At 39.1% G+C, this 1,008,814-nt stretch overlaps 1 protein-coding gene, 1 long non-coding RNA gene and 1 other non-coding gene across 3 annotated transcripts; all 3 read left to right on the top strand.

Moving 5' to 3' along the window:
* Window positions 1-153,811: 153,811 nt before the first annotated feature.
* Window positions 153,812-978,609, top strand: EXOC4 (exocyst complex component 4). Its single transcript, XM_007177140.2, has 18 exons — window positions 153,812-153,939; window positions 173,260-173,449; window positions 184,184-184,378; window positions 212,597-212,781; window positions 221,940-222,049; window positions 249,665-249,908; window positions 270,723-270,897; window positions 390,210-390,355; window positions 396,091-396,179; window positions 531,370-531,466; window positions 740,294-740,513; window positions 800,269-800,405; window positions 827,070-827,225; window positions 853,992-854,170; window positions 902,599-902,740; window positions 911,670-911,848; window positions 914,736-914,895; window positions 977,119-978,609. The coding sequence occupies exons 1-18, from the start codon at window positions 153,854-153,856 to the stop codon at window positions 977,354-977,356; spliced, it is 2,928 nt and encodes a 975-aa protein (XP_007177202.2). The 5' UTR covers window positions 153,812-153,853; the 3' UTR covers window positions 977,357-978,609.
* LOC114237052 (U6 spliceosomal RNA) lies at window positions 895,420-895,526 on the top strand. Its single transcript, XR_003622849.1, has one exon. It is a non-coding gene; the product is annotated as a U6 spliceosomal RNA (small nuclear RNA).
* Window positions 978,610-984,269: 5,660 nt separating the features above from the next.
* Window positions 984,270-993,846, top strand: LOC130708591 (uncharacterized). Its single transcript, XR_009008840.1, has 3 exons — window positions 984,270-984,388; window positions 985,602-985,717; window positions 993,664-993,846. It is a non-coding gene; the product is annotated as an uncharacterized LOC130708591 (long non-coding RNA).
* The last annotated feature ends 14,968 nt before the right edge of the window (window positions 993,847-1,008,814 follow it).

Below are 1,008,814 nucleotides of genomic sequence, written 5' to 3'. Positions count from 1 at the left end.
TGCATTTGGCCTGTGGCTTTATTTCATGAACTATGTACTTTTTATTTCTTTTTTGTAAAGTAAAATTTTAAATATTATGGTTTTCAAATCTGCATGTGAGAAGACAGAGAAAATTATTTATTGGCACTAAGCATGCAGAGCATTCACTTTTGTGTGTCTCCTTCCACCTCAGTTACATACGCTAGTTAGACCATAATAAGAAGAGGCAGAGAAAAGTGATTGCCAGAGATGGTGTAAATTCGTGGCGGAATTAAAACTACATCAGAAAAACTTGAGTTTTATTTTGGAAAGTGTCTAGGTTAGTATGTCACCTCTACAAGACACATAAATAATGTTTAAGTTGTCTACATACACATTTAGAAATTATTTTTTGCTAAATATTCTGTGACACGTATAAATTTACCCATGTGACCTTAGTCTTACAGAGGCATATGTATTCTCTTTAGAAATAAGGTTAGTGATGGTATTATCTTCAGGTAGTCCCTTTCAACATTAAAGGCAGCCAGCCACAACACAGCATGAATCCTCTTATTCCAAAGGTATACACGAAAATGCAGTAACATTTTTGAGCTCCAGTTATGTGCTGATTTATTACCATAGAAATCTTTAGGGCAGAGACTATGTCTTTTCCACCTCTGTATCCCTGGTCAGTGGCAGAGTATTGAGTTTATTACATGTCATCATTTTGTTCTTTTCAACATATACATATCCAAATTGTACTATGCTACTTTGCAGTTTTGAGACTACATGTTACTTTGTACCTGTTCTCAAGCTGTATAATATGTTTCAACCTTCTTTCTATAGGAAACTAAATATCCCAGGAATTATGTTTTTCATTTCTTTGGGACCTCCCCTCCACAAATATACCCTCCTTATTATACCCCAATATACAGCATGTATTGGAGGTTCTACATAAAACAGATGCACAATAAATTCTTACCAAAATAACTAATTACAAAGAAAGAGTTCCTTGGAGGGAGTAGAGAGATGAAGGAACAACTAGTTATCTTGAATATACTTATCTCCTTAAAATATTAAATGAGTTCTTTCAACCAAATAAAGATGATGTAGGCTAATCATGAGAAGGTAGTGATGAGAAGGTAGTACATGATACAGAAACATGTAAGTGGTCTTATCAGGCAATCTAAAAATACTTTAGATATACAATAAAGTATTTTTAACTGTAGTGGATTTTGAAAGTCCTCGTCACAAGAAAAAAAAGCTGAAACTATGTACGGGGGACAGACCTTAGCTACACTTACTGTGCTGATCATTTCACAATATAGACAAATATTATGTTGTACCCCTCAAAATAATATAATGTTGCATGTCAGTTATACCTCAATTTTTAAAATTTAAAAATTAAAATACTAGAATTCATAATCCATTCCAATCAACATTACAAAGAAACCCTCTGAATTAAAAAAAAATCTTATCTTGGAAAAATGCCTACTATAACCATAGTATTCTATCCATATTAATTACAAAGCCAGGCCATACCTACAGCCCCTTCTAAAGAAAACTTCTTGAGATACCCAGAACCTGTGGTCTCCCTTTCTCTCTGGTCACAGCTTATTAGTGATCATCTAACCCAAAAGCAGCGTATATTAGCCAGAGAATTATGAGCTAGAATGTGAAGCTTTGCCCAAACAAAAATCATAGCTAACACTTGAGACAATCAGATTCTCTGTATCTTTTTTTCTTTCTCACCTCTATTTAAATTTGAAAATTCAGAGCACAGAAAAAAATAGCAAAAATAGAAGCTGTGATACTGAGTCAGAACCATGAGGCAAACTAAAGATAGGTGGAAACAAAAATTGTAAGGAGAATTAAAGGTATCCGTATTGGAAAATAAGTACAACTATCTCTATTTATAGATAATGACATTGTAAATAGAAAAATCCCAAGAAATCCACTAAAGTCTATTGGAACTAATTTTTTTAAAGTTCAGCAAGATTGTAGGATAGAGGGGCAACATACAAGAATCAACTGTATTTCTGTATACTAGCAATTAACAAGTCAAAATTAAGAAAATTTCATTTATAATAGCATAAAAAAACAACTCAAATGTTCATTAACTAATGACTGGATAAAGGAAATGTAGTATATCCAGACAACAGAATATTATACGGCAATAAAAAGGATTGAAGTACTGGCATATGCTACAATATGCATGAACCTTAAGAACATTATGCCAAGTGAAAAGACAGACACAAAAGACCACATACTGTATGATTCCATTTAAATGAAATGTCCAGAATAGGCAAATCTATAGAAAATGAAATTTTTTTTTTTAAGTTTTATGTTTGATCCTCTTAATGAGTCACTATGAATTTATTTTTTTATTTTTATGGCTGTGTTGGGTCTTTGTTTCTGTGCGAGGGCTTTCTCTAGTTGTGGCAAGCGGGGGCCACTCTTCATCGCGATGCGCGGGCCTCTCACTATCGCGGCCTCTCTTGTTGCGGAGCACAGGCTCCAGATGCGCAGGCTCAGTAATTGTGGCTCACGGGCCCAGCCGCTCCGCGGCATGTGGGATCTTCCCAGACCAGGGCTCGAACCCGTGTCCCCTGCATTGGCAGGCAGACTCTCAACCACTGCGCCACCAGGGAAGCCCTAGAAAATGAAATTGATTAGACTTGTCAAAGGCAGGGAAGGGGTGAGATGGGGAGTGACTTCTGGTTGGTGCAAAGTTTCTTTTTTGGGGGGTGATAAAAATGTCCTTAGATTTTAGTGATGACTGTACAAATCCATAAATATACTAACATTCATTAAATTGCACACTTAAAACAGATGAACTTTATAATATGTGAATTACATATCAATAAAGCTGTTAAAGAATGTATAGCTATCCAGATGTGATAGAAATGTATTTATTATTCAACAAAGTCCAAAATGGGGGTGGAGGTTAAAGAAAAAGAAAGAAACTGTGGGAAGCTTCAAGGTGCTGAAAAATAAGCCAAGCAAAAGAGAGACTAGAATAAAACAGACCTTCAAGGGACTTCCCTGGCGGTCCAGTGTTTAAGACTCCGTGCTTCCACGGCAGGGGTGTGGGTTTGATCCCTGGCCAGGCAACTAAGATCCCACATGCCACTGGGTGCGGCCAAAATGAACAAACAAACAAAAAGAATTAGCTTAATGTCCTACCAGTAACAGAGTACTGTAGTGAAGACCCACAAGTCCAGAAGCTTCTAGGATTGCCTGGGATTCAGAAAGGCCTTCCAACTGCAGTTTTTGTAATGGCTGGCTCAATCAAAACACCTAGTCTTCCTCAGGCCCAGCTGTTCCATATTTCGTAGGTTCTGGGGCATCTTACCAAGGAATCTTCCTAATCACATGAGGACTACTCAAATATCTACAGTAATACAACATAATATTTTCTTCAGTCTCGGGCCATGAAACCAGCACTCTAAGTAAAAACATTGGATGTACACAGTTTACTTGGATGCCGAGAGGAGAACTAGTTTGATTCTTCATCAATCTTAGCTTGACCATCAAGCAATATTACATTCATCTGGATCGCTCTAGTAAAAGATTTCTTACTTTTCCACCATGTTGAACCTTTGGAATTAATGCTGCAGATAAACAAAAAACAAACAAACAAATAAATGCTTTTGCTGTCAAAATTCCAATCATCCCTAATGGCCCCACTCCCCTGAAAACAAATCCACCCAGTCTTCCAAATCACTATAACAAACAAAACTCCAGAAGGAAGAAGGTTTGTACTGCATACTTTTCAATCCCAACTTTAAACAAAAAGTAGCAGAAGGAGAAATCCTGGTGTACAGGATTGTATGTATTGATTGTAGTACAATCAATATAAGGACATTCTGAAAATATGGACTAAAACTTATCTGACAAGCCATGACAGGACATCAGCCTTATAGCCCTCCCGACCAAATATTGTATGTAGAATCATATAAAAAACCAGTGAAATCCTAAAATAGTGGTTCTCAACATACGTGGAGGCTGGGGCACAAGTGTGCTTAGGTGACATATTTTGAGTGCAAGAATTTAGGGCAGCACACTTGAAGAGATTATAAAACCCAAAATAGCATGAAACAAGTCAGCATTACAATTACAAGGCATTCACAGGTACAGTATAACAATGTTTCTCTGTATCTTTGAAAGTATCCACAGTAATGGCACAAATCACGTGGTCTCCCTTTAGTATCCCATCACTGTTGAAGTAAAACCGATTACTGCACTACCCATGCATCTAGTAAAATCGTGAGGCTTAACAGTACCCTTTGCCATTAATTTCTTGTTCCCAATAAATTGTATACGCTGTGCCACATTGTGTCATAGGGTAGACTCTGGAGAGCAACCTGCTTAACAGACATATACACAGTTAAAATAAATTTTACACATGGACTGTATCTTGGCAATGCACCAAGATTTCCTGGTACCTTTGGCATAGAGATTATTCTAGAATAAAGTCTCAACAAATTTATAGCAGTTTTCTAAAAGGCCATTCTCTGCCATTTCCTGGACAGTCTTCTGTTATATTGTTTTCATTTTCATGTTTTTTCTCCTCATCCTACATTCATCAGAATATAGTGGCTGAAATACTGAGGGTTGCTATCTGAGCATGGGAGGAGAAATGCCAGTGAGTGGGGAAAGGTCTGCCCAGGGAGTGAGAGACCAACCCATCCTAGCTCCTGTCTCGTCTACTCTCAAGCCCGGCAAGGGTCCCAGGGCCCTTGATTTCCTTTGTGTTGGATTTGGAGTGATCATCTCTGACAAGCAGAGCCCAAGTCAGAAGAGGCTCATTTCTTATCTCTAATCCTTAAATAGACACAAACATCCCATCTGTCATCTCTCCCGAATGGCTCCTCTGGCCTTGATGAATTTTCAAACCATTTTTATTTGAGAGCACAGGGACATTCTCCTAACCTTTTAACAATACCTACCTGTCATGGATCTTGAGAGATTTCTGAAATGCAGGCTGTTAGCCTCTTTACTTCCAAATAACAAATGCTTGAAATGCATCAAGGTTACATGAGCACTTCTGCTGTGATGTTGGACAGGCAGAGAAATGCCTGTTTATTGATGCTAATGGTATAGAAATGTCCCTAAGTACACATTCTACAAAGTGGTCCTCACCCGCATGTGTTGTCTTGTTTGGTTCCACTTTTGCCCCGGCTCAGAGAGGCACCCAAGGAGGGCACTTCAAGAGCACCTCAGCTCCAGTGAAACTCTGTTCTACTCACATCTTCCAAAGCGCAGGGTATCCCACCCTCAAGCTGGAACAAGAGTCTGGACAATGCAATTCATTTATTAGGAATCACAGGATTTTCAAGTGGAAGTGACCTGGACAACCATCTAATCTTCCTCTTTGTTTCTCAGAGAGGCTGAGTTGCTCAAGACCACACAGCCTCCTTACATCAGAGCCTGAGAATGTTCCAGATCTCTAGTCATTCAGTTTAGTACTTTGCCACCACCTCGTGCTGCTCTCCCATGAGAAAGTACCCTCATGAGCCTCACCTGCTAGGCTCTGATGCCCAGTACGAGATATTGCAGTGGCTGCTGGAACCATGGCAACCGTGATTATTAAGCAGAGATGGGGAGGGACAGCGAATAGCTGTGAGATGGTAATGCAGGTGTCCAACACAGAGGTGCCTCAAGCCTGGCATGAATGAGTATACCTTCCCAGTGTAAATATTAGAGGCTTCATCTTTTCATTTGCTAATCATGCACTAGCTAATGACCCAGCAATTCCACTCCTATGAATATACACAACAGACATGAATGTTTATGTCTCCCAAAATACACAAACAGAAATATTCATTGCAGCTTTATTCACAAGAGCCCTAAATGTCCATCAGCTTTAGAATGGATAAATAAATTGTGGTATATTCATTCAATGGAATGCTATACTACAATGAAAAACCACAAACTATTGCTTCCTTGTATCTTGAAGGTGGGGATGTGTCTTACTCAACTTCCTATTGCGCCCATCTGGAGTCCATTGCCTCTGATGTATGTTTGCTAAATGATTAATTAACGTAAACCAAGCACATTCTCCTTTATAGAGAGCCAGTATAATGCAGTGGAGTCAGAAACCTTAGGCTCTCACCCCAACTTTGTGATTTGTAAAGGGAGACCTAAAGTGGGACCTTGTATCGAACTTTTAATTTCTCTAATTCTTGGTTTTCTCATCTCTAAAAATGAATAATACCTCCATAATCTAAACTAACAGTAATATACAAATAGCCTTATAGGTTGTTATGAAGATTTCAGGAGAATTTTTAAATTAAGTGTAAATGTAGTTTGGAAAAGCTTCATAGAATTAAAAAAAAATGGGGACTTCCCTAGTGGTCCAGTGGTTAAGACTCCATGCTTCTACTGCAGGGAGTGCAGGTTCGATCCCTGGTTGGGGAACTAAGATCCCACATGCTGCGGGGCGTGGTCAAAAAAAAAGAAAAGAATTTTTAAAAATGACTAAGATATGAGGATACATGTCCTCTTTTCCTCACTCTTGCCCAATAAGATACATACATGCTTGTCCTCTCTCAGTTCCCTCTTTCCTTTTTCTCCATCCCCACCCCTGGGCAGAGAGGGCTTCTCACGGGAGGCAGAGGCATGAAGATGGTGGATCTGGACCAGAAGTGCCTGAGTGGACTACAAGAGAGACCAGAAGAAGAGGGAGAGGGAGAGAAGGGAAGAGAGGAAGAGTGAGCAGTGTTAATAGAGGAAGGCTGTGGAGGCTATAGAAATGGACATAGACATAGACACAGACACACATAGATACACACACAGACATATACATGTGTGTTTGTGTGTATGTGTATATATACACTGCAGAGAGGATTCCAGGGGTTAGCTACAGAGCATGAGGGATTAGGAATTGGAGAATCAAGTGACAAGGGAGGTAAGGAAAGTCAATATATGTTTCTGGGGACTATGAATTGGCTCCACTTTATTGCCTTTCACTAGATGCCAGTTGCAGTCAGGGCTTTCCAGAGAAACAGAAATAGTAGGAGATTGGATGGATGGATGGATGGATAGATAGATGATAGATAGATAGATAGATAGATGATAGATCAATCAATAGATGTTTATTTCAAGGAATTGGTTTACATGGGGGTTGGCAAATCTGAAATCTGAAGGATGGGCTGGCAGCCTGCAAACTCTGGGGCAGAAGCTGATGCTGTAGTTTTGAGGCAGAAATCCTTCTTCCTCAAGGAAACCTCAGTTTTACAATTAAGGCCTTTCAACTGATCAGGTGAGACCCACCCGCAATATCGAGGATCATTTCCTGTGCTTAAAGTCAACTGATTGTAGATGTTAGTCAATTCTACAAAACACTTCCACATGGACACCTTGATTAGTGTATGACTGAACAAATGGGTACCTAACCAAGGTGACACATCAAACAGACCATCATGCCAGTATGGATTGGATCTGCTTACATTTTTGTCTCTGGACTGTTTCTTGGCTGTCCTGTCACTGAACCACATGGTGCAATGGGATTTACTGCTGTTGATGATTATAAAGTCTCGCACATACAAACAGAGGGACCAGTGCCATTCCACGGATTAAGCCGGTGCTGTGCAAAGCATTTTTGATGATTAAAATTGTGGGGTGAAAAAGAAAAAAAATTGGGCAGGTGGGCATTCTGGCTCTGCCCTTAGGGGATTCCTGGGAAAGGGCCTTCTCTCTGAGGGTGGGCAAGCTGAATGTAGACATCCCAGGGGGAAGAGCTGGCCTAAAGGAAGGCTGGGGTCTTGAGAGAGAGCAGCTTGATGCTTGACGTGCTGATCTGCATCCACGGTAACTTACTCAGTGCGTGTGTCTGCCAGTCCAAAGGCGCTATCTGTTTGTAAATAGAAACACCTCCTAAGAAGAAAGAGGGGGCCAGGAGGGACACGGGGAAGCAACCTTATTGGAGCAAAGGAAAAAAGGAAAATATGCCAAAGGCTTCTGGAGCAGCCTGGTCATCTGAGGCAGAACTCTCCTGCACGCAGCATTAGTTCCGCCCTCTGGGGCGCGGAATGTAGGCTGTGCTCCCAAGACCGCCTTCACGGTGCAGCCTGACAGGAGGGAAGAGAGGCAGCAAGCGCCACTTCCTCCCACTCAAGCCCTGCATCATCAAGCGCCAATGGACTGTTGAAGCCCTCTTTGACTTCCCGGAATAGAATCTTTCCTGGATGGGGAAGCAGTCCTCCAGATACCCCTTCCCAAGTTACATGTTGTAAACTGAATCCTGAGCATGGAAAATACAAGCCTGGCCAGCCCACAAATCACTTTTACTGATCCCTGAAAGAAACCATCAGTAAACCTCAGGCAGCGGATCTGCAAGTCTGAAGGCACAGCTACAAAAACACCAGGTGAGGAAGGTGACACACAAAGGCTCATTTCACTCAGGCAGCATCTCTCTTTCTTTCTTTCATGGATCATTGTGTTTGCCTCTTTGTCTGCTGTGAAGTGGAGACGTGTCTTACATCAACCCATTAGGAATTTATAGTTAATCTCGAGCTGTGTGATGAACCTTACCAGTCTCGTATAGGTACCATCTTCAAGACTGTGCTGCCTGTGTGTTCCCAGAGAGGGATTCAATTAGAAACAAAATCCCTGCAGGAGATGCCAGGCTTCTCCTATCACAATATTAAATAGTTATTGAACAGCAGAAGGAAGAATTCTTGTCAACTTCCCCCTTCCTCTCTTACTTCATTTCTTCCGCTCTGCCTTTCAGAGATGGGATGGGGTGCTGACACCCAGTTCTCACCATCTGCTATCCCCAGTCTCTGTCTCCTCCCAGGTTAAAGTGGACTCCAGTACCAGAGCCCTTCTGACTGGAAGAGGAAGTGTACCAACTGCCACAGCCCTGATTTTATACTGCGACTGTCACAGACTGAATTTTCTAAAAATGGCCACAGCAATATTTCCGATATTTATATACCCACGTGCTTTTTTTCCCCAGAGCTTTGACACTCCCTATTAAGAAGGGGGATCGACTTCCTCTCCCCTTGAACCTGGTTGGGACTTTGCAATGAATGAATAGAACAGAACAGCCTCAGTGAATAGAATGCAGCAGAGGAGATGCTATAGGACTTTTGAGGCTAGGTCATCACAAGCACCATAGCCTCTGCTTGGCCCTCTCTTTCTCGAGATGCTGACCCGTGGAGCCCAGCCGCCATGCCGTGCAGAAGCCCAGGTCGCATGGAGAGGCCATGTAAGGTTGTTCCAGCTGACGGTACCAACTAAGTTCCCAGCTTCCAGCTAGCATCACTCGCCAGACATGGGAGTGAGTGACTTCAGACGAGCCCGGCTTATGCTGAATGGAGCAGAGGTGAGCTTCCACTCCTGAGCCCTGCCCAAGTTACAGATCAGTGAGCAAAATGAACATTGTATGGCTTTCAGACTCCTCTCTCACTGAGTCAGTCTCCTCCAGGCCAATCGAAGTCTTGGCTCCCCAAAGGCAGCTTCCTGTGACTGTTAAGGCCTCCCCACAATGGCTTAGTCCGAAAGGCTGGGCTCCTGTACCCTTCCATCCTCCTCACGTCTAATCACTTACCCTGCTGAGTAACCCAGCCTCCCTCAGGACTGGAGCTTGCCCCTGGACTCTGCCTGGTACAAAGGAACCGAGCTTGCCTGCTCTGTTCTGACCCGTTTGCTTTGGGATGGAGACTTGCCTCTGTGCAGTCCAGCCCTGCATCACAGCCACCTCATCACATTGTGTGACCACAGCCCTGGTGCCCGCCGGACCACTCACTGACCCTGGCAAGCCTGGCTTTCTCAGAAGCCCTTGTGACAACAGTAGCCCGAGCAGGACTGGGCATACCATGCCCTAGAATGTGTCTTGCCAGGTGACAACACCTCAGGACTGGGTTTTGCAGATGGGCCAACTCCCCAGGTCATGGGGTCATTCTCTTATAAGGTCCCCAGGGACTCCTCCTTTCCAGACCCAGGTTGTCTCAAGTATTTAGATCACCCTTCAATAACTGCTAGTATATAAGTAGAGGGTGACTTGGGGGAAATACGAGTAAACAAGTTCATATTCCACTAGGAGTTCTGATCAAAGCAAAAGTTCTCAGAGGGACAGAAATTTGAAATTATTATCTAATCTTTCAATTCTAAAGTAGGATTTGGAGGTTTAAGTATAGTTAACAAGATGAAAAAATATATATTCTTTCAGCTGCTGGTAGCAAATTTATCCCCATGGAAAAAAACACTTTGGTTGGAAAAATCCCATCACTTGATGTACACAAATTCCACAGGCATTCACACTGGCTGAAGCCAAGGTTTCAGAGAAGGCTGAAAAACTACTTTGTGTAAGACAAGGACAGACATTTTTGCTCCCAAATGGAGAAGGGGGAAGAAAGTGAAAGGGGAGAGACATGGGTTACTCCTGGAAGGAGAAAGACTGTACTCAGAGATGGAGGACTGTAGTCAAAGACAGGATGTTCTATTGTGGGACCCCTCTCCGTGAACTCCACAGCTTCAGAAAAATCCACCCAAACCTACTAGACACCTGTTGTAAGGGTAGGTGATTGGAAAGTAGCGTGGAAGCTGGGGGTTGCTTCAGTGCTGACATGAGGCAGATAAAGCCAACCTGGGGGAGCAGAGCTGGAAGCAGAGGACACTGTACACCTTGAAGAATTAGCAGCAGGAGGCCAGGGACCACCTGAGGTGATGCAGTTGGAAATTCAGAGCAATCCTTCTTAGGCTTCTAAGGCTGTGCAGGCTCAAGCTGACCTCTGGGTTCCAGAAGGATTTCAGGCACCTGAGGGCACCTTCTACTTTCATCCTTCCCCTCACCACACAATGAAAAGTTAATACATGGTCACCGTAAGCCATTTATACAGTTCAAAAAAATATAAGGAACAAAGTGAAAAATCATATTTTGGTATATATCTTAGAGATAAAAAATACTTCCCTCCAAAAAAAGTGGCATCAGAAAAAATACATTCCCTTGTCACCTCTTTTCCCAACTAACAATATAATGTTAATAACAATATAATACCTTTCCATGTATTCATTCTTCCTTACCAGGGATAGTCAAAACACTATCATGGTTTATGAAGAACTCTAAAAGTATCCACCTCATTTTTCTGAAAAGGATTATTTCTGGATGATGATGTAAATGTTTCCATGGGTCACATCTTAAGCTTTTGGTCACTGACAGCCCAGCAATATCTCTAGAAAGTTCTATGGAATTTGCACTTGGAGTTATTAGTTTTTGTAAACAAAGTTTTGAATACTTGTTCATCTTTTTCATCAGAAGGATAAAAAGAATTGGAAAATACCAGTGTTTTCCTCAACTCAAGAAGCTTTGTAGAGACTGGTTCAAGATGGTGCAAGGACATGTGCTCACTCCCTCTTGCAAGAGCACCAGAATCACAACTAACTGCTGAACAATCATCAACAGGAAGACACTGGAACTCACCAAAAAAGATACCCCACATTCAAAGACAAAGGAGAAGCCACAATAGACGGTAGGAGGGGTGCAATCACAATAAAATCAAATCCCATAACCACTGGATGGGTGACTCACAAACTGGACAAGACCACCCACTGGAGAGAAGGTTCTGAGCCCCACTTCAGGCTTCCCAACCTGGGGGTCCAGCAAAGGGAGGAGGAATTCCCAGAGAATCAGACTTTGAAGGCTAGAGGGACTTGATTGCAGGACTTTGACAGGACTGGGGGAAACAGAGACTCCGCGTTTGGAGGGCACACACAAAGTAGTATGTACATCAGGACCCACGGGGAAGGAGCAGTGACCCCATAGGAGACTGAACCAGACCAACCTGCTAGTGTTGGAGGGTCTACTGCAGAGGCAGAGGGTGGCTCTGGCTCACTGTGGGGACAAGGACACCGGCAGCAGAAGTTCTGGGAAGTACTCCTTGGCATGAGCCCTCCCAGGGTCTGCCATTAGCCCCACCAAAGAGCTGGGTAGGCTCCAGTGTTGGGCTGCCTCAGGCCAAACAACCAACAGAGAGGGAACCCAGCCCCACCCATCAGTAGAGAAGTGGATTAAAGTTTTACTGAGCCCTGCCCACCAGAGCAACAACCAGCTCTACCCACCACCAGTCCCTCCCATCAGGAAGCTTGCACAAGCCTCTTAGATAACCTCATCCACCAGAAGGCAGACAGCAGAACCAAGAAGAACTACAATCCTGCAGCCTGTGTAAGGAAAACCACATTCACAGAAAGATAGAAAAAATGGAAAGGCAGAGGGCTATGTACCAGATGAAGGAACAAGATAAAACCCCAGAAAAACAACTAAAAGAAGTGGAGATAGGGAACCTTCAGAAAAAGAATTCAGAATAATGATAGTGAAGATGATCTAGGACCTCAGAAAAAGAATGGAGGCAAAGATCGGGAAGATGCAAGAAATGTTTAACAAGGACCTAGAAGAATTAAAGAACAAACACCTAGAAAAATTAAAGAACAAACAAACAGAGATGAACAATACAATAACTGAAATGAAAAATAAACTAGAAGGAATCAGTAGCAGAATAACTGAGGCAGAAGAACGGATAAGTGACCTGGAAGACAGAAGGGTGGAATTCATTGCCGTGGAACAGAATAAAGAAAAAAAAAAAAAAGAAATGAAGATGGCCTAAGAGACCTCTGGGACAACATTAAACGCACCAACATTCGCATTATAAGGGTCCCAGAAGGAGAAGAGAGAGAGAAAGGACCCAAGAAAACATTTGAAGAGATTATAGTCGAAAACTTCCCTAATATGGGAAAGGAAATAGCCACCCAAGTCCAGGAAGTGCAGAGAGTCCCAGGCAGGATAAACCCAAGAGACACATAGTAATCAATTTGACAAAAATTAAAGACAAAGAAAAATTATTAAAAGCAACAAGGGAAAAACGACAAATAGCATACAAGGGAACTCCCATAAGGTTAACAGCTGATTTCTCAGAAACTCTACAAACCAGAAGGGAGTGGCACAATATGTTTAAAGTGATGAAAGGGAAGAAACTACAACCAAGATTACTCTACCCAGCAAGGATCTCATTCAGATTCGATGCAGAAATCAAAAGCTTTATAGACAAGCAAAAGCTATGAGAATTCAGCACCACCAAACCAGCTCTACAACAAATGCTAAAGGAACTTCTCTAAGTGGGAAACACAAGAGAAGAAAAGGACCTACAAAAACAAATCCAAAACAATTAAGAAAACAGTAATAGGAACATACATATCAATAATTACCTTAAATGTGAATGGATTAAATGCTCCAACCAAAAGACACAGGCTCGCTGAATGGACACAAAAACAAGACCCACATATATGCTGTCTACAAGAGACCCACTTCAGACCTAGGGACACATACAGACTGAAAGTGAGGGGATGGAAAAAGATATTTCATGCAAACAGAAATCAAAAGAAAGCTGGAGTAACAATACTCATATCAGATAAAATTGAGAATGTTATGAGACAAGGAGGGACACTACATAATGATCAAGGGATCAATCCAAGAAGAAGATATAACAATTATAAATATATATGCACCCAACATAGGAGCACCTCAATACATAAGGCAAATGCTAACAGCCATAAAAGAGGAAATCGACAGTAACACAGTAGTAGCGTGGGAATTTAATACCTCACTTACACCAATGAACAGATCATCCAGACTGAAAACCAATATGGACACACAAGCTTTATATGACACAGTAGACCAGATATATTTATTGATATTTATAGGACATTCCATCCAAAAACAGAAGATTACACTTTCTTCTCAAGGGCTCATGGAACATTCTCCAGGATAGATCACATGTTGGGTCCCAAATCAAGCCTCAGTAAATTTAAGAAAATTGAAATCATATCAAGCATCTTTTCCAACCACAATGCTATGAGATTAGAAATCAATTACATGGGAAAAAAACATAAAAACACAAACACATGGAGGCTAAACAATACATTACTAAATATCCAAGAGATCACTGAAGAAATCAAAGAGGAAATCAAAAAATACTTAGAGACAAATGACAACGAAAACATCATGATTGAAAACCTAGGGGATGCAGCAGAGCAGTTCTAAGAGGGAAGTTTATAGCAATACAATCCCACCTCAAGAAACAAGAAAAATCTCAAATAAACACTCTAACCTTACACCTAAAGGAACTAGAGAAAGAAGAACAAACAAAACCCAAAGTTAGTAGAAGAAAAGAAATCATAAAGATCTGAGCAGAATAAATGAAATAGAAACAAAGAAAACAATAGCAAAGATCAATAAAACTAAAAGCTGGTTCTTTGAGAAGATAAACAAAATTGATAAACCTTTAGGCAGACTCATCAAGAAAAAAGAGGGAGAGAACTCAAATCAATAAATTAGAAATGAAAAAGGAGAAGTTACAGCGGACACAGCAGAATTACAAAGCATCATAAGAGACTACTATAAGCAACTCTATGCCAATAAAATGGACAACCTGGAAGAAATGGACAAATTCTTAGAAAGGTATAACCTTCCAAGACTGAACCAGGAAGAAAGAGAAAACATGAGCAGACTGATCACAAGTAATGAAATTGAAACTGTGATTAAAAATCTTCCAACAAACAAAAGCTCAGGACCAGATGGCTTCACAGGCGAATTCTATCAAACATTTAGAGAAGAGCTAACACTCATCCTTCTCAAACTCTTCCCAAAAATTCCAGAGGAAGGAACACTCCCAAACTCATTCTATGAGGCCACCATCACCCTGATACCAGAACCAGACAAAGATACTACAAAAAAAGAAAATTACAGACCAATATCACAGCTGAATATAGATGTAAAAATCCTCAACAAAATACTAGCAATCAGAATCCAAGAGCACATTAAAAGGATCACACACCATGATCAAGTGGGACTTATCCCAGGGTGCAAGGATTCTTCAATATATGCAAATCAATCAATGTGATACAACATATTAACAAACTGAAGAATAAAAACTATATGATCATCTCAATAGATGCAGAAAAAACTTTGGACAAAATTCAACACCCATTTATGATAAAGACTCTTCAGAAAGTGGGCACAGAGGGAACCTACCTCAACGTAATAAAGGCCATATATGACAAACCCACATTAAACATCATTCTCAATGGTGAAAAACTGAAAGCATTTCCTCTAAGATCAGGAACGAGACAAGGATGTCCACTCTCACCACTAGTATTCAACATAGTTTTGGAGTCCTAACCATGGCAATCAGAGAAGAAAAAGAAACAAAATGAATACAACTGGAAAAGAAGAAATAAAACTGTCACTGTTTGCAGATGACATGACACTATACGTAGATAATCCTAAAGATACCACCAGAAAACTACTAGAGCTAATCAATGAATTTGGTAAAGTTGCAGGATACAAAATTAATGCACAGAAATATCTTGCATTCCTTACAATAAAGAAGAAAAATCTGAAAGAGAAATTAAGGAAACAATCCCATTCACCATTGCAACAAAAAGAATAAAATACCTAGGAATAAACCTACCTAAGGAGGTAAAAGACCTGTACTCAGAAAACTATAAGACACTGATGAAAGAATTCAACGATGACACAAACAGATAGAGAGGTATACCATGTTCTTAGATTGGAAGAGTCAATATTGTGAAAATGACTATACTACCCAAAGCAATCTACAGATTCAGTGCAATTCCTACCAAATTACCAGTGGCATTTTTCACAGAACTAGAACAAAAAATCTTAAAATTTGTATGGAGACACAAAAGACCACGAATAGCCAAAACAATCTTGAGGGAAAAAAATGGAGCTGGAGGAATCAGACTCCCTGACTTCAGACTATACTACAAAGCTATAGTAATCAAGACAATATGGTACTGGAACAAAAACAGAAATATAGATCAGTGGAACAGGATAGAAAGCCCAGAGATAAACCCATGCACCTATGGTCAACTAATCTATGACAAAGGAGACAAGAATATACAGTGGAGAAAAGAGAGTCTCTTCGATAAGTGGTGCTGGGAAAACTGGACAGCTACATGTAAAAGAATGAAATTAGAACACTCTCTAACACCATACACAAAAATAAACTCAACATGGATTAAAGACCTAAATGTAAGACCAGACACTATAAAACTCTTAGAGGAAAACGTAGGAAGAACACTCTTTGACATAAATCACAGCTTTTTGGGCCCACCTCCTAGAGTAATGCAAATAAATAGAAAAATAAACAAATGGGACCTAATGAAAGTTAAAAGCTTTAGCACAGCAAGGGAAACCAGAAATATGACGAAAAGACAACCCTATAATGGGAGAAAATATTTGTAAACGAATCAGCGGAAAAAGGATTAATCTCCGAAATATATAAACAGCTCATGCAGCTCAATGTTAAAAAAAGAAACAACCCAATCAAAAAATGGGCAGAAGACCTAAATAGACATTTCTCCAAAGAAGACATACAGATGGCCAAGAAGCACATGAAAAGCTGCTCAACATCACTAATTATTAGAGAAATGCAAATCAAAACTACAATGAGGTATCACCTCACACCGGTTAAGATGGCCATCATCAGAAAATCTACAAACAACAAATGCTGGAGAGGGTGTGGAGAGAAGGGAACCCTCTTGCACTGTTGGTGGGAATGTAAATTGATATAGCCACTATGGAGAACAGTATGGAGGTTCCTTAAAACCTAAAAATAGAATTACCATATGACCCAGCAATCCCACTACTGGGCATATACCCTGAGAAAACCATAATTCCAAAAGTACACATGCACCGCAATGTTCATTGCAGCACTATTTACAATAGACAGATCACGGAAGCAACCTAAATGCCCATCGACAGACAAATGGATAAAGAAGATGTGGTACATATATACAATGAAATATTACTCAGCCATAAAAAGGAATGAAACTCGGTCCTTTGCAGAGATGTGGATGGATCTAGAGACTGTCATATAGAGTGAAGTAAGTCAGAAAGAGAAAAACAAATATCGTATATTAACGCATATATGTGGAATCTAGAAAAATGGTACAGATGAACTGGTTTGCAGGGCAGAAATAGAGACACAGATGTAGAGAGCAAACGTATGGACACAAAGGGGGGAAAGAGGCGGGGAGTGGTGTGGTGTGATGAATTGGGAGATTGGGATTGATATGTATACACTGATGTGTATAAAATGGATGACTAATAAGAACCTGCTGTATAAAAAAAATTAAATTTTAAAAAAAGAAGTTTTGTAAAAAACACTGATATAAATAAAACGCTTGATATGTAGACTGTAAGCCTATAGAAAAACAGAAATCGATGTCCACCAACAAACTGATTAGTTTGGTTACTTTTGAGAAGGAGTATGGGATGTGAGGTGATGAATGGGGCAGTTTAGCTTTTTGGTGTACATAGTTTGATATTATTTAAAAAGAATATAAACATATTTTATAATTTCTAAACGTCTAAAACCAACCAACTAACCAGTAAATGAGGAAAAGACTTACTTTTGGACTCTGAGGTGAAAAGATAAAAGGACATATCCTGCCATGTCCCTGCCCTGTTTCTGGGGTCCTTGATCCCTTTGTGGAGAAGGGGACAGTCATGGACATTCCCTTAGGCTTCCTCCCCTTTCCCATGCAGGGGCAGGTCTGGCTGTCAAGCTTCAGGACCCTTGTGGGTCGTGGGGGTCCTGAGATTATCGACAAATATCACATCTAAGCAGAAATAATATTTCTTTCATTTGAACATGGACATGAAGTTTTATTATAGAACAAAAGTTTTTAACCATACCATTCTCGGTAGGTGTGTACCCTCAGTTGTTGATCCAAAAATGGGGATGCTTTTCCATAGAATTACTGACAAGCACTGGCCAGGTCTCCCTATGGCTACAGGCTTGATTTTGGGACACAGCTGGCCAGGGTTGGGAATAGCTGGAGACCTTGGCAGAGAATAGAGATGGCATTTGTGATATGGACCCAGGAAAAACAGAAGTCGGTAATTTTTTTTTTAATTTATTTTTGGCTGTGTTGGGTCTTCGTTGCTGTGCGCGGGCTTTCTCTAGCTGCGGTGAGCGGGGGCTACTCTTGGTTGTGGTGCACAGGCTTCTCACTGCAGTGGCTTCTCTTGCTGCAGAGCATGGGCTCTAGGTGCGTGGGCTTCAGTAGTTGTAGTGCATGGGCTCAGTAGTTGTGGCTCGCGGGCTCTAGAGCGCAGGCTCAGTAGTTGTGGCGCACGGGCTTAGTTGCCCCGCGGCATGTGGGATCTACCCGGACCAGGTCTCGAACCTATGTCCCCTGCATTGGCAGGCAGATTCTTAACCACTGCGCCACCAGGGAAGCCCAGAAGTCTGTAATTGTAAAGTGGGTACTACTAATCTTGTGGACAAAATGTGACACTAGAAAATAATGCATCATAATCATAAACTGACTGTACTAAAGAAACAGAGGGAAAGCAGTTGATTTCTTGTTTATTCATTCTGGTAACATTGAGTTCCCTCTCAGACCAGAACGTCTTCTCCTCAGTAAAACGACCTGACCACAGTGTGGAAGAGAGACTTGTAAGCATGAAAGTGTTGTCTTTGACCTCAGTGGGCCTTGCCCACTCCATATGTAACTCAAGTTATTGCTACTGAGAGTGAAAATTGTACCATGTGCAGAATCCAAGTTCCCAGGCTGGGGCGGAAGGGACAGAATCAGAAATAAAAAAGCTAACCAGAAGCTCTGCTTTTCTGCTAGCTGGAATTGATCCAAAGAGAATTTGGACTGCCAAAAGCGTGCTGAGGCTGAGTTAGAAATTATAAACCCTCACAATATGCAAACAAAATACACTTTCCTCTAGAACAGCCAGCAGAAGCTCACATTGGAGGTAAGGGAGACAGCGGTCCACTCCTGTTTCCCTCCCTCTGGCTCTGGCCTCTGACCTTGACAGCTGGAAGCTCACCTTGGCAGGAACTCAGTGGGGTCACCTCAGTGAACAGGTAGTATTTTCATCACGCATGTTTCTTTGACTTGGCGCTTCTCTGACATGGAGCTATTCCATAATGGCTCTTTATATACAAAATCTTGGGATGCAGAAAGTTGAATACTCAAGCGATAATTTAAATATACTTTTCAAAGAAACACACTTTTAAGTCCTGTTTAAATATACTTTTCAAAGAAACACCCTTTTAAGTCCTGTCAATCCATTCATTTCTTTTATCCTTTGAAACTTGAGGTAGGGATTTCCTGATCAAATAGTACATTCTCTTTAAAAATACGATCTTCATGCTAAGCATTTCTTGTTCTCTTTCTACAAAGTGATCGTATTATGAAGAATACATCACAATTGCATTGCTAATTTCTTTATCTGTCCCTACAAAACTTTAGCTCTCCAAAGTAGCCTTAAAATTTAAGTGCCTATGAAGTGCCAGGTACTGTTGGGTGCCAAAGGGGAGTTCTACCTAGTCTGGTGGCTTTCTGTTTCACTGAGCATTAATGTGCACCAGAATCACCTGGATAGTTCTTAAACGTGTAAATATCTGGCTCCCCCCCACTGCCCCAGAGACTGTGATTCATGTTAGGTTTAGGGTGGGTCCCCAGGCATCTGCCTTTTTTATAAGCATCCCCAGTGATTCTGATGCAGTGCTCTAAGGCCCACGCTGCTGCTCCAATGTTAATATCCCCGTGGTGGGCTTTCTGCCTTCCATTGCTGGAAACCGTCATATTGTGGAGTTTGACATTTCCCCATCACTTTGCTTTTCAGTATGAACTATTTCCCCAGTGTACGTAATGACTTAAGACTCAATTTTTACTTTTTCTGACGTGTCCACAAGGTCCAACCTTGAGCTAGGGATAGGTTTGGAGGTGCAAGATGTTAGGCCGGCTGGTGTTTAAAGTCTAAATCAGAATCTAATTTTATGCAAGGTGTTATGTTCATTTACTAAAAGCAGCTTAGAGATTCCGAGCTGCGAAATATCATGTGAAGGGGAAATATAAAATCCATCGTGGAAGGAGTGAATTAATGTGTTCTTTTCTGAAACGTCTCCCTCTATTTCATTAAAGCGCAGTTTTAATGTTGAAGAAAATGAGGCACGAGGCCTGTTTAGCTAAACAGTCATTGCTAAAAGCATCACGCTAGGATGTTTCATCCGCAACCCCCCGGCCCCCCACCTCCGGCTCCTCTCAACTCATGTGAATAAGCAGGTTGGCAGAGATGCACCTTCAAGACTGAAAAGGTCATAACATCCTGATTCAAGACCTCACAGCTACGGAATTTATTGTCTTACCACTGGGTCAAAAAAAATGTGTTTTTTTTTCCCCCTTCTAGTTTGACCTTCCACGAGTCCTCTCCTCCTCCCAGACCTCCTGGCATAGAGCAGAAGTGAGAGGAACTACGTGGAGTTACCAATTTCACTTCACATCCGTCCCTGGGCTTCTTAAAGATGGCGGCTAAGGTTAGAAGAGTTGGCTGTACCCTTGAACTGGAGTGAATGAAGGAGTGCAATCTCCCCCCCTCTGATAGTAAGGTTCTGGCCACAGGAGAATGAGAAGAATTAGGAATGGATGGTCGTGGACTGCCATTGGGTTTTTGCATAGCTAACAGCCCGTTCTCCTTCTGGTAACAGAATTCCTCCTTTCCATGGGAAAATTCCTCCTTCACACGTGGTTGGGATAGAGTTGCCCCTGTGCCTCACCGCAGAGCACCTTTCTCCCTCCCACCTGAGGCCTGAAGTGGTTGGCTCAGGGAGAGGCGTACAACCCCAGGGGCTCAATCAGCAACCTCCCTGGTACTTTTCTGCCAGAGCTACAAGAAACCTTGTTCTTCCGCTGGAATTGCTAAGCCAGCTGGATGGGAACCCTGGGCTGTGGAATATCGTGATTATCATCACACTGAAAGAGCCTATATGAGAGAGGGAGAGATGCATGGAGCCCTGGTGATATTCTTTGAGCGAGCCCCGGATGCAGCCAAGTCTGATATTAAGTGAGTCAATAAAACCCTTCCTCTGCCTTGTTTTCCCTTAGGTTAGTTGGGGGCAGCTTTCTGTCACTTGCAACCCAAAAAGCCCTGACTACTCAAATTATACATTTATCCTTGAGATTTATGCCATGGTAGAGAAAACACTGTTGACGCCCCACCCAGAGGTGCACCTTTCCAGCTAGTGTACCCATTCCCCAGCGGCCATGGAGTTATGCTAATGACATGCTTATTCCCTCGGTTGACAAAGAACCTTCACCCTGAGATACCTAAGAAGTCACAACCCACCCAGGGGTCAGTCACTGACCAACTGATACAGTCCTCCTGCCTCAAGGCGGGACCACTCTGCAGAGCAACTTATGACCCAGGGCTTTCCATGGATCCACCAAGGCTAGACTAGCTGAGGACCCTTCCTGGCTAAGCTCCTCCCCCTCCTTAACCTGCTGCACCTGCTTCCGTTCAGAGTTTTCCTGAGGAGCTCAATAAATCCTAGGCACCTGAATCCCTGTCAGCCTTTGCTTTCAGGGAATACAACCTAAGACACACACAGTCATCTTAAACAAATTAGTTTGTGGGAATTCCCTGGCAGTCCAGTGGTTAGGACTCTGTGCTTTCACTGCAGTGGCCCGGGGTTCAAGCCCTGATTGGGGAATTAAGATCCTGTAAGCCGTGTGGCATGGCCAAAAAAAAAAAAAAATTAGTTTGTATTTTAATCAAAGAAACATATTACATGATTAAAAGTATAAAGGTATATAGGACTTGCCTGGCAGTCCAGTGGTTAAGACTTCTTCTCCCATTGCAGGGGGTGCAGGTTCGATCCCTGGTCGGGGAGCTAAGATCCCACATGCCTGGCGGCCAAAAAAAACCAGAACATAAAACAGAAGCAATATTGTAACAAATTCAATTAAGACTTTAAAAATGGTCCACATCAAAAAAAAAAACAACATAAAAAAAACGTAAAAAGGTATGAAAAGACTTCTGCTGGTTACCAGCAGTCCCCTGCCCAATCCTTCTCCACCCCAGTCAGAGAAGCAATCACTCTTGATTCTAATTCCCTGAGTGTTTATCTCATTGTTTTAAACAACATGCATATCCTGTTATTTCCATTTTAAACATTATCTATTGACTTCCCACAATAACAAAGGAGAATTTAGCTCATTTACACCACTTCTGCTATCATTCACCAGCACCCCCATGACACACCATCATTGTATATCAGAACTTTTGGTTAAATCAACAGTCGTTTTTTATATTATAGTGACTATTATGACCTATAACCATTTTTCATCAAATTTAAGATGTCATCAGTTGTTAGACATACTATTATTTTGTATGCTACTCGCAAGAAAAAATTAAGCATGACATACCATCAATTACATAGTGCATCCCAGTTTCAGAAATAACATGGGGTGAAAAAAATGTTTTGTCAGTCTACCTCCCCAACCTAGAAGATCAGATCCATCAAAGCAACCACTCGGTCTGTTTCATTCACTGCTGCAAGCACAGTAGCTGGCACACGGTGGATGTCCAAGAGGCACTTTCGGTTGAATATGCAAATAGTGCCAGAAATGGCGCACATCACTTTCATGCACAGCTCAGCGGTCACAACAAATCACACGGCCCTGCCCAATGGCGAGGGGACAGGAAGTGCAGGCTTCCCGGAGCCTGGAAGGAGAGCAGAGGCAGATATTGACAAGCACTGGTGATGTCTATCATGACTACCTACTGAACACCTCCATCACTGTGGCCCACAGGCATCCCACATTCAACCAAGTCTGAAACGGAGTGAGTCTTCTATCCAACCCACCTTACCTGAGCCTGAACTGTGTATTTTTTCTCTCAGCGAAACATACCACCATTCATCCAGTTTGCCCAAGCCTGAAACTTGGTGGCTACCCTCTCCCTTTCTCTCTAAATAGAACTGGTCATAAAGTCTTTTTGATTCTGTTACCTTAGGATATTTTGATTTGGGTCTCCCTCTCCATCTCTAATATCATATTAGTTTCAGCCTGTCTTGCTTTTTAAAAGAGGCTTATTTTAAGCAGAGGGTAGAGTGGTGGTTACCAGGGACTGGGGTGGGGAGGGATGAAGAAAATGGGGAAATGTTGGTCCAAGGGTACAAACTTCCAGTTATAAGATGAAGAAGTTCCGGAAATCTCATGTACAACATGGTGACTATAGTTAACAATAATACTGTACTATATACTTGAAACTTGCTAAGAGACTATATCTTAAACGTTCTCACCACAGAAAAGAAATGGTCATTATGTGACGTGATGGAGGTGTTAGCTAATCTATAGTGGTCATCATTTTGCAATATATAAGTGTATCCAATCAACACATTGTACACCTTAAACTTACACAGTGTTCTGTGTCAATTATATCTCAGTAAACCTGGGGAAAAAGGCTTCTCTTGATCCCTTCCGTCTTCATGCTCCAACCCGTTCTCTCTGCAGCTGTCAGAACTAACCTCTAAAAGTCAAATAGCGAATGTCACTCCAGTGCTCACAACACTCCACTGTCTTGAGGCTATGGTTCAAGCTCCTTGGGTTTGTAAAGATGTTTGTCATTCGTTCCATAAGTGAGAGGTTAACCTCCTCTACTCTGAGCCCTCCCAAAGCTGCCCATTTCCCAGTTAAGATCCAATATCCATCTTTCCAGGGTCCCACAGGAACTAACACAGTCTGCCCCCACCAAACACACCTCTCTCTGTCCTCACCTCCTCATCTGCCCCTTGCTTACCTGTTCCAGCCATGCTGGCCTCCTCACCGTCCCTCATATACTGCAGGCTTCATTGTCATAGGACCTTGCATTGGCTGGACCATCTACTTAGAATACTCTTTCCCCAGCTATTTGTGTGATTAACTCCCTCATTTCCTTCAAACTTTTGCTCAGAAATCACTTTCTCAGCTCTTCTCACCCCCTCCTCTCCCCACTTCTGATCTTATTTACCCTCCTTTTATCTTATTTTATCTTCCTACAATACCTTCTGACATACAATTTATCTTTCTATTTTTCCTTGTTATTACTTACACTGTCTTCTCCCTACCAAGCTTCATGAAAGTAGGAGACAATTGTCCATTTTGTTCACTGATGTGTCCCAAGCCCTTAAAGAGGACTAGCACGTAGTAGGTGCTAAATGAATACGTGAAAGATTGAAAGAACAAATCTCTATTACATTACCTTGCATGGAATACTATAATTATCTATTGGCTTTTCTGCTGCTCCCACTCAAGTATGGATTATTTTATTTCCATAACCCCAGTATGATGCCTGATACATACATGCTCAATAACTATTTGGCAAATCTATAATGTAGGATAAAACTGTCACTCTATTAATGAGGATACTGAGGCCCACAGGGCTTGCTCCATGTCACACAGGGAATAAATGGTGAGGCCGAAACTAGAATTTAGGTCTTCCATATCTCTGGGCTGAATCTCTCCACTACACAGCCCAACTCTACTAAAAATATTTTAAGGTACATCTTGTCTTCCATCTATGGTGTAATTTCTTGAGACGGGGCAAGGTACCAAGCTGCTTTGAAGCTCCAATAGTGCTAGGTAGACATAATACTTATTCAATAAATATCTGTGATTTGAGTGCTCAATAAAAATATTATTATGGTTAGCATTGTTTCCCCTTTTAACGACAGAAATGATAATAGCCTCCCAGCAGTCTGCTTTAAATAGGTTCAAGACACTGAAATACAATTTTAACAGTGTCTTCCATCAGCTTGCTCCCCGGAGAGATGAAATGAGTTCATAATGAGATTCCTGCAATGAGTCCAAAAGCAGAGGGAATGAGTACGGGGTTTTGCTGCAATAGACACAGATGTTTCACTGGCATGTGGCCGCCCATTTTTTTCTCTGCTACTCAGGCCATGGTGGGAGGGGCAGTAGGGTGAGTCCCGTCCCATTGCTGAGCACCATCCTCTCTCCGGGGTATCACCTCTTCTGTTCTGGTCCAGCTGTGGTTCAGGACTGGTAGAGAACTGACTGTTACTCCTCATAAACGTAGTGTGCTACCAGCCAATGGAATATATAGGTGTCTCGGTATCCTACACGGAATAGCAAATTGGTTAATTGCCAGAAACCACAAAAGGTTATTTTCTCAGTAAGAGATTGGTACAAAGACTTATTGCAAGCTTCGGTTGCTAATATGTTTGACTTGCTTGATTTTAAAGTACAGATTAGGGCTTCCCTGGTGGCGCAGTGGTTGAGAATCTGCCTGCCAATGCAGGGCACACGGGTTCAAGCCCTGGTCTGGGAATATCCCACATGCCGCAGAGCAACTGGGCCCGTGAGCCACACTTGCTGAGCCTGCGCGTCTGGAGCCTGTGCTCCGCAACAAGAGAGGCCGCGATAGTGAGAGGCCCGCGCACCGTGATGAAGAGTGGCCCCCGCTTGCCACAACTGGAGAAAGCCCTCGCAGAGAAACGAAGACCCAACACAGCCATAAATAAAATAAATAAATTAATTAAAAAAAAAAAAAGAAATAAAGTACAGGTTAATACCATCTGGTATCTTTAAGCTTTGGTGATCAAAGTGTGAGTTCAGTAGATTCTGGGCCAGAGGTGGGGGGCAAATTGAATGGGTAGGGGCAAGGTTTCATCATTTCCCTTTATGTAATTAACACATCATCAGGAAAAGGAATAGAGAAAATAGGGAAAGTTAGCCTGGATTGGAAGGGCTCTTGATAAGTTATTCTTTTTTTTTTTTTTGATGTGGACCACTTTTAAAGTCTTTATTGAATTTGTTACAGTATTGCTTCTGTTTTGTGTTTTAGTTTTTTGGCCGCAAGGCATAGTGGGATCTTAGATCCCCAAGCTGGGATTGAACCCGCATCCCCTGCATTGGAAGGCGAAGTCTTAACCACTGGACCACCAGGGAAGTCCCAGCTATTCTGTTCTTGATACACTGTTCTCCATCTAGGGTCAGTCAGGAGATGACATCCCAGTGACAAACCTCCAGAATGCTGTGCTATTTATTCCTACTCCTGAGCTAGAGTATCCAAGGGTGTTCTTCACCCTAAATGACTCTCTAAAATAAATAAACGAATGCCCTTATTTCCCGAGCACATCTATGACTCTGCAGCATCATTTCTGACCCTGTCTAATGTGTCAAGCCACTGAGTTGCTCTAGTTCTGGCCAGGGTGACCGAGGGCGATCTCCTCTGTGTGGGCAGTGTCCACACTCATTCTCAGTGCTCCACTGGGGTCCCCTCAGCACTTTACTGCATCCTCCGCATCCCCCGAATAGCATGACAACAAGCCCATGTAAAAGAGCTCAAACTCCGAAAGCACTGGGAGGTTGCATACATTTTGACAGATTTGTGATAAGACAGAGGGGAGAGCTATATTACAGTTCACTCAGCAAAATTTTATCAAGATCCTTCTAATTTCCCCTTAAGACCCAGGGTCTTGCCCTTCCCACTAAGCTGACTCTCAGCTACTTGGAGTTCAGCATCACTGTCTCCTCAGCTCCCTTTTTCCCATGGAAAAATTTAGAGCTTCTCTTATGCCCTTCAATTTTCATTCTCATAAAAGAACTTCCTTGACATCCATCTTTCTTAGAAGAGGGGGGATTGAAAAATGACATTTGGGGGGTCAAAAGGCACAAACTTTTAGTTTAAAATAAGTAAGTCATGGGGATGTGATGTACAACATGGTGACTATAGTTGATGATACTGTGCCGCGTATTTGCAAGTCGCTAAGAGAGTAGATCTTGAAAGTTTTCATCACAAGAAAAAACAAAATTTTGTAACTGTGTATGATAACAGATGTTAACTAGATTTATGGCAATTATTTTGCAATATATACAAATACCAAATCATTACATTGTACATCTTAAACTAAGATAATGTTGTATATCTATTGTACCTCAATAAGAAAAAAGAGCCCAATAATAATTGGATAGTGTCATTAGACTTGTACCTAAGTTTTCTGACCTAAGTCAAATGCTATTTCTATTGAATTCTGCATTTTGTCTAAAATAACATTAAAATCTATTTGGGAAAAAAAAAATGACATTTTTTCCTTTGTAACATTATGTGAAGGGGGTTGTTTAATGGGTGTTAACTGCTGAGACATGGGTTACTTAGGCACTGAGTGATACTGATGATTCAGCTCTGGATCATGTTCTAGTGAGGACTTACAGGTCCAGGGATAAGATCCTCGCTGGGAATTCAGATATGTGAAGGAAGTCTCTTTACCCCTTTCCTCCTAGATAAAGTGGGGTTAATAACACCTTCCCTGCCTCCTCTGCAAGGTGGGATTCTACATGAGAAAGTGTGAGAGAGAATAATTAACAGACCCTGTGAAACTGCATCATCCTGGCTAATATCTGGGATTCCCTTCCCACTCTCACAGCTTCTAGTGGTTTCTATCTGTAATCTTTGTCTCCTTTCCCCATAGTGGCCTAAGGAAAGCCAGATACAACCTCCAAACATCTGAGCTGCTGGAACTATTAGCACGTCCACATCCATCTAGTGCAGTGCTTTCCTTATTACCCCTTTCCCCCTACCGTTCTTATTACTAAGAGATACATTGCGTTGAAACTAACAATCATCCCTTTTCTATTCCTGGTATTATTTCTCTTCACTGAGAGTGTATTTGCCAAAGTTTCTAAGGAAAACGCAGGGAATTATAGTCACAATTGGAAGATGAATTACATTCTAGTGGAACAGGGATGACTCTCAAGTTAAAAAAAAAATGGTAATAATGTATGAGATATCTTTTATTATTCTCAGCAAAAGTGTTTCTTAAAGGAGATTTCACCAAATAATTTTTCTATTAACTTGACACCCAATTTAGCCACACAGGCACAAAAAAATGGCAAAGCAGAGGCGGGATTGAAAGTCTAATTAGATTTGGAGGATTTTGTTTCTCTTCCTCTTTTTCTCTCTCTGTTTTGCTCTGATTTATTGTGGTCATGGTGGGAAGGAGATGATCTTCCATCCGGGCATTTGTTGCCACTAAGAAAGAAAAAAACAAGAGTGGGTAGAACTTATCTTCGAGGCCAAATGCTTTTGCAAAGCCTTTCAAAGGACATTGGTCTACTTGGTTTCATTTTCAGAAAATTCATCTCAAAAAAGTTCAAAGCTCTTAGCACTGCCTTGACAATATCCCTAAATCTCCTGGGCTTCCGTCTGAGTTCTGACTTTCTGAAACCCCTTTCTTGTCTGTCTCTTTCATACATGATGGACCTGTTGATTCCACAACATGCCAGCACACGAATCCATCTGTCACGATGGCATGGTGCTCTTGCTGCAGGATGACACGCCAATAGCCACCAGCCCAGGGCCAGCCAAAGTGGCATTAGCAACAATGCCCTGCGTGACACAGTAAACTGTATACCATTCAGCAAGAAGGTCTTCCCAGGGAAGGCACAAGCTGCCGAATGAGGGACACGTCTCTCACTATGGCAAGTCACGCATGGCCCATTTCAGTGTAGACCCTGTCCCCTGGGTGATATTGGCTCTGTCTGCGGAGAGCTACCGTGACGGCAGCTCCTGCATACTAACAGGGCACACCCTGGCACGGAGAACTAGCGATCATCGGAACACCCGTAGGGTAACCAACGGTCCTGATGTGCCAGGGACTGAGGGGTTTCCTGGGATGCAGGACTTCAGTGCTAAAAACAAGTCTCAAGCCAACGGGGATGCGTTGGTCACCCTATCTGTGCCCGCATCACTGGCCCCACCAGGTAAATTCTTCCTGGTCCTGTCTGTGTCTCCATCCAACCTTGTTTCCATTTCCATTTTATAGTAGGCATCCTCTGAGATGGCTCCAGTGGTCTCCACCTTCTGTTTCTCACGCTTTTGGTTAATTCCCTCCCACTGAGCATGAGCTGGATGTATTCTCTCCCTTCTAATGAGAAGAGAGCAGAGGTGAAAGGATGTTACTCCTGAGGTTAATTTAGAAAAAAGACTGTGGCTTCCACCTTGGGTACTCCCTCCCCTCCTTCCTCCTCCTCCTCCTCCTCCCTCTCAGCCTCCCCACTTCCTCTCTCCCTTCTCCTCCTTCTCCCTCTGAAGATAACCAGCTGCCTGGTTTCCAGCAGCCCTATGGAGAAGCCCACTTGGCAAGGAATCCCTGTCTCTACCCCAGCCAGCAAGGGTCTAAGACCTGCCAACAGCCACCTGATTGAGTTTGGACACAGATCCTCCCTCTGTCCAGCCTTGAGCTAACTGCAGCCCCTGATGACACCTTGCCTGTCACCTTGTGAGAGAGCCTCAACTAAGCATGCTGGGGTTCCCAACACACAAACACGGAGACAACGCATGTTTGTTTTTTAAGCCACTAAGTTTTGGGGTATCTTGTTACGTGGAAATAGATAACTATACAACTTTAAAGTATGAGGGAGCCAGCCTGTTCAGAAACACACTGGACTCAGAGTATCACACCATTTAGAATTTACAGGGAGGACCCGAGAGCTCAACCATTTGGACCAATTCATTAGGAAGGTGAGGAGCCTGAGCTCCAAGGAGGCCAGGGGACTTGTTAGGAAGCAAATAGAGACAGCTGGCCCAGGTCTTCTGATTCCTGCTCTGGTGCTGGTTCTGGTCACTGGGGCCACCCAGCTCAGCAACACCAAGCACACAGAATCCTGCGACCTCTGATTTGGTTCACAAAAGGAGACTGCCCCTCCGAGATTTACAGGGAGAGACTTTATCTCCAGCTTTGTCACAGGGTTGATAGACTTAATAAAATCTTTTATACATGATCTAGAAACACTGCAGATTTTTCCTGGCTCTGACAATCAAGAAGCCTCTTATCCTCTTTAAATCAGATCTCTCCAGAGGGAATAAACTATCATCTCAATTTAATTCAGCCAGTATTCCTAGAGCACCTATACCATCGTCTGTTCTAGAAGGGCTGGAACAGAAGAAGGAAGGATTGGAAAAAATACATGACATTATTATCCTCAAGGAGCATTTCTGGGTGGAAAGCATCATCATAGTCATAATAACATTTTGCACTAGGCACATATCTATGTTTATCTATAATGCATTATTTCTTTTATTTAAAAATATCTGAAAAAATGATGAAATGTTAATAGTTGTTAATTCTGAGTGGTGAGCACATTGTTGTTGTATTATTTTCTTTTTAAAAATATACACTATGTTTTTAAATAATATATGTTATCATGTATATTAAAACATACATTATATTTTTAATACATATATTATAATGTATATACATATACATTATATTTTCTGTATGTATTTTTTCAAATTAAAAGTATCTGATATTTAATGAGGATTTACTATCTCCAAGGCACTCTAACAAGCACTTTAACATAGGATTTCTCATTGAATCCTTCCACCAATCCTGGGAGGAAAGTACTGTTCTTACCTTGTCCCAGTCCAGAAAGGTTGAGTAATTTATTCAAAGTCACACAGCTGATTAATGGAATCAAAATTTAGTTCTGTCTTGTTCCAAAACCAGTGATCTCAATCACCAAGCTTAAATTCTTACCAACAAGAAGTATGTCTAGTTGGGGAAATAAGAGATACATGTGTAAAATAAGTTCAGACAACTTTAGCAAGCTGCCACGCTAGATATAACCAAAAGGGCAAATACGAGGTACTGAGTTAACAGTCAGGAAAGTGAGAAATCAATACCAGCTAACCAAATAAGAGAAAGCTTCATGAAATAGATTCATTCATTCATTCAACTACTATTTCTTGAGCACCTGTTCTATGCTAAGCACAGGTGCTGGGGGATAAAGTGTTGAACAAGACAAGCACTGATCCAGTGGCACTCACACTTAGTGGGGAGGGGTAGACAATAAGTATACGAATAAGGTAATTTCAAATTACGATAAATGCTATGGAAAAAATAAAATGCAATGAAAGAGTCACAGAAGCATAGGCTCTTAGATTAATTGGTTTGGAAGACCCTACTGATTAAAGTTTGAAATCAGTTTCCCTTTCTGCCTCATTCCTCTGAAATGGAGAGCTTCATAGGACCAGGGGATGCAAAATTGTAACGGATGAGGCTTCTGGAGAGGTGACCAACATGTGAAGATTGACTATGTCAAGTAGAGCACAAGATTCTTCTACACATATAATCTCATTTAGTGATATTTGTATATGTCAGCACTAGGTAGGAACGGAGTAGGAAGAGCATATGCAATGTGAGAGAAAGAAAAGCATCCTGATTCTGGGCAACAGACCAGATAAGGGAGGGCACAGGATACACATTGGGAGTTAGGGTATTTCAGACAGATAAAGAAGGATTGGGAACTTCCCTGGCGGTCCAGTGGTTAAGCCTCTGCGCTTCCACTGCAGGGGGCATGGGTTTGATCCCTGGTTGGGGAACTAAGATCCCGCATGCTGCACAGAATGGCAAAAAAAAAAAAAAAAAAAAAAAAATTGGTCTAATTAAAAAAAAAGAAGGATAGAACTTTGAAAGTCAGGGTGTGGCCTTGGATAAAAAAAAATGATAGCCAGAGTAGGTACTGCACAAAAGACTAAAATGATGAAAGTGGTATCTTAAGTGGCTTATCCTGGCTACAGATCACACAGGGTAGACAGCAGTGGGAGGCAAGAAAAGCTTCCCGAAGACTGTAGTTCAGATAAGCCATATGGAACCCTCATCTAAGAAGGCAGGAATTGGGAATGGAGGGATGTATCTGAGAGACACTGCAGAAATTTAACTGCCCAACGCCAAGGGCTAGGACTGGGAGACCTTTGAATGTAAGTGAGCTCTCAGTTGGAGGTGGCAGCATTATTTTTGCCCAACAATTCTGGAGGATGGGGTTGTTCTGGTCTGCTGATGTCAGAACAGATTGTGAAAATGATCTCTCCAACTTTTTGGTTTTGGACTTGAGATGGAAATTTTCTCTGAACTACTTACATGGGCAAGTGGGAGGATGACATGTAAGACTTGAGCTTCCGGGGGCAAGAGAGCTGCTGCACAGATGGATGTCTTACAGAATACAGACTACAATCAACTCCAGTGTTTAGAAGATTTCCTTTCTCACGAAAATTTGTTTCACCCTTTGAGAAATAACAAAAGAACTTGGGCCATATGCTTCAAATATCACTAACGCTCCAGTACTTTCCAAAGATATTTAAACTCGTATTCCCTCTCCTATAATCAACACCCTACTCACCAATATATATAGGCTTTAATAGGATTCTGGGTTCCAAAGAGATTTGCCCAAGTTATCTCAAGGGAAGGGTGAAGAATTGTAAGGATTTGTAATAGGATATAAATGTGGGACTCTTCCTGTCTCAGAATTTTGGATCAGGCTCCCCAACTTATGATTATAGGTGCAAAATACCTTTGCATTCTAAACTGCAGTGCTAGACCATTGACACAGTCCATGCAAAAGGGGTGATAAAAAACATTTTGGCCAGCACAGGTGCATCACCCATCTTCAGGCAATATAAGAGAAGGCAAATTTATTAAGGGGAATAGAGGTCAAGATTTGGGATACCTTTGGAAAGGGCCTTTGGCATGTTATTTATCCACTCTCCTCAACCCACCCCTTTTCCAACTGTGGTTGGTGCTCTGCCCCACCCCCTTGCCTTTACCACTTCAGTGGACACTGATCCCACCTCCTACTGCCCGCCCTGCGTTTCTTTGCCTGAGTGCTTTCTCTGGCTCTCACAACCCAGATAGGAAGTGTTGGAAATCAATACCTCTCCACCCTCAAACCCAGGGAGCAGCCTTCAACCAGTGACTGCTAGGAGTTGCTATTTAAGTACCCCAGCTCCCTTGCCCTTTGGGTGGAGTATTCTTCTGGAGAACCCAACATGCAACACTGTTCTATGTGATTTCAGTACTCAGAAATGCGTGGAGGTTTCTTTTTTTTCCTAGCACATGGTCAGTTTTATAAATTTTCCATAGGTTCTTAAAAAGCATAATCATGCTAAAGATGTTCTTTATTGTGTTGCTGGGTGCTATTAGGCAAAGTTTGTAAGATAAATTGTTAATGGTTCTAGTCTTCCATATTTTTACTGTGATTTTTGTCAGCTTTTTAGTGAATTTTTGAGAGAGGTGGTTAAAATCTCCTGCTAAGATTGTGCATTTAGCTATCTGTCTTTTTAGGTTTGTCCATTTTGCTTTATATAGTTTGAGACAATGTTATTAAATGTTTTTTAATTTAAATTGACTATCTTTTCAGCGACTGTAATTATATCATTAAGAAGTGATCATCTTTACCACTAACAAGGCTTTTTTTTACTAAAAGTCTATTTTACCCATTATTCGTATGACTAAACCAGATTTATTTCAGTTCGTGTTTGCCTGGTATAGTTTGGTGCATTAAAATAACATGTCTATCACCCCCAAAAGTTTCCTTGTGCCCCTCTCCCTTCCCTTGACTCTCTCTGAATTCTCCTCAACCAGTTCCCAGGCAGCCACTGGTCTTTTTTCTGTCACTATTGTTTGCTTTTTCCAGAATTTTATATACAGGCACACCTTGTTTTACTGCACTTCACTTTATTGCACTTTGCAGATAGTACATTTTTTGCAAATTGAATGTTTGTGGCAACCCTGCGTTGAACAAGTCTATTAGCACCCTATTTCCAATAGCATTTGTTCATTTCATGTCTCTGTGTCGTATTTTGGTAATTCTTACAATATTTCAAACTTTTTCAATATTATTATATTTGTTATGGTGATCTGTGATAAGTGATCTTTGATGTTACTATTGCTAAAAGATTATGACTCGCTGATGGTTGACATTTTTTTAGCAATCAAGTATTTTCTTAATTAAAGTATATATGTCATTTTTTAGACACAATGCTATTGCACACTTAATAGACTGCAGTATAGTATAAATGTATCTTTTATATGCACTGGGAAACCAAAAAGTTCATGACTCACTTTATTGTGATATTTGCTTGTTTGTTTCAGGTAGGAAATTGAATTTGATCCCTGTCAATCCATCTTGGCTGGAAGCAGATATTTCATCCCTTAACTTTCTATATCTTATATATCTTTCTATAGCTTATATCTTTCTATACCTTGTCTATATCTTTCTATAGCTTCGCATTTTAGATGTGTTTTTGTAAATATTTGGATCTAGCCTGAAAATCTTTGTCTTTTAACTAAAGCATTAGTCCATTTTTATTCAGCAATTATTGATTTATTTAGGTTTATATCTACCATCTCAGCTGTATACTGTTCCTCTCTATTCTATACTTATTTTTTTTTCTTATTTCCTATTTTGCTTTCTTTTAAATATACTACTTTTTATTTTTCTCATTTTTTTCTCTCTGGACTAGTTTGAAAATTTCTAGGATTTTCCACTTCATGAAAGTAAGTTTTATGAACCTGATAGTATAGTCAGCACGATTCAGAGTAAGGATAGCTCAGAATCCAGGTGTCGTAATGAAATCACAACAGGCCTCTGAAAAGAGAATTTAAGGAATGAGAAGTATCCAGCATGGCTACTGAGTAAAACATTAATTAATAAAGGGAGGGAAGATAGCTGAAAAAAAAATAACTTGTTATTACCACAAAAGATTCTAGTGGAAGAGGTAAAATGGCTATTGCTACTATAGTTTTAATTATGTTTGCATGCCTTATGGGGCCAAACAAGCAAATGAATTCTTAAGAAAAGTATCCCAGAGATGATATAGGAGGTAGTGGTATAATAATCTAAGCTTTCTGCACCTTGCTCTTTCCCTAAATAAAAGGTCTATTCCTCAGGAAAATAATAATAATTATAATGACAGTAATGACAGAGTAGCTAACAGTTTTTGAGCACTTAAGTATGTAATGTGCAATGCAGCGTTACATGGTCTTCTCATTTAATCCTCCCAATAATCCTTTGACATGGATCTGACTGTATAGGACTCTCCCTATATACCACTTCAAATCCTCTGAGCCTCACTTATCGGATAATCTAGCCAATGTTCAGTTACCAGTCCTGCACAGGGTCCAACCAGCTTCATACAGATGTACCCTGGTGATATCTGCCTTCAGTCACATGCTTTCTGCCCTGGAGCCTCTCTTCCTATGCTCAGCATGGGTTGCTATGAGAAAGTCCTTGAAGGTGTCATTGGGATGGATACTGTCAGAAGTTAGAAGACTCCTGTTGTTAGTTCTCTGACCTCTAGAATAAAAGCCTGCTATGATAGGGATGATAGGAAAGACAGTGTGGAAGCCCTTGTCACTGTCTTCCTCCCTCAGTTTTCTGGCCAAGACAGTAAAACCATCATAGATGTCAGAGGGAATTGTGAGATTAGTGCTACCATCAGAGGCTTAAAAGATGCAGGGGTGGGCTTCCCTGGTGGCGCAGTGGTTGAGAATCTGCCTGCCAATGCAGGGGACACGGGTTCGAGCCCTGGTCTGGGAAGATCCCACATGCCGCGGAGCGGCTAGGCCCGTGAGCCGCAATTACTGAGCCTGCGCGTCTGGAGCCTGTGCTCCGCAACAAGAGAGGCCGCGATAGTGAGAGGCCTGCGCACCGCGATGAAGAGTGGCCCCCGCTTGCCACAACTAGAGAAAGCCCTCGCACAGAAACGAAGACCCAACAGCTAAAAATAAATAAATAAATTAATTAATTAAAAAAAAAAAAAGATGCAGGGGTAGCAGTTCCTGTAATATTCACATTCAGTTCATCTATCTGGATGCTGTAAAACAAAAAAGAAAACAGAAAATCCAAGATAGATCATGGCGGATGACAGCCATAAACCTTCATCAGGTGGTAGCCTCAAATAGCGGCTGCTGTGCCACCTGTGGTTGCCTTCCTAAAGCAGATCAACCCAGCCCCTAATTCTTGATATGTGGCTATTGGTCTGGCAAATGCCTTCTTCCCCATCCAGATCAGTATGGGAAGGATCAGAATCAGTTTGATTTTACGTGAGAAGGACAGAAGCGCATTCACTGTCTTGCCCCAGGGCTGTGATAACTTTTCTAGTCTCTTCCCTAATAGAGTCTGCAAGGACTTGATTGTTCTGACATTCCATCAGGACATCAGTACCATCATACTAAGGAGATCTGGTGAGAATGGGATGGCAAATGTCCCAGATGCCCTTGTAAGCGAGCCAGTGCATGGAGATAAACTCTACAAAGACTCAAGGTTGAAGCACTACCAATGTAATTACTTACTAACGATTTTTAAAATTTTAAATTAAAAATAATTTAAACTTTTATCATAGACAATTGCATGCATATACAAAATTAAGCAGAGTAATATAACAAATCACCACGTATCCTTAACCTAGCTTCAACAATTATCAACTCACTGACAATTTTTTTCATCTGTAACTTCATTCATTTTCCCCCTCCCATATTATTTTGAAACAAATCCCAGACATTATATACTTTCACTCAAAAATATTCCATATATACTTCTAAAAGACAAGACTTCTGTTGAACATAATTACAATATTATGTTCACATCTAAAAATACTTAGTAATTCCTTAATATCATCAAATATTCAGTCGTTTTTCAAATTTCCAGTTGTTTCATAATTGTCACAAAAAAGTTTTAAGTTGGTTCTTTGAATAAAGATAAAAATAAAACCTACACATTGCAATTAGTTAATGTGTTTTTAAAGTCTCTTCTAATTTATCAGTTCCCCTTGCATCTGCCTGGTTTTTTCCCTTGCAATTTATTTGCTAAAGAAACTGGGTCATTTTTCCTGCAGGTTGAATTTTGTTAATGGCATCCCTGTGGTGTCTTTTGGCACGTTCCTCTATGTTTCCTGTAAATATGTAGTTGGTGATAAAAGTTTTAGAAGTCCATAGAGTCTGGGATGTCCCTGGATATCTGTTCTGAGGTAGAGGACAAGTTTTTGTATCTTATACCTCCTATCATTACAAAGGAGGCACAATGTTTGATGAACCTTTTTGGATTTTGGAAACAGCATGCCCTGCACTTGAAAATACTATTCTGACCAATTTGTCAGGTGACCAGAAAGGCTTCCATTTTCAAGTGGGATCTGGAACACAAAAACAATTCAGCAACAAGTCTGGACTGTGGGGCAAATTGCCCTGTTGCTTGGGCCACATGACCAGCAGATTGAATAGTGCTAGGGAGATCCCTGGTGGGTAAGAGTGCTATGTGAAGGACTTCCCTGGTGGCGCAGTGGTTAAGGATCTGCCTGCCAATGCAGGGGACATGGGTTTGAGCCCTGGTCCGGGAAGATCCCACAAGCCGCGGAGCAACTAAGCCCATGCACCACAACTACTGAGCCTGCGCTCTAGAGCCCGCAAGCCACAACTACTGAGCCCGTGTACTACAACTACTGAAGCCCGCGTGCCTAGCGCCCGTGCTCCACAACAAGAGAAGCCACCGCAATGAGAAGCCCGCACACCACAATGAAGAGTAGCCCCCGCTCGCCGCAACTAGAGAAAGCCTGCGCACAGCAACGAAGACCCAACACAGCCAAAAGTAAATATAAATAAATAAATAAATTTTAAAAAGAAAAAAAAAGTATGCTATGTGAAGAGTCTTGCAAACCCTGACATGAGGATTATAGCAGGTTTCTGGAGCAAGACCATACCGTCTGAATCAGAGAATTGCTCTCCTATTCAGTAATAGTTCCTGGTGTGCTCTTGGGACCTCGTAGAGATCTAACATCCAGGATGCCAAACGGCTATGAAATCCAAAATAACCGTTCTGAGCTCACCACTACCAGAACCATCAAGTCATAAAGTCAGTTTGCATAATGAACAGTACCTTTGGGATCCTATCAGCAGGTTCGGAATGCACAAGCAGATTTTGTGATTAGTTGGCCTGGCTCCCATTCTCCCCATGTTTCACCAGCATTTGTTCCTCGGCTCACACTGATGACTTTATGGAGTGGGGGGAGGGCGCCCCTACTTCCCAATAACAGAGGAAGAAAGAGTTTGCATCGCAGATGGGTTGGCGTTATATGTTAGTGCTGGATTTTATCCAAAAGTGGATTTTTGAAGTCCAGTGGTAAAGGGAAATTTTCCTAGTGGGCAGAGCAGTGAGCAATAGTGCACTTAATTGTTCCATTTTCTATGGAAAGAGAAGTAGCCTGAGATATAGCCAAACACAGATTCCTGGGGAGTGGTGAAAGCTTTGGATGGTTGGTCAGGGACTTGAAAGGAATGAGACTGGAAGATATAAGACAGAGAAGTCTGGGGAAAAGACATGTGGATGGAGCTCTAGGGATAAATAGAAAGTGCGTAGATCTTTGTGTCTCACACTGATGCCCAACAGAGAACATCCCTTGCAGAGGAGGCTTTCAACAGTCAGGTGGGTAGACAGGATGACTCACCCCGTGGATGTCAGCCAGTCTCCTCCTAAGCCATTCCAGGGGTGGACAATGAATCTAGAAACAGTAACCATGGTGGCAGGGATGGAGATTGTGCATGGGTCCCCTCCAAAAAGGCTGAACAGTAAATGTCCAATCTGCAAACAATGACCCTGAGCCCTTGATCTGGCACCATTCCTCAAGGACTCCACCCAGACATGTGGTGGCAGGTTGATGCTATCAGATCCTTCTACCCGAGAGGGAGCAGAAATTTGCCCTTAACAGAACTGACACTTACTGCATATAGGTGTTTGCCTTTCCAGCCCACAGTGCCTCCACTAGAGCCACTATTATTGATCTACAGAATGTTGAATCTATTAACATAATATACAGTACAACATTGCCTTAGTAGAAAAGGTCCTTTGTTATGGAAGACAGGTGCAACAGTGGATACAGGACCACAGGATCCTCTGGTGTCTGACTATGTATCCCATTATTCAGAAGCAACCAGTCTAAAAGAATACTGTATTGAGGAGTTCATCCCCAATTAGGCTCCATCTCAGGGCTAACACCCTGTTGGTTTGTGACATTTTGCTCCAGGCTATAGTATACGCATTGAGCCAAAAGAAGATACATGGAGCTGTCTCCCCAATAGCTAGACTACATGGTGAGGGGGGGATTGTGCCAGGGGATTCAGTCATTGAACTTGCACCTGATCGCTTTGGGATCCTCATGCTGAAGGACAAGGAGACTAAGAAAGGAACTATTATACTGGCAAGGGGGATGGACCCTGATTGCCACCAGGAGCTGCTGCTACACAGCTCAAGTAGGGAAGACCAAGTCTGCAACGCCAGGGATTCAATGAGGGCATCTTAGTGATGATGAGTGAGGATTGCCGTGACCACTGCCTGGCAAGGACAAGACAACCAAAGCTTAGACTGTTCAGAGATGAATATCTGAATCACCCCCCAACAAAGGAAGCAAAGGGAGTAGGAAACAATAGATAAATGTTTCCCATCCCTCACTACTCCCCAGACAAGTGAATCTGAGTTACACATTATACATTTTTTTTCAGGAAGCCTCGCAGAATCAAGGAGCTAGTTGCTTATCGCTGAGGCCCGCTCAAACGTACATCCGCAATGGGCTCTCCTGCCTTTCCTTCTTCACTTACCCATCTGCCCCATCCTTTACTCTTGTTCTCTGCAATGACATGCCCCAGTAAAGTAGTTGCACATAGGCCTCTGTCTTAGGCTTTGTTTTCTGGGAACCCAGGCTGAGGCAGATACTATTGTTATTTCCATTTTACAGATGTCAGTTAATTAGTTGTCCATGGTTACACAACCACTGAACAGTGTAGTAGGATTGAGCCCCAGTCTGCTGGACACCAAAGGCTGTGCTCTAAACCATTGCTATCCAGAAGAACTTTCTGTAATCATGAAAATGTTCTCTAATTGCCCTATCCAATGTGATAGCCACTAGCCGCACGTGACTTTGAGACTTGACATGTAGTTAGCACAATTCAGGAACTGAATTTTTAATTTTATTTAATTTGAAGTTATTTAAAATTAGTCACACGCAGCTAGTGACTATCACGTTGGATGGTCCCTGATTATCCAAACCAAACAGCTCAGAAATCACTTTTCTCAATTGCCACCTAGGAAAGATTGAGGGTAAGCTATGAGGCACCACTGATTACATATTCATAAAACAATCTGCAAGCATAGTAGCTAAAACCAATAAAGGTGTATTTGATTACTCTTGCTGAGATCTAATTGCCAAAAAAGCCTCATGTCATAGGTTAGAAATTTATCTGACACATTCAGCACAAATTAGGAAGCAGACATTGTGCTAGGCAGTAGAGTGACAGTGGTAAATGAGAGAGACGTGATCCTTGCCCTTCTCATGGATAAAAGCAAGTTCAGATATTGCAGAAATGTTATCACTTTTTTGCCTTCCCTCATCACCAAACAATCCATCTGTGTAGTATATCATTTTTCTCATCTACTTCCTTGATCTATGATACTTTCATTGTTGTGTTATCCTCCGACCCAACTTCTTCTGAAGCACTACATGTGAAAGAAGCATGGGCCCTGGAGTCAGATACATCTGGATTTAAATCAAATTCACCTTTGAAAGAGTTGCCCTATCTTATGTAGTTACTTACCACTCTGAGACTTAGTTTTTCTCATCTGTAAAATGGGGTTGTAAGAATTCAATGAAGTCATATAGTCCCATAGAAATGTTACCTCTCTTTTCCAGATTCTGACCTTTAGGAATTTCCTGTCCTAGTTCTCTTTAAACATTTAAGAACTTTTCACAAAACAGTCAGGAGGCTGTTGGCGGTGACAGGCGAGCTACAAAATAATAGAAACAATTTACAAAGGGAGATAAAGTTATAGTTCTGGTAATCACATAGCGTTTTCAAAAGGAAGAGAAAGTTTCAGACCCATAATCACATAGTCCTGCCACATTCACCATGGAAATGGGTTCAGGTTACTAACCAGAGGCATGTAAACACAAGATAATAAAAAATAAATGACAATAGAGCTATGCTCCTTTTATTACTTTAGGAAATTTAAAGCTGCTCATTTTATATGCATGACACTATTAACAAATGCTTTTGGGGTTTTTTGTTGTTGTTGTTTGTTTTGTTTTGGTTTTTGATATGGACCATTTTTAAAGTCTTTATTGAGTTTGTTACAATACTGCTTCTGTTTTATGTTTTAGTTTTTTGGCCGCGAGGCATGTGGGATCTTAGCTCCCCAACCAGGGATCAAACCCGCACCCCCTGCATTGGAAGGCAAAGTCTTAACCCCTGGACCTCCAGGGAAGTCCCAACAAATGCTTTTTGAATACTCACTGTGCATTCATCACTGTGCTGGCCCCTGGGAATAGAAAGATCAGTGCAGCCTGGCCAGTGTCCTCCAGGCTGAACTGGTGGAGTACCATGTCCAACACATATCCCAGGTATCATGTGACGACTGTCAAACTCTTAGTACAGCTGCCTTGCTCTAGGCTGCCTCATGGGCCTGGACGGTGTGACAGAGCAGTGATGGTGAGGGGTATCAGCCAGGCTTCCAGGTCATGGGTAGCTGGACAGGTCATGGTCTACAGCCGGAGCTGGGCTGGGGGCCTGAATGATATTAATAGAGAGGTTCTAGGCTCTTTTTTGGAGCAAGGTGAGATTTAGTTGCATCTCAACTAAACACAGTTCCTGATGGCTCCCATGGATGGAAGTGGAGGCTGGAAGAAGTGCACATGACCTTCTCTATCCTAGCTCCTAGGTAGGGACTTCCAGCAGCAGTATCCTGAGATTCTCAGCAGAACGTCACACTGGACCATCAGCTGATCTCCCTTCAGATGGAAGGGCTGGTTGCATCTGAACACCCATTTTGACTTCCCTGTGGCAATGGCTGAGTCCTCCTTGGCCCAGGAACCCTTGATGTGTTTTACTGTGATAGCTCAACTTCACTGAGGGTTTAAGCTCCCTTCTTGGTTCACTCTTGGCAGCTCATCTTAGGTCTTCAGGGTTCTTTGGGGCATGATCCTCTGATGAGATTGGGGCAGAGGCACCTGTCTGAGGCACCCCTGGTAGCATTTTTGAGTATCCGCCAAAGAAAGAGAGCCATGAGGCCTGAGGGGATCAGGAAAGGTCTCCCGGGGTGGGACATGAGGATATGGACAGTTGATCACATGGTGAATGGAGCCCCCAGAGTTGTGCAGTGCACAACCTATGTAGCTGTATATGGTGTCCCTGTGGATAGGCAGAGAAGAAGGGGATTAAGCATTCTGGGAAGTGCAGACAATGTGAGGAAAGACCCAGACGTTCTCATTTGATTCACATTCATTTATTACCACTTTAATCCAAGGAATATTCTATAATCATAGGCATTTTCACGTTGCTATTATTTCATTAACTTCCTCTGTATCTCTGGAGGATTGCTTTGTGGCAGGTATTATTACCCTCACAGAAACCTCAGTAGAATACATTAAAATTAGCAACCTGGATTCTGAGAGTGAATTATTGTCAGAGATGGGAAGTGAGTGTGCCTCATCCTTGGGTTCTAGCTCCTTTCCAGTCCTGCCTTACATCCGATCACTTACATTTTTTTAAAAAAATCTGATTTTTTTTAGGTTGATGGAAGAAAGTGAGCTGGCCATGAATGTATTCCACTAAACAAGGGCCTAAGTTGGAAGAAAAAAAATTAAAAATCACTTACCCTTGCACGGTGACAAACTGAAGTTGCTATAAATGCCAAGAGAAAACAATACAGAGAAAATGGATGAGGTTACTGGAAACATGTTCATAAATTTATGCAGTAAATGTGCTGTGCGATTTCCGATTAGCAAACGTCTGATATAAGACAATATTAAAGTACTGCAAAATCTATGTTAATATAACATTTCTCCACCATACTATTTAGATTTATTGCTTGAATTTTTATGGGTTTTAAATGGCTTTTTTTTTTAACTTAAAAAAATTGTATTGAAGTATAGTTGATGTACAGTATGATATGTTACAGGTGTACAATACAGTGAGTCACAATTTTTAAAGGTTATACTCCTAAATGGCTTTTTCTTGACATTAAATATTTAGCAGTTAACAGTTAATTCATCACTTTAATCTCGAATTGTTTCGCATTGAATAATATGACAGGAGTTGGGAGGGAAAAGAAAGTGTGATATGGCTATGTCCTGGATTTGTGGGCAAGTACGGGGATGAATCTCTTTTCAGATTTTAGTTAGAGAGAAGCCTTAGAAACAATAAACGTCACAGTAGAAGAGAATAATAGTTGCCACGTTTTGAACTCTTACTGAGGTCTAAGCCTATGAGCACACCATCTCATTTAAATACTTTGACAATTCTCTGAGGGAGGGGATTAGCACTGTTTTCCAAGTAGAGAAGCTGAGGCTTAGAGAGCTAAATAAACACGTCCAAAGTCACAGAGGAAGGCAGAGCTGGCATTAGAACCCAGGTCTGTCACCCCCAAAGTGCCGGTTTAACTCTTATGTTGAAGATGATCTAAACAATGATCTGGAGGAGAGGGTCAAAGGAGGTTCTCGAGACTGATGATCACGGGTCAACTCTACCTCCCACTTGGGTTCGGAATCATCATCCCAACCGGTATCCAAAAGCAGCCACATAATTTCAGGCTGCTGTCCTCCCCAGTACACACAAGGAATCTGCGATGGGAGAGTAGGGGGGGAGGCATGGTACAGAAGACACCAAGGATGAGGTCTTCATTGGTAATGGTTTAATCTGGAGAATGTCATAACAATTGGACTTTGTCCTAAAGGCATGCTGGGTTCTCAGCTGCAGGACAAGATGAGAGGGAAGAAGCCACAGGTAAGTAGGGCTGGGACTGAGGTGTTAACTTTGCTGTCTGAATGGTCCTCAAGGGAGGGTAGCCAGTGGTCTTAGCCCCAGTGAGGAAGGAAGGAAGCAAGGAAGAAAGGAAGGAAGAATGGATGGAAGGAAGGGAATGAGGCAATTCCCAAGCCCAAAGGGCTATAGCAAATTCAGACTTAGTCTGGGACGGCATAAATAAGTGGGGGGTCTAGCCCACTGGGTGAGGCATGTCAGCAGATGTTTCTATGATGCTGAGATGCTTGAAGTATAAAAATGGCATTACCAAGATTCAGAAGTCCATACTCATCAAAGCCCAACACTAGGTAGGAGAGTGTCACAGGTACCAGATAGGATATCAAGGCCCCAGTCAAAAAGCCTAAGGTTCAGAATATGGCTCTTGCCCCAGCAGAAACACTAGAGATCACAGCAAATAGTCAAGGACATTTGGGCTTGACCCTGGTCCCTGATTATCCTTTCTACTCTACCCTAACCCTGCCCCATCCAATACTATGGTTGACATAATGATTCCAGGAAATACTACTGTAAAGCCCACCATAATGCCTTCAAGGGAAAGGTCCATTTATTAATTAGCCCTTTTGTACCTGCAGTTTCAAATGCAATGCCTAGTCTAGAGTGGGTCCACAAAGATGTCTGTTGAAAAAATGAGTGGAAAGGTTCTCTACAGGGATGTTATATAGGAACTTACCTACTGAACCCAAGATAGTCCAAGCAGATCAGCCCTATGGCTGGGCTCAGTTGCAACAATGTACTTGACTCTCTATTTACTCATGATTTGAAAGGTCATCATGGAAAACAGTAAGGCAGCCTCCAGACTTGATTTAATTTGGACCTTCTTCAACCATAACCATCCTACCTGGAGCTCTGTGAGACCAGAGCTTCATTCCCATCCCCAGGTCTCCTCATATAGACCAGGCTTCAAATGCTGGAGTGAAGAACTGGGAAAAGATAACCACAACCTAGGGGTGATAAGACTGTCTCTTTGTGCATCTGGTCATCCCATTTCCTGAGCATCTGCTACATTGCTACTGGAATCTGGGCTCCAGTCACTGAGCAGAAAGCTCTCAGAGCAGCTGGCTCAAGAACCTCAAGTCGCCCTGACCGTGATAGTCATGAGGGGGGTGGTGCCCCAGCACCGCTCAACTCATAACTGAAATCTTGTTGAAGTTGCCCTTTGCTGTCTACTACACTCCAGGGTAGCTTTGAGTTCAACCAATCTGACTTCTGCAAGCACAGGTTCTTGAGAGACAACGAGGACATCTTACTCTGAATCAAGTCCTTCCCATATAGAATCAACAGTTGAAGCTGTGTCTGGGATCCCGATGGCTCGTGGGCATCTCTTTGTTTCAGGCTTAGGGGTTGTGTAGCCACCAGCAATAAGATTTGAGCCTCCATCTCTCAGCTTACATTTTGCATCTTCCAGAGCCTGTTGAATGAGTGTAACAAGCTTCCCACCAAAGCACTGTCTAGAGGGGCTAGAGGAAGTAGGGATTCTGAGACTGCTGGCTTCTCCATCCTCATGTAATTTCTGTTCTTCTGTGGGAATCATCAGTGTTTGCCTGAAGAGCCCTATGACGGATGCTGTGATATACTACCCAGATCCCCCAGTGAATGTGTTTTCCTAGTTTACTATTCTTTTTTGGTTTATTACAGTCTGGGCAGCCCAGGATTGGACTGTGCATGTTAGTTAGTCAGCCTATCTAGAAGGAGTTCCAGAGTTATAATTCCAAATGTTGACCTGTTCACTGACTTTAATAAGACCACAAGAAAAGTCATTTACCATTTCTCTGTCTTAGGGCCTTTATCTATTAAGGAGAAACAAGGATATCAAACTGACTTTTGTGATTGGGGAGAAACATTTGTTAGGTTGTCAAATTCTCGAACATAGGGAGTATGAAAGAAATGCGAAGCAATTGACATGACACATGCTGCCTACTGCAAACTCCAAATACAGCAATGGTGGGAATATCTTTTCTATGACAGATGGGTAACTGTGGGATTAACTCTTGCCTTTGATTTATCTTGTCTTTAAGAACAGTGAGCATTTCTGCCCTTCAGTGTTGAAAACAAGAGGGAAGTTTAAGAGATTGACTCTGGAGTTTGAGAGTTTCAACCTTAAAAAAAAAATTCTTTCCCCAAACAGCAGAACCTCAGAACCACTGCTCATAATTACCTTGGAGAAGGAAATGCCATTAGAGGTAAAGGGATGAACTGGCAAAGGAAGGGCAGCAAGGGACCCCAGGGGACCAGACTGTTTTGAGCCAGAGCTGGCCCAGGGAATGGATGTTTCTGGATTCCATCTCCAGCCCCTCTGTCATAGAACACTAGGTACTCGCTTCCTGTATCTGCAAAATGGGATTGGTTACACTTGGTGCCTCTCTCAGCTGTTGTGAAAATGAATGGATTTAAGCGGAATAGATCTTTTCATAACAGCTTCACCTAGACTGAACCAAGATGTGATGAGGGGTGAATTCCAGATGTTGACGATCCCCTCCTGCTATCATTTCTCTCTGCGCCTGCCTCTTCTTTGACAGCCCAGGGTATGGATGGCATCCTGAGATGCCTCACTGCTCTCTCCGTCTCTCCCCCTCCTCTCCTCCCTTCCCTGCTTATTTCTCCCTTTGATGAAAACTGCCTTCTACCAAGGTGAGATACTTTGCATATATTTAAGAGCAATAGGATATTTTTTTCTCCCCAGATATTGCACAAGTAGCAAACACAATCAAAGATCAAGTGCTTGGAAATATGAAAAGTGTCTTTCCAATGGTCTCAGGAAAAGCGAGACCCCTATAACGTGAAGAGGTTTACCATCTGCCACCTAAACATAGTCTTTTTTTTTTTCCAAGAAACAAAGTGAGCTGGGGCTCAGGAAGGTCCCACAGTTTCTTTCTTTCTTTCTTTTTTATTTCAAAGAAAAGTCCTGGTCAAAGGTTGGTCTGTTTGTCAGAGACAGGAACCTTCCTATAGTTTTTCATGGTTGCTTACAATTCCTTAGTGCTTGGAAGCTGGAAGCTTTGATCAACAAACAGGTAAGAAAATGTCAGTGTATCCAGTGGGTAATAAGACACCTCATGGGGCCAAGAGAACCCATCTTCTCCACAGAGGCAGACTTCCCCCCGCTGGGAAGATAAATAGCTCACCAGGTCAGTCAGAAACTGTGACGGTTAATTGTATGTGTCAACCTGACTGGATCACAGGGTGCTGAGAAACTTGGCTAAACATCATTTCTGGGTGTGTCTGTGAGGGTATTTCTGGATAAAATTAGCATTTGAATCAATGGACTCAGTAAAGCAGTTTGCCCTCCCAAACACAGGTGGGCATCATTCAACCCACTGAGGGCCTGAAGAAGAAAAAAGAAGAGGAAGGAAGAATTTGGCCCTCCCTGCCTGATTGCTTGAGCTGGGACATCGATCTTCTGCCCCTCGGCTCTCCCGGTTCTCAGGCCTTCAGAGGCAGGCTAAAATCTACACCACATGCTCCCTGGTTCTCAGGCCTCAGAGTAAGACTGAATTGCACCATTGGCCTTTTTGGGCCTCCAGCTCGCAGACAGCAGATCGTGAGGCTTCTCAGCCTCCATAATTGGATGAGCCAATGCCTTATAATAAATCTGTTCCTCTGTGTGTGTGTGTGTGTTTATCTCTGATTCTATTTCTATGGAGAACCCTGACTAATAGAGGAACCAAGACAGGTAGGCCCAGATGCAACCAAGGCCTTCCGACCCCCAGAGCTCTATACCTTTCCAGCACACGTGGCACAGGCTTCTCCAGGAGCTGGGAGGCCAGCCAGCGGATCTGAGTAACCAGCAGCAAGAGACGCGAGTCCAGCAGAATGCATCACAGCCTAGGGCCCAAGCTTAATTCTACTCCTCCTCAGCTGTGTGGACATCTCTGCAGGAGATGTTCGTGGTACGTGGCGCCCACATCTCCTCGGTCGCTTGATTTCAGCACAGCCTTGGTAGACAGAGCCACGCGTGTTGCAACACCCCACTCCAAGCACGGGGTCTATACCTTGCTGACCCAGGGCTTTCCACAAGATTCAGACACTCAGCTGCCATGAGCAGGTGCAGGCGGTTAGCGCAGAGGCCATGCTGCCAGCTTAGCCAGTAAAGGATCAGAGAGTAATCACCCCGCACTCCCGTCCTATGGTGGGCGGGGCACTTCTGAGGCTTGTTCCTCAACGTGTTCCCAGAAGCGCTGAGCCCCAGTTGCCCCCCCGCAGTAACCAAACATACCTTTTATTAGCTTTTTCTCTTCTTCTCTATTTCACTCCCTCCATCTTCTCCCTCCTGTTTCTTGATATAATCTCCCAAATAAAGTCCTTATACTCAAGTGCTTATCTCAGGCTCTGCTCTCAAAAAGCCCCCAAACCAAGTCCGTCCCCTTCCTTAATCCACTCACCAGCATCTCTCACTAGGTTGATGTCCTCTCACTTATTGTATTATTAATCACCACCAGCCAGCCCCAACTTCTCTTTATTTTAAACACTCTCTCATTGCTAAGTCAGCTCTTTGTAACAGCAATAACCCCTACTAATGACCAATTCAATATCTTTGCTGTCCTGGAGTCGTAAAGGCACTACACCCTCTAGCACTTATCACATTGTGAGGTGGCTTCCTCTTACTTATCTGTGTCCCCTAGTCGTGGTCGGCAAACTTTTTCTTTAAAGGGTCAGATAATAAGTATTTCAGACTTTGCAAGCCATTAGGTCTCTGTCCCAAATATTCGACTCTGCTATGGCAGTGAGAAAGTAGCCACAGACAGTATATAAATGTATGAGCAGGGCTATATCCAAAAAAACTTTACTTGTGGACACTGAAATTTGCATTTCATGTCATTTCACACATTATGAAACAGTCTTTTTTTTTTTTCAACCGTTAAAAAAATGTAAAGACTGAGTTCCATATGACCCAGCAACCCCACTCCTGGGCATATATCAATAGTCGGAAAAGATGAAAACTCTAATTCGAAAAGATACATGCACCCCAATGTTCACAGCAGCACTATTTACAATAGCCAAGACATGGAAACAACCTAAATGTCCATCGACAGATGAATGGATAAAGAAGATGTGGCACATATATACAATGGAATATTACTCAGCCATAAAAAAAGAATGAAATAATGCCATTTGCAGCAACATGGATGGACCTAGAGATTATCATACCAAGTGAAGTAAGTAAGACAAAGATAAATATCATATGATATCGCTTGTATGTGGGATCTAAAAAAATGACACAAGTGAACTTATTTATAAAACAGAAATATACTCACGAACAGAGAAAACAAACTTATGGTTACCAAAGGGGAAGGGGGTGTAAGGATAGATTAGGAGTATGGGATTAACAGATACACACTACTATATATAAAATAGATAAACAACAAGGATTTATTATATAGCACAGGGAACTATATTCAATATCTTGTAATAACCTTTAAGAGAAAAGAATCTGAAAAAATATATATATAACTGAATAACCTTGCTGAAACTAATCCAATACTGTAAATCAGCTATAGTTCAATTTTTTTAAATGTGAAGACCATTCTTAGTCCTTGGGCTGGACGAAAACAAGCAAGGGCAGACTTGGCTGACACTGCCCTAGATCCTAAGCTCCTAAGCTCCTTGAGAGAGGAAATGATTGTCCAAGCAGCCTCTCCTCTGTATTTTACACAGTTCCTGACACACAGAATGTGCTCAGCACTTACTTACTGGGTAACTAAATAAATGGGGCAAATACCAGTCCTTACACTGCTTCCTAAAAAACATTCACTGGCTTAACCTCATATCCCATCTGCCATGAAGTCTCCCAAAAGGCAAGATGTTCCCCCAATTTAATGCCCCTCAGGCTGTTAGGATGCTTTCCTTAGCACCAAAGGCTCTCTGAGAAGCACTTACATCATATGGGCTTGTATTAATTTCCAGCATCATAAAACCTTCTTCCCCAGTCTTGTTCCCCCCAAATTTCCCAGAAACACTTTGGCCCAATAAGCTGGTGAATTTGGGTGTTGAAAGCAGGAAGGGACATAGGTAACAGGTGTTTCTGCTGCTCTCGCCAGGAGATGAGGAAAATTTCAACCATGTCGAAAGCTTTGTTATTGAAATGACACACAGACCAGGGGGAAATAATGATTGCAATCTGATCAAGCAACACTACCAGCCTGCTATCATATAAGCCCATTCCTTAAACGACTTCCCTCATGGATTTTATCCTCAGTCAGGATAACCATCTGTAGGCTCATCCTAAAGGATTTATCACCTCCTGGTTCTGCGCCTACAACAAGTGCCCACCGTCAATAATATCAGGAGGCTGATTTAACAAACTGAACTTTAATATGACTTTCCTAAGAAAATTTATCATCCTGGGTTCCCCCCTGGCTTGTGGAAACCATCCCCATAGGAGATAATGAGATAAGAAGTACCCAAACCATCCAGCCTTTGGACTCAGCACTGCCCTGATTCTTGGAGCTTGTGCGGCCACACGCCCACATCTGAGAGTTCCCGGAGAAACGTGGTGAGGTCGGGCAGAGCCTGTTTTCCTAAAGATGCCAAAGCCCCTGCAGTCTTCAGCGGGGGACCCTGGGCTGACCCCAGGCAAAGATGTGATGTGAACAACAGCCCAGACCTCTGATCACCCCACCTGAATCTTCCTCTAATTGACATGTCCACGTATAACCCTCTTCCCCAAATCCAGGCCCTCTGCCACCCTCTCATCTATCAAAAGCTGCTCTCAGAAAGACCATGTGATGAACTTATTCATACTGAAATGCTGAGCTCCCTAGAATAATTATTTATAACTAATTATTTGTAGTCTGTCTCTTTCTACTGGAATATAAGCTCTAAGAGGTCACTGTGAGCTATGTCCCTGACTGAACAGGTGCTCAGTAAATCTTTCTCGAAAGAATTAATGAACATGTGGTGTGTAGTTGGCTGCACAAATGCTGTCTCACTGACCCCAAGAAAAAAAGAGGTGGTGAGAGAGAACAGGTATGCCTGCAGCTTTAAAAAGGGTCAGAGACTCCTAAGCCTACATATAATCAAGTGATTATATTTGTAAATTGGTACGTTTGTAACAAATTTAATAGCTGTAAAGGGCTATTTACAGTGCCTGGCTCATAGGATACAATATGTGGGATTCTTCAGCAAGCAAACAAACATAAATAAAGAAAAAGCTGGCAAACCTTCCCCCATCGCTGAGACAAATTAGAAAAGACAGCCTCTCCTAACATCCCCCCATCACCCCTCTTTTTCAACTTTCACCCGCATTTCCCTCCTCTCTCTTACTCACACCAAATTCCTTTTTTTCCCTTCAATGTAAGATTATTGCTACTGTTTGTTCTTACCAGGTTTCACAGGTCTGAGAATGTAGGGATGGGAAGTGTCCCAGGCCCCATACCCTTAGGGAGCAGTCCTTTTAAAAGCTCAGTAACCCATGAGCACCTATATTATCCTTGTTGCATTATCCTTGGACTAAAGAAATACATCTCTGAAAGTGTAAATTTGGGGATAGCGAATGGGCCCAATTTGGCCCCTTCCCCCCTACTCCCAGGTCTCAATATGTAAAAACCCCATTTTTAAAATGTAGTAAAAACCAGACCTGAGGTGGGGGGTGGGTTGTGTCTTCAGTGTTGATTTCCTTTCCTAAGATGATGATTGCTGTTGTTGATGATAAAGTTATACAGATGATGATGATGATGATGAAGATGAAGACAGCAGCTGTAATGCACTGCGCTGGCCATGGGCTCGTCACGGCAATGAGTTCTTTTTTCATGAATTACCCTGTTTAACCCTAGTAAATAGTTATCATTTGTATCTCCCTGTTTCACAGACTTAGATGGTAGCTAACTTTCCCAAGGTCAAAGAGCTGGTAACTGGCAAGGCCAGATATTCAAACCCAGGTCTGTCCTTACTCATAAATACTCTGCATGAGGCACTATGCCACAGGCCATGCGTATATTACACCTAATTCTTGACACAATCCTGCTAGGGAGGTATTAGTGTTCCTCTTTTATAGCTGTGACAAATGAGGCTCAGAGGAGCTTAGTGACTTATGCAAAGTTACAGACAAAATGATGGAGCCAGTATTTGAACTGAGGATTCTCATGTGCTTTCAACATGCCAGCATTGTGGGTCATTTTTATTTTCTTCTTTAAATTTTAAAAATAGTTTTCAAATTTTTGAAAATAAGCATATATTACTTTTATTTTTATCTTTTTATAGTCTTGTAATTACCATAGTAATGCATGAAGACATGCTTACTATAAAAAATTAACACTGTAGAAGTTATATTACTTTTATAATGAAGAGAAAAGATTACCAAAATGTTATTGTATGTTTCTTTGGGTTTACTAATGACTTCACTTTTGTTATCACTAGCAATTCTTACAGAGAGAAATGAGGTAGGCCTATGGCAATCCCCCCATTTTTCAAATGGAGACCCTGGTAAGTAGTGAGAGGGCTATTCACCATCAGTTTATGCTCAGAGATTAAGTACATCTCTCATCCTCCTGCTTCAACTTGGTCTGCGCACACTGGGCAGTTAGGGAGGGCTTCAGAGTGCCAGAGGATAAAGTTTCTCATGTTCTCATGTGGGTTACAGGCTGGTGGGGCTGCAGGGTGTCAGGGAGTGGATCAAGCAACAGAAGTCAGAGGGCAGTTGGTGCAATTCATAATGGGCAACTTCTGGAGACATAGAGAGAGGGTGATGAGTGGATACGGAGAGGCAAAGAGTAAACCCACCCTCGCCCTGCCATCCTATCCAAAGGTAAAGGAGGGCAAAGCAGAGGGGCTGTAAGCTTCCCAGAGAGTGGAAGTGAAAGAAAAAAGGACCAGGATGGTAGCCCTGATGACCACAGAGCCTGTTCCTCCTTTTTAAATAGACTGTTTTTAGAACCTTTTTGGAGTTAGAGATCAATGGAAAAGATAATACAGTGTTTCTGTATATCCTGCACCCGGTTTCCCCGTGATGAACACCTTAAATTAGTGTGATTCATCTGTTATGATTAATGGACCCGTATTGATACATAAATACTATTAACTAAGGTTCATAGTTTTTTCAGATTTCCTTAGTTTTTCTCTAATGCCTTTTTCTGACCCAGAGTCCCATCCAGGGTACCACATTACATTCAGTCATCATGTTTCCTTAGGCTCATTTTAGCCGTGGCAGTTTCTCAGACTTTGTTTTTGATGACCTCAACATTTTTGAGGGCTTCTGGTCAGGTATTTTGTAGGATGTCACCCTACTGGAATTGGATGTTTTTCTCAGGGTAAGACTGGGGTTATAGGTTATGGGGAGGAAAACCACAGAAGTAAGTACCATTTTTATCACATCATATCAAGAGTACACACTATCAACATGATTTATGACAATTATGATGAGCTTGATCACCTGGCTGAGGTAGTGTTTTTGTTAGTTTTCTACACTGTAAAGTTATTTTTGCCCCTTTCCGTACGGTTCTCTTTGGAAGGAAGTTACAATGTGTGACACCTAAAAATAGGGGAAGTATGTTCCCTTTCCTAGAAGGTGGAGTATCTACATAAATTATTTGGAATTCTTTGGCATGGGAGACTTCCCCTTTCCCACCCATTTATTTTATACAATCATGTATTATATCAGTATGAATCATGGATACCTATTTTCTACTTTGGGTTATAATCCAATACAGCTTTATCTATCTCGTTGCTCAAACTGTCCCAGCTTTGGCCATTGGGAGCTTTTCAGTTGAGTTTTGTTCCCCTTTGACACAGCTCCATGAATGTGTTCTGTTTTAGTTTGTGTGTGTGTGTGTGTGTGTGTGTGTGTGTGTGTGTGCATTTTCTTGCTTTCTGGCACTATAAGATGCTCCAGGCTTATCTTGTGTATTTCCTGCTAAAAGAAAAACTATTTCCTCTACCCACAGAAAATTTCTGTTGCCAAATGTGTTTGGAAGAGAGTTGGAAATCTCTTCCATTCCAGGGTTTTCCATTATATTAAGCAATTCTGACACTAACTACCTGGAGTTAGCAAACACCCCACGGGGTTAACGGCTCAGTCCCACAAGACTGCCCCCCACTTTAGACGCCAGTCACAAGCAGTGGGTCTCCAGGTCGTTGGCACTCCTGTCTGACTTGACTACAAATAGGAGGTTCCCACAACTCTCTTCTCAGTTCCATAATTTACCTTAATGGCTTTAGAACTTATAGAAACACTGTACTTACTTTACTAGTTTATTATAAAGGATACAACTCAGGAACATCCAAAGGGGAGAGATGCACAGGGCAAGGTAGAAGGAAGAACTGTGGAGCTTCGAGGCCCTCTCTGGGTACCAGCCTCCCAGCACCTCGATGTGTTCACCAACCTGGAAGCCCTCCAAACTCCATGGTTTAGGGGTTTTATGAAGGTTCCATTACATAGGCATTATTGATTAACTCATTGGCCATTGGTGATTAACTCCATCTTTAGCCCCTCTTCCTTCTCTGGAAGGAGGGCGGAGGGCAGGTAGGGCTGAAAGTTCCAACTCTCTAATCACATAGTTGGTTCCTCTGGCAACCAGCCCCCCATCCTCCAAGAATGACCTTGTGAGCATAAACTCAGGCACGGTCGAACAGGGCATATTATAAATAAGAAAAGAGGTCCCTCACTTCCCTGGTGGTCCAGTGGTACAGAATCCACCTTCCAATGCAGGGGACGCAGGTTCGATCCCTGGTCGGGGAACTAAGATCCCACATGCTGCGGGGCAACGAACTACTGAGCCTTCGTGCTCTGGAGCCTGAGTGCCACACCTAGAGAGAAGCCCATGCACCACAACGAAGAGCCTGTGCACCGCAACTAGGACTCAAAGCAGCTAAATCAATCAATCAGTCAATCAATCAATCAATCAATATTTTAAAAAAAGAAAAGAGGTCCCTCTCACTCTATCTTTTAGGAAATTCCAAGAGTTTTAGGAGTTCTGTGCCAGGAATTGGGATGGAGACCAAATATGGAGACCAAAGACCGTATTTCTTATTATGTTGGAGAAAACAGTGCCTACTTGCAGTGCCTTTCTTCTTTAGTTTTACAGATTCCACCAATCCCCAAAGTTACTCAGGGCAGCACCGTTTCCCCTGCCCCCTTCAGTGAGATAGTTTCATACATTTAGGTTCTCTTGCCATAATCTGCATTTCTCCCTGGGACCCTTCAACCCCCTAAATAGTTTTTAAATTTACATACATGAAGCTTCACTCTTTGTGCTATACAAAGTTCTATGAGTTTTGACAAATGCATAATGTCATGTATCTATTATAGAAGCTTATAGAATAATTTCACTGCCTTAAAAATCCCCTGTGCTTCATCTGTTCACCCCTCCCACCCCTCTTTCACCTGAGCTCCTAGAAACCACTGATCCTTTTACTGGCTGTATAGCTTAGCCTTTTCCAGAACTGTATAAACACGAAATCATACGAGGTGTGGCCTTCTAAGCTGGCTTCTTTCACCTAGGAGCTTTAAGATCCTTTGTGCATTTTGGCAGCTTGATAGCTTATTTCTTTTCCTCACTGAATACTACTGCAAAATATGGATGTACCACAGTTTATCCATTCACCTATGGAAGGACATCTTAGTTCCTTCCAGTTTTTGACGATTATGAATAAAGCAGCTCTAAACATTTACGTGCAGGTTTTTTGTGAACGCACCTTTTCAAATCAAGTGGGTAAATACCCACGAGCACGATTCCTAGATTGTATGGAAAGACTATGTTTAGCTTTGCAAGAAACTGCCAAACTGTCTTCCAAAGTGACTGTATCACTTTGCATTCCCACCAGCAATGAATGAGGGTCCCTGTTGCTCTAAGCCTTCCCTTTTAGTTCAAACCATGTCACACACAACGTGAAGAAAAACTCCTAGCCAGTCTCCACTGCTCTAGAAGGCAGGGTTTCAGTAAGAAGAGGTGCTGAGGGGGCACAAGTCCTCAGAATCCACCATGCCGTGGCTCTTGGTGCCACCAGTTCCCAAAGGGCACCTAGACGAGCAATAATTTTACAGTATGAGGAAGTGATGATTCCCTGGATGAAATAAAAGAACACGTTGAGGATACCGAAGATGCTAGGAATTCCCACTATACAGCCAAAGGGTAGTTCTATGAGATCCAAAAGGAGCTCCACTCACCAGACCCTCGAGATGCACGTGTGTTACCTTGGGTCCAAAGATTTCCTCATGTACACTGCAGTCAGGACAAGTTTACCAGTAGGAGTCTGCGAAGTGAAAAGATGGGACATAGGGAAATTAAGAACTTGCCAGGTTTTTCATTTGCCAACACTTCACCACAATGATGCATGGAGCTTATGCTACAGGCCAGTCACTGCACTAGGGGCTACATCCCAGAACTCCTAGTACAATGGAGGAGACTAACATGTCCACAGATCATCACAACTCAATGCAACACACACAATAACAGAGGGACACACATTGATTTTGGACCTGATGACACAAGCCTGGTTAGTAAACAGGAACAAATGAAGGGGCAATTTCAACAACAGCTTCCGCATCCAAGGAACCAAGCCAGGCCACCTATGGGGCCATCATTACTTTTTCAGGCTTATGCTAAATTACTGCAACTAGCTTTCTGTAGATGGATTTGAAAAAAGGGATGAATTCCTTTGTGTTTTTGAGGTTATTGCCGAGGAAAAGATGGCAGGAGGTAAAGGAAGAAGCCCAGCGGTGGAGCAGCCCTGGGCAGAGAGAAGCAGAGACATTTATTACAGGAGCAGCTGCACCCCACATGCACCAGCTTCCAAAGCTTCCCTGTCATTTGGAGAGAAGACAGAGCATAATTTAAGGACACAGTGGAATGCAAGCGATTGATGGGTCAACATGGCTGGCTGGGCTGGTGATTTTGTAATTACGAAGCAGATTTTTTAGACAGAATGGTTACCCCAACTGTGTAATTAAGAGGATCGTTAAGGAGTGTTGCTAGGCTGTGCATCACCCCGGGGCTAGAGCTACCACATGGTTACAATAGAAAAATACAGTCAGGCTTCATCATAAGGCCATCACTGATTAATTGAAACAAATATTTGTAATAATAATTCCTATATATTTGCAACAGTTGAATGCTAAGAGAATCTTAATGGAGGGGTTTGATCAGAGGTGACAATAACAGAAAAACAGGTGTTAGGCTCCAGGTTAGAGAAAAACCAATGGGCCAGTTGAAATTGGATGGCCTTGAGGTAGTTTTGGTGGAATCCAGCTCTGTAGCTAGGATTGGGACCTTATTTTGTCCAGCATATTTACCCCAGAGTGGGCCTGGGTAAATTGGAGGAGTTCCAGAAACAAAAGGAGTGATTCAAGTTAGAAAATAGCACCTGGGGGGAAGATGAAAAAAAAAAAGAGATGATTTAGCCTGGGTGGTAAATCTGCATAATATATGAATAAAGACTTTTAAATCTCTGAGAAGTTTTTAATTTTTTTCAAGGATGGAAATTCAGCATTTCCATTTCTTCTGAGCACAAAGAAGAAATAAGCCTCAACCACAGAATGGGGAATTTGAACTACATACAAATTTTTTGATGTTTTAGATTCTAAAACAGGAAGCTACACAGATACTTGATCTAATTCTTTCGAAGCCTTTAGAACTGCAGAGAGGCCACGAATCCCAGTACAGACCCCCTCCATGCTCTGCACAAATTTTCATTTTTCTTCATATCATTCTGAACACCTTCTTTGTTGGAAATCATTAAGCAGCCTTTGTTAGATGAAAGCACTACCTTGGAAAAAATATAGACCAAAGCATTAACAAAAGACCTGATCTCACGCATGGAAAGTGGGGTCAGTCTGTAGCTTAAAACTGAAGCCATTTAAGTCTTAGATGTGCATTATATATCCTTTGGAGGTAGCTTCTAATCTTAGGATTCTAAAAATTAATGATCATTTGCCTTGTATTTTCATTGCCTGCTACTATGCCCAAAACATAGTAGGTGCTCAGTAAATATTGTTAAGGGGCCACATGCAATATAATTACTCAAGGTTCTTTTTATCAGGAAATTTACATGTTTAATAAGCTCTCCAAGTGATTTTGAAAACCCCTGGCCTAGGACTAATGAATCTCAGCAACTGGCCTTGAGGTGATCTCTCTGAGAACAGCATCCTAGGACAGAAAGCTAGTGATCAGACAGGGAGTCTGTTATCTGGTCAACCAGTTCAATCTGCGTCTACTCAGCTGGCCAGGTTGTCACAGCATAGTTAAAAAATGAGTAAGACCTTCTGAAATAACCCTCCTTGTTGCCGGTGCATCACAGTATCTCACTGGGTCGGGGGGGTGGGGAGAAGTTCTGTGAGAGATCGGCACAGGCGTCACTCTCAGAGCCTACTTACGAATCACTTTGTTGTGACAGCCCCTTCTCTTCTGGAAGGCAGGAAGGCTCACCACTGGTGACAAGCAAAGGTGAGCCACACCCTTAGTGCCCCCAAAGCTGTGTTCCTGCAGGCATTACGCTGAGTGAAATAAGTCAGACAGAGAAAGACAAATACTGTATGATATCACTTATATGTGGAATCTAAAAAATGCAACAAACTAGTGAATACAACAAAAAAGAAGCAGACTCACAGATACAGAGAACTAACTAGTGGTTACCAGTGGAGGGGCGGGGAGAGGCAATATAGGGGTTGGGGAGTCGGAGGTACAAACTATTGGGTGTAAGATACGCTCAAGGCGGTAGTGTACAACACAGGGCAATATTTTGTAATAACTATAAATGAGAAGTAAGCTTTAAAAATTGTATAAAAATTTTTTTAAAAAATTTTTAATAAAATAAAACATCACGATCAGAAAAAAAAAAGAGCTGTGTTCCTCCAGCTGCAATATGCAAAACCACAGGATAAATCAAATGCCTTTCTGGTTTGTCAATTGTATTCAATGTGTTTAAAATCACTTTTTCACATTAAAGCAAATGTGTGTGTTTTATATTATAGAATGAAAAATTCACTTGAGCTTTTAAAAGAAAGTGAGAGTCTTTAAAGAAATTTCTCCCTGATAAAGTTCTGGCAGAGGCTCCAGAATCCCAGGGATAGGCATTTACCCTCCTCTAAGAATTGTTTAGAGCTGCACTGTCCATAAAACTTTCTAGGATCATGGAAATGTTCTATACAGACATGTGTGCTATTAAGCACTTGAAATGTGGCTGGAGAGACTGAGGAACTGATATTTTCTTGTATTCCATCTTAATTTGTTTAATTGATTTAAATTTAAATAGCCACATGTGGCTAGCGGCTACCGCGTTGAACAGGTTTAATGAAAAAGTTTATGTTTTATTCCCGACTTCTCCTGTGAAAAGTCTTTGGGAACTGAGGAAGACTTCAGGAAATGGACCAGAGCACGAGGCCTCCGGAACATTTTACCCCCGTTGCTCAGCCCTCACTCCTCCTCTTGACCCTCCACTCACCAACCTCCTTCCCCAATCTGTACAACTGAGTGTATGACAAGACGTGCTTCTGGGGAAAGCCAAGAATGGTGGAAAGTAAGTGTGAGGAAGTCTGGGAGCCCATCCTGGGTGTCTAGTGACCCGCTCAACGAGATCTTAGGAGTTCTGGGGTTAGTCATTTTTAAGCTCATGTCATCAAAGTAGAAACTGAGCCTTGGGGTGTGGACATATTTATTGTTCCAGTGACTCAGTGGATGAGGTGGAAACAGCCCTCTCAGCCTATAGCCACTGTGGGCTGCTTCCAGTAATGAACCTGGGCCCTTCTCAGAGGAACGGGGTGGATTGTTCTTCACTGGCCAGCGAGGTCAGCGAGGTTGTTAAGATTTCAAAGCCAGACAATATTCTTGTAATTTGACCCCATGTATTGCATGATTTACAAATGTCCCTCTTATCTAGTAATTCCTGTGCTAGTAATTTATGCAAAGTAAATCATGGGGAAACGTTAATAACATTATATTAAGTGGAAAAAAGAAGGGCACAAATTATATATATATTTATATACAATAATATATATCTGTTATATATTATATAATTATAATACATAATAACATAATCATTATATAATTATATATAATAATATGTATTTTATATATACCAGCTCAAGAATTTTTTTTAATGCACCTGTATGTCTATAATAAAAATTGGGAGAAAATATACCAAAACATTAACAGTTGTTAGCTCTGAGTGGTAGGATTATGGATGATTTTCATTTTCTACTTTATACTTTTCTATTTTTCTTTAATAGACATTACTTTCATAATTAAGAAAGCCAATTATTTCTAAACACCAAAACCTCATTCATTAATCATGACTTGCATTCAGTGAGAGCCCACAGACTTCTCTTCACTGGGGTGAACTATACTGTCATGCTTTGGTCCTGCCCTCAGGAGGCAAGTGTTCTGAACAGCTTGTGATTTTAAACATCTCCTTCACTTTCCGTGTAAGTTTTCTCTGAAGTGGGCCCTGCCTGGAACTAGGCATGTTCAAGAGGCAATGCCAACGGGCAAGACACAAGGGTAGCCTGACTGAGGAAGTCTTCCAGGGTGAGACTGGCTAGAGATCCTCTCCAGTGACCAAGAACTGAGGCTTGCTCTGATAGCAAGTGGCTACTGTTAGAACGTGCAGCCCATTATTTAGGTACCTGGCAGAAAAAGTGGTACCTTTTTCTAATTTACAAAACGGAGACCTCTAGGCTAACAGTAGCCTTGTGTCCACACTTTGATATCAGTGACTCGGTCATATTCAGAGTGAAATGTTAACCTGGCAAACACCTCAGAGGCTATCTGGGAAGTTGCCCTCACACGTTGAGGCAAAGGGCAAGATCTCCAGCACACCCCTAGTTTCTAACCACAGATATGCAATCCCAGGCTCATCCATTCCCTGAGGTGGCTTTAGGTTGAGGCTGATGGGCTTTGCTTTCTGAAAGCATTTGCTGATCGAACTGGGTAAAATGCAACTTCAAACTGGTTTCTACGGTGTTGAGAGAGTCCATTACCCCCAGCGAGGCAGCTCCCCCCGGCCCACTGACAGATGGAGGATCAGTGGAGAGCAGGGCTTTCTGTTGTGATGTGCTGCTCCCACTGAGAACACACTACTTTGCAGGCGGGACATGTACATTGCACTATACATCACCCAGCTTGCCACATTCTGTTATGTTGCAACCCATCAGCCTAAGCCATGATGGAGGCAAACACAACCTGGGGTGACATGTAGCACTTTGTAATGCATTGTAGCATTTAAATCTACATCCGTCAAGTTGCACACATTGGCTTGGACACTAGATGCTCGTTATTCAGAGGATGCAATTTAATGTGCGCAAAGTGCTGGCTGAGGGTATAAAATGCATCAAGGGAAAGCATCTGTGTCTCACTCCATCTGAGAGCCGAAGTTCATCCACTACACTGAATTATCAGTTCTCCACTGGAAACTCCACACCACTGGGTCCTTATTAGAGAGGATCAGACAAAAGAAAATACTCCAAGCTTTTGGTAAGAGGATGGTGTCTACAACCTACTGTGGGATGGGTCATGCCCTGTGAGGAGATTTTCAAATATTTATGCTGATGAATAATTGGATGCAATGGATGCTGATATATAGATTAATAGCAGGCAATTTAGAAAGCATATGACTAGATTAACAGCTGTCACCTTGAACCAGAATAATGCTAAGTGACTTAGTTGCAGTTTAAACTTAAGATCTTGTTATCATTACTCTTCTAACCAATCGATTAATTACATGTGACTTTTCAGGAGAACTATGATGACGGATGATTAACGAATGAACGACCTGGGTCCCTAAAGCCAATTCTTCATTATAAAGATTTGGCACCAGAATTCTATCGTCTCTTCTTCCTCCAGTTGCTGCCTGAAAGACTGAGACTGGGTAGTCATGGAAAACCTATGTTCTCCAAACTCAACTCAAGAAGCAGTAAGGGAGCTTGGGAGGGAACATACAGACCTCAAAGACGGGGAAGCATTGGAGTATGGCTCACACTGTCAGTTTCACAGCAGGATGGGAATCCTCACAGGTTCCCTGTAAGAAAGGAGTCATCACTGCCATTTCAGGAGGGCTTCAAGAAGCTGCCTTTTCTTTTTTCATTCAACAAATATTCATTGAGCTTTTACTGTGTGCCAGGTGTTGTGGATAGTGAATGGTAAACAAAATAGTCAGAAATTTTATATTAGAGTGAGGAAGACAAACAATGAACTAAGTAAATGAGTGAAATGCATAGTATGATTGAAAATAATAGGTGCTAAAGAGAAAAAAATAAAGCAGAGAAAGGGCCAGGATTGGGAGGAATGAGAGTAGTTATACTTTTTAAAAATTTTTTATTTTATATTGGAGTAGAGTTGATTAACAATGTTGTGCCAGTTTCAGGTGTACAGCAAAGTGATTCAGTTATACAGATACATGTATATACGTGTATATCTATTCTTTTTCAAATTCTTTTCCCATTTAGGTTATTACAGAGTACTGAGCAGAGTTCCCTGTGCTCTACAGTAGGTCCCTGTTGCTTATCCATTTTATATATAGCAGCATGCACGTGTCAATCCCAAACTCCCAATCCATCCCTCCCCTCTTTACTTCCCCCACCCCACCCCCTCTGGCAGCCATAAGTTCACTCCCTAAGTCCATGAGTCCGTTTTTGTCCTGCAAATAAGTTCATTTGTATTATCTTCTTTCTAGATTCTGCACATAACTGACACCACACAATACTTGTCCCTCTCTGTCTGACTCACCCCACCCAGCACAACAATCTCCAGGTCCATCAATGTTGCTGCAAATGGCATCACCTCATTCTCTTCAATGCATAGCTGCCTTTAGATTACAGATGCTTCCTATTATATCCTTTTTAAAAATTCTGTGCTCTGAGGTTTTCTTGGCCCAGTCAGAGAGGAAGGAAAGCACCTGTGAAGAGGAGTCAGAGCTATATTTCTCAGTAGACATTTTTATTAAGTAGTATTGGAACCCTCCAGTGGATAAGCAGTCTATCCAATGACTTGCTGGTAAGTAGCAGGCCCAGGGGCATGGCCATGTCAGGTAATCCTTTAGCTTTCATACCTTCATCAGTCTTCCCTTGATGGGACTAAATTCTTACCTTCCTGCCTTCTTCAAGACTATTTGGTTGGCAGTAACAGAAACCCACTCAAACTAGCTCAATTAGAAAAAATGCAGCTAGAACTTTCCAGAAGGAGAACTGAAAAACCATCTGAGTCAAAGCAGCTCCTCTTCCACCTCACTCAGTCCCTTTCTCTCTCTGGAGCCAACTGGCCTCTCACTTTCACTTTCCTCACATGATTTCTCTCTCTCTTTACCCCCCTCCCCTCCATCTCTCTCCCCGTCTCTGGCTTCTCGGTCTGCCTCTTACTCAGCTTTCTTTGCCTAGCCATGTGCACATGGACAAATACGGCTACCTTGGCCCATTTTTAACTCTCCCCAGTTCAAGTGGCTGTCTGAAAAAAGTACTAGTATTTTGTAGCTCCGATAATAATTCCCAGAAGATTTAGGCTCGTGTGTGCTCTACTCCAGTCCAATCAGGATTGTTCATTGATTGTCCACCTAACCCATTCGGTATGACCTGGATGGCAGGACCATGCAGTACGTCCATAGCCATCATCATCCATTCCTCGGACTATAGGAAGTTCTCAGGAGGGGGAACTGTGGGCTGGACATGCACCTCAAAAAGCATCCTCGTCCCTTCTGTTCTCTAATCATATCCTCCATCTTCTCTTTTAACTAAAACTTCAAACCAATCATGGTATACTGAGAGAGAATAGGTTTGGGAGTCAGACAGACTTGGGTTCAAATACTGGCTCTCTAATGACCAGCAATATGACCTTGGTTAAGAAACAAACTTCAATTTCTCCATAGAGGAAATAGCGTCTATCCCAAGAGGTGATTTCGAGGAACAATGACTTGTTTTGGAAAGAGTCACCTAAACACGGAATCTTCACTTTTTCACTTCTCATTCACTCTAAACACACTAATTTCTGGCTTCTGCTTCTACTACTCCCTTGAAATTGTTTTCATTAAGGTCAACTATGACTTTCCTGTTGCTAATGTTTGTCTCTTAAATATTTTTCATTTTTAAAATTGGCACTGTTGACCATTCTCTCCTCTTTAAAAATGTTCTTTCTATGGCTTCTATAGCAATATATTCTATGTTTTTACAAATCCATATTGGTTTCTTTAAAATTGTTTTAATATATATAAAAGAACAAAGAGAAATCAATCTTTTGTAACATCACCAAAAGTTAACTACTACTAACATGTTTCTCTTTTCTATTATTTTTTTCTTTATGAAAATCATTCCATTTTGTAAAAACTTACTTGCACATGATATAAATGAAATTATTATGGATATTTTAAAAGGATTAGAAATTTACAGAGAACTCAAATCCCTTCACTTTGAAATTCTATTCAACCAAACACTTTGTTACCCACAGCACCTTTTAAAAATGCAAATATGGAACTAGAAAAATAGAATTTTAAAAAATGAGCTCATACTATAGATGCTACTTTAAAAAGAATTAAACTTAATTTTACTTTATTTTAGTAGATGTAAAACAGAATTGTTGAACTTCAAATAAATATTTCCTTCAGTACAATAGAAACAATTGTCTAAAAGATCCCTCCAAAGCTAAAAAGAGAATATGAGAAATATTAGGAGGTTAAAGTCATTACATTTTTCTATTTTAGACATCAGCGCTCATAGTTTCTTCCAACGCTCTTCGCCCACTTTTTGGTTTGTGTTAGCTGTGTTCCTATATTATCCACACTTGTAGCTTTCACTCTAATTTCTGTGCATAATTCCCATAGTTGTTTGGAATCCACTTTTGGCTCTAGATGTGACCCTATATTCAAATGTATTTAATGTTCACTACACTTTTATCATGGAATGTCCGTTCCTGAGTTCTTTATTTTGATTTACCTCAATGTGAAATTGTTATCTGCAGTTTTTTCAGAAGTGCTCATGGGTCTGTATTCTTTGAATTATTTCATGTGTAGCTTTTTATAGATACTTGAAGGCTTCTTGGATAATGAAATGTTCACAGGTCACTTTCTGTTAGAACTCTGATGATGTTCCTCCTTTACTTTTCTTCTGGCATTGAATACTCTTGTAGAAAAGTCTGGGGCCAGCCTTTTTTTTACTGTTCCTTACTGGATGCATGAGAAAAATCTCTATCTGTGTTCATATAATTTAACTAGGTTAGGTTAGTTAGCATTTAACTAGACTCTATCTTGATGTTCAGTAGTCTGAGTGATTGAGATACTGCATATGAAGTGCTCAGCATAGAATCTAGTACAGGACTGACCAACTATGGCCCATAGACCAAATTGACCTACAACCTATTTTTGTAAACAGGGTTTTATTGGAACACAGCCATGCCCATTCATTTTTGTCTATGGCTGCTTTCCTGCTATGATGGCAGACTTGAGTAGTTGTGATAGAGACCATATGGTCTGCAAACCTAAAATATTTACTACCTATCCCTTTACAGAAAATGTTTACCAATCCCTGACCTAGACATAATCTTTTCCCCCAATATACACACACAGCATCTCTCCTATAGAATCAGAAAATGTGGCCATTGAAAGAAACTTTACATGACACGTTCTAGTCTAAGACCTTGTTTTCTGCAAGAAAAGTTTCCATAAAATCTAGACATGTATCTCCAAAGAAAAGAAGTTCACCTCCATTCCATAATTTCCCAATTACTCGGCATTATCTTTCAAAGATGAATTGATATCTATGTCCGGAGACCCATCACTGAAGCAGAATGATGCTTCAGTTTAAAACTATCTACATTCAGAAATTTGCCATATTACCTTCATAGGATCAGACAGGCCATGCCCATTTGTAAATAACAAATTGATATCAACCACAGCATGAGGTTTAATGAAAGGGGGAAAAGAAGTAAAACTGCTTCTGACTTGAGTAAAGCTCCCCCGAATTAAATAAGTCTGTTAAAAGTGATTTTGAAATGGTCCAGATTTTAAAAGGGTTTTACTCTGATGACTTGGAAATGCACTTGAGCAGGACTCATCTGGTCCTTTCTCTTGGAGAATGGGCAGCTTTCTGCATAAGGAATACCTGTAGAGATCATTTCCAGCTCTGAACTGCCATCTACATTCACTATCTCTTATGTACCAATTTGTGGAGAGTGATGAGGGTGGTGAGATAGGGGAAAGGATTAATAGTCTGCTTTCCAAAGACTGGGAATGTTGAGAATAGATATTTAGCATAGGGTGAGATAAGGAATCTCCATGCTTTATGTGTGTTTGTACAAGGAAGGTATTATCAAAATATCAGCCTTTTAGATATCTACTTGCCTTAGGTCAGTAAAAATTAGATGCAGGAATTTTATTTAACTCTGTTATCTACTCTTTGCAACTTTAAGTAGAGGTAGGCTGATTAACACAATATCTTTATATATAAAAGGCTGAAATACAGCTTGTTTCTGTTTCCTCTTCCATGAGCAATGGAGTAAGCATCTATAAACCTGAGAAAGATTATGAGCATACACCTAAGAATCAACAGACCTAGAAAGTGTGGCCTTGGGCAAGTTTCTTAACCTGCTCTGCCTTGGTTTCTTGATCCTTAAGATGGAGAAATAATAACTAATCTTAATCAAGTACTATGTGCTAGATACGATTCTAAATGCTCCCCATGAATTATCTCATTCAATTCTCACAACTCTTTAAGGTACATACTATTATCCCCTCTTGCATGAGGAAACTGAAGGAGAGAGAGGTTTAAGCCATTAGTAAGTGGGATTTGAACTTGCCAGTCTGGTTCCAAAGAGTATTTTGCCTCCTATTAACAGGGAGATTGTTAAAAATATAGAAAGAGAAAAAATTCAAGTAAATTTCTTATTATGTGCCGTGTATATAGTAAGCATACAACAAATGGTAGTGATCTAAAATTATGATGACGATTGTGATGAAAAGAATAAAAAACCAAAGTGATTTAGAAAAGGTGTGATTACAATCCCTGAAAAAGCTGCTGGCCCTAAGCAAACTATCCCCCTTACCAGAGAGAGGGCTTTCTTTACCTGAGTTTGGATCCCACTTGGGACAAAGATTGTTTCCTCCTGCCACAGTGCTGTTGGAGTCCAAAGCTGCTGAGGTCATTATCATGGTTCTGGCTTTTGATGATTGGGCTGTGCTCAGCCTTTATCTTCAGCCAGTCTCAAAATCAGGGATGAATTTCACGTATTCATGATGGCTGCTGGGTAGAAATCAGGGATTATAACTTTTAGCTGTGGAAAGCTTGGGACTGGGACCCACCTAGGCTATTGGGCATCAGTGAGAAAAAATGGGAGTATCCCTCCTCCAAAAGTCCAGCCCTGGGCTAATGCCTCTTCCATTGAAGGCTGATGGTGAAAAGGAGGCTTGGGAGAGAAATTGGAATCTGTGAGCTGAAGAAGGGGACACAGGGAGGGCAGATAAAGAGAAGGAGTGAAATCCAGGTGGTCGCAGTGAAAGGCATTGGCACTGAATCACAGGGAGATGAAAGTCGGGGTAGAGTCACATGGTAAAGGAGATGAGCAGTGCATCTGAAGAGTAGGCAAAGACCAAAGGAAATGAAAGCAGGGACTCAAACAGGTATTTGTACGCCCACGTTCACAGTAGCATTATTCACAATAGCCAACTTAAAATAGAATGTTATAACTATAAGATGTATTATGTAAACTTCATGGTAACAAAGAAAAAACCTCTAGTAGATACAGAAAAGAGAAAGAGAAAGGAATCAAAGCATACCACTACACAAAATTACAATAGCCAAGAGGCGGGGAAACAACTCACATGTCCATTAACAAATGAACGAATAATAAAAAAAAAAAAAAAAAAAAAAAATGAACGGGTAAACAAAATATGGCCTATTCAAACAATTGTTACCGATCAAGGGCTTGCTGCCCGACATGCATAGAAGCTAATACTACAGCACTGACTTTTCAGAAAAGAAAGAGCTTTATTGCAAGGTCAACTACCAAGGACAGAGGACTCAAACCTGTCTCCTGGATCCAGGGTTGGGGTGAAATTTAAGCGATTAGGGGAATTTCAAACTTGGAAGCTGATTGGCTAGTTTTGAAGGAGTCCACCTAAGCTACTTGTGTTGCTGGAAGCCAGCTTTTCTGCATTGAACGACTTCTCACTGCGTAAAGAGCTCTGGTGGCAACATTTCTATTCCTTAAATTCCGTAGACTGAAGATTCTTGGTTCCAGGGTCACTCTGGAGATGTGGGTTCCCGTCTTGCACATGCACAGTGCTGTGTCTGTAAAATAACTAAAGTTTTGATTAATCAACAACCTATTTAAGGAGACAAAACCAGTTGAAGCTGGTGCTGTTTCAATTTGATGAATCAACAACCTATTTAAGGAGGCAAAACCAGTTTAAGCTGGTCAATGTCTTACATGCTATTTCACAGTGGAATATTATACAGCCTTTAAAAGGAATGAAACTTTGATATATGCTACAGCATGGGCAAAACTTGAAGATATTGTGCTAAATAAAAGAAACCAAACACAAAAGGGTAGATACTGTATGATTCCACTTACACAGGGTACCTAGAGTGGTCAAATTCATAGACAGAAGTAGGTTGGTGGTTGTCAGGGGCTGGGGAAGGGGGAAATGCAGAATTACTGTTGAATGGGTGCAGAGTTTCAGTTTGTGAAAAGTTCTGGAGATGGATGGTGGTGATGGCTGTACAACAATGTGAGTGTACTTCATGTCACTGAACACTTACAAATGATTAAAATGGTAAATTTTATGTTACATATACTTTACCATAGTAAAAATAATTTAGTTTAAAAATAAATGTCACAAATAGTGTGCAAATATCAATGCTGTGAATTAATTACAGTAGTTGTCTTCTAATGCATATCTATTATATAGATTTATGCTTCTATTTAGTGGTGGTGGCAGCTGGGGTGAAGAGGAGACTGGTTAAATGTGTATAATTTCCATTTTTGCCATTCTGAATCCATTGGTCAGAAATGAGGCTTATAATTTTTTTCCAGGTAGCTGTCACAAAATTTGGGCAGTCCTGCCCTCCCGTCAATTCCTCTCCTGAAAGGCCCATGGTGCTGAAGGGGGGCCTGATGGAGGGTGTCATCACCAGGATTCCTGATGACAAGAGCTGACAAGAGTAGATCAACGGGAAAGTAGATCAATGCGGAGCCACTTGCCAGCTTCTGGAGACTTCATCTGAGTAGCAGAAGAGCAGGCTGTGCTGCTGGCTGTGACTCAGGGCACAAGCGCCTCCTTGTACACAGGGGTAAAGGTTGCTAATATCACGAGGTTGCAAAGAGCCCTCTAGAAGCCAAACAGCAAGACTCTCAGAGACTCTGGCAGGCTCCCCAGTGCTGGCAAATCAGGGTATCACAGGACTCTAGTCTCTCTACAATTAAACACATAATTAAGAAGTAAGAACATGTTTTTCCAACATAAATTGATAGGCACTGCTTGGTAATGTTAGCATCAGGAATAAATTGAGCAGTAATCTGCAAAGGATGTTATTGCTATTATAAAAATAAAGATCTGTCTCCACAACCAATCAATTCAGCAGATATATACCAACAATCAAATTGTTAAAAATGACTTCTATAAATTACCCAGTGTTCTATCTAATGGTGCCAGAAGCAGCTGTGATACAATTTAGGGCTGATATAACCATACATCGAGAGTGCTTTTTCATTCTGATGTTTTTTGTTCCCTTCTAAGCAGTTGCAGTGGAGCCCACAGCTTTGTTTAATGCCCCCATGTGAAACGAAGTGTACTTCACTCCATGGGTTAGCAAAGTCATTTTGGCAGAAACACTCAGGAATATATGCATTTAATATGGGAAGAATAATTCAATTTTCTTTCTATGATTTCAGCTACAAGGTTGCAATATCCTTAATTCTGCATTAAACCTTCTGGCTTGTGAGGAAGTTGCAGTTCTTTATGAGCTGCCATTCCTCTTTCAAATGAGTATAGAAAAGACCCACAAAGGGATAGTTACAATCATATATTTTTCAGTCTTGTCTAACAGCCATTTCAACGAGATCAGAACAATTTAAGAGCTTTTCTTGATACCTGCAGCACTTGAAGACTCGTTACATCCGAACTTTGATTGTTAATGCCCAATCACCAAGCCACCCTGTGATTTGTCAGTGGTCTTTTGTTCCTTTGCATATTCATGTCAGCTGACAAAGCAGTTAAATACTGGCTGAACTGAAAGCAATTTTCCCAGCTGGGAGCCCTGACACAACAGGCGTCCATCTTTAATATAACACTTCCAAACTTAGTTCTTCCATTGAAGTTTGTCTAGTAAGCTTAGATGGTGCCCAAGCTGAGACATGGTTTACTCCAGACACAATTAACAGTGCGAGCAAACACAGCAACAGCAGCCCCCGGTCTCCTACTGAGCGTTAAGTTCTTTCCTTGGAAAATGGGACACCCGGAGACATATCAACACAAATAAACATGGTCCCTGCCCTCAAATAATATCGTGAGGAAATGGCTAAAAAACGGAATGGTTTGGGAATAACTGAGGTCATACAAACTAGGGTGAGTCCCACGGACTAGGCCTGCTTTAGGAGAGAAAGTTCCTAGTTCTCCCCAAGATGGAGGTAGACAAGCTCAACACAGGACATTACGGAGGGTAAAAAGGAGCCACGCCCTTGTCCTGAGTTCAATGATCTAATGATCTAGTGGAGGAAGAAACTTAAAGTGATAGCTCGTATAATAAGGTGAGAGAAATAGAGGAGTTCAAGGTCAGGGAACAGAGAGAATAGTTGAAGAGGATTGCGGTTAGGGACAGGTTTGGAGAGGCATGAATGAGACGTATTAAGTTCGACACAGAAATCATAGCCAGCAATCAACCCAAATCTGAGTCTGGAACTCAGGAGAAACGTCAAGAATAAAGATAAAGATTCAGAAGACCTGTTTTGTGGGATACTAGTCAAGTAGACTGTAGAATGTCCTAGGACTCCTGTTCTTGACCCTCAAAACTAGTTAATTTCTTCCCCAACAAGTACTTATCCTAAAACTCCCGGTGAACACTCTCCATCTTTGTATGGTCAGCCACTCAAGACGGCTGTTCTCTTGCTCTCTGTACATCCCCAGCCCGATCAAAGCCTGCTTCACCTACACCCTATTCGCATGACTGATCTTCCTATATACTGGCCCCAGGCCCCAGCTAGTGATTGTTTTTATCAAAAGGGTGATGAGGGGCGTGGCACTTTGCTGGTTTCCCTGGTAACTAATGAGCCAACCTGAGGTCAATTACCCCTATAACTGGCAATTTCTCCTCCCCCCCAACCCTGGAGAGCGAGGACTGCTGTGATGTCCTGCGTGCTACAGCAGCACACGGTGGGGTGTTGCTCCAGGACCTTGCTTCAGACAAATAACCCCACCCTCACCATCCACCAGGCAAGGGACTCCCCTGGTGTTCCAATGGTAAAGAATCTGCCTTCCAATGCAGGGGATGTGGGTTCGATCCCTGGTCAGGGAACTAAGATTCCACATGCTGCGGGGCAACTAAGCCTGAGCCACAACTAGCGAGTTTGCAGGCCTCGACTAGAGAGAAGCCCGAGCGCCGCAATGAAAGATCCCACATGCTGCAACTAAGACCCAACGTAGCCATAAAAAAAAAAAAGAAGCTTGGCAAGTACAGGGCTTGCAGGCCTGCAGGGTGCAGCCCAACAATATTATATTCTAATTATTTAATACAAAAATTTTGATATCTCTTAATTGGTCTTTATACTAGAGATTTTCTGAATGTACATTCAGATTCTCTCTCCATCCTGCTCTGTGACCCAGAGGCTGACTTCTGTGGACTGCATCACCTTGCCCTCTGGCTGCTTAATGGTTGCGCCAATGGAAGACCCAGGGAAACAATGTCAGGAGGAAAGTAAGATCAAGGTGTCTTTATGTCATGGATCTCTCTTTGTCTGGCCATGAGGAGTTGGCTGCCTCTCTCTGTGCAGTTACTTGCCTTAGGTTCTGATAACCACTCCCCCTTCTTGCCAGTCTGGCCTAGAGGTGGTGACAGTTTCTTGATGTTAGCCTGTGGGGTATAACACCATTCTTTGTTAGCTTCCCTAAATCATGCCTATACTTTTGTAAATAGTGCCTTTATTAAGAATCATTAACTTTATCAGACTTTGTTAAACTCTTCCCAATTACCTAGTTTGAATGCACTACTTCCTGACACAACTCTGATAGAATCCTCTGCAAATATTGATTGGTTGACGATTGACTGGTTGATTGATATTATCCAGTCTTGGTTCTGATATACCTTCCTTTAAAAATTTCTATAACATAGTAATGGCATTTGGGCTGATTTCTTTTCATGAAAGAAAATACTTAAGATAGTTTTCCCCAAACTAAATATTCATCAATAAGAAAAATGGTTGAATAAATTATAGTCCATTTCTACATATGATACAGAAATAGAAAAAAATAAGATGGTCTTACAGATATGGACATGGAAGTATCTCCAAGACATATCAAGTGAAAAAAAATCAAGTGACAGAAAAATAGGCTCAGTATAACCCTACTTATGAAAACAATATTAAACAAAATAAAACTAAACATTTCATATGAACTCTTGGTCCTTCAAACTGTAGTCCCAAACTTTTCCTTTGCCTCATCACTTACTATATTCCTGCCTCAACCTCACACTTCAACTGCATTATACAGTAGCTAAGCTAGAGTAGTCATTCAATGCTTGTTGGATGAATGAATGAATTACAATTTTCAAAAGTGTCCTGCACTTTCTTCCCCCCTTCTTTATTGATGTATAATTGACAAATAAAAATTGTATCTATTTAAGGTATACAACTTGATGTTTTGATATGCCCATACGTCGTGAAATAATAACTACAATTAAACTAATGAACATATCCATCACCTCATGTATTTTGCTTTCTTCCCTTTCCTTTCCTTTTCTTTTTTTTTGCGGGTGGCAAAAACACTTGAGATCTACCCTCTTAGCAAATTTCAAGTACATAATACTGTGTTGTTAACTATATTTGTCCTCTACTTTCAAAACTCCATCATAGTGTCTGTTCATACTGTTCCATCTGCTCAGAATGCTATTAACCCTTCCTTCACCTATTGTGATTAGATCAGTCCTCCAACACCCATTCCAAATGCTCCCTTATCTGTGAAGTCTTCCCAAACACCTCAAGCTAGAATTTCCTGCCCCTCTTCTGCCATTCGATAGCAATTTGAAACTTCATCTGAGCACTTAGGACATCTTGCTTTGTATTCAGATCCAGCTTGTGCACAAGATTCTAAGATCCTTGGGAGAGCTTTGGCAACTTTGTATTCCTAATAGATAGCCTAGCATCTCACACATAGTAGGCACTCCATTACTGATTGGTATATTGTCTTGAATGAAATCTAATTGATTGTTAGTGTTTAGCAGACCAGGTCTTGCTGCCTGTTGTAGATCATTAATTGAATGTCTCCCAAACAAAATAAATGGATGAATTTAATTATGAAATTGAGTGTCACCATATTTTAAATAATTTACTCTATAACTTCAGATTGTTTATTTATTGATTTTTATAACTTTATTTATTTTTGGCTGTGTTGGGTCTTTGCTGCTACATGCAGGCTTTCTCTAGTTGTGGCGAGCGGGGGCTACTCTTCACTGTTTTTCTCTAGTTGTGTGCGGGCTTCTCATTGCGGTGGTTTGTCTTGTTGTGGACATGGGCTGTAGACCCACGGGCTCAGTAGTTGCGGCACATGGGCTCAGTAGTTATGGCAGGCAGGCTCTAGAGCACAGGCTCAGTAGTTGTGGCGCACGGGCTTAGTTGCTCTGTGGTACGTGGGATCTTCCCAGACCAGGGATTGAACCTGTGTCCCCCGCATTGTCAGGCAGATTCTCAACCACTGTGCCACCAGAGAAGTCCTTCAGGAAATTTAAGTCTAAGATGAAAAGCAGATGCAGAGAGTGAGAGATTAAGTAGGACAAATTTTTTTTGTTGGATATCAAAGTCAACTCAGAGAAGGTAAGAGCCTCAAGCAAAGACCTGGCCTGGCCAGAGTGGGAATGGGCAAGACAGTTGGCACATACTTGAGTAACCTCCTCTCCCTTCTCCCCAGGGGAAGGAGCAGATTTTCCTGTTTCCTTTAGCAGCAGTTACCCCCTGTGGATTTCCCAGTGAAGCAGAAGCCGCCTCTGCACAGATCCCTAATCCACAGTTTGTAAGTAGTTCTCAAATCTAATATGTTAAAAACTCATTTATTTTCAACAGCACCAGATTTCTGATTAATTCCCAGCACGATGGGTTATTTAATGCAGTGGGTTTCACTGTCATTTCTGATTTCCCAAAGTGCTTGATTGATAGAAGCTATTGTGGCCTTAGTCTGTCAACGTATTGTTCCCTTGTCAAGTGACAACAAAAAACTCTTATTGATGAAATTGCTGGGTGTCTCTTAAATAAGGTAGAAATACAGTATGGTACTAGAAACCCACAGGTGTTAGGCATTCACTAGGAAAACTAAAAATCATGCTTAGAAACTTCACTGAAATGTAAGGCAGACATCCCTGTCTATATCCCACCTAGAAAAGTCTGGCAGAATGTCTGGTTGTGTTTTCTCATCTAATTCTGAAGAAGCCAGAGGTTTATTCCCATTTTGCCTTTTTATGAGGGTGATGAAATGCAGTGAAGTAGATTCAGAACCATAACTCACCTTTAAATGAAACCAGCCTTATCGTTTGCTTGTTTTTTTTAAGTTTTTTAGAACATTAAAGACCCATTTAAATCTTTGAAGAGAGTAAACCTTAGAAGATAAGTCAGTGAGACTCATACAAAACAAAACAAAAAATTTTTAAAATAAGAGATGATGTCATGATGTTTGTGTTGGTAACCTGCCGCACTCAACAGGAACCCTCTATATCTACTCCCTTAACCCCTCCCCTGGACTGAGATTACTTCCCCACCACAGCCACAGATATGAGCTAGGGATTGGGAATTAGGTATAAAAGTTGCCATATTTTCATTACTCTAGGAGGTGGGTCAAAAAATATCTTGCTGTGATTTATATCAAAGAATGTTCTTCCTATGTTTTCCTCTAAGAGTTTTATAGTGTCTGGTCTTACATTTAGGTCTTTAATCCATTTTGAGTTTATTTTTGTGTATGGTGTTAGGGAGTGTTCTAATTTCATTCTTTTACATGTAGCTGTCCAGTTTTCCCAGCACCACTTATTGAAGAGACTGTCTTTTCTCCATTGTATATTCTTGCCTCCTTTGTCATAGATTAGGTGACCATAGGCACATGGGTTTATCTCTGGGCTTTCTATCCTGTTCCATTGATCTATATTTCCATTTTTGTGCCAGTACCATACCTTCTTGATTACTGTAGATTTGTAGTATAGTCTCAAGTCAGGGAGCCTGATTCCTCCAGCTCAAAAAATGGTACAGATGAACCTATTGGCAGGGCAGGAATAGAGATGCAGATGTAGAGAACGGACGTGTGGACACGCAGGGAAAGGGGGTGGGATGAATTGGGAGATTGGGATTGACATATATATACTACCATGTGTAAAACAGATAGCTAGTGGGAACCTGCTGTATAGCACAGGGAACTCAGCTCGATGCTCTGTGGTGACCTAGATGGGTAGGATTTGGGGGGGGGGAGTGGGGGAGGTCCAAGAGGGAGGGGATATGGGGATATACGTATACGTATAGCTGATTCATTTTGTTGTACAGCTGAAACTAACACACTAACATTGTAAAGCAAATATCCCCCAATAAAAAAAAAGTTGCCATAAAATGTCAATAAAGGGGAAAGAAGAAGGTCTTCCACATACTGGCAAAGTGCTTTCACAGTTTGGTGTACTCATTTTGCTACAATGTGGCAAATCTTTCTGATATACCTTACATTAGTATCTTTATGATTTTATCTCTACATTTCTAGATAGACAAGGACCCTCACTGGCCATTAAATAGAAAATCCCATCCCCTCTCATTTCTCAGACATGAAGATAGATAACTTCTTAGTCAGATCTTTCTCTTCTAAGCAGCATCTTCCACCACCCTAGGTGATGGCAGTCCAGAGATTTGGATTAGCTTCTGTGCCAAATTTTTCCCTTTAGCCTAGTGTCTGACAGCTGGGCTATTGCGCTATTTATGAAATGTTCCCTGTCAAAGAGATTCTATACCACCTTGAACAGCTTAGAGGACACATACTGTGTAAAACTAAGAGCTAAGAAGGCAGAAGTCTGAAAAGAAAGCATAATGCAGGAAAAATCTCCCACCTCTCCACCACCTCTACTTGCCTCCCTGGAGGAAACTCCAAGAAGGCAAACTAGGGAATAATGGCACAGGATCCAGACTTAAGATTCCACATCCCTGGGCCCTTTATTATGTACGAATAAGCCCACTCATGTGCAAATTCTCATATATAAATATAACTCTCCTGGCACTGACAGTAGACACCCTACTGGCTTTCTACTGTCAGAAAAGTGAGCTTTGAGATATTTTCTAAAGAGGGGTTTATAGTAATTTATCTATAAACATCTGTATGCAAGGACATGTATTTACTGAATGACTATATTTAGAATGAATGAGGTCTCAGTGCCCTTTACAGAATATGTTGTTAAAATTGTGCCACCTCCATTTTTTCACTAAGATTGACTGAGATTAAAAAGCTAATATATTAAGATGGTGAAGATATGGGGAAGGGACACTTTTATATAGTTTATATATAAATTGGTGCAAACTGTATGGAGGGCAATTTGAGAATATCTATCAAAATGAAAATGTGCTATCAGAGATTTCCAATTTTAAGATGGCAGAGCAAAGTTTTTTCTGCCCCCCCTTTTTCCTCAGCTATCACCCACAACCAACAAGGATGATGAGACACAAAACACAAACTCCATAGTCCATGAAATCAGGAAGTATTTATAACTTCAAACTATAATATATGAAAATGAATGAAGGAGTTTAAATGATGTAGCAGAGCGGAGGAAGCCTAGATAGTTGGTTAATGATAGGATTTTTAAGACACTTAATACCAGGACTTCCCTGGTGGTCCAGTGGGTAAGACTCTGCGCTCCCAATGCAGGGGGTCTCGGTTCGATCCCTGGTCAGTGAACTAGATCCCGCATGTATGCCGCAACTAAAGATCCTGCATGCCACAACTAAGACCCGGCACAGCCAAAATAAATAAATTTAAAAAGACACAATACCACAGAAAGTAGGAGTGAGGGGAGGGGCTAAAATGGGGCAATTTATTAAAAGTCTATATAAGGAGCAGAGGGAACCCCTCAAAGCCTCATCCCATCCTGAACAGCCAGGTGACTATCTCTCACATACCCTGGACCAAGAAGAAATTGAAACAGAGTACCTTCAAACTCAGGGACACCAGCCCAGTTGAAGGTCTGGAATAGACACTAGTCTAAAAAAGAAGTTAAACACACAGTGAAACCCTCACCTCCTACCCCACACTCAGCTGCCGGGACACTGGGAACCAGACTTATTGCCATGGTCTCCTCCTTTCTCCACCACCTTCTACCCAAACAACGTAAATTGTAGAATTCTTCTCTGGAATAACTGAATGTCCCAGAAAATAATACCTAGAGATACAGATAGTGGTGAATTCCACCAGTGAAAATCTAGCAGCTTACTACTCCACCAACCTACAATGAGGCTGGCAAGCTCAACTCTACAGATGGAATTTCCAAACAGCTCTTTAATAGCTCCTTTTTAAATATAAACTGACAACCAAGGATCACTTGACATTTGAAGAAATCCTCCAATATGAAAGACACTAAATAAAACACACACACACACACACACACACACACAGGTAAAAAAGGAAACCAAGAAGAAATAGAGACAAGTTAGGTAGCAAAAAATTATTTTCAAAAAATAAATATAACTGATAATATTAGAAATAGTGGAAATAATACATCCATGGGAAAAGAACAGGAACAATGAAAGAAATAATCAGAGAAAAGGAGCTCTTAAAATTAAAAATATTACAACAAAAAATTTTTTAATTTTTTTAAATAAGAGGGTGGAAGAAAGAGTTTAGGAAATCTCTCAGAGAGTATAACAAAAAGAGAAGGTGATAAATATAGGAGAAACAATTAGAAACTAGAGGCTCAAACTAAGAGATCCAACATCTGGATATAACAGAAAAAGAGAACAAAGAAAGTCATGGGGAGGGAATTATCAAAGAAATAATACAAGAAAATTGTAGGACATGAGTCTCCAGATTGAAAGAGCCCCAAAATATCACTACAAAAGATAAAAAAAGACCCACACCAAAGGATATCATTGTAAAATTTCAATACATCAGGAATAAAGAGACTAAGACTTTTAGAGATTTGTTTTTAAGTCACATACAAAAAGTCAGGAATCAGAATGGCATTGGATTTCTTAACAGCATTGTTGGAAATTAGAAGATAATGGGGAAATGTCTTAAAAATTTGAAGGAAAATTATTTTCCACCTGTATCCAGCCAGACTATCAACTGTGAGGATAAAATAAAGACATTTTCAGGTGTAAAATGACCTAAATTTTTTTCCCTCTCATCAATCATTCTCAGGAAACTACTAAAAAATGTACTCCACAAAAAGGATTACAACAAGCATAAGAAAATATGGGAAGCAGGTGTTTGGGGATCCAGCACAAGAGAGAAAGAGAATTCTTAGAATTAAAGCAGCAAGTCCAGGGAGCAACCAGTCAAGACTGGAGCAAAAGAAGAGAAAGTTCCAGGAAAAAGAAGTAATTGATAGATCATCTGATTAGATCAGCATCGAAAATTGTATTGAGAGGTTGTTGGATGAAAAATTAGATATTTACAAAGAAAACAGGAAATGAAAAATATGAAGCAATCATTAACATCAGGGAAAAAAATGTCCAAGAAAGGAATGAATCATAGTACAGTAGGTGGTATAGTCATAATAATGTAATGTAAATACAAAAGTCAATTGAACCTTTAATTGTGATGTAACTACATTACGAGTCTGGATGGAGGGGAAAGAAAGTACGTAAGATACCTAAATCTTCGCCTAACATGATGTGAAATCAATAGAAAATGTCAGAAAGGATAATTTAAACATTATTAGTATAAGCAAATGATTTAGAAATACGAAGGTTAAAACCAGAAGAAACAAATAAAAGGACTGAAAGTCGAGGAGTTGGCATGCAGGGCGTGAGGAAATGGTGGGGCAGGGGATTGTGGTTTTTAGTTATGTCGTTTAGCACTAATTGATTTTTAAAAATTATCCATCTGTGATAATTTAATAAAAAGTAAATAATTATTTAAAAATAATAACTAGGTTGTATTAGGTGATCTTTAAAATTACACCTTGTTTTAAAAGGCACTTAATAAAAACTTCAAAGTAAAGAAACCACTTGGAGGAGAAAACTATGAAAATAGCATGTTAAAGAGCAAGGCAAAGACTTTTTTCTGCATGGGCTTTTTATTTCTGCTCTTATGCTAATTCCATTGGCTTTAGAGTAGTAAAGAACATGTTTGTATGTTTAGAACCTACCTCTGAACTTGGCCTGAGTTAATTTCCTGAAGACTACTATTCAGTAATAAAAGAGAACAAACTTCGGATACATGCTACAACATGGATAAATCTTAATGGAATTATGCTAAGGAAAAGAAGCCAGAACCACAAGATTAGATCATGTATGATTCTATTTTATGAGATGTTCTGGAAAAGGTAAAACTATGGGGACAGGAAACAGATCAGGGGTTCCCAGGAGCTGGAGGTAGAGTGTGGAGTTGACTAAAGGTGCTCAGGGAGAGTTTTTTTTTTTAAACATCTTTATTGGAGTATAATTGCTTTACAATGGTGTGTTAGTTTCTGCTGTATAACAAAGTGAATCAGTTATACATATACATATATCCCCATATCTCCTCCCTCTTGCATCTCCCTCCCACCTTCCCTATCCCACCCCTCTAGGTGGACACAAAGCACCAAGCTAATCTTCAGGGAGATTTTTTTGAGGTGATGGAATAAGTCTATATCTTAATTGTGCTGGGGCTTGAACAACTGTATGCACTTGTCAAAACTCATAGAGGTGCATACTAACAAGGGTGAAATTTATTACATATACATTGTATCTCAGTGTGAGATAGAGAGAGAGAGAGAATAAAGGATATGGACAATGGTTCCAAAATAGTTTTAGCTTCACATACTGTCAAATGAGACTAAAAATAATCCCACACACTTGGGTTTCTCCTCACTGCACTGGGTAGGTCATTAAGGTCCCATAAGGTGTGAAGTTCAACATAATTCTCTCTCAGATGTACCAGTGGGGATAGAGAAAGCCAAAGTGTCACGCATATGTTAGTTTCATGATCAACGCAGTTTTTCTCAGAACTTTCTAAAAGCAGAATATTAAAAATTAAAAACATCTCTATGGTAGATTGTTTGCAAAAATGCCCACAGTTATTCCTCCCCTGAGTCCACATTACTTTGTAATGTGCCTTTGCAGATCCTTCCATCAAGAGGACTTGTCTACTTCTCCACCCCTTGAGTCTGGGCTGACCTTGTAAATTGCATTACCAATAGAATATAGCAGAGGTGACTTGTGCCAGTTCTGAGCATGGGCCACAAGAGGCCTTGTGGCCTTTCACTAGTTCTCTTACCCACTTACCATGTGAACAAGCCCAGGCTTGTTCCAGCCCAGTCACCATCATCACCCCAGGCAATAGCTTGCTAACCTCCTAACACGTGAGTGAGGCCATCTTAGACCAGTAAACCTCCAGATAATCTATTGGCTGACCAGACACATAAGCAAGCCCAGTCAAGATCAGCCTCACCTGGCCCAGATGAGCTGAATCATCCAGCTGAACTATAGAATCAGGAACTATAACAAATGGTTGTTGTTTTAAGTCGCTGAGCTTTGGGGTAGTTTGTTAGGCAGCAAACCTAACTGATACAATATTAAAAATACATATAATTTTCCACAGCAAGATCTTTTTTGACCCACCTCCTAGAGTAATGGAAATAAAAACAAAAATAAACAAATGGAACCTAATGAAACTTAAAAGCTTTTGTACAGCAAAGGAAACTATAAGCTAGACAAAAAGACAACCCTCAGAATGGGAGAAAATACTTGCAAACGAATCAATGGACAAAGGATTAATCTCCAAAATATATAAACAGCTCATGCAGCTCAATATTAAAAAAAAAACAAACAACCCAAACAAAAAATGGGCAGAAGACCTAAATAGACATTTCTCCAAAGAAGACATACAGATGGCCAAGAGGCACGTGAATAGCTGCTCAACATCACTAATTATTAGAGAAATGCAAATCAAAACTACAATGAAGCATCACCTCACACTGGTTAAAATGGCCATCGTCAGAAAATCTACAAACAACAAATGCTAGAGAGGTGTGGAGAAAAGGGAACCCCCTTGCACTGTTGGTGGGAATGTAAATTGATACAGCCACTATGGGGAACAGTATGGAGGTTCCTTAAAAACCTCAAAATAGAACTACCATATGACCCAGCAATGCCACTACTGGGCATATACCCTGAGAAAACCATAAGTCAAAAAGAGTCATGTATCACAATGTTCATCGCAGCTCTATTTACAATAGCCAGGACATGGAAGCAACCTAAGTGTCCATCTACAGATGAATGGATAAAGAAGATGTGGTACATATATACAATGGAATATTACTCAGCGATAAAAAGGAACGAAATTGGGTCATTTGTAGAGATGTGGGTGGACCTAGAGAGTGTCATACAGAGTGAAGTAAGTCAGAAAGAGAAAAATAAATATCGTATACTAACGCATATACGTGGAATCTAGAAAAATGGTACAGATGAACCTGTTTGCAAGGCAGAAATAGAGACACAGATGTAGAGAACAAACATATGGACACCAAGCGGGGAAAAGTGTGGTGGGGGTGGGAGTGGTGGTGGGATGAATTGGGTGATAGAGATTGACATATATACACTAATATGTATAAAATAGATAAGTAATAAGAACTGCTGTATAAAAAAATAAATAAAATTCAAAAAAAAAGAAATTCAAAATATATATATATATATAATTTTGTTTAAAAAAGGGAAAACAACACATTTAGGTGTCCTTGTAGTACTGAAATGCTAGGTATCTTAGACTAAAAATGAGGCAGAGAACTGAAATAAGACTTCTTAAATTTTTTAAAATAACACTTTACACTTTAAAAAATCAATTTTACCTATAGGAATTTATTCTCTAGGTATACTCACACTAGTGTGCATTAACACCATTAACCAAGTGAGCCCTTATTAGTCTAAATAAAGTTTTATTAGAATATAGCCTCATCCATTCATTTATATATTCTCTACGGCTGCTCTACAATGGCAGACTTGAATAATCTAGATAGAGATTGTGTGTATTCCAAAGCCTAAAATATTTATTATCTGGTCCTTTATGGAAAAAATTTGCTAACCCCTGGTCTAAGCCAGTGGCTCTTGAACTTGAGTGTGCATCAGAATTACCTGAAGGACCTATTAAAATAGATTGCTTTGTCCACCTCAGAGTTTCTGATTCTGTAAGTTTGGATAGGACCTAAAAATTTGCATTTTCAATTCTTTCTAATGATCCTGAAATTACTGTTTGCAGGCTAGTACGTATTCTTTGTCCTCTCTGAGCTGGTAATAGAAGATTCTCAATCCAAATGGCAGGTGTAATCTAGGGCAGCATGTGTAATGCAGCACTGCTCTGCCCGCCATGCACTGAGCATTCTGCCCAGCACTGGGGTTGAGGTTGTAGATTTCACCTTGTCTTATCATAAGCCATTTAATCTTCTCTCCAGGTATTTGGTATTACCTTTGAATGCAGAAGCTACTTACTGGGTGAAAGGGAGAGCCATAGAACCTGGAAAAGAATAAGATCTGGGTTCCACTCTCCAGTCCACTGTATCCTTGGATAAGCCAGTTTACCTTGCTGAAGCCCTGGAGTAATAAAATGTTCTTACCTGCTTTACACGGCTATTGTGAGAATTAAATGGGAAATTCTATGCAAACGATTTCATCAATGTTAACATTTCATAAGCTAAAGTTATACTGTTATCGTGTATTATTGTTAATAACTTATTGTATTATAACATTGCTATTATTGATAACCCTAGCAGTTTGAAGCAGATGTTACCATGAGCAGAGAAAAAGGCTTTGCCCAGAAAGAATGAATAAACATTAAATAAAACATTAATAAAATCCATCTCTGATTAAAAGAAAGAACTTTCACGCAGTAAGTAGCTTCAGACATTATTCTTCATTCAAAGGTAAATGTTTGTCTTCATTCTTGGCAGAAAATAAAAGCGCATGGGACAGGAAAGTGGTATTGATAGATCCGACATGTCAGCCCGGAAGCCCAAGCAAACACTGCCTGTATCCCTGCCCAGAGCCTCTCCTCAGTCTCTGGGTTCCATTCCCATTGGAAGCCAGCCTCCAATGTCATGCCAGCCTCTGAGCACCTCCAGGCGCTCCAGTGTCTTCTGCTGAATTGCTCCAGGAGGACCCAAGGCACTAAGAACACCTGCCCACACAGGAGAACCTCAAGGAACTACTGCCAGTCTGCTCCAAGCTACAAAGAGCCATTAGCTGATAATGACCCTTGGAACAGACACCAGTCGCTTTGGACATCAGTGCTCTGCTCGTGGCAGCCCAGCACACCTCAGCACGGTCCCCTGCAGCCACCCACCTCCCCAGGGGCACCTGAGCTGATGTTTGCTGGCTGGCTGATCTTATGAATGTCGTTTCTCCAGACTCACTGCTGTACTTCTTGGGGACCTTAGCCAGAGGTGGAGCCCTGCCTATCTGCTTCATGTTTGCTCTTTAGCTGTTATTTCAAGGTCAACTTAACTCACTGGCAGCCAAGCCCCAGGTTACCCATCAGGCTGGCATATGCTGCTGGAGTCCTGAGTCAAAGCACAGCGCTTGCTTTGCTCTCCCTCGCCACACTCTCGGAGGTATAGATCCGCTTATTCCAATGTTTGTGGCCTCCCAGCAATTCCCTATGCCCAGCTCACACAGAAGACAGGTGATCCTCCTTGAGAGCTCTTGGCTGATGCCGAGAAATTCAAATCTCGACAGCATGTAGTAAGGAGGCCCAGAGCTCACTGGGGCTATTAACTGCCTTGGGAAAACAGGTGTTATCTAGTCGACATGGAGGTGGAGCCTCCCGATCCAGCCTTTTTAAGAAGTTTTATGCCTCCGGAAGTGAGAATGCAGATCGCTTCGCCCTTTGGAAGCGCTAACAAGATTGCGTCTGTGTTTGGGTTCGTCCTGACAAGGCCAGAAAGCTCAGTCGGGCTTCGATTCAACAGTGTGTGTTTCTCCCCTTGGAATGAGCAAGTGAGAGAGGTAAGTCCGGTTCCTGGTCTGCCACCAGCTTACTTTTGGTTCTCTCATATAAGTCACATAACCTCTCTGGGTCTTGGTTGCCTCTAAATAAAAGAAGGAAGAAGTTGCATTATGATTTGTAAGGCTCCTTTGAGTGCCAAGGTTTTATGATTCTCTTGAATTCCAGGGATGCCATTCCTACCACCTCCGTATACACACCACACACACACACACACACACACTCATAGAGAATGCAAACAATTTTTTAATATGAATCCAAGCAAAATGTAATAAGGAAAGTAAATCTGCTGTCAACATTTGCATAATATATTCTCAAGCCAAGCAGAAATGGCTTTTGGACTGTTTGCTGTTTTGAATTATCTGCACCACTGTACCCCTGCGTTTGTGCAGGTAATTGGGAGGCGGCTGTATGTGGGAAAGATACATGGTTGTCACACATGGATCACATCATGGCAGTAGTTCTCAGAGTTTGGGTTAACGTGATTAACTCAGTTGGTGGGGCCCAAGGGAGAGCATGAGTTGGCTCTCTGTAGTTTTATATAGAGAAAAATCTCTTTTCAGATGTCCCTAATTGTACCCCTAATCTGAAAAGGAACAAAGAGGGTAAAAAGTGCATGCATTCACTAAATTCTGAATCAGTAGACTCTTGCATTCATGGGTTGTGTTTTGCGATCAGAGTAACTCCACAGGCAGGTAAGGTGATTTGTCATTTCGCTGAGACATGAGTTTGGATCACCTGTGCTGGGTGATGAGTAACAGGAAGAAGGCCTACACCTGATGGTGGCACTGACCCACCAAGCAACCGTTCAGCATCTCTGTCCTTCTCATAGGCAGCAACTTACTCAAATGCTGTAAAAAGTGATTTTACTCTGACACTTCAATAAAACCAAAAAGGCTATCAGCTTATCTGTGAAGATACGTAAAGAGAACAAGGTGATTTGGAATGCAACTCAGAAGAAAGCCCAAGGCCTGTGCAAACGTTCCCGTTCACTTGGATACAGAAATGTGAACAAGTCCTTGTGGAGTAGGTCTCGGGGGCCACTGAGGTAGAACCAAGAAGCTGTCTCAGGAGCTCAAAAGGGGAGGTTTTTGGACAAATACAACAAATTACTACTCTACAAAGCACGTAGTAAAGAAATGAAACATGTTGCCCCTGAAGGTGATATAGGCTGAAAATAGAAATAGGTTCGAAAACTGCTTTGGATAAATTCACTTATAAATCTACAACAGAGAGTTTCCTTTGTAATAGGAAAGCTGGGTGTACTTGACACTTGACAGAGAATAGCTATGCACGCCCACAAAGCATACTTTGACACTGCTGCTATCCTTCAGTCATTGAGTGGTAGGCAGTTACAAAAAATTTGATATGCATTCTTATTTAATCCTCACAGGTATAGCATATTAAGTAGTATTATCTCCTTTTCAGAAAAAAGAAAACTGAGTATTGTACAAACCTCCTGGGTTGACTGTTCACACAATGTCTCCCCCATATGACCACATATATATCATATCCCTCCCCCTCCCCGCATTGTCTACTGATACAGGGGTGCCCCGGACCCATCCTAAGCTGGGCCCATTACATCTTCTCTCCCAGAAACGTGAGATGTGAAGTAAGGGTGTACAGATATGGAGTGTGCCCATTAATGGCAGAAATTCAGTTAAAAAACATATCCTTGGAGAAACTGGACCGAGCTTCCATTGCTGACGGGAATGTAAAATGGTACAGCAGCTGTGGAAAACAGTTTGGTGGTTCTTCCAAAAGTTAATCATAGAATTACCATATGATCTGGCAATTCTACTCCTAGGTCTATACCCAAAAGAATTGAAAACAGGGACTCAAGAAAGATACTTATGCATCAATGTTCATTGCAGCCTTATTTATAGTACTCAAATAGTGGAAACAACCAAAAAGTCCATTTTACAGATAAGGAAACTGAGGCACAGAGAGGTCAGATATTCAGACCATGATCACATAGGTGAAAAATGGTGGAACCAGGATTAGAACTCAGACTGTCTGGTTCCAGAATCTGTGCTTTAAACCACTACACACCACTGTTAGAAGGGTCGTGCACGTTTCACTTCACCCAATCATCCCCATCACTCTCTAGTGTCTGAGATCCAGTTCTGTTCTCATTTATGTCAACCTATCAGGCTTCTGTAGACTTTTGAATTTGCAACCTTAGTATTACATATTTTGTGAGGGAAAGCCCAGCCTATAAATTCAGCATTTTCCCTATAACCTCCCAGGATACTTATCGCACCACCAAATTACTAAACCCTGGAACTCCAAGCAAAATAATTTCATACATTTATCCACGTGCAATAATCTTGCAATTTTTACCATCACTTATTGTAGTCAATTACCCACCATCCCCCAATTTCCTGTGGATTTTAAAAACACTGTTTCTTTTTGGTCAATAGTTCAACAAATAGTTGTGTTGCTATGTGTTAAGGTCAGCACAGTTTAGCAGGTTAAAAGCCCTCTAGGCATAGAACTTCAAAGATGCTGATAGAACGGGGCAAAGGGAAGCATTATGAGGCATGGGACCAGGCAGCAGAATGATGTGAGATGATTTGGAGGAAAGCAGATGTATTCAGAAAAGAAAAAATTACCTGAGCAGAGGCAAGTTATCTAGAGAAACTTGAAAGCAGACAGTAAATGCTGGGCGGGGCGGGGGGCGGATATTTTCACTTGGTTTGAAAACTCTGGGAGAAGGAAAAGAGGGGCAGGGGATGAGGAGCATACCGCTTAGGTTGATAAGTAGCTGAGAAATTCATCTTCCAATTAGAATGGGAGGTAGGAGAAGTGGTTCCTGAAAAGGGCAGGAAAGGACCTTATTACGTTTCCAGGAATGAACAGAAAAAGAAAAAGAAGAGAAAGGATAGATAGTGGACATTGATTGCTTGTGCATACCCCAAACTCCTTCCCCTTCTTCTGGTCACAACACCACTCCCAGTACCTATAGCTCTGTGGGATTGACCGCCCCCAGCAGGTCCAGAAATTTGCATGTGACTCAAGCATGGCCAGTCATTTTCCATTTGCTGAGTGACACTGATTAATTAGTTCAGTGACCAGTATGCAATTCGATCCTGGGATTTTCAATGGAATTATTGGGAAAGATAAGCTCTTGCAGATATTTCTAGCTATTAATATAAGGAAGATAGACGTTTGAAGTTGCTGGGAGCTCCCATATGGAGAACATCTTCTTGAAAATGATGTTAATACAGATGAGAAAGAAGAAGAAAACTGAGTTCTAATGATTTGATGTGGTTTGAGCCCCTGGACCCAGCCATACCTGAAGGTCTGCACTTTTCCAACATGAGAACCAGTAAGATCCTTTTGTGCTAAAGTCAGTTTGAGTTAGATGTCTGTCACTTGCAACAACTTTCAAAATACCTTGGTTTCTTTCTTTATACTCAAATTATAATCCACAGCTAATCATCTAAGATGTGATAGAATATAAACCCTTAAAAATTAAAAGAGAGGAAGCAAGAGAAGGAGTCTTGGTTAGTATAGAATAAAAGGAGAGAGAGATTGTGTCTAAGGATATATACGTCAGAACTGGCAAGAGAAAGGTGTTGCTGGGAAAGAAAACCGGAAGCCCCATCTGAACCTCATGGGTTTGTGGAAGCAGGTTGGGTTGAATGAGCCCTGGTATTCACTCCCTGCCCAGTTTGAATGTTCAGGTCCCTACACTCTGGAGGGCAGAGTCTGTATTATGTAGAAGATGTGGCTGAGAAAGAGCACTGGAGGGAGTAAGGGCTTTGGACATAAGACTTCGTGCTTCAGATGCAAGAGCTTTGCCTCTCTGGGGTATGGCGATATATGTTTCTGATGGTGTCATGCCAGCCATCTTCTGGGTTGGTGCTCTGGCCATTTAATCAATGACTTTCCTTAGAATTTCTTTTAGTCTTCATCGCCTCTCAAGGCCTTTCCCATTATTTCCTTCTTCCCACCTTCCCCTTCCTTTGGTCCAATGTCTTTATATTCTATTTTTACAGTTTTTTCACTCTTCTCTTCCTCAGGTGAGTTCAAAAGAGGAACTTGAGATTGTCATCATTCATTATTTTATATTTAATTGGGTTTTGATTAATATTTATGGAATGAGGTCACACCCTTCACTTAGAATTTCTGGTAGAGTGATGAAAGTGTATATAATCCTAACCCCTAAACTAAAATACTATGGACTAGGACCAATTACCTGTCAACATTATTTAACATATACATATATAAGTTAGAAAGATAGGTTTCTCAAGTGTTATAGACAGCTTTAATTTAATCACCAGGAAGGGTCTTAAGTGAGCCCTGATTTCCACAGTTGAATCTTTTAATTTAAAACTGTATATACACATATATATATATATATATATATATGTATTTTTTTTTAAAGGTTGAGAATATGGGGTACTGTTGTTTTCTCATTTTGATCCAAGAGTTTCAGGAGAACACTTTTCTTAGTAGGTTTTATCTTTACCTAAGATAAGCCTTACTTATTCCCATTCCAGATGGTGCTCAGTATCATAACTGCAAGCAATATTGGGAGACTCCTCCCACAGTAATAAAATATTTATAGGGTCCCCTTGATTTTTAGGTCTATGTCAGTGTAACTATTGACATGTCAAAAGTTTTTGTGAGCAATTAGATAGTTTTCCAACATACATATATATATATTAGTCTCTCTCTTCATTACCTTCCTAAAAATTCAGAGCTACACTTGAGCCATCATTCCGTTTTTCCATGTCCCACATCCATCCCTCATTTCTCAATTTCTTTCTCTCTCTCTCTTTCTCCCTTTATCTTTCAACGTTTATTGAAGGCCAATTGTGTCCGAGCATTGTCAACTCTGAAATGACACTAAAATGTCCCTTGCAGTTAAATTACAGCCATTTTTGTTCCCTATTATTTGACTTAATCCACTGAGGGAATAGTTTTTAATTTCATTGTTGGAATTTTCCTTAGCTTCTGATTTCCCAGGGGTATTGTGTTAAGCAAGAAAAAAAAAATTAGTCTTCTTTTTTCCTCCTAAGATCTCAGTGAGTTTGAGAGCTGATATACATCATTGAAGTTTGCTATTAACATTAAGTTAGTTAATTACGGCAAGTCAACATGCTGTGATGATGGAAGAGAAAAAGAATAGCCCATCAGTCAGAGGAGCCTCTCAACGATTTTGCCATAATCTGGGGATATTGAAATTGATGGGTCTCAGCTCATCAACCAACCCAATATAGCACCTAGCTCTTACTGAGAAATCGGATCTAGAGTTTTAAGGAAGTTAAAATTCAGAGGGTCTGGGGTGGGTTGCATCATGTCACACTTGAACAAAGAACAATTTCCATGTCCCACACTTGTCACCAGCACCAGGACGAACTTGGCCGTATTCTCTACACGGCATACTCTTCGTGCCTCATGTCTTTCCTGACTGTTCCATTTCTGACATCTTCAGCTTTGTCCCTGAAACTTGTGACTTGACCACCTGAATTACAAGTGGCCCTGATGGGGTAGGCTCAATGTCCCAGCCTCTGTGTCCACCAGCAGGCTATAGCACCAGTCCAGTCATTCTGCTGCAAGCCTGGACCCTCGCCTGCAGGTGGAAAGCACCCACCGAGCTAGGTGACTGGGACCAGGTGGCAGAGCTTAGCCCCACCCTCACCTGATTTTTGCACTCTGGGGCTGCTTTGAATCATTAACGCTGAGTATCAGCGAAGAGTTGGAAGACAGCTGTAGAGGAAGTAGATGGAAAGCCACTCTCCTGTAGGCCTTGTCTGTCACCAATTCCCTTCTCCGTCCCTCTCCTTCTTCCTCCAGTTACTTAATCTTCTTTCACTTCATTTCATGCAAATGGGTATATTCAGAGCTTCTTTAATTGCACCAGGAGTCCTGGACTGAAGTCGGGGCCGCTGCAAAGAGAGATTTATAACCCCACCCCGCCTGCAGGTCGGCACCGTGGCAGCTCCATAATGGTCATTCTCCTATCAGAAAAGATTTTTCGAGTCTCTGTACCAACCTGCTCTAAGCATTCCCTCAGACTTGAAGCTTGTCTTTGTCTTCATCTGCATACACATTGTCTCCTTAATAAAGAGCGCCAGCAGCCTGGAGCAGTTAATTTTTCCAACCTGACCTCTTCCAGTGATAGCTCCCTCTTAAAATTACCGTGCATAATTTCCTCTGAATAAAACTGAATATTAAGGAAGAACACAGAGAGGCTTTAGACCAAACAGGATGACAGTATTTCATCCACAGAGACGGAGGGTGTTAAAATGCTCTATGGTGGTGCACTGAGAAAATTTCTTTCCGCTCACACCTCTGTGAAGCCCAGAGCTGTGTCTAACAGGCTTTTGGTGCCACGTTTAACACACATTTACACTCTCTCAGCTCCTATAAGGGGATCTAGTTTCAAAACAAAGTCAGCCTGGATTGACCACCTTATTAGTCTGAACCTATGAAATCTGATTTCTTTCCCAGCTGCTAGAGATTCAGGTAATGGTTATTTACGTAGAAATTTGGCAAATGTCTGACGAGCACAGTGATGTTTGTGTGGAGTCCTGTTTGCAAAAGATGGCAGTAAAAGGGTTATGTGAGCATTTCCCAGCCTTTTCTCCTAAGATGACCCTGTCTGAGGTTTTAGACAACGAGACGGTGCAATGCCTGAGCCAGGAGTGAAATGGTGACACTGACTGTCTCACTGAGGGTTGAGTGCTTCGGGAAGTAGAACATTATTTGTATCAATTGTATAACTGCTCCACAAACTCACGGTGACGGTGCAAAGATGTTCACAGTTCTTTTGCTTTCTCCATTATTATTTGCCCTACGGCAAAGCTTTCCCCTAGGCTTATTGGCAGAAAGTCCAGGATTTCACTCTTGAAGTTCACCCTGATATTTTGAATTATCGATGGACACTAAAGGCTTAATCCCTGGGGAGAAGGTGTCGGAGATGGTGGTGACAGCCCGCAGTAAGGGGCCAGCTTACCAGCACACGCTACAGTCCTTGAGGTCCTTCCTCCCACCTTTCCCCTGTGTTTCCCTTCTAGAGCTATCTTGCTTCTCTGCCCCTTCTCAGAGACAATCCCTATACTAAGCAGGATTGCCCATGAGCAGCCTCGCCACCTTCCTCATGCCACAAGGGGTCCCCTCTTAAATATACAGGTGGTCTGCTCAAGTGAACCTTCCTTGATAAGCAAGAACAGTCTCCCCTGGAAAGGTTGTCATTTTAAGTACCACTGTCGATGGATACTGTAAAATCTCTATTTTTTAGGTACACTAATCCCATCAAATCACTTACACATGGTCATTTCTTAGCTCTTGATGCAAACGTAGGACTGAAAACCTCCCCAAACTAACCCAAGTATCACAAACCCACAATCTTATGACAAAAGATAAGATGCTTCCTTTTTTGTTAAAACCCCGGATTGCCACACCACCGAGTCTCACTTAGCGGACCTCAGGAACCCCGCAGTTTCTCCTGGGAGGCCCCCTCACTGCTCGCCTGCTGATGGCAGCCAGGAGAGAGAGAAGTCATTTGCCCTGGAGGCCAGCCAGCCAGCCAACAGCAATGGGACCTGTTGAGTCTCCTGCTGGCCCGGAGTCTCCATCTCTGTCCCCTGCCATCAGGCCCAATGGACTGCCAGGAGAGGCAGACAGCCACGTGACTGCCTGGGTCTCAGAGGGGTACAGCTCTTTGTGTCTGAAGCCGTTTCACCATGGAGGTCTCAGGTGCTGGGAAGGCTGGGCGAGAAGTCCACGGGCTCTGCTCCAAACCAGCACTGTCCTCGGACAGCCAGTCCACTCATGCTATGTCCAGCCAGCAGCCCAGATTTCCTCTTCTTTTGTGGTGTCCTCTCTCAGGGACCTAAATGTTCTGCAGTCTAGCCCTAGGCTGGAGGACTATCTACCAAACGTGGCTTTATGGCTTTCATACTCAGAAGGAAGGGGATAGGGCCTAATATATTTTCCCCAAGTAGCTCTACCGCCTCTTGTTTCTGAATGCAAATAGAGGAGGATGAGGGTGGGGAATCACACCTCCATCTGGCAATGGCCCAACACCCGCACTTAATCCACACCCCTGCACCACCCGCAGTCAAGTTCCAATTCTGGCCAAGCCTAAAATGGTATTTTACATGATGACACATTAACACATGATGGTAACGATACACTTCACTTACTCCACCCGTTGTATTTTTTTCATATTGCTGCTGTAACAAATTATCCCAGACTTGGTGGCTTAAAACAACACCAACTTATTATCTTACATTTCTGGAGGTCAGAAGTCCAAAATCAGTCTCACTGAGCTAAGGTCAAGGTGTTGGCAGGGCTGGTTGCCCAGGAGGCTCTGAGGGGAGGATTATTTCCTTGTCTTTTTCAGCTTCTAGAGGCTGCCTACACGGCTTGGCTCAAGATGCCTTCCTCAAATCACTCCACCCTCTTGCTTCTGTCAGCACATCTCCCACTGCTTGCTCTATCTCCTGCCTCCAGAGCTCTTACAGAGGACACTTGAGACTATATCAGGCCCACACATGTAATACAAGACAATCTCCCATTCTCAAGATCCTTGACTTAATCACATCTTCAAAGGCCCTTTTGCTACATAAGGTCACATATTCACAGCTTCCAGGAATTAAGACAATCTTTCGGGGTGCCCATTATTCAGGCTACCACACTCATTCTGTTTTTTTCAAGAACATTTTTAGATAAATTAACTCATGTAATGCTTAAGACATCCTTGAGAGGCAGGTTATTATTTCTATTTTACAAAAGAGGAAATTATACAGGCTGAGGCTGAACTGTCCAATATGGTAGCTACTGTTTTTCACGTGGCTATTGAGCCCTTGAAATGCGGCCAGTTCAAAGTGAAACATGCTAATAGGGTAAAATTCACACTGGATCTTGATGACTTAGTATGAAAAGAAGAATGTAAAAAATCTCATGGATAATTTTAAAACATTGATTATGTGTTGAGATGATAATATCTTGGCTATACTGAGGTAAGTCAATAAAATATCATTATTTAAATGAATTTTACCTGATTTTTTTCAAACTTTTAAAACATGACTACTAGAAAATTTTAAATTGCATGTGTGACCAGCCTCCTATTTCTAATGGGCAGCACTGGGATAAGATCACATATTTAGTAAGTGGCCACGCTGTCTTCTAACACCTCTCCCAGTATCCTATGTCCTACATACCAGGAAAGAGTAGAAAAACATAGGTTTTGGAGTCTAAGAGACCTGGATTCAAATTCTGATCCTCGGGCTTCCCTGGTGGCGCAGTGGTTGAGAGTCTGCCTGCCAATGCAGGCGACACGGGTTCGAGCCCTGGCCTGGGAAGATCCCACATGCCGCGGAGCGACTAGGCCCATGAGCCACAATTGCTGAGCCTGCACGTCTGGAGCCTGTGCTCCGCAACAAGAGAAGCCGCGATAGTGATAGGCCCGCACACCATGATGAAGAGTGGCCCCCACTTGCCGCAACTAGAGAAAGCCCTCGCACAGAAACGAAGACCAAACACAGCCATAAATTAATTAATTAATTAATTAATTTTAAAAAAATTCTGATCCTCTCACAAGGAGTGTTTACTCATGTTGCTGAGCTTCAACTTGCAAATTTGAAAAAGAGGATAATAAGGCCCACATGGTAGGATTGTTGTGAATAGTAAATGGACAACAAGTATAAAGGATTCAGCATAGAAGCTGGAATGCGGTTGGTGACAAATAGTTCCCATTCCTGTCTTGCTTTTCCTTTATTAAGCAGTCTCTATAAGCAAACAGGCAAATAATAATAATCTGAAAGATGAATCATTACAGGAAATTGTCACACATATAAAACTTTTCTTATCCATATTAAACCAGGAAAATCTGCAATTTTTACAACAGATTTGACTCCAGGCACCTTTGGGATGATAGCTTTATACAATGTCTGGATCTCCATACGTAGATTATTTTCCTCCATGGATGCAGAAGTAATAGGGCCTGTAAATACCAATAATTTTAAGTTTTAAGCCGAAAAAAGGATATAATAGATTATTGTTAATTATAGTCACCATGCTGTACATTAGATACCCAGAACTTAATCATCTTATAGCTGGAAACTTGTACCCTTTGACCAACATCTTCCCATTTCTCCCACCCCCTAGCCCCTAGCAACCACCACTCTAGTCTCTATTTCTTTTAATTCAGCTTTTTAAAAATTCCACGTATAAATGAGAACTTATAGTATTTGTCTTTCTCTGATATTTCATTTAGCATAATGCCTTCAAGGTCCATCCATGTTTTCACAAAAGGCAGGATTTCCTTCTTTTGTGGCTAATATTCTATTCTATATATATACCACATTTTCTTTATCCATTCATCCACTGATGAACACCTGAGTTGTTTCCATGGCTTGGCTGTTGTGAATAATGTTGCGATGAACACTATCTTCGAGATAGTGATTTCATTTCCTGCCCATGTATACCCAGAAGTGAAATTGCTGAATCATATGGCATCTCTATTTTTAATTTTCTGAGGAACATCCATACTGTTTTCCATAGCGGTTGCACCAATTTACATTCCCACCAATAGTACACAGGGTTCCCTTTTCTCCATAGCCTTGCCAACACTTATTGTCTCTTGTCTTTTTGACAGTAGCCATTCTAACAGGTGTGAGGTGATATCTCCTTGTGGTTTTGATTTTCATTACTCTGATGATTAGTTATATTGAGCATCTTTTAATGTACCTGCTGGCCATTTGTTTGTCTTCTTTGGAAAAATGTCTATTCAAGTCCTTTGCCTGTTTTTTAATCATATCCTTTTTTTCTTTTGTATGAGTTTCTTATGTATTTGGATACTAACCCCTTGTCAGGTAAATGGTTTGCAAATATTTTCTCCCATTCCATAGGTTGCCTTTTTATTTTGCTGATTGTTTCTTTTGCTGTGCACAAGCTTTTTAGTTTGACAGGGTCCCATTTGTTTATTTTTGTTTTTGCTGCTTGTGCTTTAGGTGTCATATCCAAAAAATTGTTGCCAAGACCAGTGTCAAAGAGTTTTTCCTGATATTTTCTTCTAGAAGTTTTACAGTTTCAAGTCTTAGATTTAAGTCCATAATCCATTTTGAGTTAATTTTTGTGAGTGATGTAAGATAGGGGTCCAATTTCATTCTTCTGCATGTGGTTATCCAGGTTCCCCAGCACAAGTTACTGAAGAGACTATCCTTTCCCCCACTGAGCCTTCTTGGATCCCTTGTCGAATATTATTTGATTGTACCTGCATGGGTTTATTTCTGGGATCTGAATTCTGTTCCATTGGTCTGTGTATCTATTTTTATGCCAGTATCATAAGTTTTTCATTACTGTAGTTTTGTAGAAAAGTTTGAAATCTGGAGTTGTGATGCCTCCAGCTTTATTCTTCTTTCTCAGGATTGCTTTGGCTACTGGAGGTCTTTTGTAGTTCCATACAAATTTTAGTACTGTTTTTTTTTTCTTTTTCTGTGAAAAATGACATTGGAATTTGGATAGGGATTGCATTGAATCTATAGGTGGCTTTGGGAAGTATGGGCATTTTAACAGCAGGAATTCTGATCCATGAGCACGGGATATCTTTTCATTTATTTATGTCTTCAATTTCTTTCATGAATGTCTCATAGTTTTCAGTGTACAGATCTTTTACTTCCTTGGTTAAATTTATTCCTACGAATTTTATTATTTTTGATGCTATTGTAAATGGGATTGTTTTATTTCTCTTTCAGATAGTTCGTTGTTAGTATATAGAAATACAACTGATTTTTGTATGCTGATTTTGTATCCTGCAACTTTACTGAATTTGTTTATTAGTTCTAACAGCTTTTTGGTGGATCTTTAGGGTTTTCGGTATATAAGATCATATCATCTACAGAGACAATTTTACTTCTTCCTTTCTGATTTGGATGCCTTTTACTTCTTTTTCTTGACTAATTGCTCTGGCTAGGACTTCTAGTACTATGTTGAATAGGAGTGGTGAGAGTGGGCACTCTTGTCTTGTTCCTAATCTCAGAAGGAAAGTTTTCAAATTTCACCACTGAGTGTGATATTAGCTGTGGTTCGTCATATATGGTCTTTATTATGCTAAGGTACATTCTTTCTATACCCAATTTCTTGAGAGTTTTTATCATAGAAGTATACTGAACTTTGTCAATTTCTTTCCCTACATCTATTCCCTACGTAATTGAGATGATCATATGATTTTTTAAATAAATTTATTTTATTTTTGGCTGCATTGGGTCTTCGTTGCTGCATGTGGGCTTTTCTCTAGTTGCGGCAAGCAGGGGCTACTCTTTGTTGCAGTGCATGGGCTTCTCATTGCGGTGGCTTCTCTTGTTGTGGAGCACAGGCTCTAGGTACACGGGCTTCAGTGGTTGTGGTGCACGGGCTCAGTAGTTGTGGCTCACAGGCTCGGTAGATGTGGTGCACGGGCTTAGTTGCTCCGCAGCATGTGGGATCTTCCCGGACCAGGGCTTGAACCCATGTCCCCTGCATCGGCAGGCAAATTCTTAACCACTGCACCTCTAGAGAAGCCCCAATCATATGATTTTTATCTTTTAACTTATGAATGTAGTATACCACATTTATTAATTTGTGGATGTTGAACCATCCTTTTTTTCTTGGTAAGTCTAGGTAAAAGTTTGTCTATTTTATCTTTTCAAAACACCAACTCTTAGTTTCATTGATCTTTTATTTGGGCTTAGTTTTTGTTCTTGGTTTTCTAGTTTTTGAGGTATAAAGTTAGGTTGTTTATTTGAGATTTTTTTTTAATTAATTTATTTTATTTTTATTTATTTTTGGCTGTGTTGGGTCATCGCTACTGTGCGCGGGCTTTCTCTAGTTGTGGCGAGCGGGGGCTACTCTTCGTTGCAGTGCACAGGCTTCTCATTGCGGTGGCTTCTCTTGTTGTGGAGCACGGGCTCTAGGTGCGCAGGCTTCAGTAGTTGTGGCTTGCGGGCTCTAGAGAGCAGGCTCAGTAGTTGTGACGCACAGGCTTTGTTGCTCTGAGGCATGTGGGATCTTCCCGGACCAGGGTTCGAACCCGTGTCGCCTGCATTGGCAGGCAGATTCTTAACCACTGCGTCACCAGGGAAGCCCAAGAGATCTTTCTTTTTTTTTAGTGTAGGTAATTATCTTTATAAACTTCCCTCTTGGAACTGCTTTTGATGCAGCCCATAAATTTTTTATGTTGTGTTTTAATTTTTTTTTAAGATGTCATTTGATTTCCCTTTTGGTTTCTTCTTTGACCCGTTGGTTGTTCAGGAGTGTGTTGTTTAATTTCCACACATTTGTAAATTTTCCGTTTTTCCTCTTGTTATTGATTTCTAGTTTTAAGCCATTGTGATTGGAAGAGATATGATTTCAGTCGTCTTACATTTACTAAGGCTTATTTTGTGACTTAATGTATGATCTATCCTGTAGAATGTTTCTTGAGTTCTTGAGAAAAATGTTTATTCTGCTGCTCTTGAATGTAATGTCCTGTATATGATTGTTAGGTCCATTTGGTCTAAGGTATAGTTCCAGTCCAATGGTTCCTTATTGATTTTCTCTCTGGATGATCTATCCATTGTTGAAAATGGGGTATTAAAGTCCCCTTCTATTATTGTATTGTTGTCTATTTCTTCCTTCTGATCTGTTAGTATTTGCTTAATATGTTTAGATGCTGCAGTGTTGGGTTGCTGCAATGTAAAATATATTTACAATTGTTATATCCTCTTGATGAATTGACCCCTTTATCATTATATAAGGACCTTCTGTGTCTCTTGTAACCAATTTTGACTTACAGTCTATTTTAAGACCTAGACATTTTGTGTTGCTGGGTTTTTTTGTTTGTTTGTTTGTTTTGCTTGTTTGTTTATTTGAACCTCAGGTCCAGATGGTTATATTGATTACACTCCTTTGTTCATTGCACGCTGTCAACATTGGTTAGATTTGTTTTTCAAATCCTGGAACTCAAAGAAGGTCTTTCATTACTATATTCTTCTTCTTAGAACCTCCGTTCTGCCTAACTATTCATTGACTATAGGATAATCATATTCACAGAGAGCAAATAACTTTGTATAGAACAAAGGAACTCTTTATTCTCAAATGCTAAGTCGTAGGATAAGGTACTTGAGTGAACTTTGACTCTAAAGGAAAATTTTTTATGTGTGTGTTACAATATGGAAAACTATAATGCAAATTTCTTCTTGTTCTAACAACCATGCTGACATGTTGAATCTTTTGATTCTGATGGCTCGTGGACTGAAATGAATAATGTAAATCTGATCCTACTCTGTCTCACTTCAATAGCACCCTTAAGTGACTCTAGAAGAGCAGAAATGGGCGATCCAATTCCTTTTTAGTAACAACTATATAACTCCTTCCCATTCCCTGGAACTCATACCAGTATATTATACAAGATGAGCTGGATGCATTCTCTCCTCCCATAGCAAACAGGAATATAAGCATCCTTTTCTTTGGCAATGGCATAACCTTACTCTCTTTAGCAATCATCCTAAAGCAAATAATCCCATTGACTAACCACTATCAAAAATAAAAGCCAATTTCAAAATTAATTGTGCCAATTTCAAAATAGTCCCCCTGGTTATAGGTACTCCAGTTTCCAGACTAAACAACTTTGTTATTTAATTTAGTTACCAGGAGATATTTTAGCTATCCAAAGCTATTTCCTGAGAAAATTTTTGGCACTCTTTGCGTATACACCTGATTCCTACCCAGGCTACAAATGGAAAGACCTGCTATCTAGGCAAGAATATAAATCAAGCTTCTTAGTTTAAATAAATCTTAGTTTTCATAACAAAACTTCAGCTTTGCCATCAGCACATCAGACACATACAGCACATGAATCTTCTATCAACAATGTGGACAATCTATGCTTTAGGTCTCAAGTTACCTACCATTCATTGTCTGTTAATTACCCACCTGAGACAACTGATAATTAAAAAGAATTTTCTAAGAAGCATACCTACAGTGGTATTCCTCTAGCCTAAATTCTCCTCTAGCCTAAGTTTTATCCTCATGCCAAGTCAAAAACTAACAAAGAACACTCCTATGATAAGCTTCTTTAAGCTACTTTTGAGAAAAACCTTAACAAATCCATGACTTAACATCCTCCCCTTGGTACTTATCAAGGATATACTGAGAACTTTGTGTATAAAAATGTTGCTATATCTCAAATAAAATTGAAGATATTTAAATTCATCATATCAGTTGAATATCTCCATGGCAGATAAATTCATTTTAGGATTTGATTGTAGGAAAATCCTTTTAAGTTGGTTTATTTAATTTAATAGGTAGTGAAGACTTCCTGTCATTATATTTCTTACCTCAGCTTTCAGGGAGCTCAGAACTATGTTTTGGGATCTACTGCAGTAGTTTTGCTTAGCCTAAGTTTTTATGACACAGCTGTAATCCACATATTGCTTGGCTCTTATTCTTTTGCTATTGTTTAGTGGTTTTCTAGTATTTTAGTCTTTATTATAAATCAGTTCAAATCCTTTGGGCAATAGATAAAATCAAAGTAATATGTAGATAAACTGTATAATTTTTATATCACCACTCTAGGAATTTGATAGAGTATAGTTAGAGGTAGAGAGAGAATGAACTGCCATAGAAAAAGAGAAGGCATAGATAGAGAGAAACAGAATAAAGGTAATTTTTTGCCCAAGAGGAAGAGCAGGACGAAATAATCTGATCTACAGACCACACTTATTTTCTGAAATGGAGTAGAATTTGCACCTACTCTGGACACTGAGCAGATCTCCTATTGCTGCTTTGGGCAAACAGTTAGTGACCTTTCAACAGAAAGAGAAAGATACCAGCTTGGTGACTGATTTTAGTTTAAGAATAACTTTAAAAAATTAAGACTATCTCTAGACATGATTTTTTATAATGGTCTATGTTTGTAGATTCCTTGCTTGTTTAGGGGGATTTTTTTCTTTTCTCTTTCCTCATTTCGCTCCGTGCACTATTCTTAGACTTGTCATGTCTAAATACTCTTGAGACCACAGGCACAAATGTGTTCAGCAGAGACCCTGTCATCAGCCCATCAGTTCCCTGCCCTGTCTTCTGTGCCAACCCCTCTACGCTCAGCCTTGTAATTCCCAGTTCAGAATGAATTGGCTGGATGGTAAGTGTCTCTGGCGTCCCTTCCACCACTTCAGCTGTGGGGTTGGGCTGTTGCCAGTCCACAAACGGATATCAGGCTCAGCTGTTTCAGCAGAAGAGGCTGATCCTTTTTAAATAAAATCTGTTGGGGTGAATAACATGACTCTCAGGTGCTCTGACAGGGAAGGGTCATACTAGTAAAGAAATATCAGGCTACAGTCAGAGAGGAATTTGTATGGTAGCTGTAGACCTCACCAGTTACAGAAAGGGATCTGAGACAAGTTTTGGAAAAAGGATTGCAATAAGATTAACCCTTTTTTTTTTTTTTTTTTTTTTGCTAATGAGCCAACTGATTTTGTAGTATAATTGTAGTCATAATATTGTAGAACTGAAAAGATACCCACATTAATCAATTTCAGGTTGTATTAAGCGACAGTCTGTGAACGGCCTTTAAATCCAATGCAGAATTGTGTGGATGTGTACAAACGTTCGTTTTCCTGCAAAAAGGAGTCATATTTTCATCAAATTTCCAAAGAGATCAACAGTCAAAAAGAGGTTCAGAACCTCTCACTGATCTAATCCAATGCCTTAATTTCATAGAATCCATCCAATCATAACTCCTCAAGTTGCTGTGCTAAAGCAGAGCTGCCAGGTGAGGGATTAGGAGAAATCAATCACAGGAAAAGAACTTCTCTAACAAGACTTTTGATAGTCCTATAGCTTGCAAGGCTAAAAACACCATAAAAGGACTTAAAAAAAAAGGGGGGGTGCTGCACCATCTAGAACAGCAAATACATGGTTTTTCTGATCAGAATATTTCAGGCATGATATTTTCCATGATCATTTTATGTGTTTAGGGGTGTAATTTCTCCAGAGGTTCTGCATCACTTACAGTAGCAGAATCTGAACATAGGAGATGCTGATATCAGTCGGCAACACATGTCTGGACTCTTATGAATCTTCCTCTCAGCAAGAACACGGGGATGACTCAACACCCTGGTCAATCAGTTCCTTGATTCACACAATACCAATAAAAATCACCTCCACTTTTTCTCAGCCATCTGCTTCCAAGGTCACATCCCTAGATCTTGTCATCACCTAGCATGTCTCTGTTTCTGAAAGCTTTTATTTTATTTTATTTTAATTTTTAAGAGTTTTTATATAATTTTTGAAGGGTACTCTCCATTTACAGTTGTCAAAGTTATTACAAAATATTGGCTATATTCCCCACATAGTACAGTACATCCTTGAGTCTATCTTACACCCAATAGTTTGTACCTTCCACTCCCCAACCCCTGTATTGCCCCTCCTCCCCCCTCCCCACTGGTAACCACTAGTTTAATTCTCTATATCTGTGAGTCTGCTTCTTTTCTGTTAGATTCACTAGTTTGTTGTATTTTTTAGATTGCACATATAAATGATATGATACAGTATTTGTCTGAAAGCTTTCATTTTAAAGTTCTCCTCCTGGCAACTACTTTATTCACCCATTATTCCCTCTTTATCTGTTAGTTTACACTTTGACCACTCTACTTCCCTGACCCTTCTATTTTCCCTCACACCCAGCACCTTTGTTCCCCTGCCTCCATTGCTTTATCTTTCCTCAATTCTCTTGTCTCTTCGTTTTCCAGTTCAACCACCTGGCCAGACAGCACTCCTTGACTGATCCAACTGTCTACCTTCTCTGTTTCTGTATTAGTCTGAGTCCTCCAGAGACTATAGGTCTGTATTCTATGTTCTATATTCTCCCTATATAGAATTTTATATATATATATATATATATATATATATATATATATAATTCTCTCTATAATATATTTTCTACTCTATGTATAAAGAATTATATACAATTATATAGAGAGAGCATTTATATTATATAGAATTATGTATCTCATATTATATGTATATATATATAGAGAGACAGACAGACAGAGAGACAGAGACAGAGAGAGAGAGAGAGAGATTGAGATTTACTTAAGGGATTGGCCTCTTGCAATTATGGAGACTGAGAAGTCCAAGATCTATAGTCCCAAGCCAGAGATCGGGAGAGCCAATGGTGCAAGTTCCAGTCTGAGTCCAAGTTTAAAGGCAGGAGAAGACTGATATCCCAGCTTGAAGGTAGTCAAGCAGAGAGAGAATTCTTTCTTACTAAGACTTTGATTCTATTCAGGCCTTCAATGAATTGGATGAGGCCCACCCATATAATTTTATTTTTTAAAGTGTTTCGACAGTTTCATTGAGTTATAATTGATATACAAGAAGCTACACATATTTAAAGTGGACAGTTTGAAGAGTTTTACATATGTGTATACCCATGAAACTGTCACCACAATCAAGATCATAAACAAATCCATCACCCACTAAGGGTTTCCTTGTATTCCTTTGTAATCCCTCCCTCCAGCTCCTCCTTCCACTCCCTGTCAATTGCCAGGCAACTACTGATCTGCCTTCTGTCTCTATAGATTCATTTGGATTTTGTAGAATTTTGAAGAAATAAAACCATATAGCATATACCCTTTTTTCTTGGCTTTTTTTCAATCATCATAATAATTTTGAGATCCATCTCTATTATTGCATGTATCAATAGTGAATTCCTTTTTGTTGCTGAGTAGTATTCCATTGTATAGGCATAGTACAATTTGTTCAATCACTCACCTGTTGAACATTTGGGTTTCCAGTTTGGGGTTATTACAGATAATTCTGCTATATAGATTTGTGTACAAGGCTTTGTATAGACATATGTTTTCATTTTTCTTCAGTAAGTACCTAGAAGTCAATGTCTGGGTCATATGGTAGGTGTATGCTTTATTTTTAAGAAACTGCCAAACTATTTTCTAGAGTGGTTGTACCATTTTGCATTCCCACCAGCAGTGTATGTGGTGTGTGTAGTACCACTTACTCCACATCCTCGCCTACACTTGGTCTGATCAGTCTTTAATTTTAGCTATTCTACGGGGGTATGCAGTGGCATCTCGTTGTAGTTTTAATTTGTATTTTTCTAATGACTAATGATGTTAAGCACTTTTTCATGTGATTATTTGTCACCTATATATCTTCTTTGGTGAAGTGACTTCTCAAAAATTTGAGAAGTGACTTCTCAAAAATTGGCCCATTTTTAATATAACTGCTTCTTTTCTTATTATTGAGTTTTGATAATTCTTTATGTATTCTGGAACTAAATTCTTTACCAGATATGTGATTTTAAAATATTTTCTTCCGGTCTGAGGCTTGTCTTTTCATTCTCTTAATGAAGTTCTTAATTTTGATGAGGTTCTCTCTTTCAAAGTTCTTTAATTTTGATGAAATTTGATGAAATTCAATGTATCCATTTTTTCCTTTTATATTTTTATATTTTTGGTATCATATCTAAGAAATCTTTGTCTAAATTTACAGATATTTTCTTGTGGAAGTTCTACAGTTTTTAGTTTTATAGCTATATCTAAAATCTATTCTGAGTTTTTTTTTTTTAATTTGGCATAAGGTATGGATCTAACTTTGTTTCTGCATATAGTTGTCCAATTGTTACAGAATCATTTGTTGGAAAGACTGTCTTAACTCCATTGAATTGCTTTTGTGCCTTTGCTGAAGATCAGTTGGCCACATATGTGTGCATCTATTTCTGGATTCTCTAATTTGTTCCATTGATCTATTGATCTATCTTTATGCAAATACCTGTCTTTTTTTTTTAATCTATTATTTATTTTTGGCTGCATTGGGTCTTTGTTGCTGCGCACGGCTTTCTCTAGTTGCATCAAGCGGGGGCTACTCCTCGTTGTGCAGCTTGGGCTCTAGGTGCATGAGCTTCAGTACTTGTGGCTCGTGGGCTCTAGAGTGCAGGCTCAGCAATTGTGGTGCATGGGCTTAGTTGCTCCGCGGCATGTGGTATCTTCCCGGACCAGGGCTCACACCCGTGTCCCCTGCATTGACAGGCGGATTCTTAACCACTGTGCCACCAGGGAAGCCCCTCACTGTCTTAATTGCTGTATTTTATAATAAGTCTTGAAATCAGGTAGTGTTAGTCCAAAATTGAACACATTCTCTCTTTTAACCTAGTCTTATTCTTTTATTCTTTATCTCAATGAGCGGTGGTGCCATTCATTCGTGCCAGAAACCAGAGCATCCTCTTGGGCTTCTCCTTCCTCCACTCCTGCATTTCATCAATTACCAGTACTTCTTTCCACTCTTACTGTGGCTAGTCTCAGCCACTATCATCTTTTCATTAAATATTCAATCTCAATCTCTCTCTGTGTGTGGCTCTCTCTCTCTCTAAGCTTTAAAGTTCATGAGGACAGAAATCATGTCTGTCTTGTCACCATTGTATCCTAAGCCCCCTGCATGGGACTCAATACAAGTAAATCGAATGAACAAATTGATTAGTTAACTTATCATCTGGAATTTTGCAACACAACAAACCAGTCTTTTAATGGGTTTCCTCTAGTCTTGGCCCAGCCAATCCATTCTCCACAATGTAGCTGGAGTAATTCTTATAAGCAAATGTGATAAAGTGCATTTCCTTGTAAACCTCTTCAATGGCCCCTCCTTCCCCTCGAGATAATTTCCAAGTTCCTTAAATTGATTCACCTCCCTCTTTGACCTGGCCATACTTAGTTCTCTTGCCCCAGCTCTCCTTATGCCCACCCCTAACATTATGTTGCATGCTCTCTCTCAGCTTTTGATCTTAGTGCATGCTGTTTGCCCACTTGGACCAATGTTTTACCCTCCCTCTTTCCTCTTCCCTTCTATCAGGCTAATTCCTAGCCATCCTTCATACTTAAGCTGTGATGTTGTCCATGAATCCAGCACACCTGGGATCAATTTTTTCCTATTTGCTCCCAGAGCACCACGTATTTCCACTTATCACAACATGTTATAGTTATCCATATACATAGGAGGCTCTGTGGGAGCAGGAGATATGACTATTTGTTGGTCATGTATCTCCAGCATCTAGTATAGGACCTGGCACAAGGTGGGTGCTTAATAAATATTTGTTGAATAAATGTTGCATACCCTGACCTACATGATTTAAACTATGAGTGTGGTGTTGTAAACAAGATTAACATAGTTTCAAATGCATTGTTCTCTACTAACAGATTTAACACTCTTTTGAACAGTTCCACTTAACACCTTTAAGCCAGGTTTCAACTTGATATATATGGAAGACTTTCAAAGAAATCAAAGTCTAAACCAGTGCTTCTCAAACTTTAGTGTGCAGAGAATCACTTGGAGAACTTGTTAGAGATTCCAGATTCCTGAATCCTATTCCAACAGTTTCTGGTTCAATATATCTTGGAGTGGAACAAGGAATCTGTAATTTTAATAAGCATTGTATTAATCAAGGTAGCCTATCTGCCATAACAAATCACCTCCAAACCTCAGATGGTTAACACAATAACAGGTCCATTTCTTGCTCATATCCCAATCCAAATGGATCAGTAGCTTTCCATTGCAGAGTTTCAGGAATCCAGACTTCTTACACTTCGTGGTTCTGTCATCTTCTAGGGATGTGGAATCCTCTGTGGAAAACCTTGTCTCCAGCCAAGAAGTGAAGGAAGATTCAGAATGTGGTTTATACAGTACATGAGAGTTTTGAGAGTTTTTACAGGCTATCATAGCAGTGACCATCATAAGTCCAGGGCTGAATTCAGTCAACAGGTCACCCTAACTGTAAATTGGGAATGGGAATGTGGTCTCATAGTATATTTAGGTAGAATAGAAAAGGCATGGATATTAGTGAGCACTGGCATTCCATCTCTGGTGCTCTTTGCTTCAAATGCACTCATCTCTGGGCAATAGTTGGCAAAAACTTAGGTATGTGGCAAAACTCAGTTCATTTCTTATGAATTCTAAACATGATCATTCATAGCATAGTTTGTTTTCCCAAGAGTTGATTTTTTAATATCTTTGTGATTTCTCTTAAATCTTATTTTAAAGTCATATAATATGTCAGAGGGATCATGTCCATGGCTTTTCTGCCTTAGGGTGAAAAGTTATTTTTATAGCTTCTATCAACTACTGGCTATTTATTAAAGAATCGTTTCAATGACTCCCCTTTCTCACAGCTTCTGTTGAAGCAGTTCCTTATAAGTTTCAGGTCTCTTCATCGACTATTTCCATGGAGCAGGAAAAGGAGGAGAGTATGACCAGGTAAGGCATTTCAGCCCTCCAGGAAAAAACTCTTAGTTATCAATTCTATTTCTAGATCTCTCTTCACTTGAGTGCCATTACACTTGGCATTTTATTTTTCTTTTATGTGAGAGCTCACTCCAGGTTACAACCATTTGATCAATATTTTATTTTGCACATAAATGATTTTCCTTAGTAACTTCTTAGCAACTTACAACTTTCAGAAACTGCCTTCTTAAGTAAACTGCTTTCTGAGGAAGATTACATAAGATAGTAGTTTGTAAAGATTGTATGTCGTAAAAGTCCTAATAAAAATTATTGTGCGCAAATATTTTTGTCTTCAGGATTTACATGTGGAATAGCATGTTAACACCAAAAAGGTAAACTGCTAAAAGGAGATTTTAAGTTTTTTTCATGACTCAAGGACTCCCCAAATTATTTGCATGATTTGGTGAAGGGCAGCGTAGGAAAGAAAATATTACTCCTTTGTAAGTAATACAATGTGGAATAAATATTACTCCACAGCTCTAAACATGTGGAGTCCATCTTCACCTTCATATTCTTCCTTATAGAAAGACAGCTATAGATTAAGTCTAGGAGGTAATTATTCTAAGATGCCGAGGAGTCATTGAGGGGAAGAGAGGGGAGAAAATTGGAAAGCCTCTGGATGAGTTTCTCATCAACTTGTTATGCTGTCACAGGTTCTCAAATTCCCCTTTTTCTTTTCTTTTTTTTTAAATTGAAGTATAGTTGATTTACAATGTTTCAGGTGTACAGCAAAGTGATTCAGTTATATATATATATATATATATATATATATACACACACACACACACACATATATATATATATATATATATATATATATATGTTCTTTTTCAGATTCTTTTCCCTTATAGGTTATTACAAGGTATTGAGTATAGGTCCCTGTGCTATACAGTAGGACCTTGTTGGTTACCTATTTTATATATAGTAGTATGTATCCCAAATTCCCAATTTATCCCTCCCTCCTTCAAATTCCCCTTTTTCTAATCTTGAGTAACTTGGACTCCATCACCCCCGCCCCCCAACTCCCTGCCTCAGTTTTCCCACCTTATAAGCCAGAAGGTCCTGCACTAATTTACAAACTTGAGAATCATAGATCAGAGGAATTGTACCAAATTTGAAAATCACTTTGAATTCCGTTTTTAAAAATAATGAAATGAAAGATTGACGAAAATATTGTTGGCAAAATGGGTTTCTGTCTCCATTTATTAAAAGAATCATTCTCCCTCTCAGACCTTTCTCAAATGGCCAGGGAGAAGGGTGGAGAAGAGGCTCAGGCTCCTTCCAAACAAGCAAATGTTAGTCTTCTAATGCAATCTAAAGTTCAAAGGATAAGCAGGTGGAACACATCTGGGACACAATGGCAAAGGCTCTGTACACATTTCCAGGAATGAAATTCCCTTAAGCCCTGGAGAGGGCAAAGAGCCTGGTGAACTGTGGCCTTTCTCTCTCACTGCTGGACTTACTCTCTCATTATTGTTCTAAACACTGCAGATGAAAGTTTTAATAATGTTTCAGGTTAATATTTCTCAGGCTCTACTCTTTGGGCCTGGGTGCTAGAGGGCTTAGTGTTCTGATCCTAGCTGTGTGGAGTGGCTTCTGGAGAAAACTCAGTTAGGATGGCGGAAGTAACCCTGACCTAGGAGGTCCTACTCCCTTGTCCACCACTGAAATCCTGAGGGTTGGAACTTACCTTCCTTCTGCTTCTGTTTTCTCACTGAAAACCTTGGATTGTGCTATCTGCACTATGGTTGTGCAAAAGGATGGCAAGGGGAGAACAGATTATTGAGTATCTTACAGGAAGAATTTCCCTATGGGTTATATGCCCGGCCATTTATATCACTATGCTTAGATTATTTTTATATCAATAAAGAAGATTAGAATTACTTTTATACCAAATATAGAAAGGGGCTAATACTAATGCAGTATCTCATATTAACTTTAGGGCTTATTTAACTGTTGGTAATAAAAGTTCATTAGAATTAGCATAATTATAGCCTCTCTTAAAATCTGTTCAATTAGATTTTTTAAAAATACACTTTTAGACAGTTTGTGGGGGGAGCCGAAAACAATACAAATTTATTGTAATTCAGTTCTGGAGGTCAGAAGACCAAAATGGGGCTGGGCTAAAAAATCAAGTGTCAGCAAGGCTGCAATTTTTTCTGGAGGCTCTAGGGGAGAATCTATTTCCTGGTCTATTCTAGCTTCTAAAGGCTGCTGTATTTCTCTGCTCATGACCCCTTGCTCCATCTTCAAAGTCAGCAAGGATGGGTCAAGTCCTTCTGACAATGCCATTTCTCTTATTCTTTTAACTCCCTCTTCCATTTTTAAAGGCCCTTGTCATTACATTGAGCCCACCCAGGAATCTATTTATCTTTTTTTTTTTGCATTAAAAATTTTTTAAATATGGTAAAATATATACAACATAAAACTATAACATCTTAACTATTTTTAAGTGTCTAGTTCAGTAGTGTTAAGTATATTCACATTGTTGTGCCTTTTCTTGTTTTAAAAAGGAAATTCAATTACCCCAAAACACAACTTGGATATACAGAAGACACTTCTAATAATTCTTGGCTTAAAAAGGAAATCAATGCCAAAATTACAAATTATTGAGAAATGAGTGGCCACAACAGCTCTACATATTAAAATCTGTGGGGTGTGGCCAAAGAAAATTTATAGCTTTAAGTATATGTATTAGAAAATAAAAAAGATTAAAAATAAATGAACTAGTCATTCATCACTAGAACATTTGAAAAAAACACAAAAGTAAAGGAGAAGTATTATAAAAATGAAAGCAGAAATTGATGAAACAGAATATAAATATAGTAGACTTTATCAATAGAAAAAATGAATTATTTTTTTAAAAAGTAAAATAAACAATTTTTTGGCAATTCTTACAAAGACAAATTGAGAAAAAATAAAAATAATAAACCTTAGAAAAAAGAAAGCAAATAAACTAAAGGTCCAGCATTTTTTAAAAATTATAAGATATTATGTAAATTTTATGCCATTATGTTTGAAAATATAGATGAAATGGATGATTTCCCAGAAAAAATATAAATTTATATATTAACTTAAGGAGAAATAAAAGATAGAAAACTGAACAATTCAGTAACTATAAAAGTAAGTGAACAGGTAATCAAAGATCTGTCCTTTAAAAGGCTCAGTCCCAGACAATTTATAGACAAGTTCTACCAAACTTTTGAAGAACAGATAATTCTTATTTTAAAATTTATTTTATTGAAGTATAGTTGATTTACAATATTGCATTAATTTCTGCTGTACAGTAAAGTGATTCAATTATATATACATTCTTTTTCATATTCTTTTTCATTATGGTTTATCACAGGATATTGTATATAGTTCCCTTTGTTATACGGTAAAGCCTAGTTGTTTATCCATTCTGAATAATGGATCTGCTAACCCCAAACTCCCAATCAATCCTTCCCCCACCTCCATCCCCCTTGGCAACCACAAGTCTGTTCTATATGTCTGTGAGTCTGTTTCTGTTTCATAGATAAGTTCATTTGTGTCATATTTTAGATTCCACATATAAGTGATATCATATGGTATTTGTTTTTCTCTTTCTGACTTACCTCACTTAGTATGATAATCTCTTGCTCCATCCATGTTGCTGCAAATGCCATTATTTCATTCTTTTTTATGGCTGAGTAGTATTCCATTGTATATATGTACCATATCTTCTTTATCCATTCATCTGTTGATGGACATTTAGGTTGTTTCCATGTCTTGGCTATTGTGAGCAGTGCTGCTGTGAACATAGGGATGCATGTATCTTTTTGAATTACAGTTTTGTCCAGATATATGCCCAGGAGTGGGATTGCTGGATCATATGGCAACTCTATTTTTAGTGTTTTGAGGAAACTCCATACTATTTTCCATGGTGACTGCACCAATTTACATTCCCACCAACAATGTAGGAGGGGTCCCTTTTCTCCACATCCTCTCCAGCATTTGTTATTTGTAGATTTTTAAATGACGGCCATTCTTGATCAGTGTGGGGTGGTACCTCATTGTAGTTTTTTTGTTTTGTTTTTTTTTTAAAGATAGGAAACATCTTTTTTTAATTTAATTTAATTAATTAATTTATTTATTTTTGGCTGTGTTGGGTCTTCATTTCTGTGCGAGGGCTTTCTCTAGTTGTGGCAAGTGGGGGCCACTCTTCATCGCGGTGCGCGGGCCTCTTCACTATCATGGCCTCTCTTGTTGCGGAGCACAGGCTCCAGACGCGCAGGCTCAGTAGTTGTGGCTCACGGGCCTAGTTGCTCCGCGGCATGTGGGATCTTCCCAGACCAGGGCTCGAACCCGTGTCCCCTGCATTAGCAGGCAGATTCTCAACCACTGTGCCACCAGGGAAGCCCTCATTGTAGTTTTGATTTGCATTTCTCTAAGAGTTAGTGATGTTGAGCATCTTTTCGTATGCCTGCTGGCCATAAGGAAACATACAAGTTTTATATAAATTAATCCAGGAATCCAGGACTAGAAAAAGATGGAAAGCATAGAACCAAAAAAGAAAAAAAATCATATGGCTATAAATATAAGTAAATATCCTAAATAATGTATATACATTTAACCTTCACCATAGCCAACTATCACTTAATCCCATGAATATAAGGAAATTGTGATGTTGGAAAATCTTTTCATATAATTTCCAAATTAACAAATGGAGAAATTAACATTGATACATGCTTTAAAAATCTGCTCAAATTCAGTTCCTATTTCTGATTAACATTAAAAACTTCATACTAAAATAGGAAAGGAAGAAAACACCCTTAACTTGATAAATGATATCTGCCATAAATTCAGAGCAAGCAATGGAACTTTGGGGGGGTTATTCCCACTGAATTCAAGATGAGGGAAAGGTGTCTACATTCACTCAGAATTCAACATTGTACTGGAACTTTGAGCTAGAAGACAAAGAAATAAGTCACAAATACTGAGGGAAAGTAACAAAACTGTCCTTATTTGTACCTTTATAAGTTACTGTTTAACTAGAAATTTCAAGATAATTAATTAAAACTATTAGTGTTGATAAGAAAGTTCAGAAATTTGACCAGATTTGAAATCAGCATATAAAAATCATTTCCTATTTGCTCTTAAAATTCAGTAATAATGTATAATAGAAATTTTAAAATTCCTCTCATAATAGCAATGAAAATTATAAAGTACTTAGAAGGCAATCTAATAAGAAATGTGCACTATCTATAATGAAATAATAAAATAAGTTGAGAGACATGGTATGTTTCTAAATGGGGAGATTTAATATTATAAAGACACCTATTATCCGTCTATAAACTAAATACCATTCTACCTCAGATCAACAAAATACACAGTGAGACAGAGCAGTGAGCATGAATGGCCCATAGCTCCCTGCAATCATGTGAAGGAATCTTACAAGCATTATGTTGAGTCAAAAAAGCTAGACACACAAGAATGTATGTTAGATAATTCCATATATATAAAGTAGAAAAACAGACAAAATGAATCTATGCTCTTCAAAGTGAAACCTTAAAGTGAGGATAGTGATTGGAGCAGGTGCTTGATCTGGGTGCTGAGTCACAGGTTTGCATTCAATTTTCAAAAATTCACTGAATGGTACACTTCCGTGTAGTTTTCCATATGAATACTATACTAAATTTAGAAATTTTAAAATGAGGTAGCATTATTTGCCCATCAAGTTAGTAAAAATTTAAAAGATTGATAATCTCCAACATTGGTAAGGGTGAGGGTAATCAGTGTTTCCATACGATGAGGCTGAGAGAAAAATTTGGAAACAAAATTTGGAGGTAGCTTTCAAAAAGTTTAATTCTCATTTTCTTTGATCCAGAAATTCCAACTCTAGGTGAAACCCAACCTATAGAAATAGTTACACATGTGCCTTACATTTGGGGGCCGTTTTATGCAGTAAAATCACCAACACAAAGTACAAGAATGAGAAAAACATGGCGCTAGATAGACGGTGAAAAGGATACTTGTTTACAGTTTGAGAACTGAAGACAGAGGGTAGCCTTGTTAGACGTCAGCGGGAAAGTGTGCATTGGGTGACTCAAATCATCCTCTGCTCTGCATATTCATGAATGACTATGACAGAGCCTTGAGTTTTGATTTGGGGGGATCAACAATACGTACACATGCTTCAAAACATGTCAAACAGTGCCAGAGGCATTTTTGACAAAATATACCACTGTCTTAGCCCATCCCAATCCATCTCCTTTCCACACCATCCCATGGCCACCTGGTTCCCTTCCACAGAGGCAACCGATGTCACCTGTGTCTTGCATCTCCTTCTAGAAGTATTCTCTACATATACAATCACAAACACACTTTTACATAAAGTTTTCATAGTACTCTGAATCTTGCTTTTTTCACTTAACAATACATCTTGGAAATGTTTTCAGTATCAGTACGTATAGCGCTGCCTTTTTCTTTCTGATGGTTGAATAGTATTTCATTGTTTGGAATACTATTGATTTAACTCTGTTGTCCTTTAGGGTGTCATCAACCATTTGCTGTTTCAAACAACATTATCAAAAATATACTTGAATATGTGCAAATAAACAGTATAAGTTATTTTAAGCGCAATTTCTGGGTCATAAGGTATGTGCATTTTAAGTTATTAGAAACCTTTTCTTCCCAACACAGTTACATGTAAAATCTATTTTCAGTATAATGAGTATATAAATATTGTTCACTGCTGAGCCAATGGATGTGCCAAAATTACATTTATTTTCTTGTGCAAATTTTTATTTTACCTGGAGTTAAAAATATACTCATTTTTCATTTGCTTAATATTCTTTGAAGGTAGAGTTAAGCCTTCCTGTACAAAATCACCGAGAAATGGAAAATGTCACTGCAAAAAATTTTCTTCATAGTCAAACTTGTCAGGAAATTGATCCATTCCAATTTTTATTTCCTGGAAATATTCCTCTTGGTACCAGTTGGGACCCTCTCTGGTTTAATTTCTCCAGAAAATAAATCTCTTATCTCCTGCAGGAGTGGGTGAGAGTAACTATCCTGGATTTGAAGTGGAGGTGAGGACACACGTGTTGCTAAACAGCCTTCTCCACAATCTTCTTTTGTTTATCCCTTTGCCTCACCCCTGCTTCCAAAGAATCTGGTCCTCCCAATTCTTGAGTTTCCTAAGCTTTGCCAAATCATTTCTTATTCCTCATCCAATTTTCCATCTTCCTAGGGTGTGACATGGGGTTATACATGGCAAGAGGGAGTTTATGCTTCTGTTCACTGCTCTCATTCTTGTTTTGGGGGTGATTTTGAAGAGGAGAAAAGAGGTATATTATTCAAGGTCCAGAGAGGAAACACATGGCATACTAAGCTGTATAATTTGGGGAATGTTCAATATATGGACTGTTTACAAAGGTATGAACTAGATGTGGGAACCAAGGGGGATACAAGAGTGCCAGAGGCTATAGCAAAGCTGTTACCACCCTGGCTCCCAGCCTGAGAGGGAAAATAGGGAGAGGTTGCCGGGACGCAGAAGAGAGTTAAACATGCTAGCAAAGGCAAGTTCATGTGCCCGATGCACAGTGAGGCCAAACAAACCTAAACGTTGGAGTTTGGAGCAGAGAAAGGTTTATTACGGGGCCAAGCAAGGAGACGGGGTGTTTGTACCCTTACTAACCCCAAACTCTCTGAAGGGTTTCAGCAAAGCATCTTTAAAGGTCAGGTGAGGGAAGTGGGTCGCAGGGTATGTGACCAGTTCCTGCACAATTCTCTGATTGGTTGATGGTGAGGTAACAGGGTGATTTCACAGGGGTTAAATCAATCCTTAGGCTCCAGGAGGTCTGGGGGCTATGTGCTCATGGTCATCAAGTAGTTAATATCTTCCATTTGGTGGGGGGTTTTCACATCTGTAAAACAACTCAGGAAATGTGCATTAGTTACTGTTATCTAGGTACTTCAGAGAGGAACTAAACCAGAAGATATAGGGGAAGGGCCTGCCCCCAGAAGGCCCCATAGGATCCTGCTCAATTACAAAGGAAGCCATCTTGAAAGAGTAGCAGTGACCTTTGGTTGAGGTGACCCCGTAAGGAGGCAACCAAAGGACCTCATCATCTTTCCTCCCTCTCATCTCCTGGGGGTGGAGGAAGGGTTCCGCCACCGGTGAACTCAACCGGCAGCTGGAGGTCCAGGGAACCCACTGATGGCTCCCTAGAGACCTATCAATCCCCTTGAGGCAGAAAGCAGGGTAGAAAGAGGAGAGGGGCTGGAGGGGCAAACAGAAGCTATCTGGCACAGGGGTAGGAATGTCTTCTGCAACGATTTTAAAACTGCAAGTTTGATCTCTTGGCTTTAAATGTTATCTTGTTTTTTGACACCTAAATTGATGTTATTAGGCCTAAATTTATATCTCAAGCCAGAGTTCTTTAAAATCTAGCTCCAGCTGCCTACTTAGCGGCTTCACTTGTATGTCTGACATCCCAAGCATAACATGTTAGAAACAGAATTTCTGATTTTTACCCCCAAACTTGTGCCTCTCCTGCCTTTCCAGAATTAGCACTGTCAGTCCCCTAGTTGTTCAAGTCAAAAAGCTGAGCCACCATTGACTTTTCTCTTTCCTTACAATACTGTTTGATTCAAAATATCTTGAATCATGCCGCTTCTCTCAGTATCTGCTGCCATCCCCCTAACCCGGGCCCCCACCATCTACTGCCCAGTTACTAATTTAAAATAGCTTCTAATTGGTTTCTCTGTTTTAACTCTTTTTCTCCTATGATTTATTATTCACACAGCAGCCAGAATAATCTTAACTAAAAGCATAAGCTAGATAACATTCCCATGTTGAAAATACTTTCCAGTAATTCAAGAGTAAATTCTTGGATGAAATTCTTGATTTCAAGAATAAAATTCTAACTGCTCATCATGTTTTACAGCCTTCAATCTGCCTCTTCAACTTATATGAATTCAAATGCAGACTTACATTTCATGCTATTTTTTAATCGACCCCTGAGAACCGCCCTCAAACAGTGACTGTGGGAGTTGGTACATAAATACTGGAGAAGAGTAGAATATCCACTCCAAAATATGACTGTGTGAGCTCAGGACAGGTCACTGCAAAATATGCTGCTTTGGTGTATTGATTATTTTGAGCTGTAGGTACTTGAAAAACAGCAAATGCAGGGAGAAGTTTCTCTGAACTTCCCTTCTCTGCCTAAAAACAGATCCTCCAAAAGGAACTCAATTGTCATAAATCCCTAGGATTTTCATCAACCAGGGAAGATTGACTCATCACAGGAGAGGAAACTAGAAGTCAACACCACACCCAGACACATTTTGTCACAAACTATCACACCACATAGCCTTCTAAGGACCCATTCATCTTTCCTAAAAATCATTTACCCTCCCCTTGCCCTATTTTTTTTGTTTTTTGTTTTTTGGCTGCGCCAGCATGTGGGATCTTAGCTCCCCAGCCAGGGATCAAACCTTCATCCCCTGCATTGGAAACACAGAATCTTAACCACTGGACCACGAGGGAAGTCCCCCTTTGCCTGTTAAGATAGTATTTTATTTTATTATTTTATTTTATTTATTTTATTTTTTGGCTGCGATGGGTCCTCACTGCTGTGTGTGGGCTTTCTCTAGTTGCAACAAGCGGGGGCCACTCTTCACTGCGGTGCATGGGCTCCTCATTGAGGTGGCCTCTCTTGTTGCGGAGCACAGGCTCCAGGCATGCGGGCTTCAGTAGTTGTGGTTTGCGGGCTCTAGAGCGCAGGCTCAGCAGTTGTGGCACGCACGGGCTTAGTTGCTCCACGGCATGTGGGATCCTCCTGGACCAGGGCTCGAACCCATGTCCCCTGCATTGGCAGGCGGATTCTTAACCACTGCGCCACCAGGGAAGCCCCTAAGATGGTATTTAAGTTCTAAGCCACCTCAGAGTTAATCATTTTCCCCCGGGTGTCTCTCATGTATGTAGGAGGTTAACTTGTTCATTAAACAAGTTAATGAACTTGTTTGTTTTTCTCTTGTTCATCTGTCTTTTATTACAGAGGTCTCAGCTAAGAACTCAGAATGGTAGAGGGAAAAATATTTTTTCTCCCCTACAATACCCCAGGTCCTTCAGCCCTGGGCTTGGATGATTCAGATGTGTGCTCTATACCATTTACCAGAGCTTCTTACAGGATTACACTTCAGTCACCCAAGTGGAAGTTAGCTTGATAATGCGTCCTTTATGGGCTGCCTTCCCGTCCCTGTCTCACCTCCCCACTCCCTTAGGGAGTTTCCTGCTTCTCCAGAATAAACTAACTGCACTTGAATAGTTGTCTAAGGGACTGCTTCTGACAAAATTCAAAATTAAGGAAGTACTAAGGACAAATACCGAACTGAGGTTGTATTATATCTCATTCTCCTGCCCACCTGCCCTCCCAACCCTCCTCCCATAGTATTGATACTTTGGTATGATTCCTAAGATTGAAAATAAAATAGGTCTAGCCATCAAGTCTAGACATTGGAGTGGTGGGGGTGGTGTAGGCAGACTGCTGGGCTCTCTACAACATTTCTGTTTCTAGAAATATATATATATTTCTGTATATATTTATATATATTTCTGTATATATATATTTCTGTATATATTTATTTCTGTGTGTATATATATATATATATATTTTTAATCTCAACCTGGTGACAGATATGCAAGTCAGAGTAGGACATCTGGGTTCCATACACAGTTGGACAGCCAAATTCTGAAAGCTACCGCTCTGACTCTTACTTCAGCCCACCTGATTTCTGTGTTCAGTGGACATTTGAACTAACTGGCCTTTATTGCTGGGCTGGTTGCATCCAGTTGTCCTCCAATTTTGCAGTTAAATTGATTAACCCATTCTTTCATTGGTCTTTAAATTTTCAGTTCTAATTTATCAGCAGTTATACAATGTAGGTTAATGCCTTGTTTTATTTGGGTTTAAAACATTTTAATCCATGTCAGGCTCAGTTAACACTGGCTAGTGATTTGATGATTCCATATTTAAAGCCTAATGTCCAGACTTTGAAGGAATTAAGGAAAAGAAAAATAAAAGCAATCCAAAATATGAAAAGTTTGAATATCTGTCAGACAAAAGTTACTGTCGAACAAGTACAGATTTCTGTTTCAGATGATGAAAAATTTCTGAAAATGGATAGTGACGTGAAAATGGGTAAATGGTAAATTTTGTGTGGTGTATATTTTACCAAAGGGGAAAAAAAAAACCCTACAACTTTTAAGTTCCAATATCCTTATTTGTTATCAGAAAAAAATTGGAGATTCTTTAAAATGTTGTAAACTAGACCCAAAAGTCAGTAATGTAGAGACTGTTTAATATAGTTCTCTTACCTCCCACCCCAGCCTCCATTCCCAGGAGCCCAGGCCAGTCTGTGGCACACAGCAGACCTTAAATAATCACTTATTAAGTTGAATTTTGAATGATTAAATTGATGATGAAACAAGCCTATATTCATTATCTAGTAGCGAATCGAGATTGAAACAGATCTTACATCATAGGGTAGAGTCATTTCTGGTTATTATTGTCATTATCTTGCCACCCTTCTGTGCAAGAGCCTTTCAGTATCCAGAAGACCATTCCCATTGTTTCTCGTTCCTCTGCTATGCTTCTCTCCTTATTTCCTTAATCAGTGGTTCAAATTCTTGCTCGCCCAATCTTAAATCACTCCTGTCAGTCTCAGTTTAGGACACTGAAATGAGCTCAAGGTCAAAATTCAGATAGTCTGTCAACCCCCCTATGGAGTCGGAGCCTTGGGTCCTCACCATGTCATACCTGGTATCTGTCTAGTCTTTCCTCACCCTAGACATTTAGAGTGATCATGTGGCAATCTGCAGGCTGCCCTGCCCTCCTTCAGAACCACTGAGGGCCCAACCCCTCACTTGATCCCACCTCCTACCACCACCATCTTGGTTTTTCCGCTTCTGCCTTGGTTTTTTAACCCCCATCTCATCCCAACTAATTTACAGCTAATCCTCCCTACCACACGCTCATACCGATGGGTACCCACCGCCATTACCTTGTAAACACAGCACGCATGGACAGTGCAGTGTGGTGGTGTACTCTAATCTGGGAAGTGTTGGGAAGCGTTTAACGTGGTTCTCCAGGCAAAACAAACAAACAAAATAACATGCAAAGAAAGAACAACAACCACTTGATTTTGTACCATTTGCTGATTTCTGTGGTATAATACTTCTACCATGGCCAATTTCAAACAATCAGTGTGATGTCACTGAATGTGAGTGGGGAAGAAATACAGAGTAACATATCATTGTATGTCCACCTGTGCTAGCCAGCCTCCAAGATAGCCCCCCGGTATTCACTTCTAATGTTTATTCTCCTCCCGCATTGTTCCAGAGATGGTTTGTGTGACCAATAAAATATGGGAGAGGTGATGGTATATTACTCCAAAGATTAAACTATAAAAGACACTGCAGCTTCTCTCTCTCCCTCTCTCCCTCTCTCCCCCTCTCCCCCTCTCCCCCTCTCCCCCTCTCCCCCCTCCTCCCTCCCCCTTTCTCCCTCTCCCTCTCCATCTCTATCTCATCACTCACTTTGAGGCTAGCTGCCATACTGTAAGTTGCCTGATTAAGAAGCTCATGTAGCAGGAACTGAGGCCTCCAGCCAATAGGCATGTGAGTTAACATTCTTGGAAGCAAATCCTCCAGCCCCAGTCAGGCCTTGAGATGGCTACAGCCCCAAAGGTTATCTTGGCTGTAGCCTCATGAAAAACCCTGAGCCAGAACTACCCAGCTAAGCTGCTCTCAGATCCCTAACTTAGAACCCTGGTAAGCTAATGTTTGTTATTTTACACTGCTAAATTTTGGGGTAATTTGTTATTCAGCAATAGATAACTAATACACTGCCATACAGATAAAATAGATGTAGACAACTTCAAGAGCATAGATAATGGTAAAATAATAATAGTAAAATAATTAGGAAGTGGTAAGTTTTGATATTTCCTACTTTTGTTTTTAACATAATTTATATCATTATAAATTTATATAATTAATATTTTAGTAAAAGTAGTATTTAACAGATAGCATGAAAAAACCTCCTGCAAATTTAACAATCAGCTCTCATGAGCCTATATGAGCCAACTCCAACATACTGACTTTCACCCAGTGGTTGCTAAAATTTTTTTGTTGTTGCATATAGCTGTCAGTAACAATTCTTTGAGTTTACAATTGCAAAATATCAATAGTTTTACATTACATACATATATACTGCTCTACTAATATGGCTATTAAATTATCAAGGGAAAAATACACAGTACTTAAAAATGGATTTTATTTCATTTATTTATTTTATAAAACTTTTTCTTTTCAGGGAAACAAAATTTTTAAGCAAGAGAAACGTGTCAGCTCTATTAGATTATCTGTTTTCACCTGTAATGTGGCTGAGATAGAGCTCAAACCAGGAGAAGGAAAAGTGTCAGCTCTGTCAATTTCTTGTTCTTCCTTTGTGCTTGCATTTCAAAATTCAATTCTATTCATGGTCTCTCTGCAGGAATATTTTAAAGCTACTTCTTCATTTGGTGGATTAAAACTAAACCACATAATCTGTAATACTATATTACTGTATACATGCAAACTGCAATATTTCACAATTCTATGAAACAGAGTGAATAAGAATGGGGGTCATTGTCAATCTCGATTGTGGAATCTCCACTCTTCCCAAGACCCTTGGCATATCACTGGTGACAAATGGCTGAGTGGACCGAGTGAGGGTCGTGGTGTCAATCCATATAATAAGTATTCTATGTCCTCTCTCCATCCCCTTTTAGAGACCTATGGTCTAATCCTTTGCTGGCAACTAACACTGACAAATAGTGTTAAATGGCTTTGTAGGAACTCCAACAAGGGTTCCTGAGAGGCATATCCCCTTTTGTAAGAGGTAGGGAATTGCTGTAACTTGGATTTACAAAACTGGATTGTATCCAAGGGATATAAGAACACAAACAGCTAGAAAACACTTAGCTATCTCTGTGGGGCAGAAAAGAAGAGACCACAAGAAGGATTTTTTTAAAAATTAATTAATTAATTTTATTTTGGGCTGCATTGGGTCTTCGCTGCTGTGCGCGGGCTTTCTCTAGTTGTGGCGAGTGGGGGCTACTCTCTGTTGAGGTGCACGGGCTTCTCATTGCGGTGGCTTCTCTGGTTGTGGAGCACAGGCTCTGGGCGCACAGGCTTCAGCAGTTGTGGCACGCAGGCTCAGTAGTTGTGGCTCGTGGTCTCTAGAGCGCAGGCTCAGTAGCTGTGGCGCACGGGCTTAGTTGCTCCATGGCATGTGGGATCTTCCCGGACCAGGGATCGAACCCGTGTCCCCTGCGTTGGCAGGCGGATTCTTAACCACTGTGCCACCAGGGAAACCCAAGAAGGATGTTTTAAAAACATAACAAAACAAAACAAAACAAAATCACAGTAGAGATCCAACACAGGTGATGGATATAACATCAGAGACCCAACACAGGTGATGCTTATTGAGAGCAAAAGTCCAAAAGAAGCCGGTAAGATAAGGAGAGAAGCTATAAGTGTGATTTCCAAGCATCTTTAGAGTCCCTAAAGTTTCCTTTTCTGGGAAAATTTAATAGAATAAAGCAGTCACCCATCCTCCTGCATAACATCTAAAAATGTGTTATTTTCCCAAAAAAAAGTCTTTAAAGATGATCATTCAAATGCATATTTTCTGCATATTATAAAGTAATTTGTCACTTCCTTTGTGTTTTGATAGATGTTTCCTGGTGTTTAGCTCCAGAGCGTTTCCTTTCATACATCTGAAGCTTTAAAAAGAGACTGTTTCTCCTCCAACCATCACCTGCTCCCAATGGAGGGGCTTAACTCAAGAAATTGGAAGGTGCTAGTGTATTATGCCCGAGGTGGCACTTGACTCACCTTAGTTATGTTTCTTTATCACTGTTTATAACACCTTTAACTAGTTGTTGGGATCAGGGTGAAGGTGAAGAGAATATAATAACAATGTTTCTTTTGTAGAAATCAAAGCAGGTATTTGATGTGGTACTGTAAGAGGAAAAAATATATAATAAAAAAAACCCCATAATCATAGCCCTTAACATTCTCTAAAGTACTTTCATATCCTTTTCTCAGTGGAGCCTCCTTGCAGTTGTAACTTGGGATTATTTTTATTTACAGTTGAAAAACCTGAGGTCAAGTGGCTTACTTAATTTACACAAAGCTTGTTTCTAAGGTAAATGTACACAGACACAGCAGGTCCCGTATACTATGGTACGTGGCAGAAAGAGGAAAGTAAAACAGGTGATTTTTTCTTCTCTTTTCACTACTTCTCTACCCTCACTTGGTCCAGGTTGAGGTAAGTTGACAGTCCTCATTTACTTTCTACTTGTTTTGAGAAGACTTGAACAAAATTAGACCTCAGGGCAGGGTAAGAAAACAGGGAGAAGAAGACAGTTTCATTGGAGAAATAAACCATGAGGTTGATTGCCAATATAAGAAAGAGGTTAATTAGAAATCTGGCCATAAAGCACAAAAGACATGAGGGAGTAAGGGAGATCAGGAAAGAAAACTCCAAATCTTTCAGACCGCTATTTTACCTTTTCATACCATCTTAGGGTAAAATGAACGGAGACCCTGTTTTACCATGTAAGACTGTGTAAACTGGATGAGCTACACGTCTTCTTTGAGACTGTTTCACACATACACACACACACACACACACACACACACACACACACACACACACACACACACACACACACACACACACACCCTCCCTAATTCAGGTAGAATACAGGCTACCCAGTTAAGTTTGGTTTTCAGATGAAACAATGAATCATTTTTTCAGTCTAAGTATATTCCAAGCTACACATGGAATATGCTTACCCTTAAAATATGTGCTGTTTATCTGCAATTCAGATTTAATTGGATGTCCTGTATTTTTATTTGTTAAATCTGGCAACCTTACCTAATTAAACTTCAGATCCACTTTCTACCACTGAATGTAGTCTAATCAGAGCAGAGGACGTTGTCACTGTCCCCTGCTGGCCTATGTTGGAACAGTTATTTTCTTGTATTAGGACATGCATATGAGTTGCAAATAATTCTTAGTTTCTGTCTGTAGTTACTCAAAGCTCACACTTTACGTGCCATTCTCACTCTGCCAATGCTGGGGAAAGTTTTTCAAGTAGACAGATCTTGGAATTGGTTCTCTCTCTTCCCAAATTCCAGAGATGCTCAATTCCTTCCAGTACCACCAAGATAGTTTCCTTTGTCAAACCAGCAAACATCTCCAGTTAAATCACAAAGTGAACTTCATGTCCACCTCCTTATGGACCATGTAGAATGTCCATACGAAGGCTTAATCGTCAATGTCAAATGATTCTCTTTGGTATATCTTTTTTTTATTAATTTTTATTGGAGTATGGTTGCTTTACAATGTTGTGTTAGCCTCCACTGCACAACAAAATGAATCAGCCATACACATACAGATATCCCCTCTCTTTTGGACTTCCCTCCCATTTAGGTTAGCACAGTGCCTTAGGTAGAGTTCCCTGTGCTATACAGTATGTTCCCATCAGTTGTTTATTTTATACATAGTATCAATAATATATATGTGTCAATCCCAGTCTCCCAATTCCTCCCACCCCACCCCTTTCTGCGTTGGTATCCATACATTTGTTCTCTACATCTGTGTCTCTATTTCTACTTTGCAAATAAGAACATCTGTACCATTTTTCTAGATTCCACATATATGCATTATTATACAATATTTGCTTTTCTCTTTCTGACTTACTTCACTCTGTATGAAACTCTCTAGGTCCATCCACTCTACAAATGACCCAATTTCATTCCTTTTTAATGGCTGAGTAATATTCCATTGTATGTATGTACCACATCTTCTTTAATCATTCCTTTGTCGATGGACATTTAGGTTGATTCCATGTCCTGGCTATTGTAAATCATTCTGCTATGAACATTGGGGTGCATGTGTTTTTTGAATTGTGGTTTTCTCTGGGTATATGCCAAGCAGTGGGATTTCTGGGTCATATGGTAGTTCTATTTTTAGTTTTTTAAGGAACCTCCATACTGTTCTCCATAGTGGCTGTATCAATTTACATTCCCACCAACAGTGCAAGAGTGTTCCCTTTTCTCCACACCCTCTCCAGGATTTATTCTTTGTAGATTTTTTGATGATGGCAATTCTGACCGGTGTGAGTTAATACCTCATTGTACTTTTGATTTGCATTTCTCTAGTGATTAGTGATGTTGAGCATCTTTTCATGTGTTTGTTGGCCATCTGTATGTCTTCTTTGGAGAAATGTCTATTTAGGTCTTCCACCCATGTTTTGATTGGGTTGTTTGTTTTTTTGATATGGAGCTGTATGAGCTGCTTGTATATTTTGGATATTAATCCTTTGTCAGTTGCTTCCTTTGCAAATATTTTCTCCCATTCTGAGGGTTGTCTTTTTGTCTTATTCATGGTTTCTTTTGCTGTGCAAAAGCTTTTAAATTTCATTAGGTCTCATTTGTTTATTTTTGTTTTAATTTTCATTACTCCAGGAGATCAGTCAAAAAAGATGTTGCTGTGATTTATGTCAAAGAGTGTTCTGCCTATGTTTTCCTCTAAGAGTTTTATAGTGTCTAGTCTTACATTTAAGTCTTTAATCCATTTTGAGTTTATTTTTGTGTATGGTATTAGGGAGTGTTCTAATTTCATTCTTTTATATGTAGCTGTCCTGTTTTCCCAGCACCACTTATTGAAGAGGCTGTCTTTTCTCCATTGTATATTTTTGCCTCCTTTGTCATAGATTAGGTGACCATAGGTGTGTGGTTTTATCTCTTTGTTTTCTCTCCTGGTCCATTGATCTATATTTCTGTTTTTGTGCCAGTACCATACTGTCTTAATTACTGTAGCTTTGTCTGTTTGGTATATTTTGAAAATCCTTCTCTTTGGGTATAAGATCTATCACAATATTTGTAGAATATCCTTCCCAGGAGTTAATTTAAGACAAGTCATCTCAAATGGGTTGAATTCAGGTTTACCAAATGGCAGGGGCAAAGACTACACAATTCCTCAGATTACATCAATTGCAATTTTATTTGCAGTATCCATTTCTTCCATTTTTTTATTAGAGAGAACTTACGAAATTGGACTGGCAGGGACAGTAAACCATTGCATACAAAGAACGTAAGGGAATACTCCTATCTCTCTACCCAACCATGAACATGACCCCATCTATAGCCCCCATATTCAAAGCAAAAAGAAAGTATGATTGCTTTGTGTGCCCTAGAGGGTTGCTGTAATGCACAGATTTTAATGAATTAAAATCTAAGTCTAATCTGTAAGTTTTTTACTCAGGTGAAATTCACATAAAATTAGCCATTTTAAAGTGAATAGGGGGGACCGTCAAGATGGCGGAGGAGTAAGACGTGGAGATCACGTTCCTCCCCACAAATACATCAGGAATACATCTACATGTGGAACAACTCCTACAGAACACCTACTGAACACTGGCAGAAGACCTCAGACTTCCCAAAAGGCAAGAAACTCTCCATGTACCTGGGTAGGGCAAAAGAAAAAAGGAAAAACAGAGACAAAAGAATAGGGGTGGAACCTGCCCTCTGGGAGGGAGCTGTGAAGGAGGAAAGGTTTCCACACACTAGGAAGTTGCTTCACTGGCAGAGATGGGGAGATGGCTGGGGGGGAAGCTTCGGAGCCACGGAGGAGAGCGCAGCAACAGGGGTGCAGAGGACAAAGTGGAGAGATTCCCACACAGAGGATAGGTGCAGACCAGCACTCACCAGCCTGAGAGGCTTGTCTGCTCACCTGCCGGGACGGATGTGGGATGGGAGCTGAGGCTCAGGCTTCAGAGGTCAGATCCCAGGGAGAGGACTGGGGTTGGCGGCGTGAACACTGCCTGAAGGGGGCTAATGCGCCACAGCTAGCTGGGAGGGAGTCCAGGAAAACGCCTGGACCTGCCTAAGAGGCAAGAGACCATTGTTTCGGGGTACACAAGGAGAGGGGATTCAGAGCTCCACCTAAACGAACTCCAGAGATGGGCGTGAGCCACAGCTATCAGCGCGGACCCCAGAGGCGGGCATGAGACGCTAAGGCTGCTGCTGCAGCCACCAAGAAGCCTGTGTGCGAGCACAGGTCACTCTCCACACCGCCCCTCCCGGGAGCCTGTGCAGCCCGCCACTGCCAGGGTCCCGTGATCCAGGGACAACTTCCCGGGGAGAACACATGGCGCACCTCAGGCTGTTGCAACGTCATGCAGGCCTCTGCCGCCACAGGCTCGCCCCGCATTCTGTACCCCTCCCCCCGGCCTGAGTGAGCCAGAGCCCCCTAATCAGCTGCTCCTTTAACCCCGTCCTGAGTGAAGAACAGACGCCCTCAGGCGACCTACATGCAGAAGTGGGGCCAAATCCAAAGCTGAACCCCAGGAGCTGTGAGAACAAAGAAGAGAAACGGAAATCTCTCCCAGCAGCCTCAGGAGCAGCTGATTAAATCTCCACAATCAACTTGATGTACCCTGCACCTGTGGGATAACTGAATAGACAACGAATCATCCCAAAATTGAGATGGTGGACTTTAGGAGCAACTGTAGACTTGGGGTTTGCTTTCTGCATCTAATTTGTTTCTGGTTTTATGTTTATCTTAGTTTAGTATTTAGAGTTTATTATCACTGATGGATTTGTTTATTGATTTGATTGCTCTCTTCCTTTTTTTTTAAATATAGATATATATATATATTTTTTCCTCTCTCTCTTTTTGTTAGTGTGTATGTGTATGCTTCTTTGTGTGATTTTGTCTGTATAGCTATGATTTTACCATTTGTCCAAGGGTTCTGTCTGTCTTTTTTTTTCTTTATTTTATTACTTTTTAATTTTTTTAATTTTTAACAATCTTTTTATTTTAATAACTTTATTTTATTCTTTCTTTCTTTCTTTCTTCCTTTTTTGTTTCTTTCTTAATTTTTTTCTCCCTTTCCTCTGAGGCGTGTGGCTGACAGAGTCTTGGTGCTCTGGCCAGGTGTCAGGCCTGTGCCTCTGAGGTGGGAGAGCCGAGTTCAGGACATTGGTCCACCAGAGACCTCCCAGCTCCATGTAATATCAAATGGCAAAAGCTCTCCCAGAGATCTCCGTCTCAAGACTAAGACCCAGCTCCACTCAACAACCAGCAAGCTACAGTGCTGGACACCCTATGCCAAACAACTAGCAAGATAGGAACACAACCCCACCCATTAGCAGAGAGGCTGCCTAAAATCATAATAAGGTCACAGACATCACAAAACACAGCATCAGATGTGGTCCGGCCCACCAGAAAGAGGAAACCCAGCCTCATCCACCAGAACACAGGCACTAGTCCCCTCCACCAGGAAGCCTACACAACGCACTGAACCAACCCTAGCCATTGGGGAAAAGACACCAAAAACAACGGGAAGTAGGAACCTGCAGCCTGTGAAAAGGAGACCCCAAACACAGTAAGTTAAGCAAAATGAGAAGACAGAGAAACACACAGCAGATGAAAGAGCAAGGCAAAAACCCACCGGACCAAACAAATGAAGAGGAAATAGGCAGTCTACCTGAAAAAGAATTCAGAGTAATGATAGTAAAGTTGATCCAAAATCTTGGAAATAGAATGGAGAAAATACAAGGAATGTTTAACAAGGACCTAGGAGAACTAAAGAGCAAACAAACAATGATGAACAACACAATAAATGAAATGAAAAATTCTCTAGAAGGAATCAATAGCAGAATAACTGAGGCAGGAGAACAAATAAGTGACCTGGAAGATAAAATAGTGAAAATAACTACTGCAGAGCAGAATAAAGAAAAAAGAATGAAAAGAATTGAGGACACTCTCAGAGACATCAGGGACAACATTAAATACACCAACATTCGAATTATAGGGGTCCCAGAAGAAGAGAAAAAGAAAGAGATTGAGAAAACATTTGAAGAGATTATAGTTGAAAACTTCCCTAATATGGGAAAGGAAATAGTCAATCAAGTCCTGGAAGCACAGAGAGTCCCATACAGGATAAATCCAAGGAGAAACACACCAAGACACATATTAGTCAAACTATCAGAAATTAAATTTGAAGAAAAAATATTAAAAGCAGCAAGGGAAAAACAACAAATAACATACAAGGGAATCCCCATAAGGCTAACAGCTGATCTTTCAGCAGAAATTCTGCAAGCCAGAAGAGAGTGGCAGGTCATATTTAAAGTGATGAAAGGGAAAAACCTACAGCCAAGATTACTCTACCCAGCAAGGATCTCATTCAGATTCGATGGAGAAATTAAAACCGTGACACACAAGCAAAAGCTAAGAGAATTCAGCACCACCAAACCAGCTTTACAATAAATGCTAAAGGAACTTTTCTAGGCGGGAAACACAAGAGAAGGAAAAGGCCTACAATAACAAACCCAAAACAATTAAGAAAATGGTAATAGGAACATACATATCGATAACTACCTTATATGTAAATGGATTAAATGCTCCAACCAAAAGACATAGACTGGCTGAATGGATACAAAAACACGATGTGTGTATATGCTCTCTACAAGAGACCCACTTCAGATCTAGGGACACATACAGACTGAAAGTGAGGGGATGGAAAAAGATATTCCATGCAAATGGAAATCAAAAGAAAGCTGGAATAGCAATTCTCATATCAGACAAAATAGACTTTAAAATAAAGACATTACAAGAGACAAAGAAGGACACTACATAATGATCAAGGAATCAATCCAAGAAGAAGACATAACAATTGCAAAATATTAATGCACCCAACATAGGAGGACTTCAATACATGAGGCAAATGCTAACAGCCATAAAAGGGGAAATTGACAATAACAAAATCATAGTAGGGGACTTTAACACCCCACTTTCACCAATGGACAGATCATCCAAAATGAAAATAAATAAGGAAACAGAAGCTTTAAATGATACATTAAACAAGATGGACATAATTGATATTTATAGGACATTCCATCCAAAAACAACAGAATACACTTTCTTCTCAAGTGCTCATGGAACATTCACCAGGATAGATCATATCTTGGGTCACAAATCAAGCCTTGGTAAATTAAAGAAAATTGAAATCGTATCAAGTATCTTTTCCGACCACAATGCTATGAGACCAGATGTCAATTACAGGAAAAAAACTGTAAAAAAACACAAACACCTGGAAGCTAAACAATAAGCTACTAAATAACGAAGAGATCACTGAAGAAATCAAAGAGGAAATCAAAAAATACCTAGAACAAATGACAATGAAAACATGACAGCCCAAAACCTATGGGATGCAGCAAAAGCAGGTCTAAGAGGGAAGTTTATAGCAATACAAAACTATCTCAAGAAACAAGAAAAATCTCAAATAAACAACCTAACCTTACATATAAAGCAATTAGAGAAAAAAGAACAAAATACCTCAAAGTTAGCAGAAGGACAGAAATCATAAATATCAGATCAGAAATAAATGAAAAAGAAATGAAGGGAACAATAGCAATGATCAATAAAACTAAAAGCTGGTTCTTTTAGACGATAAACAAAATTGATAAACCATTAGCCAGACGCATGAAGAAAAAAAGGCAGAAGACTCAAATCAATAGAATTAAAAATGAAAAAGGAGAGGGATTGGTTCAAGATGGTGGAGTAGAAGGACGTGCGCTCACTCCCTCTTTCGAGAGCAGTGGAATGACAACTAACTGCTGAACAGTCACTGACAGGAAGACACTGGAAATCACCAAAAAAGATACCCCACTTCCAAAGACAAAGGGGAAGCCACAATGAGACGTAGGAGGGGAGCAATCACAATAAAATCAAATCCCATAAGTGCTAGGTGGGTGACTCACAAACTGGACAACACTTACACCACAGAAGTCCACCCACTGGAGTGAAGGTTCTGAGCCCCATGTCAGGCTTCTTAACCTGGGGGTCCGGGAATGGGAGGAGGAATTCCTAGAGAATCAGAGTTTGAAGACTAGTGGGATTTGATTTCAGACTTCGACAGGACTGGGGGAAACAGAGACTCCACTCTTGGAGGACACACACAAAGTAGTGTGCGCATCGGGACCCAGGGGAAGGAGCAGTGACACCACAGAAGACTGAAAAAGACCTACCTGCTAGTGTCGGAGGGTCTCCTGCAGAGGTGGGGAGTACCTGTGGCTCACCGTGAGAACAAGGACACTGACAGCAGAAGTTCTGGGAAGTACTCCTTGGCGTGAGCCCTCCCAGAGTCTGCCACTAGGCCCACCAAAGAGCTGGGTAGGCTCCAGTGTTGGGTCACCTCAGGCCAAACAACCAACAGGGAGGGAACCCAGCCCCATCCATCAGCAGACAAGCGGATTAAAGTTTTACTGAGCTCTGCCCACCAGAGCAACACCCAGCTCTACCGACCACCAGTCCCTCCCATCAGGAAGCTTGCACAAGCCTCTTAGATAGCCTCATCCACCAGAGGGCAGACAGCAGAAGCAAGAAGAACTATAATTCTGCAGCCTGTGGAAGGAAAACCAGATTCATAGAAAGATAGACAAAATGAAAAGGCAGAGGGCTATGTACCAGATGAAGGAATAAGATATAAACCCCAGGAAAACAACTAAAAGAAGTGGAGATAGGCAACCTTCCAGGAAAATAATTCAGAATAATGATAGTGAAGATGATCTAGGACCTCAGCAAAAGAATGGAGGCAAAGACTGAGAAGATGCAAGAAATGTTTAACAAAGACCTAGAAGAATTAAAGAACAAACACCTAGAAGAATCAAAGAACAAACAAAAATAGATGAACAATACAATAACTGAAATGACAAATACACTAGAAGGAATCAATAGCACAATAACTGAGGCAGAAGAACGGATAAGTGACCTGGAAGACAGAATGGTGGAATTCACTGCCGCAGAACACAATAAAGAAAAAAGAATGAAAAGAAATGAAGACAGCCTAAGAGACCTCTGGGACAACATTAAACGCAACAAAGTTCACATTATAAGGATCCCAGAAGGAGAAGAAAGAGAAAAAGGACCCAAGAAAATATTTGAAGAGATTATAGTCAAAAACTTCCCTAACATGGGAAAGGAAATAGCCACCCAAGTCCAGGAAGTGCAGAGAGCCCCAGGCAGGATAAACCCAAGGAGAAACACACTGAGACACATAGTAATCAAACTGACAAAACTTAAAGACAAGAAGAATTATTGAAAGCAACAAGGGAAAAATGACAACATACAAGGGAACTCCCATAAGGTTAACAGCTGATTTCTCAGCAGAAACTCTACAAGCCAGAAGGGAGTGGCACGATATACTTAAAGTGATGAGAGGGAAGAACATACAACCAAGATTACTCTACCCAGGAAGGATCTCATTCAGATTCAACGGAGAAGTCAAAAGCTTTAAGGACAAGCAAAAGTTAAGAGAATTCAGCACTACCAAACCAGATTGACACAAATGCTAAAGGAACTTCACTAAGGGGGAAAACAAAACCAAACCCAAAACAATTAAGAAATTGGTCATAGGAACATACATATCGATAATTACCTTAAATGTGAATGGATTAAATGCTCCAACCAAGAGACATAGGCTCACTGAATGGATACAAAAACAAGACCTGTATATATGCTGTCTACAAAAGACCTACTTCAGACCTAGGGACACGTACAGACTGAAAGTGAGAGGATGGAAAAAGATATTCCATGCAAATGGAAATCAAAAGAAAGCTGGAGTAGCAATACTCATATCAGATAAAATAGACTTTAAAATAAAGAATGTTACAAGAGACAAGGAAGGACACTACATAATGATCAAGGGATCAATCCAAGAAGAAGATATAACAATTATAAATATATATGCACCCAACATAGGAGCACCTCAATACATAAGGCAACTGCTAACAGCTATAAAACAGGAAATCGACAGTAACACAATAATAGTGGGGGACTTTAACACCCCACTTACACCAAACAGATCATCCAAACATAAAATTAATATGGAAACACAAGCTTTAAATGACACAATAGACCAGATAGATTTAATTGATATTTATAGGACATTCTATCCAAAAACAGCAGATTACACTTTCTTCTCAAGTGCTCATGGAGTATTTTCCAGGATAGGTCATATCTTGGGTCACCAATCAAGCCTCAGTAAATTTAAGAAAATTGAAATCTTATCAAGTACCTTTCCGACCTCAACACTATGAGACTAGATATAATTACAGGAAAAAATCTGTAAAAAACACAAACACATGGAGGCTAAGCAATTTGTTACTAAATAACCAAGCAACTCTATGCCAATAAAATGGACAACCTGGAAGAAATGGACAAATTCTTAGAAAGGTAGAACCTTCCAAGAGTGAACCAGGAAATAATAGAAAATATGACCAGACCAATCACAAGTAATGAAATTGAAACTGTGATTAAAAATCTTCCAACAAACAAAAGTCCAGGACCAGATGGCTTCACAGGTGAATTCTATCAAACATTTTGAGAAGAGCTAACACCCATCCTTCTCAAACTCTTCCAAAAAATTGCAGAAGGAACACTCCCAAACTCATTCTATAAGGCCACCATCACCCTGATACCAAAACCAGACAAAGATACTACAAAAAAAGAAAATTACAGACCAATGTCACTCATGAATATAGATGCAAAAATCCTCAACAAAATACTAGCAAACAGAATCCAACAGCCCATTAAAAGAATCATACACCATGATCAAGTGGGATATATCCCAGGGGTGCAAGGATTCTTCAATATATGCAAATCAAAGAAGGTGATACACCATATTAACAAATTGAAGAATAAAAACAATATGATCATCTCAAAAGATGCAGAAAAAGCTTTTGACAAAATTCAACACCCATTTATGATAAAAACTCTCCAGAAAGTTGGCATAGAGGGATCCTACTTCAACATAATAAAGGCCGTATATGACAAACTCAGAGCAAACATCATTCTCAATGGTGAAAAACTGAAAGCATTTCCTCTAAGATCAGGAACAAGACAAGGATGTCCACTCTTGCCACTTTTATTCAACATAGTTTTGGAAGTCCTAGGCACAACAACCAGAGAAGAAAAAGAAATAAAAGGAGTACAAATCGGAAAAGAAGAAGTAAAACTGTCACTGTTTGCAGATGACATGATACTATACATAGAGAATCCTAAAGATGCCACCAAAAACTACTAGAGCTAATTAACTAATTTGGTAAAGTTTCAGGGTACAAAATTAATGCACAGAAATCTCTTGCATTCCTATGCACTAATGATGAAAAATCTGAAAGAGAAATTAAGGAAACACTCCCATTCAATATTGCAACAAAAAGAATAAAATACCTAGGTATAAACCTACCTAGGGATACAAAAGACCTGTATGGAGAAAACTATAAGACAATGATGAAAGAAAGTAAAGATTATACAAAACAGATGGAAAGATATACCATGTTCTTGGATTGGAAGATTCAATATTGTGAAAATGACTATACTACCCAAAGTAATCTACAGATTCAATGCAATCCCTCTCAAAGTACCAATGGCATTTTTTACAGAACTAGAACAAAAAGCCTTAAAATTTGTATGGGGACACAAAAGACCCCGAATAGCCAAAGCAGTCTTGAGGGAAGAAAACGGAGCTGGAGGAATCAGACTCCCTGACTTTAGACTATACTACAAAGCTACAGTAATCAAGACAGTATGATACTGGCACAAAAACAGAAATATAGATCAATGGAACAGCATAGAAAGCCCAGAGATAAACCCACGCACCTATGGTCAACTAATCTATGACAAAGGAGACAAGCATATACAATGGAGAAAAGAGAGTCTCTTCAATAAGTGGTGCTGGGAAAACTCACAGCTACATGTAAAAGAATTAAATTAGATCACTCCCTAACACCATACACAAAAATAAACTCAAAATGGATTAGAGACCTATATGTAAGACTGGACACTATAAAACTCTTAGAGGAAAACGTAGGAAGAACACTCTTTGACATAAATCACAGCAAGATCTTTTTTTGATCCACCTCCTAGAGTAATGGAAATAAAAACAAAAATAAACAAATGGGACCTAATGAAACTTAAAAGCTTTTGCACAGCAAAGGAAACCATAAACAAGATGAAAAGACAACCCTCAGAGTGGGGGAAATATTTGCGAATGAAGAAACTGACAAAGGATTAATCTCCAAAATTTACAAGCAGCTCATGCAGCTCAATATTAAAAAAAACAAAGACCCCAATCCAAAAATGGGCAGAAGACCTAAATAGACATTTCTCCAAAGAAGAGATACAGATTGCCAACAAAGACATGAAAGGATGCTCAACATCACTAATCATTAGAGAAATGCAAATCAAAACTACAATGAGGTATATCCTCACACCAGTCAGAATGGCCATCATCAAAAAATCTACAAACAGGGCTTCCCTGGTGGCGCAGTGGTTGGGAGTCTGCCTGCTGGTGCAGGGGACACGGGTTCGAGCCCTGGTCTGGGAGGATCCCACGTGCCGCGGAGCGGCTGGGCCCGTGAGCCACAATTGCTGAGCCTGCGCGTCTGGAGCCTGTGCCCCGCGACGGGAGGGGCCGCGATAGAGAAAGGCACGCGCACCGCGATGAAGAGCGGTCCCCGCACCGCGATGAAGAGTGGCCCCCGCTTGCCGCAACTGGAGAAAGCCCTCGCACGAACCGAAGACCCAACACAGCCAAAAATAAATAAATAAATAAATAAATAAATAAGAAAATCCTTTAAAAAAAAAAAAAAATCTACAAACAATAAATGCTGGAGTGGGTGTGGAGAAAAAGGAACCCTCTTGCACTGTTGGTGGGAATGTAAATTGATACTATGGAGAACAGTATGGAGGTTCCTTAAAAAACTAAAAATAGAACTACTATATGACCCAGCAATCCCACTACTGGACATATACCCTGAGAAAACCGTAATTCAAAAAGCGTCATGTACCAAAATGTTCATTGCAGCACTGTTTACAACAGCCAGATCATGGAAGCAACCTAAGTGTCCATCGACAGATGAATGGATAAAGATGTGGCACATATATACAATGGAATATTACTCAGCCATAAAAAGGAATGAAATTGAGTTATTTGTAGTGAGGTGGATGGACCTAGAGTCTGTCATACAGAGTGAAGTAAGTCAGAAAGAGAAAAACCAATACCGTATGTTAACACACATATATGTAATGTAAAAAAAAAAAATTCTGAAGAACCTAGGGGCAGGACAGGAATAAAGACACAGACATAGAGAATGCACTTGAGGACATGGGGAGGGGGAAAGGTAAGCTGGGACAAAGTGAGAGAGTGGCATGGACATATATACACTACCAAATGTAAAATAGATAGATAGCTAGTGGGAAGCAGCCGCATAGCACAGGGAGATCAGCTCGGTGCTTTGTGACCACCTAGAGGGGTGATATAGGGAGGGTGGGAGGGAGACGCAAGAGGGAGGGATATGGAGATATATGTATACGTATAGCTGATTCACTTTGTTATACAGCAGAAACTAACACAACATTGTAAAGCAATTATACTCCAATAAAGATGTTAAAAATAAAGTGAATAATTCAGTGGCATTTAGTACAGTACATTCACAATGTTGTGCAACCACAACTTCTATCTAGTTCCAAAAGTTTCCCATAACTCCAGGGTAAAACCTCTTACCCTTTAAGCCATTTATCCCTATTTCCCCCTCTTCCCAGACCCTGGAAACCACCATTTTTCTCTGTCTCTATGAATGTATCTATTCTGGACATTTCATATACATGGAGTCATACAATCTGTGACTTTTTGTTTCTGGCTTCTTTTACTCAGCATAATGTTTCTGAGGTTCATCCACATTGTAACATGTATCAATAGTTCATTTTTTTTATGGCTGAATAATAATTTCCTTAAGTTTTTAAGTTTAGCTTATAAATTGTATTATTCTATTTCATAGAATTAGCAAATTTTGAACAATAACTTTTAAACTGATTAATATTTAGTCCATTTACCTAGTTAATCAGCATTCCTTTAAAATTTCAAATAGTACATATACTTAACATATTCAATTTTCTTTAATACTTTAATGAGCTTTTTTTCAAATCTATTTACCTTATTTAATTTTCTTCACTTCTTCAATACACAGTTAATTGGCAATGTTATAGTACAAATAAGATTTTGATGCAAATCAGGTATCAAAATTAATTAAAGGGAAATTAAAACAGAAAGGAAATTTAACCAGAATTGTGTGATATAACAATACCTAGAGTCCAGATAGGAGAACAATCTGGAGGAAAAAAAGCAAGTTACCTTTTGTACTCTGGCGTTTTCTACACAAATGAAAACAATAAAATGAATTATCTGTTAGATTATTTGACATATTTTCTAGATTTTCCCCCTAAGATGACAGAATTAGATACAGAAATACTTATTGTAATGTTACCTAGCATAGAATCTCAATAAAAGCGTGACTTTCAGGTTATTGTTTCTATCAGGAAATGACAAAATCTGCCTTTACTTTATCACTTCCAAATGTCTTCCAATAATGTATCACCAGGGTTATAAACTAAGAGACATAAACCAATGAGACATCTCACATTATGACACATCATGAATTTTAACCTGAAATACACAGTACATTTTACGTGATTGCCCTTTGTATACTGATTTCATTCTGGACACACATACAGTAGGATTTCAGACCCTGAACAGATATTTAGAAAACTGTGCTTATCACCTCTAAGAAATGCCACTAAAATAAAATGAACTTGCTCTTATTCATTTCTGGCTTCAGTTTACATTCACGTTTGCTTCTTCTGGTTGTGATTTATTACAAGTTTTTATTGAAAGTAGACAGAAGATTTAGAAGCTTTGGTGGTAGCTGTGAACTGAGCACTTATATGGAAATCATCATCTGCCCCCCCCCATACTTTAATAGGCACAGGAGATGGCATGATTTTTTAAAATAGTCATCTGGTTCCCATGTAGGTCTATCAGGAACCAGATCAGTTGGCACATTGATCCTGGACTCTCCAGCCTTGTGTCTCTGTTGACAGACTGTTTTGCCTGAGGCACGTTAGTTTTACTCTCCAAACTCCGGAACTCCACACTCCAGAGGCCCTCCCTTCCACGTGCTGCCTCTCCCCTTCTGCCTTTAATGAGTTTTTTAATTGAAGTATAACTCACATAGAGAAGAGTACACAACTCATAAGTATGCAGCTGCATGAATTTTCACGAAATGAACACCCCCATGTAGCTACCACCCAGATCAAGAAATAGAACATGACAAGCATTGCAGAAGTTCCCTCCTGCCCCTGTGCATTTTCCTGTGAAAGAATTATCTTTAAGTCCTGAGTCTGTCTGATTTGCTGTGGAAGACGTGTTTAGCCGGCAAATGTTCTACCAATTATTTGCTAGTCGCTTGTGTACTTTAATAACAAGGGCTGCATGGTGCAAAGGACAAGATTCAGAAAGAAGCTCCATGTTTATCTTAGGGCTTCTAGTATGCCTGACGAGCCCTCAGAACCCCATCCCCAAGGAAACAGATTGTTCCCTTTGAGCTGAGTGCACAGCACACATTGCCCTTTTGTGTGGAGGGATTAGAAATACAAGAGAATGACATTGTCTATCAATTATAGCTGAGTTTATGAAGATCAACTGCTAGTTACCGCATACAAATTTCTCACTGTTGCGTGGACAATGAACCCTTCTGTTACGAACACTCCCATTAGGAGTGAACATCAATTAGGTGTTGCCAGGGATAGACGAGGGACTCAGGGGACCTTAATGGCATTTTCTGTCAAGGGTTCCCATGCCCAGATCGGGTAAGTAGCGCCCGTAGGAAAGATGCTTTGAGAAGAATTACTTCTAGCTGAAATTGACCTTAGTAGCAGCAGGTAGATGAACTGAAGACCCAGAGCTAAGAGAAATGGGGAAAGTAGTGAAGAGTCCAGGTGGGAAAAGCAGTCTGGGGCCATACAGTAGAGGGCTTTGAAAGCTAAGGGAGGGATCTTTTGTTAGGCGATCAGGAATCAAGAGGGTTTTGAGGGACTTCCCTGGTGGCCCAGTGGTTGAGAATCCGCCTGCCAAGGCAGGGGGCACGGGTTTGAGCCCTGGTCCGGGAGGATCCCGCATGCCGCGGAGCAACTAAGCCCCTGTGCCAAACTACTGAGCCTGTGCTCTAGAGCCCATGAGCCACAACCACTGAGCCCACGTGCCACAACTGCTGAAGCCTGCGCGCCTGGAGCCTGTGCTCTGCAACAAGAGAAGCCACCGCAATGAGAGGCCTGCGCACCGCGACGAAGAGTGGCCCCTGCTCGCCGCGACTAGAGAAAGCCCACGCGCAGCAACGAAGACCCATCGCAGCCAAAAATAAATAAATAAAATAAAAATAAATAAAATTTAAAAAAAAGAGGGTTTTGAAGGGAGGGCTGTTCAGATGCTCATCCTCCTCCTCCCCTTGGTCACGATTTTTATTTCTGTTTTCAGAGGGGGTCTCTGATGTGACGTGTAGGACAGAGGAGTGATTTGTCACCCCTGTGGCTTGCTGGGGGAGATGAATCTGTTCAGCGAGGCCCTTTATCAGCCCTCCAACCTCACCATGGTGTTGGCCGCCTGTCCAGGCTGCGAAGGAGTTCAGGATGTGCCGCCCTCAAATATGCTGCATTTGCACATCGATTATTCTGAGCTGAAGGCACTTGAGAAACAGCAGGTGCAGGAGGGGCTCTCTGACCCCTTCCACCTAAAAACAGGCCACGAAATTTCCTACAAGAAAGATGCCTTCCCTGTATCAGGAAGTAAAGGTACATCCTCACCACCAGAGACTGGGAATTGCTTTTTTACCCAAAGAATGGTGCTCCCTTGATACGATGGACTGCAGAACCCTGGGAGGGTTTGTTAGAGTAAAAGTGGTTTAAGATCCAAGGCAAGATAACAAAGCATTATTATCTGAGTACTCAGCACACGGTGCCTTTTCGGAACTACTACCTGTGGACTTCCTGCACAGAACAAAGACCTCTGGGAATGAGCACTTACGAGGAAAAATGGTCTATTATCATAATGGAGTATTCAATTACTTGCTCCGATGAGAGGTGGAGGAACTTCTAAATTCATTGTAGTAATTCAGGGTTTTGGGGGGAAAATAATTAAAAATGTAAACTATCTAGGTGCTGGGTAATGTGGATGATAGAGCGTGGTTATAATGGGACTATGATACATTTTATTTATATAGTCTCTAGCTACAAAGCGTATATTAGGTATTTTGTGGTAGGCCCAGAAGCACAAAACAAACAAGATTAAAATCAGCAATAAACCAGATCAGGAGACGCTAGTGAAATTCAACAATAAATTTGATGCAAAACCAATGGGATATGCCAAAGGCCTTTTAAGATTTGCTGCAGGCTGATGCTTGTGCTTTCTTATTTTAGTGATATGGAAGGATGTAGAAGGTGGGGTTGATGGCTGTGAAGGAGAGGTCATCCAGGACGGGCTTCCTATTGCAGAAAGAACAATTCTGATTTTGTGGGGAGAATAGAATTTTCATGGCCTACGGATATTTGTGAAAACTCTGTGTGTGTGTGTGTGTGTGTGTGTGTGTGTGTGTGTGTGTGTACTTCCCCCAGTCACTCATTCCTGTGTGACTGACTCATCCCTACAATCAGCAAATCCTTACTTTCTATGCAACTCCACATTATCTTTCTGGGTTTCCTACTAATGATTTTTTCCTCTCTCTCACTCTCAATTTTGTTTCTCCCAGTCCCTTTCTCAGCTTCCAATCTTTTAAAACTCTTGGTGTCCCTCATGTTAGTGTAACATAGCATCCGGGACAGAAATAAGACTGTTGAAATCGGATTCTGCAAAGGGGGTCGCTTAGCTTTTGTTTGCCTGATCAGGTTAGGGGAATACAAACCTCGTGATAGGCGGTTCTTTGGGTACATGTACCTAAATGTATTAATAGTTTGAAAAAATTTCTTAGAATTTTATGGAAATGGCAGCAAAGATTTATTGAGAAAGACTGAATGCACTCTCTGTAAGGAAAATAGCTTATTTTTCTCTAGGCACTTTTATTAAACATATACTAAAGCGTATCTTCTAACACCCTGGTAAAAAACCTTAACCAGTACGTTGAAAGAAGATGGTTCAGGTCTAGTTTGTGCCGTCTTTTATGCATTCCATGTTGTTCTTGCTGCAGATGCAGATTCATTTGCCTGTCAAAGTATCACCGCTAAGGACTGAATCTTTTTTCACCTATTTTCTAGGGAAGATTTGCCTGCCATGTATTCTGCAAATTACTTGCTAGTTGCCTGCTCGACTTGTTAACAAGAATGGGTGCAGAGTGTTGCTGCATCTCTCATTCTGCTCAGAGGGCACTGCACCCTTGGTCTCTTGGCCTCTGTTTTTGCTTTGGTACAATTCATGTTCCCTGGATGGTGGCGATCGCAGAGCTGTTTCATCCCCCTTTGTTGAGAAGTATCACTTCTGCTTGGCAGCTCTGTTAAAAGATCCCGCTTTGAGCCACACCATGGCCCTTTCTGGGTAACACCATTAAACATTCTCTTCTTCTCTGTACCATTGACTGACGGTGTTATTGTTTGAACACTCCATTTCTAAAATCATGTAGTAACATCAAATTGCAATCATGCACTGCACCTGTATTATTTCCCAACTGGCTGGTGTGTTTCTACAAGGAGGGGGCTACTTTCATATTTGTTTTGTTTTTCTCCATGTCTGGCTCATTGCTCTGTATGTATTAAATACCCAATAAATATGCTTTTTACACATACACCTTTCATATTTTTCCTCTCAATGTATTATTTTTAAAATGTTCAAACCTACAGAGAAGTTGGGAGAATAGAACGAGAACCTGTATACCTAGATTTACCAGTTGCCTATATTTGGCCACATTTGCTTTATCTGTCTATATATATCTTATTTTCTAAACCATTTGAAAGTAAGCTGCAGAAATCATGATTTTTCACCCATAAATATTACAACACACATTTCCTAAAAATAAGGACATTTTCCTATATAATCACAGTACTATCATGACACCTAAGAAAAGAGAATAATATTCAGTCCATATTTAAAATCCTAGAACTGTCTCAAAAATGTCCTTTACAGTTATTGCTATTGCTTTCTGAAAATCTAGGATCCCACTGAGGTTCATAGATTGCATTTTGTTCTTCTAAAAGTCAGCTTGAATGGATGTGGAAGTTCAAAGTCATTCATTTACTGTTTCTGTCCCATCGTTCTTCTTGGTGGAATCTGGAATAATTATTTCTACCTAGAAAGATCAAAGAGGGGCTAGAGATAACATTAGGATTAGAGCAGGGTTGATATTCTGCTGATAGGCAACAGCATAATTACATGGGTGTTGATACTGAAATGTTATTTTTTTTTTAAAGGAATTCCTTTATTTTATTTATTTATTTATTTATTTATTTATTTATTTATTTATTTTGGCTGTGTTGGGTCTTCGTTTCTGTACGAGGGCTTTCTCTAGTTGCGGCAAGCGGGGGCCACGCTTCATCGCGGTGCACGGGCCTCTCACTATCGTGGCCTCTCTTGTTGCAGAGCACAAGCTCCAGACGCGCAGGCTCAGTAGTTGTGGCTCACGGGCCTAGTTGCTCCGCGGCATGTGGGATCCTCCCAGACCAGGGCTCGAACCCGTGTCCCCTGCATTGGCAGGCAGACTCTCAACCACTGCGCCACCAGGGAAGCCCCTGAAATGTTATTTACTGAGGGTAAATAGCTGTTGCCTGAGCACCCCACCCCCACCCCATGTGCTCTCTTTCTCCTACCTCTCACAGCCATCACTACAGGACCTGAAGACTTAATTCCCGGCACAACAGATGACCTCCAGGACCAAGGCTGAGTCGTCCATTCTAATGGGTCAGTACCTATGTCATATCATTCTTAACGTTTTAAATTTCACCCCTGGATTAAAAGAATGAAAACCTTGAACAGACATATTCCAGATTACTCTGTGTCCATTTCCATTTTTCCCATCTGTTAAATGAGATCATGGCTAAAAAAAATTATTTTAGAACTTCTGATATTTCATCAAGTCACTCAGTAGGTTTAAGATTAAACAGTTTTTACCATTTAAGGTGTTCACGTCTTCCTCTTACTCATTCCCACAATTCTCTGCGTTTTGCCCTTCTTTGCACTCATACTCATCCGTCATATATAACAATTCTATTTACATTTCCTTAAAGAAGAGCACATTTTCTACATGATCACTGCAGCCAAAGAACCCAGCATTCAGTGCTCAGGTGAAAACCATATTTCGTAGTTTACACATGTTGGCACTGAATAGGTAGCAGGTGGTAATGATGGTTTTTAAAGGATTGTGTGCATATCTGAGCATTTATTTACTTAATATTTTTGAAATTAAGTGTGGAAATTTCACAAACATGTAAAGTTAAACAAATGTCACCTATTTTGCCTTGACTTAGTGCATACAAGTGTTTATAAAAGTGGTGCTTCTGAGCAATTATTACATCACCAAAGGATTTGATGAGATTTTGAGCAATCATTTAATTAAAAATTTTTAAGTTTTAGAGTGTGTAAAAGTGAAGGAACTGTGTGTAGGAACTCTGAAATAAATGTATCAGAATTGTCAATGAAATATTAGGAGAGATTTTTGGAGTCTGAAATGGAACACGGATAGAAAATGCTGAAGAAAGAAGATGATTGGAAACAAAATACCCTGGAATTTCTCGAATAGAGGCTAATAGTCAACAAGCTGTCAGCAGCATAGCAGAACAACGTAAGCACTGTGCAAGCAGGACATTGGTGACAGAAGTAAAAAGTAAGTAAAAGCCAGAATATCAAAATTATTTGTCTGTTAGAACAATGTATGTTATGTCAGGTAAAGTTCCTTGTAATGATTTTTTTAAATTACTATTTTTTGAACAGATAATACATTTATATGGTTCAAATTTTTAAAAATACACCCCTACCCTTTAGCCACCCAGTTCCTTCATCAAGAGGCAACCAAGATTATCATATTATCAGCTTCTTGTATTCTTATAAGGGTATATAATCCGTATGTAAGCATAATCTATTCAGAATATATATAAATTCAATATATCTATTCACATTCAGAAAAGAGAACAATATATTTGACAGTATATTGTTGTCACCTTCAGAAAGGTTAGTAGAATAGCTCACAAAAATAAAATGTATAAAGAAGTTGTGGTACATATATACAATGGAATATTACTCAGCCATAAAAAGGAACGAAATTGAGTCATTTGTTGAGAAGTGGATGGATCTAGAGACTGTCATACAGAGTGAAGTAAGTCAGAAAGAGAAAAACAAATATCGTATATTAATGCATGTATGTGGAACCTAGAAAAATGGTACAGATGAGCCAGTTTGCAGGGCAGAAGTTGAGACACAGATGTAGAGAATGGACATATGGACACCAAGGGGGGAAAACTGCGGTGGGGTGGGGATGGTGGTGTGCTGAATTGGGCGATTGGGATTGACATGTATACACTGATGTGTATAAAATTGATGCCTAATAAGAACCTACAGTATAAAAAAAACAAACAAAACAAAAAACAAACAAACAACAAAAACAACAAAAACCAAAAAAACAAACAAAAAAAATAAAATGTAGATAGAATATAAAACAAAGTTACTATCTACATAACTACACCTAATCCAGAAAGAGAACATTACCAGTAACCCTCCCCTCCCCTCTTACCAAGAAGGTAATCACTATTTTGACTTATAACAGTATAGTTTGTTTTGCCTGTTTTTGAACTTTATATAGATGATATTAAACAGTGTGCATTCTTGTGTCTGTCTTTTCTTATTCCACATCGTGTTTTTGAGATCCATTCATATTGTTGTGTGTATCTGAAGCTGGCTTCTTTTTTGTTGCTCTAGAGTGTTCTCTTGTATGGTTGTGGCATTGTTTATGCATTCCACTGTTGTTGGGTGTTTTTCTGTAATGCTCACTTTGGGGATATTATGAATAATGCTGTTGTGAATATCTTTTACACATCTCTTGGTGCATATGTACTCATATATCTGTTGGGAAAAATATATGCATAGAACATAAATAAATCTTAATGTGTTGCCCTTCTCTCCATACACACAATGGTTTTTTTCGCAAGGGTTTTTTATGAAACAGGACTAATAGAGGCAGGTTAGTTTGGGAGAGCTAATCAAATTATACCATGTAGGTTGCTGTTTCTCACTTATCAGCTGAACCAATTTGGCTCAATCATCTCTGTTCAATAGATGTTTAATCCATACAGAATAATAATCCCATCTGTGAATCAGGTTCCCATGTAATGCCTTCCAATCTCTGGGTATCAAAGGGCATTGTCATAACAAATAAAATGATCTCTGTGGATGGTTGAAGATCCTCTTAGAAGAGCTGAAGATGGTCATGCTGTTGTAGCAGCCAGAAGCCATTGCAAAGGGAAGTGTGATTTCAGGGTGATTGAATTTCTTGAGACATTAATACAGGTGTCCCCTGTTCTTCGAAAGTTTGCTTTACACCCCTTTGCTTTTATTAAAGACCTACATTGGTACCTGTTTTCGGCATCTGAGAAGTTCAAAGATGATTTTCACTTTTACAAAGAAGTGAAAAGCAAAAATAGCGTTCTGCGTTCCTTCTGCAGCAAGCCCGTTACAGAGGCAGCACATACCCAGCGCAGGGAGAGTGGTCCTGCCAAGCTCCTTCCCCGGGAATTACACTCAACATCTCAGCATGAAGCTGCCTTAGCTTTGAACTCTGTCTGTGTGCATCTGTGCTTTATCTAGATTTATTTTGTGCATCCCTTACCAAGATCAGTCTGAAGGTAATTGCTTCTTCCCTTGAGGCCATTTTAGCTTACAAAAGGTTTCGTAAGAACGCTCTAATTTTGGATAGTGGGGGAAACCTGTACTTGAAATCTTGGAATGGACAATGCCACTGTATAACTGATTGGTACAAGTTTGTTTTGTTTTGTTTTCTAAATCACTGATGAGCCAATAAAGGACAAAAATAAGCATCAAATAACTAATTAAATAAAAATTCAAATGCTTTGCTATTTTGGATATTTGTTTCATTCCACAATAAACATCTCTAAGTATTTTTACAGAACAAGCACATGGAGTTTTGTATTATCTACAGTTTTACTTACATATGTGAAAAATATGAACAACACATTAGAGGATTTTACTCCAGACAGTATGAAAAATTTCAGATATGAAATCATGTTGTTGATTCTGTTTTAATGTTCCTTCTGATTTTATATATTAAGATGAGATTATAATCTATAAATCTATCAAAAATGTTTCTATTTTTGTTATTGTTCCCAAAAGGTAACTTAAGTTTGAATTAATTCAACTAAATGGTGAAGTCTTTTTAAAATTGCTAAAGGAAATACTGTGTTTAAATCACTTGTTATTAGTTTGATGACTGTGGTGACTTTTACCAGCCTCTCTGGTGTAATTTTCCTTAAAAATCAAGTATTTTTGGAAGATTCAGTCTCAGCCTCATTATATATTATGGTAGAGAGGATGTTTCAATAAATACTGAGCCACTGCTCTGTGGAAGGACTGAGTGTGTAGAAAGGAATTCAACAGTGTTTTTACACTCTCTTTTGCAAACAAGACTAAAGGAAACAAACACGTCCTGCATAACTATCATATTCTCTTGTCATAATTGCTACTCACCAAGAATTAAGGGATCTGTGTTGTGCACGTGTGCCATGCATAAGTGCTCAGGTGAGCTACTGACCTTGTAACCGAGAAGGACCCTACGAGGTTCTCCCAGAATAGACACCCACCCATGTCCTCTGCCTGCCTTTTGTCTGTAGAAAAACTTTAGTCAAAGAATAAATTTAATCAGAGAAATGAGAAAATATAGAATAAAAGGAAAACAGTCAAGCAAGACAAAATAATAATACTACAACCATTAAACAATTCACGGACCTTTAGTTCTTCCTCAAGGACTATAGATAATATTCTGAGCCATGTCCTTTGAGCTGTTTTGCAGATACGGAAACCCTCACCAGGTGGGAGAAATTAACTGTATGCTGCCCACAAGGGCACAGACCTCCAGACTGGATGGAACCAGAAGGTTGATGATGTTGACTCCCAATTACCTCACCACCGACCAATCAGAAGAATGCCCACGAGCTGATCACGCCCTGCTCCTTGAACACTGTAAGACTCCTCACTACCCCCTCCAGGGTGGGAGATGCAGTCTTGAGGGCCTTAGCCCGCTGTGGCCGCCCCCCCCCACCCCCCAGCCTGCAAAGCAATACAGCTATTTCTTTTACTTCACCCAAAACTCTGTCTCGGAGATTTAACCCAGCACCAGTGTACCGAGGCTGAATTTCGACAACAAACTTTGGCCTTAAAAGGTAAGCAGAATTTTAACCAGGTGAATTGAAAAACATTTTTTCTTAAAAATAACCATATGCTGAGTGTCCCACAAACATATCTCATTATCTTTGAGTATCTCACAAACCTGAAGCTAGGCAACCACATTTTAACAGGTGTGGTATCTAGGCTCAGAGACATTTTAGGTTGAGCAAAAGTAGGTAGGAAAAAGGGAAATATAAGAATACCTGGCGTGGGACTTCCCTGTTGACGCAGTGGTTAAGAATCCACCTGCCAGTGCAGGGGACACGGGTTTGATCCCTGGTCTGGGAAGATCCCACATGCCACGGAGCAACTAAGCCTGCGAGCCACAACTACTGAAGCCCGCACACCTAGAGCCCGTGCTCCGCAACAATAGTAGCCCCTGCTGACTGCAACTAGAGAAAGCCCTCACACAGCAGCGAAGACCCAATGCAGCCAAAAAAAGAATACCTGGAATATTTGGGACATGTCTAGAGAGTAGGGTATAATGGGGAGTGATCGATAAGGAAGCTGGAAAGATAGCTTGGAGCTGGCTCTCTAGTAAACAATGTGAAAAACCATGCTTTGGGCAATGGCAGTCCTTGGAGATTTTTAAGGCAGGAGTAAAAGGATCAGATTCCTGCCTTTTTTGTTTGTTTGTTTGTTTATAGGAGAGATTTATTAGAAGAAATACTACAGCATATAAAAACTACATAAAGTCTTAATTTCTACTCATACAATGGTAGATTTGATATAATGCATAAAATTTTCTTTAATCCATAGTGCAAAGTTTGATCATTAAGTCATTAGTTGATAAGCAAACCTCACAGAACTGCTTCACGTCAGCAAAGGCCACAAACGCCATGTACATGTATGTGCATGGGTAGATATATTTTTTGGGTAAAATTTGTAATATTAAATTAACCATTTAAACGTGTACAGTTTGGTGCCATTTAATACATTCACATGGAATGCAACACTCTCTGGGTCCAGAACTTTCATCACCTCAAAAGGAAATCCTGTACCTGTAGCAGTCACTCCTCATATTCCCTTCCTCCGGGCTCCTGACAACCACTAATCTATTTTCTCTCTCTTTGGATTTACCTCTTCCGGATATTTCATATAAAAGAAATCATACATATGTGACCTTTTGTCTGGCTTCTTTCACTTAGCATAATGTTTTTGAGATTCATCCAGGTTGTAGAATCTATCAGTACTTCATTTCTTGTTATGGATGAATAATATTCCATTGTATGGATATACCACCTTTGGTTTATCCATCTGTCCACTGATGAACGTTAAGGTTGTTTGCACTTTTTGGATATTGTGAATAGTACTGCTATGAATATTTGTATACAAGTTTTTATTTGAACACTTGTTTTCAATTCTTTTGCATATGTACCTGTCAGTAGAATTGCTGGGTCATGTTGAATTTTATGTTTACATTTTGGAAGAACCACAAAACTGTTTTCCAAGCAGCTGCACTATTTTATATTCTCATAGGTAATGTACTTGGGTTCCATTTCTCCACAGACTTGCCAACACTTATTTTCTTTTTTCAAAAAATTTTAAATTATGGCCATCCTAGTGGGTGTGAAGTGGTATCTCATGGTGGCTTCGATTTGCATTTCCTTAATGACTAATGGTGTTGAGCATCTTTTCACGTGTGTGTTGGCCATTTGTACATCTCCTTTGGAGAAATGTGTATTCAGAAACTTTGCTTGTTAAAAACATTGGATTGTCTTTTTGTTGCTGAGTTGTAAAAGTTTTTTATATTTTCTGGATACTAAATTCTTATCAGATATATAGGATTTGCAAATATTTTTTTCCCATTCTGGAGGTTGTCTTTTCAGTCAAGAGATTTTTGGGCCATTTATTGAAACAGGAAACACAGAGGAAGAAGCAATGAGAAAGGGGTAGGAAAAGCAATAGAAAGGGGTAGGAGAAGTGGGTTCAGTTGGAGGCGTTGGTTGGAAATCTGGGTGGGGACACCCAGCCAAAGGTATTTGGCTACACATGGTGCCTGGAACATCCTATGCATTTGGTGTTTGTTGATTGATGGAATCTGGGAGAGAAGCCGGGGACAGTTGCTGCTTTAGCTACAAGCCGTCAGGCTGTATTCCACAGAAACAAAGGACACTCCCCTTTCAACAAAGTTGTCCTTTATTGTTGAAAATACTATTTTTGGCCAACCTCCTAAAACAGTCAGAAACTCAAATGAACTTGAAGATTTGGCCACAATTCCCGGATCAGACAGCGTAGGCCGAACCATGTTACCGAGAATACAGAAAACAAAATCAACCAGTGAGAGATACAGCCTATTGTAATCTGCTTATAATATTTCCCTTCAAATAGAATACAATGTGTGTATATCTTAATCTAAGCTTATATTTATGTAAGATTTATTTGAACCAAAGTAATTGAAAAAGCTGATATAAAATTCAAATCCTGTATAAATAAAACAGTTCCTTTTTCCATGATGCATGATTGACTTTTTAAAAAATTAATTAATTAATTTTTGGCTGCGTTGGGTCTTCGTTGCTGCGCACAGGCTTTTCTCAAGTTGTGGCGAGCAGGGGCTACTCTTTGTTGTGGTGTGTGGGCTTCTCGTGGTGCTCAACACAGGCTCTAGGCGCACAGGCTTTAGTAGTTGTGGCGCACGGGCTTTAGTAGTTTTGGCACGCGGGCTCAGTAGTTGTGGCTTGCGGGCTCTAGAGCGCAGGCTCAGTAGTTGTGGTGCATGGGCTTAGTTGCTCCGTGGCATGTGGGATCTTCCAGGACCAGGGCTCGAACCTGTGTCCCCTGCATTGGCAGGTGGATTCTTAACCACTGTGCCACCAGGAAAGTCCAGCATCATTGAATTTTGCCTTCAGTTTATAATCTGTATGCTGTGCCTTGATTTACTCAGCCATGCCTAAAGCAGATTTTTATATCTTGGGCGAGCAGGCAATGTTGATGGGGGCATGAAATACCTCCTTTTTAGAATTCTGCCCACATAGCTTATATTATGAGACACTCTTTTTAAAATCCCCTGGATCTGTGCTGGGTGTCCTGCAGACACCCAAGCCTGGCATTATGTTTTTTATGAATCTCAGGGAAGCCATTCTGCTGCTGAGCTAGCCTCACTCACACATTTCATTTATCTACAATAATAACAATATCAATATCTTGGATTTATATAGAGCCTCTCATCCAAAGAGGTCAAAGTATTTTAATTTAATTGGATGTTCCTGTGGCTTTAAGAGCCTCTGGGTATATTTACAAATGTAATAATAAGAAACAGTCTGCCCTGGTTTACAATATAATAGACAACATAAAATAAGACCTGAACATACACTGCTTCTCACCCTCACTGCACAAACATATCCGATGCCTGGCCGTGGGGTTCAGGGTCCTTTCTGAGCACATCTCCGTGTGTCTCTTTACCCATAACTCCACTTTCTCTCCATGAGTTCTTTTTTTTAGTCAAATTATTCCCTTATCATAGGATGCATGTTTTAACTTTGCCCCTTAACCTGTTACAGAAGGCCCTTCTCCTCCTCCTCAGGTGTTTTAAGTCTGTACTTTTTTTTTTTTTGGTCCAGCTGACTTATAACCCGTCTATTCCATGAAGACTGCTATAGCATCTTAGCCCTCCTTGCTTATTTCCCATTGACAAATCTGAAGCATTTATGCTCTTATTCTTTGGGCATTGATGCTGTGGTTTATGGTCATTTCCTTTTCTTTTCTTTCCCTGGATAGCATGTCAGCCCCTCCACACAGAGAAGTCTGTCATCAATGCGTTAGATGTTCATAAACCTTAGCTGGTTCCAAGTAGCCTGCTGAGTTTGGGAGTCTGCGTTGAAGGCTGAAGGTTACAAACAGGCAGACCCACTATGCCTTCTCCTAATTTTATTTTCCCCATTGTTCACAGTTTAGTGCAAGTTTGGAATAAGTTTAGAAGGTCATCTAGAATAGAAGCAATGTGAAAGGCTATGGTTGTCACCTGAAGATGAAAGATACAATGGTACAAAGATTTCCTGAGGTGGGATGTGAAGGAAGTGGAACAGAGAAGAGAAAACAATTTATTGAATGAAGGTTTAATTGGGGTGTGTTGATTTAATTATCATGTAATTGCATTTCCAGTGTGTAATTAAAGTAGCCCATCATTTTTGATGCTTATCCAATTCTTGCTTTTTTTTAAAAAAAAGTTCTCTTTAAAAATTTGTTTATAAAAGCAACACCTATTCAGAGAAAATTTGGAAAACACAGTGAAGTGTTTAAAAAAAAAAAAAACGAAAAATTATCTTTTGCTTGCTCCTCAAAACAACTTCATAATACCCAGAGATGTATTTTAAACAAAATTAGTACCATACTTTAGTAACAACAGCTTATATTTACAGAGTGCTGGTCATGTATACCTCACACAGTCTCACTATAACACTCTAAGGGAAGTAGTATCGTCATCTGCTTTACAGATAAGGAAGCTGAGGCACAGGAAGATTATGAAACTTGCCTAAGGTAATCTAGCAAGCAAGTGGAAAGCTGGGATTGAATCTAGCCAGTGTACCGCATAACCTACATTCTTTATTTTCTTATTGTGGTAAAATACACATAACATAGGAATTATCATTTTAACCATTTTAAAGCGTATCATTCAGTGGCCTTTAATATTCACAAAATTGTACAACCATCACCATTATTAAGTTCCAGAACATTTTCATCATCTCCAAAGGAACCCTGTGTCTATAAAGCAGTCATTCTCCACCCCCACCTCACACCAAACCCTGGGAATTACTCATCTGCTTTCTGTCTGTATGAATTCACCTAGTCCAGATATTTCGTGTAAACAGAATCATATGCTGTGTGGCCCTTTGTGTCTGGCTTCTTTCATTTAGTATAATGTTTTCAAGTTTCATTAATGATGTAGCATGCATCAGTATTTCATTCCCGTTTATAGCTTAATAATATTCCATTGGATGGGTATGTCACATTTTGTTTATACCTTAGTCATATACCACATATTATACCACATTCATCTATTGATGGACATTTGAGTTGTTTCTGCCTTTTTGCTATTATGAACAATGTTGCTATGAATGTTTTTGTACAAGTATTTTTTTGAGCACCTGTTTTCATTTCTTTTTGATATATACCTATGAGTGGAATTGCTGGGTCATATGGTAATTTTATGGTTAACTTTTTGAGGAACCGCCAAACTGTTTTCCACAGCTGCTGTATCATTTTACATTCCCACCAGCAAAGTTTGAAGGTTTTTTTTATCAACATTTTTTTCCCCCCATTTTTAAAAATTAAAGCCAAACTAGTAGGTGTAAAGTGGTATCTCACTGTGATTTTGATTTGCATTTCCCTGTTGTTGAGCATCTTTTCATGTGTTTGTTGGCCATTTGTACTGATATATCTTCTTTGGAGAAATGTCTGTTCACATCTGTTGCCCAGTTTTTAATTGGAGCTTTTGTCTTTTGCTTTTGAGTTGTAAGAATTCTTTCCATATGTTGGATATAAGACCCTTATCACATATATGATTTGCACATATTTTCTCACATTCTGTGGGTTGTCTTTTTAAAATTTCTTCATAGTGTTCTTTGTTGCACAAAAGTTTTAAATTTTGATGAATTCCAACTTATTTTTCCTTTTGTTGCTGATGCTTTTGGTGTCATACATAAGAATCCACTGCCAAATCTAAGGTCATAAGGATTTACCCCTATGTTTTCTTCTAAGAGTTTTATCTCTTAAATTTAGGTCTTTTATGCATTTTGAGTTAAATTTTATGTGTGGTTCAAGGTCTGAATGGGTGGTATCCTCTCCGCTCCCAAAATTCATATGTTGACTCCTAACCCTCAATGGTGATGGTATTAGAAGGTGGGGGCTTTTGGAGGTGATTAGGGATTACTGTTCTCATAAACGACACCTCACAGAGATCCCTAGCCTCTTCCACCATGTGAAGACCCAATGAGAGGGTGCTGGCTAAGAACTAGGAAGAGGGCATTCCCCATGAAATGACCATGATGACACCTTGATCTTGGACTTCCTAAGATTCAGAAATGTGAGAAATAAATTTCTGTTGTTTATAAGCTACCCAATCTGTGGTATTTTGTTATAGCAGCCTGGATGGACTAAGACAGTGTCCAACTTCATTCTTTTGCATGTGGATATTCAGTTTTCCTAGCATCATTTGTTGAAGAGACTATTCTTCTCCATTGAATAATATTGGCACCCTTGTAGAAAGTCAGTTGATTATAGATGTATGGGTTTATTTCTGGACTTACAATTGTATTCCATTTATCTATGGGCTTATCTTTTTGCAAGTACCACACTTTTGATTACTGTAGCTTTTTGGTAAGTTCTGAAGTCAAGAAGTCTGTGTCCTCCAAACTTGCTATTTTTTTCAAGATTGTTTTGGCTATTTGGGATTCCTTGCAATACCATATAAATTTTAGGATCAGTTTTTCTAATTCTGCAAAAAGACCATTGACATTTTCATAAGGATTGCATTGAATCTGTAGATAGTTTTAGGGAGTATTGACATCTTAATGATATTAAGTCTTCCAGTCCGTGAACACAGGATGTCTTTCCATTTATTTAGGTCTTCTTTAATTTCTTTCAGCAAAGTTTTGTAGTTTTCAGTGTATAAGTCTTTCACCTCCTTGGTTAAATTTATTCCTAAATATTTTATCCTTTTTGATGCTATTGTAAATGGAATTGTTTTGTTAATTTCCTGTTTGGATTGTTTATTGCTAGTGTCTAAAAACACTATTGATATTTTTGTCTTGCTATTGTGTCCTGCAACCTTGCTGAATTCATTTATTAGCTCTAATGGTTTTTAAAAATTTCTGTAGGATTTCCATATGTACAACCATGTTGTCTACAAATAGAGATGGTTTTACTTCTTCCTTTCTAATTTGAATGCCTTTCTTTTTTTTTTTTTTTTTTTTTTTTGCCTAATTGTTCTGGCTAGAATTTCCAGATCTTTGTTGAGTACAAGTGGCAAAATGGACATCATTGTCTTGCACCTCATACAAGCTGGATCATAGCTGGAAAGCTTTAAGTTTTTCACCATTGAGTATTAGCTGTGGGTTTTTAATAAACACCCTTTATCACATTGAATAAATTCCCTTCTATTTCTAGTTTTCTGAGCGTTTCATCATGAAAAGGTTGTTGGATTCTGTCAAAAGCTTTTTCGGTATCAACTGAGGTGATCATGTGTTTTTTTCCCTACTGCCTGCATCCTTAGCCACTAGGCCCAATTACCCGCCCCCCCATATATGTAAGTTCTTTAATTTTATAGCCTGCTTTTTGCACTTACATCATGAACATCTTCTCTTCATTAAAACTCACTAAAATTGTGATTTCCAATGGCTATATGTTATAATATATCTATCCTCTTGTGGACGTTCCATAATTTATTTAATACTTCTGTTTTAAAATTTTCAGTATTTTTTTCTGTATCTCTGTTTCTTTAGGATCAAAGTCCCTAGAACTGGAATTATTGGGCCAAAGGCAAGGAACACTAAAGAAAAAAATATATATATATATTTCCAACTTATTTAAAAAAAATCACTGTGAACCTCTACCAGCTTATAGCTGCCTAATCAAAGCAGTGGACATTCTCTGTGCTTGCTATTTCATAACTCCAGGACCTCTGAGTTTGCTTTCTATCCCTCTCTGAAGTTCTTTAATCTCTACCTCTACTAAGGAGATCACTCATTGCCTTCCCTCCTTTTCAATATTTACTTTTCTTCTTGTTCCTCGATTTATGCACTTTCTATTCTTACTCTGATCTTTTTTTTAGTTCATCTTCTGAATTAGTGACTAAGCCAGTAGAGTCGAATGCAGGACATGTGAAAACTTACCAGTAAAAATATTAATAAAGCACAACTGTGCATCATTACCAACTATATTTTATTTAGCTTGGGAAGAAAAGGAATCTGCAATCTGGTCAGTGTTGCTTTTCGGTTTTTCTGTCTTTTCTTTATCAATATCCATTTGTGTGTTCCTGCTTGCATGTTTTTCAGGATTATCTGGAAATATCAAAATAATCGAACTCACGCATTAAACGAATGTATAAACATGTAGTTTTAGAGAATACTAAAGAAAAGCATTTCTGTGTCTATTCATTTTCGTATTTTATTGGATTTTTCTTAACCACTTGTGTTTAAAGTAAAAACTTTGTATATAGACATCAAGCACAGACCCTACTTAAATACACACCCCACATACGCACTTTGGCAATGTCAGATAAATTTGATTCAAAAAGTAATAAAATTCTAAAAACAAGGAAACTGGGAAAAAACCCACGATCAGAAAAAATATAAATGAAGACATTAGGAGATTTCACCAAGTCGCAACTAGATCAGTTTTTCTGCGCGCCCAGGAAACGCGGAAGAAAACTACAGTACCCAGAATGCTTAGAGCGCGCGTCGGCCCTCGAAATTTGCTGCCTCAGTCCCGCCCCTCCCTTCAGCGATTGGATTATCTAGTCCCGTGACTCTGGACTTCTCTTCTCCCATTGGTGCACTCTCCAGAGGTCAATTACAGAGTTTACCCTATGTTCCTTCTAGCTCAGCCGCTCTCCACCTTGTACCAAGATGGCGGCAGAAGGAGCTGGTGGGAAATACAGAAGCACAGTCAGCAAAAGCAAAGACCCCTCGGGGCTGCTCATCTCTGTGATCAGGTGAGGGAGGCAGGGTCAGGGGACGGGGGCAGCGGCTCGACCTCCGCTTTGGAAGGGAGAAGGGTTAGCTGGGTTCCACCCTGCTGACCCCTCCCTTCCCTCCTTGCCTCCCCTCAGCCCCTCCCAAGGGCCCCCGCAGTTCTGCCTTTTTCTCTGGGGTTGGGCTAGAGGGAGGAGCCCGGCCTCGCAGTGTTTTCCCAATTTAGGGCCAGAGCTTTGCATTAGGGTCCCGGGGCCCTAAAAGCACACTGTTTGGAACTTGGTAGAGAAAGCCAGGTGTGTTCACTTATTCATACATTTATTGATTGATTGCCTTCAGCAGCGCTCACTGTGGAAGGCATCTTGTTCCCTGGGCTTCTGGGTGTCAGGCCCTGAAGTCCGGAGACTCCTGTCACGAGTTGCAGACTGTTCTCACACGTTGGACACCTCCAACCACCTGTGAATGGCCACAGCCTCAAATACAAGAGCCTGTAGTGAGCTGGTAGAAGGGCTGTGGGTTTGAAAGCACACATCCGTGTTTGATTTTTGTTCTGCCTTCCTATCCCGATCTAGTCTTTAAAAAACAAAACAAATTTCACGTTATCCTCTATGCATATCATTTTCCCAGACTATATATGGTGGGAGTAGGAGTGGTCGACCTTTTAGAGGCTCTTTTTTCTTTAAGTGAAATAAATTATAAGGGTGGAGAACCCTTTCAAACCCCCATTTCAATAAAATGAAAATAAAAAGAACGGAGGATGCGTATCTCCTGTTAGTAAATTGTTCTGTGACTCTGAAGTTGCTGCTTTGTCTATCTGTTCAATTTGTATTCTTTGTGTTACCCTTCTTGCAACATTGTATTCATGATTCTAAATTCTCACATAAAACTTTACCTCCTCTTATCCTTAACCTCTACTTCAAATTCTCTCTCAAAGACTGTGGCTTTCCTGGTTGCTTTGGCAACAAGCCTAAAAAAGGAAAACCATTTTAGGCTCATGTGTATAAGATCTGAGCATCCCTGAAGATGTATCTGGTACGTGCCAGTTCTCTTCCGTGTTTCCTTGGACCTGTCATTTTGTCACAAAATAAATTACTTGTTAGTGATAGAGTCCATTGTCCTTTGAAAAGTTTGATTAGTTTAGCTTTATCTTTTTCTATAAACGAGCAGTTGTGTTTCCTTTTTGAATAATGAATGTTAAAAATTCTCCTTCAAATCCGTTCTGATATGTAACAATTGTCATTTCTATACTACATTATGTATTAGCATAACACTATATTTTCATACTCTTCCTATTAGCAATAAACAGCATTTATTGTTACAAGCATCTTTTAAATGGAAAAAAGACAATAGGTGGATAAGGGTTTGACCTGAGGACAGGGTAGGAGTATATATGGGGAGTAACCAAATCTCATCACTATTTGCAGCCATGGTACCAAATAGTTAAATGATGACTATTTTGTTAGTGTGATAGTCCCCTTTAAAAGTCAAAATGATTTGAAGAAGTATAGTGTAATTGTAATGGAAGTGTTACATTTGGTGGATGGGTTATTTAAGTGCCTTGAGACTCATAAATGAAATTCTTAACCATTTATAAAATGCTGAATAAAAATATTTCAGGAGGGTCAGATGTTTCAAAGGGTGGACTCTGGGGTTTTGGAGAAGAGGTTGTTCTGTCGTGATGCGGTGCTTTGATGAGGAGACACACGGTGTTTGGGACTGAGTCTTTTGGAGGCTGCTGCTAACCACAGCTTTTGGTTTTAAGTCTTGCCCCTGGCCCTTTAAAATGGAACTAATTGGGTGGACAGAGTCCTAATTACCTGCTCATGTACTATTTGGACACACACAGGTACCCACACAGCATTTTCCTACTTTTCTGTTGATTCCCCCCCTGCCCCAACCTTCTGTTTGGTGTGAAGTTGGGGCAGGCAGCCCTTCTAAACAGGAAACAAGCAAGATGGCATTTTGGAGATGCTATTTTATTTTTGTGAGGTCTTGTCAGATTTTTAATTGGGAAATGTGTCTACCACTTACTGTTAGGTGATTTACTTCCTAATTACATGTTGACTCTCTTCTCTTTATAAGTTGGCCTTTAATAGCTGGTTTAATTTGGAAGACAAACTTCGGCTGTGACTTGAGGAGACCTCATTGAAACCTCGGAGCAGAGCTTTTGTGGACAGACTCTGCTCACAGATGTCAAGGAGGTTTGAAGGCAGTTAAAGGCTCACATTGTCATCAACTTTTATGTCTTCACAGAAGTTGGAATTTCAAAAACTTGGAAAATCCTTTATGGTAGACACCTGTTAAATCCCCTTCCTCCTCAGAGTATTTTGGTCAGCCCTGTATTTAATTCAAAGTAAACTTTGTTGAAGGAGTCCACGTTTTGATCAGAACTTTGAACAAACAGCTTTGAGGTCCCTGCTACAGACTGTGGCAGGAAGGGAGTGTGGTCACGGTTCGGAGCAGAGTCCTTGGAGTAGTTAGGGGATTAGTGTTGTTTTTACAGCACTTACTCCTCTCTTCATCTGAGCCTGTCTCATAATGGTTTTTAGGGTTTCCAGCTCTCTTTGTACTCTGCGGAGTCTTGACGCTAGTGATGCAGTACTGTTTGAAAATTACTGCTGGTATATCTGGAAACTAAACACGTATAGACTTTCTGGAAGCCCTGGGGCATCTGGAAGCATATATGGATGTAAAGGGCAAAAGAATTCCCATTTTTCTGGCTAAACGCACAGAATTAATACCTTGGGAACCCATGTCTAAGTTTCTAACCTCGTGTTATTTTTAGCATTGAAATTTCTTAAAGGCTTTGAGGTATATAGTTTTAATTTGGGGTGATATGATCAGGTTTTTTCCAAGCCATTTCTTATAGATAAATGTTGTCAGAGTCTTCAGTGGGAGGCTCGGTATAGGTAGTAGAGACTTACTGTATTATCCATGTAAAGTGACCTTGGACTCATTACTTAAAAAGCCCTGTGTCTTAGTTTGTCATTTGTAAAATGGGATAATCATACAATGTGCTCTGGGTTTTGGAAAAATTAAATAAGAGTATGTAAAAGTGCCTCACAGTTTGGCACAGAGAAGGCACCCAAATGTTCATTTCCTCCTTTCCAGGAGCCCCAGCTTCTCTGGTTAGAAAGTTGATTTGAGTAAGTTTGCCAGATAGCAACCAGGATATAATTTTCCATCAGAAATATCCTTGCTATGTTGACTAGAACGTTTGATGCCAGTTGTCAGAATGTTCTCTTTGTAACTAAGAAACCTTGTATAGCTGACTTAAGATGGTAATTCTTTGATAATTTGAGACTCAGCTAAAGAAGCTAGATTTAAATATATGTATGCTTATGTGTGTATATGAAACATGTAAAATATGAACAGACATAAAATGTAAAACATTTATTAAAGATAAAAAGACTATAAACAAGCAAACCGAAGGGCCCATGGTCTCTTTGCCTACATAACCCTTGTTGCCATTAAAAAATTATATATGTGATTTTCTAAAATTATATGCATAATTTTCTACAATTAGTTACATATTTAGAAAATTCAGATATTTCAAGAGGTACAAAATAAAAAGTAGACTTTTCCCCCTGTTCATCTCCCTCCTGAAACATACCCCTTTTAAGTGTCCTGAGGGAAATAGAAGACTGTATTTAAGTATGTGTGAATGTATAATCTTTAAACAAAATAATATATATTCTTTAATGTATTAATATCTAATATTGTTTATGATTTTATATGCACTTAAGGAATATTCATAAAAATTATGTATTCTATGTGCTTTAAACAAATGGGATCATACTATGTGCACTTTTGAACCTTTGTTCATTTGTTTTTCTTTATCTTGGAGATCTTTTCTAGCAGCACACGTTGATCTTATTCATTGTTTTTAGTGGCTAGGTAGTATTCTGTCACGTGGATACACCATAGTCTATTTAATTGGTGGCCCCTACCCCCCCACTTTTTAGCACATACTTTTGGTTTTATTTTTTCTTCTGTTAAAAATATGTTGCAATGAGCATTCTTGTACATTGGGCTGTATATCCATGGTGTAAGTCCATGGCACTGGCAAGAGAATAGCTGATTTAGAGTATATGTGCATTTTGCGTTTTGACAGAGCCAAAATGTCCTCCAGAAAGACGGTAATTGACATCCCCACAAGCGGTGTATTAGAGTACCTGTTTTCCCATGCTCTTGCCAGAAACCGAGTATTTTGGATGATTGTCTCTGTTAACTCTCCTCTACTGCATGATTAAGAGGGAAGTGTTTGCCCCACTGTCATTTAGACAGTGCTGTTGCATGTATGTGGATATATGTGATTTGAAAATATTTTTTCCTGGTCTGTGGCTTTTCTTCTTATTCTCTAGGCAGAGAATTTGTCTTGTCCAGAGCAGAAGTTTTTAATCTTAGTAAAATCTAGCTTATCACTTGTTTCTTTCACGGATGATGTCTTTGGTGTAGCTAAAAAGTCATTGCTGTACCCAAGGTCATCTCAATTTTCTCCTATGCTAACTTTTAGGTGTTTGATATTTAGGTCTCATACTCATTTTGAATTAATTTTTGTGAAGGCTGTAAGATCTCTGTCTAGATTGATTTTTTTTTGGTGACTGTCCAGTTGTTCTCACATCATTTGTTGAAAAGATTATCTTTTCTCCATTGTTGGATATGTGTGAGATCTTCACCAACGTTCTATGCTTTTTGTTCTCTTTCTATGCACACTTGTCATTGTAACTTTTCCCATTTTCCTTTATAAAAATCGTATCACACAGACTTGTTAAAAAAAAGTCATCAAAGAGAAACATTGTCCAAAAATCCTGTTTCCCAAAATACTGTTTTTGTTTTTAAGGTTTTTGTGTGGATCCTGTCCAGGTACCTACAGGGCTTAATGGTTGTAATTATAACAAAGTTAACACTTTTTTTTAGCATAACAAAATAGTATAAATATTATATCTTTGTATGAATATTTTTAAAGTGGTAGAAAATTACAGAGAAGGAAATATAAGTTACTCATATTCACCCAGAATTAACCATCGTTAATAACTTTGCTTTCAGCTTTTAAAAATCATTGCATTATTATAAAAATAGTACATACTCATTATAAAGTATTCAAACAATGGAAATGCAGAAAAATGTGAAGATGAAAATAAAAAATATTTTTCCAAACTTTATCCTCTGTAAGTTACCATCGTTGATATTAGGTGAACCTAATTTTAGATCTCTCTCTGTGTCTCTATCTCTCTGTATGAGATGCTGGATAGATAGATAGAAATATTTTAAAAGATAAATATGGGATCTTACTCTGTGTGCTAAACTTAACACGATAGCTTAATGTCTCCGTTTTTAAGGTATACATACATATAGTAAAGTGCACACATATTAAGTATATGGCTTAATGAATTTTTGCCTGTGTAACCATTACCCGTGTCAAGATAGAGAACACTTCCAGCATCCCTGTCAATTTTTTTCCAGTTCAGTTTTTTTGTAAGGATATCCTGTGGTTCCAACACCATTTGTTTAAAAGACTTCTTTTTTCACTGGATTTCTTTGGCAACTTTGTCAAAAATCAGGTGGCCAGTGTGGAGCTATCAATATTTCTTGACTCTCTAGTGTGTTCCATTCATCTGTTTATCTTAATGACTATTCTACACAGTCTTGATTACTGCTTTTATAAGTATTGGAGGCAGATAGTGTAAGCTTTCCAACTCTGTTCTACTTTTTCAAAGTATTTTTGGCCATTCTAGGTCCTTTGCATTTCCATATCAATTTTAGAATTAGCTAATCAATTTCTAGAATAAAACCCGCTGGGATTTTGGTTGGGATTGCATTGAATGTCCTGATTAATATGGGAGAATGGACGTCTTAACAATATGAGTTTTCCGATCCATGAACAGGGTATCTCTCTCCACTTAACTCCTCTCAGCAATTTTTTTGTAGATTTCAATGTGTAAGTCCACGTATTGTTTGTCAGATTTACCTTTAAGTAGTTTAAGACACTTCAAGTTGTCCCACAGCTCACTGAATGCTGATGTTCTCCCCACGCCCCCTTTTATTTTTTTGATTTTTTTTTCTTGGGTTTTTTTTTTGGTATAGTTTCTATTGCTGTGTGTTAAAGTTCACTAATCTTTTCTGCAATTCCTAATCTGCTGTTAATTCCATGTAATGTAATTTTTATTAGATTGTGGTTTTGCTCTCTAAGAAGTTTGATTTGGGTATTTTAAAAAAATATCTTCAGTCTTTCCCATAGCTTCTTGAACATATGGAATACAGGTGTTGTAACTTTAAATGTTCTTCTTTGCTAATTTTATCATCTGTCGGTCATTTTGGGGTTAGTTTCGGTTGATTAATTCCCCCCCCCCCCCAACCCCCGTGTGCCTTGCCACTTTCTGGATGCTAGATTTTGTGAATTTTACCTGGTTGGGTACTGATATTGGATATCTTTGATTTCCTATAAATATTCTTGAGCACTGTTCTGGGATGTGGTTAAGTTACTTGGAAGCAGTGTGGCCCTTTAAGGTCCTGTTTTAAATTTTGCTAATTGGGAGCAGAGCAACATTAGTTTAGGGCCATTTTGTCTCAGCACTATGGCAAAATCCTTCTGAGTACCCCACCCAGTGCTCTGTGAGTGATGAGACTTTTCACTCGGGCTGTGTGTGATTTCAGATAATTGTTCTCGCAGCGCTTTCAGGTGGTTCTTTTTGTGGCCTTGAGTAGTTTTCTACCACGCATGCTCAGGGGAAGACTTGCGCATGCTCAGGGGAAGACTCGCGGGAGCTCCTCCGCAGATCTCCTGGGTGCTTTGGGTAGCTCTCTCCTCGCCGGGACTCTGCTCTGCAAATTCGAACAGCTTTCAGAAAGTCCAAGGTTTTGAAACCTGTTCTGTTTGTTGTTTCAGATGGGAGGGTAAATCTATTTTCTGTTATTTCATCGGTTCCAGGAGTAGAAGTCTATCAGTGCTTCATATTTTAAAAAATATCTCAGAAGATTAATCGTCATGGGTCAAATTTTGGGTTGCATATGCTCAGAGAGGAAGAATAAGGTAATCAGATGTGCTAAATGAAGTTGTGGCGCGAAGGTGAACTAGGTATCTCAGCGCTGATGGTCTTTCTGATTTTGCAGTATTTTACAGAGTATTTAATTAAACAGTTCATTTCGTATAGTACTGTTTCAGCAACTTTTCCTCCAGAACTCGTAGAAATGCCTTGGAACTAGTTTGCATCTGTTTATGTACTTATTTTAAAAAATATAGTTCTTTTTGTTTATGTAATGCCTGTGATGGTATTGTTTATTGAGGTCTAGTGTGGCTGGTAAATGGGTTTTCTCTGGGTGACATAGTACTTAGACTCTTTCTGTTGGTTGTTGTTTTGTTTTTCTTTGCATTGGGATGCTTTCAACCTGTGCTGGCCTTTTTCAGTTTGCAGTGGTGAGCTCTGCTCCCTATTGTCTTATACTCTGCTGCGCCTTACGTTTTTGTTAACTGCTTTCAAGCTATGAAATGAGTTATGACCTTGGTCTTTATGGTAGCCAGTCCTTTGTGGTTTTCACCTTGAAAAACACAGGGACTCACCATTTAACGGGAAGTTATAAGGGAAAATTCTCGTGTATCATTTGACATTGTAAGAAAAATAAGTATTTCAAGATCCTTAGAACCTTTTCTAACTTTCATTTATTCTTTTAAAAGTTTTTATAAAGCCTTTGCAAAAAATACCGTGGCACGTAATTCAGGTTTTTTCCGTTGGAAACTTGGTGCCGTATCATTGTGCTGAATATTACGGGAGACATTATTTTATACTCAAAATGTCACTTGAGAGCTTGTTAGAAATGCAGACTCTTAGGCGCCACCTGAACCACCTAACCTGAATCTGCTTTTTAACAAGAGTCTCAGGTGAGTCGAATAAATGTTAGTTTGAGTAGCCCTTAGGACATAATTTGGGAAAATACAAGAAACCAAGTAGCATTGTTAGCTTGTTTTTAGCTGAGATAATGGTATGGCTATTTTTCTTTTTAAAAAAGTACTATTCTTAACAGATAAATACTGAAATACATACCAGTAAAAACGGTATCACTTCTGGGATTTGCTTCAAAATAATAAGGAAGAAGGTTGGAGTCAGTGAGAGTATAGATGAAACAAGATGGGAATGTGTTGATAATTGTTGAAGCTGGGTTTATTCAATGAGGCTCTTAATTTTTGTGTTTGAAAATTTCCATAAAAATGCACATGTGTATGTATGTTTATAATATATGTATATTCTGGGGAGAGGGAAGGTGGTGGGAATGACAAGGTTCTGTAGGTTAATAAATTGCAGAAATGCTGCATAATATATTCCTGTTCTATCCACCCTGCCCTTACCCAGACACCCTCCCGCCCGCCCAGAGGTACCTTGTACATTAACATATTAAAGTCTCCTGAAAATGACTGTTGTTAGGAAACCTTCAATTTGAATAACCCAGAATTTCCAAAATAGCCTATTACCACGTAATATCTATTAATATCTTATAAAACCCTGTTTCTGAGGAACTCACTAGAAACTGCTCATTAGGAAATAGCATACACGTTTAAAATGATCGAATGCTGTAATGCGTTGTAGTAACAAACATTCCACTGGAGGTGGAAAATGAGATGACTGAAAACAATGCTTTAAGGACATGGGGTTTAAAATGGGAGTGAAAGAGAGGTAGAGTTTGGTTCAGTAAGGGTGGGGGAGATTTTAAGTGACTTTGTCAACCTTAGACTGTTGTATGCTTTTGGTAGAGGTGATTTTACTTAATTTTGGTAATGGCCTTCTCTGTTGGCTACAAGATTTATACTTTCGGTCCCCACAAGTGTTTTATATAACCGAGTTAATTGAAATATAGAAAAACTGCATGTGTCAGGTGTAGTAATTGGCCCTAAGTGCTGTCTGAAGCAAGACGCCAGTGAATTTTTCAATTGACTTTAAAGCAGAAATTGTTTACTGTCACTTGATATTAAGTGAATCTCTTTGTAGTGAATTAGGGGAGGTTGTTTTTATGCGTCAGAAAACTTTTTCAGAGGGACTTGTGAATCGCTATCAATTGGGATGGGATTTGCTATCAGTTGGGATGGGATTATCTTGTATTTTGTGGGATCTAATAACATAATTAAGAAACAAGCAATTGCAATGTCTAATTGAGTATAATAAAATCTGATTTAAAAGTGTAATGTAGATTTGGTTATGCTTTGAGTGAAGCCATATCTTATGTGATTATATAGTGATACACATCTCATATATTTAATGTGTAATTTTTTTTTAAAAAACTCAGAATTATGAGTTTTTATAGTTCATTGGAAGCCTTCGTAGACTATTCTTCTTATACAAAGGGGTCTGCTTCGTTTAATAGGCTTTGAAGACCACTTCTCAACTTGTTTGGTTAGGGTTCATAGACTTAGTATAAACTCTTTTCCTCCTTTTCAGTTTGTACTTTCACACTACTCAGAACTGTATTTAGTGTCCCTCCTGACATAATAGGTATATTGTTATTGTCAGGCATTTCTTAGGATGGCTGTTACATATTTTCGAAGAAAAGAAAATCTGACGCACACTGAAATAACGGCTAAGTGGATCTAATAGTGTAACCTAATATCTTCTAGTTAAAAGCAGTTTGGAAAAGAAAATAGAATTCACGTTTTCAAGAATCATGTCAGCTCTAGACTCTTTTTTTCTTGTGTTGGGATCAATAACAAAAAGGAATACTATGTTCTAGAAAGATCAGTAAGTTAATTGTTCATTTTCGTCCTACTTGGAGTGAGGTTCAGAAATTAGTTAACCCTTGAATATTTGTTGAGAGTTTAAAAATACTCAGTTTGGGCCTTATGATAATATGTCAGAATATGTTGTAAAGATGACTCCTTATCTTCTGCTTTTTCCATTATGCAGTTTAAAAAATTAATAAGAATTGTCCTAAAAAGAGAGAAGGTGGTACTGATTGAGGGATTCAGTGCTTGATGAGTAAAAAGTGCAGGGGCTCAGTGGCATCTAGTTTATCTGCTAAGGGGCCCACTTTGAGTACTTCCCAGAATGGGGATCACTGAGGAGATTTGATTCTTACTGTAGATTTTGATCTATAGAGCTGTAGCTTCCTGGTAAGTGATTGCTGGATATGTGAGCCTTACTTGTAATTAGTTTTTCTGAGTTGCTTGAAGTGATTTCCATTAATTGTTTAATCTTTATTATTCCTGGAGGAGAGGTCACTGGATGTCAACAAGGAATGCCCTTAGAAGACAATTAAGCGTATTAACTGTTTTCAGAAAGCCTGACTTAATGCTGATTATTCTGCAGGTGTCACCAAAATTCAGGTGTATTATGTTAAATATTTCTTATAGCAGGTTAATTAGTTATCTGAGACTCTATCAGGCAGCTAACTCTTCTTGGGGAAGAATCTGTGTTGCTGTGGTTAAGCGGGGGATTACTGATAACATCTGCCTTGAGATTTTACCCAACCAGAATAACACCTCCTGTGTTTTATAGGGTGGTGTATTAGTCTGCACAGGCTGCCATAACAAAATACCATAGACTGGGTTACTTAAACAACAAATTTTCTCACAGTTTTGGAGGCTAGAAGTCTAAGATCACGGTATTGTACCATCAGGGTTGGTGTCTGGTGAGGCCTCTCTTCTTGGCTGGTAGATGGCCACCTTCTTGTGTGTCCTCAGATGGCCCTTCCTCTGAGTGTGTGGGGCGGGAGAGGGCTCTCTTGTGTCTCTTCCTCCTTTTAGGACACCAGTTCCATCGCATTAACGCCCTACCTATATGACCTCACTTAATCTTTATTACCTCCCTTCTAGGCCCTGCCTCCTTATACAGTCACATTAGAGATTAGGGCTTCAACATATGAATTTGGTGGTGGTAGGTGGTGTGTGTGTCACAATTCAGTCCATAACATATGGTACTCTGGGCACTCTTATTTGTTAAAATACCCTAAAATGCTTCCAGAGTGACAGTCTGGCAATCTTGAGGCTCAGGCAAGAGCCCTGGTCAGGCTAATTTTTCACAATTGGTTGTCAGTCTTACTACATGCTTTTCTGTCTTACAATGTTTAACAGTCCTCTGTTAGCCCTCCAATACCAAATACTTGTACTGTGGACTGTCTTCAGAGAATTGCTGTCTGGTCAGCTTGAACTATCAAAAGGCTTGCTCAGAGGAGGAAGTTAATGAAACATGATTTGATCCATTTAGTCCTTTAAATTCCCTAAATTCTGTTCTTAGATTAAAATCATTGGAAAGCTTAATACTTTGGACTATATTCAGAGTCTTTGAAAATCTCTTAGGTCCGAGTTGTGTTTTAATGTTACGTTCTTGAAGGAACTTATAAGAAATGGCCATGTAGAATTTATTACTTTGTTTTTAGAAGGTTGTTGAGGACATTGGTCGCTATATTGTATAATGTCTTCTTTTATTTTTACTTTATTTTTAAAAAATTTTTATTTATTTTTGGCTGCGTTAGGTCTTCATTGCTACGCGCAGGCTTTCTCCAGTTGCTGCACGTGGGCGCTACTCTTCATTGCGGTGTGCGGGCTTTTCATTGCAGTGGCTTCTCTTGTTGCAGAGCACGGGCTCTAGGCGCACAGGCTTCAGTAGTTGTGGCAAGAGGGCTTCAGTAGTTGTGGCTCTCAGGCTCTAGAGCTCAGGCTCAGTAGTTGTGGCGCATGGGCTTAGTTGCTCCGTGGCATGTGGGATCTTCCCGGACCAGGGCTCGAACCTGTGTCCCTTGCATTGGCAGGTGGATTCTTAACTGCTGCGCCACCAGGGAAGTCCATGTCTTCTTGTTTTAAGTGAAAGATTTTTTTTTTTTTTAGAATTTAGTACTAGTTTAAAGTTTGCTTGCTTAGAGCAACTGGAATGTGTCTTTTTGAGAATGGGAATTATATATAATTGGCTAGGGTTCTCTTTTTGCATCGGCTACTAGGAACACCAAAGTTAAGTTGGGGGCTCATTTCATACATGCTACGTTTGTCCATATGACCTGCGTACCTGTGTTTTACATTTATATGGCATTGTTGTCCTGCATGTCTTTAGCTAGTTCCTCTTTCTCATTTGTATTGTCCACATTCTTGCATATACAAACCATCTCAGATCTTTTTTGGAAAGAACTGGGATAGAATTGAAATGAAACTTGAAAGTAAATATTGTTACTCATTATTCACCATTAACTGTTGGTTGAAAGCTGTCATTCTTTTCTTTGGTGCTAACTCCCAAGTGACTTCAGAGAACACTTTTAGAGTAAAAGCCCATAAAGCTGTCCTGATCTGGCTCCCGGCTTCCTTTCTGACCTCGTCTCCTATCATTGTCCTCCTTCCTCCCTTCTCTAAAGCCACATTGACTTCTTGACCATTCCTTGTTCCTTGAACAGGCCAAACATGTCCTACTTCAGGGCCTGTGCATCTTCTGTTGTCTCTGGGATCAGTTTACCCAGGTAGTGCCAGCCGCACTCCTCCCCCTGCTCCAGCTTTCTAGAAAGCTGTGTTCAAATGGCCTCTTGATCTGAGAAACCATTCCTGGACTTCTTGGGTAAAAGAGTTTCCCTCCTCCCTACCCTGCCTTCATTTTTCCATAGCTGCTCCCTCACTCTCCCGGCCTCCACGTGTTGTATGCCTGCTTCCCCCACTAGACCAGGGTGTGAGCTTCATGAGGGAGGGATTGGTTTATGTTCACAGCTGTGTCTCTAGCCACTTACAGCTATGCCTGCTAAGTTGTAGGTGTGTCATAACTATTTGTTCAATGACTAAATGGACTAAATAGGGTCAACGTAACTATTGCTTGTCCTCTCCTGTAGATTTTTGAACTGACATTTCTTTGTGTGAGATAGTCTAGTTGCAGTTGTTTCTTAAGGCAGGTAACTACCCTCCATGACCTCTTCAGATCCTGCATCTTGCTGCTGCTCATTATTTAGCTTTATCTAAGCTCTTAGTGTACCAGGCACCATAAGAATATAGAGAAAAGGTCTAAAATATCAGTTCATAAATATCCTCAGGAATTTTCCACTGGGGGAGGCTTTAGGGGATTTGGGCTAACAATGTTGTGATTCACAAATGATTTATTTTGTTCCTAATAACGTGTCAGCCCACACATTGAGGGCACTTTATATTTTACAAAGCGCATTCACACACTCTTCCAATCCTCACGATAACCTGGTGAGGCAGGTTCTCTTACCTTGTCTGTTTGACAAGGAAAGAAACAGGCCCAGGCATGTTAAGTGACTTGCCCAGGGTCAAAGAGCTTGAAAGTTGCAGACGCCTCATGTTTGACATTATTTGGTCAGAGAAGTAAGACACTTCTGCTGTATTCCTAATGGTAGTATTGTAGATTTGTTTTTTTCATCTTATTCTGCCTTTGACTGGAGGTTATTGTTTCTCTTGAGTGATAGGTTACCTTTGGGTGACTAACCCTGTTTTCATAGGTGTGCTTTTTCTTTTATTTGATCTTGCTTTTGTCTTTTTTTAAAGAGTAATATCGACTTCTGTGTACTTTCTCCTGTCTGGACTCCATTACTCTATTAAGTCCAAAGTGAAAGCAAAATTGTTCCATAGAAGGAACCAGTTACAGTGACTAGTTATTTTCCTTTCAAAACACTTGACCGGCTACACTGAAATACAGAAGCTGGTATCAAAGAGGAAACTGACAAATTTCATTTTAGACCTGCAGATATTTCCCCTGGGTTTTTATGCTTGTTTATAGGGCTTTCTTGGAGCTGGTGGTTGTAAATTCACTAGAACCATTTAACGTACGTGTTCCTATGAGGTGTTGTTAACAATAGCTTAGCATGGGTACCGTGGTCCTTTTAGTCCACTGGGTAAATAAATTCCTTCCTGGGATTAATTAGTCATGGTTAGTGATGTAATTCATCATGCAAATGCCAGAGCTGTCTTAGTGAAAAATTCTTAGTGATCCAGAGACGTCTGTGTCCAGCTTAACTGGAATCTACGCTTTTATGTTCATCCATGAACTTGGCAATAGTTTGTAAAGCATAATGATTTTGAGATAGGAATGGAAAAAGCTCTAAAGAATGATTCAGTAACTTGAAAGCATCTTGGGATGGCAACTTCAAATAGTTTCTCCTCTGCTCCGTGTCTTCTTTTAGCTCATGCTTTTTAAATCTTCTTGTCCAGATTCAAGACTGTTACTACTGAAAAAGCTGCCAAGTGCTCTGTTGACATCTCTAGCTGTTCACTCCTCTCTTGACATGTGGGCTGTAGCTTGATTAGGCTGCAGTCCTGCAGCTCAGGAGCTGAAGGCAGGAAAGTAGGTTTCACAGCATGTATAGCGGAAAGGGCATGGGTTTTGGCATCAAGTATATTTAGCTTTAATTTCATTTTTGATGTTAGCTGTGTGCATGTGTGCAACTTTACCTCTCTGTTCCTTTGATTCGTGATCTGTAAAAAAGTGGTGATACTATCTCACCAGACCATTTTGAGAGTCACCTTAAACTGTGTACAAAATAACCACTGCATTGTTTGGTGTATAATAGGCACTCAGTAATTTATAGCCTGTGCCTCACTTTTGACCTTCTTTTCCCAAAATGTGGGACACAGGAATGCATGTAAATTTGTGCATTTAGTGTTAAAATCTCCCAAGTAGAGGGTGAGTGAGAGCTAGATTGTCTGTACTTACAGTCAAAGGGATCTTGGATCATTTTTGGACTCAACATTTACAAAAAAACTGTGTAGTTTTAGGTTACATGATTAGAAATAGAGTGCCTATATTATGGGATATAAAGCCTCTTTCTGTTTGGATGGTCACACCATATTAGAAGTATGTTGTGTCAGTTCTGAATACCACATCTTGAGGCAGGATAGGGAACCTTTTAAGAACCAGACTCTCCAGGTTTGAGGCCTGGCTCTGCTACTTAAAAGTTCTGTGCTTCAAACGCACAACTCAGTCTTCATTTGTAAGAAGAGTGGGGGGGACAATGGCACCTATTCCACAGGTGTTGTCTGGAATAAATTATTATATATAAACCACTTAGATTAATGTAGTAAGTTCTATGTGAGTGTTACCCATTTTCAAGGGAACTTCAGGAGAAAGTAACAAGGCTGGTGGGCTGCCATGTTGTGGAAGAAACAGATGAAGAAATTGGAGGTGCTGAAGGTGAGAAAAAACTATTGAGAGTCCTTTACCATTTAAAGAGAGACTTTATGAAAGAGGGAATAGACTAATTTTATGTTGCTGAAAAAGGTGGAACTAGGATCAATGGGTAGAAATTACAAAGAGGCTGATTTTGCTTTATGTTAATGAAAGACCTTGTAACAAGTAGAGCAGTTCAAAATTGCAGTGAATGGCTTTGTGGGCCAGTGAGGTTTCCCTTGCACAGAGGCTTAGAAGGCCGAGGAGAAGTTCCTGACCTGGCTGGCGGAGTGAGCCAGACGACAAACGTTCTCTTCTACCTTGCTCTCAGTTCAGGTCAAGTGACTTGCTTAAAGTAGGATAATCCTACACTGAAATTTGCTGCGTTTTGGTAGCATGTGTGGGAACTTTCTCCCTTAGAGTTAGTCTGCTTTCATGGTCTATCATTCATTCATTTTGCAGATATTTATTGTGGGAGGCATTGTATTTCTGGTCTCACTTTGCAGAAAAGAAAACAGGTTGGAAATGAATCTTCGTTTATGGTCTACTATTGCTTGACACCATGCAGTCCCCGGAGGAACTCAATGAATTAGGTTTCATTTTTGTTGGCAGACAATTCTCCTTGGGAAGGTTGTGTTTCTGAAGTTCTTGTGAGCAAAGTACGGGTGCCCTTCATTTTAGACTGTCAAGGATGTTTGTTTGGCATGTTTGGAAGATAGCGATAATCTTTCCAGAGCAAAAGGCAGGCATGTTTACTGCCTTTAAGTGGGCATGTTTAACCTCCGGGTTTCTCTCCAGCACCTCAGCACGTGCAGGCATCCATTTGGGCCCATCTTTCCAACGCCCATGGGACTTGGGGGCAGGGGGCCTGCTACAAATATGCTGATGCTCGTGTTACTTGCTGTGCTGTGACTAATAAAGTCCTGAGCTTCTGACCCACCCGGGAGTTTTGTGACTTCCCCCAGCATCCGTGAAACTGCGGCAGGCTAACTTGTTAGCTTCGAAGTAGGATAAAGTCTCAGACTTCGCATTTCTTGACAGTATGGATGAGTGAAGTGGGAGGTCAAATCTCATGCCTCTCCTATAAAAAGGGAGAGGGAGGATAACCACGGGACCCACTCCAGTGGGCTGTTCTGAGGATTAAACATACTTTCTATAAAATGTGCAGCCTTGGGCTTCCCTGGTGGCGCAGTGGTTGAGAGTCTGCCTGCCAACGCAGGAGACACGGGTTCGAGCCCTGGTCTGGGAAGATCCCACATGCCGCGGAGCAACTAGGCCCGTGAGCCACAATTACTGAGCCTGCGCGTCTGGAGCCTGTGCTCCGCAACAAGAGAGGCCGCGACAGTGAGAGGCCCGCGCACCGCGATGAAGAGTGGCCCCCGCTCGCCACAACTAGAGAAAAGCCCTCGCACAGAAACGAAGCCCCAACACAGCCATAAATAAATAAATAAATAAATAAATAAATAAATAAATAAATAAAAATATTGTAACCAAAAAAAAAAAAAGTACAGCCTTTAGATATTAGTGGCTGTTATCGCTGCCTTCCTTTTCTCTAATTAAAAAAAAAAAAAAACTTTAATGGTTTTGTTCTCTCAGAGTTCTCCTATGTAGGTATTTTTGACTAAAGGCAAAATGTCATTCAGCCCGGTTTACATCAGGAGGATGAAATTCAAATGTGGGGCAAACATGGCACAGGCTATTTCCTTACATAAATATTTTCTCTGCAAATGAAAATAGGAGCTAAAACCCCCTATAGGCCCAACTTACTCTCTCATCTTCGTTTTAGTAACCCTTTCTGTTTTCTAAATAATTCCTAATGCTGTGGTAATGTGTTACAGTGACCACTGATGCCCGAGCAGGTGTCCTCTCTCTCAGCCTGACATCTTCCTTGATGGTAATTCTACTAGTTAATGTAAGCAATGTGAAATGCTTGGCATGTTTCCTTCCACAAACGGTGGTGGGGAGGAAATCATGCAGAGCGTCGTAAAGATGGCAAACTGATCCAGTGTAGCTTTGAAAAGTCTGTGGCCATTTGCTGTGAAAGGGGGGATATAATAGTTAAATATATGGGAACTCTTCCCTTTGGAACACTTGATAAATTGAAGGCATTTTCTGATTGTGCTTTACTTGAGATTAACAGCCTGGAAGGATTCAGATTTAAAGAGCAAAGTTATAGATCACAGAAACAACAGGATGATATGCTTAGCCACCCTGTAGCCAAATACTGCAAGTAGTATTGGTAGCTCTCTCTTTGAAACCAAGTTCCCTTTAAGTTCTCTACTCTGATTTACTTTGTTAGTCAAATGCTTGTGTGGTATTTTCTGCCGGAAAGTAAGCTTGGAGGTAGTCTGGTGTAGGCTTACCAGTTGACAGAGGAGGACACAGGATCTGGCATGGTAAAGGCCTTCCTTCAAGTCTTGGGGTTCCCAGTGTGTTGCCTGGAGTGTATCCTGTAGCCCTCACAGGCTTCGCCTTTTCCTTCATTCCATTTCTGTCCCTCCTGCTCCCCATTTCATGCTGGGCCCCATCTCTTGACATCCCTAACACATTTACAAACTTCTTTTTTGAGGTTAGATTGAAGTCAGAGACTGGCCTGCTGAATCGCCCTCTAAATTGGAAGATAAGTTTTATGTATTATATGACTCATGAATTAAGATCTTTTGCTGTAAATGACATTTTGGAGAGGACTGTTGTACAGTATTTTGCTTGCAAAAATCTGGAAGGGGATATGTGACTGATTCGCTGACAGACCATCTCTGAAAGCAGTTCTAATGATGGACTTATAATTGATTGCATCCATCATTGAGAGCCTAAACTACCCCCTCCCTAAATTAAAAAAGATAAATGAAATTAAGTATGCTGAATGTATAAGCTGACAAATCTGAGGGAATTTAATGAAACTAAATTACCGCAGCCAACAGATAAGAGAAAAAGGTTTCTTTGTTACTGATTATAACACTAAATTAAAAAAAAAATTATCCAAGAAGGATAAAAGAGGAAACAAGATCTGTGGTTCATGTATCAAACTAAGTTATTGAAAGATTTTTAATAAGTGTATCTATCTCATTCCCTGCTTATTGTTGATTTGTATCAATCTTGTTAGTGCTGTTGGAAGAATAGTAAATGCAGGAACTGCCTTGTAGTATAGCTGATATTGCTGTTGTATTGGATTTTAGAATGACTGTGACCTTATTTCCAGGCCGCTGGGGGGCTCTGTACTAAATTCAGGTCATTTGAATGAACTATTTGGAAGGCGGTTCCTCAGTGTAGAAGCAATTTTATAGTAAGTATGCTTTTGGCTATATATAAAAGAAGACCAAGCGAAAGTGACTTAAACAATGGATATTTATTATCTCCCCTAACAAGGAGTCCCTCGGTAAGGCAGCTGTGGGTTGGCTGCTTCAGTGGCCCAATGATGTAATGGCAGTAGCTTGGCATTTCTCTTGGCTTCCCCTTCCAGGATTATAGTATGGCTAATGTATGATTATCTTAGTTTTGTATAACAATACCCAGTGTTGGGAAAAGGGACCTGCTTCCTGTTAACCTTCTCGCAAGAAAACTACTCCTAGGGGCTTCCCTGGTGGCACAGTGGTTAAGAATCCGCCTGTCACTGCAGGGAACACGGGTTTGAGCCCTGGTCCGGGAAGATCCCACATGCCGTGGAGCACCTGGGCCCATGTGCCACAACTACTGAGCCTGCACTCTAGAACCCGCGATCCACAACTGCTGAGCCCACGAGCCACAACTACTGAGCCTGCACGCCTAGAGCCCATGCTCCGCAACAAAGAGTAGCCCCCACTCGCCGCAACTAGAGAAAGCCCGTGTGCCGCAACGAAGACCAAAAGTAGCCAAAAATAAATAAAATAAATAAATAAATAAAATATCATTTTAAAAAAAAGAAAAAGAAAACTACTCCTAGAAGTCCTTAGGTCTCATTGGGCAGACTTGTCACTGGTAAGGGGAATGCAAGTACTTGAATTCACTCCAACAAATCAAGACCTACCCAGGCTCTTGCAGAGCTCATGCTGCCTGTTACCTGATTATGCCAAGGGGAAAAGTGAAGAGAAAGACTCCTTGGATTGGCAACCAATAAATCCATTTAGATAGGCTACTGGAATTTACTACGCAGGCGGTTTCATATTTTCTCTTAGTAACTTGTTTTATTTCCTAGTTAGTGAGGTGAATGTGCTCTCATTGACTAACTCATCCTTCGTCTACTTTTGGGTTTTAAGTTTGCCTCAGCTTGATATATTCTGTCTTTACCAGGACCCTGTCTACCAGTGATGATGTTGAAGACAGAGAAAACGAGAAGGGGCGTCTTGAAGAAGCCTATGAGAAGTGTGATCGTGACCTGGATGAATTGATTGTGCAGCACTACACAGAATTGACAACAGCCATTCGCACGTACCAGAGCATCACAGAGCGCATCACCAACTCCCGAAACAAAATAAAGCAGGTAAGCCTCCATCCTTCTAATATCTGGTGATTGTTGCATCTACCATCAGTCCAGGTGTTATAGCTTGGAGGTGCTCTGGTAGTGGTAATAGCCTTAACGAGTGATTCATACTGATGCTTTGCAGGAGTTTTGCAGGTTTCTGGAAAGCCAGGCTGCAGAGGATCACAGAGGGCATCTGGCCTTGCTTCTTTTCTCCCTTAAGTCTGATCCTTGGCTTCTGCCATTACTTTTTTTTTTTAAATAAGTTTATTTATTTTTTATTTTTGGCTGCGCTGGGTCTTCCTTGCTGTGCGCAGGCTTTCTCTAGTTGCGGTGAGTGGGGCCTACTCTTTGTGGCGGTGCATGGGCTTCTCATTGTGGTGGCTTTTCTTGTTGCAGAGCACAGACTTTAGGTGCGTGGGCTCAGTAGTTGTGGCACATGGGCTCAGTAGTTGTGGCTCGCGGGCTCTAGAGCGCAGGCTCAGTAGTTGTGGTGCAGAGGCTTAGTTGCTCTGCGGCATGTGGGATCTTCCCGGACCAGGGATCGAACCCATGTCCCCTGCGTTGGCAGGTGGATTCTTAACTGCTGCTCTACCAGGGAAGTCCCTCTGCCATTACTTTTCACTGCAGTGTGAAATGGCACAGAGGGGATGGCCTCAACTTGAGGAAGCCTAAAAGGGGAGCTGTTTTAAGACTCTAGGGCCTTTTATTGTTAGAGGCTCTCGTTATAATGTATTAAATGTATTTATTGTGCTCATGTCACACATTCTGTGTGTGTGTATTGCTGTAGCAGTTGAAAATAAAAAAAATTTTTGGTTTTGAGTATGTCACCCCATTTGAAGTTGGTTGTGATTTCTCTGCAGTCATTGTACATTCTTGGTGGTTTTTGAGAAGAAAATCTGACTCACAAATTATTTAAATGTAAATATTTATGAATACTGAAGTTCTTGAATATTATTCTTTAGTAGTGACAAGCATGTATTAATTTTTATTTTGTAATTGTCTTTCATATTTTGGAGCTGTTTTTCTTTCACTCTTTTTCTTTCTCCCTTCTCTCTTCCTCTCCTTCTTTCCTCTTCTTGGTTCCTTTCTTCTTTCTTTTTTTATCGGGGTATAGTTGTTTTACAATGTTGTGTTAGTTTCTACTGTACAGCGAAGTGAAGTAGAGTTCCCTGTGCTATACAGCAGGTTCTTATTAGTTATCTATTTTATACATATTAGTGTATACATGTCAATCCCAATCTCCCAATTCATCCCACCACTACCCACCCACCCCGCTTTCCCCCCTTGGTGTCCATACATTTGTTCTCTACATCTGTGTCTCTATTTCTGGTTTGCAAGGCAGAAATTGGTTCCTTTCTTCTTTCCTTCCTTCCTTCCTCTCTCCTTCCTTCCCTCCCTCCCCTCCCCCCTTCCTTCTGTGGTTGGTCTTTGAAAAACTTTTGGTTCCTGGGTGCCACATCTTTAGTTCCTAAAGGATAAAGTGGGTTCATAAGGGGTATTTTTTATATTTGGCCAAGGGATGAACTGATCAAATAAAGGTTATATACTGTCACATCATAGTTATGTAGTTCTTGGCTATGTATTTTGAGGGTCACTCCTTTAATACCTTGTATTACTGCTCTCTGATAAATAACAATTGCTCCCACTTACTGGGCACTGATTCCTTGCCAGGCAGAATTATGTCTGTTCCCCACTCAACAAATTTAGGATTTGAACTCTGGTCTCCCTGCTCTGAGGTCCTTGATGCTGGTTTTCAGACATCTTTTAAGCAGTAGCCCCCCATTTCTTTGTACATGAGATATTTTGCAGAACCCCAACATACCAGTTGCCTCTTGTTTGGTACTGGGCTGAGAGATGCAGAGCCTCATGCTGGCTCCCCTCCTTAGCGCTCAGCAGCTGGCCCTCAAGCACCTCTGTGGCCAGAGGGCTGCATAGACCATTTGAAGTGCGCTGCCCTGTGCTATTTGATTGGTTCGGGAATTCTCTGGATGTACCTGCCCAGTGGTGGCTGTGCCTACGGTCTCCTCACATGTTTCTTCCCTGCCTTCTAGATGTTATGATTTGGTAATAGGTACCTAAATGATTCTTCTAAGAATGCTGTTATATGTGAGTTTCAGCCTTGAAGAGTACAGTTCCACAATCAGTAGGTTCTTAACCTTTTTTGAAGCAATGTGGTGACCGCTTTACATTTTAAAATTAACTGGGCATTTTCAAAAGGAATTCTGTAATTCTTAGCCTTTACAAGTGGTGAGTTCATCCTGTGGATTTATCGGTGAAGCTAGGTAAAGCTATAGATCAGTAGCTCTAGATATAAAGTGAACTGTAGTCCATTTTGACCCAATATACTAAGCTCAAGAGGGGTCAGAAAGTGAATCTGTAGAGCTGCTGACCTTCTGGCTTTGCCTCGGGTAATCACAGTAAGAGTGAAGGACCTCTTGGTATTTGTGTTTTCTGATGAGTGTGCTTGACTGGAAGGACTTTGTCCTAATCTCAAGGGAGGCACTGCAGTGGTCTCTGCCTTGACTCCCTGTCACTCTGAGACAATAGTATCTTTGCCCAAACAAAGAGTGTTTGCTGGTACTGAAAAAGAGAGTCTCATCTTGATTATTTCACCATCCTCCTCATTCTCAAGTATGCTGGAGTTTTGAGCAAAAAGAAACAACAAAATTTTTTTTATTATATCAGACAGTTGTCAAGAAAGTAAATGTCACATAACTCAGTGTTATGAACTAGCCTCAGTATTGGCAAGAGAAAAATAAAGGGCTAAATCTCTTTTCAAGAAAGCCTTTGATAATTGATACATGGGAGAAGAAAATTTTAGGGAAAAATGAAAGGGAATTTGTTTTTATTGTATAATTTGACAGTTTTGTACTGTGAAAGTGTTTCTTATCACCAAGGAAACACTGATGTTTCCTCACTAATCTTTGCCTGTCATTTTTGGTTTTTAATTGCACTTTAGATTGTATACAAAATAAAGGTATGTATATTTTTAAAGTAAAAATGGGGATGATTCAGTAATCATTGGTTTACATTATTTCAGAGCCAAGCAAGATGTTGAGAATATGTGAATCTGAGTTGAAATTTTCTTTCTGCTCTCTGCCAAAAGAATGGAACGAGGATTCACTCAGTAAATATTTGTGGAGTGCCAGCTATGTGCTGGTGGCGGTTTCGATACTGAAATCTGTTTTAGATTTCCATGTAATGGAAAATGCCTGTCCCTGTCCTCATGGAGCTTACATGCTAGTGGGAAGACACAGGAAAACAAATAGATGATATTTAGCAACATTGATTTAGTCTCTATATTAAGTGTTTGTTTTGTGCTGAGCAGTGGTCTAGGTCCTGGGGTATAGAAGTGAGTAAAACAGACAAAAATTCCTGTCCTCGTGGAGTTTACCTTCTAGTCAAGAAAGGCAGGCTATAAATTAGTAAGAGGGTATAACAGATGGTAAGAAATGCTGTGCTTAAAAAAAAATAAAATAAAAGCAAGGAAGGAGAATAGGGAGTTGCTGTTTTGAACAGAGTGGTCAGGGAAGGCTTCACTGAGGTTATATTGAAGCCAACACTAGAAGAAGGTGAGGGAGAGTCCAGAAAAGCACCCCAGGAAGAAGGAATAGCAGGTACAGGAAGATCCTCAAGCAAGAACATGATTGGAATTTGGGGGAGCAGCGAGGTCGGAGCTGGAGCACAGTGAGAAGTGGGGAGAGTGGCAGAGGGAGACGAGGGAGCTGGTGGGGGGTGTGTGGCAGAGTGGGTCAGGTCACGTGGGGTCTTGACCACTGTAAGGAGTTTGGTTTTAACTCTGGGTGTGTGGAAATCATCGTAAGGTTTTGAGCCCAAGAACGGCACGATGTGTCTAACATGTTAGAAGGGCCACTCTAGCTGCTATACTGAGAATAGATTTTAGTGGGGGCCAAGGCAGATGAAGGTGTTCACATTCATGCTTTGTTAGCTTTTAAAGCTTGAGAACACCGAACTGTTTACATTTCCCATTTTGGTATTTCTTTCATTTATGGATTCTTGTTGGTAGAATCTCTGTCTTTGAGGATAATATGAGCTGACAGATAGATTTGACTCTTCTTCAATGCTCCAGACTTCTTTACATCAGTCAAGTCCACCTGGAATTTTTTCGAGATTAAATGTGCAAATAAAATACCATGTATGATTGATCAGGTCAATTATGTGGATAAGTAAAATAGTTGGGCTGTCTTATTACTGTTGAGTACAAATGAGATGTTACTGCATTAGAAAACCTCAGAATTTATAGGTTCTACCAGTGTCTGTTATAATGACTGTTATAGCAGCACCAGAATAGATGAATATGAATGGATATGAGTTGGGAACTTGGGCCGTATGCTTGTTGGTAGTATTTGAATTTGAGTGTTTCTTCCATCCTGTATTAAGTAGATGAGATGATACCAGATTTCTTTAAAGATACTAAGTATCCATCTAATGCTTGTCATAGAAGCAGGTAAACTGAAGGGAAAACACAGATACTTGTCTCTGTTGTGATGTGCGCACAAACACTTTACATTTCGCCCCAGTTTTGGCTGTTCTGTTGGTGCTTGATCGAGCTCTTAACTCGTTTTTCTTGCCTGTAATTGGAAATAACCATATGTGATTGTTAAAGTGAAGTTGTTAGGGCTTGATCATTGAGTAATGAAACATTCATTACTTAACATTTAACTAAAATAATTTTGTGACTTCTTATATGAAAGTATATGTTGTGAGGTAGAATTAGAATGAAGAATAACCTTAATTGATATAAAAAAGAAAGTCACAGTAGGACAACATGGTTTTGGTAGGAAGTTATTAAAGCCCAGACATAAGATAGGAAATCCCAGCTGCTTGTATGAGAAAGGGAAAAAAGCCTAGAAATGGACATGCTAAACTGTGGGCAAGAATGAGATATCATCATTTAAAATCTAGGTAGTGGTCTGGATCATTAATGCAGTCATAAGAACTACAAGGCAGTCTTTTCATTAAGTTTAACTATATCTGTATTTGTGTTCTGTATCCAGACTCTGCAACTCAAAAGGATAGTGTTGCCTTTGGAAAAGGTTGAGTGGAGCCTCTCAGAATTTAAGACCTTAAAATGGAAGCTGAAAAACTAAGGAGCAAAAAGCATGAGAAATAAAAGTTTGAGGGTAATTAAAAAATGATCTTTAGTTCTAAAGGGCTTTTAAACAGAGCAGTGAGTAGTGTTTCTGAAGTTCATTTGTTCTAGGCACTTTCTGTTAAGACTACGGGAAAAAATGGCTTGGACATGTGTTAGGAGGATACCCATGAAAATGCTTATATGTGGATTTGTTTTTACTACAAAAAAGAGAAAATATGATACTCTGTACTTTTAGAAGTAAGAATAACGTTGATTGTTTCATTAATTTTCATTTACCATCCCTTGCTTCTGAGGAACTTTACAGGATATTTCTAGTCTACAGTATCAATGAGGTGCTTGCACATTTGTTGTATTTTATTACAGATAATACGCACACTCAAAGGCATTCCCCTCCTCCCCTAATACTTCATCCAAGTTCAATGCTTTTCTGATTTTATGACTTAAAAGTTAGGGCCTCCACCACCTCCCCTGTGCCTCCATCAGCATCCTCCTCTGTCACATGTCCCAACGTGTTGTTCAGAGGCCCCAGTTCATTTCCTCCTCTCTTGATCTTTCTCAAGGCAGGGTTGCAAAAATCTCTCTCTCTCGGCTTTCTGTGTCATCTCACATATCCATTCACAATGACCTCTTGGGCCCTGTGTTCCTTATTTTCTCTTTTTCTAATAGTCTCTAATTAAAGTGATTTAGTTCTTGTTTATTGAAACTGAAATTCTTGTTTTTTTCTGAACAGGTGATTTGGAGCAAATGAAGTTACTAGAATTCTAAGGAAGCAAAGGAAACTTGTGTTTGAGGAAGGATTTCTTTACTTGGGTTGTTTTTTTTTAAAAAATTATTTATTTATTTTTGGCTGTGTTGTGTCTTCGTTTCTGTGCGAGGGCTTTCTCCAGTTGCGGCAAGTGGGGGCTACTCTTCATCGCGGTGCACGGGCCTCTCACTGTCGCGGCCTCTCTTGTTGCGGAGCACAGGCTCCAGACGCGCAGGCTCAGTAGTTGTGGCTCACGGGCCTAGTTGCTCCGCGGCATGTGGGATCTTCCCAGACCAGGGCTCGAACCCGTTTCCCCTGCATCGGCAGGCAGATTCTCAACCACTGAGCCACCAGGGAAGCCCTTTACTTGGATTTTGATGTCATGATTTGAAAAGCTTGACTCTTCATGGATTTATTTAAGGAAGAAACAGAGTAACAGAATTTTTGAATCTTAACTATCCTGATTAAATTAGAATGGAATTAAAATGCTTTCACCACATTTCTAAAAGAACAGGGCTTTGAGAAATAAACATTTAGGTGGAATACGGTACCTTTCTTACATTTACCTGCATTTATTCTTTGATGGACGTAGCCCTGTTTCTCCCCTCCCTTTTTCAAAAATCGTATTTATTGAGCTAGCGTTTACATACAATAAAATGCATTATTTTTAGTTCAGTGAGTTTTGTCAAACGTATATATCCTTGAATGTGTTTCCATTGCCCCAGAGACTTCTCTCCTCCTTCTTTATAGGCCATACCCCCAACCCCATTTTGCTCCAAACAAATAACTGATTTGAAATCTATCACCATATATTATTTTTACCTGTTATAGAACTTCATAGCGTGTATACTCCTGTGTCTGGCTTCTTTTGCTCAGTATAATGTTGAGATTCTTCACATTTCTTCCCTTTTATTGCTGACTGGTATTCCCCCTGCCACCCTAAGTTTTAAAAGAACATTTCTTCATAACTGACTTTCTGATCAAAAAGCTGAAGCCTCAGGGCAATTTAGTATTAAAAGTTCTTTTAGCTTCTTATGTCTGCAGCTTTGGCTAAACTGTTTAGGAAATAGTTTTGGTGATGTTCATTTTCCACACAGCCTGATGCCATCTCCCCCACCCCCAGACACACACACACACGTTCTACCTTCCTTTTCATTTTTCCTCCATGTAGTATGCAAAAATGAGGAGTGAGTTGATTACATTGTATATATCCTAGTGTGAAATGCCATAATGGTCTTTTTTTCCAATCAGAAGGGAGTTTGCCAAGCTTTACTGACACCCTGAAAGTTTATCTCCCACTATCTGGATCAAGAGCCTAGTTGGGTGTTGTGTGACATAAAATTTATTTTTAACAGTTTCTATAGTAACCATTACACACAGAGGGAAAAGCTGAGAAGTATAGAACCAAGGTGATATAAGTAGAATATCCGAAATTAGATTCTGAGAGATTTTAACTAAGATTTAACATAGAATGGATTTAATAGATAGAGTTCTTAACCCAGGCACCAAGAACTCCTAGAGGATCTAGGAATGGCCTTGAGAAATGTGTTTAAAAAATCAAATAAAACCGCAAATGCTGATAAAAACCAGCATTCCCCTACCTCGTCCTACCACAGTACTAATTGCAACACTTCAGAGGTATGGAATTTTACTCTTTTAGTTTTGGTTTTTGTTTTTTTTTCAGATATTTGTGTTTCTAAGTAATACGCTTATACTACTTTTCTGGATTTTTCTATTTTAGACATTGTATATGAGCTTCCAGTTATGGTTTCTCCTTCACTCTTTCCCCCACCCCACCTCATCTTCTTCCCTCATCCTCTCTGTATAGTTGTGTCCTAGTTTTTGGTTCAACAGCTGGTGCTTATTTTATTATAACAACGTAAATATTTACATCTAAACCATCCAGCATACTGTTTTTGCTTGTGCAATTTTGTTTTCGTTTTCCTTGGAGTTAATGATTGTAAAATCCCATTGCCTTTGTTCTTACTCGGTTTCCCCCTTTCCTGGATCCTCTGATTCTCCTTTTGTTTTTCTCTTATATTGATGGAATACATTCTTCAGTAGCTTGCTGAGCTATGGTGCATATGAGGTTTATTTTTTAAGAGCTTGCATGTCTGAAAATGCCTTTATTTTTTCCTCACACTTGATTGATAGGTTTTCTGGGAAATGATTCTCTCTTAGGAGTTTGAAGATACATTATTCCTTTGTCTTGTAGCTTTTAGTGTTGCTGTTGAGACGCATTCTGATTCACAGTCCTTCGTATGGCTTTTTTTCCTCCTTTGAAAGCTTTTAGGATTGTCTCTGTATCCTTGTGTTCTTACGAGTCAGGATAATGTGCTCTGGGTCTTTTTTCACTCCATTGTCTCGAACACTCTGTGTGCCTTTTCAATCTGAAAGTTCATGTCTTTTGCTCTGGAACATTTTCTTTCATTTTATTACTATTTTTTCTCCACTTTGTCTCACTTTTCCTCCCCTGGAATTCTTATTTGGACCTCTCGGATCAACCAACACCATTTTCTTTTATCTCCTATTTTCCTTTCTTTGTTTTTTGTGTCTTACTCTTTGGAGATTTCAAGAGTCTCTTCTAACCTTTGTATTGGATTTTTTTTTTCTATCATATTTTTAATTTCCAAGAGCTGTTTTTCATTTTCTGAATTTTTTATAGCATCCTATTCTTGTTTCATTGGTGTAATATCTTTTCCCCCAAGGGATATTAATTATAGCTTTTTAAAATTTCTTTTTCCTGCCTAGTTTCTGTTCCCCTACTCCCCTCAGCACTTTTTTCTTTGTTTTGATGCCTGTCTTTCCATATTACGGGCTTTCCTTGACTGTGTGGTGATCCTTGGCTAACTGTTTGGATGGAGGAGGGAGGTATACTACAAAGCTGAGACGGAGCTCACAGCATGTGGTGGGGCTTGTCTAGCGATGATTGGGTAGGGACCCAGCAGTTTCCTTGGTGAAACCTCAAATATCACTATCGATAGGTCTTTTCACTTGGTTGTTTTTCCCAGGGGAAAGCCATCAGTTTCCTGTGTTGGGGCTCAAAGTCAAGCTGAGTGTTATCGGAGCCAACCCAGGAAGGAGGCTGAGGGTCCAGGGAGGGCTGAGGACCTTACTTGTCGGTGGGTCCACTTTGACTTCATCTTCCTCTTTTCTGTCCAGTGCCTCACACCCTCCTCTCAGCTGTCTGGCATTTCCTGGTTCAGATTCTTTCTAGTTCAGTTTCTTCAGATTGTAAACCTCCTATTTGGCCAGTGCCGTGGGGGAGGGAATTACATGTCTGTGTGGTTTGATGAGGATGTTGGATGCGGGCTCAAAATACTTAGTTTCAATCCTGTACTCTTGCCTTCAATATTCTTGGTGCCTCCTTTTCAGTGTTAGCAAACCCCACTTGATGCCAGCCGTCTTCTTACCAGCTTCCAAGGGTTTCTTGCCATCCTTGCTGTTCCCTCCTCTCTGTTCTGTGTTTTCTTGGTATTTTATGCTAAAAAATAAATAGAATTATTTTGTTAACTCTTTGGGATTGATGGAAGGAGTAGAGGTGATTAGAACCTTCTTCAACAAATTGTCAAAGGGGTCTGTAACTCCCCCAAAAGCTAACAGTCATTCTTCTGTGCTAATCAAGACAGATTACAAAATCTGTTTATTCAGGGCTCTTTTTACATTGGACAGTTTGATAAAAGCATGATTTAGATATTGTCCTAAAGTTGTAGGATTGGATTAGATGCTGTCTCAAGATACCTTCTAATTTTAGCATTCAATCTTCATATTTTCCATGTTTGCTGGAAAAATGTCAAAATTTAGTTTTACAGTCACCAAAAAATAGCATCATGAGTCTGTGTACCACCACACCAAATGTTGTAAAAGAAGACAGATTTTTAATTGTTAAAAACATGGTAGACTTTCTAGGGTGATGGGAATGTCCTATATATCGATGAAGGTTTGGATTATTGCAGGTGTGTATGCATTTGCTAAAACTCATCAAGTGATACACTTTCATGCATAAATTTTACCTCAAACAGAAAACAAAACCAAAACTGTAAACAAACATGAAATTCTAATTTAAATAAAAATACATGTAAAGGAATGTCAAAAGTATATGAAAGTAGTTCTATGAATTGTGAAAGGTCATGGTTCTTTTTATTTTTTTCACGCTATAAAAATCAAATTTTTAATTAAGGTAGAACATGAAAATACACTTATCATGTACATGTACCCTTCCCTGCTCCTCTTCTCCTCTTCTCCTCCTATGTTATCAAGCTGTGCCTAGGCTGGTCAGCAAACTGTGCAGATCTATGAGAATGCCTGCAACTGTCTTATTTAATACCTAAAATCAGAATACATGGAAAAAATTCTTGGTATGTTTTAATTCCCTTTATTTCATGACTGTCTCTGGAAGCGTCTACTCTTTTCTGGAAACTGGGCTTACCTTCATTTTAGTCAGTTGAGACGAACGTCCATTTCCTTTGTTATCAACTTCAGCTAAAGTTCTAGACCTAGAAGGATGGACCAAGTGACCTATCAGCTGAATAGGAAACATGCCAGGAAGAATGGGGAAGGAATAATAGCACGGACTCTCAAATCAGTCATTCCCTTCTAGATATATTAACTTTGGTGTGGAACTTCATATTTTCAGAGTATATGCTCTATATCCTGAGTAATTTTCTCCTTTCACAGGAGAGAAAATACAGAGAAGTGGAGACCTGAGCAAGTGAGTCTGTGTCATAACCAGGATTAGAATTTCGCAAGCAGATTAACCACAGCAGAATGAGTGACAGTGATAACTAGGAACTGTTACTTATAGCAGTACTGGTGAAGAATACTAACCAAATTGTGGGTTTAGGCTGGAATGACTTTGGACTGACCCAAGATTGAAACTGTTCTGTTGTAGGTAAAAGAGAATCTGCTTTCATGCAAGATGCTGTTGCACTGCAAACGAGATGAGCTTCGGAAATTGTGGATTGAAGGAATTGAACACAAGCATGTCCTGAACCTGCTGGATGAAATTGAGAATATCAAGCAAGTGCCTCAAAAGCTGGAACAGTGCATGGCCAGCAAGCACTATCTCAGTGCCACCGACATGCTGGTAAGAGCACAGCCTGCGCTCCTGGGCATTTCTGCTAAGATAGAGTGCTTCCTTCTGTTCTCTCTGAATTCTGTCCTTCATGAAGCACATGACAAACTGCCCTCTTGGGATTCACGTGCCCTTGCAGGTGAAGCCTGCCTGGTTCTCTTCCTAATGTCAGTGTTTGCAATAGTAGGCGATTATTATTTACATTGTCTGCCTTTGGAACAGCGGCAAGAAGTATAATGGTAAGAAACCAGTACTTAAGTCATGTTGGAATGGTAATGAGAGGTGTTTGTTTTAGTTTCAGAGGAAGATAGTTAATGAATCCCATTCTGAAGAATGAAATCCGCATGAGAGAGAAGTTTAGGAGATTTATAAACTATGTTCCACAAATTCTGTGAAGGACTATTTACATTAGGGCTTTGTTTTTTTCCTTTAAGTTGATAAGAAAGAAAATAATTTTGGGGGGAATAATTCTGGAATAACTTTGTCCAGCAGGAGTATTCCACAGCCTAGCCTTTAGCCTGTATCTTCATCCATTCTGCTACTTTTTTTTTTTTTTTTTAAAGAAATTCACGTTCTTTTATTTATTTATTTATTTATGACTGTGTTGAGTCTTCGTTTCTGTGCGAGGGCTTTCTCCAGCTGCAGCAAGTGGGGACCACTCTTCATCGCGGTGCGCGGGCCTCTCACCATCGCGGCCTCGCTTGTTGCGGAGCACAGGCTCCAGACGCGCAGGCTCAGCAATTGTGGCTCACGGGCCCAGTTGCTCCGTGGCATGTGGGATCTTCCCAGACCAGGGCTCGAACCCGTGTCCCCTGCATTAGCAGGCAGATTCTCAACCACTGCGCCACCAGGGAAGCCCCCATTCTGCTACTTTTTAAAGAAAATTAATTTATTTAATTAATTTATTTTTGGCTGCGTTGGGTCTTCGTTGCTGTGTGCAGGCTTTCTCTAGTTACTCTCTGTTGCGGTGTGTGGGCTTCTCATTGTGGTGGCTTTTCTTGTTGCGGAGCACGGGCTCTAGGCATGCAGGCTTCAGTAGTTGTAGCACGTGGGCTCAGTAGTTGTGGCTTGTGGGCTCTAGAGCGCAGGCTTAGTAGTTGTGGCACATGGGCTTCATTGCTCTGTGGCATGTGGGATCTTCCAGGACCAGGGTTTGAACCCGTGTCCCCTGCGTTGGCAGGTGGATTCTTAACCCCTGTGCCATCAGGGAAGCCCATTTTGCTACTTTTTGAATTAGGAATGAAAATTCAGAGAAGGTTGCAGCTGGTGGTACATGTGGCTGAGCGTCAAGATAATGAATAAAAAAATAAAAATACACATCTTGCTCCCTAAAAGTGCTAACTCTCCTAGGGCCTGTGGCTGTTAGCAAGGGCTGCTCATTCCACCTCCTCTTTCCACACAAACTTCCCTACTTCCTTCTCACAGTTGTCTGGCGACTACGGAAACTCTCAGGAGTAGATGGATTGTATTTGGATTTTCTTTTCACAGTAGGTGAAAGTCCCTTATCTTTGTTTCAACAGATTAGATTGGCTGTAACACTGGGGGGGAAAAAAAAACACTGAGAGGAATTAGTGGGAGAAAAACAGGTTAAATCCTCTAAGTGGTTCTAATTCATTCAGACTTCCAAGAGGAATTTTGCTCTAAGTCCGTCATAAGAAGCTTTAAAGGAAATTTGGTCACCAAGAGATGAGATGTGCAGTGATATTCTCTCATATATTAAAACCTGGTTGTGTGATAGTGAATAGTCAGTTTCCACAGTGGAGGGAGATTAATAATGGTCTTTTCTTTGGAGTGGTAAAATAATTGGGTATTTTCGGTATCTTTATAGTGTCATCTTCCTTAATAATGACTATATGGTGTCCAACAAAAAAGTTAGTCACCTCAGCTTTGCTGTTGGTTTATGTGTTAGGAAGGCATATATGTGCTAAATATTCAAGATTCAGCAATCTGAATAGATAAGCTTATATATATTTGTGTAGCATTTACACATCTATTTGAATCATGATTTTTTGTAGTGGGCCTGCTTTTAAGTAAGTGCCATATATTAAAAATAGGTTGTTAGAATTTATTTTGGTGTTAGCCTGCGCTCTGGAGCCCGTGAGCCACAACTGTTGAAGCCCATGTGCCTGGAGCCTGTGCTCTGCAACAGGGGAAGCCACCGCATGAGAAGCCCACGCACCTCAATGAAGGGTAGCCCCCGCTCGCCTGCAAGTAGAGAAAGCCCGTGTGCAGCAACGAAGACCCAAGACAGCCAAAAATAAATAAATAAAAATAAATTTAAAAAAAAAAGAAAAAGTACTTTAAAAGACATCAGAGGAAAGTGAAGACAGAACAATCTAGTCTTTCAAACCCCTCTGATTTGCTTAGATCTTTTTATCAAGAGATTTTGTCTTTCCATTTTTAAGGCAGGTGCAGATGCCCAGTAATTTAATCCCTACTCAGGTTAATAAATTCAGAGTAAATAAATCAGTGGTGACCCATGGCTCTTGTCAGCTCCTGCAGTTCCTATTTCACCATCAGCCTGGGCTGATAGCTATACACTTGGCTTCTAGATGAGATATTTATGTCTTTTGATAACCTGAGTATTGCATAAAATAAATTGTCATGACAGGGGATGTCTGCAAATAGGCATGGCCTTTTGTTTCCTCCTTCAAGGTAAACAGCTGCTGTTAGCCTATGAAAAGCTAAAAGTGATCCAACAAGAAGCCTGTATCCGTCACATTGAAATCAGAGACTTGATTAATACTGTAGCCTGTAGCTTTGTGATATGTACAGTTTAAATTAGACCTCTGCAGTCATTGTGCTGGGTTGATGCAAGTGCATTAATGACGTAATTTCTGGTTGCTGCATCACATTTCTGCAGTTTGTCCTTTGTATTCCACTCACATTAATTGAAGTAATTTTGCCAGTGAAGCGTGTTTCAAACCTCTGCATTTAAATTGAAATTTTAATTCCCTTATTGTCTTGAAAAGACGGCTGAAGATGCCTTGTTACAGGTTTCATTATCACTCAGAACACTCCAGCTGCTGGTTCTAATGTACAATGACTGATTAATTCTGGGAAGAATTATTAATGTAAGAACAGCAGCTTCTTCCCAGTGGCATGAGCTAACCAGGAAGGTATTTCATGATAGTTAATATTTTCACGAACTATTTTTTTAAGGAGAATTTTGTGTGGAAGTCTGCGTCGAACTGAAATTGCACAGATGAGCTTTGAAAACCACTTTACACAAGTTCTGATTTATCAACCCATAGAAGTCAATTCATAATTGCATTCAATCAGTGGAAACCAAGCCAGTGTGAGTAGTTTTGAAGCACTTTAGCTGCCAGTCACAAGGCTTGTGACTAAAATAAATGTTTCATTTCTAAGGCTTCCTGAGATTGTAGAGATTTTGAACGTCTCTTGATCGTTTTGTCTTTTTTTAAATTTATATGCCTTCTTAAAAAGAATCCATAGCTGTATAGTCAGATAAGGATTATTATGATAATTATAGTAACAACATATATATGTTGGCTGCCTTCTTCCCGGAGGATCCCAGAGTGCTTTGCTGGAAGAATGGTATGGTGGGATTATTTCACTTACCCTGTGAAGGTGTGGCCACATCTGGGGTGAAGAGAGTAAAACAGCTATTTAATTGCATAGTTTTTTAAGATCCTATAATAAAGATAGGTATATATGTAATATTTTTAGTTTACAAGAGCCTTTGCAATTGTTGGACAACATTCAAGGCTGTGAATGTCAGCGTGGGTCTTAGTGGGGGTCAGGTGGACCTGTGCTTGAATCCCAGCTTTGACCTTTACTAGCTGGATGACTTGGGGCTACTTATTTAATTTGACTTTGCTGAAAGTTGGAGTTGAGAATAATTGTACGCCCCCAGAGTTGTTGAAGGGATTAAATGAAATATTAAGCTATGTATGTAAAGCACGCACAGTATACATAGTAAGACCTTAGAAATGTTATTTTTATAATTGATTGATTATGTTTACTGATACTGTAAGAAAGGATGTAGTGATTGCTATCATGTTATACCCTCAAAAACCCGTGTGAGGTGGACTTGTTTTGAGCTGATAAGAGTTGAAGTAGGGCTGGCTAAGTTAGGCATTTTTGATTCATTTTCTTCTTGCCCTGAATGAAAGACCACTCCACATTTTATATGGTCAAGGAATTCCTGCAGGCAGAGATAGGATTTTTCTCGGAAAACAAGTCTAGTCTGCTCTAACACAGGCACAGATGGATGATCAAGACCCCAGAGTTCTAGGCCATATTTTCGGGATTTGGCATGAACAAATTTCAGTTTCTGTGTCATCAATCACCTCTTCAGCCTACATCAAGTATATGTTCAATGGGTACCCACTGACTGTCCCAATTATGAGCAATGTAATTTGTTGGTAAACTATCCAAGACCAGTTGGTTGCAAAGTCTAGTCTTAGGTGACTAGATGTGTTAATCTCTTGGGTATTGTAATCAGATACAAGCCAGTTCACTATAAGAGAGTGCTTATCACAAATGTCGATTTTAGTATCAGAGTAGCTGATGTTCAGTTATTCTTTCTGTCATCGCTTAGATGGCAGGACCAGTGGACCAGTGAGGTTGGTCCTGTTGGTGCCAGCAAAACTGTGTCATCAGCAAATAAACTAATTCCTCTTTTCTCAGATTATGGGCAGGCAAGGGGTGACCATGCATCCACTGATTCATGTACAAGAAAAAAGGGGCCAAAGTGCATATCCCTTTCATCTGGCTTGAAAGATTCTGAGATCTCACAGGACTGATTTTTCTTATCCTGACTCTGGGAATGGTATTGAGATGAAAGCACTGGGAATATCAGGAGCCGAAACTCTAGCGAACTTATTGGACCTAACCCGAAAGTGGCTCAGTGACTGCAAAATGTTTCAATATTCCATATAGATTTCCCTACATGATAAAAAAAAAAATGTATCAGTGATCAATAATGAAACAGCCACCATTCAAGCCCATTTGTTCCTAGTGTAGAATACTGATCTGAAAGACTGATGCCAGTATTCTATACTCATAATTTGTCAGCAAAGAATTTGGCACATATTTTGATAGACAGACAAATGAATGTGACGATGCCATTGTTGATTACTTGTGTTGTTAGTATGTGGATCTGTGAAGGTGGCCTTAAACTTGAAGGAGCTTATGTGCTAGGAGGAAGAGGCAGATGATGAAGAAATAAACAGCATCTCATATCATCATCAGTGCAACAGGAGTTCCAGGAATACGGGGGCTGGGAGTGGGGTAGTCTGGTGTGCTATTTTAATTGTCTGGTCAGCCGTAGCTGCTTTCAGCTGCATTTAGGAACCCTGAATTCCCTCAAACACCTACATCTGATTTTCTTGGCAAAAAGATGAAGGAAAAGCTGAAGATAAAGTTAGTAAATGAGTAACCTCGGTTTTTGGATCCCAAATTAAGTAAGTAGCTTGAGTGTGGCAGCGTTATGTTTCTCCTAGAGAGTGAAAGTACAGGGCTTTATAGTAACTATTTTTCTTGCTGCTCATTGCCCTTTTAATTTGTTTGTTTTGAAGGCTGGGGCTTTTTAAAGCCACACTGTTTGATAGGCACTGGCTTATTGTAATAGCTTTCCTTCTCTTTTAGTTTTAGTTTGCCCTTTCTATCTGCTCTTCATTTGCCTCTTTTATTTTAAAGCAAATAGAAATTCTGTTTTATTTCACTAAACCTCATAAGGTTCAGCAGTTTTCAGCTGGCTCACTTGGGTGTAGGGCAGTGGTTCCCAAACTCTGCACATTAGGGACTCCTTCAAGAATCCTAAAGCCCAGGTTGCACCCTAGACTGATGACATTGAAATCTCTGGGGGTGGGACGCTAGCTTCAGTAATTGTTGGCATTCTCCAAGGGATTCCAATGTTTAGACAGATTTGGAACCAGTGATGTGTAGGGTATAGCCTATGCTATGCAGTAGACCAAAACTAATTGTCCTTGACTTCATTTAACACTTACATTTGAAACCAAATATTTGTGTAAGACAGATATCACATGGCAATATTGACCTTTATGTAGAAATGTTGTAGGTTGACTAAAGTTACTTTGTTGCTGTCCTCTAGTGCGGTTTTTGGATAGAGCTGATGAGTATTTGGCTCTTATTCTGATTTTATAGCCCGATTATTTGGTCAATATGAGTTTTGTTGAATGGCTAAATTAGATGCTCTCCAGGTTTGAGATGACTTGGAACTCTTTAGAGCTGTCATCTTGGTGCTCTGATTTCTTTATCTTTACTGTGCGTTCTTATCTGACTTACTGCTGGGATTGAATGGATTGAAATTGGGGCAATAAATTTACTTACTGACAAGTGGTGGCTAGGTACAGCATGGTATAGTAAAAACAAAATGGGTTGAAAAGCCAGACGTTCTTAATTCTAGTCCTGACCCAACAACCCATTAGTTCTGTGAGGTTAGACAGATATATCACTTTCTCTCTGTTCTCCAGTATCCTCTTCTGTAGAGTGGATATACAGATACTTACTCCGTGTACATTATAGAATGGTTGTGAGAATAAAAGTGAAACTTTGTGCAGGTAAAGTGCTTTGGGAAACAGAAGGCAGAACACACATTTCCAGTGGTGTAGGTAGCATGATAGTCATTACTGTCACACGGCGCCAGGTGACAAGAAGAAGTGGTAGTCTGGGGCTTCTGACGTTGAGCAGCATTTCTCTCCTGGTCCTACCATCACTAATGCTTACATGTTGTAATCAGTTCAGCCATATGCGCACGTGCTTACATTTACACACTTCGAGTCTGTAGGAGGAATGATCTCAGTCCAGAATAACACACAAGTCCTTTGCTGATACTGTCCTTCTTATGTCTGGTTTCAGCCTCACGTATGGATTTGCTCGAACAGGATTTTGACTGGTCAGTCTGTGGCCGGGTGGGGACCCTAATGTATGTGTAAATGGCAGCAGATGGCAACGCCTGTTGTTGCTAGGAGCCCTCTCTCAACCTGGTGGTGGTCTGAGAATGCTGATCAGTAGTTTTTGCTTGGCTTTGACAAGATAGGGGGAGCTTGCTAAGGAAGTCTGTTTTCTTTGAGATTCATCCCAATACTAATTACTTGTGGTTGCCTAGCTCTTAAAATGAAAAAAAGCCATATTCCTCTCACATTCTTTTGTGGGATTTTAATAGTTCGTGTTAGTAAAGAGCTGTAGAAGTGCTGAGCATTTCTAATGGGTTTGGGGCTCTTGCAGAATGTGTGTCTTGATTTAAGTGATTTGAAGTGATTCTCAGAGACCTCCTTTGCCACCTCATAAGAGGAGAGTGTCCTGTAACTTTTTCTTGTCCGCAAACAACAGATAAGATGACAAGGTAAGTGACTTTGGGACATTTGTTAAATGAGACTGTCTTTCCCAGTCGTCTCTTCTCTTGTATTTTTTATTTTTTATTTATTTATTTATAAAAATTAATTAATTAATTAATTTTTGGCTGCGTTGGGTCTTCGTTGCTGCGCGCAGGGTTTCTCTAGTTGCGGTGAGTGGGGGCTGCTCTTGGTTGTGTTGTGCGGGCTTCTCATTGCGGTGGCTTCTCTTGTCGCGGAGCACCGGCTCTAGGTGCAGGGGCTTCAGTAGTTGCAGCACGTGGGCTCAGTATTTGGAGCATGGGGGCACTAGAGCGCGCAGGCTTCAGTAGTTGCAGCGCATGGGCTCAGTAGTTGCAGTGCGCAAGCTGTAGGGTGCGTGGGCTTAGTTGCTCCGCGGCATGTGGGATCTTCCCGGACCAGGGCTTGAACCCGTGTCCCCTGCATTGGCAAACGGATTCTTAACCACTGCGCCACCAGGGAAGTCCCTCTTCTCTTGTATTTTAGAATAGAAAACTAAGTTCCAATGCTCTTTTTGCGGAGCACTGATGGTGAAACCAAGTGAGGCCCCGTGGGGCTCCCGGGCATGGAGGCCCTTTTGTCCCCCGTTTCTTTTTTTTTTTTTTTTTTCAAACATCTTTATTGAAGTATAATTGCCTTACAATAGTGTGTTAGCATCTGCTTTATAACAAAGTGAATCTGTTATACATATACAATATGTTCCCATTTCTCTTCCCTCTTGCATCTCCCTCCCTCCCACCCTCCCCATCCCACCCCTCTAGGTGGTCACAAAGCACCGAGCTGATCTCCCTGTGCTGTGCGGCTGCTTCCCACTAGCTATCTATTTTACATTTGGTAGTGTATATATGTCCATGACACTCTCTTACCCTGTCACATCTCACCCCACCCCCTCCCCATATCCTCAAGTCCATTCTCTAGTAGGTCTGTGTCTTTATTCCCGTCTTGCCACTAGGTTCTTCATGGCCTTTTTTTTTTTTTTCCCTTAGATTCCATATATATGTGTTAGCATACTGTATTTGTTTTTCTCTTTCTGACTTACTTCACTCTGTATGACAGACTCTAACTCCATCCACCTCATTACAAATACCTCCATTTCATTTCTTTCTATGGCTGAGTAATATTCCATTGTATATATGTGCCACATCTTCTTTATCCATTCATCTGTCGATGGACATTTAGGTTGCTTCCATGTCCTGGCTATTGTAAATAGAGCTGCAATGAACATTTTGGTACATGACTCTTTTTGACCTATGGTTTTCTCAGGGTATATGCCCAGTAGTGGGATTGCTGGGTCGTATGGTAGTTCTATTTGTAGTTTTTTAAGGAACCTCCATACTGTTCTCCATAGTGGCTGTATCAATTTACATTCCCACCAACAGTGCAAGAGTGTTCCCTTTCCTCCACACCCTCTCCAGCATTTATTGTTTCTAGATTTTTTGATGATGGCCATTCTGACCGGTGAGAGATGATATCTCATTGTAGTTTTGATTTGCATTTCTCTAATGATTAATGATGTTGAGCATTCTTTCATGTGTCTGTAGGCCATCTGTATATCTTCTTTGGAGAAATGTCTATTTAGATCTTCTGCCCATTTTTGGATTGGGTTGTTCGTTTTTTTGTTATTGAGCTGCATGAGCTGCTTGTAAATCTTGGAGATTAATCCTTTGTCAGTTGCTTCATTTGCAAATATTTTCTCCCATTCTGAGGGTTGTCTTTTGGTCTTGTTTATGGTTTCCTTTGCTGTGCAAAAGCTTTTCAGTTTCATTAGGTCCCATTTGTTTATTTGTGTTCTTATTTCCATTTCTCTGGGAGCTGGGTCAAAAAGAATCTTGCTGTGATGTATGTCATAGAGTGTTCTGCCTATGTTTTCCTCTAAGAGTTTGATAGTGTCTGCCCTTACACTTAGGTCTTTAATCCATTTTGAGTTTATTTTTGTGCATGGTGTCAGGGAGTGTTCTAGTTTCATACTTTTACATGTTCCTGTCCAATTTTCCCAGCACCACTTATTGAAGAGGCTGTCTTTTCTCCACTGTATATGCTTGCCTCCTTTATCAAAGATAAGTTGACCATATGTGTGTGGGTTTATCTCTGGGCTTTCTATCCTGTTCCATTGATCTATATTTCTGTTTTTGTGCCAATACCAAACTGTCTTGATTACTGAAGCTTTGTAATATAGTCTGAAGTCAGGGAGCCTGATTCCCCCAGCTCCATTTTTCGTTCTCAAGATTGCTTTGGCTATTCGGGGTCTTTTGTGTTTCCATACAAATTGTGAAATTTTTTGTTCTAGTTCTGTGAAAAATGCCAGTGGTAGTTTGATAGGGATTGCATTGAATCTGTAGATTGCTTTGGGTAGTAGAGACATTTTCACAATGTTGATTCTTCCAATCCAGGAACATGGTATATCTCTCCATCTATTTGTATCATCTTTAATTTCTTTCATCAGTGTCTTATAATTTTCTGCATACAGGTCTTTTGTCTCCTTAGGTAGGTTTATTCCTAGATATTTTATTCTTTTTGTTGCAATGGTAAATGGGAGTGTTTTCTTAATTTCACTTTCAGATTTTTTGTCATTAGTGTATAGAAATGCAAGAGATTTCTGTGCATTAATTTTGTATCCTGCTACTTTACCAAATTCATTGATTAGCTCTAGGAGTTTTCTGGTAGCATCTTTAGGATTCTCTATGTATAGTATCATGTCATCTGCAAATAGTGACAGCTTTACTTCTTCTTTTCCGATTTGGATTCCTTTTATTTCTTTGTCTTCTCTGATTGCTGTGGCTAGGACTTCCAGAACTATGTTGAATAATAGTGGTGAGAGTGGGCAACCTTGTCTTGTTCCTGATCTTAGTGGAAATGGTTTCAGTTTTTCACCATTGAGGACAATGTTGGCTGTGGGTTTGTCATATATGGCCTTTATTATGTTGAGGAAAGTTCCCTCTATGCCTACTTTCTGCAGGGCTTTTATCATAAATGGGTGTTGAATTTTGTCAAAAGCTTTCTCTGCATCTATTGAGATGATCATATGGTTTTTCTCCTTCAATTTGTTAATATGGTGTATCACATTGATTGATTTGCGTATATTGAAGAATCCTTGCATTCCTGGGATAAACCCCACTTGATCATGGTGTATGATCCTTTTAATGTGCTGTTGGATTCTGTTTGCTAGTATTTTGTTGAGGATTTTCGCATCTATGTTCATCAGTGATATTGGCCTGTAGTTTTCTTTCTTTGTGACATCTTTGTCTGGTTTTGGTATCAGGGTGATGGTGGCCTCGTAGAATGAGTTTGGGAGTGTTCCTCCCTCTGCGATATTTTGGAAGAGTTTGAGAAGGATAGGTGTTAGCTCTTCTCTAAATGTTTGATAGAATTCGCCTGTGAAGCCATCTGGTCCTGGGCTTTTGTTTGTTGGAAGGTTTTTAATCACAGTTTCAATTTCAGTGCTTGTGATTGGTCTGTTCATATTTTCTATTTCTTCCTGGTTCAGTCTCGGCAGTTTGTGCATTTCTAAGAATCTGTCCATTTCTTCCAGGTTGTCCATTTTATTGGCATATAGTTGCTTGTAGTAATCTCTCATGATCTTTTGTATTTCTGCAGTGTCAGTGGTTACTTCTCCTTTTTCATTTCTAATTCTATTGATCTGAGTCTTCTCCCTTTTTCTCTTGATGAGTCTGGCTAATGGTTTATCAATTTTGTTTATCTTCTCAAAGAACCAGCTTTTAGTTTCATTGATTTTTGCTATTGTTTCCTTCCTTTCTTTTTCATTTATTTCTGACCTGATCTTTATAATTTCTTTCCTTCTGCTGGCTTTGGGTTTTTTTTGTTCTTCTTTCTCTAATTGCTTTAGGTGCAAGGTTAGGTTGTTTATTCGAGATGTTTCCTGTTTCTTGAGGTAGGCTTGTATTGCTATAAACTTCCCTCTTAGCACTGCTTTTGCTGTGTCCCATAGGTTTTGGGTCGTCGTGTCTCCATTGTCATTTGTTTCTAGGTATTTTTTGATTTCCCCTTTGATTTCTTCAGTAATCACTTCGTTATTAAGTAATGTATTGTGTAGCCTCCATGTGTTTGTATTTTTTACAGATCTTTTCCTGTAATTGATATCTAGTCTCATAGCGTTGTGGTCGGAAAAGATACTTGATACGATTTCAATTTTCTTAAATTTACCAAGGCTTGATTTGTGACCCAAGATATGATCTATCCTGGAGAATGTTCCATGAGCACTTGAGAAAAATGTGTATTCTGTTGTTTTTGGGTGGAATGTCCTATAAATATCAATTAAGTCCATATTGTTTAATGTATCATTTAAAGCTTGTGTTTCCTTATTTATTTTCATTTTGGATGATCTGTCCATTGGTGAAAGTGGGGTGTTAAAGTCCCCTACTATGATTGTGTTGCTGTCAATTTCCCCTTTCATGGCTGTTAGTATTTGCCTTATGTATTGAGGTGCTCCTATGTTGGGTGCATAAATATTTACAATTGTTATACCTTCCTCTTGGATCGATCCCTTGATCATTATATAGTGTCCTTCTTTGTCTCTTGTAATAATCTTTATTTTAAAGTCTATTTTGTCTGATATGAGTATAGCTACTCCAGCTTTCTTTTGATTTCCATTTGCATGGAATATCTTTTTCCATCCCCTCACTTTCGGTCTGTATGTGTCCCTAGGTCTGAAGTGGGTCTCTTGTAGACAGCATATGTATGGGTCTTGTTTTTGTATCCATTCAGCCAGCCTGTGTCTTTTGGTGGGAGCATTTAATCCATTTACATTCAAGGTAATTATCGATATGTATGTTCCTATTCCCATTTTCTTAAATGTATTGGGTTTGTTATTGTAGGTGTTTTCCTTCTCTTGTGTTTCTTGCCTAGAGAATTTCCTTTAGCATTTGTTGTAAAGCTGGTTTGGTGGTGCTGAACTCTCTCAGCTTTTGCTTGTCTGTAAAGGTTTTAATTTCTCCATCGAATCTGAATGAGATCCTTGCTGGGTAGAGTAATCTTGGTTGTAGGTTTTTCTCCTTCATGACTTTAAGTATATCCTGCCACTCCCTTCTGGCTTGCAGAGTTTCTGCTGAGAGATCAGATGTTAACCTTATGGGGATTCCCTTGTGTGTTATTTGTTTTTTTTCCCTTGCTGCCTTTAATATGTTTTCCTTATATTTAATTTTTGACAGTTTGATTAATATGTGTCTTGGCGTGTTCCTCCTTGGGTTTATCCTGTATGGGACTGTCTGTGCTTCCAGGACTTGATTAACTATTTCCTTTCCCATATTAGGGAAGTTTTCAACTATAATCTCTTCAAAAATTTTCTCAGTCCCTTTCTTTTTCTCTTCTTCTTCTGGTACCCCTATAATTCGAATGTTGGCACGTTTAATGTTGTCCCAGAGGTCCCTGAGACTGTCCTCAGTTCTTTTCATTCTTTTTTCTTTATCCTGCTCTGTAGTAGTTATTTCCACCATTTTATCTTCCAGGTCACTTATCCTTTCTTCTGCCTCAGTTATTCTACTATTGATCCCATCTAGAGTATTTTTAATTTCATTTATTGTGTTTTTCATCATTGCTTGGTTCCTCTTTAGTTCTTCTACATCCTTGTTAAATGTTTCTTGCATTTTGTCTATTCTATTTCCAAGATTTTGGATCATCCTTACTATCATTATTCTGAATTCTTTTTCAGGTAGACTACCTATTTCCTCTTCATTTGTTAAGTCCAGTGTGTTTTGAGCCTGCTCCTTCATCTGCTGTGTGTTTTTCTGTCGTCTCATTTTGCCTATCTTACTGTGTTTGGGGTCTCCTTTTCACAGGCTGCAGGTTCGTAGTTCCCGTTGTTTTTGGTATCTGTCCCCAGCGGCTAAGGTTGGTTCAGTGGGTTGTGTAGGCTTTCTGGTGGAGGGAACTAGTGCCTGAGTTCTGGTGGATGAGGCTAGATCTTGTCTTTCTGGTGGGCACGTCCACGTCTGGTGGTGTATTTTGTGGTGTCTGTGGCCTTATTATGATTTTAGGCAGCCTCTCTGCCAATGGATGGGGTTGTGTTCCTGTCTAGCTAGTTGTTTGGCATAGGATGTCCAGCACTGTAGCTTGCTGGTCGTTGGGTGAAGCTGGGTCTTGATGTTGAGATGGAGATCTCTGGGAGATTTTTGCCGTTTGGTATTACGTGGAGCTGGGAGGTCTCTTGTGGACCAGTGTTCTGAAGTTGGCTCTCCCACCTCAGAGGCACGGCCCTGATGCCTGGCTGGAGCACCAAGAGCCTTTCGTCCACACGGCTCAGAGTAAAAGGGAGAAAAAATAGAAAGAAAGAAAGAAAGAGGCTATAATATAGTGAAGTAAAATAAAGCTATTGTAAAGCAAAGCTATACAGACAAAATCTCACCCAGAAGCATATACATATACACTCACAAAAAAAGGAAAAGGGGAAAAATTAGTATCTCCTGCTCCCAGAGTCCCCCTCCTGAATTTGGGCTGATTCGTTGTCTATTCAGGTGTTCAGCAGATGCAGGCACAGCAAGTTGTTTGTGGAGCTTTAATCCGCTGCTTCTGAGGCTGCTGGGAGAGATTTCCCCTTCTCTTCCCTGTTCGCACAGCTCCTGGGGTTCAGCTTTGGATTTGGACCTGCCTCTGCGTGTAGGTCGCCTGAGGGCGTCTGTTCCCCGCCCAGACAGGACGGGGTTAAAGGAGCAGCTGCTTCAGGGGCTCTGGCTCACCCAGGCCGCGGGGAGGGAGCGGTACGGAGGAGGCGGGGCGAGCCTGCGGCGGCAGAGGCCGGCGTGACGTTGCACCAGCTCGAGGCGCGCAGTGCGTTCTCCCGGGGATGTTGTCCCCGGATCCCGGGACCCTGGCAGTGGCGGGCTGCACAGGCTCCCGGGAGGGGAGGTGTGGAGAGTGACCTGTGCTCACACACAGGCTTTTTGGAGGCGGCAGCAGCAGCCCCAGCGTCTCACGCCCGTCTCTGGGGTCCGCGCTGATCGCCGTGGCTTGCGCCCTTCTCTGGAGTTCGTTTAGGCGGCGCTCTGAATCCCCTCTCCTTGCCCGCCGCGAAACAAAGAGGCAAGAAAAAGTCTCTTGCCTCTTCGGCAGCTGCAGACTTTTTCCCCGGACTTCTTCCGGGCTAGCTGTGGTGCGCTAACCCCTTCAGGCTGTGTTCACACTGCCAGCCCCAGTCCTCTCCCTGCGATCCGACCGAAGCCCGAGCCTCAGCTCCCAGCCCCGCCCGCCCCGGCGGCTAAGCAGACAAGCCTCTCGGGCTGGTGAGTGCTGCTCGGCGCTGAGCCTCTGTGCGGGAACCTCTCCGCTTTGCCCTCCGCACCTCTGTGGCTGCGCTCTCCTCCGTGGCTCTGAAGCTTCCCCCCTCCGCCCCCCGCAGTCTCCGCCCGCGAAGGGGCTCCTAGTGCGTGGAAACCTTTCCTCCTTCACGGCTCCCTCCCACTGGTGCAGGTGCTGTCCCTATTCTTTTGTCTCTGTTATTTCTTTTTTCTTTTGCCCTACCCAAGTACGGGGGGAGTTTCTTGCCTTTTTGGAGGTCGGACGTTTTCTGCCAGCGTTCAGTGGGTGTTCTGTAGGAGCAGTTCCACGTGTAGGTGTATTTCTACTGTATCTGTGGGAAGGAATGTGATCTCCGCGTCTTACTCTTCCGCCATCTTCTCTATCATCTCCCCTGTCCCCCGTTTCTTGTAGGCAAGACTCCAACCTCCATGACCTGCCCTGAGTTCCAAAGGGCAGATGTGAACAGTCGCTAATCAAGGGAGGAGCAGGCAAGAACCCACCTGAGGCAAGATTAAAGGGACCAGAGAAGCTCATCAAGATGAGGAGACAGACCACCTGAGAGGAGACTAAGGGAGAGCAAGCCCTGCTCACCCCCTAATCTTATCAGAGAGCCCCCCTGAACCACTGCTGTAAAACCCGCAGCAAATCCTCCTGGGTTGGGACACATTGAAGGCAGGAGCCCACTGTGGCTTCCTTTGCCTGACAGAGTCATAAAGCTCTTCTTTTCTACTTCACCCCAAACTCTGTCTTTGAGATTCTGAGATTCGATTTGGCACCAGTGTACAGAGAGGCCAAGAGCTTTTGGTAACAATGGGAACTGAGAATTGAAGGCATCATAAAATTAGGAACAAAGAAGGATTTTTTCATGAGCCTTTCCATAAGCAATTACAGTTCTTATAAGGTATTAGGTATAGTTTAATTTCATCAGGAAAGTGATTGTGAACAGAGCTGTTAAGTCCATTTAGAACAAAATAATGCTCTTAAGTTGGCATTATGCATCAGAAGCCCTAAATAACTTTGGACTTGGAATTCTACTTCTTGAATATTATGTTAAGGAAAGAATTAAGAATTTTAATTGTGAAGTGTTCAAAAATATGTATACAAGGATAATTATCACAGTAAGATTTATGGAAGTAAAAAAAATTAGCAGTTACCTAAGTATAGTGAGTTGGTTTAAGTCATTTATGGAATATTCATATTATGGACTAGCAAGAAAATACTAAAAATCATGTTTAGTGATGGGCAGATGGTCCCAAAATATTTCCAAATGAAATAAGCATATTGAAAAGTAACAGTATTTTTGTAAAAACACTGTGTGGAAAATGATTGGAAGGAGTCAGTTTAAAATGTATTTTATCTGATCAGTAAAAATATGGATCCTTTTTTCCTTGTGATCTGTTTTTCAAGTTTTCTTGATTGCACATCTATTAGTTTTCTAATTTGAAAGAAAAAGGTTAAGAAAAACATTTTTGGGCCTCACTTTTTTTTTTTTTTAAATATGTAAAATTGGCGTGGGGCCTCAGTCTTAACAACTTTTAAAGACCCCTGAAAATAGAAAATTCTTACCTTTCATTTCTCGGATACTGTCATTCTGTGAGGCTTGTGCTAATGGGATGGCTATTTTAGAAGACCTGGTTGCCCATACTTTACAAGAGAAAAAAAAAAAAAGACTTGCTTTAATAAAATATGGGAATTAGATGTGGTAGAATGCCCTGATGTTTAAGAAAACCAAAAATAAGGGAGAACCCTCAAAAAAGCTTAAGAATAGTTTAGTAGACTGGTATGCTTTTAGAACAAGTCAGTGGTTCATGGCAGTCATAGGATGAGATCTTTGATGAAGTTAGAAGGCACATTTGATCTCTTTTGAGTTTTTTTTTCTGAGATAGATTTGAAGATCCTTTACAGGAGAAATTCACAAGGAAAAGGCCTTTTCTTTGACAGCACTTTATTTTACAGGCCCCCCTCCCTTCCTTCACTTATCAGTAACTTCATCTCATTTGCTTTATCCTGTAAATTCCATTATCTCCCAGGCAGTCTATTGCATTAAGCCTTTAGTACCTAATATCGCCTCATTTACATTGACACGTGCTTGACCTCAGCCCTTGTCCTCTCTTTGTTAATGCGCCAACAAGCACTGATATCTCTCTGGAGCATTATCATTTGGCTGTTACCTCAACTACTAACAATCCTCCATTTGAGCTGATGAAGGTTTATTAAATACAAAACATGCAATAACCCTGGCAGTAATGAAGGGAGAATGGAGGTGGCCAGCATCCTGTTCGTGGTGGTGAGAGCCTGCTGAGTCCGCATAATAGGTATTGGGCTTCCTGAGGGAGAAGAAAGGGCACCTGAATGCGGCTGATCAATATTATGTTAGCAAATTGACTTATTCTAAGAATGGGCTTTTTTGATGGCCTGATTTGATCGCTGTTGATGGGCTACAAGCTGAGGAGTTAGGGGAAAAAAAAGTGTTCTTGCTCCAGACACTTGGCCTTGCCCTATGCAGCTTTCTTGGGAAGTCTGTCTTAAGTACCAAACTGTCAACAGCCCTGAGGCCTTCAGTCAGAGGCCAAGCTGAACCCTAGGGAGCCAAAAACCTCTTTCTTCTCCAGTGAAGCTGGGATCAGGGATTCTGTTTTTCCTCTAGACCCCTAGGACTCCCTGAAACCTCCACAGTAGCCTGAGCCCTTTTTTCTCCCTTGTAAGTCCCATACTCTTTTCCTCCCTCCACCAACCACTTTTGCGTGCAGAGCAGTCTAAGCCATCCTCTACTTAGGCCACATGTGGTGGCTCGTGTCATGCTATAAACACAAGTGAGCGGACGACATTTATCCTTAAGAAAGATTTTAAGTGCTATTATCAAGTTTATATCTAACAGGTAGGAGTTTTGTGCACAAAATCCTTTGGGGTCACATGCTTGTGTTTTATATCCCATATAATATGATACTGTATTCTGCAAGTAAAATTGTTGCTAGTTTCTCTATGCAGTTAAATACCTAGGACTCTATACGGGCCACAACATTCTACAGAGTACAGTGATTTCCTAGATGCATCAAAGCTTTCAGACTGGCTCCTTAAACTGTTAGATTGAAACAGCCGATATTTGATCATTTTTGACTCATGAAAACAGTAGTTTCATATTTCAAACTAATACATGAAATCACGTTTTTTTTAAACTTGCATTTGGTTTCTTTTACCAGTTTCTGTCTGATAAAGAATAAAATCTCTGCTTTGGGAAATACGGTATAGCTAAATGGGAATGTTTGCTAAGTGAATGATCTGGGATTCTTGTGAGAAACATCTTCCCTACTTGTGCTGGGATGGGTATGAATCATACTTGATTCAGAGCGAGACTTCTTGGGCCCATCTGGGCCCTCCTGAGCCTGAATGTGGAGAATTCTAGGTAGACTACTGTCTTGAGGATTAGGGCCTGAAGACACCAGAGTTTGCCTTCCCACAGTTCAGGGGCCCATGGCAGCAGGCTGGTGACCTGGGTGCTAAGTAAATCTCAGGTTCCAAGGCATGTTTCTTTTGTTGTTCATAGCCAAAGAATTTTGGTGTTCTTATTTAGTTGAGACTGTTCAGACTTGTGTCTTTTTATATACTTATGGGAAGGGATGGTATCAATTCTCTAGAATAGCCTAATTTCATATCTTTCTATTATATCTGTAAGTTGGGCCAAGGCAACATTTTCAGGATGGTTATGTTGTCTTACTAGAAGAATGCTTCCTTAAGGGAGATGTACTGACCTATTGAAAAGTGATAGAACATTTTGGAACCGTGTAATTATAAGAGTCCTGAAGGAAGTATTTGTTTTGGACTCAACAGTGGCAACACATTTGCTTTTTGTAGGGAACACTGTTGCCAAAATAAGCATTTTTATTAGCTAGCAGATGGTTTAGTTATCAGGTTGGGTTTTTTTGCTTAAATTTAAAAGATTTTTTTGTTTGTTTTTTGGCTTGAACCTTAGTTCTATTTAGAAACAGTTACAGTTGTCATTCACCTTTGTGTATCTCACCTCCCCCAACCAAAAAAATAAAATAAAGATCAGTGGTTTCTTTTCCAGCGTTTTTTTCCAATGAAGTAGCTGTTGAGAATGGCTGACTTTGGTGTTACTTAAAGACATTTCCACTGGTTCGTGTTAAAGCACAAAACTAGATCTTTTTACCTAATCAGCTTGAGTAAGATTGGTAGAAGACAAACACTTAACTATGAAATCATTATTCCTAGTTTAAACTAAATTGAAAATGAGAAATAGACATTTGGGAAAGAAAATTTAAGGGCACTGTAGTTTCTAATTACAAAGATTTCCTTTGTTGTAGGTTCATCTCTCAACTCAAGGCAAATTTCTTTTTTGAAAACACCAGACGATTCTTGATTATGTACATTTTAACTGTACCTCTGACCTATATTTTTGAGTTAAGGAAATATTTCTCAGAACTTGTTTCCTAAGTGGTTAGGTTTTTAGTAGTGAAACATACTGTCCTGTTCAATATCATGTGTTAAAACATTTTTAGATGTTTGCTTATCTTCATAATCCTAAAAGAAATATTTGTTTTCAACTCAAACAGATTTCTGTTGTCTGTATGAGCAGTTTCTAACTCTGATGAGTTAGAACATTAACGTTCTGTCAGATAATAGTAGATGTTCTGTGAAAAGATTCCCTGTTGTTAGTATCTATCTCCCCTCCCTCCCCCTCTCCCCACGTGGATTTATTTTTGAAAATATGTGTAAGAAAACTTCCAAATACATCTGGTTGGCTCATTATGTAGTACTCTACCTTTAAGAAGTAGTGTGGGGACTCCACTCTTGGAGGGCACACACAAAGTATTGTGTGCATCGGGACCCAGGGGAAGGAGCAGTGACCACATAGGCGACTGAACCAGACCTACCTGCTAGTGTTGGAGGGTCTCCTGCAGAGGCAGGGGGTGGCTGTTGCTCACTGTGGGGACAAGGACACTGGCAGCAGAAGTTCTGGGAAGTACTCCTTGTTGTGAGCCCTCCCAGAGTCTGCCATTAGCCCCACCAAAGAGCCTGTAGCCTCTAGTGCTGGATTGCCTCAGGCCAAACAACCAACAGGGAGGGAACTCAGCCCTACCCATCAGCAGACAAGCGGATTAAAGTTTTACTGAGCTCTGCCCACCAGAGCAACACCCAGCTCTACCCACCACCAGTCCCTCCCATCAGGAAGCTTGCACAAGCCTCTTAGATAGCCTCATCCACCAGAGGGCAGACAGCAGAAGCAAGAAGAACTACAATCCTGCAGCCTGTGGTAGGAAAACCACATTCACAGAAAGATAGAATGAAAAGGCAGAGTGTTATGTACCAGATGAAGGAACAAGATAAAACCCCAGAAAAACAACTAAATGAAGTGGAGATAGGCAACCTTCCAGAAAAAGAATTCAGCATAATGATAGTAAAGATGATCCAGGACCTCGGAAAAAGAATGGAGGCAAAGATCAAGAAGATGAAAGAAATGTTTAACAAAGATCTAGAATTAAAGAACAAACACCTAGAAGAATTAAAGAACAAACAAACAGAGATGAACAATACAACAACTTAAAAGAAAACGACACTAGAAGGAATCAATAGCAGAATAACTGAGGCAGAAGAACGGATAAGTGACCTGGAAGACAGAATGGTGGAATTCACTGCCACAGAACAGAATAAAGAAAAAAGAATGAAGAGAAATGAAGACGGCCTAAGAGGCCTCTGGGACAACATTAAACGCAACAACATTCGCATTATAGGGGTCCCAGAAGGAGAAGAGAGAGAGAAAGGACCCGAGAAAATACTTGAAGAGATTATAGTCGAAAACTTCCCTAACATGGGAAAGGAAATAGCCACCCAAGTCCAGGAAGCGCAGAGAGTCCCAGGCAGGATAAACCCAAGGAGAAACATGCCGAGACACATAGTAATCAAATTGACAAAAGTTAAAGACAAAAATTATTGAAAGCAACAAGGGAAAAATGACAAATAACATACAAGGGAACTCCCATAAGGTTAACAGCTGATTTCTCAGCAGAAACTCTACAAGCCAGAAAGGAGTGGCACGATATACTTAAAGTGATGAAAAGGAAGAACCTACAACCAAGATTACTCTACCCAGTAAGGATCTCATTCAGATTCGATGGAGAAATCAAAAGCTTTAAGAACAAGCAAAAGCTAAGAGAATTCAGCACCATCAAACCAGCTCTACAACAAATGCTAAAGGAACTTCTCTAAGTGGGAAACACAAGAGAAGAAAAGGACCTACAAAAACAAACCCATAACAATTGAGAAAATGGTCATAGGAACATACATATTGATAATTACATAAACATGAATGCATTAAATGCTCCAACCAGAAGACACAGGCTCGGTGAATGGATACAAACAAGACCCATATATATATGCTGTCTACAAGAGACCCACTTCAGACCTAGGGACACATATAGACTGAAAGTGAGGGGATGGAAAAACATATTCCATGCAAATGGAAATAAAAAGAAAGCTGAAGTAGCAATACTCATATCAGATAAAATAGAGAATGTTACAAGAGACAAGGAAGGACACTACATAATGATCAAAGAATCAATCCAAGAAAAAGATATAACAATTATAAATATATATGCACCCAACATAGGAGCACCTCAATACATAAGGCAACTGCTAACAGCTATAAAAGAGAAAATCGACAGTAACACAATAGTAGTGGGGGACTTTAACACCTCACTTACGCCAATGGACAGATCATCCAAACAGAAAATAAATAAGGAAACACAAGCTTTAAATGACACAATAGACCAGATTTAATCGATATTCATAGGACAGTCCATCCAAAAACAGCAGATTACACTTTCTTCTCAAATGTACATGGAACATTTTCCAGGATAGATCATATCTTGGGTCACAAATTAAGCCTTGGTAAATTTGAGAAAATTGAAATCGTATCAAGCATCTTTTCTGACCACAGTGCTATGAGATTAGAAATCAATTACAGGGAAAACAACATAAAGAACACAAACACATGGAGGCTAAACAATACGTTACTAAATAACCAAGAGGTGACTGAAGAAATCAAAGAGGAAATCAAAAAATACCTAGAGACAAATGACCATGAAAACACGATGATCCAAAACCTATGGGATGCAGCAAAAGCACTTCTAAGAGGGAAGTTTATAGCAATATAAGCCTACCTCAAGAAACAAGAAAAATCTCAAAAAACCTAACTTTACACCAAAAGGAGCTAGAGAAAGAAGAACAAACAAAACCCAAAGTTAGTAGAAGGAAAGAAATCCTAAAGGTCAGAGCAGAAATAAATGAAATAGAAACAAAGAAAACAATAGCAAAGATCAATAAAAGTAAAAGCTGGTTCTTTGAGAAGATAAACAAAATTGATAAACCTTTAGCCAGACTCATCAAGAAAAAGAGGGTTAGGACTCAATAAAATTAGAAATGAAAAAGGAGAAGTTACAGTGGACACCGCAGAAATACAAAGCATCCTAAGAGACTACTGCAAGCAACTCTATGCCAATAAAATGGACAACCTGAAAGAAATGGACAAATTCTTAGAAAGGTAGAAACTTCCAAGACTGAACCAGGAAGAAATAGAAAATATGAACAGACCAATCACAAGTAATGAAATTGAAACTGTGATTAAAAATCTTCCAACAAACAAAAGTCCAGGACAACATGGCTTCACAGGTGAATTCTATCAAACATTTAGAGAAGAGCTAACACCCATCCTTCTCAAACTCTTCAAAAATTTGCAGAGGAAGGAACACTCCCAAACTCATTCTATGAGGCCACCATCACCCTGATACCAAAACCAGACAAAGATACTACAAAAAAAGAAAATTACAGACCAGTTTGAATATAGATGCAAAAATCCTCAACAAAATACTAGCAAACAGAATCCAACAACACATTAAAAGGATCATACACCATTATCAAGGGGGATTTATCCCAGGGATGCACGGATTCTTCAACATATGCAAATCAATCAATGTGATACACCATATTAACAAATTGAAGAATAAAAACCATATGATCATCTCCATAGATGCAGAAAAAGCTTTTGAGAAAATTCAATACCGATTTATGATAAAAACTCTCCAGAAAGTGGGCATAGAGGGAACCTACTTCAACATAATAAAGGCCATATACGACAAACCCACAGCAAATATCATTCTCAATGGTGAAAAACTGAAAGCATTTCCTCTAAGATCAGGAACAAAACAAGGATGTCCACTCTCACCACTCTTATTCAACATAGTTTTGGAAGTCCTAGCCACAGCAGTCAGAAGAAAAAGAAACAAAAGGTAAAGAAACAGGAAAAGAAGAAGTAAAACTGTCACTGTTTGCAGATGATATGATACTATACATAGAGAATCCTGAAGATGCCAGCAGAAAAGTACTAGAGCTAATCAATGAATTTGGTAAAGTTGCAGGATACAAAATTAATGCACAGAAATCTCCTGCATTCCTATACACTAATAATGAAAGATCAGAAGATAAATTATGGGAAAAATCCCATTCACCATTGCAACAAAAAGAATAAAATACCTAGGAATAAACCTACATAAGGAGGTAAAAGACCTGTACTCAGAAAACTGTAAGACACTGATGAAAGAAATCAAAGATGACACAAACAGATGGAGAGATATACCATGTTCTTGGATTGGAAGAATCAATATTGTGAAATCACTGTACTACTCAACCAGTGGCATTTTCCACAGAACTAGAACAAAAAATCTTAAAATTTCTGTGGAGACACAAAAGACCCCGAATAGCCAAAGAAGTCTTCAGGGGGAAAAAAACGGGGCTGGAGAAATCAGTCTCCCTGACTTGAGACTATACTACAAAGCTACAGTAATCCAGACAATATGGTACTGGCACAAAAACAGAAATATAGATCAATGGAACAGGATAGAAAGCTCAGAGATAAACCCATGCACTTATGGTCAGCTAGTCTATGACAAAGGAGGCAAGGATATACAATGGAGAAAGCACAGTCTCTTCAATAAGTGGTGGTGGGAAAACTTGACAGCTACATGTAAAAGAATGAAATTAGAACACTTCCTAACACTATACATAAAAATAAACTAAAAATGGATCAGAGACCTAAATGTCAGACCGGACACTATAAAACTCTTAGAGGAAAACAGGAAGAACACTCTTTTGGCATAAGTCACAGCAAGAATTTGTTTGGTCCACCTCCTAGAGTAATGGAAATAAAACCAAAAATAAACATATGGGACCTAATGAAGCTTAAAACCTTTTGCAAAACAAAGGAAACTACAAACAAGACGAAAAGCCAACCCTCAGAATGGGAGAAAATATTTGCAAACGAATCAACGGACAAAGGATTAATCTCCAAAATATATAAACAGCTCATGCAGCTCGATATTAAAAAAAACAACCCAATCAAAAAATGGGCAGAAGACCTAAATAGACGTTTCTCCAAGGAAGACAGACAGTTGGCCAAGAAGCACATGAAAAGCTGCTCAACATGAGTAATTATTAGAGAAATGCAAATCAAAACAACAATGAGGTGTCACCTCACACCTGTTAGAATGGGCATCATCAGAAAATGTACAAACAACAAATGCTGGAGAGGGTATGGAGAAAAGGGAACCCTATTGCACTGTAGGTGGGAATGTAAATTGATACAGCCCCTATGGAGAAAAGAGTATGGAGGTTCCTTAAAAAACTAAAAATAGAATTACCATATAACCTAGCAATCCCACTCCTGGGCATATACCCAGAGAAAACCATATTTCAAAAAGACACATGCACCCCAATGTTCAATGCAGAACTAACACAATGGAATATTACTCAGCCATAAAAAGGAGCAAAATTGGGTTATTTGTAGAGACGTGGTTGGATTTAGAGACTGTCATACAGGGTGAAGTAAGTCAGAAAGAGAAAAACAAATATCATATATTAACGTATACATGTGGAACCTAGAAAAATGGTACAGATGAACCGGTTTGCAGGGCAGAAATAGAGACACAGATGTAGAGAACAAACGTATGGACACCAATTGGGGGAAGTGGCGGGGGTTGGTGGTGGTGGTGGGATGAATTGGGAGTTAGGGATTGACATGTATACACTAATATGTATAAAATAGATAACTAGTTAGAATCTGCTGTATAAAAAAATAAAATTCAAAAATTCAAAAAAAAAGAGAAATGGTGTGGCATACCTGAGAATTCTAGAGGTCACAGTACAGATCATTTGACACATGAATTCATTGTATTTCGATCTGTGAGTAGATGTATAGACAGCATTTTCCAGTGAACAGTTCCACTGTATGTTGTCTGATCTTTCATCTGCCGTGTCTTGTCCTGTAATTTTAATATTTATTTGTGACAGTATTCATTGTTGTATATCACACTTCTGAAACCGATTTTGATTATTTCTCAAAGAATGAATCTGTTGCTGTCCACTTTAATCCAGCTGCATCTCTTGAATTCCTGTTGATGTTTCATCAGTGTGTTATTTAAAAAGTGCTTGCAGTCATTAAATTTAGAAAACAAGTGAAATAATTTACAAAATGACCACTTCCCATACATTAAAGAAAAAAATGCTTTGGTGGTATTTTTATCAGTAATTATGCACATTTCTAACTGTAGATGGATATTTAAGTATTTGTCCTCTAGTAAAGGCTAAATGTTAGGAAATGCCTAGAAACCAGACCCCCCAGTACAACAGAATTAATCATCAGTGATGGTTGAATTGACTGCTGCCCCACCGAGTTTTCCTTATGTGTAAGCTTTATGGTACAAGCTACTTAGAACCACGGAAGATAAATATCAGCTTTCTAAACTGATGTTCTAGAGATGAAATATATGCATTGACAACTATTTTCTGCAAATTTTTTCGAGTACCCCTAAGCAAGGTTAGAGTCAGGGAAGACAGTGGCCTTGCTTAGCTTTCATAATTACAGCTTTATAAATAGACTTTTAATTTGTGAAGGCCAGAAAATAAAGCACTGTATCTTCATACAGAAATAGAGGCTATTTTCCTATTTGTGGTAAGGTTTTTAAATCTTTGAAGTTCTGAGACTACTCTTGATTGTATATATGGTAACTGTACTTGTATTTTGGGTCAAGAAAACATATTCAGAAAGTTTGTTATCTACATGGTTAATAATAGTTCCATGATGGAAACAGCACTTTACTGAAAATGCTGCCTTAAAACATGTTGGAAACACCCTCTGAGGTTTCTTTATCCACATGGTAAATAGGTTCTGTTAAAAATAATGTGAGGCGCCCTCAGTATGTGCCAGGCACTGTGTTGCTAAGTGCTTTACCTACATTTAAGAAAAATTAAGCGGCTTTGAAAGTTGACGTCGTCGTATAGTTTTGTACTTGGAACATGAAATGTTTGGGTTAAAAATCTTCATGCAAATTCCTACAAACAAATTGAGTGTGGACGTGCAGTGGGTGGTTTTTAAGCTTAAATATCTCAGCTGGATTTAATTACCTTGAGGGATAAGGCTACATGATGGGCCAGTGGTTTACCAAATTATTTTTCATTTTCTGAATCTTGATGTCACTAAAGGTTAATGCATCCTCTCTTCTCTGCTAGAGACCTGAGTTAAAATCCATTTTAGAGCACACGTGTAAATGAACTTGTTGTCTTTCCTCCTTGGGGACACTTTGGTCATTTCGTGAGGCAGCCTTTCCATTTGGAATTGCCCGCAGCTTGCACCAGGCAGGGGGGCTCTCATAGCAGGGGCAGTTGCAAGTCAGCGTGAAAATGAACTGGCAGGCTTCAGAGGGCAGAGCTGGCCCAGGGCTTGTCACTCTTTGATTCCTCGATTCTGTCTTGGTTAACTTAAGGAAACTTATTTGTTGCTGACATTTCATTATAGCACATCACAGGACAAGTGATGTGTTTGTGGCTAAGCCGTTGCATTTTCCTCCTCATCTCAGGCCAGTTTGTATTTGGCAGCTGCAAAGCTTTCTGTGTGCACTGTCCACACTCTCCTAGGTGACTGCGTATACTGGGATAGATCTGCGATCAACATTTTTGATCACTGATCTTTCATGACTTCTATTACGTATTGATTGTTTTTGTATAAATGCTTGATTTTTTTAAGTAGTGTTATTAGTTATTGCCTTTATCTGTACAAATGAGGAATATTTAGACGTATAACCAAAGCAGGGAATAGTCATTGCGCATTAATTCCTTCAGGGAGCTTGGTAGGGCTCTTTTCCCTGAGTTCAGCTTGTAGTCAACTCTTCTCCATTACTATTGTTATTATTACTACTACTACTGGTACTATCATTATTATTATTAGTCTTTGTGTTTCTCTCTTCTTTTTTATCTCCCAAGGAATAGTACCTCTTCACTTTGTTTTTTCTTTAAGAAAAATATGTAAGGTCTTTACACATAGAAAGACATAAATAAAATTTTATGTACATGGATAAATGGGATTATATAATACATACTGTCTTTTTTTCCCTTTGCATTTCTCACTTTGGTTTCAAAGTGAATTATTCCAAATTCCCTGAGTCCCTCGTCTTGTCCATTTGTTGTAGGTATTTCTACACCATTTTTATTCATTCAATCCTTCTTGTCTTAAAATCTCCCAAATTGCACTTTATGCCAAGAGAATCTCCCTCTTCATAGTTTATCCTCTGTTCACCTTTCAAATCCCGTTGCTTCTATCAAACTGAGTCAGTCCAAGGAGAGGTGATGACTGCTGTTGTCTGCTTGTAACATTCATGTAAAAATGCATTTTCCTCTGTGTGTATGTGAATATGAGAAAGAGCTAGAGATGACTGTAAATACACTTGTAGACTTAGGCTAACCAAGCCTTGAGAATTATTAAAAAACTGATATAGTGTGCTTTTATTGAGTCTTAGTCATAAGAGGCTAAGTTTGACTAAAAGTTGATCTAAATCATTAGTATGTGGACTTCTTGTGAGGATATAAACATTATAATTATTTCAGTAGGAGGTCATTTTACTTGTGTCCATGGATAGGCAATGTGTGCGGGAATAAATAGTATGTACAGCTTTGCTGAGGTGCTTTAGATGCCTTCATGTTTACCGTGATTGTTTTCTTCAGCATTATCTGTCTCCAATGTTAAACCCTTCAAGAGCAGAACTAGGCCTGTCCACATTATACTGAAAGTCTGAAGTATGCTGATAAAGTTCTCATAAACTCTTTTGACAGTATCTTTTATTTTTATTTCTTAAAAATTTATTTATTTATTTATTTTTGGCTGTGTTGGGTTTTCGCTGCTGTGTGTGGGCTTTCTCTAGTTGTGGCGAGCGGGAGCTACTCTTCGTTGTGGTGCGCGGGCTTCTCACTGCGGTGGCTTCTCTTGTTGCAGAGCACGGGCTCTAGGGCACGTGGGCTTCAGTAGCTGTGGTGCGTGGGCTCAGTAGTTGTGGCTTGCGGGCTCTAGAGCCCAGGCTCGGTAGTTGTGGCGCATGGGCTTAGTTGCTCCACGGCATGTGGGATCTTCCCGGACCAGGGATCAAACCCGTGTCCCCTGCATTGGCAGGCGGATTCTTAACCACTGGACCACTGGGGAAGTCCCGACAGTGTCTTTTGAAAGATAGTCTTTCATATTTATAATATTACTAGATTATTTCATTGTCTTAATCTTTTTTTTTTTTTTTTTTGCCCTTTTCAGGTGTCTGCAGTCGAGTCTTTAGAGGGTCCCCTGCTGCAGGTGGAAGGACTGAGTGACCTTAGGCTGGAGCTTCACAGCAAGAAGATGAACCTCCACTTAGTTCTCATAGACGAGCTGCATCGGCACCTGTACATCAAATCCACTAGCCGAGTTGTGCAGCAGAACAAGGAAAAAGGCAGGATGAGGTTGGTTAAAGACGCTCTTTGCCACAGTGTCTTGTGGCCATGTAGAATTTTAAGGAATATTATTTGTTTCCCAGAATATTGTTATAGTTTATTTTACTTCTCTTTTTAACATACTGTCTCTGAAAATGTAAGATAGTTTTATTATACCAAGTACTCCACGTTCTGAAGGCTGACATTCAAAGTTTGTTCATTCCCTCACTGCACATTTCTTGTGGTCCTTTTATGTAAAGATACATAAGAAACATTTACTGTGGGTCTGTAACTGGATCAGAGAGACCTCTGGTATATTTCATAAGGAAGAGAAAAGAAATCCCTAAATTGGATAGTGAAGTCCGCCTAATTAAGAAATATAGGTGTATGAATATGAAGTTAGAAGACTCTTTGTTACTTAGGGCTGTATTCAGCTTTGGACAGTCCTCTTTCTGGAGTTGTTTAGGCAAGGTTTAGAGAGAGCATTTTTTTTTTTTATGCCTGGGCTCATTGTAGCACAGTCCTATGTTGAAGGGCCTGGGTGGAATCAGGACATTTATTAGGTTAGGAGAGACCTGGTAGGGAATAAGACCAGATGGTAAGACAGTAGAACGTTGGCGTTATTAGCATGTATCAGATAGCTGTGCACATCATATGTCCTTCCAACATTCCTTTAAAATAGCCATAAGATTCTTCAGAGGGCAGTTGAGCACTGTGTACTGTTGATACTTTTTCATCAGGCTATAGATGAGAGGAACACTGGAAGCAGTGCATGCTGGGAATGAAGTCTGTAAAGTCCTATTCTTTTCAAACCAGAATTTCCAACTTTGTGTGTGATGCTTCAGTTTAGTCAGAGACCCTTACAGAGAAAGAGAAGTTTCCATCTCTTTTCTGCAGATGGGCACTAGAAAAACTTAGGCACACAAATTGAGCTAAGGGTTATGTACCTTAGACTTAACTTCAGCACTGCGTCTGAATACAATCTTGTTGGAGAGTAAAGTGGTGGATGGGAGCTGTGCTAAGGAAATACTTTCCAGGGTGTCTGGTGGTAAATAGCAGATCTAAATAGATTTCTACCCATGCAAGGATTAAAAACAAACAAAATAACCCCACTCCCTTATAAGCCCAAGGGAAAAATACTTATTTTCCCTTATGCTATAGAATAAGCATTAGGGAAAAAGCATTAAGTTGAGGTCTCAAAGAAGAGCATTTATTTGAAGGAAAAGATTTATAAAGCAAAATAGGAAAAGTTTAGGAGACTTAAGCTCAAGTTTCTCAAAAGATGCAAGATGATGTAGTAGGTCAGATTTTTGCTCAAAATTATCACCCTTTCCCCTCCAGTTGAGTGGGAGGAGTGTATTTCCTTCTCTTTGATTTTTGGGCTCTTGCTTTTGCTGATTGTTAGCATGTAACATTAGGGGCTTGAAATTCGCTTGTGCCAGGGAGCATGCCCTGTCATGCCTCTGCCATTGCCATGATGGCGCTGGTCCCAGGAGGAGGAGGAGAGACATGTGGAATCGAGCCATGTTCAACTGAGCTGCCTGGCCTGAATCAGCCAGTCACAAAAATATGTGCTTATTGTTGAACATGACTGAGATTCTGTGGTTGTATGCAGCAAGCATATAGCTTCTATGAAATGATAATGGGGAGCTATATGAATGGGATTGGGAGAAATGCAAAAAGAACTAACTACAACAGGAACAAAATGTAAGGAAAATCCAAAATGATAATAGGGAAATTAAGTCTTTTTTAAAACATTAGAAGAATTAAATCAGTGATACAAGGGAAAACTTTTCTCATCGTGAAGAAGAAAAACGCAAGATGATAAAAGAAAGATAATGTGAAAGGTGGAGAATAGTGATCAAATTATTTTAGGCATTCTGCAGAATGACACTGGATGATAGTGTTATAGGTTTAATTGTGTCCCCTTAAAATTCATGCATTGAGGTCCTGACTCCCAGTACCTAACTGTGACTAAATTTGGAGATAGGGTCTTTCAATAGGTAAATAAGTTAAAATGAGGTCATTAGCATGCGCCCTAATTCAATATGACTGGTGTCCATATAAGAAGAGGAAATTTGGACACACGCTTCCAAAGAGGGAAGACCATGTGAAGACACAGTGATAAGACGGCTGTCTACAAACGTAGGAGAGAGGCCTCAGGAGAAACCAACTCTGCCAACATCTTGAGCCTCCAGAACTGTGAGAAAACAAATTCCTGTTGTTTAAGCTACCCAGTCTGTGGTACTTTGTCATGGCAGCCCTAGCAAACTAACACAGAGAGAAATAGTAGCAATAATTATAGTGTAAAGAAAGAAACTTAAACAGAAAAAAAAGACCTTGGTCTGCAAATCAAAAGGGTTCAAGGTAAAATTAGTGAAAAACTTACTCTTAGATATGATCATGAAGTTTTTTATGAATTTCAAAAACAAATACTGTAAGCACCAAGGAGAAAAATTATGTTACCTGCCCTGACAGATATAGTTATTTGCCCACCTGATATCCATTCTCCCCCTTTTTTTTTTTTTTTAAGATTTATTTAATTCCTTTCTTTCTTTCTTTCTCTTTTTTTTTTTTTTTTTTTTTTTTGCTGTGTCGGGTCTTAGTTGTGGCAAGCGTGATCTTTGTTGACGCAAGTGGGATCTTTCCTTGTGGTGTGGGTTCTTCGTTGCGGCACGCAGGCTTCTCTCTAGTTGTGGCACGTGGGTTTTCTGTCTCTAGTTTGCGGCACACAGGCTCTCTCGTTGAGGTGCACAAGCTCAGTAGTTGTGGCGTGCGGGCTTAGTTGCCCTGCGGCATGAGGGATTTTAGTTCCCCGACCAGGGATGGAACCTGCGTCCCCTGCATTGGAAGGCAGATTCTTTACCACTGGACCACCAGGGGAGTCTCTCTCCTTCATTTTTAGTGACAACTCTTGTTTTGTTCATGGTGGCCATATGTCCAGCTAAAAGGCTACATTTTCCATCCTCCTGTGTAGCTAAAGGTGATTCGTGAGACTTCTGCTTGCAAGCTGTTGAATCAGGACTCACAGGAAAATTCTTTAAAGGTGCCAGCTAAACTGGTATGGTCACTCTTTTACTCTTCACTTGCCTTCCTTTACTTTCTGTCGAGGGCATGGATTGATGCCATCGTCTTGGACACTAGTGACCTTGAGGATGAAAGCCAAATCGTAAACTTTTTAAAGACATGGGGCCTCCATTATGGCTCTGAATGGGTTTGTGTCTTTTATATGGGAAGAAGGAAATCCTTTTGTTTTACTCAGGCTACAGCTATTTGGGTCTTCTGTTTTATACAGTTAAAGTTAGTCCTGATAAACAGAAAGGAGTAAAAATCAGGCTCACTGGGATTTGCTAAACACGAAGTGCAAGAAGACAACAGAGCAAAGTCTACAAAGCGTTGAATGGGAAAGAATTGGGACCAAAGATTTCTATACCCAGCCAAGTGGACATAGGCAGCAGAGAGACAAAACAGATATAAGTTAACACAAAATGAAAAGCTAGTGTCCTTTTTCTGAGAAAAATACTCAAAAATGAACTATAAGATGTAAACCAAAATCAGCAACTTGAGAACAATAAAGTTGTAGGTGGCTTGAAACTGCTGCCAGGACTGACTGCACAGCATTAAATATGTAAATTTGGTTTAAAAAAATCACATGATGCAACTTTATTAGCATTAGGAAAAAATGGGAGAATATGTATGTGGGAGGCTTTCTAGGTCCACATCCTACAAAAATAGTACCATTTCATAAAAATACATGTAACAGGGTGTTGACTGGAACATTATGGGCAGAACAACAAAAATACACAAGCTCAATATTCAAGAGGACTATGGTTAAATGAATTATGGTGTATCCATGCTGTGTAATACTAGACATTAAAACGAATGAGAAAGATCTCTTAGTGCTGGTAGGAAAAGATTTCCAAGGTGTATTCTTGGGTTCAGAAAAGCCAGGTGAAAAACAGCATGTACATTATGAACCTATTTGTGTAAGGATTGAAAGAATATATACTTAAATATATATCCTTTATATATAGATGTAAAAATTTGTGTGTGTGTAGATGATTTCTTGGAAGGATAATGCTGAAAAACAGTGATAAAAGGAATTACCTATGGGAAATGGAAATGGGGTGGCAGGGAATAGAAAAGAAGGACTTATTTCATACCCTCTGCACTGGGAATGTATTCACCAGGAGCATGTATTATTACTTTAATAATAATAATAATACTATTGATAATACTTTTGAAGATTACTTTTAATGAAATGGCAAAATGTTTACTGTTAAAAGGAAAACATAGGGTTTAATATTCTATACAGGGTGATCCAAAGAATGTTGAAAAAGCATGTGTACATTTTTGTGTGTATGCATGAGTAGGTCTGTGTGTGTGTGTGTGTGTGTGTGTGTGTGTGTGTGTGTGTAGGGATGGACAACCTCCTTTCTGTTAAATGTTTTGAAAGACATTATACTATAATTATATTAGTAGATTATTTTCATTTTCTTTATATTTTCAAAAAAACATTTAATACCTTTATAAGCAGATAAAATTGATAAATTATTTTAAAAACGGTTAATCCTTTTACTTGTTGCATGCATCCTCGTTTAATACTTGATTTGATCTTGCTTCCTTGGACACTCTAGCTTGTGGAGGAGAAAATTTCAGACCCATGGATTTTGGTGACCATATTTATATCTAGGTGTTTAAAGGGTGTCCTTCATCCCATTGTATTTCTTGCTCCCTAACTAATTTTTTCTTTTTATGTATGTCTGTTTTCTTTTTGTTATCTTTCAGTGCTTCCCCCCGCCCTCCTGCTTTGCTTAGGTTTTAGCTTCACTTTATTTTGTATTGCATGTCTTCACTCTTGGTTTATCATTTGAGACCATGACTGTTTTTGACTTTTCTACCCTCTGAATCATTATTCTTTCTGTACGTTCAGGCAGATCTTAGAACTACAGAGAATTACTGTGCCAGACATTCCTGATTCATTATTCTGTTACATTTTCTTACGAAGGGCATATTATCTTTGACCGGTACTTCTCAGCTGAGTTTGATTTGACAAACTCTTATGAGCACTTGCTCTTTGACAGGTCCTGTGCCAGCTGTTGGGATTATAGGGTGAATATATTAGTTATTAGATTTACAACTTAAAGTTCAACTCACCTCTGTTAAGTTTCAGTTTGACAATAAAGTCAACCAAATGACCTGCTGCTGTGAATTTTGGACATAGTTGGACATATTTATTATTAAGTGAAGGAACAGAAATAAGTTCTAATTAAAATGCAAATATTTAATAAGCTGTCAGTGCTTCTAACCCTTCTTAAAAAAAAAAAAAGACTTCATGGCTTGAAATACTGAAATCAGACACATTTTGAAGTAGATCCTTACTAGTTGGATGAGTGTTGAATGGCCAGAAAGTCCTAGGAGTTACGGTGGTAGGGGGTTGTTGTTTTTGGTATGGTTAAATTTGCTTTATAGTTTTCCTGCCTGCCACCGTGTGGTTATTAAATAGCAAACCACTCAATTACAAGATACAATTACTGATTTTGGGGGGGCTATCTTATACTGGGAAGGATTTTATGTGCATCACCTGTCTTTTTCAAGTCGGCTATGAATGATTCTGAATGGATTTAAAATAAAAATTTGTAATCATAGGTCTTGAAGAAGAAAAATAATTTCTATCAGTATTTCTTTGAAATAAAGCTGTTCAGAGGATTCATACTAATTAGAAACTAAAAGAACAATCTAATTTTTTTATTGTGGTAACATTGGTTTATACATTGTATTGAATATAAGTTTCACGTGTGCAACATTATCTTTTGACTTCTCTATACGCTACAGCCTACAGCGTGCTCACCACCAAACAGTTATTATCCATCACCCTTCAGTTGACCCACTCTATGTCTTCTGCCCTCCTCCCATTCCTCTTCCCCCTGGTAACCACAACTCTGTTCTCTGTATCACTGTTATTTGTTTTGTTCTGGTTTGCTCATTTATTTTGTTTGTATTTGGTTTTTATATTCCATACATGAGTGAAATCCTAGAGTTGTCTTTTTTTGTTTTATTTATTTCACTTATCCTAATGCCCTCAATGTCCATCCATGCTGTTGCAAATGAGGAAGATTTCATATTTTTTATGGCTGAGTAGTATTCCATTGTGTGTGTGTGGGGGGGGGCGTGTGTGTATGTATCACATCTTCTTTATCTATTTATCTGTTGACGGGCACTGAGGTTGTTTCCGTATCTTGACCACTGTAAATAGTGCTGCTATGAACATAGGATGCATATATCTTTTCGAATTAGTGTTTTTGTATTCTTTGGATAAATACTCAGAAGTGGAGTAGCTGGGTCATATGGTAATTCTAGTTTTAATTTTTCCAGGAATCTCCATACTTCTTTCTGTAGTGGCTGCACCAATTTACATTCCCACTAACAGTGTATGAGGGTTCCCTTTTTTCCACATTTTCTCCAACATTTGTTATTTCTTTCCTTTTAAGAACAATCTAGTTTTGATTTTATTTTTTTGTTCTCAAAAATACTTCCTCTGAGAGATTCAAAACCCTTTGAAGGTATTAATTAATACTTCTCAACTTTATTTCTGATGTATGTATTTCTTTATTTCAACTTTTCTCTCTTCTGAAATGGAAACTAAGGTATGTGATATTCTATAGTAGCAGGTACCTTTCTGTTGAGTTTCACATCTGAGGTAACTGCATGAGTGGGTGTGCCCCCTGTCCCTTGAACTCTTAAGACTAAGTCCTTCCATAAAAGAACAAGAGAAAAACCAGAAGTCTTTTCCAGAGTTACTTGCCTTTGGGTTAGTGTTCACAAAGGAGAAAATTGAAGCCCAAGGGAAAATTTTAGAAAGAGAAAAGAGTCTATGCAAATAGTTTTATAGTAAATTGACTTTCTAAGAGTTTATTGATGGAGTTTGAGGGCCCTTCTGGCTCTGATAATAAAGTCAGCAGGTTATGTTTTTTCAAAGTTAAAATGGCAAGCCATTTATCACCCTATATTTAACTGAAATACATGTTTAGGTTAAAACTGAGAAAATGATTGTAGGTTTTAATCTAAAGTGAATCATGTGCACATCTGTATTTATAGAAGTGTGTATTATACTTACAGATATACATAGCACTGTGCACACAAATCTGTACTAACTGCTGCCTCATTTACAGCCTTGGCGGGCAGTTTTCCAGCTATGTACCTGAATTTCCTGCTAATGGATACCTTCATTTATTAATGCTTTAAAAATAATTCCTCCACTTCTGTTATGGATATATTTATTAAATTTATCAAATATTTTTTCTATCATGTGAAATTGAAATTAACTTCTTCCTAATTACTCAGTAACAGCACTATAAACATCGGTGGTTATCCTCTGTCTCTTTGGGCATGTGTATCCAGAGGCTGGGGAGGTGTGTAGAGCTAGTTTTCCAACTGTGAGTAAAATGCAGGTAGAAGGAGAGGTAGCTGAGGAGAAAAATGAGAATACAACAGTAGTCAGTATAGAAAAGATGAATGGACAAATCTGATCAAATTGATTTTATGATTAGACTATTATAGCCGATCAGTGGATTTGAAGGCTCTTCTGGGTTTTCTTAAGATAGTGTAGGCAAATAGGAACTTACAGCTTTATACTGGAGGAGGAGAGTCACTGGAACTATGTCAGTTCAAATCCTGGTAAATGCTATTTCTGTTACTTTTATGTCTCATTCCTCACTTGAGGTTTCGCGTTAGTCTGCAAATGATTCCAACACTTGGAAATGCGTGAAGTTGTGTATAGCTCAGATCTTACTCATACTTGGATCCTCAGCGCTGAGCGAAGTGCCAAGCACATAACAGATGCTGAGACTTGTTTGAGTAATGATTCCCCCTTCCCTGTAATAAGTGAAAAGGGAGAAGCTAATGACTGCCATAGTTAACCTCCGGGCCTAGGACAGTGGCTGTAAACATTGTTAACACTAGATAAAAATAATACCTTGAAAGATAATTTTGCCTTTTCACCTAAAGTTTGTTTTTCAAAGTTTTCTGAAACGTGTTTATTATTATTATTTTTATTAGCTTAGAAATATACATGTACCTTGCACGTGGGTTTCAAAGGAGTGGTGGGAGGGAGATGGGGATATATCACTGTGGGGGTCAGTGTTCAAATTTCCACACATTTTTTTTCTCCCATCTGGGGGAAGGTTTCTTGAAGGTGTAGTCTTGTTCCTGCTCCCCTCTGTCTGCCCTCCCTTTACAGCCCACTTTGAGAATGCTTCCGTGGTAGCCACTCTTACTGGTGATGTTATTGGGACTGGAAGGAGGTGAGAACTATGGCTTTGACCTGTCTATCCTTGGAACATGAGTTAGAGAAGCTTTTCTGTTGGAGATGCAGTGTGATTGGATGATTCAGTTTCTTCAGGGTAGGGCACAGGTGTTATTTGCCTTGGCACTGCCTACATCCTTGGACTTAACAGATGCCTGTAAACGGGAATTATCTTGAAAATTTGTTCTTTACAGTCTTTGTGTCATTTAAAATTAATGTGTTTATTTTGGAGACTCCAAAGTTAATTATTAAGATGAGTTGCTAGGCCTTTTTGGAAAAGGTGAAATAGGTAATGAAATATTGAATTAGCCTGTTTGCGATTCCTTAAATCATCTTTTGTAAACCCGATTCTCAACTTGATGAAATTTATGAATGTTTTTTTTTTTGAAAGGAAACTAAGTGCAGTGAACTCCCAGTATATGTCAAAAAAAAAAAAAAAAAAAGGTCCAGCTTGAAAAACACAAGTTAATCTAGGCTTAACTACTTAAACTTTCATTCAGTTATCATGATAAGGTGTTATTTGATCTTTCTTTGCTGATAAATTAATTTTAATATAGAAACAAAGGGGGTACTGAAGTTATGTGGCAGAATTTGGTTATAAGGTGGTCATCCAGATGATCAGAATATACTTAAACTATTTTTTTTAACCTAGTATTGCAATAAAAAGATGAAAATGTAAATATTGATATTTGGAATCCTTCAAATACATTTTTATTCCCCTGTCTGTGACCACCACTTTACTTGAAATAGACTTGAGATATTTGAAGTCAGAGTATAAAGAGGGTTCATGACAGAAGGAAAGCAATTAAGGATGGGCATGTCGTGGGACTTAAGTTGATTTTGGAGAAAGTGCTAAGTAACTACTGCTACTTTCCCCCTTCAGCTCCCTCGTGAAAGATACTTCTCCTGTTCCTCTGCTTGATGTTACAAACGTTCCTACTCCTCGAAAATTCCTCGATACCTCTCAGTATTCTACTCCTGGAAGCTCAAGTGGTAAGTATTTAATTCTTCAGCCACTCAACTTCTTTTTGGTGGGCTGCGGTTCCTGGGCCCAGGCCTGGGGAAGCCTGTGGGGCCAGGGTGGGGAGGGCCTGAGGTTACTGCCTTGGAGCCTGTGATCAGCCCTTTGATGCCCTCAGAGGGAAGAAGATAGAAGATGATTGGTTGGGCCTATTGCATTATCAGTTTTAAAAACTGGCAGCTGAAGCTGGCCTGTCTGCTGACTCCAGCTGTGTTTTGTGTGACCAGCACTGCTTGTTTTTCTGAAGTTGAATTTGCATGCTTTTTGGTGGAGCATATGCTTTTTGTTTTGATGTTTTGCTATAACTTCTGTTGATCCTGTTAGCTTTTACCCAGCTGCTGCACATAGTACATTCCTTGTCTGGTCTGTGAGAGCTTTTGAGTGTGTGACCCCTGCCCTCTATCTTGATTCCTTATATCTTCCAGTGGCCTCTCCACGTCTACATGCGCCTGCATGTGTGTGTGTGCATATGCGGACACACAATGCGCTTTGAGGACATATCCACAAACTATTCTTGTTTCTTCCTGCGCAACCTAATATTGTGTTGAATAAGACAAATGAGAGCCATTTTTGCCTATATTTAAAGTTGGGAGAGGGAAGGTGTACTTTGAATATGGATGCAAAGATTTAAGGGAATTCTTCTGGAGTGGCTCAGACCTGCCCCGTCAGAAGGTTCAGCTCAGCTGGATTCAGACCTTCTGGGCATCTGCAAACACCTGCCCTGCTGTTGCAGCTTTGGGCTAGGGAGAAGGTGACTGGATGTTTTTTGTGGGCTGTCCCACAGTTGCCTTTGTGTGACGGCTAAAGTTCTCAGTGCCTTTTAAAGAAAATAGTAATATTGATTATCATTGGCTTTTCAGATAAAACTTAGTTCTTACTAGTTCTATAGTCATATAGAGCTTGAAATGGTGAAGAGGTAGAAAAATCATTTGGATTCAGTCAATGTGTTTTGTGCAACTAACTGAAAGTGTTTCTTTTGAGAGCCTAACAATATATTGTTGCTGGGGCATATTTAATTACTTTATAAAATATAATTTAATTAAAATTTAGGGTTATTTAGGCTTGGAATCTTGAAGATTATTGCTTTTACTGTAGGAAAAGTATAGGAATTGCTTTATAATAAATTTTTCTATTAGTTACTATTTTTTTTTTTTTTCTAAAACTCAAACACTTATTTTTATTATGACACTTTACAAAGGTTTGTACTCAAGCTTCTTCCTGGAATTAACAGGTTTTGTTTTCTCCCCCTTTCTGGTGTAATATTGCTGTTCTTTGAATTTTGACACTGCTTTGACCTGTTATAGAGTGTGGAATTATGAAATAGAAAATGCATTTATACTTTTGGTTTGTATTTTACCTCTACCTTTTGTGGAAATTACCAATTGTTAGATCTTTGTGTTTTTATAATGTGAATTATTGCTTAGCCTGGTTATATCAATTTACATAAATGTTGCTGAGTCAATGGCCAAGTGAAATAAAAATTTTAATTGTTCATGAAGAGATGATGGGTCAGGCATTTTGAAAATGAAAAATATAAATACCAAATAAGCGGAAGAAAATGCCAGTGTTGGCAAACTTTAGTAGAAACTAATTTTGCAACATCTATTATTTTTAATAAGACAGCTCTTCCTCTTTACACACTTTTCCTGTCAGGCCCTGTAGATAGCCTTTATCACTGAGTGGAGTTCATAGTGACACTTTGACTTCAGCAGTCTGTCCCTTTGTTCTTGGGAATGACTCTGGAAGAACTGGGTGTTAGATGAGTGGAGCTTGGGACCATTATGGAGATGGCTTGTAGATATGTGCACAAACCTTTCTTTTTAGAAAAGCTCATTTCCTTGACTGTTTGGAAGACTGTCGATCTCTTGATTTTTCTGGGAGGTGACTGAAAAAGAAGGTAATTAAATTATTATTGATTAAAGTCAATAGTAGCAGTAGTTAAGATGTGTTTAGTACCGTCTATCTGTGAAACAGTAGAAATAAGTGCTTTACATGAATTAACTCATTCAGTCCTTCAGCGATATTATGAGAGGCACTATTAGCCCCATTTTACAGATAAGAAAACCAAGACTAAGGGTGGTTAATAATGGGTTTAAGTTGACACAGCTGACAAATAGTAGTGCTGTGATTTCAAATCAGGAGCTGGGTTCCAGAGTATGCTCAGTTTTTTTTCCTGAAAATAAGGTATTATGGGACTTCCCTGGCGTTCCAGTGGTTAATACTCCACCTTCCCTGGTCGGGGAGCTAAGATCCCACATGCCTCGTGGCCAAAAAACCAAAACATAAAACAGAAGCAATATTGTAACAAATTCAATGAAGACTTTAAAAATGGTCCACATCAAAAAAAATCTTAAAAAAAAAAACAACAACAACCAAAAACTAGGTATTAGTTTTCTATTGCTGCCGCAACAAATTACAACATACATTGATCATGTTACGGTTGAAGTCCGTAAGAAGTCCAACATGGGTCTCATTGGGCTAAAATGAAGGCTGTGGGCAGGGCTATGTTCCTACCAGAGGTTCTACAGGAGAATCCATTTCCTTGCCTTTTCCTGCTCCTAGAGGCTCTTGCTTTCCTTGACTTGACTCCCTTCCTCCATCTTCAAAACCAGGGATGGTGGGTCACATCTTTCTCAGGTCACATCCTTCCCACCTCACATCTCTCTGACCCACTCTTCTGCTTCCTTCTTCCTCTCTTATGGGCCCATGTGATTAAATTGATTCCCACCTGGATAATCCAAGATCCTTTCCACATCTCAAGGTCCTTAACCTTAATCACACGTGCAAAGTCTCCTTTGCCATGTAAAGCAGCATATTCAGAGACTCTGGGTATTAGGACATGGATATCTTTCAGGGACCATTATTCTGCTTGTCACACTCTGCACTACCTATCTTCTGACTTAAGTTATTTTTAGGAGCCAATGTATACAAATTTGACTTTCTTGAAATTATGTGTGAAGTCTTTGCAGTTCTAGTTTTTAGGACTATATTAATCTGGGTCACATTATTAAAGGGGATTGTATAAATGAGGAAGATGTAAATTATGTAGAGAACTGCATAAACTGTTACTAAGTAAATATAAAAGTGTGGGGTTGAAGAAATATACTATAATAAAGGACAGAAATTTTGTCTTATTCTTAATAATGAACAGTAAGTCCCGGGAGTCTATTTGTGAAGTGCTCTGCAAGTCAGCCTAGAAAGTAATAGTCATTTTCAGCAGGGAATTTAACATAGGCTCTTAAAGCTCCTCTCTCATCTTGTGAAATAGTAGGATTGAGGGTGTAATCCATTAGAACTGACATTTTTATGGAGGAAGTTGCAATAGGGAATCCCTGGGGAGAATGGATCTCCCATCGGGGTGCCATAAATTAAAGTTAGAGGTGATTCCTGAAAACTTTCAGATTATTATTAATTAAATGAGAATTTTGATGGCTTGTGAATGAGTCGTTTTTCAGATGTCTTATTTAGAGGTAGAGTTGTGAGTGACTTTTCTATGAGAGGTGTTTTTTTTTTTTTTTAATTTATTTTTGGCTGCGTTGGGTCTTGATTGCTGCACGCGGGCTTTCTCTAGTTGTGGCGAGTGGGGGCTACTCTTCGTTGCGCACGGGCTTCTCATTGCGGTGGCTTCTCTTGTTGCGGAGCACGGGCTTCAGTAGTTGTGGCACATGGGCTTAGTTGCTCCGCGGCATGTGGGATCTTCCTGGACCAGGGCTCGAACCCATGTCCCCTGCATTGGCAGGCGGATTCTTAATCACTGGGCCACCAGGGAAGTCCCTGAGAGGTGTTCTTATCATAGTTTACATGTTATACCTTGCAAGATACATTACATTATTCAACTGATGCAGCAGTCCTACAAGGTAGTTGGGACAGGTACTGTTGTCATTATCATTAAGATTATTATATTTATATGACATATTTAAGTGTATTATCAGGTGTTTAAGTTATCCTAAAAGTTGTATGGAATTATATATGTCTATGCATCATCTAATTAAAAAATAAAGCATTTAATTACAAAATGCAAAATCAAGGCACAGATTGGCAGAAGCAAGCAACCCATTAAGAGGAAAATGATTAGCATCCACTCAATTTTCTTACATAATAATGAAGAAAAGCAATGGCATAATAAAGAACTGGGCAAATAACGTGCAATTCACAGAAGAGTCTATATACATGGAAAGATTGGCATTTATCTGACAGACGTTAAGTATTCAGAATATATAAAGAATCCCTATAAATCAATGAAACAAGCAAGTAGAAAAATAGGCAAAAATATGAACAGGCAGTTTGCATAAGAGGACAACTATGCTAGTAAATATATGAAAAACTGTTTATACTCCAGTTAATCAAGTGTTATTTTTAATTTTTTTTTTTTTTTTTTAATGATATTCTTGTCTGCTTACATTCTTTTTATGTATGTATGTATGTATGTATGTATGGCTGTGTTGGGTCTTCGTTTCTGTGCGAGGGCTTTCTCTAGTTGTGGCAAGCGGGGGCCACTCTTCATCGCGGTGCGTGGGCCTCTCACTATCGCGGCCTCTCGTTGCCGCGCACAGGCTCCAGACGCGCAGGCTCAGTAATTGTGGCTCACGGGCCGAGTTGCTCCGCGGCATGTGGGATCTTCCCAGACCAGGGCTCGAACCCGCGTTCTCTGCATTGGCAGGCAGATTCTCAACCACTGCGCCACCAGGGAAGCCCTCAAGTGTTATTTTTAAAACTCATTTTACAAATGTGGAAACTGAATCCAGGGAGGTTGAGTGATTGGTCCAGGTTCAACCAAGATTGTAATTGTTGGAGGCTGGCCTCATGCTGTCCTCACTCTGAATATGTAAAAGATGTGTTTTGCAAGCCTTTTTTCTATTATTCTCATCAGTCACAGTATTTTGTAATATACAGGGAAACTAAAGTCTAATTTAGAAACAGTAATTCAACTATAACTTAGGTAGAAGGATGGGCAAAGTGTGGAGAAAAGCCAATAATCACAGTAAAATGTTGGTTTAAGCTTTTGGATTCCCAGTATGTCTTTTTATTTGGCAAATTGCCTTTGGAACGTTTTGACTGAGCAATTACTCCCAAGGTACACAGGCATTTCATTGTGGCTTCTTTATTCATTTTATTCACACTCCTGCTGGGATTGCTGTGAATATAACTATAATGAAATTGGACTTCTTACTCCCTTTCTTTCTGGAACCAGCATAGGTTAAGCAATAAAACTTAGAGATCACAAATGAAATGATTTTTTTTTTCTTTTGCTGCTGTTTTCTTGATGTGTGTTTTATTTCATCAAACCTTGTTCTGAGACTTGATATTTATCTTAAGAATTTTGGGTCTGATATTTTAAAAATTCTCTTTACGTGTATTGGGAGCTATGAATCCTAACGTAAAAGGAGATGAAGTTTCTCTTTTTGGAACTCAAATGTCTAGAATAGTGAAGATCTGATTCTCCAGAATCTTGACACCTTTTGAGTTACTTCTGTCCTCAGGACAGGACCTCCCTTGGTATTTTTTTTTTTAGTTAATTAATTTATTTATTTTTGGCTGCATTGGGTCTTTGTTACTGCGTGTGGGCTTTCTCTAGTTGCGGCGAGCAGGGGCTACTCTTCGTTGCCGTGCGCGGGCTTCTTACTGCAGTGGCTTCTCTTGTAGTGGAGCATGGGCTCTAGGCACGTGGGCTTCAGTAGTGCGGCAGGTGGGCTCAGTAGTTGTGGCTCGCGGGCTCTAGAGCTCAGGCTCAGTAGTTTTGGCGCATAGGCTTAGTTGCTCTGCTGCGTGTGGGATCTTCCTGGACCAAGGCTCAAACCTGTGTCCCCTGCATTGGCAGGCAGATTTTTTTTTTTTTAATATTTATGGACTATCCATATTCTTTTTTTTTTTAAATTAATTAATTTATTTATGGCTGTATTGTGTCTTCGTTTTTGTGTGAGGGCTTTCTCTAGTTGTGCCAAGCGGGGGCCACTCTTCATCGCAGTGCGCGGGCCTCTCACTATCGCGGCCTCTCTTGTTGCGGAGCACAGGCTCCAGACACGCAGGCTCAGCAGTTGTGGCTCACGGGCCCAGTTGCTCCACGGCATGTGGGATCTTCCCAGACCAGGGCTCGAACCCGTGTCCCCTGCATTGGCAGGCAGATTCTCAACCACTATGCCACCAGGGAAGCCCGGCAGGCAGATTCTTAACCACTGAGCCACCAGGGAAGTCCCCTCCCTTACTATTTTAAATCAACTGTTTCTGAAGTATTCTTGCATTTGCTCTTATTAAATATCTTTGACTTCTGTGATTGGTCAAAAGTAGAGTTGAGGAATATATACAAGGGAGACAAAATAGAACTAATAGTTCAAATGTTTCTAAATGTAAAAATGAAGCAAGACCAGAGTTTATTTTGTGAAAAATATTAATTTTTAATATATAAAAATGTATTTAATAACATAGTTTATAAATATGAATAAATACTGTATAACATATACACATATATAAATATATAGACACAGAATTTTTTTCCCTGTTCATCTTTTTTTTTCTAGCAATTTTGCTGAATTATTTTTTAAAAATTAGAAGAGTATATTTGAAAAATATATTTGTATATCTTCCTGGATTTTGTATGTAAACAGTTATAATGTCTTAGTTGAGGACAATTTTGTCTTTATTTCTTAAAAATGTAAGTTACTTTTCCCCCCTTACTTTTCTCTCTGTTAATTTTTCCGTGGCAGGAAAACCTGCAGTACAAAGTTGAATAGCAGAGGCAATAGTGGGTCTTGCCTTTAATGGAAGTGCCTCTAAAATGTCACCATTCAGTATGATGTTTACTCCTCATTTTTGACCAGTTATTTACTCTTACACTGCGTAGGAAGCTGTAGATGCTGTTTTTTTCTTTTTTGGTACCTACTGTGCTATAGAGATATTTAAAAAAATCTCAACCATCTATTCTTTCTTCTTTCAAATGCAGTACATGTTCCAAGCTATGATTCTTGCCTGCAGCAATTATTAATTAGGTCTTTGGCCAAGTTGTAGTTTTCTTCTGTCATTCTTTAAACATTTACGATTTGGAAATTCCTGTGATGAAGAACTACCACTTCTGCATTTATGTATTCATTAATTACATCAGTAAGAATTCATGGATATTTATCTTGTTCTGTGAGTTATAATCAGTTGCCATCGTTATTTTGTTGCTTAATTTGTCCCAGTTTTGGCCACTGGTAGCTCATTCAGCTTGCTTCCTGTGTCCTTCCAATATGTCACCATCATTTGTTGGAGGCTTCCTTACATTCTGTTAGCTCAAGACATTTCAGGCTCACTTTTACTTTCCCTATCCTAGCCTTGGAATTAGCCATTTCTCTAATGAGCTCTGGTTTCTTTTATAAGTGAATGATACCTAGTAGCCAAGATCTGTGTTCTAGTTGTAGCCATTGCTACTGATGTGTCATTACTGTAGTCCCTCTTAGATGACAGAACTAGGAAATAAATAAATAAATAAATTCATGTTTGTGTGTGTGTACACTTCTTTTTTATTTATTTGCACAATCCTAGCATACACATGATACAATCTCAGGATTGCTAACCCATGAAAAACAACTCATGTCCCAGTGAAAATCAGATTTATTAATTTGAGTACAGTATTTGTGTACAGTTCTATTTGCATATGCAAGGCTTCTGGTCCGTGGTCAAAACAGTCAAAATTCAAAGTTACTTAGGCTAGTTCTTTTCTCCCCTAATTCATTCAGTATGGTTATTTATTTGTAATACACTTAGATTCATTTCTTTCTATTGATATTTGTATTTTATTTGGTTCCCCCCAGATCCTGGTTGATTTCCATTTATTTATTTGGGGGTGGCATATGAAACATTATTATGTTCTAAGTATCAGAATTATATAAACAGATATGCCGACTTGTCACCTGCCTTTCTCTTTTATCCTATTCCCAAGTCTCCTATTCCTTCTGTTCTGTTTCTACCCATTCTGTATAGTTAATCAGTCTCATTAGTTTCTGGTTTATCCTTCTTGTGTTTTTTTGCACAAAAAAGAAGATATATGTATCTTTTCTTCTACCTCTCTTTCTTCCATTAAGGATAGGATACTCTCTTAAACTTTGCTTTTCTTCACTTTATAATATATCCTGGAAATCACTCCACATCAGTTCATAAAGATTTTTTTTACACTTGCATAGTATTCCATTGTGTTGATTTACCATAGTTCAGTTACTCTCTTATGTATGGATATGTAGGTTGTTTTTAATATTTTGCCATTACAAGCAATGATGCATGACTATGTATTTTCATATTGTTGGAGGTATATCATTAGGGTAACTATCTAGAAGAGGGATAGCTAAGTGAAAAGATAAGCCCATGTGTAGTTTTTTAAGGTATTGACAATTCTTCAGAAGAGTTGTACCAGTTTGCATTCCCACTACCAGTGTGTGAGAGTGATTGTTTTCCCCACAGCTTTGCCAACAGAATGTATGGCCATGTTTTAAAATTTTTGCCTATTTGATAGGTGAAAATGGTTATCACAATATTGTGTAATATGCACTTCTCTAAGAGTTTGAACAATTTTTCTTATATTTAAGATCCATTTTTATAATTTTTTTGTGAATTATCATTATAGTCATCCCTTGGTATCTGCAGGGGATTGGTTCCAGGACCCCCTGAGGACACCAAAATCCTTGGATGATCAAGTTCCTAATGTAAAATGAATTTGCATATAACCTATGTACATTCTCTCATATACTTTAAATCATTTCTAGACTATTTATAATACCTAATATATTGTAAAGGCTATATAAATAGTTGTAGATACCTTGTAAATCCTATGTAAATAGTTGCCAGCATGCATCTAAATTCAAGTTTTGCTTTTGGGAACTTCTTGGAATTTACTTTCCCCCCAATATTTTCTATCCATGGTTGGTTGAATCTGTGGATGTGGAACTCGCAGATAAGGAGGGCTGACTTGTTCATCTGTTATCCATTTTTAAATTTTATTTTTAATCTATTAATATACGTTAATGGATTTTAAAAAAATTTCTCTATGGAGTATTGAATTCTGTTTGCTAATATTTTATTTAGGATTTTTGCATGGATGTTCATGAGTAATAATGGCCCATGATTCAAATCGTACTAGATTTTGGTTTCAATGTAATAATTTGCTTCATAAAAGGAATTAGGACATTTTTCTTCATTTTCAATGCTCTGGAACAATTGATGGAGCATTGGAATTATCTGGTGTTTGAAGATTTAGGAATTTCCCTGTGGAACCTTTTGGATCTGGTACTTTTTAATATTTTTACTTTCATTCTTTAATAATTTTCGGTTTCATCAATGTAAATTGTTCTCTTTAAACATTCTGTTTCTAATGGGATCAATTGTAATAATCTGTATTTCTCTAGGAAATTACTAATTTCATTTATTCAGTTTTATTTACATAGAGGTCTATAAAGTATTTTTTTTATGGTTTTGAAATTTTCTTTTGTTTCCTTTTTGTCATTTATCTTTAATTTATGCTGTCTCCCTTTTCTTTTTGATCAAAGTAGCTAATGGTTTGTCTATTGTGTTAGTTTTTTTTTCCTCCCAAGAAATAACCAGGATTTTGATTTATTGATTAGGTCTATTGTTTCTCTGTCCTCTACCTCATTATTTTCTGCTTCTATCTTTATTCTTTCCTTCTTCATGCTTTATTTTGGTTTATTTTTTTCCTGCACTAGAGATTGAAATCATGTATTTTAATTCTTTCATTTTTACTGATAAAAGTATTTAGTGATATGAATTGTTCTCTCGTTACTGCTTTAAATGTATCCCATAGACTCTTATCATTTACAAAAATTTATTTCAGTTTTCATTTCCCCTTTCATCCAAGTGTTTTCAATAAAAGAATTTTAAATTTAAAGATGAAAGGGTCTTTTGTTTTTAATATTTTCTAGCTTTATTGTGCTGAATTCAGTGTTGCTTATAATATTTCTGCTTTATAGAACTTATGACATTTTCTTTGTGACTTAATATATTATCAATTTTTAAAAAAAAATATCCCAAGGGTACTTGAGAAGAAGATGCATTTTTTGTTATCAGGTGTAGAGTTTGATATATATTCATGAAATTCACCTTATTTAATTATGTTGTTTAGGTCTTCTATCTCCATTCTTATTTTTAGTGTTGTTCTTCTATGTCTGTTTCCATCACCTATAGTTTTTGTTTAAAAACAGTGATTTCTGTTTTTTTGGTATATGAATAGTCATAAGTGTTGTAGTTTCGTTGTGAATTGTGCCTTTTGGCATTAGAAACTGCCTTTCATTGCCGTGGTTAATGCTTTTTGACTGGCATACTGTTCATTCTATATTTTTAGCCTTTCTAAATTGGCTTTAATATGTGTACAGCATATATAGTTTGGCCTTGCTTTGTAAGCCAAATTGAAAATTTTTTTTAATAGATGAGTTGAATCCATTGATATATATATTGATATGACTGATGTCTTCTCTCTCAACTGTATCATAGTATTTTGTAAATATGTGTATTATGTATGCTATGTTTTTTTCTCTCTGAGATATGTGTTCTTTGCTCTTTAACTTATGCAGAAGTTTTTTGTTTAGGACAGTTTTTATCCCCTGGTGGTTGTCTTTTAATGTATACCTTTAAAAAATGCTCTTAGCCTTTTTTTTTTGTTAAACCTTTACTCTCAGATTTCTCTGTTTTTATTGATTATCCTTTAATTCCCATCTATTGCCTAGATAACAAACAATAAACTCACTCTATTTTCCTCTTTCTCTCTCTAATGCCATTTTTTTAGTTGCATACTTTTACTTTTTTCACAACATACTACTTTTGCTTAGTTTTCTTCCACACTTTTGTTTTTGTATTAAATCTACATTTAAATATTCTAAATGTTCATCATTAGACTTTTTGTTGAAGTTTCCTAGTCATCTCTTGATTGGATGAAGTTCATTACCTAAAAAATTCCTCAAGAAGTGGTCATGGGTGCAGAGTTCCTTTATTTGAAAACTTTTTTTTTTTTCCTTTCCCTGTAGCCTTGATACTTAAAGGACAACTTGGGGATATGAATTCTTTGGTTTACACTTTCAATTATTGAATTTTTTTTACAAAATGCTATTTTATTGTTGTTTTCCTTTGAGTGCTTTAGGAAAATTCTGATGCCTAATTTTTTTTTTTCCCCGTAAGTTCCTTGATTCTGTAGGCTTTAAGGATTTTTTAATCTTAGGAACTTAATAGTTTTAGTAGGATATGTCTTGAAGTTTTGATTTTTTTTTTCTTTGGCGTTAATTTTCCAAGATACCCAATGGGCTATTGTTTCATTTTGTACATTCATTATTTTTTTATTTTTCCTAATTTTTCTTGGTTTACAATTTTAAGTGTTCTGCTGTTTGCTTTCCCTCTTTATCACTGTTATTTTTTCTTCTCCTGTCTTCCATTTCTACTACTTTCTCTTTCGTCTTTTCATTTCTTCTTCTTTTTTTTTTAATCTCCGCTTTATCCTCTACTTTGGTTCCCTGCATTTCCTCAGTATCCTTTATAAATTATTCATTTCAGTTTATTCTGCCATAGGTATTTTGTATTTTATTCTTCATATCTGAGATAATTTTGTCTTTTTCTTCCATCTCTTTCCTGAGTTTGGTAAGTTTTCTTTTCACACTTTGCTTTTGATTGTCCATGTCTGTCATAATTTTTGGATTTTTGACTCAAGGTGGCTTTTCATATTCCCAAATTCTTGTTTGAGTATATTAATTCCACCTGGAGTGTCATCTTCTAGTTTTCTTGTCCTTCATGGTTGTTCTGTTGGATGAAATTTTCCTCTGTTGATGTGTGTTGGGTTTTTTTTTTTGGTAGTACTCTCATGAGAATGTGTTCATTGTTTTTTCTGTTTATTTTTATGATATTGGGGTGTTTTGAGGATTCCTAGCTCATTGGCTCCCTTTTCTGTTATTATAGCAAATTCCAGATACTTTAGCTGACTTTTTGTTTTGGCAGAGGGGGAAGCTTGTTTGTTCTCTGAATTTTGACTCTCCTGTTTCTCTTTTTGCTTCTTTCTCCCTTCATCATCCAATAGCCAAAGGGGATTTATCTCTTCCTTTCTGTCTTATTTCTCTCTCAGGGGCTGTGTATTTTCAAACACTGCTCTTTCAAATTGTGTCTGCTTTTAAGTCCCTATAGTCCATGCTGTGATCTGCTTGGATACTTTTTTAGTATTTTGAAACTTAGGGTGGACTTTGTCTTTCTAAAACTGATGGTTTTAGATCAATCTTAGGCTCATCACTAACTCCCTTTTAATTAATCTCTTCATCATAGTTTTTCACAGTCTACCTTTGCTTATAACAAAGCCTTGTGGCCTAGCAGGGGTGGGGCAGGAGCATGAGATATTACTTCCTGGGATTAGGTGGTGTATTTTTTCTTATTTTTATTTACAGTTATTTTGAATTTGGGGCAATTTCTGTCTTTAGGTTATCCCGAAGGCATAGTTTTTATGAGTTTTGTTTATTCTTCTTGTTGTTCTATGTTGGTTTTGGAGGAAATGTTGAGAAATGGGGATCTAAGCCACCACCCTTGTCTTCAGCAACCCTGGAGTTCCTAAAGCTAGAATTTTGAAAAATACATTTTTTTACTTTTGGGAGTTTTTTTTTTTTTTTTTTTTTTATAAATAAATAGTGCCTAATGAACGGCTATTTATTTTCCTAGCAATATCACTCTGTATGAGGTTAAGTCATTTGGTTCTTTTTTCCATGTTCTCCATTACATAAAAATACACCATGCCAGGCCCCTGGTATTGTGAAATTTGTTCCATCAGCACATAGGTTTGACTAGACAAGTGCTTTGGACATACTGAGAAGCATTTCTCTATCATTCCATGACCTACCTCCAATTTACATGCAGACCAGTTGCTGAGGACCCAGCTGTAGCAGGGGGTCACTGGGCAGGTTTTCTGCTGGGTAAGCTCTGTGGGGCATGGCCGTCCATCTCCTTGGGTTGGCATAAGGATAAATCGAGTCCGGATCATTCTACCCTAGAAAATCTCCTAGGAAGGTGCCACCCTGAGGTTCCAATAGTGTCTCTCCATTAATTCAACATGGCCAATTTTCCTAGATTTTAGGACCAATTTTCCTAGATTTTAGGATGTCATATTATCTCATTAATAGGGACAATTCTATTGATAATTCTATTGATAATGTTATCTCCACTTCACAGGTGAAGAAATTGAGGTCCAGCAAGATTTAATAACTTGAGAGACATTCCACAGCTAGAAAGTGGTAGACATGATAATTAAATCTAAAGTGATGCCAAGTTCTTGTTCTTTCTACGTACTATCTCCCTGGGCAATTGAACATACAAACTCATACGTTAACAACTACCACAGTCTAATACATTTTAGGGAATATTAATATAAACTGTTAATTTATTCATCTGTTCCTTGTCTTTTATCCTGTGTCCCTGTTAAATTTCTAGTAGCCTCTTCTGCATTGGTTGCTACTCCTTGACCTACAAAGGTGCTTCCTCCTTGGGCTAGGTGATACAATGCACATTAAGTACTGTCCCAAGGAAAATTGGTTCAATAGATGTTAGTTTTGTTTGTTTTTATCCTAATAGAGTATTCCAGTCTGCATTCTCCCCAATCAAACATGCCGTCATTTCCCCCTTAGCCCAGTTTCACTATGGAAGGATCAGTGTGCATTCATTGTGTTTTCAAAACTCACTGCAGTGTGAGGTTCCATCCCGCTGAATTGAAACTATCCCTGTGCTGAGGCTGTAAAATCTCCTAGCTCAATGTAAATGATCGCCCCACGTAGCAGCTGGCAACAGCTTTTGGCAGTCTCCTTTCAGGAGTGGGGTGTAATTTAATCTGCACCTTAGGGGTGCTTAGTTGACATTTGAAGTACCTTAATCAGGAATGCATACTCTAGGGGTAGTTAGTTAACATTTGAAAGCCCCTAATCAAGATTCTATACTCCAGAGGCAACCAGTGCATCAGATACTGCTCTCTCAATCTGCACCAGTGGGTGTGTTAATTAGAATAAAAGATGTTAGAGGTAATTTTTCATTGGTGAACGGAATGGTATTTAAGATAAATAGTTGACCAAGTCCCTCCACTGGGACGTAAATGGAGGATAAGGATTTGATGAGGCCAGTAGCCTACCACTGTAGGTCTAGAGCTTGTTTGGCCCTGTGCTTGCAGCCTTTGATGGAGGATTTTGTCAGCTCACCTGGCCAGTGGAGGATGTTAAGTCTCTATAACCCTACGTGGGCCAAATCCTGCTTGACTGCCTGCTTCTCCACCCAGAGCTCATGGCACACACACTCTGGCTCGACTTGTTTGCATTTCTTGTCCACAGACATGTTATTCTCAATTTTGAGCCCACTATTTCTTTTTAATTTCTTAATTTATATTTTATGTATAATTGTGTTTTGAGCAGATTGGATATCTCAAGTATGAATTTACAGTGCCATTTTGATCAGAAGCATAAGAATTATTTTTAAGTGGTAACTTTCTTATTTTCTACTTGAGAATACTGACAGTGTTCTGAGGCCAGGCTCCCATCTGTGGGGGCAGCATTGTGAATGTGTAGTTCTCTGGATATTTTATGGTCTAATTAAGCTTGGTAATTTTTTGAAGGTTCTTTCTTATATTGAATTCTGTTCAATAGTGGCAGACAGTTCTCCTCTTAAATAAGAATAATGATTTTGAACACAACATGTAAATTAAGTTCTATAGATTGAAATCATTTATATGAACTTTACATAATTTATGTCCTATGCATAGTGTAAGGAGTGACGTCTATAGGAGTTTATAGTAAACACTACTATTATCTCTTATACTTTAATTGACATGTATAAATATAAATGATAAATGAAATAAAGTAGCAAATTTAATAAAAATTTAAGTGTATTACCAGGGCCCTTATCTTCTGCAGTTTGATGACATATGTGTATAGGCATGGCATGTGTTACTGATCTTCTTACCAAACATACTGAGAAAAGAAAGCAGCCAGGGACTAGTCTAGATTGCTTTCCATATTCACTGGGAAACAAAAAGGTAGCTTTCTTTTATAAGATACTTAGCTGCATAAATGGATTATTCACCTTGCTTATCTGTTATGAAATGGGCTTTTATAATATAGGTATACATAATTAACTATAAGCCTTGGAGCTAGAGATATCCAGAGTTAAACCCTAGTTAATGGAATCAGGGAATTACAGAGCTTGAAAAGACATTAGATAGCATCTACTTAATCCTTTCATGACTACCAAAGTGTCCTAGTTAAACCCTCCTTCCATGGTTCCACATGGACATGATTTATATCCACTTAGGCATATATGTCTGTACAGATATATACCGATCTGTCTGCCTTATCTGATGTATCTGTTTATCTGTCTAGGAATATGTGTGTGTGTATAAAAGAAACAATTGGGACCAATAGCATTTTAGTAGAAATAATTGGTTAAAAACATCAGAGTCTTAACAGTGCTAAATGTTAACATTTAGCACTGTCCTGTCAGTGAAAATCTTCAAAACCAAGTTGAAGAAATTGTCACTTGATAAGGTCCTCAGCAAAAATAAAAAAGAGAATTGGGAGGGACTTCCCTGGTGGTGCAGTGGTTAAGAATCTGCCTGACAATGCAGGGGACACAGGTTAGAGCCTTGGTCTGAGAAGATCCTACATGCCATAGAGCAACTAAGCCCGTGCGCCACAACTAGTGAACCTGCGCTCTAAAGCCTGCGTGCCACAGCTACCGAAGCCTGCGCGCCTAGAGCCTGTGCTCTGCAACAAGAGAAGCCACCACAATGAGAAGGCCATGCACTGCAACGAAGAGTAGTCCCCACTCGCTGCAACTAGAGAAAGCTGGGCACAGCAAAGAAAACCCAAGGCAGCGAAAATAAATAAATAAATAAATAAACAAACTTATTTAAAAAAATAAGAGAATTGGGAAAGGAAGTAAAGTATTTATAATTTTAAAGTGTTCTAAAACCTACACGTTGAGTACCTAGTATAACAATAGAGATACATAGAAGAGAATGATTTAGGGTTTATTAGTTTGGAAAGATGTATATTTTGTGCTAATGGTTGTGTGAGGCCTTACTGAATTTCAGCTAAATTATTTTTATACAAGGCTTTTTCCTTAAAACACCAATAATTCTATCTGACCTCACAGGCTTTTTGTGGTTATCAGACCACAGACTGCGTCTTTATTCCTGTCCTGCCCCTAGGTTCTTCATGGTTGATTATATTCTTCTTCTTTTTAACATCTTTATTGGAGTATAATTGCTTTAAAGTGTTGTGTTAGTTTCTGCTGTATAACAGTGAATCACCTTTACATATACATGTATCCCAATATCCCCTCCCTCTTGGGTCTTCCTCCCACCCTCCCTATCCCACCCCTCTAGGTGGTGATAAAGCACCTAGCTGATCGCCCTGTGCTGTGTGGCTGCTTTCCACTAGCTATGTTTATTTAAAAATTTATTTATTTATTTATTTATTTTTATTTTTGGCTGTATTGGGTCTTTGTTTCTGTATGAGGGCTTTCTCCAGTTGTGGCAAGCAGGGACCACTCTTCATCGCGGTGTGTGGGCCTCTCACTATCGCGGGCTCTCTTGTTGCGGAGCATAGGCTCCAGACGTGCAGGCTCAGTAGTTGTGGCTCATGGGCCTAGTTGCTCCGCGGCATGTGGGATCTTCCCAGACCAGGGCTTGAACCCGTATCCCCTGCATTGGCAGGCAGATTCTCAACCACTGCACCACCAGGGAAGCCCTACCTATCTGTTTTACATTTGGTAGTGTATATATGTCAGTGCCACTCTCTCAGGTCATCCCAGCTTACCCTTCCCCTTCCCCATGTCCTCAAGTCCATTCTCTACGTCTGCATCTTTATTCCTGTCCTGCCCCTAGGTTCTTCAGAACCATTTTTTTTTTTTTTTTTTTTAGATTCCACATATGTGTTAGCATACGGTATTTGTTTTTCTCTTTCTAACTTACTTCACTTTGTATGAAAGACTCTGGGGCCATCCACCTCACGACAAATAACTCAATTTCGTTTCATTTTATGGCTAAGTAATATTCCATTGTATATATGTGCCACATCTTCTTTATCCATTCATTTGTTGATGGACATTTAGGTTGCTTCCATGTCCTGGCTATTGTAAATAGTGCTGCAATGAACATTGTGGTACATGACGCTTTTTGAATTATGGTCTTCTCAGGGTATATGCCCAGTAGTGGGATTGCTGGGTCATATGGTAGTTCTATTTTTAGTTTTTTAAGGAACCTCCATACTGTTCTCCATAGTGGCTGTATCAATTTTTATTCCCACCCACAGTGTTTGAGGGTTCCCTTATCTCCACACCCTCTCCAGCACTAAAAGTTTGTAAATTTTTTAATAATGGCCATTCAGTCTGGTGTGAGGTGATACCTCATTGTAGTTTTGATTTGCATTTCTCCAATGATTAGTGATGTTGAGCATCCTTTTGTGTGTGTTGGCAATCTGTATATCTTCTTTGGAGAAATGTCTATTTAGGTCTTCTGCCCATTTTTGGATTGGGTTCTTTGTTTTTTAAAATTGAGCTGCTTGTATATTTTGGAGATTAATCCTTTGTCAGTTGCTTCATTTGCAAATAGTTTCTCCCATTCTGAGGGTTGTCTTTTCATCTTGTTTGTGGTTTCATTTGCTGTGCAGAAGCTTTTAAGTTTCATTAGGTCCCATTTGTTTATTTTTGTTTTTATTTCCATTTCTCTAGGAGCTGGGTCAAAAAGGATCTTGCTGTGATTTATGTCAAGGAGTGTTCTGCCTATGTTTTCCTCTAAGAATTTTATAGTTTCTGGCCTTACAGTTAGGTCTTTAATCCATTTTGAGTTTATTTTTGTGTATGGTGTTAGGTAGTGTTCTAATTTCATTCTTTTACATGTAGCTGTCCAGTTTTCCCAGCACCACTTATTGAAGGGGCTTTTTTTTTTCCACTGTATATTCTTGCCTCCTTTATCAAAGATAAGGTGGCCATATGTGCGTGTGTTTATCTCTGGGCTTTCTCTCCTGTTCCATTGATCTATATTTCTGTTTTTGTGCCAGTACCACACTGTCTTGATTACTGTAGCTTTGTAGTATAGTCTGAAGTCAGGGAGCCTCATTTCTTCAGGTCCGTTTTTCTTTCTCAAGATTGCTTTAGCTATTCAGGGTCTTTTGTGTTCCCATACAAATTGTGCTATTTCCTGTTCTAGTTCTGTGAAAAATGCCATTGATAGTTTGATAGGGATTGCATTGAATCTACAGATTGCTTTGGGTAGTATAGTCATTTTCACAATGTTGTTTCTTCCAATACAAGAACATGGTATATCTCTCCATCTGTTTGTATCATCTTTAATTTCTTTCATCAGTGTCTTATAGTTTTCTGCATACAGGTCTGTTGTTTCCTTAGGTAGGTTTATTCCTAGGTATTTTATTCTTTTTGTTGCAATGGTAAATGGGCGTTTTTCCTTAATTTCTCTTTCAGATTTTTCATCATTAGTGTATAGGAATGCAAGAGATTTCTGTGCATTAATTTTGTATCCTGCTACTTTACCAAATTCATTGATTAGCTCTAGTAGTTTTCTGGTAGCATCTTTAGGATTCTCTATGTATAGTATCATGTCATCTGTAAGCAGTGACAGTTTTACTTCTTTTCTGATTTTGATTCCTTTTCTTTTTCTTCTCTGATTGCTGTGGCTAAAACTTCCAAAACTATGTTGAATAACAGTGGTGAGAGTGGACAACCTTGTCTTGTTCCTGATCTTAGTGGAAATGGTTTCAGTTTTTCACCATTGAGAATGATGTTGGCTGTGGGTTTGTCATATATGGCCTTTATTATGTTGAGGTAAGTTCTCTTCATGCCTACTTCTGGAAGGTTTTTATCATAAATGGGTGTTGAATTTTGTCAAAAGCTTTTTCTGCATCTATTTGAGATTATCATATGGTTTTTATCCTTCAGTTTGTTAATATTTTGTATCACATTAATTGATTTGCGTATATTGAAGAATCCTTGCATTCCTGGGATAAACCTCACTTGATTATGGTGTATGATACTTTTAATCTGCTCTTGGATTCTGTTTGCTAGTGTTTTCTGGAGGATTTTTGCATCTATGTTCATCAGTGATTTTGGCCTGTAGTTTTCTTTTTTTGTGACATCTTTGTCTGTTTTTGGTATCAGGGTGATGGTGGCCTCGTAGAATGAGTTTGGGAGTGTTCCTCCTGCTGCTATATTTTGGACGAGTTTGAGAAGGATAGGCGTTAGCTCTTCTCTAAATGGTTGATAGAATTCGTCTGTGAAGCCATCTGGTCCTGGGCTTTTGTTTGTTGGGAGATTTTTAATCACAGTTTCAATTTCAGTGCTTGTGATTTGTCTGCTTATATTTTCTGTTTCTTCCTGGTTCAGTCTGAGAAGGTTGTGCTTTTCTAAGAATTTGTCCATTTCTTCCAGGTTGTCCATTTTATTGGCATAAATTTGCTTGTAGTAATCTCTCATGATCCTTTGTATTTCTGCAGTGTTAGTTGTTACTTCTCCTTTTTCATTTCTAATTCTGTTGATTTGAGTCTTCTCCCTTTTTTTCTTGATGATTCTGGCTAATGGTTTATCAATTTTGTTTATCTTTTCAAAGAACCAGATTTTAGTTTTGCTGATCTTTGCTGTCGTTTCCTTCTTTGCTTTTTCATTTATTTCTGATCTGATCTTTATGATTTTTTTTTCCTTCTGCTAACTTTGGGTTTCTTTTGTTCTTCTTTCTCTAAATGCTTTAGGTGTAAAGTCAGGTGGTTTATTTGAGATGTTTCTTGTTTCTTGGGGTAGAACTGTATTGCTGTAAAATTCCCTCTTAGCACTGCTTTTGCTGCATCCCATATTGAGTCGTCGTGTTTTCATTGTCATTTGTTTCTAGTTATTTTTGTTTTCCTCTTTGATTTCTTCAGTGATCTCTTGGTTATTTAGTAGTGTATTGCTTATCCTCCATGTGTTTGTATTTTTTACAGTTTTTTTTTTGAATTGAAAGAATTTGTCTATTTTGCAATGAACCAGGTATTATACATACTTGAATAGACAGAAAAATATGACTTTCAAAATATAAATAAAACACAGTGTTCCAGTAGGAAATAAATATAATTCAATAAAATGGCACTGTTTTAGAAATCAGTCATAAGGAATAAACAGACAGAAATGCAGACAAATATGTGTATATAGTAATGTTGTTTGCTCGAACAAATATTAAACTAAATGTTCAACAGTGAGGAAATTGTTAAATATACTATGAAATACTATGCAGATCTTTAAAGTTACATTTGTTTTTTTATCACATTTTCTTTTAATTCAAACAGAAAGGCACAAAAATTATAATCATCCTCATCAGTTCACTCAGTCCCATGTAATTAATCTTTTTTTCATCTTGAGCTTTTGCTAGCACTTTATGAATTCATCAGTTTTCCATTAGAGTTCTGAAAATGCTTATTCATTCAGTTCAGCAATATAGTCAGTTATCAGAAACCTGTACTTGTCAGAGTCTTTTCTATGAATTCCTTGAAGATGAAATCCTTTTATTAGGAACATTTTTGCAAAAGCATCAGAGTACACCCAGAACTGTCTGTAAATGACAAAAGACTTAAAAATGACCACGGTTAAAGATTTGATGAAAGTTCATAATAATGCAGTTGATGAGGAAATTTAGTTATTTCTGAGATATACATTTTAAAGTAATAACTAGAATTATGACTTATAACATTATACCAGAACATATAAGATTTTTAGGAATTTCATGTAATGTCTGAAACATTTATATTAACATATTTCCATACAAATAACCCAAAGAAAGTTTAGTATTCGTTTTTTTTTATGTTGAATTTTATTTATTTTTTTATACAGCAGGTTCTTATTAGTCATCAATTTTATACACCTCAGTGTATACATGTCAATCCCAATCACCCAGTTCAGCACACCACCATCCCCACCCCCCCCCCGCAGTTTTCCCCCCTTGGTGTCCATACGTTTGTTCTCTACATCTGTGTCTCAACTTCTGCCCTGCAAACCGGTTCATCTGTACTATTTTTCTACGTTCCACATACATGCGTTAATATACGATATTTGTTTTTCTCTTTCTGACTTACTTCACTCTGTATGACAGTCTCTAGATCCAACCACGTCTCAACAATTGACTCAATTTCGTTCCTTTTTATGGCTGAGTAATATTCCATTGTATATATGTACCACAACTTCTTTATCCATTCATCTGTCGATGGGCATTTAGGTTGCTTCCATGACCTGACTATTGTAAATAGTGCTGCAGTGAACATTGGGGTGCATGTGTCTTTGTGAATTATAGTTTTCTCTTGGTATATGCCCAGTAGTGAGATTGCTGGATCATATGGTAATTCTATTTTTAGTATTTTTTTTTTGAATTCCTTTATTTTTTTTTTTTAGAATGTTTGTTCATTAATGAAGCCATCTAGTCTTTTTTTTTTTTAATTTTATAGCTACTTTATTTATTTATTCATTTTTGGCTGTGTTGGGTCTTCGGTTCGTGCGAGGGCTTTCTCTAGTTGCGGCAAGCGGGGGCCACTCTTCATCGCGGTGCGGGGACCGCTCTTCATCGCAGTGCGCGGGCCTTTCACTATCGCGGCCCCTCCCGTTGCGGGGCACAGGCTCCAGACGCGCAGGCTCAGCAGCTGTGGCTCACGGGCCCAGTCGCTCCGAGGCATGTGGGATCTTCCCACACCAGGGCTCGAACCCGCGTCCCCTGCATTAGCAGGCAGACTCTCAACCACTGCGCCACCAGGGAAGCCCTGAATTCCTTTATTTTTATTATTTATTTATTCATTCATTTATTTTTGGCTGTGTTGGGTCTTCGTTTCTGTGCGAGGGCTTTCTCTAGTTGCGGTATGTGGGGACCACTCTTCATCGCAGTGTGCAGGCCTCTCACTATCGCGGGCTCTTTTGTTGCGGAGCACAAGCTCCAGACGTGCAGGCTCAGTAGTTGTGGCTCACGCGCCTAGTTGCTCCGCGGCATGTGGGATCTTCCCAGACCAGGGCTCGAACCTGTGTCCCCTGCATTGGCAGGCAGATTCTCAACCACTGTGCCACCAGGGAAGCCCTATTTTTAGTTTTTTAAGGAACCTCCATACTGTTCTTCATAGTGGCTGTATCAATTTACATTTCCACCAACAGTGCAAGAGGGTTCCCTTTTCTGCACACCGTCTCCAGCATTTGTTGTTTGTAGATTTTCTGATGATGCCCATTCTAACTGGTGTGAGGTGGTCCTGTAACTGATATCTAGATCTCATAGTGTTGTGGTCGGAAAAGATAGTTGATATGATTTCAATTTTCTTAAATTTACCAAGGCTTGATTTGTGACCCAAGATATGATCTATCCTGGAGAATGTTCCATGAGTACTTGAGAAGAAAGTGTGTTCTGTTGTTTTTGGATGGAATGTCCTATAAATATCAGTTAAGTCCACCTTGTTTAATGTGTCATTTAAAGCTTGTGTTTCCTTATTTATTTACATTTTGGATGATCTGTCCATTGGTGAAAGTGGGGTGTTAAAGTCCCCTGCTATTATTGTGTTACTGTCGATTTCCCCTTTTATGGCTGTTAGCATTTGCCTTGTGTATTGAGGTGCTCCTATGTTGGGTGCATAAATATTTTGCAGTTGTTTTATCTTCTTCTTGGATTGATGCCTTGATCATTATGTAGTGTCCTTCTTTGTCTCTTGTAGTAGTCTTTATTTTAAAGTCTATTTTGTCTGATATGAGAATTGCTACTCCAGCTTTGTTTTGATTCCCATTTGCATGGAATATCTTTTTCCATCCCCTCACTTTCAGTCTGTATGTGTCCCTAGGTCTGAAGTGGGTCTCTTGTAGACAGCATATATACGGGTCTTGTTTTTGTATCCATTCAGCCAGTCTGTGTGTTTTGGTTGGAGCATTTAATCCACTTACACTTAAGGTAATTATAGATATGTATGTTTCTTTTACCATTTTCTTAATTGTTTTGGGTTTGTTTTTGTAGGTCTTTTCCTTCTCTTGTGTTTCCTGCCTAGAACAGTTTCTTTAGCATTTGTTGTAAAGCTGGTTTGGTGGTGCTGAATTCTCTTAGCTTTTGCTTGTCTGTAAGGGTTTGAATTTCTCCGTCGAACCTGAATGAAATCCTTGCTGGGTAGAGTAATCTTGGCTGTAGGTTTTTCCCTTTCATCACTTTAAATATATCCTGCCACTCCCTTCTGGCTTGCAGAGTTTCTGCTGAAAGATCAGCTGTTAGCCTTCTGGGGATTCCCTTGTATGTTATTTGTTGTTTTCCCTTGCTGCTTTTAATATTTTTTCTTTGTATTTAATTTTTGATAGTTTGATTAATATGTGTGTTAGTGTGTTTCTCCTTGGATTTATCCTGTATGGGACTCTGTGCTTCCCGGACTTGATTGACTATTTCCTTTCTCATATTAGGGACGTTTTCAACTATAATCCCTTCAAATATTTTCTAAGTCCCTTTCTTTTTCTCTTCTTCTTCTGGGACCCCTATAATTCAAATGTTGGTGCGTTTAAAATCCCAGAGGTCTCTGAGACTGTCCTCAATTGTTTTCATTCTTTTTTCTTTATTCTGCTCTGCATTAGTTATTTCCACTATTTTATCTTCCAGGTCACTTATCCGTACTTCTACCTCAGTTATTCTGCTATTGATCCCTTCTAGAGAATTTTTAGTTTCATTTATTGTGTTGTTCATCATTGTTTGCTCTTTAGCTCTTCTAGGTCCTTGTTAAACGGTTCTTGTATTTTCTTCATTCTAGTTCCAAGATTTTGGATCATTTTTACTGTAATTACTCTGAATTCTTATTCAGGTAGGCTGCCTATTTCCTCTTCATTTGTTTGGTCTGGTTGGCTTTTACCTTGCTCCGTCATCTGCTGTGTGTTTTTCTCTCTTCTCATTTTGCCTAATGTACTGTGTTTGGGGTCTCCTTTTCGCAGGCTGCAGGTTTGTACTTCCCATTTTTTGGTGTCTGCCCCTGTGGGTAAGGTTGGTTCAGTGGGTTGTGTAGGCTTCCTGGTGGAGGGGACTGGTGCCTGTGTTCTGGTGGATGAGGCTGGATCTTGTCTTTCTGGTGGGCAGGACCGCGTCAGGTGCTGTGTTTTGGGGTGTCTGTGAACTTATTTTGATTTTAGGCAGCCTTTCTGGTAATGGTTGGGGTTGTGTTCCTGTCTTGCTAGTTGTTTGGCATGGGGTGTCCAGCACTGTAGTCTGCTGGTCGTTGAGTGGAGATGGATCTTAGCATTGAGACGGAGATCTCTGGGAGAGCTCTCTCCTATTGATATTACATGGAGCCGGGAGGTCTCTGGTGGTCCAATGTCCTGAACTCAGCTCTTCCACTTCAGAGGCTCAGGCCTGACACCCCGCTGGAGCGTGAAGACCCTATCAACCACACAGCTCAGAGGAAAAGGGAGAAAAAAAAGAAAGATAGGAAAAAATAAAATAAAGTTATTAAAATAAAAAATAAAAAATAAAAAAATATTATCAAAATAAAAAAGTAATAAAAAATAGAGCAACCAAACTAATAAACAAATCCACCAATGATAACGGGTGCTAAATACTATACTAAGTTAAACATAAAAATCGGAAACTAGTAAGTCGCATACAGCAAACCCCAAGTCTACAATTGCTCCTGAAGTCCACTGCCTCAATTTTGGGATGATTTGTTGTCTATTCAGGTATTCCACAGATGCAAGGTACGTCAAGTTGATCATGGATATGTAATCTGCTCCTCCTGAGGCTGCTGGGAGAGATTTCCCTTTCTCTTCTTTGTTCACACAGCCCCTGGGGTTCAGCTTTGGATTTGGCCCCACCTCTGCATGTAGGTCGCCCTCTGGCATGTGTTCTTCACCCAGACAGGAGGGGGTTAAAGGAGCGGCTGATTCGGGGGCTCTCGCTCACTCAGGCCAGGGGGAGGGAGGGGTATGGATGCGGGGCGAGCCTGTGGGGGCAGAGGCCGGCGTGACATTGCACAAGGCTGAGGCGCGCCATGTGTTCTACTGGGGAAGTTGTCCCTGGATCATGGGACCCTGGCAGTGGCGGGCTGCACAGGCTCCCAGGAGGGGAGGTGTGGATAGTGACCTGTGCTTGCATGCAGGCTTCTTGGTGGCGGCAGCAGCAGCCTTAGCGTTTCATGCCCGTCTCTGGTGTACAGTCTGATACCTGCGGCTTGAGCCCGTCTCTGAAGTTCGTTTAGGTGGTGCTCTGAATCCCCTCTCCTCGCCCACCCCGGGCTCCCTCCTGGTTAGCTGTGGTGCACTAGCCCCCTTCAGGCAGAGTTCACGCAGCCAACCCCAGTCTTCTCCCTGGGATCTGAATTCCGAAGCCCGAGCCTCAGCTCTATATTATTTTTTTAAATTGCCTTGTAATTTTCAGCTGGTGTAAGTGAAATAGGTAGTATAAATTAATTAATACTGGCTCTGTTCAGTGTTTATGCTCTAGGAGATTTTGGGAGACAAACAGAAAGATAAGGTTGTAAACAAATGTGCCATTTGGGGCTGTGATATGTTATTTTTCATACCTTGCTTATTTGTTATTTTTTAATAGGCTATCATATTAGTGTGCATATAAGTAGCAGTACGCCACTTAATCTAGGGGCTTATTGATTTCAACTACATGTACCTCATTACCCAAGCACTCTTGCAGCAGGTGCCTGAGATGTTTAGGTGGCCCTTTGCATGTGTCCTGTCTGTGATTCATATGTGCTCTTTTGTCAAGATCATTTTTGTCCCAGCTTAATTTCTATTACTTTCTTGCCTGCCTAAAGCTCTGCTTATAGTTGTGTTTCATTTTCCCCCTCTGCCATGCTGAATTTAGAGGGCTCCCTGGCTGCTAAGTACTTTGCTGCTGTTGAGGTTGGTTTTGCAGCATGGAGTGATTCTATGGCCTGAGGTGTCTAGCTCTTCATGTGTAAAACAAAACCAGTAACTAAAATGTCTGTTATTGGAATGTCACATCTGGAAATATCAATGACTTTTTTCGACTTGCCTTCAGAATTGTCATGTCAGTTTAGAGGCTTTAAGCCTTCTTGGTTCTATGCCCAGTTTGCTACTATTAAGATATTTAAAATTAAATATGGTATCATCAAATGCCCTCTACACTGTGAAGGAAACCATATGGATTTGGTCATTCTGTGTGTTTCTCTCTTGTGGGTTTCAGGGGTCTAGTGAGTTGAAGTAAGGCAGCAGAATTATGCATAAATCTGTAGAGGACTTATCCACTTAAGAACAAATTTGTGTAAGTAATTATATCATGGGTGTCATTAAATGAACATTAAATGTTCGTACTTAAGTGCATTTTATGAGTTGCGAGCAAAAAAGAGATTGAGAATAGCCTACATGTCATCTGAAGCAGAGGTTTCAGAGACTTTATACAGTGGTTAGAAGGACTTATTCCATATACTGGGATATTTTCATTCTTCCTTAAATAAGTAGATTTCAAAACACTCCAGTGGTGTTAAACAACTTGGAGTGGTTTGTGTAGTATAGTTGAGCTTGAATCTACTGAAGAATGTATATGTTCTTTCAGGATATCACATTTTAAAAACCTTTCAGTTGTTTAGAGGAGTGGAGGAGAGGGGAGGTTGGGGACAACTTCGTTAGGGTCCATCTTCAGGCTTGTATTCACTTTGGCTTTTGTCTATCTTAATCCAGCCGTTTGTAAAATGAGAGAATTATTTTGGGGCCAGAGGTTTTCAACCTGTAGTTCTTTTGGTAGTTGTGGAAACCCCTGAAGTCATATGAGAAGTTTTGTGTATATCCATGTTAGTTTGAGGGAAAGGCCTATGGTTTTCAGTAGGTGACAGAAGTCTCAGATCCCAGTTCTGCCCTCTCCCCAACTCCCGTAGGGGTTAAGAACCACCGTTAGAAGCTGTTTCTTTCATTCCGAAACCAGATGGTTTGGATGAAAGCTGTAGTCTAAACATCTGCAGAGACTTTTGACATATAATACTACTCAGAAAACTTCCATGGTTTAGCAAGGCCTGTCTTCAATAGATAATGATGTTTTGGTGGACATGTTTTTAAAGAAAAATAGAATGTTGTTCTTTGGTATTTATGAAATACTCTTCATTACTGTTTTCCTCAGTCTTGTCTCACTTGTACATATTATTTTTCCTTTCTTCATCTCTCTTATTGGTTATAATTTTAACTTATTTACCTTTTCTTTTCCACATGTATGTATGATGTCTTTTTATCAAGCTACTTATCTTTAACTAATAAATAGGAATTTTAGACTATGGTCTGGCTCTTTGGAATTCTCCTGCAGCACCAAGTATGGCATTTTATAAACAGTGAATGTTAATAAATGACTCATTGTAGAAGTGGTAGTCTATGGAAAAATTTCTGTGGAGATTTGCTTACTTTTAATTGCTTCTCTCTCTTATTAATTGACGGGTATAATATGAGGAACATAACTGTTTTTTTGTATGTGTGTGATTCTTAGATAGTTACTGTGTAAGTATAATTTAATTTCAAATTTAATTGAAAAACCTCTCTGATTCCTTTAAGGGAATGATTGCATTTTTTTAGACCCATTCTGTTTTTCTATTTGGTGATAGAATCTGTGGCTATTTATTAATTTTTTACAGTGAAGGAGATAAACCTTCAGGACATCAAGGAGGATTTGGAGTTGGATCCAGAGGAGAACAGCACCCTTTTTATGGGCATCCTCATCAAGGGGCTGGCCAAACTGAAGAAGATCCCAGAGACAGTTAAGGCGATCAAAGAACGCTTGGAGCAGGAGCTGAAGCAAATTGTGAAGAGGTCTACAACCCAGGTGGCTGACAGTGGTTATCAGAGGGGAGAAAACCTCACGGCTGAGAACCAACCAAGGTAGGTGGGGGTGTGGTTTGTGTGTGTTTTTTTTTGTTTTTTGTTTTTTTGGCTGCGTTGGGTCTTCACTGCTGCGTGCAGGCTTTCTCTAGTTTAGGTGAGCAGAGGCTGCTCTTTGTTGCAGTGCACGGGCTTCTCATTGCGGTGGCTTCTGTTGTTGCGGAGTGTGGAGTCTAGGCACGTGGGCTCAGTAGTTGCATCCCGTGGGCCCTAGAGTGCACGGGCTTCAGTAGTTGTGGCGTGTGGGCTCAGTAGTTGTGGCGTGTGGGCTCAGTAGTTGCGGCATGCTGGACCCTAAGGCACGTAGGCTTCAGTAGTTGTGGTGTGTGGGCTCAGTAGTTGTGGTGCATGGGCTTAGTTGCTCCGCGGATGTGGGATCTTCCCGGACCAGGGATCCAACGTGTGTCCCCTGCGTTGGCAGGCGGATTCTTAACCACTGTGCCACCAGGGAAGTCCCATGGTTTGTGTTTTTGATAATTGTATTTACTGTACCTTTTCTAGGGTGGGTGGGGTAAATGAATATCTTAGGTTGATGTTGTTTCTTGAACTTTGTATACTATGGCCCATACAAACTCAGATTGGTGAAAACAGCTTGAAGAGGCATAGTTCAGCTGGTTTTTGAGGTAGTTGAGAAGTTTTAAAGCATGTTGTCCATACTCAAATGAAAGAATGTAGCAATTATTGAATATTTCTTAAGCACTTAACTATATTCAAGGCAACTTATGTATATTATTTAATTCTCACTACAACTTTTTGAGCTGATTACTTAGTATCCACATTTTATAGTTAAGGAAACTGGGGCTCAGAGTGGAAGTAATTAGCTCAAGATCACAGAACAAGTGGCTGGCCTTCAAGCTGCATGCAAGTCCATGGTATTTCCTCTGTCCCATGCTTTCTTCTTTAATGTGTAGTGATATTTGCCAATAGGCAAATCAGTCTCAGGAATTCCTTTATGTACTTAAAACAACTAATAAGGTTTGGATTTCATAATTCTTGTTTCATAAGGGGAAAACTGAAATTGTCCTCTGATCCTAACTCTGTCTTGACTGTGATACACTGGGAGCTCATGTCTGCGAAACCAGAGCTTAGGGCACACTAGTCTAATGTCATCTGATGGTGGGAGAAGATATTTCAAATTGAGGCTTTCCTAGAAAATCCAAGATTCACTCTACATGGATCTTTGTTCCCTCCTTCCCTTTCTCTGTTCTATTCCCCAAACCTCCATGTACGCCAGATATGGGCAAGGCAGGAATTTGTCGTTTGAAGGGAAAAGGCCAACGGAAACTACAATTTTATCTGAGAACAGAGGGCAAAGTAGGGCATTTCTTCTGAGTTACTTAAATAATGTGTGTTCCTGGGAGGTGTGAGATAATGTGTGTTAGACAGAGTTCATAATCTTGTTGACACATCGTGAAGGAAATTCTACTGTTTGTACTTAGGACTTAAATTTTTTTTTTTTTTTTTTTAAAGAAGATAAGCAAAATTAAGGAGAAATAATAATAGCTTAGTATGGAGTTCCCCACTCTAAAACTTTGAAGAAATTAATGTATTGTTTACATTTTCTATATTCTTTTTTTTTCTAAATAATAGTGATCTTAATTATACTTTAGAAGTCTTCAAAAATTAATTCCCTTGTAAACTTCATTCAGAAGTACATTTGGTGAAGAAAACGTTCTCCACCCCTCTTATGCCACAGAGTATTTCAAAGCACATGTTTTGAGGAGCATGGGTTTTGGAGCTGAGCAGACCTGACTTTGAATTTCAGCTCTGTAACTGAGGAAAACAATACCTGTCTTACAGGGTTGCTCGTGTTAGATGAGGTTATATGGTTAGAGCTTGGTAGAGCAGTGCCAGTAGGTACCACTACATGCATTTGTGTGTGTGTGTGAATACATAAGTTTATTTATTCTTGGTTCCTTTCTCAACTTTCATGTTCGTTGATCACTCACACTATGATCCAGAGAAGCTGGGAATGGTTCTAAACTGAACTGTGCTTTTCTTCTTTCTTTGCCTGGTGCCTGGATTTTCGTGTAGACCTTTTGCCTCCTTACTAATGAACACTCCAGAATTCTGATTTGCTGTTTGCCCAGTTGCTGCAAGTCCCTAGATGAATACAGTGAACTTTCGTAGGGAAATAGCATGACTATAGTGTATATTGGAAATAAAACGAAAAGGGCACGGATCAATAACTGTTCTGTAGTTCTCATTACAGTCCCCTTAACAGCAGTGTGTCTTTCCTAGGATTTTGACCTCTTCCTCTTCTGTTCCTTCGGCACCTTTCAAAATTCACAAGTGGAAATTACAGCAACAGAAGTGGAAATTCAGCATACTACCCCAGGAAATAATAAATGTTTCTCTATGAAGAATGAGTCAGCAGGAGGGTATTTTTCCCACTTTAAGTTTCGTTTTTTGTCAGTATTTTAAAGGCTTTTGTAGGTAGGATATATTGGACACCGGCAAGTGAACAAGCTCTTTGTCTTGATTTCATGCCTATTACATGATCCTATTTTATAAAATGTACAAATCTGAAATTTTGGGCCAAAACTCCTTATTATTAGATTAAATAGTACAGAGTAAGCTAATATTTGGAACCACTCTTTTCGAAAATCAAAGATTAAATTCTTGGGTTGGTGTTCCAAATGGCTGATAATTTGGAGCTAGTCTATAGTAGCTGTGTGCCAACAAATGCTTTAAAACTCCTCAAGAATTAATTACCTGGGAAACTTCATTCAAAAGTGATTGCATTGTTGCTTCTAGAGGTTTAGAAGTTTAGAGTGGCATTATTTTAGAGAGAAGTAAAGTCATAATACTTTACATTATTATTAATATTATCTTTTACCATTCAAGGAATCTTATGTTAAAGGTGTAAGAGTCTGTTTTCCTTAAAGGAAGTTGGAACCAAAAAGAACCATGAATCCTTCTTCCACAAAATGATTCTCTCCCTCACTACCCACCCCCCCCCAATGAAATAACCTATTCCAAATTGTTAGCATATAAATGCTACTCTGAGGCTAGGTACCAGAATTGTAACTTTCCCCAAAAGTCTCATTATTCAGCATCATCTTCTTAAATATATTCTGGTTGTGATGCATTGCAGGCCTGTTTTCATTCGTCTTTATGTAAAGAGAATTAATGTTGTGTGTTATTTTGCTAGAAAAGTAGTAGGAACCAGACTAGTGAACTCTGTTTTGCTTTCACTTCCTGCAGAGCCAGAATACTTTCACAGACAGTTTTCAAAAATCACTTTAGTCACCCACTTATTATTTTATTTTATTCTTGATCCCCCAACCTATCTATTGTTTATTTATAGGAGAACTATTTTGTCTTCCTGTTCATTCATTATCTAATGTCTGTAAACCTCTGTTTACTATGAAAGGAAAATATTCAACTACTGTTGTTGCCAAGTTGATAAACATTAGGGTAACAAGGGCTTTTGAAATCTCCCAGAACCACCTGCTACCCATAATTTCCTCAGAAAGGCAGGCAATGTCTTCAATATCAGATGGCTTGTGTGGTCTGCAGCCTGTGCAGCTCATAACCAGTTTCTTCAACTCCTGCTGCCTAGCTATTGGTTCTTTCCCAAAATCTAGCTCATGAGCATTTTCATTTTTGTTCAAAAAAGCTGTAGGAAGTCCTTTACTATTTAGCAAATAAGAAAAGCGTGAAAAATACATGGAACAAAATCTTCTCAAAGGTGTGATACCTTGTCAAGAATATGGGAGAGAGAAGAATGTGGGAAAAGAGAAGGATTGGCGTGTGTGTAACAGCTACTTGACCTATTTGAAAATGGTCCTGTTTAAAAGTGAAAGCAGACTGGGGAGGTGCTGGAGGCCCGCTCCACTTTGGTAAGACTACTGGTCTGGAAGAGGGCAGAAAGGATTGAATGAGTGGACAATGGCTGCCAAGGAGACCTTTTCCCTTTTTGGAAGGAGACCATTTTGTGATGTTCCTTGATCTCTATTATGAATGAGGGAAGATTAAGCGTCTGATATAAAAAGCAGAGAACACTGCATATTCTGTGCTCACTGTTATATTGAGGAAAAATTCATGGAAGAAACGGGAGAGAAATATGCTTTAATGCTAAAAGTAGTTGTGTTTGTATAGTAAGGTTATAGGCTCCCCCCTTTATTTTGCAACTGTTATTAAGTTATAGTGAAAAATAAATTCATTATTTAAGAATTAATTTAAAGTATTACTCAAGTTATTTTAATCAAAAGAAATCATTACAAATGGAAATGCTGATTGTGGGGGTATTAGTGTGGAAAAACATAGTACGTGTTTGCAGACCAACTGGATCATGTTCATTAAGTTACTTTTTATGGTGTGTATGTGTGTGTGAATGTATATATGTGTGTGTGTTTGGTTATTTTCTGACTACTCCTAGAATGGAAGCTTCAAGAGAAAAGAGAACTAGTTTGCCTTGTTCAGCACCGTATCTCCAGAATGTAGGCACAGAGCCCACCAGACCCATAATAAATATATTTTGAATGAAAGAATGAATTCCACTTATATTGAATATCTGTCATGGACCAGGAACTGGGCTCAAATGCCACACAAATACGACATGATCCCTGTCCTTATGGAGTTTAAAGTCTAGAGGGGAAGAAAGGCATTAATAAGAGAACCTTTAGATAAGTGTATTATTACAAACTGTGATAAGTGCTGCAGAGGAAAAGCAAAATGTGCCGTGAGAGCATATAACCATGGGGACCTAATCTCGTCTGGGTAGGTGGGCATTAGGCTGTGTCTTGTGTCTGGGGGGACGTGTGTGTGTCTTTTACATAATAAAGTAAGGCAGCTTTTACTGTTGTTTTATACAAGTTGTGGTTATCAAGCTCCATTCATTTGATAGCACCTACTAGTTACTCTTCTAGTTGTGCAGTGACCTTGACGTTGACATATAAGATGTGAGAAGGAGAGCGTCCGATTCTTGATGTGCTATTTTCAGAGTTCTTTGCTGGTTGATTAGATTTTTATGGTTTATTAGATTATGATCATTATTGCCAAGTGTGTTTTTCTTAGAGATAATACCAAGTTTTCATGTCATCAATAATGTTTGAGAGTTCCTGTAGTCTCTAGTAAACAGATATTATCAAAACGTTTTTATCTTTGTCAATCTGATCGGTGAAAAATGGTATTTCCAAGGTGGTTTTAATTTGTATTTTTTAGAGAAAATTTGAGTGAGGTTAAACTTCTTATTTGTGTAAAAAGTAATTCATTGTTATGATATCTATGTTATATATGGATATATTACTTCAAAATAATCTGGGTTGAGGGTGAGTGTGGATATAGGTAAAACAAGATTAGTGATAAATGATACTTATTGAATCAGGGTGATAGGTACAGGATGGTTCATTATCCTATCCTAAAAGCCGACTTGTTTAAAAGTTGAAATTTTCAATAGTACAGTGGTCAAATAATGTTTTATTTCCTTACTGAAAAATAGTGAACACCTGTTTTTCCGGTATGTTTGTCTTTCTGTTGATTTACAGGAACTTTTTATATATCAAGAAAATTAGTTCTTTGGGATTTATATTCTAATTTCCCTCCAGCTTCTTTCTCTTTTGACTTTATGATGTCTGATCATGTATACATTGTTTTTATTTTTATGAGGTTGTATTTATCAATGTTTTCTTTTCAAGTGTCTGGGTTTTGTGTCAGAACTTAGGTCTTCTTCACTCTTAGATTATAAATAAAATTTCCCAAACTTTCTTCTAGTCTTTATGTTTTTGATCTGGAATCTGAAGGAGTGGCCATGCTACTTTTAAACAGTCGTAACACTTATTACATTGTACTGTAATGGACTGTATACCCTTTTCGTTTCTGCCTCCTAAGTGTCTGTCATGTAATTGATTGTCAGTGTTAGATGAATACTTGCTGAATAATTCTAACATTGAACCATCCACTTTATAGTCATGTTTTTCTTCATAGTTGGTATTTGCCTCATTTCCTAAAACTCCTCACTCCCCCGCCCCCGATTTCTCAGTCTCTGCAGGCTATAGATTTGTAGAGATACATTGAATTATTGCTCTAAAAGTTAGAAAAATGCACTTTAAAAATTTGGAGTCCAGAACTTGAAATGAGGGTATACTGTTGTAATAGGCCAGTCATACAAAGTGGTTTTATCTATGAGACAGTCAAAAGGCTCAAGTCCCAAGTTTAGTTTTGTGGTACAAGTACGGTGTTTATGGAAAGAGAAATAAATATTTCTCATGATTTCTTTATATCTGTGGCTAGAGTCAGGCATGTATTTCTTTTTCAAATAAGTAGCATTTCCTTTCATCTCTTCTTTCTGTATTAGTTACTCTTCACCTAAGTATCTGAAATGTAGGATTTGGTGGAATTGGTCATTTTATTTTACAGAAAAATCATTTAAGAGCAGCTTTGAAGCAAGGTCAAGCATTTGTCCTTGTGGCTTCTTGTAGCCATTCCCAAGCACTGCGTGTAGCACCTGGACATGCTTGGAATCAGGAAGGGCCTCGATGTAATTTAGATGAGTAGTTAATTCGAATCAAAGCAAGCGGGAAGCAAGTAAATTTAACTTCAGTGATTATGATTCCATTTGATTAAATCTCTACTTTTGATTACATGTATCAGTGAGAACATGCTCTAAATACACCCAACTATTAAATACTGAAGAGTATGAATAGGATGAACCAGGGACATATGGAAGAAATTCTACTATTCCTCAACTAGAATATAATCCCCTGCAGCTTTACTAAAATATTTTTAGAACAAATGAAAGGAATTACTTCTTTACATATGGGGCTTATTACACCATTTGTTAACTAAAATATACAGTTCATTACCATGGAAGGTAGTACTGGTCCCAAATCTACCTACCTTCTTGTAAGACTTAAATTAATTGATGATAGCTTCTTTTTTTTTTAACATTTTATTTTATATTGGAGTATAGTTGATTAACAATATTGTGTTAGTTTCAGGTGTACAACAAGGTGATTCAGTTATACATGTACACGTATCTATTCTTTTTTAAATTCTTTTCCCAATTAGTTGTTACAGAATATTGAGCAGAGTTCCCTGTGCTATACAGTAGGTCCTTGTTGGTTATCTATTTTAAATATAGCAGTGTGTACATGTCAATCCCACACTCCCTAACTATCCCTCCCCCCACCCTTCCCCCTGGTAATTATAAGTTCGTTCTCTAAGTCTGTGACTCTGTCTCTGTTCTGTAAATAAGTTCATTTGTATTATTTTGTTGTTGTTTTTTTTTGTAGATTTCCCACGTAAGCGATAGATGGTAGCTTCTTAGCATATCAGGTGAATTAATAATGTGGGTAATGTTCATAGCTCTTTGGTAAACGTGCAGTTGGACAGCTGTCTTTCTGATCCTTATGTTGTCCTTTGGCTATAGTCCCTGTAGAAAGGGAGCTTGGCTGAATGCGCTGGAGGTCTTACTCAGTGTTACATTTCTTAAATCTTTGTTTTATATTTGTCAGGGTAAAAAATATATATATATATGCTTTTTATTTCTCTTGTTTTGCATGCTGTAGGAGATTCATATTAGAGATGGGGCCCGTTAAGGAAATGACGAATAAAATCTACATTTTAGGTTATTGATAACGTTATTTAGGTGTCTGCCTTCGTGTTGCATCAAGGCCACTTCTTTATTTGGCAGATAGTAGGAGCTGCCTTAGAGCTTTTCATTTTCTGTGCGCTTGTTGGTGTCATAATCCAAAGATACTCCACACTCAAACCGGCACTGAATCTTTCTCATAGCAAAAACACACAAGCAAAAACTTGTGTCAGCTTCCCTCAGCTACTGCTGAGCTGCTGCGTCCTTCCGAGGAAGCTAAGGCCGCATTGGGGTGAGGTCCTCACTTAATCCGGCGACCAGCACCGCGCCCGGCAGCCCCTGCCTAGCGCTCGCCCGCACCGTGGCCTCCGTCTTGGAGCTCGCCTGCGTCTACTCGGCCCTCATCCTGCACGACTAATGAGGTGACCGTCACGGAGGATAAGATCAATGCCCTCATTAAAGCAGCCGGTGTAAATGTTGAACCTTTTTGGCCGGGCTTGTTTGCAAAGGCCGTGGCCGGTGTCAGCATCGGGAGCCTCATCTGCGGTGCGGGGCAGGTGACCTCCGACCACCGGCAGGAGGTCCTGCCCCCTCCACCACTGCCGCCCCAGCTGAGGAGAAGAAGGTGGAAGCAAAGAAAAAAGAATCTGAAGAGTCTGACGATGACGTGGGCTTTGGTCTTTTTGACTAAACCTCTTTAATAACACATTCAGTATAAAGCTGAGCTGTTTGCTGCTTAAAAAAAAAAAAGAAGTGTGTCCAATGAAATTCTTCCCTTGGTGATGTTTAGGAGTGAGGTCAGATATGATTAGAGCACCTTTGTGTGTATCTTAGGCTGTACTTTATTTTTCTGGGCTCCTCTAGCTCCTGGCCCATATCATCATTATGTTCTCTAATCAGATTGGGCTGTAAGTTTTTAACAGGGGGGTTAACTTTGTGTTTGCAGCCTGATTTAGGGCTGGGCACATACTAAGTGCCCAGGAAGTTTAATGAATGAACAAATAAGAAAAATGCAAAGAAGACAATTTTAAAATTAGAGGAAACGATTTTTATTTAAAAAAAAATCTCAGCACTACAGAGTGGGGTCTAAGGACCAGCAATACCAATGTCACTTGAAAGTTAGAAATGCAAATTATCCCTTGGGGAGGGGTGATTAAATTGGAATCCCTGAGTGCAGGGCCCACAGGAGTCTCTAGATGATTCTACACGTGCTAAAATTTGAGAACACTCTTTATAACATCACAGACATCATGGAGTCCTGTAGTTTTGTAGCATTTATGTTTTGCAAAGCAGTCTGCCATCTGGCATCTCACCTGAGTGAGACTTACTGTTGGCCTCATCGCAGGTAGGGGCCTTATTATTAATCCCAGATCTACCCAGGGAAGTGGGAAAGCTGCAATAATTTGACAGTTTCACAAAGCTGGTTGGTGGTGGAATTAAGAGGATAAGTTGTCTGTATCCGCCATGGAAGTTTGCTTTCTGGCTTATGTAAAGATGACGGTCCTAACTCATTTCCTGGGCCTGATTTTGTTCTTCCTCAGGAGAAGGGCGGTATTTGCGCTGACACATCCATTCCCGCACCCGTACAGTCCCCACCCCCAGCCCCGCTGTGATCAATGGCAGGCCTCTCAGCGATAGCTGGACATGTTAAGAAGTGTGATCAGCCGCCACAGAGTAAATGAGTCTTAATTGACTCACTTGAGAATCAGACTGATGACTTAGAGACACGTAAACAGTTCCCCTAGAAATCTTGTACGTTCTTGAACTAAGACCAGTATACAACTAAGTACTAAGAATATACACCTAAAATCATAACTTTTCTTGTCTTTGGGAAGTGAATTTGTGGATAAATTTTCCAATGTTCCATTATGATGAAATATGATTTTTCAAATGGGTGAAAAAGGCTTTTCTTCCCCCTAGCTTTATTGAGATAATAACTGACATAACATTGTGTAGGTTTAAGGTGTACAATGTGTTGATTTGATATACTTAAATATTGCAAAATGATGACCACCCTAGCATTGGCTAACACCTGCATCACATCACATAATTACCATTTCTTTTTTGTGGTGATAACTTTTAAGATGTACTGTCTTAGTAACTTTCAAGTATGTAATACAGTATTAACTATAATCACTATGCTTTACCTTAGCTCCTCAGATCTTATTCATCTTATAACTTGAAGGTTGTACTCTTTGACCACCATCTCCCGTTTTCCATAGCCCCTGGCAGCCACCACTCTAGTCTCTGTTCCTTTGACTTTGGCTTTTTTAGGCTCCACACATGAGTGAGAACATATAGTATTTGTCTTTCTCTGTCTGGCTTATTTCACTTAACCTAATGCCCTCAAGGTCCATTCATGTTGTCGCAAATGTCAGAATGTCCTTCTTTCTCATAGCTGAATAATAGTCCACGGGGTGTGTGTGTGTGTGTGTGTGTGTGTGTTTGTGGCCATGACACGCAGCATGCGGGATCCTAGTTCTCCGACCAGGGATCGAACCCCTGTTCCCTGCAGTGGAAGCGTGGAGTTGTGCGTGCGTGTGCATATGTTATCTATTCATTCATTGATGGACACTTAGGTTGTTTCCGTGTCTTCGCTCTTGTGAATAATGCTGCAATAAACATGGGAGTGCAGATATTTTTTGAGAGTCTGTTTTCATTTCTATTGAATATATACCCAGAAGTGGGATTGCAGTATATGGTAGTTCTCTTAATTTTTTGAGGAACCTCCATACTATTTTTATAGTGGCTGCATCAATTTACATTCCCACCCAACAGTGTACAAGGGTTCCCTTTTCTCCATATCCTCCCCAACACTTGTTATCTCGTCTTTTTGATGATAGCCCTTCTATCAGGTGTGTGGTGATAGCTCCTTATGGTCTGATTTGCATTTCCCTGATGATTAGTGATGTTGAGCACCATTTTGTATACCTTTTGGTCATTTGTGTGTCTTCTTTGGAAAAATGTCTATTCAGTTTCTCTGCCCATTAATTGGATTGTGTTTTGTGTTGTTGTTTTTGAGTTGTGTGAGTTCTTTATACATTTGGGATATTAACTTTTTATCAGATGTATGGTTTGCAAATATTTTCTCCCATTCGTAGGTTGCTTTTCATTCTGTTGATGGTGTCCTTTGCTGTGCAGAAGCTTTTAATTTGATGTGGTTCTCTACTTGTTTATCTTTGCTTTTGGTGTCACATCCAAAGAGTCATTGCCAAGGCTAATGTCAAGGCTCTTATTCCTGTGTTTTCATGCAAGAGTTATATGGTTTCAGTTCTAAGTTCAAGTCTTTAATTCATTTTGAGTTGATTTTTGTGTATGGTGTAAGAGAGTGTTCCAGTTTCATTCTTCTGCATATGACTATTCAGTTTTTTCATCATCTTTTGTTGAGGAGACTGTCCTGGGAAAGGCTTTTGAAAGAATGATACTAATACTTTAATTCAAAGAAAAAGGACCTGGGTTTATTTTCTAATTTCAGTCCCTAATTTGCCACACGTTAGAACTAGAAGTTCATTCGAGGTCATCTACTAAGAATTCAGAAACTGAGCATGAGAGGCTGACTTGACAAGTGGGGAAGTGACACAGGAAGGCAATTACTAGAGCCAGGACCGGTTCTTTTTATTTTTACGGTGTTTCATTCTATATTGCTAATAGTTTTTTCCTGTTCTTTTCATAGTGCAGATGGAGAATTAGTCAGCACTCCTCAAATAGTAACTGCTCTTTACATGAAGATTGTTATTAATAAAAGTGGTGAAACTAATCTCTATCCCTTAGAAGTAGGTATTAGGTAACCTTGAAGATTAAATGGCATCTATGTCCTGTTTGAAATGAAAAATATTAGCTCAGCCAAGCTTATTATGAAAATGTGTATGTGAGATACAGGAGTGTAAAACTAAGACCATTTTGATATGAAATAATTGATCAGTTTCTTTTAATTTTTCATATAAAACCTAAGCTCAGAGTTCAGTATTTTCTTATCTTTTAGAACATAGAAGTAGGGAAATAAATATTCTGTGGTTAATGCCTTTGTCTGTCAGTGGGAAAATGCAGAACCCTGATATTAAGGTCTCAGCAGATAAGTAGTAGAACAGAACTGATTTTCTACCTTGTGTGTGTATCTTTACTTCGTGACCAAGTAAGGCAGCTTCTTGGCTGCTAACATGGATTTTCCAGCCAAATGACTAATTCAAGGTTTCCTGGATGTTAAATTTAGATTCAAATAGTTGAATCTCACCTTACATATTGAACATTTTTCACAGCTTGATGATACAGCTTTATACCATAGACATTTCTTGACTTGTGCACCTGTGACTATTCCTTAACATTTTCTTCTCCTTAATCCTCTGCCTTTTTTCATGGTGGCACTCCAAGATGAGATACATAGGGGTAGCTATGGGTAGGAAGTTAGTAGGCTATCTGGGAGAATAAGTAACATTTTGCTTGTATTTATAAGAAGACTGTTTTTAAAACCAGCCAGGTAATCGGAAGTATGTTTAAAGAACAAATATTTGCTTCTTCTTGACTCTTTCATGTTTTTTAATACAAAATAGATTTTAACACAGTATTATTAAAGTTAGCTCTGAATGCATATATATCTTTCAGCTTGTAACTATATTTCTTTTCGTTCTCATGTTTATGTTGATGAGGTTATCTTTCTGAGAGGAGAATTTTGTGTGAAATATTTTTGTTGTGGTCTTCTAATTTCCTTCCAGGAGATTACAGTCAGTAATACGTATTTCCTTGCCACTTGTTATCTGTAATCCGGTCTCTATCTCCCCCATCTGCTGGAGCTCATTGTTTCATTCTTTCTTTGAATAAATACTCATTTATTGCCTGTCATATGCTTACTATTATGACAAATACTGGAATACTGTGATAAATCAGACATAGTTCTTACCCTCATTGAATTTACAGTCTAGAGAGGGAGCGGCAAGGACTGGAGGAAAGGAGACTCCTCTAAGGGTTGTTTTAATAATCCAGGGAAGAGATGATAAGGCCTGCATTAACAGAGTAACAGTGGCAGTGGGCTAAAGTAGGCCCATGGTAGAGGTAGTAAAGAGGTAGAAATAAAAGAGGTTGGTAATTGGTTGGATTTGAGGAAGAGGGGAGGGGAGGATGATTTTCTGGGGTAAGTGATACCGTTCACTGACTTAGGTAAATGGAAAAGTAGGTTTGGGGAGGAGAATGATGAGTTTTATTTAAGACATGTTAGGTTTGATGTCTACAGCTCAGGAGAGCCATCTGGACAGAAGATACGTTTGGGAGTCATTAGCAGGTGGATGATTGAAGACATAAGTGGTGAATGAGCTCACCCAGAGAGAATAAGAGGATTGAGAAGAGTTGACAGCATTTAAGGAACAGGCTGAGGAAGAGATTCTTGAGAGGGCACAACCAGGGAGGTGGAAGGAGAGTGGAAGAGTATAGGGTTGGAGCCCGTGGAAGGCAGTGTTTCAAGGAGGAGTGAGTGGTCAGTAGAAACAAGCACTGCACCTCCTTGAATAAGGACTGAAGAGGTCTCATTTATTTATTTATTTAGATGTATAGTTGATTTATAATGTTGTGTTAAGTTTCAGGTGTACAGCAGAGTGATTCAGTTATACATGTGTATGTATCTATTCTTTTTCAGATTCTTCTCCCTTATAGGTTATTATAAAATATTAAGTATAGTTCCCTGTGCTGTACAGTAGGTCCTTGTTGGTTATCTATTTTATATAGAGTAGTGTGTATATCTTAGATTGAGCAAAATGATGATTTGAGACTTTTGCAGGAATTGTTTTAGTAGAGTACCAGGGGTAAACTGGTTGGCAGTGAGAAAATAGAGGCAGGATAGACTGTTCTGTTGATGCTCTTTCCAGCCTTGGTTTCTATAGCATTTGATAGTACTGATAACTCTGGCCTCTTCTCTTAAATTACTTTTTTTCCTAACATCCTTTAAAAGAAACATTCTCCAAAATCGAGTCCTTTGGTCTCTATCTCTGAGCTTTAGTTGTCTTGTCTATAATGTGGGGATAAAAGTAGTACCTTCGTCATAGGGTTCTCCCGAGGATAAAGTGTGCACTTCACACAATGCCTGGCCTGTTGTCATCAGTGTGGCTGTGAAGACGTCGTTGTCTTTGTTGTGGTCCTCGTCATTGTCATCATCATCTCACTCCAGCCTCACCATTTAAGGGCTCTCATCCGTCATGACAGCTTTAGCTCCTGGCCCCATGCAGAGGACCCCAGGTTGGTGGCTCTAGTCCTAGACTTCTCCGAATACTGCCACCCTAAATTGCTCATTCTTTTACTCATGTGTACTCAGGCACCCACACAACTTAACTGTTTTTTCCACTCTAGGCATTGGGCCATGTGTTGGGGGAGAGGTGTGGGTACATAACCACACATAAACGGGGACTGTGTTCTTACTCTCTGGCCCAGGAGGCCATGCATGTTGCTCTTTTGTCACTTCTCTCAGTCCATTGTGATCATCTGCTTTTTTTTGAGGGATTATCGAATGAAAGGGGAATGAAGGAATTGGCTGTTATTCTGCGAATTAGACCTCTTTTAGTTAGCAGTGACAGAACCCACCTCCAACTAACAGAATTAAAGAGGGGTTCTATTGGGATGATACTAGTGTATCTTACGGAATACAAGCAGGACTTCACTAAGCTGGGGGAAGGACAGAGATGCAGCTGGGCCATGGGGACATCTGGAGTATCTTTTGTCCCCCCCGCCCCTTTTCCCCCTCTAGATGGTAACCGTTAAAGGTATAGGAAGCAATTTACTGTTGTTTTGAGTTTGCTTTTTAGTATACTTTCACTTATATTATTGCATTTAATTCTCACAGTTTGTGATTAGGAAATTGTAATTGAGGAAATTTGTGTTTGAGGAGCCTGAGACTTGGAACAGTCCCATTACGTACTGAAAATCCCATGGCTATTCAGCAGAGAGCTGGTACCAAGTCCAGCTTTCTAATGCCAGTCCTTTATACCGGCATTTATACCACATTGCCATCCCAGGATTGAAGTATTCTTTCAATGACTGTGATTTCGTATTGCATATTATTGCATACTGTTTTGTGACTCTGGAAATAACCTCTGTGTGTGTGTGTGTGTGTGTGTGTGTGTGCGTGCACATTCACACGCACGATTTTCTTCTGACTGGTAGAAATTGCAATTAATTGAAATTCTAATCTCTATGGTTCTTAGGCTTATTCCTGTCTGAGGCCTTTTCTTATTCAATTCAGTTTAAGGAATCTCTAGTAATTTAATGATTCTGCCTGCTCTTTTGTCTTTTGGATCAGTGGTGAAAACCTTGATCCTAACAGGATTTAAGCAACTGAGCTAGTTGCAGTGTCATGTTTTATTTCTTCTTTTATTTAGTCAATATTTTGTTGGCGGAGTACGGTGGGGAATGACTTTTTTTTTTTAACATCTTTATTGGAGTATAATTGCTTTACAATGGTGCGTTAGTTTCTGCTGTATAACAAAGTGAATCAGCTATACATATACATACATCCCCATATCTCCTCCCTCTTGCGTCTCCCTCCTACCCTCCCTATCCCACCCCTCTAGGTGGACACAAAGCACCGAGCTGATCTCCCTGTGCTATGCGGCTGCTTCCCACTAGCTATCTATTTTACATTTGGTAGTATATATAAGTCCATGCCACTCTCTTTGTCCCAGCTTACCCTTCCCCCTCCCTGTGTCCTCAAGTTCAGGGGATGACTTTTGTGGGGCTTTGTGTGTGCAGGTTATCCTGAGTGTGTCTGCAGTGAAAGGCAAACACTTGTTTTCTCAATCCAGTGTTGGGTGGGCAGCCAGCGAGTATATGTGAATATTAACAGCATATTTCAGTTTATTTCTGGTAGCTTTAAATTGGGCCAGACTAGCGCATTTTATGTCTTGTTTATGTGAGTGATTCCTGGTCTTTCTTATTCTTGCTGCATTGGGAGAGAGTCACTTGCTTTTTCATTTTCTTTTTTTAGGAGGGCATGTGTTGGTGAGGAATGGTCAGCCTTTGCAAAGTGTGTGATTGACTTGGATTCTTTCCCTTATTAGCCATTCACTCCTTATCCCACTGCTGAGTTCAGCATCCAGTGCTCCCCTGAAACCCTTCTTGCCAAGGTCACTGGGACCCGTGAGTTGTACATTTCTGTCTTTACCTCAGCGGGCTGCCATTTAGCCTTGGCTCTGTTGCTATTCTCTTCTCCACTGTCTTCTACAATTTTCCTTCCTGTCGTCGTTTTCCTGCCTCGCTACTTCCTGAACATCTCTTCACTGCTGCTATTTTGGGGAATGTTGGCTTGCTTGTCTTACTCTGCATATTATCCCTGAGTAATCTCATCCTCTCAAATATTTATCACTTTGTAAATTTCCAATATCAGTCTCACTCCTGAGCTCCAGACTTGCATAACCAAGGTATGTAACACCTTAAACTTAACATCTTCAGATCTAAACCCAACGGCTCTCCTTTTCAACAGTTTCTGTCTTCACTTCATTCTCATTCTCTCTCCCTCTCCCCACTCTCTCTTTCTCTCAGGAAGGGTAACCATTGTCTTCAGAGTTGCTCAAGCCAGAAATCCAGACAAAGGGATCCTGAAACCTCCTCTCTCTTTAATACAGTACCATTATCTCAACTAATTCTGTCCATTTTCTAATGTGATCCATCCATCAGTTGTGTGAGGCTCCTGGAACAGGTATTAATTAATACTTTGGTTTTACAGATGGGAACACTTGAAGAAGTTGAGACATTTTCTCATAATTACAGGGTTAGGAATTATCAATGTTGGGAAAGAATGTGCATCTTTTGTTTCTTTAGCAGTTACTTATGTAAGAAGGAAAAACAAACAAAAAACAAGTGAACCAAAAGAGAAAAGCTGATGTCCTCCTGGTAGTAAGATTCGGAAGGAGTCAGTGTTCATAATACTTCACTTTTTGAGACATCAGTTTCCTTTTTTCACTGTTCTATATGTTTTTACTTCACCACAGGGGAGGTGTGGGGCCCTCCCTGTCCTGACTCAGAGCCACAGCTGATGATTTAAAAAAACAAAAAAACAAAAAATACAGATAAATTGAGATATAATTCACATACTACACAAATCACCCATTGAAACAGTGGTTTTTGGTGTATTCACAGGGTGTGCTACCATCACCGCTCTGTAGTTCCAGAACATTTTTGTCCCCCCTACAAAACAAGCCCCATATGCTTTAGTGGGTAATTCCAACCTACCTAAGAACCACTAACATATTTTCCATCTGTGTAATTTGCCTATTCTGGATCTTTCATATAATTAGAATCACACAAAGTCACAAAGTAGTCTTCTGTGACTTTTTTCACTTTGCATAATGTTTTCAAGGTTCATGTTGTAGTATGTATCAGTACTTCATCTCCTTTTATAGCCAAATAATATTCTATTATATGAATATACCTTGGGTTTTTTTGGTCCATTTGTTAGTTGATGGACATTTGGATTATTTCCACTTTATGATTTTACTATTACTATTTTACTACTATTTTAATATTTTACTATTATGAATAATGCTGCTGTGAGCATTTGTGTACACGTTTTTGTGCACTTGTGTGTTTTTGTTTTTCTTGGGTATATACCTAGGAGTGGAATTGCTGGGTACATATGGTAACTCTGTGTTTAATGTTTTGAGGAACTGCCAAGCTGTTTTCCAAAGCAGTTGTACCATTTTTACATTCTCACCAGTGCTGTATGAGAGTTCAAATTTCTCTACATCCTTTTACCAGTACTTTTTATTGTCTGTCTTTTTGATGATACCCATCCAAAAACCGGTATCTCCCGGTTTTGATTTGCATTTCTCTGATGGCTAAGATGTTGAGCATCTTCTGTTTGCTTATTGGTCATTCATATATCTTCTTAGGAAAAGTGCATATTCAAATCCTTTGTCCGTTTTAAAATTTGGTTGTCTTCTTGTTACTAGTTGTAAGAAATCTTGAGGTATTCTAGATACAAATCCTTTATCAGGTAAATTATTTGCAAATATTTTCTCCCATTTCTTTTCACTTTCTTGATGGTATCATTTGCAGCACAGAAGTTTTAAGTTTTAATGTCGGAGCTGCGGGTTTTATTAGTATTGTTGAGACTGTGCTGTGGTGAGGCAGAGGAGAGCTTCCCTCTCTTTGAAATTGGTGGATGTTTCAAAGTAGGCAGAGTGGCAAATAGAGTCTCTTGATTTCCGGCCTGGCTCTTCTTTTTTTCTTCCTTCTGTAACCTGTCTTATGGCTCTGACAGTCACACTACAGCACATCTATCTTGGTCTTGATCCTCCAGGTGTGGCAGAAGGTGGTCATGTGTTGCATTTTATCCAGGGATTGCTATTTCCATACTGTTAAGATACCATGGATCTCATTTTACACCTCAGTTCCCTCTTAGGTCTCTTTTCTAAACAGAGCACTGCCCCTGGTTGCTGAGTTGCTCTTGTCCTTGAGTGGCAGCCGAGGTGTGTGCAGTCATGGAGTCTAGTGGCCCTAGAGATAACCAGACAGCAGCCCCTCCATTCAGAGGAGCCACTCCTCTTCCAGTGTTTTCTGCTTTATTGCTGGTTTGTAGGCCTGTACCTAGAACTTCATGCCATTGGGAAGTTGGATACCAGCATGCCTTATGCTTCTGAATGTCATGAATCGACATCATTTCAACAGAAAGACGCACAAAGAAAACAAACTAGTGGTTACCAAAGGGGAAAGGTGAGGGAGAGGGATAAATTAGGAGGTTGGATTAACATGTACATACTGCTATACATAAAATAGGTAATCAACAGGGACCTACAGTATAGCACAGAGAACTCTCCTCAGTACTCTGTAATAACCTATATGGGAAAAGAATCTGAAAAAGAATAGATATATGTATAACTATACACTTGACACTAACACAACATTGTAAATCAACTATACACCAATATAAAATAAAAATTAAAATCATTCCAGAAATGTTGGGGTATAGCATAAGGTTACTACGTTTTAATTTTGTTAAGTAAGGACATTTGGCAACATAACTGCAGTCATGGAAGAAAATAACAGATTTTTCTTACCAAGAGAATACCAAAAATATCAAACAAATTTACCTTTGTGAAACGTGAATATATGGTCTTATTTTTCTGTCTACCACTGAAAAATACATTGTGGTCTGTGGATTGACATTTGGGAACCACAGGCTTTTACATACTCAGCATAAATCTTTATTGGAAAAGTAGAACCTTACTTAATCAGGTGTTTTCTCTGTATGATGCCAGATACCAGTCTTACACAGATTATTTACCTACTCTGAATTAACTATTTTAGTTGTTAAGTTAGATACATCTTCCTGTACTTTGTACCTTTTTCTGATGATTTTGAGTAGTTCTTATATAACACAGATGAAAGTGAAGAATTGTTTTAGGTAAATGTGAGTATAAATATGAATTTACCTTTAAAAGATTTTAAAAAATCATCATTCAAAGGTAGAATGGCTCCTATTTACAAATACGATGTGTAATTTCTGGATTATATATGTATATTCTAGACTTGGAGGAATATGTACATTTTTATTGATTCTGTCTTGTCTAAATCAAAGTGTCAGAGATATTAGGGTTTTATCATAAGATAATTATTGCCTGTCACATTGGCACATTAATTACAGTAATTGGGCAATAAAGAAGCCATAGGAATAGATATTATGCTATACGTTTTGATGAGATTATAGTTATAGCCTCTTATTTATGGTAATAAAATCTTGTTAATCGACATTGCTGACAAGATATTTTGCTTTTTCTACTTTCCAGGTTGGTTTATAAGTCTACTTAGGAACTATGAACTGAGAGCCACAGATTATACAATAAAGGTCACATTCCAAAATTGTCTGCACTCATTCATGGTATACACATTAAATTCATTCAGCAAATATTTGCTGATCACTGTTCTGAGTGCTCCTGCATGTACAGAGATGTATAAAGCAGTGCCTGCTCTAAAAGGCTAATAATGGGGAAGAGAGGTAAAATGTCTATATATAAATAAATGTGACCCACATTGATTGAGTCACATATGTGAGCCATATGTGATAAGGTCCTTAAAAGTGGAATAAAATACAACTTCAGAGGAGGAAAGGATGGTTCCAAGTGTGAGTGATCAGTGATGCTGTAAGGCTCAGTGATGGGGGAATTATTTTGCATCCATGACATGACGCTCTGAGCCATCTCTGAATATACATCTACACTGTACAACTGTAGAGAGAGGTAGGTGGCTCAGTGCTCTGACATGGAAATCAACTTTTGTTCTAGGGTCAGCTGCCTTGCAACCTCATTTTGTGTCCTTGAGTATATAAAATTGATGTAATAATATGTGTCCATCTCTCAAGATGAAAAATGAGATAATGCAGAGGTCCAAGCTGCTCCCTGTGGTGAAAGTCAGATTGCTCGGCAGGTGTGTAGTTTTTTCAGGCAAGTTAGGCCATACATTTGAATGGGAGTAAGCGCAGCTTTCCATGACTAAAAGGATTAGTGTCCTTACCAAAGTGCCCAATTTATTGCTAGAGAATAGCACATTCTCTGTAACATTCGGACTGTTGTCTGAAAAATTGCCTGAATTCCTTAGAAAAACTGCCTATATAAATAGAGAGTATAGTGATCACTGAATTATGTTAAAAAGGAAACAAATGTTTATTGAGCTGCTACTGCTGGTTTAGGGACTTTACAATTGTCTTTAAAATTTTTACACCATGTCCATTTTTTTAAATTGAAGTATAGTTGATTTACAATATTATGTTAGTTTCAGGTGTGCAGCAAAGTGATTCAGTTATACACATATATTTTTCAGATTATTTTCCATTATAGGTTATTATAAGATATGGGATATAGTTCCCTGCACTATATAGTAAATTCTGTTGCTTACCTATTTTATGTATAGTACTTTGCATTTGTTAGTCCCATACTCCGAATTTATCCTTCCCCCTTCCCTTCCGCCTTTGGTAACTATAAGTTTGTCTTCTACATCTGTGAGTCTGTTTCTGTTTTGTATATAGATTCACTTGTATTATTTTTTAGATCCCACATATAAGTGATCATATAATACTTGTCTTTGTCTGACTTCACCATGTCCATTTTATAGCAGAGGAAACTGACACTTAGATAAATTTTCAAAAGTTACTTAGATCAGACAACTGTTTGAAATGAAATCTGTTGAACTTTAGTGAGCTGTTTACATGGTAGTGTGCTACTTCACTTTAGTTTGATGTTTTTCTTGCAGGCCAGTGTCAATCATTTTGTGTTTGTTTGTATGTAAATGTTTTTTTTTTCTTCCACTAGGTTACTTCTAGAACTGCTGGAGTTGCTGTTTGACAAGTTTAATGCTGTAGCTGCTGCACACTCTGTGGTCCTGGGATACCTGCAAGACACTGTTGTGACTCCACTGACTCAGCAGGAAGATGTCAAATTGTATGACATGGCAGACGTGTGGGTGAAGATCCAAGATGTTCTGCAGGTAAGATCCTTTTACAGGGGGTGCCGTCTTGATTCGGAATAACAGGTAGGAATATAAAAAAATCAGCCACCTAAAATATTCTCTTAACCATAAACAGAGTGAGAATGTAGTGTTCCTATTTAAAGGTGATGCTTGCTGATGTTATGGACTTCTATCATTTTCAAAAGACCTTTAAACAAACTTTTTTTGGCCAGGCTTTAAAATTAGGAGATTCTCAATACGTAGCAATCAAGGATCTATAGTATCTGGCTTTCTGTTGTAATGTATTTTACTTCACTGGAATTAGTCATATGTTTATGTAATCAATATTAAAATGTTCCTAAACACTATTTTATAAACATATATGTAGCTTAAGTTTATGACCATTTTCTTACAGTCAGCTCTTGCGTATGTTGGGGTAAAAGACAGGTCAAGAGCTTATTTTAAGAGATGAAGATAAACCTGTAAGGTATAAATGTACCACTTTGATTGATCTGTTGAAGATCGGAGGAATGATATTACTGTTTGGTATGATGCTGCAGAGGTGGTATTTAGAAATTTTATTATATTTTCTCTCCATGTGCCAGGAAAATATATTTGATTTGGCCAGATGAAAATGAGAAATACGATTAAGAGCTAGCTGAAGCAAATTTGACATAGCTAAATAGAAGTGACTTGGTTAGACAGTATCTACTAATAGGAAAAAAATTAAGTATATATAGGGAATTGAAAAATATAACTGTGTAGAAATGAAATTATTTGCATGGCAAATAGGATTCTTTGCAGGAAAAAAATAAATCATGTATATAAATTGTAGTTATTTTTGAGAGTATAGGCATGCTCTTGGTGGATTGATTGATTCCTGGTTATTCATTCATTAGACAATTTTTTGGATACGGTCTGTGTGCTTTATTGATGGTTCAGTAGAAAGAATATAGGTTGCAACTATATTCCATGAGTTTGTTTTGCTGCTATGTCAATTACCATGTGCCCATAGTAGGTGCTTGATGAATATTTGTGTGTTGAATAAAATATCTTTATTGCTTGGAAACTGGTTATTTAATATTTTATATCTTGGTTTGCTAATCTGTCATGGAAACATATGCTTTTCAGGTTACATGTTTATTTTAAGGATGAAATAAGATAATAGATTTTAAAGCTATTTCAAAAATAATTAGAATTAAGGACTTCTGGTTCTGTCCATGATGTGGTTACCTCCTACCATAAGTAACTTGAAAACTGGGTGGACTCAGGCGATCGGCATGGTCAGTTGAGAGAAGAGAATACATGAGGTCACTTTCACATTCATCCCAGCTTCTTCTCTGGGGACACTTTCAAACTATGACATAGGAAAGTGAACATACATCAGCAGGCTGTAAGTAGTAGATGAAGCAGAGTTCAGGGTTCAGGGGTGCAGAGGCAGCTGCGGTTTGTGGGTTAGGATACTGAAGGAGAGGGAATTGCAGAGAGAAGGAGCCCCAGAAATCTGAAAAGAATATTGTCGAGCCTTTGGTCAGATGTGAAGTTTCACCCACTCCAAGGCAGAAAATAGCTACTGTGGGACTGTGAGCTGAATGGAAATTGAAAAAGTTGCCAAATGCTCAGAAACGGTGGAGTTCAGACCAGCCAGTGTGGGGAGAACTTGGTGAACATCCTGTGCTTTCAGATGTGACCTCAGATGTTTCAGGAATTGGGCTGTTCTAGCCATAGTGTACGTTATACTGTAATTTCATGTAACAAAGCCCCAAACCAAGTCTCTACAGTATTAGTCTGATCCACCTGTAAATAAAGTAATGTAATCTAGTATCTCAATAATGAAGCATCCACATTGTGCAGCATACAATTATTATACTTGCAAAAAAGCAGAAAAATGTGACTAATAACCAGAATTTTAAAAATTTGATGAAAATTAATATCTGAAATGAAAAATTTACCAGATGGATTTAACAACAGATTGCATGCTGTAGAAGAAAGGATTAGAAAACTTAAAAATCAATCAAAACCAATCTAAACTAAAGTACAGGGAGAAAATAGACTGAAAAGAAAAATAAGCAAAGCCATAATGTCCTGTGGGACAGTATCATGCTGTCTAACATTTGTGTGGTTGGAAGTACAGAGGCAGAGCAGGGAGAGAGATTGGGGCAGTTAATTGTTGGAAGAAACAATGACCCAAAATTTCTAAATTTGTTGAAAAACATAGACCCGCAGATCAAGAAGTTCAACAAATTCAAGGAAGTTTAACACAAAGAAAACCATATCTAGACACATTATCATCAGGTAGCTGAAAAGCAAAGAAAAAAATCTTAAAGATAGCCAGAGGAAAAAGAGTACATTGCCTACAGGGAACCAGTGATAAAAATTTTCACTAATGTCTCATCAGAAGCAATACAAGCTGGAAATCAATGTATGTCATCTTGAAAGTGCTGGAAAATACAAAAATTGTCAATCTAGAATTTTATATTCACCAAAAAAATCATTTGAAATGAAGGTGAAATAGTGACATTTTCACATTAACTAAAGCTGAAATAATTTGTTTTCACTGGACCTGCACTTAAAGAAACGTTAAAGAAAGTTTTTCAGGCTAAAGGAAAACAATACCAGGTGGTAACTCATCTACAGGAAAATATAAAGAAGGCCGAAAGTGGTAGATATGTGGGTAAAAATAAAATATATTTTTCTCATTTCTTAATTTTTGTTTAAAGCAAACCAATAGTAATGTATGTGGGTTTTATAATATATTTCAAAGTAAAATGTATGACAATAATTGCACAAAAGATGGGAATAGGGTAAATGAAACTCTACTGCTGTAAGTTTCTTACATTATACATGAAGAGGTACAATGTTTAAGGTAAACTGTGGTAAGTTAAGGATACATATTATAATCCCTAGAGCAAACATTAAATTGTAAAATAGATGTATAGCTGAAAAGCCAGTAAAGGGCATAAAACTGAATAGTGAACAAATATTTGATTAATCCAAAAGAAAAAAGCAGGAAAGGAAGAAAAAAGAACAATGAAGAAAGAAAAGATAAAGAACAGAACAAAGACAGGGTGAATAGAAAACAAATAGCAACATGTTAGACTTATACTGCCCATATAAATAATTACATTAAATGTAAATGGACTAGATACTTCAATTTAAAGGCAGAGTTTGTCAGATTGGTTTAAAAAAAAAGAAAAACCCAACCATACTGTTTACAAGAGATACGTTTTATGTTGTTTTTTAAAAAATTTTAAAATAACTTCAAACTTTTAGAAAGGTTGTAAGAATAGTACAAAGGGTGCCCATATAACCCTTAATTCAATTTCAACTATTGTTAGCATTTTGTCACTTTATCAGTTGTTTTCTCTATGTATATATGTACTTGTGTGTGTTTTCTCTGTTATCTATTTTCTATATTCTAGTTTTGTCGATTGACCCAGTAATGTTCTTTAGGGCAGTTTTGGGGTTTTTTTGCTCCTCCAGTAGAGAATCCAGTCTAGCATTAGATACTGTATCTGCTTTTCATGCCTCTTTAGTTTCCTTTAAGCTTGAACATTTCCATAGCCTTTCTTTACCTTTTATTATAGCAGTGGCATTTTGAAGAGTATATCCCCATTTTTTAATTCAAGTTCCTCATTTTGGGCTTAAGAGATTTTAAACATAAAGATACAGACAAATTAAAAGTATATGAATGGAAAGAGATGTACCATGAAATACTAATAAAAATATTTGTGTTATGCAAATGTATTGGACAGTATTAGAATATATTATCAAATGGAATTATTTGTATCATAGTACTTATGGCATTTAAAACCTGAATACATTAAGCCCTAGGAAGTATGTTATAGACTATGTAATCCTATTGTCACAAGGTTATAAAATGCTTTATGAATAAGTTTTTGATATCTGATATTTGAATAGGACTAATGTTCTAAATTTAAAACAACTTTTGAATCTACTAGGATCCTATTTATAGTACTATTATGAAGAATTAATTATGGTTATGAACAAAGTAAGATATGCCTTACTTAGCCCTACTTACTTTGGATTTGTCAAATGTATATAATTCCTACACTTTTGAAAACAAAACCCATTATCTCATATTAAAAATGTTTATAATAAACTAAGGAATTTTAAGTTCCATCAGACATTAACTTGAAATGAAAAAATGATTGAAAGTATGTTTCTGGCTTATTAAATCAGTTATACCTTTCACACATGTCATTTCAAAAGATGATTGGGGATCCTGTCTTCTATATTATGGAATGAGTTATTCATTTGTTTATTTAAAGAGCTTTATTGAGACTTAATGTACCTGCCAAAAGGTTTACCTGTTTAAGGTATAGATTTCAATGCTTTTTAGTATATTTATGGAGTTGTGCAACCATCACCATGATATGATTTTATAACATTTTCATCACCCTAAAAAAAAACCTTGTTTGTTTCTATTAAATATTTATTTATTTGGCTGTGTTGGGTCCTAGTTGTGGCTCGCTGGCTCCTTAGTCGCGGCATGTGGGCTCCCTAGTTGTGGCATGCGAACTCTTAGTTGTGGCATGCATGTGGGATCTAGTTCCCTGACCAAGGATCGAACCCGGTCCCCCTGCATTAGGAGCATGGAGTCTTATCCACCACGCCACCAGGGAAGTCCCTGTTTGTATCCATTAGAAATCACTTCCCATTCCCCACTCCCTTCACCCTTAAGATGTATTTAAGACACTAAAGAGGCATCAATTGTGTGTTAAATCTCTGAGTAACTTGTAGTCCCCAAATCATACACTTGGCAATACTGTTGCTATTTCATGTTAATGTGTACATGTACTGTTGGTATAAGCTATTTGACAGATAAAGAACATAAAACTAAAACTGATCTAATAGTACAAGGTGATGGGTCTAATGTAGAAATAACATTTCATTTCATGTATTATGTTTAATTGTTTTGAGGTCAAGGTATGACAGTGTTCTTTGCTTTTTTCCTTTCTTTCTTTTCCTCCATTTTTCTCCTCCTCTTACTTTTCTACTTTTCTGCCCCCAATTTGTGTTTTCTTAGACATGTTGTGGAAGAATATTAGTCATGACTTGAATTAATCTCTGGTTGATTGTTTCTTAGCTCCCTATTGTACTCATCTTTATTAATCCACAGATTTAAGAATAAAGCATTTTAAAGTAAGAGGTCATCTACATATTTTAAATGATTACTATTATGTAATAAAAATTGTTATACAATTTTTAAATCGGTTTTAGTTTTCTGTATTTTCTAGTTCCTTCAAAAATTCTTTCAGGTTACAGATTACTTACAGATTTCTTACAGTGTAATATTAGGTTATATACCCATCAATAAACTGGATATGCAGTGGCACAGACACACAAATGGACTAATGTTGCTAAATGTAAGAATGGTAGTTGGCACAGTGTGTCATATAATCATCCTGAAACGTGTTAAATGGACCAAAAAAGGTGTTCAGGATTGTTGAAGAGCTGATCCTTGGAGGTTTTGCAGAGGTAGAGAAGATGCAAATGGCACTCCAGACAGCTGGAATGGCAAGTGAGATACTGGTAAGTGGCACAGAAGGAATGAATGGACAAGGACATTCAGGGATAAGTAAGAAAAGAACGGTTTAGCTGTAACTGAGGGTTTATTTTGTGGACTAGAAGATAAGTTCAGATAGGTAGGTTTGGGTTCAGGTTGTGGAAGCCCTTAAGTGTCATCTAAGGGGATTGTGATTTGTCTTTAGGCTAATGGCTCCTGAAGCTGAGTGTGCACTAGATTTACCTCTGGATTGATTCCTAGTCCCATCCTTGACCTTCTGATTAAGGATCACTGTGGATAAGGACTGGATTTTGTGGGGTTTTTTGTTGTTGTTGTTGTTTGTTTGTTTTTTAGCTCCTAAGATGGTTCTGATTGTTTGGGATCCTGTAATTGGGAACTGTTGCTTTGGGTCAGTGGTTCTCAAAGTATGTTTCCTGGACCAGCAGCATTAGTGTTACCTAGGAGCATGTTAAAAAAGCAAATTTGTGTTCCTACTTAATAGTTACTGATTCAGAAACTCAAGGAGTGAGGCCATACAATCTGTATTTTAATAAGCCCTTCAGGTGATTCATATGCACGCTCAAGTTTTGAGGACCTTTGTTTTAGGTGATACTGGGCCATTTTGGATTTGGATTGGCATGTGGTGAGATGAAGTAGGATTAATATGGTAGTACTGAAAAGGATTGGGTGTAGAGGCTGGAGACTAAGGCAAGGAAACTATTGTGTAGGCTACTGGAGAGTCTGTGGGTTATATTACTTGAGATATTGTCTAATAGTAGAATAAATGACAGGCTTTCATGGAGCATGTTAGAGGAATACAAAGAAGAGGGAAGGATTTGTAAACCTTTAGGGAGTCTTTTAGAAAATCTATAAAACCTCGTAGTCAACTTGTCATGCTGGTTTCCAGTATGACAGATATTTTAGTGATGTTTTAGTGTTAAGTTATTGGGGCCAACTATGTGCTAAGTATTCGGGAATAAAGCTGAACACAAGATAGTCAGAGAACTCACTCTGGTGAAGTGAGGGGAGCGGGCAAGAGTGTGTGTTTTTACTTCAGTGTTAGCCAGCTGGCATGGGAAGTAACACAGGAGAATATTTGCCAACATGGAGGACTTAGAAAAGAGGACTTTTGGTTTAAGTTTGCATGCAGAGTTTTATGCTTAGGACCAATTTAGTTTTCTGATACTTGTTGGTGGAATGCTCTTTAGGTTAAAATCATTTCTGGAGAACAGACATAGTTGAGAACAATAGACGCCTGCAGTTAGCATGTACCAGCATGTATGAAGGTGATGGGATCATATGATGAATGGAGTTACAGGTGTTTAGACTTCAAATTTCAGTGTTTCTTTGAATCGAAAATGTTTCTTGCTGAAAAATGGAAATGCTCTTTTGTTTACTAACTCTTGGAAAAGAAAATAATTTTTGATCACGTAGAGACTTCGGCAGCTTTTCTCCGCTGGAACCTGGGCTGTCCCTGGCAGGCAGAATCCATCCTGTAGTTGGAAGGCTCATTTGTCTCGGCGTGTTTGTGTCTGGAGACAGCCGTGTGTGGAGACACGGCTGTCGCTATCATAGTAACAGGGTGTCAGAGTTTTCTCCTGGTGTCATCCCTGTGACCACACACCATTGAACTCCCTTTTCAGTTTTACACACTCTTTAGAACTGTGATAATAGAAATACATGTTTTTGCCCTTCTGAGTAGCAACAGCACCTTCCGAAATGTCACCTACTTGGTGACATGCCTGTCATACCGTTGGCTGCACATTTTCAAGTGTGTTTAGACCGAGGTACACTAGAAACACAAAATACTCCATTTCCTGTGGGATTTAACATAACAGAGGAAATAAGAGGATCACTTTGAACAAACCTATCTTTCAGGTGTTATGATTCTGAAAAAAATCTCATTTTTTTATTCACATCACTTTTCAAAACCAAACTGCCGGTTTAGCCATTGTCGGCTTAAGTGTGTAACCCCGAGTGTGCTAAGTAGTGTTCTACAGATGGAGGCTGTGGGTTGTAATTACACTGTTGAACCACTGACAGTGACACCACGAGTCCCTTCACTTTTTAGTGCCCTGATCTCTCTTTCTGGAGCTTAACAGAGACAGAATGGAAAATCATTCTACTTGTGTTAACTGCCACTTAAATGTCTAAATAGTGATAAAATTAACCTCATGCAGAGAGAACTTGAAGTTTGCTGTCAGGTAAGAAAATCCACAAATCTTATTGGTACTGATCCATGACCTAGAGGAGTTTTTCAAGGAGACAGATGCAATTTCTATTTTGAATTCAGGTCTGAAACTAGGTTATTCTTAGCTTTTGTTTCATGTGATATTTTGGTTAGATGAGGATTCCATTCCTCAAAGTAAAACTAGCTTTTTTTGCTGTATTCTAGGCCAGATAACTTGCGCGATTATTCTTGCAGAAATAGTTTTTCTTCATTTCTCAACGTTTAACACTTTTTGATAGCCTCTGTTTTGGGTGGCATATTAAAGTCATGTTGTCGGCCAGGCCACTGAGTCTCCAGGAAGGTGCTTGCTCCTCGAATTTTTGTTCTGTCTGGTCAATGGATAGTACGCTGCCCAATGCATAGAATTAAGTGAGCATGTGAAAGTTAAAGTAGAAATCTTCCTCTAAATTGAAGTCAGCTTCTATAGCACCAGGACTCTCCGTAGGTTGTTTTATGTTCACTACTTAAAGCAGGAAATGATGGGCAGCCAAGGAGATTCCTCTGGCTCCCCGTGCACGTGTGGCAGTTGCACAAGTCAGAGCACTAGGGTGTCTGAGGTTCAGTGAAAGTTGTGGTGAATGTCATGGATATCTTAATACACTGGGCCAAACTTTAAAAATAGTAGCTCGGTGGCTGATGCCCCAGAATTTGGTGGATTTGGTCTGCTCTCCTTAAATTTCTAATTGCCCAGGAAGTATCTGCTTGGGTCTGATTGGGTCTTGGTCTAGAGGACCCAAGGGTAGAAATGACAGGGCTTCCTTACAGTCCACCACCTCCAAAGCTTTTCTCTTTGTCTGTTTGTGTTTTTTTTACAAAATTATTTTATTTTATTTATTTTTGGCTGCATTGGGTCTTCGTTGCTGCGTGTGGGCTTTCTCTAGTTGTGGCGAGCGGAGGCTACTCTGTTGCAGTGCGTGGGCTTCTCACTGCGGTGTCTTCTTTTGTTGCAGAGACGGGCTCAGTAGTTGTGGCTCGCAGGCTCTAGAGAGCAGGCTCAGTAGTCGTGGCACACGGGCTTAGTTGCTCCGCGGTATGTGGGATCTTCCCGGACCAGGGCTCGAACCCCTGTCCCCTGCATTGGCAGTGGATTCTTAACCACTGCACCACCAGGGAAGCCCCTTGCCTATTGATCTTAATTGGTTAGAGAATATTTAAATGATTATCAGGCTCAACAAATCTTACCATTTCAATCATATTAAAACAAAGACCATTTAAAATACATTTAGGAAAATACAGCTCTTTCATGGAATTACTTGGTTCAAGTGAGTTTATGAAATTCTTAAGTAATTTCACTTATCTGTCACTTTAGACTCAAGCACTAAGATGATTTCTTGCATCTTATGAATCCCTTTGTCCTTTCTGTTTTTACCATTTGTCATATTGTTCCCATTTTAGAGCTGGAGAAACTAAGAGGTTTAAATCATGGTTATAGCACTAAAGAGTCAAATGTAGAACTCAGCTTGCCCTAGCTTGCTTTCTTTTTTTTAATTTATAAATTTATTTTATTTTATTATCATTATTATTAGTTTTTATTTTTGGCTGCACTGGGTCTTTGTTGCTGCGCGTGGGCTTTCTCTAGTTGTGGCAAGCAGGGGCTACTCTTCCTTGCAGTGTGTGGGCTTCTTACTGCGGTGGCTTCTCTTGTTGCGAAGCATGGGCTCTAGGCACGCGGGCTTCAGTAATTGTGGCACACAGGCTCAGTAGTTGTGGCTTGTGGGCTCTAGAGCACAGGCTCAGTAGTTGTGGCGCATGGGCTTAGTTGCTCCATGGCATGTGGGAATCTTCCTGGACCAGGGCTTGAACCTGTGTCCCCTGCATTGGCAGGCAGATTCTTAGCCACTGCGCCAGCAGGGAAGCCCCACTAGCTTTCTTTTTAAATGTTTAAGTCAGTGATTTACATGCCTACTCTGGCTTGGATTTTGACGTCTTGACATTTCACTTGAGAATCTGTGATACTTTTAGTTGATTCATTTAGTTGAAATCATCTTAGTTCTCATAATTTTAAAATAAAGACTCTTTGTTGAGGAATATGTCTCACTAGGCATTTTACTAAGTGTATGTATATAAAGTAGTATATTTACACCTATATATGTATACATATTTTCAAATTGTGAAAATTGAGGATTTCATGTTTCAAAGAATAGCAGTCACTGAATAGAGATTTGGGTTTTCCAGTTCTAAAATGCCAGATATTTTGTTAAATGCACTAAAATTGGTTTAAGCCTTTGCTTTACCCTGTAAGGACAAGAAAATTATTTCATTTATGTTTTTGCAGTGGCTTCAGATTAGATCATCTGAATGTTCTGAATATTTTGGTAGTCACAGCTATTAGCTGTCAGTGAGCCTTCCTTTCTTCCTCCCTTCCTCCCAGTCAGAATTACCTGTGGATGCCACATCTGAAAAGCCTCTTTCAGTCGGATTCCAACTGATTCTAATGCACAATCTGGTTCAGAGCTACGATGAGCAAGTATTACAGGCTTGGTCATATTAAAACCAAGACTATTAGAAGACAGTCTCAAGGGGTGGGAGAAATTTACAAAAAGTGAGTTTAGTTTTATTTAGAAAGATGCATCACTGTGGCGTGTTTAGGAGGGAGTGTGTGTTCTGTGACACATAGCAAACGATGATAGCGTGTTGAAGCGCCATAGAGACGGGAAATGCTTTAATATACGCACACGTTAAAGGGAAAAGAAAAACCAAATGACTGTGCTGTAACTAATCTCCGTGTAGAGATTTTGATTCAACTTTATTTAGAGTTAGCAGCCCAAAGACAGCAAACATAGGCAATTCCTATTTCTGACTTGAGTAGTTGAGAACATTGAAAAATACATTTTTTCATTCAAGAAGTTTTTGGACTGGCAATAGTTATATCAGAATCTTAGTGATTGTCTTTTTTTTTTTTTTTAATTAATTAATTAATTTATTTATTTTTGGCTGTGTTGGGTCTTCGTTTCTGTGCGAGGGCTTTCTCTAGTTGTGGCAAGCGGGGACCACTCTTCATCGCGGTGCGCGGGCCTCTCACTGTCGCGGCCTCTCTTGTTGCGGAGCACAAGCTCCAGACGCGCAGGCTCAGTAGTTGTGGCTCACGGGCCCAGTTGCTCCGCGGCATGTGGGATCTTCCCAGACCAGGGCTCGAACCCGTGTCCCCTGCATTGGCAGGCGGACTCTCAACCACTGCGCCACCAGGGAAGCCCAGTGATTGTCTTTTTATTAAGAAAAGAGTTGTTTTCTTTGTTTCTTCTCTCCCCACCCCTATTTATTACCTGTATGAGTTTTTCAGATTTATATTAATGGAAATTTGTTGTTGTTTTTAACTAAGGGGAAAAGGTATTTCTTTTTTAAGGTGTATATGTAAAAGAAATTTATGAAATTATTTTAACCTTGCAGGGAGTTAAGACAAAAACATAACCAACAATAATACAGGGCTGTTTATGGTCCCAGGGAAAAATTTCAGAGGAGATCATAGAAGAACAAGGTCAGAATGGGTTAAAGCATTTGAGTTCATGGACAAGGAGAGACTTGGCACACTCTAACATGGTTAGGGTTGAATACGTAATACATGTAGTATTATAGAGAGCTGGGAAGAATGGAGGTTTTTTTGGTTAGCTTTTTTTTTGGGGGGGAAGTGTTACCAAAATAAGATTGAATAATTTTGGGTGCCAGGGAGATCTTTGAATAAGAGATTGGGCTTGCCTCTTTTGGCTGTGGGCTGCCGTTACGGTTTTTTGTTTTTGCTTTTTATTTTATTACGGAAAATTTCAAACGTGTTCAGAAATACATAGAAATGTATAATGAACCCCCATGCGCCCATTGTCCAAATTCACTTTCTGATGTTACCAATTTATAGTACTGTTGTCTCGTTTCTACCCCTGCGCATTTCCCTTTCCCTTTTCCTTTCCCTTATTTTAAAAAAAATCCTAGAGAGCGTATTGTTTCATCTGTATTCCAATGTGAATCTCTGAAAGATAAGGTCTCCTTTTAAAAACCATGATCATACCTAAAAGCATAGTTTTCTTACTGTGAAATATCCAGTCAGGGTTCACATTTCCAGTTGTCTCAAATGTCATAATTGTGTATTTTTTACAGTTTGTCTGAATCAGGATTCAAATAAGGTTTAAATATTTCAGTGTGTTTGGTAAGCTTCTTAAAACTATTTTAATGTGTAAGTTCCCCTGCATCTCATTTTTACCTCTTGAAATTTATTTACTGAAGAAGCCAGATCATTTGTCCTAGAGTAATTTCCCACATTCTGGCTTTTGTTGATTGCTTCCCCATTGAGTCATTTGCTATTTATCGATGTCCCTAACTTAGGCCAAGAGGCTTAATCAGATTTAAATTGTTTTGGGGAGGGCATGATTACTTCACAGATGATAGTAGCTGTTAGGCTTTTTCAGTAGAAGAGTGAAATGGTGAAGGTAATATTTTTAGGATGTTTAATCTGGCAACAGTGTACAGAATGAATTGGTGGAGAAGGAAGTGGATGGAGAGATACCAATTAGAAGTCAAGTTCAATCAATACAGGAAGGAAGGGCTAGACTAGGGCAGGGGCAGTGAAAAGAAAGAGGACTGAGATTAGAGAGAGTTTGAAAGAAGAATGAATTTTCAGAACCTTTTACCATTTACTCTAATAAATGGAGAGCCGTAAGTCAGGGTGAAGTTTTGAGCCTGTGTAGTTATTAGGATCAGGAAGATGGTGCTTTGTGCCTGTTAAATTTGAGGTATTGGCAGAATATCCCCATAGAATTGTGTTACAGGCAGCTAGAGATGGAGCACTGGAGGCTAGGGGAGAGGTTAGGGCAGGAGATAGAAATTTAGGGATCATCTATCTGCCTGAGGGTAATAGCTGAAGCTATACAAATGGACCAGCTCAGAAACTCATGAGTGTAAAAGTGAAGTGAGGGCTACTTTCCTTCGGTAGTTCATCAATTTAATCAGCTCTCCATTGTTGCCACAAGCAACATATTTTATAGTCTCTAGAGCCTGGAGCTTCTTGTAGTGATGCCATGCTTTGCCTTTCTTTGCTTCTGCATTTTTCCATTATATGTGGGTGATATGGCAGCAAATTTGTGAGCAGGACCCAAGTGCTGTTCAGGTTAGGGATGGTGGCTTTCAGGAGTTGACCATTCCTTAGGGGATGTGGACAGACACCTTGGAGAGGGAATAAAAGCCTGTTTTAACAGATATGGAAGTGAGCCTCAAAGGAAGTGAAGAAGCAGAGCAAGCAGGGCAAAAATACATTGGGCCAGCCATTAGCAAAAGACCTTGGAGTTGAGGTGATTTGAGGTTTATTTCCCTCACAATCCCTGTATTAGCTTACACCGTGGCCAAATCATGACGGAGAACTTGTCAGTGATGGTAGCACCAAGAGTTTCCTGATACGCTCTCCTGTTTCTTCTCTCATAGCCACTAGAACTCCAGGGAATGTGGTTAATGGGAAGCCACAGAAATTATATATAGTCATAAAAAAGTCTCTCCTAACTTAAAGGATCTTAAGAAACTGTTACTCAGAGATCTCTCTCAAACTGTTTAACAGCATCTCATTCACCACCTATGTTTTACATACACTTTTAGATTATAGTTTTGCTGCCAAATCTATACCTGTAATACAATCAGGTGTTGAAAAAACCTGGGCCCTTCGCAGGGGAATTTTCTTCAAAATTATTTTAATTCTTTTATCCTTAAGATTATATAGCAAATTTTCTAGCATTCAAAGGTGCAGATTTATTTATTTATTTTTTTAGCAGTTCTGGTCTTCCCAGAAGTATTTGTTGGTGTTGCCAAAGTGACACGGTAGTGGGTGGCATGAACCTTTTTTGATTAGCTACCTAAAAGCTTTGAAGGATTTAAAAAATACAAAGTGAACAATGACAACAAAATTCACCGCTTCGATATGATTCCATCTAAGGAAAACGAGGGCTGCCGCCCAGTGAACTACAGCAGATGACGGATGCTCGGCACGAAGTAGCCAGTCTCACGGGGGTGATAAATGACAGCACATTAGGTATGTGTTAGCAGCATGATATGGCAATGAAAAAGGCCAGCACTATTTTTGGCCGTGCTGCACGAAACAGCATCTCCTCATGGAGCCGGGGATGATCATCCCTGTCTCCCCGGTTCTGGGGAGGCAGCATCTGGGTTGCTGACTTAAGTGTCAGGCACGTGTACACCAGAAAGAAAGACAAATGGGTGGGAGTCCCAAGCCGAGCATCTGCAGTGATGAAGGACTCAAGATGAGGCAAGTTTCAGTGCTTTTTGGAGAACTGGCCTGTTGAGGAACAAGCACGGAAGCAAAGAGATGTTAACCTTTTCAGAGATAGGATGACACTGAAGAAATAGCGTCGTTGTAAAGTTAGTCACTCAGAGTTATGACTCCTCAGTAATTGGCATTGGTTTAATACAGAGCACTTTTGGGGTTTACTCAAGCATTTTCACAGAGAGCAGATCATCAAAAAGGGCTCCAAAGTAAAATTAACTACTTGTTTATTGTCAACCGTGTTTTTATCAGGTGATCAACGAGTATGGCAGTGTCTGCTCTAGTGGGAAAAGGAATACAAGAATCATAATGGATAATGTAGGTCAGGTGCTTTTTAGTGGAAATTCAAATGCAGATGATAAACTTGGGAACAGTGGGGGTGAGACTTTACAGTAATTTTTAAAAATTCAAATATGAAATAAAGGGATGGTTTACTTTCCACAATAGTAAGATGAGCACAGCAGAAAGAAATCAAGAAATACAGAATGTAAACTGAAATGTCAGGGAATATTTCTACAGTGAAAACTGGTGGGTCGTAGGATAGTCCCTTAGGAAAGTGGGGTTGAATTTCATTGGCCATTTGATCCTGACAGAATTGAATGTGTATCAGTCGGGAAATAGACTGAATATCCCCACAGGCTTTTTTCTTTCTTTCTTTCTCTGATTCTGGGCCCTGGTTGATGATCTGTTCACCTGCTGTGATCAGAAAGAAATACCACCTCTTGTTTTTCTCCACCCGGGCACATTTTAGATGCTCTGCTGATTGACATAAGCTAAACTGGAGATTCATTGCCCTGAGGTTGACCCGGCAACAACCCACCCTCGTCTTACAGAATTACTCCCCTCTGTTTGGGATACAGCACCAGTAGGGTCAGTAGGGTCCCTTACTGAAGGCGGATACTTTTGGTAGAGTGGGCTGCTGTGTGTGTGGATTATTATGGTGGTCTTCTTCAAAGACCCCTAATAACCCAGTAGGGTTGCAAGGTGGCCTCCCTGGGGTGCTCTGGGAGTTGAAGAGCTGCAGGAGTGAATACCAGTCCTATCCTTCCTGTTCCTCCTAGGATTTTCATATAAGGCAAAAGGATATTCAGCAGGCTAGGTGGCTGTGGACTCTTCCTTTGTCCTGTCAAAATGTGATAATTTCAAGATTTTGGATGACTAAGGGCTCCTGAAGAAAAGCTTGACTCCTTATGGTATGGTGGTGATGTATGTGCCAGTCTTTGTAGTAACATTATTATATAATCAAAGAAGTAAATTGGAAATGCAAATTGAAATTTAGGTTTATTACAAATGGTCTAGGTTTCCCTGTATTAATTAGGTTGTTGGATAAGGCTTTTATTTATTTTTTCTTAAGTTTGTCATTCAGGTGCTTCCACAATTTGGACGAAGCCTATTTTACCGTTTAGTTACTCTCTTCCTTTAGAAATGCTGTGTTCTAATTAAATTAGTTTTTCTCTTTGTCCTCCAAATATGACACTGTCCTTTCTCACACTAGTACTTGTTGCTACTGCACATCTTTCCCACTGTCTTTGCCCCCATCCCTGAATACCTTCTCTAATGTACTCCAGTCTGCTCTATCTTATCTCCTCTGGAGGCATTCACTGAGCATTTCCTTTCAGAAACTCACTGCTCTTCTTGTTTTACTACTCATTCCACATGTCTCGTAGTTATTATTGGTTTGGCTAAAAAGTTCATTCGGGTTTTCCTGTACCGTCTCACAGAAACCTGAATGAACTTTTTGGCCAACCCAATATATCTTTTCTCTTCTGAATCTACATCTTTCCCTCTCAATCAGATAAAAGTCCTCTGGAAGACCATTTCCTACACGTCATTGAGTTTCTCACAGTGCTTTCCCACCTTCAGTTTTTAATTCCTTTTTCTCAACTAGTCTCTAAGCCTTTTGAGAGAAGGGATGGGACTATTATTTATTAATTGTGGCCCCCCCTGAGGCCCACCTCAGAATTTGGCACTGCTTCTTATGTGCAGTGTGCAGCTAATTTGTATTTCTTGAATGAATGAGTAGTAGGTACCCAATTACATATCTGTTGATTGGTTGATTTAGGATTGCATTTTAAATGCTTTGTAAATGTGATGAACTTTGTAGATTTAAAAGCCATGTAGCAAAGGGCTCATAAAACTTTGTTACGGTGATGATTTGAAAGGCTGCTGCATTCCCAGGAGACCAGTTCATCCTCTTTTACACTGGATGGCAGTTAAATCATCCCCAGGGTTTCTATTGGCCAGACAGGTTAGCTTGGGGTTCCAAGTAAAGGGCATGAAATAATGTTGGCAAGAGAAACTGGTAATAATTGAGACTATCATGGTTTTGTTACTAGATAACAATGTTTGCTCATGGGCATCATTTTTATTGTGGGTGTGACAGTACTTTTGGAAGAATGGTGACAAATTTGATGGTAGTTTAAGCCAAAACTATCCAAAAACTGCCCTTAGTTCTTTGGAAGAAAAGATTTTACAGTTTGATTTTTCATTTTGATTTTCTTATCCTTATTAAGAAAGTTTTCTTTCATATCTTGCTATAAGTGAACAACATTTGCTGTAAATTAACTCCACTTCTTTCAGTAATATCTTTGGTGTGTAATTACCTTCTTTGAGCGTTAAGTCTTTCTTTAGAATCATTAAAGCTGCTATTATGGTATTCTTTTGAGTAAATGCTATTAATCAGAGCATGCATTTCACCTAGGGACAACTGCCAGTGAGCAGTGTGGAGGTGTGTCCTCTGAGTGTAGTTTGTGAAGTGTTCTGTGGTCCTCTGGGAGATGAGGTGCTATAGAAATGTAAGGTAAGGCTTTTATGATAACTCTGGGCTACTATACAGAAAGAACCATGCTAACTTCATTGATGATTCTTTTGCATAATCAAAGAATTAAGCAAAAAAGTCATATTAATTTTCAGCTCCATTAGAGATGCAAGAATCAAAAAAGATGTTTGCCAAGTGGGAAGGGACTAAATTGGTAGGAGAAAGAAATTTTAATTTCAAGCTTCAAGAGAATGTTACAAATCTAGCATTAAAAAAGGTCTGACCAAAGGTGACAGTGCCCTTTTTAAAGACCAGCAAAGTTACAAGAGGAAAAAAAATGGAGAAAAGGAACTACAAGAATATGAAATTAAAATTGCCATAATTGAGTCAGTTTATGGCAGTAAAGTACTTCTGAGAGACTCAATTTGAAGATGCCCAGCTAGTCTGTAGTAATTAGTATAATTTTGCCATGGTCACCAAGTCTTTATATTATTGTTGCTGGTCAAAGAGCAGTCCTTTCGCCTGTTTGTTTGTTTTTTTAAAACCTGGTAGCAGTTGGAGATGATGAAAAATCCATTTATTTGTGGAAGGGTAAAGGTGAAATTCCTAAAGTGAAATAGGGATATTTAAAATGCTCACTTGAAAGAAAGCTTGCATTTTTAATATAAAATACTCTTATAATTTTCTTCTACCTACATATAAACACCCTTCCAGTATATGTGAAGAGGTGTTGTTCATCTCCTGGGGTCATTAATCAGAGGACTAGACAGATGGGAAAGCATATGCCATGAAGAGCCATGCCTTTTTCTTTAAAATAAAAACCTGAAAAATGCCATTGGTAGTTTGATAGGGATTGTATTGAGTCTGTGGATTGCTTTGGGTAGTATAGTCATTTTCACAATATTGATTCTTCCAATTGAAGAACATGGTATACCTCTCCGACTGTTTATGTCATCTTTGATTTCTTTCATCAGTGTTTTATAGTTTTCTGAGTACAAGTCTTTTGCCTCCTTAGGCAGGTTTATTCCTAGGTATTTTATTCTTTTTATTGCAGTGGTAAATGGGAGTGTTTCCTTAATTTCTCTTTCTGATTTTTCATTGTTGGTGTATAGGAATGCCAGAGATTTCTGTGTATTAATTTTGTATCCTGCAACCTTACCAAATTCATTGATTAGTTCTGGTAGTTTTCTGGTGGCATCTTTAGGATTTTCTATGTATAGTATCATGTCATCTGCAAACAGTGACAGTTTTACTTCTTCTTTTCCGGTTTGTATTCCTTTTATTTCTTTTTCTTCTCTGATTGCCGTGGCTAGGACTTCCAAAACTATGTTGAATAATAGTGGCGAGAGTGGACTTTCTTGTCTTGTTGCTGATCTTAGTGGAAATGCTTTCAGTTTTTCACCATTGAGTATGATGCTTGCTGTGGGTTTGTCATATATGGCCTTTATTATGTTGAGGTAGGTTCCCTCTATGTCCACTTTCTGGAGAGTTTTTATCGTAAATGGGTGTTGAATTTTGTCAAAAGCTTTTTCTGCATCTATTGCGATGATCATATGGTTTTTATCCCCTAATTTATTAATGTGGTGTATCACATTGATTGATTTGTGTATATTGAAGAGTTCTTGCATCCCTGGGATAAATCCCACTTGATCATGGTGTATGACCCTTTTAATGTGTTGTTGGATTCTGTTTGCTAGTATTTTCTTCAGGATTTTTGCATCTGTGTTCATCAGTGTTATTGGTCTATAATTTTCTTTTTTGTGTGATATCTTTTTCTGGTTTTGGTACCAGGGTGATGGTGGCTTCATAGAATGAATTTGGGAGTTTCTCCCTCTGCAATTTTTGGAAGAGTTTGAGAAGGATGGGTGTTAGCTCTTCTCTAAATGTTTGATAGAATTTGCTTGTGAAGCCATCTGGTCCTGGACTTGTTGGAAGATTTTTAATTACAGTTTCAATTTCATTACTTGTGATAGGTCTGTTTATATTTTCTAATTCTTTGTGGTTCAGTCTTGGAAAATTGTACCTTGCCAAGAATTTGTCCATTTCTTCATGGTTGTCCATTTTATTGGCATATAGTTGTTTGTAGTAGTCTCTTATAATCCTTTGTATTTCTGCGGTGTCAGTTGTGATTTCTTCTTTTTCATTCCTAATTTTATTGATTTGCGTCCTCCCTTTTTTTCTTGATGAGTCTGGCTAAAGGTTTATCAATTTCGTTTATCTTCTCAAAGAACCAGCTTTTAGTTTTATTGATCTTTGCTATTGTTTTCTTCGTTTCTATTTCATTTATTTCTGCTCTGATCTTTATGATTTCTTTCCTTCTACTGACTTCAGGTTTTCTTTGTTCTTCTTTCTCTAGTTGTTTTAAGTGTAGGGTTAGATTGTTTATTTGAGATTTTTCTTGTTTCTTGAGGTGAGATTGAATTGCTATAAACTTCCCTCTTAGAACTGCTTTTGCTGCGTCCCATAGGTTTTGGGTTGTCGTGTTTTCATTGTCATTTGTTTCTATGTATTTTTTAATTTCTTTGATTTCTTCAGTGATCTCTTGGTTATTTAGTAGTGCACTGTTTAGCCTCCATATATTTGTGTTTTTTACAGTTTTTTTCCTGTAATTGATTTCCAATCTCATAACGTTGTGGTCAGAAAAGATGCTTCATACGATTTCAATTTTCTTAAATTTTCCGAGACTTGATTTGTGACCCAAGATGTGATCTGTCCTGGAGAATGTTCCATGTGCACTTGAGAAGAAGGTGTATTCTGCCACTTTTGGGTGGAATGTTCTATAAATATCAATTAAATCTATCTGGTCTTTTGTGTCATTTAAAGCTTGTGTTTCCTTATTTATTTTCTGTTTGGATGATCTGTCCATTGGTGTAAGTGGGGTGTTAAAGTCCCCTACTATTATTGTGTTACTGTCGATTTCTCTTTTCATGGTTGTTAGTATTTGCCTTATGTATTGAGGTGCTCCTATGACATTTATAATTGTTATATCTTCTTTTTGGATTGATCCTTTGATCATTATGTAGTGTCCCTCCTTATCTCTTGTAACAGTCTTTATTTTAAAAGTCTATTTTGTCTGATATGAGAATTGCTACTCCAGCTTTGTTTTGATTCCCATTTGCATGGAATATCTTTTTCCATCCCCTCACTTTCAGTCTGTATGTGTCCCTAGGTCTGAAGTGGGTCTCTTGCAGACAGCATATATATGGGTCTTGTTTTTGATCCCTTCATCCAGTCTTTGTCTTTTGGTTGGGGCATTTAATACATTTATGTTCAAGGTTATTATCGATACGTATGTTCCTATTACCATTTTCCTAATTGTTTTGGGTTTGTTTTTGTGGGTCTTTTTCTTCTCTTCTGTTTCCTGCCTAGAGAACTTTCTTTAGCATTTGTTGTAAAGCTGGTTTGGTGGTGCTGAATTCTCTTAGCTATTGCTTGTTTGAAAAGCTTTTGGTTTTTCCATTGAATCTGAATGAGATCCTTTCTGGTTAGAGTAACCTTGGTTGTAGGTTTTTCTCTTTCATCACTTTAACTATATCCTGCCACTCCCTTCTGGCCTGCAGAGTTTCTGCTGAAAAATCAGCTGATAACCTTATGGGGATTCCTTTATATGTTATTTTTTGTTTTTCCCTTGCTGCTTTTAATATTTTTTCTTTGAATTTAATTTTTGTTAGTTTGATTAATATGTGTCTTGGTGTGTTTTTCCTAGGGTTTATCCTGTATGGGACTTGCTATGTTTCCTGGACTTGAGTGACTGTTTCCTTTCCCATGTTAGGGAAGTTTTTGACTATAGTCTCTTCAAATATTTTCTCAGACCCTCTCTTTTTCTCTTCTTCTTCTGGGACCCCTATAATTCTAATGTTGGTGCATTTAGTGTTGTCCCAGAGATCTCTGAGATTGTCTTCAATTCTTTTCATTCTTTTTTCTTTTTTCTGCCTCTCGGCAGTTTTTTCCACCATTTTGTCTTCCAGCTCACTTATTTGTTCTTCTGCCTCATTTATTCTGTTATTGATTCCTTGTAGTGTATTTTTCATTTCAGTTATTTTGTTGTTCATCTCTGTTTGTTTGTTCTTTAGTTCTTCTAGGTCTTTGTTAAATTTTTCTTGTATTTTCTCAGTCAGTTCCTCTATTTTATTTTCGAGATTCTGGATCATCTTTACTATCATTACTCTGAATTGTTTTTCAGGTAGGTTGCCTATTTCCTCTTCATTTATTTGGTCTGTTAGGTTTTTACCTTGCTCCTACATCTGTGACATTTTTTTCTGTCTTTTTTTTTTTTTAATGAGTGGGATTGTGTTCCTGTCTTACTGGTTGTTTGGCCTGAGGTTTCCAACACTGGAGTTTGTAGGCTGTTGGGTAGAGCTGGGTCTTGGTGCTGAGATAATGACCTCCCTGAGACCTCACTCTGATGAATATTCCCTGGGGTCTGAGGTTCTCTTGTTAGTCCAGTGGTTTGGACTCAAGTTCCTACTGCCGGAGCTTTGGCCCAACCCCCGGCTCATGAACCAAGATCCTGCAAGCTGTGTGGGGTGGCAAAAAAAAAAAAAAAAAGAGGAAAAAAAGAGAACAATAACAAAGAAAAAAACAAAATTAGACTGGGAAACAAACAGATATTTTAGAAAGAATAGAAAAATAAAACTATAGATGAATCAACAACCAGAAGGTACATCAGTACCACAATAGTAAAAAACAGGAGGAGGGAAAAGAAAAAAAAAAAGAAAGAAACAAAGAAAAAAAAGTTGTGGGGAAGATCTTGGCTGTGGAGGGTGGGGCCTAAGCAAGGGTGAGGTTTCGGTGGTGTGTACAGCCTATGTTTAGGACCCACAGGGCTGGAAAAGGTCCTGGGGGCTACGAGGGGTGGGGCTTAGGCTCAAGGAACAGAAGGGACCCAGATGTGCCCCCTACCCCTGGTCTCAGTGGGCAGGGGACCTCAGCTGGGAGCCCAGCAGGCTTCTGGGGCTCGAGTGGGCCAGGCAAACCCCCTCCTCTCCTCTCCTGCTCCTCCGGTCCCGGATGGCCCCTCCTCCCTGCCTCTTCTGATCTCCCTGGCCTCCCTCCTGTGCCCCCAGGACCAATGTGGTTGGGGGGGGAGGGGGGGACCTTGGAGGGCAGGGGACTGGCCTTCTAGCTCAGCAGGCTCCCTGGGTCCGAGTGGGTGGGGCAGTTGCCCTCTGCTCCTCTCCTCCTCTGGGAGGGCCCCTCCTGTCTGCCTCTCCTGGTCTTCCTGGCCTCCCTCCTATGCCCCCAAGGACCCACGCAGCCTGGAGGAGGTGGGGCCTTGGAGGGCAGGGGATCAGCCTGGGAGCTCAGCAGGCTCCCCGTGCCCAGGTGGGTGGGGCAGTTGCCCTCGGCTCCTCTCCCGCTCCCCCTGGATGGCTCCTCTTGCCTGCCTCTCCTGATCTCCCCGGCCTCCCTCTTATGCTCCCAGAACCCACGCGTCCTGGATGGGGCTTTGGCGGGGGGGGTACCAGCCTGGGAGCTCAGCAGGCTCCCTGGCCCGAGTGGGCCAGGCAGTCGCCCTCCGCTCCTCTCCCCCTCTTCCCTGAGGGTCTCTCCCGCTTGCCTCTCCTGATATCCCCGGCCTCCAGGGCACCAATCCTGTCTGGCCTCCACTTCTCCTCCCTCCTCCGTCCCCCCACGTCCTACCAGTTCACTTGGGGGTTCCTCCCGTCACCTTGGGCATTAGGGTTCCCCACCAGCGGCCGACAGGTGCCCTAGTTGTGGGGAGATGCTAACTTGGCGTCTTCCCACACTGCCATCTTCACTTATCTTTCAGTATTCATAATTCATCCTCTTTTACCTCTGAGCATTTGTACTTGCCATTCCTCTAGTGTAGATACACCATTCTCTTCCCTCTAAACTATTTTCTCCTTTAATAATGAAAAAGTGTATAAATTACAGTTAACATTTACTGAGCATTTACCACATGTTTATAGTTTATACACATTATCCCATTTAATCCCCACATTGATAATGCCATTATTATTCTTTCTCTCGAGGTGACAAAAGTGAGATTTAAAGAGGCTAAGTGACTTGCCCAGCCATTAAGTGGTGATGCAGAGATTTAAACTCAGCTTTGTCTAATCCCAGTTAAACACTTAACCACCATGCTATATCGTCTCCATTGTTTTCAAAAATTATATAAACCTTTATGGCTTTGTCTCCTTCCCTTTATTATGGTATTTTACCACGTATTAGGCTTAACATGCTTGTTATAATCTGAAAAAAATAGTTGTAGAGACAATTAGACAGACCTTCCAGGGCAGAACTCCCACACATAAAGTCCTGGGAATCTTCTACAAGATGGATGGACCTGAATGTCATAAGTACATACGGGCTATAACCTCCCAGGTTAAGTTTTGTTTCACATAGCTCAAGCTATCTCCTCGCTTTAGTTCATAGTTAAGCTTGGGTGCCATTTTCAATCGACTCCAGTATAAGTGAAAGGATACATGTGTGTACATGGTCCTATTAGGAAATTGGGTTATATCAGCATTTCCCTAGTATGGTTACAGACAATTGCTTTTGATCCCGCATCTCAGTGACCTTGTACACTTGCATGTGAACCTTTTTCTTTATTTTACACTCACTCCACATTTGCTTTATTTACATGTGTGCTTTAGTCACTATGTGGACTAAAACATAGTGGGGCCAGATCGTCATTTTAATAACATTTCCTTTCCAGACATTCCCCAATAATGCTTTCTTTCTTGAAGCCAGTATTAAAAAGGGAGCTAAAAGCAAAACAAAGTTGAGTTTTTGTTGTCCTCTTTTGTTTATTTCCTCATGTTCCACCTTCTCAACTGAAGTCCTAGGGACCAAAGAGAGCTGGATTCCCTTTAGTTCCTTTCAGTGTGAGCCTAACTTAGTGACTTCGCTTCCATTTTCTCTGTATGGAATTATTTGCGTGTATTTCAGAGGATGACCTGTGACTTGATTACTATCTCTAAGCTGATTAGAGAATGTAAAGCGGTATGTAAGTGCTTATTATTTTTAAATTACATTTATAAGGGTAAAAATACAGATAACTCAGCCATCATTATCATCATCATTTAGAATTTGTATACCATTTACATTTCCAGAGTGCTTTATTCATGTAATTAGCTGGTCCTCCTGGTATTTCTATAAATTATGACGGTTATTATCCTCTGAAATGTTGACATTTTTAGTTTATAGTTTTTATTTCAGCTGAGCTACACCTTGTTAAAAGGGTAAAAGTGATTAATAGCTTTTAAACCACTAAAGGTAAGCATTCTTCAATACCCTTGGCGATAACTAGGTGCCTGGGACTACTGACATGGCTGCCAGGCCAATATTTGAGAATGAATTTATTTCCTTTGTACAGATTGTATATCTTAGGTTTTTCTCTTTTAATCTTCTTTCACCTTCTCCACCTGCTTATTTTGTATTTTTTTATAAATACAAGAATATACATGTCATAAGTGCATATTTTTCACGTGTTTTTACAAACTGAGCATACCCACGTAATCAACACTGAGGTCAAGAAATAAGACACTGTCAGGGACTCTGACGCTCTCTCATTACTTGTTCATTTGAGGGCAAGATTCTGTCTTACAGCCTAGAGACATAAAGATCAGTATAGTTGGAATTTTGGGCACAATGAGTTTTCATTGCTGAGATGTTGCTTCAGTTATGAAACTCATCATTATACGTTCCAAAAATTTTATCTCACCAGTTTAAAGTAGCGCTTAATATTCACAGAAAGAGATGCACAGCACACGCGTGGTGTAGAGAAAATAAGCTCTTGGACATCCCAGGAGTGAAGTTGGGCCCTTTTAGAGGTGGGATTAGAGCCGGACTGCTCCTGGGGATAGAGAGCTTGTACAGTAGAGTAGGAGTGAGTGACGAGACGGAGAAAGCAGGAGGGTAGAGTGGCATATATTCCAAGCAGGGAAAACAGAGATATCTTGCATGTGGCGTTGCTGGTTACAGTGAGTCAGTATCCCCCTTTGTTTGCAGTAGATGATTCCTATAAGGGCATAGTCAGCGTTCAAATTTGAGAGGTGAGTAAGGGCCAGATTTTTGAGGATCTTGAATGTCAGCTAAGGATTCGTAGTAACGGACACTTACTGAATATCATTTATCTGTTAGGCATAATAGTGCTTTTATATGCATTTTGAGTGTACATTCAAGACAGTTGCGGCTGCAGGGGCAGCGGTTAGTGGCACTAAAGACATGCGAGCAGCCTGGAGAAAAATGGGGAGACTGGAGGCAGGAGAAGCAGTTAGACAGCTATTGGGGTTGATCAGACATGACATGATGAGATCTTGGAGTAGGCTTAGTCCTGAAATTTGTAAATCCAGCTACTTGAAGATCTTGGACCTAAAGAATAGAGACTTTAGATTTTCTTAGATACTTACCAGTCACCTACTATAGATACATCTCTTTACTAAGTTTGATGGGTTGCTCACTGTGCCCCTCTGCTCACTTGGCATTAGTTAAACTGGGGCAGCCCTTTAATAAATTTCTAATACTTGTATGTAATCTATTGTTGAGGAGTCACGGTACTGACTGAAGATTGAGGTTTAACAATGTTCTCTCCATTTTTTTCTTAGGAATTTTTGCTTTCCTTGTTTACGGCAGCATGTCAATGTCAGAGCCTTGAGTCTAGTCCGTGGTTTCTCATTTCATCATTTTGGCAACCAAAGCCAGATCTCTTTGAGGAAGTTCTCTTGACCTCTTTCTCCTAGTTTTAAGCGCTTGTTGGCCATAACAACTATCTAAGGTTTGTCTCAGGCCCTCCTTTCTTTCCATCACCCGTCTTGTTCCTGTTTTGTGTTGACATGATGGGTTAATAAAACTAGATAATGAGAGGATGAGTATAGAGATAGATGGGGTATACAGATTGGTAGATTAGTGGGTATTCTGGAACATGAATTGTGTGCTAGGGGAATAAGAAAGAAGGAAGGAAGAACAGTTGCAGGAATTAAAACATACATGAAAACAGGACAGAGAAAATGAAAAGTGTGAGACCTTGGCCTGGTGACTTGAACTGTTTGTAGCCAGAAGTTCATGGCTGAAGTCAGGTTTTGAAACTCTTCACCAAGTTGTTCAGGGAGCAGTACAAGTTATAAAAATGTCTTTCAAGTTCTTTTAACCAACTGGAATTGTTGCCATGACTTTTCACACCCCTCTAGGACGTGCCTAAGAATCCCAGTTACCACTGCTGTTTGTATACGATATTGTTCCTTGATGCCCAGTGCACGTTTGATTATTGGGCAGTCTGAAGAGATGGAGCCTCTTCGTAGTGGCTTTTAATATTAATAATTTAAAATTTTTAATATTAATAATATTAATAATATTAATATTTAGTATTAATATTGATCCAAATATAGGGAAGTATCTGTTTTCTTCTCTGTCCCTTCAGTCAGTTTTTTAACCTCTCAGTGAGTTTAGCTACCCTAAAATTTGGTCTGTCATAGAGGGACAGTGTTTTGTGTTGTTTAGTAATTAGAGGATAAATCATCGGTGCGAATCTTTTTAATTGAAGATTTTTTTTTTAATAACAAGGTATTAAATAGTGTATACAGTGATTTTTGCATGAATATTTTTTTTTTTTTGGTCTAAATTTTGATGTAAGTTTAGCTTCTTCAACCTTTTAATCTATTCCTGAATGCATTATTGTTAATAGAGGTGGTGTTTATTTTGGAACAGGAATATTAATTACCCCTTTTAAGGCAAATCACTATCCAAAACACAGTAACTGTGCCTCCACTGAGAGCTGTGGTAACAGTTTCACCTGACAAAAGGGGGTGGGCAGAAAATTAGCTAATGAAATAGTTGTTCCAGACTAGCATATAATTAAGGACTTTGCAAAGCCCTTTGGGAAACTAGAAAACTGGGGATGAGTTATAAGAATGTAAATTATCTATTGTTCTGCCTAATACATGTGTAGTGGAAATGAATTTTTTCTATGGAAAGTATTTAAAACAAGAAGAAATCATAATTATATTAGTTTTGCCTAAGTATTCTGGCCTACTGAATGCAGGAAATCCTGTAGTTACTTTTTTTTAAAAAATAAATTTATTTATCTATTTAATTTATTTATATTTTGGCTGCATTGGGCCTTTGTTGCTGTGCACGGGCTTTCTCTAGTTGTGGTGCACGGGCTTTCTCTAGTTGCGGTGAGCGGGGGCTACTCTTAATTGTGGTGCGTCGGCTTCTCGTTGTGGTGGCTTCTCTTGTTGCAGAGCACAGGTTCTAGGTGCGTGGGCCTCAGTAGTTGTGGCTCGTGGGCTCTAGAGCACAGGCTCAGTAGTTGTGGCGCATGGGCTTAGTTGCGCCGCGGCATGTGAGATCTTCTCGGACCACGGCTCGAACCCGTGTCCCTTGCATTGGCAGGCAGATTCTCAACCACTGTGCCACCAGGGAAGTCCCTTTTTAACATCTTTATTGGAGTATAATTGCTTTACAGTAGTGTGTTAGTTTCTGCTGTATAACAGAGTGAATCAGCTATATGGGTAGAAGACCTAAATAGACATTTCTCCAAAGAAGATATGCAGATTGCCAACAAACACATGAAAGGATGCTCAACATCACTAATCATTAGAGAAATGCAAACCAAAACTACAATGAGGTATCACCTCACACCGGTCAGAATGGCCAGCATCAAAAAGTCTACAAACAGTAAATGCTGGAGAGGGTGTGGAGAAAAGGGAACTCTCTTGCACTGTTGGTGGGAATGTAAATTGATACAGCCACTATGGAGAACAGTATGGAGGTTCCTTATAAAACTAAAAATAGAACTACCATACGACCCAGCAATCCCGCTACTGGGCATATACCCTGTAGTTACTTTCTGACTTGTGCTAATTGCCATTAAGTACCAGTGTGTACTGCTTTGTAAGCTGCAAAATGAGAAGGCTGTTGTTGAGTTACTCCTTCAGTTATGGGGGCAGCAAGGCTGATGTGTTTATTTTAGCTTTAGGGAGGTGAGTTGTGGACAGATCCCTAATTCAGTGCTTCTCAAGCTTTCATGCATATAAATCACCTGTTGATCTTCTTTAAATGTAGACTTTTATTCAGTAGTTCTGTGGTGGGGCTAGATAATTTACATTTCTAACATGCTCTCGGGTGATGGCAGTGCTGTGTGGACCACACTTTTTGAGTGGCAAGACACTAATACTTCTTGAAAGAAAGGGAGAAATCTTTTTATTCATGGGAACCACATGCATGTCATCCTTTAGCATTTCCCATCTTGAGAGATTGGGAGCTGTTTAAAGTCTATAAAGAACTGTGGTCACTACTCCTGCCTCTTCAGTATCCTTTTCCCCTAATTCCTGTGATCCCACCGCATTTGCAGAAGGACTGCTGGCTAGGCATCACATTTGACCTAGAACTCAAGCTCTGAACTTCTCTGTGGGTTATCCACATTAGTAGAAATGAATTTGGCCTATGGTAGTGACTGGCCATTATGGTGATGCCAACACTATTTATTGAGTCCTGTGTCTTTGCTTAACTCAGTGCTAGGTGCTAAGCCAGCTATGTTCTCCACCTTAGTGACTTCTGAATATTACCATTCCAGATGCTCCACATCTTTTAAAAGCATCCTACATTGATCACTAAAGTTTAATAATTCCACTCCATTCACATCTCTAAAACCCTCTAATTTCTCTCTCATTGCAAGTCTACAGCTTTAGGTCAGGGTGGCATTTACTAGCCCCAGGTCACTGTACCATTCTGTAAACTGATCTTCTAGCCTGATTTACTCTCATTTTATGTTCCTTAATGTCCCAACTCTGAAGATTAAGTCCAGACTCCTTGGCATGGCTTACAAGACCTTCCTTGAGTTTGGCCTTGGCAGCTTTTACGTCTCACTTGAGTTCTTTGATGGGGTCCTATTCTTTCCTGCCCCCAAACTTTCGCCCTTAACTTACCCTCTGCCTAAGATACTTTTTCTCAACTTTCCTTCACTGGGTAACTATCATTTATCTTTCATTTCTCAATTTTGATGTCACCCTTTCTGGGACCTCCAAAGAAGGATTACGTACCTCTGTTGTGGACTTCTCTAAAGCCCTGTGTACTTTCCTATTCAGCTATATATTTTTTTTTCAATTTTTAAAAATTGTGGCAAAATACACATAAAATATATCATCTTAACCATTTTTTTTTTTTTTTTTTTTTAAAGGATTTTCTTATTTATTTATTTATTTATTTATTTATTTTTGGCTGTGTTGGGTCCTCGGTTCGTGCGAGGGCTTTCTCCAGTTGCGGCAAGCGGGGGCCACTCCTCATCGCGGTGCGGGGACCGCTCTTCATCGCGGTGCGCGGGCCTCTCTCTATCGCGGCCCCTCCCGTCGCGGGGCACAGGCTCCAGACGCGCAGGCTCAGCAATTGTGGCTCACGGGCCCAGCTGCTCCGCGGCATGTGGGATCTTCCCAGACCAGGGCCCGAACCCGCGTCCCCTGCATTAGCAGGCAGACTCCCAACCACTGCGCCACCAGGGAAGCCCTCATCTTAACCATTTTTAAGTGTACAATTCAGTGGTATTAAATACATTCAAAATATTGTGAAACCATTACCACCATCTATCTCGATAACCCTTGTAAAACTGAAACTCTGTACTCATTAAACAGTAACTCCGTATTCCCCCCTCCCCACAGCCCTTGAAAACCATCATTCTGCTTTCTTTCTCTAATTCTGAATGCTCTAAGTACCTCATATAAGTGAAATCATATAGTATTTGTGATTGGTTTATTTCACTTAGCATAATGTATTCAAGGTTCATCCATGATGTAACATATATCAAAATTCCCTTCCTTTTTATGGCTTAATATTATTCCACTGTATGCATATACTGCATTTTGCTTATCCATTCATCTGTCAGTGGACACTTGGATTGCTTCCATGTTTTCACTATTGTGAATAATGCTGCTCTGAACATGAGTGTATAAGTATCTCTTTGAGACCCTGCTTTTAATTCTTTTGAGTATATACCTAGAAGTGGAATTGCTGGCTCATATGGTAATTTCTATTTTTAATTTTTTGGTACAGTGGCTGTACCATTTTACATTCCCCTGAACATTGTGTAAGAGTTCCAATGTCTCCACATCCTTGCCAACACTTGTTTTGTCCTTTGTGTGTGTTTGTGTGTGAGTGTTTGTGTGTGTGTGTGTGCGTGTTAATAGTAGGCATCCTAACAAGTGTGAGGTGGTGTATCATTTCCATTTCCCTAATGATCAGTGATGTTGAGCATCTTTTCATGTGCAATATTATTGACTATTTGTGTATCTTTTTTGGAGAAATAACTATTCAAGTCCTTTGCCCATTTTTGAATCAGGTTGTTTGTTGTATTGTTGTTGAGCTTTAGGAGTTCTCCATATATTCTGGATATTAATCCCTTATCAGATAGATGATTTGCAAATATTTTCTCCCTTTCCTTAGGTTGCCTATTTACTCCATTGATAATTGTTTTTTGACACACGTACTTTTCAAATTTTCATGAAGTCCAGTTTGCCTGTTTATTGCTGCCTGTGCTTTTGGTGTCGTGTGCAAGAATGCTAATTTGCTAAATCCAGTGTGGTAAAACTTTTGCCCTGTGTTTTCTTCTAAAAGATTTATAGTTTTAGGTTTATACGTTTAGGTCTTTAATCTAGTTGTAATTAATTTTTGTATATGGTGTTAGGTAAGGGTTTAACTTCATTCTTTTGCTTGTGGATATCCAGTGTTCCCAACGTCATTAGTTGAAAAGATTCACAGCTGTATTCTTAGTGCCTGGTGCATAGAAATATTTATTGAATAAGAGACTGAGTGAAAAAGTCAGAAGTTAGGTATTGTATCTTTATTTTGTCTAAGGCAGAATTTACAGTGTTTTTGAATCTATGGAAACTTTATAAACATCATACAATGCTGATTTGGTAGTAAAGTTCTAATGAGGTATGTAGAACAAATGTCAATAAAATTTATAATTTTATGTTAGTATGTAGGCCGTGACCTGTATTAAACATGAAGGAAGAGGGAAAAGATCTGGAATAATAATCATAAGACCAATAACACATATTTGAGAAGGTATAGAGAGGTGGTGGAAAATGTAAAAAATAAAATTCTTTCTCCTTTTTGTGGTTTCTTTTCAGATCATGGTAAAATAATATAAGTATTACTAATAAATGTTAATAGTACAATCTCCTGTTTTCTGAATGTGATTTTTGTTTGCCTTTTGGGACAAATGCAACACCCTAAGATGGTAATAGGATTATAAATTTAGAGCAAGCAAAAGAGAAATTGCATCCATCCATCCATATACCCACCAATCCATCCACCTCAACTTAGCAAATATTTGTGTGCCTACTGTGGGCAAGACACTGTTAGATGCTGAGGTTGTAGGCAAGATACATATTATCTTAAAGAAAGATGCTGAGGTTGTAAGCAAGATACATATTATCTTAAAGACAGAACATGTCAAGACTTAGAAAAACATCTTGAACGTGAGTCTGCTTTGGTGTTCTCAGTATAGGTAATACCTGAATAGTGATTTACTGCTTGCAAAGCTTTTTGATGTGCGTTATCTCCTTTTATTCCTACATCACAGATGAAGAAACTGAAGCTGAGAGTAATATACACAAAGTCCCATGGCTACCCAGGGGAAAAAGTAAACTTGACCCCAGGAGAGATTCTGATTCCAAATCCCATGCTGTTTTCTTGCATGATCTGTAATGCCTCCATGCGCTACGGTGCAAGTACCTCCACAGAACCCTAACAAGATCATGGTTTGAAAAATACTTTTTTTTGTATTTATGGCACATGTTCCAATGCTTAGTAATTTTTGAGCATTGTGGACTAATATAACTAAATTTGTGTCCATTATATTACCTGTTGGGTCTCTCTCTCTTTTTTTTGGCTGCACTGTGCAGTATGTAGGATCCCGACCAGAGATTGAACCTGGGCCCCCTGCAGTGGAAGCATGGAGTCTTAACCATTGAACCGCCAGGGAAGTCCCGGGTCTCTCTTGCTTTAAAACATTAAAAACATGGTTTTACCCTTAATGTTTTCTAGGATTGTATTTTTAATTTAGTGGTAAAAAGAGGGTATGTATTTCTTGAAATTTCTTTTGATTCTTTTCACCGCCTGTAGTTTCTTTGCTATATTGATAAAATACAAAGGGTGAAGTTCTTATAGCTAGAAGGAGCTTCAGAGAAGGAAACCTATTATTAGAATTCTAGCATATAAATAAAATACAGTTTTCATAGTTCACTTTAGTTTAAATTAGCTTTGTGTGTGCTTGTAAAGAAAGTCTTCATTTAGGCAACAGCCATTTATCAATTGACAGTATCAATTGATAAAAATGAATGTATCCATGGTTCATTAAATGTCATATGCCATAGGAGTGTAAAGTGGTATTATAATCTTGAACTTGGACAGAGAGTGAGAGGGAACAGTCCATTGCTGCCAATATGCATGTCCCAGAGTGTGTGCAGTGAGCCTCAAGTTCTTTATTAGGACAACTACTCTTGCCCTCACTATGGGATTGTTTACTCTTGGATTTGACAAAGACACTCTCCTCGACCAAACTTTAGTTCGGTTCCTCTACCCCTCTTCTCGACTAGGCTTTGACCTCGGGCTTCTGTGTTTCTCTTTACTGAGTCCAGTTTTAGCAATAATCCTACTAAGTGAGTTGAGTAAGATGTTTGATCACTCTTAATAATTGATTTCTAAATGTGTACTTGGTTTCATTTAATTTGTTTTTGTCTTCTCAGTAATTATGCAGTTATGATGTAGGTATTGGTAGTGATGATGGTGTTGGTGTGGTAATGGTAGAGGTGTTGATGGTGATGATGTAGGTGGTGGTGGTGTAGTGGTGGCATTCCTTACTTAAGGTTTCATTTGTTCTAAGCTCTGTGATGATCTCATTTTACCTACATTTCAATGTTCTGTCCATGTTTTACTGCCTGGCTGACAAGTGGCAAGAATTGGGTTTGAACCTAAATCAGTCTGACACCAAAGTCTAAATAGTCTGCTGGAATGTTAGATTGCTTCCTATATTCTTTTCAGTCTACCATTTGTGAATTCTATATGTTTTCATAGACTGGTGACACTAGCCATGGGTTCTGGGACTGTGGGGATAGGAGGAGGTGGTCAAACAGGTATCAATGATTCTTCTTATTTACCTTTGCATATTTTAATATTTAACACTTTATTTATAAGACCAAAAGCCCTTTCTGAAGCACCATACATAGCCTGTGTTGGGACCATCTTATGTAGACAGTTTTCTGTTGCTGGAGCTATTTTGAGTGACTGCATAAAAAGAGAAGTGTAATCAAAATCAGATAAACTTCCCAGTAGGTTAGTATATAGATAAATCATTGTCCTTCTTACTCACAGGCTGTGCTTCTGCATTGCTCATCAGGGATTGTACAATCAACTAGCAAATTTATGTGTTTAGCTAAAATACAGTAACAGAATGATCAAGTTTTATTGCCACTTTATTGAGGTTTTGTTTTCCTGCTACAGAGCTACCATTTTGATGGCCTAAAAATACCAGAATTTTAGGAGTATTTGGTTTACTCTCACTTAATTCATTCCCTGTGCACAACCTGCCTGCTGCACACACGAGGGGAGAGATGCATGTAATGTCTGTGCTCTGTGCTGCAGCTCAGCACGGTGCTTACCCCGTCCTCTCAAAGCAGTCATGTGGAGTGTCACCAGCTCTGAGAGGCAGAAGGTGCTGGAGGCTACATTTCTTTGTTTATGTTCAAAATGTTTCCAGAAATGGCCAGAGGAGTTGATTTGCTTTGGCTTTTCTGAGCATTTCCACTATTACCTTTCGAGATCACTAGCTCAGAGTAGTGGGTGTGCTTTCTTCTATCCTCATCCTGACCCCTGCTCAACTTTTCTTACTGTGGAACATATCTATCACCAACTAGCCTTTTTCAGCCTTATTCATTTGGCAGGCTGTGGTCATTCATTTAATTCCTCCTTTCTTTTCTCTATGTTTTAATTACCCCAGGGATCTGGTATTCTGAAGAATGTTACTTTTGGCCAGCTTGATAAGTGTTGGAAATATTACTTGGCTCTTCATAGCTCTGGGTTAGTTAGGCTTACAGGGCTAGAGTGGGGAATTGAAGGAAAGAACTAGAAATTATTGGATCTCACTTGCCGCTAAACGTGATGTCAGTTAACATTTTAAAAGAATTTTGCCTTTTCCTGGTTCTGTATCATTGTAAATTAGTCTATCTGTATGATTTTCTTAAGAGAACATTCAGAGTTATTTGCCTTGTTTTACAAATACAGACATAGAGACTAAGCATATAGATTTGCAGGGAGTCTCTTTTCGGGGCTAAGAAATGAAATGATATTTTACCTGGGCCTGCCTGCTTATCACCTTCTCATTTCTTCCTTACCTCCAGACAGCCCATCCTGCCGAGCCAGTACACAGTGAGTGTACTTTTTAAATGGCTTTATGTCCATGAGCACCATACAGCTAGCCTGCAGGAATCATCATAATGTGTTGGGCATGTGTTTCAAGGTAGCTCATGCTCTTCTTATCCGGACTTATATCTTATAGGATATCAGAGGAAGCAGAGAAGAAAGCATTGTATTAGAGAAAAAAAGCATTATATTAGGGAAATTAGAGTTTTGCTTAGGGTTATCAAAAACACCTTAAGAGTGATGAATGTATGTCTGTACTTGTGTGAATTTCTTCTCTGCATGTGGCTCTGTACGTGTTTCACATTGTGCATATGTGGGGATCTGTCAACTGTCTTATTTTGTATTTTGTTTGGATAGGTACATCAAAAGTCCCCAAAAGGGAGGTTAGGTTTGACATAAATACACTACCATGTGTAAAATAGATAGCTAGTGGGAACCTGCTGTATAGCACAGGAAGCTCAGCTCGGTGCTCTGTGATGACCTAGATGGGTGGGTTGGGTGGTGGGGGGGAGGTCCAAGAGGGAGGGGATATGTGTATACATATAGCTGATTCACTCCATTGTACAGCAGAAACTAACACAACATTGTAAAGCAATTATACTCCAATAAAAAAAAAAAAGAAAAAAAAAATTCCCCTAAAGATGGTACTAAAATTTGTTGTTTGAAACCTACATTAGCGTATGTAGCTCTAGATCATTTAAATTGTGCTGGGTCAACATCTCTCATCCTGTTTTACTAAAGTTTAGGACTGGTATTACATTGAATGGGGCTATGATCTTAAGAGGCTGAAGTTACAAATACTAGCTATCTTTGGGTCAGTTCACTTTGTTTTTTATTTTGGCTATAGATTATAAATTACTTATCTGTATGAATAAGTTATGGTCAGCCATCTTAAAGATATCCATCTTTCATATCAAAAGGAACTTGGCAAAAGAATGTATGTATATTAGTGTAAACTCGTATCCTCTTTTATAAAAAACAGTTAAACTTCATGTCTTACATCTGTAAAGTCATTTCTGGACAGAAAGGAAAGGGCCTTAAATAATTTATTAAGTATTAACCAAACATAAGGAAGTCAAAGCATCTTTCAACCATCTATAGATTGTAGATCCTCATTGAATCACTTTACCTATTAAAGCACTGTCTTTAATAGTTTGTGATGTCATTAGAAATAAAGATTATACAAACAGATGGAGAGGTATACCATGTTCTTGGATTGGAAGAATCAACATTGTGAAAATGACTATACTACCCAAAGCAATCTACAGATTCAATGCAATCCCTATCAAACTACCAATGCATTTTTCACAGAACTAGAACCAGCTAGCCAAAGCAATCTTGAGAAAGAAAAACGGAGATGGAGGAATCAGGCTCCCAACTTCAGACTATACTACAAAGCTATAGTAATCAAGACAGTATGGTACTGGCACAAAAACAGAAATATAGATCAATGGAACAGGATAGAGAGCCCAGAGATAAACCCACGCCCATATGGTCACCTTATCTTTGATAAAGGAGGCAAGGATATACGATGGAGAAAAGGCAGCCTCTTCAATAAGTGGTGCTGGGAAAGCTGGACAGCTACATATAAAAGAATGAATTAGAACACTCCCTAACACCATACACAAAAATAAACTCAAAATGGATTAAAGACCTAAGTGTAAGGCCAGACACTATCAAACTCTTAGAGGAAAATATAGGCAGAACACTCTATGATATAAATCACAGCAAGATCCTTTTTGACCCACCACCTAGAGAAATGGAAATAAAAACAAAAATAAACAAATGGGACCTAATGAAACTTCAAAGCTTTTGCACAGCAAAGGAAACCATAAACGAGACGAAAAGACAACCCTCAGAATGGGAGAAAATATTTGCAAATGAAGCAACTGACAAAGGATTAATCTCCAAAATTTACAAGCAGCTCATGCAGCTTAATATCAAAAAAAACAAAGAACCCAATCCAAAAATGGACAGAAGACCTAAATAGACATTTCTCCAAAGAAGATATACAGGTTGCCAACAAACACATGAAAGGATGCTCAACATCACTAATCATTAGAGAAATGCAAATCAAAACTACAGTGAGGTATCACCTCACACCAGTCAGAATGGCCATCATCAGAAAATCTACAAAGAATAAATGCTGGAGAGGGTGTGGAGAAACGGGAACCCTCTTGCACTGTTGGTGGGAATGTAAACTGATACAGCCACTATGGAGAACAGTATGGAGGTTCCTTAAAAAACTAAAAATAGAACTACCATACGACCCAGCAATCCCACTACTGGGCATATACCCTAAGAAAACCATAATTCAAAAAGAGACATGCACCACAGTGTTCACTGCAGCACTATTTACAATAGCCAGGACATGGAAGCAACCTAAGTGTCCATTGACAGATGAATGGATAAAGAAGATGTGGCACATATATACAATGGAATATTACTCAGCCATAAAAGAAACGAAATTGAGTTATTTGTAGTGAGGTGGATGGACCTAGAGCTTGTCATACAGAGTGAAATAAGTCAGAAAAAGAAAAACAAATACCCTATATTAACACACATATATGGAATATATAAAAAAAATGGTTCTGATGAACCTATTGGCAAGACACGAATAAAGACGCAGAGATAGAGAATGGACTTGAGGACACGGGGAGGGGGAAGGGTAAGCTGGGCCGACGTGAGAGAGTGGCACTGACATATATACACTACTAAATGTAAAATAGATAGCTAGTGGGAAGCAGCCGCATAGCACAGGGAGATCAGCTCAGTGCTTTGTGACCACCTAGAGGGGTGGAATAGGGAGGGTAGGAGGGAGACGCAAGAGAGAGGGGATATGGGGATATATGTATACGTATAGCTGATTCACATTGTTATACAGCAGAAACTAATACAACATTGTAAAGCAATTATACTCCAATAAAGATGTTATAAAAAAAGAAATAAACTTGAGAATTTTTATTGTTAAATAGAAATATTTTTATTTATGCATTTTAAAGACATTTCCCTTTTCCTGTGCTTTTCCTGACCTCTGCCAGTACATTTAGCACATCCTTACACTTGCAGAATTCTAAGTAGATGTTATCACAGATTGTGTATCTGTTGATTTAATGTTTTCAGGACTCAGCATCAGCAAAAGTGGAACAATTTCTTGGTCTTTACATTTCATTTAAACATGAATTGACATTCTCAAAGTCGTTTGAACAGAAATCCCAACAACAAATACTCCAGTGAAGGCACCTCTAGGTGAAAATTATGATCGGATTATGAGAGACTTATCTTCAAGGTCACAAAAGCGTGCTGGCTTAGGAAAAGCTGTGTCCCAATGTCAAGTGGACCATGATAGTTTATTTGGAACTCATGCAGTGTTGTTTATACTGCAATACTTGAATGTGTGTTTTTACCTGCTGTCTTTGGCCTTCTAAAAGTCAAAATAAATCATGATAACAAAACAGTTTTTTTCCTTCATGTTGAGTTGCAAGTTTTTTGTTCCTCTCTAATAATACAGTTTACTTCTAAGTATGGCCTTTGAAAGGAACAGGTAAAACCCCACATCTTAAAGTGAATCATTAAATAATAATCACCTGTCTTTTACTGAGCTTGTTTGTAGGGTGTATTGTTTTTGAGGTTGTTACTTGGCTGCTGGTCAAAGTTAGTCCTGCTCTGCAGCAGGCAATCTAATCGTAAGCCTTGTAAGAGTTTCTGGGCTGTGCAGTATTTGTGATTCATACTTGCTGAGTACTTCAGAATTCAGCTTTTTTTTGGCCAGCGGTTGGTGGGCCGGCATTAGTTAGCCAATAAAAACGTGGTGTGCTGCGGTGGGGTGTTTGGAGGATTAGACATATTTTTGTTGGAATGTTTTTGGATATTTTAATATTTCCATCTTTATTTGGGGGTAGTGTCTAATTCTTTTTCTATATTCAGGTACAAGGCTTTTTAGCATCTAAGGATAGCCCAATTCTGCAACCTCACAATTATATGTTAATCCCAAACCAACATGTAGAATCAAATATCCTCTTAATTAAAGCAGAGCCTGGTCATAAGCCTAATTTATATGACAACAGCAACCATAAGAAAAAAGAAGCAATTATAAAGGGCATTTTTCTGTAAACAAACTCCCAAATTGTGTTAAAATTTAAGGGGAGGGATAAATTTTGAGGGTTTCTTTTTTTACCCCATGACAATAAAATCCAGAAGTGGTTTACAGTCATTCTGCTGTCTTTCTCAAAACACTTGTTTGATGGTGAAGTACTAGGCAGGGACTCTTTCTCTTTCTTAGAGGTGCTGAAGGCATTATTGGTGCTCAGTTCATGTTTAATAACAATATTATTCAGGGTTGAAATGTGGCTGGTACACCAGGGTTAATGCCAGTGCTCTTAGGAGAAGGGTGATTGGCATTTTAATCAGTGCAAATGTTCAGAACCTTTGTCTGAATGACTGTATTTCCAGCTCTTCAGATTTCCCTGCTCTGTGGTTCAGCATCAGTTCAGAGGGGAGAGCTCCATCTACTGAAGGCCCATTTCAGAATGATTCCTTCTATTGAGTTCAACTATTTTCCTTTTGCACAGCTCATTGAATTTTCTTTGGACTTAACAAGCTTCAGTGGCGGTTATGCCGAGACTGGTAATTTGGCCTTTTCAAAATCAAATTCCTTGTCTTTTTACTTACTGCTTACCTCCAAAGGAGTTATCAGGGAGCATTCTTAATTCACTCTATTTAATAGTTATGTTTTGTTGGGACCTAGATAGGTGGTAAAACTGCCCTTAGGAAAATGTTGCTGTAGATATTCTTTCTTTAGACATCCCAAGCTTGAATCTCCTTCCATACCCTCACATTGGCATTTTATGGATACTTTAGAAGTGACTTTGATGTCAGATTGAAGCCTGACTTTGTTTAGCCACTTCAGCTGGCTCTCGGATTTTGTACAAGTGACTTAATTTTTATAAACCCTGGTTTCCCCATTGGGACTTGTGGGCCATGCTTAATGAGCTTGGACTTTGTTGGAAGGGCAGTGGAGCCTTTGAAAAGTTTTAAATAGGGGACTGTTCATAATTGTATTGTAGATCAGACCAGATATGTTGGTGCCTAGGACTGTAGCTATCAGCCCCTTCAGAAGTCTGGGCCACATCACCCAAGATGCCTCATCTTGGCTTGGCTTACATTGACTGAGCAGTGAGAGAGTAGAAAGGCCAGGCCGTCTCAGCCCAATTCTGGACAACACTGAAGGGCCATCCTACCTCCATAGCTCCCCCCAGTGTCAGCTGATGCTGTCATTTGGCCTTTTTTTGTGGCTTGACATCTCCCTCTGCTCCATCTGGCTTCCATTACTTATCTGAAAGGAAGCTGTGGGTGTTCATCCCAAGAGTACTCCTTATTGAATGTTCCATACTCTAAACTGTGTCCCAGAGGATCTGTTTTCTGGGGATCCCAGTTTGGGAATTTGGAGGATAGAGATTAAATTTTAGAATTCGGATGTTTTCCTATAGTTAGTAAGGGATCATTGAGATGATTTGAGCACAGAAGTAATAAGTTGAAAGCAGCGTATTAGGATGTTTGATCTGGCTTCCACATGGGTCACACAGGGGAGAGTCTGGAGTAATAATTCTGAGAGATTGAATGAAGCAATAGTTAATAGGTACTAATGAAATCGGGGGAGAGAAATGGAGCTTTGCTGCTTTCCAGCTGTGTGGCCTTGAGAGATTACTTAGTCTCTTTAAGGCTTAGATTTCTGCTTTGTAAAGTGAGGGAATTAATATAGATATCATGAAACTATTGAGAGGATTAAGTGAGTTAATGACAGGCACATATTTTGGTGCTTAGTAAGTGCTACTTCCTTTGAATAGATGTACTAATCACAGTCACTTCACTACTGTCATGTACACAGACACACTCACACACCCCTTCTTCTGCACACATAGTTGACTCTTGGCTAGAAACCTTTCAGCTTTGCCGTTCATGATCTTCTTTGTGTGGTGGTCACGAGCTTCTCCTCTGTTGTGGCGCTTCCCTCTCACCTTCTACCCTTTATCCTCCTACAGTGCATGCAACAGGCCAGAACATTTCATGTTTTTCATGCTTCTTTGCCTGTGTACGTGCTTTTTACTCTTGCTGATGTGCCCTGGTGGTGCTCTGGTCCACCTGGGAAACCTTCAGAGTCCCTGTGTGGATAACCTGTTCCTTAAAAACAATGATCGACTTCCTGGTCTGTATATTGTATACATTTCTGTTTCTCTGACTTATACTCCGTGGTAATTCTGTATTTTCTTAACCATTTTCACTGTGACCGTCTTGGACCCAGGGCCCACGTTGTATTTATGTTTAACGTCTCATCATGCAGGATGGTGTGGATGGCACCTCACGGGCACTCAACAAATGTTCATTGAAAGCAGGTTGAGGAAAGATTCTGTGTTGTGCCAACTGTGGTCAGATTCTCCTGAAGTCAAGGCAGCTTGGTTGTAGCCCTGAGAGGTTCCCAGAATCTGGGGATACTGCACAGTGCCGGGGTGCATGCGCAGATGCTCCGTGTTACATCACCACTTGCTTGGCAGGTTTAGAGATCTGCTTTGCAGGTCGATGACTTGCACCCAAGGGCGTTGGGTCAGTAGAATCCCTGATACCTTATCACCTATACCCTGTGGCTCCAAGATGTCTTGCCAGTGATGGTTTTCTTGTTCTAAGAGGTTGGAAATTGGAACAAGTCAGTTCACTCTCTGCTGAGGAATGTCTTTGGATTAGTTTTCTTTAAAAGTTCTCCTGTGACTTACCTTATCCTTCACAGATTTATAAGCTTATTCCCTCACAGACTTATACATTCTTTCTCTACTCACTGGTTTATTTGGGAGGAATAATTTTTCAACTATAATTGTAATAATGAGTAAAATTGGTTTCAGTAAGTAATTATTGTAGTATTTATTAATTATCAACCTAATAGTATCCTGCAAGTTGACTACAGTATTTTGAGTCTAAATAATAGGGAAAGTAGATGCTAAAAGAACTTACTAGAAGTAGGAAAGTCAGAAAGAGAGGCTATATGGAAAATGTATTTATCTTAGGTTAATATTAAAATAACAATCAGCATCTAAGATGAAATGTCCAAAAGGCAGCAGTAGTTCAAGACGTAAGTCAGGAGAGGCAATATAACTTTTACCCCCAGCTTTTTCTGGGGAAAAATTTCAAACATTGAAAACTACTGAAAGAATAGTAAAATAAAAACTAATATATGAAAAAAAAAAACAAAACTAATATACGCTTCACCTAGATTTGCCACTTCTTAACATTTCCCAGTATTTAATCTCTCTCTCTCTCCGTGAATGTATACATATTATATATCATATGTATACACACATCTGTACAAAACTGTACAAATATTTGTGTGTATTTATAACACACATGACATAGCACACATCACACTTTACTCATAAATATATTAGCCTATATCTTCGTACAATAAGAGCATTCTTTTACATAGCTTTAGTACCATTATCACACACAATTTAATATTGATACAATCATATTTAATATACAGTCCATATTCAAATTTCTCCAATTATCCAAAAATATCTTTTGCTTTGTGCTTTAAAGAATAATTTGGGAGAAGCAAGAACTACAATACTGCAGCCTGTGGAACAAACACCACATTCACAGAAAGATAGACAAAATGAAAAGGCAGAGGGCTATGTACCAGATGAAAGAACGAGATAAAACCCCAGAAAAACAACTAAATGAAGTGGAGATAGGCAACCTTCCAGAAAAAGAATTCAAAATAATGATAGTGAAGATGATCCAACACCTTGGAAAAAGAATGGAGGCAAAGATGGAGAAGATGCAAGAAATGTTTAGCAAAGACCTAGAAGAATTAAAGAACAAACAAACAGAGATGAACAATACAATAACTGAAATGAAAATGACACTAGAAGGAATCAATAGCAGAATAACTGAGGCAGAAGAACGGATAAGTGACCTGGAAGACAGAATGGTGGAATTCACTGCTGTGGAACAGAATAAAGAAAAAAGAATGCAAAGAAATGAAGACAGCCTAAGAGACCGCTAGGACAACATAAAGACAACAACATTCGTATTATACGGGTCCCAGAAGGAGAAGAGAGAGAGAAAGGACCTGAAAAAATATTTGAAGAGATTATAATCGAAAACTTCTCTAACATGGGAAAACAAATAGCCACCCAACTCCAGGAAGCGCAGAGAGTCCCATACAGGATAAACCCAAGGAGAAACACGCCGAGACACATAGTAATCAAATTGGCAAAAATTAAAGACAAAGAAAAATTATTGAAAGCAGCAAGGGAAAAATGACAAATAACATACAAGGGAACTCCCATAAGGTTAACAGCTGATTTCTCAGCAGAAACTCTACAAGCCAGAAGGGAGTAGCATGATATACTTAAAGTGATGAAAGGGGAGAACCAACAACCAAGATTACTCTACCCGGCAAGGATCTCATTCAGATTTGATGGAGAAATCAAAAGCTTTACAGACAAGCAAAAGCTAAGAGAAATTAGCACCACCAAACCAGCTCTACAGCAAATGCTAAAGGAACTTCTCTAAGTGGGAAACACAAGAGAAGAAGAGGACCTACAAAAACAAACCCAAAACAATTAAGAAAATGGTCACAGGAACATACATATCAATAATTACCTTAAACATGAATGGATCAAATGCTCCAACCAAAAGACACAGGCTTGCTGAATGGATACAAAGACAAGACCCATATATATGCTGTCTACAAGAGACCCACTTCAGACCTAGGGACACATACAGACTGAAAGTGAGGGGATGGAAAAAGATATTCCATGCAAATGGAAATCAGAAGAAAGCTGGAGTAGCGATACTCATATCAGACAAAATAAACTTTAAAATAAAGAATGTTACAAGAGACCAGTAAGGACACTACATAATGATCAAGGGATCAATCCAAGAAGAATATATAACACTTATAAATATATATGCACCCAACATAGGAGCACCTCAATACATAAGGCAACTGCTAACAGCTATAAAAGAGGAAATCGACAGTAACACAATAATAGTGGGGGACTTTAACACCTCACCTACACCAGTGGACAGATCGTCCAAAATGAAAAAAAATAAGGAATCAGAAGCTTTAAATGACACAATAGACCAGATAGATTTAATTGATATTTATAGGACATTCCATCCAAAAACAGCAGATTACACTTTCTTCTCAAGTGCGCACGGAACATTCTCCAGGATAGATCACATCTTGGGTCACAGATCAAGCCTCAGTAAATTTAAGAAAGTTGAAATCATATCAAGCATCTTTTCTGACCACAGTGCTATGAGATTAGAAATGAATTACAGGGAAAAAATGTAAAAAACACAAACACATGGAGGCTAAACAATACGTTCCTAAATACCCAAGAGATCACTGAAGAAATCAAAGAGGAAATCAAAAAATACCTAGAGACAAATGACAATGAAAACACGACAATCCAAAACCTATGGGATGCAGCAAAAGCAGTTCTAAGAGGGAAGTGTATAGCTATACAAGCCTACCTCAAGAAACAAGAAAAATCTCAAATACACAATCTAACCTTACACCTAAAGGAACTAGAGAAAGAAGGACACACAAAACCCAAAGTTAGCAGAAGGAAAGAAATCATAAAGATCAGAGCAGAAATAAAGGAAATAGAAACAAAGAAAACAATAGCAAAGATCAATACAACTAAAAGCTGGTTCTTTGAGAAGATAAACAAAATTGATAAACCATTAGCCAGACTCCTCAAATTACCAATGGCATTTTTTACAGGACTAGAACAAAAAAATCTTAAAATTTGTATGGAGACACAAAAGACCCCGAATAACCAAAGCTGTCTTGAGGGAAAAAAGCAGAGCTGGAGGAATCAGACTCCCTGACTTCAGACTATACTACAGAGCTACAGTAATCAAGACAATATGGTACTGGCACAAAAACAAATATAGATCAATGGAACAGGATAGAAAGCCCAGAGATAAACCCATGCACCTACGGTCAGCTGATCTATGACAAAGGAGGCAAGGATATACAAGGGAGAAAAGACAGTCTCTTCAATAAGTGGTGCTGGGAAAACTGGACAGCTATATGTAAAAGAATGAAATTAGAACACTCCCTAACACCATACACAAAAATAAACTCAAAATGGATTAGAGACCTAAATGTAAGACCGGACACTGTACTCTTAGAGGAAAACATAGGAAGAACACTCTTTGACATAAATCACAGCAAGATGTTTTTTAATCCACCTCCTAGAGTAATGGAAATAAAAATAAACAAATGGGACCTAATGAAACTTCAAATCTTTTGCACAGCAAAGGAAACCATAAACAAGACGAAAAGACAACCCTCAGAATGGGAGAAAATATTTGCAAACGAATCAACGGACAAAGGATTAATCTCCAAAATATATAAACAGCTCATTCAGCTCAATATTAAAAGAAACACATAACCCAATCCAAAAATGGGCAGGAGACCTAAATAGACATTTCTCCAAAGAAGACATACAGATGACCAGGAAGCACATGAAAAGCTTCTCAACATCACTAAATATTAGAGAAATGCAAATCAAAAGTACAGTGAGGTATCACCTCACACCAGTTAGAATGGGCATCATCAGAAAATCTACAAACAAGAAATGCTGGAGAGGGTGTGGAGAAAGGGGAACCCTCTTTCACTGTTGGTGAGAATGTAAATTGATACAGCCACTATGGAGAACAGTATGGAAGTTCCTTAAAAATCTAAAAATAGAATTACCATATGATCCAGCAGTCCCACTACTGGGCATGTACCCGAGAAAACCATAATTCAAAAAGACACATGCACCCCAATGTTCATTGCAGCACTATTTACAATAGCCAGATCATGGAAGCTACCTAAATGCCCATCGACAGATGAATGGATAAAGAAGATGTGGTACATATATACGATGGAATATTACTCAGCCATAGAAAGGAACAGAATTGGGTCATTTGTTGAGACGTGGTTGGATCTAGAGACTGTCATACAGAGTGAAGTAAGTCAGAAAGAGCAAAACAAGTATCATATATTAACGCATATATGTGGAACTTAGAAAAATTGTACAGATGAACCGGTTTGCAGGGCAGAAATTGAGACACAGATGTAGAGAACAAACGTATGGACACCAAGGGGGGAAAGCGGCAGTGGGGTGGTGGTGGTGGTGTGATGAATTGGGCGATTGGGGTTGACATATATATACACTGATGTGTATAAAACAGATGACTAATAAGAACCTACTGTATTAAAAAAAAAAAAAAAGAATAATTTGGGACCCACTCAAGGGTTGTGTATTAAATTTTGGTTTGTCATGCTAATCTAGAGTAGTCCTTTTACCTTTTTTGTTTTTACTGATATTTTAAAGAGTCCAGTCCAGTTGTTTTGTTAGAATGCTCTACATCTGGATTTGTCCAGTTAATTCCTCCTGATGAGATTCAGTTTGGCAAATTTGGCAAGAGTACTACATAGGAAGTGTTGTGTACTTTCCATTTTGTCACTGCAGGAAGTATATATTTCTTTATTCTGTTATTGGTGATGCTGAATTTGGTCACTTGATTAAAGTATTTATTCCAACTCTGTATTTTGGGGCAGATCTCCTTTATAATTAATAAGCAATCTATAAAGTGGTACTTAAAGACTATTCGCTTATCTTCTTAACAGTCTGTTACCGAATCATTGTTGATTTTTGCCTGAATCAGTTATCACATAAACTATAAAATAGTGGCTATAAAATAGTTAGGTAATATAGATTTGAAAGTAATGTATCAGTTACTGATTAACAGGGGTAAGGATGGATTTGATAGATGATAAAGGACTCTAGAGCAGTTGGCTATGTATATGAAAAAATTAAAATTAAACACCCACCTCATACTGTACAGAAAAATAAATGCCAAATGAGTTATAAGTCTAAATGTGAAAAGGAAAACTCTAAAATTTTCATAGGGGAAACACACAATGCATATTTCCATGATATTGTGATAGGGAAGAATTCCTAAAACAAGACATAAAAACCACAAGCCCGAAAAGAAAAGACTGCCATTTTGGAATACATTAACATAAAAATCTTCACTAACAAAAGGTATTAAAAACAAGATGAAAGGACAGACCATAGAATGGGAATATATATTTGCAACTCTTCTATGTGATGAAAGATAAGTATCCAGAGTTCAGCAGCAGTCATACAAATCAATAAGAAAAAGACAAACTGCTCAATAGAAAATGGGCAAAGGATATGACTAGGCAATTCACAGAGGAAGAAGACTGAATGGCCAATTAGGAAAGATGCTCAACTTTACTAATAATCAGGGAAATGAAAAGTAAAACCCTGGTGAGATTCCATTTTACACCTATTGATTGGCAAAACCTAATAAGCTTGCTAACACAAAGTGCTGGCAAGGATGGGAAGAAACAGAAACTCTTGTATATGACTGCTGGGAATAAATTGCTGTTTTATTTTTAGTGATCAATTTGGAAATACCTGGTACAGTTGAAGATGTGCATATTTCGCAACTCAGCCATTCTACTTTTAGGGTTCAGAAAGTTGTCACGTGTAAAACAAGGAGACATGTACAAGGATATTCATTGTAGCAATACTTGAAATAGAAAAAAAAGTACAGGAGGTGATAAATGTAGTGTAATTTATCTCCCCATGCACTGGAGCAGTTAAGATAAACTAGTTGTACTAAGTTTAAATAAGTATAGTACTAAGCGAATAAGTTTTAAGAGACTATAATATATATGTGTAATATAATATAACTATTATAAGTAGATGTAATGTATGTAATATAATTGTAACCTAATATATGTATACTGTGTTTATATATATAAAATGATAAACCAGCCATATTAAGATACTAATGCACATATCATCCAATTCACCTATTTAAAGTTTAATGGCTTTTAGTATATTCAGAGTTGTGCATCTATCACTACAATCAATTTTAGAGCATTTTCATTACCCTTAAAAGAAACCCTTAGCTGCCAGCCCCCGCCCCCCCCGCCCCCCCAACAAGTCTCCCATCTTCTCCAGTCCTAGGCAACATTAATCTACTTTCTGTCTTTATAGATTTGTCTGTTCTGGACATTTCATGTAAATGGAGTTGTATGGCGTGTGACTGGCTTCTTTCAGATAGAACATGTTTTCAAGGTTCAACCATGGTGTAGCATGTATCAGTCCTTCATTTCTTTTAATTGCAAATACTGTTCCATTGTATGGATATGCCGCATTTTATCCATTCATCTCTTGATGGGCGTTTGGAGTATTTCCACTTTCTGGCTATTTTGAATGCTGCTATGAACATTGTGTACAAGTTTTTAAAGCATACAGAACATTAGTATGTATTGTTTCTCAATACATATATGTATAATCAAAGTATAAAAAATGGGAAGAGATGGGAGAGTGGACTCTAGCTATATATTTTTATCATTTTACCTCTTAAATAATGAAAAAAAAGAAAGACATGACACAAGTAAGGCAAATATTAGCATTTGTTAAAGCATGGTAGATACATAGGTGTCTGTTACATTTTCTTTATTTTTGTGTATATATATATATATATATATATATAAAACCTGTATCTCTCTATATTTGTATATACAGGCAACTATAGCAAAAGGATAGTTGATGTGGTGAGAGCAGAAAATTCTTCTGAGGAAGAATAAGAAAATGGAAATCCCAGGAATGCTTTGGTTCATGCTTCCATTTTGGTGAGATAGGAGAAACAGGAAATAAAGATTGGTCAAAAGGGTATAAGTTGAAGAGTCATATATTAGTATAGATACCAAGTAAGGGTTGTCAACAATGTCAGATGTTGCCGAAAGGGAGGGAATGTGGTCTTGTTGTATAAAAACAACAAAACCTTTTATTTGGTAATCAGTTCATTAATATTCTCAGAGGATGGAGTTTTGACTTTAGAAGTGAGGTTCAAATTTAAATTGTAGGAGGGAAGCCAGTATGTGGTATGTGAGATAGAGTAAAACACATTAAGAAGGTTGCCAGTGAATTGAAGGAGAGCAGTAAGGCAATAGCTTAAAAGGAAAGATGGATCAAAGAACTTTATTTAGCCTGTGCATCAAGCTTGATACAGTACTTGACCATGATTCATGTGAACAGCTTGGAATTTCTAAGTGCCACTGCAGCAACACTGTTCTGATTTAGAAACTCGAGAGTGACTGCTACTTTATTCATATCTTCTCTCCTTTCTCCTTTGTTAAAAACATTATATTATTTGCATATATGGCTCTTTCTCTTTCTAACTCTTAAGATCCTTTGGGTGAGGGAATAATGGGTTATTCATCTTTATACCACTGCCAACCACAGTATTTTGCATATGGTAGATGCATGAATAATATACCTTAATTTTAAAAGGAGCGACTTTATTCAGCATGGAGACACCTTATGGGAAAACCTTCAAAAAGATGGAATGGTTGAGGAAAGTGTGTACAAAGTGCACGCAAAGCACCTAACTCATGGTCCATGAATGTTAAGTATTTCCTCATGGCCCCTCCTCTCCCAGATATTTGAGAGGAAAAAATTGAGGAAAACCAATCTGGAAGACTCTGAAAGGTTGGCAGCGTTCAGTTTTTAAAGAGGGAGGGATGGAGAGAGGGAGCAGAAGCCAGTGTTGGAGGGGAGGAGGAATGATGGTAGTGCACGGTCAGTGCCCTCCGTGGGGTGAGCGGGGTGGTCAGTGCCCTCCGTGGGGTGAGCGGGGTGGTCAGTGCCCTCCGTGGGGTGAGCGGGGTGGTCAGTGCCCTCCGTGGGGTCAGCGGGGTGGTCAGTGCCCTCCGTGGAGTCAGCGGGGTCCTGCGCTGTTGGAGGCAGTGCTGTGGGCTATTAGAGAGGAAGAGCCTTGGGAACACCTTTGTATGAGTGAAGATATAAAAGGCAGGTGACTAAATGCATCGTCTGGTCACACTGAGAGCTCACTTGAATTTAGACAGTATGAATGACGAGGCCTTTGCGAATGTGTGATTTTTATGCTTTGGAAGCTGAGATTGAAGAAAAGCATACACAGTGTGTAATATAAGGGAAGGGATTCACAGGGCTGCAAATGAAAGATTTGGTGGAGACAGTCATTTCCTTTTAAACGTTTGAACAGTTCCCATATAGATAAGTAATTTTTTTTAAATTTTTATTTATTTATTTATTTTTGGCTGTGTTGGGTGTTTGTTGCTGTACGAGGGCTTTCTCTAGTTGCGGTGGGCGGGGGCCACTCTTCATTGCGGTGCGCGGGCCTTTCACTATCGCGGCCTCTCTTGTTGCGGAGCACAGGCTCCAGACGCGCAGGCTCAGTAGTCGTGGCGCATGGGCTTAGTTGCTCCGCGGCATGTGGGATCCTCCCAGACCAGGGCTCGAACCCTTGTCCCCTGCGATGGCAGGCAGATTCTCAACCACTGCGCCACCAGGGAAGCCCAGTAATTCTTTTAATTCTATTTTATTAGAGGACTAAACTCAGGCTAAAGAGTTGATGTAAGATTCCTGCCCAGTAAAAGTGCTTACCAATAATAAGCCATCCAATATTGTAATACACTATTTTGGGAGAGAGGGCGTTTCCTGTCAGGGGAAGGATTCAGAGAGAGAGAGGGGGCAGGATGTGAAGATGGAAGGTCTGACTGCATGTCAGCTAAAAACCTTTTTAACACTGAAGGTGTTGAAAAGATTTTATGATCAAAAGGTTGGTGGGGTAAGAAGATCTGGTTTGTAGTTAAGAGCAGAAAAACAAGTAGTGACCAGGAAGCCAAGCTAGATTGGATGTCCGTTGCAGCCAGAAAAGAGCCAAAGATCTAAGACAGTTGGGAAACATCCATGCCATAGTTGCTGCATTTTTTCTGCCTCTTTATTTTTAACATTAACATCATGGTTTCATCAATTATATCTCCCATTACTTGCAGTCATGCTCAACCAGCCTATCTTAACCAGTACCAGTACCTTTGGGCTCCATGTGTTTTTACTCTCACTTAAAATTTCATTTTATAAACTCAAAATGGATTAAAGACCTAAGTGTAAGGCCAGACACTATCAAACTCTTAGAGGAAAACATAGGCAGAACACTCTATGACGTAAATCACAGCAAGATTCTTTTTGACCCAGCTCCTAGAGAAATGGAAATAAAAACACAAATAAACAAATGGGACCTAATGAAACTTAAAAGCTTTTGCACAGCAAAGGAAACCATAAACAAGACCAAAAGACAACCCTCAGAATGGGAGAAAATATTTGCAAATGAAGCAACTGACAAAGGATTAATCTCCAAGATTTACAAGCAGCTCATGCAGCTCAATAACAAAAAAACGAACAACCCAATCCAAAAATGGGCAGAAGACCTAAATAGACATTTCTCCAAAGAAGATAGACAGATTGCCAACAGACACATGAAAGAATGCTCAACATCATTAATCATTAGAGAAATGCAAATCAAAACTACAATGAGATATCATCTCACACAGGTCAGAATGGCCATCATCAAAAAATCTAGAAACAATAAATGCTGGAGAGGGTGTGGAGAAAAGGGAACACTCTTGCACTGTTGGTGGGAATGTAAATTGATACAGCCACTATGGAGAACAGTATGGAGGTTCCTTAAAAAACTACAAATAGAACTACCATACGACCCAGCAATCCCACTACTGGGCATATACCCTGAGAAAACCATAGTTCAAAAAGAGTCATGTACCAAAATGTTCATTGCAGCTCTATTTACAATAGCCAGGACGTGGAAGCAACCTAAGTGTCCATCATCGGATGAATGGATGAAGAAGATGTGGCACATATGTACAATGGAATATTACTCAGCCATAAAAAGAAATGAAATGGAGGTATTTGTAATGAGGTGGATGGAGTTAGAGTCTGTCATACAGAGTGAAGTAAGTCAGAAAGAGAAAAACAAATACAGTATGCTAACACATATGTATGGAATCTAAGGGGAAAAAAAAAAAAGGCCATGAAGAACCTAGTGGCAAGATGGGAATAAAGACACAGACCTACCAGAGAATGCACTTGAGGACACGGGGAGGGGGAAGGGTAAGCTGGGACAAAGTGAGAGAGTGGCATGGACATATATACACTAGCAAATGTAAAATAGATAGCTAATGGGAAGCAGCCGCATAGCACAGGGAGATCAGCTCGGTGCTTTGTGACCACCTAGAGGGGTGGGATGGGGAGGGTGGGAGGGAGGGAGATGCAAGAGGGAAGAGATATGGGAACATATGTATATGTATAACTGATTCACTTTGTTATAAAGCAGAAAGTAACACACCATTGTAAAGCAATTATACTTCAATAAAGATGTTAAAAAAAATAAAAATAAAAATAAAGATAATGGAGATAGTCAAAAAAATTTTCATTTTAGAGTGAATTAACTTCTTTGAAATAAAAACCGAGGAGTTTTAAATTTATTTGTGGATTGCACATGTGATACATGAATGTTTTAAATACATTTCCAGTTTTTGCCTGATTTTCTTTTCACTGGCATCAATCGAGAGGTGAATTTTTGATTTTGAGTGAAGCCTATACTATTACTAACTAAATTTTTCCCATTTTTATTACGAATTCTTGTTTCCTAACTTTTCTCACCCCCCTTTCATCTCCTTTTAGTAGTTTTATCAGTTTTACTCATTTCATGGAGAGAATGTCATCAAATGTACCATGAAGTCCAGGACAAGGGACAACTAATTCACACAGAATTCATGTATTGGTTTCTTTCTTGGCTCAGTGTTTAACATTATATAAGCTATAGGCTGTAATCTTGTAGGATCCCAAACTCAACACTTTTTTTTGATGTGGTACATTAGTGTCTAGAATGTTAGTATTGATTACTGTAGTTTCTCTTGCTTGATCTGAATGTGAAAGGAATGGAAAAGTATCTTGGAGCATAAGGTTGGCCAGTTAGCTCTTTTTGCTTGCTTTGTTTGTGTGTTGGTTTCTAGAGAACACTGAATAATCTGTCTGTTACTTTCATGTCGTACTGCAAAGATACTATTGAATTAAAGTCAGTATTCTTGAAAAACGTGTTAGAAATTACTGAGAAGAATATCTAAAATTTACACAAGTTGGTGAAGCCCTGGTGAGAAAAAATGGGTCCATACACTGATTCTTTTGGGGTAAGGATGGAGGCTACAATCTTCAAGCAGCCACAACTGAATCTTTGGTTAAAACTTTGCTAAATATGTGTGATCCACTTCCTGAACTTCTGTTATAGCCATCACTCCTGGGATTCTACATTTTCTTTTATCCTACTTTGAATCACGATATGTACTCACTACCTAAAACTACTGTTAGGTTTACTATGATTATTGTTAGATGTAAGGTGAATATACTCTGGGGCTGGGAGACCATTGTAATTGATTGCCTAGCTATTTTATAGCAAACTCTTAGGTAGGATATGGGATTAGATAAAGCCCTCATACATGAGAAGCTTTTAGAATTTTAATTAAAAATGAAACAAGAATGAACACTTATGGGGAAGTACTGTAAGGATGATAGATGTTTTCAGTGTTGAGAAAAGGTCATCCTTGACTATGTTTAGAAGTGATATTCAATATGGAAAGTGGTTCAATATAATCTTCCTGGTATGAGTGAATTCAAGGAGTGTTGGGCAGAAGAAGAGACAGAAGAGACTCCTGAATAACTCATTTCAAGTAGCAGGATGTCTAGGCAGAATTAAAGAAGGTAGGGTAGTGACTTCAAGAAAATTACAAGGAGGTTTTAATTTGAGGGACATCAGAGGAATCATCTAGTGAAAATGTTGGTGATTATGGAATAACAGTACAGGGACAGATGAGCTGATGTATGGTCAGTAGGACTGGGAAAATGCCAAGAAACAACAGGAAAGGAGGCTCATAGCATAGAACAGATAAAAGGCTTACTTACAGAGGCAAGTTTGAAATTCTCCAGTTTTTCAAGTTGGTATTCATCATTGAAAGAATTAGGTTTTATAGGTGAGATGGTCAAAAAGTACAGTCTTCCGATTATAAAGTAAATAAGTCTTGGGATATAATGTACAGCATGGGAGTATATAGCTAATAATACTGTATTGTATATTTTAAAGTTGTTAAGAGAGTAGATCTTAAAAGTTCTCATCACAGACACAAAAATTGTAACTGTGTGGTGGTGGATGTTAAGTAGACGTACTGTGGTGATTTTCTTTATATATATATATATAGAGAGAGAGAGAGAGAGAGAGAGAGAGAGTCAGTCGTATTGTACACCTCAAACTAATATAATATATAATATCAGTTCTATATCAGTTAATTTTTTTTTTTTAAGTAAGTTCTAAGAACCAACAGTAAAGAAATTTACCACCTGTCTAAGGTGTTTTGATGTGAAGCAGATTTAAAAAGGAAACTGAAGTCTGAATGACTGATACCAAGAAGGATACAGTGGCATGATCAGACACAGCCAATACTCAAGTGTTTATTGAGTACTGTCCTGGGAGCCTTGGTGAACACGGTTGGTGTTTTAAGAATCTTGTAGTCTGACTGGGGCAAGAGCAACTTGAAAGGTCAGTGCGAACAGAGGACAGCATATGTTGTTGTCAGATGAGTACTACTGCTATTCAGAGTGGGGAACCTCAGGTCTCAGGCCCCAACCCAGACCTATTGTATTGGTTTTCTATGGCTGCCTTACAAATTACCACAAACTTAGTGATGTGAAGCAGCACACACATTTATTATCTGCCGGTTTCTGTGGGTCCGCAGTCCTGGCAGCTTAGCTGGCTACTCTGTCAGGGTGTCTTACCAGGCTGCAGGCAAGGGGTTGGCCAGGGCTGGGTTTACCTCAGAGGATCCACGGGAAAGTGGTTGCTTCCAGTCTTTTTTTTTTTTTTTAATTTTAATGTCATCAAGTGCTTTTCCTTTCCTCCCTTCCCCCTCCCCTCCCTTCCCCTCCCTCCCCCCTCCCCTCCCTTCCCCTCCCTTCCCCCTCCCCTCCCGTCCCTCCCCCCTCCCCTCCCCTCTCCCCCTTAGAGGTGCAGGAGACACCTCTAAATTTATATGATAAATTCCTCTCTTATTTGTTTAAGATATTTTAAGTTGTTTTCTGTTACTTTCAGCTAGAGAGCTGAAATGAGAGCCCAATAAATATGGTACTTAAACATTTAAAAAAAAAATTCCTTAACTACTCCTTTCTTTTTCTCCCCTCATGTCTACATAGTTCATTTTCAAAGGCCAATTATATTCCTTAATTTATTGAATAGTCATTGAATATTTTTTTCAGGATACTTTAGAGATGTGAGATGAAGAAATATGATCGTTGCCTTCAGTCAGTTTTTAATTTACTGATGGAGATGGACATGTAAATGACCACCTATAATATTAGGCAGAAGTAAGAAATAAGTACTATGTGCAACTTACATGAGGTGATCTTTATCTGTTGCTTGATAGCCTTACTTAAGGCCATTTAAAAATTTCATTTTTTTGGAAGTAGCTGACTCTGACTGATGCTAAGGTCCTGACTCATGCTTCTGGACTTATCGTTTTTGCCTGTGCCTCTGAGCCCTGTAAGCAGGCCAGGCAGTCGGGCCACGTATGCCTTTCTTTATTAAATAAAGTAGGTGGCAGGAATTACAATGATGTATGCAAAACTGAAAGCAAGTCAAAACAGAAGCTCAGCTCTGAGGTCAAAAACAAAAACAACTTGGTGAAGTTATTTGCTCTCCTGAGATAACTAAGTCACCCTTACCTGGGGTGATTTGAACATTTCCATATTTAAGGTTGGTCTTAGAAGTTCTGTGTTCTCTATAGTTTGCATTGTGTATAAAAGGGTGCTTATATAGTTCGTGTTATATACTAAAAAAGGGTACTTAATATAAGAACTCTGTGTTCCCTATAGCTTACATTATGTAATAAAAAGGGTACTTATACAGCTTGAGTTGCATAATAAAAAGGTTACCCAGTATAAGAGTTCTGTGTTGCCTATAGCTAGTATTACATAATAAAATGATGCTTAAATTAGATGGAAGCCAGTGAAATTATAGTTAAACTGCATTGGGCTGATTTTAGAACCACATTTTCTTAACATGGAGGTTATATAGGTAGTATGTTTTACTGGTTTATGCAGTTCTTCAAAATGACCCAGTTCAGAATGACATTCAACTTAGAGAAAGATGATTAAAGTGTTCATTGGTGGAAAGTCCCCTGGGGACTTAGGAGCAATTAAAAAAAAAAACCTAGGAATCTCATTCCTTATAATGATAGAAAAAAAAAATCTGTAGTTAGAAACAATTTTAGAGAAATATGTGAAGCTTTATCTTTCTTACTAAAGAAATTGTGGGAAATGCTTACATTTTTCAAATAAAAGGAACTAATTAGTCTTATTTTGAAAATATCATTAGGGAAAGTAATAGAACAAATGGAGTAACCCAAGGAGGAGCTAAGTAATTTTCTTTGAAGTGAGAATTCTTCTAGAGATTAATTCTAAAATTGTTCTGGAGACTTCATAATACAGAGGAGTGGAACAACAGGTAAAAACTAATACTGGCTTAGATATTCTATCTTATCTTTTTTTCTTGTCTTAGATAAGCCATCCTTAGTTTTCTTATATTATAGCACTCTTTATCCTACCTTTACATCATTTTGCTCATTTTCAAATTGTGTGTGTGTATGTGCACATGTGCATGTGTGCACTCATACATGTGTGTACATGTGTACACATTTGTATACATTTGTCAGTTTCTTCTCTGCTAGATATTAAGTTCATTGAAAATGAGAACCATGTGGTTACCTTATTTTCACTATGTACCTTGTACCTAGCACTGTCCTTGGACATAGTAGGCACTTAGTCATTATTGAATGAATGGATATTTATTATTTATTTGCATAACCCTGCATTCTACAAGTAGTACTCATACAGAGATATGCCAGAAGTATTATAAGTAACATCATTTTTTGGCTCTTAGAATATTGTATATTTGACGTAAGCTTTAGCACTATGAATATAGTCAGTCAGTACTCCATAAAAAATGTGATCACCTTGACTCTTATTTCTTATCTTCTGTCAGAAGCTAACCTTAAAACAAGAAAAGAGAAGAATAAGGGAGGGATCAATAGGTGGGGCATTTATCATCTTGAACCCATGACGTGGCAAATGACTACCAAAATTCTTGGGGAACGAAGCTTCTAGTAATTAGGTTGGCCAATGCACAGACAAGGTTAGAGGAGTTCTCACAGCTGCAAACTAAGTCAGTGGTGGCAGCAGTTCCGGTGTAGGAAGCAATGCTGTTTTCCCAAGGCCAGAGCTCAGGAGTGGGGCAACACACTGTCATGGTACCCTTTGGGGGAGGGGAATGTGCTCCATGGATTCTAGTTATGGGTCTCTAGGGAGAAAGGCTTTGAAGATAGTGAGCTGAGCAGCCATGAAAGCTGCAGAGGACTGGGGGACATTGCTAGGGAGTTGCCCTTTCCCTGGAGGACAGGATTTAGTAGTTGGGTTTAGTGTTGATTGTGCCCCTCCCCTGCCCCTTTCCCTTAGATGTTTTTTCTGTTTCTGGTAACGCTTTTCACACAGAACATATCACTGGTCAACATGCCTGCCCGGATAGTAGAGTTGTTAAATGAATTCAACCTTGGTTAATTCCATGTTTACTTTAAAGTTGGTGACATCATGCCCCAGTTGGGGGTTATGTCTGTAACCGCCACAGAGGCAGTTCTGTGTGTTATGCCTGCAGATGGCTGTGAATCTGTCAAGGAAAGAGCAAGATAAATATTTTCTTATAAATATAAAAGGAAGAGTTAAACCCTTATTGTTTAGAAACGAAGCTGATAAGCATATTACATTGTCTGAGGCACCAGAAGTAAGCAGATTAATTACATGCAAATAACTGTTGCTTATGAAGTGTGGGATAATAATAGTATCTGTTTGGATGTTTATGGTAAGTTTATTTACATGGCTCAATTTTCTGCTACTTTTCCCGTGGAAAATGAAAAATACTTGGTTCCCTTTGCCTTTCTTTCAGAAATACTTTATAGAAATTGTGGAAACCGTTACTTTGACTTGCTATCATTGCCTTGCCAAAGGCAATTCTAAAGACAGTATTTGTGTACACATGGTGAAGAAAGAACTGTTAATTATTTGTGTTTGTTTCCTGCCTTAAACAAGTGGCTGCCATCATCAGCTTCCTTATGTAATATAGAGGTTCTTATTATTGAACTGAATTATTGCACTCATGTCATTCAGTCCAGATTGACTTTCATGCACATTTTTGATGTCAGCTTCTTGGTAAACTTCAGACGTTTCCTCTCTTAAAGCAACACAGGGAACTGAGCATTTCATATTGACAGTGTGGTCCATGGTGTGGGTCTCTGCCCTTTCTGCTAACGAGTGGTTGGGTTCATTTTGAAAAGATGGCCCTAAACTCTGCCTAGTGCTCCACACACTCCAAAGAACCCCCTGCATCCCGCTGTGCCTCTCCGTGCTCCTTGAGGTACATCAGAGGTGATGAGGTGAGTCCTTTCATTCTTTCAAGATAATCAGTTCTTGTGGGTCATGCATGAACTTGGATTGTGTATCGGATGCCTCATAAGCCAAGGAACATTTTGGTTGGGATAAGGAGTAATTGTTTCTCTAGCCAACTTTCCAGGCTAGGCTTATCCATGGAATGCCTCCCTCAAGAGGATGAGTCTCCCCCTTACTATGTCACTATTTTGTTTATTCTCTGTATGCTAAGTCTCAGGCATTTTGCTCACCTTTATGCATTTTCATCAACAGCCCTGACATTTTGACATAATTGGAAACTATTATCTTACAGCATGCAAAACATTGTGGTTAATCACCTGCTGTTCACAAAACAGGAAGTAGAGTGGAAATGGACTTTTGCTTTAATTTTTGCGGGAGAAGGAGTTTTAACATCTAATCAAAAGGGAAAACAGCATTTTGTATCTGGGATTAGTTTGTGTCAGTTACTCTTCAACCTCATTTTGCCATCTAGTGGTTACATGTGGGTTAGGGTGCAGGAGAACATGGGGGTGGCGTAGGAAGGTTGAACCACTGAACTCTGAAAATTAGGATCTTGCCTTAGGGGACTCTCTTGGCCAGTCCTCTCCATCGATTGCCATGGTAGAGATTAGGGTTCAAAAGGCTGGTGGCCAAATATTTTCTTACTGTGTTTCTGGTGGATGAGGGGTGAGGGCAGTACACACGTACACACCGTGGGGATACAGTGTTCGGCTTTTCCTCCTTTCAGATTGAGATTCCCGGGTAGAGAAATTATACTACCTTTAATAATCCTGATTAAAAGAAAGAGAAAAATCAGTTGGTAGATTTTGAGGAGAGAATCGATTTCCTTAGTACAGAAAAGGATGAGAGACATAACCACCTTGTGTTTGCAAATTATTTGCTTTCAGTCTGTGATGCTTTCAAGAGTTTGAAAAATAGGGTATTTAACTTCTCAACTTATGACTGATAGGATCATGGTGAAAGTGCTCCAGCCTAATGGAAGTTTAAAATGCAGTACTCAGAATTGCTGGATCATACTTGACAGTGATTTGTATGTCTACGGATTATTAAACCTCAGCATAGAGAATGTCTTAATTTAAAAATTTCCAATTTTAATTCCTTGGTCTGATGTGAGGAGCAGCTATGCCTTCTGTAGTCTTGTGTAGTAGAATGTAAATTTCTCAACCGCAGGTGAGTTTCTGGTCAGGGCCAACCAAACTGAGCTTTAGGGAGTTTCTCCCTCTGGGACTTCTCAGAGAATTACTAACATGTCCTTCACCCTTGACTTTGTTCTTCATTGACATCTAAATGCCATTTGTTATTCTAAGCAGCCATAGCCTGTGCCACGAACTGGAGTACATACCTTAGGAAGAAGCAACTCAGAACAAATAGTATACTCTGTGCTAATATTTTATATTTATTATGTAGGCACTCATACGGTTCTTCTAAAAATCCCTGAAGCTTCTATAGGTTTGCCTAAGTATGCACAAACTTAATGTTCAGAAATTTGCTGCTGTAGAAATTATAAATCAGGAAAGTGATTTAATAGTTGTGGCTTTAAGACTTGTTTAACATAACTTCCAGGTTCCTTCAGCTACATTCTACATAAGTGTGTTTTCTTGTTACTCCACAACCATTTTATTGGTGCTTGTTGTGTATATTTAGTTCTGAATTGGGTTATACCAGGATTTAAAGTTAATTGTGATAAAATTGCTTACAATGAATATCTTCTTAATTTTTGTGTTTTCCTCCTCTTCACTAACCAAAAGTTACCTTATGAATGTTATACAGATGTGTGTATCTGAGAACCCTGACTTGATATGAGTCAAAAGCTGATTAAGGGGGATGGTAGAACTATTGATGCCTTGGAAAGTCTGAAGAGGCAGGGAATGTATGAACCAAGACAGAGACGACTTGGGAATGGGGATTGAGGTAATTAATAATATGGATTAAGAAAAACAGTGATGAAGGAGAAAGAAAAATATATTGATTTAGTTGGTGCAAGGGTACTGGAACAATGGAGTCTTAGAATATTAGAGAAAGAATTGATAGAAACATGACTTTTCATGTCTTTGAATCTACTTTAACATTGTTTTTGCCTTGGACCTAAAATAATGACCAAGTGTAAAATTTACTTTGAAATCATAATCTGAATATTTAAAATATTTCACTAAGTATTTTTAAAGCAAATCTTCTACTTTCTATTTCAATAAGCCATTTTCCTAGTTTTGCTAAGGTAAGTGATTTTATTAGATATTGAGCCCAATATGTTTTCCATAATTAAAAAAATTTTCCAGACTAAAATATTGAGATATATTTCACATACTGTAAAATTCACCATTTTGAAGTGTAAATTCAGTAATTTTTAGTATACTCATAAGGTTGTGTATGTTATCGCTACCTAATTTCAGAACATTGTTCATCATCCCCAAAGGGAACTTGGTCATTGGCAGTAACCCACCATTAGTAGTCATTTCCATTCTTCCTTCTCAGCTTTTGTCTACTTTCTGTCTCTATGGATTGATCAATTTTGGACATTTCATATAAATGGAGTAGTATAATACGTGATCGATTGTGGCTGACTTCTTTCACTTAGTGTAGTGTTTACAAGGTTCATGCATGTTATATCATGTATCAGCACTTCATACCTTTTGATTGCCTAATAGTATCCTGTTGTATGGTCATTTGATTTTTCCGTTCATCGGTTGATGGACATCTAGGTTGTTTCCACTTTTTAGCTGTTATGAATAATGCTGCTATGAGCATTCATGTACATGGTTTTGCATGAAGGTATATTTACAATTTCAATATACCTAGGACTGGAAGTTTTGGGTCATATGGCAAGTCTATTTTTAACTTTTTGAGGAACTGCCGAACTGTTTTCCAGTTGGCTGCACAATTTTATATTCCCACTATATTGGTTATGCTATTTGAAATTAAGTGACATACTGTTAAAAGTAAGTTTATCGGGACTTCCCTGGTAGCACAGTGGTTAAGAATCCACCTGCCAATGCAGGGGACACGGGTTTGAGCCCTGGTCCAGGGAGATCCCACATGCCATGGAGTAACTAAGCCTGTGCGCCACAGCTACTGAGCCTGCGCTCTAGAGCCTGTGAGCCACAACTACTGAGCCCGCACGCCTAGAGCCTATGCTCCGCAACAAGAGAAGCCACTGCAGTGAGAAGCCCACGCACCACAACGAAGAGTAGCCTCCGGTCGCCGCAACTAGAGAAAGCCTGTGCGCAGCAACGAAGACCCAACACAGCCAAAAATAAATAAATAAATAAATATATTAAAAAATAAATAAGTTTATCTGTGCTTTGTTTCCTGCCCTTCTGGACATCATGTTTACTGGAATGAGTTATTACCTGAAGTTTTGAAAGGTAATAGAATTTTAGGGCTTGAGGGATTCTAATGGATTCATCTTCCCACTGAAATAGAAGGTCCCTGAGGTCAGGCATTTTGCTCCCTGCTGTATCCACTCCTCTGAGGTCAGTGCTATAAAATACTAGGTGTTCAGTATATGTTTCTGAATGAATGAATCTTTTCAAATACCTCTGTGTTTTAATGAGAAAAATGATGCTCAGAGAAGTCAGGTGACGTCCTAAAGGTCACAGTCTTAACGGCAGGGCAGTGGCTAGAATACTTTCCTCGCCAGTATCTTACCATCACAATCGTCTTGAATTCACAGTTCTTCCTGAGTTTGGTGGTCCACTGCTGACCTGGTACAGCATTTTCTGACAGTTTTACAGCTTTGCTTTGGGGGTTTATTGACGTTTAGTGAGTGTTTTTGTTCTTGGGAAGTCATTTACATGTTTGCTGCTGAGGCCAGCATTCATAAAAGGAGAGAAACATTTAAATAACTGCATTTTACCTAGGGAAGATAAATTACAGTTGCCCATCAATAAATAGATAACTTTCATAGCTGCCAGGATTATTAGATTGTGGAAGACAATAAATTTGTCCCCTCCCTTGTGAGTCACTTGCCTTAAAAATTCACAACTAATTATCTGAAAGTGAGACAAGTTACTGCAGATTTGCAATCTATTTACTAGTATTCCTTTCTTTCTTAATCACCCTTGTGGATGGAAGAATCCATTTTATCAGTCTTTCCTCCATACTCTGCTCTTCCAGAGTAATATACGTATAAATTAAATGTAGCTTAGTGTAAGTAAGCGTAGATTAGCCTGTACTGGAGGCAATGCTCTTGGAACCACATTTGCATGTTAAGTGGAATTGTGTGCCCTGATGGATAGGTTTATAGACTGGACCCATAATGAAGTCGAGAATCACTGTGCAAAGGCTGTAGGCTGTAGGTAGAAATCTAGGGCCTTTGAAGGCAAAAAAATATGTATTACACCTCCTTTGACAAAGCCTTTATTTTATAAGGCCTTATGGGAAACAGTTGGTTCAATTACTTTAGTTACAACTCATTCCAGGAAACAATATCAAGACATTTGAAGGTATTGAGATTAACCCCTTTTTGAAACTTTTCATCAGCTGATTGATACCTGGTATTAAAGTAACAGGTTTAGTAGATTATTATGAATTTTGGTCATATTTGTCCAGATCTGTGGGACATATCATAGGGAGGATCATAAGGCTATTAAGGGCCTAATTGTATTTCTGATCTACTACATCCCTGTACTATTAGGAGTTAAGGGTAAGAGAATATAAAAGAAATTTTCTTCTTGCTAAGGTAAGAAATAAAGGATTTTTTTTTTTTTTTTGGATTAGCATGGGGTGGTAGGGAGAAAGACCCAGGCGTTTATTTAGAAGATTTATATTCAAATTTTGGTTCTATGGCTAACTAGTTGTGCAATCTTTAAATCACAGAACTTCACCAAGGCTAACTTTACTCATTTGTAAAATGTGGATAATAATAATTCCTTGCAACGTAGATTTGTATTTGTTGAGATACTCTGTGGAACACATAGTAGGCATTCAGTAGTTGTCAGTGGAATCTGAACCTGGGGTTCCTTGGATTGCTTTAATAAAGTTTTGCTATATGCATACATATGTGTACATATATACATACAGCACACGCTCCTACCCTCCTACCCCAGCTGTCTCCACCCCACATCTTGTTTCCAGTAGGATTTAACTGGTTAGGTGGTTGACAAGTTAACTCTTAAATATATGTGGATAATTGGAGCCTTTAAAAATTATCTTCAAATGTTGTTTCCTGTAAAGACTTGTTCATAGAGCTGCTGTAAATCTGTCAAGTGCTTTCCATTCTCTGCCAGTTTCTGTCAATACCACCACTGCTACTTACGTTATCAAAGTTGGAAATCTTTTCTGCCTTCTCTTTGCTTTGTGATTTTGCTGCCTAGCAGGCTATTTCTATGCAAAGTTAATACTGAATAAAAGATAGTTGATGCTGATGTAAGATAGACAATTTATTAGTCAACAGATTACTGAGGTGCTAATAAAGCTTTTAATCATGTCCATTTATACTCAGAAATACAATATAATCCCAATTTTAAAGTTTTTTTTTTCATGTTTAATTCTTACTTTCTAATAGTCCTCTAAATGCTAAGCTTATAAAATAAGGTCTCTTTTACCTAGATGGTGTAAGTGACAAGACCTTTGTATTCCATTAACAGCAGGATACCAGCAGGATGCCAGGTGTGGGTAAACAAAAAAATGTCTAGCGGCCTGAATCTGAGGATGTGGTAGATTGGATTATTGTTCAGCAAGTATTCATTCCCAGCCTGCTCCACCACCATGCAGCCCTGCCTCTATGAGACCAATATGCTTCCTGCTATCATTGATATTGGGGTTAGACATGTGGCTTACCGTGGGCAATGCAACATTCACAGATATATACCACTAGCAAAGGCTTGAACTGTGCTTGTGCATTTGGACCAGGTCTTTTGCTGAATCCCAGACAACCAGCATATATGTGAGCAAGCTTACTACGTTTTGAGGTGGTTTGTTACTCAGTATTATTGTGGCAGTAACTAACAGATACAAAGAGATGCTGATTTCTTTTAAATATTTTCTTTGGGCACTGATTTGGGAGCCTTAACTTTCCCTGTAGAGTCAGAACACTTTATTGTTTGATTGTATCTATTTTAATGCCATTTTTGTCTCTGTTCAGGATTAAAAGCTCAGTTAAAAGGAATGCTGACAATTCAGATCTGGAAGAAGGGCTCTGGTTGACCCTGGCTGTCTATGCAAACCTGTCTATACTTGGAAGCTGTTTCTAGGAAAAGATAATGGCCAGTGGCTCCTTTCTTGTTTGTATTTCCTTAGTGGTTAAAAGGGCAGTGAATACACAAAGATAGTCTCTTTAATTATGGAAAGAGCCTATTAAAATTCCATTTTGTCTTTAGAAGTAAACATATAAAGGAATCTGGAGGAGGCCTAACACCTCTTTAAAATAATGGTCTTGGGCTAATTCTTTCACTGTGCCTCCAGCATCATTAGATGCCGATCCTACTGTGTAGGTTCATTTGCAAACAAAACTGATTAGAGAGGGGGGGCTGTGTGCAGAAGACTTCCCTAAAGCAGAGTTTCAGACACCTGTCCATTGTGTAAACCCATTACCCTCAGCAGTACTTTTATTTATTTTCCCTCTACCTAGAAAAAAAAGGGGGGGGGGAAAGATTGTTTATTTCAAAGGGTATTGGAACTCATCCTTCAAAAGAGAACACTGAAAAAAAGAGAAAAAAGGATATTGTGTAAAAAGCTCAGAAGGTTTTCAGAATTTCCCTTTCTTGCCTATTATAAACATGATCTTTCCCTTTGCTCTGAGCTCCCCCCTCTGGCATTCATGGTATATTTCTCTTTCTATTATTACAAACTTCAAAGCTCCCCCACCATGTCATTTTGCAAACCCTCTAGACTGTAAGTGATGGTTCCGGCTGCTTTTATTTCCTAGAGTTTGGCTGGGGTTGTGGATTAAGGAAGGCAGAGGAACTGCCTGGAACATTTATTAACTTTTAATTCAGTGCAGAAAAAATCGGAAACCCAATGCACCATTGATGTTGCTTCAAAGATGCTTTGAGCTTGTTTAACCATTTTTTAAGGCTCGTGTGCCAGGACTGAAATGAGGTGCCTTTTCACAGACCTCAGGATTGTGCTGTCATAATAGACAGATCCATATGGCTCTTTGTTTTTGCAATTAAAGCTTTATCCTTATTCTTTTTCTGCTTAAATGGCTATCTTTGTTCTGATGAAGACTGATTCCTTTATGTTGTAAGTAAACTCCTAACTACTGAATCATATTTTCTTTAAAAAGAAGATTGGTAATGCCCTATTTATTTAGCATGCTTAGGAATCTGATTTTCAATGTAGCTTAATTTTTCAGAAAACAAAATTTCACCCCTTTCAAGCACCAAAGGTTGTATTTTAACATTTTTAAACGGAAAAGTTTGTATAATACATTTCTCAAATTGGGTCTGTAGGGGAGGAAAAAGTTTTCCTTTCCTTTAGGGTCCCTGACTGGGTCTGAACATTAAACTGACAGAGACAGATTATAGGAGAAAAACATCCAAATTTGTTTAAAGTTAGTTTTATGCAATAAGGGAACCCTCATAAGGAAATGAAGACTCGTAGACATGGCAAAACCTATTTGCTTTCTAATATTAGGTTGAACAAAGAGAGGCCATTATGGAAAAGTGACTCAACTATGTGAGGAGGCCAAAGGAAGATAAGAATTTTTTTTTTCCCCCCGGCCGCGCTGCACGGCTTATGGGATCTTAGAGCCCTGACCAGGGATCAAACCCAGGCCCCCCGCAGTGAAAGTGCTGAGTCCTAACCACTGGACAGCCAGGGAATTCCCGATAAGAATTATTTTAACAAGGTCTGTTTGTATAGAATCCCTTGCGTCTCAACTTCTCGTCCTTCATGATAAGAATGCTACTTTCCTTCTGGTATAGAGAGGACATCTTTCATATAGGAATTTCATCTCTTGCTTTTAAGAAAAAGAAGGAAGATCCAAGTGTTTTTCTTATATTTGCTGTTTTTTTAATGCCTTTGACTCAAAAGAAGTTAATATGCCAGAGTGGCATATTCTGGGGTGACGTGCTCTGAACTCCTTCAGTCCCTTTTGTCACAAAATCCTGAACACATTGGGACTTTTCTTGATGATTGAAGGCCATGGTTTTGAACCTGGTTAAGTGATGCTTTGTTTGAACTCTGCAGACCTGCCCCTTGTTGACTCTATTGTGGTGTGTCAGTGGTCACCTTCTCGCCTTTGGAGTAAGGTGTGGTGTTGCCCCCACTTTGAATCAGACCCAGACTTCCATGTCTTTCTATCTCCTTGTCTGCTTTTCATGCCATCTGTCTTTTTTTCCCTTGCTGTGTGGTTGTAGGTTATCATATCTAGCTGTTTATCGTGTGTCTCAGACAGGTCCCTCTTGCCTTCTGAGTTGCCCAACTACTGTGGTATAAACTGCAAAGGCAGGAAGCAAGGTGGTTAGAATTGTGTGTAGAATAAGTAAACAGCACTCTCTGGCATCAAGTGGCATCAAGTGGTTGAGTTCGTAACTTTGAATTTTGTAACATAGGTAAATTTTGGCCGTGGATATGTCCCTTTTTCTTTCCTATTAAGTTTTCAGTGGTCTAGGTTGCTAGATAAATTAGATATTATTAGGCTAACGGTGGCATCACTTCACACTGGTCAGAATGGCCATCATCAAAAAAATCTGCAAACAATAAATGCTAGAAAGGATGTGGTGAAAAAGGAACCCTCCTGCACTGTTGGTGGGAATGTAAATTGATACAACCACTATGGAGAACAGTATGGAGGTTCCTTAAAAAACTAAAAAATAGAACTACCATATGGCCCAGCAATCCCATTACTGGATATATACCCTGAGAAAACCATAATTCAAAAAGAGACGTGTACCCTTATATTCATTGCAGCACTATTTACAATAGCCGACATGGAAACAACCTAAATATCCATCGACAGATGAATGGATAAAGAAGATGTGGCACATATATACAATGGAATATTACTCAGCCATAAAAAGAAATGAGATTGAACTCTTTGTAGTGAGGTGGATGGACCTAGAGTCTGTCATACAGAGTGAAGTAAGTTAGAAAGAGAAAAATAAATACCGTATGCTGACACATATATATGGAATGTAAAAAAAAAAAAAATGGTACTGATGAACCTAGTGGCAGGGCAGGAATAAAGACATAGACGTAGAGAATGGACCTGAGGACCTGGGGTGGGGGGAGGGGAGAGCTGGGGTGAAATGAGAGTGGCATTGACATATATACACTACCAAATGTGAAATAGATAGCTAGTGGGAAGCAGCAGCATAGCACAGGGAGATCAGCTCGGTGCTTTGCGATGACCTAGAGGGGTGGGCTAGGGAGGGTGGGAGGGAGGCTCAAGAGGGAGGGGATATGGGGACATGTGTATGCATATGGCTGATTCACTTTGTTTTGCAACAGAAACTAACACAGTATTATGAAGCAATTATACTCCAGTGAAGATCTGTTTAAAAAAAATGATACTTAAAACAGGTGATATATACACATACATACCACATCTTTCTTATCCATTCATCCATTGATGGACACTTAGGTTGCCACGTTATTCACAATAGCCAAGGTATGGAAACTATGTCTTAATTTATTCTTGTTGATCTTTTATTCCTAAGGGTAGCATAAGTGTTTGAATTATCTTAAGCAGCGTGTTTTCATGTGTTGTTAAAAGGAGACAATTTATTCTTGACAGTTGTTTTAAGAGGATGGTGCTCTTATATCAGCTTGATTGTTTTTGAAATTTTTTTTCTTTTTGCATCCAGACAAACTGGATATGAACTGGTCAGACCTAGAGTGGTCTGGGCCTTCCTTGTCCTTTTAACTACCTATCCATCCTGAGTTTGGCCTTCTGATGAGAAGATCCCGAATTTGACTCTCACTGCCCTCTTTAGGCGAGAGCTTTTGTTACGCATATAAATGATATTACCTTTGAGTCATTCTCTGTTACTCCTTATGTGGCATTAAGACTCATAAATGATGAAACACACTTTCCCCATAATCAAGACCAGTACCCTTTTCCTTTTTCTCTTCTTTTTCCTGAGAGAAGGCACTGTGGCCAATTAAAAAAAAAAAAAAGCCTAATATCATTCCAACCTTACGAGATAGTCTTCTGGCCTAATCCTTCTTTACTAAGGCCGTAGAGGTCAGTTTTAGCAACCTGATGAGAGGACTAGGACTGACCTGTGAAGTAAACAGCCTTTGTTTGTGAGTTCAGTGGATTTCAGTTCTGTTTAATCAGTGTGTAGTTATTAACATGTATGACATGGAATGCACTATGCTGTACACAAAAAGCGACCCCACAGTGAAGTCTCCCTCCCCTTTTAATTTAGCTTGTAGGAAATGCAGCAGATAGTTTTTTTGGCTTATGTTTATAATTGAGATCTCTTTAATTTAGTGTCAACCTCCTGAAAGCATATGCCTCTATGTAAATTTGCCTGTCTGCCCTGTCTATAAATTGAGGATAAATTAATAAAAATAGATTTGAGTGTTTGTGGCTGGGGGTTGTGTTGGAATATGTGTGTGAGGAGCTCCCATGAATCATTAAATTATATAATGATCATAATAAAGGTAGTTTTTAGGATTTCTGTTTATATTTGATTTCTCTTTAAACTTAGCATGTCCTCCAAATACATTAGAGGATTTCTTTTTAAAGAAATTACTGAGAATGTTTGCTCAAATTTATGGTATAAGTTGTCCTTTTTTGGCTTTCATTTTGTGTTTCTCAAATCTACTATATTTGTGTTACTAGAGTTTTTAGGTTTTTATTCTGATTATGGTTGATGATTTAATTACCCACCAGATGTTCAAGTATTTTACCTTTTGCTATTATATTATTTCATACGTGAGAGAAAAATGAGCTATAACCTTTCTCTGTGGTACAGTTTTCTGCTCAGAAGAAATGGAAAAGTTTGGTAGCATTCACTTTCTAGCTCTTTAAATGTATACATGTTCAATTATCTGGTGGTCACTTGCTGTTTGCTGCAAACTTGGTGCTAATGTTGGATAGTGAGGAAGAGTGTCTCTGGCCTCACGAAGCTCACAATCTGTATGGGAGAAAAGGTCACTGATTTTTTTTTTTTTTATATATACAGCAGGTCCTTATTAGTCACCAGTTTTATACACATCAGTGTATACATGTCAATCCCAATCACCCAATTCATCACACCACCATCCCCAAGCCCCCGCAGCTTTCCCCCCTTGGTGTCCATACGTTTGTTCTCTACATCTGTGTCTCAATTTCTGCCCTGCAAACCAGTGCATCTGTACCATTTTTCTAGGTTCCACATATATGCGTTAATATACGATATTTGTTTTTCTCTTTCTGACTTGCTTCACTCTGTATGACAGTCTCTACATCCATCCACGTCTCAACAAATGACTCAATTTCGTTCCTTTTTATGTCTGAGTAATATTCCGTTGTATATATGTACGACATCTTCTTTATGCTTTTGTCTGTCGATGGGCATTTAGGTTGCTTCCATGACCTGGCTATCGTAAATAGCGCTGCAATGAACATTGGGGTGCGTGTGTCTTTTTTTTTTTATTATCAATTTATTTATTTATTTTTGGCTGTGTTGGGTCTTCGTTTCTGTGCAAGGGCTTTCTCTAGTTGCGGCAAGCGGGAGCTGCTCTTCATCGCGGTGCGCGGGCCTCTCATTGTCGCGGCTTCTCTTGTTGCGGAGCACATGCTCCAGACGCGCAGGCTCAGTAGTTGTGGCTCACGGGCCTAGTTGCTACGCGGCACGTGGGATCTTCCCAGACCAGGGCTTGAACCCGTGTCCCCTGAATTAGCAGGCAGATTCTCAACCACTGCGCCACCAGGGAAGCCCCATGTGTCTTTTCGAATTATGGTTTTCTCTGGGAATATGCCCAGTAGTGGGATTGCTGGATCATATGGTAATTCTGTTTTTAGTTTGTTAAGGAATCTCCATACTGTTCTCCATAGTGGCTGTATCAATTTACATTCCCACCAGCAGTGCAAGAGGGTTCCCTTTTCTCCACACTCTCTCCAGCATTTGTTGTTTGTAGATTTTCTGATGATGCCCATTGTAACTGGTGTGAGGTGACACCTCATTGTAGTTTTGATTTGCATTTCTCTAATAATTAGTGATGTTGAGAAGCTTTTCATGTGCTTCTTGGCCATCTGTATGTCTTCTTTGGAGAAATGTCTATTTAGGTCTTCTGCCCATTTTTGGATTGGGTTGTTTGTTTTTTTAATATTGAGCTGCATGAGCTGTTTATATATTTTGGAGATTAATCCTTTGTCCATTGATTCGTTTGCAACTATTTTCTCCCATTCTGAGGGTTGTCTTTTCGTCTTGTTTGTGGTTTCCTTTGCTTTGCAAAAGCTTTGAAGTTTCATTAGGTCCCATTTGTTTATTTTTATTTCCATTACTCTAGGAGGTGGATCAAAAAACATCTTGCTGTGATTTATGTTAAAGAGTGTTCTTCCTGTGTTTTCCTCTAAGAGTTTTATAGTGTCCGGTCTTAACATTTAGGTCTCTAATCCATTTTGAGTTTATTTTTGTGTATGGTGTTAGGGAGTGTTCTAATTTCATTCTTTTACATGCAGCTGTCCAGTTTTCCCAGCACCACTTATTGAAGAGACTGTCTTTTCTCCATTGTATATCCTTGCCTCCTTTGTCATAGATTAGTTGACCATAGGTGCATGGGTTTATCTCTGGGCTTTCTATCCTGTTCCATTGGTCTATGTTTCTGTTTTTGTGCCAGTACCGTATTGTCTTGATTACTGCAGCTTTGTAGTATAGTCTGCAGTCAGGGAGTCTGATTCCTCCAGCTCTGTTTTTTTCCCTCAAGACTGCTTTGGCTATTTGGGGTCTTTTCTGTCTCCATACAAATTTTAAGATTTTTTGTTCTAGTTCCGTAAAAAATGCCATTGGTAATTTGATGGGGATTGCATTGAATCTGTAGATTGCTTTGGGTAGTATAGTCATTTTCACAACATTGATTCTTCCAATCCAAGAACATGGTATATCTCTCCATCTGTTTGTATCATCTTTAATTTCTTTCCGCAGTGTCTTATAGTTTTCTTCATACAGGCCTTTTGTCTGCCTAGGTAGGTTTATTCCTAGGTATTTTATTCTTTTTGTTGCAGTGGTAAATGGGAGTGTTTCCTTAATTTCTCTTTCAGATATTTCATCATTAGTGTATAGGAATGCAAGAGATTTCTGTGCATTAATTTTGTATCCTGCAGCTTTACCAAATTCATTGATTAGCTCTAATAGTTTTCTGGTGGCATCCTTAGGATTCTCTATGTATAGTATGTCATCTGCAGACAGTGACAGTTTTACTTCTTCTTTTCCAATTTGTATTCCTTTTCTTTCTTTTTCTTCTCTGATTGCCATGGCTAGGACTTCCAAAACTATGTCAAATAATAGTGGGGAGAGTGGACATCCTTGTCTTTTTCCTGATCTTAGAGGAAATGCTTTCAGTTTTTCACCATTGAGAATGATGTTTGCTGTGGGTTTGTCATATATGGCCTTTATTATGTTGAGGTAGGTTCCCTTTATACCCACTTTCTGGAGAGTTTTTATCATAAATGGGTGTTGAATTTTGTCAAAAGCTTTTTCTGCATCTATTGAGATGATGGTATGGTTTATCTTCTTCAATTTGTTAATATGGTGTATCACATTGATTGATTTGCGTATATTGAAGAGTCCTTGCATCCCTGGGATAAATCACTTGATCATGGTGTATGATCCCTTTAATGTGTCGTTGGATTCTGTTTGCTAGTATTTTGTTGAGAATTTTTGCATCTATATTCATCAGTGACATTGGTCTGTAGTTTTCTTTTTTTGTAGTATCTTTGTCTGGTTTTGGTATCAGTGTGATGGTGGCCTCGTAGAATCAGTTTGGGAGTGTTCCTTCCTTTGCAATTTTTTGGAAGAGTTTGAGAAGGATGGGTGTTAGCTCTTCTCTAAATGTTTGATAGAATTCACCTGTGAAGCCATGTTGTCCTGGACTTTTGTTTGTTGGAAGATTTTTAATCACAGTTTCCATTTCATTACTTGTGATTGGACAGTTCATATTTTCTGTTTCTTCCTGGTTCCGTCTTGGAAGGTTCTACCTTTCTAAGAATTTGTCCATTTCTTCCAGGTTGTCCATTTTATTGGCATAGAGTTGCTTGTAGTAGTCTCTTAGGATGCTTTGTATTTCTGTGGTGTCTGTTGTAACTTCTCCTTTTTCATTTCTAATTTTATTGATTTGAGTCCTCTCCCTCTTTTTCTTGATGAGTCTGGCTAATGGCTTATCAATTTTGTTTATCTTCTCAAAGAACCAGCTTTTAGTTTTATTGACCTTTGCTATTGTTTTCTTTGTTTCTATTTCATTTATTTCTGCTCTGATCTTTATGATTTCTTTCCTTCTGCTAACTTTGGGTTTTGTTTGTTCTTCTTTCTCTAGTTCCTTTAGGTGTAAGGTTAGATTATTTATTTGAGGTTATTCTTGTTTCTTGAGGTAGGCTTGTATAGCTATAAACTTCCCTCTTAGAACTGCTGTTGCTGCATCCCATAGGTTTTGGATCGTCATGTTTTCATTGTCATTTGTCTCTAGGTATCTTTTGATTTCCTCTTTGATTTCTTCAGTGATCTCTTGGTTATTTAGTAATGTATTGTTTAGCCTCCATGTGTTTGTGTTTTTTACGTTTTTTCCCTGTAATTCATTTCTAATCTCATAGCGTTGTGGTCAGAAAAGATGCTTGCTATGATTTCAATTTTCTTAAATTTACTGAGGCTTGATTTGTGACCCAAGATGTGATCTATCCTGGAGAATGTTCCGTGCACACTTGAGAAGAAAGTGTAATCTGCTGTTTTTGGATGGAATGTCCTATAAATATCAATTAAATCTGTCTCGTCTATTGTGTCATTTAAAGCTTCTGTTTCCTTATTTATTTTCAATTTGGATGATCGTCCATTGGTGTAAGTGAGGTGTTAAAGTCCCCCACTATTATTGTGTTACTCTCGATGTCCTCTTTTATAGCTGTTAGAAGTTGCCTTATGTATTGAGGTGCTCCTATGTTGGGTGCATATATATTTATAATTGTTATATATTCTTGGATTGATCCCTTGATCATTATGTAGTGTCCTTCCTTGTCTTTTGTAACATTCTTTATTTTAAAGTCTATTTTATCTGATATGAGTATTGCTACTCCAGCTTTCTTTGAATTCCATTTGCATGGAATATCTTTTTCCATCCCCTCACTTTCAGTCTGTATGTGTCCCTAGGTCTGAAGTGGGTCTCTTGTAGACAGCATATATATGGGTCTTGTTTTTGTATCCATTCAGCAAGCCTGTGTCTTTTGGTTGGAGCATTTAATCCATTCATGTTTAAGGTAATTATCGATATGTATGTTCCTGTGACCATTTTCTTAATTGTTTTGGGTTTGTTTTTGTAGGTCCTCTTCTCTTGTGTTTCCCACTTAGAGAAGTTCCTTTAGCATTTGTTGTAGAGCTGGTTTGCTGGTGCTGAATTCTCTTAGCTTTTGCTTGTCTGTAAAGCTTTTGATTTCTCCATCAAATCTGAATGAGATCCTTGCCGGGTAGAGTAATCTTGGTTGTAGGTTCTTCCCTTTCATCACTTTAAGTGTATCATGCCACTCCCTTCTGGCTTGTAGAGTTTCTGCTGAGAAATCAGCTGTTAACCTTATGGGAGCTCCCTTGTATGTTTTTTGTCATTTTTCCCTTGCTGCTTTCAATAATTTTTTGTTGTCTTTAATTTTTGCCAGTTTGATTTCTATGTGTCTCGGCATGTTTCTCCTTGGGTTCATCCCGCATGGGACTCTGCACTTCCTGGACTTGGGTTGCTATTTCGTTTCCCATGTTAGGGAAGTTTTTGAGTATAATCTCTTCTGATATTTTCTCTGGTCCTTTCTCTCTCTCTTCTCCTTCTGAGACCCCTTATAATGCGAATGTCGTTGCGTTTAATGTTGTCCCAGTGGTCTCTTAGGCTGTCTTCATTTCTTTTCATTCTTTTTTCTTTCTTCTTTTCAGCAGCAGTGAATTCCACCATTCTGTCTTCCAGGTCACTTATCCGTTCTTCTGCCTCAGTTATTCTGCTATTGATTCCTTCTAGTGTAGTTTTCATTTCAGTTATTGTATTGTTCATCTCTGTTTGTTTGTTCTTTAATTCTTCTAGGTCTTTGCTAGGCATTTCTTGCATCTTCTCGATTTTTGCCTCCATTCTTTTTCCGAGGTCCTGGATCATCATCACTATCATTATTCTGAATTCTTTTCCTGGAAGGTTGCCTATCTCCACTTCATTTAGTTGTTTTTCTGGTGTTTTATCTCGTTCCTTCATCTGGTACATAGCCCTCTGCCTTTTCATCTTGTCTGTCTTTTTGTGAATGTGGATTTTGTTCCACAGGCTGCAGGATTGTATTTCTTCTTGCTTCTGCTGTCTTCCCTCTGGTGGATGAGGCTATCTAAGAGGCTTGTGCAAGTTTCCTGATGGGAGGGACTGGTGGTGGGTAGAGCTGCCTGTTTCTGTGGTGGGCAGAGCTCAGTAAGACTTTAATCTGCTTGACTGCTGATGGGTGGGGCTGGGTTCCCTCCCTGTTGGTTGTTTGGCCTGAGACAACCCAACACTGGAGCCTACCTGGGCTCTTTGGTGGGGCTAATGGCAGACTCTGGGAGGGTTCACACCAAGATTTACTTCCCACAACTTCTGCTGCCCATGTCCTTGTCCCCGCAGTGAGCCACAGCCACCCTCCGCCTCTGCACGAGGACCTCCACCACTAGCAGGTAGGTCTGGTTCAGCCTCCCCTGGGGTCACTACTCCTTCCCCTGGATCCCGATGCTCACACTATTTTGTGTGTGCTTTCCAAGTGTGGAGTCTGTGTTTCCCCTAGTCCTGTTGAAGTCCTGCAATCAAATCCCACTAGCCTTCAAAGTCTGATTCTCTAGGAATTCCTCCTCCCGTTGCCAGACCCCCAGGTTGGGAAGCCTGACCTGGGGACTCAGAACCTTCACTCCAGTGGGTGGACTTCTGTGGTACAAGTGTTCTCCAGTCTGTGAATCACCCACCCTGCAGTTATGGGATTTGATTTTACTGTGATTGCGCCACTCGTACGGTCTCATTGTGGCTTCTCCTTTGTCTTTGGATGTGGGGTATCTTTTTTGGTGAGTTCCAGTGTCTTCCTGTCAATGATTGTCCAGCAGATAGTTGTGATTCTGGTGTTCTCACAAGAGGAAGTGAGAGCACATCCTGCTACTCCGCCATCTTGGTTCAGGCCCTAAGGGCATTGATTTTACCACTCACTTTTTCTTTCTCTCTGTCTCTTTCCCTTTCCTTCCTTCCTTCCTTCTTTGTTTCTTTCTCTCTCTCTTTCTTTCTCTCTCTCTTTCTCTTTCTTTCCTCTTTCTTTCTTCCTATTTATTTTCAGTTTATTGAAGTATAATTGAAATACAGCATTGTGTAAGTTTAAGGTGTTCAGCTTAATGATTTCACTTACATACATTATGAAATTCTCATAGTAATTTGAGTGACCATCCATCATCTCATATAGATACAAAATTAAATAAATAGAAAAAAATTTTTTCCTTGTGTTGATAACTCTTATGATTTATACTCACCTAACCACTTTCACGTATAACATAGAGCAGTGTTAATTATATTTATCATGTTGTACATTACATCCCTAGTACTTCTTTATCTTATATCGGGCAGTTTGTGCCTTTTGACCACCTTTATGCAATTCCCCCTCCCCCCAACTCCCCGCCTCTGGTAACCACAAATCTGATCCCTTTTTCTATGAGTTTGTTTGTTATTGAAGTATAATTGACCTCCAACACTATGTTAGTTCCTGTTACACAACATACTGATTTGATACTCCTATACATTTCAAAATGATCACCAGGACAAGTCTAGTTCCAGTACGTCACCATACAAGATTTTACATGGTGACTGACTGTATTCCCCACAACTTTACATTTCATACCTGTGACTCATTTACCACTAACATTTTCCATAATGTCTCTTTGTAACCATTTTAAGATTGATAGGTATTTCATTATCTAATTTTTCCCCCCTTCACATCTTCTATTTCCCCATTTTTCTGTGATATTTCCATAATGATTGTAAATGACTTCTCAAGTGTGTGAGTGAATTCCCTTAAGAGGCTTAGCTTCCCATCATCCGGGCCTACTGATTGGAATTAGTTCAGTTTTGTTAAGTGTTCCCCATCTGCTTTTTGTCAGTCGCCTTTTTGCAAAGTCTTCATTCTTTTTAATTATACAAATATTTCTTCTTCATTTTTCTTGTCAAAGACAAATTAAAAAGAATCAGTTCAGTTTCTCAGCTAGTTTAGTCTTCATTAATTCCATACCCCACTCTGTTTTTAGCAGCATTTTTCTTTTCCTCCTCTTTTTCCCCCCTTGATAATTTTAAAAGTTTGTCTTCTCATGTCTGGGTTATTTGAGTAGCATGAATGAATTTGCTACCTCCAATTCTCTTCCGTAAGTTTTAGCTGACTGTAACAAGATATTTTTCACTTTTCCCCATATTTAGTTCAGATCTGTCTTTGTCTGTAGATATTTGAAGATTCATTTGTGAAACTACATAAGGTGTTTCTTGTTCATTATTGGTTTCCCCAAGAGGAATTTTAATCCTACGTGTGTTAATTATTTAATTATCCGAATGATGTCTCATACGGTACTCCTGGCCTCTTGCGCACTGATGGAATTAATCCTTCATCCCAGGACTCCTCAGAGTTCCTGATTCTTTTATGTTTGTACATTTATATTTAAATGGTTCTTACATTAGCTTATAACCATCTTTCCCTTGTTTTTCCTTCCATCGCCCCAGTTCTGTCTCTTCTTTCTCTAAAGACCGATGTTCTTTAGATGTAAATTTTTATTTTCTGTGATCTTTTCTCCTTTCTTTCCATTGCCTCCAGTGCAGGTCATTATTTTCTCTTACACTCTGGTTCTTAAACTTTAATGGCCATGAGGATCACCATGGATTGCTCCTTAAAAGTCCAGATTCCTGGGGCCCCAACCCAGAAATTCTAATTCATCTAGCCTGTGAAGAGCCTAGATATCTTCATTTTGAACAGGCATCCAAGAGGTTCTGATAACGTGGTCCTCTGACTACACTGCTGTGTACTACAGCTACCGCCTGCTAATTACCTTAAGTTCAACAGCCAGATTTTTCATCTCAGAACATTCATCCAGAAATTAACTTATAAAATACCTACTATCTGCAAGGCACTGTGCTGGGCACTCAGAATATCATAATAAGCAAAATGCACTTTGTCCTTGATCTTGCAATGCTTATAGTATATTGAATTGTTTTCTTCCTGTCTTCCTCATCTCAAAAACTTTCCTGATTTCCTCTTGTTTACATGTAACATTGAGTCAATTCATCAATATTTTTTGCTAAGGGGCTTATAGAACATAAGAGCAATAACTGGGAATCAGGAGATTTGGATTCTAGGTTTATTTTTCCTTCTGACTATGTGTGTGTGTCTTATGAAAGGAGGTGGATTGGCTGAGCTTGCTAATGTTCATTTCAGTCAGTGTTTGAATCTGTTGTGCCCCTACACCTTTAAGGTCTTATAGTCAAGTTTAGAGGAAATGTACCCTGTTTCATCAGTTGTAATATGTCATCATGTATAAGACCCCTCTCAATTTGAGCAATGTTAAACTGTGAAATAATATGCATCATACAACCAATGAGATACTGCCTATGCGTTTGTGTGTGTGTTTGTATTTATGAGGACAGTGATACTACATGAGGCTACCTTCTAACTCCTGACACATGATTAACTGGGACCAACAAAAAAAATAAATGTATCACTGGCCTGACACTCATGGATGTGTCAGGACTTATTAAAAGACATAAAGTGTGTAACACAAAAGAAGCAAAGATGCAGAGGGAGTCTATCAGTCCCTCAGCCCAGTTGACTTCTCTTGTGTTTCCCCTGGATTTGCCTCCCTATTGAATTGTGGAGTGTTTAGAGATTTCTAACAATAAAGTAATCAGGGTGACTGTAACTCAGTGGGCAAGTCTTCCATCTATCGCTCAGTTCAGACAGCTCAGAGAAACCAAACTCAGGTTAACACAACGCTTCTAGTGAATTATACCCTCTTTTTTTTCCTTTTAATTAAATGTGTTCATTTAAAAGCATTTTTAAAAGCACGTGTAGTGATCCAATAGAATAATCACTTACTGGCCACCCTCTCCCAGCCCCACAAACTTTAACTATTTCCAGGCTAGGGTCTTGTTGCATAGGTCACATCAACTACCTTTTAGACTTTTCAAAAAATTATTGTAGTTCCTGGAAACTGCAAGGGCCATCTTATTTCTCTTCATGTTTTCACTGAGTCTTACTGTTCCTGGATGACATATTAACGGATACAGAGGACAGTACTAGAATCAACTCTGTACTCTTATGAAGTCTCTCACTCTGTTGTTATCCTCACCTTTAACTCTACCCCTGGCTGCCCATTCAGTTCCCTCTTCCTTTCAAGCACTTTTAGCCTTAGCATTAACTCCTCATGCTACATTTGGTCATCAATATTCATCACTTGACTGTGGAGATATTTTAGTACTACTGGGAGATTCTGGTTAAAATCTTCCATTTCAAAAGTTGTAACTTTAACAGCTAGAGGTAACTGCCAGATAAATGAGATGGACTCCAGGTACCAGGGGAGTTAAAGGGAAGGAGAGATCACTGAGTTATTGGAAGATGCTTCAAGCTAGAAGTGGTATTACGGATGAGTAAGCAAGTAAGATCTGGGAAGCGGTACCAGAGAAAGGTAGAGGCAGGAAGGTATGGGGAGTGTGTGTGGGAGGGACTGTACTGAATGGACTAGCACGGAGGCTGTGCATGTGAGACATGCATGGGAGGAAATCCTGTCCAGGTAGGTTGGGGCTGAATCATGGAGGGTCTAGAAATCCCAGCTAAAAATGTTCAGTTTTATATTTTATGGAGCAAGAGTTTTTAACATCTTAATGAGGCATTTATCACTCCCTGTAAGACCCCAGTCATTCTCTAAGGGATAGGGCTGGTGAATGGCACAGTGGGGCTCATTCTGACTAAAATCGTTAAGGCTTTGTGTGTGTGGTATGTGTGTCTGTGTAGGTATGTGCACGTATGCAAACACAATATACATACTAATAGATATTAGTCCCTCTTGAGATGGGAGGCCCTGAACAGCCTGGAGGAGAGTACAGCACTGCTGGCAGAGTTCTCCTTTTGTAGGTAATCTTGGAAAGCTGTGAAATGAAATCCCAACTACCCGGTCATCCAGATCTCTTAATTTCTAATGATCAACCTGCTGACAAGGCTTGCCATAAGCAGTGGGAAGCATTGGAGATTTTTTTTGGTTTTTGTGTGTGTGTGTGTTTTGTGTGTGTGTGTTTTAAATGCTGGAATTGATATTATGAAATTATTGTGTTAGAAAGGATGTGTGCTGGATGTAGTTTTCTGATGAGTTGGAGGGGATCGCTCAAGGCCAATTGAAAAGACCCTTTTGAAAGTCTAGCATGAGACGAGGAGGGACAGAATAAGGACAGTAAGAGTAGAAAGAAAGGAATACACGGAGAAATTATCCACTTAGTAAACGTTTATTGAAATTTATTATACTTCAGAGATTTACAGTGGAAAAAGCTGGAATCTCTGCTTCAAACAGCCCTCACTAGTGGGCAGTCAGACGTGTAAATTGTGATAACATGATGCGCTTAATGATAGAACTGTGCTGAAGTGCTGTGGAAACAGAGGGGGCTTGCTCAGTCTAGTGGGGATGGGGAAGGGACTCAAGGGGAGCTTAAAAGGAGTGGTATTTGAGCTTATTTGTTAGCTGAAGGAGAGAAGCTGGTAGAGAAGGAGGGGTTGGTTTATGATTGAGAAGACAGAAGAGAAAACTAAATGAAGTGAAATATGGAGGGGGTAGGGGTAAATGGATTTTGACTACAAGGAGAAGGCATTTGGGGGACTCGAAGATTGGCCAGACAGGGAGGAAAGGAATAAATTAAAGTTGACCGAGGAATCAGTTTTGTGTAACTGAAAGAATGGTGGTACTGTTTGTAATAAAGAGAAGATGGATTTGTTCTAAGCCCATTTGAGTCTGAGGTGCTGACAGTCCAATAGGAAGCTTGTAGTGAAGCTTGATAAGGCAGTGAAAGATAAGGGTGAGCACCATTGATCAGAGGAGGTGGATAATGGTAATGTAATCTATCATACCAAGTGCATGTCTGTGAGAATGGGGGGCTTGTGAGAGGGCTAGTTGCTGTGAAAGGCATGGAGTGAGTTTTAAGTTCTTCCAGAGATGATGCATTGTCCAGGATCCCAGGCATGGAATGATTGTGGAGGCTAGACCTGGTGCGGGAAATGTAAGTAGTGCTAGAAGCAGAAGGATGGCTTTCCAGGAAGTCCTAGCAGGAGAGGCCCAGTGCAAGGGGAAAGATGAACAGCAGACACACCGACCTCTTGGCAGAGTCTCTCCTGTGCAGTGTAGAATGTGAGCTCATCGCTGGTTTCTTTACCAGAGAGCAGCCGGGTAGCCTTGGATGGAATCAGAAATCAGACCTGTAGGGCTTCCCTGGTGGTGCAGTGGTTAAGAATCCGCCTGCCAATGCAGGAGCTGCCAATGCAGTGGACACGGGTTCAAGCCCTGGTCTGGGAAGATCCCACATGCTTCAGAGCAACTAATAAGCCTGTGCACCACAACTACTGAGCCTACGCTCTAGAGCCCGAGTGCCACAACTACTGAAGCCCACGTGCCTAGAGCCCGTGCTCCGCAACAAGAGAAGCCACTGCAATGAGAAGTCTGTGCACCACAACGAAGAGTAGCCCCCGCTCTCCGCAACTAGAGAAAGCCTGCGCGCAACCATGAAGACCCAATGCAGCCAAAAATAAATAAATTTATTAAAAAAAAAAAAAGAAATCAGGCCCGTAGGTAAGGACCTGGTCTGTGAAGTGCAGTTGCCCTACAGTCTGTTGTCACTTCATTCCAGTGATGGAAACTCAAGTACTAAAAACTTCTCTGTGTCCCTTCCCGTGGGCAAGCACCAGGGTGCAGAATGCAGCAGCTACTCTGGATGAGTGCTTCTCTTTGCTGCTCTACAGATTCAGCTGCCTGCCTGTGGGCTTGCCCTCTGTTGGGGGATGTCCGTGGGTGGTAACAGTGGCCTTGAGGAAAAGTTTCCCTGTCTCCTTGTCTGTGATGAGGGCCCAGAACCAAGCATAGTACCTAAGGGCCCTGGGGCTTCATCCCTGTCTCTCAAAATTATATTCCCAGAAAGGGCAGCTGGAAAATGCCCCCTCAGAGTGGAAGGTGGTTAAGTGAGGTGTTGTCTTCTGTGCACAGAAAGCAAACAAGAAACTCCTGCAATAAGGATGGTGCCCAGACAACAAAAGCTTGGGGTGGAGTGTTTCCCTTATGTTGGCCATTGTACCAGGACTGGTGACAAATGATAGACCGCAGGAGCCGTGTGGTTCGGGGAATTATGATCACATTCTGTTCTCTTGCTCCCAGGAGACTTGGGTGTACTGATATTCTGGCCGAAGAGAACCAGGTCTGCATCAGAGTGGGGTGTAGTTCACTCACTAGCTGTGGTTGGCCAAGGGTTCAAGCTGAGCACTGTCTTCAGGAAGAGCCAAACTACAGAGTCAAGCTGGCTGACCAAGGGAGTTTTTACTCCGAAGGGGCAAGGATGATTCTGGATGAGAGCCAGTGTAATAGGCTCCAGGAGACCAGAAAAGGAAGGATCAGAGTAGAGAATAGCAATTAGTCTGAATAAGTTTTTTGCACCAAAGTGAGTATCTTTATATAGGGGTACATGGGGGTCTCAGGTGTGAAAAAAAGAACTCTTTAAAAGAGCCTGACCATCTGTGAGTAGTTTATTCCTTTTCTACTAACCTTCTTGAATCTTTCTCCTTCCATTTGCCTCTATTTAGGCACAGTTAGTTGGAGAGTCATATTTATTGAGGACTGGCTTTGTATTAGGTAATGTTTTAGTGTTGGGACCATGGCAGTGAACAACATAGTTGTTGGGACAGAGAAGAGTTCCTTCTTCCATGGAGCTTACATCCTAGAGGGGGGATGGAGGCAGTAAACTCATATATACATACGTACATAAGAACGATGATTTCCTTCCTGATGTGTTCCTATGAAAAAGAAGCATTAAGGGACCAATGCTGTAGGGTGTGATTTGTTCTGGAGGTGTCTTCTTCAAGCTGGGGTGGTCAGCAAGCTCTCTTTGAAGAGATGACATCTGAGTTCAGTCCTGAATGATGAGAAGGAGCCAGCCACATTAAGACTGGGGAAAGGGAGAGGAGAGTTAGGGCTTTATTTGGCCATATTGTTTGTGGTGCCTGTGAGACATGAGATACAGAGCTAGCAGGTGGGCATATGCTTCTGGGTGCTCAGGGGAGAGATCTGGGCTGAGAGGTTGTATTTTAAAGTTACAGGACTGGGTGAGATCTATTCACACTTCTGTGGGACTCTTTTTAATCATGTATATTTGCCTGGAGATAAACTGTGTGCATATAGAATTCTTATTTTAAATAGGACACTTTTTTTTTAATTAGGCAGAACTTTGGGAGCATGAATATGATTTTGTATGTGCATATTTTTTTCCATATTTCTGGATCATATGTATAGTGATTGCTAAGTTCCTTCTACCATGTACTTGATTCTAAGAGACAGCATTTCTCAAAGTTTTCAACTTCTGATAAATTGAAATTTTTCTAAACTCATTATAGAATCTACTCAAGTGTGCATATGCAGTCATAGGTTTCTGATCTTCAGATTTATTAAGAGTCCCTGAAATCGCTCTCTTGGTAAATATTGTATTTGTAAAAGGATTGCTGAAACATGTGGAAAGTGCTTTACAGTTAACACACATCCGGCGTTCCGAAACTCCTTACAATTGTACAGAGTAAGGCTTTGGAATACAAGGTGACTTGTACAGGGCAGCACAACTGAAAATTTTTAAGGGCAGCCATAGAATCCGCGGCTTTAATGTCTGTGCCTGGGCTCTTTCTGCTACCTCAGTGGTTCTCAGCCTTGCCTGCACATCAGAATCATCTTAAGGAGTTAAAACAAAACCAAACCCACTATGCCCAGGCTCTGTACTGGAGGCCTAGGACAGTGATTGTTTTTTTACACTCCCCAGGTGATTCTACCATGCAGCTGTCGTTGTGAGCCGCTGGCCTGTACCAACTGCCTTCCCAGGAGCTGTGTTGACATCAGATGTATTGTCTCTTTAACTCTAAGAGATTACCGACTCAACTGGGACACTTTGTAGCGACATTGATAAGGAAGGCCTCTCTTTTCTTTCCAGTAAAGTCTCAGGTAGAGCCCTTACTCTTACTCTAACTGTTTTCAGCCTCTGTGAGTTTGAAGGCATCACACATTCTGTTTCTTTGGCATCGGCATTCTCTCTGCAGGTACATGAGACCAGTGAAGCTGGACTGACTCTTTTCTTCTCCCAGCCCAGTATAATTATAATCCAAGACTGTCAATACAACTGTCTTCTCATTTAAAAGGGGACTTTGTCCAGATTTTAGGATGGAGAGATAAGCTTTTGTAATTTTTGCTCCATTCTTCGTGTTGTAAAATTCCCTCTGGTGATTTGTTTGTGTTTTGAATGGTTACCCCCAGCTTTTTAAAGCAGGTTTGTCTGTGAAATGAAGATGGCTTCTTCGCTCCTGTGCTCACTATTAACTAGTGACTAGATGCCAGTTTCTTGCTTGACCAGTTTAGCACTACTAACCTGGTATTAACCTGGTCACACCAGCCAGTATACTCACTGGGCCCTATACTCGCCGTCATAAATACAGAGATTGAGATTAAACATTTAGAAATTCTTAGTGATTGGACAAAGTAATTTTATGTCTGTTGAATAATAAAAATAAAATTGGAGCTTAGGTTTTGTTCATATTTGTCTTTCTAAAATTTTACTCTTTCTGTGTTTTGAGAAAGTATCAAAACTGGTCCATCCTCACAGATAATGTCAGAAGCCATGGACTAGATCTCTGAACCCAGCAGGAACTGAGAAGACTAAGGACCACCCCTACTTTTTTCACATGAATAGTGATAATATACTTGATTTGGGACTATTTTTGAGGATGTAGAGTGACAAACCGTCAAGTGGTAAACTTCATGTTTTGGCAGTGGGAATCAGCCTACAGCTCAGCCTCAACTTATAAATTTCTAAACCTGTTTCTGACACTTTATTTGCCACCTGCCCTCCTTAGGCTGCAGTTACATTTCCGTATGTTTATTTATCCCTTTGAAAACACAGGGACATTCTGGTAGGTTTAATGTTGGATTTTTAACCACGAGTCAAGTATTAAAGGGGAAAAATCATTTTCATTTTGCTTTGGTAGCTTATGTTTCCATTTTTAAGTGAGACTGGCCAGGTCCACCCAGCATTTCTTGGGTTCATATGTATTTTGGCTCTGCACTATTATGTTCTAGAAGATATATCATTTTCTAAAGCATATTGAGGCATGAAAACATCAGTGTTGATCCTTTTTCACTACACATTGTTTTAGGCAATCAAGGACTTTTGCTTGCTTTTTTCCCTACTAGAATATATAGATCTTACAGACGAGAAAGGAAGGTTGGTTCGCTCTCTGTGATTTCTGCAGAGTACACCCGGACTCCCTCCTTTTCTCTTATACTATTATTTCCTGTTGTAAGAATAAGGCATGACCATTATAGAAAATTTGGGAAATTCATAAAAATAGAAGAAGGAAAGTTAACTTTTCCATGTTCCCAGCACCTAGAAATAACTGGTGTTACATTTTAGTGGACTTTGTTCTCTAAATGTTTGCTTTATTAAAAATCACAAAATTGGCTTCCCTGGTGGTGCAGTGGTTAAGAATCCACCTGCCAATGCAGGGGACACGAGTTCAAGCCCTGGTCCAGGAAGATTCCACATGCCATGGAACAACTAAGCCCGCGTGCCACAACTACTGAAGCCTGCGCGCCTAGAGCCCGTGAGCCACAACTACTGAGCCCACGTGCCACAACTACTGAAGCCCTCACGCCTAGAGCCTGTGCTCCGCAACAAGAGAAGCCTCCACAATAAGAAGCCCACGCACCACAATGAAGAGTAGCCTCCTCTCACCGCAACTAGAGAAAGCCCGCGTGCAGCAATGAAGACCCAATGCAGCCAAAAAAAAAAAAAAATCACAAAATTGTCATCATATTGGGAATGCAAAAATCTATGCAATTATTTATATAAGCCACTTTATTCAGTTTATAAAAGTAGTTACATATGCATTATAGACATGCTTAGAAAATGGAGAAAACTTAAAGTAGAAAATTTAAAACTCACCCAAATCCTACATCCCAGGGGTAAATTTTAACTTTCACTTATATTTATTTACTTTTGATTTTTAAAAGCATAGTTGAGTTCATATCCTTAATTGTTATTATTACAGTAAGTCCCCTACATATGCATGAATTCCGTTCTGAGAGTGCGTTCGTTAAGTCCAATTTGTTCGTTAAGTCCAACAGAGTTAGCCTAGGTACCCAACTAACACAATTAGCTATATAGTACTGTGCTGTAACAGGTTTATAATCATTTTCACACAAATAATACATAAAAAACAAACACAAAAAATAAAACATTTTTAGTCTTACAGTACAGTACCTTGAAAAGTAGTACAGTACAACAGCTGGCATACAGGGGCTGGTGTTGAGTGAACAGGCACAAAGAGTTACTGACTGGAGGAGGGAGAGGAGGTAGGAGATGGTAGAGCTGAAGGATCATCCCCAATAGGAGATGGAGGGCAGGCTGCAATTTCACTCATGCGTGACATTGATGGCACAAGTTCTGGTTCCTTGCTGGATTCAATTCTATCTACCCTCTTGGAAAAACGATCCAGTGATATCTGGGTAGTAGCTCTTTTCTTCTCGTCATAGATGACACAGTAGCACTGGATTGCATTCTGAACAGCTGCTACAACCTTCGTGTACCATTCTACATTTGGGTCCTATGCCTCAAAAATTAACAGCGCCTCCTCAAATAAAGAAAACCCCCTTGTCATTTCCTGCATTGTGAATCTCTTCAGTTCTTCAGTTACTTCTTCCTCTTGTCTCTCTTCATCCTCTCTCTGGGCCTCCAGTTCCATCAGGTCTTCATTACGAACAACGTCTACCATCTTTTTTGCCTTGCTTCACTCTCTCAATTATTTTCACTTTTGTTTCCATTTCTATTGCTTGGCACTTCTTAGCAGTACCAGCTACATCACTGCTGCTTTTATGCTTGCTTCTGGATATCCTGGGCTTGAAATAAAGATACTGCACTACTGCACTCTATACGGTACTGTACAGTAAAGTACACAAAAGCACAACCGCTTGTAGATGATGCACACACGTGATAACGTACACCAGACATGTGAACTAACTTACATGATTGGACATGCAAACGCACGTTTGCATCTTTGAAAGTTCTCAACTTGAAGGTTCGTATGTAGGGGACTTACTGTATTATTATTTTTTTGGCCGTGCCGCGTGGCTTGTGAGATCTTAGTTCCCTGACCAGGGATTGAACCCTAGTCACGGCAGTGAAAGCGGCGAGTCCTAACCACTGAACTGCCAGGGAATTCCTGATATCCTAATTATTTTTAAGCATACCTAATATAGGCATAGTCACAAGACCTAGATGAGAGAAAAGTTAATGAAAAAAAAAGAAGGCCAATATGTTACTCTATGTAATTACTCACTTTTATAGAGAAAATACAATTTTCATTTTGGTAGTTCTCCTGGAATATTGTCCTGAATGTGTCTAAAATAGTTGAGCTACCATTAATTAACAGTAGAAAGAATAACGCTGTTACTATCTTATGTCAAAGATTGTAGAATCTTTGGGTAATTTGATAACTAAAATATTTTGACTGGGATTCAAAATAAGTGGTTCTAGGTGAAGGGCAGAAGAGGAAAGGCACAGGTGTGGTAAGCATTCTCTGGCTGCGCTTTGCCCTTGAACTGCACAATGCACCCTGCTACACGTAGTCCAGTTGGGTTACTAACACTGGGGCTGGGAAAACTCAACCTAAAGTTGGGCCTAAAGTATGTCTTAAAACTGTCCCACAATAATGGATAGAATTATGTACCCCCAAAAACATATGTTCAAGTCCTAACCTCCAGTACCAGTAAATGTAACCTTATTTGGAAATAGGCTCTTTGCAGATATAATCAGTTTAAGATGAGGTCATACTGTATCAGAGTGGGCCCAGACTAATCTAAAGACTAGTGTTCTTATAAGAAGGGGGAAAAGACATGCAAGGAGAGTGCCGTGTGATGATGGAAGCAGAGATTGAGGTGATTCATCTACAAGCAACCACCAGAAACTAGGAAGTGGCAAGGAAGGATCCTCCTCCAGAATTTTCAGAAAGAGCATGGCCTACCAACACCTTGATTTCAAACTTCTGGCTTCCAGAACTGTGAGAGAATAATTACTGTTGTTTTAAACCACCCTATTTGGGTAATTTGTTACTGCTGCCCTAAGAAACTAATATACTCCCGAGAACAATGGTGCCTTATTTTCTGAACTCTCACAGGTTATGTCTTCTGAGATTTCTTAAACGTGAGAAAAATTTATTTTTGGCATGCACTTTTCCCTTAAAAATCTGTAGACATTGTTCCATAGTCTTCTCTGTCATGTAGTGTTGCAGAAGGTATAAAGCTATCCTGATTTTTGTTCTTTTTGTAAGTTCTTAGTTCTACCTATTTTTTTTTTCATTTGCCTCACTAATTAGGTCTATCTAGAAAAAGGTCATTTCATTGCTCCCCCTCCCCCAAATGTGGTAAACTCTTGTTTTACTCGTGGTATTTTTTTCCCCCAAAACAAGAAAATATACTTCAGGGTGTGTGTGTGTGCGTGCGTGCGTGCATGCGTGTGTGTGCGTGTACACATATATCTTTTTAAAAAAATGTTGTTTCTAAATTCTTGGATTAAAACCTTGTTCTCAAATCTCCATATCATCTGTTCTCAACCTTTTCCACCTTTGTTGTTGTTTTCCCCTCTTCATTTGGAAGTACTTCTCAAGTTTGTTTTTTATACCTCTGATTGTACTTGATGGAATATCACTGATAACCTTTGTCCTTTTATTATAGCTCTCTCTTCTGCTATGATGTTTTATTTTCTTTGTAGTTTTTCTCATCTTTCCTTTGTTTTTATTTTATCCTGGTGTCTTTTCAGCCTTTTTTCTCTTTAATGATTTCTTGTACTATTGCAAGAGGCCATGTGTTCTTCTTACATGCTACTTGAAGATGCCAGAATTTATTGAAACTTTCTTGTTTCTAGTTTCTTGAACTGTATCTCTTACTCACTTTTTCTTTTTTCTTTTTCCTGTTTACTCATTCTCAAATGAGAGGAAGTTCCTCTAGACCCAATTTTTGCCGACTATTCCAATATGAAGACTGCTTCTTAACCTATTACTTAAACATTTGGGTACTAATGAAATCATTTTCTGAGTTTTATTGCTAGAAGTCAATTTCATGTGTATGTTTGCTAACTCAGTTCCTAGTTTTCATATAATGCAAATCTATTTCCTTGAGATGGAATCTTCATCCTCCATTACTACCTGACTCCCTGGTACATAGAAAATAGACAACACATTATAATAAACTTAAGTGCATCTTCCATGATTATTTTTGTCTTTATCTACAGTCTTTTACATAAGAAGATTCTATTTGTCAGAGCTCCATTGCCAGTCTTGTTCTACTTTGTAGCATATTGATGAATTTGAAGTGCTGTTTCCAGTGGATATCGGATAAGAAGTGTTTGTGTCAGGTGGTAAGCAGGAGGGCTAGCTGCCTCTCAAGCCAGCATCTATGTAATAGTGAATGGTTGCCCAGTTTTGTTTGGTTTGGAGAGTACAGACAGTGGGAGAGTGGGAAAGGCTTTCTGTACCTATTTCCACGTGAGCAGACTCAATTTCCTTCCACTGGTGCAGCGGTTACTATTAAGTTTAAACCAAAAAGGTGTAGGTTTTAATCCCTATTCCACGAACCTGTATTTAGTGGAAATTCTTTAAAGATTCTGGTAGTAGTTGTGTGTGGGTTCAGAGTTTTGGCATTGTGAGTTGTTTTTTGTCTTCTTTTGCACTCATAGGTATTTTAATGAGTATGTGGGAGAGATTGTGTGGGGTACTACTGGCCAAATACCGTCTTTACATTTTAACTTGAAAGTCTGATGTTGGTTTGTCATTTCGACTTATAGATTTCCTGTTGACTTGTAACTTAGGGCGAGATCATCTTTTAATCTTACTTTCTTCAGCTTGAAATGGGATTTTAAATGTCTATTTTAAACACAGATTAATATAACTATTAATTTAGGTAATTTACTAATATTTTATTTATTAATATAAGACATTTTTTCTTGCATTCTTGACCAAATGAATTTTTCTTTCATTCATTTGATAGACGAATAGTATTAAAAAATTTCACTTTTTTTTCCCTATTTGTAGATTTTCCTATTTGTATATTTGTATATCTCCAAGCGTATACTATTTAAAAACTTTGAGTCAGAGGCAGAGTTAAAGGGGTTTACTGATGGATTCGAGACGGTGGCTGCCCATCAGTGAGCTGCCACGCTAAGGAGAGAATGTGAAATGGAGCACCACTTCTGACCTGTTTTGAGTAAGGTCTCCAGCATGCTGCTAGCTTACAGCGTGTTATCAGCTAGACCTGCTCAGCCCATACCTGATGGACCTGGTGAAAAGAGGTCAATGATTTTGAGTCAAGAAGACGGCTGTATACTGGGATGATTCCAGAATGACCTGTTTCCTTACTTTAACTTTTTAAGAATTTTTTTCAAATGTGATAAAAACACATAACATAAAATTTACCGTCTTAACCATTTTTAAGTGTACAACTCAGTAGTGTTAAGTATATTCACATTATCGTGTCGCTTTTAAACGTTTTCCTCCTACTACTGAGAAGAGGTGAAGCTCTAATTATTCAGTCCAGTGCACTGTGATTTGTTGAACAGCCCAGCTTTTCACGTGAAAGAAACAGCTGAAGACAGAATAAAATAAAATAAAGAAGAAAAGCAGTGAGGAGGGAAGAGGGATAAAGCTTAGATTAGAAATAGTCCCTATATGGGCTTCCCTGGTGGCACAGTGGTTGGGAGTCTGCCCGCCAAGGCAGGGAACATGGGTTCGAACCCTGGTCCAGGAAGATCCCACATGCTGCGGAGCAACTAAGCCCGTGTGCCACAACTACAGAGCCTGTGCTCTAGTGCCCGAGAGCCACAACTATTGAAGCCCGCGCTCCTAGAGCCTGTGCTCCACAATGAGAGAAACCACCGCAGTGAGAGGCCCACGCACCACAAAGAAGAGTAGACCCCGCTCGCAGCAACTAGAGAAAGCCTGCACGCAGCAACAAAGACCCAACACAGCCAAAAATAAATAAATACATTAAATAAAATAAAAAAAAAGAAATAGTCCCCATAGCAGCAGTATTAGTGAATATTTCATTTCCTTTATCTAAAACATTAAGAAGTTTAAGATGAGGGAAAAAAGGAAAAGTACCTTCAATGTGTGCATCTATTGTAAAACAACTGTTGATAACTATTTTTTAAGACATAATTATTTTAGATATGTTAAAATGTGAGAAAATATGTATTATAGAATCTAAGAAATACAGGGAAGTGTTATGTATGGTGATGAGAAGCAGCACATGTTGTGTCTGAGGGGAAAGCTGGTGACCAAAGAGGCAGAACAGTGGCACAGCTCAGGGGTAGAGAGGGGCCAAGAGTCATCTTGCCAACCTCAACCACCGCCTTCTTCATACTCCACTCTGCCCATCTCCTATGTCCAGAGTAGCTAATGCTCATTGATTCTAGATAAGAGGGGTTTTTCCTCTATAAAATTTATTTTCAAGTAGGTTGCTTTGATTCTCCACCATTAAGGGCTGTTGACAGCAGCTGACAGTCTAACAAATGCATACTGTGGAAACATGTTCTTAGCAATAATGACAGAATAGCCAGCAAAATGTAACATATGTGAGGTACTAACCTTTGTGTTTACTCCGAGCAAATGAGCAATATATGGACATTTTGAAATATATGTCAGTTTAAAATTCTGTCATGTGAGCTTAGTTCAATTCTCTAGTCCATCTTCTGTCTTTTTCTATGTGAAAAGTACCTTATAATGGCATCACTGATTGTTTATCAATTTCCTTTCCATTATGTAAACTCCATGTGTGTCTACCCTCTGTCAGCCTGTAAGTTTATCATGACACATATACATGGAATGGATCTTTTCTGGGAGGAGAATAAACCATAAATATGAACGAGGCTTTAAAAGAGCCTAACATAAATCACTAAGAAAAATCTGTAGTAGGCTGTGAGAGTATAAAAATCACTGTGAATTATAAATAAGACAGCAGGGTTATAGAAATCATTTTATATGAAAGCAGATATATTTCTTCTTACAATAGTGCTCAATGATTTTAATAACATTGGTTGACCAGATTCGTTGTGGAATATAGTAGAAAGTTCCATAGTAAAAATTCTGGGTGATAATTGATAGCATGGAACACTGATGCTACTTATGATATTGGAATTGCATTTACTTTATGTTGTTTTCAAGGTATTGTCAAAAGAAATCTTTCCCTTTTCTCTTTACATTTGCTCTTAGAAAATAATGTATAGATTTTTAATCCTTTAAAAATCTGTATTGAAAATTTCAAGCTTGATATTTTCACTTAATTAAAAAGTTATTTATCTGAAATTAGTGATTAACTTTTGGGTTACTTATTAATGAAGCATCCAGAGAACCTCCTTAATTTTTTTCCTATTTATTTTAACAGAATTTTCTAAGGAAAATTTATCATAAACATATAAGTAATTTAAAAAACATGTTTTAAAGAGAATATTCTATATACTAAAAGCATCATCTCTTGGTAATTAGCTGTTTTAGCAAAGAGGGTATATTTTGCTTTAAGAAGTTTTCTTTACAGTATGTAACTCTTATACAGTTAAGAGTTGTATGTTAAACGTACAACTTTATTTTGAAAGCAGGATGATTTCCTTTCTTTGTAAAAAGTGCTTTATTCGTGTCATTTGAATTGAGCAACCTCTATAGATAATGCAGGAGATAAAGAAAAAGTATAAGACAGTGTTTGTTCTTAGATTGCGTCCTAGTTGAGATCAAACTAATGTTATTTTTAACAGCACTGACATTTCAAGGCAATATATGATTAAGTTCTGAATTGTGTGGTTCAGGCTGCTTTTAAATGTCAATCTTAAAGAAAACTAGAGACAGGCTACTATTACTTTTTTAGTCCTATTCACACATAACTGGACTGAAAACATTCTGAATATTCAGTTTCCAATAGATAAGGTGTTTTCCTTAATTCATTTCTGAAAGGAAATTTCTTCTGTACTAAAACAACCCCTTGTTTTTATGTTTTGTATTATGTTTTTAATTATTTCTCCAAAACTACCTTTATTCCTTAAGAAGGTTTGCTTTGGCTTGTTGTTAGGCTGAAGGTTATGAAACACCAGACTCCTTCCCTGCTAAGAATAGAGCATATTTCTAAGGTGGCAATATGTGATTATTATTTAATAGAATTTTTATCTTGGCAACTTTCAGCTCATCTATGACAAAGCTTAGGAATACCACCATCTAGATTTGTATCATTGATTTTTAGTTCAAGTATTGTTGACACATGAGACAAAATAATAATCTTTATTTCCTAAAGTTGTTACCTGTAGAACCTTTTTTTTTTTTTTTTTTTTTTTTTTTAGATTTTTCTTTTTTTTAAAATTTATTTATTTATTTATTTTTGTCTGTATTGGGTCTTCGGTTCGTGCGAGGGCTTTCTCCAGTTGCGGCAAGCGGGGGCCACTCTTCATCGCGGTGCGGGGACCGCTCTTCATCGCGGTGCGCGGGCCTTTCTCCATCGCGGCCCCTCCCGTTGCGGGGCACAGGCTCCAGACGCGCAGGCTCAGCAATTGTGGCTCACGGGCCCAGCTGCTCCGTGGCATGTGGGATCTTCCCAGACCAGGGCTCGAACCCGTGTCCCCTGCATTAGCAGGCAGATTCTCAACCACTGCGCCACCAGGGAAGCCCTGTAGAACCTTTTTATTATGGAGAGTTTTAGGTTTTTTTGAAAGCTCTTTCAGAGTTGATGAGTCTGAAAATTCAAGTGGTAGATAAATATGTGAACCAGTATCGATAGATAAGGCTGAGCTGGTGACTGGATAGGAGAGTGCTGACTGCACCTTTAAAACTGCATGCATAGTGGGGAGAGCTTCAAGATGGCAGAAGAGTAAGACGTGGAGATCACCTTCCTCCCCACAGATACATCAGAAATACACCTACACATGTAACTGCTCCTGTAGAACACCCACTGAACGCTGACAGAAGACGTCAGACCTCCCAAAAGGCAAGAAACTCCCCACGTACCTGGACAGGGCAGAAGAAAAAAGGAAAAACAGAGACAAGAGAATAGGGATGGGACCTGGACTAGTGGGAGGGAGCCGTGAAGGAGGAAAGCTTTCCACACACTAGGAAGCCCCTTTGCGGGCAGAGACTGCGGGAGGCAGAGGGGGGAAGCTTCGGAGCCGCGGAGGAGAGCGCAGTCACAGGGGTGCGGAGGGCAAAGTGGAGAGACTCCCGCACAGAGGATCCGTGCCGACCAGCACTCACCAGCCTGAGAGGCTTGTCTGCTCCCCCGCCGGGGCGGGCGGGGCTGGGAGCTGAGGCTCGGGCTTCAGTCGGATCGCAGGGAGAGGACTGGGGCTGGCGCCCTGAACACAGCCTGAAGGGGCTAGTGCGCCACGGCTAGCCGGGAGGGAGTCCGGGAAAAGTTCTGGAGCTGCGGAAGAGGCAAGAGACCATTGTTTCAGGGTGCGTGAGGAGAGGGGATTCAGAGCACCGCCTAAACAAGCTCCAGAGATGGGTGCGAGCCGCGGCTCTCAGCGCGGACCCCAGAGACGGGCAGGAGACGCTAAGGCTGCGGCTGCCGCCACCAAGAAGCCTGTGTGCGAGCACAGGTCACTGTCCACACCGCCCCTCCCGGGAGCCTGTGCAGCCCGCCACTGCCAGGGTCCCGTGAACCACGGATAACTTACCTGGGAGAACAAACAGCACGCCTCAGGCTGGTGCAACGTCACGACGGCCTCTGCCGCCGCAGGCTCGCCCCGCATCCGAACCCCTCCCTCCCCCCGGCCTGAGGGAGCCAGAGCCCGCGAAGCAGCTGCTCCTTTAACCCCGTCCTGTGTGAGTGAAGAACAGACGCCCTCAGGCGACCTACACGCAGAGGCGGGTCCAAATCCAAAGCTGAACCCCGGCAGCTGTGCGAACAAGGAAGAGAAGGGGAAATCTCTCCCAGCAGCCTCAGGAGCAGCGGATTAAATCTCCACAATCAACTTGATATACGCTGCATCTGTGGATGACCTGAATAGACAACGAATCATCCCAAATTCAGGAGGTGGACTTTGGGAGCAACGATATATATATATTTTTTTCCCTTTTTCTCTTTTTGTGAGTGTGTATGTGTATGCTTCTGGGTGAGATTTTGTCTGTATAGCTTTACTTTTACCATTTGTCCTAGGGTTCTGTCTGTTGGGGTTTTTGGGTTTTTTTTTATTACTTAAAAATTTTTTTTCTTAATAATTATTTTTTATTTTAATAACTTTATTTTATTTTATTTTACTTTATTTTATCTTCTTTCTTTCTTTTTTTCTTCCCTTTTATTCTGAGCCATGTGGAGGACAGGCTCTTGGTGCTCCATCCAGGCATCAGGGCTGTGCCTCTGAGGTGGGAGAGCCAAGTTCAGGACACTGGTCCACAAGAGACCTCCCAGCTCCACGTAATATCAAACAGTGAAAATCTCCCAGAGATCTCCATCTCAGTGCCAAGACCCAACTCCACTCAACGACCAGCAAGTTACAGTGCTGGACACCCTATGCCAAACAACTAGCAAGACAGAAACACAACCCCATCCATTACCACAGAGGCTGCCTAAAATCATAATAAGGCCACAGACACCCCAAAACACACCACCAGACGTGGACCTGCCCAACAGAAAGACATGATCCAACCTCATCCACCAGAACACAGGCACTACTCCCCTCCACCAGGACGCCTACAGGACCCACTGAACCGGCCGTAGCCAGTGGGGACAGACACCAAAAACAACGGGAACTACGAACCTGCAGCCTGTGAAAAGGAAACCCCAAACACAGTAAGTTAAGCAAAATGAGAAGACAGAGAAACACACAGGAGATGAAGGAGCAAGGCAAAAACCCACCAGACCTAACAAACGAAGAGGCAATAGGCAGTCCACCTGAAAAAGAATTCAGAATAATGATAGTAAAGATGACCCCAAATCTTGGAAATAGAATGGAGAAAATACAAGAAATGTTTAACAAGGACCTAGAAGAACTAAAGAGCAAACAAACAATGATGAACAACACAATAAATGAAATTAAAAATTCTCTAGAAGGGATCAATAGCAGAATAACTGAAGCAGAAGAACGGATAAGTGACCTGGAAGATAAAATAGTAGAAATAACTTTATTCTGCTGCACAGCAGAATAAAGAAAAAAGAATGAAAAGAATTGAGGACAGTCTCAGAGACCTCTGGGACAAAATTAAACGCACCAACATTTGAATTATAGGGGTCCCAGAAGAAGAAGAGAAAAAGAAAGGGACTGAGAAAATATTGGAAGAGATTATACTTGAAAACTTTCCTAATATGGGAAAGGAAATAGTTAATTAAGTCCAGGAAGCACAGAGAGTCCCATACAGGATAAATCCAAGGAGAAACATGCCAAGACACATATTAATCAAACTATTGAAAATTAAATACAAAGAACAAATATTAAAAGCAGCAAGGGAAAAACAACAAATAACACACAAGGGAATCCCCATAAGGTTAACAGCTGATCTTTCAGCAGAAACTGCAAGCCAGAAGGGAGTGGCAGGACATATTTAAAGTGATGAAGGAGAAAAACCTACAACAAAGATTACTCTACCCAGCAAGGATATCATTCAGATTTGACAGAGAAATTAAAACCTTTACAGACAAGCAAAAGCTGAGAGAATTCAGCACCACCAAACCAGCTTTACAACAAACGCTAAAGGAACTTTCCTAGGCAGGAAACACCAGAGAAGGAAAAGACCTACAAAAGCAAACCCAAAACAATTAATAAAATGGTAATAGGAACATACATATCGATAATTACCTTAAATGTAAATGGATTAAATGCTCCAACCAAAAGCATAGATTGGCTGAATGGATACAAAAACAAGACCATCAACAGATGAATGGATAAAGATGTGGCACATATATAGAATGGAATATTACTCAGCCATAAAAAGAAACAAAATTGAGATATTTGTAGTGAGGTGGATGGACCTAGAGTCTGTCATACAGAGTGAAGTAAGTCAGAAAGAGAAAAACAAATACCGTATGCTAACACATATATATGGAATCTAAAAAAAAAAATGGTCATGAAGAACCTAGGGGCAAGATGGGAATAAAGATGCAGACTTACTAGAGAGTGGACTTGAGGATATGGGGAGGGGGAAGGCTAAGCTGGGACAAAGTGAGAGAATGGCATGGACATATATACACTACCAAACGTAAAATAGATAGCTAGTGGGAAGCAGCCACATAGCACAGGGAGATCAGCTCGGTGCTTTTTGCCCACCTAGAGGGGTGGGATAGGGAGGGGGGGAGGGAGGGAGATGCAAGAGGGAAGATATATGGGGACATATGTATATGTATAACTGATTCACTTTGTTGTAAAGCAGAAACTAACACACCATTGTGAAGCAATTATACTCCAATAAAGATGGTAAAGAAAAAACTGCATGTATAATATGCATAATTGACACTCTATAGATTTATGAGTGTTACCTTACTGCTATTTTGACTTATAAGTTGAATGATCTATTTATGGTCCTTGCGACGTTTCAAGCAGCAAAAGTAACAGAATTCCCCGAAACATACGCGGTGCAGCTCTTGCTGTGCCTATCATGTCCCAAATCATAACCTATATTATTTATTAATCTGAGAATTATTGATTATAATAGCTTCATTCTCTGAGAATGTAAATTATAAGAAATTAATTTTGTGAGCAGTCTGTTTCCTTCCATGTTGGGCTAAATCAGAACCTCTTTGGTTGCTGTGCTACATGCTGTATTCAGTCTAGGTGTATTCTGCCTTTTTCCATGGAAGCTATTATTTAATGGGAAATATGTGTTTTTCAGTTGAAGGTAAATGCAAAGGAAATGAAAGCTACTGTATTTCAGCCTATATGTGGTCATTAACGAGTTACTGTAACGGAATCCTAGAATCACCGTATTCATATGGGTCACCAGATTCCAGAGGGGTCAACATGCCGCTAGAAAATGTTTAGATAATGGCTTCATGGGTCCAGAAGAAAGAATAGCTGTTCCAAGGCCAACAAAATAGTCACTAATTATTATATCTTCCCCACCTGGAAGTACATCACTCTCAGGAATGATAAGTTCTGTTGCCTTTATGGAGCACACCATCATCATTTACATTCATGTGATCATGTAATTGAACACCCTCAGGAGGGAGAGGAACTTCCGGTGGAGTTACTCTGGTAAATTGGGTAATAATAGCAAACTAGTTTCTATTCTGTCTAATCAGTGTCTCTGATAAGAGAAAACTTAGGAGACATCATCAGTTGAGCTCCACGAGCTGCTCTGGATGGTGCAGATAATCATCTTGTACTTGAAGGTAGATAGATGTGCCTTCTCCAGTTCTCAGAGCTTACTATTGGGCTGCAGCTGCTACCAGTATAGAATCAGGTATCAGAGCCCATGGTTGAAAAACATGATAGGTGATGTGGAGAAATGGGTCACTCCACATAGCCAGTGAGGTGACAGATGAAGGTACTTACATTAGTGCCTAGCACATAGAAGGCACTCATCAATACTATCTAATAAAGGAAATTACAGCAACAAGCCAGAGAATATGGAGAACAAAGATAAGAGTCGAGTCAGTGGCTGGAAGCTCTTCTGCTTTAGTGGTACTTTTTTGAATATATACTTTGGTGTCATGTTTATAATATTTTAAAGGTTAATTTTATTTACAGAATTATTTGTGTAAGCCAACAGAAACTAAATGCTGTAGTTCAAAGGAATGGAAGACCATTGAGTAATGCTACGAACTACTTTGGGGCATAAACTGTCTTATGCATCTGTGTATGTACAGTGCCTTGCACTTAGAAATGTTTGTTGAATGAATAGAAATATCAGTGAAAAGTTGATGTTTGTGCTCGGCCTTGAGAGGTGGTTGAATTTGATGTAGCAGAGGGGAATGAGACGGGTTTTCAAATTAGTGGAATTCTGTGAATAAAGGCATAGCTATTGGAATGAGCTTAACTGATTTTATGAGACACTGGAGAAGTCAGTCTGACGAGAGGCCTGTGGTGGTTATAATGGTTGTATGGGGTTGTTTTAAAGACCAGTTCCCAGGAATTTTGTGTTCTGTCTTTATTGATGCCCTGTCCTGATTACCTTGTTGGGTAAAACTACTTTAGGAGAACAGGGTACTAATGAGGCCAGGCTTACGGTTTTCATCTTCATAAAAAACATTAATTCAGTTGCTATTCATCGTGTGCACATGTACACACACACACACGCACACACTTACGCACATACACAGTAAGACTCAGTGTATGCTTCTTTGGGGGAAATGACACTTCTACTGAAATTCTCACAGACTAATGTAACTCTTAATCAGGTGCCTTACTGTGTGCTGTTCGTGACAAAGGGGCACTAGCAAGAAACAAGTGTGGTAGCTCAGCACACCTACCTTCCTGCAGCTTAGAGCTCCCCATATTGAGTGGGGTCATTTTCTCAATCAGATTGCTTATTAAAAGTCTTACACTAGGTGGATTGAGTCAAATGTAAAATTCTGAAACTATCCCCTGGAAGAGGGAGCCCTTTCTAGTTCAAAGTTGGTGTATCCCATTGTTGTTCCAGCCCTCGAGAGGCAACTACAGATGCTGCTAAAAGGACCTCATAATTTAGCAGAAGCATTTTCCAAAATAGCCATTTAAAAATTCTTCTCTGCTTCCTCTCTTTTTCACCTTAAATTGGCTAACCAGTATATTGTGTTACATTTTCACTTAAGGATTTTTTTAAAAATGCACGAGTTTTGGTTTGTTCTTTAGGGAAAAGTAATCCTGATACTACGATTATTAGAAATACTTCTAACAGCACTGGTAGCTGTAGCTCTGGTAGTAACACTAAGAACCCATGCTTTTCCTTTTAAGTGTGTTGTAGGTACTTTGTATTGAGCAAACACTGAACTTTTCTCAGACGTTTAGAAGGAATAAAAGAAGGGAGAATTAGAAGTATAATCAGAGACAAAATCAGAAAAAGAGTTGGATTGCAGAAGAGATATTTTTCCTTCCCTAAATGTGTACCTAGATTAAAGAATAATTATTTTTACTGGCTAGGTAGTACACTATAAATTATTTACAGTTTTGAGTTCTGCAGATATTTTGTCTAGAGCACTACATAGCTGTTTATCTTAGTCATTATCGTACTCAGCGGTGGTTGTACCCAGCTCCTCTTAAGCTGGAGAATCTGAGATTGAGTATTAAAGCTGGAATGAGGACCTGATCTGCGGTTTGGGATCTGCCATTTATCCTATTGCAGAATACAAACACTCACAAATTCAGTGAAGTGCACTCCAAAGACGTGGTTTTGCTTTCAACTGTGATGACACTGTAATTGATCAAATATATTCTTTCAAAGAATCATAAATTCTTATTGGAGTGTGAGGAGATGTCATGTTCATTTGTCAACATGTCAGTCCAGGGACACAGGTGCAGCAAATTTATGGAGGAAGCACCTCGTGTTTCTCCTGAGCCACATAAATATGAAGCCGTCTTGATTGAAAATGTGTGGCTTTCGATTACTCCTTATATGGAGAGCAATTAAGATCTCTCTGTAGAAGGCATCTCACTGTGATTCTCAGGTTTTCACACAGCACAGGCAGGGATCAGTTCTGAGGGGACACCAGAGAAATTTTTGGAGACCTGCAGATGTTGTCTCAGAAAAGAATACTAAGGCAGTTCTTCTCTGGTGGAGTGAATATTGCACGTTTTTAGTCAAGTGCATGATTAACTTTGACATTTGGAAATAGAACTTCATGTAAAAATAAGCATGGTACTTCTGCACGTTTAATTAAGATGTTTAGTTCCTGTCAAGACTGATCGTTTTTTGTTTTTGTTTTTATTTCCCCTGTGAAGGGCAATATATTCTAACTTCTGAAATTTCAGAAATCTGTACTTAACCTTTAATCGTCATTCCATTTACATGGAAATCTGATTAACAAATTTTAAAGTTCATGAGCTCTTGGTAAATGGCGATTAAGACCTTTTTGGAGTTTGTTATTAAGAGCTGGCATTTACAGAAGACTAGGGCCTGGCTACTGTTGCTGTCTTCTCCATAGCTGGATGTCTTAAGCAATTAGCAGAGAACATGAGGTACATGAATTGTACTGTATTGCTTCTGAGTTAACGTGGTTGGTATTTAGATAGCATGCTGTCTTTTTCTTTCCTATGACTTGCTATATGGTATGAGCTTGTTACCCAGTGGTAGAATAGGGCCAAGGATAAATTAGGTGGAGCTGTAGCAATTTGCATAACTAGGAGAGCTAGGCTCCTCCCTCCCTCTGATGTTCTGAAGTCATGTTTACAAACATTCATTCTCAGGGTGTAAGGAGTCAGGTTAATCATCCTACCACGTTGCATTTTTTTTTCTGTGGGTTTGTCGTATATGGCCTTTATTATGTTCAGGTAGGTTCCCTCTATGCCCACTTTCTGGAGAGTTTTTATTATAAATGGGTGTTGAATTTTGTCAAAAGCTTTTTCTGCATCTATCGAGATGATCATATGGTTTTTATTCTTCAGTTTGTTAATATGGTGTATCACATTGATTGATTTGCATATATTGAAGAATCCTTGCATCCCTGGGATAAATCCCACTTGATCGTGGTGTATGATCCTTTTAATGTGTCGCTGGATTCTGTTTGTCAGTATTTTGTTGAGAATTTTTGCATCTATATTCATCAGTGATATTGGTCTGTAATTTTCTTTTTTTGTAGTATCTTTGTCTGGTTTTGGTATCAGGGTGATGGTGGCCTCATAGAATGAGTTTGGGAGAGTTCCTTCCTCTGCAATGTTTTGGAAGAGTTTGAGAAGGATGGGTGTTAGCTCTTCTCTGAATGTTTGATAGAATTCCCCTGTGAAGCCATCTGGCCCTGGACTTTTGTTTGTTGGAATATTTTTAATCACAGTTTCAATTTCATTACTTGTTGTTGGTCAGTTCATATTTTCTATTTCTTCCTGGTTCAGTCTTGGAAGGTTATACCTTTCTAAGAATTTGTCCATTTCTTCCAGGTTGTCCATTTTATTGGCATAGAGTTGCTTGTAGTAGTCTCTTAGGATGCTTTGTATTTCTGCGGTGTCTGTTGTAACTTCTCCTTTTTCATTTCTAATTTTATTGATTTGAGTCTTCTCCCTATTTTTCTTGATGAGTCTGGTTAATGGCTTATCAATTTTGTTTATCTTCTCAAAGAACCAGCTTTTAGTTTTATTGATCTTTGCTATTGTTTTCTTTGTTTCTATTTCCTTTATTTCTGCTCTGATCTTTATGATTTCTTTCCTTCTGCTAACTTTGGGTTTTGTTTGTTCTTCTTTCTCTAGTTCCTTTAGATGTTAGGTTAGATTGTTTATTTGAGATTTTTCTTGTTTCTTTAGGTAGACTTGGATAGCTATACACTTCCCTCTTAGAACTGCTTTTGCTGCATCCCATAGGTTTTGGATAGTCGTGTTTTCATTGTCATTTGTCTCTAGGTATTTTTTGATTTCCTCTTTGATTTCTTCAGTGATCTCTTGGGTATTTAGTAACGTATTGTTTAGCCTCCATGTGTTGGTATTTTTTACGTTTTTTCCCTGTAATTCATTTCTAATCTCATAGCACTGTGGTCAGAAAAGATGCTTGATATGATTTCAATTTTCTTAAATTCACTGAGGCTTGATTGGTGACCCAAGATGTGATCTATCCTGGAGAATGTTCCGTGCGCACTTGAGAAGAAAGTGTAATCTGCTGTTTTTGGATGGAATGTCCTATAAATATCAATTAAATCTATCTGGTCTATTGTGTCATTTAAAGCTTCTGCTTCCTTATTTTTTTTCATTTTGGACGATCTGTCCACTGGTGTAGGTGAGGTGTTAAAGTCCCCCACTATTATTGTGTTACTGTCGATTTCCTCTTTTATAGCTGTTAGCAGTTGCCTTATGTATTGAGGTGCTCCTATGTTGGGTGCATATATATTTATAATTGTTATATCTTCTTCTTGGATTGATCCCTTGATCATTATGTAGTGTTCTTCCTTGTCTCTTGTAACATTCTTTATTTTAAAGTCTATTTTATCTTATATAAGTATAGCTACTCCAGCTTTCTTTTGTATTCCATTTGCATGGAATATCTTTTTCCATCCCCTCACTTTCAGTCTGTATGTGTCCCTAGGTCTGAAGTGGGTCTCTTGTAGACAGCATATATATAGGTCTTGTTTTTGTATCCATTCAGCAAGCCTGTGTCTTTTGGTTGGAGCATTTAATCCATTCACGTTTAAGGTAATTATCGATAATGTATGTTCCTATGACCATTTTCTTAATTGTTTTGGGTTTGTTTTTGTAGGTCCTCTTCTTCTCTTGTGTTTCCCACTTAGAGAAGTTCCTTTAGCATTTGTTGTAGAGCTGGTTTGGTGGTGCTGAATTCTCGTAGCTTTTGCTTGTCTGTAAAGCTTTTGATTTCTCCATCAAATCTGAATGAGATCCTTGCAGGATAGAGTAATCTTGGTTGTAGGTTCTTCCCTTTCATCACTTGAAGTATATCATGCCACTCCCTTCTGGCTTGTAGAGTTTCTGCTGAGAAATCAGCTGTTAACCTTATGGGGGTTCCCTTGTATGTTATTTGTCGTTCATCCCTTGCTGCTTTCAATAATTTTTCTTTGTCTTTAATTTTTGCCAATTTGATTACTATGTGTCTCAGCGTGTTTCTCCTTGGGTTTATCCTGTATGGGACTCGCTGTGCTTCCTGGACTTGGGTGGCTATTTCCTTTCCCATGTTAGGGAAGTTTTCGATTATAATCTCTTCAAATATTTTCTCTGGTCCTTTATCTCTCTCTTCTCCTTCTGGAACCCCTGTAATGCAAATGTTGTTGCGTTTAATGTTGTCCCAGAGGTCTCTTAGGCTGTCTTCACTTCTTTGCATTCTTTTTTCTTTAGTCTGTTCCACAGCAGTGGATTCCACCATTCTGTCTTCCAGGTCACTTATCCGTTCTTCTGCCTCAGTTATTCTGCTATTGATTCCTTCTAGTGTATTTTTCGTTTCAGTTATTGTATTGTTCATCTCTGTTTGTTTGTTCTTTAATTCTTCTAGGTCTTTGTTAAACATTTCTTACATCTTCTCCATCTTTGCCTCCATTCTTACTCCGAGGTCTTGGATCATCTTCACTATCATTGTTCTGAATTCTTTTTCTGGAAGGTTGCCTATCTCCACTTCGTTTAGTTGTTTTTCTTGGGTTTTATCTTGTTCTTTAATCTGATATGTAGCCCTCTGCCTTTTCATCTTGTCTGTCTTTCTGTGACTGTGGTTTTTGTTCCACAGGCTGCAGGATTTTAGTTTTTCTTGCTTCTGCGGTCTGCCCTCTGGTGGTTGAGGCTATCTAAGAGGCTTGATGGGAGGCTCTAGTGGTGGGTAGAGCTGACTCACGTTGTATTTTTTTTTTGAAGTATATAGTTGACTTACAATATTATGTTAGCTTCAGGTGTACAACATAGTAATTTGATATTTTTATAGATTATACTCCATGTAAAGGTATTATAAAATACTGGCTATATACCCTGTGCTGTACATTACATCCTTGTAACTTACCTATTTTATACCTAGTAGTTTGTACCTCTTAATCCCGCTTACCCATTTTGCTCCTGCCCCTCATCCCCTCCCTTCTGGCAACCACCAGTCTGTTCTCTGTATCTGTGATTCTGTTTCTGTTTGTTATATTTACTCATTTGTTTTATATTTAGATTCCCAATATAAGTGAAAGCATAGAGTATATGCATTTTTTTAAATTGCATTCTTCTACGGAGTGTGGTAGTCTTTTTGAGAGTTAAAATTAAAAGATGTACACTTTGGAGAGAGAAATTTTTCAGGTATGCAACTTCTTTCTAAACTTTCAGGCGTTTCAGCTATTGAGATATTGCCCTTGGGTTGTGGGGACAGAAGGGAAGAGGTAAATGTGTTGGAGCAGGTCAGTGTAGCATAATCAACAAATTGAGATGTGCTATGATGTATGGAAAATGGGAAGTAAATAGTTAAAAGCCCAAAGGATCCTATTGGAGCATATGCTGCCAATCTGGCAGGTTTTATTCACTTGCCTGTAGAATTGGGCTCTCTGATAGATGCATATAATGCATTTCATAGGTACTTTGTGCAGAACACTGCTTATTAACATTTAGAGGAATGACAGGAGAAAATAATGAAAGTATCAACAAAGGCAAATCTTTAAAATATATTGTATATAACAGTATTATTAAAGAATACTTGAATCTTTACATGTTTCCATACCAGGTAAAATTTTTATGAGCATATATTGCTTTTAAATAAAAGATAAAAATAAAACAAAGTAGTATGTAGGAAAAATAAATTTAAATAGAAAAATTGATCTGAAATAATTAAATTCGATGCCAGAAATATCGATGAAGTAGTTCTCCAGTTTTGGAACCTAGAGTTTCTATGTTTACTATAAACTTACTTAAGTTTAATCCTACTTAAACCAGCAGTGCAGTTAATTGGTTAATCTTTTAAATTATAGGCTAACCTCAAATGGAGTAGCTAAATGAAATGGCTTAGTCCCATGTTTTGAATTAACATAAAATATTTCAGTAGAAATAGCATATAATAATCACAGGCCTCTTATGGATTTGGAAATTTGTTTTCTGGCCACAAAACTGATAAAACAGGATTACTTTTGTTTAACCAAACTGTCAACAGTTTTTTTTTTTTTAATCAGTTTAGTATCTTACTTAAGGGAAATATATATATATTACATAATTATAATTATATATTTATATATATAAAATAATATAATTTTTATTATTTATTTATTTATTATTTATTATTTATTATATATATAATATAATATATAATATAATTTTTATATATAATATATAATATAATTTAAATATTATAAATTATATATTATATATAATTTATATATATAAATTATAAATCATATATTATTTATAATTTATATATATTATATTATAATATATGTTATAATATAATTTATTAATGTAATATAATTATAATTATATAATTATATATATAATTATATATATTATATAATATATTATATATATAATTTCATCATTTTCAGATAGAAGAATTTTGCTTATTTTATAGATGGAATCTTTATTGTAGATTCAAGAGTTAAGTATAGAAATGAGTGATATTAAGTTGCTCCTTCAGTTTTAAAGGATTTTAGTTAAGGTATTCCAACGTGGCATGAATCTGTGGTAATACAGGGAAGTATTAGACAAAGTGCCTTCTCATCAAGTCATGTTGGGAGTTTGAGATAAGTAGAGGTAAAGTTAAATATCCAGCAGTATATGATTAATTGCCAAATCTGGGTAATCAACTGTGGGTCCTGTAGGAATTTAGAGAGATGACTTAAGATAGATTGGTCAGGGATGGTTTTGTGTATTTGGTAGGAGTTGGCTCTTTAAGGAAGGCTAGAGTTCAGGCGAGTTGGCAGATCATTCTAGGTAGGTATAACAGGCATGTATGCCAACAGTTAGTACCTTACTGAATTCACCATATACACAATTTGTACAGAGGGGTGTAAAATGTGATCAGATAGGCAGAAACCAGATTCTGAAGAGCCTTAGATGAATTCAGTTGAAATCTTCTTTGTGGACTCCTTAAAGAAAGGAACTGCTTTGTCCTTGTGCTTTGTATTCTCAGTGCCTCTAAATCTCATTATCTCCCAGTCTTAACAATATTCCCCTCAAATCCTAAGGGAAATGTACTTAACATAGTTCCTGGCACTCAGTAGGTACAAAATAAATGTTAATCAAGTCTGAATCTGCACTTGTTATTCCTAAATAATCCATTTTGAATGAACTATAAGCAAACATTGTTTTTTTTGTAGGTGTGTCAATGTTCACAGATAAGAGATAACCAGTATGAAGGAGTCTCTAGTAACTGAACTGCTAATTGAAAATTCTGGGTTGTAGCCACTTAATTGAATAAACTGTCTCCAGAGAGCAATTTGGGTGTTTTCCAAGATGCATTAACTCTTTCAGGTCATTAGGGTAGCACTTATCTCACTGGAGCAGAAATTTAATAAATGGTATTCCTGTGATGTGAGTAAATTAATGTACCTCAAAAAGCCTGAAGTTTCACCATGGGTGTTATAGTTCTACTCCAGGGAGCTTGTCTGTGAATGTAAGACGTCAATAAGTAGCTGCCCTTTCAAGCATCTTACTTTCAATTTAGGTAACCTACTAGGGAGCATCTACTTTGTTCAAGACACTGTGCTAGATGTTAACAGAGACACAAAGAAAAGGCATGGCTTGCACTGAGAGGCAGGAGAGAAGGCAAATAACCACAAGATAAAATCCTTGAGAGATACAAACTACAGTGTGGGTTTTAATGAGAGTGAGATATACCATAGTTAACAGTTAAGATAGATGATAACCTCCCAGAAGGTAGGGACCATGGCTTGTTTACACAATGTGCTTATTCATGTTTATTCTCTCTGTTGGGAGTTTAGGAGATAAACAGAGGAAAAGTTAAATATATATACATACACACATATAATGGTAAAATATGAGCTGGATCAATCAGAAGCTTCCCCCCCACACACAATTTTCACACATGTTCTTTTTTCCCCCACTGTGAGATACGAATTATTAATGTCTGGTGTTAATATAAAATGAGTATGGTAAAGATGTGAAAACCAGAAAAAAAGCCAGCATCTTTTGGAGATATGCTCCCTGATTGTCTGATTGTCTCAATTTGTCTGTCAGCCTACTGATGGAATATTGACCTTCAGGTACTAAAGAGGATAAGAAAAGTCTGTTTTACCTGCCAGCACATGTTACACATTTATATCTGTTGTGAAGATAGAGGCAGCTAGTTGTTATCATAAGACTAAGGGTAAGTAACATAAAAGACCACTGTGGGAGAAAAGAAGGTAGAGATAGCACCATAAGAAGATGAAACTTCCAAGGTGTAACACCAGCCTCTGCTTCCTCGTGCATGGGGTTGACATCTCCATTGGGCATGTGGGTTGTGATTAGTAACATCTGGATGGTGAACGTGTAATTTGTTAAAAATCAATCAAGTTAATACTTAAATTCACTTTCTTGAACTCATTCTCCCATGCTTGATTAATGATAGAGGTAGTTACAAGCAGGGGGAAAAAAGGATAAACTCAGACATGACAAAAACCCTTGGGACTTATTTATGGAACAGGAAATTATCTAGGTTAACTATATGGTAATTATGTAAAAACAACTAAGAGGAAATAAGGCTGCAGAAGTCGGTTGGGTTGTGGAAGGTGCTGCATGACAAGAGGAGATACAGGTTTATTTTGCTTGCAAGGAGGACACCATTGAAGGATTTGAGCAGAAGAATGATGGCATTGAGCTCTGTGTTAGTGAGCGTAGTGGGTTGTGGGATAGATTGTCATGAGAGGTGTAAGGCGGGATGAGCAGTTGGGAGACTGTTGTACTAAGCTGTGTGAAGGATAATGAGGATCAGATTTAAATACATGAGGGTAGGAATGAAAACGTTTAAAAGAGGAAATGGACATAAGATGTGTGGTATAAGATAGGACTTGGCAGTTGATTTGGAGAACACGCCTGAGAAGAGTCAGCTAACTACAGATTGTGATCCTGGGAGGTCAGAGAAATGACAATGGTGTTAACAAAGAGGGAAACTAAGAAGACCTTTGTTTCTTCCTTCTTTCCCCCTCTTCCTCCTTTTGAAGAGAGGTGATAATAAAGAGTTTGCTTGGTCAGGATGTTTGTTGACCCCATGCCCCGATACTCTCAATATCTGTTGTGCTGTTTTCACTTTCTTACTGTGATAAGACTCTCTTGCAGGCAATGACAGTGCATCTCTGGCGCTTGGGAGAAAGTATGATGGTAGAGGGAGATTTGGGAATCATCTGAAATGAAGATATGACTAAAATGGAAGAGAACAAGAGTAAGAGTAAGGATATCGAACTTCAGATAGTTAAGAAGAAAAATGTGGTAGTCAATGTCGGGGAAGGGAAAGAAAAAATTTCAAAAGTTTAGAGATGAATATTAGCAGGAGCCTGAATTTAGAGACTGAGATCTTTACTGTAGAGAGAAGGGGAGGAGGAAAGAAGAGGGAGAAGAATGATATCAGTGAGAAGATGATGAGGATATAGAGATAATTTTATTTATTTATTTATTTAATAACATTTATAAAGTGTTTGCTATGCCCCGGTTATGTTCAAAGTGATTTACAGCATTAACTCATTTAATCCTGATGATAGTTCTGTGGGAGTAAGTAATATTATTCCTGTTTTAAAGATGAGGAACCAAGGTTCTCAGGCACAGAGAGGTAATATCTTAGTTACCTGGTTCCTGGGATGCATTTTAAAAAAACAACAAATTTCTGAGCCTTTTCCTCAGAGATAATAATAGCCTGTTACGAGCCAAGCATTTTATGTATGTTGTTTATTTTAGTTTTCATATTAATTCTGTGAAGTAGATTCTATTACCCATATTTCACAGTTGAGGGAGATACAGTTTAGCCAGATTAAGTAACTTGCCAAGGTCACATTGCTAGTAAGTGGTAGAACTGGTTTTAAGCACAGACTTTTTGTGTTTCTGAATTGTCCTCTCAATTTGCAGTTCTAAGGTGGGGTGCATGAATCTTTATTTTAAAATAGTTCTCCAAGTGATTCCTATGTATAGACCAGTCTTTCTAGAATTTTAGCACAAACTAAGAAGGAAGAGGTGTATGTATTTTTGGGGAGGAGTTAAAACACTGTGGTCACAGAGGAGAATTCAGAATTAGGGACGTTGGAGATTGAGTATTTCCAACGGAGAAAGAATGTCAAAGAGTAATAGAGGTGATTGGGATTGAGCAGACTGAGAAAGACTGTGTAATGGTAAAAAGGAGTCATTAATATATTCTGATGAAATTTGTGAGTCGTAGTACAGAGTAAAACTGTAAAAGCAGCTAATATTTTTGTAATGGTGTAAGAAAACCATGGGGGTTGTGTCAACTTTGATGAGAAAAGGTGAGAAAGTGGTGTAAGTATGTAGAATGAACTTTAAAATACGTTTTAGTGAAATGGGCAGAGAATGAAGCTGCAGTTAGGAATGTGCCTTTGGGCATTGAGACCACTTCTGTGTCTTCCCCTGGCATGGTCTTGTTGTATTCTATTTTCTATGGGTAAGCTATAAATAAAAAATCATGAAAATACTGTGGGATCCAAAATGCATGGAGGGAAAACGGGAGAATTGAAATAAGTGGAAAATTCAACACTTATAGTTGGAGACTTCAATACTCCTTTAAAATAATTAATGGAACAGCTGGACAGAAAACATACAAAACATGAACTATACTATCAAGCACCATGACTTAAAGTGACATAGATGGTACACCCTACTTAACACCATCAGAATAAAGATTCTTTCATGTCCGTCAAATATACTCCATGATAGATCATATACTAGACTATGAAGTTAAGTCTCAATACATTTAAAAGGATTGAAGTCACACAAAGTATGTTCTCTATACATAACAGAATTAAATAAACAACAGGAAGAAATTTTGGCACTTCTCAAATATTTGGAAGTAAAACAACAAACTTCTGAATACACCATGGGTGTAAGAAGAAAGACCTAAGATCAACAATCAAAGTTTCTACCCTAAGAGCTAGAAAAAGGGGGGGGGGGGGAATATCAAACCCAAAGCAAGCAGAAGGAAAAAATGTTAAAGATTAGAGTGAAAAATCAAATAAAAATCAGAGGAACAATACAAAAAAGTAATGAAACTAAAAGTTGGTTCTTTGAAAAGATCAAAAATTGATAAATCTTGGGCTTCCCTGGTGGCGCAGTGGTTGAGAATCTGCCTGCTAATGCAGGAGACACGGGTTCGAGCCCTGGTCTGGGAAAATCCCACATGCCACGGAGCAACTAGGCCCGTGAGCCACAACTACTGAGCCTGCGCATCTGGAGCCTGTGCTCCTTAACAAGAGAGGCCGGGATAGTGAGAGGCCCGCGCACCGCGATGAAGAGTGGCCCCTGCTTCCCGCAACTAGAGAAAGCCCTCGCAAAGAAACGAAGACCCAACACAGCCAAAAATAAAAAAATAAATAAAATAAATAAATAAAAAAGTGATAATAAAAAATAAAGGAATTCCAAAAAAATAAAAATAAAAAAAAAAAAAAAAAAAAAAAATTGATAAATCTTTAGCTAGACTGATAAATTAAAAAGGAGAGAAATCTCAAAAAATGCCGAAATCAGGAATGAAAGAGGAGACATCACTGTAGACCATATAGATGTTAAAAAGATCATAATGACTAACTTTATGCCAGTGAGACCACAATTATGCCAGTTAGACCACTTAGACGAAGTGGACAAATTCCTAGAAAGAAACAAAATACCAAAACTGGTTCAAGAAGAAATAGAAAATCTAAATTGTCTTGTAACAAATACAGGCATACCTCATTTTATTGCAGTTTGCTTGGTTGAGCTTTGCAGATACTGCATTTTTTAAAAATTGGAGGTTTGTGGCAACCCTGTGTTGAGCAAGTCTATCAGTGCTGTATGTTCAACAGCATTATTTTTAAATTAGGGTATGTACATTTTTTCAGACATAATGCTCTTGCACGTGTATAGTGTAAACATAGATTTTACATGTGCTGTGAAACCAAAAACATTCATGTGACTCGCTTTATTATGATACTCACTTTATTGGAATGGTCTGGAACCAAACCCACAATATCTTCAAATTATGCCTATAAATTAAATAATTTAAAAATTTCCTACACATACATAAGTACACAAATGTTTTATTAAACATTTGAAGAAGTAATAATACCAATCCTTTGCAAACTCTTTCAGAAAACAGAGATGAGATACACTTTTCAACACATCTATGAGTCCATTATTACCCGGATAAAAATTTGAGATAGCAGAGGAAACTATAGAGCAATGTCCTTCGTGAACATAGATGCAAAAATCTCAAACGAAATACTAGTAAATTGAATCCATCAACGTGTGGATTCATACCACATGTATGAATGTATGTGGTATGTGTTACATACCACAATTAAGTGGGATTTATAAAAAAAAATCAATGAATGTAATATACCATATTCATAGAATAAAGGAAAAAGCTTCATAATTATCTCAATAGACACGGGAAAGCACTTGACCCCATTGATGACTAAGAAAACAAAACAAAAGCAAAAACCTTCAGCAAACTAGAACTAGAAAGGAACTTTCTCTGTCTGATAAAAGTCTCTGTGAAAAACCTGCAGGTAACATCAGAACGGAACTTTCTGAAGTGTTAGAGGTGTTCTATAATGATTGTAGTGATGGTTGCACAACTGTATACATTTACTTAAAAGCTGTTCAGCCGTACACAACATTAGGTGAATTTTATGGTATATAAATTGTACCTCAACAAAGCTGTTTTAAAAATATTATGGGATAAAATCAGATTACAAATATTCGAAGATATATGTCCTTCACAGTATCCTTCAGAGAACTTGTAGAAAAACACTTAACAGTCCTAATGGAAGTTAATTAGTGTATAAATCATGGAAATCTCATCAACATTATTTCCCCTTTCACAATTATGTATTTGAGGGTATGCATGAATATTCATATGCTTCACAAGGGATTGTATTCCGAACTAAATTTATTGTCCCTATCAAACTCATTTTTCCTGCATTCCTGATCATTGTTCTTGAACCACAGTGTTTTAGTCCCTCACATGTGCAATCTTTTAGCATTTTAAAATTTCTCTTCTTTCCTTCGTAGAATACCTGCTTAAATTTTTTCATTTTTTTCCTCTGCATCAACTCACAAATGTATCCCTAATTGTAAAATCTCATTACCACTACTTTAGTTTAAAATCCTTTTTTTTTTTTTTTTTAATTTCAACTATCATGGTAGTTTTTTTTCTTGTCCCCCTCCCTTTATCTTATTACCTTAATCATTCATTTTTCCCCAAATCCCACTGCCTTCTAATCTATTATTGTATATGCCAGCAGATTAATTTACTTAGAGTGTGTTTATCAACATTTTATTTACTTATTGCAAGCTTTTTACTGCTCTCCTCATTCTGTACTTGACTTCAGTACCTGAGCCTGGTGTTAGAGGCCCTGAGAAGTTTGTGCATTTACCACCTTTCCAGGCTTACCTCTCAGACTTCATTTTTATGTTACCTGAACTATTTGCAGTTCACTGAAGACACCCGGAATTTCCCCAGCACTGTTTATTTATTCTGTTCTTTCTGCCATTTTTTTGGCCTTTTACACATTATAAGATTTTATTTATGTCCTATGATCTTGAAACTCTTTTTTATTGTCCTACTTGGGATCAATCTTGTCCTTCTATAAATGCTCACAACAGTTTCTTTGACCTGATGCTTCCTACTTTCTCCCATGTTTTGTAGTCATTCATGTTTGTCTCTATAAGCACATTGAGGGAAGGATTGATGGATTGATTGATTTGGCTTTTAATTCACTTAAATTTTTAATTTATATATAGTAAAATTCACTTGTTTTAATATTAGGGAAGGATTTTTTTTTTTTAGTCTTGTTTTTATATCCAGGATAATACCTTGCATATTTTACGTATTAAGTAAGTACGTTTAATTTAAAATAAATGAAAACTTTCTTTTGAAAGCTATCTAAAACTGGGGTTTCTTTGTTAAAAGCTCTTCTGTTGGGGTTGTGGGGGGAGGTAAATGTGAGCTCTTTGAGACTCTGCTTGTCAGGGCTTTGACAGAGGACCAGGAAATACTTGTGTAGTCTTGGAATTTTTTCATCTGTTTTACTTTGAACACTAAGGAACTATTCACAAGACCATACATAGTAGTTTTAATGATACAATTGCCATTGATAATGAGTATAATGAAGCAGGCAGCCATTCCATTTGCAGAATGACTGTTTATTTTTCTTTTGGTTTTCTTACTGCAGAATACTTTAGTCCTTATACAATGGGGAAATGAGACTGCTGTTTTCAAAAGATGACTTCTTTTGTTTTTTCTTTGTCACTAATATTTCATCCATTAGCAACCTTACAGGGGAAATCTGATAGTTTGTAGTAATTTTAAATGGTGGTCCTAGTTTTAGAAAATATTGTTACTTTGTTTCATTGTTACTATTTAATATTTTCTGGAATCAAGGTGATAGTTTGAGGGGTGTATTACCCTGATTTTGCTCCTCCTCCACCTCTGGATTTCTCTTTTCAAATTCTGGACCTCCTGGTCTCCCTTTGCTAGGCCTTGCCTCCTCCATCCAGTGAGACTGGTTTCTGCTTGGTTCTACTCTTGCTCCATGGATGCTGGAAGGGGTTCTCTGGGAAAAATCCAGAGGAACTAGTGTGCTTCCTTTCCTCTCTCAGGGATCATAGCCACCAGTTTCTGCCTAATTTGGCTCCTCTCCAGGGCCTTCAAATTCTTATTTTTTTAATATGTTTTTCCAGCTGTTATAATTATCATCAGTATGAGGGATAGTCCAAGGAAGCTCCTTTGCTGTTCCTGGAACAAAAACTCCTGGGCATCTGTATTTTAAAAGAGCAAATTATTAAAAATTACAATATTTATTGTAGGCACAGTCAAGATATTGCACAAGAACGTTGAGCCTTACTTCATATTGGGAGCTCAAGGGGATTTTTTTTCACCTTAGACTTGCTCCCGTCATGAAGCAGTCTAGTTCTCAGATTCACGGTGGGGGGTGGGTGCGGGTAGGGGGACACATACACAGTATGGCTTTGCTGTAAATCATCAAACATTTGAAGGTAGTAGTCAGGAGAATTGGTTTCCTAGTTGCAGAGATTGAAATCTGTGCAAACCACTACTCCCGTTTTTATAAGATACCAGTGTTTTACAAAAATAGTATTTGTGATATAACTGTCACTGGATGCATATTAGTATATAATTGTTTATCCATAGATAGCTTAGTGAAGAAACAAAAACTCATTCAAGTTATCATAAGGAAAACATACTAAAGGCTATAAGGATATATTGTAGAACCCAAGGGTAGAAAATCTAAGACCTTATCAGCAACTGGATTTGAGACCTTTGCACTATGGATAACTTAAAATTGCAACCTTTGAATCTCTTTCCTGTGGGTCTCCTCTTTCTCTCTGGTCATCTGGTTCATTCTTTATTCTCTCTCTGCAGATTGGCTGTCTTTGATTTTTCATCCACATGGTAAAAGGTGGTTGCCCCAAAGTATTTACATCTCCTCACTCACATTGACGAGCACAGACCATGTCCCACTAACACAGTCCTGGGAAAGAGAATCTGATTGGCTAATTGAGGGTTGGCTGTTTCCCTGGTGAAGTAGGCTCTGACCTAGACGGTGGGATCCCAGGCCTGGCTACCCAAGTCCATTGTGTGGTTGGGGAACCGTCCTTAGATGAGGCGAAGATTTTGTAAGCTGGGGAGATACTAAAAAGGATCTACCACATTAAGTATCTAGAAGGATCTGGGTGTTTCAGTGAGTAGCTACTTGGATAAATGCAGAGGCTGAAGACAGGAGATGTGTTAATTCTAAGTCTGTAAATTGCACGTTTATTTTTAGAAAATTCTATGTGTATAACCACAAGCAGCCATAGGCAATATGTTAAATAAAGAGGATTAAATGGTAAATGAGGGGTCCATTCAGAATGATATTACCAATGTTAGAGCATGTTATAAATCTCAAAATCTTGGCCCTGCTTTATATATCATGGGATTACTGACTAGCATCTTAGCAACTGCTAATCAGTCTTATAGCAGAAGAGATGCCTAACCACTCCAATTTGTGTGCTCTGTTGAAGCATCATATTTCTTTGCTTCTGCCACAGAACCATCTAACATACCAGATACTCAAAAAATACAGTGAATCATGATATCACTGGTGTATATAGAGTTTTCAGATACTTTTCAACTGTGTTTTCATGTTTCTTGTCTTCAGTTTTACAAATACCTTTTAAGTTAAACTTAAAACACAAATTAACGATGACTTTTAATTTTTTGAACTCTTGATCAACAAGAAATGGCAATTCCTGGTACTTAAAAAGAGAAAGAAATGAATGAGATAGGAAGGAATTTAGAGGCAGCAAGAACGCACATGGGATTATCTTCTACAGATTTTCTGTGGGCAGAATGTATTTGGTATTATATGTAATGCCCTTTGCCCCAGAATTCCAATCTTGGGTGATTTCCCCCAGGCAAAAGACAAGCTGTATAGCTTATTTCTTTTCATAAAAATGGAAATTTGAACTCATCCGTGAGTGCTTAGGATATTTATGTACAATTTGGAAGATGCAGTACGTTATCCACAATGATGTAGAATCACCAAGAAATGATATGGTTACATTTTAATACCAGGCATCTGGTGTTTGTGTCAAGACTTTGTAGTAGAAGATTTAGTGTAATTCAAACACATTTCAGGCATCTTAGAAGTAGGGGCTTATTTGTTCTTTGAGATATTAAAAAATGCACTTTTACCAATTTGAGTGTCAACATAAAACTTTACCTGTTTTAAAGCAGTATTTTTCAACTGGTGGTGAATGTTATTAGGAAAAAGAGGCAAACACAATGAAGGAAACAAACATCGCAAAGCCTGTGGTTAAAATTGCAGCTATCCCTTTTTTACTTTACTCACAGGGTAGATTTTTGTACTCTGGACTCTTTCTACTTTGGAGACTGTCTCTAATTTGCATATAACGATATATACATCAAGGCTTCTTATCACATGCTTTTTAAAATTCAGTGGTTCCCTATTTTTTTTGATTCACTGATATGTTGCATGGCTCTGTGGTGGAAATGAAGAAATACAGTGCTTTAAGGAATATAAAAAATCCTCATGTTTATCAATGGTGAGGTGTCTTTTCATTAAATAATAGCTAATAGTCTTAGGCAGTTTGGGATGAATACTTTTTTTAAATGATGTGTAAAGTGGATACTTGAGGAGCTCAGAAAAGGGGACAGCTGACTTAGAGTGGCCTGGGAAAGGAGTGGTTGAAGAGGGAACACTGGAACTGTTCTTTTGGAAGGGTCTGTTAGGAGTTAGGAGAGAGGGTAATCTAGGGTAGGCCTTCCAGAAATGAGGGGGCCCCGGCATATTCAGGGGAGAGTTAACTAGGTGATCTTGATTGGAGTGTTGGGTTCACGTTAGGGAGAATAAGATATGATTGGAGTATTGAGGTCAGATAGTTGTAGATGATGAGGAGCCTTGTGATGGTAGCAGCAACTGTGTTTTTTATTTTGTTTGTTTCTTGTTTTTAATTTTTATTGGAGTGTAGTTGATTTACAATGTTGTGTTACTTTTAGGTGTACAGTGAAGTGAAGCTGTTATACATATACATATCAAGATATCCACTGTTTTTTAGATTCTTTTCCCATATAGGCCATTGCACAGTATAGAGAAGAGTTCCCTTATACAGTAGGTCCTTATTAGTTATCTATTATATCTATCCTTATTAGCTATCTATTTTATATATAGTAGTGTGTATATGCCAATCCCAATCTCCCAATTTATCCTCCCCCCCTTACCCCCTAGTAACCATAAGTTTGTTTTCTACATCTGTAACTATTTTGTAGATAAATTCATTTGTACCCTTTTTTTGGAGCAGCTGTGTTTTAGGAAGATCACTCTGTTGAGGATGTAGGAAGATTGGAAGAGTAAGAGACGCGAGGCAGAAAACTAAATGAGGAAAACTGCGTGAGGTGAACTAAGGTGGTGGCTGTCAGAATAGACCAGAAGGGGAAACTCATAGAGTTGAGATAGAGTGATTAATGAACTTGGTTACTAACTCCTTTGTGGGTACAAAGAATAAGGAAATGTATTAAAGGCAGTTCTGAAGTTTTAAACCTGGAGATCAGTGAGAATAAGAAAATACTAAAAAACAAAGTTGGCAGAAGGAATTACTGATTTTATGGCAAGATGATTTAGGTTTCAGAATTTAGGGTTGATTTTATCAGTGAAATAGGTGAATAGGTCAGGCATGCGGTCACAGATGTGGGACTGGAGCTTGAGAGAGAAATGAGGGATAAAAACCACATCATGGTAAGAGAAATAATATATGTGGAGGCTGCTTTTTAAAGTTTAGAACCTAAAGATAAAAAGGAAATAAGATTATAGATCGTGAGGACCAAAGCAAGATTTTTATGGAGAGGGTAGAAATAGTACATTTGTGTAGATAGAAAGGGAGAAGCTGGTGAATAGAAATAGACTAAGAATCCTGAGAGCTAATAATTAAGGGGACTTCATTGATGTGGAGAAAAAGGAACAGTGATCGTAAAATACCTGGATTTAAGGATGCTGCTTAGTTAGGTCCTGGTCAGTCAATATTTTATTGTAAAAGGACAGTCATTGAATTTTAGGACAATAATTACCTCAACAGAATTACTTGGTGTAGTGTGTCTTCAAGCTTCGGTAGAAACATAATTCTGTCATATTGGTGTAATAGCCACCATTTGAATGAAACCAGGGCATTTGTAGACATCTTTCTGTGTTGAAATTTGAAAGATATCAACAATTTGAAATTCTTTTCTGATTTACTAGCCTTCTTTTGATCACAGATTCCTGCAAACTTTATTAACATCAGTGCCAAATCTACAAAATAATTGAGTCCATCACTGGAATTGTTACTAAAGTAGAGACCCAGTTCAGTATTCTCCCTGATTATTGTGCAGTTTCAGTGATATAGTAACAGAGATAGTACTTGTCATTATATTACTTCATCAGTTTGCTGAGTAATACTCCAGTGGCCTTGTAAATAAATAAAAAAACATTGACCAATCTCTTAACATGTTTTATGCTTTCCCAGCGAACTCTTTATTGTACAGAAAATGAAATAAAGTCCATTTACTGCCACCCATGGTCATTCTCATTGATAGTTTTTATGCTCTTAGTGAGAATGGAGTGTCATGGGGAAGAGAACAGACTGTGGAGTCAACTAAACCTGAGTTGAAATCCTGGCCTGTTATTCTGTAATTATAAGGCCTTAGGCTAGTCCCTCCCTCCCCCTCCCCCTCCCCTTCCCCCTCCCTCCCTCCCTCCCCCCTCCCTCCCCCCTCCCTCCCTCCTCCCTCCCTCCGTTTTCGGAGTTTTTTTTAAAGAGCATTTTAAGGTTCAAAGCAAAATTGAGGGGGAGAGTACAGAGATTTCCCATTAGCTCCTGCTTCCAGACATGCATATAGGCTAGTTTCTTAATACCAGTAATTCTCAGTTTCTTCATCTCTAAATTACAATTAGTAATACTTACTTCATAGATTTGAGGATTGAGTAAGGTCATGTTTTTAAAATGTCTGATATTTGATAAGTACTCAGTAATGTGTATGTGCTTATAGACATAATTGGCTTTAAAACTTACTTGGAGCAATATAGTCACAGGTGTGCTTCATAAATGTTTTGATAATAATGTTTGATATGGCCCTCACATCTCTGTTGAATGGACGAATGATTACATACATTTATGCAAGAATAATAGTTATATGGGACCCTGATTCTGAAAAGCTTTCACTTCAGTCATGGGTAGAATTGTTTGTCTACATGTACTGTATACCACTTGGTTATCTTAAAATTTTAAACGTGGCAAGTGATTATAGAAATGAGTTGAGTTGATACACTTTAGTCCCGGGTTAGATAATCTTTAGAAACCGTGGTGATTTCTGTTCCAGATCTGCTATTGTCTTTCACAACAGTGGGAACTTTCTACACTTGTCTTAGAAATAGTACAACTGATTCTAGCCCAGGCCCCCAAACCCCTGAGGCTCTAAAGTGGATTGATTTTTATAAGCAGGATCTGCTGGCAGCAGTGATCAAAAACACTGTTGCTTTTGTTGCTTTGAAACTCTGAAGATGAGTAGTGGGCCCTAGAAATTATTTGCAGGTCAGGACCACTTAGTCTGCTGTGGGCTCGCTAACCTGGCTGGCCGGTTTGTTAGAGTACTGGTCCAGTTCCTTGTCTATAGTCTGAGAACTGATCTTCCTGATGAAATTTTGTGCTTTCAATGAGGTAAAACATCTAAATAGATTAGCCCCTTGCCTGCAATATAGTAAGCCCTCAGTAAATGTTCCGGCATCGCTGCTGCTGCTGTTGCAATTTGGAATAATGAGGATTAAATTATGACTAAAGGAGTATATTGATTAACTCACCCAGCCCAGTGCCTGACACATAGTAGACCCTCAATAAAAATGTTCCCTTTACCCCCATGTGCAAATGCTCACTATACACCATTCCCAGTTTTAGGAGTAGGTAGCAAATTGCTGACTTTCTGGCTATAATGAATCTTCCCTTAGGTCTACAGCTAGAAATATGAATAGCTAGGTTAATATCCTTCTGAATGTCAAGGAGGTTTTAGAATTAGGTCTTCATGGTTTTAAAATTGCTTTTTCTTAATAGCACGTCATAAATGTGTGTGTTAAGCTGTTTGTCTGCTTGTACAGATGCTGTTGACTGAGTACTTGGATATGAAAAATACTCGTGCAGCCTCTGAACCCTCAGCTCAACTAAGTTATGCCAGCACTGGGCGCGAGTGTGCAGCCTTTTTTGCCAAGAAGAAACCTCAAAGGCCCAAAAATTCTCTTTTCAAGTAAGTATCTCCCTGCTGGTAAGATAGGTGTCAAGATGTGTTAGATCCCAGTAGAACGGTTTTCTACTTTATTGACAGCCATTACTTCACCCATTTAAAGTTGATTTGAAATAATTGATAGGAAGTGACTATATATTCAACTTTGTGTACTTCCGTTTTCTGTAAGGGAGGTGACTATTTTGGAATATGGTTACTGGACTATCTAGAACTTTTAATAAAAAAAATTCTGGAATTTGTTTCTGGGGAGTCATATAAAATGAAGAGAAATGAAATTCTCCCCTTGGAATTTTATATGAAATGAAAGGAAATGAAATATTTCAGCCTTTGGAAAGCCCCAAGTGCCGAGAAACAACCTTTGTTAATATAGTCACGCAAATCTCCCTAGCTAAGTGGTATTGGGTTTTACTTGATTTAGTAAAAGAACAATGTGGAAATTCTTATTTTCAAATTACGATTAGCTACCCTCACCTGGCCACGTATCCTAAGTATATGTCACTTGGTAACAGCTAACAGTTAATATTATTATTAACATTAATAATAATAACGATAACAGCTACCATTGCTTGAGTGCTTACTATGTACCAGGCACTGTGGTAAATGAGTTTCTCAGAAGAATCTCAATCAAACATAAGTTGATTCAGATTATACCAAATTTGGGCAGCAGGGTAGTGGTTAATGCTTACTGAGTCCTTACTAAGTGCTAGCCAAGGCATAAAGCCATTTTCATGGATTGTCTCATGTATTTATTCATTCTAACAGTCTAATGGGCATGGGTTCTATTTTTCATCCTCTATTACACGTTAAAAAAAATTTGAGGCGCATGCACAGAAACATATAATTCAGAAAAGAAGACAGACAAGTAAATAATTGGTGACAGTTCCATGTAGTAAAATGTATGAGATGAGCACATGGTATTAGTGGGGGTTAGGAAGGGACTCTCAATCAGGATCAGCTCTTAAGCTTCTCAGGAAACTTCACACTACCCTCCTGGGAGCAAAGCCAACTCTTCCACTGAGTTAACAGTGCCTTGGGAATCAAAGGCTACCAAACACTACCTATGCGGTATTGGGTATTGTTTGTTCTCATGGTCAATGACTTTCTCTCCTCAGCACTCGTCAGAGGGGATTATTGGATCACATACATGGCACAGAAAAAGTTTATTGGAAACTTCAATCTATTTATCAGAATTACGTGTGATCTAAATGCAGTGTGGTATCCTGGAACAGAAAAAGGATATTAGTGGAAAGTTTTGTGAAATCCAAATAAAGTCTGTAGTTTTGTGTCATACCAATGTTAATTACTTAGATGCAACAAAATGTACCACGATTATGTAAGACATTAACATTAGGGAGAGATTTGGGTGAAAGGTACACAGGAACTCTCTGTACTATTTTGCATCTTTTCTATAAACTTAATGATTCCAAAATAAAATTTGTTTTTAAAAATTTTTTTTAAAAATCAGGGCACAAGAGGTTAAGGAAATTATGCAAATTCACACGGCTAGCAAGTGGTAGAAATAGGATTTAAATCTTGCCAGACCTATGTTCTTCTAAGGAATTAATAGATATTTAAGAAGTTGTATCTGTAAATCTAAGCATGTAAAGTGACTACATAAGTATCATCCCAGCATTCTGAATTCCTTCTTTTTAAATATTTGAAAGTCCAGTATCTTCTGTTGATGCACTTTTGAGATTTGTTTTCTGTCAAGGATTCATAGAGTTCTTAATCATTAAGGAAAGTTTCAACAGTTCATTTATCTTGTGGTCTAGAGGAGAGGAGATTTACTGTGCCCACACTGGAATGAAATCCATTCTGTTTATTGAATTCGTTCTCTTTTTTTCTTTTTTTAAACAGTTTTATTCAGAGGTTGGATGCAGTATCAGTTAAAAGGCTTTAGTCTGCAAGTAGCATGGAACCCCAAATGAATAGAATAACCTATAAGAAAGTTATTATCTCACACATAAGAATAAATATAGAGGATTCTTTAATTCACCGGTACAGTATCATCAAGGACTCAGCCCTTTCCACTTCTCTGCATTCAGTCCCACTCCAATAAAAATGGTGGTGCCCAGGAAATGGTGTGCGATTCATCCTGCAAATCTCTTTTTTTTTTTTTAATTAGTAGGCTTTATTTTTATCCATTTTAGGTTTACAGAAAAATTAAGCTGACAGTACAGAGATGTCCCTTATGTCCCTTTACACCATAGTTTCTCCTCTTTATTAACACCATAGTTTCTCCTCTTATTATTAGTGTGGCATATTAGTTACAATTGATGAACCCATATTGATACATCGTTATTAGTTAAAGTCCATTGTGTACGTTAGGGTTCACTCTTTGTATAGTTCTGTGGGTTTGGAGAAATGCACAATGTCATATATCCACCATTATAATATCTTACAGAATAGTTTCACTGCCCTAAACATCCGATTTTCCACTTATTCATTCCTCCTCCTTTTCCTTACCCCCTTGAAATGACTGATCTTTTTTACTATCTCTATAGTTTGCCCTTTCCAGAATGTCTTAAAGTTAGAATCATACAGTATGTAGCTTTTTCAGACTGGCTTCTTTCACTTAGCAGTATGCATTTAAGGTTCATCCATGTCTTTCTGTGGCTTTTTGTGGCATCCTTTGTATCGCTAAATCATACTATTTGTGTGGATGTACCACAGTTGTTCTTCCATTCAGCTATTGAAAGACATCTTGATTGCTTCCAGCTTCTGGCAGTTATGAATAAAGCAGCGATAAGCATTCATGCGCAGGTTTTTGTGTCAGTGTCAGTATTTGACTCATTTGGATAAATACCCAGGAGCATGATTACTAGATCATATGGTAGGACTATGTTTAACTGTGTAAGACACTGCCATACTGTGTTCCAAAATGGCTATATCATTACAAATCCATTTTTTTTTTTTTTTTAAGGATTTTCTTTTTAATTAATTAATTTATTTATTTTTGTCTGTATTGGGTCTTCGGTTCGTGCGAGGGCTTTCTCCAGTTGCGGCAAGCGGGGGCCACTCTTCATCGCGGTGCGGGGACCGCTCTTCATCGCGGTGCGTGGGCCTTTCTCCATCGCGGCCCCTCCCGTTGCGGGGCACAGGCTCCAGACGCGCAGGCTCAGCAATTGTGGCTCACGGGCCCAGCTGCTCCGTGGCATGTGGGATCTTCCCAGACCAGGGCTCGAACCCGTGTCCCCTGCATTAGCAGGCAGATTCTCAACCACTGCGCCACCAGGGAAGCCCACAAATCCATTTTTATTAATGATTAATTATCCATCTGTTAATCTTTTTTGCCAGTCACAAAGCCCCTCTGCAAGTTTTTCTCAAGAAAACTAATAGGACCGGGGTCTGAGGCCCATTCCTAAAGCAGTCACTGTCAAGGGGAAGCGGACCATGGTGACAGTCTGAAACCAATCAGAGTTCATCTCCAGTGATAGGTCTGCAGCTAGAGAGGGAGCCCCTCCTGAGCACCCTGCCGAGTGAGAGGGAGCAAGGACGCAGACGCCCAGATAGAATCGGGCCTGTGCCAGCGAACAAGATAGATAGTGGGAGGAAAGGTGTTTGATGGAGGCAACTAAGACTGCCTCAGATACTGCCTAAGGCCTGCTGTTAGGCCTTTTCTTTCCCCTCTCCCCTCCCTTCCTCCCTCCGCCCCTTCCCGTCCTACCCACCCCTCTTCAAGCTCAACTGACCGTTCTCAGTCTGCGCCTATTGCAGAAAGCAGGTTTCGGGGTGTTTAGATTTCATGCTGTCAGCCCTCACCCCTAACTTGCAACCTCAGACCACGTAAACATTTTCAGACATTTAGCCAATCCTGAAATTGTGGTGTAGGAAAACATAAGTTACTGGAAATGAATAAGTGAACGATTACTTAAGTAATCGTTACACATTTGTTATTATTACATAGTAATAAAAACTCATCACCTGCACAGAATTAGGCCATTCTTAGAAATTTGCCCATTTCTAGTCTTGGTTCCACCATTAATGAGCCATGTGAGTCAGGGCAGTTCTCTTGTCTCAGTGGCCTCAGTGCCTTTGGCTGTAAAGTGAGGAGGTGAGACTGGCTAATCCCTCATGCCTCTTTTACTGTAAAATCACATCCATCTGTGACTTGTTGCAAACACAAAAAGGATTCCTGAGTAGTGAAAATGCATCAGGTCATAAAGGATTCAGATTTTGGCAAGCTGTCATCTGTTTCTGTCACATCTGTGAAGAACCTTATTACTCTCTTTAATTGTCCCTAGCCAAGGTTAATTAAGTGTGTTTAAGTTCTTTCTTATTGTATATGGTGTGCCTCTCTGTTCTTTGCTCAAGAGTTTATTTTTTCCCTTGCTGTTTCTGATCAATAGCTGTCAGCCTGCTTTTTGGAGGTCAGTGGCTTCTCGTCAGCACTTGACTGGCAGGTGACACTTTTGAAGTACTGCACACTTTGCCTTTCTTCTGGCTGTTTGTGCCCTCTTAGTTCTTGGCAGGGTGCAGAGAAAGGATCAAGTAACTCAGCTGTTTCCCTCAGACTGACATTCATCTTGGTATTCATCTTCCTTGTCAAAGAACCGATACAGAAGGCATAATTAAGAAAAACGTTGGTGTTCCTTCCTTGTGGCCAGAAACCTATCCCGTTATCACTGTTGCTCTTTCACTGTGTTGCTGTTTACCCCTTAGTGGCTGTAATTCTTAGAAGGATTTCTCCTGTCAGCCTGTTATCCTGACGTTGAAAATCTCAGGTTTGAAATGGAATTTCTTAGTACATCAAAGGATTTACAGTTTGATGATACAGTCATAGTTTTACCTGTTTTTTTTTGTTGTTGTTGTTCTTCCTTACCTGCAAGTTACTTTTAAGACTGTGATTTGTTGTTGTTGTTTTTTCTATTTTGTAGTCATTGTGTTAGCTTTTAAAACCATGTTCTATATCACGAACCCATCCCCCATGTTTCTAACCTCTGAAGCAGTCCCTGGGGAGGTGTGAACAACATTTTGTAGCTTGGTATTTTTGAAAGTATTTTATGTGTTAAAATACAACAACAACCAAAAAAAAAAACAGGTAAAATTATGACTGTTTCAAACCGTAAATCCTTTGATGTGGTAAGAAATTACATTTCAAACCTGAGATTTTCTGTCAGGATAACAGGCTGACAGGAGAAATCCTTCTAAGAATTACAGGTGGCCGGTAAGAATCCTGGCAGCCGTTTAGAAAGTATATTGTTTTTGAGGACTTTTAAGGAGAGACCATAGATGCCTTGTTTCTCTGGTGTAGTTATTTAACATCATTTCTCACAGCCTTTTGTGCTAGTCCTCTCACTGGGGGAGTTAGAAAGGCCAGGGGTCAGCTCTGAGGAGCCCATATTTCTGTGGTGGCAGCTGGCAGACACTGATGTCTTTTAAGCTGCCTAGGAGCAAAATCAGAATGCCTTTAGAGGGTACTGCTGTTGCTGTTGGTGTAGGGATCCTGGCAAGGGATCTGGAGGGAAAAGAATGTTTCAAGATCGAGTGTATCAGTTGAAATAGAGAAGGAGCAGAAGATCCAAATACTGTCATGGAGGAGCGTTTAGGCAGGAATATCATTCACAAATCAAGGTCTATGGCAGCCTGCCCTGGCCTGGAACAGCCAGAACGTCTTGGTCGTGGAACACTAGGGAGCGTCACACGGGCTGGAGTAGAATACTGTCGGAATATACAGAGCTGGACACCACCTGTTTGGTTACTACCTAATCGTTTGTTTACGCTGCATTTCGTTGCAGGTTCGAATCATCCTCCCATGCCATCAGTATGAGTGCCTATTTGCGAGAACAGAGAAGGGAGCTGTACAGTCGGAGTGGAGAGCTTCAAGGTGGGTAATCGACCTTCTCTGGAAAAATTAGTTTTCTGGAGGAAGATCTGAAGTGTTCATAGCATGTGAATTTGAGGTCTGCATTCACAGGATTCTTTCAAGATAGCAAAGATTGAAAGACATGGTAATCTGTTTCTTCTGTCATTTCCCAGCATCAGCTGCCAAGCAGCTAAAACTATTACTACGGCCACAGGATTTATAGACCTGCTACCATTCAAGTGGGAACTCAATGTAAAAAGAAATGAGGGCAGTTCCTTTTTGCTTAAAGATGGCAGACATTCCAGTCACCGTCTAGGGGAATGCCAGTCTTCTGTGGCTGCCACTGTTATTTTAATTATTGTTTTCAGAACCTTCTGGAATATGGCAGGAGTACTTGAGATTTGGAAAAATACAGATGCAGCCTCTGTCGTTATTTAAAGGGAAGAAGGATGCCTTTAAACAGTACGTTCTGATCAACCTAACTTTGATACGCAGGATATTTGATGTTCATGTGTGGTTACTAGAAAGTTGGAATCTGAAGAAGAAAATAATTAAGAAAATAAATTATAAGTAAATTTATTTAAATAAAAAAATCACACTAATAACATTTTTTCCTGTGACCAAAAGGATGCTAATCATGGTAAATGTGATCAATTAAGAAAGATTTGTGAAGGTCTGCTAAGTGCAAGGCATCCAAGCACTGGAAGGGATGGAAGTTGTTGAGTACATGGTAATAAAAGATAAAAACCTTAAGATCCAGTTATGAAAGTAAGGAATGAATATCAATCACAATATAAGGCAGTCAGTGGTAACAACTAAGTGGATGGTATGGATAAAATTGCTAGAGGAGTTGAGAGGGGAGAGATTCTTTAAATTATTTTAGAACTATGGACTTTCTCCATGAGGGATGGAGAAGAACACTTTCACTGTCTTTGATGCATTGCAGGCACTTGGAATATTTTGTAGTGACCAGCCTACACAATTAAATATTTAGTTTTTAAGACTCATCATAATTCTACATCAGAATATCAGGAAGCAACTAGCCAGCCTTTCTAGAGTTAAAAGACTATTACCTAGTCATTCCTACCTTCACCTTCATTATTAATCTATCAGTAAATACCTGTAAATTTTTCCAAAGACTCTGCTATGCTGTCTCATAGTTATATCACAGTAATAATTCCCCAGCTCAGACATATAGTTACCAGAATTAAAAGCCCAGAAATACATTTGAGGATATAAGGAGAAGGAAATTAGCTTACAAGCATTTTATTTAATATTAAAGTATTGCTGTATGTTCTAGAAAACATGAAGTGTGTGTCTTGGAGTCTTGAAGTGGAGGAGTACAGAGAGTAGTTAGGTTTGGAACAAATGAAGGAGTGAGCCACTGTCTGGTCAGTCAGACAAGGAGGGAGGGAGGAGGGTGACCTGGGCTTCTGCAGCATAGGGTGGATTGCAAGGCTTGGACGGAAATGATAGTTTTGGAACACACATTCTTGTAGGACTGATCATACTTGCACTGACACTTAGGAGGCGTAGAAAATTACCTAGGTTTGGAGAGCTCTTCCATATCTCCACCTTCCATCACAGTGTCCTACTTATAAATTCAGAATTGACCTCAGGAGTAGTTTAAGTTTACCTCCAAAATTTCTCTCCACCTGGCTTCTAGTATATGAAATTCCTTTAGTGAGGACACCCAGAGCCTTTCTTCTTCTATTTTAGCTTGAATCCTGATCACTTCATTTTTATTAATTAAAAAATTTAATTTTTTAGAGCAGTTTTTAGGTTCACGGAAGAACTGAGTGGAAAGTACAGAGAACAGCCCCGTCCCTAGATACGTATACACAGCCTCCCCGACTTGCAGCAGACAGCCTGCACCGCAGTAAAGCTTTTCACTTGACACTTAGAGATGAAAAGGTAGACCATGTAACTAATGGGACAACAATGCAACTTGTCATTCACTCATCTTCAAGCATCGTTACTGAACGAGGATAAATGACAGATACCATCTTCTCCTTTTTTAGTAGACAGCGAGCGCGGTGAGTGAGCACACGGTGTGCGCTCTGCTCTCGCTGTGCCCCATCCCCACCCCCACCCGTGGTCCATGACCTCTTGAGAGACAGACAGTACAGCCAATCAGAGAAGAGTAGAGGGTTCTGGGCTCATACTGCCTACGTTTAAAATCTAGCTCCCCCTTTCCTAGCTTCAGAAGCTCTGTGCCTCCTTACCTCTAAATGGGCGTATCTCTAAACAGTGCCTGCCCCATGAGGTTGTTGTGAACGTTAGGTGAGTAAGCTATGAAAAGTGCTGAGAAAAGTACCTGACGTGTTGTAAATGTTATGCCTTCCTCCTTCTCTCCAAATGTTGTTATCACTAGTTTTGTCACTTCAGAGTTTTCGTATACATTCTGTTTGTCTCCTCGTTGGGCTAAACCCTGCTCAGCTTTCCAACTTCAGTTTGTCACTGTGATGAGCCCTCCCTACTAGTGTCTCCTCTCCCTAACGTACCCCCCTCCAAAAAAAAAAAACAAAGCACACACTCTCTGTCTCTCTTTCCTTCTCTCTCTCTCTGGGCTCGTGGCCCCTGCTGTGTGCTCACATCTTTACTGTTCCCTTTCTTATATCATTTTCCACACTATATTGTGGACTTGCGCACTTGTTTGAGTCTGCCACAGAGCTATAAGCTCCATGAGGGACATACTGTTTTATTCCCTGTGCTTAGTACGGTGCCTGGTATAGTAAATGTTCAGTAAATACTGATTGACTCACTGACAGAAGGAATGAGGACGGCAGAGGTCTAAAGTAGGATGGACAGCTTACTAGTGAGAGGTTAGGAAGGCGGCCCCGAAGGAGATGGGACCACTGACAGCCATTATCAGCTTCATAGGTTTGCATTAGCTTTTAAGTTTAAGCCGAAGTAGAGCCTATACGTAGATACATTTTTGTTCTTTGCAGTTATACATGGCTTTATTAAATAGAAATGTTGCCTTTGAGCTGTCTGGCCTAGGACAACATTGCTGTATATAATTGAAAAACATTGAAAAATCCAACTAAGTTACAGAGGACTTTCATTCTGTGAGAATGGTTAATCGAAGAATCATCATAATCTAACTAGGAACTTTCCCATCCTTCAAAAAGTTAGTTGAAATATGGAACTTTCAAGCAACAGTCTATTGTACTTACCAGTGTTGAGCAAAATAGGAGCATTTATCTCTGGTTAGAGGGGAGAAAGTAGCTAGCAAACATATCATGTTCATAATAATCATTAAAATTAATTGAGCTGACACATCACGTGCTTGGTGAGAGGCTGTATCAGCTGACCAGTTTTTGTGCAAGTTTGATGGAGTTTCATTTAGGAACCAAAGTTTCTCTGATGAATGCTTTTAATATTGCAGCAGGAAAAAAGGAGCTGGTGGGGGAATCACATCTTTTTTCCATTAAAAACGGTCATTCTTTTTCAGTTATTCTATTAATCTCACTGGTCCTCGGACCACAGTGAGATCTGCATTTCACCTTATCCTGAAAAGGCATAGTTAAATAGTTCAGTCACATCATAAGAGACTGGCAGGAGATTTTCGTCTCTTCTCTTAGAGCCACGAAGCTGCAGGCTTCGCTTCCCAGTGGTTTGGTTCGTGAGGTCAGCTCATCCTTCTGTGGTAGGAGAGCGGTAAAGATAGACCATCAAAGTAACATTAAAAGGCTCACATCTGACTAAAGTTAAGCTCCTGCCAACATTTCTTATTCATCATGCAATTAAAAAATGTTCAAATTAACAACACACAAGGGGGAAAAAAGAATGAAAACATGAGATTTCTTTGGTATCATCAACCCATCTCAGTTGGCTCTAACTGTCAGGGTACAGGTGGTTCATTACATCGTGTGCTGTGGGCAGCTGGGCTGAGGACGTCGGGGTGCTGTTCCCAAGTGTGCAGGGCAACAGCTGGAAGTCAGACTTGGGCATGTGTCTGCGTTAATCATGGATGTCCTGTTGTTCTGAGCCCCTCCACTGCTTCATTGTACTGCTCACACAGTCATGTGGTAGCTTAGAAAGGTACTCATTTTAAAGAACATTTAGCTTGAATACAGTGTCTGAGTTTTTTTTTTTGAATTTTATTTAATTTATTTTTTTTATACAGCAGGTTCTTATTAGTCATCCATTTTTATACACATCAGTGTATACATGTCAATCCCAATCTCCCAGTTCATCACACACACACCCCTCCCCAACCCCTCACTTTCCCCCCTTGGTGTCCATACATTTGTTCTCTACATCTGTGTCTCAGTTTCTGCCCTGCAAACTGGTTCATCTGTACCATTTTTCTAGGTTCCACATATATGCATTAATATACGATATTTGTTTTCCTCTTTCTGACTTACTTCACTCTGTATGACAGTCTCTAGATCCATCCACGTCTCAACAAATGACCCAATTTCGTTCCTTTTTATGGCTGAGTAATATTCCATTGTATTACGTACCACATCTTCTTTATCCATTCGTCTCTCGATGGGCGTTTAGGTTGCTTCCATGTCCTGGCTATTGTAAATAGTGCTGCAGTGAACATTGGGATGCATGTGTCTTTTTGAATTATGGTTTTCTCTGGGTATATGCCCAGCAGTGGGATTGCTGGGTCATATGGTAATTCTGTTTTTAGTTTGTTAAGGAACCTCCATACTCTTCTCCATAGTGGCTGTATCAATTTACATTCCCACCAACAGTGCAAGAGGGTTCCCTTTTCTTCACACCCTCTCCAGCATTTGTTGTTTGTAGATTTTCTGATGATGCCCATTCTAACTGGTGTGAGGTGATACCTCATTGTAGTTTTGATTTGCATTTCTCTAATAATTAGTGATATTGAGTAGCTTTTCATGTGCTGCTTGGCCATCTGTATGTTTTCTTCGGAGAAATGTCTATTTAGGTCTTCTGCCCATTTTTGGATTGGGTTGTTTGTTTCTTTAATATTGAGCTGCATGAGCTGTTTATATATTTTGGAGATTAATCCTTTGTCCATTGATTCGTTTGCAAATATTTTCTCCCATTCTGAGGGTTGTCTTTTCGTCTTGTTTGTGGTTTCCTTTGCTGTAGTAAAGCTTTGAGGTTTCATTAGGTCCCATTCGTTTATTTTTGTTTTTATTTCCATTACTCTAGGAGGTGGATCAAAAAAGATCTTGCTGTGATTTATGTCAAAGAGTGTTCTTCCTATGTTTTCCTCTAAGAGTTTTATAGTGTCCGATCTTACATTTAGGTCTCTAATCCATTTTGAGTTTATTTTTGTGTATGGTGTTAGGGAGTGTTCTAATTTCACTCTTTTACATGTAGCTGTGCAGTTTTCCCAGCACCACTTATTGAAGACACTGTCTTTTCTCCATTGTATATCCTTGCCTCCTTTGTCATAGATTAGTTGACCATAGGTGCATGGGTTTATCTCTGGGCTTTCTATCCTGTTGCATTGATCTATATTTCTGTTTTTGTGCCAGTACCATATTGTCTTGATTACTGTAGCTTTATATTATAGTCTGAAGTCAGGGAGTCTGATTCCTCCAGCTCCGGTTTTTCCCCTCAAGACAGCTTTGGCTATTTGGGGTCTTTTGTGTCTCCATACAAATTTTAAGATTTTTTGTTCTAGTTCTGTAAAAAATGCCATTGATACTTTGATAGGGATTGCATTGAATCTGTAGACTGCTTTGGGTAGTGTATTCATTTTCACAATATTATTCTTCCAATCCAAGAACATGGTATACCTCTCCATCTGTTGGTATCATCTTTAATTTCTTTCATCAGTGTCTTATAGTTTTCTGCATATAGGTCTTTTATCTCCCTAGGTAGGTTTATACCTAGGTATTTTATTCTTTTTGTTGCAGTGGTAAATGGGAGTGTTTCCTTAATTTCTCTTTCAGATTTTTCGTCATTAGTGTATAGGAATGCAAGAGATTTCTGTGCATTAACTTTGTATCCTGCAACTTTACCAAATTCATTGATTAGCTCTAGTAGTTTTCTGGTGGCATCTTTAGGATTCTCTATGTATAGTATCATGTCATCTGCAAACAGTGACAGTTTTACTTTTTCTTTTCCAATTTGTATTCCTTTTATTTCTTTTTCTTCTCTGATTGCCGTGGCTAGGACTTCCAAAACTATGTTGAATGATAGTGGTGAGAGTGGACATCCTTGTCTTGTTCCTGATCTTAGAGGAAATGCTTTCAGTTTTTCACCATTGAGAATGATGTTTGCTGTGGGTTTGTCGTATATGGTGTTCATTATGTTGAGGTAGGTTCCCTCTGTGCCCACTTTCTGGAGAGTTTTTATCGTAAATGGGTGTTGAATTTTGTCAAAAGCTTTTTCTGCATCTATTGAGATGATCTTTTGGTTTTTCTTCTTCAATTTGTTAATATGGTGTATCACATTGATTGATTTGTGTATATTGAAGAATCCTTGCATCCCTGGGATAAATCCCACTTGATCGTGGTGTATGATCCTTTTAATGTGTTGTTGGATTCTGTTTGCTAGTGTTTTGTTGAGGATTTTTGTATCTATATTCATCAGTGATATTGGTCTGTAATTTTCTCTTTTTGTAGTATCTTTGTCTGGTTTTGGTATCAGGGTGATGGTGGCCTCATGGAATGAGTTTGGAGTGTTCCTTCCTCTGCAAGTTTTTTGGAAGAATTTGAGAAGGATGGGTGTTAGCTCTTCTCTAAATGTTTGATAGAATTCACCTGTGAAGCCATCTGGTTCTGGACTTCTGTTTGTTGGAAGATTTTTAATCACAGTTTCAATTTCATTACTTGTGATTGGTCTGTTAATATTTTGTATTTCTTCCTGGTTCAGTCTTGGAAGGTTATACCTTTCTAAGAATTTGTCCACTTCTTCCAGGTTGTCTATTTTATTGGCATAGAGTTGCTTGTAGTAGTCTCTTAGGATGCTTTATATTTCTGTGGTGTCTGTTGTAACTTCTCCTTTTTCATTTCTAATTTTATTGATTTGAGTCCTCTCCCCTTTTTCTTGATGAGTCTGGCTAATGGTTTATCAATTTTGTTTATCTTTTCAGAGAACCAGCTTTTAGTTTTATTGACCTTTGCTATTGTTTTCTTTGTTTCTATTTCATTTATTTCTTCTCTGATCTTTATGATTTCTTTCCTTCCGCTAACTTTGGGTTTTGTTTGTTCTTCTTTCTCTAGTTCCTTTAGGTGTAAGGTTAGATTGTTTATTTGAGATTTTTGTTGTTTCTTGAGGTAGGCTTGTACAGCTGTAAACTTCCCTCTTAGAACTGCTTTTGCTGCATCCCATAGGTTTTGGATCGTCGTGTTTTTGTTGTCATTTGTCTCTAGGTATTTTTATTTTCCACTTTGATTTCTTCAGTGATCTCTTGGTTATTTAATGTATTGTTTAGCCTCCATGTTTTTGTGTTTTTTACATTGTTTTCCCTGTAATTGATTTCTAATCTCATAGCGTTGTGGTCAGAAAAGATGCTTGATATGATTTCAGTTTTCTTAAATTTACTGAGGCTTGATTTGTGACCCAAGATGTGATATTCCTGCTGTTTTTGGATGGAATGTCCTATCAATATCAATTAAATCTATCTGGTGTATTGTGTCATTTAAAGCTTGTGTTTCCTTATTAATTTTCTGTTTGGGAGATCTGTCCATTGGTGTAAGTGAGGTGTTAAAGTCCCCCACTATTATTGTGTTACTGTTGATTTCCTCTTTTATAGCTGTTAGCAGTTGCCTTATGTATTGAGGTGCTCCTATGTTGGGTGCATATATATTTATAATTGTTATATCTTCTTCTTGGATTGATCCCTTGATCATTATGTAGTGTCCTTCCTTGTCTCTTGTAACGTTCTTTATTTTAAAGTCTATTTTGTCTGATATGAGAATTGCTACTCCAGCTTTCTTTTGACTTCCATTTGCATGGAATATCTTTTTCCATCCCCTCACTTTCAGTCTGTATGTGTCACCAGGTCTGAAGTGGGTCTTTTGTAGACAGCATACATATAGGTCTTGTTTTTGTATCCATTCAGCGAGCCTGTGTCTTTTGGTTGGAGCATTTAATCCATTCATGTTTAAGGTAATTATTGATATGTATGTTCCTATGACCATTTTCTTAATTGTTTTTGGTTTGTTTTTGTAGATCCTTTTCTTCTCTTGTGTTTCCCACTTAGAGAAGTTCCTTTAGCATTTGTTTTAGAGCTGATATGGTGGTGCTGAATACTCTTAGCTTTTGCTTCTTTGTAAAGCTTTTGATTTCTCCATCGAATCTGAATGAGATCCTTGCAGGGTAATCGTGGTTGTAGGTTCTTCCCTTTCATCACTTTAAATATGTCATGCCACTCCCTTCTGGCTTGTAGAGTTTCTGCTGAGAAATCAGCTGTTAACCTTATGGGAGTTCCCTTGTATGTTATTTGTCATTTTTCTGTTGTTGCTTTCAGTAATTTTTCTTTGTCTTTAATTTTTGCCAGTTTGATTAGTATGTGTCTCGGCGTGTTCCTCCTTGGGTTTATCCTGACTCGGACTCTCTGCACTTCCTGGACTTGGGTGGCTATTTCTTTTCCCTTGTTAGGGAAGTTTTTGACTGTAATTTCTTCACATATTTTCTTGGGTCCTTTCTCTCTCTCTTCTCCTTCTGGGACCCCTATAATGCGAATGTTGTGTTTAATTTTGTCTCAGAGGTCTCTTAGGCTATCTTCATTTCTTTTCATTCTTTTTTCTTTATTCTGTTCCATGGCAGTGAATTCCACCATTCTGTCTTCCAGGTCACTTATCCGTTCTTTTGCCTTAGTTATTCTGCTATTGATTCCTTCTAGTGTAGTTTTCATTTCAGTTATTGTATTGTTCATCTCTGTTTATTTGTTCTGTAATTCTTCTAGGTCTTTGTTAAACATTTCTTGCGTCTTCTCGATCTTTGCCTCCATTGTTTTTCCGAGGTCCTGGATCATCTTCACTATCATTATTGTGAATTCTTTTTCTGGAAGGTTGCCTATCTCTACTTCATTTAGTTGCTTTTCTGGGGTTTTATCTTGTTCCTTCATCTGGTACATAGCCCCATGCCTTTTCATCTTGTCTGTCTTTCTGTGAATGTGGTTTTTTTCCCACAGCCTGCGGACTGTAGTTTTTCTTGCTTCTACTGTCTGCCCTCTGGTGGATGAGGTTATCTAAGAGGCTTGTGTAAGTTTCCTGATGGGAGGGACTGGTGGTGGGTAGAGCTGGCTGTTGCTCTGTTGGGCAGAGCTCAGTAGAACTTTAATCTGCTTGTCTGCTGATGGATGGGGTTTGGTTCCCTCCCTGTTGGTTGTTTGGCCTGAGGCGACCCAACACTGGAGCCCACTAGGGCTCTTTGGTGGGGCTAATGGTGGACTCTGGGAGGGGTCATGGCAAGGAGTACTTCCCAGAACTTCTGCTGCCAGTGTCCTTGTCCTCTCGGTGAGACAGAGCCACCCCCTCCCTCTGCAGGAGACCCTCCAACACTAGCAGGTAGGTCTGGTTCAGTCGCCTATGGGGTCACTGCTCCTTCCCCTGGGTCCCAATGCACACACTACTTTGTGTGTGCCTTCCAAGAGTGGGGTCTCTGTTTCCCCCAGTCCTGTCAAAGTCCTGCAGTCATATCCCACTAGCCTCAGAATCTGATTCTCTAGAAATTCCTCCTTCCGTTGCCAGACCCCCAGGTTGGGAAGCCTGACTTGGGGCTCAGAACCTTCACTCCAGTGGGTGGACTTCTGTGGTATGTGTTCCCCCGTTTGTGAGTCACCCACCCAGCAGTTATGGGATTTGATTTTATTGTGACTGTGCCCCTCCTACCGTCTCATTGTGGCTTCTCCTTTGTCTTTGGGTGTGGGGTATCTTTTTTGGTGATTAGTTCCATTGTCTTCCTGTCAATGGTTGTTCAGCAGTTAGTTGTGATTCTGGTGCTCTCGCAAGAGGGAGTGGTAGTCTAGTGTCTGAGTTTTAATATGTGATTCTTCAGGAGAATAAGGTAACTGACGAACACATTGTCTCATGAGGGTTGAAAAAAAAAAGTCAAAATACTTAACTGCTGTCCATGACCAAAGCAAGGTTTTTGGTTAATCCCCTGTGCCTCGGTTTTCTCATTTGAAAAATAGAGCTGTTATCAGTTCTAACTCTTTTAGGGGGGGATATTGTGACTCTAAAATTAGATATCAAAATTCTGGAAAAATTAGAATAGCTATAGTTGATTGAAATTAAAATGGTGCTTTAAAATAAGTTTATCATTGTGGAATGAGGAGAGCTGCATCCCTCTCTTTATTTCTCATTTTCTCCTCCCATTCACTCTCACTGTTTCTCTAGGTCGGCTCACCTCAGGGTCACTGGTGACCTCCATTTTGGCAGATTCAGTGTTTGCTTTTCTGTGTTCATCTCACTTGCTCGTTCAGCAACTGTTTTCCCTTTTTGTTTCTCATGTTCTTTCTGAGCCTTCTCAAGGGCTCCTTGGAGTGTCTCATGGTTTGGTCCTGAAAGCTTTCCTGTGTTCCCTCTGTACACTCTCCCCTGATGATCTCAGCCAAAGCCAAGCTTTGCTTGAGGCCAGGTGCAGATGACTTGCAGATCTAGGTCTCCTGCCCAAATATCATTATTGTTTCCTGATCTCTTCCAGCATCCTATCTCCCCTCCCCACATCTTATCATTCTTAACCTCAGCATGTTTTTTATTTTCCTCATAATACTTAAAAAAATATGTACATCTTGTCAACTTGTTAATTTTCTACACAGAATGCAAGCCTTACTCACTAATGCGTTCCAGTGCCTAGGACGATACTTGGCTTGAATTAGGCACTTAGAAAATATATGATGAAGGAGGCCTCTTTCCTCCATATCTCCTTATTTGCATGTACAATCCTACTTATTTGAGAAACGCTAGTGGGAGCTTTAATAAACAGACTAAGAGTTCTGTACTTTGTCTTTGCTCATTTTTAAAGATGATCAAACTCACTAATAGGTAGAGTACGTTAATTGTCACCAATCCAAGTAGAAATGTATACTCAGTTTTGATTACAGTTTCTTCTCTGTCTTGGGGCTACTTAGTACTTCTGTTTGTACTCAATCATATTACCTTTAAGAGTGCCATTTTTATTCCCATTAGTTAAATGAGTGGCATTTCTACGGCCCTGACATTGAAATAGTCTGTAAAGCTACAACCAGTTGAGAATTGACTTCTCTAAGAGGATTTGCTTTACATAGTAAATATGGAAGTACTGACATCAGGGAAAACTGGGCTCTTATACTGACCTGACCTGAATTTTCTGAGTTTTTCTCTCTAATGGGTTGTTGGTAACTGGGGTTGTGAATACTTAATAGTATCGTATGTAATTAATCTGCTTGGAGGTGCCTTCCCTTAAGGTAAGGCAATATTTGAAATAGATTAAGCATGAGTTGATTATCCTTTTTACAGAAGGATTTATTACAGGAGGATTTAGTATAGGAGTCTCCTAAGTAGCAAGCTGTTCTATAATGGAGCATTTAAAGCAAGATTTCACTTATGCACACATTTTCAGGGACATTTTGGCTGAAGTGAGGTACAGCAATTTTAGACACATACCACCCTTTTGTTCCACCGCCTTATATATAAGAAGCACTTGTAAAGCTTTATATTCGTGAAATTTGATTAGAAAATTCTTTGTAGTCTTTAAAATTTTGCTTAATGACTTTGGTAATAACTGAGTAACAACATGCAAGCGACATGGGGAAAAAAGTACTTTTTTGGGGGGTTAAAATTGCACATAATTATTTCAAAATAACCTTAATCTCTTACAGTTATCTCTTCTGTTTTAGGTTGTAAAATAGTGTATGAAAATTGATTCCCTCTCCTTTTGTATATTTATATTCTTGCTTTTTAAAAAGACAGATCATAACTTATATGTCAGATATGTCTTAATAAGAAATTAAAATATTTTTATAAGTGCTAATTTCTTTATCTTTTCCTAAGAAGTAGTAAGTAATAAATATACTTTCCTCAGGTCATGAATGGACAAATGCGTTATTTCAAATCATGTAGGAAATAAAAGTGTTCCTATGCCACAATTGTTATTGAGCGTACCAGCCCTTAGTCTTAATCTATGCCAAATAGATGTTTATTTTATTTAAAAATGTTCTTTTGTGGATTTAGTTTATATAAAATGGATTTATTTTCTGAATAAGTCTAGTTCATAAAACATCCTTTCTACCCAGTGGACAAACCACTGGTAGCTGAACCATGTGGAAGGTCATGAGAAAATGGATCATGAGAGTGCCAAGTGGCCATCACAAAGCCTTATTTAGTAAAGTCTAAGAGCCTCACTCTTGAGAAATGACCCTTGGTCATTGTGCAGAACTAGTTGATGCTATATCATCTTATTTTTAAAAAACTTTGTTCTACCCATTTATTCATTCATCCATACAGAGATAGGGGAGAAGAGGGAATGCTGCTAAATGAGATATATATTTGAGTTTTAAAAGTGATACATATGCATGTCTATCTATATTATACTTCAATTAAAAGTTTTTTTTTAAACCAAAGTATGAAAAAACATCAGAAACTTCTAACATGATGTACACAGAGAATTTTGAATGTTAGCTTCTCTTATATTATTCATCATTTGTTTCACGTTAATTTTTTAATAATGTGAAGATGATAGCTTTGCTATTATTCCTTATTTTCTTAGACTTTCTCTAGGACCACAAGAAGTTACATTTTGGCAACCCTAGTAGTTTATATGATGCAACTAATAATTCTGACCTGAGCTCTTTTAGAAGATAGAGAAGACCACAAATATTTATAGTATGTAGTGAGGAAAGTAATTATTAGAAACTAGTGAGAATGCTACATAACAAATTTATCATTGTCCCAGTAAGACACGATTCATAAGGTAATTTTACATTTTCAAAATGAAGGTTGGGTCCTTCAGGAAGGCTAATAGTTAGAGATTACCTTATCTAAAGTGATCTGTTAACAAAATTCAGAAGAAATTGATGTAAACATGCACATAGTATGATGTCTAGAAAATGAAAAAGTAGATTTTAATGGTAGACTGTGCTTTAGAACTCATAATCTAGTGCTTTTAAACTCGTTTTTCAGTCATAGAACCTGTCTTCTGTTCAAGTCTTATTTCACAGTTCAAATGGTTTGACTAAGTGGGGTTGAGGGCTCAGAGCCCCACTGGCTTAGACGCCCCCCCCTCCATCTGCTCCTTTCCCCTTCCTCTGTGTGGCACCAAGGCACTATTACAAAATTACAGACTCCCAGAAGCAGACTCCTACGCAAAGGAAAACTTGATATCGGGAGAGAGATGACATTACAGATTTGTAGGGATAGGACAGACTAATCAATAATGGGTGTTAAGACAATTGATTATCCATAAAGAAAAAAAAACATTAGATTTGAACCTCATATCATTTAGGAAAATAAATTTTTGATGGGTTAGAACTCAGATGTGAAAGGCAAAACCTATGGACAAGTATGCTCATAGCAGCATTGTTTGAATAACAGAAAACTGGAAACAACTCAAATGCCATAGACAGGAAAAAGGAATTATAAATCAGTATAGCCATGATTCCACATGGTGGAATACTTTATAACAGCGAAAATGAATGAACTCTGCTATACATTAGCTTGGTTGAGTCTCCAAAGCAATCACATAGGAATATATATAGTCTAGTTCCATCTACATGAAGATCAGAAGCAGTCGGAACTGAATAGTATCTTCTTGAGGCATACTTCCTTATATGATGAAAATGTGAGAAAGGTAAGATGGGGGCATAAATATAAAACTCAGGAAAGGGATCTCCTCCGGAGAGGATGGAGGAGGATATGATCAAAGAGAGGAGCACATGGGGCTTGAAGGGGATAATGGTGGTGTTGTGTTTCTTAAGCTAAGTGATGGAAATGGTATTGCTTGTTTTATTATTTTTAAAACCATACAAATGTCATAGACACTCATATATATAATACATTTCATAAAAAGTAGAAATATAATAATTTTTAAAAGGGCCTCTAAGTGTCCAGAGACAAAACCATATATGTAGTGTAATGCCCCTGTTTAGAAGTCTAAACCAAATTTGGAGTTTTCTGTGACCGTTGGATTGGTTCTTGGGCCTGCAGCATTCCACTGACACTCCGTGTCCCTGCCGAAGCTGTGAATGATTACTGAACTAGTCCTGTACCTTAAGGAGTTCATGAGAAGATAACCTCAGGGTCAGGAGGGCTCCCTCCTCACTGACCCACACCTTCCTCTCCCTCATCCTCCATCTGGGTGTCAGAACCTAGCATTAAGCGAGATCAACAGCTATTCTACTTTTCTTTCCTGTATTTTCTAGGAATTCTGGTTGTTTATTGAATCGGTACAGATTTATCACATGTATTCGTACTGGACACTTCCACTTGGCCTTTAGGATACAGTAATGAACAGAACCAAGTTTTGATGTTTGCCTTTGAAAGTCAGAAGAATAGAAAGGGACCATGAATGTGTCACAGAGAGACTGGCACTTGTCTCCCAGCATTTGTTCTATATTAACAGAGCCCCTGATTTTTAGCCGGACACATGGCCACCCCAAAATATAAACATATCTAAGCTTTCCTTGCAGCCAGCCGTGGACACATAATTCTAACCAGTAGAATGTGAGTGAAAGTGATATGCATAACTTCAGGTCTTACATTTAAAGGGAAGGCTCTCCTTCTCTCCCAGCCCGGCACCTGTGTGCTGTGTGAAGATGTTCATACACACAGTGTGAATGAAGCCTGGTGGGGAGTCATCTTAGACCGCGCAGGTGAGGCCGAACTGTAGGGATGGTAGAGCAATGGGATACAGGGAGCTTGGGTTTCTGGGACCGTGGAGTGTCACACTCTGATGACCAGAGCCACCATCCCATCCCATCCCAGACTTCTCTGTGAGAGAGGAAGAAACTGTCTTGTTTAAGTCACTAGTAGTTTGATTCTCTTATTACTTGCAGCCCTCCTTATGTTCTAATTAATTCAGCATACAAGTAAGTGGTCACAGCCCTGTGATATGTGCTATGATGGAGTTGTATATATATGTAACTGAGATGTGTGTACAAGTTCTGGGAAAGGCAGGGAGGCTTTCATAAGTATTTAAGGTTTGAGCTGCTTATAAGGGATGAAAGGAAGCTTTCCAGATAAAGAAAGAAGGGGTGGGCATTTCAGGCAGTGGGCATGGAGGGATAAATGCATGCAAATGTGAGAGTATAGGCTTTTCTTGTTTCATAACATGAATTGGATGTAACTTTTTCTGTTAATTAAGGAAATCAGTTCATGTATACCGAACTCTACTGATTATAATTTGTTACTTTTGGGAACCAGAGATGACAGAAAGGACACCAAAGCTGTTGTGAATGGCTTTGGCCATTGTGCATCATAACAGTCAAGAGATGAAGAATTGATAGGAACCAATGGTGTACTGGCGATGATAGGAATATAGAAGATGATTATACTAGAGCAAAAGCTACATATAATCACACACTGGATTTTCTGAGCAGTGTTCAAGCAGTATAGCCTTGCCACTTTATTATTAAAAATCCTATAGGAAAAATAACTGTTTTAAATGCAACTATGGTAGCAGTATCAAAATCAGACCATTCATGGTAGCTTCGACTTGGGATATTGGCAGCATCTGGATCGCGAAGGACCAGCCCAACCTAATTCCAAAGTCCCTTGTTCAGCGTAGGCTGCAAATGGCAGCTTGCTTCTGTATGGAGATGGCAGAGTTCTGTGTGCTCACATTGGATTTCCAGCTTGTAATTGTGGTGTGGATGAAAATATGCATCAAGTTACTTTTGGCTTCACCACAGTTTTAAACTTGAAAATCCCGTATTACAGTAATTTATGATAGTCTGTATGAATGCTACATGAATACTGTAATAGTCATAATATAGGATGTTCATTCCTAGAATTGTGATAACATCTGCTGAACTGCAGCCAGTTCATTTGCATATTCATGCCCACTTAGCTCAAATAAGTCCCTGTTTGTTTGCACATTAATGCCTGATTTCAGCACCAGTTAACTCGTTTACATATCCCTGTTTAGTTGGTTAGTGAGGTTCATATGTGGAATATTGGTGCGGCTGTTTGTGCTTTGAGTAGCTAGGGGAGCTTTGTGGTTTAGCGGGAGGAGTACCTATTACTCATCTTGCTTTTACTAGGCAAGTCACTTTACCTTTCTGAGCCCCAGATTACTCAGCTGGTGTAGTGAAAGTAGCGATACTTACCCTGCCTCTTTCTTAAGGTTCTTGTAATTGATGTATTGGAGTTGACAACATACAATCAACATTTCTAGGCCAACCATATTCTAGGCACTGCTCCTGGAACATTTACATATGGGAGAGTTCTAGGTGCCATGGAAGGCAAGACATGCAAACAGAGACAGTTTTAATAAATGTTAGAAGTACCTTGGGGAGCATGGAAGAGAAAACAACATTCCCGAGGGAGTTATAGAAGCTGTTACAAAGGAGGAATCATTATACTGAAATTGGAAAGATGAGTTAACCATACTGACCAGGGGAAGGGCACTCACTGCAAGTAGGGAGAGGATGTAAAACACACAGCTGTGTGAGAGCTTCAGGGAACTAACTGTAGGTATTGCCTTGTGGGAATATTGGACCCAATCAAGGGAGACGGGTGGACAGATCTCAAGGGACCTGGTATAACAGCAAGAAGGCATGGTTTCTGTCCTGTGAATGTTAAGGAATCCTCTAAGGATTTAAAGCAGGAGAGTCACATAATCAAATCTGTATTTTAGTAAAAGTATTCTGGTGCCTTGCGGAGGAGAATCAATGCAGTGAGGTTGGAGACAAGAAGGCAAATTGTGTTGTTGTTTCAGGTGAAATCTTATAGAAGAGTATGCCAGCTTTTTAGGAGGGTAATAGCAGTGAGGATGGAGAGGTGGGAATAGATCCAAAAGCTAATTTCGAGGTAGAGTCAGTTGGACACGATGACTCATTCTGTGTGGAGATTGAGCAAGAGATAGGCTTGGTTCCCAGTTTTCCAATCTGGTGACTTGGGTAGATCATGATGTTATTTGTTTTAAGATAGGAAATACAAGAAGAGAAGTAGTTTTTATGGAGTGTTAGCTGCAAAGATAGCTTTTTAAAGTATATATTTTCATGTTTCTCTTCTAGTTTTGTTTAGATCTATATAATCTAACAGTAACTGAACTAATTGAATTAATCTATTATCAACTCCCTCATGATTAAGGCATTCTGCAATGTTCGATTACGCATTACCATTCCCCTTCCTAAGTGCAGAGTATTGGAGTTAGAGGTTTTTCCCCTCCCTCCTCCTCTTTCTATTTTTAACTTGCAAATACTGCTTTCTCCTTTCTAGGATTTGACTGATCTGTTAACTTTAGTGCCCTAATAAGTCTCTGAAGAATATGAATTCTTTAATTTTTATTTCTAGGTGTCTCCTGTATTTTTATTATTATTAAAATCAAGCTACCATCCATCTTTTGTAATAACTTGCTTTTTGATTTTGTACAAGTCACTTTACCAGTTTTCTCAATTGTAAAGAGAAGCTCAGTGTTCTCTCTGACTCTCATTCTGTCCAAAGCTCTAGATTCTTGAGTCTCAGCCAATCAGTCACTCTCTGTTCTGGGTCTGAGGACTACTTAGTAGTTCAGAGTGTGGCCTCTGCAGCCAGGTTTCCTATCTGGGTGACTGGGCAAATGAACCCCTTTGTGTGTCAGTTTCATTTTCTATAAACTGTGAATATAATATACCTATCTCTTAGGGCCATAGTGAGGATGAAATGAGTTAATATGTGTAAAGTGTTTAGAATGTACTAAGTACTGAATAAATGTTAATTTCTTTGTGACTGCCCCCCCCAGACACCCCCAGCACTTAGCATCATTCTTCACACATAGGAGACACTCAGTAAATTCTTTTAAAATTAATGAATAAGCATGCTAATGGACAAATAAATTTAAGTAGAATCTCCTATAATGGTCCTTAGAAACTCTTTTGCTTCTTTTCTGTTTTCTTTGACAAAAGTCCTTTTAGTTAGAGGGTTGAGAAACCATGTTTACTTCAGTGATCCTCCCAATCTTATAATGTTAAGTGGCATCCACTGCAATAGTCTGGGTGGAATTTACATATATCTCTAACCACAAGGGCAGCACTTAGTGACTCTGTAGTGATCTGCTCTTTCCAGTTATATCCTCCCCAGAGATAAATATTCATGGCAATAATGAAAGTAGCCATTTCTCTTCAAAGTTATTTTGATCTTGTCACACTAACTCTGAACTTTACTACACAAATAATTTAGAATGATTAGTATATGGCAAAAAAAAAGGAGGAGGCTAAAGTGGAATGGACATGACTTCTATTTATGAATTAACTACATCTGAGCATTTGGCAGTGTTTTATATACCTTGTTGTTTTGTCTTCCTCTTTCCTCCAGTTTTAAATCATTTCCTTGCTACTTGCGAAAATGAAAAATAAAAGAAGGTATACTCTAACTTTTAAACTAAAAAATCCTAGAGGTAGCAGAGAGCTCAAATTAGTACCGTAAAGGGAAATAAATTGAAATGATCTATTGAAAACAACATAAATTCTTAAAAACAACAAACGATGTATGACTGAAATGAAGTAAGAAAACAAAAACAATTACAGCTAATCTGCACGGGGAACTTTTGACTTAGCCTGGAAGGTGAGCAGTGAACTGTGTGTGGACATTATTCTCCACAGCGTGGCTACAGAAAGAGGACTGGTCAAAGCGAGGCTGTGGACGGGACAAACCATTCGCTCGTTTACTATTATCTACCCTTTGTAGATTCTGTGACTCTTTCTGGAATCTGTTGGAATCAATAATTCTAACTCCTCTTAAATATTTCATGAGTCATTTTAAAAAAATTTTCAAGAGAAGATCTTTTGCTACAGAAATTCTTTTAGCATCTAATTTGAGCTGTTGACTACGATCATTTCAAAACTATGTACTCCGATTAACTTAATAGATGTAGTTTCCTCAGAATAGATACAGAATTTGGTCTTATTTCCTAAGGAATTGAAATCCTTTGTTATCCCCAAATCAGTCAGTATGGTTCTTTTTTTTAATCTTCACTTCTAGGACAATTTTAGGCAAATATAATGCCCCAAGGGGAATAATTAGCTCAATTTTAGATGCTGTTTGCTTAGTCTTTAGCCATAATTGTTTTATTTTACACTTTGAAATTTGTCGCTGCCTTAAATGTTTTTAGAAGTAATGATATAAATTATACAAATAGAAATTTTCTCTAACATATGAGCCTAGGAACTGAATCCTTTCTGTTCTTCCTTTTTTTCTACCTTATTTTCTTTATTATTGCCATTTTATTTTACTTTTTATTGAGGTAGAATATACCTACAATGAAGTGTGTGAAGTGTGCTTATCTTGAATATACATCTAAAATTTTGCATATATATGTAAATCATGTAACCAGCACCGAAAAGATTTTCTCATGTCATTTCCCAGTCAGCCTCACCCCTCTTCAAGGTAACGATAATTCTCATACTAATGCTGTCACTTGGTCTTGCCTATTTAACTCTGTACAAATAGAATCATACAATGTCTTATGTATCTGGCTTCTTTTGCTCAACATAATGTCTGGAGATTCATTCATGTTATTGAAGGTATAGTTTGTTTTTATTGCTATATATTCCATTGTATGATTGTAGGGCAAATTATTCATTCCCCCTGTTAATAGACATTTGTCATTTCCACTTTGGGGCTATGATACATAAATATGCTATGAAGAATTTTGTACATATGCACTCATTTCTCTTGGGAATTAATATAGGAGTGGAATTGCTGGGTCATGAGCTAAGCACGTGTTTACCTTTAGAAGATACTAACAGGCAGTTTACAGTTACAGAAATTATTGAGAAATTCTATGAGAATTTCATTATTCTACATTCTCACTAACGTGATTTTATCAGCCTGTTAAGTTTTCTCTTTTCTGGTGGATGTGTAGTCTACTTTATTAAAAAAAAACAAAAAAAATCTCTCAGGTCTCCCTACTTCTGGATATGAGTATTCAGTTTACAGGCTATTTTCTGATTCACTGATTTATAGTACTACAGCTTTTCATAGTAATGTGACCCTGTGTTCTTCCTAGGAAGTCCTGATTGTGTATATACGGTCTTACCCAGAATTCTTGGGTGGCCTTTCTTGTTAGAAATCACCTATTAACCTGTCGTCACTTGATGGAATATAAAGATATCTCCTCTCTTCTCTCTTTGCCTTTTTTTTTTTTGGTCAGTGGCTTTCTATTTTGAATTACATCTTTATTACATGTATCTTATTGATATTCTCACTGGTGGTAGGCAGAACTCTAAATTGACCCCAATGACCCGTGACCTTTAGAATTCCTCCTCTTGTGTGTGGGCCAGATCTGTGAATATGATAGAGTATCATTCCCATGATTAGGTTATATCATACTGCACCTGTAATGGGATTTTGCAGGTAGGATTAAAGTTCCTAATGATTTATCTTTGAGTTAATCAAAAGGGAGATTACCCTTGGTGGGCCTGACTTAATCAAGTGAGTCTTTAAAAGAGACAAGAAGCAGTACAGACACTAGCCTTGAAGAAGTAATTCTTGTGAGAAGAGTGGTCCATGTGAAGGACCTGAGATGGTTTCTAAGAGCTGAGAGTGACCCCTGTCCAACAGACAGCAGGAAAACGAGGACTTCAGTCCTACAACCACAAAGAACTGGATTCTGCCAACAACCTGAATGAGCTCGGAAGAAGACCCCAAGCCTCAGATAAGTTTGCAACCCTGGCTAGTGCCTAGTATTCAGCCTAGTGAGACCCTGAGCACAGGACCCAGCTAACACATGCCTGGACTCTTAACTCACAGAAATTGTGAGCTAATCAATGGTTGTTGTTTTAAACTGCTAAACTTATGGTAAGTTGTTACACATCAATAGAAAATTAATATACTACCCAGTCTTGATACTTCAGGATTCTTCCTTTTAGACTTCCAAACATTCCCTTAGACAAATGGATGGAAGTTGCTAAACTAGTTCCCTTACTGTAAGCTAGGAAAAGAACCACCTTTTTTCTTCTGACCCCAAATTTACTTGAGCTGTCAGTCTTGCAATTATTCCCTGCCCCTCCAGGTCTCTGTGACTTTAACTTAGAAGCTGAGAGGGACTTTGAGAAAGGATGGAGGTCTAATATGTTTCTGTAGATTTTACAGTATGAGATGAGGTTAAAACATTTTTATAATACTTTATATGTACAATAAAAAACATCATCATGATAACCCTCTAAGGCAAGCTGTACAGAACCTGTTACCTGTCTGGGCTGTCTCATGTGCACCAGACACTGAACATGTCCAAATCAAACTCATGATCTCCCCTTCTCCCCATCACCCCCAAGCCTGCTCTTCTTTCAGTGTACCTGATTTCATTAAATGGCATTGTTGACTTACCAGTTGCTAAACTCAGAAGTCATTCTTGTCTTCCACCTTTGTACTACACGGTTTGTTACCAGACCCTACTGATACTGCCTCCTAAACCCATCTACTGTGACAAACCTGTCTACTGTTTTTATAAATGGCTCTTGCTTTACCCAGGTTCTAGCTGCTATCACCTCTTGGTTGTTACTGCCTCGGCCTTAAATTCTTCCAAACCACTGGCTATACTGGAACCAGAGTGATTTAAAAGTATTCAGTGATTTCTTATGTCCCTTGTACTAAACCCCATGTCCTTAATATGCCTAATAAGGTTCTGTATAATTTGACCACCAGTTACACACAGCCTCTTCTTGTCCCCTTTTTCTCACCGTGGCCTTCTCGTTGGACTTCTCATGAGCTTCTACTGGACTTCTCAGAACTTGCCAAGCTCATTCAGGCCTTGAGGCCTCCTTACTTGGAATTGGTTTGCCCCTATCTTCTCCTTCTCCTTGATAAATAGTTGTCATCTTTAAGGTACTTCTTTGCTTTATAAAAATATTTTTATATAATACTTATTAAGTATTTACCATGTGTAAATCAGTATTCTAAAAAATTTTGCATGGAGTATCTTCTTTCATCTTCTTAACTATTACTTCCTTCAGGAAGCTTTTTTGTTTTGTTTGTTTAAATTTTCCCAGACAAGGTTAGGTTCCTTATTTGTAGCACATGGCACGCTTATAGTTATTCAGCTAATTACTCATTGTTGTTTGTTTGAAATGTGTACTTATTCATTTAAAGTTCCACACAGGCAGGAACCTTGTCAGTTGTGTTTACCTTACATACCAAGTTCCTAGTCCAGTGTCTGGCATATAGTAAGTTCCCAATAATTATTCAGGCTTTTTAAAAATGAAAAGAAGTTCAGTGTTACACATTAACCAAATGGTGAACTAGACAGAAGCTTGGGTCTTTTCTCTCCAAGTTTAGAGCTTTTTCCAGTATGTTAATAATACTTGAGAGATGAGCGAATATATCATAGATTATATTAAGAAGGGAGATAAGGGAAACTAATATTATTTGAGAGAAGAGAGTGAAGTTATTGAGATGGCATTTTTGAGTATATACATAATTATCACTTGATTCTCATAATCATTTTGTCAAGTAGGCCTTGTTTTCTAATTTTTTATGGCTAAGAAACCAGAGCTTATAGAAGTTAAGTAACCTGAACAAAGTCGCAAAACCAATAAATGATAGAGATGAACAGTTAATAGAGTTTCATTATATAAGGTTTGCAAAATAACTTGCATTTGAAATGGCTTGTGCCTTTCTCTACTTTATTGAGATAATTTACATACAGTAAGCTACATTCATTTAAAATGAACAACTTGATGAGTTTTGATGGGTGTATACACGGATACGGGACATTTTCATCCCTCAAAAGTTTCTTTGTTCCCTTTTGTAGTCTGTTTCTCCCTCAATTCCCAGCCTCAGGCAGCTACTGAAATGATTTATGTCAAGAGATTAGCTTGCAATTTCTGTATTTTATATGAATGGAATCATACAGTATACCATTTTGTGTCTGGTTTCTTTCATTCAATATAATAACTTTGTCATTCATATTGTTGCATATATCAGTAGTTTGTACCTTTTTATTGCTGAGTAGTACTCTATGGTACAGATATACACAGTAGGTATGGGTATATCACATTGTTTATCCTTCCAGCTGTTGATATATGTTTCAGTTGTTTCCAGTTTTGGGTTGTTGTAAATAATGCTGCTCTAAACTTTCATGGATAAGTCTTTGTGTGAGATGTATATTTTCAATTGTCTTGGGAATACTTGAGCGTGGGATTGCTAGATCATATGGTAGGTGTGTGTTTAACTTTTTAAGAAAATGCCAGTTTTCTAAAGCGAGTATGGCATTTTATATTCCTACCAGCAGTGTATGCCAACCTTGGATTTGCCAGTCTTTTTAATTTCAGACTTTCAAATGAGTGTATAATGGTGTTTTATTGTGGTGGCTTGTAGATTTTTAATGTAATAGCTTATTGATGTATTGTGTAGCTGTGGATTTGAACATTCTAAATTCAAATTAGAATCCGTCTCAAATCTTTTTTCTCTTGTTGTTAATAACTAGTCCAGACTTGTTGTTCTGTTATTTCTTTTGAAATAACTTTTAAAATATTTACCTCTATGGCATTTTTAAGTATAGAGAAAATAGACATAACTATTTTACAAGTCAACTGTAGAGCCATGTATATTTATATTCATTCATATGTTAAAAACAGTGCTTAGGGCTTCCCTGGTGGCGCAGTGGTTGAGAATCTGCCTGCCAATGCAGGGGACACGGGTTCGAGCCCTGGTCTGGGGGGATCCCACATGCCGCGGAGCAACTGGGCCCGTAAGCCACAATTACTGAGCCTGCGCGTCTGGAGCCTGTGCTCCGCAACAAGAGAGGCCGCGATAGTGAGAGGCCCGCGCACTGCGATGAAGAGTGGCCCCCGCTTGCCGCGACTAGAGAAAGCCCTCGCACAGAAACGAAGACCCAACACAGCCATAAATAAATAAAAATTTAAAAAAAAAACAAAAAAAACAAAAAAAACAAAAACAGTGCTTACTAAAAGTACTGATTATTGTGTATCTATATAGTTCCGGCATCTTCTGAACATTTGTGTAATATTATTAAACAGTAGTGAGTGAGTTCTAAATAAGTCATGCTCTGAAGCTAAAAATTCCCAATTGTTGCCTTATTAGTAATCATAGGACTAATGCAAAGTGCTGCTAATTAAGACTTTCTGTTTTTCTTTGCGTGCCACCATGGCAGCAAATGGTATCTTAAACTGACAAGCTGTAAATTAAAACTTGCAGAATGCAAGACCTAGTCTAGGGAAAATGAAGTTATGTATAGGTGACTTGTTCCATTTGAATTACTCAAAGGGCTGCTGGTGTAGACCAGCTGTGTTCTCTGATGACAAAAACGAATCTTGACATTTGGGATAATGAAAATTCAGTTCAGCACCTCTTTGAGATGTATGATAATATATTGTCAGTCAGAAGCAGAGGGAAAGGTGGAAGCAAAAACGCTGGCTTATTAAAATAGGCAACGTGACAAGTGGACTGCTGGATCTCCAGTTTCTAGGAAGAAAAATGTCAAGGGAAACCTGTTTTACAAAGATGATAGGAATAGCTGTTTTATGGAAGGAAGGTGAAAAGATTTGACTTTCGGTGTCTGACCTCTTTGCAGTTGCCTTTGTTCATGATTCCTAGTTTCATGGTTTATCGTACTTGGGGTGCAGGGTGAGGCATGAAAGGCCTGGAAAGGAGACTCACTTTTTTGGTTTGACAGTATTAATGCAATCATCTAGTTCATACCTTGTAAGCCCACTTATCATTTCCTCTGCGTGTGTTTTTTCTAGTTTAGCGGATTAGCTGCACTGTCTCTTCAAAGGCTATCCAATCAAGGAGGGGTTATTAAAACCAGGGCTATTTATGACTGAGAATTAATTAGAGAAGCATTTTCATGCAAAACATCCAATTTTTTGATTAGCAATGGAGCAGGGCTGCAATTAACACTCTAGGAAGCTTAAATTTCCAGCTTTTTGATTCTCAGGAAATGAGATTATCAAACCAGGGTCAGATACTTGACAGCAAAGCGGGGGTGGGAAAGTGTGAAATTATATGTAAAAAAAATTGTCTTTTGATTTTAATTCTGAGATTGCTATTAAGGCAATGGAAAATTCAGAGAAGTGGAAGAACAAAAAATCTGAAAATGCAAGAACCTGAAATGCCTGATTCTTTAGTGGCCTTATTTGCTATGCAAAGTATCTATTATAAATGTTTGCTTGGAATATGTTTTAGAAACACAGCAATATATTTTGTTCCTGTATTATTACTTATTATTCAATCTTTCTCCAATAAATTTCTTTCAGATGTTCAGTGGCTGAACAAATATTTAAAATGTTTGTATGCTTAGGAGACAAACCAAAATTTCTTTCATTAGAAAAGGAAGTTTCTTTTCTAAATGGTGGTTTGCTGTTTTTGGAGTCTATTTATTTTCATTGGTGTTTTTAATTATTTTAAATCACTTGAGACATAGTCGAGGTAGTGAGTTATCTCAAGACATAGATTACCATTTAATGGTGAGTGACCTTTGTCAAGCTTAGGTGTCTGCGGTAAGAAGTAAGGCAACCCTAGACCGCCTGTAAAACGAAGTGGATGCTGTCATCAGCATAATTGGTGCTCCCTAAGGAGATAGAACATAATGAAAATTCATTCATTCTGGAAAATACTTTTCACCTTCTCTTAATTTAGACATCTAATTTCAGTTGAGAAATAGAGGAGCAATGCACCTTTTGTGTTAGCTCACTCTGCCAGGGTAGCTTTCTGTCTTTCCCTTCTTCATCCATTAGTTTCTAAGACTCCTAAGTAAAGGGACCTTGTCAGTATTTTAAAATCACCAGTCCTTCTCTTCACTTTTTTTGTGCTTATGATGGTGCTCTGTGTATCTGAAGCTGTTGATATGTACTATTTATGGACTGCCTGCGTACTGACATCAGGGCAACCATTGCCTTCCAGTGCTAAGATGAACACAGGTGAAGGGGTCCCTTCCTAGGCCAGGGAATGGAGGTTGGGGGTTAAGATTTGTGGACAAGCCTGTCTGAATCTGGTTTATCTCATGTTCTCCCAGATTTGATTTTTCTATTTCCATAAAGGGTAGGAGCTTCTGTTAGACTCTTGAGGGTTGTTTTTAAAAACAGCTTCATAAGCAGTTTCTGGACTATGCTGACCATGAACGGAGGAGACCATGTGACATCTGTGTAATCAGTGATTTCTGTCATTACATTTTTCTCTCTAAAGCATCTCTGATTTGGGAACATGATTTGTTGATCTCGTCTATCACTCTTGCAATCTCACTATGGACCCTCAGCTTTATTTGTAGTTTTGCTTAATCCTCCTTCCTTTTTTGGTGAAGAGCATCCATCACTGGCTGGATGACAATTGGCTGCAGTTTAATCTTGGGGAGAGGTGGAGGAAAAACTGCCAGTCAGAGGCTGAAGAGTTGGTCTTGTCAGATTTGTAGCCGTCAGCCTCAATGCTGATCTTCACGTGCTTGGATGTTGATGATTATATGCTTTTTTGGTGTCTAATAAATATTTGCTGAAGAATTTATAGTGTTATGTTTATAGACCTTTTGTTGTTGTTTTGTTGGAAAATGTTTCTACATTTCCAAATCCATAACATAGGGATTCAAGCAGATGAATTAGCAGATGCATGGGTTTGGGGGAAGGGTGCATGGGTGGCTTACAGGGAATCAGTGACCCCATCAATGTGTGCAGATTTGTGGCGGGGGGGAGAAGTTGCCTAGTTTTCGTTAGGTTTGTAAAATACTATTATCACATGTATGTGTGTATGCATATTCACAAGTACATATAAAAATACAGTTCCCAACTTAGCCTTATTATCTATAGAAGAAAACAATCAAATAACTTCAATAAAAGCACATAAAATGATATCCTTTTGTAACAAGTGTGAATTAAATACATACATACCTATATTCAAATGTTTAAATATCAAAGGTAGGCAGAAATAAATGAATTTATAAAAATTGGGAAAATTAATCAAGAAAAGCATAGTAAATTTAATATGAATCATTTTAAAGAAAGCAAGGATTATTGTTTAGTGGAGTGGAAAGACCAAGAGGATTCTAGGGTTTTTCCTCTAATGTTAGGTTTTTAAAAACTATAGTCTGATATAGCTCAATCAATTATTTAAGGAACTTGATTTGCTTTAAGAGGCTTACAATTGGTAATAACCTTATTACATTCGGGAATTCCCAGGGGTGGGGTGAGGGTGTCAGCTGTTCTACTGGCAACATTTCTGCTTTGTTTGGCTTGCTATGTGTTCCGTGTATATAGTGGTGAACGATGGACTTGGAAGAATACTTAAAAATCTTTGCTGGCGATGATTAGAAAAGAAGGCTTTTACTTTAAGTATGATACAGTCTTTAATAGTGATTGACTCACGTATGTTTGTATGATTATACATGTACACATAATATTTAACTGTTAAACGTGTATATACCTAATTATTGAAATTTGTGCTGGGAAAATTACATTGTTATTGAGTTTCTGATCTTCTTTAATCCCATTTCCCATTGAAATACTTGATTTGGTAAGGATATCCTATTCTAGCAGAAATAGTAGGGAAAAGAAATCCATTTTCTTAGGATCTTGATCAATCTAATTTATGAAATTAGGTTTTTATGAACATGAGGGTTGGTGTTGGCCAGTGAAATGAAAGGCTGAAACCTCAGGGTTCAAAGCAATGGATTGGGAGAGGTTAGATCAGGAATTGAAGTATCTGAGTCATTTGTGTGGTAGACGGAAACTCCGGCGTTGCTGAGGTTTTTAGAAAAGTAGGGATAAATGCACAGGAGAGCTCAGGACTAAGTCTTGGTTGAAGAAGCACAGCTCGTGAGACATGAGGAGTGTCTTGAATAAGTTAGGGAGAGGGTGGGCAAACAGATAACTAAGGTTTATAAGTATAAAAATCTTCCTCCATCAGCTTTTTAAAAAACTCACATAGATGAGGTCTTAATGATTCCCAATAACCATAATCAAATGTTTGCTTTTGCTTCTACAAAAAGGTTTTCTGACAAAACCTTTTTGTCAGTTTCGATAATTATACCTTTGTCTGTGAGCCCGATATATCCAAAGCTGTGGGTTTATTTTAATGATTTAATAGTCTGCTCTTGAATGCAGGTTTCTAAGTTAGAATTGTATGACTTTTGCAACCACTGTGATAATGGTCAGTGAAATACAATCTTTGGATAAATAATGCCATCACGTCTTTAAATGTTTTGTTCTGATGACATGAAATGAACCAGAGCCATGAAAATTTTTCTAACAGGTAACACCAAGAATTTCTCTCCATCTCTTTTATGAAACTTCTTTGAGGCCCAGGTAATTGCAAAACCTCCCATGTTCCTGAGAGGACTCCAGACTCACTCTGATTCTTTTAAGAATTTAGTGCTATTGCAAATCACATTAATGTTTTCAGATTTCTCTCTAATTGCTTGACGGTATAATAACAAAAGCTTGATAGTATAATAACAAAAGCTTGAGGTTCTGTAGCTGGATTCCCTTAAATAATGTAAAAACTGTTATAAATGATTAGTAGCTTGGATGACTTCCCACGTCCCTCTCAGGGGGTCCTAATTGCTATGTTTTTATGGTTGTTTTCAACTTAATTGCCATTAACCACTGCTGAAGTCTCCTGCTTACTCACCATGCAGTCGTTGCCCATCAGTAGCATTTAGTACAGGATGAATGAACAAGTATCTTCTTTGTGTGTTCAGTGAATGTCTACATACTTGCAGATGGTCTTCCTCAAATAGAGTTTCTTTGAAATGGGAGATAATGCTGAAGAAATATTTTCAAAAATACTTATTCCATAGAAGTTGACTTACTTGATAGTTGCATTATATTTGGCAATTGGATGACAGGTTACATCTTAGAATATCTAAATGGATTAGGAAGACACATTTCTTGATATTTATGTATGATTGATTTAAGTTGAAGGTAAAACTCCATGGTAGTGATTGAGTAATCTAAATATAGTCATGTGTGGAAATGAAATTTGGATGGTTTTAGTGATATTAAATCCCTCAAAACATTATATTCTACTGTGGGAATAGGAAGTATCTTCTGAGTTAATAGAGTTTAGTGGTTTTAAAACTGTGTTTGTTCTAGAACACTTAGATGCCCGGAAAGGTTTAGGAAATTGACCAGTCAAGATTCCCAGTCCTCCCTTGAAACCTCCAATCAGGGAGGCTTAAGGTCTTTGCTTTTTTATTTTATATGTTTGGATTCAGTGTAAGATTTTTTTTCTTTCAAGTGTTCCTCTGTAAAATTCTGTGTGTTTTGAATTCTATACATGAAATTGTTGTTCATGTTGACTGAATTTTATACATGAAATTGTTGTAAACATTAGTAAAACCGTTTAACCTCTCCTCTTCACCTGCCCAGACGATCCGCTGTAAGGAACTTAGTGTGTATCCTGCTAGTTCCTGTTCTCTGTGTTTATAATATGTATCAGGTGATGTCACATACACATATTTTCCAAATTGCTATTTCAAAAATGTTGTAGTGAACACTTTTATGAACACTTTTGAATACTTTAAAATAGGTATTTAGAAGAGGAACTCTTCGGTAAGAGGATAAGTCTCTTCAGATTTGAATATGAAAATATGAATTTGTGTAGACTACTAAACTACATTTGGTGGGGGTGGGATGAATTGGGAGATTGGGATTGACACATATACACTATAAAATAGATAAAATAAATAACTAATGAGAACCTATTGTATAGCTCAGGGAACTCTATTCAATTCTCTGTGGTGACCTAAATTGGTAGGAAATCCAAAAAAGAGTGTGTGTGTGTGTGTGTGTGTGTGTGTGTGTGTGTGTGTGTGTATATGACTGATTCACTTTGCTCTACAGTAGAAACTAACAACATTGTAAAGCAACTATACTCCAAAAAAATTAATTAAAAAAATAAACTACTTTCCAAAAAATTTACCAGTTCACACTCCCTTCAGAAGTCCATTTCTGTACATCTTTGACATCACTTGATATTATCAATTTTTACAAAACTTGACTGGAGTGTATACCTGCTTTCTAGCCAGGTTTAATATCTTTTTCTACGTTTATTTGACAATGTAGTTTTTTCACTGAATTACTATTATTATTATAGAGTTGAAAACTCTTTGATCTTAATCCCTTTCCTACTTTTTATTGGGTTGTCTGTTTTTACTTCTCTTTAATGATTTTTAGATACTTTTTGTATGTTCTAGATTATAAATACTTTTTTTCTTCCATAGTCTGACACTTAGGTAACGTTTAATTTGGGGGGAAAGGATTATTTTTCTAAAAATAATTTTAAACTCCCTAAACTAGCAATATTTTTGATGCTATGACTTCTTTCAGATGGGTGGATAGATATTTTTTAAAGATTCTTAAGTGAGTAGCTGTTAACAGTTTTCACTGGGTAATCTATTCTAATGTCTCAAGTCCTTAAAAACTTTTACTCAACTTACAAGAACATTAAATAAGGAATAATGAACATCCTCAATTAGTTTGAGTATTCAGCTTACTTAGCAGTCTAAAAAAATTTTAACATAAAATATCAAGATTCTGTTGTCTTCTAATTAATGTTTCAAGTTTTTCATTACTAAGTAGCAACTTGGCTCCAGTTTTTCTTCCTAAAATTAGTTTGCTTTGTAGACTGTGATCATCACAGTATCCCTTCTGGATAGATTGTGCGTGGGCATCTGCACTTTTTAGAAGGGAAGAACAGATGTCCAATAACTTGCTGTGGGTTGTACCACAGCAGAACCAGAAATCAGAATCTCGCTCTGTTTAGATGTGCTCTCAAGAAAAGATACGTTTGGCATGCCAATAGGGCATAGCTATTTTGTCTAGCAATATGTGGCCTAACCTGTGGTCTTTCCTGTAAAAGGCACCAGAATCACTCCAGTGTTCTATTCCTCAAGACCTCTATGAACGGTTACCACCATGGTGGCTTATCTCCATAGCTGAGCATGGCTGGAAAGAATTCTAGCATGACTAGGTGACTTTTTCCCCATCACCAGCAGCTAGTAGTAAGGTATAAACTAAGGTATAAAGTAGGACATTATAATTCCTCTCCTCTTAAAATCTGAAATCAACAAATACAGTTATTTTATCCATGGCCACAGAGGTACCTAATTGTATGTGTAATGACATCTCTTATTTGTCCTTGAAAACTTATGTATTTTCAGCGAAAGAAGTGCAATATGGGGTGTATCCTGAGACAGTGTTTTTCAACTTTAGGGTGCATCAGAAAGCCTGGAGGATTTATTGAAACAGGGACTGCTGTACCCCATTTCCTGAGTTACTGATTCAGTAGGTCTGGGGTGGAGTCTGAGAGTTTGCATTTCTAATATGTTCTTATGTGATGCTGATGGTCCAGGGAACTCATTTTGAGAACCTCCCCTCCAAACCTGGTAATAAAACAAGAAAAGATGGTGCTAATCAGGATAGCCCTATTGTCTATGACCAGCTACTTTTGTTGCCTCTTTAATACCATAGTACTTAGGAATTATCTTATTTTCCCTGGAGAAGATCAAACCTAATAGAATTATGCACGTGCATTAAGAGATCATCAACCTTATACTTTTTCCCCTGGGCCTAGAGCAATTTGAAAAGAGACATTCCCATCAAATGACATAAAACCTGTAGCTATAGTAACAAATTAACAATTACCAGGCTCTATAATTGGGTGTTTGTGCAAGTCTCGTTCATTTGGGTTTATGCATGAATTGTAGAGCTGGGATGGGAGAATGTTTCGGGAAAGGATGAAGGGCTAGCTTTCAAACTGTTATTCCAATAGAGATTGCAGACTCTAATTTTGTATTAAAAATGAATAGTCAGTTTAGATGCTTATAATAGGAACACCACATTCTTGAGAAGAATAAAATACTATACAAAGATACTGTCTTTGTGCTAGGTGTTTAGTTGTGTATTAGTGTTGAGTTTTTATTACATACTTTCTTTTGATTATTTTTGGTCTTGAGCAATTTTAAAGGGAATCTAGCAGAACCTACTGGTTGCTTAGTCAGAATACATTTACCTGCCTGCTTCTCCTCCTTTTTCTAAAAAAAAAAATCCCCTTTCTGGTTGTATTCTAGATGGTAGTGTTCGTAGCTTAAAAAACATATCTCCAACTGTCCTTTGCAAGTGGGTGTGACCAATGAAATATAAGCAGAGGTAGTTGGATAGGGCTTTTGCGACAACTAACTCCTTAAGAGGAGCTGACTCAGCTGGGACTTTCCCATTTATAAACCCTTCTTCTTTCTCTCTGCTTGAAGTTTGGGTGTGGTAGCTGAAGTTTCAACAGCCATCCAGGATTGAGGCCACCTTGATATTGGGAGCCAAGCACTAACGCTGGTTGAGCAGGAAGGAGCCTCCGTCCCTGATGACCCTGAGTCAGCGTTCCAGCCCTGGACTGTGTACCTTTAGATTGGAGAGAGAAATAAACCTCTGTTTTGCTTAAGCAATTTACTTGGATTTTTTGCTATTTGCAAGTAAACCTTGCAGTTAATTCGGAGGTGGCATTTCCTCTCTTTTTAAAGAAGGGCTTATCTTTAAAATCTATGAGGTATTTTCAGTGTTGATCCTGTAAATATATTATAAATTATCCCACATGAATGACTAGATCCCTGTCATCTTACACCTCTTCTTTCCTCCTGGTGAAATAGCATGCTTTCAGAGTCAGATACACCTGTTTTATTTGTAACAACTTTATTGAGGCATAATTAAAATAACATAAAATTCACCCATTTTAATTGTACAATTCAGTATTTTGGATGAATTTACTGAGTTGTACAAACATTATCACCGTCCAATTTTAGAACATTATTTATCACCCCAATAAGATCCCTTGTGTCTGTTCACAGTAAATACTTACCCCAACCTCAATCACTGATCTACTTCTGTCTCTATAGGTTTGCCTTTTGGGACATGTCATATAAATAGAATCCTACAATTATGTGGTCTTTTGTATCTGGCCTCTTTTAGTAAGCCTAATTTTTTGAGGTTCACCTGTGTCATATCATACATCAATAGTTCATTGCTTTGTATTGATGAATAACATTCTGTTACATGGTTATACTGCATTTTGTTCATCAGTGATGGACATTTGGATTGTTTCCACTATTTGGCTCTTTTGAATACTGCTGCTGTGAGCGTTGATCTGCAAGGCTCTGGTGCACCTGGCTTTGAACCTTAGCTCCTCCACTTAATAGCTTGGTGACCTCAGGTAAGTTGCCTAACTGCTCATCTCTAAGAGATGTGATTTCCTCATCTCTAAAAGGTGATGATATAGTCTTGTGGAATTGCTATGAGGATTAAATGAAGTGTACTATAAGAGATTATTTATTGAGAAATCTTTTTTTTTTTTTTTCAAACATCTTTATTGAAGTATAATTGCCTTACAATAGTGTGTTAGCATCTGCTTTATAACAAAGTGAATCTGTTATACATATACAATATGTTCCCATTTCTCTTCCCTCTTGCATCTCCCTCCCTCCCACCCTCCCCATCCCACCCCTCTAGGTGGTCACAAAGCACCGAGCTGATCTCCCTGTGCTATGCGGCTGCTTCCCACTAGCTATCTATTTTACATTTGGTAGTGTATATATGTCCATGACACTCTCTTACCCTGTCACATCTCACCCCACCCCCTCCCCATATCCTCAAGTCCATTCTCTAGTAGGTCTGTGTCTTTATTCCCGTCTTGCCACTAGGTTCTTCATGGCCTTTTTTTTTTTTTTTTCCCTTAGATTCCATATATATGTGTTAGCATACTGTATTTGTTTTTCTCTTTCTGACTTACTTCACTCTGTATGACAGACTCTAACTCCATCCACCTCATTACAAATACCTCCATTTCATTTCTTTCTAAACACTGGAGGCATACAAGCAATAGCATTGTTTTAAAAGCATACATTAAAATTAATCACACAGTTATAGTGATTTTCAGTAATGCACTGTGGGTGGTGATAATGCAACCTACAGGGCTGCAAATGACTAATTAGTGTTGTCATCAAAGTTTGTTAAGTGCATTATGGACAGAGTGGTACTAATCACAGCAGAAGCTGTAGTGACTGTATTATGATACTCCTGGTGATGCAGTAGCTGTGATGTTTGGTTGTTCACATGGATTGGCAGGTCAGAACCATCTTATAGTTCTAAATTGCAGTGTGCAAATACATATTTTAATTAGGGAGGCAGTTAGAATTGAAGAGAAAGTATTGGCAGCTTTTAGCCCTGTGTTTGGTATTATTTTTATATTTAAAATTTTTACCCTTTTCCAAAAAAAAAAAAAGCGTTCTACAATATTTCATGTCTGTCTTGTCTTCTTGAAGAGAATATTTTAAATATAAGATAACTTCTATTGATAAATTCGAATCATCATTATGAAGTTCAAACAGAATACTGTACAAAGGTTTAGGTCCGTTTGTCCTTGATCCAAATCATCCAGCATCCTGGCTCTTTGTGTTCTTGGTATTTAATTTAATTTAGTTTAATTTAATTTTCACCCCTTCCTTTTCCCCTCCGCTTCCCCTTCCCTTTCCTTTTCTTTCCTTATTGTCGATATTTTCTTCTGCTCTTAGCTTACTTCCTTCTAGTCATCTTTGTTCTCATTCTTTTCTTTAGACATAGAAATTGGATATAAGACTGTGTTGCTGTCTGTAAAGTAGAAATAAATAGACCTGAGGTGAGGAGTAAGGCTTATGAAATTTGTAACATCTACCTTGTCCCTTGAGCAGCCTTTTTGGTTTACTTCCAATTCTTGATTATTATCTGGATTCATGAAATTGCTGGGTATTTGTGAGCTCTTTTTGTTCTCCAAATTGCTGGGCAGTAATTGGGCAGGGGACACAATTGGTTGTTGCATTGAATGGTGTTTTTCTGGCACATTTGTGGCTGACCCAGTGTCCCATATCATGCCTGTTAATTTATGTATGTAGTGTGATACATAACCTTTATTAAGTGTCTCTTATATCCAGACATTGCTCTAGGTGATTTACATGTATTAATGATATTGATAATGATTTCTTACTAATGTGGAATTCAATTTGATTGACTTAGTTCTAACATTCAACTCAGAGGAGCATCCCTATATTTAAAACAAGTAGCTATTTTTTCGTTCATATAAATTCACTTTTACAATGAATGTTCTAGAAAATTTAACAATGAGGTACTTCTGTGCAGCACCAGATAACTCCTTCAGTATCTAAATTATTAATGAGAGGCTACCTAGTCTAGATTTATAAACTGTCCATGGAGGCAACAAGATGCATCAGAGTTCTTAAAAGAAGGGTAATGAAAAATACAAAACTATGTAATAAGGTATATCATTTTTGAGTTGATTAGATAGCAGTGAAAGTGAGGACTTAGACTTCAGGGTGCTAAGAACCTGGCACTATAATGAGAAAAATTTGGGTGCCCCAGGAGGTTGTGGATTATTTTTGACTCAGTATTTTATGTTCATTATACTATGGTAAATTCCTCAATATATTCTCTGCGTGTAAGAAAATTTTCTCTGATGTTGTAGACTAAGAATATTCCAAACTTATTTGTTGCCATCACTACTTTATTCTTTATTATTGAGAAGTTCAGATTGCAAAACCAAGTATTAAATTCTAGTTCTTATTACACTGTCAAAAGAATAAATTTTTTAGAGCGTGTTGTTTCTTTAGTATACATCTCTAAAGATAGTTTACTGTGATTACTAGCTGCTCATTTTTTTGTGGTATGACTTTATATTACTGTTGGTTTTAATTATTATACTGTGAGAGGGATAAAGAACTGGATGAATATCTTTTTGCAGTTGGTTAATATCGATGCACAATACAGTGTGTTGCAAGAACTTCAGAATGTACTTTCTTTAGGCAGGCAATAAGATCTTTACATCTTCCGACCGTGGAGGTTGCTCCATCAGTAGCACAGGACACTGAGTTTTCCAGTGGGACTTTGTTTTTCATCAAGGCCGGTTTTTATAGTAGCAAAAATAGGTGCTCTACTACAGCCAGTTGCTAAAGAATTTGCCAACAGCATGTCTTCTTACAGTTTAAAATCATGATCAAAATAATGAAAATATGCCATTGAAGGGCCTTATTGTCAGTAACTGTGGTTTCATCAGTCTGTATAGAAAATTTGTCTTTGATGTTAATTGACATCTCATCAATACATCTTTGAATTGAATCATTGCTCAATGGCAGTGTTTTAGAAATACTGGAAGTTTAAAAAAATAAATAAAATACTGGAAGGATTTTGATGCATCACTACTGCAATTACTGTCTCTAACATGGGTCATGTGACAGTCTCAGCAACTATATGAACACTAGAAGGTTTTAGGGAGCTTCTTTTGTTTTTGTTTTGATATTTTGCATCTTTTTTTCTGTTACTTTTTAAAACACAGCTTTATTGAGGTATAATTCACATGACCATACAAATCACCCATTTAAAATGTACAATTCAGTGGTTTTTAGGATATGCACAGTTGTACAACCATCACCATAATAAATAAAATAAATTAAAACTATGTCAGAAAGGCTAAAGCGTTTTTTCCCAACAACTTAACACTGTATTTATTTTTATTTTAATTTTTAAATGAACATATGTGAAAAATTTATTTAATTAATTGGAAACCAGCAGAATGGTAAAGCTAGTTCAGAATATTTGAGAAACTGAGTATATATCTATTTTACTTGTTTATGTTTATTGTAGTAAAGTTGACTTTCGGTATTATATTAGTTTCAGGTATATAACATAGTAATTTCATATTTTAATAGATTATATTCCATACAAAGTTATTATAAAAAATTGACTATGTACCCTATGCTGCACATTACATCCTTGTAACTTATTTATACCTAGTAGTTTGTACCTGTTAATTCCCTTCACCTACTTTGCCCCTCCCCTCACCCTCTGGTAACCACTGGTTTGTTCTTTGTGAGTCTGTTTCTGTTTTATTACATATATTCATTTGTTTTATTTTTCAGATTCCACATACAAGTGAAAACATACAGTATTTTTCTTTCTCTCTGACTTATTTCACTAAGCATAGTACCCTCCGGGTCCATCCATGTTGTCACAAATGGCAAAATTTCATTCTTAACCAGATACAAGCTTGTTTTGGATGCACCAGAAGACCTGTGGATGTCTCTTAATATACTTACCAAATTCTTTTTTATTAACATTTTTGTGTCTGTCTCATTCAGTGGGGGTAACTTACTCATTTTGATGTTTTCAGGGGCAAGCACAGAATCTAGCCCATAGAAGGAATTCAGTAGCATCTGAGTGTGAAGGAATTGGATTTCAGGGCCCTTGTTTTACTGAGATGTGAAATGTTGACAGATGAAACTGTCAATTGATGAAGCTGCTTTGAGAAAAGGGGAAAACAGTGCTCAGTTAAAATATTGTACAAATTTTATTTGCACCAAATACAATATTTGGTGCAGAATGTTTAAAAAAGATAAAATATATAGTCCAATGAAGAAGAATGGTTATTGAAGTTACATTTTAAATGCAAATAGCACGTTTTTAGTTTACATGAATTAATTATGGGCGATGTTTCTGTTGCTCTTGCTAATTCTTCTCCCTTTTAGTTCCGAAAGCCCTACCTTCATTCCTCCTTACTTCACCTCTCTCCTTTTTTTCCTTTATCTTTTTCTCTGTCTGTCCCTGCTTCTTGTCTTCCCCCCTTTCTCACTCTCTTTCCCTCCCCACCACAAGCTCAGCAAGAGAGGGAAGTTTTTGAGTTTCATTTGTGCCTTTCTCCACTTAGCCATAAAAATTAACCAAGTATGTGTTGAAGATAGCCCTAGTATGATGGGAAATAAGCTTCAGATGCAGGATGATTACTGTTGGTGATGGTGTATAAAATAAAGGATTTTATGTGGAATGTTGACCCTTCAGGGCTAGTATGTGCTCATTACATGATTTGGATGGTAAACTGAGCCACCTTAATAATATTGGCTACTGGAAATAACAATGTTTATAAGTCTGCACAGTGACATTTTTATGAATCAGGCTTTAACTTTTATTGCATTGAATACACTTACTATTGTTATTTTAATCATTCTTCCAGAGCTGTTTATGCTATGGGAAACACTAGATGAAAATTTGAAATCCTTAGAAATTAAATGATTTTTATTTTACCTCATCTTTCATGATGATTGTAATTAAGATTTTGTTTGTAAATCACTCTGCACATGAGAAGAAAGCTTTTTCTTTCATGATTTTCTCAATGAAAATAGTTTTTGTCATTTCTATGTAAAAATACTTTCTCTTAAACAATCAGCGTTCCTTATTTATTTCTATAGTTTTAGAAATTTGTATTGCCCCCAAGGTATTTCAATAGTAATGGGAAAAATGAAGGATAACGTAGAATTACACCCCAGAGCAAAATATACTGTGTTTATTATTTGTTGTTCATTCCAGTTCTGTTTCATATAGTATTTGTAACTTTAACAATGCAATAATAATGGTGTGGATTCAGCTTTCCTTAAAAATGGATTTAAATAGTTTACCTAATGATCCTATTTATTAAATCAAAATCAGCAAAGACATTTCATCAGGACTACTATTCATCCTCTTCAGCCATTTTAGTAAATTTTAAGAAGTGAAAATGGAGTTTAGTATCAACCTTTACTAATGTGTTACAGCTTAATTTTTAAAATAGTCAAGCTAGCAAAAGCTTTCCCAAAACAAACATACAAACAATCCCCCAGTCTACAGGTGTGGGCCACCGTTGTCTTTTCTGAGTTTCATGCCTTTAATGTGTTTTGAGTCTCTCTGAGGTGCCTAATATGTGTGATTTGTTTGAGTTTCAGCCATTATGGACTTTACATATAATGAATTTCAGGAAATACATAACAACAACTTCTGCTTGTAGATAAAGACAGTAAGATGATGGAGTGATCAAATAGAAATGCTCCTTCAATTTATTTTACCAAGACATCTATCTATGTTTTATTTATAAGGCAATTGAAGTCATTCATTTTATATGGAACTCTTCCCCTCTGAATAACAAATAATACATTATCATATATACCGCATTGGAGGGAGGGGGTAATGAAAGCCATACTTGAAAATAAAAGTTTAATATTTTGGGCTCATTGGGCACAATTATAGTGGCACTATCTTTGTTTTCAACTGAATCATAATTGCCTGTGCAGATTTAAAAAAAAAATTTAGGTGGCACAGTACTGTAGAAAATAGAAAGTTCACTGTTCAAAGAGGGAAAAGGTGTTTCTTTTCAGCTGCCGAGCATTTTAAATGCACAGAATCTGTCTCGGATATATCCCTTGCAAGGGCCTTGCACACACATGATTTTAAGTAGTTTCATTTTATGAGTGACTAGAGTAAAAACAGGAGACTGTCTGCCCAAGATCTCTGACATGGCCATATGAAAGCCATGGTCAAATGTTTTGTTCTCAACTCTTTTCATAAACTGTACCATTCATAAACTGGGGTCTGTAGCATTTCATTTCTGAGCCAAGTCAGGTTGCCTACTGGGGTTTCACTTTCCACTTTGTGTCTTGCTTTTGCCTGACGCCACACAGGAATACTTCTAAAGCTTCATCGTAGTGATAATTGTTATTTACCCTTAGTTAAAATTCCAGCTAGTAACTATAATGTGCCACAACTTCTTATGCACTGATTGCCTGAGACTGCCCACTTTGGGGATAGTTTAGAGGAAAACATCATGCCAGAACGAAAAGTTGAAAGTTTAGAATCTCGTAACATAAATGGGAGGCGATAGTTAGCTCTTGCATACCTCTGTTAAAGCAGATGCTACATCTTGAATTCAGTAAGGATTTAAATATATTAATGGTTAACAGCTCCCTATAAGTTAGTTTGGGTAGATCCATGCAATGTTGAGATAGTTTAGTGTCATTTTTTTTTCCTAAGCATGGTCCCAGACCACTCAAATCTTACTGTAAGATTCCCTTCGATAACGACCTCTTTCTTAGTATATTGAAAGTGTCTGACTTACAAACCACTATTTCAGGAATATCCCTTATGCATGGTGATTGAACTATCAAAACATATTTGATCATTATAAAGATGTTGGTTTGCGGTTGTTTTAATCTCCTGTTTAGGATTTCAGAAAGTTATTCTGTTGTCAGGCATTTGAAATCCTTTTTATACAAACAGAGAGCTTTGACCTGTTCCATCTTTTAAGTGTGACATTTAGCCAGTTTACTTGTCCTCCACAGGTTATATGCTAGTTTCTCCTTGCATACCATAAGGGCCATATTTGGAGTGCCTGATAGTGTCGCTTCAGTGGTACCGTAGATAGTATTTTGGACAGAGGAAAATGTGGCTCCTGATGACGAGTTAGCCGAGTTCTCCCTGAGCTGCCTTTTCCTTTCCCAGAACAACCACCGTTGCTAGGTTAATAAAGGTCAAACGGATGGGTGAAACTTATTTCTCTTTAGAGTAAATAAAACATCTCAACCTTTTAAAGGTTTTATTGTAGTTTCCAAGTGAGAATAATAAGCTGGTATTGTTTCCTAACGTGTTTGTGGATTTCAGAAGAGAACAATATGCATCTGTTTTTTCTTGGAAAGTTGTTCCTCATGATGGGGTTTATGCTGGAATTTCTGGGACTACTTGGGAGTATTCTCTCTTCTCCATCCTACTTCCTTCTTTTTAAAGTAGAATTCTTTGCCTTTTTTTTAAAAAAAAATTTTTTTTTTTTATAGCTACTTTATTTATTTATTTATTTATTTATTTTTGGCTGTGTTGGGTCTTCGGTTCGCGCGAGGGCCCTCTCTAGTTGCGGCAAGTGGGGGCCACTCATCGCGGTGCGGGGACCGCTCTTCATCGCGGTCTTTGCCTTTTTTGAATCATGAACCCCTTCTTAGAATGAGATGAATGCCTTAAAATCGCATAGAAGCACAAAAGGAACCAACTATATTGAAATAGTTGTAATAAATAGCAGTATCTAATGGCACGTCTAATAACACTGTAATTTCAAAGCAGTTACGAGCATTAGTGTAATTTTTAACTACTTGCAACAACTGTAATACGATATGAAAATATTGATTTCTATTGGTGACAATGTTACATATATGTTCATATTATTTTAGTTATTGCCTAAAATCATACTTGAAGAAAATGCTAAATATCAGTTAGCAGTTAGTAAGTTACAGATATGTTTTCCCCATCCAAGGTCATTATACTCCTTGAATTCTATCCGTGGACCTCAGATGAAGACCTCTCCTTTTCTAAAGGGATCCCTGCCTGTCTGATCAGTACTCTTCCGGAGCCAGTATTCCAGAGAGAGACTGTTATCTGCCTCTTATTCCTGAAGGACTGACTTCTTACACATTAGCAGATGAGGCCCATAATGCTGCTAAGACTTCAGTCTCTTTAGCTTCTTCTGCCAGAAGAGACATACGTTTGGTGCATTATTTTCCTTTCCCCGATAATTGGCTCTTTCTTCACTTGAGAGACCAATACCATTTTATTACCCAAACTGTTGAGAAATTTCTTATTTTTGGGGGATGGTGTAGACCAAAGCACAAATCAGTCTGACAGAGTCCCTACTCTTTTTTCTTTCCAATTTGCTCAAATAAGTTAATCTCATTTATAAATGTTGAACACTTCTCCTGTATTTAAGTTGATGCCAGGTTAGGAATTTGTTTGTGGTAGAAGTTCAGTCACCTGAAATAAACCAGTGATTCACTGGACTAAGAGGAAAGACCAAACTGATTTGCAGGGAATTTTTTTAAACACATGATCTAAGATTCTATAAAACTTTTCTCATTGGTCTCTATTTCTCAAGAGAGGAGTTTACTGGGCTATAGCTTGGTGCAGCAAACAAATGTATAGTGACTTGAGCACATCAGTTCACAAAGGCATTTCACTTCTCCGGACACATTAGGTAGAATCAGCAGTAAGAATATAACTAATTTTACTGGAGAGACTTAATAATGGGAAATAGATTGAGAAGACAGTAAACAAGGGAGCAAAGTTACAGGGACACTAGCCATAATAACCAATCCTGTCGACTGGATTTTTCTTGCATAGAACTAGTTGATTTGAAGTAAATAACATGTATTTAAGTCATGTGATCGTTGGGGCCTTTTATGTTGTTAACTAAGGGCTCCAAGCATACAAGTAGAGACCATTATCTCAGATCTTCCTTAGAAATGTCTGCTGTATTATATCCAGAGCTATAGGTAAAGGAATGAGAAGATTTAGGCAGTATAGTGGAAGGTATTTTGGAAAGGTTGGAAAGCCTCTGGAAAACTAAAGAAAAAAGATAAGTTAAAAACCCTAGTTAGTATAAATTTCAGATTGTATATAAGGGAAAAATTGTATGTAGGTAAAGCAAAGGGTTTCATTTCATTTTGGGATGCTTGAAAAATGTGAATTGCATCCAACTGAGAAAAATGGCAGTAGTTGAAAGTGTTCTATTGTGTAGGCCACTGTAGCAAGCCCTATAAGACAGTCATCAAATTCCTAAATGAAATATGACATTTTTCTAAAAATAATCAAAATTCTTTCCTGTTTTCAGGGAAAAAAAAGGAAAAAAAAGTGGTGGGAACACATATTTACTGTTCATTTCTCATTTCCCTTTTTTTTTTTCCCCATGGTCAAGCATCCTTGAATATATCATTCTCAAACTTTATTTGCATCAAAATCACCTGGAGGGCTTGTTAAAAACACAGGCTACTGGGTGTGTACCTCCCACCCCCCAAGGTTTCTGATTCATTATCCAGTCAGGAGTGGGACCCCAAAATTTGCATTTCTAACAAGTTAGGTACCACACTTGGAGAACCTCTGCACTTTATTATCCTTCTAATTGTTTCCTAACAGTAGTGATGACTTTCCAAATAATCTTTTGCTTAATCTATCTGCGTGACCCAATAGAGCACCTCCTCTTATTAAAAACGAGAGGAATCAGTTCCATAGTTAAAAGAAGTTGTCTAATAAACATATAAGACGCTCTGAGCCTTGATCTCAGGAACATTCAGAGTCCTTTAGATTGGAGAAAGGTCCATTATGAAATGTTAACTTACAGTCTTAGCAAATATGGAGGTTAAGGAGATGTTAATGTTGTTAACTGGCTGTGAAAATGCTGATTGTTACAAATACATTTTTTTTTTGGCTGCACTGGGTCTTCGTTGCTATGTGCAGGCTTTCTCTAGTTGCGGCGAGTGGGGACTACTCTTCATTGTGGTGCGCGGGCTTCTCATTGCAGTGGCTTCTCTTGTTGTGGAGCATGGGCTCTAGGCGTGCAGGCTTCAGTAGTTGCAGCACGCGGGCTCAGGTGCAGTGCATGGGCTCAGTAGTTGTAGCTTGTGTGCTCTAGAGTTACGGGCTCAGTAGTTGTGGCGCACGGGCTTAGTTGCTCCACGGTAAGTGGGATCTTCATGGACCAGGGCTCGAACCCATGTCCCCTGCATTGGCAGGCAGATTCTTAACCACTGTGCCACCAGGGAAGTCCACAAATACACTTTAAATGTTTTATTCATTACTGTGATTTTGAGTTTGGCTTTAGTGATGCCCTGTTTAGGTTTGGTTAAATCTGCAGGTGTACTTTTTTTTTTTTTTTTTTCTGGTGACTGATCATTATATTGGTTTTAGGTTGTTTGTCACCATCACTTGGTTTATGCAGATCTAAATAGGGTCTCAAATTCTCTACTTTGGTCATTTTATTTACTGGTTCATTCAAATTCTGGGTGACCATTTAATATTTTAAATGAGCCAGGACCCTTAAAAATGCTCAGCTTGAGAGGATATATGGGTACTCTTCATGCTATTTAGTTTTCTGTAAGTCTAAAACTGCCCTAAAAAATAAAGTTGATTGATGTTTTAAAAAGTGCTCAGAGCCAACAACAAAAAAAGAGATTAGAAAGTATACATAAGTTTGACAGTTATTGGAGAAGGAAGATCCTGGATGTGCAAGGTGTTTTTTTTTTTTTTAACCCCTCTTCATTTATACATCCAAGCACCAACAGATGTATGATTTAGCATTTGCCTTGCACCTCTGGCTCTAGGAACTGTGGAGTTTTTGTATATGGATTCTCTGCTGCAGTGAACTCTGTCATTGTTATGAACAGCTGGGAATGGGGTATAGCTTATTAAGACAGGAGATGGGGCTTCCCTGGTGGCGCAGTGGTTGAGAGTCTGCCTGCCAATGCAGGGGACATGGGTTCGAGCCCTGGTCTGGGGGGATCCCACATGCCACGGAGCAACTGGGCCCGTGAGCCACAGTTACTGAGCCTGCACATCTGGAGCCTGTGCTCCGCAACAAGAGAGGCCGCAACAGTGAGAGGCCCGTGCACCACGATGAAGAGTGGCCCCCGCTTGCCACAACTGGAGAAAGCCCTCACACAGAAACGAAGACCCAACACAGCCATAAATAAATAAATTAAAAAAAAAAAAAAAAGACAGGAGATGTTATCCAAGCCTCCCCTGGCATCCTGAAGAGTAGTGAATATGTTTTGCTTCCCCACATCTAAAGTATACATTTCCTTACCACCTAGTGTTCTCTTTGCTTTTATTGAAAAACTCTACTGGCCCCATTACCTCTTTGAATGATGTGCACAGTTTATACCAGCTGTTCCCTTTTTATCTCTTCTTCCTCTTCTTTGGATTTTTATTGTGTTTATGGTATATGTTGTACCTTTTATTTCAAAAAATAAAACCCCAGTGTATTTAGTACATAATTGTTTATGTAACTAGAAGAATATTAAGAACAGATTTCCACAAATAAATCCCTACCACTCAAACATCCTTGCTCCCTTGGGGATGAAAGGCAACTTTGCTGGGGAAGGGGTTGCAATTTAAATTCATCATGCTTATCAGGAGAGGGAGCTTACATTTTGTAAGCTTATTTTGTACCAGGTGCTTCAGTCATATCACTTCACTTGACTGTGGTAATAAATCCATGAGTTTTAAGTATTATCATCCCATTTTGTAGATGGAGCACTAAACATCAAAAATGAAATAGCTCAGTTAGTAAATTGTGGAGCAAGGATTCAAACCTGTGACTTTCTGACTCTGTAATTTTTCTCTCTACTACTTATGCAAACTTTTGGTGAGTTATACGTAAATTCAAATGCCCATGTTCATTTTCCATGTGGCATCGTTGTTTACTTATGAGACATGATTATCTATTCAGAACAAAAATAAAGACAACTAGAGAAAGTATGTTAAAAATACCACTTTTATCTGGAGATTCAGATTCTTACGTAGATCATCATTTTTCTATTTGGAGGATTATTCAGTCTTTGCCAATGAAATTGGCAGGTATGACCAGGAATAGTAATCTGGAACTTCCTTTGTGATTGGAAAGAAACATTTCAACTTCTCTGCTAACATATATTGGAGTTTACAATGTGTTAGCTTTGTACATGCATTATTTCACTTAATCCTCTAGAAGTATAGGAATAGATGTGGAAAATGTGGGCCAAAGCACTTAAACAGTGTGGCCAACATAACCTGCAAGTATACAGTCCGGGGAGAGCTGCTATCAGATTCCAGAACTCACTATGTCAGTTTATGCTACCTTGCCAAGAAGTGGCAGTTTCAAACATGAGAGTGGGGTGATATCATAGCCTAGAAAAAGGTAAATGATTTGAAAGCCTGCATATTTTCTTTTGCCATCGACGAAATAGAAATATTAAGAAAATGGAGGTATGTTTGTTCCTCCTTGAATACTAATCTCATAAAGAGAAATTAAAGTACATGTATGTTTACTTTGTATACTTTTGATTAATCCAAGAAAGTTGGTTATATGATTTCTAAGTCCCAGTAGTTGGGTATAATTGGAGGGAACTGGGGGTTTAGAAAACAAAAAAGTTAAAAGCAGTGACAGAGAAAGGCTACAGGTTTGACACATACACAGCTTTGTCAAAGGTAAAGGGAGATGAAGGATGTGAATCTGATTCACTTTCTCATGCCACAGCATCTGTGAGTAAGCCAGGAATGATGTCAAGTGCTTTGGCATGTTAACTGCATAACCTTGAGTGTAGTGGAGGGGCTTACCCTGATCTTTTTTCCTAAAGCACAATAAGATATGTGACTTTTCTGACATCCATCATGGCAAGACTCAAGGAGGCAGGATCTAGTAGAGACTGTAATCACTGAACATTTGGGTGGAGTAATAGACAGTTCTTAGTATCCATATACATGCAGATACCTCTTAATATACATATTTTCTGTAGCAAAGCAAAACTAGGAAAACGGAAATTTCTAGTTAGGAAAAGATTTTAATTAAAATTAGTAGTATGATATCCATTGTTATTCATGTCCTCTAAATATATAGCTTATGTTATCTTTATATGAGAAGATATCTTTATTTTATTTTATTGACTGTAAATGCACTTATATGGTCTTTCCCAAGTTCATTCCTGAACCACAGATTCTGCCATTGGTGTTTTATGGAATCTTTAAAAAAATTTTTTTTTTAATTGAGGATAGTTGATTTACAATGTTGTGTTAGTTTCTGATGTACAGCAAAGTGAATCAGCCATACATATACATATATCCACTCTCTTCTAGACTCCATTCCCATATAGGTCATTACAGAGCACCGAATAGAGTTCCCTGGGCTATACAGTAGGTTCTTATTAGTTATCTTTTATATATGGTAGTGTGTATGCATCAATCCCAATCTACCAATTTATCCCTTCCCCCTTCCCCCCTTGGTAACCGTAAGTTTGTTTTCTGCATCTGTGACTCAATTTCTCTTTTGTAAATAGGTTCATTTATACCAATTTTTTAGATTCCACATATAAGTGATATCATATGATATTTGTCTTTCTCTGACTTACTTCACTCAGTATGATGATATCTAGGTCCATCCATGTTGCTGCAATTGGCATTATTTCGTGCTTTTTTATGGTTGAGTAATATTCCATGGTATATATGTACCACATCGTCTTTATCCATTCCTCCGCTGATGGACATTTAGGTTGCTTCTGTGTCCTGGCTATTGTAAATAGTGCTGCAGTGAATATAGAGGTGCATGTATCCTTTCGAATTATGGTTTTCTCTGGATATATGCCCAGGAGTGGGATTGCTGGGTCATATGGTAGCTCTATTTTTAGTTTTTTAAGGAGTCTCCATACTGTTCTCCATAGTGGCTGTACCAATTTACATTCCCACCAACAATGCAAGAGTGTTCCCTTTTCTCCACAGCCTCTCCAGCATTTACTGTTTGCAGATTTTTAAAAAATAAATCTATTTATTTATTTATTTGGCTGCTTTGGGTCTTTCTTGCTGTGCACGGGCTTTCTCTAGTTGCTGAGAGCATGGGCTACTCTTCATTGTCAGGGGCGGGCTTCTCATTGCAGTGGCTTCTTTTGTTGCGGAGCACTGGCTGTAGGCGCGTGGGCTTCAGTAGTTGTGGCACACGGGCTCAGTAGTTGTGGCTCACGGGCATAGTTGCTCTGCAGCATGTGGGATCTTCCTGGACTAGGGCTCGAACCTGTGTCCCCTGCTTTGGCAGGCGGATTCTTAACCACTGTGCCACCAGGGAAGTCCCTATTGTTTGTAGATTTTTTGATGATGGCCATTCTGACTGGTTTGAGGTGATACCTCATTGTAGTTTTGATTTGCATTTGTCTAATAACTGGTGATGTTGAACATTTTTTCATGTGCCTCTTGGCCATCCGTATGTCTTCTTTGGAGAAATGTCTAGATCTTCGGCTCATTTTTTGATTGGGTTGTTTGTTTTTTTGATATTGAGCTGCATGAGTTGTTTGTTTATTTTGGAGAGTAATCCCTGTTGGTTGCTTTGTTTGCAAATATTTTCTCCCATTCTGTGGGTTTCCTTTTCGTTTTGTTGATGGTTTCCTTGGTTGTGCAAAAGCGTTTACATTTAGAACATTCTCTAACACCATACACAAAAATAAACTCAAATGGATTAAAGACCTAAATGTAAAACTCTTGGAGGAAAACATAGGCAGAACACTCTCTGACATAAATCGTAGCAGGACCTTTTTTGATCCACCTCCGAGAGTAATGAAAATAAAAACAAAAGTAAACAAATGGGACTTAGTTTTATGGAATCGTAACCATCCATGTTGGAGAGTATCCATGCTTCTTTAGTCAGATTTTTTAAAAAATTTTTTTGTTTTATCTTTAATCAGTTTTAATGTGATAAACCATTTCATGTTTAGCGTTTTTGATTTATAGTATAGTCTACTTGGCTTCTAACTACAGATTCATTAACTAAATTTGTATTCTTTTGTTAAATTTGAAAAGTAGCTGAAAGTTGGAGGGGAGACAAAGGAACATTGTAATAAAACCAAGAAAGACTATTGTCAGGGCATGTGGCACTACCACTTCTTTTGAGACCAAGGCAAGGCTTGAGAGCAGGTCTATCAACCTCAATAAGAAAAAAGACATGAAAAAGTTTTTTTCATGTGAAAAATGTACTAGTCCTCAGGATATGGATCCTTCTTGGAGTTGCAGTTGAGAATTCAGTTGTACTGCTTCTCTTCAGTGAACGTGACTTTTAATAATGTGATAGTTTTTTAATCCAAAACAACAACAACAAAGAAAACCTCTTAGACTCAGTTTTTAGAAATTAGTTTTGAGCAATAGAGGCCTGGCAGGCAGGCCTACAAGTACCCAGTATTTATTATTTCTCATTTTGGGGAGCCCTAAGTTCTATGAACTTTTTCACTCTCTTAGCCTAAACTTGACTCTTTAACTATATTCCTTAGCATATGCCCCATCATAATTCAGTATTTTAGAAAAATAAAAGGAGGAATGGGTACAAAATGACAAGATTTAGGATAAATTGCTTCAGGGAAAGCCCTCTTAGGAAGTGAGTATCAGTTGCCTTCTCCCACTGTAAACGGAGAAGAGCCGAGAAACCAAGCACACTGACCAGGAGGTGGAGCTTAGTTTAGTAGGTAATTAGTTTTCCTGAGTGCTGAGTGCTTTTCATACATGATGCTATGGTCATAAGTTAATGCCAGAAAACAAAGCCCAAAACTAGAAGAAAACATTGACCTAGGAGAAAGCCTGTATTTGATATACTTTTCTTTTAGAAGTAAATGGGACTTTGGTGTGGCTAAGATATAAATTGGCATCGTCTGTTCTTAGGTTTGGAAACCGTGTTTGATTTTGAACCTTAGCAGAAGGGAAAAAATGAATTATTTACTCCAATATAAATTTGTTTGCAGGCGTATGTAATTGACTTATTTAGAAGCAATAAGGTAATTCAGATAATTTCAGAAAATTTGTTTTTGAGAAGGAATTCTAATAAAGGATAATTTGGACAATTATATTATGTGTGAGAAAAGACTGTTTACTAAAAAAGGAGTAATGTTATTATAGTTAGAGTTTAAAATGAGGGATTCTCTCTGAAAATAGTCTCTTCTCGGAGATTTCAGGGTGAAATTACATGGATGAAGTATGACCCAGAAGCAGCCCTGTCAATGATTGCCACTGGGAATACAGTAATTAAAGATTTGCCTGTGTTGATTGACTTTCAGTATCTGATTACAGAAGCTCTAAGCAGTGTATCTTATTCTTTGATCTCCTTTGTTACCTCTTTTCAGAAATGCTTGTAAGATGTGTCTGGTTTATCTATAGATTTTTGGACTCTTAGAAGGTTATTTAACCATTTCTGTTTAGTGTTTATCAGTAGACTATTTCAATTGATAGCAATATTAACATTGTACAAAACCTGAACTAAATATTACTAGAATTCTGAGACTCATGTTTTTGGCAGATAATATACTTATTTTTTCTTTGTAGAACCTCGTATATATGAATGTTTGTGTTGAAATACTTCTTGATCCTGAGGGCTAGAATGAGGGCCTATGCCAGGGCATTGTAGCTTGTGAATGCCAGCCCTTTTCGAATGTCTCATTGGTGCAGGTTATGTTTTGAGTAAATCTGTCTTTAGGAATTAAATTCGATGCTGTCAACATGAGAATCTGGTTACTTTATTTAGAATTTTACAGTGGCAGAATGTATTAATGGACTTTTACTTAAAAAAAAAAAATCTGTATCCTATTCTACTCTAGCTCTGGGGGTAGCCTGTACAGAGTGGATTACTTATGGTCGGCTTCTTGCCATAAAAAGCTGTAGTAGTGCCACAGCTGACTCTCCATCTCTGTGTAGATCTGGTTTAGTTTTGCTTTTTTTGAAGCTATACTGTGCTGCTAGAAACATTGGTGGATGGATTAAGAAGACTATTGGGAAATGGACATACCTTACTAGTTCCTTCAGTTTTGCCAGGAGTACATTTTGCCTCTTAAAAATCCAGTTCAGTTTTCCCATATATACTGATTTGGCCTAGTGGTAGGGGAGTACATGGTGAGAAAAGGGAAGGTAAGGAGGGTGAGGTCATTGTCCTGAAGGCTGTGGATGAGATACCTAACTCCAGGCCTTTGAGAATGATAAGTGCGTGAAATCCACATTGCATTTGAGAATGCTTTTCCCAAATTAGCATAGATCAGAGAATTTTATTTCAGCTCCAGTAAGCGCTTGGTTTGTGTTTCTAGTATGCCCTGTATTTTCATAATCAAACCATACCCTCTACCTTTTGACATTTTTGTTTTGCTCAGCACTTTTGTTCTGTATATTCATGTTTTTATTGTCAGTTTTGATTTAGTGTAGGACTTGAATAATGACTGCCTACATTTTAAACGATGTCACGTTGCAGTGTGTACTTGCTCAAATTTATGTGTAATCAGTAAACATATGTTTTTGGTGTTCCCTTTCTGTTTCAGAGATGCACGTTTGGCTGCAGTTGTTTCCAAAGCCCCTTCATTTTGTCCTGGGTCGAAGAGCCTTAGCTAATTTTAATCATCCCTGAGCTGTCATTTCTGTTCATCACTGTCACATTAGCATCATTCCTGTTCATCAGTGTCACATTAACAGCGAATTTGAACTTGCTGATTAGTAAAGTGGATGGAAATCACAGCTCTGTGTGTGTCCAAATAGCTACTCATCAGCAAGGCTTGTGACGGGGTCTGATGGTTTAATGCAGGCCTTAATCAAGGGCTGAGAAATGTTTTCTCTGCAGTTTAACCTTGTAGTATTGAATTACTTTAACATGTATATACCCTAGCATACACACACACACACAGAAGTAGTGTTACATTAGCATTCAAAGTCAATCAGACTGAATCAAACAAAGGAAGGAAATAAACAGACCTTGAGGATGGCTTCCCTTGCAATTTCAAGTCAGTCAACAGAAACAGCATATTTACCTTTGGTCTCCCTGAGTCATTCATATCCAGCTGAAGAACTGCTTGACTGAAAATATACTGTCCTTGGGGATGGAAACTGGAAAACGATGAGGTAGTTGGGATAGCTTTTCATGTTTATCCCAAATAGTGTTCTAAGGATTGCATTTAAGAAAAATGCATCATACCTTGATGCTGACAGTCCTATGTGAGTGACCACAGCCATTGTGAATCCTGACTTCACTTAGGATGAGCAGTAACATTGGAAACATGGTAGAAAGCAAGGATGACAGCAGCGTTTACACCAGCATTCTCTCAGAGGACTGTAGGATTTGCGTTCAAACTCAGGACAGCATGGGGATCAGGACTCTGGTACTATTTTATGGAAGCCAGTGTAATGCATATCTGTAACGTCATATCAATTCTTTCATCTGATTAAAAAATTATTTTTACTTTTTAGTAGATTTTTATTTTCTTTTGTAGACTCTAGCCCTGGAATCGTATATATCTATCTTCTAAACATGCTGTTATCTTTTTCTAAGATTAGTGAGTGCATGTTTAAGGATTTCCAGCATATATTTTGTTGCTGTTATAAACTGAACATACTCATTTTTTCCCAAAATTTTTGTTACTATCACACTATTTCTTTCCCATTGAAGACATTAATACTGTCTTCAATTAATTAGTCTGTGCCTCAGATTAATAGAGTGCTATCACATTTATTTCTCTTGTCTGTTATGCCAAATTGGGTGTTTTACTTCTGTTTTGAGTCTAGTTAGTTTTGTTCAGAAATAGAACTTTGAGGCAGCAACATCATGGAATGGAAACTTGTGGGCTTTTGAGATAAAGACCTCTGTATTAGGATTCTTGCTTCTCCACTTACTAGCTTTTTGAGTTACTGACTTTTTCCAGCCACACTGTCCTGATCTATAATAATAAGGATTAGTTGGGTTGTTGTGAGGATTATATAGGGCAACTGAAGAGAAATGGCTACCGGTCCCTTACTCAGAGTGAGTGTTCAATAAGTTATAGTTTTCTTTTATATGCAATACTGTTTCCTATACTTTTTACTAGATATTTCCCTCCCTTCCTTCCCCTCTCCCTCTATTACTTTCTCTCTTCAACCCCCTCTCTTTGTCTTTCTCTCTCTGTTTACAACCCCAAAGTGTTAGTGATTCTTAGGAGATCACACTTATCAACTTGGGAGATTGCTTTGACTATGCTGTCTGGTCATTATCTTAGACAAATAGGGTCATCAGTATTGTTTCTAACCAGCTTTTTTATTTCAGCGAAGTATTACTTCATTATACTACTTTTCCCAGTCACCTTTTGTCTCCCATGTTATTTAACTATTTTATCTGAGCTTACTTCTTTATTTTACTGTCAGTCCATTTTAAAACTCTTCTTATCAAGTTGACAGACTTCCTGCCAAACATCTTTCTCTTGGCTGTAGGAGTAGGTTTGGTTATAGATAACAGAGACTCAACATAACGGTGGTGTAAACAAGATAGAATTTTATTTCTCTTTCACATAAAAGTCTGGCAGTGAAGTCCTGGCATGGTGGCCTTGATCCATGATGTCCTCAGGGGCCCAGGCTCCTTCTTATTAAAGTTTCATCGCGTGTGCTCCGTTCCTAATGTCTCCTCTCTGTCCAAGATGAGTACTTGAACTCTTGCCATCACATCTACGTATTAGTAGTCAGGAATTAGGCAGGGGCAGACTAGGACATGCCCCTCTTCGTGTACTGTATCTTTTTAAGTCTACATTATCTGTGGAAATAGAATACCACCTGTGCTCTATTTTGTTCATTTTCTTACCAAGAGAAAAGTGTCCCTACTAGTCAGATTCTTTGTTTCCTAATGAATCAGCTACCATGATCTTTGCACGCTTAGCAGGTAGATCTAATAGAATGTCATGTTGAATTTTTTCCTCCATGTTCCTCTGAAAGTAATTCAACATGGGGATATTAATACTGTCTTCAAGCAGAATAATGGTGCTGTACAACTCTTCAGTTTACTTTTCTCAAAACATCTGTGGAGACTTAGAGAACAAACTTATGGTTACCAGGGGGGAAGGATAGGGAGAAGGGATAGTTTGGGAGTTTGGGATTGACATGTACACACTGCTATATTTAAAATGGATAACCAACAAGGACCTACTGTATAGCACAGGGAACTCTGCTCTATGTTTTGTGGCAGCCTGGATGGGAGGGAAGTTTGGGGGAGAATGGTTACATGTATATGTATGACTGAGTCGCTTTGCTGTGCACCTGAAACTATCACAACATTGTTAATAGGCTATACTCCAATATAGAATAAAAAATTTTTAAAAATCTGTGGAAATAGAGTCCATACTTAAGATATATCAGTACTCAAGTATAATTGTGAACTGTTTTGAAGGTGTAATTATAAAAAGTTTTACATATTTATCACAATAGGCCATTCTTTTGGTTCATTTTGTTTTCTTTTATAAATAAATGTTTCCTTTCTTTAGTACCAACAACTACAAGAACTTTCCCTGCTTTTTTCACATAATTTGTTGTGACAGACAGGCCATAAGAGTACTTTTAATAGATGAGGCTACTGGGTTCAGAGGTTGGGTAACTTGTCCAAGGTCGTGTAACTAGTAAGCAGCAGACCTAAAATTCAGACCTAGATCTTTTGAGTCCGAATCCAAATCCTTTTGCACTGTGGTACAAGAGCTGGAAAATAAGTGCAGTCTTTCACTTAGCACAGATTGTGAATTCTCAGAATTCCCTGTTGCTGTTTTTTTTTTTGTTCTGCCGTAAAGGATGATAATGGATGGATCATCCTTCATGGAAGAACCCTACCGAACTGTTTAGCTGGAATAGAGTTGTTTTCCCCTACTTCCTGTTAAACGGTTTTCTCCTCATCCATAGCTTAGTAAAGATCTCCTTCCCTCTCCTTAACATCTTTTACACTTGGTCCTTTTTTCCTTCTTTTTTCTATGATTGAATTTATTATATATGTTAAAAAATTGTGTCCATGCTCTCAAGGAACTTAAATTTTCTTTAGGGATATATAATATATGTATCAGGAAAGGGTCACATTGCCACACTTGTCTCAGTGAAATTGCTGCATGTGTATGTTCTTCTCTTCTTTTAGTGTTCTTTATCCAGTACATTTTTAATATAAACCAATACTGCTCTGTTATCCTCTATTCCGGAAATGTTTACTTAATTGTGTTTATCTTTTACCCATGTACCTTGTAGTCATGGTTTGCTTTACTCCATTACTTCTGGAAAGAACAATCTTATATTTATACACACACACTCACTTCATCATCTTATAATTGCAAAGAGCGGGAAAGAAGGCAGTGGCAGAGTGTCCTACTCTGCATGGAAATGGGGATCACACCATTCTTCATTCTGACCTACTTCAAGCACTTGTGATGCTTTGATTAGGTAAGAGACTTTTTTCTTCTATTGTTGTCAGCTGGTATCTGATGCAAATAGCTATCTCTCCTGTATCTCATTTTGTCCTTAACTTTACCTCCTGGGCTGTATTTTTCCACTTTGCATAGCTGCCAATGTCTGAACTTTAAAATGAACTTAACTCATTCTTAACAGAGTTCCGGGTCTCAGTTGCATTCTATTCTTTGCTGACTTAAGGGAAGACAGGCTCTCATAGTACCCGTTAATCAATAATAGAAAAAGCCATTTGTCTCAGACATAGGTTCTCTCTAAAAGCTAACCATAATATCTCTGTAAGTTGTGACAATTTAATAATTGGGAGTTTTTCCTTTTTTGTGTGTGACATAGTTTTCTGTATAGGAAAGGAAATTATAATATGGTTTCATAAGCAGGAAAACTTTCCCTAGATCCCGTCATGGATATGGGAATTTCCAGTTGTCTGTCTGGAAGAAGTTCATCACTCAGTGAAGTATGAATCCCTAGACCTGAGAATTTATAGACTCTTTCCCAGAAAGTTCTAAGGAGGCATGCCGAGGGGCACATCTGCTTTAGAGGCTATGGATTTGCTGTAGATAATCTCTCAGAATCCCTTCTTGCTTTATGGTTCTTCGATAAACCTTTCTATAATTCAGCTATTTAAAAATAATCACTACCAGCAACCTCCAAAACCTGGGAGGAGTGGTTAGCCATTTCCTGTCAGTAGTTTTCAGTATTTTAGAAGGAAGACATTAGATAAACATAAGGCGTTTTTTGTTATTACTATTACCATTACTTGTTATCATTTATGTAGCACCTGCCTCACTAATGCAATTGCTTACAGGAGCTGCAATTTTATCCTGATGGCCACTTTTTGTCATTATGTAATCTGTGGTAAACCACACATCATCTAAATGTTGCCATTGGATTTCTTTTTTCCTTCAAACTCCAGCCTTAGAATACTGTTTCTATCCCATTTGTCAGTGAGCCACTAATGGAAATTTTTTAGGAACATATGGTACTGGGTGCCCAGGAGAAGAAAACATATTAAATACCAGGGTAACTCCATCTGATTACCCCATCATAGTTCTTGTTACCTCAGAAAACTATTAAAAGAACATTAATAAGTTTTCCATGCCTGGCTTCATTTTTATAACCAATTGCTAAATTGCTAAGTTGCCTTTTTATTTACTTTCAAATTTACAAACATAATTTCCAAACCTATGCTTTCATTTACTAATGCGTAGCTCATTGTATATCTGTATGTGTGTGTTTTTCTGGTAAATTACTGTTTCTTCCTTATTCAAAACCTTTGGGTCTCTTATTCTGCAAGGTTCCTGCCAGCAGTTATCAATTTGCATGTCATGGGACAATATATTGACCTGATGGACTTGGGCAGTTTCGCTTGCAAAGCTGATAGCTTCCCATGATAAAGTAGAGAAAGACTTTGTTGCAGAAATCAGTTTATTTATTTTCCATTTACTTCTCATCAAAAAACTTAAAAAAAATATTGTTTTGAAATTTGGAATCCCTTGATGTGTGGGCTATTTTTACACTTCTCTCTAGCTATTTCCCTTTCTCTGACATTACTAACATTTATATTTTTAATTCTAGGAACATGAAAGTTTTCACATTAAAATAGATAACAATAAGGAAAATCACGGCTCATCTTTTGAATGTTTATGTCTACATGAAATAATTAGGCTTGATTAAGCTGATTGTAGTCTTTTTAAAATTTTATTTTATTGATTGATTGATTGATTGATTGATTGCTGTGTTGGGTCTTCGTTTCTGTGCGAGGGCTTTCTCCAGTTGCGGCAAGCGGGGGCCACTCTTCATCGCGGTGCGCGGGCCTCTCACTATCGCGGCCTCTCTTGTTGCGGAGCACAGGCTCCAGACACGCAGGCTCAGTAGTTGTGGCTCACGGGCCTAGTTGCTCCGCGGCATGTGGGATCTTCCCAGACCAGGGCTCGAACCCGTGTCCCCTGCATTGGCAGGCAGATTCTCAACCACTGCGCCACCAGGGAAGCCCTGATTGTAGTCTTTATTTGCTTTTCAGAAATGATTCTCCCCACTTTTTCAAACAATTGAGAATTTGTGTACTACCCAGGAAGCCTAAGTTAGGTATGCCATCTCTAAGAATCTCTGCCCAAACGACACTTGCGTTAATTTTCCATGTCTGAGTGTCCATCACTGTTATCTACTCCAGTTTTTGGCACTACTGGCTAGCATCTCTCTAATAAATTTGAAAGCTATTGGCCATAAACACTTAGGAATAATGGTACATCATGCCCCATAAATAGGTTTTTTTAGGTATGAATCATCCACCCAGGTATATTTGTATTTGAAAGAATAATTACCTTTGTTCTTGGGCCTTTACTTGGTGGGTGTTTCAGCAGTATGAAAGAGTAAAAAATTCTAGGTAGCATTGGGAGTAATTGGGGGAAAGACATTTTGTCCAGGAATTATTTTTGCATCATGTGAGTGAAGGGCTACCAGTGAGAAAAGCAGAGGCTCAGGGCTCTCTTGTGGTGCTCATGCACTTCTGATTCCTAGGAGAATCCAAGGTCCTGAACTCTCATATCAGTTTGTCTCTTAATACACAGTGTAAGTGCATTTTATAATTTTTTTTTTTTGCGGGGGGGGGGAGCTTAAAACAACAAACATTTATTACCTCGCTATGAGTCAGGAATTCAGGAGTGGCTTAGCTAGATGGTTCTGGCTCCTGACCCCTCATGACATTATAATTAAGATGCTGGTCAGGGGCTTCCCTGGTGGCGCAGTGGTTAAGAATCTGCCTGCCAATGCAGGGGACACAGGTTCATGCCCCGGTCCGGGAAGATCCCACATGTCGCAGAGCAAGTAGGAGCCTGGAGCCTGTGCTCCGCAACGGGAGAGGCCACGACAGTGAGAGGCCCGCGCACCGCAATGAAGAGTGGCCCCCGCTCGCCGCAACTGGAGAAAGCCCTCGCACAGAAACGAAGACCCAACACAGCCAAAAAATAAATAAATAAATAAACTAATTAAAAAAAAAAAAAAGATGCTGGTCAGGACTGTTGTCATCTAAGACTTGACTGGGGCTGGAGAGTATGGCTGCTAGCTGGAGGCCTCAGTTATAAACTTATTTTTAAAATTACTTTGAGATAATATGTTGCTTAGAGAATACCCATTTATTTATTTTTTCCTTTTTTTTATTGAGATATAATTGGCATACAACATTCTGTAAGTTTAAGGTGTACAACCTGTTGGTCTGCTGTGTTAATGTATTGCAATATGATTACCACCACAGTATTGTTGACTAAATCACTGCAGTGTGCATTAGATCTAGGACTTAACTTATCTACTAGATCCTTACACAGCATCTCCCCAAATTCTCCACTCCCAGCCTCTGGTAATCAGCAGTCTACTCAAGGTTTTTACAAGTTTGGCCTTGTTAGATTCCACATTCTGTTTGACTTATCTCACTTCGCATAGGTCTATTCACGTTGTTGCAAATGGCAGGATTTCCTTCTTTCTCATGACTGAATTATATTCCATTGTGTATGTGTGTGTTTATGTATATACATATACACACACATGTATATACATACACACCCCTCACATCTTCTTAATCCATTCATCTTTTTTTATCCATTAATCTGTTGAGGGACACTTAGGCTGTTTCCCTGTCTTAGACATTGTGAATAATGCTGCAATGAACTTGGGAGTACATTTATCTCTTTGCTCTCCTGTTTTTATTTTCTTTTTATGTATACCCAGAAGAGGAATTGCTGGATCATATAGTATTTCTATCTTTAATTTTTTGAGGAGTCTCCATATGGTTTTCTATACAGTGGCTGCAGCAATTGACATTCCTACCGACAGTGCACAAGTGTTTGCGTTTCTTCATATCCTCCAGGACACTTGTTATCTCTTGTTTTTTTTGAGGATAGCCAGAGAATGCCTATTTAAAAGTGTCCACAAAATGTTTTGAAATGGTTTGAAACTGATTTAATGAATGACATTAAATTCTGTCTGATTATCAGTACCAGTTTTATTTTTCTTGTATGTATTCAGAAAAATTTGAATTGTTTTTCTCAAACTTGTTGATGGATTCAGAAATAAAATTGAGATTAAAAATATTAATAACATTATGTGTGTTTAAAATAGACATATGCCAATCGAGAGCCATAAAATGACCAAAGTTATAAATAAGTTTTTCCTTCTTTTTAGTTAGACCACAGACATAACAGCTTGAGTGTTTTGGGAAACTTGAGCTTTTTAGATTTGTCCTTGAAATCTTGGTTGGCTTTGCAGTCTGTTTTTTCGATATTTAGTTCTCTTTGGTAATGACTTAAGCAGGCAATCAGATTTTTTGTAACTCTTCCAAAGTTCACTTTGTATGTAAATTGTGTATCCTGACATAATCTAAATGGTTTAAGATTTTTCCCTAAAGCAGCTTTTTATGTTTCTATTTAATTTATTGTTTCTATTTAATTCAGTATATTTTTTTTTTTTTGGAATCTCAGTAGATTATCTTGACTATCCAGATATAATTTAATTAATTCTGTTGTTTCCACCCAAGGTGTTATTTACTTGCTGTTCCCTAGTGTTAATTTTCAGAGGATTATTTTTATAACTTTCAGTAGCTAATGATTATACTGTGGGCGAGTTCCTTTCTTTACGTGATTCCTTCATTCCCATTTTTGCTTGAGTTGCTTGCCTGAGCAGCTTCACCTATCCTTTATACAATAAGCTTTCCTATATTTAATAACTATTATTAGATTATCCTTATGCTGTCTTTTCTTCAGCTACAATAATCTCACTTCCTTTAAGCTTTATTTCTATACTGCTTTTATCCAGGCTTTAATAATTTTAGTGGCTTCTAGATCTTCTTTAGAAAAGAGTAGGATGAGATTATAAAATGAACCTCCTGCTAGAAGTGTGTGCTTGTCGTTTATCCTCTATATCAGTCAAATTCTTTGAGATCCTCAAACTGAAGCCTCTATGGGAACATTTATTATTTGTTCAAATATGGCCATAAAAATTGACTTTGCTATCATACTGAGTCATCTTGACAGTGCTGTGAGTGACAGAAACTAATCTTACCTGCTAGCCAGCAGCATTTTAAAAATGATAAATGGACCCTCAGTCTTTAGTTAGCCTGTAAATGAAATTAGGTTTATCTTATTTCTCCAAGAAATAGCATTACTTAGAAAATTTTGAATTATACCTTTCTGAACAAAGTTAAGTAGTAAAGGCTAGGGGCTACATTTTGATTATTATTATATACCTATATTTTTTGCCTGGCTTTTAGCATCCAAACAATTGTGCTCTGGGAAAATGAAAAAGTGTTAAGAACTCAGTACATATTTCCTGAAGAGAACAAAGGAGTCTTCATCATCTATGCCTGCAACCAAACTTAAAAATTATACCCACATAGACTGAAAAATACATGCTTAAGGTAAATTTTTACCAGGTAATTGTGCTTTGATTCCTTTTTTAGCTCTAAAATAAATTTTAAAATCTTCATATTCGCAGGATGTCTAGGACTAATGTTTTTATTGTTTTATCTGTCTTCCTTCTAGTCCCCTAATCATTTAAAGATCAAGTTAAATTGAAATCTAGTACAATTCTTGTTGGAAAAGTGACTTTTACAGTAACTTCCACCATTCATTGGTTTTCCCAGTAGGACACTGATTTACCTTACTTCTCTATGCGATTCAGGTATCTTTGTTTTGAAATTGTCTTTTCTTTGTCAAGTCAGGATCAAGGACTTTAGAACCCATTTTTATCAGGTCCTATAACAAATTAAATTAGGTCACCCCACAGTGTCTAATTCCTTTTTCTTCTACATTTTAACTGAAATTTTAGAACCTCTACACTGTCATTTTCCCCCCTTTCCTCTATTCTTGATCTCCAGGACCATGCTAATAAGTTTGTTAGATGGTATTTTGTCAAATGTGAGGTTTAACCAAATCAAGGGAATTAAAGCAGTAACCTTTCATGTTGTTTCTAAAGCAACAGGATATTGATGTGCTGGGTTGATTGGCTGCTGGTTGGGGGGGGGGGGGCCTTGTTATCTTCCATTTGTAGATTTCCTTCCTTCTTTTTCCTGGTCAGCATGCTTCAGAGCTTTGTATCTCATACATCAAATTAAGAGGGAGATAAGGTTTGAATGAGTAGGAGGATAACCTTTTGTTCTGATTATTATTATTGTTTTTAATTCTATTTCAATTTAGGCTTTTAAAAGTCAAGGGATCTGTACATATGCTTGATGTTTGAAAAGTTGCTGCAAAAAAGGCTACTCAAACTATTTTTTGTGTGACAGTTATGTCTCTGCCAGATACACAGAAATGAAAGATTTCCCCTCTTCTACACTTTAGGTCAGGACTCCTGCTTTATGGAGAAAAAAGTATCATAATGCCTTATTTGTAGCATCATTAAGAAACAAAGTATCTCTCAAAAGTTAATTTTCCAGATAACTAAATTCTACCTCTGGGACTTACATTGGTGTTCAGTGGACATGGTGTGGGCGTTTGAGTCAAATGCAAGTAAGAATCCTAGCTCCTCCAGTTTCTAGATGTTGAGCAATTTGTTCAACTTCTCTGAGCCTCAATTCCTCTTTTCTAAAGATGGACTTGTAATAATACCTACTTCGGTGGGTTATCCTGAGGATTAAATGTGTGTAAGATACCTAGGACAGCACTTGATACCAAATAGCCATTTAATACCTATTAGGTTCTTTCATTTTTCCTATTAAATATCATAACTTGATTTACCTTCCCTTTCTCTTGTTTTTTCACATTCTCATAGTCATAGGATCATTTAGATTTTACATTCAAGCAGTTTTTTTATCTTCCTTTCCATACTTGCTACAGGTTCCCCAGTTCAGATTTTTTCCATCACTCACTTGAACTATTTTCAATAAATATTGAAGGGTCTTAAAAGCCATCTTGTTTGACTACTCTCCTGATGCTTGAATTCTCTCTGCATTACTTCTTCAAGGAGTTTTCCAGTCTCTATTGCTTAAACTTACTGGTCCTGCTTTGACCCCATCTAGCCTCAGAGAATGTCTCATCCCAGTCTCTCATGGCAGCCCTTGTCATGCATGAGGGTTACCAGCATGGTCCCAATGAGCCTCTTCTTTTTCAGGTGAAAGCCCTCAGCTTCCAGTTTATATTCCTGGGTTTCCAGTGCCCTTGACGTTCTGTTTGACATTCTTGACTATTTCTGTTGGTTCAAGTCGCTCTTTAAAAAAAACAAAAAACAAAAATAACTCTTTGCCAGGTAAGATTTGCCCCTGTCCAGAGGAGAGTTGGATGATTTACTTTTCTTGTTCTTGATACTGTACATCTGCTAATGTAATCTAATATTACTCTAGATATATTTTAGAGCTAGTCACTCTGTTGATTCATATTAACTGTTAAGGGTTTGTTGCCAAATCTGGCTCCCTGTGCACCGATGCTGAATAAAAATACGGAGACAGAGAATTGGAAGATAAGAAATAGAGAGAGGCTTTTAATTTTCTTTGCCAGGCAAAGGGAAGGCACAGTAGGCTAATGCCTCAAGAACCGTTCCCCCCTCTTTGGGGAATCGGAGAAGATTTTATATGTGGGGCTCGCAGTCTGGGGTGTATGATAAAGATCAAAAATGATGAAGGTCTTGCACTTCTTTTCTTCTGCAAATTCATGGCCAGAGCTGGCATCAGGCAGCTCAGCAACCCGGTCTGGTGTCCCTGAAGTTATCAGCTGTGACCTTCTTTCTGAAATAAAGAGTGCTACAAGGGAGTGTAGGGGGAGAAGAAATGCCAGGTTCAAAGGGTAATTCATATGGGGTCAGAGAGTAGTCAGCTTTGGACAAGTCTAGCTACAAGTGTTTGTTAGTAGTAACAGCTGAAGAATAACCAAGATTGCTTAACTCTTTCAGGCCTGTTTATGTTGTTTCCCCAGCCTGTTCATTGTTTCCTTATTTTCCTTGTTTATCAGAAAAGTCTCATTTCTATTTTTGCTGTAACAGGTTCTTCACTGGTGCTATTTTAAAGCTATATTTGTCTGCTTTATTATTTTTAAGGTCAAATTTATTGAGATATATACAGTAAAATTCACTCTTTTTAGGTGGACAATTTGATGAGTTTTGGCAAATGCATACAATCACGTAATCATCACCACAATCCATATGTAGAACATTTCCGTCATTCCCAGAAGTTCCCTAGTGCCCCTTAATAGTCAGTCTCTTTCCTTACTCTCAGCTTCTGGCAGCCTTTCTGTCCTTATAAGTTTGCCTTTTCTCAATACCACTCGATATTCACATGGCTGATTTTTCTGCTCTCTTTTACAACTTGGTCTTTATTCTTTAAATTTTCTTCATCTTAGCTTGGGTGCATAGCTCTAGACTGTGATGATCTTTGGGAATCCTAATTCTGTCCTCCCAAGCTCATGACCTGCATGAATAGGATTTGCATTTTGGCTGTATTTTTCTTGCATATTATTGGGGGAAAAAAAAAGTTGACCAAAAACAAGAGCAAAGGCAGAACGCTTGTTTGACACTAAAGAACCTTAGGTTGACATTTATTCACTTATGTCTCTTTTGGTGTTGTACTTTAATTAAACTACCTAAGTACATTACTGTTCTGCTTATATTTATATGTATATTTTAACCAAGGCCAGAACAGGAAATTTTGGCAGATGTTTTGCTGAAGTCTGGAACACAGTTTTCATCCTGGATTTCCATTACATAATAGTCTAGTAACCTTTTCTGCCCACTAACATGACTTTGTCATCTGGTGTACTGTTTGTTAGAATTCATGTTTCTTCTGTCATATCTCTTCCTTGACGGTTTTAATTTTGAAATATTTGTGTATTGTATTTTCCACTAGCCATACGTGGTAAGAAACCAATGAATTTTGTATCTCAACTGACTTTTTCTTGTGAATCAAAACTTTTATGAAGTATGTTGTACGACATTTTCATATTTGAATTGAAGCCATGTTTTTTTAAGGAAATTCTTGTCACTTTTGTTAGGTATTAAACAACCCTACCCTGGTAAGGAAGCGATGTTAAGTAGTAAACTATTCATATTTACCAAATAAGCTTTCTGAGGGCAGGCACCATGTCTCCCTGGTGTACCACTGTGACCCCAGCATCATGCAGAATGCCAGACCCATAGTAGGTGCTCCCTAAACAAGAATCTTTAACTCTAGACCCAACCCCTTTCATAGCAGGATGTACCGTGTTCAGTTGGATTAAGTACCAGGCCCTTTTTAGGCTTGTTTTATTATATATTTATGGTCATCATTTATGATAATAGTTATTTTTCCTGCATGAATTTAAATGATAAAGGTTTTTTAAAAAATAGAGTTCTAGGACTTCCCTGGTGGCACAATGGTTAAGAATCCGCCTGCCAGTGCAGGGGATACGGGTTCAATCCCTGGTCCTAGAAGATTCCATTAGCTGCGGAACAACTAAGCCCGTGTGCCACAACTACTGAAGCCCACGTGCCTAGAGCCCATGCTCTGCAACAAAGAGAAGTCACCGCAATGAGAAGCCCGCACACCACAACAAAGAGTAGCCCCTGCTCGCTGCTACTAGAGGAAGCCAGCTTGCAGCAACGAAGATCCAATGCAGCCAAGAAATAAGTTAATTAATTAATTAATTAATTTAAAAAAAATAGAGTTCTAAGTTTGAGATTATTAAAAGTATATCACTGAGCAAATCTTGTGTTGAATGACATCTAGTTTTTGGGCAAGAGTAATGACCTTCCTATTATTATTATTTTTTTTCTTATTACTCATTAATTTTATACACATCAGTGTATACATGTCAATCCCAATCACCCAATTCACACCACCACGCCCACCCCCTAGCGGCTGTCCCCCCTTGGTGTCCACACATTTGTTCTCTAGATCTGTGTCTCAATTTCTGCCTTAAAAAACGGTTCATCTGTACCATTTTTCTAGGTTCCACATATATGCGTTAATATACGATATTTGTTTGTTTTTCTCTTTCTGACTTACTTCACTCTGTATGACAGTCTCTAGATCCATCCACGTCTCAACAAATGACCCAATTTCGTTCCTTTTTATGGCGGAGTAATATTCCATTGTATATATGTACCACATCTTCTTTATCCATTCGTCATGTCGGTGGGCATTTAGGTTGCTTCCGTGACTTGGCTATTGTAAATAGTGCTGCAGTGAACATTGGGGTGCATGTGTCTTTTTGAATTGTGGTTTTCTCTGGGTATATGCCCAGTAGTGGGATTGCTGGATCATATGGTAATTCTATTTTTAGTTTTTTAAGGAACCTCCATACTGTTCTCCATAGTGGCTGTATCAGTTTACATTCCCACCAACAGTGCAAGAGGGTTCTCTTTTCTCCACACCCTCTCCAGCATTTCTTGTTTGTAGATTTTCTGATGAAGCCCATTCTAACCAGTGTGAGGTGATACCTCATTGTAGTTTTGATTTGCATTTCTCTAATAATTAGTGAGTTGAGCTGCTTTTCATGTGCTTCTTGGCCATCTGTATGTCTTCTTTGGAGAAACGTCTATTTAGGTCTTCTGCCCATTTTTGGATTGGGTTGTTTGTTTCTTTAATATTGAGCTGCATGAACTGTTTATATATTTTGGAGATTAATCCTTTGTCCGTTGATTCGTTTGCAGATATTTTCTCCCATTCTGAGGATTGTCTTTTCGTCCTGTTTATGGTTTCCTTTGCTGTGAAAAAACTTTGAAGTTTCATTAGGTCCCATTTGTTTATTTTTGTTTTTATTTCCATTACTCTAGGAGGTGGATCAAAAAAGATCTTGCTGTGATTTATGTCAAAGAGTGTTCTTCCTATGTTTTCCTCTAAGAGTTTTATAGTGTCTGATCTTACATTTAGATCTCTAATCCATTTTGAGTTTATTTTTGTGTATAGTTTACATGTAGCTGTCCAGTTTTCCCAGCACCACTTATTGAAGACACTGTCTTTTCTCCATTGTATATCCTTGCCTCCTTTGTCATAGATTAGCTGACCATAGGTGCGTGGGTTTACCTCTGGGCTTTCTATCTTGTTCCATTGATCTGTGCTTCTGTTTTTGTGCCAGTACCATATTGTCTTGATTACCGTAGCTTTGTAGTATAGTCTGAAGTCAGGGAGTCTGATTCGTCCAGCTCCGTTTTTTCCCCTCACGACTGCTTTGGCTATTCGTGGTCTTTTGTGTCTCCATACAAATTTTAAGATTTTTTGTTCTAGTTCTGTAAAAAATGCCATTGGTAATTTGATAGGGATTGCATTGAATCTGTAGATTGCTTTGGGTAGTATAGTCATTTTCACAATGTTGATTCTTCCAATCCAAGAACATGGTATATCTCTCCATCTGTTGGTATCATCTTTAATTTCTTTCATCAGTGTCTTATAGTTTTCTGCATACAGGTCTTTTGTCTCCCTAGGTAGGTTTATTCCTAGGTACTTTATTCTTTTTGTTGCAATGGTAAATGGGAGTGTTTCCTTAATTTCTCTTTCAGATATTTCATCATTAGTGTTTAGGAATGCAAGAGATTTCTGTGCATTAATTTTGTATCCTGCAACTTTACCAAATTCATTGATTAGCTCTAGTAGTTTTCTGGAGGCATCTTTAGGATTCTCTATGTATAGTATCATGTCATCCGCAAACAGTGACAGTTTTACTTCTTCTTTTCCAATTTGTATTCCTTTTCTTTCTTTTTCTTCTCTGATTGCCAAGGCTGGGACTTCCAAAACTATGATGAATAATAGTGGTGAGAGTGGACACCCTTGTCTTGTTCCTGATCTTAGAGGAAATGCTTTCAGTTTTTCACCACTGAGAATGATGTTTACTGTGGGTTTGTCATATATGGCCTTTATTATGGTGAGGTAGGTTCCCTCTATGCCCACTTTCTGGAGAGTTTTTATCATAAATGGGTGTTGAATTTTGTCAAAAGCTTTTTCTGCATCTATTGAGATGATCATATGGTTTTTATACAATTCCCCTGTGAAGCCATCTGGCCCTGGACTTTTGTTTGTTGGAATATTTTTAATCACAGTTTCAATTTCATTACTTGTTTTTGGTCAGTTCATATTTTCTATTTCTTCCTGGTTCAGTCTTGGAAGGTTATACCTTTCTAAGAATTTGTGCATTTCTTCCAGGTTGTCCATTTTATTGGCATAGAGTTGCTTGTAGTAGTCTCTTAGGATGCTTTGTATTTCTGCGGTGTCTGTTGTAACTTCTCCTTTTTTATTTCTAATTTTATTGATTTTAGTCCTCTTCCTCTTTTTCTTGATGAGTCTGGCTAATGGTTTATCAATTTTGTTTATCTTCTCAAAGAACCAGTTTTTAGTTTTATTGATCTTTGCTATTGTTTTCTTTGTTTCTATTTCATTTATTTCTGCTCTGATCTTTAAGATTTCTTTCCTTCTGCGAACTTTGGGGATTGTTTGTTCTTCTTTCTCTAATTCCTTTAGGTGTAAGGTTAGATTATTTATTTGAGATTTTTCTTGTTTCTTGAGGTAGGCTTGTATAGCTATAAATTTCTCTCTTAGAACTGCTATTGCTGCATCCCATAGGTGTTGGATTGTTGTGTTTTCATTGTCATTTGTCTCTAGGTATTTTTTTATTTCCTCTTTGATTTCTTCAGCAATCTCTTGGTTATTTAGTAACGTATTGTTTAGCCTCCATGTGTTTGTGTTTTTTACGTTTTTTCCCCTGTAATTCATTTCTAATCTCGTAGCGTTGTGGTCAGAAGAGATGCTTGATATGATTTCAATTTTCTTAAATTCACTGAGGCTTGATTTGTGACCCAAGATGTGATCTATCCTGGAGAAGTTCTGTGCGCACTTGAGAAGAAAGTGTAATCTGCTGTTTTTGGATGGAGTGTCCTATAAATATCAATTAAATCTAACTGGTCTATTGTGTCATTTAAAGCTTCTGTTTCCTTATTTATTTTCATTTTGAATGATCTGTCCATTGGTGTAAGTGAGGTGTTAAAGTCCCCCACTAGTATTGTGTTACTGTCGATTTCCTCTTTTATAGCTGTTAGCAGTTGCCTTATGTATTGAGGTGCTCCTATGTTGGGTGCATATATATTTATAATTGTTATATCTTCTTCTTGGATTGATCCCTTGATCATTATGTAGTGTCCTTCCTTGTCTCTTGTAACATTCTTTATTTTAAAGTCTATTTTATCTGATATGAGTATTGCTGCTCCAGCTTTCTTTTGATTTCCATTTGCATGGAGTATCTTTTTCCATCCCCTCACTTCCAGTCTTATGTATCCCTAGGTCTGAAGTGGGTCTCTTGTAGACAACATATATATGGGTCTTGCTTTTGTATCCATTCAGCAAGCCTGTGTCTTTTGGTTGGAGCATTTAATCCATCCACGTTTAAGGTAATTATCGATATGTATGTTCCTGTGACCATTTTCTTAATTGTTTTGGGTTTGTTTTTGTAGGTCCTCTTCTTCTCTTGTGTTTCCCACTTAGAGAAGTTCCTTTCGCATTTGTTGTAGAGCTGGTTTGGTGGTGCTGAATTCTCTTAGCTTTTGCTTGTCTGTAAAGCTTTTGATTTCTCCATGGAATCTGAATGAGATCCTTGCCGGGTAGAGTAATCTTGGTTGTAGGTTCTTCCCTTTCATCACTTTAAGTATATCATGCCACTCCCTTCTGGTTTGTAGAGTTTCTGCTGAGAAATCAGCTGTTAACCTTATGGGAATTCCCTTGTATGTTATTTGTCGTTTTTCCCTTGCTGCTTTCAATAAGTTTTCTTTGTCTTTAATTTTTGCCAATTTGATTACTATGTGTCTTGGCGTGTTTCCCCTTGGGTTTTTCCTGTATGGGACTCTCTGCGCTTCCTGGACTTGGGTTGCTATTTCCTTTCCCATGTTAGGGAAGTTTTCGACTATAATCTCTTCAAATATTTTCTCTGGTCCTTTCTCTCTCTCTCTTCTCTTTCTGGGACCCCTATAATGCGAATGTTGTTGCATTTAATGTTGTTCCAGAGGTCTCTTAGGCTGTCTTCATTTGTTTTCATTCTTTTTTCTTTATTCTGTTCTGCAACAGTGAATTCCACCCTTCTGTCTTCCAGGTCATTTATCCGTTCTTTTGCCTCAGTTATTCTGCTATTGATTCCTTCTAGTGTAGTTTTCTTTTCAGTTATTGTATTGTTCATCTCTGTTTGTTTGTTCTTTAATTCTTCTAGGTCTTTGTTAAACATTTCTTGCATCTTCTCCATCTTTGCCTCCATTCTTATTCCGAGGTCCTGGATCATCTTCACTATCATTATTCTGAATTCTTTTTCTGGAAGGTTGCCTATCTCCACTGCATTTAGTTGTTTTTCTGGTGTTTTATCTTGTTCCATCATCTGGTACATAGCCCTCTGCCTTTTTATCTTGTCTATCTTTCTGTGAATGTGGTTTTTGTTCCACAGGCTGCAGGATTGTAGTTCTTCTTGCTTCTGCTGTTTGTCCTCTGGTCGACCTTCCTATTTTTTATTACCACCAGCAGCATCATTAGTTTAATAGTTTTTGTGCTTTATCACACATTTTTATGAATTATATATAAAAAAAAGAAAGCATAAGCACCCAAACTTAGCTGAGATACAGCTGCAGGAGTGCCGTCTACTGTTGTCTAACCCCACAAATGAGGGCATGGTGCCAGATTCCAAATAATTACCTGGGATGCTCTTTTTGATGTGTCAATTTAGGTAAGCTACAGTCCTTAATTAATTCAATAAAACACTAATCTAGGTGTTGCTGTAAAGGTCTTTTGTAGATATGATTAAAGCCTGTAATCAGGTGACTTTGGGTGGGAGATTATCCTAGATATCTGGATGGGCCTGATTCTACCAGCAAAAGGTCTTAAAGGCAGAGTTGCAGCTTCCTTGAAGGAGAAAGTCTATCTGTGGCAACAACTTCAGCCCCTTCCTGAGGGTTAGTGCCTGCCCTATGGATCTCGGACTTCCCTAGCTGGTTCCCAGTTCCTTGTAATCTCTTAATCTGTATCTCCTACTAGCTCTGTTTCTCTGGTTAAACCATGACTGATACATTACCCTATCACAGAAGTGGTTCCTGATAATTTTATAATGAATAGTGTGGTGCAAAGCATGGTTCCTAATTCATCAGTCTGTTCCTGAGTTATAGGTTATGAAAGACTCTTGCTATGTGAGAAATGCCTCTACTTTGCAGACTTTTCAGTTGCACAGCTGCCATCAACTGTACTGCTGTAGCTACTCACTGCTTTCCCATTTAATTTTTTTTTTCCAGGTTTTTATTCAGAAGGGAAGTTTCATCTTGTAATTTTCTGCTCTAGAGTATAGGGAGATAATGTTTTTGTAATTTTAGTTGTTTTGAAATTGCTCTGTTTGCTTTTTTTGGAAGGAGAAAAGTAACTGCTGTGCATTTTGATTTACTGTATTCAGTAGTTTGACATAGAATATGTTAGCACAAGGTTTAAATGTGAATGTACTAGAGCACCAGTACAGAGAGTTGATACAAGAGAATGTCAGTTATTCTGAAGTTACATTCCAGGATTCTGTCACATGCTGATATAGTGCCAAAGCATATGGAATCTCCATATGGTGTTTCTTTTGGGCTTTTTACCACCTGTAATCTAGCTGATTTTCATTCATTTAAATTTGTCCAAGAGGTAAGCAAACTAAATATGGAAATGGAAATAATATGACAGTGTTAAAATGCTGAAGTTTGGTATGAGTTACTGTTATTATAGTAATTACCCAGGGGGAAAAAAATCATTAAATGAGTGCATTAGTACTATAGCAGTAGTCTTTCTGTCACCTCATTAACAGCGGGGAGCAGTGTATCCATTTCTGACTTGTGGAGTGGAGAGGGAAGTTAATTTTTTTATTTTATTGAGTCTTCATTTGAAGATAGAATTAGATCATTTGGGGCATCTTTAAAAGTCATAATGAATTTAAATATATTTTCATGGTTCAGGAATAATGGTATTGTGAATGGCATTTGGCATTTTGATTGCATATAAAAAGTAATAAAATTGGTTGCTTTCTGACTGCATGGTATTGCAGTTGTTTTATATCATTAAGAACCTTTGATTTCAGAAATGTAAAAAAAAAAAAACCCAAAAAACAAAGAACAAAACATGGCTCCTTTGAACCATGGTTTTCAGACCTCAAAAATGCTTCTCTAAGCTCCAGACAGAGTTATTGGTTTAAGTGTCAGCTAGCATTGTTTTACAATACATTTTAAATGTTTTAGCTTCTCTTCAAAGCAGCTGTCTTATTAGGGCAGAAATCGTTGAAGATGTCTTTGTGCTACTGTTGTGTAAAAAGAAAAAGGTACTTCTTGTTTACAGGGTAGTGAACATTGGAAACTTTTAACCAGACGTATTTTATTGACACCCACATGTTAGGGAAGTTGAGGCATAATCTTTTTTTTTTAAATTTTTTTGGCTGCTTTGGGTCTTTGTTGCTGCGTGCAGGCTTTCTCTAGTTGCGGTGAGTGGGGGCCACTGTTCGTTGTGGTGCACGGGCTTCTCATTGTGGTGGTTTCTCTTGTTGCGGAGCATGGGCTCTAGGCACGCGGTCTTCAGTAGTTGCGGCATGTGGGCTCGGTAGCTGTGGCTTGCAGGCTCTAGAGCGCAGGCTCAGTAGTTGTGGCGCACGGGCTTAGTTGCTCCATGGCATGTGGGATCTTCCTGGACCAGGGATCGAACCTGTGTCCCCTGCATTTGCAGGTGGATTCTTATCCACTGTGCCACCAGGGAAGCCCCGAGGCATAATTATTTTATTTTTTATTTTGTTAAATATATTTATTTATTTATTTTTGGCTGCGTTGGGTCTTCTTTGCTGCGTGCGGGCTTTCTCTAGTTGTGGCGAGCGGGGCTACTCTTCGTCGTGGTGCCTGGGCTTCTCATTGCTGTGGCTTCTGTTGTTGTGGAGCATGGGCTCTAGGCACATGGGCTTCAGTAGTTGTGTTGCGTGGGCTCAGTAGTTGTGGCTCGCGGGCTCTACAGCGTAGGCTCAGTAGTTGTGGTGCATGGGCTTAGTTGCTCCGCAGCATGTGGGAACTTCCTGGACCACGGATCAACCCATGTCCCCTGCGTTGGCAGGCGGATTGTTAACCACTGCACCACCAGGGAAGTCCCCCGAGGCATAATTATTGATAATTGAAATTATTTCAGAAGCCAGATACATTAGGCATTGCCTCCTTTCCACCACAGCCACCTCCTAGGAACATGTGGCAGATTGGACAGTTACTGTAGGTTCCTTTTGCTGAATCTCAGTGGTGGCTTGGATTGGGGGTGGGGAGGAGGGAGAGTTCCCCCAACTTGTGATCCTACACAACTAATCAACACAGCCGGCCTGATCAGCCTGCGTGAATGTTTCACAGTGTCTGGTACAAAGTACTAAACACCACCTTTTCTTTATAATAAAAAATCATGTTTTTCATATTTAAATGTTTCTGAGATCAAGGCACATCTTAAGTTAATGTGCTATGTTTATTCATCTCTTTAAAAATTTTTATTAAATATTTGAACAAAATGTGTTTGAACTATGAAAGGAAGGAGCAGAATTTACCCTTCCTCATGTCTGATCTATTAGCTTTTTGCGTGGTTGAAGGATATTGGATTAACATGCACTGAGCTCTAATACTACTCTTGCCATTGACCAGCGGGTAGGTAACATTGGGCAAGTTACAGTATCTCAGGCACTGATTCTTGACTGATAAAGTAGGGGCAGCATTTTATATCCTACTTACTTTACAGGATTATTATAAGAATCAAATAAGATACTGGATATAAAGTATTTTATGAAGTGTGAGATGCATATAAAAGATACTATTATATTACCATGTGCCTGTCATTTATGTTTTTCATTCCCAGTGCCTCAATTAATTCAAGCCTCTGCCTACCTCACATTGGGATTATGTTTAATTATCCACTAAATAAATTTGCTATCTCTCGCTTTTATAGAATGTGTTGAGTTGTCCTGAAATATTATTCCAAATATGCTACTTTCCTTTTCAAGACTTCTTTACTGTGCTACCTGTCTACTCTGCCAGCTGTTGTTTTCTTCTTATCCTTTTTCCTCCCACTCCATTCCCTGAACTACTTGCTGTGCTTCATATTCCCTCCTTGCCACCTGTGTGCCTTTGAATGTGCTATTACTTCTACCTAGAATCCTTTTCTCCCTTCCAAACCCAATTTGTATCTACTCAGTAAAATCTGGTCTGTCTTTCAAGGTCCATCTCAAATATGATTTTCTACCTTTAATTATTTCCCCCACTTTACCAGACCCAAATTTTCTTTTCTAGAAATGACATAGATAATGGGAACCAGGAATAAGGGATGGGAGGCAGTATGGCCCAGTCTGATTTTCTGTTGTTCCCAACACAGTGAGAGGTGATCTCAGGTTTTATCTTGCTGTTGGAAAATTAGAAGTTCTGGTAGGTTTTTATCTGTCGTGTAGCATGTCACCCCCCAGTGCCTCCTGCCCCCTCCCATGTCTCTTCTATGGTGCTTAAATTTTCCTTTACCTAATAAGTGGATTGCATGTAGATCTATAAATATTACCATTTTATATTATATATATAATACAAATTTTAAATAAATCTTATGTAAATTCTTTAGGAAACATGCTGTTTAGAAGAATACAGAGGTGAGCTGTCTGAAAGTAAAAATTCATTTTGTATATTGAAAAATTTCACAGGTTATCTTTTTTTAAATTTAATTTTTATTTTATTTTGGAGTATAGTTGATTTACAATGTGTGTTAGTTTCAGGTGTACAGCAAAGTAATTCAGTTATACATATACAAGAATTCTTTTTCAGATTTTTTTCCCATATAGGTAATTAGAGAATATTGAGTGGAGTTCCCTGTGCTATACAGTAGGTCCTTGTTAATTATCTGTTTTATATTTAGTAGTGTGTGTATGTTAATCCGAAACTCCTAATTTATCCTTCCCCCCCACCTTTTCCCTTTGGTAACCAGAAGTTTGTTTTCTATGTCTGTGAGTTTGTTTCTGTTTTGTAAATAAGTTCATTTGTATCATCGTTTTAGATTCTACATATAAGTGATATCATATGGTATTTGTCTGTCTTTGTCTGACTTCACTTAGTACGATAATCTCTAGCCTTTCTTAAGTAATACTTTATCCCAGGCTAAGTGGTAATGTCTATAGGAATGCAGCCCAGGCCTTTTCCTGAAAGCTGTAAAATGCTCAGAGACTGTGTTATTGCAGCTTGATCAAATTTTAAGTTTTAGTTCTCAATCATTTAATACTGTTCTCTAGAAGTCTTTATTGTTAGTAAGGTTTGAGTAATAAGATTCATGAAAAATATGTTTAAATGCTAGGTTCCTAAGCTCTTTACACCAAAAACAGAATTGTTATCATCTTTGTCAATTTCAGAATAAATTGATCTCCAGTAGAGAATTTCATTGCTTCTGTCCTCGAGCCTTCGTCCAGTGCTAGGCCAGTATCTACACTGACCTGCATGATCTATGCTTCAAACCATGCAACCAAATTGACTGTTTTTCCTCTAACAAAATCACCATGAACCAGAATTCCAATCACAGGGCTCATTTCAGGTTTTGGGTTTTGTGTCCATTGTCATCTCCTCTTCATTACTGTACCTGAACGTGCTCTTTTCCTAGGCCTGCCTGTCATGCTACAGGTGAGCATCCTGCATGTCACTTTTTATCAATAGAGTTCCACCTGATCTCTCAGACACAGTTTAATGTCTTCTCTTCCCTATTCCATTAGCTCCTTATACATTAGCAATCATCACATTATACTACAATTTTTTATTTATCTATTTCTTTCCACAAGTCAACTGTGAGAGACCCTAATGGGCAGGAATCATGTCTTACTAATTTTTTAAAACCCTTTGCCTTGCAACTTACATGCAGGAAGTGTGTGTAGAATCAAAAGATGGATTAACAATCATAAGATTCCTCATCTTCTAATTTCCCTTAGGCACAGCAGTATGTCATGAAATATATAGAAACCTCCAAGACTGCTATGGATGAAAAAATATTTGGGAAAGCAGCGGATTGGATAGGGATTTCCTTGGTGGCACAGTGGTTAAGAATCCGCCTGCCAATGCAGGGGACATGGGTTTGAGCCCTGGTCCGGGAAGATCCCACATGCCGCAGAGCAACTAAGCCTGCGAGCCACAGCTACTCAGCCCGCGTGCCACAGCTATTGAAGCCCTCATGCCTAGAGCCCATGTTCCGCAACAAGAGAAGCCACCGCAATGAGAAGCCTGCCCACAGCAATGAAGAGTAGCCCCCGCTCACTGCAACTAAGAGAAAGCCCATGTGCAGCAACGAAGACCCAATGCAGCCAAAAATAAATAAATTTTTTTAAAAAAGTAAAATTATTGGAAAAATTGAATCTAGCCCGTAATGCCCCTTGGATATGGATTAATTCCTATAACACAGAATGTTCTGGGCAAGTTATTTATCTAAATAACAATGAACAAGTATTGAATCCCCATCAGCCTAAGGGACTGTGTTAGATGTGGCTCTTCTGTGTATAGACTGAGGCATATAAATAGATTGTAAAAGTAGCAATCATTAAAATGCCATTTTTCATTGCTGGTCACTGAGTATAGTACATTAGCCATGTGTTAACTGTTTTCCCAAGTAAGACATTTCAAGTCTCATCTTCAAAGATAACCTCTAACTTTATTCTTTTTAAGCTACATTTCTTTATAATAGTAATATTTTTGAATAATACCTATGTGCCCATTTTTAATTTTTTTTTTTTTTTTTTTTAGTAAAATTCAAAGACATTAACCTTGCCCCTCTAAGAATCTAGGCTTATATTTAGAAGCCTTGGGGTCACTTGAGGTACATACAGAGAGAAAGAGCACAGACTTTGGAATCAGACTGCCTGGGTTTAAACTTTGGCTGTGCTCCTTCAGCTGCATGATTTTAAACAAGTTTACTTCTGCATCTCTTTGCTATTTTATCATCTACAAAATACAGACAATAGTGGTACCTATCTCATAGGTAATTCTGAGGATTAAAAGAGATAATGCAAATAAGACTCTTAACAATGATGGTTAGCTATTCTAACATACAATACACATGCAACTTTTTGAAGTAAAAATTCCAGTTCGGCATACTCCTTTATAGCATGAAAATTGCATTTTTGAACTTTCAGAATTTTGAATATTCACCTTTTATATGTAACTATATAAGGTAGCTCTGCTCTTATGATGGAATTGGCCAGATTAGGTTGTTTCTGATAGAAGTGGGGTGTGCGCATCACTGAGAAAATGCTAATCCCATGATTTTTCATGGACTTCATTTTTCCTGTCAGGTGTTGCCCATAGTTAAGTTGTTGCAGTGTAGCTTGGTACCTGTGCTCTTCAACTTGTCGCCAGGTATGTTCTTAATGGATTGTTGTAACTTTAGTGAAACCCAGTCTTGCTGAATCACTAAACCTGCTTTCTCTTGGAGGGCTCTTTACTGGGGCCTGACAGATCACCTCTCCAGAGCCTTCAGACGTCCTGGCTCTCTAATTCTTCTCCATAACGAGTTTTGTGCCACATGATAAAATATTCATGTTCAAATAGGTTCTAAACTAATTATCTGCAGCCAGCAGTTGCCACTGCAGTCATTTGCTGTTAGCTTGGCTCAAGTTAATGGCTTGTATTTCAGTACAAACAGTCCCTTCTGGCTGTTTCCTGTTGCTGATTCGTATCCTAAATGGAATTTCCCTACGTGTCTAGAGTTAATTCTTGTTATTTTGAAAGGAGATTTCTTGCCCTACTTTTTCCGTCCCTTTTTCTCCCCATTTTAAGAAGACTAGCTCCCCACAGTTCACCTCCATCTTCAATCCCGTGTCGCCGCCAAATTCATGACTCCCATGCTGCCCAGGAAGAAAAAGTCAAGTCCGAACTTTACATTTTTTTAAAAAAATTTTTATTTATTTATTTATTTATTTTTGGCTGTGTTGGGTCTTCGTTTCTGTGTGAGGGCTTTCTCTAGTTGTGGCAAGTGGGGGCCACTCTTCATCGCGGTGCACGGGCCTCTCACTATCGCGGCCTCTCTTGTTGCGGAGCACAGGCTCCAGATGCGCAGGCTCAGTAGTTGTGGCTCACGGGCCCAGTTGCTCCGCGGCATGTGGGATCCTCCCAGACCAGGGCTGGAACCCATGTCCCCTGCATTAGCAGGCAGATTCTCAACCACTGCGCCACCAGGGAAGCCCCCAACTTTACATTTAATGAGACATATCATGTCAGCGTTTTAAAGAAACAAAGTAAAGTACCACGGTGGGGGTGAGTTTGTGCGTAAGAGAAGCATTTCTGCTTGGATGGTGGAGACCTACAAAGGGAGTATTATGATAGGGATTAACCACTTTGGGAAGAGTTATGGGGCTGTACACGAGGGAGATAAGGCACTAATGGAGTATTTTTTGTGGGTATTGGTGGAAATGATGAGTGAAATGCTGATAGAGTGGGGGATCAAGAGCAGAGGGCTGAGGTCTTGGTCTTGGGGGAATCTGCAGTGATGCGGAAGTGAGAAGGAAAGGGGCCAAGCCAGCAAGGAAACCTTCCTGATACCCAAGGACTGGATCAGCTTCCCTGCCCAGGGCTTTCTTAGACACGTCCAGCTTCCCTCTGTTTCAGCAGCAAAGGAGTGAATGAGTGTGAATGAAGTTAAGTCAGAGAAAGGGAGTATGTTGTTAGATTGATAAGGGGTGGGCCTCCTTTGGAGTTTCTAAGTGCCTCTACCTCAGTGTTGGTCATCTATCTCTTCAGAAGAGAGTAGCTAACCTAAAACAGTTAACTGGGGTGTTTGACCATGGAGACAGATACCCATGTTGAACATAAATAATATGGCTTTTATTCAGCCTGACTTTCTTAGAATGCTGTAGTCGTCACATTCCTTTAAATACCACCTAGCCTCTCTCTTCCTTCCCAAGTAAAACAAACACAGAAATCTTAGGTTGCATATTGGTTCTTTGCCCATTATCTGATACATGCCATATGCATTTTGTAAATGGCCTAGGGATTTCATGAGCCCAGTGCTAATGATTTGATTTTAAAATCAAAACTTTCCATTTTTCATGAACTTTTAAAAAAATTGAATTTTATTTTGAATAAATAGAGTTAGATTCATACTCTTAGAACCTGTCAGGATGTTGAGATACAGGTGTGTGGTGCATAAAACTTGCATGATTTTCACGGCGCTCTGAATAGTAGAGAAAATTCTCCTGACACTAACTGTCTAAATCCAACAGTTCATTCTTCATTGTACTTAAAAGAGCACATGCGTGGGGAATTAGAATGATAAGTGTTTTCCCCTCACGCATTGTTTCTGACCTCTGTCATATGTTTGTTAATTCATCTGCTTTTTATTCCTTGATCAAAGCCAAAATATATCTGTTAAAACACCCACAGTGAAATGCTTCCTGAAAGGAAATGCTAGCTGGCATTTAGGTTCTCTTTTTTCTTTTTTTAGTAAAAACATTTTTGCCCTGGAATCTGTTATAAATGTAATTCCCAGGAAATGTATAAAAGGAAAATCTAATAACAGCATTAGAGTTGTGGCTCCTTAGAGTTCAGATATAACTTGAAATTAAAGGAGTTACTGCATATTTTAATTTGCATTCATTTTCTAGGTACAACTTCATAATAATCAATTTCTTCAATTAAATGTATGAATAATGCTCTCTTTTAAGTTCATGAAATACCTGAGGCATTTTCGGGGAGTAAAACATTGACTAATTTAATGGGAAAAATGTGTTTAAGCTAACCCCTCTTCCCTTTAATGGTAGAACAATAATCTTGGCAATTACAAACAAATGTTATACATATTCTTTAAATTCTATTCCTTTTTTTCTTTTTTCAATTTTAAAGGAATTAATAAATATATATTATGTTTTTCTGATAGTCCCCTTAGGCTGTGGTTATGCTCATTGAAGAGATACGAGATATAAATTTTGTTTAATGGAATCCTGATTGTTTAAGATATTTGGCGGTTAACACTATTGATACTTCTTCAAATCATCTCATAAACTTTCAGTTGCTCAGAAGGGGAATGCTGCTGATGACTGTCTCCAAGAGAAACGTGAGGGACAGAAGAAGGAAAGTCTGCACTCAGCTATGGTACCTCCAAGGGTATCATATGACCAGCTTCATTGGCCCTCTGTACTGTTTTAAGACTAAAGGGCTTAGGAGGAGAAATATAATATACAGTAATTATGTAAAATGCTTATCAGATCTATGATTTTAAGCAGTTAAGCCAATTACTGCAAACTTTGGTTTGCGTTTGCTGTATGTTTCTATTTCTATTTTTTCTTTCCAAAGTGCCTGTTCTTATCCCTTGACGATTTTTCCGTACTTGTTAATTTGTATATATTACATATACACTTTCTTAAGTGTGGCAAAATCATTTTCTTCCAGTGTGCTGCTCACTTTTTAGTCCTTTATAGTATCTGTCATTATGCAAAAGTTTAAATTTTTTTTGTCAGTTATTGTCTTTTTTTTTCTTTGCAGCTTCTTAATTTTTAATTTTGTTTAAATAAACTTTCCCTACCTCAATATTAAAAAAAGAACAAACACTTTTTTTTCTATACTCCATAGTTAAATTTTTCCTTATTATACCTAAGTCTTTCCATCGTTCAATTTTTCCCTATCATATCTAGGTCTTTAATACATATGGAATTTATTTTTGTGTAAATATGACATAGAACTTAATTTTTTCAGATGTGAAATCAGTGACCCACCCACCTTTTATTGGTCAATCCTGGCCTTTCTCCAGTGATTTGAAATGTATACTAGTCCCCACATGCATAATTAGGGTTTCTTGATTTCAGAGGAAAAGGAGCCAGCTTAGTGAGCTTAAGAGAAAAGGGGTAGTTATTTAGGAGAGTGGGCTTTCTCTCAGAACCCCAGAACAGGAAATGTGGCTGAGCCTTGGGAACAACTGTGACCAGTGACTCAAATGCCATCAGGTTCTCATTCTCTTTCTGTTCATTTCTCATCTCTTCTTGTCTCTACAAATCGACTTTATTCTTTTTTCTCTCTGTAGACTGTCTTTTTATAACTGGTTCCTGAGCTTCTCAGCTGCCCAGAAAGAGATTGACTCTTTTGGTCTCTAGTCCAAAAATCTCAATTTGGGTCAGCTGCCCTTCATTGTGTCCTGGAAATGAAGTCATATAGAAACACAGCCAGTCCCGCCAGAACTATATGGAAAAAGGTGCAGTGACTAGTAAAAGGTTAATACTTCCTTAGATGCCTGCTCTTAGGTATATGGGTCTGGTTCTGGGCTCTGTAGAAATGATAATTTAGCTGTTTACCCATGCCTGTTCCGATTTCAATGCTGTGTGCTGTAGTCCTTAGAAAACTGTAGGACAAGTACTTCTTGTACATATATTTTTTTCTTTAAAAAATACTACTGGCTGGTATTTATTCTTCCAGATGAAATTTAGAATCAGCATGTCAAGTTCTATTACACAGCCCATCGTCTTTTGATGGGAATATATTGAATTCATAGATTTATAAGCTGAGAATTGGCTTCTTATTGTGAGACTGGAATCTTTATTTTTTTTCCTATCTTTCTTTTATGTTAAACTATGTTACATGGCTGTATTAGTGTCAACTGAATATTCATTCCTAGTTTGTGCTTAACCAAATAATGCTTAATAGAATACTAATAATTTAGACAACACATGTGAGTGAAGGAAGTAAATAAAGATTTCCTACAATCCTGTCAGTCAAGGATAACTATTTACATTGAGAGACATGATGGGACTGCATCTTCCACAGGGGTTAAAATTTTAGGATACAGCAAATGTCAGTTAGGAATGCATTCACTTGTAAGTGACAGGAAACCTGTTTACAGCAGGAGTTTATTATTATTTACATAAGAAGTCTGAAGATTGGCAGTTGGTTCAATGACTCAATGAAATCAGAGCTGATTCTATACAATTCTTTTGCCTTTTGTCTGGTGGTAAAAAGATGGCTGCTGCAGTGACAGTCATTATATTCATGCTTGAGGCAGGAGGGTAAGGGATGGGGTGTGTGATTTTGTCCTCTAGTCAGAAACATGAAAGGTTTTTCCGGTCACCTCGGCTTATGTCTGGTGACATGACCATTCCTCCATGCAGATAAGGTTGACAAAAGGAAGCATTTGGCACTTTAGTCTCTGTTTTGGGAAGTGGGGTTGGATTGGCCTTGGGTAGCCATTCAACACCATCTGTCTTTGCAAATAAGGTGAAAAATCACCCTTGAAAATATTTTAAGTTGTATAAACCCAGTTTTGTACCATAGATGATTGTTCCTCTGTATCTTCTTTAACCAGTATTTCCCTATACCCCTTAATTCATTTTCTTCCCTCAAGGTTTTCTTTTAGAAGAAATATGGACTTTAATGAAGATTCTTTCCCTTTGGTATCAGTGAGACCCGTGAAAACATCCAAACAAAAAGAAAAGAAAAAAGAGGGAGGTGAGGATTTAGATCACACTCCCTTACCCACAAGGCCTAATGACAGAGCAGGGCCAGCTCCCCTGTGGTTGAGGCAGGACCCGGCCTGGAGAAGGGATTCAGTAACTGCAGGTTTTAAGTGTCCCCCACCCCGGCCCTCGCCCTCCCCTTGTAAACTAACACTCGTTCAGCCAAACTTCTGCCTCCCAGCCTCGCGGTGGGAGGTCCAAGTTTCTCTAGTCCTAGCTCACACTCGAATTCTCTCGGCCTCTGGTCTGTCAGAAAAGATAACGCTACCAGCAAAGGGGTGAGGAAAATGCCAATAGTTATAAAAGGGTTTTGAAAAGTTAAAAAGGTGACGTATAAATCAATTATTATCATTTTGTGCTCAGGAATAAGGTATGGAAAACAAATTAGGAAAGTAAATCTACAGCCCTAAAAGATATGCATATAAAATAAAAAATAAATGCAGTTCCAAATCTACCGATGGTATCTGGGGATTGTCTACTGCTTTAGAGTCTCAATGCCGTGTTCCCACCTCCACAGAATCTACCTAGGCTGACACTTCAGTCATCCCCCCACCACCCCAGCAGGGGGAGGCAGGGCAGAGGCTACAGGGGGGAAGGGCTATACTTTGCCTCTAGGGTATAGCCTGCATGCAACATGGGAGGGGTGGGCTTACCAAATGTATGTGTAGACCCCCTGGGGTGAGGGCCCCGCCCAGGAGGCACTGAGCAAGGGAGGGGTCCATCTCCCCGCTGGCTGGGAGGGGGCTCTGAGGCAATCGCTAAGGGTTGCGTATCCCTGGGGAGAGGGGACAGCTGCCACTCCTGCCTCTGTTCGCCCGACCTAAACTGGAGGGGTTGCTGAGCAAGGAGAGGACGGGGTCCCAGAAGCCAAGGTGTCAGCACCCCCATCCTTTACTTCAGGGGCCCAAGAACTCTTTGCATAAAATATCTTCAGACCTAGGAGGTGGTCAAAGGCACAAAGTTTAAATGCTGGGAGGGAGGGTTGTTGAGAGGGTGTCTGGGGTACCCTGAGCCCAGGGGTAGACTCAAGGTGTGATTCATTCCCCCTTCCCTGGAAGGGTGATTGCTCCACTGGGCCTATCACCACAAGACATTTTCCATTACAAGGAGGCATACTGCCCAGGCCTCCAGCACCACCTTGGGGAGGGGGGCGGGGTATCCAGTTGGCACAGGAAAGTCAAGGTTTTCTAAGAAGCCATTTTTCCTGCTTGCCTGTCACCCGTACAATGCAGGACAGAGTCTCGGAAACCCTAGAAATTATTTACGTTTCATTTCCATCAGTTTTAAATGTTATTCTTTGACTCTTTAATGTTGGATGGCCTCGGCCATTCCTCATTAGTTGGAGTGGTGACTCTGTTTGCGTTTGTCCATATCCTTTTTACCGTGAAGAAATAGTGGAACTTGTGTGAAGGGTGCTTTCGCTCTCTCCGTCAACTTTGCCGTCCTGTTCTGGACTGCCCAGGCCCGGGGCTGGCTTTCTGCTCCGATGATAAGAAGGCCACGCTGACCTCTAGACTAGACACTCATGATCCTTCTCTGTTGCCTGAGTTCTACGTGAATAGGTTCCTTTGCCTCCTGAAACTGCTGCCTTGTGAACTGCTGGTTCACGTGCTCCTCTAAATCCCACTCATCTGGCGCTTCCAGACTTGTCCTTGTTATTAGGTCTCATTGCGTCAGCAGTTATGACAGATCCCTGACAAACAGAGAGTTCTTTCTTACCTATGAAAAATATTAGCTTTATTTTAGCCATAGCTGTTTTCATAAGTGTGTGAAGAGCTGGAAAATTGCAATTAGTTTCAGATAAGCACAGCTGAAATAGTCTTGTTTTGTACTAAGGCAATAAATTGAAAGAAGGTTTGAGGGCATTGGGTCATTGTAGTTTCTAATGATACAACTAATGCATTATGGGTTCATGTATCATACTGGGACCTTGTTACTTATGAAATCTAACATAAAAGGATCTTAATGTGTCCTTAGTAATCCTCCTGCCTCTTAATAAAAGCTTTTAATTTTTAGTCCGAGTCATCACATTTTTGTATCGATAGCTAGCCCCCCTGTGGCCAGACTGAATACCTGACTAATTAACTTTAATAATAGAAAGACTCCTTAGGAATGTGCTGGTCTGCTGGGATAGACTGGCGACTCACGAAGTCATGGAAAGAGGATGAAATCATTTTGGTCATTCAGTGTCACTTTAGAAAAGAAAATTTAAATTGGCCGTTGCAGGCCAAGGAGGACAGTCTGCGGTCGGAGTTCAGGCGGCTACGTGCTGTATTTCAGCTGCTTGATCCGTCCTGGCGGGTCGTAACACTGGCAGTAGTGGTCATTTTTAACGGCATATGAAATTGAAAGAGACCAAAGTGTTGGAAGGAAAACTGTGTTTTTTAATTATTAACATGTCCAGAACGAAATGGGGCTTTTTTTTTTTTGTAAGCCAAAGAAGTGTATGTTTTTAAAAAACAAGTCAAACTTGGCCAAATTCTCTCCCATGAACATCTGTAAGCATTGAGTTTAATGGCCTTGTAGCTGCTCTTGGCTGGGAGGTTTCTAGTTTTATTCCTGCGCTGATCCTCCATTTCACATGTCACTCTGTTTCCTCTTTTCTCCCGTTGCCTGGGTCACATGGGTTTGCTTGTGTAGAAAAATTAAGAGGCTTTATTTCTTTTTACGAACCTAAACACCAGTACACTGATCTGTTAAAAGTCTTTTTCTCCAAACCCTGGTGAACAGTTGAATTGGATCTGCACGAGCTGGAGCCTAGTTGTGTGTGGTTTGAATGGGAAATGTCTGGTACGTGGTTTGTCTTGTCTGTATTTTCATGGAAATGGATTTGGTAAAAGTAGGTGGCATAAGTTAGTTGGAAAAAAAATGAGGCAACTCCTATAGTAGATGAAGACCTTGCAAAATAGGGCCTTAAGACACAGTGGTTCAAATATACTTGCTTATACTTTCAACATGAATGCAAAATTGGGTGATGACAGAAATTTGTTTCTGCAAAATTGCCAGGTATTGAATTAATTGCACATTGAAATCACTGTCTTTTGACATCAGCCACTTTGTCTGTCTGAATTTTCCTTCTGAGTTACTTTTGGGGGGCATAATTCTATAGAATGGAGTTATATTTCAGTTGTTTGATTTGTACTGGTGGGTTGTCACACTCTGGCATTAGTGGTCATTTTTCATGGCATATGAAATTGAAAGAGACTGTGAGAAAAAAAATGAAGGTTCTGAAAATTCGTTTTATCTTTGTTGACTTGGGTTTGATTCAAATTGAGTTTTATTGAAAGATTATTTGCCCACCTTTTTGCCCTCTTTCTCCATTTATTTTAAATAAGAAATTAAATCAGATGTAATAAAGATGTTTTAGTTACTTTTTGTTATACTTTGAACTGTACCTTACTAAACCAACTTTTCATGACCCATTTTGAAGGTCAGGACCAGTCAAAATGCTGAGTTTTGGTGAGTGACTAGTAGGGGACAGGATGATTTTCACTATTCATTTAATAATGTTTCGAGGTTTGTACTATGTTAGGCTTTTGACATGTAATGTGAGGACAAAGAGGAAAGAGATATTATAGCAAGTCACTGAGAGTAGAATTACATCCTAACCTAGGGCTGAGACACAGGTTGTTATGGGACTGCAAGTTGAGGCCTGCGAGCTGAGGTTGCTAAGGTCAGTTCTAGCTGTCTGAATTGCAGTATTCAAGGAGTTCCATGAACTCAAGTTTCACCCAGCCAACTACAGATAACCCAGGGTTCTGATCTGGTGCGTGGGGACTTGCAATAGAAATCTCTAATCTGAGTAGTAGTATTGGGGTGCCCAGTTGTACCATTTTTAGTTTGAATTAGAATCCCAGTTAGTGACCCTGGGAAAGACTTTTCCCATTCAGAGCCATAGCAAAGGGGAGCTAATTAGGAGCCAAGGGAGAAGCTAATCTCAAGGATAGGGCATGCGTGGTAGAGTCGATAGGGAAGATCATAAACTGGGTGGGCTCTCCCAAGCCTGCTGGATCCTGGGCTTAACCTCTTTTCTTCTTACTTTTCTCATCTGTGAAATGATAATAGTTAATAATAGTAGTTACCGCATGGGGTTGTTTATGGGCCTTAAGAAAGTACTTAAAATGGTGCCTGGACCATATTGTTCAATGAAAATGTTGGCTGTTAACAGATGCTGGCCGCCCAAAGGAGTTAACTTAGACACAGACTTGGTTAGAAATGGCTCAGGGAGGGAGTTAAGTCTGAGCCAGTGGTTCTCAAACTTCAAGCATGCATCAGAATTAACCTTGAGGACATTTCAGAACTGATTGCTGGGGTCCACCGTCAAAGTTTTTGAATAGGTTTTAAATCTGGTGTAGAGTTGCCAGATAAAATATAGGATACCCAGTTCAATTTGAATTTCAGATACACAGCAGCTGATATTTAAAGTATGTCACATGTGGTATTTGGAACATGCTTACACTGAAAAAGAATTACGTTGTTTATCTGAAATTTGAATTTAACTGGGCATCTCATTTGTTTTGATTTTGCTCAATCTGGCAACTCTAGTCTCTTTGGGTCTGGGAATTTGCATGTTAAATGAGTTCCCTCCCAGATGATACAGCTGCTGCTGGTTCAGGACCACACTTTGAGAACCTCTCAGTACTGCCTTGGGTGACACTGAGGACTGTGCTGACAATTGTTTTTAAATAACTGTAGCACAAGATACAGATAAAGTTCCCTGCGAGCACAAAGGATAGATGTCAAAGATAGAATGCAGTAATGTTAGTATCTAAATAGTGACAATTCAGTGGGGGCTATAGATATATTGTGTAATTTTTTAAAATAAGGAATATGAAGTCATCATTTATGAAGGTATGTAAATGCATTGGCCTAAATGAAGTGAAGATAATAGATTCCATCTTTTTTTAGCATGATTTTAATTTAGCCATATCTTCATGAATTTCAGATTTATAGCCTTTTAATGCCAGGAATTATATTTTGGATTTGGAGTGAGAGGGCCAAGGGCCAAACTTTAAACTCATCTGTACGTTATATTTTCTCTTTAAGTCAGAGACCAGAAATTAATCACACAAGAGGCAGTACGTGAGAGTAGGTATTTCATGAGCTTTAGAGTTACAGTTATTTGACCCTTCCAAGATTCAGTTTCTCATCTGTATAGTGGAAATACTATCTCATAGGGTGCTTGTGAGCATGATGTATGAGAGTACACATACAGCATGGCTTAGCATGTAGTCAACACTTAAAGGTCGGCTAGGGCTTCCCTGGTGGCGCAGTGGTTGGGAGTCTGCCTGCCAATGCAGGGGACACGGGTTCGAGCCCCGGTCTGGGAGGATCCCACATGCCGCGGAGCAACTAGGCCTGTGAGCCACAACTACTGAGCCTGCGCGTCTGGAGCCTGTGCTCCGCAACAAGAGAGGCCGCGATGGTGAGGGGCCCGCGCACCGCGATGAAGAGTGGCCCCCACTTGCCACGGCTGGAGAAAGCCCTCGCACAGAAATGAAGACCCAACACAGCCATAAATAAATAAACCCAAAGTTTAAAAAAAAAAAAAGTTGTGCCATTAAAAAAAAAAAAAAAGCAAGGGAATACTCTTGTTTGTGTTTAAAGGTCGGCTAAAATGGGGTTAGGATTAACAAAACTCAGATCTTCAATTTGGTGGATAAATTCTTAAGCTATTGCTAATAAATCCTCAGAATCAAGTTTTGTTTAGTTTTCTTGACCAACTTGACCAAAAATCAAGTTTTTGTTTAGTTTTCATAATCAATATGCATTGATTAAAGATGCATATTTAAACTTAGTTACTTGGTTTATTACCCACCAGATTAGCTCCACAAGTGCAGGAACCATGCTTATTTTCTTCTGTTTTATCCTTACTATCTAGAACAGTGTCTTCCATATAATAGGTACTCAATAAATACTTGTGGAAAGAATGAAGAATGACTGCCATTGGCAAACATTTTCAATAAACTATGTTTTAAAGATTTTAGGGTTAGCTGTAGGTAATCTTGTTATATTGGAATATTGTTTTTATGGGTTTATGTTAGACTAAAGGTTTAAAATATTTTAAACAACAAACCTGAGCTTATATACAGAATCATACAGAATGTCAAGGAAAAATGGAAAAGTTTTTACATATTTGTGCATTTTTTTTAAAGTGCTGATGTGAGAATAAAGTCACTTGACTTTTTTTCCTCTTTCTTTTGAACCTTTTGATATACTGTGCTACCTTAAAAAAAAAAAACTTCTATTTTTAAAAAGTCAATGTAAATAGGTAATAAATTCACATGCCTCAGAATTACAAAGTTTAAAAATGTATATGGTGAACATCTCCCTGCAACCTTTAACCCCAACCACCCTGTCAGCTTTCTCACAGGCAACTGGTATCATAAGCTTCTTCTGTTTCGTTTCAAAAATACTTTTTGCATAAATAAGCAAATATATTTATATTCTTTTCTCTCTTACTTTACGTAAATGGTACCACATTGTAAATACTGTTCTGAACATTGGTTTTCTTTTAATTTAGTATATCATGGAGTTTTCTTTCTTATTCTTTTTTATGATGAAAGAGTATTTCATTGTATTGATGTATCATAATTTATGTAACTAATCCCCTATTAATGGGCATTCAACTTGTTTCTAATCCTTTGCTATCACAAGTAGAGCTGCAATATGAATGTCCTTTTGCACATGTGTGAATATATCTGAAAGATAAATTCCTGGAAGTGGAGTTTGTGGGTCGGTTGGTATATACATTTGTGATTTTGACGGACACTGCCATAATGCTCACTGTAGTGGCAGTATGCCCATCTATTGTGGCAGCGGCCAATTTAAACTTTACCTAAGCTCTGTTTGATGCTATTTCTTCACATTCTTATCAGCACATTATATTACCAAACTCTTGATTCATTCCGATTCTGATATGTAAAAAAGTGTTTTGTTTTAGTTTGAATTTGACTCCTCCTTTCTTTCCTTCTTTCTTTCTTTCTTTCCTTCCTTCCTTTCTTCCTTCCTTCCTTTCTTATTTATTTATTGCTGCATTGGGTCTTTGTGGAGCACGGGCTCTAGGTGCACGGGCTTCAGTAGTTGTGGCTTGTGGGCTCTAGAACACAGGCTAAGTAGTTGTAGTGCACGGGCTTAGTTGCTGCGTGGCATGTGGGATCTTCCTGGACCAGGGCTCGAGCCCGTGTCCCCTGCATTGGCAGGTGGATTCTTAACCACTGCGCCACCAGGGAAGCCCTGAATTTGACTTTTTCTTGTGAAGTTCAACACTTTTTTTCATACATTTAAGAACTTTCTGTATTTCTTTTTTTGTGAACTGTTCATTGTATTTTGAATAATTTTTAATTGCATCATTTTTCCCTTTTATTGATTTGTAGGAATTCTTTATCAGGTAATTTAGGACTTTGAGATATGAGTTTCCAATTTTTTTTTTCCATTTATCTTTTGACTTTCCTTACCATAGTTTTTGTCATCAGAAATATTTGATTTTTATTTTGTTTAATATATTAAGCTTTTCTCTTATGGGTTCTTTGTGACACAGCTATAAAAGACTTCTACTGGCTTATAAGGTTACAATATGAGGAATTCATATTATAAATTATGTAATATAAATTATATGTATGCACTATATGGTTATACTATAAGGAATTTTCTCATGATTTCTTTCATTAATTTTATAATTTTTTACATTAAAATTTTTAATGCATTTGGAAATTAAATATAAATTATGAGAACATCTTGACTTCTGCTTTGACCTCACTAATTCAACTAATTTATTTTGAGTTCCATTTATGTGCAAGGAAATTTGCTAGATACCCTCTTACAGGGCATCTTATCGCTTAGTAGAGTAGATAGGATTGCCAAAACAAATTACACATAAAAAAGCATGACAGGTATAATATAATGGTAGAGATGTTTGGGAATGCAAAAAAGAAGAGTGATTAAGTGTGTATAAGAAAGGACAGGATTCATAAGGAAATGTGTAAGCCATACTAATTTGTAAGTGATTAGTGTCTTAAAACAATTTATATTTATAAGATGCTTATTGCAAATTTGATTTAGAAGAAGAGGTACAGTCTGAGTTGTAAGAGTGTTCAGTGTATGGTGTGAATAGATTGATGATATGATTCACATTTATAATAAGTCTGGCATCCCCAGTGATTTTTTTTGTGTAGGAAAAAAAAATTAATCAAGAGGACTAGGGAAACTAACTTGAGAGAGCCAGTTTTCAAGATGGAGAGGATGGCAATGTAAGAACAATAACATGCCAACTTTATGATTTTGGAACTCCCTTTGAGAACCAGGAATAATTAATAAAGAGTTTTTAAAAGGCCAAAGTATAATAAGATAGAGCCTTGGATAAGTAGCAAGGTGATAGAATGACTTGTGAGGTGATAAAGAAAAAGAAGCTTAATCATGTGAGGAAATATTTAACACTTGGTACAATTGATGAAAGCAAGTAGTGGGTTTTCAGTCTCTCTACAGGACTTGAATGAAGGGAACAACAAAGGTATGGGATACGTCTAAAGGGCATAAGAGATAAGAGAACAGCTTAAGTTTTGAAAGTAGGAAGAAATGACATAAGCTTCAGAAAAGTGAATGAAATTTGGTATCAGGCACCAGTAGGTAGTTATTTTCAACTGGAGAAGATACCAAATTGTTTTCAAAGTAGAGTAGAGATAGATAACTTTGTAGTTAAACATGCATTAACTCAGTGTTAATAAGAGAATAAAGAATGAGGAAGATTCAATATTGGGGGAAAACCCCAAGATACATGTGGATTATATTTCAAATATATATGTGTGTGTGTGTATATATGTGTGCACACACACACAGAAATTATGGTGGGCATTAAGTTTTGTTCCCAGAGAGCCAAAAGAAGTATAAAATATCCAATAACTCTTCAGTTTTTTGGCAGTCTTCTACATTTCACGCATGAAGATTAATACTGTTTTTTTCCTTTGTAAATGAAACCTCAAGTTTCCAGGCTTCTCCCTGCGTATGTGTGGCAGCTGTTAGAGATTTGCACAACTAATGTTTTACATCTCTATCTCAACTCGAATTTGTTTATGAGACCTATGCTGATCACCAGTGTACACACTTTTTTCTTTTCACCACTCATTTTTTTTAAAATTAATTAATTAATTAATTTATGGCTGTGTTGGGTCTTCGTTTCTGTGCGAGGGCTTTCTCCAGTTGCAGAGAGCGGGGGCCACTCTTCATCGCGGTGCGCGGGCCTCTCACTGTCGTGGCCTCTCTTGTTGCGGAGCACAGGCTCCAGACGCGCAGGCTCAGTAGCTGTGGCTCACGGGCCTAGTTGCTCCGCGGCATGTGGGATCTTCCCAGACCAGGGCCCGAACCTGTTTCTCCTGCAGTGGCAGGCAGACTGTCAACCACTGTGCCACCAGGGAAGCCCACACCACTCATTTTTATAAGATAATGACAAAATCCAATAACATATCAAATAGTTATATAACTCCTCTGTACCAAGATGGCAATGCTGCTGAATTTGAATTGTGAGCTGGCAGGAAAGGCCTCTGTGGATTAAGTGGAAACATTTGACAGTTCAGATTTGGTCTATAGAAGTCAAGTTACTAGTCCCAGTATGAAATGTGTAGTAGATGGCACTGTGTGAGTACTGATGACCTCATGTATTTAGAACCCCTGCAGACTTTTCATACTAGGTTGCCAGGTCTCTTTAGACTGGGGATTGGGAGTCTGAGGTCTTCCAGCCTCAGCAGTTAATGATCATCCACTTCAGCCACGTTTTAGAGTTTATGAGAGTAAAACCTAAAGCAGGTTTTTTTTCTGAGTGTACCAGCCCATTTGGTGGCAGAGATGTGATTAACAGTCAAGTTCTCTGAGTTGCTTTATTGGTGTTTTTCAGCACGTGTTGCTCCTTTGCCACAGTGGTTCTTGATTTTCAGTGCACCCCAAGTGATACTTGGTTAAAAAAAAAAAAAAAAAAATACAGGTTCTTTATCTCCACCCTCAGATTCTGCTTCGGCAGGTCTGGTATCTGGGCCTAAGAATCTACATTTTAAGTAAGTATCCACTCAGATGAAGATGGTGCTTGTGCCACCCCATGAGATGGGTGGTCTGCATCCTGCATGAAGCTGGAGCACATAGATGTTACACAGCCATGTCTCCCTTCTAGGAAGTGATGAAACCAGGACTTTTACTTACTCCTCAGCACCTTTTTGATGTATAGTTTTCATGTTGTGGAAAGTGAAGTGGCTGATTACACCTAGTGGTTGGGAACAAGATTTAGGAAGCAGCTAAAATAGGCATGATTCTCTGCTTCACGGGACATAGGCTTGTTAATCACCAAAGTAAAATTGCCCAGCGTAAGCCACCTTTAAATAGGGATTTAAAAGAAATAAGATTATGATAACTAATGTTTAAAAATGATTTAATTTGAAACTATTTAGAGGTGCTAATTTAAAAACTGTTTTCTCTGCACTTTCCAATCGTTATCCTATTGAGTATCCCAGGTGGCCTTTCCCGCGTAGACAGTAGAATTTAGAATCGTTTCAGAACCCTGCCTTTAAGTAACTTATGGAAGATCCAACTTAAATATATCAACAATTAAGGTACAATATTACAGGGATTATTAAGTGATTACTTTTGTGGCTCTGCGTCATGTAACGGTTCACAAGAGACAAGAGTGACTCAGAATAGTGACCGGATAAGCCCTTTGATGTTCCATACAGACCAGTGTCAACAGACAGAAGGGAGCCAGTGAGTGTAGACATTACTCATAAAAGTTAATACCTTTAGAAGGAAATTCAGTGAAAAACTAGGATGCACCGAAAAAAGTAGATGTGGAGATTTTCTACGTTAATGAGCCATTGGTTGAAAATGAACTAGAAGTTGATGGAGAGAATCTAATGGAAAAGGCAGTAGTATTTACGAATGAAGACTTTTTCAGGAGGTATTAAAGCAACCAGGCAGTTATTCGAATGGTCATACTTGTTTGTGCTTAAAGGTATTTTAACACAACATTCCAGTCTATTTTCTTTTGTTTCCCCATCATTAAAGCCTAAATTCTTGTCTTAGAATGCTGTCTAAATTTCTGTTCCAAATTTGCAGCGATGCAAACAGTAAATCTGAATCATAGCAGTGAATAATTGAATAGGCTCAAACATGAACCTGCCTGGAAAAGACAACTGGAACTAAAAAATCAATAAGCATAGGGGAAAAAGCTTGTACAAGCTTACTCAATATAAAAATAGCAATAAATCAAGAATAATAAACAACCAAGTTGCTTAGATAATCGTTTTACTTTGAACAACATAAACAAAAATTGATAGTTTCTGTGTATGTATATGAGAGATTTCTAGCCTTTGAAAAGTTATGGCAGAATGAAGTACAAACAAAAAATAAAAGGAATTCCTTCTGGCATACAAAAATCACTTTTAGTAAAATAAAATAGTAAACTTTAAGGAAGATATATTACTGATTTGAATAGCCATTGGGAGTCTGGGGAAACTTTGGGGACATCTCTAAATGCCGTCCCGCTGAAACAGCATGCTTTTGATTGCTGATGAATAATACAGGATTAGTGATATCTGAATATGATCTATAGTGACTGAAAATGGCTTGCGACCCCACCTCCTATTCATAACTACTAGAAAATTTCCAATTTAATAAACTCACTTCTTCACTATGAAGATGGGGAATGTTTTGGGGAAACAGTCTATTATTTTTGAGTTTTCCAGTTAGATATCTTCCATTTACCATGAAGCCCTAGCCAGACTGTAAGATAATATTTAAGGATATGACCATATGATAAAGCACTTACTATATGTAGGGTAATTTGAAACTATCCTTGGGACTTCCCTGGTGGCACAGTGGTTAAGAATCTGCCTGCTAATGCAGGGAACACGGGTTCGGGCCCTGGTCCGGGAAGATCCCACATGCCGCGGAGCAACTAAGCCCATGCACCACAACTACTGAGCCTGCGCTCTAGAGCCCGCGAGCCACAGCTACTGAAGCCCATGCGCCTAGAGCCTGTGCTTTGCAACAAGAGAAAGCCCGTGCACAACAATGAAGACCCAATGCAGCCAAAAATAAATAAATAAATAAATTTATTTAAAGAAAAAAAAAGAAACTATACTAATTGTGAAACCGAGTGTGGTCATATATGGCTGTCATAATACATGAACATTAGATCTTGAATATAGTTAATATGTTGATTTTAGAGCTTCTGATTAATAAAAGAAAGCCAGTACTAGTCTTTGATGTATATAATACTCAAAAGTTTACAGAGAATGTTAGAGCTGGAAGGAACCTCATTTTTAAAGTGTCTCTAAACTGAGATCTGGAGAGGGGAATTGACTAGTTATGGACAGAGAAAAATAGGAATCCAGTTTTTTGGGGGTTTTTTGGCACCAGTCCATATAAGCCATGGAGCTACTTAGAAAAGTGGAGGAAGGACCAGTTTCAGTGACAGATAGTGGAGATAGGGTGGTGCTTGCCTTATCCTCTGCCAAGTCTTCACCCCTGGTCCTCTACTTGGGCGCATCCAGTTGAGGAATCATCAGAGGCAACTCTAATAAGTGGGGAATTAGGGACGCAGGAAAGTGTGGTAATGCATCCCAAAGCACACAGTCCTGTAGAACTTCATGGACTTAGAGCTGGGCCTTTAACTGCCAACCTGGGTTTTGATTTGTAGCCTTCAGGGTTGTATGTTCCTGTGTTAATTATGAATTAAAGATGCTGGGGACTTTACTTCTGCTGTGAGAAGCTATTCTTCAGCCTTGGAAAATTTTAAAATACCTTTGGTTACATGTTATAATTATTGGAGTTATTATGTAGCACATGTAAGACATTTTGTGTTTTCAAAGTACTTCTTAATATCATTGGCTATTAGGTAAGACCTCTAATAAGCTACTGCTCTCATTAATAGTGTGGGTGATTATACATTATTATTTATAATCAGTGTCTGATGTGAATAAGTAGAAAGTGTGTAGCATGTGAAGAGGTACCTCTGGCTCCTGAATGCACCACAGTGTGTGTGTGTCTGCATGTGTGTGTATACATATGTATATCATTATATACAGTCATATATATGATTATATAAACAATTTTTACATAGATAAAAACCGTATACAACGACAGTATTTAAATATTTATATACACATATACCAATGCGTGCACACACATATGCTTTTAAAGATATATTTAGGGAGAGAATTACACTCAATTTAGATTATAATCGTTTGAACTAGATTATAAGCTCCTTGAAAGCAGGCATTTTAAAATAACCTTGTTGTTACTCTCACTTATAGACACCGAATAAAAATATTTGTGGATTGCTCTGGTTTTAGTACTAAGTAAGGTGGCGATTTTTTCTCAAGGATAATTAAGGTCAGGGCTCACTCTTTCTGTTGTCAGTCAGTTTGTGTAAAAGCGTTGCTGACCTGCCACTGCTGCTCACTGCCTTTCTCCTGAAATGTCCGCTCTTCACATGCATGAAAGATGAAGCTCGTATCAGCATAACCACGGCTTCTCTGAAATGTCCAAGTCCTAACTCTTGTTGATATCGTACTCTTGTCTCATGCTGGCTGCTCTTCTTTTCTTCTTATTAGAACGTTGCCTCTGGCCTTTGCACCCACATGCATCTGAAAAGATGTCATCTGCGGAGATGCTGTTTGTTGAAGGTTTGGAGCCTCTTGAAATTGAAATATTATCTTTTGTCTTCAGTGGTGATAATAAATCTGTTAGAAACAAGTTTTTAGAAGGAATATTATAAGAGTATTATATTCAAACGTATCGTAGGTCAGTGAAGTGCTCACCAAAAATCAAATAATTGTATTTATGATCATACACATTTGTTGAAAAGAAAGAGATGTGCAAAATTCTCAGCCTAAGAAGTTTTAAAGTGATTTTTTTCCCCCCAAAAGGAAGTTAGTATGTATTCATTATATGTACTTTCAGAGGTACTACATTTCTTTTATCTCCTAGATCTAACCTGTCACCAAATTTTGTCATTTCCTCTTTGCTTTAGATTTACCTCTTGCGGCTTCCCAATCTCACTCTTCCCACCTTGTCCGAGTCTTCATCACCTCACACCCACATTACTGTACACCTCCTGTTCTCTCTAATTCTGATCCATTCTGTGCACTGTGTTTTCAGGGCACATTATTTACATCTCGGCTGGAAAGCTTGATCACAAAGTGGACAGGAGAGGTGTTGACTTGGAGTAGAGCGTTAACTTTAAAAAGAGGCCCCTTCACCTCCAAAGATAGTTATGGAGCTGTAGCACATACAGTACTGCTTTAGACGTTGAAAACATTTCATACATGTTTATGTGAATTGATAGTTTCCTCGATTTTAAAATTTTACTGCTTTGGTGGTAGGGTATCGGAATGGGACAGCCGTAGAGAGAGGTCCATCTTGTATGTTCAGTGTCAGAAAGAATAAGTTCTGGGAATGAGTAGACAATTTCTTGAATTTCAAGTTGCAATAAGCACAGTAGAGCAAAGTGGGTTTATATCATAGTGGTGCCTCTCTCCTTCCACACTGCTTTGATGCCCAGTGGTGTACAGTTCAGACATATTGTGGGGAAGGGTTATAACAGTCCTCTAATGTTCCCCTTCCCTTTCTTCACCTCCAGGTTCATCTTAAATGAACTTCTCCTCAGTCCCATAAGGCCAGTCTGTTTCTGCATTCCTCAGTTCTGATTTCTTTTGGCAGGAAGACTAGATGTGGTTGACAGATTATAACTGAAAAGGGCTTTGGTAATTGCCCGTTCTGTTCGGTGACTGTGTTGCTGACAGATGGGCACAGGGAATACTGAAAGTGTTCTGGGCCTCCGTACACTCCTTCAGCTTGTGAGTGGTGAGCACTGCCAGCGTTTTTCTTACTATCTATTAGCAAATTTAAAAAGAATCACTTGGATCTTTACCTCTTTTTTCAACCTAACACTATATCACATTTATGGCGAGGTTCTCTCCCACCTCTTCTACTCCCCCCTCATTACCCCTCATTATATATTTTTTTGGAGTAGAGAAAATTCTCAAGATGTTATTGCAGGCTGGCATGAATGGGTGCCAACAGTTCTCAGAGACTTGTTAAAAGATTTATTTTTTGCCTGAGAATTACACATATGGCCTAGAATGATAATATTAGGATCTGTGTTGGTTGAGATAATTGGCAGATCACACCTTAAGAAAAGTGATTGGTTGGCTTGTCTCTTTAATTTTAATCTGTTGTCTCTGTCACAGTCAAATTACCATTATGTAGTATATTCCTGTGCCTTTTTAAAAAACTCATTTAACCCATTTATAGGGGGCATCTGTTCGTTGAGCTTGAATTATTGAAAACATTCTCTTACTTTGACCAGTTTAGTTACAACCAGCAAAATCAAAATGAGCAAAGGAGGGGATCCCAATAATCCCAGCTCTATAAAGATGGTTTCTTAAGGGGAAGCAAAAGTCACCACCCTGATAACATTAGAGGTGATCTTACGCAGTCTCAGTAGAAAAATAAACATTCACAAGTGAGAAATGAGACCATGAAACCGTCTCAGTGAAGACTGGTTACCAACATGGAGACAGAATGTTGGACTGCAGTGTCCTGTTGGAGAGGTAACTGAGGCCTTAGCACCCATAGAGCCCTTTCATCACACAGCAACTGCTTATTGAGGTCCTTGAGGTTTAGGGCAAATTAATCCATGCGTTTAACTTCAGCGATGACAAATAAGAGGATGACCTTTAAAATATCCATAGTCATGTTAATTATTAATTCAGCCTTTGTGTAATTATTGGCATTGTACAACAGTCTTCTTGTAACACCTAATTCTTGTGATGCTGATAACAGACATTTATTTCTGCTTCTAAAAAGATGCTAAGGTAAATTACCTTAATTTGTTTTTTTTACTTTCTGGTTCTATTATTCACTATTTGTGTGCATGTGAGTGCATGAATGAGAGAGAAAAAGATAATATGCTCCAGGTTGGATATATATTTTCATTTGTTAATAAATGGAAGATGCTCACATACTTGTAGGCACAGAAGCTTGGACTTGGCAGTCTCTTTCACAATGTAATTTAAAGGTAAACATAATCAAAAAGAATAAATTGTACAGATGATGGAGCTGGGACACATCTTTGTTAAAGCTTGGATAATATTTTAGATTAGAAAAGTAAAATATGTTACTTCCAATCACCCTTAAATATTCAGTCTACTTAATGCATTCATCAGAGTTTAGGAAGCTAGGAAATAAATGATGAAGTAAGAAACTTGTATTTGTCTTTTTTTGCCCTTTAATAATATTTTTCTTTATGAAAAATTTTTGAACTACAAACATGCCACTTTGTAATTTCCTGGATCACCTTGTAACTGTTCCTAAGCCAACTGTTCCTACAAATTATTCCAATGATTATTATAAAGTTAGAAGGTCTCTTGGACAAAGTCTAGTCTACATTATAGAGGAGATAACTGAGACCCTCCCCCCCCCCCCGCCCCAAAGTTAAGTGACTGGTTTAAGATTGCACAACAACTTAAGTCATGGAGTCTGTAGAAGAACCCAGATATCCTTGTTTTTACTCAGTACTCTTGCTTCTAATCGTGCTGCTTCCTACCGCACTCGCAGTCTGGATGAGTTGCCTGTAAACGTCAAGAAGTTGCTGACTTCCCCCCAGAAAAATGTGTGTGTGTGCGAAATCCAAGGGAATTCCCTGGTGGTCCAATGGTTAGGACTCCGTGCTTCCACTGCTGGGGGCCCAGGTTCAATCCCTAGTCGGGGAATTAAGATCCCACAAGCCACGCAGCCAAAAAAAGGAAAAACAAAAAACCAGACTATAGGAAGAAGAAACCAAGATGGATCCATCTGGTTTATTTGGAAGGACATTATTTCATAGTGAAATACTAGCACAATCATAAAAGTATGTGTTCATAATTGGAGACAAATGAGCATGGTAGAGATTATAGATTTTCAGAATAGTACAGACGATCCTTTCATAATTTTCCCAATAGGTATAGATTTTCCCATCACAGTATATACATTTGATATTGTTATTCTTATATTGTCTTAATTTGTTGAAATTGTAGTATTTATCTTTCATAATGGGATTGTAACATGGGATTCAAAGAAAAGGAAGGCTGTGGTTCTGTATCATCCCCCCTTTTGGCCATATTTCTCCCTTTGAACTCAGTTTCACCTCTCATCAAATACTTAGTGGGATTTTCATGATTTACCTGGCCATTCTTAGCCATAGAAAGGACTCTTTTTATATTACTTGATGCTCCAGATCCTTGAATCCTGTTCCCACGTTGCTAATTATTTATTGAGCAATTAAACATCCGACTTCTTATTCTCCAGTCACATGGTTTTTTAACTTGGGATATATTTTTGTATCTCAAAATTGGAACTAGAATTTCTCATAGCCATTATATTTCTTATCATCTTGGCTCACTTGAAATAAAAACATTTAAAATACATATAATCCTGATATGGTGAGGTACTTTGGGTAGCTCCTTGGATTAATAGGTTATGTGTACCTTTGCATCAAAATGAGTTGCTTCACTTTGGGGGATTATCAGTCAGCTTGCATACATTTTTTTATAATTGAAAAGTGAAGTGATGAACTATTAGTTTTATAAGACCGATGGCGTAGCTGTCAAAGTTCTAAACATTCTTTGCAATGTTAGAGCTGGAGTTTCCTAGGTCATTGAAAGAAACCAAAGAAACAAATCTTTAATAACATTGCCTTCTCCTTGTTCCCTTGGGCTTGTAGTGAAGAACAGGTGTTGGGGGTGGCGCTGAAATTAGTTTGGAGTCATGAAAAAAGCAAATACAACTCTTCCAGGTGGCTTAGGGCAAAATGACTTTGGAACACCACAAGTACTCTGCCCTCATCTTAGAAAATGCTGCTTATGTTCAATAGCTCATAATAACCGGGAAAACTCTAGGATTACATAAATAATGAATGGGCTTAAAATGCTCTGGTTTTTGTAATGTAGATGAAGGTAAGATATCTTGTCAGGACTGAAATTTGCATATTAGAATAATTTAGTTATCTTGTTCTTTAAAGAAATAAATGGCTATGAATATTCATGGTTCAATTAAAATATTAATGGTATACTGATACTTCACTTTTAGGTCTCCAGCCATCCATAAAGAGTTTTATTTAAACTTGATTAACAGTGAAGGGATGCTTTAACATAGAGTATAATAAGTTGGCTTTTTGTTTCTGAAATGGAAATGTAGTACCTGACAGTAAATAATTTGTTTATTCTTGTAATGCATCATTTCTTTGCATAAGAAAAGACCATTCTTGAGTATAGAGTAAGGCATAGACATAGTATGAATATCTTTTGGTGCTTAAGTACTCTTTTTTTTTTTTTTTTTTTTAAGCACTACTATTTATCATTACTAGGTAGTTGGGGTCTCTTGAGTTGCTTCATTGACTTAATTTAAAATTTTTTAATTGTGGTAAAATACACATAAAATTTATCATCTTAACCAGTGTGTAGTACAGTGTTATTAAGTACATTCACCACCATCCATCTCTTGAAATTTTTCATCTTCCCCAACTGAAACTCTGTACCTATTAAACAGTAACACCCTATTACCCCCTCTCCCTGCCACTGGCAACCACCGTTCTACCTTCTATCTCTGTGAATTTGACTAGTCTCTATAAGTAGGATAATATAATACTTGTCTTTTTGTGACTGGCTTATTTCACTTAGGATAGTTCCTCAAGTTTCATTCATGTAGCATGTGTCAGAATTTTCTCCCTTTTTAAACCTGCATTATGTTCCATTGTATGTATATGCCACATTTTGTTTACCCGTTCATTCATCTGGTGGATATTTGAGTTGCTTCCTGCTTTTAGCTATGTAAGTAATAATATATGGATATTGTGAATAATGCTGCTGTGAACATTGTTGTACATATATCTCTTTGAGACCTTGCTTTCAATTCTTTTGGATATATACCAGAAGAGGAATTACTGGGTCATATGGTTATTCTATTTTTAATTTGTTGAGGAATCACTATATTGTTTTTCATTTTACATTCTCATCAGTAGCACGCACAGGTTCCGATTTCTCTACATCTTCATCAACACGTTATTTTCTGTTAAATGTATGGATTTTAATCTATGTGAGTTACATATACTTACTGTATAGACTCAAATAATGCAGAAGAGTGTACAGTAAAATTGAAAATACTTCTTCACTCCCTCTTGACTGATTGGGTGGAGGAAGGAGAAGGTATAAAGGACAGGGAGAAATGTGAGATGACCATTGGCATGGGAAATTGGGTAGTAGAAGGTTTAGCTTTGACAGAAGAAGGCCAGATGTAGAGATGAGTTCAGATTGTTGAATTTGAAATGTATGAGGTACTCAGGTGAAATCTGGAGCTTGGGAGAGAGGTCAGGACCATACATGTGTTTGGGTGTTATTAGTATTCAGGTGGTAGTTGATACCGTTATTGTGTATTTGATCATTCAGGGAGAGGAGAAGAACAACAAAGAATCGGGGAACAGAACCTTGGGGGCCTCGACATGAAGGGATATATGGAGACCACACTCACCTAAAGTCAGAGTCCTCAAAACCCCCTTCTTCCTAAATTTCCTTTTTCTCTCAAGATAACAGCATTCTCAATGTAGTTGGAATCCAAAATTGCTAGTCCTCTCTGGCAATTATCTTTGCCTAATCTGTCACCAAGTTCTTTTTTTTTTTTCTTTTACAATACTTTTCAAATCTGGCATTTGTTATTTTTTTCCACTTGCATCATTGTTTTTCAGGCCTTTGTTGGTAGTCTATTGCAGTTTTCTCTTAACCTACCTTCTTGTCTCTAGAATTTTCTCTCAGACTTTTATCTACTTAATATATCAGATTTCTATATAAGCTTTCAAATGACAAAGGAAAGCTCTACTGTTTAGGAAAAATAAAGTTTGAAAGTGTTCATTTGTAAAAAGACAGGTCCTGACATTTAAGGCCCTGCAGAGTCTATCTCTAATTTATCTTTTTGAATATAAATCTCTGCATAAATTCTAGGTTTTTGCCATTCTGCAATATTTGATGCTCCTGAATTTTCATTCCTGTCTTTTCTTATGCTGTTTCCATTACCACCTTCACTCCTCACTCACACAAAGGCCCAACTCAGCAATTCAAGTCTCATTTCTTCTTTGAAGAGGAGGCAGTGTGGTGCTGCATAAAGAACTTGGTGTAAATCCTTGTGCAGCTACCTACTATCTGAGTAACTTTGAACAACATATTTTTCTGAATTTCAGATTCCTGATTTGTAAAATAGGCTGTTGTGTGGGTTTAATTAGTAAAGTGAAATGTGAAGCACAGTAGTTAATATTTCTGATTTTTGTCCCTCTGGGTCATTTCATTTCATTTCATTCATTTATTTATTCATTCAACAAATAGTTTCTTTGGCACTTCTCTGGGCAGCAAGGATGCTGCAGTGAACAGAACAGACAAAAATCCCTTCCGTGGTGGAACCTATGTTCTAGAAGAGGAGATGGATGATAAACAACATAAGAAATGTATAATGTTTTAATAATGATAAATGTGAAGGAGGAAAATTAAAGAAAAGGGAGACATGAAATATCAACGGGGAAGGTGGAAATTTTAGCTAGGGTAGCTGGGGAAGGCCTCTCTGAGAAGTTTTCTCTTTAGAAATCCTGAAACACTTGACAAAATCCTCGTACTTAGTCTATGACGCATTGTTGTTTGCCTAGAAGTGTGTGTTTAGACCCCAGCTCCATTACCAGCCTCCTTGCACTGAGGAATACATTTGTATTAGCTCTCTTTTTTCCTCACCCCACTTTTATTGCAGTGAAAATATATGATCCTGACAAGGAATTGATGCAATATCAAAATATAACTGGAAGTGGTGCAAAAGGCAAGGCCTTCATATCCAAGAGGAGGTTGATGGGATTCCATGAAAGTTAAATATTTAATACTTGTTTCATCTAACTTTTATTAGGCCAGACACTTATGATTGCAAAATCAACCAGAAGAATAAAGACTAGTTGCCTCCATCAGGCGTTATTTATGGTGCTTTGGAGACTTTGAATGAGGATGGCAGTGCCTTTGAGTTTCATAATGAAAATTGGACCTCTTAGGGGAAATTGCCTGCACTGAGAACTAAGTGAAACTCCACTGCTCACACTGAAACTGAACTAGACTGGCCTTGGAAAGGTGAGGAGTCTGCAGACAATTTTATTCAAATCATTTGTCTTTTACAAGGTGTTTACAGGTCAGACTGAACAAAAATCATCAAGTAAAATGTCCAAGTTTTAGCATCGTTGTTTGAACCCATCAGCAAAATCAGTTGATGGCTTGAATATGTAATTAACAGTTAAATTTGTCCTCCATATTTCTTTAGCTTCCAGCCTACCAGGCAGGAAATTGGAATCAGAAAGAGGGACTCAGAAATGTGCAACTCTCATTTCTGGTTCAGTTTTTTCCAAAGAAAAGTTATCCTGAGAAGAGTTAAATTTCCTGCCAACAATGACATGAAAGCTATGTTGTTGCTTTTGCTTTTGTTTTGAACTCTGAAAAAAGAGAATTCACCAAACACTACACTTTGATTAGTTCGAGCCGTTGTTTTCCCCTCGGGTGGACTGTAGAGTATAATTTAATCACACAGAAAAGTGGTACCTGAACTCCAACTAGAGTTTGAGCTTGTTTTTCCCTTGGGGATTTGACATTTTCTGTTTCCTGACATTTTTACCATTGTTAGGCACACTTCTTTGTGTTCTTGCCCTATATTCATCCCCTAAGGGAATTAGTGTATTTTATCTACTGGAAGGCAGGTATGCCTTCTGTTTTGGACAAGCCATTTAATTGTTCAAATAAATCCAACTATAGTGTAATAGACCAATCATTAGGAACTGGGCCATGTGGCAGCATTTAGATTCATGAGATCCAGATCCTCAGTTCAATCCAGAAAGGAAATTAAATACCACATACACAAAATGAATGATTTTCTTTTCTCTCTCTTTCCTTACCTGACCCTTCCCACTCCATCCTTTTAAAATATTAAATAGCATCCTAAAACACAAACAAAATGCCATTTGTCTCAGTATTTCTGGCTTGCTTATTTATGGTTTTCTGTGGGAGAATAATCATTTATTAGCCATTAAGTAAAACAGTAACAAAGATTGCCTTTTTTTTGCCATTCTCTTCTATTTGTTTTATACAAAATAAGAGCTCCAAATAAAAAGGAAATGAAGGCCTAGCACTTTTCTGCTCCCATTTCAGCTACTTTGATGTAATTCCATTTTAATTACTAATTTAAAAAATATATAGTCATTATTTCCTAGCAACATTGCCTCTTTTCCTTCATTTTTAACACTGTATATATTTGTTTGAAAAGTACGCCTTCTAGAACTAAGTTGCTGATATGAATTTGTTAAGGGGCTTATTTAACTGTTTGCAGACATGAGTTCTTTTAGATCTGTACACTGCTGGACAGAACCGGCAGCTGACTGGATTATGAAAGATGACACTTGGTTTTGGAGGATTTAATGAATATAGGTTTGAGAATTGGCTCATTTGCTTTCATTTGCCCTGCACTGTGGCAACAAGGTGGATTCAGATACAAAGATGTGTGGCAGTGACGTTGTATCCTGAGAATATAATTTGAGTCTTTTGGGTCTGTTGAGTCTGCTAACCAGTTTTTGCATTTTTCCCATTCCAAACTCTAAAATTCACCTGCTGGGATTATTCTTTGGCCAAACAAAAGTATATTAAGATCTGGACTTGAGTTCTTTGCAGCCTAAGAAGCCTTTGGAAAGCATTCCCTTTCGGCCACTATATTGCATGCAGGAATGTACACACTTGAGATTTCCTAGAGAGTCCTTCAAAAATCGTAGATATTAATCAAAGGCATTACATCTTCAAAAAATTAGGAAAAAATGAGGCCTTGAAAGTTCCATCCAACTACTACATAGATATTAATCAAAGGGTTTACATCTTCAAATAATTAGGAAAGTCTCTCAGTTTGGTCTCAGTAATTCTTCTCAGCCTTCGTTTGTTGTGAAACACAGGAGAGAAAAAGTACCACTTTTTCTAAACAATCACCACTTCTGTGCTATAGGTAAGTATTGTACAAGTGAAGCAGGAGAATGTATAACATCTAGGCAAGGAGAGATGTGTCAAGGCAAGCTTGGAGATGCTGCTTTATTGTTCTGGTTGTAGACGCTGGCATTTCTTCCTTAGCCTGGGTATCTCCAGTTCACTATCTGAAATTAACTCTGGTAATCCTTACCCAGCAGGCATAACCTTCAGAGCCTGAGATAATCCAGCTAGAAATCTTTCAGCCATAGGCCATCTTGCTCCTTGAATTACTAATGTGTATGTAATTATATAATGGGAATCAGCTCATCTTTGGGAGTCAGGATTGAGAAGAATAGCTGATGAACTTCAGTGGTCAGATCTATATAATCAGAGAAATTCTTTACGGATGGAAGCTCTTGAATTATAGGCAGCCCTCCTGGTTTTAGATTCTTCAGTTCTGCGTTTCCCACACCTTGAAGGATTGGCTTTAAAAGACAATTCTTTTCTTTCTACATCCACTTGTCACAACTCCTATACCTCACTTTTCCAAAATTCTTGTAACAGTGTGTTTCTATAATAGATGAGCAAGCATATTAGAGCAAACATAGTAAAATATACATCTTAAAAACAATATACAAAATAAATTATTAAGCAAACAAAAATAAACCGGTTTTGTTTTATTCTGATTAAATATTAAAACAAGAATAAATGCATTTTAATTTCCTATCAGAATCCACATTTTATGTGGTTACATAAAGATGTAGTAGAATTTAATAATTTCTTAAAATGCATTTATCAAAAAAGTTCCTGTGATGCCTAGCTGTACATGAGATAAAAAATAAGTAATATTTTTCCAACAAGTAGAGTTGGGGGATAGTGATTAAGAGACTATCCTCAAACCAAAGATAGTCATGTTGACCATTCTGGGTGTCACTGAGGCAAAACTATCACAGCCTGAACTGAGAGAGGAATTTTAGAAGCTAAGAGTTTCCAGAAACCTTAAAGGGGAACCAGCTTGATGTTAAATATTGAAATTATGTGAACTCTCTTGTGTCCAAAAGCCTACCTCTTATTTATTATTTCATTTGTTTTGGTATCTGTGATGAGATATTTGGAGAAAATGTGGTATGATTCTTACTCTACAAAGTACAAATTCATGTCCAACTTGACATTATTTTTTTTTTGAATTTTATTTTATTTATTTTTTTAATATATCAGGTTCTTGTTAGTTATCCATTTCCAACTTGACATTATTTCCCCTAAATATCACATTACTAGTTAATTATAGGACAGATATTGGAAACTAGACAGCTCCCTTGACTTTTGAGAACATTCCTTGCATTGCCTAGCAGTTTTGTTTGTTTTAAACCACTAACCATCTGTAGGGATCTTGGGCAAGGTGCTACACCCTTTGGTATCTTGATTTTCTCATCAATTGCTTTAGTAACACACTACTGTGAGGCTCAGATGAGAGTGTGATTGCAAAAGCAATTTGGACATTTAGCAACTATGTTATTTTAAAGTATTGTTATTTGTGTAGACTTGTTTTCTTCTTCAGTGAAACTAGGGTGCTGTAGTTTCCCACTTGTCCAATCATCTAGGTGCTGTGTACCCTCTATTATCTGCACTAATGGCGAGAATCAATGTTGTAAATTTTCCAAAAAGGCAGATAATTAGAAAATCATTTAGAAAATATTTCAGTATTTACATGTGTGTCCCTCCAATGTTCCAAGAATTCATAATTCAGGAGACAGAAGTGAAAAAACAAAAAAAAATTGAGTCTGATTCAGAAGAAAATAAGCATCTTTACAACTTTGCCATCTTATCCCTTTGTTCCTCCACAGCCCGTTGTGGGCCAGAAGTGCATCTGTATCTCCAACCAGTGAAGGGTCTTAGCTTAATCATCGGGTTGACTTATTAATATTTCGAACCTTCGACTGGTCAGATAGGAATAGACATTTGCGAAATAGCGTTTTTCTTAGCTTCTATAGAAACATCAACTACATACAGATTATGCCAAGAAAGTATATAATTAAATATTGTCAATATACATTTGAAAGCAGGTTTGCTGTGAATCACGGATCCTGGGACTAATCCCCTAAAGATTGTCCTGGTAACAGTGAATAGAAATGTGACAGATGTAGACTCCCTTGTCCAACCTCTCCCTTGTTGATATGCTGCTTTTGTTTTTGAATTAAGAAATAATTTATTTGGCATGTTCTTTTCTTTTTTGATCATAGGCCTCTTTGTGATTGGGGTGTTTTTTCAGTGGTAAAAAAATCTCAGATTGGTTTTTTAGTTCATCGAAATGCTTAATTTTGATGTCTATTGGTGTCACTGGACTGGAATATTCACTCATAGTTACATTATTTCTATTCAGAGGAATCTCTCCCCTTTTTTTAAAAGAAATTTATTTATTTATTTATTTATTTTTGGCTGTGTTGGGTCTTCGTTTCTGAGCGAGGGCTTTCTCCAGCTGTGGCGAGCGGGGGCCACTCTTCGTCGTGGTGCGCGGGCCTCTCACTATCGCGACCTCTCTTGTTGCGGAGCACAGGCTCCAGACGCACAGCTCAGTAGTTGTGGCTCACGGGCCCAGCCGCTCCGCGGCATGTGGGATCTTCCTAGACCAGGGCTCGAACCCGTGTCCCCTGCATTGGCAGGGAGATTCTTAACCACTGCGCCACCAGGGAAGCCCCTCCCCTTTTATTAGTAGAACGATCTGGTGGAAATATCTCGTGATAGAAGGCAGTCTGTGGAAGTGTTGGAGATGTCTGTATGTGTATATGTGTGCATATATGTATGTGTGTATGTACATACACACATATGGGCCTATGTTTTTTAAGAATTAAGAGTGAACACATTCCCTTCGATTCTAATAGATTATAAACCACTCTGAATTGTTGTACGTATATTCCACCGTTTTGTGTGTGTGTGTGTGTGTGTGTGTGTGTGTGTGTGTGTGTGTATAATCATTCCCTGGTGGAGCTCCTCTTTATAAATACACAAAACATTTCAGTGCAACCTCTCTCTTCCTCTGCATGCCCCCTTACTCCCTGCTATTTCTCCCAGTTTTCTCCTCGTCAAGGAGAAGAGAAAAGCCCTAGAGTATAGGAGGCCGGATGGGCTAGCAGTGCCCCGCTTCTCTTTTCTTTCCTTCTCTGATGACAAAGAACAGCTCTGCTGTGCTCTCTACAGGAGCAGTTGTGGCAGCTGCTGTATCTTAAGGTACGATCATGGCCTTTGCCATTTCACCAGGACGCAGCCTAAAAATAGAGCTGGTGGCAGAGTTAAGTCAAGCTTCGTAGCTTTGTGAACATCTGGGACTTGTGTCTCTTGCCAACAGAGCCTTGGCACCAAAAATGCTCTGTCCCAAATTTCCGGTTTGAAGAAAGCCTGTAGATCATCTCTGGGACATGAGGGCAATTCAATCCAGATCCTGCACCTGCCTGTCCAGCTGGTTGCCAATTACCCAGGTTCACATTTTGCATTGCTTTTGTTGACTGTGTAACCCTAATTGTGACTATGTGCCTAAATGGCAGTGTATATGTGGATGTGCGTGTGTGTGTATTTGTATAAATACACAGTTGCAAGTATAGAAGTGCACTAGGGTATCATAAACAAATCTTATCTATAGAACGTGTATGGATGTAAACTTTTTAGAATTTTGCTAAATTGGGTCCAGCATGATGCCGACACACTGACTTTTATGAAATTGGTTTTTATTAAAGTCTGCAGGTTATTCTTGTCCTGACAGTGGCTTTGATTAAGCACTGTATTAGGGTCATATCCTAGAATAATAGCATTTTGAAATCCCTGGCTGTTTTTGAAAGAATTGTGATTAAAGTTCTGGCTCTTTTCCCATGATTACTAATGTCTGCTGAGGGTTGAGTTGTGTGGCAGCCCCTTGTGCTCTCTTGCCAATATCAGTAACATTGTCCAGGGGAAAGTGATTTTGCATTGAGATGCGAGAACGAAAAGCTGTAACAAAATTAACATGGGGTCTAGGGTTTCTGGTGTGACTGTAGAGCTAGAATGGGAATGTTTCCTAAAGTCTAATTCATCTGTGATTGAATTTCAGACGAAACAATGCTGCCATGATGAGAAGGGAGAGAAGCCCATCTGAAAGAGATTATGGGTGAACAGGCTGAGGAATAGGATATGGCAGGGTGAAATCTAGACAATCAGATACTTCAGCTTCAGCTGGGCCTTTCTTCTTGAGAGGAGCGTTCTGTGCCTTGGCATGAGCGCCGCAGGCAGTGGAGCACTTGGGAACCCCGTGCTATTAGGAGTGATCTCTTTGCCTACTAATGGGAAGTGGAAAATGAGCTCCTTTCTTATGTGTGCAGAAAAAATATATAATAAGTGTGTGTGACTGTCAAGAAATGTGTTTTCCTAGGTTTTAAGATGTACTGCGGAGTCATAGTCATCTAAACAAAAATAATTAGTGACTATCTATTGCTATCCCAGTTGATGATAAGTTGTTTTCCACATTGGGAAAAAATGCCAGATTTTAAAAATTAAGAATATTGGATATGAGATTCTTTTTCAGTTGCTACCAAATTTTATTCTTTTATTTGCCGTTCTTTCGTCTTTGGAAGTTTTAGGACTTGGATATTTATTTTCTACCCATGTAGGTTATACATTCCTTGATGATACCATATCTTAGACTTTTGTTTTCTCTCACTGTCCTGTACACAAAACTGTTTTGTAATAGCTACCTGTGGATTGATTTAGAATTTACCCTTTGTGCTCTACAGAAAATTATTTTAAACCTTTCAGTGTTGTACAGATACCTGAATAATCAAAGTTACCTTAACTTGAGAGAGTTCTGAACTTAAAGAATTGGCACACTTGGTACTTCTTATTTAGCCCTTTTTTCATATTTCCATTAACTTTTAGGGCTGATTTCAAGATAGATCAATGGACTTTTGGTCTTACATCTGCTCCTCTTTCACACATCATTAGATATTGATGTATGAAGAAGAGAGAACAGCAAAATAGTAGTCGGTGTATATATATGTGCATGAACTTTAGAGACTGATTCATCAGTTGCTCAGCAGATATTTTCTGAATACCAACTATTGTCAGATGTTCTTATAGGTGCTTGAGATAAGATAAGAGCAAACAAAGCAAAGTTCCTGTAATCTTTTATTATTTTTATTTTATTTTAAATGTGTTTATTGAGATAAAATTCACATACCATAATATTCAGTTTTACAGTGTACAATTGAGTGATTTTTAGTGTGTTCACAGAGTTGTGCAACCATCACCACTGTCTAGTTCCAGAACATTGTTATCACCGGAAAAAAGAAATCCCTGTCTATCAGCAGTCACTCTCCATCCCTCCTTCCCTCAGTCCCTGCTAACCACTAATCTGTTTTCTGTCTCTGTGGATTTGCCTAGTCTCGACATTCAGTATCAATGAAACTATACAATATGTGGCCTTTTGTGTTTGTTTCTGTCACTTAGCATCACGTTTTTCTGGTTCATCCACATTGTAGCCTGAGTCAGTACTTTATTCTTTTTTACTGAGATAAGGAAGACTGTTGGAGGAGCAAGTAGGGAATGGGAGGTTGGTCCGAGTTTGGTTTTGGATGTATTAAATTTGAGTCATTCCTATTAGCATTCCAGTGGAGGTACCGAGGAGTCACTTGGACATACCAGTCTGGAGTTCAGGAGAGCGGTCTGGACTGGAGATAGGAATTGAGGCGTCATTGGCATATAGATGTTATTTAAAGCCACCAGGTTAAACGAAATCTTCTGTGGCATGTATCTAGAGCAGAGAAAGGGTTCAAGGGTTGAGCCCTGGGGTAGTCAAGTGATATAAGATCAGGAAGATGAGGAGGAATCAGCAAGAAAATGGAGGACTGACTACTGGGTAAGAAGGAGAATCAAGGTCCTGGAAGCTAAGTGAAGAAATTCTTTCAAGAAAGGAATGGTTAATTGAGCCAATTGATGCTGCTAGAGCCAATAAGAAAGATGAGGATTGAGAATTGTTCATTGACTTAAGACCATTTCACGAGGTTAGCTTCCATACCACCATCGAAAGAGTGAAGGTGAGAGCCTCACAACTGTGTAAATTCCTGTTCGTTCCCATGGCCCTTAATCCCCCACAGCTCTTACCGCCTCATCTCTGCAGTCTGTCCATCTCGTCATGCCCAGTATCTCATTCATGTCAGTTACCACAGCGAGCCCAGGGTCCCCAGTTGTCTGACATTCTCAGGCCCCTTATCCCCAATACCACTCTATACATCTCTGTTTCCCTCCTCCGTCCAATGAATTTACCCGTCTCATCATTGCACATCCTTCATATCTCAGGTGTCTTTATTGAATGTTCTTTTAACCTTCTTCCTAGAGCAATTAGAACTAAAACCCTTCTCACCCTTGAAAGCCTACTTCCCCTACTTGCTGTTTTAAATGGTGGCTCTTTTCTGTCACATAGATGTGATAGGTGTCTTCCTTGCCTCTTCCAGACCATTTTCTTTCTCTTCTCCTTAAAAATTCCCACACCCTCAGATTATTCCATCTGTTATTATTTCTTGTTGTAGTTATTTACAGACCCTAGCACTGGTCCCTTTTCTTTCCTAGCTGTGGATCATGCAATCCGTATTTGCTAATAATAATTTGTTTTCCCAGTTTGGGCAAGCGTCGGTGTTTCAGCCTGGCTTCAGTGTTTTTTTACAATAGCACGGACAGTTTCTTGAGACCAGTTTTTTGAAACATTAGTAAATATGGAAGATGACAAATGCATTAGTCAAGCTCCTGCTGTACTGGCGTGATCTTGAAAAAAAAAAGTGTGAATTTTAAGTGATTTATATAGTTGAAAGGAGAGCTTAACACATGTGTCAGATATGCTGATCAGATGATAAAGTGGAGGAAAACTGAGCCTCAACCTTTTGTGCAGTCAGCGAAAGTAAAGGCACATTGCAGTTTTCGGAGGCAGACGGAATGCGAACAACTAATAAATCAGGTTTTGAAACATTGAAGAACAACTTATTTCAATGCACATGGTGTTGAATCTTAGACAAGCTAGTACTGGGAGTAAAAATAGATTAAGCAGCATCAAAAGGACGTTGCACCTAAGCATCATCTGCATAACAATATTCAAATCCATTTCATGGCACCAAACTCAGAAACTTAGTAAATAAATAATTACAGTGCGCCAAGAGGAGCCTTCAAGATCTCCGAGGAGTTGTACATGAAAGAGATCAGAGTGAAATTGTATTACCACAAGCATTCTCTCTGATCATTCTAATATTTCCTTCTCTATTGTGCTTTAAGAAGATCAGAAACTGTGATCACTTTATAGGCTTCTCATAAAAAGCATTAACAGTAGAAATGCAAATGTTCATAATGGACAGATTTGCATCAGTGTTTGTGAACTCGCTTTATGCTTGGAATGTAGCTGTATGGCCATCTCTTTTGTTCACAGAGTGATAGAAAATGGGCCATTTCATAAAACTACATACAACTTAAGTATCAAGATAGATTTTAGGAGAGCAACCAAGCATGGCTCTGAAGTTTGAATTTATTATTTGCCAGGTAAGGATGTGGGGCAGGGGGAGCAAGCACAAATGAATGATTTTAAGAAATTTTAAGTCATCTTTTACTGACTTTTTAAGTTAAGTGGAGTCAGGAAATTTTCCTTTGATTTATTTTGGTAAGATGTTTTTAGTAGAATACGCTCCAACTTGAAGATGTTCAAAGTTTCATAGCAGAATTTTCCTGGGAGTTTGTTTTAAGCTAGATTCTAGATCTTTAATATAGAACAGTTTAATCGGAGACTGGGATTGGTTTTTGGTTGGGTAAATGGAGGCAAAAGACAGGAATTCTCTTATATTCCTCAAAGATGTCTAGGTTAACAGTATGTTTGATAACGTCGTTTGAGTTTGTGGTCATTGCTTTCTGCATTCTCAAAATGGTGTTATATTTATTGTGTTCATCAACTACTGAACACTTAACTAGGAGATAAAAAGACCTTGCCTTCAAGATGGTCACAGTTCCTGGGGAGAGAGAGAGAGCAATATAGTTAACTGTCTGAAAACACAATTAGAATAAAGATGAAATAAAATCATAAAATATGGGATACATAAGATTAGCTTGGCAGAACCATCATTTGTTCTGGGCCCAGAATTGTAAAACTTTTCTCCAGTTATGCTAAACTTGCAACAAAATTGTACCCAATTGTGATATTTTGCTTTCAGCCTGCCTTATGATTTGGAGGGGTACTGGAAGCATACGTTAAATCAGGTTGTTTCTTTAGTTGGGTATCTTTGAGACCATTGAATGCCACCCCTGAAGCAACTCTTGTTAAACTTAATGCTTCTGATGTTACACATTGTGTCTTGCTATCAAGCCTCTACTTTGCCTAAATCATGGCTTCCTGAGTGTGTACTATTTGCCAGGCCAGCACTCAACAAAAGAGATCTAAAATGACTGAAGGCAGGTGTTTACCTCGAGGGAGTCTCCTGTAATAGAACAATTAATATTGTGAATACAGTGAAGATATTTGTGCAAGGTTAAAAAAGAACCCTGGGACGGTCTTGTGGCTTTAAGTAAGTACTTTTGAATTGGAGGGTACTGTCCACAGTTTTGGCTTGAGTAGTTAAATTGTGTTATTATCCTTCAATTGTTAATAATAATAAATACGTATGTAGTATTCAGACATGCTGAAACTGGATTTAGGAGGGAGTTTACTAACTCTAGTGGATCCAGGGAAAATAAACATTTTCTGTGTTAAATATACCTATAAATCTTCCTCGACTTATGATGGGGTTACATCCCTATAAATCCATCGTAAGTTGACGTGGAAAATGAATTTAATACACCTAACCTACAGAACATCACGGCTTGGGCTGCCTACCTTAAGCATGCTCAGAACACTTAACCTGAGCTGACAGACAAAATCATCTAACAGAAAGGCTGTATTATAATAAAGTGTTGACTATCTCATGTAATTTATCGAATACTGAACTAAAAGTGAGAAACAGAATGGTTGTCTGGGTACAGGATGGTTGTGTGTTGGCTGTTTACCTTGTGATGGTGTGGCCGACTGGGAGCTGTGGCTTACTGCCTCTGCTGGGCATCACAAGGGAGCATCGTACTGCATATAGCTAGCCCAGGAAAAGGTCAAAATTAAAGTTGAAGTACGGCTGCTATTGAACGCCTGTTGCTTTCGCACCATCATAGTCAAAAAATCACGTAAGTCAAACCATTTTACGTCAGGGACCATCTGTAGTGTACTTCTGGCAGCTTTTTTTATTTTTTTGGGGGGGGAGGAGAATTTCTAACAAACTCAAAAGTTGGGGAAATGTGTGTGTGTGTGTGTGTGTATGTACTGTGTGTGTATGTATACACACATTATACATATATGTATGTATATATGACTTCTATGTATAATCATCATCCACATTCAACAGTTATCATGGTTTACTTTATTTTCTTCAACTCCTGTTATATTTTTCTTTTTAATTCTTTGCTGAAGTATTTACAAGCAATTCCCAGACATCATGTCATTTTACTCCTGCATGCCTGAATATGCATCTTTAAACACTAAGTGTACTTACTCGTTAAATATCTACAATTCTGACAAGTGTTTAGTATTGTCCTGCGCTCCATGGAAATTCTGGGAACTCTAACTCAAAATTATATATTTTGCCTCATTTAGGGTTTACCAATTAAAAGGATGTGGTAGAAAAGAAATCATTTTTATTCTATGAAATCCAATATAAAAATACAGAACTCCTTCATATTATTTTAGGTATGAAATATTTCCATACTTAAGTTGAACTTATAGTTGTTCAAGATTTTGGTTCAGAAATTTATACCAAATGGGTTTTTCACTTTTGTGAATTTAGCATATTGCACTTATATGTGTATATTGTGCCTGCTGTGAGTTGGAAACTATTAATAATTTTCTGATAGCAATTGCTGTAGCAATTGCTCTACTCTCTGTCTGTTGTGGTAAGCATAGGGAATGTGTAGAAGTCAGCTGAGGAGAGATATCGGGTGGACCAAAAGGTTCGTTCTTTTTTTTTTCTGTAAGATGGCTCTAGTAGCACTTAGTTGTCTTTAACTTCATTCGAAACAATTTTGTTAGATTGTATGTGACAGCTGTCATATCAGCTTGCATTTTAAAAAAAGACCTATCAAAATTGTTGAATTTTTGTGTAACCATTTTAATATTGAAGGTGGAAGAAAAAAAGCAACATTTTCGGCATATTATGCATTATTATTTCAAGAAAGGTTAAAAACGCAACTGAAGCGCACAAAAAGATTTGTGCAGTGTATGGAGAAGGTGCTTTGACTGATCGAACGTGTCAAAAGTGGTTTGCGAAGTTTTGTGCTGGAGATTTCTTACTGGACGATGCTCCAGGATTGGGTAGACCAGTTAAAGTTGATAGCGATCAAATCAAAACAATAATTGAGAACAATCAATGTTATACCACGCGGGAGATAGCCGACAGACTCAAAATATCCAAATCAAGCGTTGAAAATCATTTGCACCAGCTTGGTTATGTGAATCACTTTGATGTTTGGGTTCCACATAAGTTAAGCGAAAAAAAACCTTGACCATGTTTCCGCATGCTATTTTCTACTGAAACGTAATGAAAACGTTTCGTTTTTAAAACAAATTGTGACGGGCGATGAAAAGTGGATACTGTACAATAATGTGGAACGGAAGAGATCATGGGGCAAACGAAATGAACCACCACCAACCACGCCAACGGCCAGTCGGTCTTCGTCCAAAGAAGGTGATGTTGTGTATGTGGTGGGATTGGAAGGGAGTCCTCTATTATGAGCCCCTTCCGGAAAACCAAACGATTAATTCCAACAAGTACTGCTCCCAATTAGACCAACGGAAAGCAGCACTCGACGAAAAGTATCCAGAATTCATCAACAGAAAACGCATAATCTTCCATCAGGATAACGCAAGACGTCATGTTTCTATTTGTCCTAATACTGTCTCTAGGACCACTGAATATAATTTTATATCCTTTTTCATCATGTAGCACTTCACATATCTGAAGGCAACAGGCATGTTCCTCCCCACACTCCCATTCCTCTAACCTAAACATTTCCCGTTTCTTCTACCCCCTGCCTTTTTTTTTAAATACCTGAGAATAAAACTATGACTTGAACCTGCTTTCCTCTGAGTATTTGACTCTTGGAGCTTCGTCGTCGTGGGGATTAGCAAAACACGTAACTGATTCCATGCTACAATAACTATCATTTACACTGTGCTTTACAAAAATTTTACAAAGAGCTTCACACACATAATTTTTATTCTTTATCATAAGTCCTTGAGGGCAAGGAATGTATTATTATGCTGTTTATAGATAAGTAAATAGAAGTTGGAAAAGTTGAAATGCCTTGACCAAGGACAGACACAGAGAGAGGAAGTAGTGGAATTGGAATTTGAATCCAGATCTTTCTCATTCTAGAAACTCGACTAATTCTGTTACACCTGGGGTCTCTGGTCTTGAGGCTGTCTGTGTACCCCCTGGAATTATTTGTAAAATTTTGTCTCCATGTGTATGTGCATTTTTTTCTGAGAAGATCCATAGTTCAGTCCAGATTCTGAAAGGCTTTTGTGACCTCACCAAGGTAAAGAGTCATCACTGTGTTCCTGCTTCTCTGAAAGATGATTCATCAGCCAATTATTTAGAGGTAGAATCTTCAAGAAATAAAAGATTTGGTGTTAATACTTTCCTTCTTGTAGAGATACAGCTTTCATTGAGATTCATGTCATAGGGCAAAGGTGCCTTCCCCTAGGCGGAATCACCTGGCTGTATTATATAAATATGTATATAATAAACATTTTACAGTCTTTAGATCTCACTGGATCTCCCCCCAACCCCTCTCACTCTCTCTCTGTCTCACACACACGTGCATACACACACACATATTTTGTATTCTCTTATTATGCTTTCCATTCTTTTCACATTTTAAAATTTAGAAATAATTTATTGTTAGTTTTATAAACAATAAGAAAATAAATTTTGAAAAAAATCTGATTTATGGAAGTTGTCTTATTACTTTATTGTCACACCTCGTTAAATAATATTGAATTTCTGTCAGAATTTAATGTGTACTATCAATTCACTTCGGTTATTTTGAGTATGCCTGCATTTTCACTTATGTAATAAACTTAAAAGTGTTCTAGGACTCTTAGTGTTAGCTTTAGGTTGGGAGAACTCTGAAATGCTTAGAAGAAGTAGAGTGGCTTATAGATGTAGGAACATTTGTTTTTCTGGAAAAGAGAAGATGAAGGATGTCCAAGTTGTTTATCTACTTTCTCAATTAAATAAAAAGCAGGGTCATCTGGTAAGAGTGAGGGAGAAAGTAGTGGGTTGAAGGGTTTGAGAGTGGGGAAGGGTTGATATGATTGTTGTGGACAGGGGGAGATGAATTATCCAGAAAAAAAATGTAGTTGACTTGCTAAGCAGTGTTGAAGGGCCCATTTTTGTTAGCCAATATACCTCATTTGGTGTCTCTCCATGGCAGTGGTTGGTGAAAACCCAGAGATGGAAGGTAATCAGGCTTCTCCATGATTGGCTTTTATCAGGCTGGTTTTATGAAAAGACAGAAGATTGATTGAGTGATGGCATTAGCAAGAGTGGTCCTTGTATTATGCATCATGAGATCTTGGTTGAATAAGGAGGAAAATGAAAGATTAAAAAAGGTGATGAAATGGGAGAAAGATAAAGGGCCTCTAGATTGGAAGTCGTGATGGAGTTAAAGAATGTGTGAGCAGAGTGAGAAATTTATAGTTAGAGCTGTAATAGATGGTGATGAGTCTGGGTGGGGACTGAGGGAGTGGGCAGCTGTTGCAGGTGGGCCTCTCCAGAAGCAGATACTGAGACAGAGTCAAAGGTGCAAGATATCTTATGGGATTCATCGCCTGTGAAAGCGTCTGGGGCGGAATTAGGATTTAGCGGAGAGAAAAGTGAAACTGGAGGCTCCTCAGAGCCTCAGCCAACACAGCAGGGATCGACGGGGTGAATTTTGCCCCTGAGAGTTGTCTTGCCTTGAGCTGAAATAGCTGGGATTTTATATTCTTGCTTAGCTCGGTCACTGGATGTGGGCGTCCAGAGGAGAGGCTCCGAAATGGCAGACCTGAGGTAGCTGACAGCTGGAGCCTGTCTGCTCAATAGTGACATCTGTGTCCACCGCAGTGGCTGAGGGAGAATGAAGGAGGTCATTGGAGATGAGACTGTCACAGTTCTCAGTGGCCCCTGTTTTTGATGGGCTGTGAACGTGAATGTTGAGATCATCATCCTGTATATTGGAAGAACTTCAGGTAAGAAGTAGATCATGAATCATGAGCCAAAATTCTTAAATGGTAGCGAAAGAAGATAGGGTAGGGTGACCCAGCACAGTGGGATGGGCCCCGAAGTGTCAGAATTTTTTTTTTAATTTTTTTTTTTTGGCTGCCTTGGGTCTTCGTTGCTGCACGCGGGCTTCCTCTGGTTGCGGCGAGCGGGGGCTACTCTTCGTTGCGGTGCACGGGCTTCTCATTGCGGTGGCTTCTCTTGTTGTGGAGCATGGTATGTAGGCGCGCGGGCTTCAGTAGTTGTGGCTCACGGGCTCTAGAGCGCAGGCTCAGTAGTTATGGCGCACGGGCTTAGTTGCTCCGTGGCATGTGGGATCTTCCTGGATGAGGGATTGAACCCGTGTCCCCTGCATTGGCAGGCGGATTCCCAACCACAGCGCCACCAGGGAAGTCCCAGAAGTGTCAGAAGTTTTAAGAAGTTATTATTCAAGTGCTGGAGGTGCAGTGGTCTGGAAGCTGATTTGGGGGACCACACAGTCTAGAGCACCAATTCTCCTGCCTGTGAGAGAGGAAATAACCAACACTTCAGAGACCTGTGAAGAAATGGTGTTCATGGTAGAAGACCAGGGGTAACAGTGAGGAGTTTTGGAGATTGGAGAAAAGTAGGATCTGAATCAGGAGCAAGGGAATTCAGTATATTAGGAGGAGAGTAGGCGGGTAATAGACAGTTACTGTCGAAGGAGATTGGTGAATGACGTAGGAATGAGGGGTGCGGGAGGCTGTGGGCGGGTGGCCAGAGGTCTTGTCGCCCTTAGCTTGGTTGATGGTGGTCCCAGGAGCTGCAGACTCTGTGTGCTGCTTGGCAGAGAGAATTGAAGGAGACTTCAATTTGCTTTGGAGAAGATATAAGAGGCAATTTAAAGCAAGACTATGTCAGGATAAAAATTAAGGAGAGGGTTGTGTTAGAGATTAATCTGGGTTTTAAAAACCATAATCTTCTTATATTTGCATTAAATCACATCAGTCTCCTGCTCCAAATCTTTAACAGCTTCACATTATGCTTAGAATTAAAAAAAAAACTCTCTTTTCCTTAGCATGACCTACCAGGCCCTGTGTGATCTGACTCTGCCTCCTTCTCCCTCTGTGTTACTCTTCTTCCTCACTAGCCTTCTGACACTGGGCTCAGTGCTCTCAGTGCCTTGCATGTGCTGAGCTCTTGCCTCAGGGCCTTTGCACTTGCTCTTCCCTCTGCTTAGAACACTCCTTCCTCTGCTCTTTACAGACCAGCTCCTACGCATCTTTCAGGCTTTATGTAAATGTCACTCCATCTGACCTTGAAGTAAATTAGCCCCTAATAGATATTATAGAGATTATTGACATATTATAGGTATCATGGTCTCTCCTGCCACTCTGTTCCAACCTCATAACATAGAAGACAATTGGTAATTACATATTTATTTGTGTGGTAGCTTAATGTCTATCTGATAACCCCATGGTTAAATCCATAAGGGCATGGGCTATATATCTTTTTTGATCACTCTTTTTTTGCAGCACCTACCACAGTGCCTGGCATGCAGCAGGCTTTCTACTAATTGTTGAAGGGTGAATGTTTGTTGCATCCCTACAATGTTATGCAGTCTTTAATAATCATGTTCTTGAAGAATATTTAATGACATGGGAAAATACTGAGGCTAGAAAGTTAAGAGAAAGCTGGCTCAGACATTTATATATACATGGTTTCAATTTTTTATATGTATGCTTCAGTTGTGTGCTTGTGTGAGTGTGTCATTTTAGTAGGCATTCCTTGTGTAGTATCGTCCTCAGATTTATATCACCATGGCCAGATTTCAGCAACTTAGTTTTTTATAGGCTTATAGTTGCTGGTATATAGAAATATGTGCCTTCTACTGACTAAATTCATTGCTTAAATTAATTCATATTTTATTTTACTTTCGTTTTGCATGCTGGGGAAGGGCTTCCTCGGAAGGAAGTAGTTGAGTGAAGGCCTGACGGAGCTAAGGGAGTGAGCTATATAGATCTGGGAAGAGTGTTGCCCAGTGGAAGGAACAGGATGGACAGAGGCCCTGAGGAAGATGCATATGTGGTGTATTCACAAACAGTAAGACGGGCCGTGTGACTGGGGCAGACTGGGACATGGAAGGAATAGTAGGAGATGAACCCAGAAAAGTGCAGGGGCAGATAGTAGAGAGTCTTCTGCGTCATTGTAAGGAATTGGGCTTTTACTTCAAATGAGATAGGAAGCATTCTAGAGAGAGGAGTAACTGGATTGACCTTGTATTTTAACAGGATCATCCTGGCTTGAATGTTGAGAATCTCCTGAAAGGGGGCAAGGATGGAGGCAAGGAGACCAGTTAGGAGACCAGTAATCAGGAGAGAGATGGTGATGGCTTAGTCTAAAGTAGTAGCAGTGAGGGAGGTGAGAAGTGCTGGGACTCATTGTTTCGAAGGACGAACGGCCAGGATTGGCTGATGGATTGGATGAGAGGCGTGAACAAAATAGAAGAGAGAGGATGACTCCAGGGTTTTCGACATGAGCAGCCAAAGGTTGATGATACTCTTACTATTGCCAGGACCTCATCTGGTGCCTGTACATGGTTGGTACTTAATAAATACTTGTTGAATGGATTTGAATTTAATCCACCTCCAATTTTTTCTGTTCTAGTCTCTCTTTAGTTCTCTATTGCTGGAGTGGTGCTTGACTGTTGAGATAAAAAAATGTTTACGCTGAAGCTGTGTCCGTGGACCATCCATTTCTAGACCTAAGTTGCTTTGTCTCATGTCTTCAGAGCTTCTTTGTTAGTAACCTCTGCCTCTCTGCTCCCTCCTGAGGGACAAGTCATTCTTTTGTGCATTGACAAGTCATTCTTTTGTGCATTTTATTTTAATAAAAACCTTGTCTATATTTTAGACTTCTGAAAAACAACATTTAAAAAGCAGATTCACCAGTCTTTAAAGAAATACAAAAGAAAAGTACTTTTCCAAGAAGAGGTTGTAGCAATAATTTTATATGATGTATAGAAAATGTTGATAAGTAGGTCCTTTGTTATGTGATTGAGTCACTATTTTTGATCAGCCAAATGGAGTATTTATTGAATACCAATATTAGGAGTTCTATATTACGTGTTATCTTTGCCAATCTGTTTTCTCGTATTATAACATGCTACTTTGCAGAGGAACAATATGTTTTCTCTGCCAAACAACTGCAACTTCACATATCTTCCCTGAGTTTTATTATGTTTCGCAAATTGGTTTACAAACTCAACAGCAATAGTTGTTTCTTTTTGGAATGCTAGTTTTTCATTCTTTTGGTGTATTTTATAATATCTTTGTCTCTAACTTTTGGTGTATTCTTTTTTATAACCCAGTCATAACATGAACTTCTTGGTGTCATGAACTATGTCTTTTAGTTAGGTTTATATCACCATGAGCTCACTCCTAGGCACAAAAATGCTGTAATTCCTGTTATAGCTTGAATTCAATTAAAAGTGTTTTCCTGTTAAATATGTTTCCATCAGAATTGCTTTTCTGAAAACCATTGATTATAGTGATTAAAGTTCTGATACCTGCTTTGGGGTGAAAAATTGAGAAAGGTTTTAGGTTAAAATTGCACAGACATGCCATGAATTTTGCCCATTTTATTTCTCTGCATTGGGGAATTCTTGTGGTAATCAAGGCAGAATCTAAGAAGCTTCCTATAAAAGAAAAAGAGCATAAGATAGTCATAATTAGATGGTATAAAAATGTCAGCCCAAAATGATACTAATTATTTTTTCCTGAAGCGTGACTAATATCCTAAAGCAAAAATACAGTTCATTTTCATTTAGAATTATTGCATATGATACCTCAGTGATTATAATAATTGGCATAAGTTTCTACTTGATAAAGGTATGCATGTTATACAGTATCATAAAATGTAAAAAAAACAATGCGTAGAATATGTTGTAAAGGAAATTTTATAATCTAGAAAATAAAAATTCATCGATGGAAGGGTTTTTTCAAGACTAAACTATGTGGTTCATTCTCCTTATTTTATTGATGAGAAATAGAAAGCTCAGAGAGGTTAAGCAACTTACTTACTGCCATATAATTACTTGATATCAAAGTTGGAAAGAGAACTTCATTCTCCTTATCTGGTCTTATAATTTACTATATCAAATTGCATTTTATTATATGTTGTTATATTTCACTATATAAAGTTAACTGGTAACATTTAAGGCCGGAGCTATATTTATTGTTTTTATTCTGTTTTTGTTCTTCTTGTATTACTTGTAATTTTTATCTTAGGATAACTATGAAAATTGATTAAAAACAAACAGCCAGGAGCTAGGGATATCTGAATAGACTCCAAAGGTACTTTCTCTGGAGTAACTGAATTCAGAGGGGAAGTTATTTGTAGACTGTTCTGTAAAGAGTAGATTGTGTGGAGACTTCTCTTTCTAGCAGTGTGACTGGTACCTTCCCTGAACTTCCCATGAAAAAATTTTAATGTTGGATAAAACACTTAGAAGGTGTTAAGTTGCTTTGATGAGCTGGCAAGAAAGTTAGGATAATTGAAGCAAAAAAAATAAAGGACTGCAGAGAGTTAATAGAGAAAGTACTATCAAGGTTAGTTTTCACTCTGAGGGTATTCGCCAAACCCAAGTGAACTTGCAAGGCACAGAAGAGAAACAAAACCCAGAACTTACCCAACTCAGGGAATCTAGTAGAACATACCCCCAAACTCCACCTAGAGTATATGGATCATCGAGAAATACCATCTCTTTCCCATAATCTCTCCACCTCCTATAAAGGACTGAAAGAAAGTTGGTTACATTGGCATAGGCTGAAGGGAGGGAAAATTGCTAGAGAAACCAGTTTTGTTGCTAAAATATACATCCTCTGGGTGATGTGAGAAAATTTCAAAGTGAGAAGTTAGTTTAAAATGGGTTCCACACACCATTGTAAGGCAATTATACTCCCAATAAAGATGTTAAATAAAATAAAATAAAATGGGTTCCAGGTTGGTAGTTCCCTTGGGTAAACTAGTAGAAGCTATCACTAATGTTTTCTAGTGGAACATACCTTCTAACCAGGCCTCAAAGAATTGCTCAGGGTAAATTTCTAAGAGAATGATGTTATGAAACATACACACACACACAATACACAACATATACAGGAAAAAAAGATCCAGGAACAAGATTCAGCAGAGTTGAGAGCCAAAAAGAATCAGATCAGCAAAGACTTCCAATATTGCAATTATGAGACACATAATACAGGCTTATCTCACAATATTACTTTAATTAATAACTTTTTGCCATAATGGGCTCCTGCTTTTTAGATCTTTTCCTTGCCTTGTTGCAGTATCTGTATGTTTTTAATAGCTGCATCATACATATTCCAGTAATAGATAGCTATATCTGTAAATGTTTGTATCAATTATATATATGCATATTTGTGTGTATCTTTGTAATCAATTCTCTATTTTGCATTTTAAGTGATTTTTTTTTAAAGTTTAATATAGTGTTCTGTGATAAACATCCTTGTTTGTCAAATCTTAAGTTTACCCATGATATTATTTTCTATTGAGCCTAGGAGGAAATTCCTAGAAATTTTGGGATCAAGTAGTGTGTAAAATATTAACGCTTAGGGTATGTGCTTTTCAACAATCACAACTGATCAAATGGAAAATTTTAAATTTGAGAATAAGTCCAAGATATGTTTGCCAGAAAAATGTGGAGCAAATATGATTGTAAAAATTCACTACAAATTCATGTCTTTTTGGTGGTTGGCTGACATTGAACTTACTGCATTTAATGAAGGACAGAGGTCAAGATTTCAAACATAACAGGCTCATTTTTAAAAATAATCATCATTTCAGTTGTAGATGAATGCGAGGACTGTATTTCATTTTTTAATCAATCTCGTATTCTATTATGGTAAAAAAGTATATTGGACATTGAGACCTGCAAGGAATGGAGAGTCTAAATAGGTTGTAAAACACTGATTGTTTTTTATCAATTATTGGCTGAACATTGGGTGTGCACAGTCCTATATTGTGCTCTATTTATACAGCAACAGACAAAAAACATGACTCTGCCAACTCTAATTCTGAGTGTTGATCATGTCACTGCTCATGTTTAGCTGACGTGGAAGACCAGTTTTGATTCAGTGAGAATATTGCAAGAACTGTTGCCTGGAGTGCCTGGAAGGTTGACTATTGCTGATTAGACCTAAACAGTGATTGGTAAAGTTATTTGAAGCCACCTGTGCTTCAGTAATCCAGATGCTTCCAATGAGCCATGAAATAATGTTGTTTCTGTTTGGATGCCAGCACTGATTATCCTTGTCAGTGAGCTAAATGCTACCATGTTTTGCCACTTGTATTTTGACCCTTAATTTGTATTTGAAGAGACCTTTATCTCTCTTACTTCTCAAAGTCATTTGGGGTTATTATTCTTTGTACCTGTCACATCAAGCCCTTCAAAATAATTCCTTTCAAAGTTTGGGAGTACTTAGATTTAAGCATATCTCTGAGTGTGAAGACAATGACAGCATTTAACAATAGCATTTCTTCCAAATGAACTATTTCTGCGCTAAGCATTTCCAGTGGCCTGGGCTCCACCGTAGGCCATTTCACAGGCAAAATAAGATTGATGGTCTCAGTGTGTTTTCAGCTTGATGCTTATTCGCACCATAAATCTACCACTCAGCTGACAAGACATCATCAGAAGGCTCTTGACTGGTCAGACATACGTGTTAGGTCAGCACTGAGATGGGCTCATCTGATCAGAGAACCTCACTGCATTCTGTCGTCCTTCGTATCACTTGCTTTATTTTAACAAGAACAACTGAGCAAACAGTAGAATCTTCTGCAACCTGAAACTTGAGTGAGGAGAGAAACCTTATTGTCTGTTTTAATCGTGGGTGATGAACCAGCACAGACACTTAGTTGAAACAGTACAGATAGTACAGATAGTTACCCAGCTGTACCAATGCCCAAATGCTTCTGCCCTAGCCACCACCTGTGACACCTGGTAATGCTTCCTAATGATGGAAACAGGGCCACCCCTACAGGAGTCAGGGGGTGGGGTCTAGGGCTGGTGGGAGAGGGTTCTTCTGGAGAACAAGATACTTAGACTTCCTCTGTGTGCTGACCATTGCAGCACCCCATCCCCCCCACGTTCAGATTTTATTTTAAATAATTAGTTATTTAAAAATAGTAATGAGCATTAGGGCATAGACTTTTTGGAAAACAGTCTGCTAGTTCCTCAAAATGTTAAACATAGATTTAGCATATGACCCAGCAGTGCAAATTCTAGGTATATACGGAAGAGGAAACATATGTCCACACAAAACTTATACATGGGTGTTCATAGTAGCATTGTTCATAATAGCCAAAAGGTGGAACTACCCAAATGTTTTATCACCTGGTAAATAGATAAGTGTGGTGTATACATACATTGGAATTTCATTCAGCCATAAAAAGAAATAAAGTACTATACTGATAAATGCTACAACATGGATGAACTTTGAAAACATTATGCTAGGAAACCAGGCACACGATAAGTAAGGTTGCAGACTCCAGCTTACGAGAATCTCTGAGCTAGATATACCCAACTAGCCACTAAAATAAATTTAATAGATTGAAGATAATTAAAACTAGGGCATCTGTTAAAGAGTGGAAAGAGAAAAAAGGATCAATGCAGTCTCCTGATGTAGCCTTAAAATAAAGTGAGTTGGAGGATAGTGTCACTAAGGTAGGAATGCTCCTCAACAGTGGTCAGAGTTCCCTTGTGCCTTATTGATCAACCATTTAAAAATCTGCATGCAATGACTTTGGGTCCTTTGGTAATTGGTCATACTTCACGCTATGCTCTTCACAGAGCATGCCATCATAGACTCCATTACAGAAACTGTCAGTACTGTTACTAACAGAACTTTTTTTGACTTATGCTCATGAAGAGCTCCAGGTGAACATTTTACAGATAGCTCAGGATGAGCTATTATTAACCTTAAAAATTGTTGCTTCATTTCTCTTTGTTTCTTGTCATCCCATCCTCCAAAACCTCTTCTCATTCGTTAGGAAGATAATTAAGGAACTGTTTTTTTTTTTTTTCCTTCTCTTTTTTAAACCAAGAGATCACCCCCAAAATAATAGATTGTTATAAATTTCACTTGTTACTTAGGAGCTAGAATGCATTCAGTTCTTGAACTACAAGATACGATTTTTATTTCTTTTTAAGAATTATTCATGGTCTTTAACCGAAAATGTAGGAGAGATTGTCTTACTTGAAACAAAACTCAGGTGAGTTATTTGCTTCCTAGCAGCCTGCTCACGTTGAAATTTCCAAAAAATAAGATACTGCACGTGCACATACTCTACTGTTCTTTATGCTTCAAGACACATGCGGTTTGTCCTTCTCACAGTGATCCATCACTGGGCAGTCCCTAATTTAGATGGTCTTTCCCTACATTATACCTTATACCTATGAGTGACTCTAGGGAGGACGAAAAGGAACTTCCCTTTTCCCTCTGGGCTCAGATCCATGGGATTTCCTTTCTTTCTTTCGTTACTCAGTCTTACCCCAACTCCCAAACTTTGCTGCTGCCTAATTCTTTAACTACCAAACATCAAACTTAACGGCCCCCCACATTCACCACCTCATTTCTAATTCAGGGGAGGGCTTCCTGTGTTTGTGACCGCAGGGAAAGTGAGGACAGAAACAATTCTCAGTATGTCCCTCTCTATGGCCTCCTGTTCCTTTCAAATCTCTCCCTCTCACTCCAGCCTCGAATGTTCTTTGACCTTATAGAGACCCTCAAGTGTCTGCTTCCACCATATTCTTTATTCAAGTTTCTTTCAAACTTCCTTTCTTTTCTTATCAAGCCTTGACCCATCTGTGGTTAATCACCTGAATTGTTTTTCTTACCAGAACCTTCAACTCTTTTTTTCCCTTTGCCTTCTCACACATCCAGCTGGTAAATCCTTAACTCTGGCTCTCAAAGTCTCTCTTCTCCACACTTATTTCTGCTCTAGAATGTTCCATATTATATGCTGTTGCTGTAAATTCCAGTTTTTTCATCTCACCTGGGCCCTCAGCAGTATAGGATTATCAAGGACTCCTTCATCAATATTTTTTTTCTCCCATTCCTTTCAAAGATTAGCTCATTTCAGCCCCAGTCACCTTAAGCCTCCACCCCACTAAGGAAATTGAGCATGAATTTACTCATCAGGAACTCCTAATTCTTTGCTTTTTCATGCCACCCTAAGAGACCCATTTTGTATAATAAAAGTACTCTGACAATGTCCAGGAGAGCGTTTTGTTTATTTGATTGTTTTGGTTTGGTTTTGGATTTGATGCGTGTAGAATGTTGAGCAAGAGACATGGTTTTTCTTGTTCAAAGGGTTGGTAAGTTTCAACTCCTAACAACTGTCGTGGCTGCTTAGAACACCCAAGGATTCTGGTTCGGTTGGCAATGACTGACAATGCTTATGACAGGGAATAATGGTATCTTGAGTGATGCATGTCATCCCTATTTTATTATAATTTTTGAATACCAAAAGAACCCACCGGCATCACTTGCTTTTCTCACAGGGTTTGCCATGTTCATATTAAGTTATGGGTTCATATTAAGTTATGGGTTCATATTAAGTTATGGGTTCATATTAAGTTATTAACCCAAAATTCATGCTTCAGTATTTTCAAGAATTACAGAGGACAACATTATTAGAGACAAGAGTATGGTATAATTCCAATTTGCTAAGAGAATGAAACTTAAATGTTCTTAAAAAAATATGAAGCTATGGCTGTGTTACTTTGGATGGGGAGGAATCCTTTCACAGTGGGTATGTGTATCAAACTATCACAATGTAAACTTAAAATATCTTACAGTTTTGTTAATTATACCTCAATAAAGCTGAAAAGAAAAAGAAATACAGACAAGGTTTTATGTTAAAAGAAAAAAATTAACTAAATTTACATACTAGAACTGCTTATTTTATTGTGAGACCTTTGAGACTTTTCAAAACATTTTTTTGTGATGATAGTATCTCTGTATTTTGTCTATTTTTAAAATTTTTATTTTATAGTGGAGTATAGTTGACAATGTTGTGTTAGTTTCCAGTGTACAGGAAAGTGATTCAGTTATACGTATACATGTATCTATTCTTTTTCAAATTCCATTCCTATTTAGGTTATTACAGACTATTGAGCAGAGTTCCCTGTGCTCTCCTTGTTGGTTATCTATTTTAAATACAGCAGTGTGTACATGTCAATCCCAAACTTCCAATCATTTTTCCTCATCTTTCCTTTTTCCTTTGTTACTAAAGTAAAAAGCTGTAAAACACTGTATGGGCCTCAAAAGAATAGACATGTAGAACCGACCTGTAGTAACAGTAAAAGAAGAAGCAAAGAAGGGCTATTCGAATTTTTTACTTAAAAGGAGAAACAGAAGAAAAATCAGCTTATATCAGTGTTTTAGGTATTAATACAGGCAGACTATCCAAGTTCTCTCCCTGAAGGTCCCAACCCTTGTTTTTCTACCTTCATGTTCCTGGACCTCCAAGGAGTCCTCACCAGTAGACTGGGTTTAGAGGGGCCCTTATATCCTCTACTGGCAAGTCTGGAGAAAGGGGGAAAAGTAGAGTTCTGCTTCTTGCTGCTGGGACTGTATTAGAAAGTGTTATTTTTGGCCTCAGTTGGACCATTAAATGGTTTCCTGCAGAAACATTGTCTGCATGAGGGTTTTATCCATAGAATGTTGTTTTTCTTAAGCTTCACTTACATTTTTGGTCAAAGAGGCTTTGTGTGCCTTGACTTGGATAACCAACCATGGTATTTAGTTACATGGAAAGTGCATTTTACGTGTCAAACCACTGTAAAATCAGGGCTTAACTGCTCCCTATTTTAGAAGTTTCCTCTATCACCCATCATCTACATCATTTGATTCAACCTATGAATTTCTTGGGACCATAAAATGATATTAAGCACATTGTAGTATATACAGTTGGGAAAAAATTGTTTGAATACTGAACCTACCATGTGTGGGACCTTGAGCAAGACACATCCCCCTAAGCCCCTCACGAGTCTCCATTTCCTCATCTGTGTTAGGTAATAATATTACAGGGATATTATTAGGATTAAGTGAATACAAACACAAGTTTCTTAGTCAATGTTTAATAAATATCAGTCCCCTTCCCCCCTCTTAACCTTCTTCTTACTCCCTGTGTAATACTTTACACCTGTCTTAATTATACAACATTAGGCTATCCAGGAATAAAATATAATTGAGCATTGAAATATAGGCAAGTCATTTACTTATAGTGGGAATAACTAATTTGTTTCTATTTGGAAGATTGTCTTCTACAAATAATATCTTAATCAATATACATTTTCAGCACTTTATTGAAACATGGATTCCTCAGTGAGCAAACTCTATGCAAAATACAACTGCTTGGTCCTGTGTGGTTTGTACTTAGAATTCATTGGTCTAAAAGAGATATTCTTTATCATTTTCTGTTTGTTCATTTGCTTATTCATGTATTTTAAAATTTTTTAAATTATTTTTTTAAACATCTTTATTGGAGTACAGTTGCCTTACAATGGTGTGTTAGTTTCTGCTTTATAACAAAGTGATTCAGCTGTACATATACATGTATCCCCGTATCTCTTCCCTCTTGCGCTTCCCTCCCACCCTCCCTATCTCACCCCGCTAGGTGGTCACAAAGCACTGAGCTGATCTCCCTGGGCTATGCGGCTGCTTCCCACTAGGTATCTATTTTACATTTGGTAGTATATATAAGTCCATGCCACTCTCTCACTTCGTCCCAACTTCATGTATTTTTTTAAGAAGTATAGTTGATTTACAATATTGTGTTAGTTGTAGGCATATAGCAAAGTGATTCAGTTATATACATATGTATTCAGATTATTTTCCATTATACGTTATTATAACATATTGAATATAGTTCCCTGTGCTATCCATGCTTATTCATATATTTATTTAATAAACATTTGCCAAGTGCTTATTATGTGCCAGAAATTATTCTAGGCACAAGAGTTACATCTATGAACAACAGTATGTGAAAATTATTGTTGATAATAATTATACACTAGGTAAGAGTTGAGTCCAAAAGATTCTCCTTTCCTCAAAGGGGCTTTTTGCTTGGATTTTCTTCCCAGATCCAATAGCAGTAGAATATCATCACCAATCCTGATTTGCTTGACTTGTCTGTAATAGTAAGTCATTTGAGGGTAAGAATAAGTATTTTGTCTTTGTTTTCTTCTTTTTTTTTTTTTTAAGTTTATTTATTTTTATTTTTAGTTTCGTTGGGTCTTTGTTGCTGCGCACGGGCTTTCTCTAGTTGCAGCGAGCAGGGGTTACTCTTTGTTGTGGTGCACGGACTTCTCATTGCGGTGGCTTCTCTTGTTGTGGAGCATGGGCTCTAGGTGCGTGGGCTTCAGTAGTTGTGGCATGCGGGCTCTAGAGTGCAGGCTCAGTAGTTGTGGCGCACAGGCTTAGTTGCTCCATGGCATGCGAGATCTTCCTGGACCAGGGCTCGAACCCATGTCCCCTGCATTGGCAGGCGGATTTTTAACCACCTCATCACCAGGGAAGTCCAATTTCATTTCTTTTTATGGCTGAGTAATATTCCATTGTATATATGTGCCACATCTTCTTTATCCATTCGTCTGTCGATGGACACTTAGGTTGCTTCCATGTCCTGGCTATTGTAAATAGTGCTGCAGTGAACACTGCAGTACATGACTCTTTGAATTATGGTTTTCCACATAAAAAAGAACCACAGTGAAGGTGAACTTTTTTTTTTGATTAAAGTATAAATAATTTACAATGTTGTGTTAGTTTGAAGTGTACAACAAAGTGATTCAGTTATATATATATATTCTTTTTCAGATTCTTTTCTATTATATGTATTACAAGCTGAGTATAGTCCCTTGTGCTATACAGTAGGTCCTTGCTGTTTACCTATTTTATACATAGTAATGTGTATCTGTTAATCCCACACTCCTAATTTATACTCCATTTAATTATACTCCACTTTAATTATACTCCATTAAAGATGTTAAAAAGAAAAGAAAAGTTCACCTTCACTGTGGTTCTTTTTTATGTGGAAAGGCCAACTTTACATCCAGAACACATTAAAAATGTCAGATGAGGCATACTGCTTTCTGTGGTTCAACAAAAGTGGCCATCAAATTCTATACTATTTTCATCTAAGCTCTTGGCACAGAGCATGCATAATTTTAACATCTATACATTTAATACTGATTATTTTTAACTGAAAAATTAAGAGAAAGACTAATTTCCTGTTGTCAGGCTCTAAGTATTCTCAGCAGTTTTTAAAAATTTCACTGCAATTCTATTGACCCTAAAATAAGACAAAAGTGTTTTAATTGGTCTCACTAATGATATTGACTAGTACAATGTTGCCTAAAGTAGCAAGGATAACATTTTTTGAATTTGAACCTTTTGTTTTTTCAGTTTATGTTCCAATGATGTGTGTATGTGTGTGTGATCATTTAGACCCTTAACTGCTTGGTAATTCTAAAGGAAAAAGTAGACAGTCATTTATTTGAGATGTACCATGCATCAAATTCTGTACTGAATGCCCTGGAGTATGTTATCTTACCTAAACATCGCCACAAGTCTCTGAAAGAGTTTATTGCAATCTGTGTTTTATAAATGGGAAAGTCGAGACTCAGAGAATTTAAATATTTTTATCATACTTATACTACTAATAAGTAGAGTTCCAGGATCGGACACAAATCTCTTTCATTCTTCCCACTGTACGGTATGTAGTCCTCTCAGGGAGAACATTCCTTTCCATTTCTTTCTGAGACTTTGGGTTTTTTTGTGTGTTTTATTAACATGACTATGTTCATTATAAACTACATCAAATTCTAGCTGGGAAGAATCAAGGAATATGTAAGTTTAGGAGCTAATGACTTATAAGTAAATAAATTCTAAAAGAAGGGTCTAGCCTGCGCGCACTAAGATGCTGTCATCCCCACAGTCACTGGGTGGCCCTGGTGCCTTTTGCCAGTCACCTGAGGGAGCCCATCAGCCATTGTCCTCCTTGTTAGGACCAGGAAATATGACTGGGGCATTTTGTCCCCTCCTTTCTGCACAATATATATTCTGCTTGTAACATGGCTGTCAGTTCCCCTTTCTTTCCAGCCATCCATCATTATTCAGCATTTTCTCTGGTGCCCGACACCTGGCCTGGGACAGCAGGGATTAGACAGTGAGCATAATGAATGAAGGGGAGGGACATGCACCTGCCCATCCCCTGCTCTTCTCAGGACTGAGCAACATGTTCCCTAAGAACATTCACGACGGCAGCTCCCAGATTACTTGATTAACAGAAGGCGTGTGAGGAGGGGCGAGTTTTGTTTCTCATGCAGAATATTGAAAAGCTAGAATAAACCTCAGAGGATGGAGACTCGCAGACCATGCAGTCTTTGGCCATGACCTTTACTTGTGGTCCTGACAGCTTTATTTTCAGGACTATTTTCACTGGGTTGGTGCTGTTTATTAGTAATTTAGTAAGCTAGATTTGGACTTGTAGTCTGTGAAGAGGAAATCACATCAAATGCAGTGTTGATGGCACTTGGTAACGGGCTTGGAAAAGCATACAAGGTTCCTGTAGATGGAATTTTGGTTGCAGGTTGAGGTAGGGAGGGGAATTTTTCTTTCTTTTCTTTTTTTTTTTTTAACAAGTCTGCCCAATCTTTACTTTTTAATTAGTTTAACCCTACTGTGTGAATCGGTAATAGCCTTTATGTAGCTAACACGGATTTAGAGCAAATGAAACTATTAGTTTCTAGCTTGATGCGTTGTCATCATGCCTTTATTTTCACAGCCAAATCTTCCTCCCACTGACATTTCTAGTGGCTGTTGTGCCTTATTTTTGGTATTGCATCTTTATTTTTTGTTATCTGTGTTCCCCATATGATTGTCATCAACAAAAGTTGATGAAGCACATCTACTAGCTGTAAGCCTTTAGGGATACAGAGAGCATTGCTGACATTTCTTAGGTTCTTGGGAGTTCACCAAGGACTTGCACATATAGTTTCTCATCTAATTCTAATAACATTCTACTGAGTTAGGTCATCGTTTCTTCCTTCATTCATTAACCAAATATATGTTTTTTATAAGTACTTTCTGGGATGTTACATTCCAAGTGGGGAAAAGGTTACATAAGAACTAGAAAACAAGTGACAGTAACAGAAGAGACCTATGTTAAGGTTATATGGTTTATTTTATAAAGTCACTGTTAATGGAGTTTTGGACATTGGGAGAGGGGCACTTGACAGTTTAGGTCTAGACCTGGGCCCTAAAGGAATGGTAGGAGGGGAGAGGTCTCCCCAGATAGAGCCCAGTGTGGACCAAGGCATTGAGGTGGTCATGCATACAGTGTGTTCAGTGTGCATGAAGATGCTAGTTTGGAGCTGGGGTAATCAGGCCTGTATTTAATTATTGAGTATCTAAAATCAGAAAACTTCAGGATTTTTAGAAACTATTAGAGATCATGCAGTCCAACTCATATTTGTCCTTTAAAGATACGCTCATATTGAGTAGATTAGTGCATTATTTTTTGTGTGTAGATTTATTTATTTTGTAGGAAGTCATTTATGTTGTTCCTGGAGTGCAGAATATAACCTGATTTCTTCGACACATGTGCACGTTTCCTTGGTGATTCAATTCTGACTCAATTTTACGATCTTAGAAAGAGAAGTGTTAGTGAAGAAGATATTTTTATTCTTTATTTTTTGTTTGTTTGTAACCATGCCATGTGACCTTTGGGGGGAGATTTTTATTAAAGGAGTAGTGCCTGTTGTAGTGTTGATGCTCTCCTTTTGCTTTTCTTTTAACTGAGCAAAATCACTGACTTAGCAGAACACTGACATCTCCAATGCAAATATAATAATACAAGAGGATTTTTTTCCAAGTGAGAACAAACAGCTCATGATTTTGAATCTAGAGCTGTACATGCCATTACAGTCTCTGTTTTTCTTAAGAAAAGCCATCCTTTGATTAGTTGGTGGAAACAACTGATCCAAATGGGATTTGTCTAGACTCTGATGCCTCTGGGAAGTCTTGATGATCCAGCCTATGGATTTCCAAAGCTTCACATGTTTTTATCAGTCAATTTCCAAGATACCTCAGAGACCATTAAGGCAGATAATATATCAGGCGAGATTTATGTTTGGTATCATGCAGAGAACTATAATTAAAAAGAAACTTTAAGTTAGCAAAAATAAATGCAGTATTGTAAGTGTAGATTGTTAGGGTTTTGAGAAAGTCTATTAAATAGCATCTACCTTTCCTGTCAGAGTTCTGACACTATTATGAAATAATGTAAGTAAGTAAATGGGAGATGAAATACCACTTTTATGTTGATATAAGCTAGACTGAAAGATGTAGCCTAGTTAAGAGAGCCAAATGGGTTTGCTGACTGAACATCAAAATTAGACAAATTTACTTACTCACTTATAGAAGGTACTGGACCACTTTATCCTTCTCTGACAAGGTAGGACCTTCATTGCTAAACTTAGTGAGACAACGCTGACTTTGTACAGGCATTCTGGTTTCTAAAGTGGAATAAGGGGGTTGCTGAGCTCTGCATGCCCAGCTTTTTCTTCTCAATTTTACCAAAGGAGTTAGTTCACTTCCCTTGAGTGGGTAAAAGATGGACAGAGGCCAGGGGTTACTTTAATTGAGCTTCATCCTAATGCATAGAAACATGAAGGGGGGGGGCGGGGGAACATTTCTCCCAACACCCCAGGATGTACATTTGTCACGTTCTAAACTCTGAAATTAGGATACGTCTTAAATCAGTGACATCTTAATGGCTATCGACCGGAAGATAGTCATAATGAGTTGTTTTTGCCTCAGTACTTGTGAGCTGAGCGGTTATTCTTCACATCATGACCCTTCAGTATTTCAATTAGTGAACCTCTTACCATTTGACGAAAGAGTATTAATCTTGGTTGCTCTAAGTACACCTTCTCTTTAAACCTTCTAATAGTATCAAGAACATGCCAACATTAAACCTTGCAGAATTGGTATCAGCAGCTTGGAGTAAAATACTGGCTGTACTCCTTCAAGAAATCCACTTAGTGAAACTGTTTAGAAAACAAAGATAGTGACCACTCTGAGCCATTCAGAAGAGCTGGACTCTGAATATTAAATAGTTTTAAGAATACCTTAACCAACTCACTTTTCTTACGTTTCCTAATTATATGTGTATGAGAGATTTTGGCTAAATATCTCTTTATCTTAAAAACCTTAATAAATCCTTAAATTTACTTACTTATGAATTATTTAACCTAGTTCTGTGTATTTAAACTGTAAAGAACTTTTCAATAAGAGAAAAAAAGGAAGATTCCAAATAATAAGGAAGCATTGTATACTTCAGTTAGCAGGATCTTTTTTCTTAGTGTTACTTACAACAATAGTGTATCTTACAATTAGTGGGGTCTTAGATTTGATGAAATATGCTTGGTTAGGTTCATATGGGCCTCTGCTCCAACCTTCCGAGCCCTAGACAAGCCTGAACGGCACTTCTTCCTTCCCCTGAGGTTTTCATGTGCCGTGCTGTACAAGGTTGACCCTGGTGATTAGAGATCAAAATTTTAACCTTAACTGGGTTGTACCCTTGCATTGTTTCTTTATACAGTTATTCTTACTGTGCTTCCATGTTCTCACTCCAGAGTGAAAATGCGAATCCATTGCTTATTTAATGAGGAAGACTGGATCAAGTCATTTGAAATATAATTTTGTAAATATTAAAGGCAGCTGTTTTCAAAGATGATCTTCCTTGTGATAGTGTACCATACTTCTGATAGGCTTATTTCTTTGTAAAAGTTCTGATAAGCTAATCTCTCTTTTATTTTTTTTCTGAAAGGGGGTCCTGATGACAACTTAATTGAAGGTGGAGGAACAAAATTTGTCTGCAAACCTGGAGCCAGAAATATTACTGTCATATTCCATCCATTATTAAGGTAAGTCAAATCCTATGTACTTACTGAAGATCAATATTTTCATTATTTATGCTAATGTACTGAATGCCGATAGGTCAGTCAGCATTGAAACAAGTCATAAAAAGAACTTTTTCCATTTTATAGGACCTCACAATCAAAGTGCATCAATAGAAAATTAATGTCAACCCTACTAAGTAGCTACTTGGTCTCAGGAGTAATTCTTCATAAATACATTTACTTGATTTTCTTTCTTAACTACTCCCTGTCCTGTTCCTTGTCACTATCCCTTAACTATTTCAGGGGTTGGCGAACTATGGCGCACAGGAGAAATCTAGCCTGTCCCTTGTTTTTGTAAATAAAGTTTTATTGCCAGAGTCAGGTTCATCCATTTATGTATTGCCCATAACAGTCTGGGGGCTCTAGTTGCAGAGTTGAATGTTTGCAACAGAATCCATATACCTCACACAATCTAAACTATTTACTTGCCCTTTACAGGAAAAAATAGCAGCACCATGATCTGTCTGTTTTAAACTAATGACTCAGATATCCTTTGAGAACTGGCAGGTCTCTGAACAAATATGATTTACAAAAACTGAAAGGCATTATATCAATCAAATATGTGGTTTTATATATTGAAGGATAAAACTTGTTAGTGAGTAGAATGAAATCTATTAAAATGCTCAGTTTGTTGTGATACTATGATTTAAGAAAATGAGAATCTGTGATACTTCCATTTAAAAAACTTCTAAGCCCTAAATACCTTTAAAAAGGTACTTTTGCGGGGGGCACAGGGAAGGGGTGTGGTTATTCAGTGGATCTAAAGTTTCAGTTTTATAAGATGAGGAAGTCCTACAGATGTTACACAATAATGTGCATATAGTTCACACTTCTGTACTGTACACCTGAAAAAGGTTAAGAAATGGTAAATTACATGTTGTGTGTGTGTGTTTTTTTTAATTATTTATGGCTGTGTTGGGTCTTTGTTGCTGCGCACAGGCTTTCTCTAGTTGCGGCGAGCGGGGGCTACTCTTAGTTGCGGTGCGCGGGCTTCTCATTGTGGTGGCTTCTCTTGTTGCGGAGCACGGACTCTAGGCGCCTGAGCTCAGTAGTTGTGGCTCGTGGGCTCTAGAGCGCAGGCTCAGTAGTTGTGGTGCACAGGCTCAGTTGCTGCACAGCATGTGGGATCTTCCCTGACCAGGGCTCGAACCCGTGTCCCCTGCATTGGCAGGCGGATTCTTAATCACTGCACCACCAGGGAAGCCCAAATTACATGTTACTTGTTTTTGAGTACAGCAAAAAAGAGTACTTTGGGGACACAGATATACAATATAATATTAATTGTATGTTTTCTCTATAATGAGCTAGTGTTTAGTTTTGCTGTATATTCATACAGTGGACCAGAAACTCTTGGGCTCACTAAAAGTTAGGTACCTCAGATCACCACCTTAACTTTCTCAGGTAACTCCTGTAATATTTGAGGCATTTGGTATAACAGTTAAACAAATGCTACTGAACTGGCCAGAGATAACACTGTATATACTTTTCCAAAACAGAAACGGTTTATTGCTGGAATTATCCTACCTTCTCATTAACCAACACTTACTAAATTGACATCATTAGAACTAGTTTAATTCAAATCTCTTATTTAGGTAACCAGTTTAAAAAATTATACTGGAGTATTTTACCCAATTAATTTTAAATGTGAAAGCACAAATATGTAAGTTGAACTACAAAAATACCTGACTTTCACACAATTAAAAATAAGAGATTTTTTTTTTTTTTAAACACAATCATTTCATTTAAAAAAAATCCATACAAAGCTAAAACCCCCCTTTAGTCATTGTTCTCCGTCCCCATTTCCTCTCCTTCTGCCTGTCCTGCGCACCTTCCCAGAGGTGCTAACATGTTGGCATGTGATCTTCAAGATCACACAGACACACACACACACACACATCCCATAAGAAAAATAGAGAATTGTTCTGTGCTGTTTTGATAGGTAGGATTATATTGTGTGTGTGTGTGTGTGTGTGTGTGTGTGTAACATCCTTAAAAATAAGAGATTTTTGAAGAAACATCACTAACCTTAAAAAAAAAAAAAAGTTTTAGCAGCAAGTAAATTCATGTGAGTTAAGAATCATGGAATTAAGAGAATTAAAACTATTCCTCTGTAAATTTAGTTGATTTATATGTATATATCAATATATATATATAAATCAATGAATTTATATATAATTCATTATATATGTGTATATATATGAATATATAATAAGTAAATTACAACATTTAGGATTTCTAAATTAACTAACAACTATCATATATATCAGCTGACTTCAGTAATTAGTTTGGTACTTACTCTCTTTTCCAATTACAATTGATTTCTACTTAGTGTTGCTAATTGTTAGGAAAATGGAAAGATAGCTTAATCATTATAGGCATCTTCTAACCTAGATTTAACGCCATAATTTACTGCCAAGTTATGCTATGGCTTCAGTAAATGGAATCCTTATGTTTACATTTGTTTTTAACTCTGGAAGAAATCCTTTAGAAGTTTCTTTAGCAGTGTTGTCAGTAACCACTTTTCAAGAGATTTTTTTTCCCATAAACTTATTTTGTCTTTTTAAATGCGAAGTTAGGAGAATGGAAAAAATACATACTTACTTCACACTTAATATAATGCATTTCTGGTAAAATACTGATAGAGTTTAATGTATTCTTGACAATTATTTTTTACTATTTATGCTGCTTCCCTGGAGAGTTGTTTTAAGGCTTGGTAATACTCCTACTAGTTTTACTCACTAGTTTGGTCTCTACTTTCATTCAGTATTTTAATTTATTATTGATGAGAACTGGAGAAAGTTTTGTGGCATAATGCAAATAGTTGAGGAAGTCACAAGACTATTATGTGGTCTACAAGGTGAATCAATTCCTTCCTAAGCAGGTGATCATTATAGACTTTAAATTAGCCTTTGGGTCAGATTTTAACCTTACTTCTCAGACCCATTATAGAGCCTCACCTGAATGCTCATAATGGGATTATGGAACTTCAAATGACTAAGATCTTTCAGTGTTGTTATTTTTTTATTTTTATTTTTAGTTTTTACACTTCAGCATTGGCTGATTATTGGATTTATTGTTTCTTCTAAAGATTAGAAGTTTATGAGAGTTTCCTGGTGGCCTAGTGGTTAGGATTCTGGGCTTTCACTGCCATGGCCTGGATTCAGTCCCTGGTCGGGGAACTAAGATCCTGCAAACCACACAGCGCAGCCAAAAAATTGAATAAATAAACAAATAAATAAAGTTTAGAAGTTTAGTTTTGATAATGAGAAGAATCAGCATTCATTATCATACTATTTCATTTTTACAGTTATCATAAAACATTTCTCATTTCTCCTATAGTCATTGAGTTATTCATAATCAACAGTTTTTTGAAGTGTTTACTAAATGCTTATGATGTGTTCTTTTCTCTGAATTAGATGTGGACTCTTGTTTAGAAATAGTCACTTTTATTTTTATGAGATTCTTTATATAAAATATGTATAGATACCATTTTCTATCCTTCGGAATGCCCCTTGCTTATTTATTTTTTTTCCATGCTAGTTCAAAGTGAATGTGATTTAGCATTTTATTATTTCAAAGACAATATAACATAGTGGGAGAGATAGTGTAGAAGAATTGAAAGATGGAGAAAGAGCACAAATTTTGAAATTAAAAATGGAAACCACAAGTTATCTAGGTTCAAATCTAGGTTCCTTTACCTCAGTTTGACTCACAGGTTATTTATTGGACTCTGATTCTATGCCAGGTCCTGTGGAACCAAAAACATAATAATAATAATAAGATCAAACCCTTGCCTAAAGGTACTCACTTGGTAGCTGTGTGAGTGGCAAAAATTAACAAGCTTGAAAACACCAATTATTGGAGAGGATGTGAATCAATGGGATCTCTTATACACAGTGTGTAAATTGGTACAGCTTCTCTTGAAACCATTTTCACATTATTGAGCAATTACATATCCTGTTACCCAGTTTGCCTCCTCATGTGTTTCTACTTGTATGGAGTGACTCACATTATTTTTCCATCCCAATTTTTCTTTCTCTAATTGATTATAATAATCTTTATTTATAACTTACATCATATTCAAAGAGTAAGTTTGAAAGGGGCTTATCACAAGTTAGCTTTTATCACAAGCCAACACCTATTTAAATAGTATGTCCCTGTTTTCTTACACCATCTCTTGGTAAACTCAAGTGTTTTTTATTGGAAGGGAGAAACCCTCCCAAGTGTGTGGGTCCTTCATTTTTCATTGTTGCTCTTCCCCTTTGACTAGCAACTCTTGTACTCTGTCTTCCTGAAACTTTGCATATGGCTTTTCTACACTTCTTTTATTTAAAATAGTCTCTTCATAAGTTTTATTCAACTGGAAGTCCTTCTTTGCAGCCTAAAGGTTTTCAGTATTGGAAACTGAATCATCCTGCTAAGAAGACCACATAGCAGATTCCCATTATGCTGTTTTATATATTCTTAGCAGTTGTTTATACTGTCCTCCTATAAAATCATCGTACAAGGTCCCAGATCTGGTAACCTTGCAAACTTACTCTTGTACTTTTCTCATAACCACTGCAGTCTCAACACTAGGAAACCATACCAGGTTCTGGAGGCAAATATACCGACTCCCAATTGGTCCACTACCCATGAACTCTGCTGGCCCCTTGACTTGTTTATTTAATGCTTTTCCTTACTATTTTCTCTTTCTAGTTAAGAAACCAGCAGTTTGTCTCTTAGAGAGTGAAGTTTTAGAAAGATGAGGTACAGTAATCTTTATCTTGCTTGCTATACTCAGCCTAACAAGACATTGTGTGCAATTAAACCCTTAATGTAAGCTTTTAATGATAAGAGGTCATCTAATCAATTTTTCTTCCTGTGGGTCTAAAATGAACAAAAGCGTATTGAAATAAAAAGATTTCTAGCCATACCTAGGTAGATTCTGAAATACTTTGACAAAAATATAGACCTAGAAAATGGTAGGACTAATACCTGCTCCCCTACCCCCCGCTCCCACTGACTTATTTGTTATTTTTTAGTTTCTCTGGAAACATTTAAGAGGAATGGATGGATTCACTGTAATAAATGGGTTTTATTTTAAAGGTCTTGAATTGGGGGAACAGAAGGAAGATTAATTCAACCTTAATGTTGAAATTTTAATGTCATATTTCCTTTCTTTTGTCTAGGTCTGATATACATTCAGATTTTTTTTTCAAAAATTTCTATTTTTGAATAATTACATCATGGTTATTATTAACCATGATCTAAATGTAAATAAACCTTTACCAATTAAGTGTGCATTTTATTGAGGTATCAACCACAGTTTGATATAGAGTAATATTTTTTAGTTACAATTAATATGTAATCTAGCCATTTCAGGAACTTTGAAATTACTTTGTGGCTGCTATATTTGGGGATTCTGTGGGGAGGGAAGGGAGTGAGAATTTATTTTTCCCTATTTTTTTTATTTATTATTATTCTTTATTCTCTAAAAATCTAAAAATATTATTTGCGCCTTACGTTTGTTAATACAGTTCTTTCATATAGCAAAAAATGGGTGAAAACAGAATTATTACCTTAAAAATCTAAATGATTGCAGCATCTAACTGAAGTATTTAGAAAACAGTCTAAAGCTTTACCTCTCTCTTTTTACGGTATGCATTTATTATTGCATGCATTCTGGAACAATTAAGCACATTAGTGGGGACTGTTACTAATGTGTTGCTAATGAAAACAAAGTCATGTATTTGACTGTTGTACTCACCATCTCATATCTGCAGGCTTTGAGTTTTAAAGGTGAAGTCATCAAAGAAAGGTGGTGGGATTTAATGCAGCCCATCAGGGTTTGAGAAACAAAAATTCCAAGTGTTTAGAGCCAGGACAAGTCAGCAGTGAGAACACAGGAGTCCAAAGAAGTCTTCTCACTGTGTCCTCACATAGCCTCTTCCCCTTCTAACAAGGACACTAGCCCTATTGGATTAGGGTCTCACCATCTCATGATCTCATTTAACCTTAATTATCTACTGCAGAGAATGTACATTAAATTTTGCAATTAGAATGAACTCGGGAAGTTAATTTATTAAATGATTTATTTAATCATTCTTTTAGCACTGGAGTCATTGTTTGAATGGAAAGGAGTTATGTATATTGCATGATAGAGAAGATAGACCACTGAAAGTGGGCGGAGTAGGGGATACAAGTGATCAACCACTTTTTAGTTTTTGATGTTGGCCAAATCACTGTGTGTCTTAGTTTTCTGTAGCTATAAAATAGAGGAGTTGGTTGGTCTGGATTTTGTTTTCTGTCTTTAAAGTTTTGTGATTTTGTGATGGGGAAATGCTTTTATAATATTGAGGGACTCCAAAGGCCTGACATTTAAAATTTGAAAAGTCCAAATGACAGTGCATTGTTTCTTTTGCTTATTTGCTTCAACCAGCTTTTAAAAGGCGTTTGGCTCTTTAGAATAATGAGCGCTTTGCATTTATGAAGTACTTTCTTATGAGATAATTGAAAGAACAGATGTTTGCAGTCTTGGGGTGACTTGGCAGCAGTAGGAGGCTGGAGACATGGTGGATGGTGATGGTATTTAAAGCTGCAAAAATGTCACTGACGCTTCCTCTGTTGAACACAACTGGAATATTCAATATCCAGGCTGTGAGCATTTTTCACTATTTATTTTCACCCACACTTCATTAAATCAGGCAGCAGTGAAACACTTCCTGGGTAGAACCAAAAGTATTTATTGGTCAGTAAGGAGTAGGCTGGCATTTAGGTCAGTTAGGGATATGAAACTTTCCTGGTCACATGGGCTTTGGTGATAGACAGTATCTCTCTAGTTGTCTGTGTGCCTTTCTTCGGGCAAACAGCAGTAGGAACAACAAGTACTTGTAATCATACCGTCTAATCATATTTGTCCATAATTATGGAGAAGAAGACCTTCTAAAAGTTAATCTTGTCAGCTGTAGAAGCTGCCAGTTAGCAGCAGTATAGGGAACTGTTTCAAAGCCTGAGAGAATGGCTATCGGTAAAACTATTTTCTAACACTTCATCTTACTGTAGTTTGGACACTCAGGAAGCCCTCTTTTTAAGGGTGAAGCCATTAACGCTCCTCTGTTTGGTATAGTGAAAGTCCTCTGTCCCTCCTAACAATTACATGTCCTGAAATGGAAAATAAATCTCTGATGTATAGCCAAATTTGACAGTATTATCCAGAGATACTGAGCAAATGTTGTTATGCCGTTAGCCTATCAACATGTTATGAAGGACTTATCCTGTGTGACATTCCAGATACATGAGAGTTTTTCAGTAGTTGCAGCTGAACTATAAATTGTTGCTTTCTCTTAAGGAAGTAGTATGGTTTGATGGGCTGCTTTGCAGAAGGCCTGTGGTTTGTTTTGTTTTGTTTTTTGTAATAAGCTTTGCCAACAAATCTGTTTTTTATAGAAAATAATTCAGGAATAATTACTTAGCTATGAATTATATACATTATTAGTCTAAACATGCTCTAGCACAAAAGGTCTTTTCAACTTTTTCTGGTACTAACTTGCTTATAAGTGAATTACTTTGGTAAGACTGTTTTAGGTCTTCAGAACTCCGAGTCTGCTTTCCTATAATATCCTGGATTTCTGCCCTTCATGATCTTTCCTTTCTCAGATCTTTTCCTAGCACTACTTCCACAATTAAGGGAGTGGTGGTTCAGATTTATCTTCTATATGAATGGGGTACACAGTAAGTATTTGTTTAAAGAATTAATAGGTAACTTATAGAAGTGCTTAGCAAATATTTGTTGATTTGAAGTGAATTTATCAGATCTGAATAAAAATATAAAGGGAAATTTTTTTAGTAATGATATTGCAATAGATCAATCTTTCTTTTGTACCTAAAAATGGTATACATTTTTTATCATTGATTTACCTCTGTTGTAACTATAAAGTGTTTGTTGAAGGATAAAATATAGAAATGTTAAGGTGAATTTAGAAACTTGGTTTTTTTTATAGCATTAATCCTAAACTACAACTCTTTTAACTTAGCCTCATACTTTGTTTTTATTGATAGCAGTTATATAGTAGAAACAGATACTTTTTCCTTTCACCTTTTCTAAGCTTATGGTTGCATAAAATAGCTTGTGCCTTATTATTCTTTCATGAATTATAGAAGCCCTTTTCAAGATTATAAAACCTTTTCTAACAGAAGAAACCTTGCTTTAAAAGCTTTCTTATGTAGCTTCTTCTGTTTCTGTTAGATTTTTTTTTTAACTTTATTTACAAGGGTACCATAGCCCCTGGATTCTTTCTTGATATTAGAAAGTTAGATAGATTGATAGATAGGTAGACAGATCAATAGATAGGTAGATGATAAATCGATAGGTAGACAGATCGATAGGTAGATAGCGTGCGTGTGTGTGTTTGATTATTGGAGTTAGCGTGAATGTCATAGAGTGAAGTAATTCTGTATTTCTTTTCCCAATATTTTTTATCCTTGAGAAATGCACAAAAGTTGGCCCACCCATGTCAGTTTGATGTGTGCATTGGCATTTGGCAGAATATTATTCTGAGCGTTCACAGGTATGTGATATTTTTATACCGATACATGTTTGTTCTTAATGAGCTAAAGCTTATATAGACATTTTGAAAGATGCTGGTGATTAGACAGTCTAGCAAATAACATTGTAGGTCATGCATTATTCACGCATGGGAGGAAATTTTGCTGTCTTATTGTATTTTTATGAAACACAATGGTTTTTTCCTTGTCCTCAGAATTATGAAAAATATTGCTATCTTTTCAGACTGTTTGACCTGTGAAGGCCAGTGAAACACTTGAGTGGCAGTATATTTAGATTTCAAACCCCGCATTTGAGTCACTGCTTTGGAATTTATATAATAAATGTTAAATGCTTTTAGTCTTCAAACTAAGTAATGTTTGGAGATTATAAATTTTTTTTCTAAGCTTTCTCTTTTGTATTTTCAAAATATGTTGTGTGATATATGCCTGAACACTGATTGCAACTAACTGGCAATTTTATATTAATGGAGTAAACTGGAGAGTCTGTCACGGTTCCAGCCCACATGTCAATGCACATTTCAGCAACGATGTCAAGAGAGGTAAGACAGGCCAGTCTAGTTAGCAGAAAAGTGTAGGCCGGTCCTTATGAGAAACAGTAGGAAGAACTGAAAATCTTAGTGAAAAACAGAGGATTTGATATCTAATTTCAAATATATGTGCCACTTAAAAGAAATAAAGCGGTTTTTTGTTGTTTTCTAAATCTGGATTAGAGCTAGTTAGTTGGTTGGATGGTAAAGAGATTTGACTCTACATAATGAGAATTTTCTAATGAATAAGGCCATTCAAAAATAGGAAAGTTTTCCTTGGAAGACAGTATCGTTCCTAGAGATGCTTAATCAAAAGATGCAGTTAACAAGATGCTGAATTGTGAGGTCAACATTGGACCTCTTTATAATATACTATGCAGCTTCAGAACTCTGGATGGAGGTGTTTCTTCCAATCCTGCTCATTTGGGTTCCTTTTTTATGTTTCAGTTTAGTGCTCATGATTATCACTGACCAGGTCAAGGCATTATAGTTGACCAAGGCTGTGTCATTACAGCTTTGACTTTCTTCTTTCCGACACACAGTAAGAGAGACACTCAGACCCTGACTGTACATAGAGCAATTATTAGAGAAACTGCGCCCCTCTCTACAATGGAGTTCCTTCTACTGTCTGTCTTTTTTTCTTCTCTGCTCCTGTTTTTGTATTTTCCTTTTTTTTTTTTCTTGTGCCAGTAACTGGTACATGTGATTATAAGTTAACCCTTACAGTGACTCTTAAGGCAAAAAGAAGGCATGCTTGCTTCTGCTGTAAAGCTCATATGGGACTAAAACTATATTTTCAAGTAAACCTAAAATCATCATGACTGCTGCCATGATGTTGACCTAGATTTAAGCTGATATTCTAGTTGCAGATTTTCTTCTCATTATCAATTAAATTTTCTAATGATCAATTAAAATTATTGGAAGCGTACATATGAAAGACTGTAGAGGAGATTCTTTTCAGAGCAAAATGTTTGCATAATTTGTGTGTTGCTTTTTATGTATTCTGAACATGTATTTGTCTTGGACTGCAGTAGCCAAAATATGCTTATTCAGCATTCAATGAAATATGTTTCCGTCCAGCCGGAGGCCCATTTACATTTGATTTTGAAACCTAAATTGATAATGTAATTTGGTATCAAAAATAACATAGGAATACCTAGAGGAAACATGTGGTCTCTTCCTTTAATAATTTATATTCCTTCTGGGTGTTGGCTATACACTGTTTCTCTGTATCATTTGGAAGATTATTTTACCCTTCCCTTTGCTTCTCAGAAAACACCCCCTCCCCGCATCCATTTTGTTCTCTTATTTCTGCTTTGCATACTTTGTTATAGGGCTCTTGCTTGGTCATTATCAACTTTCTTACATTCAGTAATTGTCATTTGAACATTTAATTATTAATACTGCCTACAATTTTTTTTTAAACACGTTGTACAGCAAGTGAAATATTTTCCATTTCATGGTCAAGAAACCCTTTTAATTTTCCTTTTGTAGTTAAAAACAAACAAACAAAAAGAAACCTCAAACTAAGCACAGTATTTTTTTGAGACTTTGTTATTTAATAAGTGAGAAAAGAGTGTTCTTTGATTCAAGCAAGAGAAGCAAGAACAACCAGATTTAAAGAATTGAGATGGAAGTACCATAAGAGAAGGTTTAATTTTTAATTACCTTAATTTAATGTTTTGGTAAGAGCATTGGTTTTGAACTTGGAAATGCTGGGTTTGTCCTTTCTTTTCTTTTGCAACTGAAATAGATACTGGAGTTTTTGATGTCCTCGAGTGAGTAGTTTTCAGTACTTCTGGGAGAATTTTAATTACTTAGTGATTATTATTATTAAACTCATTGAGTATTCTTTAAAGCCTATTCCTGTAAGCTACCACCTTGTAAGTAGGTAAGAAAGTATGTGACACATAGCAAGAAGAAAAAAGTGTAATGCCAGAAAGTTTCTAGGATATTGCTACTTAGTGAAAGAATATTGAAGTATTTTACTTAATTGGGCTCTTTGAATTCAAAATCTGTAAATATTTTGAAAACTAATCTTCTTTATTTTTTATTTTTTTCATTCTTATTGGGATATGACATATTGGGTTGGCCGAAAAGTTCGTTCAGGTTTTTCTGAACATCTTACAGAAAAACCAGAACGAACTTTTTGGCCAACCTAATACATTAATGTGTCCAAATCCTTACATACATATTTTCATATATTTGTATGCATTTTTACATATGTGTCCCAAAATGTAACCACGACCCAGGTCAATATATGAAACACTGATATAGATCATTTACGGTGCCCCAGAAGATTTCCTCCTATTGACAGTCGATAGCCATCCCTCATAGGTAGTCATTGTTCTTATTTCTTTGGTGGTAGATAGATGGGTTTTGCCTGTGCTTGAACTTCATCTGAATGGAACACTACAGTAAGTCCTCTTTGGTGTCTGGCTTCTTTGGTGTAACATTATGTCTGTGTCAGTTACCCTGTTTTTGGAAGTAGTAGCAGTAGTTGGTTTCTTTATGTCAGTCACTGTATCAGTATACCACTGAAATTTGCAGTTATAAAAACACAATATTTAATTATTGTTTTGGAGTAAATGAGAACTTTTTAGGATTTTATGGTCCGAAGACCTGCCTACAATTTAAACTCCTTCAAAACAACTTTTCAAGAAATCTTTTGCTTTCCTATCTTGTGGGACCAAGGAGCCACCCATGCAAGTAAGAGATTGTGGGGACAGCTGGGGCGTGGTCTAGCTAGGTGGCCTAGGTGGTGAGCCACGGTGCCCAGAAGCCAGACTACTTAGATAATGAATATATACTGTGTCCTTGGAAGTAAAAGCCCAGGAAGATAAAATTAATTGACTCTGTATTTCCCAGACTTTGGGATTTATGAATCAGTCAGTGAAAAAATAATTGGAACCAACATAATTTGCCAGTTTTAATAAAGAACAAGAATTTCAACACTAAGAAAAGTAAAAAGTCATATGACCTCAGAATTAAGAATTATCTTTCCCAAAGAAAGATAGTTGGCAACTTAAGTCAGCATTCTTAGGCAAATATTAATACGAAGGAATATCACAGCAAGCAATGAGCAGGCCGAGGCCCAGCTGAGAGGCTCTACCATAATTGTAGTGAGGAGGTAAATCATGTGGTTCTGGTCCATAAAGGACAGTCAGTAAAAATGTTTTGAGCAAATGAGTCATTGGTAAGTGGGTAGGCAGGTTTTAAAAGCACAAAATAAACTTGATGGATATTAAGTTTTCTTTTAGTAGGTCTTGGAGTCTTGCATTTTAATTCTTGCTTCTTAAAAGATACGTGTTTTTGACCTCTTTATACTATCTTGAGCTTATTGTTAATTACCATTATTCATTGCCTTCACTTTAGCTACTTGGTTATTAGAATATAGTATATTCTGTCCAGTCACATTTGTCATAGCCACTTTGTTTTCTGAGTTTTAATCCATCTGCAGCCTCTCCTGTGGCCACGAGAACTCCCTGTCAGCAGAGATGCCTGCCACCCGTGGGCAGCTCTCTTGCTGTGCCCAGTGTGCTTGGGGTGCTGGCATCAGCAGAGCCATCAATATCTCGTTTGCATATTTTATTTATTTTTTAAATGTCAGAGTGGAAATAAGAATAGCAAAGAAAACTGTATGAAAAGAGGCTACTAAATTGATTCTTTAAAGTGAAATTAGAAATGCTGAGCGCGTTTGATAGAGGTGCATCAACGCTCAAAAATGCATCTGAGTGAATCTACACTTCTTTCTTATTTTGAAGCTTTCAAGAAAATTGAAATGAGGATTTCACTGAAGAATAAAAAGGACCCAACATCCTTCTCTGAAAGTTGGGAGCCCTCTGCTTTATAAGCCTTAATTCATTACATTTTCTCTTTTACATATTTTTTTTTTCTTTTACATATTTTTGATGGACGTGTTGATTTTTCAAGATGCAACTCTGACATTCACTAGGAGTTGAATGTACTTAAACTGAAATTTCATGGAAAATTCTTCAATTTAATCATATTTTTCTGTTAATTACTTTTTATTCATTTACTCCTTTTTTTCAACAAATATTTATTGAGCGATTAATGTGTGCCAGACATTGTCCTTGCCTTTGTTCTTTATTAAAGCATTGTAGTAATTTGAGAATAGAAGAAGATCCATGGCAAAGAAGTCCATTATCCCACCGGTGCTAAATTTCCTTAATTTTTCCTGTTTACTCTTAGGCATTTATTTGTTGTAGAGGTACGTCTCTTTGTGTGGCCTTTCCTTTTTCAGAGGCAGTTTCTCCTCTAGTCTTAGTCCCATTTCCCTCCATGCCCTCTGGGATCTTGTTCTTTTTGTTAGCTCCTGTCACTTCTCTGTCTTCAGTCTTGTCCTCCCTACTGGCTCCTTCCCTGGGACCCATAAATATGCTCAAACTCTCCCATTTTATAAAATCTCTTTTCTTAATCCTGCATATCACACACACCCCTGCCCCCATCCCCAACCTGTCACTTAAGTTTCCTGTTTCCTTACTACTAAGCTGTTCAAGTATATGCTGTGTTCTTCATTTCCTTTCCTCCCCGCCCATTCATTTGCACACTCTTGACCCAGACCCGTCACCGTCTCAATGCCAAATCTCAAGGGCATTTTTCAGCCTTGTCTTACCTGATTTCATTACTATTTTACACAACTGATCCTGCTTTTGTATTTCAACCTTTTCCTTCTTTGCTTCTCTGTCACCACTGTCTCTGGCCTCTTGTTCCTCTTCAGATCATTCGTTCTCAGGCTTGTTAAGTTTCCCTTCTCTCTACCTGCTCACTCAACACATGTTCTCCACAGAGCCTTCCTAGACTCTTTTTTGCATACTCTGCCATTATCTCACCCATTCAGTATTTTTAGCTATAACTTTCAAAATGGTATCTCCAAACTGAACTGTCTCCAAAGGTCCGGGAAGCAGGTTCAGGTCTAAAACTGAACTAATAATAATTATCTGTCTAAATTTTCCATCCCCAGCCTCTACTCCCCTATGCATACCTACATCCTATGCCAAATCTTCTTCTGCTTCTAATCTTCCTTTATTGCCTGTCCTGAGAGATGGATACCTCCAGCGCTTTGGTGATCCAGACCAAAAAAATCTTGGCATCCACTTAGAAAGCTCTTATCCTCCTTACCTAACTCAAGCACTGTCATTCATTTTTTTGTCAATTCTGCTTCATAATTATGTCTCATATCCATTCTCTCCTTCCCATACCTGTTGCCATTGTTTTACTCTCTCAGCTTTCTAATTGGTTCCCATTACTCTAAACTTAAACTTCTCTAATCTGTCTTCCATACCTCTACCAGAATGATTGTGCTGCTTCCCTCTTCTTTGTGATTTCCTGTTGTCTGCTACTGCAGTCAGAATGACTTTTTGTAGAGTATAAGTCCTTCTTGACTGTATCCATACAGCTCTTACACTCACCTTGTATACTTTAGACCCTCACTAGACCTTTCCTTTTCCTAGGTCTGTCATGCTATTACCCACATTTATTTATTTCTATCCAAAATCTACCCACCCATGCCAACCTTCTACTCATTTTCATTATCTGGCATACACTTTATTGTTTCCGATTCAGTCATGTCTGGTCTTCTCTATCAACTTTTACTGGTCTTACACTCACCCGTCCTTGCAAGATGTGAGTTGAGTTTCCTTTTGAATTTTTTGAGATTTCCTTTTGAATTTTTTCAGTTATCTTGCTTTAGACATATTTTCATTATAGCACTTAACACATCATCTTGGGATGGCTCAGGGCAGGACACAGTCTTATTTTGAAATTAATATACCCACACCCAGTGAAAATGTTAGAATAGAAAAATAACTACCTTATCATGGGAAAATGGTAACATCTACAATTACTAGTGATGTTTGGGAAGAAGGAGAAGAATAAGCATGAGAAAGGGAGTTGCATTGTATTCAAACTTAAGATCTTTGCTTGGATATCTATTTGATATCCAAATAGATAAATTATAAAATTTCCAAATGTGTTTTGTGGTGAAGTTATTTAAGGAGAACTTATTCTTATTTAGGTCATTATAGAGATGAGGATGAAGCAAAGAGAAAGTCACCTCTTTTGCTATCTTTAGTGCTTTTGTTAGCTGAGAGGCTGCCTGTGTTTGATTTAAAATGATCATCTGTAAAACTCCTTAAGGTAGACCGATAATTTCCCATGACAGCACATAAAGCGCTTTCTCTCCTCCCCTCCCCAAACCCAAGCACACACACCAGAGGTACTTCCTATGTGAGACATTTGTTTAACGTCGCCTGTCAGAAAAGGTGCGACAACAAGTCACTCAGGTTTGAAGTTTGCAAACATCCTTCCAACTTATTGAACATCACCAAGGCTGTCAAAATTTTTATTTCCCCATATTTTCTCTTCTCTCGAGGAGAAAAACCATCATAGATGTAAATGTTAGGAGCATTTTGTTATAGGCTTTGGAGAGTCTGCAGGAAGTTTTATTCATAGTTTGGACTGGGGAGAGGAAGGAAGCCTCTGCTGCCATTTTGAAACCTTTCTAGCAATTTAAGTGAACTGCACTGCTGGGAACTAGATATTTTTTCTTCCAAATATTAGTTATATCTCATTTCCTTTTTTCTACTTTCTCTGAAAAATAGGCCTTGATATTTCTAAATTTTCAATTTATTTTTCCTTTTAGTTTCTTCTCAGTCTTGTAGACTCTCTACCAAACCCATTCTTGTATTAAACATCCACATAGGGATTTGCCTGGGAGTTGGATGAAACATGTTTATATGTGCTACACTTGTTTCAGATATTATTTGGTGGATAGTGAATAACTACTGAGAAAGAAACCAGTTGCTCTTCTAAATATAATTAGCAACCCCAGCTTAGAAGAAGTTTGCATGTGGTTGTGATGAAGCCTGTGGCATGCCCTCTGCACAGACAAGAAGGGGAAGATGGATGCATTTCTAATGCAATCAGGACGCTCCTCTGTAGTTTAAATATATTAGCATATCCTGAGAAAGGTGGTGTTTGACTGTCCCTAAGATAACTCAAAGTCTCTCCCAAACAAACATGATTGAATTACTTGAGGGAACGCATTAAGGCAGCAGGCGTTGTCCTTAATGGATCAATGCTGTCTACGCTCGTTATCACAGCAAACTCCAAGAAAACTATTACTGAAGTCCTAAGGAGTCAGTTTATTGATGCAGTCCTAGTGATTTTGCTAGCATTGCTCACATCCAGTTTGTCACCAAAAGTTGGATGCCATGCAAACATTGCATTTCTGGAACACTAATATCGTTTCCTACTTGTACCCAGAAAGAATAATGAGTATACATCTTGGATCCTTGTATTTCAGGTTATATATAAAAGAGTAAATAATAGCTTTGAAACATTCTGAATTCTAGGAATGTTAGGGTAATGTGGGATGAAATTGATCATCTAAGCATACATTCTGGGTATCACTTTTGCAATCTGCTTGTGTATCATAAAGGTCTCAAGTAAATAATAATAAAAATAACTAAAATTATTGAGCCCTAGTGATATACCCAGCTATGTTTTAAATGCTTTAACCTGCATATCTAATTCATTCTTCACTGCAACTCTATGTGGTAGGGATTATTATTATCCTTATTTTATAGGTAAGGAACCTGAGGCCTGGAGAGTTGATATGTTTTGACCAAGATGATCACCCTATTGCAAATAGAAAGGCCAGGATTAAAGCCTAGGCAAAAGTACCCCAGAGCCCTTACCTCCTACTCTGTATTTCAAGGGTGTGCCTCTATTCAAAACCCTTAAAATAGGAGGTTTCGCAGGTTCTAGGACTCTTCCACGGAAGTAGTTCATAACCATAATTCTCCTGCTGCCTTAGAAAAAAGGATTTTTCTGTTAAAAAAAAATGAAGAGTAAAAGATGCACTATGACTAGCTCTGGGTCCCAGAGACATTGTAGGGCAGGTAAAGAGCAGAACCTCAGAGTACTTTGTCATGGTGGTCTAGTCTCATCACCATACCCTTCTCTTAGTTTTGCTTCTAAAAGATAAGCATCTGAAAATAGTTGGGCTGACTTAGAAGAAAACGACGAATTTAACTGGTTAATTAGGTGTAATTATTTACGTAACTTAAGAATTTTTATTATATAAATTTACCCAAGGTAAATTTTCAAGCATATTTAAAATAAAATTTAATTTATGTGAAAGAAAATTTCTGTACACAGATTAGGGATGTCTTTATTGCAAGAAAGAATTAGCACTTGGGTATTTTTAGAATAGAACATTGTGATCTCCCTATTAGCTTTGAATCTTGATATGAAGTGAAATGAAAACTTTCAAGAACCCTTGCGCTACTTACAGGAATAGCTTCTTATAACATCCTCTATTGGCATTATCTTCTGGAAAGCTTGCATTTCCATGTATTTCGTGGCATTACATTATTTCTCCAGTGACTCCTGCCATTGTGAGCTCTTGTTTTTTTCAATGAGATATGACAAGTATCATATTCTCAAATATTCTAGTCTTCATATTGCTATTACAAATTGACTTTAAACGCATATATCTCTTAATGTATATGATACATTCCTTGTTCCTTATTTTAAAGCAGAATGATAGAGTAGCAGCCATAAGAGGAGAGGAAAACAATTCTAACATACCCAGACCATTTGTTTGTATCATCTTGCTAACCCTAACTCTTATATGAGGAAGAGTCGACACATTTATATGTTTATTTGGAAAAGTTTGAGGAAATGATTAGCAGTTTGATTCAGAAACTTTATTAATTTTTAAAAATTTAATTTTTATTTTATATTGGAGTATGGTTGATTTATAATGTTGTGTTAGTTTCAGGTATACAGCAAATTGATTCAGTTATACATACACATATATCCATTCTTCTTCAGATTTTTAAAATTCACTCATTCATTTAGTGTTTATACTTTTCTAAAAAGAATGTGAACAGCTGGTTGAACACAGCTGACCCTTCAACAATGTGGAGTTTAATCCGCCTATAACTTATAGTCAGCCCTCTGTATCCAGGTTCCTCTGCCTCCTGGGATCCAGCCATCCTCAGACCATTTAGTACTGTAGTATTTACTGTTGAAAAACATCCACGTGTAAGTGGACCCGCACCGTTCAAACCCGGGTTGTTCAAAAGTCAACTGTATTTTGCTTGAGGAGCAGTTAAAATCTGGAAGTTGTGGGGAAACAATGCCAGAAACAATTTCTGAAAGGAAAGCAGTAGAAGTATTTAATTTTTCTTAATTCATTTCTCTTAATATACCTGTGCTTTCCATCGCCTGCCTTAAATATCAGGAAGAGAAAGAGATGAGTGATTTTTCTCTGTGGTGGATTACAATGAATATTGAGCGGACTTTTTTTGTTGTGTGGTAAGCCTCAGTATACCACTCATAAAGGAAAATAATTTTAAGGTTTAAAATTTAGCTTAGCATTTTCTTGAGCTTATTGTTTTAAAATAGTACCCTCTCTCCTTTTTAAAAATACTGATATTGCAAGCCCTTTGTATAATTTCTTCCTAATGTTTGCAAAAATCCCCCTGAGGTTTCTTCTGGTTCCCTGGAATTCCTCCTCTCCAGATATTGACAAAATCATTAAACAAGCCTGAAGCTTCATGATTACTTTTCCAGCGCCACTTTCATTGCTCTTTATCATTATGTTTAGTTATGTTTCATCTAGTTTTCAATATATGTGACAGGGTTCATATCCAGCCAACTGGAATTAATTTGATAGCTAAGCATTTCACGAGCTGGCTCCAATACATGCTCTGCCAGATCCTGCCATGTGTGAAGCATTACTCTTTTACCATTAAAGATTATTTATAACTTGACTTCTTCCATGCTCATTTGTGTTTCTGAAGAAGGCAGGGAGAGGTGTGCCTGCTCTGAGTGTTTCTCTTGGCTTTCCTCTGTGTGAACCTCACTAATAACTGTGAATCACCACCTTCTGTGCCTTTCCTTTTGAGCAAGAGGTGGGAAGTGGAGGTGCTTTGAATGTAATGTCTTGCTTCTCAGCAAGAGGATGCCCTCAGAAGCTCTGGTGTTGCTCTAACCTACCTCCCTCGCTGCCCGTTAGTGGCATGAGAGGGTATTAAGATCGAGAATGTGGTTTGGTGGGGAAACTATTGGAACTGACCTCATTAAGTAATTTTTTAAGATCTTAGTCCTTAGAGGTTATGATAGTAAGTGACTGGGGAATTGTTGAATATTATATCACTACTTTGGGGAAAAATAATTTTAACTAAACATTTCAGGGATAAGAGAAAGGAAGTGTTTATATTTCTAAGATTTGGTAATGTTCCAGATTGCTACCCTTTTGTAAGTATCTAAAGCAGACTTTTTTAATACTCTGAACCAGCTTAGAATGAGTCTTTTATTGGACCATTTTTCCTTTATTTATCAGTTTGATAATTTAATTTTATGGCCAATATATGTTCCCTAGTTTAGAGATTTCCCTCACGTGGCATGGTTAGCAATCGTGTGTGAAATAATTATGTGGAAACATTACTAGCGAATTACTGCTTGTCTAAATACTGTATGTTTTCACTTGAGAACATTGGCTCTGGAATGTATTTCTGGCACTGTGAAGGAAAAAAAAAGTCTTGAAGTTAAAATGCAGCCAGAATTTAATTTGTGAAATGGAGCTTTAAACTCAGTTGTTCCTCACACTGGCAGCAACTTGAGGTTGCTTATGTCCTTTCTAGAATGAAAAATGTGCCCTTTAAGACTACTTAGTCATATTTTTAATCTTCAAATTGGTAATTTCTTAGAGAAAGAGCCAAAACTTTACCCGGTCCATGTTTGTGTCTGTGTGTTACACAGGATCTAAATTATAAATCCTAATTAATACCACTTAAAACTAATGGAGTGGCCATTTCAAGGTCCCTTACTACAGTAATTATGCCTTGGAACAGGGAAGTGAGTCTTATATTAAGATTTTATACTAATAATTCTGGCCGACTTCTGATACAGTGTTGGACCCCAAGTCGGGAATAGTTTTCTTATCATAAATATAATCAGTAACCTACCCTGCTGGATATTTACTGTTTGGGGGAATTGACTCTAATATGTAAAATAACTGTAGTACAAGAAATTCAAAGAGGGAGAAAAGCCAGGAGACATATTCTTATTTTCTATGTTATTTTATCCTACGGTAGGAAGAAGTTTCTCATTTTAGCTTCTGAATAAATCTTTCTTAGTATTGAGATTGGTCCATTTGATTTCTGGAGTGGACATTTCTTACGTGTCCCCAAAGCCAGAAAAAAAGGAGAGAGGGTGTTTCTTTGCTGATTTAATTATGATGACCATAAAAATTTCTTTGAATATGTCCTAAGTACTCCCCATGTGAGAAAGAAGGAAAAGTGAAGGAAGTCATTCACCACATTTCCCCCTTTTTCTCCCCAAAGAGGGCCTGAGAGTTGTGTAATAAAAAGTCACTTTCTCCTCACTCCCAGCATTTGATGTCGATGATTGACAGCGTGCGTGGAGACTTAGTCTCATTAGGGTTTCGGCCAAGGAACACATCAAGGCCAAGAAGATCAAAACTCTGAACTGAAGCAGGAACTTTTCATTCAAACTTGAATAAATGTTGAGGAAAAGGATGATATATCTTCCAAAAATTAAAAATCAAAACAAAATGATTAAAAAATCAACACCTATAGTCTCTTAGCACTACAGATTCTGTGTTTGTTTTGAATTGAACATTTTCAGAAAAACATCATGATTCATTAGTCTGAAAAATTATTGCATTATCATAAGAAAGGGATTGTTGACTCTAATAGAAATAGGCTTTGGATCACTTATAGTATGATTTAGCCTCATAGCATTAAACCATAATATGAAGATACAGATTGCTTGTTCACTGAATAGGATGATTTTAAATATTACTCTGAGGACTTCTATCTGATACCAGAATTGCCCACAAGGACCTTACTTTGTAACTCCAAAACTCTAGTAGGCAGATACTATTTGGTAAATCGATTCTCGATATCAGCTTAGAGATAAACAGAAAAACTGGTTGGTTTCCTTTTCTAGGCAATTTGGCTATAATGGTGATGGTTTATAACTGCCATTCTCCCTATGACGTCCACAGTTAATAGTCTCAGTGTAGATGAAAAACTACCAGCAGAAGTACTCAGAATATAAGGATGTATTTTGTGAAATGTATATGTGTGGGGAGGGAGTGAATTGTGACTACATTCACAAACAACCTAAAGGTACAGTGTCTTTTTAATGAAGATAAGTGGGACATGGTGGAGAGTTTCTTCTTCTGATTACTCCCAAAGAAATTGAAGGCTACATATGGGTAAAATGAAGTTTTTTCTCTCTTTTTTTGTTCGTAGAGAAATATAAGCTATTATATTTGTCTTTAACGTAATATAGAGATTGTAGCACTTTTTTAATAAACACAACAATTGTTAAAAAAAAACCCAAAACATCGCAGTTGCATTTAAGCCACTTAGAGGGAATGGAGCAAAGGGAGGAGTGGAAAGTAACAAAGGGAAATTAAAGAGAAAGAAAAGAGTGACATGGATCCAGAGAGAAGGGGGAACAGTGGGGGAAGAGTGAGAGAGGGTTCAGGGAGGAGACGTAGCGAGAGAAGTGGAGACAGGGTGGCGGCCGACAAGGGAAAAGCAGCCCCAGGACCAGTGGCCTTCAGTGCCTCTTTGTCGGCCTCAGAGCAATTGCCTATTTTTACTTTTTTTAATTAGAATTTTGACTGTCCCTCTGTCCTCCAAACTCTCATTCATAATCCTCATTTTCCCTTACAGATATAAAGATAAAAATAGCTTTTGTGACATTATCTTAAAAACTCACAGGCCAGGCACTATATGAAAGTGGACCCTTTATGGACTTAAACAGTAACCCTGCTTTTCCTGGTTGAAAAGAAGAAAAACAAGGAGTAAAAGTCTCCAGGGCAAAGAAACTTGACAAATTTAAAACTATAAATAACAGTGCTTACTATTTTCTAATTTTCTAATTAGAGTAAATTTTAGGAAGAGAGCGAAATGAGGAACTGAGATTGTGTCCTTTAAGAGTGGTGAAACCTAAAGTGATATATTTGCATCTGTCATGGACCAGTAGTACGTAGTGTTTCCTGTAGATTTGGACAGGCCCGAGGGTGTCTTCTATGGAAACTTCAGAGAGGAAGGAAAACATTAATGTTAACAATAATAATGTTTTATATTTGTAGGTAGATACTATACTTTCAGATTCTCTATTACATGGAATTGGTTTGGAATCCAAAACCATAACCCAGCTTTCAGAAGCTTTTTTTCCCCTAAAGTCCAAGGCAAGACTCTGCACTTTTTTTTTATTTTTTTTTATTTTTGGCTGTGCTGGGTCTTCATTTCTGTGCGTGGGCTTTCTCAAGTTGTGGCAAGTGGGGGCCACTCTTCATCGCGGTGCGCGGGCCTCTCACTGTCGTGGCCTCTCTTGTTGAGGAGCACAAGCTCCAGACACGCGGGCTCAGTAGTTGTGGCTCACGGGCCTAGTTGCTCCGCGGCATGTGGGATCTTCCCAGACCAGGGCTCGAACCCGTGTCCCCTGCATTGGCAGGCAGATTCTCAACCACTGCGCCACCAGGGAAGCCCAAGACTCTGCACTTTACGAGGATCAAATGTTTCTCAATGTATTTGCCTGTCACAGTTGAAAATGCCCACTAATACCAGCACGCCCTTTCATTTGTAAAATTGTGTCTCAAAGTCATTTTTCGAAGGGTGTACAAGGCTGCTCTGTACTATTTTGGCACTGTTTTTCGTTTGCACACAAACGTAGCGATTCATTTACGTTTTAGAACTTTCATTCCCCTCTGGCAGGTTAACAGGGCAAATACCTTCTCTAATCTTTCCCCCCCACCCCCCCAGGGTCTTCAGCTCTGCCAACATCCTCTCATTGCTTGTAAACTCTCCAAATCTCAGCAAATACCTTTCCCTGTGTAGCTGAATTTTCTTCCCTCTATAGCTCCATTTTCCTCTCTTCTGACAGATAAGAATAAGGAAGCCCAACTTTCTGAGCATTCTTCTGTTGTCACTCTCGAAACAACTGCCGTGTTTCTGAACTGCACAGAACTTGAAGTGAACAAACTAGAAATACGTGAGAGTCGGGGTGTTCTCTGTTCTGAGCTCTTGTCTTTATACTGGCGTGGGGTGAGAGTAAAGGCATCATAGTGCCCTGGGCAGAAGAGGATTCAGGGCTGGAGGAATTCAATTTTGTTAGGCCAGGGTGAATAGGAGGTAATTAAGAATCTAGTCGGGAAAGGTATAGGCAGTCATGGGAAGACATGAATTTCCTCGTAGATAACATGTGTTTTTTTTTTCCCGTTTGGGACTCATAAAATAGGGTTTCTAGTATATGGAGTTTTTTCTTAATAAGAAATCGAGTAGTGCACTGGGCGATCTCTGTCATTCCAGCACTGGTTCTATGCATGCGTGAATAAGGGTTTATAAAAAATCAAGCCTGCATGAAAGAATGAATATGCCTTAGTAGGAATTTACAGGAGGGCCTTAAGTTCATTAGAATGCTGAGAGCTGTGAGTGAGTTTAGCCCTGAAGGCAGAAATACTGTTGAGATTCAGGTGTTGGAGTCAAGCCATCTAAGTTCCATTCCCATTTTAGTTACTGAACGTCAGTAAGTGTCAGTTTCTTTATTTGTAAAATAGGAATAATGCCATTAGCTTAGTGGGATTGTTAGAAAACAAGCCAGTGTATGTAAATTACTTAGAGTTGTACTTGAAACACAGTAAGGTCTGGATAAATGATATTTGTAGAGGTTGTTGTCATAGAAACTGAAAATTGTTAGTTTAAATGGATTACCATTTTTAATGGTCTGAGAGGCCTTAGCATTTGGAGGCTATTGGTTATCTAAAGCAAACTGAGGTGGGGCGGGGGGAATGTGTGGAATATCTGCCCCTTTCTTCTTATCTCTGTACTGGGACCAGCAACTCTCTCTTTTTCCTGTTGCTTGGGGCTTATTCATCGTAAAGTAATAGGACATATGGCTCCTATATTGAAGTATGGAAGGAGTTGGAGAAAGATTGCCTACACTTAAATTATTAAGGGCTGAATTTTAAGCTTTAGTGACAAAGATAACATTCTGGGGGCTTTCATATTAACATAGAATATGCTACTTTCTTTTCTCCCTATGCAGAGACAATAGTGAAATTAGGGATTGGAAAAAGTAGAAAAGTATCCAAAGTATGTAACTGGAATAGTGAGAATTATTGTTAAATCCCAAATACATATACTAAGAAGGTACAGTAGCCCCCTGAAATACAAAAAAGATCTAGTAAAATGATGAATGACCCATTAATTAAAATAATGTTGCAAATGAAATGATAGCAGAATATAGATGGAATTACTCTCTACAGACACATTTACATTAAACAAATTCATTGTGAGGGCTATAGTGAACCTTATGGAATAACAAGATAGGCAGCCGCTAGATAGCTACCTGTTTAAAAATGTTTCCACCTTTAGTAGAAAATATTTCCAAAAATAACAAGAATTACAGTTACTTGAACTAATTGAATCAGGCATGACTCTCTCTATAAGATGTCCCAATTAATTAACACCAACTAGAATACTGTAAAATTATGTAGTACAGTTTTTTTAGTGATTTCTTTCAAAGTTTTATATAATATTTACCTGTGTTTTACTTTTGATTTCCAGGTTTAGGAATTAAATCATGGTGGAGGGTGGGTGGAGAATTTCTGATTTGGGGACTTGAAAAGAATTCAGAAGAGTATTTCAAATAACAAATGACATTTAGGGGGGAAAAAAAAGCTCATTCATATAACTTAACATGTGCCATGAAGATACGAAGACAGCCAAGGGGATCATCAGAAGTGGCAGATATTAAAATGACATTTCTTTGAGTCATTTGTAGTGAGGTGGTGGATGGACCTAGAGTCTGTCATACAGAGTGAAGTAAGTCAGAAAGAGAAAAACAAATACTGTATGCTAATGCATATATACGGAATCTAAAAAAAAAAAAAATGGTACTGATGAACCTAGTTGCAGGGCAGGAAAAAAGATGTAGACATAGAGAATGGACTTGAGGACACAGGGTGGGAGGGGGAAGCTGGGGTGAAGTGAGTAGCATCGACATATATACACTACCGAATGTAAAAGAGTTGGCTGGTGGGAAGCAGCAGCATAGCACAGGGAGATCGGCTCAGTGCTTTGCGATGACCTAGAGGGGTGGGCTAGGGAGGGTGGGAGGGAGGCTCAAGAGGGAGGGAATATGGGGACATGTGTATGCATATGGCTGATTCACTTTGGTGTACAACAGAAACTAACACAGTATTATGAAGCAATTATACTCCAATAAAGATCTATTAAAAAAATGACATTTCTTCTAGGAACTGAGACATGCTTAAAAGAAACAAAAACAAAAATATAAGTCATGCCAACTGCATAGATCACAACTGCATATCTGCTGATCACATCTGTCTTCTTATTAACTTAATGATAATGAATGAAGTCCAGCAAAAGAGTCACTGACATCAATTTCTTTCTGCTCATAATTAACATTCACCCCTAAGAAGAGACTGCCGTTCATAGCTATTAAGAAGTTCTTAGAATTTTGTTACTGAGAGCTTTTTTTTTTTTTTTTTAGCATGGATCTTAAACATCATTGGAAGTTCTATATTAATCTATCCCAACCCACTTGACAAACACAATTGAATTTCAATGACGTTCCAAATTTGAAAATATATTTTCACTATAGAGGGTCATTATACTTTTAATATAAATTACAGTTATAAGCAGAAATGATCTTCAATTTCCTGAGCATATTATTGTGGGGGAGTGTGTTTTGTTAGTTTCCTCTCATCTAACAAGAGTTGGCACTATTATTTGAGACATCAGTGTGGACCCTGCCTTGGTTGAGTGTGGAATCAGTGTTTGGGGATAACTGAATGGTACTGCGCCTCCATGGAAAAACTTGAAACCAAGAGATGTGTGGGGTTTTTAATGCATCTTTTAATGGTCTGCACTGGTCTGAGCTTTCAGAAGAAATCAAGTCATGGTCTTTGCCTTTAGGCACTTTGAACTGCTTCAGGGAGACCAGTGCATGTGCTTGGGCCTATGCAAGCCAATATGAATAAATCAGACGTGCCCAACACTCTCGCCCCTCTTTGAGAGTCAGGGAAGTTCTCCTAAAAGAAGAAATGTCCTAACTAAGACCTGGAGGATGAATTGTACTTAGTCAGGAGTTGGGGTGGGGGGGACTTTCCTATCAGAGAGTAGGGCACGTGCAAAAGGCAGTGAGAGAGATGGAGAGATCCACACACGTCTTTGAAGACTCTGGGTCTACAACCTTGACTGTCAAGTTCAGGGCTTCCATATTACCGTCACCAGATTGTGCTGGTATGAACTTGTTTGGTCGTTAGCCCTTGCTCTTCCATGACTGTGGCTTGAACGTGCAACCAGGTGTTCACAGGCCACATGACCCCTCCCAGTATATTTCTAGGGCTTTACAGAATCCCAGCGGGTCAAAAATTACCTTCATCTGTCCTGTGTCTAGAATTCTGGGAAACTTTTTTTCTGATTAAGATACACGGGGCAAAAGGCCATTATCGGGGCTGGTTTCTCCAGGACGGAAGCAACTATGCTCTCCCCTCTTAGGAAAACTGCCCTCAAACCATTAGCCATTGACTCTTCATAGTGCATAGGAACTGAGACTGTGGTGTAGGGTAGACTTCGCGCCACAATTTTTTTGATTGTGTGACATTGGGCAGGTTGTTTAATCTTGGTTTCTTTATCTTTCTATTTCACAAAGTTGTTGAGGGTTACATAAGTACTCAATAAATGGTAACTATTACCTAACTATGAGGATATTTACTCATTCATTCACTAAGTGAATAAATATTAAGGATGCTCAAAGAGCCTTGTGATCTAGCCTTGTTCCAGGAGGAAATGATGCTTTTGTATTGTTATTTGAATTTCTGTCTCTCTTTTTTTTCCCAAAGCAAAATTATTGCTTATTTTGGTTGTATTTCATACTTTTGCAGTGTTTGTCAAAGTGACTTCCCAAGAATCACCTGCATCCAAATCAGCGGAGGAGCTTATTAAACATGTGGATTCTTGGTCCTTACTTTGAACCTGCTAACTCGGAACTCTGGGCATGGCATGGGGGATCCGCGTGTTAAATAGGCTCTCTAGGTGGTTCCCACACACACCCTGAAGATTGTAACCTAATAAGATCACGTGGTCTCACTGACTTACCATTTGGTGCTACATTAAGGAAAGCTAGCAGTCACTTTCCTGTCCTTTTTATTGTATGAGCATTCTACAGCTTTGGTTCCTGAGAAACCCTCTTTTCTTTACTTTAAATGTGGAAATGGCCATTTACCTGTTTTGCAGCTTTCATTTACATGGATTTTTCCAGAAATAAGTAATAAGTATGACTGAACTGTCTTCCTCTCTGGATAAGTCTTCTTTTCCTAGCATCCATTTCTCAAAAACTCAAGAAGCTAACACCAGTCTGCTACCCACCTTCAGTATCATGTAGTTAATAACATGCTTTCTCTTTTCCAATTGTAGGGTTTGTTATTGCCCTTGGGCAATATGTTCAGGACTCACAGCCTGAATGTTCAAAACGAGGTAAAAAAGGGCTGAAACTTCTGCACATGTTTTCATTAATTTTTTTCGCAGCCTTGAATTGATTGCTTCCCTTCCCCAAAGCACACCCGGTGTGACCCTGATTTAGTGTGGCTTAATCAATAAACTGCAGAATGACTAATTTGTTTCCAGTCATTTCTTTACAGAGTATTTTCCAAGCAAAGGTGAATATGGGAAAACTACTGCCTGTGAGCCAGGGTGAAGGGGAACAGGGAGACAGAGACAGACAGCTGTGTGCCTATGTTTACTACAATAATTTTTTAAAAAGAATAAACGGAAGGGGAGCAGGAATGATCGTAAAGACGCCTGTCCCTCTAAGATAATGTTTCTGCCATATTATGTGAAAGACCTCTTGATAACAGGCATGTAGCACTTTAATGCCTGTTGTTTTTGTTTTGTGTTGCTCTCTATAAGCCATGGAAAAGATAAATTCCCTACTGAATGGGCCTGGTGGAACTCTGCAAATTCTAAAAGCATCCAATCAGAAGAATATTAAACCTTTGAGGGCGATTTAGCGTTTTCCTGTTTCTTTTTTCTTCTTCTTCTCTTAACTTTGTTCCTTCTGATTGCTTTCTGCGGAGACGCAGTTCCAGTTTTATTCTGTGGGGATACAGAGTAAGCACCTCATTGAAGTTGAGTGCAGAATTTGATGGGAAGAGTAGATGAGCAGGGCTGTGCTGCCACCTGCAGAAGCTGGCCACACAGCCTGCAGGGAGGGGACTGCCGTGATTCATTTTTTTAAGTTCCTGGTGTGTACCAACTACTTTTCACGTCTTGTCTTAAATCTCATAACAGTCATTTGATTTGAAAAATCAGGAATCTGAGAAAGAGGCAGAGCGATTGGCTCAAGGTCATCAAACACAGTACCACGTGGTACATTATAGATTTGAGCTCACATTTGTCTGGCATGAATTTTCCTTTGCTTCCCAGTGCACCACTCAATCCAGCCAGGCTATTTGTGGGGTTGGGGGGGCGTGGTTAGGAGGGGCACCTGAGATTGCTGTAGGGGAGAGGGCTTCAGGAGCATCCCAGCGAGGGAGAACGGAGGTCAGCCCAATTCACGTGGTGTTCTCAGGTCTCTGTTGCTCCATGTTTGCAGAGCAGCTGTGGCCTCACACAGTGAGGCACTGAGAATTACTACTTTAAGAGCTGCTGTTGGTGGGAAAGAAGCACAAAATCACAGTGAACCATAGACCCATCTTACTGCGTTTGGTCATTGAGCAATACAGGAGGAATTCTATACAATTTAGTAACTACCTCCAAAACCTGAGCCGTGGTGGCATTCTGCCCCCTTATTGTGGGCAAAAGTAGAGAGATTATAGCTACAAAGAATGTGGAAAGCTCACACAGAAGTTGTAAAATACACATTTTACCGGTCCCATGGATATATTTTATTAGCTGTTTATGGTTAGGAGCTGTATATTTGTGAAATAAAAGAGAATTTTGATGGCAGTGAGAAGTTATATTTAAAAGTAGATTATTGGGGCTTCCCTGGTGGCGCAGTGGTTGAGAATCTGCCTGCCAATGCAGGGGACACGGGTTCGAGCCCTGGTCTGGGAAGATCCCACATGCCGCGGAGCAACTAGGCCCATGAGCCACAACTACTGAGCCTGCGCGTCTGGAGCCTGTGCTCTGCAACGGGAGAGGCCGCGACAGTGAGAGGCCCGCGCACCGCGATGAAGAGTGGCCCCAGCTTGCCGCAACTAGAGAAAGCCCTCGCACAGAAACGAAGACCCAACATAGCAATCAATCAATTTAAAAAAAAAAAAAAAAGTAGATTATTGGGTGGTTTATGTTTTGACAAGAACTACAGAGGATCCATTTAAAAATACACAGTGAGCTACCAGTTCAGCAGGAATTTGGTGTGACAACATACTTTAGAATGTTCTTATAGACGAGAAGGGGACAGGTATGGGTGCTAAGTGTTCTGTTAGTATTACCTCCAAAACAATTCTTAGAATAATAAGATAAAATATTTGAAATGGAAATGATTTGTCACTTAAAAGATATTACTATATACAAGTTTTTCAGAAAAGGAAAATGCCTTGGAAACATGGGGTTCCGAAGTTCCATATGACATTTTCTAGACCAGTGATCCTTGACATGGATGGAGATGATTGAGTAAATGTACTGTTAATAAAAGCTGTAAGAATGAAACTTGACCAGAGGCAAAGAAGATGGAGTAATATAGTTGTATGAGGCAGAGGCTAAAGAGATTGTGAAACACCTTGTAGACCTTCTTAACTATTTCAAGTTCCATTTCCATTACTGAAAGACCATTTTAGTCATCACTCTCCAAGGCTAACGTTTATAGAATGGTTTGCTATAATTGAATCACTAATGATGCAACAGTAGATCTTAATTATTTTGTCTTTGGTTCACAAAGAGTTTGAGGGAGTCAAATGACTACTTCCAGTCGGCAACAGAAATTAAACTTGAAACCAAAAGAGGCTGGAGCTGGGAATTTGTATTTGGGAGTCACAGTGATAGCCAACAATTTTTGCATGCTCAGTTTGTGCCAATCTCAGTGACGAACCTTTCATGGGTTAGCTCATCTAACCTCCACGAGAACTTCACAAAAACTTTCTGAAGCAGGTCATACTAATACCCACATTTTACAGATGCGGAAACTGGCACAGAAAAGATTTTTGTAGTTTGCTGTAGGTCACACAACTAGTAATTTTTACAGTGAGATTCAAACAGAAATCTTGGTGATGTTTAAATCCAAGGTCTTTAATCCCTGTGGTACTCTGCATAGAGGTGAGTTTTAAGCCTTGAAGATAGTTGAAAGCTGAGGTCAGTTTAGTCTTAGAACATTCAGAGGATGAGAGAAGTGATCAGACAGCAAAGGACAAAGCCAGTTTTGGAAACCATGCAAGAATGTTTAGAGGAGAAGAGAATTATTTTAAAAAGCTGCAGAGAAATCAAAAAAAAGAAAGAGAAATTATTAGATATAGAGATTATGTGTCTTTGGGAACTTTGCCTTGAGCAGTTCTGAGTAGGGCATTCAATCCTATCTCAATATGCCATTCATTTTTGAACATTTTTTAGCAAATGAGAGCCTGTGTGACACTTCCTTCATTTCTTTGTCCCATTCCTTCTCTCCTTCAAAATGAATTAATAAGTACATATATAAAACAAAGGGGGAAAAAGTAACATGATGTCTGCCTTACTGAGAAAGCAGAATAATACCAGAATTTTTTTTCTTTCTTTCTTTCTTTTTTTAATCTTGCTCAGGAAGACTTACTGAGGAGTTGGATACAAGATGGCAACAGGTGATGTGCTAAATGTATTAGTGGACTCTATTTAGAGTGAGATTTCCTATGCCTTTTACTAAGTCCTCAAAACGTTTCACAGACATGCTCAGTTCTCAAAAATAAAATATGACATGTGTAAGGCTCTTAATTTCCTCTTTTTTTTTTGTAATAGAGAAATTGAAATCGAAAAAGGGATAGCATGGGACAAATATAACCCTCAGTTTTCCATTTCTGTGCATTCTCTCCTGATCTACACTTTTCCTGCTGGTTAGGACAAAGTGCCTCCACTGTTGTGGCCAGCTGCTTTGACGTGTTACTAAACCTGTCCATATATCTGATGCGGCTATTGCTGCTTCCTCCTCAGAATACTTTCCTGGCTTCTCTCCCAGGACAATGCACCCTTCCGGTGTTCCTCTCACCTCACTGGCTCCTCGTGAGTTTCTTCCTCACCCACCTGACCTCTTAGCCTAGGGTACCCGGGCTTTAGTCCTTGGCCACCTTCTCTTTTTGGTCTACACTCATTTCCCTTGTGGATCTCGTCTCCTCCTAGAGCTTAAAATACCATATCAAGCTGTTGACTCCCAAATTTATATCTCCAGCCTGGGCTGCTCCAGTGAACTCCAGCCTTATTATGTTTTTAGCTTACTTGACATTTCTGTTTCTGTGTCATATGGGAATCGCAGCTTTAACATGTCCAAAACTGAGATCCCAACATTTCACACCATCTGTTCACCAACTGCTGCCCCTTAGTCTTCCCCACTTAGATAAATGGCAACACCATTCTTTCAGTTGTTCAGACCAAAAATCTAGGAGTCATGTCTTTCTCTCACACCCAGAAGCCATCCATCAGCATATCCTATTGGTTTTCCCTAAAATTACCCAGAATCTAACCATTGTTCGCCACCATCGTGAGTTACCCTGGTCCATGCCACCATCATCGCTTGCCGAGATTAGTGAAGTAGGCTCCTAACTGGTCTCGTGCTTGATCTCTTGCTCTCCTCCCTTTTAGCCATAGTGATCCTGTTAAAATGTAAGTCACTTTTGGCTCAAAACTCTGCAGTAGAAATTCATGCAGAATAAAAACCAGGATTCTTCACAATGGCTGACAAGACCCTACATAATCTGCCCCTACCAGTTGATGCTGAGCACGTTTTCTACAGCCCTCTCTGTAGATCACTCCCTCTAGCCGCACTGGTCTCCTTGAACTTTTCCTTGAACCTTTGAACAGTAGCACATTTGCACTACTGTTTCTCCACCAGCCATTCATGTGAGTCACCATCTTCATACCATTGGAGCTCTTCTCAGATGTTACCATCCCAGTGAAGCCCTCCCTGGCTATCCTGTTTAAAATTGTACTATGCTCTACTTTTTGCTCTTCATTTCCCTTATCACTATCTATGTACTGTATCTTTTATCTGGCTTATTGCCTGTCTTCTCCCACTAAGAATGTAAATTGTGCAAGGGCAAGGATTTTTGTTTCTTTTGTTCACTGTTATTGCCCTGTCACCTAGAATGGTGCCTGACACATACTAGGTCTCAGTTAATGTTTGTTGGAATGAATGAATGAAGTTTCAGAGCCTAAGATAGAGTTGTGGAATCAGAGTATGTAAGAAAATGTGTGTCTGTGAATACAGTTTTTCTCCTGATTTCTGAGCTCCAGTCCCAAAAGGACAATTTTCTACCTCTGAACAAAGGTGCCTCTGAGTACCCAGATCTTTATCCCTGTGAACAGCCATTACCTATTAGAGCCAGTGGGATGGGGGAAAGACATATTACCATCTCCAATTCTGTAGAGTCCCTTTGGCCCAGAATGTTTTCAAAATGCTATCCCATAAAGGCAAACAAATCTGGAGACCTTTGTAGTTTCCCTTAGCCTCTGCTGCATTAGTCAAAGATAAATCTATGCAGAGTTCACTAAAGGGAACAGACAACTGCATTAAGCTGTGTAATGATGAACATTAATGGCCTGTGACAAAATGCGTCTCTGTAGGCTCAGCTGCCATGCAAGTTGGGGATTTTTCCTTCTATTTGATGATGGTAATGAAAAAAACAAAACAAAACCACACCCAAAGATGCAGAGAAACAACCTGCAGGCCAAGTTCAAAGTGATTTTCATGGTGTCTCTTTGTTTTTCCTTTTTGTAAGCACATGCATCTTGACCATAAAAGGTACATAGGCCTTTGTGCAGTGATGGGGGACTCTCTGCTGTATTAAATAGAAATGTACTGCCCTTTATTCCCAGTAGCAACCTGATATAATTCATTTGTTTCCTTTTCTGAGGCATGTGCATTATCACGCAAATTGTTAAATTGAGTTTTTTCGCTGCTTGTTGTTTTTATTCGTAGACACTTATACCTTTATCATAGTGATCCACACGGGTTGATTTCATTTTCTGTGCATTTCTTTCCTATTTCTAATTTAAGCAAGGAGCTCATTTCCTTATGTGTCCTTCTCCTCCCGGTTGGACTTGCACATGGTTAGCTGAGTGATCTGGTGTAAATTAGTTGACTTTTTCTATTGCACATGATTCTTATGAGGATCAAATACATATATGGATAAATATGCCTTATAAACTACTGTAAACATCTAAGTTAATAATGCCAATGTGGATACTAGACCAGTTGATCTCCAAGACTCCTTTTAATTGTAGAAGTAAATTATTCTAAGACTTCCCAAAGGAATGTTTCTAGTATATTCTATATGTTAGGTAATTGGGATATATAAATATAAATATTTTATGTACAACTCTTAGAAACCATAGGTTTTACACATATACATATATGTAATTTATATATATATATAGAATAGTCTGGCCTGGTCTAGGACTTTTTAAAAAAAAAATCTATTCAGAATGTCAGTATGATGTACACATACTGTATTTTCAGCATTTGCTTCTCAGATATTCAGAACACATTTTGCTCTACTGCAGAATTATTTGATAACACATTTCATTCCTCACCTCTGAATCTCATGGATGATCTACCAAAAAATAACATCTCCATTTGTTACTAAATAAAACCCTGCTATGACTCTTTTCTATAAATCCAGTTTTATTGCTCCTTCCAAAGTAACTTCTGATAATTCAGCCAGAACCCTTACTTTTGTTTGTCATTTTCAAGCTAGATTCTTGAATAAGAGGACTAGCTCTAATTTTAGCCTAAGAAGAAAAGATTACACGGCAAATTTCAAGACACCGGTTTTGCTACCTGATCTACTAACTTTGTAAATTCTAGGAATCCATTTACTTTTTAAAAACGTTTCTGTTCTTATTTTCAGTGCCAATTTGTTTCCTTCAGCTTTCCCACACCCATGACTTTTATAGCCCCATATAAAGTAGAGCGCTCTGCCATATTGATTTAATGGTATTTTTCAATAAATTTCCTGTTACAGTGCTTGCTCCATACCAGGCAGCCAAGGGGGGAACAGACGGATGTGCCGGTTACCTAATTTTAAAAGAGAAAAAATTTCATTGTCTCCATTCTTTAATGTCATAGTTGTCCTGCCAATGACCTGATACTGGGATGTATTAGGTTCCCCCTGACGTATGTTACAGGAAGTAGTGACCTGACCTTTTAAAAATTTTATTAACATTTATAAATTTGTTTTAGTGTATTATGGTGGAAGCAATGATTTTTCTTCAGAATGGATTGGGGTGACTGGTGTACAGATTGATAGCCATGTCATATATTAAGCTGGTGGACATTTTGTAGAATATATAGATGCTGTCTTTTTTCCCCTCTCTTCCCCTACCTTTCAGGCTTATGCTAATGGGGATAGTAAAATTTAAGAATTTTTCTTTAAAGCATTTTACAAACAACTGAATCATTATTGAGAGCCTTTACGTAGTTGGTGAGATTTCGATTATTGCTTAATAAAACACTGAGGCATGGGCATTCATCCATTCTTCCATTCAACCTTTCCTCAGTGCCTGATGTATTCCAGACACTCTGCCAGTCACTAGGGTTGTAAGAGTGATTGCCACAATCTCTGTTCTTAAGTAACTTACACACTGATGGATTAGGAACCCGTGGTGTACAGTCAAGATCCTAATCAGCGATTTTTTTTTTTCCTGTCTCAACTCTGTGTTCAAAGCCTCGACCTATACCTTTAAAAATTTTTTAAGCTATTATATCTTGGTTCTTCTAGGAAATAATTTAATTTATATGTAGTGTTTGGGTAAAAATATTTGTCATAGATTAATAAAGGAAATCTTGATTAATGTAAATCATTGGAATTTAGCTATATCCAGTTTTATTGACTTAGCAGTTCTTATCTTTCTCTCTATGCCCTAAGAACCTGAGCAGTGTGTGGTTTTATAAAAAGGACACCTCTCCCACAACTGGAAGCACAGGAGCCAGGCGAGCTGACATGCTGCCTTTCTAACCTGTTTACCGCAATAGCAGTTGTGATGGTGATGGTGATTGACACTCCCATCCATCATCTGCCTTTTGCCAAATGCTTCTGAAGCATAAATTAAGCCTCCGAAGTCCACAGTGAGTATAGATCGCTGTTTTTATTTTACAGTAAATATTTATTTATTTTGTAGACAGGGAAATCGAGGCATTGAGAACCTAAGTGGCTAGATAAATAAGTTACGGACACTGCTGGGAAACATCAGCTAATGTTTATTGAGCCCCTGTGGAACATAATACTTTCATAAGCCCTGTGCAGTATATTTTGTTTCTGGCTTTCCCCCTTATTGCTTGAGGAAAGTATTCCATGGAACCTATTGGCTCCATTTTACTTTTTTGTCCTCATGAAAAACTATTGTTGCTGTATATTTTACTTTTACATTTGCATTTTCTTAATGCATTTTACTTTTTACTTAGCTAGACAAGACCTAATAAAAAACATTAGCCGTATTTCCAGGCTCCAGGTTTTTCCAGTTTTTCAAAAAATGTGAACATTGTCATATATCAGCTATTTTGCCAAGGGCCATGGCTAGAAAGGTGTTAGACACAGTTCTTGTTCCTAAGAAGCTCTATTCCAGTTGATCCTTTTTACTGCCATACAACTGTAATATACTTTTTGTTCGCTTGATTTTAAAATGAGGAACTCTTTATTGCAGAACTTTTCAGAGCCTTTACTATACAGGGTTCACTGTGAATTTCCAGAGGCAAATAGCATATGCGACATTTTCTAAGCTTATGGGAACGATAAACTCGTTACTCAAGAAATCTATTTTGAAGCTAGTATTCTCTAGGACACATCTTTTTTTTTTTTTTTTTTTTTTTAAACAATTGGTTTTTTGTTTTTTTTTTTAATTTTATTTATTTATTTATGGCTGTGTTGGGTCTTCGTTTCTGTGCGAGGGCTTTCTCTAGTCGCGGCAAGTGGGGGCCACTCTTCATCGCGGTGCGCGGGCCTCTCACTATCGCGACCTCTCTTGTTGCAGAGCACAGGCTCCAGACGCGCAGGCTCAGTAATTGTGGCTCACGGGCCTAGTTGCTCCGCGGCATGTGGGATCTTCCCAGACCAGGGCTCGAACCCGTGTCCCCTGCATTGGCAGGCAGATTCTCAACCACTGCGCCACCAGGGAAGCCCCTCTAGGACACATCTTAAAGGACGAGTGACATGGCCATTTTTCACTATCCACTTGCCAGACAGCACTAGAAGTGAGCACGGGCAGGCAGTCCTGCTTTCCCAGAACAGCTGTTGAGGTTGTAATCTGGTTACTCTTTAAAGCTGTTTTTTCCCCCAAATTGAACAGCAGCCTGTGGAAGAGGAGCAGACTGCCTCCCCACTGCTCCCACTTAGGCGTGATCTGCAGAAGGTATTTTTATGCAGGAAATTGACTCTTAAAAGATTAGCAATCACCTAGTCTAGCCCCTGTATTCAACTTGAGAGGAGTCTGAAGCTAGTATAGAAAGGCTTTGTGACTGACCTGGGATAATAGAACTAGTGAAAAGCAGAGCCTGGAAAAAAAAAACCCCAAGTCTCCTGGCTCTTCCATTACACCACACTGTGCCTCCGATGATACATGATCAGAAGTTTTCTACTTCACATACTTGGAACTCCAACAACCAGTGCGTTTGGTACAAACTCCTGCCTAACTGGACTTTGCAATCAAATAGGCTAAAAATAGCCTTTACGATCAACTGCTTTTTTTAATGTTTTCCCACAAAATACCTGAATCAGTCAGCTATTCGCCTTTTACTTTATAGCTTTGTCATCTCATGTGCTGCCTATTCCGTCATAATGTTTAGGGTGTTTTACCTAAATAACCATGTTGTGTTTTTGGCACTGGTGAGGCTCCTCCTCCCTCCTCCACAAATACATACTATAGTGACTTGCTATTAAACCTGATCTACTACAGAAGCCCTGTGTGGGTTATTTGGAGTGGTTTTTCATGTCAGAGGAAGTACAATAAATACAGGGAGGGCAGTGAAACCCATTAAATGTATGAATGGAAAGTAAGTTGTAAGAAGGCCTTGCTTTTTATCATAAATGCATTTCAGAAATGCCTTTATGGCTTGGGAGGGAATATGTGGGCCCCTTCTTGATAGGCACAAAGGAATCGTTCATTCTCCATTTTGCCTCTCTCTTTGTACCCTACTCTATCTTCTTGCCCTTCTTAGTTATTAAGGAATGTTGGGTGAACCCCCTTTCTTTGGATGAGAGGGCATTTATCTTTCTCTTGCACATTGGCACTCCCATGGGTCAAAACAGATTCCCCCCTTACTCAGGGAGGCCATGACTGGAGGGAAGAGGTGAGAAGCAAACTCGACTTGCCTCTGGGGTTACAGAGTCTGCAGCGGTGCCAGGAGGTGCAACAGGATGTTTCTGGCAGTGGCTGTGGAACAGGCGCTTCTGGGGCACCCCACCTGGGGTGTGTCAGTAACAAGGCTTCCTGAATACAGAGCTGGATTCCCACATCACTGTGCCAGGGGAGGCTGGTGTTGAGGTGGGGAGAGAGGTTAATACGGGGTGTAGAGAGACAAACAGCTGGGGCACCTGTGTGCACGTGGGGACAGAGGGTTGAAGGGAAGCCCTCAGTGCTGTTCTGACGAATCAGAATTTGTGATAGAGGGCTTCCCTGGTGGCACAGCGGTTAAGAACCCGCCTGCCAGTGCAGGGGACACGGGTTCAAGCCCTGGTCCGGGAAGATCCCACATGCCGCAGAGCAACTAAGCCCCTGCGCCACAACAACTGAGCCTGCGCTCTAGAGCCCACGAGCCACAACTACGGAGCCCGTGTGCCACAACTACTGAAGCCTGTGCGCCTAGAGCCCATGCTCCACAACAAGAGAAGCCACTGCAATGAGAAGCCCACGCACCACAACAAAGAGTAGTCCCCGCTCGCCGCAACTAGAGAAAGCCCGCGTGCAGCAACGAAGACCTAATGCAGCCAAAAATAAGTAATAAATAAATTAATTTTAAAAAATCATAAAAAAAAGAATTTGTGATATAGACACAAATCCTGGACAATTTAATGTGGAAAACTGGATTTTAGGAAACATTCAAACAGCACACCAAATGAAGAACCGTGTTCACTGGTTGGCCTGTGTTTAACACACAAGCAAGTATGTTCCTTTACCCTGAATCTTCTAAATATTTTTATTTTTAAAAGAGAGATATTTCCAGTAAAATGTAATTGCGTGTGTTTGAGGTAAAAGAGGATGTTGAAAAGAGAGGGAGGATAGAGGGACTGACACACAAGATAAAATTCTTCAGAGGAGTTTGAGAAGAATGCCATGAGAGTGCCTTGATTCACTGAAGCTTTTTGAAGGTCTAGAGAGAAGATTCTCGTTTCTGAGGAACACCCAAAAGGACTCTGAAGAATGTTCTTTTTCTTATTATGTTTGTTTATGGAAACATTTTATTTTCATATAGGTTTTGGGATTTTTGTTTTGTGTTTTACCTAATTTGGCTTTGTAGCTATGAGATTGGGGGAGGGGAGTAGTTAGAAAGCTCATTTTATTTTTAAGGCTGAAGTTTCTGATGAAATTTTGATAACTTTCTGGAGATTAGTTATCTCAACTTTTGGTAGTACAGTTCATGATCGGTTTTAGTGATGAGCATTAAAATTGCAAATAACTGATTTGAGTGGATGCTTGTTGGTGATTTTAGCGTCTGGTTCAAAGGTTGGTTCCTACCTTGTTACTTGGAACTCTGCCCTCAGTAGATGTATTACTTTACCACCGTTTTCAGAGTCTTTGGAGTCACATTTAGGTGAAAATTCTCACCTGGTGAGCTTTGTGACTTGGGGCAAATTCTTTAATCACCTCAGCTTGTTTCCTCACCAGTAAAATGGAGCAAATAACAACGAGCTGGCAGTGTTATTCTAAGTGTCAACTTAAAATGATATACGGGAAAGGTCCTGGCATTTACTAGCTGCCCAGCAAATGTTTGGATTGTTTTAGTTTGATTCCATTCCTGAACTCTGTGCTCTTGGCCTGCTGCTAACAAGCAGACAGGATAACCACAGCACAGTCTGGCTGGAGGGTATTTGTTGAGCCACCCAGCTTGCAAGACCGCTTTGCCTCTGTCAGGAACAGGAGCCCCTGGAATTTTCTTCTTTCTTTTCTTGATTCCCTAAGTGTCTCTTCTTCCTCACATGTAACTTGTTATTAGTGGGACACTCTCTTGAATGTTTGTTTGTACCTGAGTCTTTCTACTTGTGAATAGTATTTGCCTGATTTAGGTCATCCCAACTGGTAGACTGAGTTGATGGATCTGGAGAACATTCTTTTTCTACATTCCTCTGTTAGGGCATTTATCACAATGATAGAATTTTTTGTTTTTATTTTACAAATATTTGTTTAGCTCCTATCATTTGCCAAGCAATGGAAAAAAGAAGGTCCCTGCTCTCATGGAGCTTATATTCTAGTGGGAGAAGTCAGACAATAAACCAGTATAAAATACCCCAGATGTGGTAAGTATTGTCAAGAAAAGTAGGGTAAGAAAGAGTAAAATAGCATGCTGTTTTCCATTGGGTGCTCAGAGAACATGTCCAAGCAAAGACTGGAGTGAAATTCAGCAACAAACCATGAGATATCTGGGAGAAAAGCATTTTAGGCAAAGGAAAGAGTAAGCACAAAAACCCTGAGACCAGAGTAGCTGAGGACAAGTGAGCAAGGAAAGGACTTTGTCAAAGATGAGGGCAGAGAGATGCTGGGGACAAAATTACTTCAGGCCTTGTAGATGGTGGTCAGGACTTCGGATTTTATCCTGAGTGAGGTGGAAAGCTGTTGGAGAGTTTTGAATAGATGAATGTCATAATCTCATTTAACTTTTCTAAAAGTACTGCTTTGTCTGCCATATGAAGAATATCCGTAGGGGGCAAAAGTAGTAGCAGAGAGTAGAAAGCCATTGCAATCATTCAGCTGAGAGGTGATGATCTGAATGAACTAGGTTGACAGCTGTGGAGTTGAGAGGTGGTTATATTCTGGATGTCTTATGAAAATTTGCCAATGGGTTGAATATGGGTATGAAAAAAAAGAGGAGTCAAGCACATCTCAAAGATTTTTGGCCTAAGCAACAAGAAGGAAGAAGATGTGCTTTCCAAAGAGAGTGAAGACTGTTGGAAGAGCTAGTTGGAGAGTAAGATCGAGTTCAGTTTTGGAAACGCTAAATTTGAGATGTCCGATAGCGAAGTGAATATGTTGAGTAATCAGTTGAATACGTGACTGGAAAGTCTGAAAGTGAGAACTGGACCAGCATTGTCCAATAGGACTTTTTGTTATGATAGAAATGTTTTATAACTTCACTCTCCAATATGGTAGCCACTAGCCATGGGTACCTACTGAGCACTTAAAATGTGGCTAGTGCAACTGAGGAACTGATTTATTATTTTACTTAATTTTAATGAATTTAAATTAAAATTTGAACTGCCACAGGTGGTTCAGGCTACTGTATTGGTCAGCATGGAAGACAGTAAATAGAAATTTGAGTCATCAACATTTCAGTGCTGCATAAGGCCACGAGACTGGATAAGATCTGCTTGGAGGGAGCATAGGTAAAGAAGAAAAGATGTCGGAGGATCAAGACCTACAGTGCAGAGAGGTTAGGTAGATACAGAGCTACCAGCAAAGGATGGTAAGGAAGCAAAAGGCGAAGAGAAAGTGGTTTCCAGGAAACCAAGTGAGGAAAGTGTTTTGAGGAGAGTGAGCCACTGGGTCAAATGCTGCTGAGCTGTCCGTCACCCTCAATCATAGTGAGTCACTTAAGCAGTCTTTAGAGAGACAAGTCCTTATCTCCAAGCCTAGCATGTTGTTATTGCCTTATAATTCCAAAATGAAGAAGGTGGAACAAATGAATGGATCACTCAGTCAGCTTTTACAAACTTATTTGCAGGAGATATGCTCCCTAATTTAATGTCAGTGCACTGAAATCTTAGAACTATTACCTTTTGGAAATCCCAAACTGTGCTCATTACTTCTTTCTCACTAGTACTTTCCACCATCTCACCCTCCCTAGTTTTAACAGGACATGATTTTGGAGAAGCTGGGATAGAGACAGCGTCAGCACCTCTTATCTTAGCAGTTGACATGAAAGAACCAAATATCTGGCCCTAGACTTTCTCTCTAGCTGTGTGTACACTTGGCTTGCACCAACTTTTAGGGTCAAATGAAGAAGTTACTGGGTATGGCTGGAAAGAAGCAGATGATTTTACCCCAAATCCCTGCAACATTGATATGGCTTATTAAATTGACTCTTGTGATACTTACATATAATTTTTTTTTCTTTTCTCAGTTTCCCTTTTAGTTCTTATAGACTCTGACTATTGACAATTGACTTTGTCTCTCCTGCCTTTTCTCTTGTGTATGTTTTTTCCTTGGTCTTTTCTCCATTTAGTCCTTTATTTTGAAAAGTTCCATTCATTGTTCCTGTGCCCTGACTCAGATTGTTACTTGGTCTAGCTAGCCACACACATCATTGCTTTGTCTTGCTGTACCCTAATATGCCTCCATTTGGAAGTTCTCCCCTGTGTTCAGACCTCTGACTCTATTCTGTACACCTGGCTCTGCCTTCTGTTCCATTCTGTGTGTGTTATACTGCTTCCCATCATCTCTGATTGGCTTAGAAATCTCAAAGAAACAAAGAGACAACAGGCATGCCTTTCTCCTTGCCACCTTTTATATGTTGATTATAGTTTCTATGGTAATCCTCTTCAGTATGATTTTAAATACTTATTATGATACTTTGTTGTTAATACTCATTTTCTTTTTTCTTTATATCTGTATTGTACCACCTTATAATACTGAATGAATGTTATAATTGGCACAGAAAATTCATTATCATTCCTATTGTTAAAATACAGCCACGCGGGTAGTGTTGGTGTAGCATTGTATAAGGAGGAACAGATGCTAGGGTAGTAAGGGGCTGGAATCTTGAGACCCACACTGACCCTCTGTAGTGAAGTCCAAGGGGGGCAAGGAATTTGTGTCACTCTCAAGCTCTGAGTTTAAATCTGCCAAGGGAAAAATGCAGGGTCGTAGCTTGCCTGAAATGATTAAGTCACATGAGGGATGGGGAAAGAAAATCCCAAAGGATCGGTGGCTAGAAAATCTTTTACAGAAATTGCATGAGACCCTAGAAATCAGAGATGGAAATGAGAGTGGATTATATATACTACAAAAGACAAATGCACACACATTCCCTGCCGAATGGGCTTTTAATAGAAGACAAGCCGAATAAGACAAAATGTACGGTAATTAAGGGACATATTAGGAGGGGTCAGGGTTGCTGAATTCTGCACACATTCATACATTTAGTTTATTTTGAATTCTTCTATTATGATAATTACATTACAGTATGAATTTTTACAATCCAGTTACATGAAAATGACAGATTATTAAGTGAGGTTTGTGTGTTTAACCTCATGATTCGGTTGTATGCCACTTATGTGCCTCGCCTAAAATGTTTGCCTTCTAATACTTGTTTGTTAACCCAGCTGCCTCCGTTTATTGCTGCCATATTACAATGAATGTTTTCTGCATTTTTATGAAGAGCCTATTAGCAGCTTAGGCTTGATTTAAAGAATTTCTCCAGTTTATGAATGCAGTTCATCTCTGTGAATGAATTTAGTGCTTTAATGCTATTTATTTACTCCACACCATAAAAAGTAATATAATAAATAATGGGTCCCTTGGGCTTGTGGTAAAACTCAGTGATCATTCTTTCAGCAGGAAGATGAACACAACTTGAGTGGAGAAATAATGATCAAAATTCACCATGCTCACTGGGATGCCATTTATATACCTGAATCTAATAAAGGCAGAATTACAGTGCTTAACATTATGCTTAGTACTGGCATCTGAATGTAATGAGACTGGGAGAGGGAAAAGACTCAGTCATATTAGCAACATTTTAGAAGATACCAACTACAAATTAGCAATTCAAGTAAGAAACTGTTCTTAAAAGTGTATAACACCTGATTTCTTGGGCTACATAAATGTTAGGTTAGTGTTTTCCTCCAGCTTCATCCATGGAAAACTCTTGGACTTTGGGGGGAGGGTGGGGACGGGGGACATTGTTTCACAATTCCTTCATTATCCATTTATTATTAATTTGGAGGTTTTTAAGATGACCCTGTCAGTTATTCATAAATGAAATATCTGCAAGGCAGACCCTCAACATGGTCATTGGTCAGTAGAGCTATTCTATTTCATGATTGAAGTCCAGAAAGAGTTAACTCATGAATACTCAAAACTGTGTTTAAATGTGTATATATTCCAAGATTATTCAGGTTATTTTTGTATTATCTTTGCTTTTATTTCCTTCTTTAGACATTCGCTCCTTGAAATAAAGGGTTGCAAATTTACACGCCAGTGGGAGCTTGATTGATAAATGAATGACTTAGGCACGCTGGACGACCCTTGTTCCATCTTAAGGGGCCAGCCTGTACTCAGGTCCAGCTAATGTTTGATTTTCATGTGAAATCCTCATGTATTCAATTGTCATCCAGTTTTTTAAAGTTAAATACTGTAGTCTCATACCAAATATGTCAGCACTCTGGTTTGGGGTCATAGGTTGCCAGCTTGATAATTCTGCTTTAAATTATAAGTTCCCAAAAGTGTTTACACAATCAAGGCTCCTATTGAACTATTAGCTCCAGTCACTCACTACTGGTTTGAGTGTGCCTCCACTTTGATTCCCCGTGGTCATGCCAGTTTACCTCATGATACATTGCTAGGGCTTTTTCTTGAAAGTAAATTACTTAAAACTTTTAACGTCTTTAAAAGAAGAGTGCTGAATAAAGTGAGGTATTGCAAAGTAGAGTACATACAACTCAATAAACATGAAATACTTAGTGTTGTTTATATTGCATTTTTATTTTTCAATCTTTAAAAATCAATATAATTAAATTTTATTTTATTGAGTATTAAGAAATAAATGGATGGTAGAGGAATATGCTTAGGTTTATCTTTATGGTAATAGAGTCATAGACAAGTGACTTGGTGATTGTGTTTTGCTACTAGCAAATGATAAGCAGAGTCAACACCAAACGGAGGAATCAACTGCAAGCTTACCTTTTTTTTTTTTTTTTTTTTAAATTTTATAGCTACTTTATTTATTTATTTATTTATTTTTGGCTGTGTTGGGTCTTCAGTTCGTGCGAGGGCTTTCTCTGGTTACGGCAAGTGGGGGCCACTCTTCATCGCGGTACGGGGACCGCTCTTCATCGCGGTGCGCGGGCCTTTCACTATCGCGGCCCCTCCCGTTGCGGGGCACAGGCTCCAGACGCGCAGGCTCAGCAGCTGTGGCTCACGGGCCTAGCCGCTCCGCGGCATGTGGGATCTTCCCAGACCAGGGCTCGAACCCGCGTCCCCTGCATTAGCAGGCAGACTCTCAACCACTGCGCCACCAGGGAAGCCCAAGCTTACCTTTTTTACAAAAATAAATATTAAAGGATTTTCTCATTTCATCCCAAGTCATTTGCTAAAGTCATAATTTTATTGTTTATCATATGATAGTCAAGAGAGTTCATACTGATCTGTCTCTATGATCCAATGTTGCTTCTCTAGATAAAAATTTATTTAGCATCAACTAGAATGGTATATTTGTACATGTATGTAATAGCATATCAATCTATGAAGGCTTTTTGTCTTCATAGTTCTATTTAAGGATAGGTTAAACCACCTTAGAAAACCCCAGGTTACCCATAACAACCAGGCAGTGTATTATGGAAGTACACTATAGGCTGTGTGTAAGCCTGTGGTTCTCTATCAGGGGAGAGTTGACTTTATTCTGAAAGATTCTGAGGGCTGATTTACTAGTTGTCTACTTCCAGTGTGAATACATCATCCTACTTTGTAGACTATTTGATTTAGAGCAGACTGTATTCCTGATGGCCCTGCTAAGATAAATAGCCCTGGATTGTGTTTTCAGATAACAGGGTAGGAGTGGGCCCTCTGATGAGAGCCTTCAGAAGGCACAATTTTGATTTGGGAAGCCAGGAGTTCAATACTTGTTCCTTTTTTGGACAGTTTCAATTATTAGATGGAGATGAAATCTGCCTCCTTGTAATTTTTACTTCTAATTTCAACCTCTAAATTCACATAGCACTATTTGGTTCTCTTCTCTGGCAGTTGAGAGTTTCTGCCTTGTGCATTATCTATACTTGTCTCATGAATAAAGAAGAGTGACATTGGGAAGGTTGCCTACTCCATGAGCCTGCAGCTTTGTCGAAGCACATGAGTCAGATCCGCTAATGCAACTTAGTCAAGCAGAGGGTCACAAGATCAGTGTGGGATGAGAGTTGCAATTCATTAAAAAAAAAAAATATTTATTGAGTGCCCATTATACACCAGGCACTGTTTCAGATACAAGATATTACTCATACTCTAACTTTGTATCTTAATTTACTTTCTAGACTGTATGCTCTTTAAGAACAGGATTCTTGTCTGATCACCTTTGTATCTTCTGCCTCACCTAGCACATTACATTTAGAATGTGCTCAGAATTTTATTTTTTAAAGAAGTGCAAGATCTAGTTATACATATTTTGGAGAGCACCATAGAATAGATCTAATCCTTTTGTGACAGCCATTAAATATATGTCACATTAGTATAATGTCCAGGCTAAATAGTCCTAATTTTAACAGTTCTTTCTTTTACATAGTTGGATTGCCCTTCTTTGGTTCTTTTTCAGTAAAGTATTGTCCCTCTTCATGTATAGGAACAGGACTGAATACAGCATTCATGATGGGATGTGATCTAGACAAAATGAAGGGGAGGGTACTGTGCTTTCTGTGGTTTATTAATTTCCCATAAGGCATTTATTAACTATCACCTTCTCCTTTTTCCCCAAGGTTGCCTTACTTTTCTTTTATTAAGTAAATATAGTAATTTACAGGATGTTAAATATCTATCTGATACCCAAGCATGTATGCCCTTGAACTATTTACTTTCCTGTTTTCCTGATAATTTTCACTAGTGAAAGATTGTCTATGATTAAGACCTTTTATTTGCAGTCAGAAGTTCTTATGCATAATTATAGAAAGCTTTTAGAAAATTCATATACAGTTGTCACTTGGGGATACAAAAATATAGTAAACGTGTGTGTCTGTGTGTGTGAGAGAGAGAAACAGAGACAGAGGGAATGAGATCGAAATGATCAATGAATGAGATCGAAGTGATCAATCTCCAAGGTTTGGCGTTCTTGCCTCCTTTTTTTTGATGGTAATTCTTCTTCATATTGATAATATTTGTCTTATCCGTATAGAATATTATTCTGTTTTATTTGAACTCCTTATTTCTTATGCATGACACAAAACTAATTAGTTTGGTAATTCTTAGTGTTTCCCTTATTCCTCATTTTTAAGTTCTAGAGAAAAGAATTACAAGATTCTTATTGACATCTTTGTTACGGTTAAGATGCGTTGCTGTTTATGGGAACAGATGACAAATCCCCATGTCTTTGTCATTGCACAAGCCTGCTACCAAATCCACGGATCAGACTACCCTATCCAGATGACTTACTGGGCTAGATTTGTTCCATGATTTCATCAGTAGACACTTCTCGTCTTTGTCAGCTCCATCCTGATCTCCCCACAAGGGATGTGTAGTAGAAATTTTCGGATGTCAAATGTATCGCATGCAATTAAAAAAAAAAAATGACTGTCATCCAAGTTATCAACCATAAGAATGAAATTCCAAAGCTTCAATTTGGGATTACAGGCTTGTGTGTGAAAGTTTGCTTTTTTCTGGCTTTTTACTTTGGCTTTTGTTTTCTTTCTATATCCCAGCTTCCTTCATTCTTCAGTTTAATTTAGCAAATATTTAAGTCATCACTGTGTGCAAAAAACTGTGCTAAGCACCTTGATGGTTACAAAGATAAATGAAAGCTCTGTTCCTTTTTTCCCACTCCAAAGCCACCGAAGGAAACAGTCACTCTTAAATCCTTCCCTTTCTGCTGAATAGCATCAAAATAGAATGCTTTCGCTTTTTGGGTTTTTTTTTTTTTTTTTCTTGTTAGTTTTAACTTAAAGATTTTGTGTATTTTGTTTGTTTCTTTCACTGGTAGGTACTTCTTAGAGAGCCTTCATCACTTAGTGAATTAGAATGTTTATTTAATGTCCTATTATGTGTTTAACAGTATACTGGGCTTAAAATGCATCACTATAATTGTACTCTTAAACTTTCATTGACTGTTTTAATAAGGCTCTGTTTTCTCCTGTTTTGTTCAAGTTAAGAATAACCTTAAAATAAGGGTGAACTTAATGGTGTGGAAATTATATCTCAGTAAAGCTGTTATGTATACATGGAGGAACCTAAAAGATCTTACCTAAATAATATTGCTGTATAAATACAAGTAAACTTCTTTGGTTAGATTTAATCCCACGTATAACAAATTCGCTGGGCCATTTTGTAGCAACATAGTTGGGCCGCTTTATTCCACATACTAACTCTGGTTCTAAAACTAGATGGAATCTTAGTTAACTAATTGAAACACTCATTTGGATAAGAACTTAAGCAAGGTTCAGTAATTCTCAATTTCCCACTTTGCTTGCAAAACACGATGTAAGTACAGAATTACGCTCTTCACAGCTTATTCCTCTGTGTGTTCACTCACAGGGAAATAATTTAATGCAGTTTACTCCCAACTGTTTCCCTCATGCTGACCCCTTTATTAAAGTGACTGATTTCTCAAGGTTATGTTTATTTTGAAAAAAAAAATTTTGGGGGGGAAGTCATAAATTTCATCCCACACCTGATCTCATTCTCCTTTTGTTTTTTTCCCCTTTAAAATTTTCACATTGTGTCACCAAACCAGCTCTTGATAACTTCTACCCACCCTTCCTGCTTGGTTGATCTGAAGTTACTTCTTTCACTTGGATATCTATTTTTATATCGTTCTGGTTATTCTTTATATGTTCAAACTAATCTCAGGACGTTTGTTTAAAATACCTCTTATCTATTACATGTTAATAACTTAGGCCCTTGCCTTGGAGTATTTTTTTTTTCAATGCTCCCAACCTTGGACAAGCAGGACATGTTTTCACCTACTGTCCCTGGAAGTCTGATGCTTCTCTCCCATAAATTGTTCTTTTGGAGATGGACCATCATACTGCATGTGAATACACCACTTAGAACATTTTGTTTTTAGAATTTTACAAAGCCTTTTTCTTCCTTTTGCCACCTTTGTTCCAAATCATGCTTTTACACAGTCTCAAAGCATTTTCACAAAGTGTTGTCTTTAAGTTCTGCTTCTCATCGCTGATTGTGTTCTAATATATCCCTCTCCCTCTGAAGGCCTCTGAGCTTTATTCTCACTGCAGATGGCCACCACACAGCCACTGAGAGCAGAGCCTTCGGCCTGATGTTCCCAGCGCTCCTCCTGAGGCTGCTGTATCACGCATGCCCCAGAGCTGGCCCTGGGGAGTGTTCGTAGCTTCACTTGAGTTGCACTAATCCTCACAGAATATAGACATTATATTAACTATAATGCTTTATAAGCAGTTGAAACTGCCGGTCCTTCTTTGTGGCAGGCCTTTATTTTCTCCTACATGTTTCATTTTCTCAGTGCAGCACATCCTGTAGAATGTTGATGCTAAAAGACTACTCAAAATGGCTGTAGATGATAATATATGCCTTACAACATTAGTTTGCTAATTTGTCTATGATCTAAGTGTGGGAGTGAAAAGAAAGTTTAGAATGGTTAACAAATCATATCTCATTGTTAAGTAGTGGGGTTTTTAAAAAATTTTAGGTAAAAGTCCTTCATATTGATTTAATGAATAAATGAATTAATTTTCTCCCTTCCAAGGAGTGACCTTTCTTTCTAAGTGTAATCCCTGTGAATTAGAGGTTAAAAATCTTTGTTTTACATCTGGAGAGCAAATGGATGTTCCCACTTCATTCTCAGACAAGAGGGTGATTGATGGCTTTGATATCAAATTCTTAACTGAAATAAATTTTGTCTCAGTTTGAGAGAAAATGGTGATAACACAGGGTCCTTTCAGCCAGCCAACCCAGGCATATGAGATTTTTCTTTCATCTTTATTTGCTTGTATCCTGGACTGAAAACCTCACATTTTCTCCTAAAATTGATTTAACAATATGGCAAATGTTTAAAAATATCTAAAATAAAGAATATAGCACATTCTACTGAAATAGGAGGCCAGTAGTTTATACATGCTTGGTCTAATGCATTCCTTACCTTACATAAATCTCCAGAAAAGCTATAGGAAGGAAACACATTCCTCTGACACGACTGGGTGTAAAATGGATATAAACCAATTACTTTTTGCAGTTCTTAGTCTCAGGAATACTGACCCTTCTGACTTCATTTTCAGGCAAGAACTCTCTACCTCCATCTTGCAAGGAAAAATAATTGAGCAGAATTCCTAGCAAGAAGCAAATCAAGGTTTTCAAAGAATAATTTTGCTAGGACCTTTGGAGCAAATCACCTCTAAAACATGCAAAGGATAGTTATTTAAATACATTTAAGCTTCTAATCAAAGAGGTCTTTGATGAACTTTCCCCACTCTAAATACATCAACATAAGTAAAGAGAGTAGAGAAAGCCATTAGAAAATCATTATAATAAACACCAACATTGATCCACTTCTCTCTCCTTTGGAACCTCCCCTCCCCTCGTTTTAAGCTATTCAGGTGGGTTCTGTATAGTGAAGTAATCAAACTCTCACAGGCCATCATAAAAGAAATATGTGATTTTAAAAACTTCTTTAAGATTTCAAGGAAACTGGGCAGTCCTGCGAGTGCCTGGTTTTTAGCTGTGACTTTCAAGTTGAACCTTTTTGATGGTAAATAGCCTCCTGCTTATGCCTGTGTGTTTTGGCTTTAAAAAATCAATCTCTGAGAAAATGGGCTTCCATCTTCCTTTCAGCCCCGTCTCCTTTGATGATTGATGTTCATTCAGTAAGCTGCTGACCCAAGAAAAAAGAATTGTTTGTGCTGTTGTTTTGAATAAATAAACTTACAAAGAATCAATGGCTGTAGCTTAGAGAAATTAGATGGTGGAGAGCAAGACTCTTTCTGCCATGTTTCTCATGTAAATAAAGCAGGTAAAGGGCATTTCAGCACCAGATACCTTTTTGAATGATGGAAACTTGCTTTGAAGGGAAACTTTTCTTTTCAGTTAAAAAGAAATGTTCTCTCTGTATCTGTAGTGAGAAAAAAATCTGTGTTTATGACAAAATAGGACAACTGCCTTATCCCTATAAACAATTTCAGACTGGCAATAGCAAGGCAAGCGTGCCCATTCACTGGGCCTTAGCTTACATTCAGTATTGTTAGTATATGGACTTAGGTCCTCCCACTGTAGTTTAGAGAAACATTTCTGAAGGACTTTAGAACATTTTATTTAGTTTTAAGATAGACAGGTGATTTTTCTGATCCAGCTGGCTTTTTTTAAACTGATGATATGTGAGTAATTTTGCTTTGCCATGTCACAATTTCCTTTACCTAAACCATACCACCAGATGTTTTGATCATGGAGGGAAGGTGATATCACCAATAATGACTGTTTTTCAGGCAAAAATGTGATTCAGTGGGTTTCTGGCCATGAGACTTACAATCAGTGTTTTAGGCAAGCCAAGATATTTGAAAATATAAAGGCTGCCTTGCTTTTTATTACCTTTTATTTTGGGACCACTTACTCAGCAGTATCTAATAAAAAGAGTATGTTTCACTTCTTAGTTTACTTAATCCACAATTTCAGCCAAAGCAGCATACATTTATGTTAATAGTACATGCAGGGTCAGAACTTAACATTGACCATGTTTTATAAATTGTGAACAACCTGAACATCAGGGAATAGTGGGAAGGCTAACTAAATTATGATATTTTCAGATAGTGTTCTATTATACAGCCATGAAGTCAGTTTTCTGTTCTTTAAAATGGAGATAATAATACCTAGCTCATAGGGCTGAGATAAAGACTACATATGTTCATATAACTGCCACGCACTTAGAACAGTGACTGGCACATAAACATCATATAGCTTTTTGCTATTCTTATTAGTGGTAAACACTAACAAATGTCCATGAAGAGCCTTTATTAGGAAAAAGTATATATGTTTCAAGTGAATTTGTGATTATAGACACGGTATGATCTTAACTATGTAAATATTACTAAGAGGTAATATAACAAATAACAAGCATAGTTATCCCTGGGTATTATTTTTCCTTTCTTTTAATTTTTTCTGTATTTTCTGTTTTAATCAGATGAACGTATGTTCTATGATTTGAAAAAAATGTGATTTAAAAAAGTTTCACTAGCTCTGACATAGAATCCAAGAATGCATTTTTTCTAAAAGAAATGATCTGATACATCCAGGTATGCTCAGGCAAATTCAGATATAAATAAAAAGAGTGAATACCCATCAGTGTAGAGCAAATGTAGAATTACAGCATAATATAGTTCTATCTAGTTTCAAGTCCTTATGCTACCAGAAACTGACTTAAAACCTTAGAAGTATCATCTGGAAAATGGAAATAAGGTCATTTTTTTCTGTTGATCTCAAGATGGTTGAAAGGATGCAATGAGGAAATATATGTAAAAGTGCTTTATAAATATTACCTAGAAGTTGTAAAGTATTCCATCTAGGCTTTCTTTTTTGTTTAGAATTTCAACGTTACAAACTTTCAGGTATGAACGGTGTTAACTAAAGATATTTTCTAAAATTGTTATGAAAGAATGAATGAAGTTTGATTCAATAGTTAGAAAACAGGTTTATCTAAAACTCTATCTTAGGATTCAGTCTAAACTATATCCCCCATTGGGATTCAGATATGTATGAAGAACTGATAAGGTTGTTTAGAGTCTAGTTTATTGCAAAAGAGAATCAAGTAGACATTCTAAAGTCAGTAAGCAGTACTTTCAATTTAGAAGGGGAATGGCGATTTTGTGTACACATAGCTCTGGTATCAAACATTTAATTGTCTCCAGCCCAGCCCTCTTCTTTACTTTCTTTCTTTTTTTTTTTTTTTTGAATATTTGAATTTTATTTATTTTTTTATACAGCAGGTTCCTATTAGTTATCCATTTTATACATATTAGTGTATATATGTCAGTCCCAATCTCCCAATTCATCCCACCACCACCACCACCCCCGCCAGTTTCCCTCCCTTGGTGTCCATATGTTTGTTCTCTACATTTGTGTGTCTATTTCTGCCCTGCTTTACTTTCTGTTATTCAAATTTATGTAGTGTGCAGTAAAGGGAGTTAATCCCAGCGAGTGGGCTTGCCTACTTTTGCCCCCATGTGCTGTTTGGACGGTGAAATCTTCCAGTGCTGATACTGAGCAACAGAATTGGCACTGCCATGTAGATTTACAGTCTTATCAAGAACTTGGGAATTTATTTTACCCTTTCCTTATAGTGAACCGAGTCCATCTTTTTCAGGCTCAGCTTATCTGTTCATAAGGTAAGGAATTCTTGTGAAGGTCAAAGAAAATGATATATGTAAAAATGGCTTTTGAAAACACCTACATTACAGACACAGGCTATTTGTATAGCCTCGAAATATCTCTCCCGAAGTATTTATTAATTGCTGTGGTGGTTTTGAGACAAGAGGGAACAGGACAGGGTACAACCATTAAAGCATGACATAGCTGTTGAGAAAAACAGGATAGGATGAAAACTAGTTAGAACCCATTAGGCCCAAGATGGCAGAAGATTCAACTTTCAGTAGACATTGAGCCTCATTATACATTTATTGTAATACATTAGCATATGTTAAATGACACACCCAAAGGTGCCATGACAGTTCCAAGGCTGACCAGAAAAGGTCAAAAAGTGGAGGGTGGCCCAATTCCTGGAAATCCCTGACCCTTCCCCAAAATATTTGGAATAATTCTCCCACTTGTTAGCCTATGAAATTACCCAGCCCATAAAAACTAACCACCCCTTATTTGGGGGCTGCTCTCACTTTCTGAGACGACCCCATTCTGCCTATGGAATGCGTATCTCTAAATAAACCTGCTTTCATTTTCTATGGCTCCCTCTTGAATTCGTTCCTGCACAAAGGCAAGGACCATCACTTGGCGGCCTGTCCCAGGGACTCACCGGAGACCTGGGACATGACCATCCTCTTGTGCCCCATTCTCCTACAACAGTTTTAACATAGATCACAAATTCTTTGACACTCTTCCCTCCAGTAGGAGGCAAAGCCAATTCCCTTGCCCTAGAGTGTGCCCTGGACATAGTGACTCACTTCTAACAACCAGGGTATCTGGAAAGGGAAAAAATAATTTTATGGTGAGGAAACTTGATAGACACCGCCTTGCAGGTGATCAGTGTTTACAGCACTGATACTAAGGCGTACTGATATCATGTAGCCCCTGATGTGGTAAGATGAAAAGGACACTTCACCTCTGTGGTATCCTCTCCAGAAATCCATAACCGCGGTCTAATCCTGGGAAAACATCAAAGAAACAAAATAACCAGCACGTACACTGCAAAAGTTTCGAAATCATGAAAGACAAAGACCAAGGAACTATCATAGATTGGAGGAGACTAAGACATGACAGCTCAATTCAATGAAACATCGAGAACTAGACCCTGGAACAGAAAGAGGATATTCGTGGAAAAACTGGGGAAATCAGAATAAAGTCTATAGATTATAGTATTGTATTATACAAAGGTGGACTTTTTAGTTAAGGTAATTACACAGTGGTTAAATAAGGGTATACAGGAACTCTCTATATTGTCTTTGCAACTCTTCTCTAAGTGTACAGTTATTTCAAAATAAAATGTTAAAGAAAAGTCTAGTACATGAGAAGTATCATACAGGTGTATAACAACTTTATTCAAAAGAAGTGATATGCTGGGTACTATATTCAGTTGTATATAATAGAGAAAATCTATGTCATCTATATAATTAAAAATTTTATTAATCTGTTTATTTTTATTTTTATTTTATTTTATTTTTTTTAATCTGTTTATTTTTAAATATGCACATGTATTGTAACACATACTTTTCCATTTCCTATCTGGGAGGGATGTTATATCCAAATGGTTGAAATGGAAGCTCATAAAAAATATGAAAATTGACAAGTTGGATAAATGATATAGAAATAAGTCTGTTAAGCATGGTAAAGATAATAATGCCATTGGAATAGCTAACAACTATGGAATGGTATAAATCTAGCACTGTTTTAATCACTTTACATATATTCATTTGTTTAATCCTTACACCTAAAACTTATGACCCATGAGGCAGGCACTGTTAACTATACTCATTTTGTAGATGAAGAAGTTGAATCACAGAGGTAAAGCTCAAAGTCTTACAATACACAAACCAACCATTTTGCCCTACTAAGAATTCATATGCTACTAGGTTCATACCATAATGTTTACTAAAGAAACACCCTGGTAGCCACGGGTGGCATGATGGAAGAGGTGTATACACTGAACAATTTCCTAAGCCACCTTTCTCATGCACATGTTATCATTTCATTGCGTACCAATCCTGTACCAGATATAAAGTAGTGTTTATGATCAAACCCTTTTACCACCACATAGGGTCTGAGGCTCTCAGTCAAAATGATTCAAAAGCTACACCTGCGGGGTCCTGGAGCACACTTATTTTCTCAAGCACCATTACGTGCTTTTGAAGGAAAGGAGTTGGTTCCCAGATGGCAAGAGGCTGTATGGATTTCCCCTCTGCACTGAACACCATGAAATGCTTTTCTTTAAACGAGTTGGTGTTCTGATCTTGCAGAGACTTTGTCATTCTATGAAAGGGGGAGAAAGTATGAGAGCCCTTTTGAAAGACCGCCCTTCCCACCTTGATTTTCTGAGCACTGTGACTCTTTTGATTGTCATCTCTCCTCTTCTTTTCTGCCTGTGTTTGTGGGGCCTCACTTTTCATTCCCTGTGTTTATATTACGTGGCTCATTCCAGCTGACACATTTTGTTAGTGTTGTCAGACAGATTAGAAGGAGTAAAATCACCGGGAGTGTTGCTTCTCATTCTTTCAGGTAGACAGGCTTACTTTCAAAGGTAGCACTCCTTGATTGCTCTGCTTGGGGCATAATTGATCAGTATCAAGTTTGCAGCTTATTCTATATCTGACTTGTTAATTTCACTCACAGTGTGCTGATTTCATATCCAGCATTTGTTCATATGATAGGGCTCATGATCTAATGTACGTATATATTAAACTGTTCAGAGACTGGCAATAGAAGAATGAGTGGTTTATAATTTGGTCATCTGAGCCATTAGAACTAATATCTGTAGCTTTTGAATCAAAGAAAACATAGTGATTATTATTCTTTCACTGATCATTAAGTATTGTTTAAGGTTAGAATTTGTAAAAATAATTTCCAGCAAAATCCTAATTTAAAAGCCCTACTCCTAGTGTAGTTTTGTGGTCTACACAACATACTGTCTCTTTTACCCAACTTTGGGGAATTCACATGAGATTTTTAGGCATTTTTGAACCAAGGAAAGCAATTTTGCCAGTTTTGTTAAAATTGTTGTCACTTGTATGACACTATTTTTTCATGTGGAAATAAAAATCAGGTAATAAATATTAACATCAAGATATGAAAAACTGGTGAATATTTTACCTATACATCTAAGGATATAAAATAAAATACCTAGAAAATAGAAATTTCCCCTTTTATTGAAACATAGCATATTAAGCAAATGATCACAATGCACAGTCAAGTTTGTTTATACATGTATAGCAAGCTGTACTAGATCATTTAGAAAGTCAACAAATCGCACTTGCTATTTTAAAGATGTATTATTCTGCCAGTATTAACATGTATGATTTATCCAATTAAATGCTTTAACAAACCTTAACTAGTGCATACTACTTAGCACACATCAGAAAGTTGTAGCTCAGAAAAGATGTCTCTAAATGTCATATCATCCTTCTGCCTTTTGGCACGACTACATGTAAACTATGAAATAGTGTTTTACAAATGAAAGATAAAGTATTCATCTTTCGTGATAATGTATTAAATTTACATTCATTAATTTAAAATTTATTTTAAATGCCAGAAAACTTTATTCTTTGAGTTTTAATGCACTCTTATAACTTTGTAAATGATGCAAAATTATGGTTTAACTACACTAAATGTAAACTTGATACAAGTTTACATTTACAATGTTGTATTAATTTCTGCTGTACAGCAGAGTGATTCAGTTATACATATATATACATTCTTTTTTATATTCTTTTCCATTATGGTTTATCACAGGATATTGAATATCGTTCCCTGTGCTATATAGTAGGGCCTTGTTGTTTATCCATTCTATATGATATGCTTTTAAAGACAAATAATTTTAATACAAAATTACCATATTTTTATTTGATTTTCAATTTAAGGATTGGTAATTTTAAAAATCCCAAATTACATCACCTTTGTAATAATTGGGTTTGATGAAGTAAAAAGATTTCACACGATATGTGACAAATGTGTGGGTTCTAGGTCAAAGGAAATGGGGGAGAAAAAATATTAGCAATGACCACATAAAAATAAAATAAAGGGACTTTGATTTCTGGCAAGGTTGAAGGCTAAAAACTCTGGAAAATTTGCCAGTACAAAGCAGTTAGAAAAGCTGGATATAGTGTAATAAACTTTCTTTTAAAGGTGTTTCTGACCTTGTTAGAGAGTAAGAGGTCCCTTGGGGGTGAAAATAAAGAGAAAACTGAAGAACCAGAACAGTAAGCTGATACTGATATTGCAGCTGCCTTGGGGGCATTTGTCAGTCTCACTAACCAAGAGGCTTGATTTAACAGCTGCATCACTTCTGGAGATAGGACCTTGGCCGTATACAAGAGGGGATTTAGAATTAAAACCACCATATAAAGCCTAGAATTTTTGATGGGTTACACCTTCAGTAAAAGGGTAAAGTAGAAAAAATCCACTCATCAGCAAAGGAAGATGACAAAAAAATTTGTCCTGGCAGAGCAAACAATTCTTCTCTACAGGAATATGCCTAATTTAGGCCTTGGTTCTTCCCATGGATAAAATTTCCTAGTGCATGAGTTCACAACCCCAAAAAATAAGTAACCATGAGCTGGAGTCAAGCAGAGATAATAAGCAGTTGAATTAGTTCCCAGTAACTTTAGAAGTGGAATTACTAATTGTAGAATATAAAAAGGGTATGTTTCAAACGTTTAAAAAATAAAATTCGCATCAAAAACATGATAACAGAACAAGATGCTCTCAGAAAAAGACTAGGCAGTCTTAACAAAGAACCAAATAGATTTCTAAGGATGAAATTTTAATCTTTGCATTAAGAATTTAATTTATCATTTAAATATTAGATTAGACACACTCTAGATAATTAGCAAACTATTTAAAACATCTGAAGAAATTACTTAAATGCAATGTATAAAGACAAAAGATGTAGAAAATAGGAAAGAAAGTTAAAATATGTAGGATGCTGTGGCCCTTTTACAAAGGACCACAGATTCTTTGATGCTACTCCTATCTTTTTTTTTTTTAAATAGATCTTTATTGGAGTATAATTGCTTCATAATACTGTGTTAGTGTCTGTTGTACAACAAAGCGAATCAGCCATATGCATACACATGTCCCCATATCCCTTCCCTCTTGAGCCTCCCTCCCATCCTCCCTCTAGGTCATCGCAAAGCACCGAGCCGATCTCCCTGTGTTATGCTGCTGCTTCCCACCAGCCAACTCTTTTACATTCGGTAGTGTATATATGTCGATGCTACTCTCACTTCGCCCCAGCTTCCCCCTCCCACCCCATGTCCTCAAGTCCATTCTCTACGTCTGTGTCTTTATTCCTGTCCTGCCCCTAGGTTCTTCAGAAACGTTTTTTTTTTGGTTTTTGTTTTTTAGATTCCATATATATGTGTTAGCATACGGTATTTGTTTTTCTCTTTCTGACTTACTTCACTCTGTATGACAGACTCTAGGTCCATCCACCTCACTACAAATAACTCAATTTCGTCTCTTTTTATGGCTGAGTAATATTCCATTGTATATATGTGCCACATCTTCTTTATCCATTCATCTGTCGATGGACATTTAGGTTGGTACCATGTCCTGGCTATTGTAAATAGTGCTGCAATGAACATTGTGGTACATATCTCTTTTTGAATTATGGTTTTCTCAGGGTATATGCCCAGTAGTGGGATTGCTGGGTCATATGGTAGTTCTGTTTTTAGTTTTTTAAGGAACCTCCATACTGTTCTCCATAGTGGCTGTATCAATTTACATTCCCACCAACAGTGCAGGGAGGGTTCCCTTTTCACCACACCCTCTCCAGCATTTATTGTTTCTAGATTTTTTGATAATGGCCATTCTGACCGGTGTGAGGTGATACCTCATTGTAATTTTGATCTGCATTTCTCTAATAATTAGAGATGTTGAGCATCTTTTCATGTGCCTTTTGGCCATCTGTATGTCTTCCTTGGTGAAATGTCTATTTAGGTCTTCAGCCCATTTTTCAACTGGATTGTTTGTTTTTTTGATATTGAGCTCCATGAGCTGTTTGTATATTTTGGGCTACTCCTATCTTGAGATGGAGTCCATGCCCTTGAAACAGGGCAGGCTTGTGATTGAACTGAGTGTGTGGCATAAATCCTGTTATGTAATTTCAGAGGCTTAAGTCCTAAAAGGCTATATAGCTTCTACCTTGTTTGCTGAAATAATTGTTCTTGGAACCCTGACAGGAAACAAATCCAGCTCCCCTGTGGCTGCAATGTTTTGAGGAATCCCAAACCATATAGAGAGTTCAGTCCCAACTCTTTGGGTCACTACTAGTTGTTTGAGTATTCCCAGCTAAGGTGCCAGACATCCTGGAACAAACACGGTGCATCTCTGCTCTGCCCTGTGACTGGCTGAACCACAGAATGGTGGTGGTTACTAAGTTTTGGTGTGGTTTCTTACTTAGCAATAGGTAAATGGAACGGATAAGATAAGAAGTTCTAACATATATCTGAAAGAAATTTCAAATGAAGATAACAGAAAGAATGGGAAAGAGGCAATATCTAAGGAAATAGAAGTTGAGAAATTTCCAGAATTGATAAATGACATACATCCTTGGATCCCAGAAGTATAATGAATTTCAAGCAGGAAAGATAGAAGGAACCCATCCCTTCATGCAGCAAAATAAAACTGTAGAACACCAAAGCCAAAGATAAGATATTAAAAGCAGACAGATAGATTACTTACCAGTGGAGTACAACCTACGTTAGTTGGTATAGCAAAAAACTGGAGACATCCTAATCATTCATTGGCAGAAGGATTGATAAATACATTGATATGTTACAGCCATAAAAAGCTACCCATTCTATCCAGCGGTAAGAAGGAATTAATGGGAGCTTTATATATAGAGGTGAATCAATCTCCCAAACGTAAAGAAGAATATGGTGCAATGGCATTTATATATAGTTGAAAAACATAAGAAGCTGTACAAGTGGATATGTCTTTGTGCTCTTTAGCAATACATACATATATAAAATATAAAGACATTTTGAATGGTAAACAGTAAAGTCCGTATAATGGTTACTTCTGGGTGTGGGAGTGGAGAAGGAAAAGGAGTGTAATTACACTCAACGCTTTCACTCTGTACTGTTTTATTTTTTCAGCTGGGTAGCAACTACATGGGTATTCATTATTCTTTACACTTTTTTGTAAGTATTATATTCGAATATTATATAATAAAAATTTGACCAAGAATATGAGGATTTAATGAATGGTAGTAATAGGAAGCTGTGTGACATCTCCTTGAAGTATATATTTAGTACCTATTTAGTCTGCAAGGATTTGGAGGATAGAGATTAAGCAAATCCTATTTACCTTTTGGTTTAAGTGAATGGTTTATCACATAGGAAAAAGATAAAAGCAGACATGGCATAAAATCAGTTCTACTTGATTGGGAGATTTTGAGCCTTGGTAGTGGTGGTGGATGGAGAGGAAGAGTGGAGGAAGTGAAATAGGAGATATGGAACATTATGGCTGAAGTCTTGGAATTGTTAGAAATGGGATATGTTGGTTGACAATGAGCACGGTGCAATTTGAGCTTTTATATTCTTAGTGATACCATTGAAAAATCTTTATATTTTTAAAATCTTCTGATCTTCTGAATATCTGTAGTGACAAATAGTCTGCAACATCTTATTGAAGATGACTACATTTTATTTCTCAAACACCTGGTAATCACTGTGATTTGTCAACAGTAAGTGAAGTCTTCTAAGTGAGTCTGAATGGGAAAGAGAAGGGAAGTGTGTGGGGCTGGGGAGGAGAGACTGTGGAGAGATAGGTGGGAAGTGAAGAAGTTACTGATTATAAAATTATGAAGAATGCTGGTTGTGAGGCTGTTACCACCATCTTCATTCTTCTCTCCAAGGGTAATCTGGTCAAATGGATAAGAACAAGTGAGGGAGGGGACAGCTTAAAGATTTAACTCAGTTTTAAAATCCATTGGCAAAACTTTTGCTCAGTCTTTTAGTTGGATCTTTTCTTTGCAAAGAATGGAGACTCATTCAGGTTATTGCAGGTGTTATGGCATGTATGTGATGTACTTGGAAGTTATTAAAAAATGCAGGGGAAATGAGAATGACAGTAAACATTGTAAAGCTGAGCAAAAAGAGACAGCGGAATCTGAATGCTAGCTGGCGCACAAATATTGTCTCCCAGTAAATTACTCAACTAACTTTCATGCTTGCTTTTCCCTCATTGTAGTTTTAAAAATTCAACTTACTCATCATGACATTTGCAGTATATCTCTACATTGTAATCCTTTAGTTGCCCTTTTTTTGTCCCCTCCCCCTAACTACCTCATTTCAATTTCAATTTACTGAGAGTAGGAATTTGAGCTTGGCTTGTAGGCAGCCTTTGGATTGGCTGCCATTGGATAAGATGTTTACCCTTGGTACAATTAGCTGTAGCTGATAGGATGGAGTCTCGCAGTAGAACAAGGTCTCTAGGCTGACTCCATCCACAGATACTGTATGTGGAGCAGATGTCCTCAGTGACTGTGGCAGTTACTTGAGCTAATTATAATTAATACATGCAGCTGTGTACAGTCAGCAGAGTATGATTTCCATCTAATCAGCTGGCACAAACTGAGATTTGACTGGGCTCCTACATTTTTGATAAATCTCTAGGCAAAGAGTAGTTATGCTTTGGAATCATATTAAGTTTAACAGTTGAGTTTCTCTGGTGTCCTTATTGTTCCATACATTTTGAGTTCTAAATTTCTATATTGGTACTTGCCCCTCTCTCTGTGTTGCCTCTTAGCACCTTTGTTCCCCACACCTCAGGATCTGACTTATTACAAGTACTAACCTTTCTCTAAACTAGTGAAAATTTTCAATCTGGCCTTAATGTACATTCAAGCAGTTGTGCATTATTTTATCTTAACTATTTATTAATTAGTTGCCATGAAATATGACTTTAAAAAAAAACTTGTTGGATAAGGGTATTTATTTAACATAAGTATTTTAATTATATCTTAAGATACTAGTGTATGAATCCAGCAAACTGTGTGTACAGGCATATGTAAATTTTTTTTAATAAATTTATTTTTGGCTGTGTTGGGTCTTCGTTGCTACGTACGGGCTTTCTCTAGTCTCAGCGAGCGGGGGCTACTCTTTGTTGTGGTGTGCGGGCTTCTCATTGCGGTGGCTTTTCTTGTTGTGGAGCACAGGCTCTATGTGTGCGGGCTTCACTAGTTGTGGCACATGGGCTCAGTAGTTGTGGCTCATGGGCTCAGTAGTTGTGGCTCAAGGGCTCTAGAGCGCAGGCTCAGTAGTTGTGGCACACTGGCTTAGTTGCTCCGTGGCATGTGGGATCTTCCCGGACCCGGGCTCGAACCCGTGTCCCCTGCATTGGCAGGCAGATTCTTTTTTTTTTTTTTTTAAGGGATTTTCTTATTTAGTTATTTATTTATTTATTTATTTTTGGCTGTGTTGGGTCTTCGGTTCGTGCGAGGGCTTTCTCCAGTTGCGGCAAGCGGGGGCCACTCTTCATCGCGGTGCGGGGACCGCCCTTCATCGCGGTGCGCGGGCCTTTCTCTATCGCGGCCCCTCCCGTTGCGGGGCACAGGCTCCAGACGCGCAGGCTCAGCAATTGTGGCTCACGGGCCCAGCTGCTCCGTGGCATGTGGGATCTTCCCAGACCAGGGCTCGAACCCGTGTCCCCTGCATTAGCAGGCAGATTCTCAACCACTGCGCCACCAGGGAAGCCCCAGGCAGATTCTTAACCACTGTGCCACCAGGGAAGTCTCATATGTAAAATTTTTAAGAGTAGGCTTAAAGGATATCTATATTTGCCTTAAAGCACTCTTAAAATAGTTTGTCCAGAGTAGAACTATTTAGCATCACTTTACGTGTCATTGAACTCAGAGTTAGAAGCATGATTTAGACACCCTGTAATGCAAATAGAAATGTCCTGAGGCCTTTGCATAATTTTATAGGGATCTTCACCAAAATCAGGAAGAAGGTAGTACATTTTACAGTGAGATTAACTCTGAAAAAGCTGACCTTTTTGTGAAGCCAGCTAAAAATGGAATTCTGTGTGTAGGCACACAATGTATAGAACGGGTGTTATATTATGTACATATCTACATGCATTTTCCTTTGATCAATGTATATGTTTAATTAAGTAGAAGTCTTCCACAAAATGAAAATATATATTGAAAAAAGTGGCAGCATAAAACAGTATCTTGCAGCTTTTTACTTTGAGTCCCAGTGGATTAATGATTTTACTTTACATTGGAAATGGCAGTACAGTGGTGATTATTGCTCCTTTGGGACTGCTAAGAAAAGAAATGGTGCCCAATTTTATTAGTCATTAGTATTCTCTGTTATAAATGGTATGGGAAGCTCTAGGACAAGAAAAACAAGGCCTGAATATATTTTTTTAAACAAGTAAATGATCTTTCAGTATCAGTAAAAATGTAGTTTGTCTGCCTTAGAAAAATAAAACCTTTAAATGTAATTTAGCTTGTCTGTCATTTTAAACATTTCAGAAGGCATAGCCCCCTGGTCCAGTCCAGGCCCATTTTTCTTTGTCAGGCGATGCTTCATTGGTTCCTGTGTGAAAGTTTTGACATTTTTATTACACTCTGAATACTTGAGAAACCAAAAGATGTCAGTGGTATCTCCTCTACCAGTTAAGCATTCGCAATTTTCTGTGTATACGTTGAAATTGTTCAAATGCCCTCTTTCCTTATGTATATTTTGTTCTATTATTATTTATCTAAATGGTTTATTCATATGCAACCCAGTCCTTCTCATCTCCAGATTTATTGACATAAGTCAGATAGTTTGGAAAAGAAATCCAGTCTTGAAACTGTGTTTCAGTCTCTCAGTAAACTAACCAACACATCAGCAACCTCTTGATAAGTAAATCTTATAGTAGTGTGATTGTGACCCTGCTGAAATACTTTCCCTGATCAGTTTAAGCTTCCTTCTTTAGTGTTCAACCAGTTCCTCTTGCATCTCTCTATTCTACCACATATGAAATACAGAAACCTGGGCAGTCTCATGGCCCGGTCTTACTATACCAGTTTAACCATAAGACCTGTGCATTAATGAAGATCTTTACCGCCAGTTTTCTTGAAGAGGAGAGAAATCACTGTTGAAAATTCATCTTGCAGCAAAACTTTGTAAAGACCTCCTGCAAGAGGGAAGAGATACGGGGATATATGTATAAGTATAGCTGATTCACTTTGTTATAAAGCAGAAACTAACACACCATTGTAAAGCAATTATACTCCAATAAAGATGTTAAAAAATAATAATAATAAAATAAATTAAAAGGTCTTGTGTTACCCAAAAAAAAAAAAAAAAAAAAAAAAGACCTCCTGCATGTAGCTTTTCCAAACCCCAAGGTTAAGAGTCTCAAGAGCTGCTAAATACATGTCCACAGGCTCCGTCTCACCGTGCTATTTTCTCATTGCCTTCTTCTTCCTTCTCTCACTGCCCAGGCAAACTCTGCCTCCTTGGACGCCTGGCCTTCTCAGCTGTAGGCCTTGTCTTGAAGGAATTCTGGTGAATAAAATGCTTCATCTCACCGAACAGATTCATACGTTTATAGTCTGTCCTTTTACACAAAGGATTTAAGGTGGCTTATAAAGATACAAATACGTAAGCTCAACTTAATAATGTATGAGAAATAGGAAAATGAAGGAAACTGTGGCTCAAAAATTCAGGTAGAACCAGTCTTGGTGTTAGTCTGCTGGTCACAGGCACACCGTTATGTGTGTCTGAGCTTTCCAGGGGTCAGTGCAGAGATGCCCATACGTATCACTCATGTGAATCCTTGTATCACATGTTATAAATGGTTTACCATCGCTGTGCTCTAACCACACTGGCCTCCTTTCAGTTTCTCATACATGCCAAGCCCTTCCCCACCTCAGCACCTTAAATTCTTAATTTCAACGTTTCCTCCCCAGGGACACTTTACCTGACTTGTTCGTTAATCTGTCTCTCCCCATTACATTTATAAGCTACTTCAAGACAGCGACCCTGTTACCCTTAAGAGTTGAGCCTCCTCCCAACTAACCTATCAACTTTGAGAAGACTTACTGCTATAATCATTATTTAGTGGCTGGGACAAAACCAAGCCATTAACAGCTTAAATAAGCCTGTGTTGATAATTGTTACACTGTTAGTGACAGCAGCATTTCTAGTCTTTATTATTAGTGATGTCCATTAAGTTGTCTCAGCATTTTAAAAGTTTGACATGCAATTCTAGAGGTATCTGAATTATGCTTATCTGAACAATTATGTTGCATGCATCAAATCCTATTATGGTAAAAGCCAAAGGCCTGGACTTCCCTGGTGATGCAGTGGTTAAGAATCCACCTGCCAATGCAGGGGACACGGGTTCGAGCCCTGGTCTGGGAAGATTCCACATGCTGTGGAGCAACTAAGCCTGTGCACCACAACTAGTGAGCCTGTGCTCTAGAGCCTGCGAGCCACATCTACTGAGCCCATGAGCCACAACTACTGAAGCCCGCGTGCCACAACTACTGAAGCCCACGTGCATAGAGCCCATGCTCTGCAACAAGAGAAGGCACTGCGATGAGACGCCCGCGCACTTCAACGAAGAGTAGCCCCCGCTCGCCACAACTAGAGAAAGCCCGCGCATAGCAATGAAGACCCAACACAGCCACAAAAAAAAAAAGAAAACAAAAGCCAAAGCACTGTCCAGATTCATTTATATTTTAGTTTTTTATAAATTTATTTATTTTTGTCTACAGTGGGTCTTTGTTGCTGTGCACGGGCTTGCTCTAGTTGCGGTGAGTGGGGGCTACTCTTCGTTGCGGTGCGCAGGCTTCTCATTGCGGTGGCTTCTCTTGTTGCAGAGCATGGGCTCTACGTGCGTGGGCTTCAGTAATTGTGGCACGTGGGCTCAGTAGTTGTGGCTCGTGGGCTCTAGAGCGCAGGCTCAGTAGTTGTGGCTCACGGGCTTAGTTGCTCCACAGCATGTAGGATCTTCCTGGACCAGGGCTTGAACCCATGTCCCCTGCACTTGCAGGCAGATTCTTAACCACTGCATCACCAGGGAAGCCCCCCAGATTCATTTATTATACTGAAATGCAGCTGTATTAGGGATTGCTTGAAATAATACTGTCTTATATGAAGATTAACACATAAATATGGCTCGGGTATTTTCCACATTTGTACTGTTTCTTAGGTAAAGACTAAAATGTACTATTGATTAAGGAGCATTTAAAAGCATGACATTATAAATGCAAAACTAATTGATAGTCCCCCTTAAATTTGGTCTCTTTTCTATATAATCTTTTAGGTTTTGTTGTTGTTGTTGACATTGAAGTAACATAATCTATAGGTTTCTTGAAAGTAGCTACTTTAGAGCAGCACATTAATCCCAGTCTCCTTTTTGCTGTGTTTCTGTTGTTGCATTTATCACAATTTTATTTTATTTGTTTACATGTCAGCCTCCCTTATTAAACTCTGAAGGCAAAAATTGTTATTTGTCAGCGTCCTGTGCCTGGGACATTATTAATGTAGTGTTCAGAAATTCTTTTTAAATGATGTCACAAATGGTTCAATCAGTCAATCACATGTAATGTATTTATTTAATAAACATGTATTGAGTACCAACTTTGTGCTAGGACTGTTACCTGCTTTAGGAAATTTTTTCTAAGCACAGGTCTGGAGTTGGCTGTGTCAGAATTACCGAGGAACTTTAAAACCAGTGCACATTCCTGGGCTCCATTCCTGGTGAGCCTGATACTATAAGTTAAGGCCTGGGACCTGGGAAGCTCCCAGGGTAATTTTAATGTACCCTCAGAGTTTGAGAGATGAAAAGATGGTCCCTTCCCTAGACTGGTTAGGCTTCCTTATATTTTGTCATTATCTTTGTTTCTATTGTTCTTATCTTTGTTCTCATTCATGGAAACAAAAGAAATCAAATGGGGAGGTGAAGTGGCTTATTTTTAAGCTTAAGGAATGGGAAGACACTTTAACAAAGATATTTCATTTAACTCTTAAAATAACTCTGTGAAGTAAATATTATTATTCCCTTTCTTCCCCCATAGATCACTAAAGGTTATAAAAACTTAAGGTCACACATCTAGTTAATGGTAAAGTATGGTTCAGAAACCAGAGCTTAGCAACTCAGGAGCCTGCCTTCTTTTCCCTCACTATAACAAGCTATACCATAAAACTGAAATTAGCTGTTTTAAAAATGTATTGTGCTGGGACTTCCCTGGCGGTCCAGTGGTTAAGACTCCATGCTTCCACTGCAGGGGGCTCAGGTTCCACCCTTGGTCTGGGAACTAAGATCCCACATGCCCCATGGTGTGGCCAAAAAAAAAAAAAAAAAAAGTGTTGTGCTAACTGCCTTTGTGTTCTAAGAACAAAGGAAAAATGCAAATAAGTTTAATGCATCATAAAAAAGCTCAAATGCTCTATGAAAAAAAAGATTAAGTTTATATTTGTAACCTATGCTTTCATTTTTTTTCCTCTTGCTCTGTGTATCAGTGCCTCTCCATGGGGAAAAACAAAGCCTTAGGCTATTTTTTAAAATCATTGTGTCTAGTTTCAAGGAGTGGCTTCACATTTGAGTTGAGACTTAAGATGCATAGAGATATTATACAACTTTATTTTTAGCACTGCAGACTATCTCTTAAGCTTATGAAAAGAGCTACCAATATTCAGTGGACAATTACTCTGCACCAGGATCTAATGTCTTGTTTTTTCTTATGTCACATATATTGACCATTGTTTTTCTCTCTTGATGGTTTTTGAGGCCATGTATTGAGATTTTGCAAAGAATGTTAAAGTTTAGAGGTTGATGGTTAATTTACTTGTGTGTGTTGTGTGTCTGTAATATGGTAACTAAAAATCGGGCCATTATTAATAAATTAGTCAATAAACGTAGGCATGTGCTTTATCAGTTCTTACGCCATGCGTGTATTATTTCTATAAAACTGTGCACTAACCCAACGTTGCTTTTTTTTTTTTTTTTTTTTTTTTAAGGATTTTCTTATTTATTTATTTATTTATTTATTTATTTTTTTTGGCTGTGTTGGGTCTTCGGTTCGTGCGAGGGCTTTCTCCAGTTGCGGCAAGCGGGGGCCACTCTTCATCGCGGTGCGGGGACCGCTCTTCATCGCGGTGCGCGGGCCTTTCTCTATCGCGGCCCCTCCCGTCGCGGGGCACAGGCTCCAGACGCGCAGGCTCAGCAATTGTGGCTCACGGGCCCAGCTGCTCCGTGGCATGTGGGATCTTCCCAGACCAGGGCTCGAACCCGTGTCCCCTGCATTAGCAGGCAGACTCTCAACCACTGCGCCACCAGGGAAGCCCCCAACGTTGCTTTTTAAAAGTGCTGTTATTGTTTAGTATCAACAGTGATAGATAGGATATAAATATTTGCAAGGGTGAAATTAGAACATACATGGAAGAGGCTAGCGTGAAATGTATTTACAGAGGAATACATTTACGTTTAGGCTGTTTAAAGATTCATATTCTTAAACTCCTCTCTGTTTGGGATGCCCTTCACCTTTAGCCCTTGGAACAAATTGATATTCATCCCTCAGGTCCACTCCTCGGTAGAGCTTTCTGTGCCTGACCCTTTTTAGGCTAAATCAGTATTTGTTCCTCTACAGCTCCCTGTAATGATTTACCTAAGTGTATGCCTTCTCAACTAAATGTGAGCTTTTTCATGTAAGGACCATCTCTAGAAGCTCCAGCAGAGTCTGAAACATTACACATTCACTAAATGTTGGATTTTGGTTTAAGGAATAAAGTTTATGATTTGCCTTTGAAATGGAAAATATATTAGAGCAATTAATTTTGCATTGTATAGTTGTTAGATACATTACGACTCTTATTTTTAGGAAAACTGAGGTCCAGGGTAGCTAAATAGCTGCTAAAGTCATACAGAATGTTCCTTAAATTTAATCTGGTACTATGTTCATTTCTCTTTCAATCCTATATACTTTTCAACATCAGCATTTGCCAAACTGTGCTCCCCAGGACACTAGTGCCCTAGGAAATATAACTGGAGTCATGGCCAGTAAGGGAGAAAATGGAATTATAGGAGGAAAAAAATCCTTGGTTAAATAAAATTTAAGAGGTTTTTGTTTGTTTTGTTTTTAAACTTCAGGACTCTTCTGAACTATAATGTGCTGAAGTGTATATTGCCAAAGAGATTGCTATAACATGGAGTGTTTTCCAAAGTCATATGTTAACAGAACCCCCTCTTTTAAAATTACTCTTCTTTTAAGAGACTTTTTTTGAAAGATACAATTTAGAAAAGCTGCAGTAAATGAATTCTGTATGATGTTGATTCAAGTTCTTTATGTCAAAGTCATCTTGACTTTGTATGTGAACAAAAGGAATTGAAAGATATTGGTTATGGACTCTTTTCCTGGATTTGTCTCTGATTTACTCCATGAGCTTTGACATATTCCAAAACTGCGGGAAATTGTTTCCATTTATTCATTGACAAAGGGGAATCTCTGGGGAGACACATGGTCAAATACTCAACCTTTGGATTCGTGATTTTGAGCCTATAGTCATTATTTTCCTAATAAGTCCTGGCCAAGATGCATGTGTCAAATCATATTATAACAGTAATAATAGACAGTCCACATGTGTTTATTTTACTGAATTTATGTTTTATTGCCTGAAAGAGGTTGGCTTGGTAATTGTTTTTTATCTGGAGACTCAGGTATCCACTGTGGTCCAGGGAACATTTCAGGGACCACTCTCTGTTTTAGTTTATTTGTTAGTTGATAGAGGAAAAAAAAAACCCTTCTCCAATATTAAATATTAACTTAATAGTATCTGTTGTTAGAAAATTTAACTTGATCGAATTCAAATCCTAGGCTTAATATGAATTAAAGTTTAATTGCAACAGGGCAGTTAGAGGTAGTTATATTGTAATTTGAGAAGGAAACCTCAGAAAGCTAATAGAGATTGTAGATTTGGGGAGAGAATCCAAAGCCCTGGTTGTAGAGAAAAAGAACCCGTTAGGGTAATCAGTGCAAGGGAGTATTAATGCCAGCACTACGTGGAATTCATAATAGTAGAGGGACAATTGTGTTCTTATAGTTTCCCCAGGGGAAAAAGTAGCTTAATTTGGTTAAATGTGGCCTGAAATAAAACATCCACACAAAAGAAATACTGTGAATTTCAGAAGGAGAATATTGGGTCTGTCTGAATTTGGAAGGGAAGGGAGAGCTCTAGATGTGAATTAGTGTGGAAGGAGTGTGACTCAGGACACCAGACTCCACCATCTTCTGTCTTTGTGACCTTGGTCAACTCCATCTCTCTGTTTACTTAAGAGGAAATGAGGGTCATACCTCATATGACTAATTCTATGATTCTTAGCTAGGAATGTAAAAGGAAGTAGGGTAGACTTGTCATTGCAATTGATTTTTGAGTCAACATGTTAGAAACATGATAATAGACTGATTTTTAAAATATTCCAGATTTGATAATCTAATTGAATTTTATCCATAAAAATACTTACTTTAGGAGTTTTTTTTTTAATATAAAAATGCTGCCATTGTTACAAACATTAAAAGAAAACAATCTTCCTTTGGAATTACCTTAGAGCAAATTTAATGACCCCAAAATTAAGTACAATTGTTCTATATATATATATTTTTATATATACTTATATATATTTTATGTGTGTATATGTATTTTTTAAATTTATCTGTCTATTTATTTATTTATTTTTGGCTGCATTGGGTCTTCATTGCTGCGCGCGGGCTTTCTCTACTTGTGATGAGCGGGGACTACTCTTCGTTGCGGTGCACGGGCTTCTCATTGCGGTGGCTTCTCTTGTTGCGGAGCACGGGTTCTAGGCACTGGGCTTCGGTAGTTGTGGTACACGGGTTCAGTAGTTGTAGCGCGCAGGCTCAGTAGTTGTGGCGCACGGGCTTAGCTGCTCCGCGGCATGTGGGATCTTCCTGGACCAGGGCTTGAACCTGTGTGCCCTGCATTGGCAGGCCAATTCTTAACCACTATGCCACCAAGGAAGTCCCTATATTTTTAATAAATATATTTTTTAAACAGCAAATGATAGTCCCTAATTTGTTTACTGCTTCACTCATTAGGCTGAGGTTTGAATGATTTTAAATGGTCAAAAATTCTATACCAGACAAAGAAAAGTTACCATTTAATTTATTTAAGGCAGTTCCTAAAATAGAATTCTAGAATATTTTTAACAGTGACAGCATCTCTGAAGTAAATATCTAACATCCATAGGCAAGTACTTTGGAAAGACTAACACTTACTTGGATGTTTAAATTCTCCTACGTTTATTAAAATAGCAATTATCTTACAGCATATTCTTACCTGGTGAAATAAACAGAAAGGGCCAGGTAAGCAGTAGATTGGAGAATCAGAATGCAGAGATATATGTCAGTGAAAATAAATAGTATCTTGAATTTGCAAGTGGTATTACACCAAAGGATTAAAAATACCTAGAAAGTCTTAATTTTCCAAGTTGAATTTTTCCCTGAGTAATTAAAATTAAAATGTAGTCCTAGACTTTAGAAATTTTCCATTACCTGAATAGCTGTTACACGTCCTCAAAAAGTTCTGTGCAGAGTGTAATAGAATTGCATAATTCACAGTCTGAGATGGGATAATTTGAATTGGAGCTGAGTTGAAGCATAATATCACCTTAAAGGTTTTAATGAAGGAGAATATTAACACCATTAAACAAGATCAAAAGCTAATAATCAAAGCATTTTTTAGGCACTGGTAAAGAGTTTGCTGCCACTGAGGCTTTGCTGTGCTGATTGTGTGTGATTTTTATTTGTGTATTATATTTTCTACTAGGCAGCATTTAGCTAGAAGTTCCAGTGCATTTATAACTTTATAAATGATCAAGCTTAATTTTAAATAAAAGTGTAGTAGTCACTTGTCCTTTCTATTGGTGTATGAATGGATTTTCCTACCAACTATTTAGAATTAATGCCACTTTTATGACCACCATGTGCTTGTGTGTATGCAGATCTGTGTGTATGAAAAAATATATATGTGTGTGTACCTTTTAATTTGATTAGTTCCATTAGCTTCAATATGATAAAATTATTATGATGAAAACATCTGGTTCATGTTACCTTCCTTCTACTTTATAGGAATTTACAAACTTGGTTTCTCAGTTACAAAAGCATACTACAAAGGTGATTAACACACACATATATTTTGTATTTGTATTTCTATTTACATTTATACACATATACACTTTAGACATGGCTTTGGTTGACTAATGAATATCAAGTTTAGACATGGCTTTGGTTGACTAATGAATGTACAGATCAGCACTCTCCAAAAGAAATATGACCCACAAATGTAACTTATTTTCAATAGAAATATAATATGTATCATATTTTTAAAAAGTATAGAGAAACAGATAAGTTTTAGTAATATATTTTATTTCAACCCATAAGCCACAGAAAAATTATTAATATATTTTACATTCTTTTTTTCATACTAAATCTTAGAACTGTGTACTTTACACTTAAAGCACATCTCAGTTTGGACTCTCCACGTTTGAAGTGCTTACTAGCTAGGTGTGGCTTGTGACTCCTGTGCAGGGTGGCACAGAGCTTGATGCTTGTCACTGTGGACACCAGGATGAGCTGCGAGGAGGATGGAGATGGAGAGGATGATGAAGTTAGGATGAAATCATAGATCGTTTAACAGCCTCTCCAGTAATCACTGCTTCTTTACTACTGAAGGTCAAAAAGAAACACAGTGTAGAAAAAAAGACAGCTTCCTAAGTATTTGTGGATGCAGGGAAAAGAGATGCCTGTATTGTTTTTCTTTCTTTGCTGACAGAAGCAACATTTTTCAAATTCAGATTGGGGATAAGAATCTCAGAAATGTCGAGACCTTGCTGATTCCTTCTCAGATTGGGGAGGAAAAGCCTCCTTGCAGGGATGGGAAGCTTCATTAACATTCCTTGTGTGGAGGTCTGGGACCGGCTTTCTGTGAGGGCAGGTGCAGAGTTGTTTGCTTCTGCAAAGAGATTGCATCTGCAGACTCTCAGACCCAATTAATCTGAATATAGAGACAGAGTATGAAGGGGTTGTCTTAGCAAGGACCTCCATAATAAAATACCATAAACTGGGTGGCTTAATCAACAGAAATTTATTTCTGGAGGCTGAAGTCCAAGATCAGGGTGCCAGCTTAGTTAGGTTCTGGTGAGTTCCCTCTTCCTGGCTTATAGATTTGGTTCTCTTTTTGCTGTGTCCTCTTTTTGCTGTCTCTCTCTACTGTGTCCTCAGTAGAGAGAAGAAGCTCTGATGGCTCTTCCTTTTCTTATAAGGACACTAATCCCATCAGGGGGGGCTCTACCTCTAGGACCTCATCTAAACCTACTATAAACCTAATTACGGCCCAAAGGCCCCACTTCCAAAGACCATCACATTGGGGGTTAAGGCTTCACATATGAATTTGGGGAGGTACATACATTCAGTCCATGACACTGGAATTGCTTTCATATCTCAAGCTTTCACTCTCTCCATTCCTGGTAAACCAGAGTTCTTAGCAATATTTTGTGTGTGTACACATTCAATGGCCATTCCTTGCCTCTTCTTTCTTTTTTAAAAACCAGTGTAGGGCTTCCACGGTGGTGCAGTGGTTAAGAATCCGCCTGCCAATGCAGGGGACACGGGTTTGACCCCTGGTCTGGGAAGATCCCACATGCCGCGGAGCAACCAAGCCTGTGTGCCACAACTACTGAGCCTGCGCTCTAGAGCCCATGTGCCACAACTACTGAGCCTGTGCTCCAGAGCCTGTGAGTCACAACTGCCGAGTCCGCGAGCCACAACTACTGAAACCCGTGTGCCTAGACCCCGTGATCCGCAACAAGAGAAGCCACTGCAATGAGAAGCCTCTACACAGCAACGAAGACTAAGCCCCACTCGCCACAACTAGAAAAAGCCTGTACTCAGCAGTGAAGACCCAACACAGCCAAAAATAATAAATAAATAAATAAATAACCCAATGTAAAATTGAAGCCAAGAGATTTATTTTAGCACATAATTAATTGCGAGGTGCTTTGAAGGGTTTGCATTGAAGCTTTTACTGGTAAAATTATGGAATTCAACTTACACACACCAGTGATTAATTAAGAAAGTGACAAAAGAAAAGCTATTGTAAATAGAAACAAAAAAAATAAAGTTGAAAACAAAATACCAATTAATTTAATACTTTCTTCTTGTAAAGTAGATTATAGAAACCTCTTATTTTTTTCTCAACTCCCAAATTCTTATTTCTGAAAAATATTTGCTATCATTTTTGTTTCTGACAGATTTGACAACCTGGAATTCAGATTCTCCTTTTTTTTCTTTAAACATCTTTATTGGAGTATAATGGCTTTACAATGTTGTGTTGGTTTCTGCTGTATAACAAGGTGAATCAGCTATATGTATACATATATCCCCATATCCCCTCCCTCTTGCATCTCCCTCCCACCCTCCCTGTCCCACCCCTCTAGGTGGTCACAGAGCACCGAGCTGATCTCCCTATGCAATGCAGCTGCTTCCTACTAGCTATCTGTTTTACATTTGGTACTGTGTATATGTCAATTCTACTCTCTCACTTCGTCCCACCTTACCCTTCCCCCTCCCCATGTCCTCAAGTCCATCCTCTACGTCTGCATCTTTATTCCTGTCCTGCCCCTAGGTTCATCAGAACCTTTTTTTTTTTTTTTATATTCCATATATATGTGTTAGCATATGGTATTTGTTTTTCACTTTCTGACTTAACTTCACTCTGTATGACAGACACTAGGTCCTTCCACCTCACTATAAATAACTCAATTTCGTTTCTTTTTATGGCTGAGTAATATTCCATTGTATATATGTGCCACATCTTCTTTATCCATTCATCTGTCGATGGACACTTAGGTTGCTTCCATGACCTGGCTATTGTAAATAGTGCTGCAATGAACATTGTGGTACATGACTGTTTTTGAATTATGGTTTTCTCAGGGTCTATGCCCAGTAGTGGCATTGCTGGGTCATATGATAGTTCTACTTTTAGTTTTTAAGGAACCTCCATACTGTTCTCTATAGTGGCTGTATCAATTTACATTCCCATCAACAGTGCAAGGGGGTTCCCTTTTCTCCACACCCTCTCCAACATTTATTGTTGGTAAATTTTTTGATGATGGCTATTCTGACTGGTATGAGGTGATACCTCATTGTAGTTTTGATTTGCATTTCTCTAATGATTAATGATGTTGAGCATCCTTTCATGTGTTTGTTGGCAATCTGTATATCTTCTTTGGAGTAATGTCTATTTAGATCTTCTGCCCATTTTGGGATTGGGTGGTTTGTTTTTTTGATATTGAGCTGCATGAGCACCTTGCATATTTTGCAGATGAAACCTTTGTCAGTTGCTTCGTTTGCAAATATTTTCTCTCATTCTGAGGGTTGCCTTTTCATCTTATTTATGGTTTCCTTTACTGTGCAAAAGGATTTAAGTTTCATTAGGTCCCATTTATTTTTGTTTTTATTTCCGTTACTCTAGGAGGTGGGTCAGAAAAGATCTTGCTGTGATTTATGACAAAGAATGTTATTCCTATGTTTTCCTCTAAGAGTTTTATAGTGCCTGGTCTTATATTTAGATCTCAAATCTATTTTGAGTTTATTTTTGTGTATGGTGTTATGTAGTGTTCTAATTTCATTCTTTTACATGTAGCTATCCTGTTTTCCCAGCACCTCTTATTGAAGAGACTGTCTTTTCTCCATTGTATATCCTTGCCTCCTTTCTCATAGATTCGTGGGTTTATCTCTGGGCTTTCTATACTGTTCCATTGATCTATATTTCTGTGCCAGTACCATATTGTCTTGATTACTGTTGCTTTGTAGTATAGTCTGAAGTCAGGGAGTCTGATTCCTCCAGCTCAGTTTTTTTCCCTCAAGACTACTTTGGCTATTCGGGGTATTTTGTGTCTCCATACAAATTTTAAGATTTTTTGTTCTAGTTCTGTAAAGTAATTTGATAGGGGTTGCATTGAATCTGTAGATTGCTTTGGGTAGTATAGTCATTTTCACAATATTGATTCTTCCAATCTAAGAACATGATATATCTCTCCATCTGTTGGTATCATCTTTAATTTCTTTCATCCGTGTCTTATAGTTTTCTACATACACGCCTTTTGTCACCTTAGGTAGATTTATTCCTAGGTATTTTATTCTTTTCGTTGCAGTGGTAAATGGGAGTGTTTCCTTCATTTCTCTTTCAGACTTTTCATCATTAGTGTACAGGAATGGAAGAGATTACTGTGCATTAATTTTTTTTTTTTTTTTTTTAACTTCTTCAAGTGTTTTTTTTTTTTTCTACACACACACACTGTATTTTATTTTTACAAGAGATAGATAGACTGACACCAAGCATTGTACATGGATGACCACAACAAAAGCAACAATGATTGCAATTACCACACATGAAACACACTTATACTATGTCATAACATTGACATTCAGTCCAGTAATCCTCCACTGTAACAGCTCCTTTACTTTGCAGTGAAAATTGATTTGTATATTCTTTTCCTCTGAGTCCTTGTGGGATTTTTTTTTTTTTTAATTCAGACAGAAAGTCACAAAAATTATACTCATCCTCATCAGTTCACTCAGTCCCATGTAATTAATTTCTTTTTTTTCATCTTGATCTTTTGTTAGCACTTTTATGAGTTCATCAGTTTTTCATTAGAGTTCTGAAAATGCTTATTCATTCAGTTCAGCAGTACAGTCAGTTACCAGAAACCTGTACTTGTCAGAGTCTTTTCCATGAATTTCTTGAAGATGAAACTCTTTTATAGGAACATATTTGCAAAATCATCAGAGTACACCCAGAACTGTCTGTAAATGACAAAAGACTTAAAAATGACCATGGTTAAAGATTTGATGAAAGTTCATAATAATGCAGTTGACAAGAAAATTAGTTATTTCTGAGATATACATTTTAAAGTAATAACTAGGATTATTACTTATAACATTATACCAGAACATATAAGATTTTTAGACGTTTCCTGTGATGTCTGAAACATTTATATTAACATATTTCCATACATATTTCCATACAAATACAAATATAAGATTTTTAGAAATTTCATGTAATGTCTGCAACATTTATATTAACATATTTCCATACATATTTCCATACAAATACAAATATAAGATTTTTAGAAATTTCATGTAATGTCTGAAACATTTATATTAACATATTTCCATACATATTTCCATACAAATACAAATATAAGATTTTTAGAAATTTCATGTAATGTCTGAAACATTTATATTAACATATTTCCATACATATTTCCATACAAATACAAATATAAGATTTTTAGAAATTTCATGTACTGTCTGAAACATTTATATTAACATATTTCCATACATATTTCCATACAAATACAAATATAAGATTTTTAGAAATTTCATGTAATGTCTGAAACATTTATATTAACATATTTCCATACAAATAACCCAATGAAAGTTTAGTATTAGTTGTTTTGTTTGTTTTTTTATACTGCAGGTTCTTATTAGGCATCAGTTTTATACACATCAGTGTATACATGTCAATCCCAATCGCCCAATTCAGCACATCACCATCCCCACCTCATCGCAGTTTTCCCCCCTTGGTGTCCATATGTCCATTCTCTACATCTGTGTCTCAACTTCTGCCCTGCAAACTGGCTCATCTGTACCATTTTTCTACGTTCCACATACATGCATTAACATACGATATTTGTTTTTCTCTTTCTGACTTACTTCACTCTGTATGACAGTCTCTAGATCCATCCACTTCTCAACAAATGACTCAATTTCGTTCCTTTTTATGGCTGAATAATATTCCATCGTATATATGTACCACAACTTCTTTATCCATTCGTCTGTTGATGGGCATTTAGGTTGCTTCCATGACCTGGCTATTGTAAATAGTGCTGCAATGAACATTCGGGTGCACGTGTCTTTTTGAATTACGGTTTTCTCTGGGTATATGCCCAGTAGTGGGATTGCTGGGTCATATGGTAATTCTATTTTTAGTTTTTTAAGGAACCTCCATATTGTTCTCCATAGTGGCTGTATCAATTTACATTCCCACCAACAGTGCAAGAGGGTTCCCTTTTCTCCACACCCTCTCCAGCATTTGTTGTTTGTAGATTTTCTGATGATGCCCATTCTAACAGGAGTGAGGTGATACCTCATTGTAGTTTTGATTTGCATTTCTCTAATAATTAGTGATGTTGAGCATCTTTTCATGTGCTTCGTGGCCGTCTGTATGTCTTCTTTGGAGAAATGTCTATTTAGGTCTTCTGCCCATTTTTGGATTGGGGTGTTTGTTTCTTTGATATTGAGCTGAATGAGCTGTTTATATATTTTGGAGATTAATCCTTTGTCCGTTGATTCATTTGCAAATATTTTCTCCCATTCTGAGGGTTGTCTTTTCGTCTTGTTTATGGTTTCCTTTGCTGTGCAAAAGCTTTGAAGTTTCATTAGGTCCCACTTGTTTATTTTTGTTTTTATTTCCATTACTCTAGGAGGTGGATCGAAAAAGATCTTGCTGTGATTTACGTCAAAGAGTGTTCTTCCTATGTTTTCCTCTAAGAGTTTTATAGTGTCCAGTCTTATATTTAGGTCTCTAATCCATTTTGAGTTTATTTTTGTGTATGGTGTTAGGGAGTATTCTAATTTCATTCTTTTACATGTGGCTGTCCAGTTTTCCCAGCACCACTTATTGAAGAGACTGTCTTTTCTCCATTGTATATCTTTGCCTCCTTTGTCATAGATTAGTTGACCATAGGTGCGTGGGTTAATCTCTGGGCTTTCTATCTTGTTCCATTGATCTATGTTTCTGTTTTTGTGCCAGTACCATATTGTCTTGATTACTGTAGCTTTGTAGTATAGTCTGAAGTCAGGGAGTCTGATTCCTCCAGCTCCATTTTTTTGCCTCAAGACTGCTTTGGCTATTCGGGGTCTTTTGTGTCTCCATACAAATTTTAAGATGATTTGTTCTAGCTCCGTAAAAAATGCCATTGGTAATTTGATAGGGATTGCATTGAATCTGTAGATTGCTTTGGGTAGTATACTCATTTTCACAATGTTGATTCTTCCAATCCAAGAACATGGTATATCTCTCCATCTGTTGGTATCATCTTTAATTTCTTTCATCAGTGTCTTATAGTTTTCTGCATACAGGTCTTTTGTCTCCCTAGGTAGGTTTATTCCTAGGTATTTTATTCTTTTTGTTGCAATGGTAAATGGGAGTGTTTCCATAATTTCTCTTTCAGATTTTTCATCATTAGTGTATAGGAATGCAAGAGATTTCTGTGCATTAATTTTGTAACCTGCAACTTTACCATATTCATTAATTAGCTCTAGCAGTTTTCTGGTGGCAGTTTTAGGATTCTCTATGTATAGTATCATGTCATCCGCAAACAGTGACAGTTTTACTTCTTCTTTTCCAATTTGTATTCCTTTTATTTCTTTTTCTTCTCTGATTGCCGTGGCTAGGACTTCCAGAACTATGTTGAATAATAGTGGTGAGAGTGGACATCCTTGTCTCGTTCCTGATCTTAGAGGAAATGCTTTCAGTTTTTCACCATTGAGAATGATGTTTGCTGTGGGTTTGTCATATATGGCCTTTATTATGTTGAGGTAGGTTCCCTCTATGCCCACTTTCTGGAGAGTTTTTATCAGAAATGGGTGTTGAATTTTGTCAAAAGCTTTTTCTGCATCTATTGAGATGATCATATGGTTTTTATTCTTCAATTTGTTAATATGGTGTATCACATTGATTGATTTGCGTATATTGAAGAATCCTTGCATCCCTGGGATAAATCCCACTTGATCGTGGTGTATGATCCTTTTAATGTGTTGTTGGATTCTGTTTGCTAGTATTTTGTTGAGGATTTTTGCATCTATATTCATCAGTGATATTGGTCTGTAATTTTCTTTTTTTGTAGTGTCTTTGTCTGGTTTTGGTATCAGGGTGATGGTGGCCTCATAGAATGAGTTTGGGAGAGTTCCTTCCTCTGCAATTTTTTGGAAGAGTTTGAGAAGGATGGGTGTTAGCTCTTCTCTAAATGTTTGATAGAATTCACCTGTGAAGCCATCTGGTCCTGGACTTTTGTTTGTTGGAAGATTTTTAATCACAGTTTCAATTTCATTACTTGTGATTGGTCTGTTGATATTTTCTGTTTCTTCCTGGTTCAGTCTTGGAAGGTTATACCTTTCTAAGAATTTGTCCATTTCTTCCAGGTTGTCCATTTTATTGGCATAAAGTTGCTTGTAGTAGTCTCTTAGGATGTTTTGTATTTCTGCGGTGTCTGTTGTAACTTCTCCTTTTTCATTTCTGATTTTATTGATTTGAGTCCTCTCCCTCTTTTTCTTGATGAGTCTGGCTAATGGCTTATCAATTTTGTTTATCTTCTCAAAGAACCAACTTTTAGTTTTATTGATCTTTGCTATTGTTTTCTTTGTTTCTATTTCATTTATTTCTGCTCTGATCTTTATGATTTCTTTCCTTCTGCTAACTTTGGGTTTTGTTTGTTCTTCTTTCTCTAGTTTCTTTAGGTGTAAAGTTAGATTGTTTACTTGAGATTTTTCTTGTTTCTTTAGGTAGGCTTGTATAGCTATAAACTTCCCTCTTAGAACCGCTTTTGCTGCATCCCATAGGTTTTGGGTCGTCGTGTTTTCATTGTCATTTGTCTCTAGGTATTTTTTTATTTCCTGTTTGATTTCTTCAGTGATCTCTTGGTTATTTAGTAACGTATTGTTTAGCCTCCATGTGTTTGTCTTTTTTACGTTTTTTTCCCTGTAATTCATTTCTAATCTCATAGCGTTGTGGTCAGAAAAGATGCTTGATATGATTTCAATTTTCTTAAATTTACTGAGGCTTGATTTGTGACCCAAGATGTGATCTATCCTGGAGAATGTTCCGTGTGCACTTGAGAAGAACGTGTAATCTGCCGTTTTTGGATGGAATGTCCTATATATATCAATTAAATCTATCTGGTCTATTGTGTCATTTAAAGCTTCTGTTTCCTTATTTATTTTCATTTTGGATGATCTGTCCATTGGTGTAAGTGAGGTGTTAAAGTCCCCCACTATTATTGTGTTACTGTCGATTTCCTCTTTTATAGCTGTTAGCAGTTGCCTTATGTATTGAGGTGCTCCTATGTTGGGTGCATATATATTTATAATTGTTATATCTTCTTCTTGGATTGATCCCTGGATCATTATGTAGTGTCCTTCCTTGTCTCTTGTAACATTCTTTATTTTAAAGTCTATTTTATCTGATATGAGTATAGCTACTCCAGCTTTCTTTTGATTTCCATTTGCATGGAATATCTTTTTCCATCCCCTCACTTTCAGTCTGTATGTGTCCCTAGGTCTGAAGTGGGTCTCTTGTAGACAGCATATATATGGGTCTTGTTTTTGTATCCATTCAGCCAGTCTATGTCTTTTGGTTGGGGCATTTAATCCATTCACGTTTAAGGTAATTATCGATATGTATGTTCCTATGACCATTTTCTTAATTGTTTTGGGTTTGTTTTTGTAGGTCCTTTTCTTCTCTTGTGTTTCCCACTTAGAGAAGTTCCTTTAGCATTTGTTGTAGAGCTGGTTTGGTGGTGCTGAATTCTCTTAGCTTTTGCTTGTCTGTAAAGCTTTTGATTTCTCCATCAAATCTAAATGAGATCCTTGCTGGGTAGAGTAATCTTGGTTGTAGGTTCTTCCCTTTCATCACTTTAAGTATTTCATGCCACTCCCTTCTGGCTTGCAGAGTTTCTGCTGAGAAATCAGCTGTTAACCTTATGGGGGTTCCCTTGTATGTTATTTGTCGTTTTTCCCTTGCTGCTTTCAATAATTTTTCTTTGTCTTTAATTTTTGCCACTTTGATTACTATGTGTCTCGGCGTGTTTCTCCTTGGGTTTATTCTGTATGGGACTCTCTGCGCTTCCTGGACTTGGGTGGCTATTTCCTTTCCCATGTTAGGGAAGTTTTCGATTATAATCTCTTCAAATATTTTCTCTGGTCCTTTCTCTCTCTCTTCTCCTTCTGGGACCCCTATAATGCGAATGTTGTTGCGTTTAATGTTGTCCCAGAGGTCTCTTAGGCTGTCTTCATTTCTTTTTATTCTTTTTTCTTTAGTCTGTTCCGCAGCAGTGAATTCCACCATTCTGTCTTCCAGGTCACTTATCCGTTCTTCTGACTCAGTTATTCTGCTATTGATTCCTTCTAGTGTAGTTTTCATTTCAGTTATTGTATTGGTCATCTCTGTTTGTTTGTTCTTTAATTCTTCTAGGTCTTTGTTAATCATTTCTTGCATCTTCTCAATCTTTGCCTCCATTCTTATTCCGAGGTCCTGGATCATCTTCACTATCATTATTCTGAATTCTTTTTCTGGAAGGTTGCCTATCTCCACTTCATTTAGTTGTTTTTCTGGGGTTTTTTCTTGTTCCTTCATCTGGTACATAGCCCTCTGCCTTTTCATCTTCTCTGTCTTTCTGTAACTGTGGTTTTTGGTCCACAGGCTGCAGGATTGTAGTTTTTCTTGCTTCTGTTGTCTGCCCTCTGGTGGTTGAGGCTATCTAAGAGGCTTGATGGGAGGCTCTGGTGGTGGGTAGAGCTGACTGTTGCTGTGGTGGTCAGAGCTCAGTAAAACCTTAATCCACTTGACTGTTGATGGGTGGGGCTGGGTTCCCTCCCTGTTGCTGTGGCGATCAGAGCCCAGTAAAACCTTAATCCACTTGACTGTTGATGGGTGGGGCTGGGTTCCCTCCCTGTTGGTTGTTTTGCCTGAGGCAACCCAACACTGGAGCCTACCCGTGCTCTTTGGTGGGGTTAATGGCCGACTCTGGGAGGGCTCATGCCAAGGAGAACTTCCCAGGACCTCTGCTGCCAGTGTCCCTATCCCCACGGTGAAACAGAGCCACCACTCGCCTCCGCAGGAGACCCCCCAACACCAGCAGGTACGTCTGGTTCAGTCTCCCCCAGGGTCACTGCTCCTTCCCCTGGGTCCCGATGCACACATTACTTTGTGTGTGCCCTCCAAGAGTGGGGTCTCTGTTTCCCCCAGTCCTGTCACAGTCCTGCAATCAATTCCCACTAGACTTCAAAGTCTGATTCTCTAGGAATTCCTCCTCCCTTTGCCGGACCCCCAGGTTGGGAAGCCTGAGGTGGGGCTCAGAACCTTCACTCCAGTGGGTGGACTTCTGTGGTATAAGTGTTCGCCAGTCTGTGAGTCACCCACCCAGCAGTTATGGGATTTGATTTTACTCTGATTGCGCCCCTCCTACCGTCTCACTGTGGCTTCTCCTCTGTCCTTGGACGTGGGGTGTCCTCCTTGGTGAAGTCCAGGGTCTTCCTGTCAATGATTGTCCAGCAGCCAGTTGTGATTCTGGTGCTCTCGCAAGAGGGAGTGAGAGCACGTCCTTCTACTCCGCCATCTTGGTTAATCTCCACTGTGCATTAATTTTGTATCCTGTAACTTTACCAAATTCATTGATTAGCTCTAGTAGTTTTCTGGTGGCATCTTTAGCATTCTCTATATATACTATCATATCATCTGCAAACAGTGACAGTTTTACTTCTTCTTTTCTGATTTGTATTCCTTTTATTTCTTTTTCTTCCCTGATTGCTGTGGCTAGGACTTCCAAAACTATGTTGAATAATAGTGGTGAGAGTGGACATCCTTGTCTTGTTCCTGATCTTAGAGGAAATGGTTTCAGTTTTTCACCATTGAGAATGATGTTTGCAGTTGGTTTGTCGTATATGGCGTTTATTATGTTGAAGTAGGTTCCCTCTGTGCCCACTTTCTGGAGAGTTTTTATCATAAATGGGTGTTGAAGTTTGTCAGAAGCTTTTTCTGCATCTATTGAGATGATCATATGGTTTTTATTCTTCAATTTGTTAATATGGTATATCATATTTGCGTATATTGAAGAATCCTTGCACCCCTGGGATAAATCCCACTTGATCATGGTGTATGATCCTTTTAATGTGTTGTTGGATTCTGTTTGCTAGTATTTTGTTGAGGATTTTTGCATCTATATTCATCAGTGATAATGGTCTGTAATTTTCTATTTTTGTAGTATCTTTGTCTGGTTTTGGTATCAGGGTGGTGGTGGCCTCATAGAATGAGTTTCGGAGTTTTCCTTCGTCTGCAGTATTTTGGAAGAGTTTGATAGGGATGGGTGTTAGCTCTTCTCTAATGTTTGAGAGAATTCACCTTTGAGGCCATCTGGTCCTGCACTTCTGTTTGTTGGAGGATTTTTAATCACAGTTTCAATTTCATTACTTGTGATTGGTCTGTTCATATTTTCTATTTCTTCCTGGTTCAGTCTTGGAAAGTTATACCTTTCTAAGAATTTGTCCATTTCTTCCAGGTTGTCCATTTTATTGGCATAGAGTTAGTTGCTTGTAGTAGTCTCTTAGGATGCTTTGTATTTCTGTGGTGTCTTGTAACTTCTCCCTTTTCATTTCTAATTTTAGTGATTTGAGTTCTCTCCCTCTTTTTCTTGATGAGTCTGGCTAATGGTTTATCAATTTTGTTTATGTTGTCAAAGAACCAGCTTTTAGTTTTATTGATCGTTGCTATTGTTTTCTTTGCTTCTATTTCATTTATTTCTTCTCTGATCTTTATGATTTTTTTCCTTCTGCTAACTTTGGGTTTTGTTTGTTCTTCTTTCTCTAGTTCCTTTAGGTGTAAGGTTAGATTGTTTATTTGAAATTTTTCTTGTTCTTGAGGTAGGCTTGTATAGCTGTAACTGTTTTTGAACTGCTTTTACTGCATCCCATAGGTTTTGGATCGTCGTGTTTTCATTGTCATTTGTCTCTAGGTAGTTTTTGATTTCCTCTTTGATTTCTTCAGTGATCTCTTGGTTATTTAGTAACGTATTGTTTAGCCTCCATGTGTTTGTGTTTTTATGTTTTTTTCTCTAATTGATTTCCAGTCTCATAGCATTGTGTTCAGAAATGATGCTTGATATGATTTCAATTTTCTTAAATTTACTGAGGCTTGATTTGTGACCCAAGATGTGATGTATCCTGGAGAATGTTCTGTGTGCACTTGAGAAGAAAGTGTAATCTGCTGTTTTTGGATAGAGCGTCCTATAAATATCAATTAAATCTATCTGGTCTATTGTGTCATTTAAAGCTTGTGTTTCCTTATTAATTTTCTGTTTGGATGATCTGTCCTTTGGTGTATGTGAGGTATTAAAGTCCCCAACTATTATTGTGTTACTGTTGATTTCCTCTTTTATAGCTGTTAGCAGTTGCCTTATGTACTGTGGTGCTCCTATGTTGGGTGCATATATATCTATAATTGTTATCTCTTTTTCTTGGATTGATCCCTTGATCATTATGTAGTGTCCTTCCTTGTCTATTGTAACATTATTTATTTTAAAGTCTATTTTATCTGATAAGAGCATTGCTCCTCCAGCTTTCTTTTGATTTACATTTGCATGGAATATCTTTTTCCATCCCCTCACTTTCAGTCTGTATGTGTCCCTATGTTTGAAGTGGGTCTCTTATAGACAGCATATATATGGGTCTTGTCTTTGTATCCATTCAGCGAGCCTGTGTCTTTTGGTTGGAGCATTTAATCCATTCATGTTTAAGGTAATTATTGATATGTTTGTTCCTGTGACCATTTTCTTAATTGTTTTGGGTTTGTTTTTTTACGTCCTTTTCTTCTCTTGTGTTTCCCACTGAGAGAAGTTCCTTGAGCATTTGTTGTAGAGCTGGTTTGGTGGTGCTGAATTCTCTTAGCTTTTTCTTGTCTGTAAAGGTTTTAATTTCTCCATCAAATCTGAATGAGATCCTTGCTGGGTAGAGTAATCTTGGTTGTAGGTTTTTCCCTTTTGTCACTTTAAATGTGTCCTGCCATTCCCTTTTGGCTTGCAAAGTTTCTGCTGAAAGATTAGCTGTTAACCTTATGGGGATTCCCTTGTACGTTATTTGTTGTTTTTCCCTTGCTGCTTTTAATATTTTTTCTTTGTATTTATTTTTTGATAGTTTGAATAATATGTGTCTTGGCGTGTTTCTCCTTGCATTTATCCTGTATGGGACTCTCTGTGCTTCCTGGACTTGATTGACTGTTTCCTTTCCCATGTTAAGGAAGTTTTCAAGTATAATGTCTTCAAATATTTTCTCAGAAGCTTTCTTTTTCTCTTCTTCTGGGATCCCTATGATTCAAATGTTGGTACGTTTAATGTTGTCTCAGAGGTCTCTGGGAGTGTCCTCAAGTCTTTTCGTTCTTTTTTCTTTATTCTGCTCTGCAGTAGTTATTTCCACTATTTTATCTTCCAGGTTACTTATGTGTTCTTCTGCCTCAGTTATTCTGCTACTGGTTCCTTCTAGAGAATTTTTAATTCATTTATTGTGTTGTTCATCATTTTTTATTTGCTCTTTAGTTCTTTTTTTTTTTTTTTAAATTTTATTTATTTATTTTTGGCTGTGTTGGGTCTTCGTTTCTGTGTGAGGGCTTTCTCTAGTTGTGGCGAGCGGGGGCCACTCTTCATCGCGGTGCGCGGGCCTCTCAGTGTCACGGCCTCTCCTGTTTCGGAGCACAGGCTCCAGATGCACAGGCTCCAGATGCACAGGCTCAGTGGGTGTGGCTCACGGGCCCAGTTGCTCCGCGGCATGTGGGATCTTCCCGGTCCAGGGCTCGAACCCGTGTCCCCTGCATTGGCAGGCAGATTCTCAACCACTGCGCCACCAGGGAAGCCCTGCTCTTTAGTTCTTCTAGGTCCTTGTTAAACTTTTTTTGTATTTTCTCCATAATATTTCCAAGATTTTGGATCATTTTTACTATCATTACTCTGGATTCCTTTTTAGGTAGACTGCCTATTTCCTCTTCATTTGCTTTGTCTGCTGTGTTTTTACCTTTCTCCTTCATCTGCTGCATATTTTTCTGTCTTCCCATTTTGCTTAACTTACTGTGTTTGGGATCTCTGGTGTCTGTGCTGATAGCCGTGGCTCGCACCCGTCTCTGGAGCTCATTTAGGCCGTGCTCTGCCTTCTGTGGGCAGACAGGGAAGGAATCTCCTCTCCCTGCACCCCGAAACAATTGTCTGTTGCCTGTTAGGCAGTTCCAGACTTTTTCCTGGATTCCCTCCTGGCTAGCTGTGGCGCACTAGCCCCCTTCTGGCTGTGTTCACACAACCAGCCCCAGTCCTCTCCCTGGGATCCGACCTCCAAAGCCCGAGCCTCAGCTCCCAGCTGCCCTGGTGGTTGAGCAGACAAGCCTCTCAGGCTGGTGAGTGCTGGTCGGCACCGATCCTCTGTGCGGGAATCTCTCCGCTTTGCCCTCCGCACCCCTGTGGCTGCGCTCTCCTCCGTGGCTCTGAAGCTTCCCCCACGCCACCCCTGTCTCCGCCAGTGAAGGGGCTTCCTAGTGTGTGGAGACTTTTCCTCCTTCACAGCTTCCTCCCAGAGGTGCAGGTCCCGTCCCTATTATTTTGTCTCTGTTTCTTCTTTTTTCTTTTGCCCTACCCAGGTAGGGGAGTTTCTTGCCTTTTGGGAAGTCTGAGGTCTTCTGCCAGCGTTCAGTAGGTGTTCTGTAGGAGTTGTTGCACATGTAGATGTATTTCTGATGTATTTGTGGGGAGGAAGGTGATCTTCACGTCTTACTCCTCCACCATTTTTTGGACTAGTCCCGATTATCTTAAGTGACAATGGGCAGTTACTTAGGTAATGGAATAATAGAAATAATAGCTGAAATTTGTGTGGTGCTTTATAGTTCATGTTATTTACAAAATGATTTTTTGAAATCCTTAAGATAGAACCTAATGAAAACCTTCAGTCTCACAGAAGTTTTAGGGCAAGGCCACACAGCTGTCAGTTAAGACAATCCTACTTCTCACTGGAGATCTGTTAGTTCTGTTACAATGCAGGTGAATTTCCCAATATACAAGAATTATCATAAGAAGAAGACAAAAAAAGTAGACTGGTGGTCAATACAGGAAAAAGGAATTCTTTGTGACTTAGGAGACTAAAATTAATGAAGAGTTTAAGGCATTTATTATCACAAACTCTTCTTTAGTTTTCAATGCTAAACTTGGGAAAGAACAAAGATTTTGGATGGCTTCATGGGGACATACTGATTGGATTCAGTAACTTACCTATTCCTAGTAAGAACATTTCTTTGTACATCACTGAAAAAAAGGAATTGACATTAATCAACATGGCTAAAAGGAAAGAAGGAGTCAATATGTTTATTCTTTTATTATTCATTAAATATTTATTGAGCATTTATTTTGCTCTGGAGAGAAACAGACAAGAATCTCTGCCATCTTGGAGCTTAAATTCTGGTGGGGGAGAAGGTTTTATATTATTACAGGCACTGTACTAGGTGCTTTATATATTCTCTCAAAAGTCCCATAGCAACCTATGTTATTACCATTATTTCCAATTTGAAGTTGAAGAAACTGAGTCCCAGTAAGTTGTTCAAGATACACAACCAGTAAGCAACAGGAGTTGGTAACAGTAGTTAAACGTTGCTCTGTCTGACCCCTTCACCCCATAGCTCCACTACTATACCATCACCCATGGTCACACTCTTTATGAGAATACGTTACCAAATGTCAGCATTTAGTAACGTTAGAACCTGTAAGTTTGCTCATCATTCAGTTGCTTTTTTTCAGAGAAGTCATTTTGTAGTATCAGGCTTGATTACCTCTTCAAAGGAAATTACATCTGTTATGTTTAGTCTGATCTGGTAGCACAAGTGACTGCTTTCCCCTCAGTAACAACAGGAAGATTCTTAATGGGCAGTATCTTCAGAGTGGTGATTCTGATAAGCAATTTCCTCTTTAATCCTGTAGTCGGTGTAATAGCAAGGGACAGCCAGTTATAATTAGGCAGTGTCTGCCAAGGCTGACATTGGTGGTGGGTGCTATAGAGGTATATGGATTTTGGGCAGGAATAGTATTCAGGAGATGACATCAAGAGGAAAAAAAAATAAAAATCTAAAGGGAGGAAGACAGTTTCACACGTTACTGATTAAGCCACAGGGCAAAGTTCTGCTGATTATCAGCAGTGGCCTGTCACCAGGCTCTGCCCCAGCAGGTTAGGGTTGTTATTTTCCAAGTTATAAAGACACCTTGTTTCTTGTCTGATTAAGGTTTTGATTACATCTGGCTTAATAGAAGGAGGCATAATCGTATTTAATGTGTGTTTGGCCAAACCTCAGACTAGTAGCTCGGGTATTATATCTAATCATTGCCTATATGAGTTCAGTATTGTTTTGAAGATTTCCTGTGATGGAATCATCACTATCATAATTTGTTTTCTATTTCATTCTTAGGGAAGTATGAGATTTTAGTGTAGTAGTGAAGAAACTTCTGGCTCTGTAAACAGATAGCCTTGGTGCAGATCTCTTCCTAGCTACAAAACCTTGGACGGATGACTTAATCTCTCATTGACTCAGTTTCCTCATCAGTTAAATGGGGATATCGATAGAACCCACTTCATAGGAATTTTGTGAGTAAAGAACTTAGATGAATACCTGGCCCATGGTAAACACTCTGTGCATTAAGTGGTCTGTTATTATGATTGTTGATGGTATTGTTATTATTACAGACTTCTTATCATGGCATATTCAATTTGGTCACCATTATCCTCTTAGCATCAAATGGCAGATGAACAAGAGCATTTACTTTTAGATTCTTAGTACTTTGCCTGTGAATGTTGAGGAATTTATATTAGCCATAAAAGAACTTGTGAATTTAATAAAACATTGCATGTGGTTATAGTCAGGCATTTAGGAGAGAATATTTGATGTCTTAGTCCTGCCTGGTGTAACAAAAATACAATTGACTGGGTGGCTTAAACAAGAGAAATTTATTTCTCATAGTTCTGGAAGCTGGAAATCCAAGATCAGGGTATCAGCAGATCAGTGTCTGATGAGGGCATGTTTGATGATTTGCAGGGGGCCACCTTCTTGCTATATCTTCACAAGATACAGTGCCCATTGTATAAGGGCACTAATCCCATTCATGAAGTTTCCACCTTTGTGACCTAATTACCTACTAAATTTCCCACCTCCAAATACCGTAACATTGGGGGTTATCAGGACTTCAACATACAAACTTTGGGGGGACACAAGCCGTTAGTCCACAGCACTTGGGGAGAAGCTCAGCAGAAACAGCACAGGTAGCGGTGGGGCTCACCTCGAAGGTTGGGGCAGACCTTGGGGATATGCTTATCGTCTGATCTTTTAGGCACCTTCCTGTGGCTTCTCTCTTGCTTCCAGTCCTGGGTCAGTGCCATGGCTCCTGTTTGTATGGGTGCGATGATTTAGACATGGAAACTAGTTGGGATATAAATTGGTAGGTGCAGATACAAAATGCTACTATATGAGACCTATCCTGTAACTTCAACTATTTTTTATTGTGCAGTCAGTCAAAGCGACAAAGAAGTGTATTGCAGTGCAGCTGCTACTAATTTCTTTTTCCTTTGTTTTACTTTGACATGACTGCCCCATTCTTTTTATTTTATTTTTTATAAACAATCCTCAGTCAGACAATCATGTCATGTTAGGTTTAAAATTAATCTCTATGAGGTTGTATTTTAACAGCCAAGAAAAATAAAAAATAAAAAGGAAAAGCCATCACCACCAGTATATCGAACATGTTACAAAATGAAGGAAGGAGGGGGTAAATTAAGCACACTATTGGTAAAGTGGAGTTCAGGGGGTGGGAGTACAATATGCCATATTGTCTGCATAGAACAACAGTGATAGAAAAAAAACTATCATTTTTTTTTTTTTAATTTTTTATAGCTACTTTATTTATTTATTTATTTATTTATTTTTGGCTGTGTTGAGTCTTTGGTTCGTGCGAGGGCTTTCTCTAGTTGCGGCAAGTGGGGGCCACTCTTCATCGCGGTGTGGGGACCGCTCTTCATCGCGGTGCGCGGGCCTTTCACTATCGCGGCCCCTCCCGTTGCGGGGCACAGGCTCAGTAGTTGTGGCTCACGGGCCCAGCTGCTCCGTGGCATGTGGGATCTTCCCAGACCAGGGCTCGAACCCGTGTCCCCTGCATTAGCAGGCAGATTCTCAACCACTGCGCCACCAGGGAAGCCCTGTATCATTTTTAACTGACTTGTTCTGTTGGTGATGGAGACATTTCAGTGCACAACCAGGAAAATAATAGGTTATTTTCACGATGGTAGAAGTTTAACAAATGCTCAGTCATTCACCTACATCATCACTGTCATTGGCGAGAGCTTTACTGTAAGATATTGATGTCTTGCTTCTTTCTTATTGCCGTATTCTTTTCAGATTCAATCTGTCTGCAAGGGGCCACTAAACATTTCAATTTGCTACCTATAGAGTTAGATTGCAATGCTCAGGCTGAAATGAGAGAGAAACGGATTTAGTGAAACTCAAAGTTGCGGGTTTCATGGATTTTTGTAGCAGGATGCACAGACTGAAACCCACTGATAAGATACACACGATCACTTCTGAGTGTCTCATAAAAGTACATGGTATTAAGCAATTCATGGATGTTTATAGGGAAAATAGACTCAGCTAGATACCAATAGACCCCCTACATTTTCAGGAACTCAGACTGTCAGCCTGGGGTGTACATACTTATAATTAGGGCCATCATAATGGCCCTTGAATACTTCTGACACTGCTTGTTTAGGTGCTCTTAAGAGCTCCGCTAGTGAAGAAGAGGATAAATTTCAAATTATTTTCTGGCCCAATCCGACTGAAAGGAAGGATTTTTATTCTACAGTTGGGAGAGAGGTTTTTCTCTCTTTTGCAATTTTTAGGGAAGGTAACCTAAGGACAAGTTGACAGTGAAGGAGGGAAGAGCCAAGAGAATCACAGACAACAGGGGCAAGAGCCTTGATTTTCCCGTTCCTGATGCACTCCTGCCTTTGGACTTCTTGCTGTATGAGAAGATAGATTGTCTGTTGTACTGTTGTGTTCGCTTGCTGCTGAAAGCATACCGTTAGCTAGATCGCCTTGGATGGTCTGTATTGTACACTCAAATATATAGTGTTACTTTAGGAAATAACTCTTGTCAGTTAGCTAGCATCTGACAGAGTGGAAATGATCTAGAGGGGAAGTGACTTACCTAAGGTTTAGCCAGGATTAGCGTCCTCATCTTCGGAACCCAACTCTAGCTCTCTTTCCCATTCATATCATAATCACTGTCATAATATAATAAAAAAAATAATTCTGGACTAGAAAGGAATAAATGACTCTGGACTTAAGCCTCTGCTGTGTCGCTGCATGATCTTGAGCAAGGCATCCCATCTCTGGGCCTCATTTTCTCTTCCATAGAATGGGGTAGGTTGTATCTGTTGATCTCCAAATTTTCTGGTGTAAACCTTCTGATTCCATTAATTTTTTTCTCCATTTTGGACTTTTTTTCCGAAAATTATCATGATCTTCACAAAAGAGCAACAGTTTCTTGCTGGGTTTTAGAGCTAGAGGAAGACTAGAAGGCAGAGAATAACAATTATGGGTAACATTTTGCTGGGTCTTCGAGGCGCTGAACTGCCAAAACAGTAATTTGAGGACTTCAGAGGTCTCATTGTCCTCTGGTTTCTTGCTGCCACCCCTGAACACTCCCAGATGGAAATGGTCTTTCTTCACCTGAGACTGCAAAGATGGATCTGGTCTCTAACCATTTCCCTCCAACCCTGGAGTAGTCATTGAAATCATTAATGTTTTCTAATGACTTTTGGGGGGTGGGGTGGGTGGGAGGTAGTAATATTGGAGTTCAACAAACAGGAGATATCCAAGGTTAAAAATTCTAAAAAGTTGGAGTAATTTAGAGTCTTAAACATGAAGACCCCTATATTTTTTTTTTTTACATATATATTTTTTTTTTAAGTTTTTTTTTTTTAATCATTTATTTATTTATTTTTGGCTGTGTTGGGTCTTCATTTCTGTGCGAGGGCTTTCTCTAGTTGCGGCAAGTGGGGGCCACTCTTCATCGCGGTGCGCGGGCCTCTCACTATCGCGGCCTCTCTTGTTGCGGAGCACAGGCTCCAGACGCGCAGGCTCAGCAGTTGTGGTGCACGGGCCCAGTTGCTCCGCGGCATGTGGGATCTTCCCAGACCAGGGCCTGAACCCGTGTCCCCTGCATTGGCAGGCAGACTCTCAACCACTGCGCCACCAGGGAAGCCCCGAAGACCCCTATATTTTGACTGAGTATTGTAGGGACTTTAAAAGATGTTTGACCTATCCCTGGTCTTCTTTTGCAATCAGTATTTTTCTCTTACTTCTTAAGCTGCTTCTTAGGGACTTTCAGTCCTAATTAATTTTGTTGAATTCGAAGATGACCCCCTCTTACTTTTGCATTTTGCGTGTTGTTTCACGAGACATTGCTTGCTTGTTTGTTTTCTCTTCACTGTTAGGGGCATTCAGAGAGAGAGAGAGCATGAGGAGGGGAAGAAAAGGGAGGGTGCTAGGGTGCCAGTGCCTTTAATTATTGAACTTGGGGAGGAAAGGGTATTTTCAGTATAGACACATGAAACTAGGAAGTTTACTTCTCATGGTAACTCTTATTCTCTCTCTAGAAAGCGTATTTCTTCATAGGAAAGTTACTATCCAATATGCGTACTACTCCTGTTCAGATGGGGAGAACCATTTATAGGTGATGCAGAATCATTAAAGCAATTAGCATTGCCTTGAATCACATTTGTATAGTAGAAAGCATACCATATGCTAATCAAGAAATTTTTTTCTCCTTGAAAATATTATAGACAAGTTCTCAAAGACTGTTACTCTACTACCCTCAGAGAAGTTTGTTCTAGCATGATACTTGTTAAATACTCTTTTTCTAGATGTATTCTATTCATTTAGTGATTCATTCAGCAAATATTTATTGAATACTTACTGTGTGCAGAGCACTGCAGAGTGCTGGGGACATAGCCGTGAAAAAGTTGACACGGGACTCTTACCATCAAAGGGCTTTCAACATGATGGGGAAAACAAATTGAACAGTTGCAAGGGCTTGTTATAGAGCCTGAAATACTTCTGTATGGCAGAGACTTACATGTGAACACAACCTATTTACAAACATGGATTTAGAAAATTTTGAGAGAGGAGAACACAGGTTAAGAAGGATCTGTGTGAGAAATTCTCCCTCTTCTCAGAAAAAGTACAGTCAGCTCTCCACATCCATAGATTCAACTAACCATGGATTGAAAATTTTCGGGAAAAAAAAAAATTTCCAGAAATTTCCAAAAAGCAAAACTTGAATTTGCCATACTTGGCAAGTATTTGCATAGCATTTACATTGTATTTACATAGCATTTACACTGTATTAGTATTATAAGTAATCCAGAGATGATTTAAAGTGTATGGGAGGATGTGGGTAGGATGTATGCAAATACTATGCCATTTTATATAAGGAACTTGAGCATCCATGGATTTTGTATCAGAACCAAGTATCCAAGGGACGAATTCTGGAGACAACTGTATGCACTTTTCACATCTGGCCATGGCTATTTGACTTGAAGACTTAAAACAATTTTTAATATAGATCTGGACTCCTGTCATGAGATATAAAAATGAAAATACCCCCAAATTGGAGCTTTGTTCTAGAGTGTTTTTATAATTAAAGAGTTTGTTTTACATTAGTTTTAGAAATTTTTTAAAAGTATATTTCTTCAATTGCCTATAATTTACACCAGCTCTGTGTTTCTTAGACTCAGATATAAACAGAGAAATTATTTTTTCATTCACTTAACATTTTTTTTAATCTTGTTAGCAAGTAATTCTACTTGATATTTCCCACAGATTCAGCTTTACTCTTAAAAACACACACACACACAGAAGAAAAAAGAAAAAAGTCCAGACAATGATGAATTATTAAAACTTCTGAAAGTTTCACTGCTCTTTCTTATCCTTTCGGGTGACTGCTGCCAAAGAATGAAATCAGTTAAATTACCCTTTTTTGTGTGTAATTCAAGGTGAATAACTGTTGAAAGAACTTGTGATCATTAGGTGAGCTTTATAATTTTACAAATGATAGGGATCCTCTCCTTTTAAATGAGTATTATTCATTTAATAACTAAAGAGTTGCTATGTTTCTCTCATTTGGTTGTAGAAGCTTGCTGCTTTTTAGTCTGGTTTACTCATCAAGACCCTACTAAAATGTGAATGTTCTGCACGTGCGCCCCTCCCTCACCCCGTCAGTGAAGCTCTGCACGTTCTGCTCCCCACTCCACCCCATGGTTTTGTGTAATTTTATTATTACACATCATTCATATAGCCATCTTTCTGCTAGATTATGAGCTCCCTGTGCCAGAACAGTATCGTTGTAAATCCAGTGCCCAGCACAGTGCTTGGCATATAGTAGGTGCTCATATCTATCTAATGAGTGAATGAAATGTTGCCTTCTGAAGAACAAAACAGTTACACACACACACACACACACACACACACACACGCACGCACAATCAGCAAATAAACATTAAATCCCTGTCGTATATAGAGTTGCCACTGGGCCCGTTGAAGGTACTAAATATATAGGGCCCCTCCCCGACCTTTGGGAAAAGGGTACAATTTCATTGGAATCTAAATGCACACAAGCATACCTTGTTTTATTATGCTTTGCAGATACTGTGTTTTTTACAAATTGAAGGTTTGTGCCAACCCTGCATCTAACAAGTCTATTGGCACCATTTTTCCAACAACATTTGCTCACTCACTTCATGTCTCTGTGTCTTCTTTCAGTAGTTCTTGCTATATTTATTATCCATTCATTATGGTGATCTGTGGTCAGTGATCTTTGGTGCTACTATAGCGAAAAAGATTACAACTAGCTGAAGGCTCAGATGATGCTTAGCATTCTTTTTCTTTTGGCAATAAAGTGTTTTTTAATTAAGGTATGTACATTGTTTTTTAAGACATAATGCTATTGCACGCTTACTAGAGTACAGTATAGTGTCAACATAAAGTTTATATGCCCTGGGAAACCAAAAAATCCACGAGACTCACTTTATTGTGGCACTTGCTTTATTGTGGTGGCCTGGAACTGAACCTCTAGTATCTCTGAGGTCTGCCTGAGTTTGTGAAAAAGACGTCATAACTAATAACATATATATCAAAGGTGTGCTTTGTACAGAGACCAAAGGATAACCTCTGCTATAGGATTCTTGGAGGCCCAAGGATCCCCCCCTTCACTAAGGAGAATCAGGCACTTCTTCACAGAAGAAATGGGACTTCAGCTCAGCTTTGAAGGAGTGGGTAAGATTTATGCCAGAAGGCATCATAGGTGGTGCTTGTGTCTAGTGGCTTCCATCTAGGTCTTCATTAATTATGTGCCAGGCAAGGTTCAAGACTGATTGTGCAACCTCACCCAGCATGGGTTAAGGAATAGGTTTTACTAGGGAAATGGAAAACTTACACGGCTAAGTCAGGACGAGAAAAAAGGACGACACAGTTCCCCCACTTCCCCCATCGTGCCACAGAGATGTATACCGGGTTTAGGCTTTGTAAGCCTGCAGTGTGGGTTTGAGTTCTCTTGTCATTCTGCCTTACCATAGGGCTGTGGATAACTGATCTGAAGTACGGTCCCTTCTGCTGGGAAGAAGGTGTTCACTTGCCCCAGCTAGTTTGTCTTCCAGGTGACACTGCGTGAGCGCTGGGGCCACCATCAGATAATCCTGCTCATTGCACCACAGTAGTTGATAGTTTGGGGCCGAAAAATAAAGACCTCAATTCAAATCCTTGCTTGCCCACTTACTGGCTATGTGACCGTAGGTTCTTAACCTCTCTGAGCCTCAATATGCTGAAATGTGAAATTAGGATAATAATAATTCATTCTTCATAGTATTGTAATGAGACTTAAATAAAATAGACATTTAATACCTAGTAAGTGTTCAGTGAACATTAGCTGAAAAGGAAGGATAACTATCCTCCAAGGAAGGAAATACTGAGAATGTTTGTATGGGAGTAGGCATGTTCTGGGGACAGTGGGCGGACCAGTTTTGTCCAGGAAAGGGCTCATTTTGGGGAGAATAGGACTGGATTTGTGGAGGGCCCTTAATGCAAGTTAAAGAACCATCTTCCAGTCAGTTTGGAGCCACTGGAGATTTTCTTGTCAAACCATGATATGTTGAGGAATTTTTCAGAAAAATAATGTGGTGGTAGGCATTCCAGGTATATTAAAAGGTAAAGAAACTGAAAGCAGGAAGACCTTATAGGTTAGAAGTAATTTATTTTCCAGGAAGCTGCAGATTTGAGTTGTGTGAACTTTGACTTCCATTTGGTTTACCATCAGCCTTCTTCCGGTTAGTTGTAATCTTAGTTGCAATATGCCTTCAAACCTGTGTCCATCTGCTGCTGTTCTTTGCGTGCAGAGTTTGAAGCTTAGCATTTTAAAAACAAAGGGTTTAAAAAGTCATCTAAGTTATTTTTAATAGGATTATAGTAACAGATAAAAAACACTATAAGACAGTAAATATAAAAGGCATTTCTTTGAAGTGGATTTTGGTGATTTCTCACTAAATTGAGTTGACAACCTGAGAAATGATGCTCCCCTTTTCAAGAAATAATTATTTTTAATGTAATAAGCCAGAGTTTTATAAAAGTTTGCAGTTTAGCATTCTGTTTTCCAACCCTGCCCAGTGTAGTGCTTGATAGAAAGTGAACAAGAAATGATGGATAAATGAATGAATGAAATGATGGGTTGCAATGGAGTTCAGAATTATTGGCCTTTATCGTATGAGACTGTGACTGATGGAGCATGATTGCCTAACGTGTCTTCCCCCATCACCACCAGTGGACCGTGGGCCTCTTGGGGCAAGGGCTGTGCCTCTCTTGTTCTCCCTGTATCTCCATTTCCTAACTCATATGCCTAGGATGGTCTTTCATTATTTCTTGAATAAGTGAATCTGCCCCTGAAATAGGATTAATTATGGGACTTTGAGAGTACGTCACCAATAAAGGATTATTTCTGGGCCTTGGGCCACTCACTTAAGATCTCTGAGTCTTAGTTTCTTTAGCTGTAAAAATGTGTATAACACCTATTTTGCTAGTAAATGATAGGTTGAAATATAATACAAATACTTCAGAATTTTAATAATTAAGCCTGCTAAATATGCAACTAATGCAGGGACTTGTCTCCTGAGTGTTGCCCGTGAGCCATCCTAACAATGAGATTTCAAGGCACAACCGTCAATAAGGAAATGACCACTTTCACAAGGAAACTGTGATGCACAAACCAGCCCACCTTAGGGTCTGAATTTGGAGGTATTTTATTTTCTTATTCATGTAAAACGAAGGAGAAATAGTTACTTGGGGATATTTCGAGTTGTAAAACTAGTAATCTCTGACAATGTAGTAAATTTTGCACTCCTGCCTCAGTGGTTTTCTGTTAAAATATCAGAGAAAAAGAACTTTTAAGAGAGTCAGAACGGTATTTTTCTTACCCTGCCTCCTTATGGCAGCCCAGCTGTGGTGTTTACCAAACAATATTTCTGTGGTAGATAAACAGAACATAGACCGCTTGGAGATGTGAAAAATGAACTTTCCAGCAAGGGGATGGGTAACTTGAGATTGACTTGACTGCCATTCAAAACATGCAGTGTTGGTCAGGGCTTAAATTTATCTGATAATTTTAAGAAGGAATAATTTGGGGCTAAAATAGAACTTAGCATTAGATAGCACCCTTCAATTTTCCGAAGTAAATATGCAGCTGAGTGGTGTTTGATGTTAGGATTGGTGTTTTGTTCTGTTCCTTTTGCTTCTGGTAGACATGCCCTTGCATTTACCATCTACATCCAATTAAGGGAAAATGGAGAACTTGAAATTCAGAGACCTCATTCTTCTTGTCACTAAATTAATGGACTGGCCTTGGTTTGGGGTAGACGTGGGAAAATGTGGAGCTTCATTTCCATTTTTTCATTAAGATTAAGAAAAACAACCATATTTTGCACATTTATCAGCAGTGGCGTCACCTTGCAGTTTACTATTTTCCATACTCTTAGGAGCTTATTATAGAGAAAAATACTTTGAAACATCATCAAGCATACTTTCTGAGTGTTACCTATTTGGGGCTCATATAATATCCTTAGGGAAAGAGCTAGGAATCAAAACTGATAATTGGAACCATTAATAAAATAGAGAATCTCTTTTAATACAGAGGCAGTGTGGTGTAGCACAAACATTGATACTTTTGAAAGTCAAGAGGTCTCATTCCTATTCCTAATTTTGTTACTATGTCAGAGGCCAAATTTTTATCACATTGGATATAGGCCATTGTAAGATTTAGAAACAGAAAGAAGCAGACATAATATGATGCTGAATGTAAGATGGAGGAAATTTTTTTTTTTTTTTTTAATTTTATTTATTTATTTATTTATTTTTGGCTGTGCTGGGTCTTCGGTTCGCGCGAGGGCTTTCTCCAGTTGCGGCAAGTGGGGGCCACTCTTCATCGCGGTGCGGGGACCGCTCTTCATCGCGGTGCGCGGGCCTCTCACTATCGCGGCCCCTCCCGTTGCGGGGCACAGGCTCCAGACGCGCAGGCTCAGCAGCTGTGGCTCACGGGCCCAGCTGCTCCGTGGCATGTGGGATCTTCCCAGACCAGGGCTCGAACCCGTGTCTCCTGCATTAGCAGGCAGATTCTCAACCACTGCGCCACCAGGGAAGCCCTGGAGGAAATTTTTGAACCTTTGTAGTCAGCCAGGTCTGTTTTTTGACCTCCTACTGAGTCGAGTGTCTCTTTTACTTGTAACCACTGGGAAGGTATACATGGTAAGATGTTTGTTGGGAGACAGTTTTCCATGGGTTTCTTTTGTTTCTTCACATCTCGTGGACAGAATAGCATGGCTCCCTTTTTGGGGGATTATCTTCTCAAGGAAAGTTGTACAGTGAACAGCCTTGGAAGAAGAAGTAGTGTCTCTCCTCTGGAGCGAAGGGCAAGGTTGTTTACTGTCCAGTATCAAAAGTAATGGCTCCCTCCAGGGCGCAAAGATTAGGCAGGTTTGCTTGCAGCCCATTATAAAGGACCTCAGGATTCCCCTCTTGTCCTGTAACCTGCTATGTGTCATGTACTTAGTTGACCCTCATCACATGGCTCCCTGGCAGTTGGGCCTCAAGGAACCTGAACAAAGAAGTGATGATACTCTGGCTCCTATTATTGCTGAAAGGAATGAAATGCACTTTGTCTCTGACCCACGGAGCTTTTTTCTTGTGCCAGCATCCTTGAAACCGTGACTGCTAACTTCTTAGCTTGTGAGTAGGGTAAAAACTCAGACCCTTCTACTTCTTGACAGTAGAGTTTGAACATACTGATTTGGAAGTAAGATACAGAGAGTGAAATTGGCAACTTCATGTGAGTTTTGGCCCAAAAGAAGAGGGCAGAACTCAAGATAGAAAATGTAACTTCAAGATTTCTTTCTAAACAGGCTTTACCTATTATCCCATTTGAGACTTGCGTTAAAATCATTGTTGCATTGCCACGAAATGTTAGACATCTACGGATAATGCACTTGGATTTTGAGAGGTTAAGACCAAAAAACTAGAGAAAAACTGTTTCTTTGGCCACACATAATCAGCTGCTTTACCTGAGTTCATTAAATTCCTGTTGCTTCTACCTTTATCTAGGTTTCAGGGGGGAAATCAGAGGCTCTTTCAATGAAGGAAAATAGTTAATTTCTTTCTCCTTTAGGAAAAAATCAAGATTCTGCAGAATGAGGAATGTTAAAAAAGAAATAAATGTATCCTTTTCACAAGGAAAAGGAAGCTGGCTATTGTTAGATTCTGCTTTGAGCAATTATATGTCTCTATCAGTAGCCAATTTGGAAACATTATTGAAACTTTAGGTCTTTGATATAATATAACTGGTGCAGTAAGCGGAAGTGATAACTGTTAGGTACAGCACCTTGAATTCTAAGCATTTTAAAGGTCACTGGGAAAGGGAAAATAATCCATTAATTTTTACTGGAGTGTTCATTTAAGTTTCTCCTGTGAAAATCAATGTAAAATTTCCCTGCCATTCAAAATGCAGAGTGGTGTATAATATCATTACTCCCAACTACCCTAAATTGTTGAATTTTTAAACAAGCAGGCTTTTGAGTTATGCCCTGACCACATGAATTCAGCTTCTCAGATTGGATTATTGCCATATGGGAGCAGTAGCAGGAAAAATAAATTTATGTCAGTCTGAATTCTCCTTCTGCATTTATTATTTAAGCTGTTCTTAACCTTTTCCTAGGTCAGTGATCATCTCATAGATTTGCTTTTATGCGTATGCCTCAGAGAATAAAGATTCCTTTCCTTATGAGTATTGTTTATAAGTGAAATGTTACTTCTCTGTTTACATTAGTAATTGTAAATTATTTACCTGCTTTGGAATTCATTCGTTGCAGATTAGCAAGATGAAAGCTGTCAGATGAGCGAATATATTTGTGCTACTTATCTGTTGCCCATTAAAGTAGTTGAATTGGGGTTTTGGGCAAAAATAAAAAGTCTGTTTTAGGAAAGGTGGGGGGAATAAATCAAGAGTTTGAGATTAACATATACACACTACTATATATTAAATAGATAATCAACAAGGACCTACTGTATACCACAGGAAACTCTACTTAACATTCTGTAATAACTTCTTTGGGAAAAGAATCTGAAAAAGAATGGATATATTTATGTATATAACTGAATCACGTTGCTGTACACCTGAAACTAACGCAACATCGTAAATGAACCATACTCCAATATAAAATAAAAATTTAAATTAAAAAAAAAAAAGTCTGATAGGACAGAAAAGAAGGGAGAAGAGACCAGGTGGTCCGTAACAAAGTCAGCCCTGCTGCAGCTGGTACCAACTGGCCCTGTAGCAGCTTTCACTAAACCTTGAGCAGTTTCATTCACCTTTCCAACCCTTATGTGTTTCCTTCATTAAATCCTAGGAGGAGTTGGTTAGGGTGGAGAAACAGAACACAGTTTAAAACAAGAGAAATAGTGTCTCCCTCTGGGCAGCCGTATGACTTGATGGCTAATAATATAATAATAATATCTTGAACTACTAAAGAAGTTTACTTTCTTTCCATAATGACTTATTCAAAATTAACAAAGCCCTGACTTATATAAACAAAAAAATCTTACATGTAATCACTAGTCGTGCCAATCTAACTTATGTAAGAATTGAAAACCCCATTATCATGGTTAATAATGAACCTCAGGCTGGCAGAATTAGCAATGCTATGTTTTGCCCTTGGGCTGGTAAATTTAATCTGAGGATTTGGGCTGCTAAGTCAGATCTGGTTTTCCCAAGCTGATATTTCCAGTCGTTCAGCCTTTCTTGTTGAACAGCTTGGGGCAGAGAGGACTCAATTGGACCTGTTGAGAAAATTTCACTTTAACAATTATTCCAAAGTCAGCTGAAAAGAGACCTCAGCAAAACTAAGGTTTGGTGGAAGTAAAAGACAAAATTTAAAAAAAATTTTTTAAATGAAATATAATTGATTTACAATGTGTTAGTTTCTGGTATACAGCAAAGTGATTCAGTTGTGTGTGTGTGTGTATATATATATTTTTTTTTCATATTCTTTTCCATTATGGTTAATTACAGGATATTGAATATAGTTATCTTTGCTATACAGTAGGACTTGTTGTTTATTTATATAGTAGTTTGTATCTGCTAATCCCAAACTCCTAATTTATCCCTCCCCCACCCCCTTTCCCCTTAGGTAATCATAAGTTTGTTTTCTATGTCTGTGAGTTTGTTTCTATTTTGTAAGTTCACTTGTATTATATTTCAGATCCCACATATAAGTGGTATCATATTAAAGGCAAAATTTTAAACCCACATCCGGAAGATAGGTCAGTGAGGCAGATTTCAAAGCAGAACCTTTTACATCTGAATTCTTCTGGAGCCTCTTCTGCAGGGTGTTCCCATTTATTCATTCACTCATTCATTCATTCAATAAATACTTATTGAGTTCCTACTGTGTAGCTGGCATTGTTCTAGGCTCTGGGGATACGTCAGAGATCAAAACAGATAAAATTCCTGCTTTTTGGAGCTCATACTCTAGTGGGGAAATATAGATATAATAAAGATATAATAGAATATAGATATAATAGGTCAGCCGTGACACATGCCATAAGGACAGTTAAAGTGGACTAATGGGCTAGTTAGGAAAGGGATCTCTGTGAAAGTGCTGTCAGAGCAGAGGCCAAGGGAAGTGAGGGTATGATTCCTGCAGATATTTGGAGACAGATGTTTAGATAGAGGGAACACTGGGTGCAGAGTGCCTGAGACGAGTGCATGCTTGGCATTTGGATGGCACTGTGAAGACCCATATGATTAGAGCACAGTGAGGCAGAGAGTGAGAGGAGATGGGGACAGAGAAGTGGTGGGGCACTGGGAGTAGGAGATGATCTTAGTAGGCCTTAGCCAAGACTTTGACATTTAATAAAAAAAGAAGTTACTGGAGGGTTTAGAGAAGTAGAGGGAAATGACCTTAGAATTTAAGGCAATGCTGAACAACAGAATTTTATGTGATGATGGGAATGTTCAAAAATCTGCAGTGTTGGGCTTCCCTGGTGATGCAGTGGTTAAGAATCCGCCTGCCAATGCAGGGGACATGGATTCGAGCCCTGGTCCGGGAAGATCCCACATGCCATGGAGCAACTGAGCCCACGAGCCACAACTACTGAGCCTGCGTGCCACAACTACTGAAGCCCGCACGCCTAGAGCCTGTGTTCCGCAACAAGAGAAGCCACTGCAATGAGAAGCCCGCGCACCACAACAAAGAGTAGCCCCCGCTCGCCACAACTAGAGAAAGCCCGCGTGCAGCAACAAAGACCCAACGCAGCCAAAAATAAATTAATTAATTTTTTAAAAAAATCTGCAGCATTCAGTAAGGTAGCCACTAACCACTTGTGGCTATTGAGCACTTGAACTGGGGCTCATGTACCTAAGGAAGGGAATTTTTTGTTTAATAACATTTTAATTTGAATAGCAACATGTGCTTAGTGGCTAGCATATTGGACAGCAGGATTTTAAATTTTCACTGGTTGCTTTGTGGAGAATGGAGTATGAGGAGGCAGAAGGACAGAAGCAGGGAGAAGACCTTAGAAGCTATTGTAATAATCCAGACCGGGAATTAGCAAATACTTTAGGTTTTGCAGGTCATTCAGTCTCTGTTACAACTACTCAAGTGCATCATTGGAGCATGAAAGCAGCATAGACAATATATAAATGAGGGCTTGCCTGGTGACGCAGTGGTTGAGAATCCACCTGCCAATGCAGGGGACACGGGTTCGAACCCTGGTCTGGGAAGTTCCCACATCCTGTGGAGCAGCTGAGCACGTGCGCCATAACTGCTGAGCCCGCGTGCCACAATTACTGAAGCCCACACGCCTGGAGCCCGTGCTCTGCAACAAGAGAAGCCATCGTGGTGAGAAGCCCGTGCACCACAATGAGAGTAGCCCCCTCTCGACGCAACTGGGGAGAGCCCATGTGCAGCAGCGAAGACCCAATGCAGCTAAAAATAAATAAGTTTATTTAAAATATTATTTTAAAAAAATATATAAATGAACTAGAATGGGTATGTTTCAATAAAACTTTATTTACTACTAGGTCATTGGCCCCTGGGCTGTAGTTTGCCAACCCCTGATGTGGACAGGAGATGGTAGTGACTTGGATTAAGCTGTACTTCAAAGGTAGAGTTGACAAGGTTTATTAGCAGACTGCATGAGAAGCGTGAAAGAGAAGACTCAGATAACTTGAAAGTGTCATCTGCATTTGGTAAAATCGAGTTGCCATTTACTAAGATGGAGAAGACTCAGATAGGAGCAGATTTGGGAGGAGAAACCCAGTTCAACTTGGCCTTGTTAGGTTTTAGATGTTTGGTAGGCATCCAAGGGGTATCTAGGGTTGAGGAGAGAGATGGACTGCAGAGATCAATTTGATAGTCATCAAAAATAATGGTATTAAACCTTATAATGGATATGAACAAGGTCTTCTGGAGTGAGAGTCTGACAAAGAAGAGAAAATGTCTGAGGACTGATCCCTGGCATACTCCAGTGTGTAGAGGTAAAACAGATAAGGAGAACCCAGCAAAGTAGATGGTGGGATGGGTCTAAACACTAGAACTGATTGTCCTAGCAACTAAATAAAAACATGTCAAAGAGAGATCCATCAATACTTATCAAATGCTCTTGGGGCATAGTAGACACGTATTTATTTGTGGAGTCAAGGAATCATTGGCCACACTCTATACTGACAGCTGTTGAGTTGTAACATACAAGCCCTCTGTTCAGAAGCCTTTAATGGCTCCCCTTTGCCGACACAAATCAAGTCCTTGACCAGGAATTTATATTTTAATATGGCTGTGAGCCAAGCTGCACATCACTTTACAGGTCTCCAGTAAGCCCTGCAATTTTACATTTCCTTATTTACTCATTCTGTTCAAATTTCTTTATGTTTGGAATGCCATTCTGTCCCTCCTTACCTGTTGAAATCTTGGCAGTCTATTAGGGGCCAACTCCAATATCCTCTTCTCCGTGAATACTTCCCCCTTCCTCCATCTCTCTCTTCTCACACTTTTTTTTTTTTTTTTAGATTTATTATTTATTTATTTATTCATTTATTTATTTATCTTTAGCTGCATCTAGTCTTAGTTGCAGCATGCAGGATCTTCGTAGAGGCATGCAGGATCTTTCGTTGTGGCACACGGGCTTCTCTCTAGTTGTGGTGTGCGGGTTTTCTCTTCTCTAGTGGTGGCGCGCAGGCTCCAGAGCACGTGGGCTCTATAGTTGTGGCATGCGGGGTCCAGAGCACGTGGGTTTTGTAGTTTGTGGCACGCGGGTGCTCTAGTTGAAGCATGCGAGCTCAGTAGTTGTGGCGCGTGAGCTTAGTTGCCCCGCAGCATGTGGGATCTTAGTTCCCTGACCAGGGGTCAAACCCAAGGCCCCTGCATTGTAATGCAGATTCTTTACCACTGGACCACCAGGGAAGTCCCTTCTCACCCATTCTTAAATCTTTGTCATGGCTTTACTTACATTCCTTCTGCTTTACATTTGATTCCAGTTGTTTGTTTTAATTCCCATATGATATTTTAGATTCCCTGTAAGCAGGAGCATGGCACTAGAGTAGACTGATTATAAGAATGGTATAAAACAGACTTGTTTTAAATTACCAGCTCTTCCATGATTGGCTTGTGACTTTGCTAAGTAACTTAAACTCTTGGAGGCTCCATTTCTGCACGTATAAGTTTAGATAAATAAAGTTTCTTGAGAATTAAATGAGATAGTTGTATTAAATTTATACATTTATTGCATTTACACTTTGTCAGATTAAAGCTAATTTTTTTCAGTGGAAACAATTTAACAAATACGTTTGTGCAACGAAAAATCATCAAGAGATTGCTGTTGTTACCTCAATGAAAGTTTATCACTTTCTCTTGTATATACTTTCTCTTGAATTATTTACACCGAAAGGATTAAGCATTAACTTTTATGCCTTAAGTTAATTACAGGTGAATTCTTTCTCTCTGTCTCTTTTTTTAATTTTATTTTACAATCTTTGTTGAAATTCCTTTAAATATTTGCCACTTGACAGTTTATTAACTTGATAACAACATGTGAATATCCGATTCTTTCTTTGCCCCAAATGCTACTTTTCTTGTTAATCAACAAAACATCTCTGAATGAGAAGGAGCTGCAGCTCAAGTCAATACTTATAACTTTTTAATTAGACCTTAAAGTGTTATGTTGAAAATTTATGGTAGTGCATCAGGTGGAGAAAGGGAAAGTGACATGGGGAGCTAAACCTTTGCTTGGTGGCTTTGTGAAGCTTCAGCAGTAAGAAGCATAGTTGCTCTTTCCCCAAAATAACTGTTTGCTAGGGAGTTGTCTTGAAAGAATTGTTTCTGCCACAGTATGTACTGGGGAAAGTTTTACTGAGACTTTCCATTGATGTTGCCACATAGTGTTTATTGAAGATAGCTTTTTATTTCAGGACGTAGATGACATTGGAAGCTATATACTGTCTCAAACCTTCTTGACTATATTGAATGAACCAAAGAGTACCTTCCCTTGTCAGATTTGAGGTGGGTTTTCTGTCTTTGGAAAAAAATGGTTGTATTTTCTGACAGTTTGTCTTGATATTATTAGGTGCAAACTTTCCTTACTTCATTGCCTTCTAGCTGTTTGTAACCTACATTATGTCCCCCTATAACATGGTGTAAAGTTTGTCTATTCTATAAACTCCTTCTGGGCTCTTAACCCTCTTTTTACTTAGCTTATAACAATAATAAGAATGACTTTTATGTACAGGCCATTTTATTAAGAACCTTGAGGATATTCTAAGACATGATCTTCTCTATAGTATCCCTTTATCTTGAATTTTGTCCATGCCAATGTTTAGACCTTTATTAATACGAACTCTCAACCTTTTGAGGAAACTTACTTCATCATTCAGTGAAATTGCCTTTTAAAAAGCTTTTTAGTGCAAACACTCTGTCTCCTAAAAGCCTTACCTGCCCATGGCAGTTCTAGCCTTTGGGTTTTTAAGGAAAATAGTCTAATCCCTCTTCCACAAAACAATCCTTCAGATATTTGGATGACAAGAACATAGTTCCGTAAACCCTGTAGTTTCTCAGATAATGTTGGTTATTGATGAATTTTCTCCCTTTATTTTTCCGTAGAATTAGCTTCAAGAAAAGTTACAGATAATAAATGCAAAAAACTTCATTTCTAACTACAAACTTGGGGCAGGCTATAAAAAGAAATGTGGGAATGATTGACAGGTGGCTTGGTTACTCTCTATTGAGTAAATGTATGCTATGCCATTAAAAACAAATATTATTTTTAAAAGACAGTAATTGCAGTAGTGTATTGCATAATTGTTAAAGCACTACTGTTTGCTTGTTCATCACTAATCAATGGATTTGGAATTGACAAATCTTGCAAACTGTTGTATGAAGGAATGGGGAAGAGAGAAATATATAGAAGATACTTCGAGGTAAATACTTATTTAGCTAGGAGGAGACATTAATGTCAGTTCCCTGCATATTAAGGAGTCGTGAAAAGGACTCATCGTGCTTCCTATTGAAATGATGTTATCTGGCCTGCCTGGAAGGGAGTGCTTACCTACAGGGTATCTTCCTGGGCCCTTGGGGTGCAGTAAGATTTATGCAAACTTTCCTTATGTTATTTTTCGTTAGCTATAGATTCTTATATATGACTTAACAAGTCTTCTTTTTCTAAGCTTCATACTCATGTTTTTTATTAAAAACATTTTTTAAAGAATTGAAACAAAATCAACTTTTATGATTCTCCTTTTCTAAATACTCTCATGAATTCAAGAGATAGGCTCTCCCCTTACTACAGAAGACTAAGAAAACTTCCTTTTCTGGGTCTAAAATAGCTTAGTCTCTTGATCGAAGGAATAAGATTAATTAAATCTTAATCTGGAAACCTCCCAGGGGAAGATATAAAGTAATTGACCTCTAGAAATTAAATGTTATAGCATTCAAATGAATAATCATTGACTCTTGTGATTACTTTTCTTAGGTTTAAGTGAAGGGAATACATGATGTAGGCTTTTGACCAAATAACAGCATGCCTTTGATTTTCTGTTATTCTAAGAGTGCTGCTATTTCTAACATCCATAAAGCAAGAGAAATTGAAAAAAGAAAAAAAAAAACACTCTATAGATCTTAAAAGCAGATAAAGCATCTTTTTAGTGACCTTCTTTCTGACCTGTATACTACAAATGAGATGATTGGAAACAGGGTAACAATTATTGGTGACAGTAATGGGAATCTTGTTAAATGGGTTTGAAATTATATTCTCTACCTGGACAAGGTTCTTATAGGGGAAATCCTAAAGGTTAGCAAGAAGAATCCCCAAGTACAGAGTTTTAGGATTACTTGCCTATGATGACCCTTTACTGAAATGTTCTAAATTTCCATTCTTCCTTTCAGACAAATGATAGATAGCTAATATGTTAATGGTGCCGTATCTGCTGAGCATGGCTCCAAGGAAAAAAACCCAGCTTTTTGATATAATCAAGTCAACTTGGTGAACTACCACGTATTTTAGATTTGGCATATCCCAAGTTTTCTGGATACTTGTTTGGATGTGTTTATAAACCATTAGTTTTCCTTCTCTCCCCTCTCTTCCCTCCCTCTCTTCCTACTGTTCTTTGCTAAATTCTTTTATTTATTAAAACTTTTAAGAAATTTATTGAAGTTTAGTTGATTTATGATATATGTTTCAGGTGTACAACATAGTGATTCACAATTTTTAAACCTTATACTCCATTTATAGTTATTATAAAATATTGGCTATATTCCCTGTGCTGTACAATATATCCTTGTACCTTGTTTATTTTGTTATTTGCTAAATTCTGAACATGCAGAAAAGAATAAGAAGACCAGTCCTTATGCTCATGGAGCTTACAATCCAAAACATTTTGGAAGAAGTGTCCAAAAATACCAATATTGAATATTAAATGATTTAGAATTATGTGCTTTCTTGCTTTTTTCCCTGTTTTGTATGGATTAACTCACATTAACAGATTATGGTGAGCTTTAGTCATTTCATGTTAATGCTATGAAAGACATAAGCCTTTAGTAAGATTAAATATTCTCCTTTTCTCTCTTAGATTTCATTTGACTTCACAAGACTTACTTGATAATCATTACAAAGCGAATCTAGTTCAAATGAGAAATGAGATTTAGTTTTTTCTTTTTACTTCAGATTTTACTTAAAGTATGGGTCACACTTAAATAGAAGAGCAGCATATTTAACATAGATAAAGAAAAACAGTAGTAGATCTCATCCTATAGTTATTTACTTTTCTTACAGCAATTTAATCAGAGTGTAAGTGTGATTTTAGAAATGTTTTATTATTTTCATTATTGTGACAAAATATACATAACTTAAATTTGCCATCTTAACCATTTTTAAGTGTACAGTTCAGTGATACTAATTAAGTACATTCACATTGTTTTGTAGCCATTACCACTGTCCAAATCCAGAACTTTTTCCTCTTCCCAAACTGAGATCCTGCCCACTAAACATTAACTCCCCTCATTCCCCTTTTTATTGCTTTTCTTTATGTGGGACATAAATTTTAAAATGTCCTTTATCCTTGGACTCTTTGTAAAGTAATAGGTGCTAACTGGACTGATACGATTAAAAAAAAATCATAAACTTCTTGGACTACTTAAATTGCAAAACAGCAGAGAAAGAGGATAAAGAGATAAAATAGTAATTTGTCTAGGAAATAGAGCACTCACTGGTATCGTGGAATAGCATGGATTTGGCATGTTAACTAAGACTTCAGTTTGAATCCTGGCTCCAGCACTTACTCTAGTTGCCTCTGGGCAAGTTACTCAGCCTCTCTGAGCCAGAGTTCTCTGAACTGTAAAAAAGCTTGCTTTGGAATTCTCCATCTAAAATGTGTGCTCCATTTGTTCTGAGGACTGCAAAATGACCAACACCTTTAAGAGATTTGGAAGGAGCTGGGGATTACCAGGTTGTCCATTTTCTGGGCATAGAGTTATTTGTGGTATACTGCACAGTGAGATCGAGTCACATTTAAAGTATTAGAAGCGAGGACTGTTTTCATGAAATTCCAAAGCCTTCCAGCCGTGTGGCTGACAGGGTATTGGTGCTCTGACTGGGAGTCAGGCCTGTGCCTCTGAGGTGGGAGAGCCAAGTTCAGAACATTGGTCCACCAGAGACCTCCCGGCTCCACGTAATATCAAACAGTGAAAGCTCTCCCAGAGATCTCCATCTCAACACTAAGACCCAGCTCCACTCAATGAATAGCAAGCTACAGTGCTGGACACCCTATGCCAAACAACTAGCAACACAGGAACACAACCCCACCCATCAACAGAGAGGCTGCCTAAAATCATAATAAGGTTACAGACACCCCAAAACACACCACTGGACACGGTCCTGCCCACCAGAAAGACAAGATCCAGCCTCATCGTCCAGAACACAGGCACCAGTCCCCTCCACCAGGAAGCCTACTCAACCCACTGAACCAACCTTAGCCACTGGGGGCAGACACCAAAAACAATGGGAACTACGAACCTGCAGCCTGTGAAAAAGAGACCCCAAACACAGTAAGTTAAGCAAAATGAGAAGACAGAGAAACACACAGCAGATGAAAGAGCAAAGTAAAAACCCACCAGACCAAACGAAGAGGAAATAGGCAGTCTACCTGAAAAAGAATTCCGAGTAATGATAGTAAAGATGATCCAAAATCTTGGAAATAGAATGGAGAAAATACAAGAAATGTTTAACAAGGACCTAGAAGAACTAAAGAGCAAACAAACAGTGATGAACAACACAATAAATGAAATTTAAAATTCTCTAAAAGGAATCAATAACAGAATAACCAAGGCAGAAGAACGGATAAGTGACCTGGAAGATAAAATAGTGGAAATAACTACCGCAGAGCAGAATAAAGAAACAAGAATGAAAAGAATTGAGGACAGTCTCAGAGACCTCTGGGACAACATTAAATGCACCAACATTCGAATTATAGTGGTCCCAGAAGAAGAAGAGAAAAAGAAAGGGACTGAGAAAATACTTGAAAAGATTATAATTGAAAAATTCCCTTATATGGGAAAGGAAATAGTTAAGCAAGTCCAGGAAGTGCAGAGAGTCCCATAAAGGATAAATCCAAGGAAACACATGCCAACACACATATTAATCAAACTATCAAAAACTAAATACAAAGAAAAAATATTTAAAGCAGCAAGGGAAAGACAACAAATAACATACAAGGGAATCCCCATAAGGTTAACAGCTGATCTTTCAGCAGAAACTCTGCAAGCCAGAAGGGAGTGGCAGGACATATTTAAAGTGATGAAAGGGAAAAACCTACAACCAACATTACTCTACCCAGCAAGGGTCTCATTCAGATTTGACGGAGAAATTAAAACCTTTAAAGACAAGCAAAAGCTAAGAGAATTCAGCACCACAAAACCAGCTTTACAACAAATGCTAAAGGAACTTCTCTAGGCAGGAAACACAAGAGAAGGAAAATACCTACAATAACAAACCCAAAACAATTAAGAAAATGGTAATACGAACATACATATCGATAATTACCTTAAATGTAAATGGATTAAATGCTCCAGCGAAAAGACATAGACTGGCTGAGTGGATACAAAAACAAAACCTGTATATATGCTTTCTACAAGAGAGCCACTTCAGACCTAGGGACACATACAGAATGAAAGTAAAGGATGGAAAAAGATATTCCATGCAAATGAAAATCAGAAGAAAGCTGGAGTATCAGTTCTCATACCAGACAAAATAGACATTAAAATAAAGACTATTACAGGAGACAAAGAAGGACATTACATAATGATCAAGAGATCAATCCAAGAAGGAGATATAACAATTGTAAATATTTATGCACCCAACATAGGAGCACCTCAATACATAAGGCAAATGCTAACAGCCATAAAAGGGGAAATCGACAGTAACACAATCCTAGTCGGGGACGTTAACATCACACTTTCACTTTCACCAATGGACAGATCATCCAAAATGAAAGTAAATAAGGAAACACAACCTTTAAATGACACATTAAACAAGATGGACTTAATTGATATATATAGGACATTTCATCCAAAAACAACAGAATACACTTTCTTCTCAAGTGCTCATGGAACATTCTCCAGGATAGATCATATCTTAGGTCACAAATCAAGCCTTGGTAAATTTAAGAAAATGGAAATTGTATCAAGTATCTTTTCCAAGCACAACGCTATGAGACTAGATATCAATTACAGGAAAAAATCTGTGAAAAATACAAACACATGGAGGCTAAGCAATACACTACTAAGTAATCAAGAGATCACTGAAGAAATCAAAGAGGAAATCAAAAAATACCTAGAAACAAATGACAATGAAAACACGACAACCCAAAACCTATGGGATGCAGCAAAAGCAGTTCTAAGAGGGAAGCTTATAGCAATACAGTCCTACCTCAAGAAACAAGAAACATTGCAAATAAACAACCTAACCTTACACCTAAAGCAATTAGAGAAAGAAGAACAAAAAACCCCAAAGTTAGCAGAAGGAAAGAAATAATAAAGTTCAGATCAGAAATAAATGAAAAGAAAATGAAGAAAACAATAGCAAAGATCAATTAAACTAAAAGCTGGTTCTTTGAGAAGATAAACGAAATTGATAAACCGTTAGCCAGACTCATGAAGAAAAGAAAGGAGAAGACTCAAATCAATAGAATTAGAAATGAAAAAGAAGTAACAACTGACACTACAGAAATACAAAGGATCATGAGAGATGACTACAAACAAGTATATGCCAATAAAATGGACAACCTGGAATAAATGGCCACATTCTTAGGAAAGCAAAACCTTCTGAGACTGAACCTGGAAGAAATAGAAAATATAAACAGACCAATCACAAGCACTGAAATTGAGACTGTGATTAAAAATCTTCCAACAAACAAAAGCCCAGGACCAAATGGCTTACAGGCAAATTCTATCAAACATTTAGAAAAGAGCTAAAACCTATCCTTCTCAAACTCTTCCAAAATATAGCAGAGGAAGGAACACTGCCAAGCTCATTCTACGAGGCCACCATCACCCTGATATCAAAACCAGACAAAGATATCACAAAGAAAGAAAACTACAAGCCAATATCACTGATGAACACAGATGCAAAAATCCTCAACAAAATACTAGCAAACAGAATCCAAAGAGCATTAAAAGCATCATACACCATGATCACATGGGGTTTATCCAAGGAAAGCAAGGATTCTTCAGTATACGCAAATCAAGCAATGTGGTACACCGTATTAACAAACTGAAGCATAAAAACCATATGATCATCTCAATAGATGCAGAAAAAGATTTGACAAAATTCAATACCCATTTATGATAAAAACCCTCTAGAAAGCAGGCATACAGGGAACTTACCTCAACATAATAAAGGCCATATATGACAAACCCACAGCCAACATCATTCTCAGTGGTGGAAAACTGAAACCATTTCCTCTAAGATCAGGAACAAGACAAGGATGTCCACTCTCACCACTATTATTCAACATGGTTTTGGAAGTTTTAGCGATAGCAATCAGAGAAGAAAAAGAAATAAAAGGAATCCAAATCAGAAAAGAAGAAGTAAGTCTGTCACTGTTTGCAGATGACATGATACTATACATAGAGAATCCTAAAGTTGCTACTGGAAAACTATTAGAGCTAATCAATGAATTTGGTAAAGTAGCAGGATACAAAATTAGTGCAGAGAAATCTCGTGCATTCCTTCACACTGATGATGAAAAATCTGAAAGAGATATTAAGGAAACACTCCCATTTACCACTGCAACAAAAAGAATAAAATACCTGGGGATAAACCTACCTAAGGAGACAAAAGACTTGTATGCAGAAAACTATAAGACACTGATGAAAGAAATTAAAGATGATACAAACAGATGGAGAGATATACCATGTTCTTGGACTGCAAAAATCAACATTGTGAAAATGACTGTACTACCCAAAGCAATCTACAGATTCAATGCAATCCCTATCAAACTACCACTGGCATTTTTCACAGAAATAGAACAAAAAATTTCACAATTTTTATGGAAACACAAAAGACCGCTAATAGCCAAAGCAATCTGGAGAAAGAAAAAGGTAGCTGGAGGAATCAGGCTCCCGGGCTTCAGACTATACTACAAAGCTACAGTAATCAAGACAGTATGGTACTGGCCCAAAAACAGAAATACAGATCAATGGAACAGGATAGAAAGCCCAGAGAGAAACCCACGCACCTATGGTCATTTTATGATGACCATAAAGGAGGCAAGAATATACAATGGAGAAAAGACAGCCTCTTCAATAAGTGGTGCTGGGAAAACTGGACAGCTACACATAAAAGAATGAAATTAGAATACTCCCTAACACCATACACAAAAATAAACTCAAAATGGATTAAAGACCTCAATGTAAGGCCAGACACTATAAAACTCTTCGAGCAAAGCATAGCAGAACACTCTATGATATAAATCACAGCAAGATACTTTTTGACCCGCCTCGTAGAGAAATGGAAATAAAAACAAAAATAAACAAATGGGACCTAATGAAACTTAAAAGCTTTTGCACCACAAAGGAAACCATAAACAAGACGATAAGGCAACCCTTAGAATGGGAGAAAATATTTGCAAATGAAGCACCTGACAGAGGATTAATCTCCAAAATTTACAAGCAGCTCATGCAGCTCAATATCAAAAAAAGAAACAACCCAATCCAAAAATGGGCAGAAGACCTAAATAGACATTTTTCCAAAGAAGATATACAGATTGCCAACAAACACATGAAAGAATGCTCAACATCATTAATCATTAGAGAAATGCAAATCAAAACTACAATGAGGTATCACCTCACACCAGTCAGAATGGCCATTATCAAAAAACGTACAAAGAATAAATGCTGGAGAGGGTGTGGAGAAAAGGGAACCCTCTTGCACTGTTGGTGGGAAAGTAAATTGATACAGCCACTATAGAGACCAGTATGGAGGTTCCTTAAAAAACTAAAACTAGAAGTACCATAAGACCCAGCAATCCCACTACTGGGCATATACCCTGAGAAAACCATAATTCAAAAAGAGTCATGTACCACAATGTTCATTGCAGCTCTATTTACAATAGCCAGGACATGGAAGCAACCTAAGTGTCCATCGACAAATGAATGGATAAAGAAGATGTGACACATACATACAATGCAGTATTACTCAGCCATAAAAAGAAATGCAGTTGAGTTGTTTGTAGTGAGGTGAATGGACCTAGAGTCTGTCATACAGAGTGAAGTAAGTCAGAAAGAGAAAAACAAATACCGTATGCTAACACATATATATGGAATCTAAAAAAAAAAAAAAAAGGTTTCTGAAGAACCTAGGGGCAGGACAGGAATAAAGACACAGATGTAGAGAATGGACTTGAGGACATGGGAAGGGGGAAGGGTAAGCTGGGACGAGTGAGAGAGTGGCATGGACTTATATGTACTACCAAATGTAAAATAGATAGCTAGTGGGAAGCAGCCGCATAGCACAGGGAGATCAGCTCGGTGCTTTGTGACCACCTAGAGGGGTGGGATAGGGAGGCTGGGAGGGAGAAGCAAGAAGAAGGAGATATGGGGATATATGTGTATGTATAGCTGATTCACTTTGTTATAAAGCAGAAACCAACACACCATTGTAAAGCAATTATACTCCAATAAAGATGTTAAAAAAATAATAATAAAGTATTGAGATGGGGTCGGGGGGAGGGATAGTTAGGGAGTTTGGGATTGACATGTACACACTGCTATATTTAAATCGAATAACCAACAAGGACCTACTGTATAGCACCCTGGAACTCTGCTTAGTATTCTGTAACAACCTAATTGGGAAAAGAATTTGAAAATGAATAGATACATGTATATGTATAACTGAATCACTTTTTTGTACACCTGAAACTAACACAACATTGTTAATCTAGTATACTCCAATATAAAAGTTAAAAAAAATAAAGTATTGGAATAAACTCAAAAAAATAAAAATAAAAGCTTGCTTTATCTACCTCTTAGCGTACTTGTAAGGAACCAAGGAGTTAATTATATCAAAGTATTCTGCAAATCAGAGCTCACATTTTGCATGTTAATTTGTATGTTGTTATTCCATGTACCTGAGTGTTTTCCTCTTATTGCCTTTCTTTGCCAAGTCTACGTATCCTACATTGAGGTTTTGTCATTACGTTTGACAAATGTGAATGTCATTTTTTAATTATTATTGTCCCTAAGCTTTAAATTTTTTTTAAAAAATTTATTTATTTTTTTGGCTGCGCCATGCGCTTTTGCGGGGTCTTAGTTCCCTGACCAGGGATCAGACCCATGCCACCTGCAGTGGAAGCGTGGAGCCCTAACCCTGTACTGCCAGGGAATTCCCCCTAAGCTTTAATTTTTATAAGTGTATGGTGACTTCCTTTTCAGTGTTTGGAAACCACCATATATCTGTAGATATATTGTAGTGATCTGTTGAGACTCTTCTAATTTCCCAAGATACTGTGCAAATGACAGAGACAAGTAACCTGTTATTTGATAAGAGGGGGCAGGTATTGTTGCTTATTTGCCCTCTATTTTAAACATGTCATGTAGATAGAATTTAAAATGCAAATTTTAACTCATTTTTAGTGAAGTCCTGAGAAATAATTGCCTAAGAGAATTACTTTTCTCCTCTTCACCAAATAGTTTTTGCTATTTTTCAAGACGTGGCTTATGACAGAGCAATATGATATTTAAATAAAATTTGTAGAGTCAAAAAAGTGCCGAAGTTAACAACTTTTTAAAAGGGCTATTTTGCCAACTCCATAATTGACATTCTGTCACTTCTCAGACTTTATTTCATTTCTGCTCAACTCAATATATGGATTTTTATACAAACCATTTGCCAAGCACTAGACAATAGCGGCCATGGCAGATCAAATTTGTACAGGTAGGTTGTTTGTTATCCACGGGAGAGCTTCATTGTATCATGGGGACAGCTTCCGTTAGCAGCCCAGGGTGAGAGTTGGTGACACTTAAAAACTCAAATTATTGATGGGAACATCCCAAGTACTAGAAAGAATTTAAAATTAAACCTTTTAAGCCTGTGCAGTCATTATCACATTACGCATGGAGATGGCGATGGGTCATAAATTGGTTTTCCGTTTTATTTAAACAGGACCCGGCAGAATGTAAGTGGAATCTTTGAAGTTCACTTATCTCATGATAGTTCTTCTTCTTTTTTTTCAACATAGGTATCAGGTTGAAACTTTAGATCATCTCTGATTGTTTTTGGTAGACTCCATTTATTGGAAAAATTGTATTTAGAGTTCTGTCTTCTAGTTTCTTTTAGTTTCTGTATGCCTTCTAGAAATGCAGAGATTCCTTGACATTCTAATTTTCCTGTATTGATTTCATGCAACTTTTGAAATTTTAAGGGATTTAACAAATTGTGATTCTCAATTCATTGTCAGTATTTCTTGAAGGTAGAAGTATAGGTTAGTGTTAGTCAACTGCTTTAAAGCCACTCATCACGCCCAACTTTGATCAGATCTTTAACTTTCTTGAGACTTAATGTAGATGTCAGTTGAAACTTTGGTTCATTCAGTCTTTTTCCTTTTTTTTGCACAGCAGTTGGTGTCTGACTTCTAATTCGAGCCCTGTTGACGATTTACAAGTTTATCTGAGTCCTCTCCATGTAATCCAGTCATCTTCCTGGCTTTTCTCATAAGAAATCTGGTTAGTTACATTCGAAGATTGTTTATCTGCCTCAGTTAAATGGGATCTTAAGTGCTTTACCTTTTGGGATGTTGTGGTCCTTCTCTACTTCTTGAAACCCCAAATCCTCCCCTATTAATCTTCCCATTGAGACCATCTGAAGAGGATTCTCTTAGCATGGCCCTGCTCCACTCTACCTCAAAAATTTCTCTTTATCTTCCTCTTACTTCTCTTCCTTTATTCCTTTCTATGAGAAATAAATATTCTTTTGCCACTAAGTTTAGCTCTCCATTTGTGCTTTTAATTGTTTCCTCTCTTCATATTTTCCAGAATCTTGCTTTATTGTTCCCTTTGCACCCCAGCCCAACCCTCTCTCCATGCCCATAGGATGTTTATTTTCTCTACATCTACTGGTCTCATTCCCTCTACCTACAAACATACTCAGTCTCTCCTTATCAGGAAACCTCCCGACTTGAGATCTTCTCAAAACACTGCCCTCCTTTCTACACCAAGTTTATCCATAGAGTAGACTGTGCTCCTTTTCTCTACCACCCACCAACTCTATTCTTTTCTCTTTCTCCCTCCTCTTCCTCTTTCCCTTCCCCTTCCTTTTCCTCTTCCTCCTTCTCTTCCTCCTCCTCCTCTTTCTTTTCATGTATTCTTACTTCATCATTTTGTCTACAACAGGGGTTTTCAAACCTGGCTGCATTTGAATCATCTTGGATGGCTTTTAAAAACTACAAATGTCTGGGAACCACCCTGACTATTTCTGATTTAATTCGTCAGTGATATGCTTCCCTATTGATATTTTTAAAAATCTTCCCTGAAGATTCTGATTCTGCCAGGGTTGAGAACCACTGGTCTTAATGATCACTCTGATAACCCCCTAATTGTTAAATCCAACAGGTTCTCTCTCCAATGTTTTCTCCTTGTCTTATTAGTTCAAGATAGGTAAAAACCTTTTCCTTAAGCTCATGAATATTCATGGTTGGAACTGTGCCCTGTATTTATCTCCTACCTTTGTGACTGCTCATTTTCTCTGTCCTCTTTTGCCTCCTCTTTCTCTTTCCTATTCCTGAAGTATTAACCTAAATAGGTCTTGTAGTCTATATAATCTAGACCAGAGATCTTATATCCTTGCTTTACCATTATATTTATGTAATATTACTCTACTTTCTCTCCCTAAATCCAGAATCCTCATTATAAACTGCCTTCTAGACATCTTTAGCTACATATGCCATTGTCACTCATGTCCAAAGAAGAGCTTTTCATCTTGCTGGAATTGTTCTTTTTCTTTCTAGCTTCTGTTTTTTCAGCCATGTATGCCACAAGCATAACATTTATCTTCAATTTTATCTTTCTTTTTGCCACTACCAATTATCATCTAAATCCTATAGATTTTATTCTAGGACCTGCTCTTTGGTTTGCTATTCTTTTATTATTTCCACAGTCATTAATCTTGTTCTGGCTGCATATGGACAATTACAATAGTCCATTAGCTGGTCTTTCCTGTGTCCTACTCAGTGCTGTTATTTTCATTTTCAGGCTCAGTTCCAATCCTTTCACTATCTTTTAAACCTTCTACGGATCTTTATTGACTGTAATTGAATACAATTATCAAGAAATTCTAGGCATTTGATAATAGGTCCCTGCCAGCATTTTCAGTCTATCCCCATTTCTCTTCCACAAGATTATATGCTTCAGCTAAACTGGGCTGTTTGCTGTTCCCTCACCGCTAAGCTTTTTTCTGACAGTCCTTTTCTTGTATAAATGTTCTACCTTATGAAGCTTACTAAGTTTTTCTGAAGCCCTTAGGAAGGAGGATTTTTGCCATAAAAGTTCTAGGCTGTGTGGATTCTTCTCATGTTATTTGACTTCCAAAGTCAACACGGATCTAAGTAGCTTAAGGTTTCTGGTTGCTTGGATGTAATTTAACCAGAGTGTGTTTGTACCTTCGAAGATGCCTTCTGGCCAGTTGCAATGCCTGGCGCACCCTGGGCCTTTGTCTAGCAAATTGTTCTGTATTTTGAACCATGCCAGGGAAAGATGAGGTTTTTCAAATCTGTTGTTGTTGTTAGAGACAATTGCCATGTTTTCTGTAGGCTGGAGCCTGTCTTCCCAGCCTGGACCTTCTGATGAAATATGCCATTCAGCCTTTGAGTTCAGTGACAAAATAAATAACCTAGAAGGTTGGACTAATATAGTTTTAGATTCTTTTAGCTCTGCGTGCTTTCTGGGCGTCACCATTATCAAACCCAAACCGTCCTCCTGCTGTCTTGAAAGAAATGAGATTTCTCAGCAGTAGCGAACAATAATGTCAGTCTATTTGAGACTGTTAATGACTCATTTGTAATGCTGCCAGACACATGAAGGCTGGAAAAATTAAATGCACAGCATCATTACCTTTGTGGTTGGCATTACTGGGAAACAGTATAATGCTTAGTGCAACATTTTACAAGACAAGAAGAATTCTTAGCAGAATGAGCTTTATACTTGAAGGTGTGGATAATAGAGTGACAAACTGATAACTTCTTGCTATTTGAGCTTCCTGCTACAAGGCATTTGGCAGAGATTAACTACAGGCTCTGCATTTCTGCGAAAGCTGTGCTGTTCCAGTCACTATGACCTGTTCCGCGTAGATAATTTTGGATATGCATTTTTGGTGTTTTGAGAACATCATTGTAGTAGAACATGACTTAAAATCTTTTTTTAAAGTAGTAATTGTTAGAAATTTTCTTAAATATTAGCTTCTTCTGGTTTGAAGATAATGTTACTTATGTCTCCAGGGATACTGCAGAAAGGAGCTTAGGCATCATCTGAGCCAGCCTGCCTGGAAGTTCCCTTCCATCTCCACGTTGTTACTTCCATTCCGTGTGAATTCTTCCCCCGTAACTGAGATGAAAACGCTCTGGACTAGTTTTCCTTTTTATATGTGGAACACATTTATGTAATATATGGCTTGTTTTGACAGTTTGTAGGTGGGGAAGAGAACAAAACTACCTGGTCCAGATGAAGACTGAAACAAAACCTGAGATCTAAAAGTGCCATCTAGACTATACAGAATAATATAAATGCAAACTACATGTGGTCCTCTGAGACCTGACACTCCTCCTCTCCTATCTTTTAAGAATACCCATTGTAGTACAGGACTGTGCTTTTTCTAACAGGGCAACAAAAGACATTTTGTGAAAGGACAACATTGAACTTCGAGACATCAACCTACCTTGTCTTTTTTTCTCGATGATGAATGTGTACTTTTAATTTATCAAAACCCTTTTGCAGTCTTTATTATTTTGAATCTGTATTGCTTCCTTGAGTAACAAAAACAAGTTCTATACATCTTCTAGCTATTGTTTATGATACTTTCTTGGATTTGTTCTGAAATGACCTTTAAGCTTCAACATAGGACACCTTTGTTGTAGAGTTAAGCAATTTGGTGAATGAGTCTGTATATCATTTTTATAGATTTTTTTCAGTGAAAAAATATGTTTTTGTCTTCGTTTTCAGCCTTACGTTGCTGGATTAAAAAGCAGTTGACTATTAAAATTAATAGGGCTTCATTGAGTATCCGCTCTTTGAAGAGTAAAGCACTGTGTGTAGTTGAGAGGATGCAAGGAAGTAGAAGATACAGTATATGCCATCAAGAGGCTTATACCAGTTGGTACTTAAATACCACAAACCATTGATTCATAAAAGGCATGTCTATATGCATGTTACTCTGAAATGTCTTGAAGTGTCTTGAAGGTAGGGACTCGGCCTCAGGAAGCTTACATTCTGATCAGAGAAAACTAAACTAGATGGTTTAGTTAGGGAATCTGAGTAAGGCATTGAGATAAGAGGCATTACATGTTGAGTGATTGATTACTATAAGCAGTATTTCTATTTCTAAACATTTTGTATAAATTTAAAAAATTGTAGCATGGCATTTTGGCTGAGAGTATGAGTTCAGGAGTTGGCAAATGCCTTGTCCTGCTACTTTCCTATTAGGGGATCCTAGGAAAGTTCCTGCTCTTGTCGTAGTTTCCTCATCAGTACAAAGGAGGTAATCATAGAGTTTTCCTATAGAATAGTTACTGAGGTAAAATATTACATCTAAAACTCATAAAATAGGCTTGTGCTTTTAGTGAAATTTCATTGTAGAACCATATATATGAGTGTTAGCTAATTTTTCTTTAGAAGACTTTTGTTACTTGATCCCTTTGCACAATAGATGCTGCTCTTAACCCCCCTTATAGAAATCTATATATTTAACATATTGTTAATGCTATTTTCATTTTATCATTTTCTTTAATGTGTGTGTTTTGAAAAAAATCAACACTTCAAATATAGCAATGCCAAAGCTTTCTAGAATGATGGGAGAATAGGAAGTTTTGAAAGCAAAATTTAGCAGATAATGAGGTTTAGCTTTTAATGCTAAAACTTAGTTTTGAACTTTTTCAAATGGAAATCTCTCTTAAATGTGTAGTAATCTTTCTTGCCTCTTTAAGCCTTAGGTCTTCATTTCTGGATGGTTCCACACATCTGTCAACTACTGGATTGTAGGAACTTAAGGAAAAAAAGCTTACCTTTAGTCATTTCTCTTGAAGATCTTTATGCACAGTATGCCATGAAATGATATTCCAACAAATTAATTATGGCATTAAATTACTGGTGTTCAATCAGAAAAGCAGAAGCATGTGTAGGTATATGTGTGTATTATATAAAAACACACATGTAATAAAAAATTTGTTACAGGAACTTGATCTTATGCAGTTGTGGGCTCTGGTTAAACAGTTTCTTTACAACTCTTACTGTAATTTGAAGTCTACAGGGCAGATAGTCAGGAAGGAGGAGAGAGGGTTATAAAGTAAGGGATAATGTGGACAAGCTGGAACTTACGAGAATAGGCTGGAATTTGTGTGAGTTCTCACTGTCTCCAACTCTGATGATGTGAGCGTCCTACAGGAGAAGGTGCCCCCTTCATCACTGAGCTAAAGACACACCTGGCACAGGAATCAAAGAAGCTGTACGAGGGTCCAAGGGGAAGGTGGAGGAGTTGTGGGCCCAACAGTGTCCCATGCCAAGGGGTTGAACCAGCATCAGCATTAAGAGGCCAACCTCTTGAATCTATAAGACACAGTGAATACTCCTTCACTTCCACCCCTCAAATCTCAAGCAAGAATGTCCCTTGTAGCCCATTTTAACCAGAAACACATAGGGAAGGGAATTCAGAGAAATGCAGATTAGCCTAGCCAAGTTGGCTCATTACACAGCTACTGTATAACAAATTAGCCTTCCTGTACAACTTCTCTATCATTTCAGGAGGGTAATATTCTACAGGTCAAACTTCTTCTCACCTCGTAACATCTGTATGACAAAATTCTAGGCATAGCCAGTGTATATAATTGTATCTTTAATGTTACTGTGGGGCCGAGAATCCTATATAATGGCTCATTGTATTTGAGGGTGTAGGACTCTAATGTAGTAAAATTAAGAGTAAATAATGAGAATATTAAGGGAAATTCCTTTGAAAAGTTCCATCAATTTATGAGATCAATTCTATAATAATATTTCATATTATAGTGTAATTCGATTCAGTGAATTAACTTTCGCAAGCAGAAGGATACTATGAGCATATTAATAGGCAGTAATCCTTGCTACCCTCATGCAACCATAGGAAATGAAATTCCACTGAGTGTACAAAAAAGAGCTTGAACTTGATAGGAGGAATTGATATGCATTAGCTTGTACCCTTTAAGCAACAGATATGACCCTTTGAAAACTCTAGGACTTTGAAATTTGCAATTATCCACAAATTTTATATGTCAAACCTGCATGGATATTAGCATGTGCATTAATAATAAGCCCTGTCCTCTCAACTTCAAGCTCTTGATCCATTATTACCTGCTGGGATAATGCTTAACATGCTTCATAAACATGGTTGCTTCATCAACTGAGCAACACTGCTCAAGACAATCTCTCGTAAAAACAACAAAAAAGTTCTGTCTCTGGAAGCACTCCAGTACTGTTGGGCAGTTTCATGGTTTATTGATTGTCTTCCTTTAGATAGAATCCAGCCCTCTTTTCCGTAATGACAGTATAAAATGCTTGGAAAACACTCATCTCAGCAAACCGCTTTTCCTCAAGACAATTATTTGCCCTTTCAATTAACGCTATCCAGGCAGGGTGGTACTTTCTGAGAACAAAAGTCTCCTTTTTCACTCCCCCATGTGCTAATGATGATAGCCTATCACATTGTCTGTAGAGGTTTTACATATGTCACTTCATGTGATCTTCCAGGAATGATGGCCCTCTTGGATCATAGGCATAGGGTACCATAGAAATGATGGCCCTGTTAGATGAGGAGGCAGATATTAACATCCTTGTGTTAGAATTGAGGAAAGTAAGACAATGAGAGTTGGAGATAAACAGCTTGCTGCACCTCAGGATTGCCTACCCGCCTTCTTGCTAGCTGTCAAATGCTAATTTTTCTTCTCTTGCAAGGCCACATGCTCAGGGAAGGGTCTTTTTTTCCTGTCCCTCAGGGTACATCATGATTTATCTATAGACCAGTCACGTTAATGCTGTTTCTTTCACCAGTGATGGTCTGGGCCATGGGATAAATAATACAGTTCTGTTCAGAAAGTCTGAGAGAAAGTCTGCGGAGGCATCTGGGGAAAGGTTCTGTTTGATTGAAAGATAATAGAAAGAAATAAGCCCATTTGTTTCCGTCAACAGTGTCCAATGTGCATGTGTTACCTGCGGCAGCCATTTTGCCATCAAAAAGGGACAAGCCTCTGATGGTAAAGAATAGAAAAATGGAAAGACCCTGAGTCCTTAATGATATTGTAAAGACACTGAATTAACTAATTCTGAAAATTCCCTGCCTTTGGAATTCTTGTCCTGAATGCCAGTCGTTATTTTTATTGTTTAATCTACTTGTGAAGCTGGTGGTTTGGCACTCAGAAAACATTCCCAGCTCTGCTTGGTGTGCCCTTAGGAGTACATTTCTGATCTCCCTGCCTCAGAATTCAGGGGATGAATTCGGTTCTTCCTATTAGGTGCATTCATGTGACATTTGGAAGGGGAAACTGAGGTGAAGGTTATTTTTTGTGGCTTGGCTGTTTTCTGGGAGCAAGAATGGAGATGTTGGTATTTTTGCAACAATGTTAAAAATCACTGACTAGTTTCATGGCTATCAAGAGGTGATTGTAGCCTGGGCAGCCTCTTAATTCCTCACTTTCCTAATAGGGACAGGTTTAGTAGTTCCTGGTGGGGTCAGTTGTTTAGTGTTACTTTCAAATAATTCCTGGAAACACAGCTTGAATCCAGCTCCGCCATCCCTTCCTGTGATACCGCAAGTACCAAATTTCTCCCTTTCTGCTTAAAATAACTACACTGGTTTCTGTTTCTTACAGTAAAAGCCTGTTTACCACTTTTAGCCAGTTTTCTCTTACTTGTAGCTGAAAGAATCCTGGTGGAAACAGTCACATAGATAGTAAATAGTGGAGCTGGGACTTTAGTCCAAGTCATGTGACAACAAATCCATAGCTCTTTCCATTGTACCTTGACTAGGTTGTCAATAAGACAGTTTCTGGAAGATGACTCTGCATTTTTCTTTCGTTTTGTCTGCCTTTCCCTTTGTCTTAATAGTAGCTTCCCAGCAGTGTCTTTATCTCTTCCCACCCTTGTCTTTCTAAATACAGGCTTTCCCTTGTCAACACTGGTTTGTCCCTCTCCACACACTGCTCTCTTTACAGTCCTGCTGTTCTGATGGTCATTTCAAATACATTTAAAGATGTGCCTTAAGGGGCTTCCCTGGTGGCGCAGTGGTTGAGAATCTGCCTGCCAATGCAGGGGACACGGGTTCGAGCCCTGGTCTGGGAAGATCCCACATGCCGCGGAGCGACTGGGCCCGTGAGCCACAGTTGCTGGGCCTGCGCGTCTGGAGCCTGTGCTCCACAACGGGAGAGGCCGTGACAGTGAGAGGCCCGCGCACCGCGATGAAGAGTGGCCCCTGCTTGCCGCAACTGGAGAAAGCCCTCGCACAGAAACGAAGACCCAACACAGCCAAAAATAAATAAATAAACAAATACTTAAAAAAAAAAATGTGCCTTAAATATAACATTTTTTAAAAATGAAGCCTCCCCCTTATTTTCTTTGGCTGGCTTAGTTAACATCTTGTTCCTAAGATAATTATCGTTCCTATCACTCTGTATCATAATTGTTTGAGTGTTTCTGTCCACTAGACAATGACCTTTGTAGAAAGAAAGACCACGTCCTATCTGCCTTTGAATTCCACTGTCTGGGACATAGCAGGCACTCAGAAAATATATCCTGATCTGCTGAAACATTGTCTAAGTGTTCTGATCCCGCTATATGCAGATTACAGTATTACTCGTTGGAATTCATTAATTCAAAATCCTAAAGATATTTTTCAGCTTTCGTTTCTGAATCTTAAATATTACGTAAGGTACCTGAACCGATCTTTCACTAAAGCATGTTTGAAACGTATGTCACGGATGAATGTCTGTGATATCATTTGATGTTGTTATGCATCAGATAACATACTACAGTTGTACGGACTGTAGTATGACTTTGTTTCCCAGCACCTTCCAATGAATTGCTTGCCCCTTGTTGATCTGGATTGATTATATATTTATGCCTGTGACTTGCTGATGACAGTGATGCCCTCAGAGGCTAATGAAGTTATTTTACTAAAAATCCATTTGCCCTTTCACGAACTGTCCCCCAAGGTCTGTAAACTTGTTACTTTATGGTTGATGTACCTTCGTTGTTATTGTAATATGCTTGATGGGGACTAAACTATTTCTGCTGCTTCTGCTACTGCTTCTGCTGTTGAGTGCACCATTTCAGTTGTGTACCAACAACTCCAGGGGGACAAGTAACCCAGGAATGAAGGTGACATACTTTGAAGATGCGTGTGTTGTCTTTTAAATGCTGTTGTATTTAACAACAGTCACCTCTCGATAGCCATGAAACTAGTCAGTCCTTAACCCTCTTCCTTAGTCTAATGATTCTTTCATTCATTTTTTCCTTTGGATCCTTCTCCTATCACTTGGAGATTGGCTGCCTTCTCCTATCACTTTCCCCCATGCTTCTTGGATTTTGCACTGCTCACTTGGTTGTTACGGCTATTTCCAGTCCTTCTTTAAGAATGCTTCTTTCCTTTTGGAATATGTAATAGAATTTGTGACCAAAGTTTATTTTTTGAGAATTGCCCCTTTTAGATATTTCTGATTACTTTTAGCATTGCTAACTGCTCCTGCTTTATTGATTTTCTCGTAGAGTTGCTTTAAAAGATGAAATAAAGCAGAATGCAACACGATGCCCTGATATATCAGGGTTTTCTTGTCTCCTAAGAAAACTGATTTCCACACAGTGTTACTAAATTGTGTTTGCTTATATTGAGGTAGACCTCAATAGCAATTTAAGACTTTCAACCTACAACGCATTATTAATGTTCTTGAAAACTTAGATATATGAGAAATTGAAAAGCGTAAAGTGCTTGAGAAATAATTATTTTTTAAATGAGTTTCATATTCTACAGCAAGAAAACTTCACATTTCTCCCTGACAAAGGAATCAGGAACTGATAAAAGCATTTGTCAATGATACATTAATATTCAGGGCAGCTCACCCAATATTACTTAGGTGTTTTCAAGTCGAAACTTTCAATACAACAGCATTTAAAAGACAACACATGCATCTCCAAAGGATGTCACCTTCATTCCTGGGTTGCTTGTCCCCCTGGAGTTGTTGACCTGGGAGTTCTAGTAGATTATGTGCTGAAAATAAGGGAAATATATTATTTTAACATTAGAAGAGGAACAAAGAAAAAGAGGTTGTTTTTCTTTTTCCCAGCTGCCCCCTGGTGGCAAAGGCACAACAGACAGCAAAGGCATGAAACAAAGATTCTGGCTTTGTAGATGCTGCTGGTGATTCTTAAGAGGGTCTCCAACCAAAGTCTGTGCTGTACGTGTGTGAAAAAGAAGAGCAGAAATATTGGGTCTCCTAATTACATTTTGCTTCCCAACGGCATCTGTTCTTATCACAGTAGCACCAGGCTCTACCCGCTTGGTCAATACTTGTATATTAACAAGAGACAATCGATAGAAAAATTAAAAAAGAAAGTCAAGGTAATTAGGCTAAAGCTGCTGCTTATGAGTTTTCCATAATTACTTTAGCTTCCTCTAGTTATCCCATCTCCAGAAAAATAGGGCCTGATTGAAGGACTGGGTCGTGTTTGACTGAGGACATGTCAAGATTATACAAAGCCAGGCAGGAAATAAAATTAAGCTGTATTTGTTTTAGAGCAGTAAAAGGGGCTTTGCCTGATGGCATGGGAAGAATAGACGTTGATTTAAATGCACCCATTAGCAGCTGTGCCATTGTTGGTACCTGTTTCATGTCATCAGTTTTTGCACCACTGGCAGAAGCCCACTCAGAAGCACTGTGACATGTCATGTATCAAAGCTCCAGAGGAAGGTAGTGGATGAACTTCTCTCAGAAATGGGATCTTTTTGGAAATTAGATCCCATCCTTTACAAAACCATGAAACAGCTCAAAACCGTATGGCTGCCATAATTCGGCCATGGCTCCTGGTGGTCATCATTGGCAGGTATCAGTGTCCATTTACCGGGCCTTAATGAACAAGTTATCCACATTAGGTGAGTGAGCCTAATCTTTGGTTTTGAGCTACTTCGACATTTTTGTGCCTCGATGCTGGAAGTCCTAAATAAATCAGAGCCACCCTGTTTCTGACTGCTGCGTATAAGGTTGGTATGTCTGCCTTTTAGGGGAAAGAAAAAAACAGAGGAATTCCTAGTTTGAGAGAGAGAAATCTAAGGAGAAAAGATAGGTTAGTGAGACAGATATTTCATGTTTTATGTCCATTTACGGTCTTCATTTGCACTATTTCTGTCAGCTCAAAGCACTTTATAAACTTTAGTACCAAATTATGTACCAACATCACTTCATTCACTGCTGATACGTAGCTGTGTTAAACATCTGCCAGGTATATATTTCCTAGAGGCAAAAAGAAAAAAAAAAAACGTAGAAGAGAATTAGATCTGGTTAAATATACAGAGAAAATTTAGATATGGGGGAATATAATATGCAGATATTTATTGAGCATCTGCTATGTGCAGAGCATTGCAGAAGACTCCCTGGGTACAGGAAATAATATAATAGCCTTTCTGCACACAGCCCCACCCCACCCCAACACCTAGGTTTGTAAATCAGAAGTGAGTGATGGAGCCAAGATTTGAATCCAGGACAGTCTGATTTCAAAGCACAAGCGCTTAACTCTATTAAAAGAGGATCACTTTTACTTGAAGCTTAAAAAAAAAAAAAGACTGTCTAGGGGAAGATGAAATGTGTGAAGTATGATCTTTACTCAATAAATGCAAATCTAATTAATGATAGTGATGCTAGGGTGTGGGGATGGAAGAGTACTGAATAAAACATATACACCCCAGGGCATTGAACAGTAAGATGAGGAGTCACAGGTGGAACTAGAGCTTTGGTGTGAATTATTATTAATAGTTGTTAATATTACAAGTGGTTGTATATTATTCCACCACTGTTGCCTTTGCATATGTGACTCTCTGCTACATGTATAATAGAACTTACAGCAAGTAAAACCAGTGCTGATTGTTGATTTGGGTCTGTCACATTTATGAGATTGTGTGAAGGCCCTCAGAAGATTCTGTGTACCCTTTGGATTAGCTGAGGCCAAGGAATTGCGAATGCAGCTAAACTTGGGCACATTTGATGGCTGAATTCTTTCCGGCATATTGCCCACCATCTCAAATGTTGGGAAGGTTCTAGCTGATGCTTTCACCGTGAAAGTAATACATAATAAACATTTGTTCCTTTAGTTTAAATATTTATTTATTTATTTAGGTTGTGCTGGGTCTTAGTTGCGGCATGCGGGATCTTTTAGTTGTAGCAATCGGACTTCTTAGTTGTGGCATGTGAACTCTTAGTTGTGGCATGCAGGATCTAGTTCCCTGACCAGGGATCGAACCCAGGTCCCCTGCATTGGGAGCGTGGAGTCTTACCCACTGGCGCACCAGGGAAGTCCCTGTTCCTTTACTTTAAAAAAAGTGATTCTGAATACACAACCACTTCTGTATTAAATATTTTTAGAAATTTGCCTAGGGGATAATTTTCGAAAGCTTATTTTCCTCTTCCCTCCTGACCCATTTTATTTAGACATCCCAACGAAAACTTTTTTCTACCTCTCTGCTTTTTTTTTCCTCTACTTGTTGCTTCCATTGTCACTCCGTATTTTTTTTACCTTGTTTTCATTTTTACCCTACAAAAAGTTTGAGCACCAAGTGCCAAATAAGAGTGGTGGAATATTATGCAGCCATTGAGACAGTGTAGTTTAATTCTGTGATAGGAGCTTAGATGTGAGTCCAACTGCCTGGCTTGAATCTTAGATAGTGCTTTAAATTAACTATGTAATCTTTAATAAGTTAGTTAAACTTACTGTCTAATTTTTTATCTATAAAATGAGGATAGTAGAAGAACCTATCTTATAGGCTTGTTATGAAGATTAAATGAGCTAGCATATAGAAAGTGCCTTGTATACAGTGCCCTGTAAATGTTAGCATATTTAATAATAAAAACTATTACTACATTTATATTCATATGGCATGTTTAATGATATAGAAAATGTTCATGAGAGAACTTTACATGAAAGAAATAGGGTATAAAGTGCTCTATGATTACAACTATTAACAAACACTTAAACGTTTTTAAGGACACCAGAATAAAATAGACCAAAATTGTGGTTTGTTTTAGAACTGTTGTCTCCTGTTAATCTTTATCTATTTATTTTTGTAAATTTGAGGTACTTATCACAGTACAGAATTATTTTATTGATCTCTTTACTTGGTTTTGATTGTCTCCCTCTCAAATGGAAGTTTTATGAGAAAGGATTCAAGCTGGTCTTTTCCACCATTGTCTAGCCCATGTCCAGTGCCACATATCTGGCAGAGAATATATCCCTTCAACAAATATTTGTTGAATGAATATGTTTACTTCTTTCTTTTCTGTTTTCTAATTATGTTAATAGAAAATTTCTGTCTAAAAATGCAACAAACTAGTGAATAAAACAGAAAAGAAGCAGACTCATAGATATACTAGAGAACAAACTAGTGACTACCAGGGGGGAGAGGAGAGGGGGAGGGGTGATATAGGGTCAGGGGAAAAAGGGTTATGATGGGATTCTATGAAATCATGTGTGTGACACTTTTGAAAATTGTAAAGCATAGTAGAATTTAAAGAATCTTTCAATTAAAAAAAAAGAAAAAATTTCTAACTGCTATAATAGGAAAAAATTGCTACTTTAAAAACATTATGTCAGCTCTCCTAAAGGCATATTATTGCTCTGTAGTTCATGGTAAGGTAGCAAATAGTAAGAAAATGTTTCTCACATTGCATGTTTACTTTTTCTTTTTTTTTTTGATGTGGTCATTCCAACTCACAGCCTTTATTTATTTTAGTTTTTTTTTAACATCTGTATTGAAGTATAATTGCTTTACAATGGTGTGTTAGTTTCTGCTTTTTAACAAAGTGAATCAGCTATACATATACATATATCCCCATATCTCCTCCCTCTTGCGTCTCCCTCCCACCCTCCCTATCCCACCCCTCTAGGTGGTCACAAAGCACCGAGCTGATCTCCCTGTGCTATGCGGCTGCTTCCCACTAGCTATCTATTTTACATTTGATAGTATATGTAAGTGCATGCCACTCTCTCACTGTGTCCCAGGTTACACTTCCCCCTCCCCATCTCCTCAAGTCCATTCTCTACGTCTGCATCTTTATTCCTGTCTGGCCCCTAGGTTCTTCAGAAACCTTTTTTTTTTTTTTTTTTTGGTAGATTCCATATATATGTGTTAGCATACGGTATTTGTTTTTCTCTTTCTGACTTACTTCACTCTGTATGACAGACTCTATGTCCATCCACCTCACTACAAGTAACACAATTTCGTTTCTTTTTATGGCTGAGTAATATTCCATTGTATATATGTGCCACATCTTCTTTATCCATTCATCTGTCGATGGACATTTAGGTTGCTTCCATGTCCTGGCTATTGTAAATAGAGCTGCAATGAACATTGTGGTACATGACTCTTTTTGAATTATGGTTTTCTCAGGATATATGCCCAGTAGTGGCATTGCTGGGTCGTATGGTAGTTCTATTTTTAGTTTTTTAAGGAACCTCCATACTGTTCTCTATAGTGGCTGTATCAATTTACATTCCCACCAACAGTGCAAGGGGGTTCCCTTTTCTCCACACCCTCTCCAACATTTATTGTTGGTAAATTTTTTGATGATGGCCCTTCTGACTGGTATGAGGTGATACCTAATTGTAGTTTTGATTTGCATTTCTGTAATGATTAGTGATGTTGAGCATCCTTTCATGCGTTTGTTGGCAGTCTGTATATCTTCTTTGGAGAAATGTCTATTTAGATCTTCTGCCCATTTTGGATTGGGTGGTTTATTTTTTTGATATTGAGCTGCATGAGCACCTTGTATATTTTGCAGATGAATCCTTTGTCAGTTGCTTCATTTGCAAATATTTTCTCTCATTCTGAGGGTTGTCTTTTCATCTTATTTATGGTTTCCTTTACTGTGCAAAAGGATTTAAGTTTCATTAGGTCCCATTTATTTTTGTTTTTATTTCCATTTCTCTAGGAGGTGGGTCAAAAAAGATCTTGCTGTGATTTATGACAAAGAATGTTATTCCTATGTTTTCCTCTAAGAGTTTTATAGTGCCTGGTCTTATATTCAGGTCTCAAATCCATTTTGAGTTTATTTTTGTGTATGGTGTTAGGGAGTGTTCTAATTTCATTCTTTTACATGTAGCTGTCCTGTTTTCCCAGCACCACTTATTGAAGAGACTGTTTTTTCTCCATTTTATATCCTTGCCTCCTTTGTCATAGATTAGTTGACCATAGGTGCGTGGGTTTCTCTCTGGGCTTTCTATCCTGTTCCATTGACCTATATTTCTGTTTTTGTGCCAGTACCATACTGTCTTGATTACTGTAGCTTTGTAGTATAGTCTGAAGTCAGGGAGCCTGATTCCTCCAGCTCCTTTTTTCTTTCTCAAGATTGCTTTGGCTATTCAGGGTCTTTTGTGTTTCCATAGAAATTGTGCAATTTTTTGTTCTAGTTCTGTGAAAAATGCCATTGGTAGTTTGATAGGGATTGCATTGAATCTGTAGATTGCTTTGAGTAGTATAGTCATTTTCACAAGGTTGATTCTTCCAATCCAAGAACATGGTATATCTCTCCAACTGTTTGTGTCATCTTTAATTTCTTTCATCCATGTCTAATAGTTTTCTGCATACAGGTCTTTTGTCTCCTTAGGTAGGTTTATTCCTAGGTATTTTATTCTTTTGGTTGCAGTGGTAAATGGGAGTGTTTCCTTAATTCCTCTTTCAGAATTTTCATCATTAGTGTATACGAATGCAAGAGATTTCTGTGCATTAATTTTGTATCCTGATAATCTACCAAATTCATTGATTAGCTCTAGTAGTGTTCTGGTAGCATCTTTAGGATTCTCTATGTATAGTATCATGTCATCATGTCATCTGCAAACAGTAACAACTTTACTTCTTCTTTCCTGATTTGGATTCCTTTTATTTCTTTTTCTTCTCTGATTGCTGTGGCTAAAACTTCCAAAACTATGTTGAATAATAGTGGTGTGAGTGGACAACCTTGTCTTGTTCCTGATCTTAGTGGAAATGGTTTCAGTTTTTCACCATGGAGAACGATGTTGGCTGTGGGTTTGTCATATATGGCCTTTATTATGTTGAGGTAAGGTCCCTCTATGCCTACTTTCTGGAGGGTTTTTATCATAAATGTGTGTTGAATCTTGTTGAAAGCTTTTTCTGCATCTATTGAGATGATCATATGATTTTTCTCCTTCAATTTGTTAATATGGTTTATGACATTGATTGATTTGTGTATATTGAAGAATCCTTGCATTCCTGGGATAAACCCCATTTGATCATGGTGTATTATCCTTTTAATGTGCTGTTGGATTCTGTTTGCTAGTATTTTCTTGAGGATTTTTGCATCGATGTTCATCAGTGATATTGGCCTGTAGTTTTCTTTCTTTGTGACATCTTTCTTTGTTTTTGGTGTCAGGGTGATGGTTGCCTCGTAGAATGTGTTTGGGAGTGTTCCTCCCTCTGCTATACTTTGGACGAGTTTGAGAAGGATAGGTTTTAGCTCTTTTCTAGATGTTTGATAGAATTCGCTTGTGAAGCCATCTGGTCCTGGACTTTTGTTTGTTGGAAGATTTTTTTTTTTTATAAGGAAAACCCCAAGAACTGGGACAGGTTGGAGGAAGGGAGGTAAATATGAAGAATTTCTTTTTTTTTTTTTCATTTTATAAATTTATTTATTTTATTTTTGGCTGCATTGGGTCTTCGTTGTTGCTCATGAGCTTTCTTTACTTGCTGGGAGTGGGGGCTACTCTTCATTGCGGAGTGCAGGCTCTAGGTGCGCAGGCTCAGTAGTTGTGGTGCATGGGCCTAGTTGCTCTGCAGCATGTGGGATCCTGCCGGACCACGGATAGAACCCGTGTCCCCTGCATTGGCACACAGACTCCCAACCACTGTGCCACCAGGTAAGCCCTGTTGGAAGATTTTTAATCACAGTCTCAGTTTCAGTGCTTGTGATTGGTCTGTTTATATTTTCTATTTCTTCCTGGTTCAGTCTCGGAAGGTTGTGCTTTTCTAAGAATTTGTCCATTTCTTCCAGGTTGTCCATTTTATTGGCATAGAGTTGTTTGTAGTAATCTCTCATGATCCTTTGTATTTCTGCAGTGTCAGTTGTTACTTCTCCTTTTTCATTGCTAATTCTATTGATTTGAGTCTTCTCCCTTTTTTTCTTGATGAATCTGGCTAATAGTTTATCAATTTTGTTTATCTTATCAAAGAACCAGCTTTTAGTTTTGTTGATCGTTGATATTGTTTCCTTCGTTTCTTTTTCATTTATTTCTGATCTGATCTTTATGATTTCTCTCCTGCTAACTTTGAGGGTTTTTTGTTCTTCTTTCTCTAGTTGCTTTACATGTAAGGGTAGGTTGTTTATTTGAGATGTTTCTTGTTTCTTGAGGTAGGACTGTATTGCTGTAAACTTCCCTCTTAGAACTGCTTTTGCTGCATCCCGTAGGTTTGGGTCATCGTGTTTTCATTGTCATTTGTTTCTAGCTATTTTTTGATTTCCTCTTTTTGATTTCTTCAGTGATCTCTTGGTTATTAAGTAGTGTATTGTTTAGCCTACATGTGTTTGTATTTTTCACAGATTTTTTCCTGTAATTGATATCTAGTCTCATAGCGTTGTGCTCGGAAAAGATACTTGATACAATTTCCATTTTCTTAAATTTACCAAGGCTTGATTTGTGACCCAAGATATGACCTATCCTGGAGAATGTTCCATGAGCACTTGAGAAGAAAGTGTATTCTGTTGTTTTGGGATGGAATGTCCTATAGATATCAATTAAGTCCATCTCGTTTAATGTGTCATTTAAAGCTTATGTTTCCTTATTTATTTTCATTTTGGATGATCTGTCCATTGGTTAAAGTGGGGTGTTAAAGTCCCCTACTATGATTGTGTTACTGTCGATTTCCCCTTTTATGGCTCTTAGCATTTGCCTCATGTATTGAGGTGCTCCTATGTTGGGTGCATAAATATTTACTATTGTTATATCTTCCTCTTGGATTGATCCCTTTATCGTTACATAATGTCCTTCTTTGTCTCTTGTAATAGTCTTTATTTTAAAGTCTATTTTGTCTGATATGAGAATTGCTACTCCAGCTTTCTTTTGATTTCCATTTGCATGGAATATCTTTTTCCATCCCCTCACTTTCATTCTGTATGTGTCCCTAGGTCTGAAGTGGGTCTCTTGTAGACAGCATATATAGGTCTTGTTTTTGTATCCATTCAGCCAGTCTTTGTCTTTTGGTGGGAGCATTTAATCCATTTACATTTAAGGTAATTATTGATATGTATGTTCCTATTACCATTTTCTTAATTGTTTTGGGTTTGTTATTGTAGGTCTTTTCCTTCTCTTGTGTTTCCTGCCTAGAGAAGTTCCTTTAACATTTGTTGTAAAGCTGGTTTGGTGGTGCTGAATTCTCTTAGCTTTTGCTTGTCTGTAAAGGTTTTAATTTCTCCGTCAAATCTGAATGAGATCCTTGCTGGGTAGAGTAATCTTGGTTGTAGGTTTTTCCCTTTCATCACTTTGAATGTGTCCTGCCACTGCCTTCTGGCTTGTAGAGTTTCTGCTGAAAGATCAGCTGATAATGTTATAGGGAGTCCCTTGTATGTTATTTGTTGTTTTTCCCTTGCTGCTTTTAATATTTTTTCTTTGTATTTAATTTTTTTTTAAATTTTATTTATTTATATATTTATTCATTTATGGCTTTGTTGGGTCTTCGTTTCTGTGCGAGGGCTCTCTCCAGTTGCAGCAAGCGGGGACCACCCTTCATCGCGGTGCGTGGGCCTCCCACCATCGCGGCCCCTCTCATCGTGGAGCACAGGCTCCAGACGTGCAGGCTCAGTAATTGTGGCTCACGGGCCTAGTTGCCCCGTGGCATGTGGGATCTTCCCAGACCAGGGCTCGAACCCGTGTGTATTTAATTTTTGATAGTTTGATTAATATGTGTCTTGGTGTGTTTTTCCTTAGATTTATCCTGTATGGGGCTCTCTGCAGTTCCTCGACTTCATTATCCCCTTTCCCATATTAGGGAAGTTTCCAACTATAATCTCTTCAAATATTTTCTTAGTCCCTTTCTTTTTCTCTTCTTCTTCTGGGACCACTATAATTTGAATGTTGGTGCGTTTAATGTTGTCCCAGATGTCTCTGAGACTGTCCTCAATTCTTTTCATTCTTTTTTCTTTATTCTGCTCTGCGGTAGTTATTTCCACTGTTTTATCTTCCAGGTCACTTATCCATTCTTCTGCCTCAGTTATTCTGCTATTGATTCCTTCTAGAGAATTTTAAATTTCATTTATTGTGTTATTCATCATTGTTTGCTCTTTAGTTCTCCTAGGTCCTTGTTAAACATTTCTTGTATATTCTCCATTCTGTTTCCAAGATTTTGGATCATCTTTACTATCATTACTCTGAATTCTTTTTCAGATAGACTGCCTATTTCCTCTTCATTTGTTTGGTCTGGTGGGTTTTTACCTTGCTCCTTCATCTGCTGTGTGTTTCTCCATCTTCTCATTTTGCTTAAATTACTGTGTTTGGGGTCTCCTTTTTACAGGCTGCAGTTTCATAGTTCCTGTTGTTTTTGGTGTCTGCCCCCAGTGGCTACGGTTGGTTCAGTGGGTTGTGTGGGCTTCCTGGTGGAGGGGACTGATGCCTGTGTTCCTGAGGATGAGGCTGGATCTTGTCTTTCTGGTGGGCAGGTCTGCGTTCCGTGGTGTGTTTTAGGCTGTCTGTGACCTTATTATGATTTTAGGCAGCCTCTCTGTTGATGGGTGGGGTTGTGTTCCTGTCTTGCTAGTTGTTTGGCATAGGGTGTCCAGCACTGTAGCTTGCTATTCATTGAGTGGAGCTGGGTCTTAACGTTGAGATGGAGATCTCTGGGAGAGCTTTCGCCATTTGATATTATGTGGAGCCAGGAGGTCTCTGGTGGACCAATGTCCTGAACTCACCTCTCCCACCTCAGAGCCACAGACCTGACACCCGGCCAGAGCACCAAGACCCCGTCAGCCACATGGGTCCAACCTCCAGGACTCCACACTCCAGAGGCCCTCCTTTGAATCTATTTTAGCTTTTTGATTTTGTTTTTTTTTTAGCTTTTTAATCAATCTAGAAAAATCCTAGGTAGTTAATTTTCCACTGGTTTTTTTTTTTTTTAATCTTTGCAAGACCTATTTTTTATTTAGCCATGATATCTGGTGTGCATTAGGATTCCGAGATCACTTGCACTAACCCGCCATCTGCCCAGGAGTCTGCAATCATAGTTGGAGTCTGGATTAAAGGCTCACCCTGGCTGGCCTCCTTTTGCCGAGATAAGAAAAGGCTGAGGCAGTGAGCACCAATGCAGGATTTTGTTTTAAACATACTACAGCTCTTTTTTAATTAGGATTGCTGCCAGTTCCAAGTTATATAGAGAGCTTCAGTTATTTTGTTAGTTAAGTATTACCTTAAAACCTTATTGTAGATGAAGAAATGTTATTCCAATTTTTAACTCAAAAAATGGTAGCCTGACTAAGTAAGTCACAGATTCCTTCAGTTGTTTACTCATCATAAATTTTCCCAGTGCTAGAGTTGCTACCTAGTATCTTTTTGACCCACTAAGCCACAGCACACCTCTGCCAGAGGCTGAATTACATGCCAATGTGCCAGTGAGGGGAAGTACTTTTTTCTATGCCAGATATTTTGCTTTCCAGTAAAACTTGGCCTTGGCATTCAGTGTTGAGGTCCGGAAGGTTCTCTGGTTGCTCTAAAATTCCGTGTTCATTTTTGAAGAGGAAACTTCAGTGAAATCAGATTGTAACAATAGACACAGTTTCATACAGAGAGAATTCAAACAGAATGGTGAAATCTTTTCATCTGTTGCTTAAAAATTTCACAGTCACAGAGATGCATCTCATCTTTCCCATAATTCCTCATTCAACTGCCAGGCTGATGGCAATAAATTTTACCATGGTTCTTATAAGTCAGGACACAATTTTCTCTTTTCTAAAGAGGGTCTCACTGAAGCACTTTGGAGAAAGACAAAACAAAGGAGAATAAGGGAAGGAGAGGAGAAAATAGGTTGAGGAGAGAGAGTCAGAGGTTCAGAAGACAGACATTACCCCAGTACCTCTACATCTGGGAAGGGTTAGGACTCATATATCAAGACAAAAGATAATGTTGTTTCAAGAAGCACTTAGAAAAGCACCTGCATCTCCAAATCTGTGGTAGAAGTAATATAAATTAGATGCGTGTAGTGAATTCTCCCCTAGCATTTTGTTGCTCTGAAGATCTGAGACTTCTCTCCTCTGAGCCCTTAAGTTAGATTGACTCCAAATTGCTACTGATTCAGTTTTCTAAACTACTATTATTGCTATACATTAAGACCTATTCTTTTAAAATTATTATATAATATTGGAGTGCATTGCGGTGAACACACCTAGAAGCAGTTACTATTGAAAGTAACTTAGGCCAGAATATCAAGACAGCTGTATACTTAGTAGAAAGAATAAATGCTAAGTGCTATGTTGCTCTTTTTTAAAAAATTAATTTATTTACTTTTGGCTGCTTTGGGTCTTCTTTGCTGTGCGTGGGCTTTCTCTAGTTGTGGCGAGCGGGGGCTACTCTTTGTTGCGGTGCGCGGGCTTCTCATTGCCGTGGCTTCTCTTGTTGCGGAGCACTGGCTCTAGGCACGCGGACTTCAGTAGTTGTGGCACGCGGGCTCAGTAGTTGTGGCACACGGGCTTAGTTGCTTCACAGCATGTGGGATCTACCCAGACCAGGGCTCGAACCCGTATCCCCTGCATTGGCAGGCGGATTCTTAACCACTGACCCACCAGGGAAGTCCCTATGTTGCTCTTAATGGCAGTGGTAGTGGTGATTTATATTGCTGTTATTATTTTGTTTTTCTTATATGAAATAAATTTGACATGTTTAACTTGTAGTAATAACTCTAAAAGGATTAGTAGTAACATGATTTATTTAAAATCACACAGGATATTGGTATGCTCTGAAGGTCAAATGAAATAATTTGTGAATTGGTTTTGAAATTCACATACATTGAAATGTATGTTGGCAAAATGATGATGTATCTTTCTAGACCCTTATGTATTGAGTTACTCTGTTCAAAAGTAAAGATGATTTGAGCTGTCTTACCCTTCACAGGATCAGACAGAGCAAGCAGCCTAACTTAGCCTCTTCATTACTCCCCTTCCCCCCAGCTCAACATAATTGTTCCTATTCTGAGGCAGTGTCTAAAATCTGTATAATTCAGCAAGAAAAGCCAGCAACGAGGGAGAATATTAATTATTTCTTGCCTATCAGCCATCACCACATAATTGCAACAGCTACATCCTGATTGAAAATTTAGTCTTTCAGACTTAGAATGGCTCGTTAGCTTTTTGCTTCCTGTTTTCATACTGAAAAAGAAGAATCTAAACAAAGAGGCTAGGAAACCAGTAGATTTTCTCTTCCTATGGGTATGTCCTGTAAACCTTCCCTTTGTGGTAGGCCAACCCTATTTACAGATCTAGGAACTGCTGGTGTAGTATGAGCTGAAGTACTACAAAGCCTGTATTTCCCCCAAATCCTTTTTTTTTTTTGGCCATGCCATGCAGCTTGCAGGATCTTAGTTCCGCTACCAGGGATTGAACCTGTGCCCTAGGAAGTGAAAGAGCAGAGTCCTAACCCCTGAACCGCCAGGGAATTTCCCCCCAAATACTTCTTGCACTGATCAGTTATTAAAGTAACATCTTTCTGCCTGGCCTTAGATTTCTACCCCAGAGTTAATACTTTGGATTAGATAATGAGCCTGAGGATATTTTCTTCAGAAGGGTACTTGTTAAAAATGGTACACTTTTGAAGAAAGACCTCAGGTCCTAGAAACTTACAATGATTCTTTTCATTGGTATACTTTATAACTAATCTATGACAAGCTTCAGGAGAGGCAATGTGAAACCTACTAATTAATGAATCCCTGTCTCAAGAGGAATCACATGAAATCCTGGATTGGGAAGTCATTACATCGTTCCATTGGGAGTCCCCAAGGTCACTCCTATGTTTAAAGATTCAGTAAGACTCATGGAAGTTGGCATAGAGTCGTACCTATGGCTAAGATTTATTATAGTGATGTAGTCGGGATACACAACTGGCTGATAAGGGAAAAAGGCACAAATGGTCTTCAGGAATTCATGGACTGGCTTCCTTATGCTCTCTCTCCCCCATGAGATCACTCAGGGCACCTTCTTCTCACAGCAACAGAAATGCAGCAACATGTATGAGAGATTCAGTGCCCAAGGTCAGGGACTAGCCACCTGGTCATGTAGGCACCCTTTGCCTAGCACCCAAAATCCCAGACTGCAAGAAAGAAAGCAGGTGTTCAGCATGAACCACATTGTTTGCACAAACAATCTAAGCACAGTAAACCACCTTTATCAGTTAGGGAAAGGTGAGAATGCTTCCAAAATTTAAATTTGTTTTTTGTTCTTTTTCCGGACTCCCTGCCCTAGCTTACAGACTTCAGTGCAGGCCAAAGAGGTGATGGAAAGGGGAGAGATTTCCCCAGATGGCCTACTTTACAATTTTACTCATGTCTCTGGGTCCTGATGGATGATGGCCTATATTAAAAAGCCTTATGTATAATCAGACTGAAGAACTCTAAAACTATAACTTGTTTTGAGTGTTCAGTCATACGTAATTCTAAGCTGGTGAGACTTCACAGGGTTAATATTATGTCTACAATTCCCTAGTTCAAGCACTGAGCAGGATCCAGTGTGAACTAGTATTTTAACATCAAATCAGTGACCAATTTGTTTTCATACTAAATTGAGTCTCCTTTTATAGTACCTTGAGATTCACTAAAAGATGAGTTCTAGCCACTTGTTTAATATACTCTCTCCCTTCCCCCATTGTCCTTCATAGAGGTTGGTTGGCTTTTTCTTTGCCAGTGGATTTTAGTGCCATGAATACTAAACAGACACACCTCTGAGACTGAAATGAGATTGCTGGAAATTTATCTGCAGTGAAGGAAAGCTACTTCCTAAAGTGAAGGCCTAATGTGATTTTCTAGTCATCAGCAAAGAAGGTAGATTTTATATTACAGTTATCTGGAGATTCGAATTACATGGGCTTCTATTTCTGTCCTGCATCCGCCTCCATTGTCTCGTTTCCCCCAAGATTCTGGATTCTCTATGTCCTTAATTTTGAGCCATTGTTATTAGTGGTTGATGGAAATGTGTTTTATGTTTCAAGCATATTTAGACCCCAATATGTTTAAGAATCATTGGCCTAAAACACTTTTTCTAATGTGTCCATTGAACTCCAGTTTCTCAGGAAGTCTTTGGCTATTTTGATTTTGTATGCATTTCCCGGGATGGAGACCCAGAGCATCATTGGTAGACCATCGGTTTCTTCTGGAATGAATCTCACATGTAAAGCAGAAGTGCCTCTGGTACTTCATTTTGTGGAGAGTCCAGTTTTAAAATAAGACAGTGTAGGACCTGAGAGATGGGTAGTGGATGTGTGAGGGGATTATAAACTTGTTTTGAACTTTGTCAATGAGAAGACTTCAGAAAATCAATTATTGGAGAATGTAAAATTTCCTAAAGTGCAGGAGGCAGATCACTTGGAGAGAAGTCATGTGTGTTAACCTTGAGGAGAAGGAGCATCTCACAGAAAGTGCTTTCTCCCCTCAACTGGTTTACCAAATCCTTTGAATCTCTTGTTTCCGTTGAAGACCATAAGAATATTTGGAAGGCCAGTGCATTTCACGGTCACAAAGGCACTTTTAATTGCTTCCATGAAGTTGTATCCTGTCTTTCTTCTTTCGCAACAAAGTGACATGTATTAGCATTTCCCTGGTAGTTATTTGTAATTGCACCAGTGTTCACCATTCCCAAATGTTACAATTGAATCCTTTGAGATTCTAGTCACATTTCTAAGCAGGTGTACCAAATTACAGCTCCAGACTTCTGCTTGAAATCTAGAGTTCCAATTAGTCAGATATCCGGGGTGAGAAGGGCTAGCAAGGGAAAGACCTGAGAAAACACACAGCCCAAAATAGTTGGAAATTTCCCTGCTGCTTTGCCTCCAACCAAATTTGATTTGTCAGCATGTGAGAGGGCGTTAGATCTTCTAAGAAACTGCTTGGTTTCCATTCCATTCAAGTATAATTGGTTTTCAGGGACTGAATTAAAGCAGGAAAGCAAAAGTTAGGTGGATGATGTAAGTGAGCAAATAACTCCATATGTAACAGACTCTTGGTCTGGGTGTTTGTTGGTTGTTTGTTGTTCTTCATTTTCATCAAAACCACAGTTTCATATACAGCTTTTTGTCATGCTGGTTTTTACATGTTGTCTTAAAACACAACTGCAGAATACTTACATCTGATTTTCTATTTTAACTTGTTTCAAGAGAGCTGACACTGCTCTCTTATGTACTATTCCTTTCACTTGGAATGGCTACTCTGTTTTATCTCCTGAATTTTCTAATTTATTTTCTTTAAGACCAGTATCTAAAATCTTTTCTTTCAGTTAGTGTTCCTTTTCCAGGGGACTCATTTATGTCTCTACAATGCTTAGGAATTTAGCTAATTCATTTGCTTTCTCTTATTGCACTGCTACCTAAGGAAAGTTGTGTGATCAAGAGGAAGGGGCATGGGTGGTATAAACTGAATCGTTCTGGGTTTACAGCTGGCTTTGCTGCTCACCATCTCTGAGTTTGGTCAGGTCATCTAACTTTTCAGAGTGATGATATTCTCATAATAGAATGGGACCAGTGGCACCTGTCTTTCTGGGGTGTTGTTTGTTATTTCATTTGTACATTCTTTGGTTTGTGCATTCTTTCATTCATTCGTTCAGAATAGGTATTGAGCAATCACTCTGTGGTGAGCACCATGCAAATGCTAGGGATATCAAGATGGACATGGTCTGTGCTCTTAGGATGCCTACAATCTAGTGGGAAAAGTGGATATGAAACAAGTAGTTACAAGCATGACCACTGTTTAAAAACAAAAAAAAAGAGTGAGTACAGAATGCCATAGGAGTATGACAGGGTAGAAACAGTGAGAAGCTATTTTAGTTTGTTCGGGCTGCTACACAAAGTACCATAGACTGAGTGGCTTAAACAACAGAAATTTATTTCTCACAGTTTTGGAGGCTGGGAACTCCAAGATCAAGGCACTGGCAGATTCAGTGTCTGGTGAGAGCCTGCTTCCTAGTTCACAGATGACCATCTATCCTCACATGGCAGAAGGAGTAAGGGAGCTTTCTGGGGGGTCTTTTGTACGGGCACTAATCCCACTCATGAGGGTTCTACCCTTATGACCTAATCACCTCCCAAAAGCCCCACCTCCAAATACCATCGCATTGGGGATTAGGTTTTAGCATATGAATTTTAGGAGGCCACAAATATTCAGTCTATAGCAGAAGTCATCCAAGTATTTTTAATGTTTTTCATGGGGGAGAGAGACTGAGAGAAGTCATGAACAGCTTTGCTCAGCAAATAAATGTTAACTTAATGGATGTTTCCATGGAAGGTGAGCTATAAATAGGCCATGCTTTGCTGGCCTTACGAGATTTTGCATATCTTTCACCAGAGTCTCAGTTTTCCAATTTGTCTCAACCTTTGAACTCTCAACTTGCTTTGGTCAGACATTATTGCACATAATTGCCTGCATCTGGCCCCATGTTTTGCTAATGCTGCCCCAAATAGGTGAAGCCTGCTTCTTTTCCCTGAGATTTGGTCCCTTCTGCTTCTCTGACACCAGTCCTCTTATCCCTATCCTGCAGAATACTCTTGATGTTTTTCTCTACCGTGTTGACCATCTCTTTCAAAGATCAAAGAACTTAATCTCTTTAGAATGTGCTTTGTGTGTTCTGAATCTGTTTTGTGTGTTCTGTATCTTTTCAGCTTAAACTTATGAATATAGGAAACTTTCATCTAGTGGTAATATGAACACCAAGAAGCTGAAATAACCACCAGTTCTGTAGTCTTCAGATTACAGTGGCAGGGGCAATCTCACTGAGGCAGTCCTGGAACTTACTGCTGTATCACTAGCATACCCAAGCATATGATACTTGGTAGATACTTAACAAGATGTTTTTAAGTAAAGGATTATATTAACAAACATTCAGGAGTGAGCTTAGATTACATCTAAACAGCAAACAAAAACTCTAGAAATGAGATATGTAATAGGTACAGCAAGATGTCATTCATGCTGCAGAGATGCAATGGAAGGATTAAATGACCTCTGTCTGAGAAGGTCCAGAAAGGCTCTATGACCATTACACCACTGTCTTGGTTCATTTAGGTTGCTGTAACAAAATACCACACTGGGCAGTTTATAAACAACAGAAATTTATTTCTTATAGTTCTCAAGGCTGGAAGTCTGAGATCAGGGTACCAGCGTGTTTGGGTGAGGCCTTTTCTTCCAGGTTGCAGACTTCTTGTTGTGTCCTCACATGATGGAAGGGACAGGGAGCTCTGTGGGATTTCTTTTATAAGAGCACTAGTACTGTTTTTGACCTAATCACCTCCCAAAGTCCCCACCTGCTCATACCATCACCTTTGGAACTGGGATTTCAACATACGAATGTTGGGGAAACACAAGCATTCAGACCATAGCAACTACTTATGTTGAATCTTAAAGGATGACAGAGATTTCTGCAGGTGAACAAGGAAAGAAGCACATTCTAGCCTGAGAATTTAACATGTGGATTGCGTAAAGTTGGAAAGATGCTCACACATTGGCTAAACTACAAGTTACTCACTGAACCTGGAGAGCTGGGGGTATGTGGAGGCACGGTGAAAGCGCAGCTGAAGAGGTGGGTCCAGGCTGGAACCTGAGGGTTTCCTGTCTTTGGGGCTAATAATTTTAGACTTTGTGAGTTGGGGAGTATTGAAGGAGTTCAGATCAGAAGAATAATTGGATCAGATTTGAACTTAAAAACGTGGAGGAAAGTGAGGAGGAGATGAGTTATTACAGCATGCCAGCTTGACTCTACGCTCTTCACATGTACTAACTCATTTAGTCCTCACATCTTCAATGCCCACAGTAATGTGTCAGTGGCGTCAAGGATATTTTGAACCAGGCAAAGCTGAAGACAGTGAGAACAGCTTATTATAATAGTTTGGTTGAGAAATGATGGGGTCTTAAAATAAGATTGTTTCAGTAAGACTAGAGTGAGGAAATCTTGGCGGCAGAATTGACAGATTTTGAACAGGCTGTTGGAGGTGAAAGAGAGGGAGGAGGCCAGGATGCCAGTTCTGCCTTGGGCAGCTGGGGATATGACGGTGCCTTTCTCTGAAATAGAGACCTTGAGAGCAGGAGCAGGTTTCTGGGGAAAGATGTTAAGTTTAGGTTTGAACTTGTGGCATTTGGTCCTGATGAAATATCTGGAAGGATGCATTAGTTAGTTACCTTGCAGTAACTTAACATGTAAAGGAGTTAGTGGTATTTGTGTGGTAATTAAAGCCATGACAGTAGTTGAATGGACTAGGGAGTTTGTTAATTAAGAAAATTACTGGGTGACACCTTAGGATATATCCCACTTAAGGAATGGTCAGAGGAAAGGGAGACTAAAATGAAGATACTACTACTACAAACTACTGTAATTCTTTTTTTAATTATTTATTTATTTTTGGTTGCACTGGGTCTTTGTTGCTGCGTGCGGGCTTTCTCTAGTTGCGGCGAGCAGGGGCTACTCTTCGTTGCGGTACACGGGCTTCTCATTGTGGTGGCTCCTCTTGTTGCGGAGCACGGGCTCTAGGTGTGGTGGGCTCAGTAGTTGTGGCTCGTGGGCTCTAGAGTGCAGGCTTTCTTTTTTTTTTTTTTGATAATGTAAGTTTTTTTAAAAAACTTCTTTGAAATTTACTTAACCCCTCTGAACTTCCATTATCCCCCCCTGTAGAATGAAGGTATTGATCTTGATTGTCTCTGAGATTATCTCTAAGTCCTTTTACATGATAACCAGTCTGTGACTCTACGACTCTTTTAATGTAATAAACCTCTATAGCACTGGTAATTCTTTAGATTTTTGTGTCTTACACTCCGTTAAGAATATGGTGAAAGCTTTGGATCCTCTCCATTAAAAAATGCCACTATGCACAAACACATAAAATGTTTCATGATCTACGAACCAAGAATCTTTTGCTCTAAGCAAAGGAAAGAAAAAAAAATATATGGAAATGACATAGAATTCAGAAAGTATTTCATATCCAAGAAGTAGGAGAAATGATGTGGTTGATTTTTCTCTAGTATTGTGTAACCCAGAAAGCAGAAAATGGAAAGAAATTCTGAAAAGCATGTATAAAACACATTGTAAAGTTACATAAAAACATTGACCAAAATGAGTTTAAAGTATTTGGGTGTGATCTAATTGTTTAATTTAGGAGAATCGCTGTTACTGTAGTAAAAAATGGTGACTCTTAGAGCTATACATGGAAATACTGAATTCAGGCTTCTAGAATGAGAGGGAACAATGGGCAAGATCACCACTGTCTGGCTGCTTGTTTAAAATGTGTGCTGATGGACTAAATATATCCCCTAGCTTCACTGTACCTTATTAGAAAATCTATCTGTGAAGTTGGTTGTTCAAGATTTTGTTTTCTGTATGGAACGAGAGCGTAAGCGGATACTAACATCCAGCCTTAATACAGATGAGGCCACTCTTTCTTCCAACATCATCTCCTTCTGTGTGAAGCTAGTGGATCCTCACTTTAAAATGTGATTATAGTGGGGAAATGATGTAATGTTGAAGGTAAGCCATTGAACATAAGTTGCATTTTGTGGCTCTAGTTAAATTGCTTGGGACTTTCCTGCTGAGCTAAAGAAGATAGGGGAAGAAAGCAATTTTAGAAAAAAATATGAAGCATCTCAGTTTTTAAAGATGTAGACTCTGTTCACTTTGTGATTCAGATGTTTAAAGGAGTGTCATGAGGATGCTTCAGCTTTGGAAATGCCCAGGTTGAGATGGGAAAGAAGACTATCAACAGACAGCTCTTTTCCTGAGAGATTTTGGAGTCAAAACTACTTGATGGATTCTTCTAAGGGAGGCTTTTTTTTTGCCACGTAATTCCATTGTGTGATTTTAAAAAAGAACAATAATCCTGTAATGAGATGTCTTGTATAATGTGTGGAAAAGTCTTTTATATGAACATTCTTGGAATACTGCAGATCTGGTAAAGACCAGGTATTCATGGATCTGGATTCTAGCTAAATATTTGTTCAGTGACCTCAGAGCAATTTGCTTTTGAATGCCTCTTCCTAAGTCCTCAGTCCCATCTATATCACATGCTATTGGTTCTGTCTCTCTGGAGAACTCCGGTTACTACAGTACTATTTTTATTCTCATTTTGAGGAGACTGAGTCTTAAATATTTTAAGTAACTTGCCTGGCACAGCAAGGTAAGTGATGACGCAGGGGTGAGAGGTCGGGCTGTCTGGCTCCAGAGCCTGCTCTCTTACGCAGAGAGGTTCAGGAAAGATTGCTTCTCAGGTTGCTTTTATTTTCTGTTCAGTCAGGCAAATTCTGAATTACTGAGCTATTTAGGAAATATCTTTAATGGTACCACTTATGACTCTGACCCAGGCAGAACGTCATGAAGTCAGTATAAAATGATTAAATCAATGCATAATTTATCCATTGAGTGGAGTGGATATTTATTGAAGGCCCCGTGTCGGGCGCTAGGGGTACAAAGATGAAAAGGCCAGGATTCGGTACCTGTGGGTGTGTCCCACTCTGCAGAAGAGGCAGACGTGTAAACCAACAGGCACACTTAGGCTGAGGGAGCTTCTGTAGTGAAACATGTTACAAAGCCAGTGGGAGCATTGGGGATGAACACATGTTCTTTCCTTTTTGCCCCATGTTATGTATGTATATACATTTTTAATAAATAAAACAGAACATGGTATAAAGTTCTAATGGTATACAGCGTTATATAGTTATACACTGAAAAGTGTGGTGTGTGTTTGTGTGTGTGTGTGTATAATGTAGCATTAATTTTTCTTCCCAGATACCCAAAGGATTCTTTATTAATCTTTGAAATTTGATAATCTAACTACTATATATAGTATTTTTTTTTCTGGGATACATTGTGCCTTTTCAACCTTCAGATTATAGAGCAGAAGGATCATGTTGTTCATTAGGGAAAATCAAGACTTAAAGTGCGTTGGCAGTTTCAAGTACTTAAGGAATAAATGTTGAAGTTTGGAGGTATTTCTGGAGGGTGAGGAAAAGCAAGGAAAAGAGCCAGTAGCATACTCATAGGATGGGCAGTTTTAAACATGATGAAATTTTGTGGGATTCAGGGATTGCTCCTCATGACATAAATCCCTCCCTCCAGCTCATAACGTGCCTGAAATTATTCCGTTAAAATCTTCTAGGTTAGGGCACTTTTCCCTAAATTGTGTTCTGGAGAATTATCTTGTTTTGCAAGATGTTGAAAGATGTTCTGGGCAAGTAAAGAGTTCCATAAGCCAATAAGAATAAGATTGGAAAATACTGTTATTAATCCCATTCTAGGTGGTTCATTACTTCTTAAAACAGTAAAGATTCTAAAAAGTCCCATAGTAAGAAAAAAAATCCATTTAGTTTTGTTACACCGGCACTTCCCAAATGTATGTGACCACAGAACTTTTTTTTCATAGAATATTGGATTAAGATATTATTTCTCTAAGCAATCTTCTTTTAAAACTCTAATGGCTCTCTGGGAGAGGCTAATAAATGATGATGAGATGATGATGATAACATTAATGATGTAATAACGTAGTATCTAAGCTTCCCTGGGTATTTACTGTGTCCCACATACAGATCCAGAGTGGTTCTACATGCATTATCTCATTTAAATACAGCAATTCTATGAGCTTCCTCATTTTACAGATGAAGAAATATAGGCTTAACAGGATTACATAACATTTTATGGTCACACACACAACTAGTCAGGTAGAATGACTCCAGAGCCACTTACCTCTGTGTTTACCAGCACTGTTTAATGCTACACATAAAGTTGTCATCAGATACTTACAGCCTAGAATCACTGAGTCATTGACCCCTTTTCACCGTGACAGCAAGCAAAAGAAGGGCCTTGCTGAGTTGGAGTTCTGATGAGGATGAGGCAGAGGAGCGAAGAGAAAGGGCATCAGCCCTTGAACTTTGGGGGTGGGGTGGGGGCAGGGGAAGGGAGGAAGGAGCACAGTAGAAGGAAGGTAAAGTGGGACGGTCGTGGTAGCCTTCTTCTGCTTTCCAGTTCAGTCTCGAAGTATCCTCTTTCTTTTCATGAGGAATATGACACAGAAATCAAAATGAGAAGAAGCAGGGTACAGGTTAGCATGAATCATTGCCTGTCCAAGTCAGCACCAGTCTGAGCAAAGATGAAAATGTCAGGACAAGTCAAATCCCTTACAGGAAAGATCACTGGGAGGTAACCTCTGTTTCCACACATCCGACTGTAATGCTCAGTTCTGTGCAGTGAGGCTCTTCCACGAGCCTGTGGACACAGCACACGGTATTGAGTCAAAGCAGATGTGTACAGTGGAGGCACTGAGAAGGCCCTGTTCTTGTTAGTTTTGTAGTATCTTTGTACAGTAACTACATTTGAATATGTGTAATACTCTAACACAAACTCTTTCAAAATATTGTTTTAGTGATGGGCTATGGAAAGATATATACCATCTCAATATTTTCTTTTAATAGAATGTCAGTTCTTAGAGAAGGGGGAGAAGAGGGGAGAGAGGGCTATACAATCACTGGCAACCTGTCCCCTTTGAATCTTAGAATCCAGTGTCTCCCAGGACAAGTCTCTGCTGCTGGTACCTCTCTTGCTGAGGTACCCCACACCTGCGGTTCTTCTTTCCGCCTCCAGGGACGTCCCTTCTGCCCAGCTGGTTTGACCTTGCACTATTCTAGGCCTCATTTAGGAAAGACATTGGTAGGACCTGGATCTCCTGGCTTTCATTCCTCTCTCATCTTCAGTTGACACAAAACTGTCTTTCCTTAAAAAGTTTGAATGTCACACGATGTGTCTAATGTTTTATAAGGCTGATTTAAGGGAAGTCTTTTTTCCTAGATGACAGAAAGTTGTGTGTGACAAAAATGTTTCCAAGGCCTAGGAAATGGTCTCTTTACTCTGAGAAATATTTGATACAACAAAATGCTAACAGGATAAAGAGTGCCGTATCATCTTCTGGATTTTCCATTACCATTATTTGACCCGGAATACCCAGCTTGTTGTTGTACCCAATACAACTTGATGGCAAAAAACGAGACAGCAAATTCACAACCCTGCACCAAAATTTGCATGCATCAGCCTATCCGCAGTCAGGGAGAGAGGAAACAAACTGATAATTTAAGAATTTAGTATTAATGATAAATCTACTAGGGCTTCAACCTTCCCTAATTAAGAAGTCTTAAAGGAAGATAAGCATTTTTTTTTAAACAGATTTGTTCTTATTTACTTATTTATTTTTGGGTGCGTTGGGTCTTCGTTGCTGCACGCTGGCTTTCTCTAGTTGCGTTGAGCGGGGGCTACTCTTCGTTGCGGTGCGTGGGCTTCTCATTGCGGTGGCTTCTCTTGTTGTGGAGCACGGGCTCTAGGCGCGCAGGCTTCAGTAGTTGTGGCTCGCGGGCTCAGTAGTTGTGGCTTGTGGGCTCTAGAGTGCAGGCTCAGTAGTTGTGGCACATGGGCTCAGTTGCTCCGCGGCATGTGGGATTTTCCCAGACCAGGGCTCTAACCCGTGTCCCCTGCATTGGCAGGCAGATTCTTAACCACTGCGCCACCAGGGAAGCCCCAGATTAGCATTTTCTGTTGATATTTACCTCTGAAATTTTGAACAAAATGTAAGCAGAAGATACACTAAGGAGCATTTTTGGAAAAATCCCAACAGTTGCTTAGATCCACACGATGAAATGATTTAATTAGCTTGGATAACGCTCTTTCTTCTAAAGTATCTGAAACAGACTCATGAAACTCATAAAAAGCCTTGTATTTTCTGGCGTATGTGAGAGTTTAAGGGTGCTTAAGAGCCTACTTTGAAAGATTTGCTATGAGTCTCCCTTGATAAAATGTACTATTGCCAGAGTTATAAGGAAAAGAGGTTGACTCTAGTATTAGCCAATTGCCAATGTCTTCCTAGAATGTAGAACTGGAAACAGACTTCAGAGCTCTTCTCTTTTTACAAAAGAGTGAACTGATGGATAGATTGGCTGTTAACTCTGTGAACGTCCCACGGCTAGTAGGGGTGACAGAGCTCGGGCAGACCCCAGATTGCCTGAAAGATAAAGAGAAGTTCACTGCTCTTCCCACCCAGCCGGGAGTAGCTTGATATTGATCAAGCTTTTGCTAATCTGGATTGTTGAGATTTATTATACATGTATACAGGCCTTTCTTCTTTGTGTGACATCTGCAAAGTGGTGGGAAAGACAATAAATTCAAAACCCAAAGATCTGGTTTTGAATCCCGGGTATGCCATTTGTTAGGTAGGTGATCTTGAGCAGAACATTTAACCTCTCCAATCTCAGATGCTGCATTATTAAAAACAGATACTAATCACTAGGTAATTGCAGTTGTTATGATCATCAGATAAGGTAAAATGTGTGAAAACTTTATAACCTATGAAGTCTTACATCAAGGTAGGTGGGACTTGTTAGGCTATTGGCTGCTGTCTTTATGTTACACTATGAACATAAGTTTTGGGGGTTTTTTGTCTGGGGTTTTTTTCCCTGTAAAATGAGCCTATCCTGTTGTTTTGGGAGAGTTAACACTTTAACTGGATGTTATATCTAATTAGGATCACTATTTTTTCTCCTTGATTTCAGGACTTAGTATTTAGATGGAAGAGATGTCTAACAGATATAGTCATGAGGCATCTGCCTCTTGATTGAATTTATTACTGGTTTACGTGTAACCTGTGCTAGGTAAAATTTTGGAAGCTGAATAGGTGAATCTTTTTGTATGCAGAAGAGATAGGATTTTAAAATGGCTTATTCTCATTTTGAAAACCCAAGATTAATGGAATACTTTTAACAAGGATAGACTACGGAATTAGAAGTTGTGTGTGTCTCTCTAGATGTGCTCTTTTACCATGGGCAAATCATTTGTTTCTTAATCACTGAAAGCATCGTGGTTTTGTAAGTATAAGATAAAAAAGGGAATGTATTTTAAGATCTTTGTATAGCATTTTCTCTTTTCTGCATTAATCATCTTTCTCTGTATTATAATCTTTTCTGTAAGGAAAATGTCAGATTAACCTATCATTTTTCTTTCTTCAGTGTTAAGTAAGCACGTATGCTTTATAGACTTTACCTGTGATTCATAGTTTCTCTCCCTTTTGTAATTTATTTCCCCTTCTCTCTTTTGAGACTGTTTTGGGCCTCACATTGGCATGTGATTTCTGGGTGACTTGCTTTCTTTTTGAAGGACAGAGAACTTACTCTAGGAGATTATGTAAAATCAGGCTGTTAAAAATAGGTAATAATTCTGTCTCTGCCCAGGTTAGGGATACTACCCCATAAGGCTGAAGTAAGGATGAAGTCTGGTGAAGTTCAGACAGAGCTAAAGAATTAAAACCAATTGAACTTTTATCAGGAGTTCTGAGTGAAATAATCATTTGCATTCTCCAGTGCTCCCCCTTCAGTAAGATTTCTTTTCTTTGTATTCTTTTACTTGAATATGGCTTCTAGGAGGCTCATATTTAGAATTTCTGTGCTTATAAAAAAAGAGATAGCTTTATAATTACTATGTAAGAACTATGAAATGGGAAAGAATACATTGGCAAAGCTTATTACTTTGTCATGCATTTGGTTATGTTGCCATATTTGTTTAATTAAATTCCCTGCTAATTATAACTGTATGTACTCGTGTCAATTATTATTTGCTTAACACAGGGAACAGTATAATTCTTTAAAGGAAAGCAACTCGCTCTCTATTTAAATTAAATTTCAACTTAATATGCTTTCTAAAACAATAGTAGTGACGTTTCATTAGAATGGTAGTTGGAAAGTACCTCAGTGGAATTTGGACTGGCTAAAATTTAACAGAGCTGTTTTAATATCAAATTGAAATTGGAAATCATACAGTTTTAGAGTATAATGGTCAACATTCCCAAACCACCATCCGATGCTACGTATGGTTCATCTACTGAAGAATACATTTTCACCCTTTAAGGAAAACCTTCCCTGCCCTTCAGAACCTTCTTATCACCTACTCTAGAAGAAAGAGGGGGAGAATTAATACTTGACTGTGATTCGCAAAGACCCAACAAGTGCACTTCTCCTTCTAATACACAAATTCTCTGAAGCATTTGTTTAATAACAGATTGCCCAGATCGCTTGGTTATGATCACCCATGATACTTAGTATATTTATAGACTTTCTCAAGCCTGCAAGTCTTTCATTAGAGTTAAAATAAGATTCCAAATGGAGTTGAGTTTTTTCCATTTCATTTTTTTCATCCTCTCATTTTCACAATTCTTCTATAGGTTTCCTCTTCCTCCCACTCTTTGTCAGACACTTGATGTTTTTTAAAAAAATTTCCACCACTTATCTCGTGATAAGCTGGGAACTCTTAATTATGTAATTGTCCCCTTTTCATTTGCATGTACACTCCCACCTATTCAGAGGGCTCGATTCTTATCTGTTCCTTTCCTTCATTTTGTTTAAAACTAGTTTTCCTCTCTAAAATACCAACTTGAAAGTTTTGTAGTATACTCTTAGTGTTGATTCTAATTCACATCAAAAACTTTCTTTTCTATTTCAAGGGCTTTAGGTTTGGCTCCACACAGAAATGGGTTTAAAACACACCTCTTCAGATAAATTGCCAGTTTTCTGAGCCTCAGGCTTCTTATTTATGAAATGGGGCTGTAAGTGGTGTCTCTGCCTTATAGGGCTAGAGAAAAAGGCAAATGATACGACATATGTAAAGCATCTAATTGAAACCATCACCAAGGCTAGATAATGAACCTTAATTGGCAAAAATGGAAGTACTGCAGTGTTTTTTTGAGAGGGAGTCTTAGTTATCATGTGAAATTTGGCTCACAGGAAGGTAGTGTCTATTAGCTACATGGTAACACTCTGAGGAATTCCCTAAAATGTGATGCTGAATTTATGATAGCTGTTCAATTCAACAAATACTGTTTGATTGAGTACCATATACCAAACACTTCACTGTGTACAAGAGGAAAAAAGTAAGGCCTCTGTTCTCAGAGAGCCCAGGTCTCATGAAGAAGTCAGATCAGTAAATGGAAAATTTTGGAATATTGTGTTAAGTACTATACAAGAAATATAGAGAGCGGGTTTGGGAACATAGAAAAGAGGATGTCACATCGGAGGCTGTGACATTTAAACTGAGTCTTTCAGAATCAGTGAGGAATTAGGCCGATGAAGACATGGGGGAGGAGGCCCTATATGCTTTCTCTTCGAGTGGAGAACACGAGGGCTTTGCTGTCTGATACTCCAGAGACCAGCCGGCCACATGCAAGGCTGTGTGATCCACAAACAGGCCAGTTACTTAATTAACCTATCTGAACATCACTTTCCACGTCTACTTTTAGTGTTTACCACAAAACGTCATGAGAATTAAGTGTGAGAATGCATATTAAGGGACGAACTGAGACCTGGTGCATAGTTGTTTAAAAATAAGTTGGTTTGATTGTAAACACTGAGAATTTGGCTTTCATTGCCAAGAAAGCCAAATTTTGGTATTTAACAGCGGCTGAATTTGCCAACCACCTACCCAGTGGTTAGGCTACTCAAGTGGAAAGTTTCATTCCCAATTAATGTACCGTTTTTTCTCAGAGACTTTGAACTGGCACGTTTTTGGTCCATCAGATCTTCCTGTCCTGGGGTTGTGTCTGGTTTTTGTTCCAATTTTAAAATCTGTCTGCACACATGGTGTCTTGAGCCACGTAGCAGATAGAAAGGCCAATGATTTCTTTTTATTATGCTTTTTATTAACAATTAAGGGAAATTGTTAACATTTAAGAAAAAAAGAAGACTTACTTGAGAGAAACTTCTGGTTATTTTCTAATGAGGAAAGAAATCTCTAAATGCAATCTATCAGTCCTCTTTCCAGGATAGCAAAGCAAATCTGAGACAGTTTTGAACTTTTCCCTTATTCCCTTTATCATGAATGTTTAATATCCAAAGGAACCAATTTTTGTTCAGAATTAGCTTCCACGTTTGAAGGACTATTAGCAATCACCACAGGGAGCCTTACACTCCGATTATATCTGCCACCCTTTTTTCCAGAACAGAATCACTTTCTGTATAGTTATAGCAAGTGCCTTTGTTTTGCTGGCCTCATCATCTATATTTTAAATATGTCCACCTGTGCCAAGATGATGAGACATCAAGAAAGTAACCAAATTATATGTTTAGAAAGAGTAGATCACTGTTTTAATGAGCTTGGTAAAATCAACATGTACAGCCTTCTATACATGGTCCCTCATGTAGCTATTTCAATTAAAAATCTTATAAATGTTATTATAATCATGAGTTAACTATTTTTTTAATCACATAACTTATACAAAGCACCTAGCATGTGTTAGCTCATTCGTCTTTACAGTGGTCCTGTCACATAGACTCTTATGTGATATCATTTATCTAGGAAACTAAGACTTCAAGAAGTCAAGGAACTTGCCTATTATTCTACAGTTGACAGGGCTGGGATACACACCCAGGCTTGTTTGATTCCAGAACCCAGGCTCTGAAACACTAGGCTCTACTACCTCTTTTTAATCCTTCTAAGATCTTCTAAAGTAGACTTCCCACATGACAGTCCTTAATGTAAAGCATAATTTGATCTTTTATGATACTGCTTACTAGCTTATTAATATTTTTGTTTGTAAACACTAAAAGCAAGCTGAAGCCAATGCAGGCTTAATAAGATATTTATTTAGCAAGGATGTTTTTGCTAATAATAAGCCAAACGTTATACCAGGCATTGGAGTTTGAAAAATAAAAAAGATATCTCTTGACTTTGAGAAGGTCACATCTATTTGGAAGAATGTACAAGAGTTCCCAATTCCAAATTCCAAGAAGCTCTGAAAAATGAAAAGTTTTTTGCATGAAGCTCATTTAGCACTAATACCTGACCTGAATTGATACGAGGCTCTACGTGGCCTTTTGGAGTTGTTACATAATTGATAGTAAATGCCCTGCATAACTTTTCTAACTTTTGAACTTCTCATTTCTGAAATACATCTGGTCATAAGGGTGTAGCAGAGGGGATTGTGGACCCATACAGTAAATGGAGATGTGGAGGCCCCGAGAACGGAGTGGTCACTTGACTTGATAGGGTTAAAGATTCACGGAAGAGAGGCTTCAGGCACTGAGAATAGAATTTACCAAAAAGTAGAAGGCAGTCCTGGCAGAGCAGAAGTCAAGGGCAAAGATATACAGTCCTTAAAGACTCTGACAGGGGCGTATATGGGAGACGACTTGGCACCAGGTTACGGAGGGCCTTGCGTGCCACAGGGAGCGTGCGCTGGCTCTCGCTCTGCCGGAGCCCTGGGGAGCCTGGGAAGGCCTTGAGCAGAGGAGTCGTCTTATCGGATTTCTGTGTTGGAGAATTCCCTCTTGTTGCAGCTTGGATGCTTTAGTAGTAAACAGGGTCCAGAATGATGAGGACTTGAACCAAGGCAGTGGCAGTAATTAAGCAAGGACAGAGAGGGGAGATGGATTTGAGAAATGCAAGAGAACACCTCAAAGCTGACTTCCAGGTTTTCTAACTTGAGCATCTGGGTAAATGGGAATGCCATCACCCCGGATGTGGAATACAGCAGGAAGAGCAAGGGTTTGGGTTGGGTGAGAGGAGCTAGTGGACCTAGTGATCATGTCCATTTTGAATTTGACTTTCCTCTACAGCATGCTCGTGGAGATGCAGCAGGCAGTTGAGATTTGGGGTCTGAAGTACTGGCCATAAACTTTGTATTTAGTCGTTGGTGTTAGTGATGACTTGTAGCTACTACAGTAAATGATATTATTGAGGGTGGGCATACAAAGTGAAAAAAATGCAGGTGACCTATATTTAAGGTTAGATGGAAGAAATGAAGCTGAAGAGATGAAAGGGGAGCATTTAGTGGAGAAGAAAAAGGGAGGAGTAGCAAAGACTAGAAGAGGGGCAGTGTGTCTCCTCCCTGCATGACGGGGGTGTCAGGTGATACTGTCAGCGGCTGTGGAGACATCATCAGAGAGCGTGCGCACTGTCAAGAGATCACTTGGCACTTTCAGGCCAGCACGTTCTGTGACAGCTGTTAAGGTGGCCGAGGAAGTGCCCACCACTAGTGCAGACTGCTCTAAAAAACTTGTGCGGACAAGACAGAGGGTTCTCTCATCTTTCAAGATACTTTGGAAAGGCAACAATTGATTGAAGTAACATGTTAGAGGCAATTAAATTATTCTCAGCATAGCTATAGCCTGTGGCTCACTGCTCATTTCCTGTGTAAATAAAGGCGAGCATCCTACCAGCTAAGTCTCTTAGACATTGTCTCCAACAGCATGAATTAAAGAATAGCCATTAAATGTGTTTCCAATGCAATTTGAGAATAACTGAGTAGATTTTTATTTTAAACTGCAATGAAATAAGTTTTGGTGCCACTGACAAGCCTTCCCATGGATTTGATGTGAAGAAATGAATTCCAGATGCATTACCAGTGGGGATTCTAGTCTAGGACTAGGGTTGAAGCCAAGAATAATCTGTAAGTGAAGTACCAATTAGAACTTAGCTTTTATTTTTAAGCAGCTTCGTGATAGATTTATGTATGTTTAAGAATTGTATGCAACTATGACCCAAACAGCTTCCACCACTTGGTGATAAAATAGTATATCAATTGCAATGTCCATATTTTTAGGTGAGGCGTGGAAGTGTGATGGTGGGAGGAGGATCTTGAAGAATAAGTTCCCAAACTGAAAAGCACAAAGGGGTTCAGTAGCTTCACATCTCAAAAATAATGTTGCTTGTCTTTCATCAGGAGCTTTGAATTTGCCTTTTATGGAACAGTTTATCATTATGTATAGAAGGTACTATGGAAGCAATTCTCCTTAAAAATTTCTTTGTTTTCTCCTAATAGAAACTTCTGTCCTGTAGTATGTCTGTATTGCTAAAGAAGGTAGCCTAAATGCATCTTCTCCAGCAATGTGTTAAACAAGACGTCTTACATTGATTGATTACTCGTGAAAATTCTGAAAGATTAGCATCTTTTACATATAAAAGCATCATGCCTGGCCCCTGTGGAAAACTGACTCTAAAGAACCAAGTCTCAGCCAGAAGTAGAGAAGCTGCTGTTTGCACCCTCTAGAACCACAGTGGTGTGGTTGGTGGGGAAAGGGTGGGTAATGACTGAAACTCATAAATCACCTTCAGTAGGCAGTTGTACGTGATATTTCACAGTGACTCTCCATCTAATCAGCAACATGTTTCATCACTTCCAAGAAATCCACAAAATTACATCACATGATTGACTCTTCCCATGCCATAACCCTAACTGTAGGGATTGTCCTTCCATAAAGACATGAGACTGTCATCTCCATGATTTGATATGAGGGGGTCCAGGGACATGTCCATGTCCGAAAGTCTTTCTCCCTTGAGTCTATTAATGCAGTTGAACTCTGCTACTGGAGATTTATTGTTATTGTATTGTTTTCTTTTGTTTATCATTCATTCATTTATCTATTCAGCCATCAAGTATATGTTGCATATATTTAATGTTTTGCTTCTTCCTAGGCACTCTAAGAAATAAAGATATGGTCCCAGCCCCTTGTCAAGGGAGGAAGACAAGGAGGCAACAGTTTCGGAGCCCAAACTATATACCTAGCCTATATTAGACGTTTTATTTAATCTTCCAGACAACCTAAAAGGTTACCAAGAGATTAGGGTGCACTCCCTGGTGGAGAAGACATTTAGGCTGGGTGTTGAGGATGAGAAATATCACCCATGCACCAAACCTAAATTTTCTTTTATCTAGAAAGTAGGTGTCTTATTTCGGGATATCCTATACAGTGCTTTGGTTATATAGAAGTATAATGAATGTATGAAATAAATGTTCTCAGATTAAGTTTCTTTTACCCCAACATAAAAGTGAGGGGAAATCTTGAGGAATACCCTTTTTTCCTTTTTAAAAGGTGGTCTTAGGTAAGGTACTTTGGTGATAAATTCTAGACAGGAAATAACCTCAGAGTATTAGGAGGGAGATAGATTGCATAATTTTGAGGAGATTAAACCCTGAATGGAGAGGTTCATAGTCAATGACTTTTTTTTTTTAAATTATTATTGGAGTATAATTGCTTTACAATGCTGTGTTAGTTTCTGCTGTGATAGTGAAGTGAATCAGCTGTATGCGTACCTATATCCCGTCCCTCTTGGACCTCCCTCCCACCTCCCTCCCCCAATCCCACCCATCTAGGTCATGGCTCTAGTCTTTCTCCCCAGAGCAATATTTCTAAAACACGCAGCCAGTTACTTTGTTACCTTACCTACCCTTCCCCACTTTCTGGGTAGAGTCCAAACTCTTTAATGAAGCTTGCAAGATCTGACCCTAGGTCTGCAGGGTCTTCTTTTGCTTTGCTGTGCTTTACTTCTGTGTCTCACTCATAACCAAATGTTTTATGTCTGCTCCTTCTCCAACCATCCTACCTAAAGTCAGCTCTCCTCTGATTAGCCCTTCCTGAGAACTAATTGCTCCTTCCTTTCCTCTCCACCATACACGGTATACATTTGCATCACAGAATCTCTAATATTTCATGCACTCATTTGTTTACAGGTTGATATCCTCCTATTAGATAGTAAGTTGTTGGAGAACAAAAACATAGTTTTATCTACATATCCTCAGTACCTAGCATTATGCCTGATCCGTAGTTATCACTCAGTAAATACTAGTTGGATAGATGGATAGACGTATGGACAAAGGAAGTATTTTGTCCTGAGGGGACTCTATATACAGCAATCCAGTTCACAAAGTCCATTAGCCTTATTTTACCTCTGGGCCAGTTTCCCCCTCTAAGGCCTGAGCCACGTAAGACTCTGGACAAGGTATTGCAGCAGAGCTAATGTAGGAAAATTCAGATTTGAATTTCAGTACGATAATTACTTATCAGTACTCTGATGGGCAGATGTAAATATCTGCTGTATAGGTAGATTAGTGGATTTTATTGGCTCTCTGTCACAATTAAGTGACTGCTTCTGACTGTGTAGTGAAGAGCATAGCATTTTAAAAATAGAACATAATTATCTGCTATGATCACCTAGATAAAATATTATGGCTTATTTTACATTTCAGTAATTCACATAATGGAGCTTTTCAACATTTACCAGTGTCCTAGATCTCGGCTAATTCTTCAATAGAAGTTGGAACTGACTTTAAGAAGTTATGGGTTTATCCTTAGACCTTTGACACTAGGATCATTCCCACACTGAAGAAAGATGGGAGCAGATATGTCTAATGAGTAGAGTTTGAAGTTAAATTAAGTAGCTGACAAGCATTAGGCCACTTGAATTTACTTTGAGGTCATCTGTGTATTTAATGAATATTTGTTGACCAATTTCTTAGCCTTGGTCCAAGGATTTTCAAAAATTTTGGCCATAACCAACAGTATACAGGCATACATACATACATTCTTATGTACATACATATATATAATGATAATATGACCACATATAATACACTCTGATATTTTCTGTTTTATTCTGTCGTATTCTCTCAGATATCAATCCATTCCATGCTGGTTATGACACAGTTTGAAAAACACTGCTTTGATCATTATCGGTAACACATATTAAGCAGGTACAGAATGTGGCCTCCACTCCCAGCACATTCTCCATGGTTGTGGATGTGCATTGTACCAGTTTTGTAGGGGGTGAGTGGGAGTTACCATGGATGTGTTATACGCAGGATCTCACACAACTTCTGTCAAACCACAGTCTTTTTTCTTGTTTCATTCGACCTCATCTGTTAATGTTCCTTGCTTAGTTGCAGAATGTCATGGATCCATTTGGGGAAGCACATGAGTAATCTTGTGAATGGAATATTGAACTGAGGGAAATTATTTACTTTCTGTGTTGATTCAGGCCGCATTTCGTCTTAACCCCCCTAGTTAGAGGACATCAGTAATGATTCCGTCTCTGCAACTCATTCCTAAATAAAATTAATTGGTAACTAGATAGCTCCCTAATAACCATGCTTGTTTTTGCATAATAGAAGGAGAAAAGGATTAAGTTCTTTGTTCTAATTAATAGGAATGAAAATAGAATCACAATCTGCGGTATGGCAAAATGAGAGAAAATAAGGCTTGTAAGTAATTTTCATGGTTGTTCAGGAATAATTGTTTCATTATTGAGTTAATAGTTTTTACAAACAGCTTCCATTTCCATATCATATTTCTGCAGTGGATCTTTATTGAGATTGCTTAGGCAGAAGGGGACAGAAGTTGTTTTAAATCCATCACTTGTCTAAAATATGAGTTCCAAAGTAGTTAGGGGAGGGGGATGCAGCAGGAAAGAATAAGGTATGGGAGGGAAATAGGGGGTCAGATTGAAATAGGTTGATTAATAAGACAACAAAATTCATTCACCAGCTTGTTTCAAAGGAGACTCTTATTATTCTAGAGAGAAATTAGACATCAGATCCCTGATAGGCCCCAGGCTCTGACATGTGTTTTATAATGACAGTTAATTAGATACTGTCTGCAGCAATCATAGGCTGTCATTTCTAATACATTTCTGGGAAGTTGAAGGACAGGAGAAGTCACCCCCTCCCCATCTTCCCCCTTCCCATAACTGAAATCGGTTGCCAAAATTAACTATGAATATATGAGGCACGAGTTCAACAATTATACAGCCGTTCTGCACATTTATGTTTCCTACTTAGTATGTGCTCTGCATCCCAGGCTATGCCGGGCATGCATTTTGCAGACAGAGTTGTTACTGCAGCCCTGGTTATATTTAGGAACATCTCACATAGCAGCCTCTAACACACCTGGTCTCGTGGAACATGCCACTTATCATTGTAGCTTATGTGTTAGAACACAAAGAATTTTTCTCACTGTTGAGTTCAAACCTCTAGCTCCCCCCCACCCCCTGTCTTCCATCTTTACTAAAGAACTTGCTGTGCATTAATTAAAATGATTTATTCTCATATATAAACCTTAAATTTGGATAACTCCTGCGGTAGAACCTAACCTAGACTTTCAATGCCCCCTTTTGCTGAACATCATTATAAACATGGCAGTCAAATATAATGTAAAAGAAACTAAGCCATGGGGCAGAAACCCTGCTTAGGACAGCTTAAAATCATAGATGGTTAAAATTTTAAAGGACCTTAGAAATGATCTAATCTAACGCCTTTACTTTACAAATAAGGACATTTGAGGCCCAGAGTGCTAAAGCAATTTCATGGCAAGCCTGCGTGAAAACTTCTTTCTCCTGACTTCTAGAGTCTTACTCCTTTCCCTGTATAGCACTGCCTCCTGCCTGATTATCTGGGTGACTGTGAAAATCAGTGGACTTTTCTGGCCTTGAGTTTCCTCATCTGTAGAATGAGCATAGGGATAATAGCTACCTCAGGGTTACACTGAGCCTAAACGGGGAGGCTACTCCATGGTCCTTTATGGGACTCCCAGGAGTCTTGTATTGCCCTCTGATTGCTCTTCTCACACGTCATCTTTCCCCAGTGCATGCCTGGGCCTCATCAACACCTGCCAAGAAGCGTAAGAAGGCTCTCAGCCCCTTTCTGGTTGAAAACAACACTCTTTTACAAGCTACGCACTCCGTTTCTGTTACCTATTTTAGAGACATGGCCGCTCAAGTCATGTGCGGAAGTTCAATCTTTTTCAACCCGAGGTATCATCGCTGACGTAGCTATAGGGGTGTTTTCCAAACACGACAGAGTAAGACTCCCTACAGAGTTTCTTAAAAGTACAGATTCCTGTTCCCCGTGCTGCGTCTGCCCTCCTGTCCGTCCCCCTTGAGAAGAGATCTAATGTAGCAGGTTTGCAGCAGAGCCTGATCGTACATCTGCCAGGTTTTGTTTTATTTGTTTTTGCTTTTCAGGCTCCCTGGATGACTGCCGGGGAAATGCCGCTTACCCAGGCAGATCAGATCCCCAAATGTGCCGCCTTCCACAGCTGCTAAAATCTCTGGATACTTTTTTGTGGGTTCTAATTAACTTTTACATTTTGGAGGTTAAAATGTCAGCAGTAAGCTGATAATACAATTCTTGGAGGCGCTGGCTCTCCTTTCCTTGCCCTGATGGTCACACATAAAAAAGCTGCCGCCCCCGCTGTCCCTTCACAACTCCACCACCACCCCGTCCACAGCCCTTCCGACCTAGATGGACAATACTGCAGGTAGCAGTGCCGATGAAGATGGGACTGCCGTCCATTACCAGTTTGAGATTTGTTTTGTTTTGTGGCAGTGGTGGTTTTAATCTCCCCACACCCACAATCCCAATAATAGGGCTGAGTTTATATTAAGCCATTCTCTCTTACATCAGGTCCCCTCCTGATCAAAGACACATTATTTTCAAAACACGTAGCTGGGATTAAGGATACGGTGTGTGATACTGAGTGGTATCAGAAAGCAGATTGAGCCACACAGTCTTGACCTCATCGTATGATTCTCTACCCATGAGCTAACCAGCCAGGGCAGAGCTGGGAAGGCTGCAGGGGTGCAGACCATCAACATCCCTGAAGATCCAGACTAATATCTTGAATTATTCTTAGGCATGAGCAGAAAGTGTATGCTTAGCCAATTCCATATGTGTTACTATAATGGTTCACTTGCTTTCTAGATGAATGCAGCCCCCTTACCAGCTGTGGACTCTTAGTGTTTGTAAAGGTTTAAAGATGTTCCAATAGGAAGTAGAATGACATTGAATAAAGATGTTGGAAAAAGAAGGCAATCAAAGATAGTGAGATTTTATATATATATATATATATATTTATAAAATATTATATATTTTTTTATAAAACATTATATATATTATATATATATAAAGTTAGTTTAGACAGAGCCCCGTACATAGTAAGCATTTAATAAATGTTAGCTCCTGTTGAGGTTATTACTATTATTTTTATGCCAGTGCTGTTTTAACTCAAGCTATTGCTGATAGTCAGTGGCATATTGACCATGGATATTAAGCATAGAAACTTGAGGACATTTAACTTGATTTTTTAGAAAGAAGCAATTTTAAAAATCCACTTAGTTCAAGCGTAACTTTTTACTCTCTTTGTGCATGTTATAGTATATGGTCCTTAACTTATGGACAGTAGTTCTGAGTTCATATTTCCAGTGGGCTTTAGTGAATTAGACGTTTTTAGGTGAATTAAATGGGCTGTTTGAATCTCATCCCTGGGCCAATTTCAGGAATCACTGAGGCTTATGGGTAACTCATGATGTCATTTCAAAGTTTATGATTATTTTTCCCTGAAGATTCTAATCCTCCACTCAGCTTACCCCTACCCTGTTATTAGTTGATTAAATAATGATGAAAATATGGTTAACCTGACTAAAGTCTATTACCTACAGCAGTGACTCAGATATATGGCAATGAGGTGGAGCAGTGCCTTTACCCCAGCACCCCAGGTCTATGGATTTTAAGAAGATTTAACTCTTTATGGAGTCATAATTGTGGCAGTTTTAAAAAATGGTAGACAATATTTACGTGGTTTTTTTTCTTAGTTTGTCTTATAGGAAGTGAGGAATTTCATTTCCCTCCTAAACTCTTTACTATGTAGTGTCGCATGCCAAGGTTTCTTAATCTCTTTAATCTGCAATATGCCTATCCATTAGGGAAAAGGAATAGAAATCAACATAGATGAAATGGACAGCCTCCATGCGTTAAGCATATATATAAATTAGAAGAGTGTACATTGATCATTCTTAGCCTGCATCATGGAGAAATGACTTCCAGCCATTTGTTAAGCTATTCAGTAAAATAGTCAATTTGATAATCCCACAGGGTGATCTGCAAACACAGAGCTTCCTTAATCTGGCTACACAATGTAGCATTGTCCTTGTACTCTTGTCTTTTAGTTTGTCATCCTTAATGAAGTTAGACAAGAAGACAAATTTATTTTACCTGCCAAATATGTAGCAGGTGCATCTGGAAGAATATATGTATAGCTACACTAATGTTATCTGCGATATATTCTCCCTTATAGCTTTCTGTGGATTTAGTGCAATAGAAAGGACTGTGACACAGTTAAGGCATCAAAATATCCAAGAAAATATACGAGATCTTTTCCTCGTCCATGTTTTTTGTGAGGCATCCATAATCCCACAAGCTTATTCATTCAGTCTTCTGTTGAATGTCCTAAGTCCATAAGTACATACGCTATAGTAGGACTGGTATGGAACCCTCACTCAGTGTAGGTAAGTCATGGCTATAGACCATCTGGGATGCTGTAGTGTCCACAAAAGAAAAACTGAAATTTGGCATTCTTGAAACTTCAGAAAAGGATTTCTAGGGAGTATAGAATTAGACTCAGTGCTAAAAGAAAACTATATCATCAGTTCTCTTGAAGGAAATACATCTATCTTCTTTTTGCTTACGGTCTTAGTGGACTTAAGGTACTTTGGACATTTATGGGTATTCTGTGGATGAAAAGCGCTCTTAAATAGGGCGAAATAGAGACATAACTCTAGCTAGGTTATTAAGCTAAAGGAAGAGGGGACTTCAAGTTGCAAGTATGTATGATTTTAAGGCATAGGTTAGCCGCCTGAGGAGATAGAGTTCTTTGATTTCTTTTTTTTTTTTTTTTTTTTTTACTGTCTCCTTATGTATTGTCACATTCTGTTTTCTAATTCCACCCTTTGGTGGCTAAGAATAAAAATGGTGGTATTTTCACGTTGTTGCCCAATAAAGCAACAATTCAGCATCCTCCTTGCAGGCTGCTCTTCTTCCTCTCCCTTTCCAATACTAACTGCACTGACAGGAAATGTACATTAGTTTCGGTTCTATATTAATTTATTCAGTCATCTTTCAGGAGTTAATCGAACATCTTGTCCCTTGTTCCAGACATTTGGCATCTGTTGCCCCAAGTTCAATTCCTTTATGTGGAAAAAGGGACCACCAAAGAAGGCTAATTGACGTCTTTGTGAATGAAGGACTACAGCATGTGAATGATGGATTGGGTTCCTTTGTGAATATGGACAAGATTCATTCACTCTCCTCTCTAATTTTTAAAATCATGTGTAATTGATGAAAAACTCAATTCATATTTGATTTGTTTCCTCTTAAGTCATCAACATATTATTTCTTAAGAGTTATCATATGTTCAAGAGCTAAAATTTGGCTCAGAATAAACCTATTCATATGCCAAATAATTTGGATTAAGTCCAGAAGCCTATTGCTTTGGGTCTTCAAATGGGCGTTCTTAACATAGTATGATTTTCTTTGTTTCTTTATTCCAAGTTATGGGCCATGAATTTGTTCCTTGCTTTATTGATGTCCTCCTAATTGCTTTGTATCTAAGAATACTTATGTGTAGTTCATTACCACATTAAAAATATGAAATAAAACTGTCCTGTAACAGGAAGGCGTCTTTAGCCTTCTGGAAAGGAACTAAAGTGAAAACAAAAAAGAGCACAAGCTTTAATTTTGTTCTAAATAAGGGACCACTTGAGGGCCAAAAAAATTACTTAATTTATATTTTCAGACTTTTTTTATAACTTTCTTTTGTGATTGATTTTTTTATATTTCGTCTGCTAAGATGATAGGTTTAAAATGGTTTTACTAGGACCTTTAATGATTCTTGTTCCCTATCAAGGAGAATTCTTTTTTTTTTAAAGTTTATGTTAGCTTTTATTGGGATTTCTGTTTACAAGGGTGGACAATCACTAAACCTCATTAGATTCACAAATAGAACTTTTTTTTTTAAATTTTTTATTTTATTTTTATTTTATTTATTTTTATGGCTGTGTTGGGTCTTCGCTTCTGTGCGAGGGCTTTCTCTAGTTGTGGCAAGCGGGGGCCGCTCTTCATTGCGGTGCGCGGGCCTCTCACTGTCGCGGCCTCTCCTGCTGCGAAGCACGGGCTCCAGACGCGCAGGCTCAGTAGTTGTGGCTCACGGGCCTAGTTGCTCCGCGGCATGTGGGATCCTCCCAGACCAGGGCACAAACCCGTGTCCCCTGCACTGGCAGGCAGACTCTCAACCACTGCGCCACCAGGGAAGCCCAAGGAGAATTCTTTGAACATAGTGCTTATCAGAATTTCTACTGAGATTTGTTTTTTTGTCAGTTGACTTTGCTTTTATAGATACATCTTTGGAAGAAATTATCAGAAAACCTTATTACTGAGTTGTATATCCAGGTTTGATTCAGACAATCTGAAGGTCTCCTTTTGGACCACAGTGTATAGTAAAAATACTTCCTGCAGAGGGTCATGTGAGAAGTTGCTACTCTAGAGCTGAAAAGTGCTCTCACATTCCTAGTGAATGCCATTCTGAAGAATAAGGCAGTATTATGATTATTGGTGGAATCAGGGATGGCCTGATTTGGAATTGCAATAAGAAGCCAATGAATAGTATAGATGAGAGATGTGGCATATGGTTGAGAATGCAGACTTAAAAATATCCTGTCTAGATTCAAATCCTGGCCTAGTCATTTATTAGCTGTGTGACCTTGAGCAAGTCACTAAACCTCTCTGTTCTTCAGTCCTCATCTGGTATATGGGGATGATAATGATGAACTTTTCTTAAACGATTTTTGTAAGGATTAAGCTTGTTAATACACGTGAAGTTCTGAAAACTGTCTCTGGCATATAGCTAGAAATATATAGCACCTTTATTATGAGTCATTATGAAGATTGTCTTGGTACCATACCTTAACCAGGTGATACTCTGTCCTCCCTGGAACTAAATCTCCCCTGCATCTCTTTGCTATTTGCAGCCTAGATATTTAGTAACATTCATTCTTTATTTTATCACTTACTTATAAAAAGGAAAGTGTCCCTGAAAGGCTTATAAAAGTGTACTTGATTGATGAGAATTCCAGGCACTCTTCCTAGGACATGCTGTGATTAAGACAAAAGAAAGGTCCAAAATATGTAGAGTAAGAGTTTTAACTCAAGTTGCCATTAATCCTACCTGCCTCTTGATTCAGATCTTAGGGGATAATTAATGAGAAAAAATGTAAACCAAGTTCCTCATGATTCCCGTATTAACTTTAAACAGGACTTAATTTGAGATATCTCATTTAAGACTTTTCCACTATTTCTTGGGTGAGGATAGAGTCAGAAAGTTGTGGTTCACTTACTGTCATCCCACCATTACTAATTCTGAAAATTATAGTCTGACCAAGGATTCAGACCTGTTTTTCCCTTCATTCTATCACATAGCAGAAACAATACCCAAGCAATAATTGCTTTAGTCTGTAACGTGGCCTCTGCCATGTCGATTTTTTTTCTTTTAATTCTTCTAAAATGCCAACAGCAGTTCCCTTCTGATTTAGCCTTGCATGGGCTGCATCAGAGACTTTTAAGTAAATTGCTACGGTGTTAATTAAGATTTCATGGTCAGGCTCTTTTCCATAATAGGTGTGATAGGATTTGGCCTCCTCTGTATCTTCAAATGAACAATCCTCAAACATCCTTATGATCTTTTCTGCTGCCTTAGAAGATCTGATATAATGGAGGAATGATAAAGCAATCAAACAAATTGTATTGAGTCATTTCTTTGAGTGTAATTCATATATCCATAAGTACCCTGGATGCAAAATTACCTTTGGAGTTTAAATTTCCATTGCAAAGTTGCATTAGAAAGGTAATTTTGTTTTGGTAGGCCCCAGGGTTTTGCTTTTAGATACTGTAAAATTTATGTCTACTTGCCATCTTCATTGTATAAGTGAGAGGTTTAAATACTATGCATTTAATGCCCTTGTCTATAAAAATGAGGGTTTTTTTTTTTTTCCTTAAATGGCTTTCTCAATACAGCTAACTCTTATTTTTGCTGTAGTGCTGGGTGAGAAGGTGTGGATTTATGATACAATAAAAAGCAAAGTGGAGGGAAAAAAGAGAAGGTACAAATATCTTAGAAACTCTGTTCCTTGAAACTTTTCAGAACTCACTAGGCCTTTGGATCATTTGGGAAATTTCAGTTAGATTTCTTGGTGTCTAGGTTGGAGGACTTACCCTGATGATTTACTGGGGAAGCAGAGCGCGGTGTGTTCTGGTAGGTTGGAAGAGCAGGAGTTTGATGCCGGAAGGATGGGTTTTGTTTGACAAGTGATATTATCATAAAAGTAATGGGGCACTACAGGTTTTTTTTACAACTCGTTATGTTTCTATTTCTAGTCATCAAGCAGTACCCTAAATGCCTTAACATTCATAGTTAACATGCTTTCCCCCAAAAATCCTTCATTTTCTTTATATTTGAAATAATATCTTCTTCCTATGATTCCTTTTTACGAACTAAAAAAGCCACACTTTTAACACTTTATTTGACAGCGTTACCAAGTCAATGAGAGCTTTTTTGATTTGTTCTGTTTTCGTAACTATGGAAAAGGGAAGCGTTAACGGTATCAGCAGCCTCTGAGATATGTTGGATTTGGGAGCTCATAAACTGGTTTAGGAGCTTGTCACCAAACAAGTTTCTTCCTTTATATATATATATATATATATATATATATATATATATATATATATTTTTTTTTTTTTTTTTTTCAAACTGCCCTTTTATGTTAATAGAGTCAACTTCTTGATTGGACTTAGCAACTCCCCCAGCTTTACTGGGAATCTACCAGAATTGTTGTTAATAATCCCCAAGAGCAACGTCTTTTTCTTCTTTTTGGAGCAGAGTAGTGTCGTAAAGAATCCCACACTGGGTCGCAAGGGCCCGGTTCAGGTATGCCTGCCATGCTCACTCACTGGCTGGGAGCAACTCTGGAGAACGTGGCCGCCGCGAACACCCAGAGGGTCTGGAGGCTGACAGTCAGCTCTGTTCCCCACAGCACACTCCCTTAGAGGGAGAGCTAAGTGGAGCACTTCCACGGCTGCCACAGCCCCTGCTAGCATGTTGGTATTTTTAAAACTAGGAATTATTAACTTTCGCCCCCTGCAGTGTGAAGCACTGAAGCCTTGAGCCTCTGAAGATTGCTCTGACTGGAATATGCCTTGCTTCATGCTGACTCCACATATGACATCGCTAAAATGAGCAGATGATCACCTATTAGTTTTTGGAAGCGTGCGACACTGGCCATGCCTTAGCCACACTGACAAGTGTAGAACATGCTGCGTATGTTCCCCCTAATGCTTTGGTTCTAAAAGAAAATGATGACTCTTAGCTAGTATTTCTTTTTATATAAGGGAAATATAAAGTGTCAAGAAACAAAAAGACCGTCTCTGAATGTAGAATTCAAAACAGCCTGGGCAAAAGGCTGTTGGAAGCTGAAAACTTTTGAAGGCTGTGTTAGGTTATCTGGTTCATTTGTTGGTAGCCTGGGGGGTCATTAAACTCTAGATTAGACCAGAATTCTCGGGGTTCCTGGATTCACTATAAAAATAAATCGGCTTTCTGTAGGTTCTGAAATCTAAGATCGTTTGTTCACTCTGTGGTGATGTTCTCTGAAAATGGGCTAGGAGTTGGTAGACCCGAGTTTGGGATCTAGCTCTGCCACTTACTAGCTGTGTTTCCTCCAACGTATGGCTCAGTCTTTCTGGGTTGCTTTCTTTATCTGCAAAATAAAAGAACTGAAATACCAGTGAATGCAGAGACCCTTTTCAGTTCTAAAATCTGTTGATTCTGTCTGGTGTTTTTCCATATGAGGGAAGCCTAGCCACCCCTATAGCCGAAGCTTGTGGGAAAAATTGATACATCTCCAGAGAATTTGTCTTACAGTGGGCCTCCTTTACCTACATGTGTCTCCCATATGGGGCTGAGCATTACCTGACTGTGATCAATGGAGAGGTAGGGACGTAGAACCTCAACTCCCAGATGTATTCTTAACTTACAGCTCTTATTCCTTTGGGCAACTTGTCTAACTTATCTTTAGTTTCACCAGCTATAAAACACAAATAATACCTCCTTCCAGACATGCCACTTAATGAGTGACAACACACAAAAAAGCTTTTGTTGTGTCAGAATCAACCTCTTCTAATTTTATTCATTCCCCTGTGGCTTCTCATATATATATTTTTTATTGTTCCTTTGTAATCCTAGCCTGTATGAGTTTTTCCACCTAATTTATCTTTGGGGAGAATACAACGAAGTTGGGTCAATATGAAAAGGCTGCCAAGGGTTGCAATATTGTCTGTGTTCGTAACATCTTTTAAGCTTTTGCTGAGAACATGTGAGCTTCCTTAGCTCAGAGGAAGTCATCAATCCAGACATCAGCAGTTATTTGTCAAAATGCTACATCAGGAAATGTTATATTTATATGTACCTAGGTTTACTAAAATAAATGTAACCTCTGAGGGGGTGCAGTCATTCTGGGATCCAAACTAGTTAGATACCTGGGCCTCTAGGCTCACCAGTAAGCAAATATCCCTTCTTGGTTTTATATAAAATTGTTGGATTATTTCAAATCACACAAATGCACCCATCCTTGGGGCCTTGAGGGCATTAACATTAATCAAAGTGTTGCAAAATTCAGTTAGAGATTATCTGATGCTCCCTGCATGTTGATCTCACTAGGCAAGGAGTCTCATTTGCAGTAATCTACTTGAACAGATGAGACTCACATCAGGCAGGCTGAAAGCTGTCAAAGGATAAGTTTCAAATCAGGGCAGAAAAATGATCCCAACATGGGAGACTTCTTCAAAGCATCATCCATAGTAGAAGTGGAGCCTGGGGCAAACCACACTTTCATGGGTCCCCTGAAACACTTTCTTTTGTCACTGAAACCCAGTTAAATGAATGCCAGGGATTATTGTGTTTAGATTAAATGTTCCCCGGCCCCGGGTACATATGTAACTACAATTATACTGTGCATGTGGGGAGAGGAATGTGCTGTCAAGCACTTGATGGTATGGTGTGGAGTATACAGACAGACAAGATAACTTTCCACAGACCCGCCCTCTGGCTACAAAGCCACACACCAGTGGACTCTGCTCTGGTCCCTGGCTCAAGCCGTTGGAGAGTAGGGGGTGACAGAGTGGAGAGACCCAGGTGTTAAGACAGACTAGGGTTTGAATCCCAACTGTGCCATTTTTATTTGCCTAGTGACTTTGGACAAGTTGCTTCACTGTGCTTCACCTTTAAAATGAGGATGTTTATCTCATGGGAATATTATGAAGGTTAGTAATAAATAAATAAAATATAGAATGTATGTAGCAATTTTTATAGTTCATAGTATTCAATAAATAATTTTTTTTTAAAGAAGGTTCTGTAACTCTTATCTTCTGTCATGGATATGAGCCACTGTATCCCTTGAAAACTTTACTTTTTTAGCCCCTGGCCAGTCATAGAGTAGATAGAACCTCCACATCGTCACAGCATTCTTAAGTCTCAGAGCTGCTAAACTCTTTGCCAAGACCAGCTCTGACTGAAGAGATCCAGAGACCAGGGATTATCTGTGGTTGACTGATGGAAGGAAGGATCATATCTAATACCCATGCAGACTTTGCTTACCTATGAAGCACTGCTGTGTGTGACATCATGATATCAAGCCATGACCCTGGCCATTATCCTGCTTGCAGTTGCCCTAGGACATAACTGCTTTTTTTTTTTTTTTTTTTTTTAAATAGTCCAGGGCACATTCTTTTTTTTTTTTAATTTCATTTATTTATTTATTTATTTATTTATGGTTGTGTTGGGTCTTCGTTTCTGTGCGAGGGCTTTCTCCAGTTGCGGCAAGCCGGGGCCACTCTTCATAGCGGTGCGCGGGCCTCTCACTATCGCGGCCTCTCTTGTTGCGGAGCACAGGCTCCAGACGCGCAGGCTCAGTAATTGTGGCTCACGGGCCTAGTTGCTCCGCGGCATGTGGGATCTTCCCAGACCAGGGCTCGAACCCATGTCCCCTGCATTGGCAGGCAGATTCTCAACCACTGCGCCACCAGGGAAGCCCATAACTGCTTTTATGAACGGTGAATTTTATATGACTCCTAGTGGTGGAAGGCCGGTGTTCATCTCATTCACCTTGCCAAGTTACTCATCCATGTCTGTGCTCTTGAACTCTTGCATTTAAGTAGCATAATAAAGTGTGCATTCAGCGGACTGTGTGGAGAGTTAGTGTATAGGATCATTGCTCGTAGGTGGTTTTAAAAATTGTAAATTATTTGGAAGGGAGGAAGGTTCGGATTTTCACAAACTAACAAAGCTTAATTTTTCTTCCTTTGCTTATGATATACCAGTGATATATGTTCTCAGTAACAGGAGCTAATACAGATTTGGGGTTATGATGTTTTCAAATTTTGCTAAACTCTCCTATACAATTTAATTGTTCAGATCATTAGTTTATGGTGGTGAGTACCAAGAGAAAGTTTCATGCAGTAGGTGAAATGTGTATTTATTTTTGACTTGTTTTGGTTTGGTTTCTTTGGACAACTTAGGAATGTGATAAATTCTTCACATCCCCATCCTTATGTTCTTAAAGAATAGCAATCATTAGTTTAAAACATCCATTTTATCTATCCTTCCGTTTTCAATGAAAATATTATTAACAATTATTATGTTAATTCAAATCAATAAAGTTTTTAATTATGCCATTTAATTTTTTTCTTAAAGCACTTTCTCACCGCTTCATCTCTCTCTTAACTAGGCAAAAGGTCAAGTGCAAGTACATAGTAGTTATTGAACTCTAGTGGTTAAGACTTCGAGAGACCATTAAGAGTACAGAAAAATGTACCTTTGCTATCTTAATTTGATCACTCTAATTGAGAAAAATACACCTTAATAATGATTCAGTAGGTATATTGACCTGATCATTAATTTGCCTTGTAATTTGGACCCTCGGTCTTTGCCTTTCTGATTTTTATCTCCATTTAACTTGATAGATATATGGAGGCCTTTAGACGTCAGTATTCAGGTGGTGGAGCACAGGCCTTGACCTGTACCTTTTTCTCTTCTTTTCTTCTCCCTGGAGTCTGTTCTTCTTGTGCACGGCTTTGCCGGTGGGCTCCCTCAGGGAGCTGCCAGCACAGGCTAGCTATAATGATGCTTTCAGATTTCTTCAGAGTCTGTAATTAAATGACATCACTAGGTCTTAAGTGCATCTGCTGTGGAAGTCAGAAGGCTAAATTATCCCATTAAAGAGAGAAAAGTGTTACTTGCTGTTAAAGAATCCCAAGTTTAGTATGCTGAAGAGTTGCTTCGGGAAAGCTGTGGAACATAGTGGGAAGAATAGGAGGCTGGAAGGCCATGTGGTTCAGAACAAGTTGTTCAAGAATCACAGCTGCACTCAGGCTAACTTTTAAAAAAAGAAGGCATTTTTTAAAAAATGCTTTTTTCTTTCCCCAATGCAGTTAACTGCGTGGCTGCTGGTTGTCATTCTGAACAGTTGTGCAATTCTAAGCTTTTATCAGCAGTTACATGACCCCAGAATAGTATATTGTAGTTAATTGGAGCCCAGTTTGAGTGAGACCAGGGCTGTGAGTTTAGTTCCCATAGGACCAACTAACTTGACTAAATTAAATCACCAGTTACTGTCTCTCTAACCCTAGCTAGCCATCCCCCGTATTACTGCCTCAGAGCAAAAGGGGAGTTAGAGAAAGAACCTCGGTTGATCAGCCCCAAAATGCCACCACTGTTGGAATGAAACTATGTCTTCTATGCCTACTTGGCTAAGCAGTTTTTAGAATTAACTTTTAGAATTCTAGTATTATTCCTTGTGCTACTATATGAAATATTTATTTGGTCTTTGTCCCAGCTTCCTGGCACAAAGCTCTTAAAACCCTTGGACTCTCTGGAATGACGGGGTGTCTTTTCTTTTTTTTTAATAAATTTATTTATTTTTTTGCTGCATTGGGTCTTTGTTGCTACAGGTGGGCTCTCTCTAGTTGCGGTGAGCAGGGGCTACTCTTCTTTGCGGTGCGCGGGCTTCTCACTCCAGTGGCTTCTCTTGTCGTGGAGCGCGGGCTCTAGGTGCGTGGGCTTCAGCAGTTGTGGCACGCGGGCTTAATAGCTGTGGCTCGCAGGCTCTAGAGTGTAGGCTCAGTAGTTGTGGCACGCGGGCTCAGTAGTTGTGGCTTGTGGGCTCTAGAGCACAGGCTCAGTAGTTGTGGCACACGGACTTAGTTGCTCCACGGCATGTGGGATCTTCCCGGACCAGGGCTCGAACCCGTGTCCCCTGCATTGGCAGGCAGATTCTTAACCACTGCGCCACCGGGGAAGTCCCCAGAGTGTCTTTTCTTTGCTAATGAGGTGACTGGTGGCTAGGTTCCCCTGGGTAGCTTCGGGATGGGGGCTAGAGACCAGAAAGACCAAGGCATGATTAGTGGAACTTTCAGCCCCCCACCCCCTCCCCCGGCCTCCTCAAAGGGAAGGGAGGCTGGAGATTGAGTTAATCACCCACAGCCAATGATTTTATCAACCATGCCCACCTCCTTAAAAACTACTAAACAGGATTCATGGAACCTCCAGGTTAGTGAACACACCCACGTGTGAGGAGGGTGCTGTACCCCAGCTCCACTGGGAGAGAAGGTTCTGTGCTTGGGACCCTTCTGGACCTCGCTCTGTGCACCTTTTCATTTGTTCCTCTATAATATGCTTTGTAATAAACTAGTCAGTTAATTGTTTTCCCTGATTCTGTGACCTGTTCTAGCAAATTATCAAACCCAAAAAGGAGGAGGTCTTTGTTCCCACAACCTAGCTCCTGATTTCGCTGGTCAGTGAAAAGCATCAAAGGCCGGGGGCTTGTGACTGGTGTGTGAAGTGGGGCAGTCTTGTAGGACTGAGCCTTTAACTTGTGGGGTCTGTGCTAACTCTGAGTAGTTAGTGTCAGAATTGAATCATTTGACATCCAGTTGGTGTCCGGAGAGCTGGAAAAAATCTGACACATTGGGTGTCAGAAGTGTCGTGACTAAAACCAGCTTATACTTGTACATTAATCTTTTTCAGTTATCAGTTGTGATGCTCCCTTTTAAATATAAAAAAAAATAATATAGGTACTTGACCAAGTCTTAGGTTTTCAGTCACTATTTTCTGTGGCACTGCTATAGAATTGAAAAATTTTCTCACTGGAGTTTTTCCTTCCCATATGTCTGGTTTATTACACTGTGTCATAATTTAGGCGTTTTATCCTTTGTTTACTGAGGAATATAGGGGGCGTGGTAAGAGGGGAGGGAACTGGGATGACTTGGACAAAACCCACCCCATAGTTCTTCCTTCTTCCTTAAGCACATACTTACTTTCTCAAAACTGCCTGGCCTCTTCCATCCTCAGCCCCAGAGAAAGCCACTACCTCCATCACCAATCAAGAGGTCAAAGGAAGAGATAGAGGAAGGAAATGAGCAAATGTTCTGTATTCTTGGTTTTCCTTTAGAAACACTAAAAAGTCTTCTTCCTTCAAATCTCATAGTCTTTCCAATATACACATATATTAATGATGGGTTTTTTAAAAATTGTAAGTAAAAGAAACCAACACCAAAAAAAAAAAAAAAAAAACTTTTTGGAAGGAAAGTAGAGTATCTGATAGAATCCAAGGTTTCTGTTGGAAGGACAGAGACCAGGGCAGCTCTGGGGGCCTGAGCAAGAGGAGTCCATGTGTCTTCCCTCTGCAGTGTGCTCGTGACTTGACCCAGCCTCTCCCAATATTGCCAGCTATCTTTGGACACCGTGCAAATCAGTTTGTGTAAAGACAGGGCCATGCAACAGAAAAACTAGTTTCAAAGAGTCCATCTTTCTGGGGATGATGGATTCTTCCCTGAGAAAGGGCCTGGGCGGGCCATCCTCAAAGCATCCATGTTCTTATTGAAGTTTCCAGAGGCTTCATTTTAGTTAATCAAAATGTAGGTGTCAGAGTCTTTTAGATCAGCACTCGTTGCAGAAGTGTAATGAAAGCTCTCAGAGCATCTTTAGTACCTGAGAAGTTTGGAACACTAGATCTAGAAGAGCATTTTTTCTCAGGCTTAAGGCTGCATAGAAGGTCTACATTTGGTGTCATGTTACATTTTGCTGATCTTTATTCAGTTGTTTGCCGCTTCTTCCCCCATCCAACAAAAGGCCAGGTAAGATTTAACAGTGATGACTTCATCATCCTGGCTATGGTTTATGGATCTCTAAGGAACATATTAGTTGCTGCATATTAAATTTTCCCTTCCAAGTATCCAGGCAAATGGAGAAGAAAACCCCAAAGACCTATTTTCTTTTTTGCCCTGTCAAAAATGTAAAATAATGAAATTAGTCCACTAGTGTGTGTATACACACACACACACACACACACACACACACACATATTCAAGCTTCTGCAATGCTCAGAGTATTGTGCTGTGAATTGTGGAGAATATAAAGAAGTTGAACCAGTTTCTGAATTCAAATAGCTTACACTTTAGTTGACAATGTAAGACATAAACACAGAAGTAGTTACCATTATACTTCAAGGTTGTAAATAAATCGCAAATGATCAGTATATAGATGGGAAGTGCTTTAGACATAAAAGAGGAAGGATTCATGGATAACAATAATGAGAAGTAATATTTATTGAGCGTTTTCTGTCAGGTCCTATACTGAGTACTTGTTATGGGCTCTGTCATTTAATCTCTCAACATATATGTGATATTGTTTGGTAGATGAAGCAACAGGCTCATAGAGGTTAAATAACTGATTCAAGGTCACAGAGATAGTAGTGGCATGACCTTGATACTTCTCAATGCTCTTATTCTTAACCATTTTAGGGAGTATCCTAGTGGAAAGGGAATAAAGTTCATATATATTCAAAACACTATAATTATTAGGTTCTTGGTGGGTTCTTCCTCTCCCTCTCTGCTGTGGCCCTTCTGTGGCTTTTCCATGTCTAAATTAGGGTATCTCAGGGCTCAGTCTTTGGACCTCTCCTCTTTTTTCTCAGATGCACTTCCTAACCTCATGCCATTAAAAACCAACTATGCACTAATATTTCCTAAATTTTTATCTGCTCTGCCAGTCTCTCCTCTCAACTCTAGACTCATATATCCAACTCCCTACTTGATCTCTCCACTTAGATGTCTAACTGGCATCTTCAACTAAATTTGTCCAAAACAAAACTCTTAATTTCTCCCCAAACTTGTTCCTCTCATTGTCTTACTCATCTCAGTAAACAGCAGCCCCATCCTTCCATTGGCTCAGACCACCGCTCTTCATGCCATGCTTGACACCTCTCTGTCTTTTATGCCGCATACACAACAGGTCATTGGCAAAGCTTGTGTGCTCTGCCTTCAGACTATATAGAGAATCTAGCTACTTTACACCATCTCCGCTGCTCGCGCTCTGATCCAGGCCACCGTAATCCCTCATCTGCGTTGTTTCAGTAGATTACTGTCTGAAGCTTTTACTACTTTTCTTGCTTGCTAAACTTCGTTGTCCACATGGCAGCCACTCGAGTGACCCAGGTAAAACACAAGGTAGATCATGGCATTCAATCGGATTTTTTTCTCCAATCGCCTTTAAAGCTCTCTTAACTTGCCCCCCACCCCAGCTTCCCAGGTGTCATCTTTCGTTACTCTCTCCCTCTTCCTGCTTCACCCACAGTGGCCCCGTTGATGTTTTTCAAATGTAAAAAATATGTTCTTCCTCGTCACACTTGCTATTTCCCCATCCTGGAATGCTGTAGCACCAGAAAATGCATCACTTTTGACTCTCTTGTCTCTGTTTAAAATGTCACCTTCTCCAGAGGCTTTCCCTGATTATTTTATGTACACGAGCAACCACTCATCACTTCGCATTTCCGAGTCTCCTTTATTTTACTTCATAGCATTAGTCACTGCTTGATACGTGTCTGTGTCATGTCTGTCTCCCCTAACTAGAATGTAAGCTGCATCAGCATCTCTGTCTATTGGGCCCTTAGTGTCTAGAACAACACCTGCCACATAGTAGATATGCAACAAATACCTGTGAACTGATTTAGCCATTGGGTTCACATGTTTATTCAACACGAAACAAATCAATCATTTTAAGTACAATTCCACAGATCAAATGTCTTCATACTCTGCAGTGACCTGAAAGAGATGTCTCTTAGAAAGTTGGCTGTGAGATCCCGGCGCAGGGGCAGGTTCTGGCATTTTCATAGGAAACCCTGAAGCTGGAATATGTGATCATTTAATAAATATTTGTTAACTCCAGTTGGACCAGATGCTATTCTAGGCTTTTGGGGAGGTTCAAAGATGTGTAAGACACAGGAGCTGGCAAGTGAGTAGCTCCAGTGACATTGCCTTGTGCTAATGACGTACTGAGAAATCATAATGAAAGCACTGTGAAACCCGCTGTCTCTGTTTAGTCACCATTCTGTGGTGATACCTCTGAATCTGCACACCAGCACATTCCTAGATAATGTATGGCCTAGTTCCTGAGATCCACATTGCTTTCTTTTGGTATTCCACTTCTGGTTTACAGTTGATTGGATTATTATTCACACCAATCCATGACCTTTCAGTTATCTTTAATCAGGCTTTCAGTTCATTTTTGGATTGCCTTGGTTTCCTCAGTCACTATTCCATTAGTGATTATGAATGAAAAATAAAAATAGTGTTAGCTGTGGACTGTAAGTTAATGAAGAGCCCAGAGGAGGGATTTTTAACACGTTGAAAAGCAAGGGTCATCCACCAGCTGATGAATGGTTAAATAAAACATGGTATATCCATATAATGGAATATTATTCTGAATAAAAAAGGATGAAGTACAGATCCATGCCATAACATGGGTGAACTTTGAAAACATTATGCTAAGTGAAAGAAACCAGTCACAAAGACACCTATTGTATGATTCCATTTATATGAAAAGCCTGGAACTGACAAATGTATAGAAACAGGAAGTAGATTGGTGGTGGCCTAGGGCTGGAGGTGGGGTGGAGTTGTGGGGAAATGGAGAATCACTGCTAATGGGTGTGGGGTTCTTTTGGAGGTGATGAAAATGTTCTGAAGTTGATTATGGTGATGGCTACACAGCTCTGTGAATATACTAAAATCCACTGGATTATAAACTTTAAATGGGTGAATTGTATGGTATGTGAATTATATCTTGATTAAAGGTACTTTGGAGGAAGGAAGGAAGGAAGCAAGGGAGGAAGGAAGGAAGGAAGGGAGGAAATTATTTGAAAAGTTCTGGAACACTGGGTTAAGACCGCATTTTCCTCACGCTTAAGGCTATATAGAAACTCTCTACCTTGTTGCCACTTTGTATTTTGCTGACCTTGATTCAGTTCTATGCCACGTCTCCCTACCTCACCCCACCCAGACACAAAATGGCATATATTTTTCTTTTGCATCTCTTAATTTGTTCAATTATTGATTTCCAGGAAACTTTCTAATATAATTTTATAGTCAACCACACTAACAATATGGGATTACCATTTAATAATAAAGCAAAACAAAGCAGTGTATTGGAAAGAAGACCAGAAGAGGATTTGAAAGTCCTGGATACTAGGCCCAGTGTTGACCTAGATCTAGCCATGGTCAAATTACAGAAACTCCATACCTCAGTTATTTACTTTGGTTATAGGATTGTGTTACCGTTATAATAATTGCAGGTCTACTAATCAGTCTAAATCTATCCATTTCAAAGGGAAAATGTTATTTTGATGTCAGTTGTGGAGAGTAATGAGAAAAGACTTTCTTTCTGTTGATATTTCAGTTTCTAAGAATACACTGTTGTTGAAAGTAGTGAAAGCTTTTATGTGTAAGCTTGTGCATTTGAACCATCACAACCGTATAACCGTATTTTGTTTCTAACTCTTCATCTTAGATGTAGCCAACATATTGATCGTCTAGTTTAAAGGGTCCAGGAACTTGCTACGTTTTCTGGACAGCAAGCTCTTCAGCCCACTGACCACATAATCAGGAGAAATACATACTCTCATGTAACCCACCCGACGCCATTAGCGTGAGGTGGCTCCTGAGGAAGGCCAGAGCTGCCTCCAGCCTGGTAAGGGATGAGCACATGTGTCACACAACGTGATCTTCCCAGCAGAAGTAAGAGTCAGCCTACTTTACGGTCCGCAATGTGGGCAATGAATCAGTGCTTGCTGAGCGAACTGCAGTTACCCCAGGTGGAGGAGAATCAAGCTTTTTTAGGAGCAATAGAGCATGCAGTGGAGTGTAGACAGGAAAGGGGTTTGATGAATTGATTTTCACTGGAAAAGTCTGAGAGATGTCTTTACCCTTAGGTAACCTAAGGTTGCCTAGTAGTCTTAAAGCTTGAAGCTACTAAAGCCTCTGCCCATCCCACCGGGGGCACTTATACAAGTTGCTCAGCACTGAGTAGGCTGAAACAAATGATGCAAAAAACCATGCTTCGATTTCCTGGGGCTGTGGAGGTGATGACGATAACACCTCAAACTGCACCAAAGTGATAGAACTTAACACAACTGGTAGAAAATAGGTAGAAGCTCTTTGCCTTTATCACATGTTAGCCCTGTTTTACATAATTTTTATTTTCTGAGTGGCCACATGCATACCATTTGAAATAAATGATTAGGCAAATTCTTCATATAATTTATCCCCTATTACCAGAGCTGGGTTATTCTTTTACTTAAGATTTACAACTAGCCAGTAACTGAAGGGAAGAGATCATGACTGAAACGTTCTTCAGCTTCACAAAAGGAGCCTTTCCAGCTTGAGATTTGCGGGTGGAGGTTCATGGTGCACGCTATGGGGGGGCTCTGTGGAGCCTGCTTGTCAAATAAACAGAACATTCATCCTCCAGCATGTGGTCCCAATAGCTTTCACAAGCATTAACTCACTTAGAAAATAATTAGTAATCAAAAAGGTCATTTAAACTCAACTCTCTGAAGCATGGAGGAAGATGTACGTTACATAAATTGAATTATCATTATAAATATCTACTTTAGTTATAGACATAATTAGGTTTTAGTGAAAGAAGACATTTATGTAGATTGGGGAGATGTGGGAATGTTTTAATTATTGAAGACTCATTTTTATGAGGGCTGGATAGTCAGGGACTGGTATTGAGCTATGGGTCCTGTCTTCTCCACTTAGGATGGTAAGATCTTAACGTTTTAGAACTAGCAGGAAGCTGACAGCTGATCTCATTCAGCAGCTGACTGTCCTGGATTCTCAGCTCCTAGAAGTCTGTGAAGTTGGTGATAAGCTTCACAAGTTATTTTCAGCATATTCGTGAGTGTGGATGCATGCATGATATGGCTGCAAAATTACAAATAGGTTTATTTATATTCTGGCTGGTGTTGTATCAGCTCAAGATGTAGCACTTACTCTAGGCTCCGTAGAAGTGGAGGCTGGGTCTACCCTAGTTCAGTTATGTGTACTTAGCTTCCCAAATAGGGCTTCACACATGCTAGGAACTTAATAAATATTTGTTGGTTGCATGGTTAGACAAAGGGGTCGAAGCACCGATCAGAAGCTCTGTTGGCAGTTATATAAATTTGGATTAATTTTTAAAAGGAGAAACAAATTATTGTTTAATGAATGCAGTTTGGTTAGTAAAAATATTTCAAAACAATCTCAGTGAGAGCGAGTTAGTAAATTAAGTTTTGGGTGGGTTAACTGCTTCCCGTAGTTCTGAGCCAGGGCCCAGAAAAGCTCATTGGCTTTGCTCCGAGCTGAGCAGCAAGGTGGCTGCAGAACCAGGGTTAGAATCCAGAGCTGCGGTCCACACAGTGCTCCCACCACCAACTATATTTTCTAAAACTGATTAGGTTTCTGTATATGTTTCATCTTTATGAAATAAAAATGTTGTCTAAGATACAGAAAGCAAACATCTGTGGCTCTAAATAAAACTTACCTCTGGTTACTTCCTTACTCTTATGTATGATGCGTGGAAACTAGATTGAACATTGTTTTTTTCCATGCAGATGAGACTCTATTCAGGGGAATTTTGTGGTTTAGGGAATTTGGGAAGTGGTGGTTACAGCTACCTTAGAGAATCTGGTGACAGCTGTGGACCCTGGAGAAATACTTGTATGCCCAGACCTGTGCAGTTTTACACAGCATCGGGTGATTCACAAACCCCAGGTTAAGGACCCTGGTTGAGGGAATCTGCTGCCGTTCCTATTGTCCCTCCCGTAGTTCTGGATGTTCTCTTTGGGGCTTTCACATTTGCTTCTACTCAGATCAGAATTAAACAGCCTATAACGGTTCATCATTTAAAATACCCAAAAGGGTACCTTTCACATTGTCCATAGACAGTGTGATTATTTTATTTACAACTAAAGCATTTTCATTTTTTTGAAAATATGGAAAATGAAAAAAAAAACACTGCTCTAGAAGAAAATTGTTCACAGGAACAAAACCGTAAGTTACTATGCTATGATGAAGCCATAAGTGGAGCTACTATAGAATGTGCATTTTTGTTCCCAAATGGAAATGGAGCTGTAAAAACTGAGACAATTTTGCTGCTCTGAAAAAAAGTGTATAAAAATAATATGTGTTTATAGCTCTCCAGGAGGAGGTATCAGAAGGAATAGTCAACTTCAGGTTCTCTGAGTAGGTCTGGAGGGGGGCCTCCTTAGTATAGAGAGTGCCAGATGTGGGGAGTTGTCTTTCCAGAGGGTTCTCACCTTTGGAACAGCCACAGGACTGGCGCCAGAAAGGTGAAAGTGGACATGGCTTTCTTGAGGCGTTCTCTCCCATCCCACCCCCACCCTTTTTCTTCTTTACCTGTAAAAATATGTCAGTACCCTTTAGAGATACCATCTCATATACATTCAGGTGACTTCAGTACTTAGGGTGGTATTTTCACCTTTGCTGTCCAGAAGAGTCATAGACTAAGTGTTTCTCTCCCATTTTAAGTGGTGAATTACTTCAGAAAACCCTTGGCAGCCTAGCCCCTTGTCACCCTTACTAAAGGCCTTGACGTTCCCTGGCCTCCCTAGGGAGCCTGGCGGCAGAGCCTCTCTCTTCTTGCTTCGGAATTCTTACTTAATTTTTAGTGTTTGTAAAGTCCCAAAATTAAATCACCTTTTTCTTGATACTGAACTTTAGTCACTACGTTATTCCATCTCTTAGCACCTGAGTGGCACTACCTTGAATTTAACTCATTCAGGTGTCAACGCTTCCAGCCCAGGTGTTCCTTCCATCATTACATTAGTGTCCTTGGGCACCGTCCAGGCTGTTGATAATAGCCTGAATGTGTCACAACCAACTGCCACTGATCACCTTCGCTTCTTCAAGATCAGAGCTCTTTGGCTTCATTGACTGAGCATCTCCCAGTCTAATCACTCTTAATCCCTCTGTTTTTCCACAGTAGTTACTCATTGTGAGTGCTTCAAGTGTTCAAAGAGACTGTGTATTCAAAGAACTTAAAAAAAAAACTCAGTATTACACAAGTTCATATATAACTATTGTTGAATATAACTATTACACTCAATAAATAAGGAATGAAGACACTTAGAAAGGGGAGAACAATGGTTAATGGGCCTGCCTTTCCCTTTAGCCACAACCATGGTTGTTTCCACAACCAGGAAAAAATATAATCCTCATTAAAGGGCTATAAAGTTGTCTGCTTTAGTGATTCAACACATTACTGTCTCCTTGCTTTTAGTGCTTTTTTAGTACGTTGACCCACTGTTCCCTGCAGCTGGGAGTTTATTAGTCTTTGTGGCCTTTGGAAATGAATATTCATAATGAGATAGCAGTGATATTCCAGGTCCCTTTTAGGGCCCTGAGGGAATTACTCTTAGGTTCTAGGAAAGCTGAGGAAAGGGCCAAATCACGCCATCATTCCATATTGACTCTTGTAAGGTGGGGGCCATATGCGAAGAATCTGTGAAGTTCATCTCATCGGTAAACTGAGGCCCAGGGTTCCACAGTCATAAATTGGGCATCCAGGTCTCTGGATTCCCAGGCCATGTTCTTTCCATGACATCATGCTGTCTCCATATTAATTTCCCTTTTTCATTCCTGGGGTTCTAACCCACTGAAGGTGTGAAATGCCAAATATCTAGTTAGAATTTGACCATGATAGTGAGAGTTTTGTGTCATAGCTACTCCAAGAGGGAAGAGGATTGGAAAAGGGTCTCTTTTTGTCAACCATGTGGGTTCTTAGTAGTAAACTCTCATGATATTTTGGGGCATTAATTTCACCAACTACATCAGATTTTTCCTTTTGAAAATTATCATGAGTATTAACAACTTCTTTATAACATCCTTAAGTTGATACACAGAGAGTTTATGGGACACCTGTTAAATGCTGATCATTATGGTAGATAGAGTGCAGAATATGGAAGATACGCGATGGTTCTTCCTTTAAAATTTCTTTTTCTTAATAGTACTGTACGCATCCTATGAAGATTTATAATTATAAGATAACTTCGTTAAAATTCTTATAATTGTATTTTAATTTACTGCAGCTACCCAGTCCTCAGCCTTAAAAGTTTTAGGTTGGGGCTTCCCTGGTGGCGCAGCGGTTGAGAATCTGCCTGCTAATGCAGGGGACACGGGTTTGAGCCCTGGGCTGGGAGGATCCCACATGCCGCGGAGCGACTAGGCCCGTGAGCCACAACTACTGAGCCTGCGCGTCTGGAGCCTGTGCCCCGCAATGGGAGGGGCCGCGATAGTGAGAGGCCCACGCACCGCGATGAAGAGCGGTCCCTGCACCGCGATGAAGAGTGGCCCCCACTTGCCGTAACTAGAGAAAGCCCTCGCACGAACCGAAGACCCAACACAGCCAAAAATAAAGAAATAAATAAATAAAGTAGCTATAAAAGTTTTAGGTTAAATTCTACTTAACTTTCTCCATAGGCAGCTTATTTTAATGAGTGTCATACTCCTTTAATTTCTTAAATCAGGTCAGATGAAAGAACAGTTTAGCTTTCCCAAAGGTGACGAAATGGTGGGATCCCTGGGATCTCATTTGGATTCCAGACTAAAGTGGTACTTTTCCTGGAGTGGATACCAGTCGGATTTCTGGGGGGGAAAGGCTTTAGTGGAAATATGACCAAAGCCCCCGCTCCCGATCAAGGCTGCCCAGATAGGCTCCTAAGTTGGCTTAAGGGTAAACTAGATGGCTTTGCCTATTTTAGGCATGGCGTTGACATAACATTAGGCTAACAAGATTATTTTCAGTGATCTGTGTCTTTGGTTTTATTTGGAAGACACCTGACTTTGTATAGATGGGCTCCTTCCCTAGTTACGTACCGGGGAAGCTAATTATTCAGTCAGAGGGTAATGAAAGACACTGCTGTCTGTCTGCCGATTTAATGGAGTGTCAGCACATCCCAAATGGGAAGTAATTGGATTGACAGACACAAAGCCAGTTATGAGACTGTCATTATCTGATTGGAAAAAGCAGGCGGAGAAGCATACAGCTGTAGGAAAACTAATCTGATGATGTCTGTTGTTCCCGGAATGCACAATCCGCCACACAGAATTCATGGGCTTTGAAACCCCTGACTGGCTTAGGAGCATTTGGAGTTCCTGCTCTCAGAATTCATCTCTATATTCTTATTGCAAATCATTATAATGCAATCTAATAAAACAGAGTTTACATAAAGATGGGGCCCATTTATAAAACTGTCACTGCAGCCACTCTATTAATAGAGCCATTTTAAAGATTTATTATGAGCATATGTTACTTTTTACAGGGGGCCAGATTGAGAGCTGCAGGATTGGAACATGCAAGAATGTGCTACTGGTGATAATTTTCCAAAAAAAAATTTAAGGTATTCTGCCCAGGGAATGTCATTAGCCCCGTGCTCTTTCCTTACGTTTCAGGTATGATAATCAAACAATAGTCTTAAAGAGTCATGAAAGAAAGGTGACAAGGTCTAGAGCACCATGTTACGTAAGCGCTGTTTTTCTTTCCCAGATTCCAGTTTTACTGCCTGGCACCACTGAAGGTCAGGGAACACGTAGGATGGGCTAAGTGTGAGAGTAGGGCAGCAGATAAGCTCTGCAGCTTTATTCTTCCCAGAACAACTGGGTGGTATGGCTCTGATGGGGGCGGGGAGAAGTGGTCGAGATAGTGCTTCCATTCATTCGCTGATCGGTTCAGGGGGAACTGTCACCTCCTAGAGTTTCTGGTCCTTGGAGTCCACAGCTAGAACTAGACAAGAACCCAGTGAGTTTCCATTTATTCAACAAGTATGTGTCGAGCACCTGCGGTGTCTTATGCAGTTTTCTGGTTGTCAAAAATAATGCATGACCGAAAAGTTGAGAATTACGTTTTATTTGGCAGATTTGCTGAGGACTTAGGCCCGGGACATAGCCTCTCATATAGCTCTGAGCGACTGTCCTGAAGAGGTAAGAGAGGAGCCAGGATAGTCAAAACATCAAAAGGTTACCGTTAATTAAAGAAAACCAGACATCTCAAGTTAAGGAATTTAGCGCTTTTCTACGTACAGGAAGATGCAAGAGTCTGGGCTCATTGAAATCAGCTATCTGGGGCCAGCGTCCCATGGTTTCTCATCCTGAGTCTCCTCAGGGTACAATCGTTGGGGTGGCTGGAGTGGCCGACTGCTAGTTGGGGGGCATCCTGTTTCCATCCTGAGTCTCCTCAGGGCTCACCGTCGGGGCTGCTGTAATGTAGTGGCTTGATGGCTGCAAATCCTTTGTTTACTGATACAGCAGGCAACATTTTTTCCACTCACATAGTTCTTTGTATCTACCTGTAAACCAACCTAACTTCGTGCCCTCCTGGGGCTTACATTGCAGTGAGACAAATGGAGAATAAGCAAATAAGGAAGTAGATATATATGGTATCCAATTACGATAAGTTCTGAAAAAAAAAGAAAAGAAAAAAGAGGCAATTGAAGGAGATAGGGGTTGGGAAACTGTTTTAGGTGTCAGGCCTTCCTTGAACCTCTTCAGAAGAGGACATGTGTGCAGAGACCTGGCTGAAGTGAGGGAGAGAGTTGTGTGACTGGAGGAAGAGCGGCCCAGGCAGAGGGGCCAGCGCTGTCAGAGACCCGGCGTACATCTGAAGGGTATTGTCCATAGACACGAGGTGCTGCCGGTTTCCTTTGCGTGAAAAAGGTCTCCGGCGTTTCTTGTTTGCAAGTTAGGAAAGACTGATAATGTGTATGGAAGGGTGTTGTCAACTCTAAACAGTATACAGACATGGATATGGTTAGTAAGCTCTGAGTGAACTCTAGGAAGCTCCATCATTGTAAACTGAGTTCTTAAAAGTTTCAAAGGAAGTCCTACTTAAAGAGACTCAGTGATGGCCAAATTTTCATGATACAAATACTCTATCATTTATTTGATAGGCACATTTGCAAACAAGTGAACAAATGAATTAATTGTTAGAAGCATTACCTACCATATAATGAGTGCTACTATATTTCAGGTACTTTGCTTATATGCATTATAAGGCGAATATTAGGCCTTAGTTCAATACATACATCACTGGCAACTTTACAATAAGGAGGTATTGTTTCCCCATTTTGTAGATTAGGGGTCTGGGGGCATGGGGGTCAGGGAAGTCCTCCGTTAAATACCTGGAGAGCTGAGATTCCATCCTGGGCGTGTCTGACCCCAACCCTGTGTATGATGTTGTCCAAAAGATCATACCATGGAGTTCTTAACATGAGTGGCACATTGTGTTAGGAACCATGAGAAATAGAGAAAAAAATAAAAGCACTGTCTCTGTACTCAGAGAAATGAAAATGTAGTTGGGAAGAGATGATTACATGAGAAATAACAGCAGACAGTGAAAGATGAGGTATAAACACATAATTGTGTTCCTTAGTCTGTGAAAGCTAGGGAAGAGAGGGAGATTAATGCAGCCTGGAGACAATAGGCCCGAAGCTAAGCTTTTAGAAGACAGGTGGAATTTAGGTAGGCTATATCATGGAGTTTCAATTATATATGGGTGTTAGCATCTACTCCTGCACCTATGGGGAAAATCGGATATCATCATGATTACCTATGAAAACCACTTAGCAAGTTAGAGATTAACTACCGTCTCTCAACATGGGTAAAGACAATGCAGCTAGGTTTTTCTCCAGGTCTTTTTTTCCTCTTTGGTTAAGCTCCAAAAGAAGTATTCACCTTATGAATAATAGGCATCATAGTGTATTAAAAATACATATTTTAAAATACCAGATTACAGAGTCACACTCAGAGTGGCTAGATGCTGACACCAAAAGAACCAGAAGCTGAGTCGGATTGAGAGACCTGGATCCGTGTCTCCCTGTCCTGCTTATCCTGGGGCCTATTCTCATCAAGCAGAACGGCAGGCTGAATGCCTCACAGTATTTACGTTGCCCTCTCTCTCAACCCGTGTATTGTTGATTTCATATATATTGAATACGGGTATTCTGAAGCTTCACTGAAATGAAGTGTGCTCTGAATGAGTGGAAAAACGTAAGTGAAAAGTCCAGGGCAGGAATAATTTTGGGTTCTTATGAAATAATGAGCAAATGAATATACTGCAGAGATGTGGGAACGTAATGGGGCCAGATGGTAGGACAACCCTGAAAACCAGAGAGAGAATTTTAGATTCATGTGACGGAAGTCAAAGCCATTGAACGTTTTTGAGAAATGGAATATCACTGTGAAAGGAATCTTTAACGTAGAGTGATCTGGTGGTGGAGCGTAGGGTGGATAGTGAAGTGGGGCTGGGAAAGACTGATTCAGAGACAGTTGTGAGAGTCTAGAAGAGGGTATAGACCAGAACTATAGACCAGTCATAGAGATGGGACCTGTTCGGAGATGATTTTGCTGCCTTTTCTCCTTACTTGATCTCATTAAAGGGAATGAGGTACATTCCAAAGAGTAGGTTAAGTACAAAGAAATTATTGAATCAGCTAGCTATAGCTTTTTGGAATGTACTTCATCCGTCCATCCATCCATCCATCTTACATTCTTTCCTCCCTCTCTACACTCAAACTCGCAGTCAAACACATTACTTCCCCAGATAACAGTTCCAGTGTTACACTATGTTGGTGGCATAAAATTAGGTAATGAACATGAAAATGACTCAAATTCTGAAAACAGATTTGGAACATTATGGTTATTATTTAGTTTTCATCCCTTTTGGCTTCTCTTAAAATCATATTTAGATTAGACAGGTAGATATATGTATTGCTTTGTACATTTGAAAATAAATACATCCTTCAGTGATCCAGTTTCTAATTATTCTGATTCCTTCTGCATTTTTATGACAGTACCTTCTACTAGAAAATTAGCTGATCAAAGAGGAAAGGAGTCTTCTCTCTCTTCTTCAAGACCTAAAATAATCACTTTGGTTCTCTTTATAATGCTCTGAATGAAAGAGGCACAACTTTAAAAGTTTTGCTGTTTTAATAACATCTCTTTTATTTTCCTCATAAGACAGTATTAAAAAATAGTCATATTAAGTAATATTCCTGCACTGAATTTTCAGTCCTCTGATGATACGATTTTCTTCCTTTTGTTTCAGAATTTCAAACAGTCTTAGGGGAACAGTAGTCAAAAAAAGTTCATTCATTTCAAGTTCAACATTTCATGGGCATCTCCTGGTCATTGCTTTCAAAGTTTAGGTGACCCAAGTAACTGACAGTGTTGACATCTAATGAAAACTTCTTTTTCCCAGTGTGGAGACCTAACAGGCAGGCATCTTCTATCCTCTGGTAAAAATACTACAAAGTGTCAATCATGCACAACTTCTCAAGTCAGAGAGAAAGATATAAAATTTTAAAGATCGCTCATGCTTCTGTTCCTTTCCAGTGTTGTAACTCACACAAATTACCTTGGGGAATAGAATGGCTCAGTATTACGGTCAAAGTTGATCAAGCTTATCTTTTTTTCAAATGCAAAAAAGAATTGTTACATGACAACTGGCCAAGAGCCATGACCTGCATGGCAGACGCCCATCGGATCCTTTAACATAGTGAGGGCAGATGATGAAGGCATGGCACGTGGGGCCAGGGTGCCTCGAGAGCATGAAGGTGGCTCTCTTTCTACTTGTTACTGCTTTCTTAACAATGCTATTTATTCCTGTGCTAATTTCCAAGGGTAGCAATGAGATGAGAGGCATGGACTGTATTTGGCAATGCTTTTCTTCTTGTTGGCTATGAGATAGACATTATTTACTACCATCCCCTCGTGCTTATGTTCTCTAGTTGGTTGAGTATGTCATATTTGCTCTTTATGAATAATCAATAGGCCTACTTCCCTCCCCCTACACCACTGCCTACCCAGCTAATAAGAGGCACCATTTGTCTTAGCAGCAATATTGTTTGTAATTTCTGAATGCTTCCTAAAGGAAGAACTATGAATTAATTACAGCTTGCACAAATGAAGTTAGATCTAATTGTCATGGGTAGAGAAGATACAAGCATAGAATGATCATAAACACTGGCCAGTAGCAAATGAATATACATTTTCTTCACATATGCTCAGTTAATCACAGACCTAAGTTGGCTGGCTTGTATTGTGGCCATTTTCAGAGCTGGTTTCATTCACCACTTTATGTGGGAAAGTTTACACTGAGCTTCTGCCAATATGCTATGCTAGGCACTGAGGGGAATGCAGTGAGAGAGACCAATATCCTACCTCAGAGAACCTAGAGTCACGTAGGGGGATAAGGTATGTAAACAAATTACGAAGTGGTTGGTACAGTGAGTGATGTTAGCCTGTCTAGAGTATAATTCTTAAGTTCTTTACTCTCTGGATCAGTGTCTTACATACTTCTTTTCACAGTAAAAATTGTATTTTGTACATCAGGATCTGGTACACTCCTACATGTGGGTGTTAAAAAAAAACCCAACTAAATAAATACACACATATACATATATGTAAAATAAAGATTACACAAATCAGTGTTTACCATTAATATATGTAACACACTCTGATATTTTCTATCCTATGCAGTCCACCTCTCCCCCCTACTCTGTCTCTCTGAATGCTGATTGCAGTCCTTTAATTTTATTTCATGTTCCCACGTCGGTGTTAATTACGGTTTGGATTCAGCATTGCCTCAGCCTGAGCTCTCTTAAGAGCAGGTTCTATGTTTTGTCCATTTTTCATTCTTGTCAACCGGGTCCTGTTGTACAGTAAGCACACTAAATGTTTGGTGAGTGAAGAAATGGATACCCACATCTGCTCAGAACTGATTTTCGATCCAGCCTGACAGCACAGATCTATTCCCTATGATTATAATCCTGTTTCTCATTGGGTCCCCTCTATTGAGGTGCATATAACAGGATTGTGATTTATATATTATTGAGAAGCAATCCATGTAGACCAAGGGTAGGCAGAACATGTACCACCCTCAACTTTTAATCCATTTTACTTCACTAATGGTCTCTTTTTATTTAGCATGCTATTGAGGATTTTTTTTTCTGAAACCATGACTTAAGGAATGAAATCTACCTTCAATTATTTATGGTTTAAATTAATGCAAATAAGACTTTCTGGCTTGCTGCGCTGATACTCATTAATAAATATTTGACTGGGTATTAGGAAGATTCAGATTGACTAAATGAGGCTCTTTTTCAACATAAACAAAAGCCCTTGTGTTTTTTCGCAACTGTGCCTGCCCGATTCTTCCATCTGGCTTTCGTTAAGGCCAATGAATGTTAGATGGGTGCAACCTCAAAACGATGGGTCCTTTGGGAAACTGGAGTCAGCGGAGGGCTCTGCTGTGGAATAATCCCCTAGTTAAACCAAATTTAATCTCATTAGCAGGGTAATTGTGCTGTGAGGAGAAATGGCCAGCCAGGTTAAAGAGAAACCCACATAGTCTAATTACTCTTTCACTTTTGTCATTGAAAGATAGAACATTGAACCAAGAGGCAAAAGATACAGATTTTGTGCTTAGCCTGACATTGTGATTGAGTCTCATAAAATTCCAGATCTCTCGCAGCTCCTCAGGCCTGTGTATGGCACTGGTACCGTGTCACAACGCATTCTGGAATCCTTTCCTATAGAGGTTCCTGTCATGTCTCTCCTTTTTAATACATGTATTTTGCCCATTCACTTTTCCAACCAAGTTGTATGTATTTGACTTCGCCAATGTTTTTAAAACTACCAAAATATCTAAAACTAAGTTGTGAAAAATATGCCTTTCCATCTTTGGAAATGAGCACATTGGGAAATTTTCTAAAATCGTTGAATCTGTGACCAGTTATTTTACTTTCTTCTGAATTTCCATGCATATGGGTTTTGCCATTTTTAGGATATGATATAGAAGAAAGAATGGTGAACTAATTAGGAGGCAGATCTAGGTACAAGACACAATCTTAAAACTTGATAGCAGTGTGACCTTCAGCAAGGTCACATGCACACAGACACACACACACACACACACACACACACACACACACACACACAGCCGAGGGAATTTGCAGCCAATCTGATGGACTAGATATTTTTTCAAAAGTTTAATATGAAACAAAGTAGTTTTCTGAAATAAATTTTTCCATAAGATGTACTGCATATTTTTGCGTTGATAAATCATATTTTCATTACATTTTTTCCATTGCTTTGAAAACAGGAAGCATTTCTCAGATGAAACCAGGGCAGATGTTGGCTTTTTTTTTCCCTTAATGTTCAAACTACCTCCATAGGCTTTTTCTGTCTCTGGTATATTCAGCTACAATTAGTAGCAATAATCAGCCCAAGAGTATAACTCAGTGAACAGAGTAATCTGATTGCAGACACTGACTATTGGACAGGTCTTTTATCTTCTATGTGTTTTAGATGTTTGTCATCAGCATAGTCCAGAGAAATATCAGTTCTGCAGGGACTGATAATATTGTAGTCGAAATCCTTCTGTAGGGTCTAGTTTTTCTTCAGAAATGTTGTGTATTCCATCATTTTAATGCCTCTACGATTGATGGATATTAACCTACAAATAATCTGCAGACAAGAGGCTCTATTTTTTCTGTATTGTTTTACATATAAATGTAATAATCTATGCTTTTCTGCATCTCAGATTTGTGAGCAGAATTTTAAATTCTGATTTAGCCTTACAGAGGATATGAAAACTTGAATAAAATAGGACAGCAGGAATGATAAAGTCTTTAATTCCTCCAGTAAGTGGACCTATTTATGAAACTATAAAGAAGGAAGTGACTCTGAGGCCTCTGGCAGGAAAGTAAGACAATAATAGTAGAACGCCAGCTGAGATGGCTTAAAAATGTTTAGCTTAGTTCACTTTCAATATTAAGTTGATATTACTACAGCCCATTTTATCATGTTGAAACCCTAACAGTGTGATATGACTATAAATGGCCAAAAGTGAGACTCTAGAAAGCACATAATTTCTTCCAAATAGGAAAGAGCTCTGTAGGAGGTAAATTTGAGGAGAACTTTGAACCATTACAGAAAATAACTTTGTGAATATTTGCAAGATAATTATAGATATTGGTCTGGAAAAGTGGGGACGTGGGAGCAGAGGACGGAACCAACAGTGTTATGAGAAGAAGAGCATGACTTAATTGAAACAATCAAGTATGTGAATAAAGGAGATAAAAGTAGAAAAGTTTAGGCAGGCAATGTCTGTGACTCACATATATCATAATTTTTGGCTAGGGTATCACTCACTATTTTCCAGGTACTTTTTCTTAGAGCACTTTGCATTCAGGTTGGCAGTTAATCAAGTGATGATAAACCTAAGAGTGGGATATGAAATAATCATAAGCTGGGACTTCCCTGGTGGTGCAGTGGTTAAGAATCCACCTGCCAATGCAGGGGACACGGGTTCCATCCCTGGTCCAGGAAGATTGCACATGCCGCGGAGCAACTAAGTCCGTGCGCCACAACTACTGAGCCTGCGTTCTAGAGCCCGTGAGCCACAACTACTGAGCCCGCGTGCCACAACTACTGAAGCCCGCATGCCTAGAGCCCGTGCTCCACAACAAGAGAAGCCACCGCAATGAGAAGCCCACGCACCGCAACGAAGAGTAGCCCCCGCTCGCCACAGCTAGAGAAAGCCCATGCACGGCAATGAAGACCTAATGCAGCCAAAAATAAATAAATTTATACTAAAAAAAAAAAGAGACAGATCGGGAAAACTTCGAGTTGAGTGAGCTTTGAATGGGTGCTTGAAGGGAGGTTATAGTGAAAATGACAGTTTTTTAAACATCCACTCTAGCTTATTTGTCACAATATAGAAAGTGTCTGGATGAACTAGAAGTAGAGCACATGGACATCATGAAAAAGACATGGAATTTTTTTTAAATGTGGAGAAGACACAGAAAACAAAGTTTGCTAATGACTGGAAGTGGAAATACGTTACTTATTTCTTGATTACCTACTAGGTACTAAACACTATCTACAGGAACAAGACGCATCCCCTATCCTCAGGATGTTTACAAACTAGGAGGGAATACAGACACCTCAACAGGAATATTCTGTGGACCTAGGGTGCTATGGGGGGCAAAGTGAAAGGCATTCAACCTAGACTCGAGGGACAGGTCGTCCTGGAGAAAGTAATATCTGAGCTAGTGGCTGTAGAGCAAATGACATTTGGAAAAAAGAGGTATGGGCGGAGTGTTTAGGCAAATGGACCACCATGGGCAGAGACCTGGAGGTAAGAAAGCAGGGCATGTTCGTGAAACTGCAAGTAGTTATATAATCTGTGCTTTAGTGAAATTAATATAGTAGCTGTATGTTAGATACATTGAAGGAAGAAGGGATGAAAAATGGAAAAACCAGTTAGGAGATTGTTTTAGGGAGGCCTGGGAAATAAATTACCTTATATCAAATTCCATCCATTCATCTACATCGTCTCATTTAATGAAAGGCTAAAGTATGGTGCCAGGTGTTACAAACGGAGACACAGGGATGTTTTCTCAGGCTCTGGCATGGAACTCTTTGAGGTGGTACCATTCATATCATGTGCTACGGGCACAACAGCCCCTGGGCAGGATGCTTTCACTGTGGATGCTTTATCCCCTATAACAGTACATGGCATAAGGTAGACACTCCATAGATATTGCTTAAATAAGTGAAGGAATAAAGAAGTGAATCAAGAGATAATATAAAGAAAACGTCTCTAAGCCTGGAAGCGTCTTGCATGAGTAGCAAGAAGACTGGGTAACTGAATGGGGATGGTGCAAAAATAGAGAACACAGAAAGAGAGGATTGAAATAATGGGAGGGCGGCTCTGAAGTTCCATTTTGGACATTGTTTGAGTTAACAAGAGGATACCCAGAGAAAGTATCTAACAGGTGATTAAAAACGCAGGTTAGGAGCTTGGGGAAAGAAGTTAGGACTGGAGATCAGATTTATTATATTTCAAGAGAAATAATTTGGTATATTCAAATATTTGTATTTAGCAATATTATGGTCCTCTCAATCCACACAAGGTTCCACTACATCAACACACACGCTAGTAAGGTTCTCTGCATGGATTCTATTGATTGTGTTCCCCTCACCAGCCCTCCTCAAGAGTTCTAACCCAGGGGCAAACATCCGGGAGACAGTAATGTTAGAAGAGTACGATGGATAGAGTGAAGTCCTGCATGGATCATATGTAAGATACAGATATTATTATAATAGGGCAGACTTCAGGGAATTATTGCGAGAACTACCTATAATAATCCATAGAAAGCTCTTCAGTTAGGACATGGTGAGAACTCAATAGATGTAATCAGTTATTAATACTGCTTCTACTCACGTAGCAACAGGGAGGAAATTTGCCAGACTGATATGAACCACCTAAAATAAAGTATATTTAATATGTTACACATAAGTTTCCAGGTGATATGATAGACATTTTGTAATAAGTTGAGATTTTTTTCTTGAAAATTTTCCTGACAGCCTTATCTTCCATTAAAAAATACAAAGGAAAGGTTATTTTACTGTAAATAAGATAAATGAAAAGCATAAAAACAGAATTCCAGGCCTATTGGAAGAAGCAGGATTATCATTGTATCTGAGTTTTATATCAGTAGTCCTTATTTACATGATTTTTTTGTTTAAAAAAAGATTGCTTAATATTAAGAGTTTGCATTTGGGTTATTTCAATTTCCAAATTATATGCTTAAAAAAATATAAACAGCTGTCATTATAAAGAGGCTTACTTCATTCTACCTAAAGTGCTTTTCAGTCTGGAGGGAACACTTAAATGTAGTCACAAATCACTTGCAATATACTCATGGTAAGATTTTTTAAAGTTAAATTTGTTTACAAGCCTGCAGAGCTCAAATTTTGTAGATAATATTCTTTTCTCCCTTTACTTAATGATTTTTGCCTCTTTTCTCTAGTCCTAAGCATGAATTTCACTCGTTACAAATAGAGCACCCAAATCCCTTTTTATTTCATTAGTTCAGCAAATTGTCTCCTAGGGGTATGGACCGAGGCCATGATTGGGCTCTGCGATGATGAGCTTATTTTGCACTTTTACCCAGAAAATCTTCAGATACAACAGTCACGGAAAGTAGTTACACTCAGCATGAACAATTACAGACTGCTGGGGGAGACTCTTCCTGATGTGCCGGTGACTTACTCCCACGAATTAAGAGGCAAATGTGCTCCAAAGTGCATTAACCTTTATGGATTTTTCTTCGGTTTTCATGTTCCACTGATTTATGGTCTTAAATATGCCTGTTGCTGCTGTTTCTGAATGAGTCCCTTGTAAATCATTTCTAAATGATCTTTTTCGAGTCAGATAATCCGAGTCAGTTGAATATATCTCCAATCAATTCCTCTGAGGCTTCTTTCTTTCTTGGCCCAAGTTGTTTTCAGTTTGCTCTGTGCCTTAAATGTCATATCTGAGAGTAATTGACTAAGTAAGAAATATGTTGTAGAGGAGCCATACTTGCTGGGCAGCTGCTTTTTGCACTGAGTTGTGTCCAGCCTTTGCCTGGCCTCACTTGAGTTTGATTCCAAAGGCCCATTTACCTGAGTACAGCTAACTGGACATAGTTCTTTGTGCAAAGATGGGCTTGTGTCCGAGAATGGATTTTACTCTGGGCTGTAGATTGATTTTTTTCATACTATTTTTTTCATAGTTAAGCATGGTAGGGATTTTGAGAGTTCTGCGTTCTCATAAAAGCCCACTATTTCCCTTAGAGTGATGTACAGGAAGAGCACATAGGACTCTTATTAGTGCTGCTTGGTATCTTTTCACATGGGCCCATATTTCTCCAGAAAAGGTCTGCATTTGGCAGTCAGTGTTTCATTCTCCTTCTGGCTCTGAAGATTATTTGTTTATTGGATTTGAGGGAAAATGTGCATTTTTTTGTCTCCTCGTAACTAATGTGTCATTCAGGCTATAGGGTGGTAGTTAGTGCTGTTGTTTGCAATCTTTCCATAAAACCAAAACACAAAATCAGTTTCAGAAAATTCAAATTCAGAATTCTGGCTTTTAAAGCACAAAATTATTTATTCGTGTCTCTGTCATAAATAGTGCATCACTGTTTATTGCTAATTAAGTTTTTAATGTAGATATTTATAAATATCTGTGTCCTGGGACATTATTAAATGTACATATATTAAACTTGACCATGAGAATGATGACACGGGGACTTACTTTTGAATATGCTTGACAACTTAAGCAGAGTTTCTACAGGCCTGTAAATGTCTCATAACTTTTCACATAGAAACCTTGAACTAAATGAAGGGAAGAGATCGTTCAGATTTTTAAAAATGTCTTTAAAGCCATTATACAGTAGAAGAGATTCGGAGCTTCTCGGTGGAGGTAAGCATGGTACATCTCTGCAGAGAGGCAAGACTGGATTAGAAGTTACTTTAGTGGAAATGATATATTGCAAGATTCTGCAGAATGTAGGAGGTCAGAGGGATAAATCACACATATTTACTGGTTCTAATACATGGCATCAGGAGAAAAATCCCAGGCCTATCAGGTAAATATTTTGTGTACATGATTCAGCCCAAACTACCAAAACATGTGTGTGGTGATATGACAAAATCAGGAATAATCAAAGTGAAAAGAATTAAAATATTTTATGTTTAAAATATTTTATATAATGATATACATTATATACAAAAGTATACATCAAAAACAGAATTCAGAAAGAGAAATTAAGGAAACACTCCCATTTACCACTGCAACAAAAAGAATAAAATACCTAGGAATAAACTTGCCTAAGGAGGCAAAAGACTTGTACTCAGAAAACTATAAAACACTGGTGAAAGAAATCAAAGATGACATAAACAGATGGAGAAATATACCATGTTTTTGGATTGGAAGAATCAATATTGTGAAAATGACTATACTACCCAAAGCAATCTACAGATTCAATGCAATCCCTATCAAACTACCAATGGCACTCTTCACAGAATTAGAACAAAAAATTTTACAATTCATATGGAAACACAAAAGACCCTGAATAGCCGAAGCAATCCTGAGAAAGAAAAACAGAGCTGGAGGAATCAGGCTCCCCAACTTCAAACTATACCACAAAGCTGTAGTAATCAAGACAGTGTGGTACTGGCACAAAAACAGAAATATAGATCAATGGAACAGGATAGAAAGCCCAGAGATAAACCCATGCACACTTGGTCACCTAATTTACGACAGAGGAGACAAGAACATACAATGGAGAAAAGACAGCCTCTTCAATAAGTGGTGTTGGGAAAACTGGACAGCTACATGTAAAAGAATGAAATTAGAACACTCCCTAACACCATACACAAAAATAAACTCAAAATGGATAAAGACTTAAATGTAAGACCAGACACTATAAAACTCTTAGAGGAAAACATAGGAAAAACACTCTTTGGCATAATCCACAGCAAGACCCACCTCCTAGAGTAACGGAAATAAAAACAAAAATAAACAAATGGGACTTAATGAAACTTAAAAGCTTTGGCCCAGCAAAGGAAACCATAAACAAGACAAAAAGAGAACCCTCAGAATGGGAGAAAATATTTGCAAATGAAACAACAGACAAAGGATTAATATCCAAAATATATAAACAACCCATGCAGCTCAATATCAAAAAAACAAACAATCCAGTTAAAAAATGGGCAGAAGACCTAAATAGACATTTCACCAAGGAAGACATACAGATGGCCAAGAGGCACATGAAAAGATGCTCAACATCACTAATTATTAGAGAAATGCAAATGAAAACTACAATGAGGTATCACCTCATGCCAGTCAGAATGGCCATTATCAAAAAATCTAGAAACAATAAATGCTGGGAAGGGTGTGGTGAAAAGGGAACCCTCCTGCACTGTTGGTGGGAATGTAAATTAATACAACCACTATGGAGAACAGTATGGAGGTTCCTTAAAAAACTAAAACTAGAACTACCATATGACCCAGCAATCCCACTACTGGGCATATACCCTGAGAAAACCATAATTCAAAAAGAGTCATGTACCACAATGTTCATTGCAGCTCTATTTACAATAGCCAGGACATGGAACCAACCTAAATGTCCATCGACAGATGAATGGATAAAGAAGATATGGCACATATATACAATGGAATATTACTCAGCCATGAAAAGAAATGAAATTGAGTTATTTGTAGTGAGGTGGATGGACCTAGAGTCTGTCATACAGAGTGAAGTAAGTCAGAAAGAGAAAAACAAATACCGTATGCTAATGCATATATATGGAATCTAAAAAAAAAAACAAATGGTACTGGTGAAGCTAGTTACAGGGCAGGAATAAAGAGGTAGAGATAGAGAATGGACTTGAGGACATGGGGTGGGAGGGCAAAGCTGGGGCGAAGTGAGAGTAGCATCGACATACATACACTACCGAATGTAAAATAGTTGGCTGGTGTGAAGCAGCAGCATAGCACAGGGAGATCGGCTCTTTGCTTTGCGATGACCTAGAGGGATGGGATAGGGAGGATGGAAGGGAGGCTCCAGAGGGAGAGGATATGGGGACATGTGTATGCATATGGCTGATGCGCTTTGTTGTACAACAGAAACTAACACAGTATTGTGAAGCAATTATGCTCCAATAAAGATCTATTACAAATAAATAAATAAATAAAGCCTTAGTATAATAGATATCACTGAAGAAAAAAAAAAAAAAAGAATTACCAAAAAACAGTGACATTGTTTGTGGGAGAGCCATGAATGAATTCCTTGTACTCCAAAAGCCAGAATTCTGAATTTGAGTTTTCTGAAATTTGTACCTTTGGTTTTGTATTTTGGTTGTATGGAAAGACTTTAGTTCCCCCTGATTGGATTCAGGTTATGCATTTTTGGCAAGAATATCAGAGAAGTGATGCTGTATTCTTCTCTGCATCATGCCATATAGCACCTGATGTCAGTTTGTCCCATTACTGATAATGTTGGCCGTAGAATTTTTTAAACTGCTAGGCTGTGAATATAAGGAATATGTATACACTGTGAGCAAGTATTTTCATTCAACCGAATATTGCTCTCATTGCAACTTCTAAAATACAGTACAGGTCCTCTGTGTTCAAGAATACTTCCAGCTGGTGGCAGCCATAATTGTTGGCTGAGATGAAATGGAAGAAATGGAGCTTTACAATATAAGATGGAATTTGTGATGAGGCGTCTGGGTTAAGGAATGGGCTTGGGAAGCTTGAATGAAATTTTAATTAGTATAATTTTCCTGGATAGAAATCAAATCAGTATAAAAGTTTTGAAAATACTGGGTCAGGTGTGGGTACTGTGTGTTCATGTATGCATTCCAAAGGACACATACTTGCTATAAGGAAGAGCAAATTTAAAATATAGGTACTGCATATGTACAGATTTTTGGAGGCCCACTGGTTGATGATAATCTGAAAATAAAATCTTTGGTGAAATATTTACAAATGGCAACGTTAGAATTTAGGAAATAAGATCCATGCTGTAGACTTTCAAAGGCAGTAAAAATAGGTTGCCTACACTCTTTATGTGTTTTTTGGTTTATCCTACTCTACAGCTTGAGGTTTGGGAGCCTGATCTGAATAAGTTTCTTCAAAATCCTGTAATTAGATACTCCTCCTATAGCATTATGTAGATCCCCCTCTTTGAGTCTCATTCTCTCTCTTTCCATATACACAGATGTACCTGCGCTGTGTGTTTGCCTTCTCATCATTTACAAGGATAGGAAATCCCTAGTGTGAAAGCGCTTCATAAGATTAGATAATACCCTCTTGACAGGGTTCCATCTGTGTTCCATCTTAACTTTGAAGTGTTTTCTTTCCTAATGAGATTCTTTCCACTGTTCAAAATTCAATGTTTTCTTACTTCCATAAAGCTGATTAGGAACACTGTTGGAAAAACAGGGCTTTTTGATGACTCTCCTCTATACCCATGACTGACTCTCCTGTCTCCCATTCAACAGATTACTTTTACGGTTCTTAATAGGTGAATGGATCCATGCAGCAAACTTTGGGAATCCGGGGGAAATAAAATGTAGACTAGCCCGTGAAAAATGATGAGGAGCTACTCCCAGTATTTTAACTTGTAGAAATAATTCAACAGAAGCAAAACGAAGATGTGCACTGTAGGATTATCTGTAATAAAACCAGGAAGCAGCATTAATGTTTCCTAATAGATGTTTGGGTTAATAATGTATTGATGGAATGAATCTTACAATTATGAGTATTATCCTCTGTGAAAGGGCAAATATGAAGTACTGTGAACAACCATATTGCATAAAGCCGAAAACACTGTGAGAAGGTGGGCAAGGACGAGAGAATACTCTTTCAGTCCAAGGCATCTGTGGTGGAGATACGGGATAATTTTCTTTCTTTCTTTTTCTATGAATCTTTTATTTGGACCTCCAGTCCAAATCCTTGGGAGAAGGGCATTATTTATCGGAGAGGTCACGCCCTAGTTTTAGGAACTATGGATTGAAATTAAAGGAGCTATTAATTTTATTCAACACTTCATTCACCAATTATTTCCTGAGAACCTACTGTGTACCAGCCGTAGACTAGTATTAGGCACTGAGGATACATCAGTGAGAAATTTACACTTGACCCCTGGCCACGGGGGGTTTTGGTCATTCCTACATCCATGTGTTGCTGAAATAGTCAAAGTAATAATCTAATGGCCCATATTGCCAATTACGGATAATTGCACGGGAAAGTAAAGGAGCAAGTGAAAAAAAATCACAAAACACGTCACACTTTGCTCTAGTCTCCAGCCGCATCAGGATTTATGTACCGATAGTAATTATACAAACAGCAGCGGCCACCACTTAATTAGCAGTTAACTTTATGTCAACCTCTGTGCTGAGCGCTTAACTTTCATTTCCTTATTTAATCATCAAAACAAATCCTGCGTGTTATATCCATTTTTACAGAATACACAAATAAGATGAAGAGAGGCTAAGTAACCTGCCCAAGACTATACATTCAAGATCCAGACCCAGGAATACCTACTTTACGTGTCTTGCCCTTGGCCACTCCACTTCCCTAAACCTTTCCTCTCTGCAGTGACTGTGAGTGTGATTCGCCTCCTGGATGCCTAGGAAAGTTCTTATTCTGTGTCCTTCCTGCCCAAGAAAGGGCATTTTGCCATTTAATGTGATCGCTTCTCATTTTTTCCAGAGTAAAGACGAGGCTGGTGAGACAGCCCTAATTTTTCTCTTTCATTCTCTTCCGCATGTTTTATGCCTTCCGAACAGTGAGGACCCTCACAGCTCCCAAAGCAGATTTGGAAACATGTTGAATGGGTCCCCTCGAGTTAGAGATGGTACCATCAACCTGAATGTGTCATTTTAGACTGATGTATGTGCTTTAGGGAATAAATGATTTGTATTCGAAAGAGATCATTCAGCTGAAAGTAATAGGAGCGCCTCCATCCCTGCTGCTCAGAGCAGTTTCATGTTTTAGGGGCACCAAAGACAAATAAGGGACTAGAAAAAAAGAAACAGTGGATAATTTAGAGCCTCTGTCACTTTGTTTAGGAACAGGTTAACTAGTAAAAATCTCCTCCTAATAACTGGTAAAGATTTTGGAAATGCAAGAAGTACTTCTGCTCAGAAAACTCTTCTTCTAAGTCCCATTGAAAAGAATAAATAGGGTTTCTGATGATTGGTATATTTACTTGTTATTAAATTAATAACAGTGGTTGTCTTTCAGAGTCAGCCCAAGGGGACCAAGATGCCCCTGGGTGGATGGTTTCTCTGAGGGTTAGATGAGATCAGGAGTCAACGTAGCACGACGTGGTATTTGGAGATCTTAAGATTATAGCCATGGTTAACTATGTACTCTTTATTTCTTCATTTTTTTCATGGCTTCTTCTACTCATTCTCTTCTTAAAGACTTATTATATCTTGTTTTGGGTCAGGCTTTTATTTCCCTTTCCATGTTGATTACATCAATTAAGAAACCTCATTGCTGTTTGTCATGGCTTCTCAATTTCCACTTTCCTGGGTGACTGTGATAATCCCCTGTGTTCTCCTTCCTTCCCCCCACCCCCCCCCCCCATGCCCCAGAGGTTAATGGAATGTTTCACTGGTGATATGGAAGAATAACCATGATGTATTTATTTATTAAGTAAAGGAAACTCTTCATTAGGTTAAACGGCTAAACTTAAGGAACATTTATACACCAAACTTTAAATGTGGTCTAATTGGAAAGCAATTTATGAAATATAGTCTTTGATAAATGTTGGTAGTTTTTACATTGTCTAATTTAATTTTATTTGAGTAGCTAATATATTCACAGTTTTTAAAACAATCGAATGATTATAAAAAGTTAAAGTTGAAAAGTATATTCCCAGTCCTCTGCCAGGCCCCACCACCATCCCTGCTTCCTGTAGGTACTCACTTTTACCAGTTTTTTTGTGAATCCCTCCAGGATGTCTTTATAATAAATTAAATAAATGAGGTTATATAATTCTTATATGCAGGTCAGTATAGTAAATATGAACACTGCTAAATACCTTGCTTTTCTCACTTAACAATATATATCCTAGAGATCTTTTCATGTTGGTGCATCAAAAGCTTCCACATTTGAGAGTTGGGGCTGCTGCCCAGTATTGCAAAATGTGTAGATTCACCATAGTTTATTTAACTGATCTCTCACTGATGGATTTTTTGCATTGTTTCCAGTCTTTTGCCATAAAAGCAGTGCTACACTGATCTCTGTACCCTGTACATAGATCATCTCATCCATATTTAGATAACAGCTGTCGGAAGCATTTCCCAGAAGTGGGATTTCTGGGTCAAAGGAAATGCATTTGTATTTTTGGATGACAGTGCCAATTTGCCCTTCAGAAGGGTTGTAACATTTTTCACTCCCATCAGCAATATATGAGAATGGCTCTTTGTCCACACTTAAACCAAAAGTGTGTTTTCAGACTTTTGGAATCTGGCTGATGCATGGGTATAAAAAATGGTATATCACAATGGAATATTACTCAGCCATAAAAAGAAATGAAATTGAGTTATTTGTAGTGAGGTGGATGGACCTAGAGTCTGTCATACAGAGGGAAGTAAGGCAGAAAGAGAAAAACAAATACTGTATGCTAACACGTATATATGGAATCTAAAAAAAGAAAAATTGGTTCTGAAGAACCTAGGGGCAGGACAGGAATAAAGACGCAGACATAGAGAATAGACTTGAGGACACGGGGAGGGGGAAGGGTAAGCTGGGACGAAGTGAGAGAGTGGCATGGACATATATACACTACCAAATGTAAAATAGATAGCTAGTGGGAAGCAGCCGCATAGCACAGGGAGATCAGCTGGGTGCTTTGTGACCACCTAGAGGGGTGGGATAGGGAAGGTGGGAGGGAGGGAGACACAAGAGGGAAGAGATATGGGGATATATGTATATGTATAGCTGATTTACTTTGTTATAAAGCAGAAACTAACATACCATTGTAAAGCAATTATACTCCAATAAAGATGTTAAAAATAAATAAATAAATAAAAAATAAAAATATATTAATTACCAAAAAAATGGTATCTCAGTATAGTTTACTTTTCATTTTTCTCATTATGAATGAAGTTAAAATTTTTGGTGTGTTTAATGGTCACTTACTGTAGATTGTCGTTTCATGTCTTTTGATCATTTTTCTACTATGTTCTTTGGTTTTTTTTACTACCTGTCATCTGTGACATAAGTTGCACATATATATTCCCAGTTAGTCATTCATTTTTTTGTCTTTATTTCATGTGATTCGGTTTCATTTTATTTTGCTTTTACACTTTTGAGAAAAATTTAAAGTACGAGGCCACTCTTACTTTGCAAAGCATTGTGGAACTGTAAAACTCACCATGCAAAGCAATATTAATCAATGGGGAAAATCACAATTGTTTCATGACTCTAAAATTTTTTGTGAAAACATTAAAAATTCTCTACTGTCAGTTACAAATATATACAGAAATGAAAAATAAAACTAATATGTATTCATATACTGTAACATTAGAAACACTGAGAATTAAAATGTTTTCTTTGTGAATCTTACCAAGAGTAATTTGAACAGTGCTCGCCACCTTCTTCTTTTTGGGTGCTTTACGATACACAGTGAGCATCTTTTCTGTGCGTTGGTGAAATGTCATACTTCCTTCTCAGTTTAGATCAGCTGCCAGCATTTTATTCTTTGCTTTTCAATGTCGTGAAACATCTCCAAGGGTTCCTTTAAGGTAACATTTTTTTGCTGACATCCCTTCCTCTGGGATGTCTTCATCTCTTTTATCACAGCCATTTTCTCTTTTTTTTTTTTTTTTTTGTTTTTGTTTTTTTTTTTTAAGATTTTATTTATTTATTTTTTTTATTGATTAATTGATTGATTGATTGATTGCTATGTTGGGTCTTCGTTTCTGTGCTAGGGCTTTCTCCAGTTGTGGCAAGCGGGGGCCACTCTTCATCACGGTGCGCGGGCCTCTCACTACCGCGGCCTCTCCTGTTGCGGAGCACAGGCTCCACACGCGCATGCTCAGTAATTGTGGCTCACGGGCCCAGCCGCTCCGCGGCATGTGGGATCTTCCCAGACCAGGGCTCGAACCCGTGTCCCCTGCATTAGCAGGCAGACTCTCAACCACTGCGCCACCAGGGAAGCCCCATTTTCTCTTTTAAGGTCAGTAAGTTCACCTTTACTCTGGCTGCAGATACCTCTCAAATGGGGCCAGTGTCGATGTTCCCAGGGTCAGTTATTTCTTCCATAAATCCATTTACATTCAATTCAAATTTCGCTCCCAGTGTTACTTTCAGTTTTTTTTTTTTCCCCTGTACTTTTAGGTGTTTAGGCCAATTCCTTTTTTCAGTTATCCATTTTTGTAAACTGTCACATGGGTTTATCACTGAGAGACAAGGAGACAACACAGCTACACACTTTGCTGTCTGTCCATAAACTGCGTAACAGATATGCAGTGGCCAATCACTGATTGACTTTGAAGAAGTGACATGTTTGATCATTGATTATGATAAACATTAATTATTTACATAGAGATTTCTAGATTGAAGCCCTAGAGTTTGTATTTCGTGCCATTACTCACAGTTAACATACTGTGGTAACTGGAATTCAAATCTTGTTGTACTGGTGTTATTCACTAAATGTTAGTAACTTCCATTTGTGCGTATCAGAACCATGAAAGCAGGAGCTGCCAGTGTAGAAAAGTACAAAAAATAACATAACAAATGTCTGCATACTCATCTCTGAGTTTTGACAGGTAACATTCTGCTATATATGCTTTCAGTGTTTTTAATAAAGGAAATTGATCATTACAAATAAGGTTAAAGTTCTCCTTTGCCCCCACCTCCCATCCTGTTTCCTTTCATAACCTCCCAACAGCATCATAAATTTAGATACTATCCTTTCTTTTTCTCTCTTTTTAAAAGTTCTATCTATACGTATAAAGATCCTAATAAGAAATATGCAGTATTTGGGGTGTACTTTTTGCTTTGCATCATAATTTGTTCTTTTGTTTATCATGCTTTCTTTTGCTTCTTATATTCTTATTTCCTTCTTGAGTTAATAAAAAATATTTTTGTCTTTCCTTTTTTTCCCCCTAGTGTGGAATTTTTGTTTGTTTCATCCTATTTCTATTGAATAAGTGAAATAACTTGTGTTAGAAGAAAATTCATATGTAGATGGATAATAAAGTGACCTGCCCTTGTTTAGAATTCTGGTAATTTCCCCACATCTCTCCATGGAAGCAGCAAAAGCCAGAGATACCCATGTGTGTTTGGTCATATTTCTGTAGCCATCTTTCTGATACATTTAACAGTGGCTGTGCTCTGTTTGTCTTCCAGATTCATTCAGGAGGTAGAGCACGCCCTGGGACTTGGCCCAGCCAAACAGTGTCCTCTTCGAGAGTTTCTCACCGTGTACATCAAAAACATCTTCCTCAATCAGGTCTTGGCTGAGATCAACAAAGAGATTGAAGGAGTCACGAAAACGTCTGACCCCCTGAAGATCCTAGCTAACGCAGACACCATGAAAGTGCTGGGGGTGCAGCGGCCTCTCCTACAGGTAATCACATCCTTTGAACTTCCTATTTTTATCTGCAGTTTTCATTGACTTGGCAAGAGTCACAAATTGAAAAAAGAAGGAGAAGAGTTACCATCTGTTTCCATATTCATCAGGGACGAAACAAGAGGAAATAAATTAAACAGGCACCAGGGAAATTAAGGACTAGTGTAGAGATAATGGAAATTCCTGAAGATCTTTAAGAAAAAAGTGGTTAGCTTTGAATATGGGAGATGGTGAGTCTCATTAACATGCAGATAACTCCTCATTATTGGCCTGGACTTTGTCCTTGAAAAGAACTCTCTTTCCAATGGTGAATGCATCCTGGAGTAGAAGGATTGATAGGAAGGAAGTTATTCTGCCTAACCTCAATTACCAACAGCAAACCCTCTGTACCATTTGAGGGCTGACTTACCGTATATAACTTGGCTAGCTCACAGTGAATTTGAACCCACCCAAAAAACTGGCTTTTAAAAGTTAGATCATTTATTAATTTAAGTGATGATCATCTTAATATGAAAATTTTACTTTCATTGTATAAAGGAATGGTTTCTGGGCAACAGAGGTAAGATAATTTGTCAGATGTATGGATTATTAGACTTGAGGTGTTTGTTTTATATGCTTTAAGCCAGTGACTTAGAGGTAAATATAAAACTAAAAGAAAATTACTATGAATTTCAATTCTGGCTCTACATTAATTATTATTACATTGTAATTGAATCTTTATAGTGTTTCTTCATTTAAGAGAATGATGGGTACAATAGCATAGTTTTATGTAAGTTGCATGATATGAGGATATCTCAAAATGTAAAAGACTTGAGATCTTCAAAGAGAAGTTCTATAAGTGATATATATATATATATATATATATATATAGTTGCTTCAGTTGCCTGCCTTTACCTGCTTTTATATATATATCTTCCTTGGTTCTTCCTTCTTTGTACATTAGAATTAATAGAAATGCTGGCCCTTTCATAGGGAAATGTCCTCGTTATGAGCATTCTTTTTTTATAAGCAAGTTCTTCTATGGTATTGAGAAAATAGAGTAGAGGCATTCACTTCTACCAGAACTTGAACAACAGCATCACACCCAGGAAAGTGTTCATTTGCATTGCCTGAGTTTATGTTAGATGTGTTCCTAGTGAGGATCTGTACTGAGTATGGGATGCAGAGAAGGGAGAATAGCAAAGGCATGTGCTCACTCATCCCATCCCTCTGCTGGATTACTCTTCCACTGGCTCTTTGCATGGGCGGCGTCTTCTCTTGGTGCCAGTTCAAATGTCACCTCCACAGGGAAGCTTTTCCTAACTATCCTACCTAAGTAGGTCCCCTTCCTTGGTTATTCTCCATCCCCCCCCCCCACCTCCTGCTCCCAATCTATCTGTTCTCAACACTGAAGCCAAACTCTATGAACTGCATCACCAAAACTCCCTTGCCAAGTGACTCGTGATCAGGTTCTGCCAATAGGAAGCACCAGCAGGAGATTGGAGGGTAAAAGGAGAAAGAGGTTGGGTTCTTATCTCCTTCCTCTCCACTTTGGATCATAGTTTTGGCTTTGGGTGCCTCCCTCTGTAACCAGAGGTCCTGCCAGGCAACACTTCCTGTATGGCTTCAGCTCTCACTGGACGCTGGTAATACCATCTCTCCTCCTTGGCCCTTGATGATAGCGTTCTGCTGTTACTGGTCTCTGGGTGCCTCAGCATCCCTTGTTGCTTCTTTCAGTGCTGCCCGTACCTCTGTCAGCCATCTCTTCATTAATATTTCTTCAGTTAGTCATCTGAATGGAATTCTGTTTTTTGTTAGGATCATGAATAGAACTCCCCCGTTAGTCACTATTTTAACATTTTAATTTTTTTCCTTCTTAGCACAACTATAATCATTTATTTTCTAGCTTGTTGATTTCCTATCTTTTCCCACTAGAAATTAAGTTCCAAAAGTATAGTACAGTATCAGGCAGTAGGAAGACACTCGATAGTTTGTTGAATGGATGTTTATGTGTGTCGGTGGGTGGGTGGATGGATGGATGAGTGGATGGACACAGTGAATAAATTTTGAGAGTCTTAACTGCAGAGTCAGAGTGCGAAGATGAGAAAGAGAGAGTGACAAAAACTTGTGTACATTTATTATGTCTGGCAATATCATTAACATCCTCTCCATCAGAAAACCTCTCAGTATGTATATCCCTCAAGTGTCATGCCGTATGCTGTACAGAGCAACTTTAATATGCTTAGTGTACTAAATTTAAAAGAAATAATGCACTACAGAGTGAATCTGGGAACTAAAGATGCTGGCTCATTAAACATGATTATTTTCAACTTGAGTAACAAAGACAGATTAAAACTCCACTAGTTGACTACAGTCTGGGCCATGTCAGGGCCACACACTGCTGGCTAAATGGCATCTCTGGGCAGCCTACCAATGTGCTTGTCAAGTCACTCCTGACCTCGTCACCAGCCGTTTGTACCTGTTACTGCGCCTCTTGTTCTTTAAGTTAGTTACTCCGTTCTGAGGCTATGTAAGAACTCCAACTTTACCTCTTCTCTCTTTGACCTTGTCGAGATATGATAGTTATACGTAAGTGAATAAATCTTAAAACTAACGCCATGCAAGTTATCAACCTCCAAATATGTTTACAGAGCCCAAACACCTGCTTTCTTATTTGGTTATTTTGTTGTCCTCTCTTTCTTCATAAAAATTTTATGAGAATGCAAATTAGTTAGACCATATCAGTAAATTTGTTTAATATTCTCAGTTATGAGGTTAAAAAAGCAAGTGAGGAGGTGGTTATTTTCCTTTCCCATCTTGAGAAAGTCTCTTGCTTTATAATGATTGTAAATTGTTTTCAAACATAATTTCCCATGCTCAAATTTCAATGTTTCTTAAATGTGTTTCAGTGTCACCTTGATATTTTTATTCTCAGCTAATTATACGTAACTAAAGAAAAATAATGGAGAAATTATTCTCAACAATTTTAGCTGAGAATACAAAACGATTGTTAAGAAGGGAGCTTGAAGAAATATATGTTATGTGTGAAAAATGCAGGCGGGTTAAGTATTCAATTACATGTCCTTCAAAGTCATTCCCTCTGCTAGACTGTTGTTTGGTCACAGAGTGGAAAGGATTGTGCCTTTCCCCGTAGGCAGCACCCAGTGTCATGAAGCATCAGCCCAACTGGATTCTCCAGAGAGAGCGGACAGACAGCTGTCTCGGTGCTGCTTCCATCTATTCGATGATGTGCAGACGCAGAAAACCCCAGGACACTTTGTCCTTTCCTCTTTGAAATGGCATTGGTCAGGATAGACAGTCGGTTATAAGGGCGCATTTACTTGGGCGATAACGTAGTTTTGCATTGGTAGTTTTACTTTCTAGGCACAGAATTCATAGGAGGGAAGGAAGGAAGGAAGGAAATAGGAAGGAAGAAATTACAAGCACCATTTTATAGGTGAAACAACTGTGCAGATGCCCAAAGTGATAGAGCAGCATGGTACTAGTAGCAACAGTGGAAGTCTAATGGTGGTAATGATAGCATTCATAATAGTAAGTAGTAGTAATGGTGACAACTAACACTTTAATACATCTACTGTGAGCCAGACACTATTGAGTGCTTTATACGTATTGACTTGTAAATGTTTTATATGCAATGACAGCAGCTTTGTGAAGGTGGCATTCTTATTATAAGGAGGAAACTGAGAAACAATGAAATTAAATAACTTGCCCATCCATAGTCACCTAGCTAACAACGCTAGAACTGTAATTCAAACCCAGGCGACCTAACCCTGGATCCCGTGCTCTAACCTATCTGTTACTAGTCTGCTATGAGATGGGCAGAGTTTGAGAGTAAGCATTTAGACACTTTTTTTTTTTTTTTTTAGCAATTTGACATTGTCTGTTGAACCTAACAGTAAAAAATTGGGACTTGTGTTTTTATCACCGGGTTTTTAAAAATTTCTTTTTTCTAGTAATTCATTTTAATTTATTTTATAAAAGTATCCATCTGCGACAGACTGGGGGGATCGGGGGAGAGTTTAGAACCAGACTCTCACCATAGTCAGAGATGTACTGCTCTAAATCCGTATATTGCCTCACAGGAGTAAAAGTGTAAAACCAACCATCTTTCTTGCCTCAGTGTCTAAATCACTTTCCAACAGATGGAATAGCTCGGATATTTGTTACAGATGGTTCCCTCCTAAATCCCCAGCTCCTGCAACCATGCCTGCTATAGAGAAGGCAATGTTGAATAAATGGCTGAGTGAATGAAAATGAATGAATGAATGATGACTTCCTTAGTACAAGGGCATGTGTATGCGTGTTTTGCCCCCGTGGTGTAAGATTCATGGTCTTGGGTTTAAGATTCGTGACAGTCTTTAAATTAAAATGTCACAGTTCTTATGCCTCTGATGCTGTCAGATGGAAGCAGGATGGACTGTACTTCATGCTCTCACCATCTGCGAGTCCTCTATTACCATCACTTTTTCTGCAAAATGGCCTCCATCCATTGCAAGACAAAGTATACTGATTCAAATTAAAGAAATCCATTAAGAGAAATTCCTCATTTCTCTTGAGTCAGATCTTCTGGCCTTCTGGACCTGGAGCTATGGAAACAATGGATTATTTGAAGTGGATACTCCCTCATGCCTTATATGTAACCGGCATCTACCAACTGTTCATTTATCAGACATGAGGAAAAATTCCCTCAGTTCCCTATTTTATCACTGTTTGGGGGATGTAATTTATTCTTCTTTAGTGTCTCCACCCAAAAAAGGGGAGGGGCGACTAATGCTTAAGTTTTTTAATCCCTTACCTATCACACAGCTGAATGGACATCTATCTGTATGAACAAAAAATACAAGTAAAGTGTTTTCCCCTACCTCCCAATGGAATACCCAGTATCCTTGTTACTTAGTGGTCTGTGGACAGGAGCATCAGACCTCTGAGTCCGAATCTGCATATGCACGGCCTCCCCGGATGATTTGTACGTACATTCGATTTTGAGAAGCACTGCCTTGTACCAGTGCAACACGAAGTGTGGTCCGTAAACTGGCACCTGAGCTTGTGAGAAGTGCAGATTCCTGAGCCTCACTCCCCTCCAGGGTGGGGCGCAGGAATCTCTGGTCTAACCAGCCCTCTAGTTGATTTTAATAGAGACAGAACTTTTAGAAGCATCGTCTTAATACCAACGTTTCCAGCTGGAGGTTAGGAAATGGGGCTCTACCGCTGTGGACTCTTAGCCTTGAGACAAACAACAGTAGTTAACTTCAAAGAGCTATTCAGCTTTGTTTCATGCAGGCACAGAAATTGTAAAAACAATATTTGCAGCAGCAGCAGAAGCTGCTTCCTAGTCTAGCACGTTGCTGAATTTTGCAAAGTTCTTTCTAGACACAGGATGAGACTACGTTTTCTGGCTCATGTAGGGCAACGTGAGACAGAGACAGCTTTCCTAATGCTTTGGCTTATGTTCCCCCATCATTGGAGGAAAGAAAAAAAACATAAGCTGTGCAAGTCAAAAATTTTAGGCAATCTTGAAACACTTAAAGCATATTTTCATTTTCCTCATTGCCCCAGTATGTGTCAGAGCACATCTGAGAAGTCAGATGGTTCGAGGCGGCCTGCAAACCCCACATTCTCATCTCTTCCTCATCCTCCCGTGCTTTCCCCGGCTACCTGGAGGGGTGTGGTTCTCAACAACAATACCCATTGGAATCAGCCAGGAGCTTTCTGAACACACCTAGATCCCATCCCAGAGACTTGGTTCAGTTGGTCAGGGGTGGGGCCTGGGCATCCAGGTGTTATAAGCTGCCCAGGTGATCCCAACATATGCAGCCAGAATTAGTGCCTCTGGCCTGGATCTTTCTACTCCACAGAATCAATTATTGCCCTGAGAGGAAGTAGAAAAAAATTATAATTGAGGCATTCTTTAATGCAGTTAGGTTTGTAACAGAGGGCTCTGTTTAATACTTTGAATCAAGCTTGATCCATAAGTCTTAGAATCAGATACAAGTAGATTGAAATCCCAGACATTTCAATGGATAATTTCGTGGTCAGGACCAAACTGCTAACCTCTCCGTACTTTCCTCCTCTATAAAACAAGAATAATAAAATCTGTGTCCTAGGAACACAGGCATCATTTCTAAGGTGTAGGTGGAGTAATGGTGGTAAAACATATCACCTTCCTTTCCCGTGTCACAGATACCTGGACTTCAGCATTGACTGCTCTGTTACCGGCTACCTGCCTGCTCCTTAACTCTCACCTTCATAGACTTCTGATTTGTACTGACTGTGCCTCTCCATCCCTGCCGTCTCTTTGTAGATTTCAGCCTGCATCTCCTCTTATCACTAACTTGCTGTTTACTCACTCCTGTTCTTTGTGCTCTAGCACCCACCTATAACTTCTGTTTCCACTATCCTAGAGTGACAGCAGGAGATGGTATTGTTTCACTTCCTTTCTCTTTTTCCTGGATTTGCCCACTGATCATTTGTTAGCAGCAGAAGCAGCATGCGGTATTTATGACCATTAAAGCTACTATGTTCGTTTCCTAGGGCAGACATACCAAATTACCACAAACTAGGTGGCTTAAGAAAACAGAAATTGATGTTCTCATAGTTATGGAGGCCAGGAGTCACATTCCCTCCAAAGGCTCTAGAGGAAGACCCTTCCTTGCTTCTTGCATCTTCTGGTGGTCCTGGTACTTCTTGACTTCTGGAAGCCTAACTCCGATCTCTGCCTCCATCCTAACATGGGCTTCTCCCATGTTCTCCATTTTTCCTTTTCTGGCTCTTATAAGGACACTCTCATTGGATTTAGGGCTCACCTTAATCCAGCATGATCTCACCTCAACCCTAACCTTAATTATATCTACAAAGACCCTATTTCCAAGTAAGGTCACATTCTGAGATTGCGTGTGGCATGTTGGGAGGACACTATTCATCCCACTACAGCCAATAATTGGAAGCAAATTATATAGAATGCAACATATTCAACTTGCTATATTTTCCTTGAAAACCCTCTCGCAGGAAGCAGTGTAGAAGTATTGCTGTTAAGGCAATAGGGCCAAGGTGGTCTGAACTCTAGGTGTCAGGAAGGTTCCAAATGGAAGTTTTTGGTGGGTTGAGTGATGGCTGGAGCTCTGGTTAAGCCTTTACTGAAAGTTGGTCGACACAGCTGCTTGCAGTGTAATGACGTGCCAGAGGTAATTACACTGATGCCCAGGCCTGTTATTTCCCCAGCTAAGCCACGGTACTGCCGGTGGCCTCTTGCTGGTTTCCCAGGGAAGTGTGGCCAGCAGCAATAGCGTATGGTTTCATCATATCAAATTATGTTAATATGAAGAATGTTGGATTCGAGTGGTATTTGCATTGCGGCCAGTTGTTGCCACTGCGCTCCATGGTGCAGAATAGATTTAGCTTTTATTAGCCTCAATAGATTAGTCCCATTTAAGGTCTGTAGGAAGTCATCATGAAAATCATCAAATGGAAAAGAGAGCTGATCAATTCATTTTTTTTTTTTTTTTTTCTCCTCTGTAAGCTCTGAGAGTTGGTGCTAATCGTCTCACCGTGCTAAAATAAGTCTTAGAACCAAGATGCCTTGGGGTCTAATCTGATTCTTCAGTGTTTATCTAAACCGAAAGAAATACTAACACAGTGTGGGGGTTTGATTTTCTTTGAATTTTACTTAATAAAGGTAAGGTAAAAGTAAAATATTCACCAGCAATATTGTTTGGGTTCTTCATGACACATGAAGGCCTCGAGTAACCAATCAACTAGTGGCTGCTTCAGGTTTTATCCAGGAAGATGCAGTAGAAGATGCCTTTGTTCTTGTCTTTGGTTGTTCAGATTGTCACTGTGGCTTTCAACACTCACCTGTCCACTTCTGAGACAGCTGAGCAAATTAAATCTTTCAGTACTAACGGGGACTTTGGGAATCTCATAACATTCATCTGTGTCTTCAGATTGTCTTATCAAGTTGTGTTATTTTTGTACGATTAATTCTATTACTAGTTTAATACTTGTTATTTTTTGTAGAATTTTTGTTGTGATTCTTCATAGTCATTCAGGAAATGTAAATTTCATCATGGCATGGTGGGAAAAAGCATATAAAATGGGGATCTGGTCTCCTTGTTAGTCCAGTGACCTTAGACAAGCCCAAGCCACTTATCTTCCCTGAGCTTCACATCCCTCCTGTAGAATGAGAATGATGCTAGCTCAAACAACCTCATAAGATTAAGGTGAGGAGTACAATGAGATCATGTATTCAGCAGGGCTTTCTGAACTGCTCTACATATTGAGTTGTTGTCTCATAATTGTTATTATTGGTCCACACACCCACATGATCATTCAGAAAATCCATTAGCATTAAAGGGAATGATGCTTACACCTACAGAAATGAAAAATATTTCCTATTAAATGAAAGGCTTCACTAGTTTTTACCAGTAGTTTGTTCCATACATGATTAGACAACCGACATAAGAATCTGGCAATTTTTTTCCCACAGTTTATCGTGAGAATATTTGAAACATCTAAAAAGACTGAAAAAAAAAAACACCCTCACACTCACCATCCGGATTCTACAGTTAACACTTTTCTGAATTGGTTTCATAGCATAACCAAACCTGGTAATTTGAATTCTTTTTCAGCCATCCCAGAAATGAATTCCCAATCATTCCCTAAGCACTTTACCATGGTTTTTAATATCTTACTTAGGAAATCTGAACATAAAGGGAAATAAATTAAGTGGGAAAGTAGTTGATTTGTTAAGAGTGTTCCATTTCTAAAAGTACCCATTCTGACGTTTCCTTTAAATGGTGTCATGGAACAGGCAATTGACCAACTCATGCTTGTGATTAATCTGTAAGTACTGCCTTTACTGACATGATGCTACCAGGAAACTTGCCCTCATAACTGTTGATGAAAAAGGCTGTGAAGTGAGCAAATGAGAGATGATTTTTATTTACAGGCAGAATAAGCACATAATATGATCAACTTGAATTTTACAAATACCTTTATAGTCTTATCTCCGGATGGAGAAGAAATAGGACCTTGTCTGGTTGGCTTGTTTTCTTAGAAAGTCCCTGGTTAACTAGGCTTCTATCAGCAGCCTTTTGCAAATCAAGAAGAGGAGGGGAGAAAAAGTGTGTGTGTGTGTGAAAACATATATATTTCAACTAACTTCTATACAGTATAGCCAGCTAAGCTTTTGGAGAAAGCCCAGAGGGGCTCGAAACGAAGAAATTATTTTTCTTTTGTCTGCAGAAAATCATCTGCAGCCAACCCCATATATTGTATAAGAATCATTAATTATCTGAAGTCTTTATTTTTTGAAGTCCGTTAAAATTCCAGATGTTTTCTTCAGCAGTCCATCAATTCTCATAATGTGTTTGGGACAGATTTTAATTTAGATGCAACTTTTCAAGAATTCATTTATTATATCTGGGTTATGAGGTCAGTTTAAAACCAACGGGCTGGAAGGGCTTATCCACATGGATAGAGGAGTCATGAGGGACTGCTGAATGAGAAAGTAATTACAGTTAGTGACACTTGTTTACCAGCTTTGCTTGGTGCTAAGAAACTTGTCTGAGCACCGGGCTCTTTCAGAATGACATCAATATAGGGATAAGCCTTGGGTTTTAAAGGAGGATTCTGAATTTACTTTCTAAGTAAAGGCAGGCACCGATGGCCATCTTGGTTGTCACCTAGACTGTTCTATGTAACAGGGCTTATTTGGGGTAAGTATTTTGAGACGTTTGATTGGCTGCCGTCTGTTTTGATCTTGCCTCGGTCCACTCCTTGGTGGATAAGCAGGAGAGAAGGTAATGACTTCTGACAGATCTGCTGACGGGGGCTGAACTACATTAACTACTCTGTCGCTCAGATCTTTGGAGAGCTGCCTTTGCCTGAAATAGATTTGACTTTACTTGCTAACAAAGGCATTCTCAGATGTATTTCTTTTCATTAAATACAAGAGAAGAGGAAAAGCATCCCATCAAAAGATACCAAGAAGGGAGAAAAGGCTGGCTTGACAGCCCAAGCAAATGATAGTTCTCATTCTTGAGAGCAGCAGAATTGCTGATCTGGCAAGATTACTGGTGGGAGCTGGATGAGTGTAGACAGAGAACTGCTGTTCTTGGGGAATTTTTGAGGTTCTTATCCTAAGTCATTTTTGCCCTGTCTGGATAGTGCAGCTCTTCCTTAGAGATGTTCTAGTGAGAAAAGGAAGAGGGAGAAAGAAGACTCTCTAAGCTTGCAAGTTAAATGGCCCTTTAAAATGAACTGTTCAAATAAAGCAGATGTTTTTCTTTGTGCTTTTCAAGGATCCTGTCCTACTCACAACCTTGGGTGTACTTTATCTTAGCTTAAACACTCTAAGACGGGCTGGTGAAAATCTGACACATCAACTATAGCAAGAGTGACACGACACAGTTAAATAGTTTCCACTGTTGAAATTCTAATGCAACTAAATGATAAATGTTTGCTCATTACACAACTGCTTTGTGCTATCACTGGACAAGGAGATGTGGAGAGACAGAAGAAGTTTAAAGCATGGCTCCCACTTCTCGGGAGCTTCTGGTTTAGTTGGGGAATCAGAATTCCTCACACCTGTGAATGTGAGAACAGTAGAGGACCTTTGGTACCTGAACACTGACTGTGATGGTTCAGAAGATTTGCAGTTTAAGAGTTGAGGATTCAGCTGAGGGCCGGAGGATTCAAGAAACTTTAGCCAAGAGGTGGGTCCTGAACTGGGACATTGTAGGATATGTAGAAATGGAGAAGGTGGGGTAGAAAGTGACCCAAACAAGGAACATAACGTAAGTGAAGACACCAAAGGATAGTTCATGAGATGATGGGATTAGTCTAGGTGAGTGAAGGAATGGAGAGTGAGAAGTAAGGTTCACAGGGCAGAGGACTCCCACGGAGGTCTTAAACTTTGGCGGAATTGTTTCCTTTCTAACAGAGCCACGAAAGGGTACACTCTAATCGATGCTCTTTTTTTTTTTTTTTTTTTTTTTTGAAGTTCCAAAACACAGGGAGAGTGGGCTTTGGTAGTTCACAGACAAGATTAGAGGGCAGAGAGCCTGGTGTCAGAGAGGCCAGCCAAGGCAGGGGTCCAGTAATCCAGCTCTGAAAGGAAGACAGTTTCCGGTGGGTATTTCTCTCCAGACAGAAGCTTCAGGTAGTAACCTCATGGCTGCCTGAGGTTTGGTGACCCCAACCTTTTGCTCCGATTTGAAGTCATTCTTCTGATTGATTGTCATGATTGGCCAAACACACCACATGGGCTTACTTTCTGGGATAAGTGTTGTGCTCATAAATCGTCATCAGGTTTTCCTCTCCGAGCCCTCACCGGCAGCCACTGGATGGGGTCTTTCATCACCTCTGTCCGCAAGAGCAGCCATTTGGCTGCAGCATGTTCATATTTGTTTAAAGATTGGACTGTACCTTTCTCACTTATGACCTTTTTAGACACACAGGAGCTCTGTCAGTTAAAGTCCTGCTTTGGGGAGAAGGCAACACGCAGCTAACTCATTAACGGGTTATCTATGTCATTATGTCTTTTTTGGATTGCACATATTGGAAATACAGCCTTTTCAGGAGGAAAAAAAAAATCCATCTAGGCTTCTAGTTTCCCTTTCTTTTTCTTCTTCATTTTTATCTGCTTTTTTTCCCTCCATAGTTACAGCTATTCCCATGATGGATGGTCATATCTTTGGAGTCCAGAATATCCTGGGTATTCACTTGCAAATAGCCAAAAAGTCAAATTCAGGTAACTGCACTTCAACGAGAGCCATTCTGTACTCTCCTCATCGAACACACACTACCTCTCTTTGCCCCATTTCAACCACAGGAGCTTAATTGCTGCTTCTTTCTTATTCCACAAAGCGTTTTTTAATTTGTTCTCCCCTTGGTCGTTCCAAGGTCAAGGGTGCCTATCAGGTGCTTGCAGAAGTGCTCTGGTGACCTTGCTTGCTGTGTTTGCCCCTGGCTTCCAAGGCTTTGCCCAGAATGAGCAGCTTGCCTGAGCGAGAGATGGCTGGACAGTATGCAGATTTCTTACCTCTTGAACAAGAAGTATCCCTTTTTCTTCCATCCTTTCCAAGTTTTGCTTTAGAGCCAAAAGAAATCTCTGACACATAGTAGGCACTCATTGCTTGAATGAGTTAAATGGAAATTGCCAGCAGTTATGTTAAATTATGGCCTCTGGCTTACAGTTAGGTACAGGGTATATAGAAGTAAACCTATGTTGTTTGCCAAGGAAAGTAGCTTTAAATTTTAGGGTTCTTTAAATAAACATTTTATTTTAGAAAGGTTTGAGATTTACAGAAAAGTGGCAAAGATGGTACAGTTCCCATACACCCCATACCCAGTTTCCCTTCTTATTAGTATCTTATATTAGTATGGTGAATTTGTTACAATTAATGAACCAATATTGACACATTCCTATTAATTAAAGTCCGTGCTTTATTCAGGTTGCCTTGTTTTTCACCTAAATGTCTTCTGTTCCCGGACTCCATCCAGGATACCACATTATGTTTCATTGTCTCTTTTGGCTCCTCTTGGCTGTAACAGTTTCTCAGACTTTCTTTTTTTTAAATGACATTGACAGCAGGTTAGATATGTTGTAGAATGTCCTGCAATATCGATTAGTCTGATGTTTTTCTCATAATTTGACTAGGGATATGTGTTTTGGGGAGGAAGACCACAGAGGTAAAGCGCCTTTCTCATCATGTCACATCAGGTGTGTACGCTATCAGCTTGACTTATCACTGTCACTGTTAACCTTGATTGCCTGGCCGAGGCTGTGGTTTGTCAGATTTCTCCACTAGGAAGTCACTCTTTTCCTCTGCTTTCCATAGTCTACTCTTTGGAAGGAATTCATTATGCACGGCACACACACTCAGGGGTGGGGAGAGAAAAAAAAGAAGTGGGGAGTTACGCTACACCTCCTTGAGGATAGAATATCTGCATAAATTATTTGGAATACTTCTGCCTGAAAGATTTGTCTCTTTCCTCCCATTTTTTGTATTTATTCAATCATTTATATATGTCAGTACGAACTCATGGATTTTTATTGTATACAGTAGATTATAATCCAATACTATCTTTATTTTCTTGCTCAAGTTGTTCCAGCTTTGGCCATTGGGAGCTCCTGTGTCACCATCTTTGTGATTTTTTTTTTTTTTTTTTTTTAGCACTTATTTTCTGGCACTCCCAGATGCTCCAACCTCCATCTTTCTATTTCCTGCCCCAGTTCTAGAATCAGCCATTTTTCCAAGAAGCTCCAATTCCTGTTATTAGAGAGGATAGTATTGGCAACCAAGATCTGGGGATTTGATATGCTTGCTGCTGCTTGGGCATCATTACTTCTAGGCCCTCTCAGCTGACAGAGAAAGAAAATCTGTGTGTGTACTAACCCTTGTATATATTCCTATCAATATATATATTTCTGTATGTGGCCACTTATTAAGCTAAAGCTGAGGTAGTACTGATGTCTCTGACTCAAATGCGTTGCCGTACGGATCATTCTAGCCTCTTCCTCTTGCTTCTCTGTGGCCTTCCTCTCCAACAGTGGAAGAACCTGGCTCCTACCACCCCTAGTCCGTTTCCCTAACTGTTCGATCCCAGCTTACATGCACAGCAATATCAGAATCGATAATCCACGCCCTGTGGGAAACACCTTTATCAACCAAGCACAGTCCTTATGTGCAGTTCCTTTTGCCTGTAGTTTTACGAACTCTACTAATTTCCAAAATTACGTGGGTCAGCACTTTTTTCTCCCACCTTCCTTTCAGGAGGGTTATTTTATACATTTGTGATAAAGTTACATGGTTTTATCACATTCCGCGCTTCATCCTGGGATCCCTTAACCTCCTAAACGAATTTTTTCAAATTTGCATGTATTAAGGTTCATTCTTTGTGCTTTAAAGTTCTGTGGGTTTTGACAAACGCATAATGTCATGTATTTACCATTAGAGTATCACCAAAATGATTTTTACCACCCCCCCAAATTCCCTATATTTCATCTACTCAGCATTTGTCCCCTCTCCCGATGCCTCTGACAATCACTAATCGTTTTACCATCTCCATAGTTTTGCATCTTCCAGAAATCATATAATTGGCCTCATGCAGTATTTAGCTTTTTCAGACTGGCTTCTTTAAATTAGCACTGAGTAACATTCATGGCTTTTCATGGCTTGACAGCTCATTTCTTTTGATCACTGAGTAATACTCCATGGTATGGATTATGCATGTGGTCTATGATACAGAAATACCACAGTTTGTTTATCCCTTCACCTATTGAAGGATATCTTGGTTGCTTCCATTACAAGTAAAGCTGCTATGAACATCCACATACAGGTTTTTGTGTGGTGATAAGTTTGCAGATCAGTTGGATATTGTTTTTAACTGTGTAGAGAAGTTGTGCAGATGAGGGGGGCTGTGGACGGTGGTGAGGACAGACTCACAAATTAACAAGTACATGATGTGGTAATTGCTTTAATAAACGTATGAATATAAGTAAATTGTTGAATCTAAGAAAAAGGCAAAAGTAAAAAATACTTAAATTTACTCTTAGGTTCTATTTTAAAACTTACTCAAGTTTCATTAAAAAAAAACAAACAAACAACTTAGCATTCTTTTCCAGGAAAACACCCTCCCTCCAGCTCCACCCCTCTCTCCCCCCACCACCAAAAAAAAATAATAAAACCAGCTTGCTGAAGACATTCTGCTACAGCTACAGTAAAGACCATGAGTCAGGTGGCCCAAAATATTCTGTCTGAAAAAAGAGTCTCATAGGGCTTCCCTGGTGGCGCAGTGGTTAAGAATCCGCCTGCCAATGCAGGGGACACGGGTTCGATCCCTGGTCCGGGAAGATCCCACGTGCCACAAAGCAACTAAGCCTGTGTGCCGCAACTACTGAGCCTGTGAGCCACAACTACTGAAGCCCGTGCCCCTAGAGCCCGTGCTCCACAACAAGAGAAGCCACCGCAGTGAGAAGCCCGTGCACCACACCGAAGAGGAGCCCCCGCTCGCTGCAACTAGAGAAAGCCTGCGCGCAGCAACGAAGGAAGACCCAACACAGCCAAAAATAAATAAATAAATAAACAAAAAAAAAAACCCCAAAAAACTATTAAAAAAAAAAAAAGGAGCGTCATAGGAATTCACTGGTGGCAGACTCCTTCACAACTTAATAGTAGGGGAGAAAATCCACTTAAGGGTGAAAAAACAGCTCTTACCCAGGAGAAGAAAAAGAAAAAAAGCATAGGGATTTTTAATTGTCTGGAAATCTGGGATTAATAGGATGAAGGAACAGATATAATTCTTTCACCAAGTCCTTCAGAGTTAAAAACAAGTAAATTTATTCTGGGATTTGAGGTTCCTCCCCCAGAGATTTCTTATAGAAAGAGCTAAACCCAAAGGAACTAGCCACATGGCAAATGAAATCCTGCTTTGTCAAGAGCTAAGTCTGTGCTTTCAAGAAGAGCTTTTGTGTTCAGCTTCCAGGAAGAGATGCCAGGGGGCCATGAGGAGGACTCTTGTTTCCTGCTTGTGCACGTTTGAATGTTAGCTGGCTGGCTCTACTGAGCCATTTGGAGCCTGACTTATTCACCAGTCAGTGGTGAAGAAGGTGGAGAAAGAGTGTTTACTGCCTGGGAGATGGAATGCACAAGAATTGGTCCGTGCACACCCTTCTTGAATGTATAGTGACCTGCATTTTAGTAAAATATAACACAAGCTCAGAGGCTTGATTCGATGAGCAAGTCCTCTTCATTTCTAGAGGAATTACTAGGAAGGAGTGTAGGTAGAGGGGTCAAATTGTAAATACAGAAAGAACTTTGTCCAGCACGCTGGATAACAAGAAGTTTGCAAGCTGCAAGTGATCAGAAACTTTTCGATGCATAGAACATAAATAAGAGAAAATTAAAGATTTCTCCTTAAGTGAAAAACAAAACAACAATCAGACATAAGTTGTAATTTATAATGTTACAATTTAGTTGGTGAATGTTTTTAATTAGTCCCTGGGTAACTGTATTTTTAAAAATCTTGCTGTAGTACTTATATTTGTCTATAATGCAGTCATTATTTATGTGATTAGTAATATATTTATAATGTCTGCTTCCTTATAGAGTAGTTGTATAGAAATAATCATAAGTGACTGGATTAAAAGCTATTTTTACTCTTTCTCAACTAGGTATATCGAGGGAAAACCAAGGTAATAAGCTTATGAAACTACTGACCAGGTTGACCTCATGAATACTAACCCTATTGCAGACCTTGTACCTGGCTGGAAATAATCAATTGCTTTAGAGCTAGCTTAGCAAATGCAAATAGTTCAAGTACTGGCCAAAATTTTAGGTTTATTTGAATTCTACTTCCGTATTTCTTTCAGGTCCTGGACATAATAGGCATAGGCTGGTTTACTTAGATGACAGACATATAACAAAGCAAACAAAGAATGTTGTAACCAAACTCATGTACAGGGGACAAATATTCTTTGTAAGTCGTAACTCTGTTTGGTAAATGACTGATTGTGTGTGGTTAACCAGCTAATGTTGGTATTCTCTGTCATGTAAAGACTAGACTACAGTAGAATTTTAGAGCTAGAATTTTAATCCAACTCTGAGTGAAGTCAAGCTCAACAGGTTTAGTGTCTTATCTTAGGAAACACGTCTAATAAATGGCAACTCTAGCAGTAGAATCCAGTTCTCTCTCCTGCTGACCCACTTCTCTTTCTTGTCTACCTGCAGTATTATTTAAAGCTTGCTACCCTTTCATGTACTGAATAATTTATTTACACTGGATTTTTAACAGCATCAACATTTGTACTATAAGAAAAATACTTTGTTCTGCTGAACTTCTGGAAAAGTATCATCTTGAACCACCTCCGATTTAGGATGACTTGACTTTTCCTTTTGCTCCTTCCTCTAAAGGCAGAGCACGTTTCACTCCAAAACCAAATAACAAGCATCTCTCTCCTAATTTATGGTTTTCAGAATTTCAGAGTGTTTTTTTTTTTTCTCTTGCTGTCCAGAATGCTGTCGGAAAAGTCACAATGATTTAAATAATTGATGGCTACTTTATGAAATTGTCAGCCTGGGTCCATCTTCCTGCTTCCCCCAACTCCAAGTCCTTGAGCAGCTAATCCTTTTATGATGTATGCTTTTTTTTTTTTTTTTTTAACCTTCCTGGTTTCATTTAGATAATTCTATTATTCACCCTGGAATATAATTGCCATTATACTATGGGGGAAGGGGGTGGAGTCAGGTGGGGCCCCTGCTGTTGGCATCCGAAGGTTGTAAAATGTCTGTCATGCTCTAGCCTCTAATTTCTTTGCCACCCCACCTTTTAAAGATTTCATTCTATCTGTGTAAAAGCATAATTTGAAATGTGACTTCTGATTCTTTTGGAAGATAAAAGAAAGATTAATCCATTGTTAAACATGAACAAGCATGGTACAGTGGAAAAAACTTTGGACTGGAATTCAGGGATATTTATTCAGCTGAACAAACAATTTCTGGATGCCTGCTGTATACCAGGCACTGGACTGGTGTAAGCATTAAGAGGTACAAAGACTTAAATGAAAAGTGCTGCGGGAGTGGATATCGTGGTGATGTGACACCCAACTTGTGACTTTGGGCAGTGACCTCTCTGGGCCTCAATTGCTCATCTAAATAAAGGATATTGTGCCTCTTCAGAATGTCCTTCTAGCTATAACATCCCATGATGCTCTGAAAAAAGACCATAAAGTAGCAGCCACGTTCCTTCTTTGTAAGATTTAATTGGAAGATTGGGAGGTAGTAAAAGGTATAAATTTTCTGTGACAGAAGTCAGTTTGTCACCTCTGAAATCAAAGATGGTCCAGCCTCAAAGTTCTTAAACAAAGGATTCCTTTTTTAAAAAAAAATATATTTTCTACCTGCTAAGTCCAGTGTGCCCAAAGCAGGGTGTGTTTGGGGGCAGAAGGTAACAGTCTCTAAGCAACTGAAAGTTGTTATCAAAGGAGCAGTAACTTTCCCTCTCAAATTACTGCCTGACATCTTTTTGCTAGCTCATGGAGCTGCTTTTCCAGTGAGGATTCTGATTCTAACATGTGTTTTTCACAAGGCTGAATTTTGCTGTCCATCGACTAGAAGGAAAGGTCACAAAATGGTTCTCGTGCTTCTCTATATATTGTTCTTTCTCTTTGGAAGTGCGTAGTTTGGATACGGTGAAACTTGCCCTTTCAAGAATATAGGAATAAACACAGTGATGGGTCAGGCTTTGTAACTTTTAAGGGGAAATGGTATTCATCTCTTGTCAGATCCGCATAGTGTTGGATAAAGTAAACCCAAAATGACAGCATATAGCCTGTTACCAATGGAACACAAATAACACACGATAAAATAGAAATTTAGAGTGGATTTTATAACATTTATTTTCAGGGAGCAAATCATAATCCATTTGCCCTATTGGAAAAACAGTTTTCCTGTTACACAGGGAAAATGGAGTATTTAAAAAGGAAATGTATATGACAACAAAATGGACTTGGTCAGAATCGGCAAATTTGTTTCTTATTTACTTGTTTTTGCGCTAGGGAGAGTAACATGCCGCCTAGACCTGCTTTCAGCAGTAATGGTTCTTTTATTAGAAAAACCTAACCATCTGGGGTAAAGTAGTTTGCTCTTGTCCCATCTTCTATAGGGGTAGAAACTGATGCTAGAAATCTCTCCCCTTCATATGCAATATTAATGCTTTCCATAATTTACAACCTACCTCCTTTTTCCTTCTCTTTATCTTTATAAAAATCTTTGCAAGCTGCCCTCCCCTCTATTGTCTAGTAATAAAATGCTGCGACTCTAATAGTAAGCCCGCCTCTTTTTTGTAATTTTATTTCTTTAGGACTGTGTTCTTTAGACCAGTGCTTCTAAAATTTTAATATTCATGTTAATCACCAGGGATCTTTTTTAAATGCATATTCTGATTCAGGTAGTCTGGTTGAGACCTGAGATTCTGCATTTTGAATAAGCATTCAGGGAATGTTGATGCTGCTGGTGAATTAACCATGCTTTGAGCAGCAAGGCTATGAACCAGGGATCAATAAGCTTTCTTCTGTAAAGGGCCAGATAGTAAATATTTTCATGGGGGTATGTGAGCCATATGGTCTCTGTTTGAACAATTGTACCACTGTAGTATAAAAGCAACCCTAGACAATATGTAAATAAATTGAGCATGGCTGTATTCCAATAAAACCTTACTTACCAAAAAATGCAACAGCTGGATTTGGCTTGCGGACTGTAGTTTGCCAACCCCTGCTTTAGACAGTGTGTTTGAAATGACGTATATATATTTTTAAAACTTGAAGGCTTTCATCCACATCTTTGAATAGGATTGTTTTACAGTGTTAGGAACATATATAAAATGGTTAGAAGTTAATTTGTGCTCTACCAAGATATTATGCAAAAAAAAAAAAAAAGCCAAATAAAGATATCTTTTCCCTCTAGAGGACTTAGAATAAGGTGAGAGGCATAATGTTTTAGCACTGTTGTGGCATAATGGTAACAATTTTAAAAAACCACTTCCAATTTGGCAAGGAGTGGTTTGCAGTTATATATTGTTATATGTGTACCTTTTTCTGAACTATGACTCTTTCCTGCGTATGTGTTTCTTTTATCACATCCCTTGCCATATCATTTGGCAGTGATCCATATTTGGGTAATGAGATAGTCTGTTGTGCCTGCAATGAAGAAAATGATTGAAAATGTTTTTTAATAAGTTAATAGGAGCAAGTGTTGAAATTACTGTAATGAGATAATGACAGTGCAGCACACTGCTTTGAAAATTGTGCTCTGGTGAAAAATGTATGCTCTTAATAAATTCATTTTCACTGGATTTTCCTTGGCAAGGTTGGTTAGCACTTGCCTGTTTGTCTGCTGGTAGTGGAGAAATGGACACAAGAGTTAGAAGTCAACAAAGAATGAAGAGCAAAGCTGGTAATCATTTAAGAGTACTGTTGAGTTTTAGGATATCAACCATGGAGGACTTTCGCCAGTACCCCAATTTTATAGTGACTGGTGCTTTATGGGAAGATTAGAATCCAAACTTATGAACCTCAGGCCAGTGTATTTGATTCACCTTTTTAATCTGTTTGTTGATGTAGAGCACATGAAGTGTTATACTTGAAAGTTATCTAACTATTCTTTCACATATTTAGCCAACATGCTTCATGTGTATACTCAGCATTCACCTTGGTGTAAGACGCAGCTACACCTGCCTTCAAGTTTACTGTTTAATAGAAGCAGCAGACGTATTACCAAATCAGTGTTACATCTGCCATGATCTACATATGCACCTGGAACATTGGGAGTTCAGGAGAAAGAGTGGTCATTCAACAAAGATTTCATAAAGGATATGATACTTAAGCTGAATATAGAAAGGTGGGAGAACTTTTGAAATAGAGGAAAAAGCATTAGCAAAGATATGGAGGCATCAAATAGAACAGCACAGTAAGGGAAATAGATATCAATACATTGTCGTGTATGCCTGTAATGGAATTCTGTACAGCAATGAAAATGAATGAACTGCATGGTATACATAGCCTGGATGAATCTAACAAAATAATGTTCAAAAAAATTAAGATCCAAAAGACTGTGAATTATGATTCTATTCATAACAGGCAAAATGGTACTATACAGTTTAGGGATACATATTTAACAGGTACAGTCATAAAGAATAGCAAAAAAAAAAAAAGATACCTCAGATGGGAAGGGAGGTTTTTTTTTTTTAAGAAATTCACGTTCTTTTTTTTTTTTTAATTAATTAATTAATTAATTAATTTATTTATTTGACTGTGTTGGGTCTTCGTTTCTGTGCGAGGGCTTTCTCTAGTTGCGGCAAGTGGGGACCACTCTTCATCGCGGTGCGCGGGCCTCTCACCATCGCGGCCTCTCTTGTTGCGGAGCACAGGCTCCAGACGCGCAGGCTCAGTAATTGTGGCTCACGGGCCCAGTCGCTTCGTGGCATGTGGGATCTTCCCAGACCAGGGCTTGAACCCGTGTCCCCTGCATTGGCAGGCAGATTCTCAACCACTGCGCCACCAGGGAAGCCCCGGGAGAAGGTTTTGATTGGGGTGGGGAGTGCTTGGTGTTCTGGAAGGTTTTGTTTCTTTACCAGGTTTGTGATTCCATTGGGTGTTTGCATTATGATTATTGGTTAAGGTGTACATACATATTATAAAAATTATTATATATATGTTATTGTGAAATATATATATATATTTTTTACAATAAAAGAGATTTTTAAAGAGAAGATCAATCCCCGAAATTAGGCTGTAGGAAATGGAAGACCAGGAAGGAGATTAGGCAATAGAATCACACGGCCACTGATTCAGTTGAGGATGGAAAGTCAGGATCTACTGTGATCCCACATTTTTTAATTTGTTGACTAGAAAGATGGCCTTTGTTGAGTATAGGGAATGTACTATCCACGATTGGCGAGTCCTTTCGTGCTATAGCTTTCTCTCCTCTTAGGCCCATTCTTACTCTACACAAAGGTTGTTATTCATAACTAGTTCTTCAGGTAAGGATATCACAACAATCCTACCAAGAAACTGCTCAGTTGCCTATCTTCATACCTCCATTAATTCCAATAATCACCTCAAACTATATATATATATATATATATATATATATATACACACACACACACACACACACACACACACACTCCCTTTTACATTTTTAGCTAACCAGTTTAATTGGGCCAATTCTTCACTATACCAGACATTCCTTTCTTACCTGTTTGAATACACACAGTCCTTAATGCTCATTTGTCTTCTCCATGTCCTTGGCCGTACCTCTCTGCCATGCTTCTGTAGGTGTAATAGCATTGCTTTATCCTTTTCCTCAGATTCCGCTCAGTTTTTACAACCGAACTTAAAATCCCCTTCAGAAGCCCATTTTTGACTAAAAAAGTTCATTATCGGCCCTCTCGAAACTAACTCCTGAAAATATCTGTGTTTACATTAAAACCACACTAGATTTTCTACTTTGATTGTAATAGATTTGGTTCTTTCTCATATGGGTTTCTTTCTTTTTTTCTAACTTAGGGGGCCTTTCATCAACTCAAGACTGTAAATTCAAAGGTATATCTTGAAATTGAAATTTGTATAAGTAGACTGTGCGTCATGGGAACTTAGCTTTTTATTGCTTGTGCATTTTGTCTGTATGAAATAGAGTGAATGAACTGTTACCTATTTAGAAAGATGATGTGGAGGCCTACTCTCACTAGGTAGGCATATGCTTTATGTTGTTTTTCGAGTGCGAGTGCTGCATTTGCATCGTCCATGCACATCCTGTTGCCTGGGTCATCGTATGGCAGATGGCCCACTGGGACCATACCATTCAGTCAAAATGCATTGAGGCCGCGATGTGGGCAAGCAGCAGAGACAGATAGCTGGGTTAGTAATATAGCCTTTTCCCGTTGTACGGACTCAAGAGATCTGTGGCTTAGACTCGTCCCAAACTGTCTGGTGTCTGATTCCCTTGGAAAGTCAAAACCCCTTGGTAGGGCTTGGCGGGCTTTCTCCCTGACACAGACACTTAACACACATCCCACCCACGTCATCCTCCTCTCACCCAGCAGATCGAATCTTTCTTGGTACCAGTTTGGAGCTTGGATGAAACAAAACTCCACACTTTGTGTTGCCATGCAGTGAGGTGTAAAGGAAGCTTTGCTTCCTTTAACAGATTAAAGGTCCATTTTTATAATCACGTCATGAACACAGGCCTCGGTAATCTGGTCTTTGCTGCAGTGGTGTCAGGGTGCTGACGCTGCACTCTTCTTTTTTTCGGGGGGTGGAGTGGTGGTGGTGGTGGAGGAATGGAGTGTCTCTGGTTGACTGGCCGGACTTGTCAGCCTTATAGGATTTAAAAGAACATAAAAGGCAAGCGTTTGTTCACCATAGTAAACCAACAGACTTTGCAATGAATTCTATGATAATTGCCCCTCGCTCCCCCCCATAGAACACACGTAAACACGCAGGGAAAAATGTAATTTATAGCAAAAAATAGTAAGACAGCACACTTATTCAATATCTGTGTAGTTGGTCTTCAATGAAGCAAAGAAATAGGGGATAAAGTGAAAGGAAATTTGAAAAAAGACAACGCAAGAAGAAAGCTGAGACTGGAATTTCATAAAATCCATTTCTAGTCCTGTCACCTGCTTGCTTCATTACCTTAGGCTTTCATTTAATCTTTTAAGCCTTCAGTTCTATCTTTTTATTCAGTTCTTTTCTTTAGTTTTGTGTAAACCTCAAAATGCTGATAATAGAAATCAAAGGTCAACCTGAAGTTAGTCAAGTACCTTGTAAGCCCAGTCTTCCTACCACCCTTAGCTGAGTTGTGGTTGATGTGTAGGTGGCATGCATCCCTTGCTGGTACCCTGGGCCTGGAGAGCCCCTGTCCGGTACCCAATACCTCTGGATCACTCCACTATAGGTTCGACTGAAAGTGTCCACGCTCTTCTGCCTTTGTAGTAGGAAAGTAGCCATGGACAGATAGTACATAAATGAACGCATGTGGCTCAGTGCCAATAAAATTTTGTTTAAAAAATAGGTGGGGCTTCCCTGGTGGTGCAGTGGTTGAGAATCTGCCTGCTGATGCAGGGGACACGGGTTCGAGCCCTGGTCTGGGAAGATCCCACATGCCGCGGAGCAGCTGGGCCCGTGAGCCACAATTATTGAGCCTGCGCGTCTGGAGCCTGTGCTCCGCAACAAGAGAGGCCACGATAGTGAGAGGCCCGCGCGCCGCGATGAAGAGTGGCCCCCACTTGCCGCAACTAGAGAAAGCCCTCGCACAGAAACGAAGACCCCACACAGCCAAAAATTTAAAAAAAAAAAAAAAAATTTCATTAAAAAAAAAAAAAAATAGGTGGCAGGCTAAATGTGTGCCACAGACCATAGTTTAGACCACTGACCCCTGACAGAGTGGCAAGATTGCTGGATTTTGAGCTGGGTTTTCACATGAGGCTTAAAACCTTTATCATCACAATGTGGTCTTAAGTGGGTCTCATCACTTGTATATTTATTTGTAAAATTTGTAGAACTAGCACTTGTCATGCCTCCCATAGAAAGGTAAATGGGGTAATATGGATGAATAAGATTTATTCACTATGAATTATGGTAAACATAGCCTTTTTTCCTGATGACTGTTATTGACATTAGCAAGGGTAGTCTTCCTGGAGGAGCAGAGGACTAGGATTCACTTATTATTTCTCACAACTGTATCACAGTACCTTGGAACTTACGGGTTTGGGAGCAAAACCCCTACAAGTCGTCCGAGAGCCCACACTGGGACGTAGACTGCACCTGGAGATGTTGATAGGCTTATGATCCTAGTTTGAAAACCTAGCAACGTATCACCGTAGCAAAGGGAAGAAATCAGAAATGGCCCTTTTTGCCTGAGTACCCAGCTTCAGGAAGATCATATAGGAGAGGGGAGATGATGCCCTCGTGGTCTCTGATGTCTTTTACATCAACCCTGGCAGTCAGTGGGATGATCAGTATTATGGATGGTCTCCCATCTAAGTGTTCTCACGTGAAAAAAAAATCTTTTTTATTGAAGTATAGTTGATTTACAATGTTGTGTTAGTTTCTGGTGTACAGCAAAGTGATTCAGTTATACTTATATATATGTTCTTTTTCAGATAGATTACTACAAAATATTGAACATAGTTCCATGTGCTATACAGTAGGTCCTTGTTGTTTTTCTATTTTTATATATAGTAATTTGTATCTGCTAATCCCAAACTCCTAGTTTATCCTTCCCCACCCCTTTCGCCTTTGGTAACCATAAATTTGTTTTCTATATCTGTGAGCCTGTTTCTGTTTTGTAAATAAGTTCATTTGTATCATTTTTTTTAGATTCCACATATATTTGTCTTTAGCTGTCTGACTTACTTCACTTAGTATGATAATCTCTAGATCCATCCATGTTGCTGCAAATGGCATTATTTCATTTTTTTATGGCTGAGTAATATTCCGTCGTGTATATATACCACATCTTTTCCCATTCATCTGTCAATGGACAGTTAGGTTGTTTCCATGTCTTGGCTATTGTAAACAGTGCTGCTGTGAACATTGGGGTGCATGTACCTTTTCAAATTAGAGTTTTCTCCAGATAAATCTCATGTGAAAATTTTAAACTTTCCAGGTAGGATTTGCTAGACTCAAGGAACATTATGTTGAAACTTTCCCAGTTTCCATATTTTTTACACTAATACAGCTAGCTTGTAAACATGTCTCATAAGGGACAACGGTGGAAGATAATTGTATCTTAGATAGAATGGTATATTCTGTATAACATAAAGTTTCTAATTAGACTGGTGACTGTCCTCAAAAGTATACCTGGCATTTTCTTAACCCCTTAATGTCTTACATATGATGTTTAATACATGTTCGTTGAGTGGAAGTATGTTCAGGGAAAAGTAAATTTTTTTTGGTATAGGAGAGCCTTTCAGAAGCTAAGCATACCAGGATTCAAAAACCTTGTTTGGTAGCTTTTTCCTTTTAATGGAGGTCTTATCTATTTTAACCTGAACCTTGGGGACTTGAAAGTAGTTTTTATACAGTGGTGTCCTGGTAACTATTTAACAAGCAGCCCTCTGGGGAAAAAAGTGGGGAGTGGGAGGGAGATCCATAAATGAAGCCCTGATTTGTAGTTTTGTTAATTTCCATGGTGTAGCTATCCCTACCCTGGCCATTTTTAAAAAACTGAAGTATAGTTGATTTACAATGTTATGTTAATTTCTGCTGTATAGCAAAGTGATTCAGTCATACATATATATATATATACCTTCTTTTTTGTATTCTTTTCCATTATGGTTTACCATAGGATATTGAATATAGTTCCCCATGCTATACAGTAGGACCTTGTTGTTTATCCATTCTGTATATAGTAGTTTGCATCTGCTAGTGCCAAACTCCCAGTCCATCCCTCCCCCACAGCCGCTCCCCATTGGCAACCGCAAGTCTGTTCTCTATGTCTGAGTCTGTGTCTGTTTCATAGGTAGGTTCATTTGTGTCATATTTTAGATTCCACATACAAGTGATATCATATGGTATTTGTCTTCCTCTTTCTGGCTTACTTCACTTAGTATGATAATCTCTATGTCCATCCATGTTGCTGCAAATGGCGTTATTTCATTCTTTTTTATGGCTGAGTAATATTCCATTGTATATATATACCACATCTTCTTTATCCATTCCTCTGTTGATGTACATTTAGGTTGTTTCCATGTTTTGGCTATTGTGAATAGTGCTGCTGTGAACATAGGGGTACATGTATCTTTTTGAATTATAGTTTTATCCAGGTATTTGCCCTAGAGTGGGATTGCTGAATCATATGACAACTCTAATTTTAGTTTTTTGAGGAAACTCCATACTGTTTTCCACAGTGGCTGCATCAATTTACATTCCCACCAACATTGGGGTGCATGTATCTTTTCAAATTATAGTTTTGTCCCGATATATGCCCAGGAGTTAACCCTGGCCAACTTTAATCTACCAACTTGGTACTGAATGCAGTGCTGAAAAGAAATGAACACCATTGTATAGAATTTTTACTGTACAGATACAATGGACACAAATGACCTCAAGAGCATGGATAATAGCAATAATATGTGTGTTTAGTAATGCCTGGGTTTAACAACTCCTTGGCCAAAGTAGTAAATATTTAATGATTCACTCTTATGAGCCAAAAGGAGTCAGCTCCAGCCCATCACTATTCTTAGCACAATGTATCATAATGGTTTATTTGTCTTCCTTCTTCCCTAAATAATGAGTTCCTGAAAGCACATACAGTGTCTTGATTTGCTCACCATTGCATCGCTAATGCCTAGTACATAGTAGGTTCTCAGGTATTTGTTGACTGAATAAATTATTCCAATCGTTTGCATTCTCACCAAATTAATACACCATGAAACAAAAGAAAAGGGTTTCTTTTTCTAAAAACCACGTTTTATTTTCTTGGTTTTGGCCAGCTTTGACAATATACTTACTATGAATGTTCACTCTAGGCACCTCAGCATATGAAATATTAATGTTTTCAATATCTTGTAACTAAAGGTATGTGAGTTATTCATGGGCATATTGTTCAAAGAAATAACTCATTATATAAATATGTTCAGGAACTATTTTTCAGTAGAATGTCAATTTCTTTGATCTGTTTGTGTTCTTCTAAATCAACAGAACACGACCAGTTCCTGTGATATGTACATTACTTCTCTTTATAAACTTGCAGAAAATTATAATATTTTCTCTTGATGCGGCATAACTTCCATATTTTCAGCCTAAAGCTTGGCATTGACCAGATGTAGAAATTCTAGTATCTGTGCACTTTAAGGTATTCTAAGGTGAAAATAATACACTCTTACAGTGTCGGCTAACATTTCCCAAAATGTGTTCCACAGGATTCAGGTGTATGGGATATTAATAGGTATTGTGTGAGAACTGGTTCCAAGGTAAAATGGGCTTGGGAAAAAATTAGTTTAACATTAAATCAAAATTTTGTCATAGCACATTGCAGAGTGGGACACAGTATATACTATTTCCCAATGAATTTTTTTCACAAGAGTTTTATCACAAGGACCTGATGTTTGAAGGAGTACTCTTTGGGAAATATCACGCTCACAAATGAACGGACTTACAGAATCATGTAATGTTGAGAACTGAGACCCCTTAAAAGATATCTAGGCTGCCTCTCCCGACTCCCACCTCCATGTCAGAATCCATTTTGCATCACGCCTGCTAGGTGGCCATGTGGCCTCTGCTGAATGCCAACCTTAGCAGGAAACTCACCACTCCATTTCTGGCCTCCTTTCCTTTCTTTGTTTTTAAAACAAAGTCCCTCCTTATAATTGAACCAAAAATCTGTTGTAAATTGTCCGTTACTTCTAGTTTTGCCATCTGAAATATTGGCAAAACAAGTTTGCTTCCTTTCTGCAAGATAACTATCATGTCTCCTGTTAGCCTCCTCTTCTTTAAGTTGAACAGTTCTAGTATATTCAACTCTTCCTCATATAAAGAATTTTCTAGAATTCTCACCATCCTGATTACTCTCCTCTGGATAACGTCCAATGTCTCTCAAAATGCGATACCTAGAAATAAATACAGTGCTATGTCTGCCAAGCACAAATGTTTAACTTTTTAGTCAACAAATACTAATTTTTTTCAAAAAAATAAATGTATTTATTTATTTATTTTTGGCTGCATTGAGTCTTCGTTGCTGTGTGCAGGCTTTCTCTAGTTGCGGCGAGTGGGGGCTACTCTTCTTGCGGTGCGCAGGCTTCTCATTGTGGTGGCTTCTCTTGTTGTGGAGCGCGGGCTCTAGGTGCATGAGCTTCAGTAGTTGTGGCACACGGGCTCAGTAGTTGTGGCTTGCGGGCTCTAGAGCACAGGCTCAGTAGTTGTGGCACACGGGCTTAGTTGCTCCGCGGCATGTGGGATCTTCCCGGACCAGGTATCGAACCCGTGTCCCCTGCATTGGCAGGCAGATTCTTAACCACTGCGCCACCAGAGAAGTCCCAACAAATACTTTTTTGATAGGACATTTTACTGCTGTTAATCCAGCCCACAATTTTTGGTTGTTGCTGTTATTTTTCTAAGAATCTGATCAAATTTCTAATTCCCATTGATTTTTGATAAAATCCTCAGGTCTTTATTTTTTTCTTATGCTAATAACAAAGCCAGTAATTTGGAATCTAAATGAAAAATATTTGTCGCTCTTAAATTTCATAGATTTGGTTCCTGCTTATCAGGAAGATGTTGAATTCTGTGTTTGTCATCAGTAGTAATAACAGCAGTCTCAGTTTTCTGTTTTTCTTAAATTTAATAAGTAAATCTTATATGCCTTTACTCAAAGTTATTGATAAAATTATTGTACGGGTTATTTCCAAGGACCATAATCTGTTATGGATGTCCTTTCGGAATCCACTAAGCAACCATTTCTCAGTATAGCTTTTCAACTGCCTGCTAATAATTGACTCCACGAACTGTCTTCCACCCCATATTTTTACCAAAAGGATAGACCTCAAGATAACTGAAGACATACAGATCACTCAGTCTAGTAATCCTATAAGAAAAGAAAATTTACATAACACCTTAGTGAATGCCTGATAACTCTTAGATAACATTTCCTTTTCTAAATGCTCGTAACCCAAAAGATGACTGAAATTTTTTAAATTTTATTTTTAATTTATTTATTTTTTTACTGGGGTATAGTTGTTTTACAGTGTTGTGTTAGTTTCTACTGTACAGCGAAGTGATGAAATTTCATCAGTTCTTTCTAAAGTACATTCTCTCTCACTAAAAAAAAACCCAAAATCAAAAAAAAAACCCTCAGCATTTTCTGACTCCGGTCTTTGGAATGGAGATTAGGGAGCAAGCAAAACTCTTAGAGTCTTCTTTGAGAAAAGCATTCTTTCTAAGAGACAGGAATAGCAACATCTGTTGTTGCCCAAAGTCCATGCCCAACATGACTTCACACAAAATAAGTTTAGATTTATTGAGTACTCTCATATTGACCTAAGGACCAATGATTTGTTAAGAACACAAAATGTAGCAGTAAACAAATAAATTAAAAGACAATCTAGTATCTTTGCTCTTAAGTCCTCCTGAAAGGCCTGGGATATCCAAGAGGTGGTTAAGTTACCAGAAGCTAGATTTAGTCAATTACCTGTCTTTTTCTCCTGATGTTCAGAATCCAGTAAATGATTCTAGCCTAAGGTAGATGAGTGCCTGTTAAAGTGCAATTTGGCTGTGTGTTAGGCAATCAAGGTATTGGGAACAATGCCATCCTTTAGCGTGACACCAAAGATAACTGCGTGCTTAGTCACCAGCCAGAACACCTGCTCCATATAGCTAGCTGGGTTCTGTTGCCGTCTGCTTCTTTCTTCTTACTATTGTTTTTGTCAAGTTTGTTTTGATAATCATCCCCTCCCTTTTGTGGGGAAAGAAAATCTTTCTTTGCCCGAACATCTAAGATGTTTAGCATCAGGCTTAGGCGTACCTGAGGCCCAGCAAAGCATTCACACTTGTTGCTACTCCCCGGACATCCTGATTCCATTTGGTCCAGTTCAACAAGCATTTATTGAACTCTTACCATGTGCTTATGTTTGTATTCATCTCTGGAGGTCACAGAGATCCTGTTCTAATATTCCCCACCTCTTCTAACCAGGTTTAACCTCAGAAGAACCTGTCGGTTCATATTAGCAGAGCAGAATGTGTGAATTACATGCTCTTCCCAGCCCCAGGCTTTGCTCCTCCTCCTCGGAGAGAGCTCAGCCTCCAGCTGCAGTCTTTTCCTGACTTGTCTGTGAGCATAGAGGTTCTCATTCGCAGGTCCTGACAGTCCCCAGTCCCTGGTGGGTACACTGTATACGTTTGCCTAGTGGAGGCGGAGTGTTGAGCCTCGAGAAGATGTGGTACACACGGAAGAAACAGCCCTCACCAGGAGTGTTCCTAGGAGAGCGTGTGTGTGAAACGGTCCATCCCATTTGACTGCGGGAAGAGGCCTCCTAAAGGCAAACCAGCCGTGTCAGTTCACACCTGCCTCTCTTAGACGCTGGTGGTCCTGCTTCCTGTTTCTCAGGGTGAATGCAAGTAGAGCTGAGTGTGGACACAGGGCACATGGAGACCTGGGACTCACGGAGGGAAGTGCCTTTGGAGACTCTGAGGACAGCAGCCCTTACACACACATGCCCCCTCTTATTGGTTTTCTGGTTACGAGGTGTTTTTCCAGCACGTTCTCCTCCTGGGCTCAACTGTTCAAAAGAAAAAAAAAAGTTAATCCTGTACTTCATATGCTCTAAAGCTAAAAAGAGTGCAAGAGGGAAAAAGTTTACATCAGATCTGACAGTCTTACTGATCGTTGCTGATAACAACTGGCAGAGGGAAAGGTAATCAGAGCCTCGGGAATTCAATTCACTCCTTTAATCCACTCAGCAGGTATTTTATTTTTAAAACACAAGCACAGCCATCAGCAAAACGGAGAGACTGTGTGGGACCCTGAGGCATATGAAACTTGTGAGCCCTCTTAACTCCCACCTCACCCCTACCTTCCCATAGTCCCTCTTAGCCATTTCTTTTTGGATGTATCCTCCTCACTGACTATCCCTTTCCTTTACTCCCTAGAAACAAATTATAAAAAACAAACAAACAAAAAACTTGCCTGATGGCATTAATTAAAAAAGGAAGAAGCCTTATGATCTAGACCATCAGCTGGAGACTTGTGCAGTATGTTTTCCCTACTTCTTGGGACTCTCGTAATGTCCCCACGTCTTTCTCCTTTGAAGGAAGGAGATAACACGGCCCTGCCCTCTAGCTGATTATGGACTTGTAAATGCCCCAACCCCTCCACTCCTATTACCAAGGCACTAGCAAATCAGCTCCTTTTACCAGCAAAGAGAAGTGGACAGTTGCTTCTCCTGTTCAACTTTTCCCAGGCATTTAGTGGAGAGTCATTCTACCACTTTATACTCCTCTCTCAACCCTTCTCAAGCCTTTCTGGAATAATCTAGTAATCTAAGCCAGAGAACCAATTTAGTTTCACCTGTGAATTTTAACTGCTCCTCTACAGCAGGTACCCTAAAAGATTTCTTCTGCCTAGTAAGATATGAAGAGAAGATTAAACAACACCCACACCCATGTCTTTGACTTATCGGGCAAGCAGGACTGACTCTTGGTCTCGATTTTCAAGATACCAGCACGAGGAGATAGGAGCTTTGTGTCTAGGGCCCTGGGATCCATGTTTTAGCCTGTCACCTTCAAATCTCCAAGTTCATTTTCTCTGCACCAAGTGCCCAAGTGGTGATGTAATAGTACTCAACCTAATGTAGAATGATGAACGATTCTGAAAAGCAGAGTTTATACCTTTTTCTTTGGGGAGAGGGTGGAAGCAACTAGTGACAGGAAAGTAGGCATTAAATCAGCGCCCTGTTTTCTGTCTGCCAGTCAAAGCATTTCCCTTCACACTCAACAGTGTCGGTGAACGGTTATCACATGTGTAGACTCTAGTGGGAAAAGCATGAACTTAGAGTCTGGCACCCTCTTGTAAGCCTTTAGCTTTACCACTTATTAGCTGTGTAAACGGATCCTATCCCTTAACATCTCTGAGCTTCAATTTCCTTGCCTGTAATCCGAGATATTTACCTTACAGTGTTGTCTGGAAGATTAAATGATCTGGAACATGCAAAAGCACTTTGTAGAAGGAAACCGTACATGAATATTGATTTTTAAGAATCTGGCCCATATAGTTAAAAAACATGATCTTTGGAATTAGACATGGGGTCGGATCCCACACCTGCCACTCACTAGCTGTATGGCCTTTGACAGGAAGCCTAACTTCCTTAAGCCTTTGTTTCTTGATCTACAAAATGGAAATAATACTAACTTGACCCTTATAGCATCAGCATGGGGATTAAATGAGTAATGCATATAAAAGTGCATTGTGTATGTAAGCGCTATACAGATTTAAGTTATTGGTGCAACTGTAAATGAGAAAATATGTATGTGATGATGTAGCAACTTAGAGTTGTGAGAGCATGATATAGGTTGAGCACCTGGGGCACACTGCCCAGGCGTATTCCTGGCACTGCCATTTACCAACAGTGTGACAGCACCTGTTTGTAATGCCTTATTTACTTCTCTGTCACCCACAAGTCTGTGAATTCCTTGAATGTAGAGATTGTCTTCTCACTGCATGTGCATCTCCTAGTGGGATATCTAACATGTAGTAGCTCGGAAAAAGTCTGTTGAATGAATAAATGCATGATTTTTATCATCGGCTATACCTTTATGCTGTTGTACCTTATAAGTATCACTCGTATTTATAAAAATAACCAAACATTTGAATTGGTAGGGCAATGGCGAATTAATGTAAATTGTGTGAAACACAGAACGCTGCTTCCCTTCTGCATCTCCAGGCTTCTTAACACCTCTTGATTCAAGTTCCTTGCTTGATCAGTTCTTATCTAAAGCCAGAAATGCAGTGGGGAAATAGAGCCTTTTAAAAATAATATCTCCACTTGATCTACCTGGATGATTGTCCTCTAATACCTTGAGACTAAACAGACCTCATTTTATTTGCCAGATGGTTCTGGTAAAGACGTGCTGAGTGCCTTTTGGAATCACACATCTTGCAAGCTCCCTGAGGGTAGGGACTGGGCATTGTGCAGGTGCTCAAGAAATGTGGATTCTGAAATGGGATGGTGTTCTGCTCAGTTCACAAACATCAGAGAGTTTCCCTATATTTTTACTCCATGGCACTTTCCAAACCCTGTAAATATTAAATTATTTTCAAGTTAGTCACAATAGTGTCACCATCTTAGGCATCTCTATGCTTCATCTGTTCTGAACAGCAAGTGACATCTTCTTGCAGCTTGCTGTCCAATCCCAGGGTGCGTTTCAAATTCCAGTTGCTTATTTTGGAAGAGCCGTCCACTCCAGCAGTTCGCTTTGCTGCCACCTTTGACATTCTCTGGGTCCTTGACGCTTGTTCCCCCGAAACCTTGCAAAACCCCACCCAGTGGCACCAATCTGTTTCTCAAAGACCTTATTCCACTTGTCTCATTGATCCTTTTCAGTTGAGTTAAATCTGTACGCATTGTTTGCGCTGTCCTCTCCCGCACCCCAGCTGCTTTTAGAGGTAAATGGCATCCCAGCTGCTGCTGCATTTCAAGCATGCATCCCAAAGGTAGCAAGACTTCCTACATCAATCTTCAGTGCCACCTGGCTCCCTGATAAGCTTTTTTTTTAGATGCGGCTGTGTTGTCAGGAGCTTCCCTCCCACTCCCCCCACCACCTCTCTCGAAGAGCGCTTCTGAATATGACAACCATCTAAAGACGAATTATCTGCTTGCAAAGTTAATTTCTGTTTCTCAGCAGGGAGCCACAGGTTCCCACCGGGTTTGAAAGTGCTGCTGTTTGGTCAATGGATGAGTATCTCTTGGATCCGGTACCCACACTGGAACTGCAGCAGCGCCTGGCTTTCTGTTTACTTTAATCTCCTACTTGCAGCTGGCGTTGGAGACCTAAATGGGTTTATTCACAGGGTAGTGACTTCCAGTCGTCAGTGCCGGAAGGATGTCATACTGAAGACAAGGACTAGTGAGCTGCTTTCCTGCCATCTTCCATCACTTAGGGGAGTTTGGTTGGCTTTTTTTTTTGTTTTTTAGAGGGTGAAGCCACAGAATCCTTCCAGAGATAGAACAAATGGCTTAACCGAAGAGATTCATGAAGGAGTTTTAAGAGTTGAAAAAGAATGGGATTTTTTTTGTGTGTGCCTTTGGTGTACAGGATTGTGAAGATAAAATAAGATGCTAGACGAAAATTGCTCTGAACACTTACAAATGTAATAGTCAGTGTTGCCATTGTTTTGTATGCTGACGCTTTTTAAAATGCAAGAAATTTTGTAACAAATAGTTGTATTACCGTCTAGAAAGCAGAGCCAGAAGCCGACTAGAAAACACATTCCTTAGAACACATCTGGAATGCTTCTGTCAGGTTATGAAATCACCTCTTTTGTAGGTCACACAAGGTCAGATATTGACAATTTCATATGGTTCGCCCTATGCAATGCTGGCTTTTTAGACAGAATTCTGAAGACCAACGGCATCATAGATACGTTTTTCCCTTTGACAAAAATCCAAAGCTTGTAGACCAGTGCCCATATGTCCTTGAGAGGAGCCCAACTCTAAGCTGTTAGCTGTGTGAGTCAGAAATATGCCTCAGGACTGCTCCACGAGGGGAACATCTGGTTACACAGACGGGCTCACGTTGGACAGCTCGCTGTCCCTTTCTAAGCCTCATTTTCCTCAGCCTTTCAACATATGATATAGTCACGCTGACGGAGCATGAGAGATCATCAAACTACAAGTTCCGAGGAAGAAAGTAGAAGAGCCAGCAATTCCTCATTCCAAAAACCTGCCACTTACAATGAAAAACTTTAATTCTGGCGATTTGTGAGAGAGAAGAAGGAACCATACAAAACAAATTAAAAGCAAGTCTCCCCCCCTCCCCCATACCTCCCCCACTCCTGCCCTTATAGCGGCTATGCGGGGACAAATACCTTAATGTCTACTAGTTTTGGTTTCATACGAAGGAAAATATATTTCAGAGAAATGGTGAATTGAAGATCAAATAGTAAAGTGTCTAGTATAGAGCCAAAATACTTAAGTGCTTATGGATGTTGTTTCTCTTCTTCCTCTTTTATTTCCAGGTTTCAGAGCTGGAATTTAAATTTTTTAGGTCCATGCAATAATAATACCCTATAGGAAACACTATAAACTTTTTAAAAAGTCTCCACATACATATAATTTCATGATCTACCTAAATGTATTATATGCATAGTACACATAATGTCAACATGTATATGTTTCTTTCTCTATACTATATCACTAGAAATAATTCAACTCAGCTGCTCCCTGTCACCCATGCGTGGTGAGAGCATTCTTGCTTTTACATTCTTAATGCCTTCAGTTCTCTCTACTGGGAATGTCCTTCCATCCATCTCCAACTATCCAAATATTACTAGCTTAACTGCCATCTCCTTCACAAAGCAACCCCTAATTCTCTTTAGCTGAAAGTAATTCTCTCCATCTATTCTCAAGTCAAAAAAAAGAATTGAGGTATGAGAAGGGAAGATTCCTTTAAAGCAGACCTATGCTCAGGCAGGGTAGGCACTAAGCTGTAGAAGAGATCCTCAGTGGTTTTCAGGAACTGAGAAAAAGCTACAACAGGACCAGAAACAGTGGTTCTCAAATTTGGGTGCACAAAATTACCTGTGGACCTTGTTTTAAAATTGAAATTCTTGGGCCCCACCGCACAGATTCTGATTCTCTAGATCCAGAGTGGATCTCAAGAATCCACAACTTTAACAAGCACTCCAGGGTGATACTGATGAAGTTTCTGGACCACACTTTGAGAAACACTGGTTTAGAGGGAGGTAGCTCGCATATCAAGATAATGAGGGGTAGAGGAGGCAAGGTCATGAAACAGGATACTTGATCAGCTGTTGTTTGCATAACTTTAGAAACATTCCGATACAGCCATAAGGCACACACCAACACTGGCCCACATGGTTCATATCTTTAGTTTTCTTTATCCTCTTTTTTTTTTTCCTCTGTCCTGCTTCGTTAAAAAGAGATTTATTCCTGGAGACTGCATTAACTGAGCCATTTTATTTCTTGGGTTACTCAACTGATTGATTGAGTAAGTAACTGAAATCCTAGTTCCGGCACAAAAGATTACCTTTAGGTAAGCTAAATCATTGATTTCAGCTGAGAAACTGATGGCTGCTCCTAAGATTTTCAAGGATCTCCACAAGAAGTCCAGGTTGCTTTTTAAACTAAAGATAGATAGATGTATACACACATACATGTTTCTTTTTACACTTGGTGGTGGTGATCGATTTATGTTAATGGTGAGAAGTTATATTAGGGCAAAGATTTGTGAGTAAAGCTTTTAAAAATTAACTTCTAAGGCAGCATTTACCAGGCTGAGGGTTTCTAAGTTTTTGCAAGGATCATGAATCTGAATAACTACATCTCAGACATAAATGGACTATTTGTCAATACAGGTAAAAACTATTATAACAATATAATATGATCTATAAGCATTACTGAATTCATAGTATCTTTGGCTCATTAGATATTTTCTTTATCAATGAATATTGAAAGTGTTTACAAATAACACCAGGAGGAGATCAGCACAATTTTTTTACATTAAAGAGAAACCAGTGAAGCAAAATAGAGGGTCAAAAACAGACCAACACCTGATTTATGACAAAAGTGCCATTGCAGGGCTATGGGGGAAGGGTGATCCTCTCAGTAGTTGGTGCTGGATCAACTAGATATCCAACTGGGATTTAAAAATAAGGCTTTTGTAGGTGAATATCTTCACGACTTAGACAAAGATTTCTTAAACAAGACATAAAAAGCACAGTGATGAAAGAAAAGATGGATAATTCTGAGCTTCATTAAGATCTTCTGTTCATCAAAAGACACCTTTAAAGGAGTAAAGAAAATCAAGCTATAGAGTGAGAGAAGCTATTTGTACTACACACTTCCAGCAAAAGATACATGTCCAGAATATATACAGAACTTCTACAAACTAGTTAGTAAGAAAAAGATGGACAACCCAATAAAAAATGGGCAAAAGACTTGAATAGGCACTTATGAAAATCAGCTTTTCCAATAAACATATGAAAAGATGTTCAGCATCATTATTCTTAAGGGAAATATAAAATACCATATTGAGATACCACTGCCCATATAACAAAATGGCTTAAAAAACACTGTCATACTGAGTGCAGTAAGGATGGAGGAACTAGAATTCTCACACGCTGCTAGTAGGAGTACAAATTGGCACAACTACTTTGGAAACTCTTTGGCAGTATCTGTTAAAGATGATCATATAAATAAATATCCTGTTACCCAGCAGTTCCACTCCTAGGTATAAACCCAATAAAACTATGTACAGGGCTTCCCTGGTGGCACAGTGGTTGGGAGTCTGCCTGCCAATGCAGGGGACACGGGTTCGAGCCCTGGTCTGGGGGGATCCCGCATGCCGCAGAGCGACTGGGCCTGTGAGCCACAACTGCTGAGCCTGTGCGTCTGGAGCCTGTGCTCCACAACGAGAGAGGCCGCGATAGTGAGAGGCCCAGTGGCCCCTGCTCGCTGCAACTGGGGAAGGCCCTCGCACATAAACGAAGACCCAGCACAGCCAAAAATAAATAAATAAATAAGTAAATAAATTTATAAAAAAAAAACCAAAAAAGACTATGTACATATGCTCATCAAAAGGCATGAACTAGAATGTTCATAGCCAAACTCGAAACAACCCAATATCTATAAACAATAGAATAGATAAATAATTTATGGTATGTCTCTTTAATGGAATAATATAATGCAATGAAAAAGAACAGACTCTTGCTAAATACCACAACATGGATGAATCTCACAGACACAGTATTGAGCCAAATAACTATACGTAAGTTAAGAATCCGCCTGCCAATGCAGGAGACACAGGTTCGAACCCTGGTCCGGGAAGATCCCGCATGCCGTGGAGCAACTAAGCCCACGTGCCACAACTACTGAAGCCCATGAGCCTAGAGCCCGTGCTCCGCAACAAGAGAAGCCACCGCAGTGAGAAGCCCGTGCACTGCAACAAAGAGTAGGCCCTGCTCGCCGCAACTAGAGAAAGCCCGCGCACAGCAACAAAGACCCAATGCAGCCAAAAATAAATACATTAATTAATTAATTAATTTTACAAAAAACAGAGTCTTTAAAATAAAAAATGGATAGGACCAGGCTTTGCTTTCAAGAAACTTAAATTTTAACACAAGTATATGAAAAATATATCTTATTTATCGAAGTTCTCATGTACTTTTTGCACACCTGAATTATTGTTGTTGACAAGGATAGTGATGCTCTTGCATTTTGTTTCCTTCAAGTACTTGACTGATTAAGAAAATTAAGTACCAAAAGTTGGTTAGTATAAGCAAAATCGAAAGCTTCCGAGTTACATAAACAGCAGTCATAATAAAGCTAGGTACTAAAGCCCATGTGCTTTGCCCATACACCCTTAGTCAAAGCCCATTTATTCTAGAAAAGTTTGTCTATCTGATTTTCTGGTTCACATTATTTTAAGAAGCAGCAAATTAGCAGTTGCAGAAACTGAGAACAATAAGAATCTACTGCTATTTTTTACTCAAAGTATTGAAATTTAATAGCTGCTAGTCTCCATAAGAAAAACTTTAGAAAATCATAAAGTGACATGCTGGTTTGGAAACATTTAAATGGGGTGCAAACTGCTTTGCCTGCCTTGCTAGCCTTTAAAGACATGGCTTTATTGCTAAACCGAAAGGTCGATGTTAATAGTGATGAAACATTAATTTGTAATGAGTCATTAATTTGTAATGAGTCATTATGGAGTTACATTAAGACCTGTGGAGTCTTCTCCAATGGACAGAAATGTATGAATATATTTTTAAAAAAGCATCAGAGATGGGAGTGTAAGAAATTATATAAATTATATAAAGTATATGGTTGTATGGAAATTTTGTTTTATTAAATATTATTTTGAAATAAGTAAACCACCTGTTAGGAATTAGGATTTTGAGAAACTTTTCCTGAAAAATGAAAGTGAATAGTGAAGGATTATTATGGATGTAATTTGAAAGATGTTTACCGTTATATAATACTTCAACATTTTTCCTAGATAAATTTCACGGGACAAAGTTATTATCTTGACTAATTTCATTTGCCCAAACAGATTTGAGATGATTGCTAAGATTTCTATTTTTAGTAAATTTCTTGTTTTCATTCCCTTAAAAAAATGGAAACCTTATATTTGTAGAAATGAAGATTAAGAAATTCTTTGGCAATGCATTGAAACAAACAGGTGAAAACATAAATGGTAGTTTGTTTATGATGAAAACCTTGAGAGTCCTCTCATGTAGTTTACTTAGAAATGTATATAAATTCAGTGTATGAACAGTTCTTTTATGTTAATATTCCCAACATATAATTGGACCAGATTACCTTCCCATGTTTTGCATTTTCATGTTTATTTTTATTCATTCCTCTATAGAAATACTCGTATCCTAGTTAGTTGCTCCATTACAGTACCTCTGTTATTGGCCACTCGTGAACTTGGAGACATCTATTTGGCTGTGTGTATTTTCTTAACAAAGAATATATTTATTTCTCAATATTTTCTCAGCAAAAGTACATTCGTTATACTGTCATTTATGAAGAGGGGACTCTTGAGCAGTATGCTTTTCATAGATGTGATCTCATTTAATCTTTGCAACAGTGATGAGCTTGAGAGAAATTAAGTGACTTCTTGAGGTCACAGGGCAAGTCACTGGCAGAATCGGGGCTGAATCCTGGTCTTTCTAACTCTTGCCTCTGGCTCTAGGACCTCTACTGCCTCCCTCAGGCATTGGGCTTAGTGGGGGCCAGAAGCTGACTAGCCACTGAGTATATGCAGGGCCTCATGTGTCTCAAGGTCTAGTTTTGTTGAAAGGGTTGGGAGATAGGCAAACAAGCAATTCTACGGTCATGGTTTGTCCAAAGCACTGTGGCAGCACAAAGGAATGAAGGACCAACTCAGAAAAAGTCAGGAAAGGCTTCACCGGAGGGCTGACATTTGAACGTGCAGATTGAGTAGGGGAGTACCAAGCAGAGAAAGGAGGGGTGGCCATTTCAGGTATTGGGAAGAGGAGGCCCTAAGGCCTTCATGTGGCAGGGGGCATATAGTTCAGTACAGCCGTGGATCATGGGGGAAGAAGGCAAGAGGTAACACCAGCTAGAAAGGCCATGCAGATGAGACTGCTGTACCATTCTTGGTGAGGAGGTATGAGGTGGGCAATGGGGTCGGTTCATCTGGGCCGTTGCCACTTCCTTCTTCCACTAAGTCTCAGCTCTGACGAGCACCTTCCAATTTAATTATTTATCTTCTTTCCTCCAAAGTAGAACTCATTTTGGTTCATCTCTGGATCGGAGAGCCCATGTGTGCTCTGAAACTTTGAGTTTTAGAGCTTTGCAAGGATCGTGCAGCTTTCTCTAATGAAGAGAGAAATGTGCGTGTTATGTCTACAGAAATGAATTTTGTCCATCCTAGTCTTTGCTGAGAGGCTCATTTGCAAGTTCCTATAGCTGATTTGAAAACGTTTGGCTCTTCTGTGCCCTGCAATCTCTCTACCTGTGCCAAGCATATTCAACTATTGGACCTTGTCTTGGGACTCTCAAGTCTATAGCAAAATCTTTGGCTCCGTGTCATCAGTGATCCTGCTGCCTGTCAGGGCACTGTATAGCAGCAGCTTCTGCCATTTATGGAAGCTACAGCCCCCCAGTCCAGGCGTTCCCAGACTCCAGGGCTCCACTGTGAGTGACGCAGCCAGTGGGCTCTGAGCCAGACTGCTTGGGTTCAAGTCCTGGTTCTGCCACATACTAGCTGTGTGGCCTTGGGCACAGTTCCTACCCTCTCTGTGCCTCAGTTTTCTCCTTCATAAAATGGCAGTTACAGTACCTTCTTCACAGGGTTGTTGCGAGGATTAAGTAAATTACTGTGTAAATTTCTCACTTACGTATTAATATGAATGCTTTCTAAGGCACCGGTCAGAACTCAGTGAAAGTTCACTGTTACTGTCATTACCATCACTGGCCCAGTCCTTCCAAAGCATGCAAAACCTCCTTCCCTTTCCCACTGAGGCAGTCTAGCTCCGTTTTCCAGAGACCCGGATGGCAGATTTTCTTTTCGGGAATTCCTTGAAGCAAAAGACAGCTGTTAATCCTTTCCCGGGGAACCAAAGATCCGGTTATTCTTTTACAAGTGGGAGCAGAAAAGGAGAAAAATATTCTTAGAGTGCCCCCCCGCAAGTTTTCTGTGACAGCACAGAAATTAGTCTCTCAGAAGATTATTGCCACATGCACTTAAACATGATACATGGTCTGACCTGTACGATAGCAGTGGAAAACTCTAATCACTTACCTAAACCTGCCAAAGACTAATTTTTAGAAGCCTCAGAGATGGGTGTCCATATTAAAAGAGACCAGGTCCTTTCAGTAGAACCTGGGCAAAAGTGTATTGATTAACTCAATTAAAGGAAGATTATAACTTTGTGCACTGTACTCGATGTGTTAGCTGACTGTATAGTTCCCAGGGATCTTGAAAGCATGTGTGCTAATGGCCTTCTCATTCAAAGCAGCATGAATTGGAGCTTATTTCATCAATTTGGTAATCAGATAATTGCCAAGAACACAGAAGGTAAAAAACAAGAATTTCCTTTTATAAGTAAATTGAAGTACTTTAAACTCTATTTAGTAGAAGAGTTTGGTTCAAAGAGATCCTTTCTATTTCTCAAATATTAAGGGTTAGAGCTCTTTAGCTTTTATTTATTCTTCTAATCTCACTTCCTGGCTTGGGCTGGGGTGATAGAACCCTGAAGATTTGACTGGGCCATTTGTTTGGGACACTTCCAATGACAGTATCTTTAGGTCATTTCTCTTGGACCGGACTCCACAGAGAAAGATTCTGTGATCTGCTGTCTGAAGGCCTCACTGCTGGCATCCAGAGAACCAAATGGGAAGAGGATGGAAGAGGGCTGGGGATTCTTGGCATCTGATATGCATAAATTCACTTACTTTCCCTGTTTTTTCCATCTTTAATTGTCATCCTGTCTCTGAGTCCAGAGACCTTCTGTTTTACTCTTTTCAAGGAATAAACCTTCAGATTTTTATCAGAGTGGAGGATAGACAATTACCCAGTGGGGGGTAATGGGAAATCTGTGGATCTGACTACTTTCTTAAATAGACTTTCAACTAACCCTTATATTAGTCACTCCTTCTGTTTTGCCCTCATGACCAGATGAACCTGGGGCTGTCGGGAACTTGCAGTAGGGAGTGGATTGTTTCTCACCTTTTCCTACTACTGACATAGGATTCCACTTTCTTGAGTCTTTCTTGAGAAGCATTTACCATTCTGATCTGCTTTCCAGCTTCTAATATTGCATTGCTTTTGTCTTCTCCCTCCTATTTTCTTTATCCTTGTAGGCTTGTGTCTTGGACGAAAATAATCTCCTTACTGTCATTTCATTGAGCTTTTGGGAGGGAGAGAGATTAGATGTGTACATGTTCAATCTGCTTTCTTTACCCAGAAGTGAATTCTCCCCTGAGTACATCTTTCTCATCCCTGTTCCTATGCCTCTACTCATAAGGCTCTGCCCTGCTTCTCCTCTCAGGCAACTGGAGGAAGACGGAACACCCAGACCCCTTCTTTCCTCCCTCCCCATACGGTTAAGGTCTGCCTTTTCTACCTACCTTCCCTGGAGGCCCAGCTCAGATGCTAACTTGTCTGTAAAACCTTTCCAGAGCATCTCAGGCTGTGATGAACAGCACTCCTATATCCGTCTTATGGGTCGCTCAGTCTGTGTGTATATATCTTTTACATCCTCCTCAAGAAGCTTAAAACTAAATTGTAGTCTGTTTCCTGCCGGGGCCTTGCCTAATTTATGATTAAGTTGCCATGTGGTATAATGGAAAGGGCCTGGGCTTGGGAGTAGGACCAGTCTGAGGGCAGCTCTGGGCCTCACCCTTTGCTATCTTGGGCAAAGGAACTTCACCTTTCTGAAGCTCCCTGTCTTTTCTGTGATATGAGGTCTGTGAAGACTCAATGAGATGAAACATGTGGTCCTGCTTAGCATAATCCCTGGCATACAGGAGGTATTTAATAAAGGTTAGTCTCCCCCGCTCCCTTTCTATGTGCGAATCTCCTTAGCATAGTGTCTTCCTTATGGTCAATGCTCAACAATATTCACTAAATGATTGTTTTGGAAAAAGAAGTTGATAAAGTTTCTCATTAAACACAGTTATTCTATTTTTCTGTATCCAAGCTGTACCACATCAACTCTAGCAGGAAGGTAGGATCTCTTCTCTAAACTAGATTTTATGGCAGGAAATCCTTATCACTTGAGTAAGGGGACACTGGGGGAGGAAAAACACAGTATTCAGTAAAACCGAAAGGGCCTTAATCTCAATATTGGCTTTACCAAAGCCAACCTGGGGCTCACAGCTGTGCTTCCTCTTAGCAATTATAAAACTGAGAACTGTGTTAACCAACTTCCAATTCAGTCCGCAGTTTGCCACTCGGGATCTGGAAGCTAGCTGATTTTTTGACCTAAGCTGCTCTGCTATGTAGGGTTGCCAGTTATAATTATATGTTCAGGTGTCAGTTAGCAAAACAGCCCATTATTTGGCAGTTTGGAGTAATGAGATGGATCTTACACTAATCTTCCAATTTGACAAGCATTTGATAAGTACTTTATACATAAAATTCTATGTCATACTACACCTAGTAAGGTTATACGAAGAGCTGGAGTCAACATTTTAAATGTGCGTTCTTTTGTAAGCTCATGAATTTTCAAATATTACTAGAATCTTGAGTAACAAAGAAAAAAGCAGACGGTTTTCACACACACACAAGCATCGCTTTGTATTCAAGTGATAAGAATTTCAAAGACAGTCACCTCATGGAACAGATAGGATGGAAATTCATTTAGAGAAAAAGAAAATTACTGAATACGACTGTACTACACTGTGCTTGACTATGGGGAAACCGTGGTCAGTGAAACAGACTGGCTTTCTCCAAAGATTGCTAGTTCCCTGTGATATTTGACTTTTTCTTCTCTCTGTATCAGAGCTTTACATTTTTCTCAATGCCATATATAGATTCTAATACTAAAATAGGATTCATGATGTTCCTGAATCTTCTTTTTATACAGTTTAGCATTACTGCTTACCTAAGGCCTATCATTTCATGAATGTCCTAGTCTACTCCTCCTTTACGTCTGTTTCCCGCGAATAACATGTCTACGTAGAACAGAGAATGAAGATGCAGGACCTCACTTAGAGAGTGTGAGGCTGGGTGGCAGGTTTCCACCATGGTCTTTTGTTTGCTACTCATGACCTATGACATGGTAGAGAACGTAGGCTCAGGCCTTCTCTGAACTTACCTTCTCAGACTCCCTTGTTCACACTGGCCTCTGTCTCCTTTCATCAGATTAGAGTGGCTATTTGGTTTTTCAAAAGCTCTTTCATTTTGTTTGTTTCCCTCTTCCTGCATTTATTTCCTGGTGTGGCAAATTTGGGACATTGTGAAGGTCAAGTCTCCAGATCACGATCCACCCGCTTATTTGAGGATGGATGTGTTTGGGTGGTCACGCTCAGTGACGTGCAGGGGCTGGCTCCCGTAGGCTCCAGAGAGTTGGCTGTTAAATTTTCAGAAATCTTGTAAGCCAGTTATTAAACACAGCCATTATTAAAAAGTAAATTCTATACTATTAAAAACGCAGGTAATAACTACTCAAACTCAATACTTCTCGATTATTTTACATTTTACTAGTATCTCTGTTATTAGTTTTTTGCGCCTATCGTAGCTGATGGCAGCAACACTATATCACCAGGGGTGTTACTGTGCATCTCTTCCCACCTCCGAGTTCGGTGACATCACACTGGCAATTTGAAATTGGCCGTGTGGGAGTGTTTACAAATGGAAACCAGCAAATATTAGAAATTGGGACTCCCTCAGCTCCCTGAAGAGCAGGGTGCTAACCATTTACCAGCACGTGACCAGTCAGGCTGCTCCAGTCTACTGCTGCCGGCGTTCCAGTCACTGAGGATCTTGAGCCACTTCAGTTACCATTTATCGTCAAGATGGCAACGCTCTTCCACTAGCATGGTCATGCCTGCCATACGTGTCTCTGCTCCAGAGTCCTGTGAACATCAAGCCCTGATTTTTACAGTGACTCCATAGCTACTTTTAAGCTGCCCTTCCCTGCATCCTTCTCATTCCCAGTGAATCAGTTGTTCATTTCTCTCGTTCTCCCTGTTTTCCAGCTCCCTTCCCCTTCTACTTCTCCTTATTCTTCTTAAGAACAAGGGCTCCGATGCCAGACTGACTGGCCTCGGGTCTGGCTCCACCATTCACTAGTTGTGTTACCCTGAGCTTTATGCCTCAGTTTCATCATCTGTCAAGTGGAGATCATAGTACTATCTGCCTCATAGAGTTACTACGGTGATTAAATGAGTTAATAATTTTAAAAGCACCTAGAATAATGCCTGGCATATCATTAGAAATACATGTGTATTTATTTAAGAGAATAAACAGTTCCAGTTGCTATCCAGCCCTTACTCACAGGCTTATTGTGTGGTAGAAAGTTTAAGACAGAAAGGAGAATAGCAAAAGGAACACAGGAGAATAAAAGAAGAGGAAGAATGGCCTGGGGTTATAACACAGGATTAGTAGCTCCAGGGAACTAGGAAAAGCGTTAATGAAATAACCTGGAGAAAAGGTGCCGATCAGGAAGGGAGACAAATAAATAGGAAGAAAAACAGTTACATTTCACAGTAATCTGCAAAGATTAAAGTGTATAAATATAAACGTTTTCTGTTTTATTTTAGATATACAAACCAAGAAAATTAAGGGATACTTTATAATGCATAGAAATTTCCCATTTTAATTTAAGCAATGAAACCGCTTTTGCCCCTCATTCTAGGTAGAAATTCGGTTGTCACATACTGAAGGTACTTAGGCTAAATCAAATTTGTATTGAACAAGAGCCATGGAGACCGAGTGAGAGATACATGTCCATATCTATGAAAAATGCAAGCCTAGGAGCCCCGTACTCATTTGTCTGACCATCTGGAAATCTCTAGTGATCTAAGCATTTAATTTTGCCCTCATTTTTAGAACAAAAGCGAAACAATAAAAGAAGAAAATGGGCAGCAGGGACATTCCACTTTTCATTAAAAAAAAAAAATCTTAGTGATAAAAGGAGCAGAGAGTTTAAAGGAAAAAAATGAGAAATCATTAAAATGATTTGAATGCTCTGTCTATATTTTGCGGTAGGCTCTATTGTTTTCAGTTACATGGGAACAGTGGTAATTTTATGAATCGTTAGAGTTTTCTTTCCAAATTATATCTGCATGTTCTTAAAGTGCCTCCTAAGTTACCCACAGTAAGAGGCTGTTGAACAATTTTATTATTCCATTTAGTACTTTTGAGTTTTATATTCATTTCATACTGTAAGAAATTTTATACCTACAACCCAAAGATAAAATCATGACAGCTGAATCTTTGTGTGCTTAATTCCTCCTACTTTTTAAAACACGTGAGTCTGTCTCTGTTCTCCTCCTTCGTCTCATAAGAGACTCCAGAATGAATACAAAACCTTGGTTTGGTGGAATGATGACTGCCCACCCCCCCAGCCCAAAGTTGAAAACAATCACAACAGTTGAACATTGTCCCTTAGCATCTATGGCTCATCAGACATAGTGACCTGTAAAACATGTACTCTGTTAATGATACCTAACACCTCCCTCCTAGAGCTGTGGTTCCCAAAGCCCAATCCACTGACCTGGGTCAGCCAGTCCAAAGTGGCATCCACAGATAATGGGTAAAGCAAGGTCAATGTAGTGGGGGTGGTGATGGGGGGATGGGGTGTAGGTGAGTATGTGAGCGAGAGAGAAAGGGAGAGAAGATTTTTAAGTTTACTTTTGGGGGAAGAACCGTCCTTTTTTTCTGATATTATTTTCCTCCCATTTTTTGGTGTTAAAATACTCATACTTTTATCATACTTCTCTAAAAACAGTGATAGTGTAGGTGATCTGTTTTGGTTTTGTTTTAAGCATCGTAACTTAGCACCATAAAAAGTTGGATCTGTGTTGATCCATTTATGTTTCCTGGCTGCTGAAATCCTAAAGTCTAGAAATTATTGTACACGTAAGTGTTGGCTGTATCTTTCCCAGTGGCGTGGGCGTTTCCTGTGTGAAGAAATTCTCTTAGAAGGAAATACATCAAAGCTTCGATATTCTGATTTTTAACCACTAACTGTTTTTTGGACTCAGGAGAAAAGCTGCTTCCCTGGGCAGTGTGGGTGGTTCTATTACTGTTCCTTTCATGCAAACTTTGGCGGGATGCCATTGAGTTGAGTTCATCAGATGCATTTTGGTAATCTCTAATCTTGTATAGGCACAAATAATGTGCTTTGATAACTAAAATCTAGGGTAAGTGTGAATGACTCATCTCCTAAACTTGGGAAAATGAAGTAAAGCTCAAATTGACTTTACGGTGGGCAAGCTGGAGATGCCACCATGGGTCATGAAGACTATCACACACCCCTTGCAAGTGAAGAAAAGAGAGTCACTTGTTCAGTATCCCCAAAGGCAGTCAGTGTTACAACTATGCTTGCAGCCCAGGTCTCCTGATTGACGGTGATGTGATTTTTGCCCAGTGGTGCATACTGTTTTGCTCAGCGTGCAAAGGTCACATAGAACGGTTAACTTTATCGAATGAGCTGGAATGCTGGTTTTACAACAGCCAGTTTTGTTAAAAACAAGATCTTTTTGAAATTCATGAGCTCTTCTCAAATAGTCCCTCCCAGTATAAGTCATAACCGAGTTGGATCTCTACCCTTGAACAAATTTCCGCTTGCACGCTTGCATGCTTCCTCACATACTCTCTCCCCCAAATAATTCCATATGTTCTCTTTTCCTGGAAGCCAAGCTCCCTCCTCATTCTCCTCCTCGGCGGGCTCCGGCTCTCACTTCTGAGATGCCTGAGTAACTGAGGCTGAAACGATTTGGAGGCAAACTTGTCAGCATAATTGATGATTATATGGTGTGAGCCACCAAAGACAGGTGAGCCTGCACAGGGTGGAACAAATGTGTTTTATATTCATTTCATATTGTAAGAAATTTTATACCTGTATTTTATACCTGTGTCTCCCACTGGGTTCAGCCGGACTTCCTCCTCTGTCATGTTGATTTATATAATTGTAGCTCTTCCCTAATGAATTGTGCCCCATTGTGGGTCATTGGAACCTCCTGTTGGAGAGACCTTGCCTTTGCTAGGAAGAAGAATTGTAAAGGTTCTGCTCTGTGAATTTCCAGGTTTGTTTGTCTGTTGGCACTAAATGGAGTGACTGGGGACAGGTAATCTTTAAAAGGACCAAATAATCACATTATAGGCTTGAGTAATACCGCTACATCAAGAAAGGGGTTTCTGTGAATTCAGGTGCTTTGCAACTTGACAGAAAGTAGTCCGAGTTGAATGAGAACTTGAGAAATATAAACAAATGCAGGCATTTAAGACCACCTTTGTTGGCAGCTTGGTGTTCTCGAGTCCTTTAAAAACCTCTTTCGAACTGTTAAACTTGTTGCTTGAAACTGCTTTAAATGTTAGACTTGCTAAAAAATAGGGATAATGACTGCTCTACTTTCTCACAATCTGTTGGGATATTGATTGAGATATTTATGAAGTACTCTGAGTTCTCAGGAAGAAGGGTGTTAGAAAATGCGATGGTGATGATGTTGGCAGGGCATGGAAAATTATGCAAAAATATAATTTCAGAAAGATAAGTTTGAGACAGTTTGAATTATTAGCCTGAGCCTGTCTGGCAGTCTTACGTCCTCATGTCCAAACCTTTTGTCTTAGGTCAGTTCTGGGTAGTTTAAGAGGGCAGGGTATCAGGAAAGTGTGAAGAGATTAGAGCCCTTGCTGGCTTAAAACTGTCACTGAAGAGTCTCTTGGCTGCTGGCATTGGAGTGACCTGTGCCTCCAGATGGCTGGTCATCCCGGAGAGCCTAGGACCAGGAGGGTCCAGTCTTTACTTCCTGCCCTAACTCCATCCCATCCACTTGCTGAGCTCCTTCACAGCTTCCTGTAAACGTGGTTCTGGTCTCACCAGTCGCAAAGCTGAAACTGTCATCTGAAGGTCACAGTAACCTTCTGGAATCAGTCCTCATTCACTTTGACTGTGCTACACCAGGGGCACTGTGGAATGCCTGGAAAAATTAACTCATCACTTAGCACTTCTGTGTTTTTTCTGGAAGCAACTAAAAATTCAGGCTGCCTGAGTTCAAATCCCGGCTGGAATTACAGCTTTCTAGTTGTGTGACCTTGAACAACTCTTTGATCTCTTAGTATTTGGGTTTCCCCAACTATCAAATAGGAATAATAGTAGCCATCTTATAGATAGTAAATACATATTATATAAATAAAATGTATTAGGGAGTTAAATGAGATAATGCATAGTAGGTGTTCAGTAAATGTTGGATAGACTGACGGATGATGGGTAGGTAGCTCATTCTAATGTTCACATTTATATTATAATATACATGCTATTTATATTTGCTGGTATATCCAAAATAAGACAGGAAACCACGGTACAGTATTTGAGTATTTTACCGTTGTTAATCAAGTCAAGAAGGGGCTAGAATTTGATTATCTTTGAATGTATGTTTTCTATAAGCTTACCTATATTTGTTCTTTTTCATGCCTTTTTACTTTTATGTGGCTACCTGTTATTAATTTTTTCTTTGAGTAAATTACCTTAAAAAAAAAAAACAACTTGTATTGGTTGGGTTAAGGAAAAGAAAGTTTGGGTTTTTTTTTTTTAATGTGTATCGACTGTAGAGCATGGAATAATATTGGGTCCTTTGAACAGAAAGAGAATGTTTCAAAATATACAACTGGGAAATAAAATTCCTGGGAAGACTATGACCTGGAGTAAGTTTTCCATTGGAGGTTCTTATTTCTCCATTGGAGGATTTGTGAGTGGTTGGTTTCTTTCTTAAAAGTCGGAAGCCCTTACACTACCTCTCTTCCTTGAAGCTCTTCTCCCTTAGCTTTTCTAGTACTTGTTTCTAGTACCTCCATCAACCCCCATGTGCCAGCCAGGTCCATCTTCACCTGACACCATTTTTGCCGGGAGAAGGCATAGTATCGGGTAGTAAAGAGAACACTGAAATGGGAATCAGAAGACCTGAATTCTTCTTTTTTCCTTTCAAATCTCACTTCTTTCTTTTTTTTTTTACTTGCTGTTTTTAAGATTTTTCTATTTATCCTTGGTTTTCAGCAATTTGATTTTAATGTGTCTCACTGAAGTTTTTGTCATCTGTTTGAGGTCTGTTGAGCTCCTTGGATCTGTGGGCTTATAGTTGTCATCAAATTTGGGACTTTTTCGGCCATCATTTTTTCCTGCCCCCCCCCCCACCTGCTTTGGGAACATCAGTTGCACGTATACTAGGTTGCTTGATGTTGTCCCACAGTTCACTGACTCTCTAGTCCGTCATTTTCATCTTTTTTTCCTCTGTGCTTTATGTTGGATAGTCTCTATTGCCGTGTCTTCCATTTCTCTTCTTGTCATGTTCATGTTTTCCTCTGTGTTTTTGAACATAGGAGCATATTTATAATGGTTATTTTAGCCTCCTTGTCTACTAATTCTATTCTCTGTGTTCTTTCTGGGTCTGTTTCTCTTATTTGGGTGCTGGACATGTAATTTGGATACAGTATTGGATGCTGGATTCTGCTGTAGTCTTTTAAATATTGCTGAGCTTTGTTTCAGACACATTTTAGTGACTTAGAATTATGCCATTTATTTCAAGGTTTCCTTCTAGGATTTGTTAGACATGTCGACATGTCCAGGGAAATCTTTAGTCCAAGGTTAACTTGGCCTCACTATGGTGCCAGTACCTGTCTGAGGACTCCAGCAGATCTATTGGGCGTCCCACTCCAGCTGGTGGGAACATGAACCATTCCTGCCCCGTGTGAACTCTGGGAATTCCACCTGCTCTTTCCAGGTAGTACTTTCACCAGCCTTGCGTGTTTCAGCTACACAGGCACAGATCAGAACTCAGCCAAAGATTTTAGGGGACTCTTGATGATCTACAGAGATCTCTCTCCCTCCCTGGATCTCTCTCCTTCTCTCTCCTTCTCTCCTCCCTCCTTCCTCCTTCTCCCCTTTCTTTGTGCAGCTCCCTCCTCCCCACTATTTTGCCTCATAAAACTCTAGCTACCTTAATGTTCCAAAACTCCAAGTTCTGTCTCAGCTCAGCAAGACTTCCAGGCACTGTTGAAGTATCACCTTCCTGCATCCTGGCCTGGAAACACCAGCTGGGGCCTCCACAGGGCTCACTTCATTTATTTTCCTTCTCCAGTGTCTGAAAACCATTGCTTCATACATCTCCTCTTGTGTAAACCAAGACCTCAAGCTATTTTATACCAAAATACTTTAGCATTACTTCTCTGCAGAGCAAGAGCATTTTCTTATCAAAATAACATTATCACTGTTACCAATGTTAGCAGTAAGTTCTTAATATCATGTAATATCTAGTCCATTGTGAAATTTCCCAAATGTTGCAGAAATGTTCTTCACAACTGGTTTGTCCAAACTAGGATTCCATCTAGGACCATAATTGTTGTGTGGCTTCAGAGAATTTGACTGTGGATAGCAAGTTGCTTTCAGCTCTAGAATTAGGATTCTGAGCTCCACTACCTAATACACTGCGCTGCTTCTCTCCATCTGCAGGAAAAAGCCCTCAGCTTGTCACTCAGGCCTTCCACAAGCTGGTTCCCCACTGTGCAGTCAACCCTTTCTCCTCCTCCAACCACCCTTGACTTCTCTTTGCTCTTGTGACCAGCTCACTCCTTATCCCCAGGCTTTGCCTACCTCTCTTCTCTAGCCTGAAATACCTTGTCCCTTCCTTTCCATGTATCCAAACCTGACCCATCCTCCAGATCCCAGTTCAGGCTCCCCAACTCCTGTTCTCCTCCATTGTCTTTTGTACTTTCATCTCTTGGAAAACCAATTGTTTCTTGTTCTGAATGATGTTATCCCAACTTGATTATCATTATCCCCTGGGAAAAGAGACCATGCTTTGTACCAAGAACATTGCTTGGCAAGAAAAGAAGTACTATAGCTGCTAATCTTGTTGCTAATATACTTCTGTCTCCTTCCTAACATGTAGCACTATGCAGTTTGCAGGATACTAACCTTAAAGTGCTTTTGAATTATGTGTGGTATGTGTGTGTATGGGGGGGGGAGGGTGGAGTTGGAGATATTTCTTACAAGTGTTAATGCTCACCTATTCGTTGATTTATCTCTCCTCTCTGGGTTCCATTACATATCAAAGGGAATTGATAACCTGTCCATAGAGTTATATTGATTTGACATATGTAAGTCAACAAGCATTCCTTTATTATTTAGTGTTAGCTTGGGAAACAAAGATGCCCTTGGGATTTCATAGTCTAATTAAGCACAACTGTTGTATACTTCTTTCCCCTTCCCTGCTATTTTGTTTTGTTCTGAATATGAAGTCACAACCTCCTAAATAAACCTCATAAAAAGCCAACTGTACTTATAAGATATGTTAGGCACAGATTTTATTCAACCATAAATGATCCTCTACTCAAAATGTTAAAAATAAATACTATTTGTAATTTACATCATATGTATTTTCCAAGTTTTCATTTAGCAAGTAAATTTTATGACTACTTTTGTGAATTCTAAAGGGATATAGTTTTTCTGATTGCCCAAAATTTGACCTCATATTTTCTTTGTTTAAGCCTACTTATAAATTCTACCTAACGCTTGAGGCTGCCAGAGCTCCAAATGTATTTCCCAGTTGGTTATATAAGTGTATTTGTCTTTTTCTGAATGGTAGAATGGAACCTTTTGAAATTATCTTCCTACACTTGGAGTGGATCATCTAGTGATTAGTGACATCATATTGGATTTATTTGTTGTATTTTCTTGGTGGGGAAGGGATATTCGAAATATTTAGGTGTCATGTATGTATATGTTGTAAAAGGACCCTGAGGATCTAGCTTCTTACTGCTTCTCTGAGCCTACCCACCCTGTCTACACACACACATGCACACCCTTCATCCGCAGCCATGAAGAACCACGTGCAGTTCCCCGAATCCCACACCACTTCATGTTCACGCTGCTCCATCTACCAGAAGTGCTTCCCTCCCCAATCTTTGTCAATCGACAAGTTGCTCTTTATCTTTCTGGACTCAGTTCAGTTGTAACTTCCTCTTTCTCAGGACTCCCTCCACCCCTTCGACCCCAGTTCAATTAACTCTTTCCTCCTCCATGCTTCTATTACCCAATACACAGATGCCCAAGGTAGCAGCACCTATGAGCCTTTACTGTCCTTGTTTGTGAACTTGTGTGTCTTCTGCTACTAATATCTAAGATGGCAGGAGGGCAGGAAACTTGTCTCATCTGGCTTTTTATCTCCTAAGTTAGCCTAGTATTTGACATAGAGGAAATATTTGCTTAATAAATATGTATCGATTTAAACAATTCGTTAAGTTCCCAGCTCTTTCCCCACAAAACATCTAAGCCTTCTCAACAGTTCTCATCTATAGCAGTGGTCTATGGTAATATTCCAACAACACTGCTACATCTTCACATTTTAAAAATATACCCTAAGTGAAAACCATTATAATAGAAGACTTACACACTCACAGATGGTATTCTCAGACAAATTTTTGAAGGGGTGCCTATTCATTTGTGTGATGGTTGGACATAAATTGTTTAAAATTGAGATGTAACATGTGTGCATGTAACCACCAACCAGATGTCCCTCCCAGTCAGTATTCCCCCCTCCTCCCTTGCAGTGGGTATTAATCTGGGTTCTCAAGTGAAACAGAACCATCTCTGGGGGAGATGGCTAGATAGATAGATATGTTCTAGGTGTTTCTAACAGGAGGACCTAATGAAGGTTAGGGAGAGTCTTCCCACACAAAGGAGTTTTCAGCTGAGACCTGAAAGATAAGAAAAAGTACTCTAGGAAAGGAAGACAAGGGACAGGACTTTGCAAGCAAGCGCAAAGCCCTGAAATGAGAATGAAGAACTGAGGCAATGCCACGTAGCCAGATGTTAGACAAGCAAGAGGAAAATGGCAGACAGTGAGGCTAGAGGGGTAGCTAGAAGCCATGCCATGAAGGGCCCTATGGGTTATATGAAGAATATGGGGCCTAGTGCATTAAAGAGCTTTTAAGTTGGTAGAGACATAATCAGATAGAACTTTAATTTTTTTCTTTTGATGTTAAATTTACAAACTGTGAAGTGCACCAATCTCAAGTGCAAAAAATTTTTACACATGTTTTTACTCATGCAATAGCTACCCACTCAAAGTATTTCCAGCACCTGGAAGGTTCTCTCCTTCCCATTCAGGACCCACCACCTCCAAAGGTAGCCACTGTTATGACTCCAGAGATTACTTTTCCCCTTTTTTGAACTACAGTAATGACAGAACCATACAGTTGTGCTGCTTTGTGTCTGAATACTTTCACTCAGCATGCAGTCTGTGAGATTTTGTCCATGTCACGTGTAGTAATTGTTCATCCTTTTTCCTTGTTCTGCAGTATTCCGTTGTATGAATATACCACAGTTCATTTGCCCATAAACTATTGATGGACATAAGGACCACTTTTATTACTTTTTTAAACTGTTATAAGTAGAACTGCTATGAGGACTTGTGTTCATGTCTTTTTGATGGACATAAGCACTCATTTCTGTGGGAGACGTAACTTTTTTTTTTTAAAGATTCATTTTTTCTTAAGGATTTTTTTTTAAATTTATTTTATTTATTTATTTTTGGCTGCACTGGGTCTTCGTTGCTGCACGCAGTCTTTCTCTAATTGTGTTGCGCGGGGGCTACTCTTTGTTGTGGTGTGCAGGCTTCTCATTGCGGTGGCTTCTCTTGTTGCAGAGCACAGGCTCTAGGCATGCGGGCTTCAGTAGTTGTGGCACGTGGGCTCAGTAGTTGTGGCTCGTGGGCTCTAAAGCACAGGCTCAGTAGTTGTGGCACACGGGCTTAGTTGCTCTGCGGCATGTGGGATCTTCCCGGACCAGGGCTCGAACCTGTGTCCCCTGCATTGGCAGGCGAATTCTTAACCACTGGGTTGCCAGGGAAGCCCAGACATAACTTTTTAAGAGATTACTCAGCTTTTGAGGTGGAGGATGATTAGGAAGAGCATAGACATGGCAACTTCCTCAGTCACCAACTCCCTGGCTGCATAGTCTTTTACCAGTTAGCTTTTTAAAGAAGCAAACCCATTCAGAATATTTTAAACATCACGCAAATCAAAATATAGATTAAAAAACAGAAAGCAAAATTTCCTTTTGATTTCTGTCATTACTGTCATTGTTGTAGTTGTTATCGTTTATGGCCAACCACAACTTAGAGCTGATGGTAATTGGAAGGACAATATGGAATGACAAGTTTTGGTGACTTGTAGTTGGATATGTCCCCATAAACAGAAACATTGTTGTCATCGTCAGACATTCGTGAAGCCCTCTCCCTCCACTGTTGCTGGTGTATATGTGTGGTGTAGTGGGGTGTGTCTCAAGTGATGAATGGATTTACTCTATGTTTTCTTTCAAATTCTTCCTAAAGTAGTTTTCCAGGACCCTAGGTTCTCTGCAGCGTCTCTGAACCATCCCTGATTCAAGGGCTAAAACAACACACATACAGAGACTGCATTTTCCAAACTAAAGTTTTATGAGTTTGTACTTCCTGAATTGTGTGTGTATATATATTTATTAATTGCCATTACAGAAAATAATACAGTCAAGTGAAATTAGGAATGTTTTGGTAGCAAAGTCTAAGACTTTTAGTCGTAATAAATGTTCAGTCTTTAGAACCATGGGAATTAAGGTACAGTAATGTAGTAACAAAGAGGCCATGGTCTGATTCCACTTTACCAAATCAGGCTTTTGACCCACTATTTTACATTAAAATTATATTCTAAATCTGTCTTTTCACTGTGTTCTGAATGTGCATTAATTCATCTAATAAACATCTTTTGAGCACCTTCAGTGTTCCAGATACCTTGCTACTAGGCAGTAGAGATATGAAAGTATAGTCACTGGTCAAAAGGATTTTGTAGTGTGACAGAAGAGACTGTTAATAAAGAAGTGAACCAGTGGTTGCCATACCCCATTAGGGCTTGGGCTAAACGGACAAGGTCTTCAGTGTCCAATCATCTTCATTCATTCGTTCATTAAAATTTTTAGGGCTTCCCTGGTGGCGCAGTGGTTGAGAATCTGCCTGCTAATGCAGGAGACACGGGTTCGAGCCCTGGTCTGGGAAGATCCCACATGCCACGGAGCAACTAGGCCCATGAGCCACAACTACTGAGCCTGCGCATCTGGAGCCTGTGCTCCGCAATAAGAGAGGCCACGACAGTGAAAGGCCTGTGCACCGCGATGAAGAGTGGCCCCCACTTGCCACAACTAGAGAAAGCCCTCACACAGAAATGAAGACCCAACACAGCCATAAATAAATAAATTAAAAAAAAAAAAATTAAAAAAAAAAAAATTTTTTTAAGTTCAGAGCTGGTCCTTAGACCAAAAGAGCTGGTCCTTATATACTGTCCTCTTATTTTAGATTGCTGATATATCCCTGTAAGAAACTTTAGTTGTTTATTTTTCATAGCAGTGTTTTTTTTTTTTTTATTGCCTCAGCTATCCTGGGATTTTTTTTTTCCTTTTCTCATTTTTCATGTCATGCTCAGACTTATTACCTGGTAACAGGTTGCAAGAAATGAGAATTGAGTTATTTTTAAACAAATATCAATCATTTGTGATATGTTTAATAGGAATTATAATGAATAAAATCAGGGTTTTACTTATCATGAAGTCATTATAGTCAACATTGGCAATTCCCCAAATTAATAATGAGACAATAAATCATTTGTGATGCCAAAGGGATCAAATATATAAAAACAGGATTGACCTTGTTAGAAATTTGATATTTTCAGTATTTATCTGTCAGAGCCACTGATTTGGAAATTGTTGTAAATTCTTGGAAAATGGAATCTTTTTTCCCCTGTAAAAGTATGCATCATTTGGCAAACTACAGTATCATTTTCCTTGAAGAGAATGTAGTGATTGATTATCCAGAGTGCTACCATGACAAGGTAAACCAACCAAATAGCTGGAAAATTGTATGTAATCATGTAGCATCACATAGGCTAATCATTCCCTGCAGGTACTTCCTGTTTACCCCCAAAATCTTTATCTCCAGGGGATATTCCTCTGTGGCTGCAATCTCCCCTTCCTCTCCGACTGTCATCAGCACAGTTCTCATCACCCAAAAACATGGGCATAAATACAAACCAAACTGAACCACCCAAAGAGACTTCCAGATGCAAAGATGCCTGTATCTAGCATCCCTCACATATATGACATCCCTCACATTGTTTATATGGGTTGACATTATTAGTCCTGTTTCTTTGATTAGTAGTATCGTCCTAAAGATCCGTAGAAATTATAAAACAAGCAAAGGAAGGGAAGGATGGGAAGGTTTTAGAAAATAAGAACACCCGTCTCACTTTTGAGAAGTTGATAATCTAATCAGGAAGAACAAACACACCTAAGATGACCTGGAACAGTTACACAGTATTCCCCAAGTCTGCAAGCACCAAGGCACTAATTGAGCGATGAGGGCCAGTAGAGTAGAGGAGCCATCAAATTATCCTTGGTTACCAGAAGGCTAGATGGAGCCATCAGAAAGGAAGGGGCTACCCAAAACTGCCCCAGAGTTGATTATCAGTAGTATAATTGGGAATAGAACCAGGCCCTTTCTTTCAATAATCTGAGCAATTTCCTTGTGCTCATCTTCCCTGCAGTGTTTGTCAGATTTCAAACGGCTTTTGTTAGGATGGCTGCACTCTACTCTCCTTTATTAATTGCTGTCCACGTGTTGTAGGATAGCCTGTGTTCTTAATCAGGATGAGGATTTTTGATTCTTCTTAGCAGCATGGGGACATGTAGCTAAGCAGAATCAATTCCTGTCACTCACACAAACACAGAGGAACAGGATTATGGATCAGGGTGAAGCTGCAGTGCTTTAATCTTAAAATCAATACAGAAAAGGAAGTTGAACTTGTGGGGATTCTATAGAGACTGCAATTTGGTTTCCTATGAAGTTGCCTCACACGGTATAACTGCTCCTTCCTTTTCACCTTCTGATTATTTTACTTGGAGTGTGGGGAGAGGAGAAGGAAAGAAGAAACCTCTAGAACCAAATAGTCCTGAATAAGCATGCATATGTAAGCTCATAACTCAAACTGATCCTCCGTTGTGTTGAGAAAAGCTGTACACGTTTATCCATTCTTTTTATTTTTAGAAGAAAAAAAAAAGCTAACCCAAACCCTGTACCCCATAGTCTGTACTTAAGCATAATAAAATGCCTTTGATTATTTCAAAGGTTAGTGTCAGGCTGGAAAAAAAATTTTTAATGTTTACTTTTATGGCTAAGTCTACATTGCTTATGGAATTCTATATAAATAAATACATATTCATCAAACCAGTTATTGACCAAAGGATTCCAAGCTTCTAAGCATGTGATTAATATTTACTCCAGTGTAATTGTGCTTCTTTCAAAAGAGGCATGAACTAATGATTTAAACAACTCTGTCTTTTCTTAACCAAAGATTTAGAATTTATTGAATGTGCCTCTTTTCAGATATAACACCGATTTGCTGCACAGTACTATCAGTGTCTAAGATGGGCTTATTTTTTCCCTTGGATATTCCTTTAATTCAGTTTAAAAACGTGTCTGAGTCTCTTTGGACACTGCTTCTACAGTGACAAAAACAACAGGAGATACTGTGATCTCATGAGAAGAAGTTTGAGGCAGAAGGGTATAGTTAAAAGAGCAAAGTCTGGAGCCCTTGCTTTGTTTCTTTCTTTTTCTAAGCCTGTTTCCTCCTCTTTACACTGGGGATGATTAAGGGATTCAGCCGATAGGTAGGTGCGTTGAGAGGATTAAATGACATAAAGCATGTAGAGTGCCTAGCTCAGCTTCGCACTTGTAAGAATCTAATAAGTGTTCATGATTATCATGATTATTTTGTGAGTTTCAAGTGAGGTAACATATGCTGTATATGTGAAAACATTCTACAAGCTGTAAGGCACAATACAAATGTTAGTTGTTATTCTTAATAGATTGATGGTTTTGAAACTTTAAAAAACAAATCCTAGAAGGCTTTTTCTTTTATGCTGCCTGTCGTGAGTCCCTAATCTCAAAGTAGAACCCTGGGGGTGATAAATCAGGCTCCAACTGAATATGAATTTTCTTTCTTAAAAGCCGCAGAGATATCTTGTAGATGCCAAGAATTCCATGAAATCAATATGAAATTCCCTGTCCTGTGTCCTTCCATAAAAAACACTTTCTCAGGTCTTTGGAAGATCAGCACTATGTAAGATACTTATTTTGTTGTTGTTTTTCAGGAGTATTTTTAAATGTCACATCCTTCTAGGAAAGCTCAAGTGTCTTAAGTGATCACATCCTTTTAGTAGTCCTTCCTTGTCATAAACATCACTTGAGACAAAACACTCATGAGTTTCTGTGTCCTCTCTGTGTTCGTTTCCAGAGCACAATCATTGTGGAGAAGACAGTGCAAGACCTCATGAACCTGATGCACGACTTGAGTGCCTATTCGGATCAGTTCCTCAACATGGTGTGCGTGAAGCTACAGGAGTACAAGGACACCTGCACTGCAGCCTACAGGTAGAGCTTCTGTTGGAAGCTAAGCAACGTCAGTTTAGAACTTGACCTTTGGGGTGGTGGCTGATACTGCCTTCGTAGCCTAACGTTCCATCATTATAGAAAAGGACCATGCTTGAGTTTGTCAAGAGGCCTGATGAGAACAAGTACCAAAGAAATAGTCTCCTAGACACATGTATAGTCATACCAGCAGAGGGAATGGAAGGTACAAAGGGACAAAGCCACTTAGGACTGCCTTTGGGTGGCTTAGATGAAGTGTCAGCCTTGATTTTTATGAAAGTCTAGAATCATAAGATATGTCTTCCTCCAGGAAATTCTGGATCTTGATTAGCCCCTCTTGTGAGTCTAAAAGATCTTTAAAGTAAAGCAATTTTGAACTCTTAGTAACCCTTAATAATCTATAATATGATTTCTTTTTAGTCTGTCCAAACATATTCCTCCTGATGTTTGACCTATAGCCTTCTGTCATAAATGGATGGTTACCCTGTTTAGCATCAGTGGAAATGAAAAATCATAGTTATGAACTTGAACACCTTTAGTTTTCCCTCTGATTTCTTTTCTCTGAGTTCACAAATTTCTTTGAGCTTGTGGAAAAGATCATAGCACTTCTTGTAAAAAGGTAATAATAGGAACAAATTATGGTCTGGTTGACAAGACATGAAACAATTAGAGAAGAAAAGAATGTATAATAAAATACTAAATTTTATGTGATGTATAATTAAGGATAGATGGGTACAGTATAGTATATCATCAGATACTACTTGTACAATACAGACTATAAGAGCAGAATGAATGAAACACGAAAAAGAGTGACAGGCTGATTGGAGTCAGGAAAGATCTCACAGAACGTGAGTTAGGTTCTGGACCTTAGAAAGATGGGTGAGATTTAGGGAGGTGGAAAGAATAAACAGGGGCATTGCAGGGATGAAGAGGAAGCACAAACGTAGTTGCCTGATATTCAGAGGGAGGGTTAAGGAGGAGGAGGTTTGAATGGAACAGAGTTCCTACGAGAAGGTAGTAGGAAGTAATGTTGAATAGGAAAAGTAAGACCATATAACAAAGGATCTTAGAAAATAAGACTTGGAAATTTAGATGTTGACTAGTAGATGATAAGGAGCCATTATAAGTAAACCAGGGAGCAGTGTTTAGGGAAGATTAATCTGGCCAAGGAATATAACGTAGATTAATGCTTAACCTCCTTCACTCCTGCAATAAGTAATATTTATCTACAGTTACAAGAACCAAATAAAGAAAAGAAACCCAGAGAGATGCACTCCCAATAATATTTTACTTTTTTTGTTCAATAATTATTCATCAAGAATGATAATACTTTTAGGTTAAAATCATACATATAATCAACAAGTATGCTATACTCAGTTGTGTACCAAATGATAATTCTAATGGCACTGCAAACAAAAAATATGTTAACATTTAGTCTTTTGGTAAAGAAAATTTTAGTTTAAATTTTTTAGATTTTAATTTGTACAAATAATTTTTTTTTTGCAGAAAACTACAAATAGAGTAATGGTAAAGTACTTTCAAGCATAAAGATATATTCCATTAGGATAAAACTTGGTGAGGAAATGAAGTAGAAATAATAACTCAAAGAGAAAAATGAAAACTATCTAACCACTAAAAAAGAGCTTATTTTTGTATATTTCAAATGTATTATGGTAGATTTCAAATCCCTACAGTATTGAGATTCTATTGGTTACACTTAAAATAGTGATTTAAAGAGTCAGTATTTTGTAACCATTAAACTCATGCTAAAAAAAAAAAGAAAACTAAATTTCAATTTTAAAATGTGGGGAAGAGAATATAGTTTTTCAAAATTCCTTTAAGAGATACACAAGTGAACATTTTAAAAGCCATTGCCCTTGTGTTAGTTGTCTAAGAGTGGAATTTCTGGGCCACAGAGTTAACTCCAAAATGATTGTACCAATGTCACATCTACCAAATGACAGTCAAATAACATACTTTAAAAATTTACTTTTACTTTAAGCTGCATTGAATTTTAAGCTTTTTTTTTTTTTTTTTTTAAAGCAAGGCATGTCTTCTTTTTCTTATATTTCATTAAGGGCAACCCATAATTTCTAACAAATAATAATGCCAGTGAGTATTAATTATAATGGAGATGTTACCTAACCTGCCCAAGATATGGCAAAATAGGCAATAGACTCTAAGTCCCACTGATGGTCATTTATATATTATTGTTGTTCTTGTTATTTTGAAAGAAATCTTTTTAAAAGTTTTTATAGCTTGGCACCTTATTTATTGTAGGTGACCTTTTCCTCATTTATGATCCTGCCTCACAACAAGTCAAGTGATAGGAAGCTTACTAAATCCACAAAGCAGAGTGGTCACCGTTGAACAATTTCTTGTTTTGAAACTATATTCAGATTGGACATAGTTCTTATTTCTGTAGTGATTCCAAATCAGTTTCATCCTTACACATGAAAACCCTTCAAATATGTGAAGATGGCTATCATGGTCCATTTAGTAGTTTTGTTTTGTTTTTCTTTTCCCCTAGACAGAACATCCTTGGTTTCTGATACGTCCTGGGTCTGCAAACCATCCCACTCTTCTTTCTCTGTTGCCATCAGTCTGGTAGTATCTATCTTAAAAAAGGAGTACTCCACTCTGAGCCCAGTGTTCCAAGTGTGCTCTTGTTCTTCAGCAAAACCACTGCCTCCTTTGTGCAGGACCCAATGCCAGACACACATCATTGCATGTGAGTGTGTAGGAATAAAGAAGTCCATCAGTTACAGATTATACCTTTAATGAGCTTATGTTCTTGGTTGAGGATAGAAAGGAAAATAGGGGACAAAGAAATCAGACGTGTATCCACAGCATCAATTTATGACAGAAAATATGGTAAGATAGGTAATGATGACATGCTCTAGGAGGAAGAAATAAAGAGGACAAGAGAGGTTTGGTGAAGGTTACAAACCTAGAGTTTGTGAAGAATGAGGAGGATTTAGGCAGGATTTAAACTGAAGGAGCTAAAGGAGTGAAGGAACCAGAACAATGTCAAGGAGGTGGGGAAGAGCAGGAAAAGGATGAGCAAGTGATGAATGTTTGGGTTTTGGAAAAGATGGCTAAGCCAAAATGGAGGCTCTTGAATGCCAGGCTCAAGGAACGTGACCTTTTAAAGTTCGGTAGTGGGAACCACTGAAGGTCAGTAAACAGGGAATGCCAGGGAAGACCTGTGCTTTAGGGAGATTTTTCTGAGCTCTATGTAAGATGGATTGGAAAGGCAAGAGTGTGGAGGTGGAGGGGAGAGAGGCAGAGAGTGCCTGAATTAGAGGAGAGGTGGGGGAAACGGAGGGGAAGGGGCAGACCAAGAAACTTAAATTAAGGGGGTAAATTTGTAGGACATGGCCACTGGTTGGCTGTAGGGAATAAGGAAATATAAGAAGAAATAGTAGGTGAAATTAACCTTATCTTTTCTAAGCTATATTTGTAGGGATTTTTTTTTAACTTAAATTCAAGATCTCACATGTAGCCATTAAAGTTAATGTTATTTTTAGCTCATCATTTCAGTTTATTGAGATATTTTTGAATCCTCATTCTGTCATCAAAAAATCATAGCTATTCCTCCAAATTCCATGTCATTCTTGATTTTATTAGCAATCTGTTAGTTTCTTTGTATATGTCATTTTTAAAAATGTTCAACAGGACAGGGCTAAGTTGAGAGTTTTGGGGGGCATACCTCTTGAGACTTCCTTTGAGATTGATGACCATATATTACTCAGTACTTCAGGGGTTCATATGTTTTTCTTTTTTTTTTTTCCACTCCATAACTTTTAGTATATTTTTTAACATCTTTATTGGAGTATACTCGCTTTACATTGTTGTGTTAGTTGCTGCCTTATAACAAAGTGAATCAGCTATACGTGTACATATATTACCATATCTCCTCCCTCTCACGTCTCCCTACCACCCTCCCTATCCCACCCCTCTAGGTGGTCACAAATCACTGAGCTGATCTCCCTGTGCTATGCGGCTGCTTCCCACTATCTGTTTTACATTTGGTAGTGTATATATATCAATGCCGCTCTCTCACTTCATCCCAGCTTACCCTTCCCCCTCCCCGTGTCCTCAAGTCCACTCTCTACGTCTGCATCTTTATTCCTGTCCTGCCCCTAGGTTCTTCAGAAACATTTTTTTTTAAGATTCCATATATATATGGTACCATATGGTATTTGTTTTTCTCTTTCTGACTTCATTCTGTATGACAGACTCTAGGTCCATCCACCTCACTACAAATAACTCAATTTCGTTTCTTTCTATGGCTGAGTAATGTTCCATTGTGTATATGTGCCACATCTTCTTTATCCATTCATCTGTCGATGGACACTTAGGTTGCTTCCATATCCTGGCTATTGTAAATAGTACTGCAATGAACATTGTGATACATGTCTCTTTTTTTTTTTTCCACACACACACACTGTATTTTATTTTTACAAGAGATAAATAAACTGACACCAAGCATTGTAAATGGATGACCATAACAAAAGCAACGATTGCAATTACCAAACACGAAACACACTGATACTATGTCATAATATTGACATTAAGTCCAGAAATCCCCCACTGTAACATGTCCTTTACTTTGCAGTGAAAATTGATTTGTATATTTTTTGCCTCTGAGTCCTTGTGGGATTTTTTTTTATTCAAACAGAAAGTCACAAAAATTATAATCATCCTCATCAGTTCACTCAGTCACATGTAATTAATTTTTTTTCATCTTGATCTTTTGTTAGCACTTTTATGAATTCATCAGTTTTCCATTAGAGTTCTGAAAATGCTTATTCATTCAGTTCAGCAGTATAGTCAGTTACCAGAAACCTGTACTTGTCAGTCTTTTCCATGAATTCCTTGAAGATGAAACGCTTTTATAGGAACATTTTTGCAAAAGCATCAGAGTACACCCAGAACTGTCTGTAAATGACAAAAGACTTAAAAATGACCACGGTTAAAGATTTGATGAAAGTTCATAATAATGCAATTGACAAGGAAATTTAGTTATTTCTGAGATATACATTTTAAAGTAATAACTAGAATTATGACTTATAACATTATACCAGAACATATAAGATTTTTAGAAACTTCATGTAATGTCTGAAACATTTATATTAACATATTTCCATACAAATACCCCAAAGAAAGTTTAGTATTAGTTTTTTGTTTGTTTGCTTGTTTGTTTATTTTTTTATACAGCAGGTTCTTATTAGTCATCAATTTTATACACATCAGTGTATACATGTCAATCCCAATCACCCAGTACAGCACACCACCATCCCCACCCCACCGTGGTTTTCCCCCCTTGGTGTCCATACATTTGTTCTCTACATCTGTGTCTCAACTTCTGCCCTGCAAACCAGTTCACCTGTACCATTTTTCTAGGTTCCACATACATGCATTAATATATGATATTTGTTTTTCTCTTTCTGACTTACTTCACTCTGTATGACGGTCTCTAGGTCCATCCACGTCTCAACAAATGATTCAATTTCATTCCTTTTAATGGCTAAGTAATATTCCATTGTATATATGTGCCACATTTTCTTTATCCATTCATCTGTCGATGGACACTTAGGTTGCTTCCATGTCCTGGCTATTGTAAATAGTACTGCAATGAACATTGTGATACATGTCTCTTTTTGAGTTATGGTGTTCTCAGGGTATATGCCCAGTAGTGGGATTGGTGGGTTATATGGTTGTTCTATTTTTAGTTTTTTAAGGAACCTCCATAATGTTCTCCATAGTGGCCATGTCGATTTACATTCCCACCAACAGTGTAGGAGAGTTCCCTTTTCTCCACACCCTCTCTAGTGTTTACTGTTTGTAGATTTTTTGATGATGGCCATTCAGACTGGTGTGAGGTGATACCTCATTGTGGTTTTGATTTGTATTTCTCAAATGATTAGTGATGTTGAGCATCCTTTCATGTGTTTGTTGGCAATCTGTATATCTTCTTTGGACAAATGTCTACTTAGGTCTTCTGCCCATTTTTGGATTGGGTTGTTTGTTTTTTTGATATTGAGCTGCATGAGCTGCTTGTAAATTTTGGAGATTAGTCCTTTGTCAGTTGCTTCATTTGCAAATATTTTCTCCCATTCTGAGGGTTGTCTTTTCATCTTGTTTATGGTTTCCTTTGCTGTGCAAAAGCTTTTAAGTTTCATTAGGTCCCATTTGTTTATTTTTGTTTTTATTTCCATTTCTCTGGGAGGTGGGTCAAAAAGGATCTTACTGTGATTTATATCATAGAGTGTTCTGCTATGTTTTCCTCTAAGAGTTTTATAGGGTCTGGCCTTACACTTAGGTCTTTAATCCATTTTGAGTTTATTTTTGTAAGCTGTTAGGGAGGGTTCTAAATTCATTCTTTTACATGTAGATGTCCAGTTTCCCCAGCACCACTTATTGAAGAGGCTGTCTTTTCTCCATTGTATATTCTTGCCTCCTTTATCAAAGATAAAGTAACCATACATGTGTGGGTTTATCTCTGGCCGGGCTGTGTCTCCTGTTGCATTGATCTATATTTCTGTTTTTGTGCCAGTACCATACTGTCTTGATTACTGTAGCTTTGTAGTATAGTCTGAAGTCCGGGAGCCTGATTCCTCCAGCTCCATTTTTCTTTCTCCAGATTGCTTTAGCTATTCAGGGTCTTTTGTGTTTCCATACAAATAGTGAAATTGTTTGTTCTACTTCTGTGAAAAATGCCATTGGTAGTTTGATAGGGATTGCATTGAATCTGTAGATTGCTTTGGGTAGTATAGTCATTTCCACAAGGTTGATTCTTCCAATCCAAGAACATGGTATATCTCTCCATCTGTTTGTATCATCTTTAATTTCTCTCATCAGTGTCTTATAGTTTTCTGCATACAGGTCTTTTTGTCTCCTTAGGTAGGTTTATTCCTAGGTATTTTATTCTTTTTATTGCAGTGGTAAATGGGAGTGTTTCTTTAATTTCTCTTTCATATTTTTCATCATTAGTGTATAGGAATGCAAGAGTTTTCTGTGCATTAATTTTGTATCCTGCTACTTTACCAAATTCATTGATTAGCTTTAGTAGTTTTCTGGTAGCATCTTTAGGATTCTCTATGTATAGTGTCATGTCATCTGCAAACAGTGACAGTTTTACTTCTTTTCTGATTTACATTCCTTTTATTTCTTTTTCTTCTCTGATTGCTGTGGCTAAAACTTCCAAAATTGTGTTGAATAATATGTGGTGAGAGTGGACAACCTTGTCTTATTCTTCATCATAGTGGAAATGGTTTCAGTTTTTCACCATTGAGAATGATGTTGGCTATGGGTTTGTAATATATGGCCTTTATTATGTTGAGGTAACTTCCCTCTATGCCTGCTTTCTGGAGGGTTTTTATCATAAATGGGTATTGAATTTTGTCAAATCTTTTTCTGCATCTATTGAGATGATCATATGTTTTTTATGCTTCAGTTTGTTAATACGGTGTATCACATTGATTGATTTGCGTATACTGAAGAATCCTTGCTTTCCTTGGATAAACTCCATGTGATCATGGTGTATGATGCTTTTAATGTGCTTTGGATTCTGTTTGCTAGTATTTTGTTGAGGATTTTTGCATCTGTGTTCCTCAGTGATATTGGCCTGTAGTTTTTTTTTTTGTGACATCTTTGTCTGGTTTTGGTATCAGGGTGATGGTGGCCTTGTAGATTGAGTTTCGGAGTGTTCCCCCCTCTGCTATGTTTTGGAAGAGTTTGAGAAGGATAGGTGTTAGCTCGTCTCTAAATGTTTGATAGAATTCTCCTATGAAGCCATCTGGTCCTCAGCTTTTGTTTGTTGGAAGATTTTTAATCACAGTCTCAATTTCAGTGCTTGTGATTGGTCTCTTTATATTTTCTATTTCTTCCTGGTTCAGTCTCAGAAGTTTGTGCTTTTCTAAGAATTTGTCCATTTCTTCCAGGTTGTCCATTTTATTGACATAGAGTTGCTTGTAGTAATCTCTAATGATCCTTTGTATTTCTGCAGTGTCAGTTGTTACTTCTCCTTTTTCATTTCTAATTCTATTGATTTGAGTCTTCTCCCTTTTTTTCTGATGAGTCTGGCTAATAGTTTATCAATTTTGTTTATCTTCTCAATGAACCAGTTTTTAGTTTAATTGATCTTTGCTATTGTTTCCTTCATTTGTTTTTCATTTATTTCTGATCTGATCTTTATGATTTCTTTCCTTCTGCTAACTTTGGGGGGTTTTTGTTCTTCTTTCTCTAATTGCTTTAGATGTAACGTTAGGTTGTTTATTTTAGATTTTACTTGTTTCTTGAGGTAGGATTGTATTGCTATAAACTTCCCTCTTAGACCTGCTTTTGCTGCATCCCATAGGTTTTGGGTTGTCGTGTTTTCATTGTCATTTGTTTCTAGGCAATTTTTTGATATCCACTTTGATTTCTTCAGTGGTAACTTGGTTATTTAGTAGTGTATTGTTTAGCCTCCATGTGTTTGTATTTTTTACAGTTTTTTCCTGTAATTGATACCTACTCTCATAGCGTTGTGGTCGGAAAAGATACTTGATATGATATCAATTTTCTTAAATTTACCAAGGCTTGATTTGTGACCCAAGATATGATCTATCCTGGAAAATGTTCCATGAGCACTTGAGAAGAAAGTGTATTCTGTTGTTTTTGGATGGAATGTCCTATAAATATCAATTAAATCCACCTTGTTTAATGTGTCATTTAAAGCTTGTGTTTCCTTATTTATTTTCATTTTGGATGATCTGTGCATTGGTGAAAGTGGGGTGTTAAAGTCCTCTACTATGATTGTGTTACTGTTGATTTCCCCCTTTATGGCTGTTAGCATTTGCCTTATGTATTGAGGTGCTCCTATGTTGAGTGCATAAATATTTACAATTGTTATATTTTCTTGGATTGATCCCTTGATCATTATGTAGTGTCCTTCTTGGTCTCTTGTAATAGTCTTTATTTTAAAGTCCATTTTGTCTGATATGAGAATCGCTACTCCAGCTTTCTTTTGATTTCCATTGGCATGGAATATCTTTTTCTATCCCTTCACTTTCATTCTGTATGTGTCCCTAGGTCTGAAGTGGGTCTCTTGTAGACCGCATATATACGGGTCTTATTTTTGTATCCATTCAGCCAGCCTGTGTCTTTTGGTGGGAGCATTTAATCCATTTACATTTAAGGTAATTATCGATATGTGTATTCCTGTTACCATTTTCTTAATCATTTTGGGTTTGTTATTGTAGGTCTTTTCCTTCTCTTGTGTTTCCTGCCTAGAGAAGTTTGGTGGTGCTGAATTCTCTTAGCTTTTGTTTGTTTATAAAGGTTTTAATTTCTCTGTCAAATCTGAATGAGATCCTTGCTGGGTAGAGATCTTGGTTGTAGGTTTTTCCCTTTCATCACTTTAAATATGTCCTGCCACTCCCTTCTGGCTTGCAGAGTTTCTGCTGAAAGATCAGCTGTTAACCTTATGGGGATTCCCTTGTATGTTGTTTGTTGCTTTTCCCTTGCTGCTTTTAATATTTTTTCTTTGTACTTAATTTTTGATAGTTTGATTAGTATGTGTCTTGGTGTGTTACTCTTTGGATTTATCCTGTGTGGGACTCTCTGCGCTTCCTGGACTTGATTGCCTATTTCGTTTCCCATATTAGGGAAGTTTTCAACTATAATCTCTTCAAATATTTTCTCAGTCCCTTTCTTTTTCTCTTCTTCTTCTGGGACCCCATAATTCAAATATTGGTGCATTTAATGTTGTCCCAGAGGTCTGAGACTGTCCTCAATTCTTTTCATTCTTTTTTCTTTATTCTGCTTTGCGGTAGTTATTTCCACTATTTTATCTTCCAGGTCACTTATCCATTCTTCTGCCTCAGTTATTCTGCTATTGATTCCTTCTAGAGAATTTTTCATTTCATTTATTGGGTTGTTCATCATTGTTTGCTCTTTAGTTCTTCTATGTCCTTCTGAAACGTTTCTTGTATTTTCTCCATTCTATTTCCAAGATTTTGGATCATCTTTACTGTCATTACTCTGAATTCTTTTTCAGGTAGACTGCCTATTTCCTCTTCATTTTTTGGTCTGGTGGGTTTTTACCTTGCTCCTTCATCTGCTGCGTATTTCTCTGTCTTCTCATTCTGCTTAACTTACTGTGTTTTGGGTCTCCTTTTCACAGGCTGCAGGTTCGTAGTTCCCGTTGTTTTTGGCGTCTGCCCCCAGTGGCTATGGTTCGTTCAGTGGGTTATGTAGGCTTCCTGGTGGAAGGGACTGATGCCTGTGTTCTGATGGATGAGGCTGGATCTTGTCTTTCTGGTGGGCAGGACCACGTCCGTTGGTGTGTTTTGGAGTGTCTGTGTACTTACTATGATTTTAGGCAGCCTCTCTGCTAATGTGTTGGGTTGTGTTCCTGTCTTGCTAGTTGTTTGGCATGGGGTGTCCAGCACTGGAGCTTGCCGGTCATTGAGTGGAGCTGGGTCTTAGCGTTCAGGCGGAGTTCTCTGGGAGAGCTCTCGCCGATTGATATTACGTGGGGCCCGGGAAGTCTCTGGTGGTCCAGTGTCCTGAACTCAGCTCTCCCACCTCAGAGGCTCAGGCCTGACAGCCGGCTGGAACACCAAGACCCTGTCAGCCACACGGCTTTTGGGAAGTCTGAGGTCTTCTGCCAGCATTCAGTAGGTGTTCTGTAGGAGTTGTTCCACATGTAGCTGTATTTTTGATGTATTTGTGGGGAAGAAGGTGATCTCCTCGTCTTATTCCTCCACCATCTTGAAGATCCTGTCTCTTCACACAGATCAATCAAGGAAAAGCTTGAAGGCAGATTTAGGGAAATCTTCCATTACTCCTGTTGCTAGAGGATCCACATTTCATCTGGAAAGGACATAAATCTGGCAATCTCACTTCAGGCCTAGCCCATCCACCTTTTTTCCCTTTGTGCTTAGTCTGTTCCACTTGCTCATAGCAGGCCCCGTGCAGAGGCCTTGTCCTGGCCCTTCAGACCAGAGTTCCTCATGAAATGGCTCAGCCGACACCTCAGCTTCGGATGTGCACTGAAGCTGCTCCTCACGGGACACTCAACTCAAGATCTCATGTGTTTTTCTAACAATAAATCCAGACTCTAGTCCAAGAGCAGTCTCTGGGGCCTTAATTTGAATACCAGCTTTTTCACCTATTAGTTATATGACCTTGAACAGTCACTCAGCCTCTCTGTGCCTTAGTTTTCTCATCTGTGAAAAAAGATAATAATAGTTTTTCCCTCATAGGATTGTTTTGAAAATGTTAACCTTTTAGAACTGTTTTAACAAAATATTAAGCCCCACCTCCCAAATGATTAGCTGCTATTTTGATAATGACAATGATGACAGAGATTACCTTTACTACCATCTATGACCACACCCTATATTTCATCATCCACTCTATAAGAGACTTAGATTTCTTACTGGTGTTCTCCCAGTTCTGATCATTTTAATGCTGCTAACCCTTTCTTATGTCTCCCCAAATTGGCCATGTACAAGCCAGCAGTGGACAATACGTAGTTATTTGTTCTGGAATCCTCTCATCCCTTCACTTTTAGGACCCACTGCTCCCTGCTCTGCCAAACTCTTTGTTAAGAACTCTTATCTTAGACAGCTTACAAATTACGCTTGGAAACAGGGTCTCTTGACCTTGAGCCAAATCTACGATTTCTTCTTTCAAGTCAGTGAGTTACCCAGTTAGGAAAGAAACAAAGTCATATGACTTGTTCATTGTGAGGTCTTCCTGGCTCCTAGTGAGTACCACTTCCTAATTGTTCAAAAACCATCATTAATAGTCTTTTCTAGAATTTTGCCTATAGTTCTAAACTCACCCAATTTCTGTAATTTACCTTCTTTTCTTTTATGAACATCAGGGCATTTGCTCTCAGGCATTTTTTTCCATCTGCCAGGTTACCTCTAAGGTTATCAGCAGTGGTTCGGTGATTGTATGCTTTGAATTATTTCTGTGCCCCAGAGTTCTTGCCTAAATTTATTAAACCTGTCAGAATATTATATCATCTCAGTTACTTTTGACACAGTTAATTACTCCATCCTAAAACAAGTAAACATTCATTTACTTGGCTTCTAGAATTTCATTCATTTAACAAATGTTTATTGAGTGCTTAAACCAGAGGTTGTAGATATAGCAATGAACCAAACAGAATACTGCTTTCATGGGGTTTACACTCTGTTGGAGATGGGAGAGAGGAGATAGACAATAAATATAATACACAAACCTACAAAGAACAAAGAATTTTAGAAGGTACTAAGTACTATAGGGAAAATTGGAGTAGGGTGAATAGACTCCGGAGTGTAGGAGAAGGAGGTTGCAATTTTCAATAGGGTGCCCCAGGAAGCCCTGTCACGTTGAGGTTTGAGAAAAGACTGCAAGGAGTTTTGGGAGTTAGAGAAGATACCTGAAAAGAGTGCCCTGGCAGAGGGCAAAGGCCCTAAGGCAAGACTGCATGACACTTTTCAGGACCAGCAGGGCAGCCAGTGTGTTTGGGGTAAAGTGAGCAAGAAGGGTACTAGAAGGATGTCTGAAAGGGAACAGAAGGCCAGACCATGTAGGGCCTTGTAGGCCACTGTAGGGATATTGAGTTCTACTCTCACTGAAATAGGAGCCATTGCAGAAATTATGCTTACGAGCAGTATGATCTAACTTTTATTTTAAAATATAAGTATTGAGACTAGGCTGTGGGAGGACAAGGATGGAAGCAGGGAGACTGATGAAGGCCTGTTGTAGTGATCCAGGTGAGAAATGAAGACAGCTCATACTGGTTGGTAGCAGCACAGGTGGTGAGAACTGATTGAATTCTGAATATATGGTTGACCCTTGAACAACCCAGCTTTGAACTTCATGGGTCCACTAATACCCAGATTTTTTCAATAAATATAGTACCTGTATTTTCTTTTTTTTTTAAATTTATTTATTTATTTATTTATTTTTGGCTGAGTTGGGTCTTTGTTGCTGCGCGCAGGCTTTCTCTAGTTGCGGCGAGCAGAGGCTACTCTTCGTTGCAGCGCACGGTTCACTGATCACGGTGGCTTCTCTTGTTGCAGAGGATGGGCTCGAGGCTTGCGGGCTTCAGTAGTTGAGGCTCATGAGCTCTAGAGCGCAGGCTCAGTAGTTGTGGCACATGGGCTTAGTTGCTCTGTGACATGTGGGATCTTCCCAGACCAGGGCTCGAACCATGTCCCCTGCATTGGCAGACGGATTCCTAACCGCTGCGCCACCAGGGAAGCTCTGTATTTTCATTTTGCACATCTTTAAATTAACTAAGTGTGGGGAAAAGTTTGTGTTTGATTAGAGATCAGAACATGTGGAATCCAGAAAGAAAAAGACAAATATCGTATATTAACGCATATATGTGGAATCTAGAAAAATGGTACAGATGAACCTATTTGTAGGGCAGGAATAGAGATGCAGACATAGAGAACGGACATGTGGACACAGGGGGAAGGGGAGGGTGGGACGAATTGGGAGATTAAGTTTGACATAAATACACTACCATGTGTAAAACAGATAGCTAGTGGGAACCAGCTCTATAGCACAGGGAGCTCAACTGTGCTCTGTGATGACCTTGATGGGGGCGGGGGAGGGAGATTCAAGCAGGAGGGGATATAGGTGTGCATGTAGCTGATTCATTTTGTTGTACAGCAGAGGCTAACTCAACATTGTAAAGCAATTTACTCTAATAAAAAAGAAAGAACATGTGGAATCAAAAGAACTAGGGTTTGGTTCCTGATTCTGTCCAAACTGTTTCAGCTTCCTGCCCTTGGGTGAGTCACTTATCAATCCTTTGTTTTGGAGGCAGAGATAGCAGTTTGTGGATTTTCAACTGTGCAGGGGGGTCTGCACCCCTAACCCCCACATTGCTCAAGGATCAACTGTATTTGGAAGGGCCAGGCGACAGAATTCCTACCAGATTGGATACAGAGTGTGAGAGAAAGAACAGTATCAAAAATGACTCAGGATTTTTCATTTGAATGGTGAAAAGTCATCTCAGCGATTGAGATGGCGGACACTGAAGGTTTGGGGGCAATGGATCAGGATTTAAATTTGGAGTGTCTTTTAGACATCCACATGGAGATATGGGGTAGGTAGTTGGCTATACGCATCAAAAGGAGAGAGGTCTGCCCTGGAGATACGTATTTGGCAGCCATCAACATATAAAGAGTGTATATAAATGGTATTTAAAACCATGGACTGCATGAAATCTCTACAGGATTGAATATAAATATGACAGAGAAGAGGACTATGGACTTTAAGAAGTTTGCAAGATGAGGAGAGACCAGCAAAGGAGACTGGAAAGCAACAGTCAGTGAAGTAGGAGGAAGATGAAGAGAATGTGGAGTCCTGGAAACCAAGTAAAGGGATGGAGGGATCCCCGGTCCCAATGCTGCTATTCAGTCAAGCATTAGAACTGAGCACTGATTGAGTGATAAATTGAACAACGTGGAGGTCATTGTGATTGTCACAAGAGTTATTTCTATGGACTGGTAGGCAGGAAACCTGGATTGATATGGGCTTAAAAAAAGAATCTGGGAGTAGAGAACTTGTAAATGTAGGCAGAACTTTTACAGTGAGTTTTGCTGCGAAGGGGAGCAGAGAAATGGGGTAGTAGCTGGTGAACTAAGGCCACATGAAGAATTTTTTTTTAATTGTTTTGTGTGTTAGCTTAAATAGAAATAGTGCATGTTTATATTTGAAGAAAATTATTTAGGAGAAAGGGCAAATTATTGATGTCGGAAAGAAAGGGCAAGTTGCTGAAATTGTGTTTGAGAATGGGATGCAATGCAACAAGTGTGGTAACTCGCTTTAGGCAGGAACATGGAGGGTTCTGTTCACCATGCTCTGTCCTTCTCACAGGAATTGAGTTATTTCTCTGTCATTTATATTTCACCATTTTGTCCAAACAATGCGCCTATCTCTATTATACTACTTTTTCTTGGAAAATACCCATTGCTTTTGGTTCTTGGTATATTGTGGTCATCAAGTATCATGATCCTTCCCCGAAGAGACTATACCACTTTGGTATCCCTCATGGCCAAATTCTCTGGAATGACGTCCACTTATTGGTGTCCACTATCACATCATTCCTTATACAGGGTATTATCTGTAGTCGTCTCCCACAGTTGCTGAATTACAGGCCCTGGATGAATTTATCTCAGGGTTGGGAAAAGTAATTCTGTGAAGCTTTGAAGGGAATTAAATAAAAAATCATTTACGTAGTTGTTACACAACAGCGCGCGCACGCACACAACATAAAACCCCATGGTGCCTTTTACCTATTACTTAATCAGGTTTTCCAGGCTCGGAAGAAAGTGTTTCCTCATTGTATGAGTCTGAAGATGCAAAGTGTCCTTACTTCCTCTCTTCCCATTTGTTGCCCTCCCCCAGATTGGCACCTGCTGAGGAGTAATTAGGGCAGTCCTAATTTGGACAGCCAAATCCTGATTACAGTGACAGGAAAAACAGGAAATGTTCTAGTTTTGCTGCCAGCAAATGGCTGACTTAAATAGAAATCCATATACAATTCAAATGATCCAAAATGATGTAACACTGGGGAAGGAGGAAGGGAGCAGGGAAACATTGCAATCTGATTCTTTCTCAGCAGATATCTTTTACTGAAATGATCCAGTCCATAAGCTCACAATGCCCTCTGCTGAGAGCTGGCATGTTTTCCAAGTTTACCATGAGAACTTGAATGTCCACTGGGAGTCTGGAGATCTGAGGAAAGGTCAGAAACATCTCACCTTTCTCTGAGCCCCTCACTCTGGAGAGAAGGCCTGTTCTATATAATGATGTCATGTTACGTGCTTTGGATAAAGAGAGGTTTCCTAAAAGTGAGGTGAGGACTAGAAGTCTTTTTCTTAATTAGTCACACCCCTTGGGGCTTAAAGGAGAACTCAGCTGTGAATTCTCTGGAGCTCTGCATTAGTGGTCAGGCAGTTGGTCTGTTGGTCTGCTACTTCCAAGCTGAGTGCTTCTCCCCCTTTGTCGTCCTCTTTGTCCTGAGGTACAAGCAGCAGCTTATGTGTCCCAGAATAGTCATTTGACAATGGAAAATCACAGTTTTTTAAAGTTTCTGTCTGTTCCAATTTAGCATCAGTTCATTAATCAATTTTTTTTTTTTTTTTTTTTTTTTGCCTTCCTGCATTGTGTTGGGCCTGGTAGAAAATACAAATAAAACATCTTCTAATCAATCTTAGAGGCTCAGTTGATATAAGACACAAACATGTTTTTATTAGGGAAAGGTGTAACCATCCCCAGGGTCCACGTTTTACTACTTCTCCAAAGAGGCCTGAGAACTCATGCCAGGGCATGAAGGAAGAGCGACGTGGAGATAAACTTGTGATCAGCCATGGCAGAAACCGGATCTGGCACAGGGCTGGACACCTTGTTGGCCCTCAGCATGTTTATTCAGTGAAGGAGGAAATTCTTGACAGACCAGAGAGGATGAGCAAGCAGTAGGGACATGATGCGTGGAGGAGGGGTTGAGAAATGAAAATGACTGGAGGTGACAATGTAGTTGGGTAAGAATGAGCAGAAAAGAGTTTTGTTTTGTTTTTAAACGTCCCATATTAAGTACAGGAGCACCATCATAGGTCTTGGGAAGGAAGATGACCTACCTCGTCTGTCATCAGAGTGGTATCTTAAAAAGGTCTCAGTGGCCCCATTGTGCCAAAGAGCAGAGACGAGACACTGTAGGCTGTGACGGCTTGTGAAGCCCTTTGGGTTTCCTGTGTAGACAGAGACCAGCATCCTGAATGAATGAGAGTCTAGTTGAGCTGGCCTTGCTGTCTTTGCCAGCTAACTAACTTTGAACCTCAGGAGAGCCAAGGGCACATGCCAGAGAAACCCTCTGCAAGCTCCATGCCAGCCTGTCTTCCGGTTTGCCTCTTGAAACTGTGCTGGATGAACCAGACTGAACCAACCCACTCTCTGGGTTCACCTACCACTGATACATTCATTTTTATTAAATAGTGAAGAGATACAAAAGAACATTTATAAAATATGTACAGTATCTGGTTCATAGAGAGCACTCAGCAAATGAGAGCTTTTTTTATGTGCTCCTGTAACTTATTACCCGTAACTATTTTGATATTTATCCCAGTGTATTGCAATTTAAAATTTCTTTATTATGTGTTATTTGATCAGTTGTTGGTTTACATGTCTTTCTCTCTCAAACACCATTTTTCAACTGTGGGCTCGCATCAGAGTTATTTGGGGAGATCTTAAAACACACAACCTGGATTTTCCACACTAGGCCCACAGAGCCCTGGACCTGGGCAAGAGTAGTTCAAAAATATCCCCAAAGTGATTCTCATATGTGTTACTGATCTCAACTCTGGGGCTCTAGAAGGAAGTTACTATGTCTTTTTCCCAACATTTAGCATGATATCTGCATTCAGGCCTTTCCCTCATGTTTATTGATCAAGTGAATAGCTTTACTTTCCTAGTGCCCATCAACTGCCTTCCTGCCAAATACAGATGCTGCCCACCCAACCAGGTGTCCCACGAATTCCCTAGCAACAGCCAGTCTTAATTTCCCCGCACCTAACTCCGTCTACCATGATCAGCAAGGAGCCAGCTGCAGTCAGTTTGAAGCAAAGCAAACTGGACTAGAATGGAAATACGCACTCTGGAAAGTACATGGTCACTGTGCAAGGGACTTTATAGTCATCGATTCATCTCGTCAGTCACAGCACTTCTGAAGGGTAGATTCTCCCAACCTTACAAATGAGAAAACAGAGGTTCAGGAAGGTTCATACCATTTATGTATGAACACAGAGTATGCAGGTCACAGAGTATGCAGATGGCTGTACGCGCATGAGGAGCTAAGTCTGGCTCTGAAGCCCAAAGAAGAGGCAGTGGAATTAAAGAGGAAATGGGAAACTCGAGCAAAGGTTTCAAATAGTTCAGAGAGACATTATAATTGGAGCACAGACTCCAGAACAGTCACTATAGGCTCAGTTCAGGCTCTACCCTCATCAGCCACTAGACATGGGCAAGTTACTTAATCTCTGTAACTTGGTGTATCATCTGTCAAATGGGAATAATAACAGGGCCTACCACACAGGGTTGTTATCAGGATTGAAGGAGTTAGTATATGTAAAGTGCTTAGAAGAATGCCTAGTTCATGGTAAATACTACATAAGTCTCAGCCAATGTTATTTATTGTTGCTGCTGTAAGTGGTGTTCTTGTTATTATTTACTTTTAAATTAATTCATTGATAATATTGTTGATATTTCCTAAGAAGATGGCAAAAAAATATTTTTATGCCATCTGTTACATCCCTGATGTTTTGTGCTTCAGTAATATCAGTCATTCATTCATTCAGTCTGTTACTTTATCTATTCAGTAATTATTTATTAAGCATTTCTGGAGTCCATCGTTACTCTAGAGCTAAGAGTCTAGAAGTGAATAAACTAAGCAACGTCCTGCCTTAATGGATTTTTACACTCATTAATAGAAAATAATCAAGTATCAAATAAAATAAATTTCTCAGAAATTTTACATTCTTGGTCCACTCTGCTATAATTATTTTCTTCTTGGTTTTTTAAGTATCAAACAGTTATGACCCTTCATATGAGAGCTTCTCTATTTAAAGGTTGTTATTAAATTATCCCCAAAGGTTACCTCCTGTAAGCTCTGAAATTCCAAGTCCTTTTCCCTGGGTCCTCTTGAATTGTTTCTGTTTCCCATCACCCATCTCCAGAGTTATCAGATGTTTCTTAAGTTGTGGTTCTGAGGTAGAAATACATAGCATCATAAAGCTCTCTTTATGATGAGTGTGATGTAAAAGACAACCTGATGTTTCTTTGCTCTTCCTATTTATTCTGCTCCATCTTATCTTAAGAGATTTTTTAGTTTTGTTTTTGTGTTTGTGTTTGTTTTGTTTTAATCGGCAGCATAGTACCAGCTTTGCTTTCTGCATCCGTCATTGTCATGATCACGGTGTTGCTGGACGTTGCACTGCTGTTTGGCCAGCTACAGGTCCAGTGGTTCACAGTTGAAAATCGACTACAGTAGCTTAGTTTGCACCAGCCTTGTCCGGGGTTTATTTATCTAGCTTGGCTCCTAGTTTTTGAAGTGTCTGAAAGATTCAGTCTGGGAAAGTAAACATCATGCCCAGGCTGCCACCAAACAGTTGAATCCAATTAGCCCCACCTGCCCCTGGTTGTTTACCTAATGAAAGACTCAGCACCCCAGCTGTATCCAGGGACCAGGCACACTTGGATTTCCCAACTGTTCCAGAGAGGAAGCAGTGCACATCAGAGCCAGTCGACACCAGCAGATGTTTTCTGCATGAAATTCACTCGGCTGTGTCTAGAGGGTGGACTCTTCCCATAGCAGCCTTATCACCTGTTCCAAGAGGTCCACCTATTTTCCTCTTCCTCCCGGGAACAGGTACAAATAGTTTCACAGACGGCTCTGTCTGTGGCCCGTTGAGCTGTGAATTAATTAGTACATTATGGTCCTGGCAGTGGTGATTGACCCTATTCCTCTTGTGGAATAATTATTGTAGATTTAGTTCTCCTTTTTTGAGGCTATTTAGCTATATCCTGGCATTTTGTAACCCACATAATCCCATTTATCTCAAAATTATAAACTAATAAATGCAATTAGTTAGGATGGGAACTTTGCCATTTGAATGAAAAATGAAAAATTCCCTTTAGGGTAATCGTATGTTGCTAATCAATGCTAATATTTCAAACCAGAATATTTGGAATTGCTTTTGGGATTGATGTGCATTACCATATGAATTAATAATTTATTGTTGAGGGCAATATATAGGTAGGCAGCGTGCTAGTTAATTTGGATTACTGTTTTTTAATAAGACAGGATCTATGAATATTAGTGAAGGCAGTAATATAATACCATGTTATTGAATTAAACCAGTCTTAAAAAAAATGCATAAGTAAATGATGTGAGTACCTTTAACATAGTATCCCGCTAAGCTATCTTTTCATTCCAGCGAGTGCTAAAATGAAAAATTCTAGATCCCGAAAACGTACAGTACCATCTCACACATACAGACCCAAACTGTCTCCTGAACCCTGGGGCAGATGGGAGCCAGGATGGATGAGCGCAAAGAAAACTGAGTTGGGTTTGGACTTCTCACTCTGTGGAGCAGAATTTGACTTGTAGTGTGGGTATAAGAGGAATTGAACCAGTCAGCCACGGTTCTTTGTAGTTATGGACACTGAAATTTAACTTTTATATAATTTTCACATGTCACAAAATATTCTGCTTCTTTTGATTAAAAAAAAACATTAAAAAATGTCAACCCTATTCATAGCTTACAACACATACAAAGTAAGCTAATGGGGCAGATTTGACAGACAGACCATAGTTTGTCCAACCCATTGTGTTGGACAGAGTCCTAATTATGAGGTTATAAACAATAAGTATAAAAGGAAGGCTTTTATTCATTTGCTTTCCAAAGGGGAAGATTACTGTAGGCTGACATAGTCAACAGAGTCCTCCCAGAGAAAGTGAGGTTTTGAGGAGACTTTCCAGTAATAGATCATCTATGAATAAGTGAAGGGGAAGGTTTGACAATAATCACTCCTTGGTTCATTTGTCTTGAGTCAGGACTTTTTTATGTTGGACTTTTTTTTTTTCCAGAAGGGGACACACCTGTATTCATTATTCTGACTTGTACTGAATTCAGACAGGTATGGAGAGACCATGGCAATGTGATCTGTAATTTGGTTAAAATGCCAGGTGGCTTGATGGCTCACCTAAGTTGTTCAGTGCAGAGAAATAGTAAAGGAAAACCACTAAAATGGTTTTAGCTTAATCAGTTGCCCAGTCTCCTAAAACTGAAGAGGGCTTATTTTTATGTCCAGTTCAGTTCTTATACACTTTCCAAATACCAGGTATTGTGCTAGGCGCTAGGAGCCCAAAAGCTAATGAGAAATCAACTCTGTCCTCAGTGAACTCATCATCTGGTAGGGGATGCCAACTTGTAAAGAACTGTGGTAGGACCACTGAGAGCAGAGGTATGTGTAAGGCAGTGGTTCTCACCTTTGAGTGTACATTGGAATCACCTGGGAAACTTTAAAAAATTTTGATGCCTGGGTCCCATCCCCAGAGATTCTGATTTACTAGGTCTTAGAAGTGGCCTGGGCGTCCAGTATTTTTTTTTTTTAAACCTCCCCAGGTGCAGTCAAGATCGAAAAGCTCAGCTAAAGGGTGATATGGCACAAAAGAAAGGACTCAGCTGTCCCAAGGGAAGAGCCGAGGTAATGTTTGATCAGTAGAGGCAAACAAGGAAGATGGAAAAAGGCTCTCTGGGCAGAGATAATACATACAAGCAGGAAACAGTATATCCCCTTCAAAAACCATTAGAATACTCACTGCGGGTAGGGTGTTCAGCCAACACAGGCAGGGATTTGACTGGGAGTAGTGAACAGAGACAAAAGAGGAAAGCAGTAGCAGGAGATGAAGTTGAAAAGGTAGATGCTCATGCCTTGCTAGGTTTGGACTTGGTCTTAGAATTAGGAATCAGTGAAGAATTCTAAGAAGGAGAAAACATGACTGCATTTGTACAATTTTAGAAAAATGACTCTTCCGACTAATTTGGTGAGTTGGACTGATGGTCTTGAAGCTCCAGGCAAGACACCCAGTTATAAGGTTACTGCCAAGTCCAAGTGAAAAATGATGAGGGTCTAAATATAGGCTAAGGGCAGTGAACCTGGACAGAAACAACAGATTTATGTTACTAAGCAGATGGAAATGGGAGGTTATGGTATCTGTGGGTAATGAGGATGACTCTAAGTTCCTGACTTAAATAACAGGATGGATGGTTGGACTGTTGACCAAAATAGGGAATACTAGATGTTCAGTGGGAGAGGGAAATGTGGGTAATAAATGAGCTCCTTTGACTCTAATTTAAATAGCTGGTAGGACTTCCAAGTTCAGTTCTCCCGTTAACCTTTTTATATGCAGATCCGAGACTTAGAAGAGAGGGCAGCCCTGAAGATATTAATTTGGGAGTCTTTGGAATACAAGTGGGTCATGTCTGGCAAGAAGATGAGATTGCCCAAGTGAGACATGCAGAATGCTTTGGAATACCAACATGTAAAGTATGGAAAGAGGAAAAGAACCCTCAGTTCGGCTAAGAAAGAGCTTAGGAGATGATGATGTGGATACCAAAGGAGTAATATTTTAAGAAGGGAATAGTCAAAAGTATCAGATGCTTCTGAATAATCAGAGTATAAAGTAAAAAAAATACCCACGGATTGGTAGAGCAGTTTCAGGGAAACGGTGGTTCTAGAACCCTGACTGCGATTGATTTAATACTGAATTTTGACTTCAGTTAGAAGTGTGGAGTGGATAGATTTAGGAAACCCTTTTCCTACTCCTAATACATAGAAAGTCCAGATAAAAATATGTATCTTTAAGAATATATTTTAGGGCTTCCCTGGTGGCGCAGTGGTTGAGAACCTGCCTGCCAATGCAGGGGACACGGGTTCGAGCCCTGGTCTGGGAGGATCCCACATGCCGCGGAGCAACTAGGCCCGTGAGCCACAACTACTGAGCCTGTGCGACTGGAGCCTGTGCTCCGCAACAAGAGAGGCCGCGATAGTGAGAGGCCCGCGCACCGTGATGAAGAGTGGCCCCCACTTGCCACCACTAGAGAAAGCCCTCGCACAGAAACAGAGACCCAACACAGCCAAAAATAAATAAATAAAAAAGTAAAAATTTAAAATAATACAGACATACACTTTATAAAAAAAAAAGAAAAGAAAAGCAGCTTGAGAAGCTAGAAATGCTGACTTGTTAAAAAAAAAAAAAGAATATATTTTAAATATGTAGCCAAATTCAAAAGAAAGAAAATTTTCCACATGCCTCAAATGAAGGAGGAACTAAAAGCCATAGCAACAAGCAAATGTTGAAGTTGAGAGGCCCACAAAGGTGTCAGGACCACATATAGAGGTTGTCTTTGTCTGTTTGGGCTGCTATAACTAAATACCAAAGATTGGGTGGCTAATAAACAACAGAATTTTATTTCTCACGGTTCTGGAGGCTGGAGTCCAAGATCATAGTGCTGGAAGAGTCAGGTTGCAGACTGCTCACTGCATTATCACCTGGCGGAAGGGGCTAGGGAACTCTGTGGGATCTCTTTTATAAGTCATTAATCCCGTTCATGAGGACTCCACCCTCATGACCTAATCACTTCCTAGAGGCCCTACCTCCGAATACTGTCAAATTGCTGGTAGGATTCCAACATGTGAATTCTGGGGGGGGGACACAAACATTCAGACCATAGCAGAGGTGAAGACCCAATAGGGGCCTAGCATATTAACACCTGCATGGCATGAGATTTTATCGGTGCAGAAGTTGTGCATGGGGGTTTTCCACCTATAAATGGAACCAGGAAAACTCTGTGCTTGAGAATGAGCCACCCTACTTGGAGTAGAAAAAGTGGCCCCTAAAAGAAATCAGAATCCTACACATGTGACATGTGCAACTAAGGACCTCAATTTGTACCACCCATGTAGGGAGAGAACATTTTAAGCCAAGACAAGGAAAGAAAAAAGAATCTTAAAATCTTATTTGGAACTGGTGAAACCTTTAGGATCCAGGAGAGGCAAATGCAACCCACTTAATAGTGACATCTCCAAAATGCAGGGCAAACGTGGGGTTCCTACAGAGGACGTGTCCCACTGAGGTAGAGCTTGCAGACCAGCAGAGCAGACCACGTGAGAAAACTCACCATCATGAGAAAAGAATGAAAATGCAGCTGATAGGACATTTGACATCCAAAGAATTACCAAAAAATACAGAGACACATAAAAAGAACTTTACAATTACTGCTTTTAAAATATTCGAAGAGATAAAAGAAGGAATAGAATTCATAATACAAGCACAGGACAGTTTGGAGGGGAGAAGCCAGTGCATTTGTCTAGAAGTAAAAAATATGATCATTGAAAAATTTGCAAGAAGGAATAGATAGGTTAAATCATAGAGTAGATCCTGGAGGGAGACTTTACGAGTCGAAAAAGTGAACAACAGGTGAGAAAGTAACGTCAGTGAGTGGAGGCTGCACTCATTTGATGACAGTGTGTGTGAAGGAGAGAGAGGAGCTTTACTAGAGAGAAATGCTAGATCAAGAAAGAGATTCAGTCATTCATTCATTTAAAAAAATAACACAGGGGATTGAGGAATATATTGAGAGCGACCCTAAATATGCAGAAAAAAGGAGGGGATCGTTGTGGGGTGGGGAAAGGGTCCCCCAGAGCCTAAGTAGAGGGATTACTGGAAGTGAAGGAGAATGAAACAGATTTGAAAGTATTTCTGTGGGGGATAGGAGGTGGGATGTTTGAAAGTATATAATTAGGTCTCCTCCTTTCTTTGGTGGATGGGAAGAATGTGAGGGATAAGCAATGAGGAGATAAAGAAAGGGCAAAGGTTTAAAAAATAGCCATAGGCATTTAGGCTGCTTCTATGACCTGGCTATTGTAAATAGTGCTGCAATGAACATTGGGGTGCAAGTGTCTTTTTAAAAAAAAAATGTATTTATTTTTGGCTGCATTGGGTCTTTGTTGCTGCACACAGGCTTTTCTTTCTAGTTGTGGCGAGCGGGGGTACTCTTCATTGTGGTGTGTGGGCTTCTCATTGCAGTGGCTTCTCTTGTTGCAGAGCACGGGCTCTAGGCGCGCGGGCTTCAGTAGTTGCGGCACTCGGGCTCTAGAGTGCGTGGGCTTCAGTAGTTGTGGCGCACGGGCTTAGTTGCTCCGCGCCATGTGGGATCTTCCTGGAGCAGGGCTCGAACCCGTGTCCTCTGCGTTGGCAGGCGGATTCTTAACCACTGTGCCACCAGGGAAGTCCTACAAGTGTCTTTCTGAATTATGGTTTTCTCTGGGTATACGCCCAGTAGTGGGATTGCTAGGTCGTATGGTAGTTCTGTTTTTAGTTTTTAAGGAACCTCCATACTGTTCTCCATAGTGGCTGTATCACTTTACATTCCCACCAACGGTGAAGAGCGTTCCCTTTTCTAGACACCAAGGGGGAAATGCTGGTGGGGGTGTGTGTGTGATGAGTTGGGAGATTGGGATTGACATATATACACTAATATGTATAAAATAGATAATAAGAACCTGCTGTATAAAAAAATAAATTCAACAAATATGTATATATTAAAAAAAAATAACCATAGACCAAATGAGAGAGGAGGTCAATCAGAGACAGGTAAAAAGAATGCCAAAGAATGTTGAGGATTCTTCTGCTGTGGAATAGCATAAATTTGAGGTGGTACCAATTCTGTAAGACTGAATCTGGCACCCCACATATAAAAGTGTAAAAATTATATTGTGGGATTAATCCATAAATATTGCAGAAAAGATGCAAGAAAATAACAAAGAAAAAAACAGAAATGGAAGATATCAGTCAGAGTGATTTGCGAGATCCCAGGGAAGAAGGTTCTGTAGTCTAATTTTTGTATTGCTGACCATAGTTACTATTAGAAAACTTTTGCTTGTAGTGAGAAGAATTCAACTATGGTTCTCTTATTTATTCTAGCTTATTTTCAGATTACCAGGGCAGTATTGCTCCCTACATCATGAAATCTTGTTACCTCAAGTTAGGTTGTCATGAGTCAAGGTTCTTAGGCATCAACAACTTCTGCCTACAAACATTAATTGTTTGGTAAAGGATTTTACCATACGTCCAAGCATATACACCGTGTATATATTGTATATTTAGAAGCACATCATGTTCTTCAGTATAACCCTTATACCAACATAAATTCCTGCCTGTGATGGAGGGGAAAACCTCCTATAGTCTTGGTCAACTTCAGAGGACTAGCCAGCTAATTAGCAATCCCTTCATAAATAAATGTCATTCTGTCACCTAGAATTGCTGAGGGGGATTTTTAGACCATTGAAATTAGTTATAGTGACAGAAATGTTGAACAGAAAGGGAAGCTTCTTAGTTAAGTTGAAATTGAACGTTTACAGTGAATTTACAGGTACATTTTGGAAAGAGCTGTGTTAATAGCTCACCCATGGGCCCTGTTAAAGGAGTTGAAGCCTGTCACTCTAGGTCATTTGTCAAAGCCCACTGGAGAGAGCAATAATCAAAGACTTTTCTGCCTGACATCAGGGGCAGAAGATTTCTCTATGATGGTAGATTTACTTTGAATAGAGGGGTGTCCATGGTTCAAAAAACACCTTCAAGTAGAGCTAATTGGAAGTTTAAACCAAGAGGTCAGAGAACAACTTTTTGTAACACTTCCATCACCTTTCAGGTATCATTTATGTTGTTGCACTCTTTTGTATGGTTAACCCACTTTTTATTTGTTCAACATCTTTCTCGAAAGAATCCCTACCTACCCCCACCCCCCAAACCTACCATACACTTTCATTTATTCTAAGGGATTAACTATGATAAGGGGAACTAATTAATATTATTAGTTTCACAATTACTCAACAATGAAGAAACTAAAAATGGAATCTAGGAATGATGTTTCCCACAAAAGTGACCTATTCATGGATGTCATGCTTCCAACTAGATAATGGATTATGGTAATAGGAGAGGTGGGCATGGTATCTTTTATTCCACAGCAAAGGTGGATGGAAAATGCTAACTGGAAGCCAGGCAGTGTCCTGAAGTGTGTCTTTTCTGTTGGTCGTGTTTAGGGGCATTGTCCAGTCAGAAGAAAAACTTGTCATCAGTGCATCTTGGGCAAAAGATGATGATATCAGCAGGCTCTTGAAATCTCTAACAAACTGGATTAACATGGCTCAACCCAAACAGCTGAGGCCAAAGAGAGAAGAGGAAGAAGATTTCATAAGGTAAAATGGTCTATTTTCTAAGTTGTACTAAACATGGGAAGAAAAATATCCATTTAGCTAATTCTTTCCTACGTGAAATTTTGGCCATTTCTAAATATCAAACAGCAATGAACTGAACTTAGTAAAGGCTGTTTCTCTTGTACCACACCTCATTTCCTGTGCAAGTATGGCTTGTGCTCAGAACTTTAGAAGGAAGGGATTGATGTGAATCAAATTTGGAGCATTGCTAAATCAAGTTAAAACATTTTTTACTTTGTAGGTCATTCTCCCTTCTTAGGGAAGCTCATAGTTTATTCATTAATTCATTTATTTATTCAACGAAGCTGTATTGCCCTTGTTTTGTGCCATACCTTGGAAACATGGCGATTAATAATGTAAAGTTCCTGCCCCTAAGTGTGTTACAATTGTTCTTAGCATGTTCTTTAGTTCACACAACTGTTAGTTGAACTTTCCAGAAATATATATGTGCTTCCCACGTTTGTTCATGTATAGTGTATCCAATTGTTTTCTACTTATTTTGACAAAAGTAAGGTCTCGCTTTCAACTTTATCACTCAACTTTTACCTTTGCACAATTTAAATTTTTTACTTAGCCATGAAAATGTAACCTAATTTGATGAAGCTACTCATTTTCACATGTCTCGCTTGCCACAGTGAAATATTTTCACCTCTGTCATTTTAGAGCTGTGTGAAGTAGGGGAAAAAAGTGGAGGTAGTGTTCTGTCACGTTAAAAGTAGGTTTATTCTTATTGTCTTTTGCTATCCAAGTGAATGAATAAATAGTTTTAAAAAAATGAAATAAAGTAAAAACACTTTAAGGAAGCAAAGACTAGAAAAAGAATAAAAGAAGTAGTGACCAATATTTTACTTTTAATTCATCATAGAACTGTGGGCTCATCTCTCTCAGAATGTGGGTTGCAGCTATAGATAAATAGGTCTTTACTGTTCACAAAGTTAACCGTATCCATACACTATGGTACCATATTTTTACCAACATTTTATTATGAAAAATTGCTACAGTGCCATTTAAAACTTTCTCAAAATCATGAGACTCAAAAGTTCACCTGTAATTTAGCCTAAAGTCTTCCTATTTATGGTTTCTTCCTCATCATTCACATTATCTCAGAAAAACTTGTCAGCTAGTTATATTGTCATAAGAAAACTATATTATATGTGCATAATTTATTTTTTAATTAATAGACTTTATTTGCATGAGGTAGCAGTTTTAGGTTTACAGAAAATATTGAGTGAAAAACACAGAGTTCCCATATATCCCGTCACTCACCCTCACCCCCAATTTCCTCTATTTTTAATATCTTACAGTAATGTGGTCTGTTAGTTAAAATTGGTAAGCTAGTATGGGTACATTATTATTAACTAAGTCTGTAGTTTACATTAGGGTTTACTCTTTGTGTTGTACATTCTATGAGTTTTGAGAAATGTGTAATGAGTGTACCCATTCATTGGTTACAGTGAAGGTAACCATTTCAGTATCGTGCAGAATAATAGTTCCACTGCCCTAAAAATCCTCTGTGCTCCTCCTAATTCACCCCAGCCTTCCTGTCCTCCAACCCCTGGCAACCACTGTTTTTTTTACTGTCTCCCTAGTTTTGCCTTTTCCTAAATGTCATATAGTTGGCATGATACAATACATAGCCTTTTCGGATTTGCTTCTTTTGCCTTGCCGTATGCGCTTAAGGTTCCTCCATGTCTTTTGGTGGCTTGGTAGCTCTTTTTTAATCTCTGAATAATATTCCATTGTATGGACATACCATAAGTTGTTTATTCGTTCACCTACTGTAGGATTTCTTGGTTGCGTCCAAGTTTTGGCAATTTTAAATAAAGCTGCTATAAACATTCGTGTTCAGGGTTTTTTGTGGATGTAAGTTTTCAGCTCACTTGGCTAAATACCAAGGAATGTGATTGCTAGATCACATTGATGTATGTCAAGAGTATGTTTAGCTTTTGTAGAAATTGCCAAACTGTATTCCAAAGTGGTCATACCATTTTGCATTCCCACCAACAATGGGAATTGTTCCTGCAGAGTTCCTGTTACTCCACATCCTCGATAGCATGTGGTGTTGTCAGTGTTTTGGATTTGGTACATTCTAATAGGTGTGGAGTGATCTCGTTGTTTTCATGTGTATTTCCCTAATGACATATGATGTTAAGCATCTTTTCATATGCTTATTTAATAACTATATATATATTTTTGGTGAGATATCTGTTCAGATCTTTTACCATTTTTAAATTGGGTCATGTGTTTTCGTATTGTTGAGCTTTAAAAGTCTTTTGTATATTTTGGATACCAGTCCTTTAATTGATAGGTGTTTTACAAAAATTTTCTCCCAGTGTATGCCTTGTCTTTTTTTTTTTTTTTTTTTAATTTTTAAAATTTATTTATTTATTCTTAGCTGTGCTGGGTCTTCGTTTCGTGCGAGGGCCCTCTCTAGTTGTGGCGAGCGGGGGCCACTCTTCATCGCGGTGCGCGGGCCTGTCATCATCGCGGCCTCTCTTGTTGCGGGGCACAGGCTCCAGACGCACAGGCTCAGCAGTTGTGGCTCACGGGCCCAGCCGCTCCGCGGCACGTGGGATCCTCCCAGACCAGGGCTCGAACCCGTGCCCCCTGCACCGGCAGGCAGACTCACAACCACTGAGCCACCAGGGAAGCCCAGTATGCCTTGTCTTTTGATTCTCTTCACAGAGTCTTTCGTAGAGCAGAAGTTTTTAATTTTAATGGAGGCAATCTTAATGATTTTTAAAACAATGGATCGTGCTTTTCTGCCGTCTGGTTTTAATTGAGTGTCTTGTGTAGTTCCACTTTTTCTCCTCTCTTAGTATATATATTATATTTCTTTTTTTTCTTAACTTCTTTTTTTAGTAGTTGCCCTAGAATTTGCAACATACGTTTATAACTAATGCAAGTACCCTATAACAAAGTAGTCCCAATTCTTTCCTCCCATCCCTTATAACATTGCTGCCATTCACTGCATTTATCCATCAGCTATAATCACTGTACATAATGTTGCTGTTATTATTTTGAACAAACTGTTACCTGTTAGATCAATTAAGAATAAGAGAAATAAAAGATTTTATTTACCTTCAATTATTCTTTCTTTAATTCTCTTCCTTTTTTTTTTTTTTTTTTTTTTTTAAATTGTATAGCTACTTTATTTATTTATTTATTTATTTTTGGCTGTGTTGGGTCTTCGGTTCGTGCGAGGGCTTTCTCTAGTTGCGGCAAGTGGGGGCCACTCTTCATCGCGGTGCGGGGACCGCTCTTCATCGCGGTGCGCGGGCCTTTCACTATCGCGGCCCCTCCCGTTGCAGGGCACAGGCTCCAGACGCGCAGGCTCAGTAGTTGTGGCTCACGGGCCCAGCTGCTCCGTGGCATGTGGGATCTTCCCAGACCAGGGCTCGAACCCGTGTCCCCTGCATTAGCAGGCAGATTCTCAACCACTGCGCCACCAGGGAAGCCCCTCTCTTCCTTTTTTAATGTAGGTCTAAGTCTCCCTAAAGAACTTCTTTAACATTTCTTGTAAGGCAGGTCTACTGAAGACAAATTCCTTCAATTTTTGTTGGAGAAAGTGTTCATTTTTCCCTTAGTTTTGAAGAGTAATTTCATAGGGTTCAAAATTCTAGGTTGATGATTGTTCTCACACTTTAAGTATCTCACTTTGCTATTCTTGCTTCCTTGGTTTTTGAAGAAAAGTCCAATGTAATTTTTATTCTTGTTTTTCTATAGGTAAGGTAATTTTTTCTTATGGCTTCTTGCAAAGTTCCTTTGTTTTTGATTTTGTGCCATTTGAGTATTGTATGCCTGGGTATAAGGGTGTGTGTGTTGTGTGTGTGTGTGTGTGTGTGTGTGTGTGTGTGTGTGTTGGTGATCGCTGAGCTTCCTGGATCTATGATTTGGTGCCTGTCATTAGTTTTGGGAAATTCTCAGTCATTATTGCTTCAAATATTTCTGTTTCTTTTTCTCTTTCTTCTCCTCTGGTATGCCCATTACACATATATTATAACTTTTTGAATTTGTTCGTCAGTTCTTGGATATTCTGTTCTCTTTTCATTCTTTTTTCTCTTTGGATTTCGATTTTGGAAATTTTTATTGATGTTTCTTCAAACTTACTCATTCTTTCCTTGGTTATGCCCAGTGTATTAAATAAGTCCATCAAAGACATTATTCATTTCTGTTATGGCATGTTTGATTTCTAGCATTTCCTTTTGATTCTTTCTTAGAGTTTCATCTCTCTGCTTATGTTACCTATAGTTTACATGTGTCAAAGGCACAGCTTGGCAAATTTTCATACTTTTCATTGTGTAACAGTATCCAGATCAAGAAACAGAATAATAGCAATAAGAAACAGAACAAAGCAATAGTGAGCCTTCTCGTGCTTCCTTATGGTCACTGTTTTCCTCTCTGAAAATGACCCTTATCTGACCTTTAAATACATAGATTAGTTTAATCTTTTTTTGGATTCTTTTTAAATGGAATCATGCACTTATATATTCTTTTATGACTGGCTTCATTTGTTCCACATTATATTGACAAGATTCATCCATATTCTTGTGTATAGGTCCTTATTACTCTGTACTCTATATTGTATTCCATTATATGGGTACACCCCAGATATTTTTTAATATTGTATTATTTGAATGTTTATGTGTGTATATATGCATTCATTTATTTTACTCCTGTTGGGTACCTGGGTACTTTCTAATTTAAAACTGTTTCAAATAGTGCTGCTTTGTATATTCTACTATATGCCTCTTAGTAATCATATGTATATATTTCTATTGCTTACATTCTAGGAGTCAAATTGCTGGGTCATAACATATGCATATGTTGAGTTGTAGTGCACACTGCCAAATAGTTTCCCAAAGTGGTAATAAGAGTTTGCACTCTCATAGCAGTGTATGAAAGTTCCAATTGCTCTGTTTCTCATCTGTATTTGATATCTTCCATCTTTTTAATTTTGGCCTTCTAGTAGATTTGTAGAGGTATCTCAGTGTGGTTTAATATGCATTTCTCTCATGCCTAACAAAGTTGAACATATTTTAATGTACTTTTTGGTATTTATTGGCCATTTGAATATCCGCTTTCACAACATATTTGTTCAGATCTACTGCCCATTTTTTAATTAGGTTGTCTGTCTTTTCCCTACTGATTTGTAGGAATTCTTTATATATCTGGATGTAACTCCTTTGTGATGGATAGGTAGTAGGCAGGTAGGTAGATAGATAGATAATGTCATCTTCCCCCACTTTACAAATTGCCTTTTCACTCTCTTAATGGTGTCTTTTAATAAACAGACTTTTAAAATTTTAATAAGTCAAATTTATTTTTTTAATAGATAGTACATTTTGTTTCCTATTTAGAAATTCTTTCTTATGCCAAAGTCACAGAGGTGTTTTTCTCTGAAACTTTTACTGTGATGAATATGTTTTTCCCTAGCATATGAAATAAGTTATATACTCTTAAAATTATATTTCCTATCCCTGCTCTCTACACTTCTTAATTTATATCATGTTGTCATAACAATAGTAGCAGAGAGTAGCCTCATGATTTTTTTCTATCAAAAGAGGTAAAGAGGGGCTTCCCTGGTGGCGCAGTGGTTGAGAATCTGCCTGCCAATACAGGGGACACAGGTTCGAGCCCTGGTCTGGGAAGATCCCACATGCCACGGAGCAACTGGGCCCGTGAGCCACAATTACTGAGCCTGCGCGTCTGGAGCCTGTGCTCCACAACAAGAGAGGCCGCGATGGTGAGAGGCCCGCGCACCGCGATGAAGAGTGGTCCCCACTTGCCGCAACTAGAGAAAGCCCTTGCACAGAAATGAAGACTCAACACAGTCATAAATAAATAAATAAATAATAAAATTAAAAAAAAAAAAAAAAGAGGTAAAGAATTATTGAGACATGATTAATTAGAGTGCCAACTAGGAATAATCAAACTGACCTTAGGGGAGAGTCAGGCCATGTTACCATCATGTTTTCCTGCTGCTAGATTTCTAAGAGGTCTGGGTAAGCATGGTCCCACTATTGATCTTTAAGTGTACTTATTTAATACATCTGTAACCTGAGTAGTTATATTAGAAGTAACTTCTGGGGGATAATTATTTTTCCCCAACTTTTCAGGTTACTTTAACTGAAAGTAAGTCTTCTTCCTGTTGTTCCTAGGCTTATTGTCTTTTATGCCTGCAAAGAGATTTTCAATCAGTTTTATTAGTTATCTTCAATAGCTTAGAGTTAAGGGGAAGGGTTTCTAGCCCTATTTCAGAAAAGAGAAGGCTAATCCAGAGATGAACGTCTGTATACCACCTCATGCTTCTGATTTAGAAGAGCTAGAATTAAGTTCTTGGCTTTCTTTATTTCCTTTTTGCTCACTGCATTGTCACCTTCCATCTTAAATTTGAAGGCAAAGCAAATTAAACATATTTTTAAAAATTTTTGGTGAATTATTATATCCATGAAGTAAGATGCAGTCTTAGGTATATAACTCAAAGAAATGTTATGTGTGATTTTACTCATGTAACCACCTCCCCGATCAAAATACAGAAATTTTCTTGCATCCCAGAAGGTTACCTCAAGGTAATCACTATTGTGACTTTTATCACCATAGTTTAGTTTTGACTGTCCTTGAATTTTATATAAATTTCACCATAGTATCTGGTTTATTTTGCTGAACATTATGACTGAGATATTTGTCCACGTTTTTGCATGCAAACAGACATGGTTTGAAAGCAAACTCTATTTGCTTTAAGAGAAGAAAAATAATTTTTTAGATCTATTTTGTTTTGTATGTGATTGATTCTTTTCTCTTAATCTGTCATATTCTCTATCCTGAAAGCAAAGGTAAGTAGAGGGGAAGACTCTTCATTGATATTCCAGTGTGGTAGAGTTACAGAGCCTTGATTTTCACACATTAGAGTACCACAGAGCGTGGCATGAGCCAAAAAGACTGAAAAATCACACTCTCTTCCTGTAATTAGTTTTTAAAGCTTAGAGAGCTGTTTGGCGCACAGATGAATATAGAATCCAGTGTCCTTTGCATTGAATAAAGGTTATGCTCCCTTCATTACTAAACGAGGCCCTTTTCTATTCTTGTTTTTTAACTAAAAAATAAAATGTATTATTTCCTGGCTTAACTTTGAATAAAGGAAAAAATAGGTCAGGCAGGACTTTAATAGAAAAACGAAAAATAGCAAATATCCTTTTGTTCCCAAAGAAGCTGAAAGCAGGCTTTCTAGCCCATTATCTTTGCACCTGTCATATATATGTGCATAGTTATCCCTTTGAGATCAATGAATATCCAGTGATAAAAGCAGTCCTGTTTTCTAGTCATGTAATTAACAGAAGAGATAAGGTGTTGGAAGAAGTAAAGGGGGTGGGGAGTTTTATGTTTGCCTAATCAAAGAAAAGAAAAAACAATTATTGTTGAAAAAAGAAAGAAGGATACAAAAGGGATGAAAATATAACAATGATATAAAACAAATTATGTAGGTTTTAGATAGTGTGTGATACAGACCTGAATAAGGAAGAGAAACTAAATGACATTTTAAGCTATTTTTAGTTATTTAGAAGACACTATTTATTTCATCTGGAGGATCAAATGAGTGATATGTTAAGACTGATTTTTGTCACTTTACAAAATTATGAACTCAGAGTGCTTAAAGAACTTTCAGAGAGCAAGGCAATTCCTAAGACTTTGTTTGGCATGAGTTCTATATTAGGTGTTTAATAAAAAGAGTCAGAATAGAAGCAGAAAGCAAGTTTGTACTTTAACCTTCTGTGGACCCTAATAGTACATCGAAGACCTTCAATAAATGTTGACTGAATGAAACTGAATTTAAAAATAGGAAGGATCATTCACTCTTCAAATGAAAAAAACTGAAATATGAAGAATGGTGAGCCAAATGCCTTAATTGGAAGAAAATGCTTTCAGTGGCCTCCCCGAAAGTTACATGTGTAGTAGCATGTTCCTTTTGGAAGCTCACAGGCCTGAGTTCTAGTCCTCAGCCCTGCCACTAATTAATCTCTTTTGTTTTGTTTTTGCCTTTGGTTGGTCTTTACACTTCTTAAATTTCTTCATCCAGCTGAGATTAAACAAGAGAAGTAGAAATCTAGTAAGCCTGGGAATGTATTTCAATGTAAACATAGTACTAATAAAGTAGAGCACAGGGGATTCCCTGGTGGTGCAGTGGTTAAGAATCCACCTGCCAATGCAGCGGACACGGGTTCGAGCCCTGATCCGGGAAGATCCCACATGCCATGGAGCAACTAAGCCCGTGTGCCACAACTACTGAGCCTGCGCTCTAGAGCCCTCGAGCCACAACTACTGAACGCATGTGCCACAACTACTGAAGCCCACATGCCTAGAGCCTGTGCTCCTCAACAAGAGAAGCCACTGCAGTGAGAAGCCCGTGCACCACAATGAAGAGTAGCTTCCGCTCGCCGCAACTAGAGAAAGCCTGTGCACAGCAACGAAGACCCAACACAGCCAAAAATAAATTAATTAATTAATTAATTTTTAAAAATCACCTCAATAAAAAACAATAAACATTAAAAAAATTAAAATAAAAAATAAATTAAAAAATAAAGTAGAGCACAGATAATTTTCAGAAAAATTCCACTTGGAAATTTAAAGCATCTCAAAACAATATAAGCAATGACTGTTAAAAGGTTCTAGATAACTACACCCATTGAAGACTCTTTAGAAAAATTTGAAGGAATAAGTAAAAGATCTGATGCAGGAAAAGAAAAAAAGACTTTAGCTAGCTTGAACAAATGTTTATTAGAATAGAGACATTTATTCCACTACCTCTGCAGGCTTAATGTGACTTTAAAAATACAATTATAAAAGGAAAGATGAATCAGAAAATATGAATATATTAAATAAGTACAGGAGTAGAAAATGCTTTGCTAAGATGTTTTTTTCCCCTTGATTACACAAGATGAAGGTCATAGACGTATGTAGGACACTGACAGGCAAGACTGGATGAGAAGTAGATTTAAATCTCAAAATTAAACAAAAAAGACAGGTAATTAACTGGAGACTCAGCTACAAACATATCAATTAATGTTCAAGATGATTGAATTAGGCACTTTGTTATTATATCAAAATGATATGACTCCTGTTAGCATACGATTGGCAGTAAATGAAAAAAAAATGTAAATTTCCTCTGTACAGTGCATAAATGCTAGCCTACTGAGACGGTTATTTGAGGACTGTAGTTATCTGTTAGTATCATTAAAAAATCACTAATATAGTATTCTCTACATTTTATTTTTTGTTTAATTTTAGATCATGGAATTATTTATTTATTTTTTTAAACTTAGATGTACACTCAATAACCATTCCTCTTTCTCTCATTTGGAGTCTTAATAAAAGAAGAAATTAATCCCTCTAATTTCGTCCTACTCAGCCCTTCAGAAAGTGCGGTTGAGAATGATGTTCTGTGCCATTGTGATGGTGGCAAGGATACCAGTTATCTCTCTGGGGTAGGAGCAGGAAGAGGTGTTCCTAAGACAGGGGCAGACATGAGACAGTGCACACCCACCACTGAAAAGTCCCAGGCCTGCTATCCTCTGCCTAATGCCATCTTTACTGGTAGCTGCTCTCTGCTGCAGGCTTACTTCCCTGCCGGATGATGAAGGACCCCTTGCCTTCTCGCCCCTATCTTATTGCACCTTTTCCTGTTCCCAGTCTACCATGCTCTTTCCTCCCTCTATGTGTTTGCGCATGCCCTTTCCTCTTCCTGAGATGCCCTCATCCCACCCCTGCCTCCTGTACCTCTCCAGTTCGGCTCTCAGGATACAGCTCAGGTATCAACTCCTCCAGCGTCTCCTCCCCATAACCCTCTCCCTTTCTGCATCTCACCCTGCTTCCCTCCTGGGTTAGGAGCTCACAGTCTTTGGGGGAGTTAAGCAAATAAGCAACTTAGAGCAGGGTGAGTACTACTGCTAGAGGTAAAGATAATATGTAAATATGTTAAAAAGAGACCAGTAGAAAAATGAAAAATAATAATGTAACTACACTGAGAAGGGGAAATTGATATGATTGGGGGGTGGGAAGAGGGGACATAAGTAAGCTAATTCCTCACCCATCCACGGAGCAGGAGGTCAGTATAAAAATTCTAAAATGAATGTATCAATGCATAGCAGTTTCCACAGATTTATATACAGTGGTGGATATAACCACTGGAAGAATTAGAAACAGAAACTGTTTTTTTAAAAAAGTTGTAGGTGCTTCTTTCTGGGGCATAAGACTGAGGTGAGGGGTGGGTGGGACAGGGGATCACTGTTCATCATTATCGGTTATTTAACCATGAGTAATTAGTACTTAGCTTTTAAATTTTTAGTTGCTTAAAAAAATTTCCACATGTCCTCAAACCCTGTTAGTATTCACTGCCAGTTCACGAATTGTTCACAAATACACTATCATTCTAACATTTTTTTTATCCCTGAAAAAATATCTTAATCTTAAGCCATCTTCATTTTTCTGCCAATTTTATGTGAAGCATTTACTCCTCTCTGTAGTATACTTTGCCCCAGAGATTCCCATATCTTTCTTTGTCTTCCTCCTAAGACCCCCCACCAATTGCTCAATCCCTTCCCCAGAGAGCTACCTTGAAGACATGACACTTATTTCCTCAGTTTCAGAATTATTGCCATTGCTTGAGATCAGTTGTTTAGTGTCTGCTCTGAATAGATTTAAAATTCTTAAAAGGAAATTGTATGGCAATTTGAGAAATAACCAGAATCATCAATAAACTGGAATACTCTATGAGGAAGTTCAATGCTATATAAATTTTGACTTTGAAATCTATAATAATTCTTGGTAGTTGAAAAACCAAAGTATATGTTTAGCTTATAGTAAGTAATTATTGGTTGTTTTAATCCTATATGTTGATAATCTGTTTTGAAGCTTAAGAAATGTTCTTTATAGAAAACTATTGCTATTTCTAGGAATGCATAACTTAGAGTGGCTCCTGGCAGAAAAACTGTGCACCTCTGAAAGTCCCAGCACCTACAGAAAAAAAAACCTGGTACCTTATTGTTTATATCCTGTGTTGCTGGACAACATCCTACAAAGTAGCCAGGCTTATTTGAGTGGCTTGGCTAAAGGAAGATGCATTCATGTTCCAAGCTAACCGAGCATTTCAAGTGCAACTTTATTCCAAGTTGAATCTGAATTAGAACTCTGAGCAGTGCCATCAGCCTGAAAATAATGTGCTGCTTCCCAATTCGCTCTTTGCTTGTTGTTACCTAGTATCGATTTTCATGGAACTTTCCACTGTATTTACATACTGATATATCAGTGTACTCATCTACTTGGTACCAAAAAGGGAGGTACAGAATGTGGAGAAAACCCTGAGACTGAGCCCTGAGTTCCTACCCCACCTTACCCCTAATTCTCCATGTGTCTTTAGCCAGGTTCCCTCACTCTTCTGCATCTCCATCCCTCATCTGTAAACAACCTTTTTTTAAAATTTTATTTTATTCAAGTATAGTCGATTTACAAGGTTGTGTTAATTTTTGCTGCACGGCAAAATGATGCAGTTATGCATATATATATACAGTGGCTCCTGGCAGAAAAACTGCACAGCTCTGAAAGTCCCAGCAGAGGTGGGACTTTCTTTTTCATATTCTTTTCCATTATGGTTTATCACAGGTTACTGAATATAGTTCCCTGTGCTATACAGTAGGACCTTGTCGTTTATCCACTCTATATATAATAGTTTGCATCTGCTAATCCCAAATTCCCAATCCACCCCTCCCCCACTCCCCCCTTTGGCAACCACAAGTCTGTTCTCTGTGTCTGTGAGTCTGTTTCATAGATAAGTTCACTTGTGTGATATTTTAGATTCCACATATAAGTGATATCATATGGCATGTGTCTTTCTCTTTCTGACTTACTTCACTGAGTATGATAATCTCTAGGTCCATCCATGTTTGCTGCAAATGGCATTATTTCATTCCTTTTTATGGCTGAGTAGTATTCCATTGTATATATGTACCACAACTTAATCCATTCATCTGTCGATGGACATTTAGGTTGTTTCCATGTCCTGGCTATTGTGAATAGTGCTGCTATGAACATAGGGGTGCATGTATCTTTTTGAATTATAGTTTTATCTGGGTATATGCCCAGGAGTGGGATTGCTGGATCATATGGTAATTCATTTTTAGTTTTCTGAGGAACCTCCATGCTGTTCTCCATAGTGGCTGTACCAACTTACATTCCCACCAATGTACAATGTAGGAGGGTTCCCTTTTCTCCACACCCTCTCCAGCATTTGTTATTTGTAGACTTTTTTTTTTTTTTAATTTATTTTTGGCTGTGTTGGGTCTTTGTTTCTGTGCGAGGACTTTCTCCAGTTGCGGCAAGCGGGGGCCACTCTTCATCGCACTGCACGGGCCTCTCACTGTCGCGGCCTCTCCCGTTGCGGAGCACGGGCTCCAGACGCGCAGGCTCAGTAGTTGTGGCTCATGGGCTTAGTTGCTCCGCGGCATGTGGGATCTTCCCAGACCAGGGCTCGAACCCGTGTCCCCTGCATCGGCAGGCAGACTCTCAACCACTGCGCCACCAGGGAAGCCCCTGTAGACTTTTTAATGATGGCCATTCCGACTGGTGTGAGGTGGTACCTCATTGTAGTTTTGATTTGCATTTCTCTAATAATCAGTGATGTTGAACATCTTTTCATGTGCCTATTGGCCGCCTGGATGTCTTCTTTGGTGAAATGTCTATTTAGGTCTTCTGCCCATTTTTCAATTGGGTTGTTTGTTTTTTTGTTACTGAGTTGTATTAGCTGTTTGTATATTTTGGAGATTAAGCCCTTGTGTAAATGACAAGCTTTGATTCTCAAACTTCTAGGCTGGTTTTGTGAGTGTGTGTGCGTGTGTGTGCACACCCACACACATGCTTTAACTAGCATATTAGGTCATATTTTATGTCCAGTGAAGTTGTGTTTTTATGTTGTGTATTTACACTTTAGAATAGGTTGGAGCCCTTTATATAATCAGTACACTTAGTACATTCTGTCCATTATGTAGAATTTTGAATATAATATTTCTATTTTTTTAGCTACTAAGGGTTCTGGTTTTAGTATGTTTACATTTTTGGCATATTTTTGGTAAACATTCATCATTTATTTGATATCTCAGAATCACAACTTTCAATTATAAAGCTGTTTTGATAAGGAAACTTGGTCGATTCCTTGATGATTATTGTTTTCCAGAAAAACATCGTCATAAAAGCAGAAAGTGCCTGTAAAGGCTTTTGAAACCAGAGTCCTTGATCAGATCAGGATTCAGCACTATCAAAGGAGTAGGGTCAATGACAAGCATGCTTCTAGCATCATTGCTTTAGAATTTTGTTGTTGAATGTCAGGCCTAGAGTGAGACACACAACAGTTGCTCAATAAGTGCTTGGTGACTGTATGTCTGTACTCATGTACTACTTGATATACAAGTAAAAGAGTTAAATAAGAGTAAGGATAGCATAGAAGGAGTCTTAGAGTATAGGGTGTGTATTAGTCTGCTCGGGCTGCCTTATCAAAATACCCTGGACTGGGTGCTTTACACAACAGAAATTTATTTCTCACTGTCCTAGAGGCTGGGAAGTCCAAGATCAAGGTGCTGGCCAATTCAGTTCCCGATAAAGGCTCTCTTCCGGGCTTGCAGAGGCCTATTTTCTTGCTGTGAACTCACAGGTCAAGGAGAGAACAAGAGATTTCTCTCAGGTTTCTTCTTATAAGGGTACTGATCCCATCATGAGGGCTCCAGCTTCATCATGACTTAATTACCTCCGGAAGATCCCATCTCTAAATACCATCACTTTGGGGTTGGGAGCCTCAACATATGAATTTGGGGGACTACATCTCAGTTCATAGCAAGGTGAAGATACTTAACTGTTTACCTTTACCTGTTACAGTCTGAGCTGTAATTTTACATTAATAATTGGAAATTAGTCAAATAAAAAGGCTAACTGTTTAATGTATAGAGTATGTTGCTACTAATACAGGCAAAGGGACAAAAGTTACGCTTCCCAGGAAGAAAAGTGGCAACTTAAATTAAAACTATGACTGTAGAAAAAATTTAAAGAATTTCTTGTCAAATGACTTCTGCAGTTCTGAGTCAAATAGGAACAGGGTTGTTTTTTCTACATGATGAATCTCCTGTAATGTAGTATTTGAACTTATCACCTAGTCATCTTCTGTTGACCTGTGATTAAAATCTTGGCCTTTAATTGGAGGCTCACTGTTTGAACCTTGATGTTTTGCCACCAGCCCAGCCTATACAAGCTTTTGATAAAAAGGGTGATGTTTTTCTGTCTGTCTGTCAGGCAGGGAACCCAGGTAGAGGTAAAACTGCCTGTAGCAGAATGGTGTCTGAGCTTCAGTCTCTAGACCTTTGCCCTGCCATCACCTTGGTAAACCTGTAGCCTTTCTTTTCTAGAAGAGACTTATTTGAGCATGATAGTTTTTCTGTGCTCACCCATGAGAACATAGCGCATAAACTACTCCAGAATTCCTATACAAGGACAGAAAGATGAAATGACAGAAGAAATTCTGCGTTTATGCCTACGTGGATTGAACATGTCAGAACATAACTGGCTGTCATGCTGAATTTTCTCTCTCCAGATCTGAAAGGAGAACAGCGTGAACAGTTTGCAAGGGCTCTGACTGTTTTAGTAATATTGTTTACGTTTTTAATTTAGTGCATTAAATTCTCACCATACAAGTTATGTTGTACCTCGTACAAAACCTTTGTTTCCCGAAACTCAGCACACTGGGAAGAAACTTAAAGAGTACTGTCAAGAGATCCAGTTAGGAAGCAATTCCTAGGAGATGCTGTTCTAGGAACTATTCTGGGCAGGGGAGATACTGATTTTGAAACGTGCATCAGTTTTCCATCTATTTCTCATTTCTGATTTTTTTCCCCTAAACTTAAACTTGTTTTAATTTGGAAAGTTTTAAACCCATAGAAAAGTTGAAATAACAGTCCAGTAACTGCATATATACCCTGACTTAGATTTACTGACTGTTAACATCTTGCCATCCCCTCTCAGTTTCCTCTCCAAATATATATACACACTTCCCTCTTGCCAAATCATCTAAAAGTAGGCTAAAGATATCATGACTTTTTACTCTTAAATTCTTAGCATGACTCTCCCAAGAACAAGGGCATTCTCCTACTCACCCGCATTATTACCATGTGCTTTATGTTGCTGCAGTAACAGATTACCAGTGGCTTAAGACAATACGGATTCATTTTCTTACAGTTCTGTAGGCGAGAAGTCCAATACAAGTCTCAATGGGCTAAGATCAAGGTGTCTGCAGGGTTTCATTCCTTCCTGGAGGTTCTAGGGGAAAATCCATTTCCTCGCCTTTCCAGCTTCTGGAGGCCAACCTCATGCTCCGGTCTGTAGCCTCCTCCTCCATCTTCAAAGCCAGCAACCTAGCCTCTCTCTGAGCCTTCTTCCATCATCACATCTCTCTCCCTGACCACAGCTAGGAAAGCTTCTTCACTTTGTGATTAGATTTGGTCCACCCAGATAATCCAGGATAATCCCCCCATCTCAATGTCCTTAACCTTAATCAGATCTGCAAAATCATTTTTGCCTTATAAAGTAACATAATCATAGGTTCCCAAGATGAGGGTATAGACATCTCTGAAGGGCCATTGTTCTGGCTACCACACCACACCTAACAAAACCAGCCTTCATTCAAAGTTTATCCAACGTACAGTCTATAGTCAAATTTCCCCAGTTACCAAAAAAGTGTCATGGATCCAATCAAGGTTTACACATTATAATATGTCTCTTTGGTTTCCACTAATCTATAACAGCCTCATCAGCTCCCTCTCTTTTTCATGACATGGAATCCTTTGATAAAGAGTCTAGGCCAGTTACCAAGTAGAGATCTGAATTTAGCTAAAAGTTTCTTTGTGATTATATCCAGACTGAACATATCTGTCAAGAATACCCGTGTAGGTGGTGTTTTGTGCTTCCCACTATGTCACTTCATATAAAGTCTGGCTGTGCTGCTACTGGCAATGCCAAGCTTGACTTTTTGTTTAAGGTAGTGACTGCCAGATTTCCCCATTGGAAAGGTGGGGGGTTTCTCTCTAAAATGCTTGATAGAAGTTCGCCATCTTTGGGAGACAGAATCAAGGAACACATTCACAGAGCCAGACTTTAACGCAGCATTTTTCACACTGTGGGTCATGGCATATTAGTGAATTACAAAATCATTCTAGTGGACTTTGAACCCCCCAGAGGAACTAGGACAGGGCCTGGGTAATGGTGGATTCCTAGTAAATATCTGCTAAAGAATGTATGGCTCAATAATAGGCAGATAACCCAATTAAAAAATGATCAAAGGGAATTCCCTGGTGGTCCAATGGTTAAGAATCCGCCTTCCAATGCAAGGGACGCGGGTTCGATCCCTGGTCGGGGAACTAAGATCGCACGCGCCACGGGGCAACTAAGACTGTGCGCCGCAACTACTGAGCTCACCCGCTCTAGAGCCCGTGCACCACAACGAAGAGCCTGCGTGCCGCAACTAAGACCCGGCGCAGCCAAATAAATAAATAAATAAATATTTTTTAAAAAAATGATCAAAGGGTCAGAATTGCCACTGCTCTAAAGAAGGTATACAAATCATCAGTAAGCACATGAATAGATGCTCGGTATCACTAGCCATCAAGGAAATGAAGATCAAAACCACAAGACACTTCTTCACATCCACTAAGATGACTATAATTTTAAAAGATGGGTAATCACAAGTGTTGGCAAGGATGTGAAGAAATTGGAACCCTCGTGTACTACTGGTGGAAATGTAAAATGATGCACCCACTTTAGAAAACAGTCTGACATATTCTCAAAGGGTTAGAGTTACCATATATGACCCAGCAATTCCATTTCTCGGTATATATACCCAAGAGAAATGAAAACATACATCCACACAAAAATTTAGATGTGAATGTTCATAGCAGCATTATTTATAATAGCCAACAAATGGAAACAACCCAACTATCCACCAAGTGATGAACAGATAAACAAAATGGGATAGATCCATGATGTATCCAATGCGATACTATTTGGTAATAGAAGAAGTACTACTGTATGCATGAACACGGATAAACCTTGAAACCATGTTAGGTAAAAGAAGCCAGTCACAAAAGATGACATATTGTGTGATTCCATTTATATTAATAGGAATTATATATGAATGTCCAGAATAGGGAAATCTATAGAGACAGAAAGTAGATTAGTGGTGACCTAGGACTGGGGTTGAGGATAAATGGGAAGTCTAACAGGTGCAGGGTTTCTTTTTGGAGGAGATAAAAATGTTCTAAGTTAATTGTGTGATTGTGTGACTCTGTGACTATACTAAAAACCAACCATTGAACTGCATATACTAAGTGGGTAAATTTTATGGTATATGAATTCTGTCTCAGTAAAGCTATTATTTTAAAAAATGCCCGTGACCGAGCCCCACCCATGCCAATTAAAGTTGAATTTTGGCAGGTCAAGTTTGTCATCAGGTATTTTGTTTAAACTTCTCTAGTTAAGTTTTTAATGTCTAGCCAGAGTTATAGCTACTGGTTTAGACTAACTACCAAAATCCTTCTCAGTGCCAGAACACTGTAAATCCAAAAGTCTAGTGCTTTATGCCTGTCCCAGTGAACAAGGTGATTTAAAAGCACAAGGGGACAAGCTGGTGGTCACCCCCCAACACACCTTAATAATAGTCATGATTAATTTCTTTGGCTGACATCTCTGAGTGAGTAGAAACTCCAGTTCCCCTGCAACATATATATATATATATATATATATATATATATATATATAGCAAGTATATTAAGAGTATTGCAAGTTTCTAAATCGTGGACAGACAGAAGGCAAAGAAAGCAAATGAAAAATCTTTGATTGTGATTATTGAAGGAGGAGACAAATTTCTGAAGAGGAGAAATTACTTATTAAATATGAAAAATAGCTACTCACATGATTGTGTGTGATGAAAACTATTGAAGGATAGACTTAGTGATGAGGTTTAGCAGTTTCTAGGAAGAAAAAAATAATATTGTAATCAAGGTAACTGGACTATTTTATTTCTTCCTATTTATGAGGGTTTAGCCAAGATCATTTTAGAAAAAATTTTTAAAAACCTGATTAAAGAACCCATCAGAATGGTACCACCTCCATTATTTTTGCCACAGACAAATTAGACAGGTTTTGAAAGTGTTGAAGATTGAGCAGTTGTAAAAAGCAGGAGCGATCGATGGAAGTGTCATTGTCACATCTCGTAAGAATCACTCGGTATTATTAGGAATCTAGGTAGGTGACCTGACCTTTTTATAACTTTCATCAGTTTAAGCTCTGACGGATAATGGCTAAGTGGTCTTTACAGGTTACCTTAACATGTCTCAGTTTCTCTGTCTATACAACAGAACTAATTAATCCCATGCCAAAGAATTTAATCAAGTTTCAGCTGCAGTGAATATGGTCAGACATCTTATTAGGCCTAGTATAAGTCAAGGTCTGATCCAGAAAACAGAAACCACTTCAAGTGTTCCCATAAATTCCTTCAAGTGGGAATTAAATGTAGGGAATTGGTTATTACAGGTGAATGAGGACCTGAGTGTCAAACAGAGGACATTAGGAGAACCTGTAGATTAGCAACAGCAAGCAGCCACTGCCTCCCTTTAGCTCTTTCCAAAGGGAAGAGCCATTTACTGGAGCACAAAGGTACCCAAAGGAATTTGGGGCATGGTAGGAGCTAGAGCCAAAAAGGAGATGTGTCTGCTGTTGGAGACATGACCCAAGGCAGAGGGGGAGGGAGAGGAATAGCAATGCCCTGACTTCTTCTCCTTTCCCTTTAGCCTTCAGTTTCCCGTCAGGGCCTCCCATTGTCAGTACCCAGCTGAGAACCTGGAAAACAGCTGGCAGGAGTCAACGCCTGCCTCCCCCTGATACAGATCACAGCAAAGGTGAGGAATGGATCTTAGGGCGAACAAGCCTGGACTTTCAGGGTTCACCCCTTTTTTATTCTGTATCCATTAAAACTTGGTGCTTCTGCCCAATTCAAGGTAACTACTCATCATTTAAAGGAATTCTCCCTCTCTCCCCAACAAGGGTGAGTCAGCCTCATCCATCATTGAATTCATCTCAAGTCTAGGATCTCTGCAGTCCCATGTCAAGGCAGATGTGATTCCTCATATATGGTGACCTCTGAACTAGAATGGAAAGTTAATACTACCAGCTCCTCATGTAAAATAGTAGAAGAAATAGCACCTCACACCCATTAGGATGACTATTATTTTTAAAAATAAAATTAAAAATGAAACGGAAAATAGTAGATTTTGATGAGGATGTGGAGGAGTTGGAACCCTTGTGCGTTGCTGGTGGAAATGTAAAATGATGCAGCCGCTCTGGAAAACAGTTTGGTGGTTCCTCAAAATGTTAAACATAGAATACCATATAAGCCAGCAATTCCATTTCTCTGTATATACCCAAAAGAATTGAAAGCAGAGATTCAAACTGATAACTTGTGCACCAATGTTCATAGAAGCATTGTTCACAATAGCCGAAAGGTGGAATCAATTCAGATGTCCATCCACAGAAGAAAGGATAAACAATATGTGGTATGTACACACAATGAAATACACAGCCTTAAAAAGGAATGAAATTCTGATACATACTATAAGACAGGTGAACTTTGAAAATATTATAAGTGAAATAAGCCAGACATAAAAGGACATATATGATTCCACTTATATGAGGTACCTGGAATAGGCAAATTCATAGAGGCAAACTATAGAATAGTGGTTACCAGGGGCTGGGAGGAGGAGGGAATGGGAAGTTACTCTTTAATGAGTACAGAGCTTCTATTTGGAAGATGGAAAAGTTCTGGAAATAGTGATGTTGGTTGTACAACATTGTGAATGTACTTAATGCCATTAAACTGTACACTTAGAAATGATTCAAATGGTAAGTTTTATGTATATTTTGCCACAAAACTTAGGAGTTTGGGATTAACAGATACACACTACTATATATAAAATAAACAATAAGGACAGGGAACTATATTCAATATCTTGTAATAACTTATGATGGAAAATAATCTGAAAAAGAATATATATATATATATATATATATATATATACACATACACATACACACAACTGAATCACTTTGCTGTACACCTGAAACTAACACATATTGGTAATCAACTATACTTCAATTTAAAAAAAAATAAGGAAGTGGAAAACAAAAAGAAACCATTGATTAGTATATGCATAAAAATGCAGGGCTGCTGCAGCCTCCATTTCTATAACTGGTCACATTTCTCTAATTGGTGACATTTATTACTTCCTTCTTCTACCATCCATCCCATGTTGCCCTTGCCCTCTGCCAGCGCTCAGCCGCTCAGAGTGTTTTACCTATTTGTGTTGAACTGAGCCTTTGTTCCTGAAAAAGGCTGAGTTCTTGGCAGTTCTGCCTTTAGTTGGCTGCTATGGTTTTTTTTCCATGACTGTTACTATGGACCTGGAAATACTAAAAGGGGTTCCAGTGAATCCGACGTAGTCCTCTCTGCCTTTACTGCATAGAAGCAACTCACTTTGCCCTTGGCAATTGAGGTCAGTCCTTCCAGGCATCAAACTGACCCCTTTCTCTGCCTGTTGGTTCAGTAGTGTGAGAAGCCCAAAATAGCTGATGGACAGTCTCTCTTACCCATATAATTTAGTCATTGTTGTATTTTCTGGTGGAAGCATTCCTTCCTGAGTGCCTCTAGACCAAAGTTGTGGGAACAGGAGCAGAACCTCCATGAGTAGTTTTAATAATGAGAAGAGGGACCATTCCTACTTCTAATCCTTGGATTCCCAGACCTATACTTTCTTGTTATTGGAAAAACAAATAAATAAATAACAGCACTGTATATTGGTCTCTTGAGTCAAAGTACCCCAGCACTCCAGCCTTGTACATGTTGTTTCCCAACTGGACCATAGCTGAATCCTGCATCAGCCATTTCACCCAGTAAGTTTCTTGGCCAGCAACATTGTTGAATAGCACACCATGATTGCGAATAAGAGCTTGAATAAATCTCCTGATAGTGGTGCCCCTCGAAACATTTCAGGCAAGGAAAGCAATTCCGTTCTCAGAGTGGGTACAACACTGCCCCCTCCAGGACGCAAAGCGTCTGGTCGTCTGCTTCTCCACCTGAGCCAGCCCGTGTCTTTCCCCTGCTCTGTTCTGGATCATAGGGGACTGCCCTTTGTACAGTGTTTCCTGGCTCTTGGGACAGTTATCTTACAGCGGGACAACAATGGGAAGTAGTAGTAGAAGATTTGGGGAGTGGGACAGGGTCTGAGCATGTATGTTATGTGGTCAAATGTAGGCCAGATCTGCAAATCAGTCACTTTGAAACGATTTGTGATGTTTCTTTCATAAGTGCATTTAGTCTGTTGAAAGTGCACTTTTTTTTTTTTCCTTCCTAAGATTTCAGGGAATAACAGAATGATTTAAAGACTAAATGGAGACAATTTTCACATCTTTGGCAAACTTCTCTTAAATGAATTGTCAGATCGACCTCTTTAAAGATTATAAATTGTGTGGTAAAATTAAATTAAACAGGTTTTACACTCTTGGCAAAGTTCTCTTAAATGATTTCTTGTCAGATTCAAGCTCTTTAAAGATTATAATTGTGTGGTAAAATTAAACTTAACAGGTTTAACACACTCCTTTAGTGTTTTAGGCGTCTACGTGAGCATGTTGGCCTACTGATAATAAAGGTGACTTCTCACATAGGTTCAGTGCCTGAAGCATACAAGTTTTGGGTTCTGATGTCTGTTCCTGGGTATATCAGATAATCTTTAGGCCATGACTGAATGCCTCTTATTTCACCTTCTCCAGATAATGATTATTCTGCTGCCCATTTCACATAAACATATTGAATGTCTTCATTCAATAATGTGCTTTCATAATAAGCAGAAGATGAAGGCTAAGTAGAAATTCAGATCTACAAAGAAGAAACAGTACTAACCCAGATGCTGGGGGGTAGTCATTCTAGCCATGAGACCTCCACAGTGGACACTGGCTGCCATCTGTTTCTTTGGTTTTTTTGAGAACATTTTTTTAAAATTGAAGTATAGTTGACTTACAGTGCTTCAGGTGTACAGCAAAGTGATTCGACTATACAAATACATATATATCTATTCTTTTTCAGATTCTTTTCTATTATAGGTTATTACAAGATATTGAATATAGTTCCATGTGCTATAGAGTAGGTCCTTGTTTATCTATTTTACGTATAGTAGTATGTGTCTGTTAATCCCAAATTCCTAATTTATCCCTACCCCCCCTTCCCCCTTTGTTAACCATAAGTTTGTCTTCTATGTCTGTGAGTCTATTTCTGTTTTGTAAATAAGTTCATTTGTATCATTTTTTTAGATTCCACATATAAATAATATCATATGATATTTGTCTTTCTTTGTCTGACTTACTTCACTTAGTATGATAATCTCTAGGTCCATCCATGTTGCTGCTAATGGCATTATTTCATTCTTTTTTATGTCTAGGTAGTATTCCATTGTGTGTATACACACACACACACACACACACACACACACACACCATATCTTCTTCATCCATTCATCTGTCAGTGGACATTTAGGTTGCTTCCATGTCCTGGCTATTGTAAATAGTGCTGCTATGAGCATTGGGGTACATGTACCTTTTCAAATTATAGTTTTGTCTGGATGTACGCCCAGGAGTGAGATTGCTGGATCTTATGGTAACTCTATTTTTAGTTTTTTAAGGAACCTCCAAACTGTTCTCCATAGTGGCTGCACCAATTTACATTCCCACCAACAGTGTAGGAGAGTTCCCTTCTGACTGCATCTCGAGCAAGGCTGAAGCCACGGTCCAAACCAGCTTTTAGACCAACCAACCATTGCCTCCAGTTTGGCTCAAGTAACTGTAATACCCATGTCCTCCAATTTTCCAGGTTAAAATGCTTGATGCGTCCATCTGAAAGATTTTCTCATTTGTGGTAGGGCTTTCAGGTTTTTGTTTTTAATCATAAGGTAAACATGTTCATTGGAGAAAGTATAGAAAATACGGAGAAACACAAAGCATGATCCAGTCACAAAATTAACATTTTGGTATATAGATATCCAATCTTTTTTCAGTTCATATAGATATATAATTATGTTCTTTTAAAATATAGAGTGCCTACAGTTTTTTTTGTTCAACTTCATATTATGGCTAAAAATAAACTATATCAAACATTTTTTCTATGGTATCAAATATTTTCTACTATGTAATTTCTAATGACTGCATAGTTCTCCACAGTGTGGATATGCCATAATTTATTTAATAAATTAGAGGGTTTAGGAAAAAATCTGTAGTTGAGCAGCTAGAGCCATCCCCTTAAGGTTGTTGTAACACATAAAACCCGTCCGCCAAACTCTTTGACATACACAAATCCTCGAAGGAATGGTTTTTCGTGTGAAATGGTTATAGCTGTCAATCATTTATTCTCCATGTCATGGCTCTGGTGCTCTCTCCAGGTTTTTAGGGGGTGATTATGGATTCCTGTCAAATGAGATGTCTACTATATATTCAACACGAGGCAGTTTGTATTTTTCTCCGTCTATTGCTTTCCCGTCAGGGGAAGTTAAGCACATCTCTGTGAGCCAAAGGGGAATGGGATAGACGTCTAGTGCTGGCAGCACACGGCAGACATGCTAGGGCCCCAGAGATCCCGCATAAGTAGATTAGACTGCTACATAAATACATTTGTCTTGATTGTCACGTTCCACCCAGGGTTACACCTACATGCTCCAAGCCTGTTTTTCAAAGGCAGTTTGCCTCCCTTGTTGCTTTTTAGCCACCCAGCCCACAGGCATTTTTTGTGTTACAGCTATCAAAGATGATTAAGGGGCTGGGAGAGTTGATATATAAGGACAGATTAAGAAAACTAAATATTTACAACTTGACTGAGTGATAGCCAAGGGGAAGATACTATAACTGTCTGCTGGGCTCAAATCATGGAAGAGATATTGTTTTGCTTTCCCCAGTAACTCAATTTTAGGGATATCTAAATTCAGAGAAAGTTTTCTGAAGATGACATCACTTATGCTAATTAGATAATCGTGTCAGTTGAAATTACATTTCGCTGCTTACTAGCAGAAACTTGGAATAGCAGTGGCTTAAACAAATAAGGTTTCATTTTCTCTCCTATAACATGAAGTCGAGAAATGTATCATCTGGGGCCATGTGGCAGTTCCATGATGTCATCCGTGCCCCCATGCCCTCCTGTCTTTGGCGCCATTATTCTCAGCATGATATTCATACTCAAGGTCACCTGGTATTTGAAGAAGAGCTACCACAGCTTCACTTACCTTGGCTGAATTCCAGAAAGGGGAAGGCAAAAGAGGTCCCTGCCAACTAAGACTGCTTGGAAGACCTTTCTCGGAAGCCCATTTCCTGGTTCCAGTTTATATCTCGTTGACCACCACATCAACAAGAGGGGCTGGGAAATTGAGCAGGGTTTTTGGTTCGGTTGATTTTGTTTTTACGTTGGGTACCTTGCTTACCACAGTGGTATCAAGGTCCTTTGACTGAGAAGGCGTGGGAACATGGCTGCCGGGTAGGCAACTGGTGGTTTCTGTCACAACGACTTACCTCTTAAAGCTTCTGAGAAGTCTGGACTCGGAGACACAGTGGCATTTGCTATGATGTTCCATTTGTAAAACTAGCCCTTGCAATCTAATTTATTTACTTCTCATCACTCATCTATTTCAATTTATTTGTCACAGCATACCCTGGGTTGATGCTAAATAAACCAGCCATCTCAGCAGACCTAAGAATAATAGTTAACTACAACTTACTAGCTTTTACCCAGTTCCATGCACTGTGTTATGTACTTCACATCACCTGAATGGTTTGCTTCAAAATCCTCCAGGGGGGATGGGGAGTAGATATGGATAAATGAAATCATACTCACCGTGAGTTGCTAATAATTGAAGCTGAGCAATGGCTATATGGAAGTTTGTTATTGCTTATATACTCTTCTCTCTACTTTTGTAATAATGGAAATTTTCCCAGTTAAGATCTTTAAATCACCTCGTCTACATCTTACTTTATTTCATATGAGGTCGGTACTATTACCCCTAGCTAACAGTGCTCGGGGCAGTTAAGCAGCATCACACAGTGAGTGAGTGGCAGATTTAGGATTCAGACCCAGGTCTGCCTGACTTAGAAGCTTGTGCTCTAACCCTTATTATTCAAAGAAAGCATGCTTCCGAGGTAAGGAGACTGAAACTCGTCAGAAATGTAGATTTTCAGGCCCCACCCAAGCCCTATTACAGGACCCTCGAATAAGGTTTGTTTGCACACCCGGGGTTCCCATGCTCTGTCCACTGCACTGTTATTGCCTTGGTAGCCACAACTTAACCAACTCAATCGTGAGTTTCCCATAAAAAATGATACCCTCTGGTGAAGCAAGAAGCCTTATCATGAGTCACTACTTGGTAGCATTTAATGATAATTGAATAGGCATTTAATTCAGAGCGGTTAACCTGTCTCAACCTTGAGTGTCTGCTGTAGTGCTGAGCACTAAATGCCTGTGTGTCAGTTAAGCGTCATTCTGACTATGTGTCAGCTGCTAATAATCACTGCTTGCTTGAAACTTAGTTTGGTTTGTTCTATTGAAATAACGCCCTTGCTTCTATTAACTTAAGGTGTTGTGAGTTTTAAACGTTTTGGGACTTACAGAAACCTGTTCTACCTTCCGGCAGCATCACCTCTGCTTACCCACCTCTGTATAACTTTCCTGAAAAGACATGATTTTTCGCCCTAACATCTTCAGTCATCTTGTATCATTTCAGCCCTGTTTTTGAAAGAAAGAGAACTATGGGTTAGTTCTTGTGTGTCACGTAGGCGGAACGTCAGCCTCCATTTCTCCCTCTGCGCCTTGGCTGTGCGATATGGTCTATAGGATCCCTTCCAATGTCATTCTTCTCTAACCCCACATAACGTGATTCTTCAAGCCCCCCAAAACAAAAACATTATGAAGACACTGGACTGTATGTGAAGTCTACTTGATTATGTTTTTTCAGCCAGTAAAAGGATCCCTCATTGATTCGTACTCGTTTCTCTGTCCGAATAATGAATGCCTTAACGCTGTGTAGCTTCCTTGCCTCAGATCCTTGTTAGAACCAGTCAATGAATGAATGAATAAATGGATGAATGAGGCCTGTCATCCATCTCAACTATAATCTGCTTTCTCACAGAGGCTGGGCCCTCTGCTTTTGAACAGCTTAAAAGATTTTCAAGCTGCCAGGTGAATGTGTTTGTTTTATATATTATAATCACCTTCAAACCATGTATATACTTAACACCCTAAGCTGTTCTTCAACTTCCATAGCAGAAGAGGTAAGGGAAAAACCTACAAAAGAGCAGGCATCCAAGCCATCCCCAGGGACCATCACTGTATAGGTCAGGCCCATGCTGGTTGAAGGTACAAGCATCAGAGTCACTTCATTCTTCTTCCACGCACTCTTTCTCCTACAAGAGTAATTTTAAGCCAGTTTATGTATAAGATAATGTTCTCACAAAATTAAACCTAGGAAAAATAGCATGCTGTAATATAGTGACAATAACAACCATTTTGCTAGACATGCCTTAGAATGTCTTGTCCACCCCTATCTTTTCCATGCTATAAGTAAAGTGTGTTTCTGATTTGTTTTGCAGGGCAGCCTTTGGCAAGGAGTCAGAAGTTCTTATTGGGAACCTGGGTGATAAATTAATCCCTCCACAGGACATCCTCCGTGATGTCAGCGACCTCAAAGCCTTGGCCAACATGCATGAGAGCTTGGAATGGTTAGCAGGTCGAACAAAGTCGGCTTTCTCCAATCTTTCTACATCCCAGAGTAAGTACCAGCAGGGTGGTTCCTGTGGGGACAGCTGAGGAACTAGACTGAATACTTTCATTTGAAATGCGAGTGTGTCTACACATCACCATAAGGGGACATGTCCGAGTTGTTGGAAGATCTGTGCAAGAATTCTGCTTGTGCTGAGCCTCTGGTACTTTGTGATTCTGTGAAAGGAAGTAATCTCAGCTTCCCCATGTGGGGCGTGGGAAGCCAAAAAGGTCCATGTTAACATAACTTGATGTTAAACCTTAGAAACACCAGATTGTGTAAGATTGAACCACTGTGTCTCAAGAACAGAAAGCAATATATTTTGTCCTCCTTACAACTTCTCAAGGGTAGAAACTGTGTCTCAGAGCTCAAAGCTGAGCACACCGTTGATGTTTTCATTTTAACTGCTAGAAAAGGAATGAAAAAGTATCTAAAAAGAGAATAATAGAAGTGATCAAGTTGCTAGAAAACAGAGACAATGAGAAAAACAATTATTCTGGAAAAGAGATGGCTGAAAGATAACCTCATTATACATTTCAAGGAAATTAAGGAATAGGGTCTGAAGTAAAAATGGGAAACCTTTTTCTATCAAGGACCAATGACCAATTATTTCAAAAATAATTTGAAAACTTTGGGACACAAACTTTATTCAATAAGTATAGCACAAATGTTTTTTAAAAGCATTAGTTCAGAAGTGTTAAACAGTTAAAGACAAAGAAAAAATGATATGAAGAAGGAATAAAGGAGATGGGAGATTTGAATGCATGAATGGAGGGACAGAAAACAGGATAGAAAAAAGCAAAAGAACAGCAAGAACATGAAAGAAACGGAATCAGCTCTGAAGTTAGCATTAGAGTGAACTGTTAGAAGATTATTAGAAGGAAAAAGCTTGTATTATTTGGACTGTGAACTTCAAAGAAAGTTATTTTTTATCATTGTCTCTTGAAAAGTTATTATTGCTTGATTAACCATGATTTCCAGCCCAGAGAGGGAGCAGATGTGGATGAAATAAACCAGAGTAAATTATGCCCTGAAACACAGGCCCCACGGGCAGAGTTTAGGAGACCTTTGAATGCTCACTTACTTATGATCTCATGCTGATTGTGTAGCTGTCCTGGGGGTCAACAGGGGGTGAGGAAAGCAGATGGAAGGAGGGGGCTTCTGAGATTATGTATTCTGCTTTAGAAATCTTCTTAAAATATTACTTTTTATTTGTACTCTTATTTTTGCACTTTTTAGTATTTAAAATATTACTTTTAGCTGATGATAAAATTGTACATGTTTATTCTTAGAAATGTATTCACCTACTAAGGATAGTTTGGACTCAGTATCGGGTCTGAGCAGACTCTGCCTAAGTAGGTATCCTTGAGAGGTTTTCAACTTTATAACGACCTCATATCAGGGAACCTGTCACAAGTAGTAGTCAGAATTAGCCATTTTATCTCCCAGACTCACCCTACTCCACCAAAAAAAAAAAAAAAAGTCAGAAAGAGCTGACTCCCTTTTGCTAGTTGCAAAATAAACAGCTCTGAAAAGGGACCAGATGCCTCTTTTCCTAGTTTCCTTTGACTCTTGCAAATGTAGGGCTGCTTGGGTTGGTTTGTTAGTGACGATTGGAAGGAGTCCTCTCGTTCGGTGGGCCATCAAAGTCTAATATTTAATAATGTAGTCTCTTATTTTGGTAGCACAGCCTCCCAGATTTCTGTTCTGTCCATCCTAAAAGAGCTCCACAAGGCAAAATAGGACACAGCCTCCATAGCAAGCCACTGAGTGATTCACACAGTCCAACCTGGCTTCAGCTGTTCTCAAAAAGAGAAAGATGCTCTCTGAGTTATGGTCAACTTTGTAATTGCACCATTTACCTGTTGTGTTCACGTCACTGAGAGCCCCTAGTACAGCTGATGTCTAATTCATGTCTTCCAGCACCTCTGTTATTCTGGCAAAGACCTCTTGTACCATGCCCATTAATACCTCTCATGTGCTCAGTTCCGTTTTATAGGTTGTACCTTCTCAGTTCCTTTCAGGGTGATTATTCCAGCCAGTGAGTAATTTAAGTGACTGTTAGCATTTTGACGATCAGTACAAAACCCAAGTGAACTGTAATCACTACTTATGTTGTCTTTGTAAAAACAGAGCATCCAGCAAACCTGGTTTATTCTGCTAACAACATGCCTCACTCACCCACATGCGTCTATTCTTTGAATTCCCAGGAGAGATGCCCACTGATGTTTATAATTTGAACAAAGCAGGGAATGGGTTACTTTGATTGCTCCATGTCAGTGTGACTTTAGAAAGGGAATAAAGGACAGCTCTTTATTATTCTTTTGAAAAGTGAACCAAATGATTACCTCAACAAAGGTGTTGCCAAGTCTGGAGACTCGATAGCATGAAGAAAATGCCAGCCTTTTGTCTAGCACTCATAGAGACTCAGGATGGGGAAAAGTCAAGAAAAGAAGCATAGAAGTTTCTTTTTTCGTCCACATCCTTTAACTATTTGGTATGGTAAATGCCATGCTTTATTATAATTAAGAAGCTATGGGCTTCCCTGGTGGTGCAGTGGTTGAGAATCCGCCTGCCAATGCAGGGGACACAGGTTCGAGCCCTGGTCTGGGAGGATCCCACATGCCGCGGAGCAGCTGGACCCGTGAGCCACAACTACTGAGCCTGCGCGTCCGGAGCCTGTGCTCCACAACAAGAGAGGCCGTGATAGTGAGAGGCCCGCACACCGCGATGAAGAGTGGCCCCCACTTGCCGCAACTAGAGAAAGCCCTCGCACAGAAACGAAGACCCAACACAGCCAAAAATAAATAAATAAATAAATAAATAAATTTATTTATTAAAAAAAAAAAGAAGCTACTAATGGAATGGAATGGAGGAAGTTTGCAGAAAATTATTTTCATAGTAGAAAATCTCTTTAGATATTAATAGCAGTATTCTCCTCCACCTGAAATATTTCATGTCATAGTGAAGAGAGTATTGCATTTTAGTGGCAGAGCATGGCTGGCCACTTGCCCAGGAGATGAGTTGACCATTTTTTCAAAGACAGTTTTTCCATCTCTTTTAGTATTTGCCTAAGCATCACTCTGTGTTCTTTACATTTAAAAGAGTCTCCTCGCCTCATGTAGATCCTGACTACACCAAAGGCACTGCTCTTACCTTCACAGTCCATGGTTCCTGCTCCATTTCTCCTGGTATTCCCCTGCTCAGCCTTCCTTAAACGTGTTCTACTTAAGATTCTTTCTGTTCAAAGTCGCAGCCCAATTAAAAGACAAAGAAAACATCATTTATAAAACTGGTAAATCAAAAGACTTCAGGTGTGGCTGGATCCAGAGGTTCACAAGATAATACCATGTTACAGACATGTTTACACACCTGCTCTCTCTCCCCCACTTTCTCTATTTTTGGTGTATTCCCTTTATTGCTTTCCATCTCAGGTAAGACCTTTTCGTATGGCAACATCCTTGGCTACCAGCAGCCCCAAGATTATTTGATCCCAGACAAAAAAAGCATTTTTGCCAAGAGCTCCTGAAACAGTCCTAGAGAAGACTTGGATTGACCTAACTTGACCTCCTCTCATGGGTCTCTCAGGTTCTCTCTGTATATGCCTTGTTTTCTGACTCTTCACCCCCAACTCACGACTCAGTCTCCCACTCCCACTTCTAGAATCTCTTTATGTTCAGGGTCTGTTTTAACAAATATGCTTTCAGTGCAAGGAAGTTGAGCAGGATCATATGTAGCATTGGGCATTCAGGATCTAGGTTTATACATATTTTCTCTCATTGATCACAATTTCAACCTTGTAGTAAAGGCACAGAATAGTATCTGTAGTATCTGCTGTTTGTAACAATCCTAAATGAGAAGTCTGAGATTAACTGTTATGGTTAAGAAAATTCTCAGCAAATTGTGACCTAGACAAAAATTAAGAGTGTATTCAGTTGGAACACTAATGATTTTCTTTTGTATTTTATCCTTTTGTTTTAAGGATGTGTTGCCTTTAAAAATAGAGTACAGAGAACTTGAAGGGGGCTCCAGAGCTTGTTTTGACTGCATTTACTTCCTCAAGGGGGCGCCTCCTTTCTTGGATTCTGTAAAAAAAAATCTCCAGGATTAGAGAATCTAAAACTTCCTTGATTATATATTCTGCTCTTTAAGTAACCTTACCATCAAGGAGGTCATCTGTTTTTTATTAAAGTCCCTTTGCTTCAGTCTAAACCTCTTTCTTCTGTCCTATTCTTCAGAAATTAAATGTTGAATATTTTTTCTATGAAATACTTTAATGTGTCTGAAAACAGTTCCCTGGTCTCTACCTGCCCATCTCTGGATAGTAAAAACTTTTGGCCTGAGGGTCCCACCCAGTCTCTGAGTCCAGGGCAACCAAATCTAGCAGAAGTAGGAGCCCAGGTCAGGCCCAAGTTCGCTTACACTCTCTTGGATGGTGGTTTGACTGTTAGCCTTTGTGAATGTGGCCCATGTTGCAAGTTCCTTCAACACCAGTTTTATCCCCTTCTGGCTCCCTCAGCTCCTGTTACCTTAGTTCTTTCTGTGCCCACGTGCATTGATAATAAAAAGTCATACCGTAATCTTTTTTTTTTTTTTTTGCAAAACCACAGGGTCAAATAAATCTCATAATTTTGGTTCCTGGAATTGGTTCATGAATTGCAGTATTAGTTATGCAGTTATTTATATACTTCTTTTTTTTTTATTGTGGTAAGATATACATAACATCAAACATACCATTTTAACTGTTTTTAAGTGTGCAGTACAGTAGAGTCGTGGGAACTCTGTATTTATTACTATGCAACAGATCTCTGGAACTTTTTCATCTCACGTAACTGAAACTCTGTACCCACTGAACAATAAATACCCTATTTCCCCCTCTCCCCCAACCCCTGGCAACCATTTTCCACTTTCCATTTCTATGAGTTTGACTACTTTTAGATGCCCCCTTATAAGTGGAAGCGTGCAGTATTTGTCTTTTTGTGACTGGCTTATTTCATGTAGCCTAATGTCCTCAAAGTGTTATAGCATATGACCGGATTTCCTTCTTTTTTAAGGCTGAATAATATTCTGTTGTATGGATATACGACATTTTCTTTATCCAGGCATCTGTCAGTGGACATTCAGATTTCACCCACCTCTTGGCTATTGTGAATAATGCTGCAGTGACACGTAAGTGTGCAAATTATACTTCTTTCTTAAAGCAGAACTATTACTAGGGATCTTAGAAATCATCTGGTCTAACTCAGATATTTTGCACATGGAGGAATCAAGGCTTCAGAGTGGTCACTCTGCATGTCTCTGCCTGAACTGGTATGGAAACAAGCCCTCAAATAGCCACTTTAATTTTCTCTCTACTGCATCATTGTCTTGACCATTACCAAGGTTAAGTACTGGCAGTGATAACAGTTCCATTCATACCCTATTCCTATTAAACCATCCAGGAAGGTCATCATATTTTTTCTTTTTAATGAAAACACTTTAATGCCTACAGTCAACTTGTGATCATTTCTGATCATCGTCTTGTGTGTAACCAGACTTTCTATGCTTTAAATATATGGAACTATTGCACATATCCCTTTTTGAATTTCATCTTAGTTGTAATAAAATATCTTATTAATTTTTCTCCCTCTTTTTTTGTTCTACAAATATTTTCAAAGTTAGAAACTCTCCCTGTCTTGTTATCATGTTACAGAATATCTTCTAGCTACTGCACTCTCCTATGGCAGCAGCCACTAACCTTGTGTGGCTATTTACATTTAAATTAATTAAAATTAACTGAAATATAAAATTCATTTGCTTAGTCACACTAGCCACATTTCAGATGTTCAGTGACCACTGTATTAGCGAGGTTGTAGAACATTTCCATCAGCACAGAAAGTTCTGTTGGATTGTGCTATAGATCAACACTTAGGTCGCTACTGATAAAGTTCTAAAATAATGCCAGTTCATACAGTTAGCTTTTTGAAACATACTTGAAATGTCCACCTAGTTATATCAAGACATGGATAAATACTTCACTTGTTCAGTCTCCAAATCCCCTGACAGAGAAGTATGTGTTAGGCCTGGCTTTGTCCAAAATTTTTTCTATTGATGCTAAAGGGAAAAGAGTTTAGTGGTCAAATACACTTGAGACACATTAGGTTACAGAACATTAAATATAGTTCCTGCATACAATAAAACTTTTAAAGTCTTTTTATGTCAACGGAGTAATTACAGCAATGCAGCGTTTCCCAAACGTCTTTATCAATGGAATTCTCTCACCCCAGAGCATCTTACAGGACTTTTCTTTTATGGAACAACTTCTGATAAACACTGTCCTATGCTATGTTTATATAATTTGCTCAGAATCGTTTATTTCTCCCAGCATAGGCACAAGATAGGGCATATGCTTCACTACTGCAGGAATGTAATTTCATATTATTGGCAGATTTGCACACCATCAGATGACTTCTGTTGCAATTTGGTTATTTTATTACTTGATTGAATTATTTTTAGAAATGTTCAAGTCAACCAATATGAAATGACTATGGCTTCTTTTTTGCTTGTTTCAAACCTGGCTGCTGTCCAATCATTACACTTCCCTCACAATTCTCAAAGATTCCAGCTACTAATGTAATTCCACACCTCAGTTCACTGATGAATGTTAATATGTCCAGAGATTGATTTTTTTAAGAAAAATTTTTAATTTAGAATACTTCCAGATTTTGAGTAAAGTTGCAGAGGTAGTACAGAATTCCTATGTATCTCATACCCAGTTTTCCCAGTTGTTAACATCTTACATTTGTTGCAACAGATGAACCAATACTGATACATTATTATTCACTAAGGTCTATATTCAGATTTCCTTAGTTTTTATCTGATGTCCTTTTTCTTTTCCAAGATCCTATCTCTAGGATATCATAATACATTTAGTCATTGTCTCTTTAGGCTCATTTAGACTGTGAGAGTTTCCTAGACTTTCCTTGTTTATGATGACCTTAACAGTTTAAAGGAATACTGGTCAGATATTTTGCAGAATGTCCTTCAGTATGGATTTGCCTAATCTCTTTTCATGATTAGACAGGGCTCGTGGGTTTGGGGAAGGAAAACCACAAAGATAAAAGCATTCTCATCGCATCTATCAAGGATAACTCCTGTCAATGTGACTTATCACTAGTGATGTTCTGGGATTGATTTTTAGGCCTCCAATTCATGTAGTCCCCTCTAGACAGTTCCTTCTGAACTCTAGATCGACTTTCCACTTTCCCACCGCAAATTGCTTTTGTCTCTCTTTCTAGTGACCATTTTTTAACATGATGAATGCATCTATTATAAGCCCAACGTTTGGACAAGTTGAATAGCTGCTTAAAAAAATAGTCGTCCTCCACCTTAAACAATTATGCAGTTGATAAAGATTATAATCTTGTGGGTCTGAAAGGCCTACGGAAGGAGATGTTTTTTCTGCCCTGAGCCACTCGATTCGGGCCTGCAGCTACTTCTTAGTTGCCACATGTGCTAAACAATCCTTAGTAAATGTGTACAAACATATTAATTTCAGACAAAGCCATGCTGAGATTAAAAGAGCTATCTGAATTTTTCTTCACCAAAAAATAAAGTTTTACTTTAACCCATTTACATTAGGTCCTTCTAATGTGCAGTGTTGACTCAAAACCCATTTACAAGTGAAACTTATTTCCTGACAAATGTCCTTTTAGAGTAGCAATTCTCAAAGTTAACTGCATGTCAATTGTAATCAGTTGGGGAGTTTTAAAAAATACTGATGCTGGGCCCCACTCCCAGAGATTTTCATTTAATCGTTCCAAGGTGTGGCCTGGGCATCCCCAAACCGTTCACATCAGAGGTTGAGAACCACTGTCCTAAAGGATTGGTTCTTATCCTTGGCTTATATTAGCATGACCTATTGAGCTTCCGGTCAGACTCTCTGCGGGAGATGCCCAGAGTACCGTGCTTTCAAAAGTCTCCTCAGGCAATTTCAACAAACAGCCAAGGTGGAGAACCACTGATTTTTGAGCCCTCCAGAATTTCTTCTTTAATTTCTAGAGCTCTTATATTTGGGAAATGCTTTATAGTTATTTTGCCAGTTCTAGTCTCAAAAGTTTGGGGTTAACATGACTTCCCATTTTACAGACAAGAACACCAGGCTCAGAGTGTTGTAATTCGTGTCTATACTAGAGTCAGGACAGCTGCCCACTTCTGCTTAGCAGTTCCTAGTTAGCCAAACTGTCCCCCAGATCTGATTAAAAATAAAAACCTTCCTCTTACCTTTTTCAAATCAGTGAAATGAGAAGGGCACAGGAATCGGTGTCTCTCTTAACACAAAAGGCTGTGATTGCCAAACCAATTGAATGAATGTAGAAGTGTTTACAAGTCAATTATATCACTGAAAGTAAAGGTGGACAAGGTCCAGGTGTCTGTACACCCCCCATCCCTCGAGTATATGGTTTTGTCGCCAGCCAGGAGGCCTTTATACATTGCCAACTATGATTCAACATTTTCTAGAAGATGGAATAGGTATTGAATATGAATAGAGCTCTCTATCATGGGCTTTTTCTGCCCTAATGGCAAATGGAAGATAAAATGCAGACGCCCCCCCTTGCTGTTTGTTTTTCTGCCTTGACACAAATGAGAATAAAAATGTCCCTAGACAAGATCTCCTGGGACATTGTCCCGTTTCAGATTTGCTTTTGTCAAACCATTAAGCCAGAATTTTTCTGTCATGATTTCATCTGATTATTTTTAATTAAAACTCTGTGTATGGTAATTTCTCTCCTGCTCCGGTATTTACAAGTTTCAAATATTTGTAGACTGTTTATCAGACAGCTCCTCCTCAGCAGTTGCTTAGCCTAACTCTACATACTTAGTGTCTCGAATCCTCTTTTCCAGGTTGGGCTTTCTCTGCCATCATCATTTTTTGGTCTTATCCGTTGTCATTTTCTTCAGCTGACTCTCATTCTGTGGTTTCACTCTTATCATTCCTCTTCCTCAGTTGGTGACAACTTCCAAATTCATTGTCATTGGTTAGTTTCATGAACATACTGTTTACTAAGAAAATTACATTACCACTGGAATTATACCTTGGTTAGGGCTTTCCCACCTACTGTCCAATCTGGAATTTGTTTTGATCTTATCTCATTGACACAACTTCTACTTTGGTGTGAGCCTTTATCACTTTTTTGAAAAGTGTCCAAATATACTTCCATGTTGTACCAGTTTCCGAATTAATCATATGTTTTGTAGGAATGAAAACACTAAACGACAATTTTATGATGATTCAGTTTTGTTCATTTTCGGTCTTAATTGTACTCTATCGTTACTTATAAGCTGCTTGAAATTTATCTTAATGAAGAAAGAATTGTGTGGAAAGTCCCTGTGCTCAGGGTGTTCACCTGGTTGTTCTTAGGAACTTTCTGAGACCCGTGTTGTCACAAACAATGGAGATGCTGGTAATTCTCTCACTTTATAAGGAAAAACATCTGGACCCCTCCAGCTCCTTCTCCACATTGATGTACTCTGCACTGTTACTACTGATTATCATCTAAGCTTCAGGCTGACCCATGGGGTTCCCATGTTCCTTTCTTCTTAGCACATCTTAAGTACTGATAACACGGGTTAGTCCCCTTTTTAAACATTTCTTCGTTTTTTTCCCTTTCCTCTCATTGAATACCCTCACAGGGCTCCTAGATCGTGGTCATTTTGCCTCCCTCTAAACCTCTGTGTTCTTCTTTTAATTCATAGACTCTTTCCTATGCTTCTCCCTTAGTCTTGGAGGCTTATAGTACATATTTGACTTTGAAGTCAAGTACACTTGGGGACAAATGAGGTAAGTTATTGTATCACCAGAGGGAAATTATTTCACCTTTCTGAACTAAATAGGTCTTCTTACTTGTTAAATAGATATGATGATGCATCCTCATTGGGTTGGTGTAACCATTACATGAGATGATGACCTTGGAGTTCTAAGCATGAGACACAGAGTGGGAACTTAATATGGGGTTCCTGGGGTTACTACTATGAATCCTATCACTGGGGCTCTCACTCACTGCACTGCTTCCCGAATACTGGGTCTTCACCTTCCCCCACCCCTTCAGGGTTCTCTTTTATCTCAAGTCTTGTGGTTGCTTTTGAAACCCTGTTAACATCTGTCCCTTTTGTTTTTCAAAACTATGAAAAGAGGGTTCCGATGTTGTTGAAAAACATGCCAGAACCAAATACAGTTCCTTCTTGTCAATCAGCTGGTCATCTGTCGGGTCCATTGTCCTGTGCCGAGTACTGATTTGAAAACAACACCCTACCTCCCTCAGCAAGGAGGTGATTATCAGTTGTGAAGCTATGGGGGGCTAGTGCTGTGGGCGTTCTGATGTAATTTTGGAGTTCTGAGTATCTACTCGTAAAGAATTATGTGGCTGTTTCTTTGAAAATGCCAACATTTGTATCCAGAAGGGAAATATTTTATGAAAATATGGTAATATCATGGATGGCTTAAATGTGGTGACTGGGAGCTTCCAGATGAATGATTGTATCTTCAAACAAAACTCTAAAATGGAAACAGGAAGAAGAAATAGGAATGAAAATCTCTGGGGAAAGGGGGAGGCAGAAGAAGGTGGAAAGCAAGAGAGGGCTTTAAAATGGCATGCTGAAATAGCAGAGCCAGACGGAGGAGAGGGTGGAAGTGCAGAATTACCCGGGTTGACACCCTGAGCGGAGGTGAGGAGCAGTGGCTACTAGGGCAGCAGGTTTTGAACGAGAAATCGGAGGGGACCGACTTGGCCGCCAAACAGAAAAAAGAATCTCTTATAATGAATGAGAAGTAAGTGAAAGATTGTACCTGAAGGCACTGATTGTGCTATTAAATCTAAGGTCTTATCTGGAAAAGCCCTCAGATAGTTGGGTGCTTTAAAATGTGAGATAAGCCCCCTTACTAACATGAAGCCATGACTTCATGAACTTCTCACTAGAAAAAGAGTGTGTCTTTTAATTTCTTCACCCTCGAAACTAAGCGTGGGTATACTACAAATGCAGGGGACCAGGAAAGATGAATCCTGATGGGGGAAACAGAGGATAGAGGGCTGGCCTGGACTGAATGGAAGAAATCTCTATCGCTTTGTGGGATTGGATTTAGAAAAATGTTCCAAAACATTTTTGGATGTAAACTGAATCTGCTCTTTCAGACAGCTTACTTATTAATCAGTAGCACACAAAGACCCTTTGCGGTCTGCCAGCCCCCGGGAAAGTGTAGCAAAGGGACGGTATGCGCAAATGTGTGTGCATGTGACAGTCCCAGAGGATGCCACGATGATGACAATGGCACTCAACATTTAGACGGCATTTCATACTTTTTCAAGGACCTTTATAATCATTAATTCTTAATCCTTTATCCCTGCTTCAAGCTGCAGTTAATAGCCTTTATTCTCTCAGTTTTACAAAGCATGATCATGAAACAGAAGTTTGGCCATTGGCCCAAGGTCAAAGTGAGACGGTGACAAAATCTAGATTGAACCCTACTGTTCTCAGAGTGCAGACCACGGTGTCTAGAAAAACAACATAATCGCCTGTTGCTAGTGTGCCTCAGAACATCAAACTAGCGCACCTCTGTTTCCCTCCCGGGGATAATGCTATTCTTTAGTTGTCTGCCAAAATCACAACAGCAAGATAAATGCCCTGCTGCATCCCCGAACGTGTCTATGAATGACACTGGATGCACTTTAAAGGGGGTGGTCTTGACCTTCACCTGCTGTAAGAAACCGAAGCTGGAAAACCTCCACCCCCCTGCCAAGGATCTATTTTGAAACCAAATTTTATAGTCGTGTATTTAGGGAAAGGTTCTCATTTACTTTAATATCCTAAATTCAATATTGTAATTTATATCCACTCTTATAAACTATACAATAAAAATGTAAAAGAACTCCCTTCTTCTTCATATGAGGTACAGGAATATATCAGGTATAGGTCTCCAAGGCACAGTGTTGTTTATGAATAGCAGTTAATTCTGTGTACTAACATCTTTGAGGTCTGGTCGTTGAATCCTAGGTGAATTTGACTGGAGTTCTTAACTAACAACGTAATCCAATTTTTATGAAAGGAAGAATAATGAGGACTTTTCTGTAAGACTAATGGAAAACCTAAATGTTTTTCTAGAAACCAAGAATATCTGATCAGATTCTTCAAGGAAGCAAAAATCCTGTAAATGTCAGAAAGGTGTTACATTCTGGAAAACCCCTTTGGTCAAATTCATCTAAAGAAGGTGCTACTTGTAGGTGACTTTTCAGCAAGTCTGTCAAAAGCTTCTTGCTACAGATAAAAATTCAATAACCTTTCACTGTGGGTGTGCCACAATTATCACTCATTTAAAAACAGTCCCTCTAATAGAGTATTTTATCATGCTGGACAGTCTCTGCATTGTTCATTATTTAGTGTTTGCTGAGCTGACGGCACTTCTACAGCACTTCTCTTATCTCTACTTTTTCAGAATTGGATTTTATATTTCTGAACCAGCCAGATATGACAAGTCATTTTCTTCCCTCTTGTCTTTTAAGAAACGCAAACTTGATTTCTTTTTTTTCAACAATCACCACTTAAAGTTATTGGAAATGTCTGTATTAACTAGCATTGGGATATGCAGTGGAAGACTATTGCGTTTTAACTGCAATTGGGGTTTCCTCTCTTCTTTTTCTTTCTTTTTATTTTCCAATATTTGTGTATTCTGTATCTCTTTGGAACCTCATTCTTCGAAAACACACAGTGTACGGCAAAGATGAGGTATTATGAAGCCTGACGTTGCTAGAAGACAAGGTATTATTGGAATTATTGTATTCCTGAACCTCAGGAAAGGTGGTGATAAGCTATGCAAGTGGGTCTCTGTATATAAAGATTGTCTTTACATGAGAAACTTACTGAAAGGAAAATGATGAAGTCATTAGCCTAACACCTGGGGTGGGGGGGATTGCCAGTTCAAACAATATCTCTTTCTATATATAGTTCATTATTGAGAATCTTAACATTTTAAGTCTGAAAAAATTCAGCTACCTGTGGTTCCAAGTGAATGATTTTTAAAAGATCCATGACACATACTTTTAGGTGTTTACATTTTATCCCAGGTTTCATCTTGGCCACTTTCATGGAATAATTCTATTTTCAAATTAAGATCAAGCCTCTTCTCTTTATAATGAGGAATCTCTGGGAGATTTGGGTGAGGCAGCCCGAACAAAGGATCAGAATAAAGTGGCCACATATGCTCTGACTTTATTGGAAACTCTCTCCTTGGGCCTACTGAGGACCTGTCCATTTTCTCCAGGAGAGTCTGTTGCACCATTTTTAGGGAAATAGAGAACTTCACTCAAGAAATGATGACAAGATTTTTGACCTTTTATGCTACAGCCTTTAAATAGTGGTGCCAGAATACTGAGAAAGACCATGTAGAGAGAAATTGTCACTGAAATATTAATTTTAAGATTTATGGATTATTATTGTAAGTATCAAAACAGAAATAACATCAGAGTCTTTTTTCGTACACTAATTATAAAGGCCATCCTGTAGGATCAGCTTTATGAGGAAAAATATTTGCTCAAACTTTACCCAGAGAGAGATGTTCAGAACTTCTGTCATGTCTACTTCTGAAAGAGGGAACGTGATGAAAAATCCACCCTCGTATTATTTGTTTAAAGGTACCACAAGCCCAATTAACGCGTTTGCTCAAGCCAACAGCCTTTGGGCTTCTCACAGAAATCTTGGAAGTGTGCTAGAGAAATGCCCCCGCGAAAGAGTTTTGCATATGCTGCTGGATCTGCCTCGATCTGCGAAGCACAACAGGGGTCGCTGACAGACAGATGGCTGCCACAAGCGCCACCAGTGGCCAGAAACTCTTCCCACCACCTCCTGTTCCCACAAACAAGCGGGGAGAGATGCTTTTCTTCAACACCATGCCTAGGCTTTCTCTCCCCTGACCCAGCCCTACCCATGGAATATTGAGGCAAGACCGACATCTAACGTTACAATCCTGCCTTATTTCTATTCCTCGGCACCAACATAACAGAGGAGCATGACCTTGGCCTTGCACAAGGCACTTCTGGTATCATCGATGATATTGTCTGTGTCCTAAATCCCTCACAGGATTGCTTTGAGGATCAAGTCAACTACTGTACGCATGACACCTGATCCAGTGCCTACTATACAGTGATCTCTCAATAAATGGTAGTTTTTTCCTTCTGTTTCTTCTCTCTTTAAACTCGTTGCCTCAACCTTAGCCATCCTAAGAATATTTCATTTCCGACTCTCATTTTACTGTCCATATTTGCCCATGATGGTGCTCAATGTGAAATGCCCAAGTCCGTCTCCCGTTTCCCCTCTTCTCCTGTCCTTCCTGTTGATGACTGGCCCATTCTGCTTGATCATTTAATTTCACTGCCAAGGGATCATTGGTACATTGCATTTGAAATTTGACTTTGAGCACTTGCGTTTAACAGCCTTCCAAGGTTCATGTGGCCTTTGAACTCAGGCACAGGGTGTGTTTATTCGGGGCCACAGTGAGTGAAACTTAAGGTTAAACCTCAGCTCTCATTAAATGACTTTCTCTGTAAACTTGTACTCCCGTGTCAGGAGATATGGAAATGAAGAAACTGCTGCACTGTGGTTTTAGTAAAAACTATAAGAAAAATGACAGACCATCCAACCCCAGAGCCAGTAGGAGCTCTGAAGCTCTTGGGCCTTTTAGAGGCATCAAAGGATTCTGTCTGTGTTCAGCTGCATTCTTTTGTTCATTAGGGACTAACTTGTAACATGTCTCATTGAGTTGATTGTTCCTATGGACTTTTTTCAGTTAGATGTCTTATAAATTGTTTTATTTTTTAAAAAGCAGAATAACTATAGACTATTAAATGTCTCAGTAGCCCTGAATATCCCTAGGAAGGTGAACAGGGTACTGACACTTCATTAATGCCATAAATGGTAGAATTTTTAAAATAAGAAATAAATATGCATCAATTTAAAACATCTGCCATAACTTTAACATACTAAAATTTTATTAGCTATAGTCTGTAATGTTCAGCAAAATTCTGATGGCAAAGTATAACTTAGTCCAAAGTAGGATTTTTCTTATAAGAATCTAAGGAGTTCAAGCCATTCTGGTCTTTAGATTAAGAATTTAAGATTTTCTTTTTTAATTGAAGTATAGTTGATTTACAGTGTTAATTTCTGCTGTAAAGCAAAGTGATTCAGTTATAAATACATATATATGTATACATATATATATGTATATGCACACACACATTCTTTTTTATATTCTTTTCCATTATGGTTTATCACAGGATATTGAATGTAGTTCCCTGTGCTATACAGTAGGACCTTGTTGTTTATCCATTTTATATATAATAGTTTACATCCGCTAACTTCAGATTCCCAATCCATCCCTTCCCCACCCCCCTCCCCCTTGGCAACCACAAGTCTGTTCTCTATATCTGTGAATCTGTTTCTGTTTTGTAGATAGGCTCCTTTGTGTCACATTTTAGATTCCACTCTTTCCCCTCTCAATTCAAGCACTGATAGCAACAGTTACATAGCACAGGAAAGTTCCTCCCAAGGCATCCATTTATCTCTGTTAAGAATTTCCCCTAGGATTAAACAGTATGATTACCTTTGGATTTCCACAATATTTTTGGCCATTAACTTCCTTATTTAAAGCAGTATATTTAAGTCTATATCAATTTTCTCTTGCTAAATGTGGATGTTATTTACTGAAAATGTTCTTTCTGACCTTCCACTCTGACTTGTCTTTCCTTTCCTTAATAACCCTTCCTTCAGTATTTGTTTTGGCACCAATACTCACTCATTGACTAATGAATGTGTTATATTCTAGAAGTTCTTTTGTAAATTGACTGCTAGAAGCTCTGAGTGTGGTTCTCCCATAGAAACACTGTTATTTCTGGTTATGGGCTACAGGACATGATTTTTAATCTCTGAGTCTCAGTTTTCTCATCTACAACTTAGATATAATAATAAAGCCTATTTTGTAAAATTTATTTTATTGAAGTATAGTTGATTTACAATGTTGTGTTAATTTCTGCTGTACAGCAAAGTGTTTCAGTTATACATATATACCTTCTTTTTCATATTCCTTTCCATTGTGGTTTATCACAGGACATTGAATATAGTTCCCTGTGCTATACAGTAGGACCTTGTTGTTGATCCATTCTATATATAGTAGTTTGCATCTGCTAATCCCAAACTCCTAATCCACCCCTCCCTGACCCCACCTCCTCCTTGGCAACCACAGGTCTGTTTTCTATGTCTGTGAGTCTGTTTCTGTTTCGTAGATAAGTTCATTTGCGTCATACTTTAGATTCCACATATAAGTGATATCATATGGTATTTGTCTTTCTCTTTCTGACTTATTTCACTTAGTATGATAATCTCTAGGTCCATCCATGTTGCTGCAAATGGTATTATTTCATTCTTTTTTATGGCTGAGTAGTATTGCATATTGTATTGTATATATGTACCACATCTTTTTTATCCATTCCTCTGTCAGTGGACATTTAGGTTGTTTCCATGTCTTGGCTATTGTGAATAGTGCTGCTGTGAACATAGGGGAGCATGTATCTTTTTGAATTATTGTTTTGTCTGGGTATTTGCCCAGGAGTGGGATTGCTGGATCATATGGCAACTCTAATTTTAGTTCTTTTGAGGAACCTCCATGCTGTTTTCCATAGTGGCTACACCAATTTACATTCTCACCAACAGTGTAGGAGGGTTCCCTTTTCTCCACACCATCTCCAGCATTTGTTATTTGTAGATTTTAATAATGCCTATTTTTGATAGTTGCTATGAAGATCTGCTAATTTTAATTTCTAAATATATATTTATACATTTGTCATTTCTTCTTCATCCTTGCTGTCACTGACCTAATTTATACATTTACACCTTCCTTGTTTCTCACCTGAATTATCTCAATAGCCTCCTACTGATTGGCCTGTTTCCGTTCTCCTTATCCTCCTATGATACAACTACCATACCAAAGTGATCTATCTAAATGCAAATATGACCAGCTAACTTGCTACAGTGGCTTCTCATCATCCCCTGGGAGATCCTTAACATGACATAGAAAGTTCTTCACAATCTAGATGGTTTTATGGGTGTTGAACTGCCCTTAGTTCTCCTGCAGTGCCATGCCATTTCTCACCTTCTTGCCTTTATTCAAGCTGTCCCCTCTGAGTACCCTTTCTCCTTAACCTGGTTAAGTCCTGTTCCTCTTTTAAAATTCAGCTTAAGCATCACCACTTCAAGAAACTTTAGGGAGCCTTCTCAGACTGTATTAAATAACCTTTATCTGAGCTCTAAAAATACCCAAGAGCTATCTCTAGCATTTTACATACTGTATTATGCATTTATTTAATACTCTATCTGCCTTTCCAACCAAACTGTAAGTGCCTTGAAAGTATGCACTTTGTCTCTTTCCTCTTTACACCACCAACTAGTACATAGAAGGGACTCAAAAAATGTGATTGTATCAAACAGCAAATGAATGGATAAACTAATTGACCTTAACCTCTGTTAATAATATTATTCCAGGGAGGAAATATATATTTCTATCTGAATAATTCCAAGAACACAGTCCCCTGTTCTGCAGTCTCAGAACTTTCCTCCCCACCACTGCCCCTACAGGTTCCAATAGCTCCCCTAGTTTTGATTTCTAACATTTACTTACTATGAGACTACACCTTAAACAATATGATGTGGACCAAAACCAATGCTATAATATAAACAAGAACAGCCTCTCTCACTAGGGCAGTATTGTGGCAGAGATCCAGTAAACGTTTTTGAGAGCCAATTAAGAAAACCTGTCTGGAGTTGGACTGAAGCAGGCACTATGGGCAGCGTCAAAATCCTTCCCAGGAAAGAATCCTAGGTTCACTCCAGTAGACTAATGAATTGTTGACTTAGACCCCCAATTTTTTTTGCCATAGAGCAGTGGTTTTTCAGATAGACTAGAGGGGTCCTGAGCAGGCATAGTTTGAGGCTTTCCACATTCTCCTTTAACCAGAGCCCCTTCTTAAATTTTAGGCCAGTAACTGAGATTAGTGTTGAACTCAACTCATAGACTTAGCTATGACTCATTCATGTCCACAGAGTCAGAGGCTTTGAAAAACCACTAAAGGCTGCCAACTCCATCTTTTATGTTGCTCCTGGTAGATTTCTTCCTAAGACATTGAAGAACTTATCTAATTATAATGAGATAATTATAATTTGCCAGGGAGGAGACTGGCATAGAATTTAGGGAGGATATTCATTAAATTGATGAACCTATAGATTGGGAAAGTGGAAGAATACCATTTTGAGTAAACTACAACCCAGGTCCAACCACGTGGTAATATAACCATATAGTTAATAAAGATAAGCAGTTTGTCAGTTAGTATGAGCCTTAAGTAATTGTAAAAAAAAATATGATGGATGAACACATACATTTATCAATGCTTCCACCGCTTGCCCCACTGAAACAAAACAAAAAGTCCACAGAAACTAAAAAGCAGAAGAGGAAATCCAAGAAAGCCAATTTCTGTACCAGTAGTGAGGACACCAAGAAGTTATTCAACTTACATTAAAAAAAAAAAAATTGGCATAGCTAACTACCTCTGAAAGAGGGAATGAAGATGGGGCTAAAAATAGGAAGACTTGTTGAAAGTCTGTTTATGAGACATTTACCATCAGATTTTCTCCCCTACTTCATGTAGCTGTGGCATTGCTCCTATCAAAATCACAAAACAGCGCTAGAGATTTATCTCTAAAAATGGTTAAATAGAAATTCCTTGGACTGCAAGACATAAGACATAGTTGAGTGTGGGGCTACCATCCTGACATTAGGGCAATTAATTCAAAGTTCACATTAATGACTATTGAGACCTGCCTTCCCTCACTGATTGGCTGGCAGCCAGGCATATAACTTCAAACAAGAGACTGGAAAGTCTTCTCTGAGGAAGCTGAACAGCCCAAAAACCAAAGACACTGACGTCTGTGGTTCCCCAATGAAACAGACCAGCCAGATCACCTACAATGATGACCTCAGTCCACAGGCTTCACCTCCACAGACACAAAACTTCAGTCAGCCCCACTTAAATATGAGCAGACAGCCAAGGATAGTAGACATTTAAGGAGACCATGTAATTGAAATAAACAAAAAAAGTAACTTAGAGGATTCTCCAGAAAGAAAAAAACAAAACTATAGTTACTATCCCTAGAAGAAGAAATAAGAGAAGATATTGCATCCGTGACATAAGAATAATACACTATATGAAAGGAACATTCAGAAAACAAAAAAGAATGCTTGGTAATAAAAAATGAGTTGTGAAAATAAAAATCTCAGAAGAAAGGTTACAAGACAGAGTTGAAGAAATAGCCAAAAAAAAAAAAAAAAAGTAGAACATAAAGACAAATAGAAAATAGGAAAAAAATAAAAATAAAAAGGACCCTCTGGAGCAGTCCAGTATGTCCAACAACTGAATAATAGGGTCACAGAGAGAAGAAGAAATAGAGTCATCAAAGAAAAATTAAGAAAATTTCCCAAAACAAAAAACATGAATTTTCTTTGTTGTTGTTTTTGTAAATAAAATTTTATTGGAACACAGTCACACCCACTTGTTCCATACTATCTATGGCTGCTTTTGCACTACAACACCAGAACTGAACAGTTGCAACAGTCATAGATCAGCAAAGCCTAAAATGTTTACTAGCTGACCCTTTACAACAAAAAGTTTGCCTACTCCACTCCTGGGCTAAATTATGGTCATACCCTTCTTTTTTTTTTTTTTTAATCTTTATAATAGAAATTTATTCTGAATCATCTGGATGTTCACTTTTTTAATTGATGTATAGTTGATTTACAGTATTGTGTTTCTGCTGTACAGTGAAATGATTCAATTATATGTATATATTCTTTTTCATTATGGTTTATCACAGGATGTTGAATGTAGTTTTCTGTGCTATACAGTAGGACCTTGTTATTTATCTATTCTATATATAATAGTTTGCATCTGCTAATCCCAAATTCCCAATCCATCCCTCCCCTACCCCCTCTTCCCCTTGGCAACCAGTTTTCTGTTCTCTGTGTCTGTGAGTCTGTTTCTGTTTAGTAGATAAGTTCATTTGTGTCATATTTAAGATTCCACATATAAGTGATATCATATGGTATTTGTCTTTCTCTTTCTGACTTACTTCACTTAGTATGATAATCTCTATGTCCATTCCTGTTGCTATAAATGGCATTATTTCATTCTTTTTTATGGCTGAGTAGTATTCCATTGTATATATGTACCACATCTTCTTTATCCATTCATCTGTTGATGGACATTTAGGTTCTTTCCATGTCTTGGCTATTGTGAATAGCGCTGCTATGAACATAGGGGTGTGTGTATCTTTTTGAATTATAGTTTTGTCTGGATATATGCTCAGGAATGGGATTGCTGGATCAACATGAATTTTTAAGTTGAAAGGGCCCAGAGTGCCCAGCAGAGTGGATGAAAATAGACCTAGATTCCCACCAGGTCAGTCATTGCAAAATTGCAGAGCCCTCAGAATAAAAAGAAAATCGTACAACTGTTGGGGTGCGGGGATGTGCGGGGGCAGGGGGAAGGTTTTATAGAAAGAAACATGAAGCAAAAAAGCAATAACTCTTGGGCTTCCCTGGTGGAGCAGGGGTTGAGAATCCGCTTGCCAATGCAGGGGACATGGGTTCGAGCCCTGGTCTGGGAAGATCCCACATGCCGCGGAGCAGCTAGGCCCGTGAGCCACAACTACTGAGCCTGCGCGTCTGGAGCCTGTGCTCTGCAACAAGAGAGGCCGCGATAATGAGAGGCCCGCGCACCGCGATGAAGAGTGGTCCCCGCTTGCCGCGACTAGAGAAAGCCCTCGCACAGAAACAAAGACCCAACACAGCCAAAAATAAATAATAAATAAATAATAATTTAAAAAAAAAAAAAAAAAAAAAAAGCAATAACTCCTCAAAGGTAACACTGGAAGCTAGAAGACAATAGAAAAATACCTTTTAGATTTTTAAGAAAAAGTATTTCCAACCTAGAATTATATACCTAACCACACTATCAATTCAGCGTGAGGGAAAAAGAAAACCTTTTCAGACACACAAAATCTCAAAAAACTTACTTTCCATGCAGTCTTCCTCAGAATCTACCAAACTGAAAGAGTTTACCTAAAATTAGAAAGGCATAGTATACAAGAAATGGAGATTCCAACACAGAGAGAGAACCCAAAAAAATGATCATGGCTGGAGGTGCCAAGATGGCAACAGGCATAGGGAGTAACTAGCCCCCAGAGGAATGATTCAGAAGGTCACAGGAGAGGTTTGTTCAGGAAGATGATGTTGATAGAAAACCCAATGTGTTTGGATTTATTGAGAGAGAAGTGTTTGAGGTTGAACGATCTCTCAAGTACAAAAAAACTAAGCAAACAAATAACAAGGCTGTTATTAGCACCAGAGAAAACAAACCTATTGTGCAGGGGGAAATGTGGCATCTTGCACGGCCCTAGATGTCAGTAGCATTTATCTAGTCATAATAGCATGAAATACTGATCTGACCACAGTTATGAGACAACTGAGTGAGAAAGTAATGGGAAGAGAGTGCATATGTGGAGGGAGTTAAAGCCTCATCTTTCTTAGTGAGAGGGCAACAAATAAACACCTAAACCAGAAAAATTAAGAAAGTAGCAAAGTAGACAAGTTCTTTAACCATAGAGGGATAAGCACCAAGGAAATTGACTAAGAGTTGAAAGTTGTCGCCTAATGAAAAAGCTTATAAAAACTACTTGGCTCTTCAATCTATGTGCATATCTAGATTTGATTAAAATAAAAAGTGAGCTAAAAAATGATTACAGTAGTAAAGGTCCTCGCTGGGCCCTCATTTTTTTTTATATTTATTTATTTATGTATTTATTTATATATTTTTTTTGGCTGCGTTGGGTCTTCGTTGCTGCGCGTGGGCTTTCTCTAGTTGCGGCGAGCAGGGGCCACTCTTCATTGCAGTGCACGGGCCTCTCATTGCAGTGGCCTCTCTTGTTGCAGAGCACGGGCTCCAGGCACGCAGGCCTCAGTAGTTGTGGCACTTGGGCTCAGTAGTTTTGGCACGTGAGCTCCAGAGCGCAGGCTCAGCAGTTGTGGTGCACAGGCTTAGCTGCTCCGCGGCATGCGGGATCTTCCCGGACCAGGGATAGAACCCGTGTCCCCTGCATTGGCAGGCGGATTCTTAACCACTGCGCCACCAGGGAAGTCCCTGGGCCCTCATTTTTAAGTTTTAATCAATTCTAATGAATAATTTACTACATGAACATGTTAGGTAGACCCAATCTAAGAAGAGCCTATTGTCCACAAAGTTTCAGTCAGTCTTCCTGAGATCCAAAAACTAGAGAAAAACAGACCTTCCAAATGTCATTTGGAATCTGGGCTTTCACTATTTCTCCTGTGAAGTTTATGGTAACTATGTAATCTGCCCTTGTTCCTAGTACTCTCCACCAAACCCAAATCTTACCAAAAGTATTTGCTTGGGTTTGGGTGAGATAATAAATGCTCTGCTATCCAGTATGTAATAAGATCCCAGGACGCTGCTTCTACATTCTGCCTTGCTTGTGGATACACTATCTTGACCAAGATGTTTTCTGGTTTCATAAGGACTATTAGATAGCTAAAATTAATAGGATGCCTGACATAGACTAGATCGAGCTAGATTCTGTTTATCAGCAATAATTCCATGAGAAATAGCAGAACCCTGATAATCTGATTTAGGTTTTTTTTTCTTTAGATACAATGAAAAAATTTAAGCCCTTATGTTATATGTGCATGCATGCATGCATAAATAAATGCACAAGAGAAAAATTGGTAAAGTAATTCAAGTATGTTTAATATTTAGAGATATAACATTATACCCCATAAGTAATATTATAAATAATTCACTATTGTTAAGATATTTACACAAACTATATGACAGAGTTTTTGAGGCAAATCCCTGTGTAGTATAATAATCATGCTGGAAGATTTTACTTACCTCAAATTGCTACCAACAGATTAATCCAGAGAGCCAGATACTGTGCTGTAATAATATTCTGGCTATTAACAGACAAGTGTTTATAGGTATATGATCAGAACTTGAAGCCTACTTCTTTATGATCAAAACGTAAAACTTAGCAAAACATTTAACTGTACTGGGAGTTTTAGAATATTATTTCTAACTTTCTTAATGCTGTGACGGTAAGTGTGGTAGGCAGAATATCACCCCCCTAAAGGTGTCAACGTCTTAATCCCCAGAACCTGTGAAGATGTTCAGCAAAGGGGAATTAAGTTCGCAGATGGGCTTAGGGTTGCTTGTCAGCTCACCTTAAATAAGGTAGGAAAATTATCCTGGATAATCCAGGTGGGCCCAGTGTAATTACAAGGGTCCTTAAAAGTGGAAGAGGGAGACAGATGAGTAGGCCAGAGTGATGGCAATGAGAGAAAGACAACCCTGCATTGCTGTCTTTAAAGATGGAGGGAGGGGGCCACAAGCCAAGGAATGTGGACAGCCTCTAGAAGCTAGCTAAGGCAAGGAAGCAAATTCACCCCTAGAGCCTCTGACACCTCAATTTTAGCCCAGTGAGACCTGTGTCAGATCTCTAATCTCTAGAATTGGAAGGTAATAAATCTGTGTTGTTTTAAACTACTACATTTGTAGTAATTTGTCACAGTAGCAATAGGAAACTAATATAGTAAGCATTGTTGTCTCTATTTTGCAGATGATAAAAATAAGGTTCAAAAGATTGAGTAACTTCTCTACAAGCATGCAGGGGTAGTAAGTGGCAAAGCCAGGACTGGAACCTAGGACAGTGTGATTCCCAGGTTTCCCAAGAGTGAATCCTGACATTTCGCTTGCAGCTGGAGCTGACATTTATTGAACACCAACCAAGAATGAGGCAGGCCCTGTCCGAAGGTCTCCACTGTGCTATCTCATCTGGTCCTTCCAGCAACCTGTGAGGAAGGTGGTAGCTATCCTCACTTCTTACAGGACAAAGTTGAGGCCGAGAGAGGTAACAGAGAGTGATGGAGGCACGATTTAAATCGGTACCATCAGACCCGAGTACCCCCACTCTTCATCTCAACACCACTTCGCCATCCGCTTGCAGTTGATGGACAAGGAAACTGAGTGCCAGCTGGCTGACTCTGGCGTGGCCACCAATCAACGTGGAGGCACAGCCAGATGTAGAACCCAGGTTACCTCCTGCCTCCTCTAGGGCTTCATCTTCTTGAAGAATGTACTTAACGTGGAAGTACAGGTGGGAAAAAAAAAAAAAAAAAAGAAATCTGAAACAAACATACTCTAGAGAGAAAAGGGTGCATTTGCTCTCTACTTCTTGTTGGTGCAGTTCAGTTTCCTGAGAAACTTTACACCTGCCCCAAATCGTTTCTGTCACAAATAATTGTGCAGCTCCCAGGTAGCTGTCCTGTCTGTAATTTAGTAGTTAGGCTCGTTAACGTATCTTTTACCTAGGTGAAGCTTCTCATGTGGTTAAATGAGTTAAAAGATTATCACCGTGACCAGATAGCTCTAGCTGGGGCTGAGATGCACCGCCCTTGACCCTGTGTTTCCTTTGACAGACTCTCCGGAGAAATGGTCCAAGACGTTGAAAGGGCTGTGCTCTTATTTTCTGTCACTTTTGTACATAATCTAAATCTTATCACACAAACAACACATCACGCAAGTTAAACAGATTTAAATTCAAACAAAATTGAGTGTCACCACATGTGCTCATGCCAGATCTATATAATTCTTTGGAGGTTTCTGGAAACATGAACCAAGCCATTTACGCTTCATAGGAACAGATTATATCATTTGCAATCCTCAATAAAAATGCAGTCTCATATTCTACAGATGGGTGTCATTTAATTAAAATATGTATTTAAAATGCAAAGGGCTACATTAATTCCGTACTGTGGCTGAGATTTTAATTGCACTCGAGTTAGGAAATTCTGAGTTAATGTTCCCCTGGCATCACTCATTCAGCCTCTTAGAACAGATGTATTGTGATCCAAAGAGGCTTTCAATATGTTTTCACATGCGGTACATGTAGGAATGGCTTTGCGATGCTAAGGTGGCAGGCATCATACAAACAAAGAGATGATTCCGTGAGGAGCCAGCGCCACAGCCTGTGGCCACTTCCCCTGGTTCCTCCACTTTGCCAGGTGCCCCAGCTAATCACTCCCTGCCTTTGTGCCTCATCGGACTCCCCTACATCAGATATCCCCAAAAGGTTGTCGTGGGGCTCCCGTTTTGTGGGGGAGTGGGTCCTTCAATATTTAAAGGGCTCAGACTTTTTTTTAACAAAAGAACCAGCTCTGGGAATGCCTTTCAGGTTTAGAGCACATTTTAGAGTGTACTCTCAGTGTTTAATAAATGCCAATTGACCAACAAGAAAACCGTCAGCCTCCCTTATATACTGTTGCGATATAATAAACTACAAAATATGGTCCATGGTGGAACACAGGAATTTTGGACTCTTAGGAGCTTCTCTTTAGACTAGAGACAGTCCAGGGGCAAAAGAAGTACCAGCACCCAGAAGCATTTCTCACAAGTAAGGCAAGGAGTTTAAAGAAAGTGACAAATAGTGAAAGCCGTGGGCACCAAACGGGGATAATTAGTGTCAAGGATTTGGGGAAAAGACCGATTTTATACTTAAATTATTAGAGAGGAACCCATGATATTAAAGTATCAAAAAAGAAAGAGATGAGAATTCCCATGAAGGGAAAGAGGAGGATGAAATTGACACCAAACCTTCTGTCCCTTCAGTCTGTGCCCAGGCCTGGGGAAGGGTATTCAATGGTGAACAGAAGATCCGGGGTCCAGGCCATTTGGGGCCTTAGAGCCTAGTGGGGCCGTTATCTACATAAGACATGAATGCAGATACATGGTTCAATTATGCAGAGGTTTTGTTTTATTTTTAACACAGTCACCTAGGAAATATCGAAGATGATGGAGAAAAGAAGAAAAGGGGTAGCTCGACTTGAAGGGATGAATGTTAAGTGTAAGTTTAGAAATAGCAGCCTGTCTTATATATTTTATGAGATTGTTTTTATTATGTCTGTATGCCCCTGTGAAATCTTTTCAATTAAAATCTGCAACTCTAATATGAGAGAATATATGAGAAAGAGCAAGTTCTTAGGAAAATCGGCAGTATATAAATCTTTGGGGAAGAAAATAAATCCAAAACTCCCTTAGAAAAATCAGTAAAAGAACCAGTCATAGAACTCAGGTCTTCTGGCTCCTCATCTAGTTCTTTATGACAGAATACAATACAGTCCCCCTGATACTAACTTTTTATATTAAAACAGAAAGCCAGCTAAGTTGAAGAAACAGCCATATTTTTCTCTCAGGCTTTTAAACGTAGTTTTATCAGTCTCCACTTCACTGGTTCAAGATTGTCAGCCATAGAGCAAACAACCACCACCAGAAGGAAGCCTCTAGTTTCTAAATGGCCTTCCCCAGACCTGTCTTTCTTAAGAACCACCTGTGGAGAGGCTGGTTAAAGGCTGAAAAGAGAACCTAGGCCCTAACTGTGTAGTCCTTTGTGAACTACAGTGGTTACAAACCCCAGAGAAATGGAATACGATGATGTACCTCAGAGGCCCAGGCCTGGCTTTGGAACTCTGCAGGGGAGATAAGGTTTAGGGAGGACCTTGGCAAATGGAGAACCCTGGTCATCAGGGTTCATGTGCAAGGCTTGACTAGTAAAAGATTGATTTCTCTTTATTGTTGTAGAGCACTAATAGGGCTTCAGAGTTGTTGGTTTTTAAAAAATATTCCCGGCTCATATCTGGGCTCTTATATAAATCAGACATATCTATCTATAAAATCTTATGGAGAATTGTTTTGCCTCTTTTTTCTTTAATTTTCGTAAGATGGAGAAAGAGAGAAAGGAGGGAAGGGAAGAAGGAAAGAAGGAGGAAGGGAGTACGTTTTCTTAAGGCACGATGTTTGCCCAAACTCATTGAAAACAAACTTTTTTTGGAAGAGTTATTGCCTCCGTAAAAGTGCTATAGTTTCCATGGGAAATGTATGCCTTCTTGCAGAGGCAGAGAGGAGTACCCCAGGCAGTTCTAGGGAGGCAATTTCTTACTGGTTGGAGTACACACACCACGAAGGCGGTTAATTCACGAAATGAAAAGCTAGTTAAGTGTCCAGCTGGCTCCTCCTCACCAGTGGCAGCCCGCGCGCTCTCCCGCATTCGCATCCGCTGAGCTGGGGGGGGAGCGTGGTCAGGTCTGCTGATCACAGCTCCTCTCAGTGAGTTTACGCCACTCTCTGAGCTTCGTTGGGCATCCCTCCTGTCTTCGTTGAAGTGAGCACGCCAGGGGTACCCAAGAAGCTCTGAGTTACTCTGTGTATTTAAAAATTTTCTTCCTTTCTCTTTGACTGCCTTCTGTGTCCCCAGCAGAACCTCTCTAGCACTACACGTTTGTAACTTAGACTGCAGTCATCCATTGGTTAATCCCCACAGCCATGTTCTGAGCTAACTAGAAAGCAACATCTTTGTTCCCATTTTACAGATGGAGAACCTGAAGCAAAACAGTGTGAACTATGCTTAGCCAGTGACAGAGCTAGGGTATCGATCTCGGAGCCACGTTACTTTTCATTAAACTAGAAAGACATTTTACTCTGCTTCTCTAACTTTGTTCTTCTCAAATTCTGTCCTTCTCACTCTTCAGCACCCCTCATTGTGCAGCATGAGTCTGTCCATCTGTGATTTCCACTTCCTCATATGACAGATTTTTTAGCAATCATTCATCTGTAGTGCTTTATTTCCTTCTAAAAAGTCTGTTTTGGACATGTGTTCTAATTTCTGGATTAGAAAGTCCTTTATTTCTCTTTCTTATCATTTAAGTTGCTTCCTTACCTAATAAAAGAAGTATAACGACATTTTAACAAACTTGAAATATCAGAATTGCTTAAGTTCAAAGCATGTTTTTTTCTATTTATTTATTTATTTACATCTTTATTGGAGTATAATTGCTTTACAATGGTGTGTTAGTTTCTGCTTTCTAACAAAGAGAATCAGCTATACGTATACATATATCCCCATATCCCCTCCCTCTTGTGTCTCCCTCCAACCCTCCCTATCCCACCCCTCTAGGTGGTCACAAAGCACTGAGCTCATCTCCCTGTGCTATGCAGCTGCTTCCCACTAGCTATCTGTTTTATATTTGGTAGTGTATATATGTCAGTGCTACTCTCTCACTTCATCCCAGCTTACCCTTCCCCCCTCCCCGTGTCCTCAGGTCCATTCTCTACATCTGCATCTTTATTCCTGTCCTGCCCGTAGGTTCATCAGAACCTTTATTTTTTTTTTCAGATTCCATATATATGTGTTAGCATACGGTATTTGTTTTTCTGACTTACTTCACTCTGTATGACAGACTCTAGGTCCATCCACCTCACTACAAATAACTCAATTTCGTTTCGTTTTATAACTGAGTAATATTCCATTGAATATATGTGCCACATCTTCTTTATCCATTCATCTGTTGATGGACACTTAGGTTGCTTCCATGTCCTGGCTATTGTAAATAGAGCTGCAATGAACATTGTGGTACATGACTCTCTTGGAATTGTGGTTTTCTCAGGGTATATGCCCAGTAGTGGGATTGCTGGGTCGTATGGTAGTTCTGTTTTTAGTTTTTGAAGGAACCTGCAAACTGTTTTCCATAGTGGCTGTGTCAATTTACATTCCCACCAACAGTGCAAGAGGGTTCCCTTTTCTCCACACCCTCTCCAGCATTTATTGTTTATAGATATTTTGATGATGGCCATTCTGACTGGTGTGAGGTGATACCTCACTGTAGTTTTGATTTGCATTTCTCTAATGATTAGTGATGTTGAGCATCCTTTCATGTTTGTTGGCAACCTGTATATCTCTTTGGAGAAATGTCTATTTAGGTCTTCTACCCATCAAAGCATGTTTGAAAGTATACTGTGGTAGGATGTGCAGAGGGAGTATTATTCATGTGTCTTTATGTTTAAATAAAGCAAATCTTAGATGAACACTGCAAATGCAAAAATTTACAGATCTTCACTCTCTGTATTAGGGAACTTCTTGTGATTCTGTGTGTTATGGGTTTTTTGAATTGCAGAGAATAAGGAAGGACTGGAAGTGTATTCCTTACAAAAGTAAATTTGGCTTTCCTCTGTTTTTGCCTTTGACCTCTGACTGTTCTGTCGTGTTCCCCGGTTTTGCCAGCTGCTGCACCCTCCATCCATCTTCTCCGGTAGGCGTCCCTTACTGAGGAGGCAAAAAGGCACATGGTCAATTAGCTCGAGAGTCACAATGGTTACAGGTATAGACAAGGATTCATAAATCATGTGTTCTATTGAATTTATCCAATAGTTAATTTCTATTGGATAAATAAAATATTTATCTAGTTTAGTTTACTAGATCAGTGAAGCACTATCTCATGGAGCCATCAGGAAAGATATTCATTCATTCGGTAAATATTTATGGATCACCTTGATTTAACAAATAACACAGTGCCAGCTATGTGCTGGGCCCTGGGGACATGAATAAACAAGACCCAACCTCTGCCTGCAGGGGATTTATAAGTCATGGAAGAGACAGGCATGAAAGTAATTACACCATATTGTGATTCAGCAACATACTATGGGAATATATAAAGTACACATTTTAAAGGAGAATATAAATATCAGAAAAGGCTTTCTGGAGAAGGTGGCAGCTGATCTGGATCTTAAATGATTAAATAGTAATTCACCAGACAGAAGGGCATTTTATGGAGGAAAAACCAAGAAGGGATGGGGAGGGGAGGAGAAAAGGCTATGATGTGAAAGAAAATATGGTGAGTTCAGGGTAATTCAAATACTCCATAGGGCTGGAACATGAGGTTCACAGTAGGGGAGCAACAACCATGAAACTAGAGATGGGGCAAAGGTCAGCTGGGATTTTATTTGGAAGACAATGTCAAGATATTGAAAGATTTTATTTTATTTATTTATTTTTTAATATTTATTTATTTATTCGGCTGCACAGGGTCTTAGCTGCTGCGTGCAGGATCTTCGTTGTAGCATGAGGGATCTTTTAGTTGCGGCATGTGAACTCTTAGTTACGGCATGTGGGATCTAGTTCCCTGACCAGGGATCGAACCCGGGCCCCCTGCACTGGGAGTGCAGAGTCTTAGCCCCTGGACCACCAGGGAAATCCCAAGATATTGAAAGATTTTAGACATAGAGAGATGGTCAGATGGGGTTTTGGAGTGATTTCTTCAGTAAGACTACAGAGGAATAATTCTTGAGGCAAAGAGATTAGTTAGAAACCTGCTACATTAATATGGGTGATAGGACTTCCCTGGTGGTGCAATAATTAGGAATCTGCCTGCCAGTGCAGGGGACACGGGTTCGAGCCCTGGTCCGGTAAGATCCCACATGCCGCGGAGCAACTAAGCCCGTGCGCCACGACTACCGAGCCTGCGCTCTAGAGCCCGTGAACCATATCCACTGAGCCCGCCTGCTGCAACTGCTGAAGCCCGCGCGCCTGGAGCCCGTGCTCTGCAGTGGGAGAGGCGGCCGCAATGAGAGGCCTGCACACCGCAGCGAAGAGTGGCCCCCGCTTGCCGCAGCTAGAGAAAGCCCGCGCACAGCAGCGAAGGCCCAAAGCAGCCAAAAATAAATAAATAAATTTAAAGAAAAAATACTAGATTAAAAAAAAAACAAAACGGGTGATGGTGAAAACCTGAACCACGATGGAGACAGGGAGGTTGGATTTAGAGATTACGATCAGCAGGCCTTCCTAGTTGGATACAGGAAAGAGAAAGTGCAGGAGAAAGAGGCATCCGAGGCCTTTCCAGGTTCCTTGTCTATACAACTGGGTGAACTATGGCTGTGCTAAGCTTTGTGCCAGGATATGGAATTAGCTCTGCCAGACGGGGCCAGAAGTTAAAGTGAAACTCTACCTGCACATCATGCATGTGTAGTACAGCTTACATCTAAATACAAGCAACTGAAGAAGAATATCCAGATGATTTAGTTGAACTAGAACTTTATTGTATAAAATTCTCCTTAGGATATATACTCAATTGACTGATTCATAGAAATTTCTTTCATTGTAGAGATAATTGTATTAGTAGTAATTGATCTGTAATACACAAATTTAGTCTTAGATGGTGATGATGATCATTGTTATTAGATGATTATTATTATTATTTTCCTAGCAGACCTGCTAGATGTTGCAAAATGGACTCTTTCCAATATCATTTTTTTTCATGCCCTGTGTTTGCCCCATGTTGGGAGATAAGAGTGAAATAGGGTTAACATGTAGAATTATAAGCATGTTAAGATAATTGTAAGATAAATAACCTAGAAGGGTTCAGAGGTAATTCCCACACTGGGCAATAAATTTCTGAATACCCCTAAAGTAACTCAACTTAGTATTGTTGGTATCACAACAATGGTTCTTGTGAATGGCTTAATGAAGGAAGAGGTTAACACTACCAACTAAAATTAAAATGTGGGATCCTGTATAAGTTTCATTGGGGATTGACTCTACTACTGATTTTGCAATTACTTATAAGCATCTTTGCTGTATGTCCTGTGCTTTCATGTAAAATAATGGCACAATACAAAATGGACCATTTGTGGTGCCCAAGGAAATTAAAACCCTGTAGAAATTCTTCTACATCTATTTTGAGTTCTGTATCTCATATGGAAGAAATCACAATTGTTTAGCAACCATCCTTGCTAATAGGTAACATGAGAGAAATATTTTATGGAAATTCACCTCTCTGAGGAGAGGTTAGAAATAACATTCAGTTGAAGAGTGAAAGAAACATAAAAAGAAGCAGCAAGTAATATTGTTATAAAAGTATACTACAGACCACTCAGTGAGATACAGACTATGGATGATGCTTTCTTGATATAATTATGACATTGATATGCTGGTAGTCGTGATGGGAGGTTTCAATTAGCTTGATGTTTTCAGAAGTCTAATTCAACTAAAATAGACTGAGATGTAAGTTCTCGACTTGTCTTTTAAATGATTTTCCTTCTCAAGAGGGAAAAATATGGAGACTAAATATTCTGTACTTAATTCTGACCAAAAAGAAGAAAATTTAAACAGTAAAAATTATAATAGTCTTTGGAGAATGTTACCAAATCAGAGTTCACACAGCGAAGAAAGTGAAATACGTTTTCAGAGATTTGGAAAAAAAAATATAGATGTGATCCAATGGTTAGAACCTATCAAAGGGAATATAAATATAGTTCATGATTGAGGGGTGGGAGATTATACAATGTAAAATTTGAACCATATAATGCTAAGTAATTTCAACAAAAGATAATATCAAACACACTCTGTGCAAAGGTGTATTTTTAAAATACACACACACACACACACACACACTTAATCCTCACAATAACCCATGAAGTAGATACCATAGTTATTCCCATTTTTTACGCACCGGGAAACTGAGGCACAGAGGTGAAATTACTTACCCAAGGACACATAACTATTAAGTTATCAAGTGGTGGACCAGAATTTGAACTTCCTCAGTATGCCTCCACAGTCTGTACTTTTTTTTTTTTTTTTTTTTAATTTATTTTTGGTTGTGTTGGGTCTTCGTTTCTGTGCCAGGGCTTTCTCTAGTTGCGGCGAGCGGGGGCCACTCTTCATCGCGATGCGTGGGCCTCTCACTATCGCGACCTCTCTTGTTGCGGAGCACAGGCTCCAGACGCGCAGGCTCAGTAGTTGTGGCTCACGGGTCCAGCTGCTCCGCGGCATGTGGGATCTTCCCAGACCAGGGCTCGAACCCGTGTCCCCTGCATTGGCAGGCGGACTCTCAACCACTGCGCCACCAGGGAAGCCCAACACAGTCTGTACTTTTAACCACCACACTGTTGTACAGCATCCAGAGAGCTCTCTGATTAGCTCACATAGAAGAACCATAGATGAGTGCATAGCAGGCACACGAAATGTAAGGTGAGCCTTTAGGCAAAAAGTCAGGGAGGCAAAACCCAGAATGACTCACTGGTCATTAGAGATGCTGAGGATGTTTAGGCACAGAAAACAGGACATGAATAGTCCCACAATTAGTAAAGTAGTGAAGGTCATTAATAGAAAGCACAGCTACTCTATTTCTCTTTTGTTTCTGTCTTACTTAGGGGACTATTCTTCCAACGAAAGGGTAGGACAACTCGTGGTAAGAAACAGTTGTGAGGAAAGCATCAGGTGGCATCTGTATTCCAAAGTGGAGTTCAAATATATTATCTTAGGGTGTTTAAGGAAACTTGCTGAATTTGAGGAAATGTGGAGCATGTAAAATATGACAGAACACCAGATTACAGCAGATATGCCTATTCTTAAAACAGTGAAAGCTGAAGAAATTCTAGAAACTATAGACAAAAGTTTGACAATGATCCCTAGAACTGATATGATTGTTAGCACCTAGAAAAGAATGTGATGGCTGACAGGAGCCAACATGGGTCCACAGGAGGCAAAGAAAAGCATCATAGCTGCCCAAGAGCCACCAAAAGAGACTGGACAGGATTTATAATGGAGAGAATAGGGCACTGTGCATATATTTGTCTAGTTAGTGAGCAGAGACAAGTCTAGCCACAATCTCAAATCTGTATGTTTAATTTCCAAATAGATGTGAATATGTTTTTCAACTTAGCTCTTATGTTTTATCAAACCAAAATTTACCAAAATCAGCTTGTTGTTTTTCTGTAAATGAAATTCTATTAGTCAATCCAACAGAGGAAGATGTAAAAATTTAAGAATGTTATTCACTTTTTAAAAGTGAGTGTTCTGATGAATAGCCTAAGAACAAAGAGATCTAAGCCTTTATGCGTCAATACCTAGATGGTTCCTTCTGAACCTCAGGCCTTTAACCTGGTTGCCAAAGGGCCGGTGATCCAAACCATGGATCCCAGAAGTTGCTACATACTAAGTGTTCTCACGGTCATGGAATATTTTAGAAGATACCTCAGTATGAAGCCGAAGCTTTTATATAGTCATTGAAAGCAGCTCCAAACTGAGTGACTTCGCTAAGATAAAAAGTCTAGGGACTTCCCTGGTGGCGCAGTGATTAAGAAGCCGCCTACCAATGCAGGGGACATGGGTTCGATCCCTGGTCTGGGAAGATCCCACATGCCGTGGAGCAGCTAAGCCTGTGTGCCACAACCACTGAAGCCCGGGCGCCTAGGGTCCGTGCTCCGCAACAAGAGAAGCCACCGCAATGAGAAGCCTGCGCACCACATCGAGGAGTAGACCCCGCTCGCTGCAACTAGAGAAAGCCCGCGTGCAGCAACGAAGACCCAACGCAGCCAAAAATAAATAAATAAAAGAAAATAAAGAAGTCTACTTTGTTGAGCCTATATCTTTAATCTGTGATTTCTTTAGAAAACTGCAGAAAACCCCATGGCACAGTTTTCTGAAAAATTAGACAGCAAGATGGTTCTGTGAAACATTTCCTGAAGGGAAGATTGAATCTACTTTGCAAGGGAATCTTGGCATGCATTAGTCAGAATGAGAGCAATTTATAATTTGTTCAGTACTCAGTAAGTACCAAAAAAATTATCCTACAGTTCGTGTAACTAAAATGATAAAGAGAAAGCAAGTCGTTTGTTTCCAGGTAAATATTATTTTTATTACTTATATAACTCTTCCTGCCACTCATCCCCATTCTATAGGAGTTGTCCCATAATTTAAATGTTTGGCTGGCACTCGGAGGTTGCAGTACAGTGGGACGTTGTCTGCTTGTGACCAGATCCTTCCTCTTCAAGGGCAGTGGTTTGCAAACAGCTCTTTTAGCAGCAGACTTGTCCTGCCAAATCTTAATGGGTAACGAATGAAAGAGGAGGCGGAGGAGGGCAAAACCGAGAGAATGGAGATTGGGAGATTAGGAACACTATGGAGCACATCCTGAAAATCCTTGCCTCAGGGGTTATGACATGCCATTGAAGGGTGGCCCAGGGATTCTTGGTGACCCTTCATCCCACTCCTTTCTGCTCCAAATGTGCTCTGAGATCTGAGTTGCCATAGCTCAGGTTATGAGCAGGAGGTTATATTTATTCATCAGTGCTCAGTCAGGAAAACAGAAGCCATTTTAGGGATTTCAAGCAAGAGGGAATTGAATACAAGGAATTAGATGTTTTAAAAATTGCTAAAAGGGCTTAGAAAATAGTTGGAAGGAAGCAAAGAGCAAGGAAAACTAGCGGCTGGCTTGCGGGGAAATGAAGAAATACAGGAACTGCGCCAGTAGTTTCACCTGCCTGCAGTCAGGAAGCAGCTGTTGCAGGAGCTCTCCTGGAAGCTGCCGCAAGCCTCTTATTTGCCATCTGCTTGAGCGTCTTTCTCCCACTGCAAGAGGAGAATGATGCCCTCCCTTTCTTTTCGCCTTCCACGTCTTTCGGGAGTGCCTCTCACTGGCAGAATCTAAACTCCAAACCCTACTGGCAAGAAGTTGGAAAATGTCATTCCTGTGCTTCCAGGAAAGGGGCTGGGGACGATGCCAAGATGACAGCAGACAAGGGCACAGAGTATTTGCCCATCTCACTTTCTATAGTAAATTTAATCTAGGGTGATATCAAAGGGAAAGCGAATAAAATAACAAGTCCCAAGAAAGCGAATAAAATAACAAGTCTCCTATGGTGGTAAATATAGAAACCATCTTTCCAAAATGAGCCTGATTCAGCTGTTTTAGCCTTAATAGAAGACCTGACTTGTCAGTGTCTTTATGTGCATATTGAAATAATTTATAACGCAATTTCAGTCTCTTCAAGTGAAATCGCAATTTCTATCATTTCAGGTCTAAATTTCAGAGTCTATATGGATTCATCATCATTACTCCCTTACTTCTACCACATGGACACATACTCATGTGTATTTCTTTTCTCTCCTCATAGTGCCTTTGGCAGGAGGGAAAATAAACTGTGACCATGAAATAAATGCTAATTCAAAATATAAATATAAATATTACCTTTCTGGCCCTATGTGAGTAAGGAAGACCTGATCTCGCAAAAACACAATTTCAAAGCTTTTTTGAATATCCTTTTGAACTCCTAAGATAACACCCAAGTTCACTTTGCTAAAGAATCAAGTACTGGGGACATCCTTTTCTTGAAAAGAGAGATCCTTGTCATTCCTCCCTCAAAATAAGGTGAGAAAGACTACGTGATCTCCTCCCAAGCTGCTTTTGAGTGTCATTCCTTGCTTTCCCACCAAACTACCACCTGCTCATGCCTGCCTGAAATGCCCTCTTTTACTGGATTTGCAGTCCTGAAGAAAATCATTCTCCCCCTTTTGTGGATGAAAAGAGCAAATTTAAGCCTGCCACCCTGAATCCTTTTTTTCCTCCTGCATGTCTCCACTGATTTGAACATTGAGAGAATTCTGTAGTGTTCTCAGACCTTTGCAGTTCCTTATTTTAAGGTCAAAATGTCATGAGTTTATACAGTTTGAATGTCTTAATATCTCAACATGTCATTTCCTTTCTGTCCGTTAGCCACGGGAACTAAGCCCACAGCTGTCTGGTTTTTTGCAAGGTGTTTTGATGAGTAAGGAGATGAGTCTAGGAGTTTCACTCTTCCAGAGTTCCCACTAGGAGATCCAACAATAATAGCGTAGATTTACTGAGCCCTTACTATGTACTAAACATTGTTCTGAAAGCTTTATGTTTTTTATATCATTGAATCCTCACAAAGACCTTTGGAGGCTGAAACAATAACTGCTCCAATTCAAAGTTTTCACAGTTTGCCCAAGGTTATTCAGTTGAGTTGAGTCAAGTGGTTGAGTCAGAATTTAACCACTACTTTCTGAGCCTAAACATAGGTAGTTAACCCCAAAGAAGTGTTGTGGTAGGTAGAAAAATCAGGTTCATAATTAATATGAGAACCATATTCTTTTACTTCAGGAAATAAAATTATTTAGATTTTCAGGCAATATCCTGAAATTATATAATCACCTGATAGATAAATGATTGCTTCTCTATGTAGCTTACCCTTAACTGGTGTAAAAACAGATGATTAATCTTTTGGTTTTTAGAAAGTTGATTCTGGAAGCATCTCTGTGAACTGTTAATTATCCTAGGGATTATATGGCAAGACCAGAATGGATGTGTGAACAGTATTCATGTGTTACTAATGTATAAAGACAGAAATATGGCTGTATATTATGAACCTTCACAAGGCATTAGTCAATAGGTGTGTGGCACCCATTCGTCAATTTAGCCCGCACAGGGAATATCTGACCCAAGAGAAATTAAAGGGGAGCTACTTAACTGTTACTTTTACTGCGTCCTGGAGAAGTGGCCACGCTTGTCCTCTGGGAGTAGAAATTCTCTTAGCAAGATTTACATCTGCAAACCCTGCACTGTGTGTTAGCAAGTTAATTCTCTCCATATTTCTTACTTCCAGCCTGCTTCAAAGGGAGCTGTCACCAACTACACAGCTAGTCTCGGTGATCGTCTGTGTGCTTGGTGGCCGGGTCAACTCTTTCTTGCAGTTAAGTCAGTTGTCCGTGTGTTGTCCACATAGCAATAGGATCAGAGTGACCAGTGCTTCTAGAATTCTACCTATTTTTCTCTGCAGTAATAGTAGCTCATCAGGTTTTGCCATTAAATGCATAAAGCTAGTATAATCGTTCCTTTACCTGAAGCTATAGATAAAGGAGAAGAATACTGGGTTTTTGTCAGTTTTTTCATTCAACACATCTTTATTGAATATATAATAGTAGTAGTAATAGTAATTGCCATATATTAAGCCCTTGTGTGCCAAATGCTATTCTAAGTGTTTATGTATTTTCTCATTTAATATTCAGAATCCCATGAGGTAGGTATGAGGATTCTCCTTTTACAAGTGGAGAATCTGTGATGGAGAAGTTCACCCAAATGGTATATGAGAAAGTCAGAATTTGAACTCAGGTCTGTCTCCAAAGGGTACCATCTTCATTGTACCATTCTTCAAGTTCATTGAACTTGATTCTTGACTGCTGGTTCCAGAAACTGCTTTATATGCTGGGGCTACAAAGATAAAAGTGAGGTTGTACTTGCTGTCAGTCAAGAAGGTAATGTTTATTTCGCAACTTGGCCCAAATTTATGAATGATGCAGCTGCCTGAGCAGGAAACTCGTGAAAAAAGGCAAAGAAAAAATTAAAATGAAGAGAGATGGCATGCAGGGTTTTCATTTTAACTCCTTTAGTTCTGTCTTTATTCGTGGCACTATTTTGCTGTCATATTGGGTTACATGCTTTATTTCTGTTTGGTTCAGTTTTACCATTTGTAAATGGACCTAATGTTTCTAATTAACCCAGTGAATAAGCCATCCCCTAAGGCTCTTTGGAAGTTTTACAAATGCAAAGCTGGAAGGATCCTGTTTGAACACATGGATAAACGTTATCTCTTTGCTGTATAATATTTTTGCCTCTAAAATTCTGTTAAAACTTAAATCTGTGTCTTTTTTTCACCAAAATATCTGGTTAAGTATTATTAACAGCTCTTTGATGCAGGGTTTTACAGGAATACAAAAGGCTTACAAAGTCCATGGAAATCTATGATAGCTCTACAGTAGTGTCTTTCAACAGAAGGACAGGAGCTATTCATTAACGTTTCCCCCCATTTCTCTTTCATAGCTGGCAGGACCTGAATTGGCCATACCACATGCCTTTTTAGTAGATGATTAGGTTTTTACCAAGCCTCAGGGAGGATTATTTGGAATAAAAGAAAAATCAATCTTAATGTTTCCCCCCAGGACTGAAAGAGACTGAGGTCTGTTCTGTCATTCCCAAGGTGTAAAAACCATGTGTGTGTGCCGTTTGCACTGCATGGAGATAGGAGTCTAATGCTAAATGTAATGGAGGACCAGGGCCTGCTCAAGCTTGTGACCATCAAGCACTGTTTCGTGAGTAACTGGATGTGATTTTCCCACTGTGGAACTGTGCGGTGTGTAGTATAAACTGTTGGCTCAGAATTGGCCTCTTCTCCTGTGGTAGCCTAAGGAAACAGCTATCCTTTTTTACCTTGGTTCTTATTTTTGATTTGTTCCTCACAGTGGGCCTTATACAAATCTCCTTTGCTTTCCCTATATAGGTCAGTATTTGGCATAATTCTGCAGTTTCAAACACTCAGAGGCTTTCTGGAGCTTCAGTTTCTTACCCTGAAATAGAATAATGTCACAGGCTACTAAACTATTTGGGAAACATAGGTTAACAGCATTGTGAAGATATAATGGGAAAAAAATTTATGAAATTCTTTGGTTTGTTCTTAACTTGAAGATTAAATTCAATAGGCATGATTGCTGAGTGTAAAGAAGAGCTATAGACTATGAGAGATGCCAGGAAGAATAAGTTATTGCCTTTGTTGTCATGGATCTCACAATCTACTAGGGATTCTATAGGCAAATACAGTGCAAGATGAAAGTGGTGAGGCCAGAAGAGGGGGGCAGAGAATTACTAGAGTTCAGGGGACGGTCCCTAGCTTTGTGGCAGGTGCTGTGTTAGGGACCACATTCCCCATTTGGTCCTCACAGCAACTCTCCAAGTTGTAGAGATGAGGAAAACGAGGCTCGGGGTTATTAAGAAATGTGTTCTAGAGGTGATTAAAAAGTGGAAAAATAAATTTTACTCCTTTGGGAAACAATAGAAAAGAATATGGTTTCACAGAGATGAAAATTACTCTTAAGCATCATCCATAAAATTAAGTGCAAGTTATTTTTTTTTAATTGAAGTATAGTTGATTTACAATGTTGTGTTACTTTCTGTTGTACAGCAAAGTGATTCATATGTATATATATATTCTTTTTCAGATTCTTTTCCATTATAGGTTATTACAAGATATTGACTATAGTTCCCTGTGCTATACAGTAGGACCTTGTTGTTTACCTATTTTATATATAATAGTGTGTATCTGTTAATCCAAAACTCCTAATTTATCCCTCCCCCCTTTCCCCTTTGGTAACCATAAGTTTGTTTTAAGTGTCTGTGAGTCTATTTCTGTTTTGTAAATAACTTCATTTGTATAATTTTTTTAGATCCCACATATAAGTCATATCATATGATATTTATCTTTGTCTGTCTGACTTACTTCACTTAGTATGATAATCTCTAGGTCCATCCATGTTGCTGCAAATGGCAAAAGTGCAATTTCTTTGTAAAAGCTGGTCTTCGGGTTCTTTTGGTGTAGGTTTTGTCTTGTTTTTGTTTTTGCCTTATAATAATACATTCCCAAATAAATGTTATTGAAAATCTGGGATATTGGGCTGGGCAGTGAGTGGGACAGGCATATTTTTTCAGCCCCAAAGAGTTACTATCTATAGTTAGGAGACTATAGGACATTTCAGAGGAGAGAGAGGGGAGTGAGAGGGAGAGGTTCCAAAGAACACTAAGAATTTATATTGCCCATCATCTTATGATTAATAGTGAGAAAAGATGTAACATGTTTACATGTTACAGTTTTTAAAAATCTCTTTTATTTGCCCTTCTTCCTCTATAAGGGTGGACAAAAAAGAGCTCCCTTCCAGAAGCAGCAGTGAAAAGGCTTAGCATTCTTGTTGCATGGCTGTGAGATACAAAAGGATTCGTTGGTTGGATACGATATTTCGTAGAGCCGGCTGTATTTCCAGAGCTGGTTATACACATGTGTATGCGTGTACATACAGGTTCTAATCTGAATAATGCACAATATGTCCCCATACTTTACAATCATAATTTTATAGGTCAAGGAGCAATTTGAGTCAGTATTTTGGTTTTCAAAATCAATTGACTTTGCTAGTTTAAACCCCAAATTTCTAAAGTAATCGGGACTGAAAAGAGGTAGTTACTGTTTGGGGACAGAAGAACCATTGCTTCTGAAATAGGAAGCAAAATGGAGAGAACCTACCAAACATGTTTCTTAGATAAGGCCCATACTTATGTAGAAAAGAACTTAAAACTAGGTTCTAAATTGTTAGGAGAGTGGGAAAGAGTGACTATATGACTTGATAATAGGGGCTAAAGCTAGGACTGTTGGCAAAGAGTAGCTAGGTGTTAAAAATGTGTTTCAGGAAAGAGAAAGAGTGATCAGAAGAGTCACCATGAAATTTTAGCTTGGAGTAATTGGCTTAGTTAAGGAGGAAGAACATCTCTATCATAAGAAAATTCAAATTAGATGCTAATAAGACAGTAGATACTTTAGCATGTGAAGATCACCTATCCATACCAGAAGCCAGTAGGTTTCATAAATAGATAAATAATTTATTTAAGAATACTTATAGTGCTCGCTTCGACAGCACATATACTAAAATTGGAACGATACAGAGAAGATTAGCATGGCCCCTGCGCAAAGATGATGCGCAAATTCATGAAGCGTTCTATATTTTTAAGCAAGAGAAAAAAAAAAGAATACTTATAAGTGCCTACTGTGTACAGAGCACTGGGGTGGAGGAAGGTTAGCATACATATGCTGCAAATAATTTAAGGGAATGAATAAAAAGTAGGGATAGTGGCGCAGAGAAGTTAAGAAGGCTGAGGATAGAGCTAGCCGGCATTAGAGTTCCAACTTGGAACTGTGGTATTATAGTGTAGGACACTTTTAAATCCTACCCTAGTGTTGGCCTTGATAGTAGCATATCCCATAGGTATTTAAGGAGACAAAAGAGGTTAGATGGGGGTCTCCTGTCACAGCCCCCATTGACTCTGTAAGCCCCAGGAGTTCTTAGTGTCACAGGCTAATCAGCATCCTTAATTTTATTTTTTTATAATGTGCGCCAGATTACAGCATCAAAGGATCTCAAAATTATGTCCAAAATCTAATAATACATTGCTCTAGGAGTTAGGAAGGTCCTATTACCACAATTTTCTAAATAGGAAAACTGAAGATTGAAAACTAAATAATTTTATCCCAGGTTCAAGCAGAGATCATTATGTGGTATCTGTACAAATAGGAAGAGGAGTCAGAAATAACGATTATACCAAAATTTGATCTTCTAAACTGTTTTCCAGTGAGAAAATCTCATGAGATCATTCTTCATTGTCTTTTCCCATCTTCTAAAAAGTTTGAATTCACAGATTTAACCTTACTTTTCCTGCTTTGACCATCTTCCTCTTTTCAATTTATCACTTTCATGACAGCTGATACTAGTCGAAGCTAATATTGCAACAATTTTAGATAATATTGCAGATGCACAAGGACATCCTCCTATGAATCAATTAAAGAAGTCACAGTTAGTTGCCATTGAAAGTGTAGCAGCTGCATCCTTGAAAACAGATGCTCTTCTGGGTCTGAATGAGTTCAATTTTGACTAATTTTAAGACCTAAACAGATTTCAGTCTGCTTAATATTAGGATGTGGAACCACTTGAGACATCCTAATGTCCTAGGCTGATTGCTTCTCCGTGACAGTTAGTATATGGCTTTCCTTGAGAGATGCTGAGTATTCAATATGCCAGGGATTTTATTTCAATAGAAGAGAGAGACCCCCAAGTCTTGGCTTCAGGAAGGTGGACTCATGAAATCAAGTTGACTTCTAAAGGCAATACAATTTATAGAAAACGTACTTAGGCTGTAGGGATTGGCCAGAATTGTCTTAAATTGTACTTCTGCAAGATTCCTAGACAGCCCAGGAAACCAGATGTTATAAATTACTTCCCTGTCCCTACTCTGTCCCTAGGATATACCCAAGAAACTAAAGTGAAAGTTGTAGTTGTAAATGGCAAGTCATTCCTTCTCCTGCCTGATCTTTATCAATCTGTTATTATATGAATTATTTGTCATGTTATATTGATCAGTTAAATCATTTGTTCTGTTTAAAAAGGGCTTGATCAAGCTCCTGTAATGCCTCCTGTTATTCTGCTGGCCCTGAAAATGTGTGTGTGTGTGTGTGTGTGTGTGTGTTTGTGTGTGTGTGTGTGTGTGTGTGTGTGTATAAAATCCCTTACTTGAAGGAGTTAATGATCTGGTAGGGATACATACGGATAAACAGATAATATCAATGGAATATGATAAGTAATAGAACTGTGTGAAAAACACAACCAGAGGAACAAGTGACCCTGCCTGGAGAATCGGGAAAGACTTTCTGAGCCAGAAAGCATGAATAGTTCAGAAAGAGGAATAAGAGCCATCAAAGGGATAGAATCCTAAAACACCATAATATGTTTAGGGAATTTGCTTTAAAAGGGTGGCAGGTCAAAGGGCCCAGAGTTGCGGAAGAGAGAAGTTGGAGAGGAAGGAGAAAGTGATGAAAGATGGAGAAAAACTGAAGTGTTGGGCAGAAACCAAAAATCATGGAAAGCCTTGCTAAGGAGCTTCATGATATAAGCAATGGGAAACATTGATACTGTTTTTACAAGTAATTGACATAGTCAACTTTTGTGTCTTAGATAAATAACTGTTTAACTGATATTTAATTAGCTAAATATGGAAGATTGAAGTAAGGTAGGGGCCAGGCACTGAGGCAAAGACAGCAGTTAGGAGACTATTGCATTAGTCCATGAAAGAGATGAGGGCTCCACCAAGAAAGTGAGCAGATATAGAAAAGACAAAATATATTAAGAAAACATTTAGGAAATAAAGTTGGCAGAAATTATTCCTTGCTGAGGGGAGTGAGAGAGGAGAGAGAGGAGATTACTCTCAATATTTGCAGCTGAGATCTCCTAGATTTATATACCACCAGTAGAAAGAGAATTCAGGATAAAGAGCGGATGCTAAAGATAGACTTTAGTTTTGAACACATTGCATTTGAGAGGCCTGCGGGATGTACAGTAAAGATAGCTTGCAAACAGTTGATCGAATGTAGTTTAGGAGTCAACAATTCCAAGATAATAGCAAAATTGATGAAAAATTTTGAGCTGAAATTGAAAATTGATGAGCTCACTCAGAGAGAGCATATAGAATGACCAGCAAGGGAGACCAATAGAGAAAAAATCCCTGGGAACCCCAGCATTTATGGGTGCGCTAAAGGAAGAGGATCCAGTGAAGGAAATTATTAAAACAATGGCAGAGAGATGAAAGGACGCCCAGAGAATTTGGCGCCATACAAGCCAAAAGAAAACAGAATTTCAAGAAGGAAATGAGCAGTCCTGTGGAATGTAGCAGAGATCCTCTCTGAGGGTAGGATTGGAAAGTGCCCAATGGATTTGGCAATTAGGATACCATTGGTGACTATTATCAGAATAATTATTTAATAAACAGGTGAAAGCAGAAATCAGATTATGGCACATGGAAGAATTAATGGAAGGCAAGACTATGGAGAAAGCAAATGCTGACAGTCCTTTTGAAGTCTTAATAAGAATCTGAGGGACTTCCTTGGTGGCGCAGTGGTTAAGAATCTGCCTGCTGATGCACTGGACACGGATTCAAGCCCTGGTCCGGGAAGATCCCACATGCCATGGAGCAACTAAGCCTGTGTGCCACAACTACTGAAGCGCATGTGCCACAACTACTGAAGCCCGCGCGCCTAGAGCCCGTGCTCCACAACAAGAGAAGCCACCGCAATGAGAAGCCCGCGCACCGCAACCAAGAGTAGCCCCCGCTCGCCGCAACTAGAGAAAGCCTGCGTGCAGCAACAAAGACCCAATGCAGCCAAAAATAAATAAATAAAATATTAAAAAAAAAAAAAGAATCTGAAGTGCTCAAGAGAGGAGTTAAAAGAGTAGGAAGGACAAAGTGCCTGGGGAGCACAGCATGGATTTGGGAAAGTTGCTGAGAAAGAGAAAGGAACTGGCCAAGTACTAGTGAAGGATTGACAGGTGGTAGTGAAGACTTTTTGGGGATTAAAATCCAGAAAATGTTAGTGGCAACAGTCTGTACTTTGTTTTCCTGTCAAAAGATGAGTCGCAGAATTAGCCCAGGATTAGATCAGGTTGCCACAGAAGAATCTACCTAGAGGGTCATTGGTCAGACAGTGGCATATGGCCACCTCCAGCCACAAGCAAGGCTGGGAATGCAGACATGTAGCTTCTCATAGTCTACCGTGGAGTGAACAAGAGAGAATTGGCAATATCTGTCGGCTCACCTAACAAGTAGTGTCTGCCCCAGAGACCAAGGTTCGGCATCCTCATATAAACCAACCAATTTAGCACAGAAAGCCACAGTGTCATTGCCACAAATAGTTAGGCGTCTCAAAGATGCATGCTTTTATGCGATGGTTGTAAGAGGAACAAGGATACTTTGAATGATCCGATGTGCCCCATCCCCAGTATTAGAAAAACAGCTCAAAGTGCATATCTTAATAAAATAATCAAGTACTAATATTGTTAAAGCCTGATATATGTGGGCTCCGCCAATGTGAAGAGCAATCCCTGAGATAAATATACAACCACGAACCTCTGAAAGAGTGTGTGTGTATGTGTGTGGGTGTCCAGGAACCTCCTATCTTGACGGTAATCTCCCAAGCAGATTCTCTCAGCATTGCTTTTTTGTAGATTTCCATTTGACATTTGAGAGCTAGGTAATTGTTTTGTGTTGGCTTTGCCGTGCTCAGCACTTCTTTTCTCAGTATATTCCTTCTTGTTAAGAAAACTTCATAAATTTCAGTGAGCCCTGAGGAATTCTCAGACCAGCTTTTCAGTGGAGCCCTGGGCATCAGTTTTCATGTGCCTTACTAAAATGTTATTTTTGCTGTAGATTACAGTCTAGCTAAATGCACAGCATGCTGCTATTCTAAACTACTTCTACCTCACCTCTACCTTGCAAGTTTTATGTAGACTGCTTTCCTGGCTGTTAACTTACTCTACTTGGATTCTTTTTTTTTTTTCTTCTTTTTTTTTTTAATTTGCAGAGTTTGGCCAGTCAGCTGCTACACATGATGAAATTACGTATTTCTATAAGAAGAAAGGGAATGTTTTTTAACTTGGTGAAATTTGTCCAAAATGCCTTTGGTAGGTTGGGAGATTAGTATAGCCTTAGACCTTGGGCCATGAGCCCAATTTCCTTAGGGTCTGATTTCTTCCTTTTTATTTATTTATTAAACTTTATTTATTTTATTTATTTATTTTTGGCTGCACTGGGTCTTCGTTGCTGTGCGCAGGCTTTTTCTAGTTGATGCGAGTGGGGGCTACTCTTCGTTGCGGTGTGTGGGCCTCTCATTGCGGTGGCTTCTCTTGTTGCAGAGCAGGGGCTCTAGGCACACATGCTTCAGTAGTTGTAGCACGTGGGCTCAGTAGTTGTGGCTCGCAGGCTCTAGAGCACAGGCTCAGTAGTTGTGGCTCACAGGCTTAGTTGCTCCGTGGCATGTGGGATCTTCCCAGACCAGGGCTTGAACCCGTGTCCCCTGCATTGGCAGGCAGATTCTTAACCACTGCGCCACCAGTGAAGCCCCTCTCCCTTTTTTTATTGATATATATACGTTGCTCTTCATGGCACAGGTAGTGTCACACAACAGAGGAATCAAAAGCGCTAAAATGCCTTGAAATATTAGAATAGTGTTACTTATAGTTGCTTTCATCCAGTCTGCCAAAAGAAAACATTATGAAGGCAGTGATCTCACCTTGCAGTCAAACAACTTGAATAATGATAGCATTAGAGGGAAAGCAGTGTCTACATCCAGTCCTGCAGACCGAGTTAGTGAACATCTCAGACGATGCCAAGGCTGGTAATAAGTTTAAATCTCCATCGCTATATTTCCTTCCTCCTTACACGTCAGTTCCCTTGAACAAAATTCTTTTTTGTGTGTGTTTGCCATGATATTTTAATTTACTGAAGTCTGTTTCCACTGAGGAGAACTTAGCCTTTTAATTCTTGACGGTCTCTCCAGGCTCGTCTCTGTGCTTGGCTGAGTCTAGGAATAGATGCAGCTCTGAAAGCCCACAACTGCAGATATGCCTTCCACTACATATGTTGACTCCCTGCTCTGTAAGGTGGATACCTCCCAAGTTAGCCAGTAGTGCCTCGCCAAATCCCATGTCCCCTAAGTCCAGGGAGCCCTTCTTCCAAATGACACTGCATCCTCTGAAAAGGAGAAGAATTTTCACATGGGAAAGGAAAAGATACTAATACATGGAAATTGAACCTCAAGGTGGATGGAATTATCTTTTAAGTACCTTGTTGCTATAATTAAGCTTAGGACTCTTAACCTGGACAAATCACATGCTAAAGAATAATTATTACTTGTGTTTATTATTTATATTAATATTCAGTGAGTTTTATGTGCTATTGTCTGAAGTATTTTATCTACATTAACCCATTCAATACTCCCAACAGCTGTAACTCATTCAGTGTTCCCAACAACATTCTGAAGTTCTGTTATCTCCATTTTACAGAAGAAACTGAGGCGGAAAGAATTTGTCATTAGCTCTTGGTCACAATAATAAGTAAATAGTGGAGACGGGACTCAAGGCCAGCCTTTGAGGCTCTAGAGAACTCGAAGAACTTTTGAATGAAATTGCCAAATTATTCTTGGTGATCTTCAAGAAATTATGGGGAACTGGATACACAACAGAAGTCTAGACATAAGGAAATGTAGTTCACATTTTTGCTCTTTAGTATTTTCCTGTAGAAAATGGCCAAATGCTATTAAATATTTTATCAATTACTTGCAAGAGATAGAGAAGGTAGGTTTATCAAATTTTCCAAAAAGACCTTTTTAGGGCTTTTAGCCGATTGTAAGTAAGCTCTGTTTGAGTTAAGGAGAATGCAACACATCCTGTTCCCTCGCCCCACCCCACCCCAGGAAATTTTAGGGTTACACGCAAGGAGCACGGCTTCTAGAACAAGGGAATTGATCACTCTTTCTAGACAGGTCAGACCACTCTGACCACTCCAAACATTTATTATGTTTGGTCCTAAGTCCCACATTTCAAGGGAAATATAGAACAATTGGAATATTTTTGGTGAATTATGAGAATTATAAAATGACTCAGTTGGATTATTTGGAGAATTGTTGAAAGTCTGGGGACATCTAGCCCAAAAAGGGAAATGTCCTTTTTCAGGGAAGGCCAAAAGAGATATCTTTAGTACTTGAAGTACTGACACAAGTAAGAGTGATTGTTAAGTTGGCAGAACCAGGGCCAATGATTAGAAGTCAATGACAACAGACATGGCTTGATGTAAGGTGGTCATATCTTTCTTAGATGGAATAGGCTGCCGCAAGAGGAACTGAGTTTCCTTTCACAAACATTTGTGTGGGTGTGCAACCAGAAGCTGAACAGCCACTTGAAGATGTACAGATAACAGAAGCATAGACCACATGGTTGGGCTAGATTACTAAGTTCACTTCCAACTCTGAGTTCCTGTTTCTGTCATTCTGTGAATTGATGCAAGACAATCAGCTGGGCTTTTATGTTTAATCAAGTACCGAAATAGTCTGTCGTGTCTCAGATGTCTGATGCTGCCAACACTAGCATTAGCCAAATTGATAAAAACAACATGAAGAACAACAAAATCATGTGTCATTTCAAAAAATATCTGTAGGCATCTAATGAAATGATTGGTGTTTTGTCCTCACCCCTTCTTTCAGATCTGTCTCCTGCTCAAGATAACCACGTGAACGTGGATCTCCCACCAGTGTCAGAGCAGATCATGCAGACTCTGAGCGAACTTGCAAAATCTTTCCAGGATATGGCTGACCGCTGCTTGCTGGTCCTACACCTGGAAGTCAGGTATGACACAGCCAAGCACAAGACTGTGATTTAATTGCACTGTGGGTCATAAATCACTCGCTTATGTCTGGAGAGTATCACTATCATTTTTGGTTCGTATTATAGATGTCCTTTTTTTTTACACTGAAAGTGATTTTTTAGTGTTAGTCACTGTTAAAGTTTTTAAGCACATGCTGTATTGTGAATATGGTGGTTTGGAGTTTGCATGGGCTATGACATCAGAATGATCTAGACTGGAATGTCTATACCAGTTGGCTAGGCCATCTTAAGTCAGTTAATTAACTTTACTAACTCAGTTTCCTCCTCTTAAAAATAGAAACAGTAATTTCTAACTTAGAGATTTTATAAATGAAATGATAAGTAAAAAGTACAATGCCTAGCACAGAGTAAGTGCTCAAAATATGGTAGCTTTTCGACTATGATGACTTTATTGCCATTGATATTTTTAGTAAGGTACTATGCTAGTCCATACTAAGAAGGGAGTATACAGATGCAAGAACCATGATCCCTTTCTTTAAGAACCTAAAACCGGGACTTCTCCGGTGGCACAGAAGATAAGACTCCGCGCTCCCAATGCAGGGGGCCCAAGTTTGATCCCTGGTCAGGGAACTAGATCCCACATGCATGCCACTACTAAGAGTTCACACATCACAACTAAGAAGCTGGCAAGCCGCAACTAAGGAGCCCTGGAGCTGCAACTAAGGAGCCCACCTGCTGCAACTAAGACCCTGTGCAACCAAATAAAGAAATAAATATTAAAAAAAAAAAGAACCTAAAACCCAATTGAAGACATTAAGTTCAATCATAATTCAAGAAGTTTCCAAGATATGATATTTTTGGACTCTTGCTTCTTCCCCTGAAGTGTAGAATATTCTAATTAGCTTTGGTAGACTCTATTATCATACCTCTGGAAATGGTAGGAAGAAAAGACTAGAAAGTCTCCAATCATTTATTTATTCATTCAATAAATATTTATTGAGTGCCATCTTTGTTCCAGACAGTGATCTAAGAATTGGGATACAACAATGACAAAAACACTCAAGGTCCCTACTGTCATAGAGCTACATTCTCACTGGGGTGAACAGCCAGTGAGTAAATAAAAAGGGAAATTTCAGCTTAGTGTAACTAAAAAAATAAAATAGCAGAATGGAATTAAACCACGCTATCAAATAGAAATATAAAGTGAACTGCACATGTGAACCACATAAATAATTTAAATATTCTAATAGTTCCATTTGAAAATATAGAAACACATAAATCATAATATATTTTATCCAACCCGGTATATCCAAAATATTATCATTTCAACGTGGAATTAACATAAAAATTATTGATCTATTTTGCATTTTTTTATCCTAAGCCTTTGAGATCTACTACATGTTTTATGCTACGGCCCGTCAAAATTTGGATTAGTCACATTTCAAGTGTTCAATGGCCACGTGTAGCTATTGTTATACTGGACAGTGCAGAGAATGGCTAGGGTTGACGAGAAAGGGGGATCTGGTATTTTGTTTCATAGATAAAATGGTCAGGGAAATTGTGACAAGGTACCAAGAAAGAGCCATCTGTACAAAGACCTAGTGGAAAAGAGTTTCAGGCAGGGAGGGGCACTCACGAGGTCCTGAGACAAAACCAAACTGGCAGATTTGAGGAACAGAGAGGAATCCAGTATGATTGTAGCCCGGTGAATAAGGAGGTGGGGAGGAGTGGAAGGAAAGGTAAAGAGGCCGGCTGGAGCCTGATCACATGGGGTCATGGAACCTGACTCATTATAGGGTCTTACAGACCACGTGAAGAGTTCGGATTGTTTTATTTTTTTTATTGAAGTGTAGTTGATTTACAGTGTTGTACCATTCTCTGCTGTACAGCATGAGCTCATGTTTTATTCTAAGTGCATCAAGAAGCTATTAGAAGGTTTTAAGCAAGGGGGAGATATTCATTCATTCATTCACTCATTCACATTTTTAAAAGATCACTCTGGCTGTTGTATGGAAAAAAAATTGCAGGGAGAAATATGAATGGAAGCAGAGGGGGATCAGTTAAGACCAGATATGAGCACCAGAATGACAGAGGGGAAGGTGTGAGAAGTGTCAGATTTGGGACATGTTCTCAAGGTAGAGCTGATTTATTGATAGATTGGATTGGACGCAGGACTGGTGGCAGTGAGAGAAAGAAAGGACTCCAGGAAAACCACAGCTTTGGGGCCAGGACTCCAGGGAGACCACAGAGCAAAACTATGTGGACGCCATGACCAATGAGTGGGGTGAGAAAGACTGAGGGACCGAGAAAGGTTGGGGGAGGGGTAGAGATCAAGAATTCCGTTTTGGTGATGTTTGGTTTGAGATGCTTATTAGACATCTGGGTGCCAATGTCAAATAGACAGTTGGATATATAGTTTTGAAACATCAGGATCAAAAACCTCAGGATCCGAAAGTGTATAGTAATGCATTTTCTTTTGTATTACTGTGAGACATTATTAAAGTTGATAGAGTATTGCCTTTTTGTTTCGAGTCTTTAGTAGATTTAGGTTTTAAAAATGTAAATAGGATTTTGGTTCGTATGTTTGGTCTCCTGTTAGAACTTGGCTATCTTGCAGGTGTGCTCAGACAAAGCTTAATTGCTAATGTATTGTTGATGTCACTTCTTTTGTATGCCGCTTGCTTTTTTCATTCTTCATTATCTTGTCCAGTGAGTTACTTCTTTATTGCTTGTGAAGACCTTTGAGTAGGGCAACTGAAGCAGCATTGTAGATTTGGAGTCATTTTACTCAGCATTATTTCTGATCTTATTTCTTACATTCGGTTGTTGAGAAATAAAGACTTTTCCTCTATGATTTCTGATTTGTTTTATGATAAGTTTTAGATTTGTTTTCTATTTATTTACAAGCTGACAGTGAAATAAATTGGGTATTTTCTGTGAATAAGATAAACGTAGTCGACGGGGGAAAGAAAAACACCCAGTAACACTCTGATGCCTCTGTTACCTGGGTTGCATAGAAAAACAAGGGAACATCAAATTAATTACTATCACAGCTCCTGGAATTTATGCCATTGGTTGTGTGGGTTCACGGTGTGTTCTTCATTTGGAATTATCAGCTTGTAGTGTAGTTAATTCCAAGTGGGATACTTTCAAGGCATCTTTGCCTTACTCAAAGGTCTTTGAGTAAGATCTTTTCAATCCTTGAACTCTATCCTGCCCTTTTTATTTTTGTACATATTGGCAGTACTGTTCTTAATAATGCCAAACATATTTTAGTCATTGTTTATTAACTTTACAAGAAACCATTCAATGCTGTAACACCTATTGCTATATCTCCTTCATCATTAGTTTAAAAACAGAAAAAGATCATTTTAAGAATAAATAACAAAAAAAGACTGAGTTTTAGAGTCCTGGATGCAGAATTATCTTTCCCTGACTCTAAATGAAAACACTAAACATGTTTATTTTTTCCAAATTAAATTTCCTTACGTCTTCATTTAACATGGTTTCAACATTCAGGTTGCTTTCCTATGAATGTGCTCCAGATTGTCTTTGTTCCTGTTCAAGTATGGTACAAAAAACTAGACAGAACACTCCATATACGGCTCAGATAGTGAATGTTGACACATTTTATTCATTCCTTGTCACAGTAACAAGCTTTTGTTTGTACAGTTGATGATAGAAAATGAATAAGGAAAATCTCAAATAAATCATTACTGTAGTTGTCCAAAGCTAGAATAGAGGAGATGGCTAAGTGCTCTGGGCACCCACAGTGGGTGACTGTGGAAGAAACCATTAGCACATAGAAGGCAGGAATCAGGTGTGCCTCCTTCACTGCTCTGGCTCCAGGACCTGGAACAGTCCTGCTGCATAATAAGCGCTCAGTGACTCTCGAGAATTAGCTGGTTTGAAATCAAACCCAGATAAAGTAAGTGTGGGTTCCCCAAACAAAACCTGTTGCTCATTAAAGAAAATGAATTGGTTTGGAGATCGTTTTCACTTGGCAGTCCATGACGTGTATTTAAGAGGTACAGAGACTGCATGGCCAGCATCATGCTTGTCACCATCATCAGCTAAGGTTTGTTTTGTTCCCATCTCACTGTAAAGGAGACTTAGAACTTAGGCCCTGTGGTCCAGGAGCTGGTACAATGAAGAAGTGGCTAGTTAGGCACTGTCTCTGGCACTTTTACCCAAGAAGCCACTATAATAAGAGAGCACAGATAGAACAGACAAAAAAACTTAATGGGAAAAAATTAATGGGAAAAGCTAGCAAGTCCAGAACAACTTCAAATGCCAAAAATTTGTCTTATTCCCTCAAATATTTTATATCCATAGCCCATCTTTTTCTTTAACATTGTTAAAGTTAAAACCAAAAAGGGTTCTCCCTGCCTGTACTGCCACATGTACTCTTTTTCCTCCTAATAAACACTTTACTTGTTTCACTAAAAAAACAAAACAAACAAACAAAAAACCGAAAAGGGTTCTCAAATCCAGTAGGTTCTGTGTTGAAGGACCCATCCAAAGAGCATGTGACATTTTACCTGTGTCACTGTAGGTCACATTTAACCACTAAGCAGTGCTTTTTTACAGTTTGAAGCATAAGGCATGTTACACCCCCAAGAGATGAAAGACATGGTGAGACCATTAAAAATTGTTGAGGTCTTTTTTTTTTTCTATTTGAACTTTAGAAGAAGAAAATTAAGTTGCAATTTGAGTCTAAAATGCTAAGAATGTCACCTTTATCAGCTGATTTCTCTCACCATCAGGAGGGTTCTAAGTGGGTTGAACAGTAACTGCCTGCTGCTGTTGGTATCCTAAGTGTGCACTTTCTGAAAATCAACCATCCCGCTGTGTAATCAGCAATATTTGCAGAAAACCTTAATGCCAAAGTTGTATTAAGGTCAGCAACAACATGCCAGAATTCAAAAGAAAAAGAAAAAAAAACTTTTTCTGAATTTGACATTTGCCAATGACTATTTTAATTTCCTTTCATCTCTAATCATTTTGGGAGAGGAAGATAATATCTTAGAACAGTTTTTGTCTCTCCTCTCTGCCACTCACTTCAGGATCTCATAAGCACTCACCTCCAATTCATAGTAATTTCCTAAGTAGTCTCTACTTCTAATTTCTACCATTCTCCACCATTAATTCACCCTTTATACTGTGCAGAGTCATCTTGCCAAAGCTCATATCTGATTATATAATTTCACCTCTTAAAATCCTCTTAAGACTCCCTGTGACTTCTCACATAAAGTCCAGAGTCCTTAGATGGCCTCAAAGCTTATGATGACCTGGCCCCTGCCCATCTCCCCAAGCTCACCTCATGCCTCTGTCATGTGATCTGTATGTACTAAAAGGAACTTCTGGTCATTCCTTAAAACTGTCCTCCATTCACACCCTCATGCCTTTGTAGTGATATATGGTCTTCCCATCGTCTGAGGTTGTAATGTCTATAATTTACTGTAAAAATACTTCAGCATTAATGGCTTGATTTTATTTTCAACTAAGAGTTACTTAGTTTAAATTTCAACCACAGTAGCAATCAATTTCCCTAGGCACGAATCCCACTCCAGGGTTGATCAACTTTCATTATATCAAAAATGTCACATTCTGGAGGAACTGCAACTGATGCCGTTACTGGTATCCTGATCAAAACCATATACTTTAATAATTAGCACATGAATGTCAGAATGAGTTTTTATTGGCAAAATTAATCATTAGTTGATTAGCAACTGTTAAGGTGATCACCTATCATGAAAATGAACTGGTAGTCAAGATACCTGGATTCCCTTCCATGAGCAGGTTACAAAAATATAGCACATCCTATGCAAAACTTAGCTTAAAATGGATCATAGCTCTAAATGTAAAATCTCAAACTATAAAACTCCTAGAAGCAAATATAGGAAGAAATCTTTGTAACTTTGCTTGGGCAAAGATTTCTTAAAGCTGACCCCCAGAGTTACCATCCGTAAAAGAAAAAGCTGATAAATTAAGCTTCATCAAAATTTAAAACAATTCTTTGAAAGACATTGTTAAGATGAAAAGATGAGCCAAAGATTGGGAGAAAATGTTTACAAAATGCACGTCAACTTGTATCCAGCATATATAAAGAACTCTCAAAAGTTAATAATAAGAAAACAAGTCAATAAAAAAATTAGGCAAATGATGTGAACACAAACATATATGGATGGCGGGACTTCCCTGGCAGTCTGGTGGCTGGGACTTCGCCTTCCAATGCGGGGAATGCGGGTTCGATCCCTGGTCAGGGAGCTGGGATCCCACATGCCCCTTGGCCAAAAATACAAAGAATAAAACAGAAGCAATATTGTAACAAGTTCAATAAAGACTTTTAAAATGGTCCAAATAAAAAAAAATCTTAAAAAAAAAAGGTGTATGGGTGGCAAATAAACACATGAAAATATGTCCGCATCATTAGTCACTAGGAAAATGCAAATTAAAACCACAATGAGACACCACTATACATCTGTTAGAATGACTTAAAAAAATTTTTTTAAATTGATAAGCACTTGAGGACATTATCCCAAGAGAAATAAGCTAGACAAAGAAAGACAACTACTGCATGGTATCACTTTTATGTGGAATCTTTTTTTAAAAAAATCACAGAAACAGAGTAGAAAAGTGGTGGCTGGAGGATGAGGGAACTAGGAAGTGGTTGGTAAAAGGGTACAGATTTCAGCTCTAAGATAAATAAGGTCTGAGGATCTAATGTAAACCAGAATGACTGTAGTTGATAACACTGTATTGTATAATTGAAATTTGCTGAGAGAGTAGTACTTCATGTTCTCATTGTTATAAAGCAGAAACTAACACGCCATTGTAAAGCAATTATACTCCAATAAAGATGTTAAAAAAAAAAAGGCTAAATATGTGAGGTGATGGATGTGTTAATTAACTAGATGAAGGGAATCCTTTCACAGGGTGTACATATATCAAATTACCATGGCATACACTAAATATCTTACAATTTAATGTCAATTATACCTCCATAAAGCTTAAATTAAAAAAAAAAAAACTGACAGCAGTAAGTGCTTTTGAGGATGTGGAGCAACTGGAACTCTTGTACATCGGTAGTAGGAAAGCAAAATAGCACAGCTGCTTTGGAAAACAGTTTGGCAGTTTCTTATAAAATTAAACGTATACTTACCATATGACGCAGCAATCCCACTTGTAGATATTTACCCAAGAAAAGGGAAGTTTTATATTTACACAAAAACCTATACACGAAGCAGCTTTATTCATAATCACCCCAAACTAGAAACAACCCAGATGTTAGCTGGTGAAGGGTTAAATTGTAGCACATCCATATGCAGGAGGCCACTCAGCAATAACAAGGAATGAACAGCAACATGGGTAAATCTCAGATTGAAAGAAGCCAAACCCCAAAGGCTACATGCTGTATGATTGCATTTATATGGCATTCTAGAAGAGACAGAACTGTGGGGGCTGAAAATAGAGCTGTGGCTGCAAGAGCCTTGGGGTACAAGAAGGGGTTGACTTCAAGGGTGGCACAAGGGAATTCTGGAGGTGATGGTATTGTGCTATAATTTGATTATGGTGATGCTTATACAACTGGTTGCATTTGTCAGAACTCATAAAACTGTACACTAAAACAGGTGAATTTACTGTTCGTAAATTATCTGTCAATAAACCTGACTTAAAAAAAGAAAAATTATGGTTAAGCCTGTAGTTGCATCATTAGGGATGATACCCAAGGCTGTGGCCATTTGTTTAGGAACATTTCTCGTTACCTGATGCCAAGTCTAAGCATAACAGAATCCTAACTCTGAATGGTCATTATGTCCACTTCCAGTCAACCTTCCATGTCAAGATCAGACAGAGCACCTAAAACAATCACTAAGCTTACAGAACAACCTGTTTCAACTATGCCTGCCAATGGATGATGCAGGGGTTTTGTATGTTTGTTTTTAATAAACACCTGTATGAGTGGTAGAATTATTTGGCCTGAAACGTCTTTCATTACAGCTTAATACAGAGGTTATAGAGTAGCCAATCCTCACCCATCTCAGAGTTCCTTGGCAGTTAGTGACACCTACCAAAAAGAACCTAAGAATTTTACATTATCAGACTGACTCAGGGCATTTCAACATAGGAATGTACTCCTTCCTCAAGCTCACTCAGATACGTCCTCTATGACAGGTATCACCTCCTGTTCTGAACCTTTCCTCTGCAAACTGCCATGGCACCCTGGGTACACATGCTTCTGAGTGAGAAACTGTCATCTTTTGGTCTTTTTTTTCTTGGTCATCCCCATTAGGCTGTGGAGTCTTTAATGGCACAAACTGTGTCTTACATTCCCAGGGCCTAGCACAATTTCTAACACACTCATACATGTTCAGTAAGTGTTTTGGTTAAGTAATAGATTAACAATAATAAATATAATATTGCCAACCCCTGTGCTCTATACTCTTTCTATGTAGTAGCTCCTAGGAGCACCTTATGAGGTATGTGTTGTTACCATCCCCATTTCACAGATAAGGAAACTGAGGCCTAGAGAGAGAAAGTAAGTTTCCTGAAGTCACATAGCTAGTAAATGGCAATAGACACCAAAGTTTCAAAGATCTGTGACCTCTGCCTCTCATTTTCACTACAACAGTATCTGCTTGAAAGAGATAATGCTTTTCACTCTATGCAAACAATCTTGTCCTGGAAAGGATTTTAGAGCTCATCTACTCCTCACCCCCAATGTATGGATTAAACAAGCAAGGATCACAGAAGCTGACTTGCTTGAGATCACTCAGTTTTTCTATAGAATAACTTAGAAGGCTTTCTGGTGAAAAGGGGGAGGGATACATAAAAATTTACAGGACCACTGCTGTCTTAAATATTTGGGTGCTCTGTCACAAGAAGATGGTTATTTTCATCAGAAAGAGTTATTACTAACTGCTTTCCCCATCTCTCTCCCTTTCAGGGTTCACTGTTTCCACTATCTCATCCCTCTTGCAAAGGAAGGGAACTATGCCATTGTCGCTAACGTGGAAAGTATGGATTATGACCCTCTGGTGGTCAAGCTCAACAAAGACATCAGCGCCATTGAGGAGGCCATGAGTGCCAGCCTCCAGCAGCACAAGTTCCAGTATATATTTGAAGGTCAGACCCTGCCTCTGTCCCTGGGAGTTTGGGAGGAAGGAAAGCTGAAGGTTTTCCTGATTTTCTCTATTACTGAAGTTCAAAACTTGTAGCAAAAGGTTGTTGATTTTTTTGTTTGTTTTTCCTTTTGGATGAAAGCTGCAGTACCTAGCCTCTGCGTGTGTGGCTTCCTAAGCAACACTGTGGCTTCCATCTGCTCCTTCTGGATAAGGAGATTTAATCCGAGATAAGGCAGATGGCAGCCAGCCTGCCTCCTTGACATGCTGCTCGTGAGAGCTGGGTAAATGTGTGGAGTGGACCACAGATTAACTCAAGAGGAGCTCATAAAGGAAAAAGAAACACACACACACCATACAGAGACAACCCTGAAAGATCCCCTCATGGGCTAAAATTATCACTGGAAGGGGAAGTTTTCTCTCAGAGGATGAATTGTTGTCTGAAAAAAACAGAAACCTCTGACGAGCAGCAGTTTTAAGAAGGCTGCATCCGTAAGTGCCTTCAGGGTCAAGCAAGTCAGGAAGGGTGTGAAAGACAGTACTTTCCAAAGGCGTTCGCCTTCAACATTTAAAACAATGCACCGCCAGCCAAATCATTTTCATGATGAATTCCTCCAAAGGACCCCTTTTAGGATTTCAAATTATATCCCCTTTTTTTCTTGTTCTGCTTGGTTTATATGTAGACTTGGGGGCCAGAAGTATCTGTGGCATCTCATAGAATTGAGCCAGTGTTATTTAAAACAATTAAGAAGGTATTTAGTGCAAAGGATTGTGGCAGCCTGAAGATGGAAAGAGAGTGTCAATGCATGACCATGTCTTGCTTTATGAAATGGTTCTGTTCTAGCAAATGTGGACCCCCTGCCCCCTAAAAAATTCCTATTTTCCCATTAAATTATAGTGATGGAGATCTGTTCTGAAGGGGAGTATCCCTAAACGACTTTAGCCAGAAAGTATGAAAAGGTTAGCTGTTAGTCAGCCCCATGGCACTGTGAATTGGAGACTGCAGCAATACTCTGTAGCTTGACGGTACAGGGCGCATCTAAGAAATCACTTTCCTGACTACGCAGAATTCCCTTCGGGCTCTTGACAGTAGCTCTTCCAAGCCCCACATATCAACATTCACATCCCAGAGGTTTCCTCTCATTTTGACCAGACATTTCTTAACATCTAATTCTGCTGGGCAGCAACATCTTCTTGAGATACAGGTATAATCCTATGACATAGAAGAGGTTTTAACTAAAAAAAAAAAATAATAAATTTGAGGATTCCTATTTAAAAGGCTAGCTATCCCTCTGTGATATCACTTTCTAAATTCAAAAGGCATAACATTGAGTTTCCCAAGTTGAGGAGGTGGCAGTGGTCTCAGTCTTCTTGGTGTGTCAAGAAGGAGTATTTTATTTTATTATTTTTTTTAAGGAGTGTTTTAATCACAGATACTGTTTAGAATTCCTGATGTATAGTGATAATACAAAGCAGACCAACTTTTAATTGGTTTATTATTATAATTGCTTATACTTAATTGGTAGATACATTTATTTATCTCTTTATTATTCTCTACAAGCATTGCATTGCCTCAGAGCCTACACGTAGGACAGACCACACTAAAGCACTGCAGAACAAAATTCTGCGTGAAGTTACGGGCTCAGGAGAATCACAGCAAAATAACCTACAGAGATTTTTCACATAAACTGTCTTGCTTTAAATGTAAAATCCACGTGTGTGTTTCTTTCCCTTCGAGTGAAAAGCTTTTTACTTCGCTTTCAAATAGTAGCACATACACGCGAATCTGTGGTCTTGAAGCAACACTGGGTGAGTGTAGCTGAAGCAAGAGACACTGCCTTCTCCTGTCCTTTTTCTATATTTATCCAAATCAAGGGAAAACTCATTCTGAAGACAGAAGGAGCCATTGACCCTGAAATTACGCCCTAAGACAAAAATAGTAGACCGCTTGTGACTAGTCAGACTAACTTTAGAATTCTGGGGAGGACATCTTGCCAGAGTCCAACTTTGTAAGAATAAGAGAAAAAGAAGGAAGAGAGGTTTACTTATTTCCAAGTATTTAGAATTGAAGTCTAACTTCTAAGAATGGTAACCCACATGTGCCTCGGGTTGTTCTGAACCAGCATTCCTCAACTTCATTACCTAGGGTAACCTGAGTGGGACCTCTTAGTTTGTTGATGTACTACCCAGCTCTTTGCTGAATTTCATAGACCTTAAGACAGTCCTTTGGCGATGAGAACAAATCACTTACGATACCCCAGAGAAATACACAGGTGTCTTGTAGGAACTCCACAGTTAATGCATGATCTGCTTTTCCTTTGCACTTTTTTTCTGATTACATTCTCTCCAGTTACTACTTTAGAAGTATACTCCATTGTCAGTGTTGAGGTGTAGTAACATTAATGCCAATAGCCCATTTTCTTATTTTTACTTATGTAGGTTGTCAATCAACTTTTGAGCCAAAAATACACCCCTACCTGTTTTGTAGGAGGAAAAGGAGACCAAACAGATCATCATATTTACATGTGTTCTTCTCCGCTTTAAAATAACTGTACAGAAAAACAAGAGTTCTATGCACTTCAATAGTTTAAAACAACCTGGCATGTACTCTAAGCCCTGGCATGGTGACTTTAACTGTATATGGCAGTGCTAGAGCTGCAGATATACCAGGTTTTTGGTCAGCAGAAAGTCTCCCCATTTGTAACTACTTGGGCACTGTCTAAATACTCTGAAATCATTGTAAGATTAGCTGGTCCAACCATCAGAAATAAGTTTTCCTTGGTCATTTAAATTTTCTGAGCAGTAGAAGAGAGAAATCCTGTGTTGGTTTATGCAAGATGGCACTAATCTGTCTTCTCTTTCCTCCCCACTGCCCTGTGCTGATCCCTCAGGCCTAGGACACCTGATCTCCTGCATCCTTATTAACGGCGCCCAGTACTTCAGGCGCATCAGTGAGTCTGGCATCAAGAAGATGTGTAGGAACATTTTTGTCCTTCAGCAGAATTTGACCAACATCACCATGTCTCGGGAGGCAGACCTGGACTTTGCAAGGTAGGAGGAAATATTGGGCTCAGTTCCTGTACCAAAGCCAAGGCCTCATTGTCTATCAAGTCATTTTTAAAAATGGGTTCTTAGTACTTAAAAACTTAATTTAAAAAAAAATGAAACAGAAGTGATGGATATTAATTAAACTTACTGTGACGATCATTTCACAATATATGCATATATTGAATTATTATGTTGTACATCTGAAACTAATACGTCAATTATACCTCAATTTCAAAAAAGGAAAAAAATTGAACAAATAGATGTACTTTGGTTATAGAGAAGGTAATTCTCTAAAATTCTATTGGATGTTTAACAACTCTTAAACAGGTAATTTTTCCTGTTGTCTAACCTAAGTTCTTTTACTACAGAACTTTAGTAACTTTATTTTCTAATTGTAAAAGTAATATATGCTCATTGCATAAAATATGTAACATAAAATACAAAGAAGAATGTATAAACATTAGTCATAAACTTTTAATCTAGAGACTATGATATTTGATATACTTTCTCCTGGTTTTTGTACATGTGCTGTGTGTCTAGGTGAGTTTTCTCATGGGCATGCACATCATTTCTCTTTACAAAATCGTTAATGGGTTTTTTGCTCATTTAATTGTGTTTTCCTATATCAATAATAATCTGTGAAAACATGGTTTTTCCCATATCCATTAATATCCCTTGAAAGTATTATTTTTAACACCTGAACAAATGTTCCACGGAGTAAGTAAACAATAATTTATTTATCTAAGTATATGCAGATTTGTAGACATTTGGATCTTTTACATTTTCTCTCATCCTAAATAACGTGTTGAATGTATTTTTACATGAATCTGTTTCCTCATCTCTTCTATCTTTCCCAGTTGAAACCCATCCCCCCTTCTTTTTTTCATTGGGGGGAAAATGGTTACTCATCACTATTCGCACTGTTCCTTTATGTAATTGAAGGTTCTTTTTTAAATAGCATTTTCACTTTCTCTTTTCTAGGGTTGCTGATCTCAGTTTTTAGTGTTTCCTTATAATACACTTTTTCAAATACAAGAGTTAATTTTATTCTCTCTTCGTATGGTATCAACACTAGCCATACCTTTCTTAAATCAGTGGACCTTTGGAGCTTTAATGAAAACTTAAGTTTTGAACAGGATGGATAATGATTATGGTGTTGGTGCTTTATTGACAATTATACCTAGATGAATTATTCCATGAACTCCTTTATGGCTAGGAAGTCTTTTGTTTTTAATAGTCCAGAATGCGCCTACCTAATATTTAGTATTTCTGTGTTTTTTCACTTGATTTTTTGATTCTTGAAGAAGTTCAAGAAAATTTGAAATAATTCTTGAGACACTTAAGGGGATGATGAAATGTTATATTACTTTGACAATTATTAAGACATCTATGCTAGGATCTTTGTTTTGAAATCGTATAACCATGTATCTTCACTTTTAACCTGTCTTCTCCAATCTATCACTCCATTTGTTCCACTGCTACCCTGTTGTTCTGCTTTTCTGTCCTCCTTCCCTGTCTTTTTCTATTTGTGTGTGTGTTCATTAAATTCCCTATTTTAGGCTAAATTTGTTGGAAAGCGTGCCTTGCTCAGATTAGGGAAACCAGGTGTGACTGAATGCTGCATTTATTTGGTCTCTCTGATGGGGAATGATCTCATTATTGAATTAGTCTATTCATAATAACATTGACAAGGGGAAGATAAAAACATGGAGGCCTGAGGGATACAGAAAAGCATTACTAATTCTCTGAGGAATATAATTCCTAAATTCAATCATCCTTTTTTTAAATGTTTTTTTTTTTTTTTTTTAGCTGAAATAAGTAAATTAACACAGCTTTTGGCAGACAGTATGGGGCCCAAACACATAGTAAAAACAGTAGCATCTGAATAATGAAATGTTGACTGGGCAGTATTGAGGTTGGCATCGATGGGCCGTATACTGGCAAAGCAATTCTTCAGCAAAGCCATGCCTTTCACAGTTGGATTTGGGAGTGGTATCCAAGGAAGTGGGTATAAGCTGAAATGTGGCCTCTTGGGAGAGGTACTGCTATTACTACTCTTAATGGATTATGAGAGGAGATAGGCTAGCTTAAGTATATAGCATTGGATGATTCTGTCCTGATCCTAGCTCAAAAGACACATCTTTACTAGACTTGTAAGCTCCAGGAAGCCCAGATTTTTTCTGTTTCCTCGGTGCATGGACCAGAGTAAGTGCTCATTTTGTGTATTGGATGAATGACTAGGTATCAAATCAAGGCTTCTTTTTGTGGTAAAGAACTTGGATAATGACAAAGTTTAGTTTATCTTAATGCCCTGAACGTTTTAACCAGCTGATGTGGGTCAGTTTTCTTATTGGCTTATGAGAAACAGAGCATCTCCCTTGCAATTCTTTCTTTGTAGAGAGAAAGTGTTACAAAAAGGAATACTACATCCCTACTATTCATAGTCTTCTTTCTCCTTCATTTTCTCTCGCTCTCATACATACACATATGCATAAACACACTTCATAGCCTTATTTTTTTCTGTTCTTGTTTTTGGTAGGGACAGGTATTATGAAATGGGCTCCATCAATTCTACTGAATGTGAAGCTATGTAAAATAAATATAACAGTGATACCAAAATAGCCAGAAATAATAGACTGTAGCAGCAATGTGTCTCAGCATTCCTTAAGCAATGTCTAATCAAGCATAGACAGCATCTGTATTTCCAGCAAATCTCTATAGGAATGTTATCTTCTAACACAGTAATTAATCACTAGTTGCCATGTGTCAGAAAACTTATTTAACAAGAAGTTGCAAGGCTCTTGTAGTTTTTTACTTTCATAGCCTTCCTGGCCAGTGGAAAAATAGAACACTCCTTCCATAATAAAGAAATGAGAGATCTGGACTGATTCCATTTATGCTGACTCTTTTACTCAGCGGTATTGTTGAGTAGTGGTAAACCACTACTCAGTGGTATTGTTGAGTTGTCTCTTTTTTCATACACACCTTTGCTCCAGCTAATCTCTAATAGGGATAAATCTTGGGTAAACAAAGGATCAAGATAACCTATAACATGACCAGAATTGCAGAGAGACCCTGTCCCCTATGGTAATTTTCTCTGCTATAACCCTTTTGACCCCAAAAAGAGGCTTTGTCCTGGAAAATCACTACAGACTAACTAGAAAGTAGAAGGCCTCTAGGAGTGTGCTCTTTAGTTGCATTAATCAGAGATCATCTTACCCTGAGCTGTCCTGTGCTTCGAAGCAACCGAGGAGTCCAGGAGTAACGGGAGAAGTCTGAATGGGCACTGAAGTCCCCAGGGTGTATCTGGCAATCTCTATAGTTCAAGTGAAGCCATTATTGAACAAAAAAATAAATCCCAGAGTTTTCTTCCTAGTACTTCCATCTCTTCCCCCATTCTCCCTTTTGTATCTGTCTCTCTCATTACAGTTGCCTCTCTTTTCTCCTTTCTCTCTCCTGTTGCCTCTATTATCTCTCCTTGATTTTGTGGTCCTTTTGGTTTTCTTTAGACTGGTATCTCTCATTCTTTAATCTGACACAGATAAGGAAATGAAAGCTAAGGTTCGGGAAGTGGTAAGGTTCTAACATCAGAAAGCTTCCTCATCCTTTTATTCATTCATTCAACAAACATGTATTGAGCGTGCATTCTCTCTAGGTCCTGCCCTTGTGGAATTTACATTACTGTGGGCAAGACAGACAAACAAATAAGTAAAATACAAAGTATGTCAGATGATGATAATACATGCTATGGTGAAAAATTAGACATAAGAAGGAGAATAGAGTGTGCCAGGGTATAATGAAGGTAACCTGCGATTTTCAAGTGTTCATGGAAGTCCTTAATGAGATGGTAGCATTTGAGGAAAGACCTAAAGGAAGAGTAGGAACAAGCCATGTAGATATCTAGATGAGCTTACGAGGAAGGGAGCTCTAGGAGCAAAGAACTAGAGGGAGGCATATATTAAGCATTTAAAGAACAGTAGAAAGGCCAGTATGGCTGAAGTGAATGAACAAGGAAAGAGTAAGAGATGAAGTCAGAGGTTTAATCTAAGAAGCTGAGATCTTGAAGACCATTATAATAACATTGACCTTTACTCTGAGTGAGGTAGGAAGCTGTTAGAGGGGTGGGGACAGAAGAATGCCATAATATGACATATCATAAAAGAATCGCTCTGGCTGCTATGTTGAAAATAGACGATTTTCCATTTTTCCTGAGGAGGGGAGGTTACAGACAAGGGCAAAAACAGAAGGATCTGTTAGAAAACTATTGCAATAATCTGGGTGAAAGATATTGGTGATTCAGACCAAGATGGTAGGAGTGGAGAGGATGAGAAATCGTCAGATTAGGATATATTTTAAAAGTAAAGATGACAGGATTTGCTGAGGGATTGAAGTGAGCAGATGCCCCCAAGGTTTTTGTTCTGAGCAGTTCAAAGGATGGAATTTTCATTTATTGAAATTGAGCCAGACCATGGGAAAGGCAGGTTGAGTTGAGGGGTGGGCTAAGGGGGCAAATACAAAGGGGTTATCAAGAGTTTGGATTTAGAAATACAAAGTTTGAGATACCTATTAAACACCTAAATAGAGGTAAAGAAGACAGAGCTGGATATACAAATCTAGAGCTCAGGAAAGAGGTGTAGGCTGGAAATAGGAGTTTGGGATTTGTTAGCATATAGATGGGATTTTAAAGCCATGAGACAGAGTGAGAGGTGAGATCTCAATGAGAACACAAGTAGAGGGAAAAGAAGGCTGACCAAGAATTGGTCCTTGGGTCCTCCACTGTGTAGATGTTGGAATACTGGAGAAGAACCAGCAAAGGAACCTGAATAGGAGCAGCCAGTGAAGCAGGAAAATAACCAGGAGAGGTTTGTGTCCCAGAAGTGAAGAAAATGTTTTAAGAGGAGAGTATCTTCATCTGTGTCAAATGCTGCTGGTAGGTTAAATTAGCTCAGGATAGAAAATCAGCCCCTAGTGGACTTGATAAGAGACCTGCATTCCTTTTTTTTTTTTTTCCTGGATGTTAATTAGATTTATTGTGGTGATCATTTCACAGTATATACAACTATTGACTCGTGTTGTACACCTGAAACTAATATAATGTTATATGTCAATTATAACCCCAATAAAAAATCACTCTCTCTGTATATATAGATATAGATACATGTGTATATACGTAATATAGTTTTATGTGCACACATCCATTTAGTTCTGTTTCTCTGGAGAATGCTGAAGAATACAGTCCGTCACATTTTGTATTTTTAGATTCCTCATGAGAGAAGTTTGGCCATTCCTCAATATTCCATTGTTTTCCATGTTCCAGTGTTTCCTGCACTGGTTTTCCATGTAAATTTCAGAATATCTTGGTTGGAAAAAAAAAGATATTACTGTGTGTGTGTGTGTGTGTGTGTGTGTGTAAACATAAGCAGTTCATATACAGAGAATTTTTCCAATGTAAAGGATCTTCATTATATTTAAACTCACACTCTTTTATGTACATCTAGAATACTCCCACCTGTTAGCTGTTTTCCTTCACTTTTGGTCAGTAATCCTTTTCTTGGCTAGTTTGCTGACGTTTTCCATCTAAGATATGCCACAAGATTGATGGCCTCAAACCTTCAACTTCAGCTTTCCTCCTTTTGCAAGTTAGGATTGGGTTTGGGTCAACTCTGGGTCAAAAATATATTAGGTTAGTCTTTTCAGATTGTGTTTGGATCCGTATATCAAGAACATACTAAAATTGAGATGGCTTCCTTGGCTGCCCTCTCAAACCATTCGACCTTTTAAGATTCTTTTTCCAGTTTTGGTTTCCTCTTTGCACTCTGCCTATACAGTTTCTGTTGAAAGTGCTACAGGAAATCATTTCTTAAAACCTCAAAGCCCTACACTTATTTCAGTTTTTAAAATTTCTTTTTTATTCCAGAAGACAAAGTGCTCCAAACAATTCTGGGGCACTTAGGTAGTAGTATGTTAACAAGAACACTGTGCTGGGAGTCAAACCACTCTTAAGGTGCTAGAGTCCTAGCTTGGAGCTGTGTTACTTTAGGTAAATCACTGAACTTCTCTGATGAAAATTGCACTGCCTACCTTAATGGAACTCAGGAACAGATGATATTGGATTTGGAAAATTAATTTGTAAGCTGTCAGTGAATATCAAAGTGTATTAAATTTTTCTTCATTTCCTAAATAAATGGTACTTGATTTGTAGTCCCCTATCTACCACTTCCCATTTTCACATTAAATCAAAATTATAATCTCTTATATCCTTGGTGTTGGATAGTGAATAGGCATATTGAAACCTCTAAGCATATTTGGAGACCTGCATTCCTTTATCTGCCCTATACAACTTACCTAGTGTAGGAACAAGCTTCAAATGTATTTGGGAAAAGCTGCTCACTCCTCAATTCCATGGTAAGGTCTGAAGCATGCAGGGCAAAACAAAAATGCAATTAGAGTGATTCTAGTGTGAGGTATAAAAGACCAAATTGGCAGCCTCTCTTTTCTCATTGAATGGTTACTAAGAAAGCCCTGCTCTTCCCAGCACAGGTACTCATCATCTATTTCCCATGATGTAGCAGAGTTGTGATCACTCTTAGAGGGATACTAACCAAGTGATTTTGTTTTTAATGATGGGCACTCTCTGCTCCTAGGTGCCCCACCCCTCTCTAGCCCCAGTCCCTCTTCCAGCAGCTCCAGGTTAGCTTTGAAGCTGTTCTATATATGCTGACTTAACCAGTGAAGCTCTATATCTCCCATGTATAGTGCCCATACTGTGAAGCAGGAACATCTCCACAGAAGACACCAGAAAAATCTCACTGGCAGAGAAGGAACCATTTGGTACCTGGGGACCAAAAGAGAAAAAAAATCTTACCTGAACTGCCGCCTCTGAACATAGGTTTATATGGAGAAGTACAATACACCAATATTTGTTTAACTCAATGAGAGATTGAATCAAGAAAGTGAAAGACAGCCAATAGAGTGGGAGGAAATATTTGGATATATCTGATAAGGGACTCATATCCAGAATATATAAAGAACTCTTACAACTCAATAATACAAAAACAAATAATCTAATTAAAGACTAGATAAAGATATCTCAGTAGCAATGAGCATACCTAGTAACCCGAATCTGGTTTCTAAGTATTATTCTTCAAAATAAGGAAGCAGGGATCTTGGGGGAAATGGCTGATTGTAGGACTGCAGCAGGAAATATACAAGATGAGCCTGGAGCATCTTGTAGTACCAGAAAGTAAGGAAGTACTAAAAACACGAAACACGCACACACATAACACATTGTGTCAAAGAGGTACAGGAACCAACAGAAAGAGCTCCCAATGGCAAAGTTGGTACAATTTGAGTAAGAAAATAAAGTAGTACTGAATTATAACCCAAAGTATAAAATAAATATCCTTAAGTCCGTACGATATAAATGATTGAATACATTGGTAAACGAGGAAGAGACAAATCTGTGCAGAAGCATTCCAAATAGATTATGTAGCTACTGTACTCTAAAGGTAGAGGAGGGACTTCCCTGGTGGCACGGTGGTTAAGAATCACCTGCCAGTGCAGGGGACACGGGTTCGAGCCCTGGTCTGGGAAGATCCCACATGCCGTGGAGCAACTAAGCCCGTGCGCCACAACTACTGAGCCTGCGCCCTAGAGCCTGCAAGCCACAACTACTGGGCCACATGCCACAACTACTGAGCCCGCGTGCCACAACTACTGAAGTCCGCGCACCTAGAGCCCATGCTCTGCAACAAGAGAAGCCACCACAATGAGAAGCCCACACACCTCAACAAAGAGTAGCCCCCACTCGCTGCAACTAGAGAAACCCCACTCGCAGCAACGAAGACCCAATGCAGCCTAAATAAATAAATAAACTTATAAAGAATAAAGGTAGGGGAGCCTAACATTCTACTTCTTAAGGTAGGTTTCACATAGTGACTTCCTTCCAGAGAGTACATATGGAATGGGGGAGAGTAACTTTATAGTGGAGAAATCTGACACATAGTATTTCAGCCAGGCAATCAAGGTCAGCATCAACATGCATAAATCATGCATATAATAAAGAGAAAAAATACCAAATAAATTCGAATACATGAACATCCTACAAAATACGTGTCCAGGGGTTTCCCTGGTGGCGCAGTGGTTGAGAGTCTGCCTGCCAATGCAGGGGACACGGGTTCGAGCCCTGGTCTGGGAAGATCCCACATGCCGTGGAGCAACTAGGCCCGTGAGCCACAACTGCTGAGCCTGCGCGTCTGGAGCCTGTGCTCCGCAGCAAGAGAGGCCGCGATAATGAGAGGCCTGCGCACCGCGATGAAGAGTGGCCCCCGCTCGCCACAACTAGAGAAAGCCCTCGCACAGAAACGAAGACCCAACACAGCCACATATAAATAAATTAAAAAAAAAAAAAAAATACGTGTCCAGTACTCCTCAAAACTGTCAAGGTTATCAAAAACAAGGAAAATCTGACTAACTATTGTAGCCAAGAGGAACCTAAGAAGACATGACAACTACATGTAATGTGGTATCCTGGATAGGATTCTGAAACAGAGAAAGGATGTTAGGTAAAAACTAAGAAAATGTGAATAAACTATGGACTTTAGTTAATAATAATGTATCAATATTGGTTCATCAGTTGTGATAAATGTATCATGCTAATGTAATATGTTAATAGGGAATCTGGGTATAAGATATATGGGAAATCTCTGTTCTACTCAATTTTTCTGTAAATCTAAAACTATTGGGGAAAAATAAAATTATTAATAAAAATAATAGGCAAAGGATTTGAATAGACATTTCTCCAAAGAAGATATATAGATGGCTAATATACACATGAAAAGATGCTCAACATTATTTGTTCCTAGGGAAATGCAAATCAAAATCAAACTAAGTTACCACATTACACCCACTAGGATTGCTATAATCAAAAAGACAGACAATAGCAAGTGTTAGAGAGGATGTGGAGAAACTGGAACATTCATACATTGCTGATAGGAATATAAAATGGTGCAGCTGCTTCGGAAAACAATTCATCAGTTCCTCAAAAAGTTAAACATAGAGTTACCACATGACCCAGCAATTCTACTCCTAGACATATACCCAAGAGAAATGAAAACTTACATCTCCACAAAAATTTGTACACAAATTTTCATGGCAGCATCATTCATAAAAGCCAAAGAGTGGAAACAAGCTAGGTAACCATCAACTGATAAATAAAATGTGATAAATCCATACATACAATTGGTATTATTCAGCTAAAAACTAAAGTACTGATATATGATACAACATGGATGAACCCTGAAAACTTTATGTTAAGTGAAAGAAGCCAGTTACAAAAGACCATATATTGTTTAACTCCATTCATATGAAATGCCCAAAATAGCCAAAGTTATAGAGATAGAAAGGAGAGTGAGTAGTGGTTACTTAGAGTAGGTGGGTTGGAAGGAAATGGGGACATGGGTACAAGGTTTCCTTTTTGGGGTGATGAAAATGTTCTAAGATAGATTGTGCTGACAGTTGCACAACCTTGTAAATATACTAAAAGACATTTAATTGTACACCTTAAATGAGTGAATTGTATGGCATGTGAATTACATCTCAATAAAGCTGGGTTTTTTTTCTAGAAAAGAAAAACTAATATAATGTTATATGTCAATTATACCTCAGTTTTTTTTGAAGTTTGAGCTTTAAAGCTTTGAAAGTCCTAAATGTTAAGTCATAGGAAATAAGTAGCCCAAGTTTTTTACTCACATTAATGGGGAACTTTATAAAGGAAATATCTAACTCTTTTTTGAGTTTCCCTAACCCATCTGGAGAGAGAGGAGGTCGAGGCAGAATTAATTTTTGGAGGAGGTGATACTTAATACTAATCTTAAATGAAATTATCCAGGGTAGGGAGAGAGCCGTTTGGAACAGAAAGGGCAGTTCAGAGTGACTGGGGCAGACGCTCAAGGAAGGGAGTGATAAAATATGAGACCTGAGGAGAAATCAGAACTAGCTCAGGATAAGCCCCACCCTATCAGAGGCTTTCTCTCTACAGTTTCAAACCATGCCTTCTCCCACCGGCACTCCCTATATTCCTTACCCTGATTTATGTTTCAGCACGTATCACCGTCTGACATATTTTATATTTACTTGTTTATTCGTTCCTTGTCTGTCTGTGAGCTCCAGAAGGCAAGGACTCTTGTTCACTTCTGTAGCCCCAGGGCTAAGAACAATACCTGGCATGTAGTAGGCATTCAATAAATATTTGTGGAGTGATAACTTTATTCTGTTGGTGACCTAAAGGGCTTGAAGCAGAAGAGTGAGATGGTCAGATTTATATTCTAAGAAAATTTTTTCAGTAGCTGTATAGGAAATGGACTTGAGGGCAATAAAACTGGAGGCCTTGCTGACCAATTGGAAGGTGATTGTAAAGAGAGAGGTGTGTAGGGCCTGAACCAGGTCAGTCCTGGTGGGGATGGAGGAGACAGATTTGAGACGTATGAACGAGCTAAAATGTGCAGGATTTAAAGAGTGATTGAATGGTGAAGATAAAGAAAAATGAGTCAGGGCTGACCCTTCACTCTCTGACATGGCTATCTAGCTGGGTCCCAGTACCATCACATAAGATACGCATACAGGAAGAGGGAGGAATAGGCTTTGTGGAAGGAAGATCATCAGTGGACGTGACAAGTGTAAGATGCCTGTGAGATTTCCGAGTGGAGGTGGCTCATATGCAACAGTATGTGTAAGCTAGAAGCTTGGAGGAGAGTGGAGGACGGGGGGGGGGGCCAGTTTGGGGAATCATCAGCATGGGGTTGTTGTTTAAAACTATTAGAGGAGATGGCGAACCATCTCCTGCGAAACACCAGCATGTAAAGGGCATGAGAAGGGAGAGGAACCCCTGAAGAGGATAGGGAAGGAATGGTCCCACAGTACAAGAGCCAGAAAAGGACAGCGTGTGAAAGTGCTGCCTGCACTGCAATAGTACTTCACCCACAAATTGATACAGCATCTTTCCTCTCAGTAAATGAAAGCATCTTCTCCTTTTAATTTCTCCAACTCCTCTTTGAGGTAAACTGTTCAGGTGCTTTCCTCAAAGTGACAGAGCAAGTGACAAAGCCAGCTTAAATATATCAGTTTTGGACCCCTGCTTTATCCTTGACCTTGTACTTTCTCTAAGGCCAGGAATGACCTCTGGCGTAGCTGAGAATATTGAATTCCTTCCAAGGGGGCTGCTTAGGTACACTTACTTCCTACAAACCTGTTGTACCAGGAACAGTATTTTGGTTTTCTGCAGGAAAAGTTATGGGTTTTCCTATTTGGAGTGACCAGGGCATTGTTTGATGGATAGGGATTAGCGATGACATGCTGCCATCTGCTGGAAGCACCCACAGACATCTAGACAGACCTGTGGTCCCCTAACTCCCTGTCACTTTGATGAGTCAGGAGGGGGGTAAGCTTCAGGGGTGACTCGGCTGAAAATATGAAACACCCCCGCATTTCGTACAAGTTTCTTTGCTTGCCTTGCTTGAAGAACAACCTTGTTTCTAAAAAAAAATTTTTTTTTCACACCATTTTCACATTTCCCCCCAACTTTATTGTGCCATTAGTCTTAACTGCCTTTCTGATTCGGGGGTAACCTATACCTTTTCCACGCTTTACCTGCAATACTCCAGATTTTTGACTCAAGATCATTAACCATGTGGATTTGTGATGGATTTTGTAGGAGAGATTAGTCTGCTACCAAAATTCTTTTAATGATGATGCCACTAAAAATTCTGTTATACCTCTTGAATTTAATGATGATGCAAAACTAGCCCTGACTTTCCCAAGTACCCAAGTAAATTGGGAAGTATAATGGCCTAAATAGCTTTAAGGAAGTATGCCAGTTAATAAAATTGAGTAACAAAACAAAAATTTGTATGGCATGATCTCTGAGGAAATTTTCGTAAGTATCTTTATGAGTAGATTTAAATAGCATTACATCCCCCTAATTAAACTTTTATTTGACTTTGTTTCTGACCATACCTATTTCTAACCATACCACTTTCTACTGATCTCCTTTTTCTATGTTTATTGCACTTATAGTAGGTTCCATACATTCTAACAATTTATTGATAATCAATTGCTTAATTAGGGCTCTCTGAAGGCAAGTGAATATGCCTAGTGGTTTTCATATCCCCCGAGAGCACCATAAAGCAATGAGTACTCAGAAGGCTCTGGAAAAGTAATACCTGTCAGTACTGGTGTTTGATTTCTCATAAACCTATCTGATGTGTGAGGCCTTGATTAGGTAAGATTTCTTTTGATTACGCTCAATTAATGTCACCATACCTTGTACATATGTAATGTCAATGTATAATTTAGGGTTCCTCGAGATTATTGACAGCCAGTGGTCGTGAATTGGAATGATTCAGAGATTAACATAGATGACAGGTGTTATTATTTCCAATAAAGATCCCAAGGAACAGAAATCAGAAGTGACTTGTCCAAAATCTCTCATCAAATTGTGCTATTTATATCCCCTGCACTACCTCTGTAGTCGTCATAGTGCGGAAATTAAATTAATTCACCCAGTGAGGCCATTTTCTGCCAGGAAAAGATTGCATTGTTCTAGAAAGGCATTAAGCTTATTCTGTGACTAAAGCCCGTGAATGACCATTTATTGACTCTATTAGGATTCTTACTGAAAAACTTGAGGCTGAAAGCTGACCTGTCTTGTTTTATAAATTAAGATAGAGTGTTTAATTTTGATGCTTAAAAGTAGGAAACAGGCACAATTGCTATAGTGGTAAAAGCAGAGCTACAACCCCTTACAAACCATATCAAGGCCAGACTTCCTTCTGCGCTCCCTTTCTTGTTCCATCTTTTACAAAAAGCCTTTCTCTCCATTCCCACCCCCTGCTTTGCCTAACACCATTTGCCAGTCTAAGAGAATAAGACCACAGTGCTGAAAGGAGGCCAGGTGGCCACAGTGAGCTCAGTGGTCAGCACCCAGCCAGGCACTTTTGCTCTCTCAGCCCCCCTAACAGCCAGGTCCATATCGATTTCTCGCTTTATAACCTCTTTCCTCTCCCACCTCGATTTTCTGTACTCTGTAATTAATACCTCATTATATCAATATGGTTCTTCATTTGTACCCATCATTTAACTTTTTTTTTAAAATTTATTTATTTATGGCTGTGTTGGGTCTTCGTTTCTGTGCGAGGGCTTTCTCTAGTTGCAGCAAGTGGGGGCCACTCTTCATCACGGTGCGCGGGCCTCTCACTATCGCGGCCTCTGTTGTTGCTGAGCACAGGCTCCAGACGCGCAGGCTCAGTAATTGTGGCTCACGGGCCCAGCTTCTCCGCGGCATGTGGGATCTTCCCAGACCAGGGCTCGAACCCGTGACCCCTGCATTGGCAGGCAGATTCTCAACCACTGCGCCACCAGGGAAGCCCCAGTTAATATTTTATTGCTCTAATTTTTATTAATGTGTTCTTCCTCCCCACTTCATTATAAAGTTCCTGTGGCTAGTTGCCATGATTTATTTTGCTTGCTTTTGGTTTCTGAATTTTGTTTTCATTTTCCTTTACTTCTTCATAATAGTCAGCAATCTAAAGTGTTCAAAAATGTAATTTGAGTTTTCAAGTATGTTTGATGAATATGAATTTCCATGCACGTATCAGAGAGCATCCATAACTAATTACAGATAGGTTACCAAGAAATAAACATGTACCTAGCCTTGTAAACCTTTGACTCCAGACTACTTTCACTAAAGCAAAGACAGCTTCTAGAAATCAAGTACCTTTAGTGTAAATCACCTAGAGGCCTAAATTAGTTAGTTTCTCCCAGTGAGGATACCATTTTAATGAAAGGGTAATTATTGTTACTATTATATAATTGAACTCAGTAAATGACACGAGCCATAGGAAATGCTTTACCTACATTAGTTCACTGAATCCTCCCTGAAACTATATATGTAGCTATTATTACCCCATTTTCTAGTTGAAAAAAACTAAAGCTTGAAGAGGCTAAGTAAATTCCCAGTTTACAGAATAATAAGATTCAGGGTTCAAACTTAGGTCAGTCCAACCCCAAAGTCTCTGAATGTTCTTAACCATGTGAAATCAGGGCTGTCATTTGGTAAATACTGGGTTTCTGTTTTGCTTCATTTAATTAAAATATGATTTTATTTTTCAATTAGGCTCTCATCTTTCAAACATTTTCTTTTCCTTTATTTTTTCTGGTTGTGTGTCTCCACTGAGCTCTGGTCTTGGCAGTTGTAATTAGCTTTAATTAGCAGTGTCACTGGAGGACTCTGCAGATCCCTCTTACGCTGGAATGTGTTGGGGCTGGTTTTGCTCAGTCATTAGGTCCTTGGTGCTGCTTGTTGGTTGCCTGCCCACTTTCCAAACAACCGTCCTGGAGTAATAGCACTGGAGGCCCAAGACCATGCTCTTGGAACCATACCGCAAATTAGAAGCAGTACATGATTCATATCGCTGGTAAACTGTATCAGAAATCCCAAGTACATACGCCTGTACTCTTAAAACACCAAGCCGATTAACCAAGTGGCTCTCAAAAGCTAGAGGGTATAAGAATTTCCTAGAGAACTTGCTTTAGGTGGAATTCTTTGATTCCATTCCTAAAAATTCCAACTTAGAAGGTTGAAGGTGGGGCCCGGGCATCTGTAGTTTGTTTAACAAGCGCCCAGGGGATCCTGATGCAGGTAGTTTGGGGCACTCTTGGAGAAATACTGGCCTAACCTCACGTTCTTTGAGACTCTACAATATCCAGGCCATTTTTCTTTCAGCCTCTTATTCTCCTTCAGTCCCCATGACTCTTTTTTCTTCTCCTGCTGCAGGCAGTGAAAGTAAAAATTACCTGAAAGCACGTTTATGGCTTAGGTTAAATCATCACTTAAAACCCCTACGGAGTCACCATGATTATTTTGAGGCAGAGTCACGTTGTGTTCTTGGAAGTTTTGGGCTGAACAAAATAGTATTTTTTTATCTAATGGGTGGCTAGTAAACAAATTCAACCCATGATTTTTGCATAAACTTGTGCACGTGTCACTTGAGCTCTCTTGGCTGAAGTTTCCTCGTCTATAAAATAAGGGTTTGACTAGAAGATCAACTCCAGGGTATCTTGCAGATAAGACTTGCCCGGAGTTGCACTATGTGCAGCCAGAGATGGGGTTCAGGGGTCTAGAACTCCACCTCGACCCCTGGCTCTCAAAAGAGACCATCAGAGGAAAGGCTTTTAAAAGGAGGGTAGTTAACTTCCATCTAATTCCGTAAAGATACTGTAAAGATTTCTGAGTGTAAAGCAGGCACTTTAATGTTTGTTGACAGGATGGACAAACTAATGCATGTGTATGTGAATGAATAAATGAATGAATGAAGAAAGAAGCATTGTAGGCCTCTTTCGTTTCACAGTCAAGATCATGGTTGTAGCATTTGCTCACCACACGTACTGGGGATTTAGACAGAGAAGCTGGCTACTGTTTTTTGCATGACCTATAAAGGTCATATAAGGCTCTGAACAGTAACTCAAAAAATAAACATGTAGGTACTCAAAAATATAAATGTCACATCTGCTGTAGCTCTTCATCTCCTTTGCTGTGCTGTGGTTTTCCAATTGATGGAAAGGTTTTATTCAGATCAGCCATTTCACTTTTTCCTGGAGGCACTCTTAATCTTTGTGTTCTAACCTTTAAGGATGTAGGCTTCAGTTGCTGCTGTAATGATTTCCATTGCCTGGCATCCACATGTTTAAATTTCTCCAAAGAATTGCACACCTTCTATTTTTCTCAATTGGAGATGGGAGTCAAATGAGGAAAAAAACAAGGGGGGGGGGGGTAGGGAAGGCCAGCTCTTGACTGACGTCTCTCTCTTGATACCTGGGTCAAGGGAAGGAGCGGATCAATGGCCTCAACTTTGCAGCCAGCATTAATACCACATCTCATGCTCCTTTTGGCAATCTGTTTCACAGAGACGCTGATTAAACATTTTGGGGTACAGGGGACAGAGGAAGGAGGGAGAGGTTGGGGATTTTTAGCGGCTAGAGCATTTTATTGACAACATTAAAGGCTTCATGATATATTCGACCAGAAATTAATTACAGCCCAGTTCCCCATTTCTCCCTTAGGTGACAGTCTTCTGTTGATGTGTGCCGCTGTGAAAGTAATAATAGGTTTCAAATGTTTGTGAAAAACATAAAGTAATTACTTGCTGTGATAAATCAGTCGTTTGAAGTTTCAGCTTCTCTCCGCTGCATGTATGTGGCGGTGGGTCTGTTTCTGTTGTTAACTTTAATTATATAGCATCGAAGAATTTTTATTTTTCAGTTTTCAGAAATTTTGCTTTTTTTTTCCTTTCTTGGTTTCCTAGTTCTCCAGGGATGAAAGTATTGAAGTGATAATGGCACATAACTAACATTTGAACAAGGGAAGCATATGTCTGCCAGGGAGCTGATTGCCTTCGTTAAATTTTGTAGCTATTGGCTATCAGCTATTTGCCAGTTCCTCTAATGAGCCTTAAATATTTACTTTTTGTTGTGTGCAGAGGAAAAGAATGTCCTCTCAGGCATTTTGAGGCTCCTCACCAATGGCATATGTTTAAATTTGGGCCCTGAAGCCAAAGAGTCTCTAATAGCTCTTTTTCCTTTAACTTAGAAAAAAAATGCAGTTTTCCAATTAAACCTGCAGCTCCTTTCATGAGATCCCTTTCTTCTCACAGGACCTGTGCAGATCTGTTTGGATAATATCCACCCCTGTGTTAGCTCACCTGTAGAATGAAAGACAAATTTCCTTTTGTCAACTATCTTAAAAGGCTTCCTCACCCAGGCAGATACTGGCCGGCGTGACTTAATGATCTCACACAGGTATCCTGCTGTTGGCGCTAAGGCTGGCTTACCCCTAAAAATATGAACTATACATTAGACATGTTCACAGTTCTTTTTAACTTAAATAATTAATATTAATATTAAGTTTTTCTATTCTGTCTAATCTGTCTTGTCCATTCCTGCCTGATCAGTGAGCCATTATAAACCCTAACTTCAAAGGTTTGCTTAATCTCCTATATCAGACTGTCCTTTTCTTAGAACAATAAGTTTGTTTTTCCCTTTCCCATATTAATCTCTTTCTTTGAAATATTATTTATATTTAGAACCAGATAGAAGAGCAGTTAAGAATTGGTTATTGATAATTCTTCTGTATGAAAAATCATACCGCCTGGGACCTCTGTGATTTTTCAGTGCAATGATGTTTGCCCCTGAGAATGGAAAATCCTGTCCCTCATCAAAGAAGACTACTGCATTTAGTTATAGTTTTAGCATTACGTATATTTTACTGTATTCTGCCGTTTAAAAATTGATGATTCAATATGATGTCTCAGTATAGGCCAGAACATCTGATTAACTGTAACGCCTATTTTCTTTTCATGACGCATCGTGAAGTTTTTATAGCTCTGTAATTCGGTCACAGCATCTCATTTTTCCACATATAAGTAAAACTAGGTAATAACAACAAATTGCTTAAAATAAATATTTTTTATTATTTTATTCGTTATTATTACTAATAACAACTATTGTATTGAGTACATACTTTGTGTAAGGCACTCTGCTTATGTGATTTATACACATTATCTTATTTAATCCTTGTAATAACTTAGTGTGCTTAGCTATTAGTTTTCGTTTTACAAATGGGAAAATTGAGTCTCTGAAAGATTAAATAACCCAAGGTGTACACAACTAGTAAATGACAGAACCATGATTCAAAGCCAGGTCTGTCTGCGTTTTAGCTGTTGTGCTATACAGCTCATGACCATGTAATGCATTATTATTTCAAGAAGATATACCACAGCCTCAGTGATCTTGTAGACTCTGTTAGAACAATGATGACGGGGTGTTCCTAGCTGAAACGGCTTTTGAAGGAGGGGTAACAATTTTTTATCTTCCCTGAGGGAAAATTAAAGGAGAGATTGTTGTGTAGGCCTGTAGGGATAAACAAAAGAAAACCAGAAAGATTATGAGAATGGATTTTAGCACAGCACCTAAGGCCTGTCTAGGAATGATCATAGTCATTGTTGGGCCCAGCAAGGCCAGGATGGGGGATGGGACCTCCAAGAGACCTGGCCCAGCAGCAGCATTAGAGGGTGTCCAGGTCAGGGAGGAAGGCTAGACCAGACAGCACGGAAGAGAGGGCTTACTGCCAAGTGCAAACCTCAATTCCCAAAGTATCAGTAAAACATCTACATGTGATGGTAATACAATGACTGATGAAATTGTCTTAAAATAGCTTTTAAGAAGCTGTTGTTTTTTTCCAAATGAATTTAATGTATTCAGAAAGGAGGGGGAAGCAAGAAGTTATGTCTTTTGTTCTATCAATAGAAAACTGAGTCATTTTTAAAGGAAAATAAAATAGTGATATATGATTGATATTTGTCAATCTAGGACCACCTAGCTTCTACAAAGCTAGGACCACCTAGCTTCTACATCTCTTTCTGTGTTTAGGGAATTCCCCAGAATGTGGCCTTGGAGGGAGGCAGAGCCCATCTTCCATTATAAAAACCCAGAGTCCAGGCTTGGTCACTCGGTGGGGACCCAGCCTTGGCTGGGCCGATCAGATGCACCTACTCGAAACTCTAATCAGGGAGCGCGGGACTCTGAGTGCAGGGGTCATATAGAGTCTTGTGACATGGTATCAGCAGCAGTGGCAACTTTCAGTCACCTGGGGTAGCAGCAGCAGTAGTGGCCATGGCACGGTCAACATCCAGTTCTGCTGGCAGCAGAGTTAAGACGTGGTGTTCTATGCTTAGCAGCAGCAATGGTGGTATCTTCAAGAAACTGTCCTTGAAGAGTGATCCTGGAGTGATTTTGGCCTCGAACCCAACTGTGCCTAGCTTTGTTTACTCCTGCTCACTTTCCAAGTCTGATTCTTCAGTCTTCCTGAATCATCTATGACTTACCCAGAATCCTTTCGATAATTCCGTCTCTGCAACTTAGAATCTTGATTGTTCCATACATACATAGTAAAAAATTTAGCTTTTAATCCTGTCAATCCTCAGTAAAGCTTGGAGTCTTACATTATTACTTGTCACTATTGAAGTTTTGATATAAAAAATTACATCTTATCTCTTTATCTTGATCAATTATAGAGAATACTTAAATTCTAATCAAGAATTTTACTTTTTTAAAGAGAAGACAAAATTGGCTGGATTGCATGCCCTGAAGCTTGGCTCCCTGTAGCTGAGAAAACTTAATTACTGGATCTATACATTTGTTTCCATTATCCTTTGCTATATAATAAATTATCCCAAGACTTAGTAGCAAGAACCACCACCATTATATTGGTCTCTTGATTTAGAAGATTGACTAGGGCTCAGCTGTACAGTTCTTCTGCTGGACCATCTTGGGGTGTTTTGCATGGCTGTAATCTGATGGCACATGGGGCTGGAACATCCAAGATAGTTTGCCTCATATGTCCGGTGGGGATAGCTGGAAGGCTGGGCTCAGCTGGGATGCTCAGGTGGCTGGATCCCTCCCCCCACCCCATGTAGTCTCAGAGATTCCTCCCTTTCATATAGCTTTTCCATGTGGTTTCTCCATCAGGGTAGTCATACTTCTTACACAGTAAGAAGGCTCCCAAAAGCATGAAAGTAGAAGCTTCCAGGCCTTTTTAAGGCCTAGACCCAGGACTGGTGCAGTATCTCGTCTACCACATTCTATTATTTAAAGCAAGTCACTGGCCTAGCCCAGACTTAGTATAGGAGGAGACTACACAAAGACATGTATAAGGTAAGGCATGGTTCATTAGGGATTATCTTTGAAATTTAGCTACCACTGTATCTAAACTTCAGGCCCTAGGTTAGATGTTCAGTGCTTGGTACAGTAAATATCTCATGTATTTGTCAGGATTCTTTCAGTGGTAAGGAGCAGAAACCAAATCCAAACTAGCTTAAGCCAAAAAAGAGAATGTTTTGAATCATGAAACTGGGATATTCAAGGGGTGATTGGTTTTAGACTTGATTTTGTCCAAGGATTCAAACCATATCAGCAGGACTCAACCTTTTTTTTTTCTGTCAAACTCTTGCTGCTGTTTGCATCTGCTAGGCTTTTATTGCATAGCCTAACTCCCCATGTGGCAAAATAGTAGCCCCAAAGCTACATCATACTCATAGCTGGAAATCTTAGGGAAAGAGATGCCCTCTCTCCTCTAAAATCCATATGGCAAATCTCCTGGAGGGACTCTGATGGGCCCTATCCATCTCTGAGCCAATTGCTGTGGCCCAGGAGAATGGAGCGTTCTGATTGGACAGTCCAATCACGCATCCACACCTATTGCGAAGGGTTGATCAGTCCAACCTGGACCTCATAGAATGGGTCCCAGAGAAGAGGAAAGTTTCTGTTACCAAAAGAAGTGGGACGGATGCTGGATAAACAAAAAGAGATAACTACTACATCTAATAGCAGTTTGCTGAATGAATGAAATTTAATAAGTGAGTGGCATGGCCAATAAAGTATGGAGTTTATCATATGCCAAAGAAGATAGACAATTAAAAAATTATTTTATGGAAAGGCATTTTTTTTGGAAAGAGTTAGATAGAGGTGCTGCTGGGACATTATTCAGAGTGGATTGGAATAATTAGAGAAAAATGTAAAAGAAGCAGTTTTTGAGCTGTACTTTGAAAGAGGTGAGATATAGAACGAATGGGAGGATATTATAGACAGCTGAAGGGTTACTTTCTCAAGAACCAAAAGCTATTAAAAAGAAGGTTACAAAGTATAATTCTGGGACGCTACTGCTCTCCTTCAACTATACCTTTAAGAAAATTGAGAGTTTGGTTACCATAGTGTGTTGTACTGTATAGTTTCAGATTTAGTTGGTTCTAAGGAAGATTTTTTTTTTTAACCCTGAATGTAGCATGTGGGTGTTTTAAGTGTTTAAGGGGTTCATACAAAAATAAAACTTCCAAGGTGATTGCTATCAAAAGAAAAGAAAATCTTTTAAAATATATATTCATTTGTTGTCCTCTGTCACTTGGATTAATAATAAATGCTGAAATTACCAGAAATAACAGTAATCTGTATTTCTGCATTTATAGTCCTCCTGTGAAGTTGAAAGTTTCCGTGAATGTGAATTAATTTAGCTCCTGTCTCATGTGCAAAGGAAGGAAAGAAAGTGAGCCCAGCTCCCTCTCTCCCCGTCTAGGTCTCAAAGACAGTGAAAGATAACCAAGAGTCTGAGGAGACAGTAGCAAAACCTGAACTGTCTAAACTGACTACAGTTTCGATAAGATTGGTGAAAAGAGAAAGCAGTAGAGGGTAGGGGGAAGTTTAGAATTTGGTAAGTTAGCGGAGAGAGGTAAATTAGGAGTTTGGGATTAGCATATACATACTACTATATATAAAATAGGTAGCCAACAAGGACCTACTATATAGCACAGGGAACTGTACTCAATATCTTGTAGTAACCTATAATGGAAAAGAATCTGAAAAAGAATACATATATATGTGTGTGTATATATATATAGATGTATAACTGAATCACTTCGCTGCACACTTGAAAGTAATATAGCATTGTAAATTAACTATATTTCAATAAAAAAACAGAAATAGAATTTGGTAAGAAGAGTTCTGATGAGTTCTCAGACTTCTTAGATCATATTGTCTTCCCAGAAACCTTTCTACAAAGGCTTCGCTAGGTAGGACTTCAAAATGGTATCACCTGGAACAGAAGCAAGAAAAACTACAATCCTGCAGCCTGTGGACCAAAAACCACAGTTACAGAAAGACAGAGAAGATGAAAAGGCAGAGGACTATGTACCAGATGAAGGAACAAGAAAAAACCCCAGAAAAACAACTAAATGAAGTGGAGATAGGCAACCTTCCAGAAAAAGAATTCAGAATAATGATAGTGAAGATGATCCAGGACCTCGGAATAAAAATGGAGGCAAAGATTGAGAAGATGCAAGAAATGATTAACAAAGACCTAGAAGAATTAAAGAACAAACAAACAGAGATGACCAATACAATAACTGAAATGAAAACTACACTAGAAGGAATCAATAGCAGAATAACTGAGGCAGAAGAACGGATAAGTGACCTGGAAGACAGAATGGTGGAATTCACTGCTGCGGAACAGACTAAAGAAAAAAGAATGAAAAGAAATGAAGACAGCCTAAGAGACCTCTGGGACAACATTAAACGCAACAACATTCGCATTATAGGGGTCCCAGAAGGAGAAGAGAGAGAGAAAGGACCAGAGAAAATATTTGAAGAGATTATAGTCGAAAACTTCCCTAACATGGGAAAGGAAATAGCCACCCAAGTCCAGGAAGCGCAGAGAGTCCCATACAGAATAAACCCAAGGAGAAACACGCCGAGACACATAGTAATCAAAGTGGCAAAAATTAAAGACAAAGAAAAATTACTGAAAGCAGCAAGGGAAAAACGACAAATAACATACAAGGGAACTCCCATAAGGTTAACAGCTGATTTCTCAGCAGAAACTCTGCAAGCCAGAAGGGAGTGGCATGATATACTTAAAGTGATGAAAGGGAAGAACCTACAACCAAGATTACTCTACCCGGCAAGGATCTCATTTAGATTTGATGGAGAAATCAAAAGCTTTACAGACAAGCAAAAGCTACGAGAATTCAGCACCACCAAACCAGCTCTACAACAAATGCTAAAGGAACTTCTCTAAGTGGGAAACACAAGAGAAGAAAAGGACCTACAAAAACAAACCCAAAACAATTAAGAAAATGGTCATAGGAACATACATATCGATAATTACCTTAAACATGAATGGATTAAATGCCCCAACCAAAAGACATAGACTGGCTGAATGGATACAAAAACAAGACCCATATATATGCTGTCTACAAGAGACCCACTTCAGACCTAGGGACACATACAGACTGAAAGTGAGGGGATGGAAAAAGATATTCCATGCAAATGGAAATCAAAAGAAAGCTGGAGTAGCTATACTCATATCAGATAAAATAGACTTTAAAATAAAGCATGTTACAAGAGACAAGGAAGGACACTACATAATGATCCAGGGATCAATCCAAGAAGAAGATATAACAATTATAAATATATATGCACCCAACATAGGAGCACCTCAATACATAAGGCAACTGCTAACAGCTATAAAAGAGGAAATCGACAGTAACACAATAATAGTGGGGGACTTTAACACCTCACTTACACCAATGGACAGATCATCCAAAATGAAAATAAATAAGGAAACAGAAGCTTTAAATGACACAATAGACCAGATAGATTTAATTGATATATATAGGACATTCCATCCAAAAACGGCAGATTACACGTTCTTCTCAAGTGCGCACGGAACATTCTCCAGGATAGATCACATCTTGGGTCACAAATCAAGCCTCAGTAAATTTAAGAAAATTGAAATCATATCAAGCATCTTTTCTGACCACAACGCTATGAGATTAGAAATGAATTACAGGGGAAAAAACGTAAAAAAGACAAACACATGGAGGCTAAACAATACGTTACTAAATAACCAAGAGATCACTGAAGAAATCAAACAGGAAATAAAAAAATACCTAGAGACAAATGACAATGAAAACACGACGACCCAAAACCTATGGGATGCAGCAAAAGCGGTTCTAAGAGGGAAGTTTATAGCTATACAAGCCTACCTAAAGAAACAAGAAAAATCTCAAGTAAACAATCTAACCTTACACCTAAAGAAACTAGAGAAAGAAGAACAAACAAAACCCAAAGTTAGCAGAAGGAAAGAAATCATAAAGATCAGAGCAGAAATAAATGAAATAGAAACAAAGAAAACAATAGCAAAGATCAATAAAACTAAAAGTTGGTTCTTTGAGAAGATAAACAAAATTGATAAGCCATTAGCCAGACTCATCAAGAAAAAGAGGGAGAGGACTCAAATCAATAAAATCAGAAATGAAAAAGGAGAAGTTACAACAGACACCGCAGAAATACAAAACATCCTAAGAGACTACTACAAGCAACTTTATGCCAATAAAATGGACAACCTGGAAGAAATGGACAAATTCTTAGAAAGGTATAACCTTCCAAGACTGAATCAGGAAGAAACAGAAAATATGAACAGACCAATCACAAGTAATGAAATTGAAACTGTGATTAAAAATCTTCCAACAAACAAAAGTCCAGGACCAGATGGCTTCACAGGTGAATTCTATCAAACATTTAGAGAAGAGCTAACACCCATCCTTCTCAAACTCTTCCAAAAAATTGCAGAGGAAGGAACTCTCCCAAACTCATTCTATGAGGCCACCATCACCCTGATACCAAAACCAGACAAAGACACTACAAAAAAAGAAAATTACAGACCAATATCACTGATGAATATAGATGCAAAAATCCTCAACAAAATACTAGCAAACAGAATCCAACAACACATTAAAAGGATCATACACCATGATCAAGTGGGATTTATCCCAGGGATGCAAGGATTCTTCAATATACGCAAATCAATCAATGTGATACACCATATTAACAAAGTGAAGAATAAAAACCATATGATCATCTCAATAGATGCAGAAAAAGCTTTTGACAAAATTCAACACCCATTTCTGATAAAAACTCTCCAGAAAGTGGGCATAGAGGGACCCTACCTCAACATAATAAAGGCCATATATGACAAACCCATAGCAAACATCATTCTCAATGGTGAAAAACTGAAAGCATTTCCTCTAAGATCAGGAACGAGACAAGGATGTCCACTCTCACCACTATTATTCAACATAGTTCTGGAAGTCCTAGCCACGGCAATCAGAGAAGAAAAAGAAATAAAAGGAATACAAATTGGAAAAGAAGAAGTAAAACTGTCACTGTTTGCGGATGACATGATACTATACATAGAGAATCCTAAAACTGCCACCAGAAAACTGCTAGAGCTAATTAATGAATATGGTAAAGTTGCAGGTTACAAAATTAATGCACAGAAATCTCTTGCATTCCTCTACACTAATGATGAAAAATCTGAAAGAGAAATTATGGAAACACTCCCATTTACCATTGCAACAAAAAGAATAAAATACCTAGGAATAAACCTACCTAGGGAGACAAAAGACCTGTATGCAGAAAACTATAAGACACTGATGAAAGAAATTAAAGATGATACCAACAGATGGAGAGATATACCATGTTCTTGGATTGGAAGAATCAACATTGTGAAAATGAGTATACTACCCAAAGCAATCTACAGATTCAATGCAATCCCTATCAAATTACCAATGGCATTTTTTACGGAGCTAGAACAAATCATCTTAAAATTTGTATGGAGACACAAAAGACCCCGAATAGCCAAAGCAGTCTTGAGGCAAAAAAATGGAGCTGGAGGAATCAGACTCCCTGACTTCAGACTATACTACAAAGCTACAGTAATCAAGACAATATGGTACTGGCACAAAAACAGAAACGTAGATCAATGGAACAAGATAGAAAGCCCAGAGATTAACCCACGCACCTTTGGTCAACTAATCTATGACAAAGGAGGCAAAGATATACAATGGAGAAAAGACAGTCTCTTCAATAAGTGGTGCTGGGAAAACTGGACAGCTACATGTAAAAGAATGAAATTAGAATACTCCCTAACACCATACACAAAAATAAACTCAAAATGGATTAGAGACCTAAATATAAGACTGGACACTATAAAACTCTTAGAGGAAAACATAGGAAGAACACTCTTTGACATAAATCACAGCAAGATCTTTTTTGATCCACCTCCTAGAGTAATGGAAATAAAAACAAAAATAAACAAGTGGGACCTAATGAAACTTCAAAGCTTTTGCACAGCAAAGGAAACCATAAACAAGACGAAAAGACAACCCTTAGAATGGGAGAAAATATTTGCAAATGAATCAACGGACAAAGGATTAATCTCCAAAATATATAAACAGCTCATTCAGCTCAATATCAAAGAAACAAACACCCCAATCCAAAAATGGGGAAAAGACCTAAATAGACATTTCTCCAAAGAAGACATACAGACGGCCACGAAGCACATGAAAAGCTGCTCAACATCACTAATTATTAGAGAAATGCAAATCAAAACTACAATGAGGTATCACCTCACTCCTGTTAGAATGGGCATCATCAGAAAATCTACAAACAACAAATGCTGGAGAGGGTGTGGAGAAAAGGGAACCCTCTTGCACTGTTGGTGGGAATGTAAATTGATACAGCCACTATGGAGAACAATATGGAGGTTCCTTAAAAAACTAAAAATAGAATTACCATATGACCCAGCAATCCCACTACTGGGCATATACCCAGAGAAAACCGTAATTCAAAAAGACACATGCACCCGAATGTTCATTGCAGCACTATTTACAATAGCCAGGTTATGGAAGCAACCTAAATGCCCATCAACAGACGAATGGATGAAGAAGATGTGGTACATATATACAATGGAATATTACTCAGCCATAAAAAGGAACGAAATTGAGTCATTTGTTGAGACTTGGATGGATCTAGAGAGTGTCATACAGAGTGAAGTAAGTCAGAAAGAGAAAAACAAATATCGTATATTAATGCATGTATGTGGAACCTAGAAAAATGGTACAGATGAGCCAGTTTGCAGGGCAGAAGTTGAGACACAGATGTAGAGAATGGACATATGGACACCAAGGGGGGAAAACTGCGGTGAGGTGGGGATGGTGGTGTGCTGAATTGGGCGATTGGGATTGACATGTATACACTGATGTGTATAAAACTGATGCCTAATAAGAACCTGCAGTATAAAAAAACAAACAAAACAACTAATATTAAACTTTCATTGGGTTATTTGTATGGAAATATGTTAATGTAAATGTTTCAGACATTACATGAAATTTCTAAAAATCTTATATTTGTATTTGTATGGAAATATGTATGGAAATATGTTAATATAAATGTTTCAGACATTACATGAAATTTCTAAAAATCTTATATTTGTATTTGTATGGAAATATGTATGGAAATATGTTAATATAAATGTTTCAGACATTACAGGAAACTTCTAAAAATCTTATATGTTCTGGTATAATGTTATAAGTAATAATCCTAGTTATTACTTTAAAATGTATATCTCAGAAATAACTAATTTTCTTGTCAACTGCATTATTATGAACTTTCATCAAATCTTTAACCATGGTCATTTTTAAGTCTTTTGTCATTTACAGACAGTTCTGGGTGTACTGTGATGATTTTGCAAATATGTTCCTATAAAAGGGTTTCATCTTCAAGAAATTCATGGAAAAGACTCTGACAAGTACAGGTTTCTGGTAACTGACTGTACTGCTGAACTGAATGAATAAGCATTTTCAGAACTCTAATGAAAAACTGATGAACTCATAAAAGTGCTAACAAAAGATCAAGATGAAAAAAAAATTAATTACATGGGACTGAGTGAACTGATGAGGATGAGTATAATTTTTGTGACTTTCTGTCTGAATTAAAAAAAAAAAAATCCCACAAGGACTCAGAGGCAAAGAATATACAAATCAATTTTCACTGCAAAGTAAAGGAGCTGTTACAGTGGAGGATTACTGGACTGAATGTCAATATTATGACATAGTATGAGTGTGTTTCATGTTTGGTAATTGCAGTCATTGTTGCTTTTGTTGTGGTCATCCATGTACAATGCTTGGTGTCAGTCTATTTATCTCTTGTAAAAATAAAATACAGTGTGTGTGTGTGGAAAAAAAAAAAAGAAAAGAAAAGTATAGGAGTGAACCTCAAAAAAAAAAAAAAAAAAAAATGGTATCACCTGGCCGCTTCCTTTAACACGTAGGAAACTGGCTCAGAGAGATGCAGTAACTGGCCAGTAAATGATCCTGATAGGACTAGAGCCCAGATTTCCCGACTCCTCACTCAGGGCTCCCTCCTGGAGACCTTGATGCTTCCTGCAGGCTAATGTCAAAGGCACTCACAAGTTCACATTCACATCGGAACCGTGATGCCCTAGGGCAGTTGGCAGGCAACCGGAGGAGAAGGGACATCATCCTGTGGTTTGAACCCTCCCTCCCTCCCAGTTTCTGATAAAACTCTGAAGGTGTCACGCTAACCCCACTCCCCTTAATGTTTGCCTTCTCTAAGACTAACCAGAATAACATTGCTGCTGGACACTTCTTTATAAACAGAAATTACTGTGTGATAACAATTACGACTTCTGTTCATTATCTACACATACTTGTGTCCTTGTTATTAAGTAAGCACAGAAACATTATTAGTTTTCTTAGCTTTTAGTATTGATATTGCCATGTTCTCTGTAAGCTATAAATATCTGCTCTGCCCACATCAGTTTGAATCTTTTTTCTCAAGTAAATTAAAGTAGAAATGATAACACAGTTAATTACCATCTAAATTCCACTAAACTCTTAAGTCAAAACAAAATATAAGAACTGTGATTATATGAGAGGGAGATATTGTAGGCGGAGACTTCTCCTGTTACTAAGGAGTGGAAAGTCAAGTCCTCAACAGGAGAACATGGGGTTCTGAGGTCACCCCAGTGTGGAGGGTGGCTGGACTTCTGAACCGGTAGGCACAGTGCAGATGCCTAGGCTTAGAATTTGAATGTCATTACTACCTTGTTAAGTGCTGACTCTGGTACTAGTCTCCCATCTCCAATGAGGATTTCTCCATGGGTTCTTCTCCTGAGCCCAGAGTTCATGATAATAATGTAGAGAAGTAGCCTTAAAATGCCAGGTAGACAGGGAGGATCTGTATATCTCTGACCAGTGTACACTTTAAATGGGTGAATTATGTGGTATGTGAATTATAATCTCAATAAATCTGTTTTCCAAAAACCCCAATAAGAACAAAAATTGAGAGTAGTGGTATAGAATGACAGGGAGCCTTCCCCCCCTTTTATTTTTCTCTCTCTCTCTCTCTCTCTCTCTCTCTCTCTCTCTCTCTCTCTCTCTCTCCCTCCCTCCCTCCCTCCCTCCCTCCCTCCCTCCCTCCCTCCCTCCCTCTCTCTCTCTCTCTCTCTCTCTCTCTCTCTCTCTCTCTCTCCTCTCTCTCCTCTCTCTCTCCTCTCTCTCTCTCTCTCTCGTTAAGGAAAGACAGACACAAAATTTGTAGACACTGCCTCTGGTAGCAAGAGGGTGCTTTTAGTAGTCCTGGAGATGGAGCTAATTAGGACTAAAGAACTTCCAGGTAGAGAAAGAGTAGATCACACTGGGAGGGAACAGACAGGTATTACTGGTTCAAAATCTGATACATACTGCCATCCCAGCTGGAAGAAGACTTTCTTATTATAGCAAAGGAGCTGGGCTGCAAGAAGCTACAGAAGAAATAACTCGGAAGTTAAAATAGATGCATCTAATGAAGAGAAAGAAACTTCTGTGCAAATGAAGCTAAGACTTCATTATAGATCCATTAAGTTAAGCACAGCTAAAGAAATGTAAGGGAATTCTTTTGTTTTGTATTTGCAATGAAGCTTTGTCTTTTCTAAGTTTTTGTTTCTCACTGCATCTCTCAGTTCAGGTTGTTTTAACAAGCAGACAGTGAGTTTAGTTACAAAGTCGTGATTTAAAATACCAAACGTCTGATCTCCCAAGTAACCCAAACCATCTGGGATTATAAATTATGACTCTTTATTGCCACCTGATGACAACAAAGAGTACAGCCCATCTAGAAACACAAGCCTCTTTAGAAACAAATTAACCCCTTGCAAGCCGAAAATCAGAATCTTTGATACAGAGATGGTGACAAAGGCCCTTTATAAGGTCCTCTGACGTTGGTGCTAGAAAGAGGCATCTTTCTAACAGAGGCACCTTTTGTCAGAGGCATCTTTAAGCATGCTGAAGTCTTTTCTCATAACCACATTACCTAGAAAGCAATTTTTTATATATTGAAAGTGATTTTCAATCTATTACATTCAAGTGTTAGGCATGTGTTGCCCTATGTCTGTCACCACTTTCTCCTGCAGTTGGAGCTGCTGTCACTGTCCAGTGGCTGCTTCTGGGGTGTCTGTGGCAGCTGCCAGCCTGTTCTCACTGTGGCTGCTGTCATCACCATCACATAGAAGCTGTTGCCCTTGCGACTGTCATCCTGCTGCTCATGGGACTGATGGGCACCTCTCCGTGCCACATCAAGGGGCAGAAGCTGTTCACCAACCCCAGGCGCAGAGCCATCTGACATCCTTTACTGTCACTGCTCATTACCACCCTCCCAGCAATGATGCCAGCTGGGACCATCGCTTCACTGGTGGAGGGGGTGTGATAGTCACCTTGCTACCTGTGGAAGCAGCTGGGCCTCTCAGCGAGGCTGGCCCTGGGCACTCAAAGAATCCTGCACTTTTAAGAGTCAGCACGTTAGAACCCAGCATCTCTCTTCTTTATTTGTTTCTGGAGATGAAAGCAAGTTGAAAACCAAGCAATACTATGCTCCTCCCTGACCGTACACTGAATTTCAATGCCATACATTAAAAGTTATTTTAAAATGTTCTGCATCATTTCCTATATATATATATATATATTTTTTTTTTTTTATTAGCCAACAGGTTATATTTTTATTATTCCTCTGTCAACAGGCGTTATAACACGTCTGCCTGGACAGGGCAGGATTCAGGGTGATGATGGGATGCCCACAAGGTCTGGGTGAGGGAGGATGGGTACTCACTGGGTAGACTTGACTTTCCAGATACTGACTGTCACAACCAACAAGTCACATCATGACCTCCGGGTGTGTTCTCTTTGACACTTCCACATCTAATTTCCCCTCAAATACAGGCCAATTTGGCATGCAATTAAGTATTAGTGAGAAGACACTATGCTCAAAGTTATGCATTCCAACACATCCTTCTAGGAAAATGGAAAAAAATCATAAATGTCACAATTATCATAATGACAATTTGACCAGAAAAGGACATAAACAAACAATCACAAAAGAGAAAAAACAAATGACTCTTCTATTTAGGAAAAACATTCAATTTCGTTAGTAATAAAAACAGTAAAATTTAAAATGAGATGCCATTCTCACGTCCCAAACTGGCAAAGATTAAAGATCTGATCATCTTTAGGGCGTGACAGAACAAGTACTCTCTTATACTGCCAATGACATCTCCAATATTTTTAACAAAGCTCATGAGGTTTAAATAATATGTAGGGTTCAAGATGGCAGATCAACGCCTGTACTTTCACAGAGAAACAAAAAGGAATAAATCCACAATTGAGAAAGAATAGGAAGGGATTTACCAATGAACAAATGATGTCAACAGATTTCTGGAAGACGGGAGGAAGATGGGACACTGGATAAACCAGTGCGGGGAAACCTCAGTCTGGGAAGTGCAGTGAGTGCTTTGAAGAAGTTCCAGGCTCATAATCAACAGTCTGCCACCCCCGCCCCCCGCTCCAAAAAAAAAAGTGAAAGTGCCAAGAAAAACTGAAAACAGTGGGATTAGTAACAATTTTATAAATGATAAAATATATAGCACTATTTTATTCACCCTTTCAACATGGTGGCATCCAGAATTTATTCCTGAAAGAGCCATCTTAGGAAATAAGGAAAGTCAAGGCTCTGGCGTGGATGTTGGAACCCCAGGATAAACCCTCCTCATCGTGGCATCAGAGAAGGAGGTTCCCAGCCTGACAGTTGGCACCCTACCTGCTTACCCTAAAGAGAAACCTACCTGTTAGCACTACTTTCTGCACCACTCACATGATAACTCAAAGGCAGAACTCCCTCCCACTCAGAGAAGAGGCTTTTTAGGAACCTATATTTAGAGGCCTAGTGTCCAACTAATTGGAGTCCCAGGGAAAGATCAGAAAATGAAGGGGAAGGGAAAGTACTGCAGAATTAGTAGAAATGCTTTTCTAAAACTGAGGAAGGACACAAGTCTTCATAGTAAAAGAGTGTATTGGGCGCCCAGTGCAGTGAATGAAAAAACAGCTTCACCTAAACACAGCCTCGTGAATGATCAGAAGACCAAAAGTAAAGTCACTAAAAGCCACAGAGAGAGACAAGGAGGGGAAAAAAGTCAGCTGGCGTCAGACTTGCGATCAACAACACTAAGTGCTAGGAAATAATGAACTGGTATCTTCTCAGTTCTGAAAAAGAACCATCTCGACCTAGAAGTATATATCCGAAGAGTGTATCAGCCAATTCTGAGGGCAAGATGAAGACATTTTCAGATTTATAAGGATTCAGAAAGTTTGCTTGTCATATTCTTCTTCCTGAGGAGCTAATTAAGTGTATATTTGAGCAAAGAGAGTAAATAAACCAAAAAATTAGAAAAAGGTAATATTTAAAAAACACTTGCTCCCACTCAGAAAAACAGTGAAAGGGCAGCCATAAAGCAGGCGCAGAGAACCAGTCCAAGTTGCAGTAATAAGATACAACTTGGAAAGGTCTCTGGGGAGGGGAAAGACTCAAGAAAATAGATAGTAGGATTGAGAAGTTAGGGGGGAAAAAAATCTAAGTATGATAAATATGAGTAATGCAAGAAAAAGGAAAGTCAACTGGAAATTTTCAGGGGGAAAAAAACTATACAAGAAATTTATGGTCCAGATACAAAGTAAACTTCTAGAGCTCTCCTCTTTGAGAGGCCCAAGGGCTGTGCCCGACTGGTGGAGCAGGAAATATCCCTAACTGCACCAAGCCGAGCACAGGAGAGTACTTAGAACACACGATAATGTAAATGCTTTTATAGTTTTTCATGAATAATGCAGACAAAGGGTGAAAGACTTGATTGTGTTTGCAGGACAGCACAGGCAACAGTAAAAATGTAGCTGCGAGAAAATGGAAGACGGGGGTAGAGTGAAGGGTGGTACGGGGATAGTAGCGGGAGGACGTTTTTAAAAAGGGTCATTAATAGCTTCATCTCAAAAAGTGGGGACAGGCAGGAAACTAGCAGAAGTAAAAACAATGGTTTAGGTAGTTTATTTAAATTACTAAGAACAGCATTTTCAGGGACTTCCCTGGTGGTCCAGTGGTAAAGAATCCGCCTTCCAATGCAGGCAACGCAGGTTAGATCCCTGGTCGGGGAACTAAGATCCCACATGCCACGGGGCAACTAAGCCCATGCGCCACAACTACTGAGCCCATGCGCTTCAACTATGGAGAGAAAACCCACAGGCCACCACTAGAGAGAAGCCCCGCGCCACAACGAAAGACCCTGATGCCACAAGGAAGATCCCGCGTGCCGCAACTAAGACCTGGCGCAGTCAAGAATGAACGAATGAATAAATAAATAAATAGAACAGCATTTTCACACTAAAATGATAAAATATAGGAAGAGAAGAGAAGTATTAGAGGTGAGCTGTATCTTTATCTTTCACATCAAGAGGTTTATTAGGATACTTTTGACTGCATGTAGCAGGAAACCCTGACATAAATGACTTAAAATATTTATTTAAAAAAATGTTTTATCTCCCATCATGTGAAGTCCCAAGGTAGGGTGCCTTGACGGTTGGCTAATTCAGTGGCCCATTGACATCATTAAGAACCCAGGTTCTTCCATTTCTTTGCTTTTCCTTCTTCAAGGTGTGTTGGCTTCATCTTCCACAGCCCCCTCAGCGGTCCTGTGCTGGTTCCTGCATTTCCAAGCATCATAGAAATATCCAGTGGAAAAGAGTGTTTCCCTTCCTATGCTTTAGGTTTGTCAACAAGGAAACATTTCCAGTAGTCCTTCAGCAGACTTCCTCTCATGTCTTACTGGCCCCAACTGCATCACATACCCTCCCCTAAACCAGTCATTGGCAACAAAAATGGAAAGCTGCCTTCCTGCAGCCACTCAGCTGACTTGACTTGGCGGAAGTTCCCTCGAAATGACAATTTGTATCTCAGCATGAACCTAAGATTTGAGCATGACAACTGTTAATCTCATCTTTCTCTTAATTGATAAGTGTTCCTACCAACGGACTAAGAAAAGTTGTCTGTGTTATTTCTGTACTCAGTTCAATTACAGACATAGTTCAGAAAAAAAGACTATAGAGACAATCTAATTTCCTTCTTTGGCAATCCTCCCTTGAGACATAGATATATAGGTTCCTTCTTTCTGGTTTATGTATCAAATCTGAATCCTCGGAATGGCTAAGTGAGTTTTTTTTTCCTTTGATTAAACAGCTTTATATAATTCATAGATCCTAAAATATCCTTCCTCTCTTTAGATAATCCATAGCTTTTCCATAATATGTAGATTCTACAGAGAGAGAAGGATTCTGTGTCTCTTCTCAAAACTTCCATGTTTTGTACCTTGGTAAAGTGGAAACAAAATGCAAACCCAGGTTTGAATCCCAACTCTACCACTTACTAGTAGCTGTATAACCTCCAGTAGTTTCTTAACCTTTGAACACTTTAGTTATCTCTAAAATGGAAATGATTTGTTTACATTTTAGGGTGATTTTAAGGGTTAAATGAAACTGCAAATAGAAGTACCTAGTATAAATATAAGGAGGATGTGGACAACTGTTAATTCTTTTTCTTCCTAGTGCAACATGCAAAAGGGTAGCCAGTGCCTGGTTTCCCAATTTTTATGTTTGAGAGTTGGTTGACATTATTGAAAAGTGAATCAAATTAGGGGGCAAGGTAGAGGAATTTAATTCTTGTTTGAAATGTGAATATAGTAACAAGGGGAGAGATGAAAGGTAGCAAGGATAAAGACCAAAGAAAGAAGATATCAGTGGTTTTGACCAAGTTTCCCCAATCAAAGACAGCAAGCTGCTCTCACATTGACCTGAGCTGGCTCCTAGGGAGGGCCATTGAAGGGGATTTCAGTGGAATGGTTTCCTCACAGAAGGAGACTGGGGTAAGTTTATTTCTTCACTTTGAATTATAAAAAGAAATCAGGTTCAGATAATCAAAAAGCATGAGATGATGGTTAAAATACATTATAGGATTACAATTCAATAATAATTGAATTTCTGGAGTGTTTTTCCCTGGTGGAGAAACTCAAAAAAGTTCAAATGTATCATCTCAATGAGTTACAGCGTGATATCGTCAGTCAATGGCGATGAGGGCCTGGTGTTTAACTTTCTGCTCTTCACATTCTAGACTAAGGCAACGAGGCAGAACAGTGTTCCTATAGGTTTAGCATCGTGGCTTTATATACTTTGCCGTGAACATTTTAGGCACAATGTGGAAGTAGATTATCCCCATCCCTCCTCGGGGGCTTTGTTGGTCCTGAGTGGAGACATCGTCTTTCTTGTTTCATCTCTGGATGCCCTTAGAGCAGTTGCTCTAGTTGAATGAAATGTCACAACAAAATAAACTGAAGACTTCCTGTGACTTTCTACACATTGTTATTCCCTGCCTATAGCCCAGGTGTTCTTGAAAAAGCGCATATTTTTGTTTCCAATATTCCAATTATAAAAGAGTAATCCTCAACATCTTACTACTGACCAACTGATTCTGAACCTAGGGAGTTCTTTTCAAAATTCCTAGCACCGTGAATAACAAGGAACTAAAATATGTTAACTTGTCTTTCCACTACCTACTTTTAAAAGGTCAAGATGAGAACAAAATCCACTGCAATATCGGCCTCCTTCACCCACTGTGGACTGCACAGTGGAACAGACATCACATTTTCTGAGACCTGTCTGAGAAGTATGAGGCTAAGGAGTTGCAGTATTGATTGTGTAAGAATTAGCATATCTGGCAGATGGGGACTGTCTGAACTCATTCATCTGCACCAGGTGGACTGACATTGCTGAACTTTCACACGTCAGATTTAGGATTTTAACGTGCAGCCCAAGATGTAGCAACCTGAGACTTCTCCCGTGGAGATCCAGTGAACACATAAAAAGATTTAAGCCTTTATTAATTCCAGCTCTGCGGCATAAAAAATATTTTCCCCAAGTGCTCTATTGATACTGTAGGCATCTGTATTTGCATTTCTGCTCTTTGAGAACCACTGCATGTAGTCAGTTCTTCAGAAGTTGTTGGCCTCGCTAATTTGTCTTCCATATCTTTTAACTTGTCTTAGAGTGCTGAGCTAAATTATGTGGGTAAATTCATCTTTTTTGAGAAATCAGTTGCAAAACATTCTGATTCTGCACCTCTCCCTATCTCTGCCTTCTCATCTCTGTTTTACTTCTTTCACTGTTTCTTGCCGTATGTTCCTTTGCTGTTCTCCAGGGCCCCTAAGCCCTCATCTTCCCAGATAGTAAGTAGCGAGAGGCCTGTACCAAGCAGAGCAGGCACAACACAGGACACTACCAACCTGTCTGTGTCACCAGCAGCAATAATGAGGGGCTTTTGTAAGATCCCTGGGCTATATGTTTGAACCAGGACCTCTCTAGAGCTTGACTGGCTCTAGGTCAGGACCCTAAGAATCAAGATAAATGAACATTTGCTTACCCAGCAGCCTCAAAGCACTCCAGGTGCACATGGAAAGATATCCATATATGTGTCCATAAAATAAATCCCATAGCCTGTGTTGCTACTTCTGGTGATACTGAGGTTTCTTCCTTCATTTTCTTTGCTACAACATGGAAAGATCCACCCACCTTTCCATTGCCCCACTCTTTTGCTTCCATCTGGTCTGAATAGAGATCCTGATTAATCAGAATTAGAAGTGGGTGAAAGAGAGCTACACGCAGCCATATTAATAGATACGTAGATAGATACGCATGCACATGCGTATGGTGCGTGTTCGTGTAGAAAAGATGAGTGTCTCTCTAGATACAGATATTTGTGTGTATGTGTGGTATTCAGAGTATAAACGATATAATCCTAACTTGAAGTACATGATGGAGCTTCAGGAGGTCCATAAACACCCCTAAATTATGTGCAAAATCTGTGTTTATGTGGATGTTAATTTTCTCTGGCAAGATAGTCCATGGTTTTACCAAATTTTCAAAAGGCGCTATGAAATTCTAAATCCTTTCTCTTCGGCCCTCTGTCATCCTTGAAACATTCTGAACAGAAAGTTAGGGATCGGAACAGACAATCATGCTAATGATGAAGTGATATGAACTTGCCCAGGCCTGAGAATGTTGTCTCCCTCTTCACTGCCCACCATCATGGTCCTCCATTCAGAACTGACAACCCCTCCCCAGATATTCATATTGCTTTGCTTAGCTGTCCCAATAGAATGAATGACCATGGGCATAGAGTCTCAGAATACACAGACTTTCACTTAATTGAAGCGTTTACGTTCGAAAAGAGCTCATCTTCTTTCATAAAGCAAGCTCCCATTCCTAAACCTGACAGCATTCTCCATTCAGGAGGGAAATCCGGTTAGTCACTGGCTCCTAATTCTCTTTCATCACTCTTTTCTGGTCCTAGCAATTCTTCCTCCAAGTTTTCAGATGTTAATAATTGGTTCATTCACTTTGGATTTTGTTCTAAGAGCAGGCTCACAGTGTGCCAAATCTGAACCTTAATTCTGCTCCCCATCCCTGAACCTTAGAGTTTACATTATAAAAATGTCTTAACACCTCACCATGGCTCATCCATCCATCATGTCAAGCTCTCACGTCCTTGTTGACTCTTTCTTCCTCTAAATGGTGCTCAGTTTGATTCCTGTTTTGCTGTTCCCACCATCACTACCATATCACATCTGGAATAAAGCAACAGTCCTGCAGCTGACGTTTATGTCTTTTAGTCTCTTCCCTTTGGTCATCCTTTGTGATATTGCTCCCTGAAATTAATTTTTTGCTCAATCCTTAGAGTGACTTTTTTGTAAATACTCTATCCAGCACAGACTTTTCAGGTGTGAATAAAAATTCTGCTAATCCCTGTCCTTTCTTAACTGGCCAGTTTCTTCTCCCATTATTTATTCCAGAATCTTCTGTTCCCACTGATCCCACAGTCCTCCTTACATGTGATTTTATAGTCCAGTCTCCATGCCTTTGTTCTGGCTGTCGTTACTGATTCTTAAACTTCCTCCTCTTCAAAATGCATCACTCTCCCACACCATTTTTGGAATGATTGACTGCTCCAGTTGACACTCATTTTTCTGTCCTCTACAGTCATTGGCATATTATTTGTATCTCCCATAATGCAAGCACATGACATATAATAGATATTTAGTAAATATTTGATTATTTCAAGGATAGCTTTCTAACCAATGGAATCTAAGAATAATAAAAAGGTATGTTTGGGGAAAAGCAGATAAGGGCTGGTCCAGGGTAATCACTGCACACATTTTTACAAAAATACAGCTAATTCTGAGGTCACTGAGGCTCAAGTAACATTATCTGTCATATCTTCAATATACTTGTATGTCTTATGCATGTTTAATCCTGATGCTTCTAAGGGGTAGCCAGTCACCCATGGAAACCAAGAATGGTACTATCATCAATCAACACATATGGTATAGGTAACTGGGCCTTCTCTTTGACCAGTCAAGTGAATATTTAATACAGCTTCCCAAGCATATTCCTTGGCTGAACTGTGAAATGAGATCAGCTGGTATATACCTTTACCCTCTGATAAACATAAGGCATTTCCCTTCCCCAAACTGATGGAAAACACCACTAAATTTGTATACATCCACCTCTACCTGTGATTATGGGATCAGACGTTTGTGTACAGTTCCATTCCAGTTGATCCTATATAAGGAAGAATTTTACCATCGTAATTGCTATTCCCAAAGGTTAACATAAACTGCTTTAGTCAGCAAAATATATATATCATCTTTGCCTTGCTGTATTATAAATTGCTGACTCTCTCTTCTTTAGAGCCAGTAGTCATTTCTTTGCCTCCTTAATTTATGCATGAAGCCAAAAGAAAAACCACTTAGTATTCTTAATGAAATGGCATAAGGTTTAGATAATTTTTTACTATATGCAGTAAAAATGCAAATGTGTGTGGCTTATTTGCAAATGCAGACATTAATAACTGATATTTAAACAGGCTGGATTAGCAATTTTACTGATATATTCAAGAGATTTTTCTAATAATTTGCACACTCAAAATCAATTTGAATACAACATGTAAATTGAATTTAATTTTTTGATATAAAATTGTAGTTATCAGCTTGAACCATTAAATTTACTATTTAATATATGCTTTCCAGCTCACTTGGTTAGAATTTCATTGCGCCTTATCTATATAAATTTAATTAGGCTCGATATCATCAGTATATTATAGAACTAATTAAAGATTTAGATAAGTGCTGAGGGGACTTATTGAAAACTCCATAAAGTTCCATTTAGAAAATGAGATATTCTTCCTTCAGTTCATTGTGAGAGAACGAAACAGCAAGAAGTGTTTCTTGCAGTGATTCTGAAAAATTATTTAACTGGATTTAATGGACTTATTCCCTTCTTTGAAGAGCTTTTTAATTACTCTGTATCTTTGTGCAGTCCAACAACAGTTATAATCTTTGTTTAAAGACTTTAAAATCTTCTCCTCCCACTGAGCTAACTGTCTTGTATTCTGGTGTGCACATGTGAGTGTGTGTGTGTGTGTGTGTGCACACAGGTAGGTGGTACAGGATTTTTAAACCCTGATTGAGATCATATAGTATGTAATGGTTCTTATGGGGAAATCTACCAGTTCTCACAAGTAGGATAAACACTGAGAAAGATCAGAGAATGCCCACCATAAACACAGCAGGAAAAGGGAGAAGATAAGAAACCCTGACCCAAGAGAAAGTCCCTGGGCAAAACTGAGGTTCCCGAGTATGGCTTCTTTGAATAAATTGTTTTGTAGAAATCACTTTGAATTCCCTTGTATCTGCGACTCCGCTATAGAATATAAAGCAGATTATTTAAAAGACCGATTTCAACTAAGTGCTTTGTGTCTTCATTACAAAGCACAATAAAGCCTTTTACTACAATGAAGCCACTATTACTTTCCATTGAGTATGCACTGAAATAAAGCCGCATCTACCGCACTCCCAGGGTGCTCAATGCTCTTGTCAAAAAGCACATTTTTTTTTTTCCAGTGCAGATTGAGTGACACAATGCATGGTTTTAAAAAAAAAAGGAAAAAAGAAAGTGAGAGGACAAATACCAAATGTAGGCCATCTATGACTGGGAACACTGTTGTTCAGTATAGAGACACCCAGGAAGCCAGCGAGCCAGAAAAACTGTTGAGGGCCTGTGTGGTGTGATAGAAAAGTTCCAGGCTTTGGGCTTAGGAGAAACAGATGTAAAGCTCTGCTGTTGATTAGCTGTGTGACCTGGGCCCTAATCTTCCCACGCCTAAATTTCTTTCCCTGGAAAATGGAAATAATATTGATAATACTGCACCTGCTGCCTACTTCAGTCTCCCTCATGGATTGGGATGGTTTTTAAATGTCATCTCTTCTAGTTTTAATCCATTTACTTTTCCAGACACAGAAACTGAGGTACAGTGGGATTAAGTGGTATGATCATGATCACGGGTGAGCTAGTGGCAGGGCCAGGATTGCAATAGATACCTCTGAGATCAGGTCTGCACTGTCACATGGACTATAAAAGAACACATGGGCATTTTCTTTCTTTCTTTTTTTTTAAATTTATTTGGCTGTGCCGGGTCTTAGTTGCGGCATACGGGCTCTTAGTTGCGGCATGCAGGATCTAGTTCCCTGACCAGGGATCGAACCCGGGGCCCCCTGCATTGGGAGCGTGAGTCTTAACCACTGGACCACCAGGGAAGTCCCCGACATGGGCATTTTCTTAGGGACATCCTGGCTGCATTTGGTAGCACTCAGTTTTTTTCCCCCAAGCAACTATTTCTGAAACACGTCACTGCAGTTTCCCTGCCCAAATGGTTTGTAAACATTTGCACCCCCAGTCTGAGAAAACATTTGCAGGAACATTTGGGTCACAAACCAATGTTTGTATCACCCCCCCACACTTGAAATGTTTCCCTTTGAAAACATTAGAAATGGTGCCAGTAAAGCAGATTCTCGATAGAAGCGTAAGCCTGGAGTGGGAGGGACACTCCCAGCTACCTGGTTTGGGACATTCAGGGACCTCCAGGCACAGCAGTTCCTCCCAGGCCCAGAAGGAATGTGCAGCATCTCCCAGCACAGCCTTAGACTGTGACATTCTTTGGTCTTGAAGTATAATAGGTACATGAAGAAGTGCTACAGGTTAGGTGAGGGTTTTTTGGTGGGGGTGGGGGGTGTGGGTAAGCAGGTTAGTTCCCTCCTGTGCCTGTGAATTTAGATGAGGTGTTGAAGGGGAAGTGAGGAGAGAAGAGGCAGAAAACTGTCCAGAAAGTCTCACTGTAGAAAGGACAGACTGCCGGCTTACTGGTTTCTTCCTTATTTTTGCCACCCTCCCCTGCTGAGTGTGCAGCTTCAACACTGTAGTGCTGGTTTCAAGCAGGGTATCTAGGTTAACCTTGGTTAGTAGCACTGGCCTGATCAATGATGGAGCATGGACTAGTGACTAGATCAGTAACTTGGGGGTCCAGGCAGAGGGGGCTTAATTAACATAACTCTACTTCTGACTTGTGGATTACCTCAAATAATCCTGTTACCGAACCAAACTTTGGTCCGCTCACCTGTGACGCAACAAAGCCAGTCTACTGCCACCGGGTTGTGATGAAGGAAACTACAGCGTTTATCATAGGGCCCCAAGCAAGGAGAATGGGCAGCTTGTGCTCAGAAGACCCAAACTCCTCGATGGCTTTCAGGAAAGGGTTTTTAAAGGCAGTATTTGGAGTGAGGGTTGCAGTTCATAGACTTTCTTCTGATTGGTTGGTGGTGGGGTAATAGGGTGATGTTTTGTGAATCTTAATCAGCAACCTCTGGTTCTGTCCAATCTGGAGTCTACGTGCTAGTGGTCAGCATGTAGTCACCTTCCTCTATCTACCAGGGTCGGGGTCCTTGTTTCTACAGAACAACTCAAAGATATGTGTCAGATTGTTATGTATATCCCTTGAGGAGGAGCTAGGACTCTGTTTTATCACTGAACTATTGTTTAAGCTATCATTACTCTTGCTTGACCGCTTTTCCTTTGCTTCTGTGTTCCCTCACTTCCCTAATTGATAACTGCTTTAGTCTGCTCTTTGGACCTCAGGAAAGGTCTAGGAAACCAAACCCTTTTTCTACAAACAGGAAACAGAGTACACAGAGGGGCTTTTGTACCCAGGAGAACCCCATAGAGCCCTGCTTGGTTTCAGTCCCCCCTTTTCTTTGATACTCCTCAATTCTGAGGGGAACAGGGACAGAACAAGCAAGGGAATAAAGTTTTAGATGAAGAGGTTCATCATAGGGACCTCCCTGGCGGTCCAGTGGTTAAGACTCCTGCTTCCACTGCAGGAGGCACAGGTTGGATCCCTGGTCGAGGAACTAGGATCCTGCGTGCCACATGGTGCGACCAAAAACAAAAAAAGAGGTTCATCATAAACTCACTAGGGGAACTCAGTTTTAGGGGGACTTGATTTCACTCCCCTCTGCCACCTTCCTCTCATTTCATTTCCTATACTGATCCCAGGTCTCGAAAGCAGCATTTCCCTGGGGCCACGGGAGAATAATCATAGGCCCCATCCTGCTTGCTGACAGAGCCCCACTAGACTGTATGTGAAGCACTGTGGAAGTTCATTAGATTTTTGAAAGCCCTGGAAATTATGAGACACTAATTCTGAAGGTAGCAGATGTGAGAAAATGGAATAAGCCCTCTCACTCTTTCCTACCACTTTATTCTACAGTATTTGTGGAAGACTGGGTTCAGGAGTCCAGGCTATTCTTGCTGCTTTTTAAAATAGCTTTCGACTTTTCTCATTATGGATCAACATACTTTTTCTGTAAAATCTGTCCCCATCCCACCGTACACCTCCCTTTCTAGTACAGCCTCAGCTCAACCCTGAGGAGTCACTCGTTACCAGGAATAAATATCTGAAGGTCAGCTGTGTGAAAAAGCAGATGAGTGCAAGAAGTCTCAAATTTCACTTTAATTTAGCATAAGGTAGCACAACAGCCACACTTTGAGCTGTTGACAAAAAATTAATCAGTCGATCTGAGAAAGAAATGGAAAATTTTATTTGAGCCAAATTTGAGGATGATAACCTGAGAAGAGCATCTCAGAAAGCTCTGTGCACTGTTACACCCATTAGAAGTCAAGGCACAGTTATACAAGTTTTTGAGACAGAGGGCTGTACATCAAATGATGTATTATTGACAGTTTACATAATCCAGATCTAAGCGTCATCATGGTGCGACATGTGACCCCTCACAAGCTCAGGAAGGAATGGTATCTTTTAAGGAGTTGTCTTGTTGACGCCGGGAGAACGTTGCTCTTTATGGTTGAGCAGGTATTCCTGCTTGATGGGGGAGGTCTGGACAATGCATAATGCAGATACACAATGCACAGTGGAGCGGGGGAGGGGGGAGGCCAAAGGGCAGAGAATTTTTATGTTTAAATTTTTCTTGTCTTGCCATAAAATATGAATTTTATTTCACAGAGCAGTCATCTGCACCTCTGCTTCTAATTTTTTCCCCCATCTGATACCCAGACTAAAATAATATTCATATATTCTTGCCAGATATGTGTATTTGCATTAGCCCTTTACAGTTTAATAGGGCTGTCACAAATATGATCATAATGAGTCTCTTGATTATGAGTAAACATTTTTGTCTCCCCAAGCTTGATTCTGGGTGTAAATTGTTTTCTCATGGCCCAACTCAGAGTTTTTCTGGAATGATCTGGGGGAGGTAGGATAGGGATCCGGCTGTTGTTAACCAGCCTGCTGACCTTAGGTATTTAGCCCTTGTGATGCTCGACTGTGAGGATGAAATCAGGTAAACCTTAAAGCATTTGGCATATAGCAAGTGTTAAATAAGTAGTCATTGTTCCCCTTAATAAAAACATTAGTATAATCATTAGTGGATCTTTGACTCAATTATATTTCTATTACTCTGTAATCATACACATAGAATTGTTCCCAATCCTAACCTCTTTTTCTAGTGGAGGTTATTCATTCTAAGTTGTCATAAATTTTTCTTGAGAATGGGGATGGAGGGAGTTCAAAGGCATTTAGTGCCAAGATGCTGGGGAGTCACAGAACCTACAAAAGTGTGGAACCCTGAGAAATGGCCTTAGTTCATTTCGGGACACTTAGTGAAAATGTGAGCTGGTGAAAATGTTTCTGTATCTGGCAGCTTACAGAATCTTTTCTGCAAATGTCACAGAAGAACATGGAACTGCAGCAAATGTCTTGATTAATGGATCAATCTTCACAACAGTATTGGCTGTGGATGTATGTCTTCTGTAGAGTTAAGACAGGGTTCTGGGACTTCCCCGGAGGCGCAGTGGTTACGAATCCGCCTGCCAGTGCAGGGAACACGGGTTCGGGCCCTGATCCACGAAGATCCCACATGCCGCGGAGCAACTAAGCCCAGTGCGCCACAACTACTGAGCCTGCGCTCTAGAGCCCGCGAGCCACAGCTACTGAAGCCCACGCACCTAGAGCCCGTGTCCTGCAACAAGAGAAGCCACCGCAGTGAGAAGCCCACGCAACGCAACGAAGAGTAGCCCCTGCTCGCCACAACTAGAGAAAGCCCGCGCGCAGCAACGAAGACCCAATGCAGCCAAAAATAGATAATTTTTTAAAAATAATTTTAAAAAAATTCAAGGTTCTAGTTCATAAAACTAGCATTTTTATAACAGCTTTATTGAGATAGAATTTACATACCATAAACATTAACCCTTTTAAAGTGTGAAATTCACTTTTTTTTATATAGTCATAGATGTATAGCCATCATCACTAGCTAATTTTAGAACATTTTCATTACCCCAAAAAGAAACCCAGTACCCACAAGCAGTCACTCCCATCCCCCCACCCCACCCCTGGCAACCACTAATCTACTTCCTGCCCCTGTGGATTTGTCTAATCTGGATATACCATGTAAATACAGCGTGTGATCTTTTGTGATGAGCTTCTTTTAGTTAGGATGTTTTCAAGGTTCATAAAGTTAGCAGTTGTCTTAATGTTAGGATATGAGACTGAATTAAAAACCCAGGTACCCACTCCAACACTTGGCCTATTGCCTGCTCTCTTTGACTTTTCTTTTTTGTTTGGAGTAGGGAGAGAAGAGAGAAAAGGAAGGTAATATGTTTTTATTGAAGTATAATATACGTACAGTAAACTTTACAAATCTTAACTATACAGCTTGATTACTTTTTACAAAGTGAATACGCTCAGATAACCATCACCGAGATAAAAGCAGAGAATGTTAGCATCACCCCCAGAAGCCTCCTTGTACCCCTTTCTTAGTCACTACCCCCAGGACAGGTATTTCCTGATTTTGGTTGATTTTATTTTTCTGAGTTCGGTTCCCTGCACAGCCGCCAAACAGCCATGTGGGTGTCCCAGCCTCTGCGAACTCTGATTTCAGAACAGACATTTCCTCAGCACTCAGGGCCTCAGTCACTGCATTCACTACTGTTAGTTCCCATGGGAAGCAAAGCAATACTGAACCTCTCAGGAGCCCCTTGCTGTGCACTCTGTGTCCTCCCGGCTATTCTGGGCCACCTGACCCCAGGCCTCGTGCTTCTCCTGTCTTGGTCTCCAGCTTCCCTTCCAGACACCAGCACTCCCTTTAGCACGGGCCATTACAAGGGAGGGAAAAAGAACACCACCTCTGGGCAGGCACAGTGTGTGACAGACGTTGACCTGCAAAGGCAAGCCTTTTGAGGGGAGACTCCCATTTACAATGGAGGCAGCCCTCACTCTGCCACTAAACTCACCTGCTGTGTCACCGGCTGGTTTCCATTCTGATCAGAGGGGTATTCCTGTCGCGAAACTCTGTGTGTTAGCTTCTCTGCAGAAATTTTAAGAAAATCTTTTATTCCAGAAATTAAGTTTTCATTTTAAATTACTTTCTGCTCTTTGAAAACTTTAGTTTCTGTGTGGTCCAGAGCTATAGGTTAGCATTAGCATTTAAATAGAAGTATTAAGCACACTCAAAGACCTTTCTCTCAGAACTTGCCCTTTCTGGGAGGTTTTTCAAATCTGATACTTTTTTCTTCCTAAAAAAGGAATGCAAATGCTATATGTATTTTCCCCATCAAAGGCCCTTTTCTTTATGTATATTCAGACTTAGGAGAAAGGCATTGTTGATCAGTCTTACTATTAGTCTTTTTAATGGAAAGGGTCAGTTTAAAAAAATTGCTGTTGCATCCCTCAAGGCCTGATTTTCTCTGCTGACTCTAAGAATGAATTTTCCTATGGTTAATTTTATCCTATTATGTCTCATTTTTCTCCAGACACCCTCTAGGAACTCAAATCCCAATTATAAACTAAGAATCTGGTGCCAGCCAATTCTTGCTATGTAATATGAGGCTCCCAGTACCAGTGTTCCCAGAAGCTCCCCATAACTGCAGTAGAGAATCCAAAGGGCCAGGGTCTGAATCTAGGGTCAGTCTCATGAAGAACTTGACCTTCTTCTCAGACCCTCTATTTATCTGCCAACTAAGGTTATCAAGCCTAATGTGTGTGGTTGTCAAGAGATTAAACAAGATAGTGACCTTCCTCCTAATTTATGATTTTATATGTAATTGTAAGTGTCTTAGATCCTCTCTCCCTCACATTGAGCTCCCTCAACCAGACCAGTGGAGGAGTAGGGATAGAAGGTAGCTTCTGGTAAAAGGCATCCCTCCTGCTTTCTTCTGTTGTTACTGCCTGTCTTCCCTTCCCTCTCTGCCTCATCTCAGCCCGGCAGTGAGTACTGTAATACTTCATGCCAGTCGTGACCTGAACAAAAGCTACTAGAGGTGAGGGCCTGGATTTTCCTATCAAGGTATTGGCGCCCTTCTCTCTCTTTGAGGTTGATTCTGTTCAGTTACAAGCTTGGGAACAGGAGTTGTGAGGAAACCTAGAAGATGGATATGGCCTGATAGAGGAGAATCTGAGCAAACCAAGGAGAAGCTGGGTAGTCCGACAGCCTGAAGGCTCTCTTCTCCGACTGTCCATCCTCCACCTACAGAAAGACCTGGAGAGGTCTTTCTAAAACCCAGTTGTCATCATGTCTGACTTCTTCCAAAAATCCTCTCTTCAGATTCCTCCCCATCAACTACAGCTTTGGTTCCCAAATGTCAGTGTGGAAACCGAAGCTAGACCGTCGTTGTCTTCCTTAGGAAAATGAGAAAAATAATGACAGTCTAGTGAGTTTGTGAGTCTCTCATAAAAGAAAACATGTCCCTTTTGTTCTGAGATTATTTCTTTCCTGCTTGAGGAGTATTAAAATACCTTCTTTTATTGAATCCCGGTAATAATAGATGATAATAGTTTTGTCTTAATAACCTGGGCAAAACAAAAGGCTAACACCTCAAAAACAGTCACACCCTGCCTCCCTTTCTTTGATCCACCCACGAAAGTCCAGTCTTTACTGTGATGCACAAGGTCCACTATCATCTGGCTCTAGCTTACCTTGCTAACCTCTCATCCCTCCTTCCCCCTCCACACACCCATTGCACTCTGGGGAGGGATAAACCATTTGTAGTTTCCCCCAAATACCATATTCTTCCTACCTTCCCACCCACTTCACACATTCTGCCTCCCTTACTTCTAAGAGTTCTTTCCTTCCCTCGTGTTTGCCTCCTCGTTAACGTCTCCTCAAAAAAGCCTTCCCTGACTGATCTAAGAAGTACACAGCCCTTCCTGTTGGTGATCTTAGATCGTCTTATTTGTACCTTTATTACAGCTGCTGTCACATTACTGTAAATACGTGGCCAGTGTCACACCAGACTCTGCATCTCCAGAGAGCAAGGACTGTGTTTTACTCATTTCTGCATCTACCGTACCTACAATATACTACCTGGTGCATAATTGATGCTTAAATATTTGTTTAGCAAATAAACAAAAAAAGAATTTTGAAAGGTACTGTATAAGCACTGAGGACGCTATGGGGAGTCATAAGACATAGTCTTTGTCATCAAGAAGGCTGCATTCTGGGAAAAGATAATAGATATATATTATGGTACATCCATATAATTGAATCCTCTGCAGCTATTAAGAAGAATGAGGCAGGTGGATATGTACTGAAATGGAACGACATCTAAGATATATTAAGTGGAAAAAGCAAGTTGTAGAAGAGCATGTAAACACCACTTCTCTTTAAATATGTGTGGTGTGTGTAGGTACACACACACACATGCATGTGCTCACACACACATACATACACGTGCGTGTGCACTCACACACAACTATGCTTGTATATGTATTGAATATAGAATGTATTTGAAAGGATACCCTGGAAACTTTGTAACAGCGATTGTCTCCAGGAAAGGAAACAGGGTGGATGGCTAAGGGACAGGAGTAGGAGAGAGACTTTGCCCTGTATGCTTTTTGTCCCTTTTATTTTGTTTGTTTAACAAATGCTTATGTATTATGTGCACTTTACAGATATTAACTAGTTTAATCCTCCTGACAACCCTATGAGGTGGATATTGTCAGTATCCTCATTTCATGGTTGAGGAAACTGAAGCCCAGAGAGGTAACTTTTGCAAGTTCACACAGGTAGTAACTAAATACCCTGATACCTTTTTTTAAAAATTGCATCTCTAGTTCCAGAAGAATCTTAGTTGCTCTGTTTTGTTTTGTATTTTAAATAAACAGATCCTACTGTGGATGATACATGTTAAATGGGTGACGCATCTGTAAGTAACAGAGAAGGAAGAAATTGCTCAGGATAGCTTCATAGAGGATAGGGGTTTCAGCAGTCTTGAAGGTTAGGCTTTGAATACACAAACCCAGAGCCAAAAAGAACTAAATATGTTCAAGGGGCTTTGATAGCTCAGTTTGGCTTCAATAGATGGTTGATAGAGGAGAAAAGTGGGGAAAAAAGGTGGAATTGGCACCAAATCCAAGGCTTTGGATGTCAGTGTTAGGAGTTCGGACTTTATCCTCTTGGCACTAGTGAATACACAAGTTGTTGTTTTAACACAGAATAGTGATCTGATGCAGGTAGAACTGGGGAAGATTAACCTAGGAGGAGTTAGTGATTGTGAGAGACTCAGGTAGGAGCTTAAATAGTTAAAATCTATGATAATGAGATTGGTAAGAAGAAATGAATATATAAGATGTTGCACTGGTAGACCTGGTGATCATCAGGCAAAGAAATAAAGAGTGAAGACTCAAAAGTGACATTGACATCCAGAGGTTTTGCAAACTACAGTGCTGTGAAGCAAAACTTGCAAGTTAGGGAGGCCACCTGATAAGGGCATCTGATAGAAATGTCTGCAAATCAGTGAAAATGAAGCTTTGGTCTATTCAGAGACCAGATCATCAGAGAGAAACCATCTCATACACAGACTTTTGGAAGCAGAGAGAGAAGAACACAGAGCAGGGCGAGCCCCTGACTGGGAGGAAGGCCTGCAGTGGGCAGACAGAATAGGAGCCGTTAAAGGGAAGGAAGGACCTCAGGGAGCTGGGGGAAGAGCCTGAACCACGTGGCTCCAAGAGCGGGGAGTCCAGGATGGAAACTGTCAAGGGGAAAGACCACTGTGTTTGTCTACTAGGATGTCATCGGTGACCTTTTTGAATATAGTTTCAGACAAAGTGGAGGCTTTTGAAGGATAGCGAATACAAATGATTTTTCTGAGAAATTTGACAATGAAAGGGAGAATAGAGACGAGATGAGACATAGAGTGGACCCAGGATTGCGTGAAGGGCTTAGAGTTTGTTGTTTGGTTTTGTTTTTGTCCAAATATGAGAAACAAGGATATCTGAAGGCAGACATGAAAGAACCTGTGAAAGGGGTAGATACTAGATACAGGAGTTGAAAACAAAACCCCAGCAAGATCCTCAAGGCAATGGGAGGGATTGGGATTAAAAGCATAAGGCCAATCTTAGAAAGGGAAAGAAAGGCTAGAAAAGAAACCCCTCTTTTGAGCCAAGAGTCGACAGGAAAAGATTAATAAAAAATCATTTCAGTGTGGAGGATAGGATGCCTCACACAGTTATGGTAAAGTAGGCTCCAAAGAGATAATATGTATGTGGCCGGTACAATAAAAGTTACCTGTGGGTTTTTTTTGTTTGTTTTTGCTTTTTTTTTTTTTTTTTTTTTTTTTTACCATTTTTACAGAGCGGGTATTCTACCATGTTGTTTGATTTAATCCTCAAACCTACCTTGTGATGTTATATTATTTACCCTATTGCATAAATGAAGAAATTGAGGTTCAGACAGGCTAAGAAATTTCTTAGGTCAAACAGGTTCAGTAAATGATACGGGATTCATGTCTAATTCTGCCAGCGAATAAAAGAATAGTTGGGGAGGATTGCAGATGACTAGCCAAAAACAGATTTCTTCCCTCTGTGCCCTCCCCTTTTTCACCTGCAACCAGTTATCCCAAACATCCACATCACCCTCTCAGAATTACATCAGAATAATACCCATTAGCCTGTTACACAGAGCACCTATGTTATTCACAGTTCCTCCCTTCCCAAGGTCAAAGAATCATTGACTGCTTTTTTACCTTGTGCTCTATCACTTAATGAAATTTACTGACTGTTGGCTCTCTCATTAATTCTTTCCTTTTCATTTATTCACCACTCCCTAGATGCCCGTGGGGTAACAACAAATGGTACAGAATCCAACCCTGCCCTCAGAGAGCCTGCATTCTAGGATGGGAGGCAGACATTAATTTATGTAATAAATAACTTACATAACATTTACTCTGTTCCAGCCACTGTTCTTCATTATTTGATCCTTGTAACAACCTCATTTACTTTTTCCTTTCTCAGATGAAGAAAATAAGGCACAGAGAGGTTAATAAATTGCCCAAGAACAGACAAATAGTAAGAGGTGGAATTGAGATTCAAACCCAGGCCCCTGACTCCTGAGTCCATGATCTTAACCACTGTATTATGCTGTGTCTCTAATTGTGTGTGTGTGTGTGTGCACATATTTTTAAAATATACAACATATATGTTAAAAATATATTTTGGAAATATATATATCTTTTGATGGGGATGAAGGCTAAAAAGAAAAGAAGCTAAGTAAAAGGACAAAGCTTGATGAGTATGGGGCAGGTATCATTTTACCTAAGGTGGTCAGGGAAAACCTCACTTACTGATAAGCTGACATTTGAGCAAAAATTGGACTGAATCTCTTCTAGTCTTCTATTTTCTTCCAGCCTTCTGTCCCTTTAATCCCATTTGATACTCTTTTCTGATTTTATTTCAAGTGGATTATAGTATAAAGCAACACAGAACTATGAAGTACAACAAAGACAGGGATTATCATCACCTTCTTGCCCTATAACAGGTACTTTTTTAATAGTAAGTAAAAAAATGCCCTGGTTCAAGGCCCTTACCCCCGCACACCCTCATGGACCATTTTTACCGGTCCTGTTCTAAAGTTTCTGCCAACTATTGAATATAGGAGATCAGAATTTCTTCCAGACATATTCACTTGGGTTTTTCTAAGATAAATTTCCTTTCGTTATTAGCTGCCCATAATTCTAAATTCTCTGGTGTCCTTTACATTATTTCTATTACTTTGTTGCTGTTTCCGGCCTTTCCCCATTTAGTAACATTTGACCTTTTCAACACTCTTTGTAGTTCTTGCACATTAATTAAAGTGTTAGGTGAGATCACTGTCATAAGGCAGTGTCCTTAGCATTCAGTAGATGCTTTCTCTTCTGAATTTGATTTGCCTTCATTGTTACCCTTTGTTTGTTTTTCAGTCTGTGTCCTATCAGGGGTAGCCATTCAGAATAAATTCATTTTGCTAGTTACAGTTTTTTAGAGGCACTGTATAAAATGGTTCACTGACATCCAAATATATATCAGCCACAGTGGTCTTTACATCCACCAATTCATATTGCTATCCAAAGCTATCCATCACGTTTGTCAGAGTATTTGGGTCTTTAATTAAACCCTGTTGGTTACGGTACATATTTCCATTAGCTCCTTCTGATTTAGTCTATTATTTTTCTAATTGACATCCGTTCTGAGTCACATATCCGTGAATCTCAGGCGGCCCATTTTGTAGCTTTGGTTTGTTTAGCTTTTCTCCCTTTCATAAATAACCTAAGGGTTTAGTAAATACCCCCTCGAGTGTTTGCCTTTGGGACCTACTGATTGGCATATGCTCATATTTTCTAATAATCCCCTGATTTTTTGGTCCCTCTGCCAAAACCGTTTTCCCTTCTGGCCCTTCAGTCCTAAAAGATACAGTCTTTTGTCTTGGCAAAGTAGAGAAATTTCCTGTAACAAAATTGAGCGGCATTGTAGGGTCTCTGCCTAGGACCAAAGGGTAAGGAGTCAGGGTTTGAGTAACTCAGCGGACTGCGGGCAGGATAGCAATCTTTGCATCTTAAGCCCCCAACAGGGATTATTAATGGCTTGCAGTGAACTGTCCATTCAGCTTCACTGAGTTTTTGTCTTAACACACTGGTGAGGTAGCTGGCTAGGGGCAGAGTCAGTAGCTAAAGAATACAACTAACTGGCACTTACCAGAATCAATCCATCATCCTGGCCTCATTGGCTTAATAGTCTAATGGGCGTGTTCTCCCATCAGACCACGCAGTCCATGCCTATCCTCACTGACCTTTCTCCCCAAGCACTACAGGTGGAGAAGAATCTCCATATTATAAATACAGTAACCCAGCACCTGTTACTGCTTCACCTCTCCATCACTTGAAGCAGAAACCTTGGTTTCTGTACCTTGTCTAGGGCCCTTCAACTCTTCTTTCTCATGTACCGAAAGAGAGTAGCGCAATTAGCAGTCAGGCTGGCTAGCAAGCCCAGGACTTATTTTACTTTAAATTAAAACATTTTCCTGGTGTCTTAGAGACCTTTGATCTGGGCCTGGATTGGATTTTTTTTTTTTTTTAAGTATAGATTAAAAAAAAAAAAAAAGCTTCTTGAAGCCAAGGACTATACCTTTGTATATTATATTAGCATTTAAAATGTTATTAGAGCTTCCTGAGCATTAGTAATAATAATACTGGGTTTTCCTTTGAAGAGATCCTTTGCATTATTTATTGAAAAGTTGATCATTCCATTTCATTACTTAAAACTGAAAAAGCCATAGGGCCTTTGAATTATTTTTATTCAGCATATTTCAGCAGTTATTTCCCGGATCGCTAATCTGAGAAATATAGATAATATCCAATACAAGGGCCTTGTGCTAATTGGTAAACAGTTTGTAGTGTTGAGGCCACCAAAGTGCATAATACTATGTCCTTTTATCCACCTATGATATTAGATAAATTATTATTTTAATTGAGAAGACTCTAAAGTGATATTCAATAAATTATATTTTTTTAATGGAAAAGACTCTTTTAAGTGATATTCAGCACAGCATAGCTCTCCTTAACCTGGACTCACCTTTTGATAATCAAAAGAGCATTTACAGGAGTATGAGACAAACACAATTATGAAAGTAAAATGAAGGACCTAAATAAAAAATCATAGAACAGGAGGATAATTCTATTCACTCTTTCATATTTCATTATTTGATAACATCAGAAGATGACTCCATCAGAATTGCTTTGGCAAGTGCAAACAAAAATGTGCCAGATCACTATTTATTAAAACCTTCAAAATGGGAGAAGGAGTTGAGCAGACTTCTTAATGGACTGAATAATTATTCATACAAATGGGGTTTGACCAAAGGCAGTGCCAGACCAAAGAGACGCAGTTTTAATTGTACTGAATTTAAAATGCAGCTCTTCCTCTAGCCCCGTTGTAGAAAACTTAATTTAAAAAATTATCTGATGTAGCAGAGAGTGACATGTGAATCCTTAAGTTGTTGAGGAGAAAATTCTAACCACAGATATTTATAAATTTAGAATGTGTTCCAAAGGTGGGGAGCAGAATTTCCAGCTAAGGGAACAAAAAGACTTTTTCTTCCCATATCAGCAAGTGTAACTGAGCTGGGGAGAGGGTCATCATCACAAAAGGGCTGGTTCTCAGAGGAATTCCTTTGAGTGGTTGTATTTTCTGAAGAGAAATAAAGCAAGGCTCTGGCCACTGCTATCAAAAATATCAGGGTCCGTTACTGAGAGGAATGAAGGCAGCTGACGTTAAATTTTAACATCTCCCCTGGAGAGACACTGCCACCCCGCCCCTAGTCCTGCTGAAGCACGGCGGTTATCAGAACTAGGCCAATAGATAACCGCCGTTGAAGCATGGGTGCCATTGATGGAGGCAGTGGTGTGTGTGCCTCATTATACAGAGAAAAGGTAGGTAGACGACCCATCAAAGAAGCCTCTGCAAGCCTTACAGCAGCAGACTCCCGGGCTCTCTTTACCTCTTGAATGGGTTTCTGCTGCCACCAGCTGAGGGAATTTATGCACTGTTTTTTTCTAAAGACCATTCTTTACCTCTCTTCACCCCTCTTTACCTTTGCCTTTCTTTACCTCTCTTCAGATTGTCCTGGTGAGAACAAAAAAACTGCACAACTTCTTGTAAGGAGTGTTAATAACTATCCCCATATAGAATACAAATCTAATTCTGCCACTGACGCTCTGAAAATGATTTAGCTTTTCTCTACCTTAGTTTTCTCATTCCTGAAATGGAAATAACTTCAACTCTTTCAAATTAGGATTTTCAGTCATGTCTGTAGTAAACTCTAAGCTCTTTTAAGGGGAAGACAAATGAGAGCAATTATGTTATATTTTTTAATAAACTAATTTATTCTTTGGACACACAGAATTACCATCCATTTATTACTGGTCTGGAAAGTACATCTGAGCTAAGTTTACACTTGTTCAGAATGTTTTCGAATCAATCGCTACTGCATCTTGCTTCCCATAGCTTAGGGAAAATCAGCTAATTCTGCTAGAAGCCCGTGATTTTAAAGGACTAAGCAGAGGATGCTGTAAAGGTTTTAATGCCAGTGCTTAAATAGCATCTGCTGTAACCTCTTTGTTTTTCACGTGGGAGGCAGAGATTCGAAAAGCTGACAGCAATTGTCCAAGGTCACACAGCTAGTTAGGGAGGAATGAAAGACTTAACCAGAATCTAAGCTTAGTTGATCTCTTGAGTATTTACTTCTCTAAGTCTTTCTGCTATAACTGCCTCTCAGTTATTCATGGGATGATTGTCTAGTTTATGGATTATTCAGTTCCTTTCTTTTCTCTTTCCATCTCCCTGCTTATTACCATGTATACCATTGAGTGATTAGAGAAAGCAGGAGTTGAATGTTTTACCTGACAATTTAGTGACCCATCAACTCCTGGGTTCTTATTAAATTGCTCATAATGTTGCAACTATTGGCTAAAAAGGATTTGGGGGGCTACAGTCGATGCTAAGTTATATTCAAGTAAATTTTTCTTCCTTTGAAACTTACATTTTAAGTCAGCTTCAGAGCCTAATTCTCTTATTGACATTAATACTATTGTAATCTTAGGAAGGACTAGATGAGAAAGTCTTCACAATGAAATGACTTAATTATCCCCCTTCCTCGAGGAAGTAATGAATCAGAAAGGCAGCCAACTTTTGGAAAGAAAGGGCACCTTGTCCATTACCAGATTGGAGGGGCAAAAAGGGAGAAGTAGAGAGAGATGACAGAATGAAAAAGCCAAAAGTCTTTCCTGTAACTCTTGAATGCTGAATATACAGCATGACTTCATTATTTGGTTTAGAGCGGTGAATTTCCAGATCAACTCCAGTGTTATTCAAATATTACTGTGAATTGTATAAATGAATTTTGAATTGCCACAATACTAGTTTGTTCCATTACAATGGAAGGCAGAGAGTTGAATGTGAATTTTATTTAATTCATATTTCCTAAATCCTGACTAAAAATGAATTAGCTAGACAAGTATCCTTTGTAATTAGTACTTTCGCTTTTTACAGGTTCAAATATTTCTGTATTACAGTGACTTTGGAGCAAGTATGGGTTCAAAGTCCTTCATTTTGAATCCTTAAACAAATCACTCACACTCTCTATAGCTCAGTTTGCTTATCTGTAAAATGTGGGTGATCTCAGAAGCTACTTCAAAGGGTTGAATATGTTAATGAATCTAAAAGTTCAACATTACTGTTAACTATTACTACGATCAAGACGAATTCTAAAACCCAGCCTGTGACATAGCTGTATATCTGTGGAAAATACAGTTTCCATTTGGGGAATCTAGGAATCTGAACACCATCCAGTAGAGGGGGGCAGATGGTGGAGCTGTGGACAGTCCCCCAGTCAGTGCCTTCCTTTCATCCCCACACGCAGACTTTATGCGCCTCCTACGGGTATAGGAATGAGGCGTGCCTGGCTTGGGAATAATTGGTCTTATTAGGGCTTTCTTCCCTCACTTGACAAAGAAGAGAACTGAATCTGTTTCCAGTAGCTTTTAGAGATACAGTGATAACTTTGAGTATGGCAAAGTGGGAGGGAGAACCAGGGATGAGAGACTAGAACGCTCCTTGCTTCGTGCCTGTAAAAATTTATGAAGCGCTCTGAAATAGAAGTAAGAAAAACACTAATGTGCAAAAGATACAAAGATATCGACAATTTGCTTATACATGTGTGCATACCCATGTACGTTAAAAACCGATACGTAGATAAAAAAGTGTTCAAACTCATATAAATTAAAAGAATGTGGGCTTCCCTGGTGGCGCAGTGGTTGAGAATCTGCCTGCTAATGCAGGGGACACGGGTTCGAGCCCTGGTCTGGGAAGATCCCACATGCCACGGAGCAGCTGGGCCCGTGAGCCACAACTACTGAGCCTGCGCGTCTGGAGCCTGTGCCCCGCAACGGGAGGGGCCGCGATGGTGAGAGGCCTGCGCACCGCGATGAAGAGCGGTCCCTGCACCGCGATGAAGAGTGGCCCCCACTTGCCGTAACTAGAGAAAGCCCTCGCACGAACTGAAGACCCAACACAGCCAAAAAAAAATAAATAAATAAATAAATAAAGTAGCTATAAAAAAATAAATAAATAAAAAAAATAAAAATAAAAAAAAAAAGAATGTGAGGGGGGACTTCCCTGGTGGCGCAGTGGCTAAGAATCCGCCTGCCAATGCAGGGGACATGGGTTCAATCCCTGGTCTGGGAAGATCCCACATGCCATGGAGCAACTAAGCCCGTGCGCCACAACTACTGAGCCTGCGCTCTAGAGCCCACGAGCCACAACTACTGAGCCCGTGTGCCACAACTACTGAAGCCCATGCGCCTAGAGCCCGTGCTCTGCAACAAGAGAAGCCACTGCAATGAGAAGCCCGCGCACCACAACAAAGAGTAGCCCCCGCTCGCCGCAACTAGAGAAAGCCCGTGCGCAGCAATGAAGACCCGACGCAGCCAAAAATTAATTAATTAAAAAAAAAAGAATATGAGGGGCTAGGTGCTGTCATATGCTGTTGGTACGAAGATAAATTGATACAACTTTTTTAGAAAGCAATTTGGTGGCATTGCCGAAGTCCTAAAAAAATATACTTATCTTTTGACTAATTCTGCTTTGGAAATCTGTCCTCAGGAAAGAAAGTTTTTAAAATTGGAAACAACCAGTGTCCAATAGTGTGCCAACCTAAATATTTCAACTATAAGAAAGAAATTGGTAGGATACCACATGTAGGGAAAAAAATCTAGAAGGAAATGCCAAAATGTGGTATGTCTTTATGATGGAATTATATGAGTAATTTTTTTTCTGCTTAATCTTTCTGTATAGTCTGTATATCTTATATGACATGTGTATTAATTTTCCAATCACAGAAAAACAAAATAAACTTTATTTTTACGCTTTAAAAAGAAGATCTGCCCAACTTATCAAAATGCCCTTCATATCCTTACTGGTATGAATGTTTTCAGATAGAATCACTGGGGAGAAAAAGTTGCAGTGCAATACCATTAAAGTAAAATAAGAAGAAAAAAACACAAGGAAGAAGAGTCTGTGGATAAAGGAAACATGAGGAAGATATGAGAAAATTATCTGTTTGGACCCAAACAAAATTTAAACGTTGTCATGTTATAGACTGTGAGACCAGTCTATGTGACATCACTTTTCTATCTCTGCACCCCACCCCCTCCACTTTGGGAACTCTGCCCAAAGGTCCACAGCAAAGGGAGAGAGAAACCACAGGGAAGAACCACTTCCTCACAGAATTTTCTATCCCTAAGGGGGACATGGATCTCTGGTTTCTGGAATGAGATATTTGGTCCACATCTAGCAACTGGACCCTGAATATCACAGGCTATGAAGAAACTTGCTCTACAGGTCATGAGCCAAAAAAGGTTTACATCAAATATGTGTTCACTGGTCCCATCCAGGCAGCTAAGTCAAGTGCTATCTCATATAAAATGTGGTGCCCTGGAAGCCATGGCTGCTATTTTAATTTGTGGTGATAAAGATCAAGCTTTCATTTCCCTGGTACCTGATAAATTATTTATTCCAGTTGGGTTACATGTTCATTTCAGTGTGTCAGTGTTTACCATGGAAGCTCATTCTAATTGTGTAGTTTGAGGCATTTTCCTAAATATTTTCCCCTTAGAGCACCTTGTAGCACCCTTTCTCCACCTCCAAGTACAACTGTTGCTATGCTGATTTAGTATAGTCTTTGCTCCTAGGTACTATTCTGAAAGATGAATGAATTCCATTCTGTCTTAAATATCTATGTTTCTTTATGATCTAATATATCATCATGGTTACGGGGAATTTTTTCCCCTAACTATAGAAAATACACCATCAGTTACCTGTCAATTTTGTTTAATAACTCAGCTTTGCAATTCTGGGGCACTGTTCATCTGAGGCTCTTGAGGACTCTTTTAGTCTCTCAGTCCACTTCAGAGTGTCATTCTGGGATTTATAAAGGTCTTCATTGCACAGAGGATATTGAAACATTAAGGACTTAAGTGGCATGCCCTTTATCACTTATCACGCTGGAGGCTCCAGGGCTAGAAATCCAGGCATCTTTGTTTTGTTGTCTGCTCCCAGCATGGAACAGCGGTCTCTGTAGAAAACCAGCCAGTATCCCTGGAAACAATTCATCAGATTTTTCAAAAGAAATCCAATTTCATTTGGTCTAATGGGTTCAGTGTTACTTCTTAAAATAAATGATGAAAATATCAACATCATAATACAAAGAAACCCAATTCTTTTGGTTTAATCTCAGCGAAAAGCATCACAACCCCACTTACTGCTTCTGTCTCCTTCCCTAATGCTTTTAGATCCTTGGCTCAAGCAGATGGGAATGGGTCTGTAACTGTTCCCCCATCAAACCGGCTCTGGCTCAGAGTCCTGGCTGGTTCCGAACCTTTGGGAATCACAGTATCTGGGGATGGGGCCTCAGGAATCTGTACTTTTCATAAGTTCCCAGTAACTCTATAGTTCGAGAATCACCATTCTGGAACTGCAACTATCAAGTCCCTTCTAGCTTTGAAAGAACCATGAGCCCCCATTCTCTCTCATTCCATGTGGCAATTCTAGATTCAAACATGTATTCTTCTTGAACAGTGTTTTGAACATTTGCTTAGGTAGTTTCCTAAATGGACAGCTCTCTCCCTCAACTGTGCATCTAAGGTAAGAATTAGAGGATGTAGGGCCTCGTTTCTGAAAACTGGGGCTGGTATGGGAGAGGAAGCCAAGGTGTGCCAGGGGACATGGGAAGCCATGGGATAGATGTGATGCAGTCTCCTACAGCATCAAGGTTTTTTTTTTGTTTTTTTTAATTTATTATTTATTTATTATTTATTTTTGGCTGTGTTGGGTCTTCGTTTCTGTGTGAGGACTTTCTCTAGTTGCTGCAAGCGGGGGCCACTCTTCATCGCGATGCGCGGGGCTCTCACTATCGCGGCCTCTCTTGTTGCGGAGCACAGGCTCCAGACGCGCAGGCTCAGTAGTTGTGGCTCACGGGACTAGTTGCTCCGCGGCATGTGGGATCTTCCCAGACCAGGGCTCGAACCCGTGTCCCCTGCATTGGCAGGCAGATTCTCAACCACTGCGCCACCAGGGAAGCCCCCAGCATCAATTTTTGCTAAAAATAGTATTTTTTAAATTACAGCAGAGGTATTGTGGAGCAGGAATAGTTCACATGAGTTTTATGCTAACATGAAGCTTCAAAAAAATTCTTGACTGTAGCTGATGTTGGGCTTCAAGACCTCTGGAAGTTAGAGTTCATTCACTTATTCTTTCAGAAGTACGTCTGTCTATGTTCAAAGTTACCGTTGACCAGTGATTCCTAAATATGTGGTCCCATGCGGTTAGAGTGAACACGCGTTTGAAACCACTATAGAAGACTAGCTCCAAGAAGACCCTTTACACAAGGATGTTGAGCTATTTGCTGCCAGGAGTAACTCAAAAACTCTCCAATTTAAGACGAGCACCTGCTATTCCTGCCACCATTTAGGAAGTAGTCATAAAAGAGTATTATTTCCCCCATTTAAAAAGAGTGTTAATTGGAAAAGGCGGCTTAGCAAAGCAGGAAAATGAACTAGCCATGTGAAAAGATGCCAGCGCTCTTACCACTTTCCCATTTGTAGCAGCAGTTTATAATGTATTCTTTAAATTACCAAGCTCCCAGAATGTATTCCTTACCATAAAGATGGCTTAGTTCTCCCATAGGATATTCTTTTTTTCAGGATGTTCCTGATGAAGAAGAAATCCAAGATCCCAAGGCTCCAAGTCCAATAGTACAAGATTTTTGAGCGAGTGATCCTGAAAGGTCCCTTCACCCGCCCCGCCAAGTTGCCTTGGGCAAACTGCCTTGTTCTGTCCCCTCAATCCTGGAAGAGCTACCTTTTCTGTGAGGAGGAGAGGAGGAAGTAAACCGTCCCTGGGGAGGCTCCTCTGTCCTTTGGCTAACCAGCTATGACAGCATCACTGGCTCAGAGCCTGCACTGAACTCTACCTCCCGGGGCATTTGTAGTAGCTGGGCAAGTCGTAGCCTCAGAGCCCAGTAGACTCGGTGAGGACTGTAGTGGCATCATGTTGGTGTTAAGATTGGCAAGTGGCAGCCCTCTCCATCCTTGGCTCCCAGCTTCATGTTTTCTCTGCACTGCACATTCACTCTAACGCCTGCTTCCCTTCCATTAGAAGGCATTACTCTTCTCTCCATCACCTGGGCCAATGGCTTTGAGCCAAATGGCTCTCAGGTCCCTTCCTTTTTGCTAGAATTATACCTGGTCCCCTCCCAGACCATCCTACATACTGCTGTCACATTAACCTTCCGGAAGCACAACTTGGAATGGTGCCTCTGTTCTCAGCAGAACTTGGGGCCCCAGGTGGGGGGTGCTTTATTGACTTATCTAGGCCTAAAGTGCTTTATTGACTTAACTCTCCTGATGTTAGACTCTCTACCTCTGTCCTTCACTGCCTTTTCCCACGACTCTCCGCTATGCAGCTGCACTCCCCAGGCTAACCAGATTACTCTTCCCTGTCTTTGCTCATCTCTTTTCTTTTCCTTTAATCTAGAATTTCCTTCCTGGAAGCCCTGCCTGACAGTATCCTACCCCATTTGAAGTCTTCCTTGATCCTTCATCTCCCTTCAACATGGTGTGATTCCTCCTTCCTCTGCTGGAAATTCATAGCACTGATACCTCACTCCGGGCACTTGGGACATTCTTGTCTTTGTCCGTGAAGAAGAGTGTTGGACTTAGAGTCCGAAACCTGGGTTCATCCTGTCACAGCCACGAATGTCTTTGTAACATTGGGCAAGTCCTAGAACTTCCCTGGGCTTCAGTTTTCTTATCTGAGAAAAGGTAGTAATAGCTCCCTAGGTGGAGTGAGGGTTACATGACACAGTACGTGGAAATTAACTTCGCTAGCAGTTTTCTGTGCTTTTCATTACCTTTTCCTACTTGTCTCTGAGCTATCTGAGGAAAGGGGCTGTGTCTTGCTCATCATTATATACTACTATTACTATTATTACATTACTATTAATACATTATTATAAATATATTTCCAGTCATAATAGTTAATGTTTATGGAGCAGGTAGAATTGTGTCAGGCACCATTCTAAGTACTTTATATGGATTAACTACTTCTTCCAATAACCTAAGAGGTACTGTAACTTCAAGAGATACTATTATTATCCCACTTTATGGAGAAAACCATATATTTCATAGAGCTTCCAATGAATGAGTCAATGAATGAGGGATTGAATGAGACAGAAACTACTAGCAATGCCTGCCAGATGGCTATTTCTTTCTCTTGCTTCTGTACCCCAACTTCTCTTTCTTTTGATCTCCTGAGGCAAATGCAAAATTAGGAGAAAGTCTTGAGTGAACTGAGACCTTGATGAGAGGTCTCCCTGGGTCTTCATTTAGACTTCTCATGAAGTGAGCTCCAGGAGGATGGAGATCACGTCTGTCTTGTTCTCCATTACATTCATAGGGCTTAGAACAATGTCTAGTGATCAGTAAATGTTTATTGAATAGATAAACTAAGAAGTTTATAAATAGCACATTCATTAGCACTGAAACCACATAGATTGCTGACCACAGAGCCAGTGAGCAGTGTTGTGTCTTGCTTTATCAGGCAGTACTACGAGATGCTGTACAACACGGCCGATGAACTCCTGAACCTGGTAGTGGACCAGGGCGTGAAGTACACGGAGCTGGAGTACATCCACGCCCTGACGTTGCTGCACCGCAGCCAGACGGGGGTGGGAGACCAGACCACCCAGAACATGCGTCTGCAGCGGCTCAAGGAGATCATCTGCGAGCAGGCAGCCATCAAGCAAGCCACCAAGGATAAGAAAATAACTACGGTGTAATGGGGTGCACCACGGGAGGGGGCGGGGGACTGGTCATTTTGTTTCCTGGGTCATACTCCTTTCTTTGGTATGTTACTTTGTATATTCTGAGCTGACTTAGTTTTCTCTGCACTGATGCTTGAGTGGAGAGAAGTTGTAAGGGTTCTTTTCTCTTTAGTTTTGGTTTTTCATATAAACCGTAAAGGGACTTCGCAGTACAGAAGGTTTGGATTGAACATTTACCTTGATGCAGTCAATTCCAAAGGGCCTAGGGTGGGATGGGGAGGAAGGTTGTGTCGAATTGAAGTCTGCAAAAAATGAATGCATGAATGACTAATGCCCAGCAATCTTTGGTAAGTAGATTGTTCCTAAGTTCTAGTCCCTCCCTAAAATCACTTAATAGGGTTCTATTACATAAACAGTAGGATTTTTATTGTCTTGACCTTGTCAGTTTACAGTTCGATGAAATAAGTGTATGTGCATTGCTTTCTGTCTCTATTGCCAATGGCTTCTCAGCTGGCTGCAGTTTTCAACAAATTTCCCTGACCGAAACAGGACCTCTTCAGGGCTTGGGAGAAAAAATCCTTTTATCTCAATCCTTGGGAGAGTTTGTATGCAGTAGCCTGGACCCAGGTGATAGGTTGGTTTGATGCCTATTTTGTTTTTTTTTTCTGCTGTATCAAAACCAAGCACCATCAAATTAATGACGAAAATGAAAGAAGGAAAGGCGATTCAACCCTCTTCTTGATTTTTCTCCTCTGTTCTCCAAGAGAAAATGATGGTTAGAGAATTTTTTTATCTCACTTGAAACATTGTCTGGGTGTGAATGATTCTTCAATGCTTACTCTCCTTGGGAGCCCCTAGGTCTTTCTCATCTTAGAAAGTAGCCCAGGCCTGCCAGCTGAGTGCAAGTAAGCTGGAACAGCCGTGACCTTCCTCCTCTGTGCACCCACCAGCTGAGGCTGTTTCTGAAGTGCTCTCGGCTGGTGTGGGAGCTCGCTGCTCCTGGCACACTCGCCTTCTCCACTGTCCCCACATCTCCAAGCTCTCTTCCTGCCTGTGGCTCATATATCACAGAAGAAAGCAATGCACTGACCGGGACACAACTTGAAAGCACGTGGAAAGGAGAGTGGAAAGGACTTGGACCACATGAGGTCAGGCCTTATGCCCTGATGGTTCAGAATTTTACACCTGTTTGTACAACTTAGGTCTTGTTGGGAAAAGCAGAAAATTAAAAAATGGTTTGAGAAGCTTAAATGTTGTGTATTGTTTTTCTTGTATTTATTCAGCAAACATTCCCTGAGAGCCTAACATGTACCAAATGCTGCTGGGCAGGGGGGCAGATCCTCAGTAATGAGGACACCCTTATTACCTACCTCTAAGACGGAATGGGAACCAGACTCTAACCAAAATCGTAAGAGATGTGCACTCGGGGCTGGGTTAGAAATCGGGCCAGTGGGGCGGCTGTGAAGGGAACTCAGCAGGCAGCTGGAAGATGGTCTTCCAGGAGATTCTGGAAGGAATGTTGTAAATCTGTGTAGCTTCAGAGGCCCAAATGGGAAGAAGTTGAATCTATACGGGAGATGACCGTGGAAAAATGTACTGCCCCTGAACAACATTGCTGGAAGTAGTCTCCCCAAGAAGTGGGGGTGGGAAGAGGGAGACAAGGGGAGATCAGAGCTGATCACTGTTTTTTGCAAGCCTCCCCTTAGTGGCCGTGGCCTGCCCACAGAGCTCCTGTGCCTTTTCTTCCCTTTCCTGTCCACTCTAGACAGAGCACCTTGGAGTGGTGATAGGGAGGCCAGAAGAGCCAGGGTGGGATGAGGGAGTGCTTAGGATCATTTGATTGGATGTGGGAAGGGACATGGGTTTGGACAGAGTAGAATGCCAAACACACTGAGAACCGGCAGACCAATGGCCACATGAGCTGCTTCGGGGGAGCATTTAGAAAAGTGAAATCCCTGCTTTGCTTACAATGATGATAAGATTGAAAAATGTCAATTCTGCACAGAAAAAGCGATCTAAGGTTCTTTGTCCCGAATTTCTATGCAAGATGGTGCATCAGTCATTATTCTTCAACAGGTCAAGGATAGCCAGTGACACACTCGGTGGATGGTCACGTGGATGCAGATGGAGATGGCACAGCTACCTCAAGACCTACCCCCTTTTGGGACACAGTGAAGATTTCTACTTGTTATGGTCCTACCTTGGGGATGTTTTGTGAGACTGCTTTTTTGCTGTTCACAGCCATGACCGGACATCACTAGAGAGAGCCAGGGTCTGCCAAGGTCAGGGTCCAGCATCAGCTGACACTGATATGTAGCCAAAAGAGTTCGTTTCCAGCCATGAACCACTCCGTAAATGTGCTTTTGCAACTAAAAATGCCAATAACATAGGCCTCCCCAGAAAGGGCACCAAGCCAAAGCAAACCGTTATCTCGCTCTTCTACAAAGCAACAAAAGGGATGGACATACGTGGGATACCATCTGTACCACTGTCAGCACCGTGGAGAGGGCTCATGAGGAAGGATCTGGAGGGGGACAACAGACAAGAGCACGAGGAAGGAGGACCCTGAGGTGAGACCAGCCCGGTCATCAGAGAAGCAGCTCCACAAGCAAGAGCAGCCCCAGAGAGAGCTTCCTTCTCTTACTGTCACTGTCATCTGCTCTCTGGTGCTTCGCATGCTGTCCCACAACCATGTCGCCAATACTACTTCCTTTCAAGGGATTGGAAAATACTAAAGGAGTCTCTCCCAACTCAGCCTCCCTTAGAATAAATTCCTTGAAGAAGAGGTACTCATTCAAAGGATAGGATCCAACTCTTGATAGATTTTGGTAAATCGTGTTCCCAGAACTGCTGATACTGGTTTCTTCTTCTGCAGTGTTTTGTTACTTTTGATTATCTTATTATCACTTATCAGGACACCTCTTAATTTATTTTATTTTATTTTTTTAAAATTTTTTAAATTAATTAATTAATTAATTTATTTATTTATTTATTTTTGTTTGTGTTGGGTCTTCGTTTCTGTGCAAGGGCTTTCTCTAGTTGCGGCGAGCGGGGGCCACTCTTCATCGTGGTGCGCGGGCCTCTCACTATCGCGGCCTCTCTTGTGGGGAGCACAGGCTCCAGACGCGCAGGCTCAGTGGTTGTGGCGCACGGGCTCAGTTGCTCCACGGCATGTGGGATCTTCCCAGACCACGGCTCGAACACGTGTCCCCTGCATTGGCAGGCAAATTCTCAACCATTGCGCCACCAGGGAAGCCCCACCTCTTAATTTATAAACAATACTCTGGATAATATTGTGCCGTTCACCCCATGAACCCTCATTTACACCTGTGCTATGGTTACAGTTTCTCTCAGGGACTTTCATCCTTGTACAGTGTTTTTATTCCAACTTCACAATGATGTGTTTTTAGTCTTATTGCCCAAGTAGAACTTTTTCCCTCTCACACGTGATTACATCTCTGCTGATTAGATGAGGAACAAGGATATATGTTCCTCGTGCAGCCCTTGGCCGAAGAGGACCCCTGCTTCCAGGCTCTGAAGGACAAGTTCATTTCTGAGTAGGCAAATCAGCTCAACTTCAGTGGTAGGACCAGGCCTAAGCTCCCACAGCCCAGACCCTTGAGACAGCCAGTCATGCAGGATCTGATGGGGACTCTCCACCTGGAATTACAGCCCTGGGCAGAGTGACCTCACTCACAGAAGCCCCAGCCTCTCTCCAGGACATCGTTCTTGCCTGAATGTTTTCTCGGCCTGACAGTCATTAATTTATGTTTCAAATAGCTTGAGAAGAAAACCTCAGATACAGCCAAGTTGAACTGGCAACCAAAGCCTGGGCATTCTTACTGTCAAGTCATATCCATGAATGTCTTAGCACTAAGGCATTCATTGTCAGTCAAAAGGATACGATTGCCGGTTACAGCAATAACAAATCCTGATACGGATTCATGCAATGGCAAGCAAAAGAGACAGTCCCTTGTGACATGGCGCTGGTACTTCCACTCTGATCTTGCCCTCGTCAGAGTCCATATATCCCAAGGCTCCCCTTTCATTTAGGAAGGCATCTGGTAGGACTGAGGACTGAAATCTTCAGCACAACCCTCTTCTACTCTCTCTGAGCTTTGCCTTTCTGGAAGCCCTGGGCTGTATCTCATTATTCACTCTTCCCTCCTTAACCAGCAAAGAGCCTGGAAGTTGATGGAACAAATGGATTCCCGCTTCACAGCTTCCATGAATGTACCAATGCCATTGCGTTCAGGATTCTTGCTCTGAGGCGTAGCTGTGGCTGCTTCCCCAGGACCAGGGCACAGAAAATTCACAGTAAACAACAGAGGGTAACCAGGGTCCCACAAGCGCAAGCTAGACTCATTCCATTGGAGACAAACGCAATGAGAAAACCAGCGAAGTGGCCATCCTTCTAGCAGGATGTGAAAACGAGGAGCTTTGAAAAGCAGAGCGTGTGCTGTAATTCACACACCTGAGAGCAATTGTCTTACTGTGGCAGGGATGGAAAACAAATTGGGCATAATTTGGAGGGAGCGTAATGAGATACCGAGAACAAGAAAACAAAGAATGACCGGGCTCAGCAAAGGTCTCGACTCTGTCCTAATTAGGCACAGTTGTCCTAAGAAGTACATAATTAATAAGCAGATGACCAGATGTGAAATACAGCCAAGATTCTTCCTGAGATGGAAATTGTAATGAGGTGTACACAGCTGGAGGTGGTTGTCCTAATTTGGCTGAGGCTCAAGACCTGCCTGGAATTTTGAGGAGGTGTAGAGGGAAACCCGCCGCAGCTTCACATCTGAAAACAGCTTGGCCTATTCCAACTGGGCCGGGGTGTAATGAGAGAGAGTTAATTATCAAGGGTTGCAAAGCTCTTGAGGAATTGAGCTGGAAATTTCTTTCAAAGGGAAATGTGCCTGATTTGAGGACTTGGCTTTCACATACCGGGGCCACAGACTTATGTTTGTAATTAAAAATATCACCAGAACATTCACACACCTGGAGCAGGAGTCCCTAGGAACCCGAGAGAGAACACAGCTGTAAAAGCAGCACATGTATTTTATTCATGTATGTACAGTTTATTTATGTACATACAACTGAAAAGAAATAAAGTCAGGTGCTGTCGGGTGAGTGGAGTTCCCATTATATTCAATCTCATTTAGAAATATGGCCTCAGATTCCTGCTGACTTTGCAAATAGATACTCTAGGAGGAGAAAAATTGGCAATCTCTTCATCCCAAACTTATTTAATTACCTACCAGGCTGAGTTTTCTTTCACAAGGATTTATTTACTGTGAGAGAGCAGGAAACCCTTAGTACCTGTTTTTTGTTACCGTTTTTATTTTATGGTTGCTATTATGTTATTTTAGATACCACTTATTGAAGACTGAATATGTGTCAGGTGCTGTGCTGAATGCTTTAACGTGTACTTCCATTTAATCCTCAAAATAATCCTATGAGGTAGGTATTACGATCATCCCTACTTTACAGAGGTTTCAGAGGCTCAGATTAAGGACTTGACCCCAGACAGATGCTGACGCCAGAGTCCATGTTTGGAACCCCTCTATTCTCTACCCTGAGCCAAAACCCCTCATCCCGTGTAGCAAAGGGAGGGTACTTCACGTGCTGTATTTGAGTTCCAAATGACATTTTCTGGTAGTCTGACACCTCCATTTGCTCTGTCCTCTCCTGTGGCCCCTAGAGGGAACCACATTCCTGGACTGAATTTGGGGCTACCTGTCTCTCTCACCTGCTTCTCCTCAGCCCCCCACTGCCTGAGGCCACCCCTGCGGCCAGTACATCAACATAACTCTTGGAAACAAAAACATTTGGCCCAGGGGCTGAGCCCAGCCAGCTGGAGATGGGAGAGGACCCACACCTCGGCCAAGTGATGGAGTGACCAGGAGGGTGAGAGCTAAACGCTCAGATTTTAGAATCTGCTCTACCTTGGCTCAGAAGGTCACCTCGGCCTTTTACAAGTGGTTTGCTGTTGTACAAGTTATTAAATGCCCCAAGCCTCAGTTTCCTCATCTGTGAAATGGGATAATAATAATAATAATAGCTCCTATCCAACACTGTTGCTCTATAAAGTAAAAGAGGGTGTTCAATACCTGGCACATAATAAGTATTACATATATATGATAAATAATATTCTAATAACAATATTATCTTGTCTGTTTCTTTGAGGTGCTATTGACTCAATACCTAGAAAACCTGCCCTGTTGATGTGGCATACGAGTACAGCCACCCTGACAGGCCCTGTTTTTAGAAAGGCCTTGGTTTTACCAGGTGGAGCCCAGGATTTGGAAGCCTGAAGAGCCACCCTCCCACCCCCCAACAGTCATTCCTGATTTTGTTACTCCACTGTTTCAGCCCCCTCTCCCACACGGGACAGACTGCCCTCGGTGTCTGGTTCTCAAGCCTGCTTCCTTTTTATCAATAGCTATTAGTGAGTTTGCATCTGATTGCCCACCAAAGTATTATGCGCATCTCATTGAACTCTGAAGGCTCCAGTACGCTTTAGGGACCAGGCCTTAACGGAGGAAATGGCCTGCCTGGGCTTTGACTTTGCTGTCTGTCACTCTGCCCACCTATGCTGAGGAATGTCGGATCCTGGATCTCTAAGTTCACAAATTGGTCTGTGAAATCGAGGTGAGAAAAGGGTCACTTTTAAAAATCAAATCCGGCTCTGAGCTCTCACTTGCCATTCTTAGCAGAAGTCCAACTTCAGTAATTTTTTGTGGTTTCTTCCTGGGGAGGGCAAGGGGAGGCTTCCATGAAGACAGTATGGTGATCAGTGTGTCCTGATCTCTTCGTCACTGCTGCTCTGGATGCCAGCTGCCCTCAGGTGCCGCAGCCCCGAATGTGGAGGTCCCCTCCAGTGTTCTGAGGCCGCAGTGACCAGCCTCCCCGCGTGATCCCCGCACCGTCAGCCCCACCCACGTCCTGCCCACTGGGAGCCGCTGAGCTGGGCGCAGGTTGGAACCGCCATGGAATCTACGGCCCCCGTCTCTCTACTCAGCTTTGGGGGATTCAACATTCCAGGTTGGACTATTCTCCCCTCTCTCTTCCAAATGCCAAAATCTCTTCTCCTTTCTGCCACTGGGAGATCCAAGGTCCTTTCCCAAGGCTTAGACCTTTCAAAACAATAGCCTGCTTGAAGGAGTTCCACCCCCTTCCCTCTTCTTTTCTGCCCTGCTGGGCTCCAGGAACAGGCACCAGATAACCTTCCCAGAGGGCGGCAGAGGGAGGGAGTATTCATTCTAGTTGGGGATGAGGAGATGACGTCAACTGATATCTCAGTAACTCGCCCAGTTGTGGATTCATAAGACCTGGATAGAACTTTGGAGAGCTTTTGTCCCAACCATCTCAGTTTTCTGAGGGGTCAGGGGAGGAGTGCTAAGGAACAGAGTAGAGACGCTTAGTGACTGAGGCAGGACCAGCACCCAGGTCTTTTGACTGCCAGTTCCAGAGAGCCTGCATTTAGAGCCCAAATGTGCCCCCACCCTATTAGGCTGCCACGTGGAGGAGTAGAAGGCAAGGCCCTGCCTTCAAACACATGACCGTCACATGGAAAGAACAGGGCAACAGACAGGACTCAACTAGGGAATATTGCAAGCCAGCGTGGTGCTGAAAGCTCATTATGTGGTTTAGGCTAAGTACTTGAGGAATTCAGAAAAAATAATTATAGACTACTGTTAGCCGGATACAACTTCATGGAGGGGTAGGAACTGGACTACAGTCTTGAGGAAAGTGTAGAGTTAGGGTAGTGATGGGGGGACTTGAGGTGAAGAGGTACATTTTGACAAATGCTACAGTTTGGAAGGAAGCAAAGAAAATTAAGCAAAAAAGAAAACTCTCATAAATATAAGAAGGATCAGCAGAGTATAGTTATGAAAACTAGTCAAGAGGGAAAACTAGTCAGGGAGGAGACCCAGCACTTTGGATGTTCTTTAATTTGTTCTAAACCTTGCTGGGAGTCAGTGGATACGTGGGATCTTTGAATCTCTTGGGATTACATGGATGCAGCATTTGGAGGGATGGTTTGTTACTGCATTATATGAAATAAAAATCTGATATTTTTAATTAGATTCTCAACGTTTCCTGTTCTCCACCTTCTAGGAATTTGGTAGGATTGCATTTCCTGGCTCCTTTGTGTTTGGCTGGAACCATAAGATTAGGTGGCCAATGAATTGTGAGTAGAGGTGTGTCACTTCCCAGCCCAAGCATTTAATTACCTGTGTGCAACCCTCCACAGCACTGCCCCCTCTGCCACAGCATCTAGCAACATTCCAGATGGTGACCACTCAGTGTGCTTGGGTCCCAGAGGGAGGAGGATGAAGAGCTCCATTTGACCTGCAGTGGACATGTGATGTAAGCCTGAAATGAATCTTTCTTGTTTTAAGCCATTGAAATTTGGGGAGTGTTTGTTACTGCATCATAACCTTGCCTATCCTGAATAATGCACATAACAAAGATGAGGAGAACGGGAAGATCAAGGGAGTTTTAATGAAGGATTACATCAAAGATGTAGTGAAGTTATTACATCAAAGAGGACTGTTTGAGTGAAGTGATGGGCACAGGAGCCAAGTTTGGAGGCTTAAGGGAGAAGAGGTGGTGCTTTGCCAATGTCAGGTGCTTAGTCAGCACGTTTGTCCTAGAGATGGAGGCAACAGGGATGTGTTTTTCGCTCAAGGAGTGACCCTGGAGCCCCCAGTTTATTTATGTCTTTTGCTTTTTCTGCCTCCTTCCTTTATTTTCACTCCTGTAATATTAGTACGCCATGTACATAGGTCTTAGTTCAGTGTTTCTAACTATTCATAGGAAAGCTTCTATATTCAATACATAAAGAGGAAAAATTAGTATCTGTTATAATTAACAGTTATTAAAGCTTAAAACCTCTACATTTTCACTGAGGTCTAATCATCTCAATGGACCAGACCCTTTTTGCTTTGGAAGCTTTCCATAGCAGTGCCATTCAGTGCCAGTCCCCAGAACTGAGTTTTTATCCTCTGACAACGACAGGTCCGTTCACCAAAACATGAAAAAGACTGGGAGGAAAATCTATTTTCTGTTTTTCTACCCTCTTCTCCAATAGCACAGAGTTCCTTATATTTCTCTGATGTCCCAATGGAAGTAAATGTTAATGGCTTTGAAGGAGGTATGAAGTTGCAATTTGAAAAGAGAAAACATAACACTGAGATGCTGTTAACTCAGCCAGTTTTAAGAGACTAATAAAGCACAAGGTACTAGACCTTTTGGCACTTAAAGAGCTGCAATTCACTCATCTACAATATAGCAAATGTTAAAGTATTTTCACAGAGGTTATAGAAATCCTTAAGTTTTGCAGTTTTATTAACTGTTATAATTTTCTTGCATTTACCTTTCCTTATTTCCTAGATACAGTTAGTTGTGGTGCAGGTCATGCCCCAGCAGACACCTGAGATGGTTACACACTGTCCCAAACCCTACTCAGAGTTTAGAAGGCAAGAAAGAGTATCTAAGTAATTTGCCCCATGTTCCACCCGTCGATTGAGGACTGATTATCTTAGTCCCTTCTGGCTGAGACTTGCTAAAATACCAGAGTCTTGGTAGGTTATAAGCAAGAGAAATTTAGTTTTCACAGTTCTGGAGGCTTCTAACGTCCAAGATCAAGGCACCAGCAGATTTGGTGTCTAGCGAGGGCCCACTTTCTGGTTCATGGCACCTTCTTACCATGTCCTCACATGGTGAAAGGGGCTAGGGAGCTCTGTGGGGTCTCTTTTATAAGGGCACTGATCCTATTTATGAGGGCTCCACCCTCATGACCTAAGCACCTTCTAATACCATCACTTAGAGATTGGGATTTTAATATATAAATTTTGGGAGAACACAAACATTCAGGCCATGGCATGGAGCTAAACCAATTCGATATTCCTATTTGTCAGCTTCCTTTGGTACACATTTAGTAGCCTTCAACCATAAGAAGTAAGTAGGAGCAGCATACCTCCTCCCCATGGCTTTGCTAGCAGGTGGTATGCTACAAAGTAAGCAGGCCACAGACAGCATTTAGCAAGCGAGGACAAAAGTTGTCTTTCAACATGCTCTGTAAGTTCAGCAAAGTCCCCACCCTCTGTCGCTCCTCTCTGACCACCACCATTATTGGAATGTTCACTTCAAGGCAAAGGCAACAACGTTTTGACAGCAGGATCAGAATCACCTTCTAGTCAGATCTGGAGGCATAGTTCTCCATAATTAAGGGGGATCGAGGACCCAAAGTACTGGGTCCAAAGTCCACAGCTGTCAAGTACTGGGTTTACTTATTTTTAAATTCATTCATGAGAAGGCAGTAAAGCCTATGAAGTCTTAACAGCCAAGCTCATGTCTTGAACACATCTCACCACTCACTTCTAGCCCCTCTCTTGGTAATTAACCAACCTTCTGATACTGGTCAGATTTAGATGGCAGGACTTAAAAAGTTTGCCACAGCCATCTCTGGAGAACAGGTTCTGGAAGGATGCCCCGGGATCTGGCCTTGAGGGACAGCATTCCTCAGGGAGCCACCTGCTCGGGCTATCCTGCCCCTCATTAATATCCCGCCCTGCAGATGCTGCGTTAGTGTCAGTTTCTAATTCCCCACAATAGGACATCTACTGATTGTCATTTTCCTAGTTGTGGACGTGGCTTTGCTCTGAGTGGTCCATATGACCTTGAGACCTAAAACTCGAATTTGCAAGGCAGGACCCAGGCTTTAGTTCCAACCTGCCTCAGAGCACAAAGACACTAACTAGGTCCACAGAAAACAAGGCTGGGCTCAACCCCAGTGATATGGTGCTTTTCTGACCCACTAAGTGCTCCACTCTAGCCGCCTACAATCAGGAACCATGAACTAGTAGAGAGAGCCCCCCAAACCTAACCCCTACTGCTGGTGCAAGCCGGCTCCCTGTCCAAGGGTGTAGAGCTTTGTACCCTTATCATGCCCAAATTAAAGTCCATCTAACTTATCCTGTTAATATGTAGGGCCATGCCACCAGCCCATAGCTTATTAATAATGTATAGCTGCAGCTGCTGACTTAGTAAAGCTACAGAGGTCCCTCATTTGCATGATTAGCTCTTACCTTGCTGATTAGAAAGTTTCATCCTGTCCCCAAACCTACCCTTTCTTAATGAATGGCTCTTTTAAAGGGAGCCAAGTTCTCTAAAATGCATCTCAAATCCAAATAAAAAGGAACCACCAACAAAAATAAAACCCCATTATTTTCTTTGTGGAATGAGAAGAGAGGAGCTTAAGAAGGTTTTAAAAAGTTCAGCACCATGCTTACTGAAGGAACGAGAAGTAGCTATGGCTGTTAGCGGGGACTTGGGGGACATGCGGTTGGAGAAGGACTTGGGGGCTCGTAGGAGATATGAATGTGTTTTTAGTGTTTACATTGAGGAATGCGGGGTAACCACTAAGGGATTTTAAGCAATAGAGTGGGGTCAGGTTTTGACTTGAGAAATATTACCCTGGGAAGAAGATGAATAATGAATTGGAAGGTGGATGAGAGGGAGACTAATATAATCCAGGAGCAAGATGATGCTTCGCTTTATTGCTCTTCGCAGATGTAGCATTTTTTACAAATTGAAGGTTTGTGGCACCCCTGCATCAAGCAAGTCTATTGGTGCCATTTTTTTTCAACAGCATTTGCTCACTTCATGTCTCTATGTCACATTTTGGTAATTCTCAAATATTTCAAACTTTTTCATTATTATTTTATTATAGTGATCTGTGATCAATTATCTTTGATGTTACTACTACGACCTGCTAAAGGCTCAGATGATGGTTAGCAATTTTTAGCAGTATTTTTTAATTAAGATATGTACATTTTTTAGATGTAATGCTATTGCATACTTGATAACCATAGTATAGTATAAACATAATTTTTATATGCACTGGAAAACCAAAAAAAAATTTTGTGACTCACTTTATTGCTATATTCGCTTTGTTGCAGTGGTCTGCAACTGAACCCACAATATCTCCCACGAATGCCTGTATACTAAAATCCACTGAAGTCGTACACATTAAAAGTGTGAATATTATAGTATATATCTCAATAAAAAAATTTTTTTAAGGCAAAAGTGTCCACTTTTCAACAAAGAAATCATGAGACACACAGAGAAACAGGAAGGTATGGCCCATACACAGGAAAAGGAGCAGTCAATAGAAATTATCCCTGAGGAAGCCTGGATGTTGGACTTAACTATATAAAGACTTTCAATCAGCTATATGTTCAAAGAACTAAAGAAAACCATGTGTAACGAACTAAAGGGAAGAATAAGAATAATGTCTCACCAAATAGAGAACATCAATAAAGAGAGAGAAATTGTTTTTTTTAAAAGAGGCAGAGTTTAATTCCACTCCCCTTGAGTTGGGCTGCAGTAAGCAACTCAATTCTACTGAGTAGACTATGGCAGAAGTGATGGTGTGTGACCATATGAGGTCCTATAAATACTGAGGCTCTGCCTTGCTCTCTTGGATCACTTGCTCTGTGGGAAGCCAGCTGCCACGTCATGAGGACCCTCAAACAGCCCCATGGGGAGAGCCACATGGCAAGCAACTGAGGCCTCCTGCCAACAACCGTGTGAGTGGGTCACCTTGGAAACAAATCTTCCAGCTCCAGTCAAGCCTTGAGTTGACTGTAAATACACCAACTGACATCCAAATAACTCACGAGAGACCCTGAGCTAGAACCATCCAGGTAATTTGCTCTTGGATTCCTGACCCTCAGAAACTGTGTGTCTCACACAAATTGTTGTTTAAGTAGCTAAGTTTGGGGATGATTTGTTATGTCCCAAGTAGTAACTAATACATGCTGAGAGGAAAAATCCTCTAAAATAATCAAAGAAAAGAACTAAGGTCATTAGAGAAATGTTACCAGGGAGCTAATTTTGTTTTAAAACAGGGAAGAACTTTCTACAGTGAGAGCAGCCCACAGTGGAACAGGTCACATTTTAAAGTAGTGAGCTGCTTGTCACTTAAAGCTTTCAACCAACGATAGATGGCCACTTATCATAGGTGATGAATGTGGTTTCCTTCTCCAGTGGGTAGATGATTTTTGTGAATGACCTCTGTTTTCAATTTTACTTAGAATTTGGCACCCATCAGTACCACTGCCATCTGTTTTCCAGAAAGAATTTGAAGCACTCTGGAATTATGACACGCATACATAAACAAGCTAAGATAAAAACAAAAAGCAGAGACCAGAAACCACATAGAAGAATTAGGAAAATTATTGCAATCAAAATTAAGCCTGATAGAAGCTTAAAGAAGAAGAAATCCAACTCCCAACCCCTGGAGATGTTGACTCAGTAGATGTAGAGTGGGACCTGGCAGTATGTTCCTTTTTTAAGCCTACTAGCTAATTCTGGTTGGAGGATCTACTGGCCTGGAATGTTCCTCCCAACTCTGTCATCTCCTCTATGCTTTTCTTAGGGGCTAAACATTACCCAATTTAAGGTAAACTGAAGAATATTCCCTGTTACAGATAGAAAAAAATGTATCTGTAACAGCTTAAGGTGTTGCACTGTAACTGATTTGTAATGGATCCCTTAAGGTGAGTATGAGAAAGCCTAGCTCCCTCCTGAATGGAGAAAAGCAGATCTCACTGTCCGTATCTTCCAGGGACCACCTTGAAGTCTCCTCAAACAAGGCTATTTAATCTTGCTAACATTGGGGGGCAGTCTCCTTGGTTCACTCCAATGGAAGGTGCAGGAGATGGTTTTGGCTCATAGGCCATCCTTGCTAAAACAAGCTCCTGGGTGACACAAAACAAGGGTCAACTCACCAATCCCAAGGCATCCTGCACTTTGACCAGGGATCAACTGCCACAACCTGATATGGGATGGAAACATCCAAGTTCCTAGCAGATCCCTCTAATCCCTAAGTCTCTCCTCTTGGTTATTTCAGTGCCCCTGAAAAAGACACTAAGATGTTACAGCTCTGATTCTGAGTCTGACTGGGCCTAGAAAATGTTCATGATCATATCGGTTGGCCACCTTAGTCATAAAAGGTTCTGGAAGAAATCTGACTTGGAATTGTACTGCCTTCCGATGAAAATTCAGATGATCCGTGATATCCAAGGTCCTAATAACTACTGCATTCTCAGATTCCAGTGCTGTGAGCCTTGGGCAGTGAAGTCAAATGTGTAGAACCCGGCAAACATGCATCCCCAGCACTATCATGAAAGGAGGCTGTACAAGTTATTCATCGAAATCAAGTCTGAGACAAAAGTAGAGAAACGGCACCTGATTTTCTTTCCAACCAAAGTCCCTGCTTAATTCCAAACATATTCTGCAGGCTGGATGTCGGGCAGCTGAAGGGTGATCAGTCTTATGCTGGAATTAAAGCCTGCTGGGATGTTAATGAAGAAGCACCAGTGGGTTTGCTGGAAGGTAATTTAGATCTACATAATTATGACTTAATCCCTCACCCTGTGACATCAAAAAGGTCTCTACCCAAGTGGAAGCTGCATGATCTCGTGCCACAAAGAGTACAGCTGTGTGACTCCTGTTCCCTTTTGTGTGTAGTGCTCACATCAGTCATGATAACTTTATTAAATGGTGTGACCCGACCCAATTCTTGCACACAGGGCGCTATCTCCTAATCAAAACTGCAAAATGTGGCTGGGCAGGCTGTGGAGAGAAATCAAGATGTGCATCTTAAATAGCAAATTAACTGCTGTGGTTGGGAGAGCTGCTGGCAGGCGGGCATGGTTCAGAGCAAGCTCAATTTTTCGTGGGAGCAGCTGGAAGTACAGCCTTGAGCTGTTAGTTGGAATTGAAGGAGGCCTCAGAACTGCCTTCAGAACTCCAGCACTGGGACTTCGCTGGTGGCACAGTGGTTAAGAATCCGCCTGCCAATGCAGGGGACACGGGTTTGAGCCCTGGTCCGGGAAGATCCCACATGCCGTGGAGCAACTAAGCCCGTGCGCCATAACTACTGAGCCTGCGCTGTAGAGCCTGTGAGCCACAACTACTGAGCCTACATGCCACAACTACTGAAGCCCACATGCCTAGAGCCCATTCTCTGCAACAAGAGAAGCCACCACAATGAGAAGCCCACGCACCGCAACGAAGAGTAACCCCCACTCGCCGCAACTAGAGAAAGCCCGCGCGCAGCAACAAAGACCCAACGCAGCGAAAATAAAGAACTCCAGCACTGGTTTTGGGGACAACTGTCATGGCAGGGAATTGCCACTGGGACACCCCCTCATCACACACAGCAGGTTCCCAGGGCCAAGGAGAGCCCTCTTTGAAGTACAAATGCTTCTCTTACCTCTTCCGAGGGAGATGAGAAATGGACGTGGGAACTAGAGACCCTGCAAGCAGTGTCAACATTCCCTTCAAAAAATAGCTTGGAGCCCATTCAAGTACCTGAACCAGATGCAAAGCCAGTGCTCATGTCATAAAGCACAGAAAAGTTATAGGGGTTACTTAGGTCAAAGGCCATCAAAGAGGGATAGAGATTCTGTGAAGCTTGGATAGGGAGATGGAGAGTACATCCAGGATGTTTCTATAAGGAGATGACATCTGAGCTTGGCTATAAGTATGATGTTTTGGGTTGAATCATATCACCTCAAAATTCATATGAGGAAGTCCTAACCCCCCAGTATGGCAGAATGTGACTTTATTTGGAAAAGGGTCATTGTAGATGTAAATAGCTAAGATAAGGTAATACTGGAGTAAGGTGAGCCCTTAATCCAATGTGAGTGGTGTCCTTAAAGAAGGGGAAATTTGGAAAAGTACACACACACACACACACACACACACACACACACACACACAGATGCTATATGAAAATTGGAATTATGCTGACACAAGCCAAGGAACTTAACCAGAAGCTAAGAGAGAGACCTGGAACCAACCCTTCCTTAGTGCCTTCAGAGGTAACATGGCCCTGCTGACACCTTGATTTTGGACTGGCCTTCAGAACTGTGACCCAATAAATTTCTGTTGTTCTAAGAAGCCACCCAGTTTGTGGCACTTTGTTATGGCAGCCCTAGCAAACCAACACAGATTTGTAGGACTATATTTTTAGACATGGGAGAAGACAAACTTGGGTGGAGAGAAGAGCACAAGCTTATTCAGTTGAGAATGTGCAGGAGCATCCTACAGTTCAGTTTTACTGGAACCAAGAGTCTGAAGAGGAGCCGGGGGAAGCTATGTTAGAGTCAGGCATAGAGAATTTGGAATGCCAGGAAACTTTTTATCTGGGGGAGTTTGCTTCTCAGCTGATGTGTGTTGTGTTTATATTTATTTTACATCCACTTGGGCAGGAAGTGATTTGAGGCGTCTGCCTTTAGTCTGTAGGTCATGGGGAACCAGGTCGTGTGCTGCCAAGTGACTTGATTGGCGCCTTCACGGGAAAATGAACTTGGCCACACCTCCTTAGGGAAATGAGAGGCAAGCAGCAACCTCGGTAAGAAGCTGCGCCGATCATCTGAAAAAGAAGCAAAGAAGGACTGAGACAGGCAAGTGGCAGCAGAACAGAGAAGAGGGGATGAAGTAAAAAGGTAAAAGTCTAGGTTGACCTGGCAAATGTTCGCGAGTGGAGAGGAAGGGAGAGGGAGGAATTGACCATAATGTTGTCAACATTCTGAGCTTGGTGACTGGGAGGACGGTAGTGCCATTTACACATTTAGTGAGGAACTCCTTCCAGTGTGGGGAGAGTTGAGGGGTTCTGATGCCGAAAGCTCAGCCACTGTACACCGGTACTGAATCGACTCTCGGAGATAGAGTTTTGGGTGAAGTACAAAAGAATAGCTTTATTGCTTTGCCAGGCAAAGGGGGACACAGTGGGCTCCTGCACTCGGAAGGTATGTGTCCCAATCCAGGGGAGTTTGGTGAGGAGTTTTATGGCAAGGGCTCAAGGGTGGGATTGCTGATAGGATTAGGGGGTGTGCCTGTACTCCTTTAATCTGGTCTCAGGTGATCTTCTTGATGAGCTTCTCTGGTTCCTTTAGTGTGGCCCCAGGTGGTCTTCTCTAGTATGGAGAATGCTGACATCTTCCATTTTCTATTGTTTTAATTCTATGAAAGGCTTAAAGACATTGTCATGTGTATCCCTTGAGGCGGAACCAGGACCCTGCCCCAAGGCTGCACTATTGTTTTCTGTCTGCCCCTCCTTTTACTTTGCATCCCATCCCTTCCCTTCCCGGATTAGCAACTGTTCGAATCTGCCCTTTGGGACTCCAGGAAGATCGTGGAGGCTGGAGTCAAGAAATGGGGGACAGAAAGGCCCCACATGTCCTGTTCGGTTTCATTCCTTTGAACACACTGACTTTGGGGTGACGGTGAGGGCCCCAAGCAGAGGAGTCCAGGAGCCAGTTGAACTTGGAGGAAAATATGGCATCATTCACCTAGATAAGAGAACTGAAATTTTGAAGCCAGCTGAAAAATAACAGTTCTACTATACAAGAAATGAAACGTGAAAAAAAAGTGTTAATCCATTTGAAGGTTGTTCTAATATATTCAAATATGGGTTGTTTTTCTTTAAAGTACTATTAACAAAGAAAACATTTAGTGGAAAAAACTGCTTGAACCTTGCTTTTAGCAAAGTCATCCCTCCCTATGGAAGGCTGAAGTAATGAAATGAATAGCTGTTTATCAAGGAAGGTCTCTACCAACTGGAAAAACAAAAGCATGAACTCAAGCCTGAGGCCCTGCAGCCCCTGAGGGTGATCTCCCTGCTTTGCTCTTTGGGCCACAGCAGGAAAGAGGAAGCAGAAGTAGAGCCACCAAGAGAGTAGGAAAGCAAAGACAGACACAGCAGCTTGGCTTTCTTTGGAGAGTTAATTAGTTGGTGAGTACTGAGCTTTCTGACAGAGGAAGCTCTGCTCATCAAAGTATTCTTAACTGATGCATCAGGAGAAAGAGACAAAAGAAGCAGCATCTGGGAAGAAGACCCCTTGGATGCTTTTAGCACCAGAATGAAAAAGTACTTTCTTTAAAGCAGAGTAAGAAAAGCCTTGGTTAAGTTCAACAGTAAAGGGTAGTAGAAGAATATACTTAACTCATACCTGACCATACTTAACTCCTTCTTTGCTTAAGTATTCAGGAATACTTAAGCAGGTAAAAGTGAACAGAGCTCATACGATCTCATCACCAAAACTTATTAAGCCAAGTAAAAGTGGATAAGAGCTCCCATGGTGGCGTGTCACCCAAACTACTCACTACCTCATTGCCTCATTATAAAAATATAATGTGAGTGTTTTATTTTGGGGACAGATTATGCTCAGAGGCTGAGATTGTCTTTGCCAATATATTTTTTTAATTTATTTATTTTATTTACTTATTTTTGCCTGTGTTGGGTCTTTGTTGCTGTGCGCAGGCTTTCTCTAGTTGCGGTAAGTGGAGGCCACTCTTCATTGCGGTGCGCGGGCTTCTCATTGCAGTGGCTCCTCTTGTTGCAGAGAATGGGCTCTAGGCTCGCGGGCTCTAGAGCGCAGGCTCAGTAGTTGTGGTGCACGGGCTTAGTTGCTCCGCGGCATGTGGGATCTTCCCAGACCAGGGCTCGAACCCGTGTCCCCTGCATTGGCAGGTGGATTCTTAACCACTGCGCCACCAGGGAAGCCCGTCTTTGCCAATATTTTATTTAACACAGGTTCACTGCAGGAATTATAATAATTTCACAAGCCAGTAGCATACAGGATAATGTCTCTTAATAAGCCAATAAAGAAAGAACATACTCCAATCCAAGGATAGATTAATCACACTATTGTTCCAGGCAAGGGGAGACAAAAGGAATAAAGGCCAAATTTAGTTCAAGAGTTGGTACTCGGTAGAGATGGCTTGACCAACCAAGAGCTGACGTCCAGCTGCCAGCACAAAAGCCAGAGTCCCTTGCGGCCCAAGCATGTTTCTAGGGAATGTGGTGCCATGGTGTTGGTGGGCAAGGTGATCTCCAAGAGCGGTTGCATGACTTTTGCCACTGCCACTAAAAGAGTCACCTTTACCATGGCCCTAAGGGTATTTGGAGACCTATTTAGGTCAGCAAAGAGTCGCCTTGCTCAGACCAAAACTCTGGGATAGTCCTCACAAACTCTGGGTATTATGGTCTAAATGTCCCCTCACCATATTTGCTTTCTCATATGTTTTGATTGATAAGCCCCCACCGGGGCCCCTGGGCAGCTGAGCTCAGAGTGCTTATCAGTGACAACAGATGAGATGATGCCATCTGGACACAGCTTACTTCATTCTTATTTCAAAACTGAAACTGGAGGGAAGGGGGCAGGGCACAACCTTTAAAAGAATGACATAGCCATTGGACATGACAAGTATTGGTTAGAACCAGCTAGGTCCAAGATGGCAGAAGGGTTGACTTCTAGTGGACCTTGAGCCTCATTATAGCCTCATTGTAATATATTAGTATAAGTAAGTGACACACCCACCAGCGCCATGACAGTTACCAGGACGAACATCAAAGATCAAAAAGTGGGTGGTGGCCCAATTCCTGGAAATCTCTGCCCCTTCCCCAAAGTAGTTGGGAAAATCCTCCTGCTCATTAGCCAGTGAAATTACCCAGCCCTTAAAAACTAACCACCCCATAGTTCAGGACTCCTTGCCTTCTGAGGTGGCCCACACTCTGTCTGTGGAGTGTGTCCTCTCTAAATAAATCCACTCCTTACCTATCACTTTGTCTCTCACTGAATTCTTTCTGTAAGGAGACAACAAGAAACTGAGCTTCATTAAGTCCTGACACCAGGTGTGCGATCTCAATTAAAAGACTGTGGGTTCAAGTTCCAATCTGAATTGCACAGTTTCAAAACCACTTCTAAAAACAACTTTTTTTTTTTGGTCTTTGTCATAAGCGAGTGGATTTGAAATCATATGAAACCAATACACAACAGTGAACCACAAGTAATTAATTTCTAATAGCCACATTTGAAGCCACATTCAAACAGGTGAAATTAATGTTAATAAAATTTAACATTTTAATAAAATATCTTGCTTAACCCAATATGTCCAAAATATTACCATTTCAACATATAATTAATATTTTTAAAGTTTTGAGGTATTTTATGGAGCTTACTAGAGTATACACTACCTGAGGGCAGAGACTTCCCCCAGGCTGTACTTTGCACTGTGCTTATCATAGCGCTTTGCACATAGTAGGTCCTCCATAAGCATTTGAGGCATTGAATTTAAGGATAAAAATCTGGGGTGCCCTATGAGCATAAAGTTGTAGTGTGAAAAGTTTAAGAGTATAAAGAACATAGAGAATATGGAGAAATTCATTTGAATTTGACAGAGACAAGTGGGAGGAGCATGCTGAGAGGAGACCAAATTGGGAGAAGAGGTGTGTGCGGGGTGCAGTCTGCAGACCCTTGAAGAGCCCCAGAGAAATCAGAGACCCGGCATTATCTCATTATCACATTAAAGAGCTCGAGCCCAAGTTGACTGCCCTTTGTTGACAGATACCTGTTTGATCTTATAAAAGAACAGGGGGAGAGAAGTTTCCTATGGCTTCTGCGAAATTGCTCTGCATTTCACAGAGAAAGCTCTCTAAATTACAAAACAGAAATGAATGGGAAGTTATTAACTGCCCCAGATTCTACCAAAAGGAAAAAAAAAGCACTAAATAGCTCAAGTAATGGGTTAACCATTGGAAACATTCAAGAGTGAGTTCCATCATCAAGAGAAATAATGAAAGACACAAGGTGGTCCTTGGCCTGGGCAGAAGGTGGCCATTTTAGGAAACCCAGGCTCCCTCTGACCCCATCCCACCACTACAAAGGTTGGTGATGTTATACTAACACAGTTCCAAGAGCCCTATGTGGGGGTGTCACTAATCCACGTAAGAAGAGACCATCTCTGCCTCTGAACCAGTTTGGTTTTAGAGGAAACCCAGAAGCCCCTCCAGTAGAGACATACCATTGGCCAGACAAGTGCCATGTGATCAACCTAAATCAGTCACCAGCAAGGAACAGGACACTCTGATTGACTGAAATGAATCAAGGCCCTCAGCAGGGGCTGCCACTGGATGGGGCCAGCCTCCTGGAAGCAGCACTTGGCTTCTGGAAGGCAGGGTTCCTGGAGGAGGTTGAAGTGCTGTTAGGAAGGAGGGGTGCAGCGGAGGTTGGGGGTAATAGATGCTAGGTCTGCAGATAGGGTATGCTCCAACCTGGGTATCAGTTTTTAATTCTACTTGTTAAACTAATCAGCTTTTTTCCTCTAAGAGATTTCATTGGTACTTAATTATACTTCAGTCTCCCATGGGATGCACAGAATGTGGTAGAAAGAGCATGGGCTTTGGGGTCAGAGACCTAGGTTTATGTTTTTTGCTCTACCACCTACTGGCCATATGCACTCTTAGGCAAGTCACCTAACCTCTTAAACTCTGTCTTCTGGTTTGTAAAATGGGAATAGTAATTCCCATTGTTGTGAATATTAAGAAACAGAGAGTATGTAAAGAACCTAGCATGATGCCTGCCACATACCAGGTGCCCATATTGTGAAATTCCTTTATCTGTGTTAGAAATGGTAGCAATACTGGGTGGGCCAGCTACTTGTTAATTTGCTAGGGGGGTGACATCCTAGATTTGTTTTCAGGGGGAACACATGAAATAATTTACAGTTCCACAGAGTCTCCTGAGAAACAGGGGCAATGAGGTATTTTTTCATAAATACTGAAGAAAGGAGGCATCTAGAATCAGTCTAGCGAATTAGGGGACCCAAACAAAAGGGAAACCACTGGCATGCCCTTTCTCTGCGCACTCGATTTGACACTGGTGCTTGTTCACTAGCCTGCGATAGTGAGAATGGCTGGGTTCTACAAGGGCTCAGGTAGCCACAGCCCCCTCTGCTTTCCCTTAGCTCTTGGTCCATGGCTCCATCGTTAGCATCTCTCACATTGTATTACAAAACCCACCCATCTTGATGAACCGTCTGTACTTAGTTCAGTTCCTCCTACTAGACCAAGGGTTAGCATAGGCACCTTTTCTTATTTATCTTGTCTCCCTAAGAGAAATTCCAGGAATAGAAGCTTCTGTTTAGTATGTAAATTCTAAAGAGAGACTGCCATTTGCTAACTAACTTGTGACCCCTTTTAACGCTCCGATGTGGTCGTGGAATGTTCGTTTTTGTCTTTAAGGGATGACTGCAAAGCTAATAGACCTGCCTTCAGAGGAGCCCTTAGGAAGGGTGGGTAGGAAGGAACAAGGCTCTGACCCACATTTCATTTTGAAGCGGCTGCCATCTTCTTGCTGAGTCATTCCTTTCTTATCTCAGCCTCTCTTGGCAGCTCTGTTTTTAACTGCTGCTCCTTAAGAGGGAGTTCTGGTTCCTCTGTTCTAGTAGAGTGGATCAAAATTTATGGAGTCAGCTCTCTTCAATTTGCTGCTTTTCTCCAGGAGCTGTGTGTTTACCAGACTTCAAGAAGAATGTCCAATTTTTTAAACAGTCTTGATTGAGTTTTGGCAGTAACCCTAGTCCCTATTTTGGGATTTCCACACATTACTCACGCTATGATGTTTCCTCTCTTTAGATGGTTCTGTTTTTGAATGGTTGAGCTCAGAATCGTAATTTTGACAGCCTACAGCCCAGATTCTACGGCCAGTCACAATATTAAAATGCTTATGCTATTTGGCTCTCAATTAATACATTAATGGACCTGCTTAACAATGAAATGTATTTCATTTCCATATTTAATATTGCTAATCAGGGGTTAGGTGGGTGGATAGTCATGGCAACATGAATAGTAGACCAGCATTTGTTTGGGGGAGGGGAAGGAAGGGTGGTAAAACATAACCATGCTATAAATCCAAGTCCTTCTCCCCAAGTAAGTACCAAATACCAACCAGTATCTCAATGATGGAAATTTGCTTAAGGCTTAAAACCAATAGCCACACTGTAATTTGTCATTAACTGGACTTGTCTTTGGCCTCACATGACACCTCCAATCTTCCCTTTCGAAGCACCTGATCTTTTTCTCAATAATGGACACCTTGGTGTCCAGTATTCTCTGCCCCCTGTGTCAAGGTAGGGATCCAGGTGCTATTTCTTCTTAGTCTCCTTCATCTGTTTTCCTACGACTAGAAACAGTATTACTGTTTCCATTCTAAGTTTGCTCATGCTTTCTAAATTCGCAAGCATCCCAGCACATTCTTTCCTTTCTCAATCTTCCTCTCTTCTGTTCATCTATTCCTGTCTACACAATTCAAACGACTGCCTCTTACTGCAGTGGCAGCCTCTTCAGTGGGTAGTGTTGTAAAACAATATAGATTTTTTTCCCTCTTTACTCAGAAAAACTAATGTCTGTCTTTTGTGGTCAAAAAGAAAATTAGTAGCAGCTGAAAGTAGAATTTTAATGACACTAAAACCTAATTGTTATTCAGCTTTAACTTTAAATCCTACCTCTTCTTCTACAGATTCCTATTAATTCATCAGCTAAATAATGTGGCTGCTACTAAAGATTCTGATAGCCAATTCTCTGCCTGTGCAGGTTTATTGCCAGGGTGAAAAATACTTTGTCTTTTTACTTTCATTTTTTAAAACAAGCATAATGAAAATATAAAATATTGTTTAGGGTTTGTCTAAGAAGACTTGGCAGCTTCTTTGAGAAATGGTTGGATGGGGAGATAGGAATCAAATTTGGAAGTCCTGTCTCCTAGCTTCCTAGTCGTTATTTGAATAAGTATGAACTGACTGGGCATGGAGAAGATCTCTCCACCTATATTTATAACTATGATCCATATCCATTTATTTCTTTAAAATGTTAACATAAAGGGTAATTTTTGAGATGGCAAAGGACTAGGAATTAGTCTTGTAACCTGGTAAGTTGTGAAGACTGTCATCCATGGAATAGGTTGGGTTTACAAAATATCCCACAAGTAGTTCACTGATTATTCTCTTCCAAGGTGTAAACCTGATAGCTACTGGCCGGAGGTAGCTGGGGATATCTGTAAGTACAGAAGCATTGTCTTATGAATTGAATCAGCAATAATGGTAGATGGTAGGTGTGGGAAATGCTATACTGACTACATGTGCCTAAGATTCACCCCTACGGTATAAAATTCTAGGGGTAGTTTACAGAATGATTTAATTCAAGTAGATAGCTAGATAGTAGAGGTCCTTTCCGGACCAATCAGATTAGTTCAATAACTGAGGCAGGCTTTGGTGTGGATTGAGTTTGCCCATCAGTTAGATTCAAATGCGTAGAAGAGAAATGAGACAAGGGAAGACATGATTCCTTTGAGAGATGACTTAAAGGAGCAAGATTTAAAGGAACAGAATACTTGGATAGTCCCAGATTTGTGCCATCTCTTGTTAGCCTCTGATATAAATTATTGCTTAATGTAATCCACCCCTGGGTTTAATTCTATGCCCAAACTGTAAACATAGCTCTATGGCTGAATGGTATATAAACAGTGCCTTAGTTGAAGCCATGAAAAGGGACCTTCGGACAGGAACCACGGTCACAGAGCAATACAGGTGTGAGGGAAATTCTGACCATTCTCTTGCCTGTCCCCTATCCTCTACCTTCCATTGGCCAAAATCAATTAAAAGACAGAGGGCAAGGGATCCAGGTGATACTGTCTGAAGGAGTTAGCCCCTCCAGGGATACAGAGATTGGAAGGAGACAGAAGGGACAGGGAGAAAGGGAAACTAACCAGTGTCTATGTCTTACAGATTATTAAATTAATACTGATCAGGTGCTCAGTAGTGCCTACCCTATTGTCAGTCCCATCTTGTATAGTGTTAATAGTGTTATAGTGTTAATGCTCTCTGCCTGAAGAGACAATCTTGGGTTTTGTTTTTGTTTTTTTTTTTAAGAATTGAAAATATTTTAAAAAGTAGTAGTGTCTTTTCAACAAATGATGTTGGGAAAGGTGGATATCCATATGCAGATGAAGCTTGACCCTTGCCTTACACCATATATAAAAATTAACTCAAAATGAATCAAAGCCCAAACCATAAGACCTAAAACTATAAAACTATTAGAAGAAAACATAGGACAAAAGCTTCATGACATTGGATTTGGCAGTGGTTTCTCAGATATGACACCAAAAGCACAGATAACAAAAGTAAAAATAAATAAATTGGACTAAATCAAAATAAAAAACTGCATCAAAGTATATAATCAACAGAGTGAAAATGCAGCCCTTAGAATGAGAGAAAATATTGAAAATATTTGCAAATCATATATCTGATGAAAGATTAGTATCCAGATTATATGAAGAACTCCTACAACTAAACAACAGAAAAACAAGCAACATGATTTTTAAATGGGCAGAGGACTTGAATAGATATTTCGCCAGAGAAGATATACAAATGACCAATAATCACATGAAAAGATGCTCAATATCACTAATCATTAGAGAAATGCAAACCAAAGCCCAAGGAGATACAACTTCACACCAATTAGGGTGGCTACTATCACACAAAACAAAACAAACACACAAAAAAAACAGAAAATAACAAGTGTTGGTGAGGATATGGAGAAATTGGAAAACTTGTGCTCTTTTGGTGGGAATGTAAAATACACAGCTGCTATGGAAAACAGTATGGCAGTTCATTACAAAATAAAATAGAATTATGATCCAGCAATTTCACTTCTAGGTATATACCCAAAAGAATTGGATGCAGGGTCTCTGCACACCCATGTTCATAGCAGCATTATTCACAATAGCCAAAAGGTGGAAGCAACCCAAGTGTCCCCTGACAGATAAATGGATAAGCAAAATATGGCCTATACATACAGTGAAATATGATTCAGCCTTAAAGAGGAAGAAAATATTGACATATGCTACAACATGGATAAACCTTTAGGACATTATGCTATGTGAAATAAGCCAGTCAACAAAAAGACATATACTGTATGATGGTACTTAATATGAGGTACCTAGACTAGTCAAATTCATAGAGACAGAAGGTAGAATGGTGATTTCCAAGGGCTGAGGTAAGGGGCAAATAGGAAGTTATTATTTAATGGGTATAGAGTTTCAGTTTTGCACAATGAAAAGAATTCTGGGGATGGATGATGGTGATGATTGCACGACGGTGTGAATATACTTAATGCTACTGAACTGTACACTTAAAAATGGTTATGATGGTGAATTTTATGTTATCTGTATTTTACCACAATTTTTTAAAAGGCATAGTATAAAGAGCAACTCAGTACCTAAATAGTTAAAATCAGATTTCCCCAAGATGATTTTTATGCAAAAGAGTTTTATAAAAGCCATAAATCACTTTCTGAATGAATTTACAGTCAAGATGGACTCTTCAGTAACTTGACTTGGTCAGGAACAAAAATCAAAACATGACAGAGTGAGAGCTGCTTGAGGTGAACTCACTAATTCATGAACTTTGAAAAATGCCCTAAGCCTCCATTTATTTATCGTGAAAATACTATGCATATTCAGAGCTGTTTGTATCTGCAAGACTCTTTACAAAGAGTCCCATGACTCACTAAAAGGCCCTGTGGCATGACTCAAGGTATGATTTCTCTTTACCATCTTCTTTCTACTTTTGAATACATAATGTTTCATTTGAAGGGAAAAGTATTCCAAAGCTACCTCTTATCTACTTGTACTTCTTCATGCAAGTGTGGCTTTATTACTGTTGTTGTCGTTGCTATCATTTCTGTGTGCATCCTAGACTTTGTAATAGCCTTAGTGGTTTGCATCATCGTAGATCTTAAGGAAAGCAAGAGTGCTCCCCATACAATGGGGCATGAACTGGAGGCTGATGTTCAAGCCCCCTTGGCTGGGCAGGATGGTTGGTACAAAGACAGTGAAAGATGTGAGATTTGTTCTTTTTCACAGACTCCAAAGGACTTCCCTTCCATACCTTACTTAGAAACCACCCATAAGTGTCACCTTCTATGATGGTTAATTTTACATGTCAACTTGACTGGGCCATGGGGTGCCCAGACATTTGGTCAAACATTATTCTGGATACATTTGTGAGAGTGTTTCTGGTTGAGATTAACATCTGGAATCAGTAGACTGGGTAAAGCACATTGCCTTCCCTAATGTGGGTGAGCCTCGTTCAATCAGTTAACGACCCGAACAGAACAAAGAGACCGAGTAAGAGGGAACTCTGCTTGTCTGACTGTTGAGCTGGGACATCTGTCTTCTTCTGCTCTTGGACTGGAATTGATATCATCAGCTCTGCTGAGTGTCCAGCTTGCCAACTTCAGTTCTTGGGACTTCTAGCCTCTCTAATCATGTGAGGCAATTCCTTATTGTCAATATTATATAAATATCCTATTGGTTTTGTTTCTCTGGAGAACCCTAACTAATATACCTGCATGGTTGGAAAGATTTGCAGCTTCTCTTTTGGGCTTTATAGCAGCAAATACTTGTTTTTGATGGAAGATAATACTGACAGTAGCAAAGGCCAATATGAAAATAATCACTTGAATGAGAGTCAAAGGTAAAGATTCTAAATTCAATCTGTCACTAACCAGTTGGGTGAGACTGTAGGCAGTTCATGCGCTGTATATTAACTTTTGCTGCCTTTTCAAACCATCCCAGATATTAGTGGCTTAAAATGACCATTTATTTAGTTCATGATTTTTTGAGATGACTGAGCAGTTCTTCTGGTCTGGTTTTTGCTGGGTTCCCTCAGGAATCTTAGGTCAGTTGGCAGGTCGGTGGCTGGTACTGGATGACCGAGGCTGGCTTCATTTGCATGTCTGGCAATGGGAGTAGCTGGCCAAGGCCCCAGAGAGCCAGGCCATTGTTTCTCATTATCCACTAGGCTGGCCCTGGCTTCTTCACAGGGTGATCACAGCGTCCCAAAGCCCAAGCACTTCCAAGTCTCTGCTGGTGCAACATTTGCTACTATTCTGTTGGCCAAAGTGAGTTACATGGCCAAGCCCAGATTCTAGGAGTGGAGAAGTAGACTCTACCACTTGATGGGAGGGGCTAAAGTCACACTGCAAGGGATGTGTACAGGGATAAGAAGAATTGGTGGCCATATTTGCAATCTACCACAATCCACCACTCACACCATTGGCTGAATGTGAGTCAGCCAATTTCACACTCATCTCATTTAACTCTCTCTGTAACCTTGGGAGGCAGGCATGAGGACTGGCTTTGATTAGCCAGGTCTGACTCTAAAGAAGTCCTGTTAGACCCTTTGAATGCTGGTTTGTGTCTTTTTATTTCTTTGGCAGCTTCAGAGTCCAGATACTCTGTTCTGAGACAGGCATCCTGCTATTTTAATTCCAAACACTCATCTACACAGATGTGATTTCACTCAGGAGGAATGAAGTGGCAGCTACATTCCATATTCTCACTGTAAAACCAAGCTTTTGTGTAGTCAATATATGTTTATAAAGCATCTACTATGGACAAGGCACTTTTTGCAAGGAAAGGAGGGACCCTCAGTGAAGAGAGGTAACTAAGGGAGTTTGGCCATAAGGTGTAGATGTAAGTTGTGTAGAGTGCCCAAAATATACAGTGTATCAGAGACCAACAGAGTCTCCTATTAATCTCATGGGAAAGCATCATCTATGTGAAATGGACATTGTCCATTACAAGAATTATAAGGTTCCTGCCTTGCCCTCATGGCTGTCAGAATCTCTCACCAGGCCCATTTTCTCTCCCCCTCTTTTAAAGTGTTATCCCCTAGGTTCTGCTAAGACATTTTGACACATGAGGCAGTTTCATCCACTTCTTCACTCATGCCCCATTTCTCCCAGGAAGGCAGCACCCTCCCCCATCTTCCCAACTTCCTGTGAGCAGGTTTTATTTCAATATCAGTGACTTCTCAGAGATTCTTCCTGAAACATCCAGGCCAGCCTCTTTGCCTCTATTTATGCCACTTCCCATTTTGGGACTGTCCAGCACCTCTTCCTGTGTTTCTCCTCCTTTCTTGAAGGCCTAACTTAACTCTTACCTCATCTATGAAGCTTCTGAGCATGCCTGTCTTGGGACACAGATTTGATCTCAACAGACAACTCCCATGGACCAGCCTGGGGCCCTGCTTTATCCACCTCAAGGAATGAGTCCTATTTTCCAAGAGTGGTAAAGGGAAAGTGGTGGTCATGTTGCCTCCAGCTCAGTCCCTCCCTGAGGGCCTGTAACATTAACTAGAAATCAATCAGGTGGGACTTAACTTTCTCCTGTGTACTTTTCATTCATTTAGAAAATCTCTGTATCCTGCTGCCCCAACAATAATGCAAATCTCTTGATTAAAGAGATACAGACTTTAACTTTTATATCCCCAGCACCTGAAACAGACCCCTCTTACATAGGTTGTGTAATTTAATTGCTGATAATAATGATCTGGGTATTTCCTGTGTTTTACATCACAGCCTGCATGGTTTGCTTTCCCACAAAGCGCCACCATTGCAAACTTGCTCTTAACTAGATGAAGTATATTGTGCTTTTTGAAGTGTATGGCTATGGTGGGATTTCTTGCACAGTTCATTCACCTGACTTCTGTTTGCCCTTCCTTCTGTTTTTATTATTTAGTGCCATTGGGAGGCTTTGGTTATTATTAAACCTCCTGTCTCTCAAATGCCCTTTCCTTTCTATCCCTTCTGCGATGATTTCTTCCTGAATTCCTTCTGGTCTTCTTTGATCTTCTTCTGAATGTCCTAGCATAACATCCTCACATCCTCATATCTTCTTCCAAAAGACTGCATATCGTCCCTTCTGGTCATCATTTTAACATTTTAATCATTTTGATCTTAAGTTGTTGTGACTTCCCTGATGAAATCCACTTTTCTGTCTGCGAATGTAATCTGAGCTAGAAGTTCTCAGTAATCCTTATCTAGTCCTCTGTTCAGATTTTATTCATAACCCGATGCTTGCAATTCCTTTGCAAAGAATTCTTCATTGGCTTGATTTTTCTGCCCTTGTCTATGAGCTTTTAAGATCATCTCTTCCTAGACTGCAATTTTTGTCTTTGATCTCAACACAAGTATCTGATCCCCAGGGTATCTATTAGTAGGACACCCCCCAAAATACTTGACATTTGCTTAGAACAGATATTATTTGGCTCAGTCAAGTCCTCCCTGGACTTTATCAGGCCCTACCAGTCCAATTCATTTCTATCATCATAATCTGAAGACAGCTGATTTCTGCAAAGATGACAAATGAAGTTTCTCATTTGTTGTACTGTCTTTCCTCAACTTTTTTGATAATCATCACAGGGCTCAAAGTGTCTGTCTGACAATTTGAAGGATCCGTCCACACCATATTGAGTCAAGGCGGCTGTAGGTGATGCTCTCATGACTCCTATATTTTCCCTTCTTAGCCCTTATGGCAATTGAAATAAATGATTATTTATATAATTATCTGCCTAATGTCTGTAGACTCACTAAGTTGTTATTAGATAATAAACTTCCTTCCTTATGAATAATCACCCCTTCTTCATAGAAAGGAATAACAGAATATAAAAGGATATGACATTAATGCATCGAATTTAAGGTTCTCCCTTGTCTTAGTCAGTTTGGGCTGCTATAGGAGAGTATATGGACTGATTTTATAGACAACAAAACTTTACTTCTCACAGTTCTAGAGGCTGGAAGTCCAAGGTCAGGTTCTGGTGAAAACCTTCTTCCAGGTTGCAGAAGCCACCTTCTCTTTGTATCCTCACATGGTGGAAAGAGGGAGCTATCTTTCTGGCCCCTTCTTATCCCATTGATGCAAGCTCTATCCGCATGACCCAATCATCTCCCAGAGGCCCCACCTCCTCATATCATCACATTGGGGATTGGATTTCAACGTATGACTTTTGGGGGAGGGGGACACAAAAATTCAGTCCATGATGTCCCCCATAAAGTTTTACTAAAGCTATTGAGTGAAGCACAGTGTTTTGATTAAGGATGTGGGCTGGGAAACCAGACTCTCTCCACTTGAGTTCTAGCTTTGCCACTGTGTGACAAAATGAGTTGAGTGGTTTGCATAACCTCTCTATACCTATCTTTCCTCATCTATAATATGGGGATAATATTAACCTCTACCTTGTAGGGTCCTTGTAGGGATAAAATGAGTTAATATATGTAGAGTATTTATAAGGGTGCTCAGCACATAGTTATTACTCATAAATGTTAGTTGTGGTTCTATTTTCATTGTTATTATATCAGTGGTGCCTTCTATGGCCTACCTGCTCGCCGCATTTCATGATATTCTGTGCAAATTTAAGTGTTCTATCAAAAACACCATGAGTTCAAGGTGCTGCCATCTCAACATACCTGAGGAGCACTGTTCAACCTTTTTTTCCTCTCACAAAATTGGGGACGGGGTATACATTATTTGCTTTGCCCATGGTCTATACTCCTGGGAAGATCCTCTTCCCAAATACAGGAAACAAAGGGTTCATCCCTGCCTTTTCTTTTCATTCTCAGTAAAGTAAGGTCATACATCAGGGTGTTGGCTCCAGTTTGGGGGAGAGCCTTGTTCTACATAGAAAAGTTAGGGGTTAGGGTAAATAATACTACCAGGGTAAATCTACCGAGTAGCTGAAGCTGGTAGTTAGCTCCCTCCTTTAAAC

The sequence above is a fragment of the Balaenoptera acutorostrata genome, chromosome 7 (genome assembly GCF_949987535.1).
Source record: "Balaenoptera acutorostrata chromosome 7, mBalAcu1.1, whole genome shotgun sequence".
Classification (NCBI taxonomy): Eukaryota; Metazoa; Chordata; class Mammalia; order Artiodactyla; family Balaenopteridae; genus Balaenoptera; species Balaenoptera acutorostrata.
Note: the sequence above shows the minus strand (reverse complement) of the source record. Positions and strands in the feature narration are given on the sequence as shown.

Bases quoted from the DNA above. Each gene is read 5' to 3' on its own strand.
- EXOC4 (XM_007177140.2), top strand. From the start codon at position 153,854: ATGGCGGCAGAAGGAGCTGGTGGGAAATACAGAAGCACAGTCAGCAAA. The intron at 390,356-396,090 runs GTAAGTATCTCC...ATTTCGTTGCAG, and splicing joins CCCAAAAATTCTCTTTTCAA to GTTCGAATCATCCTCCCATG. The intron at 902,741-911,669 runs GTATGACACAGC...TCTCCCTTTCAG, and splicing joins GTCCTACACCTGGAAGTCAG to GGTTCACTGTTTCCACTATC.